This window comes from Marmota monax, unplaced genomic scaffold (genome assembly GCF_021218885.2).
Source record: "Marmota monax isolate L192 unplaced genomic scaffold, Marmota_monax_Labrador192_F-V1.1 WCK01_AAM20220418_F8-fsc00116, whole genome shotgun sequence".
Taxonomy (NCBI): domain Eukaryota; kingdom Metazoa; phylum Chordata; class Mammalia; order Rodentia; family Sciuridae; genus Marmota; species Marmota monax.
This window is the reverse complement of record NW_026695220.1, coordinates 2,003,865-3,157,297: the sequence shown is the minus strand read 5'-3', so window position 1 is coordinate 3,157,297 and position 1,153,433 is coordinate 2,003,865. Positions and strand designations below refer to the sequence as shown.

Genomic DNA, 1,153,433 nt, shown 5'->3' with positions numbered 1-1,153,433 from the left:
AGACAAACATATCAGGTCTATAGGAGAAGTAAAGCTTTTCCTTGACCATACTTTTTGACATATATCTTATGTAGGTAAGCACGTGTAATTTTTGACTTATAACATGTATCTGAAACTGTGGAAAAAAGTCATTTTTGTGCACATGAAATTATCTCCAACATTAGTTTAAAATTTTCAGTTCCATTTAGAGCCATGACATGACATATTACCATCAATGTTGCCATTACATTGATTTGTATTTTCATTTACCCTTCACAAAGGACAAGACCTTGGCCTGAGTCGCAGAGTTTATAGGCTAGCTGGAGAAAGAGTCCTGAGAGATTGGTAAGGCCAAAGAAGACTTTAGAGAGCTTGTAGTTCAAATAAAACTGGAAAACTTGGAAAGATAGGATTTGACTTGAAGTTTAAGAAATAGTAAACATTTGATAGTTTAAAAGAAGGGGAAAAATAAATTTTACTTTATCATCAAATGAAGGCTATGTTAAAACACATTTAAAGTCTATAAAAATTCAAATGGATTTATTATTTTATTCAAAAGGCAAAATTAGTTTATGTTGTAAAATTCTTATTTTCAATAGAAATTGAAATAATTTTTCATAATATTTCCTAAAGGAAATCTTAGATTGATTGAATTATAACCCTAATATAGAGAATTATGGCATATAAAATGACATTTTTATAGATGTGCCTTCATTTAATTTGTTCTTCTCCATGAAGACACACAGGAGCTGAATGGGGAAAGAGCTTGGGGATGAAGACCTAGAAGACCCCTGTAGAAATTCTACCAATTCTCCTTCACATTGCCTACTTCATTTTTTTTCATTACAGTCATGACTATTTGAAGTTTACTTAAGTTGTTGATTGTTTCCTTATAAAGGAAGAAGTTTACAACACTGCTCAATATTGCTCCATGAATACATGTTGGCAGAATAGATGGATTCAGAGATCTGGAATAGAAATCTAAGTAGAAAACTCTATGGAGAGGAAGCATGGCCAGAACTCAGTATAGGAAGGGACAATGCCCTTTCAAGTATTTAACATTAAATTATTATGATAGGAGACTTCAGTAGCATCAATATATTCAAATAATGCATTCCTTTGCTACCTACTTAGATTTGCTGATGTTCAAAGGTCCTAACTCATGAAACTCAGAGCAATGAATTATATTTGTGTGTTGAGGGAAACTCTCAACTCCAGAACACACTTTTCACTGTTGTCAAATTGCTTATAGCTAACACAAAATAGTTCCCATAGTTTCTGGAACTAATGGCCAGGAAAAGATGGGCTCCACCTGCTTTTTTTTCTTCCTGATTGGATTTGGTAGCCAGGTTCTGGACTATAGACTTTTGGAATGTCATGGAAATTAAACTGGATGCTCTAACATGTAGTACTCTCCCCTGAAACATCTCTTCCCACTGGAACATTACAACATGGCCTTTTGACCTTGAGTTACACCTTAGAGGAGAGATAGTAGAGTGTATTGTGGAAAACTAGTCTTTTTCTATAATCAAAGTTACAGCCTGGTATGCTTCTATGTAAATGCATGGAGATGAGCTATCTGTGTTTTTTATCTGAATTAAACTTTGTTGTTGATGCTGCTGTACAAACAAGTAAATTTAGTCTCTTACTTTGGTATTGTATTGAAATGCACAAATTTTTCAGAGATCTGTCCCTTCAACTAACAATGTAGCTTTTATTTGTCTTGAAAATTGTTGTATGGGAAATATTAAATGAACCAGAGGGTTTAAATTATACAAAAGTATATAATGTATGTAAATATTAGATTTTTTAGATTAAAAATAATTAGAAAAAAATAATTAAATAAGGTACCCAACCCTACTCAGTGTGAAAAAGTATAGAAGTTGGTTGTTTTGCAATGACTACAATTTAAGTCATAGCAAATGAAAAGAAAGGGCAGCATATCATGCCAGGCAGGCTGTCCTGGTGACACCTCGACAAATCTTAAGAAGGAACATAACAAGTATCAAAGATTGCTTATAGCTAACACAAAATAGCCATAGTATCTTCTCTTCTCTAAAAATAATGTCATGCATTGTGTTAGAAAATATTTATATCCCTTTTATGATTAAAGTAGTTACATATGTAAACTCAATAAAGAGAACATGCTGAATCATTATATCATTAAATATACAAAAATGATTAGATAAATTACAGTAATTCATAAGCTATGATATTCCAATTATCACATATATATAAAATGTATAAGAAAATGCTTATATTATACATGCTAAATCAAAATGTAGTAAATATAGTGTAATCCAAATATATATTTGATCAATAGATACGGAGTAAAGGCTATAAAAAATAATGTAGTTATTAAGAGCTTTAAGAGTGCTATCTTAGGAGAGAGTATTAAGTGAATAATTTTTAAATTTGGTATGATTTTCTTTTCTAATTGTTGCCCAGCATGTATTATGTATGTTGGTGACAACATTTTAAAAGTTTTCATGTAATAAATATTTTTTTCCCTCTGTACTTCTTTCTCCTCTTCTTCCCTTTCCTTCTCTTTCTATACCTTTTTCTTCTTCTTTAGGAACACAGGTTTATGAATTTTGTTTTATTTTATTTTGTTATTTTCATTTATTTATTTATTTTTGTGGTGCTGGGGTTTGAACCCAGGGCCTTGTGCAAGCAAGGCAAATCTCTACAACTGAACTGTACCCCCAGCCCCAGATTTATGAATTGTAAAACAGGTATTGAGTCTGATGACCACCATCACTAAAAGAATACAGAACAATTCCAACATCTCTAAAATTCCCTCATCCTAACTCATTGTAGTCAGAACCACTTCCTACCCCTGATCCTTGCTTGTCCTTAATCTATTATCTGTGCCTATAATTTTGCATTTTTTAGATGACATAGATATTCTGGAAACCCTTTTGATTCCTAACTTAAAATATTTTTATTGTTTCAAATTAAGAAAAGTGGAGTTTCTGAAGAATTATTTGCCTACAAAATGACTATTTGCTAAGAAGCGATTTCTAGATTCAGAATTACTTATTCAGTGGATATGCCCTTTAATTGTTTCATACATATTTCAAGTTGCTTCCCAGGGCACTGGATCAAACTTTGCCTCTATCATTAGCATACAAGGCTGTACATCTAGGAAAATGCTTTGTTATTATGGTTTGAAAATATGTTAGATAAAAATGACTTGTTTGCCTGATTTTTTTTTATCATTACTTATTGATTGGATTATTTTCTAAACATGTTATTAGTCATGCAAAATTTTCTACTCATGTAATGCTCATTTTTTTCTGGTATACTAGTAATAATTCTACTTGTAGATAACTTGTAGATACTCCTTAATAAGGAAAAACATTTTCCTGTTTCACTTGTAGCAAGAAAAAAAAAAGTCTTTCAATTTGTCTATTTTGATTTTCAAAAATCTAGTGAAGCTTCATGCAGGTGTTTTTCCCCCTAATTTGTTATATATGACAGCAGAATGCAGTTCAATTCATATTAAACATATAAAGCACAATTTTTCATGTCTCTGGTTGTACACAGTGTAGAGTCACACCATTTTCATACATGTACTTTGAGTAATACTGTATACTTCACACACATGTCTTCATACATGTACTTAGAGTAATAATGTCCATCTAATTCCATCATCTTTCCTACCTCAATGTTCCCTCCCTTCCCCTTTCTCCCCTTTGCCCTATCTAAAATTCATCATTCCTCCAATGCTCCCCACTCTCATCCCCACTATGAATCAGAGATGACATTCGGCATTTGGTTTGGGGAAATTGTCTTACTTAGTATTTTATTCTCTAACTCCATCCATTTACCAGCAAATGCCATGATTTTATTCTCTTTTAATGTTGAGTAGTATTCCATTGTGTGTGTGTGTGTGTGTGTATCATGTTTCCTTTATCCATAAACCTGAAGGGCATCTAGGTTGGTGCCACAATTTAGCTATTGTGAATTATGTTGCTATAAACATTGATGTAGCTGATCCCAATAGTATGCTGTTTTTAAGCCCTTTGGGTATAAACGCAAGAATGGGATAGCTGGGTCAAATGGGGTTTTTAAACCTTTTTCTCTAGTATTCTGTAACCCCCTCAACTCCTGTTGTTTTGAAAATGATCTTCCCTCCCTCAAGGTCAGTTAAATATGTTTCTGTATAGGAGATCATAAAGTAGTAGATGATTTGATTTCTTTTCCTTTGCTTTAGTCATTGTCTACTTGGATGTTAGTAGTTTTACAGTTGGATGCTATGTTTAAATGCCTGATTCTCAGTTTGCAATTCACTCTTGGTGCTATTCTATTTCCTAGAACTAACAAAGGGTACAACCTAGCAGCCTCTAACAGCCACTCCCAATTGCCTTCTCTTTCTCAACTCAATTTTTTCCTTACAAAAAAAATCTGGGTTCTGTTTGTTTGTTTTTCTTTCTCAGACAGATGGTATCAGATGGTATTCAAACCTAAATGGTGAATCATGATTCTCTAAAGAGGCTCATGACTTTCTTGTAGAGGGAAGCTGTGTTCCAGTTAGGATTGCCTGATTTAGCATAGAATATCCAGTTAAATTTGAATCTCAGATGAATAACGAATAATCTTTGTGCCCCAAATATTGTATGGGACATATTTATAGCAAAAAATATTCCTAATTCATCTAAAATCCAAATTTAATTGGTTGCCTTCTATTTGCAAAATCTACTACAACCCTGGTTGTAGTTTTGACCAATGAAATCTAGTATAAAGTTTGCTTCAAGGATTTCTAGGAAGCCTTTTGCTTTCCTAGTAGGAGGTTAAAAAAAAAACTATTCACATGTTTTGATGCAAGGGATGGATGTTTACCAGCCATCTTGTGATAAGTGTTACCACAACAAATGTTATAATGAAGGTCACAAACTGAGAGAACAGATTGGTAGATTTCTGAAATTACTAGCGCTGTAGGCTAACTCTTGAATTTTTTTCTTTTACAAGAAAAATAATTCCTATTTAATGAAACTACTATGTTAGGTTTTCTTATATTTTAAAATGAGTGCTGTTCTAAGAATTATATTTTGTTTGAAGTTCCTCTTTCTACATTGATTTACTTACAATGATAATAAATTCATTCATTTTTTATTTCAACAATTACATTTTGAGCATTGACTTGATATTTACATCAGGTTGGTTACCTGACCAATTAGTTTAAAAGGAAATCCAATGATCAATTAATCATATACACAGTGATTTCAAAACTGTATTTAAGTTTTCAATGTCTATATTAAAAATAGGTCTTTTTGAACTAAGGTGCCTCAACTTTTTGTTGTAGTTTTATAGATGGCATAGAAATATAGCCTAGGTGTGGTTAACTGATCAGTGGCCCTACAAGATACCCTAGGGCCTGTGAATGTAACTCTATTTAGTAACAGGAACTTGATAGATAAGGTTAAGAAAGAGACCTTATGGTGAGGAGATTGTCTTAGAACTTATTCTTTTTCCCAAAATTGACATCCTATCACCATTTTTTAGCACAATGTTTCAATTTTTTCAGTGTTCTTAGGTATAGAGTATAATATAGGTTTTTAGAAAATGTTGACTTTTTCACCCTAGTAATCAATTCTGAGCTTATTTCCCCATTATAATTAATATATTCTTGGTTTTAAAATAATACATTTAAATTAATTTGCTTAACTAATCTTGAAACTGCTGTCCATAATTCAACTGATTTCTTTATCATTGCTTCTATGACCATTTGCACTCGCCATTATTTCAAACCAAAATATGTCAGTGGAAATTAGTGTTGTCAATTTATATTTTATTTGTTAGAAATTTTCATATGGTTGCTATTTCATTGCATTTAAGTCCAAAAAGAAATGGAGAAGGGTACATACCTACAATCTTTGCATCAATAAATTCTGAACGTTTATCTTGGGAGTTTTCCAAAATATGTTACAAATAACTCTCCAAGCATAACTTTCTGTCACATAATTCAAGATCAAATGGGCAATACTGAATTTTAACTGCAAAAGTATACCATTCCAACATCAGAGAAATGGACATGTCTTAAATCCAAACACATCTAGCATTGATCACCCTGTGATTTTTCTCTAGTTTTCTGGGTGTAGTATAATAACTTTATGACATTAAAATTTTTCTCCAACTAATATTTAGTTATTTGCCTATTAATGTATTTGTCTCTGTATTTTATGAATATATGAAAAAAGATCACATTATTTACACTGTTATTATCATTTTACTTTTAAAAAATACCTCCAATAAAACTCTGGTATTTCTTTTTGTTTTAAGCCATAAACAAGGTTGAAAATCTTTATTTCACTAAGGAAAAGGGGATATTAGATATTTTCCTGTTGTTTCTATTACCACAAGTCATCTATCTGAAGAAAACAAGAGCCTTATTGTTATGATAGTTTTATGAAGCTAATTCAAATGACAGATTGTGAAAGCAAAATAATACTAAAATATGATTAGATAGGAAGTTTCACATTATTAACAATATTTATAACAGAGATAGAACTTGTAAGTGGAGTGAGAGAGTGAATTTGCTGAGCTTGTACCATCAGGATAGGAACTGATAACAGCAAATGAGCTCTCTTGAATCCTCACTGCTTTTCCTTATATTGTATTTCAATATTTTCTTAACTTTGAAAATAGTTTGACTTTAAAAAGAACATCAGGTCAAGGTATTGCAAGATAATTTAAGACAAAAATCAACAAGTTTGAATCATGTTTAACACCTCAGACTTGCAGAAGAGAATCATCTTAAAGAATCTTATCTCATTCCCTTTTGTAAATATTTCTCAAATCTATCATTTTCTTAGGTTCTATCCACTCTATAAAAATCAGAAAATTGACAACACTAATTTCCACTGACATATTTTGGTTTGAAATTAGGTTATCTAATCAAAAGTAAAAAAATTAAAACAGAAATGAGTTTCCTCAATCTTCCAATTCCGCAGAGTAATTCATATCAGTTGTTATCACCTGCTCAGTATTCCTTTCTGCTCACTCCCTGGTAACTGACCCTCCCAACCTGGACTCAGAGTTAGTCCCCTACTACTACCTCCCATCTCTGTGGATGCCAGGCATGGTAATCTCATGAAGTTGAGGATTTGGTCTGCAGGTCATTCTAACCTAGGGATTTTCACAGTGCATCTAATTAACAGTTTTCTAATTTTTGTTTTTGTTTCAAAATTATTTGTAATTATACTTACCTCTGAAAATGAGCCCTGCTGCATGGAAAAACTCAACCAGAGAATGGATTGCAAATTTACAAAAGAGCAGAAAAGAGATGGAAAAAAAAATCTTTACTATATTTGAGTCCCGGGTTTAAAGTGTTCTTAAACCATATTGGAAGAATTATAATGAGCCACATCCGAATCTGTTCTAGAGAAATGAACCTAATAGGAAAGTAAAACTCATAAAAAGATATATCAATGGATTTAAATTTTCATGATCTCCAGTTGAAAAAGGATGACTCTGTTTTCCTTTATATAGGTGACACATATTAATCAGGGATATGTTTGTAATCTCTACTGGGAAAAATAGAAAAATGTATCTGTGTGTATATATTGTTGACCATGGAGCAAAGTGTAAGGTCATTAATTTGTTTGTATCTATGTTAATACATTATGGCAACACTTAAGTTATAGATACTGGGGTCTTACTTTGTTCCCTTAACTGGGGCTTTTCTACCCAAAGTACCTTAGTCACTATGAATGACCACGAGTTCAGAAAAACTCATAACTGCCTTCTTACATGAAAACTTGTCCTTACAGATGCCAGATGCTTCTTGATTTGGAAGCTCTGTCCTTATCTGCTAGGATAGTCTGTAGCCAACAACTGATTGGACCTTGTCTCAAGATAGGACTAACACTTTGGAGTAATTTGTGATTCAAAAGTAATCTGTAATATCAGGCTGTAATTAGTTTCTGTGCTTTCTTTTTTTATTTATTTGTTCTAATTAGTCATGCATGCCAGTAGAATGATTTTGATATATTATACATATATAGAAAATAAATTCCCATTCTTCTGATTGTACATGATATAGAATAACATTGGTTGTGTAGTCATATATGCACATAGGATAGTAATGTCCAATTCATTCTACTATCTTTCCTATTCTCATTTCCCCTCCCTTCCCTTCATTCCCCTTTTTCTAATACAAAATTCTTCTCTTCTTCCCTAACCCTTCCACCCCTTTATTGTGAAATTAGCATCTGCATATCAAAGAGAACATTTGGCTTTTGTGGGGTTTTGTTGTTGTTGTTGTTGTTTGTTTGTTTATTTTGGTATTGGCTTATTTCACTGAGCATGATATACTCCAGTTCCATCCATTTACCAACAAATGCCATAATTATGTTCTTCTTATAGCTAAGTAACATTCCATTGTGTATATATACCACATTTTCTTTATTCATTCATCTGTTGAATGGCACCTAGGTTGATTTCATAGCTTAGCTATTATGAATTGAGCTGCTATAAACACTGATATGGCTGTGTCACTATAGTACGCTGATTTTAAGTTTCTTGAGAATAAACCAAGGAGTGGTATAACTGGGTCAAATGTTGGTTTCATTCCAAGTTTTCTGAGAAATCTCCATACTGCTTTCTATAGTGGTTGTATACCGATTTAAAAAATTATATCCTTGCTTAATTTGTCTTTCTGTTTTTCATGGTCCAAACACTCCCTTTTCCATCAATAAATCAGTTTCCTTAAGAACCTACTTGTAGGAAACTTGACCTTGGACAATTGGTGTTAAGTGTGGTTTAGGAATCTGACACTAACATGGAATTCTGGAGGTGGATCACTTATAAGCTGGATGACAATGAAGCCACCACCACTCATTTGATGCAGTATTTACTGTCTGTGGGTTTGTAGTAGCAGTACAATTTAGAAGACTGTTGCCTGGGATGAAATGAAATAGTGGACAGTTTTTAAAAAGTAGTTTGAGTGCAGTGGCCCCTGTGGCAGCACTTAAAGTCACCATCACCTCCTGCAACCAGAAGGTAGACAGAGATGATGAAGATGTGTATCACAGACATGGCAGAGAATTATACAAGACTGGCTTAGTGTGACCAAGAAGTCAAATTTAATACTACTTCATTTTAGTAATTTTAACTAATAAAATTTTACTTATTTTATCAGAATATAATCAGTATACATTAAGCTGTGAATATTTATTGTGAGAAATTAGATAGGTTTGAATACATGTCTGCATCAGTGAAATCGTTACAATCAAGATAGTGAACTGCTGGGGTCCTGCCCTAGCGGGGTCCAGGGAGTCCTGAAGGATGAGTGGCATCAGCAAAAAGATGAGACAGGAGTTGTTCCGTTCGAGCAATCTCCAGAGAGAGAGCTAATGCAGTTTTCTCTGGGTCATCTTTTATTACAATTTTTTCTCATCATTATAGATTCAGAATACATCATTAATTATATAATGTAAAACTTTGCCAAGACATGACATTTCCTTAACCATGATTGGGGGTACAAACAATGTAACATTAATTTACATTTTTCCAGGATATGATCTTCAGTTATATAATTATTAAAAGTACAGAATCATTAATAAAATACGTCACTAATTTACATTCTTCAGATTTTCCCAAGATTTACTATTTTTCCCATGATATGTTATTTTCTTATTAACTAATGCCAAACTACATAACCAGACTCTAAGTCTCCTAACCAATCATTAACCTAAAGTACACTTGTACTTTATTTCTAATCTAAAATTCCCATCTAAAAAAGTCCCTTTAAATCTTATATTTAAAATATCCTAAAGTTTATAAATCATTCTTAAAACATATCAGAAACCTATACAACTACAAACTTAAGAATTTCTAAACTTAAGAATCTAAATAAAATAATATTTCTAACATTATTCTAAAACTGTGTCTTATAAAGCTGTTTTAATTAATTCCTAAATTTATTCTCATAAAACTGGTTGAGCTACTTTCTTGAAGAGTTTCTTTGTTTCTCAGTCAAGGTGCACTAGTTCTCATATCTTTATAATCTTTCTCAATAGAAAGTAAGTTCTAAAAATCAATCCACTTTCCACCAATATTAACTATGCTCATCATATATCCCTATGTAAAGTAAGAAAGGATTTATAAAAAGAGAAGAATATATTTTTATATGTTTTAACTTTCCTAAGTGTATAATATAACTTGCCTTAATCAAAAATGAAACTGCATGTAGTGAACTTTGTGAAATAAGCATACTGATTAGGTTTTCTAAGAGGCTGGAAATATGGGCTTGTGTTCTAGTTGATATAATCAATGTGGTGCCTAAAATTCTCATGACCTTTCAAAGGATGATTGTTGTCCGTTATCGGGTTTGTCCACAATGTACTGAGATAGAAGAACAGCCTTCTACTTTGTCCTTGATATGCTGAGGGGTAGTAGAACAGCCTCCAAGGCATGAACTACCTGTTATGTTCTAGCCATCTGAAATTTAATTTGTTTGGCATTTAACATACTCGTGCCTCCTGTCAGAAACATAAGCATGAAAATGCAAAGTCCCAATTACATAAAAAAGGGTCTCATGGTTTCGGTTTCCCACCAACCAGCGCGGCTTTGCCAGCATTCATCCTCACTGTGACCCTGTCAAGACAGTGAGTGGGGGATCGCCTTCACCAGTGAACATAAATATGTAGCATGCTCAAAAAGTTTCCTGGTGCCCGTTATTTCTGTCCATCAATAGGATAGAAAAAAATTCTGTTTTTGACTATAGATGCATCACTTTAATAAGTACTTAATATTAATGGAGTAAAATGGTCATTGAATATTGGCAATAGACATAAGGTTTCTCTATTTCAGGGAAATATGAGGAGCTTATAATAGGAGGAAAGAATAATGGTAAGAATCAAGTAGGAAGACTACCTGTATATTATTATAGAATTCTGAAATTGGGTGACTATTGCTAAGAACTGTTGAAGAGAGAAAATGAAAAACTTAGATCTACTAATGAACAATTGTTTGAGGTACCATAGTAGCCACAGGATATTGAGGAATAGCACAAAACCAGGTGAGAGTGACAGGTTCTGTAAAACAGACATGATGTGGGGAAAGGAAGCCCCTGACTGTCACTGGGTATCAAAGATAAATTCCATTTCCATAGGACTGGCTCTGATGATGAAAAGAACACTCAAAATCTTTTCTTCTAGGCTTTGGAGTTATACAGTACATTTTTCTCACCTATAATCCCCTCACTGTGCCTTAGCACACCAGGTCTTCTTGTTCCTTTCTCTCACTTAACACCCATCCGCAAACCATTCTCTACCCCACCCCCACTGCCCCTGGTAACCACCATTTACTCTTATCTTCTTAAGATACAATTTTAATAAAAAATATCTTGTCTTATGTGAATTTTTAAAATTTTTTCTAGTTCCAACTGAGCTTTCCCTGTCATACTGGCAATTGGCGATTTCCTTCAATCTTTAACATGCAGAATCTGTACTTCATCCTACATGCAAAAGTCTCCTATTTCCTAGAAGTCATAGCTTCCTTAGCTTTACTCATTTCCCTCTCAAAAATACCTCAACATTTTAAAAAGATAGGTGTAAGAAAAAGATTCCCAGTTACAGTGTTATTAATAAAAATGATGTTTTTAGATTAAAATTATCATAGATATAAGCATAGGTTGCTAAGTTGTAAAAGTCAAAACTCAGATATTAACAAAAAGTGAAGATGATTTTATGGACATTCAGACCCTCTTAGATTTCTTAATCACTTCTTTATACATTATATGAATTAAATTGTGAATCACTAGATGTCTCATAACAAAAAAGATTTAGATAAACGTCATGGTATCTGAAATATTTGTAGATGTTGTTTTAAAATCACAACTGAATCAATATGTGTGGCAATGGTTTTATATCCTGTGGCTATATTTCTAAAATAATTATCATAATTATGACAACCCTCAAACTTAAACACTTAAATGTATTTCTGACTGTAATGTAGAACAAAGGCACATTTTCTCTTTTCCTGTTTGACTCAAATGAATGACAGAAGGCATGAGAAAAGCTAAATAAATATCTATCTTGATGACAAGAAAGAAATTGATATAGATATATAGGGACAGATATAATTCCCACTGTAGTAAAAGAAAAGCACAATGAGAAGAAATTCTTAAAATGAATGACTTCAATGCAGATTTCAGGCAGAGGCATTGAGATACTAATTCCTCAAAGATAGAGAACCACTCTGAGTGACAAAGTCAATGATCTCTTATTTGGGAAAGATTTGTTTCAGTGATGAGAATGGCTACCAAAATTTTCCTCATGATTATTTACAGGCATTGAAAAGGATACATAATGACTACAAAAATCTTCTATTTTTGCAAATGAACGATAGAGTGGAAGGAAATCTATGGGTGGGGAGCAGTTTACTGCTAAAAAAAAAAGTGTATGTTAAGGGGAAAGATGTTTTGTTTACATCTTGACAGACATGTGAAATATATGGTATTTAAAGGTAAAAAAGATAATCTCTAGACAAACCAAGAATTATGTAATCAGCAACACTATGTAGAGCAAGGAAGATTACAGAGGTGGAAGGAAGTAGACAAATCGTAATTTCAGTATCACTTGTAGAGGGAAATCCACAAGCAATGACAGAGAAATAGATTCATTCCACTAAGTAAATCACTGTTATGAGCTATCACAATAAAATTATGCACAATAAAGGAAACTCAGACTTTATAGAGAAACAAAATAAGTGAAATATGAATACTAAAAGAAAGCAACATAAATTAAGATGGCAAAACCAAGACCAAGAATTAATCATATCCCATAATAGAAATGAGATTTGTTTTTATATTCAAAGAAAAAATACTCACATTGAATAACCAACAAAACCCAACTACATTTTATGCACAGGAAATAAAGTAATGCAGGTTGAAAATGAGGGTCTACAAAGGCAGGGAAGGAAGCTAAAAATTAAACATTTTTATGTATATACAAATAATGCCAGATAATACACACTTCTGTATCAAAGAATTTATGAAATAAAAATTTGATCCACAGTCAGCATTTAAATCATCAGTAGTGCTTGTTGTATCAAAGACTGGAAGAAAATAAATATTACCTACATAACTTTATTTGATCTAATTGAGGTATCTTCGTTTTGCACAAAATTTATATTTTCCAAATACCCATAAAATAATCATAGTATTTGATGAAAAAGAATGCTCAAAATGTTAAAAACAATAAAAGTAACACAAATAGTAAACATGCATTTTATATAATGTAACAAAACAACATATTAATCAGAAAACTAGTAATACAACCCAAAATGAATAATTCATGGGCTGATATTGCCTTTCACCTCTCTTCCTTTACTTAGGAACATATGATTTAATATGTAATACTTTTTAGGATCAATTCATTGTTAAATGTAACATCAAGGAATTATGATAATGAGGTGTTCATGTTGATAAGTTTATAATATATACAATGAATTCTAAAAAGAGAACATAATTAAATAGATATTCCTGTATTTACATAACTACTTCTGAAATTATGCTCTACATTTGTGATTTTGGGATGAAAAAACACTAGAGAGAATTACATTTTTTCTGTGTTATTTTTACCAAGTACCTGTAAAACCTCTACATATTTAACAGGTTCTAAATGGGCTTGTGAAAACATTTTATGGCATATAGACACTGTCTTTAAGTGCAAATACACGTAGAAGGCACACACCAAAGCGTTGGCTCTGTTGTCTCTATCCAGTGGAAGCATAATTAATATTGACCTCTGTTTATATTTTATGAAGTTACTTTATGTGTTAGCCAAAATGTATGTCACATTTGCAATTGGTAAAAACAACTGTAAAGGTTTTTCCATTTTGGAAAGACTGTCCTGAAATGTTTTTCCATTGCCTCTTGGAAAACTGCTAATCATGTTCACGTAGGATTCAAGCTCTTTACAAGCCATCTCAGTTGTATTCCTAGCATCAGTTTCTGCCATGTCTGCGTCATGTACCCTGCATTTATGTAAAGATTCATGGCTCTACATTCTCATAGTTCATTGATAAATCCATGCCATTTTTCATGTTGTCCCTTCTGCATAGAATAAATGGCCTTTCCCTTACAGACTATCAAAACTCCTTCACTTAAAAAGTTCATTTAAATGTTACCTTAGTGATATTTACAAGAAAAATTAATTGCTCATTCTATTAATTCTTTTATAATACTAGAATTAAATGCATATATCTTCTGTGATACTGTGTGGTATATGTGTGTATATGTGTGTGTGTGTGTTTGTGTGTATGTATGTGTGTGTAAAAAAGAGACAGAAAGCAAGGCCAAAATGATAAAATTATAAATGATATTCATGTGTAAGAAAATTTATATTATTATATACATATGGACATATCCACATTTAAATTTTCAGTTTACAACAATTTTGTTTGCTCAGATAGTTTATGTCTATAGGTAGTCATCTTACTTTCTGAAAGATTATCAATGAGCTTGTGAATGTGATTGTGACTGGAAATTTTCCTGTAATAAGGAAGTACAGAAATCAAGTTTTTTACTAGACTTCACATTTGCTGATATGGAAGAATTTAGTCTAAAAGTACAGTAAAAACAAATAAACAACCAACAACAACAAAAAAACATGTTTTTTCAAATAAGCCATGATTAATTTTGAAAATTTTGATACAATTGACCTAAGAACTGGTTAATTATTAGTCACTTCCTCAATATATTTTTTATCAAACCAGTATTTTAAGCATTAAAAGAGATGATATGTCAAGAGCTTTATAATGTTTTGAACAACCAATAAAAAAAATTTAAAAAAAAATCTTATCATCTGAGGAAAAAAAAAAAGAGATGGCTTAAATTGCAGGCTGTCTACAGTGAATTTAGAAGAATAATAGCCTTACCCAGTGATACAGCTTACTTTGGGTCATTAAGTTAAATGTCAAATGGCATTTGATATGATTTCCACAGTATTATAATAAGAATTATATTTCTTCTTTATTCATTAGCCAATAGTAGCTTTTTGGAATTTTCATGGAATTTCAGTCTTGGGGTATAGTTCCACAGGCATGAATACAGTTAAACTGCTTAACTGAATATGGCTTTTTAATAGAAGATTTGACATGTTCAGGTTATTCTGAATTTCTGAATTAATGCTTTTTGGGAAGAAGCTAGCAAATCTGTGATCCGGGATGAAGCACTGAATCACTGATTCTCAATTTCCCCTCACCAAAATAGTATGACCTCATGTTATTCTTACTAATGATTTCAAGCTAGACACTGCCAAACAGCTCCTAGGTTGAGCTCCTATTTTATTACATTTGAGGTATAAAAAGATTTAAAGTCTGATTATCTATTATTTAAATGATAAAATACCATCTTTTGCAATATATTTGTAGGATCAGTATTCAGTGTTTCAAATTGCAATGTGTGCACAAAAACAATTGGAAACAGATTTTATTAATGACAGTTGGGTTTGCCTTAGTAACAGTGTATCAATTATCAAAAGCTTGTTCAAGGCCAATCCTCTTGTTTGAAGCAATTTAAAATTCTGAGAAAATCAGGGGGAAAAATTAAAAAAAAAAAAAAAACTATTGACAACACCATAAAAAGACCTAAAGCAGGCAGAAATGGAAAGTAAACGATCCTTGAAAGAGGATTTTCATTAGATCATATTTGAGTTTACATGGCTGTTTTGTCCATACTGTGTGAGTTATATTGAACTCAAGTAGAAAGTCAGAGTCCAGCTGTATTGAGAAGTATGAGACCAAAGTTTAGGGCTGCCAGTGGAATAAAAGCGCTGGGGAGATACTAGAAAAAAGAATATCAACATAGAGTGGGCTGGGGATATAGTTCAGTTGATAGAGTGCTTATCTCACATGCACAAGGCCCAGGATATAATCCTCAGCAACACACACACACACACACATACACAAAAGTATCAACATAGTGGATAGTTCCAAATTTCTTTATAAACTTTGCTTATACCCTCCTATTGTGAGCAAACTATGCCACTAACATAGACCAAACAAATTTATGCCTTCCAACAATGTCAGAATAATTGAATAACAATTAATTCACAAGTTATACTATGTTCAATGGTAGCAATTTACTAAATAATCACAGGTCACCTGATAATCAAAGGTTGCACAACTGCAAATTCTTTTATTCCATTCCAATCTTAATATCTACCATCTATAATATTCAAGTCATACTATATATATATATATATATATATATATATATATATATATCACTGTATATATTTACACTATCTATCTATATGTATATATACACACAAATATATATATAATATACTTATACATATAATATACTTCTATATATAATTATATATATATATATATAGAATATATATATATATGTGCAGAGTCACAAGATGCTGAGCAGAGCATAGGCATAAAGCAGATATGAAAGCAAAGAGTCATTGTAGGTGGCCAGATAAGGACTTTTTAAGGAATCAGTTCTGCACAATTGTCAAGGCACAGGGTCCAGATGGAGGGACTTTGAGTATCATCTTCAAGTATAAATTTGCCATGGGCCATGCATCACTGCCAGGGCAGGAGAAATCTTGCAGCCAAAGGTAAAGAAAACCAGAGGTTCCTCACTGTAGAGATTTTCCTGGACAGGGCTAGTAACAAGTGACCAGGTAACAGGGACAAGTGCCATGGTCTCCAGTCTTGGAGGGGTCTCCTATTTTTGTAGGTGTTAGGTGAGAGAGTTATATCTGGTGAAGTTGATAAGCTCCTGTGTCTGGTGTTCCTGATATGATTTGGGATGCCCACATGTCCAGGTGCTCTTGATTTATTTAATATGTTGGCACAAATAAGTTATTTATCAATTTGTGCCTTATGGCAGATGAAACAAGGTGTAGAGAATCATTCTACCTTGGCTCTGGAACTCAAAATGGTATATTTCATGAAAAACTACTGCTTTATAATATGGTTAAGTACAGCCTGAAAACTACTGTACTGTACAACATAGAGTACCTCAGCAGGGCACAGCCTGCTCGCCACACCTTGTTTCTTCCAAAGGAAGTTAAAAATTCACACTCTCCAGACTACAATATTCTCAGTACCTAGCATTCCTAATCCCTGACTCCCCAAAAAGCAAAATGACACATTTAGTGTATGAATAAGAAGGAAAATATGATCCTTAGATGAGAGAAAAAGTGATTAACAAACCTGAAATTATCTCCAATGCTGAAATTAGAAAAAAAGACCTTCAAAATTTTTCTATAAAAGTCTTTGGATTTATAGGTAAGTATTAAAGTATGCAAAATAAAAGTCTCACTCCAACTTTGGATCAGCAATGGCAACAAAATATTGCAAACCAGCTTGGAGGTAAAGCAACAAAAATTATACTACCTGAAGAACAGAAAGAAAAATCTGAAGTTCATTTACTGTTGTTGTTGTTAGGTATACATAACAGTAGAGTGTATTTTGACATATTATACATATATAGAATGCAGCCAATTACAGTTTTGATCCCATTCTTGTGGTTGAACATGATGTGGAGTTACACTGGTCATATATTCATATATGTACATGGGACAGTTATTTCCAAGTCATTCTACTATCTTTCCTATTCCCCACCCCCCTTTTTCCCTTCATTTCCCTTTGTCTAATCCAAAGATTTTCTATACTTCCCCTCCCTATCCTCCCTCATTATGGGCTAGCATCCACATACCAGAGAGAATATTCAACCTTTGTTTTTTTTGGAACTGGCTTATTTCACCTACCATGATATTCTCCAAGTTCATCCGTTTACTGGCAAATGTCATAATTTCTTTCTTCTTTGTGGCTATGTAATATTTCACTGTGTATATATACCACATTTTCTTTATTCATTCATCTGTTGAAGGGCACCTAGGTTGGTACTATAGCTTGGTTATTGTGAATTGAGCTGATATAAATATTGATGTAAATCTGAAGTTTTAAAAAAGTAAATTTGATATCAATGACCTGTGAGGTAATAAACAGCCAATAAATTATATGCACGATTGTAATTATAGTCCCATAAGGCAAGATGTGTACACATAAGTGCATGAGCAGGAATATCAAATAGCACAAAATAGGAACAACTGATCAATTAGAGTATAGGTGATATAGGGTTTTCTTATTCTATTCCTGATATTTTTCATAAGTTTGAAATTTACAAAAATAAGAAGCATCAAAAAACAACAAAAATTTCCATGTTGCTTTCCTTTTTTTAAATTAAAATGTAATTCAAACATTTGATTCACCTCTATAAAAGTCAACACCTTTGGGCTATATATTAGAAGACACCACAGCAAATTAAATTAGAGCATTTACAGTAATTGTTAAAATTTCAATTAAGAATAAGTCTAACATGTATATAATACATGATGGCAGAGCTAATTATTCACATTAATAAAAATCTTAGAGAGACTAATCTTGCTGTAATTTTATTTTCAAAGACACAGTAATATTGAAAACAAAGACAAAGATTTAATTAAGTCTTAAAATAGATTCTGAAAAATTAACTGCATTTCTTAATTAATTTGTAATGCAGAAAATGGTTCTATTGAGTGATATTAAATAAATACACTTTTAGTGTGTCAATTGCCTAAAATCTTTATTTTTCCAGACTTACTTCAACCTGCTTCTAAGAGTTTGGCTGAGTTTCAAGAGAGTTAACCAATTGCATTTGGGTCATGTTGTTCAAGGATATTGCAAAGCAGGTTTCTTTTCTTCCCTTGGATGTTATAATTTATACACAAACAGAATAATACCCTTTCATTCACACAAATAAACACATAACTGAAGAGTGACTGAACATAAAATTCAAGTTGTTTTGATATAGAAAAATAATTTTTTGAAGTTAAAAATTTATTGTCTCTGAGAGTATATTAAAGTAAGTATATTAAATGAAGACATTAAAGTGTTAAAAATAATAATTTCCTCTATTTTAGAAAACTATGTTTTCAAGATATTTTCATATCAATGTAAAACTGTTTGTTTAAAATCACAATATCGAAGACATTGACAAATTTCTAGATTCAATTTGCCCAAATTGAATCAGGATGATATATACAATTTAAACAGATCAATTTCAAGCAATGAAATAGAAGACACCATCAGAAGCCTACCACCAAGAAAAGCCCAGGTCCAGATAGATACACAGCCGAGTTCTACAAGACCGTTAATTATTTACATTAATAACAATCTTAGAGAGACTAATCTTGCTGTAATTTTTCAATTTATTTCAGGAAACAAAAAGAGGGAGCACTTCTGAACTCATTCTATGAGGCCAATATCACCCTGATTTCAAAACCAGGCAAAGACACATCAAAAAAAGAAAACTTCAGACCAATATCTCTAATGAACATAGATGCAAAAATTCTCAATAAAATTCTGACAAATCAAATACAAAAATATATCAAAAAGATTGTGCACCATGATCAAGGGGGATTCATCCCAGGGAAGCAAAGTTGGTTCAACATACAGAAATCAATAAATGTAATTCATCACATCAATTTACTTAGCTTATAGAAAAATTTTCTTATCCAGAAACCTCTCTTGTGTACAGCACAATATAGAGATATTTGCTCCAAATAGTAGTGTATATTTACAACTACATGCAGGTACTAAAATTTGAGACTGGTACTCACTCTCTGGTCACTTCTCCTAAATAATAGTCATATCCTTTTAGTCAAATAATTATTGACATTTAGATATAATATTTGTGCTAAAATAATTCTTGAGACATAATTGGATTGTTAACTTTTCATTATGGTGAAATATCAACTTTTATGTTTAATCAAAATCCTTAGCTTATTTTAATTTAAAATTAATAATTGGAAATACATAGCTGCACCTGGCTTTAAAGTAGCCAGTAAATGACTAATTCACTGTGATTGGATTTAGATAAATGAATACCTTCTCCCCCGGATTACTGCAGCAGACAATAGAAGCCAGGCTTTCCTACCCTGCAGTCCACCATCATAATAGACTCCCAGTTCATAGTCTTTCTATGCTCTGTCAATTTTGTGATATCCCTTACATTTTCCCTCCCTTGTTCAATGGAGGATAGCAGTATTTGTTGCCATATGAATTAGTAATCTGGATTATTTTTTTAATCCCTTCTTGGGAAATGAGAGTAATAACAGTGTTTGAAAAATATCCAAGGTCTCTGTCTTAACAGCTTCAAAAGTGTTTGTTGAAAAGAAATTACCTAGAATAGCACAATCCACAATCTGCATGGTGTTATACATTAAAAACATGGCTCATTGCTAATCCTCTTCCACATCACTTTTAAATTGTGGTTCTGGTGACTCTGTTACCTTTCTGATGACTGATATTTATCTTGTGCAGAACACTATTGTGAAATCTGGTTGGCTTAACTTTTTACAGTCAGTGGTAAATTGGACTCTAAGTACAGAAAGTGATGCTATCCTTTAGAGATATGAAGTAGGTGAAAAAAATGTAAAATGAAATCAGCCTTCTCAAGATGCATTCTAAGAAATACCACACTCTCCAGCAGGGATTACCTTCTTGGAAATAGTCTCTCTGGAACAGAGAAGTGTGGCCTCTTAACACCATGCCTTTGAGACAGGTAATTGCTGATAATTGTCCCTGCATAATCAGCAGGATTCTCTGGAAGAAAATAAATGTCTAGAGTCATGTAATAGGCAGAAACTTTTACCTTTCTGAAATGAATCTCTACTAATAGGTTATTTCTAAATCCTTGAAATAGCCAAGGTGAATACCAAAATACTATTTTCAGTAATCTCAGACTCTCTACCTATAGGATAACATTGCTTTAGACGTGACTTAGTGTGGCTTACTAAGAACTTTTGAGCAACACAGCTAGAAAACAAATGTGAAGACATATATAAGACTAAACCCTTGCTCATTGTTTACTTTAATGCTGGGGTTAAGTAAAGTAAGATTCTTTAAAGAAGACTCTGCTGTGTGCCTCAAGGGGCAGCAAGGATGCAAATGAAAACAGAAAATGAACAGATCCCAAAGAAAATGAAATACTGTTGTCATTTCTCAAATGTCACTTGATTTCAGAGATTCAATTTACCAGAGTTGAACACAGTAAAGAGTGTGCCTTATTAAAGTATTACCAGTTTAATCAGAAATGTTGAGAATCAACAAGGGATCATACTTAATGTTCGGCCTAAAGGGCAGTGTGTTTTACACACTGGTAGATGCCCTCTCTTGGCAATAACAGTCAATGCAAGATTGCTTTAGGAAGAACTATAAAAATGCAAATTACCAAGACCTGATTTGGTCTTATTGCCTTAGCTAAGTTCTAACACTTAAACTTAAAATATATGGCTGCTGGAGCTAATTAATACTGGTTAATTTGCATATTCAAGAGCCTTTGCATAGTACTCCTTCTCTCTCTTAACTAATATGAGATGACTCTTTCAAAGCTCATGAGGCCATTTAAATAGTGAACTGGATTGTAATGTGTGCCTTCATTTAAAAACGTTTCAAATTTTTAAGTAATATATCCCAGTTTGAATTTTGCCTTAAATCCGTTACTAGTTTCCTTCCCTAATAAATAGAAGACAAGGACTGTTTGGTAGCAAATTACACAGTTTAAATATAAAGTTTATATCTTCAATTGGCATAATAAAAAGTTTTGGAAGTAATTGTATATTCATAAAATAATTCAATCATGCATTTTAAGTATAGCAAAAATCTAGGCCTAGATATATATTTAAAATTGATACCTAAAAAACATATTCATAACATGGTAGAAATAAGCAAAAAATAATTCACCATTTGATATTAGTATGGTTTTAGCTTTAACAGTCATATTTTGAGATTACTTGTTTTTTCATATAAATAAAAAGAAGAGTAATACTGAAAGAAGAGTTCATTACAAATTATGAAAAAATACTCACTAAATGTGCAAAAACATATTACTCACAATAATTTAAAGCATATTTAAGCACATGTGCCATCTATATAGGAAGAGAAAGAGCAAATGTGGTTAACTGACATAAGTGAAAGATCTGGGAACCCGAATCTAATCCTCTATATTATTTAGTTTTTCTTTATAAAAACAAATGAATATTAAGGTACTTATTTTTTTTTCTCTTGAAAACTGGAAAACTATTTCAACAATTGCTATTTCACAAAGTTAACATTAGCTTGGTCAATGTAACATTATCCCCTCCAACCAGCTCCACTAATTATATGAGGGGAACTTGAGAGCAATGTCATTATTGAAATAAGTTCATGGCCATACCTGATGCCTACTTTGCAAGGAAGAACAGAAAATCTATAAGAGCTATTATCCAGACATTAGGTGTATATAGTAGAATTTACTTGGTATCTTCTATACCCTATATGTTCTATATATCAATTAGAATTCCAACTGATAGCAAAACATATCCAATTGATACTAGTATCCAATTGATACTAAAACATATACTAGTATCCAAACTAACCAAACACAAAAATTCTAAACAAATTTTAGAAATGAGAAGGAGAGGAAAGTGAGACACTTAGTCTTCGTTTGAAAGTTTTAAATATTGTTGAAAGCAATATTTTTGCACCTGGATGTCCAAAGTATAACTAATTCTTATGCTGACCGTGTTCTGTTCTGGAAGGACAAAACCACCTCCTGCACATTCTTTGGCAAGTCATTTCCCTCATCCTTTATTGTTCTAGATTACTTCTTTCAACGCTATTTCATGCCTAAAACCAAACAGCTAGCTTTTCATGAGGCTGCAAGCGCTCATTTTCTATTTTTAATTGAGTCTTTTCATGTTTTGTGTTTGTTATGGAAAGGGTATACAGTTTCAGAAGAAATAACTTAAGAATGAGGTGCTTTTAATACTAATAAAAGGTAAATCACCACTTATGCTCTCCTGCTAATAATATTGCACATTCATAATTTAAAAACAAAGCTGGAAAAATCAATGTCAATTAGACATTATGGTATATTTTCAATGTATAAGGCAAGTATAATTATTGAAGCTCATCCTTTTTATATGTTCCTCTTACTCCCTGCAGGTAAGAGGAACATATAAACTACCAGCATTGTGAAACTTGCCTTATCAGTAATATGACCACCTCTTGCTCCTATTCAACCCTGATTTGCACACCTAAGATTACAGAAATGTCAACTGTTGACAGACCCCAGCAACTTTCACTGCACTTTAAGAAGACATTGAGAGAAGAAATTAGTGATAGGTGCTGGATAGAGCCTCTCATCATAAAATATTTGGCATCAATAGATACTAGAAATAAGCAAGGTACACCTTTTGGAAGCTAGATATCATACATAGGGTACAGCTTTACATGAACACATAGACTATGTACAACTGGCACGTTTATACTGATAACTATTGATAAAACCTTGACAGCTTATACACTCAAGACTTACAAAACAAGGTATATTTAGCTTATTTGAGTTCCACAACAGCTAGTGAATCAATTATGAGTAGATAAAAATGCAGTAAAACTAGGAAATGTGTTCAATGCACACACTTGCAAAGCACTAGAACTAGGAACAACATAAGGGTTTCTCTTTTTATAACATCTTGATCTTTGCCTACATGCATGAATACTTCTAAGGACAGAAATTTTATTCTATTGAAAAGTAAATGATCTTACTGCTGGAAAGTATAACTATTAGAAAATTTCTTCTTTTATTGAGTGGCAATGTTGTCTAAATGAATAAGTCTTTTATTCAAGGCTAAAGACCAGAACATTAAATCTGAATTCAACTTACGATTTTAGTTGCTGATCTGAGAAATAATGGTGTTGGTACTTCATGATATTTCAACTAAAAAAAGCAATTCAACTCAATGAAATAAATACTAACCATGCCTATGCAAAATGTGCTGTACAAAATGAACAAGCAATGGAGCTAAGGGTAAATGGTAAGAACATTAAAAAACTGTGTTTCTCTGAAATATTGTCTAACAAACCATATGAAGAGAATTGGAATGACGGTAAAATTTGGGACCGAAACTTGAATAAATGCCAATATGTAAAATTGGACAATTTTAGATATCTAACATAAAAATTTTAAAGTGTCACATTCTTTCAAAGAATGATGCTTTACCTTGTCTTAAAACAGAAAGTCAACTCCTTTCAGTTGACTTATGCCATTTGTAAGAGTATCTCATGCCATTTGTAATAGTATCTGGTAGGTTTCAAATAGTAAGATGACTGTTCTTCCAGCTAAAACACACCACTCTTCATATATTTTATCTCACCTTTTCAAGAAACTCTCCTGATTATTTATTTACTTTCTTGAATCTATACCTCTACCCATTCCATCCTTACTGTCGGAGTAGGAAAAAAAATGCACTGATAAAGTTAAATAGGTAAGAAAAACTTTATTGGATGTTATTTTAATAAAAAGGAGAGAGCAGAAATCAGTGTAAAATTCACTAAAAACAAAGATCATGAGAGTTTGTGTGAGCAAGTGTGAGGACAGTAGGCCATTTGTGTTTGAGAACTCACCTTCAAAAAAAGGTAAACTTTTTAAGGCCTTCAAAACCACAGGTCATTTTAAAACCTGAAGCAGGTCCCACGAAGGTTAGCTTCCTCTCCTCCCAGGAGCCTGAGACATAAGCCCTGTCTCCTTGGTGATTGCATTCATAGGGACTGTCCCATTTCCTTGAGAAAGCCTTGGGTCATAAAACCAACAATAGGTTTCTAAAAAGATTTATATTTCAAAGGATCCCAGCAATAATTTGTGATTACAAATCTTCTAAAGGAAATGCTCTGATAAGAGGGAAGAGAGAGACCTCTGAAGTTAGGATATCTGAATTCTGGAAAGAGCAAGATAAGAGGAAGGTCAGGGGGACTGGGGTTGTGGCTCAATGGTAGAGCATTTGCCTGGCATGTGTGAGGCCCTGGGTTCAATCCTCAGCACCACATATAAATAAACAAATAAAGTGAAAAACCCATTGGCAACTAAAAAATATTTTAAAAAAAATAAGGGGGTCAGGAGCCTAGAAGCAGGAAGATGGCTTAAGGGTTAATCACACTGAGGCAGAGGTTATGGCTGTCTTGGTCACATTAGTTACCAAGATTTTCACAAGTTCTTTCCTTTTTATAACCATAGTCAAATAAAACAAGTTACAAATCATTCTTAGAAGACTGGTTCTCCTTTTCGTACTCAGTGGTTTGGGGAGAAAATGGTTAAGTGGTCTTCTCTGAGAGAAGTGTATTTTAATCATTTTTGTGCTTGGTGACAATAATGATAGATAGACATTAGTCTGTTTTACTATTGGTTTTTTAAAACTTCTTTACAGATACTGCAGGCTCACTGCAGGCATGGTGGGCAGAAGATACCCACCTTCTCCACCCAGCCCCCTTTATACCACTCATACTACTTTCCTATTTCTTTTTGTTTCTTCCCAAGCAAGTTTTTTAAAAGTACTTTCTATGCTAAATATCTTCCTCCTCTTCCATTCTTCATCATCCATTTGCTTAATCAATGCATTGAAGTCATACTATACCATTGAGTTTTCTTTTTCATTCAATAGTAATTGGCTTATTTGGAAATTAATTGCTATTTTATAGTCCTTATCTTATATACATTTTCAGAAGCACTGTCCCACTTGACTGAATGTGTGGTGTCATATGCCTCTGGTTCTTTATCTATTTCTTTTTCTTTTTTTGGTACCAGGGATTGAACCCAGAGGTACTTAATCACTAAGCCACATCCCTAGCCCTTTTTTATATCTTATTTAGAGACAGGGTCTCACTAAGTTGCTTAGGGCCTTGCTAAATTGCTGAGGCTGGATTTGAACATGTGATCCTCCTGCTTCTGTCTCCCAAGCTGCTGGGATTACAGACATGTGCCACTGTGCCTGGTTTCTTTACCTATTTCTGTCCACACCTTACCCTCTTTGGTGGTCTGTTTTGCCTCCACCAGGTCTTTAAATGCTCATGTTCCTCTCTCAAACCTTCCTCACTTTTCACGTGAAACACTCTCTCCAGCCTGCAGATGGCCATTGTGAACTATCCAGCTTCTGATCTCCTAAGCCAACCAAATAAGTCCCCTTATTAAAAGGCAATTTTAGCCTTTCCTACAGTTTGATGCACCTCCATATTGTTATGGTTTCAATATGCTTTGAGGTGTCCCACAAAAGCTTATGTGTGAGACAATGCAAGAAAGTTTGCAGGTGAAATAATTAGATGATGAAAGTTGTAACCCAACCAGTGGATTAATCCCCTGATATGAATTAACTGTGTGGTTACTGTAGGTAGGTTGTGTGTGGTTGGAGGAGATAGGTCATTGTTGGCATAACTTTGGGGTTTATGTTTTTCCTGGTGAGCAGATCCCTATCTGTTCCCTGATTGTCATGTCCTGAGTTGTATTCCTGCTCAACACCTTTCTACCATGATATTCTGCCTTATCTTGGGCACAGAGCATTGGAGTTGGCTCACTATGGACTGGGATCTCTAAAACTGTGAGCCCCAAATAAACTTTTCCTTCTCCCAGATAGTTCTTATTAGGTCTTTTGGTCATAGTGCCAAAAAAAAAAAAAATCTGACTAAAACTCATGATGATTGCAATCCATAATTCTAACTTTTGTCTTTTTTTTATAAGTTAGGCTCACTCTTTCAATTCCATTATAAATATCTCCCTTAGTCATCCCAAAGAAATCTTAAAGTCAGTGAAACAGAACAAATCAATTTACTTCCAATTCTATTTTCCCAAGATAGAAATCCCATAACTAAGTTTTATTTCTCCTTCTATATCATGTCACATCTAATTAGTTAACCAGACACTTTGACATCATCTCCCAAGTGTTTGTCTCCTAAACTTACCCACTTCTCCCCATCTTTTATGCTATTTTCTCTCAAATTCAAGCCCCCACATATCACATGAATTATGACAATCTCCAAAACTGACATCTCTGTGTAGTCAGTGAAATTGTCCTTTTATTCAAGGTGATATCCTATTCTTGGAACAATACCCTGGACAAACTAAGAGTTTCATAAATGTTTATTCACTAAGTGAATGAAGGAATAAAATTTAGTTCATTTGGTTGGTTTTATTAGGGGAAACAAGGGTTTTGAATCTTCTCAATATTTCTTGGTTATTTTATTTAGAATCCAAGGTTATATATCCTATTACTGGACAGAAAACTAGTGACAAACTGCTGTGTCAATCGAACATTTTTTGTGTGTCACATTTGACTAGAACAGGGAATAAGTTAGGAACCTTCTTACCCCCACTAGCAAATATATATGAGATATGCCATTGTAGTAGGGTTCTCTAGAGGAACAGAATCAACAGGAAGTATAATTATAAAAGGGGACTTACTAGATTGGCTTATGAGATCAGAAGCTAGATAGTCCAGAATGGTCCATCTGCAGGCTGGAGAGCTGTAAGAACAAGTAGCTGCATAGGCCAAGAGGCTGAAGCCTCAAAATAAGAGGGATCAAAAGTGCTACCCTGTCTAAGAAAATCACTGTCAGAGTCCTCTTTGGAAGAGTGAAGAAGCAAGAGTCTGATATCTTCAGGTGATCAATGCATCAATCAAGAACCCATTCAAGAAGAATCAAGCTTGCATCTGCTGCTTCTTTGTTCTTCCAACTTTTATTTTATCCAAGCCATCATCCTATTGGTTGGTGCTGCCCATGCTTAGGGAGGGTCTCTACTTCAGTTGGTTATCCCATATGCCAATCATTCCTAGACACACTGTGATCGACATGCCCATAATCCTCTTAATCCTTGATATCTCTTAATCAAATCAAGTTGACAATTCAAATTAACCATTACAGCCAGGCTTCATATTTCAATTATCTGTATGACTGACAGATTACTCTAAAACCATTTTAATGTTACATGATTCTAGGAATTGACTTGACTCAGCTGGGTAATCATCCTCAAGATACCAGCTGGGGTTTATGTCATCTGGAAGCTCCATGAGACCAGTATGTTCAAGGTATACCTCACTCCCACAACTGACATTTGGTGCTGGCTATTGTTCAAAAGCTCAATGGTGTTTCCTGGTTCTACTCTCACATTATGGAAGCTGAATTCCAAGAACAAAAAGGTAGAAGCTCAAGATCTTAATAAGCATTAGGCTCAGAACTGACTTAGCATTACTTATCCCCACACTGAATTGAATAAAGCAGGCCACTGAGCCAGCACAGATTAAAGAGAATGGTACTGCACAATGGTATGTGCACTGGGAGCCTTAGTTCAATGAGTTCCACCAAAGTAACAGTGCTGCATGATTGGTTTGACTTGGAGTTATTCTTGTACTTATGAAAAGTCCTAGAAACATATAGCTTCCTCATATTTACAATTTGTAATTGATCTTCTGTCTCTGTTTCTATTTAACACTATATTTTTCTAACAGAAAAAGATATTCATATTTCTTAGATACTGGCAGTTTTCAAAAACCTTAGCAGATTTTTCTTCTCGGGGGCAAAAGTCTGACCTCTTACTATTTTTTAACGGATAGAATTCAGATACCGTAAAATTTCCATGTTAAAAGTGTACAATGCATTGACTTTGTTTATTCACTGGTCATGCAGTCATCACCAATATCCAAGTTTAGAACATTTACATCAACCCCCAAATAATGTACTCATTAGCAGCCACTCTCTGTTCCTCCCCACCCACCGAGTCCTAGGTAACCATTAATCAGTACTTTGATCTTTATATATATATATCAATACACTTAAATATAAGTGGTTCCATTTAGCACATGCAGTATAACTTTTCATCTAGAAAGAGTCATAAGCATATGACCTTCTAAAACTTGTTTCATTCATTTAAGTTAATTTGTTTTTGTGCTTGATTCACATTGTAGCATATATTACAACATTATCCTTTTTTATTGCCAAGTACTAATTCTTTGCCTATTATTGCTTGCCCCTTTATGAATTGATGATTATTTGTGGTATTTCTACAATTTGCTTTTTAAAATTAATTTAGGCTTTTATTTGTTCTTTTAAAGTATACATGACAGTAGAGTATATTTTGACATATTAAATATATATGCAGTATAACTTATTCTAATTGTGATCCCATTCTTGTGGTTGTACATGATGTGGAGTTTCACTGGTTGTGCTTTCATATATTAACATAGCAAAGTTATTTGAGCATTATAAATAAAGCTACTACAAGCATTCATGCACATCTTTGTGTGTGTGTGTGTGTGTGTATATATATATATATATATATATATATATATATTTCTCTTAAGCAAATACCTCAATAGTGTAATTTCTGAGTGATATGATAGAGTTATTATTTATTTATTTGGGAGGAGACCTGAGATTGAACTCAGGGGCACTCGGCCACTGAGCCAACATTCCCAGCTCTATTTTATATTTTATTTAGAGATAGGGCCTTGCGGGAAGCCATTTGTAAAATGCATGAGGATCTTCTCTCAGCATGGTAGCCAAGAAGAGATAGGCCTGGCATTAGGAACTTTCCATGGTTCTCCCATGGCAATAGATTGCCCAATGTACAGACTTTACCCTCTGCTCTCTAGGAAAGTTCCTCATAGTAGCTCCAGAAATGGATATAACCCATTAGGAACTGAGGGGCCAAATTTAATCTTTTTTTGGAAAAGAACATTTTATAGAATCTCTTTGATGTTTCCTGATATAAATAAAGCAGGCGCAGCTCCTTTTTGTCCAGAAGCTCAATTGGTCTGATGAGCTTGCCCCGTCCTGCCCCCACTTTTGAAAGTACTTTCTGTGTTCTGTGGTGTTTTTGCTGTTTTATTCCCCTTATATTTTATTTCTCAGCCAGCCCATTCCACTGAGGGGAACAGCATTCCCATCTCTTGCACAAGATGTGGCAGGAGGGTCTCAATAAGTTGCTTAGCACCTCGCAGTTGCTGAGGCTGGCTTTGAACTTGCAATTCTCCTGTCTCAGCCTCAGAAGCCACTGGGATTACAGGTGTGAGCCACTGTACCTGGCTGATAGAGTTATTTTTAAAAACTTGAAGACTGGCAAGACTGTTTTCCAAAGGGATTGCACCATTTTGTATTCCCACTAGCAATGAATGAGGGTCCCACCTTCACATCCTCACCAAAACTTTTTATTGTCTTTTTATTTTAGGTATCTGAATGGCTATAGAGAGGTATCTCATTGTCGTTTCAAGTTGCACTTCTCTGGTGAATAAGGATATTGAACATTTTTCCATGTGCCTGGTCATTTTTGCGTATTCTTTGGAGAAATGTCTATTCAAATCCTTTGTCAATTTCAGTTTGACTATTTGTATTGTTATCATTGAAATGTAAGAGTGTGTCATGCTAATATATTGTGATATAAACCACTATCAAATGTAAGTTGATATTTTCTCCTATTCTGTGGATTATCTCTTTTCTTGATGTATAATTTATAACACAAATTATTTTAATTTAGAATAAGTCCAATGTAGTCTTTTTTTTTCATTTGTCACGTGGGTCTTAATATCATATCTAAGAAACTATTGCCTATTCCTGGTCACTAAAATTTCTAGAGCCTGGGAATGTAGAAAAGTGGTAGAGTGCTTCTTTAGCATGCATGAGCCTATAGGTTTTGCTAAAGAGAACCATGAAGACAACACACACACACACACACACACCAAAGAAAAGAAGAAAACTGAGCATTTTTAAAATTTTAAGGTTCTCGCACTTATATTTGTGTCTATTAGACATTTTTAACTACTTTGGTGCATAGTGTGAGTAAGGATTCCACTTACCTAGTTTCTCAATAGCATTTATTGAAAACAGTCTTCTTTCTCATATTAAGTGATCTTGACAACATTTTCAAAACTACTTGTCCACAAACATCTGCATTTTTTCTACACTCTCAATTCAATTTTACTGATCAACAGGTCTAGCCTTGTGCCAGCAGAGACTGTACCGATTGCTGCAGGTTTGTAGTAAATTTTGAAATCAAGAGTTAGAAGAATTAGTACTCAAATCCTGATTTCCTTTATCAAGTTGTTTTGCTTATTCTGAATCATTTGCATTTCTACATGAAATTTGAAAATAGCTGATCAACTTCTGGGAGGAAGAGGCTGCTTCATTTTTATAGGAATTGTATTGAATTTGTAGATCAATTTGAAGAATATTTCTATCTCCACAAGTTTTTGATTACTAAACATGTAATATCTTTCCATAATTTTAAATCTTCTTTAATTACCTGCATTAATATTTATAACTTTCAGTATATATTTTACCTCTTTTGTTTAAGTACTTGTTACTAATTACCATTTTGTCTTTTCCAATATTTAAAAAATAATTTTAAATTTCATCCTTGTAATATTATTTTTTATCATATATATCTTTTCATAGGTCCTATACGTATTGTTCAGCTTTTTCAAATTCTTAAAATAGTATATAACATACATTGATTTTCAGATGTTAAGCCAACCCTGGATTCTTGGAACAAATTTCACTTGGTTATGATGTTTAATTCTTTTTAGATGTTTCTCAACATTATTTGCTAATATTTTGTTGCGGGTTTTTATATCTAATCCCATAAGGAATATTACCAGGTAGTTTATATTCCTTGTAATATTACTGTCTGAATTTGATATCAACAAATTCTCAGGTTTTGTGGAAGCTGCTCTCATAGTCCAGAGAATTTGCAATTTTTGCTCCACATTCTGGCAGATTTAATTTCCTTTCTCTAATCTGTCTTGAAAAGACACAGCTTTGGGCATCCACAGAGTCTTCTATGCTTTCAGGGGAGATTATAATGTTTTAAGCCTTGTTTTCTGGGAGTTGCCCTGGTTCAGAGCCATTTCTTTTTCGGCCAGTGTTTGATGAGGGATGAGCTCAAACAACTTCCTTGAGTCTGGTAGGCATCTACCCTTTTTTGGTGTATCTGTGTGTGGCTTTTAAAAGTCATTGAGTCTATACCATGACCTCTTTTGAATGTTCCAAATTAGTTGAAAATTAGTGTTTGTACATAGGCTTCTCCATCTCAGGTGAATCAAAATTTGAGGACAGCACTATATTACTTTATTAGCTGTTGTTTCCCTGGTTTTCTCTGTCAAATTTCTCATTGCTTGCCGTTTTGCTTATTTCCAAAAATATCACGAGTACCCTCTTCATTGCTCTCCATCAAAATTTCCATTATTTTCATAGGCATAGAATTCTCCACCCACTTTCCTTAATGAAATCAGTCCCCTTAGTCATGCTGCAGGAATTTCTAGTCCACAAGCCTGGCCTCTGCCTCTGACAAAACAGAATCACTGCTCAGCACTGGGGAGCAAGTACAGTGGACCCCTTTGCCTAAGGTGTTATTCGTGCTTGACAAGTAGGTGCTGGAAGGGGTACAGAGCCATACTCTTCTTGCATTGCCTGCCCCTCCTAGTGAGAAACTTCTCCTCTATGAACAATCCAAGGCAGGTGATCAGGTGTAGTATTCTTGGGCAACCCATGGATGCACTCACTGTGTTGTGGCTCAAGTGCCACAGACACTCAGTTGTCACCAAGATTGAGTAGATTTTTCTCTATGAATCACTGTATGCTCGATGTCCTTAGAAAAATTTCTGGAACCTTATGTGTCTGTTTTTGCTTGATACTTTTCTCCATTTAAGTGTTTTGTTATAGAACATATCCACCACCCTCCTCATGGGTTGTTACTGAGTCGGTCTCGGCTCAGTCACTTTCAGGTATATCTAGATTCTTCTTAAAAGTAGACAGATTGCCAAGTGTCAATCAGAATTTTGGCAGGTAATAGATGGCCAGTATAGCAATATTAACTAAGGATAGTTTAATCATAGTGTAGAAGGTTTGGAAAAAAAAAATTAGTGAAGTTTCCTGGGAATGGAGGTAATAGAAAGCCATTACTATATGAGACCTGAGGGTGCAAAACAGTTGTTTTCATGGAGCCTATATTAGGCAGCTGTTTCCACTGCTGTGACCAAAAGACCAACAAGAATAATTTAGGAGGAGAAAAAGTTTATATGGGGGCTCCCGCCCTACTTGCCTATGGTCACCTCTCAGTTAATTACCAACTGTCTTACCCAATTGATGTGGTTGGAGGAGGTGGGTCCTTAAGGGCGTGACTTTGGGGTGTAAATTTGGTCAGCTGAGCTTAGTCTTTTTCTGCTTCTTGGTGTGATATTCTGAGCAATTTCCCTGTGTAACACTCTTCCGCTATGATGTTCTGCATCACCTTGAGCCCCAAGGAATGGAATTAGCCTTCTAAGGGTTGAGACCTCTGAAACCATTAGCACCAAATAAACTTTTCCTCCTTAAAATTGTTCTTGTCAGGTCTTTTGGTCACAGCAATGAAAAAAGCAGACTAAAACAGAGCCCATTGAAGCCAACAAACAAACAACAAAACCCATGGAAATGAAGTCATTCAGAAGGCAAAATATGCAGATCTTAGACTACTAATTAGTTCCTTGCTTACTCCTGAGTCTTTAACTGCTCAACTAATTCCTTTCCTTCAGTCACAATAATTCAGATGCAAATAAGGAGTGGAGGACAGCAGAGGAACCCCACACTGTCTCTCCTTCCCCATTTCTACCTCCTGTTTGTGCTTGTTTGGGGAATTCACATGAGAAAACAGAAGGGAAGAAGGAGTAAGTGATAGTTTATACAACTCTTCTCTTTCACACAGCAATATAAGGAAGGGGAGAAAATGTATTTAAAGGAGCAAGTGGAGACTAACCAGCCCAATCAAAAACCTGTTTTCCTAAAATCCACTTGATATTGAAGGTTATCCCAGGTTAAAGCACTGTGTCTACCATGTCTGACTGCTTTGTACCTATGTACCCAGATTGAAACTGCCATTTAGCTTTGCATGCTATTATTTAGACTTTTTCTCATTCAGATTCAGTTATTGCCCTAGTTTTAATTTGCCATTCTCAGCAGCCTCCTAACAGGTCCTCACAGACCTTATTTCTTCCACCATTGGCATGACCTGTGCTCTGTGAAGTATCTATTTTAATTATAATATCAAAGGATGAACTAGATACAAAATGTGCCTCAACCAGCAGAGGAATTGAAGTTATGTCTTGAGGTTATTTATCTGTTAGAGAAAACCTTTCTGTCAACAAGGGAATAATTTAATTTGGGTAAAGTTAATGAAATGGCCCTCTATTTTTCATCTGATATAATAAAAATCATGCATTGCATTATTTTATCAATATGGAAAACATTTTTTTCTAGAGAGGAGGAAATTCATTTAATTCACTGGGAACATGAAAAATTTTGAATGCAATCAAACAAGTGTAGCTTTTAGGGTACCACTAGATGTATTTTAATACTGGATGAATGTATGCCATGAAGTTACTCTGGCTTCATTTTAGCAGAAGTATATAAAATCCTCTGAATGTGCTGACTTATATAAAAACATATAGTTTTGATCACAGATGATTTCTCTCAATGAAATAAAAGATTACTATATATTGCTTTCAGCTCTTTCAATTATTTTTGTATGACAAACAAGTAGGAAAAATACTTAAGGTTTGTTTGTTCTGCATGTAAAACATTAGTGTGAAAGCTCCATCTTACTGGCATCAGTTTTTAAAATTGACATATTTTGAAGACTATTCAACTTAATATTCTATTATATAGTTGACAATTTTGTTTTCCTTTCTTAAAAGATGGTTAAGGTCTGGGCCCCTTGCAATGAAGGAAATATGACTATTTACAAAGATTTGAATCTATGACTCAGAATAATGGAGATTATTAAATAATTTTGATTGTAAAAGATTACATTTTTAGGTTTTCTGAAACTTAAAAATAGTTGATCCATTATTTTGAATAGTATTTGACTGGAAATTTTCTGCTAAAGTCTGAAATTTTATAAATTACATTTTCATTCTCATAGGCTTGTAATTCTATAATTCATCTTTCAAAACCCATGTCTACAAGTAAGAGGAACCCAATTGAACACTTGGAATTGACTTTTTATGGGACTTTCAACTTCTGAAGATTATAATTTAATTTGAGAGGTTTAATAAAAATGCTACTTGGGAATGTGATTGGATTTTTTTTTTTTTTTTAAGATTGAGAATCTAACTAATTTTAACTTGTTAATTTAGTATCTTTATTTTTGCCTCCTGGCAATCTCAGTATTACATAACCAAGACAGAAGATTAAGTGACAATATGCCACATTTTGTCAAGAGAAATCTCTAAATAAGAATTTATTTTTAAAAAGAAGAAGTAAAAGTGACATTGAATATGATTTGATTTGCTACCTACAATGAATAAGACTTTATCTACTCAGCGAAACCTAATCAGAATATTTTGACTCTTGGTGTTAGGAAAATATTTTCTCCTATAGTTGTTCCAATAAAATACAACTCACCTTTTCTCTGAAAGTTAGGAATAAATGATCCAAAACATACTAAGCCCCAAGTTTTAAGTTAATTTCTTTTGTGGGAACAGGAGAAATAAGGACTGTTCTAAATGATGTCTGAGAATTAAGGAGGTAGGGCCTCTTCTAATGGATAGTGGTTTGTGGGGGCAGTCCTAACCCTAGACAACCCTGTCATAGATAACAAACCACACACCAAGACCATTATTTAAAAACACACTTAGCATGAAGTTGATAAAACCTATGGTTTATGGCCCTTCATTTGTAAGGATTCCTCCCTGATAGAGATATATTCACACAGTCTTGAGTTTTGAGTTTTCATAAAACTGCAGAAGGAAGTTACTGGTTAAATGAGGGTTGTTTGTTGTTGTTGTTGTTTTGTTTTTGTTTTTGTTTTTGTTTTCCTATTCTTGGGTAATGTTAGTGACTGAAACCCCTACTTTAGGAATTTGAGTTTGAACACATTCAGTCACAGTTTAACCTGATAACACAATTTGTGATTACTTCCACATTTAATTGTTATTGTGTGTCTTCATGTATCAGTGGAACTCTAACCCCATTGTTCTTATGCAGAAACTCCCACAGAAACAGAGAGAGGACTATGAAGGTGCCCTATGGGGACAAACACAAGAAAGTAGGTACAGGAGGAGAAATAGGGTTTAAAATGCTTGGAGCTCCAAGCTATCTGCAGAAAGTCTTTCAGAAAGTAATTTTATAATAATTCTAAGTATTTGCTTGATTTTACATAAAAATGAACTATAAAGTTGACCATATTTTTCAATCAGGAATTACATATTAATTTTAAAAAGCAATTTTGATCAAATATTTTATGTTTTTGTTACTATTGCTCTGTAGTATAATTTAAGATCTGGTATAGTGATATCACCTGTTTCACTCTTCTGCTTAGAATTGCTTTAGCTATTCTGGGTCTCTTATTTTTCCAGATGAATTTCATAATTGCTCCACCAAGACTAGATCTGCTGCTTCCTGATGATTTTCTGTGATTTCTTTTGACTGAACTCTTCTGTGAACAACTCCCTCACACCCTATAACCAACACTATCAAACAGAAACCCTGAGATTTCCATAAAGACAATCTCAGACCTAGAAAGATCTATAAACTCTGCAGCAATGCACAGACTATGAGTTGGTTTTCTCAGGGATCGGAAATGCATTATTAACTGGGGTGAACATTTGAAGTCACCATTGGTATTCATTATTCAACCTTACCCCATCTACAATATTTGTTATTTCTGTTATAAAAGCTTAAGTTATTAGAATAATTATTTTTATTTTTACAATGATTATATTTTAATTATTTGTTAATGTCTTATACCTTCTCCCAATGATTCTATCTAATTTAAAATCATTTGACCACAAATGGCCAATGTTCCCCTTATTAAGCAAAGGCAATTCAAAGCTCTATGCCTATGTTTACCTAATATTAAATTTTCCAATCAAGGAAAAATAAAAGGCAATTTTCAAAAATCTCCCTGAAAAAAAACTCACATTTTTCCTTTTTTTGTATTGTGCCCTACATTTCATTTGCGGAAAAGAGAGTGCTTGCAGAAATTATTTGTAGACTTCTCTTATTATATATGGCTTTCTTTCAAACTTTTTAGTTATAAATAAAATTGACTAGATTCTCCAATTAGTGTGTAAACTAATAGAGTATAGATAAGACATCTAAACACTATGCAAATAATAAGAGTTAAGAAATATTTAATAAAATGTGAACATAATTTGATCACATTGTTTGTATGATCAGATCCACGGTAATATGACAATATTTAGTGTCTGGCTACTCAGTGTTTACTACATACTTATATTTCACTTGAGAAAATATGAGTTTCTTTTTTTAATTAAATTTAACTACATATAATACATTAACAATCAGTTAGCCCTTAAGCCACATTTATGCTGAGTCCATGGTAACTAGCTCAAAGGAGTTTGATTGCCAGCAAAACTTAGTTCCTGAGGTGCCCTGGAAAATATGATGTTCTGAATTAATGATTTTGTTGTATATTTTTAGAAATTATTTGAGATTGAGTGAAGAACAGAAAATATATATATAAGAACAGTTTTTGTTCCACATTGTATTACTCAATTTAAATGTTTGTAACTGAGATTAGTACTGCCCAAACAACGAAGTCCATGCCCCTTATTCTGGCACTAAAGTCTTGCATTCTGCTTCCTGATTCATTTTTTTCTAGTTGCCTTTCAAGAATTTCTTGCTTTTAATAAATACCTCTTCACAAATTGCAAATATGTCACCTATTCTTAAAATTCTATGGAGAAAAATGAGAAAGTATGAGATTTTTCTTTCTTTCTCCCTCTCATTTCCCTGCCACCCTGAAAAACCTCAGTCTTTCTTTCCAGCACAGATTCCTCTTCCTTATTAAGACTTCCAAGATCATATCAGCTTACATGAATCTCCTCCCTTTCTGATCCCTTCAAACTCTTTAACCATTTATTAAAAATTTATAGTGCAGGGTTTTGTTTTATTTGTTTGTTGGTATTGGGAACTGAACCTAGGGATGCTTTACCATGAGTTACATCCCCAATTCTTTTTTATTTATTTTTTTATTTTAAGGCAGGTTCTCACTAAGATGCTTAGGGCCCCACCAAGTTGCTGAGTCTAGCCTTGAACTTGCAATTCTCCTGCCTTAGCTGGGATTACAGGAGTGCAGTGTTGTTTAGACATTCCTTAGGGATTCATATTTCCTCATTTCTGAAAGAGTACACTCAAATCACCAATTCCTTTGTTTTATCTCTCTTGGACCATCATGAGTTCAGTCTCTGATCTGTGACACCTAGACTTCCAGCATCTATTTAATTTTCCCTAACTTATTCACCATTCTCACTTTCTACATTTATTGCCTTTTTAACACATTTTCACACCTCAAATGCTGACTACCTTCCAGGCTTATACTACTCTACTCCCTGATAACACACTCCTTCCACTAACCCTACAGTCTGCCTTCAATATATACCATCTAAAAGATTGAGTAGCTGCTGGGGGAAAAATCATACAGCCATGTCAATCAGTATCACTGCAAATCCAGAGACTTCAACCTTATCCAAGTCCTCAGTTTGTTGAAAATTCTTTTGTATCTTACCTAACTATATTATTTTTTTATCTTCAATAATCTCTCCAAATTGCCTTTTCTGTGAGCTTCTTTCACAACAATTACCGTCTACCAGGGTCGTATTTCAAAGATGTTCTGGCTTTTTCTCTGGCTCTAAATGAATGGGTTAAACTGAATTCATTACATGAACTCCTTCAGGTTCAAAATCAATATCAAAGTTAACATGTTTCTATGGTATTCCTTCATTTCATTTAAGTCTATGAGAAAAAGACATTCCTTTTCCTCTTCAATGCAACCAATTCATCTCCAGATAATAGCTTCTTAATAACACTGTAATCCTTCTCAACTGCCTGATCTTCTTTCTGCTACTTTAGTTCATCATTTTTCACCTTCTAAGTGCTTTCCTTTTGCTTAATATCTTACCACTCCTCCTTTCTTTCAACAACAAATTCATTTTCTACATTGCTGCCAGAATTATATTTCTAATATATAGATACCAGTAAGTTATTCTTTGCTCAAAATTCTCAATGTCTGTTTTAATTTATGATTATGCTGGTCAAATAAAAAACTTATCTCTAGTTGTTTAATGCTTATAGCCTTTAATATATTATATACCAGAGGAGGAGAAAGTAGATGATTTTGATTTAATGTGACCATTTACAAGTATATGATAGACAAAAATGTACCAACTCATGTTGACCCTTGACTGGAGCTAGAAGGAAAATGTTCATTAGTTTCTGCTTAAGTATCCATCTTGTCTTTCTATGGATGGTAGCAGAGTAGGGTCTTTATTATAGAATACATTTCCATCATATAGCAGAAGGAATCTTTTAAGTTGTTAGCAACCTAGTAGGCCAGAAAAAAGTGTATCCATTTTTCTGTTTAGCAATAAATGAATAAAATGTACATTTTTGAATACTTGTCACGAGTAGGTCAAGTAGGTCGAATGCTACCTATTCTTACATGCAATCCCATGGTGTATACCTGATTCTCTAGTTACATTCTTACACTCATTTTACAGACAGTGTTTCAGATATTCAGAAAAGAAACTTCCCAAGGGCACACATCCAATAAATATCAGGGTTAGGATTTTAATTCAGCGCAATATTCTCTGTATTCCCTAGCTACTATATAATCAACAGTTCTAAGGTTGAGCAGACCTACAATTGACCAAAATGCAGCAGTCTAACAATTCTTGCTGAAGCATCTGCAGGGTAAGAAACCAGAAATTAGAGCCAAAATGCTTATTTGTTTTCACAAAAGCCATTTTCTGTAGTTAGCAAAAAATAAAATGTGAAAAGAATCAGTATGAATATCTCAGGTCTCAATAGATAAGACAATTGAATGGGAATGGCTTTTGAACAGAATGAAGAGCCACCTAATGGATATGTCAACAGGAAAGAATGAATAAATGAAGGAATATGTTCATCTGAAAGAGTTTCATGACAAGTTGCCAGGGAGAATTATTTAAGGAAAATAATTAGAAAGCGGGTGAATTAGAGTCAAGACTTAGCCCTTATATCTTCAATATTTTATAGAAATTTAAGTCTTCACCCATGTCCATGAAGGTTCCTTTTGTGCCTAAGAGAAGACATAAACTGCACAAGATCAACTAACATCATTTCCTATGTTCTCAAAATGTTTTAAGAGAGTTATAGGTTGAAAATGATACTTCTTTTCTTTTGGAAACTCTAGAATGGATTTCATGAATTCCATTTATTAAAATAATTTCAACCATAAATACTGCTTTTTAGTTATTATAAGAGAAAAATGTTAGAATGGTCTGTATAGTGTTAGAAACCTTCTGTTGATGTTGTGGTTTAGATATGACTATACCCCTAACACTCATGTGTGAGACAATCCAAGAATTTTCAGAGCTGAAATGATTAGATTATGAGATATGAACTGATCAGTGGATTAATCCACTGATATGGATTAAGTGGACAATAACTGTAAGCAGGTAAGTTATGGCTGGAGGAAGTAGGTTACTGGGGTTATGCCTTTGGGGGTTATATTTTGTCTCTGATGAATAGAGTTTTCTCTCTGCTTCCTACTTGTCATATTCTGAGCTGCTTTCCTCTACCATGTGTTTACACCATGATATTCTGCCTTACCATGGACCCAGAGCTATGGATTCAGCTGGTCATGGACTGAAATTCTAAAACCACGAGCCAAAATTAACTTTTCCTCTTCTACATCGTTTTTAACAGGTATCTTGGTCATGGCAACCAAACACTGACTTAAACATTTGTCTGTTCTTGGTTTATTCATTCAAATATATTTGAATGTTTATTTTGTGTCAGGCTCTGTGTATGTGATGGAAATATAGAAATACCTAAAATAGACATGGTTCCTGCCTTCATGGAGTAGCAATGTGTGGGGAGGCTTCACAATTAATGCATTAAGATTGATTTATGATAATGGGCCATTTCAGAATAGAATCCAAGATTATCCCCCCCAAATATCTGCTGGTACTGTAAATTAGATGGATTAGTTGGTTATTCTAAGATAACTGATATTATTCTAAGATGAGACTGATATTAAAGGAAATGTTTCAAATCTTGTAATATTGCTATCTTTTTATTCTAGGAAGCTACTCTCAGTTTGGCATTCCTGTTTTTCCATTCCTGCCTCTCAGTTTTTCCATTCCTTCCATGATCTGGTAACAGCACCTGGATTTTCTGTGGAGAATTGCCTTTCTTCCATTGTGCACATCTTTAGCTTCTATCAATCCAGGTGCTCTGCATTCTTTTTGCCAAGAAGCAAGCAAGGGACTCAGGCCAGAACAATATGAGTCCTTTCTTGGGCATGTTAATCTTGAGTTGAAAGGCATAAAAATACAGAGTACTTAAAGCTGATTTGTCCACTGACAGGACCTTGAAGAGTCAGTACTTTAGTTCCACAGCTTATCCCTGTTCAGTTATGTTCTCTGCATTTTCCTTAACCCAACCCTGAGCTTGGTGGCATGGACACAGTGGTGAACAAAATAAATGTGCTCTTTCCTCTCATCAGGCTTTAAATATAGGGAAGATGGCAGATATTTATCAAATAATAAGAACAAACTTAACTGTGTACTGTGATAAACAGAGCCAGGGATGGTTTGGGCTTCAGTATGGCACTTAGGTGTTCCTTAGAGTTAAAACTGTGGAAAACCCAAAGCCCTCCCATTTTCTCTTGGTTGGAGAGATTTTAAATATTTGGGGGGAAATTATAGTTTAAATTTGGTTTAGATAAGTAGATACACATGAGCTAATACTGAAAACCTCAAAAAAGTAAAAAGAGCCAGCAACTGGCATTAATAGTGTTCCTTGTTTGTTCTTCCTAAACAATCTGTTGTACAAACAAAAGAAGTTTTTTTGTTTTGTTTTGTTTTAATTCAGTAGAATACTAACATCAAAACCAAAATGGTAGAATCAAAAAAGGTGAAGCAATTATCACACTGTTGAGCTTGTGTGGAATAAATATACAGCACTCAATATTTCACCATGATGTACCTAGAGCACAGGCAGCTGAGAGATCATTGAAGATTACATGAGGATAGAACATCTGCCTTTATGATTGTGACAGATACTGCTTCACAGCTGTGGCCTTTTTATTGAAGTGTTATGTTTGTTTTAGAAGAGACAGACATGTTAGTTTTACTCTATGGAAATCATGTTTTCCTAGCTTATGAAACAAAAACAAAACAACAAATTTGAAAAGCATCATCAAAAATAAAATTGCTAGAAGACTAAAAATACAAATTTAAATGGATGGAGCAGAGTAAAGTTTAAGGTTGAATGTTTATTCATTTATAAGATTAAGCTTTCTCCCTAATATAGCATATATACATAAAAGCAAAAAAGCAACTGTTACAGCTAATACATAATCCTATAAATTGTTAAATTGCTTATCTGGTTAAAACATTTGTTGATGACTAATTATGTAATTATAGCTATAAAATATTTTTATTAATCATAAGATGAAATTTTCATGTAATCTTATAAATATCAGTAATTATATCAGTTGTTCATCAACAGCCATTATCTAAATCATGAAATGATTTGCAATATAAAAACAAAAGTTTGATTACATGTCTGTTTTCTATATTTTCATCATTATCTTTGTAATACCTCCGGGTATTAATGCTTTGAAATATTACAGTAAAATCATAGTGATTTTTTATAAAAATATTCCCAGATTTATCCAAGAAAATTAAAGCTTTGTATAAAGTTTGCTGATTACTGAAACATGAGCTACTCATATAGCCTCCTGATTTTATATATCTGGACTGATAGATTGTTGATCATAGATATTTTTTATAGCTACATTTCCAAATAACTTTGCCTTCATTTTGTAGACATTCTTCCTTGTTTTTTTTTTTAATTTGTTCTTTTTAAATATCCATGACAGTAGAGTGTATTTTGGCATATTATACACACATGGAGTCTAACTTATTCTAATTAGGATCCCATTCTTGTAGTTGAACATGATGTGGAGTTACACTGGTCATGTATCCCTATATGAACATAGAAAAGTTATGCCCAATTTATTCCACCATCTTTCCTATTCTCATCTCCCTTCACTGCTCTTCATTTCCTTGTCTAATCCAATGAACTTATTATGTTTTTCAATAATTAATGTAATTGAAATTGATAAATGTACTATTAAGTCGATAAGTTTTTTGTATACTCAGATTATACCTATCCCAAAGTTTTTTTTCAGGCACATACATAAAGATAACTAAAACAATTTCTGAAAAAAACTCTTATTTTTCTTCATATAAAGTATTACGGCACACTATAGAATGGTTTAAATAATTATAGTACACTCAATGTATCATAACCTGTTTTGGGTCATTAAACATATATTTTGAAAATAATCACATTTCACTAAAAATTTTATAAACCATAATTTTCAAGTGGATGAAGACTTCCATGTTTAGGTATATACCAAAATTTATTTATTCAATTTTATATGATGGAATATTTTTTCCATTTTTCATTATTATCATGCATATGTAATAAATATATTTTTGTGTGTGTCTTCATACCTGTATTTTGGATAATAATGATCATCACATTCAACCATTATTAATTACCCCATGTCTCCTCCTTTCCCCTCCCACCCCTCTGCCCTATCTAGAGTTCCTCTATTCCTCCCATGCTCCTTCTCCTTATCCCACTATGAATCAGCTTCCTTATGTTAAAGAAAACATTTAGAATTTGTTTTTTGGGATTGGCTAACTTCACTTAGCATTATCTTCTCTAACTCCATCCATTTACCTGCAAATTCCATGATTTTATTCTCTTTTATTGCTGAGTAATATTCCATTGTGTATATATGCCACATTTTTTTAATTCACTCATCTACTGAAGGGCATCTAGGTTGGTTCCACAGTTTAGCTATTGTGAATTGTGCTGCTATAATAAATATTGATGTGGCTGGGTCCCTTTAGTATGCTGTTTTTAAGTCCTTTGGGTATAGATCAAGAAGAGGGACAGCTGGGTAAAATGGTGGTTCCATTCCCAATTTTCCAAGAAATCTCCATACTACTTTCCATATTGGCTGCACCATTGCAGTCCCACCAGCAGTGAATGAGTGTACCTTTTTCCCCACATCCCGGACAACGAGTATTGTTGTTTGTATTTATAATGGCTGCCATTCTCACTGGAGTGAGATGATATCTTAGAGTGGTTTTGATTTGCATGTCTCTAACTGCTAGTGATGATGAACATTTTTTCATGTGTTTGTTGATTGATTGTACATCATCTTCTGAGAAGTGTCTTTTCAGGTCCTTGGCCCATTTATTGATTGGTTTATTTATTTTTTGTGTGTGTGTGTCTAGCTTTTTGAATTCTTTGTATACCCTAGTGATTAGTGCTCTATCTGATGTGTGAGGGGTAAAGATTTGCTTCCAAGATGTAGGCTATCTATTCACCTCACAAATTGTTTCTTTTGCTGAGAAGAAACTTTTTAGTTTGAGTCCATCCTATTTATTGATTCTGTAATAAATATTTTTATAAAAACATTTGCACCTAATTTTGATTATTTTCTAAGAATTAATGTTTGGGACTAAATTGTTGGATATGTGTTTTTATAATTTGGGACTTTAGAAATAATATGTTTGCTTTCTTTATTTTCTTTGTGTGTGTGTGTCCTTATTTTCAAACAGAATAGCTTTAATAAAATATGTAATCATTTTTTTCGACAATTAGATAATATTTGCATTATTTACCCTTTCAGAGAAAAAATTTGCATTCTTCAAGGAGGTTTTATATGCTTTTTAAAACTCATTTTTCAATTGGATTAAGAGGATGCAATACATCCTAAGTCATTGACTGCAATAAAGTCTCCCCTTTGGCATTATAAGGTATTTGAGAAGTGAATTTAACTCTTTTGTCAGGAGTTACATAAGACTTTGTCTTCTTTTCTTAATTATGTAATATTTCAAGGATTTCTTTAGCTGTATAGAATTCTTTCTTTTCAGCAGAGAAAAACTAAACATGCTTTTTAAAAATTTTTCTATTTTCTCACATCTTCCTCCAAAAATGTCTTCTAAATTTCTGCTAGATATTTTTTCCTCTCTTCTTCATATAACTATTACTTTTAACTGTGTTATCTATTTGGTATTATCTCTATTTTGTTTGCCCAGGTTTATTTCCATACCAATTATTTGTTTTTCTATAATGTCAAGTCTAGTTTACTAGTATGAGAGGAGGGTTGTTTTTTTTTTTTTTTTTGACATTATAAACTTCTAAACTTGTTGTTGCTTATTTCATTCAACTTCTTTCCTTTTGCTTAATGGGCATTGAACCCAGTGCTACTGTACCACTGAACTACAAGTCCAGCCCATTTAAAATTTTATTTTGAGGCAGGTCTCACTAATTTTCCCAGACTGGTCTTAAACCTGCAATATCCCTGCCTGGACCACCCAATAGCTGAAATTATAGTCATATATCACCATGCATGCTTAAACTTTCTTTTCAAATGGTATTTTACCTCAGTTGAAATTTTTATCATATCCTTCCTTGTTTTCTTCACGAAGTCCATATTTTTTCACCAGTGATTATTCTTTTGAATATTGCCCATGACTTGACTGATGAAATGTCTACTCATCCTGATTCCTTCATCAAACCCCAACTCCAACCACAAAATTGGAATTTCTTTAAATTAAGACTATCCCTGTGCATTATTTTAGGATCTTATTTCCATACCTTAAGCAATTTTGATGGCAAAGGTAAAACAACAGCAACTAACTTAGAAATTCAGCATTTGAGGTAAAGTTGGGCTTAAAGCTAGCAATTTTCTTCCTGGTGTTAGCCAAATTATTGCTCCTATTTTTCTATTGTTCTTCCTGTGTCCTAGAATAGAATGTTTGTGCTCTACAAGGTGAAGGTGATTAAGAGATACAATATAGCTTTGTAGGTTCAACAAATTCAGTTTTTCACCTTTCAGATACTAGATACCATTGTGCCAGAAATAAGGAATCCTAGCACTGAAAGTAGCAGACATGATGAGCCCAGCCTTCATGGGGTCACAGTTCAGTGTCATAAAGTGACAAAAAAACAAGTCATGATATAAATACCTTATAACAGTAACTCTGATAAATGACATAAAGGAGAAGTAGATAATGATCTGTGATTATATAGCAGATAGGACTGGCCTAGTGTGGAGGTCAGAAAGCTTTGCTGAATGATTGACTTTTAATGAATGAGTAGAAATAACTAGGTGAAGGATATTGGAAAGAGACACCCAGAAAGAGAAAAGTGTACATTTGAAGGATCTTTTTGTAAGAATATGGAGCTCAGAGTTCCTAAACCTTAATAGGAACAAAGACTGGCAAAAAATGAGGCTGAAAAGGTATTCAGGGAATAGATCATACAGGCATTTGAGTTGCAGAAGAGTTGGGACCCTATCTTGTAACTGAAATGGGAATATATTTAGGCTTTTGTGAATCAACATTCAGTATCACAATGCAGATATGCCATTAGGTTCTAAAATTTTGACATTTGCTCATCATACTGCCCTTTAAGAAATATTTTCATATACATTAATTGATAAGCATCTTTGCAATTCTCAAAATGACTGAAAGAGATCACAAATGTCATTCTATAAGTAAAAAAAAAAAAAAAGTAAATTAGGACCTTGTGCATGCAAGGCAAGCACTCTACCAACTGAGCTATATCCTCAGTCCCTAACCAAAGCAAGTTTAAGTAACATGCTTAAATTTTCAGAAGACTTTGATAGCACGGAATATAATTTATAAGTGATTTTTTTTCTTTTAGAGTACATTGAGGGCAAACATTAAAAAAGCAAATTCATAAGATCTCAAAAATAAAGTGTTTATAGGTTTGTTAATGGTCCCTCTCATATTCTATTCCACTTGACATGCAGTTTTCTTCTTCCTTAAAATTATTTCCTTTATCAGTTCCTGCTTAGCAAGAATCCTGACTAGTAACTTTCCAGGAACAGGTTTAAACATACTGTTCCTATTTTCCATGTTAAATAAATTGGCAGTAATATTCAAACCTCAAGAATGATGTCAAATTTAATCAGGTGGTACTTATTAAAAGCTCTGTAGTTGGAAACATAGAAGAACTAACAATTAGGCTTACCTCACAAGGTATTAAGAGAAATGATTAATCAATTTTTACAGTGTGCTTAGAAATTCAAAGCAAAACTGAGCATAGTGGCACACTTCTGTAATCCCAGCAGCAGCTCCAGAGGGTGAGGCAGGAGGATCTTAAAGTTCAAAGTCAGCCTCAGCAACTTAAGGAGGCCTTAAGCAACTTAGGGAGATCCTGTCTCAAAATTTAAAATAAATAAATAAATAAGGGTGTGTATGTGGCTCACTGGGTTCAATGCCTAGTACAAAAAAGAATAAAGAAAAAGAAATTCAAAACACAATGCAATGCAAGCACTAGTTAAGGTATTATACATGAATATAAATTCACCATTGGAAGTTAGGGTAGATGTAAAGCCTTTACATATAGGAAAAAAAAATGACAAAGGACATTAATATTTCATGTACCTTAAAAAAGTAAACATAGAAAAGGCATGGCTTGTTTCATTTTCATGCTTTGAGTACTCAAAATGTATACATGAGTGCTATTAAATCACCTTCCAAATGGTCTTGTGAATTATAAAGACTCTCTGTTTGACTGAACTTAAGACAGATTCCTCTGAGTCCTTTTTTGAGGAAGCCTCATTCTTGAGCCTGCCCTTGGCCTGCTTAGCTTACTGGTAGCAAGACTTCCCCTGGTGTGCTTACCAAAACCCCCACCCACTTGATATTTAATCACCCTGGCCTGCCTTCAGCAAGAATTCTGTTAAATCAATTTAGCAAGAATCCTGACTAGTAACTTTCCAGCCACCACCCTTTCACTTTTTTCATTGGCTACAAATCCCCAGTTGAGACCAATTTCTCCCCCATTGTGATAATCTTGACTTCTGCAGTAATATTGAAAAAGTCTTCTTCACCTTTATAGCAAAGAATTGGAATGATGTTTCTTTAACATGAGCTATTGCCTTTTGGTGGTTCTTGTACCCATTGACAGTTCTCTACTTCCTTTCTTGAAAATAAGGAGAATATAGTAATTCTAAATCAGGAGATAAATATTTTCATGACTTCAAATATCATAGTTTTCACTCTGAAATTATTTTTACTGTGCACTATTAAATTCTGAAAAAAGAATTTAATTAAATTTTGAAAAAATAATTTAATACAAATACCTAGCATAAATGTCTTTAAGATATATCATTATAATATTTTGTGTACACAGTTAATCCAAATTCAATTTACAGCAGAAATGTGTAAATCACTGAAGTGAACCAATTCCATACATTTAGGAATAATGAAACCAAATTGAGCAACTATAATTGATGTTTTTAAATATATCTCAATTAATTTTATATCTAAGTATATGTCTAAAAGGCTTACATAAATATTGTTGAAAATAATATTATTAGTGAACTTGATCAAGGTTTTCATTCAAACTTTTACTTCTTAACCATTTATTTGCTTATCAGCAACTAATAGTAGTCTCTCACTATGTTCCAACACACCCAGTAGATGACTAAAGCTGTGATAATAGTGAGCACGATATACGCTCTGATTTCCTATACATATATATGTATAATAAAGTTTAATTTATAAATTTATAAATTAAGAGATTGACAATCATCATAATAAAATAGAATAATTATAACAATATTCTGTAACAAGTATAAAAATGTGGTCTCTCTCTTTCTTTCTCTAAAATACCTTATTATACTTTCACTTTTACACTAAAGGAAGCACTGTAGTTCTCTTTGGCATATCTGAATAGCTAGGACCCCTGCTCTTGTGCTTTGGAGCCACTATGAAGAGAAATAAAAATTACTTGAATATAAGCACTGCTTTACTCCAACAGTCAATTTGGCAAACTAGACTCTGCTGAGTAAGTGACCAATGAATGAGCAATGCAAATAGCAGAGAAACAACAGGCAAAGGATGATTCAAAAGCATATTTCATATTCATCAGAATAATACAATTTAAATGTGAATTTTTATTTGTAGACTTTTTAATTTAATATTTTGGATTTTGGTTGACTTCGGGTAACTAAATCCATGAAAAGTAAAAATGTGGAGAGGGTGTAACTACTGTACATGGAAAAAATTCTACTTTATGGATTTTTCTCTTATTATCTGAAAAGCTCAGAAACAGTTTATGTACAGGATCATTTCAGTGTATGTCTCATCAGAACTGTTTGCATATGTCCAGTGAAGACATTTTGATTCAGTTACTTAAATGCTTTGGCATTTGTAGGATTGTTTTAATATTTGACATGTGTGCACGTGCATGTAGTGTTTTTGTATTTGTGTAAACACTATTAATGAAGGAAATTCCCATGGGTAAAAGGAATCTTTTTGAATTTGGATGTTGGAGAGAAATTAAAACTACTTAAAATAGAATGCTATTCTTTATTTTTTTCTGACATCCTATGGAGCTCATTTTTTTTAAAAAAAATGTATATCATTTGTGAGGAGTAAAATAAAACTTTAATACATAGATTTCTGCTGAAGAAAACAGATAAGCTTATCTAAGTATTATTTCATTTACCCAATTGGCAGTCTTATATTTTATTACAAATTTTGTTATCAAATGGCAAGAATAGCATTTTAACTTTCACCTGATGAATTATTTAAAACATATTTTTCAGGAATTATTATCTTGCAGGAATTTTAAAGTTATTCAATGATAAGACAATGAAAGAAAACGTTTACAAGTTAACCAAAAAATTACAAGTAAACAAAAAATCATTTTGATTTTACTTTTGTTGATTTACATCAAGGATTAATAGATTGCTTCTGTTGTTGGATAGTGAAATAGGCACATTCATGGCACATTCAACTCAATGAAAATTTAATACTATTATATTTTTTCAATATTTAAAATTTAACATGTAAAAAATAAATTAATTCTGAAATAAATTTTATTCTGTCTTTGATAATTTAAAAAAAAACTCCATGATATCTTGATGCTCATAAGTGACCAATGGCTTTGTATAACACGGGGGGCAAATATGTAATTACATACATGTATGATTATAAACATGCAATTTTCATCAGCAATTTATTTGGTAGATAGACTCTTATATATCTCTATTCCTGAATTCTACTTAATCAATTTTATGTTTAATATAGCTTATTCCTAGTTTATTCCTTGCATAATTTACACTAGCTCCCAAATCTCTCAATTCTCCTTTCTTATTATAATAATCACATATCTTGTCAAATAAAATCTTCAGCAGTTTGAGGTGTTCTGTTTATGCATTCCCTTCCCATTGACTTTTCTTCTTATAAGTTTAAGGACTCTACCTCCAAATAAAAGTCTTTGTTCCAGGTGTCACTCCAGGAACAGGAAGATATTAATCTGTCTTTCTTTATAAACTTAGTAAATATGTTATCTCAAAAAGTCTTTGAGACCAGCCTATGTATGGCCTTTAACTTGAGTGAACCCCTCAACCTTCACATTTCTCCACCTCCTGAATCGCTTTGTACTTCCACATCCCCTGGTGTTGTCCTTTAGGGTGTGCAGCTTTCAAAACAAGGAAATCAACAGGACCAGTACCCTAACTTTAAATTTAAGTATGTATATTGTACGAATGATGAATTGCATTATCAGTACATGAATATAGACTGTTCAAGAACATCTGTGTAATATACTGTGAGTTATTTTACTACCAGGTGTCTTTGCACTTAAACAGAATGGCCACTAGAGTGCTGCACGTTTCCACTCAAGTCTGAGTCCTTTTCTGTGCAGATACGCTGTTTGGGAAACAACATTAAGGGGGATCTTTGGGACTTCAGACCACAGTCAGTAAGAAATATCAAGAATCATTTATAACCTACATGGTTTCATCTACGTGTACATTTATGTTTATAACTTTATTGGGCTAGATGCAAAATGAATGTAGAAATAATTGAAATAAAATAAACAGTGAATAAAAGTTATTTTAATTTTCATCATCTTGCTGTCATCACTTTTACATTTTATTTTATATAAATATATAGATTTATTTGAATATGTATATGTTTGTATACATATGCATACATATATATTCTTTACATAGCATTTCTTAAGTTGTATTCAAGAAGATAATAGGTCATGCTGGAGATGGACTTAAATTTCTCTTAAAATATTTTCTTTGTTTATACACATTTGCTATATCAATGGATACATTTTTGAGAAAAAAAACTTCTTTTCTGAATATTTGACTACTTGAATTTTAAAGTTTAGTCTACCTCCTGTGATATATATTTTCTGTATTTAGAAGTGATTTTCTGAAGTTCAAGCAATATTTTACTCATTTTCATAGCTGGAGTGTCTACTGTGTATCTTCACAAACAAGCATGAATATTGATGATTTAAAAGTAGGTAGGTGCGTAAAATGTATTTCTTAACAAACATGAAGCAAAGCACTTGCCTTAACACCCAGGTACTTTATTGTCTGTATTGTTTACTAAAACTTACCTTGAGTAATGACCTCTATAAATTGCCTTATTCCCTTTATTAAGATTAGTAACGTCAGGCAGTGACATTTTCATTTTAAATATAAAGGAAATCAAAACACAGAGTTTATTTCATATATTAAATTATTGATAGATGCTATACTAGAATTGAAATCTCCTGACTGAGAACAAACTATTTTATTGGTTCTTTTTCTTATTCTATACTATTGAATTTACCAAAATCTTTTAACAGAAAGCATGCTGCTATACACCAACTTGATAGAATCTGATGACCTCAAATTAATTAAAGTATTTTCAAATAAGACAAACATATTTCTATCAAATCTAGATCTAAACAAGAGATCTAAATCATTTTGATTTACTTTTGTTGATTTGCATCAAAGATTAATAGATTGCTTCTGTTGTTGGATAGTGAAATAGGCACATTCATGTCACATTCAACTCAATAAAAATTTAATACTATTATATTTTTTAAATATTTGAAACTTAACATGTAAAAAATAAATTAATTCTGAAATAAATTATATTCTGTCTTCGATAATTAAAAAAAACTTCATGACATCTTGATGCTCAAGTGTGACCAATGGCTTTGTATAACACTGGGGGCAAATATGTAATTCCATTGTAATTTCCCACAATAGATGCTGTTCTTTAAGTTCATTTCTGCTGGCCTCTGTACTCAACACTCCCTATCATGCTGAAATACTATTTTTTTTAAGAGGGCTAACTTTCACTTCATTTGGAATGCCTTCTATAAATCCCAAATTGGAAACATTTTGGAATTCCACAGGGCTTTGTTTATTAATTTAATGAATATATTACTGTATGGATTTCCCTATGTTTTGCAATTAGTCTGCTTTTTCTAAATTTACTTCTCCCAGATAATTGAAACCATGGCTCACCTATTCATTCATTCAATAAATACCTGCATATACTCATCAATAAGCACCCAAGGGATGTGTTTATTCAGTATCTACTATGAGCTCAGAATTACTCCAGATTCTGAGAATAAAATAGAGAACAAGACAAAAATCCCTACTTTCGTGGAGTTCACTAGAAGGTAGCTAAGGTAAGTTAAAAATTATAATAATGCACTAATATAATTTCAGGGGATACATACTACAGAAAATTTAAATCATGCTAAAGGAATAGTGGTGACAAGCTACATAAGTAGCCTCTCTGTGGAGACAAAGAGAGTAGATATGAATGCCTAGAGAGGGAGTGATGCAAACTATCCACCATCTGAAGAAGGAGTGATGCAAACACAGGAAACCACAGTGTAAAGAAAGGCAGGGAAAGTTTGGCAAGCTGGAAAACAGCAGATTAAGCAAAGGGCCTGTGAAAGGAGACAAGTTCAGAAAGGGGGAAATTATATACTATTGCTTGCTGTGCCTTACTCCCCTTGGTTCCTTGTATCTGGTGCCCCACACAAGTACTAAGTATAAAATGATAAATTGAGTAGGATATTTTTTTTTGTTTTTAATGCATTTACTTTTAGCATATGTCCTGAAAAAGTATCATTGTCTAATTACTTGTGATTTAAGGATGGATTTTTCCATTTATGTTATTCCTACTAACATTCCTTTCTCCTCCCTTCCTTCATGATTCTATATTCTGGAAAGAATAACAAGCTCCTTTATAGCTCCATGAGTTTGCACATTCTGCATTCTTCTTTAATATCCTAGTCTCCCTTTACCACTTATCTTTAAAAATACTCCTGCTTTTATTAATTTCAGAAAAAAATATTATATCATCTGTGAAGTCTTCCCTCACCTCCCCACTTCCTCATTAGAATTAGTCAGGTATCAGTATCTACAGTGTTTTCTTATCATTGTGGAGACATTATGTTCTACTACTCCTTGTGCTATGATATAATTACTGGTTTACAGTTTATAAACTTCCACTAGAATAGAAGATACTCAAGCCACTCAAAGACAGAAATCGTGTGTTATGCATTATTATAGAATATCACATATATACAATTATTATTGGGTAACTTCATCTTAAAGAGAATAGGATGTCTTTTGGAACTAGATAATTATCCCTTTGTAAATTATCTGGTTTTACTATCTCTATTATCAAGTATAAATTAACAATCTTTAAGATATTGGCTGACACTTCTGCCTTTCCACCTTCTATATTCTTCACATAAAATTTACATTCTTACCTCTTTACCAGCTACTTGTAAGAACACCACCATTCATTAAGTCTTAGCACAAAGGCACTTTATACCATGAAAATATTTGGCAAGAAGTCAGTCATAATCTCCTGTTGGGAACCCTAGTAGTACTTACATACCATTAGACTTCAGCAACTATGCCAAATGGTCTTCAACTATCATTATGGAGAATAGATCATTTAAAGTTGCTACTGGATTTTTAAGCCTCTTGAGGTTAGAAACTGTCATGTTTTTTGTGTTATTTATTGCATTTATATGCTTTGCATATGAAAAATGTTTGAATGAACAAATATAGGCAGGAAATAATATATTATGTACATATGTTTGTTGCTACTTATACATATTTTACAAATTATCTCAACATATCCAGTGGTTTTGCTGAAAAACTAAGAGGAAAATAAGTGTTAAGTATGGTTAGATAAACTATTTCTGGCAGCCAAATCTATTCCTTTGTCTAGTTTTTATTGCGGAATGAGAATGTGTTTTTACATTTTTAAGCAGTTGAAAAATAATAAGAATATGACACCTGAAAATTATACAAAATTAAAATTTGAGTGTCCATATATAAAGTTTCACTGGAACACAGCTGCACTCATTCATTTAGGTTTGTCTATGGATGATTTCATGTTGTAACAATGAAGTTGAGTTATTATGACAATTGTTTTTTATGGTTTATACAACTGAGAACATTTACTCTTGGGCTGGGGATATAGCTCAGTTGGTAAAGTGATTGACTTGTATGTACAAAGCCCTGAGTTCAAACCCCAGCTCCACAAAAAAACAAAAAAAAATACTCTCTGATCCTTTTTTTTAAAAAAAGTTTGCTGACTCCTTGTATAAAAGAACAACAGCAAAATATAGATTAAAAATGAAAAACTCGATGTAATAATACTATCAATGTTCATGTCTTTTTTAAACTTCCAATGGTAAAATGCCTGTTTTACAGAACTTGATTTTTGAACCACATACATATTAATTGAAGTATTTAAATGTGCATGTAGGATAAAATACAATCAACCCCACAAATGTATAGGAATTTGGATGATAATGAGGGAATTTTTATGCTGGGAATTAGCTAAAATAATCTGTAACCTACAATAGATTTAACTATTTTGATTACCTAATACAGTGAACAGCACCTAAAATATTGAATTTTATTGATTTAAATTTAAAAGTACTAAACATTAATATGTCCATGCCCCTCCTGAACAGTATGCAAACATGTCATGAATTTTGAATATTTGTTTTATTTGATCATTTTAATTAGTAGCTTCAAGGAATTTACTTCTTAAAATCAAAACATGCTTCTTAAAATCTGAAGTCCCCCTTTGGTCTAAAATACCTGATTTTGATTTTGTTTATTTCTTGAGAATTGTCAGATGAAGAAATATCTATTGGTGTTTAACAGGAATCTTAAAATATAGTAACAAATATTCCACCAAAACCAATATGAGGTTGGAAAAACACATTCATTTTCACTACTCTTCTCCATTACAGGGGTGTCTCCCATCTACCAATAATTTCTTTGTTGAGCAGTCAGCAGCCACAAACCAGCTAAATTTATGAAAGGAAAAAGAAGGTTTAATCCACAGAGTTAAGAGGGTAATCTTCCTCTCTTAGCAACAGCATTGCTGAAGGAGTCTTGGCTGTCAGTGGTGAACTGTATAACTTTTGTCAAGTTAAAGATTACACGTGTTCTAGTGTTCACGGTTAATACGTGCAAGTGAGAGTCAACCACTAGTTAGGTTTTATGTGTGCATTGGATAAAAAGGTTCATCTTCACATTCACTCTAATTGAAGTTTTCTGCCACAATACAGCTGACTTCAATTAACAGCAATTATTCCAAAGCTATTGCACATGTTAATTATCAACAATATTACTAAATATTTGCAAACATTCACACCTAGATCTTAATTTCAATACAAGCAAAGTTGTGTGTGATGCCATGTTAGCTTCCTTTTTGTACTTTTGAATACTTCATATGCCTTCTAACAGTGTCTCTGTTAGACTTAATGCTAATTTATTGCTGTCAAAGATCTTTGGTATACCATACCCCAGCACTTCTGTAACAAAATGCCCCCACTAAATATATTTGTCCCTTTTATAAAATGACAATGCAGACATCTATTTATTACAATTTCATGCCATCATATGACTTTTGAGAGAATTTAGAATGATTTACAGTCTTTACTACAATAGGTTAAAATATATGTGCACTTACCCGGATTTGAACATTACACAGTATATACATACATCAAAACATCACATGGCACCCCATAAATATATATAATATTTGTGTCATTTAAATATTAAATAATTACAATAAAATTTAACATAAGTAATAAGAATAAGTCTGTAATTATTCGATGTGTTAGACATACCATATTAAAATAATTCCCTGATGATTTTGAAAATTTCCAATGCACTACTACCCGTGGAATTCTCTCCACATTATTGGTCCCATTTTCTGAAAGTGTTGCCTTCATCATTCATAAAGTTCTGTGTTAACTAATAAATCCTAAAGTTTTTCTGTTCCTTTCACTTGTTTATTTAGATCCCAATTGCATTTCTTCATTACTTCATTCATAGTTCACTGTAAAATTATATTCCAAACTCCACCCCAATTCTGCCTCCATTTCATTTTTTTCTTCCAAATAATACTCAAACTATTAATTCTCTCACTATATTTTTGGGGAGATATTGGGGATTGAACTCTGGACACTTGATCACTAAGCCACATCCCCAGCCATATTTTGTATTTTATTTAGAGACAGGGTCTCACTGAGTTGCTTAGCACCTCATTTTTGCTGAGGCTGGCTTTGAATTGGAGATCCTCCAACCTCAGCCTCCCCAAGCTGCCGGGATTACAGGTGTGCGCCACTGTGCCTAGCATCTCATTACATGTTTTTAAAATTTTTTTTAATTGTAAATGGACACAATATCTTTGTTTTATTGATTTATTTTTGTATGTGGTGCTGAGGATGTAACCCAGTGCCTCATACATGTGAGGTGAGCACTCAACCACTGAGCTACAGCCCCAGCCGTCACTATATTTTTAATCTCAGGAGAAGCAGCATCTAATCATTGTACATCTTTAAGGAGTATTTGTATAATTTAGCATTAACTGAACATCATGCCAATTTTTTTTTCTTGAATTTGCTTCATTTGTTTTCTCTTGCACCAAAATTAAATAAAGCATTCTTTAGTCCCTAATTCTTTGTGTTATTAATTTCCCCCAACTATTCACTGAATTTGTTTTAAAAATCACATTTTCAACTCATTAGTATGAAAAATATTAATAAGTACAAAATTATTCTTAAATATACATAGTAAAATAATTATACTAGTTTCCAAATACCTGAGATGCTCTAATGCCAATGTTTTTAAGTTCATTTTATACCAACTAATTAAACACTAATTTCATCATATAGTCAATTTCAAAATTTATTTGAATTCATTTTTGTACCTCCCTGTTGTGCAAGTCAGCATTCCATTACTGTAACATGATAATTAATTTATAAACAGAAACGTTTTATTTGGGCTCACACTTTTGTAGATTTCAGTCCACATCGCCAGTTAATGCTTTGCTTTTGGTCCTATGGCAAGCCAGCACATCATGGCAGATTGCTCATAGTGTAGGAAAACTACTTATTTCATGTGCAACACATGAATAAGAAAGGAAGGGCTGAGGTTCCACTACTCTCTTTAAGGGCACACCCAGTGACTAGAAGTACTGTCACTAAAGCCCCACTTCTTAAATGTTCTACAGTCTCCAAGCAGCACCAGACTGAGAGCAACCCTTTAACAAATGGGTCTCTGGGGTTAGGCCATATCCAAGCTATAGCTCTCATTAATTTAACTAGCTTATCTAGTCCTTTTAATAAGAAGTCTCTTTAATTACTCTGCTTAGTTGTGTATTTCTATATCTTCTAGATCTTACTTGTCCCACTCTTTATTTTCAAGCATCTCCATTAACCTTTCCATAAATTGATTTTTCCAGATACCTTTCTATTGTTTATCAGGTCCTACAATAATACATTTGATGCTTTGATGGAAATTATTTTGAGTTCTTAAAACAATTTAGGAGGACTGACTCATATAATTATTTCCATAGTTACCAGAAAAGGCATTTGACAAAGGTTAATATGCTTTTGTATTAAATCATGCATGAAATAGGAATTTATGGTTCTCACCTTAGTATAATAAATTATATATAAATCAGTGAAGTTTTCAGCATTCTACATAGTAGAGAATTAATAGAGATTTTTTTCTGATAAATTCAAGAAGAAAGATGAAAATTCTGTTTGAAGGTTTTATTCAATGAAATTAAACAAGAGGAAATAATTATAGATTACTAGATTTTAAAATTATAGATAAAATTACAAAGTCTTAAGGAACACATCAACCATCAGAATTTATAGGCCTTTGTGGATACTTGCTTAACAAACTAAAATCATTTGGCAATTATGGGAAAATGAACACAGATGAAATTAAGAAGGTACATTAATATTTTAAATACAATAATAATATTGGAAATATTTGGAATTAGAGCTAGATTCTGAAGTATATTCAGGTAAAATGATGAGATAACTCAAATTTCCTTTAAAGTTATCTGAAGTGGAAGAAAAACGGAATGTAGATAAAACAGGAATGTTGATGAATTCATTTTCAAGCTGGGTAATGCAACAGTGAGTTTTACTACATTACTGTCTTTAATTTTGTATGTTTGAAGTCCTTTAAAATCAAAACATATGCATATTTATTTCTTTTATCCAAGACTTCCCTTGGCTCATAAAGATATTGCTCTTCCCAGAAAACACAAATAATTTCCACTCCGTCCCATCCCTTCTGCATCCTTAATTGTCTGTTGTTCTTTGAATTTTATCAAAGTTCCTATGTTGATTAATTATACAAAAATGACAGAAAAGAATGAAGATTAGAAGAGGGTAACAGAATTCCACAAATTCACAGTTGAGAGGGACTTAAAAGAGTGATACTTAGGTAACATCTGCTCAAATTCCTAGTTGGAGTAGTTCCTGTGGCTCAAGATTCTTTTTCAGCAATGATCTGTGCTCACAGATTGACATGTGAGGGTGCCATAATATGAAATCTGGGAATAGAGATCCTTAAATTATCTACTTTGTATGATCCACATATCACTAATCTTATTTCTAGAAATCTGGTCAAATTCCAATTCCATGCCCCCAAAGAGAAAGAAGTTCTGCTTGAACTTTTTGTGGCTTCACACAACTTTCTCCAATTTACTCCTTCACTTTCTCCTGTTTCTGTATCTGCATTGATATCTCCAGGTTTTACTCTTATTCTGTTGAGCAGGTTTGACCTACTAGGTTCAATGAAAATAAATTTAATCTCTTCAAAATTTTTCTGAAGTATTAACATTGGGAAAACTAAATTAGACAATAAAAGCAATATCTGACATTGTATTGCCTTTACACTCCTTCTTAACCTACCTCCTTACCACCTCTATATTTTTTCCTCCGTTTTTTCTATCACAAAATATTTATTTCTACATTAAACCCTAAGGGCTCACATGTTATCCAAGGGGTCTTGCAAATGATCATTGAGGAACAAACTGAATATCTTCCTTAAAAGAAGTCCTGGTCCATTGCATTTTCTTTATCTTGTTTCATTTGAATATATAATGAAGATAATATAATTTTGGTTATTTGTAGCAGGCTAGTGTCAGAATGACTGCAGAACTTTGTCTGTCTAAATTATTTTTATTTTAAAATGGGTTAGTACATAGAAGGTATCCGATTACCCTACATACAAGAATAATTCTTAATCAGCATGTTAGATTTCCATGGCTGTAGTAAAATACCTGAGATAATTAACTTAGAAAGAGCTACTTGTCTGTACTCATATTTTAGAAGTTTCATTCCATTAATGGGCAGGCCCATTGTGTTTAGGTCTCTGAATCGGGTGCCTCATGGAAATGGTGAAGAGCATGTAGCAGAGCAAACTGCTTACCTCATTGCCAGGAAGCACAACAGAAACAAGAGGCCAAGGTTCCACAATCTCCTAAAGATATGCCACAATATCCTAAAGACCTTTAACTAGTCTCCATCTCCTAAACGTTTCATCATCTCCTGATAATGCCATCCTGGTGACCAGATCTTTAATATATGTATTTTAGGGATAAACTTATAAAAACTATAGTATTCTGCCCTGACCAACAAAGGTCATGTCCATCTCACAATGCAAAATGTATTCAGTCCACCTGCAAGAGACCCCCAAAGTCTTACCTGTTCCAGCATCACTCAAAAGTCCAAGTCCAAAGTTTCCTCTAATACTCAAAGAAAATATTCACCTATGAGCTACTGTAAAGAATTTTTAAAAAAAAAATTATATGCTTTTGAGATGCAATGAAGAGGAGGTCCTGGAAAATGAAATTGACCAAATTGTGCTGTGGCATTTATGAATATGTAACAACAAATCCCACTAATACATATTATTATAATACATCAATAAACAATCTTAAAACACATTGCTTTAATGCCACTATTCCTATCAGTGTTCTAGTCTTCTGTACTCTTATCAGAAATGTTTTTTAAAGCTCTTCTTATAGCATTTTAGGCTTTCTCCAGCCTGATCCTCCAAACTCTATCTCCTCCCATAAATCAGTCCCCAAAGCTCTTGCACATCACATCATGTATACATATAGACAACAGCCCCACTTTTTTGTATCAATTTCTTTATTAGCTTTCCATCACTACAACAAAATAGTTGAGGTAATTAACTTTGAAAAGTTTTATTTTGGGTCATAGTTTAAAGGTTATAGTTCCTGATTAAGCAGACCCATTGCCTTTAGGCTTCTCCTGGAGCTGCCAGATGTGGAGTGGAGCATATGCCAGAGCAAACTGCTTACCTCATGGCCAGGAAGTAAAAAGGAAATAGGAAAAGGTCAAGATCCCACATACTTCATGGACATGCCTCCAACGATCTGAGGAGCTTCCACTAGGCCCTACCATCTAAATGTTCCATAATCTCCCAATAATCACCCTGGGACCAAACATCTCATACATGGGACTTTGGGGAAAAATTATCCAAATCATAAGCAATCAGTTTGACCAAAGGAAACCTCAGATTGTTTTATAACAAAATTTGCTGATGAAAGTAGAAATGAAGAAATAGACTCTGGTCCTAAAAAACCAAATGTGTAAATCTGTAAAGTGAATTGGAATTAAGAGTACATTTAATTAATTTCTCATCATTCATATAAGGACAACAATGCTCACAGGAAAAGAAAATTTCATGCCCACGCCACTGAGTCAGTGGCAAGGCCAGAACTAGGACGCACATATCCCAAACTTGTTGTCCAAGATGCTTTTTATAGGGTTGCCTCCAATGCCAGCAGGTATATTTTCCTCTGCTTTGAGAAAAAAAATGCCAGAGTTTTAAAAAAGAGAGAATATTTTTCTGAACTTAGGTACAGAGATAAGCTCTCCGTGAAGTATGAATTGAATAGATATTGAGAAACATGGCAAGATCCTATTTCTATCCCAGAGATTACAGTCCCTATTCTTTTCAGACCAAGTACATAATTAGGTTGGTAAGACCCATGGATAGTGAAATTTGACAGATGGTAGAAGGAAAGATTTGAAAGATACAACTGAACCTGCAGGATTTTTAGAGATGAAGCACAAAGACTTCTTGTGTGTGACAGAGCAGAATGATTTCTTAATTCAAAGTTTTATTTTAAGGGTTTATCTAAGACATTAAATAAAAGAAAAATTAAGGTAAGAGCAAAAAGCATTTTAACTACATTATCAATCAATGTACATGAATATATAACTAAAATATCATGTTATTTAAAACATATATAACAATTCTTAAAAAGTCATCTTCTATTATGCTTTTAAAAAGAGAAACATGAATGGTTTACAGCAGCAAATGTGGACAAAGCTGGTAGGTAAATTGTAATGCACATCAAGATCACCTGGCAATCCTTTGTTGGTGCTTTTTTTAGTGCATTAAAATTACACATGATACTTGGTTTGTTTAGACATACTCATACATGCATGGCATTTAACATGATCCATTTCAGCCCCTGGTGCCTCCTCCTTCCCTCCTCTCATCCCTTCCCATTCTCTTTCTCCTACTCTGCTGGCCAGGAAGCCATTTAAAGCACATATGGTTGTTCCCACTCCTGACCCACTCACTCCAAGTACCTGAGCAATGAAGTCCAAGACTGACTTTTTAAAATGTCTCCAGTGACCCTAATGCCCAGGTGATCCTGATACATAATTCTTGTTAGCATTTGGTCTCTAAATACAATGCTTATGATAAACTCTGTCAATCTACTGAAAGGTAAAGTGATTTCAGGCCTCATTCCCTCATTGTCAGATACTTGGAAGTTGCTGGTGCCTATAAAGCCATCTCTCTAAGTGGCAGGTTGTTGAGGACATATGACTATTCAAAAGGCCAGATTTTTCTTTGTTGTTGTTGAAAGAATTGTTATCTTTATTTTCTGTATTTCAAAGTATTTATTTACTCTGTTGTTTCATACTTGGTAAACTGACCACTCCAAAAAAGTTTAAACTGAATTTATTGATTAAAGATGCTCATGAAAATACTACATAGTGAGGAAATTACGCAAATTGGAAAAAATATATCTTTAAATATATATATGATTTTTTAAAACAAGAAAACATACACACTAACTGGAAAACAACTAATGATTTAATTTCTTAGTATTTCCTTATTACCTATGAAAATACTGATTACTGTATTTAAAATAGTAGAATGAGTAATAAATTATAGTACAATTAAATTTTATATTCATTTGGATCTTCTAAACCAAAAGGAAAAAGAAAAGCTTAAAAGAATGAAGACCTTTAAAACACAAAATTATAAGTATCTATTCTTTATGTATAAAATAGCATCCATTCCCATTTCTATTAATCAAGTTTAACTATGATCAAAAATGTGCTTGATTAGTCCTAGGTACACCTCACCCATACACTGGATTATTATTATGCCTTTATGCCACAGTCTACTGGGCAAAATAATGGGGGCGGGGGACCGGGGTGAAGAGCCACTTGTGAAGATTGATACAGCGGGAGCCGCTTTATTATGGGACAGAGAAGTATATATCCAACTAATTACACACAGCTTAACTTAATTAACATAAACTAGATACAGCAGTCAACCAATAAGGAATCCTCATCATCTTAATGATTACATACAGTTTAACTTAATTGACATAATCTAGACACAGCAGTCAGTCATTAAGGAATCTCTATCATCTTAATGGCTCGCTGGCGTTACTTCTCAAACCATTCCCTCTGGCAAAATGCCAGGCGCCATCCTGACTTGTTTATGGACCCTAACACCTTTAGGTTATTATTTTTAGGCATGTATTGTACAAATATGGAGTCCCTTGGCCAAGGGAAGAGTCTAGGAAGATTTCAAATGGAAAACTTCTATATTACACTCTGGCATCAATGTTGACAATACGAATGAAAACTTGCTGACCTGGGAAATTCACTCAAGCTTCAGTGTCCAAAGATTTTATTTGGAGCTCCATTGTGTAGACATGATTGTTTGATTATTCACATCTTAGAACTCATTCTCTAAGCATCTACTTCCTTCCCTGGTAGCCTGCCTGATATCATGAAGCTAAGGGGCCTATCATGATTTATCTCATTAGCACAATCAGCTGTGATCCAATTAGCTAAATAACCAAATACTAATATCCCTAAGAAAATTACAAGTTTAGATGTTATCTGTAGAGAGCTAAGGACAAAGGTCTAAACGTCTCTTTAGGCAAGGCCAATTTATTTACTACCCTTAGTATAATGTATAATAAATCATAGCTATTTGATTTTGAAAAATATTTAGAAATTTATGTAGGCACACTCCTATCACAGTAAAGAAATTTTCATCTTTTTAGAAAATTCCTTTCATTCCCTTCCCATAAACCCCATCTTCAGTTCCGTTACCAATATTTTTATTTTATTTTTTCACATTATTCTAGCTTTGAAAAACTTCATATAAGTGCAATCAGGGTAACATATTTTTAGTAAGGGAGTCCTGAGGAAGTTCTGCAATTTTTTTCTGTAGAACAGAAGTGTAAATGTGAACAATGTTGTCAAAAGCATTTATTTCGAGGCATGAAACAGAACACAATGGCAACTAGCTAGGAGGAGTGTATTCTTGTAAAACTGGGGCAGTAGCAAGTAAGAATGGTTGTGAGTCTCTGGCCTTTTGCCTTCTATTCACTTGCAACCCAGCATGAAAAACCCCAGTTTTATTGGAAACATGCAACATGGAATTGGTTTGGAGCTTTCTGTGGGAACCAGCAACTTTTCCACACTAAGTGGTTGATTTGGTTCTGGAGAAGTGGTAAAATTTGCTGTTTTACTAGTTATAAGTTGTATATTCAAAAAAGATATGTAAGAAAACAAAAAGAAAATCGGGTTTACAGGCAGAGGGTTTGGTCTCAGTTTAGACAAATGGTCTAACAGAATTTTATACAGAAGTCCTAGAAGTAAGGGAGACATGGAAGGACTGACATAATTAAATCTCCACTAAATTCTGGCTGGCTGCTAAACTACATATTTTTGTAGTTTATATTTAATTTCTTAGTATTTCCTTACTACCTATGAAAATACTGATTACTGTATTTAAAATAGTAGAATGTGTAATAAGAATAGTAATATACCTAGCAGTACATGTAGTGAAACTCTGGAACTTGCAGTCTCTTTGCTGCTGCATTACACAATGCATTCTGCAACATGCAGACAAAAGATGGCAAAAGATGGAAGTCTTCCTGGCCATACATATTTGATCATGGCATTTTAGTTTCTTTCCAAATAATTGGCTCTCAAGTACACTAATCTACAAAGAATTATCCTAAGGGGATACACACACACATATATAATGTAAAATGTGGAAAGATTAATATGTAAAATGATACATAAGTGTATATAAACACATACATATGTGTATATGTGTGTGTGTGTGTGTGTGTGTGTGTGTGTGGTAGAAATACATAGGTAAACAAATTTCTAGAACAAAAGCTAATATAAAAGTTTTAGTGTATAAAATAGAATAAAATAAATCGTGCCAAGACTAATATGCAGATGACATATTTGAAAAAGGAACTATTTGTAGCAGAACCTGCTCATTTCCCCCGAGTATTTATTTTGCTTTTCTGCCATTCTGATAAAGCACACTGAGATCCAGCCTCCCATTTTTATGAGAGGTTATACATCCTAGCTTCCCGTATGACAAAACATAACTGTGTGACAAAGTTCAGACCAGTGAAATGTGAACAGAATTTTACGTGTAAAACTTCTGGATCACAGTCTTAAGAAGAAAGATGATCATTCTCTATTTCCTCTTTCCCTTTTACATTGGTTAAAAAACAAACAACAACAACAAAAACTAGCAACATCCTAAAGCTATGCCTTGGTACCAGAGACAGAATTTATGTGCCAAAGATGATGGCAAAGTAAATCTAAAAACTTGGGTCTGCAGATGACATCATGGATTTGCCATGAACTGTCATCTATAAAGCTTTGGTCTAATGTTAGAAAGAAATTATTTTTTATTATTGAAAAGACTGTATTTTGAAATATATTTGTTAAAGCACCTTGGCCCTTCTCCTACCAATACAGTTTTTACCTGATAAGAATCCCAGAGAATTTCCACATTGAAAAAATGATTAGCAGTTAAAATTGAGAATATGAAATTGACTTAAATGCAAAGTGTCATTTTGAAATTTGTAAAGAAAAACCTTATTTCACCTCAATAAAATATCTTTCTTCAATAGCCTCATCTACATTCTGCTTCATTAAAAAGAAACTGAGTGCAGTTCTCTTTGGAAATCAAACCAACTCTTTGGAAAGAACTAAAATGGTTAAATTTAAATTTACCTAGGGCAGGAATTAGGGTGAGTTGAGTGAAAGAGAGTGTAGGTAAGTGAGACAAGTACAGGTTTAGATCCTGTCTTTTTTTTTTAAAAAGTGATATTTCTTCATTGTAGCTTTTCTTTTATTAACTAAACAATTTTTAAATATTGCATAAAAATTATCTCAGTCACTGAGTTTTGTTACCATCCTGAATTCTGTGCCAGAGGTAAGGGCCTTACACCAACCCACTCTATTCCAGCCAGAATTTTACCCATCTATTCTTCTCCGTTAGTCATTATATCTCTCACAGTGTTAAGAATGGTTTATTGCCAGCTCACCTTAAGCAAGTTTTGATAGTTGACAAGCTCTGTACAACTATTCCAAGGTGATTACTATTTTTGTCCTTTTGTTTTTATTTCTCATTTTCATAAAAATTGTAGAAATAATTTCAAAACCAAATACTATGAAAAAAATTATGTTTAAATAGGGATACAGTAAGTATTAATTTTTCATTTTAGATCTATTGGTTTCTTTATATAATGCAGAGAATTGAATGGTCCTACATAATTTATCTCTATTCCATGTCCCCCCAAATCCTATTTTGTATATTTTAAAATAGCCAGTGTTTATTTATATGCTATGAACTATTTCACTGTTAAGCTAAATTGTATAACAAAATTGTAGGTTTTTCCTTTTTTAAATTCACTGTTTTTTATTTATGTAGTTTTGTCTGTCCCTAGTAAATAGTAAGTGGAAGGCATATTTTCTGAGTCCTTGAATCTAAAAACTATAATTTTGTAATTGTGTCTTAATGGTGGTTTGCTACACAATGAATTTACAGACTGAAAATTATTTTCTTCCAAAAATTTCAAGGAATTTGTCTCAACTTTTTAGCTAAAAGTTGAGACATACTACGTATGTCAACATGGTAGATATCATTCTTGTCCACATTTCTTTTTATATTACCCCAATCGTTTTCCTATTAGACTTTTTAAGGTTTTTTCTTTAAAGTATAAACTTTCTTGATGGTGTGTATTTGATGTGGGTTGTTTTTCATTATTATTCTTTACATTTAATGGCTACTTTCAATTCTTATAAAAATGTTTTTATATGATTTACTTTTTAAAAATTTTCCTCATCAGTATTTGCTTGTTTTTTTCCTTCTAACAGATATTTTGATATTGAATCTTTTTCTTATTGATCCCTAATTCTGCTTTTCATTTTTATTCTCAATATGTTTTAATTTGGGATATTTTGAGGGAACTTCCTGGAATTTTTCTTCAAACTCTTCTCTCAAATATTTTATCTAAATATCTCAAGAATACCTTTCAAATATGCATCCTCATCCTCTTATTTTATAACATGTGTGTTCATTGTGATCTAGTACATTTTTATTTTTATAATCTATTTTTGTCTTTTATACTCCATTATAATTCACATTTTATTGTATAATTTTCTTTAAAGGGATATATTATTTTATGAGAACTTTTCATGATAATATTTGAAATTTTCTTCAATTTTATGCATTTAATTTATATCTTTAAATTTAAATTTCATATTTTGTTCGATTTCTTCTGTATTAGATGGTTTTTGAAATGTCTGGTTTTTGAAATGTCTCTTGACTCTAATTTTATTTCACAGAGAGACAATAAAACTTTAATAGGTATTTCTGCATATGAAGTACATAGAAATAAAGGAGTGCTTCTCAACTAATACACATTCATATTTCTCAGTGAGAAATTAGTGAGAAAATTTGTTGACAAAAACATCATCTTCTCTCTGGATCATATGAGTATTGCCCAGAGAGGATTTTTTGTTATTTATTTATTTGTTGTTATTTTGTTTAATGGTACAAATGGAATAGTGGTATCTGTTTAGTTGTTGCTTTGTGAATGAAAAGAAGGGAAAAAGTGATATGTGTCTCATATCACAATATGGTTGATTTTTTTTCTTCTCTAGAACTGATGTCTAAATAGCTCTTCTAGCTTGTTTTGAGAGAACAAATTTTTCTATACGAATTGAAAAGATAAATATTTATATTCAGTTTACTGGATAAAACAAGATTTCTCATTACTTATTCTTAAGTATAAGTAAACAATAAAATATTACTAGACCTTGAATGTAAGTCTGTGGTATATTCCATTTTTCCCACAGCTTACTTTTAGCATGTCTAAACTTTTATATTTAAAGCTGAATTATATACAAACACGAGTTTAGTCTTGTTTATTAAATATAATAATCTGTGCCTTTCAGTCCTGGTGTTTAAAGCATTCATAGTTAATGTAATTATCAATGTGGTGTCTAGTAAGGTTTCTTTTTATTTGTTTCATCAGATCTTATTTTCCTGTTTTCTCTTTTTCTTCCTTTTTTAAAATAATTGTTTCATTTTTAGGGTTTCACTTCATTTGATCTTTGAAGATTGGTTTATTTGAGGTATTTTTTGCAATTTTCAAGGTTAATCTAAGGCTAAAATCTTATAATTCATTGCAACCTGTCTTCAAGAAAACAATTATTACATTGTATGCAGTGTAAAAGAAAAGTATATTTATATTTTCTTCTATCGTTTTCGTTTTTGATGTCAAACATTTTATGACTATATATGTTACAACCCCTCCACAATAGTGTTATTATTTTTACTCAGACTTTCACTTACAATTTAATTTATTTATTTATTCTAATTTGTTATACATGACAGAAGAATGCATTTCAATTCATAGTACACATATAGAGCACAGTTTTTCATGTCTTTAGTTGTACACAAAGTAGAGTCACATCATTCATGTCTTGATACATGTACTTAGGGTAATGATGTCCATCTCATTCCACCTTCTTTCTTACTTCCCTACCCTGTTTCCTTCCCTTTGCCCTATTTCTAAAATGCCTCCATTCCTCCCATCTCCCTGCAACCCCCATAGCCATTATGGATCAACATCTACATATCAGAGAAAACATTCAGTCTTTGGGGGTTTTTTTGGAATGGCTTACTTGAAGTAAGCCAATATATTCTCTAATTCCATCCATTTACCTACAAATGCCATGATTTTATTCTCTTTTAATGCTGAGTAATATTCCATTGTGTATATATGCCACATTTTCCATTCATCTACTGAAGGGCATCTAGGTTGGTTTCACAGTTTAGCTATAGTGAATTGTGCTGATATAAACATTGATGTGGCTTTGTCCCTGTAGTATGCTGTTTTTAAGTCCTTGGAGCATATAATAAGGAGTGGGATAGCTTGATCAAATGGAGGTTCCATTCATAACATTCCAAGGAATCTCCATACTGCTTTCCACACTGACTGCACCAATTTGGAATCTCACCAGCAATGTATGAATGTGCCTTTTTCTCCACATCCTCACCAACACTTATTGTTGTTTGTATTCTTAATAGCTGCCATTCTGACTGGAGTGAGATGAAATCTTAGGAGTAATTTTGTTTTGCATTTATCTAATTGCTAGATGTTGAACAGTTTTTCATGTATTTGTTGATTGATTGTATATCATCTTCTGAGAAGTGTCTGTTCATTATCCCATTTCTGATTGAGTTATTCAATTTTTTGGTGTTTAGTGTTTTGAATTCTTTATATATCCTGGGGATTAGTGTTCTATCTGATATGGGTGTAGTAAAAATTTGCTATCATTTTGTATGCTCTCTATTCACCTCACTGATTGTTTCTTTTGCTGAGAAGAAGCTTTTTAGCTTTAATCCATCCCATTTTTTGATTCTTGATTTTATTTCTTGTGCTTTTGAAGTCTTATTAAGGAAGTTGGGGCTAATTCAATATGATGAAAATTTGGCAGGATTTCTGGTTTAATTCCTAGGTTCTTGATCCATTTTGAGTTGAGTTCTCTGCATGGTGAGAAATAGGGGCTTAATTTCATTTTGCTGCATATAGATTTCTAGTTTTTCCAGCACCATTTGTTGAAGAGGCTACTTTTTCTCCAATATATGGTTTGTTTAATATGAGATAACTGTATTTATTTGGGTTTGTCTCTGTGTCCTCTATTCTGTAGCATTGGTCTACAAGTCTATTTTCATGCCAATACCATGTGCTTTTGTTACTATTGCTCTGTAGTATAGTTTAAGGTCTGAGATAGTAATGCCACCTACTTCATTCTTCTTGCTAAGGATTGACTTGGCTATTTTGGGTCTCTTATGTTTTTCCAGATGAATTTCATGACTGCTTTTTCTACTTATATGAGGAATGTCATTGGGATTTTGATTGGAATTACATTAAATTGATATAGTGTTTTTGGTATTATGGTCATTTTGACAATATTAATTCTGCCTATTAAAGAACAAGGGAGATCTTTCCATCTTCTAAGGTCTTCTTTATTTTTTTTCTTTAGCATTTTGTAGTTTTCATTATAGAGGTCTTTCACCTCTTTTATTAAATTGATTCCAAAGATTTTATTTTTTTGAGTCTATTATAAATGGGGTAGTTTTCGTAGTTTCTCTTTCAGAGGATTTGTCACTGATGTACAGAAATGCCTTTGATTTATGGGTATTGATTTTATACCCTGCTACTTTATTGAATTTATTTATCAGTTCTAGAAGTTTTCTGGTGGAGTTTGTTAGATCTTCTAGATATAGAATCATATCGTTGGCAAATAGTGATAGTTTGAGTAATTCTTTTCCTATCTGTGTCCTTTTAATTTCTTTCATCTGTTTAATTGTTCTGGCTAGTGTTTCAAGAACCGTGCTAAATAGAAGTTATGAAAGAGGGCATCCCTGTCTTGTTCCAGTTTTTACAGGGAATGCTTTATTTTTCTGCATCTAGAATGATGTTGGCCTGGGGCTTAGCATACAGAGCTTTTATAATGTGAGGTATGTTTCTGTTATCCCTAGGTTTTCTAGTGTTTTGAACATGAAGGGGTGCTGTATCTAGTTGAATGCTTTTTCTACATCTGTTGAGATGACCATATGATTCTTTAAGTGTATTGATGTGATAAATTACATTTATTGATTTCTGTATGTTAAACCAACCCTGCATCCCTGGGATTAACCCCACTTGATTGTGGTGCACTACCTTTTTTATTTTTTTTTATTCGATTTGCCAGAATTTTTGCATCTATGTTCATTAGAGATTTTGGTCTGGGTGTCCTGTGTGGGAGCAGAAGCCAGGATTTCAGTGCAGATGGAAGACCAGGAGTCCTGTTCAGGTGCTGATTCTGGTGGTCTCGCTTGGGCACCAAGAGGTCCCGCATGGGTACCCAGAGGTCCTGCATGGGTAAGTGGCCAGGAGTTCTACACTGACACTGAGGCAAAGAGACCTATGCAGGCATGGCAGCCATGATTCCTGCATGGGAGCAGCTGTCAGGGGTCCTCTACAGCTGTTAGGACACCTACATTCCCACTACTTGAATCCCAAGTCACAGAGCAACACAAAATGCAGCCTCCCTCTAGCCCACTGTCTTGAATCTTGCCCCACTTACAATTTAAAGAGTTGGAAATATGAAACATTGGAGTTTGAGGTACACACACATTTTCCTATTTCCATGTTCATTTCTTACTATTGATTAAAATTTTTTTGATAATATATTTGCTTGAAGAAATTACTTCAACAGTTTTTTAATACAGGTCTTATGAGAATTATTTTTCACAGTTTTTTTTTTTTTTGCCTGAAGAATTTCTTTACTTCACTTTTTCTTTTGAATGTCAGTTTCCTATTTATATACTTCTGTATTAACAAATCTCCCTTCTCCATTATTTGAATGCATTCCTCTGTTGTCTACTATTTTTCATAGTTTCTGATGAGAAATCTGCTGTCTTATTACCTTTATTTATTTATGTCAAGTCTCTTCTTTCTCTGACTAAACTTCAAATTCTTCTCTTTAGTTTTCACCAGATTAGTGATGATCTTCTTGTGTCATAATTTGGTAGGATAGCCTGTTTTCTCAAAATTTCCTGGGACTTTGGTTTGCTTTTCTTTTGTTTTAGAATTCTTCCTTATTTTTTCCTCCAAATATCATCTGTCTATTCTTATCTTCTCCTTTTATGATACAGCTTCTTTATTCTATACAGTTTTGTCCTACCTTAACTTTTCTCTTTGTGCTACATTTTTGGTAACTTCCAAATAAATAAATAAATAAATAAACATTGCAGATTTACTTATCATTTCCCTTTGACGTTTTATGGTTTATCATATGCTAATCAATTTTGTCCACATTGTCACTAGAAGTAGAAAACATTAATCATACAGAATGTATCAGTAATGAGACCTACAAAAAAAGATATTTGGAAAGATTTGAAAAAAATATTGAAAATGTGATATAAATACATTAGTAAATAAGTCAAATAAGAAATGAATAAACACCAATAGGCAATGTGATTATGAAGAATGGAGTAAAAGAAAGATAAAAACCATTAAAATGTTTTCAGTTTTTCAGTGATTAACAAAAATATATAAAATAGCAATAATTAAGCAAGGAATATAATATTGAAATTATCAAATTAAGATTTATCAATATAAATTCCTGAAATGCACATGCAAACGTGTGTGTGTGTGTGTGTGTTGTGTATCTGAGATCATTTGTGTTTATGGATATGAGTTTTCTACCATTTTAAGACCTAAAGGAAATAATTTTATTTAATAGGCAATATGATAGTGATGAAGGAAGTGTATGTTTTCAGACCCAAGAATGTTGAGTAAAAATGGACAATGTTAGTTCTCTCTCTTATTGATTCTCTAAATGTGATTAAGTTATTTCAACTCACTAATGTACATATTAATATAACTTTATAGGGATCACAGAGATACACCTAAAAGATGCAGAGAACCTGACACATAGAAGCTGCTGAATATACTGCTGCTATCTTCTTCTGTTGAGCAGGGAGACCAGGAAAGGACTTTTACAACTTGTAGACACATTAAAAATAATAAAATTTAGATTCATACTTGATTCTATTTTAGCCAGTGATTAGTTTTGTAGACTGAAGATATTTATATTATGTCAATGAGACTCATTTTTTTCAAAATAGACAAAATTAATACTCTATATTATTACTATAAATATTTAAAAATATATTAAATGCCTAAAATACATTTTAATAAAAAAATTTTAAAAATGTTTGTGTTTCATTAGAAAGTAATCTGCCACTATTAGTATAATATGTTTTTATGAAAACCATATGTCTAGATTAAGGAAACTTCTCGTAAGTGTTAAATTTTTCAATTTTTTTATTCATAAGACTTCACATATCTATTTTAAAAATGACCTAATTCTAATAGGATTCCCTTTATTTTTTTTTCACAATTTCAACAACTTATACTCTAAGTAGTTCATCATGTTCTACCTGTTGTTCTCTAATGTCGCCATTAATCTCAGTTCCCAAGCTTTCATAATATCCCCACATTCATCTATTTCAGATCATCAAATATAGATCCATTCCAGACTATCATATATAGTTCATCTGAGCTACCTTTTATCTTGGAAATATGTCACTAATATTAGATTTCTCAGATGTATATGGATATGAATCAATGATATGACTATAGTCATATTGATAAAGTCTCCTGGAGACTGCTTATCTCAGCTATGTGAGAGTGGCAGTAGTCTCAGTCCTGAAGTTTTATTACACCTGCTCTTAATTTAGATATATTTTAGAGATTATTATAGACGTTGAGGCTTTATGCACTTCTCTTACTTAAGAAATGTATAGTAGAATTTCTTCTTAATTTAAAAAAAAATTGTGACTGTAAACCAGTTTTAAAAAGAGTAACAAGAATAGCACCATTTAAAATTTTAGGATGACAGCTGTAATCGTTACATTTTGAAAGAGTCTCAATGAATAATGAATCAGTCAAAACAATTAAAAAATCATATTAAATAGTACATTGAACCAAGTATAGATAGATGCTTACTAAGAGCAGAGTTTCTTAAGTCTTCAGAGATCATCTTCAAGGAATTTCATGGAAAATTACATAACACAATTTGACTTTAAAAAATAGCAGGTATATGATTAAAGGTATGAAAGGAAATTGTTAAAAGGATAAAGTAACAATGTAGACAAGAGAGAGTAGTTTTAAAGGGTATGAAGTTTTTATTAAATAGTGACATTTTTGGTGGGTTAGGGCAGTGTGTCCAGATAATATGTCAGAAAAAAAAAGGAGAGGTGGTAGGGAAACAGGAAGGAAAGAAAGAAGTGAGGCAGAGGGGAGAGAAGTAGGGAAGGCAGAAGTAGGGAAGGCTCTGAAAAATAATAATGATATTTTCTCATCCTTAAGTGAGAGTAGGAGGTAATCACAGATATCACAATATGGTAAGCTTGAAAGTGACAGCAAAGAAGTGGGAAAAGTTGAGACAAAGACATTTATTTTTCTTTGACCTATGTGGCAATTAAAATTAAATATATTTTTAATTTATATTATATATATATTTATATTAAACTTATTTATTTTATCAAGGGTACAGTAAAAATGGAATATAAACTGTCCTAAGTTTGCAGTCTTAAAATATAGCTTAAGAGCCTTATTTGCTTTTCTTTTTCAGCTTTAGAACGATATAACTTGTGAAAAAATAAAGCCATCTACTTAAGGCATAAACTTGATGTTTTGATATAGATACACATAGTAAAGTTATCACTGTAGTGAAACCAATTAAGATATTTATCACCTCATTTTCAAGTTTTTGTGAAAATCATTATGATATACCACTCTTAGAAAATTTCAAGTATAAAACACAGTGTTATTAAATATAGTCACCATGTTTTACCTTTAATCTCTAGGACTTACATTACAGAAACTGTACTATTTCACCATTCTCTCTCCATTTCTCTCTCCTTCTAGGCTTTGGGAAGCACAATTCTACTGTCTACTTCCATAGTTTGAATGTGTTCAAGTACACAAGTAAAGGAGACATGCATTCTTTGTCTTTCTGTGCCTAATTTATTTCACTTAACATACTAACTCCCAGGTGTGGTATTTATACATAAATTATCAATAGATAAGTATTTACATACACAGTTGGCCTTTTTGTCTATGGGTTCTACATCTATAGACTTAACCAATTGTGGATCAAAAATAATGAGGATAATTTTTCATCTGAACTGAACATGTATACACAGACATTTTTCTTGACATTTTTCCCTAAACAATATAGTATAATAGCTATTCATACAGTATTTATATTGTATTAGGTCTTATAAGTAATCTAGAACTGATATTAACTATGTGGGAAGATGTAAGTGGGTCATTTGCAATTTTAAGTAAGGGACTTGAACATCCAGAGATTTTGGTATCTACCATTTGTCCAGGGTTTGTTGAACATAAATGGTAAGAATAGACATCACTGCCTTGTAGTAAATTGTTCTTAGAGCAAAAACTTCCCCTTTATTACCATTGATTGTGATGTTGCCTCTAGGCTTTTCATATAGTCTTTGTTATATTAAAGTATGTTCTCTTTTACCTATTTTAGTGAGTTTGACCATACATGGATGTTCATTTTAGTTAAGTGCTTTTCTGCATCTATCTAGATATTATCTTTCATTAGGTTAATGGAGCAAAAGTTCACTGATTGATTTGCCTGTGTTGTAATATTACTACATCCCATGAAAAAAAATCTCACTTGGTCATGGTACACCATCCTTTCAACACATTGTTCTTTTTGCCAGTATTTTATCATGTTTTTTTTTTTTTTTTTTTTTTTTTTACATCTACACCCATTAGTGACATTGGCCTATTGTTTTCTCTTTTTAAGAAACGTTTGTCTTGTCTAGGTGATACTGGTTTTATACAATGAATTTAGAATTTCTTTCCTTTTTTCCCTTTTTCTTTTTAAAATTTGTTCTTTTTAGATAAACATACATTAGAGTTTATTTTGACATATTATACTTACATGGAATATAATTTATTCCAATTAGGATCCCAGTCTTGCAGTTGTACATGATGCAGAGTTACACTGGTCATGTATTCGTATAAGAACATAGGAAATATCTGATTCATTCTACTGTCTTTTATATTCTACCCAATATACCTTTCCTTCATTCCCCCTTGTCTAATCTAATGAACTTTTTTTCTCTTATCCACTCTTTATTATGTGTTAGCATTCACAAATCAAAGAGAACATTTGGCCTTTGTTTTTTGGGGATTGGCTTGTTTCACTTATTTCAAGATAAGTTTCATCCATTTTTTGAAAGAATTTTAAAAGCATTGGTTTTAACTATTCTTGAATGTTTGCTAGAATGTTCCTAGGAGACCACCTGTTCTTGGTCATTTATTATAGAGAAGATTTTTTTTTTAATTTTTTATTGTGGGTTGTTCAAAACATTACAAATTTCTTGACATATCATATTCCACACTTTGATTCAAGTGGGTTATGAACTCCCACCTTCACCCCATACACAGATTGCAGATTCACATCAGTTACACATCCATTGATTTACAAATTGCCATACTAGTGTCTGTTGTGCTCCGCTGCCTTTCCCATCCTCCACCCTCCCCCCTCCCCACCTCTCCCCTCCCCTCCCCTCCTCTCTCTCTACCCCCTCCACTGTATAACCCTGAGGGTCTCCTTCCATTACCGTGCAATTTCCCTTCTCTCTCCCTTTCCCTCCCACCTCTCATCCCTGTTAAATGTTAATCTTCTTCTCCTGTTCTTCGTCCCTACTCTGTTCTTAGTTACTTTCCTTATATCAAAGAAGACATTTGGCATTTGTTTTTTAGGGATTGGCTAGCTTCACTTAGCATAATCTGCTCTAATGCCATCCATTTCCCTGTAAATTCTATGATTTTGTCATTTTTTAATGCAGAGTAATACTCCATTGTGTATAAATGCCACATTTTTTTATCCATTCATCTATTGAAGGGCATCTAGGTTGGTTCCACAGTCTTGCTATTGTGAACTGTGCTGCTATGAACATCGATGTAGCAGTGTCCCTGTAGCATGCTCTTTTTAGGTCTTTAGGGAATAGACCAAGAAGGGGAATAGCTGGGTCAAATGGTGGTTCACCCATTATGTCCCTGTGTTTTCCAGAAAGAAATATCCAAAATACTTTAACTCAATGAAATGCCAACAAATATTTACACTATGTTTTTCATGACTCAGATTATTTTTACAGTATAATTTATAGGTTGCTCTATTTTAACTTTTGAATGATTCCTAATAGCAGTGTTAGCAATAGCAATTCCTAATTGCAAGAACTATAAGTTTGAAACCTGTTTTATGTTTAGATTATTTTGTTTCTGCTTTTAACCAACCAGGGACATCAGAATCATGAATTCCAAGTAAATAATAAATTAACCTAAATATAAGTTATTTTTATAATAAAATTCAACAAAGATGTATTAATTAGATCCTATAATTTTACTATTATTTTGCATTTTAAGTTGACATTGGCTAATGGTGATATTTCAAATTATTTTATAAGGAAAGAAGCATGATTAAAAATACTTTTTGCAATCATGAGACTCTAAGACCAGTTTACCTTTAGAAACTAGAAGATTGGAAGATCCAACATGGTGGCGGGCGGAGAGGCAGCGCTTTCAGTACCCCCTCAGTGATGGGGTCAGAGAGATGCATAGATACACTTAGATTCTACCTGTGGAGAATCTCCTAGCAAAATTCCACTGAAGAGAGACCAGCCAGGAGTTACTAGGATTTTTGGAAGTGACAGTTTGCCCCAGACGAGTGAATCCCCGCCACAAGACGCAGAGGTCCAGACCCGCCAGCCTCTGTCCGCACTGTGCGGCGCGGCCGCCTGCCTGCAGCCACCATGACTGGGTGGCTAGCCTCCGAGACGCAGCTTGGCAGGAAGAGGTCTTTAGCCAAGCCTTCATGAAATAGCGAGCCAGGAGCTGAGGCCAACCTGGGATGGACCAGTCCCACCCCTCCCTTCGGACACTCCGGCAAGGAGCCTGGGGCCCGCCATAGCAGAGAGGTGACGTCACTGGAGTTCGGCCGTCGGAATTCCTTCCCAGCGGAATCCACTTTAGCAGGTGTGTGACTCCCACCCCATCCAGATACAAGCAGTGAGGAAACCTCAGGGATCTCTCTGGGGGCATGTCTGTAGGGAAGCAGAAGGGATTCCCGACCCCCAACCCCCTATATCACCAGCGGCGACTCCCAAGGTCTTAGCCGCCAGTTTACCACAGCACTGGGGCTTAAATGGGATGCGCGGTGGGGCTGCAAGTGTAACTAGATCTTTGGGGAACCGCTTCTGGTGAACAGGATCTGGCTGGCGGGCTGACAGGAGGAAGGGGGGAGGGGCCGGAGAAGTGAAACGGATCTGGACTGACAAGATTGAGAGACTCCCAGGAGCCGCCTTACAGGGATTGCTATCGGCACGTAGAGTGCAGAAGCTCGGCTCAGAGGGCACAGCTCCGCCTACTGGAAGAGAAGAAAATGGATCTCTAAGACTTCAATTTTTTTTTTCTTCTCTCTGTTCTTTTCTCCCCTTTTCCTTCTTTCTTTCTTTCCCCTTTCAAGTTTTATTGTTCTTTTCATTCTCCTCTAATCTATCCATCTCTCTCTCCTTCTTTCTTTTTACGAACACCTTCCTTTCACTACCCCCCAACTTTAATCCCAAGCATTACATCATCCATTACGTGTAATTGTCTAAATGCAAATAGGTGAATCTTTCGAGGCTGTCTATAGGGCTCCTAAATACCTAGCTACTACCAACACCCTGATCCAATCACCTGTTAGTATCCCCCTTCAGTAGAGCAATCTTCTGAAGTAGCCAAGACATACTAACCCTCATACCATCATAGCACCTAACCTAAACATAAAGTCCTAAGAACAAACAACAAATCACTATATGCATACAGAACCCGCAAGCCTTTTATAAATTGAATGAATCAGCTTTAAAGTACAATAAAGCCCAACATTTCTAGGCATAATCTCCCACCACAAAGGAGAGACAACAGAGATATACAAAACCAAAACAAATTTATAGGAGAAAACAGTTACACAGTAGTCAAACAGAGCTGGAAAGTAACGTGAACAACATGAAAAAACTAGGGAAAAAAGGATTACAAACAATGCAGGACAACTTAAATCTACAGGAGGACCTAGAAGCATCAGAAACATGGACAGGGAAAGAACTCAAGGCATACCTAACTCAGATGGAACAGAATATTAGAGAAGACATGAGACAGCAAGTCCAAGCAATGAAAGTATATTTTGAAAACGAATTAAACAAACAAAATCAAACTGCAAAGAATGAGCTTTACCAGGAGATAGAGATTTAAAAAAAACAAAACAAACAAACAGTAATCCTAGAAATGCAGGAAACCATAAACCAAATCAAAAACTCTAACGAGAATATTACAAATAGACTAGATCAAGTAGAAGTCAGAACATCAGATAATGAAGACAAAGTTTATCAACTTGAAAAGAATATAGTCAACACAGAAAGGATGCTTAAATCTCATGAGCAATCTATCCAAGAGATATGGGATGTTATAAAAAAAAACAAACTTGAGAGTCATTGGGATAGAAGAAGGTATGGAGGTTCAAACCAAAGGAATGGACAACCTATTAAATGAAATAATCCTAGAAAACTTCCCAGAGATGAAAGATGGAATGGATTGCCAAATCCTGGAAGCCAACAGGACCCCAAACATTCAAAACCATAATAGACCAACTCCACAACATATAATTATGAAGATAGCCAACATACAGAACAAGGAGAGAATATTAAAAGCTACGAGAGAATGGAGGCAGATTACATTCAGGGGTAAACCAATTAGGTTAACGACTGATTTTTCATCACAGACTTTGAAAGCGAGAAGATCCTGGAATAACGTATTTCAAACGCTGAAAAATAATGGATTCCAACCAAGAATACTGTATCCAGCAAAATTAAGCTTCAGATTTGACAATGAAATTAAAACATTTCACGATAAACAAAAGCTAAAAGAATTCGCAGCCAGAAAACCAGCACTGCAAAGCATTTTGAGCAAAATACTACAAGAAGAGGAATTGAAAAATAGCGCCCAAAACTAACAGTGGGAGATATCTCAGTAAAGGGTGAGATAAATAACCAAAGAGAAAAAAATAGCCAAACTAAAATAAATAAATGAATAAACATGACTGGAAGTACAAACCATATTTCAATTGTAACCTTAAATGTTAATGGCTTAAATTCACCAATCAAGAGACATAGGCTAGTAACTTGGATTTAAAAAAAACAAATCCAACAATATGCTGCCTTCAGGAGACTCATATGATAAGAAAATACATACACAGGCTGAAGGTGAAAGGCTGGGAAAAATCATACCAGTCACATGGCCCTCGGAAGCAAGCAGGAGTGGCCATACTCATATCGAATAAAATCAACTTCAAACCTAAGTTAATCAAAAGGGATAAAGAAGGACACTATATACTGTTAAAAGGAACCATCCTCCAACAAGACACAACAATTATCAATTTGTATGCACCAAACAATGGTGCTGTAACGTTCATAAAACAAACTCTCCTCAAGTTAAAGAATCAAATAGACCACAACACAATAATTATGGATGACTTCAACACACCACTCTCGCCATTAGACAGATCCTCTAGACAAAAGCTGAATAAAGAAACTATAGAACTCAATAACACAATCAATAACCTAGACTTAACCAACATATATAGAATATATCAACCATCATCAAGTGGATACACGTTCTTCTCAGCAGCACATGGATCCTACTCAAAGATAGACCATATATTATGCCATAGGGCAACTCTCAGTAAATATAAAGGTGTGGCGATAATACCATGCACCATATATGATCATAATGGAATGAAACTGGAAATCAATGATAAAAGAAGGAAGGAAAAATCCTGCATCATCTGGAAAATGAACAATTTGTTACTGAATGATCAATGGGTTACAGAAGACATAAAGGAGGAAATCAAAAAATTCTTAGAGATAAACGACAATACAGACACAACATACCGGAATCCATGGGACACAATGAAAGTAGTTTTAAGAGGGAAATTCTTTTCCTGGAGTTCATTCCTCAAAAAAAGAAAAAAACAACAAATAAATGAACTCACACTACATCTTAAAACCTTAGAAAAGGAAGAGCAAAACAACAGCAAATGTAGTAGAAGACAAAAAATAATTAAAATCAGAGCGGAAATCAATGAAATTGAAACAAAAAAAAACATTGAAAAAATTGATAAAACTAAAAGTTGGTTCTTTGAAAAAATAAATAAGATCAACAGACCCTTAATCATGCTAACGAAGAGAAGAAGAGAGAGAACTCAAATTACTAACATACGGGATGAAAAAGGCAATATCACAACAGACACTACAGATATACAGAAGATTATTAGAAAGTATTTTGAAACCCTATATTCCAATAAAATAGAAGATAGTGAAGATATTGATAAATTTCTTAAGTCATATGATCTGCCCAGATTGAGTCAGGAAGAAACACACAATTTAAACAGACCAATAACAAAGGAAGAAATAGAAGAAGCCATCAAAAGACTACCAACTAAGAAAAGCCCGGGACCAGATGGGTATACAGCGGAGTTTTACAAAACCTTCAAAGAAGAATTAATACCAATACTTTTCAAGCTATTTCAAGAAATAAAAAAAGAAGGAGCTCTTCCTAATTCATTCTATGTGGCCAACATCACCCTGATCCCAAAAACAGACAAAGACACTTCAAAGAAAGAAAACTACAGACCAATATCTCTAATGAACCTAGATGCAAAAATCCTCAATAAAATTCTGGCGAATCGAATACAAAAGCATATCAAAAAAATTTTGCACCATGATCAAGTAGGATTCATCCCTGGGATGCAAGGCTGGTTCAATATACGGAAATCAATAAATGTTATTCACCACATCAATAGACTTAAATATAAGAACCATATGATCATCTCGATAGATGAGGAAAAAGCGTTCGACAAAGTACAGCATCCCTTTATGTTCAAAACACTAGAAAAACTAAGGATAACAGAACTTACCTCAACATTGTAAAAGCTATATATGCTAAGCCTCAGGCTAGCATCATTCTTAATGGAGAAAAACTGAAGGCATTCCCTCTAAAATCTGGAACAAGACAGGGATGCCCTCTATCACCACTTCTATTCAATTTAGTTCTTGAAATACTAGCCAGAGCAATTAGACAGACAAAAGAAATTAAAGGCATAAAAATAGGAAAAGAAGAACTTAAATTATCACTATTTGCGGATGATATGATAATATATCTAACAGACCCAAAAGGGTCTACAAAGAAACTGCTAGAGTTAATAAATGAATTCAGCAAAGTGGCAGGATACAAAATCAACACGCATAAATCAAAGGCATTCCTGTATATCAGCAACAAAACTTCTGAAATGGAAATGAGGAAAACCACTCCATTCACATTATCCTCAAAAAAAATAAAATACTTGGGAATCAACCTAACAAAAGAGGTGAAAGATTTATACAATGAAAACTACAGAACCCTAAAGAGAGAGATAGAAGAAGATCTTAGAAGATGGAAAAGTGTACCCTGTTCATGGATAGGCAGAACTAACATCATCAAAATGGCGATATTACCCAAAGTTCTCTACAGGTTTAATGCGATTCCAATCAAAATCCCAACGGCATTTCTTGTAGAAATAGATAAAGCAATCATGAAATCCATATGGAAAAACAAAAGACCCAGAATAGCAAAAGCAATTCTAAGCAGGAAGTGTGAATCTGGAGGTATAGCGATACCAGATTTCAAACTGTACTACAGAGCAATAGTAACAAAAACAGCATGGTACGGGTACCAAAACAGGCAGGTGGACCAATGGTACAGAATAGAGGACACAGAGACCAATCCACAAAATTACAACTTTCTTATATTTGATAAAGGGGCTAAAAGCATGCAATGGAGGAAGGATAGCATCTTCAACAAATGGTGCTGGGAAAACTGGAAATCCATATGCAACAAAATGAAGCTGAACCCCTTTCTCTCTCCATGCACAAAAGTTAACTCAAAATGGATCAAAGAGCTTGATATCAAATCAGAGACTCTGCGCCTGATAGAAGAAAAAGTTGGCTCCGATCTACATATTGTGGGGTCGGGCTCCAAATTCCTTAATAGGATGCCCATAGCCCAAAAGTTAATAACAAGAATAAACAAATGGGACTTACTTAAACTAAAAAGTTTTTTTTCTCAGCAAGAGAAACAATAAGAGAAGTAAATAGGGAGCCTACACCCTGGGAACAAATCTTTACTCCTCAAACTTCAGATAGAGCCCTAATTTCCAGAATATACAAAGAACTCAAAAAATTAAACAATAAGATAACAAATAACCCAATCAACAAACGGGTCAAGGACCTGAACAGACACTTCTCAGAGAAGGACATACAATCAATCAATAAGTACATGAAAAAATGCTCACCATCTCTAGCAGTCAGAGAAATGCAAATCAAAACCACCCTAAGATACCATCTCACTCCAGTAAGATTGGCAGCCATTATGAAGTCAAACAACAATAAGTGCTGGCAAGGATGTAGGGAAAAGAGTACACTTGTACATTGCTGGTGGGACTGCAAATTGGTGTGGCCAATTTGGAAAGCAGTATGGAGATTCCTGGGAAAGCTGGGAATGGAACCACCATTTGACCCAGCTATCGCCCTTCTCGGACTATTCCCTGAGGACCTTAAAAGAGCGTACTATAGGGATACTGCCACATCAATGATCATAGCAACACAATTCACAATAGCTAGACTGTGGAACCAACCTAGATGCCCTTCAATAGATGAATGGATAAAAATAATGTGGCATTTATACACAATGGAGTATTACGCAGCACTGAAAAATGACAAAATCATGGAATTTGCAGGGAAATGGATGGCATTAGAGCAGATTATGCTAAGTGAAGCTAGCCAATCCTTAAAAAACAAATGCCAAATGTCTTCTTTGATTTAAGGAGAGCAACTAAGAACTGAGCAGGGAGGAAGAGCATGAGGAAAAGATTAACATTAAACAGAGAAGAGTGGTGGGAGGGAAAGGGAGAGAGAAGGGAAATTGCATGGAAATGGAAGGAAACCCTCAATGTTATATGAAATCACATACAAGAGGTTGTGAGTAGAAAGAGGGGGGAAAAAACAAGGGAGAGAACTGAACAACAACAGATGAGGTAGAGAGGGAAGATGGGAGGGGAGGGGAGGGGGGATAGTAGGGGATAGGAAAGGCAGCAGAATACAACAGTCACTAATATGGCATTATGTAAAAATGTGAATGTGTAACTGATGTGATTCTGTAATTTGTATTTGGGGTAAAAATGGGAGTTCATAACTCACTTGAATCAAATGTATGAAAGATGATATGTCATGAGCTTTGTAATGTTTTGAACAAGCAATAAAAAAAAGAAGCTAGAAGATTGAATCAGGCATTTTTCCTTTATTTAGTTGTCTTTACATGATGTTAATAAATGTACAGCTGTGTGATCCAAACATTGTGGTGTGCATGTGCACAAGAGCAAGAGTGAGAGATACAAAGAGGATCAGATGAAACAATAGAATGACAAAGAATAACTAAAGGAAGTAGGGGAGGGAAGGATACTGAGAGAGGGAAAAATAAATACAGACATTGAAACAGAGACACAAATACAAGCCACAAGAAACATTGTTATGGTTTGAATCTGAGATGTCCTCAAAGGCTTATGTGTTGAAAGCTTGGTCCCCAATGCAGCAATGCTTAGAGCTGAGGGTTTTGGGAAGTGAACAGATCGTAAAAGCTCTACCTCACCAATGGATTAATCCATTAATAGATTGATAGCTGAATGGATTATTGGGAGGTACTGGAAACTGTGGGGGATGGCCACTGTTGAAAAAAATAGGTCTGTGGGGGCATAACTTTGGGAACTGTATCTTTTTCCAAGCCCCATTCTCATTCTCTCTCTCTCTCTCTCTCTCTCTCCCTCTCCCTCTCCCTCTCCCTCTCCCTCTCCCTCTCCTCCCTCCTTCCCTCCCCTCTTCCTGGCCACCATGAGGTGAGCAGCTCTCTGCCACACTATCCCATTATGATGCTTTGCTTCACTCAGACTCAAAAAAACTGAGCCAATGACCTTGAACTAAAATCTCTTGAGCCAAAATAAACATTTCCTTCTTTAATGTGTCCTTCTCAGATAGTTTATCACAACTGTGAAAACTGACCAACACAAACGTGAAAAGACATAAATGAGAAAAATAAATTTGTTGATGCTTAAAGTATTTCCAGAATATTTATAAAAAGAGATACTATCTTCTTTCTCTAGACTGAAGGCCTGATAATTTACAGTTGATAAAGGTGACAATATTGTATGTTCATTCAGAGAATGAACTCTATAGAGCCAGAAAGAACCAGATGATAATTTCAGTTCTTCCATTTATTAATCATATGACTTTGAATAAGTTCTGTAACCCTTCCAAATATCAGTTTAATCCTATGTAGTATGGAGAAAATGATATTACCACTGCCTTTGTGAGAGTAAATGTATAGTTTTATAAAATGCTTAGCAGAGTACTGGATGCATGGTAAGGCTTTAAAGAAGATTTTATTATTATTGGCAATTATAATAAGATAAATATGAATGCTTGATTCTTTAATCAAATAGAAAAAAATTGTTTAAACAATCTCCTTTTAACAAAAATAAACAGAAAATAACCTCATATTTACTCTAACACATGGACAAATCATCAATAAATAGTTCATGTGAAATTATTTTGACCTTACAAATTTCCCAAGGAGACATATCCAGCTTCCATTGAATATGATTACTAGCCATGAAAGCCATTCTAAAGTCTTTGTGTTGTTTTCATAGATTATCTTGATTTTGGAATCATGCCAACCAATGAGTATTGATTAATTATAATTAAACTTTAATCAATGAAAAGAGTTGAATTTTCATATATGGTTGGTGGCAACATATAACAGTTAAGTTTCAAAAGATATTTTTTAGAACCAACCAAAGATCTTGATTTGTAGTATTCAATATAAAATATTTTGTACAACATTTGAAAAAACTAAAGCTAATCTTAGTTTGTAATGTTTAAGATTCAAGATCTTACAAAAATGAATTCAAACACTGAGCATAATTTAAAAATGAGGCAGATAATCAAAGTATCTGAAATCCCACACTTACTGCTCTAACTCAAATTGCTACTAAAACAACCTACATGAAACCAATTCAAGATTGAAGTCTACATTAATCTTTTGCATTTTGAAATATAATCACACTTGTCTGTCTCCCAAGGTTTGTAAAGAGCTTAATTATGTGCCTACAATGTCTTTCCCTCATGAAATAAATTTTGAAAGACCGGGACATCAGTATACCAGACCTTAAACCATACTACAGAGCAATAGTAACAAAAACAGCATGGTGTTTGCACCAAAATAGACTGGTAGACCAATGGTACAGAATAGAGGACACAGAGACTTAACACACATAATTACAGTTATCTTATATTAGACAAAGGCACCAAAAATGTACATTGGAGAAAAGATAGCCTCTTCAACAAATGGTGCTGGGAAAACTGGAAATCCATATGCAACAAAATGAAATTAAACCCCTATCTCTTGCCATGCACAAAACTCGACTAAAAGTGAATCAAGGACCTAGGAATTAAGTCAGAGACACTGTACCTATTAGAAGAAAAAGTAGTCCCAAATCTCCATCATGTAGGATTAGGCCCCAACTTCCTTAATAAGACTCCTATAGCACAAGAATCAATAAATGGGTTGGATTCAAACTAAAAAGCTTCTTCTCAGCAAAAGAAACAATCTGTGAGATGAATAGAGAGCCTACATCTTGGGAGCAAATTTTTTAACACTTGCACATCAGATAGAGCACTAATCTCTAGGGTACATAAAGAACTAAAAAAACTAAACACCAAAAAACAAATAGCCCAATCCATAAATGGGCCAAGGAACTGAACAGACAGCTCTCAGAAGATGATATACAATCAAGCAACAAATACATGAAAAACTGTTCAACATCTCTAGCAATTAGAGAAATGCAAATCAAAACTATGCTAATATTTCATCTCACTCCAGTCAGAATGGCAGCTATTTAGAAGACAAACAACAATAAGTGTTGGCAAGGATGTGGGGGAAAAGGCACATTCATACATTGCTGGTGGGACTGCAAATTGGTGCAGCCAATATGGAAAGCAATATGGAGATTCCTTATAACATTGGGAATGGAACCACCATTTGACCCAGCAACCCCATTCCTAGATCTATAAACAAAGGACTTAAAAACAGCATACTACAGGGACACAGCCGCATCAATGTTTATAGCAGCACAATTCACAATAGCTAAACTGTGGAACCAACCTAGATGCCCTTCAGTAGATGCACGGATAAAGAACATGTAGTATATATACACCATGGAATATTACTCAGTTATAAAAGAAAATAAAATCATGGCATTTGCAGGTAAATGAATGGAGTTGGAGAATATAATGCTAAGGGAAGTTAGTCAGTCCCCAAAAACCAAATGCCAAATGTTTTCTCTGATATAATGAGGCTGATTCATAGAGGGGTTGGGAGGGGGAGCTTGGGAGAACTGGACAAACTCTAGATAAGGAAAAGGGGTGGAAGGGGAAGGGAAAGGAGATGGGGGTAAAAAAGATGGTGGAATGCGATGGACACCCTAAGTACATGTATGAAAACAAAAATGGTGTGAATATACTTTGTATAAAACCAGAGATATGAAAAATTGTGCTCTATATGTGTAATATGAATTGTAATGCATTCTGCTGTGATATGTAACAAATTAGAATAAAAACTTTTAAAAAAGAAAGGAATAAACATGTTTAAAGCCCATTTGTTTATTATGTAAATTATTAAATTAAAAAGTCCATACTTGTAATTTATTGATAACTTAAAGTTAACTAACTAAGCAGCACTACAAAATAAGACAATAAAAATATCCGAGTTTTTTTTGTTTGTTTGTTGTTTTGGTTTGTTTTTTTATAATATTTATTTATTTATTTATTTATTTAGTTGTTGTTGTAGTTGGACACATACCTTTATTTTATTTATTTGTATGTGGTGCTGAGGATCAAACCCAGGGTCTCACATGTGCTCGGTGAGAACTCTACCACTGAGCCACAACCCCAGCCCCCTCAAGTACTTTTTTTTTAATGGCAATGCCTATATGTTTTTTGTCTATTAATTGAGAGAAACTATTTTGCTGTGAATTTAAAATTTTTCAAGAATTAATATTTGTGAGACTTTGGAGATGGTTTTATAGAAAACAAAGTATTTATTTGTCATTTTCATTTGAATTTTTAAATGTAAAAACATTCCAAATGTAAGCCAATAAGGGAAGAATTTAAGAAGTATGGGTTTAAAATACTTTAGTCTCAAGACTGAGCAGTTGAGAGCTCACATGTACAATATTGCTTTGCTTCCTTCTGTATTTTAGGCTACTGTTAAACTTTGTTTGGTTTGTCCCACATAATACATTTTCAGAATTGGGGTGGCATTTCTAACATCTCTACAAGTTTTTTTCTTGCTCTCCCCTTGATGCCCCCTCATACTTGGATGCTGTACATCCCTACCCTCTTCCACAGTAGATATTCAGGGAAATAATTCCACAAAGAGCATAGGATTTTTGCTTAGCTGATGGAAGTCCTTGTAGAAATACTTTCTAATATTCCTCCTTTCTCCAATGTATAGGCACTCTGTAAAAAAATCATCCTTCTCTCTTTTTACCATGCATTTTTCTGATTTTAGCACTCTTCACATTTTGTTCCATTAATTGATTTTCTCATCCACCTCTCTCCACTAGTTAAAAGTTAATTGAAAGAAGCTACTATTAGTTATTCCTCTCTGAATACTCAGAACATCACATTCTGTGTGGTATTGTATTTTGAGTTCAGTCCATATTTGAGACAGTGAATAAATGAGTGAATGACAGGAGTATAAAAAAAGAAAATAATTGAATGCTGTGTTTCTCAGAGCAAGTATTTATGAGGATAATTTAAGCAGTTCTTCTGTCTGTAGCTTTTGTAAAGACAAAAACATGAAATTATTATTCTCCATAACTTCTTCATATTTTCATGTCTTCCCCACATCTCTCAGAACATGCCATATGTGAAGACTTCATATAATGGTTTGGCTAAAAAAATGAAAAATAAATAGATTCCCCAAATAATAGTTCTTATTAAGACAAATTCATTGCCATATTTTGCTGTTTTAGTCTTTTTAGATTTTTTCTCATTATCACATGCAATGGAAGACCTATTTAATCGATGGCATGTTTTTAAGGTTCAAGTCTATAGAGAAGCATAAGAAAATCAATTAGTAAATTTATAATTCATGATTCAGGTTCTTGTTTACAGCTATTTCTTTATGAGGCTAACTAATTGGTACTATCAGAGGACAGGTAACAATTTCTTTTAGTTTCTGTCTATTGAGCCCAATAAAATTGAAATTGAGCACACTAGGGTTTTACTATTTAGTTGACAAAACAATGTTTTTTTAAAAGCTAAGGCAATTTGTGCAGTATTTTAAATCAAACATTTAGAGTGGGTAGAGTTTATCTCATAGACATAGCCATGAATAATTTGGAATATTAAAAAACTACATTACCATTTAAATAATTTAAAACATTGTTCTCTTGGATACTTTTAATGTAGTACAGGAAAAATAAGAACTTATGTGAGATAATCAAAATATTAACAAATTTGATCTCATAATATGCTGACATTTTCTTATCTAGGCATTAAGAAATCATAATAGAAAAACATAAATCGATGTTGAAGTTTGCCCTTTTGGATAGTTATATTTGATATATAACTATATGTGGGGAGGGTACTGGGGATTAAACTCAGGGGCACTCCACAACTGAGACACAGCCCTATTTTGTATTTTATTTAGAGACAGGATCTCACTGAGTTGTTTAGCATCTCACTTTTGCTGAGGCTGGCTTTGAACTTCTAATCCGCTTGCCTCAGGCTCCTGAGCCTCTGGGATTACAGGCATGCTCCACCACGCCCGGCTTGATCTATATTTTTGAGAGAATCATCAACTATGTAATTAGTTTAGTCTTTTCTCAAGTGTAATAAGTGCTAACACTTTGTAAAGGAATATATTCAGCTTAGTCTTTTGTACACCTTCAAGAATGGTTTTTACAAACTGAAATCTTAATGACCATATCTTTTTTATAATTCATACTATCACTATATTGAAAAGATTGTTGAAAGCCCAGGTTTCCAGATTAAAATACATCATTAAGTTTGATTTTCAGATATGAACAATGAGTAATTTTAAGATATATATGCATGAAATATTTGAGACATACTTATCATACAAATGTACTGGTCATTTATTTGAATTTTAAATTTAAATGTGAATCTTGTATTTTTAATCAATAAATCTGATGAGCCTAGCTATAAGAGTTCTCCTAGAGCAGATTATGATAAAATAGATATTTTACTTCCTTTACAGGGTTCTACACTTAAAACTGTAAGTATCAAGCAATGCTATTCTGCCACTGCTGTCTAAGATTTGGTATCTAAGAAGCTATTTGCGACCTTCAGAATATTTGAAAATTATGGAGTCCTATTTTGAGGCAAAAGGAGGAAAATAAAGGCTGAAAGTTTGATTTAGGGATATACAGAGGTACTGCAGTTTTTCTTTCCTTGAGGCAGAAGTTTAATGGAATGTGTTAGAAGCTTTTGCTAAAATAATAAAACTAGAACACCTTTATTAAGTAATTTAACCTTGCCCAAAAGAAGCATGGTTTTTGTCTTTGCCTGCTGGTAGGTAATTTCTGAATCATAGTAGCATCATACCTAATAGGTCTGTCTTTATTTTCCTGGGGGCCCTGGGCTAACCTGATACTAACAGAGTGATTTAGAGAAGGGCCTTGAGCCATACCAGCCATGCACTTCAGGATCTGGGCCCATCACATGGTATTGTGGCAACCTGGTGCATTTGGAGACTTGGATGATACACTTAGGCATTCAACCAGACATATATGGTGGAGACTCAATAACAACTGGACACTAAAAACTTCCTTGGTTGAAAGTACTCCTTGTGTTTTATTCCACATTATTTGTTAGAAAAGACATTTCCATTGTTTATGAATCTATGGGAAGAGAACCTTTGGAAATGTCATGTTGGAATCATTCTTCACTTTACTAATTTCATACCCTGGATGATTCTATTGTATTCTTCTCCTGTAATTAACTATAAATGTGAATACAACAAGTTTTACTCAACTATGTGAGTCTGTGAAACGTTCAAAACCATGTAGAAACCCCTCTCAAACCTGCAACTGAACATCCTCAAACTTCATAGCTGCCTCACTGTCATACCCTTCAATCCCGTATTATTCATAAAACACTATCGGCCGATGGGATGCAGTGGCACACACCTGTAATCCCAGCAGCTCAGGAGGCTGAGGCAGAAGGATGGAGAGTTCAAAGCCAGCCTCAGCAAAATCTAGTCCCTGCCTCTAATAAAAGAAAGAAGGGTGGGGCTGGGGAAGTGGCTCAGTAGTTAAGCGCCCCTGGATTCAATCCCCAGTGCCAAAAAAAAAAAAAAATAGCTATCCAGATAGGTAAAACTTCAAAATCAAATGCCAAGAGGAAATGAAACAATTTTATATTGGTTCTCTCTTGGTGCATAATAAAACAATGAAAAATATGTTGTGTGCAGCAACAATATTTTATTATCTCAGAGTTTTGTGGGTTGATTTGGCTCTAGTAAGAATCTCTCTCCTCATGGGGCTAGCCTGGGTTTACTCATAGCATGGCAATCTCAAGAGGAGATCATACTTACCATATTATTAGCATGTGGAAATCTACTGTATTAATCTTAAAAATGTCAAGAAAAGAGTACAGGCCCAAATATAATGTATGAAATAGAAAAAATCAGACTATGTTTAAAGGAGTAAGTGATACAACTATATAAGGAAATATTTTTAGCCCAGATATATTCTGTTTGAGAAAAGACAGTCCTAAAACAAAAGCATACTAAAAGATTCATATTAAAAATGCAAAATAAAAATTTGTCCAGCAAATAAGACAATGAAATAAAAATAATTATAGATATAATAATGCCAAACATGAGTCTTGAAACAACTCACAAGAAGAAGTAATCACCAAAATAGACTTTTTTTTTTTAAATTAGATTTTCATAGTTATACATAGTAGTTAGGTTCATCCCAACAAACTCATGCATGCATGGAGATTGATTATTGATTCCAATTCATGATTTCCCCCCCCCATTTCTCCCTTTCCCCTTTTCCCTATTGCTGTCTCTCTCCTCTTCCATTCTCCTTTCTCTGAGCTACTTGACTTCCTTTTTCTTGTCTATTAATTTATATTTGATTGGTTCTTTCTACCTATGCATAAAGGGAAGTTCCTGTCATATATTTGTATATGTACATAACTTGATTTTTTAAAGAATTCATTCTGCATTGCTTCCCCTTACTTATCCATCTACTCTGACTCTCTATCTCCTTCTATATTACTGATCTTCCCTTTATATTTGTTATCTCGTCCTTCTCTTTCCCTTTCTTTTTTTTAATTCTAGCTTTCACATATGAAAGAAAACATTTGACCTTTGAATTTCTGAGTTTGGCTTATTTCATTTAGCATGATGCTGTTTGTTTCCATTAATTTACCAGAAAATGCCATAATTTCATTCTTTTTTATGGCTAAATATAACACCACTGTATATATAAACCACAATTTCTTAAGGAATTCATCTATTGATGAGTATTTGGGTTGATTTCATAATTTAACTATTGTGAATTTTGCTGTCATATACACTGAGATAGCTATATCACTGTAATATGCAGATTTTAGATCTTTCTGGAAAATGTCAAGGAGTGGGATAGCTGAGTCACATGGTGGTTCCAACTCAAGTTATTCAAGGAATGTCCATTCAGTTTTCCAGAGTGATTGTACTACTTTGGGGTCACACCAACAATGTACAAGTATATCTGTTTCTTCACAACCTTTCCAGCATTATTTCTCATATTCTTGATCATTGGCATTCTGACTGGAGTGAGATGAAATCTTGTGTGCTTTGGATTTACATTTACCTGATTACTAGATATATTAAATATTTTTTTCACATATTTGTTGGCCATTTGTGTTTCTTCTTGAGGGATGTTTTTGTTTAGTTCTTTTGCCATTTATGGATTGGGTTTTTATGTTTTATGAGTTCTTTGTATACTATGAATATTAATTATTAATACCTTATTGGATGTGTAGCTGCTCAAGATTTTCTCCAATTCTGTAGGCTCTTTATTCTTGTGCTTAATCATTTCCATTGCTGTGCAGAAGCTTTTCAGTTTGATGACATCCCACATGTGGATTCTTGCTTTTACTTCTTGCCCTTTTGGTGATCTTATTAAGAAAGTTGGTTCCAGAATGTATATGGTGGAGTGTTGACCCTGTATTTGCTTCTAGCAGTTGAAAAGTTTCTGGTCTAATTCCAAAGTCTTTGATACATTTTGAGTTTTGTGCAAGGTGGAAAAATCAGAATCTGGTTTCATTTGTCTACATATAACTATCTGGTTTTCCTAGCACCACTTATTTAAAACGGTGTCTTTTCTCCAAAATATATTTTTGGAACCTTTGTCAAGTATTAGACAGCTTTGGTGTATGGATTTTTCTGTGTCTTCTGTTCTAGTTGTCTTTTTTTAAACATTAACTTATTTATTTGTCCTAATTTGTTATTCATGACAGCAGAGTGGGTTTGTCTCTGTGTCATCTATTCTGTTTCATTGGTCTACAAGTATATTGGTCCTTATGTCTATTTTGATGCCATTATCATGCTGTTTGGTTACCAGAGCTCTATAGTATAAATTTATATCAGGTATTGTGATATCTCCTGCTTCATTTTTCTTGCTTAGTATTGCTTTGGCTATTCTGGTTTTCTTATTCTTCCAAACAAATATAAGAACTATTTTTTCTAATTCTGTCAAGAATGTAATTGGTATTTTGGTGGGGCTTACATTAAATTTGTATATTGTGATTGGTAGGATAGCCATTTTACAATATTAATTCTGCCTATCTAAGAACATGTCTTCTATCTTCTAAGTTCTTCTTTCAATTATTTTCTTTAGAGTTGTAATTTTCATTGTAGAACTCCTTTACCTCCTTAATAGATTAATTTCCAAGTATTTTTTAAAGGTTACTGTGAATGGTGTGGTTTTCCTGATTTCTTCCTTAGCAGAATCACTATTAGAGTATAGGAAAGCTATTGATTCATGTGTATTGATCTTATATACTGCTACTTTGCCAATCTCATTTATAAGCTCTAGAAGTCTTTTGGTGGAGTTTCATTGGCCTTCTAGATATAGGATCATATTTTCAGTGAACAGAGATATTTCAGTGTCCTCTTTTCTTATTTGAATCCATTTGATTTCCTTTTCTTGCTTGATCACTTTGGTTAATATTTTAAGGACTGTATTAAATAGGAATGATGATAGTGGACAGCTTTGTTTTATTCCTGATTTTAGAGGAAGTGCTTTTAGTTTTTCTCCATTAGTATGGTGTTGGCTTTGGGTTTACCATAAATGGTCTTTACAATATTGAGTTAAATTCCTTCCATCTCTAGTTTCTTCAGCATTTTTAACAAGAAAGGATGTTGGATTTTATCAAAGGCCTTTTCTGCATATATTGAGATGATCGTGTGATTCTTGTCCTTAATTCAGTTTAAGTGGTGAATTATATTCATTGATTTGTGTATGTTGAAACAACCTTGCATCCCTGTTATGAAACCCACTTGCTCATGGTGTATTATATTTTTGATGTGTTTTTTAATGTGGCTTGGTAATATTTTATTAGGGATTTTTGCATCTATGTTCATCAGGGATATTGGTCTGTAGTTTTCTTTCCCTGATTCATCTTTGTCTGATTTTGGTATCAGGATGATACTGGCTTCATAGAATGTATTTGGGAGTATTTCCTTCCATTAAATTTCTTTATTTCTTTATTTATTTTTTTATTGGTTGTTCAAAACATTATAAAGCTATTGACATATCATATTTCATACAATAGATTCAAGTTGGTTATGAACTCCCAATTTTACCCCAAATACAGATTGCAGAATAATTTGCAAAAGACTGGTGTTAGTTCTTCTGTAAAGGTCTGGTAGAGCTCACAGCTAAGAATCTATCAGGTCCTGTACTTTTCTTTTTGGGGAGGCTTTTAATTATTGTTTCAGTTTTATTACTTGATATCTATTTAGGTTTTCTATATCTTCTTGTTTCCATTTGGGCAGAACATATGTGAATAGAAATTTGTCAATGTCTTCCAGATTATTCCACTTTATTTGAGTATAAATTTTCAGAATAAGTCCTGATAATCTTCTGGATTTCAGAAGAGCCTATGGTGGTGTCTCCTTTTCCATCTCCGATCCAGTTGATTTGTGTCTTCTCTTTCTTTTAGTTAGTTTAGCTAAGGGTTTATCAATCTTATATAAGATCTTTTCAAAGAACCAGGTCTTCATTACATTGTTTATTGTTTTCTGATTCTAAGTTTCATTGATTTCAGCCCTGATCTTAATTATTTCCTGTAGTTTACTGATTTTGGAGTTAGTTTGTTCTTTTTATAAGCCCTTGAGGTGGAGCATAAGCTTATTTATTTGGGATCTCTCTAATTTTTTAATGTAGGCACTCAGTGCTACAATTTTTTTCCTTTGGTAGAACTCCTTTAATACTCTCCAAGGGATTTTGATATTCATTTCTAAGAATTTCTTGATTTCTAATCTCATTTCTTTGATCAATCTTCATTTAGGAGAGTACTATTCAATCTCCATATGTTTATATGGTTTCTATTTATTTGTTGCTGTTTATTTCTAGTTTTAATCCATAATGTTGTAGTAGAATTCATGCTATTATATATTTTTTATATTTGCTATGATTTTTTAACCTAGAATATGATCTATTTTTGGAAAAGTTTTATGTGCAGCTGAGAAGAAGATAAATTCACCTGTTTCAGGGAGAAACATTCTGTAGATATCTGTTAGATCCATTTGATTTATAGTGTTATTAGGTTGGAGTTATCTTTGTTGATTTCATGTTTTCATGACCCATTCTATATTGGTTATAAGGGTATATTGAAATCACACAGTATTATATTTTGGTGTCTATGGAGGATCTATTGTCATAAAGTTTGTTGTTGTTGTTGTTATTGTTTTGTTTTGTTTTACGTTTTTTGTTTTTTAATATATGGGTGGTTTGGCATTTGAAGTATACATGTTTGTTATTGTTATATCTTCTTCTTGAATTATTCCCTTTATTGGGATGTAGTGGCCTTCCTCTTCTTTTCTTATTAATTTTTGCTTGAAATCTGCTTTGTCAATTGTGAGAATAGCTATTCCTGCTTGTTCTTGTGGTTTATATGCATAGGATATTTTTTCCATCCTTTTACCTTTAGCCAGTGGATGTTTGCCTATAAGATGATTCTCTTATAAACAGTTTTCCTGTAAGATGAGTCTCTTATAAACAGCATATATTTGGATCCTGGTTTTTGATCCATTCTGCTAATCTGGGTCTTTTAATTGGGGTATTGAGCCCATTAACATTCAATGTTTCTATGGGTATGTTTTTCTGGTTTGCTGCCATTTTGTATTTTTGCTATAGTCTATCCTGTCTTGATTTCATTTAGCAGTTATTTTTGTATTGAACTTCCTCTGTGAGCTTTGGGAATTGCTTTTCAGTTCCTCGTGTGGTGTTTATCTTTGAGTATTCTTTGTGGTGCTGGTTTAGTGATCATGAATTCTTTTAGTTTATTCTTGTCATGGAAAGTTTTTATTTCAACCTCACATTTGAAACTGAGCTTTGCTGAATATAGTAAATTTGGCTGGCAATTGTTTTCTTTTAGGGGTTACAATATCTCATTCCATGGCCTCCTTGATTTTAGGGTCTGAGCCAAGAAATCAGAAGTGAGCTTTATAGATTTGCCTCTAAATGTCACCTGATGTTTCTCTCTTGCAGATTATAATATTCTTTCATTATTTTCTGTGTTAGGCATTTTGATTATTATATGTCTTGGTGAGCTTGTTATTTAAACAGGTATATTTGGGATCTGATAAGCTTCTTCTATGTGTATGTCTAAGTCATTTCTGATATGGAAAAAGTTTTCTATGAATATCTCATTGATTGTTTTGTTTATCCATATTCTCTTCTATTTCAATGATCCTCAGATTTGGATTTTTAAAGTTGTCCCAGAGTTCTTATATATTCTGATAATGTTCTATAATTTTACCCTTTATTGTTTTCCATGTGCTCATGATTATAAACCCTGTCTTCAAGGTCTGAAATCTGTCTTCAGGGGCTGAGGTTCTATTTTTCTATGCATTCTGATCTGATAGTGATGGCTTCAAGTGAATTTTAAATTTGATTGATTGTATCTTTCATTTCTAGATGTTCTGCTTTGTTTCTTTTCACTATTTCTATGTCTTTATTAAAATTTTTTTCTCCTGTAATTTCTCTCTTAATTACTTTCTTAAATCTTCTTTTAGTTTATTGAACATTTTAATAATCAGTTTTTTAATAATCTTTCTCTGGAATTTCATCAACTTTATTATCAGTGGGATAATTTGTTGGGGGATTGTGGGTTTTAGGGGAAGATTTGTTTGCCTGTTTTCTCATGTTTTCAGAGGTCTTGGGCTTGCATGTCAATTGAGGTGGATTCACCAACCGCTTTTTTATGCATATCTTTGTGTGTGTAATTATTTTATGTCTTCTGGAATTTCTCTCTGTTTTAGATATATGAGTAGATGCCGAGAGCTGGGACCTGAGGACACTCTCTGATTGTTTCTTCTTGAGTCCTTGTTGGTTTGGAACTTTTGTCTCATTTTTTTGAGTTAGAGTAATGTTAACTCCAGTCTACTCATATGGAATAGTCTGTGTGTGAAGTGAGATTCACTATTGCTTGGTTGAGACATGAGTATTTCTCAGAAGCAAGATCTCTACTCTGTGACCTGAAGTGTTCAATCTCTTTCCTTCCCTAATTAGAGGGAGGAGGAGCCAAGAGAGGCCTAATGTCAGCAATAAATGTAAAGCTTTATGTTAAATGTCTGGTGTCTACCCTGAAATTTGTAATACTTTTTGCCACCTATATAGGTATGGCAGGGTCAGAATTTAACAGCACTACAATCATAAAAAAAAAACATGAACTAGGGATGGGGTTGTGGCTCAGCAATAGAGCTCTCTCCTAGCATGTGCAAGGTGCTAGGTTTATTTTTATGTAAAAATAAAAATAAATAAAATAAAGGTATGTGTCCAAATACAACTAAACTAAAATAAAAAACTATGAACTGAATCAGGAATTCAACAGCAGGTATCTACTATGTTATCTAGTATATTAATGTTCACTCTAATTTGAAGATAATTATATAGAATAAAAACTAATTATATAGTCTAATCATTAGTTTCAGTTTTTGTCTCTTCTATTCTTTGTATCAAGTTATAGCTGAAGATTGAATGTCAATAATTTATGTGTGGAGCAAGGTGAACTGTACTTTGATTGAATTTAGTTCAGCAGCAGAGTCTGTAACCTGTGAACTTGTAGTGTCTCTATAGGCTCTCAAAACCTCAGAGAATAGGGTGAAATTAAAAATAGTAATTATCATTGCAAACAATACACAGCATTAAAGTAAACACCCAGTTCTTACTATGACATCTTCAATATTAATTACCACCAAGAAACAGTAATGGTGGTTTCAACAATTGTCAACAGTAAAAACAATAAGCATGAACTAAACCTGGCTTTAAAGCAAACAGCAGGTATCGACTTGATCATCTACAGAATTAATAATTGCATCAGCATTAATGATGGAGGCAGGAGTTATGTAAGCAATTTAGGGCTGAAGATGGTACAAGAACATTTAATTTGGGGGAAAGAAAATGTGTAATGATGTTAAAAGAGTTTACATTTTCAAAAAGTGAGCAGAGAGAATATGGAAGAGATGTAGCAGGTGATGTTTATATGAAAGGAGGGTAAAAAAATAGAAGAAGCAAAGTATTGAGAGAGAGCAAAATAGAATTTTGCCATTAGTAGAAAAGAAGTGAGAAACAAGAGAAATAAATGAATGAACATAATACAAAACTAAATCAAAATATAAATCTAAAAATATCTGAACTTTCACAAGACAAAGCAAGGAAACAATAACTACATTTAAAAAATGCTAAAAATGAGAAGAAAAAAACACAAATAGGTGTATGTATATATGCCCTGAATCAATCAGCATAGCAGGAATTCAGAGAGAGAGAGAGAGAGAGAGAAACATCTCAATGAAGAATGAAGGAACTATCTCCTTCAAGATAGTGGTCAAGATAGTTGACCAGTTTGGGGGGGGGTTACTGTCTATGTCCAACCATCTTTTTTTCCAGTTCTTCTTGAGTTAGGTACTGATAGAACAAAGGTTGGGGATTGTTTCTATTTTTGTGTTACTCTCTGAGCTGCCAGTTGGAACTTCTTGAAGCTGCTTGATATAAGACTCAGCTTCCCTTTTTACCACTATAAGGTGAGATGGGGTAGGAAGTACGGTTCAATTGGACTTTCATCCATTTCAGACCAGGAAGATACATTCCCAAAGTAAATCTTCTGCAGCATTCTTCAAAGAGACTTACAGCAGGTAGAGTTTAGGTCTAATCTAACCTCAGGGGCTTTGTTGAGTGTCTGTTCTAGATAGAGTAGATCAACCCACCCCTAGGCTTGACAGTAGCCAATCTCTGATGTGAGTATGGTTCTCAGGAACCTCCCAAGAGTCACAATTGTGGGCCAAAGGGATGGATCTTCACTCACTGCTGACCATGAGCACAGCCTTCTCAGGCTTAAGTGAATTCACCCCTGCCCACTCAGACTCCCAGCTCACTCCAGCTGGTCACATGAGCCATCAGACAAGAAGGAGAAGTGAGTTGGCCTCCCATTTACCCTTCCAAGTCAAATCCCCTTAGGTACAGTCTTCTCCATACCTGTCTCACTCACTTTCTGCCAGGCACACCCTAGGCTACCAGGTTGGCTGTAGACAGGATATTGTGACACAGTTTGCTCTGATCTCCTGGCTCCCATAGCCTCCACTGCAGCAAGATCGCCAGGAGATAGCTCCACCTCAGCTCTCTGGGTCAGTTGAAATATACAGCACAATTTTCAAGCACCAGTGTACTGATCAGCGCCAGTGTACTGGATCAACTAGGTTCAGGCAGCTTTTTCGATTTTAGATTTTTCTGCACCAAATCTGTGTTCTCCTTGTGTCTATGGTGACTCAGCACTGCTATCACTGCTTTTAGACCCCCATGCAGAAGTCAAGTTGGTTCTATCATATTCCTCTTTGTTTATTGTTCCCAAATTTCTGAGTTGCCTAAGCCACTTTGAATGTCCAATATTGAATGTTAGTGAAATCCTCCTTTCACCCACCTAGCTAAGAAGCTGTGTACTTGCTGCTTTTCTCGGAGCCTGTGGGTGACTTGGAATGCAACTTTCCTCCATTCTGTCATCTTCCAACTTTTCCAAAATACACTTTTTTAAACATTTCAATTTGATAAAATTATAATACATCTGAACATATATGACTCTTTAATGTAGTTTCATATTATATAAAATATCATTTAAAAACTTACAGAATTATAAAGTGAAATAGGTAATTCATCAACAGGTTGTTAAACTTTAGAAGACATTTCTTGAAAAGTGACAGATTAAGTAGACAAAAATTAGTAAGAATTTAAGGAAATTATATAGCACTATATAAACTGGAGCTGATACGTGTAAAATTATACCAAAACAATGAAATGTACAAAGCATTTTCAAGAATACACAAGGCATTAAAAAGGTAATTTTAGAAATCAAAATGTATTATTTGAAATAAGCATAAACAAATATAGGTAGCCAGAATAGGAAAGTATGAATATAGAACTATAAGAATTATAGTATTATAATGTCATTATAAAATTGTGAAATAATAAAATACACACATATAAATTGTGAAAAAAAGAGTATGACAAAATAATTCTGAGGATATAAAGTTTATTAAGAATTAACTTAGAAAATTTGCAAAATCCTAGATTTTGCAACACAGTCACAGAATGTGTTGCCAATGTTATTATGAATCATCTCCCCAAATAGCTCTGGGACAGACATTTTCAAGAAATTATCTTAAACACTCTAAAAATAGAAAGGTTACATGTTATGACACTTATAAAAGATATAAAATGATGGGGTGTTGTACAATTTGGACGCTAAAATTGACAATGAGAGTGTAAAAATTAAAAGCATAGATTAATGACAGGAAATTTCAGGTCTTATTTTAACTCTGATTCATTAGTAGTAGCTACTGACAAGCATTATGAATCATTATAATGAATCATAATGAATCATTAGCCTCATTTGCTTTCACCAAATACGATATCTGCCATGAACACATGTGTCTCTACAGATGACTGTGATTTCCATTCTTTCTACAAAAATCTATTTTGAAATATCACAGATAAAAAATATAATCTCCTATAAAACATCCTCAAAATTGATTTCAATTCTATAGTATAAAAATTTACATACCATGATTAAAATATTTTTGCCCCAGCTATCAGAAAATATGATTTTCTTGGGAAATCTATTAATATAATTTATCATATCAACTGATCCAAAAAATAAAATCAGATAAGTGATATATATTTACCAAATAATCCTGGTAAAGGACTCTTGGAACTAGTAATGGAAGGATTGTCCTAAATAAATTATTTCTGTCATAACTAATAGTCAACAAAATATTTTCTGACAAGTCCCTGGTGGTTATCATTACTACTAGCACAGATCATTTATGGGTTTGTGTTTGTTTGTTTTGTCCCACTTCAGAAATTCTATCCAATGTAAAAAGAGAGAAAATTGAAATAAGTGGTTTAACTTTTAGAATGAAAGAAGGAACAAAATTATTTTTATATTCATTAGCAACTCTAATGCAAAAGTGATTAATTTTGCAAGATGAATTAAAAATTTGAATTAACTAACAATAGCCCTAACTATAAATATATAGGCTTCTTCCAGTTATGGTGCAGAACAATGAGAAAGATTCTTATACCCATGATAAGAAAAATATGAGGAAATAATAACTATACTATTTTACATGGCTAAAATAGAGCATTAGAAAGGAGAAACCCCTGAAAAACTTAAATTTCAGGGTGAGGGGGCTTCCTTATGTGAGTAATTGGGGCAACAATTTTCATAATTTGGGTGGGTATTTTGGCCTAAGACAGGAAGACTAAGGAGTGGCCATGCCATAGAGAATCTTTATTGGAATAAACTACAAAAGAAATCAATTAAAATATAGGTGAGATAGACATAGGCAGGATGGAATCAAGCCAAAAATAGCAATATGCAAAAGCTTATCAACTGACTGGATGATTCTTTTCCTACATACACATACTCCAAGATATTACCAAGAAAGTACCATGGAGGGACTGGAAAGCAGAGGGAAACTGCGTAGGCCTATTCATTCCCATAATACATGATTCTAGAGGTCTGCCGGAATTGATATTTAAGATGAAGAAAAAATATTCCAATGTCACCCATCCAGCTGAAATAATAGTAAAATCAATACTATATATTGACAAGATGGTGGAAGAGTTGGAACATAAATGAACTCATTCTAACTTCAACTAGTTTTGAATTGAGAAAGAATCAGAATGATGGGTTGTCACCTTAAGTACCAGACAGATGGAGAGGATTGTATTATTTGGAAAACAAACAAAACATTATTCCAGAATATTACTGCACTGAAAACCACCTCTGAAAACAGCAATCATTTTATTATCTCTCACAATTTATTAATATGAAGATTTTATTTGAACTAGGATCCTTAAAAGTGTCTTGTGGACAGATTAAATATAAAAGAAAATTAAAGGAAGTTGTAAGAAATTCTAAGTTTCTACATAAAAACTTAGAATGATGGTTTTGCTCTTGTAAAATTGATCAAAATTCCTAAATGGAATATTTAAAATTTATTACCAGCTTAACTTAGGAATCTTTACTCACTGATGAAAAATAATTGCTTTATTTTTCTAGAGGAATGCTACCACTGAGCTTTCTGTAATGGCCCCTTTTCTTGTGTTTGGCATGTCTATAATGATATTTTAGACTGCATCCATAAAATGTTGGTTGTTTTAATTACTAAAAGTCTCATTTCAGTAATGAAAACTTGGTTTTGTTCACTTAAATACTTTCAGTTTTATATTTGACAAAAAAACATTCCATGTCCCCATTCTCAGAGATGTTGGGACGAGAGCTCAAATTGTGGAGGCTGCAAGTAAAGAAAGTTTTGTGCCTTGTCCCAATAAGTCCTTTCCAACACTCTTTCCCTCATCTCAGGGCAGGGGAGAAAGAGGGTCAAGACATTACTTTATGTGCTTGACTTTGTTGGATAGGACAGTGTGATTATGCTCTCCCCAGGTATCAAGGATGGCAAGGGTGACATAGTGCTGCTAATTGTCATTATTACTTTGCCTACTACGGCTAAATGTTTCTTCTATAGTTAGCCTGTTCTAATGCCTTCTCACTCCTGGTGATGCATTTACTTGTCCACTGAAGGCCTGAATTCTCTTACATAATTTTCTAGTATGGGAAAACCACTTAATTACAACCTGTTCCTTTTCTCCCTTACTCCCTCATTCTCCGACTTGCCAGAAACCATCCACTTACCCACACCCTTATGCAGTTGAGGGTCTTCTATTTGGAGACCCTTTTGGAAGCATTGGCAAGAATGCCTTAGGCCCCATGATCATCTGAAGTATCAACTGAACCCATAGGAAGACACTTTTCTTTGCTATGTTAAGTAGAAGGAATGTAGGCTCCAATTTGGCTCTGACTCCTCTTTCTTGTCCCTTCTGTATCCTAGCAGCAGAAGAGACTCAGCTGTTTTAGAGACCCAGCAATTTCCTGATAAGAGGACATCATTCTTAAGACCTTAGGAAATACATGTCCCGGGTACTTTCTACTGAAGAAATTGGAAGGAAAAGAGATGGAATAGTTATTGCTATAAAAACCATATTCTTAGGCTAGCGTTATGGCTTAGTGGTAGAATGTTTGCTCAGCACACATGAGGCACTGGGTTCGATCCCCAGTACCACATTAAAAAAAAAAAAAAAAAAAACTAAATAAACAAAAATAAAGGTATGTGAACATCTACAACTAAAAATATTTTTAAAAATATTCTTATAAAGACCACATTTGTCTTACTCCTGGTCTACCTATAATATCTCAATAGTACAGTTCACCAAAAAGTTTAACCTTCCTTCTTAATATGAGAGCATAAGAGTGCTATATGAAGAATCAGATATCCTTCTAATCCTGAAGGACTCAGCCACTTTTCTGTGTCTTGATCTAAATCACTGCATTATATGGGTTAACCCTGAATCAGTAAGTACCCTACAACCACTTTTATAAGGTCTTTCTAGTTTGGGAGACATGTTTTTAAAAGGACAAGTTATCCATGGTGTTTTTGGTCTTACGCAATCATTTGTAAGCACAAAATGGATACAAACCTTTATATTAGAGCATTTAATATTGTCAGGGATGATATGGGGACATTCCACCCAAAGAGATGGATGGCTAATATTCCTTTTGGGCCATTTTCAGTTGCACAGTTGACATTTAAGCATAAATAAAATATTCAAAGTAGCATGAAAGGTGCAAATTAAGATTGGTAATAGCTTTGGCATCAGATATATTAATATCATTTTCTGAAGTTATTATCCCATACAAAATTCTCTTGAGAAAGACAAAGAATGAGCTGTATAATTACACAAAATATAGGCATCTTACAATTGCTTCCTGTGAAGGCTCTTAAAATGATTGCTCTCCATGTGAATATTTTAGTAGTTGTAACTATCTAATTAGAAATACTTAGGTGTAGTAAATTAAAAAGTTTATTTCATCTAATGTAAGTCTTGAATAACTCATGCCAGCAGTTAAGGAAAAGTCTTCAGAAGTTTAAATCAAAGTGAAGAAAAATATATACCATTTTTGGTTTTGTAGTACTTTCTGAATGTCTCAGATTGACAGACTGTCATTACCACACCTATGCCTCAAAGGAACATGGTTGATTTTCTCATTGTCACAGAGCAGAAAATTGGTTTTCTGGTAGTAATACTAGCATTTCTGCCATCCCTTAACACCAAATTTGACACAAATGGAACACAACATCTTATAATTTTCCAAAAAGTGGCACCAGAGATGTGATACCATCTTAAATTACTGTCAGCAGTATTTCCTAAGCTGATGGCTTACCATTGAGAGAGGCAAACCTGGAGATGAATTCTCTCCAGATGGCTGCATGATTCTTTGTCAACACTGGAAATGCTGGTAGTTTTCAACAAAACCCAGATTATCACTATGTAGAAAAAAGAAAGATAGAAAGAAAGAGGAAAAGAGAGAAAAGGCAGGAAGACAATAAGATAAGGCTATCTCAATATTAAGGAAAGTTTATATTTCTTTTCTTTTAAGTAAAAATTTATAATCACTAGATAATGAACACTATATTATTATCAGTCAAATCCCTATAGTTTTAGCTAAAACTCTGTTATAAGGACTTTATTTGTAAATAAAATAAAATTATGATAGACCTTATTTTTCTGCAAGCATAACTAATCAGAGAGCACATTGTCCCACACATTCCATCCCCCAAGTAACCTAGTAAAGTAAATTTAGGCTTTCCATTCGTCAGAGAAAATATTGGAACTCACAAATGTTATTCACCTCATTTTAGACCGCATAGTTATTGACTTGTTGGAATGGAACCTAAAACAAAGTTCAATTCTAGATCAATGCCTTTGTAGTATTCCAATTGCCTTCACAGCATAGAAGGGGTGGGGGAGATATTGTGGGAGGACATATACCTTTTGAGATTTCAATCAAACTCAGGTACAAAACTTGAACTTTGAAAAGCTTGTGATGCATTAGCTTTTTTTTTCTTTTTTAATGGGGTACCAGGAATTGAACTCAGGGGCATTTTGAACTTTATTTAGAGACAGGGTCTCACTGAATTGCTTAGGATCTCACTTTTGCTGAGGCTGGCTTTGAACTCGAGATCCTAATGCCTCAGTCTCCCAAGTAGCTGGGATTACAGGTGTGCACCACCACATTTACCACACTTGGTGCATTGGCTTTTTAAAGATTTTTTTTCAATTTGTTCTTTTTAGATATACATGACAGTAGAGTATATTTTGACATATTACACATACATGGAGTTTAATTTATTCTAATTAAGATCCTATTTCTGTGGTTGTATATGATGTGGAGTAATGTGTTGGCTTTTGAACAGATGTTTTGAGAACACTGAAAATCATATGTTACCTTAATGATGGAGGCACTCATATGAACTACTTGCCATCACAAATAAAGGTAGATAAACAGATGCTAGACATTTATTTATTCCTCATTGCCCAAAACAATGACATGTTTGATTGAAACATGGTATAAAGTCAATTTTCAGATGTGTGGTTTTCTAGGACAACTCTGTTTTTGTCCCACCATTGCTACTTAGAACCTAGAGTTTATGATTAATACGTCTTAGAAAAAAAAATATCAAGAGGAAATACATGCAGCTTGCAGAGTCTTAAGATTCTTTTCTTTGATTTAATAAGTAATTCATGTGATATATAGAACATCAAAAGCCAGGCTTTTGGAGGTTAACAAACAATCTAAGCTGACAAATCAGAAAGGGATGTTATCATTTGATTTATTCTCTTCGTGGTGCACTCAGTCAGCCCTGAACTGATTAGTGAAAAGGCAACAGGAGGCAATAGGAATCAAGAAACCTAATACAGAGAAAGATGATTCTGATTTAGAGTGCTGCCACCTCAGGTCAGAAACAGGAGAGTGGCTTTGGTATTTAAATGGACATTGACTATCTGCTATCTGACCAATTTTGTGACCTCACAATTCACAACAACTCCTTAATTTTCTCTATCTGATATGGTGTAAACAAAATAGAGGACAAATTTTGTAAAGTCAATAAAATAGTAACAATAGTGTCAGAGAGGGAATTGACACATGTTTAGCCTTTCCTTTCAGTCATTCAAATTTTTAAGGGTATCTTCCAATTAGGGTATAAAGGCCGATGGCAACAATAAAGCCATATCGTTCTGAAAATCATTTGTGAGTGTCTCTGGTACTAAAATCAACACCAAACACAAGGGAAATCCTGCAGTAATGATGTCCTGGGAGGTAGTCAATCTTCTGACCCTAAACAAATGCTTGCGTCCACTTGGCTTTGCTTCACTCAAGTCAATCACAAACTCAGCAGGCACAGACAAGAGCGAATGGCAAAAGGAAGTACATTTTGAGCAAATGATAACTAGGAAATAACAACAGTGGGGAGCCAGCCCTAGTGTTTGTAGCAATTGGAGACTAGAAAGCTCAATTTGAGCTAAATTATCTGGTCACCCATGAGGCATATTTCAAGTTGATCTCTGAAATCTGAACCATTGTGTAATCATGTGAGTCATTTCCATTATTCGGAGCACCTTGATAGCACAGGTGTACCTCTGAGTAGACAGGAAAGATTGTGAGTTCTGTGGAAACCTTAGAGTCACTGATGATTTAGGATTCGTAAATGTGTGTTCCACTAAATAAGTGGCTATTTGAATGTAATCCCATATCTTTACTATTACAAATAGCTATCTATCGACAAAGTAATTTATATAAACATTGAATCAAATGGAACACAAGTATGCAATAATACCTTGTCTTATTGGAGGACCCAGGATTAAGACTCCATACTATACACTGTAACTATAGCATATATTAAACATTCCATTTGCATGTGTGTGTGTGAATCATTGTCTGAACAATGTTATTACCACATTTATTTGATAATGTTCTCTATTTTGTTGATGCTATGTTTGATTTTGATAATTATAGGTTTAGTTCTTCTTTTTATGATCTGTGAGAAAATAGTCCTATTAAAATATTCCAAACACTATAGAAATAGGTGGTTTGCAAAGGAACAAAGCAATAATCAAACAAATGTTTTTAATTAGCCCATAACAGGATGGGATCATTATTCCATAGTATTCTGGAAATACTGATGAATTGAATTGGCCTAGAATGCTCCTGTAAATTAACTGGAAGAGGGAAATGATAATAATGCATTATGATTTTGCAGACACTTACTTAAGAATAAAATTTCTGGATCTACTTAGGGCATACAGGGTTCCATAATGAAGATAGGGAACCCCACAGTCACCTTTGTAACATAGGAATAGATATGTTCCCTTTCTTTTTACCATGTACATTTACACACCTCAAATGTGCCTCTGTGGATCACTTTAAGATATTATAGCATTTAATTTATATTGGGTACCATTTCTGACTCATAATATAGCCAACTCTTTCAACAGAACCAAACTTGATGTCAGATGACCACATATGCAAAGTGGAGATAATAGCACATACCTCCCATAGAGTAAATAGTAAATAAAATAATGCATGCTATTGTATCTTTAAACTATAATTATCACTTATAAATATAGAAATAAGGGTCCCCATAAACCTCAAAATATTTATTAGGTCAAAATTCTTGAATTTTACTTTATTTCTCCTTTTATTTGTTTATAGCTTAAATTTACTGGTTTAATTTACATGTAATAAAATATGTAATTTTTAAGATTACAGTACTATTTTTGATAATGTATAATATTTAATTAACATCAAAATTAATATACAAGAACATTTTATTATTGAATAAAGTTCCTTTACATCTATTTTCAAACCATCTTTACCTACACTCCCTGTCAGAGGCTACTGATGTTCTCATTTATGTTAATATAGCTTAGTTTTCTTATTCACAAGCATTATGTAAATATGATTATAAAGTGCACTCTTGTGTGTGCTTGGCTTCTTTTGCTCAGGGGTGTTCCCTGGAAGAGTATTTCTTGTCCCTGGCTCTTTCCCTCTCTCTCTGATTCCCACCTACCCTGATGTGAGCAGCTTTGCTCTACCACATCCTTCCACCATGATGCTCTACCTTACCTCTGCACCCCCTACCCACCCACCCCCCCCCCCCCCCCCCAAAAAAAAAATGGAATCAGCCACTGAAGCCTGGAGCCAAAATAAATCTTTACTCTCCTAATTTTGTGCCAGCAATGAACAGTTGACCAACACATCCCACCACAGAGACACAGAGACACAGGATCTGCCTAGGAATGAGAGGGGATCAGGACAACTGAGCACCTCACCTTTATGCACCATCAGGCTAGACAGCAGGAAACTAGTATCATCCTGTCCTGCTGGGGAAGAGCAAAAGTTGGGGAGAGACACTGAGAGTAGAATGGGAGCAAAACACCTAGCCAACCAAGTTCTCAGTCTAACTACAAGGCAAATGTAGAGAAATTTGAAGTTGGAATCTCACCAAGAGTAACTACAGTAACAATAAAAATCCAGGTTAATCTCAAAAAGTGACCAGATTGACTCTACCCCTTATACCTGAAAGCAGTATTCCTGTTTCCAAGTCAAAAAATAATTTACCACTTTTATTATTGTCATCACACAATGTCTAAAGTTCAACAAAAAATACAAGACACAAAATGGAAAAAAAAATATAAGCCATAGTAAAAATACAGAGCAATAAACAATGTCATGTTCAAAAATCTCTCAAATGTTAGAACTAAAATAAATAACAAAGATTAATATGTTGAAGGCTGTGATAAAGAAGGTCTAGAACATGTAAGGGCTGATGGATAATGTTCAATGAGAGAGGAAAAATATAAGAAAGAGTCCACTTGTAATTCTAAGAAAAAAATATGTTCACATAGATGAAAAATACCCTGAATAGACTCCTTAGTAGATATGACCCAGATTTGGGCAGAAAAGTGAACTTCAGGAAAGTCTTTATCAATTATCCAAATTGAAATGGAGAGAGAGAAAGAGAGAAAAGAGAGATAGGGGTATATAAAAGCTATATGATAATACCAAGTAGTCTATTATATGTATAATTAGAATTCTCAGGAGGAAGATAGAGAAAGGGAGGAGGAGAAATATTTGAAGTGGTAATGTCTAAGAATTTAAAGACACTAGACTTCTGAACAAACCTCAGAGTGTCCTAAACAGAATGAATACAAATACACCCACCCATGCCCCCACACACACATACCTCTAAAATATATTCAAAGAGCTAAAAGTGAAAGATTAAGATAGACTTGAATGCACCTAAAAGGGGGAAAACATTACATGCAGAGAAATAAAAGTAAGAAATACAATAAACATTGGGTAGGATGCTATAGAAGCAGAAAAATACTAAAGTGGCTAACTGAGTATCAAAAATCTACATTTATAAGCATCAAAAGTTTACGTTTGAGCACTTTACCACTGAGCTGTAGCCTACTCTCTTTTTATTTATTTATTTTTTATTTTGACACAGTGCTGAGACTGACCTTGAATTTGTGATCCTTCTGCTTCGGCCTCAGTTGCTGGGATTACAAGCAGGCACAACCATGCTTAGCTGAATGTTTGAAATATAGATAAAAATTCAACATATAATAGCATATATAGGGACACTGTCTTTCAAAATCAAAGGGAAAAATTCTTTCAAAGATAAAACACTCAATAAATTCATTATTAGCACACTTGCCTGTTAAAGGAAATCCTATAGGCAAAAGAAACATGATAAGAGACATAAAATTAAATCTACACAAATGAACATCTGTGCAGGTGGTCTAAAATGTATAATGACCTCTAAAAACTCAATAATGAGACAACCTAATTTTTAAAATAGAAAAGCAAATGAGTATATAAAATGTGAAGAGCAAATGAGTATATAAAAAGATACTCAAGATTCATTAGCCAGGAGGGTAATTGAAGCCACAATTACTACATGCTATAATAAGGTTAAAAATAAAAAGTTTGACAATATAAAGTGTTGGTGAGAATGTATTTGAACTCATATATAGCTAAGGGAACGTTTTACATTTTAAAACATTCTAGACCTAACTTTTTTAAGTTAAAATCATTCATTTTATATAACTCCAAATTTTAATCTAGGGAAATGAAATACATACTCATGAAAAGATTTATGTATTAATATTTATATCTATTTTATTTGTAAAAATCCAAAACTGGGTGTAACATAATTTTTGCCAATAAATGAATTATTACACAAATTCTAGTGTGTTTATACAATCGAATTTTACTTAAAATGAAAAGAATAACTATTGCTCTTAGCAACAAAATAAACATCAAAATTATGCAGAACAAAACCAAAACACAAAAATTCACACTCTATGTACCATGTGTTAAATTATAGGAACTAAAAATCTAATACACAGTGAAAAAAAAAAAGCAGATGAATTGTTGCCTTGTGCTGGAGGTGAGGGTAGTCATTGAAAGCACAAAATAGCTTTATGGTGGCATGAAAATGTTCTACACCTCGACTGATACTATTTATACTGGTGTATAGTTTGTCAAAACTCATCAAATATATGGTACATTATATATAAATTATATTTCATGAAATTGACTTGAAGAAAAGAATGCCAGTTTAGAAGTAATTCAGTGTAAGGGACAATGTTGCCCTCATAAAGGAGGTTGTGAAAACCTGGGAATCTCATGGAAATCTAAAATTAGGTAGTACAATTTTAGTCTGGGGCCTATGTTACAGATTGGAAAAGTTAAAAAGATTCTTTGAACCTTGGTTTCTCCAAGATCACATAACAAGTATGGCAGTAGTAGACAATCAAAACCTTAGAATTTACTGGGAGAATTATAAGGAGACAATTGAAGGTGTGAGAATGTAAAAAATAATTTTTTTTATAATTTTGCATAATCTTGGGATATTTGGTTCAATTAATGTATTATTATATTAAAGTCTTAATAATCACCTTCATTTAAGAAAGTATTTCAACAGAATTCAACTTTGAAATAAAATAAGTAAATTGACACTATAGTATTATAATACTTAATTTTTGTGAGCAAACAACATACAGCTCATGAACAAAATCCAGACTCTTGCCTGTTTTGTAAGTAAAGCTTTTGGAATAGAGTCACACCATTCATTTACAGGGTGTTTATTTTACTTGTAAATAATGCCTTACCACAGTGGAGTCAATATTTGCCACAGAAATTATATAATCTACAAAACCTAAAATATTCATCATATAGCAGCTTAACAGGAACACTTAGTTAAACCCTACTACAGAGGAATACTTCTATATGATCATATTTAGTGGTATTTTATGACATACATATGTATGATTTAAAAGACAAGATTGTGTGGTGGGTGGACAATGTAACCTCTGCACCCAGATTAACTGAGTTTTGCTTTCTGGATCTACCTATGTGTGAACTTGGAAAGATTACTTAACTTCTGAATCTTTCAGGTTCTCTGTCTTGAAACTAGATATAGCAGCATTTGATTTGTGGAGATGAGGATTTATGGCATTAATACACATTAGCTATCTGGAACAGTGACTGATTCATAAAGTCTAGTACCATTAGCTAGAACTGTCAGCAACAGCACCCTCATCACCACCACCCTGTCACCACTAAGACTAGAATACTGGAAAACAAAAGAAAAAAAGGTCAAGTAAAGTTATAACATTAAAGGCATATTAAAGTATATTATACTGATGATTTTGATTTTGGAGAGAAGAAAGACATGAAATAGAGATGATGTCTTATATTTTGAGATATAATTATCAAATTAACATTATTGTATTTTATTATTATTTGTACACCTTTTATTTCCTATTTGATTTTATACTCTTTGTTCAATTTGTCTTTAAAATTTTTAACTCCAAAGTTTTGAGCACTTCTGTGAGAAATGTAGTGGATATACAATATTTATTGGCTGATCAACAAATGAATGAATAAAGTAATGGTCACCATTATACACAGAACATTGGGAATGAAGCATCATTCATGTTTAACAGAAAGTTAATTGGAATAACTAGCTGTTTTGATTAAGCACCTTTTGCTCTTATTTAAATATTTTGGAAACATTGAACTTGGCTATGCTATAGAGGGGTTACTTCTGTTGGGGATGTGAATTAAGAAACACTTGTTTGTGTTTAATTAGATGAGAACCTTTTACTGATAGTAATTTCACTGAATTCAAATTACAACCCTTTTAGAAATTAATAGTTGAATTACTTTTGTACAAGGCATTAAAGAACAATCATGTCATAGTATATCGAAATTGTGATGTATTTTTTAATCAGTATAGCTTCTGATTTTGCTACTAATTTCATAAGGCAAACAGAGTAAATTTAATAAATTTCAAGAAAGGTCTTTAAAACATTTAACTAAAAATTTCCCTAAATGATTAAAAAGAAGATTCATATTCATTTTCTGTTTTTTTCCTAGTAATCTGAAATGGATATCTTTCTGATTTCCATTTAGATAATTTATGCTCAGAGTTCATGGAAGAGATGTTTCCATAAAATATTATGCATTAGTGGGTGATAGTAACTAATTGATTCATATACTAATTCAAAGAAGGCTGCTCATCACATGAAATTAATCTTCCACAGTAAAGATTTATCTTGGAGTTGTTACCCATGTGGGAGCGTAATGTTCCTTTTCTCTATATTCCTGCTTGGGTGGTAAGAGCATATTCATACTGATTTGCAACAGTCAATACCATGGTAACATATGAGTGTTCACTCTTTCGTAGAAAGCAATTACACTTTGAAATAATCTTTTGAGAAAACTGGAAGGCATTGAGGTGAATGTATCTTTGAGTGTAATGTTCTGTGCAAATGAAAAAAAGTAAGTGACCAATGGTTATAGTCTGAAAAAAATATTCTCGGTAGTAAAATTAGAGATATCTTCAATATTCTGATATTTGCCTACTCCTGGGGGAAAAGTGTAGCATCTATTTCTTAAGCAGATGCTGAGAACCTGGAAATGATTATTCTAAAGATCTAAATGGGAGTAAGGTGAGACAGATGAGACTTCATTATTTGAAAGCAGAAAGCAAATATGTGTACATAAAAGAGAAACTTGAGAGCAGTCTCTTTGAAGAATTTAAAACTATAAAAAAATCATCAATACATATGGATTGAATTAGGAGAAAATTAACAAGCTAATTTTTTTTAAAAAAATGTGTTGGTTAGAGTTAATTAGACATGAACATTGAGATGCTTTGTATCTGTTTTATAAGAGAATATGAAAAGCATTTCATTAAAATTATTTTAATAGGAAAATGATATCTGTAAATCACTGTCATATTAGTCAGAATAAAGTACTGAAGGAGCAACCATTAGTGTAACTGCGATAGAATTATAAACTAGTACCCTTATTATCTTTCCAGAATTTTAGCTTCCTGATAAATTAGGGTAATAAATATCCTCAAGTACATAGTGAATTTGGTATGTGCATAAGTGTATGTGTATGTGTGTGTGTGTGTGTGTGTGTGTGTGTATATATAAATTACTTTGAGAAGCTGAGGTTCTGTAAGCTGTGCAATATAATTTTATGTTATTGTTACATTGATTTTGAAATGTTCACTCCACTTTAGATAGCTCAGGTCTAACTGCACCTTTATCAGCTACAAGCAGTCCTTACTGATCCTGTTCAAATTCATGACCCTCTTTTTGAACTTCCTTGATTTCTGTCCCTAGAATCTGGATGAGCCCCACCAGCATGTTTTTTTTTTTCTTTGATCTTAAGTACCTTATATTCATTTTTTTCACTTTTTCCAATTTTTAATTTTGAAAATTGATTATTTTTATAAAAGTATGCTATTTACATTAACATAAAGTTTTTGTGGTTTTTTTTTTCTATTTTTAATTAATTACTTTATTTTAATTTGGTATATATGACAGCACAATGCATTTTGATTCATTGTACACAATTGCAGCACTTTTCATTTCTCTGGTTGTACATGATGTAGCGTCACACCATATGTGCAGTCATACATGTACCTAGGGAATGATGTCCATCTCACTCCACCATCTTTCTGCCCCCAGACACCCCCCCTCTCCATCCTTCCCTCCCCTTTGCCCAATCAAATTTCCTCCATTTTTCCTTTACCCCCACCCCCATTGTGGATCAGCATCCACTTATCAGAGAGAATATTCGGACTTTGGTTTTTTGGGATTGGCTTATTTCACTTAACATGATATTCTCCAACTCCATCCATTTACCTGCAAATACCATAATTTTATTCTCTTTCAATGCTGAGTGTTATTCCATTGTGTACACATACAACAGTTTCTTTATCGATTCATCTATTGAACAACATCTAGGTAGCTTTCACAGTTTAGCTATTGTGAATTGACCTGCTATAAACATTGATGTGACTGCATTATTATAGTATGCTGATTTTAAGTCATTTGTGTATAGACTGGTGAATAGGATAGCTGGGTCAAATGATGGTTCATTCCATTCCAAGTTTTTAAAGTAATTTCCATACGGCTTTCCAGATTGGTTGGACCAATTTGCATCCCACCAGCAATGTATGACTCTGCCTTTTCCCCCACATCCTCACCAACATTTATTGTTGTCTGTTTTCTTGATAATTGCTGTTCTGACTGGCATGGGATAAATCTTAAAGTAGTTTTGATTTGCATTTGTCTAATTACTAGAGATGTAGAACATTTTTTCATGTATTTGTTGATTGAATGTGTATCTTCTTCTGAGAAGTATCCGTTCAACTTCTTATCCCATTTATTGATTGGGTTGTTTGGTTTTGTTTTTTTTTTTTTTTTTTTTTTTTTTGGTGTTAGTGTTTTGAGTTCTTTACATATCCTGGAGATTAGGAGCAACCTACTCTCTTGAGATTACTGACATAATCTTGTCTGACTTTAGGAGAGCCTGGTATTTTCCTAACAATCTTTGAGTTAACCTGTACCTAACTTCCTATTGTATTGTCCATGATGTCTTTAGAATCTTCTTAATAATTATTATTATGAAAGACAATAATTCCATAGTGCCTTCAATGTTCCAAAAATAGTTCTAAGAACTTTATTTATACTAACTCATTTAATTCTTATGGAAATATAAAGGTATTTGGGCAAGAGGATTCCCAAGGGAAAAAAAATAGCTTACAAATGCAGAAAGAAAAGTATTTATGGCTTTTAGTGTGACTTTCTGATCCCCTTCTGCAATGAAATTTCCTTTACAAAGTCAATTATCTTTTCTCATTAACCTAATTCAATAGAATTTTTTAAACATGCCATTCCTGCACACCTTATAAAATTAAAGGTTTGACCAGACTCATTCTGACATTCTTTCTTTGCTTCATTAATATTGATTTATTGGCTTTGATTTAGTTCTTTTCTTATCTTCATACTGTTTAAACTCTTCTCATTTTCTTAGTATTCTCCTTTTGCTTCCTAAATGTGTATGCTCTTTTAAAGTTTAGGTTTTAACCCACATGATTGAACCAGGTGTCTCTCATGAATTTCTTTAGTCCTTTGCCTACCTGACTCAATTGTATATCCTGATAGAGTGACTGCCAGTGTCCCACCTGTAGCATGGAGTGTCTTTTAGCATTATGCCTCAGAGAATTTTCTGAACTCATAGTTTACTTAGCAAGTTTCCTCAGCTGAGAATTTCAGCAAGAATTAACTTCTTGGGGCCAATCCTTTACTAATGGACAATGGTAACTGGTTTAATACTATGGGCTATGTCTTTTGGGTAGACAACTCTGATAGATATTTTTATGCGTATAATTCCTGGTAAAAACTATGTCCCATTGTTTATAAGAACTACCTTGCTAATACACCCTTATATTGACTTCTCCTTTTCCTGTAACTTCCCAATTCCTCTCTCCTGCTTCCTGAAATCAACCTTCCAATTAAAAGACTTGCATTAGTCTTTGTCTCAGGCTTTGCTTTTGAGAATGAGGACATGCAAACTAAGAAAAGGAGATACAAGTGACGGGAGACTTGGTGTTTATATAGTCTGGCAAAATACTAGAAGACTTTGATACTCCATTTTTACTACTGGAGGGTCAACCAAACTTACACATAAATCAGAGCTTTCTTAAAGGAATAAAACAAAAATCTTAGCTGTAAAAATTTTTCAAAAACATGAACACATGAACACGTTTCTGAGGACCCTCCCAGAGCCTTGGAAAGTGTTCATGAAAATGAGGGCATGAGGAGTTTGAGTTTTATTAAATTCTTAGAATGTGTATCTTATTCCATTACTCTTCCTCACCTCACACCATTAGCTATTATTTCACTGTGTATCTTATCTGATTCTGAGCTATCGATCTACATAAATAATGGCATCCTTGATACTCTGACCTAGTGTCCTCTTGGCATTTCTAATATAATGTGTCCAAACTAAACACATTTTCTTTCTTAGGTTTCTGTGTCTCATATTTTAATATTTGACCCCTTATTCCCCTTTGAATGAGTCATCCCATTTCTAATTCCTAATTTTCTACTCTAGAAAAAGTTCCTATTGCCTCTTGTCTGGATTTGCAAATATTCCTAGATATTGGCTTTAGGAATTGGAAAATATAAGCTATATTGTCAATCATGCTACCAGCACATGGCCTGTGGATTAACTCTAATCATATTGTTAATTTACTTCTGTATCTTTGTTTCTCACTGTCTTAGGTTTACATATAAGTCTCCAATTTTATTGTCTATCTATCTATTATGTGTCTATCATCTACACAAAGTTGAACTGGCAGAAAGAAAGAAAGAAAGAAAGAAAGGGAGGGAGGGAGGGAGGAAGAGAGAGAGGAAGGGAGGGAGGTAAAGGGGAAAGAAGGGAGAAAACGTCCATAAAATCCAAAACAATGGCAATGGGTAAAACTAGAAAAGTTAAGCATTTGCCCAATGCTTATTATTAATAAATAAGATTTAGTTTTAAACTCAGGCATTCTGCTCAGAGGAATATTCTACTGTTTTCGTTAAAGTAAAAAGGAAACATTCTACTATACTACTATTTTCATTAAAGATCATTGAACATCAATTAGTTATTCAGATGTTACACCTGAGGATATTGTATGGAATGTAGGATATTGAGACAAATGGACAGATGTATTAAAAAAAAACACAATAGTTTCAACATATAGTATCTCGTTACATTTTTATTTTTACTGATTTTATTTTTTAGGTTTTGTGAATCTGAGAAGTGGTACTTTTTGTAATTCTGTTTAGGAGTGTAAGTATTTGGTGAAGTACACCCAGCTGAGTGAATTGGAGCTTAATTCCCATTCAGGGACTGAGTTTTATGGATAAGATTGTCTGTTTGATGGGCTGGGGTTGTGGCTCAAGCGGTAGCACGCTCGCCTGGCATGCGTGCAGCCCAGGTTCTGATCCTCAGCACCACATACAAACAAAGATGCTGTGTCCCACAATAACTAAAAAATAAATATTAAAAATCTCTCTCTCTCTCTTAAAAAAAAAAAAAGATTGTCTGTTTGTAAACTTGAGTAAGGGAGCTGAGTAAGGGAGCAAGGAATGTTATTACTATATTGAAATTGGCCTGACATCTGAAAATTGTCCAGGCAAAAATACCTAAGGGATGCATCAGGGAAAGATAACCTAAGGCCAGTTTAAATAGTCAAAGAAGATTATCTAAGGAGAAATAGGAACCTAGGAAGAAATAGAGTGAAATTATTAAAAAAGAGGATCCAAGGAAAATGCACATCCCTATGCTTTATTAAGTGTAGAGTCAAATATCACCAGTGGGGATTCCTGAAGATCCTTTGAAAGTGTACAAGAAGGGGGGAAAATTACCTTTAAATATATATATCAGACCCAGAGAACATAAAAGTATCTTAAAAATTTATCAATCCCTATAGGAATAGTCTTACCCACTCAACTCTTTATTTCTGTATGGACCTAGTTTGAACCACAGGTGGCTTGCTAAGAGAGAAAGAAAAATATAAGGTCATACCCTGTGTCTCACATCAAGTCACCAGATGTCCAGGGAGTGAAAAGGAAAAAAGAAAGAAAAAAAGAAAGAAAGAAAGAAAGAAAGAAAGAAAGAAAGAAAGAAAGAAAGAAAGGAAGGAAGGTAGCCTAAAATCAAGTTCAGAGTTATTATCATTGAGAACTTCACATTTTTAGTTACTGATTTGAACTATGTTGGAGCTTAAATAACTATAGATTTACAATGTATTGACAGGATTATTCGACTGGACTGTATGATTAATTTGTTAGATAATTAAATATTTTTGACCTATAATATTTTCAGCTTATGATGTGTTTGTCAAGATGTAACCCTATTGTCAGTTGAGGAACATCTGTGCAGGTTTAACTATTGCCTAACAAATTGTTTAGAAAAGTCAAACTAGTCAAGTAAAATGAACTTGAGAAAAAAAAAATAGACTGAGGAGAGCAGGGAGAAGGTGGGATAGGAAGATTCCTTCTTAGGAACTAAGTCACAATCAGGAAATAGAAACAAAATGTTCTGGTGTGTGATTGTACAATGAGGTAATGACAGAGTAAAGTTACATATAGTAAAGTTACATATATTCAAAAAGCTAGAAAAAAGGATTTTGAATGTTTTTGCTGTAAGGACACGGCAAATATTTGAGAAGATATGTTTAATCAGATTTGAACATTGCACAGTATATACATGTAGCTAATCATCAAATGTACCCCATTAAGATGTGCAATTTTTGTTTTTATGAATAAGTTAATTTAATTAATAAAAAATAAAGTTATTTTAAAAATAATTTTCAAATATTTATTTGAAAATAAATACCATGGGTTCTTACTTAGCATACTACTTATTTATAAGCATTTAATTTTCAATTTAGTCTACTTATCCTTGTTGTTAGATTTTAATTTATTCAATTGTCTAATCAGCATATCCAAGATATTCACACATTGTAAAAATAATGCTTTCAATTCATCTGGAGAAAGTAGTATGCCTAAGTAAAATTCGGTCAGATTTTGTCATGTGTCTATCTGTAGAACAAACCATTAATGAACAAAGGTAAATACTGATTATAATCTTGAATCTAGCAAGTAGTATGGTATTAATATAATTCATTAAGTGTCATTAGTATCAGTCCCATAAATAAAAATGGAGTTCAATTTAAGAAAGATGAATGGACTAGTTGGGGAAGAAATAAATATGTAAGTTAGAGCAGCATTACAACTGGAGGAGAATTGGTGAAATGGATGGGTGGTCTCCTTCCTCTTTTTGTCTCCATTTTGGATCAATTAAAGTTTCACCCATTTCTCCTCCAATATTCATCTTGAAACTGAGTACTTCTTCCCATTCTGTATACCATTAATAGAATAGTGAAAGGCATCATCAGCTCTTGCCTTACCTAAACTATAATTCCTTACTTGAAACTATTTTTTTTTCTTTTTAAAGTTTTTTTTTGTGTTGTTATTGTTGGATCCATTCCTTATGCAAACTTATTAGGTGTTATTACATAATCACCAAAGATAAATATAATCTAAATCTTTACTCTTTATCTTCAGATTTACTATAATCTTCACCTTGATCTAATTAATTCTCCAAGCTCCATTTCTTCAATTTTCATCTTATTCATTCAGGAATACCTTGATGGTTCCTTCCTTATTATTACCCAACTTAAACACTTGATAAAAAATAATGTGGGGATGTGTGGAGGGAGGACATACAGTTTTAATTTAGTATTGTCACCTAAATTACTAAGTTTCTTTTGTCCATTATTCTCCAGAACATGGCCTCTCTCCATTGTTTACCTTCAGTGAGTTGATAAGATTTGCATTACAATACAGCCTCTTCCTTCCTGGGGACTTTATGATGTGCTGGCTGTTCTTCCTCCATCCTTTGTTGAAATTCATTTGGTATATCTCCTTTACCAAATGCCTATCTCAAATGGTAATAAGAGATAATTATTAAACTTGTTCCTGCAGTTCTTTCCTCTGCTTTTATAGTGCACCAAACTGAGGCAACACCTATATTTATTCTATGACTACCCATTTCTTTATTTAAAAGAACCAGTGGATGGGCTGGGGATGTGGCTCAAGCGGTAGCGTGCTCGCCTGGCATGTGTGCGGCCTGGGTTCAATACTTAGCACCACATACAAACAAAGATGTTGTGTCCGCCGAAAACTAAAAAAATAAAATAAAATAAATATTAAAATCCTCTCTCTCTCTCTCTCTTAAAAAAAAACACCAGTAGACACACCCATGAGGAAACTGATATATATCTCTAAATCTCTCTCATTTCCTCAAGAGATACATGAAAACTCTCAATGTCTCTTCATGTTTTGTTTCCATTTCAGAGTATTTGGTAAATTTTCAATATAATGTATGTGTTGAGGTTTTAATTTTTTTGTTTCATTAAAGAAGGGGATCTTCATCTAATTTTTTGTTTCCTCTATGATATTTTATAGGATTAAATGGGAATAAAATTATGATGAATTCACATTTCCAAGTTTAGTCCTCCATTTATAAATATTTGCTAGTACCAGTTACTAAGAAACAATTTTGTACACTGATTTTCTTAAACTAATCTGATTCTGACTACACGTAATATTTAGACTTTTGTAAAAATTCTTTTATCCTCCTTGAAACAATTATAGACCTAATTTTTTTCAATCTTAATTCATAAAAATACTCATCTTCAGTGTGATTTTTCTATCTTCACTAATAACACAGAAAAGTGTCTCAAATAAAATACAGTCTAGGGAGTTGTACTTAAAATTTGGCTTTAAAATCCCATTTTTCCTTTCTTTAAAGGTCTTTCCTTGAAGATGTATTTACTTGGCTAAAATATAACTTGTGATTTACAGCTAATTCATGCAGGAAAATGTGTAGTCCAGCTTTATAAATATTCAAGACAGTAATAATGGGAAGAAATATAGAGAATACCTTACATCTTATTAGTGGTCAGCTGTTCTTTTTACATTATGCTATAGATTAAATACTTTGTAGTAAATGTGGAAAAGATGAAATTACTTTCCTTTGTAGAAATATAAAATGAATCCTAGGGCTGCTGTTTATACATGTTTATATGAGCTTCATGTTCTCAGAATTTATATTGAAAAAATGATATGTTCTATTTTTGACAAGCAGAGCTTCTATAAATATAGTCATGTGCTACATAATGGCATTTTAGTCAACAACAGACTGATATGCAATGGTGGTCCCTTACAATATAATGGAGCTGAAAAATTTCTACTGCCTAGCAATGTTGTACCTATTGTAATGTTATAGCTCATTACACCTGTGTTTGTGGTAATGCTGATATAAACAAACCACTATGCTATCAGTCAAATAAAAGTATAGCACATGCAATTAGGCACAGATCATAATACTTGATAGCAATAATAAATGACTATATTAACAATTTATGTATTTACTATACTATGCTTTTAATCATTAAAGTATACTCCTTCTACTTTATAAAAATGTTTACAGTGTGCTATGTTGTGGGGCAGCAGCCTTCTACATCTCGTGTTTACCTATCTCATAATTGCTTCAAAAGTCCTGATTGACATGCATCATGTAGGTTTGTATAAGTATATATATAATGATGCTCACTCAATGTTCAAATCTAAGAACACCTACCTCAAACATTTCTATTGTTAAGTGATACATTATTGTACTTTGAATATCCATGTTCTAGACACCTGACAAAGCTATCACTTAGCAATTATTATACATCATTCGTTTCTAAGTTTAGATTACCAAGTAATACGATCTGGAATTTAAATTGGATAAGATATGTTAGAGCTTGGTTCTAGTATACCTTATTGTTGTGTTTTATATAAATCTAATATTTTCCTTAAGTGACTTCCAAAAGGGCTAAGTCACTGAATTACAAAATTTATTTCATTATAAGGTCATGCCAATACATGGATTCTGAAGTTATGGAAGGCTCCAGTGTGATACTTGTTTAATGATGATGCAATTGTTGCTAAAATCTAACTTTGTAACTAATAAAGCCACATTCCTTTTTGTAAGTGAGGAAGAAAGCTTGTTTTATGTTTACAGGCTTGATCCTCCTTATAGCTCAGCTTCCTCCCTTTACAGAAACCATTCCATCTCAGATTACTAGCGTGCCAGCTTGGTCTGCCTGTTGCTATGGTTTCCCAGCAGTCATTGGCTATGCCTTGATGCTTAAAATTATGCTTCGTCATGTCCTTATAGGATTTCATTTTCCTACTCTGATTTTGGTTGTTCCCAGTTTTGCATAAGGCATTTATTCAGCAACCTTTTAAAATCCATTTTTATACTGAGTTTATTTGACTGCAACAGAATTGAACATGACCCAAAGATTTGGTTGGCTCAGGGTACAAGGAGGCTTCTTTTTATTGGTAGCCATTAGACTTGTAATATCCCTATTGTTCATAGAGTTGAACAAATGGTAGGATCCATAAATTTCTTTTAATGCCATCATGAGTTTGCAATGTAGTATTCACCTGAGTTTCAGTGGTAACACAGTTGTTGGTTTCATCTAAGGTTTTACCTTTTGTTCACTGTGACATGGTAGAAGGCCTGACATTTAAAGTGGCATCCGTGAGTATCTCCACCTCACAGTCAAATTAGAAATTGCATACTGCTACTATTCTATGGGCTATTAGCTTGGCTAGAAGCATTTTGCTCTGTTGGTATCATATTTTGTTAGCTAGTCTTTCTGAAAACATGCTGACTTTCTTTATTTTGTTCTCTATTTCCCTGACAACATGCTGTTTAATGATATTTTGCCAAAGTAGTAAAATTCAATAATCTTTTTTTTTCCATCTCCAAAAAAGATGTTATGTTTTTCTGCTATGATGTAGTCTTCTACTTCTCCAGGCTTTAGACTCACTATTTTTTACCAACATCAGTGAATAATAATCATTAAATATTCATTAAAGCAAGATTTTTGAAATGTAAGCATAAAATAAAAAGAAAAGAAATCTTGACTTTTTAGACTTTTGAATCAAATACTTTAATTGGTTTTGTATGATAACTTTTTCCATCTAAAATTATTTTTCACATAATACTCTTGTCAATAAAGGAGAAGAAAGAAAAAATATGCTAACTCATTTCTCTTTTTTTCTCAAATTCTTCTGTCTCCAATTCATGTTTAGTCACTGTTATCATAATTCAAATTATGATACTGGTTTAGATGTGGAAAGATAAAACTACAATTCCTATACTATTCATTTTTTTCCATCATTAGAATGTATAAATAATTTCACCATTGACTAATTACAAAAAAACTGAAAAGAACAGTATATATTTAACACATGTAGTTTAAGAGTATAATGACCTACGAGCTAACTATATCAACCTATAGAATAGTTAAGAAAAATATTTGCAAATATTTACTTGTTACCTTAAAATTTAAGTTAAATCTAAAAGTGTCCTATATGTTAGCACCATATATTTGAGATTATACTAAGCCATTTTGTTAATTTTGGCAAAGAGTTTTCATGGAATGTCAAAAAATTTGGTAATAATACTTTCAAGAGAATTGACTTAAAACTTTCAGATTGTAATCTCTAAAGGATTTAGGTTATAAGAAACCATTTTTATTAGGATATTTTTGTGTAAAACCATATTAACTCTCTTAGAGTTTTAAACCATGTTTTTTAAAGGTTAAATTTTGCACCACAACTTTGGTGATGAATTAGCTCAATTACCTCTAACCAACTCAATCTGTACAAAAGTACAGTACTTACTTTCTTCCAAGTAGGAATATGATTAACAACTATTTCTCCTTACAGAATATAATTTACTAGTAAAATTTTTTAAAGATTTGAAAAAAAAGTTGGGCTTGAATATGATACATATTTTCAATTAGTCTTCACATAGGGTTTTTAGAATGTTCAACTGGAGAAGGTCACTAATGGAGAATTGTCTCAGACTCAACATATCAGCATTAATGCTGTTAATGTTTAATTGTTCATAAAGCTGCTTTTATAAGGAGAAGCATTTTATACTATTTTATATGAACTTTTTGCCTTTTCCATTTTGAGTTTATGTGATACATAACATAAAATTTGGCGTCAGAAGTACTAGATTGTAATCTTAATTCTACTACTTGTTTCCTCTGTGGCCTCAAATATGTCACTTCAACTTTCTTATTTTCCTGTTTCTTTTCTGTAAAATGAAGAGATATTTTATGAGAATGAAATGAAGAAAATTTAACCAAAAAATGAAACTAATAATGCAAGTGTTAGTTACTAGTTTAATAGCAACTAACTAGCTAGTTTTTAATAAAACATTTTTTAACCTTTATTTTATTTATTTATTTTTGTGTGATGCTAAGGATTGAACCCAGTGCCTCACACATGCTAGAAAAGCACTCTACCACTGAGCCACAACCCCATCCCTTAACTAGCTAGTTTTTGAGCACTATCTCATGATTTCTGAGGGTGGTATGTACTTTAAAGTTGGAATTGTTTCCACAGACAAAAGATCACATTTTTTTTTACTCTAGATCTAAACTCTCTTGGTCACTACAGGGAGTATATGAAATTGAGATTAGTAAATTCTGCCTCTTTCAGAAGTAAATACATTTTCTTCAATTTTCCTCTCCTCATTTGCAAGTTTCTTTTTGCTTTTAAAAACTTTGAGATTTGCAACATAACTCAACACTTTTGAATTTGTATTATTTTAGCTTTAATATATTTCTCTTCATAAAGATAGTCCATAGTCATTATAAAAACATAGAATACAAATAAACTTAAATAAACTATAAAAAAAGGTCTATTATGTTGAAATGAAAACAAACTAAACCGTGTAATGGATTTTGGCTCAAACTCCAATACTACTTGTTTCTTACTCTGAACTTTGAGAAACAAATGATTAAACAAATTATTAAATGAGTTTGTGTCTCAATTTGCTGAGTAAATGACATGGACAATGATATCTGTTTTTCCAAGATACTCTGTGTGAGCAGTGTGAGGTAATGCACGTGTAAAGCGCCTTTCATGATGCCTACATTTCAGAAATGCTTATTAATGGTGATCTTTTTCATTAAAAGACTATCATTCCCTGTGGAACTGTCATTAATATTCTTAGTTCTTTGTTTAGCATTCTAAAATGACTTTTTACCTAAAATAAAATCATAAAATGTAATTTCTTTTTTTAAAAAAAATTAAGGGTTATCAATCCAAATATCTTTGGATCTCTTTGGATGTGGATGCTTACCTCAATCCTCTGGTTTACATATGAGTTTAAATAACAGTTCACAGAGACCATTAGGGTAAAGGAAGAGGATCAGGAGAAAGACTATGGGAGGGTAAGAGAAGGTGTTTAGGAATAAAATTGATCAAATTATGCTTTATGCATGGGTAAATTTGCCACAATGAAACCCACTATTATGTATAATTAATATGCACTGATAATATGGAATACTTCTCAGGCATTTTGACCTTCTAGATAAGTGTTTGCTTTCTAAACTCATATTCAAAACCTAGAATCAAAAATATTGTTGTTAGTAAGTATTACAATGAGACTCTTTTGTCTCTTTGAACAGTATGTTTGTATTAATAGAAACTCTTCTCCAATTTTCATTTTCACTCTTACAATCACAAGAAGATGGCATTAGGTTAAGCTTGAATTCCACTGACACATACTATCTGCCACCCCTCAAAGAGCCACTAAATTGTTTCTTCTCATCTAATATCTGTTTTTAAACTGCACCCATAAATAATATGTTTTAAATGTATTCTTAAACTTCATCTCCTTTCTTAGCTCATTATTCCAACCCTATTTTCATATAGTTTTATTCTGTACCTGTCATCTAGTATTTTAACAAGCCTCTCTGTTTTGTAACATTGATAAAACTGCTTTACATATCTTTCAACTCTTGTTGATGTTTAAAAGTTAAATAGAATAAAACCAAAATATCTTACAACATACCCCTAGAGTAATATCTTTAAGTTGACAACATTTCATCAATCAATACTCATTTTTTTGAGAGAATTGCTCAAATAGCCTTGAATTCATATGCCTGTAATCTAATTGTCTCTCTCTTCTCCTTATTCATTTTGCTCTTATATTTTGCTGAATACAGACCAAAATAAAAATAGGCTATTTATACAGAAGTCACTTTATCCATTGGTATAAAGATGTAATCAGGATATAAAAAGGCTTCTTAATTTTACATGATGTCTTTTGACAAGTAATTAGAGATACGACTTGTGTAGAGCTTAGCAAATTTAATAATCAACTGTGGACTTTTTATGTTGCTATCAAACATGTTGGTTTGATATGCTAGACTCTAGAATCCATTTTTTAATTGAAAAGCTCATGTCCATTATTTTCATTTAATTAAGTTTTTTTTTTCCTTTCCCTAAAATATTATATATATATAATCACCTCTGATGTGCTAAGCCCAGCAATACTGCAATGTTGAATGAGATAGACAAGTTTCCTTTCCTCATTACATTTATGTTATGGGGAGCTAGATAAATAATAAATATATCACAATACATAAATAAAGGAATGTAGAAGAAAGTAGAAGTAAGAAGGAAAAAATAGGTTACGAAAATAAGGGACAATAGAAGAAGTTTTAAATAGACAAATGGCAACAATTTTTTAATGGGGTAAGATTTTAAATTAAAAAGGGCAGATTAATTGAAGAACCAGAAAAGTAACATTTCAGTAGAAAGAACAATGCAAAGACCCTTGACAGAAAATATTTAATCTTTTCTGGAGGGGTATAGAAAGCAAGACAACCAAAGTGTGATACAAAGGAAGAGAATAGCATGAGAGGAAGCTGAAGATAAAGTCAGGGTGATACAAAGACCGAAAGACCTGCAGGTTTCAACTGAGGAGTTCAGACCTTTCTGTGTAATGGACTCTAAGGGGGCAGCAGCGTAATCCCCAGAGCATTTCAAGGCGAACTTTCTGACTGCTGGGTAGAGAGGATTGGTAGAATCCTCAAGAATGAAAGGAGAAGAAAAACTCAGCAGGAAGAATTGCAACATTCGAAAGACAATATAGTGACTGAATTATTTTAGTGTTATTTGTTCAAAAGAAAACATATATAAAATGACTGATTTTCTTTTCTTTTTTTTTTTTTTTTTTGCGGGGGCGGGGCAAGTTTAAGTCACTGGGCCTGCCCATGAACTTTTGATCCTTCTGCCTCAGCCACCTAAATCACTGGGATTATAGGCAAGTGACACCAGGCCCAGCCTCCATATATGTTTCTCTACTGTGGTTCTGGTTAATCAGTTGCTGCGCTACCTTGTAGAGTGGGGGGTGGGGGGCCGGGGAGTAGAGAAGCGGAATCAACACACACAGACTCCAGGAGCTGGTGAGAGAACTGGCTGGAGATCCACCTCAGATTGTCCTCCAGTAGCTCCATTTAGTTTTGGAATGCATACAATTGTTATAGGGTTCGAGTGGGGCGTGCCCATCAATCATACACAAGCAAGATAGTATCCATAAGCCAATCATCTTATGCCTAATGTAACCACACTATGAGGGTGCTCTAAATATTGCTATCATCAGGAAGGGTCTTTGTCCCTAGGGGACGGGGTTTCTAAGTTAGAAGTTCCGTTCCTGAAGCTCCTGGCTATCAGTTTCCATGCCTGGAAGCTTGGTAATGCTAACCACAAGTGCTAAGGATGTGATTTCAATAACTAGAGCAGAGCATCCCATCCTGCAGGCGTTCCTATCAGGCCTGAACAAGTGTAGATTCTTCAAGCACTATGAGTTACTCATAGCTGCTAGCTGTAAACTGTAAGTTATTCCAACATTTCTCTACTTTTTTCTTCTTTCTTTCTTTCCTCCTCCTCCTCCCCCTCCTCCTCCTCCTCTCCCCTCCTCCTCCCTCCTCCTCTTCCTCCTCCTCCTCCTTCTTTTTTTTTTCATTATAGTTATAAACAGTAGCGTTGCTCCCTTTTCCCCTCCCTCTCTTGACATCCCTCTCCACTTCAATAATCCTCTCCTTACTCATCCCTTTATCCATCCTTCATTGGTGCTTCACAAATATACATAATGGTAAAATTTCCTGTGCTATATTTATATATGCTCGTAATATGATTTCTTAAGAATTCATTCTGCCTTCCCTCCCCTCTCCTGTTTCTTCTTCCTCCCTCTCAATCTCCTACTCTATTGATCTTCCCTGTATCTTTATTATATCCAATCCCCTCTCCTTCTTTCCTGTATTTTGCTCTAGCTTCCACATATGAGAGAAGATATTTGATGCATGATTTTTTCAGGCTGGCTTATTTCAGTTAGCATGAAGTCCTGATTTCCATCCATTTGCAGGCAAAAGACATAATTTCATTCTTCTTTACGGCTGAGTAAAACTTTAGTGCTTATATATGGCATGTTTTCTTAATCCATTCATCTATTTAAAGACATCTGAGCTAATTCCATAACTTGGCTATTGTGAATTGTGCTGCTATAAACATTGATGTAGCTGTTTTGCTATAGTGTGCTGATTTTAGTTCCTTGGGATAAACATCAAGGAGTGGGATAACTAAGTCATATGGTGGCTCCATTCCTAGTGTTTTCAAGAATCTATATATTGCTTTCCAGAGTAGTTTTACTAATTTGCATTCTCATGATCAATATATAAGTATACCTTTTCCCTCATATCCATGCCAGTATTTGTTATTATTTATATTCTTGATCATTGCCATTCTGACAGAAATGAAATGAACTTTTAGTGTAGTTTTGATTTGTATTTCCCTGATTGCTAGGGATGTTGAACATTTTTTTCTTATATTTGTTGGTCATTTGTGTTTCTTCTTGTGAGAAGTGACTGGTTAATTCTATTGACCATTTGTTGATTGGGTTATTTGTTTGTTGTTGTTGTTGTTTGTTTTGGTATTTGTTTGATTTCTTTATGTGCTCTGGATATTAATCCCCTTCCAGAGAAGTAGTTGGCAAATATTTTCTACCATTCTGTAGAGTCTCTGTTCATAGTTTCTTTTGCTTTGCAGAAGCTTTGTAATTTGATGACATCATGATTATTGATTCTTGGTTTTATTTCTTGTGCTTTAGGGGTCTTGGTAAGGAAGTCAACACCATTAACAATATATGAAGTGTTGACCTGATGTTTTCTTTTAGCAATTGTAAAGTTTCTGGTCTAATTCCTAAGTTTTGGATTCATTTTGATTAGACTTTGATGATAAGTCAGATATAGAGGTTTAGTTTCATTCTTATACATATGGATATGCAGTTTCCTAACACCATTCATTTAAAAGGCTATCTTTTCTCCAACATATGTTTATGGCACCTTTATCAAATATAATGTTCATAAGCATAAGGATTTATCTCTGTGTCTGTGTATAATGAAAATGACTAAATCTTAAAAAATAACTCATAAATATGATGTATGATCCATATGTTGAATGGTCAATTTGATAAATTTATGAATTTATCTGTAAAATGCTATTTATTCATAAAGGTCAGAGATATTTTGATAAAAATTAGTGATTTTAATAAAATCACTTTGAAGATTCCTGAGATGTTTTAGTCAAACAACTTTTAAAAATTGGTCTACTTTCATATATGGTTTATTTTATATTTATGTTGATAAATTTTACTCTAGCAAGTCAAAGTTTACTATACTCCTAATTGCTCAAATATTCACTGGTTTGAGACTACAAATGACAAGTCTTGGGCAAGTGTTCAATATTGGGACTTCAAAAGAGTAAATTTCTACCTTCCTATAAATTTTTAATCATATATTCATGAATAAGTTCAATTGAGTTAACATTTCAGATTTCTTAAGTTCTTAAATGTGATTCACAGACATTTCAATTAATTCCGACAGATTCACTGCAAAACACATGAAATAAGATTTAGCAGAATTGAAACTATTATGAATCAACTCATCTTACTATTTTAAAATTTTTCACAGCTTCTTGAAACCATCTATGAAAAATGATATTCTGGAAACTATACAATTACTGCATATAAATGTGTTTGAATCCATTTGCATTTTTTTTTGGTAATTGGATTTTAATCAGTTGTCTTTTAAATTTTTATTTTAACTAATTCATTATTCAAAAAATAACATTTTGGTAAATTAATCATTTGGCAAATTCAGTAAACTGGGCAATCAATGAATTGATTACTAGACACATTTATTTTGGTGATATCTATTTGATTTTAAAAGAATACTAATTAAATTCATTTTAGTATGCTAGCTATAAATTTTATCTTACAAATTAATATAAATACATTGGCCTGCATTTGCCAATTGTTTTATAGCAGAGATAGAGAAAAAAATGAGTAGATGTGACATTTTGGTGGGAGAGATGACAAGATTTGATGTTGGATTGCATGTGGAGGACAGGAGGCAAAAAGAGGTCAACAATTACTTCTAACTCTAAGATTTGAAGACATGGTCAGTGCTAGCACCATTAACTGATATAGTAATATATGGGATGAACTATAGTGGAAGAACTATTTATAAATTTTCATTTATGTATTTGGAATGCTAATAAAATAATCACATGAAGGCTCCAAGTAGCCAATAGGATATACCAGCAAGGATCTGAGTATGGTTGTAAAAATTCAATATGAATCAGATTATGGATTGCCCAAGAAGGAGAAGTGAAAACAGAGATACTACATTTCAACCTTAAGGTTCTCCTGCATTTGCATTGTATGTAGAAGTAATAAAGCTAGGAAAGGAACCTAAAAAGTAGAGCCAGTGAGTTGTTCTGCTGCTTTAAAGTTAATGTGAAACTTTTTCAGAAAAGGGAAGATGGTCATGTATATCCTATAAAATAGTAGAGTTTTAACTAGGCTGTTCCACTTGAATCCCTCCCCACTTGTATAAGATCTTCTAGTTTATTATTCATATTTTCTGTACTTTGTCTAATGAATTCATACAAAATTACCTAGTCAGTGTATGTATAATTATACCTGTATTTTATATCATTTTTCACTGTAAACTCTTTAAAGGAAGGCACTCTGTCATTCATCTTTATATAACCATTCCAATATCAGCAAAATGAAATGTAGTCAGAAATATTGGTTGATTTGCATCAGGTTATTTTTAATAAGATCTTCATCTTAGTCACTATTAATATGCACATATAAATAGTGAAAAATGTAAATGCAACTTGGTTCCCCAAGCCAAAACCGGGAGTATATTTCAATTCTGTTTGAGCTTTTTAATATCTGTACCTGAAAAGTACACATTGATTTTTGTTGTTTTATTTGAAGGAGGATGAATAGGTATTATTTCTCTTTTTTAATTCTAAAGTTTACTATTTGATTTTTTATGAACATTTCTTGAAACCATATAGTTAAATCACAAATGCAGAGCTCAAGAGCAGAAAATTTACAAAAAGCAACGTCTGCTTGCTACACCAGCTCCTGATCAGAAACAGCAAACTGCACCTGTAGTGCTAAAATTTATTTTATTCATCTTTGCATATGTCATCAAGATTAGCATGCATTTTGAACCATTACTTAATATTTTGTTATGAAAGGCTGGAAGTTGCAGTCTGTGAGAATGATTGTTTTTCTGAAAAGCTTCTTTGCTCTTTTGCACAAAGACAAAGGCCACGTGTAAGTTCCTCCACAAAGCTATAAATTTGGTATTATGCAATTAGACAAACAAAATTCCTAGACTTTTTTTTCCAATATTGAAATATTCACTGAAATAATGTAAATAGGAATGAGCTTTGTAAGCCAACTTAATAAACTAATAGAAGAATATAGAGTGTGTGAAAAATTTTTAAGAAAAAAATAGAATAGGAATGTGTTTTCAAAATTAGTAAACATAATCGCAAAGACATGTGCTTAAACTAGCCTTAATTGTAAATATCCATGCTATAAATATTCTAATATTTTAACCTCATTTTTTTATGATTCTATTCTCATAAAATTATAAAAAAATAACAACATAAGATGAACCAGAGTGACCATTAAGCCAAATTACTTCCACATTCAGGAATGACCATAAGATTTCCAGCTAGTGATAATTCAGATTCTGTAAAGAGATATCCAATAAGGGATATTTTATTCTACCAGTGGCAATCCATTAGAAAAGATGAATTTACAGTTATTAAAGTTAATATATTATCTTTCTCTCTTGCTAGGTTTTGGCTCTTTGAGAACAAAAACTGTATTTTACTCATACATTGGCTGTAATGCATACCACATTTTCTGGTACATTTAAAGCATTTATAGAATTTTTGTGTTTTTTTAAAAATATTTTTTGTTGTTGTTGATTGGCTTTCATTTTATTTATTTATTTTTATGTGGTTCTGAGAATCAAACCCGGTGCCTCACACATGCTAGGCAGGGACTCTACCACTGAGCCACAATCCCCGACCCCTTTTTGTGTTTTTTATTTGCTTTGTTTTGATTTGCTTTATCATAACAAGGACATGAGTAGTTGAAGTGAAAACACAACCCTTTTTCTACATCCTCCGTGTATAATGGTTTCAAATTTCCATAAGGTCTAATTTTCACTTCTGCTGCAGAATTACCAGGTTTCAGTCCCCATTACTTTCCTCATTAACTATAACACAGTTTACTACCAATTTATGGTCTCCCATTTGACATTGAGAGGAAACTGAATTTAGATTCATTTAAATTTTCCTCCCCTTATCTTGGTCTTGCAGCAAAAGTTCTGCAGGACATTGTTGGGGAGAGTGTCACGATTTAGGGTAGAATAGTATGCCTCTCCTTTTAAACTTCCATCACTTATGCATTTTTTGATGTCCTTCGAGAGAAGTCTTCTTTTCTATTAGATCTTTACCTTTAGTCAATCCAATCTGTTGCTTTCAGCTTTCATTCTATAAAGTAAGGCCTTCTCTTGAATATTTCTGGACACCCCTTCAGCAACTCAAGGAACATTCCGTGTGAGAATTCAATGTCATACTGAGCAAGGGAAAAATCCTATGGGAGGATCCTTATCTTTCTGTGCCTACCTGCTGTTATTTCTTCTCTGGGGACTGAATGCTTCCAGGTGTTTTAGGGAAGGTGGACACAGATTTCTTCCACTCTCCAATTCCTAAACTGTACGTGAGGATTCTTTCTTTTGAAGCAACCCTCAATAGAAACCTAATATGGTAAAAAAAAAAAAAAGTGTGGCTGGTGACAGGAAATTATTTAACCCTCTTCACTTTCCCCCAAGTCCCCTTCCCCTGGGTAACCTGATCTAATCTCAGGAGTGAGAATTTATACTCTGAAATATCCATCCCTTCTCCATAGCTACCCTTGTTGCTCATGAGCATCTTGTCTTCCCTTTGAGATCCAGGATTTGAAACTTAAAAGTATTCTGTTGCTCATTCTTTCCTGGAAATGATGACACAGAGTGTCCTTATCTGATTCAAAGGAGGGGGGGCATAAGATTTAAGGCAATGTAAGGGAAGGGGGCAAGAAAATCTGCATGCCTGTTTCAACCAACATAGTTTTTCTACCAAATCATATGAATTGAAGGAGAGGCAAAAACTTTCATTATAATATATCCAGATCAGCACTTGAAATTTCCCAGTAAATAATAGGTATGATTGCTAGATAGCAATCTGCTTTCAGTTGTACTCAAAATTCAAGTGGCAAAAAACAATAGTTAAACCTTTTCTTTTTATTTGGCTTTATCATATACTATATGACTAGTAATAGTAGCATATCAACATATTATTAAAATTCATCAGCACTGCTTAACTACACACTAAGGGAAGTGAGAAAGGAGTGCCAGGGGCATATTGTTATGAAATCAGAATTAATATTTGAAATTGATTTATCATAAGGATAATTTAATTATGTTTTAAATATCTGAAGTATTGATATTTATTTCTCATCATTTACTATGAATTTTGTAGACTAAAAGAGATTCATTCAAAATGGACATTATATAAAACATTTTTAGTCATTATGTTTAAAGTATAAATCATGAAGAATAACTCCCCTTAGCACTAATGGAAATTTGCATGTAATAAATCCTCTTGGTGTCTGGAGAATATATCACAGCTCGTTTAAGTTATCTAGTGATTTTACCCTAGGTCTTTGGAGGTGATGAGCCATCAGAGTGTTCCTGGAGAGGACTGGGAAGATACAGGATCTCCAGTTTTCTGTCTTTGCAAATAAAAGCCATTGTATTTCAAAAGTACATGCAAGTGTGTCTTAACATTTCTACATAACTACATTTCAGAGGAGCTCAGGAAGATCACATTTATATGAGGGTTGCTATGGTTATTGTTTATAAAAATTTTATGTTAATTTTTATAAGGATAATTATAATTGGTGATAAATGGGTTACAGAAGGTCATTTATGTTTTGAACTGTATAATGTCTGCTTCAATTTTAAATTGTCCATTTGATTCACTTAAAAATGAAAAAAAATCCATCAAGATAAAAAATCATCTTTTAGTGTGATCATCTTTTTTATTTTGGAGGAAAATTATAATCTAGTTTTTATTGGCAAGTGAAGTCTGAGAATATATACACAAGCTGCTTTAGTTTTTTGCCAAATATGAAATGAAAAATTGTCTCATAAGGAATGAATTTGATATGGCAAGAAAATTTTTGTGACTTTTTTATTTTGATAAAATAAACATATTTTAATAAAATAAACAAAATCTACTGTTTTATCATTTTAAGTTCACAGCACAGTGGTATTAAATATGTTCCTACTGTTGGGCAACCATTACCACCTCTGTCTCCAGAGCTCCTTTCATAACACAAACCTGTGACTCTGTATCCACTCGTCAACCCTCCCATCCTTCCCTCTTATTATCCTCTGGCAGACATTATTGGGTTTTCTGTATCTATAAAATTGAGGTAATCGACAAACCTCATACAAATTGAACCATACAGTACTTGATATTTGTGGAAGGGGAGCTGGCTTATTTCACTTGGCATAATGTCTTCAAGGTCCAACTAGGTTTCAGTGTCAGAATTTTTTTCATTTTTTAAGCCTCAATAATAGTCTGTTTTATGTATGTACTACATTTGTTTATATATCCATCCATCAGTAGATAGTAAGTTGCTTCCACATTTTAGTTATTGTGAATAATGCTGCAATAAACATAGGCAGGCAAATATGTCTTTGCAATCTTGTTTTGATTTGTTTGAGTGTATACCCTAGAAGTATAAATGCAGATCAAATGGTAGATCTATATTTAATTTTTTGAGAAATTACTATACTATTTTCCACAATTGTTGTGTTATTTTACATTTCTATAGCACACAGAGTTTCAATTTCTCCACATATTTGCCAATATTTGTTATATGCTATTTGATTGATAGTTGTCAACTTACTGGATATAAGGTGGTATCTCTCTGTGTTTTTTATTTGTATTTCCCTAATAATTAGTGACCTTAAGCACATTTTCATGAGGACCCATTAGATTTTTTTATTTGTTCTTTTTAGTTATAAATGACAGTAGAGTTGATGTATTTATACAAACATGGGGTATAACTTATTCTAATTAGGATCCCCGTCTTGTGGATATACATGATGTGGCAATTCACTGTGGTTATTCATGTATGAACATAGGAAAGTCATGTCAGAATCATTCTATTGTCTTTCCTATTCCAATTCCTCCTTTCTTCCCTTCATTCCTTTTGTCTAATCCACTGAACTTCTATTCTCCCCCACCCCACCACCTCTTGTTGTATGTCAGCATCCACATATCAGAGAGAACATTTGACATTGGTTTGTGGGATTGGCTTATTTCACTTAGCATGATGGTCTCCAGCTCTGTCCATTTAGAAATGTCTTAAAGTCATTCTTCTTTATTGTTGAGTAATAAAATATTATATATAAATATATATATATATATATATATATATATTATATATAAAACATTATATATAAAATATTTCTTTAACCATTCATCTTGTTGATGAGCAGCTAGCTTGGTTCCATAGCTTAACTATTGTGAACTGTGCTGCTATAAATATTAATGTGGCTGCATCACTGTACTGTGCTCCATACAGTTTTCCAGAGTAGTTACACCAGTTTCCAGTCACACCAGCAAGTATGAGTGTGCCCTTTCCCCCACATTAATTTTTACTTGTATTCTTATAATTGCCATTCTTGGTGGAGTAAGGTGAAATCTCAATGTATTTTAAATTTACATTTTTCTAATTGCTAGAGATGTTGAACATTTTTTTCTGGTGTGACTGGAAACTGGTGTAACTACTCTGGAAAACTGTATGGAGCATTTGTATTTATTCTTTTGAGAGGTGTCTGTTTGGTTCTTTTCTCCATTTATTTGCAATCTTGTTTTTGATTTGTTTAAGTTTATACCCCAGAAGTACAATTGCAGGGGTTTTTTTTGTATCAAACTTTTTTAATTCTTTGTATGTTCTGGAAATTAATGCCTTATCTGAGGTGCAGGTGGCAAAGATTTTTCTCCCATTCTGTAGGCTCTCTCTTTACATTATTGTTTCCTTTGCTGAGAAGAAGCTTTTTAGTTTGATACCATCTCATTTATTGATTTTTAAATTTTACTTCTTGTGCTTTAGGAAACTTGTTCAGGAATTCAAAAGCCAGCATGATGGAGAGTTGGGTCTACTTTTTTTCTAGTAATGCACTGTTTCATCTAAGTCCTAGGAGCAGGGTAAGAGATAGAAGTTAAAGTTCATTCTGCTACATATGGATTTACAGCACCATTTGTTGAAGAGTTTATCTTTCCTCCAGTGTATGTTTTTGCCACCTTTGTCTAGTATGAACTAATTATATTCATGTGGATTTACTCTGCTTCTTCTGTTCTGTACCATTGATCTTCATGCCTGGTTTGGTGCAAATACCACGCTGTTTTTGTTACATAGCTCTATTTATAATTTAATCTGGTATTGTGGTGCTATTTTGATACCATTTCCACTTTGACAATATTAATTCTACCTATCCAAGATCATGAGATATCTTTTTATTTTCTAAGGGGGTCTTCTTCAATCTTTCATTAGCTTTTGTAGTTTTCATTGTAGAGGTCTTTTACCTCTTTTGTTAGATTGATTCCAAGATTTTTATTTGTTTGTTTGTTTTTAGGCTATTGTAAATGGATAATTTTCCTAATTACTCTTTCAGCTGATTTATCACTGGTGTATATGAAAATCACTGATTTTGGAGTGTTAATTTTATATTCTGCTACTTTGCTGAATTCATTTATGAGTTCTACAAGTTCTATGGTGGAATTTTAACTAAAATCATTTTTCTCTGAAAACAGTGGACAAAGGGAAATGAAGGAAAGGGAGGGGGCAGGAATATGGAAGACAGAGGAATGAATCTGATTTAACTTTCCTATGTATACATCACAATGAATCTCCTATACAACCACAAGACTTGGATCCTAATTAGAATAAGTCATACTCCATATTTGTAAAAATATATTGTCATGTATAAATAAAGAAAATGAATAAAACAAAAAGGAAAAAAAAACTAACAAGACAGGTATGCCCTCTTTCATGAGTTCTATTCAAATAGTCCTTGAAACCCTAGTCAAGAAACTAGGTGAAAGAAAAAATTATGGGGATATGAATAGGAAAAGAATACCTCAAATACCTCATCCCTATTTGCCAATGACATGATCCTATATTTAGAGGACCCACTCGATTTTTGATCTACTTTTCATGATCCAAAATTTTTATAATTCTAGGCAGTTCCACTAGGTATACATATTGACTACTTCTGTGTTTGACTTCTTTTTTCACTTTTATATCCTATGGCATGCTTTACTTTATTTTTTCATTGTTCATATTGAGAACTCTATCATTTTGGAGTTTTTCACAGAACATATTTAATTGTTTAAGATTTTTTAAATATTTAGAGGGTGTTATTCTCTGGTAAATTAAGTATAATGCTAATAGTATTAATGGAAAAAATATCATGGTGTCTATTTTTCTTTTATAGAGTTTTCCTAATGACTATATTGTAAATTTATTTATAAACTTTGTGAAAATTAATTTGAGCTTTAGATCTTTCCTGACAAGCCTGCTTCTTCTACAATCTTCTTCAATGTAGGAATTCCTTCATGGGAATGTATTGAATAACATAGAGTATTAGAAATAGGCCAGGGTTCTGAAAACAGTGTGATTTGATTACACTATTTGTATTAGTCAACTAGTCAAAATATGTGACAAGAAAAACTTAGTGTAAGATTTATTTTTATTCACCATTTCAGAGATTTCATCCACGGTCAGCAGGTTCTAGGGGGAAAACATGGCAGAAGGGCATGGCAGAGGAAAGCTACTCAGCTCATGGCCACCAGGAAGCAGGGGGCTAGGTAGATTAGGGAAATAGAAACTCTTCCATGGTATGCCCCCCAGTGACCTACTTCCTACAACTAGGTCTCCACTTCCCAGTCATCCATTCAACTATCAGTAGATTAATCCACTAATGAGGTCAAAGTCTTCATGATCCAGTCATCAACAAAAAGCCAGACCTCTGAACCTTGCTACATTAGGGATCATGCTTTCAATACATGAACTTTGGGGGGATATTCCATATCAAAACCATAACAGCTTGTTTCACAGGTGAGTAGAATTAATACTACAGGAAAGTCATTCACTTCTTCAAGCTGAGGTTTACTTTATGGATAAATGAGATGGCCATAGAAATAAAATGACCCCTACTCTGACAAGCTGAATGACACTAAGTAAGTACTGGATGACAGACAGATATTTAAAGACAGTCTTCATGTCATTCATTCTTCTATTTCTGTCTATATAAAACTGCTGACATATTTCTAATTGCCTAGGATGTCTGAATGTGTATTTTCCACCACAGAGAGAATGCCAAGTATTGAAGATATAGAAAACAATTTACCAGTATATGTAATCCAAAATTTTCCCTAAGAAATAAATCAGTCTGGATTTACTAAATTTTCATTTAAATTATATTTTAACTTGCATATAAAAACAACATCTGTGCCTATTAATGGGGTACTATTTGATGTTCCAATCTATGCACACACTGCAAAATGTTTTGTCAGATTAAACAAATCTAACCCCTCAAGCTCTTATCATTTCTTTATGACAAAAACATTGAGAATACTTTCTTCTAGGGTTACAAAATGTACAGAACATAATTTTTATCTATGATCACCTAATGTGCCTTGGCATGCCAGGGCTGCTAACTCCGATCCAAATTGGTAGTTCTTACTACCTATTGCTCCAGCTATCCAGTGGGTTTCTTAGTACCTATTCTTCCTTCCCATCTTCTCCTGAACCCCTGAGAACCATTATTTTACTCTCTGAGATCAACATTTGAAAATTCCACATGAGTGTGATCATGCAATAATTGTCATTCTGTGCAATCCATATTGCTTCAAATGACAGGATTTTTATTTTTTTCTGACTGAATAGTATTCCATTGTGTATATTTATCACATTTTCTTTATTCATTCATCAAGTGGTCAACTTTCAGTTATTTCCATTTTCTTGTTCATTTTTAATAGTGCTACAATGAATACGGGAGTGTAGATGTCTCTTTGATATACTGATTTTATTTCCTTTAGAAATATAGTCAGTAGTAAAGTTGCTGGGTGATATGGTAGTTCTATTTTTAATTTTTGAGGAACCTTCAGACTGTTTTCCAAAATAGCTCCACTAATGTACATTCAAATCAATAGTAGGGCTCCCTTTTCTCCATATCCTCAAAAAAAATAATTTGTCTGCTTTCTATTTGATAATAGTCATTCTTACTAGAGTGAGATTGTATCTTATTATGTTTTCATTTGCAATTTCCTAATTATAGTGATGTTGAGCATGTTTTCATATACTTGTAAGCCATGTGTATGTCTTCTTTTTTTTTTAAGAGAGAGAGAGAGAATTTTTTTTTTTAATATTTATTTTTTAGTTTTCGGCAGACACAACATCTTTGTTTGTATGTGGTGCTGAGGATCGAACCCCGGCCGCACACATGCGAGGCAAGCGCGCTACCGCTTGAGCCACATCCCCAGCCATGTGTATGTCTTCTTTTCAGAAATAACTAATTAGTTTTGTTCCCCAATTTTTTAAATGAGTTTGTTTTTGCTATTGAGATTTTAGAATACCTTATGTAGTCTGAATATTAACTCTTTGTTAGATATATAGGTTGCAAATATTTTCTGCCATTCTCTTGAGTTGTCTCTTTGGTGCTTATTTTTTATTGCTGTGCAGTTTTGTTTTGTTTTGTTATTTTTGTCTTAACTACTCCCATTTTTCTACTTTGGCTCTTGTTTTCTGTGTTTTGTTCTAAGTATATTGTCCATTCTGGTGCCCTAAAGCATTTACCCTGTGTTTTCTTCTGGATTTTTTATACTTTCAGGCTATACGTGTAAGTTTTCTATGCATTTTGAATTGATTTTTGTAGTTGGTAAGAGACAGAGGCACTGTTCTTTTGTGTATGAATACCCAGTTATCCCAGAAGCAGTTATTGAAAATACTGTCCTTTTTCCAATGTATGCTTTTAGCACTTTGGTCAAAAATCAGTTGAGTGTAGATGTGTTGATATTCTTCTAGGGTCTCCATTTTTTTGATCGATGAGTCTATGTTAATGCCCATACTGTGTTGTTTTGATTACTACTGCTTCATACTATATTTTTGAGGTAAGGTAGGATAATACTTCCTTCATTGTTTTTTTGCTTGAGATTGCTTTGGATACTTAGGGATTTTGTGGTTCCTTTTACATTTTAGGACTAGTATTTCTAATTCTTCAAAGAATTTTTTGGCATTTTGATATTGATTGCCTTGAATATATAGATAATCTGGTGTAATATGGACATGTTAACAATATTTATCTTCCAATCAATGAACTGAACATGGAGTATATTTCATTTTTGTGTGTCCTTTCAAATTCTTTCATTATTGGGTTATGGTTTTCATTATAGAGTTTTTTTTATCTTTGAGTAAATTTATTCTGAGTGTTTTGGTGTTTGGTGTTTTGTTTTTTTTTGTAGATATTTAAATTGGATTGCTTTTTAAATTTCTATTTCAGATACTTTGCCATTGGAATACATAAATGATACTAATTTTTATATGTTGATTTTGTATCTCATAATTTTGTTGAATTCATTTATTCTTAACAGTTTTTAATGGAGTCTTTGGAGTTTTCTAGATATACAATCATGTCATCTTCAAAAGTGATAATTTGTGTTATCTTTCAATTGGAATGCCATTTATTTCTTTCTCTTGCCTAATTGCTCAGAGTAGGACTTCCAGAACTACAGTGAATGAAAATTGGACATATAAAATACATTTGTTGCATAAAAGAAGTAAAAGTGGGCATATTTATTTTTTTCCCAATCTTGGAAACTTTCAGCTATCCTCATTTATTATAATGTTATCTGTTGCCCTGTTAAATTTATCCTGAATTATATATAGGTACTTTCCTTCAGTACATAAATTGTTCAGAGTTTTTATCATGAAGAGATTCTGAATTTATCAAATGACTTTTCTCTGTCCATTGAGAGGATAATATGGTTTTTGTCCTTCATTCTCTTAATCTGGCATATTGCATTGACTGATTTGTATGTGTTGAACTACACTTGCATTCATATGATGACTATCAAGTGACCACGATGAACAATCTCTTCAGTGTGATGTTGGAGTCAGCTTGCTAGTATTCTGTTGATGATTTTTACATGTAAGTTCATCAGGGATATTGGCCTTCTGATTTCTTTTTGTTGTTGTTGTTATTTTGTTATTTTTTGTTATGGCATTTTTTGTTTTGGTATTAGGTTAACATTTGCTGATGCATTGTGTTTGGAAGAACTTCCTCCTCTTCAATCTTTTCTTGTGTGTGTGTGTGGTGGGGGAGCTGGGGACATAATTTAAGAAGAAATGGTATTAGTTCTTCGAGTATTTAGTAGAATGCAATGGAAAATCAACAGGTCCCAGGCTTTTCTCTCATGAGAGACTTTTTATAACTTAATCTTATTATTTGTTATGGATCTGTTTAGTTTTTCTATTTATTCATCATTTAATACTGAAAAACTGTGTTTAGAAAATTTTCCATTTATCATAGATTATATAATTTGTTAGTGTATAGTTGTTTATGATAATATCAAATAATCATTTGTGGGTCTGTGGTATTAATGAGTCCCTTTTTATCTCTGCTTTTATTTATTGAAACTTCTCTTTTTCTTAGCTAAGTGTCTATTTTGTTTTTCTTTTTGAAGATCCAACTCTTAATTTTGCTAATTTTGTTTTATTTTAATCTCTATTTCATTATTTCATTTGTTTCTCTTATGATCCTTATTTTTTTCCTACTAATTTTGAATTTTGTTTGTATTTTAGTCAGCTTTTTCACTGCTGTAACTAAAAGACTCGACAAGAACTATTTTAGAGAAGGAAAAGTTTATTTAAGGACTCACAGTTTCAGAGGTCTCAGTCTATATGTAGTTAGCTCCATTCCTCAGGGCTTAAGGTGAGGCTGAACATCATGGCCAAAGAGTGTGGGAGAGGGAAGCAGCTCACATGATGATCAGGCAGCAGAGAGAGAGGGAGAGAGAGAGAGAGAGAGAGAGAGAGAGAGAGAGAGAGAGAGATCCACTTACCAAATACAAATACATACCCCAAAGCCATGTTCCCAATTCCCCACTACCACCAGACACACCTACCTGCCTTCAATTACCAATCAATTAATCCCATCGAGTGATTAGTTCACTGACTGAGTTAAGGCTCTCATAATCCAATACTTTCACTTCTGAATCTTCTTGCATTATGTCACATATGAGCTTTTAGGGGACACCTCACATCCATACCATAACATCTTGCTTTTTAAGTATTTCTTTGAGATGCCGCAATAGACTGCTTATTTGAGATCTTTCTGCTTTTTAATGTAGGCCCTGATTGCGATAAACTTTCCCCTTTGTAAAACTTTTGCTGGATCACCTAGATTTTGGCATATTATATACTCATTTCTACTTATTACAAGAAAATGTTTAATTTCCTTATTGATTTCTTCCTTGACCCATTGGTTATTCAGTGATTATTTTCTATGAATTTTTATCATATCCAAATTTTTTTTTGTTATTGATTTCCAAGTTTAGTGCATGATAGTCAAAAAATATACTCACACTGATGCTGATTGTTTTAAATTAGTTGAGACTTGTTTTGTGGCCTATCATATGACATGTCTTGGAGAATGTTCAATGTGCTGATAAGAAGAATATGTATTTTGTAGCTGTGGGACAGAATGTTCTGTAGATGTTTTAAGTTTGTGTGACTTACAGCACTCTCTAACTCTGTTTATTTTCTTCTTTGTTGTTGTTGTTGTTTTGTTTGTATGATACATCCATTGCTGAAAGCATGCTGTTAAAGTACCCTAGTATTATTGTGTTGTGATCTCTTTGCCTTTATGTTTATTAATATTTGCTTTATAAAATTAGTTATATCTCTTGCTGAATTGGCCCTTTTATTATTAGGTAATGACATTCTTTGTCTCTCTACTGCTCTAGATTTAAAATCTATTTCATGTAAGTATAGTTAATCCTGCTTTATTTCCGATTCCATATGCATGGGATATCTGATTCTATTTCTTCACCTTCTGTCTATGTGTGAAGTGAATTTCTTGAAAGCAACATTTAGTTCTTTCTTGTTTTTTTTTAATCTTTTCAGTCAATTTATGTCTTTTAATTGAGTAATTTAATCCATTTCATTTAAGATAATTTTGGGCAGGTAAGGTCTTCACTACAGCAACTGTGAGACATGTTTTCTAATTTGTTGTGCCTCCTTCATTTCTGTCTCTTACAATATTCCTTTGTGGCTAAGAAATTTACTCTAGTAGTGTTTCTTTATTCCTTGATGATTATTTTGGCTTGTCTATTACTGATGATAACAAGGTATTTTGAAATGATAACAACTTCACATGACCATTAAAATAAGAAACAGAAAATATCCTAATTAAAATTTACACTTGCACTCTATTCTTCTCCACATTTAAAATTTTTAATATCCCATTTTGCATCTTTCTATACTGCCTTACTCATAACATACTGTTATTATGTGGGTTTTGTCTTTATGCTAAAGATATCATTGATGTACACAACATATTTACAATATTAGAGCATTCTGAATTGTCCAGTTACACATACCAGTGTATTTATACCTGTTAATTTTTTTTTTACTTATCAATAAATCATTCTTTCTGTTTTAGAATTCTTATAGGACAGGACTTATGGAGATATATTTACTTGGCTTTTGTTGGAGAATGTCTTTATCTCTCCTTCTAAAGAATAGATTTGCTAAGTACAGTATTCTCACTTAATAGGTTTTTTGTTATTACTGTGAAAATCTTATGCCATTGCCTTCTGCCCTGTAAGAAATATACTGATGGGCAGTTTGGACACTGCTTTTATCGTTTCTTTCTTTTCTCTTACTATCTTGAGAATCTTCTCTTTATTTTTCACCTTTGAGAGCTTGTAGAGAAGGTGTCTCAGCGATGCCTTAGTTGAGTTATTCTGACTGGCTTTCTTTGAACTTCCTGTACCTGGATATTTGTGTCCTTCTCTGGGTGTAGGGATTTTTTGTTATTTCTTCGAATAATCTTTCCACTCCTTTATCATTATTAAGTCTCTCTTAAACTCAAATAACCTGAATATTTGTGATTGTGACAATGACCTAAAGTTCCTGTAACCTTTCTCCATCCTACTAAATTCTTTTTCTCCTCTAAGCATTTTCAATTGGCTGTCTTTGATATCACTAATACTTTATTCTGTTTGATCTATGCTGCTCCTGATTTCTCCTATCACATTTTAAATTTATTTAAAATATATATATTTTGTGCCCACGGATTTGTTTTTTTTTAATGTACTGCTTTCATCTTCCTATTTAGTTTACCTGTTAGAATAGTCGATCATTTTCATGTGTTTTCTTGAAGTTTGTTGAATGTTCTTAAAAGAGCTCTTTAAAATTTTTGTCATGTTCTCTCAAAGTAGTTACTATGTGCCAATTTGCTCTAATTGACTTTGAAGAGAGAAAAGAATTCCTAGGTGCAAAGATGCCAAAGAGTGAGGTTTCTGGCACCTTATTTTGACCATTAAGTGAGGTCATTTTTTCCTGGAAACTTTTGATGCTTGTCAGCATATGATGTCATTTGGATATTGAAGGATTAGGTATTAATTCCAGTCTTCCTTAACTGGCTTTGGTTGTGCCTAACTTTCTAGAAATTCTAAGCAAGCTATTTATTTTCTCCTAGTTTGTGGTCATTTTCACTATTTTGGCACTAGATGAAGCCCAAAATCCAATTTGCCATGAGTCTGCTGTTGGTGTTTTGTCACTCTTTCAGTCATGGAGGGTGGTCCACAGTTTGAGTATTATACAGCATCAACCAGCAGAATAATTAAAAAGCATAGTCTATCCCATTTGAAGCCCTCTCTGGGGTTTCTGAGATGTGCATCCACCCTCCACCAACCTATAGGTAGGCACTGCCAGTTTCTTCCCAACTTTGGACTGAATCTATGGATGGACAAACCCAATCTCCTATGCCATGCTGTGACCACCAATGACAGAAAGCAGTGTCACACTCTGAGCCTAGAGTTTGCCCAAACCAGCAAAACATTGGGGTAGAACCAAGATCAACACTGTTATGGGCTGCTTACTTCTGAGTAGGCTTGTTTCTGAGACTGCTACATCCAGCCAAAACCCTAGCCCAAATAAAAGTCTGATAGACTGGGGCTATGTGTCTAGTATGCCTGGCACTAAGGCTACCCCAGTGGCACTAAAGTTATTCAAGAAATTGTATTCATGAGAAGTGGCCTGATATTGGTGTCCACTAGGATCTATCCAGTCTTAGGTTTCTCTAGCCCAGCACTGAGTTCCAAGGCAAAGTCTTATGCTTACCCTGTCCTACAATCAGGGAAGGCAGTATTGCATCATGTTAAGCTGCCCACGGTTGGGGTGGTGTTGGTGAAAATAGTCTCTTAGCCAGCAAGGTTGACACTTAACAGGTGGTACCTGAGTCTCATAGTCATGTTATTTCTATTTTTTATACAAATGCCAGGCACTGGGGTCTTTCACCTGGCTTCCTTAGTCCTTGTGATGGGAGTTCAGTGCATGAATATCTGTAGGGTGATGATCACTACCTACACTTGTGAGAACACTTTTATATTCTTTATGGGCACTAATGGAGTTTTGTTGTTCCCAATGTTTGCATATACATATATATATGTGTGTAAATGGATTTTATTCAGCCATCTTCTTACTCCATATCTCTATATTTTTATCAAGATAATTGAATATAATAAAAATCTAATGAGGACCCAGTGACATGGGAGACTGAGGCAGGAGGAGTGTGACTTCAAAGCCAGCCTCAGAAAAATTGAGGTGCTAAACAACACAGTGATGTCTCTAAATAAAATACAAAATCGGGCTGGGGATATGGCTCAGTGGCCAGGTGCCACCAAATTCAATCCCTGGTACCCACCGCCCCCAAAATACCAAACTAATGTGGAAAGAGTATAGAGATGAAGAAGCTGGTTAAGATACTAACAATGTTTCAAGTGATATTTAAAAGGCCATAAAAATTTGATAATGGAGGAATAGGGATTTATATGAAAATTAAGAGTAAGTCCAACAGTTTTTGTGGAAGATTTATCCTGGGAAATTGTGGAAAGGAGGATTCATTCTGAATGTTTGTGATTGTGTCTAAGTGTATTTCTCACTTGATGATGCTCTTAAAACAGTAAAAAGAAAGAGAATTGGAAAATTTGGGAGGGAAGAAATGTGCCAATTTGCCCTAATTGACTTTGAAGAGATAAAAGAATTCCTAGGTGCAAAGATGCCAATAAATGTGAGGACCAGAAAATAGATTTGACAAACAAGAGTGGAAGGCAATAAAGTTAGGACAAATAATTGGAAAGAAAAAAAAATAACCCTAAAGATAAGCAGAGACATGCTGATAGATAAAAAAACAAAAAAAGATGCCCAAATGATAGTACTGTAAAAAATGTTACTAGATATTGTCCGATTTATTTAGGAACTTAAGTATATATACATAGCTCATCTTATGTGCAGTATATCCACAAGAACATAATTGATATACTCCTTTGTATATTTCGGTGTTTGCCAAAATAGCTAATCATAATTAAAATTCAAAAAGTAATTGAAGTTTAGAAAATTTTCTGATATTTCAGAGTATATAGTGAAAATTGTAGTGCCTTAGGTATAAAGAAGAGTGAAGGGGCAGTGCTTTAAGAAAACGCAGCTGACTAAGCACTGGACTTTAAAGAACATATGGCTGGAAAAGTTATCCTGGGGTCCTCCATGTAGAATCAGTGTAATCTTGAGAAACTGGGGAACAAAGGTCCACTGTTACGTTATTAGCACTGAACCAGCCAGAACTCTCATATCATCTGTAGTCAACGTCATCCCTTCTGGAACAAAGATGATATGGATCAGATAGCCCAATTTCAGGCCTGATTACCACTTTAGATTATGTCTAAAGAAACAATTGAGTCTATAGCTTTGGATCCAGTTCTGAGATGAGATTTACTAGTTTGTGAAAAATAACTTGCTTTGATAGGTCCAACTTCTTCACTAAAAACTTACCAAATCCTAAAATTAAAGATAAGTTTGTAAAAAGTATGCTTAACTTGCTAATTGACCATGAACCACAAAACTGTAGATTTATATTGCTCTGCTTGGTCTGACATTAATAAAAGTATTCAGAATATCTTAAATAACATACATTTTTTTTCCTCAGAGCTCTGGAGATTAGAAGCCCAAGAACGAGATGCCTGCAGGGTTGGTTTCCAGTGAAACTTCTATCCCTGGCTTGCAGGTAGCAACATTTTATGTTGTTCTCATATGACCTTTTCTCTATGCTTCTGGGGTGTGTGTGTGTGTGTGTGTGTTTGTGTTTGTGTGTGTGTGTGTGTGTATCTCTATGCAAGAGAGAGAGAGAGAGAGATGTTCTCCCTGGTGTCTCTTCCTTTTCTTATAGGGACATTTTTCTATGGGATTAGGGACCCACCATTATGCCTGGGGTCATAATGTCCTAATTAGTTATACATGACAGTAGAATGCATTTTGACACATCATAATTTCTCATTCTTCTGGATGTACATAACGTAAAGTCACAAAGGTCATGTAATCATATATGTACATAGGATAATAATGCCTTATTGACTCTACCATCATTCCTACCTCCATACTGCCTCCCTCCCTTCACTCCCCTCTACCTAATCTAAAGTAACTATATTCTTCCCTACCTCCCATGGCCCCACCTTATTGTGAATTAGAATCCACATATAAGAGAAAATATTCAGCCTTTGATTTGGGATTGACTCATTTCACTTAGCATTACATTCTACAGCTCCATCCATTTACTTGGAAATGCCATAATTCCATTCTTCTTTAAGACTGAGTAATATTTCATTGTGTACGTATACCACATTTTCTTTATCCATTCACCTGTTTAAGGTATCTAGGTTTGTTCCATAGTTTAACTATTGTGAATGTGGAGTGCTTTACACATTGATGTGGCTGTGTCACTGTAGTATGCTGATTTTAAGACCTTTGGGTATAAACCAAGTAATGGGATAACTGGGTCAAATTGTGGTTCCATTCCAAGTTTTCTGCAGAATCTCCATACTGATTGCCAGAGTGGTTGCACCAATTTGCAAACCTACCACAAAAAAAAGCAAAGTATGAATGTACCTTTTTCCTCACATCCTCACTAATATTTACTGGAGCTTATATTCTTGATAATTGCCATTCTGACTGAAGTGAGATGGAATCTCAGTAAAGTTTTGATTTGCATTTCTCTAATTGCTAGAGATGTTGAACATTTTTCCATATATATATATATATATATATATATATATATATATATTGAGTGAATGTATTTCTTATGTGAAATGTCTGCTCAGTTCCTTAGCCCATTTATTGATTGGGTTATTTGTTTGGGGGTGTTAAGTTCTCAGATTTCTTTATATATACCCTAGAGATAAATGCTCTATCTGAGGTGCATGTGGTAAAGATTTTCTCCTATTCTGTAAGCTCTCTCTTCATGTTATTGTTTCCTTTGGTGGGAAGAAGCTCTTTAGTTTGAATCTATCCCATTTACTGAATTTTAATTTTACTTCTTGTGTTTAGGAGTCTTTTTAAAGAAGTCAGATTCTAAGCCAACGTGATGAAGATTTGATTTGGGCCTACTTTTTCTTCTGTTAGGCACATGGTCTCTGTTCTAGTGCCTAAGACTTTGATCCAATTTAAGTTTACAGGGTGAGAGATAGGGATTTAATTTCATTGTGTTACATGTGGATTTCCAATTTTCCCAGTACCATTTGTTAAATAGGCTACCTTTTCTCCAATGTATGTTTTTGGTGGCTTTGTCTAATATAAGATAACTATAATTATGTGTGTTAGTCTCTGTGTCCACTATTCTGTACCATTGGTCTACACATGTCTGTTTTGGTGCCAATACCATGCCGTTTTTGTTACTATGGTTTTGTATTATAGTTTAAGGTCTGGTATTGTAATGCCTCCTGCTTCATTTTTCTTGCTAAGCATTGCTTTGGCTATTCTTGGTCTCTAGCTATACCATCAAACATGAAAAGTAAAACAGTGTGGAGTCATTCTTCCTTGAAGTGATTAATGTGTTCTCCCATATTGAGGATTTGTATGGTGGTTTCCTTTTAGGAAATTCTTCTGTTCCCCATAGGAAATCTTCTCTATATTAACATGTTAATTCAAATTTGTCTGTACTCACTAATAGATATTTTAACATTTACGTGTATATAAATCTGTTTATTGCCCACTCAGCCAGATAATTAAAGGGCTTAAAATAAATAAACTAGAAAATATTTATTTTAAAAGTCATTTTATTTGCTTGTGTACTTGCTAGCCCAGCAGAGTGGCACATGCCTATAATTCCAACTCCAGAGACAGGCAGGAAGGTCCTAAGTTAAAGACCACTTGGGCAGTATAGCAACACCCTGCCTCAAAAGCAAAAACAAAAACAAAATGTTTTTTTAAAAAGCCCACATGCACTTCTTTTAAATACTTTAATGACAGTAAAATGGCATTTAAATGTACTAGTAAATCTTTTTTTGTTGTTTGGAAAGTCAGGTTCAATATCTGAGGCAATTCTAGTAGGTGTGGGAGTTTTCTGGCAGCAAAATTTATTCTTACTATGTAAACTGCAAATATGTTTATGCATGAAGTGCATAAAGGAAAACAACAAAATCATTCAAAACCTTATTATCCAGTTATCTGTATTGACTGGTTAAAATAAAGATAAGAAGGATATATATTTAAAAAATGACAAGTAAACCCTTTCTATCCCAAAATTATACCCATTTTCTCTTTCAGCTATACTTACTTTAAGAATTTCTTATGTACATTGTACAATACATAGGAGTATATAATTTGAATTATATAACATTGCTAATTGTGGACCAGCAATTTTCTATTATTCAAACTAACACATATAATTTTGAACCATTTTTTAATTTAATAATGTATTTTATAAGTCTTTCTTTATCAGTGACTACAACACTATATTCAAACTATTATACAGACATAATGGATTGAATTTTACTAAAGCTGTTGATAAAAATTTATGTTTCATTTTGCTTTGCAAACTTTGTAGATATATCTATAAATCTATATTTAGAGTTCTTATAATACAGAAATTATTATATTAATGGTACATAATTTCTGTATTAAATTAATGGTACATATATTAAATTTTTATGGATACATTCTATAGGTACTGAAAATTGTTGTGTTAATTTATATTTCTATATAGATATAACATGTGCACCCCATAAAACACTCTTCAAAGCACATTATTTATGACTGATATAAATTAGTACCATGTTTTCTTTAAGTGAAGTTGAACATTTTTCTCACATGTATTTATCTATCATTTATGTTTATATTTGTCCTTCAATATATTGCCTTTTTACCTTGTTCCTTCTTATTTTCTTATTGATTTATCTAACTTGTTGAAGTGTAGGAGGTTTTGTAAATTAAAACAATTGGTGCTTTATCTCTCATATATCTTACAACTTTTCTGAATTTGTTTTCCACCATTCCAAAGTCACCAAAACAATCCAAAATTGCTTTTAAAAATGTTAGGTTCATTTTTACATTTGAATCTTTGATCCATCTAGAATCTATAATGAAGTTGGTATTTAGCTTTATTTTTCCTTCCCCAAACTTAGCCTATTGGCACGATTATAAATAATCCACCATTTTTCTTTACATACACCTTACAAAATTGTCTCAATTTACATAGATTTTTTTTTATCAATTTGTACTCTTGGGTTTTCCAAGAATACAAGTGTATCCTCCATAAACTATAGTAATTTTATTTATTCCATGATAATGTTTGGATTCCACGGGAGAGAAAAAAATTTATAAATGTGTAAGCCTAGAGATTTTTTTTTTGACAAATACAAAATATCATTGTACAGCTAATATGAAGGAAGGCAGGAAAAATAATTAAATTAGACATTGCTCTAATTGTGGTGGGAGAGCTCTGAGAGTATATTATTACATAAGTCAAGAGAATTTGAGAAAGTGAAAATTGAGACCAGTTCACTAAAACTGGCGAGAAAAGCAATTCTGATTCAATTACATGCACAAAGTCAACACTGGAGAAGATTGAACAGGAAACAGGGCGAGCAAGTGACGTCTGAGTTTATGCGGGATGTTTTCTAGAAGTTTGAGATGAAAAGATAAGAGGCAAAACCATGCAAACTGCTGTGAGTCTCCAGTTAGACCTGCTCAATTTTAAGGGAAAAAAGAGAAGGCAGAGAACGATAAAAACAAAAAGAAGAAGCAGAAGTCAATGAGTAAGAAAAGTGGAGAGAAAGGAAAGTAGGGTGGAATAATACTTTCAAGTCAAGGACAAATATTGTGCTGTCACCATAATTTAGAGAAAAAAATATGGGTGTGGTAAGGACAGGATGCCAACCAAGAACATGCTTTCTTATTCCACAGAGCAAAGCTACGTATTTAGGAGGCTTTGAAACAGCTAATGTGAAAATTAGCTGAATGACATTGAAGCTGGGTTGAGTAGGAATTTAAATAAATATTCTCTCAATAATACTCATGAAAAATAATAAGGAAGTTAAAAAACATTTGTAGTGTTCCAAGTCATTATTTAAATAAAATTAAGGACAAAATACAAATATGCATTGTAGTAACACAAGGGAAAGTATATATAAAATACTTCCTTTTTTATTATTAGTTGTTCAAAACATTACATAGCTCTTGACATATCATATTTCATACATTTGATTCAAGTGGGTTATGAACTCCCATTTTTACCCCGTATACAGATTGCAGAATCACATTGGTTACACATCCACGTTTTTACATATTGCCATACTAGTGTCTGTTGTATTCTGCTGCCTTTCCTATCCTCTACTATCCCCCCTCCCCTCCCCTCCCATCCCATTTTCTCTCTCTACCCCATCTACTGTACTTCATTTCTCTCCCTTGTTTTTTTTCCCTTTCCCCTCACTTCCTCTTATATGTAATTTTGTATAATGATGAGGGTCTCCTTCCATTTCCATGCAATTTCCCTTCTCTCTCCCTTTCCCTCCCACCTCTCATCCCTGTTTAATGTTAATCTTCTTCTCATGCTTTTCCTCCCTACTCTGTTCTTAGTTGCTCTCCTTATAACAAATAAGACATTTGGCATTTGTTCTTTAGGGATTGGCTAGCTTCACTTAGCATAATCTGCTCTAATGCCATCCATTTTCCTGCAAATGCCATGATTTTGTCATTTTTTAATGTGAGTAATACTCCATTGTGTATAAATGCCACATGTTTTTAATCCATTCATCTATTGAAGGGCATCTAGGTTGGTTCCACAGACTAGCTATTGTGAATTGTGCTGCTATGAACATCGATGTAGCAGTATCCCTGTAGTACGCTCTTTTAAGGTCTTCAGGGAATAGTCCAAGAAGGGGAGTAGCTGGGTCAAATGGTGGTTCCATTCCCAGCTTTCCAAGAAATCTCCATACTGCTTTTCAGATTGGCCGCACCAATTTGTAGTCCCACCAGCAATGTACAAGTGTACCCTTTTCCCACATCCTCGCCAGCACTTGTTATTTGACTTCATAATGGCTGCCAATCTTACTGGAGTGAGATGGTATCTTAGGGTAGTTTTGATTTGCATTTCTCTGACTGCTAGAGATGGTGAGCATTTTTTCATGTACTTGTTGATTGTTTGTATGTCCTCCTCTGAGAAGTGTTTGTTCAGGTCCTTGGCCCATTTATTAATTGGGTGATTTGTTTCCTTATTGTTTAATTTTTTGAGTTCTTTGTATACTCTGGATATTAGGGCTCTATCTGAAGTGTGAGGAGTAAAAATTTGTTCCCAGGATGTAGGCTCCCTTTTACCTCTCTTGTTGTTTCCTCTGCTGAGAAAAAAACTTTTTAGTTTGAGTGAATCCCATTTGTTGATTCTTGTTTTTAACTCTTGTGCTATGGGTGTCTTATTAAGGAATTTGGAGCCCGACCCCACAGTATGTAGATTGGAGCCAACTTTTCCTTCTATCAGACGCAGAGTCTCTGTTTTGATATCAAGCTCCTTGATCCATTTTGAGTTAACTTTTGTGCATGGTGAGAGAAAGGGATTCAGATTCATTTTGTTGCATATGGATTTCCAGTTTTCCCAGCACCATTTGTTGAAGATGATATCCTTCATCCATTGCATGCTTTTAGCCCCTTTGTCAAAAATAAGATAGTTGTAATTTTGTGGATTAGTCTCAGTGTCCTCTATTCTGTACCACTGGTCCACCCACCAGTTTTGATACCAGTACCCTGCTGTTTTTGTTACTATTGCTCTGTAGTATAGTTTGAATCCTGGTAACGCTATACTGCCTGATTCACACTTCCTGCTTAGAATTGCTTTTGCTATTCTGGGTCTTTTATTTTTCCATATGAATTTCATGATTGATTTATCTATTCCTACAAGAAATGCCGTTGGGATTTTGATTGGCATTGCATTAAACCTATAGAGAACTTTTGGTAATATCACCATTTTGATGATGTTAGTTCTGCCTATCCATGAACAGGATATATTTTTCCATCTTCTAAGATCTTCTTCTATCTCTCTCTTTAGGGTTCTGTAGTTTTCATTGTATAAATCTTTCACCTCTTTTGTTAGGTTGATTCCCAAGTATTTTATTTTTTTGAGGATATTGTGAATGGGGTGGTTGTCCTCATTTCCATTTCAGAAGATTTGTCACTGATATACAGGAATGCCTTTGATTTATGCGTGTTGATTTTATATCCTGCCACTTTGCTGAATTCATTTATTACTCTAGTAGTTTCTTTGTAGACCCTTTTGGGTCTGCTAGGTATAGAATCATGTCTTCTACAAATAGTGATAATTTAAGTTTTTCTTTTCCTATTTTTATGCCTTTACTTTCTTTCGTATGTCTAATTGCTCTGGCCAGTATTTCGAGAACTATATTGAATAGAAGTGGTGAGAGAGGGCATCCCTGTCTTGTTCCAGATTTTAGAGGGAATGCCTTTAGTTTTTCTCCATTTAGATTGATGCTAGTCTGAGGCTTAGCATAGATAGCTTTACAATGTTGAGGTAAGTTCCTGTTATCCCTAGTTTTTCTAGTGTTTTGAACATAAAGGGATGCTGTACTTTGTTGAATGCTTCCTCTGCATCTATCGAGATGATCTTATGGTTTTTATCTTTAAGTCTGTTGATGTGGTGAATAACATTTATTGATTTCCATATATTGAAGCAGCCTTGCATCCCAGGGATGAATCCTACTTGATCATGGTGCACAATTTTTTTGATATGTTTTTGTATCCGATTCACCAGAATTTTATTGAGGATTTTTGCATCTAGGTTCATTAGAGATATTGGTCTGTAGTTTTCTTTCTTTGAAGTGTCTTTGTCTGGTTTCAGGATCAGGGTGATGTTGGCCTCATAGAATAAATTTGGAAGAGCTCCTTCTTTTTCTATTTCCTGAAATAACTTGAAAAGTATTTGTTATTAATTCTTCTTTAAAGGTTTTGTAAAACTCTGCTGTATACCCATCCAGTCCAGGGCTTTTCTTGGTTGGTAGTCTTTTGATGGCTTCTTCTATTTCCTCCATTGTTATTGGACTGCTTAAATTGTGTGTATCTTCCTGACTTAATCTGGGCAAATCATATGACTTAAGAAATTTATCAATATCTTCACTTTCTTCTATTTTATTGGAATATAGGTTTTCAAAATAATTTATAATTATCTTCTGTTTTTCTGTAGTGTCTGTTGTGATATTGCCTTTTTCATCCTGTATGTTAGTAATTTGAGTTCTCTCTCTTCTTCTCTTCGTTAGCATGTGTAAGGGTCTGTCGATCTTATGTATTTTTTCGAAGAACCAACTTTTAGTTTTGTCAATTTTTCCAATTTTTTCCAATTTTTCTTTCATTTCAATTTCGTTGATGCCCGCTCTGATTTTAATTACTTCTTGCCTTCTGCTACATTTGCTGTTGTTTTGCTCTTCCTTTTCTAGGGTTTTGAGATTAAGTGTGAACTCATTTATTTGTTGTTGTTGTTTTCTTTTTTTGAGGAATGAACTCCAGGCAATGAATTTCCCTCTTAAAACTACTTTCATTGTGTCCCATAGATTCCGATATGTTTTGTCTGTATTTTCATTTGTCTCTAAGAATTTTTTGATTTCCTCCTTTATGTGTTCTGTATCCCATTGGTTATTCAGTAATATATCGTTCATTTTCCAGGTGATGCAGGATTTTTCCTTCCTTGTTTTATCATTGATTTCCAGTTTCATTCCATTATGATCAGATAAGATGCATGGTATTATCTCCACACCTTTATATTTACTAAGGGTTTTCCTATGGCATAATATATGGTCTATCTTTGAGAAGGCTCCATGTGCTGCTGAGAAAAATGTATATCCACTTGATGATTGTTGATATATTCTATATATGTTGGTTAAGTCTAGGTTATTGATTGTGTTATTGAGTTCTATAGTTTCTTTATTCAACATTTGTTTGGAGGATCTGTCCAATGGTGAGAGAGGTGTGTTGAAATCACCCATAATTATTGTGTTGTGGTCTATTTGATTCTTTAACTTGAGGAGAGTTTGCTTTATGAACATTGCAGCACCATTATTTGGTGCATACATATTGATAATTGTTATGTCTTGTTGGTGAATGGTTCCTTTTAACAGTATATAGTGTCCTTCTTTATCCTTTTTGATTAACTTAGGTTTGAAGTTGATTTTATTCTATATGAGTATGGCCACTTCTGCTTGCTTCCAAGGACCATGTGAGTGGTATGATTTTTCTCAACCTTTCATCTTCAGCCTGTGTATGTCTTTTCCTATCATATGAGTCTCCTGAAGGCAGCATATTGTTGGATCTGTTTTTTTAATCCAATTTACTAGCCTATGTCACTTGATTGGTGAGTTTAAGCCATTAACATTTAGGGTTACTATTGATATATGGTTTGTACATCCAGTCATGTTTGTTTATTTATTTATTTATTTATTTATTTTAATTTGGCTTGTTTTCCCTCTTTGATTATTTTCCCCCCTTTTACTGAGTTACCTCCCACTGTTGGTTTTGGGTGCTGTTTTTCATTTCCTCTTCTTGTAGTGTTTTACTCAAAATGCTTTGCAGTGCTGGTTTTCTGGCTTCGAATTCTTTTAACTTTTGTTTACCATGAAATATTTCAATTGCATTGTTAAACCTGAAGCTTAATTTTTCTGGATATAATAGTCTTGGTTGGAATCCCTTATTTTTCAGCATTTGAAATATGTTGTTCCAGGATCTTCTCGCTTTCAATGTCTGTGATGAAAAATCAGCCATTAACCTAATTGGTTTACCCCTGAATGTAATCTGCCTCCTTTCTCTTGTAGCTTTTAATATTCTTTCTTTGTTCTGTATGTTGGATATCTTCATAATAATGTGTCTTGGAGTTGGTCTATTACTGTTTTGTATGTTTGGGGTCCTATAGACTTCCAGGATTTGGCAATCCATTCCATCTTTCATGTCTGAAAAGTTTTCTAAAATTATTTCATTCAACAGGTGCTCATTCCTTTGGTTTGGACCTCTATACCTTCCTCTATCCCAATGACTCTTAAGTTTGGTTTTTTTATGACATCCCATATCTCTTGGATGTTTTGCTCGTGGTTTCTTACCAGCCTTTCTGCTTTGACTATACTTTTTTCGAGTTGATAAACTTTGTCTTCATTATCTGATGTTGTCACTTCTATTTGATCTAGTCTACTTGTAATATTCTCATTTGAGTTTTTGATTTGGTTTATGGTTTCCTGCATTTCTAGAATTACTGTTTGATTTTTTTTAAAAAAAATCTCTATCTCCTGGTAGAGTTGATTTTTTGCTTTTTGAATCTGCTTATGTGATTCATTTCAAAGTATTCTTTCATTGTTTGTACTTGCTGTCTAATGACTTATCTAAAATTCCATTCCATTTCAGTCAGGTATGCCTTGAGTTCTTTCTCTGTCCATTTTTCTGATGCCTCTAGGTTCTCCTGTAAATTTAAGTTGTCCTGCATTATTTTTAATCCTTTTTTCCCTTATTTTTCATGGTGTTCACATTACTTTCCAACTCTGTTTAACTGCTGTGCTTCTGTTTTCTCCTATAAATTTGTTTTGGTTTTGTATATCTCTGTGGTCTCTCCTTTGTGGTGGGAGACTATGTCTAGAACTGTTGGGCTTTATTGTAATTTAAAGCTGATTCATTCATTTCATAAAAGGCTTATGGACTCTGTAGGCATATAGTGATCTGTTGTTTGGTCTTAGGACTTTATGTTTAGGTTGGGTGCTACGATGGTATGAAGGTTAATATGTCTTGGCTACTTGGAGGATTGCTCTACTGAAGGGGGTTATTAACAGGCGAATGGATCAGGGTATTTGCTAGTAGCTAGGTACTTAGGAGCCCTATAGACAGCCTCAGAACATTCACCTCTTTGCATTTAGAAAATTACCTGTAATGAAATTCGTAATGCTTGGGGTGAACATTAGGGGGAAGGGGAAGGAAGAAGTCCTTAAATAGAAAGAGGGAGAGAAAAAATAGGTAGAATAAAGGAGAATGGAGAGAACAATAAAAATTGAAAAGGGAAAAAAAGAAAAAAGAAAAAGAAAAAAAATAAATGATAAATGAAGTCTTAGAGTTCTATTTTCTTCTCTTCCAGTAGGTGGAGCTGTGCCCTCCGAGCCGAGCTTCTGCCCTCTATATGCAGGCAACAATCCCTGTAAGGTGGCTCCTCTTCCCCTACTGGGCGTCTCTCCAATCCTGTTAGTCCAGAGCCGTTTCTCTTCTCCGGCCCCTCCCCCCCTTCCTCCTGCCCGCCAGCCAGGCCCCACTCACCGTGGTGATCTCCACAGATCTACTTACACTTGCAGCCCCCCTGAGTGCCCTATTTCTCCAACGACTGAGCACTCTCTCTGTTTGCCGTTCACCCAGACCCCAAGGTTGTGGAGCGGGTGATCTGGGAACCGTCAGCTTAATTTGCCTGGACTCCTTTGGTGGCCACTCCCCGGGAGCTGGTGGCTAAAGCCTTGGGTGTTGCTGCTGGTGGTAGGGGGAGTTGGGGATCCGGAGTCCCCTCTGCTTCCCTCGGCCCCTACAGTCACGCCCACGGAGCTCTGGGGCGAGATTTTTGAGGTTTCCCAGCTTTATGTATCTGGTGGGGATGGGAGTCACACACCTGCTGAAGCCAATTTCGCTGGGAAGGGATCCCATCCACGGAACTCTGGTGACGTCAGCTCTGTGCTATGGCGGGCCCCAGACTCCTTGCCGGAGTGTCCGATGGGAGGAATGGGTCTGGCCTGTCTCTGGTCTGTCCCGGTCAAGGTTTCAGTTCTGGTCCACTGTTTCATGAAGGCTTGTTTTGCAACCTCTTCAAAGGGTCTCTATGCCACACACAGTCTCTGGCAGTGCTGAAACGCCTCCTTCTGCGCTGGTTGCCAGACAGCTGCGCACGCAGGGTGGCCGAGATTCACCTGTCCGGGGCAAGCTGTCACCTCCAATAATCCCAAACACCCCACCTAGGTCTCATTTCAGTGAAATTTTGCTGGGAGTTTCTCAGCAGGCAGAATCTGAATGTTCTGATGTGTCTCTCTCTCCCTATGGCTGAGGAGGTACTGAAAGCGCTGCCTCCCCGCCCACTGCCATATTGAGTCCTAAAATACTTCCTTAAAAATACATTTCAAATACAAAATCAAAAAGATTAACAACATCTGGTTGATCTGTTATGTATCTGCCATGTATTTCTCAGGCCAATAAATCATAGATTTTGAAAAAATTCTCTTTATGAGTAAATATATCCAAATACCTGCATCTATAAGAATAATTTTATATTCTTTATGGGCACAATGGAATGTCCATATGGAGTTTTCTCCTTCCTAATATGTTTGTATATATGTGGATATAAGAAAATAGAAAATCCATTATGAATACATTCAAAAAATATCTTATGGTAAAAGTGTTTTCCAAAGTACATAGCATTCTTTTTATAGACAGAGTAAACTTAAATATGAGTGGTGGCTTTCAGTTCTATATGGCAAAGCAATTCTATATATGTTTCTCTCTTTTTTTCCAGTCTTTAAATAATTTTAATTTCTCTGTATTTTGTGTTGGATCATCTTTAATTTGATGTAATTGAAAATGGAATTTATTGCTCTATTTTCTGAACATTTCAAAGTACTTTAGCAGTTTGGGGTAGGGTGGGAAAAGTACTGGGGAATGATCCTGGAGATGCTTTACTACTGAGCCATATCCAGTGCTGTTTTTATTTTTATCATATTTTGAGATAGGGTCTCACTAACTTGCGCAGGGCATCACTACATTTCTGAGGCTGTCCTGGAACTTGTGATACTCCTACCTCAGCCTCAGTTTTGGATTATAGGCATACACCACTGTGCATGGCTTCTAAATAATTTTAAAAGTTTAAATGTTCGAATGTATTTTTAAATTAAATAATTTTATTGTCACTTAAATACAAAAAGGAATTTTTATTTAAAAGAGAAAGGTAGCAAGGCAAAGTATTACAGTATTTTAAGAAATATTTTTCCCAAATTATGATTGGCATTGAATTAAATAAATAAAAATGAAACATGTCAATGAGGACTTTGATAGTATTATTCTTTACAGGTGACAATATTTGCCATTAAGTTAAACCTTTTCCTGAATATAAATATTAGTAGTAGTTTTGTGTGTGTGTGCGTGTGTGTGTGTGTGTGTAGATCCACAGTGTACACTACAAATATATAGAATTTTATTTACCAATTCAAAAATTATTTTTTTAAATAAAAAAATAATTATTTATTTTTGGAGACCGGTTGGCCTTGTTGTAGTTTATGAATCTATATGAAGAAGACAATAAAGAAGTAAGCAACATGAACCTTTTTTCCTTGTATACTTTTATGCTTTAAAATAACATATACTGTATGTATTCATGAATGTCATCATATCAAGTTCTGGAGTAAAAAAATATCTGTGCTTTAGTTGTTTTATAACTTTTTAGTTGTTTTATGACGTTAGTTGTTTTATTGGGGTTTTAAAATCTAATAGGACATACCTCCCCTTTTCACTCTTGAGGTTACAGATTTCATGAGGCCAGAGCAGGTGTGTTTGCACATTGACCAGAATCAGCCTTAACTTTTAGAGTTACTAGGAATCTTTCAACTGAGGAAATATATTTCCAAAATAAAGTAGCATTCATCTTTTGTACAAAGCAAATTTAGATATTCATCACCTTCAGTTATGATGGCAAAGAAAATGAGTCACTTTTTAGAGAAATGTTTCAGCTTAAGAAAGTTCCTTTCATGTTTTGTTTTGTTTTTAAAGAAGTGTTGAAAATACATTGTTCTGATTAAAAATCTCAGTGGGCCTTCTAGTAACATAAAATATGTGTTTCAGTTTTCATTGATAAAGGAATTTTCCAATTTTCATTTTTAAATGTAATTATTTCCATGAATATGATATTTATAATGACAACAGTTTGTATTCCTCCTGAAGATGCAGCGCACTCTTGGGCTTTTTCATTTAGCCCTTGATTTTTGTTTTAAAGAGCTTCTAGTAGTAGAAGCTTATTGATGTACAGTCACAATTTTGGCAACAAACAGGAAGAAATAAAATTAGAAGAAAAAAGGCTGAAATAAATAAGAGGGTTATATACTTCCCTTAAAAAATGAGCACTTAGCTGTTCTTGGTTGATGAGATTGTACAGGGAGAACTAGCAGAATTGGTAGGTGATATTCCTGCAGCTATAAACTTTACAGGGAGCCAAGACAGCCTGCTTCAGAACTGGTGCACAGGTGCCAATGGGTAGATGTGGGAAGCACAGATAATGAGGACTAGAAAGAGAGAGGAATGCTGCATTTCAGCAGTGATGAACTTCTCACATTCTTTCTGACAGCACCTATTCACCAATATCCAAACTAAAATCCTGATTGCTCTTATCTACAGTAGACAAGTGGGAGATATTGGCAGCAAGGAGACAGATAAAGGAAGTCATCCAAACCACAAGGTGAGATACAAATATCTGTCCCACTATGTTTTTTAGAATTACAGAGAATATTCTTTCGACTCTTAACATTTAAGAAAGACATTAACTCAGCTTTGAAAATGAAGCTAAAAAATGAACTTGTTTTGTATACTACAAAGATTATTTTTTAAAAAATAGGGAAAACATAAGATATAGAAAAAAGAAGGGTATAGTAACCAGAAAAAATCTTACAATCAATTATTCTTCAGTATTATTTCTATATTTCTTTTTTTCTTTTTAATTTTTATTGTTGGTTGTTCAAAACATTACATAGTTCTTGATATATCATATTTCACACTTTGATTCAAGTGGGTTATGAACTCCCATTTTTACCCCATATACAGATTGCAGAATCACATCAGTTACACATCCATTGATTTACATATTGCCATACTAGTGTCTGTTGTATTCTGCTGCCTTTCCTATCCTCTACTATCCCCCCTCCCTTCCCCTCCCCTCCCCTCTTCTCTCTCTACCCCCTCTACTGTCATTCATTTCTCCCCCTTGTATTATTTTTCCCTTTCCCCTCACTTCCTCTTGTATGTAATTTTGTATAACCCTGAGGGTCTCCTTCCATTTCCATGCAATTTCCCTTCTCTCTCCCTTTCTATATTTCTTATAATTAGCAAAAATGGACCTAATATTCTTCACATTTTGAAATATATTAGGTATAATTGCTGTTATTTTCTTGGGTAGTTTGACTTTCTAAAAATCTAGCAACTGGAATAAATTACTTCTCTATAATACTTTCAGCTACTTGAGTCTATAATCTAGACTTTTTATTCAAATTTATACTGGCAATTCACGTTGTTTTTTATAATGTTCATGAATTCATAGACTTTCTAGGAACCTATTCTTATTCCTAAAAATGAGAATAGATTAAAAGTGAATTTGTAGTATCATCAGTGAGACCTATTATACACTGGAAAGAAGATAAAGACCTGAAATAGGAAAAAAATTCTTAAAATTATATCATTTAACTCATTAACAAATAATCTTAAAGCACTGGGTTTATGCAAGGCAATTTGCTAGGTGCTACAAAATACCGTAAAATGGAGCTTCTCCTCTTCAAGAATAATTCCACTTACCTGGTTTAAATTTATATATATATTATATAATATATATTATATATATTTACTTTGTTAAATTAAATAATTGTGTTTTTTTATCTGACTCCTTCCCCTTTAAAACCACCTGAGTTCTCATGACATCTGTTTAAAATTTCCTGTAATTCTCCATTTCTCTGAACTGCTTAGCATGTTTTCCATACTGTTCCCACTGGTGATTCTAGCCATCCTGTCACTGTTAGAAGATGTTTCTGTCATACCATGTATACTGTGCTGTACCATCTTTCCTCCCAGGTGCTCTACAACATGTACCATCGAAACACTTGTTACAGAATAACTTGATGATTTTGTAAATATCCTCTTGATCTGGAGGTTTTTCTCCATTTATCAGTGTTCTTGTCTATCACCTTCAATGCCAACTTCTCAAAAAAAGTATTCTCTGATCTTTTCCTACCTTATACAAAATATTTCCTGTGCTCCAACAACAGCTTTTCTACTAGAGTTTTATTTCACTCTCCCCTTACGTCATAGTTAATTTTTCATTTCTTTCCCTCTTGATTTGAATCTTTTTTACATTGTTAGTCTTAATTTTTTTCAGGATAGAAGTCTTTCATAAAGGGCATTTTTTAAATGCTTTTTATAAATAAAAATAAAATGTCAATGAATAAATGTCATCCCTCTAGGCTGGACACTATATAATAAAGTCAGGGATCATGTTTGTGGTTACCTTTGTCTTTATCAATACATATATAATGATTGAATTGAAAGATAATATAAATTGAATTGCTTTGAGTGCCAAGTACATGGAAAATAGTTTATTAAAAAATTTATAAATGCTGGGCATGGTGGTGCATGCGTGTAATCCCAGTGGCTCTGGAGGCTGAGGCAGGAAGATTTCAAGTTCAAAGCCAGCCTCAGTAAAAAGTGATGTGCTAAGCAACTCAGTGAGACCCTGCCTCTAAATAAAACACAAAATTGGGCTGGGGGTGTGACTCAGTGGTTAAGTACCCCTGAGTTCAATCCCCAGTAAACCCACCCCCAAAAAAACAATTTATAAAGCCTTTTCTGCCCGGGGATGCTGATGAGAAAGAATAGTTAAAGTCTCTCTTCCTACTACCTAAATCAGAGTCATGTAAAGTACCTGAACAGCCACAGAAGTTATTCATCGTAGGGCTGAGCTTTGGAACAACTGATGAGAGTCTGAGATGCCATTTTGAGCAATGGGGAATGCTCAAGGACTGTATGGTAATGAGAGACCAAAACACCAAGCACTCCAGGGGCTTGGGTTTGTCACTTATGCCACTGTGGAGGGAGTGGATGCAGCTATGAATGAAAGACCACACAAGGTGAATGGAACAGTTATAGGATCAAAGAGAGTTGTCTCAAGAGAAGATTCTCAAAGACCAAGGAGCCACTTAACTGTGAAAAATATCTGTGTTGGCGGCATTAAAGAAGACACTGAAGAACATCACCTATGGAATTATTTTGAACAGTATGGGAAAATTTAAGCTATTGAAATCATGATTAACCAAGGCAGTGGAAAGAAAAGGGGCTTTGCTTTTGTTACTTTTGATGACCATGACTCTGTGGATAAGATTGTTATTCAGAAATACCATATTGTGAATGGCCACAACTGCGAAGTGAGGAAAGCCTTGTCAAAGCAAGAGATGTCTAGTGCTTCATCTGGCCAAAGAGGTCAAGGTGGTTTTGGAAACTGGTGGTGGTTGTGGAGCTGGTTTTGGTGGAAAGGACAATTTTGGTAGTGGAGGAAACTTCAGTGGCCATGGTGGCTTAATGGCCAACCATGGTGGTGGATATGGTGGCAGCAGGATGGCTACAATGGATTTGATAATGATGGTGGTTATGGAGGAGGTGGCCCTGGTTACTCTGGAGGAAAAAGAGGCTATGGAAGTGGTGGACAGGTTTATGGAAACTAGGGCAGTGGCTATGGCAGGAGGGGTAGCTATGACAGCAATAACAATGGAGGAGGCAGAGGCGGCTTTGGAGGTGGTAGTGGAAGCAATTTTGAAGGTGGTGGGAGTTACGATGATTTTGGCAATTACTACTATCAGTCATCAGATTTTGGACCCATGAAGGGTAGAAACTTTGGAAGCAGAATCTCTAGACTTTATGGTGGTAGAGGCCAGTACTTTGCCAAACCATGAAACTAAGATGGCTATGGCAGTTCTAGCAGCAGCAGTAGCTATGGCAGTGGCGCTAGGTTTTAATACTGCTAGGAAACAATGCTTAGCAGGAGAGGAGAGCCAATGAAGTGATAGGGAAAAAGAAGACATGCTTTAGACAATATTCATGTGTATGGGCAAAAAAACTCAAGGAGTGTATTTGTGACTAATTGTATAACAGTTTATTTTAGTTTCTGTTCTGTGGAAACTGTAATGGATTCCAACAAAGGATTTTGATGTAGACTTTCTTTTTTATTTGCACCTATGCTGTTGATTGCTAAACTGTAATAAATAGTGTGATATGATGCTGAATAAATGCCTTTTCAAAAAAATTATAAAGAAATAAAGGTACCTGAAACTTACTATTCAAATTAATACTAGTAATAAAAATCATTTGAGTAAAAAGACACTTTGTAAGTTTCATGTTTCATTGGACATAATATATATTTCAAATTATTGAATAACTGAAAGTTGTAACAACAGAAACAATTTCTGATACAATAAAATATTTTCAAAGCAAATGTTTAATCTTATAAAGAATCAAAAGATTATTTAATTGTACTTTTATTTAGATATTATGGTTCTGGCTAATGAATGAGAAATTAGTGGAAAGAAAAAAAGAAACACAAGTATACACCAGAATGAAATAAGTGCTAGAATGATCATGGTTCATCTAATTAAATGTCCCAAATTCACTTGGTGGCAAGGATATTTGTCTGGAGGGCAATGTTCTCCATGAAAATAATCTTTAAATGTATTTAGGTAACTTGATCTGCTTATTTAAAAAAAATTAAATTTATTTTTGAACTGATACATAAAAACACAAAAATCAAACAATAGAGAACTATGTAATGTTTGATACATGTATATAATGAATAAAGTCTAAATCAGTTTAAATATATCTGTCTCTTTAAACACTTATCATTTCTTTAAGGTGAAAATATTCAAAGTCTGTCCTTTTAGCTTTTTGATATACAGAGGATTATCATTATCTAGAGTCACCATGTTGTGCAAACACACCATATATTTTATCCACCTTATCTAAGTATTTTTCAATACTTCTTGAACATATTAATAGTTTTAAATTTTATCACAACTTTAACAGATTTGTAAAGAACCTATTCAACTACTTAAATCCAAATCATAATATTTACCGCATGCCTATGGTAAGGTGGACTCTATTTTGAGCAATAAAATGCAAATACCTAGCAACCACTTATGTTCTTAAGAAGGTTGACCAACATAATCACTTTTATAAAAAAGTGTAGTAAGATTACATGTTAATGTTAATGGTAATATTACATGTTAAGTATTATAGGTGCCTGTCAGAAAACTTAGGTAAATCTAAGTGATTAGAATTGGGGAAAGATAGGAGGTCTCAAAATGGCAGAATAGAGAAAGTCACTTTCCTGGCTGCCCTATGGCATGAAATCAAGAAAGCAGATAGGCATCTTCTCAGCAAGGTGGGTTAAAAAAAACAAAAAAACAAAAAAATTGGGGTGGGACTTTACTGGGCATTCAAACCATCAGGAGGTTGGGTATAATAAAATAAGAAAGAAATCCTCAGCTCTACAGCTGCTGCCCCAACCAGAGGCAAGAGCCAGAACAGTCCCTCCTTAGCCAAAGTGGAAGGATAGAAATTAAAGGAACCCGCATTTTTAGGAGTCCTGTGATGTGTCTTCATATGCAGAGTTTAGAGATCAAAGACAATGCCCACTTAATCTAAAATGCATGCTGCACAATATCCTTGTGCAGAAAAGAAGCCACATCTGTGTGGAGGGCAAGAAAAAAACATTTTGCAGCCATGACATGGGCCAGCAGTTGGGGAAGCCAATTCTTGGAAAACTCAAGTTTGCACCAAATACAGGCCTGGAAATCCCGCATTGAATGACATAGTGTGCCTAAGTTACCAGTATAGAATCAGACACTGTGAGAAGTTTACACAGGGGACTACTGGTCATGGAAACCCACCAGACTCTTCCTCTTCCTCTCTGATCCGGGGGATAGCAGGGCCAGCTAGGAGACATGCAACTGGCCTGGAATTTGAAAGGGCAGGGGTGGGAGAGATTAACTTTGGAGATGCAATCCAAGACCAGGAAATATGGGGTCTAAGAATTGGCTCCTCCACCACATGAAAGAAACCTAGAAGAGATTCCTAAAGTACAGTCTTCCAGTGTGGACTAACAGTTGCTGGGCCCTAGAAGTGCACTTATTTAAAATCTCCAGACTAATTGATATTCAGTGAAGAACATGGAGCACACCTAAGCCTAAACCCCACCTTCAGGAGTTTTGCCTACCAGATTGCCTCTCTCACTCCAGCAACCTAACACTGATGGAGCAAGCATCACACTCCAGATGACCCCACCTGAGAAGCTGCTGAGAAGGGAAGCTGAGAGAGAACACATTGATTTTTTTTCTGTTTAATTGTGGCCTTAATGGGTCATAGACATTTACATATATTCATATTTGGGTTTTTTTCTCATTTTTAGCATTTTTGAAGCCAGCTATTTTCCATAGATCAGAATTTTGAGGACTAGGATATTTGATTAATATATTTCCATTTTTATATTACTTTTTAAATTTTTACTTTATATATATATATATATATATATATATGCCTATAAAATAGGCTGTCTCCATGAGATTCATAAATATATATATATATATATAATATATATATTTAATTTTACATATCTGTTTCCCTTGATTATCTTCCTCACTTATCTTCTAGGAACCAATCTCTATTGTTCTTTCTTTCACTCTTTCTTTAATATCTACCCCATATCTTCTCTCCTTTTCTCTCATAATCATCACATCCTACATCACTTCTGTTCTCTCTCTGTCCACCACTGAAATTGTAAACCCTTTTGCAAACTTGCTGTTTTCATTATAGCCAATAACTGATCATATCATATCTGTTTATTGTGTCAATTAACATTGTAGACGTCATAGCAGGAAATATTTTTGGTTACTGCTCTATATTGTTTGAATGGGATGTTGTTATTATTTGTCTCCCCCTAAATAGTGAGGTATTGGGAACCTTCTGGGATACTATCAGTCCACAGGATAGAAACACTATTTCCTCACTCTATGTGTGTCAGATGGGTAGACACACAAACAACATGAAAAAGCAAGGGAATAAATACCCCCCAAACCAAGATATTTCAATAACAGAATACATTACCATGGTGGAACAAAATGTCAGAGATGGAGTTTAGATGTAAAGGACAATGTAAGGGGTGAAATCAAAGAGAAAATACAGAAAGGTTAAGAATTCACAGTAGAATGAAAAATATCCATGATAAACAAAAGTTAAAAGAATTCATAACTAGAAAGCCTGCACTACAAAAACATACTCAATAAAATATGAATAAGAAATGAAAAATAAAAGTGAAAGGGAGGAATTATCCTAGAATAGTCAAGCAAATCAGAAACTAATTTAAAATTAAAAAAAAAGAAATAAAATGAGAAGGAATAAAAATTAATTCTCACTAAAAACATTGAATGTAAATTGCCTAAATTCATCAATCAAAAGACATAGACTGGCAGATTGGATTTTTTAAAAGACCCCAAAATAGGCTGTCTCCATGAGATTCACTTCATAGGCAAAGACATCCATGGGCTGAAGATAAAAGGCTGGGAAAAATCATATCATTTACATGGACCTTGTAAACAAGCAGAGGTATCTATCTTCATATAAGACAAAGTGGACTTCAAGCCAAAATTAATCAGAAGGGAAAAAGAAGAATATTTCATACTGCTTAAAGGAATTGTACATCAACCAGATATAACAATCATAAATATTTATGCCCCAAACAATGGAATATCTATGTATATCAAGCAAACTCTTCTCAATTTCTAGAACCAAATAGATCACAACACAATAATGCCAGGTGACTTTGACACACCTCCCTCACCACTGGATATATCTTCCAAACAATACTAGATAAAGAAGTTACAGAACTAAAAAATACAATGAATAATTTAGACCTAAAAAACATATAAAGAATATTTCAAGCTAGATGTGATAACACATGCCTGTAATCCCATCAGCTTGGGAGGCTGAAGCAGGAGGATAGCAAGTTCAAAGCCAGCCTTAGCAAAGGCAAGGCACTAAGCAACTCAGTGAGACCCTGTCTCTAAATAAAATAGAAAACAGGGCTGGGGATGTGGCTCAGTTTTAGAGTGCCCCTGAGTTCAGTCCCCAGTACCACTTCACCACCAAAAAAAAAGAATAATTCATCCATCAATGACTGAATACACTTTGTCCTCAGCAGCACATGGATCCTTCTCTAAAATAGGTCATATTTTAGGCCACAAAAGCAATTATAACTAAATACAAAATTAGAAATCAATGATAAAATAAAAAATAAAAGCTACTCTAACACCTGGAGACTAAACAATATGCTATTAAATGGTCAATGGATTCTAGAAGATACCAGGATGAAATTTAAAAAAATACTTAGAGGTAAATGAGAATAGCAATACAACATATCAAAATCTCTGGGAAACTATGAATGAATGGGGTTTTAAGAGAAAAGTTCATTGCACTGAGCTCATTCATTAAAAGAACAAACAGATAGTCATCAAGTAAATAACCTAACATTATTATCAAAACCATAGAAAAAGAAGAACAAATCGATACCAAAAGCAGTAAAAGACAGAAAATAATTAAAATCAAAGCTGAAATCAACAAAATTGAAACAAAAATCCTAAAAATTGATGAAACAAAAAGTTCGTTCTTTAAAAATACAAATAAAAAAATATAAACCATTAGCCAAGCTAACAAAGAGAGAGAAAGAAAAATGAACTTACTAAAATTTGTGATGAAAAAGGAAATATCAAAAAGGACACTATGAAATATAGGTGATAATCAAACTATTTTGAAAATTTATATGCTGATAAAATAGAAAATCTTGAAGATATTGACAATTTCTAGGGACATAACATACTCAGATTGAATCTGGAATACAGAATATTTAAACAGATCAATTTCAAGTATTAAAAGTGAAGATATTATAAAAAGCCTACTAACAAAGAAAAGCCCACGTCCAGACAGATTCTCAACCAAGTTTTACCAGACCTTCAAAGAATAACTACACCAAAACTCCTCAAATTATTTCATGAACTAGAAAAGGAAGGAATCCTTCCAAACTCTTTCTATGAAGCTAGTATTATCCTGATACCAAAACAGACAAAGACTAATCAAAGGAAGAAAACTTCAGACCAATATCCCTGATGAACATAGGCGCAAAAATTCTTAATAAAATACTGGCAAATTTCATACAAAAACATTAAAAAGATAATGAACCATGATCAAGTAGTGTTCATTCTAGGAATGCAAGGATGGTTCAACATATGAAAATCAATAAGTATAAATCATCACCCCAGTAGCTTTAAAGACAAGAATCACATGATTATTTCAATAGATGCAGAAAAAGCATTTGACAAAATATATTACACCTTCATGTGCAAAACATTAGAGAAAAACTAGGGATAGTAGGAGCATACCTCAATATTACAAAAGCTATCTTTGCTAAACCCACAGTCAACATCATTCTAAATGGAGAAAAATTGAAAGCATTCCTTCTAAAAACTGGAACAAGACAAAGAAATACTCTTTCGCCACTTCTATTCAACATAGTCCTGGAAAATCTCGCCAGAGCAATTAGACAGAGGAAAGAAATTAAATGAATATGAATAGAAAAAGAATTCAAACTATCCCTATTTACCAACATCATGATTTTATATTTAAAAGACCCCCCAAAAAAATAACTCTACTAGAAAACATCTAGAATTCATAAATGAATTCAGTAAAGTAGTAGAATATAAAATTAACACCCATAAATCAATTGTGTTTGTATACATCAGTGGTAAAACAACTGAGAGAAATTAGGAAAACTATTCCAATCACAAAAGCCTCAGAAAAAAATATTTGGGAATGAATCTAACAAAAGTGATGAAACACCTCTACCATGAAAACTACAGAACACTATAGAAAGACATTGAAGAAGACATTAGAAGATGTAAAGCTCTCCCATATTCTTGGATAGGCAGAATAAATATCATCAAAATGGCCACATTACCAAAAGCACTATGCAGATTTAATGCAGTTCTTATTAAAATTCTAAGAGTGTTCTTCATAGAAATAGAAATGGCAATTATGAAATTCATTTGGAAAAATAAGAGGCCCAGAATTGCCAAAGCAATCTACATCAAGAAAACTGACTTAGGAGGCATCACACTACCAGACCTTAAATTATACTACAGAGCTATAACAAAAATGGCATGGTATTGGCAAAAAAACAGACATGAAGACAAATGAAATAGAATGGAAGACACAGAGAACAAACTCACATAAATACAGTTATCTCATACTAGACAAAGACACCATAAACATTCATAGGAGAAAAGATGGCTTCTTCAACCAATGGTGCTAGAAAAAATGCAACTCCATATGTAGCAAAATGAAATTTAACCCTTATCTCTCACCCTGAACAAAACTCAACTCAAGGTGGATCAAAGATCTAGGTATTACATGAGACATCACACCTACTAGAAGAAAAAGTAGGCCCAACTCTCAATCATGTTGACTTTTGAACTGAATTCCTCAACAAGACTCCTAAAGCACAAGAAGTAAAATGTTAAAAATCAATAAATGAGATGGTATCAAACTAAAAACTTCTTCACATCAAAGGAAACAATGGATAATGTGAAGAGAGAGCCTCCAAATGGGAGAAAATTTTCTCCACCTGCAGCTCAGAGCATTAATCTCCATGATATATAAAGAATGCAAAAAGCTTCACACCAAAAAACAAATAACCCAATTAATAAATGGGTTAAGGAACTCAAGAGACACTTCACAAAAGAAGAAATACAGTCAACAAATATGTGAAAAAATCTTCAACATCACTAGCAATTAGAGAAATACAAATTAAAACTACACTGAGATTTCATCTCACTCTAGTCAGAATGGCAATTATCAAGACTAGGAGTAACAATGAATGTTTGCATGGATGTGGTGAAAGAGGTTCACTCATAAATTGCTGGTGGGGATGCAAAGTAGCACAACCACTCTGGAAAGCAGTATGGAGAGTCTTCAGAAAACTTAAAATGGAACCATCATTTGACCCAATTATCTCACTCCTCTGTATATAAGTCCCAAAGGACTTAAAATCAGCATAGTATAGTGACATGGCCACATCAATATTTATAGCAGCTCAATTCACAATAGCTAATTTATGGAACCAACCTAAGTGCCCTTCAACAGAAGAGTGGATGAAGAAAATGTGGTGGGTGTATATATGCAATGGACTATTATTCATCTTCAAAGAACAATGAAATTATGTTTCATGCTAAGTGAAATAAGCCAGTCCCAGAAAACTATCATGCTAAGTGAAATAAGCCAATCCCAGAAAACCAAAAGCTAGAAGTTTTCTCTGGTATGTGAATGCTAACACACAACAAGGTGGAGAGAGGAAGAATAGAAGTTTAATAGATAAGAGTAAGGGAAATGAAGGGAAGAAAGGATGGATGGGAATAGGATAGACAGTAGAATAAATCAGACATTACTTTCCTATGTTCATGTATGATTACATGACCAGTGTAACTCCACATCATGTACAACCACAATAATAGGATTCTAATTAGAATAACTTATAGTCCATTTATGTATAATGTGTCAAAATACACTCTATTGTCATGTATATCTAAGAAGAACAAATAAAAGGAAAAAATGTGGGAGAATAGATAAAGAAATAGAAATTCCAAGCAGAGAAGATTGTGTGATTAAAAGCAAAGAGAAGCATAAACCATCAAATCTAAAACTACAAACAGATCATGTTTTCTGAAAGATGAACATCTCTCAAAATGACCTTAAAGTGTATTCCAGTATTCCTAATTTATTAGATCTCAGTGAAAAAAAGCCATACTTACTTGCTTTTTCTTTGGAATTAGATGTCATTTTTAATCTATATTTTTATGACAGTTGTAGCAGATATAACAATAAGACTGACTTTTTTCAAAGACCTATATTCAAGACATTGCACTAAATACTTTGCATCTGTTCTATAGTTTGGATCTGCAATGTCCCACAGAGGCCCACATGTTGAGGTCTTGTTCCCCAGCCCTTGGACTATTGCAAAGCAATGGAACCTTTAAGAGGTGGGCCTAGTGGGGGCGCTCAGGTCATTGGAGATGTGCCCTTGAAGGGAATTGTGGAATATTGGTCTCCTTCTCTCTCTTCACTTCCTATCCTCATTAGGTGAGTGGCTTTACTCCACCTCAATTCCTCACCATGATGTGCTGCCTCACAAGTCCAGAAGCAATGTCGCCAAACATTCGCTGGAGCCACCAAAATTATGAACCAAAATAATCTTTTCCTTTTTTTAGGTTGATTATTTTAGCTACTTTGTTATAGTAATGAAATGGTAACTAACCCAGCCTGTCATTCAACTTCACACTCACAGTATTTGAAGAAGGTCTTATTACCACCCCCCTCTATTTTATAGAATAAGGAAGTAAAAAAATAAATAAATTTACTTGTCCAAGTTCTTACTGTTACCAAGTATCACTATCCAGATAATTCCAAGTGCCTTCTCTGAAATGTGTTCTTTCTATCATTTTAGGTACTAATTAATCTTTTACTGATTTCTATTCAAGAAAAGACGTTTTTTTAAAGTTACAACTTTTCAGGTTTAAGGAATTGTATATTATTTGTTCTGTCCCCAGAATGATGTAGAATTTGTCATGTAAAGTAATAGCAACTCAATTTGTCACTGATTTTCTTGTAGAAATAATTATTTTTGCTTGCCCCAATTCTTTAACTCCCTATCTAATTGTTTAAAAATCACTTTTTAAATTACCATTATCCATTCAGTTATTCAGTATTAGACCATGTTTGTTATATTCTAAAATCTGTTCTCTCTTTCTTCTTTGAGCTAGAAAGTTTCTCTCTAAAAAATGTACATATTTCTTTTCTTTTCTTTCTTTTTTGCTTTTCACAGCAGATGATGCATCTATTATTAAAACAGTATCAATAATGTGACTTCTTAGCCCTCATTAAATTCTCTATTTTGAAGCTACCTAATATTATATCTCTCCTTCAAATTCAGTTTAAAATTAGTTTCATTTGTTTTGTCCTTAGCTTTAGAGTATTTGAATTATATTCTTAACACTTAAAAAAGTAATTAATGTCAACAACTTAAACAACTTTTATTTAATATGGTATGATTAAGTCCCACTCAGTCCCACTCAATATTCCTTCCTTTCTTGTTTTATTATTGCTTTCATTAAATAAAAATATTTATTATGTGCTAAGGCTTTACCTTATATAAAATAATTTATAATATAAACTCTCCAATACTCAAATATTTTCTTTCCATAATAAAAATGGTAGCATAAAATAATTTTTATTCTTCAGTTTATTTGCATGTATTTATCTTGCATGAAGGATACCATTTATAGAGATTGCTAGTTGTTTAGCTCAACCTTTATGCTCCCTTCCTCTTTAAGTAATGAAATTTTGATTTTTACAGAGTATATTGTCACCTCAATCATAAAAATCTCAAATTTCATTGAAGTGAAGCATGACCATGTGATTAAGTCCCAAATAGCTGAGTTATTTCATGAGTTATTGTGGTTTTGAAATTTGAAAGTAATTTATTTCTATTAACTTGAATAAATTTGTTAATTTCTTGAAATGTTTGAGATAAATCATGACATTATGCTGGAAAATGAAATTCTAGTTGAGCTCAGAAGTAGTGGCCACCTCTTCATTCTAACCAGATTCTCAATATGCTGTATTGTTAACCTGAATTACATAATCTCTTTGACTAAGGATTCTCAGATACTAGGGTATAAATAATTACTTGAATAATTCATTAAGCTGATAATTATCTAGTTACAATCCAGGATGACTGGATGCAATGTGAGAACATGAATCTGAATAAGCTTTGTTATTTAATGTAGTGGGGTCCTCAGGCAGACCTAAGAATCACTGCAAATAACTGCTGTAAAACATTCACTTTTACACAGCTGTTCTTTTGCTAGTGCAGTTCCTTGACACATCCTCCCTAGAAGCTCAGTGTAGATTGTTTCTTTTTAAATAATATTATCAAGGCAGAATCCACATATGGTAAAGTACACTAATTGTAAGAGCATAATTCCAGGACGTTACATAAATTTATTAAATCATGTAACCATTATCACAATCCAACTTTGATAAGTTCACTTTCTGAAAAATTTTCCTTATGCCCCCTTAGTATGCATTTGACTTTCTGCCTCTCTATATTTAAATATTATATATAAGTATATAATATATATTTAGATGTATATGTATTTATGTATCATATATATATTTTGGACTGGGGGAGAGGAGGGAGTAAAAAAGCCCTATTGGGCCCTATTCTGTGGCAGCTTCTTGTTCTATAGGGTTAAAGAAGAAATAAAAGTTGAGGAAAAAAAAGTTGTTTGGAAATATCCAGTTGTAGTTGCTTTGTATGTTGCAACAGGTAGAAGGGATGAAGTGAAGTGTGAAGGCCCCTCATACCCTCCATCTTGCCTCAGAATATGTCCTGGAACCCTGGTGGGGGTGGGGGGTAACCGACACTTTCCTTCCTGCTTCTTGGTATTGTTGGTGGCCATGTAGTGATAGAGCACCACAAGCAAGAAGAGAGACACTTCCAGCATGTTGGGGAAGATGACCAGCTGCATTTCTGTAATCATTCTGACCAGCTGGACTCTGCTCTAATGCTGCCTGTGCACCAGCTGGAGATAGGAGCCCTAGACCTAAACTTCCTAGCATCAGCTGTAGTCCAAGCAGGCACTTCTGCCGGTCAGTGTGCTGGAATGACCTCTTTGTATATATTCTCTTTTTTTGTGAATATTTCCTATAAGTAAAATGATTCACTGTAGTTTTTCTTGGCTGGACTTTTTCCACTTACCATATGGATTTAAGATCCAACCACACACTATAGTGTGTATCAGTGATTCATTACTTTTCATTGATGAATTGTATATCATTGATGGATTTATAACATTTTAAAAATATCCATCTGCCAAATTTGGGGTTATTATGAATACTTCTGCAGTATGTATATGCCTTTATGTTGACACTATACTTTTATTTTTCTTGAATAGCTTCATGTAATTGGGTTGGGGGGGTCTATTTGTTCCTTTTGTGGTGCTGAGGGTTGAACCCAGGGTTTTGCACATGCTAGGCAAGCACTCTACCATTGAGTCACATCCCTAGCTCCATATAATTGTTTTTTTAGAATAAACTGTTCACTATTCAAATATTTTATTTCAATAAAAACATAATTTTTATTCCTCAAAAGAGTTTATTTGCAGGCATTGCCTATGTTACATAAAGGATACCATTTATTGACTATATGCTGGAGATCACTAGTTATCCAGCCCAACCTTTATGCTCCCTTTCTCCTCAAGTAATGGAATTTTTACTTTTACTGAGTACCTTGTCACTCCTCAAATTCCTTGAAGTGCAGCCAAGTGACCAAGCCCTAGGCAAAGAGCTGTAACTGGATGTTTTGTTCAGAGTATTTGGGAAGGAAACATGAACCTTATTTACTAGGCCTAGGGTATAATTCCTTGCTCTTATACCTTTGAGGCATTTTTCTGCCTTCAACAGTGATGCAATATCTGGATTTTGGCAGACAACTTGGACTACAAAGTAGTCCAAGATAGAATCCATAGCTTGGGCACAATAAAAAACCAGAAGTTGAGTCCCTGACAATGTGGAGAGAAGAGTTCTGCAAATCACTTCACTCTGGCACCAGCTTCAAGTACAGGAATCCCTAAGACCACCCTGGGATTTGAAAATTTTCTAGAAGAACTCACAAACCTCACTAAAAGCTGTTTTATGCATGGAGATATTATATTGCAGTTAAAGGTTTAAATACAGTCAAGATACAAGTTACATACAGCGCAGCCCAGGAAAATTCCAAACACAGAGGGTCTGAATTCTGATTTCAAGTTGTCCTCTATTCATAGAATTGTGAAAAAGGTTAATTTCCCATCAGTGAAGGTGACAGTAGGCACAGAGTACTACCAGCAAGAAAGTTCACTAGAGCCTTGGTATCTAGAGCCTATCATGTTGGCTTCCTCAGTCTCCAACTCTTTAGAAACCCAACTAATATTAAGTAACCAAATCCCCTGCCTTTAATCACCTTGTCAATACCTGGTCCTGCCCATACTCCCAAACATACATCACACTGTTGGTGTTATACAAAGCTCTCATCCTAAATCCCATTATTATATTTAGCTAACCCAGGTAAACAGACATTTCTATCAAGCAGAATATTCTAATGATTTAGAGATACCATGCAGGAGTCCAATGACAAAGACTAGACCTCTTTTTAGGTAAGAATAAATTATTTATTGTACAGTATTTGCAGACACCATGGAGCCACAGTTCAACTGTTCATATTCAGGTTTTCTTAACATGACAAATTTTAATCTTATTTATGCCACTTTGGGGAAGCAGACTGAATTTTTGCTATGTGATATCAAACCTCCTAAACAACCAAAATGGGAATGGTTAACATTAGGTTTACAAAGAAAATAAAATATACTCCTTATAATTTTTATAACAATATATGAAATATTTAAAAACATAGGAAAATTTGTACTTAAAAGCTCTGTTAAAAGATACACAGTTGTTATGATCATATGGCATGATTACAGGATAGCCATTTAATGTAAGAATGCTACTTAGCAAACAACTAAATAAAATATATAAAGCAAAACGCTATAGAATGTAGAAATAAAACGCAATTATATGCACCAATAAATAAAAACTCTTATGATATAGGTGTAAGTTTGAAAAATTTCTCCATGTAAAATGAAATTATCTTTTCACCAACATTGAACTAAAATCATGGTGGGAGTGAGGACTGTCACTATAGTTCCCAAATTACTAACCACAATAAAAGATGTTACAAAATTTCCTTCACCTTTCAGATGATCAAAAGGATTCAATATCCAAATGGTCTATAATTTCAAACTAAGAATAAGCAAACTGATCTAGAATCAATTTCTGGCATAGAATATAGTATACAGGGTGATGGAATGAATGAGATGAATCAGAAACACTATAACAGTGTTTTAACTACATGTGGTTTCTATTTATTGATTGTGAGAAATCTGAAGTCAGCTTATAAAGCAGTAACCTATTGTTCATTCTCCAAGTGATGCATGATTTTTCCTTCCTTCTTTTATCGTTGATTTCCAGTTTCATTCCATTATGATCAGATAAGATGCATGGTATTATCTCTACTCCTTTATATTGTCTAAGAGTTGCCCTGTGACATAATATATGATCTATTTTTGAGAAGGATCCATGTGCTGCTGAGAAAAAAGTGTAACTGCTTGATGTTGGGTAGTATATTCTATATATGTCAATTAAGTCTAGGTTATTAATTGTGTTATTGAGTTCTATAGATTCCTTATTCAACTTTTGTTTGGAAGATCTGTCCAGTGGTGAGAGAGGTGTGTTGAAGTCTCCCATGATTATTGTATGGTGGTCTATTAGACTCTTGAACTTGAGAAGAGCTTGTTTGATGAACATAGCTGCACCATTGTTTGGGGCATATATATTTATGATTGTTATGTCTTGTTGGTGTATGGTTCCCTTGAGCAGTATGTAGTGTCCCTCTTTATCCCTTTTGATTAACTTGGGCTTGAAATCTATTTTATTTGATATGAGTATGGGTACTCCTGCTTGTTTCCGAAGTCCATATGAGTGATATGATTTTTCCCAACCTTTCACCTTCAGCCTATGTATGTCTTTTCCTATCAAATGCGTCTCCTGTAGGCAGCATATTGTTGGGTCTTGTTTTGTGATCCATTCTACTAGCCTGTGTCTCTTAATTGGTGAGTTTAAGCCATTAACATTTAGGGTTATTATTGAGATATGGGTTGTTCTTCCAGCCATATTTGTTTATTTATGTTACTAAACATTGTTTGTTTTCCTCTTTGATTATTTTTCCCCCCTTTACTGTCCTACATCCCACTGTTGGTTTTCATTGTTATTTTCCATTTCCTCTTCCTGTAATGTTGTGCCGAGGATGTTTTGAAGAGATGGTTTTCTAGCTGCAAATTCTTTTAACTTTTGTTTATTCTGGAAGGTTTTAATTTCATCTTCCATCCTGAAGCTTAATTTCACTGGATACACAATTCTTGGTTGGAACCCATTTTCTTTCAGTGTTTGAAATATGTTATTCCAGGATCTTCTAGCTTTCAGAGTCTGTGTTGAAAGATCAGCTGTTATCCTGATTGGCTTACCCCTAAATGTAATCTGCTTCCTTTCTCTTGTAGCTTTTAAAATTCTCTCCTTATTCTGTATGTTGGGCATCTTCATTATAATGTGTCTAGGTGTGGATCTCTTATGATTTTGCACATTCGGCGTCCTGTAGGCTTCTAGGATTTGGGATTCTGTCTCATTCTTCATTCTGGGAAGTTTTCTCGTATTATTTCATTGAATAGATTGCTCATTCCTTTGGTTTGGAGCTCTATACCTTCCTGTATCCCAATGACTCTTAAGTTTGGTCTCTTTATGTTATCCCATATTTCTTGGATGTTCTGCTCATGGTTTCTTAACAGTCTTGCTGAGCTGTCTATGTTCTTTTCCAGTTGAAATACTTTGTCTTCATTGTCTGATGTTCTATCTTCTAAGTGTTCTACTCTGCTGGTAGTATTCTCCATTGAGTTTTTAAGTTGGTTTATTGCTTCCTGCATTTCTAGGATTTCTGTTTGTTTGTTTTTTATAACCTCTGTCTCCCTGTATAATTGATCTTTTGCTGCCTGGATTTGTTTGTGTAATTCATTGTCTAAGTGATCTTTCATTGTCTGATTTTGCTGTCTAATGTCTTCCTTGATACTCCAGATCATCTGAAGCATGTATATCCTGAATTCTTTATCTGAAATTCCATCTGCTGCAGCTGTTACATCTTCTAAAGTTGAGTTGACCTGCATTGCTTGTAGTCCTTTCTTTCCCTGTCTTTTCATATTGCTTGCGTTTCTTTCTGCTTGGTGAAACTGTTGTGTTTTTGAAAATTTATTCCCCCTATATATTTATATTGTTCTTGTATAGTTGAAAAGTCTCCCTTGCAGGGTCGGTTGCAGGTCTGCCTACCTTGCAGGCGCGGGCGGCGGCTCTGCTCTGCCCCTCCTCCAATTGGTGTGACTTGTCTACTACACCCGCGGACTGCTGGGCCTGTTCCGGGCGCGGGTGAAGGCTCTGCTCTGCTCCTACTCCAATTGGGGTGACGTGCCTACCACCCCAGCCGGCCGCTGGGCCTGTTCCACCCGTCGGTCGTAGGTCTGCCTACCTTGCAGGCGCGGGCGGCGGCTCTGCTCTGCCCCTCCTCCAATTGGTGTGACTTGTCTACTACACCCGCGGACTGCTGGGCCTGTTCCGGGCGCGGGTGAAGGCTCTGCTCTGCCCCTACTCCAATTGGGGTGACGTGTGTACCACGCCGGCAGACCGCTGGGCCTGATCTGCTGGTCTGTCGCAGGTCTGCCTACCTTGCGGGCACGGGTGGTGGCTCTGCTCTGCCCCTACTCCAATTGGGGTTACGTGACTACCACATGGGCGGGCCGCTGGGCCTGATCCAGGCGCGGGCGAAGGCTCTGCTCTACCCCTACTCCAGTTGGGGTGACGTGTGTACCACACTGGCAGGTCGCTGGGCCTGATCTGCCGGTCTGTCGCAGGCCTGCCTACCTTGCAGGCTCGGGCGGCGTCTCTGCCCTGCCCCTCCTAGCACACCCGTGGACCACTGGTCCTGTTCTGCCGGTCGGTCGCAGGTCTGCCTACCTTGCGGGCGCGGGTGGCGGCTCTGCTCTGCCCCTACTCCAATTGGCGTCACGCCGGTGGGCCGCTGGTCCTGTTCCGGGCGCGGGCGGCGGCTCTGCTCTGCCCCTCTGGCTTGATGATAAAATGAGAGAGACTCGGGTGTTTGTGACTCACTTTCTTTACCAGGAGACCAAATGTTTCTGTCGCCTCTGGTATCGATGAAGTTTTCTCCTCAGCTGCTTTCTGATGACATCAGATCTCTGCCATGTTGGTATCCCATGTGAATGGCAGCATTTCGTTCCCTTTGCTGGGTGACCAAAGCAAAGGGTGAGTCCTGACTGGCCCTCACAAGCCCCGTCTCAGTCCTGTTGCCACTGCCTATGAAGGCTCGGTTGGTATTTACCTCCTCATTTACTTATTTACTGTAAATATTTTCTTGATGGCAAACAAATTTTATCCATGTAGTATATTATACAATATGATAGATGCAGAATATCACTTGAGAGTATTATACAATAGAGTAGTCCAGGTTCTTACAGAGAAACAGAACATGAATACATATATTTATAAGTGTGTGTGTGTGTGTGTGTGTGTGTATAACATATGTTAAGTAAAAGAGACTTATTTCAAGGAACTGGCTCATGTGATTATGGAGACTAACAAATCTTATTTTTAAAGTAGGGCAAAACAGCAGGGTATGTGGAAGCTCTCAGTCAGGAGATGAGGCTGCAGTTTTAAGGCACAATTTTTTTCTACAGGAAACCTCAGTTTTGGCATTTAAAGCCTTTGAATTGATGCATTGAAGCCCACTGACATTATTCAGGGTAATCTCCTTTACTAGAAGCCAGCAGATCATAGATATTAACTACGTCTTGAAGTGCATTCACAAAAGCACCTCGATTAGTGTTTAGTTGTATCAGTGGGTCTTACAGACTAGCCAAATTAACACATAAAACTGAACTTTACACATGGTCTATAGATTAAATTTGTGTTGACACAGAGGAAGATACTGGTTTTAGTTTTTGTTTTTGTTTTCCTAAAGTAAACTCAAAGCAACTTTATTTCCTGCCATGTGCCTTTTTAAATATGCAAACAGATAAACAAATGAAATAAAATATATGAAACGATATGACTAACTTAGCAAATTAACTGACTGTTTTATGGAAAAGAGAAAAATAAAAAAGAAAAATTATCACACAGAAGGCAGAAACAACTAGTACATCTTAGGTTTTCCCCAAGCCCAACTTACAACAGAGGCTTGTGTGGAATTTACCTGGGAATGCCAGCCAAGAATGCAAGAGTGAGGGACAAGTGAATAAACAGGGAAGAAGAAATTAGAATAAAAAAATATCTATGAAGGTAGCCAATTCTTTGAGTAATGGGTACTTTGCTTCTGAGGAATCATAAAATCCACCTGCAAATTGCTTTCATTTCCAATAGGCATGAGGTAGCCACCCTGGAATACCATACCGTTTAGGTGAAAACCCACACTCTACAAGAGTGCTAGATGGGTTTTTGGGAGACAGGGGCAGGAAGGGAGAGAACCCCTGCAGGCTCAGGAAGGTGCTCTTACACTGCACTTGCAAGAAGCTGATCAAGCTGGGGCATGGGTGTAGGGGAGTTGGCTGCTGGAGCAGTGGATGCCGCATGAACAGGTTATGAGGAGAAAAGAGGTGCATAAAGGGTGTCTAGACATGCTTTTAGGTTGCATGATCAAGTCCAATAAAATCATCTTCACTATCTAATTCAGGGTCAGAAAATATATGCCATTAAAAATAATCTCTTTAATTTCTCACAAGCAAGCACATCCGTTTCCTTATTAGGTTTGGTAGATTCATAGGGCTAGAATGAATGGAGCAATGAATTTTTCAAATGTTAAAAATTGAATTAATTTTCTCCTAGACATTTGAGGTTCATTATTTTGCCATGGTGCATGGCTTCCTGATTGAGGCTCCTGACTCCAGGGTCTCTCCTGTCCAATACCTACTTACTCTTCTGTCAGATAAATCTTTTTATTCCATTCCTTTTGAACAAATTGTTGCATCCTACTGCAGTGATTTTGGTAACATTAGAATTCATTTCAAGACTTCACTCACTGCTTTCAGTCTGTGGATAATTTCCAAAACTTATTCAACTTGTGGTATTTCTCTCCCACTGACAAAAATTACTAATTTTATTTTTCTGACATCCTTGTTGGTAATTCCCATGGTCCACTGAATCATAGTATTTCCTTATGATAATACTTCAAAATCATTTTCTTTAAAAATTAACTCTTCTATCTTGGCTTAATATTTTCCATTTGAGCCATTGATCACAAATATATCCTGCATTTATTTTTTTCTTTTTAATTTAAGAAGTTTGAAATTTCAACAACTAAGATTTTCTCTGACAAATAATACTATAAATGAAAGAATCCTATACATACATGACCATGTAATGGTAATTAAAAAAAAAAACATGATTCAGTTTTATACATTGCCACAAAAACTTAAACTGAAGCAGATACCTCTCTTATTTGCCCATCTCTTGTCAAGTGGGAAGTTTTTGCCTTCATATGTTTTTCATTATGTTTGTTCAATTTCTCTGGGCCTCATCAAATGACTGTCAAATTGTCAGTTTCTGAAATAGTCAGACTTTGAAATAAGTGTCTGATTATTAATGACAGCACAAACCATTGTATACCTATCATGAGCCAAACACTGTGCTAAGAATTTCACACACATTACTTCATTCAGTCCTCACAAAGAACCTATCTGGAAATGAGGACACTGAAGCCCTTACAGTGACCTAGCTTACCAAGGCCTGCAGAGCCAACTACAGGAATAAATCATAGGATTGAACATGTTTATAATCAGTGTGACAAACCTAATTTTGGAGATACAGAAGAATCTGGCCCCAAACTAACAATATTTTAAATTTCTGCCTTATCCATACTATCTTCGCTTTAATCCTCTCTGCAATTCTCATAACAGATCTAAGTATACAGCTTCGACAAGACTTTCTGTAACTTTATCACAGTGTCAGGGTTTCTCCTAATTTAAGCACACAATCTTCTTTTGTTTTACCATGAGAGAAGAATTCATTTTCCCTCTATATCTACACCCCTATTACCCACTGTTTCTTTATTGCTTTCTACTCAAGTACACTGTCTTGAATCCTCTCTTTCCTGCCTGTAAGCTCAATTGCTCTCTCTTCTTTAATTCCTCCTCTTCCCCATGAGACATGCTTACATATTTCTTATTCTTTCTTTTATGCAATTTTGAAACTAATAAAGTTCCTTTAAGAATGTTTTTATGAGACTGGATGGGTGTTAGAAAAAAGAATGAGCCTTTCTATTAAGATATCTATGGTACCAGATGTGCAGATTTGATAAGCTGAAGCTGAGAAAATAAAGCCTAACCAGTCAAAAGCCATAATAGCAAAAATGAGATTTGGCTAAATAGATGAAAGGAGAGAGATATTCTAGATTAAGGGGGGAAATGAGCAAAGGAAGAATGGTTCTGGCAAGTTCAATGGATAGAAAAGTTGTGTTCCTTAATTAGGGGAGACAAAAATTCTTGGTGAACTCACCAATAATTCACAATTCTAGTCTGGCTACAGATTTAAATGAGTATACCTGGAAGAGCTATGCTGTCATTCATTGACAGAACAATGAAATAAAATGATGTTTCTGAAAGGGGGATTCGATGAGAATAATAAGACCTTGGTAGATAATATCTAGAGACAGAAATACCACCTGAAATATGCAGTAATTCTGCTGATACCATAGCCTAAGTCTGAAAAGTGATGAAATTGAGCTAAAGATTATTCTTGTTGTAAAACCACCAGAAAAATATAATACCTAAATTGATAAGGATAAGCAAGGTGCACTGAATGATAATTCCAAAATTCCAAAGATGATGGACTAAGAAATTGATAATCCTTATTGTTAGGGTCTGTAAACAAGTCAAGATGGCTCCTGGCATTTTGCCAGAGGGAGTGGTTTGTGAAGTAATGCCAGCGAGCCATTAAGTGTGGAGATTCCTTATTGGTTGACTGCTGTATCTAGTTTATGTTAATTAAGATAAGCTGTGTGTAATGTATATATACCCCTCCTGTCCTACAATAAATGGCTCCCACTCCTGCTGTATCAATGTACACAAGTTGCTCATCACCCCCTGGTTATCTTGCTGCAGCCAGACTGCGGCAGATGGTGGCCCATACGGGGAGCCCCAGGACACTCGGGGGTAAGTGATGAGAAAAAGCTGCCCGTCCATAGATAGGACGGGAGCAAATCTGCTCGTCCCTAGATAGGGCAAGAGGAAAAATGGCCATTTCGAGAAAATGGAGAGGATTGATGCAGTATGTTTGTGTCTTGTTTTGTCTCAGTGTATTATATTGTCTTTGTGATGAAAATATGGAAGGGGTGTTAAGTAAATTGATAAGGGAAAGAGGCACCCCAGTGGAACCAAGAATAGTTAGGGCATGTGTTGATGGAAGCCCAGGAACTCTAGTCAGAAAGAAGAAAGTTCAGAGGAGGAAGGATTATCAAGAAAAAAGTTGCAGCAAAAGGCTACTACTAAATACTTTTTGTTACTGGAGGGTGTGTGAATCGGCATGGTGGCTGTCACGTGTGCAAGCCGGTCATGGCGCAGCAAGGACTTTCCAAGCAGCGGCAGCCGGGTCTTCCACAGCCTCGAGCCCAAATCTAGACCTGACCTGGAGGCACAGTCTCGCGGGCTCTTGCTCCCAGTGCACGGAAACAGTTTGAGTCCAGGGCACTCCCCAGGGCCATCTGGGGCTGCCCGGGACGCTGCAGTAGGCATAAGACACTACTGGTGTCCCTAAAGTTTGATCATTTCCAAGGCCAGTAACTACAATGGTTCTCCCACACCTGGAAGCTAATGAGTAATAACCACTATTAAGGCTTATTTCAAATGTAAAAAAAAGCCTTGAGATAATGTACTAAATTGTTCAGAAAGTTGTTTTCTTAGTGCCTGCTGGAATACTACATGATTTTCTTTAGCCAGCATTGCCAGAGTTCCTGCCTTCGTCCCAGTGCCGGTGAGGACGAAGGTGGAAGAATTTCCAGTGTTACTGAGAACTGGACGAGACTTCGGATCAAGCTAGCTGCCTGCAGAACTTACCTGGACTGTGATTTACCGGGACTGTGAGTTAATCTATTGAGACACTGCTTTACCTGGACTGAGACAACAAACTGTAATTTACAACAAATTGTAACTCGGTATCTTTGCTAACGGTGTCATTGCTGGTATAATTTTTCCAAAGGCTTCTTGCATGGAGCCAACAATTGGCTTGGTATTCTGGCATTTTGTATCCTCCCCTTCTGCTTGTAGCAGATTATTTATGGTGTTTGTGTAAAAACCACTATGGTCGTTATTTAAATTAAACAAAAGGGGGAAATGTTAGGGTCTGTAAACAAGTCAAGATGTCGCCTGGCATTTTGCCAGAGGGAGTGGTTTGTGAAGCCATTAAGTGTGGAGATTCCTTATTGGTTGACTGCTGTATCTAGCTTATGTTAATTAAGATAAACTGTGTGTAATGTATATATACCCCTCCTGTCCTACAATAAATGGCTCCCACTCCTGCTGTATCAATGTACACAGTTGCTTGTCACCCCCCGGTTATTTTGCTGCAGCCGGACTTTGGCACCTTATAGTTTGGTATAATTTTGTGGAGGAGACCAAAGAAAAGTTCTTATTGTCATATTTCTAAGAACTACAGGATTTCTGAAGTTCTCAGGGAAAAAAATAGATTTGGTATCCAAAGAACAGAATTTTAGGCTGTGGGTACTGTTCAGTGGTAGAGTATTTGCCTGGTATGCACGAGGCTCAGGTTCAATTCTCAGCACTGAAAATAAAAATCACACACAATGTTACAGAGGAGACCTGCCCATGGAGAGTCCATTGCCACCTGTTCTTGTGATCCCTCAGGAATAATTTCAAGCATATAGATGTAATTGATTAGGAAAGGATGAGAAGTGTTACTGGGATCACCTCTGGATAGAACAGCATGGCCTTTACAGAATGTGGGCCTTTTAAGGATGTGGGGTCCTTTTGTTCTTATCCTATTCTTTCTTACCTCCTTAATCAGTTGATTACACCTTTGTTTAGTCCCCAGCAAATTTTCTTTGGGAGGGTCCTGATGAGCTAGTCACAAGGGGTGGGTGTGACATGATCTTGAAACAACAGTTTTCTTAAGGGGTTATAATTAACTGACGGGGGAGGTTGAGCACACCTGTTCCCATTTTCCAGATATTTGTTTTCTATTATCCCTGGTCCTTTGAGGCATACCTCTGATTTTTCATTGTCCTCCCGAACCACATGCTCAAAACTAACCTATCTACCTAACTAAAAACAGAGTTTTTAAAAATATTTATTTTTTAGTTGTAGTTGGACACAATAACCTTGTTTCATTTATTTATTTCTATGCGATGCTGAGGATCAAAACCAGGGCCTTGTACATGCTAGAAGAGCACTCTACTGCTGAGTCACAACCCCACCCCACCCCCCCAAAAATAGAGTTTTTATAATGGTTTTGTTTTAGTTAAAATTCTAGGGACATGTGCATTAAACTGTGAAAATTATTTCAGGTCGTAATGCATTTGAAATGCAGGTAATTTGTATAAATTTCTTGTGTATTCAAATAGTTGACCTTTTGTGACTAGATCAATAATTTCAAGGTGATCTTTAAATACTAGCCACATTTTCTGGATATCAAGTTTTAGCTTTCCAATCAATTTTTTAACTCTTAGGAAATTAAGAAAATGAAGACCTGTTGTGTGTGTGTCTCTCTCTGCCTCTTTCTCTCTCTCTCCCTGAACTTTGATTTGAATACTGATCCCAATGTCTTTGACCTCTGAATATGGATGCAATACAACTTTTAAATATCTGATTAATAGACAAAAATATAAACACGAGCCAGGAAATAAACTACTATTAGTTTCACTAGGAATTTCCTCCCACATCTGATCTAAACTCTGTAGGAGTTTTTCTTTCTATTTCTCATCATTCATTAGTATATATTTATTGAATACCTAAGAAGTGCTAACACTAGGTACCCAACAGTAACCCAGCCCTTTGCAAGATTATATCCTAGTGGGTAGACTTTGACAATATATAAGAAAGTATATGAATAAATGGGGTAATAATTTCTGATGACTGAAGCTACTTTGAAGCATATAATTATGGTACTGTGACAGAGGAAGTATTCTGAGAGGAAAGTGAAAATGAGATAGAATGGAAGGCAAAGAACTTTCTGAAGGCAGGACTTTGAGACAAACACTGAAGACTGAAACTGCTGATCATACTAAGAGCCCAGTGATGAGCATTCCAAGCAGAGGATGAAACAATTAAAGGCTAACTGTAAACTCTTAAAAGAAAATATAGTGATGTGTTTTCAAGACCTTGGAATTACTAATGAATTTTTAGGCAACACCAGAATCACAAGTTGAGATCAGGGGAAAAAATAGTTTAACTGGACTGCATCAAAATTAAAAACTATGCACCTAGGGACATGGCTTGGTGGTAGAACATTTGCCCAGTATATGTGAGGCCCTGATTCTCAATTCTCAAGACTGAAAAAAAAGAAAGAAATTATTTTATTTTCAAGGTGACCATTAAAAAAAATCCCAAAGGCAAATATACAGTGTGGGAAACAAATATTTGCAAACATATACCTGATAAGGGACTCCTGTCCAAACTAAATGTCTTAACAACTCAATAATGTAAACACAAAAACTCAAAAATGGACAAAAGTTCTGAATAGGCATTTCTCAAAGACAGTATGCAAGTGGGAAATAAGCACATAAATGATGACTGACTTCATTAGAATCAAAAAAATGGAAATCAAATCCACAAAGATACCACTTTACACACTAAGGCAATAGACTAAGATACTGAAATGATAACAGTCTACTTGGAATGATAGAACAAAAACCTTAAACCAGTGACAAATGAAATTTATTTCTTACATTCTGCAGACAAAAGTCCAAAATCGAGGTGCAAGTAGATTTGGTGCCTGGAGAGGACTTGCTTCCTCATTAAACAATGCCTTCTTTCTGTGTTCTCACAAGGTGGAAGTGGTGAGCTAGCTTTCTGGGGTTTCTCATATTGGCACTACTGCCATTCATGAAACCCTGCTCTCATGACCTTATCACATGCCAAAGGGCCCACCTTTGAATGCCATCCCCTTGGGAGCTTGGATTTCAGCATATGAATTTTGGGGGAACCTAAACATTCAGGCCACTGAAGATAGCTATAATTAAGAAGTCAGGTAATAACAAGTATTGGTGAAGGTTTGAAGAAATCAGAGTAATCATGCACTGCTGGTGGGAATGGAAAATGGCTCACTTGCTTGTAAAACGGGTTGTTTCCTCAAACAATTGAATTTATAGTCAATTGTTATAGTCTCCATATGACAAACCAATTCTACTCCTAGGTGTATACTAAGATAAATGAAAACATATGTCCACACTAAAACTCATACTTGAATGTTTAAAACAGCATTATTAATAATATCCAAGAGGTAGAAACAACCCAATTGCCCATTAACTAACAAATGCAGAAATAAGATATAGCATGCCCATACTATAGAATACTATTTAGCCATGAAAAGAAAGGAAGTATTGATACATCCTATAATAAGAAAGAAATTTGAAAACATGGTCAAACGTTGTTTATTTATGTAAAAATCTAGCACAAGTAAATACACATAAGAGATTAATTCTTGTCGAGGGCTTGGAGTGTACAAAAGGAGGAAAGGGGAGTAAAAGCTACAGGTTACAGAATTTTTTTTGAGTTGATGAAAATATTCAAAAATTGACTGCAATTATGGCTGCACCCATCTGTGGCTGTAAAAAACCATGGGTTTTACACATTAAATAAATGAATTGTACAGTATATGGGTTATGACTCAATTCTTCTGGGAGTTTTGTTTGGGAAGAATAGACCTCATGAAAATGAACCTGTGGGATTCCCCTCCCTCCCTCTTGACTCATCTCAGTAGCTGCCTACCCAACAATTGGGATTATCAGCAGGTCCTGAATAGCTGCTGGAATTTATCTTCACAGCCATCACCATGACATATGACTTCTCTTTAGAGTTAAAACTTAACCTCGGATTTTCTAAAAAAATGAATAGTAAAGAGTCCCACACCTCAAGCTGTAAGTAACTGTCCTCGCCCAACCTAAAAACTCTCTACCCTAACCCTGGGACCTCATTGTTCTTCTTCTGCTTTTTAAGAAAAAGTCGAGTCTGATAAATTAAGGGGGAAAGCTACAGGTTTCCATGAGGAGCTACACTGAAAGTTTTAAGTTAATATTCAAAGGCTTTCTATACTTGGACATACAGGGCTTTCATTTCAGCAAGCGTAACCCCAAAAGAACAGATCTCCCTAAGTGAACCAAAATCCACTCATGCCCATATTTCCATCTCTTCAATCATGATATGGAATAATAATAAATTAGAAGTGCTAATTATATAACCATAGTGAAAGCTTTGTTTATAGAAATATATATATATATATATATATATATATATATATATATATATATATATATATACTGTCTGATATGCAATGCCCAATACTTTATACTATAATTTAAGCCTCTGAACAATCCTATAAGTATCATAGGTCCTGAAAAAACAGAGTTTCAAATGTGTTATTACCTTACAAATCAGAGACACACATATATACAAGACCTCTCATATTTGGGACACGGTTGGGAGATGGCAAGAAGGTAGAATAGTGCTCACTCAGTGTGGAAGAAGTGATGGTCCCCACAGGGCCCCAGTTCTTAAATATCCAAGAATTCTAAATTTGACCCTGAACTGATGAATTGTTATGAGTATAGGGGATAGGACATTTATTTAACAATGTTGACTAAATTTGTATCTAAACCTTAGACATGTGACACGTGGCCATCCTTTTTCCTTTCATGCCAGCCCTTCAATGTCAGGGGCAGGCTGTGTCTCTAAGTGAGATGGCAGGGGTTGACTAGAGGCTTGAAGTTGCATTGGTTAAGGAATTGCAAATCATGTTTATAGGACATGATACACAAAGATGAAAGATTAAAGTATTGGGCACAAAGTCTACTCTGCAGAGGATGCTTCTTATAGATTCTTCTCTAGAAAGGAAGAAAGAAGAGATATCTGGCTGGGACCCAGAGGCAATTAAGGGTGTTTGCTGCTGACCAAAGGGACTCACAGTGTCATCTCAGCCCTTTTCTTTTAAAAAATTGTCAGCAGAAAAAGACTATGGAGGCTGGGGTTTGGGCTCAGTGGAAGAGCACTTTGTCTAGCATGTGTGAGGCATTGGGCTCAATCCTCATCACCACATAAAAATAAGTAAATAAAATAAAGTTATTGCATTAATCTACAACTAAAAATCTTTTAAAAAAAAAAGAAAAGAAAGAAAGAAAAAGACTTTCGTCAATGTTTTTTGTGGGTTTTTCTAAGCAGATAGTGATTCTTGTGGGAATAAGAAAATCAACCATCCAAACTAAGACTAGGTAGAAATTGTCAATGGTTGAGAATATTAGAGAACATTTATGCGTTCTCATTTCAACTCCAAGAGAGTCAGTGTGAACTCAGTGAAACAGGTATGATCACTTATTTCCCCAAAGACCAAAAGAGGCACAATTGAAAAGTGTAAAGGATGGGGGGTAAAGGAAGAGAAAGAGCACAGGTAGTTCTCCATTATAATGCTAACTTCAAACCCTGTGAATATGGAAGATTTACCAATTTTTTAGTTACTTTGAAATATATTTCTCTTCCTTTTAGTGTGCCTAGGCCAAAGGTCACAGAGCAGTGATACATTCAGTCTACTGACACTTTGCTTACTGTTCACAGTGCTCTATGAGACATTGAGTTTGATGCATTTGGAGAAGCATACATATATACAGTTCTCCACTTCATAAAATTGTATATGCTATCACTTTTATTCTATATTTCTGTTGTCTCTGAAAATTAATATTTGTGTTTTGAAGTTGGGTGTATCTGAGAGAGAGAGAGAGAAAGAGAGATAGACAAAAAGAAAACAGAGATAGAGACACTGAGTGACAGGAATACAGCTTCAGAAGGCAGACACTCACACACACACACACACACACACACACACCAAAAAAAAAAAGTCAGAGAATTCTTTTCAACTATTAGCTGCAGCATACACTGATAGGGAAAACTTGCAGTAGCCCAAATATAGGGTACTCACTCTATGCATGATTGGGATCCACTGAAATAAGATACATTAGGAAAATATATTGCTATGAAATTGTATTCCCATTCTCTAAATTTATGTGTTGAAAATCTAACCCCTAATGTGAGTATGTTGCAGAGAGGACTTTTCAGAGGTCATAAAAGGTCAGATGACATCAGTAGGATGAGATATTAGTCTGATAGGATTGGTGGCCTTCTAAAAAGCAGATGATCCACCCTCGCTGGTCCCCACACTGAGGAAAGGCCATCAAAAGGAGGAGGCTAAGAAGAGATCCCTCTCCAGGTACCAGGTCTGCTAGGACTTTGATCAGAATGCCAGTCCCCAGCAATGTGAGACAATAAATTTCTGTTATTTAATCCATTAGGTTATGGTATTATTGTCAAACTAAACTGGCTGAGAAAATAAATTTCTGTTATTGAATCCATTAGGTCATGGTATTATTGTCAGACTAAACTGGCTAACAGACATATTAAAAAGAGAGAGGGATGCATTTTATGATAAAAACACATTTGCAGTAATAGACAAGGTCTCTTCTCGGAATGCACAGAAAGAAGAAGTGCTAGAAAGCTACATATTGAGAACAGGGCAGCCACAGCAGGCAATGGGGATATCTGGGTAGTTAACTTTGGAGTGTTTTTCTCTTATGTTCTGGGAAATTAGTATTTAGAGCAATGTCTGAAATTTCTGTGTCCCCTTTATTTTTTTATTTTTTTGGTTCTGGGGATTGAACTCAGGGGCACTCAACCACTGAGCCCACATTCCCAACCGTATTTTGTATTTTATTTAGAGACATGGTCTCACTGAGTTGCTTAGTGCCACACTTTTGTTGAGGCTGGCTTTGAACTCCTGATCCTCCTGCCTTGGGAGCCACTGGGCTTACAGGAATGCGTGCATCTGCATCCCCCTTTACAATGCAATTATCTGTAGTAACCCCATTCCTAAAATCTGCAAGACTTTGGTGTTCTCTGCTGATGTGGAAAACAAAGATGTGCAGATAAAGATGTTCCATCACCTTTGCTGCAAAAAGAGAAGTGGACTATTAGATCCAACTTGAATCTAATGTATGAAATATGATATGTCAAGAGCTTTATAATGTTTTGAACAACCAATAAAAAAAATTAAAAAAAAAAAAAAGAATGGCTGGGGATGTTACTCAGTAGTACAGTGCTTACCTCACAGGTGGGAGACCCTAGGTTTGATCCCTAGAACCACAAAATAAAGGAGAGAGAGGGAGAGAAAGAGAAAGTGGACTGATAATTGCTTTGGACTGATGATTGTTCATATCATGAGAAAGAAGGGATCCAAAAGCAAATAATTCTGCAGTCTTTTCCAGAGTGACTAGCCGTGGGAAGGGGCTGAGCCTGAAGAGGGGATGTGAAAATGAGAACGTACTTCTTTTCAAAGTACATTTGTTACCTCCATACCCAATCCCTGAAGATTCTTGCTTGTTTGGTGCAAAAGATGGTTCTGTATATAGGTTGACAGATTTTTAAAGCATTGCCAGTCTTTTTTTTTTCTCAATATATTCTATGCACCATATTAGGAATGGAAGTAAGTGTAATGCAAACATTTGTTGGTGAAGGGTCTGTATTAACTTGTGTGAGGCATGAACTGAAAGTACAGATGACGTGATATTCAATCAACATTAGCTACCAAACTATGATGGGATTTCCATGAGAAAAAAAATAATACTAATGTCATGCATCTGTATTATGCTTGATAAATTACCACATGCAATCATGTAGCTGAGCTCATTAAATCTTCACAATAGTCCTATAATCTAGGATAAATAGATATCACACTATTTTAATATTTTTTGCAAATCAAGATGATTCATATCAAAGTTTACTAAGTAAATAAGCAAGAACTTACTGAGTACAAAGCCAGTGCTCTGTCCATCACACCACAGCTGTTTTCTGTAGCAGGCAGACCAGGAATAGAGGAGGATGGAGTACAGCTTCCACCACCGGGCTAGCAAGACTTCCCACCTTCACTATGACAGACATTTTCTGTTTTCATAATTCAGGATTCTATTATAGTAAAAATCTATGGATGAGTGCCCTGATGCAATTCTCTGATATACTAAATACATAAGCAGAATCTTACCAAGGCAATAGATTTCCATAATTCTTTGTTTAACTTTTAAAATTCCATAGATAAGTTTATCTTTAAACAACTAGAACAGAGTTCTAATGACAAATTCAGTATTGCTATTAGGTTTTCTGTACCTTCAGAGACTTACTGAGATTATGGCACTGTCAAAGATAAATTGAAGTTTGAGGATAGCTTCATAAGATACTCTCCAAGTAGCTAGTTAATGATGTGAATGCTTCTTAACTTTTGTTGCTGTTTCTTTGTTTAGTGTATATAAGTGAAAATTTCATTACCCAAATTCAAACTACATTAAGAACTGGTTTTTATCAATATAGATGACAATCTATAGGTGCTGTGATAATTTCCTAAATCAGTTAATAAAATATACATTATGTTAATTAAAATTTTATAATTTACCACTACAAGTCTTTTCCTTGCCCACCAATCTAATTCCTAACAAACATAGGATAAATTTAATATTTTCATTTTATCATTAGATATTATAAATTAAAATTATATTTTGGCATTATATTTTAGGATTGGTCAAATATTTATTTTTGAAATCAAGAGTACTTGGCAAAAATTCCAAGTGCCAATAGAGTCATGCAGAGGCATGTCATAAAGAAAAAAAGAAAAAAAAAACAAGATTTATGAGTGAGTAAACTAAGGCAGGTGTGGCAAATAAAATGATGACATCACTGCAGAAAAACAAAAGATTCATTTCTGAAACTGATGTGAGAAGTACTATTCAGAAGGAAGGCTTAGCGACATTTGAGGTGGGGGAATTCTTTCATTCCTGGAACTATTATTTATTTTGTTAGAGGTTTCATTCCCTCTCCAGCTGTTCAATCTGTTGATGTAATTCTAGGACTTATAGTTTCATCCTTATGTAAAATGCATTTTCAATTGCATAACAACTATTCTACCTGGATGACCTACTTGGACCTTGAAATCAGCATGAACAAACCCAAATTTATTACTTTGGCTCCAAAATCAGCAACTCCTGTTGATTTGCATGTTTTAATTAATGGCCCATGCAGTGTCTGACTTTTTTAGAATTAAACCTCTGAGATATCTTTGAGTTCTTCCTCTATCTACCTGAAAAGTTGCAAAATACTCAGTTGCCTTTCATTTCTATATTCTGATTTTCATTTTCACTTCTACTATTTTTTTAAAATTAGGAATATTGATGGTGTTAATAGCTGTGACTATTTGGTGCTTATTATATGTGCATAGTGCATTAAGGGCTTTTCATGCCTTATCATGCATAATCCTCATAACAAATATAAAAAGAATATAAAATTACAGTCACTATTTTCCAAATGAGAGAAACAGTCCTCAAAGAGAACTGATTATTTGCTTAAAGTCACCAAATCAATAAAACAGGGACCCCCGAGTTCACCAACAACAGGGTAGCTCCAGAGCCCAGTCTTATGCATATACTCATTAGTCTTTCACGGAGATATTATTACTTTTCAGAACAATTTAAAAAGACTCCTGCCTGAGTCATCCACCTGACAGTCACTCTGAACACCTAATTGTCCTAAACATTGCTGTCAGAAAACTTTTGTGACACTGCAAAACCACAATTTTATCAGCTTCACAGTCTTTAATGGTTGTCCACCGACATCACAGTTTTAAAACTCTCCCCTCCAAAATCCCAGGCCTTCATGGTTTAGTCAAAGTATGTCATTCTCATCTTATTTCCTTCTATTTTTCCTATATAACAATTCCTGAGCAATCTCTGAAATTTTTCTCATGTCATAGTTTATCTCCTATGGTTCTCTGCACCTTGATTTCTATCCTACTGACTTTAGCAATTATTTGAAATAAAGTCTTAAATGATTAGTGTATTCCTGAGTAAAGCTTTGTAGTGTGATATTGCCTCTTGGTCTCCCATTTTCTTTCTTCTAAGAACTTGTATCTTACTCACATGCTAGTTAATTGTGTATGGATGCAATTAAATTTATCAAAGACTAAATTCCCCTACCATTGGAACCAACCATATCCTTTTTTTTTTTTTTTTTTGCACTTCAATGAATTAATTGACTAACTGTATACTGAATTGAACTGAACACAGGACAGAAGGATCAAGGGGAAATGTTTATTGCGGAAAATAACCAAGGAAAGGGAAAGAACAGCAGGGTCAAAGGAAATGGTGAAATTTATAGGAATGGGAAGTTGTAATTAGCAAACAGCCCTACACAGGAAGACAGGGGAAATGTCAAATGTAGGCTAGAGGAAAATTGGAAATTATGGGTTAAATGTTGACAGTGTTTTTTTATTACAGTTCAGAGAGTGTTAAGACAGAAGATTTGAAGGGTAAAAATATAAATAGGGGGGACTCAAACAGGAGAGTCCAATTTTATATATAATTTGGAAACAAAACCATCTTCTGGGTTGAAGATACACAGAAAAGAGCAAGCGGATGACTAAGAGAGAACCATGGCCCCTTACAATGTCTCCTATGGGGAAGAAGACAAGAATCCAACAAAAACAGATAAATATTTCTCTGTAGCAATAAGACTCCAGCTGGAGGGAAGTAGTAGGCATTCTAGTGAACCCAGCAAGAAGGATTTTTCTTACTTTACCCACAAAGCCTAGGTGTCTAGACAATTAAAATATAATTTCTCATACTGTGCTATCAAAATAACATTGCAAAGGAACAATAAATACAGAATATAGATTTTTTTAATTTCTTATTTTACAGCAGTTTTAGACTCACAACAAAATTGAATAGGAAGTACACAGAGTTCTCAAATACACATGCAAGCCACACTCCACCAGGAATATTCTGCATCAAAGTGGTACCTTTAGTGCAACTGATGAACCTACCTATTTTCACATCATTTTCCCTAAAGACCATAATTTACAATAGATCCACTCTTGGTTGTTTACATTCTATGTGTTTCATCCGATCTCTAAGGACATGTTGTTATCATTGCAGTACCATTCTCTACCCTAAAAATCCCCTGTGCTCTACATATTCCCTAGCTCCTTCCCCTCAACCCCCTGGCACCCATGGATCTATTTACTGCCCCCAGAATGTCATATAATAGTAGGTAGTATGTAGTGTGTAGGTTTTGTTTTTTTTTTTACCTAATAATACATACTCAAGATTACAGCATGTCTTTTTATGGCTTGATAACTCATTTCTTTTTAGTGATGAATAATATTTTCATTAAATTAACATGGCAAAGTTTATTTATACTTTCTTAATGGAAGACGACTGAACATTTTTTCGGAATTGTGAACAGAGCCATCATTAACATCTATCTTCATGTGTTTGTACATATATACATTTTCAACTCATTTGAGTAAATACCAAGGGTAATTGTTGGGCTTCTAAGCTAAAACTATGTTTAATTTTCAAGAAACTGCCCAGATGTCTTCCAAAGTGGCCATACCATTTTGCATTCTCACCAATAATAAATGAGTTTCAGTCACTGCATTTTTTCAATAGTATCTGGTGGTGTCATCATCTTGGACTTTCACCATTTTAACAGTTGAATAGTGGAATCTTGTTAAAATTGCATTCCTCTAATGGTATACAATGTTTGAGCACAGAGATTTTTGTTTTTGTTTTTTTGATATCAGAGATTGAACCAAGGGGCCCTTAACCACTGAGCAATATCCCCACCCCCACCACCTTTTTTGAACTTTATATAGAGACAGGGTCTCACTAATCTGCTGAGGCTGGCTTTGAACTCACAATTCTCCTGCCTCAGCCTTCTGAGCTGCTGGGATTACAGGTGTACAGCCACCATTCCTGGCCTTGAACATAGAATTTTAAAACATAATATGTGTATGTGTATGTACATTTATACATATGCATATGCACACATAGTCAATTTTGGTGCCAAGTGGTTCTTAAATCCAAGAAACAATGGATTTTATAGAGTTAAGGCATGCATGTGTATAGATACAGCATTTGAATATATTATACCTAATTATATATTTTAATTAAATGTAATATATGCATATATATTAATTAAATGCCAAACACAGATGAGAAAAGCAAGTAATTCATAAAATGAAATCTTTTTTCAAAAAACTTTAGTGTTAATTTTCAAATGCAGCTGATTTTAATTAAAGTAGATGACTGAATACAAACTATTTAAATAGATCAAAATATAATAATTTTTCTGGATTTATAAAAGCTGTCTTCTTGATGATGATTTTCACCTAAATGTGGATCTCTTTTTCATTAAGTCTTCCCCTCTTTTAATCAAATGAAAAATATTTGTACTCTACTTATTATACAACTATTTTTCTGGGATCATTTTGTTTGTTTTGTTACTGGGGATTGAACCCAGGGCCTTGCACTTGTTAGGCAAGAGCTCCAAACACTGAGCTACATCTCAATCCCTTTTCATTTTATTTTGAGAGAGCGTCTCTCTAAGTTGCCCAGGCTGGCTTTGAGTTTGAAATCCTCCTGTCTCAGCCTCCTGAGCAGGGGGCTTATAGATATGTGCCACTGCATCCAGCGATAAAATTATTTTTCTGTATAAATGTTCACATCTCTTCACCTAAACCGTATTTGCCCATGCATTCAATAAATATGGACCAGAAGATGCTAGTAAATGACACTGGACTAAATATAGGTTTTGTCTTTGGTCACCCTTTCTAGAAGCAGTCTCTTAAAAAGAATTCATGTGTAAGTGATTACACCAGTTGTGCTCATGGAAAATTTTCTAGGTGAAGGGAAGAAGCAGAATGAAAGGATGAGGTAGACAAGGGATGGGATGAAGTGCGGTTTCAAAGTCCTGCCAAGCCTTTGTTCTTGGGCTGAACCATTTCCAATCCATTTCCTTCTTACTTCTCCCCCACTTCCTCTTCCTTGTTCCTTTCTTTATCTTGAAACATTGAGTGTATGGTTTTTGTGCTGTAGCCTCTGACAACATTATTGGAAGACAAACTTTCCCCAATTATGGTATAAAAGACAAAAATAAAAGAAAAATTAATGATTTTGGATAATTTTAAGTTATTTCTGGAGAATGTGACTAATTGAGATCAGGTGGTTCAGAAATGCCTGAGTGAGATATGCTGGCTAAGAAAAGAGACATGGACCAGAATTTTCCATACAGAGGACACTAGTATTTCCCAAGCAGAGTAAAAATTGGTTTTCTTTCAGGAAAAGGAAATAGGCTCATGAGGCTGAGAAAAGATAATGAGGTCAGAGATATTTATGAGAGCAAACTCATGATGGTCTTTTAGTCTGGGCAAGGCTTGAACTTCTTTCTAATTGTAATGGGAAGCCACTGTAAGAATTTGATTTTGTTTTTTAACTTGTGGTATTTATAGTGTGGAAAATGGATTGTAAAATGGTCATAAAGAGAAAAATCTAGACCATTTCAAATAATGTGAATTTTGATTTCAGTAAAGTTGTAAAATTAATCAATGTGATATAAAAGAAATCGTAATGTATATACTGTTCAAAGATCATAACACTACTCTAATAGTATAACTCTTTTATTAAGGCTACACATATATAAAGCTGTAGTTATTTAACATGGACGGATCCAATACCAGCTGATTTGTTATGTGAATGTGAATGGTGGTTCCTCATATTTTCCGGGTTTATGTCTTGCTCATTTATTCCAGTCCCCACAAAGACCTCTGTCCATATCAAGTGCTGAAATATTAGTTTTCTAGAGATATCACAACTACTAGGCTTAAACAATAGACATTCACTTCCTCACAGTTCTGAGGGCTGGCAGTCACAGGCAGAGGTGTGGGCAGTTTGGGTTTCTCCCCAGGCCTCTCCTTTCTCCCCAGGCCTCTTCCTGCTATGTCCTCACATGGTCTTCTCTCTAAGCACACACACCCCTGATATCTATTTAATTTTCACAATTACTTTTCTTATATTAAAACCAGCCAGATTAGACCAAGTTCACCCCTAAAGCCTTATTTTAGCTTCCTCACCTCTTTAAAGGTCTTATTTCCAAATTCTGCACCATTTTCAGGTATTGACGGTTAGGGCTTCAATATATGATTTTGGGAGGACAGAGCTCAGGGCACAACAAGCAGCCTCTCCATAATAATAATTCTCTGAATTTCTTCCTATTGCCAGATACTCTGTTAATGAAAAATTATCTGGATTTTTTTTTTTCTCCAGTAAACCTAACAAACATATCTGGACATTCCTTTGTACCACTACTTTGTTCTCACATTTCCATTCCCTATCCCATGCCAGGATAGTTCTCTCAGTCTCAAATTCTATTTGTTTTTAATCTTTGAAATAGATCATTAATTTTTATTTTGTAAAACACCTTTATTCTATAAAAACTTTCTGAAACTTTAGGATTTCATTTTCTAGAAAGGGTGTGCTTATTGTATTTGAACTTGAAATTAATAACAAAAATGCATAACTAACCAACATTTATATTGCTTCATTAAGATTCAACATATATTTTACCAAACTGACAAGAATCATTTCAATGAAATGGAGAAAATGGAGGTCACTTTGATGAAGAATGAGAAATGAGTTGGAAATGAAAAGTTCAGTCCCACACTTCTGTAGATTCTGCTTTCTGAAGCTTAGGCAAGAGAGATACCAATAGCTGGCACATTTGGACCTTCAAAAGATTACTTTATGAATTTATTTTTACATTTCTCATTTTAATTGATACTCATCAAATATCTGCTACATATCAGTCAATGGGACATTGGGATGAATTAAAAAGTTAGCATGAGGAATTTCCATCATGGAATTTACTTGGAGTAGAAGGAGAAGGAATGAATAAGTAACTAGGCAAATGTGAGATGAAGTCATAAATACCATGGAGAGCCAAGAAATAGGAAGACAGAATAACAGTGGGGAGGAATGCTGCAGTTTAATTGGTGATCAGAGAAGAACTTACTGATGAAGCAACATTAAGCAAAAACCTAAAAGTCTGGAGTCATAATGAGACCAGGAATAAGCATGTCTCTAATGGAAGCAATATTCATGTTTAAATGCCAATAAGCAAGAAACAGTACTCAGGGAGAAAAGTAAAATAATTGAGAGTGTGTGGTCCCTAGTGAGGTGAAAATTAATGGGGAATAATAAGCCTAACCTGTTTACTTGGCCAGCCTTGGAGAAGAGAAGTGACAGAACAGGAGTTTACATTTGATCTCATAATAGCAGTGAGTAGCACTGGTAGATTATCTCCTGTATTTCAGACACTGTCCTAAACCCTTTTAGTAGACTTGCTCATTCAATCCTCATAATGACATCCTAAGGTAGACGTTATTATTCGCATTGCACACATCAAGAAGCTGAGGCCCAAAGAGAAAATTGCCACAGGTTACAAGACAATAAGTAGTGGGATTATATTGAGACCCAGACATTACAAAAATAATTAGTTTTGAGGGGGGGAAATGTAATGAAAGAAAATGATAGTAATGTTGTAAGGGGTGATACTTCAGTGAAGAGGGAAATAGAAGAGATAACAAGGATCTAGTTCTTGTGAGTGAACAACAAATTTTATAATTTATAATTATTTCTCATCAAGTTTTCTGTTCCATTTTAAGCACAGCAAACCCTGGCATTTCTTTGCATGCTCAAAATTAATCTTCTTATGGAGATGCCAGCCAGATTGGAATATATATATATATATATATATATATATATATATATATATATATATATATCATTGTTGACTGATTTACATAAGTGATGTGTCATTTGAATAATATGTCTGTATCTATTTGAGATTCAAAAGTCTGGTTCAAATATATTCTCTGTAACTGAAACTTTAAAATGTGAGATAATATAAAAAGTGTTTCATTGTGCTCATAAAATAAATATTGGATTAGAAACTGAATTAATTGGTGATTCACTCAGCAATAAAGTGAATTAAGTATTGATCCTGAATACTTAAAGCATAAAAAAACTCATTCACATCTGAATTTGATAGTACATATGCCCCACAAAAAAAATAAGAAGCTTTTTAAAAGATAAATAATATAAAGATTAACAGAAGTAATTCTTGGCTAAATGAGTATAAATGAGGTACTAATTAGTTGATGTAGTAAGTTAGCACAAGACTATGTAGAAAATGAAACCTGTAGGAAACCTGGTCATAAATGTAACAGAAAATTGAGAGATCTGAAACATTAGGGATCAGGGGTTGTCAGGAGATGTTTAAGAAAAACAGTCCGCTTTCTATCTTACATTTTATTGTGATTGCTTCTGGCCTAACACGATGACAATGGCAGAAACCCAGAAAATTATGGGATATGAATAATGTGTTGGGAAGTTTAAATGAATGGGAAATGTAAAGGTTGGAAAATGGTGTTATCTCATCTGATTTTTAAAGTAATAATCTCACTAACTTTAAACAATGTATGGAAGGAAGAGGAGAGAGTACCACTTGTAGTCTGGGAAAGTTTTCAAGAGGATACAGCAAAGTGCAAGGTGATGATGACATTAAAGTAGTGGCAGTAATGAAGTGGGAAGGAAACCATAAATATGTGACATAGTGAGAAGTAAAGGGCTGAGGTGCAGCTCAGAGATAGAGTGCACACCTGGCATGTGTGGGCACTGCATTCAATCCCAGCACCACAAAAATAAATTAAAATAACAAGTGAATGAAACCATGAACTGAAGAAGAAGAAGAAGAAGAGGAGGAGGAGGAGGAGGAGGACACCACCATTAGTGGCCCATTTGATGTTAGGAAACAAGGGACATGAGTGAAAAATGACAATCAGGTCACTGGCTTATGCAACCAAGTAGGTAGAGGAATGTCAAAGAATACACTGTGTTGGGCATCTTCTATTGTCCTTGCAAATCCACCTGCACTGTGCTCTGAGAGGTGAACTATGTATACTATTTCATGTACCTTCTTGCTCTTTGGCTTATGGTTTCCTTTTTTGCCTATAAGTAGAAAAAAAGAGGAAAGGAAGCAGTTGAAATCTGTGTAGTTACCTAGTTTCCTCTCCTCTAAATCACCTCAGTTGGTGGGACCTTTCAAGGTAGGCTTCTCAGCTTGAGGTTGTGTTAAGTACTTTAATCCTATACCCAAAGGAACCAAAGTTAGTCACAACTCTGCTACTAAAATCTGGGGTTATTACACTGATCATTGTAGTTTTCTAATATTCCACCACCCTCTGTAAATACAACCCAACTTGGATATAAACACTCTTCAGAATTTTCTAATCTGTGCTACACTTCCTGTTGGGACCATCACTGAAAGAGATATGTTCAGTATTACTCTTGAAATAGAAACAAAAATATACAAACTCTAGGATTACTCCCTCTCTTTGACTGCTACAAGAATGTCTCAATGCTAAGGTATCAGGAGGGTAACAAAGATGGAGAGGAAAGTGAGAGTGGAGAGAGACCAGGAAGCTCAAATGCACAAGAAAGAGTAACAAAAGAAGGGAGCTGCCCAGAGAGAAGTCCAGAGATCCATAGAAGGTCTCCATTAATTATTTAACAAAAACTTAGCCTTACTATGAAAAAAACACTACCCAAAACTGGGGCAAACGGCCATCTGGAAGAATCAAGGGGAACAGTGCCCATCACTGAAAAAGACAGGAAAAGCACCTGTTTCAATCAAACATAGGGAAACATTCCACAACTTACAGGACAAAGGGTAGAGTGTTCAGCAAGGCTTCTTCCATTAGTGGAGAAAAGGCAGTTTACAATGTCCCAGAATTAAATAAAAAATCATTTTTGGAAAATAGCATGAAAATGGAACAAAAAGAGTATGAACAAACAAAAAAAGTACTATTAAAAATGGAGACTTAAATCCAGATTTATTTATTTATTATTTATTTATTTATTACTGATCAAATAAACCAGTCATGAACAATTGAGTAAGTATTTCCATCTCCTAATGTAATGGACATATTTCCTAAAACATAAAGTGTACCTATGAATATTTTTAAAAACTCACAATGAACATAATTTTACTATAAACAATAGGCATGAAAAGTGTTCACAGCAAAGGAAATAAAAATGTTTCTTAAGCGTAGTAAGAGATACTCAATCTCTTTGGCTTGTGCAACTGAGTAGGTCATATAACATGAAAATTTGCCAATTTATGTAAATTTGAATAAAATTATATATTTCTCCTCTGTATCAATTTAGAAAGAATCCAAAAGTTTGACACTTTGATACATTATTTATGGGAACATGAATCAAAAAGAACAGAGGCCAATATGGAAAGCAGTATGGAGATTTCTTGGAAAATTGGGAATGAAACCACCATTTGACCCAGCTATCCCTCTCCACAGTTTATACCCAAAGGACTTAAAACAGCATACTACAGGGACACAGCCACATCAATGTTTACAGCAGCACAATTCACAATAGCTAAACTGTGGAACCAACCTAGGTGCCCTTCAATAGATGAATGGATAAAAAAAATGTGGCATATATACACAATAGAATATTACTCAGCAAGAGAATAAAATCATGGCATTTTCAGGTAAATGGATGGAGTTAGAGAAGATAATACTAAGTGAAGTTAGCCAATCCCAAACAACCAAATGCCAAATGTTTTCTTTGATATAAGGAGGCTGATTCACAGTGGGATAGGGAGCAAGAGCATGGGAGGAATAGACAAACTCTAGATAGGGGAGAGGGGTTGGAGGGGAAAGGAGGGGGCATGGGGTTATTAATGATGGTGGAATGTGATGATCATTATTACCCAAAGAACATGTATGAAGTCACGAATTGGTGTGAATATACTGCGTATACAATCAGAAATATGAAAATTTGTGCTCTATTATGTGTAATAAGAATTGTAATACATTCTGCTGTCATATATAGGTAAAAAAAATAAAGAAAAAATTAAAAGAAAAAAGAATGGAGGCAAATTTAGAGGTATCTCTCAGTATTTTACAAATCTATGATGTACTTATAGGAAATTGTCCTTAGAAATGTACATATAAATGTGAAAAATGACATAACTGAATACTTTTAGTTAACAAACTTGGAAAGCAATCTAAATGTGCTTCAGTAGGTGTGGCAGAGATACTCATAATGCCTACCAATATTACCCTGACCTCACTGTATTTTCCCTATTTTTAAGTGAGACCTTGTGGCTAATTTCTATGGGCTAAAAGAATATTAGCAGAATTATGTGACTTCTAAACCTACCCATATAGTCCTCCATTCCTCTAACACAGATATTTAAAACAATAGTGGCCTGAGGAAGAGGAATTTGATGAATGGCTTTGTTGGAATAAATAAGAGTAACTATGATAATATAACAATAAAATATAAATCATAAATTTAAGCTTTCTCTTCTCTATCTTAATTATTTTTCTTAATTAGCTACATATTGATTTTTAAGTTTTCAATAGTGGATATTATATTTAATGTAATGTTTTTCTAGATTATATTTATCTGTTAATATGTTGCCAATGATATATTAATGTGTTAAATTGTTATTAATTTTTCTAATAACTAATCGCAATAATTAATATTACTATTAATATTAACTAACAAATATTGAACTTTTACAATTTTCCAAACATGCTCTTAAGCCTTTTAAAAAGTATTAAAAGAGCCTACATCTCCATAACACTTGCAAGAAATAGGTAACATTGTATTATGGATAAAGAAAATGAGGCATGGCAAATCTCATTAATTTGACAAACTTAACTGTTTACTTTAGAAAATGTAATTTGTTTTCATAAAAAGAATAAGTTACACTAAGATATTTAAAGAACATATTAATTGAGGTAAATTAAAAAAAAACACAAAACAAAACAAAGATGGGCCAGATTTGGGTGACACATATGCCTATAATCCCAGCAGTTCCGGAGGCTGATGGGGGAGGGTCCCAAATTCAAGGTCAGCCTCAGGTAACTAGGTAAGCTAGTCTTCAAATACTCCTTTAAACATAGATTTTTATTTTCTCTTAATAAATTACCTTTATACTTCTGATAATTAATCTCACTTGATGATAAAGAATTATTTTAATGTACTCATGGACATATTTGCTTAAAATTATAAGTTACAATTGTTTCCATTTAAATTTTTAATAGGAGTTGGGAAGGTTAAAAATAAAACTTTTTGTTAACTTATATTATTTTCTTGAAATGTCAATGCCTTATTTCTTACACTGAAATATACAGCATAGAATATGAATAAGGCTGCTCTAGGAATCAATGGAACTCCTCCATTCAACATTGAGACTGGAGATTTCTATAGGTTATTTCTCCAATTATTTTCATTCTCTTCCCTGATTATCATCTATCCTTATTGTGTATAGTTCTTCCAAGCTTGGTAAAATATATTTAATATAAATTATTCTATCTCTATATTCTTATCACTAGGAAAAATAGAATTTGTTTGCTATATTCTAGAAACTTACTCTGTAAAATGACAATTTCTTACCTGACTTACAATTTGACCTTTACTTATTTGAATGGATGTCCAGTGTGAGGTTGAAATGTTCTATTTTAAGAAACTTGTCATCATACATTCCAAATGACTTTTTTTTTACATCCAAATATGGGAGATAACGGGTCATAGTTATCTTTCTCTGACTTGTTTAACATAATTTCTTTTAGTTTCATCCATTTGCTGCAAATGATAGGATATCATTATTTTTATGGCTGAATAATATTCCATTATAAGTTCTACTGAACAGTGGTGGTAAGTTATGATTCAAAATAACCTACTATATATTTTATTAATAGATAGAGTAAAGGAACACAGAGGCTTCGAACACAAAGTAATGATAATGAGATGGAAACATTTATTTCCCTGATTTAATAAGTACTCATTGCATACACACATTGACATATCACACTGTGACCAACAAATATATGAAATCATTATGTGTTAATGAAAATTATTTCTAAAGTTTAAAGATATTGAAGTGTCAGCTACTCCAATTTGATCATTACACATTGAATACATGTATCAAATGTTTACTCTTTAGGCATACAGTTGTACACAGTTGTACAATTAAAATAATAGTAAAAATCTTCTCAAGGTAAAAATAAAATCTATATTATTTTCTTCTTACCAATTTAAGAAAACATTTACTCTCTATACAGAAAAAAAATTAGTTTATAAATTTAAGTTTCCCAGAACATGTTGTCTTTGTGGTTTACATGAAAACACAATGAAACATCACTGTTAGTCCAATGTATTGCAATATGATTTTAAATCTGCATACATGAAAATAATATTTATTTCTAAAAATTAAAATTACTTTTTAATGAATTTTTAAAGTATTTCTATGCTTCTATTTAGCAGTATTTTCTTTAGTACTGGAATGGAAATCCATCCAATTTTCAGATAATTTAGACAATTTTCTTCTTAAACATCAATCAAAATTAAAACAGCCATCATACTTAAAACGCCTTATCCTGTCCATCAACTTCATTTTTACAAGTGTCTCTCAAAGTTTCTCTTCCCAACTCGTAAAAATATACTAGAAGATAACAGTGAACTTACTGTTTAATTTAGAAAATGTAATTATTTTTCATAAAAAGAATAAGTTACAGTAAGATATTTAAAGAACATATTAATTGAGGTAAATTAAAACAAACAAAAACAACAACAACAAGAACAAAAACAAAGATGGGCCAGATTTGGGTGACATATGCCTATAATCCCAGCAATTCAGGAGGGTCCCAAATTCAAGGTCAGCCTCAGCAACTTAGTGAGACTCTGTAGAAAAAAAAAATTGAAAAAGGGGTGGGGATGTAGTTTAGTATTGAAGTGCCTCTAGGTTCAATGGAATTTTCAGAAATGTACACATACCTTTTCTGTTCTGAGAAAATATAAGGACCACCGCTTTTAAAATGTAAACATACCATTAAATAGAAATAAAAGTAACTTCAAATACACAAAAGTATTTCAATGTCTATTAAGAAGTTTTGAGGTCAAGACTGGACAAAGCAAGGATTAAATTTGGGACAGGGCAGGGGTGCTGCCTTTAAAGGTAGGGAGGACAGCAACACCAAGGTGTATAGCCCTTGGCCAGAGGTCTTATTTCTCTCAACAGAGGCAGCCCAGCCAGGCACAGCAAGGCAGGTCACAGGTGAAGAGGTATGTGTACATTTCTGAAAGTTCCATTGTTTCTGACAGAAAAAAAAAGGTTGGTGTAGCAGGGGTGGAAGGCCTTATGGAACACCAAAAATATGTTAGGAAACATCACTAAGAAGGAAAGTATATAATAAGAGACAAGGTGGGGTAGGGTAAATGATTGCCATTGCACTAATTGTTCTGTAGTCAGCTGAAAAGTCTTAATTTGAGGTTAAATATCATTGTTCAAACATGCCAACTGAGTGTAAATTTAAGACCCCACTTATGAAGGCACCATTTATTGATGTATTAAATTATTGTTTATTCCTCCAACATGACCATTAGCAATGAACTACATGGAAAATAAGCACATGAACAGCAAAGCTTGTTTTTGTTGACTTAGAAACAGAGCATAAACATGACAGCCTTATCCTGAATGCAGTTATTTGTGTATATATGTTACTTTCAGCAAGACTCGATCTCCTTCAGGTGAGAAACTATTCATTTCTCTTTTGTATCCACTCACCTAGTACAAATCCTTTCCTATAATAGGTTCTCAATGACTGTAAGCATGGTGTTTGTGTTTTTATATAACCTCTTTACATTTGAATCTAAACCTAAGGACAAGCCATTTGCATGAAGGTTTACTCAACATAGATAGCAAAATAACAGAACTCTAGGACATTTCACAATGATATGCTAAAAAAGAGCAGAGCAGTTTTAGAGGAAGGAATCTAGGGAAAAGAACTCTATATCACTAAATTATTATTTTCTTTAAAAATGTATTCCAGCCTTTTTCCCAGTGGATGCACCATAATTTCTCCTGGCTGGAATTGGCAGTGCCCTTTTATTTACTCCCCTTACTTCTCATTTAAATATCATGCACTAGACTATCATTCTTGATTTTACTACTTTTTACTGCCTGTGGCCTTTTTTTTTTCAACTAATTTAAAAGGCATTATGCTTTGATAATGGACTGTCTGAAGAAGGAACTGAATTATAATTTTTTTTAAACTTCAATTTAATCAATGCCAGAGGCTACCTAGAGATACAGATTTTCTCAGAAAGAGTTCTACTCTAGTTGAACTCTTTGTATATTGTTCTTTATTAGGAATTTTTTTTCAGAGTATATAATATGAACACATATGACTAAATATGTAAATATGATAACAAAAATCATTTTACTTATAAATAATTAGCATTAAGATAGTATCTGGAAGTTCAATTTTATTTATAGAGTGAATATATAGGAAAGAAGCAACTTTTAGTTGTGAGGACACTGGTCTGGGGGTTTGTCAGACTAGCTTTGCCTTCTCTGCCTTTTTCTAACTATGTAACCTTGGTAATGTTACTTAACTTCTCTCAGTTACTCATCTGGAAAATTATGATGAGAAGCCATATGACTAAAGTACAAATTTGATAATATTGTAAATTACTAGCATGGTAAAGAGCCTTAAAATACATAGCTATTCCACTTCAAAAAAAATGAGAGAAGCTACTTGTTTAAATATACATTGTTGTTGGTGGTGGCTTTTACCTCTAAAATACCAAAGAAAATGGAATGTTTTCACAGCAACTTAATCTATTTTTTGTGTAACATAATAAAAAATAAACTCAAGTTCAGTGAGAATTCCTAAACTGGCTATGGGTTTTTTTGGTAAAATTGTAACTATAAAGTTATAAATGGTATATGATTGATTTAGTACATCTATATACCACGTATATATGATATATGATTGATTTAGCACATATTTAAAACAAATTTGAAGAACTTGGTATGTTTTACCATATGCAAAATTAAAGTATTTATTCCCTCTCAAATCTGTATTGCAAGAATTCCTCCCCAATCAGTAATGATAACACCATCTCCCATAATTGCTTAAATCACAGATCTGAGATCAATTTTTGACCTGTTTCCCTCACCCTCTCCTCCTTTGTGTCCTACCTGTAAAAGGTATCTTGAATTTGATCTATTTTCTCCATATCCACTGGTGTTTACAGCCCAAGGCACTCTCTTTCATTTGAACTACCACATCAATCTTCTGAATTATTAGTTGAAATAACAGAAGCACCCTCAAATAACAATTGCTTTAAAAATTTAGTTGTTTCCTCTCTAATATATAAAGAAATGAAGAGTAAAATAAAGAAGAGCTTGTTGTGATGACTCTATGAGGCTGTCAGAGGACCAAGTTTCAGTTCATAATATGAGGTGAGATGAGACTCAAGCTCACTCATGGTCCATGCGGAGGGCAAGAACCTCACACATCACAAGTGACAGTGTGTAGGAAGGAGGACAGAAAGTTGTGCTCCTTGCTTTTAAAGAGACCAGTAAAGAGCACATGACACTTCAATTTCAGTAATGATGGCCAAAAGTTAGATTGTCCACCTACCTGGAAAATACCTTTGGGTAGATGTGACCAGCTCACAACTGGCTGTTTTTATCTGGCTCTTTTCTGCCTCTCCATGTGATATTGCATCACGCTGCCATCATTTTTGTGTACAGTCAACTAATCATACAATGGTATAGCACATACTGTGTTTTCTACCTCAGAGATTCTATCTCCACGCCCTCATAGCTGCTTACCTGTCAGATTTTACTTTAATGTGACTTCTTCAAACAGATCTTACCTTAGACTGCAAAGAAAATTTGCCACCTTCCATTAATTAATGCCCTGTTCCTCTCTCTGAGAATCAATTTTTCCCCCTTATAATGCCAATAACAAATATTTGATTTTCGTCTGCCCCATCCACCAGTGTAAAAAGCCTGTGAGGGTAGGCATCATTTTTGTTGTTGTTTATCAAAAAGTGGAGTTTTTGGCATCGTGCTTATGAATTAGCTAAAAGGCCTCTCTGCAAGTCCAGGCACAGAATATAGGAATGAAATGCCTATAAGGAGTGCTTTGTAAAGGTGCTTTGTCTTCTGCTGTAATAGTGAGGATGTAACAGTACTTTAAAAGGCCTTTTGCCTGTGCAGTAAGGACTATGAAAGCATTCCAGTACATACAAAAGCATTTACTTCCCCTGGAAACCAATCTAATTGGATTAAGTGTCCCTGACTACCTTATGAAAGTTCATCAATACTAAACATGTCTCCTAAACTTGCTCTGTGCTCAATCATCAACAATAGTATCTTGTTTTACCTTTGCATGAATGATACTTTTACCATCAATAATGATTATAAGAAAGTCTAAAGTCAGTGTTCATCTTGAGTAGCATTATTCTCAGTGTTCTCACAAATCCAATCTGTATTTTGATAAATTTTATTTAAAGATTCTTTTTATTGTATGTTGTTGGATTTTTCATTTTACTTTCCATAAGGCATCTTCGAAACATTAGTACCTTTTTTTTAAACTTTGCCAAAGAAAGCTCCATAAATGTTGGTGAAACAATGTGCTGCCAATACTTTTAGCTAAGCAATATTTTATTTTTAATGAAAGCATGTATTAGTATTCATGGGAGAATATTATATATTTTGAGCTCAGTCACATTTTCATTTGGCTGCCTTGTAGAAATAGTTTTTCTTGTTATGGAGGACTTATCAGGAAATTTTTAAAAAAGGAAAAAAAGCTTTTGAAATCATTACATTGCAATCAGCAAATGAATACATTTTGGATGCAGTAGTTATCATCAAATACGCAAATTATTTTCACCTACAAAAGTAGAAGAGAATTTTTAACTGGCTAATACAATTGCATGCATAAATATTTCAGAAAGTATTCACCTACAAATATGAATGTTGTGGTAGGCAAAATAATGCCTCTTCCAAAAGATATACACTTCCTAACACAAGAAACCATTGAACATGTTGAAGTTGTATCATGTGAGTTTTCTATGGTTGCTGTAAGAGATTACCACACATAGTAGCTCAAAACAAGACTGCTTTATTATTTTATAGTGCTGAAGATCAGAATTCTAAAATGGGTTGGTAGGGCTGTGCTTTTTCTGAAGGCTCTAGGGGACAGTTCATTTCCCTGCTGTTTTAAATTTCTTGACACTGAATATAATTTGTGGCCAGTAGTTCCTTCCTCCATCTTCTAAGGCAATGAAGTAACACCTCAAAATTCCTCTTTCTCTTCCTGTGCTATTGCCTCCATTTATAAGGACCCTTGTGATGGCCTTGGGCTCTCCCTCCCAAACAATCTGGGATAATCTTCCCTTTTGAAGATCCTTTACTTAATCACATCGCTGAAGTCCTCTGCTTTGTAAAGTAACACAGAGTCTGAGAATTAGGTCATAAACATTGAGTGGGGTTACTCTTCAGGCTACTGCAGTTTAAATGGAATAAAGATGGCTAATCCTCTGGCTTCAAAATGGGGAGATTATTCTGGACTAGAAAGGTAGGTTCAATGAAATCACAAGTTTCTTTAAAAGTGGAAGGAGGAAGAAAAGGAGGATAGAGTGATGCACTTTGAGATGGCCACAACCTGATGTTGCTGGATTTAAAGATGAAGAAACAGATCCATGAGCCAAGGAATGCTGATGGCCTCTAGACAGGAAAGGGTGGGTCTCCATAAAGGAATACAAAATGGCAATGCCAACACACATAATTTAACCCAAGGAAGCTCTCATCAGACTTCTGACCTACAGAACCATAATATAACAATTTTTGTTGTTTTAAACCACTAAACTTGTCATAATCTGTTATTGTGTATTCAGGTGGTCCCCCTTTTAAATACAAAAATTATTGTTACATGTTGTTCTTATATTCTTCATGTAATTTATTACAATAATAAACCAGGTCATGGCAGACATGCAGTTTTATGGAGCAATGCAAAAATATGTTGATTGCTTCACTTATTCCTTAGACCATTTGAAGACGTCTAACACCTGGAAAGAGAAAACGTGAATTGATGGGTTTATAATCATTGTGTTTCTTTAATTTTTTTTTTCATTATTGAGTGAGATTTATTGCAGGAATACTAGATAGGTTTAATATTAGAAAATCAATCAGCATAATTCATACATCATTAAACTAAAAGAGAAAAACATATAATCAGCTTAATAAATGAAGATAAATTATTTGACAAATTTCAGTCCCTTTTCAAAAATGTCTTCCTTTAATTAACATTAAAGGAAAACAGAATAACAACTGAAATTCAGCACATTTAATATTTTTCAGGCATATTTAATTCATAACCTCTGAATTGGTATTTACAATTGTAGGCAGATAATTTTATGCTTTTGTAACTCAATGTAGAGTTGAATAAAAGAAAAAGTCTGTAGGTCATGAAGGTATGTCTTGACTTTCTATTCTGCATTTTAAATATTGTTTTATAATGTATAACTCACATGGAACATGACTAATACTAATGCTGAAAAACTAGTCCTATGAAAAAGATAATTTATGTTACTTCACTGATAGGTATTTACAAAGAACCTTTAAATTAGCATTGCCTATACATGCTCATTTTCACTGGCCATATTTATTTATGCACTTTTTTATACAGTTATTTTTTATACCTTTGTTTTATTTATTTATTTTTATGTGGTGCTGAGGATTGAACCCAGTGCCTCACATGTGCTAGGCAAATGCTCTGCCCCTGACCTACAATCACAGCCCAGTTATGTATTTTTTTAATGTCATGTAGTGCTTAAGTGCATGGATTCTTGAACCTAACTACTTGTGTTACATGTTTATGTTTGCTTAGAGACTGTGGCTAACTGAATCTTCTCATGCTCAACTATTTTCTTTATAAAATTGGAAGCATGGTAATAAACCCTCTTCTAAGGAATCAAGTGGATTGTGATAGCCAGCCTGCAAAATGCTCACCCACATGCCATGATCCTTGCCTCCTGGCCTGCATTGCCTTGTGAGCCTAGAAGTCAGCGGCCTTTGGTGAACAGCTCTATGGGGAGATCTGTGTCATGATAAACTTAGGTCTAGGGCTAACACCTATGTTAGATGAGTTTCTGTGTCAGTCAAGCTTCAAGTGACTATAGCACTGACCAAAACTGGACCTTTTGAGAGACCCTAAGCTAAAACTACCAATTAAATCAATCCAGATCCCTAACTCCTAGAAGCACTGTAATGTATCAAATGCTTATTTTTAAAAATTGCTCTTCTCTGGGGTCATTTATTGAAAAATAGAAAACAAATGCAAGAATTAATTTATACTTGGAAGATAAAATGACTGGTATCAGCATTCTTCTTTTGAGGGTATCTTACATCATCAACCCAATCCCAGTGAGAATTCCTAAAATCAGAGTAGATGGCCATCAAATCTGCTCACTCTGTAGGGTAAGCCTTCTTGGTCATACAACCTCATTGGTGGCTGTGATATTTCCTTGGGACTCTGCTCACGTCCTCTCGTGTCCTCTTTTTCGAAGAGTCAGGTTCACACACCTGGTCACTGACCTCCACCTTCAGAGATAGAATATGATAATTTAGGATTAGTCTGCTAGAAAGTGGACAGATGAGGCCAAGAAAAAATTGGATGGGGGAACTCATAGTTAATAAGTAGAAAGGGTAATGTATGTGTGTTCTGAATATGGTGTCTGTGTGTATGTGTTCACGTGCACTTCTGTGAGTTAAGTGAATGTATTAAGGATTCAACATGTTGTGACTAATTGCTTTACTTAATTTGTGCTCAGGGCAAAATAATTTGAGAACCTATTAATAAAACAGCAAAGCAAATTCAGTTCCAGACAAAACTCATTGAGTGTCTAATTGTGGTGAAGCCTATTTCAAAAACTCTTGGTATTGGTTTGCTGAATAAGTAACTTTTGATGGGTTTGGTTTCTAAGGACCTCATGTTTAATGCATACTACACATTTAAAATTTGTCTATTTTCAATTGAAGGCAAATTAGGATTAAATTTTTTATTACTAATCTTTCTGTTGCTATGACCAATATATCTGACATAAAGGACTTACACGAGGAAGGCCTTATTTTGGCTCAGTTTCAGAGGTTTCAGTCCATGGTCTATTGGCTCCAAGGTAAATATCATGGTAGAAGCATGTGTCAGAGGGAAACTGCACTGCTCGAGGAGAGAAAAACGGGGTGGGGGGGAGGAGAAGGGGATAGGGATAGGAAGGGGCTGGGGATAACTGGGTACAAGATGTAACCTTCTGGATCACACTCCAGTGACCTATTTCCTTCACCTAGACTGACTACCTATGGTTTCTGCCACCTCCCACTTATGTCACTGAATTATTCATCCATCTGTAAATTACTTTACCAATGAGGTCAGAGCCCTCCTGATCCAATTACTGCCCAGAAGCCCCCACTGTGAACATTGATGGACGAAGCCTTCCACATGAACCTTTAGTAGATGCTTCTCACCCAAACCACAGCAAATTTGAAATTACTGATTGCCTTATTAACTTTGTTTATTTTTCATTTAAGCAGTATAACTCCTAAAAGTCTTAAATTAACTCATTCAGAATGAATATGAGATTGATTCTATTCCTTTAAAATTCTTGATTCCCTGTTTAGTTTGACTAGCTTTTACTGCCATCCTTCTTGTTTTTATGTTATTCCCTAAGAAATCTTGAACATTTCCATGTAGTCTAATGGAACTAACATAATTTGATACAGTAAGTGAATAAAGTTCCTTATTACTCATGCATCTGTTTGCACAAAAGCCTAAATTTCTTTCAAATAATAACTGAATTATGCTTTGTTATTTCTTAGTGGCTTTGAGAAAATGATCTGAATGAAAGATAAAAAAGCAGCTTAATCAGAAAAACAAAGGGGCAGAGTTGGGTCTGGTTCTCAGTTCTTTATCTCCTTTGAGTAAATGAAATAAATAAAGACACATCCAAGCTTGAGGTCCTACAGTTACATTTTATATATCTAAATATTTTTTAAGAGAGAGAATATTTTTTAAAAGCGTGCGAGAGAGAGAGAGAGAGAGAGAGAGAGAGAGAGAGAGAGAGAGAGAGAAAGAGAGAATTTTTTCAATATTTATTTTTTAGTTCTCGGCAGACACAACATCTTTATTTTATGTGGTGCTGAGGACCAAACCCAGCGCCCCGCGCACGCCAGGCAAGCGCGTTACCGCTTGATCCACATCCCAGCCCCTATCTAAATATTTTTAAAATTTAATTCTACTTTTAAAATTTTATTGTGATGAATTTCACATAAAACAAAAGTGAACACATTCACATTTCAAAATAAGCAATTCAGTGATATTCAATGTTGTAAACCACAAACTCTTTCTATTTCTAAAACATTTTATCATTCAAAAGAAAAAAAAATGTCCATTAAACAATCACTCTCCACTCCTCCCTCCGTCTCAACTCCCCAGTCTGTGTTTTGTCTCTATTTGCCTATTCTAGATATTTCAAATAAATGAATTTATAAAACATATAACCTTTGTAAATGAGTATTTATTGATTACAATATTTTCAAGGTATCTAAATAGCATATATCAGTATCTTTTCCTTTTTATGACTGAACAATATTCCATTATGTAGACATATCACATTTGGTTTATCATTCAATGGATGATGAGCATTTGTGCTTTCACATTTTGACTATTGTGCATAGCACTGATATAAGTATGTGGGTACATTTATAAGTTAGTGCAGTTTTCTATTTCAGTATGTACCTAGAAGTAGAATTGCTGGGTCTTGGTTAATTTTATACTTTTAGAAGAGCTATCAAAACTGTGTTCCATAGCCACTCTACCCCTAGCTCTACAACAGACTCTGCATTACACATTCCCATCAGATATGTACAAGGATTTCATTTTCTCCACAGCCCTTTCAAGATTTATTATTTTCTATTTTTTAAACTAATTAAAGCCAGCCAAATGGGCAGTTGATGTTATACCATGGTTTTATTTGCACTTATTCTGGATTCAAGACCTTTATCAGATATTTCATTTTACAGATATTATTTCACATTTTGTAGAGTGTCTTTACTTTTTCTTGATATTATCCTTTGATGCATGACAATTTCAAGTTCTATTAAGTTCAACTTATCTACTTTTTCTTTGGGTGCATATGCTTTTGGTCTCTAAGAAGTAATTGCCAATTCAAGGTCATGAAATTTTGTTCCTGTTTTCTTGTAAGAGTTTCTAAGTGTATTATGGTTTTAGATCTTAGATTCTCAGTACATTTTTTAAAGATAAATATTGTATATGGTGTAAGGAAGGGCTACAACTTCTCTCTTTTTCATATAAATGTCTTGTTCTAGAAACATTTTGAAGATTATTTTTGCTCCCATTGAATGGCCTGGCACCATTGTTGAAAATCAGTTTGTCATTATGTATGTATTTGCTTCTTGACTCTGAGTTGTGTTCCATTGTTCTATATGTCTATCTTTATTCCAGGACTATGCTGTTTTGGATACTGTAGATTTGTAGTAAGTTTTTAAAACAAAAGTGTGATTTATCCAACTTTGCTTCTTTTTTTTCAATATCAGTTTAGTTATTTAAGATCATTTGCAATTCCATATGACTTTGAGGAATGGCTTTGGGGGGTATTGGCAGGAATTACATGGATTCTGTAGATTGCTTTGGGTAGTATTGCCATCTTAATAATATCAACTCTTCCAAAACATTAACAATTTAACAATTCCATGTATTTAGGTGTGTTTTAGTTTACAGAATATAATTCTCTGCTCTCCTGGGTTATATTTACTACTACAAATTCTTCTAGGCATCACTGAAAATTAAATTATTTCTTTAAATTTCTTTTTCGATTGTTCATTGCTGTTGCACAGAAATATATATCCTTTTTGGGGGTTTGACCCTGTGATGAATTATTTCTTAACTTTCATAGTTTTTTTGTGAAGTCTTTGGAATTTTCTACTTATAGAATCATACCATCTGTGAGAGATACAGACTTAAATATTCCTTTCAAATTCGGATGCTATTTGTTGTTCTTTTCTTAATACTCTGAATAGAACTTCAGATACTATGTTGAACAAAAGTGGTGAAAGTGGTAGAAGTGTCTTATCTCTGAGCCTAGGAGGAAAAATTTGCCTTTGGTTTGCTGTTGAGTATGATTTAGCTAGATTTTTCCATAAACACTTTTTTTTTTTACCATGTTGAGGAAATTCCGATCAATTTCTAATTTCCCAAGAGTTCTTTTAATGAAGCAATGAGTGATCCCAACTTTTGCAGCAATAATGTAGTAGCATTAATGCTTCTGAAACTTTGCCATATAAAAGTAATAACTTTGTTCCTGTGCCCTGTTACTTCTATTCCTCTCCTTGGATTCTGAACCACCCAACTAAATGCATTCAAGAAACTACAGAACACATTATTTTGGAAAGAAGCATGCACTTTGTCCATGATGTGTATTAAACTGGATGAAAGCATTCAGAAGATGCAGGGTAAAGCCACAAATGCAGGAATATCAGGACACAGTCAAAGTCCAAGATCATATCCGATATGAATGTAAACTAAAAGATTTCTTTAAACTTTCATATCTGTCCTTAAAATAAAACTGTAGTAATTTATACTATCTATTCAAAATAAATGTGTATGTCTATAATTTATTTAATTTTAAAAATAGCTAAATGTTTATATAAAGTGACACAATTGCAATATTTAAAAGTAAAAATTAAGCAAACACTTATTTTTATTGTTTTTTGGAAAGAAGAGATAAATAGGTAATTCATATATATGTGTTTGTATCCTTAATGAGAGTTATAATTATATTTTTAAATTGATATTTTTGAGGCCAAATTTGTAAATTCAGTGGACACTTTTACAAACACTGTTTGAGGTAAGTATGGGCTTGTTCTCTCTATGTCTAGCTGGCAAAATGTGATATTCAATCCATTATGTGAATGAAATACCTTGAGGCTATTCTTATTAACACTTACATAATTTTTGTTTATTCTGAAAAAAATTCAGCTTACAGAAAAGTTACAAAAAAAGAAATTTCTCATTATGCCCCTTATCCAATTTCTCGAGGTGTTCATATTTCACCGCATTCACAAAACCTCATTGTCATTCTCTGTCTTTGCCTCTGAGCCTCTTTCTCTATACACACTTATTTTTTTTCTTAATTATTTGGGAGTAAGTGGCAAATAAGATGACCCTTTGCCCCTTGAATACTTTATTGCTTATTTCTAAAAAACATAGACACAGACTCTCTCTCCAGTGTTGAACTGCTAAATTCTTGAACTTGGAATAATGTTTTCTAATTTCATTATCATTCTTTCCTAATGTCTATTACCTGATTTGTAAAAGATGTTTTGTGTAGTACTGTTTTATGTTTATTTTATACAGTAGGATTTCATAAGAATTGTTTTGTGCATTATATTATCTTAACATGAGAGACTAAAATGACAAAAAAATTTATCAAACAAGTATCATTACTAATTGAAAGCTTTGAAAGGGATGGCATTTTCCTAAAATACTACTTCAATTTTAGGTAATTTTTTCTAGGAATGATTTTTAAAATAATATCTAAATTAAAATTTAATCTAACCTTATTTACTTATATTGGTCATGATGTAAAATAATTTCTTATATGTTTGTCTTCATGGCACAAGTGTTACTATATTGGATGACAGTTTTTATTAAATCATCCCTTAGCCTTCACTTCTTTATTTTATATTGAGTACAAATACAACAGAGATCAGATCTTTGTTCGCTGTGCATGAAAATATTGCATTTTACTGATGTGATTTCTTACTTTAATATATTGATCTTCAGAAATAATCAATACCTGAGCCACAATTCAACAATTCAAAGGTTTAATTTTAAGAAGACAGTCAATAGCTTTCTCCTGAAATGACAGCTTCCTTCCCCTCTCCCAAAATGAAGTACCACTCCTTGGCTGCCATCAAAGCCAGCCAGAAGGTGTCAGTGTGGCAAATGTCCATGGAGATACAACTTGAAGGGATCTCAGTTTCCCAAACACACAGAATTTCAAAATTAGAAACAAATTATTTAGGCTCTCAGGCCACTTTAGAATGAGAACTGTTTTTTCTGTGTCCTTTATTCCAGTCCTAAGTATTCAGAACAGCCTTGTTCCAAACACTCAACAAATGTCTATTCTTCTCTCTCTTCTGCTCTTCCTAAATCATACATTTGTATTAGCTTAAATATTACACCCAAATTTGAAAGCTTTCCAGTCAGCACGTATACATATTTAAGGTGTCAGTGGTAAATATTAATGTTGTGCTGTGGCATATTAGTGTATAACATAACTTTCTGTTCTAAGCACATTTCAAATGAGAGAATTTTCATTGCCCATGCTATTTACTAGTATTGGTTATCAATAGAGCCAAACCTCCGTTACCCTCTGCTCTTTCATATATCATGGATGTTATAAGAGAAACTGGAGCTCATTTCACTTGTGTATTTAGTGAAACTAAAAGAAACTGCAATATTAGAATAATGCCTTCTTAAAAATAGGCTCTGTCAGGCTCTTCAGTAAATAAGAGTTGGTGAACATTTCAGTTCTTTATTGTACCCTGTGTTAGGCATCAAGTCATTAGTAGGTTAAGTAAATGTTAGGTGTATAAATGGAGTTCATCAGTTTTCATTATCATTACATAAATTACTGAGTTCTAAAAATTTTGCTAATCCCTGGTTCTTATTTTGAGTGAGTTCTATTGAATCCTTGCAGTAAGTATTCAAGCCAGTGTGGTATCCATAAAGTTGATAAAAACTCTGAAAGAAGTAGAAGCTCTGTATTTTATTTGATATTGCAGAATGTGTATTTTTTATTAGTGTGCAAAGATAAGCCTGATTAAATGCCCTTTATCCTGGCCTTTCTTACAAGGGTATGTGAAAGTATTGAATACACAGTTTCTGCATTAATCACAGAACATAGTCTCTAGGGCATCATGCCTTACACATCCTTTGAACTGAAATTTGGTTGTGGCAAGTTATTTTTTTCTCATAATATTCCATCATTGAAATAATGGCTCAGTAAATGTAACCTCATTAAAAACAAAAGCCCTTTCAGGACTAGAAGTTCTGTTTAAAGTAAGAGAAACCTTTACCTATGGTAAATAAATCAATTTGATGGTGATTTTGATTATATACAACATTAGAAGAGGACATGAGCTACCAGCCATTATAATTTATTCATGTACAGGCACTATTACACTATATTAAATAATAATTTATAGAAGGTTCTTGTTATTTTCATTTATGTTTATAAAATGTTGCATTCATAAGGTTTATCTGAGAATATTTAATGAATAATTGTTGTCCTCATAAAATATTTATATATAAAACCAGTGGAGAACACATAGTGACATAGAGCCATCTATTGAAAACACATGGATCTGATACTGATGTGTAAGTGTATAGCACTGGATTTTGCTTTTATTTGGCTATATTCTCTTTGGAAAAAGGCAGTATTTTGTGAGTCAATTCTGAAGCATATTGATTTCTAATGGTCAATGTTGCTTATATATATCTATCATGTTCTAAGTATACAAGTTATCCTAAAGTTTAGAATAATATTAATTTTCTAAGTTACATAAGTATATTGTTTCTGGTGAAATGCACTTTAGGTGTTTGAAGAGGGTTATAGTAAAAACTATAAATAAGAAGTCTTTAGTTTTGATAATATCTAGGAAATGTAAAGGTAGGTAGTTGACCATATTTGGAAGGATCTAGGTTAAGGACATTTCATAATAGTTAGCAATTGGACAGCTCTCTGTGGTATCTCCTTAGTGCACCTTTAATTGTGGAAAAGAAGACTATAAATAATAATGTAATTGTTGTTGCTAGACATAATAAATTTATGATATCTTTTTGATTTGTAAAACTGGGATTGTGTATGCCCCCATAAGCAACATTTACTTTTAATCTCTTGGTATGCTGCCACATAAAATATAGTTTCAATTATTGTACAACACTTTTTCTAATTTATATTATAAAACTTCTACAATTTATTAGCTATGGTTGATAACTTATCCAATCTTTACTGCTCTGGCAGGTTTTGGCCACCTTTATGAAGATTGGCAGCTTGTTTTACCTTCATGTCTCTCTTTCACCTCAGGTGAAGGATGCATAACCCTTCAACCACTAAACATCCTGCACAGGATCAAATAAAAAAAATAACACTCTCTGTACATATCTTCAATTCTAAATTGCACCTTCTTTGAAAGTAAGGTAAGAGCAAGAAGGCAATCTTCTCAGAAGCAAGTCCAAACAGAAAGGTAACGATCCTTTAGGATCCCCCATTATATGTAGAATGAGATCAAAATTATTTCCTATCCATCAAATCCTGGGTAGTTTGTCCTACCCGCAACTGTCCCATTTTTTTTTTCCCTCACAGATCACTATGGTTACATTGACCTTAGTGGATTTCAAGAATAGGCCTCGCTCTTTCCACTCACAGGACTTTTGCAAGGGCAAGTTCCCTTGTTTGGAATGTCTTTTTATTTTTTATTTATTTATTTTTGCTCATTTTACACGCTAATTTCTTTACTTGTTAGGTTTTATCTTAAATGTCTTAAATAATACATATATATCCATATATATATATATATATATATATATATATACACACACACACACACACACACACACATAGTAGAGCATCAGTCTTGTGTTTTCTTTTCCTTGATTGGGTCCCCTCTTTATCACAACCAAAAATTAACATTTCTTTTGTTTACATAGTTTTATTTATCTTCCTCCATTATAAAACATCTCTATGATGACAAGAAATGAAATGTGTGTATCTTGTTCATCAATATTTCTTTAATTTTATATTCAGTTTCTATTACATTTCAAAATATCCAAAATATTTTACCAAATGAACACAACAGATAAATAGTTAATGGTAGGCTAAAGCAGTGCAATCTAAAGCTAAGGATAAATTAGTTATGAGACTTGAATTCTCTTTGTCTCTGTCTCCTCATCTGTAAAAATAGAGAAAGTAATACTTAGCCTATGTTTTTCAGAGTGCTTTTGTGAAGCCAAATTGAGATAATGGATTTGAGGCATGCTAAACTTTTTAAACATTACACAAATACGAGATAATGTCCCAACTGCATTTAAAAAAATTAATATATAAGGAAAAGATTTGAATATAGTAAGAGAGCTTGGAAAAGTTTCAGCATATTTTATTCGTAGGAAAGTTGGCCCCATAATTCCACACCAAAAGGGGAATTGGAAAATGACTGTTTATCCGTGGAAAGTATCCTAGCATTTGAAGTATGCACATTACATTTTAGGGCCCCAGTGGTCAGAGAAGGATGGGCTTTGCCTCAGTTGTTGGTTAAACCCATGTGGGCTTAACTGTCCTTAAAATAGAGATGGCACAGATATAAAGCGGCTCAGCAACAGTACCTGAAACAGCGAAAGAGACCAGCACACCTAAAATAAGGAGAAAAGGGAAAACTAGAGCAACCGCTGTTATCTATTTTTCTAGACTTTTCTTTCATATTTCTTCTTAATTCTTTCGCACACCATGGGTAATTAACTGGTTTTAAAAATCAGTGTCCCCGCCCCCGAAAGGCCTGAAGAGGAGGAGGAAGGGATGGATGGGGGAACTGAAACTAATTCAATATTGTAATGATCCTACCCTGGAAGCATGCTGCTGTACAACAATATCGCCCCAGAGCCGCTTTATTTGTTTATCAATGAACATCCTACTGCGTCCCCCAGATGTAGGTCATCTGAAATCTCAGCCACAGATCACCTGGGGTCTTTATTATATTTCCAGACCCGGTGCGCTGTTGATTCCTGGAGTGCATCTGAGCTGCAAGAGGGAAAGGAGACACCTGTGCCTTAGGGACGCAGGTGAAGTCCATCTACCTTTCTGAGACTTTCCCTGGAGCTTTCCCACCCCCACAGAGGCTCACTACTTATCCCCATTTCCTCCGTTTTAAACCAGAGCCTCTCTGTTTAACTAGTGCTTTTCCCGCTCTCTCCATCCTCGGCACCTCAGCAGACAGCACAGAGGGTTCTACAGAACTGGGCATGCCTAATAACCAGAGAAGGCTGGGCTGCAAGAAGAAAGCGTTTGCACCTTCTGAGCTCCCCTCCCCTCTGCAGCGGCCTCCTGCCAGTAAGACAACTCGACGTGCAGTATGGCCCAATGAGAGACCGAATCCTTTGCGGGCGTCCCGCCTCTCCTGGCACCACCACCAATGAGTGGTTGGTGGAGGTGGGCCGCGCCCTGTTCCCGCCTCCCCAGTTAAGGCCGCTGGTATGAGCCGAGGCTCAGCGCGAGCGAGGGACGACGGAAGGGACCGGTAGGTGTGGGCGCGGGGCCGCTCAGCCCGACGGCGGGAATAGCAGGCACTCGGTGCATGGGCCAGTGAAGACGCGCAGAGATCCCTTTGCAGCGGCGGAGGCGGAGCAGCGCGGGAGCTAGGCGCTGCCCAGCGACCCTGCGTCCAAGCGAGCGAAACCTCGCGCTTCGCCCGGGGACGGTCCGAAATCCGCGCTATGGAAGAGGAGAAATATTTGCCTGAGCTGATGGCAGAGAAAGATAGCCTGGATCCATCTTTTGTGCATGCATCGCGCCTTTTGGCTGAAGGTAGGACTAGCCCCTATGGATGGGCACAAACCATCGGCTGCCCATCTCCGCGGCTTGATTAGGGGAGTGAAGTTGGGGAGGGACGCCTTTCTTAGCCTTCGCAGAAAGTGTCCTCCCTGAAGATGCTCGCTTCAGAGCTCAGGAGGACGGAACCTGTTCTTGGGGAGGGCAGCAGTGCTCCTTCTCTATGTCTTAATTTGGGGAAGACCAAAGCTACAAGATTATGTGACCTGTAAGGCTCATTGACCAAGGGAGGGGAAAAGCATAAAGTGTAACACGGTCTACTTCGCTTAGGGAAGGAAGGGAAATCAGTTTGGAAGTAAATAGTGATCAATGTAGTGTTCTAAGAGCTTCTTAGCTACCAATCAGTTTCCCGCTCCCCCCACTCCCCACCCCTGCTGCATTTGGGAAGTGCTTTTGATACCCTTTAATCAAAGTCTTTTCTATGGAAAGTCATAGAATTAATCAAGATTAAACTATCCATGATCGTGTATTTATGTGAAGGTGGTAAGCAGAGACTAAAGTGCTTATAAATTTATTTGAAGTGTGATGATTGGGTACTCTGCCAGATATTGGCCCCTGGGAACACTCCATAATTGATCAACTGTTCTACCAAGTGTGCATTTTCTTTTGTGTACCTGTAATGTTGAAGGAGATTCCATTCCCAGAGGAACATATATGTATTGCCTTTTGCTTTGCTTTGAAAGGTTTTCTTTTAAAAAAGGTGCACGCGCTTACACACACACACACACACACACACACAAACTTCTGTATAACAAATATTATCCCAAATTACTCAATTTATACTGAAATAATGACCTGTAACTATTAAAGACACTGCCTATATCTGTAGTAATCTACACATGCCTTTTTTAAAACAATTGCAGATTTTGGGGGATGAATGCTTCATTAATAATGAATTGGTTCATCATCAAATTGGCTTCAGTGTGTTTTGTAGCTTGGGTTGTTATGGACTTACCTACCACAAAACTAAAAGTGACAACTTCCTTTACTCCAGCTTCTCAGCATTAATATATTTTTTTTTTGAGTCTTAGTTGTACATGGAAGGAAAATTATTCTCCACATATAAGACATTGGCTTTATTTTTATATTTTACTGATGGATGTTATTTATACTAACAGCAAAATGTTTGCATGCTAAATAGGAAAAAATTATATCAGAATATGGAACATGTGAAGTAGCTGAACTGTTTTCAAGGATAGGGCTGGTTTTGTAAAGTGATTGAGAGTAGAATGCAATTATGCTCGTTACTTTCTTGATTACTGAATATAAAAGCATAGGAATTAAAGTGGAAAGTAAAATCAATTAAAAAACTAAACTCTATGTCTCCTTTTTAAAGACAGCTACATAAAAATAATAGGAATACTGAAACATGAGTTAATGAAGGCTTACAGTTGTTTAAAATGATTAAAAATGCAACTCAGCTGTCTCAGTTTACTTCACTATTTTATAGTGACTTCATTTAGCATATAATGTCTTTAAAGTGCAAAAAAAAGTTACAAATTGATAATTTTCATTAGCTGCTAATTGGAGATTGCTTTGGGACAGCTGACTCAATGACTGATTCATCAGTCATTAATGGGAGTTTTTGTACCTGAAAACTGCCAAATTAACAAGATGCGTAAGAGAAACTCTTCAGAGAGTGGAGGACATATTTATTTCTGCAACTGGTAAAACTGTAGAGAAGACTGTGCACCTGGCTCTTTTAGCATTTTATCTTTTCTACCGAACTTGATTTCTTCATACTTAGGACCATTCTGATGTACCCTGTAATTTAATTTTTTCCCAGCAGGGGGAAGCATGTCCTGCTTTTGTAAAGAATTAGGAGGCAAGCTCTTAAACAGAAAAGCATCTAAGTAAGAAACAAAGAAGGTGCCCAAATTTCAGAGAAATCATAATAAGGAAAAGAGAATGAAGGAGATGATGATTATAATCTTATAGTACATAAAAAGTTATGCTAAAGGATGCTTAAGGTTTAAATTTCTTCTCTAATTGTACCTGGGGAACTTTATGTGTTTATTAAAGAATATAAGGTGAGTGTTCTTTGGAATCTCAGTGAATCTTAGTGTATATTTTATGTTATAGACTTTTCATTATATTTTCAAAGGCAGTTTGCCAAGATTTCTAGGTTTTGTTTCAGGTCTCTATAGAAGATTGTTGAGATTATTTTATTTCTCATACTTGGAAATGCACTGATTGAAGGCAGTGGCTATAAATAAACCTGACATAGATATTCATTTGGAAGAAAGGTGCACACTGAAGTACATTTCAGTACTGTGCAGACAGTCTCAAGACTGAGTGAGTAATAAAAATGATCCAGATGATTCAGTTCTTTCGAATGATTTTCCAGCAGCTAATACATATAAGGGCAGTGTGATATAAACCAATGAGTTTCCACAGTGATTTTATTTTGCTTTTTGATTGGAGATAGATGCAAATCAGTGCTCCTTTGGGACTGCTTCATTTAGAATTGAAGGCCATGAGGTTAAAAGTACTAGTTTCTTGGTTATTTTGTTGTATTTTGTTTTATTTTACTTGTTTGTGTTAAGATTTCAGTAGAGGTGATTTTGAGAACACTGCTGGAAAAAAAAACCTCAACATTTTATGTATTTGATTGTTACTTAGAAGAGATCTTGAAGAATGTGCTTTAGAGAGTGTTTTCAAAGTGTTTGATTAGTTAAAATAATTTTCCTCCTGTAATTATAATGTTATTTAGTTATCCATTTATTATAGAAGGTGTTTTTGCATATGATAAAACAGTGAACTCAGCATGATTCTTAAGTTCTACTGCACTTCTGAATTTGCTTGCCAGATGAAATTACATGAGGTTATTTATATCTATGCTACTTCTGGGAAATGCATTAAACTCTGAATCCAGATACCTGGATTTTAATTCCACTTTTCCCTAAACTGAATCTTGGTAAGCTTCCCTTCCCTGGGTCCAGTGTCCTTGTCTCTCAAATTAAGGAGTTGGACTACATGATCTGTACATTTTTTTGCAATTCTAATTAAGTTCCAGATTACTGCTGATGTACAGGAGGGGTTTTGTATATTCAGAACATAAAAATTAATGTCTGCATATTCTTGAAACTTTTTTCATTTGTTCCTAGTTTGATAATTAATAATTCATTCATCACACTATAATGTAATTTGAGACATATACATTATTTTGGGTACTGCATACATTTATATTCTTAAGTCTATTGAACTATTATCAAGTCTTGGGTCCAAAAATGTATGTGTATGAAAATATTCTTATTTGCAGTAAGTCATCACTGCTGATAGACATAGATCAGTTCAAATTTGTAGATTTAGTTACAGTAATTCTAGGAGCATTATTAATTTCTAAGACTTCCTAGTCTGAATTCCTTTGCTATTTTTTTTTTTTTTTTTTGGTACTGGGGATTGAACGGGGTGCTCCACTACTGAGCTATATCCATGGCTCTTTTTATTTTTTAGTTTTGGGACAGGGTTGCCCTAAGTTTCCAAGGCTGCCCTGGAACTTGCGATCATCCTGCATCAGCCTTCACACTCAATATAGAATTGTGCCACTGTGCTTGTCTCCTACCTTAGATTCTTTTCAAACATTTGTATACTGCTAAGAGTTTTGGTTAACACATGGTATGATGAAATCAAATATTGCCAAATATTCCAGCACTTCAAAAAAATTTTTTTTAAACACCCAGGGCACTGTTTGTAAATTTTCATGATATCCAGGATAGATCTTCATTTTTGTAGATGTCTGAGCCCTTTAAAACATGACAGAGCAGAGGTTAATACTTATCACAAATAATCACTTGTAGTGACTTCACCACATTTAAATTCTCCAAGGGACCATTTTAAAGTTTAGATTGTGTGCCTAAAATATTTTTAATAAAGATTGACAAATTCTTAAGTTAGGAAATTTATTGGTACCTTGTATAAAACCAGTTTTGGATAAAATTAATAGAACTCTTTAAGTTGACTTTTTTCTTGATGAATATAGTCTTTTTCTCAGTAGATTCAGGACAATCTTATTTATGTTTCTTAAATACAAAACAAACCTGGATTAAATTTCAGTTATCTTTGATATGCATTTAAAACAAATATATGATATAGTGGAAAAGTCCTGTTTTAGCAAGCAAAACACTTGGGATTGAATATTGACATTTCTACCTTCTGTAAAACATTGGACGTGTCATTTTTCTCCTCTCTGATACTCAACTTTATTTTTTTTTGTCTACACAACAAAAGATGTAATACCTATCAGGCACGTTTCTTTTAAGGTTAAAAAATTCTGCTTGGGATAATACAAGCAGCATTTTATACAAATACTACAGAAATACAAGCAAAAATTATATAAGTATAATTATTTTACAATTTTCCTTTATCTTAGTGTCACTGTGGACTTGACCTCAATTAGAAGCTAGCTCTTGTAGGAAAATAAGCACTGCCTTACCCTTTAAATCACTGCTGTGTAAAATTTGAACTCATAAACCAAATTAAGAAAGAAATTACCTTGTGAAAAATAATTCCTTGAGGGTTTTAAAATATCATGTTCCCTAGTGAATGGTCACCTGTCAGGCTTTATCTTGAGTTTGAGTAGCCCAGATCCTGTTTCTTTCAGGGGTAATTCCAGACCTCCTAGGTCTCCTCTTAAATCCACACGTCTCAACAGATGATTTCACTGTCTATTTTATTCAGGAAAATGAATATGTCTTTTCCGGTGCTTTTCAACTTTCCCTGCCCACCCTCTCATGGTCTTTCGTTCTCAGTAGACTGAATACTTCTTTTTTATTCAAGGTTGACTTGTTCATCCATGTCCTTGACCCTCATGTTGTTGTCTTTAGACTCATTCTGTAGTTATAACCTTTTTTTGTATTTCCAAGTTCTTCCAACCTATGCATTTTTTTTTTCGTAGCATCCTGTCAATGTGATCCAGTTGGAATACCTTAAAAAACCCAAATATGTGTTTCACTTCCAAAAGGAATAAAATTAATCTTTCATGAGGCTTACTCTCCCCTGTTTCCTTTAAGCTTCTGATAGCATTAGTCCATACTAGCTTTCTTGCTCTCATAACTTTCTTCTTTAAAACAGTCTGCCGTGCCTTCATCGCTGTCCTGAGATAGGTAATTCTAAGTGACAGAATCATCTCCTCATTTCAAAGCTAATAAAATTTTCCCAACCTCTCCTCATGCCTCCTAGTCATACTTTCCACTGTTGATATTTTTCTAATTTCTTTCCTTCTCACTGGGCTTCTAAACACCAGATACTTTCTTTTTCTAATTTCTTCTATGGCCATCCTCTATCCCTGTCTTCTCCACCCCAATACACACAGTGATTTCAGATAGAATCATTCAAAATTAAAGTCTCATCTTGTCACTCATGTGAATAACTCCCATTTCCTGCAGGGTGTCTTTGATACTCCTTGACATTCTTACAACCTACCCACCTTTCCAGACTTTTCTGTTGGCCCTTTCTAATTTATCTCAGATAAAAAACAAAGTACTTATAGTTTGCTCTCGAAACCCTGCTCTTTTCACACAAAGCTAGATATGTTTCTTTCCCCTATTCTTATAGCAAACAGCTCTAGATCACTGTCCATGCTGTCATCATTTCATGATTGCTAGGTTAGGCTGCCTCTCTCACTAGGCTGGAAACCCCTTGAGCAGAGCCCAGTGCTTATCACCATGTCTGGCATATGGTGCTGCTCAGTGGAGGCCTGAAAGGCTTTCCTCCTTCAGACTTTGGAACTTGCCTCCTGTGGGCCTCTGTGCTATCTCTTCGAACCTGACTTATGTGCAGCAGCCTCCCCTTTTGTCTGCCTCTCCCCTTATCTAAGGTGTTGCCCATGCTGTGGACTGTCATAATGACTTCCCCATCTTATTCATTATGGATTAAATGAACCTCTGTTTTTCTCCTTCTTGACCTTTCCACTGCCTCACTGAAACATGTAATTCTGTTTGATCTTGTCAGTCTCCCTTTAAGCTTGAGGGCCAGAAATATGACTTCTGTCTCAGAATCCTTAATTCCTGCCTTCATTCTCATTTGTAGAAGGCTTTAATAATGTTTATTAAGTGAATCATGTCAGTCTTGTATTTTTCCTTTCTCCTGCTATGTATTTAGAAGATATCTTCATAAATAAAATACCAGGAATTCTGTTACTGTTTAGTTATATGTTATCATTGCTTACTTCAGAACCATAAGGAACCACATTGAAAGTCTCCATTTATTTGGGGGTAAGAATTTTTTTTTATTATTATAATTATTAACACATTAGTTATGCAAGTTAATGGAATAAACTGTGATATTTCCATTCACTCATTTTCACTTATTTTGAAATAATTACATATCCATAGGAGATTGCAAAGATGGTACAGAGAATTCCTATTTTCCTCTTCTGTATCTTGGATTACTATCATTTGATATCCAAACCAAGAAAGTGGCCCTGATACAATGTATACATATAATTTAATCATATGTGTAATTTATGTGACTTGTTATTTCTATCAACACATAAAATCATTCTACCACCACAAATGTCTTCCTCCTTCACAATCGTACTACTCTTCTTCCCATTGTTTTCAACCATTTGAAATAATTTTTCAGTATCACCTTTTCTTTTTTCCTTTTTTGGAGGTTGATGGAAAAAGGTTAGATCTTTGGCTATACTATGAGAAGGCCTTGGAGTTCTGTCCATTTATTTCCTTGTTGTTCAGTTTGGATAATTCCAGTGTTCTATTTTAAGTGGACTGATTCTGTCATCTGCTCTCTCACTGCTGCTACTGAGTCTATCTCATAGAATTTTTTTTAAAATCATTTATTGTATTTCCTAATTCTTAATTTTCTATTTGGTTCTTCTTCAGATCTTCTATTTATTTGCTAAGACTGTGCTTTTTCACTTGTTCCAAGTATGACACTTGTTACCTGTGGTAGTATTTCTGTTATGATTGCATAAAAATCCTTGTCATATAGTTCCAACTTGTGCTGGCATCTGTAGATTGTCTTTTGTCATTCAAGTGAGGCTTTCCTAGTTCTTGGTATATGACATGTGATTTTCAATTTTATCCTGGACATTTTCAGTCTTATGTTGTCACACTATGGATTTTATTTACACATTTATTTCTAGCACACTTCCTGTGACACTGTTGTAACACCTGGGGGGACTCCCCATTTCTACTTCCAGGTGGAGGTGAATATCCAGACTTCCCACAGGCATCCATTGACCTCTCTCTGGCTTGGAAGTTGAGCATCACATACTAATTTTTCCTGTGTGGCTTTTGCCTAATTCCAAGAGGGATGGCGAGGCTTCATTCTTAGTGGATCATGATGAGAGTTCTTCAGGCATGAATGCTTTTGTTGTTACCCTGGTTTGGTGAGAGATAGGTGCCTTACTGCTGCTCATGAGAATAGAAGTTCAAGATCTCCAGGTGGCCTCCACTGACCCTGCACAAGGCCTCCTTACTGGAGGCAGACATGAAGTTCCTATTCCTCGTTTATTTTTAGATACCAGAGGGTGTATCATAGATACCTTGATTGTCTACCCCTGGTGACATCTGGGAGAGGTTGGAAGTTTAAACTCCATACTTTACCTCTCTTGACTGCTGTGAGCAGGAAATGCAGCTTTTTTGTTTTTGTTTACACTGGATAAGGATGTTTGCTCTCAAACTGTTTTGTTTTGCTAGGTTGCCCTTTATTTTCTAATATTTGGCTAGAAAGAGCAGGTGTGTGTGTGTGTGTGTGTGTGTGTGTGTGTTTTGCTTCTGCTACTTTTTTTTTTGGACTGGGGAACCCAGGGGTGTTCTGTTCTGCCACTAAGCTACTTAGCCCCCCTTTTCTAAATATGATAACAGAATGCGTTACAATTCTTATTGCATATATAGAGCACAGTTTTTCATATCTCGTTGTATACATCTTAGCCCTTTTTTATTTTATTTTGTATATTGAGACAGGGTCTCACTAAGTTGCTGAGTCTGGGCTTGAACTTGTGATTTTCCTGTCTTAGCCTCTGGAGTAGCCATGTACCACCGCACCTAGATTTTACAGCACCAAGTCTAGCATTTATAACAACAAAGAAAATATAAGAAAATCACTCCTGGGTCTGTATCTGCATCTTGTAATACCCACTCAGTTCACCTTCCAGAAAGTTCTCTTTTATTTATATGTAACATCCAGTCACCATCATTTGTTTTATTTCTTTATGAGATTTCCTAATAACTATATATATTTTGCCTTATTCATAAATATGTTATTAAGTATCTCTACATGCATGGGCATTATCAAGATAAATCCATGTGGATAAGGGCCACATGGTTTTCTCTCATTTTCAATTTTTTTTAAAATTTTTTATTTTGGTACAGTACCTAAGAGTGGAAACTAAGGGGAACAAAGTTTATCATTGTTTTCTTTCTTCTTAAGTACAGAGTCTGGAGTGAAGCTCTTTATCGCCAGAGCAGCTGGAGAAGTGAAGGAACTAAGATTTAGATGGAATTTTTGGAAATTCTTGGAATTAGCCAAGCTTTCTTTACGCACTTCTTTGTTTGATCTTTAGATTTGACTTCTGTTTCTCTCTCTTTCGTCTATATGTGAGACAAAATTGAAATTATATTCTAACACTGTCTGTTTTGTTAAAGCTATAAACACTGTCAAATCTCATCTATTTTTAGATTGAAATATCCTTGTTTTTGCAAATGTTGAATTCCAGTAAAGTAAGAATGGTATACAAATAGGTTTGTTTTTTATTTTTATTATTTTTTAATATTTATTTTTTAAAAATTTTTAGTTGTAGTTGAACACAATACCTTTATTTATTTATTTATTTTTATGTGGTGCTGAGGATCGAACCCAGCGCCTCATACTTGCTAAGCAAGCGCTCTATCGCCAAGCCACAACCCCAGCCCCATAGGTTTGTTTTTTAGATTATTGGCTAGCAGTTGACCTCCGAAATATAGATCTGAATGTATCCATGCTATGTGATTTCCTCATGTTCTTAAATTCAAACTTCTGTAATGATTGCATGTTTTTTTTGGTCCAATATTTGAGAAATTATGGCCAAGCATCTTTGTGCTCTATCATTAACTTTTTTTTTTTTTAAACAGTCGTTTGTATCATAAGGCCAGATATTAATATGCAGAGTTTATCTAGGAGACCAACATTATTGTTGCCGTTAACTTCTGAAACATGTTTGCCAGTGAAGGTGCTGGATGCATTACCACAGGATATCATAAGTATAGTATATACAAGTGAAGTAGATTGATAAGTTGGGGCTGCTTTTTACCCGTATATAGATTCCTGTGGAGTATGGTGGAGACAGCCTGCATTTTCTGAACACCTCATATTGATTGTTGTTTCTGAGACAGGGGCACAGGGAAACAGTTCAGGCATTTTTTCTTTTTAATACAGAAAAAGGATTGGTAAACTTTGTGATTTGCTGAGGCATTTTTATTTTCATGTTTTTTAAAGAACTGCTTACATTTGCTGAATTCTTCTAAAAACAAAGAGGAACTCTAGGTCCTCTTGTGTCTTGATGCATTGCAGGTTTTGTTTAACATTTCAAAGTGAGCAGATTTCACATTTTGTCTGAAACTGACAACGTGGCTTGATTTAAATGTTATCTATAGGCTCTGAGATGTTAGGATTTAATAACTTGGAAACAGATTGGCTAGTGTTATTGTACTGTTATCAGAAATGACACAGTTGATGCCCATTTCCTTTGAACATTGAAGATTAGACTTGACTCTTCTTACAAAACAGCAGAAGAAGTGTGTATTCACTAGAGTATAGATAATTTTATCAGGTTCCCAGAATTGTGTGCTAAATAATGTCGGGCCATGACTGCAACTCAGGAGAGGGAGCCTCTTTGACAGAAACACAGTAAAGAGGTTGAAGTAGAAGTGTGTTTCGTTTCGAGAAGAAAAGGGATGACTATAGTAATAGTCCCTTTCATGAAACATATTCTTGTTTAAGTCCTTACATTGTATTGTAAAAGGCAAGTAGTACTGTCCCTATGCTATGAGAAAAGATAAAGAAACAAATTAGAGTGTAGCATAATAAATTTGGATTTTTAAAAACACAATATATCAGAGGTTAGGTAAGTGTCCAGTGAAAGTTTGAGAAAGTGTCAAACTCAGCCACTAGACAATGACATATTAAAAATATGGAAGAATGTTACTTGTTTAAGGGGAGAGAAAAATCTTCCTTTGAAAAACTTTTTGAAGAGTTAAATAAAATGTGTAACTGTAGAATTTATTGTTCCCTCTAAAATAATTTTTCCAGGAAATTTATGGCATTAGATTTATATGAAAGAATACATTCATTGTATAAAACAAGACTTTGAAATGTAAATAGTACATGATTAAATCAATAACAGAATACTTTTATTATGATATGGTTAGGTATGTACATTTTACCAGTGCAGAAATTTAAGTGTGAAGTTGGAATACGGATCATCCATGCCTCCAGAGTCTGTTTCTTTTTCTACACATAAAGAGTAGAAGCTCCCTTTTTATCCATTCAAGACCTGGTGGAAGGAGAGGGTCAGGCCCTTTAAGGAATTGCATGAAGAAGAAAGTATATTTGGTAAGCCGAAACAGATGGGATTTTATTGTATGACATTGCGTTGGAACGGATTGCAGGATGATAGATGGCAGTGCGTTAAGCTGGGATTCCAAAGTTGGTGCAAGTTTGGAAATGATTTAATAGCCGCAGAAAGGAAATCTGGTAGAATAAAATATTATGATTATTAAAAGCAATTTAACAGAGTTAGATGAAATGCTAAGTATTTGGAATGAGCTGCAACAAGATAAATGATTTCTTTTTGAGTAAAATAAGTAGAATATACACATACTTATGTATGGGTAATACTACTGTATGTGCGTTAAGCATGTACTAGACTAGGGAATTGAACAACAGTACAGACTTGGTCACTTTGGTTCTTACTATCTGATTTTCATTACTGTCTCAGACTTTTATTTATGGAAGAAGGGAGGAGATACAAGCAATTAAATAAGTAGTTTTCATAGAATCCATGAAGTACAGTGATAAAGGTAGAAGATACTTTAGGAGTGCTGAGTAGGTCACTTAAAGAAATCTATGGAGATCATGAGAGGCTTCAGTAGGAAGGGTTGTGTTGGTTGAAATCTAACAATATGTGTAATATGGCCAGGATTCAGAACTGTAATCTGGAAGAATTATACATGGATATAGAAAAAATACCTCCAAAGTCTGGCAAGAAAGAAAACTTTTTTTTTTTTTTTTTTTTTTTTTCAGATAGGTAGAAGTTAAGTAAGCTTGGACATACCATAAAAGGGAAAGAATCAAGAAAAGTGGATTAAAGAGAATGTTGGAAGTTTGTTGTTGTTGATTTTAAATTTTTTATTTGTTCTTTTTTAGTTATACATGGCAATGGAATATATTTCGACATATCATACATACATAGAGTATAACTTCCTATTTTTTGTGGTTGTACATGATGTGGAGTTACGCTGGTCATGTATTCATATATGGACGTATGAAAGTTAAGTCCGATTCATTTTGCTGTCTTTCTGAATGGTGGAAGTTTATCACACATACCTTGTGAACTGTGTTAAGGATTTTGGACTTCATGCTAAAAGGCATGGTAAATCGTTTAAAGGTTTTAAAAGGGGGAAAACGTGAAGAGTTTCATTTAAATTGCATGAAAATGGAAGGAGACCATCATTGTTATACAAAATTACATATAAGAGGATGTAAGGGGAAAGGGAAAAAAAATCAAGGGAGAGAAATGAATTACAATAGATGGGGTAGAGAGAGAAGAGGGGAGGGGAGGGGAGGGGGGATAGTAGAGGATAGGAAAGGTAACAGAATACAACAGTCACTAGTATGGCAATATGTAAAAACGTGGATGTGTAACTGATGTGATTCTGCAATCTGTATATGGGGTAAAAATGGGAGTTCATAACCCACTTGAATCAAATGTATGAAATATATGTCAAGAGCTTTGTAATGGTTTGAACAACCAATAAAAAGATAAAGAAAAAAACTTAAATAAATAAATAAATTCCATTGCAACAGGTAAAAAAAAAAAATAAAGCACCATGTGGCTACATTGTTGGAAATTGGATTGGACAGATATAAGACAGGCCATTTGGTGGTTAGAGCAGCAAGCCAGGTGAAAAGTTGTGGAGACCTGAATTCAAATAATAGAGTACAGACAGGGAAGAAGCTCAGAGCTAATATAAATTTGTAAGTACAATATAAAGGATTCAATTGGATAGAGGGTGTGAAAAATAAAGGATGGTCAAGGCTGCTGTCTAGGGTGCAGCTTGATAATTGGTTTAATTGTGTGTCAATTACTGAAATATTAAAAGACTGTTGGAGCTGAGTTCAGTTGAATAGACATTGAAGGCTCTATGGAGGCTGAAGTAAAAAGGTAGGTAGTGATGTTTGGAACATGATCTGTGCTGGATGGAATGGTTAGGTTTTATCAGCATCCAGGTGATAATAGAAGACCTTGGGAATAGAAGTGGTCACTTTTAGAGAGCATATGGAGTCAGTATGAAGGAGACATGGGGTAAAACCTCAAGGAACATGAGTATTTCAGAGAAAGAAGAAAAATATCTGCAGAGTTGACTAAAAGTTTCTTAGAATATATGTAGAATGATCAAATACTTTCAGTGTCATATAAATAAGGTATTTGAAGAAAGAAGGATTTGGTTAGTGTGTACAAATATCATAGATCAAGTAAGACAAGGTTTAGAAAACTCCAATGAATCTGGCAACCAAGAACTGATTGAAAGAGAAGTTGGAGGAGATCCCATTTTTCTGCATGTTGGTAAGTGATTAGAAGGTGAGATTGTGAGAGAATGAAATTGGAAAACTCTCACTAGAACTTTGACTTCCTGTGGGAGGAGAACTAATTTGATCATTATATAATGTGTGATCAATATGTGGAACTGTACAAAATTGACAATATTTCACCATTTTGACTTACAAAAAAAATAGCAACTCTGCAGTTTAACAAATAGAAGCAGAAAATAGGATAAGAGAGGCTTTGGGGCACAGGGGTTAAAAGCATAGTTGTTATTCTGTTCCTATTAACTACAGAACTGTATTATTTTTGGTGGGTGACTTTAACCTCTGTATGCTTCCTTTTTCTCAAATATAAAAGGGACACTATTATTTTGAAACTAAGAAAATATATCACTGGCATGTTATTGTTTCTTTTCCTTATTTTAAATGGCAATCTCACTTCTGTACTCTGCCCTGTTTGTTCTCCATCCCTTCTGCTTCGACGTTGCTCATTTTCTTAGTGTTGCTGACCAGTGATGTATGAAAATTCTGATTGTTGCACTTCCTTTTCAGCATTTCAAGTTCAAAGTGTTTAGTAGTAACACATTCTAGTGGTTTAAAGTGGGAACTTACTTTTTTTCTGCTTTATGAATTTTATTTATTAATTATTTTTAGTATTATATGGCAGTAGAATCCATTTTGATATGATTTGCATTTCCTTGATAATTATGCTAAGCATATTTTCATGTGCTTTTTTAACCATTTATATGTATTTTCTTATTTGAAATGATTGCTTGGAACGTTGGCATACTTTAATTGGACTGTTGGTCTTTTATTATTTGGGGAGTTATTCCTACGTTCTGGATTTGCATCTGTTGTTAAGTATGTGCATTGCAGATACTTTCCTCCAATATGTGGCTTAGCTTTTTAATTTCTTAAGTGTCTTTTTGAAGAGCAGAAATTATTAATTTTGTTGAATTCCAATTTAACATTTTTCTTTCTTTATGTTTTGTGCAGTTTGTGCCTTCTCTAGGAAATCTTTGCCTAGCTCAAGGTCACAGAGTTATCCTCAATGTTTTCTTTTGGAAAATCTGTAGTTTTAGCTTTTGCTTTTAAATGTAAGTTCATGTTCCATCCAGAATTATTTTTTTGTGTGAGTGTCAAGACAGGGTTACATTCTTTATTTTAAGATTTGAATATTCAATTGTTCCATCATCATGTACTAAACATTTTTCTTTGCTCCATGTTCTGTTTAAAGTGCAGCAAAACATAATGTAAACACAATGAACCTATGTTTCAATACATAAAATAGAGCAAAATGAAGATTTTAATGATATGTAAATTTCCTACCAATACTGATCTTCATATATTTGTTTCAGTAGGGAAGGAAACACTGATTACCTTGGGATTGTTAAGGATAATGTGTTTCTGCTGAACTTTAAACTTACACTTAATTGTATAACATTGTTGCCTTAATTTAAAACAATCTTTGCAGGAAATATGAACATATTTCACTTTCCATAACTGAAAAGAACACACGCCATCTTAGAGGCCTTGGTGTTCACTGAATTTGACAAGTATATCATTCTTCCAATGAAAATATTAGGCATTTTTCTGCAAATGAGCAATAGTAATGCATAGTAAAATTGAGCATTGCACTGTCTTGAGTAACAAAGAAGGTTGTGGTAATCAAAAAGATAAAGGAAAATAGCCATTTCCATTTGAAAGTACCATGTAATTTTAGATAGATGTTTATATACTTTTCTGTTTTTGCAAGAAAAACTATGTTGCATAGGAAGAAAATTGGTATCCTCATGTTAGTTAAGCAAATAATACTTATTGACTAACAACTTAAACCTATATCTGCATTGTCAGTGATAACCAATTTTTATCTCTTGATCTTTACTGGCATGTTAACTGCCAACATTGCTGTCATCCTGAAATGTGACATAAAGTTTTTGAAATTGCTTGAGGGCATAAGTGACTGGTGACTTTACACTCATCCCTAAAGCACAGGTACCAAACCACTATTCATTCAGTAAACACATATGTACTCATCATGTCAACACTAACAACCAAAAAGAAGATTCAACAGTGATCCATACAGACAGGAAATGTCAGTGCTGGCATCTGACAAGGTAATTCTCAGAGAAGTGGTACATGTGGGGAGTCTAATACCCCTGGAGGAAAATGAACTTGTATCATGCAGCTTAGAAGTAAGATTGTAGTGGAAATTTTTTCTTTGCATTTTGGACAGTAGGAAAAATAGATTTAGATGTCATAAACTGATATTGAAAGATGAAGTTCTAAAATATGTTTCCACAGGAGTATTTAGAACCTCCTATAGAAAGTTTTGAGAAAAGGAAAAATACTTTGTTTTCCTTAAAGACTATATACTAATACTTTCTTGGAAATGAGAATTTTGGCTTTATGAATGTCCAAGTAAAACTGTGGGTTTATTTATTTTTTCCTTTGTTTTTCCAATTTTATAGTGTTGGTCAACAATTCCTTAAGTTACTATAAATGAAAAACAATTTTAAAATTCATCTAAAAACACAATGTTCAAATGTATGATTTGATATTAAGGGTATTTGAAATATAAAAATCACTAAAAGTATCTTTTATGAACATATCAAACATTTACAACAATAGTTAAAGTTTCACATGGGAGAATAAGTGAGAATAATGTCTCTGGTGCATCTAGAGTTTATCATTAGTAGCTCATTTTGAGCACTCCTAGGTAGGATTAGAAGTAACCACTATCTTCGATGCAACTCATTTTCTAGTCCCTAGTAACTGATGCCATTATATAATTGATATTTTAGGGGATTCTCTAAGTTTGTTTTGATTGTTTTTAGAATCCCAGCCCCTTCTTTGTGGCTTGTATTTCAGACCATTGTTCACCTGAATGAAGATCAGAGTAGCCACGGGATTCTGGTGAGAATTTGGTGTTAAAATCAAGAGGAAGAAAAACAATTTGGGCTCATCTCTTATACAGGGAAAATATGAACTCTCTGGAATTGTAGGCCCAGTTTTCAGACAGAACAAAACAGATGTATAGCATAAGGCCACAGTGACTGAGAATTTTCTTGGTTGCCTCTGGCCTTTCAAGGAACCCAGCCAACCTTGTACTCTTGAGAAACTGCAGATGTTTTAATAGATTTGTCATGTTTTTCTTTTTATTTTCTTCCTTATTTTGATACCGATTGCTATACTCAATATCTTAAAAAATTTATCTATTATAAAGTGATAGATAACAGTGTTTTCATCACATACTACATGATGTTCTGAAGTAGTATGTGGGGTTGTTATACCAGCTAGTTAACTGACACATTACCTCACATCATCATCTTTTTTTTTTTTTTGTGATGAGAACACTTAACACATACTTTCTTTACATTTCTCAAGTATACAACATAGTGTAATTACTGTAGTCATCTAGCTGTACAATAAATCTCTTTTCTGATTATATGACTGCAGTTTATTATTATTTGCAGTCTAAAGAATTTTGACTACAGGAAAACAGAACTGAGCCTCCAATAATAGCAATCTCTTGGGCTGGGGATGTGCCTCAAGCGGTAGCGCGCTCGCCTGGCATGCGTGCAGCCTGGGTTCCATCCTCAGCACCACATACAAAGATGTTGTGTCTGCCGAAAACTAAAAAATAAATATTAAAAAAATTCTCTCTCTCTCTGTCTCACTCTCTCTTTAAAAAACAAAATAGCAATCTCTTAAAATGTTTTAGTTTGGTTTCTCCTAAAAGCTGACATGAAAAGAACTAGCTTCCACTACTACTAATTACCAGCAGTGACATTAACTAAAATGAAAAAAGAACTTTATTAACCTCCAAAAAGTAGACATTTTGTTTTAAATATAATTATGTACTAATTAAAAAGTCTGTGCATAATGTACATCATTATCTAAAATATTTCCTTTTCAAATTTCACTGGTCCTAGAAGATCAAAGTAAGAAGGACAAAGAATATAGCCATTCTGTGTTGACATCTTCATTTTTGTGGCTTGTTAGAATAATTATGTATCTTAGTGTTTCCTTTATTAATTTTGGCGGAAGTGAGATCCAAACTTACTTAGCAATAGGTGCATGGTGTTTACAGTGAGTGTTCTCTTGAGCTAAATGACTTGAAGTGCAAGTAAGTTACTTTGGAATTGATTTCAGGAAATGGGGAAGTGAGACCTGGAAAAACTGAGCAACAAAGGGTTCAGTTATAAGCAAGTTACCATTAGAGGCAGTTGGTCCTAATTCACACTGGGAAATTGGGGGATCCACTGTAAAACATACACACGTTGAAAGGTGAGGGACCCAGGGCATTTACCCCAATCTCCTCAGCCATAGGTGGAAAGAGGCTCCTTGGAGACATTGCTTCCCCAATAGTTAAGCTTATTTAGGGGGCAAAAAGGTAGATTCTGACAGCCAGGAATGGCCTTCTAGCAATAAATGTAGTGGTCACTGTCTGTTGGAAGGTGAGTGGATATACATTGAGCCAAAAGGAGATGGAGAGGACGAGTGCAGACTTGCAGTACATGGGATGTTATGATATAGCATTGTCTATAATCCTTTTTTGGCTATGTCGAACAAATAAACCATGTGACGGTTCTTCCGGCTTAGAAATAATTCAACCAAGAAAGGAGGAAGATGATTGTCTATGCAGCTTTCTCCCACCCCTTCAAACAACAAATGGATAAACATGAATTAGGTTTGGAGAGTATCTCCCCTGAAATGTTTCTGTATGAATGAACTTTAGAATAACACTGCTCTTTATTGAGGTGAAGTGAAATATTGTAGCTGCCTGATAACAGCCTGCCACATTACAAATCACCACTTGCAAGGTTACACAAGGTGCCTTTAGAAAAAGCTAAATGAATTACTTCAAATGGTATGTTTGTATTCAAATAGGAAATAGCTGGTAGTTTGGGAGTGACAGTCTTTTCTTTGGTTTCAAAAGACCCATTGCCATGCTCTGCCTTTTTGTTTGCTGCTGGGACCTGAAAGCCTGCAGTGAACAGGTGAATAGAAGACATTCCTAATTGAGAAAGAAAATAAAGAATTTTTGTATGAAATAGTCACAACATCACTCATTTTACTATTGTGATATTTTTAGAAGACTTTTGGGTTGGTTAAATGCAACTGAAAATATAATACTTAGCTGATTCATTTTCTTAATCTTCCCTCAATTAACATTTTTATTTTTGTTAAACACCCCATCTTTTAAAATTCTTTAAGTGTTAAATCTGAAGGAGTCCACTAACTATACCTAAGGACTCTCAAACACACACTCATATACACACAGGCTCATGATGTATACCTCACATACTTGTTAATGGAAATTCTATTATTTCTGCCCATTAATGTGGAAGCTAATTAATTAGCAAATATGGTTTGCAATTTGGAGGAGACAGTTACTTTCAGCAAGGGTAGAATTCAGGAGATAGTCTTTTCTGTGATCTGATTTATCCCTTCTTTCTATCATTTATTGACTTATTGTTTGTCAATAAAAATCATTTTATCTAAAAATAATATTCTATTTATAATCTTTTTATAATATTTAGATTATAAATATTCTATTTATAATCTCGATATGCCCAGGAGCCCCTCTTATATATCTCTTAGTTAAATTTTAAGTACAACTTCTCAGCTGTGATAGTTGGTGAGTGTTAAGCTCATTTAAAAGTTTTCCTTTCCTTACTGATATTAACCAAAATGTAAATTTCTCATTTTTATTTCTCTGTGATTTAGAATTTCTTTTCATGTTAGATGGTTGGAATTGATAATCTGATGAGGGGTAGGGACAGAAGAGATGATGGACAATCAATGATGTTAGAATTAAGTGGTTATAAAGTATCTTAAGAATTGCAGAGCTATTTCGCTGTCATATTTTACAATAAGAGGAAGACAATTTGAAACTGTTAACAGCTCTATATGAGTTCTTACAAAAGAGAGTCCTATAGGAATAGGATAGGGTGAAGGCTAAAGGAAAGGAAAAGAAAGGTAAAGGAAAAGAAAATAGCCCAAATAGCCCATATTTGTCCTTCTATAGTTTCAAAAAGTCACAAATCAAATTGAAAAATCACTATGAGAACAAGTGGACTGACTTTCTGTTGAAGTGGGAATGTGACCACTATATTTGGATGCATAGAATTGAAGAGGATTATAGGTGTATTTCTCTGTCTTAGAATTTTTGATGTGTGGACACATAATTATATTTCAGTTTGACATGCTGCTACAGGAAAAGCCTTCTGACAGATCTTTGAAATACTGATTATTATTTTTAAAATGTGCATTAAAATATGGTGCTTTATAAAGGAAGCATAGTAAAGTGGTCACCTTGGGTTTAAAAATCTGATGTAGCTCAATCATTTTCCATAGCTACTGATTTCTATCACATAATTTTAAGTAATTATCAAGAATATAGATTGTTTATATCTTCTTGGGTGGATACCCAATTTAGTTGTCCCGTTAAGGCAGGTTGACTTGAAATGATAATGTCTTGTTGATGTTTTCTGATTGCATTCTGTGTAAAACTGTGTCTGATGGTAACTTTTGAGAGTAAAAGCCTCTGTTGGTGCTTTTATTGGGCAAAATGACAGTGATGATCTATGGTTTTCATCCTGAGGGTTAGCACAATATCTCTAAAATTAAAGCATTTTCTGACTTGCACAAAATGTGAGCAACTTATCTTAGAGCAAGGATTAATTATAAATGTTAATCTGTGGGCAAAGATACCAGACCCATGAGGCAAAGTCTTACCTCAAGACTCCATGCAAGTTTTTATATATTATTGAGTGTTAATTAGTAATAGAACTTAGTAGAATGGGTTTCTTATTTAAAGAAACCCGAATTCAAAAGTAAAAGAAACCATTAGTTATGTAAACTTGTAAAGATATTCTCAGATTTTCTTGTTATAAAGTATCCTGTGTCTATTTGCACTGGTGGAGGAGTGAAGTTTTTTATGCTAGTCAGGTGCTCTACTACAGAGCTACATCCCCAGCCCTGAAGCATTATTTTTTGGATATTAAAATATGAAAGCAGTTGATATTAATTCTGGTTGCAATTAACAATTTATCACTCTGCTAAACAAAAATGTTGTTTTTCATTGCAATGGATCTTAATCATATATCAAATGTATTTGATTGAGACAATATGTAGTCACTCTTATTATAAAAAATATTTTCAAGAAATGTGGTTAATAATAAGTAATGGGGAAAATGAATGGGCATTACAACAACTGCAGGATCCTGTAAATGTCAGAAATAGAGGATGGATTTTTAAGTATTGAAAATAATCCACTTCCTTCAGTTAATAATATACTTATTAAAAGTACAATAATGTATATACTTATTCTAAAAAAAATAAATGGTTTTTCCCTATAGAAAAAAAAGTCATACCTCATCAATTTGCTCTACTGACATTCAGCCAAAAAATAGGATAAATACAGCAATTTGTCATTGAATGTGCTTTTTAAAATGAGGTTGAACAAAGTACACTTTGCTGTGAGTGGTATGGAAAAAAGAATATAAAATTCTACATCACTAATAAATATGTATTTTCATGGCAGATGCAGTGTATGGCAGTGTATGAGTACCAGATTTATTTCATGTTATTTTTATGTTTACACTGATATTCAAACTTTGATCTATTGCTTTTTACTTGCTTGCCTGTGAGTTTTAAATGTAGGCATGATAATATGACATAGGTAAAGCTGGCAGTGACACTAATTTATGTTTTTATTCTTTTTAGTTATACATGAAAGTAGAGTCTATTTTAATATATTTATACAAACATAGGATGCATCTTATTCTAACTAGGATCCAGACTTATGGATATACACAATGTTGAGAGTCACTGTGGTGTATTCATATGTGTACATAGGGAGGTTATATGTGATTCATGGTGCTAGTTTTTATGTATATATTTAGAAAGAATGTTTTCTCTATAGAGACAATTTTAGAAGATGCTTTCTATATAGTAGTGGGTTATTGTTCTATGAAGTTTGGTGTATTTGTTTTCAACAGTGATGTGTATAACTGATGATTTCATATATTGAGTATATTCTAATAATTTAACTTAGCAGATATTTACTCAGTATAACTGTTAAGGCACTATTCCAAAATTCCAAATAAAACTTTGGGTCTTTTTGAAGTAAAAACAAAGTATTTATTCTGGCCTAGGTTAAGGGAGCAGAAAGTAGACAGTTCTGCAGCCCAAGACACTAAGCATGGGTGAGGGCGCCACTCAAAAACAGAAAAACCACAAAGGAGTGGGGCAGGAGAGGCAAGCACAGTCATAAGACACAATTATAAAGTGTCACCAGGTTCTCAGAATTGGCAGCTTTTTGTACATGCTCAGGAAGCAATCTCGTATTAGCTCCCGAGTTTAAAGGGCCAATTTTGTGCAGGGTGAGATGTCTGAGCAGAATGGGATCAATTTGACTTAACTTTCAAATCAGCCTGTAACATAACTATGTCTCAAGCATTGTGCTAAATGTTAGTCAACAAGGGTGATAAAACTACACTTGCCTAAAACTAAGATCCCCAGCCTACAAGAAATATATTAGAATTTCAGATAGTATTAGTCTCAATGTTAGTTGAGATTTGATGAATTTCAATAAATCTTTGCTTGTTAACACTTGCATTATAAGTTCTTGGGAGAGATTTTTTTAGCACTCAACTTTATTTCTGCATTATTATTTTAAAAAGTAGATTAATATAAAATGCAACTATTTCTGCTTTTATTATTTCAAGATGTAGATTAATACAAAATGGTTGAGTTTGACAGCAACAGAAATTATATAATCTCAAATGGTTTGGCTAACAGATGTATTTTAATATATTTTCACTTGAGGTTCAATTCCCCCGGTTCTGTACAAAACTATAATCATTTTATGTGATCAATAGTGAGGTTAAGTGCTGAAAATTTAGAATATGAATTCCTGAATTCTCATTTCTGTGGTCATGTACTAAAAGAATGTTGTATTTCCACAGGTAATCAGACATTGAATTCAGATCCTGGGGCATACTTCCTGCCTCTTCTTGGTGGAATAAACAAAGTAAATTTGAGAAGTTCAAAGTCAGGAGGGGGGAAGATGGACTGGGAGAATCTATACAATGTGTAATTTCATTGCACAAAATACCACAGGATAGATGACCTTAATGAGCTTTTGATGCACATTCTCATGTGCATTTAGGTCAAGCTAGAATGCACATTAACCTAAACCCAGGAAATAACTTAGTGAAAATTACCTTAATTTTCTTAGTTTTAAGAGTAATGTAGGTCATGGGCAACATTTATCAGTTTTTAAAATAAATGCAGCAAAGCCTCAAATGAATACCTCCAGTGTCTTCCATTGTTTCCCACAGCTGATGTTTATGTGAACTTTGAAATGAGAAAAATCTATTGCTATAATAGTGTTTTCAGAATTATCATCAAATTTATAAGTTATTTAGTCTACCCCAATATTAGAGAGTGATCATGAACTTTAAAATTAATATTCATTGATTTAAAATTAATAAATTCCATATATTTCTGGCTGAATACCAGTGGAGCAGATTGGTTAGTATTATTTTGAAAAACTGATTTCTAGCTTAACAACTAATTTAGTTTTGATAACCAAAGACATTGTTTACTTCTGATCTCAAGAAGGCTTGCTGGCTAACACCATCATTAATGGGGAATGGCTTATTTGTCTCTTACTGAGACCTGTCCTCTCTTTTATACGGTATTAGAGGATTATGAAGACTATACATACACACTTTTAGTTAAAGGACATTGTATATAATGATTTGGGGTGTCATTTTAGCATATAGTAATGCATTTCACATATTATAAAAAATGTGCTTTCTATAGTAATTCATTTCACATATTATAAAAAAGGTGCTTTTCTCATTATCTGCAGTTTATTGAGACAGGTGGGCTTCTGTCACATTACAAACATACCCAACACACTGAAAAATCAAATCTTCAGGTACAAAACTGTTAAGCCATGGAGCTAGAACATAGATACACATCAGTGATTGAGACTGGAAAAGTTGTCAAGGACAAAATCATGATGAGATTTATGCCTGTTGACTTCAGTGCTTATCCTTTGGTAATAAGGAACATGTATAGAAAAGAAATAAAATCATATTTGCTCCATGCAACTTAACTAAACAATTTTAGCACATTGATTTGAGATACCTTCTATTTTTGAAGTTTAAGTTATTATTATGAATTAAAAGCAAATAACATCTGTTTAGTAGCCTGTAACTTGGTATATTGTCAATGACTACATTTTCAGAGGGGAGACTCTTGGCTCTGAGGAAAGTAAATGAAGTCCTTAAAAAAAAGAATACTGGAAAGCAAGGCTACATTCACTCTGCTGTAAATTGTTAATAAATTACTTTTCGCATAAACATATTTCTTAATTTTGCCTGACTCTTAAATTTAGTTGTCATGCTTACCCAGCATAGATGAGAAAACAATAGAAATGGAAGTATTTATACTTAAAACTTGTAATACACTAAATTTTGGTTAAATCTACCACAGAGAGATTGAAACAGATCTTAAAGTGATTTTCCTAGAAAATGGTCTTTGAGGTTTGTCTACCTACCTGCCTTCCTATTTGTCTCTATCTACAATTGTTAATTTTATCAGAGATCACTGTATAAAGGCCAGATTAATCAAGTTTTTTTCATTGTAATCTGCATATCATTTATTGGAGAGATCATATATAGTATATATATATATATATACATATACATATATGTATATATATATACATACATATACGTATATGTATGTATGTATATATATATATATATATATATATATATATATATACACACACATATATATATATATACACACATAATATCCCCTTGGATAAGAGAGAAGTCAAGATCAAGGGCTGATGAATAACTACTTAGGAATAGTGTGAAATTTCTATTTTTTTGAAGGCCTGAGGAATGATAAGCAAGTGATGCTGATTTAGAAAGTCTGAGGGTGACTGTCACTGTGTTCCATTCAATCTGAATACACAATTTAATTTAGATCCCTTTAGCCATTAGAATTTTGGTAATAGGACTTAGAATGGCATTTGACGAAGAAGTCCTTTTATCTCTAAGGTTTTATAAATGAGGTAACTGGCACTTATTAGTTCATTCATTCTCAAACAGGGCCTCATAAGATACATGGTATTATTTCCATTTACTGATGACAGGGCCAAGGCCCTATGTAGCTAGTAAGTGGCCAGGCTTGACTTGGACTACAGTTGTTACTGGCAGCAAATTCTAGGTTCCAGGTGCAACACCACATGGCCTTGCTGATAACAGCTGAACAGCTGGATCATACCACACTGACAGATAACTAGTTCTGTGCTGAATAATGGTCACCACTTAAGGCTGCCTTGAAAATTAGGCTTACAGAAATGTGCAAGGAAATTGAATGCTTTCTTTTCCATGTCAGACTAAGTAAACACAAAGATTTAAAAACTAATTCTGATTAGAACTTTTATTTATGAGTTTATTGATAAGAGGAATAATATCTTTTAGAGCTAAGTGGCAATGATGATGGTGGGTAGGAAATGCCTTGGGATAGCTTTTACCTTTCTTTATTCTAAGATTTAATGCCACACAAGTTAGCACAAAATATTAAGCTGATTATTTAATCAAGTTATTAGAGCTAGAGTTTGTTGATTTCAATCAAGAAAACTTCTCTGTCATCTGATTTTTATGTTAAATAATCCCAAACATTGTCTGCTGTTCTATAATCATATTAATGAAACAAAATATTAGCAAGTGTTTATTATTTATATACAAAGATGTTTGTCCATCATAGTAGTATGTAATGGAATGGTGAATGATGAATTTGTAAATGGAGAGGTGGAATGATAAAACAGTAAAATAAACAAATAAAAAATGAAAAATTGTGAATCTATAGGCCTAGTTAATAATTATATGATATCCTTTAGATGAAGTATTACATGAATGATAAAATATAATATTTGAAGTGTATATAAGGATTAAATAATTAAAATCATAGCCTGAATATTATATATATAGTATGATCCTAACATAAATATTAGATTATGTATGGCAAAAATTTTCTTTGAATTCTGATTTTAACCATAATTATTTTAATTATATTTTTACTTATTTTCAGATTTTCTATAATGATCATATATTTCTTGTAGAATCAGAAAGATATTACTAAAAAAAAAACTTTTGCTGTTTGAACTTGGTTCAGAGAAATTAGAGAACAGGCATAATTCCTTGTTGAAACATATCCTTTTCTCTTTTGTACAGCACCAGACTGGTTTCTCTCCTGGGCTGTGTCTTGGGAACTGAAACCTTAAGAAAATATCCATCTCTGTCTTCATCATTTTCTTCTCTAAAATTAAGGCATTTTTGTCTGATTTTCTGAGGTCCATTTCTGTGCTAGCATTGAGTCCTCTTTCAAATACAGTCATATCTAAGAGGCCATGGGAAAAGGTGCACAGCTGCAGCCACCTACCAGGGGACACAGTAGGAGGACTAATATTTCCCCATGTTGCTAACTGGGCTTGAGGATCTACCTGCCCATGATTTCAGGGTATAGAAGTGAAAATGTTTCTTTGATGGATAGAGATTAGAAGGTGTATGTGAGTTTATGCTTCATGGAAAAAGGCAAGGGATTTGTTCCATGGTTTCTGTATTTCACAAAGAAAACTCCTCAGGAAGTAGGTTGAGTGAGAAGTTTGAAATTTCTGAAGTAGGTCAAGAAAACTGAGAAATATGTGGCTGAAGATAGCTGTTCAATTCCAAAGCAAGAAAGATGTGGACTTCCTCTTATTTAATGGGGAAAATAAGCCAAGGGTTGAAGAACATCAACTGTCTAAAAATTTTCTGCCACTAAATATTCACAGTGACATTTCAAAATAAATATGAGTTATTAAAGGACAAGTAAAAATTAGTAGTAAATGATTTGGATGACTATTATAGAAGGCTTAATTGCTTCATGTTGCTATAAAGAATGGTCTTTTATTTATTTCAGATATTCTAATGTTTGATAGTTTTAATAAAGCCAAACACATAATTCACAATTTATAGAATGGAGGAAGGAATTAGTGTATGAAGCATTAGCTTTGTGCTACTTGATATTTTGGTGCTTTATATTTCCTTAAGTTCACCTAAGAACTCATGATAGAATTGATAATAGGGATGGTAATAAAAATCATAACAGTGCATTGCATTACTAACTAAATGTTTATGAGAATTTAAAATTAGTAGTTAAGACTAGGACTGAGTGCCTAGAGTTTAAGTACCATCTTTAGATCTCATTGTCAGTACTTTTACCCCGTATTGCCTTGGAAAAAGTTCTCATTATGGCAAACTTCAGTTCCCCTTCTATAAAATGGAAATTGCATTTGACCTAACATGTAAGGCAGTATTGAGGATTCATCCATATAAAGCACATGACATAGGAGAAGCACATAGTGAGGTGCCTGCTGTTCCCCCTCCCATTATCTTATTATCTGCACCTCCCAATGCTGCAGATACTTTTTTAGGCCTATATAAGAAAATGAAGATTAAAGAACATAAGTAAGTAGCTCAGAGTCACACTATTTATACAAACCCAAAGGATCCAGCCCCATATTCCATAGTGATTTTTTTCCTGTGCTTCCTGCATTCATAGGAATTACTACAGTAGTCTCCTTCTCCTGAATACTGGGTTATCATTGCTATCCCTCTGTCAGTCTTTAAGAAGAATGATTTAAATTCTTCAGAAGTAGGTAAAAGTTACTGGGCAAAAAAAATAAAAATAAAAATAAAAATAAAAATAAAAATAAAAAAAATAAGTTAAAAGTTTCCTTGGTATTTTGCAGCCTAGAGTCTTGATATCTAAGCAGTGGTGATCCTGGTACCTAATGCTTAAAATCTGAACTATTTCCTTAGCCCTGACATGAAGGTCATTATTTTAGGTTTGTTTTTAAATTTGTGGCATTGTAGAATTTTATTAAATATTCATTTTACCAACTTATGTAATGGTTTTGCCTGGGGTTGTACACTAGGATACCTAGTATTCTGAAGTGGAGTACCAGGATATGGGAATAAAATTCCAGAAAAGGGGTTCCTAAGGGTTTGCAGGCAAACAGTGACCTCCCTGCCACCTCTCTCTCTCTGTGTCTGGGCATTTTAAAGCGTGAAAAATGAGAGTAAACACAGTAGCACATGCCTGTATACAGGATTTAAAAGAATAGATGCTCGTTTTTGAGCTGCCTGAGTTTGACTCCTTGCTCTGCAACTGCTGACTTCATGGGTTGTTTGCTCATCATTGTGTTTCTTAGTGTTTCATCTATGAGATGGAGATAGCAGTAGCATCCACCTCATGATGTTACAACAGGCTTACTCAGTGATTAGAATGCAGTTGGCCCTTGTTGAGTACCCAATCAGTGGTGCAGTTGTTATTTTCCTCTTCTGTATTATGTGGACCTTGACTCTAAACCCAAACTGGTATTATTTACACATTATAGATGAAATAGAATTCTCCAGGCTACCATGGGAAAAAACTAATATTCATTGCTTCTGTGGGAAAGTGTGCCCTGGATTTCCAATGATTTGTATGTGAGGGGAATTTTGGTAGATGATCCCTCTGTAAATTGTAAAGTTCATGTTTATTTATTTTTTTTCCATGTTATAAAGTGCCACCCTCTGCAGTGATTACATCTGCTTGACCTTGAACAGAATTTACCCTAGTTTAACTCTCAGGATAAGGTCTTGACTCACAGCCCAGTTTTCAGAACTCATGGGGCAAATAACAACAATACATTTTTATCCCTAACATTTATTTTGGGCATACAATATGCTGTGCACTCCATTAGCATTTTACATGCATTATCAATTTAATTGAATAATGATTTTATGATTGCATGATTATCCTTTTATAATATCCCTCAATCTATTCTTTCTGCTGCTCTCCGAGGTTTCAGAAGTTAAGAGCATATTGTAAACTTTCTCTGAATCCTAACTGCTCATTGTAATTGGGATGAAATGCAATCGATATTTAATAGGATGGAGGCCTACTCTGCTTCCCCATCTGGCCACTGTCTATTGTTATGACATGATTTCATACCATTTTCATTCTGCTGTCCATTTGTTCCAGGAGCACTGCTTTCCTGTCCTTTTTCCCCCATCTATTGACCATCTATTTCCTTTTACTGTGATACATCCTTTGTGTGAGCTGTTCATATTTCTGGGAAAGCATCATCCCCCAGATCTTTGCATGACTGATTCCATCTCCCTCATTCTTCCTTCAGCTCTGAGTAGCCTTCTGTGACCAGTTTAATAGTTGCCTCACCTTCATCAGCCCAATTATTATCTTTTATCAAAAGCATTTGTCACTAACTTGGATGTGTTAACTTCTATATATCCTTATTGCCTTCCTCCTTTGGATAATGTTATAATTTCAATGATAACAGGATATTTTGTCCCTCTGTCTCTGTGCCTAGAAAAGTTCTTAGCATATTTTAAGTGTTCAAATATTAATGAATGAATGAATAGTTTAGAAAACTTATAAAATGTGTCCGTCATCTAAGAGCCAGTCAAATGTCAGGACTTTAATATTTGGATCTAAACTCTTCTGTTTTCCGAGGTTCTAGGACATAAATTCACGAACAGCACCTGAAAAAAAATTGTAAAGCACACATTTTGATGCAATAATAGCTTTTTGAAGTTTGTTTGTCAACCTTTCTGCAAGGAAAAAATGCCAGATTTTACTTGCTGCACCTTTACTTCCTATATGAATGAATTACTGTCAACAGTGATGTTCTAGGTCAGTCATTTCAGTCTTTGTTAAGAGTTAGAATTGTGCTGGTGCTATTCTGCATGGCTGCTAACTAATGGAAGAATTCTTTGGATAAAAGAACAACTCTTGCATTTAGTCCCCAGGGCTATTTGAAAGGAGGAAAAAATATTCCCCATAGTTGTACCAGAATAGCAAAATCTTATTATTTTTATTATTTCTAATTGCAGGAAGTTTTATAAGTAACAGCACCCCAGTCAATACAGATCATTTAAGGAAAGGTGAGAAGACATTTGGGCCTCAGGGACAGGTGAAAATATAGACTCCAGGGACAGAAGTTGTTAATATAGTAATTATTAAAAATATTATAACTTGTTAAGTGATTTCAAATATATTACAAAAATGATAGGAGTTTTTCCCCTTCTTTTCCTTCTACTTCTGTGTGTCAATTTTGTTCATGCATGTAATAGATGATTTTTATAGAAAAGGGAACCTGTTAAGTCAAACAACTTTCAGGTTGTAACTTCTTCCAGTTTTAGCCAAGAGAAACGAGAGGGAGGAAGGAGGGAAGGAGATGAGAAGGTAGGTGACAGAGAAAGAGAGGTGACTTTAATGAATTTTCTGGTTCCAAATATAAAAGATGCCAGGGAAGTGTCTCATTGGCCCAGGTTTGGCTCAGTTTTTTCTCAGGGAAGAGCCATCTAGAGGATAGCAAAGTGAACAACTCATGAGTGTCCATAATCTTAATTCACAGATAAATAAATGTAAAGTCAAAAATTTCTCCTGATTAAAATATGAAGATAGTGTTCATATTTGACAGCAGTGTTATATGCCAAACAGTTCCAAAAATAGTGTTGATGAAATAAAAGTAAATGATAATCGCTGACCTCAGAAATTCTGCAGTGAAATTTTGGATACATAAAAAACAACAAATATAAAACTCATTCTGTTTGCCTTCTTTCTTTTTTTTTTTAAGAGCATAATGTTATGTGCACACTTTAAAGTAATATATATATATATATATATATATATATATATATTTTTTTTTTTTTTTAAAGAAAATCCATGGAAAAATTAAAAGTCATCCAGTGTTCTACTCTGAGGCTATTACTCATAATATGTTTATATATGCTATTCAAGTTGCTTTATATTGCAATTTGTTTTTTTCATGGTTATGATCATATTTTATATACATTTTTATTTGTTGTTTTTACTTAACATTTTGAGCACAGGTCTGTAAACTCCCAATGGACTGTCCAGAAGAAGAGGTGCAAATGGAAAATTCTATGAAAAAGTCTTCATTTGAATTGGAGTTTCATGGAATAGAATACTTTATGCAGAGAGAAAAAGCTATTCCAAAGTTTTGTCAAAAATTTTAAAGTCATTTTAGTTTTGTTTGTGAAACTTTGGGACAAATAAAAATGCAATTAATAAATCCACATTGATTTGGTTCATCCAGAGTCTGTTAAGCATCATAATTGATGCAAAGACATCTGACACAGTCCCTGGCTTCAAGGAGTTCATAATCTGTTTGGTTAGAGATAATGAAACTGACTTTAAAAATCCAATTTCTACAATAAGATTTAAATAGCTGTTGAAGGTAATAATGAGAAAGTATAATAGAAGGTAATTTTTTGCTACACAAATGCAAAAATCTGAGTTTGAAACAGGAAGAGATGCCATGAAACAGATCTTAGTGGATGAATGGAGAAGAGCAGTCATGCTCATCTGGCTGGCACAGAGTAGGACAAAAGCAGAGACCTGGAATATACCAAGCATTGCTGTAAACCAGTGGCCACGGAATGTTCTCTAGCAAATCCTTTGCTGAAAATTGTCTAGTGATATCATCAAGCAATGGATATTATTTTGATTGCTTGTCAAAACGTTAATATATCCAAATCTGTGGGAAATAAAATGTTTAAGAAATTTATTATAGCTTTTCTCTTTTTTCCCATACTTTCATTGATGCATTATAATTGTACATAATGGTTGGGATTCGTTGTTACATATTCATAGTGCACACCATATGACAATTTAATTTGGCCTATATCATTCCTCATTCTTATTCTTTTTCTTCTCTTCCTCCCTCCTCTGGTTCCCTTCCTCTGCTCTACTGATCTCCTTTTGACTATCATGAGACCATTTCTAACCCCTTCACTTTTCTTTTCCCTTTTCTTCTCTAACTTCCAGAAATGAGAGAAAACATACAACCCCTGACTTTCTGAGTTTTGACTTATTTCATGTAACATAATGTTCTCAAGCTCCACCATTTTCCTGCAAATGACATTTCATTCTTAATGGCTGAATAAAGCTGTTATGTATATGTACCACATTTTCCTCATCCATTCATCCATTGACCAACACCTAGGCTGGTTCCATACTTTGCATGTTCATAGCTGCACAATTCATAATAAGCATATTCATGTATTGCTATGATATACTGACTTTAATTCTTCAGGATAAACCTTTTCTCTTGTAAATTCAGACAATAAATATGATCTTATGAAGTGCTATGCCAAGAATGGCAATGGGCAAACTATTCATTCATGTTCACAAAGGCTCTTCTTTGATATGTTATAAATGATTGTGGCATTGGATTCTAAATTACTTTTAACATGTAGTGATCTTTAGGATCCTTATTATTCATGCAACTTTAAATGTTACTAATTCTTTGATCTTTAAAACTACATTTACTTCTTGTTAATAATTGTGAATTATAAGAAAAAATGTAATACTGTGCATGTCTGTTGGAAATGTCATCTATTTTTGTTTGATATTGTAAATGATTTTCTTAGTGTGTGATTATATCAAATATGAAGTTTTAGGCACATATGTAGATAATTATGAGATTTAGTGCCTGGAGTTGTTACCAAGTAGACATCTTCTAATCCATCATGGGGATCATTTTCCTAATTCCTATTTTCATGTGTTAAAATTTCTGAGCTTCCTTTGCTATTTATACAAAGCTAATTTTCTATGTATTCAATGGGACAGAATTATCATAAGAATAGGGACTTTGTATTCTAGCTGCTTAGGTTTAAATCTCACCTCTGCCCTTTGCCAGTTGTGTGATATGGAACAAGTTGTTAGACTTTCTGTACCTGTTTAAACCTATCTGGAAGGGTTGTTTTAAGAATGAGTTGGTAGTTATCTGAAACTATGTATAGAGAATATAGTAAATGCTTTGTATATTTGTTTAAAAAGTTGTTCAAAAATACTAAGAATTCTAGCCTTTACTCCACCACATTCTAATGCTTTATAATGATTCGTTGACTTATAAGGAAAATGTGAAAATAAAAACAGTACAAGGAGCACCAGTATAACTTGTAGCCAAATTTACATATTGTTTCTTTTTTATGAACTGCTTGAGGATAAGTACTCATGTCATGACTTTATCACTAAGTAACTGAGTGGGTATTGTCTTTGAGTAGGCATAGTTTATTTACATAACTAGTTTAGTTGTCAATTTTGGTAAGTTAACTTTGGTGCAAAACTTTAATCTACCATTCTTAATGCAATTATGTAATTGACACTGTAATGTCTATATGTATTTCCTAAAAAATCTATTGCTATTTCTAATGCAGCATCTAGTGTAGGATTAAATGTTCTCTTGCTGAGTTATGTCTCTAAAAATTCTTTATCTAGAACATTTCTATATCCTGTTTTTGTCTTGCATGATTGGCAGGGGTTGAACACAGGAGTACTTAACCACTGAGCCACATCTCCAGCCCTTTTTACTTTTTGAGATGGGGCTCCCTAAGTTGCTCAGGGCCTCAATAAATTGCTGAGGTTGGCTTTGAACCTATGATCCTCCTGCCTCAGCCTTCTGATCTGCTGGGATTACAAGTGTGCGCCCTAGCCCCCAGTTTACTGTCAGTTTTGGAGAAGACAGTTATACCACTTCCCAACTTGGTTTTTTTGGGAACAACAAAAGAATTTTTCCAATTTATTTTATAATTAATACTTTCTCTTTCTTGATTGCAACTAATGAGTCTGACAAGATACTTAGAAACTATGAAAAGGTCTAGTTCCTCCTAGATTTAGCATCTATTGATATTTTATGTCTGAACTAACTTTTACTATGATGATTAAAAAATGATATTTTTTCCACTCCAGCATTCCTCCACTTACCCAGACTTTCAGCATTCTGAGCAACAGTGCTGTCCCTGTGCCTACCTGTCTTCTTTCTCTCCTTTCTTTTGATATGAGCTCTATTTTTCCCACACTTTATATAAAAGCTTATATAAATTTCCTGAATTGGGTTATAGAATTCCTCATTAGATTTTTTTCTATTTAAGTACATCAAGCAAACTGATAACAATGGTGTTACTAGACTTATAAGGCATTTGTTTAATTACTCTTAGATCAATCAAAGCTAGTTACTTACTGAAGTTTGTATTTATGGTATATTTCACAGGAAATTTCATCAAAAGAATGTTATATATGCGTACAAACATGTTTAAACAATGATTTATAATTAGAGTATTTCATTAATAATAGCTAATCTTGAGGAGATAATTTGTCTTCTTTTAAAAATGAACTTTTATTCTGCTGACTGGAGGATCCATGTGTATCTTATATTCTCTGGAGATGACTATTGAAGGTTTTCTGGATGGGAGACCATTGCCCCTGGAACTCTTTCCATTTATCATCTTAAGTGACACAAAAATATTTTCTTCTAACTTAATTCTAGTTCTCAATGCAAGAACAGAGTGCAGCAATTAATAAAGATCAGTAAGAGACATCATTGGGCTAAGACTGGCACCTCAGTGGAATGCCTGAACATCTGAGGAAGTGGCCTTTTTACATGCAGGCTTTAATTAAGTTTATTTTAGTTATTTGAAGCAAGGTCTTTTATGGAAATATGTCATGAACTTAATCATTAAGTGAAAGTGGAAGAACACATTCACATGTTCTTTTCTTTCTTTCTTTTCTTTTTTTTGTTTTTTGGTACTGGGGATTGAACTCAAGGACACTTGCCCACTGAGCTACATCCCAACCCTATTTTGTATTGTATTTAGAGACAGGGTCTCACTGAGTTGCTTAGTACCTTGCTTTTGCTGAGGCTGGCTTTGAACTCGTGATTTCTTCTGTCTCAGACTCTCCAGCTGCTGGGATTACAGGCATGTGCCACTGTGACCAGCTATCATGTCCTTTTTATAGCCATTTCTCTGAGTCATTCTATATGGAAAATAAGCAATTCATAGAGAAATAAATAAAACATAGGTAATATATTGGTTTAAGCACAGATAGTAAGCTGACAGTTTTAATTTCAGTACCCCATAGGATATAGGAAGTGAATGTGAGAATTAAACATTGTTCTGTATTATTTTATATATTTCATACATTATTTAACATGTATTTAAGCCATGTAAAGAGAAAAATACACAAATTAATAATTTTGAAATATGAAAGTAGGCTTTAGCTATATAATTATATGTAGTAAGATTTTGTTTTGTTAGTTTGTGAGGTTTATAGCAAATATCTTTTTAATGTTAGATACATTTCCGTAGAAACTGACATTTAAAAAGAACTTCCAGGTTAAGATGTGTTTTCATTATTTTGTGAGATGTACCTTATGGTGTAATTAACAAAATCTACTTTGAGAACCCTTTAGGGAAAGGCATTCCATGAGGCTAGATGGATTTTCTGTATTTTTGATCATTGGGACTACAAATAAATGCAAAATGATATATGCATGAATACATAATTGTAGCATTTAAACAATAGTGTAATACCTTTACTGATACATTTTATAAATTTAGTCTATAAATTACATTAGGGAATTTATATGGAAATGGATGAATGGACATGTGTGGAGCATCTTCTAAAACAGATTGTTAAGTACTGAATTGCAAAAGATTGATGAGACTCATTATTTCTCTATAAACATTTTGTTAACTGTCCATGATCAAAATGCAAAGAATTATTTATCCAAAAATATTACATTTAAGAATGATAGCATTTAATCTAGTTTTGTCTGTCTTCTCTCTTCTCCCTCAGGTCCTTAAATTTAGATGCCCACATTCTCTTGAACAGTCTTTACCAATCTATTTTTGTACATTTAAATTCTCCATGGTTGTTTTTCCCTGTTTGTAGTGCCAATGGTGCAGCATGTTTATTTTGTAATTATTATGTGATGTGTCTTTTTCCTTTGGGGTTTTCCTGTATGTAAGATCGGGCAATTCAATTGCGCTCTGCACCAGTCTTTTGAAGTTGAAGATTATGCCTCAATAAAACTGAAACCATATCAAATATTTCTGAGTGAAGTTTCAACACACACACACACACACACACACACACTTTCATTGTGTTAATTATTTTATCTAATTCATTTAAATTGCCCATGTTCTTGTGTTAATAACTGCCTTTCTTTTTTTGAATCATAGAGGAGTAATGGAAGCTAGTGGAGAAACAACCGTAATTTATGTTAATTGTATTAAATTTACCTTGTGACTACAGAATAGATACAAAGTGAAGCTAAAAGCTGTAATGTAGGTCAATAATGAGAATTATTCACTTATGAGTAACTTATTTCCTAGTTAGCAATTCTATCTTAAAATAATCTAGAGACTGAGATTTGAAATGGCATGTTTCAGAATAGTATTCCCTTTACTACTGAGTAAAGGAAGACTCACATTTTAGGAAAGCTTGTCTGCACCCCCACTGAATCATTGTTGGATTTGAATAATGGAGACATTCTGATGTAGTTCCTCAAATAGGAAATTAATATCTACATACAGCCTCTTCATTGACAAGAAAAATGATCCTGTTGCTATTCTAATTACCTAAAATTAGTAGTATTAACTGAGAATTTTTAGGCATGGACTTTCTTACAAGTTACTATGCAAAAATGCTTATAACTTGCATCTTTTTTTTTGTAATCATGATTACTTTATAAAGTAGAAGATATCACATGTTCTCTTTCACAAACAAGGCGTATGAAGCATAGAGAAAAAACCTAAGGCTGTCTTGTTAGCAAATGGTGTAACAGCAAGGTGTGGAATCCCACGTTTGCCAGCTTCTCAAAGCCTTCATTCTAAGTGACTTTGATATGTATAATGTATTTGTAAAATATTTATTGTAGTTGGTTTCCCTATTTTAAGATGCACCTTTATTACTTTAGTATGATTCTGCAAAATCTCTTCTTGAAAAATGTCTTGCTTATGTTAAATAACTGCAGATATAAGCCTTGGTGTGACGTGTACATTAATATCCATGAAAACAGAACTTGAACATTGTAGTAGAGTTGTGGCCCATGTGGGTAGAGCTGAAAATGTACCAGAAGTGTTAACCACAGTATTCCTGCTCACCAGAGGAGTCCTAGCAAAGAAGTGCAGATTCCCTGAGATTTTAGAGGAAATCTTGCTCTTTTCTCTCCTAGGCTTGCAGTTGGTATGAATGTTTGGGAAGTTATCAAGTAGCCTTCATCTTTTTTCTTCCTTCTGTTTTTTAAGTTTCAGAAAAAAGACATGTTTCTTGCTTCTTGATCTGTGTCAAGATTTATACCTTCATGTCATATGAACATTTGAGATTTTTTAGCATTTAAAATATACAAAACTTAGGCTTGGGATGCACCATGGTGGTACAGATCTTACCTAGCATGTGTGAAGCCCTGGGTTTTTATCTAGCACTACACACCCCGCCACACACACAACAAAATATTAGAGTTGAATGATAAACTTACCACTCCCTGATATTATTTGGGGAATACATTTTTTAACTGTTATTATATTCTGTTCTATTATAAGCACCATATACTATTGTTTTATGTGATTTCAAGCTTATACAAGTGTTGTTATACTATGCTTTCTTGAGATTGTCTTTTAGTGCATTATAGTTATACATAATATTGGGGTTCATTTTAACCTAAAATATAATTTGCTCTAATTCAGGCTTCAGTACTTCCCCTTTTCCTTCCACCCTCTCTCTCCCTGTTCCCTTTCCACTGTTCTATCGATCTTCCTTCTATTTATTTATGTATATTTTGAATTAGTGCTTTATAATGGTATATAAAGGTGAAATTCACTCTGGTATATTCATATATGTACACAGGATAGTTTGGTCAGTTTCATTCCACTGTTCCTTCCATTTCCTGTGCCTTCTACCTTCCCCCTCTATCCTTTTGAACTTGACTGTTTTCACAGGATTCCCTCCCAACCTTTTTATTTTCCTTATTTTTGTTTAGCTTCCTTTTATGAGAGAAAACATTAGACCCTTATCTTTCTGAGTCTGACTTATTTCACTTAGCATCATGTTTTCCAGTTCTATCTATTTATTGGCAAATGCCCTAATTTCATTCTTCTTAATGGCTGAGGAAAAACTCCATTATGTATATATTCTGCATTTTCTTTATCCATTCATCTGTTGATGGACACCTGTGCTGGTTCTGTAACTTGGCTATTGTGAATTGTGCTGCTATAATTATTGATGTGATTGTGTCATTGTAACGTGCTAATTTTAGCTCTTTTGGATATATACCAAGTAGTGGGATTTCTGGATCATATGGTGATTCCATTTCTAGTTTTTTGAGGAATCTCCATACTGCTTTCCAGAGTGGTTGTTCTAATTGGTAGTTCCACCAAGAGTGTATGAGCCTTCATCTTGATAATGAATAATTGATAAAATTCTTTCAAGTGCATATTTTGGTCTCGGACTCAGTAGTCTACGAATTTCCTCAGGAAAAAACAAAAACACAAAACTTATTTCACCAACAGATAATTCTACAATATTGTCCCTTGCCATTACTAGTTTGCTCACTTTGTTTTTTTGTTTTTTTTTTACTTAAACAAAAGTAATGCTTTGTATTTGATCAGTATAGAGTATTTGATTGAAATTGAAATCAAGTGGAGGGTGTAATCACAATATTTTAATTTACAAAATTGGGACCATATTTTAAAAATCAGAATTCACTCACTAAGATATGTATAGATATATTTCTCTGAAAGCTTCATTAAAGATACATGAGAGTTCATTTCTCTTTTCCTACTTTGTCAGCATTTGGAAAAGGCTCTATATCTTTCTTCTGAAAGCTGACTTTGATTAAATGTCCCATGTACTATGCACAGAAAAGTTTCTTATTCCTTTTATTTTGTAAAGCAGGATATTTAAAGTTGGGGTGCTGTAGATTGCCAAGAACAGGAAGCGAATTTCTGTTATACACCCTTCCAAACTAGTTGATAAGAAAGTATGAAAAAACCACACTTGAAAAATGAACTGTTAGCAGTAGAAGAGAAAAAGGAGTCAAGGTATTTCTTAGTTTACTTGGTTTTACATTAGCTTATGTTTTATTTTTCATCTTAAATGCTTTCTAAGTCATGTAATTCTAGCTAGCATATGTTACTTGCTTTATAATGAAAAGAATCTTATTCATATCATGAAGCCCTCTAACCTGGCTGTGTTTCTTTGTTCTGGTTCCCTGACTGCAATACTTTCCCTTGTCCTCTTTTGTAGATAGCTCAGTATGCTAAGAACCCCTTAGTTTAATATACATTCCTTCACTTTATGCAATTCTTCTATGTATCAAACAATATTACTCTTAGCTTATGGGGATAATCTTAATATATTTGACATATATCAAATAATTATCTACACTGCAATTTTTAAATTCTCAACTACAGCATAGTTCTTTGGCATATTAGTCCATGCATATGTATATATGTATATGAATAATATGACTGTTGTATTTCTGGAAACTCCTCAATAAATACATATTCCATTATTTCTATCTATTTTGCATTTTTTAAGATGGAATCTTTTAAAGATCTAAATAAACATTGGGGTGATCATTGCCTATCCTTATTTTAACATCACATTTATTTAGGACGAACTTTGCTTTCAGCTGAAAGTGCTTGAAGTAGACATAGAAAGAAAATCACATCTAATTATTTAATGTTGAGTTTTCAGGATTTCAGCCACTTTTATGAAGATAGAAGAACTGCACAGTCCTCTAGCAATGTCAATAAAATCTCTTAGAATAGTGAAGCAAAGATTTTCTTTCTGAAACCTGCATTAGTTAAGCAGGTCCTTTTTAAGGTACCTACACAATAAAGATGACATTTCTTAGATTATATTGCCAGGAGAGCAATCAGAAAATGTGTTTAAAATTAACAAAGAAGGGCTGGGATTGTGGCTCAGCAGTAGAACGCTCGCCTAGCCCAGGTGGGACCCTGGTTCGATTCTCAGCACCACATAAAAAAATAAAAAGGCATTGTGTTGTGTCCATCTACAAAAACAAACAAACAAACAAAAAGATTCATATTCTCTCTCTGTCTCTCTGTCTCTCTGTCTCTCTCTCCTTTAAAAAAAATTAACAAAGAAAAGCAAAAAACAGGAGAAGGCTGCACACCTTCTACTTTAACAGGAAGCATTAACATGAAGAACTTTTCTGAATTGCATGTTTCATCTTGTGTTCAGATATTTAGCATTCAGTCTCTGAAAACCTTTCCAGCTGCATGAAAATATTGGTTTTGTTTTCAGTTTCCTAGTACATAGGGACCTTGAGAATAAGCTGTAGAACTCATAAAGTGCTGTAATTCCCATCTTCTTCTGTATTGAGTCACCTTTACCTCTGGATTGAGCTTACTACTGTGTCACCCAGGAGACCACAGCCCTGAGTTGTGAGGTCCAAATGTTTATCTGGCTGGCTGTGCCCCTTCTTCTACTTAATAATCACAAGCTGCTGCAGGTGCAAATGCTGAGCCATGGCAAGACAGATGCAAACTGCTATGTTCCATTGAGATTACATTCTGAAGATATGAAATGTGGTTACACAATGGCTTAGTTTAGTGGAAAAAAAATCTTTAGAAACAGATTGAATCTATTGTTTATTTTTATTTATCAATCTATAATGGGATGCTGAATTGATACCATAGTGATTCGTTTCACTGACTTATACAGATAAGGATGTAGAATAAACAATGAACAATTTCTTAAACTAAGCTTCCCAAAGGTCTAGCACATTTGTCTCTAATTTATTCCAAAATAGTCTTTTAATTGCTATTTGACAATGCTCATGTGTTTTCATTATTACCTTGTCATGTTGACACTTGATACTCTTTTCTCTACCTTCTTTTGTTTTTTAAGACAAAACCAGAACTATGGGGAGACTTTATAGTAGACATATTTCAACTTCCTTTGAATTCTTTTTAAAAATCATCATTGCTTAATAATGAAAGGAGTCATCTAAAAATAGGCAGATCCCACCCAAATTTCATGGAATTTATGATATGTAAAGACTTTTGAACATGACAAAGTGGAAATAGCCAGTAGAGTGGTGCCTGCCTAGAGTCCTAGGTATTTGGGAGGCTAAGGCAGGAGGATCCTTTAAGCCTGTGGGTTCAAAGCCAGCAGTATTTCAAATTATATTTATGTTGGTAGCAAAACCAAACACAGGGCTGGGGATGGGGCTCAAGCGGTAGCACGCCTGGCATGCGTGGGGCACTGGGTTCGATCCTCAACACCACATAAAAATAAAAAATAAAGATATTGTGTCCACCTTAAAAAAAAAAAAAAACTAAAAAATAAATATTTAAAAAAATATTTATATAAAAAACCCAAACACAATAAGAAGCAAATAAATCAAAATGCAAATAATTTTATGTGTAAATTTAGATACAAAACCCTTCAAAAGTTATCAGTAAACTCAGCAATCAATTTAAAAGTAGCAAGTGACAGGAGCAGACAATATAATGTTTCTGTTTTCTGAGAATGGCAGCATGATTCAGTAGGTGGAAATGTGATTCATAAAATTAATCACACTAATTGATTAAGGAGGAAAAGAAGACTTGAGATACTTTTGAAACTTTGAAAGAAGTATTGCAAAATTGCAATAGATTCTTTATATGCTATGCATGGTGTTCTTCCTTAGTCTGTTAAAGACTCACAGCTTCCATTTGGTAAACATCTGCTTTGTCAGGCTATCCATTTCACATTTAGCATACCTCCTATCCCACCTCCTGGGAAGCCCTGCAAGGTTCCTGATGGCATCTTCACTTTAGAGATGAAGACACAAAGCATTAGGAACTGAGAGCTATGGTTCCATACAAACTCCATTTTCCCCACTAGTTCCTTATTACAGCAAACTTGTGTTTTTGTAGTTATTTACATTTTTTTCTATTCCATTTGAATGAGGTCTTCCCCCCCCGCCCAAGTAGTTCTTATGCCATATTTTCTGCTGAACACTGTGCTTTTTCATCACATTTCAAAGTAAAAGCAAAGTAGAAAAATATTCCTGAGGGTAGACATCTCAACACTTCACATGTAATTGATTTACAACCAGGACTCGCAGCTTGATCATTTTTTGTTTTAGATTTTTATGCAGAGGCCACGGATCTTAGTGCATATACTATATTGGAGTAATATTTGAATTATAAATTTGAAACTGACCTGTAAGCAGATAGGACTGCATTATGTGAGTCTTTAGGAGCACAGAAAAACTCAGTTTCCTGCCTAAAAGACACCAACAGTTTCACAAAAAAGTCCCATTAATATGTATATGTCTTGCTAGAGCAACTTGTCCAAACAGCTAGCACTGTGTCTTATATTTAGGCCACTGTGTCACTTTCCTTTAACATCAGAGTCAGGCTAAACTGATGCATAGCCCACCGGATGGGTGGGTGTTTCTGAAAACTGCGATCTGAGAACATGCACTACTTCTTTCATACCTTTGTCATTCTGTGAGTGTTATGGTTGTGGCACCTGACAAAGCATATAAAATAAAAAGGTATGTCCTGCAGGTGTAACAAGCAGACCTTCTTGGGATTGGATTTTAAATTGAGTCAGTGCCATAAGGGCAGATGTCTTTAAAGAAACAAGAAAAGCATTGGTTCTGAAAGAGATTACATTGTTCAGTTCTACACTTGTGAGGATGTAATTTATAAAGGAAACATTTTTCTTTTTTCTTTGTTACTACTGAGGTTCACTCTGTTTTGGAATAAAATTTAGTTAACTCTTAGAAAAATGCTCTTTTAAACTAAGATGTCTTTTGTTTATTATCGAAGGTTCTTCTGGTTAAATTCAGTAAATACTATTTTTCTAAAATATTGTTTCCCAACTAGGAAGCTGTTCTTCCTAGGAGACATTTGGCCATGTCTGGAGATTGTTTTGCTTGTCACAACAGGGGAAGTGCTCCTGGCATCTACCGGGCAAATGCCAGGGGTGCTACTAAATATCCTACAATGCACAGCATAACCACCACAACCAAAATTTCCTGTCACAGTGTATAAGTAGTTGAGAAACCTTGCTCAAAAATGTATCTTCACATTTATTTTCAATAAGTGGAGGGAAAGGAATCATCAAGTAAAATGAATAACCTGTCCCTATGATTTTGGTAGTTTGGATAATACTGAAAGTTAGCGACATGCAACTTGTGGAAAATGGATGATGATGTATTGAACTGGGTTCCTAAGTCTACAAGGATTATTTTGTTTTTTTCTATGCATGATGACACTTCTCTTGAATTACTAGTTTCTGCCCAAATTTTAGTAATACTCTTTTAAATATGTGCTTTTCTTGTTTTGAGTAAAGAAAAATATATAGGTTATCTAATGAAGGCTCTGAAGTTGAAGTTTTCACTTGTTATAATAAACTCTGTAAATTAAGTCATTCTGAACTCCCTGATATTGAAATGTTATAAGCTGATGGTTGGGAGATCTTTCCTCGCTTCCAACAAAATGTCATGGTTCTGTGGGCATAAGACCAATTAGAAAGCATCACTTTCCATTTTCAGACACAGACCATGCATGTACATATGATACTACCTACTTGTTCTTCAACTACCCTTAGCTCACTAATCGGGGATCTTGAAAAGTCATGATAGTGATTGCTTATATTTTGGGGCAATAAATGGATGCCAGGCTCCATGTCAACTGTTTTATTGTCCCCTTTTTCAAATAAAATTTAGATATACATTATTTCAGTAATTTATTTGAAGTCACACTCTTAGTGTAGAAACTGTGAGTCAAATCATCTGGTTCTAGAGCTGAGTTCTTTAGCACACCAGAATGGTGTGCTGCATCTTCAACAGTAATATTCAGGATAACTTATTATTACTGGGTAAAAAATAAACTGCACAAAAATATGTGGACCAGTGCAGGTGTAAATGTATTTCCCAACCTCAGCTGGTTTATAGTACTCGATTTATTTGTTTCTTTCTATTTTGAAAACAACCATTGGTGCCTTCAGCACTTGACTGAAGTTTATTCTGGACTTCTCACTTCAAATATATGACTTCTTTGTTGCTTTTTTTTACAGGAAAAAAGGAAGAGGGAAAAAAATCCCACTTATGGGGCAGGATTTTCTATTAATTCTTGCTTAGCACCTTCTTCTGCATTTATGATGAATGGTGGGAGTTATATTTCTCATTATCAAAATAAGAAGTTATGGACAAGCAAGGGGAGAAGTGTGAAATAATCACAGTAGTGGGTTTCAGTTGAAGGCATCACTATGAACTTGTGTTTAATTGTGTGTGTGTGTGTACCTTTGTACGTGATATAAAGAAGGATTTAGAATTATTGTATGTACACATTAATTATACAAACATATTTGATTGTTCTGTCAGCTCAAATTGCCTAGAATTAATGGCACCCCAGGAGGAATGTACATACTCATCATACAGATTTAAATTTTGCTAGACTTTTCCAATAAAAGAATAGATCTACAGTGATTCCTGGAAAATATGTTAGAAGAACACAGGAGCCCACTGAGAAAACTCTCAAATGCAAATCTGGCGCAATTTTAGTAAAAATCAGTCAATCAATCAACGAATATGGGATTATAACTCAAAATACAAAATAATTACTTATGAGTCCATAGTGATATAAGTTAATGGAGAATATACAACATCCAGAGCAAGATATTCCCAAATAATTCGTGTTGATACTTCACCCTTAAGGATGAAGGTGAAAAAGCATAATTTTCTATTTTTATTTAAATATGGGCTTTGCATAATGAGTTCCTTCCAAAGAATCATTTGGATTGTTCTCTCATGATTTGATTCAGGTTAAATATTTTAGTAAAAATACTGATAAGAACTGTAAGCTTCTCATACTCATACATTTGGGTGGTAAATGATTTCACCTTGTCCCATCATTGCTTGTACTTTCTTCATTTGTTTAATATGGTGCTGATATATCAATTTTAAAAGTTAAACAATTCCAATTATGATTTCTAAATAATCTGTTTTATGGCTGTGTGTGTATATTTTTCCTAAAAATCTTTACCTAATGGTCTTAGCATCTATTGATAATGATTGTCTGAATAAATTGTTACTCAGAGGATTGAATATGGTAATTTGATTATTATCAGTTTTTCGACACTTAGTAACTTATATTCTTCTGTGAATAAGATTTTTCCTTCTCTCCTGAACTAATTTTAGTTCTTATATATTTTTGCAGAAACAGTTTTGTTTTGTAAGTAGAAATTGTATTAAGCATAATGCTTAGCTCATCACCTAAGAAAGGAATAATATTCATAAGATGATTAAATAATAAAAACTAGTCTAGACACAATTTGGAAGTTTTGTATAGAGTTAAAAATATATACTTTCTATAAAATATAGCAATCAGTCATGCTCTATATCAGTCAGTCTCTCTGATATGAGGCCTCTTATAAAATGAGTAACTAGCAGCACCAACACATCCTGTACATAAAGTATATTTTTCCTATACATAGTTATTGATGAACTAATGTGCCAAATAATGTATACCAGACCACATGGATCTAACAATTAATATATACCAAATGAAACTGACATGTAAGAAATTTGAACATTTTTAAAATTATATCATCTATGCCCTGCCAAGGAAGCATACCATCTTTTTCTTGGTTGAGACAGAACAATGGACAGTGTTGATTTTCAGATATGGTGAAGGTTTTCCCTCTAGTGAGAACAATTGGTATATTTTTCTCATTCCCTTTCATTATATTGTGCATATTCTGAAATATTTTTAGGATCTTCTCAGCTTATAATTTTTTCTTAGGACTAACAACTGCTTTCTAAAGATATCAGACATTTATCCCCACCCCAACATTTCTACTTTTTGATATTATTGTACAAAATATCCCATTTAGAACTCTTTATATATGTCCAAATTCAGTTACTCATTTGGATTCTGATATGACAGGACTTTCAGTAGATCATTTAAAATTCTTTAAGTTTGTTTTTGTTATACTGCTCTTTGAAATTCAACTAGTAATGTTCATTGATTAATCTGAAATTTTTTCCTTACTACAAGAATATATGTTCCTAAGATATGAAGCTTTCAAAAGAAAAAAAAAAATTCCTTTGTTTTTGAAGCATAGAATATTATGCAATAAGCAATTAGTAAGGAACTGACCCATTATATCATGTGGCATAGTTTTATGCTATGTCAAAAAAAATAAGTAGCAATTAAGAATTCCTTTGAAAGTAAGTTAGTAGCCTGTGCCAAAACAGTGAACAATTTTAATGATTACTTTCACTAAGCGAATTCTGTAAACAGAAATAGCCTATGGAGAGATCATGAAGATTATCTAGTATTCTTTCTGGGATATTAAAAATGAGAGTCTAGATAGATAATGTGACTAAGTTGAGAGTACAGTGCTAGTTAATGGGAAATAAAAAATGTTTGATCCACAAATTATTTTCCATTTATGTTTTTAATATTTGGTAAATCTCTAAATTTTACCATGAAGAGTTATTGTATGTTGTTTATTTTGGGGAGGTAAATGGTGATGAGTTAGGGAAATAACTTGCTGTTCTTGCCCTTTATTTTTTTTAATGTTTTCATCTTTAAATGAAAACGGATAGTTCCCTCCAGTTCTAAGGGGAGAGACTGGATTTTTCTTACCTTTCTGAGACGGACATTGGGAACAGTCAGTGAGAAAACAGAAGTCAAGTCCATATAATATCTAATCCTGGAGGAAATAAATATAATTCTGGGGTCAGAAGAAAAACCTAAAACCAAAATTCTCTATAATAATTATTATCAGAAAGTTTTGAGATGAGAAGGGGACTTCATGTTTCAGTGTCACTAAAGGACAGAGAATGTAGGCTGCGGGTAGATTCTAAAATTAACATGTGGCTGAAGGAAAAAATATCCCTATGGGTGTGTGAAAGTTCATGGTACCAGTTGATCAAGTATTAAGATCCAAACACTCAAAGAATGTCAGGAAGCAGTGGAAAGATAAATATAAAATAGAGATCAGAGGTGGGTTGGGTTTGAAAGTGGAAAAAGAGTAACATTTTTGGAAGTTTTCCTTTCCACTCAATGTGTCAAGTACATGATCATCTTTAAACTGAGAATCTAAAATAGAAACAGACCATAGAAACATTTGTCCAGTGTTTTCTTATTTTGAGTTGACTCAGAAAAGCTCCAGCAAATGGAAACATGTTCAGTTTGTAAAAGAATGTATTTTAGAACTCTACAGAATAATGTTTAAAAATCTTTTATTTGATAGTCATCGCTATTAAACACATAATTTAAAAATAAGGTATGCTAGTGTTTTAAAGATAATCATTTCTGTATTTCTATAGTTGAAAGGTTGTTCTACTTGGGTTTTGGTGCAGCAGGGGAACGTCCTGGATCTTTACTGTGACCTAGAACCTCAGCATCAATTTTTGTCCAGTCTATTTTAGCCATTAGAGTTGACAATAGATAATGATTGTGTGGTGAGGTCAGACGTTCCACTGGAAGGACCTGTGACTGCTTACCTTATTGCCTAAGTCAGGGAATGAGGCAGTCAATGCCAAGGAAACTTTGGGTGTGTGGTGACATCAATTTCTATTCTCTCTACCAGACTTGCTCAGAGTCCTCTGTGGCTAAAGCAGACTGACAGTGCAGTGATTCTTGTCTTTTTCATTAGTTTGTCCATAAATACTTGGCATAGAGAAAGTATTCCTTAAATATTTTTGACTGAATGAATAAATTATTTGACTCATTTAAACTGACCTTTTGTATTCAAGTTGCTAAATCTTTAAAAAAAAGTATGTTATAATTAATGATAAATTTGCATTTCACCCTGTGAGAGGTAGATGAATTGCCAAACTGGGACTTTAGTCTTTTGTTTGAAACTGTTTTCTCCAAGCTGTAGGTTCTAGTTCAGGAGAAGGGAACTGTTTTTGAGAATGTCAGAGAGATCTTAACAGAATTTAATTTCATGATTTTTGTAGACAGCAGCCTTGAACCTAATTTTCTGGACATATCACTTTAAAAAAGACCTAGTTTTTAAAAATTGTGCTATTCTTAAAGACTCTTTTAAATGTTAAAAAGGCTCAACAGCTAACTGTATTGATGGTATACTAAAAGTTAAACCTTCAATTTCTGTGAACTGAATGTGATATTGATAGCTTTTAACAAAAACTATTAAATTGCCATTTCACCTCTGAAGCGTCTAGAAACACCGAGATGATAATGGGTATCCTGGGGAGGAGGCAGTGGGATGTATATGTTGTTTTCTTACACATGATGTCTTCTCTGTCCAGCAGAAGCCTAATTTTGCCCTGGAATATGAGCCTTCTTCACACCATTCTGTGCTCTGCAGAAGCTGCTCTCTTACTGGCTTCAAGGGTAGATCCCAAGTAGTCAGTTATCACATGACATTTCCTAGTAACTGTCCTCAACCTCATATGGTGCAATGAGAATAAAAGGAAAGACTCAGAGAGGGGTTTCTTGCTCTTCATATAAAGTCGTCACAAGGAGCTGTGGCCCTGATGGCTTCTCTTTTGTTCGGTAGTAGAGCAGAGAAATTGAGTTCTCTGAGACAGCATTCTGCCATGTTGGTGGCCTCTAGCTACTTGGTGGCTTGCTTTAATTCTGAAGTTTTAGGTTTCTAAAGTATGTAAAATAGTCAGTTTCAATATTGAAGCCCATTTGAGTTTGTTTTCTGTTACTAGCAGTTAAAACCAACCTATCTCAACTCTTGTGAAGAAATTTTGAGAGTTTTGAAATAGGAAAACAAAATTAGCTAAAGAAACCCAGACTCTGTTTACCTTACTGACTATAGGAGTGTGCTTAAATAAAGCCTATGCTCAGTATATAGTCACTGGGTTTTAGGTGTGGGTGTCTCATGTATGTTTTCAGTGGAAAGTGGTTAGTAACATCTCCTGTTTTAATCTTAATGAATTATTCCATAAATGGGCAATGGACTCCTCAAAAATGTAATGATTTTTTAACTTTATACATTGGGATTGAGTAGGATGAAAACCATTCTCAGTTATAGAAAGGGAAAACAATTAGACTCATTTTGTTATGTTTATTCATTAACTAGCTATTTATTAAGTGCTCTTTTGAGCACTGGAAATAGAAGTTTTAGCCTGATAGAATAGGTCTTTTCTTCCTAACACTTGTAGTCTAAATACTACAAATTCCCTCATATTACCATTATAGTAACTGCACTGTTCATGTCAGTTTGAAATTCTGTGTAAGTAAAAAGCAAAATGTTATTCCCCATTCTAAGAATAATCATTTGTTCCAATAGCTCCTTTTTATGACAAACAATGATAATGTAACCTGAATTTAATACTACCCTTTATAGAATGCAACAGGTAAACTCATTAGAAAGGTACGTTATTTCAAAACATTTATCTAGTAAACTCTGTATTGGTTTGTTTATATGAAATATGATAAATTAATGTTCATAAGAAATGTTTTAACAGCACTTCATATGAATTCATCAGGAGGGAATCAAGACAGTTTGGTGACTGGAGCAGTATGTTATAATTAGTTAGACCATTTATCCTGCCTTATCTCAAGAAAACACAGTAAATGCTTCTAGCAAATGTGTAATTTTCAGAAAGCAAAACAAAAGAAAAAAAATGAAAGGTTACTTTCTTTGGAATTTACATATCATGCAGACAATAGTTTATATATATTGAAAATTAATGTTAGGCTATACTTAGTGTTATGGTTTGAGTGTGAGAGGATCCCCCAAAAGCTAACATGTGAGAAAATGCAAGAAAGTTGGGAGGAGAAATGATCCAATTATAGCCTCATCCCAATCAGTGTGTTTATCCCTGATGGGATTAACTGAAATGGTAAGGGTGTGGCTAGAAGAGGTGGGAATTGGGGCATGGTTTTGAGTATACATTTGTATCTGGAGAGTGGAGTTTCTCTCTCTGCTTCTTGATCACCATGATGTTCGCTGCTTCCCTCTGCCATGACCTTCAGCCTCATCTTGAGCCCCAAGAAATGGAGCCAGCTTCTATGGACCTGTAAAACCATAATCCCTCAAATAAACTTTCTTCATCTACAATTGTTCTGGTCAAGTCCTTTAGTCACAGCAGTAAAAAAGCTGACTAAAACAGCTCGATACACATACTTTATTAGGCTTTTATGCAAGCTATTGTTGGTGATTTTATTTTTTTTACTGATGAATAAACTGGTACATTTGAAATCGCTGGGAAAATTTACAATTGTGCTTACATTTGTACCTCTTAAACAGTAATTAGAGTATGAGACTATTAAAATAGAAACAAAAGATATACCTAATATTACCTGAAACATTTTAATATTTGTAATCTCTGAAATAGGACTTAGAACAAGTTTGAAGGTAACCTATGTATTTAAAAACTCAAATGTATACTCACCCAAAGTTAACACTCAATAATTATCCAAATCAGTTTAACCCTTATTCACATTATTCTATTAAAATATTTAAAAAATCACCTTGAATATCATTTACATTTGCTTTGGCACAACTCTAGAAAATTACAGTTCTTACACATTAATGTGAACTGCTGATCATACGGTGATTAAGGTCCTAGGTTATTCACAAAAGTAAAAGTAATCAAACCAGTAAGGCTTTTAACAATGTGTGTTGTTAATTCCTAATGATACAGCAGCACCTGATTTAGTCGACCTGAAATGATCATAGTTTAAGTTTTTAATTGACCCTGAATCCTGAATTGGTCATTTTCTCCTAACTTTCAAAAGACTTTGGAGAGTATTGAATTGTGAATAACAATATTTGAACATTAATTTAAATACAATGATGATGATTAGGTATTTTCTTTTCAGTGCTAGGCATCACTTTCTGAGTGTTGCATCTTGTCAGTTGCTCTGAAGCAGCAAAGCACAATTTGATTTCTGGCAGTCTGGCTCTGAATTCTGTGATAGCCACCACTATACTATACTACTATAGTCTGTTTAAAATAAACTTTAGAAAGAGGGGAAAAATGTTGCCCTGTTACAAATGGAAGTCCCAGGTGATGTGGAAATTTTAACTTTTTGTTTTTTAAACAATTTCCTTACATTTTAAATTCCAGCAATCTATCAATTTAGAGTCTGTGGTTGATTTAATGGTGGAAGAACACTAAAAATATTATCATTTGGGGGCTTTATTGGTCATCATATTTGTCATTTAATTTTCTTGATGAATATAACTAAAAAGTAACCTCAAACTATCATGTACACTTTTATTAAACATTTGTTTAGATATTTTATAGACATATATAAAGAAAAGTGGGAGCTGAAATACATTTTATACCTATAGGTAAAACAAACTAGCCTCTTTCAGGTTTGCATGCTGCATATTAAAGAACACATAATATATTCTGGTTTTTAGCAAGGAATGAGTTTGTCCTCTACTATGTTATTTCCAGATTCATGGTCTCTAGACATACATACAGGAAATCTCCAGGTTTCATGAAGACCATTATGTTTCTAATACCAGTGTGTAAAATATAAAATAATTTTAATATTTAAGTCCCTATTTAAATGAACACATCCTAAATTGACATGTTTCTTCTACTTATCAGATATGATTAAAATGTTATTTCAAGGAAATGTGCATAGTTCCCTAAAATTATACTGAGTTCACAGATATATAGATCCTAAGCTTTATGCCTTAGAGTTTTGACTTATTTCAGTTTTTTCCTTATGCTAAGGATGATCTCTGTCTAATCTAGAAATATAAAGGAACATGATACAAGTTATTTTCACAGAAAGACCTGTAGTATGGGAAAATTCTCCAGATCGATCTGATTATACCAGGGTTTCTCAATGTGGTTCTATTGGCATTTTAGGATAGATAATTAATATTTTGGGGGGCTGTTTTGTGAATTGTAGGAAGTTTGACAGCATTTCTCACTTCTCCTGACCCCAATGCTGTTAGCATCTCTCAATTATGAAAAAAATCTGAATAATACCAATATCTCCTCTTAATTATGAAAAATAAAAATATATCTGCATAGTACCACATATCCCCTAGGGATAAAATCAACCTCAATTAGGAGTTACAGGATCAGCCACTTTTAGAGGGAATGTTGAAACTAAGACTAACCCAATTCAGGGATGATAGACAAGCATTAGGAAATGTAGGTTATTTTTATACTGTTAGGGAAAGTATGGATATATTTGAGGATGCAACTTTTCTTTATTGGTATTTGGATAATGGGTCATCATTTATTCCATGGCAGCATAACTCAGTCACAAAGTCTCATATCAAAAGTTTTTGCTTAACTATTTTTTAAGTTATTAATTTTTGTCAGTAACAATGGAAACCTAAGCTACTCTTAAGTACTTCATATAGATATTAGAAATGACTAGGGCTGACACTTATTTCAAAATTAAAAAGGAGTAACTCTAAAGATGGAATGTAAGGAGAAAGTTGTATATATCCAAATAATTCTTGAAATCCAGAAAATGTTACTAGATTGAAAACTGGTATTTAGTCTCCTAGTAAGTCTATATAATTGTTTCTAACAATGTTAGGAAGGTATAGCCATTTCTTCATCTGAATAACACACAAGAGAACTTGGTTTACATAGTCACTGTCCTGTGTATACCACTCGCACGCACGCGCGCGCACACACACACACACACAGTATCCCATGCAAATTTTCAAAATACTTATGCGTAAGAGGTGAACCTAATCCATTCCTACCTCACACATTCTGAAGTTTTATGTTTATTTTTCAGTTTAAAACATTTTACAATTTCTACTGTCTTTGTCAGTGTGTCAGTGGATTATGGAAAATTATTTGCCTTAACTTCCAAATTTGCAAAGGTGTCTAATAATTTTAACTAATTATTTTTGCTCAATGTTTCCAACAATTGTAACCAATGATATCATCTATTATTTCTATTTGTTAAAATTGGTAAAACTTAGTTTTGGACTCAGGGTCAATTTTGTTCATTTGTGAACTTTGTGTGCACCAATAAAATTAGTGGTGTATATGTCCATGAGGTTAATTTATATTTGTTTTGATCCAAGTCTTGATTCTTTTTTCTGATCAATGTATCAGTTTACTAAGCAAATCAAGTTTAACTCCAATGTGGACAGTGGGTTTTTTCTATTTTTTTTTCCTTTTATAGAACACCATCATCTTTTGCTTCATAAAGGTTAAGACCATGCAATTAAGTGTTTATTAATTTATTTTTGGTTATTTATAGTTTAGTATTCTTTTTATTAATCTTTATAAATATGTAAACTATACAATGTTATGTTACAAGCTGTATCTAGATAGTAAATCTGTAACATTTGTGAAGTGGATGAACATATCTAGCATCTTGCATAGGGAGTCATTTGTGTGTGGAGGCAGGCAAAAGAAGCTAAAATCTACTCATTTAGTGAAATTCCAAATGCACCATAATATTAACTATATTCCTAATGTTGTATATTAGATCTCTAGACTTACTCAACATGTCTTTTGTAGCCTTTGAACTAAATCTTCCCATTCCACCAATCCCCAAATTCTGTTCCTGGTAACCACTATTTCACTATTTGTCTCTGTATTTCAACATATTTTAAGATTCTACCCAAAAGTGAGATCATGCAGTGTTTTTCTTTATATGTCTTATTTCACTTAGCACAGTGTCTTCCAGGTTCATTTCTGTTGAGGCAAATGTGTTATTTAGCCTTCTTTTTTTAGCCTAAATAATGTTCCATTGGGGGGAAAAATCACACGTATACACACACACCAGTTCCTTTATTCATATATACATCAATGGATATTTAAATTATTGTCACATCTTAAGTATTGCTACTAATACCTCAATCATGCAATTCAGATATCTTTATGAGTTGGTGATTTTATTACCTTTGAGTATGTACCTAGGAGAGAAATTGATGGTTCATAGTTAACTGGTCTTTTAATTATTAAATAAAAGCTAATAATTATTTGTAATCTGACAAAGCTCTTTAAATTGAAGCTTTAATGTCATTGTTAATTGTTACTAAAATGATCACAGATGTATTTGTTTTTAAATAATTAATATTTAAGTGGTTTCTGTATGCCTTACTTGGTTGCTATTTCCATGTTTTTTTGGCTTTTTTTTTTTTTTTTTAAACAGTCCAGGGGATTGAATCCAAGGGCACTCTACACTGTGCTTCATTCCCAGACCTTTCTATTTTTATTTTGAGACAAAGGCTAGCCTTGAACTCCAGATTCTTTTGCCTCAGACTGCTGAGTCACTGGAATTACAGGAATATGCAGCCACACTCAACTGGTTTTGTTGTTGTTGTTGAGTATTATTTCATGTGTATTCAGCTGTCAAACTATCATTATACATTTTTTTCTTTCATTGCCCTAGAAATTGTAATATGGAATTTCTAATTTTTGAGTGATAATAGTCTAATGTTAGTTGCAGTTTCCATCTTCTTTCTAATGAGTTTAAGTTCCTTAGAATACTTTGCCCTCTGGGTTTATCTGCTGTATTTACTGTATGCTTTAATCATGTATGTGAGTGTACCTATGATATATATATATATATATATATATATATATATATATATATATATATATATATATATACACACACACACACACACATTTATGTATATGCATATATACTTGCATGTGTATGTATGAATATATGTCTGTCCCATTAAAATCTGTTTTGTAAAGAACATAATCATTTAGATTTCTCCACTTAGTTACTATTTCATTGTTCTGCTTTGTCCCTTCATCTTTGTGCTTTTATCTGAGATAATTTTTGTACTGCTGAGGAAGAAATAACATTCAGTTTTAATATTTCAATGTCTTCAGTTTGTTGGTCTTAAATTATTTAGTTTGACTGGCTCAGTCATTTTTTCACCTTCATTTTGAAAGAGATTTGATCCAGAGTTCTACATTGCTGGTTACATTATTTTAGTCTTTTTTTTTTTTTTTTTGTACTAGAGATTGAATCCTGGGGCACTCAATTATTGAACCACATCCCCTGTCTTATTTTGTATTTTATTTAGATACAGGATCTCACTAAGTTGCTTTGTGCCTTGCTGATGTTGAGGCTGGCTTTGAACTCTAGATCCTTCTGCCTCAGCCTCCAGAGCTGCTGGGATTACAGGTGGGCGTCACCATGCCAGGCTTCTTTCAGTCTTTGAGGACTACGTTCTGGTTTGTCCTGCTGCTTTGAGAAGCTGTTGTTCAGGCCACTAATATTCCCCTCCAGAAAATCTCTTCTTTCCTCTACCTACTTATATTATATTCTCTTTTTCTTTTTCCCTTGTTTCCAACATTTTATTTTGAAATTTTTAAGCATACAGAAACATTGTAAAAAAAAAAAAAAGTACAAGTTAATCATTAACATTTTATGAATTATGTTTTCTCTCTATCATTTATGTGTAATTATATAATGAATGAATATAATTTTCTAAATAATTTTAATGTAGGTTTTGGGTGTTGTGAAACTTTTTTACCTGATACATCAGCATGTATCCCTTAAGGATAAATATATTTCCCTACATAACTATAGTATATCATCAATCTGAAGAAAATTAATGATGAGCTCATAATATCCTTTCCATATAAATTTCCCAATTTCAAAAATATTTTCTATAACTAGTTTTTATTGGCATGCATCTTTTATTTTGATCATTAGTCTTTTAAATTTAATTATATATTGATTTTTTTTCATGTTGTTGGAATTGGGCATGGATTCTTTTTGTCTTTCTTGGGATTGACTTTAAAGTTGAATGTGTGATCTGATGTCTTTCAACCGTTATGGAACCTTTCTAAGCAATTGTTAATATTTTTACTTTTACTCTGTTTTATCTCTTTTCTCATAGAACTATTATAAAATGTATGTTAGATCCTTTTGCTCTGATTTCTGAATTTTTTATATGATTTTTTTCTTTTTTGGTTTTCATAGTTTCTTCTACAAAGTCCGAGTTTATTAATTCTCAATTTGTCTATGTTTTATCTGCAGCTGATTCTGTCCATTTAGGTTTTATTGGATTTTTGTATTTCTAGATATTCTGGTTGATTCTTTTTCAAATCTATCATGTACCTCCTTAAATATTTCCCAATTCCTAGACAAATTTTTTAGTTTCAAATTTTATCTCCATAGGTATTGAATACCATCTTTCCCTGATAATCTTTTTTTTCTTTTTTTTGGTACTGACAATTGATCCCAAGGTCACTTAATTGCTGAACCACATCCCCCAGCCCTTTTTGTGTTTTATTTGAGACAGGGTCTCACTAAGTTGCTTATGGCCTCTCTCAGTTTCTGAGGCTGGCTTTGAACTTGTGACTCTCCTGCCTCAGCCGCCTCAGATGCTGGGATTATAGGCATGTACTAACATACCTGGCTGCATGATAATTTATACCTCTGTATTCTCTTCAGGTATTTGTGGATCTTCTATAATGTGGTCATATATATCTTCCATGCAAAATATTTATTCAATATTATTTCTTGAGAAATCAGAATTAAACTAAAATATCCTTGGTTAATGAGATTATTTAATTTAATGGTTATGCATTTCTTTCTCAAAGAACACGTTAAGATTTAAAAAAGGTGAAGATAGAGGAAGGATGCTACTGCTGGGAGTCACACTTTATGAAAAAGAAGTATTCCTTTTCTGTTGTTTGTGTTGGTTCTGTCCACATTGCCTTATCTTTGTTCATATACCTGATGTTCTTTGTGTGCTAGACATTGTTATTAAGAAAATTACATGAAGAAATAATTATTCGTCTGTGATGATGACATCTGATTCTGAAAAAAAGGTCTTCTTTTGCTCTGTTATTTGCCTTAGCACTAGAGATTAAAAAATTATTCTTTTAATCATATGTCAAGGCAGGAAGTGATTTGAACTGCTCAGAGAACTAGCAGCATGGCTGCTATCCACTGAGGGCTGCTTTCTGTTGGTATGCCTTTCCTCTTTTTATGATTTAACTGTCATTGACCCTACATTTTGTAGTTCCAGTGACAGTTAACATGCTACCTGATTGACCCCTTTACTGTGTCTTCTGTGTTTAGATGCATCAAGAATAACAGAAACTCAAATGCTAGACTTTCTTTTCCTACTTTCAAGTGTCTCTTAGATCTTGAAACAGCTTCTCCCTCTTTTGACTCTTGTTGTTTTTAAGATTTTGAAGATATTAAATTCATTTGGAGAATTGATTCAGATTATTCAGCCTATCACTTTTGAAGCATCATCCTTCCTACAATGCCAATCAATAATTAAGTTTAAACCTTTACATAAACTTAAGAATTCTACATTTTGGTGCTTTATCATGTTATTATAGTTTTTATCCTTTGGCATTTTAACATAAATTCTCATGCTCATAAAAAGCAAGTTATGTTTCCATGTTACATATTTAAGACACTTTGACACTTATTTTAGAGTCAAGCTGTTCTAATCAAGGCACCAGTTTGTCACTCTCCTGGAAAATGTAACTTATATGTCATTTTTCTTGTGAGCCTATCTCCGAATACTCTGCCTAATTATCTTTCATTCTCTGTCCCCTTAGTATTTTGCTAATTCTTCTATCACACTTAGCCACATTGTGTTGCCAATTATATGTTTGGAAAGCAGCACTAATATTTGCATTTTTAGATCCTATTACAGTTTCTAGAATTTTGTAAGCCCATAATAATGGTCAAATAAATTAAAACAGGTTCCTTCTAAGTAAAAAATGTTGATGGAGAATAGTCAATGACATGGCAGAGAGTATGTTCTGTTAGAATGAAAAAAGTCACAAAAGATTTGTTAAAGATCCCTTTATTCATTTAACTTTTGTTTCTTCTCATCTTCTGAATGTAGGGTTAATTGATCAGAAACAATTTGTGTCTGATTTTTAGATTTATGAGAGAGGCTCCATATTCTTTTGAAAAAGGCATAGACACGTTTCTCCTTCCACATTATTTAAGTACATGTATTATTCTCTTTGAATTAATTCAATATTTAGAATAAATAATAATATTGTGGAGATGCTGGATAGAATCAGAATACGGTATCATATTTTGTTCTTTAGCAGCGTATTTTTAATTAGATCATGCTTTTTTGAGAAGATAAAAATTTTAGGATAAGCAAATTTTATGGTTTATTAGTTGATTTCAACTGCTACAAACACAGTTTTGGGTCTTTTATTTCAAACAGCACTTGGCTTTTCAGAATCTGAAGGTGCTGGGACAAAGGTTTTCATGTAAAAATTTGTCTAGCTAAAGCTTAGGGATCTACCCTGCTCTAATTGAAATTTGTTCTTCTTCCATTGGAAGAAAAATTGCATGTGCTGAATATGAATAAGCAAAAAAAAAAAAAAAAGAAGAAAGAAAAAAAAGTTTGAATTATTTTAAGTAGATTGAACCCAACTCATGTGACTTTCTTTTTTCTGTTTCCCAAGACTACTGCCATCTCAGTGAATCTTTATAATGACTCCTGTGAAACTTTCATTTTCCAGAGACTTTTAGAATTAACATACTTTAAATGTTGAGGCCATGACATTTAGCCCTTTTAGTCTTTAAATGGGCTATTGCGGTTGTGGGGCAGTAAATATTTCTTTGTGTTTTATAAGGAATTTTAGATTGCATGTTTAAAACAGATTAGAGAGATTTTAAAGTTTCACAAAGTAAATCATATCATTAGTTTTATTTATAAATATCACTTATCTGTATGCTTTTTTTTCTGTTTTTGAACAAAACATAGGTACTAGTCTAGATTGTCAGGTTTTTTCTTTTTTCTTTTATTTGAGGGGAGTATCAGGGATTGAATTTAGGGGCACTCAACAACTGAGACACGTTCCCAGCCCTATTTTGTATTTCATTTAGAGACAGGGTCTCACTGAGTTGCTTAGTGCCACACAGTTATTGAGGCTGGTTTTGAACTCATGATCTTCCTGCCTGAACCTCCAGAGCCATTGGGATTATAGGTGCATGCCACTATGCCTGGCCAGATTCTTAATGATTATGATAAATTCTATATTTTGGATTATGTAGAATGTGGTACTGGTTTCCAAAAGAGAAAGTAATACATTTTATTTTAGGATACTCAAACAAAAAGTCATTTATTTGGAGGTGGAAAAAAATGATTTGGTATTTAAGATAGTTTTTTAGGGTCAGAAGTCTGAGAGTTGGAGGGAGGCAAAGTGGAGAAATGAGGGTGAGGGACTGGTCAGGCACAAGGAAGTGTTGAGGATTAAGGACGTTTTGCTAACTGACATAAGCCAGGCCCAAGACAGTATTGCATGATCTCACTTCTATGTGGAATCTAATAAAGGCAAACTTACAGAATCAGAGTGTACATTGGTGGTCTCCATGGACTTGAGAGGAGGAAACCTGCAGGTTTTTATTTAGAAGTATCACTTACCCTTATTCTAGATCACATTATGCAACTTTTTTGGATGATTCCCAGTCATGAAATATTTTGTGTAACTGTGTGAATACTTTTATGTAAAGTGATTCTAATCCTTAAAGGGCAGCTTTATTGAGCTTATTGGGAATTAAAACATAAAATCTGAAAGGATTGTTAAAACTTTTACAGTTATGGTACAACTCATGTATCTTATGGCTAAATGAAAGTGTTGAGGCTAGCTGGAATATGACCACCTCAACATGCATAAACATAGTAATTACATCTGAGATGTAACAGTTTTAAAATTTTTACAAGAGAATATTTTGTTAGTGATATATCTGAAGGAGATTATAAACTTTGGGGAGATATAGCTGTGGTATATAAATGACCATGGAGTCATATTAATTCTCAAATGTCTGTTGTTAATTTACAAGGATTTATAAGTGAAAATTGTGAGTGATGTACACAGATTAACTTGGTTTAATTATGATCCAGATTTAGTAAAGATCATGCTTATTTGCCTTTCCTGCTTTAAGTATTACATTTATTGTCTTTTAAAAGAGATTCTCTTTACTCTGAGTGGGGCTGGCTTTTTTCCAGTTTCTGCTAGGTTCCCCCCCCCCCCCCCGCCCCCATGTTCTAGACCTGTTCTCCAATATCTTCTCCTCTGGGAGGAGTGATGACTTATATGGTTAACTGGAAGAATAAACCGAGCAATCATAACCCAACCCCTATCTTCTTCCTTTAGAGAAGGCTGCTCTGCTGTAGGGAATGCATTTTTTCTCCACTTCTTCATGCCTTATTTTTACAATGAACAAATTCCCCATCCATATGCAATGCTCTATAGTAGAAAATTTGTAGATTATTGCATATGGCTAGGTGAGGAGGTGTGTTGAATTCTAGAGTTCAGAACTGGAAGACTCACTTGCTTGTGTTTCTACTTTTTCAGTAATAACTTGATATCTTAGTCTTTGTACTGCTCTACTTTTATTTTTTGTCTGCTTCTGAATTTCCACAGGGAAAAGGAATCTATCTTTAGACAGTTCTAGCTTTCTAAGAGAGCACTAACCAGTACAATAAACTGTTGCAACATTGTATTTCTATTATTTTTTCCACAGTCTTATATGCATTTCTTTCCTTAATTAACTGAATGAATGAAAACTGTGTGTTAAATGAAGAAAAAGCTATCATCAGAGTTGTTAGTGAAAGAGATGAAAGTTTTTTTTTGCTGTTCAACTTTGCTGTTCAACTTTTTTGCTGTTCAAAAGTAGAATGGAATGGGAAAAAAGAGGAAATTGAATATTTTGATCTGTTAGGGAGGAAAAAGAAGTAAGGGTAAGAAATACTTACTGTCCAGCTCAGGTTTGCTACTGAGCAGAAAATCTGCATATGACAGAAATTTGCTGGATGCCACTTACTCAGTTTTCTCTTTCTGAGCATTCAGATAAACTACTGTTCTAAGTCTTCCTTTCAGATAAGTTGAAATTGTATGAACGAGTTCTGGTCAAAAGGCATGTGAGAAAAATGATGTCAACTATATCTAAAAACCTACTTCTGTTCCTTTTAAAATTCCTTCAGTTAGCTGCTTTTCATAATTATGTCCAGTGTTTGCTTTTGTTATCTGAGTGAAGATTTGTCTGGTGAGGTAAGCCATTATCAACAGTCAACTTTTAAGTGGTGTAGAGTCCACATAAGTTACTATTTCTAAGATATTTTATCTTCTGAATGACATAGCAGTACAGATTTCAAGGATCATAATCCCATTTAGTAGTTAGTAAAAACTGTGATATTAAAATTTTATACTTACCTTCATATAATCATGAACAGGGGTTCTAATTTGATATATAATCTTTCTATGCATTTGAAGAAATGCTGTAAAATATCTATAATGAGGCTAAACAAATAAAAGATGTCAGCAGTCCAACAGCCATCTATTTGTACAAGAACATTTTGTCATGAATGCATTTTACAGCAATATGAATCAAATCCCAAAAGTAAACAAATGAAACATCAAAAAGTATAAAGCAGGATTTGAGCATGCAATAAGAACGACCTGCAAGGGATAAAAGACAAAATTGTCCCGTTTGCCACAGGCAGAATCTCAGTTTGATAATTATTTTCTGAAAACATTTTATCCTTAAATTTAATGCCAGAGTGTTTCAACGCAAGTGTTTGTTTTGTCATAAAATCTATTTTGAGTTAACACATGAATATTAGAATAAACAGATTAATATACTTTCTTCTCTATTTTAATAAGGGCATCATGACCCAGGCTTGTTCTGTTTTATGTCAGAAATCTTATGACTACCATCTGGCTTCTCCTTTCCTGGTGATTCTACTAATTCTGTCCTGTAAAATGTCAGTTTTTCCAATATTTTGTCTGTCCTGAAGGTGTTTTGTACTTTCACTGTTTCTGGTTTTCCTTTGATTCCTTAGACTTTACTCTCTTTACTAAGCTTCATGATGCTTTTTTCCACCATGGGCCCATAAATTAGATGAGGTTCCACAGACCTTTATTTTCAGAGAATTCTTTTTTTTTTTTTTTTCATTCTTGCAATTATCATGGTTCCATAACAACCTCAGACTCAGGACATGAAAAGTACCTTGGCGTCTTTCCACTAAACATTTTTCTCTTTTCGAATATTTTTTTTTTTTTTTTTTGCCTCAAAGAAACCTTCCCCTGAAAGGCAAAGGAAGAATAAAGTTGGACACTCATTGTCACATTTTCCACCATCCAGCGTTATATTGGTTGCTATTACCAAAAGATTAAATTTTAAGCCCTGATTATTTCTGAAATCCTACAGATCCTTACATTTCTCGTTCTACTATCCTGGATTAACTAAGGAGCTGCATGTCTTTTTTCTGGAGTAATTTTTGAGAAACCTTTTTTTAATAATCTCCCCTGTCTTTATGATTTCCACTTTTTCCCTGAAATATTTGATCACTTTACTCATATTTTTGAATCTTTTGTTAACTGACTTTCTAGAACAGCTCCTCATACATATTAAGCTACTGTTTCTTCTCATTTCTCACCCTCCTGCATTGGTTGGGTGGATCTTCCTTAACAAAATACCACACACTGCATAGCTTGAAATGACAGAAATTTATTGTCTCACAGTTGTTGAGGCCACAAGACTAAAATCATGGTGCCTGTAGGACCATCCTCCGTCTGAAGGTACTGGGGAAGGCTTCTTTCTTGTTTTTTTAGTCTCAGATATTCCTTAGTTTGTAGGTGTATCACTCCAATAATCTGTTTTCCAGTGGTATCTTCTCTGTTTGTCTTTCCTCTTTTTAAAAGGATGTCAGTCATATTGAATTAAAAGTTGAACCAAATCCAATATGACATTTTCTTTTTAACTTTACTAATGAAATCTAAAATAACCCTATTTCCAGATAAATTCATATTCTGAGGTATAGGAGGTTTAAGACATACTTTGTATATCTTTTTGGAGGGCAACAATGCAAACTACAACACTTCTTGCTCCTTTTGTCCTTCTTTCTTTTCTCATCCATCCCAATTTCATCTATGTATGTGTATGTCTCTCTATATATATTGACACAAATACACTCATACCCATAATAAACATATTATATATATATATATATATATATATATATATATATATATATACACACACACACACACACATATATATGATTAAATAATTTTTATTATGTATATATATGCTGTATATGAGATGGAAAATACATTTTAGTGTTTATTCTTATATATACATACATATTCTCATATATATATTTTTTATATACCTATTTATTTACCTATTCAAATATTTTCTATATATAAGATGAAACAAATACCTGAACTCTTCAGTGCAATTTCAAAATCACTCTGCTTTGGTTTCATAAAGCCCCACATTGTGTTTGACTTAGCTTTTGTCTTGAGCAAACTGGCACACAGTAGCACAATTTCAAGAGTTGTTTGAACCTGTACTCAAAAATATCACCATCATTAACTTTTCAATCTAGAGTTCAGGATCCTTGTAAGCCTCAAATAATGCTAGCCTGACACAACTGACAAGATAGATATCCAGATAATTTCTACCCTAGTACAGTAAAACATTTCATTTTTTAGCTGACAAAAACCATGTTATCAGGGAGAATGTGGTTCTACATGAGAACTATCATAATTCTTATTTTCCAAATAATTGGACATTTTTATGTATCAATTAATATATTATTATTACCTATGACAATTTTGTTTCTACTCCAACTATTTATGCATATGATGGTAGATTAAATATTAAATTTAGGCAATGTCCTAAGCCCTAGATTTAATCACTTTTATTGGATAATATCCTGTGTTTAAAAGAATTTAATGTTCCATGATGATGTTATTTCATAAGGAATTAATATTGTTTTGGTAAAGATTTATGTTTACAAGAATTTGAAGCTTAATTTATGGTATACCTTTGTTGTTTTGATGTATATCAATATAAGAGAAAAGCTAAAGAGAATCCTTTAAAACTATGTGTGTGTTTATACAAACATATTTTTAGAAGAAGAGAAACATTGAAATAATTTAGGTAAATTTTGAAATCTGCACAAATTTGTTTCATTTTGGTTTACATTATGGGTAGAATCTTGCAGTATAACAGAATGTTAAGAAATATACTAGGTTGGTGCCCTATATCTGAGCCTTACATTCTCTTCATCTTTATTTGGAGAATAACTCTGGTAAAGTTTCTTAAACTCATCTCTAAAATCCTTGAAATAAATCTGTTGTTAGGTTATGACTGTTTATTAAAACAGAATGTTAATTTAACTATTCATGTTCTGGCTTCTCTGGAGTATAATGTATTCTGTGAATAAATTTTAACTGGAAACACATGAAGAAATATGACATGTCTAAAAATAGATAATCTAGTGTGCAGTGTTGAGAGCCACAGCCGAAGGGGCCCCAGCAAACTTCCAGCTGCCAGCAAACTTCCAGCTGCCGGCTGATGATTGGCTCACAGCGGCCCCAGCAACATCTAGCTGATTGGCTCCTCTGTGGTGATGCTCATTGGGCTGTTTCCCTGCCCTTTCAGACCACAGAGCTGCTCATTGGGGGACTTTTTTTGGCTCTGCCCACGTGACCCAGCCAATTGGCCTCAAGAGCAGGAGGATTGTGGGAGGTGGAGAGAAGCTTGTGTTGGAGAGAGAGGCTTGGGTTGGAGAGAGAGGCTTGTGGAAAGCCGCTGGTGGCAGTTGAGGCTCTGAGGGTTTTTTCTGAGAGGCTGTTTTGTTTGGCGTGTGTGGTTCTAAAAATAAAGTTAGTTTCTTTTGACAAGTGGCTCCTGATTGTGCCCAGCCAGACTGCAGCAGTGCAGTGTTTTTATAAATATCAAGATGGTATGTCTTATTTACCCATAGTGACTAGCATGTGGTATTTATTAGGAATATATTAATTTCATCCAGAGAGTTCTTAGGAACATCATCATATTTTCTACTATTGTTAAATAGGTGGTCTGAAATTCTTTGATAATTTCCTTGGCAGATAAGCAAAAGCACAAATAGTTTCAGTTTTTCTTGCTTAGGAAGCATGAGTCGTAATAGTGCTTTGTGTAGTATTCTCAATTTATAATGGCAGTGTGGCAATGAATGTGGGTGAGTGTATGCACTTACAGTCACACAGACACATCTGTGTACATGTGGTATATGCAATCACTTACACAATTTATTGAGAAATGGACTCTAAGTCATAACAATGAAGCTCATTATTTTCATAGAATAAGATGTTGGCTTCCATCTCAATCTAAAGTCTTTGATTCTTCTGTGTAATCCTCTCTTTTGACTTGTGTTTCCTACACAAAAGGAAGGTAGGTGTGTAGGAAAAGTACCTTAAAATGTTTGGATTGTCAGATCCACCCATTGTTAGGTGTGTGATTTGTAAATATTTTTCTCAGTGTATAAGTTGCTTGTTGCTTTTTTTGTTGTTGTTGATCATTGTTTCCTTGCTTTATAGAACCTTATTTGTTTTTGTAGACTGAACTTTCATTATAAAAAAAGATTCACTGCCCAGTTTAATGTCAAGTAGCTTTACTCCTGTGGGCAAAGAACATGTCTCCAAAACAGACATACAAAATGACTAAAAGGTATATGAAAAGGTGCTCAACCTCACTATTCATCAAGGAAATGTAAATTAAAATCACTGTGAGATATCACCTCACACCTTTTAGGATGGTTTTTATGATAAAGATAAAAGATAAGGTCAGGCTTGGTGGTGTGTACCTATAGTTCCAGGTACTCAGAAAGCTGAGGCAGGAGGATCTGGAGTGTACCAATTTTGAGACAAGTCAAGGCAACCTAGTGAAACCTCAAACAAAACAAACAAAAACCCCAAAGAGATTGCATATGTAAAGAAAAGAGTTTACATATGTTGACCAGGGTGTATTGTGGACAAAAGAGAATCCTAGTACACTGCTGATGGGAATGAAAATTGGTACAGCCATTATGAAAAACAATATGGAAGTTCTAAAGAAATAAAACTAGAACTATTGTATGACCCAGTTATTCCTTTTCTGGGTATTTCTCTAAAGAAACAAAAGCACCACCTAATGAAGATCCTTGTTCCCATGTTCAAGACAGCAACATCACCAGTAGCAAAAAATATGGAAAAACAACCTGAAAGTTTGTTGACGGACAAATGGATAAATAAAATAGCATGTTATACAATAGAATTTATTCACTCTTTAAAAAGGTGTTTCTGTTACTGGATTACAGAGTGCTTAAATCTTATCCACAACGTGGGTAGACCTAGAGGACATTATGCTAAGTGAAATAAGTCAAACACAGGAAAAAAATTGCACAGTCTCTCTCTCTCTCTCTCATGATTTCCTTAAAAATGTTCAGTGATAGAGAAAAAACGGTGATTACCATGGATATGGAGTGGAGAAAGTGAAGGGGGAGATGTAAGTCATAGAATACAAAGTAGCAGATAGAATGACCAGATCTAGAAATCTAATGTATAACATGAGCACTATAGTTAATAAAATTGTACTGTATCAGGGATTTTAGCTGCTCCTGTCACAAAGAAAGTAACCATGCCAGATGCTGGATATGTGACTGCTTCACTATAGTAACCACTTTAACACCTACATATATCATAGAATCATGTTATAAGCCTCATATATCGAATAAAATTTAGTTTTAAAAATCCAGTACCTTTTAAAATAACAATTTTATGGAAAGCTCATCCTATGTGTTTGACCATAAGATAATCAGTGGGGTGATGCCAAAGACAATTTATGCTCCTCTAATTATGTTAGATTAGTATAAGGAGCTTGGTGGATTCCTTTTAAATTTCTTTGAATTTTTATCATGTGCATCCTTTATTTGTTGTAGAGCTGTTTTTCAGTTTAAAATTTACATAGCTTTGGGCAGTTTATAAGATGAATTGGTAGAGTTTTGCACACTCACCTTCAGGGTGAAATAGGTATCCAGTTTTATAATGTAAATATAATGGGTTCTATATTTTTTTCCCAGTTCCTAAGCTTAAACTGGTAGAGCCAAGAATCTTGTTAAACACATAATGCACTTTGGCTTTGGAGATTTTTATTAAAATAGACATTCTCAACACATACCAGACTATATCTCTGGATAGTAAATCAAACCCTTTAAAATAAATAATTTTGATGATATTAGTGTCTGTGTTTATGTATGTACATATGTGCCATTCTGATTTTTATATTATGCTTTATGGATTACAGAGTGCTTAAATCTTTTTTTCATTTGTTTCTCATAATATAGGCATGATTCTGTTTTATAGTTTACAGACTTAGATGTTAAACAAGTTTCTTTTTTGAATAACTCATAGAGAGGAAGTGGCACAGCCTCGATGAGTACTTAAGGCTTGAAGATTAAAGTCCTACAAGATTAAAGTCCATTGCTTCTTTCATACATTACTCGGTGAGGTGTATTTGTGGATGTGTGTGTGTGTGTATGTACATGCACCTGTAAGTTGAAGGAATACGATAAGAGTATTCTTGCAAATTAATTATAGGATTAAAATTTCAAGCTTAAAAACCAGGATGTTAGTCAAATCTTTTCCTACTTCTCAAGCACTGAGAAAGAATATTCTTTCAATTCTGCCCTTAATTCTTATTCTCATATACTTTCCAGGTAAGAGTCTAAATTGCTGCACATTGTGTGACATGTAGTGAAACACACTAGAGATTTTTGGATAGGAAAACAGAGATAAATAATCATGAGGAAGTGAAAATTACTAGAAAAACAGTAATTAATTATGTAGATGTTAGCAAAAATATTCCTGATTTGAAATTCTTATTACTTTATTTGCATATTTATCAGAAATATCCAGATTCATCGTTTTTTTTTCCATTTTACTGAAGGTAGTTAAATATTTAAGCAAATCAATGAATAATGAAATATATAGTAATGTTTGGCAAGAAATAGGACTCAGCATAATATTGGTGCTTATAATTCTTTAAGCACAAATGGTTTCTATTGATAACAAAGCATCTGAGAATGTCTTCCATTTACAGTCAATACATGATTCAATCAATATACATTTGTCTGAGTTTCTTTTTACCAAAGAATATTGTGGAGAATTTGAGCATTTGCTAGATGTATTATGACATGTTGGTGCATAAAGTTTTAAGCTGGAAAGTAAATTTTTTTTCCATAATTTAAAGAAATAAGGTGCTAATTTTAAAGGATGTACTTTTAATTTGGGTCTCCATGATATATGGATTCTGCAGTCTCCCCAAAAAATCTTAAGAAGTACTAATGGATGATTATTTCCAATGTGTAAACCATGCTGTTATTCGCCACAAAGCATGTTAGATTCTGACAACTCTTCTCTATCAATATTCTTTCACTGTCTAACCTGTTTCAGTTACTTGCTGTCTTCATCACTGAGCCCTTTCTAGCTGATCTAAAAGTCAGTAAGTGATCTCTGTCTTCTTTCTTTGATCACACTGCAACTCCTTTTGAAGTCTATCTTCTGGCTTCCAAGATGCTACTTTATTTCTCTGATAATTTTTTTCTAATTTTCCTTGACTAAGTGTACATCTCATCTTTTTAATTATTATTATTATTCTTTAATAATTAAGTCACCATTGCCCAGTTTTCTGCTATAGACCCTTTTCTATTTTGCCATGCTTCTTGGATGTTCACTTATTTGTATTCTCTCTCAAATCTCTCATTTTTCTTGATTCCTGTCCTGGCCTCCTGACTTATTATAGATCTTCAGCTGTATGTTCAATTATTATAACCAACTCCAGAGTCCCTAAATGAAATTACTCTTTCCACCCCCACCAAAGTGTTCTTTCTTTTGCATTTCCTATCACAGTAATCATTCAAAATCTATTCATTAATCCGTGATAGACACTGTGGTATAATCCTGGACACTACCTGTCTACCATTCCCTATGTTCTTTGGTTAGGAAAAGTTGATTTTATTTGAGGTATGGTACAAGGAGGAAAGTTGTTAACAATGAAAACCTGCCTTATTCTGTGTGCTTTGTCTTTAAATCAATTTTCCCGTCATTATTCATCTCTACCTTTTTCTTATTAATGCACAAAGGATAATAGCCCTTCTGTTTCTGTACCTTTGTCCAGAAGTTATATCTGTACTTGTCATGTGGGGAAGTGATTCCTTCCTAGTCCAGGAGAGTGCTGTTATTATGTGCATAAATGCTATGGTTTGGATGTGAGGTGTCCCCCAAAAGATGATGCAAGAAAGTTTAGAGGAGAAATGATTTTGTTATAAGAGTCTTAACCCAATCAGTGAATTAATGCCCTGATGGGATTAACTAAGAGGTAACTGAAGGCATGTAGGGTGTGGTTGGAGGAGGTGAGTTCATGGAGGTGTGCCTTTGAGATATATATATTTGGTATCTGGTGAGTGGAGTCTCTCTCTGCTTCTGATTATCATGCGAATTGCTTCCCTCCACCATATTCTTCCACTATGATGTTCTTCCTCACCTCAAGACCCAAGGATGGAACCCGCCTTTTGTGGACTGAGACCTCTGAAACTGTGACCTATCAAATAAACTCTTCTTCCTCTGCAACTGTTCTGGTCAGGTCTTTTAGTCACAGCAGCAAAAAGCTGAATAAAACAATAAGAGATACAACCAATAATTAAGGGGGGCCTAACTTTGTTTTGTCCTTTCATCTTATGACTTTGTGGATATAAAGGTAAGACACAGCAGATGGAATAAAACTCGATTCAGATATTTCTGTCTTTTGGCCATAATACTATCAAGAACTGTAAATCACTGAGATATAACCCTAACAAGTTCAGGTTGTATTCTAACGAGTAACCTGACACATTTTTATGGATACTGGCAGAAGAAGACATAAAGCTCCTGGATCAGAAATGAAGGACTTTATTACTTATAGCACTATTCAAAGTATCAGGATTGGTGTTGATACCTTGAATCCAACTTACCACAGGGTAATGTTAAAAGGGCCAGATGATGACTACACATGTTATAGGTTATTTTAGGAGAATTCTAAGGTTAGGGAATCTGGATCTTTTTCAATGGGTGACATGCCCAAAAAGGAGATGTTTTCTTCATTGATTAATAAACAGATCTTTCCTTGTCTCCAAAGGGAAATACTCTTTTTGTCACTGAGGCTGTACCTGCATAAACATCTTTGATACCTATTGACAAAGCAAGTCAGTGCCTTTGCTCACAAGTTCTGCAGAAACAAATGCCATCTAGCATACCAGTAGTATCCATACTCACCTCATTCCATAATACTACTTTCCAAAGATTTCATGCATAAGTTCTTTGCTAAGAAACACAAAACCTTTGTTTTGGTGGTGAAACACTACTATATATGCCAAACTGACCTTTGACATTATTTCATGCTCTTTAAGATTCCAGTGATATATTGGTTGGTGTATAAGAAGTGCCTTATGAATGGATACAGAAAATGTGGTGTGTATACACAGTGAAGTTTTATTCAACCATAAACAAAAATGAAATTATGGCATTTGCAGGAAATGGATGGAACTAGAATCCAACATGTTAAGTGAAATAAGTCAAATTCAGAAGTTTAAGGGCCCGATGTTTTCTCTCATATGTGAAAGCCAGAGAAGAAAAATAAAAATAAAAGTGGGGGTGCATCACTAAAATTCAAAGGGAGAACTGTAGAAGAAAAGGATCAAGGGTTAGGAGGCAGGGAGAGAGAGAGGAAATGCTGGGGAGCAATATTGGCTAAATTATATCATGTGCACAAACAATAAATCCCATCAATATGTACAATTCTAATGCACCAATAAAAAATGAAAAAAATTAATCTTACCTGCAATATTTTTTCTTAAACTTATATTTTATATAAAGCCTTTTGTGAACTAGCCATAGCCTACTTCTTCTGAACTCAAATATGCATTTGGATAGCCTTATGTAGATGTTTCCGACAGCTCAAACTTAGTATGTCTCACACAAGTCTCCTGGTCCTTCTCCCGACTTCTCCCCCACCCTCACATATATGTACTCACCCTCTGACAGTGTTCCCATTCTGAGTGAATTACACAACCACCAATGTGGCAAATGAAAAACTAAGCATTAATATGCATCCTTCTTTCCTCCCCACATCCCCATTCTGTTTCTTGATATTTCAAAAATATATATTCTCAAAAGATGTCAAATTTTTTTCCTTCCTTCCATTACTACTCTAATCCAACATTATTAGCTATTGTTTCACCTGAACCACTTCAGTGTCTCTTTTTTATCCATATCATTCCTGTACTCCCAGCTGTCCTCACAAGTATTTCATTATGCTTGGATAAGTATGCGCATGGGAATTCTTAAAAGCTTTGTCTGACTTCCTGTTGTCAAGAAGACAAAGACAAAACTCTTCAACAAGGACTGTAAATACCTGCAAGGTCTGTTCCTCCTACATCTCCATTCTTCATCTCACTCTGGCTTCCCTGGACTCCCTCTGCTCCAAGTTCATGTAATTCATCCTATACCAGATACTGAGCAATTCCAAGTGATGAAGTTACATAAGTAAATAAAGAGAAAACACAATTCTCAGTGTTATCTTAATGGGAGACAGGCAAAAAAAAAAACAATGTAAGATGCAATGTTCTATGATGGTCATACTTTATAGTTGCACTATGACATGTTCTGCCATGTGAATGTGTGACATGGATTGCTGCACTCTATTCACAGAGAATATCATCCCTCATTTCTCAGATCAAGTATCCCTTGAGACAGTCCGCCCACCCCTGTAATCATAGACTAGATTCATTCTGTTGCAAGCTCTTGTAGAAACACATAGTTTTCTTTAGTGGTACTTGTAAGGATCATAATTTCATATTGATTCATGTGATTAATAGACTGATATTTACCTTACCCAGAAAGACTATTATAAGAAACTACTTCAGTTTTTTTTATAAAACATATTTTGGATCTAGGGATAGTACCACATGGAAATTAGCTCGTCAAGGCCAAAGACTGTTCTGTTTTATTCACTGGTGTGTTCCAATCACCTTGAACAACCAGTCAGGAAGGGAAAATTATCTCTCCTTCCTCTCTCTCTCCTTCTCCTACCACTCTTTTCCTCTTCCTCCTCTTCCTTTCTTCCTCTCAGTCTTTCTTGGTATTATACAGCATTGTATTTCTTGACTATACTTAAATGCATCTAGTAAGTATGCCTGGAGATACTGAAAAATTTTTAAAGGGTCATTGGGAAATTTAACAATGTCTTCATTCATTTTGTTCATATATAAATATATATATATACACACACACACACATGCACACACACATACATATATATGTATGTATATACACACATATATACACATAGATATGTGTATATAATTTATTTGTATATACATATATAGATAGAAAAGAGATCATGGGTGTTACAAAGTTTTTGTGTTTTGGGGTTACGAAAAAACAATGATTTGTAATGTTATTTAGTCATAATTGATGTGAGAGTGTAAGAATACATCCCAAATAATTAAAGGTAGCTGGGCATGGTACCATACTCTTGTAAACCCAGGGACTTGGCTAAAGAAGGAGGATTGTAAGTTCAAGGTCAGCCTCAGCAATTTAAGGAGACCCTGTATCAAAACAAACAGAAAAACAAACAAACAAATAAATAAAAGAACTGGGTATGTAGCTCAGTGGTAAACACCACCTCCCCCTCCGCCCCGCCTTGGTTCAATCCTGAGTACTGCAAAAGAAAAAAAATTCCTATTTACTGATTATACACATTTAGATTCCTATTTACTGAATATACACATTTAGGAAATTGTATAATATATTTTTAAATATTATTTTCTGTTAAAATCTACAATTTTTATACTAGTTTACAATGTATAATGATAAAACAAGCCATTTATCTAGTTCCAGTTTCTCATTAAGATTATTCTTAAAGCTAGAAAACTACATATTAAAAAAACAAATATTTATTGCATGTACATTTAATAATTATTATTTTTGACCCTAAATGCTATTTAAAGATAGCTTTTAGATATCCATAAGAAAATATTTTAGAAATTTAGAAAATAAATTACACAGGCCTTAAAAATTTATGAAGTTTAAGAATTTTATGAAAGTGCCTTACTTCAAAATGTGTAAACATTGACATGACAAAACTTAGATATTTTTAATAAAAATGTTTTCCTCTCCCTATTGGCTTAAGGCATTATGTACAAATGACTTTATAATAGTTACTAGTTTTAGGGCCATGGGACAGAATATTTTTGTATTTCTAATCAATTTGTCCAAAGCAAAAGTGTAGGCTTGAACTGGCAGATTACTTTAGTTTTGTTGGAAGCATAATTATTTCCCAATGAGTAGCTCATTGTCTTCTATTATTTAAACATTGGCTACATTTCATTGATGTGATGCCTTAAAGTATTTTGAGCATTTTAATATGAACTATACATTATTCTAAACATGTTAAAAAATTCATAACCCTTTCTTATAACTTTGAAGATGTCTTTCAAATGTCTGCCACATCTGTCACATTTTAAGTATACCTTTTCTATGCTATTTTTATATAAGCTTCTTTTATCTGTTTATATAAGCATTAGAATTCTTAGCCTTACTCTAAAATCTGTATTTATAAATTCATGGGCTTTGTTTCTGTGAGACACAGTAGAGGCTTTCATGTTTATTAGTCTGAAACACTGGGCTCAAGAAAGCTCATTTTTAATGCTTGGAGTGATAAACACTTGAATTGACAAATACACATCTTACAGTAGGGTAAACTCCTTTAGGACCTGTTATCCTCAGAATCAGTGTTCTTAGAGTAATCTTAAAGAATACTTTCTGTAGATGACTTGTGATGTATTGTATATGATACCAGTTAGAATTCATGCTGATTTGATTGTAACCACAGGTTTTCTTCAGCAAAATACAGCTTTTCAGAAATACTGTTTGATCTATGTTCAAAATTGAGTTTGCAAGTTTTAACTTGGTATTATAGTACATATCTTTATCACATTTGCCTCAGATTGTGACAGAATTTTAGAGGACAATATGTGACTTAAATCTGTTTACATATCCAAGGGGATTTGAAATTACCTCTCTATGACAAATCCATTTATAACTGAATATCTCACTTTTGAAGGGAAATCTTCATGTTTTTGAGTCTTTTTTTTTTTTAATCTCTCATAAGATTAAAATTTAAGTAGTCCATTTTAGACCTGGGCCAGAAGTGCCTTCCCTGAGCTCCTTATGATCTCATCTGGATGTATCCTTAACATGATGCAAGGAACCCCTTAGGGCCAAGTCATGACAAATATAGACACAATGCACTCCTTGGTATTTTCTGGGACACATTCTGATCACTGAAACACCCAAGTCCCTGCTCATTTGGCACCAGGCCTCTTCCAGAGCCCGCTTAAACCAAATCCTCAAGTTCATCTTCCTGAGAGTAGACCTCACACATAGGTCTGAAGGGTTCCAAGGAGTAGATGTGTGAAGGAGCTACATGAGTGAAGCTTGGCAATGTGGTCTGGATATTCATCTTCCATAAGGTAGACCATAAAACGGGAGTGAGCATCCAGGCCTAAAAATTCTAAGACATAGCTCTGTGCATGGAGGCTGGTCATGTGAAATGAATGTCTTCACAAATGCGTGCATGGTCTCTTGCAGTACTACATAGAGCTCGGAGTAAATCTTAAGTCTTCCTTCCCACATCATTCTGTTCTAGCACAGAACTTGAGGGAGTTATAGAGATCAAAATTGCATCAGAATGTTCACTAAATGGTTGTATACACCTATCAGGAAGCAATTAATATAAATGCCAATAATATTTAGGAAGGTAAGCTTTTCATGGTAGAAGAATTAAAATTATTTAACAGTTTGTCAACTTGGTTTATCACTAAGTATTCAAATTTATGGTAGAGGAGTTTCTGTATACACTTGTACGTCAGATTCCACAAATGCTAGGACTTAGTATAATCATGGTTTCCAAATGATGTTTTTTTAAAACCAGTATTCACTTTTTATTAGTGAGTGGAACTCTTTTATGTTATAGATCCCAAAGGAAACTTTAAGGTCACAGGCCCACTTATCTAACTGTGATGGAAAAATCATTTTCTGTAGCAGATGTTTATTTTGCCTGTTTTAATATTTTAGATACAGACAGCTCAACAACTTACAAAATAATGCTTCCATTTTATTAATTTATGATTTTAAAAAATCATTTCTAATGTTTAGTCTTATTCTTCTCCTCCTCCCCATTTATCCACATGGAATTGGGCTCTGCACTTTTGCTGTCGAGCGCAAGCCAAAGCTATCTTCTCATTGACACCTATCTTTGGGAGAAAATGCACGGTTTTCATTGTTAGATTATGCACACTTTATTTATTTAGTTGTTTCTTTGTTTGTTCAGTGTTGGGTATTGAATCCAGGGCCTGGCACATGCTAAGTAAGTGCTCTACCTCTGTCTGAGCTATGCTCCCAACACTTTTATGTTTCATTTTAAGATAAGATCTTGTCCAGACTGGAATTGAACTAGTGATTCTCTTGCCTCAGCCTCACAAGTTGCTGGGATTATAGGTGTGTTCCACCCTGCCTCTCTCACTTTAGGTATTTTTATATGCATCATTCAGCTTCATATTCGTTTAATGAAGATTTACTTAATGTCCAGTGCCCAAGTGTTTTGTATTTATTCTTTCCCTCAAAAAATTCTTAGAATTCCATCATTATTTCACAATATTAGTTTCAATTCTACTAGCATAAGAAAAATATTAAGCTGTGTTTTATAACAAATGCTTTTATCTAAGGGAGAACTCTTGTTTGATGACTAAGGAATTTCTCATTTAGGTATTCCTTACAGCTTGAATTTATGTTATTAAAATCTTTGCTGATTTAGAGGAAAAAAATCTGATGATATTTTTACTTCCAAAAAAAATGTGATGGCAAACAAGGAAGATGGATTGTTAAGAGAATGCAGATGTCAACATGTAATTGATATAAAAACCCTGAAAATTCACATGATATTAGCATAATAAGTAAGTTCAGCAAGATTATAGAATATAAGATTATACCAAATTAATTCTGTTTATTCACATAAGAAAGTATTGGAAAATTAAATTAAGTAGCTTCATGTGCTACACTCGATCTTAACCAAAAAAGCTGAGAGGCAACATAATGACATCAGAAAGAAAAAAAATCTAAAATTAAATTTAAAAGAATTAATGCAAGCACTGTGTGCTGAAAATTATAAAATCTTGTTGAAAGTTATTGAAAAGACCTAAATAAATGGAAATGCATCCCATGTTCATGGTTTAAAACTCTAAATATTATTAATATGGCAGTTTTCTTTATTATAGATTCAGTGTGTGCAATCCTATCAAAATCCCAGATGCTTTTTTACATAAACTACTAAGCTAGTCTAAAGTTTAGAGTGAAATGCAAGAGACCTAAAATAGTTAAAACAATTGTGAAAAATATGAACAAATTTGGAATACTCGTACTTTCTGATTTGAAAATCACTACAAAATCACTACAAAACTGCATTAATATGAGGTATTCATATAAATCAATGGAACAGACACAAAAGCCCAGAAATAGACTTTGATTTTAATTTCAATTGATTATTTTAAAAAAATCAAATGCTTTTCTTCTTCCAGGGATATTTGCACAAGCCTTGAGAAGATTGGGGTTGGGGCGAGAGTTGCTTGATCCCAGGAGTTCTAGACCAGCATGGGCAGCATAGTGAGATATCCACCTTAAAAAGTTAAAAAAAATGTATTAGTGGGTCAACAGGACATTACAGTACATGTATTTGTTGTACAATGTTTAAATTAAGGTAATGCATATTTATCTTGTCAATCGTTTAGCATTTCTTTATGATGAAAACTTTCAAATTCATTTCTTCTGGCTTTTTAAAGTGTACACTACATTATTATTATTATTATTTTTTATCTATGGTCACCCTACTATGCAATAGTACACTGGAAGTTCTTGCTCCTGTGTAACTCAGTTCCTATTTATCAACATTTCCCATGTCTCTGACTCTCTTCAGCCTCTGGTAACCACCATTCTAGTCTCAACTTCTGTGATACCAACTTCTTTCACCTCCTGTATGTAACTCCATGATATCATGTGGCAGTTATCTTTATGTACCTGATTTATTTAATGTAGTGATCTCCAGTTATCCACTCATATTGCTACAAATGACAAAATTTCATTATTTTTAATGCTAAATAGTCTTGCATTGTATATACGTACCACATCTGTATCTCTTCACCAGTTGGTGGACACTCAGGTTCTTTCCATTTCTTGGCTATTATGAGTAGTGCCATCATGAATTTCAGAGTGCATATGGTCTTCAAGTTAACTGAATTCATTTTCTTTTGTGTATATGTTCACTAGCAGAATTGTTGGATTATGTGAAATTATCTGTTTTGAAGTTTTTGAGGACCCTCTATATTGTTTTTCTTAATGGCTACACTAAGTTGAATTTCCACTAATAATGTATGAGAATTCCTTTTTCTCCCAATCTGTGCCAGAACTCATTATATTTAGTTTCTGTGAATTTTTTTAACAACAGTACCCAGACTATACAATATCACAAAATAATCATTTCAGCAAATCATGAGAGGACAGCCTGATATGCATGCAAAGGAATGTAGTTGGATTTTTATATAGAAGCATATGTTACCAGTTAATCCAACATGAATCAAAGAATGAAATTTTGATCCTTAGAACAACATAAAAATAAACAAAATAAAGATATTCTCTCTGTGTATGTATTTAAAAAAAGAATAAAATACAAGAGTTGAAATTTTAAATCTCTTAGAAAAAAATTGGAATAAGTCTTTGTGACTGTAGATTAGGCAGTGATTTCTTGTATGTTTCATAAAAGTCAACACAGAAAATAAAAATCTTAATAAATAGGACTACATCAAAAATAAAAATTTTAAGGTACAGAAGATACCAAAGAAATAAAAAAAGACAACATGCAAATAGGATACATTATTTACAAATTATTTGTCATATAAAGAACTTGTATCTAGAAATGTAAAGAGCTTTTGTGATATAATGTTAAAAAATAATTGAATTACAAGTAGAATATGGCTTTGAATCGTAGTTTTTGATAGAAAGTATACAAATTTAGTAACTATCACATGAAATTATGTTCAACACCATTAGTTATTAAAGGAATCAAACTCAAGTCCTCAGCCAGGCATGGTGGTGCATGCTTTTAATCCCAGGACCCCTGAAGTCTGAAACAGGAGGGCCCAGATTTCAAAGCCAGCCTCAGCAAAAGTGAGTACTAACCAACTCAATGAGACCCTGTTTCTAAATAAAATTCAAAATTGGGCTGAGTATGTGGCTCATGGTTGACTGATCTGAGTTCAACCTCTGGTACCAATAAATAAATAATTAAAGTCCTCCACGAGACACTACTTCACACACATACTGGGATAACTAAAATAAACACAGAAAAACAATAATAAGTGTTGAATAGAATAAAGAGAAATCAGATCCCTCACCATTGCTGGTGGGACTATAAAAAGATATAGTTACTTTTGAAAACAACTTGAGTTCCTCAAAATGTTAATCATGTAGCTATTGTGTGACTAATCCATGCCTAGGAATCTGCCCAGAAAATTCACCTATTAGAGGAGCTTTTTTCTTGAATTGGGTGAAGATGAAGTCAAAGGAAAAGAAAGGGTTGATAAATTTTCCTCCCAAATGAAATGCATCACAACCACTGAGCCCCTAAAATATGTCTAATTTTCAAACCACCTAACAAAATAAGAGATGGTTCTTCATTTTACATAAAGTCCATTTACATTTGGGGGCACATAAAAATTAGGATGCATTTTGGAATAGTCTACAAAATAATGGCTGTTTTTCTACTTTTCCTTTCTTCAAGTTTAGAATCAGTTTACAAAATGGTATGTTATGTACTTGAAGCAAAAAAGAACTTTGTAATATTTCAGGTAGACCTTAAATGTAACAAAATGACAATCTTGAATGAAGCAATTACTTCCTGAAATTATATATGTATGTATGTATGTGTGTGTGTATATATATATGTGTGTGTGTATGTGTGTATGTGTACATGTATATATGCATACACATATACACACATATATACACATACTTACACAAAACTATACTTAATTCATATATATATATATAAAATACACATATATAAGTATATATATACACAAACAGAGCTATACTTTAATCATATATATGTGTGTATATTTAAAGAACTCATTAATTCCTTCTACATACTGGTATAATATTTGGATATTATTTGCATTCATTATATTCAACTAAAACATTGAAGTTAAGAAAGATGTGATTCCAATTTATATTTAAGCTATTCATAAATGCTTTGAGGATATTTAATAATCTTTTCAGTTTGCCTTAGTTTGAGTTCTTAAAATACAGAGTTAAGAAATTAGGAGTGGTGTGAGCAAAAACAATAACTACAGAAAAACCTGAATGTTTCATTGCAGTGAGTGGTTCCTGGACAGCTAACAGTCCATCAAAGTTGCTGAGGCTGGCCTTTAACTTGCAATCTTCCTGCCTCAGCCTCATGACTTGCTGAGATTTCAGGCATGCACCACCCACCCGTCCTCTCAGGGTTTTTCTAATATTTTACATGAAATATTGAGGATAATATTCTCCATCTTCTTCCCAGTGACTTACACAGGAAGCACCTCCATACCATGCTGAGAGACAGAAGCATTTGATGAAGACATTGTGCCACACAGCATGATGCATGTGAATCATGTCATATTCAATTCTACTTGAATAACAGCTATTGACATATTAGAAACTTATTTTCAATGAATAATGGCTCACCTTTGTACAATACAGGAAGATTGATTTTAAACACAAGTCATGTCTAAAGTAATGAAACTTCTGAACATCTTGAAAATAAATTAATACAAATTCAAGCACATCTGGTTGTAGCTTTTCTGTAAATTTAGCCTAAAAGATGAATAAATTTTATTTTATGCAACAATCACAGTAAATGCAGGTTTATAAAAAAGTCTTTAAATTTGAACCAGATCAACACAATTTGAGTTGCTGACTTTAAAGTGTTGTTAAAGATAGTTTATTAAGATAGTTTAATTTTTTCAAGAAATCTTTGATATCAGTATTTTATTTTTTCTACACACATATAGGACAGATGTCTTACTTTTTAAATAAATATAATTGGATATATGTGAGAAAATCAGACATACCTTAGTCACGTTTTTAGGTTACTTCACTTAATATTAGTGATTCATTTTTAATATCAAGTATATTAAATATAAATTCTGTGAGAGTTTTTTTTTTTTTTTTTTTTGTTTTGTTTTGTTTTCTCTTGGTACCAGGGTTTGAACCCAGGGGCACTTAACCACTGAGCCACATCCCCAACCCTTCTTATATTTTATTTTGAGACAAGCTCTTGCTAAGTTACTTTGGGCGCCACTAAGTTGCTAAGAGTAGCCTTGAACTTGTGGTCCTCCTGCCTCAGCTTCCTGAGTTACTGGAATTGCAGGTTGTTGCCATCGCACCCAGCCTCTCAAAGATTTTTTAATATTTTACGTGAAATAATTTGTTACCTATCAACTCAAAACCTTCAGTTTCCTAAAGTATAACCATACTCACATGTAAACATCAATTTATACATAAAAGATTTATATGAGATTTTTTTTTTTGCTTAAAATATTGGTTTTGGGGGACAAAATAGATTGTATTAAAGAGGTGCTCTGAATGCGTATCACCTCTGTGGGTTGTCCTCCCCTTTTCTTTATGCTTTCTAAGACATGTACATGAGATTAAAAACAATCCAGGTGATAGAAATGTTATATTGATTTCTTTTAAATAAAATGAATTTTAAAATGTAGTACTGTGTTTTGTGGAAAAAATGTATTAATGTAAACAGCAATCTAAAAAATATTGTATTGAGAACCACATATATTTTATTAAGATTTTATATTAAAAATGAAGACATTATTCTAGAAAAACTTATTGAAAGTGATGGGTAGTCCTGACTTTGGGTTTATTCAAGTCATTCATTTTGTATTGAGTACTGGAATTGAACAATAATGTACGACATGGTCCTTGGCTTCAAGAAAGCCAAAGAGTAATGAGGAAAACACTTGTAAACAGAGCATTACGAAGTGACAAAAGTGCTGAGTTTACAGGACAGAGTGCAGATGGAGGCCTTGGATGGCGTAACCATGTGATGTGAGCATTTGAGATGGTGGTCCTGCTTAAAGGAAGAGTGGTGCTCCATTGGTCAGAAGGAGGAAAGATCATTAGCCAATGCCTAAGGACTTTGAAAGTACTTGTGAGATAGGATAAAATGCACCTGTTTCATGATGGAAAGGTGCAAATCTAGAAGGTAGCAAGAGACTAATACTGGAATGGTTGATCAATTTTTAATGACAGGAGAAAAATTAAGAATTTAACTTTGGGGAAGTGTAAAGCAGATATTTATCAAGTATCATTCATTTGACAGATTTTAATGCTTACTATAGCCAGGGAAGAAACATAGTACAAATACCATATTCCAATAGAAAAGAGTTTTTGTATTGCTCAAATCTGTGTTTTAGGAAGAGACCTTAGATATGGAAGATGTTACACGTGTGTCTTCAGGGGTACTTGCTGAAAGGCTCCTGACATTTGTGAAAACAATGGCAAAGTAAGTTGCAGCAGTGGCAGGGAACCTGGAGTGGAGAGCCAGGTGTGAGAGGAGAGAGAGAGAGAGAGAGAGAGAGAGAGAGAGAGAGAGAAAGAGTGTGTGTGTGTGTGTGTGTGTGTGTGTGTGTGTGTGTGTGTGTGTGTGTCAGCAGGCTGCCTGGCTGCTATATGTAGAATGGTGAGGACCAGGGAGTAGCAGATGTTTAAATGATAGACTGTTCCTTGGTTGTTCTTGGGTGATTGAGGATTATAGTGCAAGGGAAAGATAGAGAAGAGATTTTAGAGTTAAGGAGAATGTAGTGAGCCATGCTGAGTTTCATGTTTTGGAAATTTGAGACGGGACAGAGAGAGTAAATATATGAAAATAAAACCCAGGGTGATAGTTTAGACTTACTGTCTGAAATGATGAAAGGTACTATGAATTGTGATAATGGATGAGATCAACTTATAAGTGTGCTTAGCTTAGCTCATCTTAACAGAGGGTAGCTCCAAGGGGGTAATGTTATCAGGATCTGCAGTAGAGGTAAGTGTCAAGAATTTAGAACAATGTTCAGGAAGGCAATGAAACAGAGTAGCCCTACTGAGGTAGAGGGAAGCTTTATAGTCACTCTTTATTCATCTTCTCATCTTCATCTGCTCTCATAAATCCACTCCAAAGAGCAGCTAAAACTGTTCCTATAAAAATAACATCATCTTTCACCTTGTCAAGTTCAATAGACAAAGCACGGTTTTCATTTAACTAAACTCTGTAGGATAAGCCAGTTTCTTTCTTTCTTATTCTTTCGAATTTTATTATCTATGTTCTCCTGGTTTTCTTTGTCTTTTACTGGAAGTCCTTTGTTATTTCATTTACTGGATCCTTCTTCTGCTCTGACTTCTCTGTATTAGGGTATCACTAGGCTCAATCTTTGGCAGTCTTCTTTCTCCATTCCAACCTATTTCTTTGAATTTGAGCATCAATCTTGTGCTGATGACTCAAAAATTTATATGCCAAACTTCAACCTTTTCCTTGGGCTCAAGAATTATGTACGCAACATCTTATTCTACATCTGCACTTAGATACCACCCACATATAACAAAAGTACAACTCATGGTTTTCCATCCTGAGCCTGCTCGAATGCCAGTTATTTTCATGTTTCTAAGTGCTGCTATTCTTTACTTATTTGTTCAAGTCAAAATCCTGATAGTCATCTTTAATTCCTGGCTTTAAGCCTACAATTCAATCTACAGCCAACCTCTACCTTCAGAATAACTTATCACATTTTAGGCCTCCACTTCCACCACTTTATCCTTCAGTATAGCTCACCTGTTCTAGTGCAGGAGCCTCACAGCTGGTCCCATATTGCTGCTCTGATCTTCCTGTACAGGACTCTCAGAATAATCTCTTAGTAATGCAGATCAGGGGCCATGGTAAAGTGCTTGTCTAGCATGAGCAAAGCCCTGGATTTGATCCCCAGTACTGGGAGACAAACTAAAAATACTGCAGATCAGATTAAAACTGCTAAAAATCTGCAGAAGATTAGCATCACACCAAGAAGAAAAAACAGTTCTGTATCCTGATAGATTTCTGTATTATGTAATGATTACCTCCAAATATAATGTCTTAAAATGACATTATCTCACAGATTTTGTAAATATGGAGTTTGAAGAAGCATGGATACATGGTTTTGGCTTAGGATCTCTGAAGAAGTTGCCCTCATTTGAAGGTTTTGATAGGAATAGAACATGTACTTACAAGGTGGTTCCCTCACATCATTATTGACAAAGACCTCAGTTCCTCACAACATGGACCTCTACATAGGTCTGGTTCAGTATCCTCAGGACATGGCACCTGACTGTCTCTAGATGCATGATTTAAGAGAGCAAGGAAGAAACCACATATCTCTTACAACTTTGTCTAAATGTTCCACAACATCACTTCTACCATATTTTATTCTTTAAAAGCATGTTACTACTTGGAAAGGTAGTGCACACCCATGATCCTGGCTATGTTGGGAGGCTGTAACAGGAGGACCACAATTAGGAGTCCAATATGGGCAACTTAGTGTGACTTAATCTCAAATTTAAAAAAAACAAAAACAAAAACAAAAAACAAAAACCTAAAGTGCTCTCTCAGTGGTAGAGCACTTGCCTAGCCTGTGCAAGGCTCTGGCTTTAATCCCCAAACTATAAACAAATAAAGCAGATTACTATGTGCACATAGACTTTACAAGGCCTTATATGCTACTGCCCATTGTACTTCTTCTACCTTTTCATTTTTTCCTACTTTCTTCCATATTAACTCCCCTATCCTTTTGGCCATTTCTCAAGTATGCCACATTCTTCACAGTGTTAGATGCTTTTCAACTTTCTTTTCCCTCTGCCTTGAAAATTCTACCCCCATTTATCCCTGTACTAAATGCAGGTTTCTGATCAAATGTCACCTCATTAAGGAGGATTTTTTTAGTCACACCATTTAGACATTATACTCTTTTCACAATTTTCTGTGCTGTCATCCTGCTTTGCTTTTCTTCAAAATATGTATGCCTTCTGTGACAACACAGATGAACCCGGAGAACATTATGCTCTGTGAACTAAGCCAGTACTGCATAATTCCACTTATGTGAATTATCGAAAATAGTCAAATGCATAGACTCAGAGAATGTAACTGTGTAGCTGGAAGGAGGTGGGAATAAGGAATTGTTGCTTAATGAATATAAAATTTGTAGTATAAGATGAGTAAGTTCTAGAGATCTGTCACACAAGTACCTCTAGCTAACAACACTATATAGTACTCTTTAAAGTATGTCGAGATGATAGATATAATTATAGGTGTTCTTACATAAAACAAAAAACTCCCAGGAAACAAAATGCAGATGTAAAATGATCCAAAGAAATTTTTGGAGATGATGAATATGTGTATTACCTTGATTGTGGTGATGACATCACTGGTGTAGGCATATGTTGAAACTCATCACAATATAACATTAAATCTGCATGGCATTTTGTTTATCAATTCTATTTCAATACAATTTAAGAAATTATTTCCTTTTAAATTGTGTCATAATTGACTTATTTGCTCTCCTCCTACCTCATTACCTTATAAGATTCAAGAGAACAGGGACTTTGTCTGCCTGCTTCACAGTCCTGGATAGATGCTCAATAAATGTGTATTGAATGAAGGGAGTGAGTGGTTTAGAATATAAAAGATCAGCAAGAACTAGAGCTTTGGAATTTAAATCTCTGCTATATTATTTTTTATTTCTACCACTTGGGGAAATAGTTCTTTAGGTTCTGCTTTTGATGTATATCATTGGGTTAATTTCAGGATTGAAAGACACAATGCATGTAAATCCCTTGGGTAATTCTGTACACTAGGTCCAAGGTTGGGGGAAACTTGTCTTTTTCCAGTATATGATATTGCTTTTTTCAGAATGATACACTATGGAAATTCAACCTACACAGTAGAATATCAATGTAAGATATGCTACATAATTTTCTTATGTGGTATGATTATAATTGCTCAAGCAAGCAGAAATATGTCTCTTGCATCGTTTTGTTGTGTAGAACTTTATGTGTGTCTAACTTAGAAGAAATGCATTGAATGCATTTCAATAAAGGAAGCCAAACTGGAAGACTGCCTATGAATATATATGGAATGAGTATCAATGAAATAAAGTTCTATTCTTTAAAAAGAAGAAGAATTCAAGTTTTAAACTTTAAAATGTAAGAATTTGTGTCTAGCACTTAACATAGTTGAGTAAAAAAGCAAAATTGACCTCCTGCTTTTTGTGAAGTATCAGTGCTTATTGTTAGTTGATAATGATATCCAAAAGGTTTCACTTTTTTTCTGATGATCATTTTAGCAAATTTATTCCATGTCATATTCTTCCCATCACTGAATACTCATTTTTCTCGTTCTTCTTCATTTTTTGTCCTATTTCTTATTTAAAGGACTATGAATGATGTTCTTAACATGCAGAATAATATTAGTCTGTTGTAGGACATACTGAAATGTAAATCATGGATGTGTCATCAATTATTAACAATCTACCTAAGGACAAGGTATAAACTGTTAAACATAATAACAATGGATGTCATGATACTTGATTTTAATGATGCAGAAGACCTCAAAGAAGTCTTGTTTCCATACCAAAAGGAAGTACATAATAATAGTTAACATTTATTACATTTTTATATTGTTCCAGAAACATTGTAAATACCTTGAATAACTTATCTCATTTAATCCTTACAATGGTTTTATGTTACAAGTAAGCAGTGTAAGACAGAAAACAAAGTAATTAAATGTATTTGTGTGTGTGTAGGAATTACATCACTGCCTAGGACCTAGAAAGGTTTAGAAAGAAATGGCTAGGTCACTCCTATTGCCAGGGTCACACCGCTAACAAGTGGCAAATATAGTACTGAAGCAGGGATTCTGTGTTCTAAGGCTATATCAGGATGTTCTTTGTAATATCTATTCAACCTTGGGGTGGGTGAGTGAGAAGGAACAACAGGAGCCTGGAAAGCTTGAGTGAGTTGACCACAAAGAAAGATAGGTTGAATATAATTAGAGGAGTAAAGCTATGGGAGTCTAGGTGGTGAATTTGCTATGAGTTGCTTTAGATCTCCAAGGTGAAGTAGAACAGTGGGCTGAGCATTGAAGTGGTTGGCATTTGTATATTCATCTGGATAGTGTGGACAGGATGGCTGTCAGATAATTTCACAATTTTAGTATGACCAGGGCATTAAACTGGGTTAGTAGTAATTAAAATACTTCATGGTTTGTAGTTAATCCTGTGCAAAACAAATGCTTGAGTAATTCTAAAATCAATTTTGGCATCTAATATTTATTTTTCTATTTCAAGAAATCAAAATTGCTTTTGTAATTTTCTTAATATTATTTGTAAATTATTTAGCACTGATTTATTATTAATATATCTGATGGTTTTCCATGCCTTCCACAAAAAGGAAAATATCACTTCCATGTTCAAGAACAGCTGTTCACCCTTTCAATGCTTTGGGAGTTAGTCCCATAACCTCTGGACTTACCTACTAACCTTGAGTCTGAGAGAGCCACAGTGCCTAGCATTATTATTCACATATATGGTAACCATCTTATCATTGAAATCTGTTTGTACGAAATTATGCATTTCATTTTTTTCTGTGATGGAAAACAGATGTTTAGTGCACAATTTTCTCCTCCTTGTCAGTCACTGGGCTGGGTAGAGGGAATAAAGTCTATTAAAATGAACATTCAGCTCAGAGATTACAAAACAAGGAGATAGGAGACATTATAATACGAAAACTTTGAGACAGTTACTGCCAGAGAGCTGTGCACAAAATACTAATTCTCATAATATCACCAATTAAAGCTTTACTTTCTTTTAAAAACAATTAAGAAAACTAAGACAAATGAACTTTCTTGGTGAAGCTACCTTTATCACCCAGATTTAACTTCACAAATCACAAACAGAATTTAAAGAAATTTTGAATGAATAAGGATTGTAAGATTAATGATTATTAATGCAGAATAATAAATAATTTTCAAATAGCATTTTTATCAGTTACCTATTTTTGAGATTGGTTAGAGGCAGCTTATAATAAAAAATATATACAGAATAAAGATAAAACTATTTATCTTTATTTTGGTTATAGGTGAGCATAAATTCTAAAACATTGTATAGTGGCACCATTCCCTGTTGTAATATATAAATATCATTATCACATGATACAATAAAAAGTTGTAAAGATAGTGAAATGAAAACAACTCAAGAAATTCCTATTTGGTATATTTGAGGCATACTTAGCTTGGAGCCTCCTGGAAGTGGTCAAGGCAACACACAAACATAAGTGCCCTTGTCTGAAAAATATTTTACATAATGACAAATGTATAAATGTATTTTAGAGAAGCTAGCTCCTTTTCTTATTGTTTTTGTTTACATTATTAAATGTGAGGCTACTCTGAGGATCCCTCAATTTTTAAGTAATTTTTCTTCAATTTTCTCTCATGTGCTTATAATATATATTTTGTTAGCTCTTTGAACTCCTGTTTATTTAGGCAGCTTGTAGTAAAAACATGTACAAAATAAAGATGAAAGTATTATTCATTGAAAAGTAAGGTAATTGTTACCTCACAGAACTATGATGCAAAAAAAAAAGTACATTTCAAATCACCACTGATGTTTCTTCATCCTTTCTTAAGATTGAAATGTGAAAGGTTTTATCTTTCTCATCAGAATCAATGAAGTAAAATTTATGGCAAAATATTCCATTTTTAAGATAGAGTTTCATTGTATAGCAAATTGTTATAGTATATTTGCTCTTTTATTCTGGATATTGATATAGGAATGATAAACGCTTGCAGTTTTATACTGATCTCTGATATTTCACATGGGAGAGGCTATAAAGATGATGAAAATTATCCTATGTTGGGCTCTTTCATTCTGCTAACAAAGAACATTAAAGGTTTGGTTCTGTATTCAAATACAAATTACAGAATACATTTCTACTTAGAAATTAAGTGGGCATAATTTGAGGATGGAACAATCAGAATAATTTGTATCCATTACATTAGTCATATTTTATTTTTTATAAGTTGTTTGTGTTTCACTTATAATGAAAAATTATAAACACCAATAGTTAAGCATCCTTAAAAATATCTATAAATAAAATATATATTTTTTACAACCTTTTATTGAATTTTGGTTATAGGTGAGCATAAATTCCAAAACATTGTATAGTGGCACCATTCCCTGTTATAATATATAAATATCATTTACATTTTATTTGTAAAAACTTGCTTTTGCCTTGAACTAATTATACAATTTTTGTTTAAAGTATATTCCAAAATTATAGCTTACATATAAATGTTTTTATATGGTATTAAAAATTACATTCAAAATCATCTACATGATTAACTATATCTTGATTCTTTAAAATTTCCTTAAAACTATAAACTTCTAATTTGCATATATTTGTTTATCTTAATTTTTTTTAAATTTTAGAAATATAAATATCCAGAAGAGCACATATTTCACTCTCCATAAAGAAATTAGGTATAAAACGTTGCATACAAATCATTCACTTAAAAACATCAGTATTCTTTCACAGTTCTAACATAATTGATTATATAATTTAATTGGTATAGATAGAATAGATATAAAGCAGAGTAACATTTCAACAAATATGACTAAAATAAAACAAATATTTATGACAAAATTAAAAAATGTGGTACATATTCCAAAATTATATTTTCCCTCACCCCATCTTGTTGCTATGTTGGCAAGAATATTTCCTTAGGAGCTTCCCTCTGTTCTTTCCCTTTACCTAGAATTCCTAAACACAGTTGGGGTGAGGTGTCTTATCTGCAAATATTTTTCACCAATTTACTGACAGGTGTGCCTTCAACCAATGCCACATAGGCTAAATGTCCCTATTGTTCCTGGCTTTTACTCTTGTCCTCCTATTGTTAGTCCCACACATGAGATCGGCTGTTATTCTGTAATATTTATTAAAATAAAGGAAAGCATCATTACTCCTATTGATTAGGATGAGAGAATATACATCATGAAGTCCCTGTATCATGCAAAGTAAATTGTCTTTGAAATGACTTGGAATTTAAGTAATTTCTTTTACAAAAAAAAAAAATAGTTAAATATTTAAGTAAATTTGACTTTTAGGGGAAATGTTAAATAATTAAAAAATCTTATGTTGAATAGTTTTCATTGTGAACAGATAATTTGGATTTCTGTATTTGTATGAGTACTTACATCATATACTTTTTAAAATATGAACCTCTATAATATACCAGTAGCAAAAATAAATATAACCGCAATAAAATAGCTTGCATAAAGCATCAAGATACAGATATAGCCTAATACATAAATTGCATAGCTATTAACATTTCCAACATCTTGAGTGAAGTATGTTCTGGAGGTCAGATAAATATATGGAAGGCCGGTGTTAAATGCTCAGCATAGCTACTACAGCAAGTATGAATTGTGACTGCAAACAAAAACCAAATGGCCTAAGAAAGTGACTTCAATGTGAAGCTGCAGGTGGATACCTTCAACTAGTGTCCCTTTCACTTAAATTTTGCTCATATTTTGAGAATGAACTTAAAATTCAAACTGATACTAATTCATTCTTGAGTCTATAGATTATACTAAACTACATTTATAGGACATAAATGGAAATTTTTAAACATAACCGAAATGACAAATCATTCTTTGATATGTAAGAATTATGAGTATAGCTTATAGGTAATTTTATCTCACATCTCTTATTCTTTCTTCAAAAACAAAAATCAAAACCTACCAATAAAAATATGATTGACATACTATATATATTATATATTTAATGTGAATAACTTGATGAGTTAGAAAATAAGTATATACCTGTGAAACCATCACTGTAACCAATAACAAATTCATCTATCCCCTCCAAAAGTTCCCTTTCACATCTTCATTTATGTATGGGTTTTGTGATAAATACACTTAAGTTCTACACTATTAGCAAGGTTTTAGCTATAGAATATAGAATTATTAACTATAGACACTCTGTTGTATTGTTGATCTCTATTCATTTTGCATAATTGAAATCTGGTACTCTTTAACTAATGTTTCCTCATCCCCTTCACTTCAGCCATTCCACTCTATGCTTCTATGAGAGTGACTTTTTGTTTTCTCAAATAAGTAGTTTCTTAGTCTAGTTCTGCTATAACAAATGTCATAGACTGGGTGGCTCATAACCAAAAATGTATTTCTCACAATTCTGTTTGTTGTAAAGTCCAGGTTCAAGGCACCAGCAGACTTGATGTCTGGTGAGGGACAGTTTCCTGGATCCCTGGTGCCTTCTCATTTTGTCTTCATTTGGTGGAAGGGTCAAATGAGCTCCCTTGGGCCTCTTATTAGGGCATTAATTCCATTCATGAGGGCTTCACCCTCAGGACCTAATCACTGCTCCAAAATCCCACTTCTTAATACCATATATGGAAATTTTAAAACATACTATAACCAAATTTTAAAACATACTATAATCAATAATTTTTTGTTGTACAAAACATATGCATTTGGGGAGGACATAAGCATTTTGACCAACCAAGTAGGGTCATGTACTGTTTGTCTGCTCTCCAGCTTAATTTAGCATAATGTTTCCAAGTCTGTCCATACTGTTACAAATGATGGCGTTTCCTTCTTTACAAAAGCTGAATGAATAACAGTTCATTGTATGTATATACCACATTTTCATTACAGATTCCTCCAACAATGGACATTTAGGTTGCTTTCATGACTTAGCTATTGTAAATGGTGGTGCATTGAACATGGGAGTGCCATATCTTTGAGATGCTGGTTTCAGTTTTTTGGGGATGTATATCTAGAAGTTAACTTGCAGGTGTCATAAACCTTTCAAGCTGATATAACAAAAGATATTAAACAGTGGGACTTATAAACAATGGAAATTTATTTCTTATGGTTCTAGAGAATTGGCAGTCCAAGATCATAGTGCTGATCATGGTGGTAGAAGAAAGTAGGTCTTCCTCAGGCCTCTTTTATAAGAGCATTAATCCTTTTCATGAGGGCTTTATGCTCCTGATGTAATCATCTCCCAAAGGCTTTTAACATCTCCAACCCTTCATCTTGGAAATTAGATTTCAACAGAACATAGCAGCCAGATCCTATTTTTAATTTTCTGAGGAGCTGTCACAGTGTTTTCCATAATGACTGAATCACTTTATATTATTAACAGTCATTTATGAGGCTTCCCTTTTCTCCACATCCTTGCTAACACTTTTATTTTTCAAATTAGCTATCCTAACAGATATGAGGTAATATCTCATTGTGGTTTTGATTGGCATTTCTTTGATAGTGACATTGAGAAAATTTTTATATACCTGTTATCCATTTGCGTATCTTCTTTGGAGAAATATCTATTTAAGTCCTTTGTACATTTTTTTAGTACATTTGGCCCATTATTCTTCGTTGTTTGAGTTTCTTTATATTTTGCATATTAATCCTTTGTCAGATAAGGTTTTAAATTATTTGTTTGCAGTCCATAGACTGCCATGTCATTTTGCTGACTGTTTTATTGCTGTATAGACTTTTTCTTTGGATATAATCCCACTTATTTATTTTTGCTTTTATTGCCTGTGCTTTGGGGGTCATATTTAAGAAATCATGGCCAAGACCACTGTCATAAAGCTTTTAATTTATGATTTCTTCTGTGAGTTTTACAGATCTAGGTCTAACATTTAAGTTTTTAATTGATTTTATGTTTGTGTGTATAGTGTTAAGGTTAAATTTCATTTTAAATTTCATTTTCATTTATGTCGATATCCAGTATTCCCAGTAAGATTTATTCAAGAGACTGTAGTTTCCCCAGTTTTGTATTCTTGACACTTTGGTCAAAGACCAGTTGACCATATATATGTGGATTAAATTTTGTACTCTGTGTACTATTTCATTAGTCTATATGTCTGGTTTTATGCTACTACTATACTATTTTTATTCTTGTAATTTTATACTATATTTGAAATCAGGAAGTATGATACCTCTAGCTTAGTTCTTTATTAAAATTTCTTGACTATTTGAGGCCTTTTGTGAATTTTAGGATGGATTTTTTTCTATCTCTGTAAAAATGCATTGAATTTTGATTGAGATTGCAATGATCACTTGGGCAGTCTGGACATTTTTACAGTATTCTTTCAATTCATAAATATTGAATGTCTTTCCTTTTGTTTTTGTCTTAAGTTTTTCATAAATATTTTATAGTCTTCAATGCACAAGTCTTTTATTCCCTTAATTAAATTTAATCCCTAAGTGTCTTATTTTTTATGTATTTTATATCCTGCAACTTTACTGAATTCACTTAATAATACTCTGAGCTCTTATGTGGAGTCTACAGGGTTTTCTACATGTATGATCATGTCAACTGTAAACAGGTATTTTTACTTTCTCCTTTATAATTTTGATATTTTCAATTTTCTTTTTGCCCAATTTTCTAGTTAGGATTCATAGTAGTACCTTGAAGTGGCAAATGTGGGCATTTTTACTTTATTCTGGATCTTGGATGAAAGGTTTTTTTGTCATATAGTATAATGTTGAATATGATTTTTTTCATATGTAAGCTTTACTGTGCTATGGAAAGTTTTTTCTATATTAACTTGTTGAAAATTTTTATTATGAAAAAGATGGTAAACTTTGTTAAGTGCTATTTTCCCTACTGTAATTGAGATGAACATATGGTTTTGTTCTTCCTTCTGTTAATGTGGTGTACTATAATGGTTGATTTTCACATGTTGAAATTCTGTTTATTCACAATGATCAGTCCCACTTAGACATGGGGTATGTTTTTATTTTTTGTTTTTCCCATACTGGGTATTGGACCCAGGGGCATTTACCCACTGAGCCACAACCCCAGCCATTTTAGGGTCTCCTTAAGTTTCTCAGGGCCTTGCTAATTTGCTGAGGCTGATCTTAAACTCCCAGTCTTCTTGCCTCAGCCTCCTGAGCACTAGGATTACAGGCCATGAGCCACCATAGCCGGCTTGTATGATCCTTTCAATATGCTGTCAAATTCAGTTTGATAATATTTTGTTGAGGATTTTTGCATCTATGTTCATCAGGGATATTGGACTATAATTTTTTTTTCCTTGTGGTATCTTTGGCTGGTTGCAGCATATGAATTTATAGTGTTTCCACTTCTTCTATTTTTTGGAAGAGTTTAAAAGAGACTTGAGAAGCCATTGGTCCTGGGTCCTATAATCCTTTCTTAAACTAAGGATCAGTTCCTAGCTCCTCCTTCAGTGTTATTTTTCTTATGAATCTAGTACAAGTGTCACCTGCTTCTTTCAGGTTTAATATATATGAATAATGACAACAAAAACAACAATGGTTTTTCCCAGACACTGTTTTAAGCACCTTCTTTTATTATTGATTTATTTTTTAATTATATTAACATATTAATTGTACTAATTAACCAATTCATCATGTCTCGATACATGCATACATTATGCATCGAACCTTTTCATCTGTCCTTCTCCCATGACTACTTCCCAGTTCCTAGTTGCATTATATTTAATCTTCATGACCACAATAAGAGGTTTCATTTTTTTTCTAATTTCCAGGTTAGAAACTGAGGTAGACATATGTTAAGTAAATCAACCAGCAAATATCAACTTGAGCCAAGGTATGGACCCAGCTGTATTCTATATGTATCTGGAAATAGTTATTCTGTTGCCTTACGCCCAGTTTATAGAGCCTCATATTAATTTTCACATCTGTTTCTCTCCTTTTCACACTTTCTTCTTCCTTTTTTCCATTCTTTTCCCTTTCTTCCTTCTCTCTCTATATTAAATCTGAAATTGAGCCAATCATACTCAGCAATATCATATTGTCACATAGTTCTCTTATAATTATTAAAACATATTAGTTGTATGAAATTATGTATTTCTGTAACATTTTCGTAATTTTTACCAGATACTTTAAGTATTTTCACCCTCCATATTACCCCTTTTTAAAAGGCGTTTTCTTGAGTAGCAGTTCTTAGTTTTTCTTCAGTTCTGTGACTTTATTTTTCATTATCTACAACTCCAATTATTTTATGCATACCATGGTCCTTCTTAGCTTATCTTCTGTATCTGTCTTATTTTATAAAAAAAAAAAATTATTTCATTTTTCTAATTTTATCAAGGTTCTTTATTATTTATTGCTGCTTCTGTCCTTTTGTTTATTTAGTCTTGCTTTACTTATGGTTTATTATTTATTTATCTTTTAAAATACTTTTATTTGTTTTAATTAGTTATACATGACAGTAGAATGCATTTATCCACTTTGATAGATCATACACAGATTGGATATAGTTTCTCATTTTTCTGAGTGTACATGTTGCAGAATCATATTGATCAGGCAGTCACATATATACATACAGTAATAACGTCTGTTTCATTCTACTGTCTTTCATATCCCCACCTCCCCTCCCCTTCCCCAACATCACTTCCCTGTACCTAATATAAGGTAATGCTATTCTTCCCTAGTGCCCCTCACCTTATTGTGAATTAGTGTCCACATATTAGATAAAACATTCAGCCTTTGATTTAGTGGGATTGGCTTATTTCGCTTAGCATGTTATTCTCCAACTTCAACCACTTACTAAAGCTGAGTAATATTTCATTGAGTATATATAGTGCATTTTCTTTATCCATTCATCTGATGAAGGGCACCTAGGTTGGTTCCACAGTCTAGCTATTGTGAACTGAGCTGCTGTAAACATTGATGTAGCTATCTCACTATAGTATGCTGAGTTTAAGTACTTTGGGTATAAACCAAGGAGTGGGATAGCTGGATCAAATGGTGGTTCCATTCCTAATTTTATGAGGAATCTCAATACTGCTTTCCATAGTGGTTGCACCAATTTGCAGTCCCACCAGCAATGTATGAGTGTACCTTTTCCCCCACATCCTTGCTAACATTTATTGTTGCCTGTATTCTTGATGATTGCCATTCTGACTGGAGTGACATGAAATCTTAGAGTAGTTTTGATTTGCATTTCTCTAATTGCTAGAGATGTTGAATACTTTTTTCATATATTTTTTGATCAGTTGTATTTATTTTTCTGTGAAGTGTCTGTTCAGTTCCTTAGCACATTTATTGATTGGTTTATTTATTGTTTTGGTGTTTAGTTTTTTGAGTTCATTATATATTCCAGAGATTAATGCTTTATTGGAGGTGCATGAGGTGAAGATTTTCTCACAATCTATAGGCTCTCTCCTCACTTTATTAATTGTTTACTTTGTTGAGAAAAATCTTTTTAATTTATATCCCTCCTATTTATTAATTCTTGATTTTTACTTCTTGTGCCTTAGGAGTCTTGTTGACACTAGGCCAACATGATGAAGATTTGGGCCTATTTTTTTTTTTTTTATTAGGCGCAGGTTCTCTGTTTTAGTGCCTAAGTCTTTGATTCACTTTGAGTTGATTTTTGTGCAGGGTGAGAGGTAGAGGTTTAATTTCATTTTGCTACATATGGATTTCCAGTTTTGCCAGCACCATTTGTTTAATAAGCTATCTTTTCTACAGTGAATGTTTTTGGCACCTTTGTCTAGTATGGCATAATCATATTTATGTGGGTTTGTCTCTGTGTCCTCTATTTTGTACCATTGGTTTACAAGTCTACTTTGGTGCCAATACCATGCCATTTTTATTTCTATAGCTCTGTAGTTTAGTTTGAAGCCTGGTATTGTGATGCTTCCTGCTTCACTTTTCTTGCTAAGGATTGCTTTAGCTATTCTGGGTCTGTTATTTTTCCAAATAAACTTCATGATTGCTTTTTCTATTTCTATGAAGAATATCATTAGAATTTTAATAGGAATTGCATTAAATCTGTATAATGCTTTTGGTAGTATGGCCATTTTGACAATGTTAATTCTGCCTATTGAGGAGCATGGGAGATCTTTCCATCTTCTGAGGTTTTCTTCAATTTCTTTCTTTAGTGTTCTGTAGTTTTCATTGTAGCAGTCTGTTATCTCTTTTGTTAGATTGACTCCAAGGTATTTTGTTTTTTTGAGGCTATTGTGTATAAAGTAGTTTTCCTAATTTCTCTTTCAATGGATTCATCACTGATGTATAGGAATTCATTTGATTTATGAGTGTTGATTTTATATCCTGCTTCTTTGCTGTATTCATTTATTAGTTCTAGGAAGTTTTCTGATGGACTTTTTTGGACCTTCTAGATATAGAATCATGTCATTGGCAAATCGTGATAGTTTGAGTTTTTCTTTACCTATTTGTATCCCTTTAATTTCTTTCTTTTGTCTAATTGCTCTGGCTAGAGTTTCAAGGACTATGTTGAATAGAAGTGGGAAAGGAGGACATCCATGTCTTGTTTCAGATTTTGGTGAGAATGCCTTCATTTTTTTTCTCCATTTCGAATGATGCTTGCCTTGAGTTTAGCATATATAGCTTTTACAATGTTGAGGTATGTTCCTACTATCCCTAGTTTTTCTAGTGTTTTGAGCATGAAGGTATGTTGTATTTTGTCAAATGCTTTTTCTGCATCTCTTGAGATGATCATATGATTCTTGTTTTTAAGTCTATTAATATGATGTATTACGTTTATTGATTTCCATATGTTGAAACAACCCTGGAAAAGTAAATAAAATAGATAGACCTGTGGCCATACTAATGAAGAGAAAAAGAGAGAAACTGAAGTTACTAAAATACAAGATGAAGAAGGAAATACTACATGTCTGAAATACAGAAGATAATTAGAAACTATTTTGAAAATTCATAGTATAATAAAGTAGAAAATATCAAAGACATTGATAAATTTCTAGAGACATATGACCTGCTCAAACTGAATGAGAAGGTCATACATGATTTAAATAGAGCAATTTCAAGTAATGTAATAGAAAACAACATCAAAAGCCTACCAACCAAGAAAAGCCCAGGACCAGATGGATTCTCAGCTGAGTTCTACAAGACTTTCAAAGAAGAATTAACACCAAGACTCCTCAAAATAGTCCATGAAATTGAAAAGGAAGGAACCCTTCCAAACTCATTCTATGAGGCTAATATCACCTTGATACCAAAACCAGACAGACAAAGGCACATCAAGGAAAGAAACTTCAGACCAATATTCCTGATGAAAAAGTATGCAAAAATTCTCAATTACATTATGGTTTATTATTTATATGTGAAATGATTTTTTGTTATTGCTGTGTTCTTATATTTCTTTTCATTTTATCTTCTAATACTTGTGAAATATTTACCTTTCTCCAATTCATTTTATTTCTGATATATTTTCTTATTTTTATTTTGTTCATTCTTACTTTTTCCCCCATTTTCTGCTTTGTTATCATCTCTATTCTGTTTTCCATATTTGCCAATATATTAGTTAGTTCATTTTTCTTTTTTTTATGTAGTATATATCGTATGGACATAGACATAATCTATTTATTTTATTTATGGTTCAATGAGAAAATCATGCCTGTGCTTTTAGAAGGTTTCTGTGGCAATAGATTTTAATTGGGATGGTTTCCTCACTTCACATTCTATGGGTACTTTTCTTTAAGCTATTTTTCCCCATTAGGAAAAAACTTGTCCTAGGAAATTGTTTTTGTTTAAATTTTCCCCAGTATTTCTGGAATGGTACTTTATTACCTTAAGTCTTGTACTCATCATTAAATGGTCTGCTTCAAAATTATTCATAAATTGGAGCTTATATAATTGTGTCCCAGTTTACACATTGTTGACAGGTTACCTTGTTGAGAATTATACATTGAAGAGTTGTATTCCCTTTGTAATATAAATGTGTGCTTGAAATTTCTGTGTTTTAGGATTCTTGGGATCATCAAGTTTCCTACTTTTTTTCCTCTTCAATCTTCTCATAATCTAACCCACACAAAACCCAGCAGTGTGCTTATTACTTTTTTTTGAGTTTAGAAAAAAAATCACTTTTATGTATGGTTTCTGTAGGTTCCTTGTACTAGAATTGTGAGGGTATCTTTAGTACTTAGTCCTCCAGTAACTGGAGTAAGATAAAGTTCAAAACTGAACCTCATTGTAGGGATTTGAAATTTATAAAAACATTCATAAATGTGTTAGATACATTTTACACAGCAAAATGATAGTTTAGTTTATCTAGTAAATTAAAATATGTGCATAATTTACGAACAAAATTCTACTCTTAAATACATATCTAGAAAAATGTTCACATACTGCTTTTATCCCAAGATGAATCCTATTGGCAAAAAAAGATCTCATTGATTTACATCCAGCTCTTAACCACAACAACAGAGAATAGAATGCTTTTCATGAAATATTCATGAGTCATGTCCAAAAATGTAACCACTAAGAAATCCGCTTTGAATTCCAAAATATAGACATAATTCAATCAATTTAAAAAATAAATTAATAAAAAACTCTGCTACCCAGATATTTCTATAAAATGCTGCTATTTTGAACTTAGCAAAACAGAATTGCAGAAATTCTACAAATAAATTTTAATAAAAAGATAGCTAATTCAAATATACAGCCATAGTCTGTGATTCTTCTAGGGAATATACATAACATTAAATATTTTATCAATAAGAATTAAAATGCAACTTAAGAGCATTATAAAATGAAATAAGCCAAAAGGGAGCATATTTAAGTTGTCCATAAGGAAAATGAAATAATACAAGAGCAGAACTAAATTTTTTCTTTAAAATATCTGGTACAAAGTGAGTGGTCACGATCAAAGATAGTCTCTTATGCAGTATCTGCATAATACTAGTATTGTGGCAAAAGCCACTTAAAATAGTCAATGATAGATAAAATAAATTTCAAATAAATATATACATTAATAGATAAACCATAAAATGAGAACAGAAAACATTAAAATCTCTGTAGTTTACTGTTTTTCTACGAAATATAAATCTACCTAAAGATATTAAATCTGTTTTTTTTTAATAACATGGCAGCCAACTTAAATAGATAATATAAACCAGTGAAATGACTCAATGTTTTGGCATAGTGCTATTCAGTAATTCCTGGTGACGACAGACTATGTACTCCTTTGAAATATTAGGGATACCTGTGTATTGTCTAAAGGTTACATTAAGAATATGCATTAATTATGGAATAACAAATTATTTTAAATTAAAAATTAAAATAAGAAAGGCACTATATAAATTGGCTCTCTGTATATAAACTAGCTCTCCCCACACAAATTGGTACTATATAAATTTCTCTTAAATCCAGAAAAGTTTGTAGCATTATATGACTGTGCAACTGACAAATGCAGTTATTGAGCTAGTTTGGTATATAGACATGTCGGGGAAGACAAGATAACTCCATGAAGGTATCAGGAAGGGAAAAGAAATAACCAGTTTTAAAAGGAATTGTAGAAGTGAACAGAAAGAAATTTTATTTTATTCAGCCAGAATTCTTGATAGGAAAGTTATTATAATTAATGATAGAATGATCAAATTGTAAATGTCTTAAAAAGCCTAAGGTGTAGTTTGGTGGAGAGCAAATAATGTCAGACATATTTAATTTCTTTTATGACAGAGTGACAAAGAAGTCATTCATACTTGATTGGGAATTGAGTCAGTTTCTTCATTGGGCTTCACAGTTCAATCACCTCAGCAAGCTTGGAAATGAGACAGGTACAGGTACCCAGAGGGCAGTGATCAAATGTCCATTGTCAGTGTCAGAGGATGTGAAGAATATTCTTTCTTTACAGTTGTCAGAGTTCTGGGGTAATAATTATATAAGGGATTGAAAGGCCTGAATAAGGAGTGCTTTTCAGTTTAAAAAGGCAATTGAAAGTGACTTGTTAGTACTTTGGAGTGGGAAAGTAGGAAATAATGCTATAATACTAAGTAGAATCTACGGACATATAACTTATTTTTAAACAGTTTGGTTTATTTAAAGATACTTTAGGTAAACCTCAGCATATAATTGATAAAATGGTTGTAAATGCCTATATAAACTATACTTTGGAGCTCTTATTCAGGCATTATGTGGGTAAGCAATGTAATATTACTTCAAAAAGATTAGGTTTCCTCTGGGTCCAATAAGTATTCTGCTAATAGATTACTACCTGGCTTACTATGGGAATTTTTCTATCACCTGTATTAAATCATTTTTGGACATATGTAAATTAAAAATAGAACAGCAAAGAACAAAGCAAAGATATGCTATAGTAGCCATATTTGGAAATAGACAAATAGATGTTTCAAAATGCAAAAAAAAACAAGTATTAAAATATTCATATTTAATAGCCACCATCACCTTCCTCTACTCCAAAACAACAGAAGCAAAATGTTTTGTTCTATTTATAACAAAATTAAGAAACTTCTGCATGTAATATCCATAGCTTCATTTACATTGTTTTTTGGAATGGTACATTTGGCCAAGAGGAAGGACAGAAAACCCATTTACAGATATGTTATGGAAATAACAACTAATTAGTTCAACGAAAACTTTCTGTAATCCAAAACATTTATTTCGTATAGTGAATTCTATGGAGTTACTCTAGCTTTAACTTGTCCTCTCATTCCTCCCTTATTAGTCCAAGTGAGCATCATTTCTCAGCCACACAAATGTTATGTTTGTTTTTTTTCTTCACTTGCCCTCTGCTCTGAATGGTTGTGAATATCACCCATCAAATACATTTACTTTTCTGCAGCCCACAGGTTTTCTTGCTTCTTGCTCTTTCTCATCCTTCAGAATTGTGCTCAATGTCATTCTGGAAATCTAAAGTAATAGCCCACACCTTGCCTCTGCTCTCCTGTATATTCTCTCTAGCTTTACTATATTTATTCTCTACTCCTATACGCAAATGTTTCTGCACATGTATTCCTTTTCTAATTGTGTTTTCCTCATAAAAATATAGATTCCATAAGAGCAGGAACATTTTCTTATTTTCTGCTGTATGTATCTTTGGTCACTATATTAGAATTTCTAAAAACTTTATGAAATTAGCTCATTAAAAGATGCAAGGGTAGATAAATTGTATACATGTACTTAGAAATATCCATTTTGGCAAGATTCTCACAGGATGAAACTAATAGTTCCTCTCCACCTCTCAACAGATAATTTCGTCCTGATGAATGATAATGCTTACAGATTTCACCATTTATCTGACATTTGTGACCACTTTTTAATTGTTTTTGAGATTGGTTAGAATGTAAAACTATTGTGCAGTTTCATTTTTGATAACTGGATGATTACAATCTTTAAATTATTTTTATTTACGAATGATGCTAAGTAAAAATGACACATAACTTTAAAATATGCTTTGTTCTGTTCATTGCTCCTTAGAAACTTATGTTTGTTTATACAATTTAGGTAGTCAGGGTGAATATTTCCTCTTTTGTTATACGATGTTTAAAATGAATTAAATGTATCACTTGTTTCACAGAAGACAGAGTCACATCTTAAAGTGTCACCTGTTGGTTTTAGTTGGCAGCGGTCACCTTATTCACAGTAGGGACATTCACATTGTTAGAAAGATTTTGTTGCTGGCCTTTTATCAAGATTCTTCAAAATCTGATCTGGGAAGAGGAAGAATATGAACAGTCAGCATGTTTATGATGATTTACTTCAATTTTTTTCCTTCTGATTTTTTCAGAAATTGAAAAATTTCAAGGTTCTGATGGAAAAAAGGAAGATGAAGAAAAGAAATATCTTGATGTCATCAGCAACAAAAATATAAAGCTCTCAGAAAGAGTATTGATTCCTGTCAAGCAATATCCAAAGGTACTGCAACGTAAGCTTTATTCTCATTGAACTAAGAAAAAATGACAAAAATAGGACTTGACATTTTATTCATTGCCTTTTATAAATTAAATATTTAAAGGTTCATTATATACATATATACAAACATATAATACTGACATAGAGGGAGAAAAACTCTTTGAAAATACTATTGTGAGGGTTATTTTCAACTGAAAGCTATAACATTTTTGTTTTATGACTGTGGGAAGCATAATTAGGTATTTTAATAATTTATTTAACATATAAATGATTAACCAGTTTGTCCAAATATGTGCAGCTACATTATTATATTTTGGTTCATTTTAAAATGAATATTCTTATTATAAAAATAGATTTAAGGTTATTTATATAAAATATTAGCTAATCAGGAAAAAATTATTATACATAGGAAAGTAACATAGTCTTTCATAGACTCTTGGATTATAACTTTACATCTTCTCTATTCAAGATTTCATTTGTGGAAATAAATTTCATATTGTTCTTAGTATAATAGCATCTCTCTTTTAACTACTTTTCCACTAGTACAGCATTGATTATAAAACACAGAATTTAATGGCTTGCTTTCATTGATTATATTAAAAAATGGGTAAAAAGAGTTTCTTTTTTTTTTTTTTTTTCAAATAAATGAAAGAACCAAAAATAGAAACTCAAAGAGTCAGGCTGATAATTTACTTTCTAAAGTGTGAATCTGAAGCAAGAACCATGTAATTATCTTAATAATAAAGATTATAGAAATAAGTGTTGTAGTTTACCGATTGTCTTCTAACATGATAAATTTTAGCAAATATAATTAAGTGGAATGTTTTGTTTACAATTATTTCAAATAAGAAAAAACTGTTACAACCCAGCAAACCATAAAATTTAACTTTCAAATGAGATTTTTTGGACATGCAAAATTTTTGTTTTGTTTTGGTCTGTTGAGTTAGTCTTAATCTATTGCAAGAAAAACGTGTGTAGAAGGTATATGTTTTTTGAAGTAAACATTATTTGACTTACCCTGTAATTATGTTTTATGAATATTAAATTGGACAATATAAATGTACATGAAAATTTTGGCATAGTAATGAAATATGATAGAAGTGTGAATAAAATATTAGGAAAAATTATCTTCTTCAAAAAACTTGATTCATTAACCTTTGCAGTCTTGATTAGAGAGTTATTTCCTTAAAGTATATTTAAATATGCTGTATGTTGATACTGATTCTTGGAATAATATTTGTTTATTTTCTGGATATGGGAAGCCCAATGATAGACTCAGTATATACTGCTAAAAAGCATACATCTCCATATTTTCTGTCCACATAATGTTAGTAAGGAATAGAAGGCATTTGAATTCCTCATGGCTCTTCAAGTTCCAGTACCAGTGGTTTGATTGTATTACAATAGTCTGTTTTTGATTCATAATGGTGACTATTGAAAAAAGAATGTTCTGTAGCACCAAATTTTTGTGTAAAGTTTAATTTCATAATTCATAAGATGCTCAAACAACAAAACTGCCTATTTTCATTGCAGTAACCATTGATTGCTGGAAATTTTTTTTTTACTTCTTAGAATTTTTAGAGTCATAAAATATTTAAGCAGGAACTAATTTTGGAAATCACAGAATATATAAAACTTTCCCATAGTGGGAAGATGGGACCTTGAGTTGCCCAAGGTCCTATCTTGGTTACAGATGGAGATATTTAGTGCAGTTGTTGTTATTTCAGATTTTTTATGTGAACCATTGCATTTTTTTAAATATTTATTTTTTAATTGTAGTTGGACACAATACCTTTGTTTTATTTATTTATTTTTATGTGGTGCTGAGGATCGAACATAGAGCGTCGCACACACTAGGCAAGCACTCTACTGCTGAGCCACAACCCCAGTCCCCCATTGCATTTTTAATGTAACTGAACATGCTTGCATTACTTTTTCATATAAAATGTGGAAGGAATGTGAAAAATGATAAATCTTAGTGACTAATACTTGTATGAATTAGCCTGAAATAGCAATTCATATTCATCAAAATTTAGTATTTATTTAATTAGTGAATAGCCTGCTGAAATCTTTTAATTTATTTTTAAAGGAATGTCCATTTCTTCTAATTTTCATGCTTAAAAAATGTCTAGAGCCCTTTTATAGAAAGAGGGTAGAATACTGAGAAACCAACCAAAATTGTATATCAACATTGATCCATTTTTTTCTTATACTACAATAAAATCATAATATTCCAAAAACAAATCATATTTTATTATAAAAGTAACATTCTTTCATGCTGTTTATTGCCTTCTTCTCACAAAAATATTAGTGAAATAGTATGAAAAGTATGACCACTAAACTTGAGCTGTATTTGACATACATTTGTAAACTGTAAAATGTGTGGTGTGGCATGATAATATGAGCCATTGAGCAGAGCACAACAATTTTATGGGTTTAAAGTTTAATCTTTTATAATAAAAAGTGATTTATCTCTCAGGGGGCATGCTAGAGAAGGACCTGTTTTACATAACTCTCTCAGAACCATCTCTCCCCTTGATGCCTGCTTTCTTTTTGAACCAGTAATTAATGTGTTGATGACACAGTCCTTTCAAACAAAGGGCAATAAATAACTATGGGAATTCTTGGGGAAATGACCTTATCATGACTTCACTACATGACCTTTTTGGGATAGATTTTGTTTCAATTAGTCTCCAACTTCAAGTTAATTTGCTGACTTGGTTGGATACTACAAGGAATTGAAAGAAGTTTAAGATTTTAAATTATAGAACATATAAGAATTCTGTTCAAGTACTTTAAGAATGATTTATCTTGCTCTAACAATTTATATTTAGTGATTTGGGAAAATATCTTATTACTAATTTTTTAATGGGAAGTTTTAAAACATTTGTGTAACAATATTAATAGATATTTGGGATCTGTGCTAAGTGAACAAATTGTAGTAGTTTTTGCTATCACACAAAAAAAATGGGTAACTAGTTGAGAAAATGGTGATCTTTATTTGATTAACTGTAGTTACTTTTACAATCCATACATTTCCCATAATATCATGTTGCATATCTTAAGTATACACAATACAGTTTATTTTTTAAAAAAATAATAGAGAAATAGACAACAACGTATATCTGTTTGCATTTGCAAATGTTTTGAACTAGAGCAATTATTTCTTGATAGTTAAATCTCAAAGAATGAGGAGTATGTGGCAGCACAGTGCACTGTATTCCTGAGAGATGCATGTGTAAGACCCTGGAGAACCATGCCCAATCTGTAACTCTCTATTTCCCAAGCCCACATATGTCATAGTACAATATACTTTTATCCCAGATTTTAATGTGTCTGACTGGTATGCATATTGTAGTTAGAATCATTTTGCCATCTCTCTAAGGAAGCAGTGGTCATAACTCATTGTTTTTGCCTGTACATATAGAAAATTATTCCTGGCTTTTTATATTAAGTTATTTGTAGTTTTCAAACTCTGTGTGTTGAGTTCAGATTCAGCTTGAAATGTCTTCAAGCAAGATTTCATTATGATTTAGGCTGGACATACAAAGCTATGATTTAGGCTGGACATACAAAGCTAATTAAAAAAAAGAATAAAAGCATAGCTTTGGGTATAAATTTGATAATAATAAAGACAGTTTTTATCCTTGGAGGAATGAGACAAAATTCCATATTTTCTTTGATTGAAGTGAACAAGTAGGACTTTGGAAACCAAGACATCCATAAGTAGCCAAAGCTGTGCATATGTTTTATTATTCTAGACATGCAAAGGAATTCCTTTCACAAGTCTGGGTGACCTGAGATGCATCAGAGAACTGGAGAAGCATTGCCTCCAGTTGTGAGAAGAGCTCCGCCTGTTGCTTGTTACTGTACCTGTTTGTTCACCTGGGCAATTCAACTTCGAAATGCCTTTTAAAAATGTCTTTTTGATGTGCTTTCAGAATCCTCTAAAATATATCAGACCCATTCCTTCAATTAAATTTGCCCTAAGGTCCACTTTTTATTTCTTTACTTGAGTTACTGCCAACTTTTTAAAGTAATGTATTGCCAAGAGTGAGATCCTCCCCAAATTTGGCCCCTTTTAAGATCAAACACAGCCATGCTTCCCTCTGCTGCTTTTCAAATCAATTCCTTATGTAGATTAACGCAGAAAATTAAAGTTCCAAAATATGTTCAAAAGCATCTCACTTGCTGTATATTTTTCCTTACTCTGCTCAGTCCTGAATAGGCGGGTAGTCTTCTGTGCCTGGCTGGATAGTCTCATCTGCACTTCCAATTTGCCATGTCCTCCCACAGAGCCTGTGTTTTCTTCTTTATACTTCAGAGTATGAAATATCTTTCTAACTTTCTAAGTAATTGTGAGATCATTTAAAAATAATTAATAGAGATTCAGTTTTTCTAAATTTGGAAATTCACTGTGTTTCAAAGCCAATGTAACCACTTAATCTTGGGCAAAACCTCTCTAGTTTTCTAAGGAATTTGTTTTTCTAGAAACCACTGTATAGCCTACAAGTAAACCTGTTTTATCAGGCAGAGACCACTGGACAGCATTGCTTTTTATTTTCCTAAAGGAAATAGAAGAGAGGATTTGAGGTGCTTTCTGACTTCAGTTTTGTTCATATCAGTTTTCTAGCCTCTCAACTGTGAATTTAAATCTCAGTTGAGGAAATGATATGACACTCAGATTCACAATTCCTATGAGGAAAAAAAGATTTCAAGGTGCTAGTAGGGTGCATTCTTTCCAGTAGAATGATTTTGAAATAACCCCATTTTCTAGCAAAATTAAAAAAAAAAATTGCAAGGGTATTATATCTAGTATTTGTCTTATTTGATCAAACTTTGTTTTAATTAATGCTCATTAATTAATGCACTTTAAATGGTATGTTTTACTTTTATATTTTTTTTTCACTATTTGTTTCTACATCTCACATTGGCCCACACATTCTTAATTTTTAATTATGTGAACTTTTTCTCACAACATTCATTTTTATGGATTCAGATGACCCTCACAAAATATGTCCTTGTACTTCCTGAAATAATACCAATCTCCCCTGCTTTTGCCTGTCTAGATCTTCATTCTGTTTTCACCAGTGGTTGCTGTTCTGCTGTTTGCCTGCCTGCCTGCCTCTCCTCTCCCTCTTTTTCTCCCCATACTCACCCCCCAGCTCTCTGCTCTGTTTTTCTTTCTCATACTCAGGCTAATGTTTTCAACTATGTATTAGTCACCTTTCTATTACTGAACAAATACCTAAGGTAATCAGCTTACAAAGAGAAGATAGTTATTTTGCCTGATAGTCCCATGGGTTTTTATCCAAGGTCAGTTGGCCCTTAAGCTTTTGGGCCTGTGGCATGGCAGTATGTTATTATGGTGGGGGAGTATGGTAGAGCAAAAATACTTATCATGGAAGGAAGCAAAAAAGAGAGGAAAAGGAGGAGCTGGGGTTCCCCCCATGACGTTCAAGGTCATGCCCCTTGAAGGATGTGCCAAAGTGTCCAGTTGTTTTAAATATTTGTAATGCACAATTCAAATTTGCAATAGGCCCCCTCCCACTAGGCCCCATGTAAGGTTTCTATCATCTCCCAACAGTATCAGTACTGGGTCTTTAACACGTGAACCCTTGGGGAGCATTTCAGTCTAAACTATTGCATACCTTGTATGGGAGGATTGTTTCTTATTTTTCACATTTACATGCAACTGGAAAACTCAAAAAACTTTTTCAAAAGGATCATTAAATCCAAGTGCCTCTTGAAATGCATCCAAATCTGTATCCTTGTTTAAGGGATCTGTGAGAGCCAAAAAGGTCTTCCATCTCACTTCTCTATAATCTTGCCATTCTTTGCTTGTTTGCTCATTTGTTTGCTAATTTAATTCAGAGGGCTTTCAGTGAATTTCTCTATACCCAGATGGCCTTTCCATTGCTACTTTGTTGCTGCAGTAGGAGTAACTATTTATATTTAAAAAAAAGATATTTAAGATACCTGAGAAGGTAAGTGAATTTTAAAATCTAGAGCCACTGCATTACCAGCTGATTGGATTACCATTTTAATATAAATTTCCTCAGACTTCTTGAACATGTGAACGTAAGTCAATTTTATATAAATTCAAGGGCTGTCATTTTTGAGGTTAGCAGAAAACAAGCTTTCTCTTAAAGATGTACTGTAAATAAAACAATGCATTTACTTCCCCCACAAACCAGTAGATAAAGGATTATTGTTAATTTTATTTATTAACACCTGACTGACTTTAGATTCATATAGAATAATTGTGACTTATTTTTCAAACGTAAACTATTGTGTAAAGTTCATTTATACATATGCCATTTTATGAATATTTTTATTAATCATATAATTTTTAACAACTACATCACAAATACAATATTCTAGAACAATCTCAACAATTAGTATTCATGCAAAAACTTTAAAATGTTACCAAGTATTGTATATGAAAGTTCATAGCACCATTCCTCACAATAGTCAAAGGGGGTAACAACCTAAATATATTCAATGGATAAATGGGTAAATGAATTGTGGAATTACCTACAATTGAATATTATTCAGACTTGGAAGAGCTATGTATTTCTCATGTACGTTGCAACATGCTTGAGTGTTGAATGCATTATACTAAGTGAAGTAAGCCAGACAATGTTTTAGGTTCCACTTTTATGATGTAGGTAGAATAGATAATAAATTCATTTAGATACAGAATATTACTTATTGTTGAATGGGTGCAGAGTTTCCGGTGGGGATAATGAGAAACTTGTGAAAATGGAAAATCATGATGTTTGTATGACATTGTAAATACACTTAAGGCCCACTGAATTATGCATTAAAAATATTTAAAATGACTGGACACTTTGGCACATCCCTCTAGTCCCAGTGAGACCCTATCTCAAACAAAACAAAACAAAACAAAAGGACTAGAGCTATAGCTCAATGGTAGAGTTCCCCTGGGTTCATCCCCAGTACTGAAAAAATAAATAAATATAAATTGTAAATTTTATTATAATATTTTAGTAAATGAAAAAGTTATAAAAATATTACTAAATGTATTTCAAGGGCTCAGTATAAGCTATGAATTACACTAAAATATAGCTTATTTCAAGGATGCAAGGTTGGTTTAGTACTTAAAATAATTAAATGAATTTGCTGACCTTCTAAATCAAATATTTAATGAAATAATTTCCATTCCTCATGAAATATACATGGACATATATAAGTAGTTATTTAGTGACCGTGTGGAGAAACCATTTATTTAATAAGTGTAAGATTTTGAGCCATTTGAGAAAAAGAATAGAAAATCTAAATCATTTTGTACACAGATATCAATTCTAACTATGCTTAAAATTAAATTCCAATAAATAAATAAAGATACTAGAATAAGTTGTAATCAATCATATCTCCTGGGAAAGTATTTTTAAGAAAGATGAAAATATTAATGCCATAATTAAATAAATTTACAACATAAAACAAGTATATAAAGCAAATATGGGGAAAATACCTGACCCCATTTATTAGAAGAATAGAAATAAAAATAAATTCTTCTGCTTTATGTTAGACTGGCAAATAAATGAAATTTAATTATAAACCATAATGAATTTAGGACCTGGGAAAAATGATACCCATGGGTCTAAGTATGTTGATTCTACTATTTTGGAGAGGAATTTTATATTTACATCACAAAGATATAGACTTTTGAAAGCAGTACTTATCTAGCAATTTAATTTAGAATTATGTATTTGTATACATATGTATTATTAAATGAAATATAAGAGATTACAGTTTATTTTCATTGCGTTTACATGGAGATATGTAAGATATATAAGATACATGTGTGTGTGTGTGTGTGTGTGTGTGTGTGTAAAACCGGAGCTCATTTTTTTGTAAATTGGAGGCATTTTCATAATATGTAATTTCACTAAAGATAAAGGTAATCTTTGAAAGATCTTGGGCCAGTTGAAAACATTTAAAATATAAACATCAGTTCCATAGAGTTATTTTGCCCCCTAGAATAGAGAAATAATAAATGGTAAAGATTACTAAGCACTTTCTGGATGTTAGGTAGCTTATAGTTTTTACATGGATTCACTTATTTGATTCTAATGATGCTATTCTTCCCATTGTAGAGATAAAGAAACTGAGTCTCAGAAGCTCTTCAAAATCCTGTCATTAGGAAATGAATATTTGGGAGTCATATCCAGTTATTCGGATTTTGAAGCCTGTTTTACTTAACTCATTACCATCTTATGGTTCTATTATTATAATTTAAGCAAGTGTTCTTTTACAATACACAGAAAATTTGACCCCAAGCATGATGAGAATTTTGTCATAAGAAAAACTAATAAACTTTCTATTTCTAGTTAATGACTAGAAGTGATTAAATGAAGAATATAGTATATAACTCAGGCTAGAGAACAACTTTAAAATTCAAGTCAGTCATTAAACTTGGAACCTCACACTTAGAGAATTAGGTTTTTATGTGTGCCCACTGTATGTCAGATACAGAGCAAAGTCCATTAAGCTAATATTTTTTTTTTCTCAGAAAAATGTGAGGCTTCTGAAGAAGGTATTAAAGTTTAAAAATATTTAAGTTTTTTGAGTTCTTTCTATATCCTGAAGGTTAGTGCTCTATCTGACATACATGTGGTAAAAATTTGCTCCCATTGTCTAGGCTCTCTCTTTACCTCACTGTTTCTTTTGGTGAGAAGAAGCTTTTTAGTTTGAATATACACAATGGAATATTACTCAGCTTTAAATAGAATGAAATTATGGCATTTACAATGAACGGAGTTGGAGAATATCATGGTAAGCGAAGTAAGCCAATCCCCCAAAACCAAAGGCCAAATGTTTTCTCGGATAAGTGGATGCTGATCCATAATGGGGAAGCAGCTAGGGAAGAATGGAGGAACTTTGGATTGAGCAGATGGGTGGTGGAGGGGAAAGGAGGGTGTTTATGTATTGGGGGGAAGAGGTTGGAATGACATGGTCATTATTAGCCCTATGTATGGGTATGATTGTACGAATGGTGTGATGCTATATCATGTACAACCAGAGAAATGAAAAGTTGTGCTCCATTTGTGCAAATAGTAAAATTAATTAAATAAAAAAATCTCACCCCACATTAAAAAATAAAATAAATAAGAATATTTAAGAAAACTTCCTAAAGCCACATAGTTTATCAGTGCCAGTGTCATAACAGCAACTCGGGTCTATCTTCACTAAATCCTCTCTTCTTTGTATTAAATTATTATATAATTCATCTTCTTTTATACAAAGATACATTAAGATAATTCTGGACACAAATTGCTAAGATTACAGAAGCCTACAGATGGAAAAGCCGATATATATTTCTTCTCTGGAGTTAAGTGCGGCAGCAACAACCTATGCATTATTCAGAGTGTATCTTATAGGTTGTATGGTTGAATCTTTTGCCCAGTTCAGGAATGATTTCTACTATATTCTGACTAATCAGCATGGTCTAAAATATATCTCTTGATTAAAAAGAAAATTCACTTCATTATAATTCACAGCTGGATACCATATTGAAGAGACATTATAGCTCAATTTTTTTTTCTTCTCATTCAAAATATGATCCTTATCCCTATAAGATTCCATTGTGCTTAGTTTTGCCTACTGAAGCAATGTAGTATTTATTGGAAGTAAGGTCTTAACTTGAACAATCATTGATATACTGTCTTCATTTGGTTTCTAAGACAACACAATTTATTTTTATCTCCATAACAAACAAAAATAACTTGTTGAATTCTCAGACTTATTTGCTGGCTTCTCTTCTGCCACACAACTTATTAGTGTTGGAGTTCTACAAGGATTGTTCTCTATGTACAATGAAACATGCTTTATGATTTTATCTATGTCATGTTTTTACCTAACATATAAGCTGACACTCCTATCATGATATCTGTCCAAGAGAGGAGATGCTTTTTTGACATCATCTGGATATCCTGATATCTCAGACTCAGATGGTATCCTTCTCACCACACATCTCATTCAACTATAACCAACCGCATTTCAGTTGGAGACAACATTATCGATCTGCTTGGTTAAGCCAAAAGACATGCACACTCCCTTGATATCTTTCTCCTGTATGTCTTATCCAACGTGCCAGGCAAGCCTAGAGTTCTATCTTAAATATTTATCAAGAATTAGAAAAAAATTCTGGGAATATGATAGAGTAGGAAACAGCAGAATTTTATCTGCCCATCTAGATAGCAATTGCACTGGCATACTTTGACACATGTAACTGTTTTGTAATTGCAACCTATGCATGGATTGCAGCATCCACAGGAAGGCTTAGGTAGTAAATTGACATTAATTTTGGTCTGTTCCTGCTCTCAGCACATGTATTATCCATGTCATCAGCTTATGTGCGCCACAGAAGGTAAAAGAGATACTGTCCACCAAATGTTAAATAGCTATGCTCTGATCACTCATTGCTTCTGACCACAGAGGTACAAAGAAGCAGTCAACCATTAATTTGAAACTCTACTATTGTTGCAAGTTTCTTTTGCACAAACTGAAGTAAATTTCTAGGGATTAAAGCATTAGCTCTGATTTCTCCTCCACCCACCTCCTTCATTTTTCTCTTTTTCTTGTTTGGGAGTGAGATATTAAAGACCAGAATGTTCAAAATCAGCAAATAGCATATATATTCAAAACTTAACAGTGGCCAGACATGCCCAAGTAAAGTCACAGGCCCTGAAAATAACTTCAAATTTACATATGAGGCTGATTCTTGGCATGAAGACTGACTGTGGCAATTAAAAAACAACAAAAAACAAAACATAAGCAATAACAGAAAATCTTGGGAAGAAGGGAAAATCTGACTTTCAGATTTTTCACATCATTTTCAGAGTTCTATCTTCAACAGAAAAATTAAAAAAAAATACAGGGCATACAAATAAACAGAAAAATATGGCTGATTGGAAAACAAATAAGTCAGTAGAAACTGTCCCTGAAAATGTTCTGATGGCAGATCAACTAGATAGAGACTTTAAAATAGCTATCTTAAAGATACTCAAAGAACTAGAGAAAGGCATGTAGAAAATCATGAAGACAGTGTTTGTAGAAAATGGAAATTCTATCAGTAAAGAGATGAAAAGCCGAAAAGCCAAAAAGGAAATTTGCAGATGAAAAATGTAATAACAAAATGAAAATATTCATGAGATGGATTCTAGGACAAATTTAAGCCAGCAGATAAAAGAATTAGCAAACTAGAAGATAGGACAATAGAAATTATTGTCTGGGGAAAGAAAAATTGAACAAAAGTGAAGAGAACCTATGGGTCTTGTGGCATACCATCAAAAAGACCAAACTCATATTGTAGGAATCCCAGAAGAAGAGAGAAAACGGAGAGCAGAGAAAACATTTGAAGAAAGAATAGGTGAATATCCCCAAATTTGTACTATAGCAATCCAACAAGGTAAATAAACTCTAAGGAAGATGGACTCAAAGAGACCCAATCTGAGACATATCAAAAAAACTTGCAGAAGAGAGAATCTTGACAGCAGTAAGAGAGAATCAGTTTGTCACTTATAAGAGATAATAACATAATTGGCAGATTTCTTACCTGAAACGATGCTGGCCAAATGGCATTGGGATTGTCTTCCAAGTACTAAAGACAGAAAAACAAGTATAAACTTCAACCAAGTATCCTATTTTAGCAAAACTCTCCCTCAGAAGTGGAGATATCTATCTCAAAGAGGTGTTGACGGAACTGTAAAGGAATAGAATTTTTGTTTTTGAAATTAAGCTTATAACATAACTTGATATAAATTAAAGTATTATTACTTTAGGATGTTTAAATTTCATATCCATGTTAACCACAAACAAAGGAAATAAAGAAATTAAACATTTCACTACCAAAAATGATGTAAGCACAAAAGATAGTAATGCATGGAATGAGAGATAAAAATGAATATGCAGTATAGAAACAAGTACAAAATGACAGAAGTAAATTCTTCCTTAACAATGATTACTTTAATTGTAAATGGATTAATTGCTGCCATCAAAACACAAGAGATTGGCAGAATGAAGGCAAGACACATGATCCACCTAAATTCTGTCTACAAGTGACTCATTTTAAATTCAAAGTCACAATAGATTGAAAGTAAGAACATCTTATAACATGCTACAATGTACATGAATCTTGAGGGTGTAATGCTGCTTAAAATCAATCACTTAGAAAGGACAGATACTGTCTTATTCCACTTATGTAAGGTACTTAGAACAGTCAAAATCATAGAGTCAGAAAGTAGAATAGTAATTAGCAGAGACTTGAAGGAGTAAGGAATGAGGAGTTTTTTTTTTTTTTAATGTGTACAGTTTCAGTTTTACAGGATGAAAATTATACAAGTAGGTGATAGGAACTGTACACTTAAAATCTTACTTAGCATGGTGATTTTTTATAATGTGTATCTTACCATAATCTTCAATAATTGGATATTTTTGAAGTTCCACTGGTATTATCCTAGCCTAATTCTTCATCTTCTCCTCCCTGAATTATGGCAGTAGCTTCTTAATTGGTCTAAATAGTCTCTCAGCTTCTGCACACCCCTTTCCAACCACTCCTTAACAGGCAGGCGTAGTCAGCCTCTAAAAGTAGGTAAGATCATGTAACTTCTTGACTTACAAAGCTTTAATTGCTCTCCATTTTACTCAGAGTAAGGTAGGAGCTTACAATCGATGTTTGTTACCATCCCGATCGCATCTCCTAAGTTTCCTTGTTCATTAATTCACCCTGGAGCTGGCTTTCTTAAAACTTGGCAGCACCCTTGCACTAGGTCTTCTACAATCTAACTACTTCACCTAATTTCCCTTGTTGTTCAGATAACACTGCCTACATGAGGTCTTTCCGTTGAACATCCCATTTAATACAGCAGTCTTCCTCTTTCCCTACTCTAGTACTCAAAATAACCTTACCCCTCTTTAGTTTTTCCTTTTTCCATAGCATATATGACCTTTTAACATACATTGTAATTTTGTTGTTTGCTTTGGAATGGTCTTTAAACACTGGAACGTAAACTGAAAATGGCAAGCTCATTGCCTTTTTCAAAGAGTCGTCTATTCCAGTTATATGGAACAAAGCCCAACAAAGAGTAGTGCTTAATAAATATTTGCTGAATGCATATGGAATAAGTAAACATTCACTAAGACACTCTTACTGGAGGAAACACAGTTACTATAGAACAGAGCCAGAAGATGAGTCACCTGATCACCTCTTGCTTCATCTTACAGAATTTCTAGGGAACCTGTTGCAGCTGCAGCAGTCCTATCACAGATCCTCTGAAAGAAACCCATTATTGCTATCTTCACTGCAGCCTCAATGGTGCTCTAATCTTGGCAGTTCAAGGAGGGAGTCCAATTACAAGAATAAAACAATGATGGTGAAAATCATATTTGACTCTATTACCTAGATAGTCGATTACTTTGCTTAACCAAATTTTATAATTAAAAGGTTAACTCAAGGATTACTTTCAATTCATTACTGCACACCATATTATGATTTTATTATTTAATTACCCATTTTATGTGTATATTGAACATCATTTGACCTTGTACAAAAGATCTTACATAACCTGCATATCATTTTCCAGAACATTAATTCCAACTCTTTCATTTGTTCAGTAAGTCAGGAGTTACTTTTAGTTAGTTTGTTTTTGAGCTGGATTCTCACCATGTTGCCCAGGATGGTTTTAAAACTCCTGGGCTCAAGTCTTCTTCCCAACTCAACCTCCAAAGTAGCTGAGGTTAAAAGCATGCACCAGCACACTTGACTTGGATATTATTGAATCCTTATGACAGTAACTTAGTGTTAAACTTGTAAATAAGAAAATGAAAATGAAAAAGACATTATCCCTAGTCTCAAAAAGTTGTATAATACATTAAGCAATTTTTCTAACATGATCTTATAGCAGGATGGATCCATAAATTGGGATTATTTTAATTTGAAGAAAAGATTCAAATCAGATTTTCCTAAACAATTTTCCTTAAATTTAGAGGCTAAGGTATGAAAATGAAGCAAGGCTATGGAAAAATAGTTTATTATTTGAAAATCACAAGAGAAAGGGGGAGAGAGTACTATTTGTGTTGTTATGTTGAGAGGAGCAAAGAGAAAGTTATATTATTGCTGTCAAATCTTTTCAATAGAGAAACCTTAATTCATATGGATACTTTTGTAGCCTGGTAATTTTTAGATCTGGCCTCTTTCCTTTCCTGTAGAGTTTTTCTTTCTTTAAGAAAGAATTCTCTAAGAATACAGGATACTAACATGCAGAGGTTTTAGACACTGAAGAGAGTTGTGAGGAGAGTGTAATGTTATGGGAAAATAATAGAATCTTGACCCAGATAGTCCTGTCAGTCACAGCTATGCTCTCATTCAATGATGACCAGTGAAGAGTTTCATAAACACCTTCATCATCAATGTTGTTCAATTCAACATAAATATAATGGCATGCCATATGGTTTCACCAGGAAAACCTGAGAATGTGTGTGCAGGCTTGGTATAGTGTCAGCATACACAAGCATGCCCACAAAGTAAATATTCTGTTTTTTCATTTTATAACACTCTTTTGGGGAAGCACCTACTTTGTACCAGATTCTGTGTATATGTGATAAAATGTAGTTGAGGTTATTTCTCTAAGAGATCTGCTACACAGTTCCTCAGTGGATAATGATTAAGACACTAATAAAAAGAGTGATGAAGTGGATGAAAGGAGAAAATGATTACATTAGTGGCAAAAAAATGTGTTGACAGCTACTATATAATCCACTTTCTCTGCGATTTCTTTTACCTGATTTAATCTATTTTGTATCTCTATGGAATAAGTATTATGCAGAGGAGAAAACTGAAGTATGGAGAATTAGTTGAAAATCACATAAACATTAGTTTATATATCAAAATTGAAGAAAAGGCGAAAGTTTATTTGAATGTTTTTTTTCTCCATATCTACTGTGTTTATTTACAAAGCTTTCCATCCATATCTATTTAAATACAATTCTGAAATATTTTTCTTTACCCCCCCACACATATACACTTGTTCCAATGTTTGGAGATTGAGAATTGTGAATTGTCATACATTGGAAAGTGAGTATTCTGTGTATGGTATTAAATCATGAAATAAAAGTTTGCATCAACCATGTTTTTATTGTTTTTGCAAAGATCTTTGATTTACTGTCATATACAACTCTGTATTAAGACAAATGAGTCTGTACTTTAGCAATATATGTTTACTTCCTACATTCCCAGAGGTAGTACTGCTGCTGCTGCTTAATATCCTTGAATCTATTTTATTTTTAATTACATGTTCCGAGGGGGAAATTTTCTTCATTATACAGATAGTTGGACTTTGTTGAATAGTTCTAGAATTACCTAACAAATATTCAAGCTTCACATAGTTCTTTATCACTTGTGCTAATGGTAACTGTGCTTCATTCATATGGCAGATGCTATATTATGAAATTGGAAGCTGTGCCCATGTTAGGCTTAGCTTGCATTGTTTTTATTTTATTCTTTTAGAGTAAGGTATGTTTAAAATAATGAAAATAATTTCATGATGTTATAAAAAGCTCTTTTTTTTTTAGAAAAGTAAAACCCAGTGGCAGAAAAATCTAATAATACTTTTTTGGTTTTATAACATTAGAATCAAGTAGAATCTAACAAAAATACTTAAAAGTATATTTCCCTTACTATATGTTGTTTGATTGTAATTCAATATTAAGCAAATTTTAGGTCAAAATGGAGTCATTTACTTCTCAGACATTCCTGAGGAGGTGTGTGTGTGTGTGTGTGTGTGTGTGTGTCTCAGATCAGTCTGTGGGAGTTTTAGCCAGTCATTCTCATGCATTAAATAGGTGATAGAGGGATAAATGAAGAACACAGTATAGCTTATCAGGTCAAGATTTGAATATGGATTTTCCATCATCATCTCTAATAGGATATTAGGCAGTCTCCTATGCAAGTTGTATATATTCAGATTATTATATAATCTAATAGATTGAATGCATAGTTATATATTGCACCAAAAAGTTTTCCTGAGGTCTATTATATATCTTCTTCAGTCTCCCTGGACTTTTAAGTAAATAAAATAACTTCTTTTCAAAGAGAGGTATTAAATTCCAGTTATCTTATACGTATTATAAGTGATATTTAATGAGTTATTACCATGTGATTGGCACTGCAATACCTGCTTTATTTGCATTATGTCATTTTAACCTCACATTAACTCCAGGTGTTAAGTACTGTTATTCTATTTAACAGATAAAAACCCATGGCATAAAGTAAAACATACTGCCCAGTCACATAGCTATTAAGGTGTGGATCTAGGTCATAGACTGTAGAAATCCAACTGTAATCCACATACTTACATGAGCTGCTGTGTAGGGAAACTATTGTACATATTTTCTCTCTCTCTCCATTTCTTATTGATATGGTTCATATTTTCTGCATAAAATATATCTTGTTTAAAAAGATACTGCTTGTTTTGTTAGTGTATTGACAGGTTTCAGTTATGTCTTATTACTTGAGGTGTGTGTGTGTGTGTGTGTATCATTTTTCTTATTTCTGTGCTAATTGCAAATTCAGTTCACTGCCTGACCTTGAGGTCATCTTGAGGTCATACCATCTTTCTGCCACTTCTATCATTGTTTGTTTAGTTAATCTAATGTTAAATGTGTGCCATTGTTTAGCTTTTATGAGTTGTGCTGCTATAAACATTGATGTAGATGTGTCCCTGTAGTATGCTGTTTTTAAGTCTTTTGGGTATGGACCAAGGAGAGGAATAGCTGGGTCAAATGGTGGTTCCATTCCCAGTTTTCCAAGGAATCTTCATACTGCTTTCCATATTGGCTGCACCTATTTGCAATCTCACCAGCAATGTATGAGTGTACCTTTTCCCCCACATCCTCACCAACACTTGCTGTTGTTTTTCTCCATAATAGCTTCCGTTCTGCCTGGAGTGAGATGATATCTTAGAGTAGTTTTGATTTGCATTTCTCTAATTGCTAGCGATGGTGAACATTTTTTCATATATTTGTTGATTGATTGTATATCCTCTTCTGAGAAGTGTCTTTTCATGTCCTTGGCCCATTTATTAATTGGGTTATTTGGGTTTTTTTTTGGTGCTTAGCTTTTTGAGTTCTTTATATATCCTAGAGATTAATGCTTTATCTGATATGTGAGGGGTAAAAATTTGCTCCCAAGATGTAGGCTGTCTATTCACCTCACAGATTCTTTTGCTGAGAAGAAACGTTTTAGTATGAGTCCATCCCATTTATTGATTCTTTGTTTTAATTCTTGTACTATAGGAATCTTATTAAGGAAGTAACCTAGATGCCCTTCAGTAGATGAATGGATTAAAAAATGTGGTATATATACAAAATGGAATATTACTTAGCAATAAAAGAGAATAAAATCATGGCATTTGTAGGTAAGTGGATGAAGTTGGAGAAGATAATACTAAGAGAAGTTAGCCAAAAAAAATGCTCAATGTTTTCTCTGATATAAGTAGTCTGATTTATAGTGGGGTAGCGAGGGGGAGCACGGGAGGAATAGACAAACTCTAGACAGGGCAGAGGGGTAGGAGAGAAAGGGAGAGGGCAGGAGATTAGCAATGATGGTGGGATGTGATGGGCATCATTATCCAAAGTACATGTATGAAGACATGAATTAGTGTGAACATACTTTATATACAAACAGAGATATGAAAAATTGTGCTCTATATGTGTTATAATAATTGTAATGCATCTTGCTGTCATTTATTTTAAAAAATAAAATCAATTAAAAATATGTGCCATTATCTGTCTTACAACATATGGACCTGGGGAAGATTGGATTTTCCTTTTCTATAACTTTAGAAATATTTAATTGAGTTAAATTTCAAAGGAAGCCCTAGTCATCAGTGAAGAGGAAAATCTTAAATATTGATGCAACCCTATCATTTAATATATTTACCAAAAAAGCTGCATTTGTGAAGAAGAGTAATTAAGCCCATGATTATGATTGTGAATCACAGAGATAGATGGGTTTCATGTTACAGTATGCTAATTCAGTTTGGATTTTGTGCTAGAAAAAGTAGGGAGACTCATCCTATTAACTGAATGATAAGGGGAATGTTCTGGTGTAGGAACTTCTTGTATCCAATTTAGGGGTGAGGAAATGAAACCAAGGCTAAGGAAAATTCATTAACTATCTTGGAATCATAGCAGTATTTGGTGGCTTAGCCAGGATATGAGGATTCTGGGTCCAGAGTCCATATGTACTTCTACTCCCTGTTCTTCTACCTTATAATAAAAGATGCAGCTAAAATCCCAGCGAGTAGGGGAGAGACAAAGGTTACATTAGATCCCAGAAGGAAGATGGTCCTGGGAGAATTGAGATTAAATTAAGAGCAAGCGTGAAGCATAAACAAGTATTACCTTTGGCTTTTACAGTGTTGTATGTAAACAAGATAGAGGTCTGTCAGTTGCCTATAGAACCATAAATCAAAACATTAACATATTGATTTGGTGTTTCCTTTAAAAATATTCACTGGGTTGAGGGAATCTGAAGACTTCTGTAACTTGGCTCAACACTTAAAGACTAACATAGTGCTTGTGGGGAAAATGACTTACACATTGAAGGAAAATAAATAAGTGGAGAAGGGGAACTAGCAGTTTTATTTGGTTGCTTTGAAAGTTGTCCATTTGGATCAGATATTTAAAAAAAAATTTGGATTTCATTCCTTGGTGGACTACAATTTAGAAAGAAGGACAAAAGCATTGTTCAGTGTTTAGGCTCTGAATTAGAATGCTACTCCACCTCTGTGCATAGACATAAGCAAGACCTATTTCTCCCAACTCCAGTGATCATTGGCCTTCTGTAAAATGGGGGTGAAAATAGCAAAGGCTGAACAGGGGTTTTCTTTTCTTTGTTTATTTAAAAATTAAGACATTGAACACATTTTCTAGACCATGATAAAGAAACCCTTAATATTTGTTATGGTTTCTAAAGTTTTTGTTTGTTTGTTTTAAGTGATCTCTTAAGCATGATTCTTTCATCAACTGCAAAAATACAGTCTCAGGGACCATTATTCTCCTCCAATGATGAAACTTCTATGTGGCACTGAATGAACCAGTCCAGTACAGCTGGACTGAATCAAGTATTTTTCCTTGGCTGGGTGACTTTCTAAGATTGCCCTAATGCTGATCTGGGTTTACCAAGTATTAAAATGAAAAGAGGTAGAAGATTAGCCTGAATTTAGAATGTAAATTCTAAATAGCTTTCAGAATTATTGTGCCAGAAACAAGGGTAAATGCTTTACATTTGTTATCACATTTAATCCTTCTAACAGTTTATGAGGGAGACCCTAAAAGTTCACCTATGAAAAAATTTATTGACTTCATTTAGGTAGGATTGCTTGCTTACCATCCACTGCTAACACAAGTTAAGATATAAGAGGACAGAATGCGGCTTTGTCTAATTTAGGCCTATAGTGATAATGCTGGTGATAGGTGCCTGCCATCTCCATGTTTCTGGTATATTTCTAAGAGTGATTTAATTTTTTTTTTGTTTTGATTATGACTTAACATCTAATTTCTTGCACACTGCATCCTATTAAATTTAGCAGCCAAAGGACCATGTCTGTTGCATTCTTATAAAGTGCTTTACTTTTATTATATCGGTAACCTTCACATTTACTCTCCAGAGTTAAATCATTTAATTAATATTTGTTGAGCAAATGACGTTTGTCATGAACTTATGCTAGGGATGGATCCACCAACACCAGCAGCAATACTTGCTTTTTCAATGCTCATTTTTCCTTGGAAGAGCTTGGGAATGGACAGAAGAGCAGAGCACTACAATACAGTATGGATAGACCCTGAGAAGTAAACTGCTGCAGAGCATTTAAGATAGACATATATAAGCATATATAGTATACAAGATAGACTCTGTCCTGACTTTGAATGAGGAAAGGCCCCTCCGAGGACCTACAGGACCTTCAGTAATTAAGTGTAAAGGAGAGGAATAGGGAGAGGAAATAGGTAAAAGCATAGGATTCTTCAGGGTGTTCCAAGTAAATATCCAGAGGCCCCAAATGTGTGGTTGTGATTTTAAATGTAGCATTGAGTGCAAATGGGAAAAATTCTGGTTGTTTCTTTTGTTTGTTTGTTTTAATGGTTATGATGGCTACTGTGTTTACCTATGTCATGCCGTGTGGTATTGCACTATAATTCTCTGTTAAGGCATTGCACTTGTTTCAAGATTGATAGGCTTCCTTAGGCTGGAGAATGTTTGAACTCATCTTAGTGTTAACCAGAGTGTGAAGTTCATAAAGATCAATGAATAAGCATCTAGTTCATTAGCTAATTTATGTTCATATTACAGGCCTTGGTCTTTTTATTGCTAAATGCTAAAAAAACAGAGTTTGGTCAGTGGTCAGAAAATAGAGTTTGTTTAAAATGAGTACACCATGACATTTGTTTTATGTATCTATTGGCTATAATCAATTAAAAATATGATCATAGATAATCCTATTGTAATAACTTTTTATGAATTTCCCCAGTCAATTCATGAAGTCAGTCTGCTCTGTAAATGTTAGCATAAAAATGTGTCTTAATCTATTGGCCATGATTTGTATTTATCCTTTCAGTTTGTTTACTTTAGAACATTTGTCATTTTTTTCCCCTGTATCCTGTGGAGCATGTCTGTCCTTGTTTATTTGTTCCTAGTTCTAAAATGGGTAACAGTTGTAAACTTTGTGTTATCATAGAATATGCAGACTTTTTAGAGCTAAAGTGAATTACTTAGTCACTATCTATCTGACCTCCTCAGACACTGGTGTCAGATATATAAAGAGCACAGAGTACCCTAGGTGTAATGAGAAAAGATAATACTATCAGTATCATCGCACAGGTACACAGCCCTTCTTAACCAGACCCAGCGAGTAGTTTAATGATTACATTTATCATCCCTTCTACCATTGTACTTTCCAGATTATTCCAGGGCACACTCTCAAAAATGTTTGAAATTCCTAGGTTTTCATGAATTATTTCTTTGCGACATCACATCCCTCTTAGAACATGATTACTCTAAAGGGGTGTGTTGGCTGCTCCTGCCGCAGCATCCAAGAAGGGACAGAGTTGTACCCTGTCTGGAAAGGAAAAGGAAACCACAAGGGAATGGAGCAAAGCAAAATATAGCCCATCCCTAATGACTTATAATAAGAGGTATGTTTTCTCTTTCATTCTCTCTTTACAAGAATACTGATAATGTATTTATTATATGAAAGAATCTTAGCTTACTAAGCATATTTGCTATTATTTGGCAGATTTTAGGATGCTCTTCTACTTAGTAAGGCATTTTTGAGAAGTGGTAGCAAAAAAAAAAAAAGACTTGAACTTATCTGACTTTGCCATAAGGTTAATAATCCTAGGGAAACTGAGGCAACACAGTGCATACTTCTGAACTCCTGAACTAGGCTATTAGTAAGAATAACTAAATAGATACTCAAAGTGAAGTTTCTGAATAGAAATCAGAAGACTTGATAAATGTGCATGTGGTCATGTGATTGGCCTTTGGGATTTCTTTTATTATAAGCATTTTTAATAGCAAGAGATCTTAATGACTGAGTGTAAGTATAACTGCTGGGACTGTGTACTTGGGCATAAAGTATATTCAGCCTTTCATAGTGGGAGCTGATTGTGGGTTGAAGGTGGGGCTCCTGTACCAATGTAGAAGCCTATGCTCACAATTTTATGCCAAAGTACTTTTTGTATCTGCATGTGAATGTGTCTGTTGATATTTCAAAAGTTAGAATTATCATAGATGCATAAAATGTTCCCCCTCCTCCTCCTCCTCCTCCTCCTCCTCCTCCTCCTCCTCCTTCTTTTTCTTCTTCTTCCTCCTCCTCCTCCTCCTCCTCCTCCTCTTCTTCTTCTTCTTCTTCTTCTTCTTCTTCTTCTTCTTCTTCTTCTTCTTCTTCTTCTTCTTCTTCTTCTTCTTTCTCTCTCTCTCTCTCTCATCCTAAATTGGGACTGCAACAGAAGAGAAGAATCCTGCTTCTCAGCTCCTGGGACATGGTGTTGTGATTAGTGTCAGGCTTAATTATGATAATTAGGTTAGGAAAAAAATATGATAGAAGTGAATATGAGTTAAGGTAGACCTTTCTTTATCTTCTTATATATGTTGGCACATAAATGGAGCTTTTGAGTATGTGTCCCCCTTTATTTTTCTTTTATGGAAAATAAATTTATTATTGTCTAGATAAGAGGCTTTGGCAGGGTTGGGGCTGCAGCTCAGTGGCAGAGCGCTTGCCTAGCATGTGTGAGGCACTGGATTCAATCCTTAGCCCCACATAAAATAAACAAACAAACAAACAAACAAATAAATAAAAGAGGCCTTGGCAGTAAGAAGAAAAGTACTGCAGCATTTATAGGAATGGGAATTAAGTCTGCCAAAACTTACACAAAAGCTATACTTCCAACTTGAGAAGGATGTAAGGACATTTTGAAATCTTTAGTTGTTTTCCTTTTAAAATCCATCTGTGAAGTAACTACTTAACATGGAACATCTAATGAAGGATGGCACAGAAAAGCGGCATCAACTAGTGAATTTTAAAACATTTTCCTTTGTTTAGGTGAGTTGAGAAAATGGCTGTCCAAGATAGAACCCTGGATTTATGCCAGCTTCAGGGGATTTTATGGAAACAAGAGGTAGTGAGGGAAGCTTTAAAACTATGAATTACTTTTTTCTGTTTCTTAGAGGTATTAATTAATAACAGTGGTACTCTGGAGATAGTGACCAAGCAGTTTTCCCTGTGGGTAGAATAGAGAAAAAATTACATGATAATTCTCAAGGGGAGAACATGCATATGGACTAAGAACAGAAACATGGTGGAGAATGAGGTTAAGCATATTCATCTTATTATTTCATCAACATCATTGCCAAATCCCATGTGAGGATCTTTTGCTGAATTACAAGTATGAAAAGTGAAGGGAAAATGAATTTGTAAAAAGAATGCAAAATTGACTTCCAGAACCAAAGGCAGTTTAACTGGAGGAGAGCTTCATACCCACATGTAGGAAGCTGTAGGGAAAAGGGAGAAACACTGCACTATAGATACCGCATGGTAAGCAAGACATTTCACTCAGCCATAACAGTATCTGTTGTCATGGGTTGAATTGTGTCCTTTTTCCCCACTCAAGTTCGTATGTGGAGGCTATCGCTGGGATGTGACTATTATGGAGACAGGGAATAAAGAGGTGGTTAAGGTAAACTGATCTGTAAAAGTGGGCCCTAATCCAATATGACTGGTGTTCTTGTAAGAAGAGGGAATTTGGCCATACAGGGACCTCTGCCATAGGATGAAATTCCCAATGAAGACACAGCAAGGAAATGCCCATCCACAAGCTGAGAAGGGAACTAAAGTTACTAACAACCTGATCATGAATTTCTAGACTACAGTACTAAGAGAAAACAAATTTAAGTGACTTAGTCTGTGTGATTTTGTGGTGGCTGTCCTGGAAACTAATAAATCTGACCTTCATAAAGTAAGTGCCCTTGAGAGAAGTCAAATCCTAATTAGAAAAATGTGAAGTTGAATAAAAGAGGAAGGAAGCAGCTGCCATGGTGGCAAACATCTGTAGTCCCAGCTATTCTGAAGGCTCAGGTGGTGGAAGGCTCCCTTGAGCCCAGAGTTCAAGGCCAGACTAGGCAACATAGTGAGACCTCAACTCAAAAAAAAAAACAAGAGTGGAGAGAAGAAAGAACACAGTAGTGATTGCACTGTAAATGTAATATCTGTCATTGAATTGTACATGTGAAATGAGTCAATAGTATGATATGTCAATAGACCTCAATATACCTGCTTGGCTAAGACAAAAGATATATTGATCATATTAATATACAACTATCCAAATATTAAGGAAATTTTAATTATTCTTAATAGTAAAATACAAGTATTTGGAATTAATGCAATGGTCAATGCAATTAATTCTGATTAGGGAAACATAACGAGAGAAGATCTCCTGTGTCATAGAAATCTATGTCATGAGATTTATGGTCAAGAGATTCATTATAGTAGTTTTTTTTTTATTCTAGGTGAAGTCCTCTTGATTTTATTTTATTTTTTATTTAAATTTATTTTTAGTTATTCATGGACACAATATATTTATTTTGCTTTATTTATTTTTGTGTGATGCTGAGGATCAAACCCAGTGTCTCGAATGTGCGAGGCATGAACTCTGCCCCTGAGCCACAACCACAGCCCCTTGATTTTATTTTAATTTTTAATTAAACATTAATTTACCGAAAAATAAATTACCATTAGAAGAATAGGAATGGCACTCACACTTTCAAATCACCTTTGGAAAAGATATCAAGATAAACTCCAAATATGACTGGGTTAAGAGACACTTATTAACAGACTTCATATTCACAACATTGTTGTTTCCCTTTTTATAAGAGGTGTATCTAGTGGAAAATGACCTAGAAGCACTGAATTCCAAAGCCTGGGAGCAGGTACTTATTAGCAATTCAGAAGTAAAGGTAGTTATATATTATTAGGGATATGAAAACTCAAACATAAAAGAATTCAATGACACTGGAGGTCCACATACAAAGGAAAAGGATATTAGAACTAAAAATATATTTTCATCATAAAATTGTATGCTCAGAACAACAAACATATCATTAACAAATATGTGGATAAAGCATTAATCTCTAGGATATATAAAGAACTAAAAAAACTTAACACCAAAAAAAACAAATAACCCAGTCAATAAATGGGCTAAGGAACTGATCAGACACTACACAGAAGAAACACAATTCATCAAGAAACATATGAAAAAGTGTTCAAGATCTCTAGCAATTAGAGAAATGAAATCAAAACTACTCTAAGATTTCATCTCACTCCTGTAAGAATGGCAATCATCAAGAATATAGGCAACAATAAATGTTGGCGAGGATGTGGGGGAAAAGGTACATTCATACATTGCTGGTGGGACTGCAAATTGGTGCAACCACCATGGAATGGAAAAACCATTTGACCCAGCTATCCCACTCCTTGATTTATACCCAAAGGACTTAAAATCAGGATACTATAGTGATGCAGCCACATCAGTGTTTATTGCAGCTCAATTCACAATAGGTAAACTATGGAACCAACCTAGGTGTCTCTCAATAGATGAATGGATAAAGAAAAAGTGGTATATATACTCAATGGAATATTACTTAGCTTTAAAGAAGATCAAATTTATGGCGTTTGCCAGTGAATGGTTGGAGTTGGAGAATATCTTGCTAAGTGAAATAAGCCAATCCCACAAAACCAAAGGCTGAATGTTTTCTCTAATATGCAGATGCTGATTCACAATAAGGTGGGGGGCACTAGGGAAGAATAGCATTACCTTAGAGTAGGTACAGGGAAGTGATGGTGGGGAAGGGGAGGTGATGTGGGGATAGAAAAGATAGATGAATGAAACAGAATTTATTACTGTATGTATATATGTGACTGCATGACCAATATGATTCTGCAACACGAATACTCAGAAAAATGAGAAATTATATCCCATCTATGTATGATATATCAAAGTTGATAAATGCATTCTAGTGTCATGTATAACTAATTGAAACAAATTAAAAAGTTTTTTAAAAAAAGAAGTCAGACAACCTGACAAAATAAAGATGAAACCATAGATTGGAGACATTTTTATTTTCTATAGTATTTGGCAGCATAGATAATTAAATCTGGATAGAAAATTAAAAAATAAATATTTGAATATTTTGATGTGTTACATTTATTGTATGTGTGCATTTGTAATAGACATATAAATATGTAAAATGCAAATGTGGTACAAACACAGAGTATTAATTTTTAAAATTATCCCTAGAACATTCATGAAAATGAATCAAAGAAAGCTTAATTTTATACTAAATTAAAAGAAAAAGCTTAATAAGCCATCTGAAGTAGGTACTATTCAACTCACATTGTTGTTTCATAATATGATTGAAAATTCCAACTCATAAACCCTTAGAAGTAAAAAAAGAAAGAAAGAGAGAAAGAAAAGAAATACTCCAATAGCACCAATAGCACTACTGTTGGTTCAAAAGCAAAGTAAATTTAGATTGTAGGTTAGATAATAATTTCACAGAAAACACAATATTTACAAAAATCTGTATAATACAATCAAAATTTTGCTCATAAAAAACTCAGTCATAAATTATTTTTAGTAAATAAGAATGGAGATAAGTATTCAAAAAATCAAAAGCAGCATAATCTTAAATTACAGAAAAGAAATCTTAACAGCAAATAGAAAAATATTTAACTACAAGTTAACTAATTATTTCATGAGCTGATAACTTCAAAAATATGTAGCTTACCTAAGTTAAAAAATCAGAAAATGTTTTAGGCATGATGAATTGGTATAACTATTATATCAACAAATATTGTTGAGAACCCAAAACAAAAATTAAAAATAAATTTGTAAAACTTCCACATATATTTTAATTTTTTTCATATTAAACAGGAGTCAAGTTTTAATTTTCTATACGGATAGCAAAATAGCTAAAATTCAAGGTTTGATTAAATATGTACAAATATTCTGTTAACACATGTTTAATGTAAATGCAATCTGGCATGAACTTTTGACAGGTTAGTCTGATAACACATGAAGGCTCTGTTAATGTGAAATAGAAAGTAGGCAGACAAGGGTAAAAGGGTATATGTAAAAGGCAATCATCACCATTTTTAAATGAACTAAAAATTTAGAAAATGTCAAGATATTTTGGAAATTTGATAAATTATGATGTAGCCACCAAAAGAAAATTATAAAGTCATGAAACAATACTACAGATCTGTATGTATTCAAAGAAAGGGGATGATGATGTAGTTTTAAATGTAAGGAGTAAGTTACAACATAGCTTATATGGAAATTTTTGTGAGTATTTGGACAACCTTGTTAACACATTTAGACTGTAAAAGTTAACACCAAAAAGGAAACTAACTTTTTATTTTTAAATGACTGTACATGTTTATATTCAATGTTAAAATACCATCGTTCTCTACTAATTATATATTTATCAATATGATTAATGTAAGATTTATTAAGATAATTGTTCAATGCCATTGAACACTCTTATTGAAGTCTTTGGAGTTTTAACTTTCCTCTGCCTATGCTTTTGTAACATAACATGTTTATTATCATGGCCCAAAATACCACTTATTGTGAATACAAGGGAAAAAATTGAGAAGTGTTACCCTCCCCCGCCCAATACCATCAGTCATTTCAAATATAATAAGTACAACACTATACTGCCCAAATATAATTCCTTCACATTTACTCATTTCTAATTTTGGCACCTGCATCCTTCCAGCTACCTGATCCTTAGGATGAAACTCACTTGATCATGGTGTACTGCCTTCTTAATGTGTTTTTGAATGTGTTTTGCCAATATTTTATTAAGAATTTATGCATCTAGATCATCAGATATATTGGTCTGAATGTTTCTTTCTTAATTGCTTGTCTAGTTTGGGTATAAGAGTGATAATGAATTCATAGAATAAATTTGGTGGTTTTTCTTCTCGGTTTCATGGATTAATTTGAGGAGGATTGGTGTTAGCTCTGTAAGGTCTGGTAGAACTTGGCTGAGAATTCATTTGATTCTGGACATTTTGTAGTTGGAAGGCTTTTAACTGCTGCTTCTACTTCATTGCATCAAGATTGGTCTGTTTAAGATTTCTATAGCCTCACAGTTCAGTTTGGGTAGGTTATATGTATCTAGAAATTTGTCAATGTCTTTTATTTTTCATAGCTTATTAGAGTGTAAATGTGAATTCTAATAATCTTGCCAATTTCAAAAATGTCTATGATGATTTCTGCTTTTTTAGCTCTAATTTTGTTAACTTGGGTCTTTTCTCTGTCTTTTGTTTAATTTGTCTATGAATTTAGTAATTTTTTATATTTTCAAAAATCAACTTTTGTTTGATTCTTTGCATTTTTAATTCTCAATTTTATTAATTTTTGCTCAGTTTTAATTACTTCTCATTCTACTGATTTGCTGTTAGTTTTTTCTTCTTTTTCTATTGTTATGCGGTATAGCATTAGATTATTTATTTGGTAACTTTCTGTTTTTGTAATGGAGAATCTTAGCTCTATTAACTTTCCTTTTAAAATTGATTTCATACTGTCCCAATGATTTTGATATATATTATCTGTATTCTCGTTTATTTCTAAGAATTTAAAAACTTTTTCCACTAATTTTGTCTAGATCCATTTGTCACTAAAAAGTGTAATGTTTATTCTTCAGGTGTTAGAATGATTTCTGAGTCTTATCTTGTCATTGATTTCTCATTTCATTTCATTATGATCTGATAGGATGCAAGGAATTATCTCTATTATTTTTGTGTCTGCTGAGACTTACTTTGTGCCCTAAACTATGATTTGTTTTAGAGAAAGTTCCATGTGCCACTGAGAAGAAAGTGAATTCAGCTGTCAACAGATGAAGTATTCTATAGATGTCTGTTAGATTTGTTTGACTGATAGTATTTTGTTGTTGTTCTGTAAAGTCTTTATTTGATTTGTCTGGATGATATATCTAATGGCAAAAGAAGTGTGTTGAAATCACCAGTATTAATGTATTGTGATCTATTTGGTTCTTTATATTGAGAATCATTTGTTTATATGTGTAGATACACTATTATTTGGGACATAAATATCTACAATCATTTTATCTCTTCTCCGACAATTGCCTTAACCAGTGTAGAGTGACCTTCTTTTTCTCTCTGGTTAATTTTGGCTTGACATCTACTTTATCTGAAATCAGAGTCACTAACTCTGCCTGCTTTTGGTTTCCATTTATATGGTCTCTCTTTTATCATTTTTTACCTTCAGTCTGAGGTGAATCTCTTATAAACAACATATAATTGAGTCCATGCTTTCTAATATAATCTGCCAATCTATGTCTTTGAAGAGTTTAGACTATTTATGTCCAGTGTTATTATTGTTATTACAGAGTGATGAATTTTATTTTCTGGAATTTTGATGTATTTCTAATGCTCAATTCATACTTGGTTCTCCTTTAATTGAATATTCTTCTAGTATAATTCATCCCTATGCTGGTTTTCATTTCTTCTCCATGAAAGATTTCATTGAGTTTGATTTGTAGAATGGAGTTAGTGGCTATGAATCATTTTAGATTCTGCTTATCATGGAAGATTTTTGTTTCAACTTTATTTCTATTTGTTTATCATGGAAGGTTTCTGGGTGTATATTGTTCCAAGACCACCTGGCTTCTAAGGACTGGATTGAAAAATAAGTTAAATCCAAATTGGATTACCTTTAAATGTGACCTACTGTTTTTCCCTTGTGACTTATAAAATTCTATCTTTTTTTTTAATATTAGGCATTTTATTTATAATGTGTCTTTGACAGGGTCTTTTTCTTTTATTTTGCCCATTTTGGGTTCTGTATGCACTTATATTTGGATTTGTGTCTCCTTCCTAAGATTTGGAAAATTCTCTAATATTATTTCATTGAAATCATTCTGTATTCCTTTACTCTTAATTCAGAGCCTTCTGGTACCCTAACAATTCTAATATTTGGTTTCTTAACACTAAGATTACTTTAATATTCTGGTATTGCCTGTTAACATCTTTCTTTATTGTTAACTTTGTTTTCAAGATTAGGTACTTTGTCTCCAAGGCTTGAAATCTTCCTTCCTAGTGATCTAATTCATTGGTGATGCTGCTCATTGAATTTTTGCTGTGATTTACTTTGATTTCAGGGTTTTGGTTAATATTCAAAATCTCTCTCTCTTTATAGAAATGGTCTTGAATTCCTGTATTTTTCCAAGTTCATTCTTTTTATCTTCTTCTCAATTGTTGAACATTTTAACTGTGAACTTTCTAAATTCCTTCTTCAACATTTCCTTCTCTGCTGTGTCAAGTTATTCAAGTGTTGTGGGCTGGTTTGTTCCTTTGCTTTTTCATATTGCATATGGGATGATTATTTCTTCTTCCTTTATGCAGTAGTTTATTTTCTGAGCTTCTTTATCTTGTGAGCCCCACAGTGGGTGAATGCCTATTTTTTTATACTTTCATTCAATGTGTGACCTCTGCTGTTCCCTGTATCAGCACCACTTTGAGAGAAGACACTAAACCTGTTTACTACAAGAAGTTTAGAGAAAAAGTCTTGTACTAATCAACCTTAGGGAAAACTAAAACTTGCTTATAGAGAGACTTCAAGTCTTTCCAAGTCTCAGACTCTCCCATATTGGATCTGAGAGCATTTATTCTGTTACCCGCCTCTTTGTTCAGCTGTTCCTGAGCTTCCTCCTTTCTGCCCTGTGGAGGAGCCAGGGGTCACCACCTAGCTCTGCTCTACTCTGCCATCTTCAGGTCTCCTCTGAGTATTTGTTTGAAAAGGAAGCAGAGTATTAGAAGATTTGAAGGAACTTAATATGCCCGCTGATTGTTATAAATATTAATGATTGGCTGACATTCTATTGATTCTAAATATAATTGTAGGATAGTTCAGTTATAATGCATATTTTGTTATTTCAAATATGAAGAAATGTGTGATTACAAGTAATTGGTGTGGATCTGTAAATGTAAATCATGTCAAAAATATAACAGGTTTAATATTCTTTGTTTTTAGGAAGTTTTGTTTTTTTACTCTTAAAGATATAGTAGACAAAAATGGGAACTAGGTAAAAAGCAACTAAGAAGATGATAACTGATTGAAATTTTGTGTAATTGTTAATTTTGAAAGACACTTTTGTTTGTTTGTTTGTTTTTGGTTATGCTATAGAGATAAGTTCACTGCTTTACCACTTACTAGAATGACATTCTGGAATGACATTCCACTTTGTTGTTTCAAACTGCAAAGGTAGCCATCATAGTTTTTAATTGAATTAAGAGGTGTATCTTGCATCTTTTAAAAGGATAAATTTCTAAAGAAATAATATAAGATCATGTAATTTGTTCCCGACACTTATGTCTGAAGTACTTTCAATATGAATCCTTAATATAGGATGGCTTTAATAATAGTATGCCATTCAGAATAAGTGAGTTAGTGATTCATTTCTGTACTAGCAAGACAATTAAATATCACATGCCTTTCTAAGACTGACATTTTAAAATAGAGAAAAATATAGTACTCTGAAACAAGCCAGAAGAAAATAGCCATTACAATTGGGGAGTTGCTGCATATTTATAATATGTAGATTCATCGTAGGACTTCAAAATTCATTTAATTTAAAAAAGGAAAACATAGTTGATAGCAGCTTCAGCTCTTACTCAGTTCTTCTCAATTTAAGGATAGAATTCATCCTGATATAAAGTAGTCCTATTTTCTTTTTACCATGAAATTTCTTCAAATATTCATGCTGATTATACCACTGTTTTGTTGGAGACCTTGAAATAGTGTACTGTTATTTACTTTGAAGTAATTACATTAATTAAAGTTTTAGATGGAAAATAAACCCACATTTATATGCAAAACACTGTTTAACTGCTTAGAAGAGCTAATCATGTTTATGGGCACCCAATGTCTCTCATTGAAATCCATGTAAAATTCCGAAGGAGGTACAAGGTTGCTAAGTAATATGCTCAGGGAATATTAATCAATAATCTCTCATACTACAAGATTCATTTCTAAACATCAGAACACTAATCACACTATAAAACAAACCAGATAGATAGGAAGGAGGTAGAGGTTTTTCATTCTATTCTAACTTTGTATCCTCTCTTCCTAGACCTAGGCTTTGATAACTACAAATCTAGCTACAGTTTTGCCCACTGCTATTTTATAGTATCTTTGCAAATTAAATAATAATAATAACAAAAATAATAATAAATATAATAATTAATAAGAAAATATAATAATAATAATTATTATTATATTTACCAGGGATGAAACCCAGGTTCACTTGGCACTGAGCCACATCTCCAGCTCTTGTTTATTTTTTATTTTGAGACAGGGTCTTGCTAGGTTGCTAAGGCTGGCTTTGACCTTTCGATCCTACTGCCTTAGCTTCCTGAGCCTCTGGAATTACAGGTGTGCATCACCATGCCTGGCTAACTCCACTTTCATGCATCAGAATCTTTCTGCCTATATGTCCCCACAAATTCAGTGTAATTGGGAATAAGTATAAAGATTCTACTGATGAGGCAGAAGTATAGTTGCAAAGACCTCTGGGTCTAATGATTATTTTTTTTTCTTCTCTATATTGGGTGAGTTAAAATGTAAGGACTATTTCAATTACCCAACATATTTCCCCCTACATACAGTGTTTGAAGAAAGCTTTAGAAAAAGCAAAATATTTTAAGCCCAGGAAAATAATAATAGGATTAATGCTTTAGCTACAATAGATTTAAGAATTCTGCACATGAAATTTTTTTCTAACTTAAGATCTGTGGGTAGAATCATGTTAGCCCTCATGTAAATGAATGACATTCAAAGAAATCCACCTACCCTAGACATTAACATGTGCCTGAGTAATGTGTGGTATAGAGTAGGTGCTCAGAAAATATAGATGAATTATATACATATGTCAAAACTAACTGTCAAAGTGTAATTATTGAGACATCTAGGATATAATTCTTCAAACAACTCAGGGACAGGATATTTTGGGAAAAGGTATACTTCAGTAAACAGAAGACAAATTAGAAATCATCTACTTGACTGACACTCTATTTTGTTGACAAGATTGAGGTCATCAAGCAAGATCTCCTTCATCAGCACCACCCACTCAAAACCTGAGAATATGTCCCTCTTTTACATAAGATGAAGGTTTTCTCTCCTACCTACAGGCAAATCATCTGTGTTTTTGCTAATTCTCACATTGTCCACCCATTTTTTCCACAGCCTCAGTTCATTATCGGTATTCCTTTCTCTTCAGACTTTTTTCTTAGTCAATGTATATTTTTAAACCTTACCTATTCAAAACAGAAAATATGTGTCTAGCTGTTAACATTTCAAATCCCTTTTTCATTCTGTGTTCAATTTTATATTTTCCTTACTTGCCAAGTCCACTGCATTTTGGCTTTTGTGTATATTTATTCATTGTTAAAAATGGTTACATATTTTTTGAAAATGTTTAGTGTCCTCTAATCCTGTGAGTTAAATTTCAGTCTTTGTGCCAATCAGAAAATACTTCTTATAGTTACAAATTCCCGTTGATGTGTTGGGATTATCCCTAACTGTAAATCACTGTTCTTTGAAAAGTGTTCTCTTTAAAGTCTTCAGTGGCACTCTACCTTTTAAACACCAATAGAATTTTCCTTCCATGAAAGACTTCCAGTTGTACTGTTAAGTTCATTCTTCTTTTTTTTTTGTCTTCTTGTATTTCCTTCATTTCCAAAGTAATACATGCATAAGTTTCTCTTTATACTTCTATAATTTTTCTCTTTACTCTTTTACCTTGATCTGCCACTTAAATATCAATGTGATCCATAGTTCACACTCTTAGTCCACTGTATGTAACACTAACATAACCACTGGTTATTAGTATTTTGAGGTTTTGTATATCTCTTTGATGATCTGTGATAGCTATAGACTTTGTTCCCTAAGGGGTCTTTGAGTGAATGGTACCATGTATATCATAAAAGCATAGTGAATTATGTATTTCAGAGCTTAGGAATCCACTGCAGTCTATTATTGAACTTTTGATTAAAAATTCATGAGCATCAGCTCTCTATACTGGATTAATTTTAATAACCCTCAATTTTTATTATTTCACTCCATATTTACCACAAGTCTCCCAACTGTCTCTATTTCTGATCTTGACTCCATAAATATATACTCCATACAGCTGTCAGAATTATTTATCCAATATAGAAATTTGATGATAAAATCTAAGGTCCTCAATACCATGCAGGAGGCTTCCCATGATGTCTGCTACTTATTTCCTGACTCAATTCTTGTCACCTACTCTATATAAACTTTTCACAGAGTTCTTGCAGTGTGCTAGACACAGTATCATTTATTTTAATTTGTCTCAAGAGCATTGTATCATTTTTAAAAAGTATTGTTGAGATATTTGGTCTTAACAGGAACTACAAATCTAGGAGCTTTAGAGAAATATGGAAGCAAAGTAATATTGGAGGAAAGTTCTTCTTGGAAAATTTGAATTTTTGTCATTATGGATTAAGATTAATAAAACACCAGATTTGTGTTATTTTTTTAATTTATATGTAGACATTTTCTATATTCTAATGCAATATTTAAAAATAAGTGAAATGAAGTGATAAAGGGGTAGTGCTTCCAAGGTGAAATCTCATCTGACAAAGGCAAAAGGTGGAACTGGCTTTAGGGGGCAGTAGCAGAGCATAAACCATCTGTGGAAAGCTGAGTTAATTACCCACTGCTAAAGCAGCCTTTATGCTTGATTGTCATTTAATGAATGGTTTGACTTACATCATGTTACTGTAATGGTTTAAAAGTCAATGACCTTCTCATTGTTCTCATCAGTATCACATAGCTCTGATTAAGTGTGTATTGTACTGAGGAAGATGCTGCATAATGAGAACTATGTTGGCTGAATCAATATTTAGGAGTTGGGACAATAAATGATAGTGTCAGGATATATTTGTATTTTGTCCAAATGGTCATTATATATAAATGCTAAAAAAACCTTTTAAATCAAAGTAACAAAGTCATTTGTATAAAATAATATCCATTTCCTTTCTTGCCTTCCCACTGGTGTCTAGTGAAACATTGTTTACTGAAAATTTTTGTCAATGGCTTTTGAAAAGTAATAAAATCTGTAACTAAAGGTTTCAAAAGTGCTGTGTTCTGAAATTGTTTTTCATCCTAAAAATACTGTCAATTTGTTTTCAGCTTTATCCATTTTGGGATAAAAATAATAGCATTGTATTTGCAAAAGAAAAAGTGCACTACACAAAAATTACTTATGACTTGCCAGTGGCCATTTTATACATACCTTGGAATAATTTTATTTTATTTTATTTTTTTTTCTTGTCAATTTTTATTTTTTTAAATAACTGGTCCTGATAAGTAACAAAGAATCTTGATTTTTAAAAAAGAAAGTGCATTTACCAATTTTTCTAATCTCTTTAAAGTTTTTCAATAGTTCTAAATTAAATCCTTTTCACCCCTATCTCTCTCTCTCTTTTTTTTTTTAATTTTTTATTGTTGGTTGTTCAAAACATTACAAATTTCTTGACATATCATATTCCACACTTTGATTCAAGTGGGTTATGAACTCCCACCTTCACCCCATACACAGATTGCAGAATCACATCAGTTACACATCCATTGATTTACATATTGCCATACTAGTGTCTGTTGTGCTCTGCTACCTTTCCCATCCTCCACCCTCCCCCCTCCCCACCTCTCCCCTCCCCTCCCCTCCTCTCTCTCTACCCCCTCCACTGTATAACCCTGAGGGTCTCCTTCCATTTCCATGCAATTTCCCTTCTCTCTCCCTTTCCCTCCCACCTCTCATCCCTGTTAAATGTTAATCTTCTTCTCCTGCTCTTCGTCCCTACTCTGATCTTAGTTACTCTCCTTATATCAAAGAAGACATTTGGCATTTGTTTTTTAGGGATTGGCTAGCTTCACTTAGCATAATCTGCTCTAATGCCATCCATTTCCCTGCAAATTCTATGATTTTGTCATTTTTTAATGCAGAGTAATACTCCATTGTGTATAAATGCCACATTTTTTTTATCCATTCATCTATTGAAGGGCATCTAGGTTGGTTCCACAGTCTTGCTATTGTGAATTGTGCTGCTATGAACATGGATGTAGCAGTGTCCCTGTAGCATGCTCTTTTTAGGTCTTTAGGGAATAGACCAAGAAGGGGAATAGCTGGGTCAAATGGTGGCTCCATTCCCAGCTTTCCAAGAAATCTCCATACTGCTTTCCAGATTGGCTGCACCAATCTGCAGTCCCACCAGCAATGTACAAGTGTACCCTTTTCCCCACATCCTCGCCAGCACTTGTTGTTTGACTTCCTAATGGCTGCCAATCTTACTGGAGTGAGATGGTATCTTAGGGTGGTTTTGATTTGCATTTCTCTGACAGCTAGAGATGGTGAGCATTTTTTCATGTACTTGTTGATTGACTGTATGTCCTCCTCTGAGAAGTGTCTGTTCAGGTCCTTGGCCCATTTGTTGATTGGGTTGTTTGTTCTCTTATTGTCTAATTTTGGGAGTTCTTTGTATACTCTGGATATTAGGGCTCTATCTGAAGTGTGAGGAGTAAAGATTTGTTCCCAGGGTGTAGGCTCCCTATTTACCTCTCTCATTGTTTCTTTTGCTGAGAAAAAACTTTTTAGTTTGAGTAAGTCCCATTTGTTGATTCTAGTTATTAACTTTTGTGCTATGGGTGTCCTATTAAGGAATTTGGAGCCCGACCCCACCGAATGTAGATCGTAGCCAACTTTTTCTTCTATCAGACAGCGTGTCTCTGATTTGATATCAAGCTCCTTGATCCATTTTGAATTAACTTTTGTGCATGGCGAGAGAAAGGGATTCAGTTTCATTTTGTTGCATATGGATTTCCAGTTTTCCCAGCACCATTTGTTGAAGATGCTATCCTTCCTCCCTTGCATGCTTTTAGCCCCTTTATCAAATATAAGATAGTTGTAGTTTTGTGGGTTGGTTTCTGTGTCCTCTATTCTGTACCATTGGTCCACCCGCCTGTTTTGGTACCAGTACCATGCTGTTTTTGTTACTATTGCTTTGTAGTAGAGTTTGAAGTCTGGTATCGCTATACCGCCTGATTCACACTTCCTGCTTAGCACTGTTTTTGCTATTCTGGGTCTTTTATTTTTCCATATGAATTTCATGATCGCTTTCTCTATTTCTACAAGAAATGCCGTTGGGATTTTGATTGGCATTGCATTAAACCTATAGAGAACTTTTGGTAATATCGCCATTTTGATGATGTTAGTTCTGCCTATCCATGAACAGGGTATATTTTTCCATCTTCTAAGATCTTCTTCTATTTCTCTCTTTAGGGTTCTGTAGTTTTCATTGTATAAGTCTTTCACCTCTTTTGTTAGGTTGATTCCCAAGTATTTTATTTTTTTTTTGAAGATATTGTGAATGGAGTGGTTGTCCTCATTTCCATTTCAGAGGATTTGTCGCTGATATACAGGAATGCCTTTGATTTATGCGTGTTGATTTTATATCCTGCCACTTTGCTGAATTCATTTATTAGCTCTAATAGTTTCTTTGTAGAGCCTTTTGGGTCTGCTAGGTATAGAATCATATCATCTGCAAATAGTGATAATTTAAGTTCTTCTTTTCCTATTTTTATGCCTTTAATTTCTTTTGTCTGTCTAATTGCTCTGGCCAGTGTTTCGAGAACTATGTTGAACAGAATTATTCCAAGGTCTGCATACCTTGGAATAATTTTAAATAACCAATTTTACACACTTCCTGGAAAAACATGCAGGTAGTTTGATAAGATAAGACTTTAAGGATGTGAGTTTGTTTCTGTTTAACCTTGTAGTTTGTTGTAATAGCGACACATACAATTTTTGGTGACATATCTCTATTTTCCTTAAATTTTTCTTGAGGGAGTAATCTATATAAGTCATATCTGCAAAGTGTAATGGGTTCATAAATTCTAGTTCACAGTCAATTTCACATGGAACCATTTCTAGGTTTAATCAACCTCCTAGATGGTCTTGACAAGCTTCAGTTATTCTGCTATTTCTATTGTTTGGTAACAGACTCCTATTTTAGGACTAAGTGAAAATGCAATATGAGCAACTTACTGTAGAAATCTTTCTTTATCAGCCTTTGAGTTGGTCACAGAAATAAGAGAGAACATTTTTGGTTAAATTTTCCTAAGTAGAAATTTAGCGGCCTACTTACTTTACAAATAACAAGAATTTCATACAAATCGCTGTTTATAGTATAATTTTCTCCTGAAATATGGACCCATTAAAATACCAAATGACTCTTATCAATATTGTTTTTATTGCAGAAGTAGCAGTGCATCTTCAAGTTATCTGATTAGTCAAAAGAGCAAATGCATTCCAAGGGCACAACTGTTGAAAAACTGGCAATTACAGAATAATTGAAGCATGTCAAGATAACATAGATAGCTGAAAAGGAGTACATGATAACATTTATGCCTATGATATTTGGAAGCAAGAAGACAGAAGGTTATTGAGTGCCTTTGCATGCTGTTGCTGAGACTTCAAGTCTTTTTCTACACATAGGGATCAGGTGCAGTTGTGTTCCTATACTGTGGTAGGGTGAGCCTACAAGACAGTCATTGATATATGTCAATTGTGGACCTGGGCAATGAAGGAATAGAAACTGCCCAAGTGAATTTAGCAGCAAAACATCGAACTGTGAACACGGGGAAAGGACATTTTGTGAACTATTTGGATAGGATTTCAAGAGTGCAGCTAAACCTCAATGAACAGTCAGTCGCTTAGAGGAAGCTTGGCTCATTTAACTTTGTGAACATCAGGAGATGAACTCAGACACTTAAAATAATTTATTAAACCTTAAATTTAAGGTTGTCAAAATGGCATTCCATGAACTGAATGTTCAATCCTCATAATGTTTAAAAATCTGGAACTAGTGGACATCAGTTTAAAACTTTGATATGATAAAAACTGGGAAAGAGAGGAACACTTGACTTTTGTAGCCAAAGGTTATTAATCAGTCAGTGAAATTTCACTTTTTTTTTTCTATAGGATATCCCCTCTCTAGCCAAGCTCTTTAGCGGTCCCTGTTGTTCACTGACACTAAGGCCAAGGATCAGTTTTCTTTTAATAGACTTGCAATGCTTTTGGAATTATATTTGATTTCCCACTCATTATTGTTACTTGCATTGCTTCAGAAGACCTGGATTTTACAATTCTGCTCCAAATAAAACTGATTTGAAATTATATGTATAAAATTAGTTATCCCCAGAAGTGATTACTTTAAAATGATAAAAATCTAAAAGTTGAAACAATCTGGTACAGAATGCTGAGAATTACATTTTTTTAAGAAAAATAATGTATGCAATACAATCAGATGAGGTTTTGCACTCAGAGGCTCAGACCCAACAGTAGGGAATGGGGAGGAGCACATTTCAAATAGTCCTAGCTGCCTTCACAGGTGTCACAGAGCAGATTTCCTACACATGTTACCAAAGAGGTCTGAGCTTTGCTGCAGGGAACAAGCTAAATGACTATGCATCTAAATGACTGTGCTTTTAATGTGATTGGCAAATGTTTGCCAGGGAGATGCCAGGAATGTGTGGCTATTCAGTGTAGTAGCTAAACACTTACTGATATTTCAGCATTAGTTATAATGTTACATCATAATTCATTTTTTTTCATGTTTTTGTTATTAATACACAAAGCCTTAGGATTACAAAACATAATTTCAGAAAACCTAACCTGTCATCTTAAGCAAGACAAACATTATTCCTTATGCAATAGCCATAGACAATTAAGACAATCTTAAAGGGATTAAAGTACCTATGTTAATAGAAAAATGCTGAAACTTTAGCTGGAATTGGTTGCTCATTTTTAATGAGGCATGTCACCTGATTGGAAATCAGTTAGTGAAACTGCCTATTATTAAGCTATGTGGTTTAAACAAAATCTTTCACTTGCTTGAATTCCATTTTTCTTTCGTAACATACAGTCACTAGAAACAAGATCCTTTAGACCAAGAATTGACATATGATTCTGTAGACCAATTTCTAAGACTTGTTACAGTAAATAAAGTTCTTTATGCATACATTAAAATTTTTATTATACATATTTAAGGTGTAGGACATGATATTTCCATATACATTTTACATAGTAAAGTGATTGCTACAGTCAAGTAAATTAGTATATCTGTATCTCACATATTTTTCTATTTAAATTTTTTGTGATAAGCATACCTAAAACCTCTTAGCAAACTTCTAGTATATGTTGCAATACTAGCAATTCTAGTCCTCATGGTATACATATGATCTCTAGACTTATTTAACTGAGATAACTAAATCTTTGTGCCCTTTGACCTATAATATTCCCATTTTTCCAACCATACTCGTAGTAACCACCTTCCTACTCTCTTCTATTTATGCCATTTTTTTTATTCCATATGAGTGAGATTATGCAATAGTTTTCTTTCTCTGGCTAATTTCATTTTTCATAATATCAGTTCTCTGGTTTCATCCACGTTGTTGCAAATGGCAGGATCTCCTATTTTAAGACTGAATACTGTTTCATTGTGTGTATTTACACACCACAGTTTCTTTATCCATTCGTGCTTTTATGTAGACTTAGGTTGTTTACATATTTTCAGAGTGCAGACATTTTTCTGAGGTGGTAATTTCATTTCCTTCTAGTATATATCAAGAATAGGGATTACTGGGTCAAATAGTAATTCTTTTTTCAATTTCTTTAGAAACTGCTATAACTGTTTCCATGATGGGTTCACCAATCTGTATTCCCACTGAAAATGTATAAGGGTTCTCTTTTCCACACCTTTACTTACAAGTGTTGTCATTTTTCTTTTGATCGTAGGCACCCTTATTAGACCATGACCACAACCATTTGTTTGTGTAGTGTCCATGGTTGTTTTGTGTTTATGTTGCAGTTGAGTAGTTCCAAGAGACCATATAGACCAGAAGCTCAAGTATTACTCTCTGTAACTTTAGGAAAAAATATTGCTGATGTATGTCTTAGAGTCTCATTTAAATTTCATGAGCAAATTAGACCACAACAAGACAAGTTCATCTGGTTCAAAGATGTTTGAGTCCATGTTATGATACATAATTTTTGGTGATGATGCTGGAATGTATAGAAATTCTCTAAAGACAATTAGGAGGGAAAAGAATAAGTGATCTGACAGTTAAAGAAGTATTACAATCAATGGCATAATGAAAATAACAATGCCATGTTGATGTGGTAGTAAGCATCTTCCTAAAACAGAAAGCTAATAGTCAATAGGTTACCATGGTATCAGATTCATCATTTTATTTAATTATTTTTTTAAAGAGAAAAGACTTATTTGAGCTGACAGTTTTAGAGGTTTCACTCCCAAATCAGTTGGACCTGTTGCTTATGGCCTGTGGCAGCAAATCATGGAGGGAATGTTTAGTAGAACGAAATTACACACACCATGGTCAGAAAGTAAAGGAGAAAGAGATCGGGGCCTCAAAATTCTTCTCAAGGGCATGTCTCCAAAGACTTGATGCTTTCCTCTTAAAGGTTCCAACAACTACTTTTTTTAAAAAAAACAATTGTTCTAATTAGTTATAGATGCCAGTAGAATGCATTTTGACACATCATACATGAATGGAGTATAACTTCTCATTCTTCTGGTTGTACATAATGTAGAATTACACTGGTTATGTAATTATAGAGCAATAATGTTCAATTAATTCTACTGTCTTTCCTATCCCCTATCCCCTCTCTTCCCTTCACTCTTCTCTCTCTAATCGAAAGTACTTCTCTTTTCCCTACCACCCCCTCTTATTGTGAATTAGTAAGAGCATATCAGAGAAAACATTGGGCCTTTAGTTCTTTGGGATTGCCTTATTTCACTTAGCATGATATTCCCCAGCTCCATCCATTTACTGGCAAATGACATAATTTCATTCTTCTTTTAGGCCAAGTAATATTATATATATATATATATATATATATATATATCACATTTTCTTTATCCATTCATTGTTTGAAGGGCACCTAGTTGGTTTTATAGTTTAGCTATTGTGAATTGCGCTGCTATAAACATTGATGTGGCTGCCTCACTGTAAGTTTTTATGTCCTTTGGGTATAAATTGAGGAGTGGGGTAACTGGGTCAAATGGTAGTTCCATTCCAAGTTTTCTGGGGAATCTCCATTCTGCTTTACTTAGTAGTTCACCATTTTGCAGTCCTTTAGCAATGTATAAGTGTACATTTTCCCCCACATCCTCACCAATATTTATTGTTGCTTGTATTCTTGATGATTGCCATTCTGACTGGATTGAGATGGAATCTCACTGTATTTTTAATTTTTGTCTCTTTCTTTATTTTATTTTATTTTTGGTGGTGCAGGTAATTGAACCCAGGGTTTGTGCATGTGAGGCAAGCATTCTACCAATTGAGCCATATCCCCAGCCCTTGTATTTCTCTAATTGCTAGAGGTGTTGAACATTTTTTCATAATGCTGTTGATTAATTGAATTTTGTATTTTGTGAAGTGTCTCTTCAGTTCCTCAGCCCATTCATTGATTGGATTATTTGTGGGGTCTATTTTGGGGGGTGTTAGATTTTTTTCAGTTCCTATAATCTCCTGGAGATTAATGTTCTGTCTGAGGTACAGATAGTAAAGATTATTTCCCATTCTATAGACTCTCTTCACATTGTTGATTGTTTCCTTTGCTGAAAAGATTTTCAGTTTGAATCCATCACATTTATTTATTTTTTATTTATTTTTTTATTTTTTATTGTGGGTTGTTCAAAACATTACAAATTTCTTGACATATCATATTCATAACCCATTTGAATCAAAGTGTGGAATATGATATGTCCATCACATTTATTGATTCTTGATTTTTCTTCTTCTACTTTAGAAGTCTTGTTAAGGAAATCAGATCCCAAGCTGACATGATGAAAATTTGGGTCTACGTTTTTTCAATATTTTCGTCACAGACAGATGTTAAGTACATTGTTAGAACATTTCACAAATTCATTCAGAACCCATTACACCACAGAAACAAGAAACAAGAAACCGTTCATTGAAAATGAGAATGCACTAAACACTTTGCATGTCGTATCTCCCATTTATTTCTCTTTAAGATCCACTGTCCACTATCTTCTCCCTGTTTTCTGGTATGAGAGATTGATACAAATGGACTGTATTGACAGGCTTCTGTGGCTTCTAGCTTCCTGTTGGGCTTAGCCAATTACAAGATCAGAGGGTAAGAATAGAGAATGAGGTGAGGGTATTGATTTTTGTTTCTTGCATGTGAGGATCCCTTAGGAACTGTGCTCTATCAGGGTGACTGTTCTACTCCAGTAGCGTGCTGTACACAACTCCCTCTCTTCTGCTAACCTCTGTTCTCTCCTTGCTTCATACTGGAGGGGGCTACAGCTTGACACTGTGGCTCCACTGGGAACCACCTGTGCAGCCCCGATGCTACTCTGTTCTTTGTAAGGAGCCCTTTTGTGAATAATCCCTGCTTAAGCCATTGCAATTCCAGTGGAACTTATTTGGATCCTTACTAATAGCATCTTCTCAATTATCTGGTGAAGTAAATATTAGTTTACCATTTTACTTATGAGGAAATTAAGGATACAAGAAATGGGAGTGTCTAGACTCATATTCAGCCCTGATATTAACAATTATCAAATGTGAGTATGTATAAGAATTGCTTGGGGGGAGTTTGTAAAACAAATTGATTCTAAATTCCACCATCAAAAATTTTATTCCAATTAAGGTATAAGCTTTATAAATCTGTATTTTAACAACATTATAGATTTTTTTCCTGGAAAAATACTGCTAGTAATATCAATGTTTATAATTATCAATTCTTATTAACACATAATACAAATATATTAGCATAAATATTTAATATAATATTGCAAAATATTCACTTTGCTTTCATAAATACTACTACTAATGAAAATTTTTATGCTCCCTGTTGACCAATATTTTAGTCAGCTTTATTGCTGCTGCTACTAAAAGACCCCACCAATACAATTGTAAAGCAGGAAATGTTTATTTAGGGGCTCACAGTTTCAGAACTCTCAATCCACAGACAGCAGGCTCCATTCCTAGGGGCTCTAGGTGAGGCAGGGCATTATGGCAGATGAGTGTGGCAGAAGAGAGCAGCTCACATGATGAATAGGAAGCAGAGAGCTAGAGACTCCACTTGCCAGATACAAATATATCCCAAAGCCATGCCCCAATTCCCTGCTTCTTCCAGTCACACCCTACTGCTTCACTTACCACTCAGTTAATCCCTATTATGGGATTAAATCACTGATTAAGTTAAGACTCTCACAACCCCAATTTTTACTCTTCTGAACCTTCTTGCATTGTCTTACATGTGAAATGTGCTGTTCTCATTCTCCTTTTACAAATAATGACACTATGAATAGAAAATTTAAGTAATTTGACTAGGATGATAAACCACAGTTCAGTAGCTCAGGCACCTGCACCCTTGAGTACCTTACCATGCATGGCCTTTGAACCATACATGGTTAGCTATAGCAAACTGCCAATATGTCCTTAATGTCACTGCCTCAGTTTTCTTACCTTATCATATTGTTACTAGTTACTCTGCAAAGGGGATGATTCTACCATGATTATAGCTTCAGTATTTCTAAATTACCTTCCCATGCCAAAGGCTGTGAAGTTAATGACACTCTCTCTCTGTCTTTTTTTTTTTTTTTTGATCATTAGTTTGTTTTTTATTGATTTTTTTTACAAAACAAATGATAGTGGAATGCATTACAATTCTTATTACACACATACAGCACTATTTTTCATATCTCCGGTTGTATATAAAGTGTAGCTCAGTGGCAGAGTGCTTACCTTGCACATGATCATTAGTTTTATTAGAGTTCTTTGTATTCCTTATGGACATTTTAAGAATTAAAAAATAATACCCATCAACAATGATACTCATTTCTTTATATTAGGCTTTAGTAGTTATGCACAAATATGTGTCTAGTTAAAAAAATGCATGGGTGTCCTTTCAGATAATCATGTAGAAAAGGATCTCAGCTAATTTTCTCAGATTTGAAATATGTTATACATCCGTAACATTTCCTTCAAGTGATAACACTTTATTTCTGTGTTCCTGATTCTCTAGGAATTCCATTGTCTAGAATGCCCTGTCCAATAGAAGATCCCCTGTGTTGATAGAAACATTCTGTCTGCACTAATACTATAGTGACTAGCTACATGCAGCTACAGAGAGAATGGAATATATTTTTCACTGCAATTTAACAAAAAAATTTCCAATATTATTTATTTAAATTAATCTAAATTTAAATAGTCACTTGTGACTAGTGACCTTTTTATTGTCCAGAAAACACAGTTCTAGAAAGCTCATTATAGAGCATTCTTTTGCCTGTTTGACACATTTTCAGAATATTTAAAATCTAGCCATGTTCTTTTTACACTTGGAAGTAGTTAAGATATTTAGATCATTAAAAAGATTTAGGTCTCCTTCATTAACAGTTTTCTCTTTATGGCTGGTTTAATTTAACTCAGTGTCTTAAATATATATTTGTATTATGGGAGTAATGACTTATGCTTTTTGTTCCTGTGTTATATTTTTTCATGTCTGCATTTTTTTTTTCACCTTGGAACTTATATCTTTGTAGTGTGATGGTTGTTGTCAGAGTTGGTGTAGTCCCCATGAAATCATGACATTTGCCTGTAAGAATGTGATCCAGTGTGTCCTCTATAAATCTTTGAACAAGTATGTAACTTGCTGTGGAGTTTTAATAAACTTGTAAGCATAGAATATTTAAAGCTATAATTTCACACACTTTAAATCCATTAAGTATAGAAAAGTGATTGTTATTTTTATCCATCTACAGGAAAATAACTTTAAGAAGCTTCAGAATAAATACACTGAATATGATACACATTTTTCTGTTGAGTTTGACATTCACTTCATGAATAAAAAGTCCTGTTTATCATGCAGTGATAGTCATATTTATCATGGCTATAAGGTAGTAAGTTATTTCCTAACACTGTTCCATTACTACATAGGAATTATGTAATATAAACCAATTATAGTCATTTTAGGTACTTCTATAAGCAAAATATAAATATTTCAAATTTGTCTTTAATTTAATATTAATTTGCATGTTGGTTAGGGTGTGATTTTAATATGTTGACATGCTTAATAAATCATTATAATTTTTTTATCTGGAAGAAGTTAGAAATGCCATGATTATAAATAATCTATATTCAGGATATATATAAGGCATATAAATCTAAAATTTATCAATCTGATGAAAAAAACTAGATTAATGCAGTTGACTTATCTAGCAGATTTGAAAGTTATTATTTTAAGTGACTTCCCTATTCACCACAAAATAAAATATTTAAGGAAAGAGAGAGAAAAAAGAGAGAGACAAAGAGAAAGAAAATCATAAAGATAAATTTGAAGTCTTTGGCTTATATTGTGCTCATTTCCTAAAATCATCTTTCCTTCATTACCGCTAAAGTACTTATTAAAATGTACCCTTACAGAGAAAAGGCTCACATGAATATTTGGACTGACAATCCATCTATTTCCAGAATCTCCGAAATCTCTTCACCAACTACAAGGCCACTGGCAGTAGATTGAAAAATGCAACCACTAGTATTCTCACAGCAACTTTATAAGATGGCAACTGATAGTATCGCTTTTTTACAGGTAGGGAAATGATCAGAGTTATATTCCCAAGATCCTACAGAGAATAAGGGACAGAACAAGGATTGAACCTACAGTGGTTCATTAGTCCATGCTGTTAACCACAGCTCCTGTAAACACCTGCCCAGGGAAGAGATAAATTTTAATCATAATGCAGGGAAGTTACTGGTTCCATGAAATAATAGTGTACATGGTTATAATTTTTATCCTTGGTCTATATTTTAGTACCTAGGATTTTAAATCTGAAATTGTGTCAAGGTAAGGAGACTCTCTGCATACCTTGCCTGTATTCTAAACCTCATCACATAAAATCTTTCTACTTAGGAGCTGGTGAGACTCAGATGATAGGTCCCTAATTATCATCTTTTAAACCTACCTTTTGTGAAAGATGCTGCAGCCTACCTCATGGTTTAATCATTCAGTCATGTGGAGGAAGGCTAATTTACAAATGAAGTGATGGGAAGAGAAGAAGAAAGGGTATGTCTATTCCTTGGTTGATCAGTGAGTGGAACTCATATATAAAGTTAAATAATTATTGTTCTAAAGGCAAATAAAGGTTTAGAAGATTTCTTCTCTAAATGAGGAACCATTAAGTTGGTAGCCTCAGAGACCCCAAATAAGATAATAGACAGTGAGGGAATCTGACTCTATAAAGATTTTTATCAAAGACAATTTTTTTTTTCCAGGAAAGAGATACAATGTGACAGAGATCTGTAAATAGTACCTGTTTTGTTAAAATATGCATATTCTTTAGATGACTGTTGTTAGGGGTAGGGTAATAATGAATATTCTTGAACTTTATGTATAAAATTTATGAATCACAATGGCTTAAGAATGCACAAGCAAACGTAAAGATAAATGTGTTTATATGTAATAGACCAGATTTAACGTTTAATAATTTTTAACCAAATCAAATTCTTTGTGGATATCATAGTTTATATGGACATCTCTGTTTGTAAGATTCAAATATCACTGCTAAAATTAACCATGGTGGACTGTCTTTGTAATTATTGAACATCCATATGTAATACTAAACTACATGCTGTAACAATGAGGAAAAAGCCCAATCTCTATTCATGGAGTTGCTAGATAAAAGCAGGTGACAGCAAACAAACTTACAAATACAATGGAATTTGGTGGCTGTAGGTGCCCCCTCTACCAACAGTCACAGAGAGTGTGAGGATGAGGAGAAGAATTCAGGAAAGCTACTTCTTATTTTGAGCTAGTTCACACTGAATTAAAAAGAGGACATGCGTGCATAAGGAATAAAGCAGGTTACCTTTATTGAATCATGAGCTCACAGCACATGATTCAAAGTGGTGTCCTTGAAAGGCACATTTGAAAGGGAGATGGAAGAGAACTGGGTCATGTAAGAACCATGTATCTGTCTCTAAAAACTTGGACATTATCTTTTTTAAAAAATTATTTTTTAACTGTAGACAAATGCAATACTGTTATTTTATTTATTCATTTTTATATGGTGCTGAGGAAAGAGATCGAACCCAGTGCCTCACACATGCCAGGCAAGTGCTCTACCACTGAGCCACAACCCCATCCTCTGGACTTTATCTTATTGGCAATGCAGAACCCATGGACAACTCTAAAAGTAAGTTATAAATTGCTTATACTGGTACTCAGGATTGAGGTTGTGATAAACATTTACTGTGGTATTTGAACCCAAGTGGATGAACAAGGTCACTCAGGGAAGAGCAGAGGCCACACCAGACCCCTGAGAATACTGACACAGTCTCCAAGTCTTTACAAAACAGTCAAGTAAGATAAGAACAGAAAAGTGTCCATCAAATTTAGCAATTTTGCAGTCACTCTTAACCTTTGCCAAAGCAGTTTAAATATATACAATGGAAAGGGCAGGCACAAAGTGTGGGGGAAATAAAATCAATGAATCAGTGTGGTACTGTTTTATGTACCCTGAATGCTATCAAGATTGAAAAGGGCAGTTGTTTTACAAGAAACATATGCCATTTGTTGGTATTTTAATTGACAAATGCAAATATGCCAACAAAATGGAACATACTAACAACTAAAGGCACAATAGTCAGAAATATTCACAGCCTCCAGACTACCTAATTTTGCTAAATAGCACCATAAGATTTGCATGACTAAACACAGCAAAAGATGCATCACAATGAGTGTTGCTACCAATGATAAGATTCAAATATTTTCTTATGTATGACCTAGTGCTCTCTTAAAACATCAAACAGAATTTTGAACAAACATAACCTGAGTGTTGTACAGTATAAAAAATAAACATAATGATATTAATATTTCTAAGATATTAGTGGTTCCGTTATACTATTTAAATAACAGGATTTAAGGATTCAGGATAAATTTATAACATGTTTTATAAAAAAATCTTCTTAAAAATATGTTTAGAGTTTGCCCTTAAGTACTTTGGTGAAGATGTTGAAATCTGTCTTATTAAAATGCATGCCATTCACTTGTGAGGCAAGTTTCTTCAAGAACCTTGTAGAATAAAGACTGACTATACAATTATGGCACAGAAATAGCCTCATGAAGTAAGATCTTTACTAATTAGATATAAATATCTCTGGACTTTTGAAATTTGTTGCACTTTTACCAATTGCTTGTTTAAAGCAAGTCACTATCTACATGAACGAATATTTTTTTCCTATATTTGATTTTTCCATCATTCTGTTTTTGGTGAAAGACCATTTCACAAAACTGTAAGATTAAGTAAGTTTATCAAGGTGCTTAAGAGTTTGGGGTTTGGCTTTCTTCTTACATTTGTTATTTAGCTTTGTGATATGGAAAATGGTACTTGACTTTTCTCAGTTTTCGTAAATCATAATCTGTATAATTGAGGTTATGGAAGCACCTATGTCCAGCAGCATATTTTAATGCTTACTCCAGGAGTAAGCCTGGAGTGGTGATGTGGTAATGCACACCTATAATCCCAGAGACTTGGGAAGCTAAACAGGAGGATCACAGGTTTGAGGCTGGCCTAGGCAACTTACGGAGACCATGTCTCAAAACTGAAAAAATATATATAAAGGGCTAGGGATGCAAATCAGTGGTAGAGCACTACTGGATTCAATCTCCAGTACCCGCCCCTCAACACACACACATAGATGCACACATGTCATAAGCCTCAGGTGAGCTAGGTTTGTATGTGTATAAGATCCTGAGCAGAATAAAACTGTGTTTGCCTTTGACTTTGTTCTCTATGACCTCATGTTGTAAATACCCTTCTTTAAAAAATTAATGGTACTTTATTTTCAACCCATTATCTTTTGGGGTAAAACTAAGTTTTGAAAGAAATGAAATAGCAGCCAGATCATTGATTTTCTTTTTTTAGCAAAACATTCCCATTTTATTTATTTATTTATTTTGCTATACAGATTTTTAAAATTTAATTAATTAATTTTATTTTTGTATTACAATTCTTAATACACCATTATATCATAATTTATCATATCTCTGTTTATATATAAGGTATGTTGATACCAAATTCACATCTTCATGCATGTATTTTGATGAGGGTCTCCTTTCACCATCCATGCTATTCCCCTTTCACTCTCCCTTTCTCTCCCACCCCTATTCCCTATCTAGAGGTAATCTTCCTCCCTTGCTCTGCCTTCCAACCCCATTTTGAGTCACCCCCCTTATATCAGAGAAAACATTCGGCATTTGTTTTTTTTTTTTTTTTTGGAATTGGCTAACTTCACTTAGCATAATCTTCTCTAATGCCATCCATTTCCCTGCAAATGCCATGATTTTATTATTTTTTAATTCTGAGTAATATTCCATTGTGTATAAATGCCACATTTTTTTTATCCATTCTTCCACTGAAGGACATCTAGGTTGGCTCCACAGTTTAGCTATTGTGAATTGTGCTGCTATAAACATTGATGTGGCTGTGTCCCTGTAATATGCTGTTTTTAGGTCCTTTGGGTATGGTCCGAGAAGAGGAATAGCTGGGTCAAATGGTGGTTCCATTCCCAGTTTTCCAAGGAATCTCCATACTGCTTTCCAAATTGGCTGCACCAATTGATTTTCTTATGAAATATTGACGTTTCTATGTGCAAATTAAAAAAAAAATCAAAATGATTTGAACACACCAAGTGAATCATTCCTAAATTAACTACAAGTTAATTGAAAATTGAGATATAATTTTGAAAGTTAAACATGAATTTCTTTTTTAAAGTCTAATGAAATATTTGTAGATTTGAAAATTGCTTAGTAAATATTGAATATTACATTTATTCAGGAGACTATTTTTGTTTTCAAATTTTAACAGGATTGCTTTAAAAAGTTAATATTACTACATACTACAATCAATATGTATTTATTGTAGTGTTTTTATTTGTTTAATTAAGACTAACAAGATTCAAATGATCAAGAATTTAGACTCTGGAATCAACTCGTACTTGTTTACTGTGCGTGATTCCTTCTCTCTAAGTGGGTGTAATAGAACTGTTAATAAGTTAATATAGTTAATATATGTAAAGTGTTTGGAATAATACCAAGGGACTATAATGCATATTAAATGTAAGCTACCATTTTCATTATTGATAATACTAATTCTGTCTCCTATCACTTAGATTATAATATAATTAGTCAATAGATAATATTTGTTCAAAGTAGACTTTAAAAATATGTTTGCATATTCTATTTAATAATCTTTCATGATTGATATTCTTGCCATCCTGCTTCTCAAATAAGGAAAAGTAGTCTCAGAAAGGCTTAGCATACTGCTCAACATTGCAGAATTATTATATTATAAAAGAATGTCATTAAAATATGCTGGGGTTTTTTTCTGGAAAAAGGCCCTACTAATTCCTTTTATTTATTTTCCTTTATGGCCAGTAAATGTTTTTGCAAGTGATACTGGATTTGTCCACCAAAGCTTTTTTATAGGCCCTGATTCATTCCAGAGAGGGAATGTTGCCTTCTTTCAGCTCCCGAGAGTCATTACCAATTGTGTAAACTGGGTAACATTAAAGTTTGAGATTTATAAATTCCGTCGTAGTGAATATATCTTTTCAGTTCTCTGACCTTTCTTGATAACTTGTCAGATAACTTTTTTCAGCTGATAAATAGAAAATATGGAAGTTATTTTACACATGTTAAAAGTCTCTGGAGAGAATCAGATGTCCACACTATTACTCAGGTATGAACACCGAGGTCATGGATGTAATTGTTTTAACAATAGTATCTGGAGAAATATAGATAAGGTTACTTAGCTCTACATAAAAATTATTTGCCATGATTTTCTGAATTTAGGGCATAAAATACTTTATTTTTCTGCATTTCATGTAAGTCTTAATGTGCATTTCTCAAACAATTTTATTCAAATTAACATTTCATAATTCTCAAAATTTCATAATTTCTCAGAATCACACCACACACACACACACACACACACACAGATACACATTTTAAACAACATTACAATTATGTTCTCAATTGTCAAGAGCAGTTCAGATCTAAGTATAACATTGTTTGTTCTTTTCCTAATTTGAAATCTTGATTGCTTGACTTCAATATAGAAGTCAGTATGTCTTATCTGGGCGCAGTGGAGAACACCTGTTATCCCAGAGATTCAGGAGGCCGAAGCAGGAGGATTGCAAGTTTGAGGCAAGCCTCAGCAACTTTGTGAGTCCCTAAGCACCTTAGTAAGACTCTGTATCAAAATAAAAATAATTTAAAAGGCTGGGAATGTGGCTCAATGGTATTTGGTTCAGGTATGAACACAGAGGTCATGTAATTGAAAAATGGTACCTGGAAAAATATTAAAGGTTGATAAGGTTGGTTAGCTCCACATAAAAATCATTTGCCATGATTTTCTGAGTTTAGAGCAGAACAAATACTGGTAGAATACTCCTGGGTTCAATCCCAGGTACCAAGAAAAAAAGTCAGTATGTCCCTGAAACATATGCTCAACCAAATCCTGGATATGGTGACACACTGTGTGCTGGAAGAACACTTGATGAAAGTGTTTTCCAGTGTACTAAGCTCTACTCTCCTAGTGACAAAATTCCCTTGGCTTAAATCCCAATGAGATATTTGTGGTAATCCATCTACTAGACAGATTTATTGTCTTTAATTAAATAATCTCAAAGCATTTTGGATGCCTTGTATTAGGAAAAAGTTATACTTTAAAAAATCCTGACAGCTAGCTATATAAACAGGTGAGTAAATGGGTGGAAAGAGAGAGAGAAAGAGCCATCACAGCTTTAGCTGCTTAAGTTTTTCTGTGCAATCTTATAATGCCAAAGAAGATGACTGGCTAAAGATAATTTCAACATGACTGCGTTCTCTAATTTTAACAATATTTGTATTGTACCATTTTTCTAAAGGTGTAGAATCCACTGAACTCTTTGGTGGACAATTCCTTTCTGTCTCCACAAAATAGTCTATTTTTGTGAGATTAAAATAAAAACAGTTGACACTCTTTTAAGATATTTTAACATCTTTATTCATTTTTGCTAATACCTTCTATTATATAACTTTTTATTTATAGAAAGGACCATCATATAAGATGTAGGGTTAATTTTATTACCGTTTTCTATTTAAGTTCCTGTCTTCTATTTTCTTTTTCTCTTTATGGGAACTTAGTGAGCAGATTTGCTAGTATATAAATCCCAGCAGAGATGTCCTATTTATTCAGTGTTGCCTGAGTTTTGTATGCCTAGAGGTTTTCTTGTAGTTCCATTGCTCCACTCTGATATTTTAGTATTCTTAGAGAAACAGAAAACAATTCATTGAGCTAGACATATGTATATGTGCAATTCTAGCTCAGTAAAGCAATGAAAAGAGAAAAGACAAAGGATAAAGAAATATTTTAAAGAATGAAAAAGCTTATGCTTTTAAATTTAGAATTTTGTTCTAATTACAGTAGATCTTTGCAAAAACTTCATTAAGTATACATAGTAAGTATCTTATTCTGGGACAGCTAAGGCATATAGCAGTCGCTTACCATTTGTGACAACCAAATTCAGGAATATATGAGCTACTAAAATTTAAGTCTAATTTTCATGTTGTATATTTTGTAGCTGTTATGATTTTTTGAAGTTAAGTATCCACGTATGTAACTAGAATTCACAAACACACATATTAATATCTATGAAAATGTATGCAATATACTAATACTTCCCTCATGCATAGAAACAGCATTTAAATATAATGTGTATTGGATAATTTTTTAAAAAAAAATAATTAACTTCTTTCTTCACAAAGATTATTGGGTCGACCCATGGAACACTTTTCAAATGTTTAAACAACCTTGCATTTCTGTAATAAAAACTGCATTATGTATATAGGGTAAAAATGGGAGTTCATAATCCGCTTGAATCAAATGTATGAAATATGATATGTCAAGAATTTTGTAATATTTTGAACAACTAATAAAAAACAAACAAACAAACAAAAAAAACCCACAAAAACTCTTGTTCTTGTTTCTGTAGCTCTGTAGTGTAATTTTAGTTCTAGTATACTGAAGTAACCAGTCTCCTTTTTATTGCTCAGAATTACTTTGGCTATTCTGGGTCATTAATTTTTCCCTATGAATTGTAGAACTGTTTTTTTTTTTTTTTCTGTGAAGAATTTCATTGCTATTTTGCAGGGGATTGCATTGAATCTGTATAATTTTTTTAGTAGTTTGGCCATTTTGATATTATTAGTTCTGCCTGTCCAAAAACATGGGAAGTATTTCCAACTTCTAATGTCCTCTTGAATTTCTTTATTCAATGATCTATAATTTTCATTAGGGCTTTTACATCCTTGGTTAGATTTATTCCTAGGGTTTTATTTGTTTATAAGCTACTGTGAATGGAATTGTTTCGATGATTTTCTTTTTACTGTCTCATTATTGGGTATAAAAAACCTAGTTATTTTGGTTGTTTCATTTCATACACTGCCACTCTGTTGAATTTGTTTTTTAGCTCTAGAAGTCTTCTTCTTGAGTATTTTGTGTCTTCTAAGTATAGGAACATATCATCTGCTAACAGAGACATTTTGACTTCTTTTCCTATTTGTATCTCTTTAGTTTCCTTTTCTTGCCTAATTACCCTGACTAAAATTCCAAAAACTATTTTGAATAGGAGTGATGAGAATAGACATCCTTATTTTGTTCCTAATTTTAGAGGGAATACTTTTGGATTTTCTTCATTCAATATGATGTTGGCTTTGGGTTTGTCATATATAGCCTTTATGATGTTGGGGTAAATTTCTTTCATCCCTAGTTTTTAATTTTTTTTTTCAATATGAATGAATGCTGGAACTTGTCAAAGGCTTTTTCCTCATCTATTTAGATCATCATGTGATTTTTCTTCTTAATTCTATTTATATGATTGAATTACATCAATTGATTTGTGAATGTTAACCCAAACTTATATCCTTAGAATGAAGCCAACCTGATCATTTTTATGTGTTTTTGAATGCTTATTTCTAGTATTTTAAGAATATTTTTGCATCTGTGTTCATCAGAGATATTGGTCTTTGGTTTTCTTTCCTTAGTGTGTCTTTAGCTGATTTTGATATTGGGGTAATACTGGTTTAGTAGAATCAATTTAGGAGTATTTATTTTCTTTTTATTTCATGGATTAATTTGAGGAGGATTGGAATTAGTTCTTTAAAGTTCTGGTAGAATTCATCTGAGAATACATCTGACCCTAGGTTTTTATTTTTTGAAACGTTTTTATTACTTCTTCAATCTGATTTTGTATTTGGTATAAAAGTAGACATGAACACCAGTGGAGTAGAATAGAAGACACAGATATAAACCTGTGTAGATACAGTCATCTGATAGTCAACAAAGCTGCCGAAAACATGTTGGAGAAGATAGCCTTTTTAACAAATGGCACTAGAGAAACTAGATATCCATATATAGAAAAATGAAACAGAAGAATGAAACTAAATTTCTATGTATCTCACTACACAAAAAGTCAACTCAAAGTGGATCAAAGACGTGGAAAATAGAACAAAAACTCTGCAACTGCTTGAAGAAAAAATATGTAGAATCAACACTTTAGCTTATTGGCATAGGCAGCAGCTTCCTTATTAAAACTCATGAAGCTCAAAAAAAAAGGCTACAAGAATTAATACGTGGGGTGAATCAAATTAAAAAGCTTCTGCACACTGAAGGAAACAGAAACATGAAGAGAGAGACTACAAGATGGGAAAACAACTTTGCCAGCTACTCTTCTGACAGAGGTTTAATATCCAAAATATAAAAAGAACTCAAAAAACTTATGAACAAAAACAAGTGAATCAATCAATAAATGGGAACCTGAGCTAAATTGACATTTCTCAAAGTGAGAAATGTAGATGACCAACCAATATGTGAAAAAAATATTCAAATCCTAAACAGGGGAATGCAAATCAAAACAACACTGAAATTTCATCTCACTCCTGTTATATTCGCAATAATCAAGAATATAAATGATGATAAACACTGAGTAGGATGTGGGGGAAAGGAATAATTATTGGTGTGAATTCGAATCAGTATAATCTCTATGGAAATCAGTATGGATATCCATTCCTCCAAATACTAGGAATGGAACCACCATATGACCCAGCATTTATATTCCTGGATATTTATCCTAAAGAGCTGAAATCAACATACTAGAGGGATACCTAGAACTCAATGTTTCTAGCAGTATAGTTCACAATAGCCAAGTTATAAAACCACTGTAGCTGTTCATCAGCAGATAAATGGATAAAGAATATGTGATACATACATATGTGTGTGTGTGTGTGTATGCGCCCCACCCCACAATGGAGTTCTACTAAGTCATTAAGAAGAAATTGTTATTTGTTTGTAAATGGACAGAACTGGACTATATAATGCTAAGTGAAAGATGCCAGAAACGGAAAGTCAAAGATCAAATGTCTACTATCATATGCAGAAGCTTTACAGAAATAAGAATAATAATGAAAGGACATCTTATCAAAATAGGAGGGAGGACAGTAGAGAAGGGATATGGAGGGGAAAAGAGAAGTGCAAAAGGAAGGAGCAATGAAATGAAATCAAACAAATTATGTACAAGTATAAATATATTACAATCTAACTTTTATGTAAATTGTAATGTATCAATTAGAAAACTAAAGAAAGAGAAGGAAGACCAATAGAATAGAGGAATGGGATCATGGAGACGAAGAGGAAAGTGAAAGGGGGGAAGTGCTGATGAATTAAATGGAGCAAACTGTGTTCTAGTTCTATGCATTTATGAATATTTCAAAATGAACCCTACAATTATGTATACTTCTAACACACTAATAACAACATTAAGATAGACTGTCAGTAAGAAATAAAATGTCTTGCACATTCTTTTTATATGTTCTAGGTTTCCATTAACTAAAATTTTGTTTGTAGTTATTTTTTTTTTCTTTTGTGAATGTAGTTATAATATTTTAAAAATTTTAGTTTCACAAGGGATATTTGTACATTTCTTTTCTTATAACAGTTTTTTCTATCATATTAGAGTAATACTAGCCTATTGGAATGAATCAGGAATCACTAGCCCTTCTTCATATTTTTTGGAAGAGTTTGTGTACAATTAGTATTATTTCTCTTTAAATAATTGATGAAATTTACTTGTAAAGCCATCTTTGTTATTTGTGAAAAAAAAACAAAAAACTTTTACCAAAACATCAAATTTCCTTAATTCATTTAGGACTACACAAATAATTTATTTCTTCCTGATGAGAGTTGATAGTTTGTTTGTAAGAAATGTATCCCCCTATTCTGTAGGTATAACTTTGTTCATACTTTTTTTTCTATTAGTGCATTACAGTGATGCATAATTATGGGATTCATTTTGACTTATTCACAAATGCATATAACAAAATTGCTCTATTTTAATCACCAGTACTACCCTTTTTCTCCTTGCCACCCAACCCCTTCCTCAGCTTCATTGATCTTTCTTCTACTTATTTCTTATTTTTAACTGCTACATTATTGTTATACATAAAAATGAAATTCATTGTAATGTATAAATACATGCACATAGATGATGTTCTTTTGTTTTCCTTTAAACTCTCATTATGTAATGATGTCAGTTAATTCATTACTGATAGTTTGTATTTTTTTTTTTTTGTTTTTCCTAACCTACCAGGCTGAAGGGTTAACAATTTTATGAATCTTGAAACACCTTTTTGATTCATTGATTTTTTTCTATTATTATTTTTTCTCTATTCTACATATTTCCACTTCATTTTTTTTCTGCTAATTAGTTTGGATTTCTCTAATTTTCCTCTCTAGTTTTCTAAATGGAAACAAGAGACCATTGATTTGGGAACTTTCTGTGTTAATATAATTATGGAATGCCGTAATTCCCCTCCTACATGGCTTTGTTGAGAACCCTGACATTTTGGTTTGTAGAGATTTGTTTGCTTGTTTTGTACTCACGTTGAACCTTATTCCTTATACAAGCTAGAGAGGCACTCTCATGCTGATCTGTATTCTTTTGAAAAAATAATTATTTTGTGATCAGGTCTTGCTTAGTCGTTCAGGCTGTCCTGGAACTTTTGATTTTTCTGCATTTGACTCTCAAGTATTATAAGATTATTATTATTATTATTATATTATTATTAATGCATATAATCATATAGTATAATATATTATATACAATAAAATATGTCATCGATGATATAGTTGATATATTTAATAAATTTTACATATCAAATATGTGATATGTATGTATTATATGTAATATACAATACTTCCTATATATTAATATATTATTATTGTTATTATTATTGATGCATTACATGTTGTTATTATAGGATTTTAGTTATATGTCACCATTCTTGGCTCTGGGTTTATTGAGTTTTGATTTTAATTCAGTTTAGAAAATATTATTTTTTCTATTTTGATTATGATTGGATCCATATGTAAGTGTGGTGTATAATTTTTCAAAATTTAAGAATAAAAATTATTTCTATTATTAATATTCAATTTAATTCCATTATGGTTTTAGAACATCTCATGAATTGCTTGACATTTTAAAATTTCATAAGACCTATTTAATGGTCAAAATATTATCTATATTTAGTCCAAGTATACATGGAAAAATTTTATTTATGCAATTGTTGGAAAAAGTGCTCTAAAGATGTTGATAAAGTCAAAGTGATTGATACTTTGGTTGAAGTCTCTAATACTTTACTAAATTCTTTAGTTATTATTTTTGTTTAAGCAATTGTCTTCTAAATAATTAAAATCTTACATATTTTCCTATATATCCAGTTTCCAGTGTTCTTTATATTTTTATGTAGGTCTGATTTCCCTCTGATATCATTTTTTTTCTTGAAGGTCATTTTTTACATTTCTTGTAGTAAAATTTCTTTGTTGACTCTATTTCACCTGAATTTTCCAGAGTGTTTTACTATGTGTAGAATTCTAGGTTGACAGTGGTCTTTCTTTTAATACTTTAAAAGTCTTTCTTTACTGTCTTCTCACTTACAATCCTCCTGTCTGAGCCTGCTGAGTCTCTAGGATTATAGGCATGCGCCACTGTCCCTGGCAGCCATAATATTTCCAAAATATTTTCTGTCCAGTTTGGATGTGCATATTCCATGAATATTTGGACTCTTGAAATTGTTCCACAGCTCAATGATATTCTTTTCTTTCATTTTGATTATCTCCTTTTGCTGTGTTTTATTTCAGTTTCTGTTACTGTATATTCATTTTGTTTCCTGTGCTGTGTTTAATACATAGTTTATTCCATCTAGCATTTTTTTTATTCTAGATATTTTAGCCTATATCTCGAGAAATTATATGGGTATTTAAAAAATCTTCTATATTGATTTTTTCACATATGGGGAATAGTATGACTGGTTTTTAATTTTTGTTGTTTATTTGTGGTATGGGAGATTTAATTCAGTGGTACTCTACCACTGATCTACAACCCTAGACATTTGTTTTATCGTATTTTTAGGCAGGATCTTGCTTAATCGCTCAGACTGTCTTTGAACTTGTGATCCTCCTGTCTCAGCTTCCTGAGTAGCTGGGATTACAGGCATGTACCTCTATGCTTGACATTATTGTTTTTATGTCCTTGTCTATTAATGTTATCATAAATATTACTTTGGGTTCCATTTTTTATTTATAATTCTCCTCATAATGGTTGCTTGTTTTTTTTGTATAGATGGCAATTTTTGATTAAATATCAGATTACCAGATTACATATTTTATTAGGTGCTAGTTTATTTTTAATTGCTTTTTTTCCTGCCTCTCAAGGAACTGACTTTCAGTATCTTTTAAGTACTAACGTGAAAAATGTTCTCTTATTTTCCTCTATATAATTGTTCTATTTATTTGTGGTTGCTTCAGGAAAGAGTATAAATCTTCCTAGTATTTTTATCTTGCCCAGAACCTGAAAAACCACCTGATTTTTCCCCTGGGCTTTCTTTCCCTTTAACATTTTTTTGATTCAATATGTTAAGTACACTCATATTTGAGACATCATAATATGTATATTGTTTTCACTTGCATAACTATTTTTAGTGTAACTTACATTATACAATGGCTCAATGTTTTGCCAGTGTTACTGGTTTAATTGGCTTCAAGTAGCATATCACAAAATTATATTTGTCTCAAATATAGACAGTGAGGACTTTCACTTTGGCTTATATAAAAACTAGATATTATTGCTAGCCTATCTGTATACAGCCTCATTAAATTATATTGATAAAGGTTAAAATACTGACTAAATTTAGTTCAAATGGACAAATATTATTTTGCACATATTATATGTTGTACTTAGTTGTTATTTTGTTGACTGACAGATTATTATTTGATTCAATTGATATTTCTAGTTGTTACTGATTATTTTAAACAAGTTGGAGTCAATATATATATATATATATATATATATTTATTTATTTATTTATTTTCTGAAAAATTTCTGTTGCTTAATGATATAATTTCAAAAAATAAAAATGAAAAGGAAAGATGTATAAAATATTAACCACTCAAATCTATTATAATACTTAAATATTATAATTGAGAATCCCTCTATATTCAAAGTTTGTGGATTTATTCGTTAGGTTAAAGGCTCCTGCATTTTCTTTATTTATTAAATAATTACAATTAGAACATACTTCATTACTAGTATTTTAAAGACAACTGGAAAAATAAGTATGGCAAAAATTTCAGTTTAGTTCTAACTAAATAATGTTGCTGAGAATTTGAAACAATGATATAACTAGTGCATAAGACTTACAAACTTGAGGGGTAATTCCATTAATATTAGAAAACTTCACAGTAGAGTTAATGCTTGTTTGTGCTTTTTAAAATGTCTGAGAAAACTATGTTAATACAACTGTTTCTTCAACTTTTTGAAGATGTGCGTACTAAAAGAATTATGTGGAAACAAAGAAGATAAGTCATATGGTCTCATTGCACTGAATTTTACATCCTTGATAATGAACTTTCATATATAATTACATTACTGAAGGTAATATTTCCAAAAATGAGGATTTCCTCATTTGCTTTCCCTCCCCAAATTTCCTTTTGGTTCTTCCTTTTGCTCAGACCAAAACAATTTTGATTCCTTTTTCTCTCATACCCCATATCTATCAGTCAGGAAGATTGTTAGCTAGCTCTACCTAATAGAAACCCAGAATCTTACTGTTTTTCTAATGGTGGTGCTCTTGTCTGAGCCTCTGTCATCTCTTGCCAGGATTATTACAATAGTCTTCTAACTAATTTCCTTGCTTCTCTTTGTACCCCTACATCTATTTACAGCAAAGCAGACAAAGTGATCTGTTAAAGTGGATTGTTTCCTAGTGCTGCTCAAAACCTGTGGTGGTCCCCATTAAAACCCAAGACCTTGAAATTGTTTGAAAACTCTACATAATCTTTTTAAAACTCACCTTTCTTCTTTGAGGCAACTGCTGAGAAGATATGCTTCTTGACATTTTGTAGAATAAGCTGAAATTAGTCATCACATCTAGGTAGGAATAAACATTCACATCTAAGACAACTTTGAATTTGACATCATCAGACAATCATCTGAATTTGATGATTTTGATAATAGAAACCTAATTTTTTATACTTTTCATTTTTTATTTTTCCGACATTGAAAATAAAAAGCAATTACATGAACATTTTAAACTCAAGGTCACATTATGAATGAGCAATAGTTCTTATATCTGTAAAAGTGATTTTAAAATCAGCTCTTTCAGGCAATTGAGACAGATTTCCTATCTGTGAATGTAATTGGAGGACGGCTCTGAAAAATTAGTTTTCAACCTCATCAAATTGTAAGTCATTGTAAAAATCTAGAGATGTGACAAAAGCCTTAATCCCTTTTTTTAGTGTACAAATATTTATTTTTGTGCCTATAATATGATAGTTACTGATTTAGTTAGAAGCTGGATAAGCAAAATAAACAAAAATCATTCTCCCAGGTATTTTATTTTATATTAATTTTGTTGTGGTTGTTGTTGTAAGTAACATTCCCTTTATTTTATTCCCTGGATCCAAAATGCAAACTATTTGAGGGCAGAAACTCTGTCCCTTGCTTGATATAGCAGAAACTGTCAACAATCAACAAGTGTTTGTTCCATAAATAAGGATATTTTGGGATCACTTTTCCTAAAATTTCACTTTATTAGATGCAGAGAAGGAAACAACTTACTTTTTATTTTTACAGTAATATTGGATAAACACAACAATCAAATTAGTCTTTTTTATTAATTTATTTTAATTAGGTATATATGACAGCCGAATGCATTTTGATTCATTGTACACAATTGCAGCACAACTTTTTATTTCTCTGGTTGTACACGATGTAGTATCACATCATATGTTCAGTCATTCATTTACCTAGGGTCAAGATGTCCATCTTATCCCACCATCTTTCCTGCCCCATGCACCCTTCTCACCCCTCCTTCCCCTTTGCCCAATCGAAGATCTTCCATTGTTCCCATGACCACCCTCCCTCATTATGAATCAGCATTCACTTATCATAGAGAACTTCAGCCTTTGGTTTTTTGGGATTGGCTTACTTTGCTTAGCATGATATTCTACAACTTCATCCATTTACCTGCAAATGCCATGATTTTATTTTCTTTTAATGCTGAGTAATATTCCATTGTGTTTATATACCACAGTTTCTTTATCCATTCATCTACTGAAGGGCATCTAGGTTGGTTCCACAGTTTAGCTAATGTGAATTGAGCTGTTATAAACATTGATGTGGCTGTGTCACTCTAGTATGCTGATTTTAAATCCTTTGGGTATAGACCGAGAAGTGGGATAGCTGGGTCAAATGGTAGTTCCATTCCAAATATTCTAAGAATCTCCATACTGCGTTCCAGATTTGTTGGACCAATTTGCAGTCTCACCAGCAATGTATGAGTGTCCCTTTCCCCCCACATCCTCGTTAACATTTATTGTTGTTTGTATTCTTGATAACTGCCATTCTGACTGGTGTGAGATGGAATCTTAGAGTACTTTTGATTTGCATTTCTCTAATTACTAGAGATGTTGAATATTTTTTCATATATTTGTTAATTGAATGTATCTTCTTCTGAGAAGTATCTGTTCAACTCATTAGCCTATTTATTGATTTTTTTTGGTGTTCTTTGAGTTTTTATATATCCTGGAGATTAGTGTTCTATCTGATGTGTGTGTGGCAAAAATTTGCTCCCAAAATGTAGACTCTCTCTTCACCTCATTGATTGTTTCTTTATCTGAGAAGCTTTTTGGTTTGAGTCTATCCCATTTATTATTTCTTGATTTTATTTCTAATGCTTTAGGAGTCTTGTTAAGGAATTTAAGGCCTAATCTGATGTAATGAAGATTTGGGCGTTCTTTTCTTCTATTAGGCGCAGGGTCTCTCAACTAATTCCTAGGTCCTTGATCCATTTTGAATTGAGTTTTGTGCATGGTGAGAGATAGGGATTTATTTTCATTTTGCTGCATATGGATTTCCAGTTTCCCAGCACATTTGTTGAAGAGGATATCTTTTCTCCAATATATATTTTTGGCACCTTTGTCTAGTATGAGATAACTATATTTATGTGGGTTTGTCTCTTTATCTTCTATTGTGTAGCATTGATCTACATGTCTATTTTGGTGCTAATACCATGCTATTTTTGTTACTATACCTTTGCAGTATAGTTTAAGATCTGGTATTGTGATGCCTCCTGTTTCATTCTTCTTGCTAAGGATTCCTTTGACTATTCTGGATCTCTTTATTTTTTCCAAATGAATTTCATAATTGCTTTTTCTATTTCTATGAAGAATGTCATTGATATTTTAATAGGAATTACATGAAAATCTGTATAATGCTTTTGGTAGTATGGCCATTTTGACAATGTTAATTTTGCCTATCCAAAAGCATGGGAGATCCTTCCATTTTCTAAGGTCTTCAATTTCTTTCTTTATTGTTCTGTAGTTTTCATTGTAGAGGTCTTTTGTTAAGTTGATTTCCAAGTATTTTATTTTGTTTTATTTTTTTGGAGGCTATAGTGAATGAGGTAGTTTTCCTAATTTCTCTTTCAGAGGATTCATCACTGATGTTTAGAAATGCATTAGATGTATAGGTATTGATTTTATAACCTGCTACTTTGCCAAATTCATTAATTAATTCTAGAAGTTTTCTGGTGGAGGTTTTGGATACTGTAAGTATAGAATCATGTCACCAGCAAATAATGATAGTTTGAGTTATTTTTTCCTATTCGTATCCCTTTAATTTCTTTTATCTGTATAATGCTCTGGCTAGAGTTTCAAGGAATATGTTGAATAGATGTGGTGAAAGAGGGCATCCCTGTCTTGTTCCACTTTTTAGCAGGTATGCCTTCAATTTTTCTCCATTTAAAATGAAATTGGCCTTTGGTTTAGCATAGATAGCTTTTACAATCTTGAGGTGTGTTTTCATTATCCCTAGTTTTTCTAGTGTTTTGAACGTGAAAGGGTCATATATTTTGTCAAATGCTATCTCTGCCTTAATTGATACAATCATATGATTCTTACCTGTAAGTCTATTGATGTGATGAACTATATTTATTGATTTTTTTGTGCTGAAGCAACCTTGCATCCCTGGAATGAACCCCACTTGATCATGGTGCATTATTTTTTAATGCTTTTTATATGCAATTTGCCAAAATTTTATTGAGAATTTTTGCATCAATCTTCATTAGGGATATTGGTCTGAAATTTTCTTTCTTTGATGTGTCTCTGCCTAGTTGTGGCATCAGTATGATACTAGCTTTGTAGAATGAATTTGGAAAGGTTCCGTTCTTTTGTATTTTATGGAATAATTTGAGGAGTATTGGTATTAATTTTTCTTTGGCAGTCTTGTAGAACTCAGCTGTGATTCTTTCTGATCCCAGGCTTTTCTTGGTTGATAAGCTTTTGATGGCATCTTCTATTCCCTTGCTTGAAATTGATCTCTTTAAATTGTGTATGTCCTCTTGACTCAATTTAGGTTGATCATATGCTCCTAGAAATTTGTCAGTTTCTATTTTACTGAAGTATAAATTTTCAAAATAGTTTTTAATATTCTTCTGTATTTCAATAGTGTCTGTCATGATATTTTCTTTTCTTATCACAAATTTTATTAATTTGAGTTTTCTCCCTCCTTGTTTTCATTAGGGTGGCTAAAGGTTTTGTCAGTTTTATTTATTTTTTTCAAAGAGCCAGCTTTTTATTTTGTCAAATTTTTAAATGTTTCTTTTGTTTTAATATCATTTATTTCTGCCCTAATTTTAATTATTTCCTATATTCTACTACTATTAGTGTTTGTTTGTTCTTCTTTTTCTAGCTCTTTGAAATGTAATGTCAAGTCATTTATTTGTTGACTTTTTATTCTTTTAAGAAATGAACTTCAAGCAATAAACTTTCCTCTTAGCACTGCCTTTATAGTGTCCCAGAGATTTTGAAAGTTATATCAGAGTTCTCATTAAACTCTAAGAAATTTTTATCTCCTTCCTGATGTCTTCTCTTATCCATACATCATTCAATAGTGTTTTGTTAGTCTCCAAGTGTAGGAGTAGCTTCTCTTTTTAATTTTATCATTGATTTTTAATTTCATTCCATTAAGGTCAAATAGAATACAGGGTTGTATCTCTATTATTATTTTTTTTTTGTATTTGCTAAACTTTTTTTGTGGCATAATGTATGGTCTATTTTGTAAAAAGATCCATGTGCTACTGAGAAGAAAGTGTATTCGCTCGTTGATGGATGGAATATTTTATATATTTCTGTTAAGTCCAAATTACTGATTGTATTATTGAGTTCTATAGTTTCTTTGTTTCGTTCTTGTTTGGCAGATCTATCCAATGGTGAGTCAGGTATATTAAAGTCACCCAGTATTATTGTGTTGTGGTCTATTTGGTTCTTGTATTTGAGAAGGGTTTGTTTGACATACATAGATGCCCCATTGTTTGGGGCATAGATATTTATGATTGTTATGTCTTGTTGATGTATGAACCCCATAAGCAGTATGAAATGTCCTTTTTTATCCCTTTTTACTAGTTTTGGTTTGAAGTCTACTCTGATATGAGGATGGAAACCCCTGCTTGTTTGTGTGTTCCATGTGAGTGATACGTTTTTTCCACCCTTTCACCATCAGTCTGTGGATGTCTTTTCCTATGAGATGAGTCTCTTGAAGGCAACATATTGTTGGCTCTTTTTAAAAAAAAATCCAATCTGTCAATCTATATCTTTTAATTGATGAGTTTAGGCCATTCAAATTCTGGATTATTATTGAAATATGATTTGTATTCCTGGACATTGTAGTTTATTTTTGGCTTTTAACTTGACTTGGGTTCTCCTTTGATTGGCCTTTCCTTTATTGTAGTTCTTACTTTTGCTGATTTCCATTGTTGTTTTTCGTTTCCTCCTCCTGGAATATTTTGCTAAAGATGCTCTGTAGTACAGGCTTTCTCACTGTAAATTCTTTTAACTTTTGTTTATCATGAAAGGTTTTTATTTCATCATCAAATCTGAAGCTTAATTTTGCTCGATCTGAGATTCTTGGTTGGTATCTATTTTCTTTCAGAGCTTAGTATGTGTTGTCCCAGGATCTTCTGGATTTGAGGATCTGGGTTGAAAGATATGTGAGATACGAATTGGTCTCCCCCTGTATGTGATCTTATTCCTCTCTCTTATGGCCTGTAAGATGCTATCCTTATTCTGTACGCTAGGCATATTCAATATAATGTGCCTTGGTGAAGACCTGTTGTAATCTTGTGCATTTGTTATCCTATAAGCCTCTTGCATTTGATTTTCCAATTCATTCTTCATGTTTGGGAAATTTTTTGATACTATCTCTTTGAAGAGATTGTATATTCCTTTGGTTTGAAACTCTGTGCCTTCCTCTATCAAAATAAATCTTAGATTTGGTCTTTTGATACTATCCCATGATTCTTGAGTATTCTGTTCATGGCTTATTACTGTCTTCACTGTGTGGTCAGCTTTATTTTCCAGATTTCATAGTGTGTCTTCATTTTCTGATGTTCTGTCTTCCAAGTGATCTAGTCTGTTGGTGATGATTTCTGTTGAATTTTTTCTTGATTTATTGTTTTCTTCGTTTCAAGGATTTCTGATTTTTTTTCAGAATCTCTTTCTTAAAATGATCTTTTGTTACTTGTATTTGCTCCCTTATCTCTTTGTTAGTGTGATCAATGGTTGCCTGTACTTGCTTTCTTATCTCTTTGTTGGAGTGATCAATTCTTGCCTGTATTTGCTTCTTTATGTCATTCTTTAATTTACTGATCATTTTAATTACAAGTATTCTGAACTCTCTGACATTTCATTAACTACACTGTCAATGGATTCTATTATTATAGTATCCTGTTTTGTTTGGGGTAGGTTTCTTCTGTTTTTTTTTTTTCATGTTTTCTATATGTCTTCATTTCTTGCAGTGGGGATCTGAGGAGGTATTATAGTTTCTATTCTATAATCTTGTAGTATCTGTGCAGATTATATGTACGTCACCTTGATGTTGGGCTTCTACAGTCAGCCTGTGTTCCATGAAGGATGCTACTGCAACTAAAGATGGTGACAGCAATAGGAAAAGTAACTCCATATAGCAGTGGGGTTGTCCCAAGATGGATGAACCTCTTTCAGAGATGGGGCTGAAAAGGTGGGCCTTACATTGGCTTTGGGATGCATATTCCAAGATGCAGCTGCTTTTAGGCCCTGTTTGTTTTTGAAAGGTAGTGGCTACTGAGTCCGGAGAGCTATGGCAATGGCTGCAGTGTCCCAAGAAAGAGGTGGGTTAGGCCTGGGCTCCTGGTGGGTGAGTGGGGGAGTGGATCTGGGTCTACCCTGGGCCTGGGCTCCCATGAAGGTCATCAGAGGTGGTCCTAGGCCTGGTCCTTGATTCTGTGTGGGTCTACCAGTTTGTCGTTGGGTCAGACCTGGGCCCAACCTGGGCCTGGGCTCCTGCATGGGTGGCAGGGGTGGTCCTGGGCTGGGGTTGATCTCTGGTATCCCAGGAATTTTTTATTCTGGTAGGTGACTAAGATGGTGATCATATAATTTTGCAAATATTTAATTACAAATATAGATCAATTTTTAAGAAGAAAAATTAGAAATGTTTTTAAGGTACTATATGACAGTGATAATCTAAACCATTAGTAATAATTTCTTTAGGGAAATGTAGTTGGAACTGCAATCAGAAATATGGGAAGAATATCACTTTGCAAGGTCTAGGAGAGGTGAGGTAGGGTAATATAAAAAAGAAGATGCATAGGATAGATAAAGTACCTGAAGAGTAATGAGGAGTGTGGTGCAAGAAAGGTTAGCAACAGCTAAGTGATGGAGATTGTAAACCTGATAGATCCTGCTAAGAACCGAGGTTTTCATTCTAATCCTTTTCTTGAAGATTTTTATAAGAGAAGATACACTAATAATTCTTTAAAAAATAGTCATACTGAATATCAACTGTAGTATAGAGTTGGCAAGATAGAGAAAGAATGTAGTAGAATTGACAAGGAGGATAATCTAGTGATTTGAGCAACAGATGTTCTTGAGTCACAGTAATTGATAGATGAGTAAAAATGAGAGGGACCAGAAGTATAGAAGATAAAATCAGCAGAACTGAGTAAATTACAAATAAGAGGTATATTAAGAAGGACTTCTAGGTTTTATACTTTTACAACTATACGGAGTATAGAGAATTTTACTGCATCACAGAATGTTGAGAGAATCACTGTAAGCTGTTTGAGTTCTGATTTAGTTGTATAGAATTAAGACACTTGAAGGTGAAATTTGGAGATAGCCAAAGACAAGTGAAAATTCATGTGTAGAGTGCAGAGTAGATGCCTTCTAAAAGATGTCAATTAGGATTCACCAGGACATAGATAGTAACTAAAATCATTGGCATAGATGAACTGACTTCCTGAGTGAAAAAAAGAAGAGAATTTCCAGACTGTAGTTCTGTTTTAAGTACAATAACTCTATAATTACACACCACCCCCTTGCAATTAGGATCTTGCCGTATTCATTCATAGTCTTTCTTTAGAGTGTGAACTTTTTCTTTCAGTGTTATTCAGGCAATATCTTTTGTGAGGAATAGACAGATACTGGTCATGTCTGTATTGTTATTGGCTGGTGTTATACTCAAGGTAACTTAAAGGAATTCCTTTAATAAAAGCCGACATTTGTTTGTGATTATTAACTGATTTTTCTAGGCATTTAATGTATGCACAGGAATTGGTATTTGGATAAGTATATAAACTATTGTGGGCACCTGTTTTTCTGGAATCTTAATAATTCTATGTAAGTGTCATGTCTGATTGAGAAATTTGTTTTGCTTTGCTTTGGTGTGGAGAAAAGAATGAAAGTTCTGCTAGTAAAATTATAATTTCCAAGTGGTTCAGAAGCAAAGAGTGTTTTAACATCCCTTCTTTTGAATTTGAATTTTAATGCTTGACCTGATTTTTACACTTGGTCTTAGCTGAAATACCAAGAAGTAATAACTCTGCTTTTTGAGGAGCAGAAAAAATTATCCTTTCTCTATTTCTTTAATACCTACATTCTCTATAGATGACAGACACTTATCATTTTGTATATTCTTACATGTTTGTTTTTTATATATAAATAGATAGGGACCTTAATAATAATTATATAATTGGCCCAAACTCTCATGACAGAAAGTGTTATGCAGACACCACCTATTCCTTTGGTTTCTTCTCTCAACCTTGGAGAAAACCAAGGCCTAACTCTGTGGCTTAAAACTTAAGGATTTCAGGCACTCTGTGCTGAAATGGATGTAGTATCTTTGTAATATGCAGGTATAGCCCTTAATACATTTACTATATGGGAGTTATTTGGTCATTTTTTCAGACTTGAATCTTATAAAGGTTTTCATTTTATTTTTTTTAAATACGAAAATGTGAGACTTTCTCTAAGCTATTAGCCCTGTTTAAAATATGTATATTTGCCCTTAATCACCAAACTACACCATCTGCATTCCAGGTACTTTCCATGATATGACCTCAAACTTACTGATGTTTTATACGTGTCGAAAACTTAGTTGGAAGAAATGATATTTATAGAGAATTGCTGGAAGCTTATCCATTCATGTAGGAACTCCAAATTTTACCCTTGGATTTGGTGAGGCCATCTGAGACTTGTGTTTTGCATATTATTCTTTTTTCTTGACTTTCTCTTGCTTTACCTAATGATAGGCCAATTTCTCTACTTCCTTGCTTTTATCTTAATATATACTGTTGAAAGTTACCTTTTGATATCTCAAGTAAGGTTATGCCTCATTCACTGAAAAAAAGGTAGTCTATCTTATTTGCAAAATGTTCATAGTTGAATCATATATACAAATATATAAACATGTCCTTACACAAAGGTAAGTGCTATAAAATGTCTTATTTGTTCATTGATTTCCCAATGTTAAATAGACCAATAGTATAAACTCTCAAAACCTTGCTATCAATACTTGTCTAATGATTCCTGAATTATTTAAATTAACATAATAATCAAAGCTGGAGGAGGAAATTCAGATGTTCATTATTTTATCCTTGTCCAGGGTTCATTAGCCCTACAGATTAGCTACTAATTGAACCTAAAAGTCAAATTTCTTTTTCTGCAATGGATATTAAATGATTACCTTGCCCTTTCATTGTTCAGTGCCTTTTCCACTTTGCCTATAAATTAGAATCATAGAAGAATGATGACAATAAAGGTCATTTATGAATTCATATCTATTCTAGAGAAAAAGTGATTTTAGGAAAACATATCATAGAAGAGGCAGAATTTACAATGAAATATTTTTGAATCAGGTAGACAATTTAGATTTGCATGAAATATCTATTTTGCCCATAGGCAGAAGCCAGAAGAGAAATAAAATTAAACAGCCTTTACATTTGTTACTACCTTTCCAGTTTTATGGGTAACTTTTTAAGAATCTGGTGAAGTTGTTCTTTGTAACATTTTGACTTAGTTATATCCATACTTTCTGATATCAATGAAAGCTTGGACACAGTATTGGAAGCTGATCCCATATTAGGAGATATTAATTTCCTTAAAGTTATTATCTGTTCCAAGGTCATGTTCATCAAATAATTCTCAAGAATAGTTTTGTAGTTCTTTTTGTGGTTACTGCAGTCCAGTCAATGTTATTTGGATGAGTTATGCAGTAGGGTGGCAGGGTCAAACTCCAAGACTGATGTAGAGGGAGGTGAACAAATGTCTCAAGCTGCAGGGGACTCTAAAGAGCTAATGGAAACACTGAACAGCAGACCAAAAACCCTGGAAAACACGTGGAAGCATATCTTTAAGAATTGTTTGACAATGACTAGAGAACAGCAGTAACAGTCCTCAATATCAATAAGTTAATTTTATGCTACCTTTGCTGTGTGGTTCCAATAAATACCCAGCTGAGTGCATCCAGTGCATTCCCTTAGAGGCTCCTTTATTTATTCAAGTTTCATTAATCCAGAACCTGGATCATAATTACAGTTAATAACGAATATGAGTTAAATATTGTTAGGCACTGTTATAAATGTCTGCTTTCTTGTTGCTTAATTAGTGTACTAGGATTGAACCCTAGGTCTTGCACATGCTAGGCAAACACTCAACCACTGAGCTACATCCTGAGCCCTATAAATGCTTTCTTTATAGTCCTCAACACAAACTAGAGTGTACTAATATTAAGCTTGCATACTAATTGAAGAAATGCCATGTTAAATAATTTATTTAAGTACTAGTGGAGCACAGCAAGGACTGTGCCAGGTCATCTGACTCTGTCATCTATAATTTTCACCTTTGTGTTCTGCTGTGTTCTGATGTGTGGATATTTGAGTATTTTTTCTGATGAAAATTTGGTTTTCTGTTATTGGCAATTCTGAAAGCTGAATTATAAACATGAATCACAGTCATATGGTTTTTTAAATAATTCTAGAAAAATGTAGTTTATTGGAAAGAAAATAAAGAATGTGTCCAACTTCCATTATTGCAGAATGAGGAATGTATTTAAATAAATTTATTTGGTAACTTTCTGTTAAATGCCAAGGGAGTTTTAGCTTTAAAGAAACAACTATTACCTTGATTTCCTTTATGGTACTTCAGTAAATATAAATGTTTTATATTTAGAGTTATTAAAAAATTAGAATTCTGTATGTATGTTAAACTAAAATATGCACAGAACTATGGTAAAATTATATTATTAACAACATTTACATGAACCTAGAGACCTTTATAGCCCATTCTTGCAATAGATTATATGGTCATTCTCATAAGGTTTCCACCTTGATAGCATAATTTATAAATACTGTTCAATGGGGTCAAGCCTGTGGCTATCCTTTTAGGGATGCTGTGCTCTCCAGCCACCCAGTCAGATATCAGATGGCCTTGCAACTGTTCCCTATGGCAGCACAGTAGGGGGATTGTAAAGAAGGCTATGACAGGTTCTACCACTCACAATTACTTTGTCACCTGTAGGTTGTGGGAATGATATCTGTGGTAACTTCATGTTTATAAGAGGATCTACCACTCTAACCCTGGTGAGGGGTATTTAAAATACTTGTTAGTTGATATTCCCTGTGACACTTGCTAAAATTGAGTATGTAAATATACCTGAATAATACAATGATAGTTCCCCTTTCATTTAGCTGAGTTTAAAATAAAGTTGAAGTCAATAAAATAGAATATAGAGTTCCTTGGAAAAACTGTCATTTAAATGCAGGGTAACATTTGTAGGGTACATTTCATTTTAGTAAATTCTATTTCTCTCAGAATCAGACTCTTGGATTATAAAAAAAGTACCCGCATTCTCTCTGGCACATAAATATTCTCAGTTCTCTTTGGAGCATCATGCATGATTGCTGTCCAATAAATGCTAAACAAAAACTTGCCTGTAATCCCTGGAGGTTACTGGAAGATACATCCCTGCTCCATTATGTAATTTATGCACCAGAATGGGATTTGCTTTACCATTAAATTATCTGCCAATGTAATGCACTTAGAGTGCCAAGCACAGAGTTTTTGATTAATACATATCAGTTGATAATGGGTGTTAATTTCTTCTGCTTTCTTGAGATAAAGAAACAATGCCTATTTTTTGGAGCTGAACACTCTTGGGGCTTTTAAACTAGCAACTTAGAGAGGAAATATATGATCCTATTAAAAATTCCTGATCTTTTTAAGGATTAATTTCTTGAGGACCATAAAGGAACTATTTCCTCAAACAGGTCTTGTTGACACAAATCCCAGATTTTCTAAAATATTATTTTTAGTTGTAGATGGACACAATATCTTTATTTATTTTTTATGTAGTGCTGAGAATCGTACCTGGTGCCTCACACCTTCAAGGCAGGCGCTGTACCACTGAGCCACAGCCCCAGAACTCCCAGATTTTTTTATAAAAAAGGTTTTTCTGTTGTATTTTCTCTGCTGACATTTCTTAATATCTTTCACATCATTTGCCCAGTAGGCAAATCCCATACATTACTGGGTTTTCTACCCAGAAATTTTGTTTAGCCACCACCTGGCATGTTTTAAGCTTTGTGGATGCCCTGGGCCACAAGTTCCTGATGCTCCCAATTTACTTGACCTCAGAACCGTTATCTGCAGACTCATGAGGGTTTTTCCTAAACCTAGAAATAATCTATTTTTTTCACCTTTGTACATATGTTACACAAAGCATCTTTGAAAACCATAACCACCACAGAATAATATAAAACATATATACAGAAAAACACACAAACATATAGGGTAATGATTGGTCTAAGACAGAAAGTCTTGTACTGAAAAATTTAATTTAAAACAGAATATTGCTAAAATCTTTCTACATGCCCATTCCAAAGAAAACTGTCTCCTCCCTCAATTAACTGCTATTCTGACTACATAGTAACTTTTGTTTTATCCAACTTATTACTTTCTGCTAAATCTTTATAGTTTTATCTCTCAAATGTTAATTCTCAAACAGTACTGTTTACCCTTGCCCATTTTTTGTTTCCTTTCTCTTTCTCTTTTTCTTAAAATTTGACCCTTTAATTTGTAGTTTCTCACAGCTTGATTTGGTTGGTTGCAAGCTTGACACACTCCAACACCTTCCTCTCTGTTTTTTGCACATTGGCTGGACTATAACTTAGGTGCCATTATGTGGGTCTATCTCACCAATTGTGATTTCAGCAGTTGTTGATATCTAGTGTTCAGATCTGCTGATTCATTAGGGGCTTCAGATTGATAATTTGTCATATCCAATATTGCCTTTTAGTTGTTATTTGATATTACAAAAAAAAATGTTTCCAACTATCTACTCTTTGGCAGGATACATACTTGTTTCTTTTACTTTGTGCAACAGTTTTCAAGTCAATAAACTGACTAACAAAGTTGGCAAATTCATATATTTTAAAGTATCTTCATAAACTCTTGGTTTAAAATATATTTGAACACAATTTTTCATGTCTCTGGTTGTACACTATTCGTGTCTTCATACATGTACTTAGGTTAATGATGTCCATCTCATTCCACCCTCTTTGCTACCTCCTACCCTATCCCTTCGCTTGCCTCCCCTTTGCCTTATTTAAAATTCACTTATTCCTCCCATGACCCTCCTCATCCCCATTATTAATCAGCATCCTTATATCAGAGAAAACATTCAGCAATTTTTTTTTTGATTTGGCTTACTTCACTTATCATTATATTCTCCAGCTCCATCCATTTACCTGCAAATGCCATGATATTATTCTCTTTTAATTCTGAGTAATATTCCATTGTGTATGTATATCACATTTTCTTTATCCATTAATCTACTGAAGGGCATCTAGGTTGGTTCCACAATTTAGCTATTGTGAATTGTGATGAATTGAATCATGTTCTGCTGTCATATATAATAAGTTAGAATAAATAAAATTTAAAAAATAATTGAGGGGCTGGGGATGTGGCTCAAGTGGTAGCGCGCTCGCCTGGCATGCGTACGGCCCGGGTTCGATCCTCAGCACCACATACAAATAAAGTTGTTGTGTCCGCCGATAACTAAAAAATAAATATTAAAAAAAATTCTCTCTCTCTCTCTCTCCCTCTCTCTTTTAGAAAAATAAAAAATAATTGAAAGGTTTCAGTACATTGTAAATTTCATCTTTGTTGAAACTCAAGTATTGCCTAGGAGTTGTGTTCAGGTTTCATTTTATTTATAGGTATTCATCTCACTGTGTTATTCAGACTCTCTTCAAACTCCTGGACTCAGGATCATCCTGATTCAGCCTTCCAGTAGCTGGGACTACAGATACATGCCACTGTGCCCAGTTGCCCAGTTTGGTTCCTTAGTATTTTGTTGTTATTGTTGTTTGTTTGCTTGTTTTGACATGACTCTCCTCTCATGTCCACATGCTAATTTCAGATTGGCCCAGTATGTTTATTTATTTGTTTATTTATTTATGGGATTCTCTTATTCTCAGGTTTGTCAGACACCCCGGGCTTCTGTCATTCATTCTGAGCTGAAGCTAACACACTGGTCACTATCACTTCTGCTTTGGGCTCATGGAGAATTCTTATCACATAGTTCTGTTGTGGTGTATCCTAATGTTTCTGATTTGCAGTCTCCTTGCTCAGTTCATATTTACTACAGTACTCAAGACTTCAATACTCTGCAGTCACCTTGGACTCCACCTTTTCCCAAATCTCTGATTTTTTTTTTTATGAAAAGACCAAATTTTTAAATTTTCCACGACATACTGTCTAGAATTTTAGATATCCCACCATTTTACTAATTAACTCTTTTCTTCAGCTATACCAAATCTTCAAGTCTCCCTCCCCTTCCTGTTTTTCAAGCCTCTGAATCCTCTCGGATTCCGTCAGAATCCCAGGATTAATCTGTCACTTTGAAACATTCAATAATGCTGTCATTTCCCCAGTCCTCTTTTCCTTTTCCTGAACAGTTCCTGTCAAAGTTCTATTGTATTTTAAGCTAATTTTTTATGCTTCTTTATTCTTATATAAATCTATCAAACATCACTGAAAATCGACACATGGCATAACAGACACAATTAGAGACATAATTTCAAACTCCTTCAGACATCAAAAGTAGAGTTTTTAGTGTGCATTGCTAATTCTTTTATTTATTTCCTCTTGATATTCTTTCAGATTCTTCATTGTGAATTCTAAATCACCACTATTAAAAAGCCCTGAGCCACTCAATTATTAGCAGGTGACATTTTTCACTAAGTCCAAAGGAAAGTCAGCTCCCTCAGATATTACCTCCTTTCCCCAGTTCAGACCCTGACCTATTCAAGCAAATTATTTGTTCTAATTAGTTGTACATGAAAACAGAATGCATTTCAACTCATTGTACACAATGGAGCAAAACTTATGATTTAACTGGTTGTACAAGATACAGAGTCACACCATTCGAGCAATCATACCCATATACGATAATAATGTCTGTCTCATTTCACCATCTTATACCCCACTTATACCAACTCCCCTCCCCCATCCTTGCCCAGTCCAAAGTTCTTCCATTCTTTCCATGTCTCCTGTTTCCATTATGGATCAGCATCCACTTATCAGAGAGAACATTTGGCCTTTATTTTTGGGGGGATTGGCTTACTTCACTTAGCATGATATTCACCAACTTCATCTATTTACCTGCAAATGCCATAATTTCATTTTTCTTAAAGGCTGAGTAATATTCTATTGTGTATGTGTATCACAGTTTCTTTATCCATTCATCTGTTGAAGGCATCTAGGTTGCTTCCAAGTTTCACTATTGTGAATTGAGCTGCTATAAGCATTGATGTGGCTGTGTCCATTCTTCCCTTTCAATGTCTCTCTTGCATGCATTTTCAATTTCTAGTATACATGCTGTGGCTCTGGAATCTTACAGTTAACCCTAAACCCTTGACCCTCTCATTTTCAATATATTCCCAGTACATTGCTACAGATCTCTGTCCCTCAGCATTCTGCTAGCAATACAGTGCTCAGTTTCTCCTCTGATTTCTTTAGCACTAAGCTTTATGACCTTGCTTACTACACATCTTTTAGTTGGTATTAACAAAAAATTTTATGTCACTTGAACAGTAAACCCTTTACTTCTATAGATTCAGTACTTTTAACTGTGTATTAAATATAAAGTGCCTGGATTTTTTTGTAGTATGTTTTGTCCTTGAGTTTTTCTTTTTACTTTTTAACTCGTTTTCTTTCTTTAACCCTAGTCTTTTTCATTTTCCTTTGATAATATTTCTTCTGCTTATCCCCCACCATACCCCCATAGTTTGGTGATTTTCATCTTTCTATGCTATGCTTTTTATATTCCCATTCTATATGTTTTGGCTGATCACTTATTGATCTGTGCCTTTTTTCTATACGTATTCTCCATTGCTTTAATTCAGAGTTTCATCTAATGTGGCCTGAACACAGCTTGGTCTCGCAAATCTTACTGTCTTTTGTGTCTGTAATAAATGCTGTGACTATTCTTTATGTATCTTAATATTGTTCATATTTCAAACACAATGGGCCTTTAAGATCAGACTTAGTAGGCAATAAACAATAATTCTTTAGACTTCTAGAGTATTGAGTAATATTTAAATTTTTATTTCTAAGAAACTTAATATGTAGAAAATTGTATGCCATTTTATCATTCAGTGTTTGAGCGTCACCTGTACATATTTAACTGTTTTGTTGTAATGATTTTTATAGACACTTGTGTTCATTTACATATATATATATATATATATATAGATATAAGAATTCAGATTTTACTAAATCACTTATCTCTCTTGAAGGAAAAGGAAAACTTTGTAATTTAATTTATCATGAAAATCATTTTTCTGTAATGGGTGAAATAAATTTAATGAACTACTTAATAGGAGTACTCTTCTCAGCTGAAGCATATTTTGAAAAATGTGAGAAACTATGATTATCAATCTACACAATACTTCATTAAGACTATTTACAGAAAACATATTTTTCATCTTTAATAATGCAACATGAATAATTCCATGTACTTTTCTTTAGTCTTTGTTATTAATTCAGAATAATTATGTTGATTCCAGAGAAACCTTTAAATAAATACTCCTACTTCTACTTTTTGTCATTTTAATTATGTCATAGACATAGCCACATAAACATCTTTCATATTTCCAGAATCAGACTACCAAGTTCAGATCCGTAGACTTTCCTTGCTACCCATTGTTTCTTTGGGAAATGCTGATCTAAATAGGGCAGAATCCTGGCTACAAGTATGTTGTGAACATTTCTCCTTAGTCCCTTTTTGAGCTCTTCTTTATTTCACCAAGGAATAGGGAATGTGTCGGTCCCTAATTTTCTAGGTGTATATCACCAGGGCTCCCCAGCATCATTGGACAATGTTGAATCTCCAAAACCTTTTCATTTTTTATTTATTTATTTATTTTCTTTTTTGTAGTGGGGATTGAACTCAGGGGCACTTAACCACTGAGCCACATTCCTAGCACTTTTTACTTTATTTAGAGACAGGGTCTTGCCAAGTTGTTTAGGGTCTTGCTCAGTTGCTGAGGCTGGTTTTGAACTCATGATCCTCCTGCTTCAGCCTCCAGAGCTACTGAGATTATAGGAGTTCACCATACCATGCCTGTCTTTTTGACTTTTTTTTTTTCAGTAGAATCTAAAAGCCATTCAGTGAAGGTGAGCAAGAACAGGACTTAAACCATCTTTTTCCTCTTTACATGATATTCTGCCTTCCTTCAGCCATTCATTATACAAATATATACCAAAGGTAGACAGGAAGTCTTTGCTGTCCCCAATATACTATCCCTTCAGATCACACAAACATCTGTGTTTATTAGAGGAATACAAGAAACAATTAACAAAATGTTGTTTGTATCATACTCTAACATGAAAATTAGAAATGCATTCTATTTGCTATGGTATTTGGTCTGTAATTAGATTTATTTTGTCTTTCTTGATGATATTGATTATTATTTTCCTGATTGCTTCTAATGAGACAATAATAAATTTGGCAAACAGTTAACATGATGATAGATGATTGGAGGTAGACAGCTTGTCACAAGCCTGCAACATACAAGAGTCTATATAATAACTAGTTTACTACTGAATCTGCATTTGTCAGCATTCTTCTGATTGAAAGAGACAGAGACTTTGGCTAGCTTAATCATAAAGGGAATTAGGTGGATTTTGAGGCTGTCTGTCATATTTGGAGGACAGTTTTAATATGCAGTTCTCTGACATAGAGGAATCCAACTCAGGAACAACTAGTAAACAGGACTTAACCTACATGAGATCTCATTCTTCATCTCTAGTTTCTATTTTCCTTTGAATTTCAGTTTCATTTTTTCCCATTCTATATTAGCTTCCCAACATGGCCTTGTCTTTCATATTTAACACATTTATTAAAGGGTAGGCTCTTACATTCACCTCTACTTTAAAATATTCCAAGTAAGGACCCTGATTGACAGGAATTAGATCCTGTATCTATCCTGTACCATTCCTATGTGGGAAGGCTAATGTGATGATGAAAGAATATGAAATATTTCTCTTAAAAGGAAAAACCTAGTATAGAGTAAAGAGGAAGAACTTTATCCAAAATATACCTTGAGTGTTCTGTTATGTGCAGTAAACTTGAATTATTAACACACATGCACATTCTCACTAAATTTGGTCTGAAAATGGATTTTAATAACTTTTAATAACTTTTGCTTATTAATTATTCTTAGTCTGGAAATCAGATGACTGGGTGTCGTGACCCCTTGCCCGCAAGGAAGACGCAACTCAGGAATCTTCTTTCAGCAGTTTATTCAGGCCCTTGATATTTCTTCTTCTCTTTCCCGGATGCCCCTCCCAGCCTTAATAAAGCATCTCAAGCCCCAATACGAAGCTGCCACGTGGAGCTTTCTCATAGGGTGGTGAAAAACCACGCGCCAACTCTCCCAAATAAGGAGTTGTTTGTCACAGACCACAGCGGAGCCAGCGCCATCTTGTAATGGCGACCATAGTCTGCAGAAACGGCAGAAGCGGCTCACCACAGTTCCCCCTTTCTGTTTTCTTAAAACAATACAGGCGAGAGTAGAGGTCCTATCCCACTGTGCAGAAGTGGCTGCATAGTATGGCTCAGTCCTAAGGAGGGCCCTTCCCCAGATCTGAGGCCATATCAGCCGACGCCTTTTTTCGTGGGGCGGGGCGTGGACGCGTCTAACCCGCATGCAATAGGACATGCTCTCCTTGAGGTCCACGTCAAGGATCACTCAAGTGCAGTGCCTTGCCTCGCATCCTGTATCGTGACGATGGTGGACGAAGGGGGATAGCTGAGGCTGAACTGTGGCTGTTTATAACGACAAACAAGTTGACAGCACCCTGAAAGAATGGCACGGACTTTAAGGCGATAGAAAAGCACTAGTGTGGAAACCCATCTGCGTGCAATGGCAGTAAGACCGGCAGAGTGCAAGGGCTTTCCAACACTAAGAGAATAACAAGGAAAGTCATGTCGATCCCAGTGCAATGTTATAATAACTTGGGGTGTAACGACCATGTCAAAGGTTTACTGTTTAAGATGCACAAGCCAGACTTGAGGTGAGTTGCCATTTTCTAAAGCTGCAAGAGCTTGTATGATCATAGCCTTATTGTGAGCACTGCGGGCCTTAAGGCGACAGAGAAACCACAAACAGAGGAACATACCGAAGCAACACATTGCACCAAAAATGCCTACCCCCACCCACTCTTTGAAGAAGGAAAAAGCAGAAGATATCCAATCGGTGAATTGACCCAAAGTCACGGGATCGACACGGGTACTGTTCAAGACAGCTATCTGGGTTAGTTGAGACTGGATCATGTCTTCCGCTGCCATGGACCAATTTCCGGCCAAATATTCGCCAATGATGTGGGAGGCATTCCTGGAATCATTAAATCTGACAGAGGTTATGCATAAATGTGCACGTTGGTCAACACAACCCAAAAGCACCAAGTCAGCCAATTCTTCTACCTGAGCTTGGAGTAAATCTATTCTTTGATTGGCAGCTAAAATCCCTGACAAAATATGTTGATTAATTGTATTTTGGGATTCAAGTATGGTGGAAGTTTGTTGAACAACTTGATTAATGGTGGCAGCAGTTTGTACTTGACTGGCCATGGCCACTCCGGCCGTAACTGCTGCAGCAGACACTGCCACAGCTGTCACTATAGCTGCCGTAATTCCAAAATCCCTATGGGCTCTAATCAGTTCAACAATAGGAAAAGATTCTGGATCCGCAGTAACCGGGATCGGGACAAAGGTTGGGATTTTCATAACCATTGCCGTAGTCCAGGAGCCATTCCAACACTCAAATAACAGATAATATTAGAACAATTAAGCATCCCCTGTAATGTAACATTAGCCAAAAGAAGCAGGAATGGAGATTGGAGACAGACTGCTGCGGAGGGTAATGTAGCATTAGATAATTGTGAATTATTTGCAGAAATTTTAAGCCTCCTACCTGGCTCCGAGTCTTGGGTACTGCCAGAAACATTAAACAGCCAACTTTGGACTCCTAATATTTCCCTGGGGAAACACAAGCGCGGACTAGACTAGCCCAATCTGAGGGAGTCATGCAAAATCTAGTAAGTCCCTCCACCTGAGTGAGAGTGAAAGCGGCATCTATGCCATAAGTGCACACAGACTCCGCCAGGGTCTTCACAATTTTAAAATCTAAGGGTTCATGGAATCTTCCCCTATTGTCATCCTGAAAAACTGGATAAGCAAGACCCATCTCAGCGTTAACAGCCCTCCATGTTTGGGCATGGAAAGCTCTCCCCGAAACACCCCCACCATATGGCGGTGGATCCGGGGGATCGCTTTTCTTGAGCCCCTGTTTATTTCTGTTCCCTTCTCCTATAGCTAAACTCTCTAGCTGACGAGACAGCCTCCCGAGCTCTTCCTCCTCATCCTCCTCTTCCTCTGACCCACTTTCACATGGGGGTGTGCGCAGCGTACTGAGATCTGGATAAAATCGTCTCCTCCCCTGTTTCACGCGCCGCACACTCCCATCCTCCTGAGGCACCTCACTTCCTGCCGTCTCCGATTTCTCCTCATGTAATTGCTCTAGAACTTCCTGTCCTTTAGTAAGTGCTTCCTGACATCTGCCATCTGTAAGGCAACTACGGACCATTTTCCAAAGGGGTATCACCCCACCCTCTAATATGCCCTGCTCAGAAGCAAAGTCAAGATCTTTGCCTAATTTATCCCAACTAGGTTCAGTAAGGCTGACCGAAAATGCAAACCACTGTGCAGCAATATCTATCTTCTGTAAAAATCTCTGTAAAGTACTATGTTTCACTTCCAGGCCCTTGGAACATAACAGGCCGTCTAGGGCCAGGAGAAGCGGACTTGAAGATGTGGCACCCATGACACAACAGCAAAAGAAGCACAAAAAACAAAAGCGAAATGACACAACAAAAGAAACACAGAAAACAAAAGCGAAAGTAGAAGCGAAAGTACACAGTGCAGCTGCAATAAAATGTAATGCTCTCTCTTTCTTTACAGAGGAGCTGCCCCGCTTTGGTTGCGGATCCCACTTATTGGGACTAACCCCGCTTTGGTCGCGGATCCCACTTACCTGGGACTAACCGGTGCACCACCCCTGACTGCTGAAAGTTCTGGTTCCCGGGTTTCGGCACCACTTGTCGCGACCCCTTGCCCGCAAGGAAGACGCAACTCAGGAATCTTCTTTCAGCAGTTTATTCAGGCCCTTGATATTTCTTCTTCTCTTTCCCGGATGCCCCTCCCAGTCTTAATAAAGCATCTCAAGCCCCAATACGAAGCTGCCACGTGGAGCTTTCTCATAGGGTGGTGAAAAACCACGCGCCAACTCTCCCAAATAAGGAGTTGTTTGTCACAGACCACAGCGGAGCCAGCGCCATCTTGTAATGGCGACCATAGTCTGCAGAAACGGCAGAAGCAGCTCACCACAACTGGGCAGTAATCCAGCTCTAGTCCTGAAATCCCTCTTTAAGAGATGAGTCAAATCTTGGCTCAGTCTATTCCTGAAGTAGCTGTTTTAATGATGAATTATCAATTCCCATTGGTGGAACAATTGTTTTCTTCATTCTAAATTCTCAGAAGAATACCCTATGTGATTTATTGCAGTATTTCAATTAATTTATTGAATTATTTCCAATAAAAGCTACAGTATTTTCTGTTTATTTTTGAGATTATGCTTGTGCTCGATAATTGAAACTAAACCACCGGAGATAAAAAGAAAAAGAGTAACTTTAAATATGCATATTTTTTTCTTTTATCTTCTCCCCAAAAGTACATGAAAATATATGAATATTGAAATCTTAAGAAATACCTCACAGTTACTGAAAATAATAAAAGACAAATTAAAAACAAAGGAACAATTTGTGTAGTGTTGTGGTACTTGTAATGAGAATATTTTTTTTTTTGGAGATTTTAATTGATTTACATTTATGTATTACCGATTGGAAAGACGTCCTTCTACAATTTTGTATTTGTCTTATGCCTTTTTAATCCTCTTGCCCCTTTTCAATCCCTCATTTCCTCCATTACTGCCCCACCCTGTGTGTACTTGTGTGTGGAAAAAAAGAGTTGTTTTGATTCCCTTCTCATTTTTTTTTTTTTGCATTTTTTTAGATATCTTCTTTGTGGTTGTTATGGGTATTTATATAAAGTGTCTTAAATTTATTGCAGTCCAGTTTGAACCAATACTGACTTCAACAGTATACAAAAATTATAAAACTTTGTCACCCCCCCCATGTTGTTACAGATTACATCTTTATGTGCCCAATAACATATTTATCATTATTTTTTAAAGCATTTGTCTTTTAAACCATGTAAATCATTGTCTTTTAGACCCTGCTGCAGGTTTTTCTGGGCTTTTTATTGATGTTGTTGTTGGAGGTTATACTAATTTGTTTAGTGACTTTTTCTACTTGTTTTTTTTTCATAGATTATATTTCTTTTCAAATGTGGTTCCTTAAATTTCTGTTCCTTGGCTTGTGATCAGCTAGTGATTGACAGATCTTGAATGTCAGAAGCTAAACAGACAAACAAAAACACCTCTCCCAGTCTTTGCAGATGGCCTCTGTGCTCTGACCCTCTTTTAACCTTACCCAGACTTCAGTGGGCCTAGGACCAATCAGAAGTGAAAGTGTGAGGTCTTATGGGATGAGACTTTCTAAATTTCCTCTTACACAAGGGTGGTTTTATTTTTTTTTATTTTTTTATTTTATTTTTTTTTTTCAGCAGAATACAACAGACAATAGTATGACAATATGTAAATCAATAGATGTGTAACTGATGTGATTCTGCAATCTGTATACTGGGTAAAAATGGGAGTTCATAACCCACTTGAATCAAAGTGTGAAATATGATATATCAAGAACTATGTAATGTTTTGAACAACCAACAATAAAAATTTTAAAAAAAATAAGAAAAATAAAATAAAATTTATTTCTTAAAAAAAATAATGAGAATATTTATATGGAAATATGTTCTATTAAGTAGTTTGAATAACTTCTGGAAACAAGTTGCATTTAATACATTTGGCTCATTTAGAAATATCCCTTTCTTCCTTGATCTTCTTTAACAGTACCGACTGTATCCTTCTATCTTACTCAGTTGTAGTTTTCCCTTGTTTCAATTAAATAACTTAAGCGCATTATGTTCTCCAAAATCTCTCTTTAATACTATATTTTTTTTCAGAAATTCAAATGTAATCTCTGTTTATGTACAATTTCAATATATAGAAAAAGTACTCTTGTCAAACGGGCAATGCAATGCTAGGAGAACATTTTATCCATTAAATCTATATCCCACAGTCCTGTAAGGTGGAAAGTCCTAGGCCAAGGTGCCAGCAGATTTGGAATCTGGTCAGGGTCTGTTCCTCATAGATGGTGCTTTCCTTGTTCTCATGAGGTGGGAGGGATGGAAGGCCAGCAGTTTTCTGGAGTTATGTTTATAAGGTCACTAATTGCACTAGTGAGGGCTTTATGATTGAATTGTTTTTGCAAGTGCCCTACCTTTTCTTATAATTTCATTGGAATTTAAGTTTCCACGTGAATTTTGGAGGGCCACAAACATTCCGACCATACCACCTTTTCAAAGCTCTCCAACTAGATATAAATTAATTTAAGATCCTATTTATATCTAGGAAACTCTATTATCCTGGATTTATCAGCACACTTCTGTATAAGTGTGACATGGTTCTATTTTTAGTTTGTTGAGGAATCCCAGTATTGTTTTCCATAATGGCTAAACTAATTTACATTCCTGCCAACACTATATGAGTTTCCTTTTCCTTGCATCCTTACCAGAATTTAGGAATAAATATAACCAAGGAAATGAGAGGTCTCTACAATGATGATTATAAAATAATGATGAAAGAAATGGTAGAGAACTAAAAAAACAGAAAGATATCTCAAGTTCATGGGTTGGAAAAATCTATATTGTTAAAATGACCAAATTACCCAAAGCAATCTGTAAAGTCAATGTATTCCCATCAAAAGACCTACAACAGCTTCCTATCCAGAAATAGGAAAAGCAATCCTAAAAGTCATACAAAATTACAAAAGACCAAGGGTAGTTTAATAATAATGAGGAAAAAAAGAAAAACAAATAAACAAAACAATGCTGAAGACATCACAATATCTGAGTTCAAAACATATTACAAAGCCACAGTATGTAAAACAGAATGATACAAAAAATAAACACATAGACCAATTTTTGAGAATAGAGAACCCAGAAATTAATCTATGCTGATACAGACAACTGATATATATTAAAAAAAAAATTACAAAGAACCTACAGTGGGAAGAGTCTTCTCACTAAGCATTGCTGGCAAATTGTATATGCATATGCAAAAGAGTGGAATTAGATCCCTTCCTCTCACTATATACAGAAAACAACATTTATGTATCAAAGACCTAAATGTTCAACCTGAAACTATGAATGAGTACAAAAAGACACAGGGGAAATACTTTAAGACATTGGTGTAGGAAATGCTTTTTTAAGATAGCACATCAACAGGATAGGCTACAAAAGTAAAAATAAATAGATGGGATTATATCAAATCAGGAAGCTTTTGTACCACAAAGGAAATAATCAATAGAATTAAGTGACAACCTAAAGAATGGGATAAAATATTTGTAAGCCAGTCATCTGACAAGGCACTTATATGCGGAATATATAAGGAACTCAAAAAGCTGATCACCAGAACAAAATAAAAAATTCAATACAAAAATAGATTAAAGAACCAAGTAAACACTTGGAAGAAGAAAGCATCAAATGGTCAGCAAGTATATTAATAAAATGTTCAATTTTACTGATGTCAGAAAAATGCAGATTAAATCCATAGTGAGATATCAACTCACCTCAGTTAGAATGACTATCATCAAAAAGAGAAAAATATTTTTCAGGCTACATTCGAAGATTGTTCTGTTCACTAATGCATTTATAAGATATGTCAAAAAAGTATCCCCTTAATAAAGAGATAATATTTTTCTGAATTCTCATGCCAAATAGAGTAACTCTCTTTGACCTGTTCTTTCATATGAATTCCATCAAAACTTCAGCATATTATTTAACATTTTCATTTTAACAAAAATAGTACTTCCCTCTGAGGCTTGGCTTGTGTTGTGGTTTATATGTAAGTTTAGATATAAGGTGTATCCAAGAAAAGCCCTATGTGAAAAAAATGTAGAAAGTTTAGAAGTGAAATGATTGAATGATAAGTGTGTTAACCTGATCAGTGCATTAATCCACTTGAATGGATTAACTGGGTGGCATATAAGATGTGACTGGAGGAGGTGGTTTATTTGGAATGTGCCTTTGGGTTATATATTTTGCCCCAGTCAGGGAAGCTCTCTGTCTGCTTCCTGATCATCTTGTCCTGAGCTGCTTCCCTCCAGCCCACCTTTAGCCATAATGTTCTGCCTCACCTTCGTTCCAGAGCCAGGGATTTGGTCATCTGTGGATTGAAACATCTGAAAATATGAGCACCAAAAACCTTTTTCTTGTTTAAAATTGTTCGTGTCAGGTCTTTTGGTCAGAAAATGGTGAAAAAGCTGAGTAAAACAGCTTCAGAAGTAAACAAGATCATAAATATAAAACAGTGTGTTTCTTGGCACATCACAAACATTTAATAAGTATAGGTTATTATGTTTTTGGTTTACCTTGATCAATGCTGCCTGATGAAACATGTTTCCAAATGTATTATTCCACATAGTTGAGTATCTCTTCTTAGAGCCACTAGAATTTTATTTCACATATTTTACATATTTTATAAGTATATTTAATTTTAAACTTATTTATAAATATGCATTTTTCTATCATGAAATGTTGTATATTTTATAATGCATCATCTTTCATTTAGATTTGACCACAAGAAAGCTCATAGTCCAATGGGCTGCCAACCCAGAAACTCTGTGGCACCTCCATGCTTGCATATCTATGGGCACTAATTTTTAATGTATTTATCATATGATTTCATTTATAAAGTTCCCATTATAAATTTAAGACTGTTATAAGTGTTTAAGTGAATGCATTTTCCTGAGACTTCGATTTTGGTAATGTTTAAACTTGGGTTATCTATCCCTCTATTGTTCTTTTTTGAATATATGTTAAGGGTACAGAAAGTATTTGTAAAACTGAATTAGATATTATGTTCATGGCTACTTCTGTATTTTCAGATCTTCATCCAATGAAGTAAATGTGAACATTTATTTGCATAAAATTTGTTGGATTAAATTTTCACTTTTTCAGAGAAGTTCTTTTTGTTTATTTGATTGTTTGAAATTCAACAACTAAATCCAGTACCATTAAAATCCTGTACTCTTGTATATTGTTTTTCTATAATTGTGCATAGAATATTAAGTTTATCTAAGAATCTTCTGAAGCAGAAAATGTAAAATACGCTTATAGTTTTTTTTTTTTTCCCAATAAATTCTAATATGATCCCAGATTACACAAAAGAGCTAGATGGGTAGCTAGATGGTAGCTAGATGCCTACATTATTTCTAAAGCATGTTCTGGTAATTCTTCATTGAAATAAACCCATTCTTGTAGTATTTTACAAAAATACTAAAATTATTTGATACATATGCCTATGGATTTGATACACTATTATTTACATAATAGAGTTAATCAATTTCATGAAAAAAGCACTTTCTGGGCTGGAAATGTGGCTCAAGTGGTAGCGTGCTCACCTGGCATGCGCGAGGTGCTGGGTTCGATCCTAAACACCACATTAAAAAAATAAAATAAAGATGTTGGTGCCCACCAAAAACTAAAAAATAAATATTAAAAAATTCTCTCTCTCTCTTTAAAAGAAAAAGAAAAGAAAAAGCACTTTCTACTTAAAAGAGAAAAATAACCATAGCATTAAATTAAAAACCTGATGAAATACATTTCTTTACACAAAAAAACCCAAGACTTATTTATTCAGTAGCCAGGCAGTTATGGATAATTCTGAGTTGTTCTTTGTGCTTAGTTCATGATTTAAAGCAATTTTTTTTTCAGAGATACTGCCCTAGATAATTCTAGTAGGATTTGCCACATTATCATTTGCCAGTCAGTTGGGAAGGCAGTTTAACTATAAAGTACAATATATGATAAAGATTTTTTGAAGAAATTGTTTAAAAATATAGATGGCTTTTTCTCTCAGAGCAAGTCTCCCAACAATGACACACACACACACACACACACACACACACAAATGGTCCCTTTCAGTAGCAAATGCAGTATTATTGATTGTCTCTAAAACATGTCATTTGCCATTTTGCATCAAAGCACTTTAAAACCTTTTAACTCCATGGAAGTTGAACACAAAGTACCTTAAATGTGCTTTCTGTGGTGTAATTTTCTTCAGAATATTAGATCTTAGGTATAGAATAATTATTACATTTCATGCACACTTGCATGAATTTAGTAAATTTTTTTCAGTTTCTGTCATGACTTTTATCGTGTATGAGTGATCACATAGTAGTTTTTTTCTCAGTTTCTCTAATATGAAATAAATTACAAATTTGAATGCTTTACTTTTAGAAGTCAAATAATGAGCAATTTCTCCTTTGTTTGGAGGAAAATAATCATAAAATTCTTCTATCTAAAGATGAAAATATTTATTAATTATAAAATTTGATAATTTGATTAAAACTAATTTCCACATTTAATAATAAAAACATACTTGTTGGTAAAGCTTTGTGTCTCTGATAAATTTGTGTGGCCCTTGATAAAGTAAAATACACACACACACACACACTGTTTTTATAATGACATCTATTAGTTGTCTGTTACTTTATGGTATTGATCATAGAGTTCTAAAACATAGTCAGACATTTTAAAACTTCTCAACCACTTGGATTTCATGATTGGAGCATGTTATGTTTATAAAATATGTCAAGGTACTATATGCTCAGAGTAAATCATAAAACTGGAAAATAGGAGTTTTGTAAAACAGGTGTGATGCAAATTTTCTTAGCAATATTTGTTAAGTCATTTTACTGGAAAAGAAAGAAAAAATACCATTGTAATGATGCTATATGTACAAATGTATGGTAAGATGCTTTGGGTGTTAATTTTCAACATGGAAATTTGGGGAACACATAAGCATTTGGGCTTTAACACGAGGTTAAACACACACAAATACACTACTGTCTAAGAAATTCACAAAATCCAGGTTCCAGTCTCATTTTCTCTCAATTTTTCTCTTTTGCTGATTCTCCCTGAAACCCCTAATCCCCCCCACACAAACTCTCATTGAATAATTTAAAATCAAAATTATATAATAAAAAACATAGTTTTAAAAGTAGAGAAAATTAGTGGGAATATGTTAAACAGCAAAATTTACGTATTTGAACAAATGTAATTAACTGTATAGTCTGAAATAATCTTGGAGGATGAAGACCAGAGAAATGAAAAGTTAAATCTATGATGATGTGTTTTAGAGTCCTGGAGGATATAATGAAAATATTTAGTTTATTTCTAATGGCAGTTCTAAAAGAAAGAAAAAAGCATATTGTAACATATGGTGACTAAGAAGGTGTCATAAAGCTAGGTGGACATATTTAGCAATGAGCACCTATCTTAAAATACAAAAATTTGAAAATGATATTCATGTTAAGAAAATATTAAATAATGTTAGTATAAATAAAGTGAGAGCTGGAAAATATATCAACCTAATAAAAATGAGAGAAGCAATGTAGACCATCAGTAAGTCCAAAAGGAATCTTTTTGCAGGATAAAAACTCAAAACAAATATCTAATAATACAGTTCAATAAATTTTAAGCGCCAATAAGCAAAATGGGGTACATAAGTAAAGATGGAATAGTTCAAGAACTGGTTGGCCTTTTACTGCATTTACTGGATATGTTAGTTACAAGAACTTAAGGAGGCTGATGGAAAATGCAGGACTGAAGTCAGAGACAGGGCTATATGTTAGCACTATAAGTGTTGGCCCATTTTACCAGTTTCTGGTCCTCAATTCAGAAAGGCTAACATGGTAGGATAATACAGTTTCCTGTACACTCGTTAGCTTGCATTACAGGAAGATAAACTTCAGCTGAAGGATCCCAAAATGTGAAGATAAGGAAGATAACATATAATTAAAAAATAATTGTTTGCAGTAATCATACTGGTGAGATAGTAATAAAACTGTCATTCTAAGATTATTAAATGAGTAATTAGTGATAAAGCCAGTGGGTGTTTATTTTGGGATATATTAGTTTTCCATTACTGCATAACAAGTCATCAGATATGTAGTGGCTTAAAACAACATACATTTATTGTCTCACTTTTATATAAGTCAGACGTCCCAGCATGGCTGAAGTGGATCCTAATTTACTATTTGAAGAATATGTGGCTAGCCTCTGTTTAAGCACCATATGTCAGTGAAGGTTCAGCTTTGCATTGGTGAGCCTGATTTGAATGCTCTCAAGTCAGCCACGTATTCTGCTCTGATTGCTCCTGAAGGAGTCCAGTTTCATGCATGTCATAGCCTTTCCTCAGAGTCAGCTGTGATCCACACTTACAGAATAGGGGTGTTACTATAAGAAAAGTGGGTCCCATGCCCTCTTCAGCTGCAGCTGAAGTTCTGTTCAGGATGAAAAGCAGGCCATATTAGCAGATAATGGACATGTCATTGTACACAAGTATGCGGACACTGATTGATGGCTACATAATTTTAAAAATAAGACAAAACAAAAACAGAATTTGGGAACAGGATTTAATAGAACAGCATTGACAATCAAGAAGTGCCCTTCTGCGATCACAATATGTACCTATATTTACAAATATAAATGATTCAAATTATTAAACTAAACATCCATGTTATGAAACTAGAGGGAAAAAGGGACAAACTAAAATCAAAGCAAGCAAAAGAGAGGAAATAATGTTAGAACCAAAATAAAGGAAATAAGAATAAAGTTTTAAAAATTTAAAAATCACCAAAATCAAAAGTTGTTTAATGGTAAAGATCAGCAAAATTGGTAAATATTTAATCAGACTCATTAAGAAACAGAGTCAAAATTAATGTAATCAGGAACAAAAGTGGGGATATTACTACTGACCTTAAAATAATATCAAATATTAGGAAGGAATGTCATGAGAAACTGTATAGCCACCAATTAACTAACAAAACAACTGAAGAAGAAATAGAATACCTGAATAAAAATTTATGATAAATACAGATAAAACTGATAATTAAAACTTCCTATGAAGATATCCCACATACAGGTATCTTTATTGGAGTATTCTAAAAACATTCAAAACATAAAATTAAAGAATCAATTTCAAGTGTGAATGAATTTTCCAAAGATTTGGAGAGTAATTCCTAATCCATTTTACAAAGCCAGTGTGATTTTGATGCCAAACCATGGAAAGGTAACAAAAGGAAGCTCCAGATAAACATCCTTTATGAATACAGATAGAAATATTCATATTCAGCAAAATACTACAAGTTAAATCTAGCATTGGGCTAGGATTATATACTATTATAGATAAGGATATCCCAAAAAAGCAATTTTAGCTTGATAGCTATAGATAAATTAATGAAACGCACTGTACTAACTAAATGAGAGACAGAAACCCTATCAGCTTCTCAGTCTAATCAAGGAAAGTATCTGACAAAATCTAGTATCTTTTTATTATTAAAAAACAAAACAAAACTCAAATACCAGAAAGGAACATCCTAACCCTGAGAAAGGGCATCTATGAAAAACCCACAACTAATATTGTATTCAGTGATGAAAGACTGACTGCTTTCTCCTTCAGATCAGGAATAAGATAAGGAGGTCAACTTTGATCATTTTTATTGCACATTACATTGGATGCTATGTGGTGGGCAATTATACAAGAAAATAAGGATACCCAGATAATAGAGGGGGGGAAATGGAAAGAGAAATAGTTCTGTTTGTAGATGATAAGATCTTATATGTAGAAAATTCAAAGAATCTAATAAAAGTGCTATTAGAACTGATTAAGATTCTAACAGGTTTGCAGAAAACTAGGTTGATATATAAAACATTTGTATTTCTTTTATAAAACAAAAAGTGATGAATGTTCCAAAAATTAAGAAAACTTCCATTTATAGTAACATCAATAGAATAAAAATTCCTATGAATATATTCAACAAGACTAAAAAACATTGTTGAAAGATATTTGAAGAGATTTAAATAATTGCAAAAGACCTCACCTGTTAATGTAGTAGAATATTAGTGTTATTAAAATGACATTTTCATTGCAAATCCAACCTGGGATTTCATTGCGAAATTTCATTGTGTCTTTCAGAGATTGACATGCTGAACCCAGAATTCCTATGGAAATACAATGGCCAAAAAAAAAATTTTTGAAAATGTAAAACAAATTTGGAGATGTGAAACTAAATTTTTAAACACACACACACACACACACACACACACATATATATGTATGTATATTTTATATATATATATATATATATATATATATATATATATATAAAAGTTGGAGCCGTATCTCACCATACAAAAATTTTAACTCAAAATGGATCTTAATGTGTGATTTAAAACTGTAAGATTCCCTGGAAGTAAATATGAATCATGCAGTGATGTGTAAGGTTGTCAAGAGCACAAGCAACAAAAATAACAAAAATTTTACACTATATCACAATTTAAAACTCTAGTTTTGCAAATAAAAACAGCACAAATAAATTAGTACCAAAACACAGATAAACTTGAAAGACAACTTTCTCTAAGATTGAGTACAATGACAGCATTTAAATGAAATAATTTAATAATATCTTTTTTCCACCCTATTACTTAGTAAATTAAGGCATATTTAAAAATATAATGATGTACAGAAAATAGTAATTGCTACAATAGTTAATTTTTAGGCAGGCTGAATCTTAATAATACAGTCCAGGACACAGAAAGCAATTGGCTACTTAAATATGTGTAAGTCTGAAATAAATGCACACTAAGAATGTGATCTGCCAGGTGTGGTGGCACATGCCTAAAATCCCAGAGGGTGGGGAGGCTGAGGCAGAAGGATCATGAGTTCAAAGCCAACCTCAGCAAAGGCGATATGCTAAGCAACTCAGTGAGACCCTGTCTCTAAATAAAATATAAAATAGGGCTGGGTTTGTAGCTTAGTGGTCAAGTGTCCTAAGTTCAATCCCCGGTATCCCACTCCCCAAAAAAGAATGTGATTCCCCATTGGTTTCAGTTCTTTTCGTATTCCTAGTGCCTAGAATAGTGCCTGACACCTGTAGCATAAGCACATGAAGCCTCCTTGATGGAGGAGTGTTCTCATTAAACAGAGCACATATGTGTATTAGGACATTTTGTAGAGATGGAAAAGTCCTTTAGAGGAACAAGTATCTCTAATTTATACATGTGAAGACAGTTTACAATCAATTTATGTTATGTGATATTTACAGAAAAGATTTACTTTGGAAAGTAAGGATTTCATCCAGTGCCAGAGAAAAATGTTATGGCACATTTTCATAATGTAACATGTTAACATATGTTAACATATGTTAACACATTAACATAACATATGATAACCCATTGTTGCTTATTTAAAAAAATAAAATTCTAAAATACCTAAGAATGCAATTAACATTAATGTGTTGTTTTCATGACCATTTTGGAGGCCAAATAAATATATTTTTTAAATGTTTTAGTTGTCAATGGATCTTTTATTTTATTTTATTTATTTATTTTTATGTGGTGCTGAGGATTGAACCCAGGGCCTTACACATGCCAGGCAAGTGCTTTACTGCTGAGCCACAACTCCAGCTCATATTTTTAAGCATTAAAATAACAAACAAAGTAGAGATAATAATAGTTTTGCAGCTACTGAATTTTGTCACTGTGCTGAGTAAACATTCAATTACCTACCTTTTTATTTAGACCTTTTTATTCTAAATTGCAGAACAATTTAGAGTTCAGGTTTCAGCTGTGGGTTATATTTAAGATTAGAGTTGTGTTTTAATTTTGATAATTTCACTTGATGGTTTTTGTTTTTTTTTTTATATCAGGGGTTGAACTCAGAGGTGCTTAACCACCAACCCATGTCCCTAGCCATTTTTATTTCTTATTTTGAGATAGGGTCTTGCTAAGTTGCTATAGGTGGTTTTGAACTTGGGATCTTCCTTCCTTAGCCTCCCAAAATGCTGGGATTACAGGTGTGTTACCACTGTGTCCAGCTTGATGGTTTATATTTTAATGGAGACTTTAAAAATGAAGGTAAATTTAAAGTTGGAGAAAGTGCTACTAGAGTTGTATAAATGTGACAAAGATGTGTCTCCAAAGACATTTAAAATGTTCCATACAGTGTGAAAAATATTTAAAACATGACCACAGACTCTTTAGTTGTCTCTGAAAGGAAAATATGATTAACACACACTAAAGTACCAAAGCTTGGTGTAGAATTATTTATAACAATACAAATGGTACATTAACTGTGTTCATTAAAATTCATAGTGAATTATTTTTAATAATTTCTCAAGTTTCTTTGGCATTTCTGTTAAGTATATGATTTTAACATAGACCATACTATTTTTTAAACTTCTGAGACAAATATTAAGCATAAGGTATGTCTCATCAACACATTTCAAAGGACCCACATTTTTATACTTACTATAAATTGATTCTTACTTTCCAATAATGTCTTCTTTCTTCAAATTCAAGCATTGATGGGGTTTTGGAACTTATGACAAGCAAAAGAGTAATTTCTTTTTTATATATTTGTGCTAATAAGCATTTTTTCTTTAAACGCTTCTAGTTCATATATGTATTGACTTTTACTTTTTTATCTTTTAACATATTGTGAGATTAAATATATCATAATGGTTGTAATTTAGCCCTGAATCACAATTATTCCTTGCTACCAAATCTAGTGAACTGTTCAAGTTCATCTTAAATTCCTGGCTGCCACCATCTATATTCTTTGCTAGCATGATTTTCCGGTTTTCCATCTCATTGCATTCGCCTTCCATTCCTCACACTGTCATCAGGGAGGTACTTTTAAAGTAGGTGATGATCACACCGCAGTTCACCTCCCACCCACACCCAGCATATCATCCAGTCCAGTGCCTGTGACTGGAACACTTTTCCTTTACCCAAAGACCAAAATTCTTAATAGGGTCCCTAAGGGCCTGAACAATCTTATCCTTTCAAAGGGAATCTCTTTCCATTTATCAATTTTGTCACGCTCTTGGTTTTCTCACATAACATTTTTTCAATCTGGAATGTCTCCATTAATGCCCTTCTTCTCTCTTGCCCTCACCCCAACTTCCCACTTGTCATACCTCTTTACTGTATGTCACATTCTTTCTTGAATACTCTCCCAGGAAATGTTTCTGGATGATTTCAGTCATATGTTGCTGTGGAATGCAGACATTTCCTAGCAGAGTGCTTGGCACAGAATTGAATTGTCATTTGATACATATTTATAGATTAAGCAATTTAAACAAAAATGTTTCCTTGAGTTTTTTTTTTTTTTTTTTTTTTTTCTGATTCTTTTCGGTTTCTCCAGGAATTAATTCATTGCCTTTCTTTCTTGTTTATCTTCTAAACATAAGTATCCCCTAAGTTCCTCTAAGGTGATTTCCTTTCTTATTCCTTTCCCTTAGCAACTTTATGACATTGAGTAGTGCTTCTATGGAGGACATTCCTGGGCATATATATTCAACTTAAGTTTATTTCTCAGTTTCTCTGAAACAGAGCTGCTATGTTTCCCTGTTTGGAGTGCACCTACAATTAAATTTATTACAAATTTTTCTTAAAAATTTTCAATCCAGTGTTCCATAATTTTGTTGAAGGTACACTATCTTTTTAATTATCTGTGTATAAAGTGTATTGTGATTCTTAGAGAAGTGTATGTGTAAATTGGTGAGAAAGGCATAAATATCTTTTCATCTTTATACTTCTATATTTGTGTAATTCAATACTTGAGAAGTCTTGTTGAGAATACTAAGTGCATTCTCTCTTTTTCCTGTGGCTAGCATTCTAAATTATGCACCCCCATTATTATTTATCAAGATTACACTAAACAGCTTTTAATGGACTTTCTCAGTTATTTTTTTTTCTTTTACTTACAGCATCTTTCCCAAATGTTTCTCCCATTTATAAATGATTTTCCTGCCTTTTTCTATGCCAAGATTCTGCTACCCTGTTCAATGCTTAGGCAAAACAAAACAAAACAAAACAAAAATCTAGCTTTCCCATAGCAGAACCAGTTTTTACTTTTTCTTCTTTTCTTTAAAATTTTGAATTTTTATTTGTATTAATTTTATTTTTATTAATTCATCATTTAATGTTTTCTTGGTTGTGTTATTATTATACATAAAATGGGATTCGTTTCAAAATATTCATACATACATAAGCATAATTTGGTCTGTTTTATTCTTCCAGGCTCTGCTTTCCCTCCCATTCTTTCTCCTCTGATTACCTTCCTCTTCTGGTTCTTGTGTGTCTTATATATTCATGAGGTCTCTTTTCTTTCCTTTTTCCATTCTAGCTTTCTTATATGAGATCAGACATACAACCCTTGACTTTCTCAATCTAGCTAATATCCAATTCTATTTATTTTCCTGTAAATAGCATGATAGCTAAATAAAATTCCACTGTGTGCATTTATTTATCCATTCATCTCTTGATGGCCATCTAGACTGATTCTATAATTGTGACTTGTACTGCTATACATATGGGTATATACTATATCACTATAGTATGCTGACATTAATTCTTTGGGATTAATACCAAGGAGTGGTATAGCAGGGATATAAGCTAGTTCCAATCCCAGTCTTTTGAAGAACTTCTATACTGATTTTCATAGTGGTTGTTCTAATTTGCAATTCTACTAACAGTGTATTAGGATTTGTTTTTCCCACATTCTCAACAGTATTTATTGATTGCCATTCTAACTGGGGTGTGATGAAATCTCAGTGCAGTCTCAATTTGCATTTCCCTGATTGCTAAAGATATAAGCATTTTTTGATATATTTACTATCCATTTGTATTTCTTATTTTGAGAAATGTCTGTTTAGTTCATTTGTCCATTTATTGACTGAGTTATTTAGTTTTTTGGTGTTGTTTTTTTGAGATCTTCATATATTCTTGATATTAACCTCTGTCAGAAGAGTAACGAGTTCTTTCTTTTTCCCCTTGAATTCTTATAGCACTTTTTCTGTATTTATTTTATGGCACTTATCAGTTTCCTGTGTAATTATAATAGTGTATACACATACACACACACACACACACACTATTTTCCCCTCAGTAAAGTTGAAAGTTTCCTGAAAGAAAATGGGTTTTGCTTTCTTGGTTCAATTTGAATTCTCCATATATTTAATAAATTCTAGGTGGGAAATAAATGTGTTTAGAGAGGCACTGTTTTACTAATTACATCCTTGATTTTACTTATGGCTACATAAGCATATCTTATTCAGTAAACATATTTATATTTGATATTTAATGGTTAATTCTGAAACATTCTGTTCTGATCTCCTGCTTCTTGAATATTCATCATTATCTATTATGTTGAATTGGAAGTAGTTTCCTCCAGCAAGTTTTATATACATTCCAAACAAATTGCTCCATTTCTAAAAATGCAACCTGATTTTTTTTATCAAATACAACTCTGATCTACTATATTCAAAACTCTATTCTTTTGTTCACCAGTGTTCTTTGATGATTTCTAAGATGAGTACCTGAAGTATTGTCATAATCTTTGTATTTTTCCTGGAAGAATATTGTTTTTTGATCTGTAACTATGGTTCTTCATTGCACAATCTGCACAAAATTATTTACTTTGCTTTAATAGCAGCAAACAGAATGGTAGCAAAATAAAGATTGATATTATGCCAAGTTTCTAAAGCACAGACCAGTGGATATATGAATTTCTCCTGATTAGGAAGGGGATTCGTCCTGAAGTCAGAAACAGGATGGACATGAAAGTAGATTTGAAGCACTGTCAGGCAAAAAGACAAGAAATAATTGAGACTTAAACAAGCAAATTTAAGTCCACTTGTGTCAATCATATGAAAGTGCAGAGACATTTGCCAAACAGGAAGAAACATTCCTGGCTCTTTAGGAATTTCTCACAGGTGTCACTAGTGAGCAAAATGCCCTTTCATCCCCAAGTGGATACAGTGCAGTGCTCACAAATGAAATGAAAGTAAAATGAAGTGAATTGCTTATCTTATTTGAGGAGTGTTGTAGTCATCTCTTTCATTGCTGTAACCAAATACTGGACAAGAACAAATTAGAGGAGGAAAAGTTTATTTTGAACTCCCAGTTTGAGAAGTTCAGTCCATGTTTGGCCAACTTCATTGTTCTGTGATTAAGATGAGAGACAAGATCATGGTGGAAGTGAATGGCATAGGAATGATACTCAGCTCATGACAGCTAAGAGAGAGAGAGAGGACGAGAGAGGCCAGGGATAGGGGAAGCAATAGTGAGCAAAAGAGCTGAGGAGCCAGGAAAAAGAAAGACTCCCCAGTGGCATGTCCCCAGTGACCCATTTCCTTCAGTTATACCCCAGTAGCCTATAGTTACCACTAGTAATACATTTGAATATTTTATCTACAGAGTGGGTTAATTCAATTGGGTTATAGCTGTCATAATCTAATAATTTCATCTCTGAAAATGTCTGCATTGTCATGTGACCTTTTGGGTGATCATAACATTCATCCCCCAGCCCCCCAAAATGCATGTCTGTCTTCCTATACAAAATGCATTTAGTCCATCTCCAAGAGTACTCACATTCTAAACAATTATAGCTTTGCTCAAAAGTCCAAAGTCTGTTCTGAGACTCAACACAAATTCTTATCTGTGAGTCCCTGTAAAAATAAAAATCAAGTTAGTGACATTCAATGTATTATGGCCCAGAGTAAACATTCCCATTCCAAAGGGAAGAATATGGCCATTGAAAGAAGGAAGGGATGGCACCAAAACAGGTAGGAAAACAAATCCTGTAGTTCCATATCCAGCAACTGAGGCACATGCTGAGGCAATGCGATCGTCAAAGGGCTTGTGCAGCCCCACCCCTATGCCCTTACCCGTTTCAGTCCATATCACCTGTGTCTTAGGCTGATTATGTGAACAGCCAGTGTCTTTCCTCGGCAAACAGTTCATGTAACCGGCATTGTCCATTCCAAGCTTTGGCTTCATTCTCAAAACTTTACATATTGCCTTCTCAGGGACTGCCAATAGGAATTCTGAACCTGCCTGACCTCTCAGGCCAACCTTTGAAATCTTGGTGGAAGTCTCTATGAACTCTCAACTCTAGAATCCTCGATTCCTGTAGAACCAGCACCACATGAATGAAAATGAGGTCTACAGCCATGTAGCTAGACTCCTTTGGGCCATAGCTGTAGCAGCCTCTGAGTGCCTGCACAGCTCTGTATGGTGAAACAAATGCTGGGGAATCAACTTCCTAGGCACCCCTGTGTGCTCTGTGCCCTTGTACTCTCAAAGAAATTTTCACCCTTGAACCTTCAGCTGTGATCTTCCTGATCCTTAAGGCATTTTTCTTCTCTACAAAGTACATAGTTTCTCTTTAGTGGCCATAATGTCTTCAGCAACTGCACTTTTCTTGTTCCTAATTTTACATATGCTGCTTCTTCAACTGCGAGCTTTCCTAATCTTTCTTCTCTACTTTTTGCTTTGAATTCTCATAGTAAATCTGGCTAAAAGCCACAAGCAATGCCAATGACACCATCTGAATGCTGTGCTGTCTTAAAATTTCTTCAAACAGATTAATTAGTCCACCATCTTTAAATTCAGCCTCATCTAAAGTCTCAGGACATAAACAAAATGTTGACAAGTTTCTTTGCCAGAATGTAACACAAATGGCCTCTAGTCCCAATTTACAATAGAGTCTTTCTTCTTCTCTGAAACTTCATGAGCACAGTCTTTGATATACAGGGCCTATCAGCATTCTGATCTGAGTTCACACCAGAATTATGCATTAGGCTCAGATTATAGCATTTAAAATCTTCTTTAGTCTTCATTTCCAAACCTTTTCCAAACTCCTCCTACAAACCAGTTCCAAAGGCTTCTGAACCACATTGGTACTTCTCAGTACTAACTTCTGTGTTAGCCAGTTTTTTCATCACTGTGCCCAAAATATGTGACAAAAAAACAACTTAGAGGATGAAAAGTTTAATTTGGGCCCATGGTTCCAGAGGTTCAGTCCATAGCCACCTGACTCTATTGCTCTGGGCTTGATGTGAAGTCAAACACCATGATCGAAGGTGAGACATAGGAAAGCTGCTCAGCTTATGCAGCCAAGTAGCAGAAAGAGATATAAGGAGCCAGGGATAAGATATAGTCCAAGGCCATGCTCCCTGTGGCCTATATCCTCCAGTTATATTCCACCTATCTATAGTTATCACCCAGAAATCCATTCAAATTATTAACCCATCAAATGGATCAGTTTATAAATTGGATTACAACTCTCATAATTCAGTTATTTTCACCTCTGAACATGCCTGCATTGCCACATGAGCTCTTCAGGGGACATCTCATATCCAAACTATAAGAATAGACCGAATTACTAGAATTAGTTTATTAAGATGTGACCAGAAAAATGTCACAAGTTAAAGCAAAGTGTTATTTCATGAGTATTGATGAAAGTAGACTTATTCATGAGAAAAAAAAGTCCAGAGGCTACTGATGATGTATTCCAGTATATCCTATAATTAGAGAATGAACTGGCTAATTAAGAAACATTTATTTCCAATATTATTTAAGTCTATTTTCACATAATTTTAAACTGTTCTTATGTTTACTATGGTAAAAATGTTGCTAAAATGGGTTTTTTAAAATGGCCCTAAATTTATGATGAGTACTTGTTTTGCCATCAATTATTTTTTGATTTTCAAATTTATTAAAATGTTATTTTGTTTGATATCACTTATAGCACAATTTAAATACTTAGTTATAGAAATAAATTTGAAATCTGGATAAATTTGGTTAAAAGTTGCTCAAAAGATTTTTTAACATGGTATTACAAAACAACTATGAAATGACTTAAATGGTTGATTACACAAATTTGATTTTCTTGAATTACATGTGAATAAAATAATTTTAAATTATTTGAAGATATTTAATATCCTGAAAACACAGCTGTGTTCACTCTCTTAAGCCTTAAGAATCTGAGAATCTAAAGACCTAAACTCTGGTTAAATGTTGAAGGCATTGCTATGAGTGTTTTCTTTACTTTCTGCATTTTAAAGGGGTTTGCATTAAATAAAAGGTTAGAAGCAATAGCTGTTAGTGAATTGATAATTCACCTGTCATGATTATGTGTATTGTGTTTGTTTGAAGGGGTCTTAGTGTAGGATGAAAGTAGAGGAAAAACAGTCATGTTAGAACAACTTTTATATTGACTATTTTCAGAGTTTCTCCTAAATTATTAAAAGTAAAACATAAACAAAAATATGTAACTAGCGTCATAATTACTTTGATGTTTTAAATCTCAAATAGAAATGGTATCCAAGTCCAAAGAAAGTATTCTGAACCATTTCTCAGTGCTGACTCTGGAAACTCCAGGTACTGTGGAAGGGATAAAAATTTGTAGGCAAACTTAAAATATATTAAATACCTGTTAGTAAAAGAAAATGATACATTGTGCATTTATAAATTTTAAAACACATATATGGTTCATAAGATTCACAAAAGAAACATCGTCTCCAAAATCCCTCAGAGATTTCTGTGATTAGATCTGATTATACAGCACCTTTGTTCTGTTGTGAATCAGTGTTTCATTTCAACAAGTGGAGCTTATGAATTAATTAAAGGGGATGCTTCTGTTTTTGCTTAAAGACAATTTCATTTCAAATGGTTATTAGAAATAATAATGTGTTAAAGTACAAGTGTGAAATGTGTCACAAAAACCAAGGAAAAGAACAGAAAATCCGTAGAGTAGGGACCTTGTATTTTTTTCTGTCAATAACTTGTCTTCAGCCAGAATTTTGTGAAGTGCTGTCTCTTTTCATAATCATAAGCTTTCCCAGTGGAGACATCACTTTGAGTTCTTTGGTGTTTTTGAGTTAGATGTTTTATTATCATCAATAAAAGGAAAAGAAAGTTCTGTAACAGAGAACTAAGGAGTAATCCAGTCAAATTTTATACCTCTGCACTTTTTTTATACAATTTCTTATAACCATTATGAAATATTTATAAAATTCAAGAGAATATGTGTAACTTTTATATAGAATGTAAAAGAAAATAAATGAATATCTTTGAACCCCATAAGTTAAAGTCTAAAACATTACCCTTTTTTTTCCTATTACCTGTGTTTACCTTGGACAACATCTCCTACTTCCCATTCTCAAGGATTAACAAGATCCAGAATTTTGTGTTTATTATCCCTGTTATTTGGAGAATAAATATAGTACAAATTCATGTATTCATGGTGTTTAATTTCACTTATTTTGAGTTTTACACAAACAGTGGTATGCATCTAAAGATTGAATTTTTCACTCAAAACTTTATTTCTTGTATTTATTAATGATATCTCATATAGTCATGGATAATTCAAATTTATTGGTATTTAATAATCTACTTAACTTAGCCATCTGTACAAGTTAGGATTCTGACAGGCATACAAAAGCCATTCTTTATATATAATGGTTACAAGTTATAATTCAGAGTCAATGTAACAGGTGGAAAAGATGAGAGAAGGACCTCAGGAAAGTTGTCATTAATAGGCAGTACAGAGGTGAGATCTCAGGATAGAAAACCAGAGCACCACAAAACTTTTTGAAGCTGATCATGAACACAGAGCAGGAATTTGGGTAAAGTCTGAAAGTTTGCAGAGTTCATGAACTGGGAGCTTGTGGACAGGTCTGTGAGGCTTCTGCCTCCATGTCGTTGGAGCTCCTGTCTGATTTATTCAGGACTTGTCAATAATCGTGGGCACCAATTCATGTTCACCTTCCAAATCGAATACAACTTTTTAACACTGACAAAGTCCAAAACAAAGGGAAGTGTACATGGAAATGGATTTGGGAAACAGTTGGGACACATAGTCAGCAATGTTGATCATGCTTTCAGGTTTACAGAGCACTATTCTTGAGCTGATTGTCATTTCCCCCCATTGCTGAGATATAGGTTAAATGCATTTACAAATTTACCAAATAATGCCAAAATTGTTGTATCCATTTATATTCCCAGAAGTAGAGTGTGTAAATACCCATGGAGTCACATTCTGACCAATGCTTTGTATCTGTCTTCATTTTTATCATCATACTGTGTCTAAGATGATCTTTGGTTTGATTTATGTCTAATTTCTAATGAAGTTGTACTTTCCCTATTTCTATTTCAGTGATGAAGAATGTACCAGGATTTAGATTTTTGTGATCAAGCGATTTTTTTTTTATCATGGATAGTCAGTTAGATTATGCATTCCGTAAATCTTCCTTTCTTAACATATTAATTTCGTATTGCTGCTGTAACAATCATAAATTTAGTATCTTATAAACATGATATTTCTAAAACTATATGTATACGATGTTTTTAGGAGTGTATTTCCCATGTTTTTCAAAGGATTTGAACATAAATAAATTTGTTTCTAGAATATCTGGAACTATTATAAATAGTGTCTCTTTTGAAAACTATTATCTAATTATATGATACTGGAATGCAAATATATAATTGATTTTTATAAGAAAACTTGCTAAGCTTTCTTACTAATAAAATCCTTGAAAATAAGCTTTGTGTGTGTGTATATGTGTGTATAATTGTATAAACTACATTTTTCTTTTTGATTTTTCTAAGTTTGCCTTCTTCAATTGCTTTTATCTTTGAGCTTGCATAAGATACCAAGAATGTACTTATACCTTGTTTCCAATATTGTTTTACCTTTATGTCCACTATTTTTTTTTAATTTTGAGTAAAGATCTTATGTGAGTTGAGGAAGTTTTCTTTTTTGTTCAGATGATGTTTCTATGATTAAATTTGAATTTTTATCAAATTATATTTCTCCAAAAATGTAATTTGGACTTTTTTCTACATTATTTTTTTAATGAGCAAATTACAATTAGTGGTTATAAATCCTAAACTATTTTGTGTATCTATGATAAACATATTTCAGTTGTGATGTATTCTTTATATGTCCAACAATTCTTAGTTATACTTCTATTTTGTTGACGTGGATTTTTTCACTGTGTTTTATGAGTGGCTCTAGTTTATAAATTTCCTTTTCTGATTTAGTTTTGTTTGGTATCAAGGTTATACTAGCCTGCTAAAATGAGTTAGGGAATATTTCCCATTTATTTTTCAGAAATAGTCCACATAGTTAAGAATAATATATTTCCTATAAACCTCATCAGATTCCTCTGTACAGCTTGTGGGACTGGTTATTTTCTGTTAGTACATTTCACCAGAATCTTAGTTTTTAAAGTATTTATGTGGCTTGTCAGCCTCCTAATTCCCTTTTCTCTACTTTTAATTGAAATACTATTTATATGTGAGGAATTACACAAATCTTAAGAGTATAACTTGATGAGTTTTAGGGAAAGTGTAACCTACATCTCCAACAAAACAAAACAATTCCTTTCCCCCACATGGGTTCTCATGATGCTCTCAAGCCAGTTCCACTCAGCCTTCTATTCTCAAGAGGCAACCACTATTGTGAATTCTAATAGACTATATATTATTCTTGCCCCTAAAATTTTGCATAATATTATCTAACATGATATACTCTTGAATCTGTTTTTTTTTCTCTCAAGTATGTGTGAGATACATACATGTCATGTCATCCAGGGACTAATTTCTTTTCTAGTTATGTATAAACTCCTTTGTTCACTGTTGGGGTCTGTAAACAAGTCAAGATGGTGCCTGGCATTTTACCAGGGGGAGTGGTTTGTGAAATAATGCCAGCGAGCCATTAAGTATGGAGATTCCTTATTGGTTGACTGCTGTATCTAGTTTATGTTAATTAAGATAAGCTGTGTGGAATGTATATATACCCCTCCTGTCCTACAATAAACGGCTCCCACTCCTGCTGTATCAATGTACACAAGTTGTTCGTCACCACCCCCCCCACCCCGGTTATTTTGCTGCAGCCGGACTGTGGCAGTTCACCTAAGATGAACATTTGTTTATTTCTGATTGAGTTTTGGTTGTGAATAAAATTTCATCAACATTCTTGTACATATTATTTTGTAAACATATTTATATCTCTTGGATAAATACTGAAGAGTAGAATTCCTGGGTAATAATGGACCTCTAAACTTAACTTTATGAATAACTGCCCAATTTATTTCCAAGGTACTTGTATCTTGTAACAGTGATTCTTCCAATAATTCCACATTTCTGTCATCATTTGGCTACAGTCTTGTTTTAATTTTAGACAGTATGGATTGTATGTATGTGTGCTTTTATTGATTGTTGGAATTTATTACAGATTTTTCTGTACTAGTAATTTATCAGATGCATGTAAGGGGAATATTACTCCCCCATCTATGACTTCTGTATTCAATTTTTAATGGATTTCTGGAATAGCAGGTTTGTGTTTGTGTTTGTGTGTATGTTTGTGTATGTGTGTTTTTGCTTACCAATTAAGTAATATTTCCCTAGTTTAAGTTTACAATAAGTATTTCTTCATGCTTTCTTCCTAGAATCTTTATCATTTTAGCTTTTACATTTAGATCTATGGTCAAGCTGAAAATAATTACCAGATGCAGGGGTCCATTTATTAATCACTGTGACTCTGGAGGTTGAAGGAGGAGGTTCACAGGTTTGAGGACATCCTCAGCAACTTAGTGAGACCCCTGTTGGAAAATTAAAAAGGAGTATTGCTGGGAATTTAGCTCAGCGGTAAAGCACCCCTGGGTTCAATCCCCAATACTACCCCTTTCCCCCAAAAAAATCTTAAGGTAAGATTTGCCTATTTGCCTAAATGTGAAGTAAGATATAAAAGATATTTCCATGGTTGTTTTTTCTAATTTTGTTTTCCGTCTCTTTCTTTCTTTTCTTTTCTTTTTCATATACGTATATAATTTTTTAGCACCATTTGTTGACTTTTCAGTTTTTCTTCCATTGCCTTGTTTGTTGAAAATTGATAATCTATGGTTAATTTTTCTGGGTACTAGACTACACTATTTATTTGTTTATGTACACATACATAATAACACTCCTGTGCAATATTGAATCAATGTGTTAAGAGTAAATATCCTTGTTTTTAACATGAGCTTAGGTAGTATTTCACTTTTTATGATAGGATGTATTTGTTTTTAAAATATTTTAATGATATATATATTTAAATATCTCTTTACTGTAATATAATCCACATACCATATATGTACCCACCAAAATATATAATCCATTGTTTTTTAATTCATTCACAAAGTTGTGCAAAATTCATTGACAAAGTTCACCAGGATCAATTTTAAAATAACTTCATCTTATCTAAAAGAGAATTTCTGTCTGTTAGCAGCTATTTCCTATGCTCCCCTCCCCATTGTTTCCCCAAACCCCAGGTCTCAAGAAATTACTTTATATGACAAACTTCTTTCTGGGGATCACGGTTTTAAGACATAGAAATATGCTGACTTAGTAATCACTTAATTCTATTTATGTTTCTTCTTTATGCTCAAACATACTTTTGTGTGCATTTTAATCTACTTGTGTTTTTAAATTAATTAATTATAGCATGTATGACAATCTGGGACGTTCGAATTGATAATTTTTTAAGTAGTTGAGATACAAACTGAGAATTGCTCTTAATGTGCCTATTTTATTCATGTTTTAGGAAGAATAAGCAAATTGTCCCACAATTTTTCACTTACACAAACGTGTGTGTGTGTATGTGTGTGTGTATATATTCTACTTCACTCTTTTTAAATTTATATATTCACATCTTTTATTTGATGATCCTAAGAGCAACTCTAAAACAGAGAATATAAGATTGAAGAAAAATCGAGTGCTTTTCTTCCCAGTCATGACATTTGTTATATAATATTATTGACATTAGCAAAGTTTAACAATATAAACTTTACAATTTATTTTACAAATAAATTTTAAATATTAACTTTTGCAATTTTGAAAGTGCATCGTCTTAGGTTAAAATAATTCAGTTGATAATCTATTTGGAGAGAAAAATCTTCCTTTAGAATTTTATATCTAAATTTCTTTCCATAAAGTGTGATGTAATTATTCCATTGGGTAAGTATACATGTTTAATGTAGTATTGATATTGGCATTTCTCTAGGAATAGGTATCCCTTTTTAAGTGGGTCTTAGGAGTCTGAAAGAGTTTTACATCTCTGAATGCCCTAACTCTTCCCAATTATAAAGTTTGAAAAACATTTAACCCTTCAGTTATTCTTGGTGCAAATCATCCTTTTACTCTACCCTAAAACAGACATTCTATTGATTTTGTTTCCTAGTTCAATTTTGTGGGGAAATTGCTTGGACCAAGAGGAAACTCCTTGAAGAGGCTACAGGAAGAAACAGGTGCTAAAATGTCTATCCTGGGCAAAGGATCGATGAGAGATAAAGCAAAGGTACTGATCTTGACTTTAATGTTTAACACATGCAGGAGTTACCTGTTACACGGATGGTCACATTTATAAGCTCATCTGAACTGTCCTTCCAACATTGGCTATGATTTCTCTCTTCTGGAACCATCCAGTTGCATGGTCTGATGTCTCCTCTATTTTCATAAAAATCAATAATCACCTCCCCTCTTTACAAAACATATATTCTGCATTTTCATCCCCTTTATTACATTGTGTAGGCTGCTATCAAATCTTTTCACATTTTACATCCTCTATAGAATATTTCTATGTCTGTGTTCATTTCCTTTAATTCCCTAGCTGGATTTCTTTTCTTTCTTCAATCATATCACCTAATCACACCCATTGTATCGTTCTCTCATTTTATCTTGCTGCTCTATTTCACTTTGATCCTCTTACCTGAAGCAATTTCAAGTACTTATCTGCAAATCTAAGAGAATGCTGGTTATTCCTTGAAATGTTTCAGTGATATTAAACAACTCACCTCACCCCCCCAAATAATAATAAGCCAAGAAATATATCAAGTTTAATGTTTGAAATCATTTATTTCACATCTGAACTACATCATTTCCTATTTTATAAAGTGATAGCAATTTCTGTGTGTGAAAATTGTGTTTGGGAGAAATTACTGTTTGTAGAAATTTATCATAAAGTATCTTTGAAAATTTGTTGGGAAGTGGTGGATTGGTAAAGTAATATCATTTGATGGTAGTCTAATTTTATGGTTTGATATGTTATTATGAAAAATGAAATGTTCAAACACATGTCTGACTACAGGAATACTTAAAAACTATTTAGGAGGTCCTTCTTCAAACTATTAATGAGACATTGTAAGTGAAGGAATTTGTAGTAGGAAATGCCACCAAACTTGGTAAATAATATATTGTGCAGAAAATGTTATTGTGATAAGTATTTAGAGTTTGAGCAAAATACCCTACATGGATACTGTTTTAGAATGGTTTGATAGTCCACTCTATAAATGAAAACGGGCATTTCTGTAACTGTAGTCACTCTATACTGTGTAATTTCAGAAATGAATGCATTTTTGCCAGTGCTGCCTCTAGTTTCTCTGGCTGCATTTAGAAGAAATAGATAAATTTTTGGAAAATAATTACATGTAATTGAAAACAAAAACATCAGGTCATGAGATAAGCTTGCTCCTCTGTTCCAAATTGATTTAGATTTTCTTTGCATATGAGATAAAAAGACACATGATAATCTCTATGCTTTATGTATTGTGTAATATTGTTCTTGCTATATATACAAAATGCCTCAGGAGTGTACACACACACACACACACAGTGTGCTTTGTGCCCTTACACATGCTTTAATATTTTTATCAGTCATTGTCTCTCCAGCAGAATTTTCCTGAATTCCTACAATAAGTTAAATACTTTTTCACCACTTAATGTATTTTACTGAATAATCTGTTTATCTCACTAAACTATAAGCTTCTATAGGCTGGAGAAATGTTCTAGTCCAATTTTTATATGGATCTTCAGGTAGTATCTCCCTATCTTCTAAAACAGGTAATATGTTTTCATCCCTACATATTTGGACATTTTTTGCTGTTCATAAATTTTTAAATTGGATTCCCTTTTCCCTATGAGCCTGTTAGATATCAGCACAAGTGCATGAAAATCCAATAGAAAACAAATTTCCTTCTATTAAGTTTCCATTAGGTTTAATTTACTAATATTACCTGTTACTTAGGATCCTGTTTCTTATTACTTTCTTGGTGATCCATCATGTTTGCCTCCACTTTGAGTGTTTTCATATCTCTTTACAAAATTAAATAAAATAAAAATATTTAGTAGTGACAAAAATAATATATCATACTATAAAATGCATTTTCTCAAACTCAGATTAGGCCTTAACTGCCAACAGTATTAGATACACAGCCAGGCACACATACACACACACACACATACACACACACACACACATACATATATTTTTTTTTCCTACCTTAGTAAACACTTGATTAAGATAAAGATAAATCTTTGGTAAATTATTGATTACTATGCTACTATTTTGCCTCTCTGTAATGAGACTAAACAGGAAGGAAGATCTTACATGAATTTTGTTTTCTAACAAGTAAATAAAATCCATCTGATTCTATATTGAAAGTGTGTATGTGTGTTTGTAAATGTATACATACATAATCATATAAACAGATATATACATGAATTAATTGAAATAAGATTTACTGAGCATAGTTCTAGTTTAAATGATAGTGTTTTTTTTTCCCCCTGTTACAGTGAGAGAGACAGAGAGTAAATAAGGGAATACATCTTGTACTTTGAGGCATTGGTAATTTTTATGGATTAAAGGAAAATGGGGGAAGGGAAAAGAGGTTAAAGGTGGTGGGAGCAGTATGTTGAATCAGTGATCAAGTAGAAGACTAGATAAAAAGAACCAACAACCACAGACAGAAATGAGAGAAATGATGCCAAGTATGAAGGTTCTCAAGGGAAAAACCTATACCTTTATCTATTACCACATGCATAGCTATTATGATAACTGTTTAGTAACTACAGAAAAATATATTTATTCCCCATTCACTGCCACCTGATTTCTTAGCTCACCTTTATAGCAAACTTGCTGAGAAGTTATTTACATTCACTGCTTGTCCTCCCTTCATTCTCCATTGTTCTTATCTGTCCCTGTGACTGCATCTCCCTCCTCTCTCAGACCTGCAAGTCTCTGTCTTCTTTCGTTCTTCCCTTCAGGATCTCATACCATCTATGTGCTTCTGAACCTGAAATTTATTTTCCAGCTTCCAATCTTTCCTTAAGCTATAGAATCTGGATTTAAATATTTACCTTCTTAAAATGTCAATGTGAATGCCAATAGGCATTGCAACATCGTTTGTCCACATGCATACACACACACACACACACATGCTAGTATGTAAGTTTTATATTGCAAGGATAAAAGATATTTTTAGAGAAATGTAGAAAGTGAAATACACAGTATATTTGTGATATTAATGAAAACTATCTCCTTGATGAAAACTATCTCCTCAACCGAACTTTAGTCAGTACCTCCCAAGAAGGTTTGACTGTACAAAGATAGATGAACCATTTTTATCTTAAGTTGATATCAGCAGGCATTTAAGGAGATCAGCATGTATCCGATCTGATTTTCACACATTTTCTTCAAGGCACATGAGGGAAGTAATGACGAGGCACTCCTTATGTACTTAAAAGTCCAGGTTAGCCGTCTACTCTGTGCTCCTACAACCAGGTGACTATTCAGAAAATATCACTTAATAAGTTTGTTGGCTTCACCTTTGCTCAGAAATGATAATGTAGACTTTTCCCATGTTGCAGATGCTGTTAATGTGCTCTCTGGTGTATATATTAAACTTGATCTTTATCTCATGGTAAAAGGAAATATTTGGATAGTAGTTCAAGTCAAAGAAAAAGTAACTAAATTAAAATTATTTATTCCTCATCTTCTATGTGCTCAAGAGTAGATTTAAAATTATGCTCTATAAAAAATCTTAAACCTGACTCAAGCCTTCACAACGCTTGTAATTTACTTAGTGTCCCTTACCTGTTTAACATTTTCCTTAAAAATAGTAAATGAAGAATTATTAATCATTTGGATTAATAAGGGGATAGAATGACAAACTCATTTAAGTTATTGTTATAGATCTAATAAGACTTTTAACCCTTAGAAAAAAAATTTAAAAATTTAAAGTTTATTCCCAGATCATTATAAAATTAGCTGCATAAAGTAAAAATTGCTCCAGTGTAATAAGAAGACTCAACAGATTTCATGTTTTTGTTAGTGTTATTTTGTTCTTGGTGGTGATGGGGAAACATTACTTTTTTTTGTTTAATATACACCTAATTAATACCTCTATAAGCAAGGAAGTAAACAAAATCCAAAGCAAAATAAAATTAGTAATATCCAAGGTAATACCAGTAGTAAACTCCTACCATATGATCATGGGTCAGATCCCAAGATACATGACTCGCCTTCTACCTAAAACTATCCAGGAATGCTTGAATAAAAGATAAGTTTTATATTGCAAGGATAAAAGATATTCTTAGAGAAATGTAGAAAATGAAATATACAGTATATTTGCGATGTTTTGAAATACCTCAGGAAATTAACTGACAGTTCAGAAATCTCTTTGAAGTCTAATTCTTTCCTATAATACCATATGGCCAGCTGGTTTGAAATAACTATGCAGCTGGTGCCACCTCTAGCAGTTGCTTCTGAGCAGTCTTCAGAGTAACTTACTGTAGCTTCAGACTGAGTGCTGCTATTTTTAGTCATGCTGATGGCAAAGATTGGTGAGGGAGAACAGAGGAAGCAATGGTTCTACAAGCTTATCTTTGGAGAGGGTGAGGAACAAACATTATCTTGGAGAAAGAGGTCAGAGAGACACAGTGGCAGTACATGCCCACCGTGAGAAAACAGGAACACGTAAACACAGATTTCTTACAGATTTAGTCATTGTCCTTAAATGGTAGAAATTATGGAATGCGGTCTTAAAACATGCTAGTGATTAACATGTTAAAAGGAAAGTAGTTTTTGGTGGAGTTTTATTTGAAAATGCATGATTATTCTCAAGGCAAGCTTTTCTGTCTTTGATGTGCTAATAACAAGTACAGAGTCTGTTTCATAATATATCTTCTGTATTTGGTGATGGCTACTTTAGTAAATCCTTTCTGATTTCATGGCAAGATTGATTTTCATCAACAATAAAATCAACTAAAATCCTTCAAAGAGATGTGACTGCCTGGTGGGTATTGTGGGTGTGAACCCCACACCATCCAGCCTTCTCTCTTTTGGCTTCTGGGCTCTGTGTAACATCAAACAGGCCCATAGTCTCTCAAATCCTGAAGGGCCAAAGTCTTTGCTCATTGCTTGTCAATCAGGCTGTGACTAGTTACATAGACTCCTGTTTCAGCTCTTTAATATCCTGAACACCAAAGCAATTTGTAATCCTGCAAAAATCAAGAGATCAAGAACTTGCACTTTTAATCTGAGCTATGCCCTTCATAAACTGCAGAGTAGATTAACCATATTTATTTCTCAACTTACCAAAAGGTAAGTACACAAAACTGTAAAAGAATTCCTAGCTCATCTTGATTTCCAGCAGAGGTAGAAGCATAAGCATAAGCTTTTGCTTAACTACCATTTGAGGTTGTGAAAAAGGAAAGTATCATAAATTACAGATTGGTAGAATTTTATTTTGTTTTACTCCCTGCATTCTTGGGTTTCTCTGATATGAGTTCTGAACTTAAAAGACTCAAATGTCCCACCTGAAATGTAGCGTATGTAATAAGGAACATTGCATATACATATTTCATAGGGACACAATGAAACTAGTGTCTCAATGTCGAAGCAATAAATTATTTCAAAATATGACATATTGACATATTTAGACTCTGAGTCATCAAATAATTGTAAGAATTAGGTTTGAATTGAAGAGTAAAATTTATCATCATATTTGTGATATATGATTTTTCACATTAACATCTTCATTATTTTGTGTATGATTAATTTGTTATTCACTGTGGTGTGTTATAACTTTAGGATGAAAAAAAGAAAAGCCATAAATCTATCCTGGCTTATTTTTTTCATAAGCTTCAGTGACAGAGTATGAGGTAGCTATGTTTCATGTATTGTGAATAAAAGATAAAGTATCTTAAATCATTAATTTCCTCTATTCTGATTGTATTCACACCTTGAAAAATCCATTGTAATTATTATAATTTAGATCTACTGTTTGAAAATTTTGAGAGGCCTGATGTCATCATCATAATCTATGGTTTGTATACAAGTAAGATTTTTTTTAATACTACTAATATAGTAGTTTTTGTAATCCATTGTCACCTGTCATTTATTATTTGGGCTGTATCATTTATACCCAAGAAGAATTAAATGAAGGAATCCAAAATAAAAGCCTCTCCTATCTCATTGCAAGAAATTTTTATTTAATGAATGTTACGGTTTGTATTTGAGTGTCCTCCAAAAGCTTGCTTATGAGACAATGCAAGAAGGCTCAGAGAAGACTGGGTTGTGAGAGTCTTAATCCAATCAGTAAATTAATCCCCTCATAGGGATTAACTGAGTGGTAATCACTAAGTGGTAGGGTGTGGCTGGAAGAGGTGGTCATTGGGAGCATTGCTTTGGGGTGTATATTTGCATCTGGCAAGTGGAGATCTCTCTCTACTTTCTGATCCACATGTGAGCTGCTTCCCTCTGCCTCACTCTTCTGCCATGAGCCCTGGGGAATAGTCTGTTATCTTTGCATTGAGACCTCTGAAAATGTGAGCACTCAGTAAACTTTTCCTCCCCTATAGTTGTTCTAGCCAGGTTCTTTAGTCACAGCAGCAGAAAAAGCTAACTAAAACAATGAACTATTAATTAAATGGGATTATAAAAACAGAAATTTCAACTCTAATAATAGAGTTCTTTTCTACCACTATGCCCTTTACTGTTCATCACAAAACATTATAATAAAAATTCACATGAAATATAACCAATTTAGAAAGGAACCAAGTATATTTTAGGAATAGTTTGAATTTCATATTGTGTGACAATTTTTTAAAAAGCTGCAAATTCTTTGGCATTTCTTCTAGAGAGAGATGAATGAAATTTAATTCACTTGTCCTTGAATCTAGATAGTTTCAGGGACTTGCTTATAACTAAGAAAGTACAGAGAAAGTGTTTAGTTGTGAATTCTGAGGCTGCATTGGGAGATTAGCACTTTTGTCTTCATGTGAAGAATCACTTTTTCTTGGACTTCAAAGATGCCTTGCAAGGAGTCTGAAAATCTAATGCTTTCTCGTGTAAGGAAAGTCAACATTACATATACAATATGGGTGGAGACTCCTGGTGTAGCTCAGCCTTTGCATAGTCTCAGTCTATGCTTCACACATGCAAATAAACAACTCGTAGATGATTCTAGGACTTAGTCATTTCAATGATCAGCTTTTCAAGTCCACCTGTCCATGGTCCTAAAAATCTAGATCAGGCAATATACCCATATCACTCCATCTGAGCCTCTGACCCACAGAATCCATGTACATAATAATCATAATAAAATAGTTGTTATTGTAGGCCAATAAGTTTGGCATGGTTAGTTATGCAGCAACAGGTAAGTGCTACATATATTATTTTAAAATGCTACATATATTATTTTAAAAATGCTCCCAATAATGTTAGCAATTTTTCAAATGCTAGATTTGTTCTCTTCTTTCATTTCTGCTACACTCTAATGGCAATCACTACAGACTGAAAAGTTCTAAAATATGTGTGTGTGTGTGTGTGTGTGTGTTCTTTTGCTTTTACTTGAAATTTCCATTGAATTAGAACCTCTTGCCAAATGATTGTATGACATGGTCAAGTTTTGTTTCAAACTTGCTAATAAGGGACAAGACTTTCAAAAGAGGCAATTCAAAGATTTATTCTTGGTATATATGACACACCAAAATTAGAAAGTTCTAATTTAAAAGTATCAAGGTACTATAAATCTGGTGGTCTATCTGCTTTCGAATGTCTGCTTTTAAGTCACAGGACTTAGGTTAATTGAGCAGGTAGATCCAATTTCTCCATAAAGCTGCTTACTTTTATTATAAATTGAAAAAGCAAGTGCTGCAGGATTTTATCAAGGATATTGCACCACAGACCATACTGCCGCAGTCCTAGATTGGTGCAGTTGTCTTTCTTAGTTCCTCATTCTGACCAAGACAGATCATTGAAGATCATCTGTCTAGGCTCCAAAATATTTCTTTGGCACTTTTGTTCTAAGAACATGAACTGGGTTTGCTATTTCGTTGAGCATCTACATTTCATAGAAAGTGAAATTTAGATAACAGAGATTTACACAATACATGGACCATCAAGATTAACTGCAATATAAGTACCCACTGATATTTCTTTTTACTAGTTCCCTAAATTAAGAAATAATGTCCAAGCTGAATCCTAAGGCAAATCTATTAAGTGGTATATATTCATATATAACTTACAAATTATTGATAAACTTTATAAGTTTTAGTAATGCATCTCTATATCTTTAGTGATATATCTCTTATCTCTCATAAACAATAATATTTATTTTAGGTGATTATTATTAATTACTATTTTAGTTGTACATATTTATGGGGTACAACATGATAATTCAATACATGGATGTAATATGTAATGAACAAATTGAGGTTATTTCCATTTCCTTAAAATTGTAAAAATCTTTTGATTAATATCTCATAGTAGGTAGAAAGTGATATTTCAATGCATGTGTACAGTAATGTACTGATCAAATCAGGGTAATAACATTGCTATCTCCTTATCACTACTTTGTGTTTGAGGCTTAGAGCTCATCTCTTCTAGTTATTCATAAAATGCCTAATAGATTATTGTGAACTATCATCCCTTACTCTGCATTAGAAGACTAAATCTTAGTTCCTCTATCTAACTGTGCTTTGCTACCCAATATTCTACCTTCCTTTGTACCCATTTCCTTATCCTTCACAGCTTCCAGTAATCAATCTCCAAGAACAGTTTTCGATGAAAAAGGTTATTATTTTTATTTGTGTTTTTTTAAAAGTTGCTATTAAATATTTGTTTCAGAGGGTTGAAACTTGATGCAAATTTAAGCCATGTTCTTTGAAGAAAAACTTGGATAACTTATTCTAGCATAGCATAGGGAATTTCGAAGTACAGTAAAAGGATAATATGCCCAGAGTGGGAATGCTCAGGAGAAAAATCCTGTACTTAACTCAAGTGCATCATCAGCACTAATTTAGATTCTGAATTTCATTAGATTCAGTGATGCTTATTTGACTTAGTATTCTATTATCTCTTTATTAGTTTTTCAACTTCAGAAGTCATCCTAAAGTTGAATAGTAATTTAATTCCATCAGTCACAAATATGTGAATCATTCCCTAGTTGAATAGAGTTGTCATGAATAATTGAAAATTTGTTTGGGTTCTTGATGACCCTTGTTGAAAAAACAGAAACTTCTGCTTTCTGGCTACAGTTAATGATGCAACAATGTTCCTTTACTGAGTTCAATTTTAATTGTTTTCTGTGGGCATGGGTTCACCAAGAGTGAAGTCAAAAGACTAAGGAAAATGAAATATCCAGGACACAAATTAAAATTTATTTATTTTACTGTAAATGCAATTTATGGAGCACATGGCTTTTTCAGCAGGACAGCTTTCTGTGCACTTTGCAGGCACAAAACCATTCTCAAGGCAGTCTATATGTGAGTGGTGCTCCTGCACTGTCCATGTGGCAAAAGCTAGTTGTAGGAGCAAGCAGAGCAAATGGCAATAAAGAAAACATACTTATGTGTTTTTTCCTTCATATGTACGTATACGAAATAACTAACACTCCTTACGAGCATATATAATTTTAAAATGTTATATACAAAGAAATTTATTGTTTTTACATGCAAACTTAGCATTTTTTAAAAATTGAAAATAATAACATTAAATTGCTTTGGTTTCTGTGGTTAGAATTTTGAGATGGATTGCAAGGAGACCCACCTATATTTTCACATGTGGTTTCTTCCAGATAAGGAATCCATAGGGTGTAGGTACATAATTGCTAATAACTATAATTATAGCTTCACTATGAGGTTGAGAGGGAAACAGAAGCAAACAAAATGTGGACCATAATTTAAAGTATTTGGAATATTTCCCAAGACTTTAGTGGTCACATTTCTAATTTTGCAAAAGTCTCTATTTGCTGTTTTCTTCAATAATGAGTTTACTGTTTTCTCACCCCTTTGTATGTTTTTCACGTTTTAAAATATTTTTGTCAATGTATACTTCTATGGAATGCTTTTTAATTTTTCTTCTTTTTACTTATGTACCTTAAACAATTTTAAAGTTAATAATTAAAAGTTAGGGTTTTGTCAGATATTTAATCACTGATAACTCTCATTTTTATTTTCTTGACTGTGTGCAGGATGTTTAATTTCTCAGTGGAATGGCACCACCAATATCATATTTATTTAAATCCAACTCATATAATTCAACAGTCAACCCTACTAATTCAAGGGTGTAAATGATACAGAATGAGATGAAGCTCAGTAAATTGAACACACATATTCCACCTGTGCTGTTACTATTTTCAGGATGCCAATTCTATAAATTTTAGATTAAAATGTTTTATTCACATTTTATTTAATAATAATCAAAAAGAAAGTATATGGAATTTTTTTATCATTACTGTTACTTGTCTTAAGGAAGATATCATAATACTAGTAAGGGACACCTAATTTTTTTGATATCTCTGTAGTTTTAAACTAATCATCTAGTATGCTAAAATTAAAACTGGGCTACCCTTGCTTATTTCAGAATATTATAAGGGTAACTGTAGGCTTGTACTAAATTTCCTTCATCTGATCTTAGGTATAACATATGTGCTTCCGTATCATCGTACATACACTACTTTCATTTATACAGTCTTTAAAGTTAGCAGAGAACATGAAGATAAATTTAATTCCTTCATTTGTATAACCACAATATATTGTTACCCATGAAGCAATAATTTGCCTCAGATGACTTTGTAATTTAGGAAATTTTTTAATTATATAGGTGTTAAACAAACAAGCATTAAGACCAGTTTTATGAAATTAGCTTGCTTTATCTAGTATATTAGCATTAAGGAATTATAGCCTTAGAAGAAATAGACTTTTCTGTTTTCTTATGATGGATCTTAAACTATTACAACCCATAATTAATTAGTAGAAACTTGATCCAAACTACTTTAAATATCATACAGTTAACTGTAAGATTTAGAAGACTGAGTTGACCATGGTTCTTTCATGATTTAGCATCTACAAAACTGAAAGGTTTAGAAGTGACTTATTATGAAACTTGTCACCACCCATCTTTTCTCCTGTTCATAAGAGACACTGTGTACCTTGGATGGAAAATGGGAATCCAGCACCTTGAACCCAGGATGCCTGAGTCAGCTGCCTATAGGGCTTTTACAGCTCTCTCTGTGTGGTGACAAGCATATATGAAGCTGTTCCCCTCAGGAGGAGAGCACTGGCCCTGCAGGTTCTGCTGAGAAAGCCCCATGTTCTGGATTCCAAGGATTCCTTTAGGAGGAAAGTTTTCCTAATTTCTTTATCCCTATAGAGTTGTATGGGTTAGAAAATTGATCAAGGTATATTTAGCTGAATATTATAAGGATATTCTTTCCATATTGCTATGTTATTTAAATTGTGAACCCCAAATTCCACTTTAGAGATGACATTTTCCATTTAACCAGTTATTTTGTGAATACCACCAAGGCCAGATTGTTACTTATTTATTTTCTATCACTTCTATTAAAAGGTGGTTATTAAAATATATTTTCTAAAAGAAATACACTAAAATCTATCACTTTCCAGTGTTCAGATATATATATTATAATATTTGCATCACCACAATCAAGGTAAAGAATATTATTATTTTCATCTCAAAAATTTCTGGTGGGCCTTGCTAAACCATGGGACCCTGGTGAATGTTATTGGTTTTCTCTTACTATTGTTTAGCTCTTTTCCAGAATTTTATAAATGGAATTATCTAATACATAGAATACACATGTCCCTGCGTTCTTTCACTCAACAGAGACTTTTGAGGGTCATCCCTGTGGCTATGTATATCCACAGTTTGTTCTTTTATATTACTGAAAAATTTCCCATTGTGTGGCTGCACTACCACAATTGTTTATGCATTCTTCTTTTGGTGGTAATTTATATTGTTTTCACATTGGAGTACTATGAATAAAACAGCTAGGAAGATATATGTATGTCTTCATATATGTTTTTGAAATAGAGAATTTACAAGTTATTTATCAGAGCTAAAATACAAGGACATCTATATCATCTTTTTCATTGCCATATTTATAAGAACATTATAAAATTTTGAGAAAGTTAGAAAGCACTCCTAATGTATTGGTTGCATATATACTGTTTGATTTTTGGTACAGTCTACATGAAATTGGTAATATCTATTAGGTCAAGGAAAATCTCTCTTACTAGTTATTCATTTTTCATTTGTAAATAATCATTTTTTAACTTAAGGTTTGGGAGAATATTTTTCCAGCAATGCCCTAAATGAGGATACTAGAATTCAGAGTAAATTGGTGATTCAGATTCCCTAGCCAGAGAGACTAGATTTGTTAGATAAATGAAGCCATCTGCATCAATTTAAATAGTTCTACCAAATTGATTCGTGAAGTGTCTAATATTTCCATGTAATTAGCAGTGGCATTTTCAAACTCTATATCCAAGAGGAAAATTTAACCTTCTCTGAAGAATTGCACACTCTAGGGTTGATACTTTAGAAAATTATATTGTTCTAAGGGAGTACTCACTGAAGAATTACATCAGATTCTGAACAGATGCTGCAAGATCTCTGTCTTATTACTGGCGACCGGAGTGGTGATATTAGAAGTCTTCCTTTCCTCCCTCGCATCTGATGTTAAGGCAGATTTCCTGTTTCTCAGCTCTGACAGTTTGGTGGTGGATCTCTTGTGGCTATTCCAAAAAAGTTCTGTGTTCTTTTTACTTTTCTCCTCTACTTTAAAATTAAACTCAGGTCTTTGAGTTTAATGTCTGTCTTCTTGGGGCTCTCAGGGGTTTTTCTTTCCTGGAAGTTGGGAGGTTTATTCCAGATGATAATAATAGGTGATAATATCTATTAATATTATCTATAATAATAGATGGTAATATCTGTTTTTCAGTAAAGGTGCTCACATCTACATATGAACATGCACTTAAATAAAAATGCAATATCTATGTCCAATATTAATAGAGTTATATCTGTGTCAGTATAATCCATGAGATTTATGTCTTATATAATTGCATTACTTGTGAAAATCTAGGAGATGGATTAATTACAAAAACCCACAAGTCTGTTAATATGCCATACTCACTTCTGTTTTATCTTTGCAGCTTAGGTTTCTGATCTTTTTCTTTTTTGTGCCATGTTAGTGATACTGAATGCAAATGAACCACTAGGCTATTTTATGTAATTGAGAATAGATATGCTTAGATAATTAATCTAGAGAATATTTGTCTTCCATGAACTATTGCAGGGGAATTAAAAATTAATTTCTAAACCTAGCTATGTTTCCTGGTAATGTTACTTATGAAGAAATTTCTTGGGCATTATAATAGATGGTAGGTTTAATTTATTCAGTTAGAAAATATTTCATATATTTTCTGAAATAGTTTTGTGAGGATGTCAGATAAATTAAGCACACCTTAAAAGTTGTTTGAAGGTTTTGTTTAGAACTATATATCACCCACATTAAAAATGTACTCCCTTCCCCCAAATGTCAAGCAATGCATGGTCATGGTGCTACTGGCAAACAACTTCTGTGGCTCGTCTTAATATTTTATTGCACCTTCTAATAAAAATATCATTATGAATTTTTTTTATATTTTTAATACAATTATAGTACATACTATTAAAATTATGCCTGGGTAGTTATTATATAAAATTTCTAAAATATTGGGAATTATTACTCATAATTAAGTGAATTATAAGATAATTTATGACTACAATAAACTTCATCAAGACTTGTCTAGCTTGTTAAGAATGAAATTTGTCAGATTTATGTGCACATAAAAATGTTACTATTTTTTTGCCTAAATAATTGAACAGAATTCTAATTGTAAGTTGAAGAAAGAAACTTCAATACACAAGAAAAGAATCGAAACTTACATCATCACTTCTCAATCTTAATGATCTGAGGGCACACTATTTATAATCAAAGACAAGGGATCTTGTGAATTATCCCAGGTGTTGACAATTAAATTTTCACATTCTGCAAACTTATTACTTGAAAGTTGAACAATTATTTATTTAGGCAGTTCATTTGCCAATTTCTTTAAGAAAATAAGTTGCTATTGTTATTAGTTATTATTAACTTATTGCATGTGCATATTCATAGGCACACAATGCTTCTTTTATAAATGGCAAATAAGATAAAAGCACCTGACTGGAAGGTCAGGTGTTTATAAGGTCTCCATATATCTTAAGTAAAGATATATGGAAAATGTGAGCATATATGTAAACTAATGGTTGTAGAGTAAAGGTGGATTATACATTGCATAAAGATCGTATACTAACCAGACTATTACATGTAACCTATGTAAACTCAAAGAACCCAAATGAAATAGAGTTCATTTTCAGATAGTCAACAAATGGTCTAATAAGTCAACATACATACAGATGATATTTTAAGGTTATCAAATATTTTTGTTGAGATACACTTTATTAAAGAGTTAGGAATAATCTAAAGTCTTATCCAAACTTTGCCCTGCTGAATATAATATATTTTGAAATCTGTAGTTTTATACAGCATTTTTTTAGAAAATAAGACATCTAATGAATTTGAAGAAAAAAAAAAACCTCTCATTTCTTCTATGCTATTTTTCTGTTCTCAATACTTCACTTTTTACTACAGAGGAGTATGATTTTGTTTCCCCACACCACATAATACTAGTCACAAGCTGGTTGTCCAACAATTTAACTCATCTGACACCAGATTCCTGGAGTTAGCATAGACCCCACAGTTTAAGGCTCAGACCCACCAGATTGATCCCTACTTCAGATGCCAATAAGACATGTTGGTCCCCATGTTACAAATTTCTTCAGTCTGACTTGGCTAAGGATTGGAGATGTTCACAGTTGACATCCTCAGGCTCATTTAATGGAATGAAATGAATTACTGGAATGAATTACTGAATTACTGAAATGTCTCATGAAATCAGGAAAATTACTTACTAGATTACTGATTTGCTATAAAAGGATGTCCTGTAAGAACAGCCTGAAAGGAGAGATACCTAGGGAAAAGTTTGAGGTGGGAGTTCCCATCTGGCACTGCACATGTTAACAACTTGAAAACTCTCCGAATCTCATCCTTTTGGGGGGATTTATGGAGTTTTGTTGCATAGGAGTGACTTATTTAATCACCAGCCATTGTTGATTAATTCTATCATCTGCCCCTTCTTGCTCTTCCCCTTTGTAGATTGAGAGAATAAAACTGAACTTTCCAACCCTCCAATCACATAGTAGGGTCCTCTGGCAACCCTCTTTCCATCCTCAGGGACTTACAAATCACCTAAATACTCTAAACTATGTAAATGTAAAGAGCTTTTTTATGAATAACAAAAGATGCTTCTCCCTCTGTCCTTTCTCCTTTGTTGCTTTTATGACTTCAAAAATCATTAAAGTTTTAGGAGCTCTATGCTAGAGACCAAAAGCAGAGATACCAATCAAATATATATATTTCTTATTTTTTTCACAATATCAACCATTTGTCTTCTGATATCTGATTACTTAATTTTAAGCATTGGAGTGTAGTTGACACTAAAAACATAAAGCTATGGTTTTTCCCATTATTTTATGAACTTTATAAATATAGTGTTGCTCAATCCCCACAATCCAGCTTGGGTCCCTCCCTCCATTCAAACTGCAATGGGAAGAAATATTGATAGAGTAATATTTTCAAAAAGTTTCTTCTTAAATTCCTATGATAGATCCAAATACAGGCAAAAATCATCCACTAAATGTACAAAAGGAGTTCTCTTACAAAGGAAACCAAAACAAGGAAATAGAAAGAAAGGTGATAATGGAATAAATTTTTCGTGGAACAAATAAGCAAGACTTGAAACTATATCTGTAACATGTTTACCACAAAACTAACGTAATTAAAAAAAAATTAGACTTAAGAAACATCTTTGTGTAAGTAGGCACAATATATGAGGGGGCAGGATATATGCATATACATTAGGCTATCTCAGTAAACACTTTGTCAGAGATAATCAAATAAGTTAGTAAAGATAATAGGAACCAGTAATTTTTAATTCAGCCTCTCTAACGTTAAAATATGTAATTTTCATGTAGTTAGTAACATGTAGAAATTTAGAGAATATTGTACAATAAATTCTTCCTGGATAATTCACCACAGAGGTCAAACGAAGGGTTTATTGAGAGTTCCTGTGGCATACTGCTAGTGGGGATATAATTCTGTCTTTTACAAAAAAATAAAATAAAATAGGCGGGGAGTGGAAGAGTACAACTGCATAAGTAAATGCACACATTGAGCTTGAAGTACTTCCTCATAATAAAAGTTAAGAAATCTATTTCAGGTAGGTACATAGATCTCAGGAACTAAATTGAAGTGGCTCTTTTTGCTCTAAGAGTACAATTTGGACAACAGTCAGGACAATAATTTCAATGAAATGAAATACTTCAATTATTGTAAATTCTATGATAAAAGCATAAAATACCATCTATGGAACATACTTGCTAACGGTTTAAATCTAACTTAGATATAATTTAAATTTTCTAGAAAATACAGGAGACAGAAGAATATGTTAAATAATGCAACAATGATATAATAAGTAAAATTGATCTGTCACAACACTACAGGGGAAAAATATCTTTGTATCTTCTACATGAAAAACACTGTGAGAAAATAAAAGATATTGAGAATGAACGTAAAAGTGAAAAGATACTTAGAAAACATATAAGGCAATTGCCATAATTGCACCTAACTTTAATCCTGGTAAGAAGAGACAGAGTATTTAAAAATCATGACTGGAGACAATAATGCTGACTTGATGCCTGTTGAAGTTAAAATAGTATTATTAATACCTATATGTATTAATAATTCCAGGGTTATGATTTTTAGAGTTTTTTAATCTTTGAAAAATAAATATTAGAAAAAATGTAGATGTAGATATAAAAACAAATATTGGAAAAAGATACTTCTTTAGATGTAGTTATAGAAAAGAAAATAATTTATAAGAAATACAATAATTAAGCAATTTCTAAATTTAAAAAATCATTAAAATACTCCTCCCAGATTTAGAAAGGTACCAATATTCCAGAGTTCCATTCATGGAATCTTAAGTATTTGGAAGAGGAATATAGTTAATTAGTGTGTGTGTTAAGTGTGAAAAAATAGTGATTAAGGGAAATATGTAAAATCGAAAACTGATATTTTAAGATGACAAGGTAAATCACTATTAGCACAGTGTTTTTGGGAGAATTGAGTAATATTGCCAGACTGCTCTTTGAGAGGAAAACTTAAGATAAAAATGTCTCAAAATTAAATTTCAACTTAATGAAGTAAATGAATCTGACATGTCAAAGTTTAGAAAAATTTACATGCCTTAAAGTGATTTAATTTTAAATTTTAGATATAGTTAGAAAATTATTATTTTTTGTGTGTGTGTTTGGTTCCAGGGATTGAACCCAGAGGCACTTAACCACTGAGCCACATCCCCAGGAGGTCTCTGATTGCCCTCTTGTCTTCTTTTTTTTTTTTTTTTTTTTTTTTTTGAGACTGGACCTTGCTAAATTGTTTAGGGTCAAGCTAAGTTGCTGAGGCTGGCCTTGAATTTGTATTCCTCAGCTTACCAAAATACTGGGATTACTGATATGTGCCATCTAAAATTAATTTTTAATACTATATTTTTATAAAAAACAAGTTTTCATTCTACTCTTAAGTTTAATTGCTATTGTTCTGACTCTTGTACATGAAAACGAATGGAAACACATTATTCTGAATTATTTCTACCAATTATGTATCCCAGATTTCTATTTTTTGTGTTACTGGTGCTCATGAGGATCATGATAAATACTTTTAATATACTTTAATGGGTTTCTGTTTCAAGAAATTTTGTATTGCTACAATAGAGACAGTATTTACATTACATTAAATTAAATTACAGGATTACAATTAAATAGAATGATGAAAAAATAAAAAGCTCAAAGCAGCAATTCTTTAGAGCCCACAGAAATTAGATTCTTTGATTAACAATTCAAGAATATGATAAACAGAATTTAGTTAACTAAACAAAGCCATTTTGTTTTTAATATCACCATCAAAGATTAATGATCTCTCATTTAGAAAGACTGATAAGTCTATAAATTGTTTTAGGTTGATAAATTGCTCTTGTAATACATTTTGCCTTCAATATGTATCTATGGAGAATCATTCTACTTTTCAAGTTATGACTTTAAATAGGTTCAGATATGGAAAATTATACGGATTTATAGTTTCTTAAGCAATATATTTAAGGAAAATTTTATAGCTTGTTTCAGCTACCTTGTATAGGCTTGGCAATAGAATGGAAAATAATATTACAAAAACCCAAAATGTGTAGTTTCCAAGTAAATTTTCAATAGAATTAATAAATTATTAAATAGTATTCATTTTGTTGTCCCACCTTTATTACACATATATAATGTATGTTTCTATTTTATTATGTTTATTTTTTTTTTAATTTTTTTTTCTGGCTATCGGTGGATTTTTATTTTATTTATTTATATGCGGTGCTGAGAATCAAACCCAGTGCTAGACAAGTGCTAGACAACATGCTAGACAAGTGCTCTACCACTGAGCCACAACCCCAGTCCCTATGTTTATATTTTATTATATTGTGATTCAGTGTTCAACAAATTATTTTCTTTGTGGTCTAATATCAGAAAAAAAAAATCTTGTGCCTCAAGGTTTCCAATTGCTACCTTGTTTCTAAAAAAGTAATGATATAATTTTAAAGAATAGTAGAAAGTATGATGAAAAATCCTATTCTTTCTTTGTTATTGAGTAGCATTTATACTTTATATAATAAATTATCTGCATATCTAAGTAATTTTAAGAAAAAGAATTCTATCAAATGGTCCAATTTTGATTGTATTCTTTTAATCTACTTTATTCACATTGTAAATATGTTGCTGAATGAAAATTTATTTCACATATCGTACAAAATGTTGTGAAAATCAAATTTGTTCATTTGATGTTTTTTGTTATTACTTTACATTAAAGATGAATTTCTGTTTAATTGCCACGAACATCAGAGAAATGCCTAAATATATTTCCTAGTGATTAAATAGCAATTTATGTCTAATATAAAGTAATAACAAAAACCATGCCTAAATACTTTTTTTGATGTTTATTTAGGCATTTCAAAAAGACTAGTTACAAAACTAATAATTTTTAAGAAAAACATTTTCCAGAGAAGGTATTGATTTGTGTCACATTTTTTCTTCAGTTAAATAAGAAACAAAAATGTGGATGTCAATTTAGTATGAAAAATGAAAGCGGTAAAGCAAACTTACCTTCATGAGCAATTAAGATACAGAGAACATTTTTTAAACTTAATTTTGATGGTAGTTTCTGAGTCCTTTCAGCATTGCTTCTTTTTCTATTATGAAAAGGAAAAGTATAAGTTGAAAAGGAAGACCATAACTTTTGTCAAGTAAAAAAAAAAAGTAGGGAAAAATGCTAGTGAAATATCAGAAATGAAAATAAAGGAAAACAGCATATAAACAATTATCTTGTCTTTAATCTCAATAATTGACTATTTTGGATATAGTAAGGAAATAATTTTCCCTGAATTTCTTAGCTTAGTATGACGATATAATACACAAACATATGGTTCTCAAAAAATTGAATCTTGTAGATAAACACATTCTCTAGGTTTACCATTTTTGTTCATGCAGGTTTGTTAATTCAGATAAACCTTCTGCTTTTGCCAAACCTAAGCAATTTGAAATGTGATAAATTTGAACTGAAATTGGCTAAGTAAACATCTTTATTTCATGAAGAGAAGCTTATTTTCCAATCCTAATGAGTAATCTACTTTAAGGTGAAATCCTAAGAATAGGTAAGAATATTCCTAATATCTTATGTAGCACATGGAAACATTTTTTCCCATATATATATATATATATATATATATATATATATATATATAAAGTATCATTTGGCTTTTCGCTCAGGGGCCCTCCACCCTTCAAAAGGAAGATTTTTCTTGTTATTTTCCTTGGCTGTGTTTGAAAAGATTACTTTTTCTTTACCCACTCTAATTTTGTTTCTATCCATCAGTAGGACATTCTTATCTAACTAAAATGACTCCTCAAGGCTTTGTATGATGTGCTCTGTTAATCTATTTTAGAATTTCACTTGTTCACATCCACATGTTAACCTTCAAAATCCAAGTGCTATGTATTAATGTATTTAGGCTGACATCATTTTGGTAACATTAAAAGTATGACTGTGCCAAATAGATGACTGCTGTTAGTCATAACTCATTATCCTGTCAGAAACATGCTATTTCAATAGATTGAGAACCTCACATATACTGTATGTACATTGTAAATCATAAATTCTTCACGTGATTTTATTCATGTCTAAATTATAATTTGTAAAAAGTGGATTTGTAGTTCTTCCTATTCAAGCACGGTAAGGTGCTTTATACTATTTCAAAGTAGATTATTTTAAAATAGTTGGTAATATTGAGGTAAACTGTAAATATTTCTAGCACTCTTGTTCTACTTAATGCTTTTTCATAAAGCATCGAGAGTTCTTAAATTGTCTCAATATTGATAAAAGCAATAGGTTTTTTTTACAAATAAACTAGTCTCAGATGTCAGTGAAAAAAATATGATGTAAATTTTGTCATTTTTAAAGAGTAGATTACAAAGATGAAAGATTATTCTTAATATTCACATAATTTTCTTCACAAATCCAAACTGAAAAATGATATCTAAAGATCTTTGATTTTCCAGTACAAAATTAAAAAGGTACAAATTTCATCTTAAAAATATACTTTAGAATAGTCAGACAACATAAGCAAATGGTTATCTGAATGATTATAAGTAGTTTTCTAAATTAGAGATTAACATAAGCACTGATTCATGGACTTTGTTACTTTCCAGAAATGATGTAAAGTAAATGCTACTAAGTCATCAGGATGTATTCTCTGACATTTTGGCCAAGGGAACTTGTAACTGTAAAAAAGAGATTCATGGAAGACAAAGATTTATGTGGGTGACCACTTTTACAATGCATAACAATTAAACTTGATTTAAACAAAATTACTTTAATCTTATATTGAGAATTACCCAATTCTTCAAATCATGTATTACACTTTAAATTATCTCCGTTTAAATAAGCTACTTGATCTTTATTTGAAGGGACAGCACATTTACATACTCATATTGATATGTACTACTGGGACATGACTACAAAATAAAAAATATACAAAGTGTTTTAGTGTAATGATTAGACTTAGTGAAGATATAAGAAAGAAACTTTTAACAGAGTACAGCATAGTACGGCTTTACTATCTTACCACTTGAATTTTATATATGATCATAGACACTTACTTAGCTTCAGTCAACTTAAGTCTCTATAACAACACCCAAGGAATGAATTAAAACTTTTAAACACAGTTTTAAAATAGTTTTGTGGAAATCAGATGTTTCAATTAATGACTCAGGTAGAAAATAGCTAAGTATTCCGTAGTAGGATATATTTGCTGTGAAATGTTTAGGCAGCCATGGAATGATATATAACTTAAGAGTGGACTTTAATAAGTCAAACATATATGCTATAAACCTTAAATAATCCACAAAAATAACAAAATGGATATTCTGGTTTGTCCAGTAATCCAAAAAGGAGATAAAATAGGCTAAAAAGTAAATATTCAAGTAATCAAAATAAAAGAAGAACAAGTCTATTGTTTCAAGTTACTGTTAAGCGGGCAGATCCAGGAGTACCAGAGCTTGGTAAAACATTGTAGTTATCTAACAAACAAGTTCCTTTATTTCCAGGAGTTATGTGCCTAAGATCAAGGTCGAAACTAATAATACTCTTAACACAGAGCTTCCTCATGAAGAACATTGCTATAGCAGACACACATTCTGTGCCTTTGCACAGAAACTTCCTAGCCACCAAGCATGCCACAATCACAAAGTTTATCAGAGACCCAATCCCAAACACAGAACCCCTACAAAAGAATGTTATAAGGGGGAAAACTGGTCATTTTTAGTGGGAAAGGAATAAATTCATCAAAAGGTCCTAACAGTGTATGTAACAATGGAATAATAAGGCTTTGTAAGATGTAAAGCAAAGATGTTTGTTAGAACTGCATCAAGAAATAAATGAATCCACCAGTTTTAGTTGAAAAACACCTTTGCTCAATAATCTATAGAGAATACAATCAGGATATAGAAGATTTGAACAACATTTTCAACCAAATTGAACTACTTTTACAGATTAATCCTGTCACCCCAAACAATAGTAGAGTACATATTCATTTCTCAAATATTTTGCACACACATTTTCCAAGATGCATCATTTTCTAGGCCATAAAACAAGTTTCAATGAATTTGTTAAAGATTGACATATTAAAAGGTTATCTTTTGAACAAAATGAAATTAAATTAGTAATCAATAAAGGAAAAATAAACCACATATTTTGCAATTAAACAACACAAGTCTAAATAACCCACAGGTTAAAGAAGGAAGTAAAGGGACTTTAGGAAGTATTTTAAGCTTAATGATTATGAACATACATCACATCAAAAAGCAAGGTATGCCATTAACTTAATAGGTTGAAATTTTAGCATTAAACCCTTACATTTAAAAAGGTGAAATGTCAAACTAATGACCTCAGCTTCTGCCTTAAAACTCGCAAGAGTCACTGAACAAGTAAAGAGAAGAATACAAAAACAATAGAGAATAAAAAACCTTGTTATTGTGCAAAATCAATATAATTGATAAAACTCTAGCCAAATTGATGAAGATAAAGAGGAGAAATAAATGATCAATACCAGGAATAAAAAAGATAGCATTACCATGAATTTAAGAGACATTAAATTAGAAACAAAAGGTATGCACAATTTTATCTCACTAAATATACAGCTCAGATTACGTAGAAAAAAATCCTTAAAAGATAAAAACTATCAAAGTTCATACAATAAGAAATAGATGTTCTGATAGTCTTTTATCAAAGAAGTTTACTTTGAACTAAAATTAAGAACAACTTTTCCAAGCCCAGATATCTTAACAGGTGAATTTTACCAGTCAAATCAGGAAGATGTCATACCAATTTTATGCAAAATATATGAAAATTTGGAGGGGAAATAATATTTCCCAATTCTTTCCATGAGGCCAACATTGCCTTTCTACTGAAACCATAAAAAACATATTGTAAGGGCTGGGGTTGTGGCTCAGTGGTAGAGCACTTGCCTCATATGTTTGAGGCACTGGGTTGCATTCTCAGCACCGCATATAAATAAATGAAAAAAATAAAGGTTCATAAACACCTAAAAACATTTTTAAAAACACATTGTAAGATACATATAGAATAAGAAAAGAATGTGGTTTGGCAATCGCAATAGATGTATAAAGAGTATTTGACAAAATTAAACCAATATCTCTTATAAAAATAATCTCAGTAAATTTGGAATAGAGGTAAATTTCTTTAATGTTAGAACTAGGATCTCTAGAAAACCTAGGGTTAACACATTACTTAGTCCCAAAATAATGAATTTTTATTTCAAGTATAGGAGTATGATCATAAGTCTACTTCCATCATTTCTATTCAACATGGTAAGGGAAATTTTATCCAGTGTAACAGGGAAAGAATCATGATTGGAAGAGAAGTAAACTGTCTTTATTAGCAGACAACATAATTGGATATGCAGAAAAAACATTTTATTATCTTTAGTATCTCATCCATTTTGTATACCCTAAATATATAAAGTAAAATTCATTTAAATAAACAAATACAGATGGATAATTGAAAAAATGAAATTTCACTCTAATGCTTTTAATTCAACTAAAATAATACATGACTTTAGCAAAATGGAAACGTAATCAGATTTTCTATTTTCTTGGAAAAATTTCAGATATTTAAATGAGGAAATCATACTGTTTACAATTGGATCATGAAAGACAAACATTTAGGGCTAAATCTGACTAAAAAGTATAAGAGGCATGCACTGAAAATTAAAAAGCATTGCTAAGTGAAAATAAAGCAAAATCTAAATAAATCAAGAAATATACAGAGTCTGTGGGAAGACTCAAAATTGTTAAGATGTCAGTATTCATATCTTAACAGAGTTATTCAGTATTGGTTCATAGATTCAACACCATTAATAATCCAAATTCCGACTTTTTTTAAGAATATGATAAATTGTTTCTGAAATTCACGTGGAAATGCAAAATACCTAGAATATTGAAGGTATATTTTAAAATAACAAAGTTAAAAGGGCTGGGATTGTGGCTCAGTGGTAGAGCACTTGCCAGGCATATGTGAGGCACTGGGTTTGATCCTCAGCACCACATAAAAATAAATAAATAAAATAAAGGTATTGTATTCATCTACAACTAAAAAAGATATTTTAAAAAAGAACAAAGTTAGAGGGTTAATAGTGTCTTATTTCAAGGCTAAAAACTCTGTGTTAAGACAGTATGGTACTGCAGTCATGATTAGAAAAAAAAGATTCTATTTAGCAAGCAATGCCAAGAAAATCCAACTCTGTGCTCTATTGGCTTATTTTCAAGAATACCCCAAAACAGCTAGACTCTGGATCACTTGTCATAGGTCACATGCAGTGAAAGTAGAATGTCTGAGATTTTTATTGAGATCCATTACTGACTGGAAAGGCCAACATTATCCTGTCATCAAAGTGCTTGGTGCCTCAATTTCCCTATCAGGAAAACAGGACTAACAATTGCACCAACTTCATAGAGTTATTCAAAATATAAAATGAGTTTCTCTAAGTATCAGGATGAGTGCTTAGTATCTGGGATCCTGTGTGTGCTAGCTGCTGTTGGTGTTTGATTCCTATTACTAGTTTTATTCTAATTACTGCCACTTTTATGTTTAGGAAGAAGGGAGTCAAACTCTCCCAGGATACCATCAAACACTGGTGGACCCAATGTTAAGTACACAAAAGAAGAACCAATTATTAACTTAATTTGAAATTAGTTTTAAAATTTCTCACTATTAAAATACTTTCATATCTTTCACTAATTTTCCTATAATCAGTACCAATTGAAAACTTAAGATTCATTTACAAGTCTACGATCTAATGAATGTTTTAACACTATGCTTTTTTAGCCAGATGAGTTATTATTTTTGGATGCACATGCAGTATTTTTCTAATAATACTAGTCAATTACGTATAAGTTCCTTTCTAAAATTGGAAAGAATTTCTATCATTGACACTACTAACCTTTAAAGACAAAGACACAGATAGATGGGGTAGCGTGCGCCTGAAGTTTCAGGTACTTGGGAGACTGAAGCAGAAAGATCTTGAGGTCAAGGCTAACCTAGGTGACATATGAACACCCTGTCTCAAAAAAGTAAATAAATAAAGACAAATAGATGGTAACAAATCATCTCTATTAAAGTAAGTCACATTTTGAACTGCTAATGATAATCCATAAGGACATTTATTATCAATTGTTGTAATTCTGATGTTTCTAGTGGAACCAAGCCCTAAAATTTTAAATTATTTTTAGGATTAATAAGTAATGTAATGAAATTATGACCCTTCAGTAACTTGTAGTGCATATGAAGTATTATATCACATTTGTAAGAAGCAAATTAATATATTACAAATATCTATAACTATGTCCTCTATAATTATACAATCCAAATCAAGTTGTTTGTTCTTTTGCCACTTATTTACCTTTTATAAGGATAAGGTTTACTATCTAAATTGTTATCCAAAATTACTATTCTAAATTAACTTTAGAGAAGTTTAGCTCAAGATCTTTGAACACTATAATAAATGAAACAAATTTCACTACTGACTTCTACGGATTTTCCTTTTTGTCAAATGGGGCTACTTATAATCCGATGTAGTTTTTGAATTTGTGCCCGTCTAATTGATAGATAAAGATATCATTTTATCAGAATGTGGTATTTTTGTGAGATATTTCTATTTATAAAGTAAGTTTCTACTGTAGAGGCAGGTGAGAGACCTTAGGTGTGTAGAAGTATTTTTTCTCATATAATAGTCCAATTAGTTTGAAATTTGAGGATTGATAAAAACAGAATTTAAAAATAATTTTAGTTTCACATTTCAGCCACAAAGTTATATGTTTTGCTTTGCCATTTTATGGTAGACATTCTCTTTACTATTCCTCTTATAGAATATTATCCTGTCTTGGTGGCAAGTCTGATTATTCTACTTTGTCATTTCATCAATGCCTGTCAAAAGCAGTTTTTAACCTTCCTTCAGTGATTCCAGAGTTTCACTGAGAATCAGCAATTTCATATTTCTCTGGGCACAGCTTTTTGTAGGTGTGTTTTATCAAACCGAAGATTAGGGAGTTTTGCTTGTATATTAATTTGGTTTATTTGTTGTACCTAATAATATGAAAACCAATGATGAGTAAGTAAGAAGACATAATACTAAGGAAATTAAGAGAGAAAAACAGATAAATTGTTTTCAACCATATATAGTTGAATATTTCCTACTGGGGCTTTTTTTTTTTTAAGATAAGTGTGAAGGAGAGAAGTGAAGACTTTACACCCACTTTATATAACATAAAAGTTGGAGACAAGGACTTAGGTAATGTTATATACCAAGGCTGCCATTTAACAGGAACACAGTTGGCTGCTGCATATGACCAGCATCTCTCTGGATTGTTCAGTGTTTGTTTGGATACTCATTGCTTATTCATTATTACAGCTATATGCTGGCTCTTAATTACTTTAAATGTCATTCTCCATCAGTCATTCCTTATTATATACTCTACAAATTAATAAATAAACACTATACACTTATATACAAAAATATTGACCTATTTGTGCATGTGAATATATTTGTAAAACATAGTTATGTATGTGAATGTATACATTTATAGTGTGTATGTTATATACATATGTTATAAATGTATTTTTTATTTCTTACCCATCAATATATGCCGAATATTTTTTTTTTTAACAGTGCTAAGGATCACATCCAGGATGTGGCACATGGTGGGAAGTGGTCTGCCACTGACCTATATCCTTAGCCCTGCATAAACTTTTATTTCTGCTACTATGACCAGAACTAAAGTTTCTATACAAATACATTAGTGCAAATAATAATTTTGATCCTCACAAATTATTTCCAGAAAATATTATGTCTGATGCAACACCTTAGATTGACTTAGTTTGACCATCCTACCTCAGTCTCTTAACTATATTTCTGGATTGAAAGTTGAAAGTAATTCCCAAATATAAGAAAATAAACCACTGAAAACTAAAATATCTATGGGGGAAAATGTATAAGAAAAATGAAAGAGCCTTTTTTGATAAGGATTCCTGAATTGTCACAATGTGTGTTCTTTCTTTCTGGATTTGATTAATGCTTGACTTAGAAACATACTTGAAAGTCTAAACCTGGATGAGTGATAAACCAACATGAAGAAATTCTGAAGAAAGTCTAATGATTCTAAGCTTAAATGGCACCATCTATCTTTGCTGACATTGGAAAGAAATTGTTGAAATCATGGATGTAAGAAGAAATACCTCAAGAATTTAACCTTTATAATTCAAGAGGGAATACTAATTATACTTACCCTAATACAAATGTAGAAGGAGAACTAAATTCATCAAAGTTTCTGAATTGTGGATAATAATTCTGGTAGTCTTCAGTAGAAAGTATAAAGTGTTTCCCTGTCTTTTCAAAATTTTACATGTAGATAGACTTGGTTTTGCTCTATTTGTGGTCTCTGTGAATTTTCAAGTACCCATTTAGGAGACTAGGTGGGAGGCAAAACAGCTTTTCAGAGTTTACGTTGGTGACTTAGAAATTGTCACTGCACTTAAAGAAGTATCAAGGAATTTTTATGAAAGAAGTGACCATGAACAACTATTTTTATAGAATTTTTAAAAATTGATCTTTAACTTATACATGAAAACATAAAGAATTGTACATATTTAAGGAATATCATACGATGTTTTGATACACATATATGTTTGTAATGTTTAAGTAAAACATATCTTTCTCTATGTTTTGGAAAGTAGAGGCTGGTAAAAGTAGGGGAACACAGGAGAACTTCTTCTTCATCATATCAAACTGTAACTTGGTAACCAGTGGTCAGTTTTTCTATTCCTCTTTCCCCCTACTTTTACCAGGCTCTACTTTCCTATTCTATGAGATCAACTTTTTTATCCTCCACGTAAATGTAAGATTATGTGGTACTTGTCTTTCCATACCTGGTTTATTTCACTTTACATAATGATCTCCAGTTCTATCTACCTTGTCACAAAGGTGTCTGAGTGGTATTCTATTGTATGTACAGCATTGTCTTTATCCACTGATCAGCTGATAGACTCCAGTTATTTCCATTTTCTTGGCTGTTGTGAATAGTGCTGTGGTGGACATGGGAGTGTGATGTCTCTTTGACATAATCCTGGTTTCATTTGTTTAGAATATATATAAAGTAGTGGGATTGCTGGATCATACGGTAGTTCTATTTTTATTTATTTATTTATTTATTTTTGCCATGGTCTCCCTATGCTCCTCAGGCAGGCTTCCAACTCTCTGTCCTTCTGTCTCAGTCTCCCAGGTTCCTGGGATTACAGGTTCACACTGTTATGCCCAGCTTATTTTTAATTTTTTTGAAGAACTTCCATATTGCTTTCCATGATGTTTATACTAATTTACATTCAGACCAACAATATGCAAGTGTTCTCTTTTCTTCACATGCTTGCTGGGACTTGTTAGTTCTTGTTTTTGTGATAATTGCCATTCTTCTTGGGGTAAAGTGATAGTTCACTGTTGTTTCAATTTATATTTTTTCTGTTGATTAGAGAAATGGAATATTTTTTTCACATACTTGTTGGTGATTCTTATGAGAAATATCGATTTAGTTTTATTTACCATTTTGTTATTTGATTTATTTATTCTGCAGTTGAGTTTTCAGTGTTCCTTTTACATTTCGGATGGTAACTCATTGTTGTAAGTGTAATTTCCAGTTGTTTTCCTCTTTTCCTTTTGTTTCTTCACTTTGTTAATTGTTTACTTTGTTGACAGATGCTATTTACTAATCCCATTTGTGTATTTTTTCTTTTGTTTTCTGTGCCTTTAAAGTCTCTTCCAAAATATTCTTGCCCATTTAAATATCCTGAAGCATTTTCCTCATGTGTTTTCCCAATGCTTTCAGCTTCCAAGTCTCACATTTAAGTGCTTCATTCTTTTTAGTTGATTTTTGTAACTGGTAAGAGACAGGAGTCTAGTTTCATTCTTCTGCATGTGGATATCCAGTTTTCCCAACACAATTTAGTGAAATGACTGCCGTTTCTCCAATGCATGTTCTAAGCACCTTTGTAAAAGTCAGTTGGCTGTAGATATGTGGGTTAAATAATAGGGTCTATATTGTATTCCCTCAATCTGTGTGTCTGAGTTTTATATCACTACCATGCTGTTTTTATTACTACATTTTTGCAGTTTACCTCTGACATTGTACATTTTGCTCAAGGTTGCTTTGGTTGCTAGGGGACTTTTGTGGTTCTATTTAAATTTTAGGATGATTTAAAAAAAAAAAAACACTTCCATGAGAAATGCTTTTGGCATTTTGATGGGGATCACATTGCATTTGTAGATTGTTTTGGGTAGTATTGACATTTTATCAACACTGATTCTTCCAATCCATGAACATGGGGTGTCTGTACATTTTATTTATGTATGTATTTATTTATTTATTTAGTCATTGTTTTCCCCTTCAATTGAATTCATCAGTTATTTTTAGTTTTCATTGTAGAAATTATTCACCTCTTTGGTTTGATTTTTTTTTTGTAACTATAGTAAATGTGTTTGCTTTCTTAATTTATATTTCAAATAATTCCCTATTGATATATAACAACAACAACATCCATTTCTTATGTTGCTTTTCCTAAATTTGTTTATTATTCTAGTAGTTTTTTGGTGAACTTTGGAATTTTCTATATAGAAGATATGTCATTTGCAAACAGTGACAATTTAAAATTCTCTTTTCTGATTTGCATGCCCTTCACTTCCTTCTCTTTTCTGAGAAGGACATCTAGCAGTATTTTGCATAAAAGTGGTGGAAGTGGGTGTCCTTGTTTTGTTCCAAATCCTAGAAAGAATACTTTCAGTTTTGTCTCATTCAGTATGATGTTAGGTTTTGTTTTTTTTTTATCAATTATCTTTGTTATATTCCTTTTACACTTGATTAGACCTCTATCATGAAGGATATTAAGTTTTATCATGTCCCCTTCCTGCATCTATTGAGATCATCATATGATTTTTCTCCTTGCTTCTGTTGATGTGGTATATCATATTTATTGATTTGCATATCATCTGTGCATTCCTGGATGAATCCCACTTATCATGGTGAATAATCTGGCTAATGTGCAGTGGATTCACTTTCCTAATATTTTGTTGAGAATTTTTGCATCTTTATTTATCAAGAATATTGGCCAATAGCTTTATTTATTTTTTTGTTATTGGGTCCTCATGTGGTTTTAGTACTAGGAAATTCTGGCTTCATAGAATATGTTTGGAAGAATTCGCCCCTCTTTAATATTTTAAAATAATTCAAGAAAAAAAATGGTCTTAGTGCTGTAAATGTTTGGTTGGACTTAGCAAACGTTTCCTTTGATGGAAGAATCTTTATTACTGATTCAATCTCATTACTTATTACTGACTTTTTAAGGTTTTATATTTCATCATTATTTAATCTTGGAAAGGGGTGTGTGTGTGTGTGTGTGTGTGTGTGTGTGTGTGTCTAGGAGTTTGTCCATTTCTTCTGTGTCATCAAATTTGTTGGCATACAGTTGTTCATAATAATCTGCAGTGTTTTTTTGTATTTCTATGGTGTCATTTGTAATGTGTCCCTTTCCATCTCTGTTTTATTTATTAGATTTTCCCCCCTTTTTCTTACGGTAGCTAGTATCTTTTTTGAAGAACCAGCTTATTAATTAATTAATTAATTAAAACTCAGCTTATATACTTGAGAGAGCCGTTTTTGGTGTTTCCATGTCAAGGGCTTTTTTCATGCTGGTGGGCAGTAGGTAGAAGGACACATAAGTTGGCTTGGGACAAGAAGAATACTAATCTCTGTTTCAGACACAGCTGTGTTTGAATCTGTTCCCAGTCACTGTCATCATCATTCATCTACATAACATCAGGGTGTTTGTTTTTCATTCATTCTCTAAGTTTCAGTCAGCTTTGGATCACTTTCTTTTTTGATACATGTGGTGATTGCTATAAACTTTCCTTCTAGTGCTACTTTTGCTGTTAAAATAGAGTTGAGTACATTGTGTCTGTATTATCATTTGTATCCAAAAATATTTTATTTCTCTTTGGATTTCTTCCATGTCTTATTGGTTGTTCAAGAATAAGTTGTTTCATTTTAATGTAGGTGTAGATTCTAAAGTTTTCTTGGTATTGTTTTCTAGTTTTATTACATTGTAGTTGGATAAGATAAACAATATGATTTCATTTTTTATTAATTAATTTATTTTAATTAAGTATATATGACAGAAGAATGCATTTTGATGCATTGAACACAATTGCAGCACAACTTTTCATTTCTCTGGTTGTACACAGTGTCATGTCACAGTATATGTGCAATCATACATGTTCCTAGGGTAATAATGTCCACCTTATTGCCCCCCCCCCCCCCCCCCCCATGGATCAGCATCCACTTATAAGAGAGAACATTTGACCTTTGTTTTTTGGGACTGGCTTACTTTGTTTAGGATGATATTCTCCAACTCCACCCATTTGCCTCTTTGATGATTTTAAATTGTAACAAAGACATTAGAATATTGAGGTTATAAAATAAAATTCTGTTTCCATTGCAGTTTGGTCAAAATGTATCAGTAAATTATAATTATGGATTTAAGGTCCAGTGTATTTGAAATATATAATGACATCATCATTGTTATTTGTCAAATAGGCCCAAAATTATAGTCTTTCTATAAATCAATTCTAACTCATAATTAAATGGAAACCATATTTCTTAGGTTTGTTTGTGTTTCATAGCTTTTCCTACTGACTGGCTAACATTATGAATAAAATGCTTGAAACCTTCCATGCAATGACAGGACCTTAGCAACCTTATCAATTAACTTTGTTACACAAACTCTCATTTAAATTCTGAGAAAATTAAAGTCCCTCTTTTCACTCTGCAATTAGACTATTAGCTCCAATAAAGAAGTTTTTTTTTGTTGTTGTTGTTGTTTTTAACTTCTGGGAGCATGGTTCACAATGTGATTCTTTCTCTTAGTGTCATCTCAATTCCCATACCTTGTAATCTAACACCATGCATTTTTTTTTCAACCAATATCCATCAAGGCTTATTGTGTCCCACCAATGTTTTACAATCTAGATAGTAGAGATACCCCGACCAAGACCAGTAACTTCTCTGCTTTCACTGAATTTAAATTCTATTTGGGTGGCAGTAGAAGGGAAAGAAAACAGATAAGCAAACCAGAGTACAAGAAAACCTATCAGGTTGTCACAAGTGCTATGTAGGCAACTGAAATTGTTTGATGTGATAGGAATGTATAGCTTGCTGCTCCAGTTAGCATCCATAAGAAAGTACTCAGAGGTAATGTCACTGAGGCTGGGATAGTAAACTGAATAAGAAGCAGCAGCGAGCTCCTCCCTGTTCCTAGAAGATTAGGACAAAGAGCATTCCAGATAACTCCAGAAGACTGAAGCTTGGTTTGTATGGGACATGTTTTTTCAAAGTATTCCTTGAGTTTAGTGGAGGAGGAAGGAGGAATAGCATGATGAGGTTCAGGACTTAGGAATCTCTAGTTCAGATAGGATGTTTAAGCTAGAAAGAAGAGTTTGGATTTCCTTCTAATTGAAATAGAAAATCTTGAAATGAATCTGATTTATGTTTTTTTTAAAAAAAAAACAACTTCTTTGCATAGTAAAAATGAATTATTGGTAAACAAGAATGGAGACAGGATACCTAGTTAGACAATTGCTACATGGGTGACTAAGATATGGTAGTGACTTCAACTATAAGACTGGAACTCTAGGAGAGAGGGAGGGAGAGGGAGAGGGAGGTGCATGGCTTTGGAGTGTTTGCTGATAGAGATGATGTAGTTGGTGAGGGGCCATGAATAATCAAGAAAACTCCTAGAATTTGGGAGAGTGTTAACAGTTGCTGCCTTGTAGGGCTGTACTGGTGGAGCTTAATTTTGAGTGCCTTACAGTCATCCACATGACCATGCCAAGTAGATTAATTGTTATACTATTCTAGAGGTCTGGAGAGGAGTCAGTTTCTGGATTCAAATTAGGAAATACTTCTCATACACCATTGTCTTTTGCTTATTTTATGTCAGTATCCCTTGCCACTACCTTCTCTCTTGTTTATGTAAATATTCTCCTAAATCTGTTCTAGGCCACTTTAAATTTATGCTGTTCTTAGCAAAAGTTTTAACAACTGTATATTTGTTGATATCATTCATAGTACTTTGAGTTTCTAATAAAGATAATGCAAATAATAAACCAAAATGAATAGTAATAATGATTCCCAGCTAACATGGAATATTTGAAATGTCAGAAATCTTTACAAGTGCTCTGAGAGGTCTGTTATCAAAAATTTTTTTGTTGTTATTGTGGACTTTGGTACTAAGGATTGAACCCAGAGGACCATTACCACTGAACTACATGCCCAGTCCTTTTTATTTTTATTTTTTATTTTAAGGCAGAGTCTCACTAAGGTTATGAGGCTTGATTCAAACTTGGGATCCTCCTACCTCAGCCTCCCAAGCTACTGAGATAACAGGTGTGCAGACCACCCTGGCCTTTTGTTATCAAATTTAAGCATTACAAACGTTTAAATGTAATTTAAATGTAATGCAAATGCAAAAAGTAGGTGTTAACAATGGAGAGAAAGAAAGCAAATGTGCTAGCCAAGGCTGTTACTGATATCATTTCATTGAACCCAAGGTGAAACTAAGTCCTGTGGTCAAAAAGGAGAAAATACACTATTTGTTCAAGGGAGGCAAATATTTGCTTCATATGATACGTTGAAAGTATTTGCCCACATAGAATATTATTTGAGGAGTAATGGAGTTACATAATTTGCATTTATTACCATATTTTCATTAATTTTAACATTCATTCTTGGCATATGTCTACATTTCTTGAATTATAATATAAATTAAAATCATGAAAACCCTAATAAAATTCATGATATAGTTGACATACCTGACTATGGTCTTCCAAATTTGTACAATGTATGTTTAGAAGAAAGCCCTAGGGATAAGAGTGAATCACTCTATTAAGAAATGCTGATTCATCAAATGTTCCTGATGACTCACAGATCATCTTATATAGTGGAATAGACTGAAACAATGATCACAGGTCTTCACCATTCTCTAGTTAAACCCTTTACAATGTAACTTTACATTGCCACCTGCTGATGGCTATGCTGATCTACCCCATACCTTGGCCCTGGTTCTTGTTTTGGCCAATGAGGAATTGTTAGATTCCTCTTGAAAGCTTGTTCTCTTGCACAGTATGTCATTGCTGTGACAGCCTTCCTGGACCAGCCTGCTAAAGGTGAGACATATGCAAAGGTGAGACACGTGGCTAAAACCAGGCTCCATCAGCCAGTATCCAACTAACCACCAGATATTAAGTGAACCCAGGAAGTATCAACAAAACCATGTGGCCAACCCCCAGTTGACTACAAATGCCTGGGCAGTAAGTGATTATTGTTTTATGCCACTGACTTTGAATAAAAGCTAACTGATCCATTAGCAATATCTGAATCAATTTATTTTGCTAATATAATTTTTACATATACATGAGATTATAATTTTCAAGCCTGCCTAAATAAGTCCAAATGGGCTTTGCAATTTAAAATAAAAATTCTGAAGGATAAGAAGTCAATGTTCTGTAATTTAAATTCAGTATTGTGTATAGGTGGGTCTCAAATAAATGTTCTTGTATTCATGTAAACAGATGATTTTATCATTTCCATGTCCCTTACTTACTCTGAAAGGCAGGGACCACTTCGTATATATCATGAATTGATCAGACCTAGCTCTGTGACTTGCAGATAATTAACTCAGTAAAAATGCTGCAATATTTTTCTATAGTGCAAAAACGTTAGTAATAAATAACTATCTGACCTCACCACCAGCATCTTTTCTAATGGGATTGAATGGACTTTACTGTTAAAGTAATCCCATCAATTTCCTCATCTGCTTTAACATAGCATGATAATATAAGAAATAGGAAGATTAGGGAAGTTGGCTGAGTAACTTAATTACTTTAAAATATTGTTACTTATATAAAATTTTAACACAGTTTTAAAGAGAATGGCAATACATTTATTTTGCTTATCTCAAATCATTACTGAGAAATGCATTCCCTCTATTCGTTAAATGTTTATCATTGTTTAAATGTTAGCAAGCTTCAAAATTTTTTATATTTTTATTTTCATGAGCATTGTGTCATTACATTGTGCTGGTGATTCTTAGTATAATGTTTATACTTGTAAATAGTGGGACTTAATTTTTCATGACAGGTTTGGTCAACATTGCAGGTAGAATGATAGAGCAGGTTTCTGCCCAATTCATTCTGCATTCTAGGCGCTCCTCGAGTTCAGCACTCATGATTCGGAACAGATGGCAGAATCCTCTCAAAATCAAACACTAATAATTTCTTTCACACCAGCCTGATTTTTTAATTTTTTGAATGATGTGTAATTTATCAAAATGTTACTGTCATTATATGCCTGTTTATTATTTAATAATGAGCTCCTGGTTAGAAATCACACAGAGAAGACCTGTGTGGGCAAAGAAAAAACTGCAACACCTTGCAGAGAGAGGGACAGGTGTGTTCACTTATGGAATAAGAAAAGTTGGGTATTGAGGCCTCAATTTTCCTCTATAATACATTTCTCTTTTATTTTTTAGAAAGCCAGCATTTTGAAAATGTCCTGGGTAATTAACAACTTGAAAAAAACCTCATGTGTTAATATTTTATAAAGATAACTAGTAAAAATGATTGGTTATCTTTGGTCCTTATCATATCTTCCTATGTGATTTGTTGTTGTACAGTAATCAGTTAAATTTTGAATATACACTTTTCTGATAACTTATTTCATAAAACATTTTCACTTTGCATAAGGTTCAAAATAAACTATATTAGAAATACTGCTTTCATTTTCAAGAACATTTCTTACGTTTTTCAAAGAGGTCTAGGGTTGGCTTAATTTGATAGTACATTAATTACATAGAAAGTTAATAATCCTTATATTTCATAATTTTTGAATTCTTGCCTTTTATTTTAATGCAAAATGATACAATTTACCTGCACCACATTTGAAGAAGAAATATGTAGATTTAGAACGAAAGAAAACAGAGGTTTGCAGTTTATGGATTGAGGCCTCTTGGTTTCTGACCCTTCCCACTCTGAACCTCTCCAAACCTCTGCAATTACCAATGTCTCAATAAGTCTTGTCCAACATTCTATCCACTTTGATTTTTTTATAACCTATACATACCTATAATTTTTATCACTTAGAGACAGTGTCACATAACAGTTTCCTTCTTGTAATTTTATTTTAGCTCTCAATTATTTCATATAATTTTTAAATTATAGCTATAAGCTTCTGTAGGATGAAGTGGATACTGCAAACTTGTGTATTCTATAGCAATTAGCATCAGACAGGAAGCTGTATTTAATGTGTGGGTTAAGAAAGACAGACTCTTTATTCTGTTTGGATTGGAGTGATGGGAGTCAAGGACTGGTAGAGGATGTTAAGTTTGCAATTTAATTACAGAGGCCTACTAGCATTATCTTATTTTCCAAGTTGAAAATAACAAGGCTGACAGCAACTGTAATACTACCATTTTTAATGTTTAGTGTGTTCCAGAAGCTGCAGTAATGTAATCATGTAAGACATCCTTTAACTCTTAGAAGAAGGATGGGAGGGGGTAACATTGCTCAGTGGCATAGATTAAGAATTTAAGGATTTCAAGGCATTAACAGTTTGTCAAATATCAATGTATTAGCAACCACATGGCAGATTTTCGACTTTCAGATGTAATTAACAGCAGAGCTTATGTTCTTCACCCACTATCATGGCATCAATAAAGCCCTCTCTTCTGAAACAGAATGTGAGAGTTCAGAGTGGCAATCCACTGTCTTAAATTGGGAAAAACAGGTTTTCAAGTTAATATTGTGTGATAAACTATTGTCATTTAGAAACTTTATGCTTTGATTTGTTTCAGTCACTGATATGGTTTTCACTATTATATTTCATGTGATATGTACACTTTCTGAATCTGAATGAAAGGAGTTTTCAACAAAATATTGCATCAAATATAGCGTCAGTCTTAGCATTCTCAACTTCAGGGGATCAACATTTGATGACTGCATCTCCAAAGGCAGTAGTTATGAACTACTTAGAAATTGACTTCCCCTTTAAATTTGTTTTACTTAAAATTTATAGACTTGAAATGAAACTAATGATAGCCATCATAGTTAACTGTTGAACATTGTTTTAAATGCTACCCACATATTTATTCTGTTTCTCACAAAAATTCCACTGAGGTAGCTACTGTTTGCCATCCTCATTTACAATAAGGAAATCAGTATAAAGTATGTAAGTTACTTAAAGTCATATGACTATAAAAAAGGAGTCCTGTTAGTTTTGCAAAATCTAAAGCATTTTTTAAATATTTCTCTTTGGCAGGTTATACCCAGCTGGAAATATGTATTTTATTGTTTTTACATGATCCTGAATGTAAGCATTATTTTGTCTTTAAAGAAAACTTTTGTATACTGGGCTTGGTGGTGCATGCCTATAATCCCAGTGGTTCAGGAGGCTGAGGCAAGAGGATTCAGAGTTCAGAACCAGCCTCAGCAAAAGTGAGGCACCAAGGAACTCAGTGAGACCCTGTCTCTATATAAAACACAAAATAGGGTTGGAGATGTGGCTCAGTGGTTGAGTGCCCCTGAGTTCAATCCTCAATAACAAAACAAAAACAAACAAAAAAAAAAAAAAAAAGAAGAAGAAGAAGAAAGAAAGAAAGAAAAAAGAAAAAGAAAAAAAAACTTTTGTAATTAACAAATAGTAAAATTGTTTGAAATTTCAATCAAAATGTGGTCTGTTTTTTGCTTTTCGTATGAGGAGCTTCATGTCTCCATGCAATCAATGCTTTGCATTTTTTAATATAAGAAATGAGGAATTAATTTATGCCTGCTATTTTTTTAACTTTTGTAGATTCTTTATATTGGATTATGTCTTTGTATAGTAGATAGCACAGCATTTGCATGCTAATTGTATTTGTTCTCCAGTATCCCATATGCCTTTAAAACTATGACATAAATATGAAGACATCAGACAAGAGTCTTTTGGTTTTTTAAACTTGTAGTGTTGAAGGTTTGACATAAAAGCTTCCCTGTAGTCTGTACTTCCACTTTTCAGGCACTGAATTTCTTGTGGGGAATTGTAGTTGATATTCTCTAAAGAGCAGAGGTGTCCTATGCACTTGTTCCTTATTAACATAGTCATATGTCTTAAAGGTTTTCTTCAGAATGTTAATTATACTTTAAGTTTCACTTTCTATGTTTGAGAGGTAATAATTCAACAAATTAGATTTACATGCAAATTAAGAATAAAGTGTAATCTGTACCATCTATATTTTATATTTGATGAGTTAGGCTGAGAAGCAAGCTCAAGCATTTTTTTAAACAGGTAAAATTTATGTACTATATCATAAAAAAATAAAAATATGAAAGGGCCATGAACAAGAAATTAATCTTTCTAAAATACTTTGCATAATAGTGGCAGAGTAGAGTGGTCCTCCCACAAATATCTATTATAAAGTATACAGAAAGTATTTTTTTTTTTTAGTTATTTATAATGCTAGTAGTTTTCTAACAGTAAGCAGAAGCTGGAAGGAGTTAATTGTTGAAAAACTGAAAGGAGACTGGGAAAGATTTATGATTGTAGCTTTCTTATTTGAGGAGACTTTCTAACTCCTATTGCTGTGATGACCTTAGAAAAGTAGAAAATCTGATCAAGGAAGAAATGCCTATTTTGTCTTACCCTTACACAGATACACATGTAATTAATATTTATTTTAATTAATGCTGCCTATCATAATTTTATTCAGTTTTACTTGCAATATTACAATAGTCTTGTGATTTAATGAAGTTTCTTGTAAATAGCCCAAAGCAGGATTTTAAAAAAATTAAACCCAATAACTCCTGCATTATGTTTTGAGACTTTTTTATTATATAATTTGATGTTTGTGCCTTCAATCTTATATATCATGATTTGTCTTGCTTCATTAGAATTTCTTTTTTCTGATTTGTCTTCTTTTAAATTACTTGAATATTTGCTATTTAAAATATATTTATCTTTAAATGTTTACTTGGCCCACATGTTGAAATATTTCAAATCTACTCACAAGTGAAGGAAGGAATTAAGGACATTTCAATATTTTCTGAATCTAAATGTGATAATTTCAAGTATTTTAATGCACATTCTAAGCATATTTTTGGTATTATTGTTATTGCTATTGTTATTTTGTAGACACCTTATAGTGTTTGATGAAATCCAATCACATACTGATGTTTACAGATATTTTTGCTCATTTCTCCTTGCATCTCTGCTCTTATTTTGACTTCATTTCTTCCTTCATGAAATATAGTTTTTAGCAATTACTTTGGAAAATTATTTGAAAGATAATTAGTTTCATAATTTTAATTCGAAGTTATTTACTCTTAGAATTTCAATGTTGTCATTACATTTATTTTGTCTTACATTGCTGGTTTTAAAATGTCCATCAGTCTGATTTTACTCTGTGCATATGTAATCAACCATTCTCCTACAGTTTTGCTCCTGTATATGTAGGGAATATTTCTTTTATTTATTCTAAATGTGATTCATTCCTATTCCCCAATCATATCTTATAGATTCTCAATTGTTAGGATATTCTTTTTCCCCCTGTGTTTTCTCCTGTACAAGTTATATGCTAGAAATTCTTATTCTATAATCCATTTCTCTTGATGCCTTTTCACACTTTTCATCTCCTTTTATCTCTGCTTTGCATTTGAGGTAATTTCTTGAATATCTACTATCTTTTATACTGTTTATCATCTACTCAAATTTAAATGCCATCAGTTTTATCTTTTTATTTTTAAAAGTTTTATTTTGTGATTTCAACATCTGCTTTGTAAGTATATATTCTTTATTCCATATTTATAGTTTTGTGTTTTCATATATTTCTCACTTAAAACTTTACAATTACATAGTTTTTTACATTGTTTATTGACAGTTTCAAGTTCTAAAGACTGGTTTCTACATGTAACTTTTATCCAGATTCACTTGAAATAGCTTATTTCTAAAATTTCTTTCATATTCAGATGAATTTTATTTTTGGTTCTTAAATATTTTTTATTTCTTTTTAATATAAATTATTGCCAATAAATTATTGAAAATTATGGTTTTTATAATTTTAACAAGGGTAATTTATATTTTAGAAGATAGCTCTTCAAAATGTCTAATCCTTCATACTGCTAAAGCACATTGGAATGATTTATTTTATTTTCTTATAGTACAAATTAATTTTCTTTTTCATAAATTAGGAAATATTGTGGTGGCTTCAAAATGATGACAATAGTAGTAGAAATAGTAATAAATATGACACATTAATTATAATAATGTCTATACATGACAGTTTTTACATATGTAACTGATTCTCTTAGAATTAGCTCTTTTGCAAATATTGCTTTGTTGATTAGAAAGAGAAGTGAATGGCAAAACCACTTAGTATTACACTACTGATTAATGACCATTAATGTCAAATTTATGTGCTAAGTGTAATCAGAGTTTTAATCCCTTCAATGAATTTCAAAAATGACTGTATTTTGCCTTTGTTTAAATTAAAGGGAAAAGGCACAATTCTCAATCATGAAGTTGAAAAATTTTCTATTCTCAAGTATTTCAGTTTAACTAAAATGAATTAGATATTAATGAGTAAATGTATTTTTGTACAATACAAATACATCTACATTGGTATGGGTTTCATTAACTGATTTGGAAGTAACTATGCTTTTTCTAGAATTTATAGTTATTCTATTTTGGCAATGTTCATTAAAGGGAAAAATATAGCAATGGCATTTTACAGATAATTAGGTATACATTCCACAAATAACAAGTGTATTTTAAGTATATATTTTACAAATAACAAACAATACGTAACAATTGACATATTGTTATAAATGGAAAAGATTCAACCAGGATTCATTCAATAAACCTTTACTGAGTATTAAATTGTGTCTTTTTAAATTGTTGAATTATTTTAAACCAGTGCTGTGAGTTACATTCACTACAATAGTTACATAAGAAATTTGAATTTAATATTTCATTATGGTTATGGAGGAATCAGAGAATGGAATAGGACTAATGCAATTAACATTACATTATGGATAACATATTTACAAATAACTCCATAGACCTGCCAACATCCCTAATTATTTATATTCACGGATAATATTTGAAAAATATTTCTCCAGAGAAGAATTTTAAAGTAGTTTACTGTCCTTTATATCATCAAATTAAATTAAAATCTCACAACCAAAGACTATTTTTAAGTGATATGATGAAAAAAACTAGTCAACTGTACAAAAATCAAGTGCTCTATCACATTGATTTTCTTTTATTACTTCTGGACTAAGAAATTTCTCTTATGTGATTTTGTTTCGTTGTTGTTGTATTTATGTATTAGTGCACTTGATAAGTTAAAAGTAGTAATTTCACAAACATTTGGAGGAACCTAACCCTTGGAGATAGGATTAAGACAGACAAGAACTGTTGTTTGAATTAAAATTATGCCTGCATGCACAGAAAAATGAGTTCGAAAAATATGTGTAATTTAGCCAAAAAGAAAATGCATAAGATTTTGTGTATATTGTTTTAGCTATGAAAAAATTCCACATAAATAGTTGTTAATTAGAAGCAATATATTAAATTATCAGAATTAATTAAAATGAATTATGAAAAATTGCTCCAATTTTTCAACTTCATGAGTTACTATTTTAAAAATTATTTTGTAGATCTCATATTTTAATTAAGAGAAAATAATTAAAATGATTTATGAAATTGAATTACAAAAAACTTTACCTAAACATCCATATGTAATTATAGAAAAAGAGTACACATCAGATTTTTATGATAATAGCCATTTATATTTCACATCTTGTAATTTTTATTGACTCGTTGAGATTTTAAAATAATATATTTTAAGTTGCTTAATTATATAATTTAAATGTTTATATTATTTACCTTTAAAAGATGTGTTTAACAATTTGACAATATATTTATGTAAATGAAAATTCAATGATTTTATAATTATTGTTTTTATGATAGTTATTATAAATAGTAGAAATGGGTAAAAAGACAGTTATTATATTTAAAAAATAAATTTCAGAATGCGTTTTTATCAGAAAAGTTTTTCAGGACCAGCTGACTAATAATTTTTCTTTATTTTTATGTGGTCCTTACCATCTCATTATGTGGAATTCATTGCCTCACACATGCCATGCGGGCCCTCTACCTCTGAGCCACAATCCTAACCCTTAGCTGACTAACAAATATATAATGGAGAAAAAAATTGGTTCCTATTTTATTCATAATTTCTAGTAATAACAATATACCAAGAAAAGTATTGATATCAGTATTATTATCTTACTTCACACATGATTCATCTTCAATACTAAAAAATTGTGGAGATACATGAAGGAAATACCAAACACCAGTGCCTAACTTTAGAAAAAAAATCATTATGATGAGTATGCTTCTTGATTTCCATAAAAGATGCTAAATTGGCAAAGTAAATGGTTTCAACAGCCTTTACTTACAGATTACACAAAGGAAGCACTCCAACTATTCAGTAAAAGCCTTGCAGAAATCAGGGAACATCACACCTTCTATGATTCATCCAAAATGAATACAGTGTCTTAACATGCTAAAATTTAATTTCTCGGGCTGGGGATGTGGCTCAAGCGGTAGCGTGCTCGCCTGGCATGCATGCGGCCCGGGTTCGATCCTCAGCACCACATACAAACAAAGATGTTGTGTCTGCCGAAAACTAAAATAAATAAATAAATATTTAAAAAAAATAAAATTTAATTTCTCCTTTGATCAAATTTCAAGTTCACATTCTTCTTTTCAATAATTTGTCAAATAATGTTTTTTTTTCAGTAAATGCCCTTCAAAGTCATTTACCTTTTTTCAACCTAAATATGAAATAGATGTGTCAGTGTTAAGCACAAAAAAGTAAACAGAAAGAAAAAGCCCACAACTTTTACCTCTGAGATTTGTTTGCCACGGTGTCATTATTTCATCGAGTGTATGTGTCACTAATATTTGCACAGACACTCTTGGTAGAATTTCACTCCTATTGGATTTGCAAGGAGTAAAACCAGCCAAGTCTATGAATGACTTGCATTAACATTCAGAGGTGAATGCCATCAAGCATTTAATCTTATTTAGGCATGGTCCATGCTACCATCATGGAAGCTTGTTTTGCTATTGTTCTTGCAAGTATTGGTTTTCTGTATTTTTATTTTCAACCTTTGTAGTTTCAAATTAGCACTTTTTTACCACTGTTCTCAGAATTATCTGTTATGATGAAAAATATTTTCATTTTTCTAATACATTCAGTGTTTTCAACACAATATCACGGTAATAGTCCCAATATGTAAAAACACAAATGATTATAACACCTTCTATGTTATATCATCAACTTACAATGTAATTATAAGGAATTATACAATATAATTTATAAGAAATTAGAAAACATAATTCCTTAGTGAAAATTCATAGAGGATCCTGTAGTGTGTTACTTACTCTGGTGAATTTCTGAGTATATTGATGATTTTTAAACCAGACTTACTGACCCATTAACTCTGCTAATTGGGCTGCAACCTAATTTACATGTTCTTTAAGGACTTTGATCTTGAGTTGCTCATCTGTTTTTACATTTTAGGAATCATTTAAATTGACCTTCTGGAGAAAGGTGACCAAAACCAGTATCACTCCAATGATACTCTGGGGTCAAGAAGGGCTGCTTCTGAAACACTATACATCATTGTTCAAACATAAACTATCACTGTTCTCAAAGGTGCTTTGTGCTAATTTTCAACCTATATTCTTCTTGATATTTTTTTTCTTTTATATATTTATTTTCAGGTCAACTGAATATGTTTCTTCTGATCTTTAAACTGATTTAATTATACGTAGTTTTCATCATAGCCAAGTGTTTTTTTAATTTTTGCTATTGAAGGTCCATACTTCCCCAATTTTTCATTATTTGAATATTGTTAAACCTATACCTGACAATTTATAAGGACATTGCTTAAACATTACAAATTCATGATACTTGAATTGAGTCTGTTTTATTCCTCTTTTCTGTCACTCCATTATGCTTAAGTTTGTAATAAATAGTCTTTCAGTTTGATTCTTGATCCCATCATTATTTACTCTTTTAACAATAGAACTTTGTGAAGGATGCTAAAAAGTCTTCCACTTACATTAAAAATCTAATATTTTGTTACAATGTAAGAAGGCTTCTCATGTTACATTTGAGTTTAGCAAAAAATGAGATTAATTTGTGATATTTAACTAGAATGATAATGATAATACTTTTACTGTGTATCTATCACTGGTTCTAGATGAATATTTCTGATTTTCTTCACTGTAACAGTACCTAGTGTGTTTTGTATCATGACTCAACACACACACACACACACACACACACACCATTGTGGTGGGTTAAACAATGATCCCCCAAACAGTATATATTTCTAATCCTAGAACTTATAATAGCATCACCTGGCATGATAAAAGAGACATTTTGAAGATTTAATGAAGAATCTTAAAATGAGGAGAATATGCTATTTATCTAGCTGGTCCCAAAGCAATCATAAATGTCTCTGTAAATCAGAAGTAACAGGAAACAGAAAAAGTAGATATAAAGATAGTGTAGGGGAAAAGTGCTACCTTCCTCACCCATTGCTAAGTTCATAAGACTTCTACCACTCAGTTCATGGCTTAGACTCTAACAGCTAAAGAAAAAAAAAAAACACAATAAACTTGTAAATGTAACCTTTTTGTGACATGGGAGCCCTCATAAATGAAGACCCAAAGACCCAGGAGAACCATTTCATGGTCGGTAGGTAGTGCAGGACTATGTTTAAAGGAAAAACTAAGATCTTGTGGTAGGAACCTAGAGGTCTTAAGGCTTGTTTGTTTAGATTCTTGTTTGAGTCCCTGAATGAGACTTTTTTTATGGGTAAAGCATAGGACACCTGTCACATGAGGGTCTTCAGGGAAGAAAGAAGGGTTCACAGGTCAGAGAATAACCTTCTAAGGTTCTATAGCCTACTTCAGGGGAGAAAGAGTGAGGATAATAGTAGTTCTAGAGGTTACTCAATTTCCTTCACCTAAAACCACTCACTATACAGAGGTTTCATTCATAGAATCAGGATATGTAGGATATAAACAGTGGTCTGGGAGGAAATGGAGGAAGGAGCCACAGAGCCAAGGAATTCCGGTGGCGTCTAGAAACTGGGAAAGGCAAGAGCACTGATATCCCTACACAGGAACACACCACTGCACACCTGTTGGATTGCTGACCTCAAAACGGGAAGAGAATGAATTTGTGTTGTTTTAAGACACTGTATGTGCTAATATGTTACAAAGGCACTAGAAAACTAATGCAATAGTATACAATTGAAACAAAGGTTTTATCAAACAATATTAACCTTACTATATAGAATGCTGTTTGATATTATTTACCCTACTGCATTTCATTTTGTTTCACTTTTTAGAATGTCAATTGAAATCTAGTATATTGATGGAACTTAGATGTAATACGTCTTGACCTGCAGTTTGGCAAATCCGAGACCTGTGCTTTAAAACATGTCTAGCCAGGCACTATGACACATGTCTGTAATCTCAGCAGCTCAACAGGCTGAGGCAGGAGGAGTGAAAATTCAAAGCCAATCTCAGCAATTTAGCAATGCCCTAAGCAACTTAGGAAGACTTTGTCTCAAAATTAAAAATTAAGAATGGCTGGGGATATATAGCTGTGTGGTAAAGTGCCCTGAGTTCTGTCCCCAGTATCAAACACAAAACAGAACACAGGTCTAGATATTTTTGTTGTGGTGGTTACTTTCTTTTTCTTTCATTCTTTTTTTTTTTTTTTGCTACAAAAATTAAATGTCAGTTACATTGTACACATATGAAATTTCATTCTTATTTATTTGCTTTAGTCTACAGTTTGATTTTGTATCAGAGTTAGATGTCGCATAATTTAGATTTAGATCCACAAGCTCTGACACTTTTAAAATATAGCATAGATTGTGTCCCCTATTTTTATTCTTATTTTTAAATTTTTATTCTTATCAAACTGGAATTTTAAGCAAGGCACATTGGCTACAGGCTGAGGCAAGACAGTCAGAAGTTTAAGGCGAGCCTGGGCAGCTTAGTATGACCCTGTCTCAAGTGAAAAAAAGAAGGGTTGGGGACATAGCTCAGTGGTAGAGTACTTAATTAGCGTGCATGGAACAATAGGATGGATCCCCAATATCTACTTCCTTAACACACAAAAAGACTTCCAAAGTGGAATACATTGGTCTACAAAGTGTTTGCTATGTAAACAGTATGCGTGGAGTTATTAGATCAAATAACTCATTTATGTATTTAAAAATATTTTGAAGTATTAGTTTATAACATAAGCTATGCTACACAATGATTAGATAATAGTAACAAAAATGTCACTAATGGAATCAATTATGCATCATTTATTTTAGTGATAATTAATAACTCCATATTTATTTTATTTGTGTAAATATATGTATTTTTTTGGTACAATAGATTATACCCAGGGACTTCTATCACTGAGACACAGCCCCAGTCCTTTTTATTTCATTTTTTGGACCTCATTAAATCATAGACACTGATCTTAAATTTATGATTCTCCTGCCTCAAAGGATTACAGGCAAGTGCCACCCTGCCCAGCTTCTTTCTAACTTTTATTTGCATTTTACATCCATTATACCATATATATATATATATATATATATATATATATATATATATATATATATCTTTGCTACCCACTTGTGCTCAGCTTTATTTTATTAATTATTGGACTCTCATTGTTTTTACTGTAGTTTTTTCTTTATCATTAATGGGAAAATTATTTAATGTTATTTCACTTCCACCATAATATAAGGGAAATGCAAATTCAATTTTATTTTTATCTTTAATCATAAACTATTAACATCCTATTAATTAGCTAAAAGTTTTTATCAAATAAACAGTGATTTTAATGAGAAGGAAAATTTTTCAACATATATAAATTTTCATGATCTAACAGTTATGATTTAAAAAATATAATTTAATTTTTTAACTGACACACAAAAACAAATTTGTACATTTTGAAAAACGATGTAATGTTTCCCTGCATGCATATATTGTATGATTTTTAAATTGGGTTAAGCCTATCTGTCTCCTCTAACATTTATCATTTCTTCATGTTGAAAACTCAAAATTCTTTCTTTTAGCATTTTGAAATGGATGTAGATTACTGAATCTAGAGTCACCCTACGTGCAATAGCATACCAGAATTTCTTAATCCTATCAAAGTATAACCCACTGATCAGTTTTCCTGTTCCTCCCTCCCGCTTCCTTCCCTAGTATCCGGGATCCACCATTCTACTCTCAAATTCTTTGAGATCAACTTGTTTAGCTTCTACATGTGGTACTTGCATTTCTATGCCTAACATATTTCAGTTAACCTAATAATTTCCAATCTATCGTTGCTGCCAAAAAATATCAGTATTTCATTCCTGTTTTCTGGCTGAGTAATATTCCGCTGTGAATTCGTACCACATGGGCTTCATCCATTCACATGGATTCTTTCCATTTCCTAGATATTATGAATAGTTATGGAGTGTTTCTTTGATATACTGATTTCATTTCCTTTGGAAGTATACTCAATAGTTGAGAGTGGTGGATCACAGTTTACTTCTTGTTTTAATTTTTTGAGTAACCTCAAAATTGTGAATTTTTAACTAGTTTTAAAATTCAGATTGGTATTACCCAAACTTTCTTGTTAATAATTTGTAATCTGATTTGAGTTGGTTTATTGAAATTGGTACAATTTTGGGGTCAATAAAATGTATGTAATTTTAAACAATGAGAACAATAGTGATATTTAAAAAGGGTTATTCTTTGAATTCACAAAGTAATAATGTGTCCACAGTAAATAAAGGAAAGGAAAACATCTTTAAATTATATGAACATTTTTGTTCATGAAAGCAATACTTGATCAACATGTTAATTTTTAGAAGAGTTTCCACATGTAATAACATAATAAATGTCAATTTTAGTAAGTTTGTGAAATTAATTAGAAATTTCTTCTTGAAATTGTTTGTTTGCCAATGCAGAAAGAGAAGTTTGCATTTCTACACCCACTTCAGAAAATACTTGAGAATGCTTTAATTTGGGTCAGTTGAATTTGGTGAACTTGATGTAGTGGAAATGACCAGACATTTATCCCAATGTAAATGAATGAAGTCACTTTCTGGGTCAATTTATAAATTTAGTGGCCTTCTTTTTTTTTTATAATTACTGAATAGAATGCATCTAAATTCATCTATAATTTATTTTAGTGCAATAAAGAATTTTAGTCAGCTTATAAATACATAAAGAAGGATATAAACAAAATAAACAAGAAAATATAGATTAAAACCCCTAGGGTGGTTTTGATTTGCATTTCTCTGACTGCTAGAGATGGTGAGCATTTTTTCATGTACTTGTTGATTGATTGTATGTCCTCCTCTGAGAAGTATCTGTTCAGGTCCTTGGCCCATTTGTTGATTGGGTTGTTTGTTCTCTTATTGTCTAATTTTTTTAGTTCTTTGTATACTCTGGATATTAGGGCTCTATCTGAAGTGTGAGGAGTAAAGATTTGTTCCCAGGATGTAGGCTCTCTATTTACCTCTCTTATTGTATCTTTTGCTGAGAAAAAACTTTTTAGTTTGAGTAAGTCCCATTTGTTGATTCTAGTTATTAACTTTTGTGCTATGGGTGTCCTATTGAGGAATTTGGAGCCTGACCCCACAGTATGTAGATCGTAGCCAACTTTTTCTTCTATCAGACGGCGTGTCTCTGATTTGATATCAAGCTCCTTGATCCATTTTGAATTAACTTTTGTGCATGGCGAGAGAAAGGGATTCAGTTTCATTTTGTTGCATATGGATTTCCAGTTTTCCCAGCACCATTTGTTGAAGATGCTATCCTTCCTCCATTGCATGCATTTAGCCCCTTTATCAAATATAAGGTAGTTGTAGTTTTGTGGATTGGTTTCTGTGTCCTCTATTCTGTACCATTGGTCCACCCGCCTGTTTTGGTACCAGTACCATGCTGTTTTTGTTACTATTGCTCTGTAGTATAGTTTGAAGTCTGGTATCGCTATACCGCCTGATTCACACTTCCTGCTTAGCATTGTTTTTGCTATTCTGGGTCTTTTGTTTTTCCATATGAATTTCATGATTGCTTTCTCTATTTCTACAAGAAATGCCGTTGGGATTTTGATTGGCATTGCATTAAACCTATAGAGAACTTTTGGTAATATCGCCATTTTGATGATGTTAGTTCTGCCTATCCATGAACAGGGTATATTTTTCCATCTTCTAAGATCTTCTTCTATTTCTCTCTTTAGGGTTCTGTAGTTTTCATTGTATAAGTCTTTCACCTCTTTTGTTAGGTTGATAAGATACCATCTCACTCCAGTTAGATTGGCAGCCCTTATGAAGTCAAACAACAACAAGTGCTGGCGAGGATGTGGGGAAAAGGGTACACTTGTACATTGCTGGTGGGACTGCAAATTGGTGCAGCCAATTTGGAAAGCAGTATGGAGATTTCTTGGAAAGCTGGGAATGGAGCCACCATTTGACCCAGCTATTCCCCTTCTCGGTCTATTCCCTAAAGACCTAAAAAGAGCATGCTACAGGGACACTGCTACATCGATGTTCATAGCAGCACAATTCACAATAGCTAGACTGTGGAACCAACCTAGATGCCCTTCAATGGATGAATGGATAAAAAAAATGTGGCATTTATACACAATGGAGTATTACTCTGCATTAAAAAATGACAAAATCATAGAATTTGCAGGGAAATGGATGGCATTAGAGCAGATTATGCTAAGTGAAGCTAGCCAATCCCTAAAAAACAAATGCCAAATGTCTTCTTTGATATAAGGAGAGTAACTAAGAACAGAGTAGGGTCGAAGAGCATGAGAAGAAGATTAACATTAAACAGGGATGAGAGGTGGGAGGGAAAGGGAGAGAGAAGGGAAAATGCATGGAAATGGAAGGAGACCCTCAGGGTTATACAAAAGTACATACAAGAGGAAGTGAGGGGAAGGGGAAAAATAATATAAGGGGGACAAACGAATGTCAGTAGAGGGAGCAGAGAGAGAAGAGGGGAGGGGAGGGGAGGGGAGGGGAGGGGGGATAGTAGAGGATAGGAAAGGCAGCAGAATACAACAGACACTAGTATGGCAATATGTAAATCAATGGATGTGTAACTGATGTGATTCTGCAATCTGTATATGGGGTAAAAATGGGAGCTCATAACCCACTTGAATCAAATTGTGAAATATGATATATCAAGAACTATGTAATGTTTTGAACAGCCAACAATAAAAAATTTAAAAAAAAAAAAAAACCCTAAATTTTAGAAATATGATTAATCCTAAACCTTATTAGAAAATTTAAAATATACATGCATACATGTATGTATATATATGGACATATATTTATATATATGCTAAAGATATACATAGATGAACCTACATTGTTACTTATGAATTATAGGTAAATGTTGGTGGTTGTAAAGGCGAGAAAAAGAAAGAGTTGTCAATTTGTCACATAGTGTTGCAGGTATTTCAAATGGATTGAAATTTTTATTTACTTTTATTTACAAAGTGACTAGTTTAGTTCTTAGCATGAATTTGGAAAGTACACGCAAAAGACAGGCACACAGAAAACAAAAATCTATTAAAAAGACATGTCAGAAAAGAAGACCAAATCAATGTCAGGAACTGCTATTTGTGTATTCTGGTTTAAATCATGACCTCAGAAAATCCAAATCAATAAAGAAGTTAGTTTTCATTCTGGGAATAAATCCCATCAAAGTGGGCCTGTTTGGCCCCATGGTTTTATTCATAAGATACAAAAAAAATGGTATATTTTTAATACAAAATTGGATCATTACCACAAAAAGTCATATTTGGCAAGAAAGAATTGAATATCTAGTAGACATTTTTGACTGGAATTGTTCAGGAGTATAAGAAATAGAGGCTCAGCATATTATGGGTAAAATATTATCAATGAAGTATGATTACAAGATGGATGACTAAAATACTTTTAATTTCTTTTTACTCTTTCAAATTTCCTAATTTAAACTGTCATCAAAGACTTTTATTTCACTCCTGGTCTTTCAGAAAGCTTTCACTTTTTTTTTTTTTTTTATGTCTCCTTCATTCACGTTTGGGGTTTTAATATATTGAAAAGAAAACATATTTTACTTATTGTAGTACAATATACAAATCAATGAAACTAATGTTAGTTTGTACCTATAATTCTGTTTCAAAATTAATTATAATTATTGTATCATCAGACTGTTTTAGTTACTTTGATAGACATTAGTAAATCAAATCTAGTCATTCCAGTTGGTTTTAGGTCCTGACTTCTTTACCCAAAGCACTTCTCTTAGACATTTTTTTTGAATATCCAATGCTTTATGAAGGTGTTATTGTCATTTCACTCCTTCATAGTGCTGCATGTTTCTTCTGGAAGAGTGTTATTCATCCTTAGACAATGACAACAGAGCCAGAAAAGAACATGTAACCTGGGCTGGGACTTAGTTGGGAAGAAAGCTGTGAGAGAACATTCTCCAGTGTTCAGAATCAGTGATAAATATTTGCCTATACTTCAAAGTATAGGCAATTGGGAGGTTTCTTAGGTGATTTAACCTGAAAAATGTGGATTTAATTAATTAGTGTTAAATTGGAAGAAGGGTCTAAATTAAGACAAGTTAATTTTATCGGGGGGCTTGATGTGGATGTCAATAAAGGTGCTCAAAAATTTTTAGGAGAAATAATTTGGAAAGAGATGTTCATGACAAGCAGATATAGGAAATTTTAATGATGGACTCTATTTTACTAGTTCTTTTAAATAAAAAAATAATAATACCTAATTCAAAATGTTAATGATATTACTTATGAGCTTTCAGAAATATGTGTGAGATTTATGTTGTATACAAGTTAAAGATGAGCTAAGTTTGGGACATACTTTGTTAGCTGGTATTTTTGGTACTTTTTCATCCATAATCAATAGGGTGATAATTAAATCAATAGGGGGATGGTTAAATAATACTTAAAAAATTGCAGACAGTTTTGAAGAGCAATATTATGGTTATGGCTTGGATATGGTGTATCCCTCAAAAAACTCCTTCATTAATAGAGAAGTATTCACAGGTGAGAATACTACAATTGATTTGGAGAACTGTATCCAAATCAATCCATCCTAATTTCCACCCTAGGACTAACCGGGTGGCAACTACAGGCAGGTGGGGAATGGCTGGAGAGGTAGTAAGTGGGGACTTATCCCTGAAGGGCTTCTTCCCTGCTGTCCCTTCCTCTCTCTCCACTTTCTGGTCACCATGAGCTGAGTAGCTTCCATCCCATTGATCTTTCACCAAGATGCTCTGCCTCACTTTGGGCCAAAGTAATGGAACTGGCTAACCATGGACTGAACCTCTGAGATCATGAACCCAAATAAACTTGTTCCCCTCTAATTTGTTCTTGTCAGGTATTTTGATCATGGCAATGACAGCTGATGAACATAATTAGCCAGGTAGAATTCATTAAAATAAGAGAGTCTAGGATGGTAGCAAATGAAAAACACCATTTGACCCAGGGGAAAAAAAGTGATACAACATGTTCTAGCATAAAAATGTGTTTATTTATTTTATATTTACAAGCCTCTTTTATTGAAGAGACACTTAAGCTCTGTGGGACTTGAGAGAAAAAAAAAAAACAATATGTAGAATTTAAGAAGTTCTAGAAAAAAAATTTTAAGATATAATAGTGTCCTGAATTGCTCTAATTTTCCCATTAGATCACATGTACGTCTGCTTGCCTCTCTTTGTGATTAAGGCTGACCATGTAATTCATTGTCCATCTGTGAATACATTTAAAGTGAAAGGAGGTACCTATTATTTCTGGGCAAAGACAGTAATGGAAATGTGGATTATCTAATGCCAGCTTTGTGGGAACATGTTCATGATATTTCTTCTCCCTAACTCTCCCCCTTCTCACTCACAAAACTTCCAAGCACAACTGAGCCAATACCTCTTGTATAACACTTTCTATTTTAGAAAAATAGACATTAAATGTGTTGAAAATATGAAAAAGTAGTCACTTCTAATCTGAAATATTATTTTTTCTAATATTTTTCAGTGATTTTATCACTTGAAAACTGCTCTTCTCAATTAATTCCATCTTTTGTATAATATCTGGCTAACTTTTACAAAATTCAGGAACAAAACTCCTCCTCCCTGAAATAATACATATCCACTTCAAAAAGCATCTCTAATGCTTGTGAACAATTTACTACGTTCTATGAAGTCCTGTATTAATTGGCTATATCTTCTACTTCAGACATAGATTCCACTTTCTACTTTATTCTTTATGCTCAAACCCCTCTGGTTCCTCAGCCATGCTAATGTTTTCCCTGCCTGCCTTAAGACAGTCTCTTATTCTTTTAAGTACCTGCAATACTGCTTTCCCCCACCTACTCCTGGGCTCTGTGCAGGTGATCACCTTCCTACCACTTAGTGCTGTGCTGCCCCATCATCCTCTTGGATCCTCCCACCCTCTCTTTTGTTTCTTTCATTGCACATACAATAATATTTTTGCATCATCTTATTATTTTTCTCCTTCTCTATAATGCATGCTTCGTGACAGAGAGGCCTTATTTACTGCTGTTTAACTACATTGGACCAGTACAGGCTCAGTCAGCATTGCTGAATGAGTACATAAGCTCCTTAATAAACTACCAAGATTTTTCTCTGACCTATATCACATGACAGAATTCATTATGAGTAGATGCCTGATCCCTCCATGTAAACAATGAACTTTCAGCTGGAGAACACTCCAAAACTCATAACAGAGTCTTAATATAAAGATGCCTCTTAAATATTTATTACAGTAATGCATTAACCTATGTTAGTGATTATTCAGATTAGCATCCTTAAATGATCTTTCCAGACATTTATTTTTCAGGCAGATCTAAACTGTCTCAAAGGGAAGTGATAGAGAATTCTCAAATAAGTGATTAGATTTCCTCTTCCCAGAGTTGGCCTCTGGAATGAAAGTAATCCACTGCCAATTCTTGCTGACTATGAAAGATGTTCTTTTAGAATTGATGGGTAGTTTTGTCCCAGATGGGGTCTTTTAGGAATGGGGTGGCTAAAGTCTGGGATTACTTTTCTTTGCAGAAATCCTCCCTTTAGAACCAAGGCTTTGTTAGAATTCCTGTGACCATTGAGAGCAGGAAACATGCAATTTATCTGGTATCTTATATTTGGCTCTCTAAGGAGAGTTCCTAGTGTACTAAAAGCCACTGCATTCCTCCCAACTTGTTCTTTGAATAGCTCACAGCAAGGTAAATGGCAAAACACCCTGCAGATCAGAATCCAGCCTCAGGCTTGATTTTATCCTTTAATTTTGTGGTAAGGGATAAGACATGATAATCAGTTGTGGGTTGACAGTTATCATTGAGCTTAATATTAAGGTCAATCCATTTTTCTAAAATTTTGTCTGGCTTATTCAAAGAATCCTTTGTTTCCTTAAAAGATAAAATGTAGATAATATGCACCTATTGTGAGGTTTAAATAAGATAATAAGTGAGAAAATCCATAGAATGGTTCAAGAATATTGTGGACAGTCAATATGTATTCATTTTTCTCTTCAGGGTTTTAACTAGCAATTAGCACCAGAGACAAGCAGCTCAATATATATCAGCTCACATAATAAAATAAATAAATCACATACAGGGTTAAAGGAGTAGAGGGCAGCTGTGTCCTGCCTGTCCTTGACCTTTGTTCTCCAGATTTATTCATCCCCACTGACTGCCTCTGGTGCATTGCATGCTTGCTGCCTGAGCTGGCAGTGGCATGAAGGGGTATGTGTGAAGAAGAGATTTGGCTAAAATTTTACAAACTCTATTATTTTTTTTTATCTCTTCTCTAATTATCAGTGCTCTAGGACAAATACTGATTACTATAATTTACCTTGAATCCATTTTTCCTCTCTGTTTTTGAAGCCTCTAGAAGTACTTGCTGCCCTGGAGTAAAGGATTGAGTCTAAACCCATGTAAACATAAGTAGGTGGTTATGAAAGGTTTCCAGGGGACACCATGCAAGCAGCACCTGTCAGGGTTAATGAGGTGAAAGTTCCTCTACTGGAAAAGGTATTTTCTGGGTTAAATACAAGCATAAAATGTCATGAGGAACCTATGAGACTCCTGTATTCTACCTTACACTTAACCAAAGAAAGTTAGTTTGCAAAAGGGCTCTGTAGGCCATAAAAATTTTGTAGCAGCTCCAGTGTCATGTCCAAATTGAGTTTCCCGGAAAGTGACACTTGAAGCTTCATCATAGAGAGCACAGGTACACTCTTGCTCCTATGTGTTCTCGTGCTCACAGGCTCTCAGGCATCTCTCTGGCACTTGGTTTGTATTTTTCAGCACTGACAGAGCATACAGTAAGTGGATAAACAGAAGCAGGGATGAACTGCTCAGAAAAAAAAAATGTACTCATAAAATTAACATTCACTTAATACAACTGTGCTCTTTCCCAAGTAATTAATTTCTTTGAAAATGTATAAATATTTATACTCTGTCCTTTATTTTGCCAATTTTATAAGAGGAACTTTTCTCTTGGATGGCCACATGTTTTTGCTGAGACACTATTTAAAAGATCAAATTCCTATTCCCCCTGGAAAATACTTATTTTCCAGGTAATAGGGAGTCTGTTTCTTTGATTAAAAAAAAATAGCTAATAAAAATATATATAGATATTATACACCTTATTAACCATTTACATATGATCTAAGAAGCATCCCTTGACTTTGCCCTGCCTTAATCTACCCACCTACCCCACACACACCTATACATGTATGTGCATGCATGAGTACACACAAACACACACACACACAATATACAATACAAAAATAGATGCCTAAGAAAAATGCTTCATGTTTACAAGTATTCATTGAACCAAACATTCTAATGTAGGATACTATTAATACTGTTAATATAATACCAAATATTTATTCTATAATATCATTTAGAAGGTGTTCCATTCAGGACTGTGGAGCAATCATTTCTGTGTTGTTGAGTCTGTAGAGTGTAGCCAAATAGACCTGATCTGAATCTTATAAGGCCAAAAACCATGGTGGCTTGAAAGGGTGTGATGACTTAAGAGATAGGTTAAGTTTTGTTTTGTCTTGGTTTTTTGTTGTTGTTGTTGTTGTTTTTTGGTTGTTTTTTTTTTTTTTTGTGTGTGTGTGTGTCTTCAAAAAGGATGGAAGAAGATGAAACTGGTGAACCAAGTCAGTGCCAGATTACATAGTTCTGGAAGGTCATGTTGAAATTGTTGAATGCCGGGTAAATAGGGTGTCAGTAAAGGCTTGTAAGCAGGAACAACAAGATGGAGTCTGATGTTCAGAAAGTAGCAGTATGTATTCTCTGCTTAAGGCATTCATTGACCTTGAGTCTGTGTGGTAAATGTGACACCAGTTATGTTCAAGTCAATGGTTAGCCACTGTATAGGTTCTAATGGCGTTTGTATCACAGTTTGGTTGCCTAGTGAACAAAACAATGTGTTTGTTCAAAGTAAAGCACTCCATACCGCATTGTCAAGGGATAAATTGATTTGTCTTAGCCCTTGCCTGCACAGTGGAGAGCATCTGTACAACTCTGCAAAAACTTCTTTCGCAACCTTTGTGTTTGTTCTTGTTTTTCCATCTTTGGCTTACTCACTCCGCTTCAGTACCCTAGGCTACAACTACTTTGGTATGCTACTTCTCTTTCCTTCATAGGCATGTCTGTTTACACAAGATGTCCTTCTTGAAATTGATATTCTACCTGTAAAGTTTCTTTCAGAACTGGGCATTTGGCCTGTTGCACTCTGCCAACTGGGATTCACCAGTGTTGGCTTTTCCATTACTGGTAGGCAGTGATGACTTGCCCTTTCAGCATTGTAAGTCTCAGAAGTGATTTATCAGGTTTGATTGCTTTACTGCAAACACCCCCTACCCCCGCCCCACTTACCTGGCTCTCTAGCTATCTTTACTAACTAATTGGTTCATGAGTTTCTTTTCAGTACTGCTTGCTTCCTGGGCCCTATTCCAAACTCACAGAATGCCTATCTCAGATTTCATTCAGGCTTTTCTTCCCTGAGGAGGACTTTTCTTGAGATGGAAAACAGAATCTAGCCCCACTAAGAATCAGCATGCTAAGTGACTTCAAAATACTTTCCACCTGTACCCATATGCTTATATTCTTGATAAACATTTTCTTTGTTGTTTTGTTTATCACTTTAGTAGGCATATACTCAAAACATTTTAAATCTTCGATAATTCTAGGTTATTGAGCCTTATTATGAGTAGTCTTTGTCTATTTGCGTTAGTGAAAATATTTTAATGGACTTAATCCCAGGTAGCCTAAATAGTGTATTTCTTGGATGAGCATAATATATATTGTAACTTCTAGTGGAGTACTTAAAAATCATGAAATACCACCTTTTTACTCCAGAACGCCTATGGCTCTAGAACTCAGGAATAATCCAGTTTCAGTGTTTTCAGAGGAGGGTTATCGAATGCTGAGTGCCATTTTTGCAAAAGTAAATCAAATTATTTGTGAAAAGCATTCATTATAGGGCATGGTGTTTAGTATGCTATTTATTATCCCTTTTCTCTAAATACAAATTTTTAGATGAGAAGTTCAATGCCAATTAGATTTTTTCATTGTTGCTTTTAAGTCTACTTCTAAAAGCTTATATGAGTTTTTAACTTTGTTGTTTTTGTTTAAATTTCACTGAGGTATATCCTGGTATGGATTCTTTTCCCTTCATTCAAAGATGGAATGAAATGAATCCCTTTAACCAGGAGTTTCTTTGTTCCTATCTATAGTTACGGTCAGCTGAGATCCCTAAGTTAGGGGCATTTTGGAAACTTGTGAGAGGCCTCTTGGCTCCTTAGCCTTCCTTGACCAGTCATGCTATCTGCCAGGATAGGTTAAGATCTTGCTGACCACACATGGCTTCCCTTAGAAGCATCAGGGACATTTTCCCCTTGGCCCCTCTTTGCAGAATGTGGATTTGTTGGCTTCTGTTATCTAGGGTCCTCCTGATCCACCTGATAGGGAGGTCAGGTAACTCACTGGAGTTGCTGGGCCCTTGTAGGGGTTCCACCATTTCCTGTGTCTTGGCTGACCATAGAGGACAAGGGCAACACAACACATTGCTGCTCTTTTTCCACAGCCCTTTCACTTCCTTGACTTTCATTTCCAGTTTGGGTTTTAAATATTTAGTAGGCCAGGTTCACCAGTCTTGAAGTGGAGTAATGGGTTTTACTTTTAATGTCTGTAATTTTATGGTTACCCCTTCATTTAATTAGATTCACTATTAGCACCAGAAGTCAGTATTTTATTCTAGCTTTCCTGGAGGTGATGGCTTATTATCTTAAATTAACTAAGGTTGTTCTGAGAGTAACTGGCAGCAGTTGTAAAGTTATAAGAGGAAAATAGAAAATTAAATTAATAACAGCAAAAACATGTGGTTTGTATAATACCTTTGAACCAAGAAACATAGTTTGTATAACACTAATGTATCTTTTATGTCTATTTAGCCTGTACAAAGACCCACTCAATCACGTATGAAATCCTTTACAAGTTTTACTTTCCTTTAAACCTCTCTTGCTTCTTTAAATATCTTTTATAATTTACCCAAACCATTCCTTAGTTTTGTGTTATATCCCTGTTTATTTAGAGATCGCCATGATCTTTACATCAAAAATCTATCTTTTGAACATAATTTCAAATGAATTTAATTCTAATCCACTTTGGAGCCATCCGAACATGGAGTAGAGTAAAGCTTTATCTCAGGAGAGGCTGGTCAGTTGATTAATCTTGGTTAAATTTTTTTGTAGGGGAGAGATCCTTGGGATTGAATTGAGAGGTATTTTACCACTGAATTGTATCACCACACATTTTATTTTTGTATTTTGAGACAGGGCCTCTCCAAGTTGTTTAGGACCTTGCTAGATTGCTGAGGCTGGCCTTGAATTTTTCAGTCCTCCTCCCTCAGCTTCACAAATCACTAGGATTCCAGGTGTGTGCCACCATGCCCAGTGGTTGCCTCCTTTGAAAATATCATTCTATTAAGTTCTCATATATTGTTTCCTGAGTCAATCTGATTATCAGTTAACATAATAAAACAATACATCTGAAACATGATTCAAACATAAAGTCTAAGAGGACTCTTAACTCATTTTTTGTGGAAAAAGTGGCAAAATGTTTTCATGTTCCACATTGTCAACCTTTAAACACATGTGTTCTCCTTATCACCTTTCCAAAAATGCATTTTAATTCTCATCCCAGTGTAAAGAGTTAAAAAAAAATATGCCACTTATAGATGACAGGTTACATTTACCTTGCTATAAATATAAAACAGTAAGTGACATAAATAGATCTCTAACTAAATTTGTTATTTTTATATAGATCTAAAAGAGACTGTCATTACTAACAACTTTGGTTTGGAGAATGCCAGCTTGGTAAGGTGCTTTCCTAAGCTTTGCATTTTAAAAGACTTGACTATGTGGAAAACACGAATACATCTAATATACACAGAAGCCAGTAATAATTAGCATCACAATTATATTTTATGTTCTATATTAACCCAATTTAAAACTTTAAAGTAAAATTTAGAATTAATAGTGAAGGTAACTGTAATCACGTTGGCATAGATTAGCATCACTACCAAAAAATTAAAGAATAGCTTTAAATCTATAACTTTAGTAAATGGTGTTAATGATCAGAAATAGGCTTATTATCTGATATATACATACATCTCATTTATATAATAATAAAACATTTATGTAGTAAAAGCAAAGAGACTTAAGCCAGATTTTAAAATGGTAGTGTGGCCCTTTTCTCTCAGATACAATGTATAAAAGAGAGCAATTATTGGTCACCATGCCTGTCTTAAACCTACATGCTTTCCTTTCACCAATTTTTCCATCACACTGAGACAAAGTTCTTGGTTAAAGGTATTTAGTTCTCAGAGATATGTTTATCTCTAATCACATTCAGTGTCAAGTATTTTGTAATAACCTAAAATAACAGTTGTATATTTAACCAGAGTTTTAAAACATTTATTTAAAAAAACTTTAAAATAGGTATGAATGCTAATTCTTTGAAGACTTAATGTCATAAAATAATAAAATCTAATATAAACAAGAATTTATCTTGATAGATAAGAGTAGTAAGAAATCTGTTGTAAGAAATCTGTTATTCTATCACTTAGAGAATTGGATTCTGGTTTTATATAAATCAGTACATTAAGTTTTGACTTTAGAAAAACCTTAAATAAATCTTCTAATTATAGACAATTAATCACACACTTTTTGAGATTCAACTTCTACAAGCCTTTTGTAACTTAGACTTTACCATACAAAATGCTTTCTCATCCAGAAACATTCCCTTTTCCTTTTATTTTTTAACCAAAATATATTTTATACTTATAACTTTCTTACATCTATTTCTAATTGCTGACTCTTTCTTATATTTACATTCTAAAACAACCTTTATAAAATTTCTTAAGTAAATTACTCCTTTTTAATAAGATGAAATACATTACAAATTTACAGTACTCTAATGAAAATACAACTGTAACCTTTTTACTCTTTGCATATAGTTACAATTATAGTTAGAATTTTAACTCTTAATTACCTTGCTTTTAGTAAAGACCCATATACATATAAATCTTAAACTCTTTTTCCATTTACCATCAATTTATAAAACACATTCAATAGACCCAAATATATATTATCTATATAATTAAGAAGCTAAGAGTACTTGAATTTATATTTAGCAGTTAATGTTTTATATTTTAGCTTTGCAAATTCATCTTATCTCTTCTGATAAATACATTTATACTTGTTTATCCCATCTATGTTATATCTAATTTAACCATTTTTAACTGTTAATTTTAGATTACCCATGCAAACTAAGTCATCAGAAAAGCCTAATTGACATTTTAAACCATATTTTCCTACCAAAGAAAAACCTTAAAAGCAATGGATCCTGTGCTTTTGAAATTTTAGAGAAACCAGTGCTCTCTTGATTGACTTACCACTGTCTGGGTTAGTAATTTTGAAGACATCTTTAATTTTATCTCTTTATGCAATTGAAATTAACTTTTTGTCAAAGCTTTATGAAAATCACATAAACTAAAAGGCATATGAACCCATCATTTAAAATTTATATGTTCTAATTTGTCTATAAGCCTATTTTTGTATCATATAAATGATATGCAGACACAAGCACATATATAGACAGCATATAATACAAATGTATGAACAAATATATATGGAACAGATAGGAAACAAAGATTGTATAGCTTTTTACCAGTTTTTAGATTCCCAACAGTTAGGAAACTAAAGAACTACAGATGTTTGTTTCACAATATATGTCAGATTCAACCTTTTAGAAATTAAAATAGAACCTGTTACAAAAGTTAGTTTTTCTTTCTTTCTTTCTTTCTTTCTTTCTTTCTTTCTTTCTTTCTTTCTTTCTTTCTTTCTTCCTTTCTTTCTTTCTTCCTTTCTCTCTCTCTCTCTCTCTCTCTCTCTCTCTCTCTCTCTCTCTCTCTCTCTCTCTCTCTCTCTCTCTTTCTTTCTTTACAAGGATTGAACCCAGAGGCACTTAACCACTGAGCCTCATTCCCAGTCTGTTTTTTGTGGGTTTTTGTTTGTTTGTTTGTTTGTTTGTTTTTCCAGACAGGGTCTTTCTAAGTTGCTTAGGGCCTTACTAAGTTGCAGAGTCTGGTTTTTAACTTGTGATCCTCCTGCCTCAGCTTCCTGAGCTTCTGGGATTTCAGGAGTGTTCCACCACTTCCAGCTTACAGAAGTCCTTTGTGTGATAATATAAAATAGATTTTAGGCTATACGATGTAGATCTAAGGAGGGGGTCTGTTCATTTGGGGAAGGCGGGGGCAGGGTCTACCAGTCATTTCTGGACATTACATTTAACAGTTCAGATGGCCATTTATATATCCATGAGTTATTTTCATGTTGACAACCAACAACCACTATTTATTCTTCATTTTAAGATCTTCTGAACAGGATAATCTCTTTCCTTTTCCAGTGTATTTGATAGTTTACCCTTGAATAATTGACCTTTGAGTAGGCTGCAGGAAAAACAAAGGGCAAAAAATTGCAGTTAGACAATAAATCTAATCAGAATCAGAACAAACATATCTTAATTTAGATGTGCAGAACCAAAGGTGAATTCACCAGAAAGAATATGAACTCAAAAAGGAGAGGTGGAAGTGTGTGTGTGTATGTGTGGTGTGTGTGTGTGGACAGTCACTACCATAATTACTGTGGTAAAAGAGCATATGGAACATCTATATCAGACCAGAGTGCACTTCTGAATTCCATTAGAGTCTTCCCCAATATTTAAAAAAATGTGAGAGCCCATGAGGTCTCTGGGAGAGGGTAAAACTCAGGAAAATTTCTCAAGAATAAGAAAATCTGTACATATGGGATTTTTCCATTTTCCTTCTCTGTGCAGAGTCCTTTCCCATCTGGAGAAAAGAGAAAAACCTATGGGAAGTAGGGCATCCCTTAGAGGTTCCCAGGCTTGTCATGTCAGCTTCTTTTTTTTTATGGAGCTAGGTCCCTGTGGTTTGGGGTAATACTTGCATAGTCCACAAAGCAGAATACATAATCTATTAAGCATCCTTGAAAGGTCTGGGGCCTGGTTCAGCCAACCTCTCCAGATGGCCTTGTCCTTTTTCTCCCCTTTTCCTAGCATTTAGGGAGGAACTAATTGAGATAGTAAAATTACAGAGTACAAAAAAAGAGAAAACAACCATTAGTGTCCCACAGTGGCTTGGATTTAGCGTGACACTTTTTTCTGGTCTCGAACTGATTCAGGCAATTGCTTATGCAGCTTACATTCCAGATGTAAGTCTTGCAGGGACAGATATCAAGCAGGCAACTAAGGAATGAGGAACGCTGCTCTTTTGAGCATTAGAGACAAAGGGCGTTGAATAGTTCATGTCATAGATGGAGGGGACCCCTTTGTCTTAGAATGAAGTCCCATGATGTTCTGTTGGTCTGCACACAAAGATGAGAGTAAAAGGAAGCGAAAGTGGTCTCTAATAACAGACATCAGGGTTTAAAACCTTGTAATCACTGACCTTCAAATTCTATAGCAATTTCTGTCCTTACCAACAATCTTTCAATTGCCAGAGTAGCTTTATCCCCCTGAAACACCAAAAGCAAAAGTTTCAGTTCCTACTCCTAAGCATGTCTGAATTCTAGTCTGGAGATACTCAGTTCTTTATTATATGCTCTAGCCAAAATAAACTCTCAATTATCTCAAAAATTTTTGACTAAGAATCTAAAGTAAAGAACAAAGGTTCATAAATAAAATCCTAAACACAGAAAGTAACAAGAAAAAGAATTGAGGTAACCATTGATACTAGGCAGAAATACCAAATGTCCCAGGACAGAGGCCTCCTGTGAGATAGAGGCAGAGTGGAAGTCTCCCTTCTTGCAAACATGCCTGAAATATTTCAGATATGTCTCTCAGAGTAACTGGCATGAGTTTTTTCGAAGGGAGAGTAAAGGGGGAAGGGGATACTTTGAAGGAAAGTTTCTAGACAGACCCACACAGGTCTATTTCTTGACCTTTGAATGACAGCAGGATGACATCAGACTTTCAAGTTCTCACTGTCATGACAACTCTAGGTCACTTTGACCCATGCTGACTGATTCTAATTGGAACCTGTTCTTACAGATTTCACCATTGAGGAAATTATCCTTATCTCTCTGATTTCTGGGATCTGGTCAGTGAAATGGTTACAACCTCCCCAACTCATGTTCCCCCCAGTCATGTCTGCCTGTCCTCTATCAATATTATTTATATCTTAGCTTCCCTAAGTGTATCTTCAACATCCTGGATATTTTCTGTATTGTTTTTATTTATGTTTGTAATTTCTTTTACATTTAATCTTTCTAAGGAAAAAAAATATCCTGATTCTAGTCATTCTCTTCTTAATCTAATCTAAAGGACTGTCTTGGTTTGAGTTCCCCCTGAAAAAGGCACAATGAGGCAGGATTTGCTTATGTGAAATTTATTTGGAAAGAAAGGCTCTGTGGCAAGATTTACTTAGGTAAAGTTTAACTGGAAGGACATACTAGCCCAAGTAAAGGAATGATGAAATATAATAAGAAAGTGAATGAAACACTGACATGGGATATGTGCAAGCAACTCAAAACTGTGGGCACCTGGAGTTTATTCTACCAAGGATCTTTGAAGAAGGAGAACTTGAAAGCCAGTCCTTCCAGTGGTCCACCCAGCTAGGGTAGTTACATCTCCACCTTCCAGCCTCCACCCAGGTCTCTAGATGAGATTTGAAATTTCCTCTCTGCTGTGTGTTTGGGAAGAGCTGTCTGCTAGGCCTGAGCAAGTCCTTAGGCAAAGAGACAAATTCTGGTTTCATGGAGACAGTACAAGGGAATATAGTCAGAATCACAATAGCATGGGTTTGCATTGGCTTCAGTGGGTGTTGGGGAGATATTATTAAAGATACACTCTTCCAACCCAGAAAACCTCTCCACAAGGAAAGTACAGAAAGTAAATGTTTTTATTATTGAATGAGTATTAAACCAGAATGTGATGCACATTACAAGCAGTCAATCTGCTGAGAGCTTGCAAAGACAGAGAAATCTTTCCATTTTATGTACCCAACAAGCACAACCCATTACATTCATGTTCTTAGTTTAAACAATTACCAAGCCTGAAGCAAGAGGACTTGACTGCACCATTCACATATAATTATGCCACATATAATCCACTCTAACTTTGCTTACTAATTGGGGTGGCTATCTGAATTAGCTAATTACCTTTATCCAGAGGTAAAAACAAACTTATAACTATAACACTGGAGGTTCATTTGCAGCTTGGAAATTAGGCACCTATCCTTCCACATAAGTTGGAGATAGGGATGCTCTCTGGGTGCATGTTGATATTTACATTTCAAAGAAATGATTCCTGAGCCTGAAGAAAGACATTCCTTGGTCTTAAAGTTGAGAAAAAGCCTATCTAATTTTCAAAAGGATTTAGATAACTTCAAAAGGAGGAGCAATTCTTATAATTACATGTTTTCTAATGTAAATGCTCTGAGAAAAAGGAGGGGGAGGAACTCTTTTTCTTTATTTTCAACAGGGAAAATTTTTCTCTTATTTTAATTCATATTTTCCTTACATGCAAAATGGGTCTTTCAACACTACACAATTTTTGTACCTGCATTTTATATCCTCAGCTGCTTCCAAAAATGTTTTCTCGTTCAAGTGTTCATCTGTCTTTTCTTGCAATTCAACTGGCAAGGGTTCAAATGTTCTGCTTGATTTTCCTTTTTATGGCTGCTAGTATTGGTTGTTTGTTATTTTTGTTAGCTTACACATATCTATTGAAGTGCAATAGTGATAGAATCCTCTAAATAGTGGAAGGCAGAGAGATTCTCACTCTGTGGACCTGGAAAGGGTTTCCTCTCACCTCTGCTTTCTGGTGTCCCTCATTTCTCCCAACCTCAAAGACAAGTGTGCGAGACCTGCTTATTGGTTCCTTCTCATCAGCCTTTGAGGTCAAGCTGAACAAGCATGCTCCTATGCCCCTCTCCATCAGTCCATGGATCTCTGAGTGCCACATTCCTTCAAGGACCCACTCCCCTCTTTCTAGGTCTCTACCACTGGCTTATAACATTATTTCCCAGTGTGCTTCAGCAGCCCATACCAGTTTTCCCCTACTTTTCTCCAATAGATCCTATATGCATTCTGTTAGAATTCGGAAAGTTTAGAGAAACCCATTTAAAGAATTCTGTTCCCATATTGCTTTGTTCCTTCAAATGTAACAGTGGTCCACTTTATGCTATGAATATAGCCCTTGCTTCTCTGCCACCACAACTTATTTTTTAAATGGATGTTTCTATCCTTGTTCCTCTCTAATCTCTCCCCTTCCGTAATATCTGGGGAAACAGGATTACCTTTCTTTCCCATGTTAGGCAGATTTATCTGTACTTGAGTGCATAGCTATCACAGGAATGAAGTAATCCAGACTTTGGGCATGGTACCAGAAGATCTCAAAAAATGACAGTCTCCCAAATTAACAAGTGAATTACAATCCCAACAGAGAATAAGCAGAATATAGCCTTTGAATCAACTCTTTAAAAGCCCCTTTTTCCTGCTTATGAGCAGAATCACAGGAGTCACCTATGTTTCTCCTTTGCTAGCAAAGCAATGAAGGTTCTTTGTGCTCTTTCTCCAAACCATGTCCTCCTTATTGGATTGGCATGGGGGAAAAGGACCAAGATTTCGGTAACAAAAATAAGTATTTGTGAGCAACCTTGTTACTAAGAAACTGCATTTTAAATACAGCATATGAGAACAATCTTTGATATGTTAATTGAGAAGGAGGAGTTATGAACATTCCTATAGATTTCATTTGGTCCAGATCAATTGCCATCTTTTTCTTGGAGAGTGAAAGGGCGTTTTCATTGTACCTAAACACTATTTCAGGCACTATTAGCTCACAGTTTGGGAGTTAGACCATCCTTGTAACCCAGAGTGTATTATTTGACTTCCTTAAATTAAGGTTCTAATAAACCCACTATTTCCAATTTCAAGGTAAATAAACTTATATTAGACAATGCCTATTTATCTCTTCAGATTTAAAACAATAAAATCCTATGTTATTTTTTAAAAATATCACCCTTGATCTTATGGTACTTTTATACTTCTGGTACTTGACCTTTGTGAATCCAGTAAATAAAGAAGTGGGCAGGTACCAGTGAGAAGATCCCCCTCCCAGAACTGACCACTTGTAGAGTGAGGGCCCTTAACCTGGAACTCTTGCCTCATTCAGTTCAGTAAAGGAAGGGATTTGGAAGTGAACCAAGAGCCCAAGGTATTGTTTAGGAACTCTTCATTGCTTCTGTATCATGCATGCATATACATTCAATTTGTGTATTTAAATGGTGGGTGACTAGTTTATACTGGATTAAAAGAATTTCCACACATGCCTATTTAAAAATGCTTTTAAATTGAGGATTCAGACAAATTCCATTCAGGCCACATTATAAATAATAAATGTGTGTTTATTTGAATTTCTTGATGGTGAAAGCTGGGCAGACAATAGACTTATTTATTTCTGAAGAGGATTTATGTTAAAAGAAAGTTCCCTGGGGCATTAAGAAGAAAAAGCCTGCAAAAAGCACTTTAGTAAATTATAACTCTGAGGACAAAATATGACAATAATAATTGCTAAAGTAAAAACCAAAGTATAAAACTTTCATATACTGTATATCATGCATTTTCAACTTTTTTATTATTTAGTTTATTCCTGTCACTGGAAGAGCTACTTGAGTGAGATTAATTGATATCTAAGAATATATTAACTCTTTTCATTCATATATAATTTAGTGTATTGTTTTAAATCTGAGATATTTACTATAATAATATTTAGCAATAGTGATATGTGATTATTGCTTACTGCATGATTTCTATTATCTATATCATTATTTTGCAGATAACCAATTTATCAAAAGCACCATATAGTAAAGTCCAGTGCCCAATTTTAGGCACTTTTAAGTGGAAAAACTGAGATTTTTAACCCTGAAACTAGAAACTAGATTGTCAACTATCATGACGTGTGTCCTTTCAATGTTATCTTGTCCATGTACACACTAGGGACACTAACTTAATTATTTATGTGAATGTTGCAAATTCAAGAAAGTATACTTGGTACTAGGGTCTGTCCCCTTAGCCCAACATTCAGATGTTAAAACCCTGATTCCTAATGGTGATGGTGTGTAGGGGTGGGGTCTTTGGCAAGATTCAAAAAGATACAGCCCCAGTTTTCATCTATGTAGGTATTCATTCTTCCAAAATTGGAAGAGTAATTGTTGATATTAATGCCTCATAGGAAAAGAAAGAAACTGGAGTCTTTTTTTGTGTTTGCATATGAGATTTCAAGAAGGTGATCACCTCCAAGACAGGAAGAGACCCCTCACCAGGAATGGAATCAGCTGACACCTTCATCTTAGACTTCTAAAACTAGGAGAAATGAATGTCTGTTGTTTAAAACCACCCAGTTTATGACATTTCATTATATCATCCTGAGCAGACTAAGACCCATGGTAGTGTTAATTGTCCTTATCTTTTTAAAACACTTGAGCTTTTGAATTTATAATAATTTTCAAGACTATATTCCCTTAAAGTTGTACATTTAAATTATTGTGATACTAGCATTAAACTGATATATTCTTACACATTTGAAACATGTATTTTTCAAGTGAACGTAATGTTCATAATAAACATCCACTAACATAAGAATGTATATAGCTTTGGAGTCAGGTTAAATGAATTTAATCCCCTAACTGAATAACTGCAACCATATTACTAAGTTCCTCTGAGACAAAAATCTTTCATTTTTTCTGTTTTTAAAATATGCCAGGTTCTATGCTTATGATTTTAATATATTACTGCATTTCATCTTTATATGAGAAATCTACAACTGTCTCATTCTTTAGATAAAAATAAAGCAAAAAACTGAAGCCTGAAAAAATTAACTGTCCTTAAATACAATTGATAGCAAATATCAGAGCTGTTAATTCAAATCTAGGTTTCACTGCTTCCAAAACAGTTTTATTCTTTCTACTATACTCAGAAGCTTCCACAGTGTCCTGACATCTATTTTGAAGATTAAATGGCATAACATATGTAAAATATGCAATGTTGGCCTTATTTGAGATGCTCAAAAATTAGCATGCTAAGTGGCCTTTATTTTAATTTTTTCTGGAAATATATCCTAGAAGACAATATATATGGAAAGTAGTATTTCCTGATATTAAAGTTTTATGTGTTAGCATGCCTCTAAATGAAAGTCACAAAGTGAATCATAATATGCCAAAGCTGTGAGAAGTCTTAGACATCATCTTGTCTTATGTTATCCATTGTTTTTAGTTATTGAGCTTTCAGAAAACCATCTCTTACCTGACATTTTCCAATATGAATGGAATCAATGAATGGACTAATGTTGTTGAATAGATGGAGTAGGACTCTCATTTTGCTGTGAGTGGGTGGGGTGGGGACTGATGCACCTTTCTGGTACCCCTGTGCTTCCATACAGCAACATTTGAAAATTACCCTGGGGTTACCTTATCTCCTTTTGCATGTGAAGGGACTAAGGAACATAAGAGCAAAATATCTGTTTCAGTTAGCCCCTTTAAGGCCTTTTAGTTAGCATTTTTAAGGCTGACTTCTTGAATGTAAGGCAATATCAGAATGTCCACAGGCAAGCATAGTTGGTATATGCTCACAGTAAATTTTGAAATTCTTTTTCTTATACATGGAAAATAATACAAAAAGCTATTCAGTTTCTAAGGTGAAGGATATTGTGGTAGTTCACACATTACGATAAAGTTTCCAGTTATTAGAACTTTCTTTCTGGATTTTACTTTAAAGTCTACTAAGGGCAACTCCTAAATACAAAGGGTGGTCACTCTATCTATATAGGTATTCATTCTCCCCAAACTGGAATAGTCTAGTAAGAAGTGCAACAGCCGCCAGTTCCATTATCCAGCTTGATAATTACCGATAGGAGGGATTCAGTAGGAGAGGTCCTACTGATCCTAACTTGTTTATGCACACCACATTATTTGGGGGGGGGGGGGTAACAAGCTTCTATTATTTTATTTACTTACATAGACTATATATGTGCCTATAATCTCAAAATAAATAATGTGTTTAAAACTTCAGTTGTTATTTGATTACAAAACAAATTATCACTGAATATGCATATGTATTGTTGGGGAGAAAACTTTTCAAACTTGGGTTCTATAATTGGGGGCCTGCAAATTAAGGAAAGATGTGAGAAAGGACAAGTTGTATTTATACATGCCTGGAAATTGCTCAAAGTTGAGTAACTCACTGAATAACCAGAGATAAAGGGTTATGCCAAGTTTAAAGGCAAGGGCTATTCAGGGCTTCAATGAATGGAATATTTGTAATGTATGAGTCTTGTTTACACAATTCTTTTTTGAATCTTGGTGCCCAAGGTCTTTACATTCCTAACTGGACCTTCTAATTTGGAGTTGGGGGAGGGGACAGGGAGGCTATGAGGGCTGATTCTGCTAATTCTGATTCAGTAACATTAGGGAAGTTCTGATAAGATTTCCATCTGCATCTTCATTAGCCCAACTATATTCCCTATAAAACAATATTTATACCAACTCTGACACTATGACTGTGTCCCCACATATAGATATATGCCTTGTTCTTCATTTAATGGAAGAGATACTGAATGTAGTAATAATTTGAAGCCCTATACAATTATGAAACAGACATGTAAAAAGATAAATCACAAAATGGAGTGGTGACACTACAATTGATGTAGAAAGAAAATATTGGGAGAAACCTTTCTGGCAGTACTTATCTTAATTTACACAAGCAATGTCTGAATATAGTAAAAGACTTTATAACCTACATGTTTTTGATCTGGAAGTTTTGGGAAACTTTTAAGGAGCTGAATGGGCAAGTGTAAAAATAAAATACAAAAACAAAATAATAATAGTAAATATAGCCGATATAAACTTGTATAGGAACAATTTCTGGTGACTGTTTATACAATTCAAGTTAGAGGGACTGAAGTGTGTGGGTAGACTATAGAACAGTCCCCAAGCTTGAGCAGTAAGGCTGCTATGAACATTAGTTTAACGATATGGCCAAAAAGTATTGGTTGATGTGGTGAGTCAGTTAAGTGGATGCTAGTAAAGATTGATTCTATAATTAGATATTTAAGGAAAGACTACATATTTCTTAGGCTTGTGATACATGTGTACACCTAAATGTGTGCATAGGACTATGGCATCACCTCAATTTGCTCAGGACTTTTTCCTAGCAACAGTGGTGATGGTGGGATGTCTTACACCAGAAGCAAGGACAAAATATCATCATGTGTAATAGTGCCAAGAAGGAACTCATGATCTACATCACAACATGAACAATTTGTGACATGCTCTTTAAAAAAAAAAAATGCAAAATCAGCTGAGCATGGTAGTGAACACCAGTAATCCCAACCATTTGGGAAGCTGAAGTTTGTAAATTTGGGTTGTAAGTTTGAGGCTAGCCTCAGCAACATAGTGAGACCAAAATTAAATTTTACATATTCACACATGCATACAATATAGCAATTTAATCTGGTCAGTATCATTCTAACAATAGTAGGGTCAATTAAATGACTTCCCCTTTATTTTATTGAACAGCCCAATGAACTGGTCATGTGGGCCTTGGAATTAGTACTCAAATACCATATTATTCTGTTTTCCCTAGAAATATCCAAGTGACAGTAGAGAGATACTAAGACTTGAAGACAGGCAAAAGAAAATTAAAATGTGGTAATGATGCAGGGAAAGACTTGGGGAATGAGAATGAGAGTTTTGTAAAGTTGTGCCTAATGGGATCTTCAACGTGAAATCCTTGCTGTGTGCTTTCCAGTGATTGTAAATGAAGTGTATGATCTTCATAAATTATTCTATGAGTATATATTTTGGAGTATTTCAAGAAGTTATGGGTTTTATTTTCAATTTGACAATTGGCAAATCCAGTCAGAGCACATGGGGCATCTTATCCTGTGTCAGATTGGGGGATAGAGGTTGTCTTGAATCATCTGAACTAAAATGTATTATGCTGTTGTAAGCAAACCCAAGGCCCCATACCAGATGGAATCAGGGATGGGGGCATCCTAACCATAACTACCTTTATGGTGAAAAAACTGTCCATGAAACAGAGCACATTTGCTTTAGGAATACAATGTAATAATCCAAGAGAAACTGTGTAAGCTACCCTGAACTTGAAAATTTTGGAGGAATGATGTATTTGGAATGGTATATTGCAGACAGAGTAAGATACAAATAATGGGAAGTGAGCTCATTAACATTTTGAGCTAAGCAATTTATGATGTGTGTGATAAGAACCATGAAATGACAGTTCAGCCAGCCCTAGTGGAGGTATAGCTCCTAAAGAATCAAAATCTTTGGGGAGATAGGAAAAATGATCTGTGGCTTAGTAAATATGACCTATAACTTGCTATAGCATACTCTGGAGCCCACAGTGCTACATGGGATGAGATAATAGGAAATTCTGGGAGACCACTGGTTAATGTCTTCTAGAAGCCAGAAATATTTTGGGGAAGTCTGGATGTGCCAAAAGTTTTCCTGCATTCAATTACCTATTAAATAATAACATACCCATAGTGATTAAAAGCTTGATCTTTGAGATGAGATGGTAAGGATTTATAGTCTATATAGTGTTCTGTACTAGTTTCTCTGTGAAACAATTTCCGTTTTGTAAAGTTGGGGGTTAATATTATCTGGCATGAAGTATAATTGTAGAGATAGAACAAGATAATACATGAGAATTACTTTTCTCATGCCTGTCATCTAAAAAGCAGTACCAAAATTATGCCTTCTATTCCACCATGATTATTATAAAAAAGGAGGCTTGAAGAAAATACCCTAGAATTAGAGTTAATAGTTATCTTTATTTGTGTAGTTTATGGATTTTTAAAAAATATATTTTAGTTGCTGATGGACCTTTATTTTATTTGTTTATTTATATGCAGTACTGAGAATCAAACCCAGTATTTTATACATGTGAGGCAAGCACTCAACCACTGAGCCACAACCCCAACCATACGAACTTTTTTTTTTTTAATCTAATTTTGGGGATTTCAGTGGACATCCTATTATGAACTAAGAGGAAATTTTCCTAATTGTGAAAATGTTTTCAAAGTCAGAAAAATTTGTTTGTAGAACATGAAATGCAGATGATAATTCATAAGAGAAATTTCCATAAACATCTCTTTAACAATTAAGTATACTAATTAATTCAAATTAGACATTATTTCATGCCATGCTTTTCTCTATGAAAAAATCTAATAAAACCAGTATGTTTCACTTATATTTTACCTCAAGGCATACATGAGGGCAGTGTTCGGGAATAAGTAAAACTACATTCTGTTTTCCCAATTGACTTTGCTTAGTGTCTTTTATATTTACCAATTAATATTTTTACATAGAAGAAAATATTTAACCTGTGCTTTCTTTCATATTTTAAAACATGGACTGCACAAATCATTGTCTGAAGGTCAGTAGTGAAAGTAAACGGTCTCACTGGAGTAGGTATACATTTTCATGTGAGACTAAATAATATCAAATAAGTGTGCAGTCTTTAAACATAATTTTGAATTATGTCAAGTACATACAACCTCTCGTATGTGCATCTTGCATTCTTTAGACTTACCCCATCTGCCTTTTTCTGTGCCTGTATTAGACAAATATCTATTCTTCTGTAGTATTAAATTTGAAAGTATTCATTTTACGCTCAGAATTTTTCTAACATTTCTGACTTTTTGAATCTTTTTTTGTTTACCCTCTTTGCTATTATGTCACTGCTGTGTCTAGCATAATATCCCAAGATATCATGACCTTTGTTAAAAACATGCAAAAGAAAAATGAACAAACTTTTATTTTAACATCAAGCATAAATTTTTAAACACTAGGATCCAATTGGAATTCAACTTGTGAGATAATTTTACATTTATTGTAAAATAAACCTTTTTCCCACAAATTTATTTGGGATTCTTGTTTAAGAAATACCTGAAGAGACTTCCAAAATTACTAAATATATATTTACTGGTGTCCAGGAATACCATTCAATGTGGCTGTGATGTCTGTCCATATTCAAATGATACTTGGGGATTTGTTTAATAAAGCCAACTGAGACATAGTATTGTTCAAGAAAAAAACAGTTTATGCATTCTAGCAGACACTGGCTAGTCTCTTACCAAGATTAACAATGGAGTATCAATTTAACTAAACTTGAATGAAAACTATCAGAAACAACTCATTGCCACCAAGTACACATTCTTACTTTTTCCTGACATAAAGAAAGAACTTATATTCTAGACAGATCCATGGCCACTTAGTCTGAGATCACATTCACAATCCAAGGCTGCCATATGACTATGTTCCTGCAAAAGACACCTGAGCAAAAATAAGATATGTAACATCCAGTGCATGCCCTTACAAGCTTTGGCCTCCCACTGTTTCTTTTCTCTTCCCATGGAGGAGTATGCAAAAATGATGGAGGCTGTGTAGCTTCCTTAATCAACACTGATGAGAGCAACATCCAAGGGGCTGTTTGAGTTTCACAGAAGGAACCTAGATCTCTGGATATGAGTGCTGAGATGGGCCACCTGCCCCTATAGATACCTAAGCTCAGACTTGGACTTGAGAAAGAAATAACTCACACCTACATGCTTCAGCCACATTTATTTTGGTCTCTGTTGAAACAACCAAACAGTATCTTACTAATACTGCTTGAGAATATGGAGAATAATAATAATAAGATATTTGTATACAATGTTCTAGTTTATAAAATGTTCTTCAAATTTCTCAAAACATACAAGTCCTATGAGGTAAGTATTATTATATTAATATCAAATATAAAGATAAGGTAAATCTTTGGAAGTTTTGACTTTGTCAAGTCACCCCGGTGGGTGAGTTTAAACAACATACCTTCAAAAATGAAAAGAAAAGAAAGAAAAGAAAAACCTCACTTTGAGAACAATCCACAATAGCTTATGATAGTTCTGCTGAGTTCACTTTTTTTTTCTTTTTAATCTTCATTAGAATTTTTACCCAATCCTGCCTAACTCTTGGCTTCAATCTTCACTTATTCTGTAGGCTATAGGAAGTTGATTAGTACATAAACCTCAGTTTTCTCAGTTGAAGATAAGGATGTTTGAATGAGATAGATGCTTGAGTCTTTTCTTTAAAAAATATTCTCTACATCTATGTTTAAACTAACCTTTTCCTCTGTTTTCTGCTCCCTGCTCAAGGTAAAGACAAAATGTCCAGTTATTTATGATTTTATCTTAGATGTTGGTTTTATCATCCCAATTTACAAATTTGATGGCCAATATTTTTGTCAGATTTTACCTTTTTTTCTCTGAAAAACATAGAAAGGTGGTATCTTACTATGATGGCCACTGGCACATGTGCTTATTGAGCACTTGAAATGTGGTTAGGTCAAATTGATATATGCTGTAAGTATAAAACACACACTTCACTCAAAGACAGCATGAGAAAAAATATTTAAATATCTTAGTAATATTTTTATATTAATTGCATATCATATTTTGGATATATTGTTTGAAAACACCTATCATTAAAATTAACTTTACCTCTCTCTTAGTATTTTTAATGTAGCTACTAAAATGTATTTCCATTGAACCATACAATTCTGGAACATTTCTCTTCTACGGAAGATAGTGAGTATTCTCCAGCCCATGCCTTCTTCCTTCTGACTTCATAACTAGGACACATTCAACATCCTCTTTATTAGGGGATACAGTCAGGACTGTCAAATGCTAATTTTATGTTTCTCATGGAAACCTTCCACAGGTTGTTCACCATATTCTTTACTCCATTAATGGCCTTCACAGTGAAACAGTAGAAGGTTGAGGAACCAAAGAATGGCAAAATCCTGCATACTTAGATTTCTGTGTAGAGAAAGGTGCCCCAGATGGACCCCTATTGGGAACTTTGTGATAGGAAATAAATTTCTATTGTGTTGAAACTCTGAGACTGGGTGATATATCTGCTAAATCAGCTAGTTCCATCTTGTAGAACTCACTAAATACCTTGAGAAAAGCAGATTTATTATTTGAAGAATATCAAGCTAGTAGTTTTAAAAAATATTTAAGAGGGTTAAAAATACAGAAACCATCCTACATAATAACTTGGATTTCCAAGTATTGGAGATGAGAACACTCCTCCTGATCAACCAGTCTACTGTAGCCACCTTCCTCCTCTTTCACACTTTCTACCACAGTAATGTTTGATTTTTAAAACTCTCAGATTATCTGTGCATGGTAGCACACACCTGTAATCTCAGAGACTCAGGCAGCATACCAAATGTGTCTAGCAAGAATCCCTAAATAACCAGCTGGAAATTTGTTTTGGAAGTAATGAGAAGGGGTCAGGATCAAGAAATCTCTGAATTCACTACTCTAGCATTTATACTCATGCTGAGATGCCCTCTGAATTAACAAGCAGCTTGCATCCCAGCAGGCCCTAGAGAGAAAAGAAATATTTACTACACTTCATGGTACATTGATTCAAAGCTGCTTCTCCTTCCCAAATTGAGAATCGGGCATTAAGAAAAACCATTAAGTCGAAAATTTTAGTTTGACAATCAAGAATGTAAAGAGAGGGCCTAGAGAATAGGAGAAAATCTTTACCATCAGCATCTAAGATAGAACATTAATCTCCAGGATATACAAAGATTTCAAAAAACTTAACACCAAAATTTCCAAGTAGCCCAATAAATGAATGGGCAAGGGAATTGAACAGGACCTTCACCGAAAAAGAAACATGAATGGTCAAAAATATACATGAAAAAAAATGTTCAACATCTCTAGCAATTAGAGAAATGAAAATCAAAACTACACTGAGATTCCATCTCCAGTCAGAGTGGCAATTATCAAGAAAACAAGTAACAATAAATATTGCCAAGGATGTGGGGGTAAATGTACACTCATACATTGCTGGTGTATGAGTTGCACAAATTGGTGCAACCAGTCTGGAAAGCAGTATGGAGTTTCTTCAGAAAACTTGGAATGGAGCCTCCATTTGACCTGGTTATTCCACTCCTTGGTTAATACCCAAAGGACATAAAATCAGGATACTGCAGTAACACAGTCACATCAAAGTTCATAGCAGGTAAATTCACAAAACCCAATCTATTGAACCAACCTAGGTACCCTTACTCAGCAATAAAATAGAATAAAATCATGGGATTTATAGGTTAAATGGATGGAGTTACAGAAAATAATGCTAAGTGAAATTAGGCAATCTCAAAAACCCAAATGCTGAAAGTTTTATTTGATATAAAGAGGCTGATTCATAAAAGGTATAGGGAGGGGAAGCATGGGAAGAATAGATGAACTGTAGATAGGGCAGAAGAGTTAAATGGGAAGGGAGGGGGCACAGGGTAATTAATGATGTTGGAATGTGATGATCATTATTATCCAAAGTATATGTATAAAGACATGAATTGGTGTGAATATATTATGTATACAACCAGAGATATGAAAAATTGTGCTCTATATATGTAATAAGAATTTTAATGCATTCTGATGTCATATATAAATAAAAAAGAAAAAAAGAAAAAGAAATGTGGTATATGTACACAATGGAATATTATTCAGCTATAAAGATTAATGGAATTTTGGTGTTTGCTTATAAATGGATGGAACTGGAGAATGTTATGCTAAGTGAAATAAGCCTGTCCCCCCCCCCAAAAAAAAAGGCAGACTCTACTCTCTGATATATGGTCGCTAACCCAAAACATCAGGAGAGAATAATAGAAATTCATTGGATTAGACAAAGGGGAATGAAGGGACAGGAGGGGGGATGGAAATAGGAAAAACAGTAGAATGAATTGGACATAACTTCTTTATCCTTATTTGTAAATACCCGACCAATGTAACCCCACATCATGCACAACCATAAGAAGGAGATCCTAATTGGAACAAGTTGTACTTATTTTGTGTATATATAATGCGTGAAAATACACTCTATTATCATGTTTATCTAGAAAGAACAAATTTTTTAAAAGTTCTAGTCTAAGAGAGAAAGTATTCTTAGGGAAGTAAGTAGAGAGTAGATTATGAATCTGAAAGGTGCTCCTATTGTGAAATTTGAGGAGTGTGAAGGACACACACACACACACACACATACACACACAGCAGAGCACCTTCCTGTCTCTTTCACAGATCCTTCATGTTCTCAAACACTGTATATTTCTAGTCAGATACACATTCACATTAGCATGGGTCACACAGTTGACCCATGAAATCAATAGCAGATTTGCTTTTGTTTATCCAGGTTAGGTCTATTCATATGGCTTTTCCATTTAATCTTCAAAGAAAACAAAATTATGTGTTTGAAATTTGAAATTTAATGAAATAAGTGCTCATTGTTTCACTAAGAACTGTTGAGGACAAGAAAGGTACACATAATTAATAATGTGTATGTTAACTTTTTAAACAAATTTTGCTCCTTTGAAATTCCAAAAGAAATGCAAACCTAGCTGCAGGATGAGCTGTTTTTTGAATCTGATCTTTGCTGAAGCTACTTAAGTTTTCTTTTTCCTAATCTGTAATATGTGAATATGTGCAAAATATTGTGATTAGAAATAATATGTGAAAAATGCTTAGTGCACAAGAACAAAAATACATTTATCAACATGCAGATTTGCTCTGCATTTACACTGAATTAATCAGGTTTCAATAATGACTTGGGCACAGAACCATATAAAAACAAATCTTATCCAAGAAAATCGTATTGTTGGTTAATCAGATGCTACAGAGCTTTCGCAGAATTAATGCCAACATGATCTTTAACTACCATTCCATTAACATACCCATGTTGACCAAAACAATGCAGTGAATGACTGAATGATAGAAAACATGTGGGCATGAAGCTCAATGATTACTTTGGCAATGGAAACAGGGACTGGAAGGTAAGCTGTGGTTTTGCCTATGTACCTTTTATCATGAGCAAATAATCTATATATTCTCAAAAAGTAGAGAGTTTAGTTTTCTTAAGGAACATTGTGATAATCTGCTTATTATCTGCAAAATACGATTCATTAGACACACACACAAAAATATTTTCCTTGCAAAATGTAGCAACGTGCATGAAAGAGTTAATGGCATTTCTGTGACTTGTTTTCTGATGTTGAGCATTTTCATTTAGCTGATTAAAATCTGTTGTAGATGCATAATTATGTCAGGGCTTTTAAAAGCACTGAAACACTCAAAAATCATTTTAAAAATCTTTAAATGGTTTGTAGCATATTTTTATTTCTCACAGGGTTTCTTTCTACTCGTGGAAAATTTGCTTAGATTATGCCCTTTTGTCATTCTCAGTAAATGTTAAATCAATGCAAAATGAGTAGATTTGTATTTCTAAAAATAACCTCTTTCACAGGAAGAAGAATTAAGGAAGAGTGGGGAAGCCAAATATGCCCACTTGAGTGATGAACTTCATGTATTAATTGAAGTGTTTGCTCCTCCTGGGGAAGCTTATTCACGTATGAGTCATGCATTGGAAGAGATTAAAAAATTCCTGGTTCCCGTAAGTGTTTTCATTTTTTACAAAAGTGCTTCTCTTTGGTTTCTATGTAAAAATGTGCCTTTGATCTTCACGAACTATTTAAAAGGACACTTGTATTTCAAACTATCCATAGGGTTGATACAGAGCTATAATAAATAGGATACCAACATTACTTAGCAAGGGAACTGGCATGTCGTCACATACTGCTGGTTTGATCACAGTATTCATCTTCAGTATATTGCACCTATGCATCAATTCACAGCCATGATGAATAAGATAAACCTGTAAGCCCAAATATATAATTGATGTTATACATTTTTATTGTGTCTTAATCACTAGGCGTGTATTTTTGACAACTTATAATTAACAGAGAAAATACTTATAGGGATAGTAAAAGATGTGATATTTGTAATAGGGCAATGATAATATTTTAAAATAGCAAGTGTATTTTTGTGTGACAGTATGCCAGGTGCTGTCTTTTTATAAAATGTAGTACAAAATGATCAATATTAATAGAGGCAGGTATTTATTGACTTCAAGCAAAAATTAGAAATAAAATATCACTCCTCTATGTGAGAACAATAGAGAATGTTCATTTAGTAAGGCAGCCAATTCAGAGTTGCAAATTGACTAGAAATTTCTACTGATTTCCTAAGAAATAGAGGGAGGCTAAAAGAATGATGTTTCCTAAAGGTTGACAATTTAGCATCCTAGGAGGTAGTCGTTCAAATAGAAATCTTGGCATCGGGCTTAGAACTGGGAATAAGATAATGAGGAGAGAATGCTGAGTGAAGTTTTCTGGAATGTCTGCATCTGTGTGATAGTCTTCTGCAGAAAGAAAGACAGTAGGCTAAGATTCATCTATGAGATGAAGAAACTGTGGATTTCTAAACTAAGTAATATACTCAGAGAAAATGGTGAGATTCATTGATTGGCACTGATTTTGAGAATAGGAAAAGAAAAAAAAAATCTGAGAATTTTCAGAAAGAAAAAAGATCAAGAACTAGCCATGATTTATGTGTCCAATTCAAAAATTAATTTTTGTTAAGACAAGGTTGTAGACCAATCCGATACCAATCTGAGTATTCCTTAACTCGATATGCACACAGACCTGCAGACCTCCCTAAATATATGCATGTTTCTTAGAAATGAGGATGTTCTGTACACTCTTTTTTTTTTTTTTTTTAGAGAAGATGATCTTTAATTCTCTTAACATTTAAGTCACTCCAATACAACAACAAAATGTCCTTTTTTGTACATATACCACTTTAATCTCCTCTGGAATTCTTCATTTTTAGCCCACATGGAAAACTTTCACTGGCTACAGAACAAGAAAGGAAAAACTTTCTGACGCCAGATGCTGAAGATCAATAGCTATTCCCAAAGTTTATACCATAATTAAAATGTGTAAGAGGAATAATTTTCTCTTTATTTTTTTTAATTTATCTGAATTTATTATTATTTTTTTCTTTTGCCTTCAAACTAAATGCCTAGTGCTATATTGAGGAAGAAATTTCGCTGTTTAGTTCAGACCAGAACTTTGGTAATATGCATAATATAGAATAAGGCTAGGGCTGCTTATATTACTTACACATTTCATAAATATAGATAAATCATTTAAATTTTCAGGTCTTCAGTTATTCATCTTTAAAATGAAGATAATTATAATTGATTGACCTCTATCACAGATTTTGTGAATATTAAATAGAATAATGCATATGAAAAGACTTAGAACATTATAAAGCACTCCATAAATTATTTTCAAAATGTAGTCTGCTGTTACAGTAGATAGAAATATCTAGGAATAACTTTGTGTAGTAAAATATGTTAGGCAAATTAGTATTTCATTGATGCATATAAGTTGGGCTCAGGCTGTTGGCTAAGTCAACCCTCCTTTATTAAAATTATCAATGACATATCTCATATTGAGACCTCAGACTTTATGATACTTGTAATAATTTCACTTGTAGCTTCTCCATCAGATATATATGTGTGAGACAAAGATGGCATCTCTCTTGGTCAGTGCTATATCCCCATCATTTAGCACCATGAAATAAGTGTCTTAGTCACATTTGGGGATGGTACCCCAAATCAAGATATCTCATATATTCAGACCCAGATAAAGAATGAAAACCTTCCCTTGGCCAATCTCACTGCCTGTGCCTGGAATTTCATCTCAGTACATAGTTGCTCCTCATTTTGTTTCCGGCACACTGGCTTTTGTTCATCCAATACTCCAGGACCACTGTTCATTAAGGGCCTTTGAAGATTCTTCTCTAAAATGTCAGCACATCTGTCTTTCATCATTAAGGAGTCACATTAGATATTAGTATGGCAAGAAATTCTTCCTCAACCACACAATCTAAAGGGCTGCCTCTGTTACCTTCTATCATACCATCCTGTTATGTTTTGTTCACAGTATCACTGCCCACCCTAGTTAACATTCCAATTTATTGTCCCATCATGCCCTAACCCTCTTTGTTTTTTCCCCCCTATCCCTTTGGTACTGATTGAATCACTTAACCACTGAGCTACACCCCTACCCTGCTTTTTTTGTATTTTATTTAGAGGCAGGTTTCACTGAGTTGCTTAGGGACTAAGTTGCTGGTTTTGAACTAGTGATCCTCCTGCCTCAGCCTCCAGAGACACTGGGATTATTGGTGTGTATCACCACACTTGGCCTCTTCACTTATTGATACCTTTTCATCTTTAGCTATTCTATGTATGTTTTACTTATTTGTTTATTGCTAATGTCTTTGCTAGAATATAAACATCATGAAGACTACTAATAACTCTGTCAATGTTCATAAATCTTTCCATCAGTGAAAGTCCTTCTACCTGATTAATTTTTTTTCTATTTGCCTTGCTGCTTCAGCACCAAGCAAAGTAGATATTTGTCTACTTCAGCCATCACCAGAACCATAAGGAACAAAAATGAACTGCCCATTTTTTTAATTATATAAAATCACTTTATTATATAGGTTTCTCCATTAAATGTCAAACTTCATAAAATTCTAGCATTGCTGAACATTAACATTTACAAACATCACAGCAAAGAATTAAAACAATTATAAGCCCATAAGATGTGTTCTAAAATGATAGGCAAGGCAAATGCAGGGCAGGACTCAGAAATTCCATTGACATCTCATTCTGCAAAATAGTCTTTCCATAGTTAGTGCTTTGTACCTTCTCCCTCTTATATGTTATATAAAATTTACAACTTGCCCTTAATCCAAGGGTTTGCTTCATCCAAGACCACTAACTTTAGAACCTGTAACTCCTTGTGAAATATCTAGATGCTTTAGGATATTGGAAACCAACTGAGTTTTAGCACTTAAATGAATTGTTAAGACTGAAGAATTATTCTTGCCCTGAGGAAAATTCACAGCCTCTTGGTCTCTATTCAGGCACTAGAGCCTTATCAAACGTGGAGTGACTGGGCGATAGATAAGACATTATTAATTTGAACATGGCCAATGTTAAATCTCTAATGTTTTTTTTTGTTTGTTTTTATTACAATATTTTATTGGTTGTTCAAAACATTAGAAAGCTCTTGACATATCATATTTCATACATTAGATTCAAGTGGGTTATGAACTCCCATTTTTACCCCAAATAGAGATTGCAGAATCACATCGGTTACACATCCACATTTTTACATGATGCCATATTAGTAACTGTTGTATTCTGCTACATTTCCTATCTTCTACTATCCCCCCCTCCCCTCACCTCCCATCTTCTCTCTCTACCCCATCTACTGTAATTCATTTCTCTCCTTGTTTTTTTTTTTTCCATTCCCCTCACAACCTCTTATATGTAATTTTGTATAACAATGAAGGTCTCCTTCCATTTCCATGCAATTTCCCTTTTCTCTCCCTTCCCCCCCCCACCTCATGTCTCTGTTTAATGTTAATCTTTTCCTCCTGCTCTTCCTCCCTGCTCTGTTCTTAGTTGCTCTCATTATATCAAAGAAGACATTTGGCATTTGTTTTTTAGGGATTGGCTAGCTTCACTTAGCATAATCTGCTCTAATGCCATCCATTTCCCTGCAAATTCCATGATTTTGTCATTTTTTAGTGCAGAGTAATACTCCATTGTGTATAAATGCCACATTTTTTTTATCCATTCATCTATTGAAGGGCATCTGAGTTGGTTCCACAGTCTAGCTATTGTGAATTGTGCTGCTATGAACATCGATGTGGCAGTATCCCTATAGTACGCTATTTTAAGGTCTTCAGGGAATAGTCCGAGAAGGGCAATAGCTGGGTCAAATGGTGGTTCCATTCCCAGCTTTCCCAGGAATCTCCATACTGCTTTCCAAATTGCCTGCACCAATTTGCAGTCCCAAAAGTAATGTTTTGGAGATGTGCTATACTAAAGTTTTCCTTACAATTGTTATTTTGTCTTAATATGCAGATTAGGACGATTAAATAAATTATGTGGTGAATAAAGACAAAAGGTATGTTAAGTCCTAAGTTAATATATGCTTCAATAATATTAGTGTACTTCCCTCTGTATGTTGTAAATAGGTGAAGGAATATTGTCATTGTTATATTTTATGCTATTTCTTTCTTTTATATTTCAGACACCTTTACTATCAGGTATGGTTATGCAGGTTGTGTCTTGTGCAACTCTGGGGTGACAAATATACACCATAATTTGTAAATGGGTCTATTTAAAACCTATAGGGTTCCCTGAATACAAACCCCCCACACTTTTTATTTATTTATTTATTTATTTTTTGGTGGTGCTAGGGAGTGAATCCAGGGCCTTGTGCATCCGAGGCAAGCACTCTACCAACTGAGCTATATCTCCAGCCCTCAAAGTCCCATTATTTAACCCCACTTAACAGGTTATCTCAAAATATTGGCATTGTTTTATTTTTTCTGATGACTGACTCATCTTCAATGAAACTAAATTAGCAAGTTTTACTATATTGCTTGATTATTAATTCATGATTGAGATAGAATACATTGTCTCATGATTAGAAATGATGAAGCATTCAATGAAATTCTGTTCATTGAATGTGTTTTAGTATCTTTTCACAGAAAAGGTAAGGAGTTTCTGCACAAAGAGTAGATTAGGCTTAGATCACAAATAACATACAAATTATTTGTTACATTAACCAATAACTATGCTATTCATATATTTTAGAGCTTACACTATTTATTTTTACTAAACCCTGTCCCAAACTCATAATCTTCCCAGTACACAAAGCTATGCAGTGATTACTATTATGAGGGTTGAAAAGCATCTGTCATGTCTAGCTCAAGTCTCTAATGATCCCCACCAGAGGTTGGTATAATTTTAGGAAGAGATAGAGAGATCATTTAAGCCTATGTAAAGATTTACATTTGTGTAAATCCTTTACTAGTATCATTTGTAAGACTTTTAATTCAGTTCAACACAGAAAAACATATGGGTTGTTCCAGGTTTTTTCTTTCTTTCATCTGATTCTATGTGTATCTTCTTGATAACCATGATTCTTGAAATGGGGAGTTAGGGAGTATTTTTTCAGGTTGAGACATTGGAACTCCATACAGGAAATCCACCAAGAGTTTGATATGGAGGGCAAGTAAGATCTTTTTTTTTTTTTTCTTCTTTAAGATAAAAGCCAACAGAAGGCATTTTTGCTTTCTCCTCTTAAAGACTAATGCTGATGCTATAATTGGAAAATGACACTGATTACTAACAGCAATCACACAGGAAAATAAGTGTATGTAAGGAAAATAGAAAAGAAAATCAGATGTTTTCATTCTAGGAAGAATTTCTAGATTTTCATATGCTGAATTTTTTCGAGTGTTTTGAAAGATAAGTATTAAAATGTACCACTGAAATTTATGTTATAATTTGATAAAAGTAGTAATTTTATCAATCTTTTATGCAGGTGAATATATAGGGGTAGAAAATGTCAAACAAATTCCACAAGCTAGTCAAATTTATAGTGATAAATGATGAGATCTGAAAGGCAGGAGCTGGCAGATATGTTTTTGACTAGCTTATGGAAGGAGTTCAGCACTTACAGCAATAACATAAGCAGGAGAAATATCAGTTACAATATTGAAAAAAAAAATGTTCAATGCAGTGAGGGAACTCCAATCTATAACCTGGATATCTCTCCTTAAGTGTTGTGGTTATTAAAATATTGTCAAGAATTTTCTCATATTGCTATCTTGAAAACCAATTAATTCCATTTTCTTTCTTGTAATTAACCATATTCTAATAGTGTGGTAACTGATGGAAGTAAGCACAAAGCCACATGAATGTATGTAATTATTACTTCTCAGAAATGTTTCCTGTGTTGCTATAGCACTATGATCATATCTCTGATATTATTTGGAGAAATTTATATTCATCTAATATTGAACATTTCTTCATATCTGATAAATTATAATGGAATTCAGACATATGTCTTGGATTGTAACTAAAATCATTATTAGTTCCCATAACAGATCTAATAACTATAAGTATTATATTATTATGGAAATCCAAGACTGCTTTCACATTGCTTATTGACTGACTGACATAACCTGGAAGACAGATAAAAGAAGCAGTGAAGAGTAAAATAACCATTTGAATGTGATTTTTCTACAAAACTGAATAAACGTGTATGTGAGCGTGTGTGCATGTGTGTGTCTGCATGTGTATGTTTTACTTCCAGTCAGTGCAGATAATTAAATGCTTACTGCATAGTGATGGGGAAAATTTATGAATCCATGGTTAGGATGATTTATCACTAATCATCTCTGGTCTCACTAGTTGCTCAAGTTCTGAAATCCCCAAGTCTGCTCTTTACAAGAATTTTTGTTGCTTTTTATATGTCCAGAATCATCTTCCCATTTTTATCTATACCACAATTTCAACTTGATCAGTTACTTGTTCCCCATTAGCTAATATTATAATAAAAGAAACTGCTTTTGCAATTCTATAAGTAGTCCCTAACATTCAGGCTTAGCAATATTCCCTGAGAATTTATTGGCATTCTTAAAGATTGGTTGTACCTAAGGTCAAGTTTGCTCTTCAAGGCAAGAATCTCAGGTCTTAAATTTATCAGATTCTTGTACACGAAGTATTTTAGAAGATTAAATTTTAGTTTATATTTGAAAATCTACTGAATGTTTATTCTGTGCCTGTATATAGGAATATATGCCAACACCAACCATAAATGCATTGACAGATGGAAGCAGCTAAAATGAACTCATGGTTATTGAAGAATTTAGTAAAACTTAAAAAAGGAGGGGTCAGAAAAGTGCCTCAATATCATAATTCATGAGAGTGTATAATTTTAATTTTGTAAATAATTTTAAATAAATAAAAACTTATACTAATTAATATAACAAATATTTCTGACCACCAAATAATACGCCAAGCTTGATCCTAGAAATTTGTGTTATATTAGTCACTATTCTCATAGAATTTAAAAACAAGAAAACTGTTTTCAAAATTCAGAGTACAAAGATTATCAAGAATTATTTGAAAAATATTGGTGATGAGGGACCATATTGGATAATAAGATGGTTATATAAGGATGATGGTGATGACACAGTATGCAAGAATGAGCAAACAAAGCATGACATTTCTCATATCCATAAAGAGTAATTACTGTCAAAGACCACCACCATACAGACATGGGTCAGTTATCCAATAAGAAAGAAAGAGAAGGGGGAGGTGGGGATGAAGAGATAGCTTCCTAAAGGTATTAATGACCCCCTGGTCAAAGATTGTATTTCATATGGAAGATGTTAAAAGGCCATCAAAAACTTATAGGCAATAACACATTATGAAACTGATTATTAGTTTTGCAAGATTATGTATTTCTGAAATGTGTCTTCAACTTCTGTTCTAGGGATTAGTTCTTACTTTTTAAAGAGCTAATTTGCAGCTACTTAAGATACAATGTAAGCTTATTTTGAATTGCCCTTCCTTGATTAACTGATCTCATTTTACTGCTCTGAAACTCCTTTCAGCAAGCTACAATGGAAAATGCATTGGATTCTCCAAACAGCATTTAAACTAGATATCCAGAGAACTTGGAAAATCCCCAAAGAAATGTATCTTCCATCTCATCTTTAATCTCTATGTTCTTTGTTATTATTGTTGGTGCTGTTCCTTTTCTGCTTGTTCTGCCCAATTTCTCTGGGTAATGTAATGAGATTATACATATATATATACATATATATGTATGTATATATGTATATATATGTATATATACATACATATATATGGAGAGAGAGAGACAGAGAGATCCATCCACACCATCCACACACATACTCAACAATGCTTTACACCACATGCACAGGTTTTACTGGATGATTTGTACTTTTTTACCCATTATGGTACAAACAATGAGTTTTATTTTTTATAACACTCTCATTTTTTTTTTTTAAGTTCTGTGGTGGATCTCAGAGAGTCACCTATGTATGCTAGGCAAGCCCTCTACCACTATAGTACTTTCCCACCCATCTTTTCTTATTCTGAATCATGTATTGAACAAATTACACAGTGTTCCACTCATTTCTTTAAAAAGAGCCTCAATTTAGGCCATGCAGGTATTAAGAAGCTGAGTTATTTCCAATTAATACTTTCAATTTCACATCCAATTGTAATTCCTACCTCGCTGTTACAGTCTTAGGCTGAAATTTATGGCATGGGGATAGCAGTGGGGAAAGACAGTGTGATCCTCTCATTAATCTCCTTCTACCTTTCTCCACACCAGCTCAGACTGGTCCCAGAGCTTGGTGAATGGTCATGTATGATAGACTGGGAGATGATGTGAAATTGTAAGACATGCTGTAAAACTAGTTCTAGAATCATCTGATTGGCTTGTTTTTGTTTGAATCTTCATTTCAAATAGTTCCCTCCGATGGGCTCTCTGACTGGTGGATGGCTGCAGACCCTCAATTGACTTGGTTTCTTACTTGGAGCTGAAAGCTGCTGCTATGCACTTTTGTCTCAGGAATCTTTACTATCTTCCTGCTTCTGGTGTTATAGATCAGCTTTGTTCTATATGTTAATTACTCATTTGTTTACTGTTGGCTTCTCCAGTAGAATATTATGATAGGGATGTGAGCTCAGTTCTGGCTCTCTTCTCATTGGCCCTTCCTGGAAATGGTTACCTCTTCAATTAGGTAGCTTTAGTATGTCAGAGAAATTCTCTCCCTGTTGCCTATTTTCCTTTCTTAAACTTTCTGTTTTCTTCTTTTGTAACTCCTTTCACATGGGAAATCCCCTGGATCTTTCTTCCACTTGTGTTTGTCTACTGATTCTAACTCCTTGTTTTGCTTGGCAATCCTTCTGCACAGTCTGCTGAGCCACAAATTCAGGACACAACTGTGAGGATGCTCTTTTCCATCCTTCTGAGTTGTTTAAGTGGGAAATCATGTAGATACAGTGCTCACTCTTTAGTTTGGTTTTGTTTTTTCGGGAAATACTGTAACTGTATTGTCTTAGCTCTATCTTCAGGTTTTTGTTTTTTGTTTGTTTGTTTGTTTTGTTTTGTTTTCCCCATTTGGGTCTCTCTCTGTTCCCTCTGGCAGCATTATTACCTTGGGCAGGTTTTCCAATGGCCCTTGCTCTATGGCTGTTCTTTCTTCTGTTGTTTTTCTTTCTTAATTTTGAGTCTGTTTTTTTAGGTACCTTTAGTGGCACTTGTCCTTTAGAGTAGTAAAAATGGAGCAGCCTTCCCACAAAGATTCAAAATGAAGAGTCTTGGAGGCCATCAATGGTTATGCTGGGTACTGTGGTGCAAGTTTGTTATCCCTGCTACTCAGGAGGCTGAGGCAGGAGACTTGCAAGTTTAAGGCCAGCCTGGGCAATGTTGAGAGACCTTGTCTCAAAATTTAAAAGCAAGATAAAAAGTAAAAGGCCTGGAGATTCTAGCTCAGTGGTAAATCATACATGAGGCCATCGATTCAGTTCCCAGCACCACACAGGCGCACACAAAATAAATAAATAATTAATCTTAATGAAAAACCTGAAAAGCACATCCTTTTGCTCCAGTCTGCTTGAACTCTCCTATATTTGACAGTCTACCCATTTAGGTACTTTTTGGCTTCATTCTGGCCAGAGATCATAGGTAGACCCAAGATGGTCTGTGTCAAATTTGTACATGGTTGGAGTATAAATTATTGTAATCCAAATTCTCCCAAATATTCACTCTACCATTACCATTCTGTGATGTTCTAGAGTTGGTCTTTCTTCTTTCACTCCACTCAGAGTGAGTAAAAGCCTTTGCTGTCACTTATCTTACCTAGACCTCCCAAAAACCAGTCATGTGTACAAGCTTCTGAGAATCCCAGCTTCTGTTGGACCTAAATGACATTGGTATGTAAGAATAATAAGGAAAAGGAAAGGACCTACATTCAACTCACTATCTTTCTCGCAAAACTAAGTTGGTTTACTGAGTTCTCTTTGTATTTAGCCTATAGAAACATCCAAAGTGATTCTGTAGGTACCCAAAATTTTAAATTTTATTGGTTATATATCAGATGCCACTTCTAAAATATTGACAACGTTGTTCAAATCAGAAATTATATAATTTAAATCAAATAATGTAATATTCTATAAGAGAAAAGGCATCATATTCACCAAACATCTACCTCTATAAAATCTAGGTACATAGATTTTTCTGTATGTTTTACACAGATAAAGTCAAATATAAATAAATAAATAAATATATATATCTCATAATGGAAGCTATTATTTAATGATATAAATATTATGGTAAATTATTATGTAACCTGAGCATTCATTTAACTTACAGATCCATCAATAACAATTCTTTCTTTTAACAGCATGTTGTGAGATTGAAATGTGAATAATGGGTGTATAAGGATGGTAGTGATGCCATGTTTGATTACTGAATCACTGGGGCAATGTCGGGAGTCATTCTGGACAGGAGCTATGTATGTGGTAAGCCAGCCATGGGATGTTTGTATTGTAAATTATGATCATTGATCACACAAAGTGAACTGGACTGACGTTGCTTTTCTGTGCTCGCGAAGTATGTGTCCTTTTCACTCACTCTGCTTATGATCCCCACACAGCACTTGAGATGGGCATGGTCCTCCAAGATGTCAGTCAATCTGCTGATGGTAAGACATCAGGAAGCTAGACTCAACCCCCTGAAAGCTGACCCCTTCCCTCATTTGAATGGCTTCTTCCCAATAAAAGAGTTCAGAATGTGCTCCTCCTTCTCTTTCTTGCCTGCCTTGTCCCCATTGTGGGAGCTGAGGGTAAGAAGCCGTCGCTGAACCCCCCCAAAAAAGGTACTTTCTGTGTCTGTATCTTTATTTAGTCCCCAAATTCACTTGGAGTGACCCTGACCATTTTAGTCATGTGTCGTGACAGGGCAATATGGTACTGTGCTTGTATAAAGAAAATCATCACTTACAGCATTTCTATTTACATAATGAGTCAATAGTGATTTTTTGAAAATCTGCTTACTTTTGGATTGCTACTATGTCTCAGATATTCTTTGTTCACTTCATTTTCTTTGTTCTGAAGTTCAGAATTTTCGGGGTTGGCTGCTAAAATATGGACATTTCCATTGTGTCTTATAACAAGATTAATAGAATTTTACAGTTTTAAGAGACTCTACATGATTTGTTTTCCACCACATTTCTCATCTGGGACTTCACATTTTCCAACTAGTATTTATCTTTGTTTCGGTCACAAAAAATTTGACCTCACAGATTCTTGTAATTATTTCACCCTGTCTCGCTGGTTTTGTCTGATACCCAGGGCACCCAGAACGGATAGAAAACAGCATCTGCTATTGCATATTTTCCCAAGATGAGTTACATTTTACTCCTCTCTGCCCTTTCCTTCTCATTTCTAATTTTCTTGTTATTTGAGGAATTTGTGAAGCTTTAGAAGAATATTTTTAAGCAAGGATAGATATTATAATCAGAGGAAATTTCTTTTGAAGGAGAAAGGAGAACCTCCCACAAATATCATGCATATGACAATTCTCCTTAAACCAGTTAATATCTACACTACACTGAGTAAACTATTCCCCCCCCCGTGAAATATGGATATTGCCCTACCCCAGACACAGTTTTAAATACAAAAGACAACCATGAATAAAAAGCATTCTTTATATTTAAAGAAGTATGCTGAGTTGCTAATATGAGCAATTTGCGAGTAAGTGCACAAGTTTATGATAAAAGGGGAGTAACCCTTATGATAGAAGTTAGATACTCTAACTAAAACATTTCAAAACACATATTACCCCTATATGAATGGCATTATTAAACTTATGAAAAAAGATCATCTTGTTTCCAAAACTTATTTAGGTACCCTGCTTTACTGGCATCAAGTCTAGACCTCTTTATCACAGGAAACTTTTACTATGTAAAAGCTTATATTTTCATGCTTATATTCAGTTATTTATAAAATTGTAGAGCTAGAAGGAATTTTTAAGTTCAGAACAATTTTGCAAGGTTGTTTAAATATTAATGGTTGGGGAGATGCTTGAAAATATTTTATGTTTCTTTATTTGATTGATTGATTGATTCTGGAGATTGAACCCAGGGGTGCTTATCCACTGAGACATACCCCCCACCTTTTTTTATATATTACTTTAAGACAGGATCTTGGGAAGTTTCTTCGGGCTTTGCTAAGTTGCTGAGGCTGGCTTTGAATTCACAATCCTCTTGCCTCAGCCTGCCCAGTTTAGATTACAGGCATGCACCACCATGCCTGTAATTATTTCGATTTTTGCCAGTACCCTAAGGAATTTTCAGAGACATTGAGCTCTTAAAGAAGGCCCTCTGAAAACCACTAGTAAAATATAACCCTCATTTTACCAACAAGCTATCAGTGTGGATGACAAGAGATATGGACTGGATGCCTACCTCCTCATCAGGTTAATTTTCAAAATGTGAAGGCCCAGATGCTACAAGATCACTGATACCATATTGGAAAGGACTGAGGAAGTCACTCAGTGGAGGCTATGGTTCTGTACTTAGCGTTAGGTGTCTTCATATTTATATCATCCTATAATGCCTATAGAAAAGTTTGGACTCAATATCATTCAGGAATTATTCGGCAATATTATTTTTAGTGGTAAAGCAGGTGCAGTTTTTCTTACAAATTCTTAGATACTTCAAAAATATTTTTATGATTGTTTTTTCAGGACCTCCTTCATGCTTCTGCCTTCTGATTTTCATAGTATCAATGCACTAGTGAAAGAACTTTACAGTTATTTTAAACATAGATATGTCGTATGTGAAGAACTCCTGTGGTATGAGTAGAAGCATAAAAATAATGTGAGTTGGAATTACAGATTGCCAAAAAGTAGCTGATGCTCCTCATGTTACAGCATAGTCCTTCTCAGTGTTAGTAGTCGTGGTTAATGGTACACTGCATTAAAATGCATCAGAAACTTGGCTGCAGAAGGAAAAGAGGGACTGAGACAATAACCAAAACAATTATTTTTCCTCAAGAATAAGAATAAATCACTCTCTCTTTGAAATTACCATTCTGAACCTTTAGGATCTTCTTACCTGTAAAAACAATTATACATTTAACTGGTATCTTATACCTTTTGGAAAGGGCGGAGGGAAATGGTGTATTTTCTGTGGGGTGGGTGTGGGGGAGACAAAGAAATATGGAGGGTAGGGAAACCAGTTATACAGAGCTTTTCAAAGAACGAATTACACTGTGAGTCCAGGGCGGCATAGGGAATCTCTGGAGTATTTTAGACATTAAGGTGACGCCCATCTCTCTGTCTCTATGTGTCTATATATCACTCAACTCTTCCCACCTGACTTCCTTACCAGTTTTCTCTGTGTTCACCTGTATTCCAGGGCTTCTTCTCACTCACCTTTGGGACCCCTGAGCCTGGTGTGCTCTCACAGGTCCTGCTCTCTTTTCCTAATGGCCCTTTGGATCTCTCCTATCAGCTAAAGCTCAAATGTTGCCTCTTGTTCTTGTCTTTGATTACTGATTCTAATTTTACAGGTTGGAAAATTGGCTTAAATTTCAAACTACATTCAAATAAAGCTAATTATTTTTGCATCAAATTTCACAGATATACTGTGATTCACTGTTATCTTAAGTATATTGTTTTTCATTTTGTTTCCTCTCTTCCTTATTTCTGTCTTTCCTTTTCTCCCTCAAATTACAGTGGCTTATTTAGGTATGTTTTCTTATAAGGATAGGGAAAGACCAATAGTTTAAACATGGTATATTATTGTAATGTCATGTCTTGCTATATTTGTATGACTTTATCTAAATTTAAGAATTTAATATCTTATTTTTATTGATTTTTTTAGAAAATAAGTGACAGCGGAATGCATTACAATTCTTATTACACAGATACTAAATAGTTTTAAATTTTAAAGGAAAATAGCAAAATCCTGCTTTCCCTTAAAATTCATCTTCCTTAAGAAAATATACAATTTTTCATATCTCTGGTTGTATATAAAGTATGTTGACACCAATTCATGTCTTAATACAAGCACTTTGGATGATAATGATCATCATATTCCATCATTGTTTCTAACCTTCTGCCCCCTCTCTTTCCCTCCCACCCCTCTGCCCTATCTAGAGTTCCTCTATTCCTCCCATGTTCCCCCTCCCTACCCCACTATGAATCAATCTCTTTATATCAGAGAAAACATTCGGCGTTTGTTTGTTTTTTTGCATATGTTTAATAGGGCTGAATTTTATTGATTTATTTTTTTAATTAATTGTTGATGGACTTTTATTTTATTTATTTGTATGTGGTGCTGAGAATCAAACTCAGTGCCTCATGCATGCTAGGCAAACGCACTACCATGAGCCACAACCTCAGCCCCAGGGATAAATTTTAAAGGAAAATATTCCCTTAACATTTAAAAATTCTTCAGAATCCAGGGACTGGAGTTGTGGCTCAGTGGTAGAGGATTTGCCAAGCATATGTGAGGCACTGGGTTCCATCCTCAATGCCATATAAAATAAATGAATGAATAAAAGGCATTCTGTCCATCTACAACTAATATATATATATATATATATATATATATATATACACACACTCACACATATATTTACACACATATATGTGTATATGTGTGTGTGTGTGTATATATATATATATATATATATATATATAATTATTCAGGTTCAATGTAAAATTGATAAATGAGCTAAATAGTTTTAAATTTTAAAGGAAAATAGCAAAACCCTGCTTTCCCTTAAAATTCATCTTCCTTAAGCATATGTAATTTTAATAGATCTCAGTGTATAACACTATCCCATAATTTAATAAATATGTAGTCGAAATTATTTAATAAATTTCCCAAATATGTCATTAATACTTTTTAAATTCATTTGATTTGTAGAAATTCTGAGTGTATGAATTAATGAATATTTTTGAATAATGCTAACATTTACGGAGATGTTTTCTTTAAATACAGGATAAGGAGGGGCATAGAAAAAGAATTAAATTGTCAGCCAACAGTTCTCACCTCATTCCAATGGTTTAATCGAATCTCAGGGTTCTTAGTATTTACCTTCCAAAAAAAAAAAAAATGAGCCCAGAGGAGAATAGTCATGTAGTATTGTTAAATGGCATGTGGCTAGTGATGGCATAAAGAATTGTCTATCATAGCTAGGCGCAGTGGTGCATGCCTGTAATCCCAGCTGCTTGGGAGGCTGAGACAGAAGGATCACCAGTTCAAAGCCAGCCTCAGCAAAAGCAAGGCACTAAGCAACTCAGTGAGACCCTGTCTCTAAATAAGACACAAAATAAGGCTGGGGATGTGGTTCAGTAGTCGAGTTCCCCTGAGTTCAATCCCTGGAACATGCCCCCCCCCCAAAAAAAAAAGGATTGGGCTATAACATTGTATAAAGTCAAAAGGACATATTGTATGAGTTATATTTTCTATAGTACTTCTAATACTCACATGTATCACTGATCACTTGGAAGACACTTTGAGATGAAACCCAGGATACTCTACCCAGAAAAAAATGTACATGAACATTTACCACAGTGCATAAAAGTCCAGAGGATTCTTTTTTTTTATAGATCCAATACTAAGGAAGCTTATACTAGAAAAATCAAAGTCTTGGTATGGGAGAAAGAAATATAAAATTGTATGACTAAAACTGCATTAAGTTGCTAAATTTTTTCTATATTAGAAATTAAATGATATATATTGAAAAGCACAAGTCATTTTGCCTCAGACTACCTGAAGATAGTTATAATAGAAAAATAGGCTTCTAGTAATCTTCTTAAATGAATGGATATTTTATCTTACAATGAGGTAATTTTATCACCAAACAGTAATCCATTACCTTTCACAGAGTAATTCTCTCTTCCAAATTTTATTTGAAGCATGATGCAAATGCTATATCAATTATACTACATTTGAAGTGTATTTCATCTTGAGGTTTCTTTTCTCCCAATATCAACCATAACACTTGGTCTGATACCGCAGGAGAAAAGGGTCTGCATACTCTGAATAAACATGAAACTTTAATGTCTATTGCTTACTGACCTTAAACTTCTTATTTAAGTAATAAAATGAGGAAATATAACTCATTATTAAAAATATACGCAAGAGTAAAGAAAACTAACTATGAGATTTCGATTAAAATTTAAATTAACTTTTTGTAGTCACTCAAACTTCCCCTTACAACTGAATTGATTCTCTAAACATTATCCATCAAAGTATCTGTAATCCATCCCACTGCTCTCAACTCTCCTTTGTGAGAAATGCCTTAACTTGTCCTCTAAAATAGGAAACATTTTTACCAGACTCTAGAATATCCATATCTGTAAATATGCATACATGTTTTATTGCCAATTCTTTTGGAATAAAAAATAACAGTAAAATATAATGGAAGAAATGTTACCATGTGTCAGTGACCAGAGAGAATGTTTTTAGGATATCGGATTTTCTACTGTCCTCCAATTTAATCAATCTGAAAAATATCAGTCCTCCCTCACTCCTTACTTGCGATTTGCTTGCATTGAACATGGGGTTTAAACGGCAGGAAATGAAATTAATTTGAAAACTAAACAACTCTCACACCATATTTGACTTTTATTATCTGCTGTAAATACTTTGAGATCAGGTAAGAGTAGGAAATTAATGTCCTCCTGAGGTCATGACAGGCCTGGCTCTGGGTCATACCTGTAGCACTCTGGAATCCAGGCTCACTAACATCTTTTCAAGTCCATCAGACTTCCAGAACCATAATATAGCTATAGCTGTGATTGATGGGGGGGTGGGGTAAAGGGCAGATGTTTCAAAACCACTGAGACTGGGGTACATTACAAACCCAAAACTTCCCAAAAGGGAGCATAATACAGCCTATTCCCCCCACCAGCCCTTAGGCAGTTGTCACCAAATTTCAGCATTTTACTAAATTTTTTTCCATCTCTCATTTAAAAAAACAGCATCATTCTTTCCTTTTATAAACAGCATCAAAACTTAGCTTACCCTTAACCAAGTGCAATCATTAATAAATCTCTATAATATGTTGGTACTCGTGAACTAGATATATAAAGCCATTCCAAAGTGAAACATTAATGCCTAACATTTCTAGACATCCAGATGTTTATACATGTATAAACACTATGGAACAAAACGTACTGAAACTTTTCTAAATTTTTTTTTTTCTAATTTTTGCTGGCAAACTCCATTTTTGCCTAAACACCTGTATGGAAATTTGTTTAAGTAGTTTTCTTTTAAAGCACATTGCTACTGCTGTTTGGCTCATTCATCTGTTATTGATATTATGATTTGAATGTCAGAATCACTTGAAAGCTAGACCAAGACAATGATTGCTTAATTTATCATTTAGAAAATTCAAAGTTTGTTAATTATATTAGCTAATTAAATAAATCAGAAGTTACTTTTAAAACTTCAAGACTCAGATTATAAAAGTTTATAGTAGACTGTTAATTTTAAAGAAGAAATAAATGTTTATTTTTCAAAAATAGTCAATCTACTTTCAGAAATGAAAAAAAATTGATCAGTATACTAGTGCACTTTTAATATACTAGAGAGAAGAATGAATTGACAGTGAATATGCTATTTGCAATTGTGTCTATCCTTTTTCCCCCATGAAACACAGCTTCCTGAAATCAGAAATCAGAGTTAAACCATACTTCTAAGCCCCATGCTGCTTGATAACTCTACATGCACTGTCAGCCTCAATTAATATTGAGTGATAGAAGTAGCCTCTTAAAATGTGTACAGGTTAAAAAGTTTAACTGAATTTTTGTATTTGCCAGAAATTCTTCTACAGCCTATCATGTTGGTCCTAAGGAGAAATGCTCTCTATAACACTAATTTTTATACAACAAACAATTAATGATGAATTTTTAGCTTCATTCTCTTTCTTTTTTATAAGCAAATCTATGTGGTAATGAGCTGCAGTACATGGAGTTTTGATATTTTAGTACAGCAGTATATTCAGAGAGAAAGGAGTACATTTATGGATCTATCATCCATCTTTATGTCTCATTAGATGGCATGAAGTCAGCTGCAAAACAGAATTGAGATTGGCCATTCAAGAGGGCCCAGGATGAGTCTTAAAAGTTGTCTTTTTTATTTTTTTTATGTATAAGCTTGTATAGTTAGGTGTAAACGGGGGGAAAAAGGTTTTTCTTCAGCTTACTTTATAAAATGTAGCTAAAAAAAATTCTAATTTATAGATCACAGAAGTTATCTTCTTTGGTTCACTTGGATTTGTCAGGGATCATATACAGGCTTTCTTAGCAGAATGTGGGAATGAAGAAAAGCCTGTAAGATTCTACAGCCTGTGTTAGCAACTTCCTTGTATTTAGATCAGGGTAGAGCATCATTTCCCAAAATATTCTGTAAAACATTTACTTCACACAGTGGTCTGTGGGGAAAAAATGAGCGAATTCCTGTGGGCAATTAAGTTTAGAAAATTCTTCCTTTGGTTATTTTTCTCTTCGGGAGTCACAGTCCAATTTCCACTTTAAAATTTCTGAGATGTTCTGCAGTGAAGAAGTTGAACTGTTTTTTGTTATTTGTTTGTTTGCTTATTTATTTAGTGCTTGGGATTGAACCCAGAACCTTGCATGTGCTAAGCACATGCTCTATACAGAGGCACACTCCTGAACTAATTTTTTAAACCCACTTTGCAATATCTACTTGAGCAAGTATCCCTTTTTTCAGCAAGTTGTTTTTTTTTAATTATTTATTTTCAACACACCTTAGAAAATGTAATGCTATAGCATGATTTTACTGAGTCTTTAAGACAATGATATTTACCTTGCCCTGAAATTTCTGTACTTACAGGTATTCTCTTCAATTCAGTTACTAAAATGTCATTGTTCATATCTTCATAGTATATTCCATATCATTAAGTGCCATGAATTTTAATTATTTTAAGCCAAACTTCAGCGCATGCTCAGAATATCACCTTAGTTAGCCAAATCAATGTGGAATATAGTCTGCTATGAAGGTATATATGTCAGTACCAATGCTCCTGCAATCATATTTATCCCCATGTTGTATTTCACTAGCTTATAGTAACCAACTCAAGTAGAGTGTGAAAATTAACCAATAATCTATCAATATTCATACTATTGAGAGCCATTTCTCTTTAATCATACTTTCATTCTTTTGGAGACTTATTCATGCATTTGATATCACATTTAAAATACAAATTCTACCTTCCAGAGCCAGTGTTCCACACTGGGAGACAGAGGGATATATTCTGTATATCTGATTTGTGTAAAATTAACATGATACTTTACTGTTACATTCTAATATTTATGTAATCTACATTACTATCATTATTATGTAATTTTTGTCATAAAACAAATATGAAAATCAATAATAAAAATAGTTAATCTGACAAATATCTTCTAACTATAAAAAGATGTTTAATATTGGAAATTTTAATAGCTGTTTTATGTGGTGCCCAAAATCAAACCCAGAGCCTCATGTGTATTTTCCATACACTCTACCACTGAGCCATACTCAGGTTTACTGTTGAAAAAATGAAAATATCATCCATAATGTAGTAACTGTACTTTTATATCAGTTGTAAGACAAATTTTACATACAAATATAAAATATAAATACCTTGGCAAAACCTTAATGCCTCTCATAAAATTAAAATCTGACACCTTATGGTCTTCCCTTGAATTGAAACCACTACAATGGAGCACAGAATTGGGCCATGCATGCTATTCTGACCATATATTAGAGCAATTATTTCCTGAGAATAGTCTTAAATGTATCCACTTGTTATGGTTTGCTTATGAAATGCCCCCAAAAGCTCATCTCATATCTCATGTGTTGAAGGCTTGGTCCCCAACAATACAGTGTTCAGAGGTGGGGCTTATGGGAAGTGGTGGGAACACCTCTTGTCCCTGGATCCTGTCTCCCACCCCTCCTCCTTCCTGCTGTCTTGAGCCTAGCAGCTTTCCTCTGCCAGGCCCTTCAGCCATGATGTTCTGCTTCATCTCAGGCCCAGAGCAATAGAGCTAGCCAACCACGAACTGAAACCTCTGAAATTGTGAGCCAAAATAAACTTTTCCTACTTTCAGTTGATTATGTCAAGTATTTTAGTCACAACAGTGAAAAGCTGATAAATATACCATAGTTCCTCTGTCATCTCAAGCTGATCAAGAGGAGAGATCATATTTCCTCCTACCAAGGCAAGCATTCTAATCAGAGCCCTTTTTTATTTCTCAACCATCAATCATCACTAGCACTTCTGTAAGTCAGTAATAACCAAAACTAGTCTTGTGTCAGTGTAAAAACCAGTTTTTTTTCAAAGCATATGGTTATACTTTTGAATGACAGCACAATATACCTGCCCTATAGATCCTGCCAGATATTATAAACTCAGACTCTCAGCTGCTTAATTCCTATCAAACTTTACTTGTGAGGCACAGTGCTTATTGAAGATTACCTAAAAGATATACTTGCCTCTAGAACATGAAGAATTCATGAATTTTATTTCCTAGGGTATTTCTTATGGAACACAAGTCCTTGTAGGGTCTCTGTAAATAGTGTGTGCTTGCGCGCATGTGTGTGTGTGCATGCATGCACACACACATACACACACCATATATTTGTATGATCACATTTTTCTACTTAGAGCAACGTTTTATATGATAGCCTTATGAAATGTGCTGTTGCATGTCTGGTCTCCACACAGTCTATTTCAACACATATACGAGAAGGATCACTTTTTAAATATAATGTGGATCATTTCCATCTTGTACTTAATTAAAAACCTACAGTGTCTCTCTGCTTTGTACTGAGTAAAAGCTAAAGACTTTATATGGTCTTTTAAAGCCTATATGATTTTCTTACATCATGTTTTCTGTCTGAACTTTTGTCCTACACTCTTCCTCTTTTTCTCTCACCATCTCACTCTACCTCTAGTAAAAGTAGCTTGCCCCCTCCTAAAGGTGTTTGGATGTTCTGTTCCTCTACATGAATACCCTCCTTCACCCACCTTGATTCAGCACCATAGACTTCCTCACCTTTTTCAAATCTCAGGGCAGATATGATTCCCAACAACCTTACTTAAAAATGTCTGGCTCCCTCTCCCAGCACTCTTCATTCCCCTTAACTTCTTATATTCTTATCTTTCTGGAAAGCCCTTCTCACCTATTTTAAACTACCTCATGAATATGCTTAACTATTAGGCCTATTGTTTATGATCTGACTCCCCTTAGTAGAAAGTACAATCCAGTGAACTATTTTATTCATTGACTATCAACATTGAAAAGAAAAATGCCTGGCCATAATAAGCACTTGGTAAATAATTTTCAGATGAATCAATGAATGGAAGTTTATTGGTTGGACAAATCACTGCATGAAAATTTATTGAAGGGCTGTTGTCATATTTAATATAATATTCACCTTCTTAGGTAGTCTCAGGGAAAATTTCTTAGTGTTCTCTTTATTCAGTATAATACTCACTTCCAAGTTGTACCCTAAGTTGAGTTGAGGCCAGAAAATAAGGGTAAATTGTAGTACGACTACTACCCACCAATGCTGTTCCAAATTGTGGTGTTCCTTACAAGTCCTCATGAAACTGTTTACTTTTTTAAATTTTTCAAATAACTTCTCCCTGTTTTCAATGGGAAAAATGTCATTGTTCATATCTTTATAGTATATCCTATATCACTAAGTGCCATGAATTTTAATTATTTTAAGCCCAAATAATTTGTGTAGAGTGTGAATATTTTATCTTTCATTGAACCGGAATCTCTCAATGCATATTTTTAGCTTATTACAATTAAGATGTTTGGCTAATAATTTACTTTCAAATATCTATAATTTCATTCAAAAATGAATTTAGATATAAGGAGGAAAATCGGCCATTCAATATTACAAATTTGTTAAAATTCTCCAAATAATTTATCTATACTGAATTTGGGGTTTTCTTTATGGAGAATTGTTGCTTATTGTTATACATATGACCGTTTGTGCTTATTTTATTAAACCACTCAGAGTAAGCTAGTTATGTTTTTATTGATCTGAGGTGCAGTGTTTTTTTGCTTTAATTATCCCATCTTTATTTGATCCCAGTATTATGAAAAAACTCAAACCATATGTAATTGTGACTATTAACAAACAATTGGTTAGTTGACTATAATATTATCCAACTCTAATTAGCTTTAGTTTTCCCCTATCTTGCTTCATAAATACAAATTACAAAAACATTTTAAATATTTTTATTTATAATTGTTTCATAAACCAGTAGAAAGGGTTTAATGCTTATGATATTTTACAATATCATATTGAAGCATCTAGATTTTATCATTTTTACAATAAACCATAACCAAGTTCCAAAAGTTCTACTTTTCTGTATAGTATTCTTTCCAGACATAAAAGTTATCATCATGGTGATTCTGTTTAAATCTGTTTTTTTTCTTTCTTTTTATTTTTCTCTTCAGGAAGAATCATACTTGCAAAGCTCTCTGGTTTTATTTTATTTCTTTTCAGCATAGATGATTTAAATTGCTTTGTTTAAAGAAAATGATATCCAGTAGAAGTTTATGCATGTTATTTTGACTCTGAATTTAGCTTATAATAAAGTTAAGCTATTTTCAGGATTACAAAAGTTATCTCTTAATATTCAGTTCAATATTATATGCACAAGGTTTGCATTAATATGTTCTTCTTCTAGAAATTGATATTTGCTGCAAAAAATAGCAATTAGCAAATAATAGAGTCAGTTACTATTAAAAATATTACTTTACATTTTGAATCATTTGTCCAAAACTTTTTATGGATTACAATTTAAAATCTTATGAAGAGATTGACTGAAAAGAGATTCTTTCTCTCTATAACTCATAAAAGTAATAGAACATATATTTATTCTGGAAATTTTATGACACTACAAATAAAAAAAAATTGGTCTTATAAATGAATTAAAAAAATCTAAGTTACAAACTCCTTCGCTTACTGTGATGTAGAATTTACTTGGCTTCTGATGGTTATTTGAGGCAGTTGCAACTATTTTTAAGTGAGGATATCATGAGCCTCTTCTGGAATTGGACAGTGTTTGCTCACTGTCTCAATATCAATAGAAGAGACAGGTCTATAGAGTCTAGGAGCAGAGGACCAGAAGGTTCCTTGGGGTTTATAGAGTTGAAGACCACATATAGCCAAAAAAGATTACTAGAATGAGTGAAAAAAAAAAAAAAAGGTACTATATAACCAGGTGGGGAAGCAGATTGCACATTATGGGTTAGCTCAGACAGAAAATACACTAATAGGAGGTTTTAAGGAGGTACTTTCTGAGCCTTAGGGATAATCCCAGAGATCCATGCAGCCTGGCCAGGTGCCTAAGAAGTGCATAAACATACCTGACAACAGAGGCAAGAAACCAAGCACGAATTCTAAACTATACACTTATTTCTTCAATAATCCTGATAAAATAGCACTTTCTGAGACAAGGATTTTTATTCATTCATGTTTTAAAAAAATGAAATCAGAAACAAGTCTTCAGTCAGTTGGAAAGGAAGAGCTATTCCTAGCTGTAATATAGGAGCACTGAGGCAGGGAGCCAGCACGTTCCGACAGTGGCATTTAAACGTGTTTACTCTTTTATTATAGGGCGAGGTTTGCCTTTTTATTGGAATTTTTCTTACTACTATGGCTGCTGTTGTATGCAGACTTGGCTTTTGTGGTGAATCTAATATTGCACAGCATTTGACCTAACCCAGAGATGTCTTTATAGTTTTGCTTATGCTTGGCAGAGACGACTTTCTATTGCATTTTGTAGTTTATTCTTAGTCCTGTTATATAATTAAGAACAGTAGAAGTATCAAGAAATTAGACTACATAATCTCATGAAACCTTTAATTGACTCTCCTATTAACTTTTCCAATTTCCCTGCAGAAATTGTTTCTATCGATATTTTAATTTCATGTGAGCCAAATGACAGGAAGTAAAGAGGTTTTAGCAGATGGTTGACACAAACTACATACTACATTTCAGAAGTGGTCTACAAAACTCTGCAGCTTGGCAGTGTGTGGTGGATCATTTTACTGCCTGTTAATGCCAAAAGAAATCTGGCTGAAATGTGTATGTTTTACATTTAATTTATTCTCTGACTTTATTAAGAGCTACAAGACTTGATTTACTTGTGTCTGATGTTTCCATAAAATTTAAATTCAAGAAGTTTCACAAGTCAGTGTTTCCTATTTGCATTAGCTGAAATTTCATGACATCTAAGATTAAATCTTTAAAGAACCTATTGATGGTTTTAAATATAGCTTTAAGTATTCTTTTCAACAGGCAGCCCATAAGTACGGGTGGCCAGTGATGTGGTAACTAAAAGTACACCTTTATATTTTTAACTAAATCAATATTTTGCATTCTTAATGATTTTATCTAATAACTCCCTGTGAAGTAGAAGGTATTGTTATCTGGTAAATGAAGAGGTGGAAGAGATGGAGAGATATGAAAACCTATTAAAGTGTGGAGAATAGGTGAGAGGAAGCAAATGCAAAAACATCTGAAGGACCAGACATTGCTGAATTAGCATCAGTTAAGAGTTTGGCAGCACCATGGAAGCTGGAGTGCACTGTCCTCTGTCCCTCCAGCTGTCCAGCACAGCAACGGAGCAGGGATGCTAAGAGGCAGAGATCTGGATCAATCCCGAGTTGGGATTGCATCAGACTGCTTTGACACAGGGACAAGGAGAAAATGGGATGAAAGGCATTGTAGGGAACACAGATTGAATTATAGATCATGGGATAGAAGCTCAACAGAGCAGGAGGTCGAGTTAGAAGACAGGAGGAATACAATAGGTAGAAAAGACACAGATGTATGGTAATATTTTACAAAAGAACAAGTGTTATAAAAATAAATTTTTAAAGATAGGTTTTGAATTAAGTTGTAAACAAAGCTCACATTTTTTAAGTGGAATGTTGAAGAGGTTAAGCAATTACTACCAAAGCAAAATCAAGAATATGGCCATTGGAGTGAGTTATTGTAAAAGAAGAGAAAAAAAAAGAAAACTTTTGATGAGTGCTAGGAAAATGGTTATATCAGTGAATGGTTTGTTAGAATAAACCAAATTTAACGTAAAAAATCCCTGCATCTAGGCAGCCTTCAGACAAGAGCAGGAAGAAGGCTGACTAGATGGCCTTCTCCCCAAAGGTATAATCATTTATTTTTGTGCCTTCCAACCGAGGAAAATAATGGTTTGGAAACTACATTGTTGAGGAGGGAGAAACCGCCTCCTCTTCTTGGCCCTGGAAGAGGCAGGATATGAATAATATACTAACTGGATTGCAGAGAAGCAATCCTCAGTTAAGAAAACAGAAATTGCCTGGGCATGATGGTGCTCGTCTGTAATCCCAGCAGCTCTGGAAACTGAGGCAGGAGAATCACAAGTTCTAAGCCAACCTCAGCAATTAAGGGAGACCCTGTCTCTAAACAACAAATAAAAGGGGTTAGGGATATGACTCTGGAGTTAAGCACCCTGGGTATAATTCCTGATTCCAAAAAAAAAAGAAAGAAAGAAAGAAAACAAACAAAAAGGGGTATCTAGCAAGGGATTGAGAACACAGGGGATTTTGTTCTGGTTTGTCTTATATTAGCAAAACAAATGGAATGTGATTACACAGAGTACATTGTTTCAGTTGTGAACAGAGATGTCAGAGGTTGGAGGGCTAGAGACCAGGACAGTCAGAACATGGGAACAGGAGTGGAAGGTAAGGACAGATTATAATAAAAATCATGGTGAAAATTAATTACTACTGCCACTCACTGGGTGTAAAGTGATGTTCCAAGTGACTCCAGTCAGACCTCAAAACACTAGACAAGATCCTATTGTTTTAAATTTGAAAATGTAGTTAAGTGTATGGAGAAGGAAGAAAAATAGGTGGAGTTTACTTTTATTAAGTGACCAAAAATATAGAAATGTGTGGAGCAAAGTAAACTAGACCCATGTTTTCTTGTGAATTTCTTTCTTCTTCTTGTTCTCCTTTTTCCTCCTTCTCTCCTTCTTCTTCTCCTCCTTCCTCTTTTTCTTCTTCCTTCTTGCTTCTTATTCTTTGCACTGGTGATTGAATCCAGAGTGCTTTACCACTGAGCTATATCCTCAATCTTTTTAATTCATTTTTTAAAAATTCTGAGACAGAATTTCACAAAGTTGCTGAGGGTCTGGCTAAGTTGGTACAGCTGGCCTTGAACTCGTGATCTTCCTGTCTCAGCCTCCCAAATCATTGGGATTTCAGGCATGGCCCTCTGTCCAGCTTGTGTATTTCTTAATATTAGCCATTTTAACCCCTGGTGGCCTTTCTCTGTGTGTGCATAAAGATAGTGGGAAAGGGTTTGGTGGAATTCTGCTACCTGTTTTATGTGTGTCCACTGTGGCTCTTATAACAGCTAGCAGCCTGCAGAGGTAACAGAAGATGTACTGGTCAAAGGTATAAATAATTACTACACACTGTGATCCATGAAATCAAGAAGATAAAAGGAGAGAGACACATTTTTAATTCTAGTTTTGTCAGTGATTTGTATGTTACATAGCAATTTACCTCCTAAGATATTCCATATATATATATATATATATATATATATATATATATATATATATATACTCATTGATAGCACACAGTAAAAGTCAGTAATGTTGGTTCATCTGAATCGGAATGATGTAGGCTGGAAAAAAATTACATGTACCAGGATTCTATGCTTTGGAAACACAAAAAGAGTATTAAGAACATGAAATGTGCAACCAGACTACCTTGTTCCTTTACTTACTAGCTATGACTGGGGGCAGATACCTGTTCTGTACCTCAGCTTCATCATCTGCAGTTAGATAAGAACATAATTATAGTGCTGAACTCACAGAGTCCTTCTGTGAATTTAGCTAGTTATTGGCACTTCTAAGTAATCAATAGATGCTGGTTGTTGTTACTAGCATCATTATACTTCTATCTACGCAGGCACATACGCCCCAGCCTACACACAGGGACCCACACAGCCCCACACCCACACTCACACCCACTTTCATACCTTGCACGTGGGCCAAGTGCTCAGACAGTCATAAAATGTAAGCACTCGAGACAGTGCCAAAACCTGGCAGGTGCTTCTGGAGACAATGACATATCACTGAAGCATGTTTCTCAGTGTTATGCCTGGTGGCACTCGAGACGCCTGTGGAGCCACCCTCTGCCAGAATATTTCTGTTACTATTTGACAGACCTTGATTCTGTGGCAGCGTTGTCCTGATGTCTTGTTTATTCATTGGTGGTGTTTCTGTCTCCATCTGTTTTCTTTCCTGGTCCCCTTTTCTTTTTATTATTTTCTTCTTCTTCTTCTTCCTCTTCCTCCTCCTCCTCCTCCTCCTCCTCCTCCTCCTAGGTTTTTAAAGTTGAGCCAGATATAAACAAAATTGCATTCAACTTCAAGTTATTTTTACTTTTGTCAGTGTCATTAATATACTCAAATTCTTTACATATTAATAAGAAGAAATAACTTCCAAAGAATGTGTTTCCTCCTCCTCCTCTTCCTCCTCCTCCTCCTCCTCCTCCTCCTCCTCCTCCTCCTCCTCCTCTTCTTCTTCTTCTTCTTCTTTTTTTACTCTAGAAACTTGCATTGGTCTTCTTTAAGTTACATGCAGCTTTCTTTCTGTCTGAACACCGCCAAGTTAACCATGATGTATGTCTTGCTTGGTTTTTATTTGCTTGTGCCTCATGTCCTTCCTGTATTCTTTCTGAGTCAGTCTCTAAATTTGTTCTCTCCCAAGCTGCACCTGTATCTTCTAAGTAGGCAGAGAGGTCACAGCACTCTTTCTCTGCAACAGTATCAGCAAATTGTTTTGATTTCTGGAGCACACGCGGGTCATATGGTCTTTGTTTTCCTGCTGAACAGTGGATTTCATGAACATGAAGACAGGGCTTCATTTGTCCAATGTTATAGCTGAGAGTGTACTTAATTGTCTAGTAGCCTGCATTTTCAGGCAGTGGTAGAAAGGCATCATTGTCATTAGATTGGAAAACCGCTATGGCAAAACTAGAAATATTAGGTGAAACCCTGCATTTTCTGTCTAAGCAGAGCTGGCATAATAACAGTTTTCTCTATAAAATTTTTTGAATTTTTATTATGCTCCTAAATGTCAACTGACTCTTTTCAATTGAGATGGTTCTAAGTCAGCATGTGTTTTAGTGTATACATAGAACAGGGATGGGGCAATTGCAAAACTACTTGCCATACTGATCTTTAGTTTTGTAATGCTTATAAATATGCATATATCAAGTATGTACTACTTATTATTTGAAAATTCACATTGAACATTTTGGAGTGAGAATATAGGAGACTAAATTGTCATTACTTAGCTACAATTTCTTCAAACTTAAATCAGACATAATAACAGCTGCCTTACCTTTCACTTGGTCATGATGACTCTCCAGTTACCTCATATAGAAAAAGTGCTTTGAAAACTCTAGATAAAATATAATGCTTAATTTTTAGTGAAGTAAAGAATATTTGGAATAATTTTAAAGTTGAGCCAGATATAAACAAAATTGCATTCAACTTCAAGTTATTTTTACTTTTGTCAGTGTCATTAATATACTCAAATTCTTTACATATTAATAAGAAGAAATAACTTCCAAAGAATGTGTTTCAAAGTAGATATGAAAACCATATTTGTAGCTGGGTACGGCCGCACATGCCTGTAATCCCAGTGGCATCAGAAGCTTAAGGCAGGAGGATTGCTAGTTCAAAGCCAGCAGCAGTAACAGTGAGGTGCTAAGCAACTCAGTGAGACCCTGTCTCTAAATAAAATGCAAAATAGGGCTGGGAATGTGGCAGAGCGTTTAGTACCCCTGAGTTCAATCCACAGTATACACCCAAACCACACACAAAAAAAGAAACCATATTTGTGCAATGCAGCTTACCTGGAAAGTATAAGAATAGAGAAATAGCAGAATATCCACACAAGTGTTGTGAGTTGAAATAATAGCAAAAAAATTAAAATAGGGAGACAAAATTTTTTGATGTGTTTATTTTGTTTAGTTTTATAAATGACAGTTACAAGTCATGGCAACACTTTGGGAACATGTGTAATACTTGGGCATAGTAGACTGTGGTAATTGTTATAAAGTCTTCGTAGTTTTCTTTCACATATTTATTAATATTTGGATGTAAAACTAGTTGGCTTGAAGATGCAGTACATAAAGAAAGGGATATTGGTGTGAGTCATAGGCTAATCCATGAGCTTATATAAAATATCCATATAGTATCTATCAACTTTGAATTTATGTTCAGGGTACTCAATGAAAAAGCTTCAATGTCCTAACTTTAAAACTAACATTGTTATGACAAATTATAAAAAATAATATTAGGTGAAACATCCAAAAATGTTTTAGAATTCCGTGTTCAGTGTAAGTCAGTGGTACATTGCCACCAAACCTGCTGTTTGCATTCAAGTCACCCTTATTGTGATGCTTCTTATCTATAAATCCAAGTTTGCCTTTTCAGTATGATTTTTAACTGAAAGGTTCTTCTAACTCATCCTTTAAAAATAATTGAAATCACTGCTCAAAAGTGAAAAATAGAGCAGAGTATTCTGGTAAGTATTCTTATGCTTAGTCATAAATAAAAATAGAAACTGTGTATGAACCCTTATTGACCTTAATTATGATCATCAAATACATGTAGTATCACTGATGGAAGTTATATCATCATTCTCCAATGTAATACGTTGTTCACAATTAGGAATTCTAATAAACAGTTTAGCTCTTGTTCTAAGGAGTGGTTTTCTTTTATTGTATAGATAATATTTTATCTAACTTTAGTGAATCTATTTGAGCTGCAGAAAATAATATTACAAAATGTGTTTTTTTAACTTCTTTGACAGTATGAAAAAAAAGTTCTTCAACTAGAGAGTGAAGGATTGCTTATGAATGCATTGATGTCATATACACCTTTTATTTGCTTCAGGTTAAATTGTGCATTTTAAACATGACTGTAAATAGCTCTGTCAAGATCAATTTATGGCCACTAGTCCAAGATAGGTGCATCCTACCAAAGTATTCTGTAATTTACATTGTATTCTGATTTTTCTAATCCTGGCTTTGAATATTTGAAAATACCTTTCCTGTCAAGCTAACATATTTTAAAGAAATGAATGTGTGAGCAATCAAGACTTTAACATGACAGGGTATAAAATGTTCTATGTTCTTAGCCATTATGTAAGGAGGCAAATTTTCAAGTGTGTTTCTAAGAAATTCTTATGATAAAGAAGGTAGCAAAAAACTGGACTATTTCTATTATAATACTAGTATAGAACAAAAGGTAGTTTTAAAAAATATAATGTACTATTTTGCATATTAATTAAAAGTGATAGGTAGATTGATAAATTATTCAGTCACCCTTTCATTCCTATTGTATTTGAGAGCCACTATAACTCACTCCAAGGATCTCTTTTTTAAAGAGAGTTTACTGCCTGCTTACACCTAGTGTCATTCGTCGATTTCAAATTTCTTTTTTTAAAGCAGCAGACACACTGTCTATAATAATTGTCTTGGCATAATAAATCTCCTCCCAGTATAGTTTTAGTGGTATTAAAGTTTGTTTCTTACTCATTCTGGCCCATTAATGAATGATTCTTTGTCTTACATGGTCAAAGAAAAGAGTCATAGAACAGTGAAGAAAGAGCATGAAATTTTCAACAATCTTCCATGCCACTTTAGGTCTCAGGCTTCTGTATGTATATGTGCGTGTTGCAGGGAAGGGGCAGGGCAGTCCAGGGGTTCCCCAAATGACAGTATTATGTATGTTTATGTGTATAGCATTTCTGAATGCCTGTGGTACTTGCTAATCATCAGTCCAAATTTGTGCATGCTAAGTATTTCCTAATTTTGAAAATAATATTTGTGTGATTTTTATTACTATAAACATCCCTAGAATTAATTTGAGTACAGAGCATATTTGAGCTTATATGTACATATAAACAAAGAATTACAGCCATGCAAAAAAGGTGGCAGAGGAACTCTGATTCTTTCGTGTCTCTGATTTGACATTCAGCCTCACCTCAAGGAAAATCAACTTAAAGGAAATATCCCTTAAAATCCTCAGGGAATATCTTGTCTTACACATTGTAAGTCTTGTAAAGACAAATAATCCTACTCCAGGGAGGACATTACACTAAAAGCCAGCATACATGAGACAAATACATCATAATAAAAGAATTACATAGAAAATATACATTTCAGAGCACTCAATGTGAAGTGTATTAACACAGACCTCGGAATCATATCAACATCATTGATTGATTGGAGGAAACAGAAGGTAGCTCTATCTCTATGTTTAAAAAAAAGTTTGGAATTAGAAGAGTCTTGGAACATCTGGAATGTTAACTTTTAGTGAGCATTTCAACACTCTACTATCTTAATTCAGGAAATTCATTTCCTGGCATCTGTTTCAGAAGGAAGTCGGTGATATCAGTAGTGATTACTATACGATCATTTACACCAAAGTAATATATTGAATTTTCAGCATCAGCACTTACAGTTAAATAGCAAGCCATTCAAGTCTTAGAGTTGTACTGTATCCAAGGGAAAATAATTAAGATGCAACAGAATAGCATTTTCACAGAGTCCTTTCCAACAGTATATCAGCTGTCACCTAATAAGCTTGCCAAAGGCAGCGATTCCCCAACATGCAGGAATCTTCAGTCATAAACCACCCACCTTCCTGTTGATCTGTTATTAATCTTTCTTGAAAGAAATGGATAGCAAGCAGTGTTCAGAACTTTGGGATGTAATAGAATTGCATATTTTAGTTTTAAATGTTGTACTGATAAACTTTCTACTGATTGAAGGAAAATATGTCATTTGTTAACAATTTAACTATAGCTAATATTGCTTCTTTCTACTGCAAGTTTAAATTATGCAGTAAGATAATCATAGACAAAACAGTTTGGGGGTATTTTTGCTTTTAAAAAATGTATTTCAAGCTGAAAAATATTTATACCTAGAATATAAATAAATTGCTTGAATTATGGATTATTGTTTTAAAGGTGAGTAGAGGTAGCTTTTTATAATACACAAAATCTCTATCTTGTCTGTGAGCATAAATATCAATAAAATTGCAATTAATTGTGAATTGATTAATGGATTTGCCCTAAAAATTTTAGTAATACCCTTTTATAACGTTATAATTGACATATAATTAAGGAAGCAACAATGACTATTTAACAAAATTGTTTATTTTAGGAAAATATGCTGTGCCTTAAAGTGCTAACATAGGTTCATGCAAACAGGAATGGATGCCATCTAAGTCACAGAATGTAGGTAAAACTACACAATTGTGAAATACTCCCTGTAGCTTCACATCAAACTAATATCTATATTCCTATTCAAGACAGTTTCTTTTAATAGAGGAAGGTCATTCTTTTGTTTACCTTAAAACACTTGCAACATGAAATAAAAAGACCACAGAAATATTAATCCCTGTGACTTAAAAGGCTAATAAATATCCTTTTCTCCTCCTTTTGAATTCAAAACAGTTTGACAAGCCACAGGTCAAAATACCACCAGCTGTATTTAAGACAAATTTATTAGTTTTAAATCTGCACCAAAAGAGCTCCATAATTCTCACCCCTTATTAACTAGAAATACCATCTCTTCTTTGAGGCAAGAGGACACTCACAGATATCTCCCAGGGGGCCTGCTACTAGATGTTTATAGGAGATAGAAGATGAGAGTGTCCATTTGGAATAAGGTTGACTCCTGAAAGGGGGAAGGAGGAAAAGACTGACTAAAATAGTCCACTTCCTTTTCACAAATCAGTTAACTCACTGTTGCTCTCAGGGGTAGATGGAAAGACTTGCTATATTCTTCTTACTGAAGTCTTCAAACATGGAAATCGGGACATGAAGGTATTATGTTTATCATGTGGGGCATGAAGGATTCACCACAATATTATTTTCATCATCAGTGACACTCCACCAAATCCAGTGGTTTGTAGGGACTTATAATATGTGAGGATAAAACTTCTTACCATGCATTATGTCTAACTCAATGACGCTTTATGGCAAGAATTATAATCTAAATTTTATAAGGGGAAAAAAAAGAAATTGGATGACAGAGAGTTTAGGTAACTTGCTTAGAGATATGCAAGTAGTTGAATATGCCAGACTTATTCCTTCTGTTCTTGAATTACCAGGATAACACTTTTACAACTTAAATAAAAATAGTCATCAAATGGCAAAAGAATGTATTTTTAAACATTGACTAAGTTTTCTTCAGCTTAAAAAGAGAACTCCAAATTTTAAATTGCCCTTCCAATGCGATTATTATTGGTCATAAAACAACTATGTAAGTCACACAGGTAAAATGATGAACAAATATTAAATGGGAATTTAGATTCAAGTGCCATTTACTTAGCTACATATACAGTCATTTTTCTGTACAAAATCTTGATCATTGATTGCCTCATGTTTGCTTGATTTTATATAATTTGTATTATAGTAATTTATCTTTCCAGAACATTTTCTCACCAAATACCTTTGCAGTGTAATATTTAGCTAAAATGTTAGTCTTCATAGCCTTTCGTTTCTCAAACACTGTTCATAGGTGAATTACTAGGGACTTATTTTCCTTTTATATACTTGTAAAACATCTGTGCTCTCTTGCTGTAACCCTCCAGGACCTCATTTTCTCATGGTTCATCATGCCCTGTTTTGTTGGTTTTTTTTTTTTTTTTGCTTTGGTTTTGTTTTTCGTGACTCTAGGATTTTTATTTCTAATTGATAGTTGAGTTGCCATGTGCAAATGGTTTCCAAAAATCTTGAACTAAGGAACCTGACACCCACAATGATACATACATTTCATATTATGACTCAGTCTACTCATGTATGTAAAGGTAAAAACGAAAGTTTCACCATCCACTGGCACCATACCCTGAACATTTGCATTTCCCCCCTTCCCATATTTATTTAAAATCCTCATCAATACCAAGTTGATTTTGTGATCCAATATTAAGTTATGGATCACAATGCTACATTTTTCCCTTTAGCCTTTCCATTTGTGTTTGTTCCCCGTCATTCAAGAATCTTACACTCCAGAATTGAAATCAACAAATATTTAGTAAGATATTCATAGATGCCAGGAATTGGATCTGTGGAAATTAACGTCAGTATCTGTGTCATGGGACAAAGGGCAGTGTCTTGAACAGTGAAACTGGATCACCTTGTGCAGTCCTTTCCAAATTATAACTGGGGGGCTGTTGCATTCTGTTGGGATTTTCTTTTGCTAATTTGCACTAAATGTCCTCTCAGCTCTAACTCCATTTGCAGCTCTCTTACAGATGGTGGCTCCAGATAAGAAATGGATGATTGTCAGTTGTCTCATGTCAAAGACTAAATGAAAAAGACAAATCTGACGTTTAGTTTTTAGATTAAAGATTCGGTCAGATCTTCCATTTTAATTCTTGATTCCTTTAATTTGGTTAATACAGAATTCTAGAGAGAAAACAAGAATGTAACTTTAAAAGACAGTGTTTTTGTCAATTTTTGTCTGTTTACTACTGCAGATGGCTTCTCCTTCCTTTTCTTCTATGTTTTAAGGCCAGGAAGGTGGACCCCTGAATTTCGAATTTCCTTACTTCCTGGCCCCTGGCTTAGGTGAAGTGCCTGTGTTTGGTTAGTGAAGTATAATAGAAGAGATATAGAAGGAGGGGAGAAAGGTGGTTTGAGTGGTCCATATTTCTGCCCTCCTGTCTTCAGAGCAGCATCTCCAGCAGTAGCTATGTCATCCTAAGGCTACGCCTGCCCTGGAAAGCACCTCCTCTATGGCACCAGCACACCAGTGGCTCTTTCCTCTCTTAGTATCAAGGAAGGCCGTGTCTTCCATGTTGCAGCCCAGTTCTCCAAACAGCCCCTCCCTTGAACTATGTTCATATGAACCATCAGAGTGAGCCTTTTGTTCTTGCCAGGATTTGACTGACACTGTATTTTTTTTTCCTCTTTGACTTAAAATACTTAGGTTTGAAGCTGCTTCAGATTGGTTTGATATAGTACAGTCTTCTTCACTATTTGAAAGAAGTTGAGAAAGAATACTGTGCTAGACCCTGGTCCAGTGCCAAGCAAGACAGAAGCCTGGATGATCTGAGCCTTTACACCAATTTGCTTTTAAGCAACTAGTTTTCTTTTTGTTGTTCTATCTTAAACCTCGAAAGGAAAGGGGAGAAGAGGTAATTTTAAAGAGATAGCATGGTACATTTTTTATGGGTGATATTCTTCCATTATATTGCTAAAGGAATTTAACCTAAATGATAAGTATGGTGGTGGTGTGTGTGTGTGTGTGTGTGTGTTTATAATGTCTAGTTGTTTTAAATGTGGTTGAAAGCAAGGCTCTGTGATTTCTAAGTGGATTTCTTTCTTTCTTTCTTTTTTCCACCAACTGAGCTATATCCTCAGTCTTCTAAGTGGATTTCTGATTGCTATCTCATGCTAACCCAATTTACTTCCCAGTACCAAGTAGAAAGACGATGCCTGCACCATTCTCTCCCTACCCTCCTCCTCCTATCTTTCCTTTCTCTCTCACTGTGTATGCATGCATAAGGCACAGCAAAACAGAATATTAATGTGATTTATAAAGGCAAATTTACTAGTTCTTTATTTACCTGGATTGTGGAATTCCATATGAATTTCTACTGCATTTAAAAAGAAAATAAATGGGGAGTTATTTTTGTGTGACTAAGTGTTTGTTATTAATGGACCATAAATGGATTTCGTGTATTGATATATTTACTCTAGGAATTCTATCTCTTTATTTATTATTTCATGCTTGATTGTCTCAATTACTTTTTTTTTACATCTAAGGCATTTCAATTTATTGTAAAAGGTATTATTTGGCTCAGTTTTATATGAAAATGCTAGAAAAAATTAAAATCAACGAAAGATGTTTAAAATTAAATCCATGGAAAAATTGATTTCCAGAAAAAAGAAAGGAGCATATTGGGAAAAAATGCTTCTAAATAATTAAAATTTTATATTCAAATATCTCCATGTGTACTTTGATATTAAATTCAAGAAAAAATACAGATGTGGTTCAAGGGTATAATTTGAATCATGCTACAAAATGTGATGAAGCTGTAGGACTGGAGAAGCTGGTACAAATGAAGAACTATTAATATCCCTTCTGGCAATGCTTAGCACATACTTTAGAAAATAAATACCAACACATAGTTCTTTCTTTAAGAAAATAGTGTGTGTGTGTGTGTGTGTGTGTGTGTGTGTCTTACAGTGCTCAGGACTGAATCCAGGGCCTCACAAATGCAAAGTACATGCTATACAATGAGTTACACCCCTATTCCTTATATTAATGAAATTATTATTGAGCAGGCTTCAGAATAAAACAACTCAGTTTCACTTTCAAGAAATTTACTCTTTTTAAAAATATGGTCTTAAAGTACTGAGATGGGGTAGAGGGCATGGCTCAGTGGTAGAGCAGTGGCACATGTGGGACTTCCTAGGTTTGTTCCCCAGTATTGCCCCCAAAAAAGCTGTTGTTCGGTGGAAGTTCGATCATAATTAATAATACGTTACTATTAAAATAAATTTTAATAAGTTTTCCTGTATGTATTTTTGTGATTTATATTGTTCCATGTAGACTTTTAATATTAGTGATACTTTCAGTTTTTTGGAACATTTATTTATCACTGCATTACTGTCAAAGACCTTTCTATTACAATTCTTATATTTCTGATACCAAATAATTTGTTGCTGTATTAATGTATTTTAGTTGATTGTTATCTCTTATTTTGATGTATAATGAAGGTAACATTTACTTAAAGTCTTGTGAATTTAAATTTATGAATGGAGATTTTTACCCGTTGTTATGAATTTTTGTCTTGACAATATCATCATAAACAGTATCATTTATGATTAATAATATGAGTTCAGAGAAACTACATTGAGAAATAGAAGGTTGAACTTTACTCCAGCTTGAATATCAGGATAATAAAACATTCTACTATAATTTTTCTACTAGGGAAGGTGCTAGCATACTTTTGAATTGTTAGAAAATCTATAATTTTACAGCACCATAGTCTTTGACTCCTATTGTCCTCAATCAGTGTGCCCTCCCATTTCTTCCCAGAGTTTTATAATCAGCACTAAGGGATTCTGTCACCATGGTTCTTCAAAGAAAAACTATCACTGGAGTCTAAAGTTCATCTTCATTGAAAAGTATAAAAGAAGGAAATAATGTTTGAGGAAGATAATTTACAGTCATACCTACTTTTCTTTCCTCTAAGACTCTTAATTTCTAAACTTCAATTACATTAGTTAGACTACCAGACATCTATATAGTCTTGGTCATCATTCATTTATTCACACAAAAAAGGATTTATTAAGATCTATTCTGTGTGGAGCTCTACTGATAAGAAATAGCAGTGAGCAAAACTCACAAAGATTCTAGAGATGATAAAGCTTGCATTTGAGCAATTACAGGAGGGTAGGCAGGGGAGAGATAGGAATAATCTATTAAACAAGCATGAAAATAAGTAATTTAGAATTTGAAATTAGAGTATAAAGTTTTGATTTGGGTAAGTTTATGTGGAAAAAAAAGAAATAGAGCAGGTTATGGTAGATTGCATGCTCTGCTCAGAGAACTGTGAGTTCAATAACTTTAATATATCAAATTCATTGAATACATAAGTGAATCTACATAAAATAGTCAATCTAATCCCACTTTTCTTCCTTAGACTATTGTGGGAGCATGGTTCATTGCATCAGTACATGAGGGTTTCTCTTTGGGCACTGTTGAGCTTGTGGACCAGGCTCTCTCTCCTGGGAAGGCTGCCCAGACCTGGTAGGCTGTGCAGTGGCATCCTTCACTTGTAGCCACTAGATTCCAGTAGCATCCCTTTTCCCCTGCATGGTGTAATAATCAAAAACACCTCTGGACAATGATAAGTGTTTTCTAGGAGAGCAGAGAACCTCCAATTTAAAAACCACTGATGAATATAAATAAGAATTATTTTTAGAATGCATGTCTAGAAAAAAATCTTGCCTTCCTTTCTAAGCACACTTCCCATAGCATCTTTGTATTTGCACTGCCAGGCAGAAGCCACAAGATCAACAATTTTGCTTTACTCTCTGTATGAAATTCCCTCTTCTATTTCTATGCCATCCTTTTGTATTTTCTCAAAGAGACACAGAATCCTTTGTGGAACAAAGTGGGTGCAAATACACGGTGCTGCCTCTGTGGGTTTCCCTTTCTTTTCCACTTCCTTTAGCAATCTCCTGGTCTGAGCCTTTATCCGTTTGCAATTGATTTCAATGCTTCCCTTGTTCTGTTCTCCCATGCCATGATGCAGAGCACTGCCAGATTAACCTCAGAGCAACAGTCTCACATCATAGCATTCTTGCTTAAAATATCCTCAATAAATAAAGTTCAGATTCTTAAAAATAAAGCTCTTTAGAATTTTCTCTCCAATGGTGTTGAACTACCCAAGTTCAGGCAATGATAATCATTATGTACTCAATATACTTTGCTCATCCTCACCTCCATAGCATATCCATTTCTTTTGACCGGAAACACTTCTTCTAACTTCATAGCTTTCCTAAACCCATCTGATTTTATAACCAGTTGAAGTTTTAACTCTTCCATGAATCCTCCCCACCACCACCACTCAGAGTATTGTTGCCCTGCTGAATATACACTGATCTTATGTCAGTACCTTTTATATTTTATTTTTTATTAAAATGTAAATGTTTTATCTCATTTAATTCACACTATATTACAAACTCTTTGAAGGGAGATGAGACTTATGTTTACATTTACAGTGCTGTAAACAAAGAAGATATAGATTAAATGATTTGTGATTTGAATTGATTGTTTGGGGTAGTAAAATGTGTACTAGGTGTTTCTGGTAAAGGTGGAAATGGTGAAATTAAATCTGGGTTTGGGAAAGTACTCCTATTGCCCCACTCACATACAGATGCTAGATTGAAAAATAAGAAGTAGTAAAAATTGCAGGTAACAAAATGAAATCTTCAGGTGTGAGAAGTTAAGAGTAAATTTTCAGCAGTACTTAGGAGTGCCTCATGGGTATAAAGCTCTCTCTACATAAACCTTAAAGGATGGAGTTTAATTGCATTGGGAGGTGTAATAAAGGCCTCTCATATCTAAAGATTCCTTTATAAATCTAGTTACAAGATTAAGGAAGTCCTAAGGGGAGAGTTAAATCTGTTGACTCAAGACTATGAATGCAGAATCAAACAGAAAAACTGTGATTTCCAACCTTATTACACAAATAAGTATGTGACCTACTTGGTCACCATATATACATATAGAAAAGTCTCCAAAGAAGTTAATAAAATCATCCATTAAGATTAAAGAACACAAGGTATATCAAACCGAGGACAAGTTAACAATGAATTATAAAAAACAGAAATAGGAAGCCTGTGACATAATGCAATAGTCAGGATTAGTAACCATAAGGAGCCATAGCTATTAGAAGAAACTGAGACTTTAAGGATGTTTAAAAGAGGCAAGTAAGTAAAAGAAGAAATATTTGCAAGGCAAGAGAAGGCATTAAGAGGGAAGAAAGAGAATAAATGATTTGAAAGAGAGGGAAAGAAAGGGAGGGATACCTTACAAAAGAACCAAATGTAAATTAGAGAAAATAAAATGATTGAAATTAAAAACCCAATAAAATGGATTTTTAAAAAAAACCCAGCAGACTAGAGAGAAGTGAGGAGAATCTTAATGTACCCAAAGGTGAATTGGAGGTGATTACCAGAATACCACATTACAAGTTGAGAAAATCATGGAGAAAGAAATGAAAGATTCCTATACATATCTAATAGGAGTTCAAGGAAATATCAAGAAAATGTCATTTGAAAACATATCTAATGAAAAATTTTTGAAACTGAAAACTCGTTAAGTGCTAAAAATAAGTCTTTTAAAGAATAAATGAGACATGTTCATCCTACTATAGAACAAGAAAAAATATTGGTTCTGTTATTTTTTAGAGAAAAAAGATTTTTAAAAAATCTGACAAACTTTTCATCAGTGCATTTCTCATCACCAAAATTAGATAAAGGAGAAATCTTTTCTAGCACTTACAAGAAATAATTAGCATCTTTTAGTTCAATACCAAATTAAACTATCATTTGAAAGTTAAAGATCAATAGTATTTTTCATACCTTTAAATAGCAAGTGTTTACTAGCTACCAACTTTCACCTAAAAAACTACAAAGGAAACACTTCAGCCCAAAGGAAAATAGACATAAAATAAAATAATAGACACCATGATGAGTCTAAAGTTGAAAAAGCACAATGCTCAAATCTAAATAATAATTGAATAGAAAAATAATCCCATGAATATATGGGGAATATGGATGGGTAAAATAGTGTGAACCAAGATATAGGATAACACTAAAATGAACAAAAAGTGGGGTGGCAGTTCAAAATAAAGTACAAATATATTTCTGAGGAGGCAGAACTGTGGAGTGGAGTAGACTATGGAGTAGACTAATCATTTAATGTTAGGCTTCGTTAGAATATTTTAAGTCAATTTACTCATTTAACATGCATGGTAGAACGTGTACTTTCCAAATTATTATGGGGAGGATAAAGGAATTAAAAGAAAAATACTAATTAATTTAGTAGAAGACAAAAATAAGGGAAGTAGAGAAAAGCAAAGAGTAAAAGGTAAAATGAATGTACATAGTATAATTATATGAGTCCATGTAGATATTGGAGTAAAATGTTGATTAAAAACTGAAAAAAAATGTTGCTAAAATATTAGCAGGAGTATACATGGTTTCTTATTTAGAATTTCATAAACATTATAAAATAGAGCTGGATTAAAAACTTAAATGCAGGAATTGGAAGAGAACACACCCAACTTCCATCCAGAATAGGAAACTATAAAATGGAATTGGGAAACTAGAATTTTCCACCTTAACAATATTATTGTATAAACAATGTGGAAATCAATATGACAAGATTATTATTCTCTCAAATTCTCTATAATTAAATTTTGTTTTAAAAAATTAAAGGGTGAGGAGCCATGCTTTCTAGTTCCATCTTTGGCCTCAGGTAAATGGCTTTTTACATTACTGACTCTCAAATTTCATTAACTTTAAATTGAGTAGTTTGCACTAAGTTGCCTCATAAGGCCCATTCAATCTTAATACATGGTGCAGAATATAAATACTATTGAGGATTTAGCAGCATTGAGCCAAAACAGTTTCCCTCAGGAGACCCTGTTCCCCATTTGCAGAATAATCCAGTCAGTTTGTATTATGGTATTGTGAAACCTCAGATAATAAACTCTGTGACTGTAATTTTGTGGGGAGGAAGATGTAAAGTAGATGGGCCCATGCTGGCCTTCTCCAATGCAGGGTATTACATGTGAGCCACCTGAAGGGTTCCCTGGGCTTGCTTTCACTTCTAGTTTTTGCTGACCCCACTGATTCATTCCTTTGCTACTTGGATACTACTCAATTGAATCTTCATTTCTACCTTGTCTATTGTCGGCCCAGAAGATTCACTGGTTCAGAACAGAGATGAACAATGGCAAGGAGGAAAAGAAGGATAAATGAAATTTAAGCATCTCTCATCCAAAATCCACTGATGCTTCTTTCTAATTTCCAGACATAATGTCTCTCATAAACATTTACATCTCATGGTCCCTTCTTTTTTAGAGATCTGTCATACAACCCAAACCCTCAAGGGCCTACCTAAATTCAGAATTCCTTTAATGAGAAAATAGGGTCTTTGAAAATAAGAGGAAAAACCATGCAAGTTTGATTCCCCTTCTTCTCTGGTTTTTATTGCTCGGGCTCTAAAAATTTCAGGGCATCTCAGGATGAGGTGATTATCCAGGAAGAAAGAAATTATTGTGAGAAGCTACAGTTACTAGTGGAAGTGAAATATTTGGGATTCCTCTTTAGTTTCTCTAAAGTAAGCCTGTGAGTCCATTGTCTTGTGTGCTATCCCTAATCTCCTAGACTTCTGTTTTCACATCTCTGTAAATCCACAATATCTTGAATATTTTCCTTGATAAATTTAAGTGAATTCTTAGATTCCAAGTTCTTATGACCTCAATTTGGAATCCTGAGTATATTTTTTCATTGGCTACTAATAATAAAAACTTGTCCTTTGTCAGCACAAGGTTAGATCTCTTTTAGCTTCTAATATAATATATTCTGCCATGCTTAACCATTTTCTGATAATCAAGAAAACAGACTTTTTAATCTTAAGATTAAATGTCAGTAAGTTGATGCATGCAAGATAGGTTTGCCCAATTTACAGTGAGAAGAGAACCTGTATCTTCAATTAGATGTTCGTTTTGGCTTTGTATATATCCTGGAGGAGAGACTGTGGCCAGGCATAAACTTTATAACAGCATGAATCAATGTAGTATCTCACTTTATTGCCAGATTTAAGAATTGACTGGTCTGTAATGCTCTTTCAAAAGCATGAAAAAACTCTATTACTAAACAAGAAGTGAGTATACAAAACTTCTGAAAATTGTTCTTTGAATCCTATATGTATTTCTCAAAATTTCAAGTGGAAATTTTTTAATACAATATTTTGGATTTACTTTTTTTTATTTTTGTTCATATTGTTTATATTATACATCCAGCCTTTATAAAACTTCCAATCCTTATTAAAAGCACACTTATCTGAAAGTTCCAGTAAATGAATAAGATTTATCTGTGATTTTACAGTTTAAATCAATTTTATTTAGCTCTTACTATATAATAGGATATAAGGAATCAAATCTTGTTTTATTATAGTGATTTTCAGTAGAGATGCATATTATTGGTATTTTAGGTACAACTTAATATCTTTATTAGCTATATTTCTGCCATTATAAAGAAACATAGAAATATTTTATTATATAGGTATAATATGATTTTTTTTCCTTCTTGAGTCACATTATTATGTAAAATCAGAGTTTTTTTTTTCAAATATGCAAAAAAAAAAAAAAAACCTGCTTAGTTGAAACAAAATTTGTCAGCAAATTGTATCTATTAACTTGAGTAGAAAAATCACAATGTGTTAATTCTGAATTGTCTTTCTTTGAGTACAGAATAATGTTATTAGTTTGGGCATTGATATAAAACAAACTCTAGTGAAGTCTGGTACTTTGTTTCTTCCTGTCAACTTAGGAGCTAATTTATTTCAGTTAACTCTCCCTGTGTTCTCCTTAGACTTATCATTACTAGTTATCTTTCTTTAGGGGATGTATGGAGTCCATTGTCAATTGGCAAAACATTTAAAAAGCCCATCTTTGGCGCACAGTGATAACTAGAATTTATTTCCCTTGAGCATTTTCTCTAAGAATTGCCAATGATGAGAATATGGCCTATCATTTCAATTTTTTTACAAATAGAAATAACAAGTTATAAAATGTTAGAATCCAGAGAGTGTCTTAAACTATTTGTGCTGCATTAATAAAATTCCATAGATTAGATATTTTAAAGATTAAAAATTTATTTCCTCACACCTGGAGACTGGGAAGTCCAAGATCAAGATACTGCCAGATTTGGTGTCTGGTGAAGGTTGCTTTCTGCTCCTAAGATGTCGCTGGAGGACAAAGGGTTTTATATCTTCACATGGAGGGGGAAAGGGAAACTCTCAAGCCCTCTTCAAAAGGCCCTGATTCCATCTAAGAGGACTATGCTTGCATAACAATCATCTCTAAAAAGACTTTACCTCTGAATAATACCACATTGGTGATTAAGTTTCAACATATAAATTTTAGAAGACATATTCAGAATATATCAGGGAGAGAATTTAGGAAATCTGACTTTTTATTTAACAGATGAGGAGACTGATGAAACCCAGATGTCATGGTTAAGTTCATAACAATTTCATCTAATAATTTTGAAAATATTATATATCTAGGGTAAATATGTATTATTTTCCTATGGTAAATAAACATTATTTATTAAAGGATGATTATAGCATTTTTAGCACATTAGTTGTCTGTCATAGAATCCAAATCTGCAGTGAGGTTTATGTTCTATTTTACAATAATATTCAGGAACTTAATAACTTTGAGGAGTCCAACTAAAGTAATCTATTTTGCGTAAGCAAATTTATGTCTTTCTGTGATACATTCCAAATGGCTATAATTTTCCTTGTATCCCTGGATGTTTTGCTCATTTCTGGATAAGTTGTATGTGAATGAACAAAAGGGAGCTAATAACTCATAGGTATACAGATGGTGGAAAATGGTCTTTTGGAAGACTCATACTACATATTGCTATTAAGATGAATAAATGATAGAAATTAGTTACTGTAATAAAATGTTACTTAGGCCAAATTTATGCAGATAGAAAAACTAATGTTCACTTTGATTTTGGCCTGCACCATAGTTGTTAACAACTATGAAAAATCAATATGCAAATCTTGATTCAATGTGCAGCTATCAGTAAAATTAGCATTTTCTTCTAAAGACATTTTTTTCTTATAATTACTCAAGATAAAAAGGTTCTACAACCATCTGGTTCAGGAAGAATGTGATGTTTCAGTCAGTATGGGTTGCTATAACAAAATATGACAGACTAAGTGGCTTAAACAATATTTATTCCTCAGGGCCCATCATCAGGATGCAGCATGGCTGTGTTTCCATAAAATTCCTTTTCCTGGTTATGTCATCACAAATTCTGTCCTTGGTACATGTAAGCAGACAGTTAGGGGGAGCTTTTCTCCTCATCTGCTGATAAGGGCATTAATCCCATTATGAGGGCTGGACCCTCATGACCTAATCTGAACTTAGTTACCTCCCAAAGGCCATCACATTTTGGATTATCCTGACACATCAATTTGGGGAGAGAACACAACATTCAGTCTGTAGCAGGCATATTTATTTAACATTATAATTTACTTTAAACACTTAGCCTTGACACTTCTAAAAATAACAAACAGAATTGGATAATGCAACATTATGTGTAAGGCATCCAAATAGCAATAAATGCCACTGGCACTTATAATTTGCATCACTCAGTAAAAGTTTGATACTGAAAAATGGCTGAAATAATATCATTCCAAAATATTTTGAAAATAAACATATACCCCAGAAATAAAAAGTGAAACAAATAAAAACTAATGTCAAGGGCTCGGGCTGTGGCTCAGCAATAGCACAGCTGCCTGGCATGTGTGAAGCACTGGGTTTGATTTCTCAGCACTGCATAAAATAAAGGTCTATCAACAACTTAAGAAAAAAAAAAAACACCTAATGTCAGCCACTAATACTTTTGGAGTGAGAATTTAGGCAGCACTGTTACAACTGTATTCAATTAAACATGACCATTCACTAAGGTATAATCTCATGGTAGAAAGTAAAGTTCTACATACTTAAACATAGAGTGTGTTATTTTAATATAATGGTAATATTCTTAATTCTAATTTGTTTTATGGCTTCTGACTTCAGCACTTCTTCCACTCTGTTCTCTGATGATGTTGACACCCAAAGTGGGGCAAACTGGACCACATGACACTTTTCCATAAGTTGATATTATATTTCCTTGCCTATTTTTTGTATTCTTTGATTCTTTGACACCTATCTTCAAAGGAGGAAAATGTGCTTGTAACAGACTTTTAATTTTTATGTAATTGTTAATATATGACATTTTATTATAAGCAGTGCTATTCAAATTTTATTATGGGAGAGCTACTGGTAGTCTTAAAAAATGGTAACAATGGAAAAAGGTAATCAGAAAGAAAATATGTATCATGGCCCAACAAACAATCTTAGTTTTTAAATCTTTCAATGGAATCTTAAAATATATTTAATCAATAATGTGGTATAGGTCATGAATTATTTTTGCTTTTTAAATATATCATCAAAATCCCAAGCACAAGAAAATGTATTTGCCCCATAAGAATAATTATTCTTTCAATAGTGCTGAAATATAATGGCCTACATATAGTCCAGTTTTAAACCATGCCATATGGTACCAATCTACTAAAATGAGCATTTTTATGTTTATATAATTTAAAAATATGCTGGAAAGTATAATGAGTTGAATAAGATTAAATAAAATGAATGAATGGTGAGATAGTTGAGCATTGTTAATAATAATACGAATAATTTAGAACCTAAACTCATGTTTCAACTGAATGAGAATTATACAAATAACAGACACATATTTCGTCTTCACTATCCTATTCAATACAATGAGTTTACAATTTTATCAGGAAAATAATGTTTTGTTCCCTCTGAAGATTAGAGGGTTGTAAAACGAAAAGGAGGAAGAAGCAATGATTTCCTCTTGAATTCACTCAGCATTGCATAGCAATTTATACTAAATAAGTTCCAGGGCTACAATTACTAAGAAAGTACAAATTGGAATATAGAAGTCAAAAAAGAATTGCCATATTATATTATGAGTTAAAATGTACAATCAAAATATGAATTGATTTCTATAGGTAACTGCAATTGTTTTCTATATGAAACTGCATTTGTCCTATGGAAGTTCATAGCATTGTATATAATGAGATAAACATAAGCATACCAATTATTCTCCAGTGCAAGTGGAGCAGAACCTGGATGGTATTTTCTCTGACACTAGAAAGGTACTTTGTGTATAGAGAACTTTCAGAATTTGGCAGATTTCATTGAGAAAAGGTGAATGCATCATCATTTTGTACATCTCCAAAACAAATTTCACTAATTATCTCCTATCACAGCCTATTTTACTTGTAGATAGAGAACAATCACATGCTACAATTTTATAACTGATTGAAACACTCATCTGTGATATTTAAAACAAATATGTCATCCTTGTGTTTTCTGTTTCTATGCAGCAGATGTACATTATACAGTATTAGCATTATAACATTTTCATCCACTTATTGTGAATTGAATCAACCTGTGTTTTCAAAGTGATTGGTTATTAATCTGACCATAGAACTCCTTTGAGCCACCAAATTTTCAAGACTGGGCTCACAAATAAAATACATCCTGTATAATTGTAAACATGCTTTTAATCATAGTGTCAGCTTTCTTAAAATGTCAATAATATTACTACCTACTTTATATGTATATGGAGATTGGATATTAATACATGCAAAACAAAATGAATAGCACATAGTAAGTATTCAATAAATGTTCCACATGAAACTAACATGTTTAGCAGAAATTTTATTACACCACACAACTACAAATTTCTTAATGAAAAGACTATATCTCTGTAACAGTGAGAGATCTTGTCAGTACTGGCACACACTTAAAACATGCTCAGTATGTTTTTATAAATCAATGAATTATTATTCTTTAATACCTTTGTGACAATAATTCTGAATCTAACTTTTCCTTTCAAAAACTATGAATCGAATTTATAACAATGTAAATAAGAATAAAAATCACAGGTAGTGGCACAAAACATTTTGCAAACCACTGCACACAAGATGTGCCTGTGAAACAGAGCATCCATTCAACTATTCTGCCTTTTGTTGGAATCTTGGTGATTGCTCTTCTAGCAACTAATTTTACCAGGATTAAAATCAGCCAATTCAATTACAAGACTACATGTTTGAGGCATCACATTATTTAAAAAATGGTCATTAAAGTGAATGAATTAAATAGCTTAAAATAAGTTTTAACTGTTTTAAGCCCATGTTATATCCTTGATTCTAATCAATCCTTTCTATTCATGTCTGATCACACTACCAAATTACTAACATAGAGCTATAGAAAATGGACTAATTTCAAATGGCAGGGGGGAGTGGTTATTGGACACATAGAAAGAAGAGAAGTTCTCCTCTTCACCTGGCTTTATTTTCTGATTTCTCTAGGTAGCATGGTACATACCATTAAAAATGCATTCTCACAATTGTCTAATAGCTTCTCTGTCTGATTCCACATGGGCCTTCCTCCTGCCCATAGCCTTTTCTCAGCCCTAGTTATCTCTTTAAAAAGTACATCATAACAAGCTGCTCCTCTATTCCAGACTTTCCAGTGAATGCTGGCTTCACATGGTTCCTGAATATAGCATATACACTTCCTCCAGGGACACAACCTTGCTTCCCATTGAGCTCTTCACCCATGTCTCCATGTGTTCCTTGTGTCTTGGGCTCACAAGCAATTTCATCAGTGTCTTCCTGAGCTCACTCCACCTAAAGTCACTACCACCTTCTCCAGCTTCTCCTCTTTCCTTTCCTGCTGTGTTTTTAAACATAACACACATGGCAACAGCAGACTCACCTTTGATGTTAGCTCAAAGGATTCCAACTTTCACACTAAGATGACATTAATTGTTGGTCTTCATTGATGCTTTTTATAAGGATGACAAGTGACTCTCTATTCCTTTTTTTTTTTTTTTTTTTGAGGTTTCTGTTTCTTTTTTCTTTTTTGCTTTTGTTGTGGTCAGGAATGGATGTTGGAGTCTATTAAATGTTCTTTCCACAAGTATTAGGTTATGTTTTTTTTTTTCATTTGTTGTAACATAAATCACTTTTTGTATGTATGAAAAAAGACCATTTTCCCTCACAGATTGAGGTGATAGATATATTCTATCCTCTTCAACTTTCTAAAGGAGTTTGTGCAAAGTTAATAATGTTTCTTCTGAAATTTCACCAATTAAGACATCTGAGCTTGTTATTTTACTTTGTAGGTAAATTTTCAAAAAAGAAAACTTGAGTTACATTGATATGATTAACTTACAATAGATATATAATGCAGTATTATTGTTTATGTATTCTTGAATGAATTTTGGTAATTTTTGTCTTTCAAATAATTTGTTCACTTCTACATTTTTGATATGTTGGCATAAAGCTTTTTATAATATTGCCATTTGATGATTTTAATCTGTAGAAAGTGTACTGATATCACTGTTCACATTTCTGTTATTAGAAAATCATGTTTCCTATTTTGTTCATTTTTTTCTAATTCTTATTTGTGTCTGGTATTCATTATGGATAGTTTCTGTTGCTGTTTCTTCAAGTTCATTAATCTTTTTTGCTGCATGTCTTATCGATTGTAATTCACTTTGTGTATTTTTTCATCTTACTCTTTATGGTTTTCATCTGCAGAAATTCAATTTAGGGCATTTCACTTCCCCCATGTCTGCTTAACTGATTTATTATATGGAATTTAGTTTATAATAACTGTTTTGTTACTTAACAGCTAATTTTAACATTTGTGTCAGTTCTAGGTTAGTTCCTATTTTCTATTTTTTTTCCTTTTTATGGATCATATCTTGTTGTTTCTTTTCACTCTTCGTAATTTTGAATTGATCACCACACACTGTGAATCTTACCTTACTAAGTGCCAGATGCTTTTTAATCAATATAAGTATTTTTTTTTAAATTTTATTTTGGAATATCATTAAGTTACCTGTTAAATGGTTTGATTCTCTTGAGACTTGCTTTTAAGGTTCAGTAGGTACAACCAAATAGCTTTTTAATCTAAGAAATAATTATTCCCACCACTGATGCAAGATCCTCTGAACATGGCATTTGATGTACTAGGAATCATGAAGTTTTCTAGTCTGTAGGCCATCCCCACTCCTGATTCTATGTGAGAGATCTGGACTATTTCTGATAGTATTTTTTGGTGGCTCTTTTCTTGACTCTAGATAGTTTTCTTTCACAAGGCCACTGATGAAGATTCTGCTGAATACTCAAAGGAATCTTCTTCAGATTTCTAGAGTTGTCTATTTTTGTAGCTCTTTGTTATGCTTCCCTGGAAACTCCCTGACATTTATGTCTCCCTGGACTCTCAACAACATCTCTACTACTCTGAGAGTTTTCTGAAACCTGGTTAGATTAGTCTTCTCTCTTCCATGGTGTGGAAACTGTCTCAAGGCAGTAAATCCCAGAGTTTCCTTCATTTGTTTCTCATTGCTCAGAGATTACTATCCTTAGTTGCCTAGACTCCAATGCTTTGAAACTGTTTTTTTTTTTAATATCTATATTTTGCCTCACTTTTTGTTTATTTCAGATGGGAGGGTAAATCTGTTCTCAGTTATTCCATCTTTGTTAGAAGCAAAAGTCTCTACAAATAATTTAAAAAAAAAAACTACAAATAGCCCAATAGAAAAATTAATAAGGACTTCATAAAGGAAGAAAGCTAAATGATTAATAAATATAAAGAGATGTTATTGATAGGATACAATGTTTAATCCATATGGATGGCAAGTAAAAAAGACAATGACTTACCATTGCTAGCAAAGTTGTGAAATAAACATTTTAATATTCTATTAACAATGGTGTATTAAAACTATTTTGGAAAGTCTAGTAATGCACATTTAGATTTAAGAAAGTAACACATAATTTGACATAACAATTCATTTGAGAGAATCTAACCTCAGGGAAATAAGAGCCGAGTCACAGAATGATAATCAAGCCATTATAGTGACACAGCAGTGGAAAATTCTCAGACATTCATGAATAAATTGCCAAGTCTACTGGTGAACTACAGGTATGTCATAGAAAAGGAATGAACTACTGAAAAGAGTTAAGTTCTGTCTTGCTGGCTGGGGGAAATGTGCACAATATAGTTAAAAGAGAAAATTGCACTGGATGTGGTAGTGCACACCTTAATCCCAATGGCTCTATAGGCTGAGACAGGAGGATCGCAAGTTCAAAGCGTGCCTCAACAAAGGCAAGGTGCTAAGCAACTCAGGGAGACCCTGTCTCTAAATAAAATACAAAACTAGTCTGGGGATGTGGCTCAGTGGTCAAGTGCCCCTGAGTTTAATCTCAGTACAACCCCCCAATAAAGAGAGAACATTGCCAAATAATAAAAATAATATAATCAAATCAATTTTGATTAAAAATTGGGTAAGGGGAAGAACAGAACAATGTAGAAAGTGAAAATATAAAATATTATTATTATTATTATTATTATTATTATTATTATTACAACATTTTAGGAAGAAGGATTACTACCTTTTTTATGAGAGCATTATAATTATGCATAGTACTTGGGTTCTTTTGGAAAAAAACTACACATATAAGGAAATTTATGTCAATCCCATAATCTCTAATTTTTCTCCCTATTTTCACCCTGCTCTAATCTGCTGATCTTCATTCACACCTTCATTGATTTATTTCTTCTTCTTCTTCTTCTACTACTACTACTACTACTACTACTACTACTACTTCTACTTCTACTTCTTTTTTTTTTTTTGTATGAAGAATTGAATCCAGGGGTGCTTAACTATTGAGCCACATCCCCAACATGTTTCTTTTTATTTTTTTTAATTTCGAGACAGGTCTCCCTAAGTTGATGAGGGATTCACTAAGTTACTGAGGCTGGCTATGAATTGTGATCCTCCTGCCTCAGTTTCTTGAGCTGCTTGGATATATGTACCCTTTGGTATATTTGTATACAAATAACATGATTCTGTTAGATTCACTCAACAATTCTTTCCCTTTATCTTCTTCCTTCCTCTCTTTCATTTTCCTGTATCTACCTCACTCATCTTCCCTGTGTCTTCATGACAGCTGATCCCTTCCCCTGCTCCCTCCTTTCTCTTATTTGGCTTTATTTTCCACATATGAGATGAGACATTCTACCTTAATTTTCTGAACCTGTCTTATTTCATTTAGCGTGATTCATATATTTGTTGGCCATTTGTTTCTCTTCTTTTGAGAAGTTTCTGTTTAGTTCTTTTGCCCATGTACTGATTGGTTGATTGGGTTTTTGGCATTGAGTTTTCGGAGTTCTTTATATATTCTGGATATTAATCTCCTGTCAGAGGAGTAGCTGGTGAAGATTTTTCCCCATTCTTTAGGCTATCTCTTCACTTTCTTAATCAGTTCCTTGGCTGTACAGAAGCTTTGTCTCATATTACTTGGTTACACTGAACAGTTTCACAAATTTTTAAAAACATAATAATAATTTAAAATCCCAGGAATGTTTCCAACTGGAATCCATGATAATTTTCTATAATATTCATCCACACACTGGAAGAAAAACAACAAAGGAGGCTGCTTTAATGTGAATTTAGGGAAACTCAGGAAGTTGGTAGAATATATTGTTTATGAGAAATTGTAGCAGGAGGTAATTAGTAGATGAAAGAGCTGGTAACACTTGCTGATTGGTTCAATTTAACATTTATTCTTAAACATTTGAAATGAGAAGAGCATTTAAAAATACTTGGACATTTCCATAACTTTGACTTGGGTTGCTCATTTCTAGAGGTTATTACTATGCAATTTAAAGTGAGACTAACTAATTTTAACTTTAAATTAACTAATAGCTTACATTTGTCTTGTTTATATTCCTAAATTAATTGAATTTAATTTTTTCCTGAATGTTTTTTTTAAATTCTTCAGATTTTTCAGCTTTTTTTAATTTAATAAAAAAGGAAAGAAATGGTGATTTCACTACCCACCTCCTTGCATAAATATTTTCACTGGTGTTTCATTTTATTAATATTTTCCTTTACGAAGAAACATGCAAGAGACTCCTATTTGAATAAAAGGGTTTCACTTTACTTTCTTCTGAGCTGTATTTCTACAAAATCTCCTTTTAAGTTGGCATTTTTGTTTTATTGGTCTGCCTTGGACCTTTATTTCATCTGGATAATATTATCATCACTAAATCTTAATATGCTCTGATTGCAGTCTTTTTAAGGGTCGGATTCTTGCCAGCTATGCAGACATGAATAACTTCATACTTGACTGTTGCTTAAATGTACTGTACAAAGGAACAGCATAAACTGATTCAAGGCTATGAATCTTCCTGAATTCAGCAACTCAGGGTTTGCCTGTGCCATGTTCTGATCCTCAGAGTTACCCTTCCAAGGATAAATAGCCCTAAACAAATATTTCATATTCCATAACTGACTGTAGTCCAAAGATTATCTACCACTTTAGAAAATACTGATTAAAAGTGCATTCACATATACTTAACATTTTAGGATTTCCCTTTCAGCTAAAATCTAAAAAAAAATAAAAAAATAAAATAAAAATAAGGTGGATGTAAGACACTTGTCATATGATTTCAAATAAATGGCATATTAGAATAGGATTTCCCATATCCCCATGGGGAAAATAATAGCTAATATTTATCAAGTGTTTGTTGTATACTAGGTAGCATATTAGGCAATTTACATATGTTCATAAATTTACTTCTTCTGACAGTCATACTGTTTTATTTGTTACTATTAGCAATCCAATTTTCTAGATATGATCAGTTAGGACTGGAAAGGTTTAGTATTGTATACCAAGCCACACCAAAAAATGTAAATGTTTCCAACCTAGGCAGTGGGACCAGACAATCATATTCATAGTTGCTAATATGACTCCACCACTTCAGAGTCCAGTACAGATAGCTTGTGTTCATGGTTTTAAAACATAGACTCTTCTGAAAATTGACGTTATAATTAAATATTTTTATCATGAAATTAAATAACCTAAATGTTACCACTGTACAATAATGCTGTATTGTGTGCTTTGTCTATTTTAAGCTCTTGGGGTCATGTATCATATTTTTTAAAGTAGAAATTGATCTTTGTTCTGACTCAAAATTCATAAAAATAGATTTTCTCAGACCCCTCTTAGAATCCTAAACAGAATAAAAATGTACTGACGGTGTTTCCTCCTCAGTGCCCAATAACATCCAGTGATAGGGGATCATATATATAGTACCGGATCTTACAGTTCCCTACAGAGAGAGGGTAGGTCCTCTCTATTACTGCTTAAGTATGTCAGTGATTATGAAAATTTGAAATGTGTGATGATTTATTTTCTGTTTGTTTGTTTTTTTAGATTTTACATCACAGTGAGCATGACCAAAATTAATTTTAAATGGAGAAATTAAATGAAATATTACCTTTTAGAAGGAAAACACTAAATTTAAAAAATATATATGTGTGTCTACAAATGGAAGTTACGCAGAAAAGTAGTTAATACATTAGAGCTCAAAGATAAAATGGTCTTAAGAGCCAGCTGGTTTACACGAATGATTTTGACATTACAGTTTCATCTAATCACACTGTGAATTTAGATCTCATCAAGCTCTGTACAGTCGATTTCCAACGTGCCAACAAATGACTATGCTATCATTTATTGCTCATTTTGTTATAATGTGAGCTACTCAACCCCATTGCTCTCGCCCTTACTCACATTTCTGTAGCTTTTGCTAACCCTTTACTGACTCCTTGAAATGCCTTTTGTATTCTTTTGAAAATTTTGCTCAATTATATATTCCATACAGACCCCAGGCTGCATATCCAACTTGTCTACTTACTGGTCTTTGCCCTAGCTTTCATTTTCTTTGTAATTTTAAGTACTCAGGTACCCACAAATATGTACTATATAGACATACCTGCATATAAATGTACATGTGTGAAACATAATGTTTCCCTAGAGTCTCACTGTAGAGTTTGGATTGTCTTCATATCTATAGAAGTAGAGTCAGGTTTTATTTAACTCTATATGGAGAAAAAAATAAAAAGAAACAGTGCAGAGAATAAAGGTTTTTGTTTTTTGTTGTTGTTGTTGGGTTTTTGATTATTAGTATTATTATTTCTAATGCCCCAGAGACAGAATCCAAAGGAGAGCTCAGAATTTCTGTTCCCTTGTCTAGAAAATAGCCTATCTGATTTGTCTGTATAATTTGCTTGCTTAGTCTCAATTCATTAGTTAAACAGCTAAAATATGCACATTTTTCACACATGTCAAGAACGGATATACACCACAACAACAGTAGTAATAGTATCATCTTAGCAGTAAGAGCAATGTGATATTCTTTGCCTTTCTAGTTCTCAGAAAGAATATGCTGGTACAGAAGGACAGCACCCATTTGGCCTGTCCCAGTCATCTCTGCCTCCTATAAAATAATCAATGGACCGGTGAACTTAAACAATAGAATGATTCTCTCAAAGTGTTGAAAGCTGGAAATCTGAACCACTGTGCCAACTTGCTTGGATTCTGGTGAAGGCTTTCTTCTTAGTTTGCAAATGGCCACTTTCTCACCTGATGGAAAAGGTAGTGGGGTGTACATGCACAAGCTTTCTGGCATCTCCACTAACAAGGGCATCAGTCCCATCGTGTGAACCACATCTTGCTGACCACATATAAACTTAAGTTCCTCACAAAGACCCTGTCTCCCAATACTTACACACTGGGGATTAAACTCTTAATATGAATTTTTGGGGGGTTGCAATTCAGCACAGCTCTTTGTATGTGTCTTGAGCGAGGGACTTCAAGCCTTGATTCAGGCATCTGTGTTCTTTTGATTCCAACATGCTTAATTTCCTACTAGATCCAGGCTGACAGGATATCAGAACAAGAAGAAAATAAAAAGGGAATAATTTAACTGGGATAAAGATGAGAAATGTTAGGCATTTAAAATATTTTCTACCACAAAAATCCCTGTTTGCAATTTGCCACACATTCATCATTTAACCTCTGAGAGGTTAAATGGGAGAAATAACATTCCTCCAACCCTTCATCATTCACCAAGGTGCCATAAGAATGAATTTGGTCAATTCACATTGCACTAAGGGCTCCTTGGATCACAGTAGAGGAGACTCAGAATTACCCCACCTCTGATAATGAGCGAAGAAATGTTTTTAGCATCATGTTTAAGTCTGCATAGGTTGTTTTGCCTTAATTAAATGCTCTTTATTTTATAATACCAAAATCATACCTTGATTAAATAAATTTTATTTTCAGAGTAGTTTCACGCTGACAGAAAATCTGAGAGGAAGGTAAAGAAATTTCTCATATTCCTCCCTCCCCACATGGGAATAGCCTCCTCCACTATTGATACCCCACACCATGGTGGTACATTTGTTAGAGTCAATGAACCTGTATCCATACATTATTATCATTCAAAGTTTATATTTGACATTGTTTTTATTCTTATGTAGTTTTTGATGAATATATGACTTGTATCCACCATTATATTATAGAGATTTTTTTTTTACTAACCTAAAAACCATCTGTGTTCCATCACTTCATCCCTCTTACCCTATAAATCTTAGCAATATTTGATCTCTTAACATATCTGCAGATTTGCCTTTTTCTGAGTGCTGTGTACTTGGAATCAAATAGCATGTAGCCTTTTTAGGTTGCTTCTTTTGTTTAGTAATATGCGTTTAAGCTTCTCCCACGTCCTTTCATGGCTTGACAGCTCATTTCATTTTAGCACTGAATACTATTCCATTGTTTGGATGATCCACAGTTTATTTCTTCATCACCTACTGAGGACATCTTGGTTGTCCTTCATAATTCATAATTTGTCAATTATGAATAAAGCTGTTTGTAAACACCCATATGCAGGTATCATGAGGATATAAATTTTCAACTCATTTGAGTAAATATCAAGGAGTATGATTGTTAGATTACATAGTAAGAGTATGTTTAGTTCTTTAGGAAACTTCCAAAGTGGCAGCATCATTTTGAATTCCCAACAGCAATAAATGAGATTTCCTATGGCTCCACATTCTCACCAGCAACTGGTGATGTAAGAATTCTAGGTTTTCCAATTCTAATAGCTATATAATGGCATCTCAGTGTTTTAATTTGAATGTTCTTAATGGCATATGATGTTGAACATCTTTTCATATGCTTATTTGCCATCTGTATCCTCTTTGCTGAAGTGTCTTTTCATATCTTCTACCTGTTTATTAGTTACATTGTTCTTTTTCTTACTTTTGAGTTTTAAGAGTTCTTAATGTTACAAATCTTTGTAAATAATACCAAGCCTTTTTCAGCTACATCTTTTATAAGTTTTTCCAAGTCTGGGACTTCTCATTTCATTCTCTTGAAATTTTGATTCATTTTAAAATTTATCCTGTATTAATTTTCAAGCTATATTTTAGCTGTCAAATCAGTATTAGCACCGATAATAATGGTGAACATAAAAGTTCCTTTAGAATGCTTAGGCAGGACTTGAAATTATTCTAATAGCGATTTGTATATATAATGTATTATATTCTACATAGGTTTAAAACAAAGGTTGAAATATTTAGAAAGTTTGGGTGGAGCCTCAAAACTCTAGTTGAGCTGCAAATAATTTAAAACAATAACAAGTGTTATTTTGTGAGAACTGGATTCTCTGCCTTTACATTTTCAACTTGACTTCCATAGAAATCAATAATTTGAAAACAATATAGATCTGTAAACCAACAAAATTTTACAAATATTTGTTTAGCTTTTTGTAATAAAACCATATGAAAACCCCTCAAATTTAATTGTAAGCCTCAGAATAGCTGATTTGAATGCATCAGGAGAATGAAGTTTAGAATTGTGTCTTAGAAACCTATGGAAATCAAATCACCTGGGAAAATCTTCTCCATTATAAAAGAAGAGTTTGGTTATGTATTTCTACTCTATAAATTATCTGGATAGTGAGAGAGGAAAGAAATCCTACATCTACTCTGTACTTACTGATGCTTTGGAAGCAATATCCGTGGTAGCACAGAAGACACCCAATTAATGGCTTTTGTGGTTTGCTAAATGCCTGAGTAAAGTTAAGGCATTTAATAACCACACAAATCCTTTACTGCCATAGAACCCTGAGACTCTAATCACAATTCCTAGTCTACACTAGCATTAATGCTAGTGCAACAAAATAAAGCATAAAACTCTTTTTTACACAACATCTTTCTCTTGAAGAGGATTTGTTGGAAACATTTTTTTTTTTAAATCTAGTTTTAAAATTTTTTCTTTTTGTTTCCCTCCTCGATTTGTGGTGAAGAAATAAATAAAATGCCATGGCTTAAAAATCAGTATGTATTATGTGAAGAAACTGTTATATAAATAGATCTACAGTCACATTTCCATATGTACATAGCACACTAATCATTTGTATTTTGATTCTACAATAAATAAGTAAAAGCTCAGTAGCCTACCTTCCCCTTGATGTCCTTTGATGTCTTATTCCTGAGAAGGTCTTATGGAGACACCTTGGTAAATATTTAGTTAGATCATTATGACCACCTTCCCATGTTCTACATATAGAAATAAGACCAAAAATGACTTGTTAAAAACACAGGTAATAAACAGCAAAAACTTGAATTATGTCTTTTTCCCAGTCTTCATTGTCTCTGGGCTGGACTGCTGTGATTATTTTATTTTATTTTATTTATTTTTTTTGGTAATTGGGTCTCTAGGACTAAGATTCCTCCAACTCTCATCCCTCATCCACATTCCTGAGAGCCTGTCCCTGGAAATGTGCCATTCTGTAATGGCTCATTTCCTGGAGAACAGAAGGGCCCATTCCCCCAATCTGTGTTCTATCTACATACCATTCTACCAGACAGAATGCTGTAGGAAAATTGGATTGTTAATGATTCCCCAGCCATATCACTTTTCTGTCATGGCTTCAAGACTTTCCCCATGGAAATTTGCCTGGATTGTTATTTTTCACTTCCTAAATGACAAGTTCCCACCTCTTTCTGTTTGAGCCCTTGATGCTTTCATATAAAAGTGCTTATTTTACTTTCTGATGATTGCTAGATCATGTATTTTTAAATTATTATCATTATTTTTAAGTAGGGTTCATAAATATTTGCATATCTACTCAGAGAACAGGCTACCAACATAAGAGAGAATCATGCCAATTCTGAAAGATGCCTAATTTAAAAAGACTCTGTTCAGAAATAAATGTGCTTCCCCTTCTTAGAGTAAGGAGAAACAAAAGGCAACTCCTCATGTCCACTATCTATCTCAGTTATGGCACCACAAGTGAATCAGCTGCACAAACCAAAAATCTAAGAGTCACCTTTAAGGCCACATTTTCTTTTATGACTTATGTGTAAATTGTTAGTAATTTCAGCGATCTGTCCCAATTTTACCTCCATATATACTCATAATTATCATATGACTCTTCCTTTCTCCCATTTTGCATGATAGAAGTGGAAATGTCCAGTAGCCAGGGCATGCACTACAATGATAGAGTCTTTACACCTCTCCTTGTTTTTACCCTTGTCCTATTTTAATTCATAATCTTCATAGCAGTCATAATGTTCCCTTTAAGTAATAAAACTGGTCTTTTCGTTGTCTGGATTAAACACTGCTAGGGTCTTCTGTTACATTTAGAATAAAGCCAAGAAGAACACTAAAATCTATCTAGGCCCTACCTACTTGTCTGATTTAGTATCACTTTTTTTCTTGCTCACTAAATTCTTGCTATATATGCCCTGGAATTCTTTCTCTTCCTTAAAGAGGCTCAACCCCTTCCAGGATTTTGCATTCCAGGTACCTGCAAGGCTAATGACCTCACATAACAAACTCCTTTTCATTAAGTGTCAGATCACACTTCACCTCTTCAGGGAGACCATGGGTGACTTTGCATTTGAACCATCTTCCTCAGGCCCTCCGGATTTTTGGCTTATTACATTTGCAGAATCGGACTGAGCTTTCTTATTTTGTTTTCTGTTTTTAAAGTTTTCTTACATTAGAATGTAAACTCAGTGAGACCTGCCTTGTCTACCATATTCTTAGCATTTGGAACACACATGCACACACACACACACACACATACAGACACAGAGTAAGCATGTTTTATTTGATATATATAATATTTACTATTAATATATTTCTTCAGAGGAAAGCAATGAGTTCCAAATTTTCCATTCCTTTCACACAGTGTCCATAGAAACCCTGCCTTCTGCCCTCAATGACAAGTTATATGAAACTATTCTACTACTCTCAGCCTTTATTTAAGAACCCATCTTCAGGGAAAAGACAGGGTAATATGGGTAGTATTCAGATAATGAATGATGCTGCATTTGGGGGAAACAAAGGAAAACCAAAGATTCTTTAGTTGATCTCCACCTCTTGCTGTCTTATCAATTCTCCAATTCGAATGAATGAAAAAGAATCAAAGCATAACATTAATTATGGAAATAATATCAGTGAAGGATTCTAGATCATGGTCTTTATTGAACAATTAGGCAGTTACCTTCTAATCAGAGTTTGTGGAATGCATTTTAAAGAGTAGGGGAAGGGATTGGAGAGAGATTGTGACCTGAATGGTAATTATTAATACCATCTCCTTTAAGAATGAATGTGAAAGAGGTGCAGTGGCATACACCTGTAATCCTAGTGGCTCAGGAGGCTAAGGCAGGAGGATTTCAAGTTCAAAGCCAACTCAGCAATTTAGTGAGGTTCTAAGCAGGTCAGTGAGACCCTGTCTCTAAATAAAATATAAAAATGGCTGGGGATGTTGCTCAGTGGTTAAGCACCCCTGGTTCAATCCCTGGAAATGGAAAAAAAAATGAACATGAAAGGCACAAGCATCCTGGTATAGACGCTAAATGGTGTTAAAGTACCTCATACTGGGATTGATTCCAAGAGAGCAGATTTTATGGTTTCTCTATCGTATACAGGATTTGGAAGGGAATATATACAAGGACAAAAAGAGCCTTAGTAAAGGACCACCATTCCCATGGTTGCTGAGAATATTTGGTGGCTTCTTGCATTAAGCCAATTCTGCAACATGCAAGACAAAATTGATTTTGACTATCTTCTATGCATATTTGTTATGTATAGAGGATGGAAGGAGGACAGCCTGATTGCACTGGATCCAATGTTCTTAAGGAGAGATATGCAGATGGGATATGGGATAAGGGAATTGGGGGGGAAGTTTGAAAGCAGAGAGATGCCCTGCCTACCCTCAGAGGAAAACGCAAGTTGTCCCAGATCCTCTGCCATAGGCCCACTATGTAGGTTTGCCCCTGAAAGAGAGACTGCAAGACAAAATCCATTTGGAAGCTGCATATGTCCACCCCAAGACAGGCAAATGAGATTTGCAGTCAATTGAAGTTCTCATAAATTGAGAAAGAGAAACCCAGTTGAACAATTCCAAAGACAGTTCCTGTTCAAGTAGAATAAAGAACACATACTGGGTCTTTTAAATTTACTGATATGTCTTTTTCATTTTGCATTTGTAATATTGTAATTTAGTTCATGGTGTACATTGGGAGCATTCATATCATATTTTGAATTTGGGTTAGGGGGTACCAGGAATTGAACCCAGGAGTACTTAACAACTGAGCCACATCCCCAGCCCATTTTTATTTTTTATTTTGAGACAAAGTCTTGCTAAGTTGCATAGAGCCTCATTAAGTGGCTAAGGCTGACTTTGAACTTGCAATCCTTCTGTCTCAGCCTCCCTAGTTGCTGGGATTACACGCCCAGCTTTGAAATTTTTTCCATTATTTTTCTAGTACTTCTTTTGCTGAACTGTCCTCTGTTATCTCTCACAAAGTCCATTTCTTTAGTCACTGATCATGGAACCAGTTTTTTTTTTTTTTCAATTAACTATTCACTCATGTTTTCATTTACATCTTAAATAGCCCCCCAAAGCCCATAGACTATCCTTGTGGCTGCCAGCCAATGGCACTACTGGAAGGTGGTGGAACCTTTAGGATGTGGGACCTATCTGGATTAAGTTAGGTCACTGGGGATATGCCCTGGAAGAGGATATTGGGATCCTGGCCTCTTTCCACACACACCCCCGCTTTATTTCTTGATCACCATGTGGCAAATAGACCTGCTCTTCTCTAACCTTCCCCCATGACATACCTGCCACTACTGGCCCACAGCAATGGGGTTAAGCCATCAAGGATTGAAACGTCTGAAACCATTATTGAAAATAAATCTTTCCATCTTTTCAGTTGTTTATATCAGGTATTTTGTTACAGTAATGGAAAACTGACTAGCATACTTCTTTCCCTAAGTTTCAATAGCTGGGCCTCTTCATTTAAAAACCTTCACCTTCTAGCCAATGCCCACTTAACACTACAGCTTACCTTTCCTCATTTTCTGTGGTAAATTCAACTTTTATTATCTGGCAAATGATTCTCTTCTTGTCTGGTACATTGTTTGAAAAAGTGCCACTTTGTTGTTTTCTTTTTTTTAAGAACTACTTTATTATAATATGATTAAATATTCAGAGAGACTACTATAAGAAATTTATTAAATTAGGATAAATTTAGAGGGAAACTTAGCTGTAAGACAAAATGATATTTATAAAAAAAAGAAGGAAAGAAATGGACATGCACAGAAATATTTTATATTCTTTTCAAAGAGCTTCAAAAAGTTACCATAACAAAGTAGGTTGATTTTTCCCTAATTTAAAAATATAGTTAGAATCATCACAGCATTTTCGTCTGTGGAAAAACAACAAAGAGCATCTATGAAGGGTTTTCTCATGAGGAAATATAGCAAATACCTTTCTTCATAAAACAGAAATGTAGAAGTCAGCTTTTCAAAAATAAAGCAAAAAGTAGCAGCCACCCAAAACACCAGTATAATATTGGGAATAAATTAAGTGTTTTAAGCTAAGAAAAAGGATCAAAGTTGAATTGAGTGTGCAGTGAGTTGGGTAGTAATAAGAAGGTTTTTATCCTTGCTTGGTTATTTTATTCAAATGTTACTTCAATTTTTACTTGCAAATTTCCACAGATAGGTGTGGGGATTGACCATTTGTATGCTTCTGAGCCTCCTGAGACTGGGGCTTCATCTACTGCGCCTGCATCAGTGCTACCAATTGTTTGCCACTCAGAAATACACTGAATAAATAACAGGATGAATTGCTTTTGCAAAACTCTTTCAGACACTTTTAAATATCTGACTTAATATATCACAGCTTGAATTTGTAAATTTTCTATGGCCATTGGAAAGCCTAGAATTTCAAGATTATTGATAAAAATTACCAACATGAGTCATATCCTACCAACCCTTTTCATATACAAAATTTTCACTCTCCTCTCAATGTATCCTTATCATGATGAGTGCTTGGTTAGGAGAATTTGAGCCCACTTAGCATTGTACTGATTCTTTGTTAACCAAGAGTTAATTTTATGTTATTGTAAATTAAGGTAGATAATATACCAATATTAAATTAATGCATACTTTTACTTAAAAAGCCAATGAAGTTCCTTTGCAATGTACTTAATAATTTGCCAAAAAAAAAATGCTGAAAATTATTTAGTCATTTTGCCTTTACTGGGACAGATGGAACTTGGTGTTATTAGAATAAAAGTTCAAATTTGACATTCAGTATCACCTAAATATTTTTCGGTTACTACTCTGAATCTATTCTGAGGTAGTGGCTGATTTTCTAGCCTTATTTGGGTCAAATGATATATCACACCAAATATGTGAATCCTTTGTTGCTCATTCAAGAAGTCTTGACATTTAGACATCATATATCAGTGACCAGTATTTAATAAACTCAAACAAAACAAGATTGAAAATAAGCCTTTCTAATAATACTGCAAAATATTGATACATAGTATATATTGATATTATCTTATTCTCTGATGATTTTTTTTGCATAGTGAGCAGTGTGATCTTAATAATGGGGATAAAAAGAAAACCTTCTTCAGTAACAGGAATCACCATAGCTAACAATTTAAGATAAAAAGTCCACAGTATTGTGACATTTTGGTAATCCATCTCCTTTGATGTATAAGTTTTATACAGCCTTTTTATAAACATTATGCAGAGTCATGCACCAAGCAGATTCTTAATAAATCTTAATTGACTTGTTCTTTGACTACGTTTTGTTAATGAGTTTTTCTGGTCCCAATTCTGGGCTGATTAAAGCTTACCCTTGTGTTGGCTCAGAGATATTATCTAATAGCCTAAGCTGCTTTAGTAAATAATGTCCATCTCAGTACTGGTTGTCTTCTGAAATAGTTTCCTATTCATCCCAGCTCAGTTACAAGTATGGTATTGATACTGGACCCACACTTTCTTGATCATTACTCTGATCAAATGTCCTAACCTGACTATTGCAGGCAGCCAAGAAATCTCAAGTGTCTTTGTCATGGCCCAGAAGGATTACAGGCTACATTTCACTTCCCTCAATGTCGTCTGACAGTCTTGGCATTGGCAGAACAGAAGCTACATTCGCATGTTACCGGTGGTTATAATCACAGTTTTAAATGTGCGGCACCAGTGCCCACTGGTGTCTCAGCAGAGGGTATTTGGCAGGAAAATGGTCCCTGACTGTGCCCCTAGGTAGCCTATCTACACCTGTCATTACCTGGCACCTGAAAGCAAGTGAAATAATCTTCTCAATTTGTATTTGGGCAAAACGCCATCATGACAGATGGACAGGACTGTACATAACTGGGAAATTATGCATATACATTAAATATGTGGACTGTGAGCATACGTCCTTTCTAGGAACATCCAAACATCTGTCTGCTCTGAGCTTTTGTGTATGCTGTTTATACCATATGCCGTCACAGTGGGAGGGCCCTGTCAGAAGCAAAATAGTGGTGCTCATGAATTTCATGGAAATCGTTTCATGGGGTGAATTTATCTCACCACAGGCAAAATCAACTTATAAAATATATTGTGAATATCTTTGTTATTATTTCAAGTTGTAAGATTTAGAAAGTGATTTTGGTAACCAAAAAAGCAAAGATTTTGGACATTATAGAAAATTTGGATCTGTTCCTATTACAGCACTCCTAAACTACTTGTGGTTGCCCATATTCTGTCTCACACACCCTACCACACATGCAGTCATTTCTGCATTGTTGCCACACTTCCTCTGTGCCAATCAAATTGTTCTAATTTCTGACTCAAATTGTGGTTTATTTTTACCCACTTCTTTGAGTCTTTCCTATATTCTAATTAAGTGAAATGTTGGAAAAATATTGGGAAATTTGCCAAAAACACTGACCATTTCCTTTTTTAGCAATCATTAATATTCAAGCAATCTATAACCATTTTTAAGTAGGAGAGCAGCAAATAGACCAATGTCATCATAGTACAAGGGATGTTGAATGCAAAAAAATATTGAATTCACTAGCATTATCATAAATGAGTTTATCAAAGCTCTCAACTTTGTAAACTTAGGAATTTGATGTTGTAAGTACCCTATGTTAATTTGGGTCTTCTAAGAAGCAGATGACAAATGGGATTGGACACATCAGAATTATATTAGGGAAGATGCTCTCATTAAAAAAAAAAAAATGTTTTTTTTTTAAAAGCCAAGGGAGGCTGGAGAGCCCTGCTGCCACAATGTTCTGACCCTAAGGATAGAGAGTTGGGAAACTTCTAGTACATTTCTTGGTGCAATGAAATTAAAAGATAGTTCAGCATTGCTGAAACTCAGGGATCTCTGGGGCATGGAGGAGTCTTGAGTTTCTAAGAATGGACCCATCTTTGCATCCAAACACATTTTGTCATCAGCTGAGGGAAGTCATGTTTGGGAACAGGATTGCAGAATGTAGCACCTAGACTTCTTGGACAATTACACATGAAGTTACTGGTCTTTGTTCTCTTGTCCACCACTAATCTGTCACGAATCAACTCTTAAAATAAAGTGTTTCTATCTAAACTCATATAAAAGTCTAATTATATAGACAATAGTGATTTTGCTTACATTAAGACTTAATCTTCAGTATCAAGTATTCATATTCATATCCTAGTCAGAAATCTAGGAACTGAATTCTAGTGCAGTTGGATTGGTGAGTATAGACTCTGAACAACAGGACTTATGAGCAACTCAGACTATTATGATACAAGGTCATGGCCTTCAGATATACTGACTTACAAGTAAGGCTATCTACTCCAAGAAACATGCAGATAACATTGAGGTCCAAATCCTCCCCTCTGACAGGGCCAGAAGCTGACTGCTTTGAGAATGCCTTTTTTGTATGTCTCTCAAGCACCATACCCTCTAGTCCTCTCTGTATTTGGTAGTTTTTGCTGAAAGCACCACAATACTTAATGGTTTAGAGCATTATTTGTTATCTGTTTCTCCTGGTTCTTGGGTTTGCTAGGTGATTATTTGTCTCCTCCAGCTTGACTGGGACTAGATGGTCTAGAATGTCCTCACTCATGTTCCAGGACTCAGATTAAAATGCAGGGAGAGCAAGGATGACTGTGCACTCTCTTCACAGGGTCTCTTAGCTGCAGAAATACAGCCTAGACTTCTTCACCTGGTGGCCTAAAGATTTCCAGTGATTTTTCTAGCAATGAGTACTTTTACAGTCCCTGCTTTATTAGCGAGAACAAATCATATGACCAATCCCAGAGTCAATGTGGTGGTGAGAACTCTCTAGGGGAATGGCTGCAGGAATCCCTGAACAAGTTGGGAATTAATCTATCACTGTCCAATTACTATGTTGCTCTTCCTTCTCCTTGTCCTCTACTTCTTTCTCCTTTTCCTTGTCCCCATTTTCCTCTTGCTTTTTATTTTCTTCCTTCTTCATCTAATTTATGATTATATAATGAAAGAGACCACATCTATATTCTGATATCTTCAGAATTTTAACGTAAAAATATTTATGCTCTAAAGTACACAGTTACATATACTGAATTCAGATGTAATTTGTTCGTGTGTATCTCAGCCCTCAGTATGGTCAACAATGTCAATCTCTCTCTTTTTACATTTCATAAGGACCCTGAATGGATATGGGTTTTCCTCAGAAAGGAAGCTACAAATGTCTCCTTTAACATCAATAATATTACATGTGAAAATTATTGGATTGGGTTTCATTTTGATGGTGACTGGTCAGTTCACTCCGGAGTAGCAATTCATTGCATTCCTGATCCTAATAAAATAATACATGTTTATTCTTCACTTTAGTTGATGCTTGAATGTGAAAATTAGGAGGTTGAAATTGAACAATATTTGACCTGTTAGAATCTGTAATTTTCTACTGTATGGCTCTTCTGTCAGCTGTGTTGAGGCTGTTACAGCTATAATCAGGTTCTGTAGAGGATAACTGAGGGACATGTTAAAAATAAGAATATAAATGCTTTGGAGTGATTATCACTTTTGCTTGTAGTCAAGGCAGTTTCTGGAGCATGAGGTAAAGCTGTGCATTAGAGGGGTTTTTTTGCAAGCTAAGTGCATCCTTGCAAGTTTCTACACAGAGCTGTGTGGTTGGCTTGCCTAGTCTTAACTTTATATAAAACATACACACATTATATGCAGAGCTAAATAGGTATTGTTTACTGCAGATAATACATGTGAATTTTTGTCCCACAAAGTAGGCTCATCCTCTGAAGATAACTTCTATTTTCATCTCCTAGATCCTTCTCTGTCAGTACAAAATTCACTAGATTGAATTCACTAAAACATATGTGTAGAGAAAAATAATAGATCAGATTGGCCATTTGGCACAAATAACCCATTATTCAATTTTGTGTTGTTTAACCAGGTGTGTGTGTGTGTGTGTGTGTGTGTAGAAATAGATAAGACTGGTACTTTATGGTAGCATTCATTTGTAATGACTCAGGTCCACTCTTTTATTTATTTATTTATTATTTTTAGTTAAGAATGATAGTAGAGTATAATTTGACACATTTATACAAATATGGAGTACATCTTAATCTAATAAGGATCCCAGTCTTGTGGTTGTACACGATGTAGAAATTCACTGTGGTGTATTTAAATATGTACATATGAAAATTAAGTCAGAATCATTTCATTGCCTCTCCTATTTTCTTCCCCCTCCCCATTCCCTTCACTGTACTTTATCTAATCTACTGAACTCCCCTCTCCTTATTGTGTATTAGCATTCGTATATCAGAGAGAACATTTGTAATTTGACCTTTGTGGTTTTGGGGGGATTGACTTATTTCACTTAGCATAATAGTCTGCAGATCCATTCATTTTCCGTCAAATGTCATAAAGTGAGTCTTTTTATGACTTAGTAATATTCTATTGTATTTATATACCACATTTTCTTTATCTGTTCATCTGCTGAAGAGCACCTAGGTTGAGTCCATAGCTTAGCTATTGTGAATTGAACAGCTATTAACACTGATGTGGCTGCATCACTGTAGTAGGCTGTTTTTAAGTCCTTGGGTATATACCAAGGAATCAGATAACTGGGTCAAATGGTGGTTCTATTCCAAGTTTTCTGAGGAATCTCCAAACTGGTGCACTCTTGAATGAAATGACTGACACATTTCTGCACGGACACATTTCTGAACTGATGAGGGAGAAAGACAGTCCCTTTGACTTTGACTTAATCTTTAGCTGTAACTCTGAGATTTGCCTTCTACTATGGTTCTCACTGTACATTAGCCCAATGCTAAACAACACAGGAAATTCCTTGTTTTTAAATGTTGCTTATCAGGTTGTTGGGTGGGACTTCACCACATTAGCTTCCCACTTGTGAGAAGATAGATCATATAATTTCATATTTGTATGATGCACACACATACATGCACACACACACATACATACATACACACACACACACACACACACACAGTGCATCTATACTAGGCCTTAGGATTGACCCCTTCTGGTTTACCTATCAGGAGCTATTTGAATGTCAGGCAGTCATTCATAATCTACACACAGTTGTTCAAATGAAATTTTGGCATTCCTCATGTTGACAATCATAACCAAAATACATTTGCAGTTCGTGTTCTGTGTTATTACCTTCCCTTTTCCAGCCCTCACCTGAAGTGATATCTATGTCCTACAGAGTACTTTCTTGATAAAAGAAGCAACTTCAGTTTCTTCATATAATAATAGGAATTTAAAATATGTACCTTTTTTATATCACCTTAGATATTTTATATAAGACTCTAGAAAACAAATGTGAATTTTTTTCTTCTTCTTGTGTTTGTTTGTTTGTTTGTTTGTTAACTTTAAAATCCCCATGTCCCATAACTCATCAAGTATATTTTTTCTTCTAGGACTACAATGATGAAATTCGTCAGGAACAGTTACGTGAATTATCTTATTTAAATGGCTCAGAAGACTCTGGTCGTGGCAGAGGTATTAGAGGCAGAGGGATTCGAATAGCTCCCACAGCTCCTTCAAGGTACATTAGTTCTTACTTTATATAAATTAATAACAAAGGAAGAAGGCAGTCTTATTTTTGCCATGCTTGGCCATGTTCATAGGAAGGAATAAATAAGAGCATCAGGAATATTCTCTTCACCACAATAGAAACAATAAATGAATATATAACATGTAAGAGTGTATCATATATTCACTACACCCTTTGTATTAAGAGATAACTGCTAGCCCAGGTAAGAAATTGAGGTTCAAAAAATTGCATGAAATCTTACCTAATTCATACAGGCAGTCAGACTCCATTTTTTTTTCCTTTTTCAACTACCTTTAGAAAATAAGGCAGTGATACTGAGAGTTTCCACTTTCCTTTTCTATCTCCAGAACTAGGGCACACAGATGATGCAAGCATCTTCTCTTGAAACCAGAATAACTTGCATGAAGGGAAAACTATATGTTTTATCTGTGTTTAAATGGTCCTTGAATTGATATAATCTTATCAGAGAGAGAGAGACAGAAAAAGATACAGATAACACATATTCATCAGCCAAGAAAGCCAGAAGCCTACTTCTTGAACAATTGATAGTAAGGACCAGGAATTGTATCAGAGCAAATTATATCATGTGCTTTTATGCAAGTGTCACAATGAGCCCCACTACTGCGTATACTTAAAATGCACTAATAAAAACATAAAAAGAAAAGAAATACACATGAAAAAGTTGTGCAAAGTTCAGATAGATTTGACTTCTCAAGATCTTGGAGATCTTAGAGTCTTACTTGATTTTCTTTCCTTTACAAACAAATTGGAATTTTTCTGTATTATAAATTGTTTTGTAGGGTTCTGTGTTTGTCATGTTTTCAACAGAAGGCATTGGTTTACAAAGGGGTAAAACAAAAACAAAAAACACAAAAAAACCCTCTTTGTCTTCACATATAGAGTGATTCAGTTGTTCTTTTCACCCTATTGAAAGTGGGATTTAAATCTCTAAAGGACACAGATCTAGAATACAATACACATGAGATAACAATATAATTTGGCCAATATCATGCCTAAGTATTTCCCCTTTTCCTCCCCACCTCCCACCCCTAGGTTCCTTTCCTTTACTATATTTGTCTCCCTTTGATTTTCATGAGATCCTCTCACCAACCTTTCTCTTCCTTTTCATTTCTAGTTTCCATATATGAGAGACAACAAATGACACTTGACTTTCTAAGTTTGGTTTATGTCATTTAATATAATGTTCTCGAGTTCTGTCCATTTTCCTGCAAATGGCAATTTCATTCTTCTTTATGACTGAATAAAACTATATATATCACTATACATATCATTGTATATTGGCTATTCTTCTGTTATGAATATTGAGGTGGTTGTATCATTGTAGTATGTTCATTTTAAATATTCTGGATATATACCAAGGAGTGGAATAACTGGGTCATATAGTGGTTCTATCCCTAGTATTTTGAGGATTGTCTGAAATATTTTAAAACTTCAGAAACAATTTGCTGAAGGTATATTTAATTAAAGGAATTTATATTCAATAAATATATCTATGATAACTAATCTTCCTATAATAATGCATACAAAATATAAAACATTACATATTTATATTATCATGATAGCTTATTTTATATAAATGAAGGATGAAAATGTTTACATGTATCAGTAGAACATGTTGCATTGAGACCAAGCAGTAGAAAATGAGATTCAGAAGGCTTTGTTTACTACAGTGAAAACTAAAATATTGTGTGTGGTTGGGTGTGGAACTGGGGGTTCAACCAAGTGGTACTCTGCCACTCAGCTACATCGACAGCCTTTGTTTACATTGTATTTTGAGATAGGGTCTCACCAAGTTATGCAGGCTGGCCTAGAACTTGCAATCCTCCTGCATTGGCCTCCTGGGTAACCTAATGGAGTCTTTAAAAAGAAAGAATAATTATACTTAGAAGAGACTACTAAGTCATCACTAAAGATAATCAACATTGGAGCGATTGGAAGAGAGAGAAACAGAGTGACAGACACAAAGAGAATGTAGACTCATGGCAGGAAAGCCAATGAACACAAGTCCATTTTCCAAGACAGAAAGAAATGAACAGCACTTGGAATATAGTGAGATAGAGCCAGAACAGAGATTCAGATTTATAGGAACCAATGCCAATTAGATGTTAGAGAAGGAGGGTGGTTGGTCCAAGACAAAAATAATTCTCTGGTATCTGACCTGGTAAGAGGTATATGCTATTATCAACTGAGATTAGGTGAAAAGTCAAGTTAAAAGAAGAATATAATTATTCCTGTAATTAATCCAAGACATATGGATGACTAGTGTGACTTGGACAAGTGATTCATCTTCTTTTTAACTTGCTTTCTCAATTTTTAAAATAGCTATGAACTGCTTACATAACAAGTTTGTCAAGATATTTAAATTAGGTGATGCATATTAGGGCAGTGTTTCCCAAAATATCCTGTACATTGGAAGTATTGGCAGCTTCTTGCCTCCAGAGACTATGATTTACCTGGCCATGGGTAATTTGGAATTTTTTAAAGACCTTCAAGTGACCCTAATATGCATAGAAGTTATAGAAATTCTGATATCAGGAACGTAAGGTAGGACACACTTTTATGATAAGGAGAAAATAACCATGGCTAGAATTATGGACTGCAGGGTTTAACCATAGGAGAAGAAAGAAGAATGAACACAGAAATTGGGAACACCCATATTCCAGTGAGGGCCCCTGAATAGAAATTTGTGAGGAGGCTAAGGAGTAGTAAAGCAAAAGGAAGAGGAGTTCCTAATCCGCTTGAATCAAATGTATGAAATATGATATATCAAGAGCTTTGTAATGTTTTGAACAACCAATAATTTAAAAAAAAGATCATGCCATGAGCAGAGATTTAAAACAAAACAAAAAAAAAACTCAAATAAACATTTTCCAAGTCATGGTTCACAATCTCAAAACATAATAAGAGGCACAGTGTCATGGTAACCAGGGAAAAGCCCAGTGGAGCTGGAAATCAGTGGGTTGAGGTCTTGGCATCTTAGCCAACAGTGTTTTCACAGCATGGGGAAAGCACACACTAGATGGATTGCATTCAGCTCAGGCATGAGCAGAAAGTAGAGAATTAAACATGGAAAGTTTTCTTTGAAGAAGTCAGCAAAATAAAGGAAAGAATACTGTGGTGTCAGTTTGGCTCAGGGCCTTATCCTAAAATAGGCGATTGATTCTTGAGTTGAATAGGAGGGAGCAAGGAGACTTAACATTCCAGGGAAAGCCATTCTGTAGAGGAGGGAACAGGAAGCTAGGATAACAGTTAGAAAGCCAGGACATACATTCATCTTGCTTATGAAGAAACAGGTGCTTGGAGGCCCAGTGAAGGTAAACTTGATATCTATATCTTTCTTTATAGAAGTGTTTTTATATTATGATGACAATATAGAATGTTGTATCCTCCACTGTTTTCATATTTGAAATCAGCACTGGGCCTCTGGGTCTTTTGTATTTCACCTTCCTCCCAATCTAAGAGAGTATTCTATATGCATTAGTTCACAATAAGCTCTCTGATAGGTTGTCTATTCATCAGCTCTATAATCTATGTAAAAATTTTAAAAGCTTTTCCAGCATTCTTACTCTTCACTTCTAAAAGCTCATTTTCTGTAAGCAAGAAAGAGCCAGCCGACTGCTATTCATAGCAGAAAGCATAACCTGCGTCTCCATATGGAGGTGAAGCCAGACGGTGTGATTGTTGACGTCCCAATGATCATCATTTTTCCCAAAGCTTTAGTGCTTCTGCTGAAAGCAGTGCTTTCGGAAGGCCAGTCTTTCAGACATAATAAAAAGTGAAATAACCGTACATTTGCCCAAAGATTTCAGACAAACACTCAACCTTTCTGAAGGCCTCAGAATACTGAAGGACTTGGCTGCAACCATTTGATCTTACACTTTTAGTGCAGGTTACTTTTGTGTCAAGAACTGCAGTACAGAGTATTCAATCTACTCTCTTTGTTGCAGAATACTAATGTATTTCACTAGCACCATGGTTACTATATGAAATTATATGATGTCAGTGATTGCACCAACTCAGGGGTGACATGCCTGGTGATAAGTCAGTGACAGCGAGTCATGATTTCAAGTGACCTCAAATTTAAGCTACTACAGTCAGCAGGATGATATCACTATGCCTCAAGTTCCACAATTTATTAAAGTGCAGACAGATCATATATTTGCAAATGACAACATTGCATACCACTATCAATAACCCCGCATGGAGGAGACAGAGATATACAGCAGCTCAGTTTTATAGATGGTCCAGGGAGCCATCCATTAGGTAGTGCTCTGATCTGGGTGTTCTAGTGAAATAAACCAATCCCCCCAAACCAGAAGGTGAATGTTCTGCTATGTGGATGCCAACACACAACAAGGGCCAGGGGAGGATAGAAGTTCAAAGGATTAGACAAAGAGGAATGAAGGAAAGGGAAAGGAAAAGGAATAGGAAAGACAATGGAATGAATCAGATATAACTTTCTTATGTTCTTATGTGAATACACCATAGTGAATCTCCACATCATGTATATCCACAAGACAGGGATCCTAATTAGAAAAAGATACGCTTCATGTCTGTATAATCATATCAAAATAGATTCTACTGTCATGTATAATTAAAAAGAACAAATAAAAGAGACAAAATAAATAAATAAATAAATAAATATATTAACACAGGAAAAAAAAGGAATATAAACACAATGGGCTTTTGTTTTCTGTTTTTCCTTTTGGCTTTGTTTTTTTAGTAGACTGTATCAAAGTATTTTGTGTGGTTTCCATGAGAACTAAGTCTTAGTATTCACAGGATATGTTTTACTCTGGAGGCCAAGACACATCTCTGTTAAATGCATGCGTGTGCACACACACACACACACACAGGCAAAGGCACATACCCAAAAAGAAAGATAAATTTTGGATGCTTACATCCTGTGGAGGCCCTGAGATGAATACTGGTGTCTGTTGTTGTCCTTCTCTCCCTTCACCTTTCCTTATCTGCATTTTACCTGTGTTTCCTAGGGGCCGTGGGGGTGCCATTCCTCCTCCCCCACCACCTGGACGAGGTGTTCTCACACCTCGTGGGACCACTGTGACTCGTGGAGCTCTTCCCGTGCCACCGGTAGCAAGAGGCGTCCCCACCCCTAGAGCCAGGGGGGCACCAACAGTGCCAGGATACAGAGCACCCCCTCCTCCAGCCCATGAAGCTTATGAAGAATATGTAAGTACCCCTAAGAAACGGGTAGTGAAGAGGAGTTCATTTGTTTGGTTAACTAGCTAAGCCTCCCAAACAGGCATATGCTATGAACACAAGAGGTCATGTCATTTGCAAAAGAATTTAAGCAGTGCATTTCAATGAAAGCGTTTTGTGGAGAAGCTTTCATTTTACAGGCATGATCATTGTAGTTAGTGACAGTTCACCAGCTTGAATTTTAAGAATCAAACTATCCTGAGGTTTTCTTACCTTTAGAAGGTTTGGTCAGATTTCAAATGGAAAATAATTATAAATATAATATGAATCATTATATATTCAGAGAATTCTCCTGGGTCATGATAAATATTAGCATAAATTTCAGAAATACTTGACAAATGTAACGTGATTATGTTATAAACTTTGTTAATAATGTAAGACCATGTGGCTGGGCTTTCATTATTTCAAAGATATGGAATGGGCATACAAATCAAAAAAATATAGAATGGACAGAGGAAACACAGTGAGTTTCCCCTACATCTCATCCATGGTATCTCTAGGTCACATTTTGTGTCTGAACACCCTTTAATATTTAGTTCAGGTCATCAGTAATCTTCTTGTCACATTGGTATTATACTTTCTGTGCCCATTTCTCCTGCTAGACTGTGGCACTTGTAAAAGGGAGTTTCCTATCTACTTTCTAAGCTTGTGTAGTCCCAGGAAGTCCACGATAAATCTTAAACTGAGTTGATGCAAACAGATCACCATTTTAAAAAGAAGCTTCTTCTGCCTCTAAAGTCTCCAGTATACCTGTCATCTGATATGAGTTTCAGGAAACCACCCACTACCATGCTGACCTCATAAATGTCTTCCTTGAAGTATTATTCATTAACTATAAACTCTTCAAGGACAGTTACTTTCATGTGATGAGCACTCAAAACATACATATTTCATGGACTGGCTAATAACCAGTCAAAGCTTAATCAGAAAATAAAGTGAATATGGTTGATCAGTGTCACCAAGAATACACTATGTTTAGCATTTGTTAGTTTTTAAGAATGATGCTATTGCTTGAATATAAAACATTAATTGATATATACAAGAGTGAAGCAAAATTAATGATAAAATTCCATTGCTACTGTAACTGGTGAAATGTGTTTATCTATAATATCTTTTGTAATCATGCATCAATATTTAAAATCTTTGACAATCTTAAATTTGCAAAATCAGAAGCTGAAAATTTATTCTACCCTATAAGTAAGCCCACGAGTCTGAAAACGTAAGAATCAGTCTTTGTTCTTCTACCTCTTACCTGAGACATAGTATTTTGCAAATACTATGTACTTGTCAAATGAATGCATTAAGTCCCCACAGGTTTGGTGATGTCTCTTTTCATCTCTGGGGAACAATTTAGCTCTACAGTTTTTGAGTATATTGCCACTAAGGTGTTTTTATCCTCCAATTATTGGTTTAAACAGACCTTTTATTAAAATTAAAAATGAGAAAAAAATTTTTCAGTTAACAGCAGTCAATATTGTTATTAATCAAAGGGTTTATATGGCATATATAGCCCTTCAAAAGAGCAAAACTGGTGAAACAGAATTGTAGTCCATAATCCAACTGATAATGAATGAATCACTGGAATATGAGGCATATAAGAGGGAACTATAAAGGCACACGTATATTCTGAAAACATGGGTAAAGAAGGTTATATTCTGAATGGGGAAATTCAGAAGGTCTCTGAGTCCTCTATGAAGCAGTGTCTAGGCTGAGGGACTTCCTCTGTAAGCAGTCTCCCTGTCAGAAGAAAAGAGCAATTGTAAAGGTCCTGATATTGAACTTGCTTGAAATTTGGGGTCAGCAAGATGGAGGTTAGAGCTGGAGTGGAATGTGTCAGAAGAGAAGGTAAATAAGGTCCAAGGGGGGCTAAGTTGGGGTTTTGAGCAGGACAGTCACATGACCAGATTCACATGTTAAAAGGTTTGTTCTGCCTATAACAATGGAATCTGAGGATGCTGAGGATGGGGATGGGTACAGGTGTGGAAACAGGGCATTGTAATTATTTGTGGTATCACCCACTGGCAGAACAATGGCTTGGAGGGCAGGAGAAGAGATCTGATTCTAAGCATCCTGTGAAAACGGTATGTTAGGATTTGGTGGTAGACTAGAGGCAGGATGTACAGAAGAAAGCACAGTGAAGGATCAATTGTTTTACGATGGTTTCATGGTGATAAGGTGTTTGAAATGAACACCTGGGTTAAACTGAGGGATTATTTATTAGAATGAAAAGTACCACACGGGGAGTTGGAAGTTTGGTTTGAGATCCTGTTAAATGAAGAAACTTTCCCTGCAGAAAAGTCTGCAGTGTTGCTGTATGGACAGGATGTGCACTTCTGAAGTGGAAAGTAGTATCCCAGGATTTTGATTCATTATTGTGTCATTTTATAAACACACTGAGGCTTAGGTATCTCCTTTTTCATTTTTTTATAAACATGACAGTAAGGCATATTTGACATATTCTACATTCATGGAGTACAGCCCATTCCAATTTGGATCCCATTCTTGTGGATGTTCATGATGTGGAGTTTCACTGGTCCTGTATTCTATATGAACATAGGAAAGTTATGTCAGGTTCATTCTACTGTCTTTTATATTCCCATCCCCCCTCCCTTTCCTTTATTTCCCTTTGTCTAATCCAATAAGCTTATATATTTCTCCTCCCAACCTTCCCTGTTATAGGTTAGCATCCACATATCAGAGGAAACATTTGGCCTTTGCTTTTTAGGGACTGGCTTACTTCACTTAGCATGATAGTCTCCAGTTCCAAACATTTACTGGCAAATGCCATAATTTCATTCTTCTTTATGTTTGAGTAATTCCAGTGTGTGTGTGTGTGTGTGTGTGTGTACACACCACACTTTCTTTATCCATTCATTTGTTGAAGGGCACCTAGATTGGTTCCATAGTTGAGTTATAAACATTGATGTGTCTGTGTCACTGTACTATGCTGATTTTAAGTCCTTTGGGTATAAGCCAAGGAAAGGGATAACTAGGTCAAATGGTGGTTCTATTCCAAGTTTTCTGAGGAATCTCCATACTGTTTTTCAGAGTGGTTGCTCCAATTTGTAGTCCCACCAGCAATATGTGCTTGAACCTTTTATCCCACATCTTTGCCAACATTTATTGTTACTTGCATTCTTAATAATTGCTATTCTGACTGGAGTGAGATAAAGTCTCAGTGTATTTTTAATTTGCATTTCTCTAATTGCCAGAGATGTTGAATATGTTTTTCATATATTTTTGACCATTTGTGTTTCTTATCTATTTTATATAATGAGGATAATCATTTCAACTTCTCAAGACTGTATTGATGATTAGAAATAAATATTCATAAACACTTATAAGTATGCATAGGTATCTAGAATATTATAGGCATTCAATAAAAGTTAACATATAAAATTCCATGATATATTAATTCTTTAATATCGGAAGCTGTAGATCTAATAAAATCATAGGTATTTTCCTACTTTTGTGAATTAATTTGGCATTATTGATTGCAAACAGCAGAATCGCTTGGAACCTCTTTTAGTGAAATATAATTTTTTAAAAAATCAGAGCTGCTGAAGTTATGTGAATGTAAGTTAATGAGATCCAGTAATAGCAATGCCATCAGACCTCAAGAATGGTCTAGGCCAAGGAACTAGAAAACTACCAGGAATCTTTCTCCCTTCTTATCTCTGTTTTCTCAGATTATCTGGTCTTTCCATTTGTATCTGCAGATTTTATTTTGTGGCTTTTCTAATCAGTGTATCTCAACAAATATGGCCATCCTAGGGTAGCCATATTTACATATCCAACTTTAATAACCAACAGATACTGACTAGCTGGCAATCTCAATCCTAATCCAGATGCTCAAGTGGGAGAATTGTGATTAGCCAAACTTGTCAGGTGTATTAGCTAATCACTTCTGAGTACAGTAAGTCATTGAAAATTAGATCTAGAATCTACCACTCATCAGTCATCAAAGGCAAGGGAAAGGCAGGGGTAAAGTTTGTACAATATAAAAATGGTTGTTAAGCCACAACTTCATGGATAATGTAAGGAGACACTAGTTTATATAGAGGAGAAAATATGATGAGTTTGGTAGACATCCCCAAATTTCTCTACAATAGCACATCATTGATAACAGGAAAAAGTGTACAATGTTTTCTAAGAACCTTTATATTTTATTAAAACCTGACACCTGTCGTGTTTTAATTGTTTTCCTAAAAAAACATTCAATGAGTGCACATGAAGTTTAATACATGGCTGATAAGCTGCTGGCATCAATCTTTGAAGTAGTCTGTACTAAACCCAGATTACACTCAAGAGCTGCTACTCTCTGCTCTAATTTTAGACTATTGATTCCTCTGTAAGGGGTAAGAAAAACAAAAGTTTAAGTGTCTCAATAACAAAATAATAGCACCATGCTGAGCTGATGGTGAAAAATCTCAAAGGAGTTCTTAACTCTCAGATAAAATTTCTTAGAAAAGGTTCCCTTTATTATAAATCACACTATGAGTCAATTCACTCTTCAGACTTCTTTCTTTCCTGCTGAGTCTCAGCATTAAGTTTCTGACCACATAGAATGTATATAGGTAATCAAATGCACTCCTTGCAGCTGGCCTCATGAGAAACAGCTTACAGTAATTGAGATTGCTGTTTTAAAACCATCATTAGTGTTAGCAGAGTCTAAAAAAATGTGAATTTTAGTTTAAGTGTTAACATATCCTAACCCAGATTTTAAATATTTTAAAACTTCTTTTCATTGACCTTCTGCTAAGAAGAATACATTTGCATTTTATGGATCCATCATCATAATTGAAGTATATTTGAAGCATTGAAAAGCAAATTTCAACAAAAATTCCCATTGAGCAAAATATTAAGTTTATCAGACCTACCAGTGGATATTTAAAAGAGTAAATTAAAACTAAAAATATTAAATAAAAAGTAGTTTCCTATCACTGTGTATTAATTCACTTAATCTCTTAATCAATTAGTTGTTGGTTTTACTATTTTTATGAGATCAGTACACTGAAATTTAGAATTCAGAGTGCCCCCAGTTTTAGGTCTCCAGAGCTTATGTATCTTTATTACATCCTGCTTCCTCTCAGTAGGGGATCATAAAATGTGCTACATAGTGTTTATCTCAGAGAACTACTATATGTGTGTAAAGAACATCTGTACTTCATGATTCTGTCCAGACCATTGTTGGTATTCAAATTCCCAAGGCAATACTTAAGACATCTCCCACGTCCTTCATGAATACCTGGAACTACAGATCATTCAGTACCTCCAGAAAGTGGGTGCTGGAAATGTGGTTATGGACTGTGGTTAAAGAGACACTAAAATGTATGTCATCTGCTGGGAGAGACCAAGATAGTCCAGTGACTAACATCCTGTGTACTTCCCATCTGGGGCTCTTACTCTGTCCTTTATTTAAAGTCATTTTTTGCTTTTATCTTCTCCTGTATATAAGATTTCATACACTCTAAAGGCAGAAAGTATCTGTTAAATGTATCTTTGCAGTTAATGCTAAATAAAGTGCTTGGTCGTAACATTTAGATTGAACCCACTTCTGGCATTTTTAGAAAGATGTTATACATTTGCATACTTACATACATATACATATTTTGCATAGATATTAAATGAATGACAATAGAACATAGAATATATTGTCAAATATATTCCTCCAATAAAGGGAATTAGCACCAAGACCATTCGTATTTTAGAAAATCTCCGAGAGGGCAAAGAAAACAACCAAAGAAAACTGGTATAACTTTCAGAAGCAGAGAAAAAAGACACACCATTTAAAGGGAATGGCAAAGGCAAAGACAAGAAAAGGGACCTTTCAAAGTAAATCTAAAGAATCTGGGAGAGCAGTTTAGTGAAACAAAGCTCATTTAAGACACCTGTGAAAATAATGCAGGCCAGGAGAAGATAGTAGGGTTACAAAGTAACCTTGACATCTGAGGTTACAACTTCACTTATCCTACCTAAAAAGTCACCTGCAAATCTTTGAGCAGAAGGCAAACTAAGATTTGGCAGGAAATTTTAATTCTCAATTGTTTGGAGTGGGTTGAAGAAGAGAATGGAGGAAGGGGAGAAGATTTATGGAATTGACCACAGGGTGTCTTCCTGAGATGATGCCTTTGCTGTGAGCACAGGAATGGGATGAGAATCTAAAATAAAACAATAGGATTGGATGACAATTGGATGTGGGAAAAGTAAGAAAAGGTCACCGAGGCTCACTCAAAGTGTTATCTCCATGGGTATGGGGTGAAGGATAAGTGGACCTGGCTATTTGTGGGATAGTGCCAAGTGGAGTTTCTGTTAGACATTAACTTTGTTTTGGTTTAATAAAATATTGCTATTCATGTAATTTAAGTACTGCTACAATTCTGGTTTAGAAATGATTCCAGAATGCTCTTAGGGCTTACTGCTATCTGTGAACTGTAGTACTAAGGCAGGAAGGATGGATTGGTAGAAGGAAAGACAGATTTGAGTTGTACTGGGTAGATCTGTTCTGTGGAAAACCCTTCCACATCATTCAGCTAAGCTATGACAAAGATGATTGAGGTGTCCCCAGATTTGACAACAATGTCATCTATAATATAACCAGTAATGAGTTGTTAAGTGAAACAAGATTTTTCAAATCATGAATAACAAAAAGTTGTTTATCAATGAAGCTAGAGAAGACTCCAGAATTTTCTCTTTTTTAATAGAAAATGTTGTAAAATCATTACCATTTTATAAAATGATCAAAAGATTATGCCTCCAAAAACAAATAGGGGGAAAGTGAGGGGTCGCTTAACTAACAAAATAAAAGTACTATATTTTCTGCATTTTGTGATGTTTGTAGTATTTTCAGCTTTTAAAATTGTGAAGTTGGTTATGATTGCATTTCTCATTCAAAAAATAAATATTTGCTTCCATGCCAACTGTGTACTCAAAAATTATCAACATCTTTTTATTAAAGGGAGAATGTAAAATTGTACAGTTTCCAGGCCCCACAATCTCTGAATTTGCTCCTGTACAGAGAAAAAAGTGGCAACATTTATATGAAAACACATGGAGAGGTACAGGGCAGGGAGAGATTGTTAAGTAAAAAACTGACTCTATAACCTTAGTATCTAGCAGGTACCGAAAGTATTTTCTTTTATTAGGATCATGGTGCTGTTAATAAATGTGCTCTTCCTTATAGAAATTCTGTCTTTTTAACTAAGGTTGTATGAGAGAAATAAAAGTGCATATAAAGGCACACAGCTTCTGGAAGCATCCATCAAATATCATTCCCTACAAAGACATACTGATAACATGCATATTTACTTAAATAAATACTTTCTTGTAGCTCATATATGGTGTTGCTATAAACAAAGATAAAACAAAAGCAAAATCACCTCAGCTCCAAAGACTAAGGTCCAAAGTCACAGGTAATTACCACATATTCTCCCCAAAGGTTAATATTCAGACATGAAAGACGTATATTAAGGCACAATAACACAAGAAGAAATATAATTAAAATCCTGTCCGATGCTATATGAGAAATTTTGGCCTGGTATAATCAATCATATTAACCTAAATTTATAAAATGCATTCTGACTAATTGTTGAGAAGTTTCTCTTTGCATCAGTCTTAACTAAGCCTTTCAGCATTGCTGCTCATCCTGTCATCTGATTCAGACGCTGAGGCACCATTCCAGTAACAATGAGAGAACTAGAAAATTCACTGGTAAATCAATAGTCCTTAAAAGTTCCATAAATGAGCTCAGGCTTCCAACCTTCACTTTCTTGTGTATGGAACATTTTTTGACAGGAGAAGGAAATCAGTATTAAATGATAATTGAAATCAATTCTTGTGTCATTTTTGTGGAAGAAAAGATTGAGTCTGATCTATAATGCATTTTGAGGGGAGCCATGTGTGATGGTTTCTATGTAATAGCCAGGAGTCTTGTCTCAAAGAAGGGAGATTTTTATTAGAGTTTCTAGATTGGATATTTGTATTCCATTAAATATTCTTGTTGGAGTTTCATGCTCTAGTCTCCTTTTATTAGAGACTAATTTACCAGAATGCATTGTAGGGCTTTGTTTTTTGAAATGTAGCTAATATTTAAAATAACCAAAACATGAGGGGTTAATGAAATGTATTGTGAAACTACAGGATAGGCATGATATTATCAAGCTTCTAATGTGCATAAAAATTTAGCAGAATGTAAGTATAGCTAGGTACTAAATTATCTCTGTGAATAATAGAAAATGTCATCTTTTTTAAAATTATGGCTACTCTTCCTCTGCAGTTGAAGTTTGAATGAACCATCCTTCTTCTAACATTATGTGTTAGATTTTAAGTCATTTTAAAACAGATGCAGCCTCTACTATTGGCAACATCACTCAGGATTGTATCCAAACCTGTACCTGATAATTACGATGATGACTAATGTCTTTTTTAACACTTACAATGATGAAAATAGGTTTCTTTTCTGTGCCTTTTTGAGATGGATGCTAGCTGCTGAAAAGTATTATATCATAGGGTATTTTAAAGTTTTCTCTATGCTCTGTTGGGAAAAAAAATATGCTAGGATCTCTTCAAGGTGTCTTCTACAAATATAGGGAAGAGATCATTAGTGAATATGTGAAATGGCCATCAGGGCCTTAGGGAGTTCTATTGTATTTTTTTATTATTAGTTTTTTTTAAAAATAATATTATTAATATATTTTATGTTGTATTATTTTCTATCTTTGGTCAATATACACGGTGTAAGGATTACCAATGCAAGTGAACTGAGCCTTGGTGTATTTCTATAAGTGAGTTCCTAAAAAACAATGCTGGGCGTATGGTCATGGTTTTTTTTGTTGTTGTTGTTGTTTTTCTTTTATTTTTTTTTCCTTCTGAGTTGATTATAATTTTTAAATTTAAATTATTTGCCCACTAAAAAATTAACACCCTATATGGGGGAGACAAATCATACCTAAGTGTCCTAAAATTTATTTTCTCCTTGTTGGTTAAAAAACATTATTCATTGTGTTTTGACAAGAGCATCATTATAATTTTCTGGCAAAGAAAACTTAATTAAATACAAACTGCCTAGTTAGTTAGATTGTAACTGATTTTGCAGAAAGCCAAATAGGAATGGCTAGATGAGATCGAGCCTTTTTCCACATTTGGCCCTCTTCCTTTATGGATTCCCCATACAGAGGAAAATAGAGGCTGCTAAATCTTCCTGTAAGCTGCAGATCTTTGTGATTGTATTCTATAATATCTTGTGAGCCAAAAGTTTTTGCTGGGGAAGCTGTGAATGTTTTGGGAAATAACTTTTAATAGTCTTAAGATTTTAATTAAGACTATTTCACTTTGTGTTAAAGGTGGAAAACCTTATACTTCCTTTATATATATTTGTTTTAAAAACCTTATTGTGAATCAGTTTGGCAGATGAAGAACACAGGAAAAAGCCACTAACCTGTATTTCTTAAAAAACAAATAGAGAGACTATACTACTGGTTGGTTGGTTTTTTACTTTTTTTTTTCTTTTTTCAAGTGTTTATGTTTGCTCTTCTGCAGTACCTCTGATGTATAAACATTCACACGAATTGTTCTTTATTTTACTGTCATGGGGAACTGTAGATACAGCTTGTGAAAATGGTGGTAGAAAGTTTAGGATGCTAAAGAATGAGTGATGGGTTCTTTCAGGAGATATTTCTTTCTTCTTCTACAGAAAATCCTTAAATCCCTGTGTGTGTGTGTGTGTGTGTGTGTGTGTGTGTGTGTGTGTGTTTCTTTTCTTGGTATAGGGGAGAAAAACCTCTTATGATAATATGAATCACAGTGAATCAGAGAGAATGAGAAAAATTTTGCCTTCAATGCTCTTGCTTTCTTCCTCTAGTACAGCCATACGAGATTGTAAACTACTTGAAAATAAAAGTTAAGGTCCTTTGTTATAATTTAGCCCATATGGTAATTTCTAGTGGCCACTTAAATGACAATGTTTTTGATTAAATAATATAACCAGAATTTATGCCTTTGAAAACTAATAACCAGCCGAAATAGTAACTGGAGCTCACAGCTGACATGTTTAGCTGGTCTGACCAAGTACAAAATACCAGTTGGCATCTATTCTAGTGTGTTAGACTTCGGATCTGATTTATTAGTGCCTGAGCCATGCTGGCTATTAAATATTGTATCATTTTTATATTGGTAAAATTCTAGCAGAAATATAGTATAACAGATTTTTCCAAATACAAAAATTTAGTCAACTAAATTTAGGGACTGGGAGGACCCCTTAACCAAGCCACTGTGGAGCAATTTTCTAACCAGTTGGTTGCACTGCACTATATGAGGCACAAACCTCTATGGCTATAGTTAGAGCTGACAGCATTTGTGACTTCAGAAATTCAGAACTCTTCAGGAAGAGTTCTCTGCCTCTCATTATGTCCAACTTTATCTTTCTCTCTCCTGGTCTCCTGATCTGGCACATCTGTATAGAGTTGAACATGATCTATCTATCTATCTCCATCATTTTTATTGAATATATTTATATGGAATTTATTTATATTGAAGCTCCTGAATACAAAAGGCCATCATATATTTGAATATTATAAAAGTATCTTATCCACTTCACTATTTTATTTTAATGGTAAAAAAACAAAATCAAGGTTCAGAGAGTTAACTGAACTAAAGTCACACACTTTTTCTAACTTTCCCGAAACACATTTTTTCTAGTCATTATCACAGGGAGGGGGAGAAAAACACAAATGTACTCACTCATGTGTCTTCCAAGTCACTAGATCCATCATCTGGCACCTATGTGGAGTAGCGTTTCAAGTTTTTCTAAAATTTAGATGAAACAGACTGAGAAGATGGCAGATGAGAGTGTGTGAGCCCTCATTCCAAGCATATCTACCAATGAGGTTCATGTAGCCCAAATTTCTCTATTTTGTCTTGTCTCCCCAGAAGACTGGAGTGTCTCTCTTTCTCTCTCTCTCTCTCTCTCTCTCTCTCTCTCTCTCTCTCTCACACACACACACACACACACACACACACACACATTGTCTATTTCATCTTACTTACTGACACTAAACATGCAAATGTTTGTCTAGAGAATAAATAAAAGGGGATCCTAGTTATTGGAGTAGTTTCTTCCTGGAAACCAGAGTGTAGACATCATATAAGAGTGTCCTTTCCCCACATACTCTGCCACTTGTTTCTAAGACTACACCCAGAAGTACAGAGTTACAATTGTAAAGTCACAAGTATAATTTACTGTTTGAAAGAAGACCTATCCAGAGATAGGAGATAGTTCTAGGATATATTTCTGGGGATTTAATAGGTAAAAAAGGAAAAAAAAATAATCCCTTACTCGTGAAACAGAAACCAACTCTGTTTCAGTGTTTGAAACCAAACTTTACCAAATGCATCTATTCTGTTTTGTACTTCTAATGTAAGCTTAAGTGTTTTAAGCAATATATCTGCTACAGGATAGAATTATATGCATAGAACTCTAAATATAATTAAGCAAAAATATATTTCACTATATGACTATATCTTAAGATTTTTTAAATGAGAAAATGTTATGATTTTCTTATGTAACTTAAAGCAGCACATATTAACCTAAAATAAATCTATCAAATCTCCTCCTCATAGAAAATAATTTTCATTAAATTTCTTTTCAAACTAACAAGTTATATCCAGGCTATATACCATCCCCCACTTTTTAAAAAATCTATTTTAAGCTCCTTCTAGGACTATCATAACACTTCAATTTCAGCTTTCCTCTCCAAAACTATTTTAAATATCAACTTTCTCTATTGATGTATTAGAGTGTCTCCAATTATTTGTTGATCTTTCTGTTCAAAAATACCTCACCTCTTACAACTATGCTTCTGAACCGGAGTTCATCAAACATCTCCTAATTTAGGATTCTTTCCACTTCTATTGAGTTGAACTTCAGAAATCTGAAAGTCATATTTTGTCTTTTTTTACTTTGCTTCAAATGGTAAATTAATATTTGTTTTCCTAAAATGGTAAATTCATCGAAACATTTCTTTGTTAAAAACAGCAACCTCTCCCTGTTGCCCAAAGGATGAAATTCCAGCTTCTTTCTTTTGCATACATAATATTGTAAGAAGATGAAAGTGTAGCCTTTAGTTTTATGAGATTGCTTATTGTTAATTAATATTTTTTCACTTGCAAATGAGATTTTAACCAGGAATAAAAACAGATAACAAGCAAAATTTAAAAAATCCTAAATTTACACAGTAAATATAATTAGCAGAAACCTTATAGTTCTTGGCATATTAAAATAAAGTAAACTCTGCTATTTGATTAAATCCACCTTAACATTGACTATTTATTCTATATTATGCTAATTTTCACAGGAGCTTCAGAAGAAGTAAGGGATAAAACTGCTCATCTTGATAATGTGTCTTTTGTACATTAGAGCTTTTGCATCATAATCTCAATAATAAAATTAAGAGTACACTCTTTTGTTTTTCTATTAATGAATTTTAGGGTCAAAGAATTAGATACATTTATCAGCTTGATAGCACTAAGCCAGACTAGTCTGTCTTCAAAGTTAACACCTTAGTGAATATAAATTTATAAATGACAAAGGCCATGGCTCTAATAGGGCAACAGATGGCACTTCAGGAAAAAAACACAGCTCACATGTACACAGTGGAAAATGATTAGTGAGAAAGGACTCCAGTCTCCATTGATAGATAAATGCTAATACTCTCCTGATCTACCTCATAAACTGAGTATGAAGTAGTTATGACACCACCTGGAAATCCCATTAAACTAAACATATATGGACTTTTTAAGTTTGCTTTGTTCTGACTCAGAAAGGTCAAACTGATTAGGGCTAATGCTATCTATTTGATAAAGTGAAAATAATGCTCAGGATAGAAATGACTGGCACAGGTAGATATACACACAAGTTCTTTAGAAGTTTAGAATAGTAAAAGTAGCAACCAAAACAATATTTGTAATAATAACTTTACTGCTGTGTAAGGAACTAATACAATTGATTACTTATTGTGATCTACACAGCATGTAAAGTTCTTTGCCTTCAGCATTTAGTTTTGCAATAATCTTTTTTTTTCATTGACCTTTATTAAGTCTGAATTTTATGCCAGCTTGTCTATATTCACTCTCATATTTATAAACATTTGGGTTGTAGTGCCATATAAGTTGATGTCTATATCTATATTCATTCCATATTTATTCATTTTTAGTTTCATCTTAACATGCCATTTTAAAACTATGGAAACTGAGGTTTAGAGAGTCTAAGTATCATGACAAAATTATCTAGTCAGTAAGCAGCGGAGCCAGAACTTACAAGTTTTATTCGAAGGGCAGTGCTTATAGCCCCTAAGTTATAACACTATAGTACTCACTACAGAGCAGGTGTTTGTCTAAGTACTTTACACCTATAGACTCAATTTATCTTCTTGGTGTTTGTGTGCATTAAGTGCTATATTTGTCCTAGATATGAAAGCTTGCACACAGGCAACCAGCAAAAGAGCTGGCATTTTAAAGCAAGCAGTCCAGCTCCAGTTCATACTGTTATATCTCTGGAGAAGCCAGCAAAAGTATCATTTGCAGAGTCCATTGCCGATGAGGACAAAGGAAATGAGTAAAATACTTCAAAGAACCACCTAACAAATCTACTTGGACTATAGAAGACACATAAAAATAAGGTCTGGCAGGGGCTATGATGAGATGGGACAAGAGGAATAAAATGAGTGGTTGAAAAAATTTCCTGTAAGAGAGTTTCATAATTAAATCGATTGCTATTGGGCACTGGTTGAATGTTTCCAAGACATTCGAGAAAAGCTATACTTCCTAAAGATTAATGTGGCTGAGCATGGCAGCAAGCCATGGAGCAGGTAGGTAGCAGAGACAGAAAATCCCTCTGGAAACTTAAGTGAGAGTCGAAATAGGAGTGGAATACATAACACAATAGAAGATGGTATGGAAGATGTAGTAATTAATTGGACAAAACTGAAACTAATTACGGGATGTGGTCATTTTGTAAGACATTTTATATAATCTAACAATAAAATGCTATTCAATATTATTTTATCACATGTCTTTTTTACTATAAATCTTATTTCTCAATTCATTCTCATCATGATAAAGAGCTTCAGTTAGGAAACATGTTAGAGAATTTTTTATGAAAACACACTACATTTAAAGGAAATTCAGAAAGATTTAAAAGTGAAAACTAATATCATTTTTTACTGTAAGTAAAACAACATAGTATAATCACATAATGACTAAAAATTTCTTTTCAGCCAAATGCTTGAACCACTTTCTAAAGAGATGTTTAAAACATAATATCACTATAACACAGTAGTTTGTACAGTATTTTTTTAGAGGCACCCATCTGTCAAAGGCAATTTTAGCCCCTGCTCCAGTTGCATAATAGGAAGAGGGGTTTTTTTAAGTAATTTATATCATTATTATTTGTCAGAAATTAAATTTCTCTTTGCAGAAACCTTGCAGCTCCTCAGGGGAGCAGTGTGGATCTGTGTGTGTGCTTCAATCCTCTGAGGATATGTCACTAGTTGTGTCAAAGGAGGAAGGCACAGGGACCAAGTGAAATGGAGAAAGACAGGAGAGGAGGCACCAGAGCTTCTTAATTTCTAAGCACCTCTTCTATAAGTCATCCATTGAATTTGCTATTTATATTCCTAGGAAAGCATTTAAAAAGCACTCTATAGGAATCATGTAATTTCTTTCTTTCTGATATATTGTCAAGGCAGTCCCATGCCTCTGGATTCCTATCTTTCTGTTCCTTGGAGTCCTTCAGCCAACCCAAAACCAGAATATTTAAAGAGAGACTGGTGGTCCAATGTGGGAAGCAGCAATCTTTGCCTATAAAGAATCAGATATCAAATATTTTTGGCTTCCTGAGCAGTACAGTCTCTATTATGACCCTCAACTCTGCACTTATTACACAAAAGCAGTCATTTACAAGATGCTAATCAATAAGAGTAAGTATTTTCTGATAAAACTTTGTTTTTTTTAAAAAAAAAAAAAACAGATTTAGCTCATAGGACACATTTTTTCATCTCCTGGTCTAATGTGTATTTTCAGTCTCATAATAGTTACCAAAATCAAATTTAGAAGGAAAATATGTACACAGTGGTGGAAAAAGTATCCCCTGGAATTTTAATTTTAGTGTTTCACCTGAGGCCACTGATTTTCTTTCTTCATTGGGGCTGCATGCCAAACTGGAACAAAACATTATATAAAACCATATTGAATTTACTCTGTTGGTTCTCAGAGATGGCAGTTTGCATAGAATTATTTTCCTTTCAAGCCCCTATCACCTTTTTAATTTAAATATACATATATTATACAGCACACTGCCAAATTGCTCACTGCAACAACTGAATACTATTAAAGAAAAAAAATCTCATTTTCAGCAGAGCTTCTGAAGGCTAGGTGATAGAGGCACTGTGCAGGTGAGTGTCTTGCTAAATGATAAATGAGCTTGGGTCCTCATATTTTTTAGAAGAATGTAGGCACAGTAATACCGATATTCTATAAAGCTACCTACTTGTGATGATAAATTCTTCTGTGTCACCTCACTGGTAGTGCTATGTCCCTGCCATCTGTAATAATATAGTATTGTAAGCTACTGTCAGATAAATATTCACACAAGTGCACTGCTTGTTTTCCTCTGAAAGAACCTGTTAGCCATCATGCTGTAGACAGACTCAAATTTAATGCATCCTTTAAAAAATGTATTTGGCAGTAAAAATGTTGTGGAAATTGATCTTGTTATAAAATTTAGCACCTTAGATTTGACATTAAGGCCACTTAGAGACTTCAGCAATCAGTAAGGCAGAGAAGGAACAACTGAATTTCAAGGTAATGATTTGGAGGCCATAAAGTGAGGAATTGGAAGATGTTCCAAAACCTAATCTTTCAAGCAGGTCATTTATTTGTCAACTAGTCTTGCTTCAGGATACTCCACGTACACCAACAAATAAAAAAATAATGTCATCCTCAATGGTATTTTTTTAAAAGCTGAGAGGAAGACACCTGATTTTGATTATCCCAACTTCACAGAAAATCAGCAGGAAAAAAATCAAAACCATTAATCATACAATAAAAGTATATAATAATTTAATATATAAATATAATAAGGGAATTATTAAATATAAAATTGGAGAGTCATAATCAAATGTGATAGTTTGCCTTCAGAAATAAATTAATATATAGTTAATTATTATGAACATAGAAATAATTATCAAGTTAACATGAAAGGGTGGAAAGTGTTATTTGTATTTCATGGCTGTTAGAATGTTAATTTTAATAACTTGTCATGGTCATGACAAAATACAGTGAAAGGATAGACATAATACTTTATGGAAACGTGGAGTCCTTCATTCAAGGAGTCCCTGGGCTGAGGACAGGCAGTCATACAGATATAATTGAGACTGATTTCTCAGTTAAGACTGAACCAGTCCTAAGCATGCTGGTTGTACAGTTTCTGAAGAGCATCATCTTCATTCAAGAGACGGGTCTAAGTGAAGCAGATTAAAATGACCTCAGTTATTGGGACCTGTAACACACTTATAAGCTTTTGTTTGTTTTCTTACTGTGGTCCTGGACTTTCATGGACAGGATTTACTTCCTGCTCCATATCCCTGTCTCCCCACTTGCATCCTGATTCTGTAAACTCCAGCTTCATCTGGATCTGTTATCTATGCCTAGAGCATTATATGTGCTTCCATGTTTACCTGTTTTTACTCTGCACGTAATTCTTTCTATCTTCTAAACCCACTCACACAGAGACACACATTTACTTCTAAGGGATCAGTTCTCCCTTTCAGAATTCACACTTCCATTCCTCAGCTAACACCTTAAAAAGCAATGTTCAGTTCGTCTTTAGTGGAGTTAGTTACCTATGGTCCTGTCTCTGCTGCTAACCTGTGCATAGCTGAAAATTTTCTAGGATTATTGTCACTTATTGTCTACACTGTTTTACGAATAGTGGTTAATAAAATGATAGTTAAGTGACTGGCTTTTATCAGTCTGATCAGGCAGTTAGAAGAGATATGAAACTCCTGTCATGTTAATGAGGATTTAAGAAATCCCAGAAGCTTTTAAATCCTGACATCAATTCTGACCAGATTCCCATAGGACTCCTGGGAGGGCAGTGTGGCAGGAGAGGTGACGCAGTGCCTGTTTCACCTAACCACCTAGTTCTTGGTTGTTTAGATTTGATTGTTTAGATGAACTTGTCTCTCCTCACTAAGATCTTTCAGATACATTTGGATGGGAAGCTTATCTCATTACCTATTTTGAGCTGAATATTCTCATAGCTCACAGAGTTCTCTACCAGGTTCAACAGAGCTGGGAAACACAAAGACAAAGAGGCACCTAAGAAAATACTGACTACTTACTGACCACCAGATAGAGTATTTGCATAGTAGCAATTACTGGTTTTGATATACTAGGGGCAAAAACTACACACATGAAGTAGGAGGGGGAGTAAATACTTAATTTCTGACCTGAATTTGTACATGTTCTGCTGGCTATTCTAATTAATATGAATTCTTGTCCAGTTAACCTGAGGGGGAAAAAAGTATTAAACATTAGATTTCATCAAAAAAGTTAATTCTCAGCATTTATTTTGAAGGTGAAGACATTTACTATTAGTCTTTGTGTATATGAGTAATGAATGCTACTAATTGTTATCTGAAAAAATGCCACATGAATGAAGCAATTCCTCTGGTATTTAGTATAAAAATAATATTATATAATCAAAGACAATTTTTCAAAAATTAAAAATGCAATAATCCCATTAGCCTAACAGTTTCTTCCCTTATTATTACTGTGAAAAAATTCATGCTTATAAAGGTCTATATCATTAAAGTATATGGACTAAAGAATATAATTTTCATAAAATAATTATACATAAATCACACAAATAAATAAAACATTACAACTCTGAAAACCCCTTATGTATCTATTTCTAATATATCCTCCAAAATGGAACTACAACTGAGCATATTCTTATTTTAATTTTTAACATGTTGATGCATTTAGCAGTAACTTGTTCATTTTCACTGATGAGTGTACCAGAATTCTAAGAATTTGTTGTATATAAACGTTTGGATAGCTTCTCATATTTTTGCTTTTATGAACCTTTTTGGGCTTCCTTGTTGATGCTGGGTCATGGGGAATAGGAATGTACAATTTTTAAAAAGTAAATTATTCTTCTAAGCAGATACATTACCTTGTGTATCACTGTGCTCCTTATTAATCTACATTCATGCCATCTAGCTAAATATGAAATTAAATTGTATTGTGGTTTTAATTTGCATTTTGTGATTACTAAAAGATTCCTTACATTTTCATGTATTTATTGCACATTACTGTTTCCTCTCCTGAGAAATGCTTGCATGACTTTTTCCTGTTTTTCTATTGGGTTCTTTACCTTTTGCATTTATCCATAATAGTTCTTTATACATCTATAAAGAACTATATATGATAACATTTTTTCATTTCTGGTTAAAAATCATCCACTGATTTCTGATTCCATCATTTTACTACCTTTTATGATGCTTAATCCATAGAGATACTAATTTAATGTGGTAGAATTTTTCAGTTTTCCTTTTACAGAATATAATTATTGTGTTGAATAAAGAAATCGTTTTCATTGTAGCTCAGTGTTAGAGCCCTTGCATAGCATGTGTGAGGCACTGGGTTTGATCCTCAGCACCATATTATATATATATATATGTATATATATATATATATATATATATATATATATATATATATATATATATATATATAATGTTCACTACAAATAAAAAAATTAAAATTAAAAACAAAAAAGAAATCATTTTCTCTTCTAAGGTCATAAAACCTTTCTCCTAAGTTTTCCTATTAGAAACGGTACTGTTTTTCATTCCACATTAATTCATCAGAAGATTTTATGTATGGTCTGTGAAGAGACTTAGGTTTCATTTTCTTCTTTTTCTAAATCACTGACTACATGGGTGCAATGCACTCAATGTTCTATTTTTTTCCCATAAACATGCAAAACCAGCTCTTTCATATGGCAGGCTTTTATCTGTGGATCAGTTTCCCAGCTGTCTGCTTTTCTTTCTGGCCAGTAAGGACCAACTTAATTTTCATAGTTTTTTCATTGAATCTTGATATCTAGTTATACAAGGCATTTTGATTCCTCTTTTTCCTCAGGACCATATTAGTTTCCTTTGGTTTTGCTTCTGTCATATAAATTGAATTTATATCTTGATTGGGAAACAGTATCTTCATGATATTGAATTCCCTGTACCTATATGTAGCATCTCTGTTTCTCTTTATTTAACACCTTTTTAATTCTTTTCAATAAAATTCCATGTATTTCTATGTCTCTTTCACATATTTCAGGCCTTGATGGCTTATTTTTTATTGCTTTAATACATGATAACCTTTAAAATTGTTAACATAGTCTGTTTATTTTTTATTTTATAACAATTACATTTTTTATATTAACACAATATCCAGGAATATTGCTCACCCTTCTTATTAACGTAAATAATTAAAAGATATTTGGGGTCTATATATTTGGACCTGCATGCATTACAGTTATCAAAATATACAACCTCTCAATATTTTAAACTACCTTCTGAATATCATAAGGAACTCAAGATTGCTTTGATTCTAATATTTCTCTAAATCACACACTATTATTCAGTAAATCACACACTATTATTCAGTAATTTTTAGTCTCTTGCTGAATTTAGATATTGAATTGATAGTTTTATATGAATTTTTGAAGATTTACCCATTTGTGTTCTATTTTCTTGCTTCATCATTATCTTGTTATTCACCAGCTTTCTTTAGTTAAATGTTCTCTCTCCCAAAAGTACATTTTCTTTCTGTTAATAGTAAGTATCTCCATTTGGCGGCATGGATAAGCCCATTCATTGAGAAGACCTTGGACTCCTTAAAACCTCTGAAATCACACTTTATAATCATTTCAGGTTACTGAGGAATTCCTTATTCTCTATTCTTCATGATGAATCCATGTTATTTGACCCACAACATTTTACATGTTCTAAAAATCTAACATGATATGATATCTTATGATATGATGTGCCATGATATGACATATCATAATATAAAATAAATTTTAAATAGTGCATTTAGCAAGTCAAATATATTTATCATATACATATAAGTATACGATTTACTGTCTGAAAAGCTCTCATCATGTTGTACTTGGATCTTTTTTAATAAAAGAGTTTATGGGATACCAAGAATTTCAAGATATTATGGAGAGCAGGAGTTGCCACCAATGATTTATAATCACCTTGGCAGTGCCCTGTGTGAGGTTTATGAGATCATACAGTTCAATCAATTCCAAGAGCTACAAAGGAAAGCTCTGTGTATATGAGTTTCTGGGACTCATGCTGGCATCAGTATCAGATATTACTATCATGGCCTTTTCTTAAAAATATTATGTCAATTTTAATTATTATTTGTGATTATGTATTAAATAAGTATGTTTTTCATTAGCCATGAAAGATTGATTATAGGTTCTACTAGAGTCCAGAGAAAATTAATTTGAGGAGACCTGGGAAGAAAATAAACTATATATAGATATGATATATCTTTCAATCTCTCTTTCATACATGCCTGTTCATTATCATGAATTCAGATGATCTTTTGTGATCATTTTTAAGCAACAGATATAATTATGTGGGTGACATATAAAAAGGAATATTATAATAAAGCCATGGAAATTTCAGAAAGATGTTAAATAATTCTTTCAAATTTAGTATTAAAATTATATATTGAAATACATTGGTCATACAGTAGATGATTATATTCAAGATGTATCCAACATATAAATTCTTTATTTATTCCTGTAATATGTAATTCAGAAAATTACTGAAATCCATGAAAAAAAAAGAAACTTCAGGAAGGCTGGCTACTTAATGCAAGTCTATTTGACGGGAATTATTATTACTGGAATTACTATATGATCACCAAATTAAATGTGCCCCAAAGCAAGAATACTTTTTAAGTTGTTCTTCAAATTGGCATTGGGCTCATCAGCATAATATGTGAATGAGATCAGGGACTTCCCTTTTATAATTGTTCTCATATTCTGGACAAAGAAACTTTTTTTTTATCTTAAGACAATCTACTAGCACTATTTGTCAAAACAGAAGGATTAGTAAAACTACTGCATTGTGTTACTGGGCTCCACTTTATCTCCAACAATCCCAGAAGTGTGCCTTGACCTCCTTAAGTGCCTGCAGGTCATAAAAGTGATTGCTGCTGAAGTCTTAGCAGAAAAATACACTTGTGCACCTACAGAAAAACAGAGGGCAAAATATGATGGTTTTACAAAATAACACCCTAACTCAGTAGCCTAGAAAGACACCTTCTTCTAAATCTACCTTCTAAATCTTTCACGTTCTTGCAAAACCTAAGAAGCAAAAGAAATTCCCCCAAATAAAACTTACTTTAAAAAGTAAGAAACACTTCATAATTGTCTTTCAAAATAAAGCAAATATAATATGAGCTTTTTAAAAAAAATCATATTGAAAAGTTGTTTTTTTCTATTTTCATATAAATTAAAAAACATTCATAAGACTTTTAAATGGTTTATAAAGATTTAAACTTCCTTCAGACTCAGTCTTCTGCTCTTAATAAATAAATAAAAGATTATTACAAAGAGGTAAAAATAAAGAAGACTTTCTTGGTATTATTATGAGGGTAATACAATAGCCAGCAGGTTTCAGGGAAATTAGTGTTATCTGTTCTCTTTCTTACAAGCAGTGGAGCTTACATACTAAAGTACAAGGACACAGTACAGGATCTCAGTGTTAATACCATGTGCAATACAAAGATCAGGGGCAGTCAGTTTTAAACAGTAAATGAAGAATGAAAGCACATGCTGTAAAATTTTAATATTAAATATTAGAGAGATGGGAAAAATAATATAAGAGTTAACCATACATAGTAACAGAAATTAAAAGACAATAAGACTAGAAGGTAGTGGGCAAAAATCACAGGTATGACTTAAAATGAATGTCGTCCTCATTGTCATCATCCTATCTGTCAAAATTGAGCCTGAAGCAAGAATTTTTTTAAAAAAATTAGTTTTTGATGGACCTTTATTTTATTCATTTATTTATATGAGGTGCTGAGACTCGAACCCAATGACTCACACATGTGAGACAAGTGCTCTATCACTGAATCACAACCCCAGCCCCCAGAAGCAAGAATTTTAGTGTGTTGTTTATTTAAGAGGTGATCCCAAGAAAGGATCACCTTTTAAGAAAGGAGTAGGCTGAGTGAAATGGGAAACAGCAGTATTATCAAGGGTGTACAGAGACAATTTCCTACTGTGGGAAACGAGGACCCATCCTCACTGGAGACTCCAGGGAATGATGTGGAAGATACCTCAAAATTGTCCTACCATAAGAGGCTGGGACACTTTCCTTTTGACACTGCCCCAGCTCATGGAGTGCTCTTGAACCTCTATGTTGAATTTGTGTGGACTAAGTATCTTTCCCAGGCTATAAGGAAAACAAACAGAAGTAGACAATACTTGATATTGAACCTGACAGTGTGCCTAGAACTAGCAATTTCAGCTAGGCTGAAATCAGGTTATATCAAGGGGTTATAATTTTATATGCCACAATTACTAGCACACATTGATGCACACACTCATATAAAATCACCTCTCAAAGAAACCCTATGAGGTATGTACAATTATTATTATCATTATTATTACTGTTCTAAAGATGGAGAAGCTAAGGCACATGAGTAAAGTACAAAGGGTAAAAGAGCTAGTAACTGGCACAGCTGAAATTTGAACTATTCTGATTCCAGAATCTTTGTACTTACTCCCTCCATGATAATTGTTCTTCAAAAATTGACAAAAGCCAAATGATTTTAACAATTTAACAGATATAGCATCTTTAAAATGTATCATATGGGACCACTGATGCGATTAGTCTTAATTCATCAAATGATATAATATGTCTCCTAATAATGCCTCCAGGAGGAGTCAGGATGGAAGATACTGAGAACAAGTGCCTCCTCACCCAGCATTCAGATAGTCACTGTATAAACTAAGGGAGTATATCATTCAATCATGCTTGTTAATAAATATAAGCCTCTTAGATTATTAAATAGTTAATAATCTAAGTGGAGATTAATTTTTTGTCAATACTTTGGGGATTTGTGTTAGTCATTCATGTGCATGCAGATTAACTGATATGAAGAGACAATTCTTCTGAAGTTTCCTTCCCTTTCTGGTTTGCAGCACACAGTACAATATGTCCTTTCAATGCCTCTTGCATCATTAAATCCAAAACTTAGCATACACCTCAAGAGACTTGTTCAACTAATTAAAATTTCCCTAAGTTAAAAAAAAGATCTTCAAAGTTTTGTTGAATATCTCTTACCTTTTTATTTTATAAAGACAAATTTTGTTTTCTCCTTAAAAATTAATATTATTTTATTTATTCATTTATTTATTTGTATGTGATGCTAAAATCAAACACTGTGCCTTACACATGCTAGAAAAGTGCTCTGCCACTGAGCTACAACCCAGCCCTAAAAATTCTTATAGTTCATTTCACTCTGGGTTCATCTTGAAAAGCAACTAATTCTATGAACAACTTTGGTATTTATAGATTTAAATATATAAAGCTTAATGTTTTTAAAAGGGAGTAGATTGAGTTTTGAGCCAAGCAGAGTGGCACACATCTGTAATCCTAGCAGCATGGGAGCCTGAGGCAGGAGGATTGTGAGTTCTGAGCCAGCCTCAGCAATTTAGCAAGGCCCTATACAATTTACTGAGATCCTATCTCTTAATAAAATATAGAAAAGGACTAGTGATGTTACTCAGTGATTAAATACCCCTGGGTTCAATATCCCTGATACCAAAAAAGAAAAAGAAAAATTCAAGTTTTGATTAAAACAAGTTTTAGAACAGTGACATGTGAATAATTTTTTGCAAAGTAAGTTCTCTTTTTGTTTCATCATGCTCAATTGTTGCTCAAATTATGTTTGGTTTTTTAAAACATTTTTTTACTGATATCAAAATCATAATACCTCATTCCGTTTCTCATTCAAGATAATTGGCAATGTAATAATTATAGTAATATAAGAAAAAGTATACAAATGGAATTTCATATATTTTATATATTTATTTCTCTTTAAAAAACCTACAAAACAATTTTGCTGCACTTTTAAATAAATATTTAATTTATAAAAGGCATACCTTAAAGAACAAGAGAAAAAAATGAACAAAAACTTTTGAAACAACTAAGAAATTTAAATCAAAATTGTACATGTCAAGGGAAATGTTAACAGAACAAAGAACCATAAGAAATATCTAGAATATAGTAAACTTTCCATGGAGAGAAGAAAATTATATACAACTTATTCTATCTCTGTATTTCAAAGGTTTTGAAATCCTTGACATAGTATCATATATGATGAGTTCTCCTGTCAATAACTCTTTCAAAGAATAGAGATATAGCTGTGACCTTGGGAACACAGAGTAGAGGCTAGATTTTCTGGACTTCCTTGCAGATAGGTAGGTGGAGACATGAGTCTAACATCTGGTCAATGTAGAATGTTCATAGAAGTTTTTAAAACACTTTTTCTAAGAACTGTATAACAGATCCTCTATCTTTTCTTTCCATTTTTTTGACATACTCTCCTGAAAAGCAGATATGCCATTGCCATGGATTTTGAGGTCAAAGTCATGTAAGATTCTGCAACCACAGTAGAAGGAGTTGATGTTGGGAGAAACTCATTGGCCTTGGCCCCAAACCATCAAGATTGATTTATACCTGAAAAGGCAATGAAATTTCATCTTTTTAAAGCTACTTTACTTGGGGTTTTACATTTCTTTCTACTGAACCTAATCCTACTGGAGATAGAAACAAAATCCTACAAATATAAAATGTTTCTACTTTTACTAGAGTTGAAATATCAAATGAAAATTGTTTAAGTAACCTTTGCTTTTCAAAACATTTTTATAGTCATCAAATTTCCCAATGTCAGCAGGATGAAAGGAAGAAGACAAAATCCCTTGTTAATCTTTTAGTGTTTTTCCTTCCTTTCTGCCCCACCCCCCACCCCCAGCACCATGACTAGGTTTTTGGTCTCAGAGCTAATATATAACACTATTTTTATAATTATTTTTCCACAAGATAGCATAGTCTGAAATTTTTTTGCTGCTTATAAATTATTAAATTATGTGATAAACATATATAATGTCCATAAAGTGTGATGCTGATGAGTAAAAATAAACTTGTTAACACAAGCTCCCTGAATAGATTTAGGGATAATTCTAGAAAGCTGTAACATAATCAGTAGCTTACTGGACCAACATAAAGCCCAAGAAAGAGAGGATTCTAAAGCTGAATCCATAGAGGAAGGCTAAATCCAAAGTCAAGGTCAGAAAAGAGATACCACACGTGATAAAGCCAAAGATAGAGGAACCTTTATAATCAACTAATGATCCTAAGGCAGCAAATCAATATCCAAAAAGTGTGTGTACATGTGTATGGGTACATGTGCACCTGTATTCAAGGATGGAGGAAATAGGACTTTGGCATTTGAATGGATTGTTCTGGTTTAAATGATTGGGTGTCATGGGCAGTATTAAGATTAAAGTGATTCTTAATATATTGTTATCATATATCTAGATGGCTTTTAATTTTTTATTATAACAAATAATATTTCAATAAAGAAAAGTAAGCATAATTCCTGTTTTCCCTCCTATCTCTTTCTCTTTCCTCTCTCTCTCTCTCTCTCTCTCTCTCTCTCTCTCTCTCTCTCTCTCTCTCTCTCACACACACACACACACACACTACTGACACTAAGTTTTTAAGATTATTTTTATAAACCACTTTTAAAAAGTGGTATTACTGGGTCACAGTATATTTTATTTTCTTGTTGAATCTCTTCACAAAATAATCATTTTCCATAAAGGTTGTACCAAATAGGATTGCCACCAGTAATAGATTTGACCTTCATTAATCACACTGGTTATTATCAGAAATAATTAAAATTTAAAAATCATTAATAGGTAATAAAGTCAATGTTATTCAGTTTTACATTTTTTGATTAATACAAGGGGTAGACTTTTTCATAATTATACACTAATAATAGTTATTTTATAAATTGTATATTAATATCCTTTGCTTGTCTATCAAAATATATACTGCTTTTATAATTCACTGATATAGTTGTGTATATGGAATAAAACTTAAGCATAATTAAATTTTTATTTAATACACTACATTAATTTGCTGGAGCTACCATAACAAAAATCCCGCAGAATGGGTGGCTTAAAATTTATAAATTTATTTTCTTGATGTTCTTGAGGCTAGAAGTCCAAGATCAAGACCTCAGAAAGTTGGTTTCTTCTGGGATCTCTCTAGTGACCAATGGCCACCTTCTTGCTGTGCCCTTGCATAGTCCTCTCTCATTCTATATGTTGTCTGTGTTCAGATCTCCTTTTTTTTATTACATCTATTTATTTTTTAAATACACGACAACAGTGGAATGCATTTTAATCCTTATTACACATATAGAGCACAATTTTTTGTATCTCTGTATATAAAGTATGTTCACGCCAACTTAGGCCTTTATACATGTACTCGTTTTTTGCATTATAATTCTTAATACACATATATACCACAATTTTTTATATCTCTGTATATAAGGTATGTTGGCCCCAAATTCAAATCTTTATACATGCATTTTGTATAATGATGACCATCACATTCCACAATCCATGCTAATCCCCTGACCCCTCCCTTTCCCTCCCACACCTCTTCCCTATCTAGAATTAATCTAATCCTCACATGGTCTCCCTCCCTACCCCAATATGAGTCACCCCCCTTATATCAGAGAAAACATTTGGCATTTGGTTTTTTGGGATAGGCTAATTTCATTTAGCATTATCTTCTTCAGTGTCTTCCATGTACCTGCAAATGCCATGATTTTGTTCTTTTTAAGTGCTGAATAATATTCCATTGTGTATAAATGCAACATTTTTTAATCCATTCATCCACTGAAGGACTTGTAGGTTGGCGCCACAGTTTAGCTATTGTGAATTGTGCTGCTATAAACATTGATGTGACAGATCTCCTTTTCTTATAATGATTCTAGTCCTGATTACCTCTTTAAAAGCCTGATTTCCAAGTACACTCACGTTCTGAGATACTAGTGATTAGGACACCAAAATATGAATATGGGGTATATACTATTTAGCCCATAATGACATTCAAATTTAAAATATAGACAGTTTTTTGTTTTTCTAGAAAACTGAATTATTGCAATTTCATGCACTAGTCTGATTTCAGATTGTCAGCTACCTAGCAGAGAACACATATTAGTGTACTCAAGACAACTAAACATAAGGAGGTTATATATTTTCTCATTTTTTCATCAGAGGTTGTTAGGCAAAAAATATATATATATATATATATATATATATATATATATATATATAATTTGTATTTATTTATGCATAGTAGTTACTCCTAAAAACATTGTAGAGTGCAATAGACCATAACAGAGAGTAACCACTTGGTAGACCCCTGCAATAGCACAGGAGAGAAAAGCTGAGGTTTCAACCATGTAGCTGGGTGCTATATGAGAGGGTCATTCAGCAGACATGTTCCATTTCTTAGATAGGCAATTATACCTTTCTCCCAAACAGCGCATGCCTGGAAGATGCAATCAAATCCTAATCGTGATGATTTGGTATGGGATTCAAGGTTCTAAAACCTCCCTGATACCTTATTAGTCTAAGCCCACCCCAAGGAGCCTACAACAACTTCTTCCAAAAGTGTTGCTTCAGCCTCCCTTCAATAATTGTTTCAGCTAGGTTGACCTGAGCTCCCTTCTATGTAGTTGAGATTCTGAAAACAGACTAGTGCTTAAAAGTGCAATAATTCAGTTTTACTAAAAAAACCACAAAGCTTTATGTATTTTAAATAAATTTTGTGTCATATGACCATGCTGATTGACTCTGAACTTTTCAGAGAACAGATGCTTAAATTCCCTCTTGGTAATAAATGATGTAAATTATAAATGAATTATATTAAATAATCTCTTCAGATACTAAATCAACATCACATTACTTGATAAAGCTAGAAATATCAATAGAAGCCTTTTAAACTCAAATAAACTAATTTTTAAAGAACAATTTTCTCTCTGCTAATTATTTATTCATGATAAATACAAATGTATTTCTCAATGGTGCAATAAAAATGACTACACTTTTTCCTAAATACTAGTATCTGCAATTAGTTAAGATTAATAAAAGTGACTTTGGGATGTTTGAAAATTGGGTATCAAAGGAACTTGTTAAATGGTAGCTGATATAATTTGAAAGCATGACTTGTTACCAGCTTTGGAACTAGGAACTTATATATTTTTTTTTTCATTTCACCCTCCCAGTGGACCTGTTAATATATAGATACAAATCTCCATTCTACCCAGAAGGAAATTGAGGCTCTGAGAGGCTACCCTGAATGTAGAGTTAATAAGTTTCAAATTTTCACTAGACCTCAGGATAACAGAGGCAAATCTTCTACTCAGAGGAACATAGATTTGAGAAAGCATTCATGGGCTCCAGTCTTCTTATCTAAAAATATTGTGTTTTAAAAAGTTCAGACTGATTAAGCTAACTAAAATGCAGATAGGTTAATTTAAATTAAGATGGTCAATAGATACTGGCACTTCATCCCATTCTGTGAGCCTTAGAATTTTTCCATGGTGCCAGCTGGGCAGCATGCGATTCCATGTTTCTACCATAAGGTTAAGATTAATTCTAATAAACCTTGAAGCACAAGGGAGATCTTAAGAGATCTTTATCCACTATAAAATTTGAAAGAGGCTTAATCATGATCTGTAATTCATATTAATAGTGCTTTATGAATCTCATTGAAAGGTCCTTCTGTGTCTTTGGGAAAGATTTAGATTAGAGGGGAAAAGAACCTGATTTCTCTGAGGGACATTACTTTTCAGGCCATTGAAATCCAAAGTCAGTACTAAGGACAGCTACATTCTCTTAGACTTACCAAATTAATGGTTAAAATAAGTTCATAATTGATATAATGAGAAGTTATTAAATTCCCTATTTTAGAGACCATTCGATTTTCATGCGGAATAGAATTTGAGGTTTGTATACTTGGAGTTTGCATATTTTAAAATGGAATGATTTTTGGTACATAAGAGCAACTTCTAAGTTATGTTTAAAAACAAATATATTTTAGTAAATAAAATATTAGAGTATAATTTTCAATGAAGTAAATCATTATTATCAGCAAATACTATAGGAAACTTTGTCAAAATTCTATTCAACTCATTAGTTAATGAGAGGTCTAGTGATACTATGCTATATTCAAGGAGTCTATAAGAAATTAGGGTTTTTAAAGGTAGTTAATCAAGAAAATATTAGGCTAGGATACAAACTAGTTAATTCAATACCAAGTAGTTAATTTCTAATATGCCATCAACCTTCACATTATCAATAAACTTAATGAACTAGATAGGATTTATTTGCACCTGTACTAAGAAAAAAAAATCTACCAAGTAATAAGCAAACTATAGAATCTGTAATCAAGAGAAAAATGACAAATGAACCAAATTCATTCCAAGAAAAATTTGGGGTAGCTGTTGCTCCTGTGTGATATATAATGATTATGTTGCCCATCTTTTTGGTTTCTTTAAAAGATTTGGATATTTTTTTCTACCAAGAAAATACTTCGCTTCAAGTTTGTATCAAGATTCACTGATAAAAGTATTCAGAATTTATATAGCAAATAATTTCTCACTTCTTTTAAACTTAACAGAGGTTGAAAGCTTAAATAAGAAATTTACCTTGACCTCAGATAGCTAATGGTATTAGAGGGGAATAAAAAGTTATTCAAAGTAATACAAGAGATATGAATAAGGGTTAGTAGGATTTTGAAGTGGACCAGAGATTTTGGATTTTTTCGACCAGGAAAAATGCCTCAAACAAATCTCGTAAGCTATGGTACTTGATAAACAACATATAAGAAAAATCTAGAATCAAATGAAAAGAAAATATACTTCCATCACTCTTAAAATATAACCTATGGTGCATTTCCTTCTATCGTCATTTCTAAATGGGGAATTCCTCATGTGTTCATATTGGACATGCAATAGCACAACTTGCTTGTTCATTTGCCTCATTTGCATAGATGTTAAGCAATTTTCCATAGATATGTTAAGCTTTAGGATTAACATAGAAGTATTTTGAGGCAGGTTAGTCAGTTTTATAAATGGTGTTTCATAAAATTGTGGGCCACAGGCTACCTGCATCAGAATTAGGAGGCTTGGGGCTGGGGTTGTGGCTCAATGGTAAAGTGCTTGCCTAATACATGTGAGACACTGGGTTCTATCCTCAGCACCACATAAAACTAAATAAAATAATAAAATAAAGGTGTAGTGCCCATCTACAACTTAAGAAAACATTTTTAAAAAGAAGAATTAGGAGGCTTGTTTAAAAGGTGGATTTCTGAAACCATGTCCCCATGACCAGTTTGCCTTGTCCTGTCCACCATGCCCCCACCACCACCCCACCATATAACCTGGCATGTACTGATGCTAAAGCAATTACTCTGTAATCTGAGCTCCAGGAGCAAGTCTGAGTGCAGACATTTGGATGTGGGTGTAATACTTATCATGAATGTGCCAGCTGATAACTTAAGGAAACTCTTGATGCAAAAGTGTCTAACAAGTTCCAATTATGAAAGATCACTGATTTCTCAATTTAATCACAATGAAATCAGTTTATAACATTAAGGAGAAACAATCATTTGAAATGACTTTTAAAATGGGTTCTGGATTGTAAATTATAATCAATTGATTTGTTCATTATTCTGTAATAATGTATCTATGCATGTAATAAGTTACAAATTGTTGAGGAAATACAATTAAAAGCAGAACCTTCTCCCAACTCATAAGTCTTCTCCACAAAGATTGCAGTGATAGAAAAAACTTATCATTGAATGAGGATTAAATCATAATGTGATGCAATTCCACTAAGACTACAAAGACAGAAAACTCATCTTTTATACAGTGTATTTTTTAAGATTAATAATAATGAGTCTTTAAGTAGGAGGACTTAATATCAGCATTTGTCAGACATATCATCCTAAGTTTACTTAGTATTTGGTGTGACTATCTGTGTCAGCTAATTGAATTAACTAGAGGAAATATAAATGTCTCATAGTCATATGACAGGAGTTAGTTTTGAAACTTTGAAACAAGATACTTACATACAAATTATCCAAGGAGAATGTAGTTTGTTCAGTAGCCTATAATTTGATCTATATAACTCTTGCCTAGTAATGATTGCTTAGTAATAGCAAGAGAAGGAGAGATGTTTAGCTTCTATGAGACACTACTATTGCTTTGGAATAATAATGAATATAGAGATGTTCACCAATTTAGTCTTCCTACTCCCACTATCAACCACCACAAGTGGCAGTGAGTAAGAAGTGTTGTACAATTCCATTAATATTTTCATCAGCTATTGTCACTGTGGCCAAAAAGGCTTGACAAGAACAACTTAGATAAGGAAAATTTTCTTTTTTTTAATTTTTTAAATTTATATATGACAGAGGAATGAATTTCAATTCTTATTATACATATAGATCACAATTTTTCATATCTCTGGTTGTGTACAAAGTATATTCACACCAATTCAAGTCTTCATACATGTACTTTGGATAATAATGACTATCATATTCCACCATCATTTCTAACCCCATGCCCCCTGCCTTTCCACCCCTTTGCCCTAGTTAGAGTTTGTCTATTCCTGCCATGCTCCCTCTCCCTACCCTACTATGAATCAGCCACCTTATATCAGAGAAAACATTCTGCATTTGGTTATTTGGGATTGGCTAACTTCACTTAGCATTTTCTTCTCTAACTCCATCCATTTACCTGCAAATTCCATAATTTTATTCTCTTTTATTGCTGAGGAATATTCCATTGTGTATATATGCAAAATTTTTTTTATCCATTCATCTATTGAAGGGCATCTAGGTTGGATCCACAGTTTAGCTTGTGAATTGTGCTGCTATAAACATTGATGTGGCTGTGTCCCTGTATTCTACTGTTTTTAAGTCCTTTGGGTATAGACTAAGGAGAGGGATAGCTGGGTAAAATGGTTTTTCCATTCACAATTTTCCAAGAAATCTCCATACTGCTTTCCATATTGGCTGCATCAATTTGCAGTCCCATCAGCAGTGTATGAGTATACCTTTTTTTCTACATCCTCGCCAACACTTATTGTTGTTTTTATTCATAATAGCTGCCATTCTGACTGGAGTGAGATGAAATCTTAGAGTATTTTTGATTTGCATGTCTCTAGTTGCTAACAATGATGAACATTTTTTCATATATTTGTTGATTGATTGTATATCATCTTCTGAGAAGTGTCTGACCAGAAAACTTCTAGAACTAGTAAATGAATTCAGCAAAGTAGCAGAATATAAAATCAAACCCATAAATCAAAGGCATTTCTGTATATCAGTGACAAAGCCTCAGAAAGGGAAACGAAGAAAACTACCCCATTTATAATAGCCTCAAAAAAATAAAATATTGGGAATCAATTTAGTGAAAGAGGTGAAAGATCTATACAATGAAAACTACAGAATCCTAAATAAAGAAGTCAAAGAAGACCTTAGAAGATGGAAAGATATACCTTGCTCTTGGATAGGCAGAATTAATGTTATCACAATGACCATACTACCAAAATCACTATACAGATTTAATGCAATTTCAATCAAAATCCCAATGATATTCCTCATAGAAGCAGAAAAAGCAGTCATGAAATTCATCTGGAAAAATAAGAGACCCAGAATAGCTAAAGCAATTCTTATCAAGAAGCAGGTGGCATCACTCTATCAGACCTTAAACAATACCTCAGAGCAATAGTAACAAAAACAGCATGGTATGGGCACCAAAACAGACTGGTAGGCCAATGGTACAGAAGGACAAAGAGACTAACCCACAAAATTTCAATTATCTTATATTAGACAAAGGTGCCAAAAACATGCATTGGAGAAAAGATAGCCTCTTCAACAAATGGTGCTGGGAAAACTGGAAATCCATATGCAACTAAATTAAACACTTATCACTCACCATGCACAAAACTCAACTCAAAATGGATCAAGGACCTAGGAATAAAACCAGAGACCCTGTGTCTAATTGAAGAAAAAGTAGGCCCTAATCTCCATCATGTGGGATTAGGTACCAACTTTCTTAATAAGACTCCTTTGGTGCAAGAATTAAAATCAAGAATCAATAAATGGGATGGACTCAAACTAAAAAGTTTCTTCTCAGCAAAATAAACAATCTGTGAGGTGACTAGAGAGCCTACATCTTGGGAGCAAATCTTTACCCCTCACACATCAAATAGAGCACTAATCTCTAGGGTATATAAAGAATCCAAAAAGCTAAAAACAAAACAAAACAAAAAACAACAAATAAACCAATCAATAAATGGACCGAGGAAAAGTTTTTTTTAGCTCACAGTTCAGAGGCTTAGTCCATGGTCAGCAGACTTTATTCCTCTGGGCCAGAGGTGAGGCAGAGTGTCATAGCAGAAGGGCACGGGGGAAGAAAACAGCTCAGTTTATGACATCTAGGAAACAGAGAGGGAATTCTCTTCACTGCTCAACAGGGACAATATGAGCCCCAAAAGCATGACCCCAAGTGACATACTTCCTCTAATCACACCCTACCTGCCTACAGTTACCCTTAGTTAACCTGTTCAAGTAAACTAATCCACTGTTATAGTTGTCATAATCTATTTATTTCATGTCTGAAATTCCTGCATTTCTCACATATGAGCTTTTGATGGACAACTCCTATATAAACCATAAAAGTCAGCATCAATTATGTTCCTAAAGTCGATGTGCAGAACTATAGGCCTTATTTTTAATCCGAATTAGATAGCCACTGCCATCACTAACTGTTGACAATGTTGTAAATTGCATATTATATACATTTGACTTCAAAAGCTACAATTTTCAAATGTGGAGTCATTTGTCATCATACATATTTTTAGTAGGTACATCCTGTTAAAATCTAAAATTTCCCAAACAAAATATATCATGGGTGCTAGAGACATAGCTCAATGGGACAGACACTTTTCCTATGATGCATAAGTCTCTGGGTTCCATCCCCAGCACTGCAAAAATGAAAAAGCAAAACAAAACGAAATATATCATAACCTGCCATTTTAAGTAAAACTATATATTTAAAATACCTAAGAAAGAAACTGTGGTATATATACACAATGGAAATATTATTCAGCATTAAAAGAGTATAAAATCATAGCATTTGCAGGTAAATGGATGAAGATGGAGAAGAATATCATGCTAGGTGAAGTAAGCCAATCCCAGAAAAACCAAAGGCAAAATGTTTTATCTGATATGTGGATGCTGATCCATGATGGGAGTTGGAGGGGAGCATAGGAGAGATGGAGGAAGTTATGATAGGACAAAGGGGAGGTATAAGAAGGGAGTTGGCATGGGAGTAGGAAAGATGATGGAATGAGATGGACACCTTTACCCTAATTACATGTATAAATACACGAATGGTGTGACTCTACTTTGTATACAACCAGAGACATGAAAAATTGTGCTCTATATGTGTACTATGAATTGAAATGCATTCTGCTATCATGTATAACAAATTAGAATAAATAAATAATTTTTTTAAAAAATACCTAGAGTTTAACTTAAGTAAAGTTCTTCTATAAGCATGTAATATTTATGCATATTAGGCTACAGGGAAAACAATGCAAACCAGATACAATTTCCAAAGTGAGCATATTGAGCTTGTGATTAATTTAATTCAGCCAATATTGACTGAACAGAAACCAAGTACAAGGTGCTATGTTATAAAATTCAAGAAATAAGGAATGAATAAGACACAAGAAAAATAAAAAGGAATACTCAAATAACTAAAATGTATAGTGGGGGGCTGGAGGCTTAACATGAAACGATAAAAGGCAGTATTATGTGACTTCAGAAAGAGAGAAACTTGAGATATCAGGAAGAATATATGGATGTTATTAGTTCTTTCATTTAATTATCAATTAATATTTATTGCCTCATTTATTTATTGGTTGATTTTCTACTTTGTACCAGGGACTGTTCTGGTCTCTGGGTTAAAGTAGGGAATAAGACAAAGTTATTACTTTCATGAGATTTGTGTTATCTATGATTAAAATGAGCCATTAGGAAATAGATGGAATATTAACAGGAGTGCTAGAAATGAAATCACTGCAGAGGAATTTCTCAAGGATCATAGCAAGAGTGTCCTAAATAGGAAAATTAAGGAACCTATGTGGCTGGAGTATAAGGTAAATATAGGAATTTGTGGAATATGATGTGTGAAATTCAAGAAGCCAAAAATTATTTGAAAACTATATTAAAATCAGTGGGAAAGTGATATTTGCTGAAGGATTTTGAGGAGAGAAACACTGTAACAGAATGCTCTTCAGGGAGTGCTAAAAGTAAAGGATAAATTAGAGACACGGAGCCAGAAATTGGGTGATGCCAGTTAAAAAAGCATTCTTCTATTCCCAGGGAAAGGTAATAATAGGCTTTGAGAAATATGGTAATTTGAGACTTTTAAAGTATATTTATTTTTGCCTGAGACATACTACTCTATTTCTGGTAGATGTCTAGAAACAGAATCATCAAGTAGAAACATCCTCTTCCTCCTCCATTTTCACCCCCTCATGCCAAAGGCAATATAAGATGGAAAAATAAAATAAAAAATAAAAAAAGAAAGAAAGAAAAGAATAGAAAGAAAGGCTCAGACTTTACATTGCTGTGAATGTTAGCAATGGTCTTATTATCTCAAACAGAAACTATTTCCACATTAAACATATTAAAAATTCAAATAAGAGAATTAGGGGTTTATTCAATAAAAAGAGGTGAGAAATATCAAATGTAATAGAATGATAATTAAACATATTAACACATTGACAGTTATAATTTAAAAACTAAATCCCAAGCTGATTGATAAAAACAAAGAATAGTGATTAACATAATAGAAGTGATTCTTAAATTAGTACAAATAAGTTTTGTAGGTGCACATGAAAATATAATGATTTACCAAGGCCTAATACAAAAATACACATACCATGATGATATCAATAATAATGATATCAATAATAATGATATCAATAATCAATTAAAGATATAATTCACACACCATATCATTCACCCTTGTAAAAATATAAATTCAGTGGTTTTTAAGATATTAACAAAGTGAATTTTTAAGATATTCACAAGCATGCCTGTAATCCTAGTGGCTCAGGAGGCTGAGGCAGAAGGATTTCGAGTTCAAAGCTAGCCTCAGCACTGGCAAGGCTCTAAGCAACTCAGTGAGACCTTGTCTCTAAATAAAATACAAAATAGTGCTGGAGATGTGTCTCAGTGGTTGAATGCCCCTACCCCCCAAAAAAAGATATTCACAAATTCTGCAACTATCACCACAGTCTTAATTTCAGAACATTATTTTTCACTTCAAAAAGAAACCCTGTGCTCATTAGCAGTCACTTCATATTCTTGCATCTTTCCAGTCCCTGGCCAACTCTGATCTACATTCTGTCTGTATCTATTTGCCTATTCTGAACATTTTATATAAGTGTAATGTAACATAATCTGGGGTGTCTATGTTGGGTTCTTCCACTTATCGTGATGTTTTCAAGGTTTATCCATCTTACAGCAAGTATCAGAACTTCATTCCTTTTTACTTCTGAACAGTATTCCATTATATGGATACACCACATATCGTCATCAGTTGATTGACAATTCGGTTGTTTCACCTGTTATAAATAATGCTGCTATGAACAATTGTGCACAAGTTTTTGTTTGTTCATGTATTTTTAGATGTTGGGCATATACCTAAGAGTGGAATTGGTAGGTTATATCATATCTATGTTTGACTATTTGAGTACTGTGAGACTTTAAAAAAATAGTTGTCCCATTTTATATTTCCACTAGCAATATATGAGGTTTTTAATTATTCCCCCATCCTTGCTAGCACTTGTTACTGTCTGTTTGATATGTGTATTTTGTTAGCAAATTTAGAAGTATACTAATGCTGTTTCACATTGTAGACTTTTTAGCTCTTTTAAAAGTTACAACACAGCCACATGGTCAGCCACAGGAAACATTCAAAATCCTTACTTTCTATAGTATAAAATTTGGGTCACACATGCAAAGGTATATAGACTGTCATTATTCAAAACAAGTTAGAACGTGAATATTTGTGTCTCATTGAACAATGAAAACACATCTCACACAGCTAGGGTGCCAGGCCTTGTCAGACTGCACAGCAGTAAACCAAGTTTGTGCTTCAGTATGTATGTCACTAGAATACTACATAAGTAATGGCTATTAGATTCCCATGCTAAATTGGTGTTCTGATCTTGTTTTGTCATAGATGGTAGCACAAAGTACCTTAGCGTTTTCAGATTGGGTAGCTTAGGTAAACATTGCTTTTGGTTAAGCTCCAGCAGGAAAATAATAAGGCCACAATTTTGGATGTCATAGAAGCCAATAACACACAGTGAGGTATTTTTCCTTTATACAGTTAAGAATATAAAGGATAGACATTCTTCATCTGTCAGTGCACTGAGAAAAGAACAAAATGGCTTAATATAGTTTAAAGCTCATAAACTGCAGTCGTAAATCAGCAAATTAGGTAATGATTGCCTCTGTGTAGGGATACATGATGAAAAACACACAAGGAAAGGTACTCAAGCATTGCACTTAGTATCTACTACAAAAATTAAAGTTCCATCTTCAAAAACACTTTTTTAAGAATATTATAAAGGGTTGTGCCCTGGTAGCAAAACAATTATAGCTTCAGATAAGTATGTGTTACAATAAATGCTACCACATTGACTTTGCTTTTTAGTGCTAACTGTGGTAAACAATTCATGCCACTCCCAGGAGATGCAATTGTGAGACTCATTTGGGGAGATACAGTCAATCCTGTCTTAGTAGAGTACATAGAAATAACTAGAGTTTAATCCACAGTACCAAGACCAGGGTCATGAAATCAGTAAAGAGCTAATGCATATTAGTTAATGAACTTCCTAATAAAATCAGAAAGTAACACCAGTCTTTGTAAAGTCACATGATTTTCTGGATATAGTTTACTCTCCCTCTCTACTTTGTTTCTTTATTTTAAACATCATTATGAAATTTTAAAGGGTCAGATTCTTTTATATTATAAATATATTCAAGAAATGTTTACTGATGCTGGTGGAATATGATGATCATTAATATACAAAGTACACGTATGAAGACATGAATTGGTGTGAATATGCTATGTATACAACCAGAAATACTAAAAATTGTGCTCTAATATGTAATAAGAATTGTAATGCATTCTGCTGTCATATATAAATAAAAAAATTACATAAAAAATTTTATAGCAGTGAAAATTAACAAACTAAAAAAAAAGAAAGAAATGTTTACTGAACATTTTGTACACAGAAAGCATGGTTATTGAGAAAGAGGTAAATTTACTGACATAGAGCCTGCCCTCAAGGAGTTTAGAATCTAGTAGACGACACAAAACAGATGAGCAGTGCTTTTATTTTATTGCTTGCTTTCAGAGTATTTAAATAACAGAGAGGAAGTTGAAAAACAATGTTTAAACTGAGGTTGGTTATTTCCAGTTAATAGCTTGTTAGACACTTGGTTTGCCTTAAAAATAAGGAAATTTCCTTTTTCTTTTGATTGATCCCAACCAAGCTAAAATGCCCTGAGATTATAGAACTTTAAATTGTTTCATGAGCCACCATAAGACTTCAAATTCAGATTTATTTTGATAAAAAATTTAGCTCTCTAATTTAATTCCAGACCATAGCAAATATGCATGAAACAGATGGTTCCCAGTGGTCACTGAGGCATGTTGTTTGGGATGCCTGTCTGTATTTCAGTTTATGAAGATCATTTTCTGTGTGATTAGGAAATGAAAGATGGGGCTTAGACAGAATTATCTGTATTTTTTCCCTCCTCCCAGAAAGAATCATAGAAGACTTTCATTTCTCCTTGGTTCAGACCTCTGATTTTAATGAGCTCAATTGGGATGGCCATGTTGAATATTCACTGTGAAATATGGCTAGAGAAAAGCCACCAGTTATGGCCAGCATCAGCATGTGCCATCACACATGCCACTTTGGATGAGAAAGGCAAGTGCCCCTCTGTCTCAGTGGGCATTTATAATTGTTTTTGTCTCCATAAAGTCAGCATAGCATCGGCCAGTTAGAATCAGCTAGCCTTATTGTCTACTGGCATTTTGATTATACAATATTTTTAAACTTCAAAAGTTTTCATTGTTCACATTTATTTATTTTGGGGAAGTGGGAGTTTTTGCTTTTAGGAAACTCCTCTTCAAAGAACTTCGATGACATACAACTTCTTTGAAAGTTCTTTGAACATAACACTTTTTTCATCCATGATTTTATAATAATTGAAGACAAATATTATTATTTTAAGGTAACAAAGCTGGATAAATTATGTCACTGAAAACATTTTGCTTAATTATTAGTGCATAACTAGTATATCTGAATATTTCATTTTTAGGATAAATATTTACTGCATTGTGGATTTAAAAACCCTAAAAAACTACAAGCCATCAATCATGAACTTCTACATTTTCTATTTCTCTTCTATGTTTCTTTATCCTCTTTCTTTAATCATCATATGATAACCTTTTTCTGTTCAGACTGCATTTCTATGTCATTCATTCTAAGTCTTCATTCATTCTTGGACTTCATTCTAAGGCTATCAAAACACTGTGTTCTTCATTTTTAACTCCTATTCAATAATTTATAATATCTCATTTTTCCTACATTCTTTTAACCTTTTTCCTTTGTGGCTAATTTCTCTTATCCTACAAAAAAAGTTCAATTTTACTATTACAGTAAAATCAAAAACAAAGCAAAAAAAATTACCAAAAAAAATTTATTTATTTTTTAAATGTCACACAGCAAATAAAAATCAAGACTGGATTTAATCCTAACCAACACTGGACTCATGACCCTTAGCTATTAAACACTTTTTCCTACTTGGACATTAGGCTTGGGTTCTATTCTATCATGCCCCTAATCATCTCTCCGGTCACATATTTATTCTTAAACGTATCTATTATTTACTGGTTTGCCATTAGCCATACCCTTGCTGGGCAAAACTACTAGAAATCATAACAGATTCAGGTGGGTAAATAATCAGAAAGAAATACATAACTACAAGTTATAATCCATTTACTATGTAAGAAAAGTAGATACTGCCATGAGATAATATAAAATGACCACTACTTTAGAGTGATCACTCTGAAAAGCATTTTTTTAAAGGGAGAAGTATATGAGATCTGGAGGATTCTAGAAAATTGAGTAAGTATCCAATTATACCAGGGGGAACAATATTCAGTCAAAGAAAAGATATCTGCAAAATCCCTGGATTAGGGAAAGGGTTGGACTATTTTTTCAAAGCGAGTGTTACTGGAGCATTGTGATCTTGGAGGTATATGATAAGAAATGGTCCAGAAGAAGTAGGCAGGGATTCATATTTTTTAGCTCATGTAGAATAATTTTTCAACCTTGTTATAAAAACAGAAATCATTGACTTTTTAGAACAAGGTGATAAATGAACATATTCATATTTTTTTAAATTGTGTAGCACAGAAAATGAATTGGAGGTTAGCAAGTGAAGAATTAGGGACTAGTTAGAATTCCATTGTGTTAGTATAACTGAGAGATGCTGTATCTCAGCTGGCTGTGGTGATGCTGTGGATGGAGCAGATGGATTCAAGTATATTTCTGTTTATACTTAATTACTGGAGTCAAGATAATTTACAAATTCTGGTCTTCAGTGTCTCTTTTGTATCTTTTCTGGACTCTACATTATTAACAGATTGAAGAAGGTAATATAGGTTAATGAGCTTTGATTTCTTAAAATAAACAAGGTTTTTATTATATTATGAAGCTGGTTTTTAAATTTTGAGGCAAATTGTGTGTGTGTGTGTGTATATATATATATATATATATATATATATTTCTAAAGTACATTCAATCATATTATTACTAATATAAACACTAGCATGCTCTTTGACAATGTAAGGCTTAGTGATAGGAAGGTATATATTTTCTTTATTTATTTTTTGTATCTTTAGCCTTAGTCATTACTCAAATATAAGTGTAGCATAATTTAAGGACCTTTAGTTTGACATCTCAGAAATTGAGATTTACATAATATATTTGACAACATACTTTCTAAAAAAAATTGAACACATATTCCCAACTTTTGACTTTGCAAGAATTGTAACCTGTGTGTGTAAGAAGTATTTCATATCAACACTGAACCAAGCCAATCTTTCATTAATCCCTATGGAAAAATCCACATGAGTGTAGAAATAAGTTGATCAGATTAGTGTGCTTTGTTTATGCCTTTTCCAAATTGTTCTTTCCCTTTTCTTAGTTCTAAAGAAAAGTTTATTGAGTTTCATTTCTTTTTCAAACCTTTGCCCAAAAAAAGACTTTTTATGTCATTTAGGTCAGTTGGAGGGGCACCTCTTTATGCCACTCCTGTCATTTTCTAGGTTACTCTAGTTGTCATGATAGGCAAGTGCTGAAGGTTTCTTGAACTGTTGAAGTTGGTCAGAATGAGGGCTCTTGTACATAGGGCAATGGCCTACTACATGCTGATCTTTGCCCCTTTCAGACAAATGCACAAGTGCGAACTGGTCACTAACTCAGTTGCCATACATTCCCTAGTGTTGGTGAAAATTGGCAGTAGCTTTCTGACCCTTGTAGTCTTTGAGACAAGTGCAACTTTTGCTGATACAGACACTGATTCCCACCATTGTAATTATATCCTTAGAGGGTAGGGGAAGTAGGGCAGGTATACTAACTCAGAAAGTAAGCCTTAGGATTTTCTATCTTACAGCAAGGCTGGCTATATTTTTACTTCAAATCGTAACTCTATTGCCTTCAACTTGGGATTTTATTGTGACCCCTTTCTCACCAAAATGATAACTGACTCATGTCAAGGTGTTGGTACATAAGGAAGGGATAGTCCCAGGCTGAAAATGTTTTATGAAAAAAAGATGGGAAAGGCAAGAAGAATGATGTTGGGATGATATCCTGTCCATTCACTAGTATTTCAGTAGCTATGACAATGAGGAATAGTGTGCACTTTGAATAGTATGTGATAATCAAGCCATAATGCCTTGTCTTTATTTAGTGAAGGAACAAAAATGTTCTGATTTATGAATTATATTTTCTTCTTGTTTTTAAAAGTTGCAATAATAAGAAACCAAAATTATGTTTAAATTCTTTCTAACTTTCATACCTGTACACAAAAAAAAAAAGAATATTTTTGTCATTTTCTAGGATTAATGGGAGTTCTCACTTATAGATTTTATATATATATTTAGGGTTAAACCGGAAACAATGTTCAGAAGTTTTCTTAGCACACCTTATTGTACATTTAAATCTCTTTATGACCCCTTAGATCCCGGTCTAGAAGGACTGACTCAAGGATAAATGAGTTCTGCTACTACTATTCAAAATTCTTATACTTTGTATAATTTATTTTCCAATATATAAATGTTTAAAGGAAAAATAGCATTCTATCTACATAATGTGATAGAATTTTAAGCCCCTTGTCAACACAAGTAATTGAAGTATAAATACTTCAGTCTCCTTGAGTAATATGGTGATTTGGGATTGTTTAACCTTCAGTGTTATTAATCTCTTGCATATGTGTATGTGTGCATATTCTGCCTTAAATTTCTGTCTAATAGGTGTAACATTAAGTATAGCCATGGTGTTATTACTTTTAGCCAATTGACACTTCATCCTTACTAAATAATTGAAGAGAGGTCATAGACATCCATTTTATTTCTCTAGTTAGTTATAGCACTGATGTCTGAATACAAATTAGATTCATCTGTTGCAAGTAACACAAGGCAGTCAAAGGATTTTTTCATGCTGCAGGCACATTTTTCTTATTTATTGAAAGCATTAAAAATGTGTCCCACCTAATTTTCTCTGAGTAGATAGATAATAAAACATGAAAAATTTCACAAAGTTGAAAAAAAAAAAAAGGCAGCCTGCCTGATCTTCTGTCATTTTGCCAGATTTTCAGATGTATCCAATGGTACATATATTTTTCATAAGGAAAAATATGCAACTTGCCTTAAATGGAGACAGTGCATAAGGGAAACATGCCTATCTAGAAGGAACCCCTGAACAAAGGTTTCAGCACTGGTCTACAGAGCAGCAACAGAAATGATGGCTCCAGAGTAGTTTGAAGAATCACTGTATGTGAGGCAAAATGGTGGTAAAGATGAAAAAGTTTTGGTTTATATTTTTGGCCAGACTTATCAATTCCCCAAATAGTTCTGATTCCATGTGGTGGATATTGCAAGGAAAACTAGATTGAGAATCTGAAAATGTTTGCATTCCAGCTCAACTCCTGCTGAGTCAGGGGACCTTATGTGTAGCACTTAATACTCTTTGAAACCCAGGTATGTCACATTAAAATTGAAGGAGAACAGTTTTTAACAAAAGCAGTTTTTTTAAGTTGCTCTTGATGTTTGTCATCCTGGGAAATATCTTCATGTTTAAAAATGATACGTTAAACAACAAATTATCCACATGTACATGAAAAATGATGGTTACCAGATTTATAAAGCTGATTAGGTAATCTATTAATATGACTGCAGAATTTTCTTTATTTTCCTTTTAAATTTTGTTTGTCTGTTTGATTTCCCACTAAGGAATGAACCCAGGGATGCTTTAACATTGAGCTACATCCCCATTCTTTTTATTTTGGCTTAATTTTGAGATAGGGAATAGTAAATTACAGAGGCTGCCCTCAATTTGGGATCCTCTTCCCTTAGCCTCCCTAGTTGCTGGGATTACAGTTGTGCACCACTGCGCTTACTCTTCATTTTCTTAGTACATGAATATTTTCTGTTGAAAATTACCTGATAACATATGCATGATGTCAATGAAATATCGTTTTCTTCTAGAGCCATAAGTCAATTCCCTCAAGGGTTTGAGAAAGCATCATATGTAATCTATGTTGAAATGATAAATTCTTGCCTTTCTTAGTACCTTATACCATTCAAAGCTGTTTCTTATCCATTATCTCATTAGATCTTGGCAGTGCTACTGTGAGATGGCTATAGCTGATGGCAATTTCTTTGTGCAATGGAAGAGAGAAAATAAAGCACTATGATTAATGAGATGTGTCCGAGGATCACACAATACAACTGATTAGTAAAAGATTCCCTGACACTTACTCATACACTCTTTTTAGATCTCACTGTCACCACAGTGAAAATACATTAATAAGAATTAATACGAAAATACACTTAATGTATAATTACTACACAGGCATAGCCAGTGTTTTTCAGGAGCCTTCTGTAACTGATACAATCTGAAGCTGTCATCTCCACTGACATTAATTTTAATGATAATTAGTGGATTTTAGGTGCATCTCCATAGGATTAAAAGCTCCCAAATTCAAAATATGAACCCCAAGCTTTTCTCACTCTCCTAATCATATTGGAAAACTTAAAAACCTGATGAAAGTAAAATCTATGATAAGTGAAGGCATCACTCTGGAGAAAGAATTCTAGTTAGAGGCTGTGTCACGTGCGCTTTGTATTATTTTGCTTTTTTATTGTGGGTGTTTGGAAAAAAGAAAGGATAGAAAAAGAGAGAGGAAGGACAAAGGAGGGATGGAGGGAGGGCTGGCTAAAGTTTAAATAAACATTTCTTTTGACCTAAAGGTTTCTCTATATGCAGTGAACTGTATAGCCTAATTTGATAAATAAACAGACTGTAACCTACTGCTCTAACAAGCAACTAAGTTCAGCCAATCACATGGAGCCCACTGTTCAAACCATGATCAAATAAGATTAAAAGCTGTAACCAATTGGGCTGTCTCTGTCTCTCTTTGGTTTTCTATATTGAACTTTTTTTTTTTAATTTTCTCTAGCTATAAATATAACCTGCCCCTATAGGAAGAAAGGGAATTCTGAACTAATTTTTATTCCACACTGCTGCCCCATTCTAAAACTGAAAATAAAAGCAATTAAGATCTGCAATACTAGATTAATTGTAATATTCTCTTTTAACAGAATAAAGGGAAAATAAATTGAATAAGGTAACATTTTTTGTTAATAAATAATATATATTATTATTTAGGAAATTTACAACACCAAACTCTTTACACAAATCTATTATATAAACTTGATCCAGTTATAAGAACATGTAAAATAGAATTGTTCTGTTTCTTTTAAGTTACTCATTTTATAAAGGGTATGAATGCATTAAGAGGTTTATTTTCCGGTATACCCTTTCTAGTGAGAAGGACCAAATGGTGAACCCTGCTAACAACCAAGAGAAGATAACCAGATCTCAACCTTGTGATTCCCATTTGCTAAGGATATTGGCATACTGACACCTTTGCATTTGCTTCCAGAGGAACAAACATAATAAATGCAAATACAGTAGATCCCCTTAAACCAAAAGAAATTAGCTTTTGTGAATATTCTTTACTTCAATTATGATAGAGAAAATTGAACCAGAATAAGAACAACCAAAGGTGAAAGAACTCATCCCTGGCTCTGCTAATTAGCTTTGGGATGCTAAGTGATTACATTTACAAGTTAACATCATTATGTAGCTTCCTTGTATCTTATATTTCAGATACAGATTAAACACACATTTTTGTTTTAAGATAACAATATTGAAGAAAGTGAAGAGAAAAAAACTTTTATGTATTTAGATTCCAAAAATTGGGGAAAAAATGGAAAATATATTTTATACCTCAAAATAGTTCTCTTTACTTGATTGATTCTACCTTAGGAGTCCCACCCTCCCCCTTTAGGCCATTAATGTTTAGAAATATACATAAATGACATATATGACTAATAAAGAAAAACAGAAATACTCCTGAATTGAATGAAACTATGGGTAAAGTCTATTTATTGCATATAAAATGAAAGTAAAATGATTTTCCATTTACAAAAAATTAACCAACAGATAAACATTAAATCATCAGTATTTATCAGATGTTTGTGAATTCTGTTTTATGTCTCTCCATATGTAGCCTTTAACATAGTTATAGTTCTGGCTGTCATATAAAAACACTGTCATTTAAAGAACGTTCTCCTATGATGGGCAGAGGAAAGGAGTGAGGAGAAAAGAGAAAGTTTTTGTGTGTGTGTTTGTTTTTCTTTTGTTTTGTAAAGGAAATACAACAGTTGCTCAGGGATATTATGTTCTTTCAATAGGTTTTCTTAAAGAATTTCAGTGATATATTTTGTTGGAGAGAAACTGGGAGAAAGTTCAGAGGAAAAAAAAAAAAAAACATGCTATTTTTTACACCAAAATGGCTGAAACTATACCTGCCCTTGGAAGAGCTTTTCAAGTCGCTAAAGCCTGTCTTGTCCAACTACACTAAATGATGAATGATGGAGAACTATATGCTGGGGTTTCATTTAATTTGTATCTGGAAGGAATGTTATAGCTCATGACCAAATGTCTTCTAAATAAAACACCTTGTTGATTGATGTGATGTATCATAAGACAGAAGGTTTTTTTTTGAATTGGGAATATATGATAGAAGCTGAACATATGGCATTATATAGGAAAAGAAACTTTTCCAGAATGTGTGAATGAAATAGCATTTTCAAAGCTATTTCAAAAATATTACATTTTTGGAGATGTTAGCAATTGCCTGGCCTAAAATTTAATCAACAGCAAGAGCTTTGAAAAGACTCCAGGACAAAGAACGTAGATAATGTGAAAAATGTCACTCAGGCCAGAAAGCATTGCTAACAAATTGTCCTGACTGCTACAGGCATCATTCATATCTATGACAATAACAGACCCATAAACTGTACTTTTGTAAACATTCCCAGATATCCAATGTAAACAATCTGCCCATTTTGTCTTTTAAGCATCTATTTCTGGTAAATCCATGAAATATTTTTTTAAAATGGTGTTTTATAGAAAGGTTATAACAAAATATATTGTCATACTGTGACTACTGCAAACTAATAAGGATCAAAATGAATTGTATGCTTTATAAGATATTTATGATTCTAAAAATGTTATGAAAATTTAACTATTCAATTCAATTTATTTCAATTAAAATATGGAACTTAAATATAATGTTTAAAAATATTTAAGAATTATATTGTTTGCTATAGATGGGGGGAAGGTCATGATTTAATCATATAACACAAAAGACTTTGAGACTGTCATCTCATAGGCTTTTAAATTTCCAAATATAGCAAGGGTATACAAGACATTGAATAGGATTCAACCACAGTTTCTCCATTTGAACCATTCTTAAGGATCTGGTTATCAGTAAGCTAATCCCTGTCAGGCTGCTATTTGTGTACTATGGCACTTCACAGTTTAAAATAGTAACAAAAACTTTTTGCTGTGTGTTCCTTAAGCAGTCCTTTCAGTTAAGTAATTTAAACACTTCTTTCATGGAAAACAAGGCCAGGGCCTTTCCAAGGCAGAAATGGCAGCTGGATTCAGATTTCCTCACGTTGAGTTGCAGCCTTGAATCACATTATTAACACTTTAGAAACTTTTGGAAGATTTTGAGATACATAGAGACAACAAGAAGGATGTGACTTATAGGTAAGAGAGTGGGAAAGCCATACTCCAAATCATGATTTAAGTGGCCATCTTTTTAAAGCCATCCCTAAAGTATCTATTCATTATGATACTTTGAAATAATTGAAAATATTCAATACTTTCTTGTTTTATTATCTTCATATTAAGCAATGACTTACTGTCCCTAATTGTACTTAGAATATGTTTTTAGTTTATTATGGTTAAGATTGCCCTTGGAAATTGTTATAGATGATTATTACATAAGGAGATATTCCCTAATATTCTACATTGGTATATTTTGAATAGCTAGATCCATATGTAGCCTTTAACATAGTTATAGTTCTGGCTGTCATATAAAAACACTGTCATTTGAAGAACTTTCTCCTATTTTTGTTTTCCAATAAGGAATTTTTTATTAATATTATATGATTGCTATGATTAATAAAGTATTTGATAAATGATAGATAAATCTATTGATCATATCATGTACATTTTATGTACATTGAACATATTATATTCATAACCATATAGAGAGCTGGGTATATAGCTTGGTGGTACAGTTCTAGCCTGAATGCATGAGGTCCTGAGTTTGATCCCCAGAACCACACACACAAATAAAAAATACAGGAAGCTCCAACAGGAAGCTTATCATATGATAATGGTTCATATATTACTAATTACTACAGAATTTAATTTTTCTCACAGAAAATGTTATAAATATTGACTAGGCTCACAGATAACCTTTCAAAGGTTCTTTTAAGTCTTAATAATATTATTAATCTTAATTCTATATGTACAGTTCATTAGCCAGGTGTGGTGACACATGCCTGTAATCCCATCGGCTCGGGAGACTGACGCAGGAGGATCACAAGTTCAAAGCCAGCCTCAGCAACTGCAAGGCACTGAACAACTCAGACCCTATCTCAATATACAATATAAAATAGGGCTTGGGATGTGATTCAGATTTCCTCATGTTGAGTTGCAGCTGAGTGTTCCTGAGTTCAATCCCTGGGACATACACACACACAAAAAAAGTAAAGATATATCATTAATTCTAATCCTAACAATGCTCCACACACACTTTTTACATTGTTGTCTTACAGAGTTATATAATTGATAAATGCATTTATTCTTTTTCCATTTGTGTTCTTTTAATATTGTTAATATTTTATTGTTCTATAGCACAATAAAATATTAACAATGGGCTAATCGCTTTATAATTTCCCAAAATTAAAACAATGAAAAGATATTCCTAGGTATTCTTCACAGCTCTGAGTTTCTTATAAAATCTTAAAGAACCACAATGCCAATAATAGACATTTACTAATTTTGAAAAGAAGGAAATGATTGAATCTTTGATTTGTCATTGTTTCCGGTGCAATTTTAAGTATGTTAAGAAAAAAACTGTAGCTGATCCAACTACAGTTTTTCTCAAGTTTTTAGATGTATTTCTGAAAAGAGGTATAACTTAGAATCAGGAATTTAATTGGAGATTTTTGTTTTGTTTCTTTAATGATATATAAAATAATCGTCAATTTTACAAACATCTTAGATTTAATAAAATAAAATGTCCAAATTATCCACATCCCCAATATTTTATTTTATTATCATAACAAATAATAAACACTAGAGTATGTTGTTAATAATAAACTGAAGCATTTATTTCAACTTCTACTTTACCCTTTGGCTCAAAGGTAGAATGTCAAGCTGACTTTAACTGGGACATTAACCATGGCATTAGACCTACAGATGAAAGTCCAGAGATACAAATGCCAAATTAAGCAGATAGACTAATGAGAAAATGTTGGGTTGCCTCACTCTTTGTCAATGAAAGAGAAAATAATGGGAATTAAGAGCTTCCAAAAATAAATCCTGCATAAGGGATGCAGAAATGCAAAATTGAAGAATAAGCAGAAATGGCAATATTCATCTCTCTCCATCATCTTAAGAAGGGTTGAAGACAGGTTGCCAAAATTTTTTATTGCTCACTAATCGTTCCTTGCAATTTCTTTTCACAGACAGTAAGCTGTGTAAAGACAAATTTATAGAAGACTTGGGTAGACAATAGAGAAGAACTCTAAGAACAACTCTTGAATTTATATCTCTCAATAAATCATTTCTGAGATTTCCTGGGGACTTGCCCTAAATAGGAATAGACAACAGAAACAAATCACTCATCACCTCATTAGGGCAAGCATGAGTCCATATAGCTCCATCCTGATAATTATCTCCACTGTATTAATATGCCCTTCACCTTCTTGGATTGTCTGCCTCAAGAATTTAGAGAGGACATGGGGAGTACAGTTTCATGTTGCACATATTCCATATTCTTTTACTTCAAACCTCTTTCAGAAGGTATCTATACATAGAATGAAGTTGACTATTTTTTTCAGTTAATTCCAGAACAGATCCAGAATATGAGATAATATTTAGCAAGAATTGTATGTGATATCCCTTGCATTCTGAAACATTTCTGAATGGACATAGGAAGAAACAAAATAAAACGTAGGTTTTTAAATGTGGACCCTAATCACCATGCTGCTTTCCGGTGAGGCTCATCTAGCCACAACACCTTTCATGCATTCACACTAGGAGAGCTCTCTCTAGCTCTCAGACTATGAGTGTAATCTTTGCCCTCAACATTTTTACTGCACTGAAGATTGAATATTATGTATACCTCCAGTTTTATATTGATGCATTGCTATTGGTTTTTATGAGAGTGATTCGGTACGTGAATTTATAAGGACCATGTTTCTGGCCTTACTTATAATGTATCCATGTAACTCTTTCCCCCAGTGCTTAACAAGATGGTAGATGAGTAGTTTTACTAGATAATGTACAATATATACTATATGTTCTTATATACAAGTGAATAGAATTTAGAGAGATAAATGAGAAATTGCATCTGCTGTCAAGGGTCTGATAGATGGACAATGTCATAAAAGTTCAATGTTATAAATGCTCTAACGTAGAACTACAGCAAAGGCTAAGGTAGAGACAAAGCATAATGGAGAGATTCACTGAAATATGGAAATAGCTACTTACCAGCTACCTACCAGCATCTTGAAGGGTGTAGAAGAGAGATCCTTTGAGCTGTGACTTGAAGAATAAATAATATTTTAGTGACTTAATTACCAGTTATAATGAATGCTTAATTATCAAATGGTAGGATAATAATGGAAAAAGTCAATAAAAATTAACCACACAAAGAATAATGTAATCCTTTTCTGAACCTAACATTCAGAGCTTAATTTTGAAATCACCTTCTTAGAAAAACCTTCCTTGACACCAGAATCTATGAGTCCTCCTTCAATAGCCTCTTAAAATATTTTACCTTTCCTTCATAGCCTTCATCACAATTTGTGATTAGATGTGATCTGTATATTTGGGTGCTGTAACTTCACTAAATGGATGAGCTAACATGCAGGATCAGATTGTAAAATCAAACCCATTAATCATAGATTGTACCTAGCATGTAGCTCTGGGATACAAGAAATCCAAAGACTTGAGCAAAGGATAGAGAGATCTGTGCATCAGAGACATGTCCCAGAACATTGCTTCCCATGCCTGTCAGTCTAGAATGATCAGTGACATCTCTAGGCAAGATCCACAGTGTGACCTCTTAGAACAGGAAGAATTTAAATTATTCAGCATTTCCATTTTATACTCTCTCTATATCCAATTGCCACCCCCTTCTGAAATCCATATGTTGAAATTACTTTCTCCAATGTGACAGTATTTGGAGGTGGGACTTCTACATTTAGAAAAGTCATTAGAGTGACACCCTTATGGTAGGATTAATGCTCTTATAGGAGACAGTAGAGAGCTTGCTGTCTCTTTGTCTTTATGATATGAAGATACAGTAAAATGATGCCACTCGCAAGCCAGGAAGACAGTCCTCGCCCTCATCTGACCATACCAATCTTAGATGTGCAGCTTCCAGAACTGTGAAGAAACTAAGTTCTGTTGTTTTAGCCACCTGCCATATGGTAACTTTTTATGATAGTTTGAGTGCCTTTATGCATAGCCCCAGAAAGTTATCCAAGGACTTATGTGTTATAAATCCATGGATTCTGAATTTACTTCTGTACATAATCTTTTACCTGAGACATCCACCTAGAACTTTCAAAAGAGAAAATCCATTTCTCATGTGTATGCTTAACTGAAGGTTTAGAAGAAAAGAAAACAAACTGTGTCATTTCTTTTTTTCTCTTTGCCTTGGGAGGACACCACATTCCCAGCTGTGACCTTGAAGAGGACAAGGACTTTGTCCATTTTGGTCACCATTCTTTATTCGATGCTTCACACAAGGATGTTGCCTACAATATAGCAATTGAAAGAATCTAGAGGATAATTAACTGCTATGTTAAACTAACTTATGCTTTTCTAACTGTGCTTCCCAAGAAGTATACACTGCCTTTAGCACTTTGAAATTGAATTCATCATTGAACTTCCTGTCCTATATCATCTAATGTCGTAAACCACTGGTTTAATTTTATGTAGTCTCAAACATTTTCTTGCAGAGACTACATGCACAGTCTTTGGTGCCTTCTAGCTACAAGTCTAGAGGTCTGTTTTTCACTCTTAAAGTACTACTTTGTGTTCTGTGACTCACACTGGAAAAATTGTAAAAGTATTTTGTAAAAAGCTTGCTGAGTTTTATGTTTAAGGGTTTGTAAGCAGGAGACAATGTCTTCCTAAAGAACCACTGAATTTTGTGCCAGTAAGCACTACGAGGGCAGATAGAAAACAGTGAACAGTCCTATCATTTCGAAAATTTAATGATACTTTTAATCAACCAGAAAGGACAAATTTATAATAAATTAGTGAATACAGCCAATAAGGACCAAGTTGCTATCATTAACCAATGGCACACTCGCAGGAGTGATTGAGGAGAGCTCAATGAAGAGATCTTTTCAACTAGGGATGCTAAGGTGCTAGTAATAGCAGGAAGCCTTAAAAACAGGGTTCTCCTAGGATGAGCAGGAGACTTTGCAATTCAGCAGTCTGTAAAAGCAGATGCCCTGGGAGAGGGGCTGTCCTAAAGGAGCCACTGTCAAAATAATGGGCAAGGGCAGCAGGGGGCAGCAGGTGTACAGAAAGCAACCTTCCCTTCCTTTCATCCCATTTCTTGCAATTGCCTCTCCTTGGCCTAACCAAAAAAAAAAAAAAAAAAAAAAGTCAGATGTCTGGAGAGCAAGAGCAGTACAGCAATGGGAGGCAAGCAGAGAGTAACCCTCAGGAAGCTCTTTAAATGCCACAATTCTTTATATAAATATCAGGGCTAAAGTCTGCAAATAAGTTAAGGGGAAATGAGAAAGCTTAGTATAATCTCTTTGATAATCTGCAAGCCACAAGTATTTTTTTTAATTTAGATGTAGTTTTTTATTCAAATTAAATTATTTTTTTAAACAAATATGTGAAAACATTGCAACTCTACATATTTATGGGGTAAAATGTAATGCTTTCATACATGCATAAATTTAGTAACTTAAAAGGATCAGAATAAAGGTATCTATCTCCTTAAACATTTACAGAAACTTCTAGATTTTTGTCAGTTTAAGGACATCCTATCTATTTTTCTGGCAAGAAGAGAAATCATTCAAATGCTAACATTCTACCCTAGTACTTTTTCTTAAAGAGTTGATTAACAATGGATTTTATATTGCTTTGTATGTGACTGGTACTACTCTAAGAATTTTTCAAATATTGAATTATGTAATTTAATCCTGTTAATGTCATGATAGACTCTATTCTCATCATTTCCATTTAGCACTTGAGGACACTGAGGCCCAGTGACCCAATGTCTTTGTCTAGTTCACAGTAGGTGTTGAAGCTGCCATCTGAACCTAGGGCTTTGGGTTTTAGTGTCTGTGTCCTTAGCCTCTGCAATGTACCACCTTTTTTATGGGGGATTTCTTGCATGCCCATGATTCAAAGCACATATAAATTTTAAACTTACTGTCTCAACAGATCAGAGGTAGTGATATTTCTTTCATAAAATGTCACAGCCCTCTTAACTATATTAACTTACTTGTAGAAAGATGTTTTGAACTCATAATTAAAGCACTTACAAAAACGATTCAAGGAAATTTGAGGATAAGTACACACAAGTTGGGGTGCTATTTGTCAGCTAGACATTTAGCGATACATTAGAGAATTCAGAGTGAGTAGATGAAGAATCATGGCAAGGATTTATGTGAGTAAGTCCAGCATGTATACCATTAATCCTAAACACTCAGAATGTATTTCTCCCCATGGAAATATTATTTCAAATTGATAATTCATCTCATTTCACAAGAAACAATATGTGCACATTGTCAGATGAGAATCCCTTGGCAAATGTAATTTTTAAAGACTGCAATGACATTTTATAGAAAAGCTCTTTTAACATAAATGCATTCCATTTCAAGAATTTAAATTATATAATGTTCTACATGCCTTTGTCTAATGAAATAATTTGTCCCCTGATTTCAACTAAAATAAAGTGAAGATTAAAATAAAAATTAAATTATATTTGTGATAAAATGATGAGTCCCTATGAAATTTTTTCAGATAACAAGTTTGAAATTACAAATTTTAAAAATTCATAGCATAATAAATCTATCCACTTTTAATACTGGTGAATATTTGACAATGTGACAATCAAGCATTTGAATGACATGATTCTGATTAATGCCTACTCTTATTTTTAAAATATGGAATAAATTTGATTTTAGTATGTTTAAGTTTTAAGTAAATGTCTGGCATTTATACACTGGAAGGTATTATCAAGCAATCTGTTTCACAAATAAATTTGGACCATATAGTATCAACTAAGATAAACAAACGATTTAACATTTTTTAATAAAACTGAAAAATCTCCTTTCTGGTTATATATGTTATATGAAATTTTGAAGTAAATCAATTTTCCTGAGGAATTTGAAACTGGGAATTCTAAAATGCATGCTCTCTGGTGCTCTGATTCTAATACAACTAGAGTCCTTTGTTTCCAGTAGAAATTGACTAGACAAGCTGAATAAAAAGGGGAACATAAGCTGTACTAGATTCAGAGCTTTGTCAATGGTAAGTACAAGTGCTTGAGCTCTCAAAGTACTCTTTGAACTTATAAGTCATGCATCTCTTGTATTTGAAGTAAATTTAAAAACTGTCTACTGGGAAAACTCTGAAGATAAATTTTTTCCCCCCATCTAACAAAATTCAGAAAGATCGATAGTAAACATTTCTGGATGATTTAACTTAGATTACAGATCTGATGTTTTGGAGCATGTTATTTCAAGCAGTGTATCTTCATTAGGAGAATCATATATGTGTTTTACTGGTCCCTAGTTTCTCAGTTTTAATTTTGTACTCTACAGATTGTATGGTAGCTACATATTCTTGAAAACTGTAAATTCTAATGACCTTTACTCCCAATGCAAAGTCATCTTAAACACACAAAACATTTAAGAGAAACACTCTATGTTGTAAGAAAGTAAAAATTATAGATACCTTCCAAGAATCAGAAAAAGAATTAATGGAAAAACAATTTGAAGCAATTACCCCAATTGTTGTATAAAATTATAAAACTCAGCTGGTTTCTTTACAATGTACATCACATTCTAAAAGAAATAATTCATGTTAAGGCAATGCTCTGGAAGGAATACTATACTTATGAGTTTACTCACATGGGATATTGGACAGTTATCTTTAACTAGGAGATAAATTTTACACAATCTCTGTATCTAGAGATTTCTTTAAATGAGAATTTTATGCAGAGGAGCAAAGATGTTGCAAAAGACTGAACCTATGTGCTTTATCAGAGCAAAATGCATTTGAATATTTTTGTCTTCATATGAAAAAATATGTACAACTCTTGTGAAGAGTTCCAATATAAACTCTTAATTTCTTCTCCCTAAAGATCTGGAGGACACCTTTACTAAGGACTAACAGATGACAACAATGTGGTATATATACACATATATGCTAATGTAGGCATTGTGTTGGATGCTAAAGAGGTAATAATGAAAACACAGCAAACAAGTAAAAGACAAATGGGAATGGTGCTTGTCCTTGCAGTTGATTACCTGGAGGAATGAAGACTTACAAATACTGACAATGATAATAGACTATTTCAAGGATGGCAATAAAAATAAATGGGCTTTCATGAGTATGGAGAAAAAAGATACCGTGTCCTATGTAAGAAGATATGGAAGAGAGTGTTGTTGGTGGAGATTAAAGCCCATGCTGCAGCATGGAGGGTGAAGTCGAGTGTGGGAGGGAGGCTGTTTTCTGCAAAAGCATCTTACTATCTTGGTACACTCAGAGGACTAAACAGAAAGGCAGAAAGGATGGAATAATTGTTGAGAGCCACAGTTTAGTCAGAATGACGCCTGGCATTTTTGCCAGAGGGAACAGTTGAAAGGTAACCCTGCTCCAGGATTAGGGTTTAGGGCCGCTCAGGGATTATGGCGGATAGTGCTGGGATTAGGGCGGATCCTGCTGCCTTGGGTGCCTGCTACTTTGGAGTTCCCATTGAGTTCTCTTGGGGGTTCTGAGAGAAATGCTTGGAGCCCGGTGGAGGCAGTGTGTTCCTGGAAAGTGTTTGTAGAGTGCCAGTTAGAGTTCAGGAATAAAGGTTGCTGTTTGAACCTACAAGGCTGTGTGCCCAGCCAGACTGTGGCAAATAATAAGTTGGCCTAAATAGTTTATCTGGGACCATGTAAATAAGAAATGTTTAGGGTCTTTTAAGATGTTAGATGTTCTCCTAAGAGTCATGGAAAATGATTAGAGAATTTTGAATATTTTAGACAGAGAACTGACTTTGTGGAGAATAAATGAGAGGAGGAAATGGAAGGGGAAATTGCATTAGGATGCTGGAGCCCTGATCAACATTAGAGAAAATGGTGCTGTAACATAAGAACAAGTCAAGAGATTCATGAGAAATTTAGAAAATAAATTTGATAGGACTGTGTTAAATTGCATGTGGAAAGAGAGGAGGATTGAGGACTCCATCATGATGTATGGCTTTCTGATTTGGGAAACTGAATAAAAAATGGTGTCATTATTGGAATTGGCTATAAAGAGGAGGGTGAAAAAATCTGAGGAAAAAAGATGAACTTTTTAGATAGAATTATGTGGAGAAGCCTGTAGGTCAGCAGAGAAAATCTTCCCAGTGGGCTTTGCAAAATACAGGTCAGAAAAAGTTGGTTTGGAACCACCAATCTAAAAACCTAATTAAAATAAGTTCATCATTTCTAAGGCCTATAGGTGAAAAAATACTTGGTAGCAGGAAAAAAAAAAGAGTTTCCACCACCCATCACTCTAGCAATATGCAGAGGGATAGTGAGAGCATTCCCAAAAAGAGATGAAAAGAGTTAGCTTGCCAATACAGTTTTAACCACCAGTTCAAATTGCTGACTTGAGAAGTGTCATCCTACCTTTACAATGATGATAAGTATCATCATTTTTGGTTACTGATACTTATCCATTAGCATTAAAAATTTCTAGATGATCAGGCTGTCTTCACTCATACACTGAATCTATTATTATTATAATTACATAAATTCTACAGATTAGAGAAATCATTTCAAGTTTTAACAAAAATAAGAATCATCTAGGGAAGTCATTAAAATACATTAAAATATCTATATTTTCATATTATTTAAATAGCATCAGTAGAAGGGGACAAACTACATTTTTGTCTACAAACTACATTTTGAAAACTTTTAAATAGGGGAACATTGAAAGTCAATATTTTAAGACAAGTGTTTTGGGTTACCAAGGGGTGAGCTTTTTTAATACACAGGACTCTAATAATGCTTAAATTTAGGGAAACAAGGAAAGAGATACACAAACATACTTAAATCATGACTCAATCAGCTTAAGTAGCAGTGGATACAGATTTCCCAATCTAAGTATAATTCTCCGTATAAGAACATGAGCAATCTAATCAGTCCCATCAGGGTTGATGTTAGAAATTTGAGTGGAATGGGTACCAGAAAAACATGGCAATTTAGATAACACTTTGCTTCTCTCAATTAGCAATTCCCTGCCATTTATTTTATCTCCCCCCAAAATTGTTATTAACAACCACAACCCTGGTAAATAGATTGACTAAATGTGGCCCACATGCAAAAAAAAAAAAAAAAAAAAAAAGGCCATAAGAAATTTACCAGCAAATGACGTCCCTTTTGCATATTAGATAAGTCTATAATATATAATTTTCCACAAAAGTCCTTATAGATACTGATGTGATGCTAGAAAATATATAAAGATAAAAATTATTCCTGACAGTAAATACAAATTAGTTTGATCCTCTAATTGGTTTATCTTTTTTCAATGCTAAATTGATTTTTCAGAATTAAACTCTTTCTGAGATCCAGATTTGTTAATCCAACTATATCCTTAAAATAGCCCATTCAATTTCTATTCAACAGTCTCAGGCCCTGTGAAATTGATCTTTTCTCCAATAGTCTTCACTTCGAGCATCTCCATTCACCCCTTGCCTATGCCCAAACTGTAGCAACATCCCATGTTTCTCCATTTTTTTCACCCCCCATAGCCAGTCCATCAGAAAGTCATATTGGTTATACTTGCAAAACATATCCCCAAATTTCCTATCTACAATCTAGCCTGGTCTGAGCCATCATCATCTGTCATCTGGACTCCATGAATATCTTCTAAGAGCTCTTGTACTTAATCCCCAATAACTCATTCTTTTCTAGCAGCAATAATCAACCTTCTCAAATAACAAGTTAGATGCTTACAGATTTTGAATGTCTTCCCATTGCAGTTTGAAAAAAGAAAGAAAGAAAGAAAGAAAGAAAGAAAGAAAGAAAGAAACCAAAAAAAAGACAACCTCTTTTCTCAGCAAACCAAATCCTTTTGCTACCACTCCTAGCATGTCACCATTAACTCTCATGCCAGCTCAGCCTAGTGGCTGTGTGTTCATTGAAGACAAAGTTCTATAAATAGCCTGGGTTTGCATCTTGGCATTATCACTTTCTTCCTTGGTCAAGTTAATGATCCTTCCTGTGCCTTTCTGAAAATAAATGATAAAATGCTGTGTGCTTCAGAGGACATTTGACATCGCCTTTGGTTGAAAAGTTCACATTTGTTCATTCTTCAGGACTCTCGGCATCTTCTGTATTTTTTTTTTTAAATCCTGACTCCTCATTCCAAGATCTTGGCTCAGCCATTTCAGTACTTGGTTTCAGTCGGAAATCAGCTTTTCAGAGAAACCTTCCCTCATCTGCTGATTTAATTCCTTCCTGTCTTTTGTAACAATTGTCATGTCCAATTATTGATTTTCCTGTATTTCTTCACATATAGACTAGGAAAACAGAAATGTTGCTTTCTTTAATACTGATAACAATATCAATATACAGGAATTAAATTTATTCTAAAGTCCTATTTGGATGAAATGCAATTATATGTGGACCTCATTTTACATCAGAAAGGTCTCAGTTACTAATCAATAAAACAAGAAAAAAATGTTGAAAACACCATGTTGGTATTTATAGATATAGCTGTATCCAGTATATTAAATATGGACAGAAAAGATAAGCATTAACTCCAGAATTTTGGATATCTTTTAGGAACTAGAATGGGAGGGGAAGCAAATCAGTAGGGACAAAGTGAGCTCCAGCATTTTTTTTAAATTGCCTTAGTTATATTGTATTAGAAGAAATAATTTGAAGAAAAGACCCTAATATTTAGAATTTTTCATTAAATTATTCACTGAAACTGTATGGAAAGTCTTTTACCTTAATCTATTATGTGCTTCTGCCTTCCTTTGACCTCATCCAAACATTTCCCCAAGATCATTTGTATGAGTGAAATAACTTTATACTTTACAGATTAAACACTGCCCAAGATTAAAAAAGAGTAAAGGTTTTTCAGTTGTTAAAGTGTGTTATGATATTACAGCTAAAATAAACATCTTTAAAAGAAAAAGTTATTGGGGAAAAAAGAGGGAAGAGGGAAGTTTATAGGAAGTAGTTAATTATGTTCTAAATTTACTAGTGAGGATATTATAGATTTTTTCCAACCCTTTCAATGTTCAGTAGAGCAATTCACAATAACATAAATAAAGGTGTGTATTTTCTTTGAGCTAATAATCCAACTACTGGGACATTATCCCAGAAAAAAAAATTGCTAAAAGTTAAAAAATAAATAAATAAATAAACAATACTAGAGTAGAGGAAGACAAGAACTGGTGGTATAATCCCTTATGTTTATTTTTATGCTTTTTAAACTTAGAAACCTGGTTTCACTTTCCTTCCAGACTTAGGTTCTAAAGGAATGACTTAAATAACCAAACCCACAGGAAATGGACAACTGTAATGAAATATTAGTTTAGGAATTTACAAAAGGAAGCACACAGTTCCAATAATTGTCTTGTCATTTACATTGTCCAGTATCAAAACCCTCTGGTGATCATGGAGCTACTATAATGTTAGAGTACATTTTATCTAGTCTCTGGTAAAACTCTGTGAATTGATTCTGTCCCAAATGAAGTACTCCTACAAAATTAATAATGCCCTCTATCTACTGGACACTAGTTCCTTGTTCTTCTGGAGATGGTTCCAAGTTAGCATTCCCAATGTTTTATTTTGGAGCATCCACTTTTTTTTTTTTTGATCATCCTTCCTTCTTATCAAATTGGTCTGTATTACAAAATTTCAGTAACTTACATCCCTTCTTCTTTCATCCTCTTTAACCCCACCCTTTTATTGTCTGCTATCCCTTTAAATTACTTCAAGTTGTTTCTTGAGCCTAATATTCTGATTTTAACAATTGAAAGATTTTTTTAAGCAGGCAGCAAAATATTCTTTCTGAGTTTGAACTGATGTGAAGAACAGTAGAGTTGCATCTTATTTATCACAGTAGATATAACCTTGGCAAGTCAAATATGAATAGTAAGTGAAATACCTATTGTAAATTGTGTGGCACTTTTAAGGACTTTTTCTGTGATTCAAGCCGCTGGGTTTTAAGATGGGAATAGGGACAATGTGTTAAAAATTTAATACCTTTAATCTGTGGAAGTTGTCAATCAAAACTAAATCTCCACATAGAAAGCCTTAGGCATATCAGCATACTAATTATAGAAACTCTGGCTGGTCACCAATGTTTTAACACTTGATTTATTTCCTGTTCAATTTGTTCAATAGGGCCAGAGTTAATTGGTTTTCCAAATGAGTGTTAAAAATATAAAGATCTAGCTTCATTAAGTGGAGGCTGTAGTTATTATGCACAAATGACTTGTAAGTCTATGTAAAGGTTAGTAGGGTGAGATTTCAGGGCACTGTGGACAAAACCGCAGCTTTGACTTAGTGCTAACATGGCTAATAACCAATAAATATTCAAAGACACAGTGGATGATAACAACAGAGAGAGATTTATGAATTAAAAATATCTCCAAATCAAATGTATTTTAGAAGACTATCTAAAAACTTCGCACTTTATTTTCCAAATCCATTATTTGTTTTTAAATTTTTCTTCAGGAAGACATACTTTGATTTTTCTTACACAAAAAAAATATTTAATGTACTAATGAACTTTTTAATATTGTGCTTAGCATTTCTATAATTGCCATGCTTCTATGCCAATGCATTTAATGTGATATTTTGACACTATAAGTGACAAATGGGAGAATAATATGTACTAATATGTACTTGGATAGTTCTGGATTCCTACTGGAGTATGAGAAAATCATAAAGTAGTGATTTTCTTCTTATCATTTCCCAAAATAAGTATTCTTTTAAAAAAAAAGAAAAGAAAACATTACTGAAGTTAATGATCATCAGTAATGCTGTTTTTCATGACTGTCAAAGGTAATTCTCCTTCTCACTTTGCAAAAACTTATCATTCAGAGGGCAGCATTTACATTCTTTGTAGAAAAATAGGAATCAGGGTGCATTGGTGAAATTCTCTCAGGAAAACTACATAGTATCCACAGTATAAATTTTTATACCTCTGTGCCTCTATTTAATGTTTCAGTAGCTCCCATTCTGTGTCTTGTTTCTGGAAAAAAATATCGTCAGGTAATTGTCTTCAATAGAAGCCTAAATTGAAATCTACTGTTAGCTACAATATAAATTCTGAAAAGTAGTATCATTTAAATTACGACAACCCCCTTAGATTTCCGAGGAATGTTTTGCACACAAAAATATTAGCATAAAAAAAATTCATGTGGAAGGGCTCTAAATGTCACCCTAAATGAATATGGTGAGTTAATTTTGTTTCATTACATAACATCATGATGTTCTACATTTTAATAGATTTATTCTTTAAGTATAAACTAGCTTGTCTTTGGGAAATTGGATTTTAAAAATAGATAACATTGTCATATTACTTTCTTAGGGCTCTAGTAGCACAGTACCACAAACTACGTGGTTTAAAACAACAGAAATTTATTTTCTCAGAATTGTGGAGGCTGTTAATCTGAAATCAAGGCAACAGGGTGGCATTCTCTCTGGGACTCTGGGCACAGTCCTCCTCCGTCTCTCCCTAGCTTCTAATGTTGGTCCTGGATCCTTGGCCCCCCTTGGCTTGAAGCTGCACCACTTCAATCCCTTTCTCTGTTCACACCTGTGTTACCTGTGTGTCCCTGTCTTCTCCTGGCTGAACTGTCTTTCCTCTTCATAGAAGATCACCAATCATTTTGGATCAGGATAAATTTAATGACCTCATTTTAACTTGTTCACTTCTTTAAAGACCTTAATTCCAATTAAGGTCACGTTCATAGATTTCAGTACTGATACATGCCTTTTCAGGTTAAGCCTTTTAATGATTAGTAGATAAACATAATCTTTTGGGGGGATACAACTCAAACTATAAAAAGTATTTTCTGGATGTATTTTATACATCATATCTAATTATATATATTATATATAATTATTTAACTCAATTTAGTTATTGTTTTGGCAACTGAAAAGTAATCTGAAAGATGCGTATTTCTCAAAACTATATGCCTTTGGACTTAATAAAGTTTGGCTCACTGAGGAGCTTCTGATATTTATAAGCCCTCTATTAAACATATTGCTTTATGGTAGGCATCCCGGGACGAGTTATATGAAGCCTAGAATATATTTTTATAATATCCAGAGATAAGTTATATGTAGCCTGATCAAGGATGAAGAAGCTACCTGAAATGAAAATAGAGTCCAGTACTCATTTACTTGCTTGAGTAAATTAATTTCATATTTTCCATTAGAAGCAAGAATATTTTTTTCTTCAGTAATTACTTTGGAAATAAAAGTCTCCACAGAGCCCATGTCTCTACCATTCCTCTAAATTATAACAAGGTCATGAAATTGAACACTCTGGGGACCAGTTACTTTCCCTCTTGTTCATTGCCTTGACCCTAGGGATAATTCTAACCAACTTTTTACAAATGTAAAGTCACCAGGTTGCTGAAAATATATGAATACATCACCAACCATTTAATTATTTCTGGGAAAACTACAAACTAAGGTATATAATTAGTAATTATGGGCAAATAATGGCATTTGGAGGAATAAAACATAGTTATTTTATGTTATTTTATATGCCTCCCCCCCACCAAACTCACTTTAATCCAGACGAATTCATACATTTCTAAATATTAGGTAGAGTAAAGCCATATTAACTTTACACATGTAGTTTTGAATACTGCTAATTACCTTGTGGATGGAAGTGTATTCATTCATTTAATTTCAATCTTGGTAGAATATTACATTATACAAAAATAGAGGACCACACTTGCTCAAAGTTCTAATGATTGAGTATGCAAACACCTCTTTCACCCTGAAGAATATATTTGACCTGTCTTTGTCATAGATTCAAAAACTCATAGAATCTATTGAATCATTGCTTGAGTGGGACTTGAAAGTCAGCTATTTGAAATTTTCATCCAGAGCTTAATAAGGGAATTAATAAATTATCACTTGCTGACAATAAGCTTGCTAAAATTTAACTAGACTAAAGCCAGAACTAAACCCTTTCTTACTGTCATGGGGGGTGGGAGTGGGACAGGGTAGTATATTAGATTTTGATCAATAATGGGAGGTGAAAAAAAGCAGGAAGTAATAATGGAGGTGAAGTGCCTAGTGCCTACCTTTGTGCCCTGGAAGATCACTAAGGAGGAAAAAAGTCTTTGTGAATAATTAAATACTATCTAGTTCAAAAAATAAGTTAATTTCATTTAAATCTTATGAGAGTTGACTACATTGAAACTGATAAATTAAAAGCAATTCTGCTAGTAGCTAGATGATGAGCAGGGAACTGAAAGTTCAAATTGAAATCACATATTGCAAGCCTTCACCATGATTTGTGTAACAGATGAACTAATGATATGCATTATTTCTATCTTGCTAATGGCACATGCAAAATATGTAAATTCAGACTCTTTTAATACTAATTCTTTTACATCTAACTATATGATCTGAAAACTACAGACAACAGTCACTCCTCACAGACTGATAAGGCTCCAACATTCCTTTGTTTAAAAATTCTGACTGATCTCAAACAATTTCGTGGCCTGCCTCTCTAATGATGCAGTCCCCTTCTAGCAGTAAGCTCATACACTTAGTTTTGTTTTAACATATTTGGGTTCTATTGGACAGTATGCTTTAATTGTAGAATACCAAGAATAATCCTAAGCACAATGTTATCACTTTATAGCAAAAGAGATGATTTTCCATCTCAAGCATCTCAGTGTCTGTCTCATTAACTGAACAAACCTAAACTCCTCATCTTGAATCATCTTTCCTTTCTTCCTGTTTGTAATTTTATTAATATCACAATGGATTTTCATGCTAATTCTTGCATTTGGTCTATTATTTGACTTTCTTGTAAGTTTTACATTCCTCTTATTTCCTTTTCTGTTAAAATTTGATCTTAAGGTCTAGGGCTGTAGCACAGTGGTGCAGCACTTGTCTCACACATGTCAGCACTGGGTTAGACCCTCAGCACAACATTAAAGAATAAATAAATACATAAAAAATATTGTGTCCATTTACAACTAAAAATATTTTTATGTTAACATAATATGTGTATGCACACATTTGTATGTGCACATATTTAGTGGTAGGTCCTAAATCTTTTATTGGGGATATAAATCTTATTTGTTGCAAAATATATTAAATTTTAAGGAGCATCCAAAATAAAATAATGATGGTATCTTTAAGTAACTCAAAATATTATAATTGTGAAATGCATGAAAAAAATGTATGTATACATGTGAAAATTGAAAAGACACTAAAGCCAAAATGAAAAGGAGAAAATACACTTAGGCCAAAGGTATACATTTTAGAAAAATATGTAAATGATCACATCTCTCTCTCAAACTAAGCGTTTTAAAAAGTTTTGTTTCTTTGTGAGGAATTTTATCTCATTACCTTTGTGCTTATTCTGCCTTATAAAATAGTTATTTGTTTTTATTTTATTTTTTAATTCTAAACTTTATTATGTAAAATATATTATGAATTTTGGGGATGTTACAGTTTCCTTAATAAGAAATTCAAGTCTATTAACATTAAGTTATAAACTAGTTGATTGATGGGCATTATTTTGCATTATAATAGAGAATGCATTTATACTTCCTCTGTCACTTACTTCTAACTTTGGATAAGTTGCTTAATATTTATGAGCTTTAATTTTCTCATGGCTTATTGGAAAGTTTAAATCAAATGACTCATGTAAATCTACTCATGAAAGTTATAGCATTTAGTAAGCATTATCTTTGAAGCTATTATTTACCTTACACTTATTGAGCACCTATCATGTGTCAAACATATTTTCTAATATGGGGAAGAGAAAGAGATGTAGGACACTCTTATTAATGAACAGTTCATGAACTGGTAATTTTAGAGAATACTGAAAGGCTGGCTTGTCTGATTGAAAGTATATAAGAGAAGATGTATACATGAGGTGGGATGGAAAGGGAGAGAAAAGGGAAATTGCATGGTAATGGAGGGAGACCCTCATTGTTATACAAAATTACATATAAGAGGTTGTGAGGGGAATGGGAAAATAAACAAGGAGAGATATGAATTACAGTGGATGGGGTAGAGAGAGAAGATGGGAGGGGAGGGAGGGGGGATGGTAGAGGATAGGAAAGGTAGCAGAATACAACAGTTACTAATAGGGCATTATGTAAAAATGTGGATGTGTAACCGATGTGATTCTGCAATCTGTATTTGGGGTAAAATTGGGAGTTCATAACCAACTTGAATCTAATGTATGAAATATGATATGTCAAGAGCTTTATAATGTTTTGAACAACCAATAAAAAAAAAGAGAAGATGTAAAAGTAAGTGAAATTAGTCACTGTGGTTGTAAAGGGAGATAAATTTCAGTATTTGCATGATACCCAGCAGTCTCAAAGTAGAATGAAATGCATATTTATACAGAATCACAGATGATACAGTTTTTTCCATATGCATTCAGATGAAGTTGTGAACTTGATTGACTTTTCAGGATCATACTTAAGTTTTTTCTTCATGTAAAAGACATAGAGGCTTTGACAGAAACACTTTCGTACAGAATCTAGAAGTCTTTTGATTCAATTGTATTGAATCAAAAAATTATATTGAAATAGCAGTAAGAAATGTACATGAAGAAACATCAGATTTGATTGTGTGCCAAATTTCAAAGAAGTAAAAGATGGAATTTTGTGACATTTAAGTATCTGAAATGATAGAAACATGAAAACAATAAGAGAAATGTTAAATGTGTTTAAACCTAGGAATAAATGAGACATCCCAGGATGGAGGAGTTAGATTGAGCAAATTATATTAAAGTATTAAAGATGAGGTATCGGGAAGCATGTTGGTGCTAAATGTCCCTTCCCTTTTTACCTCCCAAAGAACCTTCACTCTTAAATATTTAAACCATAAAACTTTATTTTACTGTTTTCTTTATGAAGAGGTGACATTTAATTTTCACTCTATAAATGTTTTAGGTTTTTTTGTTCCTAAAGTGATTATTATTTAGCCATGTCTTTGTATTATTTTTAAATTTGGTATAAGTAGTATCTGTTTAATAATCTACCAAAATACGTATGCTAGTATTAGTGTGACTTTTAATTCTCTTGAGATACTGTAACACAAAATATATATTTCTCCTATAATACAATTTTTTCTTTAAATTATCAGTCTTTCTTTATAATAAAAAGTTAAAAATATCCAATGACTGATGCACCAGGGTTCCCTCCATTATTTACAGGGCTAAATCCTAGTTACAGTATAAAATTGCTACAATATTTATTCATATCCTTGAAGTGATTGAAAAGAAGAAGGTGACAGGTAGGGTCTTGATTAGAATGTGTCATAGAAGCGCTATTACATTTGTCAGATAATTTTTTGAAGCTGACATTTTTTCTGAGTCCAATAGTTTATCCTGATATTGGCTTGCAAAGTTTAATAAAATGGTTTTGCAAACCACATTTCTTTGGGGTATCAATAAAACATTGCCTATGAGTTGTTTTTGTTATTATTGATTTGACATCAGCCCAGAAGAAAGTGGGAGTCTGAAGGTCAATGTTTTCTCAAGATACTTTTCAAGTACCTATTCTAATAACTGGCTCAGACTTAAGAATGGCTAAGCTTTTCAGTTTATGTGTAGTAGTAGCCTCCTGCATAAAAAGTTGCCCAAGTTTCTAGCTAACCAAATGTCAAAGCACATACTTGGACAGTAAACTAATTGGTAGCAAACCTCATTAAGAATTCTGGTTGCAGTAATAGCTTTTCTTCAATTGCCACTGCCTTTAATGAGAAGCAGAACAACAGAAGCCACATTACTGGTCTGACAATTTGTTCTATTGATTTATTATGCCTGGTCTGCCGCCATCTACATGAAGGGACTACAAAACATTGGTCTGATATTAGTACATTTTGACTTCTGCAAATATAGTAAAGGGATGCTAGTGCTTAAATGTGACACTGTTGCTGGATTGTTTACTCTTTATATCCAGTGCAGTACACACGCTACAGCTTAGATTTAAAAACATGTATTCAGGAAATCAGTATTACAGGTCATTTTTATTTGCATCCTGGAAATGAAGAAATAGATGATACACTTAACAAATCGCTGTAAACACATTCTTATGTCAAAGTTAATTGAATTTCATTTAATTTTCTACTGTTTTTCTTTTCTTCATTCATTTTAAAGAAAATGGATTTATGTGTTGCTTCATATGTAAATCCCATCAAGAGGGGAGAAAAGGAAAATTTGACTTTAATTTTAAAAAACCTCTAAAAGTATATGAAGTGATACTCTGAATATTTTTTCACATTCCTATAATCTCTTACCTCATCTCAAATCCAAAAATATCCAGTTGTTTCTTTAATTACAATCACAGTCATTGAAATACAGAAATTTAGACTGTAATTCAAAGTTAATCTAAAAAATAAAACTACAAGAATGCATTTTCATTTATCTATTTTTTCAGTGTTTATCCTTAATGAACACACACTCCAAAGATGATATTCTGATAATGACTCCTCTGGTGCCATTTTATGGAGTTACATTTAGGAGAAAATGGAAAAATGGATCATGTCACTGAAAGAAATCACATTTGCCCTTTGGTCAATACTTCTTCAGAAACCTAATGCTGAAGCTCAATTTCATTGTAATTACAATGACTTCTAGTAAAAAAAAAAAAAATGGAAATAGAACTAGAATTCTGAATTTATTTTCATGTTTATAGCCTAACATGAAAAATATGTTTGTATTTTGTTTTAGGGCAAATTTGAATACTTCTAAGTTCATATTAATGGGTTGGTATTAATTTCTCTAGTTCTGTAATAGACATACGTAGAAACTGGGTACTTAATGTGATTGTCCCCTGGAAAAGAATTTTTCCCTCAAATGTTTAAGGTGAATCAATTTTATAGATTTAAACTGCTAATGGTACTTGATCTCACTCCGCTACATTATACTCAACATACAGATTTAAAATCATGAAGTAAATAAGTTTGCCAGTGGAAACATGCCTCCTTAGATAAGGTGCCCACCGAGTGATAAAGTGATGCCCACTGGGTGAACATTCAAACAGCTGCTTTATTTGAGTAACTGAATAGGAATTTAATTTGTTCTTCTAGTCTCCCTCTAACATGACAGTGGACTTAATATTGTTGTCCTGTAGGGGTCTTCTCGCTGGATTACTTATAGTGCTGTGTGGTTTCTTATTCACAAAACAGAATGTTTTACCAAAGAGGGTGATATTTTCCTGGAGTATACATTATTTTCAACCTGAAAAACTATTTGACACAAGAAGAGATAATAAAGTAACTTTTAGTTAGATTAATCCATTCCACAATATATGCATATATCAAAACATCATGTTGCATAAGTATGTGCTACTTTAGTTGTCAATAAAAATAAAGTGTTTGAAGTTTTAGAATTAGTTAATATAGTTTCAGAAGAAATTTACCCATCCTTTGAAATAATTGCAGACAAAACAAACAAACCTGGCAACTAGAGGCTATGGTTTGAATGTGGTCTGAGAGTTCCCCAGGTGTCCATTGTGAGTAAATACTGGGTTAAAAAGGTGGTATATTGGAAGTACTGGAAGCTTTGGGAGTTGAGGGTCCAATGATAGGTCCTTATGGCTTTGGGAATGTGAGGTAGTTTTTATGTGACCTCTTGATAATTCTGGTATGGTGCCTTGAGTTTTTTTAAAAAGTTATGTAATAAAAGAAACAAGCCTAGTTTCATTCATCCTCTTTGTTTCTGCTCCTGTTGGGAATGTGAATGTTCGACTGGACACATACTCCCCACCAGTGCAATCCACCATCCACCATGAGGTCCATATCAGAACCAAGCTGATATAAGCACAGAATCCTTGAATTTCATTACTGTCAGCTAACTAAACCTTTCCATTTATAAAGTTAGCTGCCTCTGATATTTCCTTGCAGTATTACAATGCTAATGCACTAGATCACATCAAATTTTTATATTCAGAAATGTTGGTATCATAATAAGTTTTTTAGTCAACATTTTTGCTGCTGTGACTAAAAGACCTGATAAGAAAAATTAGAGGAGGAGAAGTTATTTGAGGGCTCACAGTTTCAGTGGTGTCAGTTCACAGAAGGCTGACTCCATTCCTTAAAGCTCGAGGTGAGGTAGAACATCCTGGTGGAAGAGTGTGGTGGAGGAAAGCAACTCAAGGCATCACACCAGGGAGCAGAGAGAGACTTGACTTGTTAGATACAAAATAAAGACCCCAAAGCAAAGGCACGCCCCCAGTGACTCACCTGCTCCAGCCACACCCTACCTGCCTTCAGTTACACCTGTTAATTCTCAAGGGACTAATTCACTGGTTGGGTTAAGGCTTTCATAACCAATCATTTCATCTCTGAATGTTCTTGCATTGTCTCATACATGAGCTTTATGGGGACTTCGCATCTAAACCATAAAAATATTTCTATTAGGAAACAAGTATATATGCTGAAACATAAACTAGTATGCTTATTTCCTATTGAAAGGGTATTCCAATTGCTCCTTGGAATTTGGAAATGACTCCACTAGGAAACTCTGCTCAGATTTAAGAAACATGAAAGTATGTAGGTCCCACCTCTTGAGGTAAAGTGTGTCAGTATCTCATTGTGAGAAATACAGGTTAGATATGAAATATTGGTGTAGACAGAATACCTTCCTCAATATCAGTATCTAGGGGCTAGACCTGAAGTCAAACTTCTTGGGTTCATATCCCAGCTCTACCATTAATCAGTGGTGTGACTGTGCAGAAATTATTTAACCTGCTTGCCTCAATGTTTTTATCTCTAAAGTGGGGGTGATAGTGTTTCCTGCCCTATATGTTATCATGAAGGTTAAACTGGATGATATCTATTAGAGTGCCATGAGCAATGCCCAGAATATATTAAGTACAATTAGATGCCTGCTATCATTTTCCAATTGCATTTGCCAAGTAGGCTTGACAGTGAAGCACAGATATGAGTCTGTGGGATTCTCAGGAGTAGATATTGCTGTCCATATATAGGTCCAACATCAGTAGGTTTTTTTCAAAGAGAAGCCCAGGATAATTCAGTCCCTCTCTAAAGGAAGCCCTGGGAAGGACCTTGATTCTTATGCTTTTAATAATTATTGTTCCCACAGGCAACAGGGCTGCCTGCAAAAGAATTGTGTCTTTGTGTTTGTAAACAATTGACAGATTGTTTTGCTCCCAATTCACATTCACATCAAGCAACAACTAAAGAATTGATTATGAAGAGGAGGAGGAAGAAGCAAGGAATCATGATTCGGTCCATGATTCAGGAGATACATTTTGAATCTGTGATCACAAAGTTGTTAAGATTTAAATTAAATCAATTTAGTAATTTTTTTAAAATCTGACACTAGAAACCACAAGAAACTTGTCCAATTTTTCTACTGTTTTTCTACAAAATGTCTTAAATAATCATGTTAAATGTTTATGTCTGCCTTTTATCAGGATGTGGAGAGCCATAATTCTGTATTCCTCCCTCTGTCACTAGACACACACACACACACACACACACACACACATTGAGTTTACAGTACAGCCCCCTTCTGATCCTTGTGCCATTCCAAGACAGGAAAGGTACAAGCAGAATATAGCTCCTCTTAAGCTTCTCTTCCATGATTCATTTAGGTTTTAGTTGAGAGGGACTGGCCAAAGAGTAGATGAGAATAAAGCATTTCTGTTATCAATTATACTTACCCCAAGGATCCATAGGATCAAGCTTACAAAGCTGTAAGGCATTATAGCCAACTTCTTGGAATACACAACATTAGGAGATATTTGCCATAATCATCTTCACCATTTTTATTGACATTATCCTCTTCAATAGAAAAGAGTGAGTGGTGACACTTTCAATCTATTTTGGCTGAAATACAGCCACATTGAATAAGGCCAAAGAGATATACATTGATATTCTTTCTTTATCAGATATAATCACCAGGAATTATCAATTTAAGTAGGAAAATGTAGAAGAAAATTTTAATCTATTGGGTATTATCTTAAATACCACATTAACATTCAGCTGCAATACAGACACACTAGCACATCCTCCAGAAAGCTCTAATTCACTACTTTCCTTCTTTCCTTTATCCAAGCTTAATAGAAGAACCCTTCTGGCACTCATTTTGCACCATTTGATTTCACTATATTCTACTCTCTAACTAATATTTGGTCTACTTAAGGATAGAAAACAATGTTCTAAACCCTAAAAAGTTTCCTGGGATAACAAAGGTGCTCTGCAATTTTTGTTTTGTTTTATTTTTTTTTCAGATGTAGAGTGACACAATATCTTTGTTTTATTTATTCATTTTTATGTAGTGCTTAAGATAAAACCCAGTGCTTCACACATGTGAAGCAAGAGCTCTACCACTGAACTACAACCCCAGCCCCTCTGCAATTATTTGTTAATAGGAAATAAACAATGAGAAATTGTTCATTGGTTTTTATAACATGTCATATAAAATAAAAGAAGAGAGAAAACTATTGATGCAGTGTGATATCAAAGATTTTAAGAATTAGAATTGGAGTAGAAATCAGAGTAACTGTTACATTTGCTCCAGTTTTCATCATTACTCAGATGCCAACACAGGCAAGCATTTAGCATGAAGAAAATCCAGTGTATATCCCTAAGATGTCCTGATAGGCAGGTGAGCGGCCATGTCAAAACAACACCTAGAGCTGATGTTGTTTAGCTATACATAAAGGCAGTCTGCATCAGGAAATTTGTCCTTGTCACAGTGTTTTGAGACAGTTCTGCTGCCAAAGTGGTACTTTTGATGGTACCCCAATTCTGAAGAGAAGTATTATAGACAGTAAACTAAAAAAGGGACTCCATCAAAAGTTAACTCTTTAAAAAATGAATTTTCATACTAGAGTACAGAATAGTGGTGACTGCATCAGAAATAAGACACGTAAAGGCTATGTATCTCCTACTGACAGCCATGAAGGACCTCACATATAGAGAAAGAAACAGATTTAGGTATTAATTTGAAAAAAAGTCCAGAATCAGGAGGAATGTAAAACCAACCCATCAGAATAAGGCTTTTTCCCCATTAGCCTCTCTAAAAAGACAACCATAGCACCACCCACAGTGCTACACAGCCTCTCTCCAGCGAAGAGTCAGTTCATATTGGATAAGCTGACTCTGAGACACATACAGTATTTTTGCTTTACAGCTTATGGGAAAGGACTTGAAAAATCCAAGGCACAAATGCAGAAAGAAGCATTTGTGATCACCTCCTTATTAATGATGAGATGAATAGTCTTAAACAAAATTTCTGTACTAGACCACAAGACTTTCTAATCTAACAATATAATTTATAGCAATGCACAACTTTATCAGTGTGAAATTTGAATCACAGAAATATGATATTAGGTTCTTTTTTATTTCCTTTGTAAAAGTTTTGCACCTATCTTAATTAGGGACCAATGATTCTGATTGTTAGCTTAAGGTTAGAGAACCTCACAGACACTAGGATAATTTCAGGCTGCATTTAAACATTCAAACTCAGAATATTAAAAAAAATGCCTTTTGAAATCACTCTTAGTGATATGTTAGAGAAGAAATCTTAGTAGAAATATGCACACATATACATATGCACACATAGGTATATAATGTTAAGCATGCATAAAACTTAGATGTCATGTCTTAATTAATACTCCTGACATTACTTTATACATTTCCACATAAAATAATCAATACTCATAAATAATATTTTAATAGTTCTTATTGAACTACAGAGTAATTATGTTAGTGTTGAAAGTAGTAGGGAGGACATGGAAATGTGACTAAATTAAGTATTATCTTTCAAACCCCTCTGCACCCAGTTTTTTTTTTTGTTGTTGTTGTTGTTTGTTTGTTTGTTTGTTGTTTTTTTGTTTTTGTTTTTGGTTTTTTTTTTTTTTTTTTTTTTTGGTCTTTTAAATATACTAGAACATTGCAGCCCTGGATGGATGTAGCAATATGGAGAAAATCAGGATTGTTGTCATGTTAATGGAAGGTTTGTGTTTTATACTTGAAGGAAGGGAACTAACCAAAAAGTAATCTGCCAAAAGAGCCACAACTGTAATGTTGTGTTTTATTTTAATTGTAACTTTTTGTCTCACATTAGAAACTAAGTTTTTTGTTTTGTTTTGTTTTTTAGATTAGAGCAATAGGAATTTGTAAAGAAAAGCCCTCAAGTATTTAAAATGATGAAAGAAAAAAGCAAAAAGCACTTAAATAGCTTATACCTCTGCCTACTTATGTCTATGATTGTCTAATTAGTGTGTTTTTTTTTAACTAGTACAATGTTTTATATCCAATATCTTGGGGACAAAGCACTGCAGCACTAAAGCTTCCTGTACTGCAACTCATGGCTGATGCCACCCAGCCTTGAGAGACAATAACAAGCCTCTCAGGCTTGCTTTTCACTTGTTCTTTCAAATCCATTTTGGATGGTTATCAAATATTAAATAAAAATTAAGGCTAAGGTACTCATCTTCATCATGATTTTTTTTAATTTTTCTTTTATTTTCCATGAATATTAATAGCTTAACATTATAACTATATGTTTACTTAAAAATAAATATAACTCATCAAACTATGTAAGGTTTTTCCATGCATTAAAAAAAAGAAATATATCAAATATCTTTTTAAAATTTATATATGTATCAGTATGTGTCTATGTATATTCAAGGTGTATTTAATTCGGTAAATATCTATGTATGTGCAAGGTATATTTAATATATCATTTAAAATTTTAGTGTTTTAAAAAGAGAAAACCACTTTATACAATAGTATCATTAATAAGTCTAAAAATAATGGTTTCCAGTTTTATCTTTTAATTATTAAATAAGCTAAAATACTTCACTACCCAAGACATGAATGTTATAAGAAATAAAAATAATTATTTGCTATTATGATTATGGTGGCCAAGTAGATTGCCTATAAAATTTACAATTTAGAAATAATTCTAAAATTATAAAATTGTATTTTTTGGATTACTTAGCAGTATAAAATACATTTTGACTACAAAGAAAATATGTATTATTTTGGTAAACTAATGTTCTTTAAGTACTGCTCGCTGCTCTTTTTTAATGGGTTTACATGGCTTCTAGCAAACCTCATTGGTACAAATGTGGTCAGGGCTTTCACTGCTTTGGCAGTAAGAAAAGAGCTAAGGAACCTTCGTACTCAAGACATTAAGGTGAAATAATTCACTCTGCAGAGGGCTCTTGGCTTCTGCATTTTTACATTTCTATCAGATGCAGAATGAGCTGTGCACATGGGCTGATAACTGTGTGATATGAATGCCTCACAATGACCACCCTATCTGGAGATACTTTCACTAACCATAGCATAAGATATTTCTCCTTTAGGTTAAAAGACTGGAGTCACCTCTATCAATGCAGAAATACAGGTCTCTTTTGTGTTTTTCTTACTAAGGAAACAATTATGTTAAAATAAGACAGTGTTAGGTTAATGCATGAGCAGTGCAACCACTGAAAGTGGAACTTGGCAATTGCCATTTCCCAGAGAGGCCATGACCAACCAGAGGTCAGCAGTAGAAGATAAAGAGCACAGATACATTGGGGAGATCCCAGGTACTTATTAAGTGCCTAAAAAAAATGTTTGTGGAATAAAAATGAGTGTCGAAGATCATTTATCACTTTTCCTTGTAGCCAAACCTACTTAAGCTTCTCATCTCTTGCCAGAAAAATCTGATTACGTGTGTTTTGGGTTATAAAGAGGGAGGTAAGAATACCTACTATACTAGATTGTTATGAAAATTGGCTGATAGAAGATATAACTCAACTAATTAGCCACTACAACCCTAGCATGCAAAGATAGAAAATCATGTACTATTGTGTTTGTCATAGTCACTATATCATGTTCAACAAACATTTCCATTTGCTCAATTTTTTCCTTACCTCCACTAACAGAACCCCCATTTTCCTCCTTTTTTATGTGATCAAAAATACACCTTAGTTTAAGACATCATCAGTGCTCTTTAGGTTTTTTAAGGGTCCTTATTTAAAAATATATTGTTTAAGAATACAAGTCAAGATACTTTATTAAAGCAGGAGCTGATTTCTACAAGAAATAGGACTGGTTAGTATTTTTTTGTGGGGGGATGGGGTGTACTGGGAATTGAACTCAGGGGCACTCAAACACTGAGCCACATTCCCAGCTCTATTTTGTATTTTATTTAGAGACAGTGTCTCACTGAATTGATAAGTGTCCCACTTTTGCTGAGGCTGGCTTTGAGCTTGTGATCCTCCTGCCTTCAGCCTCCAGAGCTGCTAGGATTGCAGCTATGCACCACCTGTTTAGTTTTATTGTCAATTATCACTTACATAATTTAGAAAGTTGGGATGATATTTGTTATGTATATGTTATGTGGAAATGTAAAATACAGATAGATTGGAAATTCAAGTGCATTATCAGCATTTATAGAGTAATAATGAACACTCATTAAATAGCAAGCCGTCTTCAAGCCCCACAATACATTTTCAAATGGCCATCTGTTCTTGCAAACCATCGCAGCATTATATTATATGTGGGGTTAAATTACATCCTTTAAGACTGTGAAAATCTAGGGTAGGTCCCCTTCTAGAAATAGCCAATACATGTTTAAGTATACAGGGGATCTATACATAGTCATGCTAAGCATTAATTTTTTCTCAAATTCTTTAAACATTTATGTATATTTTTTTTTAAATTTTTTAGTTGTTAATGGACTTTATTTTCTTTATTTTTATGTGGTGCTGAGGATCGAACCCAGTGCCTCATGCATGTGAGGTGAGCACGCTACCACTGAGCCACAACCCCAGCCCCTGTGTATATTATTTTGACATTAAATACACTATATTATTTTACAATTAAATATTTTATTTATTTAAATAAAACTATTCACTATTTGTAATGAAACGTTCAATAAGAATAGACTCAAAGTAAACTTTGTGACTATCTGTCACTTGGTTTAATAGTGTATTCTCATAATTTGAATCATGCTTGGCAGGTAATGGGTATTCAGTTAATATTTGTTGAATAGGTGAAACACTGAAAGATGTAAGTTCAATGCTATAGGTTATCACTTCAAAATTACCATTTTTATCATTATGTATAATTACATAATCTGTCTATATTATGTCCTCCTCAGACATTCTAAAGAATGTCTACCTCTTGATTCTTTGCCGTGATAGAAAAGAGCTTACTTATTGGTCTTATATTCACTTCAAAAATGTTATGAAGATCTTAATAAGTAAAATTCTGAAGGACTAGTTGTTTTCTATGTTCCAGAGAATGAAATTTTAAATCCTATTAAATATTATAGAAACTGTATTACAAATGAGGAAACAAAATTGTCTGAGGTCATATAAGTGACAAAGCTCAGACTCACCCATTCCATCTTCTTCCAAACCCCATGCTCTTATCCACTCGGCTGAATCATTTGTTCCTTGTTCCTTTTTCCTTTACTTCCTTTGAACACCCTACATGCGAGGTTTATATGAGAGTAGAATGATGATAACCTTCACTATTTCAGTCAGAAAGTACTCAGTGGTACTGAAAAATAAGAAAATTGAAGTGGAACAGATTAAACAAACCAGAGAGTTTAGTATATTGTCTGTTGCTCAAATATATACTCCAAGGTAATAAGAAAATAGAAAGTAAGAAAATAGAAAGTAAGAAAGTAAAATATAAAAATGATCTTCAAGGGAAGAACAAATAACAATTGCACTGACCTAGAAAGGATAAACGCACGTAAGAAAACCCTAGTAAGTAAAACCTGCCATGAAACTAAAGGGAAAAAAAGAAAATTGGAGCAAAAAATGACATTCAAACCAACTTTTCTTCTAACATTAGTGAGCATTGATTTTTTAAAAAATATATATAATTCATATCAGTGGATTCAAGAAGCCTATCTCAACTAAATTCGTTTTTTAAAAGATGTACAAGTATTTTTATTGAACACATATAGCTCTGAGTGTATGCAATCCCCACAATGTTACTGTCTGAGAAACGTTTTACAACAAGAGATTAATCTTGTGTATAAGTTGACACACTTGCCTTTTAGTGCATTCTATGTTCAATTTTGCAGGATTGCAAGACTTGCCCAATCTTTCATTCTCTTTTACCCAACATTTTTTAATAATGTGGCTTTCAATACTTTGAGTTCAGTATTCCTGATATTTACATAATACCTATGTGCATTACTATAGGATAATATAAAATATGCAAAAAATAAATATTTTTTAATTCCTAGAGAATTTGTCAGATTCACCACTATTCTCTGATTAAACAGTAATTATGGACATACTATTTAACACACATGCACATATACACACATCTGTATCTATAACAACTTTCTAAATCTTGTTAAAACTACTTTAGTTGGTTCTTTTTGAGGAAATCTTGATTATATTTTCAAATTTTCAGTGTTCTCATGATTTGTAAAACTTTCATCGATCTAGTTTCATTTTCTGTTTAAAGTATCTAATGAAATTTTAAATAATTTTTAGAGAAATATACTAATTGTTAAAAAAAAACTTTTTAAAATTCTTATCCAGTCAAGCAAAAAGCTATTTCATTTAACTGATTCCTTTTAAATTTGATACAGATAAAAATCGTCCACTAAAAAAAATAAATAAAAAAAAAATCGTCCACTACCAAAGTGTACAGATGCTGCAACAGCTTAAACTATAGCTGGTCAACTTGCCATGCAAAACATCCTTTTCCTTTCTAGAGAAAACATTTTGACAATTATAAAGTTGTCATTAATGGTCCAATCTTTTAACCCAGACTGGGCTACATTCACTGGGTTCTGCTGCCCACTGTCTGATGTCTGTATGATATTGAGTTATTAAACCTCAGTTTCTTTATCAATAAAATAGTTTTGTGGGGGTTTTTCGTTGTTGTTTGTTTTGTTTTGTTTCTCAGGGTTATTTAGATAATCAAATGAGATACAGTAACAAAATTTCTTGACACTGCTCATTATATAGTGAAGGCTTAGTAGTTGAGCTTGCAGTAGAGGATATAAAAAGTTCAATTTATTTTAGTAGAACCAAACTCTTCAAAACTTTATTGTTATGTAAGTTTGTTTTATCATTTTACGTCTGTCATTTTATTTTTCCTTATGATGCTGGGTATTGACCCTGGGGCTTCATACGTGCTAGAAAACACTCTATTGCTGAACTATATCTCTAGACCCTTAACAATTTTTGACCCACAAAATACTAAATATGTGTTCCTATCTTGGTAGCATGCTGAATTTAAATTATAAGCGGTACTGAAATTGCCATCATATAGGTGAATTGCCATTGCCCATTGCCATGTAAACTCTTCTTAGTATAATATATGGCATTAAAATTCTCATAATTCAAAGGTAACACTACAGTTGTTGATGATTATCATCTTTTTTATGAGGTGTAACATCTGGAACAAAAATATAGTCTTCAAATAACCAATAAAAATAATTGTTTGATTTACTTTGTGGCATCTGGTATAATTTGCAAAGCAGGTTTATATTTCTGAATCACTTTTTTAAATTATTAAATATTTGCAACATTTTGAAATATGGACAAAATATTGTAAAACACTTCTCTGGACTCACATTCACCAACCACATTTGACTAATATTAAGAATCTGCAGCATTTTATTTAGACAATTTGTCTTAAAGATGGAACACATTGTAGTTTCCCACACCTCTCTATCTTGACCTTCTCTCTTAGAAGTAATTCATTTACCTAAGATGATGAGTTCCTCTTTACATTTTTACACTTTGGCTACATCTACAGGTCTACATAAAAGTAGTGTTCCTTAATGATTTGGACATGTCTTATTTAGAAAACCTAATTCTACAAAATTATATATTCTCCTAAGATTCTTCAAGTTTTTATATTTCACTTTTTAAATTTAGATATTCACCTGAAATCTATTTGTTAATATTATGAAATAGATTTCAAACTTTTAATTTTTTTCTATACTAAGCTTACTGTCTCAGCATAGGTACTAAATAGCACATCACATCACCACTGATTTATAATAGTCATACTCTCATAAGCCAGGTTCTTATATATGTGGATGTTTTTCTGAGGGTTCTCTCCTTTTGTTGGTATTCCTAAATAGAGTCAAAGCTATCACTCATAAAGCTTTGTAATGTCTTGATATGGAGTAGATGAAACCCTGCATTAATTCTTAATCTTCTTCAGTATTTTCTTGGCTATTCTTGACTATATGTAACTCCATGTGAATTTTAGGATGTACACACATATAGATACAAACCACAAATCTTTTAGAATTATGATTAAAATTGCATTGTGTTATCAGATTAATTTGGGATGGGCTGGCATCTTTCTGATATTGTCTTTCTACTCAGGAACATGATATATTTCTTTATTCAAAATATTCTGTATTAAATTATTTCCTGTTTTTCTAACTCCAAGCTAACTTTCAGGTTTTCAAGAGATTTTAAAAGGATTTTTGCCACTTTAATTAGTAGTTGTCATTCTGTTCTTTCATCAGAATCACTGTAAGAAAAAGGTGATAGGAATGATATATTTAAGGTGTCAAATTCATACAGATATTAACTTTATAAAGATGGGACTTCAATAAAATAATTATGCTAACTATGACAAATTAAAGACTTTAATAAGTTAGAGGAACAAATAAAGAATAGAAACATAAGGTGTGATTTCCAAAGTTGTAGAGAGCAAAGTATGAAATGAAAAACAAAGTTCTGCAGATTTAAGAAAGACCAAAAGAAAATACAGACCATGAAGGATAAGTCATAAATCCAGAGAGGGAAGTAGAAATTTAATTCAAATGTATCTATAATTGCAATAGTTATAAGTAGGGTAAATTAGAAAAAAATATTCAAAAGAAAATTAAATATATAATTAGTTATATTATTATCTGAGCAGAATGACAAACGTTATAGCAAAAGAAATAAAAAGACCACTATAGTATAGACATATGGCAACTATTTATTGATAAAAGCTTCAACACACATAAATACTAATATTTAAATTTTTTCACTCATTACCAAACAACTGCCAAATCATACTGCTTTCAAATGTGTGAGATCATTTAAAATTTTTTTATTTACAACAAGACTCTAAGGACTTCTACCAAAAAAAAAAATTAAAAAAACAATTAATCAGGATGCTATGACACACACCTGTAATCCCAGCAGCTTGGGAGGCTGAGGCAGGAGGATCATGAGTTCAAAGCCAGCCTCAGCAAAGGCTAGTTACTAAGCAACCCAGTGACACCCTGTGTCTAAATAAAATACAAAATCATGCTGGGTATGTGGCTCAATGGTTGAGTCCCCCTGAGTTCAATTCTTGGTACACCTCCTCACAAAAAGAAAAAAAAAAAAAAAAAACAAGAGCATGAAGAGAGAGCCTATAGAATCTTTCCAGCTACTCTTCTGATAGGAGATTAATAATCAGGATATATAACCCAGTCAGTAAATGGACAAATGAACTCTATGCACATACCATAATTTGGTCAACTTCATTCCCCAGTTGTTCCCTTTCCCTTTCCTTCCCCTCTTCCCTCCCCATTTGTCTCTTGCTTGCTTCTACTCTAAGGATCTGCCTTCAATTTCCATGAGATTCCCCTTTTTATTTAATGCCTGTTTTTTCCTCTCTAGCTTCCACATATGAGATTAAACATTCAACACTTAGGATGATAGGATGTATGACTTTTATATTTTTATATACCAGTATAAAAAACAAAAGAATAAAGACTAAAGTAAGTGTGTCTTGAATTCAAGACTTCATTTTTCTTGAAGCTATATAAGTTGCATGTTCAAACCTGATGATTGGCAATGAAAGGTAATTTCTTAAATACTATCATTCATCTGTGTGGCTGGGAGAAGTCCTAAAAGGAATATTACCTGGGCATGGTGGCACACACCTATAATCCCAGCAGATCAGGAAGCTGAGGGAGGAGGATTTCAAAGCCAGCCACAGCGATTTAATAAGTCCCTGTACAACTTAGGGAGACCCTGTCTCTAAATAAAAAATAAAAAGGGCTGAGGATATGGCTCAGTGGTTAAGCACCCCTGGGTTCAATCCCTGCTACCGAGAGAGAGAGAGAGAGAGAGAGAGAGAGAGAGAGAGAGAGAGAGAGAAATTTTAAAAAAAATAAGTAAACTGCATCCAATAATGGATACTAAAAATTTAAATGAAGAAAGTGTGCCCTGGAAAAGTTAGGTTCATACTAAGATCACAAGGTGTTTTAATTTAAAGATCAATGAATGAACTTGTAACAGGAGTAGATCAAAGGAGGAAGTCATCTTTTTTTAACTTGGGGTTATTTTGGGAACCAGATGGAACAATACAGGTGAAGAGGTTTTTAAGTTGAACTGCTGCTAAAGAATTGTTCTTGCTGGTTCAGGCTGCTGTTGTCTTCCTATATGCCATTTAAAAAAAAAAAATCCTAAGTAAGGCATATTGTGAGAGCTTTGATTAATTTCTGTAGCAGTTGCTGCTTTAAAATGCACTCACTTAAGCATCTTTCAAATCTAATGGATTAGAAATCTTGAAGAAACTAAAGGGCAAATACTTCAAAATAAGTAGAGAGAAACATAAACACGCTTGGGTGGGTACCCAGTGAGGAAATCCTGCCAGTGTTTTAATTTACAAGGATTTCTATTTTGTTTCTAATAAAGACATCTTTTTGAAAAGCACCTTTAAATGGCAAGTGCATACCTCATATGGTCATTACAATCTATAATCTTGTTCTGGATATAAAATTCCATTGATTTTACAAGGGGTTATATGCTTGAATCAATTCGGTAACACCAGACCAACATGAATGGATTATTATTTGTACTCCATCTTTATGAAACATTATTCCCCAAGAATTTCAGTTAACTTTATAATAATAATTTCATAGCATTTTATAATTTCTAGTTAACAATAGAACCTACCCATTTTGTTGTAGGATAATTACTATATCATTGGCTGTGTATTTTTATTTTAGTACTCCTTGTAGAAATTTTAAAACAAATTTGTCTCCATTATGTGCTCTTTAATCTTGATCTGTTTCAAATTAATAGTGTTTTAAGACCTTCAATGTTTTTCTTTTCTGATTCTTTTCTCTCTACCATGTTAATCTAATGTCTGTCTTATCCGTTTTATCAAGGCAGTATGATTTCCAGAGAAAAACATGAACTTAGAAGTTAGGCGAGACTTCAAATAACATCCTTGCCTCTTATGAACTGTAGATAGATAAGCATCTGAAGAAAACATGTTTTTATACGTGATGATAAAATAAGCCTACAGGTGCCTTTACTGGATTCTTGTAAAACAAGTATACTTAGGTAGATTTGCCTTGGTTATCAGTATATATGCGCTCATGCATCTAGTGAAACAACTCCACTTAACCAAACTCTGAAACTCTAACCCCAGAGATATCTGGAAAAGTATTCTCCTGGCAATAAGACATTTAGGAACCATGAATTTATGGAAAATCAGCACCATTCCTATAAAAGCAATCTGAAAGCTTGGTCTTTGTGTGTCAGAAACATCATGCTATGAATGTATTTAAAAGGTCCCCAATTTACTTGATCAGGTTTTCTTTTGCCTAATCCTGCATAGGTCTTCAAAACATACACTACCCATCTATACAAATAGTTCCTTTCATTTTATTTTTCAATAAGTGTATGCTTATCAGATTCCTTTTTAATTTTTTTATTTCTTCTTATTTCATAATACTAAATGATATTGATTTTTTTTTATTTTTCTACCAGTTTCTCTGATAACTTTATCTATTTTCTCACTGTACCCAAACTTAACTTCTACTACATTTTTGTACATTAAAGATATCAGATGTGCTTTTGCAATTTTTTTTTTTTGCAAATTGCTAATACCCACACATGTTGCTCTCTCTATATTGAGTTTTTAACAAATTTTAATAAACTAATATCTAGATATGAAACTTTTCATTTAGGTACTATTGGATGGCATTAATATTTTGGACAATAATAGATGCCAAGCACTATTGTGTTTTACATAATCATTTTGCTGATGAGAAAGCTCAGGAATAGAGAGGTTGAGAACTTGCCCAAGTAACTAAGTAGTAAATCCATGATTCTAATATAAGAATTTTGAGTTCAGAACCCTACACCCAACAAATTAAGTCTTTTGCATCACTAATTAATCCTCACCATGTCTACATACATCTTTGTTTTAATACATGAGAATATAACTTAAGGGCAAATTGTGCATCTTTTCAAGCATCATGATGTATGATTTCTATTAATGTAATCTGTGAACATTTCACTTCCTAAGAATGGCATATTAAACTTCAGTCAATTTAGCTTCAGTAAAAATTGTAATTGAAAATTATTCTCATAGAATTAGCATAGTAACTTAAAAAAGAAAAAATCTGGGAGTTTTCAGTTTGAATAAAATTAGCCTATCTGAAATTACTTTATAATAGAGTTTTCCTTAATTAGATATGTGTTGTCTATCTTTGAGAACAAGGGAATATTACATTTGCATAAAATATGCAAAACTCTTTTACAAAAGCCAAATAGGAATATGTGTGAGATACAACATAAATATCTCACAATTAGATGTCAAATGTATACCAACAAATCATTCTCACACTGATATTTTGCATGATAAAATAAAGCAATATTTGAGCTCCAGCCGGAAATAGAATATTGTCCCACTCTCATTAAAATACAATGGTGTTAAGTAAATGATTTGCTTGAGATGGCAATAAGCATAGAAATGATCACAGTGAAATCTCATCTAATAGCTATAAGAAGAAGGAATTTTCAGTAATTTATGTTCCCCAATATTTCTTTCTTCAATCATAAATGACATAGGTTACAATTAAAAACAATGTTTCATAACATGAAAATAAATGAATAATATTTTATTTACCAGTAATATCCAATAGAGGATTTTATTTTGTAATAATAGTATGAGATCACTATTTTGCCCATATCTGTAAATAGACTCCTACCCAAATTGTTGACCAACATTGATTTGGGATACACTAAACAATTATTTCCAATAAATGTATTAATGCAATCAACTAAAATGTTGTGCTTAGCCAATAGATTAGAATACCTCTAACAATAATTATCTATTGTGATGTATTATTCACATCTATGTGTTATTACTCAGAACTATGTGTAAAGTAACTATGTGTAGATATATAGTATTAGGATGCACACTCACTTTGTGGCTTTCCTGAGCTCAGCTGAACTCATGATAAACATTTATTATTGAAAGCCAGTCTTTTGTAATTGATGAGAAGATGAGAAAAACTTTCCTAAATGAATGTGTTTGGAAGAAAGTAGGAAATATGCAATCATTCAAATTGGCAGTAGGCCATTACACAGGTTATGACCTTGACATTGGTGAAGAATAACAAGGCTTCTTGGATCCATGGTGGGTCAGCTAATTAAAACAACTAAAATAAATAAACAAACAGAAAACACCTTCATAAGAGGAAAATTAAACTTGATATGAAACCTTTGTTTTTTTGTCTTTTGTTTTTTACTGAGAGGCCTAAGAAAGTGTGAGTAATCACATTTTAAAGAAAATGGCTCAATAGTCTTAATCTGTAATGAAAACCACAGTAGTTAAACTGTAAATTAGTCACAGTCTGGAACAGTATCTGTTATATAATGTTCTCAAAAATTATAAGAATATTAAAGCTGTAATATGGTAAAGTCATAAAAAATTTCACTCATTATTTCATATTACCTAGGGATGGATACTGTTTTGCGATTAGTTTTATTTCCAGAAATCTGTACTAAGGAGATAATAAGATCTAGGGTCAAAGATTAATGTGCACAGATGTTTATTACAGCATTCTTTATAATACCCAAATGTTGAAAACAAACTAAATGTAAAATAAAAAGAACCTGGAAAAATAAATCATTGAACATTCTTAATTATACTATCACTCTATGATTGAAATTGAGTACCCTTTGGAATATTTATGAATAAGGAAAATAAATTCATCAATATAATATCAAATATATAGTACAAATTGTATATGTATATAAAATACTAAACAATTATATAAAATGTTTATAGATATTTATATAAAAATAGGAAAAATAAGAATTTTAAAAGGTTTTCTTTGAATTATTTTGTTATTTTGTATTACAGAACAAAGTCTAAAATAATTTCTGTGCTAAAGAATTCTTTGACAAAGCATACATTCCTGGTGTATGTGCACAAGTACATGTATGCATTTGTGGTGTGTATGTGTGTATGTGTGTGTGTGTGTGTAATTGAGGCAATACTGAGAAACAGCAAAAGTTTCTAAGCTTCTCTGCCTACTCCAGGAATTTGAGACTAAACCCACCAAAAGTTTACTTACAAAAACTAACTGTTCATTCAGTAACTACTCAGGAACAACTGAGCTCAGAATCCTCCCCTTTTTGTCCCATCAATATAGCTATTATGTTGTAAATTTGCTTACATTATAAATTTTGCTGTTGTCACATTATTATATAATTTAAATATGTAATTTTAAAATATCTCCTCATTATCTTAATCCCATAGACAATTATTTTTAGTAGCTTTTAAGACCAGTTTTTGTATATGTACACATTTTATTTTTCTAAAACTCAATGCAATTGTACTTTCACCATAGCATATTTGTGGAATAGAGTCCTAAAATATATTTCTAAGTTGTAGGGTTTGCATATACTCAATTTTGAAAAATGTTGTTCAATTTTTCCTCAAAACACACAAATTTATATAAACTTATATTCACATTAATAATAAGATTATTACTTTTCCTATATTGAATTTTATACTGGTTGTTGGCAAATTTTGTTGAGGTAAAAGGAAAAAAATTATATCTCATTTTATAACATTTGCATTTCTCTGAATATTAGATTCTAAGTAGCATGTCTTACACTTTTCCACATTTATAATTGCCTTATTCATTCATATGTTTTATAAAACATATATTTATATTAATAAATATCCTTATATTATTAGTAATTCAAATGAAACATTAATGTAACTATATGGATACACAGCTGTATGACATTGTCAATAAACTTTTTAATAAGGTGAACTTGTGAAATTACCATTTTGTAGTTTAAAAAATATTAATAGTCCAGTGTGGTGTCACAAGCCTGTAATCCCAGCAGCTTGGGAGGCTGAGGTAGGAGGATCACAAGTTCAAAGCCAACCTTAGCAAAAGTAAGTCTGCTAAGCAACTCAGTGAGACCCTGTCTCTAAATACAATACAAAGTAGGACTGGGGATGTGGCTCAATGATCGAGAGCCCCTGAGTTCAATCCCTGGTATAAAAATAAAATAAATATCAATAGGACCATTTCAATTTCACATAGCTTAAACTAATATATTCAGCAGAAATTATGTGAACAATGTTAAGATGAAACAGTTCATATTTATGCATTTATTTATATTAAATATTCACACTATCACTTGAGAGTGTACCACATATCATACTAACACATGGATTAAATTGATTTATCAATGTTGGTATGCAAAGAAAAGAACCATATCTTGAAAAAAAATTCTTTATTATAGTCTAGCTATTTTTCACATATACCATGTTCTTGGTATAGAATTTTTATTTACCACTTCAAAATAATTGAAAAATAAGTAGTCTTCATATATTTATTGAATGACAAAGTACATTCCTTGACAAAATCATTAAACGAAATACATAATTTTTAAACTCACCATCCAGTTACTGTGATGATTAAAGTAATAAGTACTTTTCATATTCTTAATGAGAAACCATTCCCCAGAATTGCATAAATGAATTCTACTGTCATGTATAACTAATTAAAGCAAATAAAAAATAAAATAAAAAGAAATTAAAATTGTGATTATAAAGTTAAAAAATTGATAAAATAAAATAGTTTAGGGCTAGCATGTGTTTTCAAATTAAATAATTCATATTTTAATAAATCTGCATCCAAATATCAAAGTATTTCTGGTTTAGATGATTTTCAAAAAAATATTCCTACCTAGGAAGTCTATACTTACTGATAGACTTAATTTCAGCATCTATTTCAGATTTTTTTCTTTTAGCTGAATAAAAGAAAACTTACTTGAAAGAGTCATTTTAAGATTTGTTTGCACACTTCTTTAATAAGATTAGGTTGCTCTGGTTTAATTGTTTCAATTATTTACATTTTATAATTTGTAAGTGTAATCCTTGGTGTTACTGGGTAATCTCAAGCTATTCTTAACCATGAATATTAAATGTTAATATATCAGTTCAGTAATCTACCTGTAATTAACACCAAAACCCAAGCTTGTACAGGTAATGGCTACTCTTGTTAACCTCCAAGCATAATATGGTTTTATGTAAAATACAATTGTAACTAGTTTTAGGGAATAAATATGTTACTTTACTTTAAAGGAAATAAGAGGATACTAAATTTTAAATGGATAATCTACTTAGTTATATGATTTTGTTTCAGGAAAAAAAACATGTTTTTATAATTAAAATTTATTTGTATAAAACTATTGATAAAAGTGTATTTTTAGAAAGTTTAGAAATGAGTTTAGAAAGCAGGAACTATGTCTTTTTGTCTTTCTTCTTTTCATTTCTTCCTTTAATAAATACATCATGAGTAGTTGCTACATGCTACTAATGCTAGGAAGAAAAGATTCCAAGGAGCACTCAGCCTTCTGGGGAGACTGACATAGATCATTACAATGCAGCATAGGAAGCTCTGGGCTAGAGGGGATGTACTTCATATAAAAGGTGATGCATGTGCTGAGCTTAAAGGATGGGTTAAAATGTATCAGGTTAAGAAGGGAACATGACATTCTAGGAGAAAGAGCAGCCTTTGAGAAGGTACAGGAAATGAGTGATAGGAAGCCACTGATTACAAATAAATTCCATGAAGATGACAGCTGAAGATCTATATTCTGTTGGAGAAAGTGATTTGCAGTTTATAAAAATTGAATTTTCCATGAAGTTCAGTCAGTAGTTCCAAATACTGTACTCAATTATTCCTCTGTGGTCTTTGCTTTTTTTTTTTTCCTGGTTGTATATAAAGTATATTCACACCAATTTATGTCTTCATACATGTACTTTGGATAATGATGTTCATCACATTCCACCATCATTTCTAACCCCATGCCCCCTGCCTTCCCCTCCTACCTTGCTGCCCTATCTAGAGTTTGTCTATTCCTTCCATGCTCCCTCCCCCTACCCTACTATGAATCAACCTCCTTATATCAGTGAAAACATTCAGCATTTGTTTTTGGTTTTTGTTTTTTTTTTTTTTTGGAGGGGGGGGGTTGGCTAACTTCATTTAGCACTGTCTTCTCCAGCTCCATCCATTTACCTGCAAATGCCATGATTTTATTCTCTTTTATTGCTGACTATTATTCCATTGTGTATATATGCCACATTTTTTTAATCCATTCATCTAGTGAAAGGTATTAGGGTTGGTTTGACAGTTTAGCTATTGTGACTTGTGCTGCTATAAATGTTGATGTGGCTGTATCCCTGTAGTAAGCTGTTTTTAAGTCCTTTGAGTATAAACTGAGGAGAGGGATAGCTGGGTCAAATGGTGGTTTCATTCCCAGTTTTCCAAGGAATCTCCATACTGCTTTCCATATTGGCTGCACCAATTTGCAGTTCCACCAGCCAGGTATGAGTGCATATCCATACTGTTGCCATGGTCTCATGGTACACAGAGTGTACTTTGCTCCTTTACTGTGGACCTGGCCACAGGACTAGCTTAACAAAGCGATATAGTGTAAATAAAACAAGAAAAGGCATGGAATGTATGTGATTCCTCCTTTGATTCTGCTGTTGCCATGAGGAGAATATAGCCTAAGTAGCCATCAAGTCGAAGAAGAGTGATCAACATGTGGACCCAACCATCAACTCAGCAAGTCCAGTCCTGCCCAACCTAGATCATCTAACCACATACAACCCCTGGACACGTGAGTGAAAAATGCCTACTTATTATTGTATGCTACTGAAATTCTATGGTATATGTTCTTCAGTAAGAGCTAATATCTAATCTTGAGCACAAATGTTACCATTTTGGTAGTCAATACAAATTTTCTGAAGAGAGGAAACTGTCTGTGAAAGCTTTTTGAGCATTGAATTCACTTAAATTTCAATAAATCACATTTAAACAAATCATATTCAAACCTTACATTATTCCTCTGGGATTACAAAAATAAACCCAGGTTCTAGAGAGGAAAAAAATCTGTATTTGGAAACTTCAGAAATGGCATTTCATAATCTATAACAGAAGCATGAAGTTAGCAACTCAAATGAGTTGCTTGATTTTTAAACCCATAGAGTGACATATCCTGTCATAGCCATACCACCTGAAGAAAGGGGTACAAATCTGAATCCTGTTAAAACAAGAATTAAAATATCTGATGCCTCATTTTCACAGCAAGACCACTTCCTGGTTAAAATCAGGCACAGACATTTCATTGCCCACACTACAAATAACCAGTTAGCTCAGATGTCAGCAATCACCTTGATTAATTGTAGCCAGACTTGATTTACTAATACATGACAGAGACTCTGGATTTTCAGTTCTAAAAATCCAAACCACACCAAAACAAAACAGAAACAAACAAACCAAAAAACACTTTTCAATTTTTCTACCTAGAGATATATACTTAAAGGTGTCTCCTTCCCAACATTTGTCAAAATTCTTCATTTGGCATATAGGAACTATTCCAAGTGATCAGTATCTTGTTTGTACTTTCTGAACATAATTTCTCTTCCAGTTGTACAGGAGTTTTCAGTGTGAGATTCTAAAGAGGGAAGAATCAGGTTATAACAGGACTCGTTCTTTCCCTCCTTACAGCTTTCAGGAGCAGCATCTACTGGATAATTTTAATGGTTTGGGGAAAGCAAGATGTTTGAAAATTTCTCACTGGGAAAATAACAATAATTGTGCTTATTATATTTATTTATTTTTACTATTTCGCCTATTTTGAATAATCTTACTGGTGGAATGGAGGTGTCTATGCTTAATGTGATTTTTCCAAAAAAAAAGTTTGTAGCCTGAATTTTGACTATTATATTTCTTAAAGTTAACTTTCTAAAAGGGAGATTCAGTTTATGTTATGAAGATCAACCACATTTCACCAGTTTTTACCTTATTCTTTGTTTTGGAAACACATTCCATAGGAACATCAAAGTAAGAGTCAGGGTGAGAATGAATTGCATACACTTTGTCTTAAAATTCTCAATATTATTCCAGTGTTTAGAGATAGGATGAAAGAGATGTTAGTTAATCTATGCAAATAAAATTAAATGTCTGTCTTTGTGTTATTGCATCATGTAAAATTCGACTAGGCATATTTTCCTCAAATTTGCAACATATATTTGGAATGTTGTGTTTCAAAGTATTGGCTGGTGGCTTATGCAACTGTCACTTTAAGAACTTTACCAGTCATCTTAAAGTGCAAAGCCATCATCTTCCGTAATAAATGAAACTGAGATACAGGGAGAAACCCATATGCCTGCTAAATGGGACAGATGTCTGACATGCAATGGAGATGCTAGAGAGAACACGAACTGGTTTCAAATAGGCATGCTCAAGTGAATCTGACAAGGGCAGACAATGATTATAGGCAGTTTGCTTCTCACATGGACAACAGTGGGTAGCAACCAGTATATATTTATTATAAGTCACTTCCTGTTTACCCAAACAGCGGAAATCTAGGATTCAGAAAGAAGATTCATGATTAGATTTAAATTAAATGTTGTTTATTAGAAAGAAATTGTTAGTCATAGCTGAATTTGTTTTGGGGGTAAAAATGATTCTACAATTTCATGTAACAATAATGTTACATAATTTCCAAAATCTACAAATGTTCTTTCTGTATTCTTGTTCTGAAATATTTTCCCAATTTTGCAATGACAAAGTAAGCATCTTAAGCATACCTGGATTTAATTACTCAGACCAATACTTTTAAGTCATTAGTTAAAGAAAATTCTCTATTTAATGGACAAAAATATACTTAGGCTATGTTATATACTTAGAAATACCTCTAACATGTTGCTTATTTTAATAAGATGCACAAAGAGTTAGTGTACTAAGACCTAACCCACAAGGGGAGGTGAACTACTCCACTTGAGTGAGTTTATTGTATTTTTATAGCATATTATAATTCTGTTCCATCCCCAAATACTAAGCAATCAGTTTTACAGTCAAATGGACTTGAGCTTCATTACAGGTGTAAATACTTACTTACTAATTATGAGATATTGAATTTTATGCCTCAAGTTTTATGATCAGTGAAATGGGAATGAATAGTATTTACCTTCTTGGTTATCATTAGAACAAATAGCAATAGATACTGTAAAAGATATAGCACAGTGCCTGAAACATCATATTCATTGAATCTTAGCTATCATCTGAATTAATAGGTTTTAATTATAAAATACAAGAGTTTTGCAATATTGTATTCTCTAATTGGGTTGCCTTCTGGTTGAGTGATTTAAAAAATAAAGTGTTTTACATACTTCTTTTTTAGTTTTGAGAAAGAAATTATTTGGCATTATATTCTCCAAATCTCTACCTTTTGTGATGTCAGTTAAAATTTTCTTAAATCATGCACCTGTCTAAAAAGCAACCATCTCAATCTAGATGTTTACATGCTATTTTCATCCTTATATATCGCTACATTTATTAAGACAAATATCCAGCTTTCACTCTTGTAGTATGCCCTACCGTAACTCAGAAAATCAATGGTTGAATATTCTCTTTCATATGTGGAAGCCAGAGCAAAGGAACAGGTAAAAGGTGGAGGGGTGTCAGATATAATAAAGACAGAGGGAAGATCAGTGGAGTAGGAGATTGAGGGGAAGAAGGGAGGGACGGGAAAGAAAAAAAATGCAAAATGAATTTGACAAAATTATGTATGCGCATGTGTAAATATACCACAGTAAATTCTACCTTTATGTATATCTATAAAGTGTCAATTAAAAATACAGTAATGAATGGAAGGTAGACTAATAGAGTAGAAGAAGGGGAATAAATGGGGGAGGTGTCACAATATACTGAAATGGAGGAAATTAAATTACACGTACCTATGACTATGTTAAAATGAACAAAACTATGATATACAACTGTAATGCCACAATAAAAGCAAAATAGTTAAATTCTAGAGGATATATTTTTAAGGCCCCCTTGGGAGGAGATTTATGTTGGAGGTCTTCTGATGTTAGCAGAATGTTAGAGCACCCAAGAAATGTTATATAAAAGATTGAAGTGTCATTAAAAGAAAATAAAAATGGGTATACCATATGACATATATATCTATATATTTAAATTAGTATTTATGAGTAGAAGAATTTGTTCTAGTCTTATTGATGGATGGGAAAATATAGAGTTTGCATGTTTACCATATCCCCAAATACCAAGTAAGCCAAGGACCCCCTTTCCCTTCCATGAAGCAGTAGAAACTTGAATGCATGTTAACAGAAGAAAGGAAATATCACTGTGGAAATGAGTCTGATGCTAACAGGAGCTAGGCAAGAAGTAAGTAGATGGTTGGTGAGCAAAGCCCTCTGAAATACTATTCAAAGGTAAGAGGAACCACACAGCCAGAGGGCAGAAATCAGGCAGTAGGGTTTGGCCTCCAGGAAGCAGACTGTCTATTCTTTTAATGTCTTGCCTTTTAAATGGGCTGAAGAAAACTGTCAATGCTTCTTGACATTAGGGTGTGACACATGTCATTTAGGACTGATGGAGTAAAAGTAGGAATGAAAAAAACAAAAGGAAGCATGTGCACTTTGTGAGACTTTAGAAAACCATCCTTCATATTATCACATGGCACATCTGTTCTTAGAATGATTTGTTTTATCTTCTATTTTTACTTGCCCATTTTATTTTATACTATTTTCTCCATAAATCATATTTATTATGTTCTGTATTTGAGAACTACATAGGACTTGATCTTGCTGTCAGCTCAGCCAGTTGTGTAGTCTGGGGTAAATTGTCACCTAAGTTTCTTCAATTGTACTTGGGAGGAGAAACAAGTATTACATCTAGTTACAGCAAGGTTTTGCACATGAAAGTAAGAATGAGCATATTTTAAACAGCCCTGAGAATCACAGGCAGTGCCAACTCAATCCAGATGCGTGTGGATTGAGTTGTGCCAGATGCTGGGTTAATCCAGGGAGTTAGAACCTCAAAAGTATGATTCTTGGATCTGTTATTAATATATTTTCGTAATTGCTTATTATTTCAGAGACAAATCTAGTAATAGGTTTTTTATTAAACAGTATGATGGCTGATATAAAATTAAAATCTTCCTTTTATATTTATTTCTTTTACAGTATATTACATTATTTATTTTGTACCCTCAAGATGTGACTGCTAGAATCGCAGAAAGAAATTACATGAATGTTGTTTTGCAACTTCCCAAATTGCAGAGGGTATTTTCTTTGAAATTTTCACCACCAGAGAACACAGACATCCTAAGTAACTTTCCCCCTGACATGATTCTCTCTGGAAACTTCCATTGTTGTGTCACTTTTGAATTCTCCTTCATTCTTTCCCACATGAATAATGGATTATTTGCATGTGTTTTTTTCAGGCTTTCTTGGCATTCTCTGTTTCAATGTTTATTTGCAAAGGAAAAGCCAAGTAGCTTCATTACTTTTTTGTGTGTTGGCAATAATCTCTAGCACTGCTCTCTCTTAAAGAGAGAGACAGTTGATAGCACAGTGTGGTAAACTGCACTCTTTTCTCTTTTATTGGTATTTCTTCAAAAAATAGTTAGTGAACTTTTTCAATCATAATTATTTTTAGGTGACCTCCACTTAACATCAGCCTAAAATGCAACATGCCAAATTGTAAAGGATGATTAAAAGGATCATCCTCTTTATATAGACTTTTACCCTTATTATAAGTAAAATTACTAAAGAAAGACTAGAAATCACTGATAGTCAGCAATATGGAGGATGATGCAGAAACACTTTTAACTAAAAAGGAAGTACATTCCTTCTAAATTTCCTATTCAAATAAATTTTAAAACTAGCAAGTTCACCTATTATTTATTTATTTACTTACTTACTTACTTACTTATTTGTACTGGGGATTGAATTCAGGGGCACTCAACCACTAAGCCACATTCCCAGTCCTAAATTTTGTATTTTATCTAGAGACAGGGTCTCACTGAGTTGATTAGCACCTTGCTTTTGCTGAGGCTGGCTTTGAACTCACCATCATCCTGGCTTAGCCTCCAGAGCCACTGGGATTACAGGTGTGCTACACCACACCTGTCAAGTTCACCATTTAAATTCTCTGTACTCTTTTGTTGACACTGAGAAATAACTTTGTCAATTTAAACAATTACTTCTGACAACTAAATTTTTAATGTTGATTTTTGAAAAATTAATGTAAGCTTTCATATTTTTGAAAAAAAGTATATAAAGGCATACCTGAAATTTGATTTAGAAATATGAACAAAGAAATACTTTACCACCCAAAAATTGCATAAAAATTGACAATTTGTACTTGTCTTGGAAAGACAATAATAAAATGACTTAAGATTAAGTCTAAAGTGGTGTCTCTGCATAGTTTTAAAAAAAAGTGACACTGTTATTATTGGTTTGATTTCAGTGTTATGTGACTCATACATTTATTTTGTAAGAAAGGACACTTTAAAGATTTTACTTTGAAACTTGCTCCATTTTCAACTCTGAAAGGACTCCAAATGATTCATATTTCCCTTCTAATGTGTGTGTGTGTGTGTGTGTGTGTGTGTGTGTGTTGCTGAGGATGGAACCCATGGCCTTATTAGGCAAGTGTTCCACTACTGATCTACACCCCCAGCCCATAACTATTTGTGAACCTGGTTGTTCTCTGCTGCTCAGCACACTCTCCAGGAAATTTTGGCTTCCCATTTACCATCTCCCTGCCTCATTCAGGCAATATTCCAAATTCTTCACAATAAAGAATAAGAGAACCACACATAGTACATTGACAGTATAAAATTTAGAGATCCAAGTTTATTGAGGATCAAGATTTTACTGTATAGGAGCTGGGGATGTAGCCCAGTGTTGGAGCACTTACCACCATTAGGATTTTATAAGCTGATATCACCAGCATATTATTATCATAGAAAACATACACAAATATGTGTGTCGCTGACATAAAATAATGCAAAAATGTTAATAAGCATTTGCTTATTTACTCTGTTATTCACTTACTAAACAATATTGATGAAGCCCTTTCTATGTACTAGAGATGGCAGAATGCACCTAGTCAACAAAACAAACACCCTGCTGTCTCGGCCTCCATTTTCTTTTCTATTCCCCACTCCTTAGAGGTTGCTTTGATTTTGTTCTGCTCAGTTCCTTGGCTTTTGTTTGTTCCATTGGATGTCACAGAAAATGAGGGCAATCAGCCGACATGAAGGAGGTTACAGTAACATAATTCAGAAAGAACATGGAACTACTCATGGAAGAGTGGGCAACATAGATCCCAAAGGCAGAAAGGAATAAAAGCCAAGGAAAAGTGGGCAGGAGAGCTACCCCCTCTTCACCCCTCATCCCCACTGTTGACTCCATAATTTGAATTGAGAAAAGAGAAGAGAGGTGAGAACTTTGAGATGGGTAAGATTTGGATGTAACCTCTTACTCTGGTAATAGCATTCATTACTACATGCATGAGAGATTTCAAGTGCCTATTGTTCTGGGATATTGGGATTAAATTTGGGCTTCTTTCTCTGTGACACAATGATATTACTGGATAAGAGTTAGCCCTGTTTTATGTAGAGTACACTAGCCAACAGAAGACTCTACTGAAAACAAAAGTTAGAGTTCAGAAAGTATCTAGTTTCTCCATAGATGAATCTGAGAAATGATTATGGACAGGTTATGTAAGATTTCATCTTTCTAGGGCATTTCTCAAAATTGCTCATTTTTAAAATTCTTATGGATCATTGTGTCTATTTATGATTTATATGAGGTTGGTCACTGAATTATATGACATAACTAGTGAGTCAGGTGCTCTGGCATGCCTGTAGTCCCAGAACTCTGGAGGCAGAGGTAAGAGCATCACTTGAGCCCAAGAGTTCAAGACCAGCCTGGGTAACGTAGTGAGATTCTATCTCAAGAAAACAAAACAAACAACCAAAAAACCTGTAACCAATGAAAATTATCCTTTTGCCTGTTTAAACCATTGTATAGTATCATCTATAAATTTCTCACATTCAATGAAAAACACTGAGAGTTTTCATCCTTGTTTATTACCTCAAGATCAAAGGAAAAATTATATTTCCATTTTATAATATTATAACTGAACTTATTTTTAGCTAGTAGCAGATTTACAGAAAATATTTTAAATCTTAATAGGACAAAATATACATAGGAATATTTAGTTCTTTGTAATTTTATGGGATCTGGACATCCATGTTCAGTTATGCACAATGGCCTAAATTCTCACTGTCCCCACCACCACCTAAATACAATGTATATGTTAGTATCAGAATTTTAGGAATCAGAAAAGTATTAAAGACAAAATTCAAATAAGGGTTAATCTAGTTTCAAATCTGATAGTTCCTTACTGCATCATACTAAAACGGCAGTTGCATGTAGTATTTATGTATATATTCATAGAATTTTCATCAGTAAGTTTAAAGAATTCCTGTTAGGTGATTGTTATTTGACACTTACGGTGTTAGTCTCTAGATAAATAGTACCAAATACCTTAATGCAATGATCTACAATTCCATTTTGTAAAAATTCAGTAACATATTAGTTGGTGTGTATAAAATCTCCAAGGTTAAAATGAACTATTAGGATTTTATAAGCTGATATCACCAGTATATTATTATCATAGAAAACATAAACAAATACTGTGTGCCACTGACATAAAATAAAATAGCTGTTTATAGGAATTGCTAAGCTGACATGTACTTGTTTTCTAAAATATGTAATAGTCAAAAGTGTCAGTTAAATTCAAACTCAACTACCCTGATTAATTCCAAAGGAGACCAGCCCCTGTGATTGACAACATTTTTCTCTAATCTGCATCCTCATTTGCATCATACAGGCATCACATCTCTTCACTGACCATGCATTGAAACTTAAAAACAGTTTCTCTGGAACACCTTACTTAAAAGACAACAGAAATAGCTGTTCCCTATAGCATATGAAACAGGCCCGCAAAGAGTATGTCTGCAGAAGAGATTCTGAAAGCAAAGCAGATAAAAATTTCAAATACCTTTCAACCTTGACTCTTTGTCTGAATCTCACCACTGAAAATATCTTCAGTATTAATAACAAGCAATATTAAATAGAAAAAAACAATAACCTTTGTTTCTCAATTATTGAAGAAATTTTCAAAACTATTTAAACACTTCTTCATGGCAAGTGTCACTTAGTAAGCTTATTTGTGGTGTATCTGCCAATGTATTTAGATTTTATGCTTAACAGGATGGTATTGTGCCAAATTATTGATTTATATATATATATATATATATATATATATATATATATATATATATATATATATATATGAATGAAATGGAATTTTGTGACTCTTTATTTCCATTTCAAATAAACTAGAACCAGGTGTGTCATAAAATATTCCTAAAATATATGATTTTATATGCTTTTGGTAAAGGCTCTTTCTTTCTCTCTTTCTTTCTTTCTTTCTTTCTTTCTTTCTTTCTTTCTTTCTTTCTTTTTAAATCATCCTCTCCAGGGCTCTTCCTATTCTACTGATATTCAAGAACAATTTCGGGGACTTTTTTCCTTTTTTTCCACACTTGTTTGCAAACTTTGTCTAAGAGAAAAATGCAAATACTTTTAAAACATCAATTATAAATGTATTGAACTCTCTCACCTATGATGTCTTCAGAATGCTTAGCAATAAGTATAATTGAAATACTGAATTAAAAATAATACAGCATTCATTTTAAATAGCACATCTTTTTTGGATGAGGTTCAACATTAGAAAAAAATTAATTTAAGCACATTTTTTAAGATGATTTTGTAAATAAGTAAACAAATATAAACAAACTAAATTCTTTTCCAATAAGTTAAGTTTGCCACTTAGTACCTACTGAAAGTCTCAGACATTTTCAAAAGTTTGTCCAGTCTTAAAAGGCAGCATGTTTTAGGTGAGGACAATAGTTAACTAAAGCTGTAAGAGACATCTTTTGTACACATTCTAGTTCCTGTCGGCTGTTAGTATTGATTTAATTTGTGTTGATTAGCCAATTTTTACCATTTTCTGGCTATCCTTATAACAGAGAGCCTACCTATTCTCCATGACTTCAGGTTGAACTGTGTTAACAGGGGAAATGAAAGAGCACATGTTTTCCAAAATAAGTTGGTATTTTATAAATGCCAAAGAATAAGCTACATACTGGGAGCAAAAGTGGCTTAATGATTGTTGCTGCATCTTCAAGGAGACCTGATTAACTTTTGGGTGCCTATGAAATCCAACAGAAAAAAACAAAATTCCTCAATCTAAAAATAAAAAAAAAAAATCTTTAGAAAAATAATTAGAAAACACAAGTCGACTTTAAATAATGTTTTCATGATATTTTAACTTATGAGATGAAACAAAGTTTAGAATCACTATTAAAACTTCTTTCTTGAGAAATTAGAAAAACTATCCCATTCACAATAGTCTCAAAAATAAATCAATTAATTAAATACTAGGGAGTCAATCTAGCAATGAAAACTACAGAATACTAAAGAAAAAAATTGAAGAAGACCTTAGATAGGCAGAATCAATATTGTCAAAATTGCCTTACCACCAAAAGCCCTATACAGATTGACTGCAATTCCCTTAAAAATTCCAATGATGTTCTTCATAGAAATAGAAAAAGCATCATAAAATTAATTTGGAAAAATAAGAGGCCCAGAATAGCCAAAGCAGTACTTAAGTGAGAAAAGCAAAACAGGAGGTATCACAATACTAGATCTTAAATTGTACTACAAAGCTATAGTGAAAACACAGCATGGTATTGGTGTCAAAACAGGCATGAAGACCAATATAATAGAATAGAAGACACAGAGATAAACTCAAATAAATACACTGTATTAGTCAGGGTTCTCTAGAGGAACAGAATTAACAGGAACTATGATTATAGAAAGGTACCTTGTTAGATTGGCTTATACAACCAGAAGCTGGATGGTCCACCAGAAGAAGCTGGAGAGCCAGAAGAACCAGTAGCTGTGCAGTCCAAGAGGCTGAAGCTTCAGAGCAAGAGGGATCAAGGATGCTGACCCAGTAGAGACCAAAGGCTTCTGGAAACTCCCTGGAGAGTCACTGGCAGAGTCCTCTTTGGAAGTATGAAGGAGCAAGAGTCTAATGTCCTCAGGTGATAGCAGCAGCAATCAAGAACCTGTTCAAGAAGTATTAAGCTTGCATCTGCTGCTGCATTTATGTTTGCTATCCCACATATGGATCATTCCTAGACATACCCTCAGTGACACACCCAGAAGCCTCTTAATCTTCACTCTTAATCCAATCAAGTTGACAATTCAAATTGATCATTACATACAGTTATCTCATAATTGAAAAGGTACCAAAAACACATATTGGAGAAAATATAGGCTCTTTGACAAATGCTGCTGGGAAAACTGAATTCCATATGTAGTAGAATGAAATTTAACCCCTACCACTCACCCTGCACAAAACTCAACTCAAAGTGGAACAAAGACCTAGGAATTAGACCAAAAGTCTTACATCCTCTAGAAGAAAATATAGGTCCAACACTCCAACATTTTAGCACAGGAACTGACTTCCTTAACAAGACTCCTGAATCACAAGAATTAAAAACAAGAATCAATAAATGGGATGGCATCAAATTTAAAAACTTCTTCACAACAAAGGAAACAATCAAGAGCAAGCAGAGAGAGCCTAGAAAATCTGAGAAAATCTTTGCCACCTGCACCTCAGATAAGGGATCAATATCCAGGATATAAAAAGAGCTCAGAAATCTTAACACCATTAAAACAAATAACCCAATCAATAAATAGTCAAAGAAACTAAACAGATACTTCTCAAAAAAAGAAACGTGAATATTCAACAAATATATGAAAAAAACGTTCAACATCTCTAGCAATTAGAGAAATGCAAATTAAAACTACACTGAAATTTCATCTAACTCCAGTCAGAATGTCAATTATTAAGAATAAAAGTAACAGTAAATGTTTGCGAGGATGTGGGGGGAAAAGGTTGACTCATACATTGTTGGTGAGACTGCAAATTGTTGCAACCTCTCTGGAAAGTAGTATAGAGATTCCTCCAAAAATGAGAATGGAACCATCATTTGATCCAGTTATCGCATTCCTAGGATATATATCCAAAGTATTTAAAATCAGCATTTTATAGTGTTACAGCCAGATCATTGTTTGTAACAACTCAATTCACAATAGCTAAGCTATGGAGCCAAACTATGTGCCTTTCAACAGATGAATGAATAAAGAAAATGTGATATATATACACAATAGTATATTACTCAACCATAATGAAAAACTTTATGACATTTGCCAATTTGACAAGTAATCTAGAGATGATTCAAAGTATACAGGGGGTATGTGTAGGTTACATGCAAATACTATGCTATTTTATATATAAGGGACTTGAGCATCTGAACACAGAGAAGCCTTGGAACCAATCCCCCAAATATAAGTGCCAAGGGGCACTTATGTCCAGGAGGAAAGAAATAAAAGTAAACTAATGTTCTTATATAAGTGTTATTATATAAAGGTAGACAATGATAACATAAAAATTTATACTATAAACTGTAAAGTCACTACCAAAATAATGAAACACATCATAGCAAATAAGAAGATAAAAATAAATTGTAAACAACATTGAATTAATTCAAAAGAACCCAGAAAAAAAGAGGATATATGGAACAAAAGACAAATGAGACAAACTAAAAATAAATATAAATATAAATGGTTCTGAATTCCTGATTAAAAGTCAGAGATTGTCACATTGAATAATTTTTAAAAGGCTGAACTGTATGCAGCCCACAAAAATCACACTTAAAGATATAAGTATGTTAAATATAGAAAGGTGTAAAATATATACCATTCGAACACCAATTAAAAGAAAGTTGATGGGGAGTATGTGAAAATACTGGCATATTTATACATTACTGGTGGGACTGTAAAGGGGTGTATCCATTTGGAAAACAGTTTGACACTAACAAAATGCTGAACATGAGTAATTACATGATTCAATGATTCCATTCCTAGAATATGCCCAAGAGAAAGGGAAACACATGTTCACACAAAAGCCTATACCCAAATACCTTAGACATCATTATTCATAATACCAAGTAGTGAAAACAGCCCAATACTTATCACCTGATGAAGAGATAAACAAAATGCAGTCTAATTATCTATGCAATGGAATATTATTTAGCAATAACAATGAAGTACTGATACTTGCTACAAATATACATGATTATCAGAAACATTAAAATAAGAGAAAAAATAGATACAAAAGGCTACATACTTTTTAGTCCTACTATGTCTAGAATTGGCAAATTTAGAGAGACATAGATTAGATTAAGTGGTATTGCAGGGGGAGGGGTAAATTGGAAGTGACTGCTAATCAGTACACACTTTGGGGGAGAATGATGAAATTAGTTTGAGATTAGATTACAGTGATAGTTGCATGACTCTGTAAACATACTTGAAACCAATAAATTATATACTCAAACATGAACTTTACAGTTTCAAAAACATCATGTTTCAAAAACATCATGTCGGCCAGGCATTGTAGTAGTCCCCTGTAATCCCAGTGTTATAGTCAGATTTTTCATTGCTATGACTAAAAGACCTGACAAAAACAATTTTAAGGAGGAAAGTTTACTAGGGGGCCCATGGTTTCAGAGGTCTCAGTCCATAGAAGGCTGGCACCATTCCTTGGGTTGGAGGTAAGGCAGAATATTGTGGCAGAAGAGTGTGTGTGGCATAGGATACCAGCTCACATGATGATCAGTAAGCAGAGAGAAAGACTCTACTTGTGGGATACAAAATATATACCCCAAAGGCATACCCCACCGCGGACCCACCTCATAACCCAATCATTTCACCTCTGAACGTTCTTGCATTGTCTCACACATGAGCTTTGGGGGGATGCCTCACATTCAAACCATAACACCCAGCTATCGGGAGACTGAGGCAGGAGGATCTCCACCCAATAATAGCAAAATATACACATTCTTTGCAAGTGCACATGAAACAGATTAATGGATAGTCCAGTTCCATACCATAGACTACTACTCAACAATAAAGGAATGAACATTGCATTGGTGAAAACTAAAATATGGCTGAAGTTCAAAATATGAAAGGGAATCATTTGAAAAAGAGTGCTATGTTACCATTCAATGTACTGAAAACTCTAGAAAATGCAAACTAATTTATAGTAACAGAAAGTAGATGGGTGGCCACCTGAGAACAGGGATTGGGTTGAGAGGGAAGGGACAGAGGGATTACAAGGTGGTGTGGGAAATTTCTAGGGATGCATCCTATGTCAAATTGTATATTTCAACAGTGTTTGTGCCATTACTATTAGTTAATTAATATTTTTTAGATTCTAACATTTAAACAAAATACATAACTATTTATTTTCTGGTCACCATTTCCAGATATGAGTTATTTATCAATGAATGGTGTCTTGGGCTAGTCACATATCAGTTCTGAAACATATAAGACTCTTAATTTACTTAACATATAATCCACACTCTATATCTATGAATATTTATGAATGAAAGGCCCAATTTCTGTGACTATATCATTAAAAAATATACTTGTCAAAATCATGAGTCTGGCTTAGAAAACCAGCCATTGCATAAATTTTCCCTGCCAAAAGTCACTGTAATGTGCTAGTCAGTAAAGATGTTGATGTACTGGACTATAATCATACTAATATGTCACACTTATTTAAGTAACTTAAAAGTAAAAGACTTTACAACAAGTACAGTTTTCAAATCATAGCATATGATTTGCATAGCATAGTGGTCTCTAGATCTTTATACTAGCCAATTTGTCTTTTTTACCCCACCCCTGCAAATAAAATATTATATGTTTTTTAAAAGTAATCTACTGAATTTTATGCACATATTCAAGCTGATGACTTCAAAAGCTGCCTAGGTTCCAATGGTACTTGAATTTTCTTATAGGCTCTGGTTTATTATAGATTTGTTTTGGTGAACTTATAGCTTAATTAGGAACTTTCTTCCATAGTCTAAGCCTAATAAGGATCCATAGCAGTGGTTGCCAAGCCTGGCTGTTCATTTTGAGGCCATGGGGAACCTTAAGAATTTACCAGTGCTCAGTCTCTAATACAGACTAATTAAATCAGAATGTTGGGTTTGGCCCAGGCAACACATCATGAGATCCCATTAAATAATTTATTTTGATATCTAATTTTCAAAGATTTCTTAAAAAATACTTTCTAGTTAATCCCTATTGGTGTTCTATTTTAACATATCCTTCGATTAAAAAAGACTTATACAATGAAAACTACAGAACCCTAAAGAGAGAAATAGAAGAAGATCTTAGAAGATGGAAAAATATACCCTGTTCATGGATAGGCAGAACTAACATCATCAAAATGGCGATATTACCAAAAGTTCTCTATAGGTTTAATGCAATGCCAATCAAAATCCCAATGGCATTTCTTGTAGAAATAGAGAAAGCAATCATGAAATTCATATGGAAAAATAAAAGACCCAGAATAGCAAAAACAATGCTAAGCAAGAAGTGTGAATCAGGCGGTATAGCGATACCAGACTTCAAACTATACTACAGAGCAATAGTAACAAAAACAGCATGGTACTGGTACCAAAACAGGCGTGTGGACCAATGGTACAGAATAGAGGACACAGAAACCAATCCACAAAACTACAACTATCTTATATTTGATAAAGGGGCTAAAAGCATGCAATGGAGGAAGGATAGCATCTTCAACAAATGGTGCTGGGAAAACTGGAAATCCATATGCAACAAAATGAAACTGAATCCCTTTCTCTCGCCATGCACAAAAGTGAATTCAAAATGGATCAAGGAACTTGATATCAAATCAGAGACGCGCCGTCTGATAGAAGAAAAAGTTGGCTACGATCTACAGTCGGTGGGGTCGGGCTCCAAATTCCTCAATAGGACACCCATAGCACAAAAGTTAATAACTAGAATCAACAAATGGGACTTACTCAAACTAAGAAGTTTTTTCTCAGCAAAAGATACAATAAGAGAGGTAAATAGGGAGCCTACATCCTGGGAACAAATCTTTACTCCTCACACTTCAGATAGAGCCCTAATATCCAGAGTATACAAAGAACTCAAAAAATTAGACAATAAGAGAACAAACAACCCAATCAACAAATGGGCCAAGGACCTGAACAGACACTTCACAGAGGAGGACATACAGTCAATCAACAAGTACATGAAAAAATGCTCAACATCTCTAGCTGTCAGAGAAATGCAAATCAAAACCACCCTAAGATACCATCTCACTCCAGTAAGATTGGCAGCCATTAGGAAGTCAAACAACAACAAGTGCTGGCGAGGATGTGGGGAAAAGGGTACACTTGTACATTGCTGGTGGGACTGCAGATTGGTGCAGCCAATTTGGAAAGCAGTATGGAGATTTCTTGGAAAGCTGGGAATGGAGCCACCATTTGACCCAGCTATTCCCCTTCTCGGTCTATTCCCTAAAGACCTAAAAAGAGCATGCTACAGGGACACTGCTACATCGATGTTCATAGCAGCACAGTTCACAATAGCAAGACTGTGGAACCAACCTAGATGCCCTTCAATAGACGAATGGATAAAAAAAATGTGGCATTTATACACAATGGAGTATTACTCTGCATTAAAAAATGACAAAATCGTAGAATTTACAGGGAAATGGATGGCATTAGAGCAGATTATGCTAAGTGAAGCTAGCCAATCCCTAAAAAACAAATGCCAAATGTCTTCTTTGATATAAGGAAAGTAACTAAGAACAGAGTAGGGACGAAGAACAGGAGAAGAAGATTAACATTTAACAGGGATGAGAGGTGGGAGGGAAAGGGAGAGAGAAGGTAAATTGCACGGTAATGGAAGGAGACCCTCAGGGTTATACAGTGGAGGGGGTAGAGAGAGAGGAGGGGAGGGGAGGGGAGAGGTGGGGAGGGGGGAGGGTGGATGATGGGAAAGGCAGCGGAGCACAACAGACACTAGTATGGCAATTTGTAAATCAATGGATGTGTAACTGATGTGAATCTGCAATCTGTGTATGGGGTGAAGGTGGGAGTTCATAACCCACTAGAATCAAAGTGTGGAATATGATATGTCAAGAAATTTGTAATGTTTTGAACAACCCACAATAAAAAATTAAAAAAAAAAATAATAATAATATCTTGTTCCTCGGATAACATAAATCCATTCTTGTCAAACTGTTCAGAGAAGAGTGCCTGAAGGTAACCTTTGAATTCCATGAAATATTGATTTGTTGGCTGTAAAACAGAGAAGTGTATAGTGTGAGCTCACACTGATATTATATTTTTCTCAATTCTACTATAAATTTGGTATTGACATCAAAATCATCATGAACATTTCTGGAAGAAAAATCTGATATGGAAACTGCATTATCCTCTAAGACTGTGAATTAAAAAACATGGCTACCATTTTCATTTTAGCAGAACAACACCTTACGGTGTCTTCAAAGTTATAGATTAAGAAAATATCCCTAAATTCATGGTTTATTTGTTTTCTGATTTCTCTATGTATTTCTAGCTTCAGTTTTTTTTTCTATTGTATCCATTTCTTTGTCTACATCTTTTTCACAGTGAGTAAATAGCCTCCATACTTAACACTGTATTTTCTTCCAATAATCAATAACAAAGATTTTTAAAAAGCCATGGGCAGTATAGTACAAGGTTCTGTATCAATCAGGAAGGATGATGCAAAGAAGTGAAGGTCATAGTCCATACCCTTAAAGTCACTTCTATAGGTTCATGAAATCCTGCCCTTATGTGACTCTAAAAATGTTCAGGATCATAACCCCTGATTTGTACCTTATTCTCAAACTAGTACTTAATTTAGATAGAGTGAGAATTTCTAGGATATAATAATAGGCTCATCTGCTCACTCCTTTAATATTAAGTCTGCAGAGCACTTAGGACTGAAGTTTGGTGAGCTCTCAGATCTGTCATATCCTCTTTTTCCACTCACAAATAAAAGAGGTCCTTACTCCATTTTTTCTGGTCCCTCATTAGAAGTCCTAGATCAGTTGTTTCTTTTTAATGCAGAATACTTTTAACTTCTTGGCTTGCTGAGAATTCCAATTAGATTGCTGCCTTTTTATACCTCCACATCTATGTTAATTATCTATGGCTCCAGCAATAAATGACCACAAATTTGGTGACTTATCAAAAATTTATTCTCTCACAGTTTTGGAGACCAGAAGTCTAAAATCAAGGTATCGAAAAGGACTGTGTTTTCTCTGGAGGCTGTAGGAGAGAATCCTTCCTTGCTTCTTCCAGCTTGTAGTGTCTGCCAGCATCCTTGGCTGTGGCTGTCGCATTCCAATATCTGCCTCTATCTTCATATCGTCTTTTCTTGTGTGTACATCCCTGGCCTTTCTCCCTTAAGGCAAGTGTGATGGCTTTTGAGCCTACCCATATAGTACAGAATAATCTCCTCATCTCTAGATCTTTAATTATATCTGCAAAACCCCTTTTCTAAATAAAGTAATATTTAGGGCTTCCTATGTTTGGGATGTGGCCATATTCATAGTCATTATAAACCTCCACTTTACAACACAAACTAATTGTAGGTGTGGGTAACAGAGTTGAAGATTTGCACACATGGCTTCCATCTCCCTATCCTTCCTCCCATCCCCATGTGCTCACTTTCCCCTTTCCAAACAGCTCTGAAGAAGAACATAAAAATCCCAACACTATGTACAAGTGAACAAAATATCTTATTGATTAATTTAATGGAGCTGTAATTGCAACTTTCTCTCTACTTACATATGTCTGTGTCCATTTTAAATATTACTTTTATCTGTCCAGAATACCACTCTTTTTTATCTGTGTTTATATGGGATTTGGGGAGAGTGCCAAACTAGTGAAGTCATGTTCCCTCACCCCCAAGCCATAATAATAGGTACAAAGGGAACTTGTGACCTCAACTTGGCAGAGTCCTCCTTTGACAGTTTGAAATCTGAGCTTGAGGAAGACGCTTCCTTCAGACTTTGGTTAGCCTTCAAATAATGTGACTACAGAGCAGCTACAGATGTGGCTGTGTCCCCTGCCAAGTGGAGGTGATTGAAAGACAAAGAGAGGTGAGAAATAAAAAAATATATATAGCAAGGAGAAATAAAGAGAGAGGGGAGTAAGAAAGAATGACATGAATGATGTATTATTGTGTCCCCCGTGATGACTTCCTTCTGCTTTGTGAATTACTAAGTCCAATGTAATTCTAGTTCGTTTTCTGACATATACATGGTCATGAATAAAATGGGTAGGAATAAAATATCCTATTAAACTAACTGAAAGCTTGGGTTTCCATATGATTCTGCATGTCTTTTAAAATTATTATTATTTATTATTATTCTTTATTAATTTACTCAAGTATTATTCTTTTAATATCTTCTTATTCCAACAGTGCTATAAATTTCAGCCTTTCAGAAAAATCTGCCCTATCTTATTAAAATTTGCATACTGGGACTGGGTTGTGGCTCAGTGGTAGAGCACTTGCCTAGCATATGTGAGGCAATGGGTTCAATTCTCGGCACTGCATATAAATAAATATATAAATAAAATAAAAACCCATGGATAACTAATTTTTTAAAAAAAAATTTACATACAATACCCACTTCTTCACCCTACCTTGTGCCAAAACTTGATTCTATCATTTTTATAGTACCTATCTTCATATAAAAGAATATTCAGTAGGTTTAATCATTTTGTTTATTATCTGTCTCCATCTAGAATAGGACCTAAATGAGGTTAGGGATTCTTGTTGTATTTATTCACATATCACAATCCCTAGAATAGTGCATATTTTAGGCACTCAAAATGTACAGTATTTTCCAAGTAAAATAATTAGGTGTTTAGCTTGATAAAGTCTCTTTAAAATCAAAATTAAAATATTAGAAAAATCTAATGCAATACAAGATCAAATACAACACAATTGAATTATATACCTTTTAGTATTTTAGTTATAATTATGTTGAATGCACTCAAGCAGATTTAGCATCATCATTTAATAAAAAGAGACAAAGATTTGCAATCAGTAAAAGCTAAGTCATTTCCTGTGTCTGCTATTTATGAATCTGTGAGATCTTAAACAAGTTACATGAACTCTCAATGTTATTCCTCTTACCTACAATATGAGAAAAGGAATTTTTGCCTTGCCTAACAATCCAAGCTTCATCCAAATATTAAATCAGACTCTTTGACCCATGACAATCTGACTAGATTGGGTTCAAATTATATCCTCTGACCTGTGATGTCTCAGGACCTTCCCACCATTTCCCATGGTTTTATGGTGCCTTACTTCTTGTTACAGGCAGAATTGTGTCCCACTCAAAATTCATGTGTTGAAGTCCTAACATCCAGTACCTTATAATGTGACTGTATTTGGAGACTGGGCCTTTGAAGAAATAATTAATTTAAAATGGAGTTGCTAAGGAGGGCCCTAATCCAATGTGACTGGTGTCCTTATAAGAAAAGAAGATATGGACACACAGAGAAGCACACACACAGAGGAAAGATACGTGAAGATGGCAGACAGGCAGCCATTTGCAAGCCAAACATAGAGGGCTAATAAGAAACCAAACCTGACAACATCTTGATTGTGTGTTTCTGGTCATCAGAACTATGAGAAAATAAATGTCTGTTGTTTAAACCATCCTGCCTATGGTATTTTGTTATGACAACCCTAACAATCCTGTACACTTTCTCAAGCTTCCATCAATCAGAGTGTGCCAATTTGACTGATCTCTAAAATTGAAATAGCACATGCTTCCTGCTGTGCCAGATGATATGCAGCACCTCCTAGCATTTAGATGTTATGCTTATTTAGCAAAAAATCTGAGGACACACTATAGCATGGAGAGTTTAGCTGTACATCATTTACCTGATGGCCTTTCCCCTTTTTCTCTAGTATCTTTTCTCTGTATGTATTACATTATAATGTCTGGGCTCCAGTAATAGGGAACATCCTTCTGGATATGACCCCTCAAGAAGTTCATTTCATGCCCAATTCTTTCCATTCATATCATGATGGACCCCTCTGCCAAACTGGCTGGCCTGCCCTTGTCCCCTGGATTCCAGACGATTAAAAATGTATACATGTTATCCCTTATGTTGGAATTAACAAATAGAAGGAATCAGTATTTTGCAGCAGTTAGAAACTGAGGATCAATATTGAAAAGATATAATGGAAAATGCAAGATGTATTTAAGAATATCAAAAATTAAGCCATAGGTAATTATATTTTTATTTTATAAATCATACAAGTGTATCCATACTTGCAAAATGGGGATTATAAAAGTATCAGGTTCCTAACAGTAAATGGAAAATCTATGTAAAATGTTTAGCACGGGTCCCAGAATATATCACTCAAATTCATTCACTATACAACTATACGACAATTATATATTTGTATTTTTAAGTATCATGTGATAATAATAGCTATAGCACTATATATATTGTCATTGTTTGCCTTGCTCTTGATAGATTACAGTGATATTTATATGCAGAATATCAAGATAAAAATAAAAAACATAGGAATTAAAGTTTGTAATGAACTGAAATATTTCAAATTTAACTATCCCTGTGATGATTTATGTAGCCTTCTAGTTCTTTTTTTTTTTTCTTTTGGTCATAAATGAGAAAAACAGAGGCAGTTATTCCCCAATAAACAGGTAAAATATGAAAGAGAGAAATGAAGAAAGGTTAAAAGGAGATTTTTCTGGAAACACTTGGTTCCTTTCCAAAGAATAAGTTAGAAGTGGTGAGCAGAGCTCTAGCAGTTGATTAACAAGTGAATGGGCATAGTTGACACAATGTGTGCACAGAGTCAGGAATGCCATATTTATATGAAGGACAGCAGAATTTCACAAAGACAAAGTCTACTATGAGCTGTGCAGCTAAAAGAATCTTCATCAAATCTAACAGAAATCCAAGCAGAATAAGCCTGAACCACGTAGACTGGCCTGGCTTGCTGCTATTTTCCCGCATCTGCCAATCTTTGTAGAAGCCTCATCACCATTATTCTCTCATTTCACTTCAATTACCATTTGTCAATGGCATTAAAAGGAGCCTGTATTCACTGGCCTCAGATTTAAGCTTATCCGAGACATTTTAAAAATTTTAGCCCATTATTTTAAAAATGTCTATAGCAAGCTTAAACCTTTCCTCTCTGTTGATGCTCTTTTTAGTCCCTGCTTTCTTCTTTCTATATTTAAGATACTCCTTGTGGCAGTGATATTTTGTTGTTTTGCTACTGCTGTTACTTTAAAAAAAAAATGGATAAGATCACTCAAAAGATGCTTTTGGTGACTTCCATTCTTCTCCACACAGTAATCTTGTATGTTTAAAAAAAAATAACTACTCGTTATCAACTTTCTAAGTGCTGAAGCCCTCCTTAAGCATAAAACCCAGAGGTCAGTCTACTAGTTTATAAAGGAATATAGCAGAACTAAAAACATAGGGTTCTACCTTCAAATAGCAACTTTAAAGGACTTGGACATATGACTCTCTTTTTTCCTTTTTTGTTTTTCTTTAAAATGATTATAAGAACACTAAGTGCAGACTTAAGTATTTTTTTCCCTCAAGTTCCTTGTTCTTTGCTGTTGTTTTGTTTAGATGTTTGTGTATTGAAAATTTCTGAGAAGTATCAAAGATTATTATTATTCATTAATGTTTTCTTTGTTTTATTTTTGAATACATCTTAAGTATAATATGGAAAATAACATCCAAATTCCCAGTCTATCTTGATCATTAAAAAGCCAAATCACTCAAAATCACAAAAGAGAAAAATAAGGGTTATTTCTACAAGCAATGGGAAAAGATGAAGGGAGAATGGATGGCAGATCCAAAAATCATATGCTTTTTCCTATCAAAATGACATCATGTATGCAATCTAGGTCCTTTGTCTTTTGTGCCTTCTATATATGATTAAATTTAATCTGAAGAAGAAAGCAAACATTTAAAACTTTCTGATCAATTGAATATTGTCCTATTTATCTGTTCACTAGTGATTCCATGTCAAATATGGAACTCAGGAGCCATAAGTAGCTACTTAAATTTACAGTTAAATAAATAAACATTAAATAAAATTTAAAAATTCAGTTCATTGTTCATACTAGCTACATTACAATGTTCATTGGCCACATTTAACTAATGACTACCATGTTGGAAAGCACAGAACAGAGGAAATTTCACTGATCACAGAAAATTCCATTGTATCGCATCATACTAACATATGAAGCTTCCAAGTGTGACCTATAACAGGAGCTTTAACATTATATGGCAAAACAATGGTGAATTTGAAAAGAAATGAATCACTACAGAGAAAATCAAAGGTCATTATAATAAGAAAGCCATTGAAAATTGTCATGGGATGGAAATTGGGATTTTCTATATGGCAGACTAATATTTTTAGCCCCAATGGTTTACATTTGGTACTTACAATAGAAAAAGTAAAAATGTTTAATAAAACAGAATGTTGTATACTAACATATTGAAACATTTTTCAATGGAATAATTCAAAGAAATCTCATGTGGAATTTAAAATAGAGCTGGTTAGGTTGGGGTGACAATGGAAAATCTGCATGCTCACACAATCTGGCTCCAGGGAGGCTGGTTTCCAGGGCAACGCTGAATCACCAAACCCTTAGTAGAGTTGTGGCTATCTTTAAAAATATTTAAAATTAAAAAAATATATATTAAATCCCCTGGTTAGAGTACAAGAGAGTAATTTAAAGAGTAGAAAATTAAAAATCAACTCTAAACCTAATTTAGGAATGAGGTCCTTCTCTATTCAAACAAGAGAAAATACTTTGTTATTTAAAAACTTAGTTAATTTAAACATTTACATTTACATTTTATTTATGAATCAGCACTGCTGCAATAGAAAACAGCATTCCAGAGAATAAAACTGGTAATACTGTCATGACTAAGAATGTGACCTAGGTTTTGAAGACTACTCATGCTTTTCACATTTAAGTCCCAAGTAGTTAAAGATGGATACGAGGGTATTGTCATGTCTTAATTTATCTCTAATCATAGGTATCCTAGAAAGTTTAGAAATGTCTTCCTCTTGAGATAATAGAGGAATCTTTGTTGTATTTGATGCCATATCACCAAAAAAAATGACTCCTGTAAAATGATGATTACTTAACTGAGTTATTTAGTTCATTTTCACATGCATTTATCATGCATAATTTTTAGGTGATAATTGTACAAAAAACTATAAAAGTTGCTTTATTTACTATATTAAGGTGAGATTGCAATAAATCACCAAGTGGATCTTAAAGCAGGAGATGGTAACTTTATTCACCAGCAGGCGGTCCGGATCCACCAGCTGGTGGGCCATCCGGTAGGCTGCAAGTCTATACCCTTTAACCCCCTTTCAGTGTTTGAGTACACCTTTTATAGTCCAAAACCATATTAAAGCATAAGTGGCTGTCGCTGTGATTCAAAACCATAAACAAATGTCAGGAGATCTAAAATCATAAGCAGAAAAGAGAATGGGCCAAGACGTCCCTAATTGTGTACAAGAATGGTTACTAACATCTAGAAAAGCAATCTTTGACAGGGTACATTGTCCAAGAAAAATGGGAACCAAAGATAGAACACTTTTACATTGTATAAGAAATGCCATTTTGTGTTGTCAAACATGCTATGCTAAACAACTGTTGATGGGTTCAGAGGTGGGGCTTTTCACTGGGAAAAGCATTTCTTACATGACATGAAGTCTCAGGGCAAAATGGAGTCTGTTTGGTCATTGCCCATGTAGCCTGGCCCATAACAATTAATGTAAGCGATGGGTTCTTAACTTGCTTTCTGATTAAACAAATGTTACTAAGACAAAAACAAAAATGTTTGGGGAGGAAAACTAGAAAATATTAAATAAATATGTCATGTTTTTATAGAAGATAAAAAATATCCCTTTCAAAAACCAACATAATATTATCAAGAAGTATGGCACAGGTCATCATAGAGTGTTGATTTTTATGCTTCCCTGTCCCATTTGTCCTCTGCCATATGCACGTTGAATAAGATCAGCTAAGGTGATGTCAACAACATTTAGGTTTTGATTTTTTATAGCCTAAAATAGCACACAGCAGGAACATCATCAAGTCACTATTTAGGTAATTGGAGGCAAAAAAAAAAAAAAAAAAACTTAAAAGTAAACCCTCCTTCTTGTGTGAATGGCACGTTGGATTCCTATGATTACAAATTTATTAAGACATGCCAATGCCCTTGTATTTATCTTTGACCTTTTGGTGCTTGCAACTGAAAAACATGAATTGTCTTCTAAAACTTGATCTTGTTCTTATCCATGACAGCATTACCAATTTTATCTTTTTTTCAGCTGAATAAGTTAGAAGGCCTTAGAGACTTACACAGCTGACTTTAAAGCATTTGCTGGGGCTCTATTCTGAAGCAGTAACATGAGTATGATGTGAAGTACATAAAGCATTAGCACATTTAAAATGGATCCATTAGCAACTTAGCACTACATTACTCAAAACTTCAAGTTTCATTAGTCATAGTTCTGTTCACTAACTGGATTGAACAGATTGCTGTCTGATTTCTAAAGTGTTCAAAGATATTTATAAAAATGAGGGTGGGGGGACTGAATCTTTTGAAAAAAAAATGTAAAGTTAATATCCTTTTGTGGCATACTAGGGAAAAATAACTGAAGTGCTCTAAGAGATCTAATTTTGATTATAGCCCTACAATCATTCTATAATTAGCCAAGCTTCTAGCTTTGGTTTACACCAAGCACCAAACTATATTATTTTTTATGAATCTGGAGTTTATTACGTGCTTTTGTTTATTGTGTAGCTTTTTTCTAAACAACTATTCATGATTAAGAAGCACCTGCTTGGTGCTACACAATATTAAATAATTTTGATCACCAAAAATAGTTAGATGAGCTTAGGAAAAACTTGGGAAAATTTTGGAAATTAATTTGCAGCATTTCTTTGCAATGAAGAGAAGCAGATATGAAATGTTTATGGTAGAAAATGTTAATATTCTGCAGAATCTAGAAAGCCATAGTTGTGTGTGTGTGTGTGTGTGTGTGTGGGGGGGTGTGTAGGGAGAAAGCACATTAAACATTGCCAGTCAAATAAAGTTAAAGGTACATATTATCATCTGATGACCTAATCTTCAAATATTAAATAAAACTATAATACTATAAAGATTATAGTATTCTGCCCTTCCTCATGCAATATTGTCAATTCCTATTGAAGCATTCCTAGAGTTCGTGTGCTTTGCTAATCTCTTGTTGGGAGACTTAATATGTAATGGATCCTAGTATAGCTGTACTTTTTGCCGGGTATGCCCAAACACCAGTCCCTGACTACTCTTCACTTGTATGATTTCTCAGGACTCTGCTTACAAATAGCAGTTTTGAGGATTGAGGTTAACTTTTACCCTAAACAAAGAGCAAATTTACTTTGGCTTATATTAAAGATAACCTAAACTCTTTATTCTTCCCTATAAGGCAACTCACTCTGTGTATATGCATCCAACTGAGCCCCACATACATTGTCCCTGTGATACCGCTGGTTATCCGTGACGAGTCCTGCTTCCCCACATGTTGAAGTTTGAACTTTAGAGAAGCACACCGAGGCAAGCATATAAATCAGGGTTTATTTAAAAAGGGGTAACATAGACTTCTCCTGGGAGGTTGAAGGGGGCCATAGCTGGTATCCTGGTATCCCAAGAAAGGAGGTGTCCTGCCCTTTTATATGTCCTAGGCTTCCTTTGTTGTCCTGCCTTTCCCCCTTATCTTTCTCCTTCCTGCCTAGACTAGGCCCAGGAATGCTCAGTGGAATGGCCAAAAGGTGGGAAACTGGTGGGCTGAAGGGGGAAGGGCAGGATGGAGTAGCCAAAGACACATTAACAACCTTATAACTCCCTGTAGGGAGGGGAAATTCCTGAGACAGGTTATCTTGGCAACAGTTTGGAGCAGGTCAGTTTCTTGATAAGATCCTTCAGGGGACAGTCTCCAACTTCCCAGACTCACTCAAAATTGGCCTCCTTGACCCAACCTGACTCAATTTACCTATCTATCACTGGCTGCCTGTCTAATTCTGGCTTCACCTGTGGGATATAAGAAGCCAACACAAACCAATACCCACCATTGGCAATGACCTTACCTTGAGTGATAAAGTCCCTAGTTTCTAACCCAGGAGTCTCACATCTTTTATCTTGCTTGTTAATTTAGAAGAACATTAAAATTCTAGACTTTGCAGAGTTCTTAACATTTTACATTCCCCAAACCTATATATACATTTAAAGACAATATATTCCTTTTTATTATAAGCTTACATTTTATAATTGCATAAATTTATGGGATACAAAGTGATGTTATGATTCATGAATTCAATGTGGAATAATTAATCAAGATAGTTAACATTTAACCTCAAAAAGTCAACATTTTTCTGGTGAAAACTTTTGAAATTTAGTCTTTCAGCAATTTTTAAATGTATAATTCAGTATACTATATACACTGTATTAATTATATTTACTATGCTGTGCAAAAGAACTAAAAAATATTGTATTCTTGTCTAATTGAGAATTTGTACCCTTTACCATCACCACCCCATGCTCCCAATTTCTAATTCTCTTTAACTACAATTTTATTTCCTTCTTCTACAAGCACAATTGTTTTAGAATATAAATATAAATGAGAACATGAAGCATTTGTCTTTCTGTTCCTGGCTTATTTTATTAGCATAATGCTCTCCATGCCTATTATGTTGTTCCAAATGACAGAATTTCCTTCCTTTTTAAGACTGAAGAGTGTTCTACCGTGTGTGTTACGTTGTGCACATGCATTTTCTTTGTCCATTCATCTGTTGATGGTGCTTTTAAAAAATACAAAAGAAAAATGAGAAATTATACTCCATTTGATTCAAATGTATGATATGTCAAGATCATTGTATTGTCATGAACAACTGATAAAAAATGCAAAGTTATAAACCCTAATTTTTTTATTATTTCTCCAGTATACATCTTAAAAGTGAAAACCTCAACCTGTTTTTATTGCTATTATAAACTAACATATTCTTGTGATTTAAAAACAGTCATGAGATTGTATTTTGCCATTAATGATATTAGGCCTTTAGCAAAGCAACTAGAAATTAAGCACTAGATAATGCCATAGAACTGAGTTCAAATTCTATCAAGGATACTTCTCAGGAGGCTATAGTACCATATATGTATTTGTCATTTTCCTGAACTGTTAAATAAAGGTACAGGATATACCATATAGGTTTCAGGTTTTTCATGAAATACAGTGTATATAAGCACTTCACATTCTGGCACCCAGTGGTCTTCAAATGCACACTCATTTCATGTAAATTTGAATGTGCTAATTTTATTGGAATTTTATATATATATATATATATATACCCACATTTCCTTCTTGAGGTTTGATATTTTATTTTACTGGATGATTTAAAAGTTAGAATTTGCATCCCAGAAATTAATTTGGTAGTGTAGAATTAGGTTGCATATCCATGGCTGTCAAAGATGCCTCTGTAGTTCCTGATGAGCTCTTAATTTCCCAATAAGCTAGATTTCAGAAATGCATGATTTCCAACCATTGCATTCACTAGCTAGCTATGTGTACAGAATTTGTCTAGCAGCTACAGTCTGGAAACAGAGTTATTATTGAATACCTTTGTAATATTTGAATACCTTTGTAATATCACTGTTTGCCATTGTCAACTGGAAGTTCAAGTATTGTCTTATATACTATAGACTGTTAGGTGGCATGATTGTCCACTGATGGTGTGAACTCTTATGCTTTTAGATGACTTTAAGAACAAGATTGCTTCCCACAATGAGAGAGGTGACCAATTTGTGTCAGTAACAAAAGCTTCACATTGAGGAAACCCATTGTCCAAACCAGCCAACAATCCCTAATGCACAACCATTACTTAGTGGGAAAAAGTGAAGGAAGATAGGATTACATTTGTGTTCATTTTATAAGAAATTATACAATTTCAAGCATACAATATATGATAAAAGTAAAAGAAGATATTGTATAAAACTTTAAATAAAGAAAATGTGATAAAGTATAATCTACTATCAAGATGATACTTGTCATAAACATTTTAAATTATATCCTAAGGAAATATTAACTATTAAAATATTGGCATTGTATGTTTAGCTTTTGTTTTAATAATATTTAATGATGTATTCTACAAACTGAACTATTGCCACGAAGTGCTTTTGTAGTACCAAGAGATCATATGTGAAGTGGGCATTCTATGTACTATATTATTTAAATCATTAAGCTAAGAATGGTACATGTTTATAAGAATTAACCACACTTCATAAAGAAAGTTAAATGTCAAGTTCCTATCTGACCTTTTAATTATATTCAATAATATTAAAGGTCAGCATTTGCAAGTTGCTTCCATGCCTTGCATTTTAGTACTTAGTGACAAATTTATGATCCTGATCCTCAAAATTAAATTACTTAATTCTTGATGTTTTGGTTATTATATTGCTTGCTTGACTTGATTTTCTTTCCCTCTTGATTGTGTTAGAAAATTCAACATTATTTCCTTGTATTTAAATATTTTCTTTGAATACCCATTGACCTTTTATAGAAAATAAAACCCAAAATGAAGATAATGACCAAATGCTAAATCTGACACCAAGGCCTGTTAAATTTTAAAGTTTTCAATGGAAGTGTAGGTATATAACAGAGTCCGGATGACATTTCATACCATTTCAATTTTTAAATGATTTTCTTCAAGAACCACAGTTAACTTACAAGCATCTCAAGACATTTTCACTTCTATCCAGTTTAATATATATATATATATATATCAGTTTTATAGTTTCTATATTAGTGTCTGGTTGAACTTTAGAAAATTATCAACATTTGGCCATTGTCACCTACAAAAATGGTAATTCCTTATGGTCCATCTTCATTCCTTAAATTTTTATATTCAGTATTGGAAAAGGAAGTTAGATACATGGTCAGTGATGCAATATTTTGGAAACATGTTACTTGCAGAATATGCAGTGAAAGTCATTTCTAAACTATTTTGTATGAGGATTCCTTTTTTGTTTTTTAATTTATTTTTAAGTGAAATGAAAATGGTACGTATTTATTGGGTAGTGATGTTTTAATACATGTGCACATTGTGTAGTGTTTAAATCTTGGTGAACTATATCTTTAAAAATGTATCACTTTTTTGTGGTAAAAATACCCAAAAAACTTTCTTCTAGCTTTTCAAACAAACATACAGAACATTCACATTATCTGTGTTACCAAAAGCTCAGTCCTTGTCCCAGATGCCAATTCGTGCCAATTTAATAATGAGGAAATAGTTTTGAGAAAAAGGAAAAAGAAGGTTTATTGCTTTGATAGCAAAAGAGAAACACAGGGGTTTTTAAAGAAGCTCTTCAAAGGCTGCATTCCAGGTGTGCCTGCCAGGGGCAGCGGGTGGGGGGGTGTCCCAGTGTGCCCTGATAGTGTGCTGCAATTCACTTGTTAATTTGGGGAGATTGTCACTTCTTAGATCCTCTGGTGACATCTTCTACCTATGGAGGACAGATAATTCAAGGTAATCTTGTTCCCTGCCCCCAAATTAAGGAGGGGGAGAGAGGAAGTAGTAGAAAAGAAAAACTTGAAAATGAGCAGCAAGGGCTATATTCAAAAAGTGAAGTGGACCACCATTTCTCCTCTGTAACTTAGTACCCATTGACCAACATTTCCCCATCCTTCCGGCCTCCCTGTTCTAAGTTACAGGAAATCATCAAAACCTTTGTTTGTATAAATTAGTACTGATTAGAAAACTCAAATTATAGAAGTTACTTAATATACTATTTGTTTCTGCATTTTTCAGAATTTTTTATTTGATTTGTGAACTAAAGTACACAAGAGTACAGTCAGGAATTTTCTCACGTCACTGTTAAACAAAAATTGGCATGGGAATTACACAAAGCTCTTCAAGGAATAATATGTTTTGGATAAATTCAAGATTGATTTTATTCACAGAGTGGGGTCCTCCTATATAAAATATGATTATATTTATTACAGCTGCTACTTGTATCTTCCTTTTCTAGAGGGAAGTGAGGGTTGTAACATTGTGTTCATGTGGAGCATGTTGCAAATCAAGCTTCTTTTCTTGGTAAACATTGTACACTGTGTGGTTTTTTTCAACTGTCACTTATATATTGATGCTTACTAAAGCTGTATCTCTAGTTCAGGCTCTTGGAGCTTCAGAGCTACATATCCAACTGCTAAAAAATCAACTCTGAATGGAATCAAGCTTTCCTGCTGCTCTTCCAACTGCCTTCCAGGAAAGCACTTAATCCTCTGGAAGAAAATACCTTTAGCCAAATCCTTCACAAATTTCCATACAGAGTATCCATAGTTGAATGAAAAATTAAAAGACGTTTTAAAAACAATGTCAAATCAACAACAACCAAGGGGAAAAAATAAAATCATACAGTTATTATTCAGGGACTTTCTCCTAACTATGAATAGCAAGTTCAAGAAAATATCAATAAGAAAATGGAGTTCAGTCCCAGGAGACCTGGACTTTTAAAAATCAAACAACAATTCAAAAATGTAGATCAAAACTGTCATTCCAGTACTTGAGACCTTTCAGTGATTCCTTTTCTACTGGGTACAGATAAAACCCCTTATCATTTATAGGAAACACTTCTGACCTGACTCCTATAGATTCCATTAGCCTAACTGCTTTTTTTCTTAAGCATTTTATACTAATAGTGGTTCACAAAGTACAGTGTTGTTGTTGTTGATGATGTTATGTGTTCAGACTTGGTGTACCTAGAAATGGAATGTCCTCATTTTACCTGCCTGTCCATCTGGTAAATATTTAGTGATCCTTAAATACCTATCTCAAGCAAGAACTTCTCTGGGGAATTCTCCATGAAATTTCAGATTTTGGTATTCTTCCAATGAGCTCCCATAACACCTATTGTATACTCCACTGGAACACTGCCCATCGCTATTTCCATTTTTTATATACTGGTTGAGTTTCTCTAATAGGCCAAAGCAATAGTGTGCTGCAAATCTGACTAAACTGTCTTACAAGTTTGCATACAAAATTTTTAGGAACTTTGTTAACTGACAATTAAATAGCCATTAAATGATAAAAACTTAACTTGTATTAAGGATAGAAAACTCATCATTATTTTGTTACAATTTATACTCTTTAGGTTATTTGCATCTATTATATTTGCATGACGGAAATAATATATAATGGAACTACCATGGAGCTCTTCCCAAATCCGTTTTCAATGACATCTTGATGAAATCAATTTTTATAAGAGTATTTACACTGCAATTGGCAAATATTAAAAGCCAGGTCTAGACCTTTTGTTTCATACATGGTTTGGACTTATGAAAGTTACAGAGAAATGTTATTTGTGCAGTCTGAACTTAAAGTTGTGTTTTGTTTATAGCCTTTACATTGTAAGTAGAAAAAGTCAAGAAGATAATTTTCTAGTATGCGTGAACAACCATTCTCTGAGAATAATTTATATCACAAACAAACAAGTTCTGACATATGTATTGGGGATTTCACTTTCACTTCACTTGTCAACATTAATGAACACATAAATTAACATTTATTTCAGAACCATACATGTTCATCAATAACATGGGCATCTTCTTTGCTTAATTAGAGTGTAACCAAGTATTTGTGTATAACATATTATTATGACAATACAGTTATATAACAGAGAATTTTTCAATAATTAATAAGTCACACTGAAATTATATGTGGATAGGATTTATAATAAATTCAAATGTTTTATTTGTAATTTGTGGGCTTTATGACAGTAAAATTTATAATGTATTTATGTATATATGTGCACGTGCACATGCACACACACACACATACACATACATATGCACACATACAATCTTTGAAGAGTTCATTTTAAGCATTTGCCAGATCACCACTGAATAAGAACATTTTAAAGGAAGGATTTATGTCTTGGTCTTCTTTATATCTATTGCCTAGATAATAATTAATTAAGTCTGATGAATTACTGTTGTTTTAAGTTTATGTGTAAAGGTAGTATTATTTAGATTTGACAACCCAAAATTGGTATAGAATTTTATTCAAGAATGATTGTTTATGTCAAAATAACCTCCTTAACTTAAAAAATTAGTACACGTATTAGAGAAGCACTTTCCAAAGTATGTTTGGAAAAGGCTGACGTTATACAGCTGTGGGTTAGTAGTAATACATTTCTGTCTTATATGCAGCTTTTGCACAATACTCAGATGTATGAAGCGATCTAAAATTCATAGGAACCTACAAAGCAATTGTCTTCTTTCATTATGGCTCAGGCCTTCAATTTAGTCATGTACTTCATACTGTACCTAAGTGAGTTCTGGAGGACTTATAAAGATTCAGAAAAAGACCAAGATGTTATAAGGATTTTATAAGAAACTTTTAAAAAAGTTTTTGTTCAAAAAGCAGAAAACTAATTTGGTGTCAACATACCTTATATATAAACAGAAATATGAAAAAAATTGTGGTGTATGTTAAGAATTGTAATACAAAAAAATAGTACTTGTATAATGGCAAAAAAAAAAAAAAGCAGAGAACTGAGTTTATAACTGAAAACATATGAAGAAGTTCTAGAGAAAACAGATACATTTATGACCAGCTTCCAGAAAGGAATGAATCTTATCTCCTTGGGTATTTCTTTTTATAAGAAATACTAACCCATCTCTCTACAACAAGAAGAAAATAAATTTAAACATGTTAATTGATAAAGTAGGCTTTTCTTTTATTGGAACATCAGATGCATTCTTCCTACTTTTTACATTTTAGCAAAATCTACTTTGAGACTCTGATAACTTAAGTACTAGATTAGCATCTAAAGTAGTCTTAATTTTTTAATAATAATAAACTAACAGGCCCCGCCATATTAAGAGTAAATTTTTTTGAAGGAAACAGTAGAAATAATGAAGTAAGAATGGGGAAAAAATGTTTGTTATACAATTTTTGATTCTCTCATAATTTTATTTCTCAATTGAATATACACATTGAGTTTGAATCCCTTGCAGATTGTGACTGGCTTTTAGGAAGCATAATATTTCAGTAATTTATTTATCTTAAAACTTCACCAGCACTACCCATATTTTTATTTTTCTTAAGAAAATCAACATGGCCTCTAAGAACTTTAGTTTCATCTTTCCTAGAACTTTATTGGCCTTAAAAAAAAAAATCGTACTCTGTAAAACATACCATGTGCTATCTTTATTCTTCCCTAATTCTTAAGAGTTTCAAGATTCTTTGGGAAGTCCCCCAAGCTCTGCTGATCTTGTAACTTTTAATAGGTACATGAGGATGCTCACTGTTACTTCTCAAATGGACCTGCTAGATCTCTGGTCAGTTGACATTACTCTTTCCTGATTCTCAGTGTGCTTCCTTTGGCTCTGGGACTTTACTGCCAGTGTATTGTCTATAGGCTTAGAAAATCAAAAAGAAGCTCATGTTTTCACAAAATGTTTGCAGAACCCCAGTCTAATTGCTCCATTTGATTTTTGTTGGTACAGACCTTCCTTTTAATATTTCTTCACATATGAGTCTCCTGGTTTTCCTTTTGGTTTTTGTTACATTGCTAAACTTCAAACTTCCTAGAGCAATACCTAGTATGCAATGGATTCTCGACAAATGTTTATAGAATGAAAGAATGAACCGAAACTGAACCAGATAGTTATTCACTGGTCCAAATTCTCAAGAAAGGCCCAGTTCTTGATATAATTTCAGAATAGATCAGAATTTTCTGATCCTCTTCCTTCTTTCTAAATTTTAGTACACATTTGCCTGCTCTCAAGAGTTCCATGTGGTCTCTAAAGTGTCTATAATGTTGTTCTTCAAAGCCACTTCTTTCACCATGATGGTAAATAGTTATTGAGCAATCACTGAATGGTCTGTGTGTGTGTGTGTGTGTGTGTACATGCACTTTAGAGTTACCTATAGTTAAATTTCTATAAAAAAATTATAAGGTAGTTGATATCTTTCCCATTTTACAAATGAAGAAATTGAGGTTTAGAAAGACTGAAACCTTGGCCAAGCTTCCACATTGGGGAATCTCATTAGGAATGGAATCCAGGTAGAATAAAGCCAGAGTTGATGTCTTCACGGCTGTGCTATCATCTCTGCCTGCCTTAGGTTCCAGAACATTCTTCTCTTACTTTTTCAGAAAGCTACCTACTTATTACTCTCTTGGAGTACCATAAGAAAAACCATCTGATTTATACAAGGAGAATTTTTTATTCATGAATAATTTATTGTTCTGTTTTCAGGATGAAGTGTTGGCACCCTAAACATTATGATCCTTTTTGTTTTGTGACTGTGGTCTATTGATGGTTCACTGTTTTGTAGTACTATGCATTTTAAACACTTCCATATATACAAATAAATTTATAAATATTTATGTATGTGAATATTTTTATTTAAAAGATGACTTAAAATTATATCGAGTATTAGAGAACAAAAATAAATGATATGCATGTATTCATATTTATTTTCTCTTTTATAGTAACTACAATTATTTGGGACCATTGCACTATATGCTTTATGAAAACTGGGGATTAATAGGGAAATTTTCTATCTATTTTATGGATTTCCAATGTACTTCTTAAAAAAAGTAATATTGTAAGTGGGGAAGTAAAATGTAATAATTTCCCCAGATCCATTGATAAATCTATTTTTGATAAGTATATTTATCATTTGAAATATTGTTCTTTTAGTGGTGATTGATTTGAGTCAAATTTATATCTACCTTGGAAGAGATAGTTTTAGTTTTCTTGCTTAAACTAACACCTCAATGTATATTTATTAAATAACTACTTTATGGAATGCACTATGCTAATCACCAAAAGACATGAAAGAAATGTTTAACTATCACATTATCCTTTTTAAGAACTTAAATTCTAAAATGAGGGAAAACTTTGGAAAAATAAGTACAGTATTATCTTAGACATTTTATGTACCAGGGAGAGAAAACAACAGGATATTGGAATTGAGAGGACTCACATTCATCATATGCTCTGTAAGGGGAGGAAAAGCTTCCTAAAGATTGCCTCATATAAAATTATTTTGAAGATCAGTAGCATTTCAACAATAGAAATGAGGGAAAGATAGGAAAGTCGGGGAATCTGGAGCCCTGAAACACTTACCTGCCTTCACCCTGGCTCTTCTAGCTCCTTGCTATGAGATGTAAATAAAAAATAAATAAATAAAATGAAACAAAACAAATTAATACATCCTTACCTCCTATTAGAAGCCAGAACTCATGATTCCTTAATAAAAAGGAAAGATGCATGAGGCCATAATTTTGCAATCTTGGTGGAAGACCAGGAGCCTAGACATTTTTGAAAAGAGGTTTGTGCCCTCTGAGGCACCTGTGGCAAGTACTACTGATCCCATAGTTGTGAGCAACCCAGGTAGATCCCCAGGGAGAGTGCTGGACTGTCCTTTTACAGCACTAGGAAATTCCAACTGAGGTTGTTTCACCAGAGAGAGATGAGTCTTCGGGTTGAGAATAGAAAGCTTAAAGTGCACCTGGGATGAAGAAATCTTCTACTGTGTGTGTGTGTATGTGTGTGTGTGTGTAAGTGTGTGTGACTGAAGTTAAATATTTCATAGAATGGTTGGAAGAAGAACTTTAAGAATTCTCTCTAGGTAAAATAAAAAGGATGAGAGGTATCATATAGGACAAAAGATTAACATACCAATGTAGAAGATTCAGTCTTACTAGTACCCTGACTTATTGTGCCGTTTTCTTTGTGTAGGTATAGACTTTGTAATACTTATGTCTGATTCCCTGGTTTTCCTTTTTGTTTTTATAGTTTTATTACTAAACTTCTAGCTCTTAGAGCAATACTTAGCATATAGTAGGCACTCAACAAATGTTTATTGAATGAATGAACATAAACTGAACCTGATTCCAAGTCCCTATTCCAAATTATCAATAAGGAAGGAGGCCTAACTCTTGAAGGGGAGAAGACAAATGGTAAGACATCTCTCAGACGTGAAGAATACAAACCTCTAAATTGAAAGAGCATATTGAGTATTCAGCATAAAGAATGAAAAAGAGTCACACATAGGCATGGCATTGTGAAATTTCAGAACATCATACATGATGGAGCGTTATTCTGTCATAAAGAAAGAAATTCTGTCATTTGCAGCAAAATGGATGGAACTAGAGGACATTATGCTAAATGAAAAGAGCCAGACACAGAAAAACAAGTACTGTGCTCTCTCTCCTATATGGAAGCTGAAATAAGTCTACTTGAATATAGCATAGTTATTAATAGTGGCTGAAAATATTAAAATAACTAGAAAATTCATAAATGTTTGGAATAATTGTGAAACTTTGACTAGGGACTTCACAGTATTATGTAATTATTATGATTTAGAAGCAGTAATGCTATAAATATTATATCACTTTATAAATATTATCATATTTTTATTTAAAAATAAGAATGCCCTATGTTTAGGAGATGCAAACTGAAATATTTAGAAATGTAACAAAATATCAAGAATTAATGAATCCAGAAGGATAAATCAATTTCCATTATACTCTTGTTAAACTTTTCTGTACCATTGGAATTTTTCACCTAGAAAATTAAAAAAAAAAAGCTGGGGTGGGGAGGAGAAATAGTATAAAGATAAACAAGAGGAAAACGGAGAAAATCAAAATATTTCTCGCCAATATACCTCTTAATAGAGGTTTCCCAAAAAGATGCTTCAGCGAGAAATGAGAACAAGGAAAAGAGATCTTAGGAAAATCCCTCTACCTAGAAATTCATCAATCTGGACCACAGTGTAACTATTCTATTCTTTGGGAGGTAGTCTCCATGTAACCTACAAAGAAGTGATAGATTATCTGACATTTTTGAATATTTAGAAATAATATCTTTTGTTTGTTTCTGTTTTTATTTTCATATTAGGAATTTAACCTAGGGACACTTTGCTACTGAGGTATAAACCCAATCCTTTTTTTAAATTTTATTCTGAGACAGAGTCTCACTAAGCTCCTGAGGATCTCACTAAGTTGCTGAGGCTTGCCTGAAATTTGCCATCCCCTTTGCCTCAGCCCCTCTGCCTCAGCCCCTCTGCCTCAGCCCCTCAAGTGACGGGGATTACAGGAATGTGCAACTGAGATGGGCAAAATATTGCCAACTTAATATGACTTTGGGGACAGTTAAAAGATAAATGATTCTAAATATGTCAACAACCAAGAAAATAATAAAATGAGCAACTACTAAATTTGAAAGAACTGAAAACACATATAATACAATTAAAATTATATTAATCAATTTTGATCATTAATGCATATTGTATATTATTACTTAACAAAAAAGATGTTGACTATTTAACAGCAATTATGATCAAAGGAAGACAGAAATGGAGAGAAATATGAAGAGGATTCTATGATAGAACTAAAACTGAACAACCTGAGTGGCAGGTCAATTAAAAAAAAAGACACTAAAATTCATAAATCAAGCAACACTAGCTATGTTGCTTAATCACAAATAAATACTAAATTAATAAATAAAACTACTAAAAGAAAACTGGTTGTTGAAGAATAAGAAAAATAGCTACTATTTTTTCAATATTAAATAATTGGTTTGTAAATCTTTTATAGATTATGTAATGCTTTCTACTTATCAAATATCTCTTAAAATACTATTCTAAAGGCAATGTTAGAATGCTTAAATATTTTTCAATTCAATAGGAACCACGTTAGAAGGTTCAAAGATCAAATGGGGAAATTACCCCATATCCCAGAGCACAAATATGATGAAATGGAAATTACAAATAGAAAAACAAAAGACTGGAAGTCAGATTTAAAAGATCTCATGTGTAAATAGTAGCATTATATAAAGGGCAAACCATATGGAAAAGAATAAATAAAGAAATAAAATTTTAAAATTTCTTTAAAATAATAAAAATTAGTCTTCAAATTAAATTTGTTCAAAAGCTTTGGTTCACACGGATATTGAAATTTTTTCATCTTGACAGTTTGTTTCAATTTCTATCACAGAACAAAAAGAGAGATTCCTAAGCTTCCAGACTGAAACGGAGATATGAAATGGTATGGTAGGGTGGAAATACATTCCAGGGAAAGAAATGTACCAGAAAAGATCCAGAGGCAGAAAAGCTGAAGATTTTTTTCCAGAACTAGGGAGTAATCAAGATGGATGGCTAGGGTTTAAAGTCAATGACCACAAAGGGAAATAAAACTAAATCACTCACAGAGTGATTGATAACTGGGAGTGTATAATTGCTAGCTTGCTTGCACATTCTGCAATGACAAATCTGCATTCACTTTATCAGCATAATTTAGTCAGGTAACCAAACTCACCATCCAGCATTATTTTATTTATGAGTTTTTTTTTAAAACATAAAATTTGTGCAACAAATAAAAGATCTTCATATCACTCCAGGTTCTTTTCCTCTTTCTTCCTTTCTTTTATTCATTTTTGAATAATGAGTCCACCCTTTTTACTGAAAGTTAACTACAAATTAAGGATCTGGTTCTTTATATTTTCTGTCTTAATTATGATTATTATTAGGAGAAAAGCAAAGAAACCTCCCAGTGGGTTGCAACAAATACGTTAGCACCACTATCAGGCAATCACATAGATTGTTACTTTCTACCCATAATATTTTCAGAAGAAAAGTTATTTTGAATTTCTTCAATGGTCTTCATTAGTATTAATCAAAACTCTAAGGAAATCTTAGAGGGGATATTTCTACTTCTCTGATATGTTCAGCTTAATTAAAGAACATTAATATTTGACCCATGTAATATTATTCAAGGTTATGTGGGAATTGTTAATCAAGTAAAATGTGATGTGTGGTTACTAACCAAGCATAAAAACTAACCCAAGGTCACTTTGCATAAAATCCTATTAGCCAAAAGTAGATCCACGTTTTCAATTTGATTGCTAATAGGTATTTGTACCCCTTTCCTTCTAGGGGTATGATGATGGCTATGGGGGTGAATACGATGACCAGACCTATGAGGCTTATGATAACAGCTATGCCACTCAAACGCAAAGGTAAGGCATTCGCTGTCTAAATTACCACCCTTCTCAGGACTGTCTCTGATCCTACTACATTATTTCTTGAATCTGAATATGTTATATGAGCCTTTCAAGCAGTTGCTTTTCCTCTATTATCTTTCTATGTTGTTAAGTTGCTTACTAGACTGTGAGAGGTTAAAAAAAAACAATAATCTTACAACTACAGGCAATGAAATAGTAGTGTGTTATTTTAAGACTAGATGATTATCAGAACCAATTAATTCATTAAACAAGCCAGTATTTAACTAAATACTGTTTTTGTAGAGATTATGTTAGTGAACTTATAATTAAAATAACAAGGCACTTGTTCAGTGTGGCTTTTTTCCTCAAGTGCCATTTTCATTTGTAAAACAAAAGATAAGGAAATGTTATCTGTATTCTCAAAAGGGGAAAAAATCTTAAAATATTAAATGAATGAAATAAAAGAAAAAAACCTCTTTCATCATAGATCGCTAATGATCACTGAATATATCTCTTTAGATTAACCAAAATTTGTGTTATCAATGAATTTTTATTTCTTACAATCAAATTCATTAAGGTATTATTAATATACAATAAAATTTACCCATATAGGGTATAGTTGTACAAGTTTGGCAAATGCAAACTACAGTATAATGACCACCAAAATTAAAACAGAGCATTTTCATCACCTTACGTTCCTTTATGAGATTGTATAACCAACTTCTCCCACATGCCTGGGTCCTGGAAGCAATAATGTGTTTTTTGTCACCATAGTTTTGCCCTTTCTAGGAAGTCATATAAGTAGAAGTAATTTGATATCCTTTTGAGTCTGGCTTCTTTATTTACCATAGTGCATTTGGTTTTTATTCATGTTGTATCAATATTTTACTCCTGTTTATTGCTGTACATTGTTTGTATTAGAGAAATCACAGTTTGTTTCTTCATTCACCAGTTAAAGGACATTTGAGTCATTTCTATTTGGGGGCAATTATTAATAAAATAAATATAGAACAAATGTAATTTTAGAAAATTCAATTACCAAAGTATTTTTCCTTAAAAAAATATGTGTCATAGCAAAGGGGTCATGTGATACTTAAGAGATTCTCTTCGTATCTGAGAGAAGCCAAGAGAACCAGTTGTTGCAAAATCTTTATGACATTAATCATTTGTCAACCAAGGTTGTTGGCAGTGAGACTTGAGTAGTAAGTCTCCTTGAGGACTTGCTAAGTAACATTTGGGTGTGGGAAGTTGACAAAGAAACAATGTTAAGGTTGTCCTGGTGTGGAAGTAATCTAGATTTACAGCAGAAGTTTGAATTTTGCGTGGCCTAAGGGATAGCATAGTGAAGGAGGTGGAGGGAAATTCTACTTAGAATATTGTGGGCAGTTAGGAATAGGATGAGTGTGAACAGATCTTGAAAGCCAAGTCTGAGTTAACAGCATGGTACTGGTACCAAAACAGGCAGGTGGACCAATGGTACAGAATAGAGGACACAGAAACCAATCCACAAAACTACAACTATCTTATATTTGATAAAGGGGCTAAAAGCATGCAATGGAGGAAGGATAGCATCTTCAACAAATGGTGCTGGGAAAACTGGAAATCCATATGCAACAAAATGAAACTGAATCCCTTTCTCTCGCCATGCACAAAAGTGAATTCAAAATGGATCAAGGAGCTTGATATCAAATCAGAGACGCACCGTCTGATAGAAGAAAAAGTTGGCAACGATCTACAGTCGGTGGGGTCGGGCTCCAAATTCCTCAATAGGACACCCATAGCACAAAAGTTAATAACTAGAATCAACAAATGGGACTTACTCAAACTAAAAAGTTTTTTCTCAGCAAAAGAAACAATAAGAGAGGTAAATAGGGAGCCTACACCCTGGGAACAAATCTTTACTCCTCACACTTCAGATAGAGCCCTAATATCCAGAGTATACAAAGAACTCAAAAAATTAGACAATAAGAGAACAAACAACCCAATCAACAAATGGGCCAAGGACCTGAACAGACACTTCTCAGAGGAGGACATACAGTCAATCAACAAGTACATGAAAAAATGCTCAACATCTCTAGCTGTCAGAGAAATGCAAATCAAAACCACCCTAAGATACCATCTCACTCCAGTAAGATTGGCAGCCATTAGGAAGTCAAACAACAACAAGTGCTGGCGAGGATGTGGGGAAAAGGGTACACTTGTACATTGCTGGTGGGACTGCAGATTGGTGCAGCCAATTTGGAAAGCAGTATGGAGATTTCTTGGAAAGCTGGGAATGGAGCCATCATTTGACCCAGCTATTCCCCTTCTTGGTCTATTCCCTAAAGACCTAAAAAGAGCATGCTACAGGGACACTGCTACATCGATGTTCATAGCAGCACAGTTCACAATAGCAAGACTGTGGAACCAACCTAGATGCCCTTCAATAGATGAATGGATAAAAAAAATGTGGCATTTATACACAATGGAGTATTACTCTGCATTAAAAAATGACAAAATCATAGAATTTACAGGGAAATGGATGGCATTAGAGCAGATTATGCTAAGTGAAGCTAGCCAATCCCTAAAAAACAAATGCCAAATGTCTTCTTTGATATAAGGAAAGTAACTAAGAACAGAGTAGGGACGAAGAGCAGGAGAAGAAGATTAACATTTAACAGGGATGAGAGGTGGGAGGGAAAGGGAGAGAGAAGGGAAATTGCAAGGTAATGGAAGGAGACCCTCAGGGTTATACAGTGGAGGGGGTAGAGAGAGAGGAGGGGAGGGGAGGGGAGAGGTGGGGAGGGGGGAGGGTGGATGATGGGAAAGGCAGCGGAGCACAACAGACACTAGTATGGCAATTTGTAAATCAATGGATGTGTAACTGATGTGATTCTGCAATCTGTGTATGGGGTGAAGGTGGGAGTTCATAACCCACTTGAATCAAAGTGTGGAATATGATATGTCAAGAAATTTGTAATGTTTTGAACAACCCACAATAAAAAATTTAAAAAAAAAAAAAGATATCACTATGGAAATGGCCATCTTCAAACTGAGTAACTGGTTAATCTGTTACAGGTTTAAAGCCATCATGAGCCAAGTGTTTCTGCTATGGGTTATATATAATTGTTCCAATTACCTACTGGAACACAGCACAGTTATTTAGGATTTGGGAAACATTTGCATCACATCACAGATACTCAACAGAGTGTTATATGCAATTTGGATACACATTTAGAACATTTACTAATATTGTCAATCAAATTCATTGTTGCACATTATAATTCATAAAAATAGCTATACTATAAGGTTCTGTAACTTGTTTCAGAAACCCTTTGGTACAAAATATAGCAATACACTTCAAATATACCTAAAATAGATTAAAATAATTCCTTCATGTAGCTCTATAGAGAGCTACATTTAGATCAAAGAGATTTGGGGATAATTTGCTAAAAATGAAATGTTTTCTAGTTCTTTCTTATGGTGAGATTTAAATGGGTTTAACTGACCCAAAAGATAAGGAAGAAGAAAAATATAGGATTAGGATAACTTACCACTGAACATTTGAGAAGTATATACTAGAATTATTGAACTCGCTTTTGTATTAAAAAGTAATAGCAATACAGAATAATCTTGGGAAGAAAATTTTTATCTTATTTTAATGAAGTGTATTTTACATGTAAAAGGACATTTTATTTGCTTCTGCTATCTTATCTTTTCCCTTTTGTGTCTACTGAATTTTCTGTGGTGAAATTCTTACCATCCTTGAGAGTTAGCTCAAAAGCCAACTCTCCCAAAGAATCTTTCCTCAATCCTTTATTTGGTAATAACCTGTTTCTACCTTGAATTCCAATAGTACCACATCTTCACTTTCCAAAGCACTATCTTTGACTGCCTTACACTGGGATTACATGTGTTTATGTCCCTTATCACCTTTACTGCTTATAGAGAATCCATTTCTGATATGCCTTCATGTACTTCACAATACCAGGCTTTGGGTCTGTCATGTGGTATATAATGAATGGATGATTTGGGTCTGTTATGTGGTATATGCTGAATGTACATAAGTGTCAGGCCTAATATGTTCTACACTATGGGAATATAAAATAAGATCCTTATTCCTCAAAGAGAAAACCAAATTCAGTTAATGTATTATATTTAGTCAAATAGTACTATATTTTTGTCAAAATATGATGTGTTTCTCAGATAATAGTGTTAAACAGGAAGTGACAAAGAAATCATGTCGTGAAATTAATTGCAATGATATTAATGTCCTTGATTATAATAATTCTAAAATATCTATTTTTGTTCAAAATTATGTCCTCAATTCTAATATGGTATTTGGCACACTAGAAGTTCTTAATAAAAGCCTATAGAATAAATTGATAAAAAATAAATGAATTTATTAATGACTGAACTTTAGGAGTTAAGAATAATTTTAAAGTAACATTAATTTGTAATAGAAATGAGAAAACACTGTAGCTTTTATTATATAATTTATTAACTCCCTACCTTTAGATTATGTGTATTCGTGTAATGATGCCAGGAGTAGATAAGATTACAATTTAGTTACATAAGAACTTATTAAGCAATCATATGTGTCATATACCAACCATACAGTGACAATTCTTGGTCTTTATTTCAATATTTTTTAATATTCACTCTTACTAATTTGAGGAGTTGCTTGCAAATTGTGAATGTATTTGCATACACATACATGTGTTTATATATATGTTTAAATAAACAAAGTCAAACAATTATACAATAATCGAATGTTAGGAATTAAAAGTAAGAGAAAGTTAATTTTCTATAAGAATCTGTCTAGAATTTTTTTTCAAATGATGTTTCTTTAGTTGGTCTTTGAAATATAAGTTTGGAAATGTTTTCTAAATAAATACAATAAAGAGAAACATATGAGCATAAAATTATCTGTCATTTGTAAACAACATGAATATTATTTTGGCATATGATAGAAATATTTGACTTTATTGTGGTCAAAATCAGAAGAAATGCTGATTTAGAATCTTTAAAAAATAATACAATATGTATGATATAACAGAACTGAGATAAAAGGTAAAATTACGTAGAGAAAACAGTCTTTAACTGACTAGTCAGCATAGGTGAACATGGAATTTGTGAAAATTTTAAAGTAGACCCTGTCAGGTTCCTAAATGGAATAATTATATCATCCTCAATCGAGATTGTGGGGGAAGTTCACAAGGTAACAATTCTGTGAAGGTTCAGCTGGAGTTCAGAAGCTATAACAACTTTAATTAATCCCGAATTGTTTTGTAAGACATCATTAATTCTGGAAATTTTCAAATGGATCAGAGAAGGTACTTTACTAAAGATAACTCAAGAGACAGTTTAACTGAATGACATATTAATGACTGGTAAAAATGAAAATATGAGGAATCTCCAACCATTTTTTTTTCTCTTCCTCTGTGCCTATCAGAAAAAGTAAAGAAATAGATTGATGAGTTGATTATGCAAGCTTCAAATTGCAGAGCTGCTATTGCTGTTTCCAGGGGACCTCACTTACTTCAAGTCTTTGGCTTGAGACAAGTTACGTCCTGTGATTAACACCTTTAATTGAACCAAACACATTCTGTTCATGTTCTCATCCCTCCCCCCTTTTATATGTACTTCTCAAAGATATTAATATTTCCAAAGAACAACCTTCTAAAATCATGTAATTTCACTTGATTTTGCTGACATTCCCATACCCAAATGTTCAGCAAGAATCTATACCAAATCTAGGGGAAAAAATAACTTTTATTTACATAAATATTAAGGGTAACATTACAAATGAAAGTTAAAAGAACATTTGTGATGTGAACAGGAATTTCATTTGGCTATAAAGTGTAAACAATTTATAATTTTCCAGTGTAAATGTATAACTGTACAATAGGCATATATCAAAATGCAAGCCTTTCCTTTCCTTGAAGTATGAATCGGGAGAGGAACTTGCACAATCTAGGAGAAAAAGCTGCCCCCTTGTGGATTAATGGAAGAATGTTCTAGGAAAGCAATTCTAACTCCTAAAGGCAGTAGTTGGGAAAGTTTTCAAAAATGAAGACCCTTTTTGAATACCCATAATTGTCAGGATCTACTCAGTACGGGGAGAAGAACGAGACTCTTGAATTAGAATAATTTGAGAAGAGGTTAATAAGGGGATTATTTTCAGTGGCAGAGTAGCACAAAGGAGAGTGCAGTCCCACAGAGCTAATATTCCTGGGGTGAGTACTTTACTACCAAAAATAGGAATAGAGGCAGATAGAGAAAGCTGTAGGAAAGGCCACCTGACATGAGCTGAGACCTTTGATTCAGATGGTATCTACCGCCATCCCATAGAGAGGAAGCTCAGGTAGTTAATACCCCAAACTCACTCTCTTCCCTCCTTCTGGTTTCCTACCAGAAGGATGGACCCACAAGGAAGCAAAGGACGAGGGACTCAAGTGATAGAGCTGCCATTCATCTTTCCTTGAATGGAGAGCAGGCTAGAGGTAGAGGGAAGTGGAAGGAAAAAGGAGGAGACCTAGCACATATAAAGTTTTTATCACATTTCAACAACTAGTAATTGTATGTTTCTGTCACTTTCTTAAAGATTTAAATAAATACATGAAATTGCTATGGAAACAGTTATTCTTTTAAGTGAGTATTCATTTCATATATGAGAAAGCATCTATATACTAAAGAAAAAAAAATTAGTGAGGCCATACAGTGAACATAATGAAGCTAAGAAACTGTTCATGGGATCTGAGAAAGCCCAATGGACAGGAACCATTGCTCAGAGTCTATTTGGAAACAATGGCTCATAATATATATCTAATAATAGTGCTAACTGCTATGCTAAGTGCTTGGGAGCACTGATCTAATTGAAATAACATATAAGGCAGGACTTAAAATAATTCAAGATAATTCAAATAGTAAACATTGGATTCAAACCCACATCTACAAACTCTACAGCCTTAGACATAAAGACTAATAAATGGTACCTGAAAATATGAATCAGTTCATCAACTGAACAGAATTCTGTTATATACCTGACCAGGCCAGATAGAATACACCTTTAAAATAGTAAGAATATAAAAAGTTATTTGTATGCTTTCCAAAATGTTCTGACCAAAAGATACTTCTAAGCAAAAAAAAAAAAAGAAAAAAGAAATTATTAATTATTGAACTACTGCTTTTCAGCTATAAGTTTAATATGACCCTGTGTAATTGACACTGAGCCTACAGAAAAACTTCTAATGAAAAAAATTAAGTATGCAAAACTGCAATCACCCAGTATTTTTTTAAGTTTTATTTATTTATTTATATATAAATAAATCCTTAGCAGAATGCATTACAATTCTTATTACATATATAGAGCACAATTTTTCATGTCTCTGGTTGTGAACATAGTATATTCACACTAATTCATGTCTTTATACCTGTACTTTGGGTAATAATGATCATCACATTCAACCATCATTAATTACTCCATGGCCCCTCCCTTCCCTTCCAACCCCTCTGTCCTATCTAGAGTTCGTCTATTCCTCCCATGCTCCCTCTCCCTATCCCACTATGAATCAGCCTCCTTATATCAAAGAAAACATTCAGCATTTGATTTGCGGGGATTGGCTAACTTCACTTAGCATTATCTTCTCTAACTTCATCCATTTATCTGCAAATGCCATGATTTTATTCTCCTTTATTGCTGAGTAATATTCCATTGTGTATATGTGCCACATTTTTTAATCCATTCATCTATTTCTTCTCAGAAAAAGAAACAATCTGTGAGGTGAATAGAGAGCCTATGTCTTGGGAGCAAATCTTTACCCATCACACATTAGATAGAGCACTAATCACTGGGATATATAAAGAACTCAAAAAGCTAGACACCAGAAACAAATAACCCAATCAATGAATGTGCCAAGGATCTATACTTCTCAAAAGATGATGTACAATCAATCAGCAAACACATGAAAAAATGTTCATCATCACTAGCAATTAGAGAAATGCAAGTCAAAACCACTCTTAAGATTTCATCTCACTCCCGTAAGAATGGCAGCTATTGTGCATACAAATAACAATAAGTGTTGGCGAGGATGTGGGGGAAAAGGTACACTCATACACTGCTGGTGGGATTGCAAATTGCTGCAACCAATATGGAAAGCAATGTGGAGATTTCTTGGAAAATTGGGAATGGAATCACCAAGTAATTTCATGCATAATATAATATTAAGTATATAACTGATTTTATATAACTGATTTAAGTGGCTCTACTCCACTATAAAGTTACTTAGCCTCATATTATAATTTAATTCTCCTAAGTCTCAATATATAGCCAATGATGAGATTGAATTTACAGAAAGTTATTGGACTTGAGATATTTTCCCATGGTTATTACACAATTCAGTTGTATTTTTATGCCCTCTGCCGATCTCTGCATGTATAAACAGTATGTTCCATACTGTTTGAATATATCTTCAGTGGAATGAAAATCTGCCTCTTGTTACTTTTTTGTTTCTTTTTTCTTTTTTTCTTTCTCTTGTATTTGACATACATTTATTTTAGGTGCTTAGGGTAGTCACTTTTAGTTTTAAAAAGGAAATACTGTGTTTCTTTAAATTATTCTCTATGCATTCCTTGTAATTGTTGATTTTTTTATTAATTTAGGGTTAATTTCAATGACAACTAAACTCTTTGACCAAGTAAAATACTTTCATGAAACTCTAACAAGAACAGTTAGAGAGACCATTTTCCCTAGCCATTTGAATGAGGAGCCTCCCAAGAGAAACTAAGTATCCCAATTAGTAACTAAAACCTGATTCATCCTTTATTGAGATCAAAACATGGCAGTATGCCACTTCTCCTGACCACATTAGTTCGAAACTGGAGACACTTTCAGCAGAAACAAGAAGGTAATAGACAAATCATGTACCATCAGAACTTCAGAAATGAGACACATGGAATCATCTTAAATGCTCAAAACACCTGGCCTGGTGAAAAAGCCCAGAATTAAAGCCAGATTAAGAACCTACGTGAAATTCTGGTTTTAGGATAGGTGAGGAAAAGCTTAGCCCCACCACAAATACATATAAATAAATAGAAGAAACATTTAACATACAGTTGAACACATAATTAAGGGGTCAGTAATGTTTATGACTTCTTCATTATGAAGATATACAATGAGAAATATTGGAGACAAACTACAAAGTGTGCACCCTATCTAAAGGAACTATATTTTGCTCAACTTCTGGTGTTGTGGCCATGTAGACTATATAAAAAGGGCTCTGTAGTAGTGCTAGTGTCCCCCACACCCCAAGGAAAGCTGGAAATCTAGGCTTCCCAGTTACTATTTCTACCCCACAACTACTAAACAACCATTTTATTATACTCAAAGATTTTATACATAAGAAATTTAAATGAGGCACAGCAGTGGGGCCTTGCCTCTGTTCTGCTGTATCTGGAACCTCAACTGAGAAGGTCAAAGCCAAGAGTGACTCAGTGATTGGGGGCCGAAATCAGCTGTAGAGTCTGCTCAGATATTATATGTTTTAATCAGCTTTTTTCATCATTGCGATCAAAAGACATGACAAGAAAAATTTTAGAGAAGGAAATTTTTATTTGGTGCTCACAATTTTAGAGATTTCAGTACATAAACAGCAGATTCCATTGCTCCGGGCCAGAGGCAAGGAAGAAGATCATGGCAGAAGAGTATGGCAGAGGAAAGCAGTTTAGGATATGGCAATCAGAAAGCAGAGAGAGCATTCCGCTTATCAGGGACAAAATAAAAACCCCAAAGGCACATCGCCAGTAACCTATCTTCTTCAACCACACCCTACCTGCCTGTAGTTACTACCCAGTTAATCCATATCAGTGGATTAATGCATTGATTAGGTTAAGGCTCTCATAACCCAATCACTTCACCTCTAAACTTGATTGCATTTTCTCACACCTCATATAAACCATAACTTTATTCTATAAGTTGATGCTGCTGTCAGCTGGTACCCTGACTGGGTGGGACTACTCATAAAGCGCTCTTCATGTCACTTAGGCCTCATCACAGTGTGTCAGCTCAGGGTGCCAGATATGATATCCCAAACAACAAAGCAGAAGCTGATTTTCCTTTTAAAATGTAGTCTCATTCTATTGGTTATAAGCAAGTCACAAGTTCAGCCGGATTCAAAAGAAGCGCTGTTAGGCCTCACTGGTAAATGAGCAGCTGGCATGGTTCAATGATGGAAGGCCATTTTAGGAAAGTATAACCTGCAATCTCAGTACAATATCCTGATTTTTATATGCTAGAGAGTAATCTAAAGAAGCTAAACACTTTGGAGATTAAACTAAACTTATCTGTAGAAAATAATGGCCACTGGTTTTTTTGTTGTTGTTGTTTTTGTTTTTTAAGTTCTGCTATCTACAAAATAATGTACATTGGGAATTCAGCAAACAGAAGCTGCTCTCAAGGACACAGTAATAAAGAATTCTTCAGCATGGCTATTTGAGTCCACTACATGGTCTATGAAGGATATCCTAAAATCCAGGAGACCATTGGTAAATAACTAGGGAAGAAAACAAATATGCAGGATGTGTTAAGTGCTAGTACAATCTAGAAGGATTGCTACAGAATATGAAAGAAAGTGGCAAGACATCTAATCGGCAGGTTGAGAGGCAGGACCAGAAGGTATTCAAAAAGAACTGATGTCAAGCTGGGATTTCATTGGAAGTACAGTTTAGCCAGGTAAGGACATCATCATATGCAAACATAAAGGAATAAGAATATGATTCATTGCTGAGGATCTGCATATACCTCAGGTGAATCAATTATAAGATATTTGGGAGTAGTAGGATATTTAGTTGAACTGCTAGGAAGAAAATAAGAAACTTTGGATTCAGCACTCAGGAATAAGAATCAGATTTGGATAGAGTTTTGAGGTTCTTTTCAAGGCTTAAAGTTATTAAAACCAAATCATCTTTGGATAAAATTACAAAAATCTTTTTTATTTGCTTGCTTGCAACAGGCCAATTTGGTACTATGATCTCAGTGGATTCTCCATCAGTTACTATTTTATACCTTTCTGAAACAATTTGTCTGTGTGTTTTCATTGCTTTCTTTGGTTTCTTAGTCAATTTGCATGTAAAAACAACAACCTCCAGGTCATGCTATTTTGCACATGCCTACTGGGAATTAGAGAATGAATGTAAATATAAATAATTTTATTTTATATATATTATATGTGTGTGTGTGTGTATGTGTATTAATCTGAATGATGGCCAAAATGTAGAAGATGGGCCTCTGTGATTTTTTAAATCATGGAGTTGGAAAAACAAAAATAAGATCTTGGGAGGACCCCAGAAAATGGAATAGAATTTGCCTGGAACGAATGTGATGAATGTGTAACAGAGTCAAAAAAAAAAAAAAAAAAAGATACAGATACTATTTATTTTCCATAATTAGAATTTGCCATTATGACATTCTTAACATCTTCTTTTGCATATAGATTAAATTAATGCTTATTAAGTGTTTGCTATTTGCTAGGTGCTGGAATAGGATGGTGAACAAATACAGTAAATATAGTACATAGAAAGTACAGGTTCATAATCCTACAGTTACAATGCTGTGGACCAGATGTTTCATATTCAAAATTATTTGTTCTGTAGACAATCAATACAATGCATATGCTTTGTATTCTAGATTGCTTCCAATGTCATCTGGGCAAAAAATACTTATTAATTGTATTTAAATACATGAATAACTACACCAACTAAGATATAAGTAGGTATAAATAGCTTCTTATCACTTTAGGTTGGAACTTTGTTGCCTAACTATTCAGACCCTCAATTTAAGAAAAACTATTGTTCTCACAATGTTTGGATTTGGAATTGAAGGATAATCATTGTAAACTTTCATTACATAATATTCAATAAGATTGAATAATAGATGTGTACAGGAGGCAAAAAAGTCTGAAGAAAGAATGCTTGAGCATTTCTAAAGGTAGTTAGTCTCTAAAAATAACAATAGCAGCAATAACAATGCTGAGCATTTGCTATGTGCCAGATGCTTATATTAAGTAGTTTATAAACATTATCTAATGAGATGAATAGTGTTGTCTCCATGTTACAGATAAAGAACTAGGATTCCAAATGTTTACCATGCCAAGGACTTTGTAGCTTAACAAGAGTCCAAGCTTCGTACTGATTTCTCTCCTATTTCAAAGAGTTGAATCTTTGTGTTAATGCCATATTGTTTTCCAAATACTGCAATCTGTTTTTAAAACACCTAAGTTTATTAGGAAACTCTTGAACTGAAGTACACTACTCTCCTCTAATCTCTATATACACTGGTCTCCAATATGCCTTGTGAAGCTTCACTTATGTGTATTTAGCTTACTTTTTCCTCCACATATCTGCCTTTATTAAGAAGATAATGCCCCTCTACCAATATCCAATAAAAAATGAGATATAGTATTCTCTACTACTGGTCTTCACCTCTCCCTGTATTGCTTGAGGGTTTTCAGTCCCTCTAAAATAAAGAGGCAGAGTATGTTTTTCTGACTCCTCAGTACCAGGTATCTTGCTTTGATTACAATAATCCCACTACTAAATCTCAGCCTTACAAAGTCCCTTTGTTTCCCACTTGCCTTCTTGCTATTGCCATGAGAAGAGCTTCCTCAGGTACAGCCCAGATCTCAGGGAGTGCTAATCCTACTCCATCCACAGCTCACAGAGCCTTCAGCAAGCCCAACCTAGATCCAGCACCCTCTAGCCAAACAAAAAATAATCAGCTTAATAATTGCTTATTTTTGTATGATACTGGTATTTTATTGTTTGTTTCCCAATTATTTTACCAGTAACCAACTGATATCCAGTGTAATGCTTACCTAGACATGGGTTTCTTCAACAGTTCTTATATATCATTATTGCCATTTCCCCAAGTCCCCTGATGGTCTCTTCTAAAAACATTCCAGGGGTCCAAGTGTCCATTTTAAAGTCTGGCACTGTGATCTTGAGATATATTACATCAGATTAGAGTTGATGTGCAAAGAAATGCCACTATTACATCCTATGTTTCTTGCTTCAAAGTCCTTCAACATAATCCTACTGTGGTTTTCTTAAGTGGCTATGTCACGTTATTGGGTTTTATTGAACCTGTTTTCAACTGAAAACCAGGTTTTTTCTAAATGAAGTGCTGTCAAGCCAATTCTAACACCATCCTGCATCTTTGCCATTGATTTTTTTTTAACCTAAGCTCAGAAATGTACATTTATCTCTGTGACATTTCACCTTGTTGTTTAAGTTTCTTATTGTTGGTTTTGAGCTACCTTGTTGAATACCAATTCTTAAAACAAGCATATTAGTTATACTCCCTAGAATATTGTATGTTTATTTTTTTTTGTTCAAGTACTTTTTCAAAAACATTTTTGGGAAAACAGAGTACCAAGAATAAAGTTTAATAGCAACCTTTAAATTGACATTGACCACTAATTAAAATTTCATAAGAAAAGTTGTAAACATAGTTATGAATCTACATGGTTGTACTATTAGGCAGTTTGCAAGTTATTTACATAGAAATTATATAGTATTTTAAAACTACCCATTTCTTTATTCAACAGATATTCACTAAATGCTGAATGTCACTATTCTGGACCTATGTGTAGAAACAAGTCAAGCAGAGAAGATTTTGATTTATCAACACTTAGTGTAGGGTTTTTTTGTGAGTTTTTGTTTGTTTGGGTTTGGTTTGATCTTGTGTGTGTGTGTGTGTGTGTGTGTGTGTGTGTGTATGAGGTGTGTGTGTGTGTGTCTGTTTTCCAAGTATGATTCAGGACTGCTGCACCAGAAACATGGCATATAAAATAAGAAATTTCTGGGCCCCCTGCTGACGGCACTTGAATCAGAACATGAAGGAAGGGGCTCAAGAATCTGCCTTTTGACACTATATTATTGTGATATTTAGGCATAATAGATATTTTGCTAACCTGATACAATGACACTGGTTCTACTTGAGGATGTGAATAAAATTCTATCGAAGACAATTGGGAAGGGGTAATACCTTTTAGAAGAGGTTGGGTAAATCCTTAATGAGAAGCTCACCATTGAGCTGGATCCTGGGAGAATGGTGAATGCTTTCCTAGATGAAGTAATAGAGGAAGTGCCCTCTAGACCGATTAGCCTGCTCAGAAGCATGGGGTCATGAATGGAGCCATTGAATGGGTAAGTCACTAACACAGGCCACAGTCCCATTTCTATATTCTAATCACCCATCCAGCCTAGCCCCTTAACACCCAGACGTCTTGGGTGTGGTGTGTGAATGATAAGTCACTAACACTAACACAGGCCACAGTCCCAGACATCTTGGGTGTGGTGTGTGTTAAGGGGCTAGGCTGGATGGGTGATTAGAATATAGAAATGGGACTGTGGCCTGTGTTAGTGACTTATCATTCACCATCTCAGAACTAGAGAAAAGGGAGATGTGAAAAAAATGATTATAATTTAGGTGAAAGCATGCCACAGTAGTGGTGCATGAGAACAAGGAGTTCTGATTTCCTTTCATTTTGTAGAAATTCAGCATCACTACTAATGCTCAGTAGCAAGCAGGCTTTATAACGCTTACTCATAAAACACCTAAAGCTTCCCTGGCTTCAGTCACATGCCACGAGTTCCTGGATGAATGTAGCCTTATTTCCTCACAGAAAACAAGTCTGTCAAAATAGAATCATTGTTATCAACATACATATTCTTTCCCAGATTCTATTATATTTTTTTTAAATTTCTAAAGTCTGATGTTTGAAAATAATGTTTCAGTAACAAGTGGTTTGAATGTTATATTGCACAGGTAAGATTCCATTTGTGATCTGAATGTGGAGAAATATAAATCACACATGACCATAGTGCTGATTGCATCAATGAATTCAGACTCAGTGTCAACAAGATTAAAGTATTGAAAAAAATAGAAATCATATTAATATTTACAGTGCTGAAATTCTACTGATACTCGTGAAATTATGACTCAACCAGAGAAATATGTGTATATAGTTAAAATTGTGTCCAAATCAAACTAGGGTTCAATAGCTTTTATGTATTTGTACCAAAAGCAAGCAACAGTTAATTTAATAATGTCATGTACCATTGAGTCTAATTAATCAGTGAGATGAAGTTTTTATTTATAGAAAATAATTGTTATGTTCTAATGCTAATATTACAAAACAGAAGATTAATGTTTTGTTATAAAAATTTCTCACCCCGAATTGATGTAATAAAGGGTCAAAGTATGCAGAAAACAAGCTAAGAAAATACATGATTAAAGACTGTCTATAAAGGGAGATTATTTGCAGAAATATATGTACAATGTTTAGTCCAGAAAACAAAAGCATACATAAATATATTTCTTTCTCCTTTGGAACATGAGGCAATACTCTCAAAATATCCATTTTCTCTAAAGGGGATCATTGCAGAGCTGATCATCATTCTACCCTAGATGCCTTATATAGATCATCTATCTTGATCCTTAATCTATGAGCAGAACAAATATGTCACTTCCCTCATGAATAATCAGCCTATATTTCATCCTGTGAACATTAAATACCATCAGCTGAAACTTAAGAAGGCATGTATGGTTATTTAATTTAATTCAGAATATTTCAAGATGAAATTTTTCTCAGTAGGGCAACCTTTATGAATATGAAAAAGAGGAACTTTATGTCTATGCCTTCCTTCATCGGAGAATCACCTATTATTAACAGTTATTGAGTACCTGACATGAACTAGGCACTTATCATGGAGCTATCACAGGTTATCCTATTAATACTTGAGGTAGATAAAATTATTACCTATATTAAAGGTGAGGACACTGCAGCTCAGGGGCATTAAATAATTTGCCCAAGATGTCACAATTATAAAACTAGAAAGTACCAACTCCCTATTTTAAGTTCAAATATCCTTTTTCTCTGTATTCTATGTATCACTTTTAAAGAAATGTTGATTTTCCCTCAAATGGATCAAAGACTCACTATTCTCCACCCTTAAGACTATGGACTTTTCTTACCTCTTATCAGTTTTCTTTGGAAAGGAAGATTTACATCTTTGACTTTCTCAAAATAAGCTGGACAGGGGCCAAGGTTGTGGCTCAGTAGTGGAGCACTTGCCTATCATGTGTGAGGCACTGGTTCAATCCCCAGCACCACATAAAAAAATAATAATAATAAAATAAAGGTATTGTGTCTATCTACAACTAAAAATTTTTAAAAATAAGCTGGACAGGAAAACAACTGCCGGAGGTTACTGTTTTATCTATTTACTTATCTGCCTGCCTGTCCACCTACTTACCTATCTATGTTTAATATATTTAGTTCATTCGTTAGTTTTGAAAGATACAAATTTATGTTCTACCTCTTCACAAACAAGGCTGTTCTATACAGCAATGTTTTCTGTATAACACTGTTGGTTAAGTGCAATGAATAAGTAAGTTATACACTACAAAATTTTCAAAACTAATTTATGAAATCTTGATGGAATTTCAAAGATAATTTAGAAATGTAGAATCTAAGGCATTGATCTTTCTCTTGTTAGAGCTCTGTGAAAATCATGCTGGTTAGGCACAATAAAAGTTATTTGCATTTTGGCTGAAACACAAACACATAAAAAGACAATGTCTCACCTAATATATTTGAGTACACAAAATGATCAAATTTTGATTTTTCAAATAAAACTTTTAATAGAATTTTTAAAAATTAACTTCTTTTAACTATTTCTGAGCTTGAAATATCTTAAATAAAAGTTATACATAGTGTTTAGGGATTTGGATGGTTTATTTTCATACTAAGTTTTAATTTATTAATAGTGTAAATATAATGATAGTGAATTCTCAGCAAAACAAATGATCATATATGTAGGCAATTGTTTCTAATACCAGAAAGGATAACACATATGTATTAATTCTCTAGTTGACCTCAGAGTAAAGGCTAATTACTAAATGGAAAATTCTTAAATGAAAATGAAATGAACATCTTCCTTCTTTAGTGGCTGTCCATCAAAGCATTTGGTCAGTATTTCTTGAGAATCTACTATTTGTCAAGCACTGGGTTACTCCCTGAGAATATAGTGGTATCCAAATAGCCTTGTCTCATGGAAATCATCTTTTATTGGGAAAACAGACTGGTAAATGACAGCACATATAGAGGTGAATTTGCAATAATGAAAGTGCTATTTATGGAGACAGCATGGTGGGGTTAGTGGGGATCTGAAAAAGCTCTCTGGAAGTAGGGATCAGACAGTGTTAAGAATTATGTATGCTTGGAGCAAGCCCTTGTTCTTGATGGTAGCTTTTTTTTTTTTTTTTTTTGTTAAGGAGGAAGAGGAGAAAGAGGGCAGATAATTATAGAGGGGAACTCATGGCTTATCCCTCCTTTCCAATCACCATTAGCCCAAGATCATACTAAGTAATTATCTCCCATGTTTTTATCTGGTATTACCCAAATAAAATAGAGTATGGTTATTTTAGATATGTGTGATGAGCTAGATGAATTGCACATTTTTCATTTGGACTCTATCATCAGATATACCAGAGTTCAAATCCAAGTTTTACCACTGAAGAGCTGGGTAGATTAGGACAAGTGGCTTTATCTAGCTAAAACTGAACTTCCTTTTCTGCACTTGGGTTAATTATTACCAAATAAATAGTTGTGATGATTAAATGATATAAGGTATGAAATGCTTTTAATGGTGTACTAAATGCCAAAGGATTATACATTATAATTAGAAACAATATATTACATTATGATTATTATTGCTTCTGGGAGGGGAGAAGGAGAATTTTAAAGAAACAAATGATCTTATTTATTGCATTAAGACTCCATTTCCACTTTAAAACCCTCAATTCTAAAAATCAGGTGGTAGAAGCAACTGAGGGGTAAGAAAGACCATTTATATCAATAAGGAAATAGCATTTAATAAATGTGGCTTTCATTGTCTATACTGAACTTTTACTAAAATATTAGCAAAAAAAATGAGCACATTCTGCTTCTTTATAATCTAGCCATTTGAGTTTGGGCCTCCAAAATATCAGACAACTTATATATTGTTCTCCATATCCACCAAATGTCCCACAATGTTCTTTTGAATTAATTGTTGCTTAAAATTAGTCCAGAATTATGTTTGCATTTTAATGTCTGCCAAATTTTGAATAAAACTACATTTAACAGTTCAAACTTGGGGCTGGGATGTGGCTCAAGCGGTAGCGCAGTCGCCTGGCATGCGTGCGGGCCCGGGTTCAATCCTCAGCACCACATACAAACAAAGATGTTGTGTCTGCCAAAAACTAAAATAAATAAATAAATATTAAAAAAAAAAAAAAAACAGTTCAAACTTTGGATCCTCAATATAGCATTTAATGACATCAAATAATTATAAGTGAAAGTCACAAAAATTTTATCTTAATATGCAAATTTCATCACATTTTAATTTAAAAAAAAAAGTGGAGTTCATGTACACTAAGGAAAAATGGGTGTGAAAACATGAGGTGGAGAGCAATTGTAGACCTTGTCCATTCTACAAATATTTACTTATCCATCCTTTTAGTCAATAAATTTTTTTGTTCCTCTACTATGTGTTCAAGATTGTGCCAGGTGCTGAAGGTACAGCAGTGAAAAGAAAGACAGTACCAATGGTGATTTGTTTGAAATATAATCGTGTTGATCCCCTGTTAAACAACTTCATTGTTTTCAGTGGTGACTAGGATAAAATCCAAACTGCTTACCATGATGAAGACAAGGTGCTTAAAATTCTGTCCTCTGCATCTTTCTTGAGACTGAGCAGTAAATACCTTTCTACCTTATCCTAACTCCCAAACTCTGGAGAAGTGGCTGCAGACACCACCTTTTTTTTTTTTTTGTCTATGCATTTTGGCTGGTGTTAATTCTCTGCCTACAAGACTCCTTCATTCCTTTTAACCTGGGTAATTCTTACTTACATTTAGTGTTGATTAATTTTAAAAAATTAATGAATAGATAACAATACTTAATTGCTTTTCTGGTAGACTATAATTTCCACAAGGCCTATTTCAATCTCAATTTATTTTAAATATTTTATAAAGTAGAATGTATCTATATGTAGCTACTGGGTTTTCATTTTTCTGTTTTTGTTCTCATGGTTGTTATACCATTATTTTGTATAATCAGAAATAATGAAGTGAAAGAATACATTGGGAAAGATGAGGAAGGAAAAAGTAGCTAGTTTCTGTAGAAAGATAAGATTTGCTGTAGAAGGAATAGACAAATGAAATTATTTTTAAAAACCTATTTGCAAATGGGTTTCTCAGCATAGAAACTCCATAGGCATAGGTTTTCCAACATAGACATAAGGTTTATCCTGTGTTGATAAACCTCACCTTCGGTGCTAGAAACAACAGAGGCCCCCTTTCAGGGAAGCCTCAGTAATAAACACCACAATAGGCAGGTCACACAACAGTGATGAGATATGGAAGGAAGTTTTGAAGGTGTGAGTTATTTGCTGGAGAATCTCCCATTTCTCTGGGGCAGATTGTTCAGTTAATACTCTGAACAGCTCTGAGGAGAGGTGTGGTTGGTGGTGAGAACTGATTTAAGTACCTGTGTGTTTCACTCATTAATCTACATACTAATGATTACTGCTTCATAAATATCACTTTTCCCAAAGTGATGAAAATTAACAGAAGGAATTGATCATCCCATAAATGGCTATAAAAATAGAAGAGCTACCAATTTGCAATTTGAGAATGAGATCTGGGCTAAAAATCTATCTTTGCTGGACAAATTTCTGTCAATAGAGCGTAAATGTACAGTGTAACAAGTGCTAAGAATAGATGGGTAGTGATGTATCCTTCACATGTGATTTTTATATTGTCATATTATTTTAACATATTAATTTACTTGACTACAATAACCATTTCACTATGTATAAGTCCATCAAAATATCACATTATGCCTTAAATATAAAAAGTACATTTTTAAATCCTGATCTTGGCCTCTAAAAGTAGGCTACAGTACTGACTTCATACTTGTTTTAAAGTATTTCAGAAAGCTACTGTTTCATTATATTTGTTCACTTTATCATGTTGTTTAATCATGTTGAAATGAGTAAAAGTGAACAAATGAATTCTGTATAAACACAACCTGGTTATTTGATTTATAATTCACTATTATTGTATCTCATGTTTTGGGAAATGTAAGGGTGAAGGTTTCTCAACACACTATTATAATTATAGAGGTGTTAATTAGAATTATGACAATTATCAGTGATTTGGAACTTAATTACTCTGGTGGTTATAGCAGATATAATTTTTCCAGGATCTGGCATATACATAAAATCAGGATATTCATATTAGCTGTGTTGACTCAAATAATATCTAGTTATTAGTAAAATTCTACATAATATTTTGCTTTTATATTTGAAGATCATAGACATTAGTAAGTATTTAGAAAAATTAATAGATAATCAAGTGGAACAAAGAAAGCAGGAATAATATCAGATTAGTTTATTAAACTTTTACTCTGAATTCCATTTATATCAGAAAAGAAATGAGTGAGTGGGGGTTTTGTGTGTTTATTTGTGTTACTATTCCATTGCTCTCAATGTAAGTGGATATCTCTTCTTAAGGAAACACAAATTTCTATAAAGATATTTCTAGTAAAATATTCTAGGATTATTTATGTTCAAACACAGTGTTCTCTTCTTTGACTTCTTTTTATTCAATCATTTATGTATCTATTTAACAAATATTTACTAAATGCCTGTTAATCTTCAAGGAATTGCCTTATAAAAATTTAAATTATATTATTTGAGGTATAAGCTAAACTTCTATCACAAGGAAGTCCCACAATTCAGTGGCTTACACAAGAAAAAAGTTTATCTCTCTCTAATTTAATAGACTCTGGCCAGTGGATGTGTTCTGCTCCATTGCACTATTTAGGGATTCGGGCTACAGGGATTCCCTTATTAGCATGAGTCTTCTCAAGTGGCACTGTTTGCTGATATTTCCAGTCAGTTTATTGAATAGAAATGGAGAAAAGAACTTAACTTTTTGCAAGTCATAAAGAATTGGTACCATTACTAAGCACATGACCACATGCATAAGTGAAAAAGACTAGGAAATTAGGAAATAAAGTCATAACGTTGATGATCTCACTTATGAAGAGAGGGACAAATGGAGTTTGGAGAACAACTAGAAGTTTCCTATATCTCAACCCTCTAGTCATTCAAATATGAGTGAATCTCCTTCTTCCCATTACAAATTAACAACAACAACAAAAAGCAAACAACATAAGACCTACCTTCTTTCTAACAGAAAATTCAAGTTTAATACTGATTGCTGCAACCAGTTCAAAATCTAGGATCTTTGGGAAATATTCAGACCTCTACATTAGATCTCGTACTTGAAGTCTGGCAACCTGTGCAATGACAGACAGGTTATCCTTCCTTCTTTAACCCTCTTTCCTGTACAAAGCATCCTGTTAAGTATATAAACTGGTCAAAAAGGAACAGATTAACTCTTATTGAAACCGACATTAAGAAAACAAAGACTCAGTAGCAAGAACAGTTATAAAATCCTGCCAAGTAGAAATTAAAGCAGTGAAATAAGTGTTTTGATTGTGCATCTGGCAACCTTGATTCTCTTTTCTGGGAGTTGTGCCAGTTTTCCTGAAAGGTTCTTCCATATCTTAATGGATACATGGACTGGTCCATAGTCTTATCTAAATTTGATAGAGAATGCCCACAAACGAGACTTCACAAGTTTTGTTGCATGCTTCCTGCTGGTGCATACATGGAGGCCTGAGGATTGTTCTAGGACTCATGTGTTAGCAAAGTCTATGGAAACATATGAAGACATTTTTGTTGGTTGGTTGGTTGGCTTTGTTTGTAATACTAGAGACTGAACCCAGGAGCTCTTTGCCTCTTAGCCACATCCCCAGCCCTTTATTTTGAGACAGGGCTGTACTAAGTTGCCTTAAATTTGTGATCTTCCTGTCTCAGCCTCCTGAGTAGCTGGGATTACTGGTATGTGCCAACAGGCTGGATATGAAGACATCTTTAAGCAACATTTATCATGTCAAGATCCTGGAATGCAAAATAGCTGACTTTTTAAATCCTATTACATCCCAAACCTCTGGAAATTGAATCAGTTTAAAGTAAGAACTAATACTAATCATGCAGAGATAGCCTTTCTTAGCTAAGCTATAGTCCCTTTCATTTCTTCTTGCAAAACCAAACAGGAGCTTTTCTAAAATCAACCAGGATCACAAAACACTGGGTTTTCTCCAACAGTTTTCCCTAGCAGAAAAAGGATATGCAGACCTTTAGCTCTCTCTTCAAGTTGTCACTGACAGTGAAATAACAAGTGATATCAGCTTTCTATCCTACTCTATTTTTTTTCTTTACATTCTCCACCTTTCTTCCAAGTTAATACTAAATAGCTTGGAATTTTAACAGCAGTTCCATACTACCATATCCTGAATTGATACTATGTTCAACTAAATTGTGACAAAGAGATTAAATATTCAGTTTATCAAACAACATTTTAAAATGTTTATTTTTCTTAATTATTTCTGTCCCTGACATAAGCAGTAGTATAGAGTCATTTCACTCCTTGTGATCACTTAGAAGCAAGGTTCCCCCTTGTGGCAGTCTGAGTCTGAAGGCATTGCTCTCAGAGTGGAAATGTCCTTGGTTGCCGCACTTACTTACCTCTGTGCACATCCCTTGGTTTCCTAACCTAGTTAAAAGAGCATGACTATCTGAAAGAGTGGCTAGGGAGTGCATTCACTATGTGCACAGCCATTTGTCCAGGTAGAAAATTTCCTATGGAAGAAAGGAGTAGTGATAATGAATAAGCAAAAGTGTGGAATCTATAGAGTCCATTATGATTATTTTCCATCATTTTCCCATTATTTTACATTATCCATTATTTTACAAATATATGTTCCATTTTCCCTTTCTGGAGTTGTGAAAGTTAAATTTCTTCTTGGTGTGTATATGTCATTGATAATAACTGAACTGCATCTTCTTCATCATGGTCTTTCTCAATCTCTCTCCCTTGTCTTCATCAACTAAAGTTAAAATTATAATCCAGCGAGAAACAGCCTAAGGCCACTGGGTAGTGTTGGGTGCTGCTGATCTTCATGGAGCACACTCTGGGACACATAATCAGAGGCTAACTCCCAGAAAAATTATAGATTGTGACAGAGGCAGGAGGAAGCTGCTACTCATGCCAGTGTTTTTCCCCCATCAATGGAAGTTCTGCTTTCTACAACATTTTCTCACTACTGCCACTTCCTGACCTCCCAGGGAATTCATGGAACAACTCAGGGATTTGCTACATCTATATGAGGATTCTGAATTAGACTGTATAACATCTATTAAGAAAAGTATGCAAAAGAAAATAGAAGCATATGAAGAAAATATAAACACCAGTCAAAGCCATTAACCTTCTACCATATCAAGCAGAATGGGGAGAAAATATATTGCCATACATTTCTCCTAGTTTGTGTATAAATATTCTGAGCAATAAGGGCTGAGCTACATAAACTTTTTTTAGCTTCTTCGTGCTAAAAATTGAGGTTGAAGAAGCTAACTCTTTATTTCTGATAGAGACTTTTATTTATTTATTTGTTTATTTATTTATTTATTTATTTTGCTTCTGTACCCTTACTATCAATTAAATCACAGGTTCACAAATTCTTAGTATATTGAGGCTGATGGTATTGCCTTCAAGGATAATAACAGCCACATTTGGAGAACTTATAATTTGGGGCCCTTCTTTGTTTTTCTCCAACCTACCCCTTTGGCATCTCTCTCCCATTTTCAGATCTTATACAGTTGGATATTTGGAACCAAGCCATTTTCTTGCCACACATTTTTATACTTAAAAGGAATTAGGGGGTAGGAGGTGGAGCTCAGTGATAGAGAGCTTGCCCAGCCTGTGTGAGGCTCTGAGTTTGGATAAACCAGCACTACAACAACAACAAGGACAAAAAAAAGAAAGAAAGAAAGAAAAGAAAAGAATTAATCATCTTGAAGTAATTTATAAATTTTATAAATTAAAATATGGACAGAGGATGATAAGTAATGTCTAACTTTAAGGAATTTTTGTTGTTGTTGTTTCTTACATCATAAGCTTTTTTTAAATTTTTATTATTGGTTGTTCAAAACATTACGAAGATCTTGACATATCATATTTCATACATTTGATTCAAGTGGGTTATGAACTCCCATTTTTACCTCGTATACAGATTGCAGAATCACATCAGTTACACATCCACTGTTTTACATATTACCATATTAGTGTCTGATGTGTTCTGCTGCCTTTCCTATCCTCTGCTATCCCCCCTCCCCTTCCCTCCCCTCCAATCTTCTCTCTCTACCCCATCTACTGTAATTCATTTCTCCCCCTTGTTTTTTCCCTTTCCCCTCACTTCCTCTTATATGTAATTTTGTATAACAATGAGGGTCTCCTTCCATTTCCATGCAATTTCCCTTCTCTCTACCTTTCCCTCCCACCTCTCGTCCCTGTTTAATGTTAATCTTCTTCTCATGCTCTTCCTCCCCACTGTGTTCTTAGTTACTCTCCTTATATCAAAGAAGACATTTGGCATTTGTTTTTTAGGGATTGGCTAGCTTCACTTAGCATAATCTGCTCTAATGCCATCCATTTCCCTGCAAATTCCATGATTTTGTCATTTTTTAGTGCAGAGTAATACTCCATTGTGTATAAATGCCACATTTTTTTTATCCATTCATCTATTGAAGGGCATCTAGGTTGGTTCCACAGTCTAGCTATTGTGAATTGTGCTGCTATGAACATCCATGTAGCAGTATCCCTATAGTATGCTCTTTTTAGGTCTTTAGGGAATGGGACTGCAAATTGGTGCAGCCAATTTGGAAAGCAGTATGGAGATTCCTTGGAAAGCTGGGAATGGAACCACCATTTGACCCAGCTATTCCCCTTCTCGGTCTATTCCCTAAAGACCTAAAAAGAGTAAACTAAGGAATTTCTTGAGGGAAAAATATATATGTGCTAAACAATATTGTAGAAGTCAGCCTAGAACAATGATAAATGAATAAAAGAGTTATAAAATGAGTTCCAAATCGAAGGAGCTTACATTCTACAAAAGGGCAACAGCCAGTACATAAACAAATGTGTATTTATGTGTTTGTTTATGTAATATGTATGGTGGTGAATGATTAATGCTGAGATGGAGAAGCAAGGGATGCCTGACTGAGTGCTAGTTTAAATGGATCTATCAGGGAACCCTCTGTTAGTGGCATTGTGTAATCTCTGAAAGAATGAAGGAACAATTGGACATTCAAGGAAGTCATTTTTCAGGAAGTGGGAACAGCAGATGAAACACCCTGACACAATAATGTGTTTGCCATGTTCAAGGGACATCTCACAGCCCAGTGTACCCTAAGCAAAGGAGATGTGGTAGTGAGATCTGAAAATACAAGGGGAGGAAATCATGTAGGCAAAGTAAAAGTCTTAACTTTTTATTAAGGACTGTGGGGAGCAATAAGAACTCGGATGATCTAACTTACATCTATAAAATTGGCTTTGACTGCTCTGTCATTTTTATGGAAACAGAGCAAGCAAGGCACAGAGACCAGCCAGGCTATTGTGTTCATTTAGGTGAGAGATGGTGATAATTTCAACCACAGCCATAGGTATGAAAATGTTTAGACATATTCAGATTCTGAATATATTTTGCAAGTAAAAGTGAGAGAATTTGCCATTTGAATTGAATTAGTTGTAAGAGAAAATAGAGGACTTAGGGAAGGACTCCATGATTCGGGGCATAGGTAGCACTAATTAAGGTGTGGCCACTGACAAAAATGAAAATGCAAAACAGATCTGAATTGGAAAGAAAATCATTTCTTTTTTGTATTGGATATGTTCAGTTTTACATCCAAAGTACACAAGGTAAGTTGTGCACGTGAGAGTAAGGGGAGGTGCTATGAGTGGAAGGCTGTAGATATAATTCGGAAGTCCTCAGAGTAGAGAGGATATTAAAGCCATAGAACCAGAAGAGATTGCCTATGGATGTCATATGAATAGAGGAGATAAATTTCCTAATAACTTAGCCCAAGTGTTCTCCAGGATTAAGTGGCTGGGAAAATGAGGAGGTACCACTAGTAGAGAAGAATGAGGAACTGATGTGAGTTCAAAGACCCATAAGAGAGATCTGAAAGCAAATAAAGTGTTTGAAGGAGGACATATCGATGGTCTAAAATGATGTTAAAATAAAAGGAGGATCGAGTCTTGGTCATTGGATTTGAAAAGATCACCATCTTGACAAGAGCTGTTTTCGTGAAGCAGTGGCCTGATTGGGTGTATTGAAAAGCACAAGGAGGGGTTTATAGCGGCGTAATTCACAACAGCCAACTTATGGAACCAATTTAGCAATCCATTAACAGATGATTGGATGAAGAAAATGTGGTGTATATACAAAATGAGGTTTTGACGCAATCCTTAAAGAAAAATGAAATAATGTCATTTGTAGGAAAATGGATAGAACTTGAAAACATCCTGCTAAGTGAGATACGCCAGATTCAAAAAGTCAAGGGTTGAATACTCCTATATGTGGAAACTAGAGAGAAAAATGGAAACACAAGGAACTTCATGAAAATAGAAGAGACCAGTAGAGTAGAGGAAGGAGATCAAGAGTGGGAGATAGGGAGGGAAAAGGAAGGTTCTAGGGAATGAAGTACACCAATGTATGCAATGTGCATGTATGAATTATCATAATGAATACCATTATATATATATATATATATATATATATATATATAATGCATCAATAAAAATGCTTAAAAAACATATGGAGAGGAGTCAGTAAAAAGAATGAATAATTATATATTTTTAAGAAAACGTCTATGAAGGGCTACTCAGAAAGGACTAATCACAAGACAGAGATATGTGGATGAGGGAGGGTTTTTAAGGAAGGAAAATACACAAGATGTTTGAATACTATTAGGAATGAGGCCTTCAAAGGGGAAAACTGATGCTGTAGTATGAAGTGAGGAAAATCATAGAGCAGGGGCATTAAGTATCCTTCAAGTGTGAAATAGAGGGAACAACACATTTTTTGATAATTATTTAAATGTGGAAGTATCTAGCAAAATACTGATTGAAAAGAATAGTTTATATTTGGGGGCACTGCTTGACTGCTGTGGAAGGGTTGGAGGGGAGTATAAATACAGTTTCCTTGTTTGGAAGTGAAGATGCATATTTCTTAAGGTAACAGCATCAAAAACCATAAACAATTGACAACATTGTCAACTTATATAGCACTTTTTCTTGAAAATAGACCTTTTATAACTTTCCTCTTGACAAATTTTGAAGCATTATACTTGTGTTTTATGGGAAATTTGATTTATCAAATTGGATGATAGAGGTAAAGAAGTACTGAAGCAGCATGAAAAAAATCATAGCACTTCTTACCAATAAACTGTATTTTTCATACTGAATGTTTCTTTAGGATTGTATTTTATGCCTAGAGGTTCCAGGGGTGTTACCTTAGCACACATTTTTTTTACTTCAAATTCCATAGGAGTTTCTGGGTTGATTCCTCCTTATTACAGTAACATTGATTGCTGTCTAAATCTGTTGCAGTGTGCCTGAATACTATGACTACGGTCATGGAGTAAGTGAGGATGCCTATGACAGCTACGGTAAGACCTTTTTTTTACTAAAAGCATGAAATCCGAACATTCATCAGTCACTGACAACTCAGAAATTACTTATATCTTTCTCCCCCCAGTTTTCACACAAGTCCAGGCTAAATTGATTTATGTGATTCCAGGGTGAGATTTGACTTACAGAGCCAGTGCCAGAAAATTGGACAGATCAATTTTGATCAAAATTTCAAAAGCAATTAATCACAATCATAGATCACTTTCAACAGCCACAGTGAGCCTTCAGAATCGTGTCTTATGTGTTTCCATGTGCTATTGTCTGATTCACTGATTTGGCAACAATTATATGGTTTTTTTTTTTCTACTGTCACAAAGATCATCAGAGCAGAGTACATTTAAATATTTAAGACTTTTAAGGGCAGAATTGTGACTATAAAATAACTTTTAAATTACTTTTCTAGCATGCATAGCTTTTGAAAGTGCCAATGCTTGGCTTATAAGAATCAATAATCAATAAGCATGTTGGTCTATAAAATTAATTAATTTCAAAAATGAATTCTTTAATTAAAAATGTCACTTGAAATTAATCATAATCCTATTCAGTAAAGGTTTATTGAGTGCCTTTGATGTATCAATACAGTGGATCATTTTTGAGAGTTAGTATCTGGTTTTTTAAAATGCATACCATGTTAGCAGTTGACCACCTTGAAAAATGACACTCATTTAAATGTTTACAGTCTTGGATTTTTATAAAAAATTATGCCAAGGGCAATCTGTTCCTCTTTATGGGGAGCAATAAAGAACATGATAAATGTTGCCTCTGTGTTCGGGGCTCAGTGGTGAAGGTGTAGTGCTGCATCAGGATGGAGAAAGGAAGGTGCAGCCTTCTGGAGGAAGGAGGAAGTATGTCCTCCTGAGAACCAGGGTCGTAAGCTGACTTAGATCAGGCCAAACCCAGAAATAAAAGAAAAAATTAACCATCACCACCACCATCACCAGTCACAAGCTGTCCATCCCCTGCATTTACTTATTTATAATAAGTTGTCATAATATTATCTCATTTTTATGAGGAAACGAAAAGACAAGGTGAAGTCAATGTGAGAGTATAGCTATGAGGCTCAGCTTCTGTGTTTATATTCTTATCAATGGCTAGTATGCTGTTCATCACTGCTAACACATATGGAGAACATTACAGCTCTAAATTTAGCAATTTATAATGAGGATTAGAAATTACAGAGGGGTAGAGAATAGTTCAGTGGTAGAGCACTTGCCTAGCCTGCCTAGGCCCTGGGTTCAAACCCTAGTATTGCCCCTAACACCCTACCCCCACCCCATAAAAAGAAAGTCTAGGTATGTTTAGATAATCTAATCCTTTGTTTAATCCTGTAGGGAACATCCTCCTGTTATAATCTTCATTTTTTTTTCGATGAGGAACTAAGGCTCACAGTTTTAAGTAACTTGCCTCAATTAAACAATTAGGTGACAAAGCAAGAGGTTGAGTTCAAAGTGTCTGATTGCTTTTTAGTTTTGTTTTGTTGGGTTTTGTTTCATTTGTTTTTGTCCAAAACCATTTCAGTGGATTGTGAGGAAAAGAACAGGGTCTGGTGCTTTAAATCCAAGTTTTTTAAAACAAATGTTCAGCTTAGTGATATAGCTCTAAATCTTGTCAGCTACTGTTTCTCTACTCTATGGGGAGGGAGGTGTTTTATACTATTTTCCAAAGAGAGAGAGAATCTAAGATGAGTACCCGGCCTACTCTCCCAAGCTTCTCTAACACCAATCAAACTGACCTAAGCTTTTGCTGCTGTAGGACATAGCACTATTTTCTAAAACATATTAAGCATATTTTCACAAGCTATTTCACAAAAAAAATAAGTGATGGACAAGTTTGAACAAGTCTGGCCTAGTTGGTGAGCTGCCATAGAAAGTATAACTTTAATTTTGTTCTTTATATATTTTTCACTCTTTGGAAGGAAGGAGTCAAAGGCATCAGATGGTGCTTAATAAAAACACTAACATCCAAAACCCAGGCCTTATCCAAGGCTACACTAGTAACCAGCCAGGCTGAGGTGTAAGATTGCCTATTGTCCCAGGGCTCTCTGAATTTCACACAGTAATAACTATCCTCCTGTTGTTCCAAGTGTATTTTATCATGAAACAATCAGGCTGCTTGCTTGTTCATTTAGTTACTGAGGGTGGTTGATGGATAAGTCACAATCTGGGCCTTTCTCTAATTCATTGACCTTTTTGTGTATACATCAGGCTCAGGAATATGATGGTGTAGATTTAGACACTGCCCCTTCTTGATATTGAAAAACATATGGCCACATATACATTGCACCAGGTTCTAAATTATGTGAGTTTAGAATCTAGAGTTAAGAAAACAAGAATTCTAAACTTTTATAGTTCTCTTCAAGGTTCGAGAATATTATTCATTTTACAAATTGTTATTTAATGGATAACGTGCAAAACATTGTTCTCAGTTCTAGACATATAGCAAACGCTCTCTTGAAGCTTGCCATTTAATGAGATACATTATTATTTAAAAGTAACTTTTCAAAAATGGAATTTTATTTTTAAAATTATAGTCATTAGTCTTTATATTTGTTATAACAGTGGAGGAAAATTACTCTCATGAGCTTTCCTTTCATAATTAATGCACTGAAATCAATGGTAGGGATGAATTTAATGATATCTAGTAATTCATGATAAAAGATGAAATTTTTGTTTCTCATTTACATTTTGAAATATGTACACTATATAAGGCAATAGGGAGAATTTACCATGTTTTACTGTTATTGAGTAAGCATAAGGTCAAGCATATACTTCATATTCAAGATGTTTTTCTCTGTTCAAAATGTTGGTATTTTTGGAAAATATCTGGAAAGTGTTTCTTAATTTTCATGTCAGAAGGATGATCATTCAAGACAATTTAATGGCTTATATTGTTGAGGTTGAAGGATGATTTTCCAGGGGCTGAGCCAAAGAAATCTGAACAACAAATTGCTACCTTTATCATGGTGCAGCTCTCATAGAAAGGAATGGTATGTATGTATGTGTGCCAGCAACCCAAAGCCCAACCCATTTCCCTGTGATCCTCTAGGCTCTTTGTGGCCCATCTGAGTACATACTGTACTTCATAACAGGGGTTTAACACTGTGAACAAAAGCATCTGAGTGTGTTTTTGTTTTATTTTTAGCAATTGCTTCTGAATTCATTTTTACCACAGATGTTTAGAAATATAAACAGATATGTAGGTCTCAATAAGCTAAAATAAGTCTTTTTTTCTTACTCTAAAAATATGCACATATGATATATAAAATGCAAGTAAACACAAAGAAGAAAATTTAAATCATCTTGAATTATACTCCTGTATTTATCAATTCTGTACTTTTTGTTATATATTTTTCCAATAGTCTTACTCTATCAATATAAATATTTTATTTTAAAAAGATAATACAATGTAGACTGTTTTGTTAAATTTTTGAAGATTTTCTTATCATAGAATATAGAAAATGTGTTTCTACTTCTGAATCATGTAATATAGAATTAACTATTAATATGTTCATTTGAGAGGTGAGACACCTCATTTTTGCATAACCAAAAATTAAGTACTTTTGTGTCAAACTATATGATCATGATATTTAAATTCTGAGAATTCTCATGTTCTCACATCTGATATATACAGAGCAAGGACCAAGTTAAATGACTTGAAAAATAGTCAGTGATCAGCATCAAAAATTTGAAGCCCAATTTATATGCATTCTGAACAGTAGGGTTTTGGTGTTGGATGTTGTGTAGTGGTAATTAGATATTAAGTAGTTGGTGGTAGGTTGCTTATCCTATGATATCCAAATGGGCAAATGGTAAGATTTAAACAAATATGTGGAGCAGTGATTTGAGAACCCACTAAAGCTAAATATAGATTTTTATAGTTTTTTTCTGTAATTGTGGCATATCTTCTATTTTAACTTGTATCCATTTATCTTTTATTTAATGAACCATACACAATCTTTTACATCATTGTTTATTCCTAAATGAAAATCTTGTATCTTCACTTCCTTGTTTACTTTCATTCTGAATTAGTAACTTCTCCCTGATTATTGATTATATCATAGGTATACATATTAAATTCCAGTGGAGTATCTTTACTTATGCAACTGCCCACATTTGAACAGTTATGTGGGAAGATTCAAGTCAGTCAGTTTGGGTTCCTTCTTCTCCTGCTCAAATTTGTAGAAAGAACAGGAAGCCCTGAAAGAGGAAGCAGGAGCACTCTACAGGAAGAATAGCAGGGTCTTATAGTCAACAGATTCACAAGTAGAATCTCTCCTTTATACTGCCTTCAGAAATGGTTTGAAATAAAGTCAACAGTCCTTCAAGATGACACTTCATTTCGAATCTTAATACATTGCAAATTTATTTGTTTGTTGAGACAGGGTCTCCCTATGTTGGCAGTTCTGATCTCAAACTTGTGAGTTAATTGATCCCCTTGCCTCAGCCTCCCAAGTAGCTGGGTCTACAGGGGTACACGCCTTCCCAGGCTTGAGCCTTACTACATATGTATTTTGTGAATTGAAACATTGAAATTGTATTTGTCTCTTTGGGGCCTATGTTTCATTGTCTAAGTAACAAATATGTGACTTCAAGAAAATCACATATCCTCTTGAGCTTTGTCACAAATTAAGATATCTGCATATAATATTAAATGTTAAACTTTTATGCAACAATTGAAGTAAAATTAAAATATTTAATATAAGTAAATATTAAAAGATAACTATTGTGAATATTATTTGATATGTAATGTGTTAATATATATTAAACAGGTAATTAATATTAAATACATTTTTATTAAATTAAAATTCAAATATTATATTTCTGATCATTGAAATTTATTTTTAAAATGTAAATATTTGACTTACAGGAATTCCAAGTCAGTTTCTGCATTTTAAAATATTTCCTAACTTATCAGAGTTATGAAAATTGTTTTAGATAAATCTGAATAGCTCATAATTCAATAAGAATGCATTTTAAATACAGTGCATACATTAGGTTGGCTAAGCAATGCTTCACATAAGAAATACCCTCTAAATTCTGAGAGTGACAGCTAAGAATGGACAGCAATATTATCTTCTCAAAGAAAAGAGCTGTTTATTAAAATGTATTTAATGTATGAACTGAAGAGCTAATTATGCATCCATTCTTCAGTGGCATTTTAGATGACAGCTGTGTGGAAGCAAGGAGGATAATATTAATACACTGTCTTCAAATGAATGAAAGCAAAATAAATTTTGTGCCATATTCTCGGGCATTTGAGTGCCTCACTTCAAGTCGATTGCAGAACACGAACATACTCATTTTGTGTTGAGGAGCTAGAATGATTATTATCCCAGTGTGAAAATAAGGCCTGCATTGATTAATCTGTGAAAACACCAATGAAAATGAAGCCAACTGGAGTTCATGTGATTCAAGAACAAAGCTTTCTATTTTTAATAGTAAATAGAAACGTGCATTTGAGAAAATTGATTTTGCAAATGGAGTTGGGTTTTCTTCATATTGCCAAGAATTTAACACTCGTTAAAAATAATATATGCAAACAATTTCTTTTTCCTAGAATTTATTAATATTAATGTTGTTACATGATAGGTCGCTGAGAAAAAATATCACTTTGAGTCATTTAATTATAACGTAAATTTTTAAACTTTCTTTTTAATTGAAAGTAAAAGAGTCTGGTAAAATTGTGTGAAATAAAGTTGTAAAATTAATTTAAAAATTAGCTAATTTTTCTCTGGAACTATTTTGGAGGTTGCAATTAGGTGGACATCTAATCCAATTAGTCTTGATAATAAAATGCTGATTATCAAAAAGGAATGTATCACTACTTTGCAGCTTGTATTGCTAATTTTAGATTGGTTGGTTGCATTTGCAATTTCAATTTTGTTTTGAATCATGCACTCCCAAATCAACAGTTTTAGGCCAAACTGGAACCTGCATCTACATATTTGAGAGATTATTAACCTTGATTACCCATTTTAAAATCACCTGCTGAGCTTAGAAAAAAAATAATAACATCTAGTTTTCACTTCCACCCAGCTGTGTCACTATCTTTGGAGATGAGAACTGGCCTTCAGGATCATTTAAAAGCTTCCTGGATGCCTCTCTTGTAAACTAAGGATGAGCAAAAGTTTGGGGTATCATATGTGGTGGTGGGTGAAAAGTAGCCTATAATCTTAATATATAATATCTACCTTTGATAATTATGTTTATATTTTCTTTCATGATTATAAGGTCAAATTATTCTTGAAATCCAGTTTCCCTGTCATTAGCTCCTTATTGTGACTAACTGAAAAAATGAAAATCTGTGCTAGACATTTGCATTCTTGAAGGTAACATGCAATTTATGCGCAGGCCACTTTTATAACACAGTATTTTGTAAGCAAACATTGTATTATAGAACCTGCATTTTAAATCTACTTTTAAAAAGCTGTAAGTTTAAGTAATGGAAAAATATAATGTACTTCTTTTTGAACAATTGTGCATTCAACAGTTAAATTTCAAACTTGACTTTCTCTAAAATTTACTCAACAGATAGACTCCACAAAAAAATTATAGTCCACATGCATCTAACAGCTCTCTTGTTGAGACAATAAAACAAGCCACAGGAAAGTTATTTTATAACTTTCTTTCTGGTGAGTTAATGGTACAATCATTTTAGCTAAGGAGGAAAAGAAAGTTACTGACTTATTGTCAGAATCTTAGGTTGAACAGGTAACGTACAATAAAACATTTTCAATATAATATAGATTTATATCTAGAATAAAGAAACATCATTGTTTTTAAAATGCAAAATATAAAGCTGGGAAAAATTTTTTCTTGTACCTGTGGAAGTATACCAGCTAAGCAAATATATAACCCAGGGAATATGCCATCTCAGGGGGTCTTTACGATATTTCCAGCATTTGAGAAGATTTTTGTATTGATTAAAAGAAGGCATGGATTGAAGGAAAAAAGACTAAGATACATTATTATAAAGTAAATGTGCTATATCTTATTTATTAAATATTATATAATTTCTGGAAGCATGACTTATTGAGAATTGGTTGTATATGCACACACACAAGCACACTCATACACACACACATACATAAATATGGATTGTTGAAACATCATACATCTTGGAAAGGTCTTGTATTAGTGATGACTTGTAACCATTGTCTCTTTGTTTTGAACAAATGACTTATCCATACTGGGACCTTGTTAAACTTTTAGCTCAGTTGCAAACAATATCTGTCAGAAAAACAACAACAATCAGTAGAATAGTTAGGTCAGTCTTTCTGAACTCAGCGATTGCAGGAAGAACTCAGAAGTCATTTCCTGCTCAGATGAGTGCAGCTTCAGCCAGTAGATAGATACTGCACTGGGTTTCTGGCATCTAGAATTTCTGGTAGTGATGGTTCAGTCATAGATAAAGGTGTAAGATTCCAGTTCCTGAGGAGATTTGAGAAAGCAAATGAAGAAACTGAGGGATGCCCATAGTTAGGTCATACGCCACAGTTAAATAAACTTTCTCTTATTATTACAGTTTTTTCTTTTTCTTTTTCTCCTCTTCCTCCTCCTTTTTTTTTTCCTTAAATGCTGAAAAGGAACCAGACAAAGAAGAATAGGGCAAGAGCAAAGTCTGGTGGGGAGGAGTCCCAAACTTAACCTTCGTCATCTGGTCTGCATTCTCCTGGCACACATCAGTGTGTAATAAACAATAAGCCAAATATAACCCACCAGGGAACCTCACAGACGCCTCAGCATTCCAGGTTCCATTAAGGTTTTACTATGTGGATGTGATTGACTGAAGGATCTCAATACCTAGCGTCTTCCCCTCTTCAGTCAGGCTGATAGCACATGGACCAATGCTACACCGCCCAATCATGATGGTCTTGCTGACAGGACCAGCCCCCATATTGAGTCATCTTATCAAGCATAAACTCTCAAATGTGGTCCCAGGGACTTGCCACAGATAACAAAGTCACTTTAATTCTCTAGAAAATTTTATGGTTTAGAGGTTGCCGCTCAGTAACCAGTAACAAAAAGTAGCTAAACAATACAAGGGGTGAGAGCTCCTTGTCAACCTGGGGATGCAAGCAAAGGCACTCTGGAGCAAAAGCACAAGCAGTCAGGGCAGGTCAGGCAGCTGGATTAACACTTTGTGGACTTTTTTTTCTAACTACCATACTTTATGCTGGTCTGAGACCACACACTGGGCTGCTATCTGATCCCAAACAGAAATGAGGCATGTAGAGGGAGGGAAACAATCATCAACCACAGATTAGCCTCCTTGTCTATATTATGTCGCAAGCCTACCCTCTTCCCTGAATGGAAGAAAATATTGACATTCTTCCAGAAGAGAATTAAAACATATCACTTTTTATCATCATTTTTATTCTCTCTTTTATTATTTCCCTTATCCTTATGTACATTTCAAAACATCCTTGGCTAAATTCCTCAGGCTTTTGAGTGATTCAGGATTTCATTTGACAGTAATGAAAGTATTTTGTAGACTCAAGGCAGGCAAGCTTCTACATTGTTTTCAATTATCATTCACCAGTTTTTTCTCTACCTTCCATTTTGGAAATCCTTCTTCTATGAACTTCTTTGTCTCCTTTTCATTGAGATGAGCTCTTAACTCCAAAGTAAGAAGATAGACACATACTTATTTAATACTATTCAGAATCACTAGTTTATATTGTCCTATAGCCGTCCAGCAGAGTCAAGGAAAAATGTTTAAAGTTTAGCCACTTAAGTATATTGCCAATAAGTAACAGTAATTTTTATTGGTGCAAATTGTTTATTTAGAATGATGGGTTTCATTGTAGCATATTCATATTCATGTTAGAAATGAAATGCTACAGATTGAGTCAACTTGTTATTAAATACAGTAATATGTAAAACGTATATGACGAAGGCTAAAACAGAAGATAATTTAAAACACCACCACAACCAAGGGGGTGAATATAGTGATTTTCCTAATATTTAAAATTATAATGGCCTCATGTGGGAACTCAGTAGACTGTAGAAGTCACCCATTAACAAACTACCTGTAAGTTTTTAGAGCAGCCCGAAGCTTATGAGGCAGTTTTTGCCTTCCTGATATTCACACAGAGATAGCAATGATTGAAACCACCTGAACTTAGGTACAGAAGATAAAATTGAAAACAGGTTATTATATGGAAGATAGTGATATACGTGGAGTACATTGGAGAATTAAGCCAGGGTAAGAATAAAAATAGAAAAAAAGAAAAAAAAAACATGTTAAAAGAGAAAAATGGCCCAAAGATTTTTACCCTTAAAACTAAAAAAAGACTTAATTATTAGGTGACAAAATTCAGCTATGTCCATAGATCTACATTCCAATGAGTATAATTAAAGTTACTAAAGAAGTACCCTATACCAATTTGTTGGGTCACCGATATATTTTGGGATTATATACTCAAATGGTTATAAGACTTTATTATGAATTACTCATATTTATGAAATGTCTTCCTGAATTTACTCATTTGTATCTTCAATATAGTCCATAGTGTTTATTATAATTTGGATTTGGGAGCTATTATTAGTTTCATTGTCCAGGTAGCTAAGTGGAAACATGTACCTTCACTAATCACTTAGGGACTTTACCTAAGCCCTTCTTCAAACCCTAAAATGTATTTGACTGCTTCTGGGGAAATTTTGATATTTAGGACAAGTTCCCCAGTAGCCAAGAGATGATTTTTGAAAGTACCCTGGTTTATGGGGCCCCTACCAGAAATCATAAGTATTCATAACATGAATCAAAAAAAATGTGAAGAAAACAAAGATAATCCATAAAAATGTATTGATTATTAAAAGAAAATGTAAGTTTTCTTTGAATATATTAAGCATTCATTTACCAAATGTAATAAGTACCTAAAGTTTGAGTCTCTTGCACTTTAAAATTTAAACTGGCTTATTCTCCCAGTGTCTTCCTCTAATTGGATCTGTCTGAGTCCTTTCTCATGCAAAGATTATATGCTCTTACTTTTGAGAAAAATATTTTAAAATTTTACCTTTACTAATAATATTTCTTACGTTTCTAAACCCTTAGAAATTTCTTCTGTGAATGCCGTGCAGTACTTATACTTCAGCTATTAACAAGTCATCAACTCCAACTGTATAAAATGAAGTCAGGGATCAGACCAGGCTAGGCCTTGCTGAAGAACTTGGACTTGATCCTGAGTGTGCTACAAAATCACATAAACAGGCCAATGAGTGTAACCAAGTCCATCTGGCTAAAAGGTAGAAAAAAGTAGAGTAAGATGCATGTAGGGAATATAAATAAATAAATATATATATATATATATATATATATATATATATATATATATATATATATATGCAAATCTACACACACAGAGACACATCAAATCATGTAAACACAACTAAAGATAGCAAGTAGCTGACTATTGTTAAAAGACTCAGGACTAGGGGTGGAAAAGGATTAGTGAGAATAAAAAGAAACAGATGAGATGGATTCTACACAGTTTAAGGAAGAATAAGAAACAAAACTGGGTGATTTCTTAGATTGAATGGGCAAAGGTGAGAGGGGATCATGGGTAAAGTGGTAGGTCAGAGCTTCATTCACTGGTATAGGAACCTTGGAAAGAGCATGAAGGAAAAAGTTTAATTTTGGATAAAGTTGACTGAGATAACTTATCAGCGTTTTAGGGAAAGTTAAATCCACATTTCAGTGGCTCAGAATTGTGTGACAATTGAAATACATTATCAGTACATTAAAAGACTTTCAGAACCAGAATTCAAGTGCAGGTCTGGCTATCATACTCCTGAGACTACCATTCAAAGTAAAGAGATCCATGTGAGGGAAGCCTGTGGCCTCTTTTATGCATCCAACATGAAGAAGCAAAATATTTAAATATTTTATTCAATAATTAGTTACCAAGAGCCCTCCATGTACCATAAGATTCTAGAATTGAGAGCAATGCTTAGAAAGGCCTAGCTCTTTGTTATTCTCTAAATGCATTGTCTCAAGTGATACTTTCTTCTAGCAAACAATATTTCATTAAATATTTGTAAGAGTGATAAAAGTTGTAAATGCTTCCAGAAGCTGACTAAACTTCCTGGGAGCATAACTGATGGTGAATTGAGAGTTAATGACTCTTCTTGGAATGTAATTCACTATGTTCATCTGTGAAAACAGATGCTGGTCACCCATATTTCTCCTTCAGTACTATTCTGTTACCCTCTGCATCTTAAAACAGTTAACTATGCACTTATAAATAGTGAGAATACAAATTGTGCAGATGAAATGCTTGAGCCATTTGTTTCCAAAATTCCATTAATACTTTCAAATGCTCAGAGCACAAAACAGATAACCCTGCCTTCTACTTTAGATTGAGTGAATGTGCCTGGATTTTCATCTTAACAAATTCAGCTGCAGCAGCCCACAGGTTTGTTGACAGAATCAAAACTACAGTCTCACTCATTTAGCTAATTAATTATTGTGGAAATCACTAATTATTATATAATCCAAGGGGAGTAACATAAATTAAATTCTGCTTTCTAGGGAGAAAAAAGAAAAACCAGTAGCCAGGTACTTCTTTCATATGAAAGGGTTGGTGGAAAAATAATGAGACAGTTATAGATAAAAATTCGAATCTTGCTAACAACCAAAATTTATGAGCTATCATTTCCTTGTATTTAGAAAAGAATGGTCATATTAACTCCTACCCTGGTAGAAAATTGTGAGGCTTTACTAATAATGTACATAAAATACCTTGCCCTGTGCTTGGGCTTTAGAGGGTGTAATGATACTGAGTTATAATAACAGCAAAACATCTAAACCTAACATACTTTCTTTGGGAATAAATAGCCTTAAAACAATCCATAAGTACATATTTGAAAGGTGCTTTTAAATATAATGATATTCCTTAAAGAGATCAGAAATATACCTGAGACTAAAAACCTGAGTTGTTCAGAGCCAGTATGAATTTTAATCAACCATTCTGTAATGCTCTCATACGATTCACAAACCAGACTCCAGCAGTTTGTAATGATAGAGATTAATTTAACTTTTCTGCTTTAGTTCTGGTTTTTGCATATAAACCTACAGTGTACTAAAAAAAAAATAGTATAGCTGCCCTCCCCTGTTGTGGGTTTTAAAAACTTTTTTTTTTTTTCCTTGAGGCTCTTTTACAGATTTCAGAAACACAAAGAAAGAGCTATCTAGGACTAGCAAAGTGTGAACATGGCAGCTGTGGCCTCATGGTAATAATCTCCTTGGTATCCTTTCTGAACTGAACTCTAAAACTGATTTATTCTGAAGGTGATGTTTTAAACCTACTTCCTGAAAGATAAAAACATTAAAAATTTACTTTTCCAGCTATTTAAATAGTGCCAACTTTCCTATGATTTGGCCCCTCTTTTCTATGATTCCTGTTTTTCTCAACAACTTCATTGTTTAATGTATCTGGAACAAAGAACACAGTTTTGCAACTTTTAAAGTCATCGAGATTTTTCTTTCCCAGTGTGAATGCTCCCACTGCAGAAATGTGAGTACTTGGAGAAACACATACCACTTAATAGGCCTGATTCTGCTGAGGGCAAAGTATTTGAGATGCAGAAGGTTCTGAAGCCACTAGAGTAACATTTAATGCACAAGAAGAGTTACCTGGATAATTTATACTCCCTTATCAAAGTAAAATGTTCCTCAGTGATGGTTATTAGCATGTAATAGAGATGCACTCTAGGCATTTTGTAAAACTGACTCACAGAGTTAAAAAAAAAATAGTCTTAATTAATTTAAAAAAGAGTAACTTTAAATAAATATTGATATATTTTAAATACATGCAACATGGCAACCTAATTGCACATAGTGCCTTTCTGAATAGTTCTGTTTTACTCATTTTGCAAAATTCCTTTTTTGTTTGGTAGTGCTGTTCATTTATATGTAGGTTACAAATATTTATAGTGCTTTTACTATGAGGCTGCCACTATAGAAGGTCTCTCTTCACATAGATCTTAGAGTCCAGTTTAGAAACAAGGCCACATGTTACAAAGTAGTATAGGAAAGCCTTTAAAGAAAGTAAATTCTCTTTGATAGTTTAAATGGCACCTATGTTCTTACTGAGATTGTTTATTTGCTCAGAAAATCCCTTCCTTCAGATGACTAAATGTTAAGAGTTCAATCCAAGTTCATCTGAATAATGAAAGTTAGTAGCTCCCTCCTCTGTGCTTTCACCAACATTTCTTAAAATATAATTGTGTTGTAATTGACAAAATTTTGCTGTTTTTTTTTTCCCTGTGATCCCTTTAAGACTTCCTGAACTGTCCTCCTATTCAGGGCATAGTATAGTGACTGGCACATAAGAGATCTTCAGCAAAGAAAAAGAAAAAGACAGAAATATTTAATGATACTTTGTTATTTATATAATAAATATGAAGGTATTTTATATTTTGTACACTACATGGTATCTTGAAATATGAATTGGGAAGCCAAGAAATGGTGGAAATTTGAAAGAGACTCTAAAGCTTTGTTTCCTCATGTCCCAATTTTGCAATTTCTCAAGCCACAATTCTCTAATCCATTCCAACAAACTCAATTGAGAAGATAGTTATTTAGCATGTACTCTGAGGAGTAATTTATATTCTCAATTTACATTCATAGTCTGGCTAGCACTTCTCATATGACAATGATCTTGATACTGAGAGCATCTTAGTTCCTTTATCATTTTACTGAAGGATCTTACTTCAGTATGCAATTATTTATTTTGAAATGACACCCTAGACAACATCACAGGACTAGAAACGATTGTCCAGGAATCCAAAACTTGTAGGAAGTCCTAAAATACTTTAAATATACTCATCTCCTAAATAGTAGAATCTCAAGAGGACAGATAAATTATAAGTTCATTCTTGGGCCTTTATAACTTTATATTTCAGAGACCCTTCACTATGAGGAACCTTAAAAGCATTTGTCTCTGTATATCTGGGTCTTTTCCATGATGATGGTTCCACGGTTGCTTAGGTTAGACTCCCTTTGGCTTCCTAAGTTTATCTTTCATGTCTGATAACTGCAGGAAAGAAATCCAGGAGCCTACACATGGCTGATAAGCAAGGCAGATTGGCAGATGACATTGGAAAAAAATATTCATTGAGCCAGCACTCTCCAAGCCCTGTGGTAGAGAGCCTAGCTTCACTGAGAGAAACTGGATTACACTGTACAGCAATTGTAAGGAGTGCTTCTCTGTAAACATTCTGATGTTTGCAAATATATACATGAAGAACATTTGGCACAAAAAGAAATAAAGACTTTTCCTAATCTTTGCTCACCACTGTTATTGAGAACATGTAAACAACAGAAAAATCTGAATTAAGTGAAATAAACCCTTGGTTTCTCTTGCTGATTGTGAGGAATCTTGGAAATTTTAAAACTCCCCTTTGTCTGTGAGGAGTACATTTTAACTTCTTTTTTGTCTTCCTAGTTACAATTTTTATAAGTTAACAGAATATCTCACTTCCCTAGCCTCGAGCAAGGAGGGAAAAAAATAGTACTGGTTTATATACAAATGGAGAACTACAAAGGGGGACATTTTTGTGCAATAGAATGTAATTCTTTTGCACTTTTTTGTAGTGAGTTTCTGTTGTGATTATTTCATTGAATTCAGTAGTAAAATACTTCTGGTAGCTGAAAAACTCTTTTGGGTAAGAAATCTGAGTATAACAAATCTAAAAGATATCTAGTCATACTGCTTTTAAAGTTAATGTCAGCTTACTTCAGCTTGTTGCTGTTTTCTTCAGGTTTTTCTTAGAGAAAGCTCATTTTGCCCCATAGTTCCCACATTTATTCACTTATTCCTCCTTTTGTTCATGCAGATTTTCATGGCAGTCAACCCTTAATAGACATGACTTTTATTCCAGGCTATATGGATACAGCAGTGAGCAATCATACTTCCTACAGTTAGGAAATGAAGAATTTCTGCTCATCAATTAGCTGCCCCACAGCTTTCATTGAAGTCAAGTGAAGCCAAGCCACTAAGTTCTTAAACACATAGGTCCTCTGGGGGTGAGATGTGGCAGGCATTTCATGTCCTCTGCTCTGTTCAGTTATTTTGCAGGAATATTTACCAGAAACTTTGAGAATCTGAGAAAGGGCTCAGGATTTCTGTTTCTGGGGAATAGTTTAAATGTTTATTGTCTCAGTTCTGAAATGCACCCCTACCCCCACCCTATGCACACACACAGTACAATTCCTAGATCTCTAACAATACAACAATCAGCAAGGAGTGTTACATTCCATTTGTTTAAAAAAAATTATAATAAATGGGGAGTATATTTTAGTATGGAAGGTAAGAAAATTAGCATATTCTCAAGTATCTCACAGATATGGAGTGATCAATTGCTCATTTTACAGAAGGCTAAGAAAGTACTTTCAAGCTTGCCATCAAATTCTGCTTTCCTCTCTAGTAAACCATAGACATTTTTATTTAATTCCAATGATGTAACACATGGAATTCTTTCCCAAATATCCATGTTGAGAAATCAGGCAGCTTGGCAGTAAATTCCTAAATTCCTGTCCTCAAGAGAGCATATCAGAAAGATCTATGTCCATATTCTCTCTCCAGAAAATACAACATGGACTAGAGCAGGAGTATGTAAGCCTTTTCTCTAAAAGCCTATAGTATAAATGTTTGAAGCTATGTAGCAGTCTAATCTCTGTCACAGTGACTCAACTCTAACTTTCCACCATGCAAACACCCACAGATAATATTATATAAATAAAAATGCCTACATTCCAGTAAAAATTTTGTGTATAATATCAGGCATCTGGCCAAGTTTGGCTCAGATACCATAGTTGGTCAACCCCTGATCTAGGTAAACATTATTCTGAGCAACGGCAACATTTCTCCTACTTATTTATTTTCTCACTCCTATTTTATATTCTATCACATACTGAAATAAACCTAAGTATGTACCTTAAGTAGTGAAAAAGATAATTATTCATTTATCATTAGTTGTCATTTGTAATAACAATGTCTTGAAAAAGAATATCCTCAGAAACCTAATATATATCTACTAAGTACAATTTTTTCCAACCTTGATAGATTTGCCATTATTTTTCTATATTTGCATTTATTTCCCTTTGCTTATAAATATAATTAATTTTTTTCTCATCCCATTTAGCAATCTTTTTGAGCAAATTTTTAGTAGCAATTGAACTTTCCAGGGACAAATGTCCTATATCAGTTGTCCTTGGTCTTCTGGAAGTTTCCATTTGATATTTCCATTCTTTTCACTCTTTGTATCAACTATTGGTGCCAATATATCTCTATCTTTCTAGTTACCTTTATGTCCACTTCATTCCACCAAAGATCTATGCATAAAATCTGTTCTCTGTGCAGAACTGATTGAAAGATGCAGATAATATAGCTTTTGGAATAACATAAATGTCACTATGAGTTTGATATTAAGCTCCTTTGGAGGAGGGCCAGAATCTAGGAACAGAGACCTTACAATAGCTATATTCTATTATACACAAAATAATGTTTTTTTCTTGGTTTGGGTATATGTTCCATAACATTGAGGATAATGGAAATGCATTTTAACAGACAAATGTGTTTTCCTCCTGTATCACATACCTCTGTACTTTCTGAGTTCTTTACTTGGAAAATTTGATGTGATAATTCTTTTTCTTTACTTATTTTGATACCTAAAACTTTCTCTGCAGCATATGCTGTTCATTTCTCACTTTGTCTGCACAATGAATCTCAATTCTGGATCACCTGAGAATCACCCAGGGAGCAGAGGAAAAATACCAAACTGTAGATTCCGCCCTAGAAAGTTTCCTAATTAGGTGGTTTATAGGACAGAGAATAGGCATTAATTATTTTGGGTTTTGTTTGTATAAAATTCTTAGTAGATTCTCAAGTTAATCAAGGCCTAAGAAAACATTACTTCACTATATCCAATTTATTTTTGAAGTCTGTATTCGAAGATTAAGTGAGGAATGGATTGCACTGATACTCCTCTTTCTATTTTGCAGCATTAAAATCTAAAACATAATAAATGTGCAGTTATTCAAGGACTTTAGTTTCCATTCTCTGAGAAAAGCTAGGAAAGTTTAATTCCAAGTGGAAAAAAATTATAAATAATATTTAAAAAATAAATAATACAAGTGTATGTGTGTGTGTGTGTGTGTGTGTGCGGCTTTAGCTTTCAGTGGTGAGACTTTTTAATCTCTTTTTCTTGGTTTGCTAATTGTGTCTTAAGTTACCTTTTTTGTTGTTGTTAACTGTGAAATCATGTGTGTGTTACTGTCTTTCTCTTGTTCATAGCACCAGAAGAATGGGCCACAACCCGCTCCAGCTTAAAGGCACCACCGCCAAGGTCAGCCAGAGGGGGATACAGGGAACACCCCTATGGTAGATATTGAAGGTCCTCCTCACCTGTGACCTCACCTCAAAAGACAATTCATAGCCTGTGGTCTCCACATAAACAGCAACAAGACAAGTAATAGTCCTTTTTTGTTTGTTTTTCTATTCTAGGGATAACTGCTCATAATTACTCCCATATATTTCTTGTATTTCCCTCTATACTGTTGTCGTGGCATTGACACTAGTATTATTTTACAAAACAAATTGAAAAAGATATTGGCAAGCATAGTTTATAAACCATTCAGTAGGATGATATTCTCTTGGTTGTTTTTCATTGTTGTGTGTAATCTTTTTTTTTCTTTTTTTTTCTTTTATTTTTTAAGAAAGAGCATGAATCTGTTGACAGATTTTGAGTCTCAACCAACTAGCAGAAATTTTGTTTAGGGTTGCTAAAAGACTGTAATATGATTTTTGAACTAGCTGATAATAAAGTTGTAGATAAGATGTTTTAACCTGTCTTTTAATATCTGTTAGTTAGATAAAGATGTTCGATATTAAGTTTGTAAATTTAATTTTAAATGCTGTTTTAATGGGGTTGAAAACAAGCAGCTACTGTATGTATGTAGCTAACTGAATTTGTTCAGTGTTTTAACCTGTATTTGTTAAAAAAGAAAAAAAAACACACATAAAGTTCCATGTGTAAGCTTCTCTAAATAGGAAACCACAATTTGTCAAATATGTTTGCCATAATTTGTCAATAAAGCTGAAAACTTTTGTAAAAACTAAATTTGGAATTACTTGTTTTCTAGCTTTAAATGCCTGCTTTATTTCTTCTTCAAGAGATGCCTAAAATGTTTTCTATTTAAAAATTACAAAAATGAACCCAAGCCTGTTTTAAGATATTTGTGTAATACTTTAAAATGTATTAATAACTTATGGTTGTTAAATAATTTAAAAGTTAACAAACTAAACTGTTACATGAATCATGGTTAGTAAACACTAATGTATAACATGTTAATGGAAAAAAATGGATTTAGAATAATAAATGGATTTTAAACTATCCTCTAAGCTTTATCTTGCTAAACACAAATTCTGATTGACTTGTTTGCATTAGCATGTCTCTCGTGAGAAAGAGTAATGGAGTATAAAGAGGTAAGATTACCACTTACCACTGTCTAAATGCCTAGTTCTTCAACCTTTGAGTTTCCCCGCACATTAAATATCCCATCCAACATGTAAGCATTGCGTAGATTCACTTTATTGTTTTCACTCAAAGGAGTGCGTGGACTTCATTTGCGTAGTTGATAACAGTTTGTTTTGACAAACAAATCATCAGTGTCACTGGCCAGTTGTTGCTATTCAACCTCAAAAACTTTATTTGTAATTTTCAGTGCTAAATATCACCGCCCTTGAAGGCAGTTTAGAGGGCTGATATTTCTTTTGAGACTATCAGACTTGATGGCTGATGATTATTAAGGAAATATGTCGCAGGACTCAAAGGATGACTAAACGTTAAACAGGTAACACTAATAGTAACTCTGTAATTTTGCCTATGCAACAGTAATGTTAAATATTCTCAGTTATTAAGTTCCTGATAGTTAAAAAAGTAAACCTACAAAAACATAACAAATAGGTCTATAGGCTATTAAAACAACTAATTAACATTAACTAGAGGCACCAAAATTATTTTACAATATATAACCCTCAAGGTAATAAACAGAACTAAAATTAACAATAATAGTAATGCAACTCTTGCTAACTTCAAAAGTAAGCTAAATTTTGATGGAAAACAAAAAAGAAAGCGAAAGACTTGATGGTAGGGATGAATGCCAAAACCGTTGATCTTTTCAATATAGTTTTTTTGTTTATGGTGGCTTTTTGTCGATGTGATTGGTTTACTTTTTTGCTGCTAACCAGCTTAGGCATATCGCTGTTCAGTTTTTGCAGCTGGAGTTGCATGCTAATAGTTTTATGAAGTGTGTGTTTGTCATCAATTAAAATTGTAAATATTTGCCTTTCACAAAATGCAGTTGAGTAATATTTAAGTTTTCTTTTTCTATTCTTTCTCACTCTTCCAGGTACCCACAAGCAAGGAACACATAATTGAATAGCAGATGTGATGGGCTAACAAGGATGTGGAGGTAAGCTAATTTTTTTTCTTTTTTAAAGTCCATAGTCTTTAGTAGCATGACAGCGTAATGCAACCTGAAGCCTTAGCAGTGAGTTAAAACACCAAGTGCCACTTGTTGAAAGACTAGAAGAGCTTAGACTGCTGCCAAGGAACTGTGTTCTTTTTATCTTTGAAATAAAGATCTGATTTGGCTTTTACCTGGCAAGGCTTTCTGAGTTTATTCAAAACTCGTCAAATAAAATGTGAATTAGTGATTAATCTTCAGCCCTTTTCTTCACTGTGAACTTGCTGTCCTATATTGTGCCTCTCCTTAATCATACTAAAAGAGAATTAAAACTTTCACTCTGCAGACATAAAAGAAGGAAATCCCAACCACTGGGTAAGATAAAGGGAAGGGAAAAGGTGCCCCATGACTACATCCCATCTGGAGAATCAACCAGAATATTTACACATCATCCTTATTCCCACATTGGCCCCATGGGATTGATCAACACACTCCTTATTTTTCATCTGCCGTTCTATTTGATTTAGAAAATAGTTACTGAGTACCAAGCACTGTTGGAAATCGAGACTTGATTTATGTACATATGAGCTGAAAACTTCAACCAACCAACTTCCAGCTGAAAATGGTGCAAGGATAGTTCAGACATCCTCAGGCTGGCCTGATGCTAAGAGAACCAAAATGACCTGATGCAATGTTCAAAACAAGGTTAAAAACTCCAGTTTTCTCCCTCTGGGTCTTTTGCTACAGAAATATCCATAATCCATGTCAGCCTTAAGGAAGTGCTGAAGAGAGCTATGGGGAGCCTGGAGATTGCTAGTGATGGGGAAGGAAGGAGACTGAAGGAGCCATTAAGAGGAACTGGAATGAAAAGAGTAATTTGCCCTGCTGAAGGATGAGGAAGGGAGATCTCCTGGGAAGGGAAAAGGCTGTCTTAATTCAGGGAGCTGGAAAAATTCAAGAAGCTTTTGATAGGAGAGTGGAAGGTCAGTGAGCATGGAGGTTCCCATTCATGAGATAAGCTGAGAAAGCACACCTGGAAAGGCAGGTTGAAGTCAGGTTCTGGTTAGACTGTCAAATTGTTCAAATTCTATGGGAGAAAAGTAATAGGAAGCTACTGGAAGTCTGCAGTAAAGAATGAGAACTATTCAGAAGCAAAGTGTCCCAAGCAGACAAGGTAAACCTCACATCTAGTCACTTTCATAATTACTAACTACCTCCTCATCTGAGCTTCAACTGAAGGTCCTCTATCTGCAGAATCAAAGATCAAAAGTTCCAGAGAGAGAAAATTTGAAATTTACTTATCAATGCTGTTCTAAATCTAATTTGACTATTTAAAAAGTTTCTGTTTATATAAAGCAAAGGGAGAAAGAATCTTTAGTTCAGGTATCCTGCCTATTACATATTCTTCTTTGTCCTCTTTAATCAAGAGTTTTGATTTGGTAAAGTGAAAGAAAATTCCACCATAGTTTGTTATTCTTCTGACATATCAGTCTGTATGTTTTTCATTGTTGTTCATTGTAATGATTTGATGGTTGCTATGGTCTTGTGAACTTGTGGCTCTCTCACTGCTCCGAGATCTTTGCATGCATAAATTCATGGCAGGGTCATCACAGCAGAAGCACCAATGCTGAACAAGAGAAGAGAAAATTGTTTTTAAAGCTCAAAATATAAGGATTTTGAGTTTCAAAATCCTGATGGACTTTGGACATAAAGTTTGTGTGTTAAACAGTAGATTTAAAAGACTCCCATCTACCATATTTCATTCATTTGCAAAATAAATACTATCCAGGTTGAAAGGAGAGCTCAAGAGACAGCAGTATCTAAGATATTAATGTAGCCTTGAATATGGGTCATAAAGCATGTCATTTATTCTATAAATAAACTCAGATTGGTTTAGAACACACGTCATGTGTCTCAATTGGTTCCTGGAGAGGCAGAAAATCTCATAGAATTCTCCCAAACTACAGTGAGTCTTTAGATATAACTATAGAATTTTTCCCTGTCCTAGCTAGAGTAAACAGGAGATAGTCCCCCTTCCACACCCGCAGAAAGGCAGCAAGGGTACAGTAACATGGGCATGAACCAAAGCTAATTAGGATGCAGACATATCAGAGGGCACAGCAATATAGCCATATGCTTCCTGCCACCAATACTTGCAGAATATAAATTACATTCAGGAAAAAGACAGGTAGAAAAATAAGACCCTGAGTGGACAGAGAAACTCCTGACCTAAATTAATCTGAATTAACTAAAATCATTTATATTTTCTGTTTTCTACCTGGATAATGGGGACTTGAGTTTGAAGTGAAGCTATGGTATAGAAAAAATAAAATAATGTATATGTAGCAGAGTCATATGTAGAGCTTAGCTGAATCTTAAAATAATAAGGAAATGAATATATGAGTTCCTCTGGCACTACGGAATGAGAATTTTCCTCAATGAAAATGGAAAACATTCGACAAGTGGTCCTAACAGGTCAACATGTGCATCGCCAAGAAGATACCTCCTCTTGTCCATATCAGAAAACGATGCTGTGTTCCACTTAGATCCCATTATGACATCATGTCTACTCTCATGAATTTGAAAGTGAAGTCTTCCAAAGATAGTAAACATTTTAATGTCTTACCTGGAGAGGCAGAAAACCTCACAGAAATATATAGAATTATATAGAATTATACACACACACACATTATATATATATATATATATATATATATATATATATATATATATATATATATATATATAATGTCTGACACTCACTTCATGCAAGTGATATAAAATTGCATGGCACATGAAAGCTTTTAAATAATGGTGTTCTATCTAAATGTATTTTGAAGTTTCTGTATGCATGCTTCACACATTCTTTCAGATAATGCTGTAAGCCTTGGTCCTGTATAACCACTGGAAACTCACTAAACATCAAAGGTAGCTGGCATGGGCACTACACAAAGAACCTAGGTAGTACGTTTAGGTCTTGTAGTATTTAGATAATTTTCACTTTTGGTTTATTATGGAACAAAGACCATTTGGCTTGATAACAATCAAAGCACTAACAGTTTTTAAATAAAGTCAGCAGAGAATGACATGTGTAAGATTCTTGGGAATTGCTTAAAAGTAAATTATTTTTGTTCCTTTAATTGTTCATCTTAAAATATATAGTCTGGTGTTTAGAAAACCACATATGCCCTTCAGAAATGCAACCCTTTAACCATGGAATTCTCTATCTCTGTGTCTCTTGTTCAAGTAATATAGAAGTTTGTAGGAGTTAGTTCTTTCATTTTAAAGGGAGTACAGAATAGTGATCAGCAGGCTGAATGGGCACTATGAGGTGGCTCAGTACTCAGTTTCAAGTGTCTGCACGAAGGGACCTGCTACTGAAAAACTGTCTGTGTGCTGCTTAGCAGATTCCATGAGAAGGTTTAGTTTTTACTGAAAATAAATGCAGTTAAAGGATTGGAAATATATAATTCTATGGCAGTTTACTAAGTTGATTATACAATTTATGTTTGGCATGGAGGTATAGCCTTCACCATCATCATCATCATTATCATCATCATCACTGTGGTACCTTCTATTTTTGAGCATACATGCCAGGCAAGGTACTTAGAATTTTGACATAGAACTTACATGAAGCACCTGTAATTCTTGAAGCAAACATGCAGAGGAAATGTAGTTAACCTCATTCTACAAGGGGAAGCAATCTCACACTGCTAATGTGTAGCAAAGCACTTAAAATAAAGATAAGCCACATACCTTCCAAATTGTATGGAGGTTCCCAACTTTGAGTAAATTTGTTTAAAAAAAATGGAAATTCCAGGCCTTAAAACAATTTCTATTCTGTAGCAATTGAATGAATTTTCACTTAAAAATATTGATTAATTTTTAATCCTGAACTCCATCTTTACTTTGCTCTCTCTTCAAATTTGTTTTTCTTTCAAACTTTCTGATTCCATCATAAAACATATAGATTAAAGTTTTCCACATTTGTCACAAAGCATGACTATGGTCTTTTGTAGAACAAATGAATTCATTTATAATCTAAATTCAATTTTGACATTTTTTTCAAAAATATTCACATGATTAAATAAGCATGAAAGCAATTTCAGTCTGTGTTCTTCAATCCATAGATCAGAACTCTACTTTAAAGAATGAGGGTCAGTTTCAAGACAGAAAGCCATGCTGTCGTGTGTTGGGAACACAAGTGAAAGTACCAGCCAATGTTAAATATTTTTTTAAAGAAACTATTTCCTGTTGCCAATATAATATGTAACATTAGTCTGGAAATTCTGGTTTCCTATTAAATACATGAGTTATAACAAAATAGCTTTTTATTTTGACCAACAGTTACCACCAGTCTTCCACATCCATCATGAAGATTAATTTCCCATTTTCTTTATGTAGAATATGTTAATTTGTACTCAAAAGATTATTTGCATTGGGAGAAAACAGGTCACTCTACTTAAAAGCCATTTTGTATCTCATTCTTTTATACTTAATTCTGAGCAGAATTGAGAGCAAAGTAGAAGTTGCCTGAACGTGCACACGCACACGCGCGCGCACACACATACACACACACACACAAATAATAGAATGAGCCACTTAAAACTTGACATCTAGTTGCTGAATGCTGATTTTAAGTTTCTGACCTACCATGTTTCATACTGTATGGTGGTATATCATGAATTATTTATTTCCAAGAAAAATTTGGAGACAGTGGATCCTATTCTTAAAACTTTTCTGGAGACAATTCTCCACTAGACACAGGTCTCCTGGCATGAGTTCTATTGGAAGGAATCGTCTGTCTACCTTATGCAGGTACACCATATTTCCTATCTTCTAACCTCATAGTCTGCCTCTATTGACACCAGGACATCTTTGAAGTTCTCTGATACTATCATGCCCATTCCCACTCCCGCTTCCTAGTAGCTCCTTCCATTTTCCCACCAGCACATAGGGAGATAAGAGGACAAAGAGAAAAGCTGAATTTTTCTACTTGGGAGAAAGGTATATACAGATCCTTTGCTGATTTTTATTTATTTTCTTTCATAACTAAAATTTATTTTAATTGATAAAACATAAAAATCATGCATATTAATAAGATGTTATCTGATATTTTGACATATGTATACATTGTGTAATGTTTAAATCAGGTTAATTATCTATCTCCTCGTTTATCATTTAATTATTGTGAAACATTCAAAATCCTTTCTTCTAGCATTTTGAAATGTACGATATATTATTGTTATCTGTGGTTACCCTACCATGCAATAATAGCACACCGGAATTTGCTCCTATCCAACTGCAACTTAGTACCTTTTATAATTTGGATGTTCAGTGTCCCAAAAAATCTCCTGTTGATGCAGGAGGTGAAATTATTAGATTATGAGAGCTGTGACCTAATCAGCAGATTAATCCATTGGATGGGTTAATTACTTGGATGAATTACTGGGTGGTAACTGTAGGCAATTGGGGCCTGGCTGAGGAACTTGGTCACATGGAAACTTTCTTGGGAATTACATATCATATCCCTGGCTATTCCCATTCTCTTTTTACTCCCTGGCCACTCTGAGTTGAGTAGCTTTCACTCACCATGCCTTTCAACCATGATGTTCTGCCTCACTTCAGAGAAAAGGAGTTGGCTGACCATAGACTGAAACTCTGAGCCAAAGAAACCTTTTACTCCTCTAAGTTGTTCTTGTTGGGTATTTTGATCATAGGATGCAAGGCTGATTAACACAGTACCTAATCAACCTTTCTCCATCACTCCTTCCTTCTCTTCTTAGCCTCTGATAACTACCATTCTACTCTCAACATCTATGAGATCAACGTTTTTTAGATTCTCATATGAGTGAGGATCATTTGGTAATTGTCATTCTGTGCTTTACTTATTTCACTTAACATAATGATCTCTAGTTACATCCACATTGTTGCAAATTACAGGAGCTCATTCTTTTAATGGCTGAATAGTACTCCATTGTGTATATGTACCATATTTCCTTCATCAGCTGATGGGACACTTAAGTTATTTCCATTGTGAATAGTGCCACAGTGAACATGGGAGGGCAGATGTCTCTATGAGATACTTGTTTGTTTGTTTGTTTGTTTTTCCATTCAGTATATACACTGTAACAGGATTGCTGGACCACATGGTAGTTTTATTTTTAGGTTTCTGAGTAATTTCCATAGTGTTTCCCATAATAACTGTAATAATTTAGACTTTTACCAACAGTATACAAGTGTTCCCTTTTCTGCATATCCTCTCCAACTCTTGTTGTCTTCAGACATTTTGAGTATAGTCATTCCTACTGGTGTAAGATGATATCTCCTTGTAGTTTTGATTTGCCTTTTCTTTATTATCAGTGATGTTGAACATTTTTTCAGCCATTTGGGCAATAATTTTTGAAATCGACATTATCACATTCATCTGAAAAATTTCTCTGGATTCTTTCAATTACTTGATAACTTCTAAGAAATTATGAGTTGGTTTAACTAATTAAAAACTCTTATTTATAGTGAGCAATCATTCAGGCACAAAAATTATTATCTTATGATAGGGAAGAATTGAAATTGAACATTGTAAATATGTTTTGGAGGGGTTCCGTTTTTGTTTTCAGTTGTCTCCTTTTTTATGATTACAGAAATGGATGTGCATTCTAAAACTCAAAAGTCTCTCAGAGTTGATATATAGTTCCTTGGGTTTCCTCTCCTTCATTCCTTCATTTGATATTTTTTTATGATTTTTGTTTATTTTAAATAAATATTTTAAATAAAAACTTTTAATTTAACATTTATTTATTTATTTTAAATAAGATGCTGGCATGTAGATACATAGTTTTCATGTTCAGAAGGGAGTTGATTTTTTGTTTCTTTGTGAACAAATAAGATTAAACACACTTCTGTCAGGTTGATATGCATTTGTATTAATGCTGCATTAATAGACTATGAAAACAACCTACAGGGCATGCTCTAGGGGGTGAGCAAAATTACTTTTAGAAACCTGATGAGTGGGCACACCTGTACTTGTAACAACTCAGGGAGCTGAGGCAGAAGAATCACAAGTCAGAGGGCAGGAGGGGCAAAAAATAAAAGGAATGTGTATAGAATTCAGTGGTATAGCACCCCTAGGTTCAATCCCGAGTACCCTCCACACACACACACACACACACACACACACAAAATACCTTTCAACTTATTTTCCTTGTCTGAAAATTTTAACTGTAAGGCATCTTCATGGTATGTATCAAATGTGTAAATAAAAATTTAATACATAAAATATTCCTATTATCCACATAAATATGCAAATTAAGCATTTAAAATTGTCTTAATAGTTAATTAATGGTATAATTAGAACACAGTTGTAAAAAATATCATCATAGGGCTAGAGTTGTGGCTCAGTGGTAGAGCACTTGAGGCACTGGGTTCAATTCTCTGCCCCACATATAAATAAAGTCCATTGCAACTAAGAAAATAGTTTTTAAAAATCATTATATTCATAAGCAACATATATTGAGTATCTTTAATAACAGGCATTACATGTTTATACACAAAGATCTTATAAGATGCTGCATAAATATTGCTTATATTAAAACTGACCTAAAAGTGAAAGAGAGACTAATAGTAATTTGGTACAATTTTTAAATTAATAATATAAAGAAAAAGACATGTATGATAATGGAGTGCATAATACATGTCACTATATGAAGTGTTTAAAAAAGGGTACTTCGTTTATTTTCTGTACAACACTATATATAATGTAGTTGATATTGGCTTAAAATATTGAGTCTTTCACAATATCCCTAATCTTCATATATATACACATAAGATATATAATATATATTATATGTACACACACACATATATATATGTATATATACACACATATATATGTATATATATGTATATATATATATATATATATATATATATATATTTTAGCCTTTGCAGGTTGTGGTAGTACAACCCTGTAATCCCAGTGGCTGGCAAGGCTGAGGAAGGAGAATCACAAATTCAAAGCCAGCCCCAATAACCTAGTAAGACCCTAAGCAACCTAGCAAGACCCTGTCTCAAAATAAAAAATAAAAAGGGCTAGTGGTATGGCTCAGTGGCTAAGCACCTGTGAGTCAATCCCTGGTATCAAAAAAATTTAAAAATTTAGCCTTCACAGAGGTTGAGATATCCTAAATCAAATAATATAAAACTTCAATTAAAAATGAAAATAAAGTACAAAATTATGTTTCTAGAGAAATAGTCATAGTTACTTGCTCAATGAAAACATGCTTTATTATATTAATTATAAAAATAAGACAAGGTTTTCCATCAATTATCTGTTGTCCTATATGAAGATACACACTATTGAAGTGTTATTCCTTATAATACTTAATAATAAGATACCAAAATGAAGGTGAACATGAGAATTTTGAAACTATAGATTTGAAAAGAAAAATAATATAGCTAGAAGACTGATAAAGATCTATTAGAAGTGCTGAGATGTAACAGGTAGGTCACTGATAATATCCTCAAAGGAGTGAAATGTCATCAGATCTTCTAAAAATTCTTGTAAATCACTATTATGTACAACTTACCACTTAAAGCAATAACTTTAGAAATTAAAAAAAATATATGCTTTCCTGTTACAGCAAATATTGAACACCTCTACTATTGAATACATCTTGAACTTTTATTGTCAATGTCAGGACGACTCCTCCCTCCCCCCCCTCCCTCCCTCCCTCCTTTCTTTCTTTCTTTCTTTCTTCCTTCCTTCCTTCCTTCCTTCCTTCCTCCCTTCCTTTCTTTCTTTCTTTCTTCCTTTCTCTTTTCCACTTGAGAGTTGTCTTCCTTTTTTGTCCAGTCTGGCCTTGAGCTCCTGGACTCAAGTGATCCTGCTGCCTCAGTTTTCTGGATATCTGGGACTACAGATGTGTGCCACTACACCCAGTCCAGAAAAATTATTTTCTTATACTATTGTATGTTTCTTTTTTATTTTTTCTTTTTATTTTCTTTTTTTAATAATTTGGACAATTTCTATGTGTCCAATGTTGAATTTTTTTAAAAAAAATTATACTAGCCTCTCACAGCATATGGTAATTAAAATTTATGTTTTTAGAAAATTAAAAATACTGCACATGACATACCTTTGGAATTATTCAGTGACATTAAAAAATGGGAGTACTAAATCTGTTAATGCTAAGGGTATGCCAATGTAATCTTACCACAGTGCTCTAAAATCTTATTGATGTCAGAAAGATGCTTATATTTTAAGAGTCATCTAGTTTGGTGTACTATAAACTGCAAGGAATAAAATAGTCTGTCTTGGAAGCATTAATTCTATGAAGATTCTCAATAAGAAATCATTGTTCATTTGTTGTACTTATATTAAGAAATATGTAACAGGGTATTATAAAGATTAATTCATAATAAGCAAAACTTGGTGATGAGTTCATTTGATTCCTCAGAAGTTAGAACTGTTAATTAAATTCTATCATAATTTAACTCTAAGGTGTTTGTATAATTGAAGTAATATCCAAATGATGTATTGAGTCTATACTTTCTACTACTAATTTGATATTTCTAACTTATCACTTAAGGGAATGAGTGCAAATGACACTAGTGATGACAGCCTGTTACTAAATGAATAGGCTCAAAAGAAAGTGGCCTCATAACAATTTACAGCTAAAAAATATATAGTGGTTGTCAAATAGTCTACTTAACTGTCACATAAGAGAAAAAATGGCATTAAGCAGAGCATCTTGGTTTAAAGATGTCCAAGAAATATTTTGGGAGGAAAAAACAGACTTCACGTTTCTGATAGAAGAAATTGGATCCCTTTAGGAAAAGGCTTAACATTTTAAATCTGAACTAGTATATTGATCTAGGTTGATGGGAAGCATTTACCAAATATTACTAAATGAGGAAATATCTATCAATTTGCCTTCATTTTTTTCTAGTCTTGTAATATTTCCTATGTACTATCTATGATTTGTACAAATTATTATATTGATGTGTATGTGAAATGTTAACATACTATGATATTTCATTTACAAATATATATATATATATATATATATACATAAATATATGTCTCAATACTTTAAAAATAATTTTGTATTTAATGATCACAACAACTCTATGATAAAGCAGGGTAAATTTTCTTATCCTAATTTTAAAGGTAAGAAAACAAGATCTTACAATATTAAGAGTTTTACCCAAAATAATTACATGAATTCTACATGTTGGGCTTGGGCTGAAATATATCCTCTCAAAGTAATTAACTTTCTCATTGCAGTAAATGATAGTGTCTGATTGTAGAAGAGAGAATAATTGAGGTTGAATGAGAGGCAAAATTCTTCATGGATTCTACAAAGGCATGCCTTAATAATGAATAACTTAAAAATTATCATTCATGTAAAATATACCTGAATTTACTCAAAACTAAGGGCTTACCAAATACAAAGGTGTATACTGAATTTGTATATATCAATTTTTTTTCTGATTCTAGCTGGGAGAGAATAAATTGAAATTAACCAAAAGTGTAAAATATGTAAAAAATATGTAATAAATAAATAAAAACCTTCTAATTTTGATCTAAAACATATAAAAATTATGACTCCATTTCTCTAGCATCTACAATTACAAGAACTTTGAAAGAATGAAAATTGGGCTTTTATTCTCCACTACATAAGAATTAGCATACATTTGCCATTATATTTTATATTTACATTAGTCCTTCCATCTTAAAAAGAAAAGGCACTTTACGACTACTAGGTAACTGATATCCTTAAATGTCCTATGAGTTTCAAAGTCTGATTTTGACTTGGTTGATAAAGAAAAACAGAGACTTCACAATAATTTCCTAATTTTAAACCAAGAACTCTGTTTTTGAGAAAAGGATCTCAGAGGATCTAAATTAAGCAGATGAGTAGTTAAACTTAATTTACTAAGCAATTCCATTTATCAGTCCAGAGACTTAGGCATCTTCCATAAGACAACAGTGATCTGTGAGGATTATGCTCTTTGGTCCAGTTTGTCTCTGCCCACCTTTACTTTAGTGCTGAAGTGTATTGCAAGGACTCAGAAATACCTATTTGTCACAACCCTGAAGAAATACATGGAAAATCAATACACGTTTTACAATTAATTTGCTGAATTACACTATGTAGAATACATATCTCCTTTTCCAATACAAAAGCAGCATATATGAGAGGTTTAGGCCCAGAGTTTCCAGGTCAGCTCTCATTCCTGAGTTTGACAGGATTTCTTGAACTTTTACTCCTATGGTCAGATAGCTAACTGAGCTATGCACTTCAAGTAAGTGTGCTCAGAGCCCTACTGAATACTGGTTAACTGCAGAGAACAGGAAATGTATTTTTTTGATACTTCAGTTGCAAACGGTGAAATGAATATGTGTATTTGGTGATGAGAGCCTCTTCACCACCAACCACATCCCCAAATGTCAGGGAAGAAAGGATCTATAACATGGTATAAATGAAAGTTGATTTTTAAATAGATCTACAATATCCATAACAAATAAGAATAATGTTTTACATCATATAGAATGGTTTTAATGTATTATTTTCTTATAAAAACAAGTAATTTTATAATGCTATGTGGCAAATACCTAATTAGACATTATTTCCTTCTCTACTGAGTCTGGATTTGCTTTTAGAAATATTAAGATATATTATAAATATTTTTTGTTTTGTGTACCATTATTATATAATTAGACTGCAAATTCTTTATTGTGTAATTAGACTTTGTTTTACTGGAAAACTATATTTTAATTCTTAAAATAACCCTGAGTGATGATATTAATGTGTTGCAGCTGTATTCAGTCAATTTTATATATTTATCAAGCAGCAGAAGTGACACATACTTCAGTTTCAAAGCCATTTGTATGCAGAACTAATAGTTTTATTCTGAATAAGATCATAGACAACATCAAAATATAGTTATTCAACTTACCAGATAGGGGTTCCTAAGTACAGTATTATTCATTTTTAATTTCCTTCAATATACAAAAAGACTAGAAAACAACTTGAGAACAGAAATTTTGGGACCAGATACAATCCGTTAATTTGTCAATGACTATTATTATGATGTAATCAAAGTTCAAACTCAAATTATTGGAGTAAAAAAAAATCTATGAAAACCTTTGATATTAGAAGTATAAACAAAGTAAATTCCTACTTATAATACATAAACATAATACATAAAATATTGATTTATAATATTTCTAATGCTAGCTATACTTGTTCCTCCAAAAATATTCAGATATTACCAGAATATAACTAAATGAATAAATTACTTATTTTAGACTTTTAATGGAACATTACTTATATAAATTTTCTATTTTTCCATATGATATATTTACCCCACCTCCAATTTTATTGCTTAAGCTCTTTTCAATTTTTAATTTTTCCTTCTTTGAAATAAGAAAGTATAGACATAAAATATTATCTACTAACCTAGTTATATATTCATCTGGGGTAACATACTATATTGAAGTTTACTTGAAAGTAAAATTGAGAATTTATTATTTAATTCATAATCAATTTATCAATGAAATACCCAGTGAACACATTCAAATATTGTTTTTTATTTTTATTTATTTATTTTTTATTAGTTACACATGACAGTACAATGATCTTGACATTTCATACATTTGAATCAAATGGGGTATCGTTTCTCATTTTTCTGATTGTACAGGTTGCAGAATCACATTGGTCATACAGTCACGTATATATACACAGCAATAATAATGTCTATTTTATTCTGCTGTCCTTCATATCCCCCCTTCTCCTCCCCTCCCCTCCCATCACTTCTCTCTATCCAATCTAATGTGACACACTTCTTTTTTTTTTCTCCTCACAACATCATACATTTATTCTGTATAACGATGAGGGTCTCCTTCCATCTTCGCGCAATTCCCCTTCTCCCTCCCTTTCCCTCCCACCTCTCTTCCCTATTTAGTGATCTTCTTCTCATGCTCTTCTTCACTATCCCATTTTGAGTCACCCCCCTTATATCAGAGAAGACATTCGGCATTTGTTTTTTAGGGATTGGCTAACTTCACTTGGCATAATCTGCTCTAATGCCATCCATTTCCCTGAAAATGCCATGATCCTGTTATTTTTTAGTGCTGAGTAATATTCCATTGTGTATAAATGCCATATTTTTTTCCATTCATCTATTGAAGGGCATCTAGGTTGGTTCCACAGTCTAGCTATTATTAATTGTGCTGCTATAAACATTGATGTGGCTGTGTCCCTGTAATATGCCATTTTTAGGTCCTTTGTGTATAGTCCAAGAAGAGGCATAGCTGGGTCAAATGGTGGTTCCATTCCCAGCTTTCCAAGGAATCTCCATACTGCTTTCCAAATTGGCTGCACCAATTTGCAGTCCCACCAGCAATGTATGAGTGTACCTTTATTCCCGCATCCTCACCAGCACTTGTTGTTGTTTGACTTCATAATGGCTGCCATTCTTACTGGAGTGAGATAGTATTTTAGAGTTGTTTTAATTTGTATTTCTCTAATTGCTAGAGATGGTGAACATTTTTTCGTGTATTTGTTGATTGATTGTATATCCTCTTCTGAGAAGTGTCTGTTCAGGTCCTTGGCCCATTTGTTGACTGGGTTATTTGATTTTTTGTTGTTTAACTTTTTGAGTTCTTTGTATACTCTAGATATTAGAGCTCTATCTGATGTGTGAGGGGTAAAAATTTGTTCCCAGGATGTAGGCTCCCTATTTACCTCACATATTATTTCTCTTGCTGAGAAAAAACTTTTTAGTTTCAAATCTTTATGTCACTTTTTAGTTGCTCAACAGCTTGAAAACTATAGTAGATATGAATTACAATATGAATTATTACCTAAAATTATGTAGAATTAGAAATAGTATATCCAATGAAGTTATAATATTGAATTTATTTGTGATATATATTTAAACTACCATAAAAGTCAGTCAATTCCTCAAGTAAAATGTGCTGCAACACTATAGAGCCACCTTTATTTATTACAAATAATAAAACTAGCACTAATCAGATTCAAATCAATTCACCTGCATATTTTTTGTGTGTCTTTGAAACAGTGTTTAAGAAATGTAAAATGAGCTGAAAAATGAAAGGCTTGTTGCTTCATAATCAAAAGCAGTCAGCTTTAAACTTCAACCAGCCAGGAAGATGATAAGTTTGTCATTTTTCAATTGTGTTCTTAGTAGGAAGTTGTCAGGAATGTTTGACATCTCTTAAATTTGCATCTCATTTGTCCCTGTTTATGAACCTTATGTTGATATGTTAAAACGCAGAACAGCCAAGGTGCCATTTTAAAAATATACATATTACACTATTTGCAAATACCATGCCTGGTGTGAAAAGATTTTCAGTTTCAAAAAAAAAAAAAAGAAAGTGTACTCTCTTTTCTTCATACTTCTGTTTCTCTCTCCTGTGTGTAATGACATTCAATTAACTTGGAACAATAAGGGACATTAATTAATTGGCCTAATATAAGAGACATCAGGGCTCCTATATTAGAATGAATAAATATGGATGAATATAATATTACTACAGCTAAATAAATACAAAAACCAGAAATCATTTTTCTCATATATTAAACAATGGTAATATTTCAATGAAAAAAATATACTCAGAGTTTTACAAAACTTCAATCAAAGATAGTTCACTTTTGAATTCATCTGACCTAGTCATTTCTATTATAATCCTGTTTTGATCTTCAACATCAAGCAGCAAGGCTCTAGTTACATACATCATTTTCTTCAAATGTTTGTTTTATTGTATTCCCATTGGAGAATAATATTTTTTAATATTGATGTAAGCTCCATATTCCCAAGATGATTGTATGAGATATTATAAGAAACCGGGGAATTTTTACTGATAGGTGAGTTCCCATTAAACATAATTCTCAAGTGACTTGTTAGAGTTTATTTGTCAAATAATTCAGGGTATAAAAGTAGCACATATACATTAATTGAACCACCATTAAGCAGTATGATTGTTTGTTTTTGGTTGATAGAGGACATAAAGATTCGTACCCTGTGGTGGAAAACAATTAGGTCCTCTGATGCACATGCTGTTAAATATACTAGTACCAGACTTATACCAGTTTCACTTTCCAGAATAGCAATCAGTTCTACTCAGTCACAGGAAGCTGTATTTTCACTATGTGTCTTACCTGCTTATGAATATTGTCCTGCGCCTCGTGCCTTATGCTAACTGCCATGACTAACAGTTGTCATTATCTTCATTCAATCTCATCAAAAACTTCCTCAGGAAAGACTCATCGTATCTAGAATGCTGTTTAAACTATTTTCAAAAACACAGAATATTAAAAGGTGCGATGGATAATTTATTTTGTTTTGAGTATGTCTGACAACTGCTACTATTGTTAAATTTGCCATGAAGTGGATTGACATTTAGAGATGACTATATGTGTGATTGCATAATGCTTTAAACTTGTTCTGCTCATCTGAGGCTATAAGTGAAGATGTATGATAGAAAACTCAAAAGTTGGAATAAATCTAACACTAGTTATTTGGGGGTTTAATATTTTTAACAGCAAGTTGAGTCACTTCATCCATTTGTGATTTCATTTATGAACTCTGCTTACAAGACAGGTACAGAAAACTTCATTAGGAGCCTAAACAGAAATGCTTAAGTGGATGAAGCAGCTTTTTGCATCAGATGGAAGCTAAGCGGGATATTAAATTAATGTCAAACAAGTGAGAAACTCTTTTACTTTTCTTTTGCATTATAGCAATTTAGCAGTAATGTATTGATTCTCATATATACATGATTCTTGTGTCTAATGTAAACAGAATTTAAGGATATAAAGGAAATCCCAAACAAAAATCAACCAATAAGGAAATATATTTTGCTGAAAGAATGGGATAAATGTCCAAACTATTTCTGATAATAAGGAGAGTGGGGACCAAAAGTTCATGTGAAGAAGAAAGATCAGGCACCATGCATGATGTATCTTTATAGAGCCTTTCCAGAGCTATTGTAGTCATCTTTCCACATTTTGCCTTTTGTAATAGAGGAGAGTTCAGTTTTGTAGAAGAGGGCTGGTATATTGGGGCATCCAATAAATGTTTGTGAAACAACCAGAGCTGAAATGGAACACAGTGGAGCAGAACATGGTACCACAGAACCATGAATATTCATTCCCTTCTGAAATTCTAATTTGTTTTGCAACAAAAGAAGATATAAATGTATGGCTAAACAGATGGTCAGTGACATTGATGATTCAAAGGGTATGTTTCTATTCTCTTCTTTATGTGCCCTTGTATTAAAAAATAACATCTAGAGAATACAGAAAAGGTGAAATATATTTGTTTGATGAGACAAGAAATTGTGTAAGATATTTCATAAAATTTTTCTTAAAGTCCTTAAATTTTTCTGAACATTAAATTGCAATTCCCAGGATCAAACCTTCAGAAAAACCTTAGGAAAGATTTGAGATAAGTGAAAATAGGTTATAAATAATGTAGAAACACCATCCCTTCTTCTATTTTATGTCTGGGAAGTTTGGAAGAAGTCAGCACCTTACTTTTGTGCTCACCTTGAGTCTGACCTAAATGTAACATCTTTCCAGACTCTTTCCAAGGAGGATTATTCTGTACAATATTATACTTCGTTAGGAATTTGCCAGACTATGAGTCTGGTTTATGCCCACTATTCCAGTGTTATTGCTATGGCTACCTCTCACTTTCAGAAGTGTTTCAGTATGGATGACAAATTATGGTAGTCTTATCTAATAATAATAATGAAAAATTAATAATAAATCTTTATTGGACACTTGCTATATGTGAGAGATTTGGAAATGCTTTTAAGGAACAATGAATTCTTCACAACTCAGTAAGGCACATATTTTATTGTCCCCACTTTGCAGTTGAGTCAGAGAGGTTAAACAGCATAACCTATTCTCACAGTGGGCGAACCTAGATCAGGAAGTCTGATGTATCATAACTGGACAGAGTATGGTGTGCTGTCTTCCCTATTTGCTGATTGGTGTAATTAACTTCATTCTACTTAATGTATTTAAGAATTACTACTAGTTCCAATTTGTTATTCTTCCTAGATTTTAGAACTTGATAAGGTTCATGCTTTTTAAGATGCAAGAAAAAAGCACCAAACTGAAACTATAATCCAACTGGTTGATTGATTTACTGAGGGACTAGTTTATGCCAGACACTGTACTTGGGATTTGCCCTGTGTAATACCACTGATGCTTAAAATAGCTCTGCAAGGCAGAATGTGTGAAGCCTATAAAGATGTATGAATTGTTTTAGCTTTAGCTCTAAATTGGCTCATAGGTTAAAAATAAAGATTGGGGGATGAAACCGTGTCAGCAGGCCTCTCCAGCTCTGATCATTCTATGCCTGCATAGCTCTGGATGTAACTTGAGTATAAAGATTTAAGACACAGAATCTGGATTCAAAGGAAACTTCCTAGGGGCAAAAGGAATTCTCTAACACCTCCTATTTGTATTATCTATCATGCAGGGAGTGCTTAATAATTAAGGAAATGTGCTTTATATACCTCTTAAAAACTTCTGATTTCTTCCTCAAAATAGCACAAATAACAAGAAGATTTGGATTTGAACCAATGTAAGTTTAACTCTATTATGCTGAAGAGAGTATCCTTCTCTGAATCTCTCCAGAAATTTCCCAATTTAGAAACCTTTCTGAAAAATAATTGTAAAGGATGAATAAATAATATTTTCTCATGATCCAGTTTGTTCTACTACTGTGTGAAGAATATGAATATTAACACATGTGAGAGTAATGTGTTAAGATTGCTTACAGAAAATCCCTTTTCATTTTTTTCAAAAAAAAAAAAGTATAGAAATTTTTAGTGCAGAGTAAGTTTTTGTTGTTGTTGTTGTTGTTTTTAGGTGGTGGGGTTAAGCCTGGGGCCTCACAAATGCTAGAAAACTGCTTTCCCACTAAGCCACATCCCCAGCCCTATAGTGTAGATTAAGTTCTATATGCTTCAGAGAAGACAGTAAATGTAAGCCTGTCCCTTCCATACAAGATGATTACAGTATATTCAGGGATACAAGAATAAAAATGCACAGATATGGATAGTGTGATATGACCAATGCCTATGTAATTTGAACAGTGATTCTTCACTAAATATGCATATCAGCATTAAGTATGGTGTTTTAAAAATACAGATACCAGGGCTGGGGTTGTGGCTCAGTGGCAGAGCGCTTTCTTCGCACATGTGAGACACTGGGTTCAATCCTCAGCACCACATAAAAATAAATAAACTGAATAAAGATATTTAAAAAAAGACAAAATACAGATGCCAAGCCAGACACAGTGGTGGATGCTTGTAACCCCAACTATACCAGAGGATTAGAAAGGAGGACCAAAAGTACAAGACTAGCTTCAACAATTTAGTGAGACCCTGTCTCAAAATAAAAAGTGAGAATTTAAAAAGGGCTGGGACTGTAGCTCAGGTGTAGAGCATCCCTGGGTTTAGTCAAAACAAATAAGTAAGACAGATAGATGCCTGAACCCTGTTTACATTGACTAAATAAATTTCTGAGATTGGAACATGGAAATGAGTATTTTTAAAACTCTACAGGTGATACTGATGTACACTATGGATAACAACCAGTGGATTAAAATACATATGGAATATATTAATATTACAGATTGAAAAAGAAGTTAATTTGGGCTGAGATTTTAAAAAGATGGTGTCATAGAAGAGATGAGATTTCAATGGAAGGTCTGAAATAGACAGAAGGTAAGTGAAATAACATTTTTTTCTTTTTATAGCTTAAAATAAAATCTTTCCTTTAAGGCTTTCATTCTTTTACCAATATATACCTGGAAATATTATTATTCTCTAATATATTTATGATAGGACTACATAAAATCAAGCTTAAAATTTCACTTAAAAGCTTATATATTACTGTATATATTAGTGTATATACTGTATATATCAGTGATTAATATTAATATCCATAATAAAGAAATGTCATCACAGCTAATAAATATAATTTAGACTACAAACCACCAAAAGGCAGGCTTCATGTTTTATTCAAATTTTGATTATATGATCTTTACTATAGGGATTGGTATCTAGAATATACATTATATGTATTTGTTGGATGAGTGAGAAACTTAAATTTACTCAGTTTATTCATTCCACCTTGCTTTTGAGGCAAATTGCCATGGTCTCCTGTTGAAGGATCTAGTATTTTACCTATGAAGGTCTGGGTTGTTTGTTTGTTTTTTTCTTTATTGTTTTGTGGTATTAAGGAATGAATCGAGGGGTGCTTTCCACTGAGTTACACACTCAGCCCTTTTGATTTTTTTTTATTTTGAGACAGAGTCCACCAAAGTTGCTAAAGCTATCCTTGAACTTGAAATTGTCCTGTCTCAGTCTCCCAGGTCATTGGGATTACAGGTGTGTATCACCAGGTCCAGATACCCTCCTGTGTTTTTTTGTTGGTTTGTCTGTTTGTTTGTTTGTTTGTCTGGAACTGAGAGCTACCAAAGAAGTTGACAATTAGCTTGTAAGAATAAAGTTTTAGGTTTTCTCTTTGCCAGAAAAGACCTCAGGGTAGAAGATAAATGTAGAGAAGGCAAAGGAGTTGTGAGCATGTAAGCATCAGCAGAGTTCTTCTATGTTAATGCCCAGAACAGGTGGCAACCTTATTCTCAGATCCATCCTCCCAACAGGAAGAAGCAGAGTTCCCAATCCTAACCACAGGCAGGAGCAAGGCTTCCGAAGCTCTCCCAAGTTCTATCTGCTGACCCCTGCTTTTCTGTAAGAAAAGGTTATTCTGTCACTACTTTGCTTGGGGCTGTTCGTGGTGGTAGAGTGGGCTGAGGGTAGAAAGCTTTGATGTGATCATTCATACTGGGCTTAGTTGTAAAACGAGTCGTTAAAACATTTTTAGAACATTTTCAGTGTGAGACAGACATTTATTTTGGCATTAGGGAGGGGGCAAGTAAGATCTGGAAGACAAATGTGGGCAGAAGTTATTGTCACAGTTACAGGTGCCTGTGAGTTCAGCCTAGTGCCCCTAAGGATGGCCAGGTTTTTCTTCCCCATCAATTGCTTCTGGTTCAGTTAACATGACTCTAGGGTAGCAGGTCTTTAAAGGACCATGCCATTCTAAAGGACTATTAAATTAATTCCTGAGGGCACATGGAATTCAGATCAAACCACAAAACTTCCATACTACTAAGTGGAATCTTAGTGATTACTAAGATTACAAAGTAACCAAGGGAACTAATTTGCAAGATGTGGATCAAGGCATGTATCCACTGGCCATCTTAGGAATGGTGATACTTTTTTTCCTCCTTTCCCCTCAACCAGGTACTATGTGATTGCCTCATCCCAGAGAAGCCTGATCATCATTAGGAAAAAACATACTGAAAACAAATATGATTCATGATTCTTCATAAGCAGCAACTGAACAAGAACAAAACCAAAATAGTTTAATTCATTTGGGCAACAAAAAAAAAGCTGAAAATAAAATGAATTCAGGTATTGATGATATTTCAAGAGTGGACTGTCATGTCCCTGCTGTACTCAACACCAGTACAATAGGTATTTTAATCACAGTGGTAGTTGGACATAGTGCTATAAGCTCATGAGATCCAAATACAAGTATTCCTTCTTTCCAAGTCTCCAGTTACTTCAGTTTGGTAGCTTGAAGTGGATCCTGGTGAATCTCTACCATGGAAATTGGCAAACACTACAAATCAGGATTTTATTTTCTTCTGTAGAGTGCCAGTGAGCTGGTTGACCAGCACACCACTGAGTGACTTGCACATTTAGAAGAGATCCAACATAAATATGTCTTTATAATTAGGAATGTTGCTCACTAAGTAAATATTTAAAGAAGACACTGCTTAAGAGAGTATTTTGTTAGACTTTCTAGTGTGAACCTCTTATTAACTGTCAGGTAACAGCTAACAAAAGCTTTGTCTTAGTCTCCCCATCCTTAAAATGAGAACATAATAGTACCTGTTTTATAGGATTGTTTTGACAATAGAATGAGTTAAGTATGTACTTTAAAAAGTGCCTGCCTCAATCAGGATATTCTATTAATATCATCAGAAGATGAGACTATGTGGCTTTTTAGTCTTCTAAAAGACTGCTTAATTTCAGTGTTATTTTCCTTCTTTAGCTTTTATATCTTTTAGAAACTAATACCAAAATTCCACAAGTTTTGTAAGTTTCCGTTAAATAAAAGCACATCAAATCACTTTGAAATGCATAAAGCACTATGTAAATGAAAGGTACAATAATTATGTTAAAGGCGTCATCTTGGATTTTGTTTATACTGCATCTTTCAAATGAGCATCAGATTTTTCTCTAGGCAGTTACCGCTCCTACAGAAACAAACACAGATGGTGCCCAAACTTCCTACTGAATAGTTTTAGGCAATAGCATTTATCAAAATACCACAGGTCACTAAGTGTACAAAGACTCAAAGCAAATCCCACATCTCAGTGTCAGTCCAGCATAGTAATTTAGGCAAATAAGCCTTTGTTTGATAATTCGAGAATTTTCTGATGTGTAAAATACACTAGCACAACAAACAGAGAATCTGAGGTGGAAGCTGTCTCCCAAAATAGAATATTAACATGCAATTTCTTTTAGAGAAAAATAGATTCAGTTTTTCTTCTCTGATGTACATTTCTAGCTGAAGTAAAACCCAATTGTTAGATTGTGCATGCAGGTATCCCCATTTGCCATTGGGGAGATATGTCTTAAAGATATTTTTCTTATATTCAAACCTCAGAACCCAGTCTTTGGGGTAGAATCATCCATTCTTGAGCGAGATAATTCTGTGATTTCTCTAACTCTGCTCTCTTAATTGTCTTTTGCACTGTTTTAAACCTGTTAGCCCTTGAATTAGTTACTTGCTGTTCTTCTGACTCAGTGACCAGTAGGGGATCTGACCCCTGACCTAGAGAGCTCTCAGCTGGTGCTGCAGACTTCTCCCAGTCTTTGGCAGAGGGATACTGGCAGACACTAGAGATTGATTTTTTTTTATTGGTTGTTCAAAACATTACAAAGCTCTTGACATATCATATTTCATACATTAGATTCAAGTTGGTTATGTAACCGATGTGATTCTGCAATCTGTATTTGGGGTAAAATTGGGACACTAGAGATTAAGAAGGAAGAAGCCTGGGCATTTCTCCTGACAACCATTTTGTCTCCTTCTCTTTCTGGGGCAGCAGTCACTTTTCTTCTCTACTCCATCCCCAGCTTGCCCACCAGGTATTAAGGCTCCTGGATTGCTGTAGTGTATCTCTTCTATGTTTCTTTAATCCAGTGTTGGCATACTCCTGTTACCAATTTCTGAATTGTTTTATTTTTTTTTAATCTGGTTTTCATCTTCTCTTCAATTACCTTTTTTTCCTGTTTTTGCCATTTTCCTGTCATTCGAATATTCCAAGTGAATCCTGTTTTCCTAATTGGGCCCTGCGATCCAGCCGACACAAGCCACCTGCTCATACTGAATTCTTGGACAAATAACGCTGTGAGAAAGGCAGTTCTGTTACTCATCATAATGATCTGAGAGACCCTTCTGGAACATGAGCTCTTACAATCACTGCTCTCTTTGCAGCTCTTCTCCTTTAGTTAAATGATGACTCTACCTTGAGCCCGCTCTGTGCCATGTCCCTGAGATGGAGACAGAAAGTATTTTTCTTTGTTTCTGCTAACATTAGTGTCAGAAGACACTCAAGCATTACGCTTGATTATTAACCTAGCCTGTCTCTCCTCTTCACGGTGCATTCCTCAAATGCACTGCAGGGAGCTGGCTTACAGGTGGTTGGGCTGTTAAATGTTAGTGCCTTACAGGTAAGTCACAAAGGATGGCAAGGTCTCCAGATCTAGTTCCACATTCATGAATAATAGGATTGGAATATGATATGTTAGTTACCATTCCAGAATTCTATTCCTTATGAGTTATTCTCTAGGAAAGAAAATACAAAACAGCTCCATATCTTCAAAGTTCAAATTAGTTTTATAAACCTATTCTTAATCCAGAAGTGTCAAACTAGAGTTGTCTCACGCCCTTGCTAAACCTATTTTGGATTTTAACGTTGAAACATACATTAATGCTGAGTTTCTAAAAATAATGTTTTGTGAGGTCTTCCATATTTTTTTTTTTCCATTCACGCTATTCTGTTGCAATGCTCCTCTTCCTGGAATGATCTTTTTCATTTTCTTTGGTTGTATTATTAATTCTTGGCCAAAACCCATCTTTCCAGAAGTGCTCCCTGAATTTTCCCACTCCTGGTTTGGAATGGGTTGCTTAGCGTCCCCTTTTTTGTGTCTCCATCATGTGTTATGTGAAATAACATGTTTACCTCTCTGTTTTCTGTTGGACTTGATGCTGCATAATGAAAGGATGTTTTAATCAGCTTTTGCCTCATTGTGACTAAAAATCCCCTGACCAGAACAATCATAGAGGAGGAAAAGTTTATTTGAGGGCTCATGGTTTCAGAGATCTTAGTCCATAGAATGCTGGCTCCATTTCCTTGGGGATCAAGGTGAAGCTGAACATCATGGAAGAAGATTGTGGCAGAGGGAAACAGCTTCCATGGTGATCAGGAAGCAGAAAGAGGGAGACTCCACTCTTGAGATACAAAATATATGCCCTATAGCCACGCCCCTATCCCCACCTTCTTCAGCCACACCCTACCACTAATTAATCCCTATCAGGGGACTAAGCCTCTTCCAACTCAATCATTTCTCCTCTGAACTTTCTTGCATTGTCTTATAGTGAGCTTTTGGGGGACACTTCACATCCAAACCATAACAAAGGACTGTGTTTCATCTTTGTACTTCTAGTGCCCATTTTAAAAACTGTTTCTGAACAATACTCTGAAAATTCTGGGGCCTCCTATGCTGGGAAAAAATTAGGTTTAAAACCTAAAAACATTAGGTTTTTGAAAAGGAAAGTTTTTTATTTTTTAATTTTTTTTTAGTATCAGGACCATTTTACTAACAAAATGCAATCTAGTGTTTGTATCTTGCTTTTAAAAGTACATAGAGCATTGTTGAACAACATGGATGCATAAGGGAAACAGGCACAAAAGAGGAACAGTAGCACTTTAGCAAGTTTAGGATAAAACCCAAATCTTTACCTTGCTTTTTGTTCTTTTTCACCAGAAGTTGCGTCCTTTTCCTGAGTTTGTCTTCCTCAATTTAAGCCTTTATTTTTCGTGTCCATCTGAATATATTCTCACTGCCTCCACCATCAATTAAGTAAATGTCATGTCTCTAACTCATTTCCTTTAAAAAGGATGAGCTCAGCCGTGCTCTGTTTATCCCATTTATAATGGCTCTCTCTGCACACTTGGTCCATTGCCTCCGGTGTCGTTTCTCATGCATCTGTTTATTCTGCCCAATTAGACGCAGAGCTCTGTGGTCAGAGGTACTTTTTCTTTTATATCTCCTCACAGCATGTTCACAGCATAGGCTTGTGAGCTAATGTCTTCTACTACGTTTCACCAATATCTATGCTGGTATTTTTAGCTTCTTGTTAAGTGAGCACACTTGTGGGCTCACCCTGCAACTGGGTCCACAGGCACTAGATCATCTACACAGGACACAGTCCTGGCTGGTTTCTTTATTCTAGACCAGAGACACTGCAGGCCAGGCTGGGTAGCATAGGAACACAGGAACGTCAAGACCCCATCCCACTTTTTTTTTTTTAAAGCAAGGAATATTCCTAAGCTACCTCTCCCTGGGAACCACCATTTTCCTTCTAACAGTTTTCATCATTGATCATTGGTTTTCTGTCAGAGAATCTGTTCATTTTCTTCATAGCACTTACAATTACATACTTATTAAAGTGTGTATAGAATAAGCACATAAAGTAAATAGATAATTTTTATATAAATATGCAAAATACTTAGTAGATGTAAACTAAGTAACATATGAAAGACACCGATATGTATGAGTGTATGTATGTGTATACTTTATGTTTTGATTTTCTCTTTCCCTCTACAGATTTTCTTTACTTAAACTCCCTTCACCTCTAAACACCAAGCCTAACAGGGATCCTGGCATATAATAGGTACTCATAAATATTTATTGAATAAAGAATAGGTGAATGAGTGAATCAATGAAAGCAAAGATTTCTTAATAGTCATTAAGTATATCACATCTTAAATTTCCCTCAACAAAAATCATGGAAAGAGAAAAGAGAAGTAGGAGCACAGAAGTAAAAGGAGTCCATTTTCTTTTTCTTTTTTTTTTAAGAGAGAGTGGGGGGGGAGAGAGAGAGAGAGAGAGAGAGAGAGAGAGAATTTTTTAATATTTAATTTTTAGTTCTCGGCGGACACAGCATCTTTGTATGTGGTGCTGAGGATCGAACCCTGGCAGCACGCATGCCAGGCGAGCACGCTACCGCTTGAGCCACATCCCCAGCCCCCCATCTTCTTTTGTTTACTCCAAAAATGTAGAAACTGTCTCCTTCTATAAAGAGGCCTCCAGATTTCTCAGTTTGGTTTTACTTGGAGAAGAGAAAGAGAAAGACAAGAAATCTCTGTTCACCATGGGTGTTGTCTACTAATAAAGACAATAAATATTGTAGTGAAAAAGTTAATGATTTCCAAACATTGTAGCAAAAAAGCCAATTGGATGTTTCTGCACTTACTGCTACAACCTATTTCTTCTCTACTGGTAAATCCTGATACCTTTAGAATATACTGATAGCATATGGACTTCTTTCTTCTGAATAAGAAACCCTGGTGAGAGGAAAGAGAAGGACATAATTTCAGGAGTGAGCATTAGAGTGTGGAATGACCCCAACTGTCTGGTTGCAATTCCTGGCCCCACTGCTTTCTATCTGTGAGACCGTAGGCAAGTCAGGTCACCACACTTTGCTTCGGTTTCTTCACTTGTAAAATGGAGATCGTAAGACCTAACCCATCTGCGTTCTTCTAATTATTAAATAAGTTAGAACATGTATAAGGCCCTCATAGTAATGCCTAGCACAAAGATAATAATTAATATTCATCAGTCATATTCTTATTCTTGATATGATTATTTTTGTCACCATCTCCAAATTAAAACAGATTTACTGCTAATACAGAATAGGTAAATTCCCACTAAGACTAAGCAAGGAAAAAAAAAAGCAGAGGAATAATACAAACATAAGTAATAGTAAGAATGAGATGGGGATATAGCCGTGGATGCATTAGAAATGTAAAAAGGCATGGTATAACTTCAGGATTCTCAGATATTGTTATGTCCTCTTGATAAATAGTTTTCTTCCCTTAATTCTTACCCTTAAGAGAAAATGTTTCTTCAGATGTCGTCTAAGTACCTAATGAATACTACTTTTGTATCATCCTCTTCTAAAAAATTCGGAGAACTTTGTTGATATCAATCTACTTTTAAGTAACTCCAGCCTTGCTAAGGATCTCAACTGATTTAACTCAAAGGTCTTCAAAATATTCATTCAAAGGCTATTCATATTCCCCATAGATGTTCAAACTCCTTTGCTTCATCAAACAAGCACTATTCAGTTTTATATTGCTAAACTGAAAAGCATAATAAATAACATCTTTAGCCCTTAAAAAAAAAGAACTTCTCATCTGCCTGTGCCCTTACCCATGTTTTATTCTTTACTAATGTATGCATGATTTCATATAACAAGTATTTAGATAGATCCTATTATGTGCCAGGCACTGCAATAGATACCTAATATGAAAAAGAAACAATAAAACTATGAACCAAAAAGCTGTAAACAAAACAGTCTCTCCTTTCACAGAGCCTGGAGGGTAAAGAAGGTTTGCAGCAACAAACCAAACATAAATCCCAACTACAAACTGAGTTAATAATTATGCCAGAAATAAATGGAAAACTTAAAACAGAAAAATGGGAGTCAGTAGTGAGGAGATGGAGGGCTGTAAGACCAGTTACAGAGGCTTCCTGAGAAAGTGACTCTAAGCAACCCAACTGCTGGGAGAGAAGCAACTGGGAGGGTGGCATGAGAAGAGCTTGGAGGGACAGGTGTAGGAACTGGCATGGTCTGATACATGCTTCAAAAGACAACCAGAGCTGCTGTAGGGAGAACTTGTGGAAGGAGGATCTGAGTAAAACAACATAACCTGATAGAATATCAGAGCAATCCAAGTAAGAAAATCATATAATTTAGACTTGGAGAACTGGATAGGAGAAATGCTTTGGAGGTGTTTGGATTGGAAAGAAACTATGGATGACCCCTGAGTTTCTACCTCAAACATTAGATGATAGTTCTACTTACTGAAAAGGAAAACTGGGGAAATACCAAGAGTTATATCTTGATCGGATTAATTTTATGATACTTTTGTGATAACTAATGGAAATGTTAAATAGGCATTTGATTACACTGATGTCTAGCTGTTATATAAATGAGCTAAAGATGGCCTCTGTGCATGGGCCCCTATTTCTTCACTGCAGGCTGAAACTCAGTAACTCAAAAGTCAACCAGGGGAAAAAGATCAAATTTTTACACATGCATTTATTTATTTTTTTAAATAGGCTACACAAGCATGTTTTTAGCCATTTAAAGTCTGCCTGTTTTGCATACCCTGCAAAACTTTACCCCACATCTGCTAGAATAGATAAATCCAAAGTCACCAAGACCAAACCACTATTGCCCTTTGGATCTCTCTGACTTGGCCTCAACCTGTCAAAGTAACCCTCAGATAAAGGTTCTGTGTATTTCCTCCACCTTGTGGTCATATCTTTAGTCTTGCCCAGGCTCAAAAATCTCTCCAACCCCCTTAGGAGCTCTAAGAAAATAATCTGCCCTAGAGATGTCTCTCCAGAAACAATGAGCATAGAGGTGGCATGAAGGCTGTAGGAATCGATGATATTACTTCAGAAATAGTGTGGGAATCAGGATTTCCCAGGACTGAATATGAAGAGTTAAAAAATTGGGGATCTGGTAAAAAGGAAAAACATACAATTATAACCACTAGGTCAATTCCTTACTCATATGCCACCATTCAGGCCACACTCTAGTCTCTTCCTTTCCCCAGCCACGCTCCCTGACTGCTTCTCTCTGCCCCTGTGGTCTTCAGTGTTATTGCTTTACCACGTTTTTTCAGTATTTGTTTATTTTTTGAGTATCTCCTTGAAGGTAAAGCATGTGTTCACCACTAAGTTCCAGAGATCTAGTTAGGACAACACCTGACTGAATAAATATTTTCTGACTAACTGACTGACTGAATGCATCGATAGATAATAAGACTATATCAGGATGGATATAGTAAAGGATCGTTATAATGTTTTGAGAGGACTCTGTGGTTGGGGATGGTTATCATGGTGATTATTTTCCATTCCTCTTTCTCCATCTGAAGTTGGAGCATATTCTTACTCTGATGAAAACCCTGGAACATTGGGCTCATGTGTATTGTATAATAGAAAGTATATGGAGAGATAATGGATTAATAATGATATATTTCAAGCAATTAGGATAGAAGCTAGTTTCATAAAAATTCTGGATGGCTTAATACCAATGGCTAGTTTAAAGTTTATCTTATAACATTATCATATTAGTTTGGTTTTCCTACTGTAGAAGAAATTTAAAATGAAGAAAAAACTTCAGGGTCAAATTGTATAATATCTGAATTTGAGTTACTTCTGAGATTTTGTTGTTGTTGTTGTTCCTAATTAGAATTCTTATTTTGTGATTTCAGTGCTATTATCTTCAAAGTTTTATTTAAGGAGAAAAGATTGGTCCAAGTGTATTATAATTTAGGTCACTGCTTCCTTGTTTTTAGTAAGATACTTGTTCATAATTCACAATTTTGCCTTTCACAAAACTAATATTAAAACTAATTCACAAAAACTAATATTAGAACATCTGTTACCTCAATCACAGCATTTATTGAGTAAGGTGAGAACAATTCATAAATACTTCATAGCAAAACAAGCAAATGAGATGTATACAAGATCATGGAAGCTAATTGAGTAATATAAACTACTATCCACAAAAGTGCTCCAGACACATAGTAGCCCAATACCTTCCACATCATTTAACTGTGACATAAAATTGGTTGTAAGATATGTTACATATTATGTGAAAAATCTTTTGGGTATAGAAGATAAATAGTCAGAAATTTTTGAATATTGATTAGAAGACATACTGATTCAAAATTTTAAAAATTTAATAAGTGCATCTTAGAATTAATATTTTAAAATCCTGGGTCACAACTAAAAACTCAATAGAATTCATTTCTATGGCAGAAATGAATGGTTAACAAATGTTAGAGCTCTGTATGAAAGTTATGTAATTATCTATAATTACATATAATTGTAGATAATTACAGATTACCTTACATAAACATTATGCCTAATTGACTTATTGATATCTGTTAGTGAAAATACTGACTGAGGCTGATCCCTTATTTGAGATATAAAACAAGTATAAAATCTAAATATGAAAAATCCTACACATCAACTTATTGTTGTGCTGTCAGTAAATATATTTTCATTATGATTTATCATTTATAGAATACTTGCATAATAATTTTAAATCTTAGAATCATAAAAATAAAGGTTAAAATGTTAGATTGCATATTTAAATGCAAAACATATGTATTCATCTTTTACCCATTATTTCCTGTTAAAGAAATGAATACTGGGAAGGGGAAATACTGGGGAATGATAGAGACCAAATTATAAAGATTGTTATAGTGTATGTATGATATACACTAACAAATCCCACTATTATGTATAATTATAATGCAGAATAAAAAATTAGATACAGAAAACACAAGTAACGTTATAACAAACTCTTCTGGTTGCACAGGGAGTGAAGTATGGTTTTTTTGACAAGTGAAGATGATGTTCTGGATACTAAAATATTTGGGGACATTTTTTAACATACACAAAGGCCAAATCACAAAGGTTATATTTGTCATGACTTTCTAAGTTCAGGAAACCAGAATAATCATCTTTAATGAGAACATATATCATAGCATTTCTTTGTAATTACCCACTATTCTTTTTTTTTTTTCTTTTTCCACTTGGTGCTAGAGATTGAACCCAGAGCTTCATGGTAAGGACACATTCCACCTCTAGGCTACATACTCAGCTCATAGGTGTTATTCTGTTTTGCACACCCAGAATTATTTCCATGCAACTGTTTGTTTGTTTGTTTTATTTTTTTCTGTAGTTGTAGATGGACAGAATGCCTTAACTTTATTTGTTTGTTTTTATGTGGTGCTGAGGATTGAACCCAGTGCTTCATGCCAACTAGGCAAGCTCTCTGCCACTAATCTACAGCCCCAACCAACTATTTGGTGTGTGTGTGTGTGTGTGTGTGTATACACACACACACATACATACATACATACATACATTCATTCATATTAAATGATTCTCTAGGAGTGAGAAGGACTTCATGTATTTTTGTTATATTTACAAAAAATCAATACAGGAGGGAAAACATAGTGATCCTCAGAGGGACAGACACATATTATGCAATATGGCCTTGGAGGGATCTTCTTACTCCTCTGGATCTGAGAGCCACAGGCTCTGGACACAAACTGTTTTAAGGCATTTAATGCTGCAGGAGCTTATTTGCTGTTCATTGTAGGAAAAAAAAAATGCTCACAGCATTGTTTGCTCATTTACATAACATTCCTGTAACTCAAAACTACCCAAGCAAAGATTATCACTGTGTGGAAATATTAATGTTTTCTACCTGAGTTATGGGAATTGCCTGAGATCACACCATAAGGTGATCACGGTGAACGCTGTGTGGACTGATTCTTAATCTTTTCAACAACCTTATGAATATATATTAGGTTATCCTGAATTTACAAACAAGGGTGCTGACATGACACTCAGACATGCCAGGTATACAACTTGTAAATGATAAACTGAATAAATACACCAGAACTGTTTAAGGCTAAAAAAAAATGCTAATTGGAAAAAATATGAGGGATACTACTGTATCACCATCACAATCATCAGCCTAAATATCATGGTTCTACCTAAACTGGATAGACGAGTGTTAGTAAAGGTTATGTAAAGAATACAAGGGTGATCCATTTTAAAAGGTGTTGGAAAAAAAGTGAAAATGTTTTCCTTACAGATGTTTCTGAGCCTTTAATGTGCTATCATGCTACCAATGCATCTAATCACCAATCCCTTCTTCACTGACTTCTGCACACAATAGCATCTTCTGAGGATAGAAGTCTAGGAAACACTTTGAAATGACTAAACTTGAATATCCTGAGATTATTCAGCTACCTATGCAAAAGCTCCATGGACTAGCAAATATCACACATCTTTCATGCAAACATTGTTATCTCTCTCGTCCCCAGAAGAAATTTTCTTTCAAAATGTTTTTTTTTTTTTAATTTCTGATATGTAGTTGTTAAGACACTATTCCAAAATTTCAAATAAAATTCCGGTCTTTTTTGAAGCAAAGACAAAGGATTTATCCTGGCCAGGGCCAAGGGAACAGAAAGCAGATAATTCTGCAGTCCAAGACACTGAATGCGGGTGGCGGGTGGGGTCACTTAAAAACAGAAAAATCACAAAGGAGAGGGGTGGGAGAGGCAAGTACAGTGATAAATACATTCTTAGAATTGGCATCTTTTTGGAAGTAAGGAAGTAAGCTAATGTCTATCCCATAGTCTAAAGACATTGTGGTCAGGGTGCAAGTGGGTGTCAGCTTCTTTGTAAGTGGACTCATGCAGAAAGAGGGGCCAATTCTGTGCAGGGTAAGATGTCTGAATAGAATGGGATCAACCCAACCTAACTTTCAAATCAGCCCATAACATAGTAGCTATATAATGTTTATGATATAATCTATAATTAGGGAAATAGAACATGTGTATATGCATATATATCAGAAAATACATACATATATATGAATACAAGCACACATATCATAATTTGCATATTCAAATAAGTTGTTTTAAGTGGCCATGTTGGGAAGCCATGCATTTCCCAAATAAAATTTAAAATACAGTTTTGGTGTTAGCTTTAAAGAACTACATCTTAAATATTCTTATGATTAACTCATTTGTTCAAAGGGGAAATTTTTCTCTAATTAACCAAAATTATTTGGAGCAAGTAGGAAATGAGTCTATCAAGTAATGGAGTTTATTTTCTTATGAGAGTTAGAAATGGGGTTTAAGAGTAGTTACATAAGCAAGTTAGAACATGTATGTTAAAAAATATTGGCATTGTTGAAATAGGCACATAGACTAATTGTCATGCCTATATTGGGTAAATTGATGCAACGTCTAATTTTTATTTAAAATTTATTCTTGTTGGATTCAGTGAAAGGCATATATTTCAATGCATTCAAGCAAATAATTTGTGTGAAATCTTTGAGTAAAATATGATAGGTAATAAAGGAAAGGCAAAAAAGAAAGTAAATGCTGTGACTTCTACCTATTCAAGCTAAAAATACATAAATAATTTCACTGCATAAAACAAACAAAAGAGAAACTTTTTCTTGAAGTAGGAATATATCATGGAATAGCAAATATCACATATGTTTCATGCAAGCATTGCTCTCTCTCATCCCCAGAAGAAATATATATATATATAAAATGATCCTCTAGGAGTGAGAAGGAAAAAGAGAATATCATCTGTTCTGAATTTCTTGATATCCTGACATGTCCCTTCGGGTTTGTCCTCAAAACTCTGGGACTTCTCAGACACATTAAATAACAAAATAAGTGATGAGGGTTATCTTCCAATGGGCATGAATTTGAATCTCAGTCCACGTATGGACAAGTTACCTAATATTTCCAAGTCTCAGTTTTCTCATCTATAAACTTACATAATTGAGGAGATTAAAGGTGGCAATGCAAAGAATATACTTGAACTGATTAAATGATAATAATTTATTTCAAAATTGAAATTTTTAAATCATATTTTTTTTTAATTTGTGAAAGCACTTCTTTGCCTGGATCTCAAACTGTCCTTGCTCAGAACTTGTAGTATTCTGTCAGAATACTGTAAACAGTGTTTACAAAATATATTCAAAGCACAAACCACTGTACCAGAGAACAGAGCTATAATGATGAAACAAAAAGGTGTCTTCTCAAGTAGTTTATGGTTGACTGGAGAAACGAAGCTCATAGCACATTATAACACCAGTTAGAAAAATATTCAAGAAAGACACCCATAAAGAACTATAGAAAATCACACAAAGGCTAGTTCTGACCAAGGCCAGGAAAGTCTTCACACTAAGGGACAATGAAAGGAAGAACTGGAGGATATCTCAAGTCGAAATGTTTGATAATGACAGTTTAATTAATAGGAATATCATAAATCAAAGAATAATGACCCCAAAGTGTAGAGTGTTTTCAGGGAAGTGCAATTGGTTCAGTTAATTTACAGTGCTTAAATGAAGTCACAATTAGAATGTAGACCCTGGACAGATTTGAGAGCTCTGGAATACTGAGGGAATTAGAATGGACTGTATTTTATGAGCAATGCTGAGCCAATGAAAATTTTTAATGCAGGAGTGGTGTGATGAGTGCGATATTTTAGGAAGCCTAAAATGGAAACGTCCTATAGTGTATGTTGAAAGAAAAAAAATTCAAAGTGAAAAGACCAATAAAGAAGTTATTAAAGTGATCCACAGGAAAATGGAGGTACACCTCTGACAATGGAAGGAAGGGTATAATGATGATTGAATGCTGGAGATGGGCTTGGCATGGTGGTTTATACCTGGAATCCCAGCGATTTAGGAGACTAAGGCAGGAGGATCACAAGTTGCAGGCCAGCCTCAGCAATGTAGTCAGGCCTTAAGCAATTTAGTGAGACCCTGTCTCAAAATAAAAAGGGCTGGGGATGTGGCTCAGTGGTTTAGTGTCCCTGAGTTCAATCCCTGGTTTAAAAAAAAAAAAAAAAAAAAAAGGAGGAGGAGGAGGGAGAATAGAAGACTTCTCTGAAGGTTCTATTTCCATTTTGACACATTGGGCACTATAACTTAGATTTTATTCTTTTGTTTGGTGATTTTGAGCATGTTAATGGAATTAACCAAGGTAAGAGGCTTTGAATCAACTAAAGGAGTCACAAAGAAGAGCTTATCTAAGAAAGCCTATAACTCACTCAACATTATTCAGCTATTGCATCCTGAGTAATTACTATGTATAGGACATTGTACTAGGTGCTAGGTATGATTCAAAGATAACTATAATTTATGGTCTCTATCTTTAAGACTTTACAATCTGGAGGAAAAGGAAAACTAAAAATGTACATCTATAGTGACAAATAGTGGCAATATAACTTAAGTGGTATTAATACTATAGTTTTAAAGGCAGATGTATGCATTAGAAGATGAGGTCAGAAAAGGCGAAAGATTTATACAATCTGAAGAGAAAGCATCTGATACAAGAAAAGTTGGCTCCAATCTACATATTGTGGGGTCGGGCTCCAAATTCCTTAATAGGACGCCCATAGCCCAAGAGTTAATAACAAGAATAAACAAATGGGACTTACTTAAACTAAAAAGTTTTTTCTCAGCAAGAGAAACAATAAGAGAGGTAAATAGGGAGCCTACATCATGGGAACAAATTTTTACTCCTCACACTTCAGATAGAGCCCTAATATCCAGAATATACAAAGAACTCAAAAAATTAAACAATAAGATAACAAATAACCCAATCAACAAATGAGCCAAGGACCTGAACAGACACTTCTCAGAGGAGGACATACAATCAATCAACAAGTACATGAAAAAATGCTCACCATCTCTAGCAGTCAGAGAAATGCAAATCAAAACCACCCTAAGATACCATCTCACTCCAGTAAGATTGGCAGCCATTATGAAGTCAAACAACAATAAGTGCTGGCGAGGATGTGGGGAAAAGGGTACACTTGTACATTGCTGGTGGGACTGCAAATTGGTGCAGCCAATTTGGAAAGCAGTATGGAGATTCCTGGGAAAGCTGGGAATGGAACCACCATTTGACCCTTCTCGGACTGTTCCCTGAGGATCTTAAAAGAGCGTACTATAGGGATACTACCACATCAATGAACATAGCAGCACAATTCACAATAGCTAGACTGTGGAACCAACCTAGATGCCCTTCAATAGATGAATGGATAAAAAAAAAAATGTGGCATTTATACACAATGGAGTATTAAGCAGCACTAAAAAATGACAAAATCATGGAATTTGCAGGGAAATGGATGGCATTAGAGCAGATTATGCTAAGTGAAGCTATCCAATCCTTAAAAAACAAATGCCAAATGTCTTCTTTGATATAAGGAGAGCAACTAAGAACAGAGCAGGGAGGAAGAACATGAGGAAAAGATTAACATTAAACAGAGACGAGTGGTGGGAGGGAAAAGGAGAGAGAAGGGAAATTGTATGGAAATGGAAGGAGACCCTCAATGTTACACAAAATTACATATAAGAGGTTGTGAGGGGAAAGGGGGGGAAAAACAAGGGAGAGAATTGAACAACAGCAGATGGGGTAGAGAGGGAAGATGGGAGGGGAGGGGAGGGGGGATAGTAGGGGATAGGAAAGATAGCAGAATACAACAGTCACTAATATGGCATTATGTAAAAATGTGGATGTGTAACCCATGTGATTCTGCAATCTGTATTTGAGGTAAAAATGGGAGTTCATAACCCACTTGAATGAAATGTATGAAAGATGATATGTCATGAGCTTTGTAATGTTTTGAACAACCAATAAAAAAAAAAAAAAAAAGATGAGGTCAGTCTTTGTTGTGAAAGTCAGCCAGTGAGATAGATGTGTTAGAATGACCAGCAGTTCAAGAAGTTTGTTTGGGAGGGGATTAAAGAGGAAGTTCATTTTATGATTAAAAAACTTGAGGGAGGAGGAGCCATAAATCTGAGTGGTGAGAAAAGAGAGATATTTTTAAGGGATTATTAAAATAATTCAGTGAAAGAAGAATATTTGCAAAGGATATGCCTAAAAGATAAGTAGGGGACAGGTTTGTAAGGATATTAAATGACAGGCTAAATAGCATGAACACTGTCCTCTAGAACCGAAAATAACTAGCTCCATCCATTTTTCCTTATATGGGAGACTTGTTCATTATGTAAACCTAGATATTTCATTAGCAAGCAAAATACATCAGCTCATTTCATAAGGGAACTTTAAAAACTGTTGATGTACTCCAATAGCATCATTTTCAAATATTTATAGCAAATTGGCAAGATAATTTGATGTTTTATTTTGCCCAACAGCCAAGATTCTCCATTTAGAGGAAAACAAATTGGAACTGATTTAACCAACACCTATTACATAGCAGCTGAGGAAAACTTCATAAAGCAAGAAGAATGAATGTAACACAGTAAAGAAAACAACAACTCAATAAATTCAACATATGAGAGCTGGGAGATGACTCTAGTGAAGATAGGGATACTAGTTATGCAAACCTCAAACTCTAAATTTTCATCTCTTATGAAAATGCAGTGATGTTTATAATATGTATGTTTCCTACCAGTTGTAAATATATATTAGCCCCAAAATTTTCTTTACTAGAATAATGCTAATTGAGTTTCATTATTAAAATATTCTCACATCAGAATTAAATCAACAAAGTCATTAAAGAAAGCATACATTGAACTTAGTTGCTTTATTGGTAATTATCTTCTTTCTGTATGTTCATTCTTTAATAATTACTAGACATGGTATTCTACATAATTATAGACCTTTTCATGTTATTGGGTGCCCACACATGCCAGAATTTGTGCTAGGTTTTAGAGAGAGTAAAATTGTACACAAGATGTAGTGGTAGTATTCCAGAGGCTTGTATTCTAATATATATGATCCAACACATATGTATAGAAGTAAAATTATGGGCAGGATTGAAATAAAGAAAGGGATTAGTTTAAAGATCCTCAGCAGCAATACTATAGACATTTTCAATCAGCTGTTCCTTGAAACTTCTTAATGGTAGAGAGACATCACCTCCTCAATTCTGAGAACCAAAAATGTCTCCAGATATTTCTAAATGTTCCCTGAGGACTTAGTACAAATTGCCTGCTGTTTTGAACCACTGGATTAGATGGAAAGTGCTATATGCACTTTGCTAATGAAGACAACTTCCAGGTGAGGAAATCAAGGACAGTTAATAGAGGTGTGGGGGCTGATGTGACTAAGTGGAGAAGAGAAAAGCATTTGGGAGGAAAGAATATAATGAAAAAGTGGCTAAACTTAAGATGGGAAGGCAGTGGGTAGATATAAAGTATGGTCACGAGTCATATATAGAACTTAATGTTTGGGAGGTGGTTAGTTTTAAAAAATTGCCTGATACTGTAAAAAGCAATCAAATTATTGAAGTCTTTGAATATAAAACAAGGAGTACTTTTTTTTTTTTTGGTTTCGTAGACATGTCATTTGAACACATAAGGAAAATGTATAAAGCATCATTTTAGAAATATTAATGTGGTATTTCTGGATAGAATGATTGATCAATAAGAATAAGACCATTGAGATATAGGATTCAGTTGAGGACAAACTTTGGCAGAAGTTTATATCTGGGGCTATGTATGTCTCAGAATGAAGTCTGAGAAGGGGAAGAACAAGTAAGGAATTCTATTCTGTAATTTGCTTCTTTGTTTGATGTCATAAATTGTTGTTGGCATTGTTTTCTCAGAGTGAACACTTCTTGATATTGCTGATTGGCAGATGTGCCCAGATTCTCTAGTACTCCAGCAAGTGGAAAGTGTAATGGTAAGGCCAAAGATGGTTTTATTCCAAACAATAACACTCCAGTGATAGAGACAAGATGAATCCAGACTTTTGAATAATCTTGTTAAAGGTAATATTCAATTTAAATTCTAAGCTCTGAGATAGAAAAGGGGTTCACTACTTACCTGCTGAATGAAGAGTTCTAAAATTAAAATTTATCCACATTTTAGGGTTGTCACACAGAAGAAGACATTTGGAAGTCTCATTATCTCTCCCATTTACTTCTAAGAGTTTTAATCTAAGTTTATAACTGCATTTCCCCATTTGCTGTTATAAATATTAGGGCAGAACATAATTCCATTTATGTGATATATAGCCACTCTAGAACTCCTGAGAACCTCCATTTAAAGGACTAAAACATACAGTAAAGTAAATTTACTCATGGTCAATAACTCTACTGTTAATTTGCTCTGAAAAGACTTGCTATGCCTTTGAACACTAAAACCTCTCCTGTAGAGTAACGTATTTAAAATAGGTATTAAAAAGAAACAAGTCTCAAAGAGAGAGGTTCAGGTAATAATCACGTTCCCTTTATCCCCACATCTTCTTCCATTCTTGCTAAGTTACCACTGACTTACATACAAGATAGAAACATTTTTGAATCATGGAAGGCTTTTATTCTGTTTTAAATGAGTTAGTATGTTTATTTTGGAAATTTTGAAAACTTGCATTTGGAGATTATGACTGAATTTGGTAGACATCATACCATTGAAATGCACTTTTTGAAAGATACAGAATAAATGAAGTAATAAAAGATCATCTAGAGAGTAAAAACTGAGAACCTAGGGATACTGGTAGGGAAAAAAATTAACTACAGGCATAGAAATTTTGATTTTGTTAAATTAAAAACTCTAGTTTCATAAGCAAGAAATTAAATATGGTAGAAAATCAAGAGTTTTTCTAGCAGTTAGATATAAAATAGGTAATAACTGAAAACTCAAATAAGTGAGATAAGAGGCTGCTATAATAATCTAGATGCTGTTCTTTTATCAAAAACAATTTTTAAGCATCCACAGTATTAGTGACACTTTATTAGATACAAATTAATGCTTACTTAAACTAGGGCAATGCCTATAGAAATGAAAATGATCCTATTGAATATTAATAAAATGATTAAACCAGCTCAGGACCCTGTTTTGTTTTGTTTGAGTCCTTTATGCTTAAGTTTACCAGATTTTACATAGTTGAAAACTATCCACAGTATTTGGATGCTTTCTAAAAATAAATGATATCAAGAGCAATGTGTAGAATTTAGCCATTAGTTGCAAATCAACTACTTGTCAGTCTGTACCAAAATGCCATATGTTTCTGAGCTAAACAGCACCAAGGTCTAAAGAAGAGGGCAGGGAAAATACAGGAGAGAACAATGCACCCACCTCCAGGTTTTATCAAAGGCTCTATTTTTGTCAGTCACCAGAGAATTGAAATCCATCCCAGTCCTGCAAGAATGCTTTTAGTGAGCTGTGACTGTGTTCATTAAAAGAAATGAATGAAACCAAATAGCTACTATTATTGATCATTTTTGCCCTTGTGGCTTTCTACTGGAAGTGGGTTTTGAGGGTCCCAAAAGCTATTACCATTTTTCCCCCTTCATTTGGTCTGCATCATTATGGACACAAGTCATTCTAGCCACATCTAATCCCTGCTATTGGGAGGGATGGGTGATGAATACAGGAATTTCATTTGAAAAACATTTTTAATGCTTCTATATAATTTTAAATGTATATTGAACTAAATTAAATGAAAAAACAATTAGATTATTAGAAAACTCAATTTCAGTCCCAATTTGACTTAAAGCATGGAGGGGTATAAAATATAAAAATGTGATTGAACAATTAAATCTTGTAGTCATTATTCTATTTTATCAGTATAATGGTCACCATATGGAATTTTTTAAGATTAATTATATTAATTACAATAATATGCTATTTTGGTACTTTGCAAAATTGTTAAATGATATAAATGAGTTTTCTTTCATTAAAGTCCTTTTATGGAAGAACTTTAGGAAAATTTAAACATAGTGAAAATATTGGTCTATTTTATTTTTTTTAATTCTTATTACCTATATAGAGCACAATTTTTTATATCTCTGGTTGTATACATAGTATATGCACACCAATTTGTGTCTTCATACATGTACTTTGAATAGTAATGATCATCACATTCCACCATCATTAATTACCCCATGCCCCCTCTGTACCCCTCCAAACCTTCTGCCTTAACTAGAATTCCTCTATTCCTCCCACACTCCCTATCCCACTATTAATAAGCCTCCTTATATCAAAGAAAACATTTGACATTTGTTTTTTGGGGGGATTGGCTAACTTAGCATTATCCTCTCTAACTCCATTCATTTACCTGCAAATGCCATGATTTTATTCTGTCTTTTATTGCTGAGTAATATTGCATTGTGTAAATATGCCACATTTTTTTTATTCATTCATCTATTGAAGGGGATCTAGATTGGTTCCACAGTTTAGCTATTGTGAATTGTGCTTCTATAAACATTGATATGGCTGTGTCCCTGTAGTATGCTGTTTTTAAGCCTTTTGGGTATAGACCGAGGAGAGGGATAGCTGGGTTAAATGGTTGTTCCATTCTTAATTTTCCAAGAAATCTCCATACTGCTTTCCATATTGGCTGCACCAATTTGCAGTCCCACCAGCAGTGTATGAGTATACCCTTTTCCCCACATCCTCGCCAGCACTTGTTGTTGTTTGACGTCATAATGGCTGCCAATCTTACTGGAGTGAGATGAAATCTTAGAGTGGTTTTGATTTGAATTTCTCTAATTGCTAGTGATGATTAACATTTTTTCATATATTTGTTGATTGATTGTATATCATCTTCTGAGAAGTGTCTGTTCAGGTCCTTGGCCCATTTATTGATTGGGTTATTTGTTTTTTTGGTGTCTAGCTTTTTGAGTTCTTTATATACCCTAGAGATTAGTGCTCTATCTGATGTGTGAGGGGTAAAGATTTGCTCCTAAGAGGTAGGCTTTCTATTCACCTCACAGATTATTTCTTTTGCTGAGAAGAAACTTTTTAGTTTGAGTCCAACCCATTTATGGATTCTTGATTTTAATTCTTGCACCAAAGGAGTCTTATTAAGGAAGTTGGGGCCTAATCCCACATGATGGAGAGAGATTAGGGCCTACTTTTTCTTTTATTAGTTGCAGGGTCTCTGGTTTATTCCTAAATCCTTGATCCATTTTGAGTTTTGTTCTGTGCATGGTGAGAGATAGGGGTTTAATTTCATTTTGTTGCATATGTATTTCCAGTTTTCCCAGCATCATTTGTTGAAGAGGCTGTCTTTTCTCCAATGTATGTTCTTGGCACCTTTGTCTAATATAAGATAATTGTAGTTTTGTGAGTTAGTCTCTGTGTCCTCTATTCTGTACCATTAGTCTACCAGTCTGTTTTGGTGCCAATACCATGCTGTTTTTGTTACTATTGCTCTGTAGTATAGTTTAAGGTCTGGTATAGTGATGTCTCCTGCTTCACTCTTCCGGCTAAGGATTACCTTAGCTATTCTGGGTCTCTTATTTTTCCAGATGAATTTCATGATTGATTTTTCTATTTCTATGAGAAATGTCATTGGAATTTTAATCAGAATGCATCGAATCTGTATATTTCTTTTGGAAGTATGGTTATTTGATAATATTAATTCTGCCTAGAGCAGAATTATTCTAATTCTAACCAAGAGCAAGGTAGATTTTTCCATCTTCTAAGGTCTTCTTTGATTTCTGTCTTTAGGGTTCTGTAATTTTCATTATATAGATGTTTCACCTCTTTCCTTAAGTTGATTCCCAAGTATTTTATTTTATTTTATTTGAGGCTATTAAGAATGAGGTAGTTTTTCTCATATCCATTTCTGAGTATTTGTCACTGATATATGGAAATGCCTTTGATTTATGGGTGTTGATTTTATATCCTGCTACTTTGATGAGTTCATTTACTAGTTCTAGGAGTTTTCTGGTGGAACTTTTAGGGTCTTCCATGTATAGAATCATATTATCAGCAAATAGTGGCAATTTGAGTTCTTCTTTTCCTATGTGTATCCCTTTAATTTCTTACATCTGTCTAATTGCTCTGGCCAGTGTTTAAGAACTATGTTGAATTGAAGTGGTGAAAGAGGGCATCCCTGTCTTGTTCCAGTTTATAGAGGGAATGCCTTTAATTTTTCTCCATTTAGAATGATGTTGGCCTGGGGCTTAGCATAGATAGATAGCCTTTATGATGTTGAGATATGTTTCTGTTATCCCAAGTTTTTCTAGTGTTTTGAACATTAAAAAGTGCTGTATTTTGTCAAATGCTTTTTCTGCATCTATTGAGATGATCATATGATTCTTTAAGTCTATTGATGTGATGAATTACATTTATTGATTTCCATATGCTGAACCAACCTTACATCCCTGGGATGAATTCCACTTGATCATGGTGCATGATCATTTTGATATGTTTTTGTATTCGATTTGCCAGCATTTTATTGAGAATTTTTGCATCTATGTTCATTAGAGATATTTGTCTGAAGTTTTCTTTTTTTGATGTGTCTTTGCCTGGTTTTGAAATCAGAGATATTAGCCTCATAGAATGCATTTGGAAGTGCTGCCTCTTTTTCCAGTTCCTGAAATAAATTGGAGAGTATTGGTATTAGCTCTTCTTTAAAGGTCTTGTAGAACTCGGTTATGTATCCATCAGGTCCTGGGCTTTTCTTGGTCGGTAGACTTTTGATGGTGTCTGCTATTTTGTCACTTGAAATTGATCTGTTTAAATTGTCTATATCATCCTGATTCAATTTAGACAAATTATATGACTCTAGAAATTTGTTGATGCCTTCAATATTTTATATTTTATTGGAGTACAGGTTTTCAAAATAATTTCTAATTATCTTATGTATTTCTTTAGTGTCTGTTGTGATATTTCCTTTTTCATCATGTGTGTATTGGTTTGAGTTTTCTCCCTCCTTCTCTTCTTTAGCATGGATAAGCATCTGTCAATTTTATTTATTTTTTCAAAGAACAAACTTTTTGTTCTGTCCATTTTTTCAATTGTTTCTTTTATTTCAATTTCATTGGTTTCAGCTCTGATTTTAATTATTTCCTGTCTTCTGCTGCTTTTGGTGTTGATTTGTTCTTCTTTTTCTAGGGCTTTGAGATGTAATGTTAATTCATTTGTTTGTTGACTTTTTCTTCTTTTAAGGAATGAACTCCACGCAAAGAACTTTCCTCTTAAAACTACTTTCATAGTGTCCCAGAAATTTCAATATGTTGTACCTGTGTTCTCATTCACCTCTAAAAACTTTTCAATCTCCTCCTTGATGTCTTTTGTAACCGATTGTTCATTCGGTATATTATTTAGTCTCCAGGTATTAGAGTGGATTTTATTTCTTATTTTATAATTGATTTCTAATTTCATTCCATTATGATATGATAGAATGCAGGGTAGTATCTCTACTTTTTATATTTGCTAAGAGTTGCTTTGTGGCATATTATGTGGTCCATTTTAGAGAAGGGTCCATGTGCTGCTGAGAAGAAAGTATATTCTCTCATTGAAGGTTGGAATATTCTATATATGTCAGTTAAGTCTAAGTTATTGATTATATTATTAAGTTCTATAGTTTCTTTGTTCAGCTTTTGTTTGGAAGATCTATCTAGTGATGAAAGAGGTATGTTAAAATCACCCAAAATTATTGTGTTGTGGTCTGTTTGACTCTTGAACTTGAGAAGAATTCGTTTGAAGAAGATAGCTGCTCCGTTGTTTGGGGCATATATAATTGTTAAGTCTTGTTGGTGTATGGTTCCCTTGAGAAGTATGTAACATCCTTTATCCTTTTTTGATTGACTTTAGTTTGAAGTCTACTTTATTTGATATGAAAATGGAAACCTCTGCTTGCTTCTGCAGTCCATGTGAGTGGTATGATTTTTCCCAACCCTTCACCTTCAATCTGTGAATGTCTTTTTCTATGAAATGTGTCTCTTGGAGGCAGCGTATTGTTGGGTCTTTTTTTTTTTTTTAATCCAATCTGTTAATCTATGTCTTTTGATCAGTGAGTTTAGGCCATTAACATTCAGGGTTATTATTGATACATCATTTGTATTCCCAGCCATTTTTGTTTATTTTGCGTATTTAACATGACTTAGTTTCTCCTCTGATTAGATTTCCCTTTAGTGTAATTCCTCCCTCTGCTGATTTTCATCATTGTTTTTCATTTCCTCTTTGTGGAATATTTGGCTGAGGATGTTCTGTACTTCAGGCTTTCTAGTTGTAAGTTCTTTTAACTTTTGTTTATTATGGAAGGTATTTATTTCATCATCAAATTTAAAGCTTGGTTTTGCTGGATATAAGATTCTTGGTTGGCATCCACTTTCTTTCAGAGCTTGGTATATGTTGTTTCATGACCTCCTGGCTTTGAGGGTCTGGGTTGAAAAATCTGCTGAGATACAAATTGGTCTCCTCCTATATGTGATCTGATTCCTCTCTCTTATAGCTTTTAAGATTCTATCTTTATTCTGCTTGCTAGGCGTTTTCATTAAAATGTGCCTTAGTGTAGATTTGTTGTAATTTTGTACATTTGGTGTCCTGTAAGCCTCTTATATTTGGTTTTCCAATTCATTCTTCATGCTTGGGAAATTTTCTGAAATTATCTCAATGAAGAGATTGTGCATTCCTATGGTTTGAAACTCTATGCCTTCCTCTATCCCAATAACTCTTAGGTTTGGTCTTTTGATGCTATCCCATAATTCTTGGATATTCTGCTCATGGTCTTTAACTTTCTTCACTGTGTGATCAACATTATTTTCCAGATTGTATACTTTGTCTTCATTATCTGATGTTATTTCTTCCAAGTGATCTAGTCTGTTGGTTATGCTTTCTATTGAGTTTTTTATTTGATTTATTGTATCCCTCATTTCAAGGATTTTTGACTGTTTTTTTTTTTTTCAGGGTCTCTTATTAGTCTATTTTAACCACAAGTACTGTAAAGTTATCTCATTCATACATTTATTTATACTCTGTTGTTTTGCATTGAGACATGAAAGTCCTTCATCGTAACATGCAGTAGGTCATTGACACTTTTAAAATATCTTTTTAAATCTTAACTTACTTTTTTTCATTTATGTCAAATTTATTTTAACTAATATATAAAAACACTAAATTGATATATATCAATGGAGTTATATGATGTTTTCATACATGTCTATATTGTGTAATATTTAGATCATGTTAAACATTTTTTATCTCCTCACATATTTATCATTGCTTGTTTTTTGGGGGGAGGGTGTACCAGGGATTGAACTCAGGGGCACTCAACTACTGAGCTACATCCCGGCCCTATTTTGAATTTTATTTAGGGATAGGGTCTCACTGACTTCCTTAGCACCTTGCCATTGCTGAGGCTGGCTTTGAACTTGTGATCCTCCTGTGTCAACCTCATGACTGCTAGGATTTTGGCGGGTGCCACCATGCCTGGTCTATCATTGCTTCTTGATGAAAACTCAAAATACTTTATTCTACCTTTCTGAAATATGCAATATATTGTTTTATTGTTTGTTTGGCACCAGGGATTGATCCCTGGGATGCTTAACCACTGAGCCACATCCCCAGCCCTTTTTATATTTCATTTTAAGACAGGGTTTTGATATGTAGCTTAGGTCCTCAATAAGTTGCTAAGGCTGGCTTTGAACTTGCAATTCTCCTTCATCCCTGTCCCAAGCCACTCCGATTACAGGAGTGTACCACTGTGCCTGGCTATTGTTGTTTTATTATATACTTATTTTTATAATGAATTGCCCATATTTGCCAGGGGTTTTTCCCCTCTTTCTTGTACTTACTCTAGAGAAAATTAAATCGCTATGTGTAAAAGTGCCACCATACAGATGAGCACTCAGGAGAATGTCTAAGCCAGAGCACGGGTTTTATATGATATTCCTTTTTCAAGCATATTGAAAATTCTGACAAAAAAAAATATGTCTTCTATGAAAAATGGCAACATGAACATGTGGCTTCCATAAACTGTCCCATAGTATATAAAACAGATCTGCTGTAATTACTATTTTCCTTTACATAAGTTCATCAAAAGTTTCTCATATTTTGACATTATCAGGAAATCTTTTAAAATCCACCACATTTTATATCTTAGGAGTAAATTTCTGAGTCAAAATTTCTGTGTCTTCCCCCCTCTATTTCTCTTCCTATTTTTCCCTGGATAAGTAAGTCTAAAAGCAGTTCTTTTCTTTCATTGGTAAATATGATTTATCTGCTTTTAGAATTTAAAAAAAAAGAAAGAAAGAAATGTTGAAAAACCTGTGGTGCATTTTCTGCTTCAGTAAATAGGTCATATTTTGTCAAATTCTGAATATATTAAGCTATTGTGAAGTTCTGTTTTTCTCAAATGCTAGGTTGCTGTACTGGATATCAAAGGGTAATTTATTTTGGTATAAGTAGGCCGTTACTGCTTTTTTTTTTAAACTCAAGTCATGAATACTTCAGAAAAGATAACTGAGAGATAAATTAGGATGTTTAAGGAAGGAGAATATTGGTTTTCATTTATATTTGTGTAATTGCACACTGCCCTCCGAGTATGGAGAGAATTATTGTGACCTGAGATCTACAAGATATCGGCTTTGTTAATTTTCTTTGGCAGTGATAAATTTGAGGTGATTTATCCTTGAGAAAAATGTTCAAATGTCCCTGTCAGGAAAGTAGAGATCAAGGAGATCAAAAGTGACAATCTCCATAGGACTGAACCTAAAGCATACGCATTAGCAGAGCTACATTTATCAAAGGTAGAAAATATAAACACTCAAAAATATTCTATTCACAGCCAAATCCCTATAAGTTTTTAATTTTATCTGAACTTTGACTTTGTGAATTTGAAATTATTTTTCAAAATTGCTTATGTTATGGCTTTATTGTTAGGATGAACTGATGCCATTCTGTTAATCTTCTCAACTAAAATGAGAAATTATGATATGTGCACATTCTAATTCAAGAAGTATTTTTATTCTAATAAAGTGCCTAGCACAATGCCTGGAAGGCAATTTAATCATTGTTTTCTTTCTTCTTTGCCTCATGACCAGGACAGTTCTACATGCTACATGTCACTTTCCTCTAAAGACTATTTGGTATTAAAATGGTACTTAGGTATATTAAAATTTATTTTAATATACAAATTTATATTGGCTATGCTCACATATGAGGCCGGTTCTTTCTCATAGTCATTCCTGTCTTCTTTTAGAACTTGAATAATACTGATTAAAACAGCAGCAGCATGAAATACCTGGGCATGTAGGTAAACACTAATACCTTCATCTGAGAATCAGCTTTTACCTTCTTCTATTTCTATGTCACTTTCACAACTATATTTCCACCTCAAGAGAGTTTCATACATAGTCTGAACCAGTAATCGTATTGGGTGCTCTTGTGATTGATTTAGGGCCTTCTTTTCTACTCTCGTTTCATTCAAAAGACCATTCTGAGGAAAAATCATTTGAGACAAACTTTGAATCAAGATTCACATTGTGACCCACTGAGCTTTTCCCAAGATCACCCTCCTAGATTCCCCATTGCCATACGCTTTAGTTATTGAACAAAACAAACTACTAATTTACCACCCCTTTCTCTTAATTGCATGGTTGACAGAAAGCCTAAAAAGAATATCTGCTGTATTGTTGCTCCTAGCTTAAAAATTTAAACCATCTCCCCATGAAACTAGAATTTCCATTTGATCTTTCAAACCTAGTACTAACTTACCTTTGAATACCTGTCATAATTCAACACATAGCCATTTATACATTCAAACTTAAAATCGTATATATATGTGTGTGTGTGTATACATATATATGATATTTAGACTTATATACTACTTTTTTGAAAATATTTTCTGATCCTTCTTCCTTGCTCTTCCAATTTTCCAAGAAATTTTCTCATAGTACTTCCAGCAAACACTGTAGAGAATGTAACATACTGTATTATTATTTTTGCTTATTTGTCCATGACTCCCATTAGAATGTAAGTTTTTTTGAGACAGAAACTAGACCTATTTGTCCTTGTCACTCTAATACCTAACATTGTTTTGGCATATAGGAAATGTTCATAAAATGATTATTGAATGAATGACATTTCCTCAATTAAGTAGGTATTTCTTTTTTCCCCCTTTCTTTCCTTTTTTTTTTAATTGTTTTGTTTGGTACTAGGGATTGGACTCAGGTGTGCTTTATCATTGAGCCACTTTGCTAGTTCTTTGTATTATTTTATTTCAAGACAGGGTCTCACTAATTTGCCCAGGCTGTCTTTGAATCTGTAGTCCTCTTGCCTCAGCCTCCAGAATCACCAGGATTAAAGGAACATGCCACCACACCTGGCGTAAGTAAGATGTCTGATGCTAACAATGATATATCTCTTGTAGGTAATATGCTGCTTTTCCTTTAGCTCCTTATGATTTTTCTTCCCTCTTCCAAAACATGGATCAAAATTAAACTTCCTTGGAAATTGACAAATGTTCATAAATGAAAGGGAGAGATGTAACTTATAGAATCCCAACCTGAGTTTTAAAACCATGTGTTTCCAAAGCAAGCCTTTCTCTCCCTAATGAATCTCAAAAGCCACAGAATCAAGAGAGAAATGGGAATTGTATGCAGAATCCTCACACGAGGGTTAACCACTCAACTCAGCCCTAGAAATGTGTACCAAACTCTTACAATTTCATCTTTGGGACAGTTTGCATGCCCTATATTTGAGCTTAAGCTTGTCTCTCTTGGCGACAGGATAAAATCTATTCCCTGCTCACCACTCTTGCCTCTTTTGCCTGGGCACTTAGAATCTTAAGAGATAGAAACCTCACTCCATTTGCAGCTACCCTGTGGTTTCCTCAGTCCAGGCATCAGGACATCCACACTGTTGTACTAATATAGCCTTCATTTTATGTGAGAAATTTTCCGGGAAGCCATTCTCAATCTATGTACATCTCATTTGGTTTCAGATACTTTCCTCCAAAAAGCAATCCTGCTCACCACGGAAGACACTGGAACCATGGGAAGCATTGGAGTGGGGTCTTCACCAAAAATGCAATCATTCACCTGTTTTTAACTTCACCTGCAAAACGTGTTCATTGGCTCAAACAGAAGTCAACTTTGATTTACCTGTGGTCTTCAGTGAAAACCTATCATAAACCTGTAAATTTTTTAAATAAATAGTGTTTAAAATATGTACATGTCTACAATTCTATTATTCTGATTTCTTACAAATTCAATATAATAACTAATATAAGAGGCAGGAGTAAGGAAATAAAAATCATTACATTTACAGTCACTGTGTCCTTTTATAGACTATTATATCAGTATATAGTTTTGCAATCCCTTTGAGTGTATAGGAGTTAATTTAAAATTTTTCAACTGAGCATTTTAAAATAGGTATTGACTCACAAACCTGTAAATGATTGAAAATACTATTTGAGAGAAACCACTAACTCAGGTGTAGGAATATAGAACAACTGCAAGATTATATTTGACAAAGCGAGATCTGTAAAAATGTATTTCCATTGACAGTAAGTAAAAATAATGTGGTCTCTCAGAAGGAAATTTGGACTTTATCAGATAAAGCTTTTCAGAGAAGTAAATTTTTGCTATTCACTTCATCTTTATTTTCAAACACATTTGTCTCTATTCACAGTTTACATGCTCTGCACTTTAAAATTCAGCTTTATAACATTATACTCTTTCAGTATTATTATTGATTGGTCAGGTCCAGACCATATAAACATCTTTAAAACAAATGTAGATGTAAAGCCCCAGAACTATTTGCCCAAAAGACTTAAGTAATTTCCCTGCAGCTATCTCCAGGATTGGATCATTAGAAAAGTTTTTTTTTTCTTTTATAAAGGACATTTTTGCCCAAGGTATGTGTCTATTAAGTAATTATTGAATTGTATGTCCTTTGTCAGTGAGACCAGTGTCCTATTTTTCTTCTTTGCCACAAAATGATAAACTTAATGCCAATAGTCAGTCTTCAATTACTTATGAGCATATTAGTATATGTCAAAGTAATGATTTACAAAGCTGCCAGGCAGTGTCATATTTCTCAAATAATATTTGGGACACAACTCCTTCCCTGCTTGGAAATAGTGAAGGCCACCCCATTATCCTGAAATGTGTGTTTTTTCTTGTTTCTATGGTGGAAATAAGTAACTTGTCTTTGGAAACATAAATGGGAAAAGTTTGGATTAGGACAATTAAGTGAAAAAAATCACACATGACTAGTATATTAATATCGGTATTAAAAATTTGTTATCATTGTGGCAATAAACAGGATAATGGTTAAAATTTTAAAGACATTTAACTTATCTGATTGATTAGAACCCCTTCAGAATTAGTAGTTACAGTGTTTTTATCATCTTCATTTTTTAGAGCTCTTGCTAATTAGATAGAATAAAAGAAAACCTACAGCAAAACTGAAATGTTTATGCACCTTTTACATATGTTAGTCCTTGAGATCCTAAAATTTTTATTTGCCTGTCTTCAAAAGTCCATGGTAGAGTTCTCAAAAGGACCTGGAAGAATAAAAAGTAGATTAAAATTCAAGGTGGTTTAGACTCTAGGAGTTAAATGAGAATGTATGCATCACATATAATATGCATATGATATGTGCTACAAAAACTCAGGTGAGAGAATTTTTAAGAAAATGGGAAGTCCAAAATGACTCACAGAAAATCGGAGTACAGGCAAGCAAAGCAGAAAAAGAATTTTAGAAATGCACAATTTGTTCTGTGGAATAGGGATGGATTCTTATTGTTTGTTGGTAATAATGCTGCAGCTGATGATGAGTAAAATAATTGGTTTGTAGCAAAATATATATGTTAGTAAGATGACACAGGGTTGAAGAGTTGTGTGGGGCCAACTTGTGGGAGTTCCTCAGAGATATGGAATTTGGTTGTCAGGAATACGTTTATTTAACAAATAAATGAGTATCTACTACTTCAGAGATATTATTGTGGACTATAAACAGACATCTCTAAAAGACATATTTGAGTATGCAGGGAGGGTAAGAGATTAATTTGACTCAGAAATACAGAATAGATTCAATGAAGAGAAACCAGTTGAAACAGTATTGAAACAGTACAGGCAAAATGGTTACACACATGATCATGGACATCAACTAAGAGATTTGCCTGAGAAGTTTACATAGAAAGGAGAAATTGGAAGTTAAGAAAATAAGATGGTTGGTTTTAGGAAAGAATGATTATGCTTTAGAGGGTAAAGAGTATGCAATGCAATTCCTGACACTAACAAGTCAAACTTTAGCTTAGGTCAAAGTTATGTTAAGGGTACACCCTTCATATTTAGAATTCAATAGAACAACTTCAAGAATTCAAAAAAAGCACTACATTTATATTTCAGTTTTGTTATAAAAGGTAAAAATAAGGACCAGCTAAATAAATAAAGACACAGAGTGAGAGCTAAGATTCCACACATGAAGTTTCTACATCTTGAGAATGGATCATCCTCCTGGCACATCTGTATATCACCAACCAAAAGCCTGTTGTGAACTTCATTAGACAGAGTTTTTTATGAGTTTTATTTATACAAAGTTTTCATTATATGGGCATGATTGGTTGAATCATCTGTCACAAAGTTTAATTCAATCTCCAGCCCGTTTCTCAGGCTGGTACCACATGGCTTAAAACCTCAACCCTCTAATCACCGGAATGATCTTTCTGACTTGGCCAATCCCCATCCTGACTCATCCCATTAACATAAACAATTTGAGGTTTTCATGAGTTATCTCATTAGCATAAACTCTAGTATAGGCCACTATGACTACCGTAAATAACAAAGATACTAGGATGATGAGAAATTCAAGGATCCCTCCCAAGAGGATAAAGAATAGCCATGTTCTTTATTATATAACGGAATGAATGGAAGTAACTCTAGGTAGTCAGTTGGGACTCCAAAGAAGCTGAAGAAAGGAAAAATGAGGACTAGATGCACAGATTTGACCACAAAGTGAAAGGTCAGGTAGTGTAGTTTAGCATTCGTGTCTACCCAGCTGGGACTGCAGTTACAGGCATAGTACTTGACAAGAGAGTGTGCATGGAAAAGACCACCCAAACACACAGCACATTTTTCTAAAGAAATCAACTCAGCATGATACAAACATTATATTGAATAGAAACAACTCTTTTTGCATTTTCTTTCTTAACCAGATGTCTAAAATATATATCCTTTTCAAGCATATAAAAACAATCCCTAAAGAAATTGTGATCTAAAAAAAAATATGTAAATCCAAAGTTAACATAGCAATGACTTAAATACTTCATTCTTTTGGGGCAAATACAAAAGTGATGAACATTAATAATACTCCTTGTATTTTCTCTATCACTACACGTATAAACTTAGCTATAATTACTCGGTATGACATTTCATTTCAATTCATTATCACAAATTACTACAGCTATCAGATAAGAACAGTAAAAGTCCCACCAACCCACCCTTTGTACCTGCAATAATACCTACAATTATTTGCCTTTAAAGATGATTTTATCCACATTAAAAAGAGTTCTCTCCTCTCTCTCTCTCTCTCTCTCTCTCTCTCTCTCTGTCTCCCCCTGGCCCCCAGAGATTGACCCCAGGGGTGTCAGGGGTGTTTATGCACTGAGCCATGCTCCCAGCCACTTTTTAATGTTTTCTTTTGAGCCAGGGACTTGCTAAGTCCTTATTGCCTTGATAAGCTCCTGAGGTTGGCCTTGAATTTGCAATCCTCCTGCCTCAGCCTCCAGAATCTATGGAATTATAGGAGTGCACTACCTCATTGGCTTACTTTTTTTCTTTTAAGCAGAAATGGGATATATTATGAAATCTAAAACATTATATTTGAACTTGGTTTCTCTTTACTTCTATAACAAATGGTGTAAATATTGCAAGTAGTATAAATAAATCTTCTCTTATTTCAAATGGATAAATATAATTTATTTAATAAGAGATAATTATTTCCTTTTGTTTACATAATCAGACCTGCATGCACACAAAAATATTTATGATTCCATGGTTTAGAAGTATGAGAAAGTAACTTAAGTTATGAACAATTTCTGTAACATGTTAGAATGCTTAGTTTTGGTCAATGGTGAGAGCTTCCATAGACATTATCTAAGGTATCATTTTGAATCTTGTGAGAAGCAGATCCAAGGTAGAAATAGATATGCAAATGATTTACTGGAAAGAAAGCCTGAAGAGGATTATGAAGGAGAGAAGAAGCAGGAAAAGCCTTCAGCTTCTGATGTAAGTCTGGCATCTCTGAAAGGTGTGAAGGAAGAAAGGAAGGCTGGGAAGGGAGAGAAATACAGCCCTGAAGTGAGGTTTGACTATCAGCAGAGCACTGTGTCAGGTAGGAACCTCCCAGCTTTAGTAACTCTGATGTGCTCAATTACGAGCTAGGGATAGCCCAGGAAGAACATGGGATTTATATGAACACTGTGGTGTATCTCAAAAATACAGCAACTGGAGACTATCTGCCAACTATTTTTGCAGCAGATTCTCTTGCAGGGATATCTGAGTGGTGCACTTCCATGACCACCACACATCACCCTTTATGTATCTCATTGAGTCTCTCCACGTATTTCAAGAAGCAGTCCCTCATTCTTGTGGATCCCTTGTCCTGAAAAAAAAAAATTAAACAGGAAGGTTGGAAGAATAAATTACAACCTTGTAACTGGCTTACCCAATGATGTGACCCCAATGCCCATTCTTGATAGATCTGAACCCTAAGTGATCATAACAAACAAGGAAGATAACTGCACAGGCCTAGTCACCATTAAAACTGAACAACAGACTACCACAAGATATCCAACTGGATCATGTGAATTCCACACATATTCTCCTCTGGCCCCTCGTGATAAAAGCAGTCTTACTTCATTCTGGAGATCAGGGACAATTACTCCTGCCAAGATGTTGACACCTCTTCTCACCTGCTGGTTTCTAGATACAAAAAGTAAAGTGCTCAGGTGACAGCTGTACTTGTAGTTTAATGGGACCTCTGCTGTTCCCTTGACAAAGTCTGCTCCCTTTACAGATTTGGATCTCACAAAGTCCCAACTTGGTAACTGGAGTAATGGAAGATGGGTAGTGGTGCCACTCCTTTCCTACTTCTTGGTTCTTGAGTTCATTTATTCTTCCTAATTAGACCTTTGAGACAGCATATATTTTATGTCCTGACACAACAATCCATTCTTGCACAGTATTGCCATCAAAGTGGTTCCAGCGTTCTATGACACCAGCTGCTTCTGGATGGTGTGACTTATGATTCAATGAGTGGCTCACTTCACATTTGTAATGAGGTAGTTCCCCTTGTTGGATGTTATCAGATTTCATAATCTGTAGATCTAACTTTTTGTAAACCTCTAGATAGTGATGTATACTAAAGCTTTGTGGGAAGAAAAGTCAAAGCCATAATTATTACCTATAATCATAATAAGCTCCTCTAAAATGAACCTCTCATTCTTCCAGAATAGAGCAACATCAGTGTGACTGAATTGTTGCAAGTGTCCACTTGGTATCTGTTGCTAGAAGGTTGAGCATTGAGAGGTGGCAGTCGCTGAATCAGGCTTGGTTAAGTGGCAATACATGCCATAGAGCTAATGTGCAGCCCCCATCTCTTCCATTGTGACCCATCTGTTCATATATCCTTCATGCCAGTTGTGGAGAGATCAATGACAAAAACGGTCTAAAGCCATTGGTTAAATCATTTTGTCTACTTGATCATTCAGTACCTCTGCAACAGTGGATGATTTCTTGTTAGCACAAACATCTGCAAATTTGTATCTTCTCCCCCATGTTTTCCCACATATTTCTACTCCATACCTCCCTGACATTGGTACTCTAATCATTTTCTTTTCTAACCTTAGACCATTGATCTTTGCCCAAGAATTTGTATGTTTTTATTTGACGTTACTTTTTGTTTCTTCCAAAGTAGATAACTAAGTGCATTGCTTGAAGCTCCATCCATGAGGAAGGATTTCCCTCTCCATTGTGTTTCAAAGTCACCCCTGAATATGACTGTAATACAGCCACCATCAATTTTCAAAACTCACCTACATTTCAAATTGATCCATCCAAAAGACTGTGGCTTTTCTTCCCTTTTCAACTGGTCATAGGGGAGCCCCCAGTAGGCAATAAAATGGGAAAGCTAGGGGTGGGAAATTGGTGTAATTATTGTTGCTGACATGCTGGTTTGAGCTACCTGCTTATAGGTCATATTCATGTCCTCTTGTTCTGCTCAGGATATACCATTTTCATCTTAGAATAAAATAAATACTTATGAGATCATTTAACTTGATGACTTGGTGGGTCAATCAGAATCTAATTTATTATGGATAATTCTGAATGCATGGCCACTTGTTACTCCATGGACAACAGTCTGTGCCTACCAGGACTCAGTAAGATAACAAGAGCTGTTTTTCAGAAGGCAAATAATCCTCTGCTGCAGATGGCATAGCCAGCGACCTGTGTTGTAATTTTCCCACTAGGGCTTATAAACTCCACAGTGCATCATTACCCACTACTAACATCCCACCACCACAGGTTCTGCCACAGGACTAAGGGAGTATTTACAGTTTCTATTTGTGGCATTGTTATAGCATCATCCTTTTTCCAGTAACCCACATCTACTTAGTCAATCGGCTTCATAGAATAACATTTATTCAGATGTAGGACCTGGGCAAGATATCATGACATTTTTAGAGAGGTGACTTCCTCAGACTCATGTTCCCCAATTGTTGCTTTGTTCTATATGTGGCTATGAAGCAGCTCCTTCATTGGCTAACAATCTATTTTGTCCTGCAGATGTAGTGACTATCCCTACAATTGCTTACAAGTCTCCATGGTTGATCCTCCAACCTTGCAGGCATTATAGTAACTGTGATCCCCTGTCATTAATCTCCAAATGGGCTCCATTACTTTGGGCCCCATTATTCCCTTTGCTTTTGATGAACTCAATTCTGTGAGCACTCCTGCCTTCATCCCTGGTCTGCAGAAGAGAGTTACAACTATAGTCCTTAGTGATGCTGATGCCTCTACCACATGCTATTTTTGAAGGTCTTAATGATTGTTGTGTCTTCTGGGCTCTTCCATGCAATAAAATCCTCTGGTTGATCTTATTGTCTTATTTAATATATCCATTCCAGATTGCCCACTTCTCTCACCTATCTTATTTCTTCCTCTACTATCTGTCAGTAAAACTCAGGCATCCCCACTGTTTAGCTTGGGCCATAACTTCCTCCAGGCTTTTAATTGCCACTCTAATGCTGACTTATTCCTTTCTCCTGAGGTCTCTGCAGTAGTGTTAAATCCTATGTTCTAACAAAAGATACACAAATCAATGAATTCTTGTTTGTTCAGACTTACATTCTGTCTTGACCAACTGACCTCAAAATCCAATCTTAGGGGCATGCCATTGAATCCAGCTGGTACATGTTAACTAATTTTTGTAGTTCCTTTGATTGTTATCTCTTTCTTCCTTATCAGTATCAGCTTTCTCCAGCTAGGTTCTACTGAGAATTAACCCTAATTATTGACCTAACCACCAACAGAAGAGGTATGGTAACTCTTAAAGGGGTATCTGCTGCCTTTCAGAGTAGAGTGTCCTCACTGATGGACTGATGGAGAAAACCTTTAATGGAGAGGGTGGGTATCTTTGCAAGCAATTAAGGTTTAAAGGAGTCCACTGACTTATATTAGTTTTTTGTTGCTGAATAACAAATTACCACAAGCTTAGTGACTTAAAACAATACATCTTTATCATCTCAAAGTTTCTGTAGGTCAAAAGTCCAGGCATAGCTTAGCTGCTATGCTAAGGTTCATACAAAGCTAAAATCAAAGTGTCATTCTTATTTCGAGGTTTGTTCGGGAGGAGGTGGGTAACTACTTCCAAACTCATTCATGTTGTTAAGAGTTATATTCCTATGACTAAACAACTAAGGTTCCAAGCTTCTTGGTAGCTCCAAGGATAAGAAGCTAGCAAGAGGATATATGAATTTAAAGGATATATGAATTTCCTGCCGTATGACCCTCTCCATAAGCAGTTCTATTTGATTGTTTTTCTTCTTCAATGCCAGAAAGAGGATCTGCCTAATCATAGTGAAACATAATCACAGGAGTTATCGATTATCACAATTGCCTTTTATTTTCTTCTCTTATTCTTTTCTTTTTTTTTTTTACCAGGCTGAGGATGAATTAAGGCATGCTAAGAAAGTGCTGTACCATCTCCTTTTTCCAAATTCTATCCTGCCTCAAAGCAAGCCAGAGATCCCACTCACAGCCAAGAGTAAGGGATTAGATAAGAACATAGATCACTTAAAGGTGTGTGTGTTCACTCGTGAACACAATCCCTAGGATTAGCACCCAGATGTTCTCATCTGATGCTTCAGTGAACCAGATTTTCCCAGCTAGGATCCTGACCTTATTAGAACAGACTTTACTAGGCTAATGTTTGAATGTTTTTTAGAGCCCTTAATAGAGAGCTATTAACTAACAGCTATTCAGCTGTGTCAGCTCTTTCACTGAGTGGGATGAGTGTCTCTTCCTAAACTATCACAGAGGTCCTCTGGCTTCATGCCTGACTATTAACTATTTGTTACTCACCCTCCATTTCTAATTTTCCGTTTACAGGAGTAAACAACTTAGTAATAAACAGACAAGTCCGCCATGCTTATAGGCATTGTTCTTTCCATGTATTTCAAATACCTGGATCATTGTGCAGATGGAGCATTCTACTCCATGGGGGAGGTTTACTAGATTATCAGTAAAGAAAGCATTAGCCATTAGACCTCTAAGTTTGCAAGGAATTGTCTTAGCCCCACATTATACTTAGGCTGATGTTCCCATGCTTTCTTAAACCACTTCTTTTTTTTTTTTAATTTTTTATTGTTGGCTGTTCAAAACATTACATAGTTCTTGATATATCATATTTCACAATTTGATTCAAGTGGGTTATGAGCTCCCATTTTTACCCCATATACCGATTGAAGTATCACATCAGTTACACATCCATTGATTTACATATTGCCATACTAGTGTCTGTTGTATTCTGCTGCCTTTCCTATCCTCTACTATCCCCCCTCCCCTCCCCTCCCCTCCCCTCCCCTCTTCTCTCTCTGCCCCCTCTACTGACATTCGTTTGTCCCCCTTATATTATTTTTCCCCTTCCCCTCACTTCCTCTTGTATGTACTTTTGTATAACTCTGAGGGTCTCCTTCCATTTCCATGCATTTTCCCTTCTCTCTCCCTTTCCCTCCCACCTCTCATCCCTGTTTAATGTTAATCTTCTTCTCATGCTCTTCGACCCTACTCTGTTCTTAGTTACTCTCCTTATATCAAAGAAGACATTTGGCATTTGTTTTTTAGGGATTGGCTAGCTTCACTTAGCATAATCTGCTCTAATGCCATCCATTTCCCTGCAAATTCTATGATTTTGTCATTTTTTAATGCAGAGTAATACTCCATTGTGTATAAATGCCACATTTTTTTTATCCATTCATCCATTGAAGGGCATCTAGGTTGGTTCCACAGTCTAGCTACTGTGAATTGTGCTGCTATGAACATCGCTGTAGCAGTGTCCCTGTAGCATGCTCTTTTTAGGTCTTTAGGGAATAGACCGAGAAGGGGAATAGCTGGGTCAAATGGTGGTTCCATTCCCAGCTTTCCAAGAAATCTCCATACTGCTTTCCAAATTGGCTGCACCAATTTGCAGTCCCACCAGCAATGTACAAGTGTACCCTTTTCCCCACATCCTCGCCAGCACTTGTTGTTGTTTGACTTCATAATGGCTGCCAATCTAACTGGAGTGAGATGGTATCTTAGGGTGGTTTTGATTTGCATTTCTCTGACTGCTAGAGATGGTGAGCATTTTTTCATGTACTTGTTGATTGATTGTATGTCCTCCTCTGAGAAGTGTCTGTTCAGGTCCTTGGCCCATTTGTTGATTGGGTTGTTTGTTCTCTTATTGTCTAATTTTTTGAGTTCTTTGTATACTCTGGATATTAGGGCTCTATCTGAAGTGTGAGGAGTAAAGATTTGTTCCCAGGATGTAGGCTCTCTATTTACCTCTCTTATTGTATCTTTTGCTGAGAAAAAACTTTTTAGTTTGAGTAAGTCCCATTTGTTGATTCTAGTTATTAACTTTTGTGCTATGGGTGTCCTGTTGAGGAATTTGGAGCCCGACCCCACCGAATGTAGATCGTAGCCAACTTTTTCTTCTATCAGATGGCGTGTCTCTGATTTGATATCAAGCTCCTTGATCCATTTTGAATTCACTTTTGTGCATGGCGAGAGAAAGGGATTCAGTTTCATTTTGTTGCATATGGATTTCCAGTTTTCCCAGCACCATTTGTTGAAGATGCTATCCTTCCTCCATTGCATGCTTTTAGCCCCTTTATCAAATATAAGGTAGTTGTAGTTTTGTGGATTGGTTTCTGTGTCCTCTATTCTGTACCATTGGTCCACCCGCCTGTTTTGGTACCAGTACCATGCTGTTTTTGTTACTATTGCTCTGTAGTATAGTTTGAAGTCTGGTATCGCTATACCGCCTGATTCACACTTCCTGCTTAGCATTGTTTTTGCTATTCTGGGTCTTTTATTTTTCCATATGAATTTCATGATTGCTTTCTCTATTTCTACAAGAAATGCCGTTGGGATTTTGATTGGCATTGCATTAAACCTATAGAGAACTTTTGGTAATATCGCCATTTTGATGATGTTAGTTCTGCCTATCCATGAACAGGGTATATTTTTCCATCTTCTAAGATCTTCTTCTATTTCTCTCTTTAGGGTTCTGTAGTTTTCATTGTATAAGTCTTTCACCTCTCTTAAACCACCTCTAAAACAACAGAAGCTGTTCCTATAAGAAGCACATATGAAGTAAGCAGTAAATGTACAAGAGTTTGCTAGAGATAAATATCAGGATAAAAGATGAGTACAAGAGGAGGCAAGAGAGATTTTGGATGGCAATACATGTCTAATACCTATGAAAGAAAGGAGGATTGGGTAGCAGGAGCTACAAAGAGCTGTTTCAACCATCACAATAGAGACGAGTGCAAATTTCCTGTTAGCAAACTTTTGTGTAGTCAGGAGTAGCCCTACATTGGTGTCCCTTTTGAGCTCAGGTATTGTCAGTGAGTAACCTGGAAAAATTGGGATCTTTTGGTGAATACTGATGTGTGGACACTGTTCCCAACTAAAGGCATGCTGCCTTTCCAATAACACACTATAATTATTAATCATGCACCCTGTGGCTCAGCAAAGGAACTTTGGAAAGAATGGTTACTATTTTAAATATGTAAGATAAAAATATAAAAATTTCAATTCAAGAGTCATTAATAATAATACCAAAGAAATAGGCTTCTTGAGTCTATTTGTTTAAAGTGTCACTAGCAGATTAACTATGAGACTTTTAAAAAGTGATTACCAAAGTAGGTAAAAAGGAATGAGTCAAAAGGCAGGAGTGGAAACTAACTTCTCAATGAACAAATTTTTATACTTTTACCTTTTGAATCAAATAAATACATTGTGAACTTTAAGAATATAATTATATTGTTTAAAATTAGAAACAATTCATGGCAAATAAAAACAACTACACATGGAATGGTTAGAGAAACAGGCAACAAGAATACAATTTATCTAAGGAATCCATAACTACTATATCTTTGATTCTTACAACAACTCTTGAGTAAGTAATCTAAGAAAACTGGAGGTATTCATGCAAAATGCTTGACTTTGATTAAAATCTAGATTTTTAAAACTGAACTTCACAATATTCTTTAGCATTATAACAGAAAAATAACTGAGTTCTTCAAGATCAGGAAACTGTTATTTAATGTGTTGCTGAGGACTATCAGAAAAAAAGCAGACAAAAACCTCAGACCTCCTAGAGTTTATATCCTAGTAGGAGAAGCCAACTCTAAACAACAACAACAACAACAAAACCAATAAATAAATAAGTGAAAGCATTTGAGAAGCCTACCCATGGATGGAAACAATTAAGATCAGTTACATAGATATCAGCAGATGTCCACTAAAAGAGCTCCAACTCAAAAGACTTATCCATGCTAAGACTAGCATTTGTCTAATAGAAAAAAAGTAAAACTATTTACAAAATTCCTTTAAAATCATCCTTCTCCATGCAAATTGGTTATATTATGCACATACCTAAAGAATGTTCCATTGATAGTATGTAGATTGAATCCTAGAACTTTAGGTAACTAGAAGACAACCACATGAAGATGAATCATGGTGAACAACCTGATCCAAAACAGATATATGTGTATATATATATATATATATATATATATATATATATATATACATACACACATATATATATGATATGTGTATAATATAATTTATATACATATATGCTATATAAGTTGTAAATATATTTAAATATGTGATAAATTATATATAATTACACACATGTATATGAATATATGTTTGTGTGTGCATAAGTTCAAATTACTTCTTAATTTAAAAAATTCATCTGTACCAGTCTAAAGAACAGCTGTATATAAAACTTTGTGAGAATAAGGGAAATAAGTAAATTAATGGCAAATTGATCTAAAATACTGCTGATTTCTTGGAAAAGATGTCAACATGGGGAAAATTAGGATTCATTGTTTTTTAAGTTTAGTGCTATATGGTATTCTTAAAAGTTAACCCTTAAGAAAAACAATAAAATTCTCTATTTCTAGGGAATATGTAGAAATTAATTATCACCTATATCTAGGCAAGGGAAAATACTTTTTCACCCAAATTTAATTTTATTTGTGCCTTTATAAGTTATTAGTAGTCATTGGACAGTTTTTTGTTGTTGTTGTTATTGTTGCTAAATTACTTTACTTAATGAGGTGTATGTTATGAACATGCTATTGCTTACACTAGATACTCAAAATAGATAAAAAATATGAATCTTGTTGAGTTAATAAGCTTTCATAACAAAATAAATTACCATTCTTCTTAATTTGTATTTTTAATATTTAATTCTAATCACATACTCTGGCTGCCTAACATGTCAAAATAAACGTGGCTTATGAGATCTTGGAACATTATAAGCACTGCTGCAACAAAATAATCACACATAATTACTTTAATAATTCGAAGATGTTTAGAAAGAAGATAACCAAAATAAGATAATAACTAGGACAATGGGACAGACAAGCTGGATTCAAAGCATAGTTATCCTTCAAAATCAATACCCAGAATACATACAGGTAGCAACACTGTTGAGAAAATGAAAATGAATGGGTATTTTCATCTTTAAATTCCAGGTGTACAAACCTATACAGAAGATGCAGTTAAAATGTGATATGAAAATAGTTTAGAGCTTGAAATTTAAGGAAAAAACCAATAGTTACGCATATCAAATTATATCAGTTATATTTTTAAATGTATTTTTAAAATCCAATAGTCCAATTATTTTTGGTGAAGATACTTAATTACTTTGCATCTGCGTGTACATTCACATTTCTTTTCCTCTGAAATTGGTCTCAACTGGCACTTAGTTTTGGTTGTGATATCATTCTAATTTTCTGCCTACATAAAGAGAAAAACAAATAACAACTCAATAAAAAAAAAGAGGTGTCCCTAAGAATTAAAATGATTATTGCTGGTTTTAGGATGTTCAGATATAGTCTTACTAAGAAGGTTTTTCTTGAACCATTTTAAATTTTCTCTGCTAAAGTTGGGAAGACAGGGAGATACACTCTACGAGAATACCCAGCACCTGGGTCTCCTCTATACCTTGTATTAACTGGTTAAGTGAACTTTGCAAGATACTTGAATCCTTGAAGACATAGTCTTCCCATCAATATGCCTCCCAACAATTTTGTTAAGGTCAAGCAAAAAAGAAATGAGATAAGAAGCAACATTCTACATGTTCAGTACAGTACACATAAATTTGTCATTCATATTTGGCCTTAGAAAATGCCAAGAATCCATTCTAAGAATGTATCCAAAATAATTAAATCACTTGATCAGCTATAAATAATATTTTAAAAGTTTATGCTATAGAAAACATTTGAAACAATAGCAGTTTAGGAGTTCTGGTACACTATTATACAAAGGATTAGTGTAGATAATGATGATATACCATATATTTTTAAAAGCTAGAGGAAAAGATTGTGAATGTTTTTGCCATAAAAAATGATTAATGTTGGAGGACATTAATGTGTTTAGGCTGATTTGAACATTACACAATATATATACATTCAAATATCACATGCTGCCCCATAAATATTTACTATTTTCTATTTATATCAGTGAATTTTTTTATAATTTAAAATGAATAAATAAAAAAGAAAGAAATACTACAAATAGTACAATAATAGTATAAATCAGATGTCCTCATCTTCCAGAAAGGCATTAAAGAGGGGAGACTTCAATATATTTTAAAATAAATAATGTTTGCTCATATCTTCAATTCATAAATTATTTTCTCCTAAACTCTCATCCTCATTCTATCTATTGACAATCAATGATGCTTCTGCTGCTAATTTAGGAGACACAGGGACATAAACATTTGTCTATAGTCAGTTCCTTTCAGAAAGGAAATGCCATTTTGAGACAGTACTATAATCCATCCAACTCAGGATTCTGTCTCTTAACAGAAATAAAAAGTGACATTTCAAGGAAAAATGACTGTTATTCTTTATAATACACCTGAAAAAGTCCTAATGTCCTTTTCATAGATTTTTTATGGATTGGTCAACTTTGAACTTATCCAACTGGCATTACAAATGCCTGCAAAGGAGCTGAACAGATTTGAGCCCCATTTCTGACTTTTCTCTCTGGTAGATAAGATTTGTAAGATATTATCAATCAATAGCATCCCAGAGTTCAGTGATTCCCAAGGAAAAAAGAAGAGATATCTGATTTTAAGAATGGGAGTAGATTGAGTATGAAAAAGAAGCAATGCTACTGCTTATTCTTCATTTGTTTTTAGCTTTGATTTCTCATATGTTTGAATTGTGAATAGTGTACACCCAAACCATATGAGCAAAGAATATCAAAGTTTTTGCTAAGAAAACCAAATACGTACTATGAACCACAAACTATTTTAAGATCATTATCTGCAGTAACTCAATTAATCTTGATATTAAACATATAAAATTATTATTGTTCTTGTCATCATTTCCATTTTGAAAATGAGAAAACATTAAGATCATTGGGCTCAGGTTCATGGAATTCTAATGTGATAAGGCTAAGAGTCAAGCCAAGATTATGGTAAATCTGGAGTCTAAACTCTTAACATAATGGAAAATTCCCACTTCATAAGAACAGAAAATTAACACAGAGTCCCCTTACCCTGAACCAGGACCAGTAGTGGGAAGGAGCCAGGCACCAGAGAGATAAAGAGAGAGTGGGGAAGAGCAGAAAACTCTTAAGCTTACCCACCCACTTAAAAACATCTGGAAAGGCAGACAAAATTGAAGTATGATACAAACAGCAGTGTCCTTGAAGCAAACCAAACAGTTTAAAACAAAATCATAAAAAGAAAGCTGAGCCAAGGGTACACAGCCATCTCCTGGAGCCCTCATGGTCACTCCCATTAAATGAATACAGTGTCTTCCCAAATCTAGACAGCTGAAAATTAAACCATAGGGAAGTCCCCTTGCAATGGGATCACTTAAAAATCTGGCTACAAAAAAAAAAAAAAAATTCTACAGGGTTTGCTACTAGCTGAATGATGCTGAACACCACCCTCCCCTGGAACAAGGGGAGTGAAATGGAGCAGACTTGTGCAGGGAAGTGCACCTAACCCAGAGCTTTGCTCAGCCTCATGACTAGGGCAAAGGTAGAAAGCTCTGCACAGCTCCACCAGTCCCAGGGAGAGGAAAGTGAATCCATCAGGACCACAAAGCCCTGACAAATGACATTGGAGGGAGGCACTGTGTGAAAATGCCTGAGTCCTAAGAAACCTAAAGGTAGGCGTCCCTTGATCACATTGTACTGACTAGAAGGAAGCTGCGTGGATATCTAATGACATAGAGGTCTGGTTCTTACATGGTGGCAGCAGCTAGCAGAAAGCTGCTAGGAGATGTTGCCTAGGTATACCAGGATACTTAAGTGGAAGGCACCTGGATCCCTTCCATAGCCAGAGGGGAGGTCAGTTATGGCAGAAAGTTGCTTGATCCCAGGAAACAGGGAGCAAATACTCCTAGCCCGACCTGAATCCCAGGGTGACCTGTGGTCAAAACTGGCAAATGGAAGGACATGGTTCGGACACTGGGTAGGACCCTTTGTCAGTCATAGTCAACAGGAAAATTGTGCCACCATCCACAACCTGGGGCAGTAGAAACTAAAACCCAGTTGAACCACCTGAGTCCCTTTATTACAATACCCTAGAAATTGGTTTTAACTGTAGGAAACCCTTTTGCACCACACAATACCCACACAAAATCCACAATAAGAGGACCTGTGCTTACAGACAGTCTCCAGAGTCTACACCATCATGAACAGGATCTTGTAGAGGGGAGCGGATACATGGTGACCCACAAGCATAGGGATACTCCAGAGCCCTGTTTCCTGAACTCCAGCATACAATAGAAACAATCAAGACAACACTGCCTTCTTGGAACAGTCAGCCATAGGTCCCTGTGCTAGAAAATCAGAATTGACTGGTGGGAGGTGGTCCATTGCAACTAGGAATATGGTCCCTATGCCCCAACAACTCTGGAGGGATCCACAGCCAAAGAATGATGGACGTCTGCTAAATGCCCCAAACCCCAATGAAATCTCAACCAAGATTCAATAAGAATTTTCTTTACCTCAGCTTGGTTTACTATAAATTACTCTTATCTCAACTTTGATCAGATATATTACTCTTTAACTCAATTGATAGTTGTTTCCTTCAACTCATCTGAATGCAGTTCTTCTGATGGGTTAAATCATGAATTGGAATTATTCTTTGTTTTCCTAGCTCTAATTTATACTTGCTCCTCTTACCCTTCTTCAACCTCTTGCATTATCTTCTACTACCAGAAATACTCACCATCCAGCTTTCTGTCCTTTCTACCTTAGTGTGTATTATTATTATTTCCTTCTTCCTGCCCTCCCTTCCTTCCTTCATCCCTTTCTTTTCTATTTTTTGCCCAAGTTGTCTTCTTTTCACTTTTAGCCTTCATTTAATGTTATAACAGTTCTACAAAATTTAACAGCTAATTTTTCAACCTATTACAGAACATTTTTTAAAAGTCTATACAGTCTATACCTGAATTTGAGGAGCCAAAAAGAACAATATCAACAAGTTTTTAATTTTTCTTAAGGTAAAAGGTATGAGGCTTGGTTCAGAGTGATTATAATAAATAGGGTGCTGCTAATGGAATCAGCAGAGGTTACACATCAGGTTAAAGTATCACTATCTGGATGTTCTGTCAATCCAGGGCTCTTAAGAGAAAGAAGCTCACAAAGTAGTCCGTTGCTTAAAAAAATATGATAACTATCCTAATAGATGGGTAGACCTACAAACAATATGAAAAAGCAAGTGAACAAACCACCTCAAAGAGTTCATAATGCTTCAACTGATTCCACTGATACCACAATGGAGGAAATGTCAGAGAAAGAATTTAGAAAGCTCATAGTTAAAGTGTTCAATTAACTAAAAGAAGATGTAAGGAGTGAAATTAGAGAGAAAATACAGGGAGCAAAAGACTACTTTAATAGAGAGAGATTCTGAAAAAGAACCAAACAGAAATCTTATAAAGGAAAAAATCAATAGGCCAAATTTAAAAATTAATGGAAAGCATTACCAATAGATTAGACCACTTTGAAGATAGATTTTCAGGCCTTGAATACTATATATAATCCTGAAAATAAAGAAAGTATGTTTAAAGACTATAACTAGAATATTCAAGGAAACAGGGATAAACTTAAGGGGCAAAATTCAAGAATTTTTGAGGTAGGTGAAGGAAATCAAATACAAATTAAAGAGACTTATAATCTTTTCAATGAAATAATATTTGAAAAATTTCCAAATCTAAGGAATGAGATAAAAATCCAAATACAAGAAGCATATAGAACCACAAATAGAATCAAAGCAGATCCACTCCAAAACATACTATAATGAGAATACCTAACACAGAGAATAAGGATAGAATTTTAAAAGCTGCAAGGGAAAATGGCTGGTCACATTTAGAGGTAAACCAATGTGCATTTCAAATGATTTCTCAATCCAGACCCTAAAAGCCAGGAGGGCTTAGAATAATATATATCAAGCTCTGAAAAAAAAAAAAATGGATACCAACCAAGATTACTATATCTAGCAAAATTAAACTTCATAATTGAGCATGAAATAAAAATCACCCATGATAAATAGAAGCTCAAAGAATTCAAAATCAGAAAGCCTGCATTACAAAACACTCAATGAAATATTTCATGAAGAAGAAATGAAAAATAACAATGAAAACCAAGTGTAGGAATAAATTACACTAGAAGGATAGTTAATTAAAGTAGAATGAACTTCTGATTTAAACATTAGAAATACATCAAAATGGCATGAAAAAAGTGCATTTCTCAATAATAACATTGAATATAAACAGTCTAAACTCTTCAAACAAAAGATGTAGTTGGCAGATTGAATTAACAAAACAGGACTGAACAATAAGCTGTTTTCGAGAGACTCACCTTGCAGGCAAAGACACCCACAGACAGAAAGGAAGAGAAAGACATACCATGAAAATGGTACTTGGAAGCAAGCTATTCTCATATCAAAGAAAGAGGATTTCAAGCCAAAAATTCATCAGAAGAGACAAAGACATTCAAGTCATAAAACACTTAAGGGAATTATACAACATATAATGATTGTAAATATTTATGACTCAATGATGGTGCATCTACTTACATGAAACAAACCTTTCTCAACATTAAGAATCAAATAGACCACAATACAATAATACTGGATGAATTTAACATTTCTCTCTCATCACTGGATAGATCATTCAAACAAAAAATAAGATTCTACAGAACTAAAACATGATTAATAATATGGACCTAACAGACATGTATAAAATATTTCATCCACTGATGACTGAATTGACTTTCTTCTGAACATGAGACATTTTCTAAAGTTGACCATATTTTATATCACAAAGGAAATCTCAATAAATAAATAAAAGTAGAGATAATACTTTGCATTCTATCAGATCATAGTAGAAGGAAATTTGGAATCAACAATAAGACAAAAATCAAAAACCACTCTGATGTCTGGAGATTAAACAACATACTTTTGAATGATAAATGGATGGCAGAAAAAATCAGGAGAGAAATAAAACAAATTCTCAGAAACAAGTGAGAATATTGATACAATATATCAAAATCTCTGGGACAGTATGAAGGCAGTTCTAAGAGGAAACTTTATAGCACTGAGTAGCAAACTCCAAAATAATAAAAAGATACCAAATAAATAATCTAACATTATAACCCAAGACCCTAGAAAAAGAAGAAATCAACACCAAAATCAGTAGAAAACAGAAATTAATTAAAATCAGAGCCAACATCAATTAAATTGAGAATTAATAAATACAAATGATAAATAAAACACAGGGTTGGATTTTTGAAAGGATAAATAAAATTGATAAACCCCTAGCCAAAATAACCAAAAGAAAGGGAGAAAGGGGCTTGGGCTATGGCTCAGTGGTAAAGTGCTAGCCTAGCACATGTGAGGCCCTGGGTCCCTGGGTTCAATCCTCAACACCACATAAAAATAAATTAATAAAAAAGTAGGTATTGTGTCCAACTACAAAAATAAAATAAAAAGAAAGGGAGAGAACACTCAAATTTACAAAATTCCAGCTAAGAAAGGAAATATCACCACTGAAACTACTGAAATCCTGAGGATTTTGGAACTATTTTGGAAATTTATATTCTAATGAGCTGGAAAATCTTGAAGATATGAACAAATTTCTAGAGACATATGACTGACCCAAATTGAACCATAAATATGTAAAAATACCAAACATATTAGTATCAAGTAACACAATTGAAGCAGCTATCAGAAGCCTTCCAACATAAAAAGCCCAGGACTGGATGGATTCTCAGCTGACTTCTACCAAACCTTAAAGGAAGAACTAATACAAATCCTTCTCAAATTATTCCATGAAAAATAAAAAGAAGGTCACTGACCAACTCAATCTACGAAGCCAGTATCACCCTGATACCAAAAACAGACAAAGAGATATCAAAGAAAGAAAACTTCAGGCCAATATCCTTGATGGTCATTGATGTTAATATTTTTAATAAAATATTGGCAAATTGCATATAAAAACCACTTTAAAGAGACAGTGCACCATGATCAAGTGGGTTTCATCCCAGAGATGCAAGGTTGATTCAATATACAGAAATCAATAAGTAAAATCAAGTTCACGAACTACACAATTACCCCAATAGATGAAGAAATAGCATTCGATAAAGTACAGTACCCATTAATGTTTAAAATGCCAGGAAAACTAGAGATAGAAGGAACTTGCCTCAACATTGTAAAGGCCATATATGACAAACCCAAGGCCAACATTATTCTGAATGGAGAAAAACTGAAAGCATTTCCTCTAAGACAGGAAAAGGTCAAGAATTCCTGACTTCACCACTCCTAGTCAACTTAGTCCTTGGGAATTTAGCCAGAGCAGTCAGACAAAAGAAGGAAATTGAAGGGATACAAATTACAGAGGTAATTTGTTATTTCCTTCTTTTGCTGAAGACCTGTTTCTATATTTAGAAGACCAAAAAACGCCACACCAGACTTCTAGAGCTGATAAATGACTTCAGCAAAGTAGCAAGGTCCAAGATCAAAATACATAAATTAATCTTGTTCCTGTACTCTAATAACAAATCTGTTAAGAAACAAATAAGGTACACTATCCCATTCACAATAACCTAAAAAAAATTGGGAACCAATCTAACAAAAGGGATGAGGAACCTGTACAAAGGAAATTATAGAACACTAAAGAAAGAAATTGAACAAGACCTTAGAAGATGGAAAGATCTCCCATATTCTTAGATAGGCAGAAATAATATTGCTAAAATGCCCATATTACCAAAACTGCTATACAGATTCAATGCAATCCCCATCAAAATACAAATGACATTCTTAAAGAATTTGAAAAAGCAGTTTTGAAATTCATTTGGAAAAATCAGAGAGCCAGAATAGGCAAAACAATCCTTAGCAAAAAGTGATGCTGACTCCATCTTATAATTGACTTTAAATTATATAATAGAGTTATCATTGCAAAACCAGCATGGTATGGCATCAAAAAAAAAAAAAAGGAATGAACATCAATGGAATGAAATAGAATACACAGAGACAAACCCACCTAAATCTGATACTAGACCAAAGTAACAAAAACATATGTTGGAAAAAGATATGTTTATGTTTAAAATACCAGGAAAACTAGGGATAGAAGGAACTTGCCACAACATTTTAAAAATGGTGCTGGGAAACCTGGAAATCCACATGTAGAATGAAGTTTGATCCCTATCTCTCACCCTACACAAGAATCAACTCAAAGTGGATCAAAGTCCTAGATTTAGACCAGAAACTCTGCAACTGCTAGATGACTATGTAGGTCAAATACTCCAGAATATCAGCAAGAAACTGACTTTCTTAACAAGAATCCTAATATACAGGAAATAAAATTAAAAATCAATAAGTGGAATGGCAGCAAATTAAAAACCTCTACAGAGTGAAAAAAACAAAAGTATGGGGTTATAGCTCAGTGGTGGAGCTCTTGCCTAGCATAAGTGAGACATTCGGTTTGATCCTCAGTACCACATAAAAATAAATAAAATAAAGGTATTGTGTCTAGCTACAACTAAAAACATAATTTTAAAAAAGAATAAAGAAAAGAGAGCCTAGAAAAATGGGTGAAGAGCTTTGCACCTGTTTCTCAGATAGGGCATTAATATCCAGAATATACAAAGAACTCAAAAGACTTAACACCAAAAATAATAATAACCCAATCAATAGGTGGGTTATTAATATGAATCAAAAAACTAAACAGACACTTCTCAAAAGAAGAAATATAAGTGGTCAACAAATATATGAAAAAATTATTTAACATCTCTAGCAATTAGGAAAATGCAAATCGAAACTGCACTGAGATTTCTTCTCAGCCAGTCAGAATGACAAATATCAAGAATACAAATAATAATAATGTTGGTGAGAATGTGGGGGAAAAGGTAGAATTAGACAGTGTCGGTGTAACTGCAAATTAGTGTAACCATTCTGGTAAGCAGAATGAGATTCCTCAAAAAACTGGAAATGGAACTACCAGATGACCCAGCCATCCCACTCCTTGGTATATATCCAAAACATTTAAAATCATCATTTTTTTTACAGGCACATCAATGTTTATAGAAGCACGATTCCCAATAGCCAAACTATGGACCAAACTAGATGCCTTTCAACAGATAAATAAATAAATTGTGGTATATATACATAATGAAGTATTATTCAGTCATAAAGAAGAATGAAATGATGGTATCTGCCAGTAAATGGATGGAGCTGGGTAATGCTAAGTTAAATAAGTTAGTCCCAAAAAGTTAAAGGTTGAATGTTTTCTCTGATATGTAGAAGCTAATCCATAAGTGTGGGAGTGAGGGGCAGGGCATGAAAGAGAGAGAGAAAGGGATAAAAAGGGAGAAGGAATTTCATTAAAATAGATACATAGAGAAGATAAAGGGGATGAAGGGGGAAGAAAGTGGGATGGGAAAAGGGAAGAACAGTGAAATGAATCTAACTGAACTGTCATATGTACATACATGAATAGAGCACAGGAATCTCAACATCAAGAATATTCACAAGACACTAATTTTTTAAAAGTATAACTAAATTGCAGAAAGATCAGTAGAGCACAGGGTTAGGGGGAGGTGACAAATCCTGGGGGCTAAATTAGAGCAAATTTATATTATATTCCATACTTTCGTAATTATGTCAAATGTTTCTTAATTTATATACAACTAAAAAGAATTTTTTAAAAAAGCAAAGCACAAACTTCCTTGTATTTAATGAACACAATAAAAAAATTAGTGTGTGTGTGATGATGCCTCTACCTAGAATAAAAATACTAATGGACTAAGAGGATGGAGTCCCATCTGACATTCCTTCTTCACTTATCCATTCTGGATGTGGTGCAGAATATCATTAATGGTCATAATAATTTAGGTCCTACTCTGAAAAAAACTGAACAAAAAGACACCAAGAAGATGAAGCTAGTCGCAGTCAATAGATGAAATCATTAAATTTAATCAGAGAAAAAAGATAAAAGTCCATTAGTTTTTAGTGTGTTGAGATTATCACACTAGGAAATATTTGGAAGTATTGTTATCCCTACCAATGAATTGGAAAAACATAACAGATTGAAGATTCATTCTGATAATCATGATGGCAGGTGAAGTAATAGTTGAGCAAACCTAATTACTGACAGTAGCACTAGAATTTATAGTAAACAGATCAATCAACACAATCTAAATCTGAGCGCCCCATAACCAATAAATGGGAAACAGTGTGCATTTTGAGGACAGGTGTGACTCATGACCAGTGTCAGAATGCTCTTTTAACCCTTTTCCCACCTCACATCCTGCCCCCTATTTCTAAAATTTATCCATTCACATACCCATTGAATCATCCAAACAAATAACACTTACTGAAACCCACTATGTATCAGATACTGTTCCACATTCTACATTATTCCTCACAGCATTCATGAAACAGTGGTAAAAACATAAAAGTACAGAGACTAGTAACTGCTGGGAGGTGAGTGCCAAAATAGATCCCTAAGAGACTACTAAGGAAAGGGTCATCTTTTCCTGTTTCCATGATAAGAACTCTCCTTGAAGCCTGGTTGGGGTGCTATTATAGGTGCATAAATCATTTTTTTTTCTAATTATCCTAGCTAAAAATGTTTAAGAAATAGAGTATAGCTCCATTTGATCAATCCCTACAGCTAAGACAATTTTGAAACAGGATGTTTCCTAAACCTATCTGGAAATTAATCAATGTGGCAGAAAAAAAAATATAAAAAGGGTTTTCATGGGCATAACACTGTGTTCCACATAAAGTACTGGAGAGGGCACTAACTATATGAGAGGTGCATCTTAGCCTGAATGCTGGGTGGAGGGGCTTCATTATTGGTCAGTAACTGGGGTTAAATCCTATTAATTAATAGGATTTTTAGATGATGTATATAATGTGCTTGGCATAGTACTTGTGATGAAGTAGGAGTTCAAAAAATAATAGGTGATGCTGTTATTATTTATTGACTAACTAACATTTTGCCAGACACTATGGTAAGAATTTAGAAGCATTATCTTATTTTTTCTTCTTCACCAATGTTGAAAGTCGTCATGATCATGCCCATTTTACATTTGAGAAAACTGAGGTATATAGAGAGTTTAAATAATAGTGCTACAAAGACAACAATAGTTGCCCAGAAAAGGACTCTATAGCACATATATATTGCAACATACTGCATTTCCTCCCCAAAATTCCTCTACAAATCTTGAACTTCTTTCAACTTTTATATTATAGGACTTATTATTTTGAGTTCTCTGTGGTCAGTGCTAGAAAATGAGAAATAATATGCAACTGTAATGGTCAGAATTAGCCTGAAAATGAGAGTAAGCAAAGTGTTTGTATCAATAGTGAGCATATGTTAACTGCTTTCTTTCTAACAATTTTTTGAAAAAGAATCACATAGGAAATCTGCCTATCTTTTAGATTCTTTTTTTCTAGTCCTTCACCTTTTGCATGAGACCATGACAGGATAGATGTTTTGTATCAAATTTGATACATGATCAAATCATGTATCAAAGAGAAACTTTCAGGCAATGAGTGAATGATCAAATCATGTATCAAATTTATATACACACATACAGATAAGTATGTATTTGATATAAACTGATTCTGTTAGCTCTCTCCTATATGGTTGATGTGATAAATTGTTCCTGAACAGAGAATGGTACTTAAAATGCATTCAATAATAGATTGGATGTATGTAGGTCTCACCAACTAAATGTCACCCTGTTACGCAGACTAATAACACATTGGATTGCTATTCTAACACTGATTTACAATAGTAGGATTAACAAGTTAAAGCGAAGATAATGTTGGAGAGAAAAATTAAATATACGGTTTCACTGGAGGTATTATTCAGGCATACTAGTTATCCCAATTCTTTCTTCTCAAACCCAAGGTCTTATTTACCTCTATTGAGGATATTTACTTCATTTTTTTTTTTTTTTTAGAAAATGTTTTCATGTGTGTCTCCTTTCACAATGATATTTTTCAAAAGTTAGTAGGACATTTCTTCAACCTATGTACCAAAATATGCAGTAGTTCCAGTGAAAATAAATGGATGGATGGAAGACTGTATTTAACAGAGAGGAATTAAAAATACAGTAGTGTAACAAGGAGTTAGGCAGTCACTTGGGTTCTTTGCCTCAGGAATTCAAAGAATTCAAAGAATGTCTTGATTAGGAACTCAAGTCCAGGGTAGAGTAGCAAAATTTATTTAAAGCAAAGAAAGATTCCCACAGCACAGGAGGGGCCCCAAAGGAGGGTACCACTGGCTAATCTTCACCTGGGGGTTGGGGGTTGAAAGGCTAATCTTCTGGTTCAGCTTGGGTGATTGGTGGGGATCCATACTGATGAGGAATGCTGGTATGAACCAACCAAGCTCTTTTAACTTTGGACTTAAACCAATTGGAAGTGCATACTTTTAAGCCGCTATTTACATAATTAAGAGGACAGGTCTCACCTGGTATTTTTGACACACCTATTGGAAAGGGAAAGCACTTTCAGTAGAAGTCTGCTTTGTGGTTGTTAGGGGGAAAGGTAACTAAGGAAGGGCTGCTGTGGTTGAAGCTGTGAGGAACAGAAACGTGTTCTAACTAGGATGAGTCACCATGGTTGAAGCTGTAAGTCACAGGATGTCCTCAAGACCTGATGTCTCCTTTCAGGTTGGCAAGATATCCCCTTCCCCTCCTTCCTTTTTTCAATGCCCTTATCCTGTCTGCCTATGGGAGAACTGTTGTCCTGCCTCTGGAGAACACACCTTGTCCCCAAATGTTTCCTTTTTACTTCTGTTCTGGGGGTCAGGTGCTCTACCACTGAACTACATCCTCACGCCCCCAAATGCTTGATTTTTATAGGGTTTATATGTCATTGATTGTTTTGATTTGTACTCATTATACTTTTTTTGAAAATGTATCATAGGTAACCCATTTATATAGATAGAATTTATTTTTAAACACATTTTTCCTAAAGAGATGCAAATGAAGTCTCCATCTAGCTATAAATACAGAGCCGGCCAGTTTCCCTATTTTCTCCAGTGGAGAGATAAGTTTCTTCACTGGTGTCAAGACCCAGTAGTCAAGTGTTCTTGAGGTCCTTAGAATGTTGATAGGTATTATTAAGGAATAAGAAAGCATTCGATTGCTCTGGTGGTTTTAAAATACGTTCACAGATATATTTGATATTCTTCTTTTCAAAAGAAGTATGGATTGTACTTAGTTGTTTTTAACAATTGTACTTAGTTCTTTTTAACAATATAAAACATAACTTCTGAGACAAGGTCATAAAAATCATTAGGAAGGGAAACAAGGAGGTGGCATTGTGGGGTTGGTCTCTCTCTCTCTCTCTCTCTCTCTCTCTCTCTCTCTCTCTCATTGCTTTCTCTAGGGGAAGCCAGCCGCCATGCTGGGAGGATGCTCAAGTAGCCTTGTACAGACGTCCATGTGGTGAGGAAGAGAGACTTTCAGGCCATGAGTGAGTGAGCCTTCATGGAAATGAATTCTCCAGGGCCAGTTAAACCTTTAGGTGAGTGGAGACTTGGCCAAATGTCTTGATTATGAACTCATGAGAGACTGACCAGAGACACTGTGTTTAGCTACTCAAATTCCTGATCCAAAGAAACAATAAGAATTCCAAGGATTTAAGTTGTTAAATTTTCAGGCAGCTTGACTTTGTTAGAGCAGTAGATGAGAATGAATACAGCTGTTAAATACACAAAGAAAACCCTTTAACCATACTAAATAGTTTTTATTATTTTCCTAGAACTTTAGTATAATTTGAACTCTTGGTAAGAAAATATATTATTGATTGTTTTTTAAACATTTTGTTTTCAAAAGTTTTGAACTGGAATATCCTGGAAAATTGATATTACTCAGAACATATTCTGAGAAAAACTATGTTAAAACATATTGCCTCTCCTTGAGGATTCCTCAGCTTTCTCCTGGCATTTAAGGGTTATATATGTGTCTCATATCTAGAACAGGCTGAGATAACTCAAAACCAAATATATTCATTAACCCTTTTTTAGTTCCATTGCCCAGCCTCCAAAACTTGACTAAAATCAGTGACTAGCTGATTTTAGAGAATATTGGAATAATTTTTAACAAATGATAGCTATGAACCTGCACTCTATGTGACAAAAATATTAAGGTCCTTGAAACCGAAATGTTATAATTGTGACAATGTGAAATCATATGTGTTAGAAATAGTCTTGGAAAAGGATTCACTAATATCACAAGTAGCTACATAAAAGTAGTAGGTAGACAGATAATGCATTATTACTGTTATAGTTTTCAAAATACCTATAATATTTCTATAAAACTTTTATTCTTTTAAAATAATTTAAGCTTTGAAAGAAAAATGAGATTTGTCAGTGAATCCTGAGAAAATTCTGGCATCATCACTGAAAGTATTCCACTATCAATTTTTTTAATACCCAGTAATAAACAAAATCATTCTTGTTTTTTAAAAAATGTTTATTTTTTATTTGTAGATGGACACAACAGAATGCCTTTATTTTTATGTGGTGCTAAGGATCGAATCTGGTCCCGCCGGTGCTAGGCGAGCGCTCTACCGCTGAGCCACAATCCCAGCCCCTCATTCTTGTTTTAAGGTACAGACATATACACAGAAGAAGTTTAAAATCCTCTTTTAACTCCCATCATTTACCTAGAGGTAATCATAATAAAAAATTGCTGATATCCATTCTTTGGTCCCCTCTTTCTGTAGTTATAGTCGTGTGTATGTGTGTGTGTGTGTGTGTGTGTGTATACGTTTCACCAGGAATTTAATCCAGGGGTGCTTAACCACTGAGCCACATCCCCAGCTCTTTCTATTTTTTTATTTTGAGACAGGTCTTATTGAGTTGCTTAGTGCCTGGCTAAGTTGCTGAGGCTGGCTTTGAACTTGTGATCCTCCTGCCTCAGCCTCCCAAGTTGCTGGAATTACAGGTACGTGTCTTTGTGCTTAGCAGTTATAGTCTATTTTCTATTTATATAAGAGATGATACTAAAAGTATTATTTGATAACTAAAGTTTAACCATATAACTTTTAGATCTTTCAATATTAATACATAAATGTCTACCTACTATAGTTTGAATCTCAAATGTCCCCCAAAGGCCCATGTGTTGAAGATGTGGTTCCCAACTGGGGAGTAGTAGAAACTTTACGAAGTGAGACCTAGTGGAAGGAAGTAGGTCCTTGAGGTGTGTGACCATCAAGGGTATATTGGGGTCCTGGCCTTCTTCTTTCTTTTTGCTTCCTGGACACCAAGTGGAAAGTGGCTTCCTCCATAAGTTCTCCTACCATAGGCTTGAAAGCACTGTTTCTCACTTGCAAAACTGTGAGTGAAAATAAATCTATCTTCTTTTTAAGTTGATTATATCAGGTATTTTTAAAATTTTTTAGTTATAGATGGACACAATACCTTTATTTTATGTATTTATTTTTATGTGGTGCTGAGGATAAAACCCAGTGCCTCACACATGCTAGGCAAGCACTCTACCACTGAGCTACAACCTCAGGCCCTATATCAAGTATTTGGTCAGAGTAACACAAAACTGACTGATATCTCATAGATACTAAGAGACTTATTTTCAGGTTTTCCCAATTAGAAACAATGCTCTGATATCACATGCTTATTCAAATAACTAGTATGTTTGTGCAAGGATTTCTTGGAACTTGTTGATAGGGGAAAAATTTCATGGTCAGTGTTTATGAATTTTTTAAAAATCAATAAATAATTGCAAAATGCTTTGGAACTTGCTCTTTCATTCAGAACCCCACAAAGGTTACTTAATTCTCTGTATCCTTTCCAATATCACGTTAAATTTTTTCTTCTATTTCCCAACAATTGACAAAAACTGATAGATCATTATAGTTTTCTTTCCCTTGATTCTTGAAGAATACTGTCATATTGTTACTATTTGTTCTACAAAAAGCCTATGAACTTTTATGATATTCTAAGAACTAGGGAGAATAGACTTGATCCAAAGAAAAAAAAATATTACAATCTCAGAATTTACATAGGGAGGAGAGAGACACTAAAATGAAAACTGCTATTATTCATAGCATATCAGGTATGGTGAAGATAATAACATAGGAAAAGGTGTAGCAGAACCTGTTAATAATGGGATGATTGTCTTCTGAAAAAGTTTTGGTAGTGTGAGAAATATGATGACAAATGTCTGACATTGAAATATGATGACATGTCTGATAAATGGCTGAATATTTTTTCTCTGTCCTTCAGTTGTTTTTTAAAATAAGTTTTTGAGGTTTAGTATAATTTTTTTTAAAACAAAATATGAGATCAGTGCTGTCTTTCTAACACATAGTGACTTCTAATTTCGTGCCTTACCTAAGAAAGTGTACCTCATCACAAGATTATTGTTTAAAAAACCTCCAAGTATTTCTAATACTTTTTTTTTTATAAATCTCATTTAGATCTTAAATCAACCTTAAGTTTACTATGTGGCTATAAGTATAACCCTATTTCTTTATTGTCTTCAAATCATTTTCCTCTAAGTTAGATATTGTCTTAAACAAAATTCTCACATATCCACATAATTACTTCTCAACTCTTATTATATGTAGTCATAGATAGATGATACATTGGTGTGATGCTAATGGAAATTTGTTTAGATTGTTGTAGCTAAATATGTTTCAGTGCTGTCTTCACTGTTGTCTTAAAGAAAAGTATCTGGCCAGTCTTGAAATTCTTGGCTCCCAAATAGACTGCAGATCCATATGTCCAGTTGAATTAGGATACATTGGTGGGATTTAACTAGGATCAAATCAAGTTTAAAAGTCAACTTTGGAGAAAATCATTAGCGACATTTTTAAAGTTTTTCAATGTTTATTGGCTCAGTTTTACTTTCTGTATCATATTATTTTCAGCTAAGTTTTAATTATTCTAAAAAGTCATCTTTCTTGTGTAGACTTCCCAAAGCTTTGGTATAGAGTTGTACAGAATTTCTCTCACATTTTAGTTTCCTCTGAATCTGTATTTAGATCCTCTTCCTCATGACTAACATAATTTAATGTCATAGTTCCTCTTTTTTGATTATTTTAGAGGCTTATATATCTTAAGTTTTACATTTCATTTTTTGTCTGTATTTATTCTCTCTTATGAGTTTAATTGTGCTATAGTATTTCAACTTTTGGTAAAAATCCTTGAATCTTGTCCTAAATATGCTCTTTGGTTTTGCCAATGTTTAAAATCTCTATTGTTTTTTTCATTATAAATTCCCTCAACCAAATTATAATTAACATTAATTATACTTAAGATTTTATACTATTTTTCCATCATCAAATTTGTTTTTCTCTATTACTACATTTTGCTTCCTAATTTCTCTATTACTATATTTTGTCAAGTGCTATTCATATTTATATTTGATTCAATGACTCTTTCATGGTTTAATTTCCTCCACATACTTGGTGATTCTTGGGTATTTGATCAAATTTCTATTAGATGACCCTTGGCTGACTCATTGTTACAGCTCACCCCGATGCTTGTTGGGGAGAGAAAGCAAGGTGATGACAAATGTGGGATGTGACTTGAATTGTCTTAAGAGTAGAGAGACCAGTACTTCCCTGGTCTTGTCTCTGTTGTATAATTCTGTTCTGTGGATGCTGACACAGCTTCCTGCTTCATTTTGTGATCAGGTAAAAGCTTACTCTAGAAGAGGAGATGAGGGAATTCGGTCTCCTCTATTGCATTTAGCTCAAGATATGTAGGTCTCCCAATAATCATCTTGACCAACATCCCAGCTTCCATCCATTGGAAATTTTACTCCACTGGAGAAGCATTCAGATATATTTTGTTTTTCTGTAGTTTTACTCTTCAATTATCTATTCATGTTTGCTTTTCACATTTAGGGAATTTCATGATAACTTTGGTTTTCTAGTGACTTTCCATATAGCTTTTCTATATGCCTGGATTTATTCATTGAATAAACTAGGTTTTATGCATTTTCATTGGCTTTTAGAAAAAAAAGGTAGGCAGGATCATATCCTTAGTCATTTAATTTGGTGCAGTTTCCCTCCTACTGATAACCTTTGTGGGGGAAAAAATGAACTTTACCACATCAATAATGAAAGACTTCCAATTAATAAATGCAAGTCCTTGAAGCACAGAATGAGAAACAGTGATCAAATTAACTCCCCCTGTTCCAATTCCATTCTTATCCAGCAATGTTTTGCTTCCCATGGTTTTTCATATAGATCTTCCTGGAAGAGAAAAATGCATGAATGATGTACTTTAAATGTTCCAATCTCTATAGAGGCAATTTCATATTGTAAATTATAAAGTAAACATTCTGGTTTGAAACCTCAGGCTCTACAGATGGTGCATTCTGTGATTTATACAGACTTAAGTTTCTACCAAGGTTGAAGGTCAAATTTTCATTGCACAGTGAGAAAATGTCTAGAAAATGTCATATTCACCAAGGCACCTGAATATGAATTTCAGCTCTGCCACTTAGAAATTATCCCATCTTGTTAGCTCAGTTTCCTTATCTAAGAAAATAGCTTGGCATCCTTATATGACAGTACTTGGTAAATGCCAACAAAAGACATCAGAAAGAAAATTCACAAAAGGCCCTGTTTCCCAAAGGAAACCCACAGGATACTACTTGTTTCAAGAAAGAGAGGTATTACTGTGTGGAATGAAGTTAAACAGGTAAATTTGGTTTATGACTTATCAGTTAAGGATAACATGGATGTTCACAATGTGTGAGTCTTTATGTGCATGAACAAATATGGTCTAATGAATCTACTATTATGTAAAATTATCATGCACCAATAAAAGATAAATGTATAAACACAAGGGAAGTAATAGTGGTGTATCACATATGAAATAACTTATTTGACTCAAAAAAACATCTTTTATTTTAGAGTAGCTCACAGAATTTATTTCATCAGATGAGGTTTTGGGAAAAAGATGGAATGCATCAAGGTAAGTGTTGCCCTGATGGCCTTTTGGGAGACCACAAGCTTGTTGTGTGTTCAAAAGACCAAACCAAGACATTTTCATGGGTTGGTAATAAATTAGTTACTATTCATAGATTTCTAGAATGCACATTTGATACTAAAAAATTCTGCATTGCAGAAGTGCTCTATACTTTTAAATAGTCCTCATTTTCTTTTATCATAATACAATGAAAGAAATCATGTCATGAATCTTTGTCAAGAGTCTGGTCTCCCAGGCCTTATGACTAGGATAACAAACCCAGGAATATAAAAAGAGGGGTTGGAAAAAATATGAAGAGGTTAATCTGTTGGGTTTCCTTAGCTAATATTTGTTTCTGTTGCAGCTGCTGTTTTGTTTGTTAGCAGAAGCTCCTTGGAGACACAGTGCCTTAGTTCCATCCATAAGGAAGCACGCACAACAGTCAGTTTCTCTGTTACCATGTGGAGCTATTTCTGAGCAGCTGAACTTCTGAGAATTTGAAAGGATACCATAAGGTTGCCTCCTCCTTCTGCTTTGGTTGGGACTGACTATAACCCCCATGGAGAATGTGGGAGGGATTATTTATATTCCTCCTCAGAGAAAAGTAACTCCAGGCAAAATGTAACTGAAAAGATTATTTTCCAACATCCACAAATTTTCCTTCTTGGCAAACAAATTTCTCCTCTTCCATTACCAAATTATCTTCTTCAAGGAAGACACAAGATAAGAGCATCTTCCACCTCTAAGATTAGTAGCCTTTAATCCCTTCAGTCTTTCCTACCTAAATCTCTGTTGTCAAACTATAGCCAAGTGGTAAAAAGAGACACTCTGAATAAATTTGAGTAATGTTGCTAGTTAATAATATTGCTTTCAGGTTCATTACCTGGAGACACCTGTAGGAAAGAAGGGAGGGAGGGAGGGAGGGAGGGAGAAAGAAAATATTATGCTTAATGAGAAAATTAAGATGAAAACAACACTAGAACTTAGTTCCTGGAACTCATGCTTAAACTATATAAATACAGCAGTATATTGGGGACTTGGCCCTAGATAGGAAAGCTGTCTCCCAAAAGGTTTCCCCTGTGATTCTAATTCTCTTTCAGATTCTACAAGTTCAAGTGGAGAATTATCTGAATTATCAACTACATTCATGAAATTAACCAGATATCTATAAAATCTCAATATCCATTTAAAAATTACTGCATCGTGTATAATTTTGGAACATTCCAATTTAAAACATAGCAATCCATAAAAAGTCACTTTTGCATCCTTGGTCAATGCAACAATAATTACAGCTACCATGGTGGTTGTTAAAGAAGTTTTAGTACTTCCTAAACTTGTTCGAACTCAAAAGAAGAGAAAGTGGAGAAGGAGACAAAAGTTAAGTACAAAGCAAATAATAGCAGCTGTGATGAACATCCTCTTTATCTTTTTGGGCTTCTAGCATTATTGACACAATTAATCACTTATATTTTTACACAACTTTATAATTTACAAAGGGTGTACAAATAGCAATTATATGATTCATAATTAAGAAAATGCATTGAAAGGCTTAAAAAATAGACAGCTGACTAAATGAGAATTGAATTAAGGACTCACTTCCAACTCATCTTTTATTGGCTAGCTTGATGACAGTAGGGAGTGGGCTTTTCTTGATTGCCACAATATCTGGCTGAGAATATTCACTTCATAAATATCTGTATATGAAGTGAACTAGAAATTGATGGCAAAAGATGAAGCAATCTATTGCCTACAATATAGTTTTGTTTTGTTTTGATTAAGTCTCGAGGCACTTAACCACTGAGCCACATCCCCGACTCCTTTTTATTTTGAAACAGTGTCACACTATGTTGCTTGGGCCCTTGCTAGATTGCTGAGGCTGGCCTCAAAATCGAGAACTTCCTGTCTCAACTTCCCAAGACTTTGGGATTACAGCCATGCACTATGCCCGTCTAGTTTCTTAAGTGTAGATTTGAATGTAAGGACGAAAAATATGTCTGTAATTTTCTAAGTACCTATCACAAGATAGTAACACCAAATTTCAGAAGGGAGAGGTTGGAGATATAAAATTATTCATGTACATGGCACAGTGGAAGGAGAGTTGGAAGAGAGATGTTGTCAAGGAGAAGTCAGGAAAGTTTTTCAAAAAGATACATACTGTTGCCAGGCCCAGTAGCACACACCTGTAATCCTAGTGGCTTTGGTGGCTGAGACAGGAGGGTTATGAGTTCAAGGTCAGCCTCAGCAGAAGCAAGGCACTAAGCAACTCTAAATAAAATCTGTCTCTAAATAAAATACAGAATAGGGTTAGATGTGGCTCAGTGGTCGAATGCCCCTGAGTTCAATCCTTTGTACCCCCACCCACAAAAAAAAATTATGACATATAGTATAACCAATGACATTTTAAGCATTAACCATCCTGTTGTTCTGATGCCATAGAGAATCACAACCTGTCATGTCAAAAATACCAATCTTTTGATCTCCACTTTAGCTCATTAGTTACTAGTACTGTGTTATACTGACTCCAGGTTGAGAATGCTGGGGGTATCCATGCCAACCTTAGGATCATTTCTGAATACCTAAAAATGAAAAGCAATGCAATCAAAAGAAGGACAAAATGCAATATCAAGCTACACTTATGCAAGGGATTATGAACAGTGGATGGGAGTTCCTACTTGTCTGGGAACGTATTCTTATAAATAGTTATGCCCAAGAAACTCATTTGCACAGCAATAGATAAAAATTCTGCCTCTTAATAGCTCCCTAGTACCACTGACTGTCATTGGGCACCCGGTCAGCAATATGATGTTGAGATTTTAGTTAATCAATTCATGTGCAGGCCAGTATGTTTGATTTGGCAGCTCCCAAAGAAGTATTTGCTAAGTAGCTGCTACAAGGCCCAGGCATTGATTCAAAAAGCCAGCTGTGGTGCTTCCTCATTAGGCGGCTGTCTGTCTGGAGACTCATAAGTAGCACTGAGTGCTTGAAGGGTAGGAGTGCTATCAGTTTCCCCAGCACCATACAAGCATAAAATGCTAAGGAAATAGAATAAAAATGGCAAGGAGACAGTGAAATGAGCAGGTGTGCCACTAAATTAGTCAGGAGATATCTTCATGCATATGGAAATGTGAGCAGGTTTTCTTTTGCATTATTAGTTGTGAACTGAGAAGTATAGAAACCTGACTCATGCTAGCTAAACTTCAAAAGGGAGTTTATTGACCAAGGAAATAGGGAAGTTCAAAAATGAAACTGACTTAAGGCATAACAGGAATATTGGTCTTGCAAGCTATCTTCAGGGCACTCTTTCTCCCCACTCTTGCTTGTATTACGGGCTGACTGTATGCTTTCCTACTGCATATGTATTTTCTTCAATCAACTGAGGATATGGCATCAGGGAACCCCAGAGAAAAACTCCTCTTTCCAAATGTAAAGAATTGATATTAAGGAAACTTCTGATTCCTCTGTAGCCACATGTTCAACCTTGTACTATTTGCTTTGCCAAGAATATTAGAGTTTTCAATTGTCCCAGGCTAACCCAAGAAGTCTGAGACATTATTATTGTAGATCTGTTAGAATGATGACATAGAGCTAGGGAACTCTCCTAAGGAAAAGTGAGAGCTAATCCCAGAAGAAGTGAGTGGAAAAGTATGGAAGTTATTTCCAAAGTAAATGAACTTCTTTCAAGAGAAAGGAGGTTGGGGGAAATGTACTCAGATAAAGACAAACCACGACTAGAGGGACTGTGTACAAGATTGGGATTAATACACATACAGGGAGACACATGCTTTCTGAAGCCTGTATATATTTTAGATCAAGGCACTTCCCCAGTTAATATCAGCAGGATATTTTTTATTATAAATTCCAAATATCAAAGCAAATTAGCTAAATAATAAAGGAATTTAAGCAACCCAAACACTGAAGGTTTTGGTGTCTTCTGGTAAGAACTGATTTAAAAACTCAACCCAAGTATCTATGACCTCGATTCTGGTTCTTAATTTTTTTTAAGTCTATCTCCATGTTGGCTTCATTATCAGCAATATTCCCTTTGTGATCCAGAGACGGCTGCTGACCACTCCAGATATAAGTCTTTCTCTAATCTCTAAATAAAAGACTTGTTGCTGAATTTGATATAATCTGTTAGATTTTCTTTACTAAACCCACAAACTGCTAAAATCAAGGGAATGGAATCATACTAATCATTTTAAGTTTGAGCACCATGTGCCAATCATGAAGCAATGGACAAGATAAGAATGAATATTGAGTATGTGAATGCTACTCTGAAGAGAAGAGGGGATAGATAGCTTGTGAGTGGGCGAACAGCAAAAAAATTATTTCAAATATTGTTTCTTTGATAACTCAAGAATATTTTAGAACTTTATAGTGATTCAGAGTCATGACGATTATTAGTTATAAAGGTGTGGTGGTATATTATCAGGTTTAAACTGTATTTCTTGATCATCCTTTGAGAATAGGAAAATATTTTAAAAAGGTGAAATGGCAGCTCCAAAGTTATGAATAGTGTGTTTCACAATTATAATTTTTATTAGTTTTGTTGCTTTTCTTTCCCATCATTATGAAGGTGGCCAATATCACTGAATTATTATTGTGTGAGTTTTGTGACACTATAAAACACTTTCATCACTAGATGAAGGCTTATCAATGATAGAATACTACTTTTTTCTATTTTATGTTTTTTGAGGGCAGATTTTAACACCATAGTCTGTCTGATCTTTTGTTTTTAGCTTTACCAGATTATTTTTTTTCATCACCTTTTTATGCACTGGATGAAAGATGATCTTAGGAACAAATGCACAATAGCTCTTAACTAAAAATGATGTTTTATGTGTAGAATAACATTGTTTTGCTGTAATTCTTTTGTATGCTCCATAAAAATTACATGAATTATAATTTTACACTGGATTGCTTATTTTTCCCCATTAAGGATTACAGGAATAGTTTCAAAAAAACTTTATAATTTTTGTATAAATTTACATAGCAATAGAGGAAAAAAAACTCAATTCTAAATGTAAATATGAAGAGGATTTTTCAATTGGATTATAAAATTTGCTTTAAAGGTTTCATGAAATGAAACTGAAATTCAGAACAAGTTTTTAAATTGTGATTTCTGATACCAGCCCATATTCACAATCTATTTTGAATTCTGTTCCCAGAAAATTATCACAGAAGCATGGAGCAGGAACTGTCTTACTTTAGATACTCAAACAACAAACATATATTCACATAGATATTGTAATTGTCAGCATGTTTGTTAAACTATCCACTCTTCTTTTTAAAAAAAATTATTTTTAGTTGTGGATGGATACAATACCTTTATTTAAAAAAAAATTATATGTTTCTAAGGATTGTACCCAGTGCTTCACACATGCTAGGCAGGCACTCCACCCCTGAGCTACAACCCTAGCCCCAGTCTTCTTTTTGTTTAATATTTTTTAGTTGTAGGTGGACATAATAAATTTATTTTGTTTATTCCTTTATATATATATTGCTGAGGATTGAACCCAGTGCCTTACATGTGCTAAGGCAAATGATCTACCACTGAACCCAACATCCAGTCTTCTAAATACCCCCTGAAATTACAGATGCAAAAATACTAAACAAAATGTTAGGAAACCAAATCCATTGATATGCAAAAATCATAAACTACATACATGGTGGGATTTATCCCACAAATATAAAGTTAGTTTAATATATGTAAATCGGTCAATAAAATTCATCACATTAGCAGATTGAGAAAGAAAACTCATATAACTATTTTTGTGGATGCTTTTGATGAGTACCAATTTATATTTAAAATATTCCAGAAACTACAAATAGAAGAAAAGTTTCTCAAACCATGAAAGGCATCCATGAAAAATTTAGAGCTAATCTAATACTTAATACTGAAATATTGAATATTTCTCCCTAAGATCAGGGACCAGGATGTCTATTCTCAAAACCTCAATGCAACATTATGCTGTAATACTAGTTAGTGCAGCCAGAGAAGATAAGGTAATACAGACATACATATTGAAAAAGAAGTACTAACTGCATTCATCTTTGCCATGCAAATAATGTCATATTTATATTACTTAGGAAGTCTAAGGAGAGAATCCATCAGAAAAGTACCCAAAACAGGAACTAAATTTACCTATGTCATAAGGTACAAAATCAACATACAAATGCCAATTTATATACACTAAAAGTAAAAATTTGAAGATGTAATCAAAATACCATTCACATTAGCATTTAAAACACTAAATGCTTGCTTGTACATAAATTTAACAAATGATATATATGAGACATCTCAATAAAATACATAAAACACTTCTGAGTCCAATTAGAGAGGATTTAAGTTAATAAAACATATATTGTGATTATATGGGTTAAAAGATTCAATATTATTAAGATGTTAATCCTCCACAAACTGATCCATGTGTTCAGTTCAATCTCAATTAAAATATTGCAGGATTCTTTTTGGAAATTAAAAGCTAATTTAAAAATTTATTTTGAAAGACAAAAGAACTGTAATAGTCTAAACAATCTTGTTTTAGTCAGTTTTTTCACTACTGCAACTAAAAGACTCAACCATCACAATTGTAGAGGAGGAAAAATTTATTTGGGGACTCACAATTTCAGAGGTCTCAATCCATAGAGAGCAGACTCCATTCCTACAGGCTTGAGATGAGGCTGAACATCATGGAGGAAGAGTGTGGTAGAGGGAAGCAGTTCACATGATAATCAGAAAAGCGGAGAGAGATCTCCACTCACCAGATACAAATATACACCCCATAACCTCGACCCCAACATACCTCCTCTAGCCACACCCCACCTGTCTTCAGTTACCAATTAATCCCATTATGTGATTAATTCACTGATTGGATTAAGGGTCTCCTAATCGGATCATTTCTTATCTGAAACTTCCTGTACTGTCTCACATGTGAGCTTTTGGGGGACACCTCCCATCTAAACCATAACAAATCTAGAAGAAGAAAAACAATATTGAAGGAATTATTCTACCTGACTTCCTATAAACCCATAGTAATCAAGTCAGTGTGGTAAAAAGGCATATGGAAGAAAACAAACTTACACATATATGGCCACATGACTTTCAACAATGATGTTAAAGTGATTCAATGAAGGAAATAATAACTTATAAATAAATGATATTGAAACAAAAGATTAATATTTTTAAAATCTTATTTAATTCATAATATTCATAATAGTTTTAGTCATAATAATAGTCAAAATATACAGCCCAGATGTTCATCAAAGGAAAAAGATAAATTGTATTTTGCACAACAGAATACTATTCAGCAATAAAAATGACTTATACATGCAATACTATAGATGAATCTCAAAACCTTCTGCCAAATGTTTTCGTGCATGCCTATAATCCCAGTGATTCAGGAGGCTGAGGGAGAATCTTGTTAATGAGAGCCTGTATCAAAATTTAAAAGTATCTTGTTAATGAGAGCCTGTATCAAAATTTAAAAATGCTCTAGGATTGTAGCTCAGCCATAAAGAGCCCCTAAGTTCATTCCCCAGTACCAAAACAAACCAAAAAAACTATTTTTCTGACATTAAGACAGTCTTTTTTCTTTATCTTTTACCTTTTCTTTCCTTTTTGGTATTGGGAGGTGAATTCAGAAACACTTTACAACTGAGCTACATCCTGCCTTTTTATCATTTTGTTTTTTAAATTTTGGGAGGGTGTCTCACTAAATTGCTGAGGGTCTCACTAAATTGCTGAGGCTAGCCTCTAATTTGTAATTTCCCTGCCTGAGTTTCTAGGATTACAGGCCTAGGCCACTAAAATTGACCCAGGCTTTTCAATAATAGGTGCTGAAAAACTGAAAATTTCATATATATATATATATATATATATATATATATATATATACACACACACACACACACACATTTATGTATGTATTCATTTATATGTATATTCATTCATATATGAAAAAATATTCATTCATATATATGAATGAATATATATTAAAATATGTGCATATATAAATATGTGCATATATATGTGAATGAATGTATACATGAATGAATGAAGCTAGATTCATTCCTACCCCTCACTATACACAAAATCAACTTAAAATTGACATAAGTGCAAGACCTAAGACTATGGAACTATTACAAGAAAACATAAGTAAAACACTTCTAGGCATTGAAATCCTTCCAGGATTTTCTGGGTAGGACCCCCTAAAACAGAGGCAACAAGAACTAAAATAGACAGATGGGTTTACATTAAACAACAAATCTTCAAAGGATACAATCGGCAGAGTGAAGAGACAACCTACAGAATAGGAGAAAATGCTTGTGCATTTTCTCCTATTCATCTGACAAGGGATAAATATCTAGAAAACATATGGAACTCAAAAAGCTTAACACCATCCCCCCACAAAAATGAAAAACCCAATTGTACAATGATCTAAAAATCTGAATAGACATCTCTGAAAAGAAGAAAGAAGACATACAAATGACCACAACAAGTATATGAACAAATTTTCAGTATCAGTAATCACCAGGGGAATGCAAATCATCTCCCTGATTAGGTGTCATCTTACCCTAATTAGAATGTCTAGAATGAAAAAATTAAAAAAATGACAAATGCTGATGGCAATGATATGGAGAGAAGGGAGCTTTCATACATTTTTAATGGAATAATAGTAAATAATAATAAGATAACAATGAATCATTAAGGAAAAATAATTGACATTCCTTTAAAAACTAAAAATAGAACTATCTTATAATATTGCAATCCTGCTACTGGATATATATAAATTAAATAACTGTATCAAAGAAGTACCTGCCTTTCCATGCTTATGTCAGTGCTATTCACAGTAGCCAAAATATGAGAAAAACCAAAGTACCCATCAATGGGTAAATAGATGCGAAAAATGAGGTGCATGTACACAACAGAATATTATTCAGCCATAAAAGGAATGAAACTTTGTCATTTGTAGCAGCAGGGGTGAAGTTGAAGGTCATTATGTTAAGTGAAATAAGTCAGACAAAGTAAAATACCATATGTTCTCACTCATTTGTGGGAACTAAAAAGTTGATCTCATAGAAGAGTAGAGTGAAATAGGTCATTAGTGACAGGAAAGGGGAGAGAGGATAAAGGATGGAAAGAAATTAGATAAGGAGCATCAAAACACAGCTAGAGAGGAGGAATTATTTCTGGTCTTCAATAGCACAGCAGGGTATGTATTGGTTATAATAACCTATGGTTTACTTCAGAATAGCTAGAAGAGTACAAGTTACCAATACATAGAATTGAATAATGTTTGATGAGATGGAAATGCTTTTTACTCCAGTTTGATCATTATATATTGTTTACATGTATCAAATTATCATACTCCATGCTACTAAGATATACAAATATTATGTCTAAAAAGAAAACATGTTACTGAATGAAAGAAGCTAGACTCAGACAAAAATGCATACTATTTGGCCCAGTGAAATTCCAGAATAAGTAAAAATAAACAGTGGTGGTAAAAATAAGAATAGAGGTTACTTCTCAGGGACAGGCAGTCATTGAAAAATGATGTAAATAATGATGGAAATTTTCTGATATTTGATATGCTATCACTTTCATGAGACTGAGAATGTAAATGTGGCAAAAGATTAGCATTAAGTGAATCAAGTGAAGGGCCTAGGAAGTTCATTTACTATTCTTCTAACTTTTATTTTCTTTTTTTGTCACAATAATTTATTCAGTATTTTATTTATTTATTTACTTGGTTATTTCAGTCACTATAAATTACCTTGTTTATAAAGTCCTGACTTGTGTCAACATGGAAAGATACGCCTTGACTGCACCATATGGGCACAGCACATTTTCACTGGTAGACTAGATATCTTTATATCTTTACTGGGACTCCATAGCATCTCCATGAAGAACTATAGGACCAGATTCAAAATTAATTTTAAAAATAAAGAATTTTTAACTAATTAATTTCATTCAATTATAATTCTACAAAGAATTCAAAAGATTTAGATTGAAGTTATATGTAAAATTGTAAATGTACAGTAAGAATGCAAAAAATAAATAATAAATTAACATATAAAATAAAGTCTAGCAAGAATCAGGACCAATAAGATATGATTACAAATATGCAACCATATATATCTTTACATTTTTTATTATTATAATTATTTAACATATTAATTATACAAGTTAATGTATTTCACTGTGGTATTTCCACACATCAATATACTGAATTTTTCTTCAAGTTGTAAATTTATCTTTGTGCTTCTGAAAAGACCAGTACAAAAACAGGTTACATAATAATTATCATGAAGAATATGAAGAATTTACCTTTTTTCAGATTATAATAATTATGTTAGCTTTATAAACTTTTTAAAACAAAAATAAACCCCTCTTTTCTCTTGTAACTTCCAGAAGATTTTGTATGATACATTTTGTTCTTCCAAGTTTGAAGGAATACACCTACTAAAACTAACCTCTGTAAACCATTGCATTAGTGGTACTTTGAATAATATTTCAGTTAATGATATACTCACTGGTATATTCAAGCATTATTCTAAGTAAATTTAAGTCATTTATAGTTTTCTAGGAGTATATAATTTTAACATCTGTTGTATCTGTTTATATATCATTGTTTTTAATTCTCTTCTCCTATATAGGTCTTCTTGATTTTAAATGAGTTTTTAAATTTTTTTATTTGTTTTAATTAGTTATACATGACAGTAGAATGCACTTATATACTTTGATACATCATACATAGATGGGATATAATTTCTCATTTTTCTGAGTATACATATTGTAGAATCACATTGGTCATACAGTCACATATATACATAAAGTAATAATGTCTGCTTCATTCTACTATCTTTCTTATCCCCACATCCCCTGCCTTCCCATCCTTTCACTTCCCTCTACCTAATCTAAGGTAACACTATTCTTTTTTTTTTTTTTTTGCATTACAATTCTTAATACACATATATAACACAATTTTTGTATCTCTGTTTGCATATAAAGTATGTTGACACCCAATTGAAGTCTTCATACAAGTACTTTGTATAATGATATCCATCACATTCCACCATCCTTGCTAATCCCCTGCCCCCTCCCTTATCCTCCCACTCCTCTTCCCTATCTAGAATTCATCTATTCCTCCCATGCTCTCCCTCCCAACCCCACTAGGAGTCAAAATCCTTATATCTGAGAAATCATTCTGTATTTGTTTTTTGAGGGATTGGCTGACTTCACTTAGCATTATCTTCTCCAACACCATCCATTTACCTGCAAATGCCGGGTTTTGTTTTTTTTTAATGCTGAGTAAAATTCCATTGTGTATATATGCTACAATTTTTTTTATCCATTCATCCACTGAAGGACATCTAAGTTGGCTCCACAGTTTAGTTATTGTGAATTGTGCTGCTATAAACATTGATGTGGCCTTGTCCCTGTACTATGCTGTTTTTAAGTCCTTTGGGTATAGTCTGAGGAGAGGAATAGCTGGGTCAAATGGTGGCGCCATACCCAGTTTTCCAAGGAATCTCAAGGAATACTGCTTTCCAAATTGGCTGCACCAATTTGCAGACCCACCAGCAATGTATGAGTGTACATTTTTCCCCACATCCTCGCCAACACTTATTGTTGTTTGTCTTCATAATAGCTGCCATTCTGACTGGAATTAGATGAAATCTTAGAGTAGTTTGATTTGCATTTCTCTAATTGCTAGAGATGTTGAATATTTTTTCATAAGTTTGTTGATTGATTGTATATCATCTTCTGAGAAGTGTCTGTTCAGTTTCTTGGCCCATTTATTGTGTTATTTATTTTTTTGGTGTTAAGGTTTTTGAGTGCTTTATATACCCTAGAGATTAGTGCTCTATCTGATGTGTGAGGGGTAAAAATTTGCTCCCAGGATGTAGGCTCTCAGTTCACCTCACAGATTGTTTCTTTTGCTGAAAAGAAACTTTTTTTAGTTTGAATCCATCCCTTTTATTAAGTCTTGGTTTTAATTCTTGCTCTATAGGAGTCTTATTAAGGAAGTCGGGGCCTAATCCTACATGATGAAGATTAGGACCTACTTTTTCTTCTACTAGATATAGAGTCTCTGGTTTAATTCTTAGGTCTTTGATCTACTTTAAGTTAAGTTTTGTGCATGGTGAGAGATAGGGGTTTAATTTCATTTTGTTGCGTATGGATTTCCAGTTTTCCCCGCACCATTTGTTGATGATGCTATCTTTTCTCCAGTGCATGTTTTTGGCACTTTTGTCTAATATAAGATAATTGTAATTTTGTGGGTTAGTCTGTGTGTCCTCCATTCTATACCATTGGTCTATCAGTCTGTTTTGGTGCCAATACCATGCTGTTTTTGTTACCATTGCTTAAATTAATTAGTGAATTATATTAGTAAGTAATAGTGGGATTCATTGTGAAATAATTAAATATAGATATGTATTTTTTTCTTTTAAATATATATATATATATATATAAACATTTTCTTTATTCATTCATCTGTTGACAGACACCTGGACTGGTTCCATGACTTGGCCATTGTGAATTTTGCTTCAATAACCATTAAAGTGCCATATCACCATAGTATACTCCTTTTTGTTTTTTTTTTTGGATAAATACCAAGGAATGGGATAGGTGGGTTTTATAGTGGTTCTATTCCTAGTCTTTGGAGGAATCTTCATATGGCTTTCCAATGTGGTTTTACGATTTTGTAGTCCTATCAACAATGTGTGAGTATGTTTTCCACCACATCTTCACCAGCAATTGTTGTTACATGTATTCATTGCCATTCTAAGTGGAGCAAGATGAAATCTCAATGTAGTTTTGATTTGCATCTCCCTGATTGCTAGGGATGTTTAATATTTTTTCATGTATTTACTGGCCATTTGTACTTCTTCTTTTGAGAAAGTTTGTTTCGTTCTTTTGCCCATTTATTGAATGGGTCATTTATTTATTGACTTTGGTATTAAGTTTTTTGAGTCTTTATATATGCTGGATATTAATCCCCTCTTGGAGGAGTAGCCAGCAAAGACTTTTATACCATTCTGAAGAGTTACTCTTCATGCTCTTGCTTCTTTTGCTGTGCTCTGTAATTTTATGCCACTGTACTTAATGATTCTTAGTTTTATTTCTTGAAATTTATGGGTCTTGTTGAGGAAGTTGGTGCCTGTGCCAGTATGTTGGAATGTTGACCCAATGTTTTCTTCTAGAAGTTGCAAAGTTTCTGGTCTAAATCCTGAGTCTTTGACCCATTTCAATTTGACAGGACAACAGATATCTAGTTTTACTCTACTACATATGAGTAAACAGTTTTCCCAGAACCATTTGCTAAAACAGATATCTTTTGTCCAATGTATGTTTTTGGCACCTTTGTCAAGTTTCAGATGATTGTGAACTTGTCCCTGTGTCTTCTAGTCTATTCCATTGGTATCCTTGTTTGTTTGATGCTAAATCTATACTGGTTTTTGTTACTATATGTTTATAGTATAATTTGAGATCATATACTTTTATGCAACTGGCATTGCTTTTCTTGCTCAGTGTTTATGTGGCTGTTCTGGGTCTTTTATTCTTCTGAATGAATATTAGGACTGCTTTTCTAATTCTTTGAAGAATGTCATTAGTTCTCTTGACAGATACATTGATTACAGAGGTTATATTGATATTAGGTGCTCACAAAAAGCTCCCATGTGATAAAATATAAGAAAATGTAAAGGTGAAATTATTGGGATGAGAGTCTTAACCTAATCAGTACATGAATCTGTTGATAGGTATTAAATGAGTGGTAAGTATACCCAGATAGTGTGTGGGCTGGAGGAAACACACCACTCAGGGCATGTCTTTGGAGTTTATATTTTGTTCCTGGAGACTGCAGTTCTGCTTCCATATTGCCAAGACCTGACCTTTCCTTTGCCACACACTTCCACTATGATGTTCTGCTTCAGTTCAGGCCCCAAGAAATGAAGTTGGCTCTCTATGGACTGAGACCTCTGAAACTGTAAGTCCCTAAAAAATTTTCCTCCTCTAAAAGTGTTCTTGTCAGGTCTTTTTGGTCACAGTGGTGAAAAAACTGACTACAACAGATATCAGTACTGAGAGTGGGGTTGTTGCTGTGCTATGACTAACCCAACAGTGTGTTTCAGAAGCTTTTGGAGATTTTTGGAATTTGTGAGAGGAATTTTGAAATGTTTAGGGATATAAGCTCTAAAAGTTTTAGAATATTGTAAGTGGAGCATAATGGGCAATGCTGGTCGAAACTCAGAGAACCAGAATGCCTATAAGACTATGGGCAGTAAAGACTAGGCTTATGAAGTTTCTGTGGAAAAGGAAGACTATTGGAAGTTGGAGGAAAGGTCATTCATGTTACATTCTGGCTAAGGAGTTGTCTAAATGTTGTCCATATACTGAGACATTCTGTGAGACTTAATTTAAAAATGAAGAACTAATTAATCAGGCAGAGGAAATTGTAAGGGTTTGGCATGGGTATTGCTGGCAGCCTTTAGCCAAATTTACTATGGTAATCAGTGCTGCAGTCTGGCTGGGCACGAAATCACGAACCACTCAAGCAGGAACAAACTTTACTTCCAAAACTCCCGCGAATGCCATGCACGTGGCCTTCTCCCGGGACACACCACACCAACAGGAACTCCCTCCTCCGGAAATCCCTCCTACCGCACTTCTCCAACCAATGGGAACTCTCCAGGAGTCCCTGCAAAATAGCAGGGGGAGGTAGACAGCAGGGGTCTAATATCCAATTGAATGCACATCTTAACATAATCATTATTATCTCAATGGCTTGCTGGTGTCACCTTTCAACCAAAAATGATCATTCCTACTCGGCTATGGCCCTCAGCAAATCAGGAGCAGAAAGCAAAGCAGAAATATTTGAAAACTTTTAACTAGGCCCCAGAACTGCAAGTACAGCTGGAGCAAAGAAAGGTATGGTTGTTAAAGACTTTGCAGTCACTAAATAAATGTTAATTACTTCACCCAACAGAAAAGATGGTCTGAGGGCCTCATTGGCTAGACCCCACCCATATCTGGCTCAAGGGTGTAAAAGTAAAAATTCCTTTGAGAAGAGACCATGGGGGTGACTGACTTTCATAGGGATGGCATAGGAAGTAATTTTGCCATGCTCAGCCACCCAGGCACTCAGAGGCTGCTATAGCCAGTGTTCCAGGCGGCTTGCTTACTATTCAAGGTGATGGAAGACCTTGTTGTCAACTGTGTGGTGCTGGTTCTGCATGAAAGAAATGCTGAATGCTTGAGTAGGGGTTATTGAAGCTTCCAACAAGATTTCAAAGAAAGCCTTCAAGGTTAGACAAAGTGAGGCGGGGTTGGAACCCCTCTGAGCTGCCCTTGAGAGAGCAATGCACGGAGAAGTGAGCAGGAATGAAGCTTCAGTGGAAACCCTCAAAATTAAGAGATGCCAATAACATAGGATGTCTGCTAAGTAAAGCTGCAGAAATTGAGCAGAAACAAGCCAAGAGAGATGCCTTGTGGGCTGCAGCCAGCAAGATCATAGAAGTGAATCTATTCAAGGTCTTTGGAGAGAATATCACAATGCCCTGTGTCCCACATGCTGGATGTGAACTATAGGACTGTGTGCCCCATCTGAATTTGTTCTTGCTTTATTCCTTTCTCTTCTTTCTATGCCTATTTCTTTTATTTATTTTTTTTGAAATGCCAATGTTTTTTCTGTATCTATATAGTTGATATATGGTAACTTACTTTTGAGTTTTACAGAAGATCACACCTAGAATTTGCTTTGAGTCTCAGAGGGAACTTTGGACTTAGACTTTTGGAAAATGATAAAACTTTTAAGAATATGGGTACTCTCAAAAATGGACTAACTTTATTTTGCAATATGAGGTGAACATGAGATTTGAGGGGCCAGGAGTGAAGTGTTATGGTTTACATATTAGGTACCCCAAAAAGCTCATGTGTGAGACAATATAAGAAAATTTAGACCTGAAATGATTGTTCTATGAGAGCCTTAACCTAATCAGTCATTTTGACAATATGAATTCTGCTTATCCAGGAACATAAGAAGTCTTTCTATCTTCTGAAATCTTTTTCAATTTCTTCAGTGTACTATACTTTTCATTGTAAAGTCTTTTATCTGAAGCTGGTGTTGTGGCTCAATGGTAAGGCGCTCACCTAGCACATGCGAGGTGCTGGGTTCAATCCTCAGCACCACATAAAAATAAATAAATAAATAAATAAATATATAAATGTATTGTGTCCATCTACAACTAAAAAAGTAAATAAAAATAAATAAACAATAAAAATATTTTATCTGCTTGGTTATATTTATTCCCAAATATTTTATTTTAATTTTATTAAGATTACTATCTTTGAGAGAGTTTCCCTGATTTCCTCTCAGAAGATTCATTATTGGAATATAGGAAAACTATTGATCTATGAATGTTGATCTTGCATCCTCCTACTTTGCTGAATTTGTTTATCAGCTATGGAAGTCTTTGGGTAGAAAACTAAATATAGGTTAATGTCATCAGCAAACAAAGACAATTTGACTTCTTCTTTTCCTAATTGCAATCCTTAAATTTCCTTCTCTTACCTGAGTACACTGGCTAGAGTTTCAAGAACTGTATTGACTAGGAGTGGTGAGAGTTGACATCCCTTTCTCCTAATATAAGAGAAAATGCTTTCAGGTTTTTTTTTTTTTTTTTTTTTTTCCATTCAGTGTGATGTGACCTTGGTAATGTTGAGGTTAGTTCCTCCTATTCCTAGTTTTTGTAGCTTATTTAACATAATGGGTGCTGGATTTTTAGGTTATTTTTCTGCATCTATTAAGATGATAATGTGATTCTTGTTTTTAATTGTATTTAGGTGGTTAATTACATTTGTTAATTTATATTTTGAATTAACCTAACATTTCTTGGATAAAATTCGATTGATCATGGTGTGCTTTCTTCTTAATGTGCTTTTATCACTTTAAGTTGTACATGACAGTAGAATGTATTTCAGCAAATTATACACACATAGAGTATAACTTATTCTATTTAGGATACCATTCTTGTGGTTGTATATGCTACAGAGGTACCCTGGTCATATATTCAAATACAAGGCTGGGAAAGTTATGTCTGATTAATTCTACTGTCCTTTGTATTCCCCTCCCCCTGCTTTCACTTTGTTCCCCTTTGTCTAATCCAATGGATTTCTATTCTTCCCCTCCCCACCCTCTCTTGTTTTGGTTAGCATCCATATATCAGAGAGAACATTCAGCTTTTGGTTTGTAGGGAATTGGCTTATTTCACTTAGCATGATATCCTCCAGTTCCATCCATTTACCTGCAAATGCCATCATTTCATTCTTATTTATGTCTGAGTAATATTCCATTCTGTATATATACCACATTTTCTTCATCCATTGAAGGACACCTAGGTTTTTTCCATGGCTTGGTTATTATGAATTGAGCTTCTATAAACATTGATGTGGCTATGTCACTGTAGTATGCTGTTTTAAGACTTTTGGGTATAAACTGATGAATGGGATAACTGGGTCAAATGATGGTTCCATCCCAAATTTTCTAAGGAATCTCCATATTGCTTTTCATAGTGGTTTCATCAATTTGCAATACCATCAACAATGTATGAGAGTACCTTTCTCCCAACATCCTTGTCAACATTTATTGTTACTTATATTCTTGATAATTGCCATTCTGACTAGAGTGAGATAAAATCTAAGTATAGTTTTAACTTTCATTTTTCTAATTGCTAGAGATGTTGAACACTTATTTAAAAATTAAATTATTTATTCATTCTAATTTGTTATATATGATGGTATAATGCAATTCACTTCATATTACACATATAGAGCACAATTTTTCAAGTCACTGATTGTACACAAAGTATTTTCACACCCTCTGTGTCTTCATACATGTACTTGGGGTAATGATGACTAACTCATTCCACCATCATTTCTACCCCTCTGCCCCCTCCCTTCCCTTTCCTCCCCTTTGCCTTATCTAAAGTTCCTCCATTCCTCCTATGCTCCACCCCCCCACCATTGCCATTATGAGTCAGGATCCTCATATCAAAGAAAACATTCGGCCTTTGGTTTGGGGGGGATTGGCTTACTTCCCTTAGCATGATATTCTCCAACACCATCCATTTACCTGCAAATGCCATGATTTTATTCTCTTTTAATGCTGAGTAATGTTCTATTGTGTATATATACCACAGTTTCCCTATCCATTCATCTACTGAAGGGTATCTGGATTGGTTCTATTGTGAATTGTTCTGCTATAAACATTGATATGGCTGTGTCCCTGTAGTATGCTATTTTTAAGTCCCTTGGGTATAAACCAAAGAGTGGGATAGCTGGGTCAAATGGTGGTTCCATTCCAAGTTTTACAGGGAATCTCCATACTGATTTCCATAGTATTTGCATCAATTTGCAGTCCCACCCAATGTGTGAGTGTGCTTTTTTCCCACATCCTCATCAACACTTATTATTCTTTGTATTCTTAAGAGCTGCCATTCTGACTGGAGTGAGATGAAATCTTAGATTAGTTTTGGTTTGCATTTCTCTAATTGCTTGGGATGTTGAATATTTTTTCATAAGTTTGTTGATTGATTGTATATCACCTTCTGAGAAGTGTCTGTTCAGTTTCTTGGCCTATTTATTGATTGTGTTATTTTTTTGGTGTTAAGGTTTTGGAGTGCTTTATATATCCTAGAGATTAGTGCTCTATCTGATGTGCTTGTGGTAAAGATTTGCTCCCATTCTGTAAGCTCTCTGTTCATGTCACTGATTGTTTCTTTTGCTGAGAAGAGGCTTTTTAGTTTGAATCCATCCCATTTATTGAATCTTGGTTTTAATTCTTGCACTATAGGAGTCTTATTAAGGAAGTTGGGGCCTAATCTAACATGAAGGAGATTTGGGCCTATTTTTTCTTCCATTAGGCACAAGATCTCTGGTTTAATTCCTAGGTCCTTGATCCACTTTAAGTTGAGTTTTGTGCATGGTGAGAGATAGAGGCTTAATTTCATTTTGTAACATGTGGATTTCCAATTTACCCAGCACCATTTGTTGAAGAGGCTATCTTTTGTACAATGTATGTTTTTGGTTCCTTTGTCTAATATAAGATAACTGTAGTTATGTGGGTTAGTCTGTGTTCTATTCTGTACCAGTGGTCTAAATGTATATTTTCGTGCCAATATCATGCTGTTTTTGTTACTATTGCTCTGTAGTATAGTTTAAGGTTTGGTATTTTGATGTCTCATGCTTCACTTTTCTTGCAAAGGATTGCTGCTGAGGGCCATTGCTAAGTAAGAATGACGCATGGCATGACCCAGGTCATTTGCAGTGACATTGCATGTAAGGTGACCTTGCTCAAGGACCAGGGCGGATCCGGGTTTAGGGCGGATTGGGGTTTAGGGCGTTCCAGCTTTAGGACAATCCGGGTTTAGTGCGGTTCCGGGTTTAAGGTGTACCCTGCTGGGAATAGGGCATATCCTGCTGCCTCAGGCGCGCCTGCTCCTTGAGTTCCCATTGAGTTCTCATGGGATTGAGAGAGTATTTGGGATTTGGCCCAGAATGTGGATTGCCCCAGAATGTGTGTAGAGTGCTGGTGTGAGTTCTGGAATAAAGAATTGCTGTTTGAATCTACAAAGCTGTGAGTGGCTCGTGATTTTGTGCCCAGCCAGACTGCGGCAGATTGCTTTGGCTATTATGGATCTCTTATTTCTCCAGATGAATTTCATGACTGCTTTTTCTATTTCTGTGAGGAATGTCATTGGGATTTTGACTGGGATTGCATTGAATCTGTATAGTGCTTTTTTTTTTCAGTTGTTGATGGACCTTTTTAAAAAAATTTTATTTTTATTTATATATGTATAAATAAATAAATATAATATAAATACATATATATGTATAGTGCTTTTAAAAAATTGACAAAACAAAACCTCATTTTTTGAAAAAATAAATAATATTGATAAACCCTTAGCCATGTTGACAAAGAGAAGGAGAAAGAAAACTCAAATTACTAACATCTGTGATGAAAAAAGAAATATTACAATAGACACTACAAATATTATTTTGAAAATTTGCACTCCAATAAAATAGAAAGTATTGAAGGCATCAACAAATTTCTATAAGCATATGATATGCCCAAACTAAATCAGGATGATATACATAATTTAAACAGATCAATTTTAAACAAGGAAATAGAGGACACCATCAGAAGCCTACCAACCAAGAAAAGCCCAGGACTGGATGGATACACAGCTGAGTTCCACAAGACCTTTAAAGAATAACTAACACAAATACTTCTCAAACTATTTCATGAACTAGAAAAAGAGGGAACACTTCCAAACACATTCTATGCGGCCAATATCACTCTGATTCCAAAACCAGACAAAGACATATCAAAGAAAGAAAACTTCAGACCAATATCTCTAATGAATATAGATGCAAAAATTCTCAATAAAATTCTGGCAAATCGAATACAAAAACATATCAAAAAGATAGTGCACCATGATCAAGTAGGGTTCATCCCAGGGTTCAACACATGGAAATCAATAAATGTAATTCATCACATCAATAAACTCAAAGATAAAAATCATATGATCATCTCAATAGATGCAGAGAAAGCATTTGATAAAATACAGCATCCCTTCATGTTAAAAACGCTAGAAAAACTAGGGATATCAGGAACATACCTCAACATTGTAAAGGCTATCTATGCTAAGCCCCAGGCCAACATCATTCTAAATGGAGAAAAATTGAAAGGATTCCCTCTAAAACTGGAGCAAGACAGGAATGCCCTCTTTCACCACTTCTATTTAATATAGTTCTTGAAACTCTAGCCAAAGCAATCAGACAGATGAAAGAAATTAAAGGGATACACATAGGAAAAGAAGAACTCAAATTATCACTATTTTTAGGTGATATGTTTCTATACCTAGAAGACCCAAAACATTCCATCAGAAATCTCCTAGAACTAATAATGAATTCAGCAAAGTAGCTGGATATAAAATCAACACCTGTAAGTCAAAAGCCTTTTTGTACATCAGTGACAAATCTTCTGAAAGAGAAACCTCATTTACAATAGCCTCAAAAAATATTTGGGATTAAACTTAACAAGAGGTGAAAGACCTCTACAATGAACACTGTAGCATGCGAAAGAAAGAAATTAAAGAAGACCTTAAAGGATGGAAGGATCTCCCTTGTTTTTGGATAGGCAAAATTAATATTGTCAAAATTACCATACTACCAAGAGCACTATACAGATTCATGTATTTTTTGACCATTCGTATTTCTTCTTCTGTGAAGTGTTTATTCAGTACTTTTCCCCTTTTATTGATTGGATTATTTATTTTTCTGGTGTTAATTTGAGTTCTTTTATAGCCTGGAGATTAATGCTGTATTTGAGGAACAGGTGTTACAGGTGTCCCATTCTGTAGGATCTCTGTTCACATTTTTGATTATTTCTTTTGCTGTGAAGAAGCTTTTCAGTTTGATACCATCCCATTTATTGATTCTTGATTTTGCTTCTTGTACTTTAGCAGTCTTATTGAGGAAGCCAGTTCCTAAAGTGACATGATGAAGAGTTAGACCTACTTTTTCTTCTGGTAAGTGCAGGGTATTTAGTTCTAATACCTAGGTCCTTGATCCACTTAGAGTTGCATTTTGTACAGCATGAGAGATAAAGGTTAAATTTTATTCTATTACATATGGACATCCAGTTTTCCCAGTACCATTTTTTGAAGAAGATGTATTTTCTCCAATGTATGTTTATATCACCTTTGTCTAGGATGAGACAACTGTATTTATGTTGGTGCATCTCTGTGTCTTCTATTCTGTTCCCTTGTTCTTCATGTCTGTTTTGATGACAATATCATGCTGCTTTTGTTAACTAAAGCTCTGTAGTTGAATTTAAAATCTGACATCATGATACCTCCTGCATCAGTTTTCTCACTAAGGATTCCTTTAGATATTCTGAGCCTCTTGTTTGTCCAAATGAATTTCATGATTGCTTTTTCTATTTCTATGAGGAACATCATTGGAATTTTAATAGGAACTGCATAAATCTTTAGAGCACTTTTAGTAACATGGACATTTTAATAATGTTAATTCTGCCTATCCAAGAATATAGGGGATCTTTCCATTTTCTGAGGTCTTCTTCAATTTTTTTTCTTCAGGGTTCTGTAATTTCATTGCAGAGGTCTTTTACCACTTTTGTTAGACTGATTCCAAAATATTTTAAATTTGTTTGAGGCTACTATAAAGGGGATAGTTTTCCTGATTTCTTTCAGCTGATACATCATTGGTATATAAAAATGCAATTGATTTATCCATGCTGACACTATACCCTGCTACTTTTTTGAATTCATTTATGATTTCTATATGCTTTCTAGTAGTTTTTTGAGTGTTCTAAATATAGAATCATGTCATTGGAAAATAGGGGTAGTTTGAGCTCTTCTTTTCCTATTCATATCCGCTTAATTTCTTTCTTTTGTCTAATTGCTCTGGCTAGGTTTTCAAGGACTATGTTGAGTAGGAGTGGTAAAAGAGGACATCCTTGTCTTGTCCCAGTTTTTAGAGGGAATGCTTTTAATTTTTCTCCATTTAAAATGATGTTGGCTTTAGGTTTAGTGTACATATCTTTTACAATCTTGAGGTATATTACAACTATCCCTAGTTTTTCCTAGCGTTTTCAGCATGCACAGATGCTGAATTTTGTCAAATGCTTTTTCTGCATCAATTGAGATAATTATTGATCAGGGATCAGGGTCAATGAATTATGTCCTTATTTTCTGTTCTGGGAGCCAAATTACAAGGCCCTCCAAATCTCAAGTTGTCCAATGTTGAGTTGTAGAATACTTAACTCTGTCACCCATCTCTCCAGTCAGCTGTTCTTTCACTGTTTCATTTGTGGACTGTGAAGGAATCAAGCAAATGTTGCTGTCTAGACTTACTCTGCCTTCTTCTCTTTCTCTAGATTTTTAAAGAAAGTTTTATTTCTAAAACAAGAACAAAAACCTTATGGATTTATAAACCTTACTACATTGTCCTTTCTGAATTACGAATTATCACTGTTTTTAATCCTTCTTTCCCCCTTCTGTATACTGTTCTTATGTTGACTCTGTTACTTTTGTATAATTCTTTAAGCTGAATAAGTAGCTAATTTATTTTCATTTATTATTTTTACTTTTTCTTTCAAAATTAAAGCTTTTAAGATAATGAATGTGTTACTGATTCAATAAGTATTTCACTTTTTTCTTGCTTTTTTAAGTTGTAGTATTGTCTTTAAAAAAATAAAGATTTATTTTGTAAATCTCTAAGTTTGGGGACATTTCATATATATATATATATATATATATATATATATATATATACATACACATATATGGCTGTTATTCATGTCAATAAATTTAGAATTGGAAAATGTGATTGCTATAATTTCTAATTCTTCTTTTCAGTTTTTAAAAGATATTTTTTAATAGATCCATGGATATTTGAAATAGCCTGTGGAAATTTAAATAATATCACTTCATTTTGATTCTTTTTTTTTAAATTTTTTATTGTGGGTTGTTCAAAACATTACAAATTTCTTGACATATCATATTCCACACTTTGATTCAAGTGGGTTATGAACTCCCACCTTCACCCCATACACAGATTGCAGAATCACATCAGTTACACATCCATTGATTTACATATTGCCATACTAGTGTCTGTTGTGCTCCGCTGCCTTTCCCATCCTCCACCCTCCCCCTCCCCACCGCTCCCCTCCCCTCCCCTCCTCTCTCTCTACCCCCTCCACTGTATAACCCTGAGGGTCTCCTTCCATTACCATGCAATTTCCCTTCTCTCTCCCTTTCCCTCCCACCTCTCATCCCTGTTAAATGTTAATCTTCTTCTCCTGCTCTTCGTCCCTACTCTGATCTTAGTTACTCTCCTTATATCAAAGAAGACATTTGGCATTTGTTTTTTAGGGATTGGCTAGCTTCACTTAGCATAATCTGCTCTAATGCCATCCATTTCCCTGTAAATTCTATGATTTTGTCATTTTTTAATGCAGAGTAATACTCCATTGTGTATAAATGCCACATTTTTTTTATCCATTCGTCTATTGAAGGGCATCTAGGTTGGTTCCACAGTCTTGCTATTGTGGACTGTGCTGCTATGAACATCGATGTAGCAGTGTCCCTGTAGCATGCTCTTTTTAGGTCTTTAGGGAATAGACCAAGAAGGGGAATAGCTGGGTCAAATGGTGGCTCCATTCCCAGCTTTCCAAGAAATCTCCATACTGCTTTCCAAATTGGCTGCGCCAATCTGCAGTCCCACCAGCAATGTACAAGTGTACCCTTTTCCCCACATCCTCGCCAGCACTTGTTGTTGTTTGACTTCATAATGGCTGCCAATCTTACTGGAGTGAGATGGTATCTTAGGGTGGTTTTGATTTGCATTTCTCTGACTGCTAGAGATGTTGAGCATTTTTTCATGTACTTGTTGATTGACTGTATGTCCTCCTCTGAGAAGGGTCTGTTCAGGTCCTTGGCCCATTTGTTGATTGGGTTGTTTGTTCTCTTGTTGTCTAATTTTTTGAGTTCTTTGTATACTCTGGATATTAGGGCTCTATCTGAAGTGTGAGGAGTAAAGATTTGTTCCCAGGGTGTAGGCTCCCTATTTACCTCTCTTATTGTTTCTTTTGCTGAGAAAAAACTTTTTAGTTTGAGTAAGTCCCATTTGTTGATTCTAGTTATTAACTTTTGTGCTATGGGTGTCCTATTGAGGAATTTGGAGCCCGACCCCACCGAATGTAGATCGTAGCCAACTTTTTCTTCTATCAGACGGCGTGTCTCTGATTTGATATCAAGCTCCTTGATCCATTTTGAATTCACTTTTGTGCATGGCGAGAGAAAGGGATTCAGTTTCATTTTGTTGCATATGGATTTCCAGTTTTCCCAGCACCATTTGTTGAAGATGCTATCCTTCCTCCATTGCATGCTTTTAGCCCCTTTATCAAATATAAGATAGTTGTAGTTTTGTGGATTGGTTTCTGTGTCCTCTATTCTGTACCATTGGTCCACCCGCCTGTTTTGGTACCAGTACCATGCTGTTTTTGTTACTATTGCTCTGTAGTATAGTTTGAAGTCTGGTATCGCTATACCGCCTGATTCACACTTCCTGCTTAGCATTGTTTTTGCTATTCTGGGTCTTTTATTTTTCCATATGAATTTCATGATTGCTTTCTCTATTTCTACAAGAAATGCCATTGGGATTTTGATTGGCATTGCATTAAACCTATAGAGAACTTTTGGTAATATCGCCATTTTGATGATGTTAGTTCTGCCTATCCATGAACAGGGTATATTTTTCCATCTTCTAAGATCTTCTTCTATTTTTCTCTTTAGGGTTCTGTAGTTTTCATTGTATAAGTCTTTCACCTCTTTTGTTAGGTTGATTCCCAAGTATTTTATTTTTTTTTGAAGATATTTTGAATGGAGTGGTTGTCCTCATTTCCATTTCAGAGGATTTGTCGCTGATATACAGGAATGCCTTTGATTTATGCGTGTTGATTTTATATCCTGCCACTTTGCTGAATTCATTTATTAGCTCTAATAGTTTCTTTGTAGAGCCTTTTGGGTCTGCTAGGTATAGAATCATATCAACTGCAAATAGTGATAATTTAAGTTCTTCTTTTCCTATTTTGATGCCTTTAATTTCTTTCGTCTGTCTAATTGCTCTGGCCAGTGTTTCGAGAACTATGTTGAACAGAAGTGGTGAGAGAGGGCATCCCTGTCTTGTTCCAGATTTTAGAGGGAATGCCTTCAGTTTTTCTCCATTCAGAATGATGCTAGCCTGAGGCTTAGCATAGATTGCTTTTACAATATTGAGGTATGTTCCTGTTATCCCTAGTTTTTCTAGAGTTTTGAACATAAAGGGATGCTGTACTTTGTCGAATGCTTTTTCCGCATCTATCGAGATGATCATATGGTTCTTATTTTTAAGTCTATTGATGTGGTGAATAACATTTATTTATTTCAGTATATTGAACCAGCCTTGCATCCCAGGGATGAATCCTACTTGATCATGGTGTACAATTTTTTTGATATGTTTTTGTATCCGATTCGCCAGAATTTTGTTGAGGATTTTTGCATCTAGGTTCATTAGAGATATTGGTCTGTAGTTTTCTTTCTTTGAAGTGTCTTTGTCTGGTTTAGGTATCAGGGTGATGTTGGCCTCATAGAATGAATTTGGAAGTTCTCCCTCTTTTTCTATTTCCTGAAGTAGCTTGAAAAGTATTGGTATTAGTTCTTCTTTAAAGGTTTTGTAAAATTCTGCTGTATACCCATCCGGTCCTGGGCTTTTCTTAGTTGGTAGTCTTTTTATGGTTTCTTCTATTTCCTCAAATGATATTGGTCTGTTTAGGTTGTCTATATCCTCCTGACTCAATCTGGGCAGATCATATGACTTAAGAAATTTATCTATGCCTTCACTATCTTCTAATTTATTGGAGTATAAGGATTCAAAATAGTTTTTGATTATCTTCTGTATTTCTGAAGTGTCTGTTGTGATATTGCCTTTTTCATCCCGTATGCTAGTAATTTGAGTTCTCTCTCTTCTTCTCTTCGCTAGCATCGCTAAGGGTCTGTCGATTTTGTTTATTTTTTCAAAGAACCAACTTTCAGTTTTGTCAATTTTTTCAATTGTTTCTTTTGTTTCGATTTCATTAATTTCAGCTCTGATTTTAATTATTTCTTGCCTTCTACTTCTTTTGCTGTTGTTTTGCTCTTCTTTTTCAAGGATTTTGAGATGAAGTATGAGATCATTTATTTGTTGGTTTTTTCTTTTTTTAAGGAATGAACTCTAAGCAATGAATTTTCCTCTTAGAACTGCTTTCAATGTGTCCCATAGATTCCGATATGTTGTGTCTGTGTTTTCATTTATCTAAGAATTTTTTAATTTCCTCCTTGATGTCTTCTATAACCCATTGATCATTCAGTAACCTATTGTTCATTCTCCAAGTGATGTATGCTTTTTCCTTCCTTCTTTTATCTTTGATTTTTCAGTTTCATTCCATTATGATCAGATAAGATGTATGGTATTATCTCTACTCCTTTATATTGTCTAAGAGTTGCCCTGTGACATAATATATGATCTATTTTTGAGAAGGATCCATGTGCTGCTGAGAAAAAAGTGTAACTGCTTGATGTTGGGTGGTATACTCTATATATGTCAATTAGGTCTAGGTTATTAATTGTGTTATTGAGTTCTATAGTTTCCTTATTCAACTTTTGTTTGGAAGATCTGTCCAGTGGCGAGAGAGGTGTGTTGAAGTCTCCCATGATTATTGTATGGTGGTCTATTAGACTCTTGAACTTGAGAAGAGTTTGTTTGACGAACATAGCTGCACCATTGTTTGGGGCATAAATATTTATGATTGTTATGTCTTGTTGGTGTATGGTTCCCTTAAGCAGTATGTAGTGTCCCTCTTTATCCCTCTTGATTAACTTTGGCTTGAAATCTATTTTATTTGATATGAGTATGGACACTCCTGCTTGTTTCCGAAGTCCATATGTGTGATATGATTTTTCCCAACCTTTCACCTTCAGCCTATGTATGTCTTTTCCTATCAAATGCGTCTCCTGTAGGCAGCATATTGTCGGGTCTTGTTTTGTGATCCATTCTACTAGCCTGTATCTCTTAATTGTTGAGTTTAAGCCATTAACATTTAGGGTTATTATTGAGATATGGGTTGTTCTTCCAGCCATATTTGTTTATTTCTGTTACTAAACATGGTTTGTTTTCCTCTTTGATTATTTTCCCCCCTTTACTGTCCTACCTCCCACTGTTGGTTTTCATTGTTATTTTCCATTTCCTCTTCCTGTAATGCTTTGGCGAGGATGTTTTGAAGAGATGGTTTTCTAGCTGCGAATTCTTTAAACTTTTGTTTATCGTGGAAGGTTTTAATTTCATCTTCCATCCTGAAGCTTAATTTCGCTGGATACACAATTCTTGGTTGGAACCCATTTTCTTTCAGTGTTTGAAATATGTTATTCCAGGATCTTCTAGCTTTCAGAGTCTGTGTTGAAAGATCAGCTGTTATCCTGATTGGCTTACCCCTAAATGTAATCTGCTTCCTTTCTCTTGTAGCTTTTAAAATTCTCTCCTTATTCTGTATGTTGGGCATCTTCATTATAATGTGTCTAGGTGTGGATCTCTTATGATTTTGCACATTCGGCGTCCTGTAGGCTTCTAGGATTTGGGATTCTGTCTCATTCTTCAAGTCTGGGAAGTTTTCTCGTATTATTTCATTGAATAGACTGCTCATTCCTTTGGTTTGGAGCTCTGTACCTTCCTGTATCCCAATGACTCTTAAGTTTGGTCTCTTAATGTTATCCCATATTTCTTGGATGTTCTGCTCATGGTTTCTTAACAGTCTTGCTGAGCTGTCTATGTTCTTTTCCAGTTGAAATACTTTGTCTTCATTGTCTGATGTTCTATCTTCTAAGTGTTCTACTCTGCTGGTAGTATTCTCCATTGAGTTTTTAAGTTGGTTTATTGCTTCCTGCATTTCTAGGATTTCTGTTTGTTTGTTTTTTATAACCTCTATCTCCCTGTATAGTTGATCCTTTGCTTCCTGGATTTGTTTGCGTAATTCATTGTTGAAGTGATCTTTCATTGTCTGATTTTGCTGTTTAATGTCTTCCTTGATACTCCAGATCATCTGAAGCATGTATATCCTGAATTCTTTATCTGACATTCCATCTGCTGCAGCTGTTACCTCTTCTAAAGTTGCGTTGACCTGCATTGCTTGTGGTCCTTTCTTTCCTTGTCTTTTCATACTGCTTGCGTATCTTTCCTGCAGGCGCTGGCAGCGGCTCTGCTCTCTCCTTATTCCAATTGGGGTGTCGTGGCTACCACGCCGGCAGGTCACTGGGCCTGTTCTGGGCGCTGGTGGCGGCTCTGTTCTGCCCCTACTCCAATTGGGGTGACGAGTGTACCACGCCGGCAGGCCACCGGGCCTGATCCGCCTGTCGGTTGCAGGTTTGCCTACCCTGCAAGCGCGGGCGGCGGCTCTACTCTGCCCCTACTCCAAATGGGGTGACGTGTCTGTCGTACCGGCAGGCCACTGGGCCTGTCCCGCTGGTCAGTCGCGGATCTGCCCACCTTTCGGGCACGGTGGAGGCTCTGCTCTGCCCCTACTCCAATTGGGGTCACACGGTCACCACGCTGGCGAGCCGCTGGGCCTGCTCCGGGCGCTGGCGGCGGCCCGGCTCCTCCCCTCTGGCTCGACGACAAATTAAGGAGACTCGGGTGTCTGTGCCTCGCCCCCCCTACCAGGAGACCAACTGTTTCTGTCGCCGCTGGTATTGATGAAGTTCTCTCCTCCGCCGCTTTCTGATGACATCAGATCTCTGCCATGTTGGTATCCTATGCGAATGGCAGCATTTTGTTCCCCTTGCCGGGCAACCAAAGCAACGGGTGAGTCCTGACCGGCCCTCAGCAGGACCCAGACTGAGAAGCGGTTTCCGCGGGCTCCTAGCCCCGGGCTAGGGAAGTTCCGGGAGCCGGAACTCGGCCGCTCCGTGCTCGGTGTAAGCTCCTATAAGGGTAGGCTCCAAGAAGCAGTCCCCGCGGGCTCAGTTCCGGGAGCCGGAATTCGGCCGCTTAGTGCTTGGTGTATGCTCTGATAGGAGCAGGGTCCAAGAAGCAGCCTCTGCAGGCTCCGCAGCCCTGGGCTAGGGCGGTTCCGGGAGCCGTAACTAGGCCGCCCCGCGCTCGGTGTTCGCTCCGATAAGATCAGGTTCTAAGAAGCACCCAGGCACTGAACCCTAGCAATCTGTCTGCAAGCCGCAGGCGAATGGCAGCCTGAAATTACCTGTTCTATGGCTGAATGAGCTGCGGTCAGTCGAAAACAGGAATGGTGACGTCAGCTTTCCAACATGGTGGCTGCTGGCCTCCTCTGTGGTCTGACCGGTGTGGAGAACCGAGATGGACCGCTTCCTTCCCCTGTCTCGAACCCAGAATTCAGCCCTGAGTACGGTGCTTGCACGGCTGGCAGAAACTGCAACGCTGTATCCCTGCGTCGCTATCTCCTCGTTTCCCAGCGCGCGCTGCAGACTCTAGCCACGGGGCGATTTGCTGAATAAGCAGTGTTACCCTCCGTGCGACAAACCTCTCGCGTTTGAGTCCCTGTAGCCAATCCTCGTGCGATGGAAATCCTTCCTCCAGGTTCCGGAGCACCTCAGTATTGCTGGAAATTCCTAACAAGATAGCCTTTAGCCATCCTGACTTGTCATACTCCCACACAGTGAAGCAGCACACGGGGGCAATGCACTCCCCTCGCTGCCATCTTCTCCAGTCTGTCATTTTGATTCTTAAATGCAAATCTTTCCACATACCTCTTTAATCAGCCTCCTCAATGTCATGCAGATACATTTCAATATATCTATATTGGATTAATTGAGCTGTCATAAGAGACATGCTTCCAAATTCAAAAGTCAATTGTATTTCCATTAATTATTTTTAAAATTCCATGATTATACATATGTTTTCATACATTAATTTTAATAGTTTTTTGTTTGCTTTGTTTTTACTGCTTTTCCTGAACACTTTCAAATTTCAAATTTGACATTCATTTTTCTATTTTTTGCTATATTATATGCTTGTCTCTACAAATTAAAAATTTACTTAAAAATTTTAGTTACTGAGATCAGGAAAACAGATCAAACAAGATAATTTAAAACAGAAAAGTTTCTTAGATTATGCTGAGGTTCCTCATAGGTAAATTGAACCACCAAACCACAGATAGGAGCTGAAGGCACATGTTTCATTTTGAAGTTACAATACATAGTACAAGGTGTGGAGAAAAGAAAAGGAAATGATTTAGAAAGAACATGCCCAACAGCTTGACTGGAACAGAGAGCTTGTGGGACTGAGTAAAAAATGGGAGTGAGAGTTCACATTTAGGGTTTCAGGCTGAGGCTTGTTTTAGGGTCTTTTGGCAGCCTTTGTAAGAAAAAAAATTGTTTTAAATCCCCAATATCTCTATACTTTAACCACACACATTGACTAATGTCTTAATCTGGTTATTAACAATTTACATAAGAAGGTACTGACATTTTGAAACGTGGAGTCCAAATAGTCTCTCCCACTTTATAACCAATGTAGAGGTGAGCTGAGGTCAGAGTTCCATGAGTGGAACCAAGCTGGGCCCAGATTTAAGAGCCTCAAAAGGAATGACAGAGATTTATATCAATGGTTACAGAAAGTCTTTTTAGCACTGCTAATCCTAAACCTGTGCTTGTACTTTTCCAGACCAGACACTTGTCCTTATCTGCATATAAATTTAGCACTGGCAGCCCATTTCCTTCCCCTCCTGTTTTTGGGGCTGACTAAAACTAATATTTTGTGACAAGCTGTCACATTGCAAGCTCGTTTAAATAGGGATAAAACTATTACCGACCTTCCTCCTGGGCTGAGAGACAAAATTACCAGTAACATGTAAATCCCCTGGAAAATATAAGGTGTTAGAGGCAAATAGAAAGTGCTAGTTAAGTGCTAAAGAGGACCATGAGGAAAGAAAAAGAAAATCCTCTTCTCATTGCCCTCAACAAATTGGATCTCCTTTATTTAATTGGTGAGGAGAGTTTCATTGTCCAAGCATCTCACTATAATCGATTTATTACCCACAAATCTGTAAAAAGATAATTTTATCACCTTAAAAATATCTTAACACTACAACTATGACACGGACGCAATGGAGCAGCCACACTTCTTATTTGATGATTCCAATTTGGTTTTTATAAGGCAAATTTTACTGGCAGATAAAAGCACTTTTAGATGAACTGTAGAATGCAAAGGCAATGATATCTGGAACGCTTTATCTGACTGAAAGCTTTACTGCTGCGGAGATATAAGCAGCTGACCTAATAAACCAGAGACTTACCAAATTCATTCTATAAAAGTCAGGCACTTTATGGCCACATTGTCTTTTCAATTCCAAATACAATCATGACATGTAATTGTCACTTAAATTCTTCACACTCATATTTTTGACTACTGTGCCATTTTTCAGAATGACCACTCTGAATTCTTAAGTGAAAATGAGCAACTAATACCACAAACATTTGATAAAATGTTGATGCAATGTGTCATTCATGAGCTATAAAGATAAATCATCCCCCTTGTGACCTAATCCTGCCACTTTCCACCCCTCCATCTCTTCTCCCCTGTGTCTTCTGTTCTGGTTGCTTTAGCCCAGCTGAGAACACTTTTTCATGCCAGCCTTTTCCCCAGAAATCCAGTATCTTTGCCACTTATGATTTAAGGCTTCTTTTGATTCAAAAGTCAAATATATGTTTGCTCAGTAACATAATCAGAGTGAAGCTTGATTAATGAGGAGAGAATTTTCTTATAAATAGTTCTCAAATGTCTTCCTATTGTGTGATGATATTAATTTTACTGTCAAGTTGAACTTTTGTGAAATTGTCAGTAAATTAAAAATTTGGAGGGAAATATTCCTATTCCTTGAATAATATTTTTTACAACTCCCTTGTTTAACATGGGAGGATTATAAAAACAAAGAATGCAGTATTTTAGCTTACCAGAGTAGTTACTCAAAAATGCTGATAATAGATAATTTACTATAAGAATAAGTGTTCTATACTCTGTCCTTTACTCAATATAAAACAAATACTCTATAAACAAAATTTCAGTTATTAGTATAACTTCAGATTTTAGCATTGTTAATCTGCATGGCATATTCTGTTTTTAAGGAAATACTTCTGTAGAAGAAATGTTTAAATACATGATTTCTGAAAATGTTCATTGTCAATCATATATAATGTTTCAAAATTTTCTAAGTAGTTTTTTTTTTCTTTTTTCAATATCAAGTCTGAAGGGAGTTCCGTTTATGGTGTTGGAATAGTAAATCTACAATAATAACATTGCTAATGTGTCTGACATTCTTTGGGCCTTTTCCTCATGGTCATGAGTTGGCTACTAGAAACACATGTTAATTTCTCCAGTTGGGATTGAGATCTCAAGTACTTATTGTGTACAGCATTTATAGTGGAGGCAGTCACGGAAGAAGGAGGTTTGGATGGAGTTGTAGGTGCTAGGGCACCAACCCACAGTGTTTGCTCTAATAATAAACCAAATAACTATTTTAAGCAGGAACTAGTTAGAAGATCAATGAAAGAAAGAGACTATATCTACAAAAATAATGTAACTGTGATCATCTAGGAATAAACCTAAGGAAAAAACATGCAAAAATGATATAAAATTTAAAACACTCCTAAAGAACATGATGGAACACAACCCAAGAAAAGATGTATCATAATTCAGATGAAATGACTTGACATCTTACAAATACTCTTTCAAAGATCTCTATGAATTTAATATGATTCTAATCAGATTTATTTTAGGTAATAGAAAAAATATTTCAAATTCTACAGTGGTAAATACAAAAAGAAGATTAGAAAAATTCTGAAAATCCAAGAATAACAAAGTAAGACCAATTTTATTCAACATTACTGTATTTCATAGGGTCACAATTAAAACAATGTGGAACTAGCTTATGAAGAGATAATGATTGGATAATAGCCAATTTAAATACATACTGTAATTGAGGATCTTACAAAAATCTACATTATTTAATAATGGGGTTTTTTGTGGGGTATATGTTGACAAGGATTGTGGTTCTACATTTCATATTTTACTCCAAAATAAATTCCAGAAAAACAAACAAAAATGTACTAGAAGAAAAATCAGTGGTTACAAAAAATTTCTGAGTGTTACAGATCTTTGTGAGTGGAACACAAACGCCAGTTGCCACAAGGAAAAAGATTGTTTAATTTGATTACATGGGATTCTACACAAGACAAGGTAACAGGTACTACCAGTTTTATCCTCCTATCTGAAAAACTAGGCTTGAGTTATGAAACAACAGTTTTCTGGACACTAAAACAAAACACAGTGATCTCTGAAAAATAGGAAACAAATTAGGCGAGTCTGATTCTTTAAAAAAATGAAATTGAAAGTATTTTTTAGTTTAAAGAATCTAGAAAGTATTTTTAACTGAATGAAAATAGAAATATAATATATGAGAGTTTTGGAGAGGTTGCTAAAGAAGTACTTTGAGGAATTGGAAAGAAACATAGGAAATGTGGGAACTAATGGATATGCGTGATGTCATGAGTTTACCAGTGTAGCTATGTGTTAGAACTAAGTATGTATAGTTTTTTCCCAATTATTTATACATGACAGCAGAATGCATTTCATATCATTGTACACAAATGGGCCACAACTTCTCATTCTTCTGATTGTGCACACTGTAAAGTCACACCATTTTAGCAATCATACATGTACCTAGGGTAATGATATCCTTCTCATTCTACCATCTTTCGTCCTCCCACCTCCACCCCCAGCTTTGTCCAATCCAAAGTTCCTCCATTCTTCCCATGCCTCCTTTCCCCATTGTGGTCAACATTCACTTAACAGAAAGAACATTCAGCCTTTGGTTTTTGGGGATTGGCTTACTTCACTTAGCATGATATTCTCCAACTCCATCCATTTACTTGCAAATGACATAATTGTATTCTCTTTTAATGCTGAGTAATATTCCATTGTGTATAATATATACCACAGTATTTTTTTATCCATTTATCCATTGAAGGGCATCCAATTTGGTTCCACAGTTTAGCTATTGTGAATCGAGCTGCTATAAACATTGATGTGGCTGTGTAACTATAGAATGCTGTTTTTAAGCCTTTGGTATAGACTTTTAAGTATAGACCAAGGAGTAGGAGAGCTGGGCCAAATGGTGATTCCATTCCAAATTTTCTAAGGAATCTCCATAGTGCTTTCCATAGTGTTTGCACCGATTTGCAGTCCCACCAGCAATGTATGAGTGTACCTTTTTCCCCACATCCTTGCCATCATTTATTGTTGCTTGTATTCTTGATAATTGCCATCCTGACTGGAATGAGACAAAATCTTAGAGTAGTTTGACTTGCATCTCCCTAATTTCTACAGATGTTAAACATTTTTCCTATATTTGTTGATCAATTGTATGTCTCTGAGAAGTGTCTGTTCAGTCCCTTAGCCCATTTATTGACTGTTTTTTGAATTCTTTATATATCCTAGAAATTAGTGCTCTATCTGATGTGCATGTAGTAAAGGTGCTCTCCCACTTTGTGGGCTCTTTCTTCATGTTATTGATTATTTTTTTGCCGAGAAGAAACTTTTTAATTTGAATCCATCTCATTTATTAATTTTTGATTTTTCTTCTTGCGCTTTAGGAATCTGGTTAAGGAAGTCAGGACCTTACCCAATATGATAAAGATTTGGGCCTACATTTTTTTATATCAGGTGCAGGGTCTCTGGTCTAATTCCTAGGTCCTTGATCCACTTTGAGTTGAGTTTTGTTCATGGTGAGAAACAGTGGATTTAATTTCATTTTGCTGCATATGGATTTGCAATTTTCCCAGCACCATTTGTTGAGTAGCCTATCATTTCTCCAATGTATGTAAACTGTATTTATATGGGTTTGTTGCTGTGTCTTCTATTCTATACCATTGTCCTACATGTCTATTTTGGTACCAATACCATGCTGTTTTTGTTACTATAACTGTGTAGTATAGTTTAAAGTCTGTTATTTTGATGTCTCATGCTTCACTTTTCTTGCCAAGGATTGCTTTAGCTATTCTGGGTCTCTTATTTTTCCAAATGAATTTCATTTCTATGAGGAATACCATTGGGATTTTAATTGGAATTGCATTAAATCTGTATCACACTTTTAGTAGTATGTCCATTATGAGAATACTAATTCTTTCTATCCAAGAACAAGGGAGGTCTTTCCATCTTCTAAAGTCTTCTTCAATTTCTTTCTTTAGTGTTCTATAGTTTTCATTGTATAGTCTTTCAATTCTTTTGAAGATTGATTCCCAAGTATTTTTTAAGGTTATTGTGAATGGGTTACTTTTCCTAGTTTCTCTTTCAGAGGGTTCATTGCTGATGTTTAGAAATGCATTTGATTTAATGATATTGATTTTATATCCTGTTACTTTGCTGAATTCACTCATTAATTCTAGAAGTTTTCTTGTGGTATTTATCTGATCCCTTAAGTATAGAATCATGTCATTGGCAAATAGTGACAGTTTGAGTTCTTCTTTTCCTATTCGTACCCTTTTAACTTCCTTCATCTAATTGCTCTGGCTAGAGTTTCAAGAACTGTGTTGAGTAGGAGTGATGAAACAGGGCATTCCTGTCTTGTTCCAGTTCTTAGAGGCAATAATTCCAATTTTTCTCTATTTAAAATGATGTTGGCCTTGGGCTTAGCATAGATAGCTTTTACAATGTGGACATATGTTCCTACTATTCCTAGCTTTTCTAGTGCTTTGAACATGAAAGAGGGTTGCATTTTGTCACATCTTTGTCTGCATCTATTTAGATAATAACATGATTTTTTTTTAATATTTATCTTTTAGTTTTTTGGCAGACACAACATCTTTGTTTGTATGTGGTGCTGAGGATGGAACCTCTATCGAACCGGGGGCCTGAGGCTCGAACCCGGGCCGCACGCATGCCAGGCGAGCGCGCTACCGCTTGAGCCACATCCCCAGCTATGATTTTTAATCTTTAAGTCTATTGATGTGATGCATTACATTTATCAATTTCCTTATGTGAACCAATCTTGAATTCCTGTGATGAACCCCACTTGATCATGGTACACTGTCTTTTTAATGTATTTTCGTATGTGATTCGCCAGAATTTTATTGCGAATTTTTGCATCTGTGTTCATCAGGGATATTGGTCTAAAGTTTTTTGTTTTTTTTTAGTTGATGTGTCTTTGTCTGGTAGTATCAGAGTGATACTACCTCATAGAATGAATTTGGAAGGGTTCCCTTCTTTTCTATTCATGGAATAATTTGATGAGTATTGGTATTAATTCTTCTCTGAAGCCTTGTAGAACTCAGCTGAGAATGTGTCTGGTCCTAGGCTTTTCTTGGTTGGTAGCATTTGATGGTGTCTTCTATTTCTTTGCTTGGAATTGATTTGTTTAAATTGTGAATGTCCCCCCAATTCAGTTTGGGAAGATCAAATGTCTCTAGAAATTTGTCAGTGTATTGAGATTTTCTATTTTATTGGAGTGTAAATTTTAAAAATAGTTTCTTATTATATTCTGTATTTCAATAGTATTTGTTGTGATATTTTCTTGTCCATCACAAATCTTAGTAATTTGAGTTTTCTTTCACCTTCTTTTTATTAATGTGGCTAAGGGTTTATCAATTTTATTTAGTTTTTCAAAGAACAATCATTTTTTGTCAATTTTTTCAATATGTCTTTGGTTTCAATTTCATTGATTTCAGCTCTGATTTTAATTTCTGTCTTCTACTGTTTGGGGTGTTGATTTGTTCTTCTTTTTGTAGGGCTTTGAGATGCAATATTAGGTCTTTTATTTGTTGACTTTATATTCTTTTAATGAATGAGGTTAATGCAATGAACTTTCCTTTCAGTACAGTCTTCATAGTGTTCCAGAGATTTGGTATGTTGTATTGGAGTTCTCATTTACCTCTAAGAATTTATTTTTTTTCTCCTCCCTGATGTCTTCTGTTATCCATGAATCATTCAATAGCATATTATTTAATATCCAGGTGTTGGAGTAGCTTCTATTTTTTTACTTTATCATTGATTTATAATTTCATTCTATTATGGTCTGATAGAATGCAGGGTAGTGTATTCATTTTTTGGTATTTGCTCAGAGTTGCTTTGTGGCATAATAGATGGTCTGTTTAAGAGAAGGATCCATGTGCTGATGAGAAAAATGTGTACTCACTCATTGATAGATGAAATATTTTATATATGTCTGTTAAGTCTGAATTATTGATCATATTATTGAGTTCTATAGTGTCTTTGTTTAGTTTTTGTTTGGAAGATCTATCCAGAAATGAGAGAGGTATATTAATGTCCCCCAGCATTATTGTATTGTGGTCTAATTAATTCTCAAAATTTAGAAGGGTTTGTTTGATATACATAGCTGCTCCATTTTAGGGGGTATAAATATTTACAATTGTTATGTCTTATTAATGTATGATTCTCTTACACATTATAAAAGCCTTCTTTATCCCTTCTGACTAACTTTGGTTTGAAGTCCACTTTATCTGATATGAGGATGGAAACCTCTGCTTGTTTATGTGGTCCATGTGAGTGTTATGTTTTTTCCCACCTTTTCACCTTCAGTCTGTGGATGTCTTTTTGTGTAAAATGAATCTCTCGAAGGCAGCATATTGTTGGTTTTTTTAATCCAATCTGCCAGTCTATGTCTTTTAATTTTTTATTTTAATTTTATGACATTGGAATGCCCTACAATTCTTATTATACATATGGAAGACAATTTTTCATTTTTCTGGATGTATACATAGTATATTCACACCAATTTGTGTCTTCATGCATGTACTTAGGATAATAATGATCATCATGTTCCACCATCATTTCTAATTCCATGCCCCCTCCCTCCCCCTCCAAACCCACTGCCTTATCTAGAGTTCATCTATTTCTCCCATGCTCCCTCTCCCTATCCCACTATAAATCAGCCTCCTTATATCAAAGAAAACATTTGTCATTTGTTTTTTGAGGATTGGCTAACTTCACTTAGCATTATTTTCTCTAACTTCATCCATTTACCTACAAATGTCATGATCTTATTCTCTTTTATTGCTGAGTAATATTTCATTGTGTATATATGCCACACTTTTTTATCCATTCATCTGTTGAAGGGCATCTAGATTGGTTTCACAGTTTAGCTATTGTGAATTGTGCTGCTATAAACATTGATGTGGCTGTGTCCCTGTAGTATGCTGTTTTTAAGTCCTTTGGGTATAGACCAAGGAGACGGATATCTAGGTCAAATGGTGGTTCCATTCCCAATTTTCCAAGAAATCTCCATTCTACTTCCATATTGGCTGCATCAATTTGCAGTTATTTATATACCCTAGAGATTAGTGTTCTATCTGATATGTGAGGAGTAAAAATTTGCTCCCCAGGTGTAGGCTCTCTATTCACCTCACAGATTGTTTATTTTGCTGAGAAGAAACATTTTAGTTTGAGTCCATCTCATTTATTGATTCTTGATTTTAATTCTTGAGCCACAGGAGTGTTATTAAGGAAGTTGGGGCCTAATACCACATGATGGAGATTAGGGCCTAATTTTTCTTCTGTTAGATACAGGGTTTCTGGTTGTATACCTAAGTCCTTGATCCACTTTGAGTTTTGTGCATGGTGAGAGATAGGGGTTTAATTTCACTTTGTTACATATGGATTTTCAGTTTTCCCAGCACCATTTGTTGAAGATACTATCTTTTCTCCAGTGCATGTCTTTGGCACCTTTGTCTAATATTAGATAATTGAAATTTTGTGGGTTAGTCTCTGTGTCCTTTATTCTGTACCATTGGTCTACCAGTCTGTTTTGGTGCCAATGCATTGCTGGTTTTGTTACTATTGCTCTTTAGTATAGTTTAAGGTCTAGTATAGTGATGCCACCTGCTTCACTCTTCCTGCTAAGGATTGCTTTAGCTATTCTGGGTCTCTTATTTTTCCAGATGAATTTCATGACTGCTTTCTTCTATTTCTGTGAGGAATGTCATTGGGATTTTGTTTGAAATGTCATTAAATCTGTATATTACTTTTGGAAGTATGAACATTTTGATAATATTAATTCTGCCTATCCAAGAGGAAGGTAGATCTTTTCATCTTCTAAGGCCTTCTTTGACTTCTTTCTTTAGGATTTTGTAAATTTTCATTATATAGATCTTTCACCTCTTTCTTTAAGTTGATTCCCAAGTTTTTTTTTCTTTTTTTAGGCTATTGTAAATGAGTAGTTTTTCTCATTTCCATTTCTGAGGATTTATCACTGATATACAGAAATGCCTTTGATTTACGGGTGTTGATTTTATATCCTGCTACTTTGCTGAATTCATTTACTAGTTCTAGAAGTTTTCTGGTGGAACTTTTAGGATCTTCTAGGTATAGAATCATATCATCAGCAATAGTACCAATTTGAGTTCTTCTTTTCCTATGTGTATCCCTTTAATTTCTTTCATCTGTCTAATTGCTCTGGCCAGTGTTTCAAGAACTATGATAAATAGAAGTGGTGAAAAGGGCTTCCCTGTCTTGTTACAGTTTTAAGAAGGAATGCCTTCAATTTTTCTCCATTTAGAATGCTATTGGCCTGGGGCTTAGCATAGATAGTTTTTACAGTGTTGAGATATGTTCCTGTTATCCCTAGTTTTTCTAGTGTTTTGAACATAAAGGGGTGCTATATTTTGTCAAATGCTTTGTCTGCATCTGTAGAAATGAATTTTATGTGGAAAAGACATAATGAAAAAGAACAATTGGAATTCATGCATGTGTTCATTTAGTCCTTCAACAAATACTTATTAGGCATCTATTATATGCCAGGCACTCTGTTAAAATCCGAGAAATTTTCAGCAAAGTGCCTATGCAGGGATGATTCATATGCTGTAGGTAACACTGTTCTTGGTGCCCATGTCTTCACTTTATTTCAAGCTGATCCCTTTCATTAGCCTGGAAGCTGCTGGACCTACCTAAGGCTTGGAAATCTGCTATTTCTCTAAAGACAAAAATTCAAGGGCATCACTGGACAGAATTGGAAGTGAGAACAACACATACTCCCTGGGCATCAGAAGCACTTTCTTACACCCACCAGTGCAGCCAAGACTATCACTAGTGAATTCTCTGGTTTATGGCTTTGGGGGAGAATTTAGAAAGCTTTACCGTCTCCCTTCTGTATCCCCACCATTCAGTGCTATTCTTATAATAAGACAGAAGAAGTCACAATTTGGCTGGAGATTTGGCCATTAGCTTCACATCTGGTCTCCTAAAAGGGACCAATAAAGACAGAATTGAGTGGTGGCTCCTCAGAGCTTGCTCTGCAAAGCAAAGGGGAGTCAGTAAAGGAAACAGATTTCTATCTCCCTTGCTCCATTCTCTGCTCAATTTTAATAGAATTCTGGGCTAGACTGTGGTCCCGTTCATGGAATTAAATTGTGCATTTGGGCTGAACATCCCTAGGGTCACAAGTAATCAAGTCCTGTCCCTGTCTTAACATTGCCCATCTCTTTTTTTTCCAGGCTCCATATTGTGCTGTTTTACTGTTTCCACACATAAGTACTCATCAAAAAATTAGTTGTACAATTTAAAAGTCGCATGTGGAGCACAGTAAGCGCCAGAGAAGAAGGATGCTATATCAATTCAATCATGAGTAAATATTTGATGATGTGCATGTAGTCTGTAAGCAGTCCTCCTGTCAGCATGAATAAAATAAACAGGCTCAGGAAACATCTGACCCAAAGGGAGTCACCAGCACTCACAGTATAAATATGTGCAAATCAAGTCAGCAATAATTACATCATCCTCTATCAGATCCTTATTGCTATGTCTTCCACAGTTCTTTTTTATTAAAGCAGCTCCTCTGGAGCAAGAGACATGTACACTTTATTAGTGTGTGTGTGTGTGTGTGTGTGTGTGCTCTAAACTCTGTTTCCAGTGCAATCACTGTACAGCAGCACACTCAGGGGAAGGAACATCCATCTTCTCTTATTTCTGATGGAAGAAGAAGAGTTTTATTATGCTCTGTGTTTCCATTGAAAGTCAAGATTACAATTTATATGCTTTATGCCTCCAATTCTTGTGCCCTCTCCCTCCCTGTTGGCACATTAAATTTTTCAAAATAGAAAAAATGTTATAGCTGAATTTCTACTAGTAACACAAGAAATTTCCTTCACCCAGCTTTTTTGGGGGGGCGGGGGGAGGTGGGGTGGGGTGGGGGAAGGAGATAGATAGATAAATAAAGGTAAGCATAGCCACATGTAGAATGATATAGATGTTCACAGTAGAAAAAAAGTACTTAGAAATATTGTTTATATTAACCTGTGGCAGAATTGGATTTTTAAAAGGTGTAACTTCATTAAGTAGCTGAACTATTCTGAAAAGAAGAGAAATGCCATATAGTTGAGATGATTAAAATGGTGACTCAGAATGACTGCAGCCATGAGCAGCTGGGACAGTGTGGGAGCATAAGGCCACTAGTGTGAGCAAGTCTGGAGGCCAGATGCCCTGCATGTATGACTTGACAAAACATGAGGAAAAATCAGGGAAAGGTCCAGAAATTGATGCTTAAAAGGGGTGTCAGCCATGAATCAGAAACTCCATTTATCCAAAGAAATTATGCAAAGTGAAATTTCAAAATATTGGGAAAATAATTAATGCCAGAATATTTACAAGCTCAAAAAGGTAAGGCAAATCAGGCAAAAAAACAAATATGAAGACTTTTATAATGTACACAACTTTTAAAACTGTCAAAGGAAACTTTATTCTATTTATGCAAAAGTTGAAACAAATTCCCAGGCATTGTTCACCTTAGAGGTTCAAGCAAAGGTCTGTAAGTAAGTAAAATCATTATAGCAAAATAGGCTTACAAAAAGAAGCTCTCAGATTTTTGTAATGCTGATTATATGCCAGTCATCATTTCAGCTGCTTTACATTTATAATATGTCCATTGAATGAAGTTGACTCCTGGGATCAGAATGAAACTTTATTTTTTCTTTTCTCTTCCTGAAATATACTTAATGGGAAATCTTCTTTCTCTCCACTGAAAGAAAACTTGATGGGACCTTTGCATTTTCTGTCACTGGTAACAGAAAGTCCTGCCATCTGTGTTCATTATAAACATTCTCAGTTTAATAAAGAGAAAATTCTCCCTTTCCATTTAATAATCAAATTATCCAATTTGATAGGGGTGGGAAGATGGTATAGAAAGAAAAGGAGTATGGAAAGATCATGTGAACAGACACCTCATAAAATGACATCCTGTTCTCTGTGCCTAGCAGGGTGCCTCAACCGACCCTTCTCCCATGTGGTTGCTAGCAATCTCTCCCTCAAAGCTTCCTGGGCTCAAGCAAAACAGACTTCATAAGGTCCCTTTCCCTCTCCTGAGCTCTTAGAAATTTCATAGTTCAAATTCTTCTTCTCTCAGACACATCTAACACATCTGGTCTACAGAAAACATCCATGCCGTATTTTTTTTCCCTAGAACAACCTTCAGAAATGCAGGACAAACTCAAGGTACTGAATTTGACTTTGCTCTGTGTTATGCTTTGGATCTTCAATGTTCTCCTAAAGTTCATGTGTTGAAGGCTTAGACTCCAATGTAGGATGTGTAGAGGTGGGGACTTTGAAGGTGATTGGATCATGAGGTCTCTGGCATCGTGAATGGATTAATACACTTATGTGTTCATAGCTTAATGGGTTTGGGGTCAGAGGTCTTATTATAAAAGCCAGCACTCTCTTTACTTCTTGGCTGCTGCAAGGTGAGCAGATTTACACTGCCATGTGCTTCCCACCATGATGTTCTGCTTCACTGCAGGCCCAGAAACAACAGAGCCAAGTGACCATGGACTGAAACTTCTGAAACTATGAGACAAAATAAATATTTTCTCCTTTAAGTTAATTTTCTCAGACATTTTTTCACAGTGATGGAAAGTTGACTAACATATTCTGCCATGAAAGTTCACCAGATTTTTAGAGTAGGAATAATACTCCTGTCTACCATCTCCCTCAAGTTAAAGGACATTCATCAAGTTCTTTGAGTGTTCTGACTGAAGCCATGACCTAAGGGAAATTTGAAGACATCCATACTTTTATGCCTTCACGTGATGGTAAGGGTAGATTCAGGACGGAAGTGTTCTCTTCAAGGAGGTGTTGCTCAGAGATTTCCTCACTTCCAATAAATTTTTATGCCTACAATGTGCCATCATCTAATCCACCCTAAAATTCTTATGGAATTCTCTATCTTACAAAACCACTTTATCATCTCTTTTCTATCTTGGTTCCTCAGTTGAAATTTCTAATTGGCCACCCAGCTACATGGTTATTAATTTCATTTAACTTTCAGACAAACCCTGTCCTATGAATGGTTTTATCTTCAATATGAGAGGTGAAAAAACTGAGGTTAAATAACTTGCTCAGATCACTTACCCCAGTATAATTCACAGAGTAACCAAAAGTACCTACCTCCAATGGACAGTACTTATTTGAACTCTGGTTAAATGCAGTGATTTGGTGAGTGATGATAAGTAGTAAGCAGTAAGGCTAAAATTCAAACTCAGGTAGTTCCTCTCCAAATCCTGTGCTTTCTTATGTACTATACTATGTCATCCTCCAATACCCAACTGAAAGACAGAATTGGAAAACAAAAGTATCAGAGTCTTTACTGATATCACTGCTATTTTTTAAACAATTGGCATTGGCTCAAGTCAATGACCATTTTAAGAAGGAATGTGTGAGACCCAGAGGACAGTTTTCTGCCAACTATTAAATCACAGAAGTTAATTATGACCCACTAAAAGTTTATGTCACTAAACTTAGGTCTCATTATACCAGCAGCTATGCTTACTCCATTTTTAAAAAATCTTCAACTCTTAATTTTTCCTTTCCTATTTTTCTTAGCTTTTTGAAGTAAATTCTTTGCTGGTCTTTGACCATAGCATTTTCATTTGGATTCTACATTGTTAAAACTTTATAAATAGGTTATAAATAACCCAATACTGGCCTTTAAAAATCAACAGGTCAGCTTATATCTATCAGCTTCAGAAACTAGGGTTGACTAATAACAATCCAGGTCCTGGATGATTATAAATTGTTAAATCTTCTAATATTGAAGATCAGTGGAAGCTGAGGAATTGTTCTAAAACATAAATCACATTCTAACAGAATGTGCATCTGGATTTGAATGAGCAAGTCAAGCTAAATGAATTGGAGTCAGGGTATATGATCAATATTTTGGAATATACTTTATTTAAATATTGCATCAACATTGATTTTTCTTTGGAATTTTAATCACATTTATAATTTAGAATATTTTAATATTTTATGTTAACACTAACTTAGAAAATGTCAAATACTCTGCTATTTAGGAAAATAGACCTATTTCCATAACACTACCTTTCCTAAATTATATGCTACTCCCCAAAAATTATCTTGTACACTGTATTTAAAGTCATTAATATTATACAATAAGCAAAATTAGTATTGGGCATTTAATGACTACATGTATAATGGTTATTTTATTTATATCTCACAAAATGTCTCAAATAACACTTACGATGATATGTTCAATTATCATTATAGTATATGTACATTATCATTATGTTATATTTAATGTTTTAATAAATACATTTCATCATTCTCTAATTGATTATTGCTAAATCTATGATTAATATGATAAATGAATCTTGATCTAAATGCTCATTGTCAGGTCATACATGTAGCAACAATGATTAATATCTTAATATACCTGATATCCTAAGACGTGGCTTCATTGATTGAAGGTGGGGAGGAGTACTGTGTATGGGGGCAGAGTGAGAAGGAGAGAGGAAAAAAAAATTGAACATATTTTACATGTTATGCAACCAAGATGGTCTAAATGTTCCCTTTAGCTTGACTATACTTTAGAATACCTTCTCCTAACAATAAACACTTTATCTTCCCTTTCTTGAATCATTTACTTTAGAAAACTTGCAGTTGTGGAATTCTCTCTTTACCCCTTTGAAATGTGGATCTACAACCCAATGATACCTTTCTCCAGGACCTGAGGGCCATCCCTTTGAAATGTACTAATTGAAGGAGGTAGCTTCTCTGTCTCCCAGTCTGTGAGAGAATAGGACCAGAGGTGGGAGATGGGTAGGGAGGCAGGAAATACCATGGAGTGATGTTGACCAAATTATTTTGATATATGGTGTACAAATAATTTTGTAACAACAAATCCCATCACTAAAAAAAGAAATTGTGGTCAAAATATAAAGAGCATAAAATTAAAAGAAGGAGGAGGAGGAGGAGGAAGAAGAGGAGGAGGAGGAAGTGTATCATCAGGAAAGAGCTTGGGATTTTTTGTCAGCAGAGGTGGAGTGAACCTCTATACCTCTCCCTGCTCATATCTGCCTATCCTACTCTAACAATACCATATAACATCTGAAACCTATCGAAGAGATTTCCCTGCTGTGCTGTAGCCCATCTATTTAATATGTTCACCAAACATAACTGATAAATGCATTGATTTATGATATTTTTTTCTGTGACTGTAAAAGTTCATTTAACCTCTTCCATGGTGGAACATATCATTCAGGGTAAGTGAATTCCATGTTCCTGGGCCATGGTCACTCATAATTGTCTCAGAATAAATTATTTTCTTATTTCCTTTAAACCAGAGATATTACATCAATTCTCCTAAATTTGTCAGGGTCATCTTCATCTTCTCATCCAGCCTCATTTTTCCTTGGAAAACAGAGCAAAAGAGACAGGAGTGTGTTACTCAGCAAGGATCTGTTACAGAGCTGAGGCAGCCAAGGTAACTATGGCTTGGTTGCCATTCTTGTGATCACACCAGAAAGAGTTCAGACATATTGCTCCGAGTAGCAGGCACATGTTGATTAGAAGGGAAGTGGGGGGCACATTTAAGGAAGAAGGCGGGTCCTCTCAGAGAGGAGAGGGATGATGTGCCCACTGCCTTTAATTTTTCTTGTCAGGGGTGATCCCCAGGAAAGTTTCCAGAGAGTCCTGCATAGATCCACCTCTTCACTTTGAGAGCTGGATTGCATCAGACTTTCAAATCCCCACTGCACATAGTTTTACCGGATGGAGTGGAGATTTTCTAAAGATCCAAGGTACTTCTGGATCACTTTGGCTCATTTCTGGAATCTGGTTTGCCTAAAGATCACATAAGTCCCCACTTCTGGGTAACTTCTATTCTTCCTATTTTTCCTTTCAGGCCTGCATTTCTCTTGTCTTTAACAGATTGTTTGCTCAGGAATATAACATATTCTATTGACTGAAGCTAGGTGGGGCTGCTGGTGAATTGCTTTTTAAAAGACAGTATATGAGGATCAGCACAATAGGCCCAGTTTGTAAAATTATTCCCTTAATCTCATGTTGCCACGATTTACATCTACCTGTTATTTGTCCAGTGGACACTGACAAAGATTCTTTGCTTGGCCAAATATTAACTAGGCTCCTGAATCCTCTGCTAGGCCTATTTGTGCACTTTTTGTTTAAAAGCCAGTTTTAATAAAGAATGCTGATAAGTCAGTTTAGTGAGAATCCTCCACCCTAAATATGTGAGACTCCTCTATACTTGATTGCATTCATTATCATACTCCGTCCACCAGGTGATATTTGATTAACTTAGTCTATCTTCAGGATGAATCTTATTAGGTCAGTTTAACCAGAATCCCCCCTAACCCTTAATGCTTCCTCTTAGTAATTTACCATCCATTGACCTCCACTGCTGCTTGGCTATAAAATCCTACTTGAGCATGCTGTATTTGTAACTCCCATTGCAAGGGCACTTTGTAAATGTCCCTGTACCTACCATAATGGTCCCAAGTAAAGTGCTCCTTATTTGCTTTAAAAATTATCATTGAATCAATTTTTCTTTGTCAACATTTTTCACTCTGTCTTGAAATTTTCTTTTCTTGAATGTCCCCAGATATTGATATCGAATTCATCTTTATGATTTGGAAGAAACCATATCACCTACATTTTATACTAAGGAGGAAAGTCCTCTGCAGAGAACCATAAAATTCTATAGACAAGCAATTACTTGGGACAACAGAAGGAACAAAAGGAAAGCTGTTATGTAAATGTAAGCTATTTAAAGTTGGTTCCACCTATAAGCAATAATATAAATCACTATTTTGTATACCTCAAAAAGTTAGAAAATTATTTCTGGACTTCTGCTCAGTTTAGCCCAATTCTGTCTGAATATTGTGCTTTTTTTATTTTTTTATTTTTTAAAAAGGTAGAGACTATACCTTCTACATTCTTTACAGTATACAGAGTGCTTCCCAAAGCACATGGTAGATTTTTAATAAAGTACTCATTCACTTGAACTTAAATGAATTGCTGTACTTATTAAAACTAGACATGTGAAAGGGCTGATTAGTATTTTTTAAGATTTTGGGGAAGATTTGTTTTGTGCTTGGCCAAGGTGTTTAACACAACTACTCATTTTCTCCAAGCTGATGATTTCACGGCAGTAGTCACAGAACTACAGAAAATCCTTCTACTTGACCTGAACTTAATGACCATCACATGGAAAATAAGATGGACTACTGCTTATAACACACTGTCCACAGCATAATCAGACTCCCATTCCTCTAAAGCTGCATGCTTTAAAACTTTAACAGGCAGTAGAGGGGAAGAAAACTCTTCATTTATGTGCAAATGACCTTCAAAATACTTTTGCACATGCTGCAGCGAGCGTCTTTGGTTCACATTAACTATGCCATTCCCTTGTAGGCTCTAACAGTCACTGTGTAATGTGTTCTCTCTGACTAGGTCTCAGTAATAATAGCTTTAGAATCTATTTTAATAGGCATTTTTCTGTACATATTTTGCCTGAAAGGTACAACTGCAAGTCTGTTTGGAAGGAAATTTTAGGAGTACAAAGGACCTGATTGAGATCACCTTCAATTCCTTTACATCATATTCTAGAAACTGAGATTCCTAATGGCAATGTTTGTACTTTCTCTCCATTGTTAATAAGTGAAATTGACCCTACAAATATTAATATTAATCGAGGAAAGGTCAGCAATCTTAGTTAAAATTCAACTCAACATTAGCAATTAACATTTATTCCTTAAAACTGAAATCTCAAGTAAGACAAGAATAAGAACTTTAGAAGTTATTATTTTTATATCTAAAATTAAGGAGGTTTTTTAAAAACCTTCTGACTCAAGAATATAGAGAAGATGAGATTTTGTAGATATTTGTGAAACACATTCCTATTGAATGCAAAACATCCCAAGGACTTTATATTTGCAAAGTTTTTCTAGTAGCACAGAAGAAGAGACAACAAGGGCGGCGGTAACATCCATTTGAGAAAGTGATATCTTTCAAGGCTATAATTTCAGACAGAACCTAAAAACACTAAGTACTTAAAATCTGGTATCAAAAGATAGAGGAGAACGATTGCTGGAGAGCCATAATGGGAGAAGAGGTGTCTCTGGGGAAAATCTAAGGAGTGCCCAGAGAGTAGGGAGAACTTGACTCGGGACCATCAGGGTTCTTGGCAGACAGAACAGAAAAGAATGTCAGCATGCACCAGAGGCATAGACAGAGGTTCATTTGGGAATGTAGATACATATTTAAGGGAGAATGAGGGTCCTCTCAAGAGAGTGATGATGCTTTGGGGGATAAAGCAAAAAATATGCCTTCAAGGGAGAATGCAGGCCATCTTGAGAGGGAGAGATGTGGGGGTGGGGGAGTGTTCTCAGTTCTTTTAAAGGAAACTTGGTTGAGGGGTGGTTGGGTACAAGAAGGTATGTCAAGAATGTTGGGTACAAGAAGGTATACCAGACTGGTTATTGCAAGACAGTCTAGTGTCTGGTCAATATCAAGATCCTCAGGCTGATGTGGTCTTCCTTATATGATCACTAGATAGTACTAGAAAATCCCCTAAATTAGAAGTTTATTAAAATAATGCCTCTCCCTTCCCTTAATCTATTTATTGGGGAGTTAATTAACAGTATACAGGTAGATTCACAAATTTCCCAAGAATTTGAGAGTGACAGGTGTGGAAAAGTATATGGAAACTCTGAATTAAAATTTTACTTTCTTGTCCTTCTTTTATGTTTTTCCTTTCTACCCTTTTCTTATTTCTTCCATTCTACAACAGAACCAGTGCTGGAGAAATATGATTAAAACAAAATAATCTCCCAGATCAGAAATATTCACCAGAAAGACAACAGAGAAAAAACAACAACACTTTTATTAGTCAATTAAACCTGAGTGTGAAGGGCATCACATGCATTCCACTAAGAGATTACAAAGAGAGAAAAAATTTTTACGATTTCATACAGCTGAACACATAACAACCAGTATATATATATGTTTTCCAAGATAAACAGCAGCTAACCTGCAAAGAACTCGGCAGCATGTCATATATAATTCACCCTATCTTTAAGAAGTAACTGGGATCTCCATCTGTGGTAGCCAATTGGCTTTATCCAGAGGTCATATTGTTATCACAGGAAGTAATTTTGCAACTTAGAACAAGGTACTCATGAAAGGTAGGCTTCTACCCTCCCACAGAAACTGGGAGGCAGGGATGTCATATCCCTTGATGTTCACATTTCAAAAAGATGGCTCCCAGTCTCTGAGGAATTCATAGTCCATAATACAAAGACCCACCCACTTATTAAATAATTTACATTATCAAGAGAGGAGAAGGTACTTTAAACAGTTTTCTGGAGTAAAAAGTCTAAGAAAAAGGAGAGATGTTGAATCTCTTTCTTCATTTTCAACAGGGATAATTAAGCCTCTTATTTTTAAGTTTTCCTTAAATGGAAGTATATCATGAAGTATATAAATGAAGTATATCATGAACCAGCCAACAGGTGAGAACCAACCGTGGGAAGATCCCTGAAGGACCAGAGACAAAGAGTGCCTCTTGGTTTCTTGATTTTGCCAAAACCCAAATGAGGTGGAATTGGGTTCCCTCCCGACTTTTGACTCTGAACTTGCTTGAAGTCAGGGTAGTCTTTATATATCTTCCCAGCTTACTGATTTTACCAGAAAATTTGAGGAAAAACAATTAAATTTTTGATATTTTATAAGATTTTTGTCCCTACTCATGTGCAAGAAGAATTAACTGAGTACCACATGTCTGAGTACCACATGTCTGATAACCTTTTGGAAGTTTTATGTTTGTAAGAAGTCAGTAGTCTCACAATTTCTTTATAGTTGGTGAAAACATGGTAATTTGGCCCTTTTTGTTTGTTCAGAAAAGCACACATGTGAAGACAATGTGTAGAATGGCCATGAAGTACTTGGGAGTATTGTTTTGGCAAGTGAATTAAGTAGCTGATATTGTGGTATCTAAAGTGGAGGACAGTAGGAGGAAATATATATATATAGCAAAAAAAAAAATAAGTCTCTGGTAGGAAAAAATTGTGATTGGTAGTCTAAATCAAAATCATTATTCTTACCAAATGAACTAGTAATTTCAGTAGAGCTCATCATCAGCACCTAACGGAAAGCCACATGGTACTGAAAATCTCATAAGGGAAAGTTGGGATGCTTTTGAATTTTGAAAGCCTTTATTAAATCTCCTTATTATTTTTAAAATTAAAAGTGTTCTGCCTCAAGACTAAAATGGTAATCGAGAACAAAGGTAAAGACAGTCCCATATTTAAAATGCTTATTCTTCTCCTAGCTGTGTTTATTTAGGGAACATGAAAATGAAAAGAAGAAAGGTCTTCAAATCATTCTTTTAGTTTCTGACCCTCCAAGTGTGAATGAATGATGGATGTTCCAGAGATTTTCTAGTCACTACCCCAGATAAGAGGCTAAGTAGGGAGTTTTTCATGAAAATTTGAGGTGGAACCTGCTCTATGCTTTTAACTCTTGATAGGGACATAACTCTGGTATAGAAACTGATTGCCAGGAGCTAGACCATCATCTCCAGCTGCTTCTTTCTTTCCCAGGATGGATTTACTCTCCTCAGTTTTCTGTAAGTATCCTCCCAAGCCTTTTTCTTGGTATTGTGTATACTCTGCTTTGACACGTTTTAGACATAGTGTTTTCAGCTACTAGGAAGAGGATGAAAGGCTCTTAAGTAAAAATATTAGTTCTTTCCAGTTGAGGTCCCCTCCCTATCTTTCTCTCTGTTCTCCTATAAATTTGTTTCTAGTTTTTACCCACATTCTTTAATGTATACTGGTTAGCAATATTTCTAGCATAATGTATATATTGTGTGAGAAAGGAGGGGTAAATGATAAATTGAGACTATGTTTATTATAGACAGATTTTTTGTATCCCATCAAAATCCACAAATTGGGGATATAGCTCAGTTGACAGAATGCTTGTATCCCCTGCACAAGGCGCTGGGTTCAATCTCCAGCACACACACACACACACACAAAAACCCCATAAATTGAAGTCCTAAACCTGGTGTAAATGTATTTGGAGATGGGCCTCTAATGAAGTTATTAAGGTTAAATGAAGTAATAAGGGTAGGGCCCTGATGCATTAGGATTAGTGTCTTTATAAGAAGTGATACCAGAGAATTCTATCAAGAGTATACTAGAGCTGGGTGCAGTGGTAAACACCTGTAATCCCAGCAGTTTGGGAGTCTGTGGCAAGAGAATCAAGAGTTCAAAGCCAGTCTCAGCTGCTTGGTGAGGTCCTAAGCAACTTTCTCGGCCTGTCATGTTTTCTTATATTAACCCAAGCTGACTAATATAGTCTAATGGTTTATACTTTTTGTTTGTTTCCATACTAGAGATTAAACTCAGTGGTGCTCTGCCATTGTGTTACATCCCCAGTCCTTTTTATTTTTTAAGACAGGGTCTCACTAAATTATTCAGGCTGGGCTCCAACTTGTGATCTTCCTATCTCAACCTCCTGAGTTGCTGGAATTAAAGGCAAATACTACCAAGCTTGACATATTTTTTTGTACTTTGACAAATATAGAATGATATATGACATTGACATAAAAAAAAAAACTTAATTTAATTCTTTTGACTTAACCTGAGACAGTTGCTGAGGAAAAGGTCTCTGATGAAATTTTAGACATATTAATATTAAAATTGAATTAGATTTCAAATTATATATCAATAATTATCATTAATAATTGTTAAATAATTAAAATTAAATGATAATTGTTAAAATAACAATTTTATCAATTTTTTTATTTATATGAAGTATATTACTGGGAAATATATTTATGAAATAAAATGTAAAAGTGACATAAAACTTTAAGAAAAAAATAAAACTTCATATTCCTGGAGGTTATTATAGTAGGCCAGTTTATGTTTAAGTATTAGGCAGACTTAAAATTATGCATTTATGGGGCTAGGGTTGTGGCTCAGTGGTAGAGTGCTCGCCTAGCTCATGTGACGTGACGCACTGGGTTCGAACCTTGGCACCACATTAAAAATAAATGAAATAAAGATATAAAAAAATATGCATTTGTATTCTGCCTTTCCTTGGAGAATAAGTTTGAGAAAATTGCCATACCCATTCATCCTTACATTTTTTTAAAGAGAGAGAGAGAATTTTAATATTTATTTAGTTTTCGGCGGACACAACATCTTTGTTTGTATGTGGTGCTGAGGATCGAACTCGGGCGGCATGCATGCCAGGCAAGCGCGCTACCGCTTGAGCCACATCCCCAGCCCAATCCTTACATTTTTAAAAATTCGGTTCCTATAGATTTAGCTTAACATTACTGTTTATGAAAATTTATGACTAATTCCACAGTGTAACTTCATTATCTTTTATGTATCTTTACTGTCTTCATAAAGGTAGATTAAAACAAACATTGCAGTAATTTAAAAAATATGCAACTACACTTCATGGATTTAGCTGACAAATTTCAACACTGTACCTACTAGTGCCTAGGATATGTAGACCCTTTACTGAAAGAGGATGCTGTCTGCAGAGAGGCCAACCAAGGCATGATTATTCTTTTCTTTGATGTTTTGTAGAGCAGCAACTCTGTCACTAGTTTATTTCACTTTGGGAGTTTTTAAAAATCTCAAATCATGGAAATAATGCTGAACCAACTAAACCAGAGTCTCTGGGAGAGGGGACCCAGTCCTAGGGTTTCTTAAAAGTTTCCCAGATAATTTGAACGAGCAGCTAGGGTGAGATCAGCTGCCTTAGAGGGACTTGTTTAAACTCCTATAAATTTGCTAATACATTTTATATGTATTCTTCCTCCCCCAAAATGTCCAATTACTCTGTCAAGCTCTTGAACTATATGATAGTAAATTATGTTGGCCTTTATAGCCAACGGGCTGGGGATCATTCACACAACTCAGAGGCCCAGCATTTCAACACTTTACTAATTTAGTAACACATAAAACTGAATCTCTGAATTAACAGAGAAGAAAAAATATGTGCCAACTCTGACTGATGGGTTCACAGAGCAAAGAATGTATTCATCAGTATTTTCAAGGATAAAAATCTAATAGGAACTAAAATGGCAAATCTGAGTTTTCCAAAGAGAACAGAGAGAGAGAGAGAGAGAGAGAGAGAGAGAGAGAGAGAGAGAGAGAGAACAGAAATCCTATTTTGTTGTTGTCATTAATGCTTTGGGGACCAGGGATGAACTCAGGGACTCTCTACCACTATGCTACATCCTTAGAACTTTTTTCATTTATGTTGAGGCAGAGCCTCCCTAAGTTGCTCAGGTGGACCTCAAACTTGGGATTCTCCTGCTTCAGCCCTCCGAGTCACTGGGATTATAGGCATGCACCACTAAGTCCAGCAAAATTCTATGTTTTAAAGGAAATGGATTCTGATAATACATAGAACTATTCCAGTATTTGGAAAAAGACAACCTTAATTAACTAGGGAAAAATAACATGGAAGACAAACTAGGAAACAAGATGGATGGCATGTTGTGAGTAACATCCTGAAACAACACATTTTGTGAGAGCTATATGTATATAGTAACCATTTGCCAATTATAAGGCAGCAATCTGAGATCATTAGGGCTCAAATTACTCTATGACAGTGCTCACAATATTATGTCCATAAGAATCATCTAGGGATCTTGTTAACATGCAGATTTTGATTAAGTCTTGGGTAAGGCCTGAGATCCTGCATTTCTAACGAGCTCCCAGGAGATATGGAAGCTGTGGTACAAGAACTAGTATTTAAGCTGTAGCAAAGCAAACTATTCATATTTAAAGTATTAGCAGACAAAATTATCCAGGTAATAGTCAAATTTAAAACATAAAGTGCATTGTGTGAATTTGTACTTCACATGCAGAGAACATTTGAATCCTTTTATAGCTTTGTCCCCATAACACACTGAGGATTCAAATGGCTGAGGCTAGATAGAGATTTAAAAACAGACTGACTCTAAATTTTAGTAATGGTGTCAGTGTAATAACCATGGATAAGTTCTGGATAAAAATGGGGAAATGTGGAATTCTCTTTTCTTAAAAAATGAAAGGTAACCCAAATCATTGTTACTAGGACTGAGGGTATGCTGGAGTCAGCAGTTACAACTGTGCGCATCTCTTTCTTCCTTGAGTACCAAACAGTGATGTCAAGTTTGTAGCTTAAAGGCAATAGCAAACACATTGAATCAGGATCTTTGTTTCCTTCTTCTTCCCCCCCTCCTCCGGAGCGAGTTTACCAGTGTACCATGGCACACTGCTTCTGGCTTGCCACATGATTTTAGAAGAAAAGGAATGTAAGCATAATGGGAAACAGTGAGAAATGTGTTGACCTTGGGGATTGTCAAGATTTAAAAAGCACTGGGAGCTTAGGGAGATTTCTTTTTATCCAGTTGATGAAAATAGACAGTGGAGAACAAAACCAGAGCATGGGACATAAAAACGGATACGAAAGTGACAAATGAATCAAAAGTCTCAGTTATTTTAAATGAAGGTATATTGTTAAGCCATGATTTCTTTATAGCAATGGTTCAAAAAACATTTGATTTTGAGACTCCTATATAGTCTTAAAAGTATTGAGGGCTGAGGTTGTAGCTCAGTAGTAAAGTACTTGCCTAGCATGTGTGAGGCACTGGGTTTAATCCTCAGCACCACATAAATATAAATAAATAAAATAAAGGTATTGTGTCCATCTACAACTAAAAATAAAATAAAATAAAAAGTTATTAAAGACTCCAAGGAACATTTATGCATGATATCACATCAGTTGTCTACCATATCTGAAATAAAAATACAGTAATTTAAAATTTTTCTATTAAGCTGTTTACAAATGAAAGTAACAAATTCATTACATGTTAACATTAAAACCTGCTATTTGTGAAAAATGACTTTATTTTCCTAAACAAATAAAATATAATGAGAAGAGTTGCATTGTTTTTGAAGATCTAGTGTCCAGCTTAAGGAGTCAACTGGATTCTCCAATTTGCTTTTGCATTCAATTTGCTATTATATATTGTTTTGGTTGAAGTATATAAAGAAAATTTGGCAATACAGGTAGCTAAAAGAGCAAGAAGCATTTTACTACCCTATCAGATTTAGGGACTGGGGATATAGCATGTGCTTAGGGGTTTAATCCTCAAATTTATTCATTTATCTGTTAGGTTAAATAGATCTTTTGCTCACTGCATCGGTCATTTGAAAAATGTTTCATTGAGTTATGAGGAACTCCAAACATAGATGTTTGAATATACTCATTCCAAAAAATCATATTCAGGAAGAATCAAAAAGCAGCCAAGCCCACTGTGGTAAAATGTACTTTTTTTTTACATTTTTAATTTCCACTTTAAAGTTCAAATATAATCATTGCAAAGGCATTGTAAGTTATTTTTTTGGAATGATAGGCTCACTTGATTAATTTTTAAAAAATGTCTACCAGATACTCAAGTCTTAGTAACCATAGTTTGTCAGTTTAACTTTCAGAAAAGGATAGAGTTCAACTAAAAAAGAAGTTAGTTCAGCTTGCAGCATCAAGATTTTCCTGAAGACAAATCAGGCATTTTGGTGTACAGCAGAAGTGCTATAAGTATCTGCCTCCTGTCCATTATCTCACACAGAATGTAAAAGGCATGCATTCAGCAGTCAGTTCTACTTTGTACTGGGAGTGCAAGGTGATGAACAATACAATGGCTACTCATACATGTTGGTGCCAAGGCCCTGATTTCATGCAAAACTGTTAGTAGTTTTATGAACTTGTTTTACATTAGTGCAAATATCAATACAATACAAGGGCAAATAACTTTATATTATTATGAAAATGGTTGTAACCTCATGTGCTACAAGAGAACCCCCATGGATATACAACTGTATATAGGAGACCCCCGCTTCACACTATTGCATCAGTATGAAACATTGTGTTAGATCATCATAATATTGAATTATTATTACCCTGTTCATAATATTGAATTATATTTGTCTGAATTTTTCTCACATTATTTTGTGGTCTACAAACAGTCTTCACACCTAGTGTCTTGATGTAATTTTACAGTGTAATGAATGATATGAAGTTACTTGCCAACTGTCTAGTGAATAAAAACAGTAATGCTAGAAACTGATATCAATCTCCAGAAGCAGGTAAGATACAGATAAAATAGCTCTTTTACCAGGTTGAAAAGACAGTTAAAAAAACAGCAATGATGTTGTGCCTTGAATATCTCCAGTGAGAAAAATAAGACATTTTTATGGAAAATTTTATTGTCCTTCCCCAATCATTTAATAGAACGCTTCTTGCTGTGACTTTGACCTATTAGACCATGCTTTATCCTTATCAACTAATAGAATAATTTTGCTTAACTGCTGTATCACATATAGTTATTCATAGGGTTGCTGTTTTTGTACTGTATTATTTTAATTGACACTTTGTGCCTTTTATTAAAAAAATAGGGCTGGAGTTGTGGTTCAGCGGTAGAGCACTGGTCTAGCAAGTGTGAGGACCTGGGTTCGATCCTCATCACCACATATAAATAAATAAAAAGAAAGGTATTGTGTCTGATTACAACTAAAAAATAAATATTAAAGTAATAATAATAATAATAATAATAATATTTAACTTACCCCTGATTATTTGCAATTTCTCAAGTCCTTTTATACCTATGCTCTCATTTGATTCCTGCAACAACCCTGTGAGGTAGGAAGACCTGGCAGTTTATCATTCTCCCTTTCTGTATTATCAAGAACTCTGATTTTATTCAGGGCAAAAAATGTGGCAGTTTAAAAATTTTTATTTCCCAGCCTTCTTTGAAGTGGCCATCTGATAAGAACAGGGCCTTTTGGCCAGAGTTGTGAATCATAGTCAGTTGGGAATTTCAGGAAAAGTTGGTTTGCTGACATGGGCTTGCTTCCTTTTCTTTGTCTTTGTCCTTCTTAGTTTCCCTGGTTTGTTATAACAGAAAGTCCAACAATTATCTTGCAGAAATAAGGGAAAAGCCTCAGAAACATAGAGATTCTGGCCTAAACATTATCTGCATAGAAACTACACCTTATCTCCGTAGTTCTTATGTGATTAAAAACTTAAGCTCTGTTTTTTAAATGTTGCCAAATATATTTCCTAAGTGAGACAGAAGGTAACTATTGTGAATTTATTTATATAGATAAGGAAATCAAAGCCAAATTATTTTGCAGCTATATAATTGATCCATAGCAAAACTCAACTGGGAGAATTTAGAAAAAGAGAAAAATGAGCTCAGTATACTTGGAAGGCACAAACAGCTTATCTCATAACTAACTATGTAACTATAAAACAAGGGATTTATTAATCTTAAATTTGATCTCTTTATGAAACCAAACTCTAATTTCTACGTTTCTGATTTCCTTCCACTGTTCATTTTATAGGTAGAATTATGAACCAAAAATTCTTGACATACCTAGGAGTTGAAGAGTAGTTACCAGATGATGGAAAAGGTCCTAATGCCACCAATGTTTATGGTCACTCTTCCCTTGTATCACTTTGTCTTCTTCATACTCACCATAAACTTTAATGCTGCTGGGAATTTTCTGATACAAGTCTTTCTTATGTTTCAATATCTTGTTCTTCATTATCATGGCCTAGTTAAGCATCACTTCTTTGGGAAAACATTTTCACATGTCCTAAAGTTTATACGCCTCTCTTACAGGAGTTTCTATTACATTCTTGGTGGAGGTTTTAACTTTGGGCTTCTGAGATATCTAATTCAACTCCTTGTAATTATTTCATAACACCAATGCTAACAAGTATCTACCACATAGAAAGTGGCACTAAATGTGTATTTGGTTTTCATGGGGAGAAAAAACAGCATTAAGGATAGAAAATATTATTGCTGTCATGTTCTTGCATTTGCTGATCATTGTTTTTTTTAATTATTTTTTAGTTGTAGTTGGACACAATACCTTTATTTATTTATTTTAATGTGGTGCTGAGGATCGAACCCAGGGCCTCACACATGCTAGGCGAGCGCTCTACCACTGAGCCACAATCCCAGCCCTGCTGATTAGTGTTTTTAATAAACTGTAGAACATAAAACTTAATGGGTCAGATGAGTCCTTTATAAAAGTGAAATAAAATAGATACAAAAGAATACAATAAGAAATAACAAAGCACATCATATTGTAATGTTTGGTCAGTTAATACATTCATTTTACAATATTTTTTCCAGTACTAGGGATTGAACCCAGGGCCTTGTACATGTTAGGCAAATGCTCTATCAATCTTCCAAATCCCTCTTCCAAAAGTCTTTATTGAGCTACTAATATGTTCCCCACATTGGTTTATGTGTGCATATATATACTAGATCAGGTAAAATATATTTTAATTGTGGTTGTAGTCTCATTTCTTTGAAATAACTGGAATTCTTCTTTGTCAAGACAATCCTTGTGAGAGAATGATATACTACACTGACTTTGGGTTTGGCTACCTAATTTAATTTGGAAAATTCAATAAGGGGAAGTAATATATACTTCCAACCAAAATATATAGAAGTCTTCTTATGATTCAAATTTTTCTCTTTTTCCCCTTCCATAAATCTGATAATACCCCTGCTATGGATTACTTATGACTTATTCCCTCCAAAAGTTTTGTTGAAATTTAATTGTCATTTTGAAATAGTACAAGGTGGGCCCACATTGGACCTATAAGAGGTGATGAAGGCTCTAACTTCATGAATATATTAATCTAAATTAAATAAAAATGAATTAATTCAATAAATGGGTTAATGGGTCATCTAGAGAGTGGGTTTATAATAAAGCCAATATTGCTAGGTCTCTCCAGTGTTCCCTGTTTTCCAAAAGGTGATGCTCTGTCCCATCTTGGGACTCTTCAGCAAGAAGGCAATTATCAGATGCAATCTCTTAATCTTGGACCAGAAACAGTAAGCAAAGTAATCCTTTTTTCTTTATAACCTTCCCAGTCTGTGTTATGGTGATATTAGCAACAGAAAACACAGTAAGCCAACCAGATGGAATCTGATCCATCAACCCAGGGGTTAGAGTGAAAATGACATGTATCAGAAGTGTAGTGAACTCCCAGTGGACATCTATCAGAAGAGAGAAACAAACCTCTAAGCCAAGGCAAGGGTGGAAAAAGAGAAATTTGATAATCATTTGCTACCACAACCTAATTGGTATAAAGCAACTAATGTTTGCAGGGCAAATACTAAACAATAATGCCTTCACTTGAAGGCAAAACAGTGTGGGTGTGCATGGAAAACACGATAGGAATCTTATTTCTAGAACATGAGACAAAGAGTCCCAAGCAAAGAAAACCTAGTGATGGAGAATGAAGTGTATACAACTACAAATGTGTGTGAAGGTATGATAAATTTATGCCTTTGTGATGTTAATAATCCCAGGGAATACTGTCATCACCAATGTCAATTATGAATATGTGCAAATAGAGTGAGAAGAAAAAAAATCCTAAAATTGGCATCTATTTGCATATAAAAATTCAAAATAGTTGTTTATTTGAATATCTTGTCATCTCCAACTATGTTCTTTTCAGCAGAATTATTATGTATATCATCAGAAATATGTCAAAATAACTTTGTTTATAGAATCTAAATAGTGTACAACCATTTTTGTAGTTTCTGGCTTACACTGCCTATATTTAACATAAGAAAAAATTATAGGGAATAATTGTCAGTCCTAAAGATTTTTGTCTCAATATTCAAAAGTAATATGTGTTTACTTAACATGTTTACTGGGCCAACTTTTTCTGCATGACAGGTCTCCAAATTTGGCCTGATATGAGAATTCAGTTAATGAAATTTAAAGCAGCCTAATTTTCATCCTTTTTTTTTTTTTTAAACACAACTATGTATTAGAAATCTGGCAGAGGCTTCTGTCAAATTGAACTATTGAACTTAGGGCAGTAAAAGTCCCTCCCCAGGCAAGAGATTTAAATCATTTTCAAAGTTAATTTCCTGCTCCCAGATGGAAAACAAATCTAATCGGGTTTACTTCATTCTTCAGATGAACGGGAAAATGTCACTTGCATACTCAAAAAGTAAAACGAAAATCTCAGGGAAGGCAGTCTCCCGTCGGTATCACACCAGACAAAGAAGGTAGATCCTGGAATTGAACAGAGGGGGTCATTTTGAATCTGAAAGCAGATATGAAATTAATCTAGACAAATCTCCAAGCTTACTTCCAACCTAGTTCTGTCCAGAGATGATGCCTGTTTACACCAGAAATGCCCACATAGGTCTTTAAATTGGTTCTCCTTAAAGGGGAAAAAAAAATCAGTTTCTACTTGTAAGAAGGAATGTGAGTAAACTGCCCGCATTTCCTCTGTGAAATGAGATTAGAACCTTTCAAAGCTCTATGGGTGGAGGGGGAATCTTGCTCTTTGTCAGCTATAGCTCGAAAATAAGATAGGATGAGTTAATGTTTAAATCACGGAATAGTGGCACTATAGAACAAGTAAAATAAGTATTCTTATTCTTAATTTAACAGCTGCTGGATGCTATTTAAAGATTTGTTTCTGTGTACCTGTTAGAAAAGATTCACGTCTGCTGTCAGGCAGACATTGAGTGCCTACATCTCTCAATTGTGTTCTTTCTTGGTAACAAAAGCGTCCCCTGCAAAGAAGCAGGTATATCATTAGATCTTCATGAAACAGGTTAGCACCGGCTGGGCTTCTCTCAATTTACCCCGCCACATATGGCTTTGTGCTGCTTCCGGTGAAAAGAAAAGCAGTAGGCTACAGTCTAAAAAGGAAGACATTTTCCTAAGTAACCTATTTAGCTACATCTCTGCTTGAAGGACAAATTACCCTCCAAGTCAACAATACAAAGGAATCTTTCCTGAAAGGGTGGCGATGGACTTGATGATATTAAAGTTCATTTTTTCTTATGAATATAAAGCAGGAAAACAGTTATGCCTCAAATTGATGGTACAGAAAAGACCTTTGGAGTTTAAAGTAGGATTTCACTCACGAATAGCCTCAAATATCAGTGCAGGTTGCAGGATTTTTCCAATTTACGGTTTAAACTAAGTCTGCTTTTCTAATTCTACTGTTTAATCCAAAGCATGTCCAGACAATTAAAAGTAAATTGTCTGTGTCTAATGAGTAAAATACTCAAAATCAATAACATAAAAATTGATAGATTAAAAAAGAGGATTAGATGGATCTATTCTCTCTTCCAAACACAGATGCTGCTCAATCAAATCAAGGTAACTTTTCAGGAATGCCCATGAGCCATGAATCATTGCAAGCACTTTTGTTGTATCAAGAACACCATAGAGGAAAAAGTAACTTAATGTTATTGTGGACTTCATCCTGTTCCAGGCAGGGTATGAGGCACATTTTTGTCTCTATTATCGAATTTAATCCTTACTGTCTCCATTATACACAATTATGAGACAATGACTCCAGGGTCAAAAAATAATGAATGCTGAATGTAGCTCAGTTACTCAAAAGCAGTTACATTTTGTTGGCTACCATAAATTTTCTTAGGAAGACAAAAATGTAATATGTTCCTATTTTCAGAAGCAGTTGAAGGTACATAAATAGAGAGGACATATCAAAAAATGAAATCATAAAAAATGTGGCCCAAATAAGTGTAACTTCATTAGCACTATAAATTAATCAGCAAACTTGACCTCCCTCATACTCAGGGCTCTGATTCTGAATATTCATTGGATTATGATCAGTCCTCTAATGTTTTGGTGGCAAAGTTAGAAATTACTAGTCATCTAATTAATACAAATTAATTATGGCAATAGATGCAATCAAAATTTAAGACAACAACTTAATTTTTATTATTTAACTACAAGGGTATAACATTTTGAAGTGATAAATTTTCAGAAACAATGACACTCTAGTCAGTAGAGCAGAAGCCCTTTGTGACAATGGCACAGTCTCACTCTTTATATTATCTCAGATTTTTAATGCAGGTAGCTACAGGTTAATGTTTTGCTCTCATCTTCAGCAGGTAGTCAAAACAATATTTAAAAGGACACCATTTTAAGTGCAGAGGCTGTAAAGATTAACTGAATATTGGCTCTAGCTTTGTCACAAGAATAATCTGTCAAAGTATGATGAATAAGAAATATATTAGTTAATTAAAACTTTTAAAGAAGTAGCTTAACAGTCCCAAAGAACCCATTCCAAATTCTTTGTATATACTTTGCACTTGGTGTTAGGTTAGAGAGTATCCCTGCCTTGTGAAATCCTGTGCATGATGGGATGTTTGGCAGTTTCTCTGACCTCTGCCAACTAGATGCAAGAAGCATTCTCTCCAGTATGGCAAACAAAAACTATCTCCCAACCAAGCCAATTGCAACCCTTTAAGATTTAAGAATAATTCTTTAAAATAATGGTAATTATTTAAATTAAATAATTCTTATAGATCTAACAGTAATAACACAATATTCAGAACATTTAGAAATTTCTAAAAGTTTATATTCAGCCAATTTTTTTCAGGAAAATCATCTAAATTCCTCTAGAGGACAGACTAGATATAATTTAAAGTTTTCCATTAAAATAATTTTTAGCCTATTAGGTCTCAAGTTTTCAATTCTGCATAAATTTCAGTGCATTAAAAGTTGCCAGAAAAAATATATTATACACAATACATTATTATAATTTATAATATATAATTATATATGACAATATATTTTATATTAATATCATTGTGATTATTTTGTTATAATTATATTATTATACATATATTTAAGTCTTTAGAGGTGTTCCACATGGGATCATGGGACAAAATAGCCTAAAACTCTATTTCGCATTCCTTATATGCTATTGCAATTTGTACACTGAAAGAAAATTTAGGTATCTGAAACACCATGAAAGATAATTTACTAGAGGAATTCAAATTACTATGATGCCATTCTGTCTTCCTTGGCAGATACAGGATGTGCATGAGACGTGCTTCACTGCTCAATGATGTCATTAGACAATAGGCCCTTTCTGTTTCTCTGCTTGCCCTGTGAGAGTGTCGACTTTTGCTTTTATCCTCATGTTAAAAGATGGTTGTTGCATTGATCCACATTCAAAGTAGACAGAATGAGGAAAAGAGAAGAGGGGCTATACCAGGTATACCCATCCCCCTTTTTAAGGTAATTAAGTATCTTCTCAGAAATCTCATCAGAAAGCTTCTGCTTAGATCTTATTGTTCTAAGTTGTGTCTTGTGTCTGCTCTCACTGCAAGGGATATTGGGAAATTAAGAAAGAGCAAGAAACGGGATCATTATTAATGCTTGGATCTAATCATAGCCCATTACCTCAAGAGAACACATCACTGCTCCAATTCTAACACAACTTCTGTTATCCAGGAAGAAAGGAAAAATTACATTTGTAGCAATTAGGTACATATGATAAAAATAAAAAGAACAACAACAACAATGACTTCAATATTAGAAAGATTTGCTTATGGAGCTATAGAATACCTCTAACAAAATTTTAAGTTATGTGCTGTTATTAACTGTATTTTACAAATGAGAAATTATTTTGTTATAATTATATTATTGTACATATATTAGTCAATTAAAACTTTTTTTTTAAATTTTTTTTATTGTTGGTTGTTCAAAACATTACATAGTTCTTGATATATCATCTTTCACACTTTGCTTCAAGTGGGTTATGAACTCCCATTTTTAGCCCATATACAGATTGCAGAATCACATCAATTACACATCCATTGATTTACATATTGCCATACTAGTGACTGTCATGTTCTGCTACCTTTCCTATCCTCTGCTATCACCCCTCCCCTCCCCTCCCCACCCTTCTTCTCTCTCTACCCCCTCTACTGACCTTCATTTCTCCCCCTTGTATTATTTTTCCCTTTCCCCTCATTTCCTCTTGTATGTTCTTTTGTATAACCCTGAGGGTCTCCTTCCATTTCCATGCAATTTACCTTTTCTCTCCCTTTCCCTCCCACCTCTCATCTCTGTTTAATGTTAATCTTCTTCTCATGCTCTTCGTCCCTACTCTGTTCTTAGTTACTGTCCTTATATCAAAGAAGACATTTGGCATTTGTTTTTTAGGGATTGGCTAGCTTCACTTAGCATAATCTGCTCTAGTGCCATCCATTTCCCTGCAAATTCTATGATTTTGTCATTTTTTAATGCAGAGTAATACTCCATTGTGTATAAATGCCACATTTTTTAATCCATTCGTCTATTGAAGGGCATCTGGGTTGGTTCCACAGTCTTGCTATTGTGAATTGAGCTGCTATGAACATTGATGTAGCAGTGTCCCTATAGCATGCTCTTTTTAGGTCTTTAGGGAATAGACCAAGAAGGGGAATAGCTGGGTCAAATGGTGGCTCCATTCCCAGCTTTCCAAGAAATCTCCATACTGCTTTCCAAATTGGCTGCACCAATTTGCAGTCCCACCAGCAATGTACAAGTGTACCCTTTTCCCCACATCCTCGCCAGCACTTGTTGTTGTTTGACTTCATAATGGCTGCCAATCTTACTGGAGTGAGATGGTATCTTAGGGTGGTTTTGATTTGCATTTCTCTGACTGCTAGAGATGGTGAGCATTTTTTCATGTACTTGTTGATTGATTGTATGTCCTCCTCTGAGAAGTGTCTGTTCAGGTCCTTGGCCCATTTGTTGATTGAGTTGTTTGTTATCTTATTATCTAATTTTCGGAGTTCTTTGTATACTCTGGATATTAGGGCTCTATCTGAAGTGTGAGGAGTAAAGATTTGTTCCCAGGATGTAGGCTCTCTATTTACCTCTCTTATTATTTCTTTAGCTGAGAAAAAACTTTTTAGTTTGAGTAAGTCCCATTTGTTGATTCTAGTTATTAACTTTTGTGCTATGGGTGTCCTATTGAGGAATTTAGAGCCCGACCCCACAGAATGTAGATCGTAGCCAACTTTTTCTTCTATCAGACGGCGTGTCTCTGATTTGATATCAAGCTCCTTGATCCATTTTGAATTCACTTTTGTGCATGGCGAGAGAAAGGGATTCAGTTTCATTTTGTTGCATATGGATTTCCAGTTTTCCCAGCACCATTTGTTGAAGATGCTATCCTTCCTCCATTGCATGCTTTTAGCCCCTTTATCAAATATAAGATAGTTGTAGTTTTGTGGATTGGTTTCTGTGTCCTCTATTCTGTACCATTGGTCCACCCGCCTGTTTTGGTACCAGTACCATGCTGTTTTTGTTACTATTGCTCTGTAGTATAGTTTGAAGTCTGGTATCGCTATACCGCCTGATTCACACTTCCTGCTTAGCATTGTTTTTGCTATTCTAGGTCTTTTATTTTTCCATATGAATTTCATGATTGCTTTCTCTATTTCTACAAGAAATGCCGTTGGGATTTTGATTGGCATTGCATTAAACCTATAGAGAACTTTTGGTAATATCGCCATTTTGATGATGTTAGTTCTGCCTATCCATGAACAGGGTATATTTTTCCATCTTCTAAGATCTTCTTCTATTTCTCTCTTTAGGGTTCTGTAGTTTTCATTGTATAAGTCTTTCACCTCTTTTGTTAGGTTGATTCCCAAGTATTTTATTTTTTTTGAAGATATTTTGAATGGAGTGGTTGTCCTCATTTCCATTTCAGAGGATTTGTCGCTGATATACAGGAATGCCTTTGATTTATGCGTGTTGATTTTATATCCTGCCACTTTGCTGAATTCATTTATTAGCTCTAATAGTTTCTTTGTAGAGCCTTTTGGGTCTGCTAGGTATAGAATCATATCATCTGCAAATAGTGATAATTTAAGTTCTTCTTTTCCTATTTTGATGCCTTTAATTTCTTTCGTCTGTCTAATTGCTCTGGCCAGTGTTTCGAGAACTATGTTGAACAGAAGTGGTGAGAGAGGGCATCCCTGTCTTGTTCCAAATTTTAGAGGGAATGCCTTCAATTTTTCTCCATTCAGAATGATGCTAGCCTGAGGCTTAGCATAGATTGCTTTTACAATATTGAGGTATGTTCCTGTTATCCCTAGTTTTTCTAGAGTTTTGAACATAAAGGGATGCTGTACTTTGTCGAATGCTTTTTCCGCATCTATCGAGATGATCATATGGTTCTTATTTTTAAGTCTATTGATGTGGTGAATAACATTTATTGATTTCCGTATATTGAACCAGCCTTGCATCCCAGGGATGAATCCTACTTGATCATGGTGCACAATTTTTTTGATATGTTTTTGTATCCGATTCGCCAAAATTTTATTGAGGATTTTTGCATCTAGGTTCATTAGCGATATTGGTCTGTAGTTTTCTTTCTTTGAGGTGTCTTTGTCTGGTTTAGGTATCAGGGTGATGTTGGCCTCGTAGAATGAATTTGGAAGTTCTCCCTCTTTTTCTATTTCCTGAAGTAGCTTGAAAAGTATTGGTATTAGTTCCTCTTTAAAGGTTTTGTAAATTTCTGCTGTATACCCATCCGGTCCTGGGCTTTTCTTAGTTGGTAGTCTTTTGATGGTTTCTTCTATTTCCTCGATTGATATTGGTCTGTTTAGGTTGTCTATATCCTCCTTACTCAATCTGGGCAGATCATATGACTTCAGAAATTTATCGATGCCTTCACTATCTTCTAATTTATTGGAGTATAAGGATTCAAAATAATTTTTGATTATCTTCTGTATTTCTGAAGTGTCTGTTGTGATATTGCCTTTTTCATCCCGTATGCTAGTAATTTGAGTTCTCTCTCTTCTTCTCTTCGCTAGCATGGCTAAGGGTCTGTCGATTTTGTTTATTTTTTCAAAGAACCAACTTTTAGTTTTGTCAATTTTTTCAATTGTTTCTTTTGTTTCGATTTCATTAATTTCAGCTCTGATTTTAATTATTTCTTGCCTCCTACTTCTTTTGCTGTTGTTTTGCTCTTCTTTTTCTAGGATTTTGAGATGAAGTATGAGATCATTTATTTGTTGGTTTTTTCTTTTTTTAAGGAATGAACTCCAAGCAATGAATTTTCCTCTTAGAACTGCTTTCAATGTGTCCCATAGATTCCGATATGTTGTGTCTGTGTTTTCATTAATCTCTAAGAATTTTTTAATTTCCTCCTTGATGTCTTCTATAACCCATTGATCATTCAGTAACCTATTGTTCATTCTCCAAGTGATGTATGCTTTTTCCTTCCTTCTTTTATCTTTGATTTTCAGTTTCATTCCATTATGATCAGGTAGGATGCATGGTATTATCTCTACTCCTTTATATTGTCTAAGAGTTGCCCTGTGACATAATATATGATCTATTTTTGAGAAGGATCCATGTGCTGCTGAGAAAAAAGTGTAACTGCTTGATGTTGGGTGGTATATTCTATATGTGTCAATTAAGTCTAGGTTATTAATTGTGTTATTGAGTTCTATAGTTTCCTTATTCAACTTTTGTTTGGAAGATCTGTCCAGTGGCGAGAGAGGTGTGTTGAAGTCTCCCATGATTATTGTATGGTGGTCTATTAGACTCTTGAACTTGAGAAGAGTTTGTTTGATGAACATAGCTGCACCATTGTTTGGGGCATATATATTTATGATTGTTATGTCTTGTTGGTGTATGGTTCCCTTAAGCAGTATGTAGTGTCCCTCTTTATCCCTTTTGATTAACTTTGGCTTGAAATCTATTTTATTTGATATGAGTATGGGCACTCCTGCTTGTTTCTGAAGTCCATATGAGTGATATGATTTTTCCCAACCTTTCACCTTCAGCCTATGTATGTTTTTTCCTATCAAATGCGTCTCCTGTAGGCAGCATATTGTCGGGTCTTGTTTTGAGATCCATTCTACTAGCCTGTGTCTCTTAATTGGTGAGTTGAAGCCATTAACATTTAGGGTTATTATTGAGATATGGGTTGTTGTTCCAGCCATATTTGTTTATTTATGTTACTAAACATGGTTTGTTTTCCTCTTTGATTATTCCCCCCCCCCTTTACTGTCCTACCTCCCACTGTTGGTTTTCATTGTTATTTTCCATTTCCTCTTCCTGTAATGTTTTGCCGAGGATGTTTTGAAGAGATGGTTTTCTAGCTGCATATTCTTTTAACTTTTGTTTATCGTGGAAGGTTTTAATTTCATCCTCCATCCTGAAGCTTAATTTTGCTGGATACACAATTCTTGGTTGGAACCCATTTTCTTTCAGTGTTTGAAATATGTTATTCCAGGATCTTCTAGCTTTCAGAGTCTGTGTTGAAAGATCAGCTGTTATCCTGATTGGCTTGCCCCTAAATGTAATCTGCTTCCTTTCTCTTGTAGCTTTTAAAATTCTCTCCTTATTCTGTATGTTGGGCATCTTCATTATAATGTGTCTAGGTGTGGATCTCTTATAATTTTGCACATTCGGCGTCCTGTAGGCTTCTAGGATTTGGGATTCTGTCTCATTCTTCAAGTCTGGGAAGTTTTCTCGTATTATTTCATTGAATAAATTGCTCATTCCTTTGGTATGGAGTTCTATACCTTCCTGTATCCCAATGACTCTTAAGTTTGGTCTCTTAATGTTATCCCATATTTCTTGGATGTTCTGCTCATGGTTTCTTAAGAGTCTTGCTGAGCTGTCTATGTTCTTTTCCAGTTGAAATACTTTGTCTTCATTGTCTGATGTTCTATCTTCTAAGTGTTCTACTCTGCTGGTAGTACTCTCAATTGAGTTTTTAAGTTGGTTTATTGCTTCCTGCATTTCTAGGATTTCTGTTTGTTTGTTTTTTATAACCTCTATCTCCCTGTATAGTTGATCCTTTGCTTCCTGGATTTGTTTGTGTAATTCCTTGTCGAAGTGATCTTTCATTGTCTGATTTTGCTGTCTAATTTCTTCCTTGATACTCCAGATCATCTGAAGCATATATATCCTGAATTCTTTATCTGACATTCCATCTGCTGCAGCTGTTACCTCTTCTAAAGTTGAGCTGACCTGCATTGCTTGTAGTCCTTTCTTTCCTTGTCTTTTCATACTGCTTGCGTTTCTTTCTTCTTGGTGAAACTGTTGTGTTTTTGAAATTTTTTCCCCCCTATATATTTATATTGCTCTTGTATAGTTGAAAAGTCTCCCTTGCAGGTGCGGGCGGGGGCTCTGCTCTGCCCCTCCTCCAATTGGTGTGAGGTGTCTACCACGCCCGCGGACCCCTGGGCCTGATCCGCTGTTCTGTCACAGGTCTGCCTACCTTGCAGATGGGGGCGAAGGCTCTGCCCTGCCCCTCCTACCACGCCCGGGGACCGCTAGGCCTGATATGCAGGTTGGTCGCAGGTCTGCCCACCTTGCGGGCACGGGTGTCAGTTCCGCTCCGCCCCCACTCCAATTAGGGTCACTTGACCACCACACAGGCGGGCCGCTGGGCCTGATATGGGCACGGGCGAAGGCTCTGCTCTGCCCCGGCCCTACTCCAGTTGGGGTGAAGTGTGTACCATACTAGCTCCATACTTCATCTGTTAATACACTACTAAATAACATTTGTACAAGTGGAGGCAATTTTTACTTATTGTATAAGTTAAAATAAATGCATATACCAGGAAAAGAGATATGAAGAGTATGTATAAGTAGTCAGTAAGTAAGGATGTAAAGACAAGTATACATTTTGTTAATATTATTTGGAAATCATTTTGGAGGTTTTGTAATTAAATGGTCCAAAGCTGGGAAAACTATGTTAGTTCTTGTTAAACATTAGTATTATAGGTTGGTGTGCCCAGCTGGAAAACTGCTAAATTATATTTCATACATATAATTAGTTGGTGATTGAATATGAGATAATAGTGCCATGTGTGTCATCAGAATTATCTAAAATGTCATGAAGAAAATTCTTGTGAATATTAGAAAAAAAGATAAATATGAGAGAGAGAAATAATTTCTTCCAGCAGAGAACAATAAATGTAGCCAAAAAATCTTTTTGAAAGTAGAAGTATCTTTCCAAAATAAGGAAGCCTATCTCAGGTTTCAATTTTGTTTTCACAAATGTCTGCTTCTGTTGTTCTAATTCTTGCCATGGCAGAGCCAATTAACAAAAAATAAAATCTGCCAATGGTAAATACAATGATTAAACTTAAAGGAATTTAATATAATGTCCTATACTTAGGTGGAAAGAAAACTCAAACAAAACAACCCATAAAATGAACACACAAGATCAGAATGGAAGAGTAGACTGAAACCAATAGAAAGGCAATTTATAGAAAGCCAAAGAACTTTTACTTCATTCTCTATATTAGCCAAAAGAGTAATGAGGTGTGAACAGAGCTGATGACATTTAGGACTGGCTACATAATTTGTGGGACTTAGTGCAAAATAAAATGTGAGCCCCCTTGTTCAAAGAGCATGATAAAAGTGCCAGAAAACTAATGTTTTAAAAAAATTCTTCTGTGTTTTTTCTCATGACTTATAATAGTATTAGGGTTTTTGTTTTGTTTTGGTTTGGTTTGGTTTGGTTTGGCTCAATTTCATGCTAAGTTAAAAAAAAAAATTACAATATTACATGAATTTTACTATTCATCTTTATATTTTGCAATTCCATTTTAAATGGAAATATAAGACCATTTAGCTAGAGTTACCAAAATTAAACAATTTATTTTTGTGTTTCCTACATGTATATGTATTTGGCTACTATCAGTCAGTGACAGTGCTGCATAAAACTAACTCTCTTCATGGGGTGTGTGGTACATGCCTATAATCCTAGCAGCTCCAGAGGCTGAGACAGGAGAATCACAAGTTCAAAGCCAGCCTCAGCAAAAGTGAGGTACTAAGCAACTCAGTGAGTCTCTGTCTCTAAACAAAATACAAAATAGGACTGGGGATTTGGCTCAGTGGTCAAGTGCCCCTGAATTCAATCCCCAATATCCACCCTGCCACACAGTCAAAAATAAATAAATAAATAAATAAACAAACAAACAACTAACTCTCCTGTTTTTATTCCAGTTCTTGATGTGCATGTATTCTAGAAACATTATCTCAGGCTTATTGCTGAGAAAGGAAGGACTGAGATAAAAGGAATTATGACTTGCTCTTTCTTTCCCTTTGTATTTCCTTTTATAGTAGCTAGTTGGCTAAAATATGAAAGTAACACAAGTATGTTTCTTAGATCTTCATTGTCTTCTTTATACTTGAAGCATGTTCTGGTTCAAATGTAAAGTAAGGTTTCACTTACTTACAATTTTACCTTGCATTTTCTTTTAATCTCTCTGAACTCAGACTTACTATGAGTCCACAAATATTCTGTATTCATGGGACATAATGAACACTTCTAGGGAATGGGACAATGAGGGGCAGAGGACCCACATTTTGCATGTACATATCAACTCTGCTCATGCACACACTTCACCGGGCCTATCGGACTCCACTTACAAAACACAGGTTAAACCATGAAATTATAAAGAATTGTAGACATTCTCAACAGCAATAAATCAACTGTGATGTTCTTCTCAGCATGGGACCCTATGCAACTGCATAGGTTTCAGGACAATGAAGCCAGCTTTGATGACATTCTAGCTTAAGAAAAAAAATTATAGCATTCAGTTCAAGAAACAAACAAAATACAAAGAACATAAACCCCTTTGGATTATAGTGCTTTTATTTTAGAAATTTTAATAGCTTTCTTATGTTAACTATCAAGACTTTTTAACTAGAGGCTATTTTTTTTCCCTTGAAGTGACTTTACTAATCTCTGGTCTGTTCCAACATATGCAGATTTATATTTAAGTTCTCAGAAGGAGTTCTTTGTTTTTTTCCCAAAAAACTGACAAGCAGGAGTAGGGAATATGGCTCAGTATTATGCTTTATGCCATAAAACTTCCCAATTTTAAGACTTTCTACTTCTTCAATTCTACTGTTCAATATTATATTCATCATTACACTTGAAGGATCTTTAAAAGTATTCTTTGCTGTCACTAAAACGCATATGAAATCAGTGTTCACTCTCATGGAAGAGCCAAGGTAGAACTTAAAACTCATGGCTTTCCTTTGTGCTTCTTGTAGAATTTTATGACTATACTGATAATGATAAAGTTTTCTAAGTCATTTGTGAAGAGCAATGGTTGTGTTGCTTTTGAATAGAATATGAGTCAATTGATTGATTTCCTTTGAACTAATTTAGTAGTTTAAACATTATCTTCCTGTTGTCTTTTCCTACTGAAGCTGGATTAATCAATGGATTTTAGATTTTACCCCCAATGTCACCACTTTCTCCCTGGGGAGACACTAATTTGAGAGAATGGTTAAAATTTTTAAGGTTACTTACCTGCAAAGTTTCAAGGAATGTAAAAGATTTTCCCTGCTTCTGATAACAGCACTAAGTTGGAAGTCATGGGAGAACATACCTCCATGTTTTATGATCAGGGCTGGTTACGAGTCTTTTAGCTTGCAAATAAGCAACTAAAAAATAGGTTGCCTATGACATTTGGAACACTTATTACCTGTCATTTAGAACCCTAGGAACATACGCAGTATAAAAACATAAAAGAGATTAAAAACTACTTGTTTTCTATATTAATATCTAAACATATCTAAAGTAATTTCATTATTCATTTAACTAATGACAACAGTTAAAAGCATGTAAAAATATCCAGTGTAGCTACACATGAAGATGAATTTGTATTTTCTATGGCAAGTTAGATCCAATGAGATAGGTCGAATAATAAAAAAATAATAATGAGAGATTCAGGAATTAAAAAGAACAGGATCCAGGAATTAAAAAGAACAGCAGCACCACCTGTGATCCCAGGGAGGCTCAGGCAGGAGGACTGCAAGTTCAAGAGTATCCTGGGCAACTAAATAAGACCTTGTCTTAAAATTAAAAAGGGGTTGGGGATATAGCTCAGTGGTAGAGCATCCCTGGGTTTAAGCCCTAGTACCAGAAACAAACAAAAATAAAGTAAACAACAACAAGCTAAAAATAGCGCCAGGATAAATTAATTCCAAGTGTTTTCATCTTTGGGTCTCAGGCCACCTTTGCTTAGAATAGGTGAAGTATCTCCCTAAACATTCATCTCCTCTCTCTTAGGGACAAAATCCTTGTTAAATTTAGACTTTTATGTCACTATATGCCAGGATTCTCCAGAGAAATGGAACAAATAGCCATAGGAGTATGTATAAATCTTACAATATGATTTGCTTTAAGGATGTAAGTGGTTCATGTGATTGTGCTAGGCTAGTAAGTAAAATCTGTATTGCAGACCAGGAGGTTGGGAACAGGCACGGATTGATGTTGCTGTAGAGCAGGCAGGGAGACTAGAAAAGTAGCAAGATTTCCATGTTTGAGTCTTGAGTCATAATTCATTCATTTTCAGGAAAATTCAGTCTTTTGCTCTTAAAGATTTCAGCTGATTGGATGAGGCCCTCACAAATCATCAAGGCCAATCTGTTTTGTTTAAGGTTAACTGACTATATATTTTAAACACTTCAATAAAATACCTCCACAGAAACACCTAGATTAGTGTTTGACTAAAGTACTGGGCACAATAGCTTCAAGTTGATGCATGAAATTAACCACCACACCAATTCAAGAGAAATGTATTTATGGTTTGTGATAATGATGCACTGGAATGTGGACAGTGCAGGTGCATGAACCAAGAGAGAAATAGAAAGACCCACTAGACATAGTTGTTCATATTGTATGGTCTCACAAAACACGATGAATATTAATTTCTTAGCATACTGACTAGAGAATTTAGTAAACACACGCACACACAAAAATCACAATTATTTGTATTTGATTCTTTTGAGTTCTGGGCAGTTGTATGAAGATCCAGGCATTAATAAATAGTTGGATACCTGACTCTAGAGCTTCTATCAATATGTTAATTATATCAGTTAATTAGCTTTATCCACAATTTGGACTGCAAAGTATGGAATATGGTAAAAATGATTTTGTTATAAGGAAGAAATAAAAGATCAATCCTACAGACATAGAAGCCATGATGACACATCTGGAAAAAGGACAGCATTGGGGAGCTCATAGGACAACTTCCTAATCCTCAAGCCTCTATTTCCTTCACCTCTTAAATTCATTAGATAAATGAATGTGGCTTAACCTCACTCTTGTCTGTCTACTACTCTCAGAATAATTCTTCTAAAATGAAAGTGTGCTACTCATGCCATCCAGCAGTTTAAAACCCATTAGTGACTATGGATAATTCTCTCCTAAATGTCCTAACACGTGGCACCTATGGCTATCAACCAAACTCGTGCTTACTTCCATGATCTAATTTCCAGCCATCTCCCTCTCCTTTTGCATTCTTTTCTTAATACCCTTCCATTGCTATAAACTTGTCTCTTGCCTCTGGCCCTTTGAACATTATTGCAGTTATTTCCAAAGCCCCATATATTGTATTTCTTTATAATGTATTTCTTTCTGCTAAATGACAGAAACCATCTCTATTCCTTCCCATGTCTCTGGTGCCCAGCACAGCACAAGGCATGTATAGGAACATAATAGTGCCCACCTTCCTCTCCAGATGCCAAGTTTTTTAAGTGTAAGGAGTCATATCTATTTAATTTTTATTCCTCTCATGGTGTCATTAACAAAGTAACTTACACTTAGCTTCCTCAATAAATTCTTGCTGAATTCAGTAGAAGCAATGATAAAACTATAAACCCCTATAATCATTTGAAATAGGGAAATTATATTCCAAGTCTTACAAAATGGGTATAAATGAACCATATGTGTTGATTATATATGGGGACTGGATAAGCAATTAAGTGCACATATGGTAGCAGGAACACAGCTCTACTGTATTACTAAATGTGAGTCATGTAAAACTAATGTGCTGGTAATAAATGTTAATTAAACATTCAATTAACAATTTGCTTGCCCTTTTGAAATTTAGAATGGCTTAAAGGGGATTACTTGAGTCTCTTAAAAGCATTTTCCTGGTAAATTTAAGCAGGTATTCCTTTCTCTTCATTTAATTTCTTTAAAGTGTACAGAATCCAGCAAAAATTATTCTGTTGACCTCAAAATGTGGCTCTTTCACTTCAAGAAGAGGCTTTACACAGAACGTAGAAGAGCACCCAAGCAACAGCACACTACCTCTAGTGCTTTCTTTCAAAAGGTTCTCAGCTCTTCAATCAGAATTCTCAATGTATTCAAATCCTCTAAGCTGGATACACACACACACACACACACACACACACACATACACACACAAATACACAAACAGGCTGCTGTGATAAAGATTATAGTTGTCCATTTGCATGGGATGGTTTCACTGGTGCAGTCTGGATTATCCAATGGCTCCTCAGTATTCCAAAGAAACTTAGTATAGAACAATCTTCAGACTCAGAGAGCTCAGTAATCAGGCCTATCTGTTCCTTGTTCTCTCTAGTGTCTCTCACTAAATATGAGGCACAGCATGTGCTCAAAAAACATTTGTTCATTGGGAAAGGGAAGCATAGATTTATGGGGTTGGAAGTGTACATACTCCCTTGTGATGTTGGTGGCCTTAAAGATACTTTGAAGAATAAAGGACATGCTAATCACACACACACACACACACGCATGCACACACACAAGGGTTACACTAATTCTGCAGTTGTCCATAGGAGGGAAGTGAGATCAAAATATCATTTACTGTGCAGCAAAACAATACTGATACATATATGGTACCTGAATGTAGATAGAGTGTGTGTGTGTGTGTGTATATATATATATATATATATATATATATATATATATATATATATATATATATAGGAAAAAAGGCTATTACTGAAACTTTATTGCATCTATTGTATGATGTAAGACATTTGAGTTTTCATAGTGTAACATCTCTAAGATCAGAATTCATTTAAAAATTAATGATATTTGTTGAAATCTGTGAGGATATCTGAAAGAATGGAAGATTATTTCCTTCAGAAATCTGTGAAGGAACTGCTTCAAAGCCATACTGTAGGGAAGTAATGGAGGGGGAGAATCCCTCTGATGACAAGTGACAAAAATTCTGAGAATGGCAAGCAAATTCCAAACAAACACTCTAACACAGGTGTTTTCACAAGATATTTGCATGAGAAGAAACAAAAGGAGACCTGTAGTTTTCCTTGAGAAAGACAGCAGTGATTATTTCTTAGTAACTTAGCTTTAACTCAGGGACACATCAACTTTCCAGCTGAGATGAATTGGGTTTCAAGAACAATGGATTGAAGATATTTCCAAAGATTTTTTTTTTCATACCTTCTTGTCACTCTCAACCAGGGGGCAGTTATGACACAGACAACATGGCATGATCATAGCTGTTCATACTGTTCATATTGTCATTGTCATTTTAATTGAGTTATGTTTGTGCTCCAGGTGTTACATGTAATTTCCATTTAAAAGGTCTTCAAAAATTACAATGATTCTACACTAAAATGAAAAAATTATGGTGTGTTCATAAAGGCATAGATATCATGCAGAGGGACATATATTTATGAGTCCAGAAGTAAATATCATCCTAAAAGAAATGAATAAAATTATCACTTTTCTTGGAAAGTAAGAACAAAGTGATTTGTTGGAGTTAAGGAAGAAAGACTCCACATGGAGATAAAGATATACTGTCTTTTGATTCTGTTGACTACTACATAGCAAGAAAGGTAGTGCTAGCGACAAATTTTGCAAAATGGGGTCAGCAGCTTGTGAGAAAGTCTCAATGTCTGAAATGGAGGACTTTTTCAAGAAATGTTGAATCACTAATCAGTCTACCTCTTGAAGGCATGGAAGACCTTATCATGTGATAAAATATGAATTGATATCAATTCTGGCTTTAGAAGGGATACAGGAAGATTGCACTGGAATTGTGAAATTGTTTAGGAACATGTTAAGCAATTTACTTCACTTCTTTTAAAATACAAATATATGAAAACTAAATCACCTTCAACATAAATATCTTTAAAAACCTGTTTAAATAAGCATGAGATAAAAATTCCAAGAGATAAATTGTCATTTCACAGTTTTATGTTTAGCTTATTTTTTTCCTGTGAGTTATAATAGTATCTTACATTAAATTGCCCTTAGATTATATTTTATATTGATACAGGATGGATCCTGAAATATCTGGAAATTCTTGTGGGGAGGAAGATAAGTGTGCTTCAGAAATACAATATCTAATGTTCATGGTAAGAAGGAGAAAGAGATAAATCAGAAAAGACACTGAAAAGAAATGCCCCAAGTGACTTAAAAACAAGAAGATTTCCCTTGTTAATATGGTTAAGTAACAGGGACAAGACAAGCTGGCTCCCAGACCACTTTCAAGTATGGAGTAGTCTTAGAGGTGATTATCCTCCACTAAAAAGCATTCTATTTTTTTTAAGAGAGAGAGAGAGAGAGAGAGAGAGAGAGAGAAAGAATTTTTTAAAAAATATTTATTTTTAGTTTTCGGTGGACACAACATCTTTATTTTATTTTTATGTGGTGCTGAGGATTGAACCCAGTGCCGCGCACATGCTAGGCGAGCGCGCTACCGCTTGAGCCACATCCCCAGCCCAAAAGCAGTTTATTTTATACAATGAATTCTCTTCAGCAGAGTTTTGGAGTAGACACACAAGGCAGAAAGAAGCGAGTACCCACCAAGGCAGCTAGATGGCAAGTCAGCTCTCTGGATTCTTGGAATGGCAGATGCCACAGCCATACTGTGGCCTCTTTCACAGTCTAATTATGTGTTTCTTTTTGTCCCAGCACTCAGTCCAGGGAAAGTACTGGATTTACCTGAGGAGAGACTTTACTCTGATGCTAGTGAAGGAATCTGGTTAGATACATGGCTAGATGAACCATGCATTTTAAAGTGATAAAACATGTCCATTGCACTGGATTTAGACCCTGAAAAAGACCTAAAGCAGTATTTCACTGCTATAAAATCAACTTAGACTGAATTTCACAACTCTACTTTTTTTAAATTTCTTTCTTGGTTGCCACACCCTCTGGGAATCAGCCTAGCTCTAAATGACTTAGTCAATGAGGCTTCCATTTCTTCCCCTGGGAAACTAATATACAGTCTAATAGACTGTTAGGAAATTGTTTCTGATATTCAGTCTACATTTTCTTTTCCTTAATTGCATCCCATTACTACATTCTAAACAATTTTTCTTTCTCCCTTGTACCCTACAGATTATTGTCTAGGGCCATTTCAATTTGGCCAAGCTTTGTAAATTGAATTGTTTTTGTTCTTTGCTTCTACTGGAAGTCAAATTTTTTTTTGTTTCTAGTTTATGTACTTGATATTCTGAAAATTCCCTTGCTGCTGGCTATTATAAACATAGTCAAAAGACTACCATTTACTAAAGAGGGTCTGACCAGACAAGCATATGAAACGCAATTTCCTTCTTGTTTAGAATGCAAAAGTTCAGTTAATATCATATTGGCTGTATATTATCACTCTAACATATTTTTAACCACACAGCCTACTGTCTAGATTATCTTTTCCATCTGCATATAGGAATTTAAAATTGATATTCTTCAAATTGTTTATTGTTCTCTAAATTGTATTTTGATTTCTCACTCACATTCTGACTTGCATTATATTATTGTTTTGTGTTCCTACATGTCTTTTAACAGATCACAGCTTATCAAAAAACATCAACTAAATCTACAACCTAGCCCAATATTTTGGAATAAATCATTTGTAACAACAACACTATATCCTATAACAAATATCAGTAATCTCAAAGCTGCTTATTGCTAAGTGCATTTTTCATTTTTGTAATAAATATATCAAATGTTTATATATCACTTTTTAATGTCTACAATCATTTTCACATCTGCAATCATAATCAACCTTGATTTTAAGTCCATCATTGATTTCCGTGGTTGCTTTGAGCCCCCAAATCCAGTAAGTGGTTGTGCTAGGATTCACACATGCACACATACACATAGACACTCTTGACAGCAAGTGAAGTATTTTCATTATAACTTGCTTCCTCATAATGCATTAGCTAATATTTATGGGAGCCTAAATTTGAATTCTGGGCTATGGAAATGAGAAATAGTAAAGTATTCCTAGATTTCAGTCAACTTTCCATTCGAAAATAGAAAACAATAATGAAAGAATTTCATCCACAGAAGGGGAGGGGAAAGACCCCAGGAATGGTTTTTGTGTTTGTTTTTTTAAGAAATTACATTAACTGAGCACACTTGAAATATCTTCTACCCCTGGTTATGCTAATATGACACAATATACATTTGTAGAGATGTAATAAATGATGCTATCCCCAAAGGCCAATATTATATAAATGATCCCAAGATGAAAAACAGAAAAGAAATATCTTCCACCTACTGAATAACATTTTAGAGTGTCAAAGATAAATGTGTGCTGGTAACGGAGGGGCAACAATCCAACTTAAATCTAAGAAATCTGCCACAAAAGGAATACTTTTTTCTTGAATTTGTAACCTTGTTTGAAATCTTGACTGCAATATTCATAAAGTAAGGATTCCCACCAACCTTTCCCCAGTCTCTCTGATGAACTTCACTGTACAACAGAGGAACGACAACTTGAGGCAAACCTGCTGGACCATGATCCCCAGAATGCTATTAGGAATCAAAGCAACATCTGAAGCTGATGAAATATCAGGGTCCTTTACAGAAGAGCTTTCAGCATTTTACATTTTTTGGAGGGCAGCAGATAGGGAAAGCATCCTCATGGCTGATTCACTTCTAAAAAACATTTGTACCTTCCCTTTTTTCTATTACGATCATGCTTGATGGTGACTGACTGCCCCCTTTCTGTTTAGGATCTATGAAGCTGATGTTTTAAAAAAAAAGTTATCCTATTATAGTTTTTGATACTTGAAATTTAAAGTTATACAGATGTACATTGCAAATTTTGACCTGGAGTATGAGAATTGATAAATAAAATATATAATGAAAGCATTTAACTTATGCAAACTCAGCTATATGAGTCAGAGAGAAAAGAAAATGAGAAAAGAAAAAAAATAGCATTGCTGACCTTTCTGTCCATCACAGAGTGATCAGGATATGGAGAGCAGGATATGCCTTTCTTTGAGGTTCTTCTCACTACCTAATGCCTTTCATTGCATGAGCACTTCTCTATGCCAGGTGTTATAATAAAATTTCATATCTCTTGACCCAATCTGTCCGAAAAGTTATGACCCCATTTGTAGCAAAATTCTTAGGAGTGGCTTAGACTCACCATTTTCTCTTTCTTTCCTTACATTCTGTTTTCCAATATTTTACTTTGAAATGATTGCAGTATTACAGAAATGATGTAAGAATATTACAGAGATTCTGTATGCATTTAAAGATCCTCTAATTATCACCTTATTGTTATTTCACTTTACTTTTTCTTTCACATACATGCTTTATGCATTTTATAAATATTTGAGATTTAAATTCATTTTAATTGCTTATTACTAGCATATAGATATACAATTTGTTTTTAAATTCAGATGGTTCCCAATATACAGTGGTTTGGCTTATGATTTCTTGACTTCATGATGGTATAAAAGCAATACGCATCTAGTTGAAACTGCTTCATATCTTGAGTTTTGATATTTTCCCTGTAAAGTTAGCAATATGCTTGGTATAATATTTTCTCTAAATACTTGTCAAGATCTTGAGATGAGATCATCATGAATTACCCAGGTAGGTCCTAAAGTCAATGACAAGTGTCCTTACAAGACAGTGACAGTAAAATCACTGGTCCACAGTGATGGTTGATTTCTCCATTTGAAAGTTCACCATCAATGTCCACTTAATAGCATTATCATCTATTTATGTTTATAGTCTTTAATTTATTTTATTAAAGATCACCAAAATGCTATTTGTCTAATTCCATTATTCCTTATGCATAAATTATCTGGAGAGTTTAAATTCATCCATTAAGGCTATTTGGTTGTCCTATAGTATAAGTTATACTCTGAAGGTAAGAGAGATGCTTCTCTCACTCTTTTCTTTTCCTTTCCCTTCTTCCCTCTCCTCCTCTTTCTCTTCCTCTTCTTCTACCTCTTTCTTCTTGTGTCCTCCTTCTCTCCCCTCCTCCTTCTTCTTTCCTGCCTCCCCTCCCTTCTTCTTCTTCTTCTTCTTCTTCTTCTTCTTCTTCTTCTTCTTCTTCTTCTTCTTCTTCTCTCTCTCTCTCTCTCTCTCTCTCTCTCTCTCGCAGAGGATCAAACCAAACCCAAGCCTTATGCATGCTAAGCAGGTGGTCAACCACTTAGCTTCATCCCAACCCTTATTTCTTTGTTTTAAGGATCACTTATCAGGATAATGAGTCCTTGGAAGCTTATAAGAGGGTATAATGTGATTCTTTTTTGTCTCTCTGCTTCTTGTTTTAATATCATTATTGTGACATTTTAAAAATATGTTCAATATATTTGAAATAGCTCAAAGTTGTTGTTGTTATTATTATTATTATTATTATTATTATTATTATTATTATTATTTTGCAGTTCTGGGAGTTGAATCCAGGGATGTTCCATCCCTGAGCAAGATCCTTAGCCCTGCCTCTGCTTTTTTTTCTTATATTGGAGATTGAACCCAGTGGCGCTGTCCTGTGAGCTACATCCCCAGCCCTTTTTATTTTGACACAGGATCTCACTAAGTTGCACAGGCTGGCTTCAAAATTGTGATTTCCCTACTTCAGCCTCCCAAGTAGCTGGGATTACATGTGTACCCCACGCTTGGCTGGCATTACACATTTTGATGTATTTTTCTATCCTTTTTATTATTAAAACTGATTGATTATTTATATTTGTCTCTTATTATAGCATTAAAATTGAATGTTAGTCATTCTAAAACTGTTTTGTAATAAATGACTTAATCAATTTGTACTTATTGACATAACCAACATATTTAGCCTACCACATCATCTATATTTATAACTTTCTTGAAGTATTTTATTTCATTTTGATGTTGTCCTATTGTTCATTAAATCTACATTTCCTGGGCTACACTAGTTTCTGTACATTTTTTTGTGTTTATAACTATTTCTTCTTGTATTTCTTCTGTTTTAAGTCCATTTCTACATTCTTTTATATTCATCCAGTTCAATACAAATCCCTGCCTACTCTCTTTTCTGATTGTTATTATCTAGCTACCTCATTTCAGAGCTGTTCTGTTACTGATTTATGCTTTTATTACAAAGCTTTGATTATTTTAATTTCCTAGACTATTTAAAATCTGAGGCAATGATTTTTATCTTCTCTGTGGATATATTTTACTGGTGTGTTTTCATTATCTGTAGGAACATTATTTGGCTTTTTTATGTATTGTTTTGCAATTTACTTATATAAATCTGGATTATAAATACATTTTTTCTATGTTTATATAAAGTTGGATTTTTTGGTTTTATTTTTTTAACTCTTCTGAATGTTCCTACATGAAGAACAGAGAAAAGCTAAAGTAACTTTCATTCATGGCTCAAGAGCGCCCATGTAGTTACAATAATGTACTCAGAAATATAGCAATTTTTGTTTGTCTTTGGAGGCTGAGCCTGATTTTTAAAGTTACCTTGCCTCTACCTCTGAGAGGTCCAGAGTGCTATGGCCTCTCACAGTGGTGCTCTCACCTTGAAATACTGTTTTTTGCTCTCATGCTACAGTCTGAGTTCTTTCTCTGCTGGTCCTTTCACCAGAATTCCATTTTGCTCAATTTATATTCTTTTCTTAATAGTTTTTTTTCCCCAATTTCTTCTTTCTTCTGAAAAGGATCATTCATTGCATACTAGTGAGATTTTTGAGGATTAGGTCGCTTTTCTATTATATGAGATCCCAAGAAAGCACTGGGTGATTTATTAGAGTTTTTTAGAGTCTGTGAAATGTGTTCCACTGCATCTTCACTCACTAGCTTCCGTTTCAAGCTGGCTACAGGCCCCCTGTACGCTAGATAAGGTGTGTGGAGATTCTGGCCATGTGGTTTTGCTGAGGGCATCACGCATCAGCTTCTGCTTTTACTAACCTATTTGATTTGAATGGTCTTTACAAGGGTATTCGTTTTCCTGTGTGTTTGTTTTAAATGTTACTACTGACATTCTTTCAGTCAGAGTCTATTCTTGTTTTTTTAATTCAAATAATGTGCCTGGTCTGTAAAGCAAAGTATGATGTCCCAGAATTTGATGAGGAAGTCAGAAAAAAAATGCCTTCTGAATTTAAATTTATAAGAATAAATATATAATCTCATGTATTCCCTGTTCAATTCAATGAAAACATTTTTTGTTAGTGCTTTTTGAGGTGTGTGTATGCATGTGTGCTGTATACAAGTAATATACACCAAATAATGTTCCAACAGATAATGAAAACACACCAGCAAATTATATTTGACTTTTGACTTCTGATTATTATGCTTTGACTTTTGACTTCTCAACTTACCATGGTGCAAAAGTCATACACATTAAGTAGAAATTATACTTTAAATTGTGAATTTTGATATTTTTTCAGTTGAGGATATGGACAGGTACAATACTTTATCTCAATGTTGGACAGGAATCATGAGACACAACTCCTAGGGAACTACATGATCACAACTTCAAGCAAACGGTACTTTCCAGTGTACCTACGTCATTTTATGTCTTTTGGGTTTGTTTTTGATATAGGGATTCTAAATTACATGAGCTGTTCAACAGTATCGATTATTGTAAAATAGGGCTGTGTCAGATGATTTGACCCAACTGTAAGCTAGCTAAGCATATATAAAGTAAACCAGTATAAACTATGATTCTCAGTAGATTAGGTGTATTAAATGCAATTTTAACTTACTGATATTTAATTTAGAAGGGGCTTACTAGGGGCTTACATACATTGTAAGTTGAGGTGTATCTGTTAAAAAATACATGCACACAGAACTTAAAAAGTGGGACAGTAGCTCATAGGGATTTTATCTTTCATTAACTGTTATCATACATATATCTGCATATATATGTATATATACATATACATATATATGATATTCTTATGTGATATAAAATATCTCTAAATCATTGGCTCACTTTCAAATAATTGCTTATATTTTAAGGGAGGAGTAATAACATACATGAATAACTACTAGAAATAGCATGATTTTTATTAATATAATTCATAATTTTTTAAATTAACCATTAATTAATATGTAAAAAGAAATAATTCTGATTAGGATAAGAGGGAAGGCTTCATAGAGTAACTAGCTTTTCAATATAAACTTGAAAGTGAGTGGACTGCCCCAATGTACAGTTTTGAAGGTGTGAGAGTAGGAATCCCAAGAATGAGCAAGGGAAAATAGGTAAGGAAACTATATGCTACTAGGGATTCTATAGTAGCTATATGTAGGTTTGCAGAGAGAAAGAGAGAGAGAGAGAGAGAGAGAGAGAGAGAGAGAGAGAATATTCCCTTTTGAAAGTGTCATTCCAAGTAGTTCAGATCATGATACCTTTCAAAAACAGCACCCTCTTAATTTATATCATAGGGTAATGATGGTCTATCCCAGCTCTATGTGATTAACTTAGTTACAGAGATATAAGTACAGCAGAAGTACTGAAGAAACTGTTAAAAATTTAATGGACATTTGTACTCGTAACTTCAAGATGAGAAAAAGAAACCATTGCATGTTTTAGAACTATCCTCAATCACTCTTTTTTAAAAATTTTTTTAAGAGAGAAAGAGAGAGAGAGAGAATTTTTTAATATTTATTTATTTTTTTAAGCTTTCGACAGACACAACATCTTTGTTTGTATGTGGTGCTGAGGATCGAACCCGGGCCGCACGCATGCCAGGAGAGCACGCTACCGCTTGAGCCACATCCCCAGCCCTGTCCTCAACCATTCTTTAATATCTCTTTTGGAGTAGCAAACAGATTCATTAAGTAGAAATATTCTCCAAGTTAAATATCATTTATGTTTTAAATAAATATTTATTGAATATTTACTATCTTTCAAGCACTTGCTGTGTGTCATATGTTTTACCAATGAAAGAGAAATTTGGAAACTTTTTCCTCTTCCAGCTCTCAAAGTACTTGTTCTTAACCTTGAAACAGCAAGTTATATTCAAATACTAAGTTATATTAGAATAACGCTGGATGTTTTACAAAATGCCATGGACTGAAACTCAGAAAACAATGCAAATGGCACCTCACTGACAATTGAATCAGAAGTTTCAGGACTGGGAGTCTGGGTGTTAGTACTTTACAGTTTCCCAAGATAGTGCTAACAGGCAGTCAGGGTTTCACTGTATGAAAGACAGAGACAAGAGAGGGGAGGTGCATTTTATTCTATGGAGATAATAAATTTTCAGCAGTTTTTACCAGTATTGGCATTTGTTTTTCTGGGCATTGAATATAACACCTCTTCAAGGAGCAATGATCCATGTTTCTGAAAAAGATTGCCAAGTTTTTATTTGTTTTGTTTTTGGACTAATACTTTTATACAAAAAGGCCTTAAAATTTGGATAGTGACCAGCTGGATGAAAAGGTGAAGGAAAGGGTACCTCACGTAAGGGGTTACTAGGATCTCCTTATCAGTCAATTCTCTGTTCTCCTTTTACTCAAACTCTTCAGCATTTCCTCGGCTTTTACGACACCCTGCCTTGAGATTCTTTCTCACTTCTTGCTTCTCCTGGAATTGTAAGTAATTGTGCCTCATCGCCTTTACCTTGACATTTTGAGTGTCAATCCTCTGGCCTATTCCTTTCTGGATCAACATGTATTCTCTGGGGATTTCTTCCTGTTGTGTGTTCTAAATGTCATCTACAAGCAGAAGGCTCTCATATTTCAGGCCTCACTGCTTCCACTCCAAGCTCATATATTCAATTGTCAATTCAGCCTCTCCACTTTATCTATGCTAGCTCCTCTCAAAATGAATACATCTCAATCCAAAGATTTTGGCCTCTAAATACACCATAACTGCTCCTGTCCCAGTGCTCCCTATGTCACTAAGTGTAAGTTTATTCTTCCAAAGTCCTTGGAGACATTCCTGATTCCTCTGTTATACAACCTGCACATGGTCACGTCCCACAAACCATGTAGATCTGCTTTTGAAAGACATTGAAAAGCTCCTTATGTCTCTCACTTAATAGCCACCATCCACTCAAGCTACTGTCATTTCCCACCAGCTCTATGGAAGAGTTTTCTAAATGTTTCCCCCCCACACACGCAATTTTAGCTTGAATTTCCAAGTTTTAATCTCAACACCTCAGGATTTTTCTTTTAGCACAAGAATTTACACAGTCTCACACAGTGTAAATTCGGTCTTTACGGCAGTTTAAAAGTTCTTCAATAAAGCCCATAGTGCCTCTGCAAATCCATGCCTCATCACTGCCTGCCTCCCTCCGTCCCAGCCACTCTGTGTTGTCCTTGCTGGGGATTTGCCTCTAGGACCCACACACTTACTATTCTGTCAGCCTGGATGCTCTTGACTGGATGCCATCTTACTCCCGTACTTCATTCAGGCCTCTGTTCAGACAGTGGCTTTCTAGAGGGGATCATGTTGACCAAAACTCTCTTTGACCATTTTTTTTTTGCATTCTCTTATACCAATTTATTTATTTTTTCTTAGCCCTTATATTTACTGGCATATTTTATTTATTGTTCATCTCTCCAACAGAACGCAAAGGAAGAGGCCTCATGTGTCTTGTTCACCTCTGTATCCCTATTGTCTAGAACAGGGACTCAATAAATATGTGCATTGAAGGAAAACCTGAATAGATTAATGTATAAAGTACATGCAAACAGAAATATAGAAAAGCACATGTGCTGAGGAACATGTGTAGCATGAGAGGTACGTGGATAGTGCCCTAAGCTGGCTAAAACTGGCAGTGTAAACATGTTGTATGGGCCTGGCCTTCTCTAAAAATCCAATTTAGTAACATTGATATTGTATATTAAAAATTTTTAAGCAGTGACATCTAAATATGGGTTAATATAACTTTAGAGGCCTTTGATAACACAAGCATCTGTTAAGCTTCTACTGTGTGCCAAGCACTAATGTTAAGCACCATCACTCCCAACTGGGAACCTGACAACAAATTTAAAGGGATCAAAAGGTATGGCTACTTAGGATAATATAAAGAGTTTATATTTGGCTTCACTATACACTTCTTCTCTTAGCTTAGTTAAATCCTTTGTCGCTCATTCCAAAGGCAATGAGAGATGAGTAATCCCAGTGCAGTAAAGAAGTCAAAGCTGACGGCAAGGCGGGAGCTGTCTGCAAAGAGGTTCCACCTCTAGACTTAGAATTAAATTCCTGCAGCAGTTTTAGAGCAAAAGACAGAACTGTGAGGTCTGACAGCACGTGCTGCCAGAATCATTCATTTGACAACACAATAGACCTCTGCCATTGTTGTCTTATTATGTATCCATGTCCTATCCCATTATACTTCCCACCCTGTAAGGGCAGGCATCAAGCATGGTAACTATATAACCTAGCATTCAATATACATTCATTGCTTGATTGAATTAAGGATTTGACAAAATAGCACAAAATTCTAGTAGAGCCATAAACAACAGCCTGGCTTAATAATCATCATCAGACATAAAACTTCCCCGATTCTTTAGAGCTTCTTATGATCTTCTCTCCCCTGTGGGAGTTAAAATCTTTATAGATTTGAAAATCCATAAGAAGACAGAACTAGAATTCTTAAAAAATTTTTCAATCTAAGTATTAAAATAAGCCAAGAACATGCATCTGTCAAAATGACAGCTTGGATATGGACTTCAAATAATACTGTGTTCTCATATTTTTTTTTCCCCTAACATCATCCTCCCACTTCAGACTTTCAGTGAACCAAAGTCTGGGATGCAAAGTAGCTCATTCATATTTTAATTCAGGCAAAAAGAATATGAACTTAATCTAAAACTTCCCATATAGTAGTGTTATGAATTTATAACAGCAGCTCCATAATTTATAGGTTGATGGGACATATTTCCAAAACAACCTGGTATGACTAATGAAACAGTGTGTCACAGTTCAGCAACTGAATAGGTAATGTAGCTACAGGGCTCAATTTCTAAATCACTGAACTCATCATGAGTAGGCAGGAGAGCCTGCATCCCTCTGCGATAAAAATAAAGATGAAGGAACCTATGAGATGAACTATAATGGCATTAAGGTTGAAGAGCATGCACCAAATACCCATTTAAGATTGAAAAATGATACAAGAAACCAGTGTTGAATTTTCATATTTGGCAAATACTATTTGGGACAGTTTTCTCAATTCAAATAAAAATGATGATGATTATGATAATAAAAATATCTATGACTGACAGAGCATCTTGTATGTGCCAGCCACTACTAAGAACATTAATACAAATATACTATTAATATTCAAATTAACAGCCAGATATTACAGATTCAAGTTTTATTTAAACACGAAGAAACATGCTGCTTTTCATCTGATGCAATTTTTTTCATTCATATATACTCTTACGCTTTTATCTTTTGACCAATAATTAGATCTATGGTTTTCTCTAATCCTGCAAAATTTTCTGATTTCTGACTCTGGTTCTTACTTTTCCTCCTTCTCTTGGAAACCTTTATTGCCTTCTAAACCCTATTAGGATGTAAATACATCATGATTGAAGACCCCCCCCCCCTTTCCTTAATCTTGCAACAGAAAATTCTCAAGCTAACTCCAGCTTGATGGATGATAATTTATCTGTTTCAAATGCAGAAGCACATAAATTAAGCAGCCCTTCTGAGTTAAGCCTCAAACCATAACACATAACATGCAACGTATGTTCTCTGTCCCCAAAGACTGTCCTAATCCTCAGGCAGGAATACATGACAAATATGCAGATCTATAAAGCAAGCACTGAAGAGGACAGAGAGAGAAATAAATATTACAGTTTTGTGGCACCATTTAGGTCATATTCAGGAAAGATCACTTAATACAGAAGATACAATGTGTCCCTATGTAAGGGAAGGGCTTCTTTCCATAGAAGTTCTAGAAGGTTTTCTACCAAGAATGCACTCCAAGAATTCTTCAAGCTTCTTACATTTGTATTGTCATTGCTTCCTGGCCTTTAGGCCAAGATCTGATATGTTTGTTAGTCAGCATCTGAGGATTCTAGTGAGAGAAGTTGCACTGGATTCCCCAAGAATGTCCTTCAGAATCTTATGCTATAACAGGATAAGACAAGTCTATAAATTTAATCAATGAGCTAAATTTTCTTATAAAATATCTCTCATTGACATGCAGAAAAGTGATTGTTCATTCCAGTGGTGAACTAACAAAGCTCTTCTTCTTAGAATGTTGACCTTTGATTAGAAAGAAAATATGTACTGCTATATAAAGAAGCAGCATTCTTAGAACAGTTTTTTTTAAACTAACAATTATTTCAATTAAATTCTTTTGCCTCAAGTCATAAGAAGTTCAGCAGCAGGCACCATATCCGGAGAAAAAAATAATAATGATGCATAAATCACAGGGTGTTTGTAACAGACAAAGGTCTACAATAGGGGTCTTGAGCTAAAAAATGGAACTAGCAGGTGTTTATTTTCCATAAGGAATCAGCAGTTTTATAAGTCAGTGGGGAAAGTCAAAAGGCTCTTGGTATTAGTAATTGATATTGAATTCAGCCTTAAAGGATAAAAGAAATTGAAAGAAAAATCAAATAGTATGTTTTTTAAATTTTATGGTCATGATTCAAATATGTGTTCTTATAATGAGGTTAAAACAAAACATGCTACATTTACAGGATCACAAGGTTTCTGCTAGAGAAAACAATAATAATCATAAAGTTATTTCAGGCACTGTGCTTGATTCTTTCCATACATCATCTCTTAAGGGACACCTCCGCTAAAGTGGATGTTCATTTACCCTCATTTCAGACAAGAAAGCAGAGACTTTGTTGTGGGTAAGTAATTTGCCTTCAGTTTCAGGCCTAGTCAGTCTCTAAGCCCATCTAGTTTGACTTCTTGAGATGTGACTTACAAATATATATTTATTACACCTTAAAATAGATTAAAAAATGGTTGAATGGCAATATACAAATATTTTAAAAGGTCACTTAGAATCCCCTAGCCTGAAATATTTATTCTAATATTCCAACATAGTTGGAGCTGGGTATGGTGGCACATTCCTTTAATCCCAGTGGCTTGGGAGGCTGAGGAAGGAGGATTGTAAGCTCATAATCAATAGTGCAATGGTGAGGCGCTAAGCAAGAGACCCTGTCTCTAAATAAAATACAAAATAGGGCTGGGGATGTGGCTCAGTGGTTGAGTGCCCCTGATTTCGATCCCCAGTACTCAAATTAAAAATAAAAACAAAGCAAAACAAACCATAGTTGGATACTTATTTCAAGTATATAATGTTTCCATGAATAGTATAAATTAAAAGTCACTATTAAGTATTACTGTGTGTCTAGTACTTTTCTCAAGGCTTTCTATGAAGGAGTCATATAGGCACTCATAACTGTAAGGTATCTCTGTTATTATCATCCAATTTTAAACTTAAAGAAGGAAAATGAAGCACATAGAATTTAAGAAATCTGCCTAGAATCACATAACTGGTGAGAGATTCAGAATTTAAGCACTAGAGGCTGGCTCCAATATCTGTTTTTGACAACCATTCTGTGAATAATGCTTTTCTTCGGACCTAGCCATAATTTAAGTTTTGGGTAAAGTATCAAATTTGATCATCATATTATGTTATTTACCAAATAACATAGACTCGAATTTCTCTAGAATTTGGCTAATCTGCATTTCCGTTTCTATAACTTAATTTTCACTGGACTTCTTACTTTTAGTCAACAATAAACTATTTCAGAAAAATTTTAATGGTTTAAAGAGTTGGGTCATTTACTTTTATTTGGAAATCTTAAAATGGTTTGTAGTTAATCCATGTAAGTGTTGATATGGATTAAAAAAAATCTAAAAAGTAGGGTTATTATCTCCATTTTATAAATGTTTTCTGAATATGAAAATAGTTGCATTGTCTCAATACCCAAGTCTCCAAATGTCAGGTAATAACCATGTAGATCAGTGTCTCAATGTTGTTCAGTAGAAATACAAAGCAAGCCACTTACATAATTTTAATTGTGTGTGTGTGTGTGTGTGTGTGTGAAACTGTGCATTGAACCTAGGGCATGTTGAGTACGTGTACTACACTGAGCTATATACCCACCCAATCCCCTGTAATTTTAAGTTTTCTAGTGGCTACATTAAAAAAAAACAGATAAAATTAATTTTAATAATAGTTTATTTATTCTCTATATAAAATAATAGTATTTCAACAATGAATATAGAAATTATTAATGAAATAAATTGCATTTTAAATTATACTAAATCTTTGAAATTCAGGGAGTATTTTATACCTGTTGTACACTCTAATTCAGATAATAAATTTTCAATGATTAAAGTGTAACCTTACCAAAACAATACATTTGTTTTTAATGAAAAATACAGTATTTTGCAGTCCTGGAGATTGAACCCAGGGCCTATACACAGGCTAGACAAGTGCTTTGCCAAGGAGCTATATCTCCTTTTCTTTTTTTTTTTTTAATTTTTTATTGTTGGCTGTTCAAAACATTACATAGTTCTTGATATATCATATTTCACAATTTGATTCAAGTGGGTTATGAGCTCCCATTTTTACCCCATATACAGATTGCAGAATCACATCAGTTACACATCCATTGATTTACATATTGCCATACTAGTGTCTGTTGTATTCTGCTGCCTTTCCTATCCTCTACTATCCCCCCTCCCCTCCCCTCCCCTCCCCTCCCCTCTTCTCTCTCTGCTCCCTCTACTGACATTTGTTTGTCCCCCTTATATTATTTTTCCCCTTCCCCTCACTTCCTCTTGTATGTACTTTTGTATAACTCTGAGGGTCTCCTTCCATTTCCATGCATTTTCCCTTCTCTCTCCCTTTCCCTCCCACCTCTCATCCCTGTTTAATGTTAATCTTCTTCTCATGCTCTTTGACCCTACTCTGTTCTTAGTTACTCTCCTTATATCAAAGAAGACATTTGGCATTTGTTTTTTAGGGATTGGCTAGCTTCACCTAGCATAATCTGCTCTAATGCCATCCATTTCCCTGTAAATTCTATGATTTTGTCATTTTTTAATGCAGAGTAATACTCCATTGTGTATAAATGCCACATTTTTTAATCCATTCATCCATTGAAGGGCATCTAGGTTGGTTCCACAGTCTAGCTATTGTGAATTGTGCTGCTATGAACATCGCTGTAGCAGTGTCCCTGTAGCATGCTCTTTTTAGGTCTTTAGGGAATAGACCGAGAAGGGGAATAGCTGGGTCAAATGGTGGCTCCATTCCCAGCTTTCCAAGAAATCTCCATACTGCTTTCCAAATTGGCTGCACCAATTTGCAGTCCCACCAGCAATGTACAAGTGTACCCTTTTCCCCACATCCTCGCCAGCACTTGTTGTTGTTTGACTTCATAATGGCTGCCAATCTAACTGGAGTGAGATGGTATCTTAGGGTGGTTTTGATTTGCATTTCTCTGACTGCTAGAGATGGTGAGCATTTTTTCATGTACTTGTTGATTGATTGTATGTCCTCCTCTGAGAAGTGTCTGTTCAGGTCCTTGGCCCATTTGTTGATTGGGTTGTTTGTTCTCTTATTGTCTAATTTTTTGAGTTCTTTGTATACTCTGGATATTAGGGCTCTATCTGAAGTGTGAGGAGTAAAGATTTGTTCCCAGGATGTAGGCTCTCTATTTACCTCTCTTATTGTATCTTTTGCTGAGAAAAAACTTTTTAGTTTGAGTAAGTCCCATTTGTTGATTCTAGTTATTAACTTTTGTGCTATGGGTGTCCTATTGAGGAATTTGGAGCCTGACCCCACAGTATGTAGATCGTAGCCAACTTTTTCTTCTATCAGACGGCGTGTCTCTGATTTGATATCAAGCTCCTTGATCCATTTTGAATTCACTTTTGTGCATGGCGAGAGAAAGGGGTTCAGTTTCATTTTGTTGCATATGGATTTCCAGTTTTCCCAGCACCATTTGTTGAAGATGCTATCCTTCCTCCATTGCATGCTTTTAGCCCCTTTATCAAATATAAGGTAGTTGTAGTTTTGAGGGCGATCTGGCTGCGACATCTGTCACCCCATTGATCGCCAGGGTTGATTCGGCTGATCTGGCTGGCTAGGCGGGTGTCCCCTTCCTCCCTCACCGCTCCATGTGCGTCCCTCCCGAAGCTGCGCGCTCGGTAGAAGAGGACGACCTTCCCCTATAGAGGAGGACCGTTCTTCGGTCAAGGGTATACGAGTAGCTGTGCTCCCCTGCTAGAACCTCCAAACAAGCTCCTTTTCTTTTTTAAATTCAATTTTATTTTTAGACAAGGGCTCACACTAAGTTGCCCAGGTTGACCTCAAAATTGTGAGCCTTCTGTCTCAGCCACCCATGTAGCTGGTCCTTCATAAAATTAGACACATTTCAAGTTCTCAAAAGCTTTGTGTGATACATAGATAACATAATGGGTAGCAGAGTCCTAGATGATATCTTAAAACTTAGCTTTTTCTCCTCTCCAATCCAAGATATAGATTATTACTAAGATGTTCATCTTCAAACCCCATTTTCATATCATCACTGTTCTACCCAGTAATGTCTAGTTACTTTCTAATAAAATTCTACAAAATTCAGAATCCAAGCATTCCATACCCTCTAACAAAAAATGACTTTATGTTTGTTCAGTTGAAATCCAGTTGTTCTCTGATTCATATAGCTCTGATTCTTCCATTTGACTGATCTGCACACTCATTTCTTATCCTACACCTGTGCCTTTTCTCTCCCTACTGGTCCCCACCTCCTTCTCGTCAATGTATGTTTAATCCACAATCAAACATGTGGCAACAGGGAATATCTCTATGAACATCATGGCCTAAAGGTCATTGCTTTAGCCAATGTCCCCTTGACATGGCATGTACTCATTTTGTAAGATATTATAATAATACAGTTAGTTAAACTTATTTTCAAGGTGAAATTAATTTGTGCTTACAGAAAATTAGACTATTATACATTTGGCCATGACCTAAATCCCACATTAAGAAGTCATCTAAACCTTTAAGCCAATACACATCTCTATGTATATATGTGTATACATTGAAAAGCAATATATGTATATGTATGTAAATATATATATATATGCATGCATTTTGGGGGAAAAAAACACTGCTATAAACTACATTAGCACCAAACCATAAGCATATTGGGTTGCAGACACAAACCAAAGAACAGGAGCCATTTAAGTTGGAGCATAGTCATAAACCCATGATGTACACGCACGTTATTTTGCCAGCAGACAGAAAGCCTGCTTTTCACATATGCCATAATTTGAGCATAAAGTTTTAAACAGGAGAAAAAAATACAATTGCAGTCACACAAACAGTAGAGGTTGATATATGTGGTGGGTTAGGAATAACATAAAGACAACTACACACCATAATTGGAATTAGAGATTGTAGTAGATTGAAACTGCCTCTGCCTATTTGTAAAGAGTGAAGCAAAATTTACTTAGGCAAAATGGAGCTCAAGTATAAATCCTGTGGGTGATAGGAAATGGTAGATTTCAAAGTGTCTAGAAAACATTTAGGTGGGCAAAGCAAAGAGACTAAGAAAATTTATACCTCAAGCAGTAAAAATATTGTTTTTGATCTATTCATGATGTATGATCTATGCATTTGCCCAGGGCTCTGGGCTCAAAACTGCTTGGGTTAGTTCTCAATTTCTTAAAAATCTCAATGATTTCATCTTTGAACTTGTGTTTTGTAAGTGAGGGCCAAAGGGACGATGGAGCTTGCCTGAGGGCAGAGGAAGTACAGATGAGCAGCTTGTCTCTTCACCAATTTTTGCTGACTCTGATGCATAGAGTGGTCCTGATGCCCAAGCACAAAGAATTGTGGTGAACTCACAAGACATGAGATTTTAAGAGGAGATAAAAAAATAAAATGCTGGAAATCCACAAACATAGATAGATGAATACACAAAACAACAACAGCAACAAAGTCAGCTCTTTTTTTTATCACTGAACCAAAAAAGGGGAAATGTAGCAACACAGAAAACTCTCAGACAATAGATACTTTAGACCATAACCATAGGAAAAAAAAACAAAAACTGGAGGCTAAACCCCCTCCATGCCAGCAAAGTTTCAGTGGTCAGCCTAAATTTCTACCCTTGCCAAATCAAAGTGGGGTGCTCCAGCCCCACTTCTGGTAGTGTTGAAGGAGATCAAGATGAGGGCTGGGACTTTCGTGCCCACCAGGCATATAGGGAGCCTGGACTTCCACATTCATCTGACTAAAGAGATTCTCCTTCCCATTCCCTTAGCGGTGATGTCAGAGGAGGTCTAATAGAGAATCAGAACTTCTATTGTCATTAAAGTCACAAAGGCCACCTTTTGTCCTCCCACATGAATGTGGTATCAGTGGAAGCTGCTGAGTACACCTGGAATCTGTGCATGGTGTCTTTTCCAAGATACACTTTCCCCAAAGTACAAAGTCCTGGCACTGTGTGGACTGCAGGTATTCATATAAGTACATAGGAAAGGTATGTCTGCAAGAAACAAAAAAGTAGAAATATTGGAGCACCAGGAAGTATATGTTAAAACATTAGTGGATTGAGTAGATTTTCCTTCTCCTCTTGAGAATGATCATCTTTTCTCCTCTTAATGGTTTGAAAGTTAAAGGGAAAAAAAATTGCAACACTGTCTAATGTGATTCTAAGTAAGCAAAATAAATATTCAATGCAATTATATTACAAATGAGGAAGGATAATGGGATGTAAAGGAAAATTTCTGCCCTTAACTTGAACGGGCATAGAGGTAGGCTACACTATACTCCTTCATTCTTGGTATCACTGGAAACTGATTTACCATGGTGAGCCTGTCTCTCATGCCTCAGGGCTCTCTTCAATTTTTCTTCTGTGTGGGTCTCCAGGAGCTCTGGAAGAAGACAGTGCCTAAGGATATGGTAGCAAACACATACTCTACCTTTACTGCAGTATTGGTACTTTCATCTTGGCTGGGGTCAGCACCCAGGATGATAAAATGAACCTGACAGAAGTTTTCCTCCCAGTTATGTGGGTGAAGGATTTTGGTAGTACAAATAATCAGATGATCCAGGACCATGATTGCTGGTATTGCACCCCTGTGACTGTTTCAGTGATCCCTGGGCTAAAATAGAAAGTTTAAATAAGACCAGAAGTTATTTAACATAAAAAGAAATGAATATGACATACCTTTCCTGTGTACTTATATGAGTACACAACAGTGAATCTCAACATAGTGTATATCCATAAGACTGGGATTCTGACTGTAAAAAAGATATATCCCCTTCTTGTATAAATATGACAAAATAGATTCTACTGTGATGTATAACTAAAGAGAACAAATAAAAATTTGAAAAGAAACGTCCAGTCAACATCAAAATCTCTTGTCATGTCAAAAACCAGAAAAATCTCAAATGTAAATAAAAAATTGCAATCAACAGATGCCAATGTAAGATGATGACAGATATGTTAGAATCATCTGACAAAGACTTCAGACTTTTATTCATTATAAAAATTTCAATAAACAGTGTTAAGCATGCTTGAAATATATGGAAAAATAAAAAGTCTCAGCAAATGGAAGACATAAGGAATGACTCAATGGCGACTTGGAATTGAAAGATTCAGAACTGAAATTTTAAAAACTGAATGAGTGGGTTGAGCAGTAGAAGAGAGATGAAAGAGGAGAGAACCAGTAAAGTTGAAGACAGAAGTCAGTCCATCTGGATAACAAGAAGAAAGTAGACTTTAAAAGGATAGAGCTCTAGGGACCTAAGTTATCAAATGTCCAGAAGGAAAGGAGAAAGAGCAGGGTAGGAAAAATATTCAATGATGAATAATAGTTAAAAATCTATCAAATTTTGCCAAAAAAATAAACTTAAGTATTTAAAAATCTAAGCAAATCTCCAAAATGATAATACCCCCCCCCAAAAAAAAACAACTTCACACCAAGACATATCATCGTCAAACTTCTGAAGACTAAGGTAAAAGAAAAACATTTGGAAGCTATGAAAGAGCACTTTATGTAGAATAGAAAACAATTTGTACGACAGGGGATTTCTCAGCAGGAACTAGGGAGGTCAGGAAAAGTGGAGCAGTATTTCTTATGACCAAAAGGAAAGAATTGTGAGTTTTAAATCTATATCTAGCCCAAATCGTTTTTATTCAGGAATGAAGGGGAAATCAAGATATGTCAGATGAAGAAAACTAAGAGACTTTATCATTAGCAGAATCACTCTGAAAGAATAAGTAAAGGAAGCTCTTTACCAGAAAGGAAACAAAAAAGAAGAAATATTGGAGCACCAAGAAGTATATGTTAAAACATTAGTGGATTAAGTAGATTTTCCTTCTCCTCTTGAGGATGGTCATCTTTTCTCCTCTTAATGGCTTGAAAGTTAAAGGGAAAAAAATTACGACACTGTCTAATGTGATTCTAAGTATGCAGAAGAAATGTTTAATGCAATTATAAGTGAGGAAGGATAACAGGATGTAAAGGAAAGTTTCTGCCCTTAACTTGAACTGGAAAAATTATAACACCAGGTTCTCGAGATAGAAATCTGAAAACTGTCACAGCCAAGAGGAGCCTAAATAAACATGGCAATTAAATATAAGGTGATATCTCTGATGGCATTCTGGAATAGAGAAAAGGTCATTAGGTGAAAACTAAGGAAATCTGAATAAATAAGAGCTTTCGTTAATAACAATGCACCGATGCTGACTTATTTACGTAACTGAGCAGTATATAATGCAAAATGTTAATACTAGGGAAAGTATGTGCACAAATATATAGGAGCTCTCTGCATTATCTGCTCAGTTTTTATGTAAATATAAAAAATCTTAAAAAATGAAACCTACAAAAATAGTGACAACAAAAATTGTTCTTGAGGTTGTGGAGAAACTGGTCAACCATGCATTACTGGTATGAATGTCATATGGTACATCTGCTGTGGAAAAAAGTTTTGTAGTTTTCTTACAAATAAAACAAGCAAATACTACTACTGTGCAGTTCAGTCATTGCACGGTTGGGCATTACTCCCAGGGAAATGAAAGCCTGTGCTCACATAAAAAACTTATATACAAAGATTTACAGCAGTTTTATTCATTATAGCCAAGAGATGATGATTTGGGGGTCAATTATTAAACAAGCAGTGACATATGCATACCATGGGGAACACTCATTAGTAAAACAGGATCAACTATTGATACATGGAACAACCTGGATGAAACTCCAGAAAACTGTGCTGAATGATGAAACTCAACCACAGCACATTAAATACAATGCAATTCTATTTATATAAGATTCTTGAAATGGAAAATATAGAAATGTAGAAGAGATTAGTTGTCAGGAATTAAAAGGGAGGAGGGAGTGGGAAGGAAATGTGGATGTCTTATTATGAAATGCTTATAGCAGGGGCACTTGTGATGATGGCAGTGCTCATATCTCAAGTCTATCAATGTCATAATTCTGATTACACAGGGTACACAGGATATCTCTATATTATTTCTTACTACTGTATGTGAATTATAATTTCTCAAAATAAAAAGCATAATTTGAAAAAAAAAATATGAAAAGGTCTCCTCTCCTTCCATCAAATTCTAAGCCTTCCATCAAATTCTAAGCCTCCACAAACTCAAACATTTTGGGAAACTTTCAAAAAATAGTTTGTACTATATATATCAGGAGATAGTGATAATTCACACTTCTTCTATAACTAATTCATTAAAGAGGTGGTATTGCAGGGTATTAACCCCCTTTACAGCAGAGTATCAAATTCACAGCCAACCATAAACATCATTTCTTAATGGGTATGTCAGTGTTGTGCCCTTTGACTCCTGATTTTCCAAGTGATCAACTCTTAGAAAACACATAAAGGTTTAGAGTTGGAAGAGATTTAAAAGGTCGTCTAGATAAAATTTCTCATATAAAAGATAAGAAAACAGAAGACCAGAGAGTTTAAAGGGAGTGATCAAGTTCACAGTACTAATTTGAGGCAGAGCTGCATCTGAGACCCCAGTCTCTTGGTTCTAAGACCATTACCCTCACTCTTATTTTAACATTTTTATATCTCTCATAGATGGTTCATGTGTGAAACAACTTGCTCTGTAAATCTTGCTTGTTTGTTGGTTTATATAATTATGACAATAGGTGTATTAATTTTTTATTAGAAATTCAAGAAAAAAAGGGACTGTGGAATTCTTTAAATTTGGCTATTTGCTGAAAGAGGAGGACTTTATTAGAAAAAAGTCAGCATATTTAGGTGAGTAATAGCACTCAAGCATAAACTGAACTCTATAAAACAAGGAAATGATCATTCAAAATCTTAATTTGTGTTGTTGTTTTGCAGAAATTCTAGTGAATCAATATCTTGGAAAAAAACTTTAAAAAAAGAAGAAGGAAATTATACAATAATAGCATTGCATAAGTTCTACTTAACTTTGATAGCTACCACTCTTTCAGAAGTTTCTTAATCTTTCCAAGGTGCCACACTCTCTCTTTCTGATGTTTGATCTCTGCTGTCTCTAGTGTTTTTCTGAATCTGTCTTGTTCTCTCCTTACTTTTCTTCCCTCCACTCCTCCCATCCTTAACATCCTTCCTTCACACTTGGGTCTCTGCTCTACTGCCTTCTCTTCTTTACATGCCTTCCATTCCTTCCCCAAAATTGGTGTTTTGTATACTTTTCTACTCTTCCCAGAAAACTCATAAGACTCATATTTCTAGATTTTTCTCACAGGGTATATAATTCTAGATTTCTGAGGAACATGATTTTCTAACTTACAACTTAAGAAAACTTCAAAATCAAATCAATGATTCTTTGAAATAAAAGCACAACCATAGAATATTGTGATAGAAATGTAAATCATCTTTGTTTTATGGCAGTTAGCTGGATACTAGATAATCACCCTCTGGGTATTTATGCAGTGAGTGCAGTATATAAGGTTACCAAAAGTACCCCAAAATTGTATCTTGGTCTTTTCATAGTAAAGGTCACCGAGTCATTTAGCCTGAGTACCCTAGGGATACAAAGTGCATTTGGCATATGTTTTTCATATTTTTTCCTCTTATACTGTTTATCAGGACCTCTACATTATAGTAGACTATATTAAGAACCTTACACACCTCACCAAGTTACATAAGAACTCCAGGATGCTTTGGCCCATAGTGATTTAATTCAGAGCATAGCAAAGGAATATTTATGTGAAAATAAATAAATAAGTAAATAGTCACCAAAACCAGGTGATGTATTTCACAAATTCAATGGAGTACTCATGTTGGCACTAGCTTTACACATCAATAAAATATCTAGTCCCACTAGATTCCATTTCTGCCATTTCTGTGTCTACACATTCCTAGCCATTCTTTCTCAATCCAGTTTTATCCCTTGATTGAAAATAGCTAAGGAACACCAGCTCTTTCCTCATTTTGCCAATAACTAGAAGAACTAGAATTGGAGCATGGGAGAAAGGAGAGTATGGCTGGAGCGTAAGAGGAGATTGGACAGATATGGTGTGGTCAAAATTCGCTAGAAGTAAGCAGCCTTACTGGGCAGATAAACAGAAAACGGAATTTACAGTATGATAGAAATATGTACTTAATAATGCTTCCACTTGTGTTTTATGTGATCTTGGGCATTGGTAGATATATCAAGCTCTTTCAACCTTATCATTTTTAATTTTTTTAATTACTCATTTGTATGTTTGTTTATATGTGGTGCCAAGAATTGAACCCAGTACCTCACACATGCTAGTCAAGTGTTCTACCAGTGAGCTACAACCCCAGCCCCAACCTTATCATTTTTAATCAAGTTGATTCACAAAGACAGGATCCTATTCAGTATGCTCTGAGTCAGACTGAGAGTGTAACTCTCTTCTAACAAACTACATCCCTCTCCAACACATTTCTTAACTTTCTAGGAGATGATATGTGGTATAGAGACACAGGACTGACTTTAATTTTGACTCTAATGTGTTCAATGAACTCAGTACTCTCATTGTTCTTGTACATACTATTTAAAATGTCATTAGTGTTTATGAATTCTTTCTTCAAAAGAGGTGTTGGTGTTATTTTTAGTGTGTGTATGTGCCTGTTTCTCAATATTTTCCCACTTTCTTTCCATCAAAAAAAAAATTACTGAAAACCAGAAAAGAAACTTGGGGACTTATTCCTTTTATTAATGTTAAAGATTGGCAGAATAAAAAATATATAAATAAAAATATCTAAATAAATAGCTAATGTCTGAACATGTCATAGATTGAAGCAAATAATGTCTAACAGGTTTTCTCAAAATTTAAGGGACTGACAAAATGGGGGTTGACATTTTGTCAACAGTCTTGTGTTACTTAATGTTGCAACATATTCTAAGAAATGCATCATTAGTTGATTTTGTTGTGCAAGCAATATAGAGTGCATTTACACAAATGTAAATAATGTAGCCTACTACACATATGGGCCATATGGTATAGCCCATGGCTCACAGGCTACAACTCTGTGCAGGATGTTACTGTACTGAAAACTTAAGGAAAATGTAACACAATGGTAAGCATTTGAATATCTAAACATGTGTCAACATAGAAAAGCACAGTAAAAATGCAGCATAATAGATTTAAAATAGTACACCTATTTGGCCACTTACTGTGAATGAAACTTGCAGGACTGGAAATATTTCTGTGTGAGTCACTGATTGGCGAGCGAATATAGGGCATTACTCTGTATTGCTGTAGACTTTGTACATACTGTGCACTTAGGCTACACTAAAGTTTTAGAAAAGTTCCTTTCTTTAGTATTAAGTTAATCTTAGCTTACTATAACTTTTTACTTTATAAACTTTTAAAACTTTCTGGGTTTTGACTCTTAATAATAGCAGTTAGCTTAAAATGTTATATGCCACACAACTGCTCAGGAATAATTTTCCTTCTTTACATTCTTACTCTATAAACTTATTTTTAAAATTTAATATTTTAAACTATTTTTGTTAAAAAACAGACACAAGCATACACATCAGCCTAGACCAACACAGGGTCAGGATTATCAATATCACTCTATTCCACCTCATGGTACAGCTCACTGGGAGGTCTTCAGAGGTCATACCATGCACAGAGTCATCACCTCTTCAGATAACAAGGCCTTCTTCTTCAGTGCCTTCTGAGGAACTGCCTAAGGTACTTTAAAGTTTATATATATATATATATATATATATATATATATATATATATATAAACTTTAATATAATATATATACACACACATATAATGATAAGCAATATAATAGTACAGTAGATACACAAACCATTAACTGTTCTTCATCATTATTAGCAAGTATTATGTACTGTATAATTATGTGCTCTATACTTTTGTACAATTGACAGGAAGGAGTGTTCATTACATCAACACCATCACAAACATGTGAGGAATGTGGTGATGTGACAATACAACATTTAGGAGACATCACTAAGTGACAGGAATTTTCCAGCTGCATTATATCCATTGTCATACATGTGGTTCTCCATTGACTGAAATGTCATTTTGCACTATGTTCTTATAGTGTGGAGAAATGCAACTGACTTTCTTAGTGTTGATTTTGTATCCTGTAACTTTCCTGAAGTCACTTATTAGTTTAACAGGTGTGTGTGTGTGTGTAAGTGTGTGTGTGTGGGAGGGTGTAATCTTTAGTATTTTCTGCATATGAGATTGTGTTGTCTGTAAACAGAGGTAATCTTACTTCTTTCCTTACAATTCAGATGCCTTTTATTTCTTTTTCATACCTAATTCTCTAGCTAAGGCTTCCCTTACTGGGTAAGATAGAATTAGCATCCAGAATTGTTTCTTATCTTGAAGGCAAAGTTGTCAGTCTTTTACCAGTGAACATGATGATGGCTGTGAGTGTTTTAATATATGGCCATTATTAAGTTGAGGTAGTTTCCTTTTAGTCGTAGTTTGGTGAGCATTCTTGTAATGAAAAAGGGTTGAATTTTGTCAGGTGCTTTTTCTTTATCTCTTGAGATGATCACGTGGGTGAGCTGTTTCCCTTCAACCTCCTCACATGCTGGATTACAGAGAGTAGTTTTATATATTGAAGCATTCTTACATTCCAGGGATAAGTCCAACTTGTTTTTAGTGTATAATCCCTTTAACATGCTATTCAATTCTGTAGGTTTGCATTTTGTTGAGGATTTTCATATGGACATTCATCAGGAATATTGGTCGGTAGTTTGATTATGGTGCTAGTCCTGAAAATGTTCCTTTCTCCTCAATTTTTTGAAAGAGTTTGAGGACAATTTTTCTTCTTTAAATGTTTGGTAGAATTCACTAGTAAAGCCATCAATCAGGTCCTGGGCTTTCATTGTTGTTGTTTGTATAACTGACTGATTCAGTCTCTTTTACTAAGTCTACTCAGATTTTCCACTTCATGACTTACTCATGATAATTTACGTGTTTGTCAGAATTTCTCTATTTCATCAAGGTTATTTTGTTAACTGGTGTATAATTGTTCTTAACATTATCTTATATGCCTTTGTATTTCTATAAAATCAATAGTAATGTAGCCTTTTTCTCAGATGAGTTTAGTTTTGGAGGTCTTTAAATCAAGATCCAACTCTTGGTTTCATTTATTGTCTCTATTGTTTTTCTTCTATTTTGTTTATCTCTGCCCTAGCCTTTATATTCTTCTTTCTGGTGGCTTTACATTTAGTTTTTCCTTCTTATAATTCCACAAGGTAAAAAGCTAAGTTGATGATTTGAGATCTTTCTTTTTCTTTTTTTTTAAGTAAGCAGTTGTAGATACAATTTTTGCTCTTAGTACTGCTATACCCCACATGTTTTGGTATGTGTGTTTTAATCTTTATCTCAAAATATTTTTTATTTCTATTTTGATTTGTTCTTTGACTTTAGTTGCTTGAGAGTGTGTTATTTGATTTCCACATATTTGTGGATTTTCCAGTGTTTCTGCCATTTATTTCTACTTTCATTCCATTGTGATCACACACACATACACACACACACACACACACACACACCTGATTTCAATAATTTACAACTCATTAGGATTTATTCTGTGCCCCAAATATGATCTTTCCTAGAGAATGTTCCATGTGCACTTAAGAAAAATGTGTACTCTGTTGTTGATGGATAAAAGGATCGCTATATAACTGTTAGGTTCGTTTAGTATTAAATCCTCTATTTTTTTTATTGATCTTTTGTCTGGTTTAACAGTACCCATTACTGAGGTGGAGTAATAATACTATTATTATAGAGGCATTTCTCCCCTTATTTCTATGAATGCTTGTTTTACATTGTTAAGTATTCCTAAAGTTCTATGCGTGTGGTCATTATGCCCTTAAACACATGAAGCAGAATCAGAAAATTTACTTACAGCTACACTGGCAATGTGGGTGTCTCACTCACATGTCCCTTCAAGTGAACCTGCTGTAAAGAATATAGACGGTTGACAGCCCTAGCTTCTGCAATTTTGGATCTGCCACCAAGTTTAGTAATAGAACACACTTTCTCTGGACTGCTCCAAACCAATAACTGAAAACAGGAAAAATACTTAAGCAGAGCTATTGGGAGACTTCTCCAGGGGGCAACCATTGCTTAGTTGGCTTGGCCAACACTTTTTCGGAAGTGAGCTATAATCCCTAGTCATTCCTATAATAACTTTTTTCCTTTTGTTTCTCCTTCCACAGGTATCAGACCCACATCACAGTCTGAAGGCTTTCCCTGCCTACCCCAACATCTCCAACCTTTTTCCCTTACAAGTATTACACTCAATAAATCTCCTTCACTTGAATCCTGACGTGGAATCTTCTTCTCAGAGGACTTGAACTGACATGACATCTCAGAAGTGGGAAGGGAAAAGGTTTTAGAACTGATATAATCTCTCTTAAGATTCTTTGATCCTCACTCCCCACTATTTTTGGAGGAAAACTAAACTAAATAATCTCTTTCACCTTGAATATTCATTCTACTTAAAGTCTGCAACTGGTTTTAAATAATATCTTATGAAAGAATCAGTCTCTAGGTAAGGATCAATTCCATATCATCTCTCTTCTCCCAAATGACTTGAATGTGTAAGGACTCTATGCTTATCCTGTGGAGGTGGTGATAATGGTGGCAGTAATATAAATGTTTTTGTGGTAGTGTTGCTATCTAACATTTATTCAAGCTTTCTATGAGCCTAGAACCATTCCAAGCCCTCTAATCCTTATAATTCTCTCATGAGGTGTGTTGAGCAGGAGTTAGCCTATGCAGTATCTTTTCACAAAGTAGATAAAGATGATTCTTCCTCAAAAAATTATTTCCATCTATTGGAAAATTGTTGTTTTATACTGAATTTCTTAGAAGAAAACATTTTACTGCCATCTTCTGGAAAATTTTTATTGAAATAAATAAGTAATCTATGATGTGTATAATGTGAATGAAGTCTTGCTAAACTGGCAACCTCATGCAGTATACAACTGTATAACGCTATGTGGCAGCTCTTGGGATACAGAATATTGCCTCCTAAAACACATTTGCATTCTCCTTGTTACTATGGTTGCAATGGTGGTATAGAGTGCTGGGGACTGTGATTTATAAGGACAAGGAATAAAAACCATATTATGAGAATGATTTCAAAATATTATGCCAATTATCCATGCTTAATTAGCTTATTAGTTATGGCCTGTGTGTGGTTAAATAAAGTAACTTCTTATTTGTTCGATATTCTGCACATTAGAAACATTTTAGCTTGAATGCTTGCATTGAAGGACATTCAAATATCATCCAGGTTAAATTAATTCTAAAACTGAGAATATGATGAATCATATTTTTTTTCAGAATTCATAAGGAATGGAATCGATGGTCAGTTCTTTATGCTAGCTATCAAATATTACCATATACTCTATAAATGAATTACCAGTTTAAAAAGCAATTTAACACAAGAAGTATAGTAATCATAATTATTTAATTCATTGCTTATGCTTCAGAATGTCGTGAATATCTGATATTGCCCAAAGTCATGTTTATGTACATAAATTATAATTGAATTAAACTATATTAAAATGAGTTAAATGGCTACAATGAACTGAATTTTGTCCTCCTAACATTAATACATTGAAATTCTCACCCCAATGTGACTGTATTTAGAGATGTAATTATGATTAAATGAGGTCATAAGGGTGGGGTCCTAATCTAATAGGATTGTGGCAATATGAGAGCAATAGAGAAGTGGCTCTCTCACAGAAGAGGTCAAATGAGCACACAGTAAGAAGGTGACTATTTATAGCTCAAGAGAAGAGCTTTCCCCAGACACCAACACGTTTGAACCTCTATAGTTGTGAGAAAATAAATTTCTGTGTTAAGACATCTGCCTGTTATATTGTGTTATGGTAGTCTAAACAGACTAATACAATTGCTAATTGGACTCTGAATCAATGAACTTACACCATTAACTGCAACTAGCAAAACTTTCAATTTTTCAATTTTTAAAATTTTTAAAATATGAGATAGATATTAATGTGACTAAACCTTAAAGGGATTTCCAGTTTCAATGAATGCTTTTGAATAATATCTGAAGCAAAATGTGGTATAAGTACACTTACATAAATGTCCATTATATGTCAGCTAAATTTTCTAAGAATGTCAGATAATCTTTATGTTACAACTCAAATTTGCAGAAAAAAATATTTCTTTTTTTAAAATTTATATACTTATTCTAATTTTTTATACATGAAAGTAGAATGCATTTCAATTCATAGTTCTAATATCGAACACAAGTTTTCATTTCTCTGGTTCTACACAAAGTAGAATCATGCCATTTGGTGTCTTCATACATGTACTTAGGGTAATGATGTTCATCTCATTCCACCATCTTTTTTACCTTCTCATCTTCCCCCTTCCCCTCCTTTCCCTTTGCCCTATCCAAAGTTCCTCCATTCTTCCCATGCTCCTCCGCCACCCCATTATGCATCAGCATCCAAATATCAGAGAAAACATTCAGCCATTGGCTTACTTCACTTAACATGATATTCTCCAACTCCATCCATCTACCTGCAAATGCCATGATTTTATTCTCTTTTCATGATGAGTACTATTCCATTGTGTATATATACCACATTTTCTTTATCCATTCATCTATTGAAGGACATCTAGATTGATTCCAACAGTTTAGCTATTGTGAATTGTGCTGTTATAAAGATTTATGTGGCTGTGTCACTGTAGTATGCTGTTTTTAAGTCCTTTGGGTATCAACTGAGGAGAGGGTCAAATGGTAGTTCCATTTCAAGTTTTCCAAGGATTCTCCATACTGTTTTCCAGAGAGATTGCACCAATTTGCTATCCCACCAGCAATGTATGAGTGTGCCTTTTCCCCCACATCCTCGCCAACACTTATTGTTGTTTGTATTCTTAATAGCTGCCATTCTGACTGGAGTGAGATGAAATCTTAAAGTAGTTTTGATTTGCATTTCTCTAATTGCTAGAGATGTTGAACATTTTTTCATATATTTGTTGATTGATTGTATATCACCTTCTGAGAAGTGTCTGTTTAGTTCCTTAGGCCATTTATTGATTGGGTCATTTGGGTTTTTTTTGTTGTTGTTGTTTGTTTGTTTGCTTGTTTTGTTTTTTGGTATTAAGATTTTTGAATTCTTTGTATATCCTAGAGTTTAGTGCTCTATCTGATGTGCATTGGATAAAAATTTGCTCCTAAAATGTAAGCTCTCTATTTACCCCACTGGGTTGTTTCTTTTGCTGAGAAGAAGCTTTTCAGTTTGACTCCATCTCATTTACTGATTCTTGATTTTATTTCTTGCCCTATAGGAGTCTTGTTAAGGAAGTTGGGGCCTAATCTGATATGATAAAGATTTTGGCCTACTTTTCTTCTATTGCAGGGTCTCTGGTTTAATTCCTAGGTCCTTTGATTCACTTTAAGTTGAGTTTTGTGCATGGGGAGAGATAGGCGTTTAACTTCATTTTGCTCCATATGGATTTCCAGTTTCCCCAGCACTATTTGTTGAAGAGGCTATCTTTCTCCAATGTATGTTTTTGGCACCTTTGCCTAATATAATATAACTGCAGTTATGTGGGGTTGTCTCTGTGTCTTCTATTCTTACTAATGGTCTATTAGTCTATTTGGGTGGAAGTACCATGCTGTTTGGTTACTATTGTTCCAAAGTATAGTTCAAGGTTTGATATAGTGATGCTACCTGCTTCACCCTCCTTGCTAAGTATTGCTTTAGCTATTCTTGGTCTCTTATTTTTCCAGGTAAATTTCATGACTGCTGTTTCAATTTCTATGGGGAATGTCACTGGGATTATAATTGAAATTGCATTAAATCTGCTTAGTGCTTTTGGTAGTATGGTCATTTTGACAATATTAATTCTACCTATACAAGAACAAGGGAGATGTTTCCATCTTCTAAGGTCTTATTTAATTTCTTTCTTTAGCATCCTGTAATTTTCATTGTAGAAGTCTTTCACCTCTTTCATTAATTTGATTCCCAAGTTTGTTTTTTTTTTTTGTTTTGTTTTGTTTTGGTGAGGCTATTGTAAATAGGGTAGTTTTTCTCATTTCTCTTTCAGAGGATTTGTCACTGATGTACAGAAATGCCTTTGATTAATGGGTGTTGATTTTATATCTTGCTACTTTGCTGAATTCATTTACTAGTTCTAGAAGTTTTCTGGTGGAATTCTTTGGATCCTCTACATATAGAATCAAGTCATTGGCAAACAGTGATAATTTGAGTTTTTCTTTACCTATCCCTTTAATTTTTTTTATCTGTCTGATTGCTCTGGCTAGGGTTCAAGAACTATATTAAATAGAAGTGATGAAAGAGGGCATCCCTGTCTCATTCCAGTTTTTAGAGGGAATGATTCCAATTTTTCTCCATTTAGAGTGATTTTGGCATGGGGCTTAGCATAGATAGCATTTACAATGTTGAGATATGTTCCTGTTATCCCTAATTTTTCTAGTGTTTTGAGTATGAAAGGGTGCTGTATATTGTCGAATGCCTTTTCTGCATCTATTGAAATGACCATATGATTTTAATCTTTGAGTTTATTGATGTGATGAATTACATTTATTGACTTCAGTATGTTGAACCAACCTTGCATCCTTGGATGATAGTGGTCCAAGATGGTGATCTTTATGATATGTTTTTATATTTTATATGTTTTTATATTCAATTCTATTGAGAATTTTTGCATCTGTATTCATCAGATATTGGTCTAAAGTTTTCTTTCTTTGATGTGTCTTTGTCTGGTTTTGGAATTTGGGTGATATTGGCCTCACAGAATGATATTAGATTTGTTCTCTCCCTTTCTATTTCATGGAATAATTTGAAGAGTATTGGAATTAGAACTTCTTTGAAGGTCTTGCAGAACACAGCTGTGAATCCATCTGGTCCTGGGTTTTTCTTGGTTGGTAGGCTTCTGATGTCCTCTTCTATTTCATTGCTTGAATTGATCTGTTTAACTTCTGTATATCATCCTGATTCAGTTTGGGTCAATCATATGATGCTAGAAATTTGTCAATGTCCTTGATATTTTATATTTTATTGCAGTATAAATTTTCAAAATAATTTTTTATTAACTTCTGTATTTCTGTAGTGTCCACCATAATATTTCCTTTTTCATCACAGATTCTAGTAATTTGAGTTTTGTCTCTCCTTGTCTTCATTACCATGGCTAAGGATTTATCAATTTGTTTATTGTTTCAAAGAACCAACTTTTTTGTTTTGTAAATTTTTTCAATTATTTCTTTTATTTCAATTTCATTGATTTCAGCTCTAATTTTAATTATTTCTTATCTTCGACTGATTTTGGTGTTGATTTGTTCTTCTTTTTCTAGGACTTTGAGATGTAATGTTAGGTCAATTATTTGTTGACTTTTTCTTGTTTTAAGGAATGAACTCCATGCAATGAGCTTTCCTCTTTGTTCTGCCTTCCATAGTGTTACAGAGATTTTGATGTGTTGTATAAGTGATCTTATTTACCTCTAAAATTTTTTTAATCTCCTCTTTGATGTCTTGTGCAACCCACTGTTCATTTAATAGCATATTATTTAGTCTCCAGGTATTGGAGTAGCTTCTATTTTTTATTTTATCATTGATTTCTAATTTCATTCCATTATGATCTGATAAAATGAAGGAAATATCTCTATTTTTTGTATTTGCTAAGAGTTGCTTTGTGGTCTATTTTAGAGAAGGATCTATGTGTGGCTAAGAAGAAAGTGCATTCACTCATTGATGGATGAAATATTCTAATATGTCTGTTAAGTCTAAGTTATTGATTGTACTATTGAGTCTTATAGTTTCTTTGTTCAGCTTTTGTTTGGGAGATCTCTCCAGTGCTGAAAGAGGTGTGTTAAAGTCACCCAGTATTATTGTGTTGTGGTTATTTGACTCTTGAAATTGAGAAGACTGTTTGATGAATGTAGATGCTCCATTGTTTGGAATATATATATTTATAATTTTTATCTCTTGTTGATATATGGTTCCCTTAAGCAACATGTAATAACCTTTTTTATGCCTTCTGATTAACTTTGGCTGGAAATCTACTTTATTTGATATGAGGATGGAAAATCCTGCTTATTTCCAAAGTTCATGTGAGTGATATGTTTTTTCCTAACCTTTTGCTTTCAGCCTATGGATGTCTTTTCCTAGTAGGTGAGTCTGTTGAAGGCAGCATAATGTTGGGTCTTTTTTAAAAATTCAATCTGCCAGTCCATGTCTTTTGATTGATGAGTCAGGGCCATCAATATTCAGTGTTATTATTGACACATAATTTGTATTCCCAGTCTTGTTTTTGTTTTTTGTTTTTTAAAATTTTTGGTATTTAACCTTACTTGGTTAAATGGTTGACCTCCATTTTTTTTTTCAGAGATTGGTATATGTTATTCCAGGATCATATAACTTTTAGGATCTGGATTGAGAAATCTGCAGAAATCCTAATTGGTTTCCCCTCCATATATAATCTGATTACTTTTTCTTGTGGCTTTTAAAGTTCTTATTCTATATGCTAAGCATTTTCATTATAATGTGCTTTGGTGTAGATCTGTTGTGATTTTGTATGTTTGTTGTTCTGTAAGCCTCTTTTATTTGATTTTCCAATTCATTCTTCATGTTTGGAAAACTTTACTATACTATTTTATTGAATAGATTGTTTGTTCCTTTGGTTTGGAACCCTGTGCTTTCCTCTATCCCAATAATTATTAAACTTGGTCTTTTTATGTTATCCCATAATTCTTGAATGTTCTGCTTATGGTTTCTTACCATCTTCACTGTGTGGTCAACTTTATTTTCAAGATTATATATTTTGTCTTCATTGTCTGAGGTTCTGTCTTTCAAATGAACTAATCTGTTGGTGGTGCTTTCTATTGAGTTTTTAATTTGGTTTATTGTTTTCTTCATTTCAAGGATTTCTGTTTTGGTTGTTTTTTTCCCAGAAACTCTATCTCCTTATTGAAGTAATCTTTTGTTTCTTGTATTTGCTTATGGAGCTCTTTATTGAAATTATCTTTTGCTGCTCATGTTTGCTCTTATATCATCCTTTAATTCACAGAACAGTTTAATTATGTATACCCTAAACTCCTTCTCTTTTATTCCTTCTGCTATGTTGGCCATTGATGCTAATAATGTAGTATCCTGGTTTGTTTGGGGCACCCTCTTTCTTTGTTTTTTCATTTTTTTCATATGTCTTCCCTTCTAACTCTGCAGATCTGAGTTGTTACAGTTTTTACCCTATAGGCTTATAGTGTCCCTGCAGTGTTCCAATACCTCTCCTTTAATGGGGAGAATAATATTAACAGATTCCAATATAGGCAATACACATCTTTAAACAAATAGTTGCTATTAAGATGTTTACAGTTTTGTCACAGTATACAGAAATGATGAATTCAATTATTATTTATAATATAAACAGTAGGTTTGCAAAAGGGTCTACAGTTTATGCTGGTGAACAAGATAGAATCAGGGATGGAGTGTAGGATGAGATGTTAAGGAAGTAGGAGATGAGAATATACTATTATTAGAGCATGTGATAAAAATGACATGTCAAATCACTGAGACAAAGGTGGACATTTTAATAAATGGTGCTGGGATAGTTCTGGAGCCATTTAGTTAAAAAAAAGTTAGATATTTTATATGTGTGATATATTACATCACACATAAGAATAAAGTTCATAGACACTGTTGGTGGGACTGCAAATTAGTACAGCCAATATGGAAAGTAGTACAGAGATTCCTTGGAAAATTGGGAATGAAACCACCATTTGACCCAGCTATCCTTCTCCACGATCTATACCCAAAGGACTTAAAAAACAGTGTACTGCAGGGACACAGCCACATCAATGTTTATAGCAGCACAGTTCACAATAGCTAAACTGTGGAGCCAACCTAGATACCCTTCAGTGGATGAATGGATTAAAAAAATGTGGCATATATTCACAATGGAATATTACTCAGCAATAAAAGAGAATAAAATCATGGCATTTGCAGGTAAATATATGGAGTTAGAAAAGATAATGCTAAGTGAAGTTAGCCAATCCCAAAAATCCAAATGCTGAATGTTTCCTTTGATATAAGGAGGCTGATTCATAATGAGATAGGGAGAGAGAACATGGGAGGAATAGATGAACTCTAGATAGGGCAGAGAGGTTGGAGGGGAAGGAAGGGGCATGGGGTTAGATATGATGGTGAAACATCATGATCATTATTATCCAAAGTACATGTATGAAGACACAAATTGGTGTGAATATACTTTGTATACAACCAGAGATATGAAAAATTGTTCTCTATATATGTAATAAGAATTATAATGCATTCCTCTGTCATATATAAATAAAAAAAATAAACTTTTCTTTTAATGCTGAAAAAATAAAATAAACTTAATGGTGTTAAGAAAAAATTAAGAAAAAATATAAAAATAGGAGATAAAAGAATATACAACACAACTGTAATATACTATGCAGACATCCCAGTCCTCAACAGAGTGTGACATGCATGACTTCATTGTGTAGAATGTGTAGCCTAATCCATGAACAGTACTTGGTTTCAGAGTGTGACATGCATGACTTCATTGTGTAGAATGTGTAGCCTAATCCATGAACAGTACTTGGTTTCACAAATGTTGGGGATGTGAGGGTGGGAGAAGAGAGACAATGAAAAAGAAAAAAAAATAATAATCTCAAAAGAAAATACAAGGATTGTTTTTGATGGAGGCGACCATGGGAGTCCCACATTGGTAGGTGGGGGTCCACACGGAAGTGGTGCCCGGAGGTTCTGCATGTTGGCAGCAGCTGGGTGTCCAGCGTGGAAGCAGAGGCCAGGATTCCTGTGTGGGTGGGCAGCCAGGGCTTCTACCCAGCACGTTGGCCAGAGGTCCTGCATGGGCAAAGCGGCTGGAAGTTCTGCACTGATGCTGTGGCCTGGGGATCTGCGTGGGCAATTGGCCAGGATTCCTGCATGGGAACAGCTGTTGGGTGTCCTCTAATAACTTGCAGAGAAACAGCATTCTCACTACTAGAATCCCAGGTCATGGAGCAATACAGAATGCAGCTTCCCTCTTGCCTGCCATCTTGGATCTCTCCTGCAGACAAAATATTTCTATAGAAATAATCTGATCTTTCTCCCCAAACCTAATATTCTGGCTGAAAGAAACAAACAAATAATGAGTAAATAAATAAACAAACCCAGTTAGTCTTTCTTTTTCTCCCCCTCCCTCCCTCCTTCTCTCTCTCTCTCTCTCTCTCTCTCTCTCTCTCTCTCTTTCTCTCTCTCTTTCTTTCTTAATACATTTAAAACTTAATTGCACAGTCTGATAGAATTTTAGCATAGCCACTGAGATAACTGTCTCTCTCTTGTCCCACTAGTTTTTTCTAGAATGGCATTCAGTTATACTGGGGGAAAGGAGTGTGTCGTGCATGACTTCATTGTGTAGAACATACGAAAGTTTGAGCCTTACGTGGTTACTGAGGGTATACTGACTGGCATCCATCAGTCACCAACCTTGTCTGCTGACTGCCCAGTAATTGATGGCCCTGTTCGCTTCTGATGCTGGAGTCTCCAGCTCATTACTCATGGTTCTTCTCTTGGCCCAGGTGAGACTTCTGGCGATGCTCCCTGATGTTCCCCTGCAGCATACCAAAGGCTTACTCTGCCCTAGCATGGTTGCCTACTGTGTCAAGCTTCCAAGACAGACCTTGGCAAATTCTGTATCTCATCAATGTCACTTAGAAACTAACAGTAGCTCAGGGATGGTCCATATTAAGGCCTTCATCTTTCCAAGATATCTGGGATGTAAGCTATATGTGATGTAGCTTTGGTTCCTATTGTTAGACTGCAAAGTGGCCTCTTAATCAGAGTCCCAAACTGAAAGCAGGAGCACAAGAAGCCTTTTCCTCTGAGGAACAAATTTGGAGAAGCTTAATGGAAAAAAAAAATCCTGTAGAAACAAAACATTCCACATCAGCTTAATTTACACTTCTAATTCTTTCTCTTTCTGCTTATAATTCCCTAAGAGTAAGAAAAATACTTTCTTTCCTTCTCCTGAACCTGTACCACTTCATCAAGAACTGTAAGGTGCCACCTGCGAAGTCTCTTCTTTGATGAGAAATTTAAGCAATCCTTTCTCAAAATACAAATTCTGTATATAATCTGTTGTCTCATTGAGAAGTTCTATTTTTGAATGTCATAAAGTAAATCTTACTTATTTCTTTTTTCTTTTTCATATTATTTTTTTGTTGTTCTTTGAATATTACTTAATTTTTATCTTTGGATTGTTTACGTAATATATCCCAATCTTTCCTCAGCCATAGGATACTGCACAGCATTTAGGATAAACATCATGATCATGTGCTTAGAAAGCAAAAGAAAAAAGCAATTTTTGTTGAAATTTGCTATAGATGGAATTCCCTAAGTTTGACAGAAGAAGAAACAACTTATTAATGAGAATGTGAGCAACTGTGCATGCATGTGTGGGGGGGTATGTGTTTGTGTTTGTGTTTGTGTGTGTTGCCCTTTTTTCTAGAGTGAAATCCAAGCATTAAATTAATCTTGGAAAGCCCATAGTTACATACAGCCAAGGTAGAGAGTCATGACTGTATGTGTGGATTTTAAAAAAATAGAATAGAACACTGACACTTAAAAGGCAATGCTTTGTATCTTCTAAGGAAGACCTTTTTAAGGGTTTTTCAGGCTTCATTAGATCTAAAATACTTTTGCCTCTTATGACACTATATCTATCTTAATTTCATTTACAGGAACAAATGATGACAAAAAATGCCTTTATTGAAACATTATCCAGATCAAGAACTGCATTTCTTAGTAGAGATAGCCTTATCACATGGCTGAAATAGCAAAGGTTTAAAAGTTTTCACAATTCTGAAACTTCATAAAGATTTTGAAGGTACATGATTCAAAACAGAATCTAAATATCTAGTAAAAGTCCTTATTTTAAAATACTATCATTCTGACTTGAAAGAATGAAAATCTTCTAGTTCTTTCCATTCAACATTAATAGCCTCTTCAGTGAGCTCAGGTGCTTTAATGTTTTTGACAAAATATACTTAGAATTACTCTGAAAATATTTAATAAGTAAATAAAATAAGTTTTTGGGTTGCAAGCATTCTTTCATGAAAACTACAGAAAGTGATGTAGAGATTAATATTCCATAACAGTTCTCAGGCCAAGGTATAGGACACTGGATAATCCCCACTGTCAATCTACATCCAGGCACAACTTGACCACACATACATGGCAACAGCTGCAGCACTGCCAGGATTGACTTTCCCAGGGTTTCACTGAGCCATAATCATCCTTTAAGGGAAAAACTACAAACATGTGGGAACTGTGTGAATACCTCATAACCCAGAAACTTGTTTCTTTTGTTCCACAAGAAACTTAATGTATTTCCCCTGAATGACCTTTATAATTCCATGTCGCTTTAACTTGTTCTCAAAAGTGCAAAAACAATCTTCATGTTGGAAAAGAAGAGGCTAAAAAAACATGTAATTCTGCTCACAATGAATTTTTATAGGCCTCACTGGAATTAATTACTGAAAACTTGCACATTTAATTAATTTTATGCAATTCAGCACCATCTGCAGATGCATTATTTTCTTTCAAAAGTAGTATAATTTGATATAAACTTGAATTGTTAGGAATTTTAAGAAAGCTAAAATCCTTGCATCTTTGTTGATACTAACTAATTAGATAAGGAAATTATGTCTTATAATTTCTTCCCAAAATATGGAAGAAAAAAACCCTTCCAAAAACATGATCTGGATTATCATTAAGATGGATGTCAAAACCCATAAATTCAAAATTTTGACCTTTATTTCAGAGGTTATTTAGACTTAGATTGCTACACCATAACGATGAACTTCTGCTATAATAACATCATCCAGTTTTCAAAACTCCATAGACTCACAAAGTTTTTATACAGCTTCTGCAAAGCTTGTATTATTCCCATCCACATTTAACAACCCCCAGCTACTGCTCCCACAACGCTGGTCTGCAGAGAACAAGCATCTTCCCGTCGCACATTTGCTCCCCAGAGCCTGATAAAAAACTAATCAAAAGAGAGTATGAAGGGGGAGTAGAGTATATTACCCTTTTCTGTAGGCTCCCTGCCTGGTCCTCATTAGTTTTGCTGTCTAACCCTTTTGTGGGCCTATCCTAATTTATTTTAGGCCTTAGGCATGTGAGTCAGTATTTTTGCTTTTCATGACAAGCTTGAATATGCAGGTAAACCTTACTAGAGCACAGCCCACTATGCCAAGATCTGAATTTTATCAATCAGAGTGTGGATAAGCAGATTCCCTTATGTACAAATCCTTAGACTACTGAAAGCAGTTAAAGTTCAAGGACACTGCATCTTATCCTGTGTTTGATCTTAAGGATTTTTTTTAGAAGGATTTTAAGTCATCAGTGAGAGATCCAAGGACATCTTTCCACAGACCCTCTGACATTCATGTTTTGTACATGGTCTCAGGATTACCCCATGGTAGACAACTTAGGGTACTGTGGGGCAAGTGTGGGGCTCATCCAGAGAAGCTGATTCTAAGTGTAGTAAACATATTTGAAGAATGGAAGTAGACACTTCAAGACCCAATCTCAGACAGTTTTCATTATATTAAATTATCAATATTCTGTTCTCTGACAGGAATTGGAAACATTTGCAGGCAGAGATATAGATATTTACAGATATAAAAGGGAACTTTGAGTACTCATCTTTAAAAATACAAATGTATTATTTGATTTAAAAAATTGTAAATGTTTTTTTTTTTCTTTACATGTGTACTTCTTGTCTGTTAAGATAAACCTACATCAATAACCTGTGGAATAAGTTGTCAGAGAGCAACAATATAGGTTTGTTACTTTCTTTTAAAAAAGTATTCCCTTAGAACTCACCACAGAAAATTATATAAGCCATCCTTTTTTTTTTTCCATGGCAGGGACTGAAAGCCATGGGAAAAATATTAAATGATTGGCTCTGGAATAAATTTTTTATAACAGAGACTATAACTCCCTCACTCTTTATATGGCTACTGCCTCTGCAAGTCTCTCCCAATCATTGTAATTAACTAAATCTCACTTCAAAAAGTATAAAAGCAACAGCAGAACAAATTCTGGGGCTCAATCTGTAATTCAGTCCCACAGGCAAAATAAGTCATAGCAATTCCAATGCCATTCTTTGTAAAAGAAAGTCATGTTGTTTCAGACATTTATTTAACTGACATTTTATGGGTAGGAAATTTCACCTAGAAACCTTAAGAATGTGAGAACATGAGAAGTCATCCATTTCTCTTTCTTGTACAGGTAATTTGATCTTTATCTCATGCCTTCACACTTCAACACTGGAATGAAGTCTTTGAACTATCTAAACTAACTGATAAGACTAAAAGAAACAAAGTCAGAAGCTCAGGAGGCCAATTCTCAGTGAGAGCTAGATAAAATCATCAAAGACTAAATGCTGTTATTGAACTAAATTGGCACAATTTAACACTGATTTTGGCATTAAGGGAGAAAAGTTCATGAAATATTTAATCCTTTAAAGAGAATCTGTAGTTTTTGCTGAGAAGTAGTCTGTCTTTTTTCTAACAATGTTTTAGTGATCCATATGTGTTAAAATGTTAAAAACTATATCTGTAGTCACTGGTTACAGATTTCCATTAGTATGTTTTGACACATAGCCTTTTTCAACACTTGAAATAAATTAGCAGGCCACATTTTAAAATAATATTGTTCACATCTACATTGTTTAAAATATTCCTGAGCTAGGAAAGTAGCTTAAATTATAATTTTAAAAAGATGCTCATGTATTTGAGGATATTATTCTGCTTCCTTTTAGTGCTTTAAAATGAATGATTAGAGCTTTATAAATGTAAAACTAGACTCCCTATTGAAGCAAATGTACCCACTCTTTCCAACCCCAAAAAACCTATGAAAATGAAGGTAAAGGACTAAAGCAGATATAAACCCTCAAGGGTGAAAGAATAAAGGAGCCAGCATGAGATCCCAGGAAAACATTGGAGGATTGAAAACAGGGAGAAATATATTTTGCAAAGCAAAAGAAGACACAAATCAAGTGTTCAAGCAAAAAGGTGCACCATTATATAACCTAAACCCAAACAGCCAAAGATGATGGTGATGCCAAAAACCACAGAAGGTGAAAGTGAGATACAGGGCTGAAAAGAGCACAAACATCTCAAGGGTTTCCCTGCCCTCATCTTGACTGGATCTAGCAGGTGGCTACTTCTTTCCTATACAAAGAACAAAAAGGACCCCCACTGTGGATGAGTTGAATAAAGCAGGTAATGGGATCCGATATAACAAGACAACAGAGGTGGCAGTGAGACTCAAGACTGAAATGTGAAATTCAATGGGTTGTACCTAATGATCAGATCCCCTTCACTTTCTCCAGCCTATAGCCAATCTGCCTCTAAAACAGCATAATAAAGGAGCATTTCTGGAGGAATTGAAAAGTTCCAGAGAAAACAAAAACAGAGATATTGGCTTTTACAGTTTTTGATCTAAAGTATCCCCCAGAGGAACATGAGAAGAAGGCTTGCTTCCCAGCTCACATCATAGTGCTACTGGAAGATGATAAAACCTTTAGAAAGTACCTAGAGAAAGGAAGGTGGGTCACTGGGGGCCTTGAAGGGCAGGTTGGAACCTCTGCCCCTTTCAAATAGAAATACACAAAAATTAAAGAATGATTCCAGGATATATATCAGCTGCCTAGTAGGATTATTCCAAAAGGGTTTACCCAAAGTCAGGCAACTAGTAAAAAAGTAGAATTAAGACTCAAACCTTCTGACTGACCTAGAACTCTTCCCACCACTGGTTCTAAAAGTTTGGATTTGCCACCTGTTCCTAATTTAAGGCTCATATAATTACTATTTCTTAATGGACATCTTTGCCATCCACTAACATTCCCCATCCACTTGTATTAAAAACATTTACATAATATGTAAATATAGGTCCCTGGCACCCTACAGTGCTCTGTACCTTAGTTTAAAAATTAAAGCATAAATATGAAAGAAACAAACTCAGATAACCCCTCTTTTAAGCAATGTTATCACCTTTCATTTTTCTGTCATTCAGTTAGGACCCCAGTGTTGGGGTCCTAAGTAGAATTATATATTCTGTGCATCTGCCTGAAGCTGTGTTCACCCTGGTTTGGAAGAAGACTCAAGTAGTACCATAGATTATCCCTTGAATTCAAGACAGCTGGTGTCTACAGATGGGTATACAGTCAAAATCCCCAACAATGCATAATCACATCTTTAACCTCAACCTTTCCCCAGTCGAAATAATTGGATGATTTTGTTTCCAATATTACTGCTATTTATGCTCTTCCAAGTTAATCCATACCTTACTTAACAGATCATCAGCCTTCTCACGAATCAATCCTCTAAGAGAATAAGGGTGATCACAAGTTTTCTTCAAATTTTATGCAATTTAAAAGCAAAAAAGAAAACAAAGAAAAACGTAACTTTTTCAGGATGTACAACAGTGATAGGTTATTTCTGACTGTGACTCACAGCAATTTTCACCAGTATGTAAGCACACTGGAAGCCTGGACTTTTTTTAAAAAAAATTGACATGTGAGCTGTTTATATTAATAGATTGAAGCAAAGAGAGTCAGAAAGAATAACTAAGACTATGTTTCATAAGATGCAGTAAAAGTATCCTTCCTTTCATACTGAAAGGCTTAACAGTTCCTCATCTTTACATATAGCCAAGACAAGCCATGGTCAAATAAGAAAACCAAAGAAACTGACTTGAGATTTAAAGGAAGCATAAATCAAATTTTCTGGCCCCATGGATTGAAATTATATCATATATCTGACATGGAATTCAACATATTGACATTTAATTAATTCTTATTTGTCTGCTTCTTTTTACTAGATTGTGATCTTTTGAAAATTGGGAACTATATCATATCCTTCATTTTGTTTTGCTTTCTTATCTAGTGCCTAATTAACACCTGCCACACAAAGGGTATTAAATGGTGTTTGATGAATACATAGATGGGATATTAGATTTGTTTTAATATTCTCTCTCTCTCTCTCTCTCTCTCTCTCTCTCTCTCTCTCTCTCTCTTTGCTTTTTTATTCCATTCACTTTTAATGCCAATCTTCATGACCTTAACTAGGCATGGGTTTTTTTTTGGGGGGGAGGAGGTACCAGGGAATGAACTTAGGGGCACTCAACCAGTGGAGCCACATCCCCAGCCTTATTTTGTACTTTATTTAGAGGTAGAGTCTCATTGAGTTGCTTAATGCCTCACTGTTGCTGAGGCTAGCTTTGAACTCATGATCCTCCTGTCTGAGCGAGCCTCCAGAACTTCTGGAATTACAGGCATGCACCTTGCAAAATTGTACTCTTTACACAAGATACATTTCTGGAGTTTCAGTTCTTCCATACAGGTTACTTCCTTGAGAATTAGCATTTATGTGTCACGTACAGTTTATACCTGATCTTTCTAAAAGATTTTGAGTCCGTTTTTAATAAAAACACAGCTAAAGTTGGGCGTGGTGGAGCATACTTGTAATTCCAGCGGCTCAGGAGGCTGAGACAGGAGGATCAGGAGTTTAAAGTCAGCCTCAGCAACAGTGAAGCACTAAGCAACTTAGTGAGACCCTGTCTCTAAATAAAATACAAAAATGGGCTAGGGATGTGGCTCAGTGATCAAGTGCCCCTGAGTTCAATCCCCAGTACAAAACAGAGAGAGAGAGAGAGAGAGAGAGAGAGAGAGAGAGAGAGAGAGAGAGATCAATTTTATAAGTTGTCCATCAGTGATAGTAATCACAAAGGGCTTTGCCAAAGAAAAGGATAAATCAGTTCTCCTGGATGAAAGATATTAGTGCAGGCTTTTCTATCTGATCCTGTTTTTGTAGATTTTGATATTACCTACAGAACTGAAAAAGAAAAACCTCTAGCTGATAAACTGACAGTTCCTTTATGATATTTGAGATGAATCTGATAAAGCCTGGAGTATCATAATCCCTAAAAGGCCCATTCACTAAATACTAGGAGATAATAATCCCATCAACAATTTAATGCTGGAATGAGACATTAGAGAAACAAAAGGAAACTTCCACCAAAGAAAAAAAATAATAAATTTAAAAGGTAAAAGAGAGAGATACAATAAAGATACAAAGATGCATATATTTTTTCAAATAATTGAAATGTATGTGTGTATGTATGAAAGAAAAAAAGTCTCTTACTGAGAAAAATCTGATACTTGCAGAAAAGCAAGGATGTGGGGCTCATTTGGAGCTCATTTGATTAGTGAAATAAAATGGATGTAAAGGAGAGATTGGAAGGATGGAGGCAAGTGTAGGAAAACTGTGCGATGGAGAGGAACATGAATGCTATGCAGAAGAGGGAAATACTACTACTACTGAGATAGAATAAAAGGAAGTCTGGTGCTAAGCATCATGAAAAAATAAAACAAAGCATTGGAAGGAAATTTATATATGTGATTAATAAAAATTAATTTGTGTAGTTAAGGGTGATGAGAGAAAGATAGGTAGTAAATATACTATTCAGCAATGTCACTTTTCTTTTTTCACCAATTAGTGGAAAATCTTAGACTTTGTTAGATGTGACACAATATCAATTTTCAATTTTCAAGTAAACCACAAAGCAGAAATTAAAATGAATTTGAAGTCTCATTTTGGAAATTATTAGAGAACTTTTTTGTGTTTAATTGTGAACAGGTTTGGTATGCTCTGTCCTTTTATTCAGATGCTTACAGGTGATATAAAAAATATTTTGTCTTATAATTAAGACAAAAAATTAAATTGTGGCTCCCTCAAGTAGAATGATTACTTCTGTTGATTTCTGTGTTTCCCATATATCCTGAACACTATTGAACATCCTGCATTTGGAGGCAACAGTGATGCCCATGGTCATCTGCCATGTGGCTGCTCTTCCTTTCACTTAAAAGGCTAGATAGCCTGTCACTGACATTTCCAGAGTGTGATAGCACGAGACCTTCAATGCTTAACTAAAAAAAAAAACCTTAAGTTTCAATAAAGGCTTTAAGTGAAAGTATAAACTATTCTACAAATTTTTTTGTCTTTCTCTGTGCCCTAAAAATTATACACACTTTCTACTTCACAATACTCCATATCTGTTAGGAATTAGAAGAAGCCTGCCTACTGATTTCCCAAATGAAAGGAGAAACATTTCCTTTGCCTGTCAAGATTTTCCTCATCTTAATGATAAAAACAGAATAGACCCATCTTGCCCTTTGGAAGAAGTGATCAGGTCTTGCCTAAAAACCTTTGATTTCTTCAACTACCTTCCTAAAACAGCAGTGTGATGGGGGGTGACCACTCCTGGTATTGTTTTTCATAGGAGGTAGTAACCTCACCAGCAGAGGCTTGAGTCACCAGTGAAGACAACATGTGATTGATGAGACACATTTTAGAGTCTTTCTAATCCTAAGCATTAGAAATGCAAAAACTTAGGCCAGCTCCAAATCTAGGGCATTAAAATCTTCCTTTTGTTAAATTACTAGATGATTTCTATGCACATGAAAATCTGAGAAGCACTGTTTCAACTTGTCTTTCTGGATTCTGAATCATTGCTTAGAAAAATGAGCAAAATCATTAATTTGAGTAAGTTAAGGAGAAAGAGAATCAATATCTTTTTCAAATCTTTCCAGGTACAATATCACAGTGCCTACTAGGTTAGACAGTAGATGCTCAATAAACACAAGCAAGGTGACAGACCTTTCATTGCTACCTACCCTAACCTGGTACCACCAAGGGTTACTCAGGCTATGCACCAAAGAAAGAATGAATTCTTAAAGCTCTTCTGTCCTTTAAAAAATATTCACCCATTTATCTTGTTCACCATCCTTGGATTATGCATGGATATTCACAGAAATTCTTTATGATGCTGTCAGAGGACAGTAAAAACACCCATTTGTTTAAGCTGCTTCACATAAAGTTTTCACTGTATGTAGTTATGTTTGAGGAGACATGACTTGAGTTGCAGTATATCTGATTTTGTAAAATAGCATTTTAATGAGGCTGTATACTTTTTAGAAAACATAAAGACTTATATAAACAAAGGGCAAGAAAGTGTAATTATAGCCAATAAGTTACTGAGAATGCTAGTTGAATAAAAATAGGAGTTAAAAATACTGTGATTCACACCAGCATCTTCACACATGCAAATGAAAAAGTTCATGTATATTGAACAAATCATGGTTGAAATTTACTTGTTTACCCATTAGTGCTTATAAATCAGGCATTTGATTAGAAAATAACAAAGTAGTTTTTATCTGATGTATTAAAATGTAACTACTTAAAATTTTTTCCAGATGCAAACTTTATGAAAGATCTTGCTCTATGACATATCATTAAGAAAAACTACAAAATTTTCTTTAAAAGTGAGATAGCTACCTTTAACCATTGAATGGTATAATTTAATTCACATTCTGACCTTTTCAAAAGCAGGCAATAGTAGTGTCTCTTTAATGTCATCATTTCTGACACTGTCAATCCAGGTGATTCGATACATAAAATACTACCAAAAAATAATTAACTTCAAAGAATCATGCAAAAGTCAGGAGTCCTAAATATGTGAATGTTAGGAAATTGAAGTTTTGAATATAAATTTATCAAAGACTTGAAAATGAATATATTGATTGCTAATCCATAGGATCAACTCACTGAACATGTCCACAGAATTGGAACTTATGAAAGTTAGTTATTTCACAAGTAGATTTGCACTATTTCTTTACCAATTTTAATATACATCAGATCTAAGAAGAAAGAACTGTGTTTCACTAGGCCCAAGAATCTTTATCTCAAGAATAATGAATTCCAGTCCTAGAATACCCCATTTCTACCCCTGCAGTCCCTTTCCTGAAAAATCCATGGTAATATTGTTTTAGTCTAAGCTTTTCAGAGGTAAGTGATGATCTTATTGAACAGTTAGGAAGCCAGAGGATTCTTTAGGGAATTTCTTTGTCCTCCAGAGAATTCCTGCAGTATACACATATCCTTTGGGTGCTCAATATACATTTGTTAGAAGTTACTATTATTGACTAGTTCCTAATAAGAGTTGAAAACCACCAAATAACAACTTAGATTTTAACAAGGACAACTCCATTTTCTTAGACAGGTCATTGAAATGTTATTGATTTGAGGGGTTTTCTTTGAATAGATACATTACTGAAATTTTTATATATATAAGCAACATAAAATGGTAAAAATTATAACAGAAACATTCCCAGGAATTGTGAACAGGTATTTATAGAGAGGTTTTATTATGTATTTGGTTAAGGATTAATTAATATTTATATTGAACCCTGTGAAAGCAATAATTAGACAAGTGACTGGAAAAAATGACAATCCATATGGATTAGAAATTGCCACACACATTTAACTCTCAAAGATTGTTTTAAGATAAAGGAAATAAGATGGCTCTTGTAGCATGCCCATGTAAAAGTTATTGCACAGGGACAAAAGTTAACCTTTAAAAAGAATTACTCTCATTAAAACAATAAGATACTGACGGAATAAACCTAAGGTGAGTCTGATAGACTGCAAAGTTAACAAAATTTAATATATCCCAAAGGTGACATTTCAACACAGATTATGCAATAAGTGATGGTATCTATTTATGTAAGAAAATATAATTAAATATGTTATTGGAATGTGAAGATATAATGTACAAAACAAAATTAAATACAAATCACTGCAATTAATTAAATATAGTTCTTAAAAAAATAATGATGAATGGACACATTTTTCTAAGAAAGAATGAAGCTCAAAAGTCATTAAATATTTTGACAAATTTATCAAAAATTTAGAATCAAGTCATGGTAAAAAAAATAAGACAAGAAAAAATATTTTAAAGTAATGCACTTGAGGGAAAAATTTTGCAATACATTTAAAAATCAGTTAATACACCCAAAATGCTAAAAGTTCATGTTTACATATAGGAAAATAAAGCAATAAAGAAAAATTGAGTCATGGATAAGAACAGATCATTCACAGAAGAAAACCTAATAATGACCAAGAGACTTTTAAATAGTTCATCTTTTAATGGAATTAAGAAAGTAAAATTTAAAGTAACATAAATTTTATCATAAATCTATTAATAAAAGTTCTAAAAGTTGTATTATTGAAAATGTGTCTTGGAAAATTATCTTTGAAGGATAATAGTAATATTTTTGAAATGTGATACACAATGAGTATACTTTTAAGATAAAGACTATAAAATAGAAAAAGAATACATAGTAAGTAGATTTGTACAATGATAATCTATGCATTTTCATTTGCAATATACAAAAATTGAAAGTATAAACATGTAATAATAGGATAATAGCTAAGTAAATTGGATACATTCATGCAGTGAAGATATCATGCAGTCATTACAAATAAGAACTACTGATTCATAAAGAATTCCATTGTAGAATTGTAATTGAAAAAAAAGTGGTTTCATACATAAAAGCAAATACTTTTTTCAAATTAATGAATAAATATAATTGTTTAATGATCACCTTATATCTGTATAAACATCTGTGTTTCTGTATAAACATCAAAATTCTGGAAAACTTTAATATAAGATTTCTGCTAGAAAAAATATTGGAAAGAAATCTTGGGTGGGGAGGATTGAAGATTATGGGCAGATTTTCACTGTTTTTCTAATTTTCACATTCTAGAAATTAACAAATATGATTCTCTAGCAATTTATGCTCATTTCTTTAGAAAATAATGTCTTACATCAAACAACTATATATATGCCTTCCTATTATGAACAAAGTGTCCACTTTTCAAGAGAGTTTAGTGATTGACTTGAAAAGAATATTAAATGAAAATTATGTTTTTTGAAATATAGAAAAAACCTATAAAATTTTATAAGCTTTACTTGTTTGTTTGATTGGTCTTGGGTTGTCAAGCCCAGGGCCTCATACATGGTAGGCAAGCATTCTTTTTTTTTTTTTTTTTAAGTTTTGTTGATTTTATGTTTTTTTTAAATACATGACAGTGGAATGTATTACAATTCTTATTACACATATAGAGTCCAATTTTTTATATCTTTGTATTAGAGTATGTTCATCAATTCATGCATTTATACATGTACTTTGGTGTTTTTTGCAATATAATTCTTATTACACATTTATACCATAATTTTTCATATCTGTTTATATATATAGTATGTTGCCACCCAATTTGAATCTTCATACATGTACTTTGAATAATGATGTCCATCACATTCCACTGCCTTTGCTAATCCCCTGCCCCCACCTTCCCCTCACACCTCTCTTCCCTATCTAGAATTCATCTGATCCTCCTCCCTACCCCACTATGAGTCAGCCTCCTTATATCAGAGAAAACATTTGGCATTTGTTTTTTGGGGATTGGCTAAATTCACTTAGCATTATCTTCTCTAATGCCATCCATTTACCTGCAAATGCCATGATTTTATTCTCTTTTAATGCTGAGTAACATTCCTTTGTGTATATATGCCACATTTTTTTAATCCATTCTTCCACTGAAGGGCATCTAGGTTGGTTCCACAGTTTAGCTATTGTGAACTGTGCTGCTATAAACATTGATGTGGCTGTGTCCCTGCAGTACACTGTTTTTTAAGTCCTTTGGGTATAGACCGTGGAGAGGGATAGCTGGGTCAAATGGTGGTTCCATTCTCAGATTTCCAAGGAATCTCCATGCTGCTTTCCATATTGGCTGGAGAGGATGTTGGGGAAAAGGTACACTCATACATTGCTGGTGGGACAGCAAATTGGTACAGCCAATATGGAAAGGAAGGCAAGCATTCTACCACTAGGTCTTCTAACCTCTTCAAAACACGTCACAGTAGCATGTGCCACCTGGTGGTATATTAAGAATGGTTGGTATTGCTGTAATTGAAAGATTGAGAAAAACATAAAAATAACTTTGAGGAGAAGATTTCAGTAAATATCATGAGGCTCTTATCCAATTTTATGAGTCAGAATTTAAGTCCCTATATTGCCAATAATAAGAGGTAACAATATAATAAGTATATAATAACAACAACAATAAGAATAAGTTAATATAAACAGGATTATGATTTATATCTTAATTAGTTACATATCTTTCCCCATTTTGGGGCCATCCATGTGCTATGGTATGCATTTCTTGACATTTTTCTTGAATATAATTGAATAGCAATCAAAGAAAGAAAAAGAAAAAATAAAGAAGAAGAAGAATAGCAGTAGTAGTAGTAGTAGTAGTAGTAGTAGTAAGCCTTGTCTAACTGTTCCCAGTTTGCCTTATTACAATGATTTTGAACTTCAGCGTGCACTAAAATCACCTAGAAGACCTGTTAAAACATAAGGTACTGGACAATATCTTCAGAGTTTTTCATTCAGTAGGTGTAGCATATTGACCAAATTTTGCATTTTTCAACAAGTTCCCAGGGGATGCTGATTCTACTGCTCCAAGGATCATACTTAGAGAATCACTGCCTTGTTATTGTACTGCAGACTGGAAAGCAAAACCTACATTTTCAGATTGCCTTACAGCTAGGGTTCTATCTGTAAATTAGGTTTCATCAAGTAAATGTCCTCTCCTGTGATTTAGAGAATGAATGGAAGGCAGGAGCTAATTTTGTGCTCTTTCTGCCTGTTTTCTGGGAGGTTTTCTGCAGTAGCATGCCAGTCTCCAGCTCTCAGGAGCAGAGGCAGCTGTTCTCTGCCTCATCTTGTCAAGTGCAAGATTCAGGGACCTGAGAGGCCTCTGTGGTGGCAGGAGTAGCAGCAGTTGTGGTGGCCCAACTTCAGTTTCCAGTTTGTCTCAGGTTCAGCTCTGAAATTCTCGTAGTAGTCTCCTGAATCATCTTTTGATGGTGAGCAGGGGTGGTAGGGATGATGGGTCCAGTGGTGCTTGGGGAATCCCACTTGGATGTCTACTATAATATCTGTCCCTTTTATGGTTGCATAAACACCTTGTTATCTTTTTGTTTAAATGCCCAGAGTGATTTCTGTTTTCTTTAATGAACACTGACCCTATTGGAAAAAAAATGCAGAGATATTAAGAAAATGTTCAAAGTCAAGAAATTTTATTTTGATTCATTACTATGGCAATTGCACACTTAATTTCTATAAATATACATGTCTTAATGTAAAAATAGTTTGCCATCCCACCTAAGAGAAATGTCAAGATATTTAAAATAATAAGGTAAATTTCTCTAAAACCTAACTACACTCTAGTTTGAAAGCTCAGTATTTATTGTGAAATGGGTGCTAATCCTCAAATGATAAAACATTAAAGATGAAAGGGTTCTTAGAGATTACATAGCCTAATAGCTCATCTTGCCACTTCTGCCCTTGCATGGCAGAAAATGTAACTGAAATTTAGAAAATTTAAATGACAGCCCACACTCAAGTCCAGGGTTTCAAACAATTAATAGGATACCTGGATTGCCTGATTTACTGCAGAAATAGTGTTTACCTTATATGCCGCAATATCCACATAATGTTTTTAGGTTAATGTGTTTCCCATACCTTAGAGCATTCTGGCATGGCAAAATATGTTTTATCAAGTGCTAAGAATTAAAATTAAAGAATAGTAATAATTATATCCCCTTTGTAGTTCATTATATTTTTACATATATTATATCACAAACTCAAATGATTCTTTCCACAGTCCTACAGGCAGTAGTAATTGTTTAGAATTAAATTCAATAACATACTGTGTCTACTATATAATTGAATCCCCAAATGAATTTGACTCATACCAAAAAGTTTGTTGAGCTTCTTTTAAAAAATTTATCCTACAAGGTAGTTATAGCAATGCACATTTATTTTTACATTATGTTATAAATATTGCTGGAAGCATAATCTATCCGGAATCTTTGGAATCCACCCAGGAAAAAAAAAAAACAGGAAATACAAAATTGTCTAAGTCCATTGAATCAGTGTAGTTAGTGTCTATAAGACACCCGTGGGCTCAGAAATTATGTGCTCAGGAGAGAAAGCATACTTCTAGAAATCAGAGCTTTGTTCTCCAGGAAACAGTAAAGCTAGTCATCAAAATGAAATAAAGGCACCCAATGAAGATTCCCATAGGTAAAACTGCTTCGTAAGTGGATGTTTGATTGCTCTCAGCTTCTCTTTTTACGTTCATCTTTCTACCACAAAAGCCCATTCTCTGTGGCATTTCATAAGGTTGCTAATGATTTATTGTTGGTAGATGCAGGAGTCTGGAGGGGAGATACACAGAAATAGTGCAATTTTTTAGGGTTGGACTAAATGGATTTTAAAATTCTTGTCCCATTACTTTTACTTAGGAAAAAAATATGAATTTCCCCCACATTTTCTGTTTATCTTCAATCTATATATTGACCTTCATATCTGAGTATTATAAATATGTAGATTATCATAGGAAAACTGTGAAGAAGACAATTTACCTTGATACTTAATTTACTTTCATTTCTTCATCACTCTAACCTCCTTTGGATCACTGTTAGGAATACTATTGTCATTGAATCTTACTCAGAATTAAATCTCCTTTTCTAGCTTTACTAACACGGAATTATGCAATGCTGATGGTATTACATATGTTAGAAGAAAGGTTATCATATTAAGCAATTCATACTAAAGTATGAATGGCTCATTGTCCCCCTACACTTTCACTTTGTCATTTAATAACAAAATGAGTTTCTAAACTGTGAAGCTTATCAAGATGAAAAAGACTAAAATCCAATTATCTTCCTAATCTGATAAGAGGGGAGAAATTATCCAATCATAATCAGTATAACTCGTACATTTCAAAAGTTATTTTGTGTTCACAATATATCAAAAACAATATCAGCTTTATGTGAAGATAACTATCAATCAACCTGATTCATGGTATGAACAGTCTTTTAGGTTTAATATTGAATTATGACCCACAAGTCATTTCTCATCTTAAGAAAGTGTAAAAATTTAGGCTACTTTCTTAAATTAAAAATATCAGCATTGAGTTCAGTGTCCCTCCATCCAGCTGGGGAAGCTATGAAGAGTAACACACCCTCCCTCCCAGATTGCTGTCATGAGGTTGTGTGAGCTTAGAGAAAAGAGGTCCTCTAATTTGACACCATGACAGTGTGGGAAGGAAACAGCTTAAGGTTTTACTGTAGGGTATTCCCCCCTCAAAAGCAGACGTCCTGTCCTTTTGGAGATCAAGTGTTCACTGACAAATCTTTAAATGATGTTCTTTGGGGATTGGGGAATGCTAATAGTGATCCTAATCTAGCAGATTATGTATCCAAAGCATTAAGTGCATTAGCTATGAGACCTGGACACAGTTGAGGTACTGGAAACATTACTATATAAATAAAACACAGGGGAGAATGTATTGCACTCATTTATAAAACCTACCAGCTCTTGAGTTCCTGCTTTGCCCAAAGTGAATCAGTCTGTGGGTTCTCTATCCAAGCAAGCTTGTGATGCTCTTCCCTGAGTCTTTCAAACCTGGAAAAAAAAATCCCTTCACATATCCATTCCCCAAGCAGGTATGCTCCTGTTCAAATTGTCACTGAAGCCTGAAGAATTACAGCAGCAGGGTGAGTTGGGGCAGAGCAGAGCTCAGAACAATCAAGAGTTTATTATACAAAATCAGACTCTCCTGTGTATAAGCTGTTCTTATTTGGCGTCATACTAGTATTCTATCTTTCCCTGGGTTTGCCCCCTTTCTCTTTCTTGCTTTGCCAATGACTTTCTCCCTCTACTTCCCCCTTCTCAACTTGTTGTGAAGAAACTCAGTCTTATTTTACTATGAAGAGCAACTTAATATTTGTCTCTTTCCTCAGTCTCCTAAGTATATCCAAGTTCCATTTTTTAAGCATGTCTCATGAAAATATTTCACTAATAAAAAATAATCAACTTGATATCATGTGAGCTTACAGAAGCTGCCTCTAAGTTATAGAAACATCATTACAGTTTTAAAATTGCAGCTATATCTGCTTTTCAATATGTGCATAAGTATTTCTAAATACAAATATATAGAGAGATAGGTGTATTAAACTGTAATAATTAAATTTGATTTAGGATTAGTATGGGAAATTATTACACACAAGCCAAATAATATTTAATTAAATTTATTCATAATTTTATATACCCATAGGATTGGCTGACCCATTACTATGGTATATTCATCTTGTGAGAGTATGAAATTATTTAAGATATGTGTTCAGATAAGTACCCATAAATGTATATTTTTCTATTAATAGAAAACATTTTTATTGAACATTAAGATTCTACAGGTCAACCTGAAAGAAAATTTAATATATAATTTTGAACTATTAGTTTATGATTAAATGTCATGGCTAATGAAATGAGTTAAATTTGAGGTAACAATCAAGGGCAGATTCTGGAAATATTTCCAGGGTATATTCTTGTCCACCTAATTGATAGTCACAGCAACACCCATTACTACTACCTCTATATTAAATAAGGAAAAACACAGAAAATTATACCAGGGAAAACTTAATATATGTATTATATCAGGAGATTTCATACCATAGAAATTAAGTTCTAAAATTATATAGGAGATGCATAGAACCTTAATTATTCTTTCTCTCATTGATGATTACTTATCAATGCAAATGGCAAAGAAAAAATTATTTTAATTAATGTGCATATTAAAGGGAGGAAGAAACTATGCCTTTATGACTGATGTTCTCTATAAGAATAATTGCTTCATTAACCTTCCAACATCAACTCCACCTCATTATGAAGGTCAAATAAATGGATTTATATAATCCTGTATAGCAGAATATTTTTATATGAAGTGTTATTCAAAGTACTATTAACTCAATTTCTTGGAGATAAAAATTTGAAAGACAAGCCTTAAAATAAGTGAAATAGGCACAGAAACAGACTATAATTTGTATAATTACTATCTTTTACGTTATTTATTCAGAGAAAGAACAGTGACTCAAGATGCATACACTATATGCATTCTTGGAATAATACATGATCAAAGTAGGAAATGTTCCTTCTATATAAGACTTTAAAAATACAGTGACACAATTCCTACAGAGAGAGTTTGGAATACAAGAGGAAGTATAATCATGACACTGGCTATACAAAAAAAAAAAAAAGTAGTGTTCTATTTTTAGAATCCACTTCAAGAAGTGTCAGGATTCCTGGCCTATGTTAAATGACTGTACCAATATTGTTTCCCAAGATTTTTGGAAGTAATTATCCTTCCTATTGATGTTAACTCTCTCTGAAACAAATTGAGCATGAGCAAGAAGTTTTTCACTATAACTAGACTCCCACTTTAACAGAATTGCTGAAGGATGAGGACCATTGGTTTAGTTTAAAAGTGGAAATGCTGATTAAGCTTTCCAGATTTTCAAAGGTGTAGAAGACAACCAACTTACACACTTAGATTTAACATAACCTACAATTCTGCAACAAATTTCCTTGTAACAGTATAGCAAGACAAAACATGCATCTCTGCTTCCATCAGGTGTTCTTAAATCTGAATAAAAAAAGACCTTCATATAGTTAGTTGAATGATTTTTTATAAATAAATCAAATTTTAAGTTTAGGATGATTTTTGCAAGTATAGAACAGACATAGAACAGAGAGTTCTTATATACTCTGTACTGTTTTTCCTACATTATCTTATACTAATATGGTTCATTTGTCACAACTAATGAACCAATATAGACACATGCTAAATAACTAAAATCAACACTTCATTCAGATTTCATTACTTTCTTGTGAATAGCCATTTTCTGTTCTAGGATCCCATTTGGGCAACACACTACACTTAGGTACTGTGTCTTCCATATATTTCTCTGGGACATGATAGTTTTTAGATTTCTGTTGTTTTGATGATCTTGACAATTTGGGGGAGTACTTGTCCTAAAATTTCAGGTATTTTGTAGAATGCCACTCAATTTGTGTTAGTCTGATATTTACCAAAGATAAAGCAAGATTCTGGGTTTTAGGGAGAAAAAAAAGAGATGGGTGCCAGTCTGAAGACGTCAGAAATACATGTAACCAATACGACTTCTGACTCTTGATGCTGATTTTGGCTATGGCAGTGTTGCCATTTTGGCTGTGGCAGTATTGGCCAGCTTTCTTCACATTAACATATCTATAGTTGAATACTTAATAAACATTAGTATGCATTGCAAGAGTTGAGTCCTCTTCTCAGAAAATAGGACACACACCCAGCTGTCTGCTAAGGATTATAACCATTTCTGCCTAGTGGCATAGAGTTATCTTCTGAGTTCTCTTCCAATTCTAGAGTTCTAATTTTTCTCTGTCTAATGGCTATTGGTAATGGAATATGAGTAATTGTGAGCTCTATTTTGTAAAGAAATTAATGAATGATCCTCAACACATATGTTAAAGCCAAGAACAAACTGAGGCTCACATCAGCCTGAAAGGACCTCACATTTAAAACTTAATTTTGGGAATTATTTCTGGATTTCAATAGCTTTCTTGGGTAGAAGACTTATCACACAGATGGAATGTCTAACTTACAATAGTAGATAGCCCATAAACTCCAAATTCATCAATAAGAGACAATAAAATAGTGCAAGAAGAAAATTTACAGGAAAGAATTGTGGCAGGATTGAGGTGGGGGTGATATATGAGGGAGAGAGAGTGGTTGGAAATTTATTTGCAAATAGATCAAAGTCGCAGTCCCATAAACAGTAAAGTTCTCCGGACTTCAGAAAGTGAATTATATTTAAGATTGCTTTAACTTGCATTATTGCACTAGAATAAAATTTCCTTGTCTTCAGAGGTTTAGAGTCTAATGAGAAAAATAATGAAAGACAAAATAAATATAATGATGGTGGAAAGAGCTACTACACTCACTTGACAGGAGGAAATAGGTTCACATACGCACAGATATATTCATACACATTTATAGTTCGTAGTCATTTTTGTTTGTTGGTGGGGCTTGGATTTGATGTGCCTATGTGGAATGTTGGCAGTTTATTTGGAAAGTAAAAAAAAAAAATGAACTCTGCACAAGCAAGAAATGACAGCTAAGGGAAATTGTAGGATATCTGGATAAGTATTAAGGATGTCCTCCTTATATTATTTTTCCCCTTCCATAGAGGGAGCAGAGGGAGGGGAGGGGAGGGGAGGGGAGGGGAGGGGGGATAGTAGAGGATAGGAAAGGCAGCAGAATACAACAGACACTAGTATGGCAATATGTAAATCAATGGATGTGTAACTGATGTGATTCTGCAATCTGTATATGGGGTAAAAATGGGAGCTCATAACCCACTTGAATCAAATTGTGAAATATGATATATCAAGAACTATGTAATGTTTTGAACAGCCAACAATAAAAAATTATAATAACAAAAAAAAAGTATTAAGGATGTGCCACAACACACACACGCACACGCACGCACACACACACACACATACACACACACACCACATACACCCCCTCTGCAAAGATCCCAATCCTCAAAGAGTGAAAGGTTTTTTTGGTTTTTTTTCTTGGTTTCAGGAGATTAAGGAAATCTCTTGTCTAATCACTAGATGACCACTACCTCTATACATCAGAGACTTTAGTAGTCACACATAACAAAGAGTAAAGACTTTACAAAATTAGTTGTGAACAGTACCTAAACAGACTTCGAGTACAAAAAAGCAGCAACAACAAGCCTGAGGGATTTCCGTTTACCAGAATTACCATGTTATTACAAATATTCACTTCTTAGCTGAGTGTCCTAGTGCTCAGGAGGATAAACAAGTTCAAAGTTAGCCTCAGCAATTAAATGAAGCCCTCAGCAACTTAGCAAGACCTTGTATCAAAATAAAAAGGGCTGAAGATGTGGCTTAGTGGTTATGCACCCCTGGGTCCAATTCCCGGTACCACACACACACACACACACACACACACACACACACACGCCCGAAAAAGGAGGAAGAGGAGAATTTTTCAAAAAAAAAAAAAAATCCTGAGGGCTATTTCAAGGAACAAGTATTGCAGTATTGCACATGCACAGGAAATAAAGCAATAGATAAAAATGGTCCCTACTGAAATGCAGACAGACATTGAACTTAGGAGAAAAGATAGTAAATCAGCTATTTTAAATATGTTGAAAAGCTAAAGTAAACCCAAACAAAGAATAAAAGGAAGATGTGAGAATAATGGAAATACATGGAAATGAGAATACATGGAAAATATCAACAGGTAAAAATTATAAAAAGCAACTTAATATGAATAATAGGGATGAGATATCTGAAATGAAAAATTCACTAGGACAGCTTAGCAACATATATAAGCAAACAGAAGAAAGAATAAGTGAACATAAAGGAAGTTTGGTTTAAATTGAAGAAAAACTATTTTTAAAATGAAGACAGGGAAATTTTATGGGGCCTGTAGGACACCATCAAACATACTAACCTGTGTGGGAATTCCTGAAGAAGAGAGAAAACAAAGCAGAGCAAATGCTAAATAAATAAATGTTAGAGTCTGTAAACAAGTCAAAATAACACCTGGCATTTTGCCAGGGGAATGTTAGAGTTCGTAAACAAGTCTGGATGGTGCCTGGCAAAATGCCAGAGGGAGTGGTTTAAGAAGTAACAAAAGCGAGCCATTAAGTGTGGAGATTCCTTATTGGTTGACTGATGTATCTAGTTTATGCTAATTAGATAAGCTGTGTGGAATGTATAAATACTGCTCCTGTCCTGCAATAAACGGCTCCTACTCCTGCTGTATCAATGTACACAAGTTATTCGTCACCCCCCGGTTATTTTGCTGCAGCCGGACTCCGGCAAATAAATAAATAAATAATAGATTAAAAAATTTATTCAAATAATGGATAAAACTCTTCAAACTTAAGCATAATACATTAATCTACACATTCAAAATGCTCAAATAATTCAAGCTAAGATCAACTCAAAGAAAAGCCCATTAAGACACATTATAATCAAACTATCAATACATGAAAATGATTTATGTATTCTGAGAAGATTGGTGAAGTTGAAAACACAGAAATCTATTCTGGATCTAGTCAATAACTGCACTGTCAGAATCTGTCTGATGTCATGATTTGGTACTCTGGAGTCTGCAAAAGACTTGCAACTCCCAGGGCAAGACATAAATGGTAACTGTGGTTAATATCAGTAAATTTCAGCTCTTAGCACAGCTACCAATCCTACACTCAGAAAAAGAGAATACCTCATCATATGCAAGGGATCTTCAATAAGCATATAAACAGATTTTTCATAAGAAAACTTGGGAGACCATAAGATATTGGACTTATACATTTAAAGTGCTAAAAGAAAAAACAACTCATAAAACTATAAAGCAGGAATTCCATATCCAGGAAAACTGTCCTTTAAAAGTGAAAAGAAATTAAAACATTTCCAGATAAACAAAAGCTGAGGGAGTTCATTATCCCTAGACTTGCTCTGCAAGCAATGCAAATGCAGTCCTGTAGGTGGAAATAAAAGGACATTAGAAGGTAATTCAAAGTCATATAAAGAAAAAATAATTTCAGGAAAGTAATTACAGAAATTATTATTTTATTATTGTTGACTTATTTATAGCTTCACATTTTGTTCTCAACATAATTTATGATATTAATGCATTAAAATTATATGTTTATACCTGTGAACATACAATGTATAAAAATGTACTTTTCTGATATTAATAACTGAAATGGGTGGGGATAGAACTGCTTAAAAAGCAGTTTTATATGTTTTCAAGGTTAATCTGATATAAATTCAAATTAGAATGCTGAAATATTAGAATGCTAAATGCAATTCCCATTTAACCATTAAAAAATCAGTAAATACATTACATGAAAGGAAATGAGAAATTTAAATTCTTCACTAAAAAAAAAAACTAAACATAAGACAGTAATGAAGAAAATTAGGGATACACAATCTTGTTCCTCTCGAGTCCCTGGCTATCCAGACAATACATGGATCAGTATATGATCACAAGTCTGGCTACAGTTTTCCAAGCAAAGCATATAACTGGCTGCACTGCTCAAAGTTCTGCACATTGGGAGGAATTTCCTTCACCCCTGTTCATGGATGTCCCAGAAAGGGGCTGCAGTACTACTGCTGCCCATATTCAGGCAGTGCCAACGTATCATGTGGAACCCTCTGTAGCCAGGCCCAAGTCTTCTCCCCTTTTGTTAACTGATCTTAGGGTATCTTGAAAGGTAGAGTTTTGAAATGTCTTTGAATATACATGTCAGATGATTTTAATGTGCTCCAAATTTTATCTATATATCTAGGCCTTTATCTTTATTTATCCATCTCTGTCATTGGAGCAATATATCATGACTCGTAGTAGAGATAAATATACTAAGATGTATTATCAATCAGTTTGATTGTATTTGACAAGAAAACCTCAAAGTTTGAATAAAGGTCTTTTTTTTTTTAATAGTGAAATGTACTGAGGCGGGAGGATCATGATTTCAAAGCCAGCCTCAGCAATTTAGCACGGCACTCAGCAACTCAGTAAGACCCTGTCTCTAATCAAAAATGAAAAAATGTCTGGGGATGTTACTCAGTGGTTAAGCACCACTGGGTTCAATCCCTGGAAGGAGGAGGAGGAGGAGGAGGAGGAGGAGGAGGAGATCATAATCTAATTTATGTGACTTCAGATAATCTTCATGTTTCCATTAGAATGGAGAACAGCCCTATATAAGTGTCATTATATAAAATATAGATAACTGGCAATTTATAACTCATGTAATTAAGCTCTCAATGCTACCAATTCTCAAATTTTTAGGTGCTGATCACTGAACTTGTACTTCTGGTTTCCCTCTTGCTGCCTGCCTCTCTGCATTAGAGACTCATTAGCACTCACTGAGAGTGGACAACAAAAAGAAAGAGGTGAAGTTCATGTCAATCAGTTTTAACACTTCTTAATTGCTCTCCTCATTTCTCACAGTGAGAGAAGTAGTAAGAAGGTGGGGATAGGTCATTAATAGATTATATAGAAACAGAAAAATATAGTTTACCAGCATGCACCTGTGAACATCACTACTCCACGCATACTTGCTGGCTAGATGAAAGATATAAGACTTTAACACATCTCTGTGAAGTGAATGGAAGGTTTCAGATAATCCTGAAGAATAGTGGAATTTCATTTGTTTGCATTTATTCTTTTCTCCTCACAAACATTTTTTTAAACGACAGATGTGCTTCAAGAGGATTGAGAAAATATCACTATGTGGTTTCTAAAAAGACATACGAATTCAGATATCATTTCACTATCACATACTCATGACCTAAAAATAGGATGTTATGCTGCATGATAATTATATAGCTAAGAGTACAGGATTGGGTTCCAGAATGCTGGGTTCAAGTTCTAACTGAGCCCTGAGCCAGATAAATTTGAACAATGTACCTTACCTGTATATATTTCAATTTTCACATGTGTCATTCCAAAATCACAGTGTTCTTGAGATTAAATGCGATAATGCATGTAAAGCCCTTAGACATAAATATTAAACAAATGTTAACTATTATTAAGATAGTACAGTCCTTTACCTTTTTTTAAATGTTGTTGTATTTTTTATACCTTGATTATATTTATTTTTATGTGGTGCTGAGGATCGAAGTTAGTGCCTCACACGTGCTAGGCAAGTGCTCTGCCACTGAGCCACAACTGCAGCCCAGTCCTTTACCTTTTGAAAGGAACATAAGCACATTATCTCATGTGATGCCTTTAAATTTAAAGAACACGATCTTTTTCTCTAGCTTCTCCTCTTATCCATTCTTCTGTCTTTATAAACTTCCTGTCTTCTATTTCAGTCTTCCACTTCATGCACTCCTCAAAAAAGTGCTTGAAGCCTCATTGTCAATCCACCCAACGCCAGATGTTGAATGTCTAGAAACTAGTCCCATTGTTTTTGTTTGTTGTTGCTCTTTGTTTGTTTTTGTTTCTGGTACAAGAGATTGAACCTAGGTTCACTTAACCACTTAGTCACATCCCCAACCCTTTTTATTTATTTATTTATTTATGTATGTATGTACGTATTTATTTATATTTTGAGATAGGTTCTCACTAAGTTGCTGAGGTTCTCACAAAGTTGCTGAGGGTCTCGCTAAATTGCTGAGTCTGGCTCTGAACTTGCAATCCTGCCTCAATCCCCTGATCATGGGCATGTGTTACACCATCCAGCTGGTCCTAGTGTTTTATAATCACAGTACTACAAAGATTCTAATTGTCTCATCATCAACATTAAGATTATTGCATTACTTGCTTCATCAATCCTTATTCTTACGTGAAAGATTTTAAAGTAGATCCTAGATGACATGTTATTTCACTTCTTATTTTAATCATCCTCCAAAATGTCAATATTCTCCCATATAACCCTAATGTCATTGTCCTCACATTGTTATTTGGATACTGTATCAGTTAAGCCCTCCAGGAAGCATTAAATTGGTATTAAGTGTGCAAGAGATTTATTGGATGAAAGGAAAGGAGAAAGCAAGATTGAGTGAGAAGGAAGCATAGCACAATTATACAATTGAAATAAAATCGCTGCCCACCCACCAGGAAACTCTGGACTCAGAAGGGACATAATACTTGGGCAGAAATGCCCAGGCCCATGTACTACATTCTTGTTCATGCCTTGGCTAAAGAAGAAGAAAAATACTGAGGCCTCTGGCTGCTGTCAGCTAACCACAAATATAGCTAGGGAACAGATACTTTTTTCATTGACTACCATGGACTCTTCTGTAAATACGCAACTTTCCCTTATCAATATGAATTTCCCCTATAAGGAATTTATGCAGGAAAAACAAACAAATGATTAATTATTTTCCTTCATATTGCTAATTTTGATAATAATGAGTTATATCCCAGCTATTCTCTATGACCAATAACTTGTTGAATTGTATTTTGTGTTTTTATTTATATTGCTTTTGGTTTTCTAATTTTTGTATAATATTATAAACTCAAGGATTTTGTTTTAAACCGTATTTAAGAATGAAATTTATTAGAAAGAAGTGGACATTTCAGTATAAAATTAAAAACATCCATTTATTCCATTACTCTTTACTGAAATTTTGATGATAATAATGAAGCATTCGGTTCCCACCAAACAACTAAATGCACAGATAACAGAAATATAAATTCCCTCATGGAACTCCCTTACTTAATTAAATTAAGAACTATAATTCTAAATAATTTATCATTTTGTAAATTTGTACATTCTCCTACCATTGTGTATGTCAAATTATAATGGTTTCCATTTCTCCATTTAAATCCCCTCCCTTCTTTTCTATATCTAGTTGCAATTTTTAACTTTTTATTTTGAAATAAATTCAGGTTCATAAAACATTGCAAAAACACAGCACAATGATTTTCTGAACATTTTTCACCCAGTTTCCCTGGAACAAAGTCTTGTGGCTATTTTGGACCACATGGCAACCTTTACAAGTGATGCCACTAATAAAGACAGTGGAATAAAAGCTTGAGGGAAACTGGGTCCTGCCATACCAACTGAGGACTGACTGCCTGCTTTGGAGTTGTTATTTGTGTGAGATAAATAATGTTCTTTTCTTGTAGCTGCTATTTTGAACATTCTGCTATATACAGACTAATCTCTTCTTAACTGATACCCAGGCCTCACGCACATCCAGTACCACCATTCCTGCAGCACCCTGTACTATTATTATTTTAAAGCCTATTCTCCCTTACCATGTTGTGTTATTTCATAACATTGTGGGGAAGGAGTTATGTCCTGAAATAATGGCTTCTGATATCCATGCTAAGCAGCCACTAAAACTTCACACTGCTATGCAGTTTACATACTTTATAAACCCAATAAGTCAGTCACCATAAATTGACCTTCATTATATATAATTCCTATTTCAAATTATTTTAGAGTTAGAATGCCTGGTGTTTGCCTTGAAATCAGATGTGCTTTGACTATTCAGTAGCTCTCTACATAATCACAACATATCATAAATTTCCTATATTCTAATAGTATCATCTGATCACACTACATGTTTGTAAGTTAAACAGGGTGGGAATTGACACTGTGACAGGAGATATCAGAGTGATTTTCTCATGGTCTCTTGCTGGTGAGTTATAGTATAGAATCAGGACTAGCAAATATAGTCTCTGGATTCTGCTCAATGTGTCTACTATATAATGCATGGCAAAATAAGCATCTCCATAGAATTAATGCCCACATGGAATATTCTTAGAATCTTACATTTTAACACATGATGACTTCCAAAGTCTTTAAATCACATTACTTTTAGTACCTCATATATCGTTTATTTATTTTCACTATATAATATGTATTTCAAAATAAGTAGTGAAGTTTTTGACATGTATCATCAGGCATCAGCTCGATGCCATCAGAGAAATCACATACTTCCAACTAAATCTACATTCTAAATGATTACTAAAGATGAAGCTGTATTATTTTTATGGTTGTTGCCAAGTCGATTTTGTGATTTCCTCATTTCTGTAAGTTAATTGAGACCAATATTATATTACTTACTCCACAGTATATTTTTACACTGTGAATACAACATAATATTAACAACAAGAATTACTACAGCTAGTGTTTACTTTTTGTTTCCTATTGCAATTCATAAGTCACACACAATATTTAAAATAAATTCTATTTGGTTTATTTACAAAAGCTGTTTAGTCAAGTGTCCAAGGTAAACTGTAATAATCACATGATTGTATTTTCACCAACATAAAAAATTAGGTAGGTTGTTTTTATTATAACAAGACATACACATATAATCAGAATATTCTGTAACTAAACCAAAATTTATATGTTTACTGGGCGATGAGATAATTACTCTAGAATTGCCATGGAAACTAGGACATTTTCAGGCAGACATCATTGAATCTTTATGACCATTTATGTTACTATTTCCCTATGTTTCAAATTTGCTTATACAAAAATGTTGCTAGACTGCTAAAATAATTCACAAATTATTGCACAGTTATTACCTTGCATTTGGTTCCCAGAAATGCAAAATTCATGCCTACATAGAATATTTCTAAACATATTTTTTTCTCATTTACCATGTGCTTGCTAATGTAAAAACACTGCTAGCATTTATAAATAGGAGCATATAATATAGAATACATATGATTTTCCTCATTTGTTGGCTTTTCCTTTTTTTTTCTTTTGGTCTCATTGAGCTACATGTAGTTTGATAACTTGACTGAGAAACTGGTTGTCTTTCTTTTCACTATTGTGAGTTCATCATGCAAAAAAAAAAAAAAAACACAAACAAAAACAGCAGAGGAAGAAATGTGAAATTTTCCCATCTTGTTCTCTCAAAAGAAAAATCCAGGGCATTTGGGTCTTAGAGATCTGGATTCCCCTTTCCCTAGAATAGGGGCTTTTGTTTCTATAAATACAGAATTCAGAAGTCATTGTGTTTGAATGAGAGGAAGGGTAAGGGTAATTTAGCGTTAAATGAATAGTAGCAAATTACCCTGGAGAGGTGGGAGGGTTGGGGTTCTTGAGGCCATTAGCTTTTCAGTCTTCATACTGGAAGAAACAAAGCCTCTAAAAAATGTGATGTGTGTATGTCGGGGACAAAGCATGATGTTGTGGAACCACGGAGTGAGCTCTGTGTCAAAACTGGTCGAGTAGAGAAACACTCTCAAACGGATTACACAAACTGAGCAAAGAGAGTTAACAGTTCAGCTGTGTGGCACAGTAGCACTACCTATATATGGCTGTTTATATAAGAAATGAGATACACTGAAATTCAATAAATTTAAAAATTCACTTTCTTATTCATACTAGTCACATTTAAAAGGTTCCAAAAAGGTTCAACGACCACGTTTGGCTAATGGCTACCGTATTAATCATCACAAAATAGATTATTTCCATCATCACATAAAATTCTATTGGACAAATTTTTCTCCCCAAACTATGACATAATAAGAATGGACAAAGTAAAAATTGACTGAAATTTTATTTCCCACTAATATGTCAGTTGAAAAGTTAAGAAATACAACACTTACAAATATCTAGTTTTGAGGAGAAAATTATGATTGTACCAATTATAGTCTCTCTCTCTTCCATCAAAATATATACCTATAATCCTCGAAATGTCATATGGTAAGTTCCTACAGTAAAAAGAAAAGTAAAAATGTTCCTGTGGCATCTGCTAAAGTAAAAGTAACTGCACTTAAAAGTAAGATATTTCCTCAAAGCCAGTATTTTATCTATATAAAAGAAATATCTCTTTGAAAGCATTGGATATCTACTCAGGCAATAAGGAAGGAGAAATGACCAGAGAAGTGGGCCAAAGATTTTGGAGCCTTATTCCCTGACAGGTGTTTACTAATGCTGATGTTTAACTAATATATGAGAAGCTAAAACAAGCTTCATCAGACTCATGGATACAAGAGGGACAGAATTTAGAACTTAGAACCCACCAAAGAGAAGGTTCCCGAAAAACACCCCAGGTTTCATTGGAAGCCCTTAATAAGGGACTATATACCAAGAATAAAGGGGAACAAGAAATGGATCCACCCTCATAAGGATGAAAGCCCTATTTTTAACTGAGGCAATAATTGTATGCATTAAGGTAATCTCAAAGGACTAATGCCTCTAACCAAGTTATCTTACAGAGAAAATTTGGCTTACTTTTGGAGAAATGATATTTTTCTAGTCTCAATTTTCTTGGTAATTTCTCATATATAATATCTAGAATTTACTAAAAGCACAGAATTACAAAGGGATAAGATTAACCAAAATCTAGAGATATAATAAATGATTTTCTCACCAATATTCAAATAATGATGATATCAGATATAAACTTTATGAAAGTTATGATTATTTTGTCCAAGTCATTAAAAAACAAAATTTAGAATTTGGGCCAAGTTTTTCTTCTGTTAGGTGCAGGGTCTCTCTTCTAGTGCCTAAGTCTTTGATCCACTTTGAGTTGAGTTTTGTGAAGAGTGAAAGATAGAGAAATTTAATTTAATTTTGCTACATATGGAATTCCAGTTTTCCCAGCACCATTTGTTAAAGAGATTATCTGTTCTCCAACGTATGTTTCGGGTGACTTTGCCTAGTATGAGACAACCATATTTATGTGAGTTTCTCTCTGTGTCTTTTATTTTGTACCATTGGTCTACATGTCTGTTTTGGTGCTAATACTTTGTTACTATAGCTTTGTATTTTTTTTTTCACTATAGCTTTGTAATATAGTTTAAGGTCTGGTATTGTGAGGTGTCCTGCTTCATTCTTCTTGCTAGGGATGGCTTTGGCTACTCTGGGCCTCTTATTTTTCCAAAAGAATTTCATGATTGCTTTTTCTTGTTTTATGAAGAATGTCATTGGGATTTTAATGGGAATTGCATTAAATCTGTATAATGCTTTTGATAGTATGGTCATTTTGACAATATTAATTCTGCGTATCCAAGAATTTGAGAGATCTTTTTATCTTCTAAGTTCTTCTTGAATTTCTTTCTTAAATGTTCTGTAGTTTTCATTGTAGAGGTCTTTCACCTCTTTTGTTAGATTGATTCCCAAGTATTTTCTTTTAATTTTTTTTGAGGCTACTGTGAAAGGGGTAGTTTTTCACTGATGATAGAAATGCATTTGATTTATGAGTTTTTGCTGAATTCATTCATTAGTTCTAGAAGTTTTCTGGTGGAATTTTTGGATCTTCTAGATAATAACTATGTCATTGGATCTTCTAAATATAGAATTATGTGATAGTTTGAGTTCTTCTTTTCCTAACTGTATTCCTTAGTCTGTCTAATTCTTTAGAAGGTCTAATTGCTATGGCTAGTGTTTCAAGAATTATGTTAAATAGGAGTGATGAAAAGAGGGCATCCTGTCTTGTTCCAGTTTTTAGAGGAAATGCTTTCAATTTTTCTTCATTTAGAATGATGCTGGCCTGGGGCTTAGTATAGATAGCTTTTACAATGTTGAGGTACGTTCCTACTATCCCTAGTTCTTCCAGTATTTTGAACATGAGGGGGTGCTGTATTTTGTCAAATGTTCTTTCTGCATCTAATGAGATGATCATGAGATTCTTGTTTTTAAATCTATTGATGTGATTAATTATGTTTCTTGATTTCCATATGTTGAACCAACCTTATATCCCTGGGTAAAGTGTAAGAAGTAAAATGAAGAATCAATAAATGGGATGGATTCAAACTAAAAAGCTCCTTCTCAGCAAAGGAAACAATAATGTGAAGGAAGAGCCTACAGAAAGGGAGAAAATCTTTACTACACTCACCTCAAATAGAGCAATAATCTCCAGGATATATATAGACTCAAAAAACTTAACACCAAAACAAACAATCCAATCAATAAATGGGCTAAGGAACTGAATAACACTTCACAAAAGAAGAAATACAAATGATCAACAAACATATGAAAAAAATGTTAAACATCTCTAACAATTAGATAAATGCAAATGAAAACTCACTCCAGTCAGAATGGCAATTATCAAGAATACAAGCAACAATAATCGTTGGCAAGTATGTGGGGGAAAAGATACACTCATACATTGCTGGTGGGACTGCAAGTTGGTGCACCACTCTGGAAAACAATATACAGAGTCCTCAGAAAACTGGGAATGGAACCACAATTTGACCCAGCTATTCCAATCCTTGGTTTATACCCAAAGGACTTAAAATCAGCATACTACAGTGATGCAGCCACATCAATGTTTGTAGCAGCTCAATTTATAATAGTTGAATTACGAAACCAAGCTAGACACCCTGTAACAGGTGAATGGATAAAGAAAATGTGGTACATAAACACAATGGAGTATTACTCAGCCTTAAAGAAGAATGAAATCACGGCATTTATAGGTAAAGTGGATGGAGCTGGAGAATATCATGCTAAGGAAATAAGCCTATCCCCCCAAATCAAATGCCAAATGTTTTCTCTGATAAACAGATGCTGATCCATAATGCAGGGAGCTAAGAAAGAATAAAGGAACTTTGGATTGGGCAGAGGGGAGTGAGGGGAAGGGAGAGGGTGTGTGGGTGGAAAATATGGTGGAATGAGATGGACATTATTAACCTATATACATGTATGATTGCAAGACTGGTTGACTCTGCATTATGTACTGTCAGAGGAATGAGAAGTTGTGCTCCATTTATATGCAAAGAGTCAAAATGCATTGTGCTGTCATGTATAACTGATTAGAACAAATAAAAAACAAAGAAATAAACCAAAAGTGATTAAAAAAAAGAATTTCTAGAACTGAAAAAACCAGAACAGAGATTACAAATGATAGAAAACATAAAAAAGAAGCATAGGAGAAATATGAGACATATATTGATTTGAAGCCACTGATGAAGGGAAGAAAAAGGGAATGAAACAGATGTAATAATTGAAGAAAAATAATTAGGAATGTCCAAAATTGGCATAAAGCAACAAATTCAGTAAGTTCCATGGAATCTAATCAGGTTGAGCAAAAAAACAAACAAACAAACAAACAACAAACAAACCAGCAATAGTAGCATCAAATTCCTACCCAGAAACTTCATGGAACACTTCTGGAAACCAAAACAAAAAAGAAACCTAACATCATCCCTCTCCCCATAGCTCAGTGGTAATCTTGAAAATTGTTAGCTTTGCAATGAAAATCAGTAGTCTGGCTGTCACAGGAAGAAAGAGAGAATTATTAGTATGAAACCTTTCTGGAAGCTCACTGTAAAGCTCCATTCTCATGGCTTTTATTTATTTGACTCAACACAGAGCTGTGAGAACAACCTAATCTCCAATGCCTCTATTTTAAAAATCAGCAAAAATCATTTAACAACACACTCACTGAATCAGCATTATGAGTTGGGGCTCACAAGTGACTGGTTCAAAAAATCTAAAGGAAAACTTGAAAAATGATATTCCAAAAAGGATTTTGATAAACTCCAACGTGTATCTGGGAATACAGAAGACCACACATATTCACAAGGCTCTTAGAAGTCCTGGGTTGGGGGCATTTCAAGAAGAGACCTGAAAAAGCCCTAATTCATCCCCTGTCGTTGACATGATGACTCGGGGTGAGCGAGGATTCAGGAGGCAAAGTGTTACCAACTGCCTGCTGGAGCATTGAAAGTGCACTCCAGAACACACAGAGCCCTTCAGCAAGGCTGGGAGGTATGTTCCCGTCAAGGTATTTAAGAACATCCCTGTGCAATCATTAGAGGACTATTTAGCTAACTAAGCAGAGGTGTTGGTGGCCACACAACAAAGAACACAAATTTTAGAGAATTATTTCAGGAAAGACACTAAAAAAAATGATAACAATAATAACAGAAGAAACAACAGGTGTGTTGGGTAAATCTAATTTCCACAGTTGACACAATATATTAAGATGTTCAATTTTTTAACACAAAATAAAACAAGAAGGTATGTGTGGCCCATTCAACAAGAAATAACAAAGAAGGTAACAGAAACTCTTCTTGAGGCAGTGCAGATGTTGGAATTAATAGAAAACTAGTACAACCTAGCATACTTGAGACAACTCAGGGGCACAATTTCATCAGTTGTTATATGTGCCCTCAAAGAACTAAAAGAACTAGAAAGAATTAAAAGAAAATATGGGAATAATGCTTCACTAAGGATAGAATTATTTTTAATTAAAGTAGTAGTAATTATTTTTATTTAAGAACCAAGTTTCATTTTTGGAGTTGAAAAGTACAACTAAAAATTAAGATTCATCAAAGGGGCTAAACAGATATGAACAGGCAGATGCTTCACAAACTTGTTCAGTGAGGACATCAAAAGCAGGACCATACAAAAACAACATAAGAAAGAAACTACAGAAAAATATTCTTCTTGAGGGGCCACAAAAATTATCAATGCACACAAACAAATCCAGCCACATATAAAAAGGATTATACCCATGACCAAGTGGTATTTATCCCAGCAATGCAATGTTGGATCAATATACCAAAATCTATCAATAAAATATAGCAAATAATCAAATGAAGAGAAAATGCATAATCACATCAACAGATGCAAGAAAATCAATGGAAAAAATCCAGTGTCATTTTATGATTAAAAAGTACCCAATAAACCAGAAATAGAAAGCATTTCTGCAATCTCATGAAGGACATCTATGGAAAAATGACAGTTAACATCTTGCTTAATGTGAAAGACTGGATGTTTTCCTTCTGATATGAGGAATAAGACAAGATTGTCCACTTTCACAATTTCTAGTCAACAATGTGTTGAATAAAAGATCCAAGAGCAATTAGGCTAAAAAAAAGAATAAAATATGTACAGATTGGGAAAGAAGCAGCAATATGATTTTATACAGAGAAAATTTTAAGGAACACACACACACACACACACAAAATACTATTAGCACCAATGAAGTCCAGCAAGGATACAAAACATAAGATCAATATTTTTAAAAACAGTGTATTTCTACACATTAGCAATGAACATTCATGAAGAAAATGGTTCCGTGTATAACAACATTCAATAATAAAATACCTAGGAATAAGTTTAATAAAAGATATGCAATACTTGGACACTGAAAACCATAAAATATAATAAAAGAAATTAAAGATCTAAAATTCTAAAATTCCAAGCTCATGAATTGGAGGACTTAATTTTAAAATGGCAATACTCTCCAAGTTTATCTACTGGTTCAATATAATCTTCATTGAACACCAACTGTCATTTTTGCAAATAATCCTAAAAATTACATGGAAATTCAAGGGACCCAGAATTGCCAAAACAATCTTAACTTTTTTTTCTTTTTCTTTGTCTTTTCACTTTTGACATTTTGGATCAAACTCAGGACTTTGCACATAAGAGACAAGTACTTTATCATTGAGCTTCTTCCCAGCCAATCTAAAAATAATCTTGGAAGGAAGAAGAAAGCTAGAGGATTCATAATTCCTGATTTCAAAATTCACTATAAAGCATCCTGTACATCCATGAGAAAGGGGTGCTAACTATAACAAGATATATTTCCTGCTTGTATAATTATACCAAAATAAATTCTACTGTCATATATATATATGACATATATATATATATATATATATATATATATATATATGACTAAAAAGAACCAATAAAATAATAAAAAACAGAAAAATGGGGGAAAAGATATAGTAATCAAGAGAGTATAATACTAGCATAAGAATGGATACATCGATCAATAGAATAGAATTGGGAGTTGAGAAGTAAGTTCATATGTTCGTGATGAGTTGATTTCTGACAAGATCACTGAAACAATTCAACAGAGAAAGTATAGTCTTTCAGTAAATTATGCTATAACTACTGTATATTCAGAAGCAAAGGAATAAAATTGAACTCTCTCCTCAAAACATATAGAAAAATGAATGTAAAATGGATTACAGACGTAAATAAAAAATCTAAAATTATGAAATTAGCTAGATACAGGGTGCACATCTATAATCCCAGCTACTTGGAAGGCTGAGAGGCAACTATCAGGTTAGTCTGGGCAATTTAGCAAAAACAAAATTTAAACAAAATGTGGTTGTAGCTCAGTTGTAAAGTACCGCCCCCACACACCCTGAATTCAATCCCCAGTACTGCAAAAAAATAAAAATAAAAAACCTCTTTGAAGAAAACGTACAAGTAGATATTTGTGAACTTGTATCAGGCAACGCTTTCTTAAATATGATACCAAAAGCATAAGCAGTAGGACTGGAGATATAGCTCAGTTTGTAGAGTGCTTGCCTTGCATGCATAATGCCTTGGGTTCAATCCCCAGCAACACGAGGGTGGTTGGAGGGGTGGTAGTCAGGCAACAAAGGAAAAAAAAGTAAGTAAATTGGAATTAATCAAAATTTATTTATTTTTTTACCATGGAAGTATAAAGACAAGACACCAAACTGGACAAAATATTTACAAATCACATATCTGTAGAAATACTTCTACTCAGAACATATACATTTTTACAACTCAAAAATGTACAAATAACCCAATATAAAAATGGGCAAATGATCTGAATAGATATTTCTCCAAAGAAATTATATGACTAGCCAATGAGCTCAGGAAAAAAAAATTCTCAATATCATTTTGTAATTTAGGAAGTGCAAATCAAAAATGCAATGAAATATCCTCTAGGATGATTAAATTTTAAAAATTACAGATATTAATAGGTATGGGTAAACATGTTGAGAAATTGGAAACTTTATACACTGCTAGTAAGAATATGAAATGTTGACGTTTCTTTGAAAAACAGTCTTAACAGTGCTTAAAGATTTATAAATATAGTTATCGCATGACTCCTCAATTTAACTCCTAGATAAATGCCTGATAAAACGAAAGACATAGGTCCACAAAAATATTTGTATGTATATGTTCTTAGAAGTCTTATTCCTGAAAACCAAAATGTAGACAGAACTCAAATGTGTATCAAGGAAAGAATGGATAAACAAAATGTGATATATCCATACAATGGAATATTAATTGGTCTTGAATGAAGAGCTGATACTTACTACAATATTGATGAACTTTGAAAATATCATGCTATGTGAAATAGGCTGCTCACAGAAGATCATATATTGTATGATTTCATTTATATGAAAAGTCCCCAGAATATATAAATCCATATATTGTGGCAGAAAATATATAAGTGGTTGCCAGGGCTGGGGGACAAGAATGTAGAGCACCACTAATGGGAATGAAGTTGCTTTTTGAAGTGATGAAAAAGTATTCTGAATTTAGTTAGTGTCAATAGATGAATATACTTATACTTTAAAACAATTCCATGTTTTAAAGGAGTGAAATTTATGGTTATAAATTTTATCTAAAGGCCTGTAATCCCTATGACTTGGGAGACTGAGGCAGGAGGATCACAACTAAGCAAAGCCCTGTCTCAAAATAAGCCTCTGTCACTAGGGATGTGGCTCAGCAACTAAGTGCCCCTGTGTTGAACAACAACAACAACAAAATCATATCAATAAAACTGTTAAAAAACAATATTTACATGGAAAACTATAATGCACTACTGAAAAAAATCAGAGAAGATGAACATAATGGAGAAGTATTGTATGTACCTGGATTAGGAAATTACATATTGAACATAGGTAAATTCTTCCTTAATATATCTTAATATTCAATGTAATTCCAATATTCCAATAGAGTTCAAGCATATTCTCCAATTTACATTAAAAAAGGTCATGAAGAAGTAAGACATTGTAAAAGAAGAACAAACAAGGAAGTCATATTTTACTAGATCTGAAGGTCATTATTGAATTATATCAATTAAGGCATTGCATTGTTGGTGTTCGGTTAGATAAACAGACCTATGACTGTCTTAGGTGCCTTTGCTCAGCTACAGGGCCCAGTATTCTTTCCACATAAAACTATGAAAACAGTAAGTGGAGGGGACAATAGCAACTAGTATGCCAAACCACAAACATGGAAGAACACTTTTGGATTATGGATAGGACCCCAATTTCCTGCCTAGCTGCCCAGCTTTCTGCAGAGATTTCATTATCCTCACAATAACAGGACCCTATATTTTACACTTTTAAAGCTTTTGAACCACACCTATCACATTATGGCAATATTTAACAGGGCACCTAGGGAAGTTGTAATCCTGGGGAGCTGAGTAACGTCTAGTGGATGGGTATGCAACATGTTTTGGCATAGTTTCTGTTTAGTGCAAGCATCTCCCAGAAGGCCTAGCCTTCTAACCTAATTTAATCAGAAATGAGTGGCTCTTCTGGGGATGTTTCATTCCCTCTTGTTACACACTCCTTTATTGTTGAAAACCCTTGCAGTTCCAGTATACAAAAGAAAATTCTCCATTTATTTGCTTAGGATGAGCTCTTATATTTTATGCCTCCTGCTAACTGTATTTTACATGTTGTAAACTCCTGTGTCGTGGTGTATTGCCTTCACTCAATCTCTTGTCTGTTCCAATAGTTGTTACTTGTGTATTCTTTTGAGTACTGTAAATCTATCCTGAACTTCACCCAAAGTCTTTGATAACACTACTTTATTCAATCCCTTTATTTGAAAGTGGATATAAAAATATGCCATGCAAAACTGTAACAGTCTAGGGAGTATGTGAATATGTGATATGAAGTGTTTACAATCATAAGGTCAGATTTCCATATTAGTTAAGGTTGGATAACTGCTATAACAAACAAACACCAAGATCCCAAAGTCCTGAAACTGTACATATTATTTCTTACTTCTGTACCAGACTAGGCTTCTCTCAGTTGGAGGTGGGGAAAGGAGGGTCTGCAGTTCACATTGTTATTTGGTAACACAGGTTGCTGTAGTTTCTGTCATTAAAATGGGACTTCCTGGGTCTCCTGAGGAATGAGAATTCAGTGAGAAGTGGAAAATGAGCATGTGGAAATTTCATGGAGCAGGCCTGAAAGAGGCATATATTATTTCCACTGATTTCCATTAACTAGAATTCAGTTGCATGACCACTAAATGAAAGAGAAGCTGAGAAACACAGTTTTCTTGAATGCCCAGGAAAAGGCTTCATAATATGCTAGCACCACAGTACAGAAGCTCTCTATTTCCAGTCATTTAGGTTGTTCTCTTTTATGCACAATCATTAAATTTATGTTTAAGTCTACTCAGAGAATGAATGGGACCAAGTGAATATGAATGAATTATTTGAAAATGAAGAGGAAATGGCTTACCATAATCTGAATTTGGCTCAGACAGAGTGTAAAAATGGAATCCTATAAAAAAAAGGCAGGGTGGTACGAATTATCTACCAAGTTGTGGTAAGCAAGTGGGTGATGAAATGCAGGGAGGAAAAGCAGGAGTTGTGTGAAGACTGCAGCCCAGCATATGGAATGGAGGTGAACTATTACAACAAGTCTTGGAAAATTAGGCATATAGAAATAGCTCAAATAGCTGTGAATAACTGCAAGCAAAAGCAGCAAACTTCAAAAAGCAAACAAAAATGAGAATCACTTAAAGTAATAACCCACGCTAAAAAAAAAAAAAAAAGCCAAGAAAAACTAGTATCTTTTCTTGCTAAGATTTTCTGCCACCATCCCAGGGGTAGAGGGCTACCTTACTCCAAAAATAGCAAAAGAGTTTTCAAAAATTATCTAATAAAACCTTGTTTTCTCCAGAATTTCAGAACCTGATAAGTCAATTACACTTTTACAAGATCCAGTTTATATTAATGCTACCCTTCTTCTTGTTTCTTCTTTGCAAGGATGTAGGAAAAAAAATTCATAGTCTAACAAGTAAAAATGTTCATTGTTTCTTCTAATTTTTATTGAATATAGGAAAATAAGTATGTTATCATGTACAGTAAGTTCAGATTATGGGTGGCATACCACAAACAGGAATAAAGTAAATGGAGTAAGATAACATAGACCCCACCTTAGCTCTGGTGTTCATTGTATGAAATTGAGTCATAGCTCCCCAAATATCTTCTTTCATTTTTAAATGAGGAATGAAAAGGAAATACTTCTAAAGGACCACAAAGTACCAAAGTACCTTAATTACATAATAACATAAAATATTTCACAAAGTTTTGCATAGTTCTGATGCCCTACTTCTCTTGGGCTTATCTCTGATTTCTGCTGTGCCGCTGATGGAAAGTCTCATGTACATGTCTCCTCTGTTCTGTCTTCACAGCCTCAAGGGCCAACTGGAATCATTTGCAAAGGCTGCTTGAAAGGGAGGGGGAATAAATGCTGCTGGGGACAAACCTCTGTTACAAATGTCTAGCCTGCTGCCCTTCAGAGCAACATTTGTAGGAGGCATTCTAAACTCTTCTCAGAAGTCCTGGTAGAATCAAGTGCCTGTTACACAGAGCACATTATTTAAGGGGAAGAGAGAAACATGCATTATTTTACTTGAGTATTCACGAGCCATTTTGACATATTTTAATCAATTTTTTTCATTAGTCTCTTGGGATGGTATCGCCATTCTCAGAGATTTCAACACATACAAAAGGGCAACAGATCCCTCTAACCTGAAAGCAGATTATCATAACCTTTCCCCCTGATGTCAAGAGCAAAAAAATGATACTATACCTGACATCCCCCAAGGTTTACACCGTGATTTAAACACTGACCTTGCCCCAACTAATATGTGTGCACTGTTTTTCTATATTTGGCCCATACTGATAGATGAAAGGACATAAGAGAAGACAATTTATTTCAGGAAAAATGGTGTTTGTAAAATATCACTTGAAACACTCAAACCTCAATCAAGTCTAATTTATTACTGTCATCATCAGCCTGACAGTGTTTTGGGTAAGTGCATGTATCATTTTTCTGAGATAGTGAGATAAAAATACCATCATGATCACTGTTTCTGAATCATTTAAAGTAACTCACCACTTAGAAAGGGCTTCTATTTATTTCATTTCTGTTGTTTCTCTTTAATGGAAAAACACTATATTTGCTGTGTTTGATATGAGTGGTTTTCAACTGATTTTTCTGAGAAGATAAAATAATAAGTCTCATAACCCTGGTATTCATTAACACAAGTCATGAATATGGTCTTACATTTATTGGTCTCAACACATTCAAGCAATCCAGCTAAACTACCCATCTATTGCATTCCAAGTCTATTTTTTCAAATGCATATATTTTATTTTGATTCTTTTACCTCACATTTCCTCTTCATCTAGTTTTTCTTGGTAACCTTATATATTTTCTTGTCAAAGTACTGTCTCCTTCTCATGGGTGGCTGTTAACGTCTGCTACAATATTTTTTTCCTGGATAAAGTTCTAGTGTCCCTCTATTTATGGTCCTCTTTTGTCTACTAATGTGGTTTCCTTGAAATGGCAACAAAAGAGAAGAGGAATGTGGCTGCAGACAAGATGAGGCTGTTCATTAGAGAGCCAAACCACACTTTACCATGTTGTCCTGTTGGGAAATTTTTATTCATTGAATAATTAGCTGAGAAAATAACATTCTTTTATATAAGCAAATTCTCTTTTTTGCCTTTTTGCATGTCTCTATAGTATAGAAGTAATAACTGGAACTAGAGCAAATGAAAAACAATACTATTATGTTATTCCTGTGTTTTACTTATTTATATGCCCACCAACTTCAAAAAGGTTTTAATAAAATTCTTAATAAAGGCAGAATTTTCATAGGGCATTTAAAAATAAGAATGAAAGGACAAACTGTATAAAATTCAAACTTTTGGTGTATATGGAAACATTTTCACGTACAAAGTAAAATTCTGTATGTTATATCCTTAACTTTACCATCTGGAGAAATCTGAATACTCAGACTAAATGGATTCTGATAGCACACACCCACTTAAAAGCTCTCCACTATGCATAGTTGGCACAGCTGACTGGTTAACAATGGATCAGAATATAATTACAGTTAGGGACTAATCTAGCACACAGAAACTTGGCTCTGTTGGAGAGCTGTGGGTTGAGAAAGGGAAACAGGTAATATCATAAATGCAGAAAGATGTGGGGAGAACTGAATTTGGGATTAACCTTTGAAGAAGCCCTTCTATCCAAAGAGGTTATTATCTTTCCCCTCATATACACATTGTTTGATGTTGCTTTTTGGGGGGGTTTGTTTGTTTGTTTGTTTACAATAAAAAGAGCTGGAGTTCCAGAATAGAAATTAATTAAGAAATGCAAATAATTAAAAGATATTAAATAAGCATCAGTCATTTATACTGTAGGCCAGTTAGATGGCTTGTGTTCAAGGTATGAAGAATTTGATATATTATTTGATAAGGGCAAAGAACAGAAGGGCAGGAACAACAGTAGCAGTATCATAGGGAGACTGGAGTTAGGTAATTTGGGAACAGGTTTCACGCTCTCCGTCCTTGACCTAACCCAGCAATAGTACCCCAGTATAATACAGAATGATCCTGACTTTGTCACTGGTCTTCATTCAAATGAAACTCAAAACAAGTGAATGGATACATACATACATAGAAGTCATCACTACTTTTTGGTATTCACTCACACCCTCTGAAATATGCCCTCAAACACCAATATTTCTAGGTACTTTTTTTTTAACCATCAACTACTATTACATACACTGTACCAGAGATTCTCAGAGTTTAGATCCCAGACCAGCAGTATTGGCATGGCCTGGGGTTGTACCAGCTCAAACTCTTGAGCTCCACTCCAGATATACTGGATCTGACATTCCAAAGATGGAATCTGGTGCTTGACCTACTCCTCCAAGTATGATGTGGATAAAATTTGAGAGCCACTGCTTTACTACATTCACTATAGCCTAAGCAGTTTATTTTCCTTTGTTTTAAGCTTTTACTCTTACATTTTCGCCTGCCTTGAGTTAATATTCTTTCCCCAACTTTTATGTGTAAAACACTAGCTACCTTCTCAGATCTCACTAAAATGCCAACTTGTCCATGAACTGCTCATCTGAAAATGGGATTCAATGATTTTTTTTGTGGTGTACTTAAAGAGCTAAATTTGTCCTGGACCAGAACATAATTAATAGGAATTACAAATCTTCCCAGTGGAAGAAAATCCAAAAGTTGTAATTCCTATAATATTTACAGGGGAAATATCAGGGTTCAATTTTAGAATCTATCTATCTTAAAGTCTAACACCTCTAGCTATTGGCCCTTTTTACTTTATATTTGCTGTAGGCACACCTAGGTGTTGGTCATCTATCACCATTCTGAAAGATGTAGAACACTGGTTCAGAAATGTGAGTCTTAACCAGAATTACCTTGGGGGGGGGGGGCTTAGCAGGTGTATGCCACATTTTATCAAGGAAAATGATTTTGTTTCATATAAACCAAGAACATGGCTAACAGTTCACAAGGACATGAATGGGTATGATCACAAGGACATATTATTCACTGAATGACAAGGTTGAAGGCAGCATTAAGGATCTAGAGTCCCCATTCTTTCTAGTCTGATATCTTCCACATCCAGGCTTTTTATCTTCAGCTTTGTGACTTGGTGGTCACAGATGGGACCTACAGCTCCAGTTATTAATTCTTTACTGTACTCCTTAAAGCAGGAAAGGATACAGTATGGAGCTAATAGAGGCCTTCTTTTCAGCCTGGTCTCACCTTTCATCAAAGGAAGAAGACTATTTTAGTCTCCCCCATAATCTTCCTGTAAGGTCTCCTCAGCTTCAATTTGGCCCTTATTCATATATGTCTATATCCTGCCATATATATTGCAACTTGATCAACCTCCCTTTCAGACAGTATCTCATGAATATTTCTACACAAAAATATATACAGATTTACTTTTTTTCGTCTAATTGCTTCACAGTTTTAATTTAAATGGCTATTCTATCGTTTATATTGTTTCTGATTTTTTTTGTTCTTTTTTTGTTTTGTGAAAAAGTATACTGTGTGAATTTATATTGAAAATTAAATCCTAAAAGTAGCATTGCTGCTATGGCTTGAATCTGAAATGTCTCCCAGAGTCTCATGTGTTCAGAGATGGAGCTGTGGGGAAGGGGTGGGATCATGAGGGCTCTGGCCTCATCAGTAGGTGAATCCACCGATGGCTGAATGGACTACTGGGAGATGGGATAGAGGTTTAGGAAGTAAGTCCCTGGGGGCATGGCCTGTAAGAGTCCTAGTTACTTTCTTTCTGTGACTCGGCCGCCAACCACAAGGAGCTGAGTAACTTCCCTCTGTCATGCCTTCCTTCATGATTTTTCTGCCTTGGAGCCAGCTGACCATGGATTAAAACCTCAGAAACCATGAGCCAAAATAAGTCTTTATTCCTCTAAGTTGTTTTCTCAGGAATTTGTCACAATGATACAAATACGACCAACATAATATGGTTGACTAAAACATAATATGGTTGACTAAAGACTCTAATTCTGTAAAATTGCTAAAACAATCCTGCATTAGTTTATATGTCCACCAGTGTTAATTCATCAATGTTAGATATTAAATATTAAACTTTCTGAAAGTTTTTTTTTTTAATCTGGTAGGTTAAAAAGTATAGTATCACTTTAGTTTGCATTTATTGTAAAGCACATGAAATATCTTTTAATAGGTTTTAAGTTTTCTGCAAATTGTTTATTCTTATATTTTGCTGATTTATGTTACAATGTCTATGTTCTTACTAATATATACATGAACTCTTGGAATTTCATAGAAATGAGTCCTTTGATTTTCATATGCTCATTCCAATATTACAAAAAGAACCTGGCAGATATGGGGAGAATACCCAGAATTTGAGACCATTACAGAAGATTAAAAGATTTCAGAAGGGTGTCTGGGAGTCCAGAGTCTGTTGATGCCATTGAACATTTAGAACATAGATGTAGATGGGGAAAACAAGGGGAGGAAATGGTAAAAGCAAAATTTCTAAGTACATCAGAGAAATAACTCTGATTATATTAATTAGCTGGATAAAATTTACATTAGACAAATTTCATATTTGGAAATAGATTCAGAGAATATAGCATTTCCTGTCCTTAGAAATTCTCAGATGTTCTAATTCATCTTTTATGTGAATACATTTGGATGTTTGTTTATACATAAAGGAGGTTAAGATGAGGCAGATTAGGCCTCTAATCTATCATGGGGAGAGGGAAAACATTACGTTTCTATATGGGAAAATCCCTTGAAGAAACAGGACTTCCTGGTTTGAAACATTTGCTTCAACAAAACATTTTGAAGCATAGGCCCATTTCATAACTTATGCCTATGTTCACGTATATTAGTTAATTCTTTTCCCCAAACTAATTTTTCTTTTAGTTGGATAGATCAAGACTACGGCTAATAAATTTCATAATCAGAGGCCTTATTTAATTCATTAAATGGACTTCTTTAATATGACTGGTAATAGGCAGAACAGTCATTATAATTAGGGACATGTAAGGTGTACAAGCAATGATACACCAATTGCCTATGCAAATTCATGTAAACTGCTATAGAATGATCTGATTAAGTGTGCATGCATGTAGGACAAAGAGAAGAAAAATTCTGTTTAGCTGTTCAAAGGCCTAACCTATGTTTTCAGTTTATAAGATCAAGCTAAATAATTTTTCTGGGATAAAAAGCAATATTACACACCCCACACTATAAAAACAAAAACAGAAGAAAAAACAAAGGGAAAAAAAAGCATCATGATAGAAACTGTTGACTATATATATATATATATATATATATATATATATATATACTCTATGTATTCTGACAATAGTGCCAGCTATCTTAATTTATAGCAGAATATTTTTTGAAAAAATTGAATTGTATTATGCCAAAGATGATTCACTATATTATTTGAATTTTAGATCGTGAAAAACTTCTAACAATGTAAAATGATTGGTTGAAATTAATGATTTGTTCAAGTGTAATTATGAAATTCCTAATATAATCATTATAAAAATGTAAGAAGGAAATCATAATTAACTAGCTCAACTTAATCAAAATATTATTGGAAAGTTAACTAACTTTTTGATGCTAAAAGAGTAGTCAGGACAGCCACTTAATACCAAGGAGAAAACTTATAAACTAAATGAAACAAAAATCTCTTGGCATGAATATTAGCTGCCTTCTCCAGTTTCTTTTTCTTTCTTTTTATGTTTTTTTTTTTCTTCTTTCAATTCCCTCTTCCTTCACCACCCAGGCTTCATTGAAACTGCCATGCCTTCATTTTCAATGTTTCCTTTGATTTCTAGCACATCTTTCCTGTTAACTTTCCTTAAAATATACTTCCCACTGTCTAGATTAAATTTTGTCCTTCAGATATGAACGGAGACATCATCACCTCCTCCACAGATTCCTGGCTCCTCAAAACTGAACTAGGTGTTCACCCTGTGTGCCTGCATTCCTCTCTCACAGCACATAGTGTTCAGGGAGTGTTCATTTGTCTGTCTGATGAGTCTATAAGTCCCTTGAGGAAAGAGCCTGTGCTAAAAACATAGTAAATCCTCAATAAATATTTATTGAAGAACAAATAAATATCAAGAGGATAAAATTGAAGCCAGGCATGGTGATGCACACCTGTAATCCAAGAGGCTCAAGAGGTTGAGGCAGGAGAATCGCCAGTTCAAAGCCAGTCTCAGCAACTTAGCAAGGCCCTAAGCAACTCAGTGAGACCCTATCTCAGAATGAACTATAAAAAAGGCTGGGGATGTGACTCAGAGGCTAAGTGCCCTTGGATTCAATCCTCAGTACCAAAAACAAAAAGAGGATAAAATTAATTAGACCTACGCTGGTCACCACAAAGATGTAAAAGTTCCTGTTATGCTGAAAATATACTAAAAATATTTCAAGAAATATTTTAATATAACTACCAAGGAAGACAAATTTAAGTTTATAGGAAAAGTACATAGGTATACATATTTTAAGGAAGGGGTCTAGCAGCTGGGGTCCATCCCAACTCAGTATGGAAAACCTTTGGCTATAATAGATATTTAAGGATCTTTCTAACAAATGATTTATGTGACAGAATGATTATATCAGCCTCAAATTTTTAGTGGTGTAACAGAAGGAGAGACAGATTTCTTGGCTCTATTTTAGTGAAAAAAAAAAAAACAGGGTTGATGGGAAGAGTAATTCAAAACATTACAGCCTTCCCCTTCTCATTTAATTAAGTTGCCATTGAGAGGCTCTGACGGGGAGACAGTAAGGAAAGAGAGAGCAAAAGTAGAATTATGATGATTGATGGTCATCATGTAAAATCATCCTGTTGCTTTGCTCTAGAGAGTGAACTAAACACTTTTTGAAATAGTTCTGGCAACACATATTCATTTGATTAGCCCATGATCTCAAAGAGAAGTGGAAGGTGCTTGCTAATCCAGCTAATGTAATATATCTATGAAAAAAATATGTTTTATCATATATTTTATTTCCATTTTATTCGTGTTTTATTATATCATAAGACTTAATTAACAGCATGGAGAAAAAATGATGAATATATTTATAAAAGTACATGTTTTTGTTTTGCCTAATCTTATATAAAGAAATTGCACCATAAACAATGGGAGAAGGAACAAAGACCAGCTTATGTAATCAGCAGATAATGAATGACTTTCAGCTCTTATTAATACAAGCCAAACATGATGCAACTAAATTCACTCTGAAAGCCTAGGAGGTCTTTGCTTTGGAAATATGCAATGCCTGCAATCTTAGTTTCACAGTTCCTCTGAGATGCCCCTTAGCTTTAAAAAATATTCTATTTCTGCTAAAATATTTACTATCATCTTGTTGGTTAAAAAGTAAAAGTAAAAAGATAAAGCAGATACTTGAAGGAATGCATACTTTTTTTTATTTTTTCAGATTCTGTATTATAGAAATTTCAAAGACAAAAGTTTCTAGGGCAATATCTAAATAATTCAATAAAGTATATTAATATAAGCAAATGAAAAAAATAAAATCCCTATGTTCTGTTTAGTAAATTTTACATTTATCAACCTGTTTGTTCTCTCCTCTGCATGACGAATACCTTAAAAACCAACAAACCCACCAAAACCAAAAAATCAATAAAAGTCCAACAAGAACAAAACCTAGTGCCTTACCTTTATGCCTCTAAAACCTTGAAAAGTACCTGGCACATACCATATACTTTATAAGTAGGGTAATCTTACTTCCTAATTTGCCTGGCATATCCTAGACTATTTTTGCTTTCTCAATATAAACTTTTTCAAAATTTTCTCATTTTTTAAAAAAAATATTAAGAGCTTAAATCTTCAGAAAAGTTGCATGAATAGTTGACATTAAATATCCATATATACTTCATCAAGTTTTCCCAGTCACATTTATTTTTTCTTCTTCCCCTGCCTCCTCCCTCCCTCCCTTCCTCTCTCTTCCAACTCCATATATATGGGAAATACACACGTACTAATACATATTGTTTTCTGAAACATTTGAGAATAGATTATAGACATTAAGACAACTTAACTTTGAATATACTAGCATGTATGTCCCAAGAACAAGAATATTTCCTATGCCTTCATTTTTAATGTCCTGTGAAATTATCAAATTCAAAAAATTTAACTATTTAACACTGCTATATCATATATATATATATAAATTCATATAGTATGTATTAATTTTTTCCAATATTTTCATTGCTTTTATGTTTGTTTTTCAGATTCAGAATTCATTGAATTTAGGTGACAAGTCTTTTTTTTAATATAAAACAGTTTCTCAGCCTTTCTTTGTCTTTCATATTATTATTATTATTATGGCAAAAAATTAATGTCATTGTTTTCACTCAGAGAAGTATTCCAAGGACTTAAATTATTTAACACCTATTTAATATGTGTTGGGAGACAATACTCCATAAGTATTTTCATATTTCTGCCTTATTAGAGCTTTCTGAGCAAAGAGCACTGGCATCTTGTTTAAGGGATGTTTGAATAGCAACCCTCCAGATAGACTCTAAACAGATCTCTTAGATCCATTTCTTTATGTTCCAGGGTATGAAATAATGACCTTCTTCTCTTCTTCCTGAAGAGAATTTGCAAAATTTCTCTGTATTCTTGCAAGGAGAGAATAGTCAGAACTGCCATTACCCTATACAACCTCCAAGTTTAATATTTCAGGGAGATGGTCTCTTGAGGTGCAAATCCTGCCCTCACTTATACACTAAGGTATTTGAGACACGGAGACTGATACAAAGTGTTGTGTGAGGAAATGTCCTCTCCTCTGATTAAAGATTTCATATTGCTGTGGCATATCAACTCTTTAGTCTGCAAGAAGGGAAAAATTTAGACTCTTCAGAATTTCAGACTTAATTTCTTCTCTTTAAACACTTCTTCTAAAATGTTATGAGGGTCATTTCAGGAAAAGACCTGGTTCCTGCCCTCTAATGAACTGACTACCTAGTCAGGAAAACAAATTAAAATAGAATTAAAAATGGTGGTATATACCATGGTCAAACGCTGGACTATAAAAACACAGAGGAAAGGGAAATCAATTGCTAGTAGAGGAAAAAAGCAGGACTTCCTAAAGAGAGTGATGTGGAGACTGGACAGCTAAGTATAAGTTTAAAAAAAAACAAAAAAAAAAAAACAAAAAAACTTTTGTTTCACAAAGCCAGAATGAGATATAATCTAAATTTGAACTCATTTTTCTCTGAGTTAATTTTTATTCATATCAATTATGACTTGCATTTGATTAATAAAGAATCAGGATGAGAAAGTAAAAATGAGTCAGGTAAACCTAATTATTTCAGAAAAATGTAATTTGTAGTGTATGTTACTTGGCAATGTATATATATCAACACAAATATTTTAATTCTAGTATTTCTTCAAAGCATCAACCTTCACAATACATAGATTGCATATATAGTTATATTAAACATTTATATTACTGAGTTTTTTAGCATATGCTTTGAGAAATCTATTTCTTTAATATGTATGTTATGACAGAAATGCACAATAGTTGGGAAATGGATTGTCTTTCAGATACAGGTTTAAATAGTGGGCATATTTCAAACAAAAAAAAACCCAGAAATATCTACATGTGTAGAAAATATATCTTCTTACAATGCAAGAAAATTGAAGGCTAATTAAAATTTTCATTACATCAAGATTACTATACATTGACAAGGAAACTTTCACAATATATGAAGAGAAAATGGATTTAAAAAATCAGATAGGCAAATTACATTGAGCAATCAGAATAAAATAGTGGAAATAATAAAACCTGATGTACACACAACTTTCTATTACCAAGCTTGGATAAGATATTATTACAATTTATTTTTCAGTTACAGAAAAACTAGTGTTGTACAACCATCAATTTAAATGTGATTATTGTGAGGTATCAGTATTTAAATATTGTCTGAAGTTCTATAAGTAAAATTTTAACATTGTACCACAATTTCAAATGCAAATTGCATAAATAATATGTTTCAGAGATAAAATTGAAAGACACAATCTAAATGCAATATTCATGGTAAAAATAGAATAGAACCTTGAACATTGGGGCTAAAGAATCAAGCACATATGCTTCTAATATGTTTTCTCATAAAATGTAAAAATTTTGCAGTATTATCTATAATGCCTTTTAGTTATCAAGTGTTTCTCTTTTCAAAACTCTATTTATCTTTTCATTGAAATAAAGTATCTATCCCAAGCAGAGCCTACTCTAAGGTATTTTTTCTGGTTTTATCATATGAGTAGTGACTTAGATTCATTTAGTGATGTGATGAGTCTGTATCATGTGGGTGATGATGCTGATTATTCTTAGTCCAGGACCAAAGTATAAGAAGAATAAAAAGCAACATTCTGCAAAGCATCAATAAATCTTATAAATTTTAGTAATATCAATGACAAGAGATAGTTAAAACAGAGAAACAGAGCAAAGGACAATAATTATTGAATATCAGAAAAAAGGGACTCATTTATAAACTCAAATAGGGAGCAAAAAGTACTAGTATGGTTTGGACATCCTTGATTCCAAGAAATCCATGTGCTGGAGGTTTGGTCTTCTGTGCTGATGTTGAGCTGATGGAAACTTTTAAGAGGTGTAGATCACTGGGTCATACAGACATCACCCTTGAAAGGGACTAATGCTGATTTTGCAAAACTGAGTTATTTTCTGCAAGAGTAAGTTATTATATAAAGAGCAAAACCAGACAGGATGGTACAAATCTGTTATTTCAGCTAACTTAGGAGGCTGAGATAGAAGGATCACTTGAGCCCAGGAGATCAGGTCAGCCTGAGCAATACAGAAAGACCTTAACTCAAAAATATAATAAGAAGGAAGGAGATCCAAGATGGTGGGCTAGAGGAGACTGCATTCTGTGTTGCTCCATGTCCTAGGATTCAAGTTGTGGGAATACTGTTTCTCTGTGAGTTAATAGAGGAACCCCCAAAAACTGTTCCCGTGCAGGAATTCTGGCCACTGTATACTGCACAAGTCCCCAGGCTTCAGTGTCAGCTCAGAACTACTGGCCACTAGCCACACAGAAATCACAGCCACCACTCCCACTCAGGACACCCAGCTGCTGCCCATGTGTAGGACTTCTAGCCACCACTCCCATGTGGACCCCCATCTACCAACGTGGGGCTCCCCTGGTTGCCTCTATCTTAGGATACTGCAACCACAGCCATAGTCCCCTACATGTGGTGGCCTGCACCTGGGGACACAGGGCAGGAACTGGAGATAGCTGCCAGCCACAACACTGCACACCCAAGAGCTGCATCTCTGAATACACCACCCAATGCCACCGCCCAGCCCCAGCTGACCTGACACCCCATCTCTGAAAGCCGCCATCTCCATCTTGGGACACCTTTGTCTCCATCTTTAGTTGGGGCAACTCCCAGCTTATGACACCAGCTGGGGCTCAGAAACAATATCAAAGTACATACAGTCCCCATCTCCCACCTCTTCTCAACAACAGTTAACCCAGCACAGAACTTGTGGCTACACAGGGGGTCTGTAGCTTGCAAAATCTGGTCCTGAACTTCTCAATACAAAATAGCTCTCCATGACAGGTGAAGAGCCCCCAGAGTGCAGCCCACAAAACCTCTGGAGAAAGAGGTTCCTGATTGGGCAGTAGAAAGGCAGAAGGTGAGTGAGATATAGTTTAGAGACTAAATTAGAGACCAGGAAATGTGAGATCTATAGGTGATATAAGGAGATAAGACCAGGCACCCACATCACACAAGTGATGGGACCCAAAAGAGATCCTTGGGGTTCAGTCTTCCATCAGGGACTTGCAAGTGCTATATTCCACCTCCAGGAGCACTGCCCCCAAGACAAACCATCTCATCCTAATAACCTTCACCATCCTGAGAGTGAACATACCAGCCAACAACAGACAACCCCACCTATTGGATGAGAAGGGAAGCAGGAAATACACTGATCTCCAGCAAAACCAATCCTCCTCCGAGATTTTTTTTTTCTCTTTTCTCTCTTTCTCTTCTCCCACTCTCATATCCCCAACTTTTTGGAAACCAAGTACTTTTCATGAATTAGGCTACTGAGAAATGGGATGTCTGAACAGTATATTACAGTTATGTTGTATAATCTTTTATCTCCTATTTTTACTTTTCTTAATTTTCATGTTTGTTTTTATACTCTGTTGTCTTCCCACTTATTTGTTGCCCCCAAATCACTTTCTCTCTCTTCTTGTGCTACTAACCAACTTCTTTTTTTCTCATTTTTTAAAAATTATTTTTATTTTAACTTGAGCTTAATTGTGCATATTTATGGAGTACAGGAAAAAAATAAATGATAAATATTTGAGATGATGAACATACTAATCAACTTCTTTAGATTCCTCTTTCATACTTCCTAAGATCTAATAGCTCTATATCCTTACCTTCTATCCCCTTAACATCTCATCCTACACCTCATCCCCAGTCTTCTCTTTGTCCACCATCAGAAACTGTAGACCCCAATTATATTGTAGATAATAATTGAAATCACCATATCTGTATATTGTTCCAAAACCATAAACATCTTTACTTAACAGATATTTGGTTTAAGGCTGTATATTGTTTGTATTGGGACCTGTTATATTGTTCTCCCCCTTAAAGGAGAGGTATTGGAACCCTGCAGGGACACTATAAGCCTCTAGGGCAAAAACTGTAACACCTTGGATCCGCAATGCTAGAAGGGAAGACATAAGAACAACATGGAAAAACAAGAGATGAAAGTTCCCCAAACAAACCAAGATACTACATTAATAGAATCTATAGCCAGTACAGAAGAAATTACAGAGAAGGAGTTGAGGATGTACATAATTAAAATGTTCTGTGAATTAAAGGATGATATATGAGAGCAAATACAGGCAGCAATAGATCAGTTCAACAGAGAGCTACATAAGCAAATACAGGAAGCAAAAGATCACTTCAATAAGGAGATAGAAATTTGTAACACAGGGGACTTTTCCAATATTATCTATCATCAAATAGGAAATGTAGAAGACATCAACCTCAGGATCCTGAGACCATCCAGCCCACTACAAACCATCCTGTGATTTCCAGAAAGATGTCATCCCCACATACCTTCTCATATCTACCCCTCACTATGTTTCCTTTAGAAAAGCCTGAGAACCCTGAAAGCTCTTCTCACTCTTGAGATGGCCTATATATGTGTACTCCTTGCTTTCCTAAATAAATCTCTGTGCTTCAATATATGACATATGCCATAACTCTTTTCTGTCATGCAAGCCAAAGACTCCGTCATCCTAAATTGAAAGTCCCCTTCTTTGAGACTCCTTGGACCCTCTCCAATGATACCAAGATACCTTTTCCAGTATCATGGGGTCTGAAAGATGTATACAAAATCAAATGAGACTATATGAAAATGGCTTCTAAGCTATAAGAATATTATTAAAATAAAGAGTAAGCAAATTAGGCAGAGTTTGATATCTGTTCTAAGGAGTAACACTTCTTGAAAAAGAATGTTTCATGCTTAGGGTAACTCATCATTCAAGTTAAGCAATGGATAAACCTCCACTTAATAGTAAGAATACTTTATGTTTGTATGACGTATATTCTAAGTGTGTTCTTCTGTGTTACTTAATTTAATCACAAGATACTTAGTAGTAGACAGGAAAGGTCTAATTACTACTACTTTTAGATGAGGAAAACAAGGTCTGAATTGCTTTAGATTACACAGAAAATCAGTGGCAGAAGTGGGATGAGAAGCCAGGCCTACTTGACTCCTTACCCTTTTCTTTTCCCATGATCTCATGCTGCTTTTATTTTTGTACTGCGCAATATTTCCATCCTGGTTGTATTGGAAAAACATAATGAAATAACAAAATAAAAGTTAAACTTTTTTCCTGTGACTTCAGTGCTTAAAAGAGAAGTCTTATTGCCAGGCATGGTGGACCTACCTGTAATGCCAGCAGCTCAGGAGGCTGAGGCAGGAGGATCATGAGTTCAGTTCAGTCTCGGCCTCATATCAAGGCCCTAAGCAACTCAGCAAGACCCTGTCTCTAAATAAATATAAAAAAGAGCTGGGGATGTGGATCAGTGGTTAAATGCCCTGGGTTCAATCCCCAGTGTCCAAAAAAAAAAAAAAAAAAAAAAAGGAGAAGCCTTAGGTGTTCAAATACCTGCTTCACAAAAAGATAATGAATACAAATTTTATTAAAATTTCCCTTCTTCTTCCTGTCCTCTAGTGAAATGTTAAGCAACCACATAATACAAACATTCAAGCTGGATGATTGGCCACCAAACAAAGAATATTATTTCTACTGTTTATAGAATGATAGACACATTAAGTTATTGTCACAGTGATGTAAGATAGTTTGATAAAAGTCAAATAAAAAATAACTAAAACAAATATATTTAAGGTATAAAATATCAATTTATCAATTATGAATATGTTAACAGTCATTATTCTATCTTAGAATTTTTTAAAGCTTACAGTTCATTCTAATAGGAGAATAAGATAAATAAATATTTACACTACACTAATTTTGTTATGTTCCCTTCACAAAATATTACATTAAAGTCTTAACAGATCATTGACAGCATGTAATAAACAATGAGAAACCTCAGAAAATGCATTTTCCTTAACTCTCTAAGGTAATATTCACACTTTCCAATTAACCTAGAGTACAAGCATATTTTGAACTTTGCCATAGAGAAGCTCACTAGCTGTAAAATAGAATCAAATGGAAATTGAATGGAGAATAAAGTCTAAGTGAGCAAAAGAGTAATAAGGACAAAAGGAGAAAAGAAAGCAAAACTCCTCACTTACTTTTTCCTTTTTTGTCTGTTGTCTGTTTCAAAATTCCATGGCAGGACTGCCTTACAATTCTACCTTGGGGAAGATGTGCAGCAGATCCCAGGGCTACTCTCTGTCAGTGCTTGGGTTTAGGTCTGAGGCAGGTTCTTCCCTTGAGCATTAGCACAAGAGTGACTTGACTTACAGATTTTCAATGGATGCAAATGTCAACCTTATCACCAAGGAAGACATATGGTACCCAGTTCTGGAAGCCGGCTTCTATTTCATGATGAGTTCAAGTCTCCCGCTGTGACCGGAGCGTGGCTCATGGAAAGGCAGAGGTCAACGTGCCACAGAGGGTTGCCTCAGTGCCCCACGTGGTGCCTGGACCTGCCTGAAAATGTCAGTTTTCAGAACATGATTCTGCAAGCTGCTTTTACAAAAGTACACAGCTAAAATAACAGCAGAGAAGAGGGCTTTTTTTTTTTTTCAAAGAAAAATCATATAATGAAGGATCATCCCGTTATTGTAAAAGTGTCTTTTAGGTTTTTTTATCCACATTTCTTTGAAATGTGCAGGGGAAAATTGCCAGTACATAAACTGTAGTTTAACATAATCACCATTGGATTTCAACTGTTGTGCTTGGATAGCTGCTGGGGTTGTCTGGTTTAACAGAAGTGATAATAAGGCCTGAAGCTTTATTCACAGTCTACTGATGAACAATTTGGGCCAAAATTTCTACTTGTGCCCTGAAGTCCATCTAAACTGCTTTGTTCCAAAATTACAATCTCTATTGTATTAGTTTGCTTGGGTTGCCATCACAAAATCACACCAAGTGGCTTAAACAACAGAAGTTCTGGAGGGTAGAAGTCCAAGATCAAGTTATTGATAGGTTTGGTTACTCCTGAGCTCTCTCTCCTTGGCTTGCAGATTGAAGTGTTCTTATGTGTCCTTACATGGCCTCTCCTCTGTGTGCATATTCCTGTTGTCTCTCTGTGTATCCAAATTTCTTCTTATAAGAATACCAGTCAGATTAGCTTACAGTCCATCCTAAAAGCCTCATTTTAATTCATCATCTCTTTTAAAAAACAAAACAAAAAACACCTACCTTCAAACACAGTCCCATTCTTACCAATTGGGGATTAGGAATTTCACATATGAATTTTGAGGGGATATAACCAGAGTCCTAGGACAAAGGCCTGACTCCAAAGAGTTCCAACAAACTAGGACTGGTCACTCACTCCAAAAAATAAATAGTAAAGGCAATGGTGAAAAATCAGAAAAAAATAACTTTAATCACCCTGGCAGGCAAAGTGAGATCTAGCCTCTCAGTCCTATCTTTGGGTTACTGATGTGAGCTTTAGGTTTAAGTAGAGGAAGAATGGAGTTAGTGGGGTAAGATATGTATAATTAAGTAGTACCAGTCAAACTCTAGTCTAGTTGATCATTCTCTCAGTTCTGGTTCTGCAAGGTCCTCCCAAGAAGTTCTTATCACTTGAGGGGGAAATTTCCACTTGCCTCTCAGGACTTTTATCTACCAGACCTGTGGTGCTGGAAGGGGGAATTCATTTCCCATTGAGACAATTGTTTCTGCTTAGGGAGTCAGCCTCATATGGGGTGATGTGCCTGCCTCCCACTGTTCCTAGAAGGTGAAAACTTATTCTAGGGATTTGATGCAATAAAAACTGACTAATGCTTCTTCAAATCTTGTCTCCACCTTAAAGGGAGATGAGATAGGTTTGGTAAAAATTTAGGGCTAATAAATGTCATACTACTAGTTTTTAGATAAACACCCCTTTAATGAGTATCATGCCTATATGCGAGCTGAGGAGGGACCTGACCCCAAGTTTAAGGTAATAAAGCACACAGTTGAAAAAGGAAGGCAGCCATGCTGAGCTTTAACCGGCCTTACTTATCCACTGACATTGCAGGCATAAGAGATCCTGCCCAAATCAATAAATGGGCCAAGGACCTGAACAGACACTTCTCAGAAGATGATACACAATCAATCAACAAATATATGAAAAAACGTTCATTATTGCTAGCAATTAAAGAAATGCAAATCAAAACTACTCTAAGATTTCATCTCACTCCAGTCAGAATGGCAGCTATTATGAATACAAACAACAATAAGTGTTGGTGAGGATATGGGGAAAAAGGTACACTCATACACTGCTGGTAGGGCTGCAAATTGGTGCAGCCAATATGGAAAGCAGTATGGAGATTCCTTGGAGAATAGGGAATGGAACCACCATTTGACCCAGCTATCCCTCTCCTTGATCTATACCCAAAGGACTTAAAACAGCATACTACAGGGACACAGGGACATCAATGTTTATAGCAGCACAATTCACAATAGCTAAATTGTTGAACCAACCTAGATGCCCTTCAGTGGATGAACGGATAAAGAAAATGTGGTGTATGAATATATATATAATATTACATTGTGTGTGTATAGATATATATACACACACACAATGGAATATTATTCAGCAATAAAAGAGAATAAAATCATAGCATTTGCAGGTAAATGGGTGGAGTTAGAGAAGATAATGCTAAGTGAAGTTAGCCAATCCCCAAAAAACAAATGCCAAGTGTTTTCTCTGGTATAAGGAGGCTGATTTATAGTGGGGTAAGGAGGAGAGGGAGCATGGGAGAAATAGACAAACTCTAGATAGGGAAGATGGGTTGGAGGGGAAGGGAGGGGGCATGGGGTTAGAAATTATGGTGAAATGTGATGGTCATTATTATCCAAAGTACATGTATGAAGACACAAATTGGTGTGAATATATTTTGTATACAGCCAAAAATATGAAAAATTGTGCTGTATATGTGTAATAAGAATTGTAATACATTCTGCTGTCATTATAAATAAAAAAATAATTTAAAAAAAGATCCTGCTTATAACAAAAACAGTCTGTTTACATCCCTGTTTATGGGGTTACAATTTGGCCACTAACACCTATCATGGGTCATTGCAAAATGGTTCTTGATGTAATTGATCTAAAGGCAGCAGGCATACTCAATATGCAGATTTGCATATTATATTTCTGTTTTCACAATGAGTGCAGAGAAATTCGAGAGATTAATCTAGTAGCTTCATACTAAGGTACTGGCACAATTATTTCTCTCTGCTTCCTATGTCTATCTTTTCATTTAGGGCTTTTATTTTAATATATTTATTATATGAATGTTTATAACTAGAAAATAGCACAGTATGACAGAGGGCTAAGAGTTAGACCCTGTCTGGATTTATATCCTAGCCCCATCTATTGCTAAGTGTGCAATCCTAAAAGGGCTCTATGCTTTAGTTCTCTCACCTATAAAATGGGTACAATGGTATATATGTCATTGAGTTGTTGTTACAATTAAATGAATTAAATGCAAAGATCTTTGCACCAGACACATTGTAGGTTTTGTGCATGTAATTGTAATAAACTAATTTTACGTATTTCTATAATGTGGCTTTTTAAATGTATGAATGAATAAAAACATAAGTAAATGCCTGACTTGTGATGTATTTATAGAACACTGTCTGAAAGATTATAAATACAGACTTGTAGCCACAAGTTTTTAGTCTCACATTTTATCAGATCTTGTTTTTATCCTACAGCTGTATTTCCTTTGAATTTCCCATTTTATCACTTTACTTAGAGAAATGTGCATTTTCTCACTTATCACCAGAACCCTCCTAATTCTCTTACCTCACCACTCATTCTACAAAGCTTCAGAACTCATGAACATATACTATTTTATCTATGTTTCATGTATGGAAACACAAACTTGGGAATCTCACAGCTATCAAGCTCCTATGATCAGCAAGTTCCACTCCTGCCAGATACCCTGGGGTGCTTAACCATCAGGATCTAGGATGATTTGTACATTTTGAGATTGGTTTCTCATGTTACTTTACATCACTCGTATCAATGCCTATAGAAACGATCTCCAGGCATTTTTAGGATTTTCTTATTTCAGGACTACAGACTTCAGCCTTTATCTCTGTTCCTGGGGCTGTGCTTCCTCCATGGCAGCCTTGAACTATATACTGTGATTTTTCAGAACAGAATAAAGAATGCAGTGGATTCAGTGCAACTCACTCCTGGACTCTTCATTAGACTTCGTTTCTCCTGCTGCTCACTGGATAACTTTGTTTATTTCACAAAGAACAAAAAAAGTTAGAGAAGGGCTAAAATGACCCTCCTGCCTGGATCCGTGCTCAGGTTGTCTGCTACTGTCCCTGTAAGCCATCACAGTTCCTGTCTCCACCCAGCCCACCTACTCAAGGTCTTGGATCCTATGATGATTCTCTTTTATATTATCATTTCTTTCCTCTAGTGGATCATTCTTATCAACAAAGCATAAAACCAAAAATCCTTTCTTGACCCCAAATTATTATCTAGTCATTGCCTTATTTCTCTGCCTTGATTAATGGAGGGTGACAGAATATACCATTCCCAAATATGCCATTTTGGCATAAGGGTTATTTTGAAAGCGACTGAAAAGAAGTAGACAAAAGAAAATTTCTCTGCCTTCCCTCTGTTTACCCAAAAGAACAAAATGCATTTACAAAGGCTCTCTCTTCCCCTCTCTGCAAAGAGGGACAGAGCTTGATTGATCACTAACATACTGTTAGACCCTTTTCAGTCATGGGAGGGCACCAGAAGAATCTACATAACATGCTTTACTAATTAAAATTTACCTACTATATGTTTTCTGTAACTTGCCTCCTCTGCATTACTCTTTTGGTTGAAGTGAAGATGCTATCCTATGTAAGCCAGTTGGTGAGGCTGACTCCCGCCAACTCTATATCTGTCTTGCATACAAGTTCATTTCTGGGACCTCTTAACCTCTCAGTGCACTAACATTGCTGAGCCTTCCTTGCTTTAGAAACTTTCTTTACCTTACGCACATAGCATGGACATCCTAAAAATATCATGCCCTTTATAGTCAAGCAGATGTAAACACAAATTCTGAATTTCCTATACTGTGGCTGTTTTGAGTTCTCCCACATAATTAAACCTTACTAGGCTTCAATTTTTTTTTTTTACATTTCTATAAAACTAGGATAATAATACTCCTCCTGCAGAGTAAATACTAAAGACAGTCTATATAAAACCTCAACTGAATTTGTGATGCATCATAGGCATTCAATAAAACATCACTGTTTTCATTAATAATCTTGCTTTATTTACTTCTTGCTTTAACTCTTCAAATTATATTTTTACATCTCTGTGGTAGGTATCACTTTCCCCCAAGGCTTATTTCAGCTTTGGAAATTCCATAGAATTTCCAAAGATAAAACTTTAAGAGTTATTGCCATATGATATTGGCCAAATTATATTGCTATATTGTATATATGTGTGAATATGTAACAACAAATCCACAAAAAGAGAACTATCTGCAATCCAGTCTTTTTCATGAAGTCCTTCTTACCTGCTTGTGGAAAAAAAATGAACACAAAACTTTTTCATATCTCTTAGTAGTTCTAAGTTATCAAATAATAAGACCAGCTGTGTAGAAAAAAATAAGCTAAAACTATCCTGGTAGGTTTTATAATTTGGTCATAGCTCAGGTTTATGCTTAAACATTTGATTAACATTATATAATCAAAGATCTAGAAAAAATCTTGAGATTAAAAGCAAACTACCTAACAGTAATGGGAAGGCCATGTTTACGGCAAAATCAGCTTCATGTACAATCATAAGGTCTTTATCTCTTTTTTTGCTTTTTCCACATGTAACTCACTTATATAAGTGATAGGAAAGATGGACTAAAGTATCCAAAGATGGCAAGGGCTCCCTGAGAGGTTGAATCAAGGAAATCACAGGAATGTGCATGCCCTGTCTGTAGCATTTCCCTCTCCCTATGTGAATGTCCAAATATTCTTTCTAATGGTAGAATTCTAAAAACTTCTTATCAACTTGAAAAACTGAGGTTGGTGGATCACTTCATCCTTGAAGTTTAAGGCCAATCTGAGCAACAAAGTGAGAGCCTCCATCTCAAAATAAATAAAAAAATTATATATAATTATATATATAATATATCACCATATTTTATCAGTAGCAAATATCTGTGGGGTATTGAAAATATTTGGCTGTGAGAACTAGATGTTTTTTATTCATTATCTTTGCTTGGTCATGGCAATCCCTCTACACTCCAATTGTCCACATGAGGAGCTAAAAGGGGTCAGTCTGATATTTCTTCCTTCTCTCAACCATCTGTTTAATCCTTGTTAATTTTATAACAAAGAATGTGCATGGAAATAGTATTGTAGTGTTACTTTCTTTGCATGCAATTTCTACAATATATTATTAAAGGAAAAAAGTAGTAAGTAGAACTACTACTCAGGTATAGAAGGGGGATATGTGTGTGCGTATATATATTTGGGTATCTATTCATCTACCTTCTTGTCTATGCATTGATTATCTTTTTGAAGGATTCAGGAGAAATTGGTACTCACCTCTGAGTTGGTTTAAAGGTCTCAGAATAAAACTCATTTTTGTTCCATGCCATTTAATTTATTGAGTTTTGACAGTGCAATTACATTATTTTCCATTAGAAAAAAATGGTTATGAATTAGTAGATGAGGAGTCCTTATTTTAGTTGGGACATGTGGCATTTTCTACTTCAAAAGACATTTATGTTATTTTAATTAATCTTTATTATTTTTGTAGGCACCATTACTATAATGGGAACTCATAGCAAACATTATCCTCTATTTTGAGACTTTATGTACCTGCACATATTTTTTAAAAATATTTTCACTTGTGAGTTATCAAGCTTTACTATTTATTTTTTACCTCTTTCTTTCATTTCCCACACCACCCCTTCCAACCTTCCAAGATGTTCTCTATGATTAAAAAGTCACATAAAACACCCATACTCATAAAAGTAGAATATTTGGGGTAGTTTTCAAAGAAGAAATCATGCCATAGACTTCTTTATTCAACTTGCTTTTCTTTAAATATATTATGGAAATACTTCTAAGTCAATTAATGTGTTTCTGACTCATTGTTTTAAATCTTAAAATTTTCTGTGGCGTGGATATAACACAATTTTTTCAACAATTTCTTCATCAGTGGGCTTTAAGGTCATTATTATATTTAACCACCACAAACCATGTTTGCAAGAAATATTCTCATTCTTATACTCTGAAAAACTAGTGCTCATATTCCTTAGAATAAATCTCAAGGTATGAAATCACTGGGTAATAGGGTATATATCCTAAAATCTGTGTAGTAATTTACATTCATATAGAGCATAGCCATTTTACTGACATCTTTCATAGTTATGGCTATTTTCATAATTTTAATTTCTGTAATTCAATGAAAAGTGGTGGGTAATTATTTTACTATTCCTTAATGAATATCTGTTTATTTTATATCATTTTGTTTTATAACTTGTTTCTTCTGTGACTTGTCTATTTGTTTCCTTTATCCGGTTTACAATTTAGTTATGTCCTTTTTATTATTATTTACAAGAGGTTTGCTCTTCTTCAAATTTTATTACAAATTACTACACAAAACAAAAACGTTGAAAATTTGTCCAATATCAATGCTCTCTCAGGAAGACTCCAGCAAGCCTATAGACCCTATGACTGAACCTTTCAGTATTGAGCAACAGGAATAGACAGGCTGTAAATGAACTATTTTCAAACTAAAAATAAAATTTCTATATGTTAAATATAGAATAAAATTTCTATATTTTAAAAATAATGTTCTAAGTTTCTCTTAAGTGCCTTTTACAGTTTGTTTAATGAAGTTGTATCCATTTTGTTATAAACTTCAGCCTTACAGAGAATATTAATTAGGTATAGGGAGCCTGTAGGACTACATCCGTGTTGTAAAAAGGCTTTATAAATTATCAAGTTTTCTGATCTTCAGAATGATAATGTGTCCTATTACCTGTGAGAAATACTGTTCTGTCTCTAATTTGGCTTTTCCTTTTTCTGCTTTCAAATTCCTTGAGTTCTATATGACCAAACATAGGCTGATATGAAGCAAATGGACACCAAAAATGGGCAGGAGGAGACTGTGCATAAACTTTCATGAGGAACATGGAAATGGAAGATACTCCTCAGCTACATATAGACTAGTCTCTGGGATCAGTCTCCAATCGACCTTCAGAGTCTGGATTGCAAACAAATTCAGCAATTATCATTCATATGCTTTCCTGCTTCTCAGCTGTTTCTTAGCCTACTTTATCCTACTTTATTCTTTCTTCACTTTCATATACCCTCATTATACAAATTTTATCAACTCCAGTGTGGCAGATTATTTCCAAAGATGGTCCTCGCTATAGTTTGACTGTGTCCCCCAAAGTCCCTGTGTTAGAAACTTAATCCTCAAATTCATATGTTGACAGTACTTGGAGATGGGGCTTGAAAGTTAAATAGGGTTAGATGAGGTCACAATCGCACCTGTGATCTGATTAGTGGCTTCATGAAAAGAGAGATCTGAACTTACATACTTCCTCCATCTTGCCATGTGTTGCCTTCTGCCATGAAAAGAATAGTAAGAAGGACCTTGCCAGATGCCAACACCTGAATGTTGGACTAGAACTGTAAGAAATGTTTTTTTCTTTTTAAACTTCCCAGTCTGTAGTATTCTGTTATAGTAACACAAAATAGACTATGACAGCTCCAATAATTCTTCTCACACCTGTATACACATGCTATTTCTTCTCTATGATATATGGCCCACTCTTGTGACTTGTTTTTACCAAAAAAAAAAAAAAAAAGTGTCTGGAGTGACACTTAGTCAGATCTGGGCCTGGGCCTAGACCTTATAAGGACTGCAACTTCTGCTTTCACCTCTTTTGACTCCACAACCATGTAAAGAAGTACTAGCAACCTGCTAGAGAGGCCATACTTTGGCATGCAAGAGAGAAGGGCTCAGTCACCCCTGAATACCCCAAATAAAATTCCAGATATGTGGGAAAAGACATTTTGGATCCTCTGGCCTCAGCCAAGCAACCCCAGCCAACACCTCTTGAAACAGAGACACATTGCCCCTGTTGAACCCTGTTCAAATTGCAGAATTGTGAGGGAAAAAAAAATGATAGTTGTTTTTAAATAATATGATATTCTCAAATAAAAGTGATTTGAAATCTACTCTTCTTTGAAATCCTGTATCATTTTATTTGTTACATATTTTGGGAGTGGGGTGGCACATAATTTTCTATACTGTGTAGATTAGAATATCTCTCAGACTAAACTCCATGTAACACTGTTGAGAGGAATTTGTTTCTTATTTATATTTGCATTTCCCAGATGGGGCAATATTTTCTCTGATGAGACCCACTAAGCATATTTATGCATGAGTGACTATGTGTGTGTCCATAGATGCCATTCACACACACTAGCTCTACAAGATGTAGTAAGTAGAGGCAATGCTATCCTCAATCAAAGCAATCATTGTTTTCGTTCATACCTGATAGTAATGCTCTATCAGCCAGATCAGCCCACAGTGATGTTTAACTACCCTTAATAGTATCAATGTTTTCTGCATAACAGCATGAGTTATCAAGATAAAATCAACCATTAAAATGCATTTGTTTTTGGTTTACCTTCATGAAGATACATTTTAAAGTAATATCACTGTCCTGAGGTACATTTCCCACTTTTTTATATAAGTATTATCATTCTCCTGTGGATTTTCAAGTGTTTCATGGTAAAATGATACTTTCTCACTCAACCTAGGCATTCACAATACTGATAGCAGCAATTCTTGTTGGCTCCCCAGAGAGGGCACCCACAGCATACTGTTGGCCTTGTGGCATGGAGGGAATGAAGTGGAGACCGTACAGGTAAGGAAGCAAGCAAAAGATGGGGCAAATGTGACAACAAAGACAAATACAGTACAAAGTCCAACTACAGTCTGACATGGGCACCTAACCGTAATGATGAGGCAAAGAAAAAAGAGTAAGGACATAGCTTGTGGAGTGTGGTCAGAGGAGAGTCTCAGTGCCAGATAGAATGTGCCAGTAATCGGGTATGTCACTTATAAGTGAGTGGAGAGGTGTGCAAAGCAGAAGCTGAGTGCTTCAGAGCTGGAAGGATGCTCTTAAAAGAGGAAAGGTCAAACTTTGCCATCTGGGTCAGAAAGCTGTATCTTTCACAGGTGACTATTTCTAGGTGAAGAGATATTTGACAGGCTGTTATCCTCTTTGAAAAAGGAGTAGAATGCTAGCTTTTTAAGAATACCTCTGATATAGCAAGTTTTCATAGCAAGTTCCATGTCCCTCAGCCTCTCTGGCATGAAAGAAGAAAACACTGTTCTTGAATATACAATTTATAATGAAAACAACCACTTACTTTTTATGACTATATCAACCCAATAATATAGGCAATATCTTCTTTTCTAAATGAGGAAACTGAAGCTATGAAAAAGAGGAGTTACTAGTCCATAAACATTGGTTTATCAGCACAAAGCCCATGATCACCCCATAATGATACCATCCCAACCCCTAAGAAATATATTGCTCTACAAAACTGTGCTCCAAGGTATTGGAGCAGGAGTCCTACAGGGGAGCACTATTGCTAACAAAGTTGTTAAGCCTAGCATAGGTAGGGAACAATACCTCCATCAATAATGACATATTTGCTCTAGAACAGTCTGAGAGGTATCATGCCAAAAAATGTTGGACCCTAATTTAAGGATTTAGGATACAATAAAGTGAACTCACAAATCTTCTTCATCGAAATAAACCTGACTGTTGAAAAACACATACAAACTGCTTTTTTACATCTGATTTACACCAGTTCTGCATTTATAATTTATGATTCGGATATGTGCTGTCCTCCAAAAGCTCATGTATGAGACAATGCAAGAATTGTTGAGAGGTGGAAAGGTTGGATTGTGAGTTGTGACATAATCAATGGATTAAGCCATCGATATGCATTAACTGGGTGGTAACTGTAGGAAGGTGAGAAGTGACTGGAGGAGGTGGCCACCAGGGTGTACCTTTGGGAGTTTTATTTTGTCCATGGTGAAGGGAGCTTGCCTTTGCACTCTCTCTCTCTCTCTCTCTCCTTCTTATTTTCCATGATGTTCTGCCTCATCTTGGGCCCAGAGCAATGGGGTTGGCCATCTTTGAACTGAGACCTCTGACATCGTGAGCCTTAAATAAACTTTTCCTCCTCTATGTTGTTCTTGTCAGGTCTTTTGGTCACAGCAGTGAAAAAACTGAACTAAAATACCATTGGAAATAATTATTCATAGGGTCAGAAATGTAGCTTAGAGGTAGAATACGTAGCATGTCCAAGGCCCTGTTTTTAATCCTTAGCACCTCAAAAAAGAAAAATGAAATAGTTCTTCATGTTCAAATTCCTATGCTTTACAAGAATATGATATGGATAAAGATTTCAAAATATATTTCAAAAATATGGATATTCTTTCTCCAATTAGCATAGTAGGGCAACCTGAGCCTTCAGATATAAAGTATTCATCTTCATTTCTGCTGCCATATTCCCACTCCTCCCAGAACCGGCTTGATCTTACCTTCCTTTAGTATTTAAGAGTTTGGGCTTTAGAGTGAAATAGCACTGGGTTGTAATTATGGCTCTGTCACCACTGGCATTGGGGAGGATCCTTAATGGAGTTTCCTGAAACTAGATGCCCCTTTATTTCAAAAGGGACAGATGGTACGAACCGCATATATTTGTATTGCTACCATTGCTTCTACCACTGCTGCTCTTGTTAGTATCACTATTGTCCCAGCAAGAACAACTAACTGTCTGTTGCACTGTATGTTGAGTGTTCACTATATGCTGGGCACTACATTGATTGCTTTATGTACAACTTAACTAAGCTTCATGCCAACTTTTCTAAGAACTTGTATGTTTATGACTCCTGTATAGATGAGAAGGTTTGGAGATTATATATCTTCAGTAGTATAACTAGCAAATTCTGAGAAAGTAGGTTAAAAAATGCAGGCTTGTAGGGTTTTAAAAATGTCTACATTTAACCAGCAGACACTACTGCCCCATGATAATAGAATGAGCTAGTATATATAAAGTATTCAACACAAGCAAGGGAGGTAATAGGATCCCCATAAAGCATTCTTGGAGCTATTTTTCCTTGTTCTGAAGTCTCCAGCATCCCCAGATAGTCAATCACTTTTCTATGCTTTTGAAGTTCACATTTATACATATGAATGCTAGAAAACAAGAACCCTTAAGAAAGCCTGTTTCGTACCCCATCCTTCCTTCCCCACTCCTCTGCCCAGAGTTCTCATCTCTCTCTTTTAAGAATATACTCTGCCATACACCATGTCATAATACCTATCACATTGTAATTACTCACTTTGATGTAGTCTTCACACAAAGGCAAGAACTTTATCATCTTCATCTCCTCACTTTAAGTACCTTTCACATTTTGTGGGAATATAATGAATGGGTAAGGAATGAATGGGTTGATGGGTGAATAAATAATAAATGTGTAATAAATGAGTGAATTGGTAAGTAAATGAAAGCATTTATTTAATAGTAACAAGTTATAAAAACCATAATATGAAATTCAGACCTTATGGATTAAAATATGAACTGGAATGAGATTAATCAGTATAAAACTTAATTTTTATAGCTACAGCAACTTTTATTTTAAATTATCTTATGTGAGCTAGCAAGTCCCAGAGGATACAATAAAAAAGCTTTACATTTTTATTGTGCTTTTAACTTTCACAGTCATGTTGTGGGAAACAAGCTTTTGTTTGGTCCATGAGTAAACTAAAGCTTAGAAACATATGAAGTGATTTGCCCTGCATCCAGGGCTGACATCTGATATAGTTTGTCCTTAAGTTCAAAACTCTGAAATGAAGTCTGGGTTTCTACCTAAACCAGAAGTAGCTTTCTTGACATACTCATCTAAATAAAATGCCAAAAATGGTCAACAAAAGAATCTGATGTATGATGAAAACCTAGATAACTCAAGACAAAAAGGAAGTTTTTTTTTCCAGTCAAGTTATTTAATTGAAATATTCAAAATAACATTGTATGAATGGGAGTTTTGCCAATATAGTGACCTCTTTCTTTATTTTATCCATGGGCTTAGAAGATGGATGCCTCATGCTTCTATTGGCCAACTTTGGAGAGAAGAGAGCCTTCCTCATGTGCACAGGCCATGACTGGCCATAACTCATGGCCAAGAATGCAGCAACACATGACTAGCTATTCTCAAACCCACATAGTAAGAAAAATACTGACAACTTTTCTCTTGTTTAAAAAAATACTTCTGGATCTACCTAAAATACTGACCTAATTGCATTCCTGTAACTTCTAGAATAGTCATATAGTTAAACTTATACTATGAGAGAATAAACAATTACCCAAAGGATTTAACTTTTATTGAGTGGCAAACCTCATTGCCTGAAATACTCTAGAGAGAAACAGTTCTGGAGTAAGGTAACTCAAAAGAATTTATTTCTTAATTTCTAAGGACTAGCTAATGCAGCTGTTCCAAAAATGTCATTTGAATATTTGAAAATTTATTATGAAGAACAATAACTCATCCCCCCATAAATTGTTTCCAAACAAATTAACCCAAAGTCATTAATGCAACAGCTGCTGCGATTAACAAATTCTTCCAACTTGCTTATTTGTCAATTTGTAATGGAGAAATGATACAGGGATGCCGAAGATATTTATGATTTTCTTGCAGAGACAAAGCACAATTTCAAAATTCTAGGTAGTGGGGAAAAAAAAAAAAAAGAACCAGCACTTTACACCAATATAGAATCCAATGCAGAACCCACACATCTAAGATGCCTACCCATGTTTATGTTTAAAGTTCAGAATGGCTGGGACCTGAAGACACATGTGACGTCTGTGCTCCTCACATCACAACAGGTTTACCATGTTAATCCCTAAAGATGGCTGTAATATTTCATCCCATAATGTTTCAAACTATAAATCTGCAGCACGAAAACAGCATGTTTCTGCCTATGCTATAGTTCTTACCTTGGATTGCTCTCTAATGGGCTGTTACCCCGCCTGCATCTCTATGTAAAACAATCTGTTTAGCACTTCTGGGCTGCTAAGACCCTCTAAGCATGTATTTGATTTTGTTGATGTTGTTGGGTATTGCCTTTCTCCCCTTTGAACTCATGCTCTGCTAAGAACTGCAGCTAAACCTACAAGTGTTGAGATTAAAGGCAGGTCTACTGTGGCTTTTGAACATCAAACAGCCAGGGTTGTACATGACTCAAGTAAATTGCACGGTGCTAGCTGTTTTCCTCTTCATGCTAGAAAACCATTCATTATCATTCTTATGGTGACTGCCTTTCTCCACTTTCCTGTGATGTTAGATACCCATCAGAAGTGATAAACACCCTCTCCCCAGAGAATATGTGTTCTAATCTATAGCACAGGAGTAGATAGGGAGCCAAGATTTGCACAGGGAGAGGTAGAGGAGAACTGATGGGAGGGTAAAGAGGGGAAATTTGAACTGACCATCTAAAGCTTTTAAGAAAACAATCACATGTTTGCAGAAACTGTTCTGCTCAGAATCCCAAGATTTGATTATAAGTATGATTTGAGTTTGATGCAGTTTCTCCACATTAAGAAAACCTCCTGTGGAGATTGAGCCTTTGTTGAAGAGAAAAAAAAAACCAATGCTAAAATGCAGCTGGTTCAGTCGGATATGATTTATCACTTAGCTTCAAGAAAAGGAAATCCAGGCACCAAAAAATGTAAAGAAGCTTCATCCTGACACAATCTTTGGAAACTCAAAGCTGAACCACAGAATCAGTGAGGCTGCTTCCTAATGAGGTCCCTGATGCTACTAACCTTGAATCTGTGTGTCTTAGAAACTTCCATATTCAGTTTCTCAGACAAAATGTAGTGAAGTATTATGTTGTTCTGGGTACAATGAATGTTCAATAAATATTGTTGACTTATTGTTGAACAACAACAAAAAAAAATAGTTTCCTGTGAGTCCAACAGGGAACCTAAAAATCTTATGGCAAAATATATTTTCTTATTGTAGATATCCCAGAGTTTAAACTCATCCCAATTAGCACTTAATTGTCAGGACAATAGTTTGAAGTCATTGAATTAAACTGCTTATAGAAATCAATTGTTCTGTTAATATTTCAGAGATCTTTTCCTTGTGTGTTCTGAATTTTCTCTAATGTTGATTTAGTCTTTCTAGTTCACATCATTCAGAGAAATCAAAAAATCTAACTTTCTCTATTTATCCACCCACTGCTCCCTCCAGTATCCTACTTTGTGTCCATTTCTCACAAGCAGGAGAGAGATAAGGTGTTAATCCAGAGGGTCTAGCCTCCTCCTCTGCATATCCACTCTGTCTCCTCCCTCACTGCTTCTGCATTTGTTCTGCATGTCTCAGAAATGCACAAACACCTCAAAATTGATTTGTTCTTTTATCCAAGCACATAATACGCTTAGAACAAAATTCCACAGGCCTGCTTGGAATCTCAAGGCCGCAACTGGACAATACCATGATTCCAGAATACAATTATTGCTTCAGTTTCCCTTAAGAGATTAGTTTCTTGGAGGTTAAAAAACAACTTAAAAGAGATTGATGAAGATCAAGGCAAATAGAAGTCTTATATTGGTATCTCCTTATGCATATAGACTTAACCAAAGTTGAATTCAATCCCCCATCAAAACATAATGGCCTATATGAACAGGTCTTATAGTGTACCCTAGAGAAATGGTCCAGTCTTAGTCTCAGAGATCCACAGTTGCCATGTTCTTACACACTTTTTAGGACCTCATTTTAAGCTTCCCTAAGAGAGTTAGGACCACAGCATTGGACAAGAACCATGGTATGCTGTCAACTGGTGGTTAGCTTGACTAAGAAAAGTCAATCAACCATCCTGAGGCCATTGCTCTCCTCCTTTGCCAATCATAACAAGCACTTGTCCCAGGCCCTGTATCTGTAGCAGTCAGTACCTATAGTTATAGTCATTGTATTGGAAAATTCACAAGAGTGACTATGTCCACAAACATTCCTCTTCAAGAAATGTTTAAAAAAAGTGATTTTCTTACTGAAATTCTATTATGTTTTATTTTTTAGTTGAATAAATACACATTCCAATTAATTAAGGCCTAGAGAACAGAAGTTCCCTTAAACTACAGTATAAGTACTGCAAAAACTATTATGTGAGCATGCTGGTGAATCAAATTCCAGCTATTATGGGAAGAGCACTCTATTAAAGTCAGGCTATTTTCTCCATTCATCTTTTTAAAAAATTGTACAATATATTAGTCTTTACAAGGATTCATTTTTAAGCCTAACAGAAGTTGTTAAGATATCACTTACAGTACCATTTAAGTGCTTGCTGCTGAATCTGTAGCCTTTGAACATATACTGAATTATGGCTCTGTCAAATGATGCACATCCCAGCCAAAGGGCAGACAGGGGAGGGAGCCGGGGGGAAGCAGAAAAGTATCCCCATCTATATTCATTTGTTTGTCTCCTACTTAAGTTGATTTTAATGTCAGAGTTTGCTTACACTTTATAAACTGTGTAACATATTTCAAAGAGACAGGTTCAATTTTCAAGTCAAATAGCAGATAATGGCATCAGGGATGCCTGCAACCACAAAGGAAATATACATAAAGAGGACAAAACACAAGTTAAACGTTTGCATAAGCAGCCAGATGGAAATGAGATTTCAAATGGTCCCCTTACTACCTGGAACTCTCAGTGCTGTATGCTTTTAGGATAGTTACTAATCATTAAAATAATACAGGGCTAGGGATGTAACTCAGTGGTAGAGCACTTGCCTAGCAGGGATAAAGTCCTGGGTTCATTCCCTAGTACCAAAAAACAAACAAACAAACAAACAAAAAACAAAGACATATACACAAAACCCACAGGTCATAATCATATGGTATTACCATTATTTTTTACTATACCTGCTCATCAATTAAGAAGCAGCTGAAATATTAAGTAATTTGCTAGGAGCTACTTAGCAAGATAAGAACAAAGATATAAATGGCCCTGTATGGAATGGAACTAAAATATTTTGTTCACTTTAGGAAAAAAAAATACTAAATGCTTAAGACTTTTAGTATTGAGGTTCAGAGAGCCAATGGAAGTTTGGTTTAAAGCAAAAGCTGTTTGAGGCAAAAACAGGTCTGCCTTATTTATTGCTATGTCATTAGTACAATGCCAAGTCACTGAATAAAAATGAAAACCAAATGAATCAGTCAATCAACAACAAATTGAGATTTCTGACCTTGAAAAACTTGATGAGCACATTCAGTTAGTGTTTTCAATAAGAATCTAAAAAACTAGAAGGGTTTGCCCTCCCCTTTGGGTTTTTCTTACTTGGTATATGTTTGTTTTTATATCTCTGCTGAAAGGGAAGGGGAAAGGAGGAAAACGCTTCTGCAATGACAGTGTATGTGGGAAAAATGATAAGTTAATATGTATTGAAAATCATGAGACTATAACAGGTTTTTTTCTTTGCAACTTCTGACAAGGGGTGACTTTTCTGAGTTTCAGGCTCTAAAAGACAGGGTAACCAAAATACACTATGGAGATTCAGCAGAGTGAAGAGTAATTAGAAGAAAGTAAGCTGAAACCAGCCAACCTCCTTCAGGCCATTAGTCCTGAATTTGCAAGTCCTTTGGTAAACCAAGAGAAGGGTGAACTGGTTTCAAAGAAGACCGAATTGCCTTTGCTATCAGGTCTTAGGTGTAGGCAAAGGAGAGAAAGGTAGAAAGTCTGGACCTCTGGGGTGATAGGCTTGGGATAGAAGATTGGGAATGAAATGAAGGTGAAAATGGACAAATTCAAGGGTATGTATGGTCATGGCACTCATGAGCATGAAGATAAGAAGCTATCTAAACACATTTAGATTGGATGCTCACTATTCAGAAGTGACAGAATTCTTTGAGAATTTGATCAAAACATTAGATATTTGAAGCAAAATATGTACCCACAAAACATGGTTTCAAGAATTTCAAGCACCTTCTTAAACTCTATGTTTGCAAGGAACCAGGACTGCACACCACACCAAATGTCTACAAACATACCTCATCTATAACACCTACAATCTAATAAAATATATTTTAACCTGGTGACATTCTCCGGTGTATTGAAGTCATGCATATCTCCAGGTATTATTTCTCCCAAAATGCCAACTCCAACTCATTTTTCTGTGTTAAGTTTGATTGTCAAAACAAAGTCTGAAAATTTCCTACATATACCTTAAGTATAGGTGCAAAATATTTTAAAATTCCTAAATCATCATGCAATGGTGATAGAGAGTAAAAAGACTATTGTTGGATTAATGACAGTATACCTACTATGTGAGCTCAGATAACTTGCTACTGTGCCTCATTCTCCTTATATATAAACCAGAAATAATAAGAGAACTGATTTTAGATATTAAATGAGTCTGGATTACTTTACGTGTTCGTACTTGTAAAATACCCAGAGATATATCTTGAGTTCTCTGTACATGTCAAACTGAGAATCATCATAATTTGTGTGGGAACCTGCATTGTGGGGAATAATTGGCAGCCCCATTCAGAAGGCACTTTGTGAGATCACCTGGTTCACACCTCGGCCAATGTCTTCTGATGATTCAGCATGGTGGTACCTCATGAGCTGCTCTAAAGTGATCTAGTTTGAATTCTGGCCATAAAATCCTACAACCCCTGTTCAAACATTGGGGGTTGAGTACCACACCCACTGTTCCTAGTCTTTAAACTATTGTGAAACCTGACTTGAAATAAGTTATGATTGCAATAATCTTGTCCTTGTGCATGCCATCTTGTGGCATTACCCAGGAGACTAATTAGTGTCAGTTTAGCCACCCTATGTATCACTTTAAAAACACAGAGTAAATGAGCTTGGTACATTTTTAAATGTGTGCGGTAATTACTGCTCTGCTACCTCCTTTACATTAGAGCAGTTTTAGTTACTTACTGGGATTTGAGGACAACCCAGAATTCATTTCACAGTTGGAAGGATAACATAATGTAGAACACTCAGAAGGTGTAAGACACTGTGAATATTGTCTTCACTCTAATAGCCCCAACCCCTGGAACTGAAGCACATGACTAAAGCATTAAGTCATTTTCTGAAATCCTGCTGCTACTAGCTGACTCCACAAACATGCACTTAGCCATATTCTCCCTGGGCCTGCCACTCTGTGGTTGCAAATAGACACCAATCGAAGCTACATTAACTCTTTCAACTATACTGCCACTCCTGCCACTGAATAGAAAGTATAAAAGCAGCAATTTACTAAATGATTTAGAATTATTCTCAACACTATTCTTGGAAAATGATGATAAGCCTTAAAGGATTTCAAAGGTTATAAAATCAAAGACAAGTAGTAAAAAAAAAAAATTATATAACACTTGGAATTTATGTTAACTATAAGATTAGATACAGATTCTATGCAAACTGTATAGCAAAATATACATGTTTGCTATTGCAAAAATCATTACCTATAGAGTTCATAAATAGGAAAATCAAATGGCTCTAGATGAATAATTAATTTGCTCAATGACATTTTTCTCAAAACCAAAATTGTCAGGTCCTATTTTGTTACTTTTAAATATTAATAAAGTATTAACAGTGACATTAGGTTTCAAGTGACATATCAGACTCATTGGCAATTGTGAAAATTATCAGAATTTAACCAAAGTATATATTAGCTACATAATGAAAGAGTAAGTCAAGCTCAGACAAACATTTTTATGGGAAATCGAAAATTGCTCTCATGATTGTCATTACCTCTTCCTGAATGTTACCACTTGAATCCTTGGAAATAACTGCATCACAGGTTCCTAATTCCCAGCTCCATAATTTGGTCAGTTTTGTGGTGTTTGAAAGACCTTCATTTAGCATCTTAGAAATCTCATTAAAACGCTTTTACAGCCTGTCCCAAATCATTAATAAAGGCATGCTAGGACCCCAGTCATCTGGTCTCACCATAACTATTTCCTCTAGACTCAATACAGAGTTATTTATCAGCAATCTTTGTGGTTTTTCAACCCTTTTTTTATAGGAGTTTTTAATCCCTAGTAACTTGGAACACAATGAAACCTGGAAAAGCTTCAAATAAAGAAGTATTTTATCTCTATTCAAAATAGACTTTTAAATTGCCAAATTTTGTGGTTTAATTGATCTTTCCCATCTTTCATCAAGATATCGCTATAAAATAAGAATGAGTATTCGATTACTATCAAACTAAAAAGTGCCTAAGAACAATAGAAAAGAATTTTAGGTTATAGCCAGTTAGTCTGAATAGGCTTTTAATTTAACTAGTGTCCCAAGGTGAAGTCATTCAAATTGCTCACAAATATGGTTGTTTCTTTTCAGACTTTATTTATCTTAGATATTATTATATTCTAATTATCTCTATGGTAAACACATGTTATTAAAATGCACTAATGCATAAATTCAAAAACAATATTGCTTTTAAGAAAAAGAATTGCAGAATTCTGTTTCTCAATGCTTTATAAATCAGTTATTCAGTGAAATTTCTTAAATAAAGTAGATCTTTTTCTTATAGGTACACCTAGGTGATAACATGAAGCACTACCCTGCACTTATATATTACAATAATCATGAACATGATTATGAGTTAGATAAACTATGTGGTTTGAAGGAACAATATTCAGAAAACCACACTTACTTCAGTTACAGATGCCAGGTTCAAAGGCACCCAGAGTCATCTCCTATTCAGATCAATCGGCTATAAATTTCAGGATTCTCATGAGTATCCTCATTTTACTTAAAACTGATTTTAAGTAAAATGTCTAAAATAAATTAAAACCTTTGCAACAACTCACAGGATTCAAGAAATTGTCATATTTTTATTATAGTTTTATTATAGTGAAAAGATATAAATTAGAACCAGCCAAAATAAAGGTGCATAGGGCAGAATCTGAGAGGAGTACCAATATGGAGTTCAGACCATGCTCTGTGGAGTCTTGAATGGCATTACCTCCTCTTGGATATAATGTATGACAGTCTGAATATTGTCAACCTAAACTTTTGAAGCCTTGAGTTTTTTGGGGGGACTGGCCTCACATTGCCAGCATAACTGACCATGAGTCTCTAGTTCCTCAACAGTGGGAACTGATATGGCATGCACCAACAACTGCATGTAAGTCACATTGTTAGACTGTCCATGGGCAAGAGCACTCAGGTCAACAAGGAAACGCCTTTCAGGCAAAATATCACCTCCCACAGGCCAAGGGCAAAAAGCTAGAACCCGGAGTAGTTAACTCTTCACTATGTAGGCATCGTTATTTCCCATTGGATATCAGGTAGGAAAATATACCAGAATAAGGACTTAGAAACAAATTTCCCCCGCATTCACAAATTATCTGCAAGCTACTTGTCCAATAAAAATAAAAGGGCGATCTACTGATGGCTCTCCAACTCATGTGAGTGTAAGCCGGTTCCCATACTACCATTCGGAATAAGAATTGGCTTCGTGGTTGGAGTATTGAGTTTTGTTGTTTGGATAGTTAAAGCATAAGAAAATTAGCTTAGCAATTAGAAAAATTGCTAAACTACAAGGGCTTCTTGTATCTTATTTAGTTTTAGGCAAGAAGTTCAAACCAAAAAGCACAAAGAACAAATAGTAGAAGAAATTATTTCATTAACTTTAAAAAGTAAGAGCATACAATTAAAATCAAAAATTAAGAAAATTTGTTTCTGAAAAGATAAAACCAAATGACACATTAAAAATGTTCCCTTGAACCAAAATTAATTTTACCTAGCAGTCACTTATCAATCTATGTGACATACTTTGTGAGGTTTGTTTTGTTTCCTTCTGTTTTTACTTTTTGGTGCTAGGGCTAGAACCCAAATCCCTATACTTGCTGAGCACATTCTCTACCACTAAACTAATATCCCAGCTTCTGTGAAGTATTTCTGATGCTCACTGCTAGAAACTATAGGGCACAAGGGAAAATAGAATAGTTGATGTGAGAATTGTCCATGGCTTTAGCTGGGCATTTCAACCAATTGATTTTTACAAAATGGAAAATTATGCAGACAGAAAAAGAAAATTCATTTAGAATTTTAATGCCCAATAATCACTGAGTGAAAGAATGATAAAACTGGTTAGGGGCTGGGGTTGTGGCTCAGTAGAGCGATTGTCTTGCACACCTGAGGAACTGGGCTCAATCTTCAGCACCACATAAAAATGCATAAACAAAATAAAGGTACTGTGTCCATCTACAACTAAAAAACAATTTGATTAGCTCTGGAAGACAATTGACAGTGTAGAATTCTACAAAGTTTTACATAAAACAAAAGCAAAATCAAATATCGCATATTAAACATAAAGCAAATTGATTTTAAGTAAAATGTCTAAAATAAATTGAAACCTTTGCAACAGATTTCACAAGGTAAAATATTAAGCAGCAATGGATTTTGGCCATTAATTTTAAATAATTTATTAAAGAACATTTAGGTTACTCTTGGATGAACCCAACAATAAAATAAAACAATATAAATGTTGAAGTGATGTCTTAAAGTTTAAAGAGCCGAACTGACAAAAATCTTCTGTTAAAAGTACAAGCAATCAAATAATTCAACTATGGCTTTCTCAATATTTTCTCAAACTAATCCAAGAAAGTTTTGATAGTTGAAAACTTTCCATTGCCTAGGTAAGTCAATTTTAAAATGTCAGCAAGTAAATCCAACCAATGTGTTTCTTGGCCTGAAGATGTTTTGGGATGATAAGTGCTCCCTCGGGTCTTATCATATTGAGGAACTGCATATCATTTTATGTGCTTATCTCTAGTAGCATGAACTACAAAGAAGTGTTTATGGCCTGAAAGAGAATTTCATTCTGCTTGAGTCAAACCTTCAAATGTTCTATTGCTCCCCATCCTCTCAAAAAGGCTCAAGCAAAATTTAAAAGCTCAAGAATAAGTGAATTCATGGAAATATATACCATGTTCCTGGAAAGACTCAGTATTACGATGAGATAAACTATCATAAAATGCAATTTTATTTTAAATTTCACTAGAATCATTTAAGAACTTGATGAATTAATTATGATGTCCTTATAGAGTAATAAGGAATTTCTAGAAAAATAAATAAGTTCATATTTATTTTTTCCATAGTTTTGAGTTGATATGAGAATTGTCCATTCTCACAAAACCTAAATACAATAGAATGCACATATTTGAAATATGCAATTTGATCAGATTTGACATGTGTGTCACCAATACAATCCATATACAAAGAATTTCCATTACTTTTTTTAAAATTTGAAATCAAGCAGATTGTGTTTTCTTCATGATTTAGTACATTAGAAATTAATCACCTTATGATATATAAAACTCCATCTTCACATGTCATTTAAGTATCAGTATTATCATTAGAAATGAGACAGAAATAATAGCTCTTAGTATGGGTATACATACACAAAAACATAAAAACATACATAGCATATATATCAATACATACACATACACATATACAAGCATTGGAAAAGGAAAGGTAACAGCTAGCAAAAGGAATGGTGAAACTTAGATTATGGAAGTGAAATCAAAAAGTCACAATAAGATATTTTCAAGTAGAACTCTGTAGTGTATTTTATCTTAATGACCATGTTATTCTACTATTTTACAAGAAAAAAAAATATTGTCTTTGTGGCAGCGACAATATTGCGTATTATCCAAAAAAAAAGAAGGCATTTTTTTCCCCTCCTGGACAAATAGCTGGATTATATTTCCAGCCTACTCTGCTCTTAAACTGGCTTCATGACTAAATTCTAAAAGAAAGAAATAAAGTCACATGACTCCCAGGTCTGCTTCTACAGCCTTCAGCACAATTCTCCACAAACTCTGCCTCCACTTCATGGATACAGAAGAATCAGATGAGCACACCAAGGCTTTATAAGATAGATGAAAGGGTGACTAGATGATACTAGCCTAGACCCATGAATGAATGAAAGGTCCTCCTACCCCACTTACCTGAATTAGACTCTGAAATAAGAAAACGCACTCCTATAATCTGACATAAAAAAACTGGGATGCTAAGGGGTTTTTGTTTTGTTTTGTTTTGTTTTATACTCCTTATTCTATCTTAACTTTCCAGAATTTTTAATGTAAATAATCATAGAAAACTAAATGTAAAAAACAATGTTCAAAGCTATACACTGAACAAAATATATCATGTGTATTTTATGAATAATATAATTTTCATACATTAGAAAAGTATACAATTCAGTAGCAGTTTTTGAGATATGAATATGAACTATTCAGACTTGAGACAGATTGTTAATAAGGAGACAAAAATAGGATTCTATTTACTAGCAACATGTTGAATATCTTTATTTGAAGTGTTCAACACTAAAAGTTTCATATTTCTATTTTTTTTCAAATTTTGGAATATTTGCATAGATATAATGAGATATTTTTGGGGAAGGGACTTAAGTCTAAACAGAAAATTTGTTTCAGCTCTGTCTTATACGTGGAGCCTGAAAGTAATTTTATACAATATTTTTATAATCATAGAAAACTAAATTTAAAAACAATATTCAAAGCTATACACTGAACAAAATATGTCATGTGTATTATATGAACAATATAAATTTCATACCTTAGAAAAGTGTACAATACAGTAGCAATGCAGTGCTGCTGCATTTTTATCTCAATGTATCCAATGACGTCAGATATAGAATTTTCCACTTGTAATACTATGTTGGTATTCAAAAAGTTTGGGATTTTGGATTTTCAGATGTTCAACCTGTCCTTCCAAGTGGAAAAGTAATTATTTATTTTTAAATTAATGGGTTAAAAGGAAAACAAAGAAGGAAGAAATAATCAGCATTTTATAAAATAGTTTGCAGACAGCATCAATTACAGCAAATCTATACTTAGATAAAATGAAGAGCTATCTGGGAGATTTCCACCACCCTTCTCACAATCTCCATCTCTAACCAGTATTAATAAAAAAAAAAAAAAAAAAAAAAAACTTTTCCCATTTCTGCTATATTGGACTCAATTTTTTTTCCATACAAAAGTAGCAATGGTAGACACCCTGTTTCCATTTTCTAAATTATCACCAATTATTATCCATTTTACCTTATAAAAAATTCTCAGTCTGTACATTTTTTCTCTACATGTACATCAACTACAACCTTGTTCAAGATACCATTTCTTACCTGGACTACCTGAATGACCCCTAATGAATCTGCCTGGAGCCACTGAAATCTCGTCCAATCCAGCTCTGTACATTTCAGTCAAATGGGTTTTTTCAAAATAAATGTCATGTGATAATCTGATCATGTGACCCTAACTTACCCACATTCCCTCCTCAGCCAAGCTTCCTACTGCTCTTTAGATAAAGAAAACAATCTTCAAATGGTCAATGAGACTTTGCATGGACAGGTTTGATTTTTCTGTTTGCTTTTTAGCAACTTTTTCACCTGCCTGGAATGTGCTCCTCTTCCCTTTTCACACTGTTGAGAGCCACAGCAAAGTCGGAATGGCCCCTGGCATTTTGCCAGAAGTAATGGTTGAGAGGGGAGCCATTAAGATGATGATAATTAAGTTAAGCTGTGTATAACTGCTGTGACTGGATGATCCTGGATTGAAACAGGCTGTGTATTCAATTGTATATAGACCCCTGCTGTCCGCCTCCATTGCCTGCTACTTTGGAGTTCTCACAGGGATTCCTGGGGAGTTTGCATTGGTTGGTAAAGTGGAGGGAGTTGCAGTGTGTGTGATGTTCCTGAGAGGGCCGCGTGGGTGGCGTTCGGGGGAGTTCGGAAATAAAGTTTGTTCCTGCTTGAGTGGCTCATGATTTGTGCCCAGCCAGACTGCAGCATCACACAAGAGTTAACTTCTTTGGACATTAATCATCACTTTCTCAAGGAAGTCTTTCTAGCTCTCTATGACTTGTTCAAATTCCCTGATAATCAGTGCCCTGTGTAAGCCTTTATCTTACTGCATGGATTGAAATTTCTATTTTACATGAGTTTGGAGATTATTTTATCTGAATCTATAGAGCTATTGAACTGCAAGTTTTATGAAGAAATAAACAATCTCTCTCTCTCTCTTTTTTTTAAGAGGGGGAGAGGGTCATAATTTTATAATTTGTGCCTGATACTTGTTGGTTGTTATGGTTTGAGTCTGAAACATTCCCCAAAGGCCACATGCTAAAGACTTGGTTGCCAACCTGTGGTACTACTGGGAGATGGTAAAAAAATTAGGATATGGGATATAGTAGGAGGAAGTAGGTCACCAGGATCATGTCTCTGAAGAGTATATCTTGTCCCTGGCCTTCTCACTTGCATGTACGATTGCACCCCTATTCTTCCTCTCTCTTCTTCCTGGTTATCATTAGAGGAGCAGCTTTGTTCACGTATTTACTTCCTGCCTTGATCCACAGGCCCAGAAACAATGGAGCCAAGTGACCATGAACTGTGAGCCAAACTAAATCTTTTCTGCTCTAAGTTTATTTATCTAAGGTATTTTATCACAGTAACAACTGACTAACACGTAGATTAAGCAGTAAATACTGGTTAAATGAGTAAATGAACACTAATTCCTGATTCTGAAATTATCCAGGTAGTATCCATAATCCTGGATGCAGTCTATAAGGACATGAGACTGAAAGTGACAAAAGAAAAGAGGAGAGAAGACAATCTTAGTTCATGTACCACTCAGCTTGGGTCTTATAATCAGTATTCCAGATCTTCCCAACATTTTATCACCTCGTGTCATCAAAGATTTTGGTTCTCTTTACTTCTAAGCCAATAGTTACACTTTTAATTTAAAAGACCCAAAGGGCATCCTTTTAAATGTGTTAGTACTTCTATTCTTCATCTACATAAAGAATAATCACCCACATGACTTTGTCTTTTCCTGTAAGTTTTAAGTAAGTAAAGCATGGTGCCAAAGAGAACAAAAAATCTATCTCTTTATACCTTTACCATTAACTAGAACTAGTATGGAGTGAATTCCAGGTTTGCCTTTATATCCACTATGTTCTTCTCAAAACACCCCAAGATGTTTTTTATAATAACTATTTTAATGTGGAAACAAAGTTCAAATGCTTTAAGTCAGCTTCACAAAACCTTTGAGTTAATAAGACAGGAATTTCCTTAATTGCCAAGACTCTGCTTATTACTGGGCTGCTATTACAGAACCTGCAGAATACACAGAAAGCTATAGAACCATGTAAGTACAATGCAAGTACAACCTAGCAGATGCAATTGTAGAGAGGCAGCTTAGTTACTGTATTTGTACTATGGTTAAAGAATGAAGAAAATTCTTCATAGGAAAAAGAGATAATGGCAGAAAAAGTAAGCAGGAGTTGGAGGGTATGACCAGAGTCTGCACAGAACCTCATCCTCAATGTTTGCTTCCCTACACTCACCTTCTTGGAGACTCTCAAATCACAGAAGTTACCCATGGTTGCTTGGATTCTTTGGCGGGTGCAGAGTGGGAAAGGTAGCTCAACAGAGATCTCAAACATATTTTCCTTTTGTAATATCAGTATTCACAGTGATTAAGGTTTTATACAATTTAATAGAGAGATCTTTGAGAATTAGAAGTTTAAAAGATTTTGCTGGCTTGCCCCCAAAATATAACTGTCGTGTAAAATATTTTAACTATTGGAAAATATATACAATATTTTAAACAATTTAATTAAAAATTTTCTTTGAAACACAACATATTAGGAACTTCCACATATATAGGAGGCCTGAAAATATTCACTATCGGGGCAGAATCCTTGGTTATGGCAGAAGCCCTCCTACTTACTCAGAGCACAGATTCTTATTAGAAAAGCACCCAAAAATTGCTAGCTTTTTTAGTGGGTTCAAAAATAAATATATACATATGAGCCTAAAATGTATTATCTTATCTATTTAACTTTGAAAAACATTTGCAAGGTTTAACTTACATGCTTCACAAAAAGACAACTGTTACTTATGCCAAAGACTCTTTATTCTTAAGAATTGGTATTCTAAAATCAATTATGTTACAGAATTATATTAGCTTGATGTGTTTTAAATTTAAGTAGACTGTTGTTATGTTCAAAATAGAATTATAGTAGACCAAAGTTTTGTTTTGGGTTGTCTTTTGGGCTTATGTTATATTTTTTTTAAATAAGGTCTCCCCATGTGACCCAGGCTAACCTTGAACTCCTGGATTTAAATGATTCTTCCACTTCTGTCTCCTAAATAGCTGTACCTGGCTCTAGACCAGAACTTTTAATTAGTTTAAATATATTTCTCAGTGATTTTTTTTCTCCCTATCACTAATGATATTTTCATACTGAAAGATTCAATTCAGTTGTTTTGTCAGTGAAGTATCTAAAATTCTTCCCAAGAGATTTTATAATATTTCTGTATCTTAGCTCATGTTTATTTTCTCTTTTTTTGACAGAAATTTATATACAAAGATCAAAGATGCTTTGCACTATTCAAATTTTTCTGTGTGAATTATTTTTATGTGTTATACATTTTCACTACATCTGTCAATTCATTTTCTTTCCTAGAATGTAATCTCTGTGTGATTTTATGTGTACTGGGGAGAGGTAGACAAAAAGTCCTGTCTACACTTCTTCAGATCTTGAATATCTGATAAAATGGTATTGTATACTATTGAGTCATGTTTTATATTTAAAATTCTGAGGTAGAGGTCATTTCAAAAGAATTCTTATGCAGTCGATCCCTATAATAACTGATTGACATTTTTTTTTCCTGGTATGTTGATCAAGATATTCTATCTCTTACATCTTAATAATCCTATTAGCAATAATGGTATCACTTTTTTGAGAACGTTCATATGGAAAAAATGTATAATCCTAACTTCTCATCATTTTTAGAAGCATCTTCTTGGGGCTGGGATTGTGGCTCAGCGGTAGAGTGCTTGCCTCACACGCGCAAGACCCTGGGTTCGATCCTCAGCACCACATAAAAATAAATAAGTGAAATAAAGGTATTGTTCCCAACTACAACTAAAAAATAAATATATTTTTTAAATCATCTACTTTTCTAAAACCTATGTATTTACCAAAATGCTAAAAAGTAGAAAGTTTCCAATGTCCATATGTCTTAAGAATATAAAGATAAAATTAAACAACATTTATTTAATTATCCTCCAGACTTTTCCTACATGATAGTCAAAATACAGAGGATATAAAATCTTGTTACATAGCTCCCTTCAATAATTTCTAAGGTCTTTTAAGAAAAGTTAAGAGCCAAGACAAACCAATTGCTCTGTTTCTGGCCAGCTGAACAGCAATAACCAGAGGATGGTCATTAATCATCAACAAATTACAAAGAAATCACCATGCCAAGTCAAAGGTAAAATCAATTACAATGACAATTAAAGTACTCAAACCTCAAGCTCAAAGCCCCTGCAGTTAATAGACAGCCTAATCTGACTTTATAGAGAATTCAAGCATAGAATTTTCTATAATGCTGAAATAAAAAATTAGATTTAGTGAAAGGGTATAGAACAATAACTTAAAGGGTAAGTTGGGGAAAAAAAGCTTCCTATGACAATAAAGTTGACAGTGATGTGACCCACTGTTTTATCAATCATTTATTTATATTGTTGAAAGTAATGGAACATTCATATTGATTACTGTTCTTGTGTGGCAGTCACATCTTTGTAAAAAGGATTCCATGCACTCTGTCCATTGGCATCTAGCACCAGATTGAACAAAATAAGTTTGTAGAGAGTTATAGGACTAAAGGACAATCTTATCACTTTATGCCGCCAACTGTATTTTTGAACTCTTTGCTGACCTTGAGATGAAATCACCCAAGTGAGTAAGTCCAAAAAAAATATAAAGCTTTACTGATCTGTACTTTTTCCCAGATGAGTTATATTGGTATTCACATTTCTCCTACAGTCAACCAATATGAAAATTTCTTCTAAGATTCTGAAATAAGGTAAAGCCTCCCTAAATGAGATGAACAGAGAAGACAAGTACTTGCTTCTATTATCCCTAGTTGTTTAGGAGCAGGTTAGGAACATTCAGTTTATCATAGCTGAAAAATATTTCCACATTTCTTCTACTTAATCTTCCCACTGTAAGCATTTATAACAAAAAATTTTAATAGCATTCAGAGAGATTATCACTATACACAGATCCAGCAAGAATATCGAAATAGCTATATTTTAATTCCAGTATTACTGGTTGAATGATTAAATCTGTATTAGTCATTTAATCTCTCTTCTTATAAATTTTTTATCTCTAAAATGAAAAAGTTATTATTTCTATGTATTTTTCAAGAAAGTTGAATAGGTACCTGATTTTAGAAATGATACTTAGATAATAATTAGAAGTTACCCTATAGATCAAATGTATATAATACATAGAAACTTACTTGAATTTATCAGTGATGTGATAATACTAAATTTTCAAATTATCCATCATTAGTTACACGTGACTCCAAAAGTGTTTTTTTTTTTTTATTTACTTGAAGAGTTTTTGTTGCCACTTTTGCTTTAATTTGTTTATACCTTGGAAAGCCATTCAGTGAGTAAAATTCCTGTTAAAGAAAGACCTATTTTTAGATTTTGTTTACTGAGAACTTGCCAATGACCCTGACACTCTGTTTATCATTGAATCACTGACTCAATGATCTAACCAATGCCCAAATGATCTTCACATTCCCTCAACTCTCTTCACCCCGGGCATAACAGTAGCTTCATTTTCTCATTGATTAATCTCATTTCACAACAGTCTTCATCTATTTTTTAACTACTCCTCTGGAAAGAATGTGTTTGAAGATGTCTCAAACAGCAGCAGTACTAAAGATCAACTTCATCTTTGTTCTTGTAGAAAAGAAGCCCAGATAGCCATGTTCCGAATCAGGTGGAGGGAACGAGTAGTCTGTTCTCTTTCAAGGCAGGCACTGGGCTGAGTATTTTACATATACTAACCCTTTAAACTAGCCCTACGAGATAGGTGGCATTATCATCATCATTTCACACATGACAACACTGAGGCCAGAGAGGTGAATATCTCATTCAGGTCACTCACCTTCTAAGTGTCAGAGGCATGTATGGGTCCCAAATCTGACAAACTCTTAACACTCATTTTCTTTTTTCGATGTGAACATTCTTTGACATGAAAATGAGAAACAATCACTTTTAAGTTCCTTCTAGGAAGTATTAAGTCTGAATGTTTTATTGTAATTCTTGTAGATCTTTCTATACTTAGAAAAGAACTGTTACCCATATAAACCTAAATAAATCTGGCTGCTCTATCAATCTGTGAATAGATTGGGCCTAAAATTGCCTCTCAACACAGCTCTTCAGATAATTTAAAAATGTGGGAATACAAATACAAATATTTTAATCATTTAACAACTGTTGACTGGATATTATGGGCTGGTGCTATTTTAGGCATAAGGGATAGGTCATAAAAGAGAAAGTTCCCTACCTTCATTCTAACAGTGAAAGACAACCCAAAAATAATAAATGTAATAAATAAGTAGGCTACTCCATGTATTAAAAGGTGGTAGGCACTCTGGAATAAAAGAACGTGGAGTCAAGTAGGGAGATTGGCCTAAAGCTTCCCTCATGAGGTCAACAGAGAAAACTAGCAATTGCTTCTACTATCCCTAGTTGTATAGAAGCAGGTTGGGAACATTCATATTCAGTTTCTCATAGATGATAAACTAGGAGTGGGAGGGGAGGCATCAGGAAAGGGTCATGGTCAGTGTATCAGATAAACTAGGAGTGGGAGGGGAGGCATCAGGAAAGGGTCATGGTCAGTGTATCAGTCAGTAGGGGCAAAGGTAGGAAAAGATGAGGTCAGAGAAGCAGAAGCAATCAGATAGCCCAAATTATCTGAGTCACAGCATTGGTCTTTTACTCTAAATGAAATAGAAAGTCATTCCTATTTGAACAGAAAGGTGGCATAATCAGACTCACATTTCTTATGATTACTCTTCTATTCTGTTAAGAATCAGTAAGGGGAAGCAAAAGCAATGCAGAGAACAGATATAAAGCAGGTAAGAGGCTATTTAATAGTCCAGCACAGGGGTGCCGGGCTTAAACCAGAGAAGTAGCAGTGGTGTGGTAAAAGGTATTTGGCTTTTGAAATAATAACAATAGGATTTCCTAAAAAATTAGCTATGGATTATGAAAGAAAGACAGTGAAGATAACTTCAGGATTTGGCCTGATCAGAATAAAGGAGTGTTGTTTTCCCAACCAGATAGAGATAAGATCAGGAGCCCAGTTCTGGAGATTAAATTTAATATCCCAGGGAAGGTATGAAGTTGGACTACATATAAAGTTGAGTTCTGAAGAGTTCTGGGCTGGAGATTGAAATTTTTTAGTTATCAGCATAGAGATGGTATTTAAAAATAATAATCCTGAGTGAAATAACCAGGAAAGTGAGGATAGATAGAAAAGAGAAACAAACTTCTTTGCCATTATGCTAATATACACCTTTTCTCCTTTTAATAGAGATTAAACTAGAATTTTGCTTTGCTTTTTATGAAGTAATATGAAAGTTTAGTGATCAAGGATCCACATGCGATTATTTCTACTTTTCTCTAGAATAAAAATTTTCAGTCACTTTTGTTCAATAATATATCACCTTCTAACTGAAAATTCTCAAATATTCTTGAAGTCAACATCAATGAGCAACACATTAGTATAATTCTGATAGTGATAACATAAAATACCCATTTCTAAAATTTGGATTTCTATTTTATATTTGTTATTAATACCCAATGGAAGTATTTCTAGAAGGTTAGCTTCTCTGCCTATATAGAAATTTCCTATAATAAGAAATTGAAACATAATAAAATTGAACTTTAAGGAATATCCTTTTATTTTTGAGCAATGAAGAAACTATAATGGTGATTTAAACATTTTAATATTTAACCTTAAAAATGCAAATTGAAAGTGAAATGTAGAATAAGTGTTAATATCTCACTTTTTTTCATTTACAAGCATTTTTCCTATATTCATTTATAATATCTGAGAATATCCAGAAGTAAGATCTTCATTCTAAACCTCTAGAGCTTGCTTGGAAAAGTAATTATGTAGGTATTTGTCAGGAATAGAACTAATAGCCTTAGAAATTTAAATCCTTATACAGGTAATATATACATAGAATTCATCGCCACTCTGCTCTTCACCCCCACCCTCCCAGGGTCAAGAGTCATTCCACATCGATTCTAGGATCTTTTTCCCTTTCAGGAGCAGAGATAGAATTGGAAACATTATAAAACCCAGTAAAAATAAAAAGAGTCAATGAAACAGTCATGCAATTCCATATCTGGTAGGCATATATACACTATGTGATATATCACACACACACACACAATTCAAGCTTTGTGGAGAGAAAATCAGCAGAAATTGTAGTGCTAATTGCTTCTGGACCCTTTATGTGACATTTAGTGTTTCTTCTTTGCCCTAAGCCAGCCCCTACCTCACTGTTCAGAACAGATTTCTAAGGTGTCACAAGATCAGAAGATGCATGGGATAGAATAGAAAATATTAAACAATCCAGTTTGTCCTTCCCTATGTCATGATTTTTCCAACTCCACATTATATTTTTCTAATTACTATGAATAGATTTTTATTTTTTAAGCAACTATAAATATCAGACAAGATCTCTTCAGAAAATGTTACAAACTGGAAAATTTAAGGAGCGTTTAATAAAAGAATTGTTCAGAAAGATAAATGGATAAGATTTAAGGAGATGGACAATTCCAAGTCAAGTAATGGGGTATTTACAATGTGGAGCCACTCTGAAAAGGAAAGAACCTCTGACACAGGCTATGGCTTTTGTGGAGTAATTAATGTGCTGCTCTCTCTTCCTACCCTTTATCTCTTGCTAATGCCTCAAGAAGGGAGCCTACTGATGCAAGCAAAGGGGTTAGCTACCCAGACAAGACTGTTTAAATAATTTGCAGAGTTCTGTGTGAAATGAAAATGCAGAACTCTTTTCAATAAAAAGAAAACTGTAAAGAATTTCAAGAGGATGACGGCAAAACAATAAAGCAAGTGCAAAATCTTCTGAGTGTAGAGCCCTGGGCAACTGCATAAGTCACATCCTCATGAAGCCAGATCCTCCCAGGACACAGAAGCATGAATACAGAGGAATATGAAGAAAAATGAAGATATCCAGAACATTGTGTATTCCTTGGATAATTACTTGAATATTCAATATTGAAATTTACTTGTCTATAAGATAAATGAGGACAATAGTATTTCAAACGTTATTCTAAGGGTTAAATGAGATGGTACAGCGAATTTGCTCAGGTCAGTTACTAACCAAGAAAAAGTAGTCAGTAAATATTAGCTACTACTTTTAACATTAATATTACTGATTTAATGTCAATTGTAGAGAAATACACCATCATTTAATAATTTATACCACTTAATATTGTGTGGTATTATATGACAAGTGTAGCAACATTCTTATAAAAGACAATTAATGAACTGGCTTTTGCCTACAGACTAGGAGTTCTACTTAGTTCTTTCCTCCAATAAAAATATATGATGATCAATGGAAAAGCATAATATTTTTATTTTTAATACAACTGTCACACAAATGCGATAGGTCACCACAAACTCCGGCTCCCCAGTAACTCAAATCAACACATAATCATAATGATTTAATTTCATCAAGAAATATCTGCATGGTAAAAATGGCATAAAGATCATAGTTTAGCCTCTCAAGGCAACAATTACAATATTTCATATTATATTTTCTAAAAATGCACCTATTTTTGCACACTAATGGTTAAGAATATAGTATACCGTGCTGCAATCAGGAAACATTAAAACTGGGAAACATTAAAATTAGTAATGTTTTTCCCTATCTGAATGGGCTTAAATAATCCACTTTTGTTGCATGTGTGCTTGTTTGCTTTAGAGAGCAGTGCTGGTGCCATGTTATCTGCAATTTACTTGTGTGTCTTCTTATGGCAATGATGCTTCAGTGTTCAGCTGTGCTATTTTTGATCTCCTGGGATTGAAAATGAGTTGATGAATCTTACTGGACTGCTTACAAGTAAAAATAATCTTAAAAGTAGCACTTGTAAGCCTCTCCCAGTAGAAATGTATCCTGTCTTTAATATTATTTATCAACTTTGGCTGTTTAAAAATTGCTTCCTTTCTGGTTCTTAAGCCATATGCTAAATATTTGAGTTGTTTATATGTTATACTATAACTAAATTAAATTAATTTTAATTGCCTTGGCTGTATAGTCCAAAGATTGTGTTTGATTTGAAAATATAAATAAAGCAAAGGAACATCTCAAAATTTAAAAAAAATTTAAATTTGATTCTAACATATTACTTGTCTCATCAACTTAGTTCTCTCAATAATAAATGACATGGTTTTCAAAAGACTTTGCAGGAAAAAAATGATGATTACAAAGCCAAAATATAATATACCCACAGACTGAATTTACATACCACTTTACTTTTACTATATTCTGCACAGTAACAAAGATTAGTCTAGCAATCCTAGCTGGAAAATGGACATTTTCTATGGCATTGTTGAAATCTCTCTAAGAGAGAATAATATTCTCTCATGAAGTATCTGATTTTTAAAAGGGTGGTCTCATGAAGTATCTGATTTTTTAAAAGGGGAGATTCTAAGAATTTTATGTTATAAAGATCCTTTTTCCATTTCCTTTTTCATGGAAGTCTTACAGTAGCTCTAATACATTCCACCTGATTCTCTCACTGTTATGACTCAAGGTCACTCCATAAAAAATTTGCATTGCTGGCATACAAAAAGTTGAAGGTGGTTGCTGTCACCTTGAATAATTTTGCACATTTCTCTTTCTTTAAAAAAAAAAAAGTGAAGTAGCAGTGACTTTATTTTGCACTAGTCTACAAAAGATTAATATCGCACTCTAAAATTCTTGAGAAAACCTATTTTCTAAGATGATTTTGCCTTGTTACAGCAAAGAAAAAAAAATAAAAGTCTTTACATTCCATGGTCGGTACAGATGGATAGACACAGGAAAGGAGCACTCGACCTCGGCAGCAGAGACTGAGCGCTTGCAAGGTGAGGTCGAAAAGACAGATGGTTAGTTCAGCTTCATGTTGAAGAAACATGTGCTGCCTTGAGTTAAGCAGGGGGCTTTTCCATGAGAGACCACTTTTTTTTTCAGGCACTTCAAATTCTCCTCAACCACTCTTAATAATGTACACAGCCATTTTTCTTGCATTTTTCATGCCTGGATTCTGACTGCATTTTACCTAAGAGATAATAAATGACTGCTTCACATTCAACTCCAGATCCTTTGATCATGACCCTTTCTCCAGAGTTCAGCTTACCCATGCCATCACTCACATCCTGCCCTACTGCCACACTGCCCCAGGAACACAGGCTTCCACAATATGTGAAATGCAACACATCCTGGACCATTTTCATCTGTTTCCAGAGCCCCTGCACTGATCCAGACTCTAAATATTTTCTCATATTCCACGAGTTGCAATTTCACTGTTGATTTAGACCTTTAATGATCAGAAGTTTAATTTTGGTGTAGTTATGTACATTCTTTCCTTTGCTGCTTGTGCTTTTGGTATCCTAGCTAAGAAATCATTGCCAAATGCAATGTCTAGATGATTTTCTTTTGTTTTCTTCAAAGTTTTATACAGTACTTTTAAGCTTTACATCTAAGACTTTGATCCATTTTGAGTTCATTTTTGTGCATGACATAAGATGAAGGTCCAACTTAATTTATTTTGTAGGTGGATATTCAGTTTTCCCAGCACCAATTGTTGCAAAGACTGTTTTTCCTCATTAAAGGGTTTTGGCATCCTTGTAAAAAGTCATTTGGTCAAACATATGATGGTTTATTTTTGGGGTTTCCTACTCTGTTCCACTGTGGCCATTACTACACTGTTTTGGTTAATGTAACATCATAGTAAGTTTGAAATCAGGAAGTGCAAGTATTCTAGTCATTTTCCCTTATTATAAGATTATATTGGCTATTTGTGATCCATTGATATTCTAAATGAATTTTAGGTGTTTCTATTTCTTAAAAAAATGCTGGTGGCAGAGTGTAGTAAAACAATACATAAATTGCATTGAATTTGTAGATTACTTTGAGTAATATTAATCTTAATCATTTTTCTGTTTAGTATTCATAATTATAAAAAATCTTATAATTCGACAGTAAGGAACAAATAACTTACTTTAAAAAATGGACAAAGGACTTAAATAGATATTTCTCCAAAGAAGGTACATAAAAGGACACTAAGCACATGAAAAGATGATTAACATCAGTAATCCTTGGGGCAATAAAAATAAAAACCACCGTGAAATACCACCTCACTTTTTTTAAGGAAGGCTACTTAGGAAATTAAATAAATAAATAAATAAATAAGGAGATTAGCAAAGATGCAAAGAAATTGAATCTTTTGTGCCCTGGTGATGGTATTATAAAATGGTTCAGAAGTTATGAATATAATTATGAGGATTTCCTCAAAAAATTATTGCTCTATGATTCAACAATTCCACTTCTGAGTACAGACCCAAAAGAATGGAAATCAGGAACTCAGAGACATTTGTACTTCCGTGTTCACAGCAGCACTATTCACAGTAGCTGACATGTAGAAGCAGCCTAAGAGTGAACTGACAGATGAGTGAATAAGCAAAATGTGGTATACACAGATGATAGACTATTACCCAATTTTTGAAAAGAAGGAAATTCTGAAACATGCTATAACATGGATGAACCTTGAGAATATTATGTTAAGTGCAACAATACAGTCATGTAAAGATAAATATGATATGATTTCACTTATATGAGGTGCCTAGAATAGTAAATTTTAAAGAGACAGAAAGTAGAATAGCAATTACCATAAGATGGGACAAGAAATAAAAATGACAGTTACTGTTTAATGGGCACAGAGTCTCTGTGTTGCAAAATACAAAACGATCTGGAGAAGAACAGCAAGATGAAGGCATTTACTATCACTAAACTCTTCACTTAAAAATAGTGAAAATGGTAAATTTATGTTCTATTATTTTGCCACAGTCAAGCAACCTTACTCGAAAAAGCATCATTGGGGGTGGGGGTACCAGGGATTGAACTCAAGGGCACTCAACCACTAAGCCACATCTCCAGCCAAATTTTGTATTTTATTAGAGACATGGTCTCACTGAGTTGCTAGCGCCTCACTTTTACTGAGGCTGGCTTTGAACTTGAGATTCTCCTGTCTCAGCCTCCAAAGCCACTGGGATTACAGGCATGCACCACTGTGCCCAGCAAAAAAGCATCTTTTGGTTCTTCTCAGATCAATAGTTCTCAAACGTTTGGGTCTCTATACCCCTCTACACTCCTCAAAATTCATGAAGACCACAAAGAGGACTTTTTATATGAATTATATGTACTGTATGTTAGAGATGAAAACTGAGAAAATCTAAAATATTTATTAATTAAAAATACATCCATTACATGTTAACATATGTAATACATTTTTCTTAAAATTTATGTTTTTTATATGAGTAATTTATGTTAAAAAGTGGCATTTTTAACATACTGAAAAATCTCTTTAATATCTAGTTAAATAGAAGACAGTTGCATTCTCTTATCTGCTAAAATTCGATATGTTAGAATATGTTATCTTGGTTTAAACATATGAATAAAATCTAGCCTCAGACCATTGTAGAGTTGAAAAGGATAATTTAAGTCTTTTGAGATAAAGTGGATATTGTTCTTTGATAGTACATGCAAATTCAGTGAGTATTGCTTGCTTGAAGGATATTGCAATGTGAATCTGAGACCATATCAATGACCTTTTCATACTAAGTCCATTGTTCTATATTGCATTTTGAGAATATTTCTTGTCTGTGAATTATAATATCATGAAATTTTTTTAGACAGTAATATTGATTACTGAGATCTTTCAAATGTTGGCATTGTTCCATATTTTAAAACATTCATTCATATCACCAGTGATCTCATTTTAAAAGTCTTTAAGGGTTTAGGAAGTGCATACAAATTTTACAAAATTTGAATTTTTACTTGAAGGCTCATTTTATATTTGACAACAAATACTGTCAGGGGTGTTCCCTGAATTGACAGGTTACTTTGTTCAAATTTGAGAAAATTTGAATAAGTTTCTTTTCCTCTAGACAACCACCATAATTCTGTACTTTGGTATGCAGCAGAAGTGTATTATACCTGCTTCCCATTTCATCATACTGAATATTAAAAAGATGTGTACTCAAGGGTCGAGGTTTAACAAATTTAATAATTTTTTCTGCTTCACTAAAAGCATCCTTAAGTGAAACCAATTTTTTTATGTTAATATACTGCTTTTTTAATGTCTTGAAAAATGTGATAATTACCTGCACAGTTTGGTGCCACTGCCTTGATTTGTACTAAGGAGCTAAAGGGTTTTGTTATTATATCATTGGGGTAAATGTCAATATAATGAAAAGCACAAATAAATCTTAATTTTTAAAAAAAAATTGCTCTTGACTTTGTGCAAGGATCTTGAGGACTTCTGGAAATCTATTGACCATACTTTGGAAAATTGCTGGCTTACACAATTCAAGAATTTTTAGAATGTCTTAACATCAAACTGAGCCCAGAACTCAAATGTTTAAATCAGAAGATAAACAGATCAAATCATCCAGATTCTTTGTTTTATATTAAAAAAACAAGGAAATAATTGATACAAGCATATGTGTACACGTATACTCACATTCACACACACTAAAGAAAATAATGCTATATAGCAAAAGATATGATAAAAAGGACTTCCACTTTTTAGAATTTAATGACATAGACATTCTGAAAGAGTCAACAAAAAATTTACAATGCCAAAAAAATTTGTGACAAGTTTTACTATAAATTATAAGTTTATATCAAAGAAAAGAAACACACAACTGGCCCTGAAAGAAGGAGCAGAAACCAGAGAGGTACCAGGAGCCATGACTCCTCTGGATGTGTGTGGATACATGAGAGCCTAAAATCTTTGTTCTAAAAAACTTTTTCTTTTTTTTTTCTTTTGTGGTGCAGGGGGTTGAACCCAGGGCCTTGTACATGCAAGGCAAACACTTTACCAACTGAGCTATATCACCAATCCTTGCTCTAAATACTGAAGATGAGGCTGTGGGTCCATTAACTTGGAAGATGGGACTCTGACCCTTCACAGAGCGAGGCCCCTCAAACCTGCACTTTTGGCAAAAGTATAACCTAGAATTGGTAAAGTATAAGCCTCCATCCAGCAAAGGAGAAGTATAAGAAATGCACCGGTTTCAGCCTAATACATTTGGAAAATACCTTCCAGAGAGAATTTGTAACCATGTCTTCCCTCAAATTGAGAACACTATACAGTGACTCTAGCACCCACAGAATCACAGTACATGTAAAACAAATGCAGGAATATACCTTCAAATCAGGCTCCCATCATCTTAGAAACTAAGATGAGTCGGGAACAACACATAACCTAAGTATCAAAGATAATGGGAGAGCAAGATGTCATTAATAAAAGTTACCAGAAATACAATCAGTTGATTATAACCACAAAGATTTCAGCTATTGAAATGATCAAATCAAAAAGCAAAAGTAACTCTTCAAAATTCTTACATGAAAGAGGAAACAAAGGATTTTAGATAACAAACACATTTACAGTGTTTATTTTATGCCTGACCCTGGCTTTATTTGTATATTTACTCACTTAATCTTGAACAACTCTACAGAGCAGGTGCCAGTAGTTTTATGGATAAGAAAACAAAGGTGTTGGGAAGAAACTTGCCTAAATTTGTGCAACACAAAAACTGTGGTGCTAGAATCCAATCCAGGGAATATGGCTCCAGAGTCCAAAATCAATTTGCCTATTTAAAATAACAGGAGCTAAAGGAGTTGAGGATATAACTCAGTGGTAGACAACTTGCCTAGCATGCATGGAGCCCTGGGTTCTATCTCTGATACTGCAAAAATAAATAAATATATAAATATTAAAAACAGAGATCCCAAACTAAAAATACAATTGATATTAAAAACTCAATAGTCAGTTAAACTGTGGATTAGACACAATTGAAGAGAGAGCAATTGCATTAGAGAACGATAAGTAAATGGAACCCAAAGTTTAAGAGATAATTGTTTAGTTGCTATTTCAGAAGGTAAGAATAATAAAGAAAGTAAAAAAATAACTCTGTTCAAAGAGATAACAGCTGAGATTTGTCCACCCAGATAAAAAATAAATAAATTCACAGATTCAGAAAGTGCCACAAAATTCAAAGGGAATAAGTACAGAAAAGATACAATGGGAATAACAGGAGGATGGTGATGTTCAGCTAGAGGATTGAGGACAATGATGGTTCATTACCATACATAAGCATGCTTATATATGCTTGAAAATATTCCCATGACAAAATAAAAAAATAAACATTTATATACATCTTATTGTCTTTGACCAAGTACAAAAAAAGAGAGAGAAAAGTTCCTGAAAGCACCAGAAAAAAAGGACTAATAACTTAAAAAACACTAATCAGACTGAGAGCTAATTTATCCACAGCAAAATTAAAAGTCAAGACATTTAATATGATCATATCTTCAAATTGTTAAGGCAAAATAACGATCAGCCAAGAATTATATAGCTGGCAATTTTTATAAAAGAACAATATTATTTTAAAATGACACTTTCAGACAATACCAATGAGAAATTTTACACCAGATACACTCACTAAAAGGCTTTTAACAAGGCTATACAATGTACTTCAATAAAAAATAAAGTCATCCCATATCTCCAAAGAAGGTATACAAAAGGATACCAGGTATGTGAAAAAGTGCTCAACATCATTAATCATTAGAAAAAAAGACAATCGAAACCACAATGAGTTATCACCTCACATCTGTTAGGATGATGGATATTAAAAAAAAATAAATAAATAACAAAGAACAAACATTGGCAAAAATGTGGAAGAACTGGATCCCTAGACACAATTGATGGGAATGTAGAATGGTACAGCCATTATGGAAAATCGTATAGAGGTCCTTCAAAAATTAAAAATAGAATTACAATTTGATCCAACAATCCCACTTCTGGGTACATATCCAAAAGAATTGCAACCAAGATCTTGAAGAAATAATATACAGCCCCCAATATTTGTTATCAACATTATTTATAACAACCAGCCTTTGGAACCAATTCAAATGCACATTTAAAAATGAATATATAAGGAAAGGTGATAAATATGTGCAATGGAATATTATTCAATATTTAAAAAGGAAAATCCTGCTATTTATGACAACATGAATGAGCCTGGAGTACGTGATATTAAGTGAAATAAAACAGACTCAGAAATAAGTACTGCATGATTTCACATATATGTAGAATCTAAAATAGTCAAACTCATAGGAGCACAAAATAGAATGGTGGTTACTGAAGGGCCAGGGAAGGGGCCTTTCTTCCCTATTCTTCAACAGGTATAAAGTTTCTCTTCTGCAAGATGAATAAGTTTTAGAAACCTGTTGTTCAACAGAGCATCTACAGTTAGTAATATGGATTGTACAATTGAAATGAAAACTTTAAGCTTCAGATGACACTAAAGCCTTTCCTAACACTTTGATTTTAATCTGCTGAGAGCATGAGCAGAGGACCTAGTAATCTGTACTCCGAATCCTAACCTATAGAAACTGGGATAATATTTTTATTGATTTAAACTACTAAATATGTAGTAAGATTTTAGGTAGAAATATGAAGTAACACATATACTATTTGGCTCTATCTGTGTACTTATATATGTATATATACATTTTCCAGTACTACTTAAATTGATTGTGAAGTATAGGCAAAAAAAGAAATGTAGAAAATTTACAAATATAGAAAAATGTAATAACCACTGAAAGGCAACTGGATTCAGATAACCAGACTTGATATCTTTATTGAGTTCATTAGAACTTTTATTTTGCATGTATCAATATTATAAGATATAGCCTTAAAATGTTTCTTTAAATATATATAAAAATGCTGTGGCCAGAGGCTTACAGACATCCACTCTGCATTTTCCCCAGCAACCTTCATTACTCACTGATTCAGTGTTCACCAAGACTTTACTGAACATAACTGAAATCAACTATATGCTGGGCATGATGGCCCACCCCTACAATCCCAGAATTTGGGGAGGTTGAGGCAGGAGGATCGCAAGTTGGAAGCCAGCCTCAGCAACTTAGAAAGGCCCTAAGCAACTTGGTGAGACTGTATCTCAAAATAAGAAGGAAAAAATGGTCTGGGATGTTACTCAGCGATTAAGTACCCCTAGGTTCAATCCCAGTACCAATATATAAAAACTGTGTATGTGTTATAATATATTAATAACTATAAATATATAAATATACATTTATATTATTATATTCCTACTGATTATATTTCTCATAGAATCCCGACTAACACGTTCACCATCCCCGCCATTCTGAGAGATTCTGAGCCCTTGGTTAAACAGTACTGCCAGGACCGTATTCCCCTGGTACATGAAGTGAACAACTAGAGCTACCATTTGGTTTTGTAAATAAAATCTTATTGGAACACATCCATTCACTTATGCATCACCCATGGCTGCTTTCATTCTACAATGGCACAGTTGAGTAGTTGTAAGAGGGAATATATGACCTGAAAAGGTATATACAAATGAAAATATATACAAATGATTGGCCTTTTATAGAAGACATTTGCTGAATTTCATGTTAGAGTATATAACAAGGCCAATGTGGGTATGTACTGATCTTGATAACAAAAATATCTGCCTTCAGATGATTTATTAACTTTTTGATTAGGAAAATCAAACTTTTGACTGATTTGGTGTTATTGTTTTTACTTTTAAAAATACATCAAATATTACCAAAGTTCAGTAGCAGCAAAAAAAATGGCCATTAAATTGTTCTAAGCAATTAAAACTTTGCACAATAAAAACACTAATACTTTTAGAAATTTCCCAGTTGAGTTAGTGGCTTAGCCATAGTAAACAAATGCAGTAAACAACAGCACTATTGTTATCCATGGTCAGCGATAAGTATGCAAGGTTTCAACAGAATTGCTCAATGAAGAACACGTCTCAAGGAACCCATTTTTGTGTATAAAGATACAGATGCAAATGTGTAGAAGCTAAAAGAGGTTTGCAAAGGACAATTTTCACCTCCAGCTGCAGAAGCTAAAATAATCTTTGTAATCCAACCGCATTCCACAATTGGCTTCTGTAGTTAAAGGCTATCTGGTGCAACTAGAGAGCCCTCAGAGCTTTGTCACTTAACACAATTTAGGTACATTTCCCTTTACTGTTAAGCTTCCTATGCTTCAGGCCGCCCTCCTCCATCTTTAGCTCTGTCAACTGGAACATGAGCCCTTAAGATCATAACAGCAGGGAAGAGAGAGATGGAGAGCACACTGGCTTTAAATTTCTCCTCCAGAAGAGACACATCACTGTCACCTGCCATATATTGATGAAAACTAACCAGGAGAGGGGAGAGAAATGAAGCAGAAGACTCATGGAACAGTCACTGCACACTCATCTTCTCTACCACAGGAATCATCACACCAAGCAAGGAAGGAGCCACAAGGAATTTCCCACAGTATTCTTCATCACTTTGACTCTGCCAAGTTCAGTGTGTCCAAGGAAAATTATGCAAAAAAAGACCAAAAGCAATCATTGTGTGGGTCCTTACACATCTGAGATCGATTTTTCTCTCTTCATAATCAATTCAACAAGTATTTGTAAGCATTTCCTTTTGGCCATACCTTGTTGTGTTAAGTGAATAAAACAAAGAGAGATCTAAACTTGAGACACTGACGCTCATGTGTGAGACAAATATTAAATTTAAAAATGCCGTATTTTAGCCAAGTGTGGTGGTGCATGCCTGCAATCCAAGGAGTAGGATCCTGAGTTTAAAGCCAGCCTTAGCAATGATGAGGTGTTCAGCAACTCAGTGATATCCTTTCCCTAAATAAAATACGAAATAGGGCTGGGGATGTGGTTCAGTGGTTGAGTGCCCCTGAGTTCAATCCCCCATTCCAAAAATTAAATATATATATTCGTATTGTAAATATAACCATAGAAAGCTAAAATAATTTAAAAGTAGAACAAAATAAAGTCAGCGTACTGGGGCTCCAAGTTATAACTTACGTTAGTTTACTATCACTGTTACAATTAACACAAACTTAGGTGCTTAAAACTACATAAATTTTTATCTCACAGTTGGGAAGTCAGAAGTTCAAACAGTCTTCACTGGTCTACAATCAAGTTGTAGACAGGGCTATGCTCTTTTTAAGGGCTGAAGGGCAAGATCTGTTTCCTTTTGGGGCTTCTTGTGTTCTTTGGCTAGAGGCTGCCTTACTGCTTTTGCCGCCAAAGTCAAATGTCTCTCCTTCTGACCCTTCAATCTCCCTCTATATAAACCTTCATAATCCTTTACCACTCCTGTTCCTAGGCTTTTGAGAAGAAGAGTAAAACGACAGAACATGTACCTAAAAAGAATAATCTGATGCTGTGCAGGAGGGATCCGTGGGGCTAGCCAAAGAGATATGTGGCAAGTTAGGCACCGATGGAGAGAGAGAGGTTAAGACATAAATAGGAAGGCATTTTATAAAGGAAAATAAAAATATCATGATAAAGCAAATAAAGGCAAAAGATGATCCAACTATTTACCCAAGTAAATAAATAATAAGATAGACTATTAAGGGTAGAATACTTGGGTAAAATTGAAAATGCACTATAAATAAAAAGGAGGCCATTGCAAATATATAAAAAAAAATCTCCTAAGATGTATGGAAGTAAAGGACTGTGTTCCACATCAGAACAAATGGCATCCTTGTCACTGGCATCTGATTGATGGCGCAATCCTGCTCAAGAATACTCAGAAGAAAGACAGGATTGAATCGGCCTAGATAGAGCAGATGGCACAGTCACATGGAGTGAAACCCATGAGATATCATCAAAACAATTGGTTCCTATATCACATTCAAGATGACCCATTTTTTAACCTTAGCCAAGTCATTTAATCTTTCTGAATTTCAGTTTTCCCTTCTCGGTAGAGTGAGGTTAAGAGTTCTAAGTTGTAATTTGGGGGCAGTGACTCTGGAGCCCAGGGTCAAAAAACTAAACGAGGTTGAATACAGTGCTCTAATAGGAACGACTCAACAGTCTCATGGAAGGAAATCCCACTGATTCCCTTAATAGGTTAAATCCCAGTTTTCCAAAGATGACAAAAATGAGAGAATATTCTCCCGGAAAGCACGGCCAGTCCACAAATCCCTGACTCCTGTTCTCTGGACCCAGGATAATGGAGGGATTAGCAGAAGAAAAGTTATTTCTTGAGACTTGGTCCAGTTGCCCTTTCCCACCTGGGTATCCCTTTTTATTGCTAGTCCAAGAGTTTCAAAATTCAGTCATATTAAGGGAATATTCAGTTTCCTTACAGATCTGTCCTTTCCCTCTCCGCTGTCATCATCTTGAGAAAATCAGTCATTTGAGTACCACAGAATGGGGGAAGGGACATCACGCAAGTAAGACTGAAGAGCCACATTCCCCACCTTGCAGGAGCCCAGGGCCTGATTTCCCTTCTGGGTCAGAACCAAGAACACATCAGGACTTTGAATAGAACATTTGAACAGGTATGAAAATGTGGCTGGTAGTTGTGTACAAAACTGGTACCACATATTTCATATACCATTTGTTTCAAAATATGCGTCTTTGCCATCCTAAATTATGCTGAGGTTCATTTTCCCAATCACGGCTCCTAATTTACTAACCATGATGCTGAATATCTGACTACATAATGTACACCTGCCACAGTGCACACTCTGAGAACAGTGTTTTCAGATATAACCCATAAACCTCCTTCTCAGACACATTCATTTTACTAAATATTTTAAACTCTCCAAAACCAATAATTCACTAATTACATGTGACTTATTTGAGTACATAGTACATTGTACATTGTATTCCCTCTACCACCAAATTCTTCACGCAGGAATTAACGAAGAAATTACAAGAAAGGAATCACATTTTCTTTAGGCTTATAATAACAATTTTATAAATATAGTTGCCGAAATTGAGAATATGAAATTTGTTACTTATGTTGTCTTGCAAAAAGTTGGGTAACACTCTAGAAAAAAAATAGTGGCACTGACAAGCTAAAAATATTAACAGATATAACAGGGTAGCAGGTGTTGGAGTCACTTATATTTTAATTGAAAATAAAATATGCCAGATCTGTCTAGTACAGCTGAAGTACAAGTGGAGTACCATTTAATAAATTATTCCATAAGTACGAAATAGAAACCTACTTTGAACTTATTGATGCAGTTTCCACGTCTTCAAGCAACTTACATGTAAGTCTGAATTTTAAGTTGGCAGAATACAAAATTAAATGTTTATTAAGTCTCTAGAGAGCATTCTTATTTCAGAAATAGTGGAAGAAATCATAAAATAACCAAAATAGGTACCTATGTTTAAAACATCCAACAAAATAAGCATAGCTGAAATAAAAAAGCAAACGGATAACTAGGAAAATTCTTTGAAGAATATATTTCTTCAAAAGCAATGCAAACAGGTACTATCTCTATATTAATGATTCTTGACCTTAATTTGTGGGAGCCCGGTGGGCACTGGGGATTGATCCCAGAGGTTCTTAACCACTGAGCCCCAGACCCAGTGTTTTTATTTCTTATTTTGAGACAGGGCCTCACTAAACTGCTAAGCCTGACCTTGAACTTGCAATCCTCCTGCCTCAGCCTCCCAAGCTGCTGGAATTACAGGCATGCATAACCTCTCCCAGCACTGACCTTAATTTTTATGAACTCATGATAAGAGCTGGTTGAAAGTTATGAGCTCTCAATTGGGGAGAAAAAAATAAGACAAATGCCAGAGGGGATTGGGACATAGCTTAGTGGTAGGATGCCTACCTGGTATGGACAAGGACTGAGCTTGATCCCCAGTACTACAAAAATAAAAATTAAAAAAAAAATAAGGGCACATGTGCTTATTTAAAAAAATGGCCATGATAGCATGGACTGCATCTGAAAGAACCTGGTATTTATATCATATAATAATCATTTATATATTTGAAATCCTAAGCAGCCATCTTGGAAGCAGAGGACCTTATAGCCCTAGGCCTGCCTACAAATGAGTGTTAACTGTAGCCTATAGCTTACATGTAGCTTCATGAGAGACCTGAGCCAGAACCATGAAGCTAAACCACTCAAGAATTCCTGACCCACAGAAACTGGGGAACAATAATAGTTATTTAAAGCTGTTAACTTTGGGAGTAATTTGTATACAACATAGACCAAAAAAAATACATATATACATATATATAATTTTATGGGCGAGTTGGCTATTTAAATATTTTTTATTGGTTGTTCAAAACATTACAAAGCTCATGACATATCATCTTTCATACATTTGATTCAAGTGGGTTATGAACTCCCATTTTTACCCCAAATACAAATTGCAGAATCACATCAGTTAAACATTCACATTTTTACATACTGCCATATTAGTGACTGTTGTATTCTGCTGCCTTTCCTATCCCCTACAATCCCCTCTCCCCTCCCCTCCCATCTTCCCTCTCTACCTCATCTGTTGTTGTTCAGTTCTCTCCCTTGTTCCCCCCCCTTTCCCATCACAACCTCTTATATGTGATTTCGTATAACATTGAGGGTTTCCTTCCGTTTCCATGCAATTTCCCTTCTCTCTCCCTTTCCCTCCCACCACTCGTCTCTGTTTAATGTTAATCTTTTCCTCATGCTCTTCCTCCTTGCTCAGTTCTTAGTTGCTCTCCTTAAATCAAAGAAGACACTTGGCATTTGTTTTTTAAGGATTGGCTAGCTTCACTTAGTATAATCTGCTCTAATGCCATCCATTTCCCTGCAAATTCCATGATTTTGACATTTTTTAGTGCTGCATAATACTCCATTGTGTATAAATGCCACATTTTTTTTATCCATTCATCTATTGAAGGGCATCTAGGTTGGTTCCACAGTCTAGCAATTGTGAACTGTGCTGCTATGATCATTGATGTGGCAGTATCCCTATAGTATGCTCTTTTAAGGTCCTCAGGGAATAGTCTGAGAAGGGCAATAGCTGGGTCAAATGGTGGTTCTATTCCCAGCTTTCCCAGGAATCTCCATACTGCTTTCCAAATTGGCCGCACCAATTTGCAGTCCCACCAGCAATGTACAAGTGTGCCCTTTTCCCCACATCCTCGCCAGTACTTATTGTTGTTTGACTTCATAATGGCTGCCAATCTTACTGGAATGAGATGGTATCTTAGGATGGTTTTGATTTGCATTTCTCTGACTGCTAGAGATGGTGAGCATTTTTTCATGTACTTATTGATTGATTGTATTTCCTCCTCTGAGAAGTGTCTGTTCAGGTCCTTGGCCCATTTGTTGATTGGGTTATTTGTTATCTTATTGTTTAATTTTTTGAGTTATTTGTATATTCTGGAAATTAGGGCTCTATCTAAAGTGTGAGGAATAAAGATTTGTTCCCAGGATGTAGGCTCCCTACTTACTTCTCTTATTGTTTCTCTTGCTGAGAAAAAACTTTTTAGTTTAAGTAAGTCCCATTTGTTTATTCTTGTTATTAACTCTTGAGCTATGGGCATCCTATTAAGGAATTTGGAGCCCAACCCCACAATATGTAGATCAGAGCCAACTTTTTCTTCTATCAGATGCAGGGTCTCTGATTTTATACCAAGCTCTTTGATCCATTTTGAGTTAACTTTTGTGCATGGCGAGAGAAAGGGGTTCAGCTTCATTCTGTTGCATATGGATTTCCAGTTTTCCCAGCACCATTTGTTGAAGATGCTATCCTTCCTCCATTGCATGCTTTTAGCCACTTTATCAAATATAAGAAAGTTGTAATTTTGTGGATTGGTCTCTGTGTCCTCTATTCTGTACCATTGGTCCACCTGCCTGTTTTGGTACCAGTACCATGCTGTTTTTGTTACTATTGCTCTGTAGTACAGTTTGAAATCTGGTATCACTATACCTCCAGATTCACACTTCCTGCTTAGAATTGCTTTTGCCATTCTGGGTCTTTTTTTTCCATATGAATTTCATGATTGCTTTATCTATTTCTACAAGAAATGCCATTGGAATTTTGATTGGCATTGTGTTGAACGTGTAGAGAACTTTGGGTAATATCGCCATTTTGATGATGTTGGTTCTGCCTATCCATGAACAGGGTACATTTTTCCATCTTCTAAGATCTTCTTCTATCTCTCTCTTTAGGGTTCTGTAGTTTTCATTATATAAATCTTTCACCTCTTTTGTTAGGTTGATTCCCAAGTATTTTATTTTATTTTTTTGAGGATATTGCGAATGGGGTGGTTTTCCTCATTTCCATTTCAGAATTTTTGTTGCTGATATACAGGAATGCCTTTGATTTATGTGTGTTGATTTTATATCCTGCCACTTTGCTGAATTCATTTATTAGTTCTAGTAGTTTCTTTGTAGACCCTTTTGGGTCTTCTAGGTATAGGATCATATCATCCGCAAATAGTGATAATTTAAATTCTTCTTTTCCTATTTTTATGCCTTTAATTTCTTTTGTCTCTCTAATTGCTCTGGCTAGTATTCCAAGAACTAAATTGAATAAAAGTGATGAGAGAGGGCATCCCTGTCTTGTTCCAGATTTTAGAGGGAATGCCTTCAGTTTTTCTCCATTTAGAATGATGCTAGCCTGAGGCTTAGCATAGATAGCTTTTACAATGTTGAGGTAAGTTCCTGTTATCCCTAGTTTTTCTAGTGTTTTGAACATAAAGGGATGCTGTACTTTGTCGAATGCTTTTTCTGCATGTATCGAGATGATCATATGGTTCTTATCTTTAAGTCTATTGATGTGGTGAATAACATTTATTGATTTCTGTATATTGAACCATCCTTGCATCTCAGGGATGAATCCTACTTGATTATGGTGCACAATTTTTTTGATATGCTTTTGTATTCGATTCACCCGGATTCTATTGAGGATTTTTGCATCTAAGTTCATTAGAGATATTGGTCTGTAGTTTTCTTTCTTTGAAGTGTCTTTGTCAGGTTTCGGGATCAGGGTGATGTTGGCCTCATAGAATGAATTTGGAAGAGCTCCTTCTTTTTCTATTTCTTGAAATAGCTTGAAAAGTATTGGTATTAATTCTTCTTTGAAGGTTTTGTAAAACTCCGCTGTATACCCATCTGGTCCAGGGCTTTTCTTGGTTGGTAGTCTTTTGATGGCTTCTTCTATTTCTTCCTTTGTTATTGGTCTGTTTAAATTGTGTGTTTCTTCCTGACTCAATCTGGGCAAATCATATGACTTAAGAAATTTATCGATATCTTCACTATCTTCTATTTTATTGGAATATAGGGTTTCAAAATACTTTCAAATTATCTTCTGTATTTCTGTAGTGTCTGTTGTGATATTGCCTTTTTCATCCCATATGTTAGTAATCTGAGTTTTCTCTCTTCTTCTCTTCATTAGCATGGTTAAGGGTCTGTCGATCTTATTTATTTTTTCAAAGAACCAACTTTTAGTTTTATCAATTTTTTCAATGGTTTTTTTTGTTTCAATTTCATTGATTTCCACTCTCATTTTACTTATTTCTTGTCTTCTGCTATATTTGCTGTTGTTTTGCTCTTCCTTTTCTAGGGTTTTCAGATGTAGTGTGAGTTCATTTATTTGTTGGTTTTTTCTTTTTTTGAGGAATGAACTCCAGGAAATGAATTTCCCTCTTAAAACTGCTTTCATTGTGTCCCATAGATTCCGGTATATTGTGTCTGAATTGTCGTTTATCTCTAAGAATATTTGATTTCCTCCTTTATGTCTTCTATAACCCATTGATCATTCAGTAACATATTGTTTATTTTCCATGTGATGCAGGATTTTTCCTTCCTTCTTTTATCATTGATTTCCAGTTTCATTCCATTATGATCAGATATGGTGCATGGTATTATCTCCACACCTTTATATTTACTAAGAGTTGCCCTATGGCATAGTATATGATCTATCTTTGAGTAAGATCCATGTGCTGCTGAGAAGAAAGTGTATCCACTTGATGATGGGTGATATATTCTATATATGTCGGTTAAGTCTAGGTTATTGATTGTGTTATTGAGTTCTATAGTTTCTTTATTCAGCTTTTGTCTGGAGGATCTGTCTAACGGCAAGAGCAGTGTGTTGAAGTCACCCATAATTATTGTGTTGTGGTCTATTTGACTCTTGAACTTAAGGAGAGTTTGTTTTATGAACGTTGCAGCACCATTGTTTGGTGCATACAAATTGACAATTGTTATGTCTTGTTGGTGGATGGTTCCTTTTAACAGTATATAGTGTCCTTCTTTATCCCTTTTGGTTAACTTAGGTTTGAAGTTGATTTTATTTGATATGAGTATGGCCACTCCTGCTTGCTTCCAAGGGCCATGTGAGTGGTATGATTTTTCCCAACCTTTCACCTTCAGCCTGTGTATGTCTTTTCCTATCATATGAGTCTCCTGAAGGCAGCATATTGTTGGATTTGTTTTTTTTGATCCAGGTTACTAGCTTATGTCTCTTGATTGGTGAGTTTAGGCCATTAACATTTAAGGTTACAATTGAAATATGATTTGTACTTCCAGTCATGTTTATTTATTTATTTATTTTAGTTTGGCTAGTTTTTACTTGTTGGTTATTTTCTTCCCCCTTTACTGAGATACCTCCCACTGTTGGTTTTGGGCACTATTTTTCCATTCCTCTTCTTGTAGTATTTTGCCCAAAATGCTTTGCAGTGCTGGTTTTCTGGCTGCGAATTCTTTTAGCTTTTGTTTATCATGAAAGATTTTAATTTCGTTGTCAAATCTGAAGCTTAATTTTGCTGGATACAGTATTCTTGGTTGGAATCCATTATTTTTCAGCCTTTGAAATACATTGTTCCAGGATCTTCTCGCTTTCAAAGTCTGTAATGAAAAATCATTCGTTACCCTAATTGGTTTACCCCTGAATGTAATCTGCCTCCTTTCTCTCGTAGCTTTTAATATTCTCTCCTTGTTCTGTATGTTGGCTATCTTCATAATTATATGTCGTGGAGTTGGTCTATTATGGTTTTGGATGTTTGGGGTCCTGTAGGCTTCCAGGATTTGGCAATCTATTCCATCTTTCATCTCTGGGAATTTTTCTAGGATTATTTCATTTAATTAGTTGTCCATTCCTTTGGTTTGAACCCCTGTGCCTTCTTCTATCCCAATGACTCTCAAATTTGGTTTTTTTATGAGATCCCATATCTCTTGGATAGATTGCTCGTGACATTTAAGCATCTTTTCTGTGTTGACTCTATTCTTTTCAAGTTGATAAACTTTGTCTTCATTATCTGATGTTCTGACTTCTACTTGATCTAGTCTATTTGTAATATTCTCGTTAGAGTTTTTAATCTGGTTTATGGTTTCTTGCATTTCTAGGATTACTGTTTGTTTTTTTTTTAAGATCTCTATCTCCTGGTAAAGCTCGTTCTTTGCAGTTTGGATTTGTTTGTTTAATTTGTTTTCAAAATATACTTTCATTGCTTGGACTTGCTGTCTCATGTCTTCTCTAATATTCTGTTCCATCTGAGTTAGGTATGCCTTGAGTTCTTTCCCTGTCCTTGTTTCTGATGCTCCTAGGTCCTCCTGTAGATTTAAGTTGTCCTGCATTGTTTGTAATCCTTTTTCCCTTGTTTTTTCATGTTGTTCACGTTACTTTCCAGCTCTGTTTGACTGCTGTGTAACTGCTTTCTCCTATAAATTTGTTTTGGTTTTGTATATCTCTGTTGTCTCTCCTTTGTGGTGGAGATTATGCCTAGAAATGTTGGGCTTTATTGTACTTTAAAGCTGATTCATTTAATTCATAAAAGGCTTCTGGGTTCTGCATGCATATAGTGATTTGTTGTTTGTTCTTAGGACTTTATGTTTAGGTTAGTTGCTATGATGGTATGAGGGTTAGTATGTCTTGGCTACTTCAGAAGATTGCTCTACTGAAGGGGGATACTAACAGGCAATTGGATCAGGGTGTTGGTAGTAGCTAGGTATTTAGGAGCCCTATAGACAGCCTCAAAACATTCACCTATTTTCATTTAGACAATTACACGTAATGGAAGACGTAATGCTTGGGATGAAAGTTGGGGGGTAGGGGAAGGAAGGTGCTCTTAAAAAGAAAGGAGAGAGAGATAGATTAGAGGAGAATGAAAAGAACAATAAAATGTGAAACGGGAAAGAAAGAAAGAAGGAAAAGGGGAGAAAGGAACAGAGAGAGAAGAGGGAAAAAAAATTGAAGTCTTAGAGATCCATTTTCTTCTCTTCCAGTAGGCGGAGCAGTGCCCTCCGAGCGGAGCTTCTGCCCTCTGCCAGCCGATAGCAATCCCTGTAAGGCGGCTCCTGGAAGACTCTCAGTCTTGTCAGTCCAGAGCCGTTTCACTTCTCCGGCCCTTCCCCCTTTCCTCCTGTCAGCCGGCCAGCAAGGTCCTGTTCACCAGAAGCGGTTCCCCAGAGATCTAGTTACACTTGCAGCGCCACCGCGCGTCCCATTTAAGCCCCAGTGCTGTGGTAAACTGGCGGCTAAGACCTTGGGAGTTGCCGCTGGTGATATGGGGGGTTGGGGGTCGGGAATCCCCTCTGCTTCCCTACAGACACGCCCCCAGAGAGATACCTGAGGTTTCCTGGCTGCTTGTATCTGGATGGGGTGGGAGTCACACACCTGCTAATGTGGATTCCGCTGGGAAGGAATTCTGTCGGCTGAACTCCGATGACGTCACCTCTCTGCTATGGTGGGCCCCAGGCTCCTTGCCAGAGTGTCTGAAGGGAGGGGTGGGACTGGTCCGTCCCTGGTTGGCCTCAGCTCCAGCTAGCTATTTCATGAAGGCTTGGCTAAAGACCTCTTCCTGCCAAGCTGCCTCATGGAGGCTAGCCACCCAGTCACAGTGGCTGTGGGCGGGTGTGCGGGCGGCCGCGCCCCGGCGCGCGGACAGCGTCTGGCAGATCTGGACCTCTGCGTCTCGTGGCGGGAATTCACTCGTCTGGGGCAAACTGTCACTTCCAAAAATCCTAGTAACTCCCGGCCGGTCTCTCTTCAGTGTAATTTTGCTAGGAGATTCACTGCAAGTAGAATCTCCTAGCAAGTATGCGTCTTTCTGACCCCATCACTGAGGGGGTATTGAAAACGCTGCCTCTCCGCCCACTGCCATGTTGGATCCCCCGGCTATTTAAATATTAATGGATTAATTACATGGTTGGTATAACTAATGTTTTATATTCTATGTTTCATATATATAAGATGTAAACTTTTTTTAAATAACAGAAAATACTAAAAATTCTGTTGCCATCAATCAAGAAAGTAACTTTGCAATAACTGTAAACAATGAACTACTTAGTAGTATTCATCATACTATTTCTGGGCATGATAACAATGGTGCTAATGATAGTGCTGAGACATTGTTAGGTCAAAATTATTTAGGGGAAAAATAATAATAATAATTGTATGATTTAAATTTCTATTCTCTTTGGTAATAACCATACTTGTCTTAGAAGTCATTTAAACATAGATGAAGGCTTTCCTTGATTTAGAGAGCAAAGAATTTTGTTTATTTATACAGTTGTCCCCAAATTCATGGAAGTGGAATATCAAGATACAGTATGTATAATAGTGCATCTAATGTGTGAAGGTGAGAAAATATGTTAAAATAACATGCATTCATCTGATTAGTGGTTTTATATACTTTACTACATTTTAATGACTTAAAACCTATGTATAACTTAAAATTAACTTTTGTTTATTATATATGTATAAAAGTCTGTTTTTACAAATCCATCCAAGCATTATAGTATAGTAGATATTAGAGGAAGATAGAAGAAAGAAAGAACTTAATGATTTAGGTAAACTCATTCCAGAATTAGTGAGCTCTTAGTAGATGATCTATAAATAGGATGACTATAAAATTTTTCATCAATACCAGGTCACATTTGAGAGCAAAAGGGAAGCTATGAAAGTATTAAACAAAAGCAACAGGCCAAATTGAGGCTATGCTAAGAAAGCCAAGATATATTTTCACCCTGTGAATCTTGACCAATATTTATCCAGAAAGTAAGAAATTTTCATTTTTAGCACCTCTCCTCTTAAAACTCCAAATAACTCATACCTAAGACCATTTCAACAAATTTGATGATAGAATTTACTCCATCATAGCTAGATTTGCCAATTGTAATACACTTTTAATGAGATTCATCTTTTTAGTGTGGTTATGAACAAGATAACTGTCATCAAAATTAAGTACAGCCCATCTTTACAAATGAGACTTCTAAGAGTTTTCAGCATTTTTGAAAGCTAATATCCTTGAGAGTGAATGTAATACTGAAGATTGGTACTGCACTTGAAAAGTGTAATTACAGTTGTTAAGTGCTATGAAATCAGAGCAAGGGAAGTGAGTAATCTTGTGAATGCAGATGCTGTAACTGTGATACAATGCAAATGAAAAGTTAGAAAAATAGATGGTATGCTAGAAGAAACCTAAATACAAAGAAAGTTGTACTTCTCATTAATAAATACACATGCATACTCACTACTCAGTTTCCCACAGGAAGAATTGCTTAAAACTAACTTTCACTGTGGGAGACCAACCTTACATGTGACTGAGTCACACTCCCAGGATGGGTGCTGAGGCGCTCAGTCGCAGAAATGTGGCAGAGCTTTCCCCACCCTTCTTGGGTGGGAGGGTCTGTGTCTCGTGCATGGGTGTGTCTTGCTACAGCCCCATGGGTGAAGCTACACTCACCTGTTCCTTTGTAATATAACCCCTTGCCCTGTTTAGTATAGAATCTTCCATGGAAGTGCCTTGTGTGTGTCCCCTTCTCTTACTGTGCCCTTGGGTGTGGCCTACCCAGGTGTCAGTCAACCTGCTGACAGTGGACATCATGAAGATACTCAGCCCCCTGAAACCGGACCCCTTGCCTCATTTGAATAGCTTCCCTCAATAAAAGGGCTCAGCGCCTGCTCTTGCTCTCTCTTTCTTCCTGCAGAACTTTAAGGTCAGAGGAGCCCTCACAGCGACCCCAAAGAAAAAGGTATTTGTGTCTCTTATGTGTTTATTTCGTGCAGCCCAGTTAGCCCAGTTTATCTGGAGTGACCCCTGAGCCTTTTAGTCACAAGAACAGAAACCCGGCATTTCACTGTTTATCTTTGACATTTTTTTGAACACAGATGTTTAAACTATTAAATCTATTATCTGCTATTTATTGTCTATTGTCTCATCTAGTTTAGTTATGTTATGAAACATTCACGTCACCATTCTTCTTATATTATGCAACTTAAAATATTTTAAAATTATTTTAAAACTATTATTGGAACCTCCAATCAACAATTGCATTGACCTACCTTTTGCATATGATATAGGTTACTGCCAGTTTCCACGAGGTCAGTAAAATTTAAAAGTAAAGATTAATCTAAAAACATTATCCAGCCAAGCGTGGTAACTCATACCTGTAATCCCTGTGGCTCAGGAAGCTGAGGCAGGAGGATCAAAGGTTTAAAGCCAGCTTCAGCAATTTAACAAGAACTTAAGCAACCTAGTGAGACCCTGTCCTAAATAAAAAATTAAAAAATAGAAAGGGCTGGGGATGTGGCCCAGTGGTTAAGTGCCCCTGGGTTCAATCTCTGGATTAAAAAAAAAAAACCTTACATTATTGATGCACCTCTTCTTCTTTTGAAGAAAGCAACTCTAATCTCCTTCATGGATGGAAGATTGATGTGGATTAAACTGTAATCATTATAGGCAGGCTACTTTGTGTTCAAGGTAATTATTTTTGTTCTTATTTCACCCACACTCATGCTAAACATGGGATGTTCAATCAACTCAAAAAGACTCTACTTCATATTTCCATAGAATATAAAATTCACTATGAAATGACCTTCCAATCATTTTGGGAACCCACTGTAGCTGCTACAAATAGGGAAAGAACTTCTCACCTTTTTTGATGGGAGTGGGATAGGAAGCAGAGAGGGTGGACGTTTCCAGAGCAGCCCTTTCCAAAGAGTTTACACAGAAGGTTGATTATTTAAGAGACTCTTGGAATAAATGGAAGTGAACATGTGAAAAATACTGCATGTTTCATGCTCCTCTGAAAGATTTACATTGAGACTTACATAGTAAGTACCTCCAAAATTCTATATCAAGGAAACACTTCACTTTGTTTAGTTTGATTTAAGTTGGGGAAATTAAACATATTTACTTACAAATCATCTTAAAAGTTCTTGGAAATTTATGTCTTTTTTTTTAAACTATGTGGGCAACATTCCAGAAAAATGTTTCTAAAGACATGCTTCCTGGTGGTAAACATTCTTATCCTCCCAATAGATATTCTCGCTGGTCTTTAAAAGTGAGGGAGGATACCTAAAACTTCAATTTTATTACCTTCATTGTTAATTTGTGTCTGTGACAAAGTAACCCTTTTACTTTGAAATAATGGTTTGGGGCCATGCTCTAGAAAATGCCAATATACAAAATTTGATCTAGCTCCATGACTCAAAGCTGAAACTAAACAGTGTTTACAGTATATCAGATTATCCCAGTGCTATGGAGAAAACTAATTTAGGGAAGAAGATTAAAAAAAAGTGCTAAAGTAGGGACAGGGATGTTAATAGAGGGTGGTAAAGGACATCCTCTCAAGAAAGTAAATTTGAGGAGAGGTCTGAACAATGTGAGGGAGCTCTCCAAGCTGATGTATGGGAGCATTCTGTTGCCATGTGGGGTTCTGCTCTGATTATGGAGCAGAGAAATAGAGCAACAGATGGAGCAGCATCTACAGAAGGAAAACTACTTCTTTAGACAGAGAAATTACATGTTTGCATGCTGATGAAAATTTTCTAGTAGAAGGGGGACAATGCATGATGCAGGAAAAGGGGAAATTGCTGGGTGGCGTTGAAAGAAGTGGGCTTTTTAGCAGCATAGGTGGCTCAGATGGGAAGGCAGATAAATGCACAGAGACATGGGTAAGCTGGAGGTCTTTATTTGTGTGATTTCAGGGAAAGTATCATCTGATTACTTCTATTTTCTAGGAAGCAGACTGCTCTGCAGACACTCAGACAGGCTGGTAGACCACATCTTTCGGAGACCGAAAGGGAGCCCCTTCTGCTAGGAATATGCTACTTTGCACTGGGCTCAGGATGTATTTCCAGTTCCCACTCATACTCTCATCTGGGCTTTCTTCCATAGAGCATGAGTTTCTCAAACATAGGCAACTTGTGCATTGCGTAAGTGGTCCTGCCTAACTAAAGACATAAACCTTCTTCTTCTTCTTTTTTTAGTTCTAAGAGACATGCTGAATAGTTCGGAGATAAAGATAAATAGCCAAATGATGCAAGGAAAATCCTTCTATATCATGTTGTGGCAAATTTTTGATCTTAAAAAAATTTCCTTCATAATTAAATTTTCAAAAAAAATCTCCCCATAAGACTGATATTTACATTTTTTAGAAGTTAAAGAACAAAACAATATCCAAACCACAAAAAGACAAAAGGGCAAATAAGATAAAAATGAAGAATATGCATTTGAAGATTTATGCGCATAAATGAACGAATGTTTTAGACAAAAATCCCTTTAATTCTCAAGTAAATTAAACATAAAAGATTTTCCGGAGAGGCAACATACTGAGAAGAAAGAAACATACAACATGACAGGAATAATCTTAGCATTAGAAGCAGTAAGTAGTAGAAATTACATGCAGAGAATTGAATTCATGATGAGCAGAATTTCTGAAAATTTATCAACACACTGATATGTCATAATGAAATTCCTGATTCACCCAGTCATTCATTAAAAACAACTTGGTAGGGTTTCAGAACATGTATCTACTTAAGTTTTAAACTTGTGAATTTGAAGTGAAAGAAATCAATAGAGTTGTGTGAATTTTCTGAGACAATTTTTGGCTACAAAGGATCAGACATGAAGACCCAGGCTATTTGGGTTAAAAACCAGTGCAAGATGTTACCAAGAAAATTCAGTGGAAGAAGAGAGGGATAAAGAGGGTAAAGTCATTTTTAAGGAGAGATATAATGATGGATCACTTCATTCTAATTTGAAAAAATAAAATAAAAAAGAACTAGTCAACACAGAAAGGATGCTTAAAACTCACGAGCAATCTATCCAAGAGATATGGGATGTCATAAAAAAACAAACTTGAGAGTCATTGGGATAGAAGAAGGTATAGAGGTTCAAACCAAAGGAATGGACAACCTATTGAATAAAATAATCCTAGAAAACTTCCCAGATATGAAAGATGGAATGGATTGCCAAATCCTGGAAGCCTACAGGACCCCAAACATTCAAAACCGTAATAGACCAACTCCAAGACACATAATTATGAAGATAGCCAACATACAGAACAAGGAGAGAATATTAAAAGCTACGAGAGAAAGGAGGCAGATTACATTCAGGGGTAAACCAATTAGGTTAACGGCTGATTTTTCATCACAGACGTTGAAAGCAAGAAGATCCTGGAACAATGTATTTCAAATGCTGAACAATAATGGATTCCAACCAGGAATACTGAATCCAGCAAAATTAAGCTTCCGATTTGACAATGAAATTAAAATATTTCACAATAAAAAAAGTAAAAAGAATTCGCAGCCAGAAAACCAGCACTGCAAGGCATATTGAGCAAAATACTACAAGAAGAGGAATTGAAAAAATAGCACCCAAAACTAACAGTGGGAGGTAGCTCAGTAAAGAGGGAGAAAAAATAACCAAAGAGGAAAAACTAGCCAAACTAAAATAAATAAATAAATAAATAAACATGACTGGAAGTACAAACCATATTTCAATTGTAACCTTAAATGCTAATGGCTTAAATTCACCAATCAAGAGACATAGGCTAGTAACCTGGATTAAAAAAACAGATCCAACAATATGCTGCCTTCAGGAGACTCATATGATAGGAAAAGACATACACAGGCTGAAGGTGAAAGGTTGGGAAAAATCATACCACTCACATGGCCCTTGGAAGCAAGCAGGAGTGGCCATACTCATATCAAATAAAATCAACTTCAAACCTAAGTTAACCAAAAGGGATAAAGAAGGACACTATATACTGTTAAAAGGAACCATCCACCAACAAGACATAACAATTATCAATTTGTATGCACCAAACAATGGTGCTGCAACGTACATAAAACAAACTCTCCTCAAGTTCAAGAGTCAAATAGACCACAACACAATAATTATGGGTGACTTCAACACACCGCACTCTCCATTAGACAGATCCTCTAGACAAAAGCTGAATAAAGAAACTATAGAACTCAATAACACAATCAATAACCTAGACTTAACCGACATATATAGAATATATCAACCATCATCAAGTGGATACACTTTCTTCTCAGCAGCACATGGATCTTACTCAAAGATCGACCATATATTATGCCATAGGGCAACTCTTAGTAAATATAAAGGTGTGGAGATAATACCATGCATCTTATTCGGTCATAATGGAATGAAACTGGAAATCAATGATAAGGAAGGAAAAATCCTGCATCACATGGAAAATGAACAATATGTTACTGAATGATCAATGGGTTACAGAGGACATAAAGGAGGACATCAAAAAATTCTTAGAGATAAACGACAATTCAGACACAACATACCGGAATCTATGGGACACAATGAAAGAAGTTTTAAGAGGGAAATTCATTTCCTGGAGTTCATTCCTCAAAAAAAGAAAAAAAAACAACAAATAAATGAACTCACACTTCATCTCAAAACCCTAGAAAAGGAAGAGCAAAACAACAGCAAATATATCAGAAGACAAGAAATAATTAAAATCAGAGCAGAAATCAACGAAACTGAAACAAAAAAAAACATTGAAAAAATTGATAAAACTAAAAGTTGGTTCTTTGAAAAAATAAATAAGATCAACAGACCCTTAGCCATGCTAACGAAGAGAAGAAGAGAGAGAATTCAAATTACTAACATACGGGATAAAAAAGGCAATATCACAACAGACACTACAGAAATACAGAAGATAATTTGAAAGTATTTTGAAACCCTATATTCCAATAAAATAGAAGATAGTGAAGATATTGATAAATTTCTTAAGTCATATGATCTGCCCAGATTGAGTCAGGAAGACACACACAATTTAAACAGACCAATAACAAAGGAAGAAATAGAAGAAGCCATCAAAAGACTACCAACCAAGAAAAGCCCTGGACCGGATGGGTATACAGCGGAGTTTTACAAAACCTTCAAAGAAGAATTAATACCAATACTTTTCAAGCTATTTCAAGAAATAGAAAAAGGAGCTCTTCCAAATTCATTCTATGAGGCCAACATCACCCTGATCCCGAAACCAGACAAAAACACTTCAAAGAAAGAAAACTACAGACCAATATCTCTAATGAACTTAGATGCAAAAATCCTCAATAAAATCCTGGTGAATCGAATACAAAAGCATATCAAAAAGATTGTGCACCATGATCAAGTAGGATTCATCCCTGGGATGCAAGGCTGGTTCAATATACGGAAATCAATAAATGTTATTCACCACATCAATAGACTTAAAGATAAAAACCATATGATCATCTCGATAGATGCAGAAAAAGCATTCAACAAAGTACAGCATCCCTTTATGGTCAAAACACTAGAAAAGCTAGGGATAACAGGAGCTTATCTGGATAGGCAGAACTAACATCATCAAAATGGCGATATTACCCAAAGTTCTCTACAGGTTTAATGCAATGCCAATCAAAATCCCAATGGCATTTCTTGTAGAAATAGATAAAGCAATCATGAAATTCATATGGAAAAACAAAAGACCCAGAATAGCAAAAGCAATTCTAAGCAGGAAGTGTGAATCTGGAGGTATTTCAAACTGTACTACAGAGCAATAGTAACAAAAACAGCATGGTACTGGTACCAAAACAGGCGGGTAGACCAATGGTACAGAATAGAGGACACAGAGACCAATCCACAAAATTACAACTTTCTTATATTTGATAAAGGGGCTAAAAGCATGCAATGGAGAAAGGATAGCATCTTCAACAAATGGTGCTGGGAAAACTGGAAATCCATATGCAACAAAATGAAGCTGAACCCCTTTCTCTCGCCATGCACAAAAGTTAACTCAAAATGGATCAAAGAGCTTGATATCAAATCAGAGACTCTGCATCTGATAGAAGAAAAAGTTGGCTCTGATCTACATATTGTGGGGTCAGGCTCCAAATTCCTTAATAGGACGCCCATAGCCCAAGAGTTAATAACAAGAATAAACAAATGGGACTTACTTAAACTAAAAAGTTTTTTCTCAGCAAGAGAAACAATAAGAGAGGTAAATAGGGAGCCTACATCCTGGGAACAAATTTTTACTCCTCACACTTCAGATAGAGCCCTAATATCCAGAATATACAAAGAACTCAAAAAATTAAACAATAAGATAACAAATAACCCAATCAACAAATGGGCCAAGGACCTGAACAGACACTTCTCAGAGGAGGACATACAATCAATCAATAAGTACATGAAAAAATGCTCACCATCTCTAGCAGTCAGAGAAATGCAAATCAAACCACCCTAAGATACCATCTCACTCCAGTAAGATTGGCAGCCATTATGAAGTCAAACAACAATAAGTGCTGGTGAGGATGTGGGGAAAAGGGCACACTTGTACATTGCTGGTGGGACTGCAAATTGGTGCGGCCAATTTGGAAAGCAGTATGGAGATTCCTGGGAAATCTGGGAATGGAACCACCATTTGACCCAGCTATCGCCCTTCTCGGACTATTCCCTGAGGACCTTAAAAGAGCGTACTATAGGGATACTGCCACATCAATGATCATAGCAGCACAGTTCACAATAGCTAGACTGTGGAACCAACCCAGATGCCCTTCAATAGATGAATGGATAAAAAAAATGTGGCATTTATACACAATGGAGTATTACGCAGCACTAAAAAACGTCAAAATCATGGAATTTGCAGGGAAATGGATGGCATTAGAGCAGATTATGCTAAGTGAAGCTAGCCAATCCTTAAAAAACAAATGCCAAATGTCTTCTTTGATTTAAGGAGAGCAACTAAGAACAGAACAGGGAGGAAGAGCATGAGGAAAAGATTAACATTAAACAGAGACGAGTGGGGGGAGAGAAAGGGAGAGAGAAGGGAAACTGTATGGAAATGGAAGGAGACCCTCATTGTTACACAAAATTACATATAAGAGGTTGTGAGGGGAAAGCCGGGGGGAAACAAGGGAGAGAACTGAAAAACAGCAGATGGGGTAGAGAGGGAAGATGGGAGGGGAGGGGAGGGGGGATAGTAGAGGATAGGAAAGGGAGCAGAATACAACAATCACTAATATGGCATTATATAAAAATGTGGATGTGTAACCGATGTGATTCTGCAATTTATATTTGGGGTAAAAATGGGAGTTCATAACCCACTTGAATCAAATGTATGAAAGATGATATGTCATGAGCTTTGTAATGGTTTGAACAACCAATTAAAAAATAAAAATAAAAAAAGAATGGTTCTTTCCAGGAATTCCAAGATATTTTAATATTATAATGTTCCTATAATGTTCCATAACAAAGGCTGAAAGAAAAAAAGACATAATTTCCATACATGCTGAAAATGGATTTGTTCAATTTAAAATTCATTTTTGAAAACAAACACTTTTAAATGTAATAAATCCTGTTTAACAACAAAACCCTTGAATTATTCCCATTAGTAGAAAAATCTGAGAAACATGCCTACTATAAGTTCTAGAACTTAAACTTGTATTCAAAATATAATTAATACAAGCTATCAAATATTAAACAAATAGCAAATACAACGGGAAGGATTAACTAAATATTTTTTAGTTGTTATTAATGTATGCATAGAATTCAAGAGAATCAATTGACTAAAGAGTAGAAATTAAGTGAAGAAATAAAAAGGTAGAAATAAATAGCATAGAGTAGTTAGCTTTCTTATGTTAAAAACAAACAACTATAAATTATGATATTTTTATAAATTATGATATAAGTAATCATAAAAAACAAATATAGAGAAAGAAAGTTTAAGAAAAACATAAGAAGTCCTGAAAAAAATTTACAGATGAATTAAACAAAGTTACTTTTGACCCTTCTAGAATATGAACTTTTAATAACATCAGTTCCCTGAATAAAATACTGGAAAACAGAGAGGCAAAAATTCTGGGAAATAATTAAAAATGGATGAAAACAGACCCACATAAAACACTTCCTTGAAAATTTTAGGACAGTGAGAGGACAAAGATATTCAAGAAGCCTCCAGGAAGAGTAAATTGATTATGTAACAATGTTTGGAAGTGAAAATGACTTTGCATGTCCCAGCAATAATCTCATAAAATGAAAAATAATTGAACCTTTAAAGTTATGAGAGAAAAATATTTGCAAACCAGACAAAAATATTTATCTCCAACCAAAGTAGGTCAAATGTCAAATTGATATATCTAGTTATTGGCTGGTATCCATGGGAGGTTTGGTTTTAGATCCCCTACCACACTGTGGATATGAAGACCTGTGGCTGCTAAAGTCCATATATCAAATGGAATATATCAAAAGGCATCTGGATTACTTACAAGCCCTAACACAATGTCATATATCACTTCATTCACATGGTTCAGCATACTACTTGACATGCAGCAAATTTATGTTTTGTTCTTTGGAAGTTTCAGTAATTTTTTTCCAAACATTTAAATCCACTTTTGGTGAAATCTACAGATCCAACATTCTTGCAGATGTGGAGAATTCCCTTATAGATTCTTTTATACACATACAGTAGCAAAACATTTATATCAGGCCAACATGCTCCCTTGGAGAATTTCCACACCTGACCACAATGGAGCAATTTGGGGGACTAGTACTTCCTCTGGTCCCCCAAATTAATTGATAACAATTAGGAAATCAAGTAAATAAAATAGAAACAATGACACATAAGGTGTCAACATCCTAGAAAAACAAATCCAGAAAATTTATTAAATAGCATTCATGAGCTGCTTTTCACTCTGGATACCTGACAATTTTTATGACTAAGAGGCTGAAGAGCACTAAACGGCATAAAAGCCAGTGGAACCTAGGCACTGTGGAGACAAAAAAGAAAAAACTGAAATCTGTGCCTGCTGAAAAAGCCAGGGCTTCAAGATTCTAAAGAAGAGAAAGAGGTACAAAGCAATGAACTTCATACTCAGCTATTTTTCCTTCAGTTCATGTTTTCTAATCACTAAAGGTAAGAAGAAACTCAGAAGCTAAGCAGAAAGGCTCTTCAAAACACAGCAAAGATTTTAGCATTCTTATAGTACTAAGGAATTAAGTCTGGACCATCCAAATAAAAGAGACTATAAATAATTTTAACATATCAGAGATATTAAACATTCACTAAGATATTATTAGTATAGTGAAGAATTTGGAGTATATTCTAAATCAAGAACTTTAGATAGGAATATAGAGAATTTCACCAGATAATTAGAATTTCTTTAGAAACCTATTTGAGATCATAACATTAAATATGCAATAACTCAAATTTAGAATGCCATGATAACTTGTCTAAATTGTGTACTAAACATAGCAGAAAAGAGAACTAGTGAACTAGAATTGTCTACAGAAAATTCTAACATAAAAAGTCTAATATATGTATAAATCAGAGACCCCAAAAGGAAGGAAGAATAAAAGGAGGAAAAAGAAATGTCTGAAAATAGCAGCTGAAAATTTTTTAAACTGAGGAAAATATCATCCCACAAATTCTACAAAATTCAGAAAATGCAACCCAAATACATAAAACAAAAACCAGACTTAGAGACATCATAGCAAAACAAAACTGCAGACAAAGGAAAGAAAAAATATTACAAACCTCAATAGATAAAATTATTACCTTCAATGAAGCAACAATGCTCAAGATTGGAAGACAATTAAGGGAATGACATGACATCTTTGAAAGTGCTGAAATTTAGAACTTTATACAACTAAAATATTATTCAAAATTAAAGGCAAAATAAAGACACTTCCTAACAAACAGAAACAGGGAGAATTCACCACTAATAGACTTGCTCTTAAAGTATTCTAAAAGAAATTCATTAGGGAGAAGAAAGGTGATTCCAGGTAAAGACCAGGGAGCTGGGTCTAGGAGTAAAAAGTAATGGAAAAGATAAATATAAATAAATGTCAACTTACAAAGTAATTTTATCTTTTTCATTTCTCAGAGAAATAAAACACGTGTCTACCTAAACAATATAAAAGATAGGAGATAATAAATGGAATGCATGTTCTAAGGCCCAGCACTCTCAGGAAAGTGGCAGAAAGTTAATGGAGCATGAGCTTTACCAAAATGAAGATTAACACAAGAAATAGAAAGTCAGGGGTTATACGAAACAGAATACAATAGCGGAGGGAGTTGAAGGAATCACAGGAAGCTATTGAAGGTGTACCATCAGAAGACAGATTGGATAGAGGAAACTAACCCCCACTTCCCTGACTGGCAAGGCAACATGGCGCATAAACAAAGTGCCCAACCACAGATACAGGCCCTGATGGAACTAAGAGCAAGTCAATAAGACATATGAGGCTGTAAATACCAGAAGGATTAGCTAAGTGATTTGGAAGCCACTGCCTCTGGGAAAAAGAAAAGAGTGTGACAAACAAAGGATTACTGTTTCGATAACGAGTCACACATATGTGCATATATGTGCATTCATATCATACATACCCATAAACATGAATAACTCATGTGAGGAAAACTATAACTCATTATTGAGTGATACAAAAGAACACAATAAAACAGAGGACTTGCTGTTCTTGTTAAAAGAGAAAAATCAATATCATCATGTTATCACTGTCCTTAAGTTTTATGCATAATAACCAAAAGTCTAAAGAGTCCTTTGAAAATTTTGACTAAATAATTTTCAGTTTTATCTGGAAAGATAATTAGAAAATAACAGGCACAGACAATATGAAAAAGAATGCAACAAGGGTTATTTGGTCAATAGATATTGAAAAAGGATAATAACATTTTAGAAATTAAAACACTATTGTACTAGTGAATACAGATTGCAGAAACATAAAACAGACACTGGGAAAACATATAAATGTAGTAAACTTCATTGAAGTTCAACCAGTGTTAAAAATATAAGCAATGTTAAGAGAACTGTCAAGCCACTGAGGAGAGAAGTTGGTTGGAAAACACTGTATCTTCTGACAACAAAATCAAATGAACAAAATAATGAAATCCACAAAAAGAGCAGTACTATCATATCTAGGTTCATACTTTTATAACTCTAGAGTAAAGAGGATATGCCAAGTATGAACCTGAATTCAAATAATCTAAATAAAAATGTTTACAGAGTTGCCTACTTATAAATTCTAAATAGCACAAAGTTAAAATCCAAATAAAACAGTAAAAAATACATTTTAATATATCATATATAATCACAATTATAACTTAATAAAAGACAAACATTCCAAGGTCTGTAAGAATAAGAGAAGGCTAAAAATATAACTGGTATTTTTTTTTTTCAATATTGGAAAATCATTATTTATTTGACGGATAACTTCTGAATTAATATAAAGAAGTGACAGTAACTTGTATTTACATTCATTCAAAACATTTTCATTAAGCACCAAGTAGAAAAGTTTCTGATCTTTTCACCAAAAACACTTTTATCATTGAAAGACTGCCTCAAACTTAGTTTATTTTGTGGGGGATGGGGGGGCAGGGATACCAAGGATTGAACTCAGGGACATTCAAGCCACATCCCCAGCCCTATTTTGTATTTTGTTTAGAGACAGGATCTCACGAATTGCTTAGCACCTGGCTTTTGCTGAAGCTGGCTTTGAACTTGCAATCCTCCTGCCTCAGCCTCCTGAGCCACTGGGATTACAGGTATGTGCCATCACACTGGGCGTTTATTTAGGTTTTTAATCAAGAAACCTAAAGCTGCCAATCAGAGCTTCTATCTGGCATGAGATGACCAGGTTAAAACCGTAAGAGTAAAACATAACTTTTAAGTTTTGACTTATACACTCCAACCAAGGGGAGATACGCTGGCCTCAGGCTAGTCATCACAGGTCATAGGTCCACAAGCCAAGTATCATCCTCACAGGTCACAAACAAAATGAGTAATATGTATACACAAAGTGAGTACAAAATACATGTTCCTGTATATTCCAGGGGAGTAATGCCCATTTCCCATGAGCATACAATGCAGCAAGGAGCACAAAAAAAGATACCATTCACTAACCCACAAGACAGTGGAAGGAATAAAAGCCCTGTGCCCTGGAATGGAGTGGAGGCTTTGTGGACCAGGTGGCATCCAGGCCACACCAGGAACATGAGTGGATATCGAGGCGCATGGGGAGGGATCTTCAGGGTTGGAAAGGACAAAATGAACCAAGACACAGCCACAGACCTACTGACTATTCAGAAGACAGAGGAGTGTTTGTACTGGCTAAGGGATATAATCTAAGAGTTGCGTAAAACAGAAAATAGAAAACCTCTTCTGACAAGAGGGCAAAATACCTTCCCCACAGAGGATCCACATGGTCTCGGTGGAGGTGAAGGAGCTGGGGATCACTCTGCAGGTCACCTCCACCCCAAAGCCCTAGGCTCTTGGAATCAAATCCACTGAACAAGAACCTTCCTTCATGTAAACTGCCTTTTCTCCAAAAAGTAAAACAAAAACACAAGCAAACAAACAAAACTCAAAAGAAAAAGAATCAGACCAAGCTTTGACCCCTTGTCCATCACTTGTGTCCCAGCGTCATGCTAGGGAGACTGGGTCTGCTGTTACTCACACTGGTTCATTACTATGAGGCCTCCAGCATGTCGTGCTCCCAACACAGCTCCCTCAACACAGCAAACACCGCATAACACATACACTCACCCAAACAAAAGGCAGCATCAACTTAAGGATCTCTGCTAACCTAGCATACTTGAACCCCTTTTTCTGACATATTTACAAAATATCTGCACTCTGTACTGCTATGGAAGCATTACAAATGTTGCATTAGATTCCTCTTCTTGAGGTAGTTCAAAGTCTTGAGATAGCAAATTTACGTATTTTTCTGTACTACCATGGATGTGTAGTAATCATAAAAGACCAAAAACCAAATTCCTTCTCCCCTCATTCTAGGAGTACTTTAATTTTCCCCCTCGGATCATAGCAAACTAACAACTTGGGGGAAAAAAAAACTATATATAAACTACATAAAATTTTAAAAACAAGCAAAAAGCCAAGAAAAAAAAATCTGTGGAAAACTAATAGTCTAAACTTTGCTACAGACAAAACAAACAAAATGAAACCTCACTTTGTCTACCAAGCACTTTATAAAGTACTAAGTAATTAACAGCTCATAAAAATTGGGGAAATTTTTAGGTGGAGGTAAAATTAACACCAACTCATTCTCTAGCAAATAGCTGTTCTAAAATGCCATGTCCACACAGAGAGGTCTGGAGGAACTGTCTGCAGGAGGCTACCTTGTAGGCCAGACCTCTCTCAGGTCTGCTTCATAGGCACAGGGATGTTGGCAGATGCCTGCTCCAGGTAGGCCAAGGAGCCCTGAGGGACCTCAGCCGGCTTTTTGTGCTGCACATTGATGTCCTCCAGCACCTGCTGCCAATGCCTCAGCTTTGTCAAGTGCTTTTGCACCAGCGCATCTTTCCGCTGCAACTCATTTCTTAGTTCTGAGACGTCCTCTTTTATAACTTGCTCAGGTTTCTGAACAGACAACTGCAATCTTTTTTGTAGAAAAAAGCATTCTGTCTGTCTTGCAATATCCAGAAACTTCTGGATACACTGATCAACACCAGTTCGAATTTCTTCCTGATCGGTGCCATTGACATAATCTTGACTCACGAGAGAAGCAAAGCAAGCCTCGAACGACGACTCCAGCTCGTCCACCAAGGTGCTGCTAGAAGTCCTCGGCGCGCCAGGCGCTACCTGAAGAAGCGAAGCCTGGCCCGGGAGTCCCGGCGCGGGTTGCGGGGGGCCCGGCGGCTGCCCGGAGAACATACCACCCAGCGGAGCCGCCATGTCTCCTGGTATTGTTTTAGTCAGCTTTTTCACTGCTGTGACTAAAGGACCTGACCAAAACAACTGTAGAGGAGGACAAGTTCATTTAATGGCTCACCACGGCTTCAGAGATCTCATTCCAGAGACAGCTGGCTCCCTTCCTTGAGGCTCGAGGTAAGGCAGGCACCATAGTGGAAGAGTGTAGCAGAGGGAAGCAGCTAACCTGTGGATCAGAAAGCAGAGAGAGATACAAAATATATACCCCAGAGCCACACCCCCAGTGAACTACTTCCTCCAGCCACACCCCACCTGCCCCCAGTTACCACTCAGTTAATCCCATCAGGGATTGATCAATCAACTGATTAGGTTAAGAATATAGCCCAGTCATTTCTCCTCCAAACCTTCTCACATTGTCTCACACATGAGCTTTTGGGAGGACACCACATCTAAACCATAACAGTATCAAGCACTGAAATCTGTACACCCTACTAAAAACTATCTATGCTAATTTTAATAACAATGCAATTTGGTGACATGGAAAAGACTGATACTAGTAGGTATTGATAAGTGTCTGAAAACAGGAAATATCATATATTGCTAATGGAATTGTAGGTCAATAAATATTTCTAGAGATCAGTGTGGAAGTAGATTCAAACTTTCAAATACAAATAATTTCAGGCAGAAATTTACATTTTAAGGAAATTGTCATAAGAAAAAAAGGTCAACTGAATAAATATTGTACAAACTAGGACACAATTATAGTACCAATTACAAAAATAAATAATTAGAAACAAAATTTAACAATAAAGGTATTTGATGATAACTTTATATCATAAAACAATTGCAAATGATAATGTAAATCATTTCTTATTGTCATAGAAGGATATCTACCACATATTATGCCTTCATCAGCAAATGACCCAAATGTGTCACAAAAAGAGATGAATCCATTAGATTTGGCCATTGAGAGGTCAATGACTGAGAAATAGAGATGAAGAGGGAAAGGAAGATCAACTGGTAACAGTGAAAGTAGGGTGTGGTCTTGAACTCCACCAGTAAGGGAAGAAAAATATGTAGATTGCTGTTTGAAGTATAGTCTCTTATTTAAACTCAAAGAATCTCAGAATTTAAAAGATTTTAGAAAATAATTTTTTAAACTGACCCACTATTTCGTATTCTGTAACTGTAGACAGTATCTGTGGGCCTCCTTTGTTATGATTGACATCTGCCACTCTTGTCTTTCGCTTCACACTTTCCCCCACTTTTCTACCTCCCCACTTATCACTTGTATTTCTAATTTTACTTTTTCAATGATGACATTACTTACATTGTGCTTTGTAATTACAACAAATTATTTTACATGTTGTCTTTATTGAGAAACTGTAGCACTTATATTATTATGATGTTGTAATCATAGGCTCTGTTATGAACAACAGCTCAAAATAATAAAACTGCAAGCACTATTATGTTTTTGTTTTGCCTGGAGTGTCTTATGTCTTTTCCAATTGCCTTTCCTAGTTTTCCCTTGAATCCTTATTATATTCTTATTCTCTTTGGAAGTAGTCTTTTATTTCAACTCTTAGAAACTTCTTCCTTCCTTGCGCACAAAGAATTCCCTGCCAGCATCCTCCATTCTAGGATGCTCTCTAGGCCTGATGAACCGTGCTCTTCCTGGGACTTCAGGTCCTTTCTCCTTTGGATGGCATCACCTCTTTCTGAATGTCATGTCCTTCTTTTCCTTGCTTATTTTTTATGATACTATCAATTCCCTCCCTAAGGAAAGATGCTTAGGAAGTGAAGTTTATAAATCCTTGAATATATGAGATATTTTTTCAGCTCTCAGATTTAATTATTTTTCTAAGTCACATACACCACACAATTTGCCCATTTATTTTTTTTTCATCCTCAACTCTTTTTTTTTATTGGTTGTTCAAAACATTACAAGACTCTTGACATATTTCATACATTAGATTCAAGTGAGTTATGAACTCCCATTTTTACCCCAAATACAGATTGCAGAATCACATCGGTTACACATCCACATTTTTACATAATGCCATATTAGTACTCTTCAATGGTTTTTAGAGTATTCAGAGGCCTGTGCAACCACCCCTACAAGAACTTCTTGACATTTTCATCTTCAAAAAATAAACTGTACCCAGTAAGTAGTCACTTCTCATTTTCCTTTAACTCCTATATCCTTAGCCAAACACTAGGCTATGTTCTATCTCTATAGGTGTTTTTGTTCTGGACATATAAATGGCATCTTAAATCTGTAGTCTTTTGTTACTGACTCACTTTTACTTCTTTTACTTAGCATAATATTTTCAAGATTTATCCAATTTGTTGTATATTCATATATATCCACCAAGTTTATACATATATCCAAATATATGTATATGTATGTATGTATATATTAACTACTTTTGTATTTATAGTCATTTTGTGTGTATACTACTATATTTTGTTCATCCATTCATCAATCAATAGTTCCACTTTGGGACTATTATGGACAGTGTTCCTTGATTAGGCAGGAACTACCAGCTCTGTGCTTTAGGCAGAATCGATTTACCTTCTTCCCTTATTTTAGTTGCTTTTTTGTTTTGTTTTTCTGTTTCTTTTTTCCTTTTTGTTTTTGTAGTATAGGAAATTGAACCCAGGGTTTGTGCATGTGAGCCAAGCAGTCTATCACTGAGATACATCCACAATCTTTATGAATAATGCTCTTATGAACATTTATGCACAAGATTTTCTGTGGACCTTTGTTTTAATTTCTCTTAGCTGAATATAGAATATAATTTCTTAGCTGATTTCTGGCCATATATATGATAACTCTATATTTAACCTTTTGAGAAACTGACAAACTGTTTTCCAAAGCAATATACCGATCTCTGTTCTCACTATCAATATAGTGTTTCAAATTTGTCTACATTCTCTGTACTACTGTTTATTATATCCTTGATCATAGATATCCTAGAAGGTGTGAAGTGATGTACCCTGTGGATTTGATTTGCATTTCTCTGACAGCTACTGACATTGAGCATCTCTTCATATTAACTGCCATTAGTTTCTCTTCTTGGAAAAAATACCCATTCAATTCCTTTTCCAATTTTTAAATTGGGTTATTTGTATTTTTATTATTGATTTGTAAGTTGACATGTTTTTTTTTCTCTTCGCTGTTTCTTTTTCCTGAAAACTTTAGCATTTTCTCTTTACCTTTGGTATTCTAAATTTTTACAATAACATGTCTTCTGTATCACTTTGCTGAACAAACAGTAGGTCCTTCCAAAACAAAGACTCATAATTCAGCTCAGGGTTTTTCCTCTTTTATTATGTCTTTGATAATTTCTTGCCCTGTTGTCTTTTTCAGAAACTTCCACTGTCTGGATATCAAACTTTAGATCAATCTTTATGTCATTCCACTTGATTCTAATATTTTCCTTTTTTTTTTTTTTTGCTTTATTTGCTGTTGTTGTTATTGCTCTTTTTATCATATTTCTAGAAGATTTGTTAGTTCTGTTTTCCTTTATCTTCTACTGACTTTTCCATTGATTACACTCTTAGGTTTCTTTTTTTTTTATTATTTTAACAGCACACTGTTCTTAATTTTAAAATATTTCGCTAAAGTCTTTCTTATGATTCTAGAGAGGACCTTAAAGTTCTCGTGTGTTTCTTTAATGAGATATTCCCTTTCAAATCACTATTGCTAATTATTAAACTTGGTCCCTGTCTTTCATATTTCTCATTTGTTTGATTCCTTGATTGTCTGTTCTTAAGGTTAACGCAGCAGAGAATGCACTGGATTCCTTTATATTTGTGGGCAAGAGTTTACCAACTAGAGGCTTCACCTACAATTGAGCCAATAATAGCAAGTCAACCACTGTAAATGACCACAGTATTGAAGACTTCCCTCTAGGAAACCAACTCCCGCATTAACATTCCTAGTTTTATCCAGTAGCCCTTTTAAATTACTCTAGGTAAGAAGTCTCCTTTCTTTTTTTATTGTGATAAAACATGTATAATATAATACTCACAATTTTAACCATTTCAGTGATATTAAGTACATTCTATTGTTTTGCAACCATTACCATGTCCATGTCAGAATTTTTCATCATCCCACACTGAAACTCCACACCCATTGAACGAGTACTTCCCCTAAACAGAAAGAGACCTCTGTCCCTATTAAATAGCAACAACTCTTGGCAACCACTGTACCACTTTCTATACCCATCTGTTACGGTTTGGATGTGAGGTGTCCCCCCAAAATTTATGTATGAGACAATGCAAGAAGGGCTGGAGGAGAAATGATTAGCTTATGGAAATCCTAACCCAATCAGTGAATCAATCCTCTAACTGGATTAACTGAGTGGTAACTGAAGGCAGGTAGTGTTAGAACAAAGAGATCTTCCCAACACAAACTTCATGGATCATTTCAGCGTTTTATTCAGGAACGGAACTACAACTACGGGAATGGACCCACTTTCCTGGTGGAAAATGAGCCACTGAACAAAGAAGGGCAGTAGGCTCATATACTTTGTGGGTGATTTAGTGAGTGTCATAGTTTGGGCACTCAGGAAATTGAGTTGTTGGGTTGGGGGTCCATGGCCAGCACCTGGAGAGGAGTTATATCTGAAGAGATTACAGTTTCCTAGAGACTATCATTCTAGGTTTGATGAAACAGTTTCTCCCCACCTGTGGCCCACATCTGAAAAGGATTTATCCTGGGAGAGATGAAAGCTATCAATGTATAGCTTTCTTTTTTATTCCATTTTCCTAGGCCTCACTATTTTGGTTTTTTCAGTTTCCATTTCCAATAGGTAGGGTGTGGCTGGAGGAAGTGGGTCATTGGGGGTGTGCCTTTAGGGCATGCATTTTGTATCTGGAGTGGAGTCTGTCTGTCTGTCTCTCTGTCTCTCTCTGTCTCTCTCTCTCTTTCTCTTTCTCTCTCTCTCCTTTCTGATCATCCACTCTTCCACCATGATGTTCAGCCTCATTTCAAGCCCCAAGAGAGAAATAGAGCCTGTCTATGGACTGAGACCTCTGAAACTGTGAGTCCCAAATAAACTTATCCTCCTCTACAATTGTTCTGGTCAGGTCTTTTAGTCACAGCAGTGAAAAAGCTGACTAAAACACCATCTTTAATTTTTACTTTTGTTGGGAGGCATTTGGGGCTTAAGGAAAGGAAAATGTGTAAGAAGAGAATATTTTTCAGCAACAGGTTCCCCATCTCCTCCACCCCTTATTTTTAAGGCTATCTGCCCCCATTGTCTATTCTAACCTGGAGTCTCCAAGTCCCATATGACCCCTGGTATTTATAAGGTAAAGCTCTTCTGATTTGTGCCTTTTTCTGGACATTTTCTAAGCTATGATTTCCTCCATCCTTTTTAACCTATCTGTACTCTGCTCTTTTCTCCCCATTATATTTAATGAAATCTTTCACACTCCATTGACTAGCTTTCAGAAAAGGAATTTTTATTCTTATTATGCGTTTTGGATCATAGAAGTAGAATCAGCACATGCTCAATCTACCTACTGAACCATAAGCCTGTGCTGAAGTTTTAACCTCTAATAAAGGTTAACAGGTATACTTAACCAGAAATCTAACAATTTTATATCTGAAATCAGTATCAAAATTCAAAAATGTCTTTTATAAAAATAAAAAAATTCAGATAGCTATTGAAAATCAACATATGGGATATACATTAATGAAAATTTTGTTAAATAAATTTAAGTTCCAAAGTATAATACATGGGGTCTTTATAGCCCAGATATAAGTTTCTTTAAAATTAACTGTTTGTGAATAGCATATTGAAGTCCTTCAGTAATTCTTCACTAGTCTTTACTATTAAAGTCTCAGTAGAATAGTATCTTGTAATTAAATGGACATTTGTTAAAATTCATGAAGGATAATGAATGAAAAACTGATTTCTTCTTGCTCTTAATTATTCCTGTATCTAGCACAGGAAGGAGATCATATAGGGTAGTGATTCTGGTGCAGTCTGTGACGTCAAGAACACCTATTTGACTATGTCTTATTTTACCTGGGCAAATTTTCTCAGCACCTCAAGTCATCCCTCATCTGGAGAACAGAACATAAAATAATATCTGTTCATAGGGTGCCACAAGCCATCTGTGGACTGTGTGTGGATTGTGTTGCTCATAGTAGCCTCTTGAGGGGATAGGCCTGGTTCTATCAAGGGATCAAACTCCCTATCAAGGGAATGATTGCATGATACAGGTGCATCTCCCCCTCTAGCTCTGCCTAAGATCCCACGCAGCACTTGAGATGGGTGTGACTCTCCAGGATGTCAATCAATCTGCTGACCACTAGACATCACAAAGCAAGACTCCATCCTTGAAAACTTACCCCCTTCTGATGCCCTTGCTATATAATAAAGAGATTCCGGGCTCACATTCTCTTTTCCAGCACTCTATCCAGCATGGAAGCTGACCCTTAAGGTCACAGAGCCGTCCCTCCCTTGATCTGAAAAACTTATATCTGTGTCGCATGATTTTTTACTGCTTTCTTAATGTTGCAGCCAGCTCTTTTAAACCCAGTTCGTTTTGTCTGCATGGGTCGTGAGAATAGGGCATCTGTGAAGAACAGACGATGCAAGTGTAAGTCTGTGCTCATAGTAGATGCTTAAAAAATACAAGCTTACATCTTCCACTGTTGGACACCAGGGTCATTCTGCATGAGTCAGATTCCAGATAACTCCAATTCCCTGACCTTGACCATGTTACTCAGGCCCTCTGTGTCTCATTCTCTCATTTGTAAAATTGAGTTAATATTGTAGTACACATTAAAGGGCCATTTTGAGGATTTGAGGATTGAATACAATAAAATAGGTATAGGATTGAAAATAGTCCTCTTTTTATTAACACCCACGTCATCATTCCATGATTGGTCTCACTAGAGCTAATTATTATTGAATCGAACATCTGTAGAGTCTCGTGTGAAAAACTAGAGACAAACATAGTTTTGATATTGTTCTACCTTATAAGACAGTCTCTTTCCTGGATACTCTTTAGTTTACTCCACCTCAAATTGTTTGAAAACTTCCTTTGTTTGAATATTTTGAACCAATCAATATTTTATTCAAAATAATCCACATTCAAATCATCACCAGCAACACACAGGTACAATACTCATCCTTGTCATCTTTAAAAACAGCCAAAATCTACAGAGACCTGTAACTTCTACTGTTTTTACATTTCATTGAATTTTCAGTATCCCTTCTTGCATTGCCACCATATTATTTTTTTTTCCTTTAGTGAGACATAAAAGTGTTACTTCTTCACTGTAATTGCTTTTAAGAGCTTTCTAACATTTTATCTTAACAACTTGATCTTTAAAAATTCTTTTTTCCCACTATAGGTCTTTTCTTACAAGTGGAAACAGTTCAGTTTAAAAGAAATTCAGTTAAGTTGCACTGGCTTCCAGCCAAAATGGACAAACAGCTCAAATTTTATCCTGAGTCAGTGTTTTTTCTCAAGCTGGTTGCTTGGAAAGTCTATTTTGATCATAATATAAATGCTAACTATCACATAAGATTGTATTTGCACTTTCTTTCCTTTGAAATGTATGTCTCCCTTCCTGGGCTTCTGTCCCCACTACACCTACCTCATTCTCCAGATGCCCACTCAGTCTCCAGATCCAGCTTACTCTTAACTTTTGCTGTTTTCTCTTCAAACTTGAGTTCTATTTAGCTTCAGAGACCTCGTGGCTCCCTCAGAACTTCATTCTACCTGCACATAGCCTTTACCACTTATAAAGCAACCATCAAAAACTAGTCCCATCACTGAACTAGGCCTAATGAGAACAGGTCAATGTGAGATTCCTCTCCACATCTTCAGTATCTCATGATCAATATATATCTATCAAAAGAAGGAGTTAAGTGGTTCTCTTGGGCAGCATCATTGCTTTCTTTTGTTCAATCTCTCCTTTGAGAAAACCAAGCCCCTGCTCATACAGGCCACTGGATCCCCATAGGATGGCACAGCCTTTCTTCTTAAGGTGGATGTGCGACCCAGGAATGAACAATCGAGAATTTCAAGGACTTCATCTCACTGGCCACTGTGATTAAGAAAGGAATAGGCATTGACCCTGGCTGGGTTAACTCCTTAGTGTTATCTGGGGATTTGCAGAAGGAATTTGGGAAGATACCTTATCTCTTTTCTTAAACGACTATGCATAAGAACATAAGGGCCTAAAGCTGTTCCTGCATCTTTGCCACACCTAGGGAGTATTTATAGAATGATGTTTATCCAGAAAAAGAGATAATAGCTAAGTCTTAATGGCCCAAGGCAAAATTCTGATGATACCAGTTAAACTCCAAACTTGAAGTTAAACACATAATTGAAGTTCGTTTTTATTGAAGGGTTATGTAAAATAATATTCCTACAAGACAGCTCCCAGGAAAAAACAGAAAGATAGTGTGGTTCAGGAGGGAAAAAGAAAATTAGCCAAACATTAAACCTTTCCCAGTAAATACTTTCCCAGGAACATTGGGCCCTGAAGGAAAAAAGCCAACTTTTATCCCTTTCTGGTTCATTCCCAGCATCTCCATCAAAAGCAAACATTTCATCCTTTCCCAACCACAGTGGGCCTTCAAGGGAGGAGGTGGGTATTGAGATGCTGGGCCATGGATTTTTACCCTTTCCCATTATCAATGAGTCCTGGAAAGAGAAAAGCAAATAGTGAAGCTCTGAGAAACAATGAACCCCAGCAAAAGAAGATATGCAATGAACACCAAGTTCTGAGCTTCTCTGATAACAATGAATTTAAAACTTTTTAAAACTGCTTTCCTGAGTTAAAATTTTAACCTGCACAACTAGTTCCCCGACTGTCCAATCAGCATGTCCACAGTTTCCAATGATTAATTCACCTTAATTGTGAACTATAAAACTCAGAGCCCCTCTGTAACTGGTGGCCATTTTTGTACCAAAAAAAATGAGCCTTTCCAGTGCCTGACTGATTGACTCTGCTGCAGAATAAAGGAAAGCTTGCTGATCCATTTGAGGTCTGCTTCCATCCTGGTTATTTGTATTTTCATTACAGTGTCAAAATCATGTTCATTATTTCTGCTTACACTTATCCCCTCCAGTTACGTTTTCTGTTTCTTTGGGGTTTTATTTGTTTGTTTCATTTAATTTTCTTAAGCTAAGTTTGAGTACCATATCTGTCACTGGCAATTAGAAGGGGAAAAAAAAGTTCTGAAAAACACAGTTACTTCTTCATACAAAGGCATGAATTTTTAAGATCATGGAGTGAACCAACATTATTGTTACCCACAGAGAAATCAGGCAAATCTTTGATTTCTGCGACATGCTGTTGACAGGCTAGCTGCTATTGGTGGGCAAGCTAGCCCACCAACAACTATTTTTATTAAAAAAATATAAAAGATTAAAATTTTTCCTACTTCATTTTAAAATCTTCTAACATGATTCTCCTTTTAGAAGCATTGGTTCATATGCAAAAACAAATGTATTATAATTTTTTCTTGTTCTTAAATTGATAATGAAAGTAAGAAAAATGAAAAAAACTATACAAAGAAAAGTAATTTTAGAGGATCACTATTGACTTTTACAGTTTTTTTCTGTTTTGTTTTGTCTTGTTTTGCCCCAGGTATTGTACACAAAGGAGTAGCATTTTTGATATTTGACAACATGAAAATAAAACATGTTCTTTGTACTTACATACTCAAACCCCCAAATCATGTAGCTCTACTGCAAACATTCTTGAACTTAGCATGTATAAGAATCATCAGAAGGTATTTGTTAATACTAGGATTCAAAGTGTACCAACTCAAATATTCTGATTTACTATGCTTGAGTGAGGCCAAGAATCTAAATTTTAAACAAGCACCCCAGGATAGTCTGAATTAAATGGTGCCCTGACTACACACTGAGAAATCCTGCTCTCTGAGGCAAAAGGGATCATAAAAGGTGATAAACCTCAGAGCTGACTCCTTCCCTACAAGGTGAGAAATGAAACTAGCTTTCACAAAAGAAAATATTAAAAAGGGAAAGGTCTTAGAATTTAGTACATTGTATATTTTCTTAGGTTCTGTAGGACAAAAGCTATTGAAGGCCTCTTTTGACAAGAAAAATACAAAGCCCCAATTCTATTCCTTTCTCATTCAGGAAGGAGTTCGTTTCTTTATTTTTTACTAAATGGTACATGAGAAATTGCTTAGAAATAATATGGCTTCCTGAACCTTATATCTAAGGCATAAAATCTGTTACATTTTCAGAAACATAAAACAGATTTCAGAGAAACCTCACAGGTCATTTAACACAACCATTATCAGATGTTGGAATCTTTTCTGCACCATTCCCTAAAAGTGGTCATTCCATCTCTGCTTGAACACCTCCAATGACCCAAAACTCATTACTGTATGAGAAAGAGATTTTTTTTTCTCTTGTGGTCAAAGTTTGTGTTTGTTGGTTTGTAGGTGATTTATCGGTTTTTCCCTCCCACCAGGCTGAAACCTACCTCCCAGTGTAGAGCATTTGTTAGTCTTAGACCTGTTTTATCTGTGTCAACAGAAAAAGCATAAATATCTTGTATGAAGTGTTTATAATTATTTGAAAAGTTATTTTGATACACATTAAATATTCTCTTTTCCATATTTTTAATAAGTTTCTTCCTCTATTTCATTCTAGGCCCAGTTTCTAGAGACTTTCTCCCTGCATGATATCCCTCTATCCTCTCTTCTTAGTTCTTCAAGTTGTCCTGTGAATTAGAGGATTTATCAAAAGGGGTAAACAGCTTATTTTAGTTCTCCATAGCAAATCCACATGGATTAAAGCTACTCTTCGTGAGCCTTCTTGTAACATCTTCCTCTTAGTGGAGATAAACTTCATTTAACTAAGAGCAATAAACTAAAGGGAAGTGAAGACCCCAGGACTTAGCTACCCCATTTGAGCAGATGATATGTGTGTTCTAGGTGACACCCCTGGAACCAAAATTTGTCTCCTCTTGGGATCTAGGTTTTATGTGCTTATTTAAGATCAGAAGATGCAGACAAGATGAGTTGGGTGTTGACACATTCTTTACCCTGTAGTTCAAGACCATTATTCCTCTCAGCACTGTGGCCCAACGTAATGTAACAAGTAAGTGACTGTCACTGCTGCCTCAGGCACACTCGTCCTAACCCTTCCTGCCAGGGGGGCTCACTCAGATGGTGTTGCTGAAAGTGGAGGCCTACTTTCCATTGTGCTGTCCACTCTTAAGACTTTCTCATTTGATGTGGGTCATTAATTCAGTTTGTATCTTATTCCACAAGATATATACATTGTAAAATATTGTGTGTGTATAAATTTTTCCTACTTTATTTTGAAATTTTCTCTCTCTCTCTCTCTCTCTCTCTCTCTCTCTCTCTCTCTCTCTCTCTCTCTTTTCCAGATTAAACAAGCTTCTTCAGCTATTTCTTTCCAGGTCCAGGTTCATAACTTCCATGAGCTTCCCAGCAAGCCTGGATCAGGAAAAGTTGATGGCATCTAGCCTAAGTGCAGAGTTTGGCCTTTGCCCCTCCTACAGTATTTATGTGATATAGTGACAAGTGCTAAAAGAGAAATGCAGAGAGAGTATTTGGTGAATACAGAAAAAGAAGAAATTATTTCAGGATAAAATAAGGAAGGAAATGTTTGAGGGTACAGAGATCAAAAAAGCAAGGAACACCAGAAAAAGGGGATCCTACAAGAAGAAAACAGGCCAGGGGATCTCAGTGTGGTGCTTCATTCAAGAAATAGAACTGGAGGTCAGAAAATGAAGTATTAGAGCTAAAAAAAAAAGTTAGGTAAAACGTATTCCATGAATTCTGAATATTCTTTTTAAAAATATAATTTTATGCCAGTGCACTTAAAAGTATAATCAATTATTTCTATGATTGTGAGAAAAATCAATGAAACAAATTCATAACACAAATGAAATACTCTTTTATCAATGGAAGGGGCATAAAGAATAAAACAACTGCACTGCTTCTGGGAACTGTTTAGTGCTAATGCTAATCTGCTCTTACTGAAACTCTGACTTTGACAAGACAAATAAGGTAAATTATAATGCAGAAGAAATTAATTTACAAGTATATATTACATGACTCTGGTAAAGTTTATAAGCACAGGTTTATGACTTAATTACTAATATTTCTCAAATTTTCTTTACATGGAAAATTCTTGAGAATATTGCATGGATAATCACCATCAGCCCTCACTACTCTGCCGACTTGGCCTCCAGTCTACTCTGCTCTTATAGGTCTAAAGGCGAATGAGCATGTAAAATATAGATGTGTGGCATTATACTAACTGGTAACACATGCTACTGCCTAGTAAAATAACTACTAACAAAGTAGACCCTGCTTGTTTAGAAATTCCTGGTCCAGAAATAACAACTTATTTTTTTTCTTAGCACAACCTCCACTGGAAATTTCTCAAAATGTATAAAAATCCCCAACTTACTTTACCATTGTGCCTTTCCATGAATTGTTTCATTCACCATAAAATTTACCAACTTGAAATCCAGAACTTATCTAAAATAAATGTGAACCAGCAGTAATGACAAGAGTTAACATTCACGGACGCTCAGTTGTGGGCTATGTGCTAGACACTGCTCAAGGCAGTCTATGTATCCACTCACTAGTCTTTTAACAATACTTCCAGGTAGGCTTTCTTACTTTCTCCACTTTAAAAAAAAAAAAAAAAAAAACCTAAGTATAAAGGTTGGTAAATTTGACCAAGGTCATGTAACAAGTAAGTGACAGAGAATGTGGCTACATGACCATAAGTACTCCACTGTGCTACCACCACATGTGTTCATGTGTACATAGAAAATAATAAAATACATTAGGATTACCAACTCTAATCTGCACAAAAGTTGATCAATTGTATGAGCCAGAGTGAAATCATAATAAAGACAGAATATTTTTAAACAAATTATATATATGAGGGATACCACCATCAATTTATTCATACATAGGAATTACTAATATCATCTCTTTCATTTTTTATTACCATTACCAAGCACAGATATAGATACTTAGATGCACTGGAGAAGTATGAATTACTTAAACTATGACAAAGAAGTCGGAACCAGAAAATAATATCCTCCTTAATTGCTTTATCTCAACTAGGAGCAAGGTAGCCAATAAATGAGATACAGGTGTTATATAATTGCTTATGCATTTTTATATAAGTATCATTTTTTGATAAAATAAGATCATTGTGGAGGCAAGACTTTTATTGCATCTCCCGAGGGTTTATAACTGAGTCTTTGAAATCAACTGAAAACAGGCAGATTAACAGGAGAAAAGGTATACAAATGCATTATGTGCATGGGAACATCATAGGAAAGAAAAGCAAATACACAATAAATCAGTGAGATTCAGAGGCTTTATGTCCTCTTCATGGGAGATAGGGGGTGTAGGCAATTTAGGGGAGACTAAATGGTTTGGAGGGAAAAATGAATAGGCCCTTAGAAAAATAGATGATATTGACAAACGTGCCAAAATCATATGTTGGAGAAAAAGCAGCCTGTTTAATAAATGGTGCAGGGATAAATTGACATCTATATGTAGAAGATTGAAACCAGACCCCTATCTATCACCCTGTACAAGAACGAACTCAAAATGTTTCAAATACCTAAATGTAAGACCTAAAACATGAAAACTGCTAAAAGGAAAGATAGGAGAAACACTTCAAGAAATAGGTACAGGCAAACACGTCCTGAATAGGACTCTAATAGCTCTAGAAATAATAGCAAGAATTGACAAAATGGACAACAAGGAAAACAATTAACAGCGAAGAGAAAACCTATAGAATGGGAGAAAATCTTTGTTAGCTATTCTTCTAACAGAGGATTAATATCCATAATATATACATAACTCAAAACACCAAAAAACCCACAAATGACTCAATCAATAAATGGAAAAATTAATTGTACAGACACTTTTCAAAAGATGTATAAACAGTCAAATTTATATGAAAAAAAGTTTGACATTTTTAACCATTAGGAAAAGGCAAACTAAAACTACTGTGTGATTCTATACCACCCCAGTCATAATGGCAATCAAGAATATAAAAAATAATAAATACTACCAAGGATGTGGGGGACAAGGAATCTTTATAGACTGTTGAACAGAAATAGAACTTCTATATGAGTCAGCTACACCACTGCTATAGGAACTGGAGTCAACTTTCTATACAGATATCCACATACCCATGCTTACTGCAGCACAATTCATAACAACCAAATTATGGAATCAACATAGATGCTCAACAATGGATGAATAGATAAAGTAAATGTGATGTACATACACAATGGAATATTATTCAGCCATAAAGGAGAATGAAATAATGTAATTTACAGGAAAATAAATGGAACTGAAGATCATAATGTTAAGCAAAATAAAAAAAAAAACAAGTATCACATGTTTTCCTTCATATACAGAATCTGCCGGAGAGTGTAGATAAAGATAACAAGGAATTAGCAGGGAGACTTAGAGAAGAAGGGGATAGGGGAAGGGGAAGAGAGGAGAATGAGTGAACATGATCAAAGAATCTTATATGCATGTACAGATATGCTACAATGAAACACTTTACTCTGCATAATTGAAATATACAAATATGCAAAAAAAAAAAAAAAAGAGGGCTGGGGATATAGCTCAGTTGGTAGAAAGCTTGCCTTGCATGCACAAGGCCCTAGGTTCAATCCCCAGCGCCACAAGAAAAAAAAAAAGTAAAAAAAGAACAGATGATAGTTTATGTCAGAGAGTTTAGGTGTAGTGCTGACTTTGAGTCTTCTCCTAGAAAACTAGGAGTTAGTCATCCCTGGCTGATGAAACTCTCAGGCAGGAGATTGATTACAAGTAAATTCCTTCTCTCTCTTTAGGTACCTAAGGGGAGTTCAGAGAAAACCTATCCATGAACTTGCTGCTTCTTTTCAAGTGCATTTGACTCAAAGTAATCAGTATATAATAACAGTATATTTTGGGGTAGCATTTTCCTGAACTCCTTTAAGATCCCAGCACATGATAATTTAACAAGCAGAAGTTCTCATTCTCCACCATTACTCAAGGCTTGATACCTACCTAAAGCACCTTTGAATTTTCCTTCTTTAGCTCTACTTCCTCTCGCCAACCAGCACTACTGTTGCCGCAGGTTATTTCTGCTACTGTTTTTCCATTGGTCTCCTCCATGTCATTCCACTGCCATCGCTCACCTACCCCTTCTTACTTCATACAGAGAGTACTTTATTTACTTGTTAGAGAGCCTGCCTGTGTCCACATCATATCATCAACCTTATGGGTCACACCCAGATCTGGCATCAGGACTTGTAGCCTGCGCAGTTACACAGGGATCTACATTTAGAAGGACCAGGCTTTGTTTCATGTTCCACTATCATTATGGTGAAATTTTGAATTCATGAACAAGGGGCCTCAATTTTTTTTGTTGTTGTTCTGAGCTTCTCAATTATGTAGACAACCCTGGACATCTCACTCTCTCTTTCAGAATTTTGAACAGTACCTTTTCATAAATACCATTAAACTAATGGTATTTTTTCTAGACCAGTATTCACAACATGGTCACAACATCTTTCTCCATATTTGCAGAGTATGGCACAATTCAAGAGACCTTTGTTCTTTAATTTCTTCATTCATTTTATAAATCTTTATTAAATGCTACCATAGCTATAAAGATGTGTGTAGTATACTTTTGCCTACCACTCCAACCTTATCTCATGAATCCCTCCCCTAATCTACTTGCTGTAGACAGACAGACAAATATTAGCCTCCTGTAACCTTTCCCAAGTCTCTACCTTCTGGCACTTGTTCCCCCATTCTTTTCAAGAATTCAATTTACTACGACTTCTGTGGCTTTGTTTCTTCTCACATTTCAAGTTTGTAAAAACGCATAACCAGAAAGAGCATTTCTAATCCTAAGTATAACACTGGAGGTCTCTGTATTCTTTGTAACACACTCTATTTACTTATTCTTAACAATGTAACAAAAATTATCATGAAGACATTAATGGTAGATGCTGAGGTGCTTTACATATATTATCTTGTTCCACGTAACTCCATGAGATCAGCATTATTCTTTCATGGCAGCTAACACAATATGCACTCATGTTGTGTGTTAACTCCCTTGTTTGGTCTATTTCACACGAATGTGAGTTTACTAAGAGTTGTGATAATGTCATCTTGGTTCACTGTTGCATCCTCTACATTTTGCATATTGTAAGAAATCAATAATTTCTCATTGAATAAATGATTACCTACCATGTGCAAGACCCTGATTATTATGTTGTGTATTTCCCAAATGATCAAGAATCCTGGACATTTCTTTCTTTTTGCAAGTGTTTGTAGTTTACTACTGATTTAACTTATACTGTTCTGTTAGATTGGAATGCACTCCTTTATATTAAAATCCTATGCAGCTAAGAAAACCCAAGTCAAATAACATCTTTCCCATGAGGACATTCATAAATAATCTCTTTCATTTCCTCTCCCAGCAAGGCCCTCACTGACCCTTGCTTACCTCTCTTCCTGAATTTCCCAGCACATCATACTTCTCTCAAGGTGCTTGTATCTTGCTTTGCAGTACAATGGGCTTTGTATTTGTTTGTCTTTATAAATGACTAGCTGTGTTGTTCATCTTTTATTAGTGCAGCATTGAGGATAATGTTTGATCCATATTAGGTAGTTAGTACACATTTTAATTGAACTATTTCCACCAATATTCACTTTTTGAGAGGCTTTCAAAATCATTTCCAAATTCAAATAATTCGAAATCATCATCATGCATCAACATGTCCAGCTACATTCTAATTATCCTTTAAATTACTTGACAAGTAGAGATTTGTGTGAAAGTGATTAAGAAGTTTGCTTTTCTTTTTCTTTCCCATTTGAGAAATCTCTGCTGATATGTCTTTGCTCAAGGATTCCCAGAAGCAAATTTAGAATATAAGAATAGCATACAATGCAGACCAGCTAGGCAGATGGAATGAACATGATATTTAGAATCAAATACAACTAGATTTGTAAACATTGTCTATCACTACCTAAGAAAAGTTTGATAAATCATACCATCTACCAGTTCCCCAGTTTCCACATCTGACATATCAGGAAAATATCTCAGAGAGTGGTGTGAGGATTGAAGTCTTAAAGACATAAACCAATATGTTGATAATTAAATATTAATATTAAAAATTTAATTAACATGTTTAATAGTATTGAAATAGATTCCCAGCACAAGATTGCTGGCTGAATATATTTATTCTCTCTTCTCATCCCAGATAATAGTAATTGATTTTTTGTGTGTGTTTTGTTTTAAGGCTAAAACTCTTTGAGAGTAAAATAGAATGGGAACCCAATCATCAGCACTTTTGAGATTTCAAAAATCAGAAAGTAAATGGAAGAGAACTGATGGAAGCTGAGGAGAGGAAACCTTAAAATATACACAGACGATAAGGTCAAGGTAGGGGTAGTCAGCTTAACCCACAGAGCCTTGGAAAAGATCTAGATTCAGAGTGAAAAGGTAGGTGGCAAGAGGGGGAGGGAGCCATAGGCAAAGGTTATCTGTTAATTATGATAGTGCTGGCATATCTTTGCTGATGGTGTCACCAGTGATGCAATTTTTCCCAAGGAGCCGTCAATTGGCTTGGTGTCGTGGCATTTTTGTATCCTCCTCCCTTCTGCTAGTGATGGTCTAAAATTTGGGGGCCAATGGCTATATGCTGGACCGGTAGTCAGTGACGGGTATGATCCAATTGCAGTGGTATCAACCTAAGACAGGAGGCTGACGCCTAAAGGTCAGTTTTCCGATGACGGGTAAGAACCATATGTTGAATTGGACAACCTAACAGGCACGGTCCTTAAACCACATTGCTAAATCCCGTGAGAACTCAAGGGGAACTCAGGCAGCAGGATACGCCCTATTCCCAGGAGGAATAATCTTAAACCTGGAACGCCCTAAACCTAATTATCTTAAACCGGGAACACCCTAATCCGCCTTGGTCCTTGAGCAAGGTCACCTACATTCAATGTCACTGCAAATGTCAGCAACATGGGGTACGCTGGCAAGGAAATTGTCATACCTACTTGGCTAATGGCTCCCAGCAGTTATCTAAGTTCTGAGGGGGATGCCACTGTCCTTCAGTTCCTTGAGGTACCAAATCACCATTCAGTACAAGCCCAACTAAAGATATTTTCAGATATTAGACTCCAACATTCCTTCTTAGGACATTACTTGAGAATGCTCTCCAGCACAGCATGGAAGTGAAATATGAGAAGAAAACATGGTATTCAGTAGACAGAGGAGACAAACCAGAAAAACAGTGAAAGAAAACCAAGATGACACCTGGCAGCCACCAGTCTAGAAAAGAGCATGAAAATGGCAGACCATGGGAGGAAGTTCTACAAAATGGGCACAACATACATTGTAAGGTACATGTGACAACCTGGAAAAACTTAGGAATATGAAAAAAAAATATATAGAACGCTAGAAAAACTCAATGATGAAAAAAAAACATTAAATTAGAACTATATTTGAACTATAAACCCACAGTTCATTCCAATTCTAAGCAGAAATTAGTGAATTTCAAGAACAAAAATGGAATGGATTTTCAGCAGGAGCCAGAAAAAAGACAGCTCTTTTCCCAGAGGAAAAAAGCATGAAGTTCTAGGGCAGGAAGGACTGTGAAGAGGCACAATCCAAATACAGGTAAACCCTAACATGGAATGATTAGTATAGTATGGAGAGGAGAACCCATTTGAATAATTGCCTTTGAGGAAAACAGAAGTCCTGATGTTGGAAACATGTAGAAAGAAATCTGGACACATGACTTGGCTTTGCAAGGAGACATATTCCTACAGTCTTACTATTGTAATTGTCAGTTACCAACCATCAACTTTGAGAATAAAGTAATTGTAAAATGTAGAAATATTAATTGTGGCTATAGAACAGATAGCAAATGTTTTCAAACTTGCCAAGGGTAAAACTGGATCAACAAGACTAGATTGATTAGAAGGTGGGAAGAAGGGAAATAAAAGAAAAGGGCATTAGTTTTTCTCATCTGAGAAACTAAGGGGTCAAGAGATGCTAATAGTTAATGGAACAAGAGATCAAGGTTAAGTACGGCACATATATTATGTATGTTATTGATTGTGTGGACAATTGAGAAACTAAAATAGCAATATTAGGCAGAGGAGATAAATTTGGAGGGGCTGGAAAATGAGCTAAATATGATATATTGTTACAGGAAGTTGTCAGATAATGTCTACGGTCAATGAAAAAAAAATGTGGCATAAGTAATCTGTATGGGAAATGGAGGAAACCAGAGTCATAGCCTGTGGGAGCAGGCCTGGATGGGAATGGGTACATTCAGTATCTTTTTTTTTTTTTTTCCATTTCTGATCCTTCTGTGCTATTTCATTTTTCATCCATATGCATGTACAACTTAGATTTAAAATAATTCATATAAAAATGAAGACACTAATATTTTCTACATGGAGCCAATGCTTCTTAATGACAAAATTGAAGTGATTTATAAACAACAAACACACAAGCCAATTTTTGCATATTTCTAATTTATTTTGAAATGTGCTCTTCAAATGTGACTGTTCCTGTCCTGGGAGTTTATAATTTGAATAAAATACAAAATGAATTTAATAGTCATAGTTCAGATAAGGAGGTTATGTCTCAGGAGGTTCATGGTTCCTTGATTTTTTTTCCTACTGTTCAGTCTTGGCTTAACATCAGTCTTGTTTTGATGGGTTGTCACTGCAACAGACTCACAGAATATCTGTGTTTATAAAAGCACTGGAGGGGAGTTACCTGGTTATAAAAAAGAAAGATAACTGTTCTAAATAAACAATGTACAGAAATAAATGCACAAAAGTGAGATTAGGAGACTCCAAAGGGAAATTCCTGTTAGGTTTCTGGTACAGGAAAAAAGTAAAGATGATTTCTGTTATCAAACTAAACAGAGAACCATACCTAAGATTTTGGAGCATTAGCAATGGAGTCTTATTGCTTTTTACCTCAGGTTTTTATTCTCCTTTTTGGCTAAAGCTACTGAAGCAAAGAGATTTTAGAAGCTTAAAATCTGTTTTGCCTTAGTTACTTCACATAGATTTTCTTTGAAACACTGGAATGTTTTTCCAAAGGCACCTTTTCGCTTCTTTTATAGTGAAGCATTATTTAGATAAAGCCATTACATTTAAAGTACTTAGTTTTCTAAATATACATATACAGCATAAGCACTGAGGCATGTAGTCAGTAAACTGGCACTAATCACCTACATTCACCTGAATTTACTCCAATAATTTGAACAAAAACACTGGAGTCCCAATTTGCATGATATTTGAATCAACTCTTTGTTTTGTAGGGTGTATGTAATTATGCAAATAAAGTCAGAATCATGGTTGAATTTTTAAAATCTATAATTATTTTCCTCATTGAATAAATTGTCCCATTTTATCAGAGATAATTTAGCCATTTCTTTGGATTTGGATTTGCTTCCTAATCTTTCTTTACCAGAAATATCATCCTAAATAAAGATGTAGCCATTCAGTTGGTATTATCATCAGGTAAGAATGAGCAGGCTAGAGCAGATACATCTTAGTCCTACGATGAGTAAACTTGTCAAAAATGTAACCTTAGCTGATGCTCATAAAATCTGAAAACTGTCGTATTGTTTGTTCAATACTCCTTATGGTTTTTGTTAGAAATTTTCTTTGGGAAAGGAGATGGAGCTTTTGTGTTGATGGTGTGTTTATGAGAAATATTAATGCACTGAATGCTACAATGGTGATCAATATTTAGAAAAATCCCCAAAGTACATGTAAGAGAAATGAATGGGAATTAACATGTGATAATAAATAGAAATGTGGACTAGCAGAGTCTGAGCAATTTCTATTTTAAGAAAATGATGGCAAACTCTTATTCTTACATGGGAATCGTTACTTTAACATTTTATAGATATAAGTTTATTCCAAACTATATTTTCTATGTCAGCACAATGAGGATTCTAAATTTTAATCTTAAGCAATGTGTTTTCATTATAGTACAGTGCTATAACCAGTTGAAAAATAATATCCACTTCATTTGAGGTTATTTATTCTTTTAACTTAGTAATATAAGCATTCCTACCTTAAATTACATATCCCTGGCAAAGATACTTTCAGTTCAAATCAGTTTAGCAAATGTTTATCATGAAGCTATTAAAATCAGAACTGTATTAAACATGCAAGTTATAAACATGAAGTCAAGAGATATAAGAAAGTTCAGAAATACTTTGTTCATGCATGTTATTGAGACTTTAAGTCTGTCTGGAGAATAATTTTGGAGTTATATCTTAAAAAACTTAAAACTTCTTTGATCTAGCAATTCCACAGGTTGAGCTTAAGAGGTATGTACAAAATATTAATCACATCTGAGCATAGTGGCACATGTCTGTAATCTAGCTACTGGAGTCTGTGCAAGGAGGATTGAATATTTGAGGCTAATCTGGGTACCCCTGGTGAAACCCTGTCCAATAGAAAAATTCTAAAATAGCTGAGGGTGTAGCTAAGTGGAAGAACACTTGCCTAGCAAGTGCAAAGCCCAGGGTTCAATTCCAAGTAACACACACACACACACACACACACACACACACCCCACACCAAATTATATAGCACATTTATAATTCCCCTCTAAATAAAAACGTGTGTGTGTACTTGTGCACTACTACCCTCTTTCCTTTGGAGCCATACATGTAACAGGAATGTAAAAGAAATTCCTTGAGGCACAGAATAGTTTAAAAGACCATTAACTAAGGTGTTAAAGGTGTTCAGGAATTCAGGGTTGGTGGTTGCACACCTGTAATTCCAGGTTGAGGCAGGAGATTCACAAGTTTGAAAACAGCCTGGGCAACACAGTGAGACAGCTACCTAACTACCCAATTCTGAAAAACAAAACAAAAAAAAAAAACCTGTGAAGAACTACTGGGGAGAAATTCTGAAACTTTCTGAAAAGAAAAGGCAAAGGTTATAGGAGAACGGAAGAAAATATCACAATTATAAGAAAATAGAAAAATTATTTCACCTTCCCCCATCAGCACAGGAACTATAGGATTCATGGTATTCAAGAATCACATTCATCTGAAATATCCATGTCTTCCCTGCAGCTCACAGGTCACCAAATCACATAAATACAAATCCGAGATTGCAGCACAAACATTAAAAAAAAAAAAGTGCTGTAACCTTCAGCAAATCCCAAAAGACTCTCCTACAAACTCAGTACAGGTAATCAAGTTTTAAGGAAGGAGTTGGCATTTTTACATATCTACCAGAGAACATTTTCTTTCCATATTAAAAGGAAACTATGAAATTAGTTAGAGTATCTACCCATTTATTTCAAATATTCTCAGTAGTATTGGGTAGGATAGACAAAAGTAATAGAAATACAGTAATAGAAATAAGAAGGTAAGAATAAGCCTACTAAGAATAGAAATTATGGGGCTGGGGATGTGGCTCAAGCGGTAGAGTGCTCATCTGGCATGCATGGGGCACTGGGTTCGATCCTTAGCACCACATAAAAATAAAATAAAGATGTTGTGTCCACCAAAAAATAAATATTAAAAAAATTCTCTCTCTCTCTCTCTCTCTCTCTCTCTCAAAAAAGAATAGAAATTATGTTTATAAAATCCCATAGAATTATATACTAAAAGAGTGAATTTCATTATACATAAATTATACTGCAATAAATCTGGATTAAAAAATAAAAAGCAACCAATCACACTGGAGAAATTTGCCTAAGAGTCCACCAAATTCCTGAAAATTCTAGTTGTTCAATTGACCAAGATGAAAGGTAATTCATTGCAAATATGATGAATAATTTTATATCTTAATTAATTTGAAGTTCAAACCATTTTAACCAAAAATGTTTCGTTTTGGTATGCAGGGCATCATCCTTGTCCAACTAAAGCTTAACTAGGTTATAAATGTCAGTTGCTAAATGTTGCTAAGAAAATCTTGGTCCCTGTTGCCTATTAGTTATCTAATTAAGCATTGCATAGAATTAATTTAAACAAGCTCCTAAACTGAAAAGCAAGATTAGGAGAGCTTTTCTTTCCAAGAGTAAAGCAAACAAATTATGTCACAATCAGGGGGAATACCAGACATGATTTTATTGTTTTGTTTGTTGGTGGTTTTTCACTTTCACAGAAGTAACATTCTCCTCATTCATTTTCCCTTCTTTCTTATTGGAGTATGCCTGGCTGAATAAGACTAAAATAACCAGACAATCAACACCTTTGTGAGTATTATGAATACTATAACTGCCGGAATGATTCCTCAGCTGGAAAACCCCATTTCCACAGTTGAGAGATAAGCACATTCAGCTTCTTTGGTTTGCCTGAATCCTGAAAAATCTAGGCATAAGGATTTTACAAAAGAAAATTCTATTAAAGTGACAGTGAATTTAAGATTAAAATAAGCCTGTAGAAAAAAAATTAAGGATTATTAAGAATGATAGACCTGATTAATTGCTTTGCTTTTATGATGAAATGAAAGTAGCATTTCTTGAAAGACATAAACTAGTAAAACCCACTCTAGAAGATAACACGAATGATCCTATATCTGTTTACAAGATTATATATGTAGTTTAAAATCTTCTATCAAGTAAAATTTCAGACCCAGTTAGTTTCACTGATACATTCTACTAAATATTTAAGGAAGGAATTACTCCAATTCTCTGTATTCTTTTTCAGAAAACTAGAATTGGAGGGAACACTTTCCTATTCATTTTCTTAGACTTCTGTTACCCTAGAACCAAAAGCAAAACATAGACCAATGTTTCTCCTAAACACTTATCATGAACATGTTCCAAAATCACTAAATATTCTTAAAAATACAATTAGAAACTGCATGATGACCCATGGATATATATATATAAAATCATTTTTCCTACTATTGGAGATTATCCTAAAATAGTCAGTCATTTCCTCTACTTTTCCATTCAAAAGTCCGAGCACTTTTTCCTCACTTAGTCAGTTTCATTGGAGTTGATTCTGTCCTCTAAGAATTTCTAATTCAAAAACTAAAATGACTGATTGTGTAGTGGTGGACACTCAGCCAGCCTGGGTCTGGAAAGCAGCCATTTTTGAAGCTATGTGCTGAAGAGCAAATCTGCAGACAGAAGCCATAGAATGGATCAAGAAAAGGTATGAAGTTTTTAACAACTACTTTTTAAAATAACATCCTCAATGTGCACAAAGGTTTCTGGAGCAGAAAAGTTAATTTTTGTTTTCTTTGCAACAAATAACCTTGGATCCCCTGTGCCTTGATCTTTTGCCTCTGGGACAATGCAATGAACTAGATGTCACCCTACACAAATATAAGGAGTCTGTACCATAAAGTAAGAAAGACAAAATGATGAATCTAAGTGCAGAAATACACATTGTCTTCTCCCCTCCAGGTGGGGAAAATGGCCTCTCTACCTAGGGAGGATCTTGGGTTCTTACTCTAGCACTATGGGATGCAAATAAATCTCTTCAAAGGAAAGATGAAAATATTGTCTTTGGTTTTACATTCTGGAATATCTACAAGGTCTCAGGTCCAAATAGGTACTTTTTATTATGTTATCTCTATTCCCTTAATTTTATGTTTTGGTATTAGTTTGTGGATTCCTTGGTAGTAATGATTGAGGGTTTTAATAATTGTAATATTTCATCATCAATAATTTCTGTGAATCCATGTACTAATGGATAAGGGTAAAGTTTTAGATTCATATGTCCTGGGTTCATATACTGGTTTTACTACTTCTTAATCATGTGACCTTGGGTAAGTTACTTAAACAGCCTCCACTTCAATTTCCTTTTCTGTAAAATTAGTATAATGGCAATAGCAGTACCTAATTTTTGGTGGGTTTATGAGAAGTCAGTGTGCTAACATGTCCAGGGCACTTGGAACAGTGCCTGACACAGTGAAAACATTCCATGAAAGTTTGAAAGTACAATAAAGTTCAGTAATCAATGCCTTCAGAGAACCTTTTAAAATTATAATTTTTCTCCCTTAATATATTAAAAGTGTGAATTATATTAGTATTTTATTTGCATTCCTAAGTCAAAACATACTCAGGTATGCCCACAGATACCAAAGTCCATTTGCTATCAAATTTTTAAAATTTTTTTCTCCCAAAACAAATAAGATTATTTGTAAGTATTCTGGCTATGGAAATGTACAGGACAGCATTCCTCTGGTAAGCAAACTCCCGGGGGGTAACAGGTGCCCTGTTTTCCACACTTGAAATATTCTGCAGTTTCCCCCAGGAACTAGTAAGATAACTCATACATGAGTTATGTGTAGCTGCTGTGGCAATACCCTGCATGAAGAGGCTCTGTGCTAGAGTCTCATCAGCCTCCACCTTGATCTCAAACACTCACCTCCTGGGAATAAAGGAATTATCTTATTAGACAACCACAATGTCCCACCAAGCTCTGCTGAGCCTAAACTTCCACATAACAGTAACTTTAAACAATGGACTTTCTTGAGAGTTACACAAAGCTCCTAACATTGCATGTTGCAACTATAGTATGTAACTGAGGAATAAGCTGCATAATGTTGCTAACAGTGTAATCTTCCTAGTGACACAATGAATGGTAATGTACTACTGATGTCAGTGACCTAATGTAACTTTTGATATAAATAAATCTGGCAGCTTGGACAAGGGGCTTTTCTGACATTCTGCCACTTTACCTCTGCACTTTGCTTCTGTTTCCTTTTGATTTCCTTACAATTATTCTATAGTTGTTTTCTGAAACCAGCCCTTACTCAGGAAAGCCAATTCTTCAATATTACCAGTATTTTCAAACTCTTGGGGAAAGGTTTATGTCAGCCATCAATATTAGTGTTCCTTTGGCTTTATAAAATGTAGCAGGAAAAATTCTAACTTTTTCTATACTCTGAAATCGTTTACATAGTATACATCTGCTTTTTCTTTCCAATGTTATATTCTTGAGAGATTTGTTCATTCTCTTAATCAAATATACTAAATTCATGTATGCATCATAAAATTTATTCTAATTTTTTAAAATCTCTTGAGATTATTTTTTCTACGATTTTTCATTTCCTAATTTTTCTATATCTGTGTTTGCTTTTACTGTCACCTTTTTTCATCTTTGTTGTTTCTGTTTCTAATTTCTTTAGTTGCATACTCATTTCATTTATTTTCAAACTTCTTTGTTTAGTAACAAAGTGTGATTGATTGATTGCATCATCAAAATTCATATTGAATGACCTGAGTCCTTTTTAGTTATCATTTGGAAAGTTAAATATACCATTGGTAGGTAGATAGTGGGTTATTACTATTCTGTCATGTCTTCCACCTAATAACTATGAGTATGAGTATTCACTATTCATCTTGGTATATTCCCCAAACTGGAGGCAAACAAGTTGTTCTTCAGGATGCAAATGAATAAAGAAATCATGGTACATCCACATTGCAGAATAGTTTTTAAAAAGCAAAAAGAATATACTTAATTTATTCAATAACAAAATGAATGAATATCAAATGCACATTGCCAATTGAAAGAACTAAGTTTCAGAAGGCTGCATGTGGTATGATAGCACTTTTATGAAATTCTAGAAAAGATAAAACTATAGTGACTACCAAGGACTGGGGGTAATTGGAGAGTTTAGCATATTAAGCAAGAAGGACATTTTAGGGTTCTGAAATTATTCTGAATGGCACGATAATTGTAGATACATAACACTGCATTTGTCAAAACCTATATGTTTTAGTCAGCTTTTTCATTGCTTTGACCAAAATAACTGACAAGAACAATTAAAGGAAGAAAAGTTTATTTTGGCTCATGGATTCAGAGGTCTCAATCCATGGATAGCTGACTCCATAGCTCTGGGCCAGAAGTGAGGTAGAACATCATGGTGGAAGAGCATGGCAGAGAAAAGCAGCTCAGGACATGACAAAAAGGAAGCAGAGAAAGAGCTCCATTCATAAACCCCAAAGGCACACCTCTACTGACCAATCTTCCCCAGGCACTCCCCACCTGCCCATGGTTACCCCCCAGTTAATCTATATCAGTGGCTTACTTCACTACTGATTGTGTTATAACTCACAATCCAACCATTGAACCTCTGAATTATTCTTGCATTGTCTCACACATGAGCTATTGGGGGATACCACATATACAAACCATAACCACACAGAACTTTACAACACAAAAATTTCCCTTAGTGGAAAAATCTTTAAAAAGTCATTAAGGGGGGCAGGGGAATCCCATGGTGGATACACTGTGACAAATGAATCTGACTGCATTACAAATATATGAAGCAAACGTCACTGAAGAGGGTGAAGAAAAAGAGGTACTAATGGAAAGAATTTTGGGAACTATAAGACTAAATACAAAATACACTATATATAAGTACTGTATTCTAGTTGGTATTTGTTTCCCTTGGAGGCACAGATTAACAGTTCCAAAACCACAGTACACGTATATTAGGATTAAACAAATAATAGATCATGGATAGTGAGAGCCAGGTTTCCCACTGTTGGGATAGGAAGTAACAGATGTGTGGGGTGAGAAGTTTAGAATGATCTGAATAATGTATTAAATTTGGAAACATTAGTATGAACTCTTGTTCATATGGCTGGATACAGATACATATATATTCATGGCTTAATGTGCACACATGAATATTCTTGCTCTGTCATCTGATAAGGCCTAGAACTTAAAAAATTCCATTAGCAATAAGTATACCAAGCAACCCAATGTTTTTTTTTAAAAAAAAAACACTAATCTTCAATAAAAGGAACTGTGTTCTTTGGAAAAATGGTTGATTCTAGGACTGAGGCAGGAAATATATAACATAAGTCTGGAGTGTCTTGAAGTGCCAAAAAGTAAAGAAGTACATAAAGAAAAAATATGGGGACAAGTCAAAATAACATAGGAACCTGAAAGTACTATAACACCTAATACTGTGATACTCTGAGTAAAATAATAGTGTAGTAGCAGATTATAGCCCAAAAAATACACTAACCATGAATTCATACCAAGATAAATAAATGATTGAAGGATAGAAATGATAAAGGAAGAAAAAGACAAACACTCATACAGAAGAATCCCAAATAACATATATGTATTTAGAAACTCTTCCCAAGGAGGTGGATACCCTGCCTCTCAAGTCTGGGCTACACTTGTGACTTGCTTCCATAGAGTACAATATGGAGAGGGTTGGGGGTTATAACTTTAGAGTAGGGAAGCTGGCAAACATTACCTTAGCCAGGTGATCAAACTTAATTAGTGATGACTCAATCGTGTGATAGCATGGATACTTGATAGGTTATGTTGAGAATGACATTTCACTTATGTGGACTTCCTTCCCCAAATAACCCCAATCTAACCACGGGGAAAACATCAGACAAATCAAAATTAATGTACTTTCTTCAAAATATCTGACCAGTAGTCTTCTGTTGAAATCATTAAAACAAGAGTCTGAGAAACTATTATAGCCCAGAGCCTAAGACATGACAAACTAAATGAAATATGGTATCATAGTTGGAATCTGGAGCAGAATGAGAAACAAATTAGATCCAAATAAAGTATGAACTTACTGGATTGTTAATTGTGACAAATGTACCATAGAAATGAAAGATAATGGGCTGAGGCTGTATCTCAGTGGTAAAGTGCTTGCCTCATATGTGTGAGGCACTGGGTTCAATGCTCAGCACCACATAAAAATAAATAAAGATATCGTGTGTTCATCTACAACTAAATAAATATTTTTTTTTTTAAAAAAAAAGAAATGAAACATTATCAATAGGGGAATCTGGGTTATGAAACACAGAACCTCTGTATTATCTTTGTAACTTTATGTAAATGTAAAATTATTCTAAAATAAAAAGGGTTTTACATCTAAAAATAGTAAACATGTGATTTAAATAATTCTAATAAAAAAATAACTCCTAGCTAGGTTATCTAAGAAAAAAAAAGAGAATGCTCAAAAAATTTCAGAAATTAAAGTGGAGACATCACAACAGATACCTCAGAAATTGAGAGGATCCTAAGTAAATATCAGAAACAATTATATACCAATAAACTGATAACCTAGAGAAAATGGATTAATTCACAGAAAAATAGAATCTACCAAGAATGAGTCAGAGAGAAATAGAAAGCTTGACAGAACAATAACAAATAAGGGGATTGAAGTAGTAATTTAAAAACCTTCCAACAACAACAAAAGTCCAGGACCAGATGGTTCCATGGCTTAATTCTACTAAATAGTCAAAGGAGAATCATTACCAATACTAAATAAATTCTTCCCCAAAAAAGAGCTAGAGGAAATACTGCCAAACACTTTTTATGAGGTCAGTATCACCTTCATATCTAAACCAGACAAAGATGACACTGATAGAAGACCATAGGCCAGTGTCTCTGATTAACACTGATGATAAAAAAAAAAAATCCTCAAGAAAACATTAGCAAACTGAGTTCAACACTACATCAGAAAGGTTATCATCCTGATCAAGTTTGTCTTACAGGGCTGGTTTAATATATGCAAATAAATCAATGTGATACATCACCTTGACAGAAGGAAAGATAAAGCCATGTGATCTTCTCAGTTGGTAAAGCAGCATTTGACAAAGTTCAACATCCTTTCCTTTTTTTATTTGTTCTTTTTAGATACATGACAGTAGAGTACATTTTGACATATTATTTATACATGGAGTATAACTTATTCTAATTAGGATTCCATTATTGTCATTGTACATGATGTGGAGTTTCACTGTCAACATCCCTTTTTGATAAAAACCTAACAGTTTAGGCATAGAAGGAAAGTTCCTCAACATAATAAAGGCCATTTATGAAAACCCCGCACCTAACATCATAATCAATAAGGAGCTTTTCCACTAAGAGCCAGGGCAAGGCAGTTGCTTGCTCTTGCCATTCTTATTTAACATAGTCTTGGAAGTGGTAGCAAGAGCAGTCAGATAAGCAGAAGAAATAAAAGGCATTCAAATCAGAAAGAAGTCAAATTTTCCCTGTTTGCAGATGGCACGATCTTCCACATAAAAAACCCTAAATATACGCCCCCTGCAAAATCCCTGCTAGAACTAATACACAAATTCAGTAAAGTTGCAGAATATAAAGTAAATAATATAAAAATCAGTAGCATTTCTATAAACAAACAACAACTTAGCAGAAATCAAGAAAGCAATCCCAATTTATAATAGCATAAAAAAATAAAATTTTTAGGGATAAATTTAACCAAACAGGTAAAAGAAAGATTTGTACACTGAAAACCATAAACCTTGATGAAAGAATCTTAAGAAAGAACAGGAAAAAAGAAAGATACATCATGTCATAGAATGGAAGAATTCATATTGTTTAAATGTCCATACCACCTACAGAAATATACAACATCATTTTTATCAAAATTCCAATACAATTATTCACATGAATGGAAAAAACAATGCAAAACAAACAAAAACCAAAAACAAAACAAAACAAAAATGCCCTGAACATCCAGAGTTATACTGAGAAAACAAAACAAGACAAAGTTGGAGACACCACAATTCCTAATTTAAAATTATGCTACAAAGCTATAATACAGTGGGCTCTCATTATCTGGAGAATCCACATCCAAGAATTCAACCAAATGTAGAAACATGTCCTGAACATGTACAATTTTTTTATCATGATTCCCTAAACTATTTACAAGGCATTTGTGCCAGATTGAGTATGAAAATCACTCTAGAGTGACATAAAACATACAAAGATGTGCATAGGTTACAAGCAAATACTATATTATTTTGAATAAATGAATTGAGTATCTGCAAATTTGAGACGCTAAAGGGGGCCTAGAATCAATTCCCCATGGGCATCAAGGGATGATTGGTCAAAACTGTTTAGTACTGGCATTAAAACTGAAACAAACCAATGAACAGAAAGAATAGAGAGCCCATAAATGAGTCCAAGTATACAGTCAATTAATTTTCAAGTAGAGCACAATGAGGAAAAATAAAAATAAAAAACTGAATTTCCATGTGCAAAACAATAAAATTGGGCTTTCTTTTCTACCCCAGATACATAAATCATTTTATCCTGAATTTTAAAAACGAAATCTAAGACCTGAAACCACAAACGTCCTACAAGAGAACATAGGGGGGAAAGCTCCTTGATATCAGCCTTGGTGACAATTTTTTGGATATCACACCAAAACCTCAGGTTACAAAAGCAAAAGTAAATGAATAAGACTTCATAAAGAGGAATAGATGAAAGGGGAAGAGGGGTGGGAGGGAAAGGGATGGGGCAGGGGATTAATAGGGATGGTGGAATGTGATGGTCATCATTATACAAAGTACATGTATGAAGACTTGAATTGGGTATCAACATACTTTATATACAAACAGAAATACAAAAAGTGTGGTATTTATGTGTATTAAGAATTGTGATGCAATAATAATAATAATAATAATAATAATAATGTTACTTTAGGTAGAGGGAAGTAAAAGGAGGGGAAGGCAGGGGATGTGGGGATAAGAAAAATAGTAGAATGAAAAAGACATTATTACTGTATGTATGTATGTGACTGTATGACCAGTGTGATTCTACAATATGTATACTCAGAAAAAATAAGAAATTATATCCCATCTATGTATGACATATCAAAGTATATGAGAGCATTATACTGTAATGTATACCTAATTAAAATTTTTAAAAGACTACATAAAGCTAAGAAAAATAAAGAAAATAACAAAATGAAAAGAAAATCACAGAATGGAAAAAATATTTTCAAATTACATATCGGACAAGAATTTAATATTCAAACTCTATAAAGAAGACTTACAACTCAATAGCAGAAAAACAAATGACCTGATTAAGACATAGGCAAAGGATCTGAAGAGATATTTCTCCAAAGAAGACATTAAAATGGCTGAAAAGCATATGAAAAGATGCTCAACATTATTCATTTCAAAGGAATGCAAATTAAAACCACTATGAAATATTACCTCATTAGGACAGATACTATCAAAAGGATAAGAGATAATAAATGTTGTCAACAGTTCTAGTGAAATGAGAACTTAGTACATTGTTTTTTTTTGTAAGGAAAAAATAAAATAAAATTTTCATAACACTCAACAATTCCTCTATTTCATTTAAACCCAAAGGAGATGAAATTACCAGAGGTAAAGATATCTATGCTCTCATGTTAATTGAAGTATTTTTCACAAGAAGTAAAATACGTAAATGTGTCCATTAATAGACAAATGGATGAAGAAGATGTAGTGTATGTGTGTGTGCGTGTGTATACATATATGTATATATGTGTATATATATGCAATCATATATATGTAACACACACACACATATGATTGAATATTATTCATCCGTAAAAAAGAAGGAAATCCTGCCACTTGGCACAATATAGTTGGGCTGGGAAGACATTGTGCTAAGTGTAATAAGCCAAACACAAAGAAAAATATTTCATGACTTTACTTAAATGTGAAATCTTAAAAGAACAAAAAATGAGGTCAAGTACACAAAGATAAAGAAGTAAAATAGTGTTTACCAGGGACATTGGGGTGGAAGTGAGTAGAAAGATATAGTTGAAAGGACATAAAGTAGCAGATGGGTAGGATGAATGAGTCCAGAGATATAATGGACAACATGAGGACTATAATTAATCAAATGTATATTAAATTATTTGGGTTAGATAAGTATGTTTTAGCTTCTCTTGTTAAGAAAAAGTATGTGAGATGGTAGATACGTTCCCTAGCAATTTTACTACCTATATGTATGCCATGGTATTATGTTGTAAGCCTCAAATATACACAATAAATTTCTTACAAAAAGAGAAATGTTATGAGATAAACCACCAGATAAATTCAGAAAATGATATACTCTACAAGACAATTAAGCATATCTCCTCAAACAATTTATATCATAGAATAAGCAAATTTATATCATAAATTCATATCATAGAATAAGCAAAACCGGTGAGGACCATTTAAATGAAAGAAAGTTAAGAACCATTGTAACTATGTAATATGTGACCCATCTATAAGAGACAATTTGGAAATTTTTCAACTGTGCTGGATATTACCTTAAATTAGGGAATTATTTTAACTCTATTAGGCCTCATAGCAGTATTGTGGCTCTGCAGAATAATGCCTATTTTTGGAAATTTGTGAGGGTGAATTGTCAGCATGACTGTAATTTACCTTAAAATTATTCAGCAAAAATAAATAGAGAATGCAAAAATATGAGTACTCATTATAACACTCTTGTCTTTTCTGTGAATCTGAAATTCTCCATAATTCTCCACTTTTTAGTTTTGCCACATTAGAAGAGAAGAGACAGAGTGTGTGTTTAGACAGCTGGAAGGCTACCCTGAGACAGTACTCTTCACTATCCCAAGGTTCATGGCATGAAAGTCATTCTTCCTGAAGCTTTGGCATACTCTAGTACCATGGCTGAGGACACTGGCTATTCACTTGGTTTGTGGAATAACCTCATGACTCATAGAACTATAAGACTGATTCCCAAATCCTGGACCTTATGAAATGGGGACTATGTCCAGGAAAATCCTGGACCACCATGAGCTTTAGCATTATCAAAACCAGTCATTTCACTGGGAAAACAAATCCAGTTTACACCTTCTACAGACTTATAAGCAGTGAAAAGAGAATACAGGAGAAATGAGACATGGACATCAATGCCAGTAGAGCACCTGGACCAAAATACTTTCTTCAAAAAAATTATGAGTATGTGTACAACCAGATATATGAAAAATTGTGTTGTATATGTGTAATATGAATTATAATGCATTCTGCTGTTATATATAACAAATTAAAATTTTAAAAATAATTTTTTAAAAAATTATGAGTATGCCAGCTTCCCCTGCACCAAAATCCATCTTGGCAAGTCAAAGGTAGAGGAAGAAGAAACCTGGAAACCTTACCATTTTCCAAAAGAGCCTATGTAAACCTCAAAGAAACAGGTTTTTAATATGAAGGTATCGAGTTATTTTTATTTAAAAAGTGATTTTTTTTTTGCATTTTCAATAGGAATGTAGAATCTCTAGCAAGTTAAATCAAAGAGAATGAAGAAAAAGAATGATTCATGCCTATCTCAGTTGAAATCTACAATATTTTGGTCTCATTACATGAAATTACAACTTTATTGCAGATGTTCAGAGAAGAAGCAATTTTTACTTTAAAGAACTAGTTGATGTTTTTTCTGTGGCCCCAAATATGTTTGTTACTGTTAATTTTCTTCAAGCTTATAATAAAATAACATTGGTACTTTATTGAGTTGAAATTTTCTGACATATTTTTTTTTTCACCTACAGTAACAGGGATTGAACCCCAGGGCCTTGTGCTTTGTAGGCAAAGGCTCTACCACTGAGCCACATCCCAAGCCCAGTCAAATATATCTTTTAAAACAATGATCATTTGCAATTTTTGTTTTACTTAGTTTTGTTGGCCTTCTCTGTGACAGGAAGAAAAGACAAAATGTAGAATGTTAGAATCCCAAACTCAAGAATCAAATGCACTTGAGTTTGGTATCCCTACTTTATAGTTCTTGTACTTGAAACTTTACATAAAACCTCAAACACTAAGTTTTGCTATCCATAAAATGAGAAAAATAGTGTCTACTTCAGCATCATTGTAGATTAAATATTAATGCATATAAAACTCTTAGCCTATAGTTTTATGTTCAGTAAACTACATGTCATTTTCCATAATAACTGTATTTTTTATTTCTCCTTTCATATATAAAAGTCTGAGTTTTTAGACATATATAATTATATCTTTTTCTGTGAATTTAAATATATAATCTATGATGTTATTGCACATTATGTTCTTCACAAATATTATATTAATTCTATTTAATATATTTGCTTTATTTTTGTTTTCTAACTAAATATTTGTTCATCCTTATTTTTAATCTTAAAACATTTTTATTATTTTGAGTCTTTCTGTAAGCATTTTTAAATTTTTAACCAACAGATATCCAAAAAAAGAATAGATGAATACAAGAAAATTAATAAAACAATGAAAGAAAAATCTTCAAAACAATGAATGCAGAAAGACCTATACATCAATATATTTTAGAACTACATAACATACTAGAACCTAAAGTGTAAAGAGAAAATCCCAAAATCAACTACAAAGAAATGAATCTCATTTTACTATAATACCTCTCATCAGTAAACTGGGTGCCAGTTTTCTGGATCAGTAAACAAAGGATCAAGGGTTTTGAAATTTCTGAGAGAAAAGAAATGAGAACCTGGAATACTATATGTAGGTGTATTTGTAAAACAAAGTCAAAAATAAAGATATTTGAAGTAAGAAGCCATAGTATTGACTTTCCACCATGACCACCCCATACCAGTTCTAAATGACTTGAAGTCATTCAGAAGAAAAAGGATCATGTCTAACCACAGAAATAGCAAGACGAAGGAAAAACATATTCTCATCTTCTCTAAAAAGAGAGACATATATTGGTATATGTACCTACATACACACATATATATGAATAGAAAAAAGAATTATAAGCAAATGATTAAAATAAGCAAATTAATGGTCTAGATCTTTAGCAATAGATAAATAACAAATATAATTCTAAATCAAGACATAAAGGCATACATTACCCAGATAAGTAACATCCACTGGACATTGAAGCAGAAATAGTTTTAAAAAGTACCTCTGGGCACAGATCTGTGGGGTAGGAGGGGATCGGTAGGGGACTTTTGTTGCATTTCATGTAACTTCTATCATATTGGATTCAAAAATTTTTTTTATATTATGTCTTACTATTGAAATTTTAAAAATGAAAAACTTAAAACCCTGCTTCATAAAATTGTAAGAATTAGATTTCCTGCTGGTGTCAGCTGAGGACATTCTCCAGATTCTGGAGGTCATCCACATTGCTTCAACCCTGGCTCCCTTCCTCTAACTTCAGAGCCAGCCATGAAGACTTGAATCCCTCTCATGCTTTCAACTCTCTCTTCTATCTCATGTGTTTAAACAGGCAAGAGAGATTGTCTGATTCTAAGGACTGATATGATTAGATTGGGCCCACCTAACAATACAGAACAACTTCCCCATCTCTAATTCCAGACCCTTAATCACATCCACAAAATCTGTTTAATAATGTAAGGTAACATAGTCTCAAGTTCTAGAAGTTAACTTGGACAACTTGAAGGCATAGAAGGTGTTATTCTGCCTCTGACATAGATTATATCATATCAACACACTAAATTATGCTATGGACCCTAATAATCTATCCCTTCACACAGGTCTGACACAATGGTATATAAATTATATTTACTATACATTGTAGACTAAACCATATCATTTTCTATGCTATAGTCCTTATGAGATCCATCCAGTCATAGCACAAGGTCATATACATTCTACAAATTCAGTTAACATTTATGGATTATTTAAAATGTTATCATGAGGAGAAGTATTCATCATCACTTTTAATTCATCTTTTCTCCCTGTTGTTTTCCTCATTGTCTCTCTGATTTAAAAAATATATATATACTATAAGGTTGAGCTTCCCTGAAAATTCAAAATCCAAAATGCTCCAAAATCAAACTTTTTGAATGCCAACATGATAACACAAGTTGAAAATTTCACACCTGACCTCATGTGATTGGTCTCAGTCAAAACTCATGGTGAACAACAACAAAAAATTGTATAAAATTACCTTCAGGCTACATGTATAAGGTATATATGAAACATAAATGGATTTGTGTTTCATTTCAAAATCTCAAAAAAATCTGAAATGTCCTTCTGATCCCAAGCACTCTGGAGAAAAGATACTTAACCTGCTTCATCCCACTTTGGAGAAAGTGTAAGTATTCTTGTCATTTTCAGGGTACCTATCAGCCTACTGTTGTCACATCTCCTATATAGCTTATCAATTAAAAATCACTCCTTATTTTATATTTTTCTTCTTTGAGTAATTGCCGCAATCCAGCTGCAGCAAAATAACTAGGGGGTGATGAGGAACTTGTGTAGATTGATACAGCAGAAGTGGGAGCCGTTTATTGTAGGACAGGAGGGGTATAAGTACATTCCACACAGCTTATCTTAATTAACATAAACTAGATACAGCAGTCAACCAATAAGGAATCTCCACACTTAATGGCTCGCTGGCATTACTTCACAAACCACTCCCTCTGGCAAAATGCCAGGCGCCATCCTGACTTGTTTACAGACCCTAACAAGTAATGCTTACAATCTCTACGTTCTTTTTCTAAGGAAAGTATCATCCTTTTCATTTATCCCTCCCCATCTCCCTTTAAGATGGACTCTGAACAATACAAGATTCCAATTTCTTTTAGAAAGTTAAAAATGGACACCAAAGAGTTAAGAGTGGAGTGCCATTTGCTGTATCAATTTGATCTGAAACACAAGGATAATGTTCCCAGCTGTGGCATCTGGCTCCTTGGCAATTTCATCAGACAGTGCCAGCCGTTATTGTAGAGTTCTGGGCTTGTCACAGGGATTAAGCTGTTGTGCAGCTGTTTCCGCCACCTCAGTGCAGTATAGTACAAGTTGGTTTTCAATTTTTCCTCTGAGTAATTCCTATTTTCCTCTCTATTCATATTTTGTTAAAATACACAGGAGATTTGGTTTTAGAGAGAGTCTGCATTCCAACACATGCCTTTAGAGAGGTGAAAACATGCACCATATTCATTTTCAATACAATTTCAGTAAGATTTTAATGCCATTTCCTTCTCAAGTAAAAGTAAATGAGAAGTTTTAGTGCTTTTGTTCTAAGCATGTTTGTTGATGTGCAAGTACAGCTTTTTAATAATAGTAGGCAAATGAAATCTGAATTCCTGTTACAGAATTTTTTAAATATACAAGTTCCTCATTTAAGTAACTTTTCTAATCTGTTGTTACTGTCAGCACATAAAATAAAAAGCATTTCTTAACAGAGTATATTTGGTGAATGTTCTCTTTATCTTTCTCATGAATTCATTTGCTAACTACAGTTGTTAAATTGCTAACTAACCATCAGTGTCAAAAGGATTGATCTAGTGTGTTCATTTTCAACTTAATTCTAATGTTCTCTAAGCAACCTCATTCCTTTTAACAGTATGATGACTCAGAATAAGACCATAGAATCGTAGATTTTAAAACTCTGTTGGAACCTCAAAATTATTTTGCATTTCCATTTATTTTACAGACAGTAAAACCAGAGCCAGTAAAGTTAAATAATATGCTGAAAGTCACAGAAATCATTAGTGGCAGAACAAAACCCAGAAGTCAGTCCTTCTAAATTCTAGTCCAGTGCACTTTCTTAATCTGATGCTGCCTCCCCCCAGTCCAAGTCCACAGTTCAAGACTTTTAGTTCTGTTCTTGTGTCTGAAATCAACTTTTAACCTCTAACCTGAAACCAACTTTTAATCTTCCCCTTCTATCCACTACTTCATCATTAGCTCTTTCTCTCTCTCTATTCTGTTTCTGCCTCTTAATTTCCAGTTCTCTTGCCTGATTCTGAGAGAACTCTAGATACATAGTAGGCTATCTTGAAACTTCTTGAAGAGTGATCATTTGTCACTAAGGAGCTGAAACAATAATGAATCAGAATCCATCTACTAATGATGAGAATAACACCGTGAAGCTCTGAATGTTCAGAAACTATGAGAAAACTCAGCATTTTCACCCATATGCATCTGGAGATGTAGACTGTCTTAAAACAGGTTAAGAATGGTACATATCTTTTACTAACTGCATCCCATCCTAGAAATGCCATATTAAAAAAATTGTCATTGCATTCTGCATTCTTCCACCCTAAGAATGTTATATATGAAGAATATTGCACCATATTCTGCATTCTACATAATGATCCAAGTCAAGTCTTTAACCTGAATGTCAACTTGATTCTTCTCTTTGAAACAGATTATTATGATCCAATGACAATTCAATGGGTTTGACTAGTTCTACATCTCATTCATTTTCCTACTTAGGATGTAGCACCTATAATTTCCATTTTTTCAGCCTTGCTAGTTGAAAGTTTTTTTATTTGATTTGGAAGGTGATTAATTGTTTCATTAGGTAGTTGTTCTCAGGGAAAAAGATAAAAACAAATTCTCTGCAGGTTAGGTGTCACTGAAGAAATTAGTTCAGAATCCATCAAACTGTGCCACAACCCCACAAATGGGAGTTGTATACACTGATAAATTCATTGTGTCAAGAGACTGGAGAGCAATGACATCCACACTCTTCCGTCCTCAGGCGTTTAGTTGTGAAGTCAGGATTCCGCACTTCTGCACCAGAGAGGAATGATATTTCATGAGATACTTGGAAACAGAGTGTTTAGTAATGAAAGGGTAATCTGAAAGAGAATCCTGCTGAAAATAACAGAGTGATGTCTTTGCTAAGATAAAGCATTTGTCTGCCTAAGTATGGAAAAGGAATGGGCGAATACTGAAAAAACCCTCCAAAAAGTAAGTGCAAAAAAAAAAAAATTCCTATTGACTCCACTTGGAACTGTTTATAATATAATACAAATCTTGGAAATAAGAAATAAAATAATGAATATGGTTAAACAAGATTATGTTAACGGGTAAAATTAATCAATATGTATTAATGTTGAATCACATGGCATGGGACAAAAGTTAATCAAAACTTTCATTACTCTTGCTTGCTAGGGGTTTACAATCTATAACAATGGTGCTGAAGGCATAAATATAAAAGAAGTCAACCTGATTTTTACAAGGAAGATTTTTTATAATAGTTTTTTTTCATTTGCTATTTGTGAATGTTTGCAATTTGTATTATAGTGCTATTGAATTTCCTTAGGGAAAAAGAGAATGGAAGAAAATAGAAGACAGGATACAAAAAAGGGAAAAGGACAGAACTTCAATGCATGACATGACATCTTTCTTGGAGTTAAGTCCAAACATAATAAATCAAACACACCCAGTGGTATAGGTTATCAGGGGAAGTTCAAATCTTTCTCCCCACTAAATTTGAATCACTGGCCTAGAATTAGAGTTAACTTAAGACAAGTATAGTAGAGTGCCCATGAGACACTCTAGGCATAAATCAGAAGAGGCCTGAGAGTCCAAATTGACCCATAGACTATCTCAGACTCTGAAGCATCATCTGAGCATGGGCTCCTTCTGGGATAGATCTGCTTTGTCTTATTGTGTGTTTGTTTGCTTGTTTGCTTTGTATCTTAATCAGTCTAGTTGGCAAGAGACAGAACATGGAGCCATTTCCACCTTACAGTTAGGAATTTGCTACATCCATTTATTACTGTCAAGAAAGAATAAGTGACAGTTAAATATTCTAGTTGGCAGTTGAACTATAAATATATAGTTCAACTGCCAACTATAGAATCAAACTTTACTAGGGTTTTTAAAAATCATGGTCACCAACCTATTCCAATCAATATATTTGAATCTATCAGGCAATACTCAAGTGTAGAGATCAGACAGCTGTGTCCTCACCTGCCAGCATACAATTCTCTAATTTTACATGAAAACAAATGAGAAAACAATGCAGACACAGCTGACCTAAAATTTATTAAATAAATGCAAAAAACACCCACTGAAAAGAATGGTGAGGGGAAAAAATGAAAAATCTTTGATTCAAAGGAAAAAAAAAAGATAAATCATTGTCATGTTTTCCCCTATATAAAATAAGTGTTAAGTGAACTACCATTTTTTACTTTGATCTTATTGTTGGAGACCAAGTACTACTTCACTGACCTTTTAAAAACAATGTACAATCCATTCTCAGGTGTTTCTTTTTTTTTCTTTTTGGTCAAATTAAATCCTTGTTATATCCAACCCATTTTATTTCATCCATTAAGCGTACTCCCTGAAAATGAAACACTCTCAGAATATAAAGCACACATAAGATTTGAGCATAGTGGAGACAACAACTAATAACATATCCTCTGAGTAATACAAATACCTATCAGACCAAATAGAAATATCCCATAACTTCCAGTGTCCTTGAGAATTATGTACATCCCCTAGTTGTGATTTTTCACAAGTCACAGGACTACAAAAATACTTTATTGCAATATATACTGTGTAAAATGAATCGTTTTGGTCTGAGAGTCAAACCATTTGCTTACTGGAGAAAAACTGTTTCATGTGCCAAGGCTACAGTTTGTCCAACCATTTTCAGAAGCACATTTAAATGCTCTAATGTCCCTATGGATTTTTTCCCCTCCAGTGAATTAGATCCAAGTTAATGGGAACCATTAAATCTACTTTAGTTGAGTCTCTTAACTGAGTTTCTTCAAGTTGTTTCTTTCTCAGATGCCTTTTGAGATTTTTTATTTGTTCCATCAGAGTCGCTTTGAATTAAAACCTTTGCTGCTCTGTGAAATGAATGATAAAACAAAAACACCTGACAATATTTAGAGGTTAAGTGGATATGATCTGCAGCTGACCATGTACAACCCTGTATGAAAATGCAGTTTGATGCAACGTCTAATCTGCTGTGACATTCAGGTTTTAAGTGATGCTCAAGGAGATGGAAGGATTGGCTCCACATATATCCCAACGTGCACTGGTCTTCTGTCTGTTAACTTGCTAATGAACCATGATTGAGTAAAGTAATGAAGAGTTTACAGAGAGCCCCAGGAAACCAATTTCCAATTTTGCAACCAGCAGGCTTTAACTTCACTGCAGCCTTTGCTAATTTTGTCTGAAAGCGGACTTGGATACTAAATGGCATCCCGGCCTCATGATCAGACAGACATTTCTAATCCCCATGTACTTGCCCATTAATGAATGTCTCTTCATAAGATCCATTTTATTTCTCTCTTTTATTGTTATAAATAAGTTAAGTAGCTAAAAATTGTTTAAATGAGAGATGAAATTTTAACCAATTTGAAATATTAGAAATATTAAAAAGAATTGATCTCATGGCTGACCTATACGAGACAAAAAAACTAAATGTAAGGGAATTGTCTCAAATTGATTTATGAGAAAATTAAGCAAAAATGTGTAAAGCAATTATGTGTTGTTTATTTGTATGGGTTTAAAGGAGAGTATTTCAATGCCATTCAGTGTGCACCAATTCATTCATTTTAATTTTTGACTTATAATTAACTGCAATCTAGTATTTTTTAATTGTGCTCCATATAAAACTTTTAAAATCAACATGAAATTTGTACAAATTTGAGCTAATGACAATTTAAAATGTGCAACTGATAGTAATACCCTCATCTCACAAGGTGTCTTTGACATGAGTTCAGACATAGTGGGTATGCTGTGTGTTACCAGATAGTCAATGTGTTTAAGAAATATTTGGTTTTTAATCCATGCTGGTTAATGTGAGCACATCTCTCTGTAATTCCAAGGAAATTATCCATTTTTTCTGTGTATTAAAGAAGACCAAATTATAATTTATTTCTACATAGACTCCTTAAAATTTACTGTGTTCTCCCTTAAAAAAGAGTGTAAAAAAAAACCCATTTAGACTTAACTTTAACTGCTCAAAAAAGGAAGTATTTGTGAAGGTAAAGAAAAAACAGGACTCTTTAAGGCTGGCATGGTAAAGATGTAAGTCAGTATTCATCAACAATTACGAAGCTGGTTTCCTTCAGACAAGGCTGAACATCTTTTAACTGGAAGTCACAGTAAGGAATATGAATAACTTCTCCTTTTATTCTCATTTTCTTTAATTTCCACCTTTGCAAGCATCTGTAAATGATCTCTCATCATCAAGAGCCCCTTCTGGTTAAAGATATCAAAGAAATGAGAGTCTGTCAAAAGCTTTTCAAGATGTGAGTTGTGCCACTCAATTAGGAAAAAAGAAAGAAAGAAAGAAGGGATAGAGGACAGGGTCTTTCTTTTTTCTTTTCCCATTCCTTTCCTTTTCTTCTCTTTTTTCTCCCCCACCCCCTCCACTTTAAGGGTGAAGAAAGTAAAACACATCATGCAGATGAAAATGGCTCTAGACATTCTGGCTATAATGTTGTTATCTCCAAAATCCTTTTCCACTTGTTCCAGTTGAGTGAAGACTGAAGGCCCCTTGGGGATAAAAATCTAAATGCTTCAATAGCACTGAAAGACCCACATGCCCATCAGCATTAGTAAAGCTGGACATTTCTTTTGCATTTTCTTTATTTGGGCAAGATGCCTATTTTAAATTATACTATACAAGAAGGCAAGGTATGAAAACTTCAAAGCCTATGTATTTTAAATAACCTTTCACAATTTTTAGATTCTTTTTAGCTTTCACAGATCTATGCTTGTCCAGAGTCCAGCCTAATAAATGCTGACACTTTGGGCTCAGTTTAATTAACAATGAGCAAGCTGTGTGAAAACACAGTGGGAGCACTGAAGCAGGGCTATGTAGTGCTCCAAGCATGCTACTGTCAATCAAGGACCTAAGTCCAGCTGGAATCCAGTTTTCAAAGGAGTCCCAGGTAAGATATTCTGGCAGAGTCTCTGCTGGCTTGACATTTTCATTGAAAGTGTTCCACAATAATAACAGCCTGCACATTGTATAATAATTCTAGTACCTCCTATTGTATAATAATTCTAGTACCTCCCTTGAGTTTACAAATGCTTTTCTTGCATTATCTTACACAAACCTTAGACAAGCATATTCATCTGTTTTAGACATAAAAGAATATTTAGGCTCAAGAAAGAAAATGGATTTAACTAAAACCATACAAAGAGTCTGAGCCTGGATTTCAAACCAGGTTTTCCAACCCCACGCCTAACTCACTTTTCTTTTTGCCAATAGCTACCTGGAAAGTTCAAGCACAGGTACATACAATTGTGACCATTGCACATAAAGTGGTAAGATACAAGGCACACTGTAACCCTCGCAACTCTAACCATAGTTTTATCTTGTTGCACAGAATTAAAGTGGTGTAAACACTATTATAATAAATGTTTACCAAAAGCAATTTGTAAATGAGCTTTAGTATATGAGCACATCAAACTGTCTTGATATTACATAATACCTTCTCACATCATACAACATGTGACTCTAGTAGATGTCAATGAAAGCTGTCCTATTCTAATTGTCTTTATCTTACCTATAATAGTAAATGCAGCAAATACAAATTAGTTTTTCTCAAGAGAGGCAGATTAGATGCTAACAATTAATATCACTTATTACAAAATACTATTGGAATCTAAAATATGAGGGCATGATTTCTGAATGAAAAGCCACCGTAAAAGAATGAGATAAACTAAAAAGTGATTATATTAGTTCAACACTATTCCTGATGAGGACAAGCTCAATTTTCAACCAAACTGTCACGACTTTTTCCATCATCATTAAACCCCATGAAACTGTATCTTCATCTTTCATATCATAATTCATGGATAAGTAACAATATCAATCTTTTAACAATACAAATGACAGTGCATTTTGAAGAGTTTTTATATTTTTGTAGAAAGAACAATAAATACACTGCGTGCTGGGTGTTATTTTAGATAATTTTTTATTGTGAACAGGTAAACAGAGTTGAAATTAAAGCATGTGGTATTCATTAACATAAAGAATTTAATTAAGTATTCCCTATGCCAGAGAGCAGGGGAGAACACAGACGCATCAGTAAGGCTATACTCAACTGAAATCTTCAATTTTATATGATTCCTAAAACAAAACAGTTTTAAATGCATAGCAAGATAGGGAGACAAAGAAATACATAGTGGATTTAGACACGGACCCCTTCCCTCCTGTGTCTTTCTGAAGCATTGATCCAGCAGCAGTAATGGCATGGTCAAACAGCAGCATCTTGAGTTATAGCTCCCCTTCACACACGAATGGAATGAGCATGCCTAGGGCAAGCTACTAATTTTTTTTTACTTCTACTCAAGTCAACCAAGGCACCAAAAATATAAGGTCCTCCAAGAGGTTACTTGATGATATTACAGTTATGGGAACAGAATAGAATCAATGTTCTTTCCTAATTCTGAATGACAATTGACTAAAATACTAATTATACAGATATATAATTATGGCAATTATTTCTAACAATGCCCTCAGATATTCATACATAAAATATCTTTAAACATTGGTAAAAATTAACCGAAATCACTATGAAAATGCATCCTGTGGCAAGTTAAAGGTCAAGGAGCTGATGTAGATTGCATTTTTCTAGGTAAATGCCAAATTCCAAGAAAATGAATTCGTACAAGCAGGTTGACAAAACCATTTTGCCCAATGAAACTGAACAAAAAGACAAAGATACAATTATTCCTAATTTTAGTTTTTCATTTTTTTCATAGCATGGCCTATTTTTTTATGTAATTTTATAAAGAGCATGTTTCGTACACAAATCCTCTCCTGCTAATTGAAAATGTATTTTGAAGGAAATGCATCACTGAAACACTTTATTCATTTCCAGTAACAGATTCGATGGCATTTGCAGAAATAGCTCTCCATTATCTACATTGTATTACTTGGTAAATTTAGCAGAAAGAAGGGGACGGAAAAATATGAAAACACAAAATGTGAAAATAATGAAACTTTAATGTAGCACAAAAACTGTGACAGATGTAAAGCCACAAAGAGTCATTAAATTCTTCCTAGTCCATCTCTTTTTATCTTTCTCATCCTTTCACTATCAATTATTCCTAATGCTCTTCCTTTTCCCTGCTAGATTCATGGAAGCAATAATAACCTATGAAATCTCCTTGCTATCTCTCTGTCTAAACTGATCTCAGCCACTACAAGTATGACCCCTTAAGTGTGTGCTCTGGGATTCCCCTAAGTGAAAAAAATTGTAGTGATTCTACCAGAGATGTTTTTGGTCATTATAGAAACTGTGGTGTTTATTCTTATATTTATCAAAAAAAAATTTAAAAAGACATTAGTGTAGGTTGCTGTAGTTCAGGTAACTGACCCATCATAAATTTGTACATTGTTTCTTACTTTCACAACATATTGAAATAAGAACTATATTGGTCTTTTTAACATGGATCAATAAATGTGAAAAGAACTCTAAGCTGTGCTCATTTGTCATTGTCAACTGTATATAGCCACCTAAATACACTTTAAAAATTATGCTGGAATCTTCAAATGTGACCAGAAATATTTAAAGTAATAAAAACCATTAGGTCTTTAGGACCTAATTTTAAATTGTGACAGCTGACCAAGGTGGACATTTACCCACAATACTTAGAGCTTTAGCTTCTAAAGTATAGAAAAAAGTGAATACTTTACACCATTGCCTCTTTTCTTTGGAAAAGAAAGGAAGGTTTTCAGAAAATCCTCCTTCTTATCTCAAGTATGACTTCTAGTCCTACAGAACCACAAGAAAAGTAGAGGAAAAATAAGTAAAACTAAGTGGTTCGTAATAACAAGCTACTAAATCATGCTTGTAGGCAAGTGTTTTACTTTGTAGTGGGCCTGAGCCTAGAAATGGGGCAAAGATGGATAAAGAACAAATACCTAAAAGGAGCAAGAATATAGATAGGAAACATCAAAAGCTTCATTTACTTATATTCTTTCTGGACATATTACTAACTGACAAGTGTGCTTCCTGAAAGGGTTAAGCCAAACAACACTCCAAATTTTAGGATATCTGAGGAGGCAGAATAGCAAAGTAGTTAAAAAAACAAAATGTTCCATGGAATTGATCTCAGTTCTAGCAAAGATCTACTGCAACTTTAGGGAAATTAACTAACTTCTCTCTGACACTAAGGACAGTGAAGTTACACCTAACATAGAAAGGTTAGATTCTAAGATCAGAGACACAAATCCCTAATTGTAAAACTTACTCTCAGAAATCCCTGTGTAATTTCCTCTTTCGTGTTGTATAAATTATTTCTGTATGCTGATAAAGCTTCCCTGACTTATTAAATAACATTTCACTTATTGTTAATGGTGGTTATTTCTAAAAATCATGCATTCCATGCCTTTCACTAAAATCTGCTGTTTCAGATGCTTTTGAGGGTTATATAAACTCCAATTACCACAGTTCCCTACAGAAAATTACCCCACCACCTTGCACAATTTCATAGGGAAAGTTTCCAATTTGCACAAGTCCAACTTCAAGTTCCAAAACTCCGAATTCCAATGTGCACAATTACACAGGAGAAAAAACTCCTCCACCGGCCCTTCCATTTTACTCCTATTTAAAGCTGTAGGCTTGAATTTCCTCCTTCCTAGAGGCACTTTGATTTACAATTAGTAAAAACTCACAGGAGCAAGCTTGAACAACAAAGGAAAATTTGTCAGAAGGACACAAGAATAGTTTGTGGAACTCAAGGATAGCTGGGTCTCCTGAGGGTGTAGAATTGCCAACTATAAAGTGCCAGAAAACAAAATTACTCTGTTTTACTTTTGGAAACTTCACATACTTATGTCTGCTTACCTCTGCATAACCAGTCCCTTCTTTCTGCCTCTGAAAACTAGATTTTCTCTTTTTTGTAGTTGTTATAAATCCTGGGAACTGAACACAGGGACTCACAAATGTTAGGCAAGTACTCTACTTCTGAGCCCAGTCCAGATTTCCCCCTTTTTAAAGAGCAAATGCCGTATAACATAAGCCTCTGCTCATTGGAAGATTTTGGAAGAGGATTTATGCCAAATGAAAAACTCAATCTTTGCAACTGCAATTGGCTCCTGGCTCAGAAACTCCGTTTCTAAATAACTGAGAAAAGAATATTGGCTGAGCCTTTGTCTGGCTCTGGCCCAAGCAAATATGGCCAGGGTTCTGAGGGTGGGTACCATGAGATATAAAAATAGCTGAAAGGGTTCCATCACATCCAGAGAAAGAAATTTTCAATGAAAAAGGTGGTAGGTAAGGCAGATGCCCCCCCAAAATATAATAATGGATATTTCAAAATATATCATCAATAGCAGATACTTATATATTTAATAGGTTGTATTACAGTGCTGCAAACTTCCAGGAAACGGAGGCAACATGAAGGCTTTCCTTCAAACCCCAATTTTTGTGAACAGGCCAGAAAGATGTCAAACATATCACTCAGAGTAACCGGCATGAGTTTATTAGAAGGGACAGAAAAGAGGAAAAGGAGACACTCTCAAGGAAGAGAGTCGGTCCTTAGAAAAGAGAGGGATGTTGCTCCTCTCCCGGCTTCCAATTTCATTGGGATCCCAGGGAAGTTTCTAGAAAGTTCTGCCCAGGTCTCTCTCTTGATTTTTTTTTGATTGACAGCAGGATGATGTCAGACTTTCGCGTCCCCACTGCCAGGACAACTCTAGGTCACTTTGTCCCATGCTGATAGGTTCTGATTGGAACCTCTCCTTACAAATTTTGTGATTAGGGGGAATTATCCTTTTCTCCCTCAATTCTGGAATCTGGTCTGTGTGTCACAAAAGTCCCCCTTTCAAGGTAACTTGTGTTTTTCTTATCAGCATTTCCTAGCCTACATTGTTCCAGAAGATTACAGGTGGTTTGCTGAGGAATGAAACATTTCCTCTCAACTTAAGCCAGGCAGGGTTGCAGGTAAATTGCTTCTTTTAAAAGTGAAAGCCTTGGGCTAGGGATGTGGCTCCAGCAGTAGCGCGCTCGCCTGGCACTCGCCTGGCATGCAGGGCTCGATCCTCAGCACCACATAAAAATAAAATAAAGATGTTTTGTCCACCGAAAACTAAAAAATAAATATTAAAAAATTCTCTCTCTCTCTCTCTCTTAAAAAAAATAAAAATAAAAATAAAAGTGAAAGCCTGTGGGGGTCAACATAGTGGGGCCCAGCTTATAGAATGATTCCTTAACCTCCTGTTCCCACTACTCATGTCTGTTTTCCCTATCAGTAAGTATACTTACAGAAATTTCTCTAGGATTAATTAGCTAAGAAGAGATAAACCAGATACTCACAAGGGAAACATTGTGAAGTGCTTAAATATTAAGGGATTACAATTTTAGTTTTGGCCTTTAAAAACCATCACTGAAGATATTATAGTCTCAATGTTTATGTCTATATCCTGTCCCCTGTCCCCTGCCAAACTCATATATTGAAATCTAATCACCCATGTGAGAGCATTAGGTTATGAGGTCTTTGGTAAGTGATCAGGTCATAAGTACAGCACCTTCATAAATGGGACTAGTTCCCCCTATAGAAGAGGCTCCAGAGAGCTGCCTTACCCTTTTGTCCATCCAAGTACAAAAGAAGGCATCACCCATAAACAAAAAAGTGGACGCTCCTCACTTTTTGGGGCACTGAATCTGCTCTTTGATCTTGGACTTCCCAGCCTCCAGAACTGTGGGAAATATGTTCCTGGTGTCTCTAAGCCACCCAATTCATGACATACTGTTACAGCAGCCTGAACAGACTAAGATACAATGGCAGCTAAACTCTGGTATCTATATGTACACACCAGAATATCAGAAGAAAAAAAAATTTTTTTAAATTACCTAAATGACTTCTAAGAAACTTCCTGTGAGGTGCTGTTCAAATATAGCCTGGTTTTGTTTATGCTTACATAACTTGGCGCACTTCTGTGCTAATGACAATATTGGTTTTAGAATCCAAAGCAGTCAATCAGAAATAATAGCCTGTTTCTGAAACAAAATATGAATCTTTAAACACCCCAAATGTATAATAATAAGTTGTCTATCATGCCTGCAGAAAAATATTTCCATTTCTGATAAATAGTTGCAAGAATGTAAGATTGAATTTTGGGGGGATTTATGACAAGAGTTTTTTACCATGTGAATGGGCTGCTGAATGTCTAGAAATTACATTTTCATATAAATTGCATTTTTCAAAAAATCACATGATTTATCCCATTTAAATAAATCAGGAAAATACCAGGATATTCAATGTATGCATTAAGTTTATTCCCTCTAGTCAGTAACATTGCAGAATTTGCTTAAACACTTAATAATTTCCAAGGATAAACTATTTCTGAATATAAAAAAACCCATGCAATATGCAATTAACACTTCTCTATCCATGGCTCTGAAATGTAGAGAGAATGCTGTAAATGTTTTAATAGGCCAGACCAAGTTTTATTGAAGCTTATAACAATGCTTTAAGGGTGAATTTTAAAATTGCACTTTGTCCTAAAATTGTATGACTATCTCTGAGAATCTGTTAGTTTCATTGAATATTTTTTGTTTATACAATGAGCATAATAACCTAGGCAAATTTTTAATTCTTTCATTTCTGTCTGTGATGAGAGCTAGACAAAGATCATAAAAGATCTTAAAAGACTTCCTAATAGAAATAGCTGCTGCAATTATTTAGGGTTTATTATGCACTGTTCACTATACTAAGTTCTTCATGTTTATGCAGTCATTTGATTCTTTCAATAATTGTATAAAGTAAATAGCATTATTAACCCAATTTTAAAGTGGGAAACTTACAGAAGTTAAGCACCTTGACCAAGGTCTCATGACTAACAATTAGCAGAGTCAGTACCAGCTCTTAGTATAATGCCTGTTTACCTATCTACTATACTATGATTTTGTGGGTCCTACAAATGAGTTTTAGTAAAAATGAAGAACTGTCTTTGGGTTAACTGGATCCTTCAAATAATACGCTTGATGTTATTTTCCAGATTGTCTTCTTTCTCAGTGAAGTTGGAAGGATTCTGCTGTGGACCACAAGTTTGCCATTCACTATAATTTTTGTGTATTTATATATAGTCTGAGGTAAGGTAGATATATTTTTTTTAATCAATGGGAATCTAAATGTCATCAGACTTCCCTTGCCCTTAAGGTTGCATTTTCAGTTTTTTCTTCTAGAACTTTTAATCTACTTCTTCTAGTAAACAATCTTGTAAGGGTCTGGATCTGATCTCTGAAAATGAGAAGTGGACAAATCCTACTTCTCCTGGTAGAGGCTGATCAAGACAGGCCCTTGCTGCCTCAACCCTGCCCTCCATTGAGTGAGACATGAACAGGATTTTGGATTGAGGCACACAGATGCCACTGAGTCCAATTCAAAAAGACAATATTAAACATTTCCATAGCTTCAGAGCCTCAACTATAATTTGGATAATTTTATTTACTTTGTGTGTGGGCAGTGGGACTAAATTTAAGAGAATTTTTTGCAGATATGAAATTGTCACTTTATATCTTTGTGACTATCAATTCAATTCCTGGATAGGTATCAAGCACTTGTAATTTAAAATATCTCTTTTAATTCTTGAATTTTTTCTATTGCCTAACATCCTTAAAATATCTTTATTTCAATAGAATATCTGAGTCTTAATGAAGCAGCTAGAATGACCTCTTCTCAAGCTCAGACAAAATATTCATACCATATTGTCAACTGACCTAGTTATCATCTTCTTATCCTTCAAAGACTAATTTCCTGCCAATTTGGATTGAATTTCTATTGCATAATTACCAAGAACCTCAGGAATCCCTATACCCTTTGCAGTCTTAATCAGACCTTTAATTTTGTTTAATCACTTATTGGTCCACAAGGATTGAGATATGGGACATCTGCCCTATATCGATGTAACTTCTATAACATTTTTCCATAATACACCAATTAGCAATTTACTATATTTAGAACACTTTATCTTGGTATTTTGACAGTGCTACTGAACTTTTGAGTTTCTCAAATTGAAATAGGCATAAGTGACAACAATACAGAAATGGAAGACACAGAGAAAAACCGAATAGTTGATTTGAGTCTTTCTCCTAAACCAAGCCGTAGTGAATTAATTCATTCATAAATCTTTTATTGTTCTTTCAACAAATACCTATTGATCCAGATGCAACACTAAAAGCCAGAAAAAGATAAAATCAAAGAATATGGAAAAAAGAGTCATTTTTCATCTTTATTTTTGTTGTAGTCTACTAAGTAGATTTCCCATATCCATTCTTGCTTTCCTACAAACTCACAGTATTCTAAAATATAAATCTGATTGTTGTGTCTTCCATGACAGATAAATGGATAGTAATCAACATGCAAAAATATCAATTAGTTAAGATGAGTAAGCTCTAAAGAGGTCTTTTGTATAACATTGTAGCTGTAGACAATAATAATGCATATATTATATACTTTAAAATATCTTAAGACAGTAGATCTCATATAGTGTCCTTACTATAATAAAATAAAACTTTTAAAATATTTTCTAAAATAAATGGAGAAAAGAAACTGAGAAAATACAAAAATAAGTAGACAGCTGTGGACATACTGTGCACCAGAGTAACAAGCAAACATTTTAACTAGACCAACCCAGCTATTTTAATGTTTCATGTGCAATTGTTATATCCTTTAGAAAAAAAAATAACTGACACACCAATTAATGAATTGAAATCAAACATAAATAAGATCACACTGTTGTTCTGCTCAGAGTACTCAGTGGTTCCCTTGTGACATTCTGGCAAGATCAAAATTTTAAAAGGCCTTTGAATTCTAAGACTCTGATTTTTACCTACACTTATATTACAATTGGAGTGGGGGGTTACTGGGGATTGAATCCAGGGACACTCAACCACTGAGCCACATACCCAGCCCTATTTTGTATTTTATTTAGAGACAGGGTCTCACTGTGTTGCATAGTGCCTTGCTTTTGCTGAGGCTGGCTTTGAACTCCCAATCCTCCTACCTCAGCCTCTTGAGCTGCTGGTATTACAGGCATGGAGTATCATGCCTGGCTACACTTAAAATTTACTGGGATACTTTGTCCAGTTTCATTGATTTGTTTCAGTTTCTTTAACACACCACACTCCCTCTCAGTATAGTATGTTTGTACATGTGCCTTTGTATGGAATGTTCTGTCTTTATTCTCACCACTCCATCCTGCTAATTCTCACCCATCCCTCAAATTCTCATACACGTCTTGCTTCTTTAGGGAAATCTCTGAATGCCTCATCCCAATTAAGTAGAGTTACCAATTACATGCCTCAACTTTTACTGGAATAGTTCTTTTATCACTCATAATTTTAATGTGCATTTTTGTGATTATTTAACATATAACTCTTCCCACTAGCATATAAGCTACAAGAGGGCACAAAGTAGTCTTGTTTTATTTACAATTTTACACTCATCATCTAGAAAAGTTTCTGGTAATAGAAATATTCTCATTTGTCAAAATGAATCACTGTCTCTAGGCCATTCTTTTCTAAAAAAAAAAAAAAAAACAGGTTAGTAAAATCATTGTTTCTTATATTCTGCATTTAACATGCCAATAACCTAGAAGACATTTAGCACGCCCATAATCTAGAAGTATGAACAATTCATTTCCATGATTCAGTTAATGGAAAATAACGTGTTGCAAGAAATTGATCACAGCATTTGGGTTTATCCATGCTACTATTTTTTAAAAATATGATATAATTGAGGTTCTCAGCAAGCAAAGACCTTAAAGGGTGAGAAGCAATCACTGCCCAGGAATATCTACAAACCGGCATAAGAAGCCAGTCACTAGTCTATGTTCAGCATCAAAACAAAGGTGAGAGCAATCCAGGATGGCAAGAATCAAATTACAACAAGAAGCCACAAAACTAGAGAATATGTAATGAAGCAAAGACGTTTTAAAGAACAGATGTAACCAGAGAGGAATCCAACTGGAAAACAATGATTGCCACTATGTGTCAGAGCTTAGGTAGAATTATCTGATAAGAAGACCTGAGATCAATACTGAAGCTATGTGGTCAGTGCAACATCATCAAGATCTTTTATGATGATGAAAGTTAAGTCCCTTAACATGAGAAAACCACCCACAGCTATTGTCAGTGTCTTTCACAGATTTCAGAATATGTAAATGTAGACTTAATCATTGTATTGATGAGAAAGAAAGTCCATTTTAAACTTTTCATTTTAAATAATATTTGCAGAATAGAAAATACTGGCCTCACAAACAGACTCAAGATTTAAGAAAACATTCAGAATAGTAGACAGGTAATAGCAACAAATTCCTAATCTAAATTTTATAAAAATTCAAGTGCAAAATTGTGCACAATACTAAATCTATGCAAACTCTCCAAGATTTACTTTAATTGTGTTTTGGGACATTCTGATTCATAGGTCAAATCATCCTCAAATTCTATTTTCAATTCTCTATGTTCTTTGTACAGAATGTCATTAATCCCTGGAAAGCATTGTTATTGTGGTAGTAATTTAGATCAGGCCATTAATTTAGTCAACGTCCTCATAATACTTGTATTTAAAGTGAATAATGGGTTCTCAAAAGATAACTACATTGCAATCCCACTAACCTGTGAGTAATACCTTCAGTGACAAAAAGAATTCTACATATATGATTAAGCTAAGGATTTGGAAATGGGACAATTACCCTGGAATATATGGATGGGTCCTAAATACAGTCACAGGTGTCCTTGTAAGACAGAAGCAGAGAAAGATTTTACTACAGACAGAGGAGTAGGAGGCTGTTGATTGCAGGCAGAGAAAACAATGATGCAACTCCAAGGAATGCTAGTAGACACCAGAAGCTGGAAGAGGCAAGTGGAGGCTCTGCTCCAGAGCCTCCTTGAACAGGATTTGGCCCTGTCAAACTGATTTCAGACTTCTGACCTCTAGAACTGTAAGGAATAAACCACCACAAATTGTTGTAATTTGTTATAGCAGCTACAGGAAGCTAATACCACTTATCCAAGTTGTGCTATAATTTCCTTTGAAGTAAGAAGCAACCCAGTTGCACTCAGGTCACCATTATGTCAAATAAAGAGAGTCTCTTTTAGCCAGTAAATCAGATCTTCAGAAACCTCAGTCAGGATGCTCAAGAATTCTTTGTAGGTTTGTTGGTACTTTCACATCATTAAACAATAACCACAATTATTGGATGGTTCAAACTACAGGAGCAACCCTTCCAGAAAACGTTTACACACCATAATTTAAAGCAAAGAAAATATGCAAATTGCCTAATGTTCACTGTCGCAGGGCATGCTCACCAGAGCCTAGAGACTCACCACTGCAAATACTATAAACTGATTTAATGTTTCTCCACAAATAATTCACAAATAGATGTTAGGAAGAAATAAACCAATTAAAGATAAGCTCGCTTACTTCTCTTCAGCATAACAATTGAGAGCAATGGATCTGCAAGGCGATAACTCTACTGAGGTAAATAGTAGCTGAGGGAAAACACAATGAAAGACCCCAATCCTCTTCAGATGCATGCAGTTGTAGCTGCCTTATGTCCATCATGCATGATGATGGCCCGAGATTCAACCCTGGCTCTACCTGCAGGGCAGAAGGAAATGCCCAGAGAATCTTGAACATCACGTTCACTGGAAGTTAGATCCATCAAATGAAATAAAACCTGCACTGAACTGCATCTTGTATGGGCCTGAGGTTGAAAAAAAGGGGGAATCAGCAAATATTTGATGGATTTATAGTGCAAATAGGCCTAGTCTTCTTTAAATCTTCTGACAAATTTTGCTCAATTTGATTGAAAAATAATGGTATTTTATTAAAGATTGTGACAAAGTGTGCAAAAAATGTTTTCTTAAATCTTGAGTCTGTCTGGTAGGCCAGTATTGTCTGTTCTGCAAATATTTAAAGTGAGAAGTTTAAAATATTATTTAAAGTGAGAAGTTTACTTTCTTTCTCATCAACACAATGATTATATATGTATTAACTTTCATCATCATAAAAGACCTTGATAACTTTGCACTGATACAAATGTATCTCACCACCTGAGGTATCCTGGTTATCTTTGAGGACTCTCCTTCTCTTTATTATTTTTACTGTGACATGCTACTGCTCAAAGTAATGTTCATGTACATTATTTTTTCTAAGTTCACACCATAGCACATACCTCAACTCAGAGGCTAAGTTAATTTACACATGAAATATCTACCGCTTCACTGTTAGGGGGAAGTTGAAGGAAGGGCATGGAAGAAGAACATGTGTCTGGGAATATAGAGATTCTAACATCCAACATGGTTCTTCCTAATACATAATTTCTTCAGATAAAATGCAAGGTAATTGACAGAAAAATCACTTCTTCTTGGTCTTTTCTGTTTCTCCTTCAAACTCTTGGATCTAGTTATTCTGGTAGATGATGCCTATCAACAGTTTCATTTTTCCTCTTTCATGAGAAAGTGATAGCTAGGCCATAGTACCAATGGAAATTACAACTTGAATTACTTACAAGCTATCAGCAGGAAAAAAAAAAAAAGTATTCTCCAAAGCAGCTGAAAACTCTTCTTCAAAGTTTATTAGCACTAAGGCAAGGACATTTTACCAATTTCCTGTTCATCCAAATATTATATTTGTTTTGAAAGGCGATAATAAAACCATCCTTGAACTTGAAAAATGTTTCCAAGGAGAAATATCGTAACTGGCTGTTATTCTTTCTTATCAAGACATAAAACACAGGATAATTTATTTATAGGTTTATTCCTAACATCATAGTGATATCGTCTAGATTCAAGTTCAGTGACCTAACAAGGAAATTATTTTAAGGGATCTGCAAAATCTTGCTTGGAAATTCTAGTAGGAAAAAAATCTTATCTCTACATCCTTGTGCAAAGAAAGGTTCCCTTCTATAAAGAAAATTAATGCCTCTTGATTGAGTGAACTGTCTCAGATAAAATACACGGGGTCTAGAGAAGAAGAAAAGAGATACCCACCACACCTCCATCATGTTAGCAGAAAGAACAAAATTTGGTGACCAGTGAGGTGATAGAACAACGTTCACCTCGTGTCTTAGCATTTGTAAACAAGATGAGCAAGATGAGTTACCACTGACTAGTGCTTAAAATGCATGAGAGCCTAGCGATTCCAAAGCATGAAAGAGAAACACATAGAGTGGTATCTGTTAATAATGAAAGGCTGTGGTGATTGGCGACCAGGGAATGGGGCAGTGGAGTGGGAGGGCCTGGGGAGTTCCTGTTGACTGAGTACTGAGTAGTTCTATTCTTGGAAAAGGAAATAATAACTGCAACTGGCCTCTTTAATTAGACTTGATATTAAGGACAATTAACAACAAAAGAAAAGTAGAAAATGAACTAAGGTGATGATGAAGAGTTGAACTGCATGGTAGGAGGTTCAGCTGAGGGGGAAAATCTATTTTTAGCACTTCTGTCTCAATGTCAAACATCACTTGCATAAGAAGCATCTGTAGAGTACTGTGGAAAGTAGGTACTGGGGAATATGCTACAGTGAAAGAACCAGACACAGACTATTTTGGCTCAGATGCTTTGTTTCTGAATAACAGTGAAAAGGTCCCCGTAAACTGAAAGGCCAGGTGTATAAAATCTCCTGTGGTCTGCTGCCAAGACAGCTTCACCCCATCCCTACCCACACAAAGATATTTTGCAGCAGAATAAAATGCCTGAAGAGAGGTTTTAATGTCAACAAAAGGGCAGAAAGATATAAGATATGTTTATCCAGGGGGAACAAAGCCGGTGTAGCTCTGTGTCATTTACTCCTCAAGACCACTCTAAGGAGTCATTACATTTCTTATTTTTGCCCCAGAAAAATGTGAATTACAATGTCAAGATCACCCAGGCAATACATTGCCATCAGGGTCTGAACCTGGGCCTGGGTTGCTTCATCTGCCTCTTCAGCAAGGACACATGTGGCTTTTAAGCTCATGTTACTTTGTGACATTACTGCTATATTTAGTTTACAGTTAGGAGTAAGAGGGTTTCACATTGTAGACCAACTGGATTCTGATAGGTATTGTCTTAAACTGGGAGAAAGGGTTAAATTAAGAATATTCAGGTCCCTTTGATGACTTTGAAGTTGAAGGCATTGTGTTAGTGAGTTTTTGGTTTTGTTTTTCGTTTTTGTTTTTTTGTTTGTTTGCTTTGCTTTTACTTTTAAATGATGAACAACTCAATCAATCGAGCTTAAATCTAAACAAAACACTTGCATGGTGGAAAGAAGAGCTTATTTGCTGGACCCAGGGACTCAAATGCCATCCAGATGCTTTCTCTTCCTCTATTAATTTCATTTCTGCTCCTGTCGGGCCAGATGTCACCGGAGGCTAGAGGCACAACGGAGGGCAATTTCAAGCTAAAATCTCACTGCTATTGACAAGAGATATTTAAAACTCAAAATATTTCTCAAGTTTACAACATTCCCAGGCATTCTGACCCAGTTTGCATGTCATCACTATATTTTAGATATTACAGTAGCTTGTGGGCTAGGAGGAGGCACCGTGATGGCCCGGTCTGCACTATCATAGCCAGGAATGCAGGCCTGCACCTGAACAAGCAGAGCACACATTCACGACACCTGGGTAGTTCACATAAGCACGGCAACTGCACTAAGTTTGTCTACTACCCACACATGCAATAATAGCTCTACTTTGGAAATATACAGTAGACATGCCGAGGTAGATTCAGAGAGGGGGTCTAAATATATAAATGTGGGTGTATTTGAAAGAACAGCAAGTGTTGATTGTCTTTAAAGAAAGTAGTTAAACCAGTCTATAAAAGAGTGGTTTGGAGGCGGTCTTTTCTAAAGATGAGTGTACTTATAAGAATTTGGGACACTTTGTATCTTCAAGTTAAAAGAAAAGATTTGCTGGGCAATTTGTGAATGCGGCAGGTGCTTTTGTCATAGCTTTCACCAGTTTTAAGTTCAAGATAGGATTAACAGTTGAGGAAACACAACAATTGAAACACAAACACATCTGTCAAATTAAGGTACCACTGGTAGCAAATTCTCTGAAAGAGCAAATTCCCTGGTACTGACTATTTAGAAAACAGCTATCCTAATTTGAATTGCAAAAGAAGAAAGAAAATACTGAAATGAATAACTATTGAAAATGTTTGGAATAACACCTAAGGGGGTGCTAATGAACCATATTTTGAAATTGAATGAAAACATAAAGGAACTGGCTAAATTAAATAAATATAATTAATACCTAACTTTATTCCACAAACTGTGATAAATGCTATCCACAGATTTTCTTGTTTAATCCCTACAATCACTCTGTGAGATAGATCCCATTATTATTCCCCATTTTAGAGTCAACTTAAGCACAATGAGGCTAATTTGTTCAAGATCACACTGTTAGTGGCAAAGCCAGGGTTGGAGGCCTGGCTATCTAACTCTAATGTCTATCCTTTGAATACTAACTTAAATAGAAATATATAATTAATAAAAATATAAGGTTATACTGAAATGACTATAACAATGTACAATGTACTACTCCTCTATTTTAATATACTGTAACTTACTCTGATCTTGGATCATTAAAAGAAAAAAATAAGTTGAATCTAATATGCTAGGTTATTTCCTCTAGATTAAACCAACACACACTGAAAATCCAAGCAACCAATCTAAAAGGCACCTAGATTACATATTTCTCTCACCCTGAGGTAACTGCCAGTATGAGGTAAGGAAAACTCCATTAACACTCTACAAATCAACAATAGGTTACGTTGTGTTCTGCAGGGTCGAATCTATATGGCTTGGGCAACCCTGGCTTCCTCTTACAACAGAACTTCCTTCTCTTCCTCCAAGTAACAAGAATCTTTCACCTTCTCATCATTAAAAAATTCATCTTATAAGTAAAGGTTAACTTATTCAAATGTACCACCAAATAATGAGTTTAAGTTTTAAATGAAAAAAAAAAAATCCTGAGTCAAATAAGTGATATGTGATTATAAAGTAAGAGAAAAATTGCAACCAAAAGCTGTTAAGAGAGACATTCATGGCATTCGTGGAAAATGAAGATGAGGCAAGAAAAAAAGTTAAGGACTTCATAATACCCCTGAATTCTATCTTCACAGTTGCTGTGACTGTATGAGGTTCACTCCAATGGCACAGCTCCATAAAAGGATTCCGGTAAAGAACGAGGACTGAAATAATATTGGCACTGATTTCTAAAGTGCATGTTAAAAAAGTCCAATTGTTAGGGGACAGACAGATGAGGATCCTGGAAACACAAGGTTAAGAGAATAATTCTATAAAATGGGCCCACTGCACTAACCCCCACAAGCTTTCTTGACCTCCATATGCTTTTTTTTCCAAGAAGCAATTTACCTGTAGCCCTGCCTGGCCTAAGTGGACAGGATATGTCACATTTCTCAGCAAACTATCTGTTAATGGCAGGAGAAATGTAGACCCAAGATAATGTTGATAAGAGGAACCCAAGTTATCCTGAAGGGGGAGACTTTTGTAATCAGATCCTGAAACTCTGGAAGATAAGGATAGTTCCTTCTAACCGTAAAATCTATAAGAATGTATGGTTAAGAATCCAATTAAAACTGGTCAGCATAAGCCAAGGTGACCTAGAGTTGCCCTGACAGTGGGAGAGAATTATTATTTTTTTTTACTTTTAAATTCCATTCTGGTTCTTTTTTAAATTGATTTTATTTTTTAAATACATGACAACAGAATGCATTACAATTCTTATTACACATATAGAGCACAATTTTTCATATCTTTGTATGTAAAGCATGTTCACGCCAATTCATGTCTTTATGCATGTACTTTGTTAAAAGTCTGTTATCTTGCTGTCAGTCAGAAGTCAAAAAGTGAACCTGGGCAGGACTCTCTGGAATCTTCTTTGGGATCCCCAATAAAGCTGGAGTGCAGGAGAGGTACATAGTCCCTCTCCTCTCTGACAGGACCCACTCTTTCCCTTGAGAGTGTCCCATTTTCCTTTTCTTATCCTTTTAATAATAAACTCATTCCTGTTACTCCAAGTGACATGTCTGGAATCTTTCTGACTTGATTGCAATATCTGGGTTTTGAAGGACTGGGGGGGGGGCGGTTCTTTGCATTTTCTCAGTTTCTTGGAAGTCCCCAGCTCTGTAACGCAAGGGCTGAAATATGCAAATAGGAACTTACTAGTCATATATATGCTGTTAGAGGAAACTTGCAATTCAATAAGAATTCAAACATATGTGTTGAATGGAGGAAGGAATTTTTATTGGAATTTCAGGCTGACCACTCAACAGTAAAATTTGGGGAAAACAGATTATTCAAAGCCAGTCCTGAATAAGAAAGATTCCTGTCACATATCTCCATCTTCTAGGGTTTAGGGGGCAGGAACAGCTTTTATAAGAGGAAAGGACGAACAGTGGAAAAAAATAGCAGGAAATGTGCCTATCTAGATTTAGCTGGGCAGTGCCAGTCAGAGAACATGTAACAATTCCAGTTTTTCAACACTTCCTGGTTCCTGCCCAGGTTTGGAGGTCAGTTCCTCAGTTCCCATTCTCAGAATGAAGAAACTTGGTTGCAGAAAAACAATTTATCAGGAAATTGGGGAGACTGGGGCTTTTCATTTTAAAGAAGCTCTGTTACAGACAGGTTAAGTCTTAGAAATACTTTACTACTGAGGCTACTGCTAAACAGTAAGGGAATAAAGGGTAACAAACAGTGTTCACTATTTCCTAAGCCTCCCTGGTATACTCAGAGTTGTAACATATAACAGCTGATCCCTCTCTATGCTACAATACCTCCCTGTTGAGATTGAATTCACTGCAGCTTTAAGAGATGTGGAATCATTTCACGTTGTATGAATTTATAAACAGAATGAATAGTTGCATAGTTACTTTTTGTACCTATGTAGGGGTGCTATTGCTAGGTTCTTGCATATCTAATGTAGGTGTGTGTGTATGTGTGTGTGTGTGTATCATATGTCATTAATATGTATACATTACTAGTGTGTCTATACACACACACACACACACACACACACACATATATATATATATATATATATATACATACACATACATATATATGTATATAATTATATATTGGTAATACTAGAAATCTACCAGGCCAGAGGAAAAAGAATGGAGCTTATATATAAACCCACCCAGAATGATAAATAATGATTCACTAGTTCTGAGCACTACCAATAAAAAGCCATTAAAACTCAATAGCAATGCCATCATGTTTTCAGAGAAGAGTGATAAAAATGCAAATCTGGATTTGTCTATAAAACACAGAGGCAGAGAAAAATCAAATCTTTTAGAGAAGCCTTATTTTCCAAATGTAAGAAAAGCACAGAACAAATGGATGGAAAGTAGGTATCTCAAAAGTCTGTGAGACATGACAGATATCTTAACATTAATGTTGGAGTAGAGGCTGTGATTTCAGATGATGCTGAAGAACTGTGGACTTGTGAGAGAATTTGTAAAAATGCTAATACAACTGACGTTAGAAATCTGTGTGAATTTCAGTGGAAAAATATATTTGGAGACCAACTTTGTGCACAAATCCCTCATGACTCACCTGTGATTGCTTTGAACTATACTACAAGTAGCACTTTCTGATATTTTTTAAACTTGAGATCTTTGAAGTATTTCTTTAATTCTCCTAAGCTGAAGCAGGGTGAGGTGTTTTGAGACCTTTAAGTTCTCAGCAAAAGGAACCAACTTACTTCAGAATTTTGGACAGAAATTTGCATTTCTATATTAGAGGAACTTTTAAAAATATCTAATAATTTTCTATTATTATTATAATGATAATCGTTTTCAAGTATCTTGTATCCTTCATCTTAGGGGGTATATATAAAAAAAAATCTTCAAATTGCTGACTGACTCAGAAATCAAAGACAGATCTCCCAAGAATTTTAAAAATTAAGTAGAACAAAGGGTTTGTAGAAGAGCACCACATTAAGAGTTCGGTAGCCAGGGTTTTCTGCAAATAAACAGTTGTATGGTCTGTTCAGATTGTGCAGCTATCACAGCTTTTTGGCTTTCAGCATTTCCCCTAAAAACATGTTGAGCTAAGCACCTGAGCAATAGTTCTCAAAATGGACATTACTATCCCAAAGGGCATCTGGGAAATTTGTGGGGTTGTTTTCAGTTTTCATGATGATTTTAAAGTGCCATTGGCATTTAGGAGAGCAGGGATACTAAATACCTTGCAATACTCAGAATACTTTGACGCTATGAAAATATCTATAAATATCACAGATTTTCAAATGTCCCACCAAACATTTTCATCTATGTTTGTTAATTCTTATGTCATATTTATGCCTATCTAAGTCCAGAACCTAATTGTTTTATATAATATTATTAATAATGCATACTCGGGTATCTGTATGTCTTATTCTATTTCTGCTACTATAGCAAAATATTTTAGAATAGGTGATTCATAGACAATAAAAATTTATTTCTTATAGTTCTAAAGGCTGAAAATTCTAAGATCACAGGCCTGTTGATATGGTGTCTGGTGGAGCCTATTTCTCAAAAATGGTGCCTTCTAGCTGTGTTCCCACAGGGAAGACTCCTTCAACCCTATAAGACTAATCCCCATTCATGCAGGCACAGCCTTTGTGAAGTGATCATCTCCCACTTTTGAATACTATCACCTTGGCGTCAGATTTCAATATATGAATTTGGGGGGGGACACAAACATTAAGATCATAGGTGTGTGTGTGTGTGTGTGTGTGTGTGTGTGTGTTGGGCACGGCTCTCAGATCAGATTTTGTATCTTCTATTTTCTTGATCATATTATTTTATTTTAATATCTGTGTCTAATATCTATATCACTTGTAGTTCTGTTTCCATTGTATATTGTCTCTCTTGATCTCATTTTTTTTAGGAAGCCTGAAAGTTGTTTATTGAATACTAGATATTAGGCATGAAAATTTATAGAGACTCTAAATGATGTTTGTATTTTTTCCTAGAGAAGATTTATTTTAGCAATTGGCTAGGAGTTAATAATTCAAGGCTGGGGTTCTGTCTATGTAAGATCCAATCTATTTAATGTTATTTCTAGACAATAGTTCTTCAGGGTCCCAAGTGAGACCCTGGGCTCCTCCTCCTTGGCAGGCCCTAGCCTCTAATTTCTGTCTCCCTAGAAAAAAGAAACTTTCCAAAAGTTCAGCTTAGTTTCTCCCCAGATTAGCAGCCAGTTTTTGCTCATCTCTTTAGCCTCTTGCCTTCTACCACTTACAATTTAGCCAGGCTTAAGGGACAAGATGGTACAGGATATGTTCCCTTCTCTCCAGGATCTTGGCTCCTCTAGCTCTGTCTGCTTTGGTGATTCTGAGACGTTTTCTTTTTCCCCACATGGCTTATGGAGGGAGGTTTCAACTGACATATTTCTTCAGACATAGCTGGAAATGAAAATTTGGCATGATTTAAAAATGCACGGAATTTCCTGGGAACACAACTATTGTGTAAATCGAGTATTATGTTTATAAATTGGCTAAAATGTCAGAAAAATCACATTGTCAGTGACAAAATGGTATTTGGGTCACCAATAGCCCAAGTATATCAGTTTTCATTACTGATATTGCCTTCATGTTGTGTGTGTTTGTTGTGTGTGATTGTTTGTGTGTGCATGTAGGTACTTAGTGCTCACCTCAAAATGTTAAACAGGAAATTTTTCCCTAAATTTCAAAGTCATTAATTAAAAATAAGTACAAGTAACCAAACACAATGTTTTGTATTCTCATATATTTGTGTCAGAACAGCTATCAATTAAAAAGGGTAGAACAATAACTTCAACTCTGTCCTCACCTTCTCTTGCTCCCAGTTATCATTCTTATTCAGCTTTAGAAACACATGGTTTCCTATAACAATTGTATACCTTGAGCATACCTATTCCAAGCACAAAATCTGAAACTTCTTGAACACCAACATGATGCCACAAGTGATGTAATGAGTCAGTCAAAACTCAGGGGAACTGAAAAGTTGGGTCCCATCATCATAATATTTCACTGTGTATATGCAAATATTCCCAAAATCAGAAGTAACCTGAAATTCAAAACACTTCTGGTCCCAAACATTTCAGATAAGGGATGTTCAACCTGTCCTGAATCTGAATTTAGAAGTCAATTCTCTTGAGATATTTATCATCATTGCCTAGAGTTTGGGCTGTAACCTGAGAAAGGTTTGACTGGTAAATATCAAAAGAAACCCTGCAGTGGCACATGCTACATGTCCAAGAGTCAGATGCACACTCAAAGGTGCCGAGTTCTTTTCTGGAGTAGAAGAAAGTATGTAGACTTGAGACATCTGAATAGTACCCAACTCAGAACAACTGTCTTCCAAGGCAAGGATATATAGGGTATGGTCAAAGGAGCAAGAACTGAAGGGATGCATGTCCATCAGACCAGTCTGAGTGTGTCATCCACCTCAGTATGTGTATGGGGCTCAAGGTCCCTAAATTGGCAGAACAAGAGCAATAGGAAGAATTCTGTAAAATCCAACACATACCTTTTGAAAGGAGGAACCAGCATTCAAACAGCTGCCAGAGTAATGGCCTGGATGACAAATTATAATGGCAACAATGAATTAAAACCTTGATCTTTTTTCTTCCACCCTGTGTGGGCCTCAAGGAGCCAGAATCAACACTTAATAAGGGGGAGGATAAGTATGACAAAATCAGTAAAGAATTAGGTCATGCCCTGGCTTTGCCCCCAGTGCTGTAGGTCATGGAGCCTGGATTATGCCTATACTGGAGTTGGTAGAAGCCAGGGTGAGTAAGAATGAGAAAAGAGTTTTCAACTGTATGTAAAATGAATTTTTCTATTTGGATTAGATAAGCCTTCCTAATACCTAAACATGAGACCATTCTGTATTTCAAAGTAACTAAAAATGTCAAGAAATTTGCTAGAGATCTCATTTAGGACCTTGAAAGAGAGAGACAGTATCTAAAAACAATCTTGGGGAAAACAAAATTATTTCCTAAATGTAGGCCATTGAGTAGAGTCCCTTTTAAATACCAGGTAGGAGAGCTTGGCTGTTTTAAAAAATGACAAATGTTAGCCAAGTTGTTGTTCCTCGTGTTATTTAATATGTTGGATATGGTCAATGAGTTTGGGAGTTGAAAGGATCATGACTGTGCAATAATTTTAAAAAAAATAACTGACACAGGACAAAAATAATGTCTTTAGAACTAAAGCTTAAGCAGTTGGCTAATAACTTATTTTCTCCCCTATATGCTAAAATATATTCAATGCATAAGTATTCCCAAATCACACAAAAAAAAATGGCCAAATAGCATGAAAATTTTAACTACAAGAGAGTCATTCTTGCAATGCAAAACAAAGCAACCAAGAAGCTATGAGCTGAATGTGGAATTATTTCAATCTCCAAAGGAATTGGAATTGTCAATGGCAACACTTTCATGAGAAGACATAAAAACTTCTGATACATAGACAGCCACAGATGCATAAAAATCAAGTCACATGATAAAATAACCTCAAAACACCAGCATTGCTACAAGCATGTTACAGAAATTCTTATTGTTTCTCTCAGATAGAAAGCAGTATACGCATTGGAATTATTTTGCTTGTATATTAGGTAATAAAGCCTTTTAAGCTGAAATATTCAGTGAAATGCCAAGTGAAATATAACTTTCATACCAAGTAAAGAATTCCAGCACATGCATCTATCTGTTGTACTGAATGAGGATTCAAAGTTAACATCCCCATTATAACATTCTTTGAAAAATACAGTAAGATGCCATTAGGACACAGCTTGTTAGAGGTTCAGTTCCCCTCCAGATCTGAGCATATCCCCTACATACTTCAGGATAAAGATCACACCACACAGATATGGAAAACTCTGCCAATTATATCATCATTGGTATTCATCCATGTCAGAATGGTGAACAAGGGCATCTCTACAGGAGACCGGACATAGCCATGACAAAGCAGTAACAATATGCAATGAAAAAAGTAGAGATATAAAAAAGGGAGCCTTACCAACAAAAATCAATTTACTTAAAATAAAAGTAAATATACAATATCCCCATCTTTTACCAAATGGTAACCACCCTAAATTTGAGGAAAATCCTGAAAACCTTGGTATAAACAGATTCTATTAGCCATTTTAAAAGCTCTATTATGTATTCCTCTAATTGACAAAATACTTTTATTAATTAATTTTAACAATATTGGCATTTGTGCTAACATTAGCAGAAATTAAAAGTAATAGAAGTATGAAGTTAGAGGAACCAAAATAGTCAAAGAGTTTTTTAAACACTTATTTTAAATATTTTGGTTTTTATATTTATTTAAACATATATCATAGTTTCTCTTTATATGATGACATTGGAAGACTTAGAATCATATTTATAAGTAAGAAGAAAAGATATCAAGATTCTCCCCCAACCTTATTATTTTATAAACAAGAAAATTCAAGCAAGAAGTGTTTTTCTTAGGTCTTTCAGTTAATTAATGGTATTTGTTCATAATTTACTTAGTCCTCACATATTTAAGTGCCCACTAAGTTAAAGACCTAGCCCAGCAGAACATGGTACAAGCAGTAGAGATAAGGTGTCTGCCCATATAACTGTAATACCAACTGTTCTCATGTGCAATTGAAGTATATACAGGATCTTCAAGGAAATTAGAGCTACAGAAAATCAGGGGCCAGAGCAAAGAAGTTAGAAAGGACAAATTTAGAATTGGGTAGGGGAGGTGGGAGAGGCTAGGAACATGAGCAACAGGTAGAGTGGGAGTTGTATGAAATCAATAAAGGACATAATAATGCTATAAAGTTAGGCTGAGGTCATGTTGTGAAAAATCTAGGATTCCCTGCAAAGGAAGATTAACTTTATTTTGTCAAGAAAATGAGGACATACGGAAGTTTGCCAGACAGGAGAGAAATATAATCATAAGGAATGGAGCTCTAAGCAGATTAGCAGATGACTTCAACAGCCAAGACACAAAATCAAAGAGCCCAGGTGAAGCACACACGATTATAATGGTGAAGAAAGCAGGTGACAGTGAAGGGTCCCCATGTGCATTTATCCCCATGGTTCAAGGACTGAATTCAGGAAACAAGAGGGGTGGGTCACAGCTGACTCCAGAGAAGGTTGGTTCCATTGATTAAAAAAAAAAGGGCATGGAAGAAAATGAAGGTATGGAGTAGAAAATGTCAATCTGGAGTATACAGACAGCAGAGTCATAACTTCAACTTGAGTACTTGGTCTCTAAAACGCTGTTGTTCTTTCTCAAGAGTTATATGGAAATAATTAATTACCTAATGCTTAACCACAAATAATTTGCTCCATTGTTGGAAACTATGACTTTTTTTTCAATTGTTTAGTATATTTTTTTAAAATTTTTTTATTATTAGTTGTTCAAAACATTACAAAGCTCTTGACATATCATATTTCATACATTTGATTCAAGTGGATTATGAACTCCCATTTTTACCCTGTATACAGATTGCAGAATCACATCGGTTACACATCCACATTTTTACATACTGCCATATTAGTGTCTGTTGTATTCTGCTGCCCTTCCTATTCTCTACTATCCCCCCTCCCCTCCCCTCCCCTCCCATCTTCTCTCTCTACCCCATCTACTGTAATTCATTTCTCTCTCTTGTTTTTTTCCCTTTCCCCTCACTTCCTCTTATATGTAATTTTGTATAACAATGAGGGTCTCCTTCCATTTCCATGCAATTTCTCTTCTCTCTCCCTTTCGGTCCCCCCTCTCATCCCTGTTTGCCACAATCCAGCTGCAGCAACCTGACTTGTGTACAGACTCTAACACCTGTTTAATGGTGATCTTCTTCTCATGCTCTTCCTCCCTGCTGTTCTTAGTTGCTCTCATTATATCAAAGAAGACATTTGGCATTTGTTTTTTAGGGATTGGCTAGCTTCACTTAGCATAATCTGCTCTAGTGCCATCCATTTCCCTGAAAATGCCATGATTTTTGTCATTTTTTAGTGCTGAGTAATACTCCATTGTGTATAAATGCCACTTTTTTTTATCCATTCATCTATTGAAGGGCATCTAGGTTGGTTCCACAGTCTAGCTATTGTGAATTGTGCTGCTATGAACATCAATGTAGCTGTCTCCCTATAATACGCTCTTTTAAGGTCTTTGGGGATTAGTCCGAGAAGGGCAATAGCTGGGTCAAATGGTGGTTCCATTCCCAGCTTTCCGAGGTATCTCCATACTGCTTTCCAAATTGGCCGCACCAATTTGCAGTCCCACCAGCAATGTACAAGTGTACCCTTTTCCCCACATCCTCTCCAGCACTTGTTATTGTTTGACTTCATAATGGCTGCCATTCTTACTGGAGTGAGATGGTATCTTAGGGTGGTTTTGATTTGCATTTCTCTGACTGCTAGAGATGGTGAGCATTTTTTCATGTACTTGTTGATTGACTGTATGTCCTCCTCTGAGAAGTATCTGTTTAAGTCCTTGGCCCATTTGTTGATTGGGTTGTTTGTTTTCTTATTGTTTAATTTTTTGAGTTCTTTGTATACTCTGGATATTAGGGCTCTATCTGAAGTGTGAGGAGTAAAAATTTGTTCCCAGGATGTAGACTCCCTATTTACCTCTCTTATTGTTTCTCTTGCTGAGAAAAAACTTTTTAGTTTGAGTAAGTCCCATTTGTTGATTCTTGGTTTTAACTCTTGTGCTATGGGTGTCCTATTAAGGAATTTGGAGCCCGACCCCACAATATGTAGATTAGAGCCAACCAACTTTTTCTTCTATCAGATGCAGAGTCTCTGTTTTGATATCAAGCTCCTTGATCTATTTTGAGTTAACTTTTGTGCATGGCAAGAGAAAGGGATTCAGATTCATTTTGTTGCATAGGGATTTCCAGTTTTCCCAGCACCATTTGTTGAAGA

The 1,153,433-nt window shown here is 34.1% G+C and overlaps 3 protein-coding genes and 1 pseudogene across 20 annotated transcripts; 2 read left to right on the top strand and 2 right to left on the bottom strand.

Annotated features, from left to right (window-relative positions):
• The first annotated feature begins 158,906 nt into the window (after positions 1-158,906).
• On the top strand, positions 158,907-164,835 carry LOC124085081 (heterogeneous nuclear ribonucleoprotein A1-like; annotated as a pseudogene).
• An 8,597-nt stretch (positions 164,836-173,432) lies between these two features.
• On the bottom strand, positions 173,433-175,515 carry LOC124085080 (dolichyl-diphosphooligosaccharide--protein glycosyltransferase subunit 4-like). Its single transcript, XM_046432602.1, has 2 exons — positions 175,340-175,515; positions 173,433-173,442 (listed from the first exon to the last, which is right to left on the bottom strand). Exons 1-2 carry the CDS (start codon positions 175,513-175,515, stop codon positions 173,433-173,435), a joined length of 186 nt encoding a protein of 61 aa, XP_046288558.1.
• A 48,464-nt stretch (positions 175,516-223,979) lies between these two features.
• Positions 223,980-811,298, top strand: Khdrbs2 (KH RNA binding domain containing, signal transduction associated 2). Of its 18 annotated transcripts, none has more exons than XR_009225735.1 (17): positions 223,980-224,309; positions 324,544-324,671; positions 432,268-432,384; positions 511,702-511,848; positions 580,877-581,004; positions 586,029-586,227; positions 715,160-715,242; positions 742,835-742,893; positions 760,215-760,389; positions 762,332-762,394; positions 778,015-778,123; positions 779,980-780,013; positions 780,999-781,160; positions 782,102-782,189; positions 800,013-800,089; positions 810,370-810,471; positions 811,088-811,298. XR_009225735.1 is itself a non-coding variant. In XM_046432600.2 (9 exons), exons 1-9 carry the CDS (start codon positions 224,219-224,221, stop codon positions 760,310-760,312), a joined length of 1,050 nt encoding a protein of 349 aa, XP_046288556.1. In that variant the 5' UTR covers positions 223,980-224,218; the 3' UTR covers positions 760,313-761,040. The 18 variants fall into 18 exon arrangements, 1 of the variants encoding a protein (XP_046288556.1); XR_009225736.1 differs by having other exon boundaries at positions 781,069-781,160; positions 811,088-811,297; XR_009225744.1 differs by lacking the exon at positions 782,102-782,189 and having other exon boundaries at positions 778,019-778,123; positions 811,088-811,297.
• A 272,038-nt stretch (positions 811,299-1,083,336) lies between these two features.
• Positions 1,083,337-1,084,061, bottom strand: LOC124085091 (mediator of RNA polymerase II transcription subunit 28-like). Its single transcript, XM_046432611.2, has one exon. It carries the CDS (start codon positions 1,084,059-1,084,061, stop codon positions 1,083,525-1,083,527), a length of 537 nt encoding a protein of 178 aa, XP_046288567.1. The 3' UTR covers positions 1,083,337-1,083,524.
• Between the last annotated feature and the right edge of the window lie 69,372 nt (positions 1,084,062-1,153,433).

What these genes read in the sequence shown, in the direction of transcription:
- LOC124085080 (XM_046432602.1), bottom strand. Translation starts at nt 175,515, where the DNA reads ATGATTACAGAAATGCAGCTGGTCATCTTCCCCAACATGCTGGAAGTG.
- Khdrbs2 (XM_046432600.2), top strand. Translation starts at nt 224,219, where the DNA reads ATGGAAGAGGAGAAATATTTGCCTGAGCTGATGGCAGAGAAAGATAGC. An exon ending in GCTCCCACAGCTCCTTCAAG is followed by an intron (nt 581,005 to 586,028) that starts GTACATTAGTTC and finishes TGTGTTTCCTAG; the next exon opens with GGGCCGTGGGGGTGCCATTC. An exon ending in TATGCCACTCAAACGCAAAG is followed by an intron (nt 715,243 to 742,834) that starts GTAAGGCATTCG and finishes AATCTGTTGCAG; the next exon opens with TGTGCCTGAATACTATGACT.
- LOC124085091 (XM_046432611.2), bottom strand. Translation starts at nt 1,084,061, where the DNA reads ATGGCGGCTCCGCTGGGTGGTATGTTCTCCGGGCAGCCGCCGGGCCCC.